Source organism: Rhodnius prolixus, unplaced genomic scaffold, assembly GCF_049639745.1.
Source record: "Rhodnius prolixus isolate KJV_2025 unplaced genomic scaffold, Rpr scaffold_10, whole genome shotgun sequence".
NCBI lineage: Eukaryota > Metazoa > Arthropoda > Insecta > Hemiptera > Reduviidae > Rhodnius > Rhodnius prolixus.
In genome coordinates this window covers 17,021,623-18,174,383 of record NW_027411615.1, presented here as the reverse complement: position 1 = coordinate 18,174,383, position 1,152,761 = coordinate 17,021,623, and the positions used below count along the sequence as shown (strand labels likewise).

The 1,152,761-nt window shown below is 34.7% G+C and overlaps 3 protein-coding genes, 1 long non-coding RNA gene and 1 pseudogene across 10 annotated transcripts; all 5 read left to right on the top strand.

Annotated features, from left to right (window-relative positions):
- The first annotated feature begins 131,799 nt into the window (after window positions 1-131,799).
- Window positions 131,800-135,450, top strand: LOC141457059 (uncharacterized). Of its 2 annotated transcripts, XR_012460192.1 has the most exons (3): window positions 131,800-131,951; window positions 132,457-133,842; window positions 134,866-135,450. XR_012460192.1 is itself a non-coding variant. In XM_074133572.1 (2 exons), exons 1-2 carry the CDS (start codon window positions 131,900-131,902, stop codon window positions 133,428-133,430), a joined length of 1,026 nt encoding a protein of 341 aa, XP_073989673.1. In that variant the 5' UTR covers window positions 131,800-131,899; the 3' UTR covers window positions 133,431-133,927. The 2 variants fall into 2 exon arrangements, 1 of the variants encoding a protein (XP_073989673.1); XM_074133572.1 differs by lacking the exon at window positions 134,866-135,450 and having other exon boundaries at window positions 132,457-133,927.
- A 266,345-nt stretch (window positions 135,451-401,795) lies between these two features.
- On the top strand, window positions 401,796-1,123,228 carry LOC141457322 (zwei Ig domain protein zig-8-like). 6 transcript variants are annotated; one of them, XM_074134153.1, is made up of 8 exons: window positions 401,796-402,623; window positions 402,772-402,922; window positions 443,863-443,999; window positions 969,351-969,562; window positions 1,087,548-1,087,758; window positions 1,102,778-1,102,831; window positions 1,108,465-1,108,839; window positions 1,114,806-1,123,228. In XM_074134153.1, the coding sequence occupies exons 3-8, from the start codon at window positions 443,885-443,887 to the stop codon at window positions 1,114,910-1,114,912; spliced, it is 1,074 nt and encodes a 357-aa protein (XP_073990254.1). In that variant the 5' UTR covers window positions 401,796-402,623; window positions 402,772-402,922; window positions 443,863-443,884; the 3' UTR covers window positions 1,114,913-1,123,228. The 6 variants fall into 6 exon arrangements, with proteins under 6 accessions (XP_073990254.1, XP_073990257.1, XP_073990251.1 ...); XM_074134156.1 differs by lacking the exon at window positions 1,102,778-1,102,831 and having other exon boundaries at window positions 401,855-402,922; window positions 1,108,540-1,108,839; XM_074134150.1 differs by lacking the exons at window positions 401,796-402,623; window positions 402,772-402,922; window positions 443,863-443,999; window positions 969,351-969,562 and adding an exon at window positions 1,023,657-1,025,352.
- Window positions 536,528-538,789, top strand: LOC141456758 (uncharacterized). The gene has a single exon (XM_074133018.1). It carries the CDS (start codon window positions 537,174-537,176, stop codon window positions 538,641-538,643), a length of 1,470 nt encoding a protein of 489 aa, XP_073989119.1. The 5' UTR covers window positions 536,528-537,173; the 3' UTR covers window positions 538,644-538,789.
- LOC141457380 (U4 spliceosomal RNA) lies at window positions 792,723-792,872 on the top strand (annotated as a pseudogene).
- Window positions 900,588-901,935, top strand: LOC141457035 (uncharacterized). The gene is made up of 2 exons (XR_012460173.1): window positions 900,588-901,154; window positions 901,254-901,935. It is a non-coding gene; the product is annotated as an uncharacterized lncRNA (long non-coding RNA).
- Window positions 1,123,229-1,152,761: the final 29,533 nt, after the last annotated feature.

Below are 1,152,761 nucleotides of genomic sequence, written 5' to 3'. Positions count from 1 at the left end.
ACAGAACGCCGCAAGCATTCCGTGAATGCGGTAAGATCTGAACTGTTGAAATCAATCAAGCAAACAGGTTGTTACATGTACAAAGCTTTAATCCTATCTGTGTTCTTGATGTATATAAACGGAAGTCCGGTTTATTTTTGACACCAGATTTGAATGAAATATCCTAAAGAATAGATTACTAGAATACTTAAAGTACCGCATTAAATAATGTTAACACAGCCGGATTGAAATCTAAAGCCTGTCACTTTCCTTCAATTGAAGTACAACATAACTTCAATCTAATTCTTCCATTTAGGAAACTTTTATCTAGAACAACATTATGCTCATATAATGGTTGTTGCCAAGATAGCCAATCGGTTAGAGGGCCGCGACTCGCAAAGCTAAGATTTCTTGTTGAACAGGGTTCGATGATTCCTTGTCTAGGCTTTGGATTTTATTTATTGTGTTTAAATAAGAGATTTAAGTGAAATAAGTTAAATATCCGCTTCTGTTACAAAACCCTGGATAGTTGGCTGCAAAGCCTGGTTAGATTTTAGGCTTAGCCTGTGAAACTAATCCCAAAACGATGGATAAATCGTTAAGAATACAGCTTTTTTTTAGGTAAAATACTTCTAGGCCTCTAGACTGGCGTAAATTTTCAAGAAAAATGGTTGCGTTAGACAAACGAAAGTCCATTGTGTTCCTTGTATGGTTCACTCCATAAAAAATACCGTAATGTTTTTTGGAGTAAATTTCTTCTTTTAATATTTTCACCTCAATACCTGCCAACCGCTATCAAATACTCTGTCCAAGTTTATTATTTTTAATTTTGAATTCTTAGTTTTTCGTATGGTATCCAAAAAAATAATAAAAATGAGGTAATTTCTTTCTGATTTTCTTCTACGAGAGATATCTTCTTTAAATATGTGGGCAATAGCAATCTAGCCAGCAGTGAAGAAGCAACATTGTCGCTTCAATTATAGTACCACCATTTCATCTTATTACTTGACATTATCTTTGTAATTGTATTGACCAAACTGATTCCACTGTAATTCTCACATTTTGTTTTTGCATTCAGGTTTGAAAGCTTGTTGCTCATATCTTGGCTGCTTCAACTCTATTTTGAAAACTGTGCTCTCCATTTTCGCTCTTCTTGACCATGCCTACCGATATTTTTTTTTTCCAAAATTATGTAGGGATTAGATAAGAATGGGTGAAGGAAGGACTAGAAGGGCTAAGATTCGCAAGTCCTTCTAGCAGCCGTTTGGTTTACTCTTTCTAGAGCTACCTCTGAAGTTCATTGTCGTTGCATTCAATTTACGCTGATTCTACATTTTCCTGCCTGGTTTAAGAAGGTTCAGGTTTTATGTTTATAAAGCGTATACTTCTCTTTTTGTCATATCCAGCTGGCTGTGTCTTCCCTTTTATTTTTTGTTTAATTATCTTTAATCTTTACCGAACTGAATTAACCTACTCAAAAAAAGGTGTTCGCTAATTGAGATAAGTCGTTTGAAGTTTTTATTCATTCTCTTTTTTAAGAACCAAGATTAAAGGATCTCCTTTATTTATTAAAGCTTATTAGCAGTTTATTATTGCTTTCAAAAAGTAAAAGAAAATTAAATTTTATTTACATCTGACGTGCAAAAGAAAGTAACGCACTTATAAGAAGAGCTTTAGTTTACTATTTCTTTGTAACGCAGCCACTTTCATTGTACTAAACTTTTATTTTCGATGCGGAGCTGGAAAACGGACCAACTCGATATGTGTTATGTGCCTTGAAAAAAAATCTAGATGAAAAGATGAAGTAATTCAAAATGCAGAATAGTAATTCCAAATTTCTTTAAAACAACTTTGTTCTAGTTAATAATTAAGCAACTCTTGGGTTTACTTTTTCTTACTTATCCTGAAAATGGAAGAATTTATAAGAGTCTCAAATTGTTGATTTCAGAAATTATGTTTCAGAGCTTCCAAGGGAAGAAGTGCATCATGGCAAAGAGAGACAGAGTGCCGTTACCAAAAAAAAAGTGTCAACATCCTACGGAAGTTCCTCTCATCAAAATTTACCATGGGGATCTTAGGATTTGTAAAGTATGGTAATCTTGGGTTACATGTGAACAAACGACTAACTGGGTTACAGTGGACAAACGACTAACTTGGAATAGTTAAATCGTGCTGAAAATAATGAAAATAACAGTCAATTTTGCGTGCTACCAACTTGATTGGACTAGTTTAGATCTTTTGATGAGTAGTCCTAATAGTATCAAGACTACACGACAATCGAGAATATCTTCGAGATTATTTATTAACGAACACATTTCAGGAATAAATAATGATTAATAAACTTACCCATTTCTTGCCCTCACAAAGGCAAATAATAATAATAATGATGGTGATGTAAAATATGCAATAATAATAATAATAATAATAACTGTTTTTGCCATATTAAATTTTCTTACACAATCGATGTTCAAGTTTAAATTAATCAAAATAAAATAATCGATCCTATTGTACTTCTTAAATCCCATTTATATTCCAAACAATATAAATTATAGAGACCTATATTTAGCCATATTGAAAATATAGCAAGAATCCGTTTGCTTGGAACGTCTATTGATTTCTTTACGTCCCAAAATAGCACGGCGTACTCTCTGCAAGCTGTGTGCCATGAATGATTACTGCCGGGTACATCTTCTTATTTGCAATTTGCTACTTTTATTTTAGAGTTTTTTAACAATTCTAATATTTAGATTTTAATAGACAATAACTTTTTTTTTGTTCCATAAAAAAAAACCATTAACGCTTTTTCATTTTTTTTTGTATTTTAGGACACTGCTACTATATTATGTATTTTGAATTTATGAAAATAATTTTGAAATAAAATTTTCTCATACATGTTTAGAGAACCTAGCTAAAAATAAAGAGATACCTAGCTAAAACTTAGGTATTCTTTTCCTTTTAATGAACGAAGTAATATATAAACCTCTTAGGGTTTTTTCCAAGCACTTGTTTGATATTCCAGATTTGCAATGTTTTCAATTAACGGGTGACCGGATCTGCCTTCTCGCATGTTAGTTCTGATCGGATTCAAATTTGACTGCTTTCTCAAAAAATGGAGCATCAATAAGTAGATAGAAAAGAGCTTATACTCTTTAAGATTCTGTATCAATTAATGAAACAGTATTTCATCAGAAACGTAAATACATCTCAAGTAAAGATGAATTATAAAAAAAGTCTCTAAAAACAAAAATAAATAAGGTGAATTATGATTTATAAAATATAATACATAAAAGGGATTTAATCTCAGATTTTGGATTCACAGCATACATATTTCTCACCGATAGGTAAGCCATTAAGCTGGGGTATTCAGTAAAATACTAAGTTTATTGGTTTCAAGATGTAAAGGGTTTTGTAATTTTGTAATACTTTTTTCACGGTAGGAATTATCTGTGTGATTAGGGTAATGGATTTCTTGGGTTCAATGGTAGCTTCTGGTCCTTTTCTTTGTAAGAGAAACCTCTTGTAGCTTACCGTTCGAGGAGGGATAGTCTAGTAAAGGGGTGAGCAACCTTTTTAATCAATGGGCCAATTTAAATTTTAATTTTTTTTGGCGGGCCGCACATAGATTAACTTTTATTAATAATTTACGAAACTTCGTACGAAACGCATGTTTCGTATTGCATGTTTGAACAAGTCACCGACAAGTGTGTATCTCGTCACAAAAAAATCGCGCAGACGCGGCGCGTTCGTATTTCATGTTTAAAAACGTCGTCGACAAGTAACTCGCCATAAAAAAATATTTCGGTTTAGTATGTACTACCATTTTATTATAATTAATTTTATAACAATATATTGATGGGAGTAAGTCGATAAAATAAATTCAATTTTAGAAATGCTTGGCGGGCCGCGTGTTGCTCATCCTTGGTCTAGTATGTAACCATATAACTCTGCCCTAGCAACAGCGGTAGATTTAAAAAAGTTCCAGAAGATAATGATGCGCTCAAATAAATAAATAAGTAAAAATATCTTCGCATAATTTAGGGGGCATGGTTTCTCAAAATTCTGAAGTAACATATCCTTAGGAAATGAGTCACAAGAAACTATAATCGAATCGGAAATAAATCTGGAGCGATTAAATAGTAACACTACTGAAATTGGAAATATAATTTACCTTGAAATAATCTGCAAGATCAAATTATGGAACAATATAAAAGAGGCCTTGTCACTTTTCTATCGCAAGGGCCTCGCAAATAAATATAAAAATTTCTGAAAACTAAAACACGCAGTTACTATAAATTTAAACAAACGTTCTATTTTTAAATTTGTTTGTTGTAATATTAAACGCATTCTTAAGCGAATTCAGGTTGCAAATATATTACAAGCGCATATCATTATATAACATTATCATATAACAATAATGGATTTAGATGAATGAATCTCAAATATTTCAAAGATAGATATTGTATGACAATAATAGAAGGATGATAATCTAAACTAAGTTTTCAAGTGTAAGAAATATTATCATTAAGTCTCAAGGTTTTGTTATGCTTTCGAAGGTTTTGGGGTTTATGAGCTTAAGCAGATATATTTTGCCTTCTCTTGATGAGGAGAATCTAAATGACTCTGTATTCCGCAATCTGAAAAGTTGATTTAATATCGCTGTAGGTTTTGATGTGGATGGATCAATAATAAATGAATAATTTTTGGCTAAAATTTATAATTCGAAAAAAAAATGAGAAATGAAATACGAGGGTCGTTTGAAAAGTCCGTGCAAAGTCAGAGAGATAGCACCACTGGCGCGTATCGAGGTTATGTTTAGTTAGTAGCATCTCTTGGAAGAACACACACAAAGTTTCAGCCAGATCGGTCTATTTCTTTGTGTTTGGCATTCGTTTGAATCGAGGAAGTCGAATGATTTTCAAAAAATGGACGAAAAAGAATTTCGTGTGTTGATTAAACACTACTTTATGAAAGGCAAAACGCCTCAGGAGACTAAAGAGAAGCTTGATAAACATTATGAAGGTGACTCTGCACCTTCGATTAGAACAGTTTAAAATTTTCGGAGTGGCCATATGGGCACAAGTGACGCTGAACGTTCTGGACGCCCTGTTGAGGTTACTACTCCAGAAATCATTGATAAAATCCATGATATGGTGATGGATGACAGAAGAGTGAAGGTGCGTGAGATTGCTAGTGCTGTGGGCATCTCGAATGAACGGGTACATAATATTTTGCATCAACATTTGGACATGACAAAGCTATCCGCAAGATGGGTGCCGCGATTGCTCACGCTTGACCAAAAACGAAATCGTGTGAAGTGTTGCAAGGACGGTTTGCAGCTGTTCCAGAAGAATCCACAGGACTTTAAGCGTCGTTTCGTCACTGTGGATGAAACATGGATACATCACTGCACTCCTGAGACCAAAGAACAATCTAAACAATGGGTTACCAAGGGGGAATCTGCGCCAAAAAAGGCGAAGACCGTTCCTTCGGCCGGAAAGATTATGGCGACTGTCTTTTGGGATTCGCAAGGAATAATCCTCATCGACTATCTGGAAAAGGGTAAAACTATTACAGGTGCATATTATTCATCGTTATTGGACCGTTTGAAAACCGAGCTGCAAGAAAAACGCCCACGATTGGCCCACAAAAAAGTCCTTTTCCATTACGACAACGCACCAGCTCACACCTCAGCAGTTGTGGTCGCAAAATTAATGGAAATAGGGTTCCAACTCGTTTCACATCCCCTCTATTCTCCAGACTTGGCTCCCTCGGACTACTATTTGTTGCCCAATATGAAGAAATGGCTGGCGGTAAAAAGATTTTATTCAAACGAGGAGGTGATTGCAGAAACGAATGGCTATTTTTCAGACTTGGACAAATCCTATTATTCGGAAGGGATCAACAAACTAGAGCAGCGTTGGACGAAGTGTATAAGCCTAAAAGGAGACTATATTGAAAAATAAAAAAGGTTTACCCCAAAAAATTAAGTAGTTTTTATTTTTGCACGGACTTTTCAAACGACCCTCGTAGTTTTTTTTTAGAAGAAAAATAAATAGAACATCGTTATAAAATGAAGACTCTTCCTTGGTTACTGATTATCAGCGCAGACGTTTTATTACCAAATAATATGGATTAATGGTTGAGCTTTGATTTTCCGTTAGAGATGATTTGGGCACTTCGAGAAGATGCCAGTTTTCAAGAACCCAAAATATAAAGAGTGGGAAAAAAAACTATTACTTTCTTGTGCAGTTTCGTGGTGAAATTATATCTATAACAGATCAAGTTAACTTCCTTATTGCTCTTATACTTTCTTAAGCTAACATTAACAGTTTGAAATGCCTGCGATTTGTGAAAATAGCTTCAAAAAGACTGAATGAAATTCTTTATGAAACACTCATTACCCAAAAATAGCAAGCCAGCTTTAATTTTTTTTTAAAAAAAAAGAGATAAGTGAAGTGAAAATCGATAAATTAACTGGCCGAATGTATAGAATTATCGCACAATTCACTGTTATAAAGTAAATAAAAACGAATAAATGTGACTCAAGGTTATACAAGAAGTTAAGATAAAATTTCAATTCAAATAGAAGTCTTTAAAATTTCGTTGTATTAAGAATTAAGCAGAGTTAGACAGACAACTTGGAAGGATGCATTAATGTATGTACTGTACAGGATGTATTTGAATTGCTGATGAAGCTGCTACAGTAATATATTCTACTTTGGATGTAGTGCCAGCTTTATCAGCTCTTCCGTCATATTTTATCATACCATAAACTTATTTTTAAAAATCTAAACTTAGTCAGTTTAAATGGTAGAAAGATATAAAAACGTATGATGTGTCAACAACAAAAATATTTTACTTATCTTAATAATTTGTACTAATTCATTAAAGAATATTACATTTTCATAATGCAGTATAGTTTATGGCGATTAAATGTATTTTGCATCAAGTATCTGGAAAGCAACATTGTCTCTGATCGAAATCTTCTGTAGGGGAGGTGTTAACCGCAGAAAAGGTTGTGCAAGCTAGACAAAATATAACGGAAAAGATTTTTAGACCGACAAGATAGGATTTGGATGGAAGACGTGGAATTTTTAACTGGGCCAGATATTTTAAACGTTACCAAATCAAGTAGATCTGATTAGATTCTACGACGGTAGGCCAAAAAGCCTAACGCCACAGAGACCCAGAGGGTTTATTATGGCTTCCTGTAGCAGGAGCACCTCTCCTAGCCCTGACTGCTTAACTAGACTTAATTGAAGGCTTAATTAAAAGCATGAGTTTTTCTTCTCTAACACAGCCTTTTGGAGAGATACGAGCCCTTTACATTGGCACAATATGTGTTGCTCCACATCCAGACGGAACCTTCACAGATATCCTCTGCCAAATCATGCAGAGCAAGTGCTTCTTTAAACTAAAATTGCTGTTAGAAGGCCTGCTATTCATCCGAATGACCACTAATTTATTTTTAGCTATAGAATGGCTGCGTAATAATTGATTTTTTTTAGGACAGCCACGTTGTTTGACGCAAGAGGACAATTCATTACGAAGTTAAAACTTGATAAGGAAACTTCAAAATAACTAATTTAATGACTAGAATAATTAAACATTTTTCAAAAATTACAGATACTTCGTAGTCAACAGTTAATTTTAGTCACTCTTTATCTTAGGACTGGCTTTGTTTTTACACAAATTTTTCAACATTGTGTTGTTGTGTGGTTCATTTCCTGGTGAAAAAGAAAACATTCAGGTTTTGGGTGTAAAATACCTCTTCGATCTCCATAAAACGTTCTCAACTCACCCAAAACTCCGTCCAACTTGAGTTTTATTATTTTGGAATTATTTATATTTTCGGATTCTCAGCTTATTTCCACGACCAAAGTATTTTTGTTTTATTTATAATATTTTCCTGAGATACTTTAAATTATCGTAAAAATAATTAACAAATTAAAAAAAATAAATAAAGGTAAAGTCGGTATATATCAAACAGTTTAAGAGAAAAATTATACATAACGTTTAAATGAATTTAAATGAAGTGCACGAGTAGTTGGAAATTTGTTAATTAAAATGAATCTACTTATAGTTTAAATATTGCTTTTAATGTATGCAAAAATGTACGATATATACATGCAGTCTCTTATGTGTAAATTATGAAGGCGCCAAATACTTGAAAAGTAAAAATGTCTTATTTATGGAAATGAATCATTTAGACGGTTTTTGTTAATAGTGTCAAGGAAACGTTATTTTTTTACTTTAACAAACTTATAAGCATCTAGTAGTAATTTGCAATAATAATGAGAATAACTTTAATGGTTGGACTTCGCAAACTGGGTTCTAACTTTGGTCTTGTAGTACAGCTTTTGGTTCAGCAGATGGTTCATATTGTCTTTGCTCAAAGTGCTTGGCTGTCCCCTATATCTTAAGTTCTCAAGTACCAGATTAGGCATTTTAGATCCATATTTTGTTATTTAGTGTTAGTTTTGAACGTCTGTAAAGTAGTCGTGCTAGAAAGTGTTTTTGTTTAGATTTTTCGTTTGAGCTTAGTGCTAAAATTCAATTGTAAAGTCCTTACAATCCGGCAATATGTGGCATGCAACGAAAAGTGCATTCTGATTTAAATAAACAGGATGACAAAGTTGTATGTCTGATAGTGTAAGTTATTTTTCAGCATTTATGAATATTTTCTAATTTATCAGAGAGTGGTAATAGAGGATCATGCTGGTTCAGAATGTGAAGAGAGATTCGCTGTACTGTCACTGCAGGTGAATGTTGTCGGTCTGAATATAGTGAAAGATCTGTTCCTTACAAAACGAAGAGAAAAGGTCCAAGAATTCTTAAAAGAAAATTAATAAAATAAAGTTTACTGGCTAGTATCTGAATTTTGATTGTTCGAAGGTTTGCTTTCTGATAATGAATCAAACCATTACTCTATTATTTGTTGATTTTTTGTAATTTTTATTTTAAAAAAATTAAACAATTTTTTCTTTAATGTTTTTCATTAAAATAGAACAATAAAGTGAGTTCAACAAACGAAATAGACTTTAGAAAATTAAATGCACTGTTTCCGTTGTATTGTTTCTATTTATATAACTCATCAACTTCATTTATCTTCGCCCCACACATTGGACATAAATACATGAAAGGTTAGTCATATGGCTATCGTTATTTATAATTCTGTAACCGCTTTTAATTGGTGAATCATGCGTATTTATTCATTCATAATAAATATGTTAATAATTTTATTTGGTTGCCATAGTAGCGCACTGTGACTTTTCTACATCTATTGTGTCCCCTTTACCCGGTATAGTGACAGACCCTGAGTCATAAGTCTTCCAATTTAAGGAGTGTTGGAAAGCTCTCGACCAACAGTCGGTAATTTCCTCCCAAAACATCTAAATCTTCCATGAATGAAGACCTCAATCCCCCAATAGAATCAGCATCACTTCCACCATCCAACATTCTCAATTTCCTCTATTATTATATTCATCGCTGAAAATTCTGCAACCGTGAAAAATGATTGCGACTTGGTAAATCCAGTAAGCAGAGCAATCGTAATTTATAAAGACAAGGCGTTGAAAAGACAAAAAAGAACTGCTCAGTGTAATCAAACGAAACAAAGAAGAACTATTAGAAGTTAAAGATTGATTTATTTGTTGAAGAATGTTAGAGATGGTCGAACTTAGAAGTAGATTTATTTGGTGCCTAAACTTTCTTATTTTTCCCCTCTGCACGTTCTGAAATCACCACAAGAAACTTGTGAACTAATTGGAAGATTTTTTGTACGTATCATAATGTAATCTAAAGGGTTTCCATTTATGTGCGCTAAATCTTGTATGCTAAAGTGTCCTCCACCTTAACTTTGAACATTGCTTGAGTATACGAGTTTGAAGGTTTCCGGAATGATAAGTTAACTGTGTTATACTGCAGTTTACAGATCACCTAAAAGTGCTTTTCATTCAGAACCTTATTATATTATCATTAATAATAATAATAATCAATGAAGGTTTCTTGTTTTTCTAAAAAAATAATATTTTTACATTGTTATGCTAAAGTTGGTGTGTCTTCTGTCCTGTCTTCTTATGAAAAACAAGACTGTAGACTACGAGGTGTGGCTATTAAATAACGAGACTATTGCTATAAAACATTTTATTTTAAATTTATACATTAGTTATTATCACCTTCAATATACACCCCTCCCCTATCCCTACAACGCTCCATGCGAATTTACCATTGTTCGAAACAGTGCTGGAAGTCTTTTTCTGTGAGCACCTGCATGACGCGTGCCGCTTTTTCTTTCACAGCTTCAATGAACGGAAATCGTGTTCCTTTTAATGCAGATTTGACTTTGGGGAACAGATAAAAGTCACATGGGGCCAGGTCAGGCGAATAAGGCGGATGGCCAAAAACTGGGATGTTGTACTTGGCTAGAAACGTCTTCACAGACAATGCAGCGTGAGCCGGCGCGTTGTCTTTGTAATGGTTGAGGAGAGAGTTGTTGGTTGTAGATGTTGATGGATAAATAACACTTTTAGTATCGGTATAAGATATTATATTTGTATGTGACTGACTGCCAAGGACTGTATACTTTACACTACAAGAACCGAATCTTCGAACTGAATCCTCGAACTGAATATCTCTGAATATGTAACTGAATATCTCACTGAATATATCAGAATTGAATATCCTCTTTGACTTTCCTCTTGTTCTTATATACCTTCGCCCTCACGGTAGTAATGTTGATTAATTATAATCGATATTTTCATACGTTTTGGATGTGGAAGGGCGACCCGGGCGGATGGTCGTCTCGGCCATCTTGGAAACGCTTGAACCACTCAAAAACTTGCGCACGTGATAAACATTCATCGCCATAAACTTCTTTTAATAAAAGGTAAGTTTCAGTAGCACTTTTACCCAGTTTCATGTGAAATTTCACGACAATTCGTTGCTCAACTACATGTGTAGTATCATGTTTTCGGCAAAACGAAACTAACACCTCTTACACAAACGACGGTTCCGGTCAGACAGATTTTTCTACAAGCACGTGAGACGCTGCAATCGAAAGAGAAGGCTTTACGCTGCACAGCTGTCGGTCGTTAGGATTTGGTGCATGCCTAGTTCTTCTGTAGCCGCATCAGTCTCATTATTTAATAGCCACACATATAAAGAGACTGCAGACCTCAGAAAGAAAACCTTGATTGTTTCAGCTACCTTTAAGATTATCTAAATATTTGCTGATGATCTTTAAATCTTCTTATCTTTTGCTCCCTATGATTTAGATCGTGTGCTTTAATTCTAACATAAAATCAAAGCATTTTGCGTTTAAATGCTAATAAGTACGAACTAATTTCACTTTCACTATCTTCATTTAGACTGATTAGACTTTTTCTTGGACTGATCATGTGCAAAATATTTAACGGAAATTCTTTCTGTTCACATGGGCAGTTAAAAGGAAGTTGAGATGCATTTTTCGGTTTCGGTCCGCCAGTCTTTAATTTCCTCTTTAATCAAGCTTGCTTTGATTACTGCCGTGCTGTACATATGGCCTCAACTAAAACTATACCGCGACATGAATACCTGCATCAGGTTTACGGTTAGATCGCCACATTACAATAGATTATCCTGATTAAAACCATCCTTCCGTAGACAATATCTCCAATTAATATTCACCTACAAAATCCTTTCTCTTAAGCAGGCTCACTTACCTTTATTCCTTAATTCCTTTACCACACAGTATATCCATCCGATTCCTTTAGTGTAAACTGATATTTCTTCCGCATCATATTTCTAAATTTCATAAATCCTAACTACCCCTTAAAGGGGATTCCTTTACAAAATAGTACCTCAATCCCCAAGGCCCAGCAAATTATCAAAATTATCCTTGAATTGGTAATTTCATTAAAAGTTCCTTGAATTGAAAAAAAAAACGTAAATCTTTTGGAGACACTGCTCTTTGTTTTCTTCTTTGTGACATCTGTCCTGTTGTTAATAAGCAGACAAAGACTGAAATTGACAATATTCTTTCTTCCTTCTCGCTCAATGAATCAGTCACGAAAAACAATGAACAATACTTGCAAGACAATGAAGAGACTGTAGACCACGGATAGTTGTAAATAGTTGAGCAAAGAGCTATGAAAAAAAAAGTTAATTTTTGATTTACGGTAAAACTATCTGATATGAGGAATGGATTGGAAAGTAAGAGATGAATTTGCGGATGATTGCCTTTATCAAGAACCGAACTACTAGAATTAGCGAAAACGAGAATGATGTAGATGATGATTAACATAATTGTAAAAGTTATTAATAACTGTTCTTATTAAAAGATGAAGACCTTTGCAAACTATTAGAATATTCATCCAGCATGCAGGCGCCTTCTGTGGTAGTCCGAATAACTAACCACCGATATTTGCATTAAATAATTAACATGTAATACTTTTTAATAACATTCACTTCTCTCCAATTATTAAAGAAAAGAAATCAAACATTAGACACATACAACCTTCACACTGAATCATTAACTTTAGTATTAATTTGGATCAGCTGTTGAACCATTGTGTAAACAACTTGCTAGAAATTTTTGTGTGTGTTTAAAGAACAATTTTATTAGTTTATAAAGACTTTTAATGACCAACTTTGTTATTAAATAATAATTTGAAAGTGGTTTTTTAATTATTAAATAAATTCACCCTTTCCTATCCCGATATAAAGTAAGAAGTTACAAAGCAAATTCCAACTGAAGTGAGGTAACCTAATTATTTACTTATTATTGCTAAGAACAAACAGAAAAGAAAAACTACAAATATTAACCTCCTCGGCGGCTTAGACATGGATCTAAGCGAGACCGACATCGGAGGATCCATCTCTGGTAGCGAATCTACTACTTCTTCTATTAACCGATCTAAACGAACTTCAAACAGTATTAACCTTTCTCCAGATAAAAAGAAAAAGAAAAAAAGAAATAAAATCTCTCAGTTCACTTCACCTCCTTTAACACGTCAATCTAACTCTGTACTTTCCAAGACTCCGCAACAAAACCAAACAGCTTTTATGCCTAACTTACCGGCAACAACTTCATCAGCACCTCCACAACAAGTACAGTTTGTGTCAGATTTTGAGACACCTAATAAATTTAATATTCTGCCAGAAGTCAATGACCAACCCGAGCACAAACCGCCTCCTATCTATTTGTACAAAATCTCCAACTATATAACGCTCAACAACGAACTCAGACAACTCCTTGGAGCAGAGAATTTCACATGTAAAGCACGCACTGACAATATTCTGGTTTCAACCAACACCATTGCAACATACAGGGCAACAATTCGGTACCTGCACGAAAAAAATATTGAATACCATACATACCAACTAAAGAAAGACAAAGCCTTTAGAGTCGTTCTGCGCCATTTACACCACTCCATACCGCCTGAAGAGATAAAAGCGGAAATACAATCTAAAGGGTTCAGAGTACGAAATGTTAGCAACGTCAGGCGCCCGATCGAGAAGACTCCTCTTCCTCTATTCTTCATAGATCTAGAACCAGACAGTAACAACAAAAATATTTTTAACCTCACCAAGATACTGAACACAATTGTCCGGGTGGAGGAGCCCTATAAAACAAAGGAAATTGCCCAGTGCAAGAGGTGCCAACAATACGGGCACACCCGCACATACTGTCATGTCTCTCCGAGATGCGTCAAATGCGCAGGGCCCCACTTCGGAGAAAACTGCAACAAAAACACAGAAACTTCGCCTACCTGTGCACTCTGCCACAAACAGCACTTTGCCAGCTACCGTGGATGCGAAGTTCACAAGGAATTGCAAAGGATCCGTCGAGAACGAATCCAACTTCGAGGCCAAGGAGCAGCTGTTAGGACGCAACCTCCTCAAGTCTCTTCCCGAAGCGACTTTCCAGTTTTTCCATCAACTCTGCAACAGCAACAACCTCCGCAGCAGCAACCACAACAACCTTATTACAATGGAACTTCCACTGCTAGGCTCTCTTATTCAGAAATCGCGAGGTCACATCCTTCATATCATTCTCATCAACCATCTGCACATCATTCTCCTCAATCATCTACACATCCTGCACATCATTCTCCTCAATCAACTGCACATCCTTCACATCATCCTCAATCACCTGCCCAACCGGATTTAACCTCAGTACTGAACTCCTTTTTCCAGAGATTTGAAACTCTCCTCACTCCTCTCATCAGCCTCTTAAACACTCTTATTACTCACCTCCTTCCAGGCATAAAACCATGATCTCTCCAACACAACATTCTTTAACCATCCTTCTCTGGAATGCGAATGGGTTGAACTCCCACAGAGACGAACTTAATACTTTGCTACATGACAAACGCATTGACGTGGCCCTACTGACGGAAACACACTTTACAAGTAGATCACACTTTTACATTTCAGACTATCAGACATACAGGACCGATCATCCTGATGATACTGCTCATGGTGGCGCGGCAATATTGGTCAGAAACTCCTTACTTCATAATGCTCTCCCTTCATCTGCTACAGACTACCTTCAATCCTCTGCAATCTCCTTGTTCACTCATCCGCATAAAATTAATCTTGCTGCAGTGTACTGTCCGCCGAATAAATCTATTTCTGAGCTACAATTTATCTCCTATTTTAATTCTCTCGGAACTAAATTTCTTGCAGGAGGAGACTATAACGCAAAAAACCAACAATGGGGGTGTCGCACGACTAACCCACGCGGGCGTACACTCATGAATGTCCTTTTTTCAAAAAACTACAACATTGTTTCACCTAACCAACCTACGTACTGGCCCACATCCTTATCCAAACTCCCTGACATTCTTGACTTCTTCATACTTTCTCAGGTAGCTCACTACTTTGAAGTTTCGACCTTGACAGAACTTTCTTCAGACCATAGCCCTGTTTTAATTACTCTCGACACTTGTCCCATCCACAGACCTTCCAAACCATCTCTCATCACAGGCCCCGTAGATTGGGAAAAATTTCAATTTGAAATAGAAAGTAACATAGACTTACGTATTCCTCTTAAATCAAAAGAAGACATTGACAATGCGGTAGAACAATTTACTGAAACCATACAAGAATCTATAAGACAATCAACTTTACACCACACTAAACAACAACGAACCCGCACATCCAATATCCCTTTGTTTATACGGACTCTTATTATGGATAAACGACGTGCAAGAGCTAAGTGGCAACGAACTCGCTATCCATCTGACAAACGACTCTACAATAGACTAACGCACCAACTTAAAACTGAACTTAAACAGTTGAAGGATGAACGTTTCCAACACTACACACTAACACTAACTACGGAAGACAACTCGCTTTGGACTGCTACTAAGAAAATCTTGTCTTACAAAACCACTCCAACACCTCTCCGTCGTGTTGACGGCTCTTGGGCTGCATCTGACGAAGACAAAGCTTCCTTGTTTGCCTCTCATTTTTCCTCAGTTTTTACCCCTCATCAAGATATGATCAATACTTCATTCCACGAATCCTTACGATCAGATCTTGACCTACCTCTTCCTCTCTCCTTACCACCGAAACATTTCACTCCTTCTGACATTCTATTTATCATTAAACATCTCTCTCTTAAGAAAGCCCCTGGCCCTGATCTCATAACTGCTAAAATTCTCCGACGTCTTCCCAAAAAAGCAATAGTCCTCTTAACTACTATCTACAATTCAGTACTAAGAACAACTTACTTCCCGATTCTATGGAAATCCTCCTTAATTTACCCTATTCCTAAACCTAACAAGCCACTTCATCTTTCTTCTTCTTACCGACCAATTAGTCTACTGCCAATTCTTGGCAAAATTCTTGAGAAACTTCTTTTAAAACAAATTCTTCCCATACTCGAATCCTCTAAAATTATTCCAGACCATCAATTTGGATTTAGGCGACAACACTCTACTGTACAACAGTGCCATCGAGTGGTAGACACGATTTCATCCTCCCTTGAGAAGAAAGAGTGTTGCTCTGGTGTCTTTCTCGATGTGAAGCAAGCCTTCGATCGGGTTTGGCACCCGGGCTTGCTCTGGAAACTCAAGGGCATTCTTCCGTTCACTCACTTCCTCATCTTGAAATCCTATTTGTCTGATCGTCATTTTCAAATTCAAATCGGGACATCGTATTCAGCTAAACATCGCATTGAAGCGGGTGTTCCTCAAGGAAGCATCTTAGGACCTATCATATATGTTATATACACAGCAGACATACCAATCCATCCTGAAACTGTCCTTCTAACTTATGCAGATGATACCGCTATACTTTCTCCTCACATTGATCCGGTAACTTCACATAGAAACCTTCAAACACATCTCTTTTCTCTTGAGGAATGGTTTAAAAAATGGAAAATCAAGTTAAATGAAACCAAATCTCAAAATATTACTTTTACTCTCCGCCGCATCACTCTTCCTCCGATCTTCTATGACTCAATTCCAATTCCTCCTGCCAATGTTGTCCGTTATCTTGGGCTTTATTTAGACAAAAGACTGACTTGGAACCCGCACACACGACTGAAACGAACTGAAGTTAACAGGCGTTATCGACTACTTAAAAGACTTCTAGACCAACGTTCAAAACTTTCACTTAATAACAAACGACTGATTTACAATTCCATACTAAAACCCGCCTGGACGTACGGTATTGAACTGTGGGGTTCAACGAAACGCTCCAATCTTCAACGAATTCAATCTCTTCAGTCTAAAATTCTCCGCACTATCGTTAACGCTCCATTTTATGTTTCTAATCTAACCATCCACACAGACCTGGAAATTCCGTTTGTTGGTCAGGTTGCACGAACTCGCTATAAAAGTTTTCATCAGAACATGCACTCTCATTCCAATCCTCTTATCCGCCACTTATCATCTCATCACCATCCAGATCTTCCTCCCAGACGATTAAAACGCCAGTGGCCTCGCGATTTTCTCTCTTCTGAGGAGAGTAGCTAATCCTAGAGATGACTTAGGGAGTGTTATCACTGGGTAACTTCTCCCCTCAATTAGTGGAGTTTGTAGTAGTATCAGTTATTGACATTGTTACTAATAGTGCATCTAGCGCTGGTGTAACTTAACAAATAAATTAAAAAAAAAAAAAAAAAAAAAAAAAAAGTATTAATTTGAATGTACTACGAGCAAACAAATTCTGAAGAATATTAATAAAGTACAATGCAATTCCATAAATGATATTATTATTACTATAAAATTAGAATAAAACACAAGCTTTAACGAATGTTTCAAATTGGCTGAAATCACGAGCTAGATTATAAATAAAATGTTGGGTAGATGCTGAGATGTGCACTTTTTGCGATTTAATCAAACCTCATACTAAACATTTTATACTGTAAGTTTTTGTTAAGGAGTTAAAAATACTGGCATCCTTTAACCGCATGGTAGGATGTAGATTCATCTGCACCGGGTGGAAGAATTTATCCCGAATCCTCTGTGCTGATCGAAGCCAGGAAGAAGAGGAAATAGCTTCTCTTATATTTGTTTGATTGCGTTTCATTCACGATCATAGGATCTGAGATAATTTAGCACAATTCATATCTCATTAACTATTTTCACTAAAACCTTGCCATTTATACCAGTTACAGAGCTAACTTTTCTCTACAATTCGGTAAAGAATTCACTAAAATCTGAACGATACGAAGAGAGATACAGAGGTTTGAAATTTGATAGACTTTAAAAACCACCAAAATTTAACCTTCTATATACTTTTCACTATTATCACTAAAACTTTGCCATTTATACCAGTTATAGAACTCCTCAATTCGGTAAAGAATTCACTAAAATCTGATCTATACGAAGAGAGATATAGAGATTTGAAATTTGATAGACTTTAAAAACCACCAAAATTTAACCTTCTATATCTCATTACCTACTACAACTAAAACATTGCCATTTATACCAATTATAGAGCTAACTTTTCTCCTCAATTCGGTAAAGAATTCACTAAAATCTGAACGATACGAAGAGAGATACAGAGGTTTGAAATTTGATAGACTTTAAAAACCACCAAAATTTAACCTTCTATATCTTTTTTACTATTATCACTAAAACATTGTCATTTATACCAGTTACAGAGCTAACTTTTCTCTACAATTCGGTAAAGAATTCACTAAAATCTGAACGATACGAAGAGAGATACAGAGGTTTGAAATTTGATAGACTTTAAAAACCACCAAAATTTAACCTTCTATATCTTTTTTACTATTATCACTAAAACATTGTCATTTATACCAGTTATAGAGCTAACTTTTCTCTACAATTCAGTAAGGAATTCACTAAAATCTGAACGATACGAAGAGAGATACAGAGGTTTGAAATTTGATAGACTTTAAAAACCACCAAAATTTAACCTTCTATATACTTTTCACTATTATCACTAAAACTTTGCCATTTATACCGGTTATAGAACTCCTCAATTCGGTAAAGAATTCACTAAAATCTGATCTATACGAAGAGAGATATAGAGATTTGAAATTTGATAGACTTTAAAAACCACCAAAATTTAACCTTCTATATCTCATTACCTACTACAACTAAAACATTGCCATTTATACCAATTATAGAGCTAACTTTTCTCCTCAATTCGGTAAAGAATTCACTAAAATCTGAACGATACGAAGAGAGATACAGAGGTTTGAAATTTGATAGACTTTAAAAACCACCAAAATTTAACCTTCTATATCTTTTTTACTATTATCACTAAAACATTGTCATTTATACCAGTTATAGAGCTAACTTTTCTCTACAATTTGGTAAAGAATTCATAGAATTTTAAACATTATGAAGGGAGATATGATGGTTTAGAATTTTTTGTTTAACCTTCAAATTTTAACATCCTATATTTCATAAACTATAAATTTTTCAAACATTTCAGTTTATACCAGTTATCTATCTCTGGTATAAATCAGAATCCTCTGTGTAGTTTGTAACCTGGTAGAAGAGGAAACAGCTTCTCTTTTCCTGTTTTATTAAAACATGAATAATAAAATTTATGACAGCAAATATAACTTCGTTTAAAGTATTAAAAAAACTATTTAAATGACTTTGTGGTTCTGGTTAAGAAATTTTCTTCAAATTTCCAGATTCTACGCTAAAATATTGTTTCTATTAAAATGTTTGGTGACTTTGGAAGGCGATGTGTGAATCCTGCTATACTCGTTTTATTTGAGATTATATCCAACATTGCTCAGTAATTGCCAAATAGTCATATTGCGTCTGAAAAAGTAATCCTTTATGTAGAAAAGATGTTTTTTCTTAAGACTTATTACCATTTTCATGGTTACTATAGCAAACTTAGTACCTTAGACGATATCCTCGTTCTGTGAATTACAGAACAGCTTTAAGTAAAATAAAAATAATGAACTCTAGCGAAAAAGAAAGCAGTATTTTGAATGCCTTAGTCCTTGCTAATGACCTGTCATCATGAGCAGAAGTATCAAATAAATTTTCAGGACAAACAGTTATCTTGATGCAGCCTCTTGATTATATTTAAAGATTTTTCAATTAAATATGGCGACGCTCCTTCTACGAGCTTAAATACTCTCTCTCTGTCTTTGACGTTCCATCTTCCTTCTTTTCCTTTAACAAGTTTACTAACTTGAATTATGAAGTAGTTTTACAATAAAGAATGGCGCAGTTTCAATATAATCTGATTAATACTTTCACGATTTGCTGCCATTCTCAATTTTGTAACTTACACATTTTTTTCTAACTCCGAAAATTTGAGTCATTTATAGTTATTACCAAAATTATACCATTTTTTAAACTAAACGTCACTGTTAGTGCGCAACACATGGGTTGCAATTTTAGAATAAGTATTGAACATATGGGTTTTATTTTAGAACAACTATCATATGATTGAAGTGTTAAGAACTTTATTAGTATTCAGTTTGTAGTTAAGTTGGTATTTGGTTTTGGGTTTTGGATCTGGAGAAGCAGACAAATGTGAAACTGAACTTGGATCCAGATCAAAACAGCAGAGTTTATTTGACCATACAACTCACAACTCGCAACTCGTAACTCGTTTCTATGAACAATAAATATTTTGTACTTATATGAATATAAGAGAATAGAACTTATGCTAACAAATTAACAATGAATATGGCATTACCACATTTGTCTCCTTCTCCGGATCCAAAACCCAAAACTAGATACAAAATATACAGCAAAACTGAATACTAATAATGTTCTTAACAAACTAATCATATGATAGTTATTCCAGTTCTCTAATTAGAAACATATGTTATTCTAAAATATAAACCCATATGTGGTGCACTAACAGTCACATTGTAATGTAATCTCATTAGATTTTTCAGAATACCTCCCAAAGAACAGCTCAAAAACAAATTTTATTGGAAAACTAATTAAAGTAAAAATAAAAAATCCATGTATATGAAATCATAATATTGAAACAGAAAATACCACAAACATAAAAAAAATTCAACTACCTAAATGTGATACATAATTTCATGTCTAAAATAAAATCACGTCATATTTAAAAACAATTACCTATTAAATATTAATTTAAAGTTTTAAACAGTTCCCTAACAAAAATGATTTTATTAATAATAGTTATTTATTTAACAAGTGTGGAAAGTAGTACTTTTCCTCACGCGAGCCAGGGTTTGCACGCACCAGCGAGCGAAACGAGGCGAGTGCAAGTGCAAATTGCCGAGTGTGAGGAAAATACTTTACACTAGAGTTAAATATTATATTTTTTCTGCAACCATTTATTAACTAATAAAATTAAAAATTTCATTTTTACAGTCTACAAAAAGTAATTTATTTATTATAAACATTTATTGTTATATTACAATTATTTACATTACTTACGTATTTATTACTTACTTTACTTACTTATTACATTTTCTGCTGTTTCTTTTATTCATGGAGGAGTGTTTTCTAAACAGGAATCACTAGAATCCATTTTAAATTTCTATAAGGTAACACTATAACCTTTTTAACTGTTATAATTAAAAATATCTAATTATTTATTAAAGTATTATTTTTATTTCTATATTCCTTTCAATTTTTATTTTATCGTTTAATATTCGTTTTTTAATTATTTAGTTACGTTAAATAAGCTTATTACAGTTTTACAGAAAATATTTATGTTAATAACAAAACTTCTTATATCAAGGAAGCACAATAAAGTTTTTCCACTCACTAGTGAGGAAAGTAACACTAATGGGAATTTCCCCCCACTAGTGTGGGAAGTTGGGCATTACACAGCTGATTTTAATTGAGTAATGAGAACTTCCCTACATGGTTGCAGAAAAATATATTTGAATTGAAGAAAAGCCGATTATCAAATTACTTTATGATTGAATAATACTAACGTATAACTTGAGTGAAATTCTGTATGTAATATAAATTTGTACATAAATATCAATAAATAACTTAAAATACATAAATAACTTAAAAAATATTTAGGAGAAGAAGAAAGAAAATGTGAAATACTGAAACATTGGTACAAAGTGATCTAGTCGGAAAATCTTAAAGGATCTATGGATCTACATGACTGTGTTTTGAGTGGTGACTAAACTGAATATGGACAATAAAATTTGAGGAAAATCTGATTTAATATTAATTTGTTAGTAATTAAAAGACACCCGACTGGGTCATAGTAAACATTAATAAAACAATTTTTAAATTAATTATGAATGATTAGCATAAAGCTTCCACAAACCAGTTAGTGAGCTCATAATTTAAACTTTCTTGGCCCAATTAGAGGAAAATAATTGGAATTTATATTAACAGCTATACACTTATTTGCATACTATTATTTTAAAGAGGCCAAAGAAACTGATATCTCTATTTTATGCGCCATTTTGCAAACATTGGCAATTTGGATTAACCTAATTAATAATTTGAATTAAACAAATCGTAGTAGGAACAACTATGTGGGGGGGGAGGGGAGGAATGGTGTTTTTTGGCAAAAACAAAAAGTTTGGTTTTTGGTTTAAGCACTTGTTTCTGTTAATTCAATTTCAAATTAAAATTTCCGCATTTTTTCCACAGGGAAATAAGTAAATAGAGAATAAATGGATAATAAATAAATAATAAAATGGACCAATCTCGTCTTCGAATCTCCTTTTGAATTAGAAGGAGGTCACCGTGACGAAGCCGTTAGAAGGTTTCTAAAGGGTTAGAAGGCTCAGATGGGCGGACTACTTGGTAAGGCTGTCGGATGAAGAAGTGACCAAAACTCTCAATAATCAAGGGAAGTTCGGGTTAGACAGACCCAAATTAAGATGAGCGGATGAAGTAAGTGAAGTTGCCAGAAAACTGTTCTTCGTAAGAAACTGGAAGATTACTGCAACAAATAGATTTGTTTGGCGGAAGCGAATTGAGGAGGTCAAAGCTTAGTAAGGGCTTTTAGTGTTTTTATTATTATTATTATTTATTTTATTTTTTTAATGATTTAAGGCGCGTCAGCATCTAAGGTTATTGGCGCCCGGAGCTTTTTCCAGTGCACTGCCGGCCTCCGGACAGTGTTCTCTCGTTACAGACAACACTGTCCATCACCGGACAATGAGTTATAAGAAGCTCCTAGGAAGAGAAAATCTAAAGGTCAGCAGCTAGATTCAAACCCGGGACCTCCGCGTGGGAGTCCAGTACGCTAACCGCATAGCTTATCCCTTCCCTTTTATTATTATTATAATCAATAATCAAGCGACAATTTCTATGAAACTTAACTCTTCATACTGACTTCACAAAAATTTATTTAAAACCGCCATAAAAAAAAGAAGTCTATAACTCCACTTCTAATCACCCAAAACCATTCATTCACAGACTCTCCTCACTCACTAATCCAAACAATCCTCTTAGGAGATTGAAACGCCGCTGGCCTTGCCTTCAATCTGCCTTAATAGGGCAGCTCCAACTAGTAATCTGAAGTTTTAATGGAGTGTCTAAACTGGGAGGCTTCACCTCCACGTTTTCAAGACATCTCACTATCTGCAAATTCACTTATAATACTTAAAGTTAGTAAAGTTATGATTGTCTAAACAAACATTTAGAAATATAGAATAAAAAAACAATAGTCATGATAAAATTGATTTTAGTTAGAACTAATAGGATCTCAATGAGATGTTTTATTATTATTATATTAGAGCCTATGAAAACGCCACAATTGTCTCTAAATATTTATTTATTTCAAAACATTAATTACTCCTAAGAACTTCTTCTAAAATATTTCTTATTAAGAAAGTAACTAGGAAGACACATCATGAGAGAATTAAGTGGGTTAAACAATTGTAATTATGAAAATATATTGTGAAAGTGAAGAAGCAGTCATCAGTCACAAAAACAAAGATAACAGTCCTTTAAACTTTCTATAGAGGTCGTTCGTTCACTGTTAACTGTGAAAAATAACGTAAGTAATGATTCTTGTCTTAGTTAAATTTATGAGGTACTAACGTTAGTTCCAGGTATTTTCCGCTACATCTTGTGTAGTCTCAAAGTACAAAAAATTGCATATCGTAAACTACCATTCGCAATGCAATCAAATCAGGGAGTAATTTCTTTCTTCTGTGCCTCTCTCTGATTGATTGAGACAGAGAAGAAATTGATTAAGACTCTGAGGAGATGTTTTCTAGATCTACCATGTTCTGAAGACCCAACAAAGGCACAGCCTGATCTGGATCCATGTTGAATTTTCCTTTCATAACGAAAGTTATTGGCCTACAGATACACATCATGCAATACTTCTATGCACAACCGTGTTGCTGGCTGAGTATATTCTTCATTTTGTGAGGCAACAATACATATGTTTTTTTATGTACCATCGCCCTCGTTTTTGTTATTAATAACTTATGTATGTTAACAGTATTTGTTTTATTTGTTATAAGTAGAAACATACTTTAGTACGTTTTATTTTAAAGTGAATTACTAAAATCAAACTTTATTTGTATAGAGATACTACAATGTATCTGTTACAAAGGAGTACCAAATTCATGTTCACTTTATAAACTTTGTAGACTATAAGATCTTAGTTTTAAAACTTTTTTTAAATAATTAAAAATTGCAAACATATTTTTCTCTTCAAGATTATTAATTAATTTCCAAAGTTATTCTTTATGATTGTTATATTTATTTATATGCAATGGGATTCTAAAGTTTCATAGACTGGGCAGCTGATAAACAGGTGAATTAATGTTTCCATCTCATTCTAATTACACATTAAACAATGATCTTTGGATTTGATTGTATAAATGATTGATGTTTTTGTAAGAAAAACTTCTTACAACTTGTAAAGAAATGAATTTATCTAAATATTGTTGACCAACATTTTGTAATAAATTTTGAGAGTTCCAAAATATATTAAACATAATTTGATTTACTTTATTTAAATCAGTTAAATGCAAATATTCTCTGTACTTTTCTAAAATTATAGAAATATTAGGTTTGTAATGCAAGCATTCTAATGAGCCCAAATCTTCTAAATGAATTTCTTTTAAGTATTCAACTACCTGTAAGAACCAATTAAATCTAATATTGCTTGAATAGAGCTTACTCAATACAATCAGTCTCTTTAAGCAGATTTTTACATAGTTATCATCATTCACACAAAGAATTTTATGCAACCATCTTAATGCGTACTTCATATTACAAATGAGGTTTCATTCCTTTACAGCAGCTCATCCTAATCCTTTAATTGAACACTCATCTTCTTCCACATTACCAGGTAATCCTCCAAGGAGATTGAAGAGAAGATGACCCCGAGATCTACTCTCCTCATAACAGTATACTCGTAGCGCACCTGTTCACGTTAATGGAGTGTCGCCACTGTCCGCCTTCTCCATTCAATCTTCATTCACGACATTACATAACATCACATTTGCTTGTTGCAACAACCGTTGCAGTCGCAAATTTTAATAAAAATTAAAAAAAAAGAAAGAGGTTGTTCTGTTTCAAGGCGTATTAAATGATTGGAAGTTCCTTTAGGTAAACCCAATAAACGTCTAATGAAGCCTACTTGAACTTTTTCTAATTGATCTAGATGCCTTAAACACCAAATAATCGAACAATAAAATAAACAATTCTTTACCAAGCTCCGAAAGTGAATTACTACTTCATTTAATACTAATAGATATACACGACAATATGTAAACAACGATGATTATGGTGAACATGGTCCAATGAAAATTACATCTGTCGTTTTTTTTAAAATCTCAAAAGATTGAAATTAATCGATTCATTAAAGTGGCAAGGGATTGTTTAAAAATAGTTAAATTTTTGCCAGTGTTAAATAAATTGGGGAAAAAATCCGTGATCAAATTGCTTTCTAGAGAGCATTATAAGGCAGTAAAACTAACCTGAATAAAGTAGAAATAAGAACAAGATCACTTTTAGGACACAATGTATTAATCATGGTGATTAGTGGGCCGTCATAACAGGTACGTAGGAAGATCTGTTATAAAAAGCAATACCTTAATGTATTGAGGCTACTATTACATGGCTCGTTATCTATCTTCTCTTCATTCTGTAAAAAATCTTTTATCATTAAATTAAGATACTTTAATAATAGTAACCATGGAGATAAAAATGATTTAATCGAATTATTTATTTTTTAAGCAGATTTTTTTGTGAATTAATAGTGTGATTTTTTGGGGGCAAAAATTGTAAAAGTGTTGAATTCTCTTTAAAATAATTTTATAAAGCAATGTAATGTTTAGAAGAGCTTTAAGCAATAATCTGAATTCAGCTCAAATTTTCAATGCATAATTAAGGCCATAATTTCATTATAGACACGTCATTTTACGCTAACGTTGACCAGACCCACTCTTAGCAGAGATTATGTTCTGTTAATTATGAAGTGTTCTCTTTTAAGCTGGTATTTAATTTAATTCTTTTGTACATCAGCACTTATTTCTGCAAAACTTTCTGATAGTTACTTCTGAGATTTTTGCATGAGCAGTCGTAGCATGTACAAACAATAATTGTTTTGAGAACTGGGCACCTGTAAAATGAGTAATGCGAAGGATAAGACCTACGAAATCCTAACCTGGCTTCGCAGTAATTATTTATACAATGCAAAAACTGAAGCACCAAACAGGATCGGATTAAAAAAAATACCTATTTCCAAAATTAATGCCCTTTCCAATTGTTAACTTTGAAAATATTGCTGAAAATTCAACAAGTACCCAATTATACGAAATATCAGGCACCTGGTATTTTTCTTTTATCAGTTAACAATGACGAAAATTCTTGTGAAATCCTCTAATTAACTGTTAAAAGGAAGGTATAATTATATAAAGATGATTTTGCTATTCACGCACAAATACCTTCCTATGTTATTCAAAACGCTTTTTCAAGAAAAGTTGTTACTGAGGATGGTTTGGGGGACCTTAACGATAATCATTCTTTAAAAAGATCTCTCTAGTGGTAGTTACGGTTCCGACTTACCATCTTATCAGGTTATAATGATAGAATTGCTTATTCCAAATTTAAAAAAATCTGTAAAGCAGATATGTAACTTTGTAAAATAGACAAAAAGGAAAATCTATCCAAAAGGTACAAAAATCTCTTTAACAAAAACTTACAGTTTAAAATGTTAAGTATAAGGGTTGATTAAACGCCAAAAGGTACACAAATCAGCAAGCACCCAAAATTTCATTAATTCTTCATTAATATTTAAGTAATTTTACTGCATTAATATTCATTAATATTTTTTAGAATTTATTAGATGTCACAGACCCTTATGCTGGCCACTTCATTTATAATATTTTTTTGTTATAATTATGATAAATCACACATATGTACATGCATGTTAAAGTAGAAAAAGACAAAGTTAGAGTAGGCTACTGTCTTGAATTCGTCTTACCGAAATATTCGAGAGCACAAATAACACACAGTTATAACAAGTAGATTATTCAACAACAATTATTGATTTCTCTATTTTAATTTAATTTTACTTATAGTAAAATACTGGAATAATTAGCTGTCCTAAAAATAACATATCTTATTTACTTTATTTTACATATTACATTTTTTTTTATAAAAAAAAGTTTTGAATTTTTTAGCCTCATAATTTTTTTTTATTTTTTATAACGTTTTTCTTTTTAACCTGTATTTAATAGTTTGATTATTATAAATAACTAGATATTACAGTCAATCTACAGTGCTACTTGAACAAATATTTTGTAAACGAAAATGGCCAGCATAAGGGTCTGTGACATCTAATAAATTCTAAAAAATATTAATGAATATTAATGCAGTAAAATTACTTAAATATTAATGAAGAATTAATGAAATTTTGGGTGCTTGCTGATTTGTGTACCTTTTGGCGTTTAATCAACCCTTATACTTAACATTTTAAACTGTAAGTTTTTGTTAAAGAGATATAAATAACCAATTATAAGTTCTCTTCTCTGACTTTGTATTTCTTAAAAATAAAGTTCAATCGGGTAAGAAAGTTGTTCCTCGATCTGTGGCTGAAATAAAGAAATAATGAAGGCAAAGACCACAAACTTGTGATAACTAATAAATAAATGCAAAGTAGGAAAAACTGGATAATAAAGCCTGCTTTACATAATCTTTTTTTTTTTTTTCTTCTGACGTCAATTCTGATTTATAAGTACACAAAGTTTGGGCCTTCCCTGCTACCATAAATATACATAAGTTAGTCCCTTCTGATGGAAAAGAAAAATGCTAATACAATCTGAAAATAAATCTACCATATTACTTCTTCTTTTTTTTAATTTTTAAGTTATAAGTTGGAACAACACAATTGTTTTTAAAAGAATTCATTTTTTGAACTCAGAAATTACACGACCAACTCTTAATTTAATCATTACCACTAGTAAAATGGCCGCAGATAATCTGTGAATGGAATGCTGAGTGAGTGGTAAATGCACTTGAATTCCATCGGAAGGGCCATCGATTTTGTAATTTATATAAAAAAAAAATATGGCGAGAGAAAATTATTCTGTGAGTTTATAATAAATTAATAGGAAAGAAAAATTCGGAGAAGATTATAAAACTATTACCTAATTTTCCCTAGATATCCCTAAAATAGTCAGGGAGCAAAATCTTGACCTGGAACATGCACAGCTCTTTTCCAGAAGCTAATTGCTTCCAGCCGATCCTTGACGATATCACCCTTATTAGTCGCATGTTAAAATAAACTTCTGTAACCTGGAACATAATCTCTCAACACTCGAGGTAATCGGATCAAGGTATCCAGCATCTATTTGGTTACGCGAGTACAAGAATGGCTCTGCAGATGATGCATTCAAGTGTGCAGGAGCAGCTGGTAAAGCATTCATTTTGATTAGAGTGCGGGAATTGGCAAATGTGCGACCAACTTCGACAGAGTATATAATTTCGAAAAGTGAACATTAGACGGTCATTATTGTTAATTTCCGGCCAGCTATTGCAACTCTTGGGAAATACATAAGCGGAACAGAACATAAATGCAACGAACCCTTATGTGACGTTAGACAATATGGTCATGGTAGGGAAAACTTGAAAAAATGCAACAAAAACTGCAAATCAGAGGGCAAAATCCAGCCAACGCGGCGCAGTATTCTTCTTTAGATTATCTACCAAATAATCCTCCTAAAAATAGGAGCAGATAGTTTACCGAAATGTTCACAGTGCCACCTGGGATATATGGACGCCTCACACCTCAGGGAATTTTGATTCTCCGCGTCGACATTAATTAATCGTTGACAGAATCACACAGAATAATTAATTTTTACTGGATAGGCTTAGGACAAATAGCTTCTATCCGTATGCTGAAAACAGCATTAAAAATAATTCATTAATCTTCTACTCACTCCTCAAACTCCTGATTTAAAACCGACTAAGCACTATTTTATCTCCCGATACAATGAATATACCTGCTGCAAATTCATTTAAACTGCAAATGAAACTAAATTTGCAGCAATGTCCTCTTGTTTCTTAAAAACATTTTTTCCTGCCAATGTATCTCGTATTTGACTGCTTGCTTGTCTATTACTTTCATAAGTAGTTCGCTTTAACAGCTCTAAAATTTCAGAGTTGTCCAATCAATGTTTGCTAAATTAAATATTTCGAGTTAGTAGCTAAAAATAATTGCATTACAAAATATAGAGTTTGTTATTTAATATGAATTACATTATTTTCTATCTTTCATTGTTTGTTTCATTGTTGGTTGCAGATTACCTATTTCTTATTAAAACTAAAATTATACTTTAACATCTTACCTTGCGCGTGAATTCTGTGGACATTGGTACTTAATTTTTTTAAAGTTTATCTCGCCAACAATATATATTCATTGATGTAGGAAAAATGAACAATTTTTCTTGGTAAATGTTGAGCTAACTATGTTAGAACATCTTGAGAAGCTGCTAGATTCATCTCTGCTTTTTAAGACGAGGCTGCACAAAATCATTGTATAAAAATAAAGCAACAATGGTAAGGCTATAAAAGTAAACCTAAAAATGATGAAAATGATTTAATAACAATTGAGGCTATAAAGATAAGCTTATTAAAATAAAGCTTTTTAATATTAGGCTAATCAAGCATGCTAACGCCAAGTAGTTATTAAAAATTAAGTTACTCTAATGAAGCTAGAATAAATTCCTTAATAAGAGCTTAAATCTGTTTTTAACAATTGTTTTTTCATTATATTAGTACTGAACTTCTACTTACTTCATCACAGCCTCCATATCCCTTAAAGCTCTTCCAACAAAGCTCTTCTTTCTTAAGTCTGAGGCCCTACAAAGAGTTAATATAATGAAATAATTAATAAGACCATTTTGCAGCTTGTTTTCATCATCGACAGTTCTATCAGTTTTAAAGATGGCAATATTGTGGAAACAGCCCGGTTCCACCTCTGGTTCGATGGTAATCTTGCCTTTCTAACCATTAGCAACTGCTTTAGAACGAAATTGAAACATTAAAAGAAAGTCAGCAGTTCACCCTTCTCACAATATATTTTACAAAGTACACTACAATGGAGAGTCAAGTCCGATTGCCACGGCAAAATTCCTACTAAGTTCAGTTCATTCTACTGTGGCTATATCATATAGGTCACCATTAAAATCCTCCTGTGAACAATGGATTTAATGTTACTTTGATGTGGACAAACATTATAACATCACAAAACAATAGCACCGTTGTCTTAATATTATTTACATTTTATTGAATATACTTGTTTATCACACGTTGGAAAGTAATTTGATCAGAATCAAATACTAAAGTGTAGTAATACACTACGTCTTTCAATTATATTTCACACAATTTAAAACATTTTTAATATGTTGAAAATATTCTTTATATTTTTGCCTTTTAGAAAAGCAATTGCTGTAGATAACACTAATTATACCTAAAAGTCCATTAATTTAAGAATATTATACAGAAGATAAAAATAAAATAAAAGATATCAATTATTGAGCTTTTATTTTTAAAAAGTCTCAATTCTTTTGCATAAACAATTTAAAAGGAAATAACATTATTATGTATCTAAGACAATATTTTATGCTCATGTATTTCAAACAGGCTTAGCATTTTAAGCCTGAGTAAACTCAAGTTTAAGCCTGGCTTTGTTCTATTAGTTCTGCTTCCAGAATCTTCTTAACATTAACATTGATATTAATCTTTACATCTTTGAAAAAATAAAATATTTCTCATTATTAACGCATCAGTATTTAGTTTTTTAAATTTTAATATACAGGGTGACCAAAGTTATATGCTCCACCCACTTTTTTTTTAACGGCGTGAAATTTCGAAAAAATAAAAAACACGTATTTAATCATTTTTAGTCTAGTTTATTTTCAGTGATTGACCCATTTTTTTAAACCCCTGTATCTCGAGATACAGCATCCAACTTTGTTTTTTCAAATGGAACGTTATATATTTTTTTAAAATATTTTTATAGTATTTGAGCTCCTTAAAAAAAACAAAAAAAATTGTTTTGAAATCGGTTAGGTTTTCCAAAAGTTATGGAAATTTAAAATATGAAAAACAAATTTCAGTTTATTGTCAAAATTGCGTTATTTTATTTAAAGAATCTGTTCAAACTGGGCAAGCCAAAACTCTGGACTCCCACGCTTTGCTTGTAGCAGCACTTATGGTGGCGAAGTCAAGATCTAGGCAGGCTAGAGTTATTCGACAAGGATCCACAAAAAATATATCCAGCGTCTACATCTTCTGCTGAAATTCTTTACAAGAGTCTACGTCTTCTAAGGCGGCATCGCCGCTTCAGGATGCCTTCAAAGGTAGTTTAGTCTTAGCGTTCGTTACATTTACTTTACATTCTGTACTTACACAGCTACTTATCCTTATTTGAAAATAATTTACCTATTTGGTTTTGAAGACCTGATATAGACTGATTCGAATCTAGTTCTGTGATTGTAATGTTCTTTTCTAGACTTGCAGAATATTAGGAAAAATTGGCAAAAAGCCTTTATATATCCTTTTATTGAAGCTGAAAATAACTCAGCCATAAGAGCAAGATGGAAGCTAAGAAAACTGGTGGAAATTCTCATCTTCTCTTATCAAAATATTTCTTATACTGAACGCTAACATCTGACAATGGGATATGCCAGACTTAGGATGGGAAGGTTGTGCAGACACAACCTAACCACCCATTGTGTGTGCTACATCTCACACCTTACACATCACTGGGGTGACATATTTTCTTTTCCCCAATAATATTGGTATATCCCATATATGTTTTATGCAGCGTAAATCTACATAAATAAAGATAGAGTGTCATATGGTCTGTTGGGTATTAAATTTTTGCCTCCTTGATTTTAATAATTTGCTAATTTTGATCAGTACTTTATTTCAATTCACTAATAGAAGGGTTTACCTTAGAAGTTAGTGCATTAGGCGCAGTGATCCTGGGTTCGAATCCTGCCTATGATATATTTTTATCTAGGAACCTCTTACATTACATTTTGCGGAGATAGATAGCGATGTCCTTTACGAGATTATTTCATTCCTCTGAAAGACATACCGTGGCCAAGGATAACAATTCGAATAGCACAAAGATAAATAAAATAGCATTTAATTTTTAATAGTTATCTGTCCATCCTCAAACATCCCCACTCAGCAAGGACGGAATGGCTTAACCCCTATCCTTTTTAGTAGTGCTTTCCATCATTTCACTTAATTGTAGGGCTACAAGATAATAGGTCAATTATTAATTATGGCCTTTACCGTCGCAGCTTTTAATTAATTTTAAAAACGACTGCTCATTTATCTTATTATTCAAGGTGGACGCTGAATGGCTTTTAATCCCACCAAAACCCATACTTTAACCTAAACCAAGTACCCACATTATCTCAAAACATCTTTCATACAAAGTAGTATAGAATGTGATGTATTTGGTTTGTACCAATCGTGGGGTAGTCACCTAAAGTAGTTTGTATCTGTTACTGTTTCTCATTTCCTACTTTGCTGACTTGCACCAATTGAACCCCATTTGAACAGGTTACCCCCACAAGTATGGAGTGATCAGTATCGACCCTACCACGTTCCTTAAATCAATTCTGCTCAAATTAATCAGCTCTAAAAGATTCTATGGTTTGATTTTATATGTATAAATCACTTAGATTAAGCACAAGACGTTCATCGTACATTTGCCTCATCCACTTTTCATTCCTTAATTTTGGTGTTCTAAAAATATTTTCTGAAATAGAAGATTCTGAGTCATTTTAAGGTTAGGATGAACCAACCTTTGTTTACTGGTTCAATGAAATGCTTTCATTTCTGGAGAATTGAAAGACAAAAGCTAATTTACCTTAATCCAGCTCATAATTTCTTTATTCCTGATCCAAACACTTTGTCCTATATTAATGCAAGTCCAGTAATCTCTTTCCACTACTTAGTATTCAATATTTTCATAGTGGGTTATGCACTGGACCACTACTAAATTCATTTCTTCCCCATACTAAATACACCTGCATTGTCAAGCAGGGACCCCAACTGTTTAAAAACTACAATCTTCCTGTGAATCTCAAGACCCATTTCCAAAAAAGCAGCGTTTTCGTATGATCATCAGTTATCATTAAGTTTCCAAAGAGGATATGCCTGTAAGTTTGCGTGGGTGTTATTAACATATTGCTTCGTCAAAATTACTAATGAAAAAAATTATTATTAGGTATTAATATTTTTTTAGTTTTCTTGATTCTAGTTATCGTTTTCGCGTTAAATCCAATATTGTTTAATTTAAAGAGAATATGATAAATAAATTTAAGATATTTTACCCCATTTCTTGTTTGAAATAAATGGATTCGTAGGAATGCTTTTGGCAAGTGAGAAGTTGTATATCTGTAGAGAATTCCCAGTGCCTTTGAAATATCTCAGCCGACCTAGTATGATAATGAGGTGAAGAAAAGCGAGATACCTTTAGGCTCAAAGCCAGCAGATACTCCACAGCAAGCAACCCCTATAACGATCTGAACTTATAGGTAGGTTTAATGGACTCTTCTAACCAGTATTGAAGTGAATCTATAATTTAATACCAAAACCCACTTTACGTACGCGCACACTACAAAAACACCTTACCAGTAGACACCATTCACTTCAGCTGCCTTTAATTTACAATAGTCTATCTCAAGATATTGTAGACATAAAGTGTTAAAATTTAATTATAACTCTTATGCCATTACTCTTTACTTAACTGCAAAACGTTCGCAAAAATGGTTTTTTTGAAATTACACTCGGTGCCTAGGCTATTTCTAATCATTCTAGCCTCGATGATTAATGGGTTTGTAGTAGCAATTAGTTAGCGGTAATTAGTTAAATTTCCTTCTAATCTTCTTCTTCTGAAGTTTACATTTAGTAAAGTAACGCCAGGGGCGGATCTCTGGCATTTCATAATGACTAAAAACTGAGGGCATTATTTCATGTAGAAGCTAATGTCAACCCTCTTTCCCTTAAATATAATTAATAAAATCTCTTAGTATACTACCTTGATTACTTGGTGTTCATAACGAAGAGCAATATAATCACAAAAAAATTAAAGTAGTGAGAATCTCACATCGTTTCGAAATGCAACCGCTTTGATACTGCTAAGAGGCGGTCCTTTGTAGGAGTGATGCAGTCTTTATGCAGTATATTTATAGGAAAGTGCCTCGACAAAATCAGAAAACAATCACCAAAATAAAGATGATTTCATCATCTCAAATCAAAATCATATTTCCTTGTGATTAAACCAATAATTTTTATGCATAAGGGGGAAAAACACCTTAATCTATCTATAATTGTAGGGAGTGTACGACAAATCCTCGAAAGCTACTCCAAGGAACAAACACAGAACAAAATCTTATATCCGATCTTTGCAAAATCTGGGTTGAGAAGACCCTGAAATTAGATTGGAACCAGATTAATCAGTTGACTGACCTTATTACAAGGTAGGTTTAGGAAATATCTTCACTGGACGAAGAACCAGCACCTATGTGGTATGAGATATGTGACTCTCTACGGCTAGAGGTCGTATTTCGCAATGAAGGTTAGTATGAAATTTCTTTGGTCTTTTAAAAAGAAAGGATTAACCAAGTAAACTATCCAGGGGATGGTACAGCCTTTTGTGGCGCGAAAAACAGGAACCATGAACTAATAATAGTAATAATAAATAAGTGTATTTTTTTTTAGCAATAGGGGTGGTGAGTTTGCAGTATAATGTTCTCAAATACTTGGGATTGCAGCTCGTTAAGAAAGGAGGATGTGATTGGTATAGCGAAAGAAGTATATGTGTCGAGATGCATAGCTGAAAATTCAAAATTGGAAAAACAATGCAAATCACGCATTAGCAACATCAAAGTAGTTAAAAGAAACTGGATCTGCTTTAGAAATAATAGCACGATTTCTTTCGTTGTATTAAGAGATGATTTGGATAGAGCAGGGAAAATATAAGCAGAAAAAAAGAAGACAAAGCCAGCACACCTAGAGGAGAATGTTAAAGAAGAAATGTCTGTATGAAACGGTAGGGGGTTTCTTCTGCAACTGAGTATGTTAGGATGGAGCAAAGTATCGGGAACGATAAAAGAAGAAAGGCTTCTGTAGAGAATAATCGAAGATGTTTTATGGAGGTAATCGTGTTTCACGAAAAGTCAGTCGCAGATCTTTGAGGACTTGTCCTGGAGTTGTATGGAGTTTTTAGAAATTATTAATTACAACAGGTCATGCTCCAGGCGGAGCAGGCTTGGAGTAACAATGGCGTATCTAAGTAAAGAAGAAGATTGTTTTTTTACCATTATCTTTTAGTCACTAAGACTAATGGGGAAAATGATGTTGTAGTCAGTTTACCGAGATTCACTTTGTCCTATGCCTGCGTAGAACGGGACAATTAGATTTTCCTGAGTTAAGACGAGGTACGTGTTGGGGGTTAGTCCAAGGTGTTGAAGTACTGTAGTTGAAGTATTGTTGATGGTGAGTATACATTAAGTAAAAAGTATGACTTTGGTTTTGTCGTACTTTATTCAACTATCCACTTGGTACAGTAGTTTGACTGATAGGTCTTCAGATAAAGTAAGTCTGTTGTAAACAGTGTCGACTCTCTTTGATGATGAAGGCTTCTGTAGAGAGTTATCGAAGATTTTTCATGGAGGTAATCGTGTTTCGCGAAAAGTCAGTCGCAGATTTTTGAGGACTTTGTCCTGGGTTGCACGGCGTTTTTAGAAATTATTATTTACAACTGGTCAGGCTCCAGGCGGAGCAGGCTTAAAGTAACAATGGCGGAAAGATTGACATGAGAAGGTTTAAGAAGAAGTTTAATGTATGTTATGAACAGGACGGGACTCAGGTGGAAAATGAGAAGTCGTTGAGAGAAGAATTAATATTCCCTGGGAGTTAGCCGGAGTGAGTTAGACAATGCAACCTACCACTGAAAAGGAAATCAAGAAGCCATCTTGTCTTTGGAAAGTGGAGTTGTCAGTGGAGGGTGTTTGGTGTGCAAGTAAAGTATCGAGAGAATTGACTCGATGGCTACTTTTGGGACCGGTAAATTTTGGTTAAGTAAGTGCTACTTAATTATCATAATAAAGTTCAACATTTGTTGTAGTCCAGGACTGCGTTATTTTATCGGCCTATATAACAAGAGAAAAAGTAAATAATAGAAGAGCCAGCAGAGAGAAGACCGTCCTAATAAATAAAAGTCAAGAGATGGACAATCGTTCAATTCGCCTTGTTTTTATCAATGTCACCTTCACTTTATATCTTCAAATATATTTTCCAGCACTTCTGTTCTATTTATCAACACATTTCATGGAAATAAAATTCTTTTCACTTCCATTACACTTAGAAAACCATCTCTTCAACTGACATTTGTAAAAAAGAATATTATCTAAGCTCCCTTTATCTCCGGCCTTTATCTGATTACCAAAAAAAATCTACTAAAAATAAAACACGAGTCTAGGTATTGGTTTGGAAATTGTTAATTGAATTCTGTCAATGGTGCCATAATCAATCTTTGGCAATTTCATAATTTATAGAAGTTCATTGTGATTAATATTTTGTTCGGTTATTTTGTAAATTTATCGACCTTGCTTTACTTTCTTACACTATATTAGTTTAGACGTCCCTTGAGTTCAAAAAATTATCTCCCAAAACTTCCAAACTTCCAATGGGTTGAAACAGGGTGATGCGTTAGCCTGCTCATTGTTTAACTTAGCTTTGGAATGGGTCATTTGAAAATCCGGAATACAAACCACCGGAACTATATTTCATAAGTCTGTAGAACTCCTCGCGTATGCCGACGATGTCGACATTATAGGAAGTTCTGCCGATGCTGTAAGAACTGCTTTTGTGGAGATAGAAAAGGCTGGCAGAAGTATGGGCCTTCGTGTAAACGAAAGTAAGACCAAATTTTTAACAAATGATCAAAGGTTTGAAGGTCCCCTTAGAGTTGGCGGCTACTCATTTGAGAAGCTTTGTGTACTTGGGATCTCTAGTAACTGCTAGTAGTGACATCTAGAGCGAGATCAGCAGGAGGATCATATCCGCGAATAAGTGCTACTTCGGCCTTTATAGGCACATGAGAAGAATTAAGTTGTTGTACAGGGCAACCAAGCTATGAATTTATAAAACTCTTATTCGCCCTGACCTGGTATATGCCTCCGAAACCTGGACAATCACGAAAGCTGATGAACAACGCCTTTTAATATTCGAAAGGAAAATACTGCGTAAGATCTTCGGCCCAATACGTGTGAACACGACTTGGCGTCGCAGAACAAACAGAGAGCTGTATGCTCTGATAAAAGAGCCCAATATTATTGCGTTAATTAAGCTAATCAGGCTTAGATGGGCTAGACATGTTTGCAAGAATTGCCCACGAAGAGAACCCGTACAAGCATCTACAGGAAGTCCCTGACCGCAAAAGGAGAGTGGAGATCAAAGCTAAGATGGTTCGACAGTGTGACGCAGGATGCCAGGCAGCTATTGCGAACTAGGAACTGGATGGCGGCTGCAACAGAGAGGGACGACTGGCGGATTAAAATCGAGGAGAGGCCAGGACCCAACTAATTGGGTTGTAGTGCCATTGTGAAGTGAAGAATTATATGCCAAAACCCAAGAAATTTTCCCTAACATAATCTCTATTTTTCCAAATTCCATTTGCAGATCTCTCCTCATCATTCCCATTTCCTCATCATGTGACAAACGTTTATTTGGTTGGCCTCTGGTTTTCCTCTCTTAAATCTTGATTGTAGAGAAAAATCCTTTTTAGATACCTGTCATCATCCATTCTCATTAGATTTGCGAACCACATCAATCTCTTCTGATCAATTATTTCCAGGATATTATGTTTCACACTAAACTCCTCCCCGATCACAGAGAGCATGGTCCTGTGGAGAAGGGCAAATCTAATCCTTTCTACTCTGACACCTATGAGGGTGGGATCCCTGCCGAATAGTGGCTTCTGCTCAGAGAACTTTTCTCAACTAAATAAATCCTCGCTACTTAAATATTTAGGATTTATATAAGAAAATATCACGATTATCTGCCAGTATATGACCAGCCGAAGTACACTGGGTGTTACCAAAATCAACATTGACCACGCAGTTCACCTATCGATTTAGGTGAACCATTCCAACCTGTAGCACTATAATATTCAGCACCCTTCCATGTGTCTAACCAAGTTAAACATAAGGACCTCAAGTTTCCATCTTCACCGAAGTGACCGAATCCTTCAATATTTTGAATAAGTAAATGTCTATTGACATTTACTGAATCTACACTGAACTTCTAGTGAAATCTCTGTTGGTATTATCAATAGAATGCCATCCATTTCTTTCTTTTTCTGGATAGTTTCTGTTGCTTGAATAGTCTACTAGAAAAAAGCGACACAACATTAGGCAGCAATCGTACCAAAGTACGCAATACAGTTCATGAACATTAAGGAAATCGATTATCAAAAGATCATCAAAGAGAAACAACTATCGTATTGCGACCTGGTAATGAAGGTAATGATATCACTACTCTTTTAAATGCTGGATTGCCTCTTAATTTGATAGCAATGCTAGTTTTGGATTAATTACCATGAAAAAGGAAATGAAGAAGTGCACTATCTAGTTTTTAAATGACATAACAGATCTGGAGGAAAACTGTAAATAACAGCGATATCAATAATTCAATTTACGGGAATATCTAGGATCTGCCCATTGAGAAACAACTAACATGGAAACTGCACAAAAGGCTCAAAAAACTTTGAATTAAAGAACCATTATCACTTACTAGAGTGACTACTTGACAGACTTGTAAAAAACTAACACTGGCCAATAAAATATGATTCAACAGCGCATTATAGATACCTATTTGGATTAATATTCGCATTAGGAAGTCAGACCTACCCTCCATTAACTATTAACAATACTGACCTACCAACTTCCACACAGGTTCGTTATTTAGGGCCGTCTAACCTGGAACCCTCATACAAGACTTAAAAGACAAGAACTGAACAGACGTTAGGGACTACTAAGGATACTCCATGAACGTACAAAAGCAAACTTACACTTTACAAAACACTATTACGACTAATATGGACATTTGGAGCAGAATTGTCAAACTTCGCCAAACCATTCAACATCCAACCTATCCAATCTTTCCAGCCTAAAGTCCTCCGCCGAATCGTTAACGCACCATTCTATGTCTCCAACCGCACCCTCCATCACGATCTCAATATTCCCTAAGTAAATGAGTTAATCCACACCCTATTCCTAAATTTCCACAGCAAACTCACCGATCACCCATATACCCTGGCTCAATCCACTATCCAACATCGTCCCATCCTGACAATCCTACACGTCGCTTAAAACGGCGTTGGCCACGTGACCTCATTTCTTCCTAAACCCCAATAAGCACCTAGAGAGTTCCAGCACTGGCTGGTTTCTCTCATCTCGTCATCCTGGTTGTGGCACTGAGCCAGCTCTGTGGCACAATCGAATGTTTCTTTGTATAACACTTTTGCTAAATGTATATTTTGTACAGTTGTAAATAAAAAACAATTTTTTGGATTAAAGATGTTGAAGTATGGGTCTTGTCCAAACATTTCAACTGGCTTGAATGATTGCAGTCTAAAATTCTTTGCCTAAAACTAATGCTCCATATTATGTTTGCTTTAGCCGAATCCATAATGATCATAACTTACCATTCAACAAGAACTTAATATCGTCTCTCAAATAGAAGATTCATTCTCACCTTTCTGATCATTTTGATCCACTAATCCATTAGTTTCCATCTTTTACTGTTCTTTTCAAGCCACGATTGAGGCGGCCGTGGGCACGCCATTTTCTCAGCGATGAATATAACTTCTGGCGAGTCGCTACTCTGCGGTAAGTTCTTTTATGCCTCCTTTATCAGACTTATACTTTTTATATATATATACTTATTGGGCAGTTGAATGTTTTAAATAAATAATACAAATTCAGTTTTGATGGCTAAGAACGAAAACTAAAAGAAAGATGAAGACGCTCGTTGGGAGCGCTAAGAGACAAGAAAACAAAAATACGAACAGTTTAAATGAAAGAAATATTTTCTTAATTAGTTAAATTAATTGCGGCTGTAGCTAAGGCCACTTTACACTAAAATTATTATCAAGATGAATAGAGTTAATAATTAGCAAACAAACTTATTAATTTCATTGTGAGTAATGATGTTTTAACTTAACCCACAGGGAGTAATATTGGTCTGCACATTACTGGTTTGGAATATAAACTGCTCTCCATTATATTGACGCCAATAATTAGAACGATACTCTTCTCTGGCATTTATTACCATCCATAACTTCTACTTACACGTTTACAGCACATTTACAACGCTATATATTATTTCATTAACTTAAGCTTGTAATTAATGTTAGGGGATAATCTCTTATTTTTTTTGGCATATTTTTAATTTTCATAACTTTGATTCTTTCTTCATCCAGATATCTGAGACCTTTGATCAATTCTTCAGTGATCAAGAAGGCAGCCTTGATGAGTACGCACGTCTTTCACTTTTTCCAATTCTCGAAGTTCTACCGTGGTCTTATCACTGACATCTTTCAGATGGTAAAACTGCTCTTTATACAGAAATAACACTGAGAAAATCTACTTTCGTCTACAGAATTTTCTTGGAATAATTATGATGATACAAAATTTAAATAAAAGCGTGGGAGACATTTTCGAAATAATCTCAGAATAATGGAGTAATCCAATCAATAAAGTGGCCCTTTTTGATTGTGGATTTTGACTGGGCAAGACGCCCTTTATGAATTCTTAACCCTTATACGTGATAGGCGACGGTTTTCTTCGAGAGGAACCGAAGTTAGTGGATGAGACTAGTAGAGGTTAGTTTTTTGGGCCTTCTTCCTAGTCTGAGACAGATATAGATCTTTCTGGATAATTAAAATGGCTACTTAGTTTCTCTAAGGCGAGCCTTGGACTGAGCAAAATTAAATTCCGTTAATTTATATGTTTCCTTTGAGAACTGCGTATTCTTCACTCAGAGAGAATCTGAGTCTAGAACGTGATTAGCTCTTGGAAATGCCAATACACCAAGAAGTGCTGGAGAAGGAATCTTCCCAGATTCTTGAATTGGAAAGAGTGCTAGCTGTTAGGATTCGCTTAGCTCCAGTAGCTGAGGCTCAATAGGACTTAATGCTCGCAAGGTATTGCCATAGCCCGCTGAAAAAGTTAAACAGAAATATGATAAATATTTGAATCTAAGAGTGCCAGTGGGCAATGAATACTGTATGTTTTTATAAATGCCTAATTGTACACTTCGTCTTGCTTAGAGATTGTCGAGAAAATATTATAATAAATTAAAGATGCTGCAATTAAAATGTATGACTACCTAAACCATTGCTTACATTTCTCTGAGTGGGAAGATTCACATGTTATATTTATGTAGCTGTTAAAAGAAAAGTCTTCTAGAAAGGAGAGTGATAAAGGAGAGAGAGATATCAGTTGGCGCGGTGCCAGGAAAATCTCCATGGAGTCCTGTCCATTAGATACGCTGGAATTTCTCTGCAGTTTTCTTATTGACTTTTCATGTTCTTCAATCTCCTGGTCTTCCTAAAAGTACAGACTAAACAATTTTTTGTTGTTCTGTAATCACGTTACTGTACATTTCATTAAACATTAAAAGTCACCCACAATTCTTTTCTGCAAGTATGCTGAAATTATTTGTTACAAAATGAGAGCTTAAATGTTTTATTAATTTATATAGACCGACTCACTAGGGAAGCCGTTTTTTGGGTAGAGTAAATAGTTTTCTTAATTTTGCCAGCAATGTCTCTCCTTCATGCATTTTTTTTCTCTTTTATTTCTCTTCTTTCACTGAACTCTTCAGTGTCTCTGGAGTCATTGCCTCCGTCCATTTTATTCTGGCTTTCCTGACCTGTCGAAACATGCTTATCTGCACCATGCATTCTCCTTTGAGGTTACCAAACCCTCTACGTATTCATTGCAAACCTTTCTGGAGCAAATGTCCCACCCGATATCCAGCAATGCCACAGAACAGGGGTGTCCAACTGGCGGCCTCCGAGGTAATTTTTTGTGTTTTGAAATAAAATTAAAATGCAAAAAAATTTGTTATGAAGAAAATAGCGCTTAGGGGAGTCGGAACGCTATCGTAACACACAATTCCCTTTCTCGTTAACCCTTTAGCTACTGAAGATGAGTATACACGTGGTCCAGGGCCTTACCTGACTCAGGGTATAAACACCTGACTCAGTTCCGGCGACGTTTGTACATATCGATGTCTACCTAGAGTGGCAGAGTTAGAGTAGTGGAATTCTAGAACGATCCCGTTTTAAAAGTCAAAAAGAGGTAGGAATTCCCAAAATATATACGTAAGTTCTCAGTCTTCTAATCTAGATATAGCAAAACTTGTACGAGGAAATCGCTGGCCAAGTTTAGGGTAAAAAAAGAATAATTTTCGTTTTATAAATACAATTATATAGTGTTTTAATTATCCTATCCCATATTCTTGAATCCTCACTTTAGAATATAAATTTAACAAGATTTGTAAATGTGATGTGGTCCGCGTGAATCTTGCCTGTAGCACCAATTGGCCCGTATTTAAATTGTGTTTGACACCCCTGCTATAGTACATTCTCTTAGACAAGCGCTTCTTTCTTAAGGGTGTCCTTTCTTGATAAAGGCCACGAGATATGGTTTCTGTTCAGCTCTGCGTTCGACTTCAATAATTTTTATCGATCTCTTTTCTTCCGCGGATTTTTGTCACCCAATACGTTCAGAGCACACATTCACTCTAGCCAACACAACATACGCGTCTTACTTGTATAATAATGGTCTAAAGATATTCTTGGTTCTTAGCAGTTTCGGACTTCTGGACTGTGTTCTGAAACGGAGCAACTTTTAAAGGCAAAAAAAGAATTCATCGTCTTCAGTGATTTTCGCCTAAATATTTGTTATAACATTTATTGATTTCTGTGATTGTTCCTAAATATTTAAATGATTTTTACTCCTGCAAATTGATGGTATATAAAATACTTTTGTACCTCTTGCGATTTTCTTTTAAACTGTTTTTGCATCATTAAATTCTAGTGTCTTTTATCTGCTTGCCGTAACTCCTGAAAAGACTCCAGCTAAGGCATTCATCGTGTCTGCCATTATCACCACAGCAAGTGCTAGAAAGAGAATTATAGGACTGCCATTTTGGTTTTTTGGGATCGTTCTTAATGATAATTCCAAGTGTCATGTTAAATAAATTGGTGAGAGAGGAACAATCTGTCTAAGGCCTGTGCTTACTTCGAACTGTTCTGAGAATGTTCCTTGGCAAAGAAGAAAACTCTATCTCTTTTCAAATAAAAGGTTTCTAGACCTACATATATGTAATTAGTACCTCAACTTTGAGGAAATTGTTGGAGCCTTTTATGAGATAATTTTAAAATCAGAAAAATCTATTCAGTGGTACTTTTGTTTGAATTTTGACCAAAACTTTATTGTGGTGTCCTCTGTTTTCATATAAGCGAAATATCAAACTGAAACTTCTGGCGTTTTTTTTGGTTTTTGAGTTGCGGTGGATACAGACCAATATTAGGGGCCTCAAAACTGATACTGCCGGTAACAAGTCAAAATCGAAAATCTGCACGATTACTGTACCTTCTCCACTAAGAGAGTAGGAGAAGGTTATAAAAAAAAATATGTATATATTTTGAAGAGATTCAATAAAACAGGTAAGACAAATCGACCTGAAGGTGATATTGGATCGCAGCAAGGCAGCAGAACAAATATATCAGCTTTGGGGGTATATCCACATACACACAGAGTGCTTTAAATAGAATGAAGAGCTTTCTACTTGGGCGAGAGACCGGTGGAAACAGATATTGCTTTAACCGCTCCTCGCCAGCCAGTGTCGTTGAAAGTCAAAACACCAGCATCCTGCAGTCTCCCAGAAGTAAACACTTTATCTGCTAGCACGTGAATCATTGGCAATTTCCCTGAAACTGAGATGGCACCTTTTTTTGTTGTTTTCGCTCACTCCAAAATAGGAGATTTTACTTACAGCATGGCATTTCATAAATATTTTAGAAATATATTAGTACCTCGTAGTTATACAACACTAAGGCAATTTTTTTCAAAATTTTTTTTTTATGTTTCTAATACAAAATTATTGTTTTTTATTACACAACCATCTGTTAAGGTGCATCTATGTTACTTATTATCAACGAAATATTTAAGCTAAATAACTCCCGTGGGCTTACAAGTAAGAAAAAACCTCGAAAAAATCTTTCATTTGCTCTCTTGTAAAAAATTAAAAATGTGACATAGTGTTGTGTACCTCCGAGGTACTGATATAGATGTTAGATAGTGTCTAGAAAATTGACGCAACCGTTTTCAAAAAAAAGCGCCAAGATCGATGCAGAAAGAGAAAGTGTGATCATCCTCATCATCCAATGGCACTACAACTCATTGCTGAGTCTTGGCCTCCTCAACCAGTTTCCGCCAGTCAGTCCTACTCTGTGCTGCCCGCTCTCCAGTTGGAGATATTCAACAACGACCTAGCATCACCTACAACACCGTCCGTCCAGCGCCGCTTCGGCCTCCCAACTCTCCTAACTCCTGAGGAGGTGCTCATCCGTCACCTTCTTTGGGATGTCCTCGTCCCTCATTCTAACCACATGCCCACAGCCCACTGAAGTCTAGCCAATTTCATGAATTTAACCACATCCATTTCTTTGAACATTACATACAGCTCCTGATTCGTCCGAGGCCTCCATTCCTGTCCAACGCGTACTGGGCTGAAAATTCGCCGCAGTATTTTCCTAAAGGAAGACTAGGAGGCCTCTTTCATCTATTTTAGATGTGGTCCAGGTTTCAGAGCTGTATGTCAAGACTGGGCGGATCAGGGTTTTGTACAATCGCAGCTTCGTCTGCCTCCTTGATATTAGGTGACTTCCCAGATGCTTCCGAAGCCCAAAGTAGCATCTGTTAGCCGCTACAATCCTTCGACTTATTTCGGCTGATACGTCATTATCTTCGTTCACCAGGGAGCCCAGGTAAACGAAATCGTTCACATTTTCGAATGTGTAGCATCCAATTGTCACCTGAATTGTGGTTGGTGTACTCCGACCTGTTACCATGTAGTTGGTAGGAGAAAGTGTGATACTGAACACAATTTTGGAAACTTGTAAGTTTAGCTTGAGGATTGTGAATAAAATTAAATAAAGTATCAATTTTATCTAAAAGAAAGCTTATTCAATTAAAACCTAAAATATTAGGAAACTTAGACCATTCTACATCTTATCTTAGAATGACGTCTATGCTGGGAAGCTTTCGTATCCTGTATTATACTTGTACCATTCACAATTTGCCTGGTGTATATGTATTTTTATAGAAAGGCGAAAGATTTATGCGTTTTGAAGAGAGACCTGAGTGAATAAAATAAATGAATTAATTAATTTTAAAAAAAAAAGAAAAAGATTTCCACTAGCTTAGCTAATAATTTTATTTAAATTTAAAATTTCCATTTCAATCCCGCTGTTTTACTTTTATAGCTTATTTTTAAGCAATTTTAAGGCGTGAGAGTAAAATCAATTATTTGTTAGGATTAACCAGCCATGACTTTAAAATTACCTTTACTGATAGATTGGATTTATTTTTAAATAAGCCTTTGATTTATTAGTGGGTCATAACCTCTACTAATATTAAAATGTATATGATTTAATTAAGCTAATTTTGCTAACTTAAACTTCTGTTATTCAATTGAACTAATTCAATTAATATATATTTGATTTTGATTGCAAAAATTAAAATAAAGTTTCAGCTTTTTAAGCAAAAAATTAATTTAAGTTAACGAGTTTAATTATTAAACGGCGTAATTACATAGCGGGGTAAATGTTAAGATTTCTGTAAGTGTAATGTTTACAGTTTTAATTGATGACTAAAACCTCCCCTTGCAAATTAACTAGATGGTAAATACATAAAAGTTAATTAAGTTCTTAGTCTAAAATCTGGGCTCATCTTCTTTAATTTACTTCTTAAAAAATGTTTATTGCATTTTAAAGTCGAGTTTTACATAAAATAGCACTTATTTTTTGTCGCATTTTTTCTTGAATATTTTGTTAATTTTAAAAGTTTATGTTCATTAAAATTTAGAAAAAGAAAGGGACAAAGCAGCGTGAAAAGTAAGTGGCGGCCATCTTTACATTGAAACAGTAGAAAAAGGGGCGAAATTTTCTTTAAACTCAGAAAAATTTAGCTAAATATTACTAATATTAATAAAGATAGTAAAACTGCACATTGCACTAAAATAGCACGTTTAACCTATTCCTAACCGACCTTAACACATAATTGCCAATACTCGAACTTAGTCAGTTATTGCCAATGTGGAGTCATATTGACTCCATAATTTATTTTTATCTTTTTTTTTTATATTAATTTCAATTTTAATAATAAAATTTGCATTAAAGGATGAGAAAGAATAGGAATTAAGGACGAAAAAACAAATTTTGTCCACAAATCGGCTTTAACATTTCACGCAGAAGGAATTGACTTCAACTTAGGATCGCAGTAATTTCAGTATTTTCTAGAACCCTGATTGGCTGCCTTCTGATCAGGGACTTTTTCCTTTTTTTTTAAATTACATTCACTATTTTTTCAATTACTGTGCGCTGTTGACACGGATCGGAAATTACCCAATTCGCTACAAGTTTTTGGTGCAATTCGGACAGAAAATCAATTCTAGAAAGAGGCTTCTTTTTTTGTGCCCTGATACTTTCTATGAAAATTATGTAAATTTATCAAATAAGCATTTGGGCAATATTCTGGAGCCAAGATAATAACAGAAAATCAACTTACCAAATGACGGAGTCGAAATGACTCCGATATATTTACGTGTAATTCCAATCTGGAGGCAAAATGACTCTTATGATTCAAGTAAACTAATATGCAAAAAGAAACTAAGAATTCCATGGTCTTCAGCTCGTGACTATCAAATGGTGAGAGAGTGGGGATAGCATATCTAAGAGCATTTCGGGATAGCTATGAGATGTGGAGAAACAGAGACCATTCCTATTTTTTTTTTTTTTAGAGTCAAATAGATTTCGGATTGGCAATGAAGTGTTAAGAATGTTTTAAAAGGAATTTTTTCTGGATAAATTACAGACCTAGGTAGTGAATATGGAGTTTCGGAGAAAATCGTAGGAGCCATTATCAAAATCGATATGGAAAAGCGGAAACTCTGTTCGATAAAATGGAACTTTCGGTAGAGGCATTTCCTGAGAACACCGAATTCAGCGACATTCACTGACCATTTTCTTAAAGCCGCTTTTCCTAACTTAGGAAATTCAAACAAAAATTCTCAGTGAAACCTCAAAACGGAAAATTGGACACAATCCGGATACATTTCTTACTTAATAATAATTATTATAATTCGTCATTAGGATGGAAAACTGAGCACCATCCAAAGCCTATTTGATCTTTACGTACTAGAAAAGCATTTTCAACTTCAATATTTGTGAAAATATTGCCCAATTTAGGACCAATAAACCTACAAAACTGTTTATAAAGAAATTAATTGTAATTTCAAAGCTAAGACGAAAAAAAATATTTTTTACAAAAAATAAGAATACAATAAAAAAAAAAAAAATTGAAAATAATAAATTTTGATATGGTGGGGATGAGGTTAGGAAGAAATGGGAGGTGAACCTGTTGCGAAGGGGCCAGGTCTCGCATATTGATCGCATCAGCTGGCTCTCCCACCACTCTTACAGCCTTGCATCACCGGTCCATAATTGTCCTATTCATCATGCTCCCTTAATAAATTGTTTTTTTTTATGTACAATTCATTATTTGAAAAAAAAATATACTTTGCTAATTTTTAAATCGACTAAAAAGAAAAATCTGAGTGAACACTTTCCTTTCCAACTGTTTTCAAGATTCTAACTCATAAATTTTTCTTTATACTTCAACGTTCTCTCTCTTTACTATCTCAATATCTAAATAATTCTTTAGGCGATTCATTAATTTTGAGTCAAGCTTCATTCTAACCAAACACTACACAGTTTGTAACTACACGTTATGGTGTAAAGCCCAGGATATGATAAAATACCTAACATTTTACTCAAAAACTTACCTCATAGGGCCATTGTCTTTGTTACTCTACTTTTTAAAAAAAATTATTATGTTTAGGAGTCCTCCCTCTAATTTTTTGTGACCTGTGTGCGCACTTTTTTAAGTGTGTGCAGTTTTTTCCAAAATAAACAAATTTTGTGCGGCAATTTAAAAAAGTGCATTACAAGAATAGTATTAATATTCGGCCAAATTTTGTACCTACTTAAACGCATTGACTCGATCTTACAGCATACGAGGTGTGTTCAAAAAGTAACGGGAATTTTTAAATTTCGCGGGTTTGGAGAGTCTGATTGTAAATTTTTTTTTTTTATTATGTTGGTACACATGCCCCTGAAGTACGATAAAATTTTCAGTAATATTCATTGTTTACTTCTTAAGTGGCAGCCGTTAAGGTTAGACGTGTTTTTCGAGCTTGGCGATTTTTGTTTGTTAAAAAAAATGGATCAAAGAATTTGTATTAAATTTTGCGTAAAAAATGAAATAAAGTGTGTGAAATGTTAACAAAGGCATATGGTGAGTCTGCTATGAGTAAAACAAGGATTTACGAGTGGTATAAGCGTTTCCAAGATGGCCGCGAAAACGTTGAAGATGACGAACGACCTGGACGTCCAAGCACATCAACAACCGATGAAAACGTGAAAAAAGTGAAAGAAATGGTAATGAACGATCGCCGAATCACAATCAGAGAAGTCGCTGATGATGTTGCCATATCAATTGGCTCATGCCATGAAATTTTTTCGGATGTTTTGGGTATGAAACGTGTGGCAGCAAAATTTGTTCCAAAATTGTTGAATTTCGAACAAAAACAGCGGAGAATGGAAGTTGCTCAAGAGTCACTCAATGAAGTCGACAACGATGCGGATCTACTGAAACGTGTTATAACAGGTGACGAAACATGGGTTTACGGATATGATGTCGAAACTAAGGCTCAATCGTCCCAGTGGAGGCATTCTGGATCGCCAAGACCGAAAAAGGCTCGACAAGTGCGGTCGAATGTGAAGGTTATGCTCACTGTGTTCTTCGATTTTAATGGCATAGTGCATCATGAATTCTTGCCACAAGGTCAAACAATCAATAAGGAGTAATACCTACAAGTTCAACGCCGTTTGCGTGAAGCAATCCGAAAAAAACGCCCGGATTTGTGGCAAAACAATTCATGGATTTTGCACCACGATAATGCACTTGCTCACACTTCATTGCTTGTTCGTGAATTTTTGGCCAAAAACAAAACTTTAACGATGCCCCAGCCTCCATATTCGCCAGACATGGCTCCATGTGACTTTTTTCTATTTCCAAACATAAAGAGAACATTAAAAGGCCGTCGTTTTACAAGCATAGATGACATTAAAAGCGAATCGCTGAAAGAGCTGAAAGCTATCACAAAGATCGAGTTTCAGAAGTGTTTCGAGGATTGGAAAAAGCGCTGGCACAAGTGTATTGTATGCGAAGGGGACTACTTTGAAGGCGACAATATTAATGTAGATGAATAAATAAATATTTTTTTCAAAAAACGAAAATTCCCGTTACTTTTTGAACACACCTCGTACACATTACAACGGAACACAGTGAAAAAACTACCCTAAAATCAAGTCAAATCATTAGTTCGTGAAGACAGAATTTAGCTGTGGCTACCTTTTTCCATTCAAATGAAAAATAAGAAAATTTAAATACTTAAAATGTAAAAACGTTGTCTGCTTCTAATTTTTTCAATTAAAACATTCGTCAAAACAAACATACAAGAACCACAATTCACAATTACTTATTATTGAACAATTTTAGAATTAAGGATTACATTTTTAATTAATGGCATTTATTTTATAACTTCTCTCTCCTGTCTTTTGGTTTTAACCATTCTGCATAAATTTACAAAAATTTTTGTGCGCGTGAATATTTTTCATGTGCGCTATGTTTAAAATTTATGTGCGCGTGTGCACAGCTTAGAGGGAACACTGTATTAGCACACTTTCCAGAGAGTTGGAAAATTTCTAAAGTTATAGTTATTTGAAAACCCGGTAAACCATTTAGTAACCCGCCAGTTATAGGCCGATAAGTCTACAGAGTTCGTTAAGACAAATTCTAGAAAAAGTAATACACATTCGGATCTATAACCACTACAGTAATATGCCATTTTTAAAAGAAGATTTAGGCCCTGTATGTCCACTATTACTCAGCTAACTCGTATAGTTATTTATTATTATTTATTTATTTATTGTTTTGTGGTCTTGTTTGCACATTAACCATTATTTGTTTAAGAGGGCTGGAAAAAACCAACATATTGGTATGCACAGTTACAGTTGGCTCCTAATGCCTCAATTTAACAATATATTGGTGGATAAAAACCAGCCCTATCTTTTCCCAATATACAATTTGAGGAATAGCGCAGCCTCTTTCCCTTCTTTCTTCATCATGTCAGCCATTCTTCTACTACATTCTGCTTCGTGGCTTCCATGAGATAAGGATAACTCGATCGCTGCGTACTGTCTTATTCCTTCCTGGAATAACACAATGGTATCTGAATGTGACTTCATTATTTGTTGTGTACTTAGAGTGGTGTATATGATATTGTAGTTATTGTAGTGTTTGTGTAAGTAAATAAGAACTAAAGTAGAAACTATGGAGTCACGCTGCATCACTCGTATAGTTGATGACATTACTTCTAATTTCAATATAAAAAAAGCATACTGGTCCGATACCGTCCGGCATGAGGGGCTACTCTACTGCCTTATTACCTACGATTTTCTCCCATATTTAAAAAAAAATAAGCCTCCTATCTGAGCAATAGACAATTATTTTTTGTAAATATCAATAAAAAAAAATTCTCCCCCAAAACAAGTTAGTGCCGGCGGTGTACCCCAGGGATCAATTTTTGGCCCCATTCTTTACATCATATTCTTAAATATGTTACCCAACCCTAAAGATGCAAAACTTGTTCTATATGCAGACGACATGGCTGTCTACACCTCCTCACGGAGGACAGATACCATTGCAGACAGGCTGTCAAGAGTAGGCCTTACAATACCAGGATCTCGGGATCCCGAATACCGGAATCCCGGACGATTTTTGTCCATAATTAAAAACCGGTATTTTTACATAATTTTTGTATTACATTGGTTGATAAAAATTGAATTTATACACAATTTATCATTTTTCAGATAAAGAATTTAATTTATTGTCTTCAATTATTGCTGCTCTTACTTCTGTAAAATTAACAGTAGATGCATTATGCCGAAAAGATGCAAATCTTTTGACGGCTGACGCTTCTTTGACATTTATGTTAAATACTCTTTCCCAGCAAAAATCTACAATTGCATTAGAATTATTGGAAGCATTAAAATCTCGTATTTTACTGCGACGAACTGAATTATCACAAATACTTCAGTATCTGCAAAAAGGCTCACAAGATGTTGTAGAAGTATTTAAACGCATATCCAAATTTACAATCATTAAAAAAATTGTAAGCTTAACAAAACGGCTCACACATGAAAATCTAGAAGATACAGAAGATATGGAAGTTGTGCAAGAAACATCCCTTCCAATATCTTTTCAAATTAGTAACGAAACAATATTAGAATCTGACAAGGTAAACGTAAACGCATTAAAGAGAAAACTACAGGCAGCAATAGACGAAACACTAAATACTTCACCCGTGCCTGCGTTTAAAAAAATTCCAGTCTGGAACAAAAAATAAAAGATGAAATTACTTTTTTTGAAAAAACAGGAACCAAAGGAACGTATTTACAAAATGTGTATGATTTCTTAATGACAATAGTGCCGACAAGTGTAGAATCAGAAAGAGCTTTTTCAGCTCTTTCCTTAACTCAGTTAAAATTAAAAATCTGTTAGTTCCCTGGAGAGCAGAAATAAAATATTTAGGTCTAATTATGGGTTAGATTCACAGCGCATGTTAACGTTCGTGTACGATAAACAAAGGTAAAGCGGCTATCAAGAAATTATTTCCTCTGTTATCAAGGGACTCAGATATTGATACCCCAAACAAGCTATTAATTTACCACGCAAATTGTAAGGCCAATGTTGCTGTATGCCTGCCCTGCATGGAACCTAACCTGTAATACCAACCTAAAAAAGCTTCAGATCATACATTACAAATTCTTAAGACTGGCCACCCGACTCACCCAGGTACACTTACATCGAGACGCTCAACCAAAATACCGACTCCACTTACATCAAAGACATAGTTAGTAATAGTACACTTAGGTTTTTCAACTAAACTGCAAAAGAGTGACATAACTCTTTACAGCCAAAAACTGCAGGCTCAGAAAACACATGCATCGCATGGGCCTGGCAAATGATAGCCTCTGTAGGTTCTGTCAGGAAGAGGAGGAAACGGCACTGCACGTGTTGTGTCAGTGTGAGGGACTCGTGTGGCTAAGGATGTTACTTCACGGGGAGGAAAAACCAAGGCCTGTGAGCTTTACCCAAGAGTCGCTCTCCAGAATTAAGAGCCTGAATAAAAGGACAGCTCTGGAGGGTGAGCTTTAAAGTGAGGGGAGCCACAATAAATCCAAAGGGGTCGCAGTGGCGTAGGCCTTGAGGCCGCCCTAGTCTAATCTAATCTATCTACAGCCAAAAAGGAACATATGACAACTTGGAACATAAACATAACAGAGTTAAGCATATTCTCAGTAAAAGTAAATTAAAGTAAAGTAATCGCCTATTTTATCAGGCGGGGCTTAACGTCCAACTACCAATTCTCAGTTTAAGGATTATATAGTGTAAAGTAACCTTACACGGCTGTTTCCCCATAACCGTTCCCCAAGAACCTCTCTAAAACAAATTTTATTTCCAGAAAATGATAATAAAGTTGTTAAATCTGTGCGTAAATTATAGCATCAGGAAGAACAGAAAAAATACCACAGAATTCACAAAAATGGAAAAAGGTGCAAGACTCGCGAAAAAAAAGAGACGTTAGCTCAGAATAACGACTAGAACATTAATAACAAAGACCAGCCTACAGCCATCTTTCTCTAAAGAGTTTTTCTGAAACTGATCAGCTGCCCAAACAAAAATATTGTAGTTCAACGATCCATCCTGAGCAATCTACCCTTATATTTACTATTTAGCTATCTCTTTCTCTTTATCTTAAATTATATCCTAGTTTCCTTGGGGTTATTGTAATTATCTCTCTTATTTATGTAAGTTTAATGCCACTAATTAAATTATAATTAATGAATCTATTGTTTATTGCTATTAGCCCTTTCTGGCAAGACAGTTCTTTGTGATTAACGCTCAGTTTTAAAAAGAATACTTGGTCCCATCGATCAAGGACAATAACTATCAAGCCTGCACAATTCCATCAAAATGTAATGTATATATAATTAAGGAAAGTCCGGGAAACATTTACCAGCAAGTTAACCATTCAACGAAGTATTTTCTTGAAACACTATTTCAGCATCACATTTATGCCCCTTTAACAGAACTTAAGACCTTGAGTGCGTTTTAGTGGGAAAGAGTATTCAAACCTGTTTCTAAAAATCGTCTGAATCGAAATTTTTTTGGGAAATATTTTTCATATTAAAGTTATAGGCGCCAGGGTAGCCGAGCGGTTAGAGGCGAGACCTGTAAAGCTAATATGTATTGTGTGGTACTGGGGTCGATTCCCGGTCTAGGCCTTGGATTTTATTTAATGGTTAATATAAGAAATTTACAGTAAAGTATGTTTGCTAGTCGCCTCCGTCCACGACACCTAATTGGTAGTTGGACGTTAAGCCCCGCCTGAAATAATAGGCAATTACTTTACTTTATTAAAGTTATAGATTTGCATAATTAGGACACTAAATTAAAGAAAATTTTATGAGTTATTTTCGAAAAAGTATCGAAGTATTGAAAAATTATTCTTTAAAGGGCATTATGGGACAGCGGAGGCATTGTAGGTCAGCGGATTTTCTTAAATATTGGAAAGCGTTTTCCAAAATTTGATTCTTCCATTTTGTACAAAGGTGCACGACAGTACAATATGTAAAAATGGAAGCCTAATTACCTCGGAAATCTGTTAATTGAATTCTGATAGAGAAATTTTTCAAGCAAAAGTTATATATAATAAAATTAGTATACCGCAAATCGTAGGAACCAATGCCAGAAAAAAAAATGAACTGAAAAACGAATCGGTAAAGTGGTCTTCCGAGAGAATCGATTTCGATCCAAACCTTAACGTTGCATTCTCTGTTAGCATCTAAGTGAATTATCAAATTCGAACTATTAATTACTCACAAACACAGACCAATATGGTAAAAAGCTCCTTTACACCCAAAAAAAACAGAAATTTCAAACAACGAAATCCCAAAAATCTGGGGCGATTACTACGACTTCTCTCTATATTCAAGTAAGAGAGTTTAAACCAGTGCTGCAATTTACTTAAAGCAATTGATTTAGAACAAAAATCTTTCAATATGAAACGGAGCTTATAAACTGCTAATCCCAGCAGTTCTTGTACGGTTTTAGACCAAGCAGCAATCTGAGAATTTCCTATTATGTAGCTAGGCTCTCAGATAATTTTATTTTGTCAACAAAAGTATTATTTTGCAAGATACACAATCTTACCTCTTCGCTTAGAGCTTGTTATCAACTGAAGGGCGATAGCAGGTTTTATCCGCAACCACTCGACCCAAATAATAGTGCCATTGTGATTTGAAGTAGCCCTTTTTTCCATTTATTTTATTTTATTTTTTGGGGCCTCTATTATTTTTTGTAAATGTACATAATTTTATAAGATAATTATTCCAGCAAGAGTATTGCCAGTGGGCCAGCTTCTCTCTTCCAGCAGTCATGAAGACTTCTTAAATTAGATTCCTTGATTACATTTTATTTCTGTAGACTCTGAATGGCAAATAAATAAAAGAATAAAGTAGAAATAAATTGTTTAGGAATTAATTCAATCGTTTTAAATGTGTTCGTGTCTATCTAATGTCAGATTTAGTAACTTGTTAAAAGTAAGGTACAGAATATTTAACAGTTAAACTAAACTTTAAAGCATTTTGTGTTTGTGACAGGTTTGACAAGTTTTTAAGTTGTACACAAACGTATAATAAAATTCAAACTTCTGTTTTATTTATAAGAATAGTATAAAACATGCTGAATAATTATTATATAATACAGTTTTCTTTACTTTTAAGTAGTATACTGTTTAATGTTTCATAAGTAGAATATTTAAATTTAGACTATTTTGTCTCCATACTTTAAATACAATTATTTATTTCATTCTATGCTACTAAAACCAAATATATAAAATGTTTTACAGCAATAGTCTCGTTATTTAATAGCTACACCTCGTATCTGGTTTAGAATTTTATTCTTTCTCCTATTTCTCTCGGTTCTTGTTTCTTTTATTAGCAACAAAATAGCCTGAAGGAAGAATTGGCCGTCAGAGTGAAAGATGAACACAATTGTTGGTTTTTCTTTGTTTAAAGGAAAAAAATAAAATAAGTAAGTGAAGAAAAAAGAGAATTGGATTTTGTTCTGGATTGTCGCGGAGCACTTAGGACCAACAAGAATATCACTTATTGCTATAGACATTGGTCCGCTAGAATGGTGCGGAATACAGACCTACGTTTTACAAGCCCTAAAAGGTAGGACAATAAAATGAGTGCGGACTTGGTCGGCCATGTTTTCTAGCTGTAACTGCCGAGTTCCTTTTGACGATAATGGCTGTTTCCTTAAATCACACAAATACACTCGCTTACAAAATCTCCTACATTTGGTTCTTTCTATTTTACAGCATTTTCTTTTTTGTAACATTTTGTTGTATTTGCTGTTTTATCCAATCTTCCAGTAGACCTTCAAATCAACCATATAATATTAATAATAAGATTTTTGCGTTTTTGGTTGTTTTATTTTAATTAGTATTAAAACAAATTGCCCCTTTTGATAATGTTTATGTTCAGGAACAGTTTGTAGCGAGCCTGAGGAAATCAAATAAAGATTTTTCATGTTACGAGTGTAGAAGAAGACTGCGGAACACTGTCTGAAACAATCGACCAACAAACCAGCCTCATGATGCACCCAAAAATCAATAAGATCGCCTTTGAAGAATCAATGCCTCCAGAAGAGTACAGTAGGTGCCATTCTTGCATTATAACTTCTTTTCTCTACGAAAAGTAAATCATAGTAGCAATAACCATTAAATATCTCCAAAGAAACGACTTGCACTTTCATAACTTAGTGAATTTATGGATTGCAGTCTTTTTTACTGTTATTCCAAAGATTTTTATTAATTCTTTTCTTATTATCGTTACATGTTACTCGAATCATTTCGAATCTATTTTTCTGGCTAACAAATTAGTTGATTCATAACCTGATTATGATCCTTTATTCTTTACGGTGTGTAATGATATTCTTCTGAAGAATAGATGAAGATTTTAACTAAATAAATCTAATCTATCTTTAAACATTGCTATAGATCACAGTGATAGCGATTTCAGTTTGGAAATAAATCGCTAATAGAAAATATATTATATAGAAGTAAAGTATTGCTGATTTTTTCAGGTGGGCTTTATGTTAAAATACAAATTAGGTGTCATGGACGGAGGTGATTAGCAAACGTTCTTTACTACAAAGTTCTCACATTAAACATTTAATAAAATCCAAGGCCTAGACCGGGAATCGAACCCAGTACCACAATACATATTAGCTTTGCAGGTCTCGCCTCTAACCGCTCGGCTACTGTGGCGCCCGCTATATATAAATATATATATATCTTTCAGCCTTATTTCGCCAAGTTCATACTTTTACTTTCTTTCTAACCATCTATAAAGTTTACGGAACAAAAGAAAAAACAAAATTTAGAACATTTTTAAAGGAATAAGATTTTTTACTTAATAAAAGAGAAACAACATTGAATTTCTCAGGACTAATCCTAAAACTCTTTACCACAATTACTTTAGAACGACCCCTTGTTAAGGTAGCCTTTTGTTCGCTCAGCATTATATCCAAAATATTGCGACTCCTTTGTAAACTTTGTTTTTATTACCAACTTCTATTATATTATGGATATTATTATCTTGTATTATATAAAATGCTTTCATGAATATTAATTCACAAGAATGGTCTAATTTAATCTCATTCATTGTTTTAAAAATTAAAATGTTTTAAATAATGCAAAGAAGGTAATAACTTTTTTAATGCCTTAAGAAAGGAACTTTTAATAACATTTAAATGTAGGAATTGTTAGTACTGACGAGATGAAGGTTACGAGCAATTTAATGGCTGTAAATATTCTAAAATAGATAAGTGAAATTTTAAAAATTACCTTCAATAAAGGTTACCCACATTTAGGCCGTATTTTATTTATTTTTATTAGATATTAAGTACGTTCAATTTCTGCAATTATATGGCAATTATTTTATCAAAAGTTGAAACTAAAGGTTTAAATTACTGTCATACCCAGCATACTCATACAACAAACAATAGCTGTCTATCTGCAGTAACAGATAATCTGTCTCCTTAGATTTAGTCTCCACATTCACTGGGAACATAAACGTACGTTTACAGTACGTTTTACAGGAGGTTTTCTTGTCATCACTTAAGACCAAATGTAAATAACAAGAGTCTTACAGTGACCCTTAGCGTATGCTTTTATGATGCTAAAATGAAGTTGGCCAAAATCATCCAAGCAGGAGTGCCATATTACTGAATAAATTTTCAGTTTTTTAAACAATTATTATTTCTTTATTATTTAAATGGTACCATTTTGTTTAAACTACCTATCCCACATTTACATAGGTCTGTAATTATTATCTGAATCATTTCTCCAATAGAATTCCTTTTAACTGGCTCTGAAACAAGTTTGTAATTCTAATTCCTGTGAGTTTGCTTTTACATTCCAACCTCCAATAACGATCAAAAGGTCAGTCTTAATAATAGTGTGGAATATTGTTCATCGGTGACGTCTTTTTTGATGACTTATTGATCAAAAAAACATTATTGCCAATTTCAGTGATGCGGTAGCTTGGTCTAAGAAATGTTTAAATTCAAATTAGTTACTGATTTTATTGGGTTGTCCGGAAAATAATGCAGGATTATGGTTTTAAAAACTAATGATTTATAACTGTTTTTAATCAATCAAAATAGTCTCCATTACTTTCTATACATTTCTGCCAACGTGTGGGTAACTTTTCCATACCCTCTGTATAGAATTTGGAATCGTAAGAATTTATAAATTCAGAAAACGTATTTTCTAATGTTCATTGGTCAGTAAATTTTTTATTTTGTTAATAGAGGTCCAGGTGTCTAAAAAATAAATGGTAATCAGTAGTCGAGTGGTGAGTAGGGCGGGTGTGGCAGAGTCTCATAGCCAAGCTCCAACAATTCACGGGAAGTTAAACGTGAGATATGTGGCCGAGCTTTGTCATGCAACAGAATGGGGGCCCCCCTTTTCGATTGACTAAAGATGGCTTCATTATTGCCAATTTCTGATGCATTACGTCAATTTGGTTACAATAAGATGCGGCATTGATGGTTTCGCCAGGATTCAAGATGCTGTAATGAATCAGACCAAATGAAGCCAACCAAACAGTAACCATCACCTTTTCCAACGAACATAAACAGTTTACTATTTGGAGGGGTATTTTAAAGAAAACATAAAATCCTGCATTATTTTCCGGATAACCCAATATATTGATGGTTTCGTATTGGTGTCAGGTATTGTATGAGGAATTTGGAGTGATTGAATGTGGGTGAACTGACACTGGTAACAATCTTTCTCCCTCATGGTAATTGTATAAGGTTAATGAAAGAATAGGTCTTTAATTGTGATAGATAAAGTACTTCGTTGGTTTTTAATGTTTTTGTTTTTTTAAGAAAAGATATAATCTAAGAATAAAAATATATGAAAGTGTAACAGCATCACATAAGGTTTTTTTTTTAAATAAGATTTATATATCCTGGACGACGCTATTAGCCAACTACTCCAAAGCTCTCGCTACAGCAGGAGCTTTCAGATCGATTCTAAATTACATAATAGTAATAACGAAGATGCATCTAGATTCAGTGCAGATTAAGGGGGTCCTCTTACAGCTCTTGCCGGATTGTAGGCTCCTGGTTAGCAGACTGGTCCAGATCTCCGCCCTCCAACAACTAGGCCGGCCCTCTATGGTCCTGGGGTCCCGCCCAGATATGTTCACCTCCCCCATTTTAAAGAGCTGCCTCTATGTCAGAACCCGCCTCCAATGTTTAAACCACCCTTCTTAGAAACTTTATGTATATATATATATATATATATATGTGTGTGTGTGTGTTTTTGTGTGTGGAATGGCTATTTATTCCTAGATGAGGGAGAGAGGTTTAAAACTACCACTTCTACGTCACCTAGTTTCTTCTACCTTAAAGTTTATCCAACTCCTAGAACCTTGGTTTAAACCAACGTTTAGTGCCCTGGAACAAATTCAAACTAAGCAATAACTTGTCAAATGTAGTGTAACCGCAGAAGTTTTTACTTCAAAAAAACCCAGCTCCATTTCACTTTGCCCCTTTAGATAGATATTTTTATCTAAAAGGGCTCTTAACTGGCTTTTAAAATTGTTAAGCATGAATGGAAATAGATATCCAAAAGCTTGCCTTGAGCAACTCAGGAACTACGCCTAAAGTTCATAATTTACCTAAATATAATTGGTTCTCTCATCTTTCTATTTTGTTGCAGAGTGTAGATCAAGCACATGCCTTGTCTCCAGAAGATCACGTTGTTTTTAAGAAAATAATCCCTATAGTACTACCCAAATATGAACTTTATTTAAAGAACATAGATATTGAATCTCACAATAACTCCAATTTTAGTCTCTACTATTATGGTCTGTATGACTACAGTTTGCAAACTTAAAAAAAATGGTAATCAGTAGGCGAGAGGTCTGGTGAGTAGGGCGGGTGTGGCAGAGTCTCATAGCCAAGCTCTAACAATTTTCGGAATGTCAAACGTGAGATATGTGGCCGAGCGTTGTCATGCAACAGAATAGGAATCCCCTTTCGATTGAAAGATGGCTTCATTATTGCCAATTTCTGATGCATTACATCAATTTGGTTACAATACGATGGTTTCGCCAGGATTCAAGAAGCTGTAATGAATCAGGCCAAATGAAGCCAAGCTGTAAGCCATACCCATCAGCACCATTCTATCATCGAATTTGACGAGACTGAAACCCGCACCATCACAAAAAAAAGAGGAATCGTTTTAAAAGATTTAAAGATTTAAATCAGTATAGAAATACTCAGATCTCAGAACTGTTAAATAATAATTTTGTTCAGAATAATGTTTGAAATAAATAGGTTTATGACAGAGAAGTTTAAAATAAACAACAGACTAAAGAGTTTTTTTAAGCATATGCTTATTTTTTTCGAAAAAAGAGTTTAAAAAAGCACTCACACAAAACAAATAGGGTGAAGGGACCGGCAATTTAGAGCTTAAGAAAAAATTCGAGTTTCGTTTCGAATATCTTCCGTTATTCTGGCTCCAGGTGTTGGTTGGTACAATTGTGACGCTCCTTTAGATTCTATTATGTATTCAGTAAATTCGATTTTTATGTCAACCAAAAATTATTACTTTTTTTAAAGTATTTCAATTGACATACCGAAATTTCGGTGTTACTAGTGTTTGACATGGGCTGGGGCCAGTGATTGACAACAAGTATATTATCAAGAAACTTCATTATACAAAACGTTCAAACAAGTATTGGTTACTTTGGCTCAAGAAACAGTTCGCTTATCCTTCATGCAATGATAGGATGACGGTTCCGGAATGCTTTCTACCAAGATTTACCTGGAAGGTTATTATTGTAAGGGTTCCCTACTAATACACAACATACGCCCAGCACACTAGACTTAATTTTGCTAAAAAATATATCAAACGTGTCAAAACCAAACAGTAAGTCAATATTACATTCTGATCACAACCCTGTCTTTTTTAAACTAATGGAGAAACCAGAACTAAACTCCCCAATTTACCGATACGATTTCAGTAAAGCTAACTGGCTGCTATACAGAGAATTAATAAACAAGAACTTGGAAAGTGCTAAACCTGTAATTAATGATCACAACGATATAGAAAATGCCGTAACCAAACTTACTAATACAGTGTGCAATGCAAGTAAACAAGCTATTCCTCTACTTACTAAAGAAAACGTATCCAATGTGCCTTTAAAAATAAAATTATTGATAAAATTTAAAAATTTTTTACGAAGGAGTTATCAAAAACATCGTATATCTTCACTGAAAACTGTTTTAAATAAATTTAATGAATGGTTAAAAACAGAATTAAACAAACATAGGAACAATAACTTTATTAAATATGTAGAAAAATTAGAGCCACACACTGGATCTTTATGGATGGCTACAAAGAGACTGAAAGGGCTAAACAATGTTGTAAACATACCCCCACTTTTAGTAAACCAGCAATATATTTATAATAATATTGATAAAGCTAATGCCCTGGCCTTACATTTTGGAAATGTAAGCAAACAAAATGAACATCTAGGGGTAAAGTACCACACAAATCGAGTAAATAATAAGGTGAAACAATATTTAGAACAAAAAAGTGCACAAACTTCATACCCAATTATCACCCCACGACACTTAAACAAAGTAATAAAATCTCTAAAAAACAAAAAATCTCCAGGTTCTGATAAAATAAATAATAAATTGCTTAAAAATCTTTCAAAAAAAGCGCTAGTCTATTTCACTTACATTACCAATAAAATTATATCATTTCAATACTTCCCTGTCCAATGGAAACATGCCAACATAATAGTCATACCTAAATCTGGAAAAGACCATTCAGCCGTGAACAACTACAGGCCAATTAGCCTTCTTAACGCCTTCAGTAAAATAGTCGAAAAAGTAATATTAAATATAATTTCTCATCATTTGCAGCAAAATAACATAATAATAAACGAACAGTTCGGTTTCAGAAGAAGTCATTCCACTACAGCCCAATTAGTCAGACTTGTTGATAACATCACAGGAAAGTTCAATGAAAAGAAGCATACGGGAATGGTAATACTTGACATCGAAAAAGCGTTCGATACTGTTTGGCATCAAGGTCTACTTTATAAAATGATTGTGTATAATTTTCCGACATATGTCATTAGAATGATACAATCTTATTTAAAACAGCGCACTTTTCAAGTTAGTATTGCCGACGTCAAGTCTGAAAAGAGGAAATTCGCGGCGGGCGTACCTCAGGGCTCGGTGCTCGGCCCGACACTTTTTATTGTATTTATTAACGATATCCCTCAGAAAGAAAATATTTCAATATCGCTATTCGCAGACGATACGGCATTATATGCCTCCTCGTGGAGAACCGACACCATTGTAAATAGACTCTCGGAATCTCTAAATAGAATATTGAAATATTTCAATCGCTGGAAAATAAAAGTTAATATGGCAAAAACTAAAAGTATTTTATTTACAAAAAGAAGGCCAGAAATAAAAAATAACATAAGCATTAATAATCAGCCAATAGAATGGACCCCGACAGTAACTTATCTAGGCGTTACTATGGACACCAAGCTTACATTCACTCCTCATATAAATACTGTTTGCCAAAAAAGTAAATCTCTAATAGTATCACTGTTTCCCTTGTTAAACAGAGAGTCTAAACTCAGCGTTAGCAATAAATTGCTCATTTACTTGATCATTGTTCGGCCAATGTTGCTCTATGCAGCTCCATCTTGGAGTTTTATTTGTAAAACAAACATACTAAAACTGCAGAGGGTGCAAAATAAATTTTTGAGGTTTGCCTTAAATGCGCCGAGGTATACGCCATTGAGAATATTACATGAGAGCACAGATCTAATGTATATTAGCGATGTGTTGCGCGGTCAAACTCAAAAATTTATTGATGAAGTTGAGGGGCATGAAAACCGCCTCATTAATACTATTGGTCAGTACGACACGCAGACTGTGTATAAACATAAAAGGATTAAAAACATTTTGCTGTAAACTGTATTCAAAAGTATTCTTTAATTTATTTATTAGACTATAATTATTTTTGGTTTTGAGTATTTTTGATTTTATATTATTTTGATTTTTTTGTATTGGGTTTTTTGTCCTTTTTCCCAAAATATAAAAAGAAAAATTTTTAAGTATGAAGAAGTTTAACTTATTTTTGTCAGAGGAAAAGAACTGGTTCTGGGTACTCCAATGTTTATATAAAGTAAAAACTATTGTATTATTTGGACAATAAAAACATTTTATTATTATTATTATTGTAAGGGTATGGTATATCTAGTTTTTTAATAAGTTGCCACACACTCATCAGTAAAAGGCTTTTAGTGATGGGAAACCCAGCTCTGGCAACGGTCGTAATCCACAAAAATTTAAAAAAATCCTCTTTCGCAGAGGAGAGTACTGTACATGGCTCCATTCGTCTGCTGACTGTAGATTTACCTTTCACTTTCTACAGTAGGGTAACTCGAGCGTCTGGGTGCTTTTTACCAGCTTCACTAATTGATGATCCTTGAACTAAAACTACCTTCCGCACTTAACAACACATTATTGGCATGAAATATTGTTCACGTATATACTACACTTTACTGAATTATAAGTTATATGCTATAGTTTTCATGAGTATAGATCCATTAGTTGAGAAGATATTGAGAGATGAAATTTATTTGGGTCATGGTTTTGCTGTGAAATAGGGCCCTTATAACTCACACAGCAAAACCATGACCCTAAAAAAATTAAACACTCAATATCTTCTCAACTAATGGATTTGTACTCAAGAAAACTATAGCATACTACACAGTAAAATAGAGTGTGCCAGAGCACAAAATTTCATACGGATAATCTGTGTTTACTGGGGAAATTATAAGGGCCCAATTTCTCAGCAAAACCATGACCCAAAAAAATTTCAACACTCAATATCTTCTCAACTAATGGATCTGTACGCAAGAAAACTATAGCATACTACTCAGTAAAACAGAGTGTCTAAGAGCACCAAAATTTCATACGAATAATCTGTTGTTTACTGTGGGAGTTATAAGGGCCCCATTTCACAGTAAAACCATGATCCAAAAAAATTTCAACTTTCAATATCTTCTCAACTAATGGATCTGTACTCAAGAAAACTATAGCATACTACTCAGTAAAACAGAGTGTCTAAGAGCACCAAAATTTCATACAAATAATCTGTTGTTTACTGTGGGAGTTATAAGGGCCCCATTTCACAGTAAAACCATGACCCAAAAAAATTTCAACTTTCAATATCTTCTCAACTAATGGATCTGTACTCAAGAAAACTATAGCATACTACTCAGTAAAAAAGAGTGTCTAAGAGCACCAAAATTTCATACGAATAATCTGTTGTTTACTGTGGGAGTTATAAGGGCCCCATTTCATAGTAAAACCATGACCCAAAAAAATTTCAACTTTCAATATCTTCTCAACTAATGGATCTGTACTCAAGAAAACTATAGCATACTACTCAGTAAAACAGAGTGTCTAAGAGCACCAAAATTTCATACGAATAATCTGTAGTTTACTGTGGGAGTTATAAGGGCCCCATTTCACAGTAAAACCATGACCCAAAAAAATTTCAACTTTCAATATCTTCTCAACTAATGGATCTGTACTCAAGAAAACTATAGCATACTACTCAGTAAAACAGAGTGTCTAAGAGCACCAAAATTTCATACGAATAATCTGTTGTTTACTGTGGGAGTTATAAGGGCCCCATTTCACAGTAAAACCATGACCCAAAAAAATTTCAACTTTCAATATCTTCTCAACTAATGGATCTGTACTCAAGAAAACTATAGCATACTACTCAGTAAAACAGAGTGTCTAAGAGCACCAAAATTTCATACGAATAATCTGTAGTTTACTGTGGGAGTTATAAGGGCCCCATTTCACAGTAAAACCATGACCCAAAAAAATTTCAACTTTCAATATCTTCTCAACTAATGGATCTGTACTCAAGAAAACTATAGCATACTACTCAGTAAAACAGAGTGTCTAAGAGCACCAAAATTTCATACGAATAATCTGTTGTTTACTGTGGGAGTTATAAGGGCCCCATTTCACAGTAAAACCATGACCCAAAAAAATTTCAACTTTCAATATCTTCTCAACTAATGGATCTGTACTCAAGAAAACTATAGCATACTACTCAGTAAAACAGAGTGTCTAAGAGCACCAAAATTTCATACGAATAATCTGTTGTTTACTGTGGGAGTTATAAGGGCCCCATTTCACAGTAAAACCATGACCCAAAAAAATTTCAACTTTCAATATCTTCTCAACTAATGGATCTGTACTCAAGAAAACTATAGCATACTACTCAGTAAAACAGAGTGTCTAAGAGCACCAAAATTTCATACGAATAATCTGTTGTTTACTGTGGGAGTTATAAGGGCCCCATTTCACAGTAAAACCATGACCCAAAAAAATTTCAACTTTCAATATCTTCTCAACTAATGGATCTGTACTCAAGAAAACTATAGCATACTACTCAGTAAAACAGAGTGTCTAAGAGCACCAAAATTTCATACGAATAATCTGTTGTTTACTGTGGGAGTTATAAGGGCCCCATTTCACAGTAAAACCATGACCCAAAAAAATTTCAACTTTCAATATCTTCTCAACTAATGGATCTGTACTCAAGAAAACTATAGCATACTACTCAGTAAAACAGAGTGTCTAAGAGCACCAAAATTTCATACGAATAATCTGTTGCTTACTGTGGGAGTTATAAGGGCCCCATTTCACAGTAAAACCATGACCCAAAAAAATTTCAACTTTCAATATCTTCTCAACTAATGGATCTGTACTCAAGAAAACTATAGCATACTACTCAGTAAAACAGAGTGTCTAAGAGCACCAAAATTTCATACGAATAATCTGTTGTTTACTGTGGGAGTTATAAGGGCCCCATTTCACAGTAAAACCATGACCCAAAAAAATTTCAACTTTCAATATCTTCTCAACTAATGGATCTGTACTCAAGAAAACTATAGCATACTACTCAGTAAAACAGAGTGTCTAAGAGCACCAAAATTTCATACGAATAATCTGTTGTTTACTGTGGGAGTTATAAGGGCCCCATTTCACAGTAAAACCATGACCCAAAAAAATTTCAACTTTCAATATCTTCTCAACTAATGGATCTGTACTCAAGAAAACTATAGCATACTACTCAGTAAAACAGAGTGTCTAAGAGCACCAAAATTTCATACGAATAATCTGTTGTTTACTGTGGGAGTTATAAGGGCCCCATTTCACAGTAAAACCATGACCCAAAAAAATTTCAACTTTCAATATCTTCTCAACTAATGGATCTGTACTCAAGAAAACTATAGCATACTACTCAGTAAAACAGAGTGTCTAAGAGCACCAAAATTTCATACGAATAATCTGTTGTTTACTGTGGGAGTTATAAGGGCCCCATTTCACAGTAAAACCATGACCCAAAAAAATTTCAACTTTCAATATCTTCTCAACTAATGGATCTGTACTCAAGAAAACTATAGCATACTACTCAGTAAAACAGAGTGTCTAAGAGCACCAAAATTTCATACGAATAATCTGTTGTTTACTGTGGGAGTTATAAGGGCCCCATTTCACAGTAAAACCATGACCCAAAAAAATTTCAACTTTCAATATCTTCTCAACTAATGGATCTGTACTCAAGAAAACTATAGCATACTACTCAGTAAAACAGAGTGTCTAAGAGCACCAAAATTTCATACGAATAATCTGTAGTTTACTGTGGGAGTTATAAGGGCCCCATTTCACAGTAAAACCATGACCCAAAAAAATTTCAACTTTCAATATCTTCTCAACTAATGGATCTGTACTCAAGAAAACTATAGCATACTACTCAGTAAAACAGAGTGTCTAAGAGCACCAAAATTTCATACGAATAATCTGTTGTTTACTGTGGGAGTTATAAGGGCCCCATTTCACAGTAAAACCATGACCCAAAAAAATTTCAACTTTCAATATCTTCTCAACTAATGGATCTGTACTCAAGAAAACTATAGCATACTACTCAGTAAAACAGAGTGTCTAAGAGCACCAAAATTTCATACGAATAATCTGTTGTTTACTGTGGGAGTTATAAGGGCCCCATTTCACAGTAAAACCATGACCCAAAAAAATTTCAACTTTCAATATCTTCTCAACTAATGGATCTGTACTCAAGAAAACTATAGCATACTACTCAGTAAAACAGAGTGTCTAAGAGCACCAAAATTTCATACGAATAATCTGTTGTTTACTGTGGGAGTTATAAGGGCCCCATTTCACAGTAAAACCATGACCCAAAAAAATTTCAACTTTCAATATCTTCTCAACTAATGGATCTGTACTCAAGAAAACTATAGCATACTACTCAGTAAAACAGAGTGTCTAAGAGCACCAAAATTTCATACGAATAATCTGTTGTTTACTGTGGGAGTTATAAGGGCCCCATTTCACAGTAAAACCATGACCCAAAAAAATTTCAACTTTCAATATCTTCTCAACTAATGGATCTGTACTCAAGAAAACTATAGCATACTACTCAGTAAAACAGAGTGTCTAAGAGCACCAAAATTTCATACGAATAATCTGTTGTTTACTGTGGGAGTTATAAGGGCCCCATTTCACAGTAAAACCATGACCCAAAAAAATTTCAACTTTCAATATCTTCTCAACTAATGGATCTGTACTCAAGAAAACTATAGCATACTACTCAGTAAAACAGAGTGTCTAAGAGCACCAAAATTTCATACGAATAATCTGTTGTTTACTGTGGGAGTTATAAGGGCCCCATTTCACAGTAAAACCATGACCCAAAAAAATTTCAACTTTCAATATCTTCTCAACTAATGGATCTGTACTCAAGAAAACTATAGCATACTACTCAGTAAAACAGAGTGTCTAAGAGCACCAAAATTTCATACGAATAATCTGTTGTTTACTGTGGGAGTTATAAGGGCCCCATTTCACAGTAAAACCATGACCCAAAAAAATTTCAACTTTCAATATCTTCTCAACTAATGGATCTGTACTCAAGAAAACTATAGCATACTACTCAGTAAAACAGAGTGTCTAAGAGCACCAAAATTTCATACGAATAATCTGTTGTTTACTGTGGGAGTTATAAGGGCCCCATTTCACAGTAAAACCATGACCCAAAAAAATTTCAACTTTCAATATCTTCTCAACTAATGGATCTGTACTCAAGAAAACTATAGCATACTACTCAGTAAAACAGAGTGTCTAAGAGCACCAAAATTTCATACGAATAATCTGTTGTTTACTGTGGGAGTTATAAGGGCCCCATTTCACAGTAAAACCATGACCCAAAAAAATTTCAACTTTCAATATCTTCTCAACTAATGGATCTGTACTCAAGAAAACTATAGCATACTACTCAGTAAAACAGAGTGTCTAAGAGCACCAAAATTTCATACGAATAATCTGTTGTTTACTGTGGGAGTTATAAGGGCCCCATTTCACAGTAAAACCATGACCCAAAAAAATTTCAACTTTCAATATCTTCTCAACTAATGGATCTGTACTCAAGAAAACTATAGCATACTACTCAGTAAAACAGAGTGTCTAAGAGCACCAAAATTTCATACGAATAATCTGTTGTTTACTGTGGGAGTTATAAGGGCCCCATTTCACAGTAAAACCATGACCCAAAAAAATTTCAACTTTCAATATCTTCTCAACTAATGGATCTGTACTCAAGAAAACTATAGCATACTACTCAGTAAAACAGAGTGTCTAAGAGCACCAAAATTTCATACGAATAATCTGTTGTTTACTGTGGGAGTTATAAGGGCCCCATTTCACAGTAAAACCATGACCCAAAAAAATTTCAACTTTCAATATCTTCTCAACTAATGGATCTGTACTCAAGAAAACTATAGCATACTACTCAGTAAAACAGAGTGTCTAAGAGCACCAAAATTTCATACGAATAATCTGTTGTTTACTGTGGGAGTTATAAGGGCCCCATTTCACAGTAAAACCATGACCCAAAAAAATTTCAACTTTCAATATCTTCTCAACTAATGGATCTGTACTCAAGAAAACTATAGCATACTACTCAGTAAAACAGAGTGTCTAAGAGCACCAAAATTTCATACGAATAATCTGTTGTTTACTGTGGGAGTTATAAGGGCCCCATTTCACAGTAAAACCATGACCCAAAAAAATTTCAACTTTCAATATCTTCTCAACTAATGGATCTGTACTCAAGAAAACTATAGCATACTACTCAGTAAAACAGAGTGTCTAAGAGCACCAAAATTTCATACGAATAATCTGTTGTTTACTGTGGGAGTTATAAGGGCCCCATTTCACAGTAAAACCATGACCCAAAAAAATTTCAACTTTCAATATCTTCTCAACTAATGGATCTGTACTCAAGAAAACTATAGCATACTACTCAGTAAAACAGAGTGTCTAAGAGCACCAAAATTTCATACGAATAATCTGTTGTTTACTGTGGGAGTTATAAGGGCCCCATTTCACAGTAAAACCATGACCCAAAAAAATTTCAACTTTCAATATCTTCTCAACTAATGGATCTGTACTCAAGAAAACTATAGCATACTACTCAGTAAAACAGAGTGTCTAAGAGCACCAAAATTTCATACGAATAATCTGTTGTTTACTGTGGGAGTTATAAGGGCCCCATTTCACAGTAAAACCATGACCCAAAAAAATTTCAACTTTCAATATCTTCTCAACTAATGGATCTGTACTCAAGAAAACTATAGCATACTACTCAGTAAAACAGAGTGTCTAAGAGCACCAAAATTTCATACGAATAATCTGTTGTTTACTGTGGGAGTTATAAGGGCCCCATTTCACAGTAAAACCATGACCCAAAAAAATTTCAACTTTCAATATCTTCTCAACTAATGGATCTGTACTCAAGAAAACTATAGCATACTACTCAGTAAAACAGAGTGTCTAAGAGCACCAAAATTTCATACGAATAATCTGTTGTTTACTGTGGGAGTTATAAGGGCCCCATTTCACAGTAAAACCATGACCCAAAAAAATTTCAACTTTCAATATCTTCTCAACTAATGGATCTGTACTCAAGAAAACTATAGCATACTACTCAGTAAAACAGAGTGTCTAAGAGCACCAAATTTCATACGAATAATCTGTAGTTTACTGTGGGAGTTATAAGGGCCCCATTTCACAGTAAAACCATGACCCAAAAAAATTTCAACTTTCAATATCTTCTCAACTAATGGATCTGTACTCAAGAAAACTATAGCATACTACTCAGTAAAACAGAGTGTCTAAGAGCACCAAAATTTCATACGAATAATCTGTTGTTTACTGTGGGAGTTATAAGGGCCCCATTTCACAGTAAAACCATGACCCAAAAAAATTTCAACTTTCAATATCTTCTCAACTAATGGATCTGTACTCAAGAAAAACTATAGCATACTACTCAGTAAAACAGAGTGTCTAAGAGCACCAAAATTTCATACGAATAATCTGTAGTTTACTGTTAGAGTTATAAGGGCCCCATTTCACAGTAAAACCATGACCCAAAAAAATTTCAACTTTCAATATCTTCTCAACTAATGGATCTGTACCCAAGAAAACTATAGCATACTACTCAGTAAAACAGAGTGTCTAAGAGCACCAAAATTTCATACGAATAATCTGTTGTTTACTGTGGGAGTTATAAGGGCCCCATTTCACAGTAAAACCATGACCCAAAAAAATTTCAACTTTCAATATCTTCTCAACTAATGGATCTGTACTCAAGAAAACTATAGCATACTACTCAGTAAAACAGAGTGTCTAAGAGCACCAAAATTTCATACGAATAATCTGTTGTTTACTGTGGGAGTTATAAGGGCCCCATTTCACAGTAAAACCATGACCCAAAAAAATTTCAACTTTCAATATCTTCTCAACTAATGGATCTGTACTCAAGAAAACTATAGCATACTACTCAGTAAAACAGAGTGTCTAAGAGCACCAAAATTTCATACGAATAATCTGTTGTTTACTGTGGGAGTTATAAGGGCCCCATTTCACAGTAAAACCATGACCCAAAAAAATTTCAACTTTCAATATCTTCTCAACTAATGGATCTGTACTCAAGAAAACTATAGCATACTACTCAGTAAAACAGAGTGTCTAAGAGCACCAAAATTTCATACGAATAATCTGTTGTTTACTGTGGGAGTTATAAGGGCCCCATTTCACAGTAAAACCATGACCCAAAAAAATTTCAACTTTCAATATCTTCTCAACTAATGGATCTGTACTCAAGAAAACTATAGCATACTACTCAGTAAAACAGAGTGTCTAAGAGCACCAAAATTTCATACGAATAATCTGTTGTTTACTGTGGGAGTTATAAGGGCCCCATTTCACAGTAAAACCATGACCCAAAAAAATTTCAACTTTCAATATCTTCTCAACTAATGGATCTGTACTCAAGAAAACTATAGCATACTACTCAGTAAAACAGAGTGTCTAAGAGCACCAAAATTTCATACGAATAATCTGTAGTTTACTGTGGGAGTTATAAGGGCCCCATTTCACAGTAAAACCATGACCCAAAAAAATTTCAACTTTCAATATCTTCTCAACTAATGGATCTGTACTCAAGAAAACTATAGCATACTACTCAGTAAAACAGAGTGTCTAAGAGCACCAAAATTTCATACGAATAATCTGTTGTTTACTGTGGGAGTTATAAGGGCCCCATTTCACAGTAAAACCATGACCCAAAAAAATTTCAACTTTCAATATCTTCTCAACTAATGGATCTGTACTCAAGAAAACTATAGCATACTACTCAGTAAAACAGAGTGTCTAAGAGCACCAAAATTTCATACGAATAATCTGTAGTTTACTGTGGGAGTTATAAGGGCCCCATTTCACAGTAAAACCATGACCCAAAAAAATTTCAACTTTCAATATCTTCTCAACTAATGGATCTGTACTCAAGAAAACTATAGCATACTACTCAGTAAAACAGAGTGTCTAAGAGCACCAAAATTTCATACGAATAATCTGTTGTTTACTGTGGGAGTTATAAGGGCCCCATTTCACAGTAAAACCATGACCCAAAAAAATTTCAACTTTCAATATCTTCTCAACTAATGGATCTGTACTCAAGAAAACTATAGCATACTACTCAGTAAAACAGAGTGTCTAAGAGCACCAAAATTTCATACGAATAATCTGTTGTTTACTGTGGGAGTTATAAGGGCCCCATTTCACAGTAAAACCATGACCCAAAAAAATTTCAACTTTCAATATCTTCTCAACTAATGGATCTGTACTCAAGAAAACTATAGCATACTACTCAGTAAAACAGAGTGTCTAAGAGCACCAAAATTTCATACGAATAATCTGTTGTTTACTGTGGGAGTTATAAGGGCCCCATTTCACAGTAAAACCATGACCCAAAAAAATTTCAACTTTCAATATCTTCTCAACTAATGGATCTGTACTCAAGAAAACTATAGCATACTACTCAGTAAAACAGAGTGTCTAAGAGCACCAAAATTTCATACGAATAATCTGTTGTTTACTGTGGGAGTTATAAGGGCCCCATTTCACAGTAAAACCATGACCCAAAAAAATTTCAACTTTCAATATCTTCTCAACTAATGGATCTGTACTCAAGAAAACTATAGCATACTACTCAGTAAAACAGAGTGTCTAAGAGCACCAAAATTTCATACGAATAATCTGTTGTTTACTGTGGGAGTTATAAGGGCCCCATTTCACAGTAAAACCATGACCCAAAAAAATTTCAACTTTCAATATCTTCTCAACTAATGGATCTGTACTCAAGAAAACTATAGCATACTACTCAGTAAAACAGAGTGTCTAAGAGCACCAAAATTTCATACGAATAATCTGTTGTTTACTGTGGGAGTTATAAGGGCCCCATTTCACAGTAAAACCATGACCCAAAAAAATTTCAACTTTCAATATCTTCTCAACTAATGGATCTGTACTCAAGAAAACTATAGCATACTACTCAGTAAAACAGAGTGTCTAAGAGCACCAAAATTTCATACGAATAATCTGTTGTTTACTGTGGGAGTTATAAGGGCCCCATTTCACAGTAAAACCATGACCCAAAAAAATTTCAACTTTCAATATCTTCTCAACTAATGGATCTGTACTCAAGAAAACTATAGCATACTACTCAGTAAAACAGAGTGTCTAAGAGCACCAAAATTTCATACGAATAATCTGTTGTTTACTGTGGGAGTTATAAGGGCCCCATTTCACAGTAAAACCATGACCCAAAAAAATTTCAACTTTCAATATCTTCTCAACTAATGGATCTGTACTCAAGAAAACTATAGCATACTACTCAGTAAAACAGAGTGTCTAAGAGCACCAAAATTTCATACGAATAATCTGTTGTTTACTGTGGGAGTTATAAGGGCCCCATTTCACAGTAAAACCATGACCCAAAAAAATTTCAACTTTCAATATCTTCTCAACTAATGGATCTGTACTCAAGAAAACTATAGCATACTACTCAGTAAAACAGAGTGTCTAAGAGCACCAAAATTTCATACGAATAATCTGTTGTTTACTGTGGGAGTTATAAGGGCCCCATTTCACAGTAAAACCATGACCCAAAAAAATTTCAACTTTCAATATCTTCTCAACTAATGGATCTGTACTCAAGAAAACTATAGCATACTACTCAGTAAAACAGAGTGTCTAAGAGCACCAAAATTTCATACGAATAATCTGTTGTTTACTGTGGGAGTTATAAGGGCCCCATTTCACAGTAAAACCATGACCCAAAAAAATTTCAACTTTCAATATCTTCTCAACTAATGGATCTGTACTCAAGAAAACTATAGCATACTACTCAGTAAAACAGAGTGTCTAAGAGCACCAAAATTTCATACGAATAATCTGTTGTTTACTGTGGGAGTTATAAGGGCCCCATTTCACAGTAAAACCATGACCCAAAAAAATTTCAACTTTCAATATCTTCTCAACTAATGGATCTGTACTCAAGAAAACTATAGCATACTACTCAGTAAAACAGAGTGTCTAAGAGCACCAAAATTTCATACGAATAATCTGTTGTTTACTGTGGGAGTTATAAGGGCCCCATTTCACAGTAAAACCATGACCCAAAAAAATTTCAACTTTCAATATCTTCTCAACTAATGGATCTGTACTCAAGAAAACTATAGCATACTACTCAGTAAAACAGAGTGTCTAAGAGCACCAAAATTTCATACGAATAATCTGTTGTTTACTGTGGGAGTTATAAGGGCCCCATTTCACAGTAAAACCATGACCCAAAAAAATTTCAACTTTCAATATCTTCTCAACTAATGGATCTGTACTCAAGAAAACTATAGCATACTACTCAGTAAAACAGAGTGTCTAAGAGCACCAAAATTTCATACGAATAATCTGTTGTTTACTGTGGGAGTTATAAGGGCCCCATTTCACAGTAAAACCATGACCCAAAAAAATTTCAACTTTCAATATCTTCTCAACTAATGGATCTGTACTCAAGAAAACTATAGCATACTACTCAGTAAAACAGAGTGTCTAAGAGCACCAAAATTTCATACGAATAATCTGTTGTTTACTGTGGGAGTTATAAGGGCCCCATTTCACAGTAAAACCATGACCCAAAAAAATTTCAACTTTCAATATCTTCTCAACTAATGGATCTGTACTCAAGAAAACTATAGCATACTACTCAGTAAAACAGAGTGTCTAAGAGCACCAAAATTTCATACGAATAATCTGTTGTTTACTGTGGGAGTTATAAGGGCCCCATTTCACAGTAAAACCATGACCCAAAAAAATTTCAACTTTCAATATCTTCTCAACTAATGGATCTGTACTCAAGAAAACTATAGCATACTACTCAGTAAAACAGAGTGTCTAAGAGCACCAAAATTTCATACGAATAATCTGTTGTTTACTGTGGGAGTTATAAGGGCCCCATTTCACAGTAAAACCATGACCCAAAAAAATTTCAACTTTCAATATCTTCTCAACTAATGGATCTGTACTCAAGAAAACTATAGCATACTACTCAGTAAAACAGAGTGTCTAAGAGCACCAAAATTTCATACGAATAATCTGTTGTTTACTGTGGGAGTTATAAGGGCCCCATTTCACAGTAAAACCATGACCCAAAAAAATTTCAACTTTCAATATCTTCTCAACTAATGGATCTGTACTCAAGAAAACTATAGCATACTACTCAGTAAAACAGAGTGTCTAAGAGCACCAAAATTTCATACGAATAATCTGTTGTTTACTGTGGGAGTTATAAGGGCCCCATTTCACAGTAAAACCATGACCCAAAAAAATTTCAACTTTCAATATCTTCTCAACTAATGGATCTGTACTCAAGAAAACTATAGCATACTACTCAGTAAAACAGAGTGTCTAAGAGCACCAAAATTTCATACGAATAATCTGTTGTTTACTGTGGGAGTTATAAGGGCCCCATTTCACAGTAAAACCATGACCCAAAAAAATTTCAACTTTCAATATCTTCTCAACTAATGGATCTGTACTCAAGAAAACTATAGCATACTACTCAGTAAAACAGAGTGTCTAAGAGCACCAAAATTTCATACGAATAATCTGTTGTTTACTGTGGGAGTTATAAGGGCCCCATTTCACAGTAAAACCATGACCCAAAAAAATTTCAACTTTCAATATCTTCTCAACTAATGGATCTGTACTCAAGAAAACTATAGCATACTACTCAGTAAAACAGAGTGTCTAAGAGCACCAAAATTTCATACGAATAATCTGTTGTTTACTGTGGGAGTTATAAGGGCCCCATTTCACAGTAAAACCATGACCCAAAAAAATTTCAACTTTCAATATCTTCTCAACTAATGGATCTGTACTCAAGAAAACTATAGCATACTACTCAGTAAAACAGAGTGTCTAAGAGCACCAAAATTTCATACGAATAATCTGTTGTTTACTGTGGGAGTTATAAGGGCCCCATTTCACAGTAAAACCATGACCCAAAAAAATTTCAACTTTCAATATCTTCTCAACTAATGGATCTGTACTCAAGAAAACTATAGCATACTACTCAGTAAAACAGAGTGTCTAAGAGCACCAAAATTTCATACGAATAATCTGTTGTTTACTGTGGGAGTTATAAGGGCCCCATTTCACAGTAAAACCATGACCCAAAAAAATTTCAACTTTCAATATCTTCTCAACTAATGGATCTGTACTCAAGAAAACTATAGCATACTACTCAGTAAAACAGAGTGTCTAAGAGCACCAAAATTTCATACGAATAATCTGTTGTTTACTGTGGGAGTTATAAGGGCCCCATTTCACAGTAAAACCATGACCCAAAAAAATTTCAACTTTCAATATCTTCTCAACTAATGGATCTGTACTCAAGAAAACTATAGCATACTACTCAGTAAAACAGAGTGTCTAAGAGCACCAAAATTTCATACGAATAATCTGTTGTTTACTGTGGGAGTTATAAGGGCCCCATTTCACAGTAAAACCATGACCCAAAAAAATTTCAACTTTCAATATCTTCTCAACTAATGGATCTGTACTCAAGAAAACTATAGCATACTACTCAGTAAAACAGAGTGTCTAAGAGCACCAAAATTTCATACGAATAATCTGTTGTTTACTGTGGGAGTTATAAGGGCCCCATTTCACAGTAAAACCATGACCCAAAAAAATTTCAACTTTCAATATCTTCTCAACTAATGGATCTGTACTCAAGAAAACTATAGCATACTACTCAGTAAAACAGAGTGTCTAAGAGCACCAAAATTTCATACGAATAATCTGTTGTTTACTGTGGGAGTTATAAGGGCCCCATTTCACAGTAAAACCATGACCCAAAAAAATTTCAACTTTCAATATCTTCTCAACTAATGGATCTGTACTCAAGAAAACTATAGCATACTACTCAGTAAAACAGAGTGTCTAAGAGCACCAAAATTTCATACGAATAATCTGTTGTTTACTGTGGGAGTTATAAGGGCCCCATTTCACAGTAAAACCATGACCCAAAAAAATTTCAACTTTCAATATCTTCTCAACTAATGGATCTGTACTCAAGAAAACTATAGCATACTACTCAGTAAAACAGAGTGTCTAAGAGCACCAAAATTTCATACGAATAATCTGTTGTTTACTGTGGGAGTTATAAGGGCCCCATTTCACAGTAAAACCATGACCCAAAAAAATTTCAACTTTCAATATCTTCTCAACTAATGGATCTGTACTCAAGAAAACTATAGCATACTACTCAGTAAAACAGAGTGTCTAAGAGCACCAAAATTTCATACGAATAATCTGTTGTTTACTGTGGGAGTTATAAGGGCCCCATTTCACAGTAAAACCATGACCCAAAAAAATTTCAACTTTCAATATCTTCTCAACTAATGGATCTGTACTCAAGAAAACTATAGCATACTACTCAGTAAAACAGAGTGTCTAAGAGCACCAAAATTTCATACGAATAATCTGTTGTTTACTGTGGGAGTTATAAGGGCCCCATTTCACAGTAAAACCATGACCCAAAAAAATTTCAACTTTCAATATCTTCTCAACTAATGGATCTGTACTCAAGAAAACTATAGCATACTACTCAGTAAAACAGAGTGTCTAAGAGCACCAAAATTTCATACGAATAATCTGTTGTTTACTGTGGGAGTTATAAGGGCCCCATTTCACAGTAAAACCATGACCCAAAAAAATTTCAACTTTCAATATCTTCTCAACTAATGGATCTGTACTCAAGAAAACTATAGCATACTACTCAGTAAAACAGAGTGTCTAAGAGCACCAAAATTTCATACGAATAATCTGTTGTTTACTGTGGGAGTTATAAGGGCCCCATTTCACAGTAAAACCATGACCCAAAAAAATTTCAACTTTCAATATCTTCTCAACTAATGGATCTGTACTCAAGAAAACTATAGCATACTACTCAGTAAAACAGAGTGTCTAAGAGCACCAAAATTTCATACGAATAATCTGTTGTTTACTGTGGGAGTTATAAGGGCCCCATTTCACAGTAAAACCATGACCCAAAAAAATTTCAACTTTCAATATCTTCTCAACTAATGGATCTGTACTCAAGAAAACTATAGCATACTACTCAGTAAAACAGAGTGTCTAAGAGCACCAAAATTTCATACGAATAATCTGTTGTTTACTGTGGGAGTTATAAGGGCCCCATTTCACAGTAAAACCATGACCCAAAAAAATTTCAACTTTCAATATCTTCTCAACTAATGGATCTGTACTCAAGAAAACTATAGCATACTACTCAGTAAAACAGAGTGTCTAAGAGCACCAAAATTTCATACGAATAATCTGTTGTTTACTGTGGGAGTTATAAGGGCCCCATTTCACAGTAAAACCATGACCCAAAAAAATTTCAACTTTCAATATCTTCTCAACTAATGGATCTGTACTCAAGAAAACTATAGCATACTACTCAGTAAAACAGAGTGTCTAACAGCACCAAAATTTCATACGAATAATCTGTTGTTTACTGTGGGAGTTATAAGGGCCCCATTTCACAGTAAAACCATGACCCAAAAAAATTTCAACTTTCAATATCTTCTCAACTAATGGATCTGTACTCAAGAAAACTATAGCATACTACTCAGTAAAACAGAGTGTCTAAGAGCACCAAAATTTCATACGAATAATCTGTTGTTTACTGTGGGAGTTATAAGGGCCCCATTTCACAGTAAAACCATGACCCAAAAAAATTTCAACTTTCAATATCTTCTCAACTAATGGATCTGTACTCAAGAAAACTATAGCATACTACTCAGTAAAACAGAGTGTCTAAGAGCACCAAAATTTCATACGAATAATCTGTTGTTTACTGTGGGAGTTATAAGGGCCCCATTTCACAGTAAAACCATGACCCAAAAAAATTTCAACTTTCAATATCTTCTCAACTAATGGATCTGTACTCAAGAAAACTATAGCATACTACTCAGTAAAACAGAGTGTCTAAGAGCACCAAAATTTCATACGAATAATCTGTTGTTTACTGTGGGAGTTATAAGGGCCCCATTTCACAGTAAAACCATGACCCAAAAAAATTTCAACTTTCAATATCTTCTCAACTAATGGATCTGTACTCAAGAAAACTATAGCATACTACTCAGTAAAACAGAGTGTCTAAGAGCACCAAAATTTCATACGAATAATCTGTAGTTTACTGTGGGAGTTATAAGGGCCCCATTTCACAGTAAAACCATGACCCAAAAAAATTTCAACTTTCAATATCTTCTCAACTAATGGATCTGTACTCAAGAAAACTATAGCATACTACTCAGTAAAACAGAGTGTCTAAGAGCACCAAAATTTCATACGAATAATCTGTTGTTTACTGTGGGAGTTATAAGGGCCCCATTTCACAGTAAAACCATGACCCAAAAAAATTTCAACTTTCAATATCTTCTCAACTAATGGATCTGTACTCAAGAAAACTATAGCATACTACTCAGTAAAACAGAGTGTCTAAGAGCACCAAAATTTCATACGAATAATCTGTAGTTTACTGTGGGAGTTATAAGGGCCCCATTTCACAGTAAAACCATGACCCAAAAAAATTTCAACTTTCAATATCTTCTCAACTAATGGATCTGTACTCAAGAAAACTATAGCATACTACTCAGTAAAACAGAGTGTCTAAGAGCACCAAAATTTCATACGAATAATCTGTAGTTTACTGTGGGAGTTATAAGGGCCCCATTTCACAGTAAAACCATGACCCAAAAAAATTTCAACTTTCAATATCTTCTCAACTAATGGATCTGTACTCAAGAAAACTATAGCATACTACTCAGTAAAACAGAGTGTCTAAGAGCACCAAAATTTCATACGAATAATCTGTTGTTTACTGTGGGAGTTATAAGGGCCCCATTTCACAGTAAAACCATGACCCAAAAAAATTTCAACTTTCAATATCTTCTCAACTAATGGATCTGTACTCAAGAAAACTATAGCATACTACTCAGTAAAACAGAGTGTCTAAGAGCACCAAAATTTCATACGAATAATCTGTTGTTTACTGTGGGAGTTATAAGGGCCCCATTTCACAGTAAAACCATGACCCAAAAAAATTTCAACTTTCAATATCTTCTCAACTAATGGATCTGTACTCAAGAAAACTATAGCATACTACTCAGTAAAACAGAGTGTCTAAGAGCACCAAAATTTCATACGAATAATCTGTTGTTTACTGTGGGAGTTATAAGGGCCCCATTTCACAGTAAAACCATGACCCAAAAAAATTTCAACTTTCAATATCTTCTCAACTAATGGATCTGTACTCAAGAAAATTATAGCATACTACTCAGTAAAACAGAGTGTCTAAGAGCACCAAAATTTCATACGAATAATCTGTTGTTTACTGTGGGAGTTATAAGGGCCCCATTTCACAGTAAAACCATGACCCAAAAAAATTTCAACTTTCAATATCTTCTCAACTAATGGATCTGTACTCAAGAAAACTATAGCATACTACTCAGTAAAACAGAGTGTCTAAGAGCACCAAAATTTCATACGAATAATCTGTTGTTTACTGTGGGAGTTATAAGGGCCCCATTTCACAGTAAAACCATGACCCAAAAAAATTTCAACTTTCAATATCTTCTCAACTAATGGATCTGTACTCAAGAAAACTATAGCATACTACTCAGTAAAACAGAGTGTCTAAGAGCACCAAAATTTCATACGAATAATCTGTTGTTTACTGTGGGAGTTATAAGGGCCCCATTTCACAGTAAAACCATGACCCAAAAAAATTTCAACTTTCAATATCTTCTCAACTAATGGATCTGTACTCAAGAAAACTATAGCATACTACTCAGTAAAACAGAGTGTCTAAGAGCACCAAAATTTCATACGAATAATCTGTTGTTTACTGTGGGAGTTATAAGGGCCCCATTTCACAGTAAAACCATGACCCAAAAAAATTTCAACTTTCAATATCTTCTCAACTAATGGATCTGTACTCAAGAAAACTATAGCATACTACTCAGTAAAACAGAGTGTCTAAGAGCACCAAAATTTCATACGAATAATCTGTTGTTTACTGTGGGAGTTATAAGGGCCCTATTTCACAGCAAAACCATGACCCAAAAAAATTTCAACTTTCAATATCTTCTCAACTAATGGATCTGTACTCATGAAAACTATACCATATAACTTATAACTCAGGAAAGTGTAGTATATTAGTGAACAATATTTCATGCCAATAATGTGTTGTTAAGTGCGGGAGGTAGTTGTAGTTCAAGGATCATCAATTAGTGAAGCTGGTAAAAAGCACCCAGACGCTCGAGTTACCCTACTGTAGAAAGTGAAAGGTAAATCTACATTCAGCAGACGAATGGAGCCATGTACAGTACTCTCCTCTGCGAAAGAGGATTTTTTTAAATTTTTGTGGATTACGACCGTTGCCAGAGCTGGGTTTCCCATCACTAAAAGCCTTTTACTGATGAGTGTGTGGCAACTTATTAAAAAACTAGATATACCAAACCCTTTCATAACCTACCAGGTAAATCTTGGTAGAAAGCATTCCGGAACGGTAATCCTATCATTGCAAGAAGGATAAGCGAACTGTTTCTTGAGCCAAAGTAACCAATATTTGTTTGAACGTTTTGTGTAATGAAGTTTCTCGATAATTGAATGATGCAGATGCCCTAGAAGGTTTGAACGAAATTAAAACTCTCCGGTAGGATAGTTGTATAAGGGTTGATCGTCAATAACTGCATGAAAAAGCGTAATGTTGAAAAATATTACATTATTTAGGCGGGCCAATTTAAAAACCGATTGTTATTAATTATGAATAAGACTGATTTTTTTTGTTAAAAATCTAAGTGGAACAGTGATTTAGGTATTTTGAATTTTTTAGGTCGTTTCAGGAATATACTTGTTGTCAATCACTGGTCCCAGCCCATGTCAAACACTGGTACCACCGAAAATTCGGTATGTCAATTACCGGGTCATTGAAATACTTTAAAAAAAGTAATAATTTTTGGTTGACCTGAAAATCGAATTTACTGAATACATAATACAATCTAAAGGAGCGGCACAATTGTACCAACCAACACCTGGAGCCAAAATAACGGAAGATATTATCTTAAGCTCTAAATTACTCTATTTGTTTTGTGTGAGTGCTTTTTTAAACTCTTTTTCGAAAAAAATAAGCATACGCTTAAAAAATCCTTTAGTCTGTTGTTTATTTTACACTTCTCTGTCATAAACCTATTTATTTCAAACATTTTTCTGAACAAAATTATTATTTAACAGTTCTGAGATCTGAGTATATCTATACCGATTTAAATCTTTAGATCTTTTAAAACGATTCCTCTTTTTTTTGTGATGGTGCGGGTTTCAGCCTCGTCAAATTCGATGATAGAATGGTGCTGATGGGTATGGCTTTATAGCTTCGTTGAACTCGATGATTACCCGGTCAGATTTGGAGGTGTTTGGTTGTGGCACAATTTAGGTGCGCCAGAACCGCCATTTTCCCTCTACTGTGATGCCCACCAATCAGTAACCTTCACCTTTTCCAACGAACATAAACAGTTTACTATTTGGTGGGGTATTTTAAAGAAAACATAAAATCCTGCATTATTTTCCGGACAACCCAATATATTGATGGTTCCTTCTACATAAAGTGACCGTTAGCAGTAACAAGAGTACAATTAAGAGCTTCAGGTCAATACAGTATTTCATTAAACATCAGTAACAATAAATATATAATCAATCCAAAAATTTTCTGTCAATTTTGTGATTTGAAAGTGTATGAAGATTTGCCATATAATATTGTTTATTTGTCCAGTGTATCACTCAATTAGACAGAAATATTTAGAAAGATGTTCTTTTTGTACTCTATGTTAGGTTCAAATGATAAATTTATTATGAAATATGTTTTTATTTATTTAAAAGAATGTCAGAGGAGAAGAGCCCAACTTTATTGATTTAAATTGTACGTAATTTGCCTATTTAATCTTAATTTTATGTTATCTAATAGTCTATTCAGTTTCATTTATATTTTTTATTACTATTTACTTAATGAAAGTTTCTTTCTTTATTATTATGTTTTTTTTTGGGAAGTATTAGTTTATTTTTGTATTGATGAGCTCAACTCTTTGTGGGTGATTGCGCAAAACAAATAAATAAATAAAATAGATATTTTTATCTAGCCTGAATAAATAAAAATGAGAATTAAAAGACTCTAATCAAAGCTACCTGGCTGTTTATAGCCTCCACTTAGTTCAGAATTTAATTTCTCAGTTTTCTGTAGTGTAAAGTCTGTTGCTGACTTGTCCTGTACCATCAACTCAACATAAATTATTTATTAATTTATTTATAAATAAATTGCTCAAGAATTCTGATATTATTCCTTCACTCAAGAAGTAAGGGGAGAAAGATAGAGTGTAAAAAATGTACATTTAAAAAAAGTAAACATTTAAAAAAGTATACACTTTCTTAAAATTTCTTTGCCATCGTTAAACGCCATTTTATTCATGTTCTGTAATTTATTAATCGTATTTGAACATCATTACAATTATTTTGTACTAAAGTGAAATAATGTTAAAGCAGTATTATTTCCTTCTAAGTAACTTAATAGTAAAATTTTAATATCCAGGATTTACGATAAGCTGCGCCAAGAGAATTAAGCAACACTTTCGTTTGGATCAAAAATGACACTTTATTCCTTTCAAAATAAGGTCATATCCGAAAAGCTGCCCAAATGAACAATAAATATTCCTAGATAAAATTTACGTACCTATATTTATTTGTTTTTTTTAAAGGTCAGTGGTTCATTTCCCAAAACAAGTTGTAAATTTTCTACAGCGATATTGCGTGGCAGTGGCGGCCTATCTGGATAGAGATAAAAAAATTTGTAACTTGTCCACAGAGAGTCGTATATGAATGATGTGTGTTCACTATGGCCTGGAAATATCGATAATATACGTGCACAATTCACTTTAATATTCCTCAAACTGGAGAACAATATTTAATTTGGTTTTTTATTGTCTCGTAGATAATAAATAATAACTGCTTAATGAAAGTGTCAGTTGATTTGCAATTATTGTATAATTATTTTAGTTTTATCTACGCTAGACGCGAATTTTGTAACGAAGAACACATATTTTTTCCATGCCCATTAAATAATTATAATTATCTCATATCAATTTTATCATTTTTGCGATATCTAATTGATAAATTGTAAGGGGGGAAAAATTAGAAAATTAGCAAGATTTTTATTTGATTATATGGATGGAAAAAGGAAAAACCTTTACTTATGGGTCAGAAAAGTAAGTCTGCCATGTTGCGTTAATTTAGGGAACTACCCCCTGTTTCAGGTATTTATGGTACTTGGATATTTGGCACTGCCTCCATATCGTATTCACATTAAACATTTCCTAAATTCTACCATTGTTTACAAATTAAAAAGATTCGCCAAATCAGAAAAATACTTAAGATTAAGAAAATGTGTGAACTAGATGGTAATTAAGGACAGCCTGTTTGGTAAAGAGGGTTGTTCGCCACAGTTAGCTATTCTATTGAATGCCAACAATACCCAAACATTAATTAAGTTGAGCAGATTTTACTGGCAAATTACACTTAATATGTTTGCACTACTAGGTATTACAAGAATGTTATTTTAGAATTTCCAGACTAATTTCTGAATAATAATATTTCCTCAAGTTCCATAATAATAATAATACCAAACTGTATATCAAGTTTTCTAATTAGTAACCTTTACTTAAACAGTTTAACAACACTAATTTTGTAAAATTTTCAAGTAAAATTGATATTAAGCTTAACTGAAGAACCCGATTCTGAATCTGAAGTTAACTATCTTCTTAGTATCTCTAATAACTATGGGAAGTCCTTAGTTCCAGCTTTTTGCTCATCCTTGATTGCGTTTCCGGAACTCACCTGAATGGGAGGTAAAAACGGAAATCAAACTACTACGCACTTTTGTTCTTTCATCTCCAGACTGATGCTAGAATGTTCTAGAAGGCTGCTAGAGAGAGACATCTTCTGCTAAAGATTATCTTATTGCCAACAAGCTAGGTCAAATCTGGATTTTCAGGATTGCGTCGCTTATTTGATGATAAAATCGGACTCCTTACTTTGTACTAAGCCTACCATTGGAATATCAATAACCCTTCCCCAAATCAATTCATCTTTGAACGTCGACCGACTGATTTGGTATTCCGACCTGCGCTGACAATTGAGTTGGATTTTACAGAGATCTCTCTCTTAGATCCCTGCTTGGATCCTGGATACTGTTGGTGAACGCATCTCTACCTGATGGAGTTCATGCTAGTGTCATTTTGAAGAGTTGGTAGACACAGAAACACCCAGCTTGTTTATTACTGATATAAGTTGTTAAGAAGTTTTATTTGAGAATCTTTGGTTGGCACATGTTGTCTTTGGAGAAACTTAGACTGTTTCCTCTCGGGTTTGTCTTTGGTTCGCCCAAAATGCTACGAGTCCTTAATTGAATTAAGTCTAAGTCAAAATGATTGAACATATTTTGTTATTATTTTAATACGGGTAGGTGTGCAACTCCGATAACTTCTTGGGCAAGGTAAAGTGTAGATGTTCAAGATCCTGTCAGAAATATTTAGCGTAGTGGAAGGACTCTCAGCAATTAGCTTAGAGAAAGTAATTATTATTACAGATGTAATACAAGTGAGAAGTTCTTCAAAAGAACGAGTCAGATGTCATATTCGTGCGGAGGACTTTTTAAAACTTTAGACGAGTGATATGAGCAGCTAGAGAAATCAGCAAACTCAGAAATTTAAACGATAAATGACAATAAAACAAAGTATATTTTAGCGTCAAGTCTGACAATTCAGTTTGACGTTTTAATTACATATGTTTAAAATGGAAGAATATTTGAAAACGTGAAATAGTTTAAATAGCCTGGGTATTTTGTTTAACAAACAAAGAGAGGGAAATGTGAGATTGGGTAGGTGGAGGTTCCAGATGTTCAATGAAGCGGGTTATTCACTCCAAGTCCATTTCCTGAAACCATAAACTCCGAATGACAGTGATTGACCCGGTAGTATTGTAACAGCAATGTACTCTCAAGTTTAGGAGAGAAAAATTATGAGAAGAATATTATAAGAAATTGTATGCATCATTCGAAAAAAAAAAAAGGCTTGAATATCTAGGATCACTGGATATGTATCTAGTGTAAGTAAAGTAATCAGATAAAAACCCGAAGGTAGACCGAAAGAAAACCTGAGAAGGAACAAGAGATGGAGATGGTGGTGCAAGCCTGTGGACAGTGGTGAATAGAAAACTGTTACTAAGGAAATCTCTCTTAGCAGATGAGGACGTTATTAATGACGGAGAAGGTATTGCGAGGACAGGGGTACTACTGAGATTGAACTGTGGCTTAAGAGCAATCAATCATCTTCAGCATGGAAGATAGATTAAAAAAAATTAAACCTTCAACTGGAATCTAAAGCCTTAAAAAGTGAAAAAGTTTCCTATCTACCAATTTTTCAAATGATTGAGTTTATTTAAAACAAGAACGAAAGAGCCTTCCAGCTAAAAGAAAACTAAAAAAATCTTTCATGAAAATCACACGGTTTGCTTTAGAAATTGTCCTCAGTTCTATCCAACCGTTCATCTGCAACCATAGGTAATTGTGTTGAATCTAATCTAGTCAAAGCAGTGGTTCTTAATAATTCTGTTGTGGACTTCCAGCAGTTTTCTGATCGTGTGCCCATAATTGTAACAATTAAATGACACCAGCAAGCCTCATGATATTTTATAGTTGATTCCAAAACTTAATTGAGAGGTTCAAAGTAGAGATAAGAAATATTTTTATATTTAAAAGGAAGAAATTTGAATAAAATGGTGAATTATTGTAGAGAGACTTGGTCGCATCGATATAGGATTTAGGAGGCAAGTATGTAACTATTTATTTTATTTTATTTATTTATTTTGTAATTTACAATCTGTATAAATATGTACAATAAGTAAATAGGAGGTGAATGAGATGAACTGGTGCGGGAAGAGCAGGAGGAGAGAAACTACCCAGCGGTAGCACTCTCTATAGGAGAGAGGAGAATGTGAGGAGGAGAATATGAGTAGGAGAGAGGAGAGATTAGTTCTTCAGACTGTAAGGAAGTCGCGGGGCCACTGGCGATTCAGTCGTCGAGGAGTATTGTTAGGGATGTCAGAGGAGGCGAGAGACTGTACAAGAGGATTTGAGCTAGTAGAGAGAGCAGTATGGAATTTTTGATATTTAGTCTTGGCGAGTTGGTCTATGAAGGGAATGTTGAGATCGGTGTGAAGGGTGAGGTTAGTCACCGTAGAAATGTTTGTACAGTCCGTATGTTTGTAGGTATGGCTGAACCCCACAGTTCTAGTCCGTAAGTCCACACAGGTTTGAGGATAGTACTGTATATTAAGCGTTTGAGTTCAATGGGTAATTTGGAGCATCGCCCAAGAAGTCTGTAAAGCAGTTTCACACGTTTTGTCATTGCTTGTCTTTTAAGTCTAGTGTGTGGGTTCCACGTGAGTCGCTTGTCTTTGTAGAGCCCTAGGTAGCGCACCAGATCTGTAAAAGGAAGAGGATTGCTGTTGAAGAGGACAGGTGGACAGGAGTGTAACTATTTTGTATGGGAAACGTGTGTAATGAATTTTACATTTTTAATTAATTTACTTATTTATTTTCAACTTGTCTAGTTTTATATTTTAATGTTGAATGTGGGCTTATTGTTTATGTGTTTTTAAAAATAATTATCTACAAAGATTTCCATCCAAAACACAGCAACTCTCCCTAGATGGCATTGGCTAGAGATTTTTTTTTTTTGTAAATTTTGTAAAAAAAGAAAAAATAAATAATAATAATTATTATCATTCGAAAATGTAAATTTGAAGAAAATAGGCTTTCTTTAATTTTAGAAAAAGATGGGTTAGGCAAAAAAATTATGGGAATCTCTAATTTAGAACATGAGAATAGGTAACTTATAAATGTTGTGCAATGCGAAAAATTAATACATCATTTATTCATTTTTTCTTACTTGTTGAACATCGTTGAACACTAAATTGGACAATCAGCTAAGAAGGGAAATGATATTAGCGCCAATTAAGGCCTCATTATGGTATCAATAGATGGGAGGAGAGCGCGCGCAAGTGCCCGCAGTATGCCGGTTTTTTACGAGAACTCCAGCCGGCGCAGGGAGCACCTCCTAGGGCACTGAACTCTCGCTCTTCATTGATTGTTAGACTATTCCCTCTCACTGGTCGCTAGGCGTGCTCCTCCTTCTCAGCATCATTCTGCTAACCGACCGTAGTCCTACTTTCCTGCCAACAGCTTCCTGAAACCCTACCTAGCCTAACTTACTATCTTTAACAATAAATTCATCGCTTGTAACCATATATCACTGTCAAATTTGGTTATACCATCACTTTAACAAATCATATATCTGATAGGGAAGAGGAGACAAATTATTTAAGAATCAATTTGCAAGTTTCATTAACCTATCACCATTTTTATATTGCTTAAATAAATTTATAAGATATCCACATTGCTAAATGACAGAAGCAATAAGGGCAACATTTATCTTAATCTCGACCTTATGATGAAGTAAATAGAGCCAAAACAATTAAGCGGTAATAAAGGCCGGCTCGTAAAACTAAAATGTATTGTCAAGTTTGGTTCTATTGCTGGACTTAGCCGTAATGTTTATTTGATGCGAACTTAAAGTTGATTATTATAAGGTTATCATAATTAAGGTTCTGCCAGCCAACTTGCTCTACTTTGCGGTCGATTCACAGCAGGATGGCCCAGATCTCACTGGTGCCGGTCTATAGATGAAAGGTAAAAGGATGTACAGGTCAGCCAACCGCTTAAAACAGAATTCACGGCGATCCTAGATCGCTTGAATTATTTGGATGATAACAGATTTGTGCGATAAGAATTTTCTCGGTAAGTTAGAACTTGAAGAGTTGCAAAATATAGATGGTTTTTAGGTTTCAGGGCTTCAAGAAATCCGGAGTAAAGAAAAAAAAAGCTGATGAGTGGGTTCTTCTCAATCCTTTGAAGGCCTAGAGCCTGTGTGGCAATCAAAGATTGGGAATTAAGAAATGGATATAACTCCAAATTATCTCTTGCGCCTAATCAAAAAGAATTAAACTGATGAAATCTAAGGTTCCTTGAGATTATCAAATAAAGGAGAAGATTCTAAAGAAGTTGGTGGCGCTGATTACCGTACAAGAACAAATGGCACGTCACTTGCTCAACATGAGGGTAATTCTGCAGAAACATTGTCTAAAAAGTGAAAAATTGAAAAGTGTACTAACTAACTTGAGGAATGCACGCGTTTTGTATGGTGTTTTTTTGAGGTATTTGGAGTAGAGGTACTTAGACGGATCTAAGAGTTATTGTAAAGAGATTGGGAGCTTTAAAGATAAAACAGTTTGCGAAATAAAAGTGAAGTTAGGGTTTTTCCATTGGGTGGTTTAGGAGCCGTGGTGTAGTCCTGTGTCTAACCGTCTCGAATAATAATAACATTTGATGTGCGTTAAGTTTTCACATTAAATATCCTTTTAAGGTCCTCTAAGTAAAAAAAAAAAAAATTGGTTGCACTTTTAATCAGAAGGGAGGGACATAGTTTTGGGATCCCCGATTTCAATCACTTTTATTTTATCCAGTATTAAGAAATATTAGATCCATGTCCCGATATTCAGATCAATTTCCCTGGACCTGGAAAAAATCACTTAATTGCACAATAAGATTGGCCATTTTCATTCATTTTCATCGTTCTTTTCACAATTATGAGAATGTGAAGCTATAATTTCATCATTCAATCATAATGAATAAAAAGGAAAACTTTCATCCTGATAAAAAAAATAATGATTACCCCTAAAACCTAATTAAAACATCAAGAATAGTTATTTATTTAACAAGTGTGGAAAGTAGTACTTTTCCTCACGCGAGGCAGGGTTTGCACGCTCGAGCGAGCGAAGCGATGCGAGTGCAAGTGCAAATTGCCGAGTGTGAGGAAAATACTTTACACTAGAGTTAAATATTATATTTTTTCTGCAACCATTTATTAACTAATAAAATTAAAAATTTCATTTTTACAGTCTACAAAAAGTAATTTATTTATTATAAACATTTATTGTTATATTACAATTATTTACATTACTTACGTATTTACATTACTTATTACATTTCCTGCTGTTTCTTTTATTGATGGAGGAGTGTTTTCTAAACAGGAATCACTAGAATCCATTTTAAATTTCTATATGGTAACACTATAACCTTTTTAACTGTTATAATTAAAAATATCTAATTATTTATCAAAGTATTATTTTTATTTCTATATTCCTTTCAATTTTTATTTTATTTTTTAATATTCGTTTTTTAATTATTTAAATAAAATAAATTTAAATAAGCTTATTAGAGTTTTACAGAAAATATTTATGTTAATAACAAAACTTCTTATATCAAGGAAGCACAATAAAGTTTTTCCACTCACTTGTGCGGAAAGTGACACTAATGGAAATTTCCCCCCACTAGTGTGGGAAGTTGGGCATTACACAGCTGATTTTAATTGAGTAATGAGAACTTCCCTACATGGTTGCAGAAAAAATATCATTTTTGGCACAATTTTTATAAAACTGTCCAAAAATACTTAATAAAAAATTGTAATTGAACTAATTTTGTAAATCTATACATTCATGTAACCAACAACGCTAAGCTACTGGTAGAAATTTAATATGTTTACTGGAATTCTGTACAAAGACCCTTGTACACAAAATATTATGTTGTACAGAACAACATGTTGGCTGTAGAGAAGATTGTAGTAAATATATATGAAGCGGAGACAGTAAAGTACCTTTGGGAAATCGACTTACTGTTACATTTTGTATTTGCTGTGGTCCAGACTTGTTTACATTTTTATGTAAAGCACGGCTTGTTTAAATTAATAAATATTCTACTGACCCTACCCAAACAAAGTTCAGAAATTTCCATTATTTAGCTAACAGTATTTTAAGAAGCATAATCTAAAATATTCTGTTTTAATTAAAAAAAAAAAAAATGAAATAATCATTCCGAGTAATTTAAAATATGGATAAAATATTATAATTACAGATTATATAGCAAGCTAATAATTGAGTGATGAACTATTCTATTTCTTCATCTTTTTTGGTGGCTGATTCATTAATCCAAAAGGAAGGAAGTTTAAAGCAGATTTAGTTAATAAATATTTAATTAAAATATTTTTTAGATGGTTTCATGTAAGGTTGGTAAGCCTTCTGTTCTTTCAGGTAATGTACTAAACAGGCAATATTCTTTCTTCCTTTTATAATTAACTATACACTTTAATAAATTTTTCAAAAAAAACTATACTTTTTCTGTTAAGAACTTTACTCTATGTTTTGTAAAGTTAAACTTGGAGAAGGTTTTTATAATGTATCATAAAGAATAGAGGGATCACGTAAGTACAGAAAGTTTAGAAACCAACGCCCTTAAAACCTTTTGTTACGAAAATATTTCAAACAAAAACTGTTTCGAAATCACGAAGAAAAAAAAAACGTTTTTCTGCAACCATGTAGGAATGTTCTCATTACTCAATTAAAATCAGCTGTGTAATGCCCAACTTCCCACACTGGTGGGGAAAAATTCTCATTAGTGTCACTTTCCTCACTAGTGAGTGGAAAAACTTTATTGTGCTTCCTTGATATAAGAAGTTTTGTTATTAACATAAATATTTTCTGTAAAACTTTAATAAGCTTATTTAACGTAACTAAATAATTAAAAAACGAATATTAAACAATAAAATAAAAATTGAAAGGAATATAGAAATAAAAATAATACTTTAATAAATAATTAGATATTTTTAATTATAACAGTTAAAAAGGTTATAGTGTTACCTTATAGAAATTTAAAATGGATTCTTGCGATTCCTGTTTAGAAAACACTCCTCCATCAATAAAAGAAACAGCAGAAAATGTAATAAGTAATTTGAATACGTAAGTAATGTAAATAACTGTAATATAACAATATATGTTTATAATAAATAAATTACTTTTTGTAGACTGTAAAAATGAAATTTTTAATTTTTTTAGTTAATAAATCTAATGGTTCCAGAAAAAAATATAATATTTAACTCGAGTGTAAAGTATTTTCCTCACACTCGGCAATTTGCACCTGCACTCGCCTCGCTTCGCTCGCTCGTGCGTGCAAACCCTGCCTCGCGTGAGGAAAAGTACTACTTTCCACACTTGTTAAATAAATAACTATTGACCCATTTGCGAGAGAGAAAGAGCTAGATTAAAATAGAAAGAGAGCAAAAACATTGAATTTAATAAAATAAAAATTAGCTTTTAACGTAATTTGGCCAAAACCTCATCTCGGGTGGACAGTTTTTCATGATAGCCCAATGAAAATGGTGGTTATATTTAACAGCCATGAGACTAAAGTACTCAAAACCACACCGATTACAGGCCCTTGGGAGATTTAGGCGAAGTGGTTAACTATGTTTCCTGCCACAGCTGCCACAACCTCTTTCACATTCTGTCTGTATAAATAGTAAAACATCAAAGCGCATACCAAGGCTGCTGGGCTTTAAACCAATGGGAGATGGTTTACTAAAACCACTAAACTACCTTACTACACTGAATTAGAAGCTTTTTAATGATCTCTTATAATCAGTGGCTACGCAAAAAGATGAGTTCTTGAATTATAAATAGATACTCATTCAATATTCTTATCAGACTTCTATTTTTTAAATGTAAGGCATGTGAGATCAATTCCATCCTAAGCTTTAAATCTTATCTTCCCGCATGTCCACCCAATCAATCTCAGGAGCAAAACCCCTCAGGAGAAGAGCATCTCTTTCTCAGCTAGTAAATACCATCGATTTTATACTGTTACCAAGATGCTCTTCAATCAGAGCATCCACACTAAACGCCTTAAGCAGCCCTGTGAATCCACCAAAACTTCTTGCTACCAATTTTAGGTAAGTGTTACATAGACATCAACCCCCAGCTACGAGAAACCATAAATTACTTTACCGTTGTAAATTTGCACCATCTCTGACTTTTTCAACAGCAAATGATGTGCATTAGGGGAAAACTGCATTGAATTTTGTACCATACTTCTCCGTCGAAGAGTACAAGTATACACATTTCCATTGACAGCGTATTTGACACGCAACTTTTCAGGTAAAACTTCGTCCTTAAAGAAGTACCTCCTTATTTCACAGCGTAGGATTCATTCTTAAGAGAATTGTGAATGGTTTAAGCAAGTGCCACTCACCGTATATAAAGAGATAATGTTCACTGAAGTGATATTTTATTGTTAAGAATAGCGTAGTGCATTCCCAAAACATGAATGAAAAGAATTCTCAATAATTGAGTGCAGATTCGTAAATAAGTCCAGACGAAATATCTGACGCTTCGTCCAACCTAAGGCTCCACAAAAAAGGGAGCTACCAGAGTTACCGAATTAGCACCAAATAACTTCCTTTTTTTTTGCTTTAAATGAAGATCCGCGTCAAATTAAACGTCGCAGTAATCGTAGTAATTCTACGTAGGTAATAAAAGTTTTATTGAACACCCACCTAAAGGTTGTCAACCATTTTTGAGAAAGTTGCATCAACTTTTAGGCATTCTGCCAATTCTTTTTTTCTCCGTTTTTATGAACTTATTTCCAATATCTGACACGATGTCAACTATTCCTTCTCCCAACTGTGACTAGAGAAAAAGTAAAACATAAAATGAATAAAAAATGGTGAATTTGAAAGTAACTCTTTCAAAACATAATTTTTTTTCTCTCTTTTTCACGTGCGTGATAAAGAATTGCATATTTTTCTTTTCGGGAAATTCTAAAAGCTCTGAACAAGCATCTCGGTCTGAATACTAAAAGAACCCAAACAGTGAACATTTCCTTCCTTCTTCACTGGATCCTTTATAAGTTTGGTGAAAGGATGTTTGGTTTGGTTACACCCTCAGAACTCCAATCGATGACATTTATAGCGACTTTCTCACGACAAGAGGGATGGGCCCTCATACGGGCGCCTTGAGTTCAAGGGTGCCCTCGAATAAAATATAAAGAATTAAAATGCAAAATAATTATTTAAAAAAAAAATCTATCGTTAATTCGGTTATGTAGAGGGAACCGATCGCTACTCTCAATAAGAGGTGGAAAGCTCTCGAAGTTAGAAAAATGGAAGCTTGAAGAGAAAAATATTGAAGTTGTTAGTTCCTATAAAATACTTAGGGGGTCCATTAAACTCCTTCACACTCCTTTGAACACCACTTAAGACAAAAATTGAGTGCTACCAAGTTTGCCTTAAATTGTAATTGGCACAGTTTATTGAACAACCCTAATATTTCCTTTGATGCAAAAAGTATTTTATGCCATCTTTCGCACCGTATAATGTGTTTTGCAGCGCAGGTCGTGGGGGTATAGAGGTTGTGATATAGTGGAAAAATTATTAAGATTTTTTTATAAAAAAGTTATTTAAACTGCCAATTAATACGTCAAATTACATTATAAATTTAGAATCTGGTTTACATAGTATGTTTACATATACCTTAAGATTACACATTAAATACATTTTGAAAGTTCTTAATCTCCCTGATCACAGACTGCCTAAAATGATAGCTTTTAGCTGCAGGTTTTTCCTCTCTTTTTTTCCCTGCATTCCAATCCTCCTCACCTAACTTTTCTCTTACTTCACTTAGTTAAGAAGGTTGAAATGTATTATACATTTATACTTCTATATTTATTTTATGTATACAGGGTGAACCAGTAAGTATTGTCCATAGGCCTACTGTGTGTAGTACATCTAAAGTGGAGTTCAATGATGTATTGACCAACTTCATATTTTCCACTGTTCTTGAGTGACGTCACTTTAATTTTTTTTTTCTAAAATCATTGTTAGAAAGACACATATTTTTACTAAAAATAGACACCATTTTGAAGCATAAATTATTCCCCAAACAGCCTCAATCTTCCTCCGAATTCTGGAATAATCAAAGTAATCAAAATTTTTAAGAAAACTCATAAGGCTCTTGTGATCATTATCAGACCTAGGTGCTGGCACTTTTTATAAAAGTTTCCTTATCTAATGGGCTTTCTAACGGTATATCATTTTCCAGGATTCCTTTTATCTTCGTACGAGAAATTACTTAAAAATTTCGATTACTTTTACTTTTCCAGCATTTGGAGGAAGATTAAGACTGTTTGGAGAATAACTTATGCTTCAAAATGGTATCAATTTTTAGAAAATTTATCTGTCTTTCTAACCGTAATCCGTACTAAAAAAAATAAAAGTGACGTCACTCAGGAACAGTGGAAAATATGAAGTTGGTCAATACGTCATTGAACTCCACTTTAGATGTACTACACACAGTAGGCCTATGGACAATACTTACTGGTTCACCCTGTATATTTATTATAATAAATATTTATTCTATTCTAAAATGATAGCTGAAAAAATTGTCAATAAGAAAGTTTTATGGTTTGAAGATTGGTCAAAATTATGTTCACAACTACAGTTGCCACAATATGAAGTAGATTACTTAGCGGGAAATGTAATTTAAATATTTTATTAGGGAATTGCAGCTAAGAGAAAGAGCACACTTAGAATCAAGTGCGAGGGAGGTGCAGTTCCATAGGATTTATCCCAGACTGAAATACAATGTAGATTATATTCATAATAGATCTTACTCTGATTCCAAACTAAGTATCCAGGCCAGATCAGAATCATTTTATCTAAATTATAAACCTCACACTCCAGACGCTTGTCAATTGTGTAACCTTTGCAATTTAAAAGAAACCGAAGATATTTTGCACTTTGTCGGAATATGCCCGATACTAGCCCCTAGATGAAATTTGCAAATATCTCGATGGCAAGGACTGGACTTCTCTGTAAATATCTAAAAGATGCCCTACATTATAGGAAATTGTTGCTGGAAGAATTCGTGTAATTAACTTCCGTGTTCACCTCTTAAAGGCATAAATTTGTTTTAATTCTATCTCTTTTTTCTTTGTAAATTTTTTTATTAATTATGAAAGTAAAAATTCGATAGTAATCATACATTAGCAACTCGGCAGACGGATTCTGTCCATGATGATAAGTGCTACTGATTTATGTTTATCTATTTTGTAAAATGTATTCTTTTTCTTAATAAATGCACTATTATTATTATTATTATTACTATTATTACTTCTCATCTCCTTGCCTGCGATGGAAGGAATAAAGAGTTGAGTACTTTATGGACGCTAATCGTTGAATTTTATGATTTTTGTATTTTTTTTTTGCTTGGACTATCGTTAATGGCGTTAAAAGCGTTCATTAATTAAATATTGAGTTGTCGAACTAAATTTGAAATTATCTGTGATAATTAAAAACTCATAAATATTATAATAGATGCTCTCGTGGCAGGTTTTAAAACCTAGTGAACTTGCCAAAATTTTCGAAATAAAATTGTGAATATTTGTCTAAAGGTTCTTAGACAAATAGGCTTTAGTTTAAGCTGCAGTAAAAAGTTAGTGTTGATAGGAGTTGATAAGGGCAACATAATGAGGGCGGGACATGAAGTCCCAAAAGTGCAATAAATTAAATTCCCATCAGCTGTATTTTTCTTTGTAAAGATCCTAATTTTGTAGAATTGTTTTAATGGTTTTTCGGTCAGTGCTAGTATCTACATATTTATTTGTAAAGATTACCGCACTCTGAACCTCAATTGGAAAACAGATAATTACGAACCTAGATTTTTTTCAATTGTTGTTTAAATTAACTCACGTTTAAATAACTTTGTTTTTAGAACTAAAATATTAACCGTGAGTGTTTAGTGGTAGTTGGGAGACCATAGCTTGGAGGCTGCCAGTCTAGACTGAAATTTAACTGCAGGGCACCAAGAACCCTACAGAATGAAAGCGGAGTGGGGATTTTGCTCCTATCTCCCACCCTAGTAACCATCAAATACAGAAGGGGGTTCCTAACGTTTTTGTTTTTTTTAGAAAACAAAACAATTGTTCATTTCAAATGAATCAATCATATGTGTTATCATTTTACTTATCAGTAAAACTGTTTGCGCAATATCCGGTTTTAATAGCTCGTTAAATAATTTTAGAATGATGTGAAAACACTTATTATGAGACCGTCTTCTAGCCTACTAACCGGGGGTGGGGACAACGCCGGCTCCAAGGTGGGGCAGTTTGGTGGGGGTGGTGCCTGTGTCCACCGCCGAAACGCTCCCTGTGTGTAACAGGAGGATGAATTTGTCTAGGAGCTGCAACCAAACACCACTAGGGTTCTATTCAAGTCAATGGATTTTTTTTGAAACACCCAACCTTGACCTTGAATGATAACAAGTTTATTTATATCAATTTAGAAATGAACTTTAAAATTAACACATTTCAATTAGTGTTATAATTTTAACTTGGTTTTTAAGTTAGAAAATGGTACTTTACCTTAAGTTCCCGGGTAGATAACATGATCCTTCAATGTGCAAGCTTTCATTTTGAAAGAAGCCATGAAACAAACCACGATTTCTTATATAACAATTACAATAATTTGACAAACAAAAACTTTTGCCCAACGATAACAGAATTAAATGTGTTTAACGCGATTAACTCCCCATAAACTGAACAGCGGACCAGCCATATTACAATTACAGGAAGAAATGGTGAGGTTTTAACTATACAGCGGAAATATGCTCTTAATTTTGAGTTTTCTTCCTCTACCGGAAAGCCCTATACAATCTTCAGTGATTTGCTCTCAGCTTAGGTCTAACGTCTAAGCAACTTAATGCGTAACACTTAGTAATTTATTGTAAAAGGTAAAATTCGGGTTAAAACTAGGACAGTTTCAATAATAAATATTTTGACTCCCACTACATTATTTACAGCTGAAATATATACAATTTTGGGGTTAAAAAAATGGTGCCGCCATAGTAACATTTTTTATTTAATTTATTTAGCAATATAAAATTGTATATAAATATTCTCAATAAGTAAATCTGATGAAGTTGTAACTGGTGCTTAAAGACGAGAAAAAACGAAACTATGCAGCATTCTCTACAGGATATCGATGTTGATGATGATCTTCAGACCTTGAGGCCACTGATCATTCAGTTAATTTAGACTAGAGCAATTAGAGGGACCAGTATGGAACTTGCGATATTTCATCTTGACGAGTAGTTGTACGAATTGGATGATGAGGTCGTAATGAAGAGTGAGGTTTTGTCACGTAGAAAGGAGCGTCAACTAGCTGTCAAAGTAGTTTTGATTGGAATGTCTGTACAGTCCGTATGTTTGTAGATTTGGCTGAACCCCACAGCTCTGTTTCTTAAGTCGACAGAAACTTGAGTATAGGATTGCATATTAATCGTTTCAGTTCTGCAGGAGATTTGGAGCATCGTCCAAGTAGTCTGTAAAGCAGTTTTTACACGTTTATTCGTCATTGCTTGTCTCTTAAGTCTAGTGTGTGGGTTCCACGTGAGTCGTTTGTCTATGTAGAGCCCAAGGTAGCGCACCAGATCAGTACAAGGAAGAGGATTGCTGTTGAATTGGACAGGTGGACAGGAGCCCCGCCGGAGAGTAAACGTAGCATGCTGGCATTTCTGTGGGTACATTTTAATCCGCCACTTCTTTGACCAGGATTCTATTTTATGTAAGTGTCTGTAACTTGAATGAGGGTATGTACTAAAAGATAATGTGGCTATGTTTTCTAAAGTTCGGGTGGAGCGCTGCAAAGGCATGTCTGATGAGTATACTATTGAAAAGACGAGGACAAGTATTTTCTCCTGCTGGTTTACCGTTTTAACTGTTGAGAAAGAAGAGATTTCTGAGCCAGGACTAACTTGAAATATTCTTTCAATTGCAGGATGAAAAATTATGATGAAGGAAGAGTCTCTCTTAATTTCAACAATAGTCCAGGAAGCCAAAAACAAGGCTTGGGTTACGCCTAAGAAGGCCTTTTGCCTCTCCAGTCTCCGATAGCATTGTTGAACATTGCTATGATGACTCCTGAAGTCAAAAACTACGCTAATATGGGGTTTAATACGCTTAAATAACTGATCATTTTAACATAGAAAAATAAACGCAAACCGTGATTCGCTTTGTTTTGTACTTAATCTAAGGTTCTACAGCCACCTGGAGAGTGGCGTAACTTTCAGGGCTGTGGAATCATTTTGAGATTTGGGAAGCCGTAAGCTCAATGAAGAGAGCCAATGAATTTCACAGGTAGGCCACTAAAATAATCTTCAATCATATAAGGGGGTCCTGTATAAGAAAAAATTAAGAACCAATTATTTAGATGAAACCGTGGACAAGGGTTCAATTTTGTTTTTGATGGAAACGGGTATTCAATGAATCTACAGACACCATAAGGCAAAATTCAGGGCCCTTTATACTTGTGTTTTCACGTAAAATTTGCAAGACATGCTGAGCGAATTAAAATCGCCATTGATGTCCTTTTTGTGGCATATATTAAAAAAATACTGTCTATTTTATTAATTGAACTTTTTCATGCAACAATTAAAAAATTAATGAATTGAAAATTACAAAATAATACTCAAGAATTTACTAACAAACAAAGGGATATAAAGTGTAAGTTAGTAAGAGAAATTAGGATAAATTCTTTGGCCGTAAACACCAAGACGAAAACTTGCACAGACAAAATTATGATGAAAGAACTCAGGTTAAATTTTACAAATCTCTCTTTTATTGAACTATCCAAACTCCAGTTTACAAGATAAGACTAGAAACAGGTACAATACGAGGGTCGTTTGAAAAGTCCGTGCAAAAATAAAAACTACTTAATTTTTTGGGGTAAACCTTTTTTATTTTTCAACATAGTCTCCTTTTAGGCTTATACACTTCGTCCAACGCTGCTCTAGTTTGTTGATCCCTTCCGAATAATAGGATTTGTCCAAGTCTGAAAAATAGCCATTCGTTCTGCAATCACCTCCTCGTTTGAATAAAATCTTTTTCCCGCCAGCCATTTCTTCATATTGGGAAACAAATAGTAGTCCGAGGGAGCCAAGTCTGGAGAATAGGGGGGATGTGAAACGAGTTGGAACCCTATTTCCATTAATTTTGCGACCACAACTGCTGAGGTGTGAGCAGGTGCGTTGTCGTGATGGAAAAGGACTTTTTTGTGGGCCAATCGTGGGCGTTTTTCTTGCAGCTCGGTTTTCAAACGGTCCAATAACGATGAATAATATGCACCTGTAATAGTTTTACCCTTTTCCAGATAGTCGATGAGGATTATTCCTTGCGAATCCCAAAAGACAGTCGCCATAATCTTTCCGGCCGAAGGAACGGTCTTCGCCTTTTTTGGCGCAGATTCCCCCTTGGTAACCCATTGTTTAGATTGTTCTTTGGTCTCAGGAGTGTAGTGATGTATCCATGTGTCATCCACAGTGACGAAACGACGCTTAAAGTCCTGCGGATTCTTCTGGAACAGCTGCAAACCGTCCTTGCAACACTTCACACGATTTCGTTTTTGGTCAAGCGTGAGCAATCGCGGCACCCATCTTGCGGATAGCTTTGTCATGTCCAAATGTTGACGCAAAATATTATGTATCCGTTCATTCGAGATGCCTACAGCACTAGCAATCTCACGCACCTTCACTCTTCTATCATCCATCACCATATCATGGATTTTATCAATGATTTCTGGAGTAGTAACCTCAACAGGGCGTCCAGAACGTTCAGCGTCACTTGTGCCCATATGGCCACTCCGATAATTTTGAAACCACTTATAAACTGTTCTAATCGATGGTGCAGAGTCACCATAATGTTTATCAAGCTTCTCTTTAGTTTCCTGAGGCGTTTTGCCTTTCATAAAGTAGTGTTTAACCAACACACGAAATTCTTTTTCGTCCATTTTTTGAAAATCACTCGACTTCCTCGATTCAAACGAATGCCAAACACAAAGAAATAGACCGATCTGGCTGAAACTTGGTGTGTGTTCTTCCAAGAGATGCTACTAAATAAACATAACCTCGATATGCGCCAGTGATGCTATCTATCTGACTTTGCACGGACTTTTCAAACGACCCTCGTAATGTTAAAATTGCAAATCTTGAAACTAACAATTGGTGGTTGAAAAGTTTACTACTGTGTAACAACAGATTGCCCAGAATTTGTTTTAATAAAATGTTATCCCTACAAGGGGTCTTCGAGTAATGTATTCAAGTATAACTGGGCAAGTCAATTAGAGAATTTAATTTCTAATTTCGGATATAGCTGGTTGTGGTCAGAACAAGATCCCCATTTGGTACTGAAACACAAAAAAATATTTATTAAGAAAATATAAAGACTTGTTATATGAGCAAGATGTAAGTAGAGCTCTTTGTTCACAATACATAAAAATTTATTTTGTAAAAATTCAGTTCAGCCTGATTTGACAGTAGATTTACCTTTAGATAGAATTAGATTAAATAAGCCAAATCAGAGTTTCTCCAAGTAAACAAATAATTTTTTACTTTCGTAAAGCCATATATAGAATTAATACTGTAGTCCATTGTCCTCTGTGTTTAAATGAAAAAAGAGAAGGAGGGGTTAAAAAAAAAGACAATAAAATAACGCTGTAAGCTCCATAGTCGGTCTGTATGTATGTTCATCTTCGTCCAAGCAGAAACTACCCTGATAACAAATGTAGTGTTTTCATCGATAAATGTAGAACTCAAAATGAAGAATGTACGTCTGTATGCGCCATTTTTATTGGAACACGATATTCACTGAAACAAGAATGTTAAGATGCGTTCTACTGGAAGACAATGTGATATATAGTGGCAAACATTGACCCGGAAATAGTGTTATAGAAAAGGAAATACTATCTTCATTTCCAAATATTTTTCTCCTCCTATCAGTATTTTTTATTTAAACTACCATGTCTTGTAGTTACTTGTGAGAAAAACAGTATTTCACTATTAGCAGAGCGTCCGGCGGAAGTATGAACAGAATTAAAACTTAAGTCTCTCTGATCTTTCCTGTGGCCGGATATAATTATTTTTTCTATCCTTGGCGTTTTATTATTTATACATTACTTCTGTTACGTAACATTCTATTGTTCTATACAATTAATTTTATTATAGCTAGAATTCCCAAATTACTTAAGGAAGGCGAATTAATTAATGAAATTTTATCCTTTATTTTCCATTCGGATTCAGATTTTTTATCCGTTATTAGAAGTTCATTCATCAGATTGATTATGCAGTTTGTGTCACACTTTTTAGCTGAGTTCTTTTTTTTTTTTTCCGGCGCATCGACTTCGCGGTCATTAGCGCCCACTATCATGGTTCTTCTTATTTCCTTATACTACACGAGCTGGGATGACACGTGCAGACCCATAGCTTCCAATCACTACACCTTGCTTAACAAGGTAGGGTGGAGCCCTGGGTCTGCAAGAATGTGTCCACACATCCCCTCTTATCGTTGTCGACGAGGGGGAATGTGGAATATGATTGTGTCATCCCGTAAATCAACTAACTTTTATAATAAATATCTATTATTTCTGAATTAATAATTTAAATTGTATGCTATTATTTACATTTTCGGCAAAACCAAAAGTATTACTGGGTTAATTTATTAACTTCTAAATTTACTGTTTGCTTGGCTTTATTTTATATTTAATCCGAGGAGGCTATTTACTCTGCTAGTAGTTGGATGTGCAGTACTTTGAACTAATGTTCCTGCACACCCCTAAAGTAAACTAGAACTAAATATAATTAACCTAATGGTTGAAATACTCGTATACAAATTCTTTCAACCCCAGGATAAAAAACCTAACCTAAACATACATACGACTTTCTCGCCAATAAATACGTTCACGCCAATAAATACATTCTTGCCAATAAATACATTCTCGCCAATAAATACATTCTTGCCAATAAATACATTCACGCCAATAAATACATTCACGCCAATAAATACATTCACGCCAATAAATACATTCTCACTTTAATACAATACACTCATCCTAAGCATTCATTCTATCCGCATGCGGCTCTTTTATCCAAATTGTGTGGCTCTTCAGCCTGCCCAAAATACATTGTATATGTTAATTTTATTGAAACGAATGAAAATTCCATTTATTAAAAATATTTTTTCAAAAATAATTTTAAATGTTATAAGTTCGAAATTGAATAGAATTACACAATATTAGGGAAGGGATTAGCTATGAGGTTAGCATACTGGACTCCCACGCGGAGGTCCCGGGTTCGAATCCAGCAGCTGACCCTTAGATTTTCTCTTCCTAGGAGCTTCTTACAGATCACTGTCCGGTGATGGACAGTGTTGTCTGTAACGAGAGAACACTGTCCGGAGGCTGGCAGTGCACTGGAAAAAGCTCCGGGTGCTAATGACCTCAGCTGTTGATGCGCCAAAAAAAAAAAAAAATTTAAAAAAAAAAAAAATTACACAATATTAAAATAAAGTACTTCATTTATATTGTAAGACTGCCGTCTTTTCAATCATTTAGTTATTATTTATTTGTTAATTTACTTTACAATATGTGAAAATAAATAGATAAAACATTTAAATATTATTGAATATCATAAAATAATAATTTGCGAATACAAATAATCTACAGAGTTTTGTACATTACCATCCTTGCGGCTCTTGGTAAGATTTATTAAAATTATTTAAGGAGAAATGGCTCTAGAAATTTTTCTCTAAATGGAGAAATAGGTTGCCGACCCCTGCTCTAGGGGAAAGTACTCGAAATTCCTTTCCCCTTTGCTGAAAGTTAATATTTCTGTCCCAGTCTCCAAAGGGTCTGGAACAGGGGAATACCTTGTGCAATTGGTTTTCTTTTACCTATAATTAAGCCATAAGGATTAAGCTTCATTACATATGATCAAAACTTAAAATGTACCAGATCATTGTGGACAGGTCATTGGCAACGATATGAGTGAGAGCGAATTGTCGACCACCTACTGTTATCCAGTACCATTGCTGGACGCGCAGATAGTGACCTTAAAGGAACCTGTTCCAGCAGTTGGATATTGACACAGTCACATTACATCGCGCTTGGTCCTCTAACCACGTAATTGAAAGTATATATTCCCTCTACTATAACTATTGCAAGTTTGTTCAGAGAAAAGAGACATTACTGGCATTCTTTTTTTGCTATAAAAAGCAGACGTAAAGCAAAGCAATGCATAGTAATAGTTATAAAAATAATTTTTCAACAGCTTAGTTATCATGGACGGAGGTAACAAGCAGACATACTTTACCATAAATCTCTTTAAACCATAAAATACAATCCAAAGCCTGGAGCTCATCATTTGTTTTGTTGTTGTTCTTATTGCATGTAGATTGGCATATAATAATAATAATAAGGTGTATATTTTTCATTTACAATAAACATACATGAAGAAAAATTACAATATAGAACACAAATGCATGGACTTGGTCCATCACAGAGTAGCTCCTGACTAAAACTTGCAACTTGATACAGAACAAAAACTAAAATAAAACTAAAATACATGAATTTTAAGAGAAGGAACTAATAATCAAATTCATCAACCATAAACTGCCAATATCTACCTGCGCATAAACCAAACATATTAAACTGAATCCAATCCCTTCAGATACTCAAAAAATTGGGGTTCACTTAACTGCTTCGCCTCAAAATATCTAATTCTAAACTCTCCTAAAACTGGACAGACGGCAATAAACAGTGATAAACTTGACCTAGATTGCACAAACTGCACAAATGCACTCGCTCATTTCTCCCAAACTGTAAAACTCAACCCTAAGAACTGTCCTCCTTTAAATGCATTTTTCATCAAAATAAAGTCATTATCTTCGGAAATATAAGGATCTTGTAAACTCAATGTCAAATCCTTTTATCTACATACCATGATAAACAGAACCATTTGCTTTGGACAGTAAACTACATTTAAATTCTTGTAGACTGGTATATTATTGTAGTTATCTTTAATAAGATAGTTCATTAAAATTTATTTAATCTAATGCATTTAAAGTGTATAAAACTACACTGTGCATAACTTGAGTAGAAGGGAAATACATTTTCCATCAGAAGAATGCATTAAAGGAAAACAAAAATAAGCACACTCTTATCTAAAAACCAAGTTTCGTAGTCAGATAATCTCTGAATTCTGTATTCACTGTAAGAAAGCAGCTTCTATACGCGATGGCAGTATCTCCACTTTACCATCTGTAAAGATTATTAAACACGATAATATTGTAAATTCATTTTTTTTTTAAAGATAAATTATAAATGAATTCAATAGATCATTCTTCAAAAAAGATGGAGGCTGCAGCATCTAGAACGCGACGAGAAATTCCAGGGATTCTTTCTCGAAATTTCTCATACATTTGGTTGTTGCATCTCTTATTAATTTTCATCAAAATCATTCTATCCCCAAACCTGTTTCCCCAATCTTAAGTCATACCTAAATGACCAGGTTTGCCAAGTCTCTCAAGATCTTTCACAAGAAAGTAAATGTCCCGCTGGGAGTATTTTGGATTCTATTTTAAACACAATTTTGCAAAGCAACTTATTACAATAACTCTCTTCCTATCCTAAACCTATCTTGTCTCTACACACCTTCAGGAACACCTGTCATTAACAACAGGACTGTGGAGTAAAATGGAAGGTAAACGTGAACGAACAAAATGTATCCAAACTACAATTTACACTCCGACATTTTAACTAACCTGGTGTTGAATTAAATATAATACAAGGTTTCCTGCTTCTGACTTTGGGTTACATATGGCCAAAAGACTAACTAGTAATCGTCACACAGATTGTAAGGATTGGAATCCATCTAAATCAGTGGTCGGCAACCTATGACCCGCGGGTCAATGGGTTAATTTTAGTGACCCAGCAAACAAATCTTAATTAGGATGATCTGTAGGTATTCTTACGACGAAATAAAGTGTGATTGTATTGAGATGTGCCGCAAAATGTGATGAAACTCCATTATTATGCAGCGAGTACACGTTTTAAACTTATACTTTTCTGCTAACATTTTATGAGATCTTTCAAGTTATAATTTAGGATTTGACGATAATAATTTTGTAATTATCTATTTAAGATACAAATATTGGATTACCCATCTGTAATTTTAACTTTTATTATCTGTACTCTGAGATAATATGTGAACTAAGATAGAAATGATGTGACCCACTAGCAAACATGTTCGCGAAAAAAAATTGAAAAACGACCCACTTGTAAGAAACGTTACTACCTTCTAAGACTATTCGATTAACTAGTTAAACTAATGCTACAAAACAAACTTAATTTTGTTCAAAACTTTGTTTAAAACGACCTACGGTACTAGAGATGTAGGGTTCCACTAAGCATTCCAATCTCAATTGAATTCAATCCTTACAATCCCGAAATCCTACAAAAACAAAACAAAAACTAAAATCACCAATGCTTATCATTATGTTTATTGGTCAAAACTCCACAGTATTGACCAATACAATTTGTTGGCATCGGAATGATAGTAAAGTTTCTACAACTGCTTATTCTATCATTAGTATAACCCTCTGGTCCAATTGCTTTCAAAGCCTAACCTTACCCAATACTCCATTCAGACAACTGTAGTGCCAGAGGCTTCATAATCATCTGCCCTTTGAAGTCATTTGATTGTGTTTTGTGAATATATGTGTTTGTAGGTCAATATTGGAATATAATCGAAGCTATCTGTCAAAAACCTCTCAACACCCATCTAGAATGGATTTTTTTGATTGTTTTTGTACATTGATGTGTTATTTTTCTTTAAAATTTATCCAAAAGTGTGAATTTAATTATTTTTCCCTAATTTTCTTTGTTCGAAAAGATCAAAGGTTTTTATTTGTAATACTTTCCATTGAAAGAAATTATAATAAGTAATTCGGTGTTCTGTTAAGGAGAGAGTACAATATCAGGTGTGTCGGTTTCTCGTTGAATTTTTTTCCTTTTAACTTTATTTTATTGGTTGTAGGGCTTAAAAAGTGAACTCCATCTTTGACCCTTGGAGCTTCTGGTCTAGATAGAGGAGTACTAGTCAAAGCAAACGGCATAACCTCCTTGGATACGCCACGGACTTCTTTTGACCATGCCAACAATCTGACCTTATGACTTTACTTCGGGTAATAAACTCCACAAAGCATTCTATGGAACTTTGATTCATAAAGGTTAGAAACAATCTCTTGTATTTGTCTAAATGAGTTACGATCGCTGTATGAGACCCCTGGCCATTTGGAGACAAGAGAAGATAATGCGACTAACGCCATGAAGCGATACCATTGGTTTTATCTTCTTCAAAATTCATTCTTCGCATTTTATTGTAGTTTACAAAATTTGTTTGTTATATATTTTGCAGTTGCAACTAACTAAAGGGAAGGGATTAGCTATGCCGTTAGCAAACTGGACTCCCACGCGGAGGTCCCGGGTTCGAATCCAGCTGCTGACCCTTAAGATTTTCTCTTCCTAGGAGCTTTTTACAGCTCACTGTCCGGTGATGTACAGTGTTGTGTCTGTAACGAGAGAACACTGTCCGCGGAGGCCGGCAGTGCACTGAAAAAAGCTCCGGGCGCCAATAACCTTAGATGTTGACGCGCCTTAAATCGTTAAAAAAAAAATAATAATAATAATAAAACTAAATGTAACTATTCAAAATGTAACTAAAAGCAAATAAACACTCTAGAAACAATAGACTGCGTCACATTTAGACCACTAAAAAACTTCTGGTATTAGAGAGAGTGCATTACGCTGGTATATTTATTGCACTTCTTAAAGGTCAGGGCTACCGCGGGTTAGTTGCGTCTAACTATAAACACTGTTCAGCTAACTCCTTTCCTTTTAAGCGCTGTTCTGCGGTTGTTGTTTTCTTTCTGAACACATTCTCACATTTTATATCGCCACTTCAATTTCTTTAATATGCTGTACTAAATAAAACCTTATTTGTTATTTATAGATTTTATTTAATCTGTGAGATGTCGCAGAATGACTTTCTCTTACTTCTAGCGAGGGAAGGACTGTGATAGTTGGAAGCTCCAACTTCTGACTTCCGTTGTGCCACTTAACTAAAGCGATCCTTCATTCTTAATTTGTTTACAAAAATGACTCCAAAAAGTTTCTTTGAATTGGCAATCGTTAATAATCGCCTAAGTAGATTATTGAATATTGAATAACATAAACAGGATGAACCAGTAAGTAATGTCCATGGGTCTACTGTGTGTAGTACATCTGAAGTGGAGTACAATGACGTATAGGCCAACTTCATATTTTCCACTGTTCTTGAGTGACGTCACTTAATTTTTTTTCCAAAAACATTACTTTTTTTTTTGCAATAAAAATGTTATTACTCAGAAAGTTTTAGTCCGAATTCGGATTCTGATGACACGGTTAGAAAGACAGATAAATTTTCTAAAAATTGATACTATTTCGAAGCATAAGTTATTCTCCAAACAGCCTCAATCTTCCTCCGGAAACTGGGAAAATAAAAGTAACCGAAATTTTTAAGAAAACTCATTAGGCCCTTACGTGATCATTATCAGACCTAGGTGCTGGCACTTTTTATAAAAGTTTCTTCGTTTAATGGGCTTTCAAGCGGTATATCATTTTCCAGGATTCCTTTTATCTTCGTATAAGAAATTACGTTTGTTTTACAAGAAAACGTGTTCACAAGCACACAATAGTGTTAGTTATCAAGTTGTTTAATTCATTGAAAACTCTTTTAGATGGACCAGTAGTCAATTTTAAAGTAGATTGTCTTAAAATAAGAAAGTCAAAAGTCACAAATTGCGCTTAAAAAAAAAAAAAAAAAAAAAATTACTTCTGATCTCTTTGAAATATTTGAGAAAATTTTATGAATTTTTTTTAAACACGCCTAATTTGGAGTAAATACAAACTATATTAATTTTTGTTTATAAAAATAGTACTTGTTTAAAATATTTCCTAACATTTTCTGAAATATTTCAGAAAGTTTAGAATTTTCTTTTATAAATTACGTTAAGAGAAATTAGATTTTTTAAAAGGAATTAAGTAGGTTTTTCTTAATTTTTGTTTTTTAAAATAATAATAATAATAATAATAATAATAAGCCTTTATTTATAAAAGAAAAAATACAATAATAATACATACAAAAAAAAATATAAACAACTGACAGACCATACTCTTGGTCATACGACCGTCAGAGGGGTTGTCTGAATAAAATAAAAACATTTTTGCCTTTTTTGAAAAAATAAGATAAAATAAAATAAAAATAAAAATATAACCAAAATAATTAATTAATAATTAAATTCGCTAATTAGCTCAAATCTATATTTCCAGGCTTCTTTAGCGAAATTCACAAGGCTATTCCAGCATTTACCATTTAAGTAGTCTATAAATTCATTTTTAACTAATTTAGCTTTATTAAAATACTTTAACCTAAATTCAGCTAGTATAGGGCATATTATAGTTACTTTCTTCTCTATCCTCTAAGTTACACATAGAACAAAGTTTACTTTCATTTCCATACCTGTATTTATTAAGATAAAGCAGTTCGCCCCTAAGTTTAATAATCCAGCCAACAAAATTCATCTTTAATTTATTATTACTTATAACATTAATTTATATAAAATATGAGTCTGACTATTCTGCGCTAACTCTTTGTACCTATTCATTAATACATTTCTAATTTTCCCCAAAATTACATTTGTTTCTATCTTACTGCTTATAAAATCCGAAAGAGAGATATCGAACGTATTACACATTTTTTCCCAATCTTTGTAAATAAACACTTTTTTTTCAATAACTTCTCTCAAAAATAGATTGGGCCATCTATTTTCCGGTAATGACAAACACCTCCGTAGGTATTTCATGTGCAGTTTCATGGTGTACAGAAATGTGGGCATCACTCTAGTCTCAAGATATAGAATATAGTCAGGTGTATTTACTGGCAAATTAAAAGTTCTTTTAATAAAAAAATTCAACAATATTTCCACCTCATTGTACCAAGCCGACCCCCACACCTGTGCCCCATAGCAAACTACAGCTCTACTCACCGAATTATAAATTTGCAACTTTGAGGAAAAAGGTACATCTTTATTAAATATTAAATTATTAAAAGAGTTAAGCGCATATTTGGCCTTCGGAATTCTGTCATTAAAATGCTTAACCAAAGATAACCTAGGAGTGAGCGTGATACCAGATACCTATAAGAATTCACAATTTCAATTTTTGTATTATTATAATGCCATATTTCATTCCCTGCTGGTCTACCCCCATTTCTAAATACCATTATTTTTGATTTGCCTAAGTTTACTTTCAGATTCCATTGCTGACAATATTTACTAAAAGAATCAATCATTTGCTGTAATGCAATTTTATCAGTAGCAAGTAAAACGAGGTCATCCGCGTAAGCCAACAACTTGACCACAGTATTCTTAACCTGCACGCCGCCTTCAATATAATTTTCCAAATCAGCTATAAAAAGAGAAAATAAAAGGGGACTAAGCAGGCAACCCTGCTTTACTCCCATATGAGTTTCAAAACATTCAGTTAGGCCATTTCGACACCATACTGCTGCTTTCGTATCTGTATACAAACTTCTTAACACCCGTATAACTTTACTAGACATACCCATTTCTAATAATTTATAGAATAATGCATGACGATCAATACTGTCAAAAGCTGCAGACAAGTCAATGAAAAACGCATAGACTTTTTTTCTTTTTATGTTTAACCTGATGCTGATTATGCTCATCAAATTCATGATATTATCTATGGTGGAATACGACCTACGGAAACCTGCCTGAAATTCCCCTATGACATTATTCACTTCCGCCCAAGCTGTTAATCTATTTAACAGAAGTCCTGTAAAAATTTTTCCGATCGTATTTGCGAAAGATATTCCCCGGTAATTACTAACCTTCTGCATGTTACCTTTTTTAAAAAGGGGAAAATAATAGAGCTTTTAAAACATTCAGGTACACTTCCCTTTTCAAAAATCTTATTAAAAACTGATAATACTTTTTTTAAATAAATCTCAGGGGTATTTTTAAAATATTCATATGGAATACGATCTAAACCGGGTGCCTTATTATTTTTAGAATTTTGAAGAACACATAACAATTCTGAGAAATCAAATTCTGCATCAAGAAAATCATTTATTATATATGGTTCGGCATAATTTATTCTGTCTGGGCTCAAGGGAGGATTTAATAGGTTTTTAAAATACTGAAACCATTCTGAAGGAAGAATATTTTTATCCAATTTAAAGCTATTGGTTCTAAATACGCGGGTCAGATTCCAAAATTCTTTTGAATCTCGAACACTTTTAAATTTATCAATTGTATTTTCAAGAAAATCCTTTCTTTTAGCTCTACATAATTTTTTATAATCCCTAGATACTTTTAAATACAAAATTTTAATGGTATTCGAATCAGTTTTACGAAAGATCTTTAATAAATTAAACATCCTAGAACGCATTACCGCACAAACCTTATCAAACCATTCCTGCTTTTTAACAAAATTTTCACCTGAGTAATTTAATAAATTGTATTTTTTCGCAAAATCTAACACTAAATCGGTTAGGTGACTCAAATTTTCATGAGGATCGTCAGAGACAAATGAAATGTCTGAAACTCGTTTTTCTATTTCATCACGAAAAATTTTACAATTCTGTGGTTTCCATTTTAATTTAGGAATTAACGGTATAACGTCCTCACAAGTTGTTTTAACACTAACACATTTAACAGCAACAGGCAAGTGGTCAGAAAAGGGTACAGGTACTACTTCAAAGTCTAACACATAGTCAAGTATATCTAACGATACCACACAATAATTTATTACAGAAGTACCTTGCGCCCCAACAAACGTGTACTCGCCTAAAACATCCCCTTTTGTCCGGCCATTCAGCATTATTAAATTAAAATATTCAAAAAGAGAAAGCAAATGATTACCATTTTTATTAGAAATAGAGTCTTTAGAGTTTCTACTACATTGAACATGATGCGAACCTGATAATAAGGAACTGGGTATCACTTGTGCTTCACTCACTCTACCATTATAATCGCCAATTAATATGAAATTAGAATTGGGCAAACTGTCAATTACCTGAAACAATTCCTCAAAATCATTGCTCCAATGATTACAATTTAAATATACAGGCACAATAAAATAGCTAATACTAGCATGGGTGACATTGATTATATTGTAATTAAGGATAGTTTTAAACTGAATAATATTTTTATTAATCAATATTTTTTTAACCCCAATAATATGGCCCTCACTAGCTCTTCCTCTTTTATTACTTTTCATTGCTGGAATCCACAAAATTTTATATTCATTAAACCGTTTTTTAAAAATCAAAATATAATTTTCTTCACTTATAAACGTTTCAAACAAAATAAAAATGTCATATTTACTTAAAAATGAAATGAAATCACTATTATACAATTTACTTTTTAAACCAGATATATTATAACCGACAACACTAAGAAAATCATTAATCTTGTTACCTGGAAAATTCTTCTCTACTTTTTTTGTGATTGAACTGAAGAGATAGATTCACTGCGCCTACGAACCATTTCCATGGAATCGCCATATTTCACTAATTTAGGAGAAGTTTTCTTCAGCCTTTTCCGCTTCTTTGGTGTTTTAACATCTAGCGATATTCCCTCTTCCTCGCCCTGATCCTCCTTATCATAGCCTTCCGTATCATCCTCTGATGTTCTTGTCAAACCAGCAGTTTTAATTAAATCGGAGACATGACAAAATTTACCGTCCAGTAATAATCCATTTCTTCTCATTTTACTATCGTGACCCTTTTCTTTAAAATGTGTTTTTTAAAATACTTGCACTATAAGTCATGCTGCAAGCTATTTTGCTCCCATAATTTTGTAAAAAAAAGTTTAATTATTATAATTTTGGTATTAATAAATAGGAAGAATCATTGTTTATAACGAAGTCATTCTCTAAAACAGAACCTCACTTTGCGCAAAGCTAGCCATGAAAAAAGTATTAAAAGCGTATAATAAATTTACAGTAGCATTTTTTAAACATTTAGAAGAAATCCGTACCATAGAAAAGAGGAGTATATATATTCTGAACTATATTATAAAGACATGACATTAATGCAAAAGAAAAACTGTACACGAAAAGTACATGTTTGTATTTGTAAGCAATGTAACAAGTAGAGATTAGAGATAGCGGCAGCATATATATTTAGAGGTAAGGGAAGTTCGCCAGGGTGGATACTAAATCATTGCGAATGTACACCGGATATACTCACTGGGGAGATATTTACCTCACATTCAACTTATTTAGTTGTGAACGCTGAGTGGAGGGGATGCAAGTTTACATGTTCTTTTAGATAAAGTTTCATTTTTATAAGTTTTTTTATATTGATTTATGTGGATTAAATGTTTGTCAAGTTTTGGACCACCTGTTAAACTTTTCTTTTTCTTTCTTTTCATCCTTTAAAGTAAATTCAACCCAGTTAATAATAATAAAACTCAATTCTAATTTTCTCTTTCAGTTGGGGGACACTCTTTCAGATGTACTTTTATTACAAAAATCTGACGCAACACACTCACTCGACTATTTTTAAAGTTCCAACTCATTAATTAATTTTCAAACACGAAATATTTGACCGCAATTAATTCTCACTAACATTATAGTTCGTAAAACCGTACAATTGCACTGAAATTGTAACTTTACAGAGAAGGCTACCCCAATACGAAGTTTACAGAATAGCCTAAGTCAGGGGTCGGTAACCTACTTTAAGTATAGAGCCATTTCTTCTTAAATAATTTTAATAAATCTTACCAAGAGCCGCAAGGATAATAGTGTAAAAAAACTTTGCAGAACATTTGTATTTATAAATTATTATATTATGATTTTCAAAAACATTTAAATGATTTATATAATTATTTTCACAAATTGCTAAGTAAATAAACAAATAAATAATAAACTAAACCTGAATTTGAATGAAAATGGCGGCAGTCTTATATATTACGTACTGTATTTTAATGTAATTCTATTCAATTTCTAACCTATCACATTTAAAATTCTTTTTGATAAAATATCTTTACTTTAATAAATGAAATTTTCATTTGTTTCAATAAAATTGAAATATACAATTTATTTTGGACAGGCTGAAGAGCCACACAATTTGGGATAAAAGAGCCGCGGGTTGCCGATCCCTGGTCTAGGTCATTATCGTTGTTTACAGAATTTTTTTTAAGAGTGGTTCTTATTGTAACAGTTGTTTTTCCTATTTTCAGAATGGCATCCTTGGCTAAAGATATGGAGAATTAAAATAAATAAAAACAAATGCAATCACATTGCATTCTTCCTAAGGTGAACTATCCTTCCACCCGTTTCCCTAAACCTCACTCCTCTTCCCACAACAGATTGTGGTAAGTACCTAGGACTCTCCACGGACAAACGCCTAACCTGGAATCTCTAACAGATTGTCGGCAAGATCAAAAGAAGTCTGTGGCGTATCACTGGAAGGTTGTGTCGTTTGACTTGACCAGTAGGGGGCTTGAAAGATCGACTTGTGCATCGTAAGTACTCACCTATTTAGACTAGAAGCTCCAAGGATCCAAGAAGATGGAGTTTACTTTTTAAGCCCTAAAACCAATAAAATAAATGATTTTGGGGAATCTTGAGGTGCGGTCAAACAATAAATTAGTGCTGCACGAGACCGAGACGAGGCGAGACTTTATGCAGTCTCGATCTCGGTCGCTCAAGTCTCGGTCTCGGTCTCGGTCTCGTCGAGATATCTCGGCCTCGGTCTCGGTTTTTTGAATTTTTGTTTAAGTATTAAAAGCGGTTTGCTATTAATAATCTTTTCAAAAAATGTTATTATTTTCTAATAATTATTTTAATTTATATATTGGTAATGAAAATGTGTGTAAAAGAAGACAACTACTTACACTTCAATGCATCATATATTACTATTACTGTTATATATCTTTATATAATTTCAAAAAGATGTTAAAAACGCGCCAAATGAAAGACCCAAATAACATATCTGCCTGCTATAACAAGTCGATTCGTGAAATAAAAAATACACCTCCCAACAAACTTCCCGCTCCATTAGTTATGGCTGTTGGTGAAGATAAAGAATCTGATGATTCACCTTTTGACGACGACAACGACTGCATCAATATTTTTGCACCATTTGCTCAAAAATCAGCAAATATCACCGAAGCATGGAAGACAGAAATAATTAATTACACCAAATTAGACCAAGCACCAGTAGACGTTGACATTTTAGAATGGTGGAAAACACTTGAGAATTCCTTCAAAAATTTGTCTAGAATGGCGAAAGATATTTTTAGTATCTGTGCAACTTCAGTGCAATCGGAAAGATTATATGACGATGATAATGACCAAAAGAAGATCTTCTCTAACTTCTGACTCAGTAAAAGCTCTTTCATGTATCAATGCTTGGGCAAAGTGTATCTTAAAAACGAAAATTTGTGGCAATATTTTTTAGGTGCATAGATAGTCTTTTTTTTCAAATTCACTAATTCCAAAATTCTAAAATATAATTCAAATAATAACAAAGTTCAAAGTATTAGATTATTAATAGCGAAATTTATGAAATTGAATGAATGAATGATATGAATAGTGAAATTTAGTGAATTTATGTAAAAATTATGTAATTCGAAGGGGGCCGCCACGGTAGCCGAGCGGTGCGAGACCTGCGAAGCTAATGTGTATTGTGGTACTGGATTCGATTCCCGGTCTTAGGCCTTGGATTTTATTTAATGGTTAATATGAGAAATTTACAGTAAAGTATGTTTGCTAGTCGCCTCCGTCCGCGACACCTAATTGGTAGTTGGACGTAAAGCCCCGCCTGAAAAAATAGGCGATTACTTTACTTTGCTTACTTTACTTATGTAATTCGAAGTCAAATAGATGTAGTAATATTGAACATATATAATAAAATCGTATCTTTTAATAATTAATTCAATACCCGTAATGATTATTTATTAACAAAGAACACAATTTTATAATTTTGTAGCTAAAAATTAATATTTGAAAAACCGAGACGAGACCGAGATTTCTCGACGAGATATATATCATGTCTCGTCTCGGTCTCGGTCTCGGTTGCTCAAGTCTCGTCTCGTTTCTCGTGCAGCACTACAATAAATTCAAACACAAATTTTGTTTCATCTCACCAACGTTTTGGTAAATCTATTACCTTCTTCAGGGTCTGTAAAAAGAAGTATTACACTAATATATATACAGGTTGGGTAACATAAAAATTGTTTACGATTTTTTGAAATTATCAAGAAATAAGTGAAAATAAAAATATTTGAAAAAACTTTTTTGTTTTTTTAAAAATCATTTATTTAGTTACAATCAACGCATTGCGTTATAAGCAACAAGGGTAACAATAAGCAACATCACACATATCGGAGTGGAGAAGTTACCCAGCGGTAACACTCCAATAACATTCTACATTCTACTGACTCTCTTCATCAGAGAGGAGATCGCGAGGCCCACTGTCTTTTAAGACGTCTAGAAGTGTTGTCTGGAAATGTTCTGGAAGATAGATGTTGTACCAGTGGATTGTGATGTGATTGAATGTTAAGATGGAATTGAAAAAACTTACAGAGTAAAATTTGTAGAGTTAAATGTTCAGCTACATCATCATAACTGTTGAGGATTCATGGAAAAGCGGGTTTATATAGAGGTAAGGGAGGGGTGAAAACAACAGGACTGGAAAAACCTAAGGAATGTGGTGAGTAATTGTTAAGTTACTGTTTGAAGAATGTTATTGTAGAAATTTGAAAGATAGAATTTTGAAATTGTAGAATTTGAGTTTGACAACACTTCCATACTTGCAACGAACACCAACAGAAACAAAAGCAACATATTAGAAATGATACACATTAAACAACAAAAAACATCCATTAACTTTAGGACAGACACGAACAACCTTTCAAATTTCTATAATTTTCACTTAACAACAAAAGACTTATCTACATAATGATACTGAAACCTGTCTGGACATACGGGAATGGAACTTTGGGGATCAGCCAATGATTCCAGAATCTACAAAATCCAATCCTTCCAATCAAAAACACTCCATTCGAATCACTAATGCTCCTTACTTTGTGTCAAACTCTATCTTGCAACAGAGATATCCTTATTCTCTATGTTTCAGAAGCTATAAGATCCTGTTATGTTAAATTCAACGCCTCAATTTCCTTACAACCAAATTCTCTAGAATCCTATCTTATTGCATTGCTTGGAAATTCTCCAATATGGTTTAAGTTGAAGTAAGTGCCTGTGCATAATATAGTGAACTGTTCTTCTTTGGGAGTTCCACCAATGGATGAATTCTTCCCTCATGCTACTCATGTATTTGTAGTATGTATCATGTTGTATCAGTCTCACTTACTACAGATATGTACTGCAGTTGTAAAAATAAATAAAGCAAACAAAAAAGCCTGTGTGAACAGTCTAATGAATGAACGGACTGCGATACTGTCATACAAAAGAATTCTCTTCTTAGATTCTGAGATTTTCTAGACATTGTAATTTGAATATTGCTCACCTTAGTAGCGGGCACAACTAAACTAATTGGTTGGAGTGAACTGTACTGTATCCCATTATTATAAAAATAAATATGTAGATTAAGTTTTAAAATATAAACAAATTTTAAATTCTGTGAGGTAAAATGCAATGTAAAGTGAAAATAAAGCAATTTATTAAGTTGCAGCAGTATAAAAACACATTACTATCAGCTATACTGAGTGCAATGCCCGTGGAATTATTTAAAGATAAGAAATTAACCTTAAAATACCATTATACGAATGAAAATGTCCTGCATTACACAATGCTTCCTTATAATTAAACGGTGTAAAAATAAATACGAGCTCTTAGAAGTACATTTGCTCCTAATATAAGAGGTCATTGTTTGAGTAAGTTGCGCATCCAATGTGAGACGCTAGTAGTGCACAAGCTTGCATGCGCACTCTCCTGGTATGGGGGCCCTCAAACCAGCCGTCTTGGTGGGAGACAGGATTTACAAAGTTCCAACTCTTACATAACCTAGTTGTGGAACAAGCTAGCAGCACAAAGCACATGCCATAACGATCCAACAAGGTGCACCTTTTTTTTTTGTATTGTAGATTTTACACATCCCTAAACATGGGAAATTGTTGACATGTTTTCAAAGTTGTGTGACTTGTTCATATTATGTAGTATAACGTTCATTTTTTTTTTATTTCGTTTTGTGGCAGCAAAATTCATAATATTGTGTATTCTGTAATGAAAATATTTTAGCCAATGGTTTCAAAAATACATATTTGTTATGTGTGGGTTTTTTTGGGGGTGTTTTGAGATTGGGAAATAAAGAAAGAATATTTATTAATATCCTGGAAATCGATTCTATGAGACAAAACTCACAATGTACAGAACAAAATGTCTGGTATGAACAACCATACACAACCCACTCTTACCGCAGTTCACGTAACTCAGTATTTTTTTTTTAAAGTTACATTTTGTACTCAAAATTAGTTGACCAAAAATTGTTATTATGTTAATTAAATTAATGTTTAAAGGTAACATATTCAATAAAAATCTCTTAAAAGTACAAAACTTTATTGAGTTCAACAGCATTTCCGTTATTCCAATTTTGGTTACACAATTCTTATTAATATTTAATATAGATAATGAGTCCATACATTACAATGAAACCTCAGTTTAGTGGAAACTGCAACTAACTTCAAGATTCCCTTAATTGATTTTTTTAAGGAATATTTTCGATAAAATCGAATAACTATTTGTGTATTATGAAGACAACAAGTTTACAGAATATCTTGGAGTAATTTTCGAGAAAAACTTAAATAAATAATTAATGAAGTGAAATTAAGTAATGAAACTTACAATTGGTTGATTTTAACGGAAACCTAATGGCGGTTTCTCAGGTTACAACCAAAGCTAATATTATACTATATTGAGTTATCTGCTGTTTCAAGATATGCTGATCTATACACATTGACTAATTTACTTATTGATAGTAGAAAATGAGGAAGTAAAAAATGGAAGGTATCACCACTAAGATGGTATCAAAATATTTTTTAGGTGCCTCAATAGGCCATAAAATAAGCAAGGAACTAGAGAGATGGGAAATTAGGTATGGGAGAGGGGGGCACAATTGAAGAGAATTTACATTTTCTGTTACAGAGTGCCCAGAATCGTATTATTATTTTGTTTTCTACAACTTTCAAGTCTTCTTAACAGATCTATATCAATAAACAGTTATTACTTTACATCTATATCTGTATTTTTTTAATCTAAAAATGTTGTGTTAAACGTTAATATCTGATCCATTGGTGGGGTAGCTTTGAACACAATCCTTAACAAAAACTTACAGTTTAAAAAGTTAAGTATAAGGGTTGATTAAACGCCAAAAGGTACACAAATCAGCAAGTACCCAACATTTCATTAATACTTCATTGATATTATTTAAGTAATTTTACCGCATTAATTTTCATTAATATTTTTTAAGAATTTATTAGATGTCACATACCCTTATGCTGGCCATTTTCATCTACAAAATATTTGTTCAAGTAGCACACCATTTAACTTAGATTGACTGTAATATCTATTTATCTATAATAATCAAACTATTAATCACTGGTGAAAAAGAAAACGTTATAAAAAATAAAAAAATATGAGGCTAAAAAATTCATAAGCGTTTTTTAAAAATTGCTTACACCAACATACATCAATGATTTTATTTATTTTTATTTTTAAATAAAAATCGTCGGTTTAAGTTCATTCTGCGATTAAAGTAATTGTTATTGTATGAAGTAGTCAAACGTTTATAATAATAGGTAATAATTATCTGGCTTTATCGCAAATAATGTAGTTTTCTTCAATTACATTCTCAATGTAGGTATTCATCCCACAATGTTGTATATATGTAATATAAAGTAAATAAGATATGCATATTTTTAGGACAGCTAATTATTCCAGTATTTTACTATAAGTAAAATTAGGGGGACTAAATTAAATTACAATTGAGAAATGAATAAATAATGTTGAATAATCTACTTGTTATTAACTGTGTGTTATTTGTCCTCACGAATATTTCGGTAAGACGAATTCAAGACTGAAATATTGCTTTAAATCCTCCGTGATTCAAATTTAAACAGTAGCCGACTCTAAATTTGTCTTTTTCTAATTTAACATGCATGTATATGTGACAACTTCAGAATCAGAAGAATAATTTGGAATAGAGTTAAAATAAAGTACCTATTTATACGAAGATATAATATACATTTTATCACAATTATAACTATTATGAATGAACTGGCCAGCATAAGGGTATGTGACATCTAATAAATTCTTAAAAAATATTAATGAAAATTAATGCGGTAAAATTACTTAAATAATATCAATGAAGTATTAATGAAATGTTGGGTACTTGCTGATTTGTGTACCTTTTGGCGTTTAATCAACCCTTATACTTAACTTTTTAAACTGTAAGTTTTTGTTAAGGAGATTTTTGTACCTTTTGGACAGATTTTCCTTTTTGTCTATTAGCAAAGTTACATATCTGCTTTACAGATTGGATTTTTTTAAAATTTGGAATAAGCTATTCTATCATTATAACCTGATAAGGTGTTAAATCGGAACCGTAACTACCACTGGAGAGATCTTTTTAAAGAATGGTTATAGTTGCGGTCCCCAAACCATCCTCAATAACAATTTTTTTGAGAAAGCCTTTTTATATAAAATAGGAAGGTATTTGTACGTAAATAGCAAAATTAAACTGCGATTTCAGTACTTCCTTTTAAGAGGAGCAAGAAAAATAAACTGCGATTACAGTACTTCTTTCTAAAAGGCAAAGATTTTGAATCGAACGACAATTCATTGATGTAAATCGGTTCACTCATTGATAATTTTAACGATTGCAGTACTTCCTCTTAGTAGGTGTAAGAGCATGATGGCACTTCACAGCCACGTAGAGGAGCTTTAATCACTTCTTCGTGCTAAATTTTATCAAAATCGGGTTAAGCTTTGTAGAAATATTGGTAATAATAGTTTTAGAAAGGGCCTTATTTGGGTGGGGCAAACTCCCCTCCTTATGAGGCATAGCGTCGAGACTTTTAAAGTACAAATCTGTACAAAATTTCGATTCGATTGACACTCCATTCATGAAAATCGGTTCACGTGTCGATAATTTGAAACGATTGCTATACTTCCCCTTAACAAGTGTAAGAGCAGATCGTCGCTTTATTGTTAGGTAGGGGAGCCCTAACCCTATCATCCTACCAAATTTTATCAAAATTGGGCCAAGATTTACAGAGTAATTAGTAATAATAATTTTGGAGGGGGCCTTACATAAAGGGGGCTAACTCCTCTCCCATTCGATGTACAGGGCCGAGACCCCCAAAAGGCACATCAAAGTTCCGAATCGAATGACACCTCATTCATGAAAATCGGTTCACGCGTTTAGGCGCTACGTTGTTTACAAAAAAGGTAACAACAAGAACAACAAGAAGAAGAAGAACAAGAACAAGAACATTTTTTGAAAAAGCCGTTTTTGCTCATTTTCGGCAACTTTTTTCTCGAAACCTATTAGATCTGGGTGGTTGCAAAAAAATTATAGTTATAAAGGAGAATTTGGAGTAAGATTTAAAGAAAATTTGGGAATTTTATCTTTTATAGAAAAATAGAAAAAAATTGTCAAAGTTGGGTGTTTTTCAACGTTACACTTTTTCGTGCAGTTTTTGATGGTCAACCCTTATACAACTGTCCTACCGGACAGTTTTAATACGGTGTGTCTCTGTGCTTTTTTAAACACTGGTATAATATTTATAATAAATAATAAAGATTTTTAAACAATGTTGTATGTTTACTTTTTAAATTTTAAACATTCTTTTGTGTTTAATTGTTCATTCTTGAAAATCAGATCACCCATCGATAATTTGAAACGATTTCAATACTTTCCCTTAGTGGAGTAAGATCAGGATGGCACTTCAATGTAATTTAACCCCTGTTCCCTCGCCAATTTTATCAAATTTGGGCTAAGATTTACAGACTTAATAATGATAATTTTAGAGTGGCTTAACTTAGGTGAGGCAAACTCCCCTCCCTGACTATCTCCATATCATTTTCCAAAATATTCCAAACCATTAAAAGTCTATTCTGTAAAGTTGCTATTCTGGTTTACAGGTTTTGTCAACATTTGGGATAGGCAATAGTTTTATACATTGTACTTTTAATACTTCATACCAAGTTAGTGGAAGGTAGATGTAGTATTATCAAATCAGTCAGTAGAAGATAAAGACCAGAGGAAAGTTAGGGGGGAATGTTCCCAAGTTGTTATGAAGAAAATGCAGACTGAGAAAAGTTTTGGGGGATTAGTGAACAACTAGTCGGAAGATGTAGAATGAAAATAAAAAAATGTTACAAGTTATGGGGGAATGGTAACAAATTGGTGGTAAGAAGATATATTGAGAGAAATGTTATGGGATGAAATGATGAATGAATTCACATCCCATGAAGAGGTACAATAGAAAAAAAATTGTGATTACATTAACTTCTAGCAAGAGCGGTGAGATAAATTGTGATTACATTGCTTCCTCTGAGGTTTTTAAGAGAAGTAGAGCTCTGATCGCAATAACTTCTTCCAAAGAGGGGAAAGAAAAGCTATCTACAATGAAAGTTCTCCACCCTAAAATTTAAACTGCAATTACGGCATGATTGCAATTCATTCCCTTAGTAGGTGTGAGAGCAGAAGGCACTTAAGTGTCACGCACTCTAAATTCTTCTTCTCGCCAAATTTAATCTAAATCGGGTGAAGATTCACAGTGTTATTTAAATTAATGATTAATAATATATTAGTTTAAGGCGGTATTATTTACGTGAGGCAAACATCTCTCCGAAAGTATATAATGCGTCGAGACCCTCAAAAGACATTTCTACATTAATTTTCGATAATAATGACACTCTATTCATGAAAATCGATTCACGCGTTGATGATTTGGAACGATTGCAAAACTTTCCCTTAGTAGGTGTAAGAGCAGATCGTCGCTTTAATATTATGTAGGTGAGCCCTAACCCTTTAATCCTGCCAAATTTGATTAAATTATTTTGTCTATTCTGCAAAGTTACATATCTGCTTTACAGATATTCTTAACATTTGGAATAAGCAATACTTCCGTTATAACCTGATACGGTGTTAAGTAACCACTAGAGAGATCTTTTAAAAGAATTAAGAATTATTTAAAAAGAATTTAATCTTAGAGTTGCGGTCCCCAAAGAAACAAGAAAAAAAAAATTGGGAAAACATTTGGAATAAAATATGAAGGTATTTGTACGTTAATAACAAAATTAAACTGCGATTACAGTACTTCCTTTTAAAAGGAGTAAGAAAAATTCAAAATTAAACTGCGATTACAGTACTTCCTTTTAAAAGGAGTAAGAAAAATTCAAAATTAAACTGCGATTACAGTACTTCCTTTTAAAAGGAGTAAGAAAAATTCAAAATTAAACTGCGATTACAGTACTTCCTTTTAAAAGGAGTAAGAAAAATTCAAAATTAAACTGCGATTACAGTACTTCCTTTTAAAAGGAGTAAGAAAAATTCACGGCGATTGCATTACTTCTCCCTAAAAAGAAAGAGAAATTATTCTTCTTATATTAAATACGCACAATTGCAATACTTCTCTTTAGTAGCTGTAAAAGTATTTTAATGTAATGCAGTAAAAGTTGAAAAATTCTTTCTGCCAAATTTAATCAAAATCGGGCGATGAATATTGATTAATTGATCAATATTGAATATTAAGATCCACAAAAGCTATATCCACATAAAATTCCCATTCGTAATGTCAATTAAATTCATTCATGTAAATTGATCAGTTCACTCGTCAATAATTTTAACGATTGCAGCACTTCCTCTTATTAGGTGTAAGAGCATGATGGCGCTTTAAAGTCACATTGAAAGCTTTAACCATTTCTTCGTGCTTAATTTTATCAAAATCGGACTAAGCGTTAAAGAAATATTAGTAAAAATAGTATTAAAGAAAGTCTAACCTCTCTACCCCTTCCTCCCATCCTGAAGTGGCACAACGTCGAGACTTCTAAAATGCAAATTAAAACTGTCCGGTAGGACAGTTGTATAAGGATTGATCTATACAAGATATAGATTCGAATGACGCTTTATTATTCATGAAAATTAGTTCATGCGTCGATCATTTGAAACGATTACCATACTTCCCCCTAATAAGAGTAAGAGCAGAACTTCGTTTAAATGTTACGTAGGAGTGCCCTAAACCTTTCATCCTGCCAAATTTTATCAAAATCGGGTCAACATTCACAGAGTTATTAGTAATGATAATTTTGAGAAGGGGCCTCACATATATGGGGCTAACTCCTCCCTCATTTGATGTACAGCGTCGAGACCCCCAAAAGGCACATCTACATAAAATTCCGAATCGTATGACTCCTCATTCTCAAAAATCGGTCGGCGCGTTTAGGCGCTACGTTGTTTACAAAAAAGGTAACAACAACAACAACAACAACAACAACAACAACAAGAACAAGAACAAGAACAAGAACATTTTCTGAAAATGCCGTTTTTGGTCATTTTCGGCAACTTTTTTCTCGAAATCTACTTAATCTGGGTTGTTGCAAAAAATTACAGTTATAAAGGAGGGTTTGCCCTTTATTTTAAAGAAAATTTGGGAATTTTATCTTTTATAGAAAAAGAGAAAAAAAATGTCAAAGTTGGGTGTTTTTGAACATTACGCTTTTTCGTGCACTTTTTGACGATCAACCCTTATACAACTGTCCTACCGGACAGTTTTAATATAGTTAATAGAAATGATATTACTTTACTCTGAATCTACCTTCTATCAGTTATTTCTCTCACTACTACATTACCACTGAAATCTAATTCAAAAATCAAGAATGACTCAGTTCGGGATGTTGTACCCGAAGTGATGGGTTTAGAAAGTTTGAACAAAATATTCGGTTTGTTGCGCTTCTTAATATAGGTTCGGACCACTTTCCCCTTCTCTGCGATTAAACAAAAAAGTCACAAACTTGCAGGTCGGTAGGGCACATTTTAACTGTGATGTTGCAATATGCCCCCTCTCCTTCCATAAAAGAAAATATAATATCCATCACTTTTTGCTAGCAAATAGACTTTTGTAAATACTAGATTTAAAAATACGAATTCCAAATGTTAATATGGACTAACAATACTTTACACCTTGTCCACTACAATTTTCACAATACACTTCCAAAGCTACAACTAAAATTTTGACTTACACCTTACAAAATATAAGTTGTGGCAAGAGCAGTTGTGGCACGACTACAACAGGGACAAGCGCCCATTTATCCCAGGCATACGGGGAAATATCAAGACCTATGGGAGGAGCTGGAGGCGGACCCGATTTTGGGCCTGCCTACGGACATAATGACTCCTAGGCATGACTTCCAAAAACCCTTCAAAGTCCTGATTTTAGACAGAGGGGCATGGAAGAATGGGCCGCCAATTACAGGCGAATCTATGTGGTACACGGACGGGTCTAAGATGGATGACGGAGTGGGAGCCGGCGTGTACGGGGCTCATCCGAGATGTAATATCTCGGTGAGCCTGGGAAGGCTAGCTACGGTCTTTCAGGCGGAGCTAGTCGCGATTATTATCTGCGCTACCGAAATAAGAAGGCGGGGAGTGTATAACTCCAGAGTTGTCATTTATTCGGACAGCCAGGCTGCTCTGCGGGCAATTGACTCGTGGGAGATCAGCTCAAGGCTGGTGTGGGACTGCCTAGGTGCACTGAAGGAAATCAGTAGCCATAATAAGGTCTTCCTGGTTTGGGTACCTGGGCACTCGGGTCACAGAGGCAATGAGGCGGCGGACCGCCTGGCCCGGGAGGGTTCAATGAGAGCGCTTATCGGGCCGGAGCCGTTCTGCGGTGTCTCAAGATGCCTCAGGAGCACATCCATTAAGCTATGGATGCAGGACCGATCAAGGGAATGGTGGGTCAAAACTCCAGGCCAGAGACAGGCGAAAAAGTTTATCCATAGCTACTCGCCCAAGCTAACTGCAGAACTACTCCAACTAGGCCGGGTGGCCATAAGGATAGCAGTTGGCATTCTCACTGGCCATTGTAGACTAAATAAGCACATGCATCGCATGGGCCTGGCAACGGATAGCCTGTGTAGGTTTTGTCAGGAAGAAGAGGAGACGGCACTGCATGTGGTATGTCAGTGCGAGGGGCTGGTCTGGCTAAGGTACCGCCTCTTTGGCAAAGAGAAGCTGGTGCCAACAAGCCTCAGCCAGGGCCCCCTCTCGGACCTATTAAGGCTTTTAAGGCAAGCAGAACTCGAGAGGGTGCTCTGATGGCAGGTGCTCTGATCGACCACCTGGGAGCCCCCCCCCCAATTCCATAGTTTGGTTAAGGACAGGATAGGGAGAGGGTCTTCAACTAGGGGGATGCCACAATAGATCCTTGGGGTGTCGCGGTGGCGTAGGCTGAATAGCCAATTCCCCCGATGGAATCTAATCTAATCTAATCTACAAAATATAACATTCTGGACAAACAATGAAAACGAAGAGAAACTCTGTCAATTATACAACAGGTCTACCACAAAATATGGAGAAAATTACCAATCGTAGATGTTTTAAATATTTGGCGAGAAATTAAAATTGTTCAAAGTTCTTACAGCTCACTGTCTGGTTGACAGTCACGAGAGAGCACTGTTTGGAGGCCAGCAGTACACTGTCAAAAGCTCTGGGTGCCAATATCCTCAGATGTTGTCCTGTCTTAAATTAAAAAAAGAAGAAAAAAAAATTGAATACTGAATACAATCTTTTGTAAAAGAAGTCCTAATGTTATCACGTGACCAAGCAACTCCAAGTCCTCTCTTACAAGTTTTGTCCTCTTTTTGGATCTGCCATCAGTTTGTTCGGTAACACGCAAGGGCAGCATCCATTCTGAATCACTTGAAATCAAATGAGGTTTGTTCTAATGAGATGGATAGAATTTTGAGTTTGTTGAAAGCTATCTCTAAAAGAGTAACTTGCAATTTCCGTTTCATGCTCGCAATGTTTTGTCAAGGTTTCTGTTTTTATACTTGTAATCTTTTGTCCTAAAAAGGCTTCTTCTTTAAATTTCTTCCTTAAGGATGAAGGAAGAATTTTTGAAGTAATTCAATTAAAGAGTTTCATCTATAGATGCTTCTTTCAACTAACGATCTTAAGATACAGGCAGAAATATTTTATGATAGGTTTATGCTTTTAGATAGGACAGATTATGTTTCCTTTCTTTTAAACATTTTACTAGAGGGCAACTTTTAATGTTGCTTTTTGCAGATAAACAGATTTACCACGCCATCCGACTAGTTTAGCACTTAACATTCGCTAAAGGTACGGGATGTACTACCCACTTACCACGCTAATGTTAGAACCTCTGCTTGATTGATGGAGCAATCAGCGACTACTCAGTACTGCCTGGGTGACGAAAGAAGCTCCACTTTGTTCTTCAGGAACAATAAATGATAAAATGATAATCCGCTTTTTCTCCTAAAGAGTGCCACTAGCAACAAATAGACCCACAGTTTGGAAAGTGTTGCTGCCAGATGTCAACAGCTGTCTAGATTCGAGTCAAAGTCGAGGAATCAATTAGTATATATAATATCTTATTATTTGCAATATTAACGAGATTAATTAGTATTAATAACAATAAAAACAAACAAAAATAAAGGAAAAATGATTTGAAATTTATTGAAATCAAGGCAATGAAGGAAAGTACACCACATTGTCTGCGTGCCAGATGGAGAATTTCCAAACAATATAATCCGCTGTTTTCATTATGTCATTAAAAAAAAAAAACTCTTTTCGCCGCAGTATAAAAAAATATTTATGTTAGTCTAATTTTCATTTTTAAATAGGATTTTTTTGTAAAGTTCTACTACAGAACTCAGTTGATTTACATCTCATTTAAAATTTATGTAAAAGCTAATTTACAATATTATTTGTAAAACCCTTGACCTACATTTGTCCAGTATATAAGAGATTAACTCCTACGGATTTAGCACTGCAACATTTTCACATTTAGATTTGTAGCTTTGGCAATGTATTAAAGTTGAGCTTTGGGATGTTCTTTGTATCTGACAGTTTCATTAACCCACCTAAAATGGTTACTCTTACAGTTGCTTGACAGTCACCTTCATTCTTCACTAAAAGGATCCCTTTGGACAACTAGGTATAAACTCCTTTTTATTAAGTATACACATTACGGTCAGTACTTTGAATAGAAACAAAGAGCACCAACAACTCGTTATATTTTGGTGCAATATTAATAATACTTGTCCGAACAGTTAACCAACTTGTCTACACTGACTTGGACTCAGTAGTTGGATTAGCATTGATTGACTGGTTGTCACTGGTAACTATTCTTCCTTGCATTGATTCTCGTATGTAACTATAAAGTGATGCTCCCTGAGCAACATTTACTTCTAGCGATACTTGTTCATAGAGCAAATTACATTGGTATATTTTAACAATGGAGACCAAGAGGCGTGGCTTAAGTGAATTGAAGTAATTATGTTCAGCTGTTACCATGCCAACCGCCACGTTTTTTTTTTTTATAACTATTATAACCTTTATTTGAATGAATACATTAATACAAAAGTGACAAGTGCTCAAGGTATACAGCACGGCCAATGCCGTCTGCTGGAGTAGCTGCTTATAGAAAATAAAGGAAAAATACATTCAGATAAATGAATTACAGAGATATTTATAAGGATGTTATTAATACACTAATGAGAACGAAAATTAAGGGGAAAAAAGAGATAATATACAATTATAAAATGAAAAATAAAAGATACTTTGAGAGTATATACTAAATAAAATTAATAATTGAGGTGCTTTAATCTACAGTACCAGGCTAGTTTAGCAAAGATAATGATGGACCTACAATCTGGAGAAGAAAGAAGATTAACTATGGGATAACCTGCAATATACTAGATTTTCCTAAACACTGAGATCGAAGCTCCGTTAATGTCGGGTCAATAAGTGAAAAACGTCTTTTTGGACACTTTGGGAGCAAAGAGGAGACAGCTTCTGAGGGTCCGCTTTTTTCAATCCAAGGGACACAACTCAAAGGGTAATAATTCCCCTCTGAGTTTAAAAAAGCCAACGCATATCACTCAATAGCAACTTACTTTTTTGCATTTTCACCAAAGAACAATCCAAATTGAGAACTTAAGTCCACCTAAACTTAGGTGTCCTGTACAAAAGAAAGCGTTCTGTACCTCTGACCCGCCTAAGAGACTTCTCTAATCTTTAATTTTTATAAGAATATCTGACTGATGTATTTGCCATTTTACTTAATGAGAAATCTACCTCGATCGAAAACTTGTGAGCCAGTGCTGTCCATTGTATAAAGAAACCCACATTTTTCCTGACAAGCTCCATAGCTACAATTCGTGGATGCCGAAACTCCGGAAGAGATAAAATTTTATTACAATAATTAAAATGTAGTCTCAAGGTGTACCGGAATGGAGGATCTATTGCAGTTTCTGTATGAAGCCACGTTTAATTATATAAATGTAAAACATTGCCACAGCTATTCAAGATCACTTCAATTGCTAGGCCTCACCATTTTTCTACCTAATTTACGAGGCTAGGGGTTAATAACCTATAGTTTATATTAAAAGCTAACTAACTTATGTTAGGATAATCAGTTTAGGTAAACATTTTTTTCGCGAAAACCTTTTTCTTTTATGTGAGTTTCTGGTTTGAGAGGAATGTTAAGGGCTCTCTTCCAACGTGCCGCTTGTAGGATATCTCCGGGTTAACTACCCAAGATAATGCTACAGTGAATTTAAAAATAGTTTAGTGAAAATTAGAACTAGAAAAAGTTAGTGTTTCTCACTAGAATCTTGTTCTATTATTAACAGTGACTGAGATTCACCCTACAGCCAAGAGTGGACAGAGTATTTCAGTTAAAGTTGTCTAGTATAGCTACTGTAATCTATTATTGATCCTAGGTTAGACAGTTTGTGGCAGGAGCATTGTGCTCACCCTTCTACTACCTACCGCGCCCTAAGCACTCTTTCCACAGCTATCCTGGACCATCCACTTTTATAAAACATATGAAGAGATTACTTCCAGGACTACATCATGTTAATTATTATTTCAAATTTAAAAACAAAACAAACAAGAAATAGCTCACGACATATAACCTCCACCTAAAGGTAAATTAATAATAATAACAATAATAGTGTTTTATTTATATCAATAATACAAAGATAAAATAAAAGTGAACAAAGAAAAAGAAAAAACACTTTTCAGCATGGATAAAAATCCGTCTGCCGAGTTGCTACATCAAAAACACAACAAAATAATACACCATGTTACAGCAAAATAATCACAAATAATTTAAAAAACTAACCTAAAAAATAAATTAACCATTCACTGAAATTCCTCCATAATCAGTCTTCTTTACAGTAGCGCTGCCTTTAAATATTTACTTAAGTTGTCCCAATTTTTCCCGTTAAGAAAAAGAACGACATCCTCCTATGCTAACTTTTTCCCTCCCAGATATTGCAATCTATAAGGAGCCAGGATTGGGCATATCCCAATAAAGTGGAAAACGTCTTCAATTTCAGATAGATTACACAGGGTACACTCTTGCCTAGACTCCGCACTAAAAGGCCTCTAGTTAAGGTACAGCGATTCAGATCTGGCCTGCATGATAAGTTGTGCCTCAGAAAATGTCCTGTTACAGAACCCAGTCTGTGATCCGGGAGTTTGAGAACATTCAAAATATATTTTAAATGTAATTTCAGCGTGAAAGTAAACATTGTATGTAATCCTGACATTAAGTTGATGATATAATTTGATACATTATCAGGTAGTCTGAATAACTTTTTTATAAAAAACCTCTGTAACTTCTCCAACGTGTCATATCGTTTATATCTCCAGGTCTGAGCACATTACTGTGCGCGCCGTCGCATAAAACAGTTTTAATTTTGGCTGGAAGGAGATTTTTGGGTTATTAAACAACTTATTCCAGTTGCAATTGATCGCAAATTTCGCCGTACTCAATTTTTCTTTTAAATGCAGATAAAACGCCAGGGATGATAAATTAATTATTGTCAGGTCAGTTCAATTTGCGTCGGATGATCGCGTTCAGCACCGAAGTTTTAACATTAATTTGTATAAGCCACAAATAATGGAAAATATACCAGTACCCATTGTTGAAATAAATTTTACGTTTGTCTTTCCATAGATTATATACAATACATGTAGCACTTGATGTTGCAAGCGTGTCTACATTTATCTATAGCTCTACGGAAAACTTGGTATCTTCCTGTACACATAGTCCCTACCTCATGTAAAGAGTATTGTTGACTATAATTTAAGTTCCCTTAATTATAAAAAATACAAGCACAAAATATCTTGCTTTAATTAACTCTGTGTAGTATGGATCTTTTTATGTTTTTTGCCTTAGTATGAAAGTTTGGACAGATTTACCAATGAAAATATTAAAGTAATGGAGTGTTATACAATAGGCACTGCAGCCTGAAATCTCTTTTACATAATTTGTATTACATTCTATTTTAAGCTGTAAATAAACTTTTTCAATTTCAATTTCGTTTGTCTTCCTCCTACAAACATTCAAGTCCAATTTTAGTCTAATTTGATCTAAATTTGGTCCTCATTCAGACGCCCTTCCTGTTTTATGTGCTCATTTTGAATTTTCTAACTACAATAATGCGCGCCACTTTTCAAATTTGGCTAAATAAAACCTTATTAATTTTGTAGCAACGATGCCGTTACCATGGATATTAATAAATTTTTTTTGTATTAAATAGGTAATGAATATAGTTATAATGGAACAATATATTCTTTAAGCTAAGAAAGTCAATGAGTTTGATATACTTGAAACTGGTACAAGTGTACGTTATTTCTTCATGCTGTAAGTATATGGATCTACTTTGCAAAATAATATTTCATATCTCGCATAACTTTAATTGCTGCCCTAATGCTAGAACGGTTCACGGCCTCTACTATCAAAATCCTCATATACGGAGATTGGTGCCTAAAAAAATAGGACACTATTTTTTATGTATTATGTTTCTAAATCGTAAGTTTTCTATAAACATAACTTATAAGTAAAAGATTCGTTGTTCGTTTTCAATGGAGCTAAGTGAACGACGTTGAATTCTCAAAAAGATATTGAATTGGCGAAATAGTAAATTTTGAAGTTCTTTTTTGTTCCGCTTTGATATCACACGCACGCACAGTTTTTGGATCGATAAATTGTCGGTTACGTAATTGCTTTTAATTAAAGTTGAAACTTGATCACCTAAGCAGCCCACCCAAACCTTCTAATCTAAGCCACTAATATCTAGGTATATGGTTAAAATTGATAGTTTGTATTTAATAACTCAATTTCTAAATAATCAAATTCTTGTCTAAAGGTATATTCTCATCAACTGTTATTGGTCAATCCATACACCATGCGGCGAATGATATGCAATTAGAAGAAGAGCTATATGGGCGATTTTCAAGAGAGGAAATTCGATCAAATATAGCATCGTTATATCGAGCAAAATTACGAGCTGAACGAGCATTTAAAGAAGACCCAATAGCCACATTAGCTGAAGAAATGTCCGAGGATATTGAAGATTATGCATGCCTACATAAGCCATTGATAATTCAAACCGACTTTATATATGATAATCGTACAGATTTTGCCAAAGAATTGAAATTCGCTCCAAATAATTATAATTGTGGTAGACAATTTGATATTGGAAAATTATTAAATCTTGTTAGAAAATATAGTAAATTAAAACCATACACAATTGGTAGCGATTCAAGGGATTTAGCAGAACAACTTAATCAAGCCACATTTAATGGAAAAGATACAAGTAATGATAAGAAACCTCAAAAAAATGATACTACGTCAGCTCTTAGTAAAGATACATCTGATAAATTAAACACATCCTCTACAGCAGCACCTCGTAGTAAAGGCGCCTGGTGGCTAGGGATAAATCAGTTCAACTTGCCTCAAGAGAATAAAGCCAAAAAAATACCACTAAAGAATGAAACGAACGCAAATCCGATTTCAACAAATCTAGATCTGCATAATGCGAATAAAAGTAAAAATACTCTTTCCACTAAAAGTTTTCTTAAACAAATAGTACCACTAGAGAAGAAAAAACCAGTAAATCAAGCACAATCACAAAAATTGTTCAAATCGATTACAATTAAACAGAACGGTAAAGAAAATAAAAAAGAATTACCTATTTTAACGCCATTAACTCTGCCTAAAGTAGCACAAATACCTAAAACGGATCACATGACAAAAGTGAACGATGCCTTATCTAATACAAAAAATCAGTTGAAAAATCAAAACAAAAATAGTATACAAAATAATCAACACGATTTGTAAATAAAGTACATATGGGTAAGAACAGTAAGTATACTTTAAGTATACTGAATGAAAGTAATGTAAACAATGAACAGAATTCAGCAAATGTTCCAACAATGCACAAAACAATAACATCGCCAGTATTAAAACTACCAATTCATCATTAAATTCTGTAGGGAGCTGAAAATTGATTTGCCTACACTACCAAGTAATAATAAGACTATAAATAGTCTAATATATTAAAAGAAGAAAACATATTTATCAGAACTTTGCTAAAATCGTTGAATAAAATGTTTGTTTAACAAAACAATATTTTAATTAAACTCGATGAGAATTACTTTTGTCTCCAGTTTCGAAGATTATTGACGGCGTAGGTGACTGTATTTTTCCTGAGATCAATTTCTTCAAGGAAAGTAATTTTTCAAATAAACCTGTATCCTTAATGTGTGCATACACAAATTACAATTGTTTTTTTCATTTACATATCAAGTATTAATAAATAACCTACTCTCTAAATAATTCAATTAGTAAAAGAAACGTAAATGCATTTATTTAAAAAACAAAGAAAAAAAAAGAAGTTTAATCGAGTGATATAAATAACCACAATTGAAGTGCACTCAGTATTCTTAAAACCGAAATTCCTTTTAATTAACATTTTTAAATGAAATCCATAAGACAATGCAACTATACATAATCATACTACATAATACATATACAAAATTTAGCAAATGTTCCAACTATGAACTAAACAATAACATTGCCAGTATTAAAACTACCAATTCGTCATTAAATTCTGTAGGGAGCTGAAAATTGATTTGTCACTACCAAGGAATCAGACTATAGTCTAATATATTAAAAGAAGAAAACATATAGTATATTTAATAATACACACCTGATTAGTATTTTAAGACAAAAAACGAAAATTTATTTTGCATTATTTTAAGTTTATGACCGGATTCTCTGTCTCATTTTAAGTGCTAAATAAACAAGTTTTTAGTCAAGTAGGAATTCATAATAAATAATTGTTACAAAACATTCGTGATAAGAAAGGTTTTTTTAAAAATATATTTTTATAACTTTTGACATTGACAACTTTCCTGAGCAGCTGATTTGCGAGTTGACCAAAAAACAAAATCCATTTGGACGCGAACTAACCGAATTTTAAGCCTATCAGTTAGGTTTGAAACATATTTCTTAGAGATACTAGGTGAACTCTGACATCACCTACCATTAGATCTAGAATTTTAAATCTGTTATGTTGCATGAGGGAATTTTAAAGAAAATGAATGGTGCCATTTTCAAAACTTCCAGAAAAGTGGAAATATTTGAGCCATTGTCCAGAAAATGGACTCAGGGGATCAAAAATAATAATAATAGTAATACATATAAATGTAATTTTTTGGCATTAATACCGAAATAAAAATTTTGACTTGATTCCTTACCAAGAAAAAAGTAGTAAAACAGTTTGCAAGACATCAAAATATACATCTATCATCCGGGAAGTTGCGAAAGAAAACAGAAATTTTAGAGAGGGAAAACAAGTTACAATCAACTAACAACAACCACAGAAAGGGAACAAGGGCGCAAGCTGTCACGCACAGCCTGTCTGTCAAACCAGATGACGAGTAAAGAGAGCGGCAAGGGAACAGGTACTTATAAACACCAAGGAGCTCTTTAGTTGCTGAGAAAATAATTCAAGAAGGGTGTACTAGTTCACTGGAACGCCACATGGAAGAGACACCTTACAGCTCGGTCTGCCATTATAAATCTATTCACATTTTAATAAAATAAATTTTTTATTAGTTACCATTATTTGCAGAGAAGTGAAGAAGGAATTAAAAAATAAATAAATAAACCAATGTAGGGTATTCAGTTAATAGTACTTGGTGACTGATTCATTAAACCAAAAAGAAAAGAGATTATTGTATAAACCTAGGGACTAGGTTGGAAGCGTGGCAAAAAATAAATAGACATTTTGTGACTGTAATTGGCAAATAATCTTTTTCCTTTTAAATCAGTACAATTAAAAAATTCAAATGTAGATATTTTTGTTTACTAAAATGTTAAAAACTATACCTCTTTTCCTTTCTGATAAGTTTTTATTTATTGCTCATTTCTGAGACTGAATTATTAATATTAGAAAAGCAGTAATACAAATAATATTATAAGAAGTCATTACAATATAAGAAGACAAAGTGAATGCTCAAAAATTAGAAGTAAAATGAAATACAAATTTAAGTAAAGAGAAATAATAAATTAATGATATAAAGATAAGAACATAGTATTAATGACAGTTCATTGAGAAAATCACTATAGTTTTGTAAAAAAGAAATATTGTAAAAAATAAAATGAATGAAACAAACAATCCTGAAAGATTTCAATTATTATAATAAATTATAAAATGTTAGTTTTGCCTAGCAGTCATAATTATTTTACAAGAAGGACCCAGCTACACAGTTCAAATTTTATGAGGTATTTGTCAGCACGAAGTAAACGTTCTGTGATAAGAATTATTATTAAATCTTTTGATGTAAATGATGTGCATCAAGTTGGAGCTCACAATACTTTTCTTTTTTTGAGATTTATTTTGCCACCGATCTGCAAAATTTCAGTGTTTGTAGTGCCAAATTGAGTATGTTATTAGGGAGAAAATAACAAAGTGGCCAACTCAACTTTTTTTGGAGGTACTTTAATTTGTATAAGCTCATCTAGGTTTTCTGCAAAAAGTGGAAAAGCTTGCTTTTTAATTGAAGCTAGTTACAAGCTAAAAATTCTTTTTTTGTATAAAAAATTATGCTAACTACAAACTGCGGACAAATTCTAAATGGTTCTAGAAATTTTGAATTTAGATAAAACTTAGTTACATTAAAATAAAATATAATTTCAAGCAAAACAGAAATTAAGTTTGGTTTTTATTTAAATATTATAAATAATATTAAATAGGATCAGTTTTCTTTCTGGCTTTCTGAAGAGTAGTTTTAATTCCTTGTCCAAAATGTTTAGTATTAATTAAGGAATGTATATATATTTTTTAAGTTCATTATTACCCCATTAATAGAAAGAAAATTCTTAAATGAAAATAATAAATCCTCGAAATGAGTAAATAATCTTTAGAATTCAGTATATAATTGACATTAAGGAATCAAGGTTATACTTATTTAATTTTATAAAATCAAAAAGAAGAGAAAATAAATAATTAGATTCGCTGGAAAATATTTATCTAGAAAAGTAGAAGCAAGATTCTGTAATTAACATCTTTAATACTAGATAGAGAAATATCTTAATGATTTAATTAAAGAGAAACCCGTTATCAACTGTCTGCCTGACTGGCAGTGTTTATTCCGAACATGCTGGGATGCCAGGCAGTTTTTCCTAAATAACTTCTCTAATTTTAGAGCACAATGCCTAAATTTCGCAATTTAGTGGCAACCAATTGGGTGCCAACATCCAATTTTTTTTTGTGCATAGTGCTAAATTTGTGCTGTAACTTTGATCTACAAAGTTTCACTCACGATTTGTGCTACAAAATTGACAAAATTATAAAATTTGCTGCAAAATCCTGTGAAATTTCATATTTATTGGTGCAAAATATGCTGTATTTTTTATAATGTTTAATACTAGTAAATATAAGAAAATCTTTTTAAACAAAAAGGCCAAAAATAGACACTTGTTCATATTAAACTGCTTGGACAAAAATATTTCACTAGGTACTATCTTATACTACAGCTTAAAAGCTGAAATTTAGTAGTCCAGAAGCACAAACGCGGCACTAACGATTGCTTCAAATCTCAAAATCTAAGATTTGATATTTAATTTCTTACATAGCAAGAGAATAAGTAATAAGTTTGCCGTACTAAAGCACATTAAATAATTTTTAAATGTACAATACAAAAGTATTTTTAAAAATCACATACCATTTTCTAATAATAATAAAAACTATTCTAAAATATATTTCTTTAAATTTCGTGTTATCACTGAATATGTGTTTTTCTTGAGTAAAAATTGTTAAATTAATTTAAGAGTTCTTTAAATGGGCTCCAAATTTAGAGGCTTTTATTATTATAAAAGCCCATCAATGTTTTCTTTAAAATATTTGCCACTAAATGTGGACGGACGTATCACTATTATTTCAAATATTTGAGCGGGAAAATTTATTTTAGAGGAATTCTAAGAATGACGTTCGTCATATTCTGCATATTTTACTGGTGACTAACTATATTTATACAGTATATCTAAAACGTGAAGGTGAAATCGCTAACCTCACTAGAGTTAATAAGGCGATAATAGTATTTATCCATTTCTATGAGGTGAGAGTTCAGGATTCATATCGTGACTATAGAAATTATTGATTCTTCACAAGAAACGTTCTTTAATCAAACAAGAGATTTGTGACTGACCCAGTGATTTTTAAAATGAGTATTCTAGTTAGAACTTCTAAAGTTTTCATAAAAATAGGATAAGTAAATATTAGGAGTACTACATCGTCAAGGAGCTTAAGCATTTAATATTCGGCGGCGCAACGAGAATGACCAACAAACACCAAAGAAACGGCAGGGAATCATGGGCATCTTCCAGGGGTCACACATGGTTGCAGAAACTCGGACAGCTGGACCAGGAGCGCAAGTACATTAAGGAGCAATACTTTCATTCTAGATTCTCTTCTCAAGTTCTCTTGATAGCCAACACCCTTCTTTACAATTCTACTCGCTAAATTTATTTTTATTATTAATATAATATATTTTAGAATTATTAACCTCACCTCTTCCTAAAAATAGGACATTACTGTAGTTTTCTCTTGTTCTTGGAAACGATTTTCCGAGGTTTTCTACAATTTTTTTAAATAACGTATTAGGAGAACATGATTGCTAAAGTGGTAAAGTTACTGGAATGCAAGATTTTCCTCCCAGGGTTTTTCTGATCGCTTTCATACTGGAAAATATTCTTATTATTGTCTATGCAGAAACTAAGTAAAGATTTCTATCATTTTTGTACGATAATTAACTCATACAATTAATAAATGATTAATCTTAGAATTAATAAGCAGATAATTATTAATTTTCTTTCTAATGGCTCTTTAATTAATTTTTTAATTTTTGTCAATAATAAAGATCGAGAAAAAATAAATAAATTCAGGTTTAATAAAAAATGATTCACTATTGACATTGTTATTTAAGTAAACAAGATAACACATTCAATATACTACGCATATTTTATACGCACAACAAGAGGGAATATAAAATAATTCGTTGAAAAATTTGAAGAACGTCACCAAAGAGGAATTTTAAAAATTTATTGCAAAAACACACATCTTTTACTACTAATCTCGAAGTTCTGAACGGAAACTCCGAACATTTGGGACATTTAATTCTTAATGACATAATTCAGTTTGTAAAATCGTAGATTGCACTGAAATGCAGCCTGATAACTACCCTAGAACTATTTTTTTGTAAACTTGTTAATTTTTTTTTTTAATTGGTAACTAAGAGATTTCTCTGTACATACCTACAAAATGGCACGTTAGAGAGAGTCTGCTCACCCCTCCTCCCTAAAGTAACCACTTACTAAATTTTTTTGTAACTAAATTTAGAAGTTTTATACGTTTGTAATAAGTATATTAAATTCAATTATAATCGTAAAAGTCGATTTTTGAGAAAAACCTCAGTACACTAATAAAAAGTGATCCAAATAGCCGATTTTATTGTAGAATGTTCACAGTTTTTGGTAACTGAATCATTGATCCAAAAAGAAGACAAATTATTACCAATTTCATTCATAATTTTTTTGCCAAGCTTTCGTTTCTTCTGTGCTCATGCAGTTGACAATTATAACATTTTTTGTACATTGTTATATCTAAGTTTGGTGTGTCTTCTGTCCTGACTGCTTAGTCAGTTTAGTACTTTATAGCGCTATAAATTATAACAGAACTGGCAATAATATTTCTTATGTAATTTACATAATATATATGTAAATTAAGTAATGGGCGCCGCGGTTAGTGGCGAAGCCCATAAAACTAATGTTTATTGTGCGGTACTGGCTTCGATTCCCGGTCTCTGGGCGTTGGATTTTATTTAATGGTTAATAAAAGAAATTTTTGTAGTAAAGTAAGTTCGCTTGACGCCTCCGTCCACGACACCTAATTGGCAGGGGTGTCCTTGACTCGATTTTATTTTTTTACCGGAACGCTTAGATATACTTTTTTTAAAATATTTTTTGCACCAAAAGGGAAAGAAAGCGAAAATCATTGCGAACCCCATTTTATGTATATAAACGTTTATTAAAATAATAAGAACATTTTATAAAAATAAGTAGTTAACAAAATTATAAAATACGAATAATACCCATAAACAATTTCCTAAATATTTATAATAATACATTAAAAATAATAATTTTTATAAAACTTTCCAAATAGAATTATGTTCAGGATCCTTTGGTTGAACTTTCTTTATTTTGTTGTCATCTGCTGAACGATGAGACCTCAACCAAATATTTACATAATCATCTGGATTAAATAATTGTTGCGGTGGACCATTCATTTTTATAAATAGGAGATTTGCTAGATTTTCAATTAATATTCTATTTCTTGGTTCATTTAAAATAATATTCATATTGCTAAATTCTCGCTCCACTTTGCCGAACTGCAAGGAATAGTATTTATATATCGAATTAAAATTTGTAAATCTTCAGGAATTTCTTTGCCTCCATTATCAACATAATCTCTAAACGCATTGATACATCGCGTCGTTGATGTTATTAAATTAAATCTGGTGCATAACGACTCGATTTCATTTTCTCCATAGTCAGTTTCAATATCCGTTGGATCTAATACTCGAAATTCATTTAATTAATTATTTTCTGTCATCATGCAATGCAATAATAACCACATACAAGACTTACATTTACATAAATTAGAGAATTCAGAACTGAATCAGACCTTCAAGCGACCAGATGTAGAAACTTGTATCCACGTAATTTTTTCAGTATAACAACCAATTTTTGTTAGAACAGAAATCATCTTTAGTTCCGGAACGCGTTCCTGTCCAAAAAGGAAGTACCGGAATGACGTTCCGGCTCGAAGACAACACTGCTAATTGGTAGATGGACGTAAAGCCCGCCTGAAAAAAAATATAGGCATTACTTTTATCTCTTTACTTAATTTTTAACAGATTTTAAACTACTCGTACTTATTGAGGCTTTCAGTTCAACTGAAGTTCTGTTCAGTATTTTAAGAAAGATATGTTTAAAGGTTAATCAAGTTCTAAGGCTTCCTATGCCCCCTTCCTAAAAACTATTTATCAGCAAGTGGTTGTGCATGCTGCTTTGCATGTTTCCATCAATGCTGACACATCGATTATTATACGAATTAGCATCAGATTTCCAACATTCTTATTTACTTACCATCTTTAAACAGCTGCCATTTAAAATAAAATTAAGTAGGCGTTCTTTGTTTCATTGCAGTCTTTAAAATATATTATGACTTACCTTTAAGGTTTCCCAAATGAATCTTGCTCGGGATTTATGCCTAACAATAGTTATAGGTCTACACGTTTACAATTAGTATACTCAGTTTTACATATTTAATTTTTACTAAGATAATACAATTAAATGAACATCAAGAAATATTTTAAGGAAAGAAAGGAAAATAAATATTATTATTTTATCATGTTTAAACCAAGTTATTCTGGATAAGAGGATTTAGAGAGGATCTATAAGAGGTGGTGGGTGACCTGGGCTATAAGGTGGGTGGTATAGTCCACGGCTAAAGGATTGCCGGCTTGGGATAAGCAAGAAACTGTACTACAAGGGAAACATGTGCTTACAAGAGCTCAACTATAGTCTCATACAATTTTTCATTTATATCTTTTGTTAAGTCTGAATGGGAATGTAAATAAATATTTGTATTCATTTATCCACAATTTTATTCCAAATAAAATTGGAAAAAAGCGCCTCTACTATATCCTTTCTCTTCCAGAATCCCTTGTTCATCCTCAAGTATCATCCTTAAAAAAATAATTAACAAGTCTAGACTGGATAGAAAAAAGTTTTCTTTTAGTGTAAACGGCATATTTGCAAGTACAGTGGAGTCTCCTCGGTTATCCGTCACCCTTATATCCGTCTATTCCAATTAACCGTCGCTGTCCTCAGTATTTAAAAATTAAAAAATAACCCCAAAAATTATTTTAAAAAGAAAACTTTCTTTGGAGATTTTTTCCTTTGTCTTTTAGGTACATACTCGTGTCCATCATTCGACAGTTTGTGGGTTTTTTCTTAAAGAGATCAACCACAATCAAAACCGCCCACAAAACCGATTAGATGTCGCAGACATTTTATTCATTAATTTTAATACACAATAGAATGAATTGAATAATGAAAGATACCTGACCTTTAAGGCTTAAGCGTATAAACGTATAAAATATGTATTACCAGTTAATACAAAGTTTTATACACGTTAGACAAAAGAAGCTGGAAATTTTCCTGTTTTTTTCCATTATCCGTCTAGTGTCCGGTCCCGGTCATGACGGATAACCGAGACTCCACTGTACTACTAAAGGAATATCGTTTGCATCAAACGAACACTGAATACTGATGTTGGCCTTGTTCTAGGCTCTAATTAGTTTGGTGTAAGGTAACTTAAGGAGGTTATCTTAAAACACATAATACACTCATTGAACACATGGACCGTTTATTTTGAAAGTGGTGTAAGTCCATTTTCGAAAAAAATGAGATATCACGTAATTCATGCTTAATTTTATGTTAATTTTTTATTTGTAACTAGTCCGTGTTTAATTTCTTAAAAAATTCCCATGTTTTGTAGAATTTAAAAATGGTCGGTAAATGAAATTGCATAATCATCGATTATGAAAGTGGTGTAAGTCCAATTGACAGAGGTAGGCGGCTTAGCAGATGGTTGCCGATCAGTAGCCTGGTATTTTACATTTGTTTTATATTAAACACTATCAATATCTTGTAATTTTAACAATGTAATTAGCGTCTAAAATTAAAAATATTACTTCTATTTTATGTCGTCTCATTATTATTTGTAAACAAAATTGGATTAATATGAAGTATATTATTATTTATTAACATGAAATATTATTAAATTATTATTATATATTAGTATATTATTATTTGAAAATGTATATTATTTAATTTTTCAAAATTGAAATTAAACGATTTTTACAATTGGCTAATTTTGAAAGTGGTGTAAGTCCATTTGCAGCCCGTAAGTATACATTAGTTTAGTAAAATACGCCTAAAACAAATTTATATAACCAAATTACATATTGATAAAACAGTAGAAACATTGCCAGACTTCATATAATTTGTCTAAATTTTATAATTAACAGATATGTTAACCTTTAATTTTCTCGAAATATTAGAAAATGGACTTACACCACTTTCAAAATAAACGGTCCACATGTAGAACTTTAACTTATTTGTAACATATTCCCAGTGCCAGTTCACTGAAAATCATGAGAGAGATATCACAGACTTTTTCTATAGCGTTTCCATTAAAGTGAATTTATAAAAATACAAAAGTCCATTGTTTTTTTATTCAACACAAGTTCTAGTTTTAAGTAAATTTAATTAAGTAAAAAGAGAAAGGAGATATAACTGTCCGTTCCCTTCATTTTTATTTTATTTGATTTCATTTCTTCACAATTTTTAATCACTTTCAACTTTAAATTGTGCTTCAACAGTTGAAGTTTATTAATTTGTTATTTTCTATGTAATGGAGTCAATGTTTCGACGCCGAATTCCCACCGGTAATACCTCTTTTAATTTAATTGCAAAAAATTATTAAGTTCATAAGTTACTGGTTTGAATTATTTGTTGTTAGAATTATTCGGAGCAGAATTCGTTCTGAAGCTTAAACCACATGGTGATCCTCTATATTTCAAACAGATAATTTAAAGAGATAATAGGACAAGGGCCAGATGTTTAATTCAAAACATTCAATAGCAGAAAAACGTTTCACATTGCTTCAAAAGTAGTTAAATTTTAAAGTGTAAACATTAAAGCTCTAAATTGTTTATTTTTCTGTGAAATTGAATTTCGGACAGTTAGCCTACCTGCAATATACTTTCTTTAATTAACAACCTTTCTAATTCTTTTAAGATTAGTTTTACTTCCTATGAAAACAAAGCGATAGTGAAGAAACAAAGTAATATATCAATAACAATAAATTAATATACATACGAGGGTCGTTTGAAAAGTCCGTGCAAAAATAAAAACTACTTAATTTTTTGGGGTAAACCTTTTTTATTTTTCAACATAGTCTCCTTTTAGGCTTATACACTTCGTCCAACGCTGCTCTAGTTTGTTGATCCCTTCCGAATAATAGGATTTGTCCAAGTCTGAAAAATAGCCATTCGTTTGGATAAACCTCCTCGTTTGAATAAAATCTTTTTCCCGCCAGCCATTTCTTCATATTGGGCAACAAATAGTAGTCCGAGGGAGCCAAGTCTGGAGAATAGGGGGGATGTGAAACGAGTTGGAACCCTATTTCCATTAATTTTGCGACCACAACTGCTGAGGTGTGAGCTGGTGCTTTGTCATGATGGAAAAGGACTCTTTTGTGGGCCAATCGTGGGCGTTTTTCTTGCAGCTCGGTTTTCAAACAGTCCAATAACGATGAATAATATGCACCTGTAATAGTTTTACCCTTTTCCAGATAGTCGATGAGGATTATTCCTAGCGAATCCCAAAAGACAGTCGCCATAATCTTTCCGGCCGAAGGTACGGTCTTCGCCTTTTTTGGCGCAGATTCCCCCTTGGTAACCCATTGTTTAGATTGTTCTTTGGTCTCAGGAGTGTAGTGATGTATCCATGTTTCATCTACAGTGACGAAACGACGCTTAAAGTCCTGCGGATTCTTCTGGAACAGCTGCAAACCGTCCTTGCAACACCTCACACGATTTCGTTTTTGGTCAAGCGTGAGCAATCGCGGCACCCATCTTGCGGATAGCTTTGTCATGTCCAAATGTTGATGCAAAATATTATGTACCCGTTCATTCGAGATGCCCACAGCACTAGCAATCTCACGCACCTTCACTCTTCTGTCATCCATCACCATATCATGGATTTTATCAATGATTTCTGGAGTAGTAACCTCAACAGGGCGTCCAGAACGTTCAGCGTCACTTGTGCCCATATGGCCACTCCGAAAATTTTGAAACCACTTATAAACTGTTCTAATCGAAGGTGCAGAGTCACCATAATGTTTATCAAGCTTCTCTTTAATCTCCTGAGGCGTTTTGCCTTTCATAAAGTAGTGTTTAATCAACACACGAAATTCTTTTTCGTCCATTTTTTGAAAATCACTCGACTTCCTCGATTCAAACGAATGCCAAACACAAAGAAATAGACCGATCTGGCTGAAACTTGGCGTGTGTTCTTCCAAGAGATGCTACTAACTAAACATAACCTCAATACGCGCCAGTAGTGCTATCTCTCTGACTTTGCACGGACTTTTCAAACGACCCTCGTACAACAACCACCATATCCGATTCTTAAGATTTTATTTATTAATCTGCAGTACGCTCATAAAGATAATTATCACTTCTATCGAATATGCTACTAGTAAAGCTTGATTTTTTGAAGTAAAAACCTTTAAAATTAACATATCAGGACAATATAAAATCATTTCAGATATTACAAAAAGATACATTGACAGAAAAACAATGAAGAATACACATTTCTTCAAAAAGACTGTTTATTTCAAATAATTGTGACGCACTGCGCGTACATATTACATACTACAAACGGGCCGGGCCGACTATACACTATTTTCTAACTACCAAGAATTCTGTTCGAATAGCTGTTCTCAGTTATAAATTAATTTGAAATTACAAGGAAAACACTTAGTGTTCTTCACAATCACAAACCAGTGCGAGTTTTATGTGGAAAAAAATATTTTTGTATAAAATCCGGGCTTGTAATGTAATTAACAAATACTAGGACGGAGATAAATAATGTACAATGTAAACTGTGGACATTGGACATTAATTTTAAGTGCAGCCTAATAAGATCCTGTTGAATTACAGAAAAATACTATCAGATGAATTTAATTATTGATGCTAGGTCTGCTTTCTCTTATTAAACTAGTGTGATTCATTTTTGTGATTACTGTTTATTAAAATGATAGGTATATTTCAGTTATTATGTAAACTGAGATTTATTAGTTTAGATTATTGCAATAGGTTTTAGTTCCAATTTAAAGAAGTATTTATATTGTTTTATTTTTGTAATTAAATATCAAAAATGTATAAATGTTCAATAAGAAGGGTATTCTTGTAATAAACGTATATTTGTAACATAAAATGGGGTTCGCAACGATTTTCGCTTCCTTTCATTTTTGGTACATAAAAAGTATTTAAAAAAAGTATATCTTAGGCTGGAAACACAGTGGAGCGGCGAGCAAAGCGGCGATGATAGCTGCTTCAGATCAAAGAGAGCGACGAGCAGCGAGCAAAGAGTCGCATGCACATAGTGACGAGTTTAGTCGCGTTCTCCTTTCGACGAAACAAGATGGAAGAACTATTTTTATATGAAAATTCTTCGTTGAAACTTTGGTATTTGCAGCAGCTTAGTAGTAGGAGCTGCAGTGTACATGACATAAATAGGTCTAGAAATGAACTTGGTGAATTTCATCACTTGTACCAACAACTTCGGGAGCATCCTGGCAAGTTTCATGCGTATTTTCGAATGTCTATATCAACATTTGATTACATACTAGCCCAGTGTAACCCCATTAATCAAAATCAAATTTTATTGTTTTTGAATAATACAACTCACAACAAAAGTTAGGCACAATATAGAAAAATTAACTAAATTATTAACTAAATACAAATCTGTGTAACCCCATTAATCCTAGCAGTTACTTTAAGGTTAGAAAAAAATAAATAAAAAAATAGAAATATATACAGATAAAAAGAAATTAGTCAATTAAAAAAACACAATAATTTTATTAAATCACTACACCATGATTTGTCGTAAATTAATGTTGTTCATCTGAAAAACTGGAGTAGTACGACGCTACAGAAGAAGGATTGGAGAATTCGTCCTGATCAGAAGTAGTAGGACGTGAAAATGTAATTTAATTTTGCCTAGTATTTAGATGAAAGTTAGCATTAAGGGATTGAGAACCAATTAAATGTAGCAAAAATTACCTGAATTCTCCATTAACTACTTGTTAATTAATTTTAACTATTAACTATTAATTATTAAAAACTATTGTAGCTTCGCAAATATTACGGCCCCACAGAGGTTTCTTTAAACAAACTAAACCAATAAATGTAACAATATCCATAACCTTTGAAAAATAACCTTTACAAATTGAGCGCGATAAGAGCGAAGAAATCAAACATGTCATAACGCTTTGCTCCACTCTCTATAGATAGCGTTGCTCTATCTTCGCTTTGCTCTCCACTATGCGCGGTCCCATATGTTAACTTGTGTTTGATTTCGCCGCTTTGCTCTTCGCTATCATCGCCGCTTTGCTCGCCGCTCCACTATGTTTCCAGCCTAAGCGTTCTGGTAAAAAAATAAAATCGAGTCGAGGACACCCCTGTCAATTAGATATCTTGGACGGAGACGACTAGCAAACATACTTTACTATTTCTCATTCAATCATTAAATAAAATCCAATGCCAAGACCGGGAATCGAACCCAGTACCACAATGAATATATTAGCTTTGCAGGCCTCGCCTCTTAACCGCTCGGCTACTGTGGCGCCTAAATGCTTTTATTTTTTATTTATTTATTTTTTTTTAATGTTTTAAGGCGCGTCAACATCTAAGGTTATTGGCGCCCGGAGCTATTTTCAGTGCACTGCCGGCCTTCGGACAGTGTTCTCTCGTTACAGACATTACTGTCCATCACCGGACAGTGAGCTGTAAGAAGCTCCTAGATAGAGAAAATCTAAGGGTCAGCAGCTGGATTCGAACTGCGTGGGAGTCCAGTACGCTAACCGCGTAGCAAATCTTTTATTATTATTGTTATTGTTACAATTAGTGAAAAAATACTTAAAATTAAGCTAAACCAAAAATATTAGTAGATAATCTATCCTACAATTTTTGAATCCATAAAATGATTCAGTTAAGGACTAAATACGTAACCGAAAATTCAAATAAGAATTCAAAAACTGGCTAATAAGAATAAAGTAATTGGCTAATAAATTGGTCATTTTCAACTTTATTGATTAGATTTGGGAGATTTTTTTTCGAAAATGTTATCACTAAATTGAACATTGAAGACAATCAACTTTTAGTTTGGAACAGAAGTTACAAAAATATTTAATTATGTAAAAGGGTTCACAATGATTTTTTTAAAAAATTTTATACGTGTATGTCCATGAACTCTAAATGTTTTTACTTTTAAAAATGCGCGGACTTTAATGGCGAGGTCAACAAATAACAAATCAATCTGCTTAAAAAATATCGTCAAATTTATATCAGTCAATTCTTGTGTTTTATTTTTAATTTATTATTATTACTATTATGATTTTATAGCAATAATCACAGACACTAAAAAATAAATACCTAGATATTAATAAATTAATGACAAAAATGCACGATCTTGGGCTTGATAGAGTGTTCTAAGCAAGGTTAAAAACTGTAAAAGAAAATTTCTAACGTTTCTAGGTCAACGTTCAAGCCAGAACGCCCGTTCTCAGGGCAAAAGTTACAGGAGGACATGCCCTTCTAGGGATACTAGGGTTAAACAATACGGTTAAAGTTATGGTTTCATTTATACTCCTGGAGCTCCTGTTCGCGTATGTGGATCTGATAAAACAGGCTCACACTAGGCGGTCCACTTGTCTCCGGGTGACCCGCCTTGCCACTCCCTCAAAGAACCCGCCCTCTTCCGATTTATGCAGTTGAGCGCATTCTCAGGGATTATACCCCGTTCCACACGTCATCATCCCCATTTGTTGACACGCAACGCTACTAATCCGATTATTGCTAGATCACTACATAGTTCCCAAGTGAAGTAAAATGGTGCTGTGTTTATAAAATTAAGTATTCCTACTTCGTCCAGCTTAGCAAGTTTGTTGTACTTTTGATATTTCCGCTGAGAGCCGGGCTTATGTGAAATGTGAAAGCGCATTCATACACCCGATAGTTTAACTCAAACACAAAAAATTACATTCCAATAATACTTTTTTTGCAGCCAAATGGTATAACGAAAAAACTTAGAATCTTGAAATAGTCTCGCATATTGTTGATGTTCAAGTACGATATTTGGACTTATTTACCGAGTCTCGGCCTTGGGTTTTGGTTTTATTTGTTCATATGAATAAGTCGTTGCAATGTTTTATGAACTTGTGAAGCATTCTGCTTTAAATTCTATACTTTGGTTTGAATAAACTGAAATTAACAGGCTATTCCCAACTTAAAAGACTTGTAGACAAACGATTTAATCTTTAACTAAATAACAAATGACTGATACACACTTCTACACTAAGACCCACCTGACTGTACGGTATTGATTGTGAGGTTCAACGAAACGCTTCAATCTTCGTAGAATTCAATCCCTTCAATTGAAAATACTCCGCACTATCGTTAACGCTCCATTTTATGTTTCAAATCAAATACACACAGGCTTAGAAATTCCAATTTTGTTAGTCCTGGTTGTTCAAATTCACTAAAAAAACATTTATCAGAACTTACAGTCCATTACAATCCTCTTGTCCGCCATTTATCATCTCATCACCTTCCAGATCATCCTCCCAGACGATTAAAACGCCAGTGGCCTCGCGATTTTCTCTCTTCTGAAGAGAGTAGCTGATCCTAGAGACGACTTATTATTGGGTAACTTCTCCCCTCAGTTAGTGAGTATGAAGTAGTGTCAATCACTAATAGTGCATCCTAGCTATGTGTTGTAACTTTCTAAATAAAAACAAATAAAGAAGTCTGTAATAAAACGGCTTATACATATCTTACAAAACGCTGCAATGTTTATTTTATTTCCTGGCATTGTCACAGGAGACACAAGTTAAATTTTCATTCCTAATTTATGTTTTATATTATTCGGATTGACTGTAATTTGTTATAAACATTTTTAAAAAAATATGTATATATTAACTAAAAATTACAATTAAAAAGAAAACGTAAAAGTCAATTCAAATTTAACAGGTTTGTAGAAAATGTCGACGATATGTACTATCTGATAAAAATTTAGTTTCTATTTTTAATGAGCTGTCAAATAAAGAGCCGTTCTAAATTTTCAAAAAACAATGAATTAAAATTGTTTTGAATTAATACATTTCAGTTTTCATAATATAATATTTTTTTTATGCTAAGTTTAAGATAAAGTGAATAAGAAACGAGGTTATATGGTATGATCAGAGTGGAAACAACGTTTTGTGGGGAATTTTATCAGCTTCATTCACTGATTAATCGTTATTTATTCTTTATTATAATAAACAATAGTCTGCAGAGGAATTTTGTACTAGAATATCGCAATAGATCATTCATTACTAAATTTATTAGCTATTCCATCTACTTGTTGATATTAATTAATCACTTCACCTGTAGTAATGATTTTTACTTGTAAAATTACATAATTATTCTGAATAGTTTACACAGTACTTCAGAAAATATTTTGTTCTAAGTTTTTAAAAAAATAATTACGAACTGAATTCATTTTAGCAATTAGCAGAAATCGATATTTTTGCCTACCTAAAGAGAGAACACTTAGATAGAGAGAGCAATTTTGCTGGAGGTTCAAGAATGCAAGTCAGCCTTTAGGCTAGATTGCAAGGCGCTTTATAGCAAGAGCTATGTTGGAAAGCATAAGAAGAATGCGACATTAAGACGATAATTGAGTCTAATGGAGAAAAGTAATTCAGTTGAATGACTATATGAGATCTCCACAACCGCATTCAGCCTCCGTGATATTTTTAAGCAGCCAGCGGTTAACTAAGAACCTATTAACTTCGAAGAGTATATCTGAGTAGTTTATTTAAATTAATTATTCTGTTCTTAAACCATAACTCCTTTATTAATACAAACAGCGGTGTAATTAAATTTTAACTTGGAACTGAGAAGAACTGTTATCTGTCACACCTTCAGAACCGTATTTGAAGCAAGACATTTCATATTGCAAGACAGCTTACGTGATTCCTTACAATAATCTCCGCTTCATTTGGTTGGTACCTTATTTTGTAGTATTAATAATCTATAATTCACTGAAAGTAATGGACAAAGAAATGATAGAATAATTACTTGAGAAACGAATAAGAATTTGCGTAATCTAAAGATTATGAAGTTTTATTTTTTTACCACACGTATATTATTAGCTTTTGTGTTCTTATTAAATTCATTACATTGTGGAGAATTCTTTGTATAGTAAGCAGTCCTGTATGCAGGCATTAGTTACAAATTATTGATTTTTTTTAAAAACTTTGGAAGAGCTAAATCTACGGTTGCAAACATTTTGTAAAGCAAAAGAATGCACGCATAGGATCAAAATTCAGGATAAGCCAATGAACATTCAATGGCATGTAGGTATAAAGAAAACAAAAAACTAAATTTTAGAGTTTGCAATGAGCATTACCATTTGTCAGAAATCTGAACTGTGACTAAATAATTAAAAGTGGCTTTGATGAGGACAAATCAATCCATACTTAGCATTCCGTAATATCTAATTTAGAATTAATAATAATTATTGATATTTAAAAGTAAAACGTAATAAAAACATCAGAGACCTGTTAATTGAAAATTTATTTACCTCTATAAATCTAAAATATTCAAGAAATTGAGGCCTGAATTTAAAAAATCTGCCGCTAGATGTCACGCAGTAAAGTTTATCTCAAGTGCAGTTTGAAAACTTGATACCAGATTATGTAGTGTCTAATTCACGTTCTATTGATTTAATAAATATATTGAAATAGAATTGAAAATAACTTTTGGACGGGATTATTATTATTATTATTATTTTAAGAATGCATTTTTGGGTGATATGTTGAATGGCTACCACACTAAAAAATTCAAAGTTGAATAAGAATAAATTGAGTTCAACGGTGAGTTTGTTTACTAGTTTAACAGTCGGACGATAGATAGAATTCAGTGTATTAATTTGTTATCTGGATATGTTGGAGTAAGCAGAATTATTTGTAGGAGAGAATTAAATTTTCTGCAATTTATCTAGATGACTTTCTGTCCTTTGAGGTCATGGAAGGATTGATATGATTTAGAAGAAATGTCTATATAGACATTAGAACGAATAACAAAAAATGAAAAACAGGCCTTCTGAATAAGAAATAGTGATTTGGAATTAGAGGATATGTCCCTGTTGTTGATTTAGACTAATGTGGCAGGTAGAAAGACTGGATTATGTACGAGTACTCCATTTCTTCCAAACAATACTTAGAACTTGTGTTTATTTATGAAATGAAATTCTAATTAATCGAGAACTCAATGAAACAATCATTATTTTATTTTTCATTTCTTTCGTAAGCCTAAGTATTACATTGGTGCAGATTTTCGATTTATCTTGTTTTATATCCTTTGATTATGAAAAAGTGGTATTATAAATTGCCGAAAAATAGAAATAATAGAGCCAATGTGCTGGGACCTATTCTCTAAACCAGTGGTTCCCAACCTTTTTATGACCAGGGACCATTTTAATATTTTTGTTGTTAGCAGGGACCACAGGTTCAAAATCACAGTAAACTACTTTTAGATTTTAAAAATAAACTTCAATAAACATTGTGATTTTATTTTAATTATATTAATATGTGCTTTTTGAGCTTGCATTTTCTTAACAAGATGGGTAATCCTGGGATTGATGAGATTGTTTAAAGCGACACGCACATCATCATTTGCTTTTAGTCGACTCCTGGACTTCTTTTTAAGCGCTCTACGCTCGCACGACGCCCCACTCACCGCGCCGTCGCCTTACACGCGGCCGCATGTCAAATACATATATTAATCTAATATACTAATATATATATGTAATTAAAGAATAAAAAACAACCTGGACGTTGATACATTTGGTGTTGTTTTTCGATAACCCAGTTTCCTACAAAACGGAAATAAGTGTTAAGTGTGGCATCTTCCCCCCACTTACCTTATTATTATTTTAAAAATGTTAAGTGTTTCGCAGACCCAGGTTGGGAACCACTGCTCTACACAGTGTACACTATTCCTATCTATCCTGACACTATCGCATTCACTTATGCTGATGACACTCTAATCCTTTCCTATCTCAAATATACCACATGAGCCTCAAGAAACCTACAAACCCATCTCTCCATCTTTCAAAACATGGTTCAAAAAATGGTTAATCAAGCTCAATGAACAGAACATTACTTTCAAACCAGAAAACAACCAATGTTTGGATATACTATGACAGCATTCCTCTTTTAAGTGTCAATGTTGTCTATTTATACTGTGGCAAACGTCTGCTGTAGATAGAAACAACAATAACTAAATAAGATTAGAATCTAGCTGCTTGGCCTCTTAGATTTTCTTTTCCTTACAGCTCTCTATCCGGTGATGGATAGCATTGTCTTTAACACTTTCCAGAGGCCGGCAGTGTACTGGAAAAAGCTCCTGGCGCTAATAACCTCAGATATTGTCGCGGCTTAAAATAAAAAAAACTAATTATCTGTTTTAGGCTGCCCAAAAGACTTCTTTTCAACATATCCAAACTGAAATTAATAAATAACTTATTAGTTTATAGTTGAGTTTTAAAACCAGTCTGAATCTACGGAATGAATCTTTGTTGTAGCGTTCCAACCAATCCAATTGCTTTAGACCAAAACTCTTCATAATATTTTTTACTCTCCATGATTTATCTGCACTATCAGCAGCTACCTTAAAAAAAAAACCTTTGCATTCAAGAAACCTCGTAAAACCTTGTCTACGAGGTGTGTTCAAAAAGTAACGGGAATTTTCGTTTTTTGAAAAAAATATTTATTTATTCATCTACATTAATATTGTCGCCTTCAAAGTAGTCCCCTTCGCATACAATACACTTGTGCCAGCGCTTTTTCCAATTCTCGAAACACTTCTGAAACTCGATCTTTGTGATAGCTTTCAGCTCTTTCAGCGATTCGCTTTTAATGTCATCTATGCTTGTAAAACGACGGCCTTTTAATGTTCTCTTTATGTTTGGAAATAGAAAAAAGTCACATGGAGCCATGTCTGGCGAATATGGAGGCTGGGGCATCGTTAAAGTTTTGTTTTTGGCCAAAAATTCACGAACAAGCAATGAAGTGTGAGCAGGTGCATTATCGTGGTGCAAAATCCATGAATTGTTTTGCCACAAATCCGGGCCGTTTTTTCGGATTGCTTCACGCAAACGGCGTTGAACTTGTAGGTAGTACTCCTTATTGATTGTTTGACCTTGTGGCAAGAATTCATGATGCACTATTGCCATTAAAATCGAAGAACACAGTGAGCATAACCTTCACATTCGACCGCACTTGTCGAGCCTTTTTCGGTCTTGGCGATCCAGAATGCCTCCACTGGGACGATTGAGCCTTAGTTTCGACATCATATCCGTAAACCCATGTTTCGTCACCTGTTATAACACGTTTCAGTAGATCCGCATCGTTGTCGACTTCATTGAGTGACTCTTGAGCAACTTCCATTCTCCGCTGTTTTTGTTCGAAATTCAACAATTTTGGAACAAATTTTGCTGCCACACGTTTCATACCCAAAACATCCGAAAAAATTTCATGGCATGAGCCAATTGATATGGCAACATCATCAGCGACTTCTCTGATTGTGATTCGGCGATCGTTCATAACCATTTCTTTCACTTTTTTCACGTTTTCATCGGTTGTTGATGTGCTTGGACGTCCAGGTCGTTCGTCATCTTCAACGTTTTCGCGGCCATCTTGGAAACGCTTATACCACTCGTAAATCCTTGTTTTACTCATAGCAGACTCACCATATGCCTTTATTAACATTTCACACACTTTATTTCATTTTTTACGCAAAATTTAATACAAATTCTTTGATCCATTTTTTTTAACAAACAAAAATCGCCAAGCTCGAAAAACACGTCTAACCTTAACGGCTGCCACTTAAGAAGTAAACAATGAATATTACTGAAAATTTTATCGTACTTCAGGGGCATGTGTACCAACATAATAAAAAAAAAAATTTTTCAATCAGACTCTCCAAACCCGCGAAATTAAAAATTCCCGTTACTTTTTGAACACACCTCGTACCTTTATAAAACTCTTAATCGGTAACTCTATTCCTCTCAGACGAATCATCTCACGACGTCGAACGTCAGTGGTAATATTCTTATTATTTCACTTAGATTTGGCTAAGCGGGAAATTTATATTGAGTGCATTAACGGAGGAAGACATTCACGTTAACAATCCCATAGTTCCGATCTACAAAATCGATTGTTCAGCGATTTTACCCCAAATCAATGTTATCTTTTTTTTGACTCTCTCTAAACTTCATAGCTCACTGAGGAATCAGTAAAAGTATTACTCCAAATACAAAAATAAATAAATAAATCTTACAAAAAAAGAAAACACCATTTCTGTTGAATAATACAAATAATAGGGGGAACCAATGGTCAGGAAGACACAAAGCTTTATTGTTTATCTATTTGGAAAGTTCGAATGGAGTGGCTCTCATCTGAGGAAGGAGAGATTAGTCACGTGATCAAATAAGCAAGTTTCTTTTTGTTGCTGACAGTTCTAACTTATCTCCCTTTACACAGTTCCTGTCCTCCTGTCCACTTTCATCTTCAGCTTCTCCAGCTGAATTGTCCCCTTCGATTTTATTTTATTTTTTTCCTTTAGTTTTCTAACAGCTTTCCCTTTATAATGTAAATAACAGATTTAAAGAGTACTTCATCTCTTGTTTGCTGTTTGTTCTAAATTATTCGCTTGTTTAGCAGCTGCATTAATCTGTTGCACCCTACTTATCTAGTTTTTTGATTATCTCCATTAATGTGAGCCTGCTTTCTTCTCACCTATCCATTTTCTCTTCACTTTTTTCATGTTTCTCTTCATGAAAATGGCAGAAACGTAAATTGAATAATAGAAAAACAAAAATTGATCATAACAGCACTCACTTCTTCTTCTTGTTCTTCTTGTTTTCCTCCTCCTTCTGCTTCTTCTCCTACCTCATCTCCTCCTTGTTTTCCTTCTTCTTCTCCTTATCTTTCAACTTCTTCTCTTCCATTTTTTTTTTTTTTTTGTAATTTTAACGTCCGCAAACATCTGAGGTTATTGGCGCTCAGAGCTTTTTTTTCAGTACACAGCAGGCCTCCGAACAGTGTTTTTTCGTTGCAGACAACACTGAGCATTACCGTACAGTGAACTGTAAGTAGATGCTAGGAAAAGAAAAGCCAAGGGCCAGCAACTGGATTCGAACCCGCAGATTTCCCCGATGGAATTCAGTATTCGCTAACCAATCAGCTAATCTCTTCGTTTTATAGTTTTTATTATTCTTGTTTTTCTTGTTCTTCTTCTTCTTATTGTTGCACTTCTTCTCTATACTGTTCTTTCTCTTATTGTTCTCCTTCTCAGCTTTCCCCATTCTTCGTATCTTTTCATCTTGTTCTAATTTTTTCAATGGCGTTACTTTCCTTCTGAACATCAACTCTTAAATTCTACTAAAGGAATTTATGTTGAATCCTGATCAGCAGGAAGACAGAAATAGTCCAGCAGCTCCGTATACTTGATAAGGTTCAGTCTTCGAGGAAGTTCTGGATTATTAATGCACTAATGATGTACTTTACAGTACGAGTCAGGTTTAGTAAAATCCTATGCTTGGGCTTACCAAATTTTATCTAAAGGTGACTACGTAAAGAAAAGTGACCACACCCTCCCTTACCAAACAGCTTCTAAAACGAAATGTCCTTAAAAGGATTTCCCTGGGAAAAAAGATTCAAGGAGCAAATTGAGGTTCCGAGTTCAATTCCAGATCTTGGCCATTATTTTATTTGAAGTTATTAAAGTTATTTGTTATTAAGGTTATTTTACAGTAAAGTATTCTTATTATGCGAATAGCGTAGAAAAGAAATGCCTTGTTTTCAATGATGTTTTCTAACTTTCCAAAACTTACAATAGATTTTAAAGAAAGTGTTTTAAAGAATTTTATTTTTATTTATGCATAAAATTTTAGTTTTTAATAAAAAAAAAATCAACTAAATATAGGGTGACCATGGTTACAGGCTCCACCCACTTTTTTTTTAAACGGCGGGAAATTTCGAAAAAATAAAAAACACGTATTTAATCATTTTTAGTCTAGTTTATTTTCAGTGATTGACCCATTTTTTTAAACCCCTGTATCTCGAGATACAGCATCCAACTTTGTTTTTTCAAATGGAACGTTATATTTTTTTTTTGCATATTTTTATAGTATTTGAGCTCTTAAAAAAAACAAAAAAAAATGTTTGAAATCGGTTAGGTTTTTCAAAAGTTAAGGTAATTTAAAATATGAAAAACAAATTTCAGTTTACTGTCAAAATTACGTTATTTTTTTTAAAGAATCTGTTCAAACTGGGCACAATCAACGGATAGGCAAGCCAAAACGCTGGACTCCCACGCTTTGCTTGTAGCAGCACTTATGTTGGCGAAGTCAAGATCTAGGCAGGCTAGAGTTATTCGACGTTCAGGTTGTTTTTTCTACAAACGTTTAGTGTGGAGTTTTAAGAAATCAACTAATCGACCCATACTTCTACAGAGAGAACTTAACTGGTGCAAAGTATCTAACTTTTTTTAAGATACATTTTGCCAGTTCTGCTTGAAGATGTTCCTCTACAACGTCGGCTAGATATGTATTTTCAACAAGATGGTAGCTCGGCACATAATGCGAGAGTGTTCGACGTTACCTGGACAGAAATTTCCGTGAAAAGAGCATAGGAACTCATTGTCCGATCCAATGGCCACCTTGATCCCCGGACTTGACCCCAATGGACTATTTTTTTGTGGGAATATCTAAAAAATAAAGTGTACAGTAACCTTAATCCCGTGGCTTCAGTCGATGATCTGAAACGTCGAATAACTCTAGCCTGCCTAGATCTTGACTTCGCCACCATACTCGTAAGTGCTGCTACAAGCAAATCGTGGGAGTCCAGCGTTTAGGCTTGCCTATCCGTTGATTGTGCCCAGTTTGAACAGATTCTTTAAAAAAAAATAACGTAATTTTGACAATAAACTGATTTTTTTTTTCATATTTTAAATTACCATAACTTTTGAAAAACCTAACCGATTTCAATTTTTTTTTGTGTTTTTTTTTAGGAGCTCAAATACTATAAAAATACGCAAAAAAATATATAACGTTCCATTTGAAAAAACAAAGTTGGATGCTGCATCTCGAGATACAGGGGTTCAAAAAAATGGGTCAATCGCTAAAAATAAACTAGACTAAAAATGATTAAATACGTGTTTTCTATTTTTTCGAAATTTCCCGCCGTTAAAAAAAAAAGTGGGTGGAGCATATACGATAACTCTGGTCACCCTGTAAAATTGAAATAATATTTTTTAAAAAAATTTAAAATTTAGAGAGTTTTAACAAATGGATCATTAAGTACCTTGATGATTCATGTTGGAATCATGGTTCTGACAATGAAGGTTTGTTTCCCAAAGGTAGAATTACTCTTTAATTTGAATTTACAACTACTAATTAAGTACACTAACAAATTACCAATTCCTTTTGCTCACTATTCCCCTTTGTTGTTACATTTGTCAGTTATTCTTGGTTATTTTCTAAAATTTAAGTTTATTGAATCCTTTAAACATTGTAATTGATTATATAAAGTACTATGAAATATAAATTGTTGATTTTAAATTGTATTCTCTTGCAAAACTCCTGAACAGATTCTGTTGTTTGACATGTACCAATGGAGCTCTGGTAAAGGAGAAAATGATTATTTTATTTTCATAAATACAATTCCACTTCATTAATTAGAATCACACGCTTTGATATGTTGGTTAGTGTGTTCACAGTAATGATATGCTGCATATTGACTGTGAATGTTATTGAAATTAATATGATGTTGACCTTTATTTGAAATTATATTGTATATCAAAAAAATGTTACTTCTTATCTACTATTTTTCTCATTTATTTAAATCATTTACTTAGAGTTAAATTAGGCATTAGATCGAGTTTGACTCTGCATTCAAGCTTAAGACATTCCTTCCTTCTATATTACCTGCTCCTCAAATCCTATTTTACCGAACAATTCTTTCATATCAGAAAAAAATTCTCCTCCTGGTTGCCGACTCCTTCAATTACATAGACAAGTACCTGGACGAAAGATTGGCACGGAAACTTTATACGTGACTGAAATGACAAGAGCAGAACTGACTGCTTCTTATACTGTTAGACAGATAGAGTTCCAAGCTCTCACTGACAAACTAATAATTTTAATGAAACAATTTTAAGACCAATTTGGACGTACGAAATTAAAATCTGGGGTTCAACCAAGCTTATCTAAGATCTAAATAATGCAGAAAATCTGTCCAGAAAAACTAACTTCTTGTCCCGCCAAAAAAAAAAAAAAAGATCAATTAAACTGAAAAATTATTTTTCGCACAGAGCGGTTGCAGAGATTTTTTTTCTGCATCTCCAAAGTGGATGCAGGGGCGTCAAATAAGAATTGTCCATCTAATACGCTGAATGTAAGGGACATTAGCAAGCAGAATACTGGAGGTACCAGTAATAGCAGACTTACAGAATACGAAATTCTAAAACGTATATTTACATGTATCACCCGATCCAAGTTAGAATATGGTGCACCAGTGTATAGCTCTGCGCGCAAATCTCGCCTTAAGATACTTGACAATGTACGAAGGTTGATTACTAGCGCCTTTCGTACCAGTCCTCTTTAGAGCCTCTACGTTGAATCAGGGATGTTACCACCTCAGCTAAGAAGAGAGCAGCTAGTACAGTGCTATGTCGCCAGAATTTGGGGGAAACCATCACACCCTTTGTTTCACTCCATATTCGAAAGCCAATCCGATGAAGAATTTCGACAACAAAGTACGCGGACAGATTCAAATTATTTTTCGCACAGAGCGGATGCAGAGATTTTTTTCAGTTCATCACTGAAGTATCGGTAAGGCTTCCTAATTTTCAAAAAAAATGGCAAGTGCTTCTTTGGCTTAAAGAGGTTGCACTGCCTTTTTATCTCATCTATTGTGTAACAGAATTAGTCAAATAACTGATTTATAGCAAAAATAGTAAGCAATCAAACGAAATAGAATACAAATAATTATCTACATCTCATTCAAATTTTTATAAATGCAATGTGTCTTCAAAAGATTGAAAATTTTGTATATCTAAAGTTTAAATATTGCAATGAGGAAGGTTAATTTATGTTACATGATTATTGTCTGTAACAAAATCGTATCTTAGGCTATTCGTTACAAATTTCTATAGCGCAAACCGTTCACAAGAATCGGAGATACCATCTTCTAATTTAGTGATCAGTCTACGTACTGCTCTGAAATTTTAAAGAACTAAAATCGCTGCAAAGGGAGTTCAAGATGAGTTCGAGCTATATTCTCACGAGAGAATTTTCAATTTTGTCAGTTAGTATTTCTTTCTTAACTTGTCTTCAGTTGTCTGAGTATTCATGGCTTGTGCCTCAGTTCATATTATTCTCCACACGTAACCAATGCGGCCGAAGACTGTTGCCCAGTTGTAAGGGGAGTATTACCTCAAAAAAGCTGAGTGCTTACAAAGACTGTCATTGCCCATTTATGAATGTGTGTGTGAAATGGTTTATTAGCATTATCCAAGAAATGTTTTACGCATTGATGTCCGCTTTGTTCAGAAGAGCGAAAGAATGACCATGAACCATCTCCGAACGTTTCTGTCGACGTTGTCACCAACTATACCAGGCAAACGCCATAAAATATTATGGCTCCCTCGTCTAACACTAGAAGTAGGTTTTTTATCCGACAATTTGGTTACTTTATCTGTACATACGCACTCAAAATGATCCGCATCTTCTAAAAATTAAAAAAAAAGAAGCTTGTTTAGTGTCCGAATCCCCTTCTCTTTCTTCTATTCAATATTATTCAACAAAAGACACTCGTTGCAAAAATAGTTAATAAGTAGAAAACTGTCTTTTAAATGATAATATGTACTTTGTAACAGTTTTTGATAAGAAAACTTGAAAAATTTCAATACCCAAAGAATAAGACCATCGGGCGCAACTAATCTGAGACAGATTATGCGGACGCTAAGTAACACCACATAACTCAGAGTAAAACACCGACAGGCCGTTCGGTTAGAAGAAGGTAAAAGAGGAAGCTACTGAGGGCCATGGCTCATTCTAAGAAATACCTGAATTGCTATCAATAAGGAAATGCCCCCTTCATCTCACAGATTAAATGCGCCCGATGGAGGGTTAATGGAATACATGCATTAATGACGCGTGCAAAACGTCATATCCAAATCAAATTCGTGCATTGTTAGCAATCATATGGACCGTCGGCTCTTCTTCATCTCCAACAGAGTTATGGGAGAAATATAAATCGCACGTGGCTGAAGATAGTTTCCCTCGAATATGAAAGAAAAAAATCAAACATGAACATGGACTTCACAGCAGAAATCTGCTTCGTAATAATTGATAATGATTGAAGATTTGTGCTTAGAAATCGCGAACAAAGTTCTCAATCAATTGGAGATGCCACGACCGAATCGATTTTTGCTGCTTTGTTGAATCGTAGTAACGCATGTCTGCTAGTTTTATATAAATAGTTATGATAGTTTTCATTTGTTTTTTTGCAAAGTATTTATGCACAAATACAGCTTAGTAACGATTCAATCCTTTAATGAAATACAGCTGTGACAGCTACTTAATGTCCATAACTTTAAGCCACGAATTAGTTAATATAGTTTGGTTTAGGTACCGATTCAGTTTTCACCACAACTAAAGGCAATTGGATGGTTGTGTTGAGAAGACGCAGGGTGAATATAGTCTCATTAGAGTCAAAACTTGAACTAAAGTTTGGCAGGGCGTTATTACCATAGAATGCATACCTCTCTGCCACTATTTCTGGCAGTTCACAACTAAACTACTCTTGCTTATATATATACATATATATACTCCACTACAAACCTTGTCAAAATCTACCAGTTTCACTTTGTGCACTTCTTGTTGAAAGCATTTACTAATCAGAACTTCTACAGTACTCACAGCCTGCTACACTTTAATTTCCTTAAATATTTCCTATTTCTGCAGCCGGGAGATTAATGATGAAATTCAAATTTCGATTAAATTTCTATTCAATCTGTAGTAATTAATTCTATACAATTTTAATTCGATTGTTTTATCATTTTTACATTAAACATACAAAAAATAATATCAATTTAATAAATAGATAAATTTCGTGTTACCAAAAACAGTTTTAAATAGCAAAGTGACATTGATTGATTGCTTGACAGACGGTTCCAATTAAGGAACACAGACAATAAAATTCTACCGATTGTTCCCCGTCCACCTTTCATCTCCAAAGTGGATGCAGGGGCGTCAAATAAGAATTATCCATCTAATACGCTGAATGTAAGAGGGACATTAGCAAGCAGAATACTGAAGGTACCAGTAATAGCAGACTTCCAATACTTTTTTGTGGATCTGGAGAGTAGGTTTGGCTTTTCTGACGTTAACATTTTTTGCAGATAGAGTCTCTCATCTTACCGAAAGTAAGTAATCTGGTTCTAGCATGAGTGCAACAAATCTATTCCACTAGGAGCGCATTTTCATAACACTTTTCACATCGCAATTAGATGACTGAGCAAGACCATAATTAAATAAATAGCCCTTTTAAATTAGTATTTTCTCTCAGAATCTAGACCAGCTGGATAAGATCTGCTAATCTTTCAGAGACCTGCTGGAAAGAAAGGTCGCCCTAGTCAGGCTAAAGAGCCTCTTTTGCATGATGACAGGCAGTAATGGGATCTCCAACATTGTCGTTCTTCTTTTAAAATATCCACAGCACCAACGCCGGCAGAATACTGTGACAACAAGTTTGGGTAGTAACCAAGAAAACTTCTTTCCGCGCTGCTTCATCAACATATTCATTCTCTAGAATCTCGGAATGCTCAGTGTGTCACCAAACAAAACCAATATTTACTGCTCCTAAAAAAATTTTGGGTAATCAAATTTCAACAATCCTTCCATTATAATCACACTCACCATAATTAAACCAAGTTCGTACAAATTCACCTCATCATCAACTTAAAAAAAGAAACAGACAGATCGCATTGACCTGCAATAACATAGATAGATAGATTATAATCTATAATAATAATAATAATAAATAATAATAATAATAAGAAATAATAATTATTATTATTTATATACAAAGTGACAAAATACAACAAAAATTTATATACACCTACGCACTACAGACCAGTGCTTTCCAACCTTTTTCTAGTCAAGGCACATTAGTAAACGGCACACTGGAACTGAAATGCACCCATTTGATTTTAAAATGACATATTATGCTCAACTAGTGCTGTAATAACAACACTATTACAATCCTACAAAAATACCAGTTTTCGTGGCAGGCTGTAACATTAATAACAAACCCAATCATTCACCCGTCTATACCGTTCTCCGTCAATACAATTAACTACATGTATACAGCAGCAATGAATCTTATGACAAAGAAATTCTTTATTTTAATGCCCCATTATTGAAAGTCAAGAAGTGCCTGTAATTCATGTAAAATTGTAAATCCGCACCTAAAAGAAAGTGATTAAAAGCACCTCTAAATGAGATTAAAGTTACAAAAACTAAACAGCCAATAAAGAAGAACGAAAGCTATGTCATATTTTACTAATTTAGTTAACAGTTACTAGTCAAGTGACCAACAGTGTGTTAATGCGACGGCTGGCTTTGCAAAGACCGTGAAAGTGTTTCAATTTGAGCGTTAACGTCAAGTTGACAAGCCCACTCTAAATCGTAACACCCTCTGTGTTTTGTTCTGATCAGTGTCATTGCTGAGAATGCCTTCTCACACAGGTAAAAAGTGCTGAAAGGAAGCAGTATTCCGACTGCCTTACTACATATCAATGGGTATACTTTTCAACCATAATCCAGAACTCTACTAAATTCATTTCCAGAAACTTCAATCGCAGCGTACTGTCAGCTGCAACGTCAATAAGCTGTTCCTTTTCCATTAATTGTAGGCTAGACATATCAACTTGGACATAAAATGGGTTTCTGATCCAATATTTTAACTTATAATTAATTTCAATGCAACACCATTATAATTTTGTATATTTTTTTATTTTTTGCCACGGCACACTTCTACCGTAGCCGTGGTAGTTGTGTGCCGCGGCGCATAGAGATTGGGAAGCTCCAAGTTAAACTTACTGAACAAAATGAAGATATTTACACCTAATTTTACTTTTTATTGATTAATTAAATAATAATTAAACTTTTTTTTACAACAAAGAAAATAGTAAAACAAAAATGACGTACTTAAGTAGTAAAATAATTGGTCATAAAATAATTAGTGTGAGATTTAAGATACAAACAGAATAAAATAAAAAAAAAATAAACAATTGAAGAATAAAATAAAATAATTCATTTTAGTGTGCGATCAAGAAAGCCCTGTAAATGGAAGCGGTCTGTTGTAAGAATATAACTGGTACCAATCGCCCTTTTTCGTTTAAAAAACTAATAACCTCGTCGCTGATCAATTCAGCCTTGTTAAGCCACCTTACCCTGTACTCCTTCTGGGTACAGGACACTCGGCAAGGAAGTGAAAAGCACATTCTTCAACACCCAAATTGTGTAATTTGTATAGTATTTGTATATTTGTAATTTGTATATTTTGTATTTGTAGTGTATTTGTATAAAATTGTGCACTATGTGTATACGAGGGTCGTTTGAAAAGTCCGTGCAAAAATAAAAACTACTTAATTTTTTGGGGTAAACCTTTTTTATTTTTCAACATAGTCTCCTTTTAGGCTTATACACTTCGTCCAACGCTGCTCTAGTCTGTTGATCCCTTCCGAATAATAGGATTTGTCCAAGTCTGAAAAATAGCCATTCGTTTCTGCAATCACCTCCTCGTTTGAATAAAATCTTTTTCCCGCCAGCCATTTCTTCATATTGGGGAACAAATAGTAGTCCGAGGGAGCCAAGTCTGGAGAATAGGGGGGATGTGAAACGAGTTGGAACCCTATTTCCATTAATTTTGCGACCACAACTGCTGAGGTGTGAGCTGGTGCGTAGTCGTGATGGAAAAGGACTTTTTTGTGGGCCAATCGTGGGCGTTTTTCTTGCAGCTCGGTTTTCAAACGGTCCAATAACGATGAATAATATGCACCAGTAATAGTTTTACCCTTTTCCAGATAGTCGATGAGGATTATTCCTTGCGTATCCCAAAAGACAGTCGCCATAATCTTTCCGGCCGAAGGAACGGTCTTCGCCTTTTTTGGCGCAGATTCCCCCTTGGTAACCCATTGTTTAGATTGTTCTTTGGTCTCAGGAGTGTAGTGATGTATCCATGTTTCATCCACAGTGACGAAACGACGCTTAAAGTCCTGCGGATTCTTCTGGAACAGCTGCAAACCGTCCTTGCAACACTTCACACGATTTCGTTTTTGGTCAAGCGTGAGCAATCGCGGCACCCATCTTGCGGATAGCTTTGACATGTCCAAATGTTGATGCAAAATATTATGTACCCGTTCATTGGAGATGCCCACAGCACTAGCAATCTCACGCACCTTCACTCTTCTGTCATCCATCACCATATCATGGATTTTTATCAATGATTTCTGGAGTAGTAACCTCAACAGGGCGTTCAGAACGTTCAGCGTCACTTGTGCCCATATGGCCACTCCGAAAATTTTGAAACCACTTATAAACTGTTCTAATCGAAGGTGCAGAGTCACCATAAAGTTTATCAAGCTTCTCTTTAGTCTCCTGAGGCGTTTTGCCTTTCATAAAGTAGTGTTTAATCAACACACGAAATTCTTTTTCGTCCATTTTTTGAAAATCACTCGACTTCCTCGATTCAAACGAATGCCAAACACAAAGAAATAGACCGATCTGGCTGAAACTTGGTGTGTGTTCTTCCAAGAGATGCTACTAACTAAACATAACCTCGATACGCGCCAGTGGTGCTATCTCTCTGACTTTGCACGGACTTTTCAAACGACCCTCGTAGTGCGGAGTTTAGATCCTGCATTAAAATTTTCTAAATTTCAAATAAAAATTTTTAGTTTTAATTTTACCCTTCTCCTTTTAAACATCTTCCAATTCTCCCCACCATTTCATTGTTTTTTTAAAATAATTAATCATCCATCTTTATGGATGGTATATCTTTCTAGTTTTGTGATTAATATATACTCAATTTTTCAACTCCTAAAGTTACCTAATCTTTTCTCAATTATTATTATTAATTTATTTTATTTTTTATGAATTCAATACACTTTTAATGTTTCATTTAAAGGCGCCACGGTAGCCGAGCGGGTTAGGGTACGTTCACAACGGAGCTGTGAGCATAGATGATAGCGGAGATGATAGCAGTGATGCATCAGCGCTTATAGAATAACCTAGTACAGGGGTCGGCAACGTGCGGCCCGCGGGCCGCTTGCGGCCCTTTTAACATTTTCCTGCGGCCCGCGGCACAAAACGGCAAATAATAAAAATTTAAATCATAAAATATTTCAAATTTTATGTTAATAAAGTTTGGTAATTTTCGCTAGTACAATTATTGTCTCAGCGTTCAAATCTTTAGATTAGTAATCCGCGCTCTTTCTTTGTCTGATCACTCGACTTTTAGTACGCCATTTTTACACCGACACAAAGCGTGTTGTCGCCGTCGAAGCTACGGATTTTCGCTTCTTCTCTAGTATTTATTTTATGGGGATATATGAATGTGAATGCAATCGCATTATTTTTATCTCGTCTGGCTTTTAATAGAAAAAATGATGAAAGAAGATATGAAGCAATTTCATAGAAGTCACTAATGCCACTTTTTTGTTGATTTGTTAATAAATTTCATTTTAATTAATAATCTGTATTTTAAATAGAAAAAAACAATTAATACATAAGAACCCGAAATAAATATAAAAAGAAATATATATGTATATACTGCGGCCCTCGGTAATAAACCAATAACCTTTTGCGGCTCTCGGTAAAAAACCAATACCCTTATGTGGCCCTTTACAGAAAAAGGTTGCCGACCCCTGACCTAGTACATTCTTATGTGAGCGTGCACAACGAAGCTTCGACTAGTGACTCATACTCGCTGCTATAAACGAGCATAGATGATAGAATTGAATTTTTCATTTTTCTGCTAGCTGAACTCCAGTATCGGAGCTTCAAAATGGACGTCGAAAAATTATTTAGTGCTGTCTTTACTCATTATTTTTGGTTATTATTTTATTATTTACTTTTAAACAATATTTTGTTTTTTAAATCGTGCTTACATTTATTTTCATGTGTATTTATTTGTTGTTTTTTTTCAATAAAACCATTACTTACCTAAGAGTAATCACTAGTTTTTCTTCTATGGTTATAGGATTTCCATGACAATCGATTTCCATGACAATTTTTCCAAAGTTTTCTTAATTTTGACCTTATTTTTTCTAAAATATAGTCGAATGTGGGTGGACCAATCCTCACATATTCAAAACAAACGATCCGGATAATTTCTAAGTTCCTTATATAAATAGTGAAATTCACCCAAAGTACTTCGTTTTTTATCTATGGGATGTACATGATATTTTCTAAAGCGTTTTTTCTTTAAAATATACCATTTCGTTACTGCTGAACATAAAAACTCTTCTTCACTACTCGGGCATGTTGCATGTATCACAGCTCCGTTGTGCACACTAATCAGCGATTATATTTTACTCTATCAGTTATCATCTCTGCTATCATCTATACTCACAGCTCCGTTGTAAACGTACCCTTAAGAGGCGAGACCTGCAAAGCTAATATGCATTGTGGTACTGGGTTCGATTCTTGGCCTTGGATTTTATTTAATGGTTAAATGAGAAATAGTAAAGTACGTTTGCTATTCGCCTCCGTCCACGACACCTAAATGGTAGTTGGACGTTAAGCCCCGCCTGAAAAAATAGGCGATTACTTTACTTTCTTTTTTAATGATTCATTTATTTTCCAATATACCTTTTATTTTTTAATTAGGTTATTCTCATTTTTCTTGGTCGTTCACTGTATCACGTATCTTTAAAATTTATAAATTGTGTTATTAATTTCCAGAAGCTTTGATGAAAAGCTCTTATGAAATCCGAAACGTACAGCACTATTAAATACATATGTTTTTTTTAATGAAATTTTTCTTCAGCCAGTGCTAAACATCCTCTTTCTCTTAAAAATAATTTAATATGGACTTCACTATCATACACAAACAAAGATGCATGTAGCTTAATTAATAAAGTTGATTTGTCCTATTTACTCCATTTTTGCAATATCTTGCACGTGCTCAAAGTAATGTAAGGTTTATCTCAGTTAAATTACAAGCCTAAAAAAATAAAACCAAAGGAAAAAAAAAAGGTAATAATGTTAAACTAGCAATTTTACACCTGAAAAAGCGCTTTCTTTTCCAACCTCCCACTATTAACCATTAAATCAGAGATTTACGGTGGAGCGATAACACGGCAGCTAATAGTGGAGTGACCAGCTTGGCGACAGCTGTTGAACGCCTTGAATTGACTATTGTTAGGAGTTGTACCATTGTTAAATGTGCTCTAAAACGCTAGCCTAGCATTTTTCAAAGGTTATTACAATAGAAAGGACCCACACTAAGGTTAATTGGTTGTAATAATTTATATGGGTTTCACTCGGATCTTTAAAAAGTTCAAATTAACAACTATTGTGTAAAAGAATTTTTTTTTTTTAATGGTTGAATAGTCTACTACTATGAAACTTCTTTTTTTTTATTCTTCTAGTAAAAAATAAAAATAAATAAATACAAAAAATAAAAAAGTATAAATGGAGGCAACTGCAGCTACAAGGCACAAGATTTTTGCTTTTTAATTGAAAATAAAATTAAACCAATACTTCTATAGAGTCTCCATCTTTCCACACTAATGGAAAACTAAAAACTAAAAGATACTACACCAGGTAATCTCTTTTTGAAAACGCTAGACGGGAAACATAAACGATATTTCCAAAAACAATTTCCCACGAATTTCCTTTTGGGAAAATTGTAAATTAGATTTGTTCACTAAATTAAACATTTACAGTGAGTACCATCATAGTGAGATATTATCAAACATATTTGTAAGCGCGCGAAGGCGCCTACACCCAGATGCGGAGAAGGGAAGATGACGAAAATGCAAATTCCCTTACGCGATATATGCCCGAGGGAGGCACCGCAATCGATTACAGTAAATGCTAAGAAAATATATATCGATAAAAACGGTCAAGAAAACACTTACCTATGAAGTACCAGAAGCGAGCGCACACAGCATCCGCCAGGCAGTGAAGGATCTCTAAATAAGCGGTAGAAAGGAATAGGAACTATTAAGGAGCTTAGGTATACAATTGTGTGGAGATGTGTGTCCGTGTAATGTGTAGTTGAACTCCTAGAAACATAGGAAATATAAGGGCTTAGGCCCAAAGAGGCGTATTAGAATTGGGTATCGGGCTAAGCGGATGAATAAAGGGTTCTAGTGCACTAAGTGCACTAGATACGGTCGAAGAAGGGGTAATAGTACAATTGATGCACTTGATGCGGATGAAGCGAAGTGCTAGATATCAGCGGAATCGTAGTAGGCTGAGATGCGGTAAGAAATACACCATCAGGCAGACTCAAGTGACGGAAGTAGACAACGATGAAGCGTTGTGGAAGTACAAGAAGCGGCGCTTGAAGCGTACAGCTCGCGAAGTGGTAGCTGCGTTTTGACTCTCAGATGCGTTATAGGCCAGGGTGCACAATAAGGTTTTCTTGGCAGAGCAAGAATTAGTCTGAAGTGATTAAGCGGTGCGCTATGATGCGGGGATGTAGCGTTCGCAAACTAGATACGAAGCTGAGCAGGGCCGGACGTCGACTAACTACGAGCAAACTACTCGTATGCTAACGGATATGACAACTCCGTCTAAAGAAGGATTTGATAGCGTGGGAACCTTAAAGAAATAAACAGAACTACAAAATGATATCTGAAAATTATATATTTAGCGGTCAAGAAAGGAAAGGATTAACGCGAGATAACGCGTAGTGCGAGAAAGGAAAAAATGAGAAAGAGATAGAAACAGAAAAAGGTGAGAGGGAAAGCTGTCAAACGGTACCGCCAAGCAAGGGCGGCACGCGCCTTAACAATATTATTTGTATATTCTATTCCAGCGTTTCCCAACGTACCAGTGGTACGCGAAAAATAATCAATAATGGCGGAAATAAAAAATTAAAACAAAAATTACATTAATTAAAAAAAATTATATAATTAATAAAAATATCATAGAAACGTTTTTTTCTATAATTCATAAAAATTATTTTAATTAATAATATTATACAGTAAATATGCACAATAATAAGGTTAGTCTGCCTCAAGATATATGAGAAAATATAAAGGTACATTTAACTGGATTAAAATTGTCTTTCACGGAGTATTTTCCAAAACCCGAAAGCACGAATGATATTTGGATTTCAAACCCCTTCTATCTCTTTTGGCGTACCACAGGTTGGGAAACGCTGTCCTAAGAAATGGTTTCTGGAGAAATCAGTGAGTTCCTGATGCAAGTACAGGCGAAGGAATTTATATCTTAGTCACCATTGTTTACATTGTATCTCTATTCAAATAAAGATAATAGTAGTAAAGAAAATTTAGGAAAAGCTACATCATTATCAATAAAAGATAAAGAAAATTTAATAGAATTATCACGCGACAGACTTAAATGATAACTATGTAAATATCTGCTTAAAGAGACTGATTGTAATGAGTAAGCTCTATCCAAGTAACGTTAAATTTTTATTGGTACTTACAGGTAGTTGAATGCTTAAAAGAAATTAATTTAGAAGATTTGGGCTCAAATATGATAATTCTAAAGAAGAACTTTGTAAATTAATTAATAATCTTGAAGAGAAAAATATGTACGCAATTTTTAATTATTTAAAAAAAGTTTTAAAACTAAGATCTTACACTTTACAAAGTTTATAAAGTGAACATGAACTTGAACTCCTTTATTAGATAAATTGTATTTCTATACAAAGAGAACATAAGAATAGTAAAATAACACACTCGGAATAACAAATTTCACGAAATACAATCAGTTTTACGAAGTGGTACAAATTAGCATGATGTACTACCAAGTGGTACGCGAGCCCAAAAAAGGTTGGGAAACGCTGATCTATTCTTTTGTACTTTGTACAGGTAAATTCAACATACGGAAGATATTTTTTAGAGGTTTTACAGATAGATTAACTTGAAATCACCTGGCCACAGCCTTTCCAAATAAAGTAAACTCGCTAATCTACTATACATATTGTAGATACAGATTTAAAAGCAGAAATCACAGGAATTCGCAAAAATATTAGACTTAACATATTTTTAAACACCCTCCATTATTGTAGCAAAAAATAAAGATGCTAAATCTAATGTGATTTTGCATCTAGAAATTTATTCTATTTAAATTTCGTTTTATCAATTTTGGTTGTTGGGTCAAACATTCGCATTTTACAATAATAATTATTAGTAGCAGCTCATCGAAAAGAATGATTATCGAATAATCTACAGATGCGATATCTATCAATAAAAGTCAGAAACTAATTTCAACACTTCAATTAAATAAAAATTCTATTTTGTATATTCTAGTTTTTAGATGCCACTATCATTGTATTGTAATCTATAATTCAACAAGAAAGATGAAGAACGATCGAAGAAAAAGACAATTACTTAAAAAGGCTGCCAGTTGTCTGAAATAAAAGCTAATTAGCGAGGCTATCAAGAAATACGTTCGTTAAATTGGTTTCATATTGATTTATGCTTATCTTTGTATCAGGCCAAGCACTTTCATTTTCTTATATTCATTTCAAAAAAATATTTCATTTAAATAAATTGTAAAGTGTTGTTCAGAATTGATTTTTTTTTTTTTTGGCGCATCGACTGCTGAGGTCATTAGCGCCCCTCATCATTTTAATCTTCTCTGTTCTTTTAGCCACTCGAGCTGGGTCGGCACGCGGTTCCTTCGGGCTTCCACATACGGCACCTTGCCCAGCAAGGTAGGGTGGAGCCCAGGTATGTTTGAGTATATATCCCACTCATCCCCTCTTATCTCATCGAACCAGTCGACGAGGGGGAATTCGGAATTGATCATCCTTATTTTAAAATGCTTTAACATTTAATTGAAATAGTAATAAAAAGTATTGAATTAAACAAAACGAAAAAAAAAAGTCATCCTTTAAATAGTCCTGAACCTGTGCAATGGACATTATGCATCAGCCAGAATAAAACCTTATACGAGGGTCGTTTGAAAAGTCGGTGCAAAAATAAAAACTACTTAATTTTTTGGGGTAAACCTTTTTTATTTTTCAACATAGTCTCCTTTTAGGCTTATAAACTTCGTCCAACGCTGCTCTAGTTTGTTGATCCCTTCCGAATAATAGGATTTGTCCAAGTCTGGAAAATAGCCATTCGTTTCTGCAATCTCCTCGTTTGAATAAAATCTTTTTCCCGCCAGCCATTTCTTCATATTCATTTTGCCTTTCATAAAGTAGTGTTTAATCAACACACGAAATTCTTTTTCGTCCATTTTTTGAAAATCACTCGACTCCTCGATTCAAACGAATGCCAAACACAAAGAAATAGACCGATCTGGCTGAAACTTGGTGTGTGTTCTTCCAAGAGATGCTACTAACTAAACATAACCTCGATACGCGCCAGTGGTGCTATCTCTCTGACTTTGCACGGACTTTTCAAACGACCCTCGTACTAAGCGAATTGGGAAACCTTAAGTATGCAGAGATTTTTGGCATTTTGGTTATAAATGTCCAATTCTAAAGGTTATAGAATGGATACAGTCTTTCGGAACGAAGACTGGCAAAGTGACTTGTGTGACTGGAATGCTGAATTGTAGCGCACTGTGGGTACTTATATACTTTTGCAGAGAGATAGCGCAACGGTGGTCTCTTAACTGTATTTGTTCTTAATCTACTACTACGTGACTTGTTCTTCCACCAATCGGGTCGTTTTTTCCTTACTCATTCACGGAGTTGAGCTAGCACCTCACGGTAGTAATGTTGATTAATTATAATCGATATTTTCATCCGTTTTGGACGTGGAAGGGCGACCCGGGCGGCCATCATCTCCGACGTCTTCTCGGCCATCTTGGAAACGCTTGAATCACTCAAAATCTTGCGCACGTGATACACATTCATCGCCATAAACTTCTTTTAATAAAAGATAAGTTTCAGTAGCGGTTTTACCCAGTTTCATTTCACGACAATTCGTTGCTCTACTACATGTGTAGTATCTTGTTTTCGGCAAAACGAAACTAACACCTCTAACACAAACGACGATTCCGGTCAGACAGATTTCTCTAAAACCACGTGAGCAATCGAAAGAGAAGGCTTTACGCTGCACAGCTGTCGGTCGTTAGGATTTGGCGCATGCATAGTTCTTCTCTAGTAGCATCAGTCTCGTTATTTAATAGCCACACCTCGTAGAGCATTTGCCTTTATACACGCCTTGCACGCGGTTTCTACATTTATAAATTCTGATTTTTTTATTTTTCTCCTAACAAATTTAATAAGAGAATTTAAGTTTTGTTTTATTATTATATTATAATGTTTTATTTTGTTGTAGGAATCTTGGTAGTCAGACGGTAATTACAATTGACAATATCGTTTTGTTTTGTAGACAATTTGTGTTCTTCATTTATTTATTGTTATTAATTTGTTATAAAAGAACCCCACTGCCAGAGCATAATGTGGCTGGTCCGTAAAAGAACCCATAAACACTGAGAAAGGTAGTCCAATATATCTTACAAATGCCCTGGATTTTTTCTGGATCCTATTCACATGAAGATCCCTAAACTTTAGTTTGTAATATTGGTACTTTTACTAGCAATCTAAATGTATACCACTTTTTTGCTGTACATTTACTTAATAATTTGATTATTTCAGGCATACCAGAAAAAGTAAATTTATAATTATCACAGCTGTGTGTACATAGAAATATTGAAAAAGAAAAATATGTATCAAAGATTGACTGCAAAAACTAAGGCAAAATTTTCTTGTACAAATTTTAAAGGTGGAACTAAAAGTAACTACTCCGGAAGATAATAAATATTTTCCCCTTTATTTAAAGAAGGAAAATCCTTTGATGAGGAATGCAATTTCGGTAGATGTACGCTTTTCATAACATTTTTGATTTCCAGCTGTACGTTAATCTTGCAACGGTTTGAATTTTTGACAAATTGCATTCTAAACAATTTAAGAAATTCTTGAATCAATAATTTATACTTAATTATTAATAAGAATTTTTAATAAACAGTAGGGATGTAGTTCTGCATAGTTCTTGTCAAAAACTTGTAGATGGATAAAAAGTTTTACAAAACTGCCTTACACAGTCAAACTTACACCAGCAAAAAAATTAATCCAGTTTGATTTTACATCCAAACCAAGTTGTACAAACTCCATGGTGCGAAGACTAGCTTATTCACAATACGACAGTGTCGGCAACTGAACCTAAATTCTAGAACTTATCTCAACATGTATAGCCCAATACCCCAACTGGGAACTATTTGGCTCGTTTAGTGATTTTATCTAATCTAGTTTGTAGGCTAGGATGGCACGTAGACGTGTTTCAGTGCAAGCAGCGAATTTATTTCAAATATACAGTTTTTTCGTAATTTATTCACAAAGCAATTGAGATAAATACTAAATTAAATCTTAGTAAAGCAGAATGTTTACATAAATAAGTGATTTTCTTATTAAACTCACGAAATAAATGTGTATCTGATTAACATGAGACTCGCCAGATTTTATTATGAAAAGCCGCCATTAGTTTTCATAATAATTGAAATAAAATTAAAATGAAAATAGCACTGGATGTGGATGGATTGCAACATCAAAATTGTTCAAGAAAAATGAAAAGAAAATGAAAATAATACAACTGTAGAAACAATGCATTAACACTGCATTGCCAATCTGAAGTCAATTTGACTCCAAAAAAATAGGAATGGTCTCTGTTTCCCCACATCTCATAGCCATCCCGAAATGCTCTTAGATATGCTATCCCCACTCTCTCGCCATTTGATAGTCACGAGCTGAAGACCGTGGGAATTCTTAGTTTCTTTTTGCAGATTAGTTTACTTGAATCATAGGAGTCATTTCGACTCCTGATTAGTAATTTAAGTAGATTTTCTGTTATTAACTTGACTCCAGATTATTGCCTAAATGCTTACTTGATAAATTTACATAATTTTCATAGAAAGTATCAAGGCACAAAAAAAAGCCTCTTTCTAGAATTGATTTTCTGTCCGAATTGCAGCAGAAACTTGTAGCGAATTGGGTAATTTCCGATCCTTGTCAACAGCGCACAGTAATTGAAAAAATAGTAGATGTAATTAAAAAAAAAAATGAAAAAGTCCCTGATCGGAAGGCAGTCAATCAGGATTCTAGAAAATACTGAAATCACTGCAAACCTAAGTTGAAGTCAATTCCTTCTGCGTGAAATGTTATAGTCGATTTGTGGACAAAATTTATTTTTTCGTTCTTAATTCCTATTCTTCCTCATCCTTTAATGCAAATTTTATTATTAAAATTGAAATCAATGTAAAAAAATATAATAATAAATTATGGAGTAAATATGACTCCATATTGGCAATAACTGACTAAGTTCGAGCTTTGGCAATGCAGTGTCGATTACGACAGCTATCACTGCAGAATAAAATGAAGAAATACATTTCAAAGCAAGAGCAAGAGAATTCGATCAGCTTAGCGTTTAGTTTGAAAGAAAATAACTAAATTGTACAACTGTTGGGAGAATGAAATACTCGTAATGTTGAATGGGATATTATAGGCCTAGCAATTAAGAGAAATGGCGAAGGATGGTTAAATTTTGGTTTTGACACAAAACAGATGTTTGTAGTGAATAGAATATTAACAAATTAATGGACTTACGCTTCTATATTAGATAATATTTGTGTTTTTTGTGACTAATAAGAATACTGGAATGTACTGTGGCAATCAAGGTTCGTAATAAGAAGAGATTTTATTACAGGTTAACCAATAGACCGTTTACTAAAGAGCGGGTAAGCCGAAGGCGGTTTAAGTTGGTGCAAAAGTGGTAGGATCAAATTGTGTTATGAAGGGGAAAATTGAGGTAGATGAGTAGGTTGGATGCTGGAATATTGGCTAGATGGTTTGGGAAAGATGTGGAGCGGCAACAGTAATTCCAACGATTTTAACATTGGACTGTCTAATGCCTTCCGATACTGATAGACAGTGCAGGCTCCATCCTGGAATACCCACACTCTTTACTTTCCACTCATTGGAATAATAATTCACAGTCTGCTTTCAACCCGTTCTTATTACGTACAAATTACTTATCCATTTTAGATTCAACTTTACACTTATGTTTTTCAGTGATTTAACGCTCTTAACGCTAATGCTTCAAATAATGTTACATATATACTCGTATTTATAAAACATTTTATTATTGCATCAAGAAATTGTTAGAAATAACAAAAAATTTTAATCCGAATTTCCACAATTACGTTTACAAAAACAGATATTATCTGAACATTGCCCAGAATAAGGCCTTGGGCACACAGAAAGCGGTCTGTCGCGGCGGACAATGATCTAGAGGTAGTCGCGGCGGTCTGCGATATGGGGACGTCACACAAGACGCGATATCTTTGTTTGAGCGGTCCAGTTTAGTAGCTTTCTTCTTGAAAGGTAGCAGTGCGTTTTTTGTTATTTGTTTTAATTTTTATATATTGAGTGTGAGCTCGGACGAAGAACAACTCCTTCTGCTACTAGCTTTGGCAAAGCAAAAAGAAGTTTGGTGCATGAAAGTAATAAGAAGAGAGAACAATTAGGGGAATACCACCGCTTATGTATCGAACTGGAGTCACATGAAGATAGGTTCTTCTAGTATTTTCGTATGTCGCGAGAATGAAATGAAAAATGAGTAATAAAGTTTCTTAACATTGGAATCTTTACTAGGTGGTCACGTTGAAATCTGTAATTTTGTACTACCAGATCGCTTGTCGTCGCGACAAAGACTAGCCCGCGGCGGTAGACTGCGTTCTGTTTGACAGAGATAATGCAACATTGTGTAATACAACTAGACCGCCTGACCGCCTCGGTCGGAGATCGTTGCCCGCCGCGACAGACCGCTTTCTATGTGCCCAAGGCCTAAAGGGCTGTTGTACCAAAATAATGAAAGAACATAAAGAAAATTATAAAACTTTAACTTACTTGGAGATTTAGAGTAGTCGCAGCTCTATTAACTAGATTAAATAAATATTAAAGACTAGTTACTTGAAGTTGATTACCTACATAAAAAACGAGATGATAATTACAATATTAAACCAGGGAACTGTTCCTATCAATATTCACCTCTCAAAAACATTCCAAAATTTCAAATTGAATTTGAAATCTGATTGGAAACAGTTGTACACGGCGAAATGACTGCAGCTGACGAAAATAGAGCCATCCAGACATTTGCAGAAATTATTGCACCAACTTTATTATCCTTCATACTTGATGTTATAAAAAAATGTAGTGAGGCTCCACTCGAGATTTGAACTCGGGCCTTTTAGAGCTGAAGACCATAGCACCATTACATCATGGGACCTGTCTTATGTAATGAGTAATAATAATTCTATTTGGTTCGTGCTTAATCTTATTTTAAGTTTGTAATTCTATTTTGATTTTATTAAACAATTTAGTTATTTCATGGTCAAAGGTTACATTTTAGTATAATTTGTAACAATATCTTTGAGGTTATTCCTCTTAAGTTTTAACTCATGATGTAAAATATTGTAAAGTTTTTCGTATCTTTTACTAAAAACTTCACAACTATAACTAATGCCTGCCACTAGTTATTAAATAATATGTGGGTTTGATAAATAATAAAACTCGCTAAAGTTGTAAGTAATAACCTGATTTATTCACACATTAACATTAACTAACATGAACATTTACTAGCAACTAACGTTATTCAGTCACAGTCACCATTTACAACAGTCACAACAGTTTACTGTTACTTACTCACTACGTAACGCCACAAAACTGTTCCACGACTGACCACTGGTCCGCACTGCACCGAATTGCACTAGTCTCAGCTGCACTAACACAGCTCTACTCATCAACTGACTAATTGCCCAACCACTGAAGCACTCCACAACACTGACTCTCTCTAACTATGTCTCAACACTGACTCTCCAAGACTAACTCCAAAACTCACTGACTGACTAGAAACTACAAGACTGTAAAACTCTTAGAACTCGATTAAAAACTGACTTTCTTTTTCTCCAGCTGTGTCTGCCTCCTTTTAACTGCGTGCCTCCCTCCAACTGGGACTGCCCTCCTCCAACTCTCTGAGCATAAGTTTCCACGCCCTCCTGACGTTCATTGGCTGGAGAAAACATACTGCCACCACCTCAGCTGGGACCGCCCTCCTCCTACTCTCTGTCTCGCTCCTACCTGTCAATCACTGGCTGGAAAAAAACCACATATGCCACCACCCCAACTGAGGCCCTTCTCTTAGTTGGCTTTTACACAGGTCACTAACTCCTTAGCCCTTTCCTTTCTAGTTCAGGTAGATACCGCCCTTTTGTTTATCCAGTGGCGGCCTGTTACTGATTTTGATCGCTCAACCCCTAGAACAATCTAGGCCTTTCTTCTATGCCCAGGTCAACTTCATTACAATATCTTCGCCTTCCTTTTTTGCTAATCTATATATATAGTTACATTGATATATTGGCAAGGATGAGGAAAGCGGAATACAGAGCCTACTGGAATAAGAAATGTGAACAGATAGAGAAATCAGGGAACTCTTATTCTTAAGAACTGCAGGTCACAGTCAAAGGACCAAAACTCGCCTACGGGAAGGCCTACATATTTTACAGCAGAATGGATCAATGAATAATGATTTATATCAGTGCAGTTTTATTTATTTATTTTTTAATTTTTGCTTATTTAAACTGAGCGACGGATATTTATTTGTGTGATTATTTCTCTGTAAAATATGTAAATAAAGGCTTATTATTATTATTATATACATTTACAATGACAGCGTTTTTTTTTTTTTTATCAAGAAGGCTGTAGCAGAAAAATGTTTAGGAATTTGTCCGATATGTGGTAAAATTCTAAACTATATCTTTGACACTTTTGGGAATAAGAAATTAAACTTTGAACTTAAGTGAAGGTAAAATGTTTATTGGTTACTGTATCTGCCATATCAGTTAACATGTTTACAACGGATAACTAACTTCTTGGTCGCTCTACATTTCATAAAAATAAGGGTGTAAGAAAAGCTAAATAAAAACCAGTTCCTATTGTTATGAACCCTTTGTGCATGGCATGAGATTTGGTTTACTCTTTCTATTAGGGCAGTAGGAAAGAACTAAGGCTATTCGGCCTTCATATGCTGTTCGTTTTCTTTGGTTTAGATTGGGTCTTGTAAGAAGAGGGAAGTTTGGTTAGCCCAAAACAACAAACACACATTCTATTTGAGCTTCTTGACTCCTTCCGCTGTTAGAACTACTTTCTCCATTCTTTGTCTGGATAAATTTAAAGAGGTTTTCCGGGGTGGTCGTCCAGCCAAAAGTACTCAATTTTTCTGTTCACAATTCGATGCAAACGTATTTGGTAGTTTCCTCAGTTTTCATTAATATTTATCTTTTCGAATTCCTGTTTAATCTTATCTTTTTAGCACCTAATTCGTTCTAGCAATATACTCAAATAAACAATAAATTATTAATGGTAATATCGAAGATTATATCCGTTATAACTTGCTTGTATTCTGAACTTCAGACCGGTTTCTCAGTTTTATTCATCTTTAGTGATTGCTTAATGCGTCATCTAAATTAATGACAAGAAATGATTCGCAACGGGGTGCTACGTATTCTGTATTTTTACTATTCAGAAAGTAAATATTCACTTCCAAGGTACGGAAATAATGGACTTTTGGATGACTTTGATACACTGTGTTGACTTCCTGATCGATTTTACAGTAGTTGGATGGAGGGATTGTAATTTCTCTAGAGGCATTTTGGTAAGAGGATAATTGGCAAATCAGGGATTGGTTAAGCCCAACTCTTTTCCGCTCTTTCTGGAGTCTACTTTGGGGGAAAAACAGCTTTGTAAGTAGCATTCTTTTTGTTTTTCCGAATACTTGGAAGAAAAGGCTTTGTGAGCACTGCGAATGGTTTTCCCAGACCATCGGCTTCCTTCTTTCAAGATATTCATGGTGATGATGGTTCTCTTCATCTGTTTTGAATTATTCTCAGGGCATCTGGGGCTCTGTGAAGAAGTAAATTAGCTATAAAAATTTTGGTAAAACCATGTACTGGATTCTTTATAGGGTTTTTTTGAAGTACGAGGTGTGGCTATTAAATAACGAGACTAATGCTGCTTCAGAAGAACTATGCATGCGCCTACATGCATTCATGAAAACATGATACTACACATGTAGTAGAGCAACGAATTTTCGTCAAATTTCACATCAGAACTTGATAAAACCGCTACTGAAACTTATCTTTTATTAAAAGAAGTTTATGGCAATGAATGTTAATCACGTGCACGAGTTTTTGAGTGGTTCAAGCGTTTCCAAGATGGCCGAGAAGATGTCGGAGATCATGGCCGCCCGGGTCGCCCTTCCACGTCCAAAACGGTTGAAAATATCGATTATAATTAATCAACATTACTCGTACTGCCGTGAGGTACTTGCTCAACTCCGTGAAAGAGTAAGAAAAAAACGACCGGATTTGTGTGAAGAACAAGTCATGGGTTCTCCATCAACGCGCCGGCTCACAGTGCATTGTCTGTTAAGACCTTTTCTAGCCAAGTACAACATCCCAGTTTTAGGCCATCCGCCTTATTCGCCTGACCTGGCCCCATGTGACTTTTCTCTGTTCCCCAAAGTCAAATCTGCATTAAAAAGGAACACGATTTCAGACCGTTGAAGCTGTGAAAGAAAAAGCGGCACGCGTTATGCAGGAGCTGACAGAAAAAGACTTCCAGCACTGTTTCGAACAATGGTAAATTCGCATGGAGCGTTGTAGTGATAGGGGAGGGGTGTATATTGAAGGTGATAATAACTAAATATGTATAAATTTAAAATAAAATGTTTTACAGCAATAGTCTCGTTATTTAATAGCCTCACCTTGTATCTGGTTGTTGGAAAAGAATATAAATCATATTCCTTATATTATATTCTTCCTTTCATTTAATTTGGATGATGGATGATTCCTGACCATCGGCTTCCACTGCATTTCCTAGAACTTTTCTAGAGATTGCGGGAGAATGGTTTCATCATCTGGAGCTGCTATAAAATGGGTGCACTCGTAGTTTAGGGCTCAACAGATCTATTTTGGTTGTAATATACAGTATTTCGCTAATAAATAGACAAAACAAAATAAATCGTTGATGGAGGGTATTTCGAAGCAAGAAAAATTTGCTTTAAAACATCTGCTTGTAAAACAGTAGTAAATCCTTCGCTGTTTTTCTCCTTAATCCTTCATTGCATAAAAGATAACCCAAAATTTTTATAACTACGTACTTAGGGAAACACTATTCAAGTATTATCAATTGGCGAACTCGGAACCTCAATTCGTGTCCTGCCATTTTGCTGCGCAGTCTCAGCATAATATTCATCCTATATAATTATAAATACATGAAGTTACTTACGCTCTGAGATTATGAAATGTAATTGTCATCCAAATGATTTGATTTTCATTTGTAGACTAGTAAGGGAAAGATGATGAACTCTGAATGATCTGTTGATTCTTGGCTCCATCTACTTACAAAGAGGAAGAAGACCAGTCTGACCAACTTACGTCAAATGTAAAGATTATAACAGTATTTATGTATTCGCTGCTATTCCAAGAAAAGTATGTTGATTATCGAATAAATATATTCGAAACCTAATTAATATTGATCCTAATAATATTAAAGCATTGTTCGTTGTATATTTGAATCTGAAAGTATAAGAGGATTTTATCTTTATGCTATTTGTTTTATTTCAAAGTTGTTGTGAAACATTTCTCCTTATGTTTGGAGCTAAGACACTTGTTAAGTTCTTTACAGCCTCATTATCTTGGCTCAACTTCAATTTGTCAGATCTTCTTCCTCTTCAGTGTCAGCCGCAATGTTATTCCTTTGTCTGTTTTCTATCTCACGTCTGTTTGCTATACATACAACTAAGGATTCCTTTTGTAGTCTATACAACATTTCAAAATGAGAAAATTACTTAATTTCAATGTTACATGGAAAGATTTAAATTAGATATCATTCTTAGCTTTTCAAACTTAGCTCAAATGGGATATATATCGTTTAAAGTATTTTAAATTTATTCTGTCAGCTTAAGTTTTTTAGATATCCTTTTTCTCCGTTAAAATTGATAAAAGGGAAGCTTTGCGAATGAGTTAAAGTTTTTGATATTACGTTTTTACTAGAATAAATTACTTTAACATTAGAAGCTCAAAACATTACAAAAGCATTACAAAAGAGCATCACAGCCTATCCTGAGTGTAACTTAGCGAGCAAATTCTAATGTGAGCAAAGTACGTATACGAGTTCTGTATACTGTAAATTACAAATTTTTAGATTTCCTTGTTTCTAAGAGTTAGCACAGAAATACTGAAATCTTGAATTTCACAGCTAGGATAAATCAACACCTATGGCCAAAGAAGATATATATCAGGTGACATGCACAGTCCATCATTTATCTTATATTTTCACAATCCAACGTCTTTTGCATCAACAGCAATATTTCTACTTAGTGATGGATAATATCGGTGACCCAACTATCAACGTCAGCTGCAGAAGCAATATGTTTGTCCACCCATGGGTATAGTAGTTATAGGTTATAGCTGATTATTGAATTAAATCTTCACCTGTATTTCTTTGTTTTGGTGGTTCTTGTTATTTACGGATTAACATAGAATCAGTATTATACACCTTTCTATCAGTTTTATTAGTTCAAAAGATAGTCTATTTAAGGTGTTTCCCTAAATTACTTTCCTATGACTTAATTGATGTTATTTTTTATTCAGTTACAAGCAAAACTTGATAATGTAGATGCAAAGTGGCACAATCCTTCTTGAGTTTGCCACAACAAACAGCAAATGAACATTTAATTGAAAACTTAGCTGATCAATGAAGCATAAACTAGAATAGACTAGCATTTATTTGTTTTTAGAACTACAATCTTTACAAATCGGTCTGGTTATAATTTTGCACACAAAACTGGAAAATAAAAGTAATTTTTTGCCATAATTATAAAAGAAAATTTACAAAACTGGAAAACTGAAAAAACAAGGAAAACAAGGAAAAAGAGAAAGAAATAAAAAATACAATAATATTAAAGAAAATAGTTGAAGAATTCAAAATGGGCGAGGAATCGGTCAAATAAAAACAACAACTCGTCTTTTTGTAGTATTCCTACATGTTAAACCTAACATGCCAATATAAGATATTCAATTGTACATTTTGTATAAGTTTGGGAGGTCAGAGTACGGAAATAATTATATTATAGAGAAAAGAATTATAATAATAATGAGAATGACAATAATACTAGAAACTTTCAAATTATCATATGTAACTTATTATGACAATATTAGTTGTCTAATTTTCACAGCTTCTAATGCAAAATAATAAATATCATTTATTATTTTCTTTTTATATATAATCGATACCTTCACCCGATTGGTTTCAAGTCTACACAGACGGTTCAGCCGTGGAAGCAAGACATAATACGGGTCCGGTGTGAACTCCGAAGCCTTTCAACTATCAGCACCTGTGGGGAAAATATCCACTAATTATGATGGCGAGCTTGATATCACTAGCTCTTGATAAAGTGAAGTGGGGTCCTTGGTGCCGTATTGTTCATCTCATCCTAAGATCTCACCGTGGGGATCGTTGGTGACTCTCGTGCGGCGATTCTAGCAATAGCTGGAGCGAGCTATGCAGAGTCAACAGTCATAGCGAAATGCAGAGCAGCGATTGAGGCTGCCAATGAAAGCAACAAGACTATAGCGCTCCAATGGATTCCAGGGCACTGTGGGCTGTTTGGCAACGAGAGGGCCGATGAATTAGCAAAGAGAGGTGCGCAAATAGATCATCCTGAGCAACCAATCTCTATGCATGCTTTTAAAAGGATAACTGCTGCCTGCCTTCGATCAGAAGTGAAGTGCAGACAAAAAGCAAAAGCGGATAGAAAACGGTGGCTAGTATTGGTTGACCCAGGTGGACGAGTTCTACCTAATCTGACAAGAAGGGACGGTGTGGCCTGCTTCAGACTGCTCACGGGTCATGATTATTTGCAGGCCCACCTATATCGCATTGGGTTGGCTGCACTTTGTGTGGAAGAGAGGACATGTCCTCCGAACACCTTGACGTGTGTCCTTCTATCGAAGACATTCTTATTCTTCTTATTCTAAGATTTCTTAATCTTATTCTATCGGACGATGTCTACAGAAAAATAAAAATAAAAGCATTTGTGTACTGGGAAGCCCGACGTCGAATGGCAGAACTGCCGTGACTTACGGGTGGCGTAGATAATAATAATAATAATAATAAACATTTTCTCTTTAGAATTAACTGTTAATATATTGTGCAAATTTGTAAGATTAGTGACATTTTTATCAATGTACTTATATAGATATCTGCTCCTTAGTTCGTTATACATAGCACATTCCATTAAAAAATGAAATAAATTCTCGGGACTACATGAATTACAAATCGGGCATATTTCGGAACTATTTAACTTAAAATATTCATTATTAACGTAAAAATAAGGATGAACATTGAATTGAAAACTTAGCTTTCAATGAAGGATAAACTAAAGCAAAAATAAACCCTGCAACCTTAGACGCGCCACTCATTCACCCATCTACACCCATGGAATTATAATAACCACATTTGTAAACCCAATTTCTAACACCCATTAAGAAAGGCTAAATTTGAAATCAACAGGTTCAAACCGCTTTCTTGAGTGTCGCTAAAAATTTACGTTTCAAATTTGAGGACCTACAAGCATTTTCCAACCACAATCACCGCATTTAATCTTTATATTTACAAATTCCCGATACAATAAATTCCTATTTTTCTAACCAAAACCTTTCTATTGGACCCCTAAAATCCCATGTAGGCATAATCTAATAACGACGCATTATAGAAAAATTCCACATCTCATGTCCAACCCATTTCCTTCTCATCCTAAGATCTCACCCAATCGCTATCCCAAACAACCCTTCTTGAAAACGCCGCTGGCGCCTTGGTCCTTCCTACACAAGCAATAACTTTCGAGGGAATACATCTGTAGATCGCATCTCTTGAAATCTTACTCTTATAACATTTACCATCATGTACCCTTATTTTCTATATAATCCTTGTAGTTGTATCAAAAAACATTTAAATAAATACAAAATATTTGTATTTCATTTTAAAATATTTTTTTTTTTTGTGGTCGCGCAATCCTCTATTATATTAAAGGCTTTCAAACTTTTTGGATTGCGTTAGTATTAATAGATGAGTGAAGTGTGGTTTACTTATTTGTATAAATAAATATAAATATATTAAAAATCTATTAGATACTCTTAGATAAAAGCAATTAAATAAATAATTTATACTCAAACCCAGAGGTCGCAAAGTAATCTATACAGGGTGAACCAGAAAGTATTGTCCATAGGCCCACTAGTGGAGTTCAATGACGTATTGGCCAACTTCATATTTTCCACTGTTCTTGAGTGATGTCACATTATATTTTTATTTGTAAAATCATTACTTTTTTCCAATAAAAATGTTATTACTCAGAAAGTTTTAGTCCGAATTCGATTCTGATGACACAGTTAGAAAGACAGATAAATTTTCTAAAAATTGACACCATTTTAAAGCATAAATTATTCTCCAAACAACTTCAATCTTCTTCCGGAAACTGGGAAAATAAAAGTAATGAAATTTTTAAGAAAACTCGTTAGGCCCTTATGTGAACATTATCAGACCTAGGTGCTGGCACTTTTTATAAGAGTTTCCTTGTTTAATGGGCTTTCAAACGGTATATCATTTTCCAGGATTCCTTTTTGTCTTCGTACGAGAAATTACGATTGTTATACAAGAAAACGTGTTCACGAGCACTCAACAGTGTTAGTTTGTTTAATTCATTGAAATCCCATTAAACTTAAATATAGGCCTCCAGGGGTCTATTTAACAAAAATAGAAATCTTTCTGAGCCAGGGAGTCGAAGGAAAAACAATTTCGAACCCAATATAGCGAACCTTGCAAAGAAATACCAGGCACACCCATCTCATTAATTAAGAAGCAATACTGTAGTTACTTCTTATTTATAATTACTTATTATTTAATAAATATTAAGGTATTTAAATTTCAACCTTAAGATATTTTTCATAAAACTATTGTTACACAATGTAAAATTACTTTAGTAAATGTTTAAAATCATAAAATAAATGTATAAACACAGTATCTAATAGATAGTTTTATTTTTAATTAACTGAAAATTACTTTTATGGGGGTCGATGGAGATTTCGAAAAATTATATAGGGGTCCATGATCAAAATAAGTTTGGCGACCCCAGCCCTAACCTAACGATTTTATTTAGTGTGAGAAAACAATTAAAAAAAATTTGTAAACTACAAAAAGAAGTATTGAATGTTTGGTTTTATGTTGCAAGATTAACATAATCACATAACAAAATTATAATTATTTAAAAAAAAGGTAGAAAATCTGGTATTACTGTACAAAATTTCAGTCACCTTAGCGTACAATAGAGCCTCTGTACGTATTTGGTTTTTGTAGCACAATACTGCGAATGTCCTGATTCGCAAGAAGGTAATATGTCGCAAATGGCAATAAATTTTTTAATTGCACGCTCAGAAACCGCAAAATACACTTCATCTAATTGGGCCCACTAATCTAAAAAATGTGTGTACAACTGGACTTTTTTAAAAATTTTTTGAGCGTTGAATCTGTGTAAATAGTTATTAATTGTGCATGTCCCTTAATTGGCGAATGATCTATTTGTAGCGTGTACCAGGAACGGATTTCTCAGCCAATTAAAATTTGCTATCTTTTTTTTTTTATGAAAGTACTCTTCAAATAATTATTTAAACGTTTTCAGATGTTCGATGTTTTATTTTAACTACATCAAATTTCTTTTAATTATTGCTAAGTTATAAATCTCTTCTAATTTGTTCGCCTGAATCCAAGCTGAAATTTCCAATTAATTTACTTTTTATTTTTATCTGCTGTAAAGTAAAGTAAAGTAAAGTAATCGCCTATTTTTTCAGGCGGGGCTTAACCAACTACCAATTAGGTGTCGTGGACGGAGGCGACTAGCAAACATACTTTACTGTAAATTTCTTTTATTGACCGGGAATCGAACCCAGTACCACAATACATATTAGCTTCGCAGGTCTTTTATCTGCTGTTGTAAGAATGGTAACCCTGCAATAATATGTTTATGCTTCTTCAACTTAGAAAGATAATCAGCAAGTTACAAAAATTGGTGTAACCATGATACATCTGAGACATATTCAGCTAATAGAGAATCATTTGTTAAACTGAAACTTCTCTCATTTGAAGTAATCTGAGCAGCTATTTACCTCGAAAAAGCCTCGATATGAGGTGGTAAGTTTTGAATCTTACTACCCATAACATAGTTTTTAATTCTGAACAGCCTAAACCTCCCTAGATGTCAGTATAATTGATGTCAGTATAAGTGATGATCTGTTGTTAGGCTTGAATTGTACCCACCGGTACATACTCGTACAGGCTTTGCAGAAGGACTAGCTCTCGTCCAGCAATGGGAAATGGTTTCGATTGTCTGTCTTGGCCTTGTAGTTTATTACGTGTGACCATCTGAGAAACGTATATTAAAATATATTAGCCTTACGATATATTTTTCGGTAGCTGGACGCAAAGATCTCCTGGAATTTACTTTATTTCGTGTTCTTAAAACATTCCAAGCTTCTTTTTTTGTAAGATTAATATTCCGATTAATTTAGCAAACATTGGGATCAATCCAAAAAGTTATGGTCCTAATTTTTGAATAATCCTTTTTAAGGTATCACGTTTAGTAGTTGATTGCAGAATTGTAGTATGCAGCAGAAATATTGAACCAAATGGTAGCTTATACTTTTTTTTCTGAGGCAAAACAAAGAAAGCAATACAAATATTTTGCATTCACCTTGTTTATTTCAAACTCCTGCTAAAGGTTCGCATTATTCTCAGTCTTTATTTGTTTTAAATTGTCCATTGAAATATTAAAATCAAAACACACATATCGCTGTACTTTCCACTGCTTCGCAGCATGCAGAGATTGCTTGTTGTTTATTTTAAATAAAAATTCGCGGATGAGAAGTTTTTTTTAAAAAAATAATCCATTTGAATAGTTCTTCCATTTTATATTTATGAGCGTTACGCTGAATAATGTACGCTTTTTAAATGGTTTTCTTTTTTTAAAGTAAAAACTTCTCTTTTTTTTCTCTCTGAAATAACAAGTTGGTTGTTCAAATAATTATGATAACCTTCACAAAAATAAGACAATAATATGAAACAATCTTTTTCAATTAAAGCTCAGTAATTTCTTTATTGAATTTATAAAGCTTACTTACTTTCAAATGCACATTGCACACTTTACAGAACTTTAAACAGTTAACTGTTTCGACCTAGTTGTTTCGTATGTTTGATATGAAATTGGGTTGCAAAGAAATGACTTTTATATTTTTTTTTCGATATTTATTTCATGTAAATTTATTCATTTATTTATATTAACCTATTTCTGCTGTTATATTTTATCTGCTGTAAAAGGAAAGTAAAGTAAAGTAAAGTAATCGCCTATTTTTTCAGGCGGGGCTTAACCAACTACCAATTAGGTGTCGTGGACGGAGGCGACTAGCAAACATACTTTATTGTAAATTTCTTTTATTGACCGGGAATCGCTTACTTTACTTTACTTTACTTTCCTTTACAGCAGATATAATAAAATATGTCAATGCTTGCAAGAAGAAAAATTTCAAAACCTAACTTGCGAAATGTTTCATAAGACTTTTTAAAATAAATCTGTTTTGAAAAATGTTTCATATCTTATTGTTAACAAATTGGACAATATTGACAAATTCCTTACAAATGGAGCACGAGTATCACAGTTATTGACAAAATTCCATCACTTAAATAGCAGAAGTAGGAAGAAAGGCAAAGCACTATAACTAAATTACTAAAATAGCAAAATTAACTGCCGATGGTCACTACTGACAACGCATGACGAATAGACTCGTCATAACACAAAATTTTACACTTTTTTCATGACGAATATCTTCGTCATAAACCGGTAACTGGTTAATGCTGAATAAAAAGATTATCTGTTCTAATAAAATATGTCAATGCTTGCAAGAAGAAAAATTTCAAAACCTAACTTGCGAAATGTTTCATAAGACTTTTTAAAATAAATCTGTTTTGAAAAATGTTTCATATCTTATTGTTAACAAATTGGACAATATTGACAAATTCCTTACAAATGGAGCACGAGTATCACAGTTATTGACAAAATTCCATCACTTAAATTGCTAAACTTGAATCAAGGTTCCTAAATTATAAATAGGAACCAAAACATCAAAAATAAATTTCGTTGCACTCGAATTGTTGTTGATCTGGTAACAGCTTGCTACTCACTGATTTACTTTCTTCGATCGGACAAAAATATTTTCTAAATTACCTTATTATCTCAAATACGCATTCAAATGATAAAGTGTTAAGAGGAAATCCGACAAATAATCACAAAACTTGGAAAAACCCGGTGCCACTAAACAGCTTACTCAATACTGTCCTTGCATAAATACCAAATTACAAAGAATGCACACTGCTGCAATTATCCCGAGTAGGTCACAGCATTACAGACTGGTATTTATGCAGACTGACCAGATGATAAAATGCAAACAATTATGTTAGGGAAATATCTTGGCAGGTTAGTAGCCCACGACGCAATTTGGATGATCGCTAAATCTTGATCCCCGCACATGAGCCAAAAGCTCCGCCTCTTGAATACAGGTAAATAGAGAACAAAAAGGATCCTCATCCCGTTTTTTTTTCTTACTAGGTGCGCCACTTACTGCATAGTCTAGCCCAGGGGTCACCAAACTATGGCCTGCGGGCCACATGCAGTCCCCTGAGGACATTTATCCGGCCCCCGCCGCACTTCCGGAAAAGGCATCTCTTTCATTGGTGGTCAGGTGAGAGGAGCACTATATGTGGCGGTGCCGCAAAGCGCTGCGTCGCTCATGTACAATACTACTTTCGGTGACGCGGGATGCACGCGTCACGGCTCCGAAAGCAGAGTAAAATAACAGCAGAAGTTGGAAGAAAGGCAAAGCACTATAACTAAACCGGACATTGACCATCTCATTAGCCAAAAGCAGGCCCATAGTTCCCACAGAAATACTGGGCAGTTTGTTGATTTAAATTTACTTGTTCTTTATTTGAAATATTCTATTTGTTCCCGTTTTGTTTTTTTTATTTTAAAATAATTTGTTTTTATAGTCCGGCCCTCCAACGATCTGAGGGACAGTGAACTGGCCCCCTGTGTAAAAAGTTTGGGGACTTCTGGATTAGCCTAACACAATATATGAATTCGTTATTGATTCAGCGATGACTAATAAAAGACAGGATACATTTACGAAGACTAATTCTTACTACATCTTCTATTAGTTCTTTTTATTCTGACATGGCCTCAAAATATTCCAAACTTCTTGCAGTTTAGGAATATATTTTAGTTTTTACTAAAATAGCAAAATTAACTGCCGATGGTCACTACTGACAACGCATGACGAATAGACTCGTCATAACACAAAATTTTACACTTTTTTCTTGACGAATATCTTCGTCATAAACCGGTAACTGGTTAATGCTGAATAAAAAGATTATCTGTTCTAATAAAATATGTCAATGCTTGCAAGAAGAAAAATTTCAAAACCTAACTTGCCAAATGTTTCATAAGACTTTTTAAAATAAATCTGTTTTGAAAAATGTTTCATATCTTATTGTTAACAAATTGGACAATATTGACAAATTCCTTACAAATGGAGCACGAGTATCACAGTTATTGACAAAATTCCATCACTTAAATTGCTAAACTTGAATCAAGGTTCCTAAATTGTACAATAGAAGGAAATCTTGATATTAAATTATATTTAGTGATAAATGCCATTTTAGTTTGAAGTAAATTATCTGTAGAAAAGTGGTAGTTTATAACAGAGAAATAGTTCAGAATTATTGGTAAAGAATTTCTTGTCGGATAATAAAGAAAAAAATGTTATAGGTAAGTGACGAGAAGTATCCAAGTTTCAGCCAAGTTCTTACAAACACAAAAAAATAACTTTCTTCCAAATAAAGAATAAAATTACGACCTAGAATAGTACCTACCTTACCTCATCTAGTTTAGATTATATACAAGCCACGGATTGTATATATACACTCGCATTCTACTCCCAAACATAGTACTAGTTGACATACGCAATTTCCTGGATAAATTGGAGCTGGAAACGATGCCTGTAACGTACGCACGCACACATGCTCATAAAACATAAATACAGACACACTTACGCACATATATATACATTACATACTAACACATATATGTATAAAGAAAAGGGGGCGCGGAAGAAAATGTAATTTTTCACCATGGCAAAGCCATTCTTACCACATGACTCCTAATCTAAAACCTTTGCTACACCCAACACCCTTTCTACTTTTGCTTTTTTTCCTCTTTTACCATTGATTTTTTTTACAATCGATTATGTCACTCTTTTACTGTCCTTATTGATTCGTTCAGTTTAATTTAATGATTAAAGGAGTCTATATAAAGAAAAGATCTGGTATAGTCTCTCATATGAGAGAATAAGGCTGGAAACATAGTGGGGCGGCGAGCAAAGCGGCGATGATAGTTGCTTCAAATCAAAGAGACCGACGAGCAGCGAGCAAAGAGTCGCATGCACGTATTGACGAGTTTAGTCGCGTTCTCGTCTTTCGACGAGACAAGATGGAGGGATTATTTCTATATGAAAATTCTTTCTAGAAAATTTGGTATTTACAGCAGCTTAGTAGCAGGAGCTGCAGTGTTCATGATATAAACAGGACTAAACATGAACTTGGTGAATTCCATCACTTGTACCAACAACTTCGGGAGCATCCTGGCAAGTTTCTTGCGTATTTTCGAATGTCTATTTCAATATTTGATTACATACTAACCAGAGTTGAAGGCATGTTAATCAAGGAAAGGACGAATTTCAACGTTAACCCCATTAATCCTGTCCCATTTCTTATCCAACACAAATCGGTTGTGATGGAGAGGATCCTTTTGGTCCCACAGAGGTTTCTTTAAAAAAAACTGCACCAATAAGTGCAGCAATATCCATATTAACCTAGAAAATTGAGCGCGATGAGAGAAATCAAACATGTCACATCATGTTGCTCTACTCTCTATAGATAGCGTTGCTCTATCTTCGCTTTGCTCCCCACTATGTGCGGTCCCATATGTTAACTTGTGTTTGTTTTCGCCGCTTTGCTCTTCGCTAACATCGCCGCTTTGCTCGCCGCTCCACTATTGTTCCAGCAATGCTCAAGCTTCTAGTTCAGAAATTTCCTTCAAATTGAATACTAGCCTTATTTAATTCTTACCAATGTAATCTGTAGAAGCATTAAAGCAGGGGTGTCAAACTCAATTTAAACACGGGCCTGTTGGTGCTAGTGGCTAGATTCACGCGGGTCATATCACATTTACAAATCTTGTTAAATTTATATTCTAAAGTGAGTATTCTAGAATATGGGATAGGATAATTAAAACACTATATTATTGTATTTTTAAAACTAAAATTGTTCTTTTTTACCCGAAACTTGCCAGCAACTTCCTCGTACAAGTTTTGCTATATCTGGATTCAAAGACTGAAAACGTGAGATTATATTTTGGGGAATCCTACTTCTTTTTGTCTCTTAAAACGGAATCATTCTGGAATTCCATTTAGAGTGGCAGACATATCGCTTCCCAAACGTCGCCGGAACTGAGTCAGCGAGTTTATACACTCCCGCAGGTCTTCAGATAAGACACTGAGTATTTACTCATCTTCAGTAGCTAAAGAGGTTAACGAGTGAGGGAATTGTGTGACCCCCGACTCCTCTAAGCGCTATTTTCTTCATAACAATTTTTTCTATTTTTATTTTTTTTAAAATATGGTCAAAGAAATGTCTGATAATTTCAGGTACCAAGTTAAAACCGCCTCAACCCTCTCCCGGCCATTCACCACATCAAAGGGACTAATCCAGGGATGCTGTATATCGCCCACCCTTTTTAAAATATACCTTGACGTTGCTCTCAGAGGATGGAATGAGAAGTGCAAGAGAATGGGAATGAGGATTACTGATAATCTATACATTTCTAATCTTCTGTTCGCAGACGACCAGGTGATTATTGCGGAAGATGAAGATGATGCGTGCTATATGCTGAGGAAGTTGATGGAGAGTTATGCTGAATGGGGACTGGGTGTAAATTTTGACAAGACAGAGCACCTATCCACTTCGAATGCAACTACCATAGAAATAGAAGGTAGATGCATTAAAAGAGTGGATCATTTTAAATACCTTGGGTCAATAGTAGAAAAGGATGGTTCCTCCCAGCAGGAAGTAGAGTGGAGAATCAGGGAGGGGAAAAAAGTAATAGGACTATTGAACCCAGTGCTCTGGAGCGGAAATTTGCTACCCGGAACCAAGAGGCTAATCTTTACATCGATTTTCCAAAGTATCCTATTGTATGCCACAGAAACATGGGTCTTGAACAGAAGACAGCGCGAGAGACTCCTAGCAGTGGAAATGGATTTTTGGAGGAGATCTGCAGGATGTTCGAGGCGCGCCAGAGTGAGGAATGTTGATATCAGGGAAAGGATGGGAGTGGAGAGAAACGTCCTGGAAATTAGAGAGGCTAAGGCACTCACTTGGTATGGACAAGTGAGAAGGATGGGTCCAGAGAGATTGCCTAAGGTGGTGATGGACAGCGAGGTGGATGGCCGGAGGAAGAGAGGAAGACCCAAAAGTGGGTGGAGGGTCCAGGAGAAGGAGATGATGGCAGGATATGGTCTGACGGATGAACAGGCAGAGGACCGTGTCACTTGGAAGAAAGCAGTTACTAGTGATGGCTGAAGGGAACCACGAGTTGTGGAGAACCCTAGAAAAAAAAAAAAAAAACAAAAAAAAATATTTTAGAACAAAAAATTACCTCGGTGGCCGTATTCGGCCTGCGGCCCGCCAGGGGTGTCAACTGTCTCAAAGCGAATCCAACTCTAATCGCTCCCTGAGAATTGCCCAGTAAGGAATCTTTCTGGAATAATTATTAATAAATTAAGAAATCAATAAGAAAAATGAACAATCCATAGGGTAAAGAAATACTTCTGGCCAAGAGCTAGGAAATTTAACGACATAATCTTTCTTAACAGTACGCAAGAAGTAGGTAAGAACACATCACAATGACAGCTCTTTAGAGGGAATATACTTAAATCCCTCTACCAAAAAAGATTTCTTTTATTATCTCTTAGGAATATATTTTGGTTTCGTGACCTTAAATTATTAAACTAAGGATTCAAGTTTGGAATCGGTCAAATAAAAACAACTACTCGTCTTTTTGCCAAAGTTTCGACAAATATATTGTCTTCTTCAGGGCCTGCATATTACAAATACACAAATACAAACAATTTAGAGAATAAATTTACTTCTGATCATTTGGTTCATATGTATTTAGCTCAAAAGGGGTTTTTCCTATGTTTGTCTTCAACTTTATTGTATTAAAAGAAATTTCCCAATATCTATTTTACTCTTTTGTCAAATTGAACCTTGTTATTAGTCTATTTGTCTGTTCCATCTCTTTAAAGTCATTACCAAAATTCCCGTGTAAGTCCCGTTAAATTTGTATATATGTACCTGTTCTCCAGTTCTGGCTCTTAGTTTCTGTAACTCAACCAACCGGCATAGCCACGTAAGTATCGATAATTATAAAAAAATTATTCTATTTTATTTATTTATTTTTATTTTTATATTACTGATTTTTTAAATTAATCTCTAAATTGTTCGTATTTTTTGGATTTGTAATATCCAGGCCCTGAAGAAGACAATATATTTGTCGAAACATTGGCAAAAAGACGAGTGGTTATTTTTATTTGGCCGATTCCTCGCCAATTTTGAATCCTTAATTTAAATTATCTCTTAGAATTTTTTAATTTCTGTTAATTTTTAATTTTAAAACCCAAAAAAGAGGATCTATCATTCCAATGTACTAGCTACGGCTCTTTTTAGGTCTAAATAAAGTTCGGGAAATTAAAGCAGGCTGTTTGCAATGGAGATGTACTTCTAGATTCGAAGCTGTAAGTCTAGGTTGCAGTGGGTTACTAATGTGAAAATTCATCGACGAGTTGGCCATGAAATCAATGGACTCCACGACATCGAAGTAAGAAGCCTTGAAATGGTTCTCGGCCATCTTATGAGAATGGAAACAAGTAGGTGGCCTAAACGAATAATAGAATACATCATGGCGAAAGATCGAAGAAGAAGTTGGCGTCCAAGAAAGGCATGGATAGAGGACAAACAGATAGAAATGGCCGCAAAAGTATTAGATTGAAACGATGGGAAAAGATGGATAGAGGCAATTTTGGAGAATTAAATAAATAAAAGTTCTGGCTAAAAGACTGTGGCCAGTTTCCTTTAGCTTACCGAGATATCATACTTCAGATAATACTTTGTTTCTTTAGTTAATTCTTCTCTTACCAAACCAAGTGGCTGATCTAAGATCAAGCAATCACAAAGCCACACTGCACAAGATTTATTAACCTTTCTTTATGGAGCGGGGGAAATTCCTGTTTCAAGAATTTTTCTTATTATTAATTACTTTTGCCAACGAAATAAAAGCACAGAAAAAAAACTTTAAGCGAAGAAAAAACAAAAAAATAATAAAAAAAGGGTGTGTTCTTTTTTTCCTCTAGAAAACAGAGTGGATTAACTTTGGATTTCTTGTAAGATAATTGCATGTTTTTCATTTTTTTTTTACTCCGCAAAGATTTAAGGTGGAATGTTTAATTAGAAACCGAGACGTGGTTAGACTAAAAGATTCAGAGTTTCTGTTATACTTCAGGCAATAAATGATGTTGAAATTGTTTCAGCGCTGGTCTCTTCTCTCTTACTCATTCACTCACCATAGTTCACGAACTGGAGGATTTTCTCATCCATTTAATTAAAGATTATTACCATAGTAAAGGCTGGGATTATTATCTCTCGTTACTACGAGCTTGAAAAGATTCAATTAAGCTTAAAATTTTATCTAGTTTTTCGTTTTCTAATAAATTTTTTTTTTTTCAGATTTAATTGAAATGAAATGACATTTTTATTACACGTATTTGAAAGAAATATTCTATAAAAAAGAATACTACGAATAAACAGGCAGCGGAGCACGGTAACCATAAACGTTCAAGTCACAGAATACGTCGACGTAAATAGACTTTATATCAAGATCAAACAATCATCCGTCCTTAACTCCCACTCTTCACCAACCCTTGTCACCTACCAACAAACATGGTAACGCTCTCTGGGGATCAATGCAAGTACCCCATATTTCTATTTTAAAGACATATTCAATGTCCAAATATCTGGCATGATATATACTCGTATTTACATCTCTTTCTGTTTTTTAATAATAATAATAATAATAATCACCTTAAAATGGATCCTTTGACCTTGTGTTTTCTTCAAATTAATGTAGCCAGTCTTCAGATTTCAAAATGGGTTTTGGTAGGCAAAGTTTAAACTAATACTAGAGTTCAGCAATCATCACAATAGTTGGGATTAGTATCATAGAATCATTCCGGTAAGGGCACCGGATGAATTTGTCTTAGATACCGAAAACATTTCCTGCTATCTTATCACCGTACTTCAATAATAAAATTTGCATTAAAGGATGAGAAAGAATAGGAATTAAGAACAAAAGAACAAATTTTGTCCACAAATCGGCTTTAACATTTCACGCAGAAGGAATTAACTTCAACTTAGGATCGCAGTAATTTCAGTATTTTCTAGAATCCTGATTGGCTGCCTTCTGATCAGGGACATTTTCATTTTTTTAATTACATTCACGTATTTTTTTCAATTACTGTGCGCTGTTGACACGGATCGGAAATTACCCAATTCGCTACAAGTTTTTGCTGCAATTCGGACAGAAAATCAATTCTAGAAAGAGGATTTTTCTTTGTGCCTTATACTTTCTATGAAAATTATGTAAATTTATCAAATAAGCATTTGGGTAATATTCTGGAGCCAAGTTAATAAAAGAAAATCTACTCATATTACCAATCAGGAGTCGAAATGACTCCGATATATTTACGTGTAATGCCAATCTGGAGTCAAAATGACTCTTATGATTCAAGTAAACTAATCTGCAAAAAGAAACTAATAATTCCATGGTCTTCAGCTCGTGTCTATCAAATGGTGAGAGAGTGGGGATAGCATATCTAAGTGTATTTTGGGATAGCTAAGAGATGTGGAGAAATAGAGCAATTCCTATTTTGTTTTTTGGAGTCAAATTGACTTCGGATTGGCAATGCTGTGTTAAACTTGTTCGAACAAAAAAAAACTATGCACGTAATTAGAACAAAAGCAGGATAAACGCATTGAAGACTAGTTCCGGATTAGGTTAAACAAAATCCAAAAACCAGTGCTTCTAAAGATGCATGTTTCTGATCGGTGTGATAAAGAATTGTTTAGTAACAAAGTGTTACATATGTTTTATAAAAAATGGGTAAAAATATTATTTGTCAATATTTTCTTGTATATTTTTGACTCTATTTAATCCACTTTAAGTAAGGTTAAGTGCCTCATCGTCAATAACCTATAAATTTATATAAAATACAATATATCGTGTTAGAATATCACAAGGCGTCTACTCCTATTTGAAGCAAGGGGAATTCCGATATCCTCGGATTATTTTATAACCGTGTAAGAGCTTTACCGTGTACACCGTAACAGTGTTCACTTATACTACTTCTTGCACACTTTACAACTTTGCCACAAGGTAAAAAGCAAGCACATTTAACCCAATAACTTCACCTACTTCTGATGCATTTTCTTTTTTCGGGCAGAATGTGTTGGACGGAAAGTTTATAGTTTAAAGATTTGTAGAGTTATTATTGTATGCACTTTAAAAATTGACTACTGATCCATCTAAAAGAGTTTTCAATGAATTAAACAACTTGATAAACTAACACTGTTGTGTGCTCATGAACCCGTTTTCTTGCAAAACAAAACGTAATTTCTCATACGAAGATAAAAGGAATCCTGGAAAATGATATACCGTTTGAAAGCCCATTAGACAAGGAAACTTTTATAAAAAGTGCCAACACCTAGATCTGATAATGATCACATAAGGGCCTAATGAGTTTTCTTAAAAATTTCGATTACTTTTATTTTTCCAGCATTCGGAGGAAGATTGAGGCTGTTTGGAGAATAATTTATGCTTCAAAATGGTGTCAATTTTTTAGAAAATTTATCTGTCTTTCTAACCTTATCATCAGAATCGAATTCGGACTAAAACTTTCTGAGTATGAGTTATGGCATTTAAATAAAGACAAATGTTTAGCTAGGAATGATTTACATACAATTCATAGTATGCAAATTATGTGTAACATATAAATGAAAGTAAAGGAGTCGAAATACATAAACTAATTGCTCATAAATTTATACATTAATCTCAACGGAGAATTTTACTGGACACCCAGAAGAATAATTGTGCTTACAAGCACAACTCAAGAGGCCATATCAACTGAACGACAAACTAAACTGGCCTTGTCTTTGCAACAAAAACTGAGCCTACAGAATTTCTTCAACTTCTTTTATAAGAACCCCTGACCAACTCAGCTTCTACCATCATACGAGGGGGTACCCAAAAATAACCGGAATTGCGTTGCCGCGCATGGAGCTTATGTAGTACGCATTTCTGCCGCTAGACGTGTATAGCGCAATTCCTTGCCAGTTCAGTCCTGCCTGTGTTGTCTGCCTGGCTTGTTCTGTTCATCTGCAGTGATTGTTTTTACCAGCGCTGTTTTGTTCTTTTTTCGTTTTTTATGATGGCAAGTTTAAGTGAACAACGTGCAGCTCTGAAATTTTGTTTTCTACTCGGCAAAAATGCTGCTGAAAGTGTTTTAATGTTGAAAACAGCTTACAAAGATGACGCTATGGGAAAAACTCAAGTATACGAGTGGTTTACTCGGTTTAAAAATGGCGACATGTCGATTGATGACAAACCTCGTTCTGGACGTCCATCAACTGCCCGAATCGACGAAAATGTTGAAAAAATTCGAGAGCTGGTGTTCACAGACCGTCGACAGACAATTGATCAACTGTCAGAGAGTAGTGGGTTATCTTGGAGCTCGGTTCAGCGAATTTTAACGGAAGATTTGGGGATGAAAAGGGTTGCTGCCAAGTTTGTTCCTCGAGTTCTGACTGACAATCAAAAAGAACATCGAGTTGAAACATGTCGTGCTTTGAAACAACAGCTTGAAACTGATCCAGACTTTCTGTCAAAGGTCATTATTACTGGTGATGAGTCATGGTGCTATGGTTATGACCCAGAAACAAAGCAACAGTCGAGCCAATGGAAGACGTCATCTTCACCCCGACCAAAAAAATGTCGTCAAGTCAAGTCAAACATCAAAACAATGCTGATTTGCTTTTTTGATGCCAAAGGCGTAGTCCATTCAGAGTTTGTCTCCCCAGGTCAGACCGTCAATCAAACCTTGTATTTGGAAGTTTTGAAAAGATTGCGCAATAGTGTTCGCCAAAAAAGACCCGATTTGTGGCAAACAGGAGACTGGTTCTACTACCACGACAATGCACCTGCACACACAGCCATCTCTGTTACACAGTTTTTGGCTAAAAATGGCATGGTTCCGCTGCCCCACGCACCTTACTCGCCTGACCTGGCTCCGTGCGACTTTTTCTTATTTCCACGCATGAAAGGTCACCGATTTGACAACATTGAAGAGGTCAAGAAAAAAAACGAAGAAGGAGCTGTCAGCCATTTCTAAAGATGACTACAAAAAATGTTTCGAACAGTGGAAGCACCGGTGGGACAAATGTATTAGTTGTAATGGAGAGTATTTTGAAGGGGATAAGGTTGTTCTGTAAAAAATTTGTAAATAAATAGCTTTTAAAAAATAATTCCGGTTTTTTTTGGGTACCCCCTCGTATATCCGTTTTTTTTAAAGACGATCTAGAAACTAGCGACAAAGTTATAGGACTTCTGTTCTATTCCTCTTTCAGATGACTTAAATTACGCTAGCATTGATTACAAGCGGTTTGTGTAATTAAATATTCAAGCATTTTATAGTAATATTGTTCCTTTAATTCTAAAAGTAATTTAATTTCAGAGAGTTTCTCAATTGAATGTACCAATTCTGTGAATGACAAGAAATATACTTGCCTACCAAATTCCGCTAAATGTAAAATAACATTATCATAAGCTCTATGCAACATTTACCAAAATTAATTTAATAATGTTGAGTTAATTTCCTCTATTTACCCCGTATTCCAATCTCTGTGCCACAGTGTTACCAACTTAAGATGACCTTACTATCACAGGTACATGCTAACTGTGTTTACCAGGAAATTTCCAGTATTACCACTTAGTGGAAGAGATGGGAGCCAACAAAGTTATCATCCTCAAGAGGTCTACCGCTAGTTCTGTTCATTTATTACAAGTTGTAATCTTCTATTAATACTAACTGATTCACAGAACAATATACAATAGATTTGAACATTATAAACCTATGTATGTATAACAACAGGCTTCTAATCTGATCATCATGTCACTTAAGTGAATAGAAGTCACAAAATAATTGTGAATAGTTGCATTTAACTACTTCTAATTAGAAAAAGCTCATTCCTCTATACATTTCTATTCATTAACTGTAAAGTTTGACTTCCACCAAATAAATACTGTAGCAGCAAAAATAAACATACAGTTGTACATCCCTAGCCAGTAAAAAAATATTAGTTTTGAAACCATGCACTTAAAAATGGAGTTATTCGAATTATAACACAGGTTAAGAAAATGAAATTCTTCTGGCCAGCGAATACTTTGCCCCTGCGGAAACTCAAGACAATGGCTACTCCACTCCATCGTGATAAAGGCCCTAGATAAGGCGTGGGTCTCCTTCTTGACCCAAAGTCAAAAGAGAAACAAATCTTATTAGTATTCTCAAGAAGTAAAGAATAAAAACAACTCGATGGTCAGTGTAAGAAGTATTTCCATCAGAGTTGTTGTCGTTGTGTTTTTAATGAAAATTTTAAAACTTTTTTTTTGAGGTTAAACACTACGAAACCTTTTAAGGATAGCGAATGTGTTGATGGTTCTCTACTATGCAGGTGTAAATAGAGAAATTTTGTTGCATTATAATGCCACATTTAAGACCACGCTACCGTGAATTCACAATATCATAATTCTCAAGAGATATTAAATAACTATTTCTGGGAAAAATTTTAAAAAATGAAATTGATAAGCATTCGTATGGGTGAACTGTTCAAAAATCGTACACTTAGGAATTGCTGAAATAGTTGATGATGTGCTCTGAAATTAGACCAACTTTAGTTCAGTCTAACTCACAGTCCATTTAGAATAATAAATTATACTTTTTCAGTATTATTAGTTCAAATTATATAAATAACTAGTTATTGAACACTAAATGAACGTTGCAGTAAACGATACAGCTCAATTCCAACGCATGAACATTTAATTTAATAATGCAATCGAAAACATTGAACCAGAATCTTGGCGATATCATTACCAAGGAAACATGGATATTGTAAATTATAAATTTTAAAATCGTAAATGGATCCGTAAATCGGAAACATTGAAATGGAATCGTAAAATATTTAGAGTTAGCGTGTGTTGCTTTTTACGTCCAAAAGATGGCACTGTTTTTCAAGAAAAGCATATTTTTATTTGTCTCAGGGGTGACATCTATAATAATAGGTCTGGAAAAAAACACGCTCGTATTCGAATGCAACTTGTGTCAAAATTTTCAAAGCTATCGGTGAAGATCTTTCAGAGATTAAACAAACGAATATTTTCATATTTATTTATTTAGAAATAATTGACTGATTGATAATAAACTTAAACAGCAAAGGTTTTTTCCCTGTCTATGATTTATGATAGGATCTATACATTAGGCCGTGGTAAATGCCTCTTATCGTCTTCACTCCTTCGTGCTGCTCTTTCTTTTCAAAGTAAATATCTGCTTCCCCAAATTCACAAATAAAGCATTCCCCAGAATATTTCGAATGTAAACGATTCAACAAAAACACAATCTAAAAAAAGTATTTTACTGCAAAGGCAAGCCATCTGCAAAAGATTGATATTTAATCGCTTTAAGTTATTGAATAATAGTTGAATATAATTGAAATAATAAAAGTATTATTGGATAGTAAAGATAGAAATGTTAAAATGAATAAATACATATACGAGGTCTGTAAATTAAGTAATGAGACTGATTTTTTTAAATTTGTTTATTCAAAAAGAATTACAATTCTATATTGTCACCTTCAAAATAACTTCCTTCTGAAGCCACACAGCGCTGGAGACGTTTCTTCCAATCCTCATAGCAGTGCTCGAACTCTGATACTGCAATAGCCTTCAGGTGGTCGGTTACAGCCGTTTGAATGTTTTCGACTGTCCCAAAATGAGTTCCCTTTCATTTTGATTTTCCTTTCTGAGGTGATTTTTCAACTTCGGGAAAAGAAAAAAGTCACAAGGACTCGTCAGGCGAATAAGGTGGCTGAGGAGCCACAGGAATGTTTTTACTAGCCAAAATTAAAATTGCTGTGTGATAAGGAGCATTATCGTAATGCAACACCCACTTGTTCTTGATGTTTGGTCTCACACGAAGATCAAATGCATGCTGATTTGTTTTTTCGATATACACGGAATCGTCCACAAAGAGTTTCTACCTCAAGAAATTCTAAAAGAGTTTCTACCTTTAAATTTGTTTATTCAAAAAGAATTACAATTCTATATTGTCACCTTCAAAATAACTTCCTTCTGAAGCCACACTGCGCTGGAGACGTTTCTACCTCAAGATCAACACTTTTACCGAGATGTTCTTGAAAAACCTCGAAAAAGGGTCATCCGTGTGAGACCAAATATCAAGAACAAGTGGGTGTTGCATCACGATAGTGCTCCTTGTCACACAGCAATTTCAATAAACGAGTTTTTGGCCAGTAAAAACATTCCTTTTTTTCTCTTCCCGAAGTTGAAAAATCACCTCAAGGGAACTCATTTTGGGACAGTCGAAAACATTCAAACGGTTGTAACCGAAGGCTATTCCAGTATCGCGAGTTCGAGCACTGCTATGAGGAGTGGAAGAAACGTCTCCAGCGCTGTTTGGCTTCAGAAGGAAGTTATTTTGAAGGTGACAATATAGAATTGTAATTCTATTTGAATAGAAAAATTTAAAAAAATCAGTCTCATTACTTAATTTACAGACCTCGTATAAAGTTTGTGCAATTAGTTGTTGGTTGGGTTCTAAACAAACTCTGCAATTGTATATAGGGGAATCTTTTTACAAGTGATTGATAGAAAACTTGGAGGCATATTAAAGGCTACATAAAATCATCAGTAACAATTATTACTGAATTCTTCAAACATAGTTCAAGGTAATTATAAGGAAATAAGCCTGTTATTTATCAAGAAAAATAATAATACGGGTGAAATATAATTAGTAATTAAGAGTAGAAATAAAAATTAGAAGATAATTGAAAGTGCGAATGGCCTTAGTTCCAATAATGACAATTTGAGCAACTAAACTGTGGAAAAGGGGGGGCGCCTTTATGAATTTGTGACTGAAATATAATACCATCATTAATCATGTTGGCCAGTCCAACAGACAGACATAGAAGGAAGATTGTTGGAAGCAGAACTAGGACCAAGAAGTGGAATAAAGGAGAGATGGCTGGTATGTAGTAGAACAGATGGTCCGAACATGCCCAGGATAAACCTCTTCTCTGAAATATTACCAAGGAGGTATTTCCAAGACGATTCCTCTTTGGCTTCTTCCTTCTCTCTCTGGTACCATTATCTTATTTCATTTTTGATCCAGGCTTAAATAACAACATGGGCACGACTAGTGCTCGCTCACACTGTTCAACGTAGCCCGAGTATACATATTTATATTAAATATAACGAGCTTCAAAACCTGAGGTCAGGGCGCTCGGAACTTTTTTTCAATGCACTGCCAGCCTTAAGACAGTGTTCTCTCTTTACAGGCCACAACGTTCATTATCGGACAGTCAGCTGTAAGAAATTTGCTGAAATAAAAAATGTAAGAGCCAGTAGCTGGATTCAAACCCGGGATCCTCGCGTTCGAATCCAGTATGCACTAAGTACAATATTTTGCTAACAGTTCAATATTACCATTTTTGGTTCCTCCAAATTGTTTTTTGGAATGGATTTCTAATCCTTTTTGATGTAACAAAGTCATAATTAATAAATCCAGAAATGTTATCAAGTGCATCACCGTAAACTTTACAAGAGTCAATCGAGTCAATTACTGCTTCCAAGTTGCAAAGTTGTATTACTTTCTATTAAGTGTAATGGCTGTAAAAATACAACCAGTATGTTGTTCGAATAATGGGATTTATTTAATAGAATACGAAATCCTTTGCATGAATTTTTGTATTTCTGGTGAACGTAGGACGTAAAGTGAATTTATTTTTTGTAAATCTTTAGTCGCCAAGGTCTGTCGTACACTAGCTGTTACTTAAATTTGACTAGGGTACGTCAGAATAGGTTTTAGTAGTGTCTTGTGCATTATTTTTAGTGTTTTTATGTTAATATGTGGCTGTAACTTTCTCAATTTGGTTATGTTTGTTGCAGTTTTGTGTTGATGGGTTGACGTCCAGTGTTACTTCGAGCTAACACACTTATTGATCTTTCTGTTTCTAAAAGATTTCTCGGTTGTTTATAGGGTCCTTAGATCTTCATTTCGTAACCTTCTTAGAGGGAAGATTTTTGCTTACGTTTTCGATAGGTCTAAATTCAATTGCCTTTTTTTTTACCGATTTGTTATAAGATTAGTTGTTCATGTCTGTAAGTCGGTAATGGTATTGTTTTGCACTTTTGAGGCCTAGTTTCTTGGAAAGGTTACTTATTTTGTATGTCTTGTTTTCGATTTAAGTGATAGTGGCGAATATGTTGGGTGGGTTATTGTTTTTGCCTCGGTTTGGGCAATGTTTTTGTATGTACTTAGTAATTTATTAATAATGGCTGGTGGTATAACTGTTATTTGGGTCTATTGTGCGAATGATGTTGAGTTCTCACTCATAGTTGGTCAGAATAAGAGGTATAGTTTTCAATCTGTCAGGTGTCTGAGAGCGATTAGTTTATGTTGAATAGGATGGTAGGAACTGTTGTGTATAATAGTGTCAGTGGACGTGGGCTTTCTGAATATTCCGAATTATAAGTTGTCTCTTATAGTAAGTGTGATATCCAGGAAGTTAAGAGTTTTGTCGTTGTCTATATTCATGTATGAAATGTTATGATATGTTAGGGCGATGTCTGTTTAGTCTAGTGACGTGGTAAAATCTGTCACTGAAATCTTGCTTCAATTGTGGAACTGACGTTTATGTTGCATAAATATTTCGGACAATATTGTCGATGGGGAGTGTCCCATTCCTAATTTGTCACTAGCAACGTAAAAGTTATTGTTAAACCTAAAGTAATTTTGTTTGTAGGTAGTTTCGGTTTCGGTTGGAGCTATTAGTTGTTCAATGTACCGTAGTGTGTTTTTGCCTTGTAGTTTCTATTTTATGATCTTTTAAGAGTCTCTGACAGGGTAGAAGTTTTATGGTTTGTAATGTTAAGGGATATGAGGCGCGATGAGAATATGTTGACGATGGAGAGTGTCCAACTCCTAATTTGTCTTTAGCAAAGTATTCTGTGTCATTCAATAAGTGGATAATGAGTATGAATTTGTTATATGTAAACCTTGGGAACTGTTCTTAGATTAGGTGCTGTGAGATTCATGTTTACGTATTTGAGTTCTCCATTTTTAGGTACGATCAAGGTGGCTGTTTTTATGGCTGTCTTGATTTGCTGTTGGTCTCATGTTGTCAGGTCGATTTTAAGTTCGGTTTGACCGTCTTTGTTTACGAAGACATTTTATTTAAGGTAACTAACTAGGCTTTAGATTGCATTGTTCTGCCCGTAATACATTCATCATCATCATCATAATCTATTCCCCTTCTACCGCGTCAGCAGTGTAGGGGCCTTGCATAGCTTCTTCCATTCGGCTCTATCTCTAGCTAGTTCCTTCCTTCTTTCCCAGTCAATTCCTCTAGATGTCAGACCGGCTCTCACTTCACTTCGCCGGTCTATTTCGTTCTTGTTTCTTGTAATAATAAAGATTAAGAGGAGCGGGTTATTGGCCCGAAACCTCCGATCCTGAAGATGGGGCTGCCACCTAAGGCATCAAGCTACCTTTTGTGTTTCTTCGAGCATAAAGGTGTTCTAATGCACTACTTCCTGAGACAGCACTCTACGTGCCCTCAGGTTGAAACACACTGTTGGTCGTTCGGTTCCAGCCTAAGCAGTATCCAGGGGCACCACGAGGAGGAAACCAACTCACCCCCCCCGTAATACCTTCAAAAAATATTAATTTCATTTTCAAACATTTGGATATTAAAATAAAATTCTGTAATTAAGTTTTTCTTAGAAAAGTTTAATTACTTTACAATAAAAAATGTGTTGAAGCAGAATTAAATCTTGAAGAATTCACTTACCAAATGTTTAGGAGTGCCTATAAATAATTAGAATTCCTTGTCTAACAACTTGAGAAAAATTAATAATAACGGGACTAAAATTATGAACGTTTCTTTACTCACCAAACTCAACATTCCCTTCTGCTGACTGCTTAAACTGCTACTTCACATCCCAAGAGATATTTCTCTAACGATTATTGTAAAAAAAAAATAATAAATTTAAATTATTAAAGGTAGCCAGTTAAATAGAGGGGGTAAACGCCCAAAAAATTCAAGTAAATTTAGCACAGTTTTAAGCTCATAGCAGCGTGGATCTTTTTTTGCCCGAATATTTATGATTTATTTATGTAATATTCAACGAGTTATATTTTCTCCATGGTGGATTTTATTATTCTTTATTACTATTTTAAATCATAAATCATGTAATTAAATTGTAAATACATGTTAAGAGTATCCAGAATCTTAAGTCAAACACGGGTTTCTCTTAATTGCAGAAAGTGGTATAATTTTCAATGGCTTACAGTTTATTTTTCACTAACCAAAAACTCCTCCTAAGCGTTCTTTTTCTTACAGATCAATTTGAAAATTATCGTCACTTCTCTGTAATTAATCTGCTTTCTAATTTGTGGTAAATCATAAACAATAAACAAACAAAAGAAAGGTTCCAGGTTACTTGACTTTATCCTCAGATACAGAGAGCAGTTGATAACCTCCTGGCTAACCTGGCTTGCGAGCCAGAGGAGGCACCTTTGAAGGCACAGTACATGCTTCACAAGTTGAGTAAAGTGCATTATTTGATAAATTAAGGAATAAGTTTGATCCTTTACATGAAAGATATTGATTACTTAAATATGTGGCAGAAGGTTTCCAATTTTTTTTGATAATTAAACGCAACTATCTCAAAATTACCGAATAATTATTAAACCTTGTTTGTTACAGATGTAAAATTAATTTTTAGCCATTTTATGTATGCTTGAGAACATTTAAAACTCTTACCATTTGATTTTTCTTAGAAAAATCACTCAGAAAACGACTTATTTCCCGATATTAAGAAAAATACTAGCTTTACTGCCTTGGCAATATTTTCAGTAGAAAGGGGATGAAAAAATACATAAACATGTCCTACCGAATGAACAACAAGAAGATAATATATTTTTTTAAGATTTTTTTTTGCTTCCTGTCGTTAATTTATTAAATATAACTGAAGCTATCATGCTACATCATGCATCCGCTGGTTTTATAGTTTAATTTAGATCAATAAAAAAAAAGAAAAAAAAAAAAAGGGAAGAGTTAAGACGTATGAAATTCTTGGTACAGAATTGTAGAAGGAACGTACATTTATTTTATATTTAACACTTTGTTTAAGACAAGTTAGTTGAACTTGCAGGAAGAGGACGTTAAAATTGTAAACTTCTCTAATTAATAAATTAAAGTAAAAAAAAAAAAAAATTACAGAATTAAAATATTATTAATTTTAATGTTTCTCTCAAGTTTATTTTTGTTATTCTTTCTCCAGAGCTCTACCATTTTATTAATTTATATCATTTTCGTTAATATTTTAATGTATTTTTTGCTAACACTGTTCGATGTAATTCAAAATACTGAGAGAGAGTGAGGCTCAACGTAATAAGGTGATATTAATTAAAATTTCCATTTTTTTTAATTATTTTTTTTTCTTATTTAAAATTTTAATTATAAGAAAACGTATTTTTTTTTAATTAATTTAAAAAGTAGGTAAATACCTTTAAAGACTTAAATGATTTAATATTTCACAAAAAAAAAATAAAAAAATGTTTTTAATTATGTAAACATTACTTGAATAATGAACTCGCGTTTATAGGGGAATTAGCCATGCGGTTAGCGTATTTGATTCACACGCGGAGATTCTGGGTTCGAATCCACCTCCTAGCCCTTTAGATTTTTTTTCTTCCTAGGAGCTTCTTACAGTTCACTAGATCTGGTGATGTACAGTGTTGTCTGTAAAGAGAGAACACTGTCCGGAGGTTGGCTGGGCATTAAAAAAAAAAAAAAAAAAGCTCTAGGTGCCAATAACCTCAGATTTTGACGCGCCTTGAATAAAAAGAATGCCAAAAACGAATTAAATTAAAGACTTACATTAAAATACTAAACCTACTTTAATAGAAATGGAAGATTAGAAAAGTTATCTGCTCCTTTTTACATTCTTAGAAATGTATTCTGTACTTACAGATATCGACGACATCTCTAAGGGACACTTTATAACCAAAGAAAAAGGGAGAAAACCTTTAAAACTATCTTGAGAATGGAGGTGAAGAAATGTAAAGGATTATCAATTGTATGGCGCAAAGCCAAAAGAAGAGTTAAGATCCATGAATTGGAACAAACTTGGTAACATTCTATTTCCTGCCACTACGTGTACCAAGTCCTACATTTTTTATTGTTATTATTATGATCGTCTTCATTTAATTACAAATTTAATTATAATTGTTTTTTGTGTAAGATTTAGAGAATCAATACTGTCCAAAGCTTTAGGGCAAGATAGTCAGCAAAACTGGTTATGGAAGCAATCAGTTTTAACCCAATTTATATTTTTTAATATTGTATTTTTATGGAAATAAATTGGGTAAAAAAATTGTTCAAAAGACAGAAATTATTATAATATAGAATTAACTTTTCGTCGAGCTCATGCAAGTAGGAAGTCTTTCTTATTGTCACATTGTCAGTACGCTACCTGGGTTTCTACTTGGACAGTAGACACACGTGGAATCCCCACACAAGACTTAAAGGACTACAACTAAAGATACGAAGAACTAAGACGTATGATCCGGCCCAAATCTAAACTAACCACAACTAACAAACTAAACCTCCACAAGACGTTACTTCAACCCATCTGGACTTATCAGAGCTGTGAGGCTCAACTAAACCCTCGAAATCTCCCGTATTATCCAATCCTTCCAATCAAAAGTCCTCTGCCCTCGATTATGTCACTAACCACATCCTTCACAAATACCTAAATATCCACTTTTGTCACGGATTTCTCAATTTCCACAGAAGCCTATTCCTTTCATTCCCAATGCAACAGCTCAAACTCTTTTCTCATCAAACCATACTGATAATCCTCTAAGGCGTCTAAAACGACGTTGGCCTCGTGATCTCCTAACCTAGACCTTTCCAGCTACTCAAATTCCCGAGTGTCTCAGCACTGGCTGATTTCTCTCTTGCTGTGTCCTTACGGTTGCGGTGCGCGACGGCTATGCCGGGGAGCTTTCGCATCCTGTATTGTATTCACACTTTGCCTGTTGTATATGTAATTTTATGCACGTAGCAAATTAAAAAAAAAAATTGTCGCATTAAAGCTCCCACAATTTTGAATTTTCCTCACGATTAATTTGATGAAATGGGAATATGTGGGTCCATGAGAATCATGAATAGTTTCTACATATTTTTTTGACCAGATTTCAAGGAAATCAAATGGAAACAAATCATGTTTATATCGTGTGTAAGCCTGTTTTTTGTCAATTCATTATAGTATGAAAAACAATTGATAGAATTGAGGAAACACGAACACAAAAGTTTTGTTTTAAAACTAAATTAATTATTAAACAAAAAAAACTTAACCAAAATATTCAGTTTTTTAATGAGATAACACTTCGAAAAGTAATTAGAAAATAGCTTTAAACATCAACTGCATCGTACAACATACGAGGGTCGTTTGAAAAGTCCGTGCAAAGTCAGAGAGATAGCACTACTGGCGCGTATCGAGGTTATGTTTAGTTAGTAGCATCTCTTGGAAGAACACACACCAAGTTTCAGCCAGATCGGTCTATTTCTTTGTGTTTGGCATTCGTTTGAATCGAGGAAGTCGAGTGATTTTCAAAAAATGGACAAAAAAGAATTTCCTGTGTTGATTAAACACTACTTTATGAAAGGCAAAACGCCTCAGGAGACTAAAGAGAAGCTTGATAAACATTATGGTGACTCTGCACCTTCGATTAGAACAGTTTATAAGTGGTTTCAAAATTTTCGGAGTGGCCATATGGGCACAAGTGACGCTGAACGTTCTGGACGCCCTGTTGAGGTTACTACACCAGAAATCATTGATAAAATCCATGATATGGTGATGGATGACAGAAGAGTGAAGGTGCGTGAGATTGCTAGTGCTGTGGGCATCTCGAATGAACGGGTACATAATATTTTGCATCAACATTTGGACATGACAAAGCTATCCGCAAGATGGGTGCCGCGATTGCTCACGCTTGACCAAAAACGAAATCGTGTGAAGTGTTGGCAAGGACGGTTTGCAGCTGTACCAGAAGAATCCGCAGGACTTTAAGCGTCGTTTCGTCACTGTGGATGAAACATGGATACATCACTACACTCCTGAGACCAAAGAACAATCTAAACAATGGGTTACCAAGGGGGAATCTGCGCCAAAAAAGGCGAAGACCGTTCCTTCGGCCGGAAAGATTATGGCGACTGTCTTTTGGGATTCGCAAGGAATAATCCTCATCGACTATCTGGAAAAAGGTAACACTATTACAGGTGCATATTATTCATCGTTATTGGACCGTTTGAAAACCGAGCAGCAAGAAAAACGCCTACGACTGGCCCACAAAAAAGTCCTTTTCCATCACGACAACGCACCAGCTCACACCTCAGCAGTTGTGGCCGCAAAATTAATGGAAATAGGGTTCCAACTCGTTTCACATCCCCCCCTACTCTCCAGACTTGGCTCCCTCGGACCACTATTTGTTCCCCAATATGAAGAAATGGCTGGCGGGAAAAAGATTTTATTCAAACGAGGAGATGATTGCAGAAACGAATGGCTATTTTTCAGACTTGGACAAATCCTATTATTCGGAAGGGATCCACAAACTAGAGCAGCGTTGGACGAAGTGTATAAGCCTAAAAGGAGACTATGTTGAAAAATAAAAAAGGTTTACCCCAAAAAATTAAGTAGTTTTTATTTTTGCACGGACTTTTCAAACGACCCTCGTACATTATCGACAACATGTTTTAAATTCAAAGTGGAAAACAAAAAATAATAATTAAAAAACAAAGAATGCTGATGACTCTCAGTAAACTAAATTATTAGACAAAACCATAAAACATTTTACTGCACACTGCAATAAGTTGGCTGCACCTATAAAAAGGATAAATTTTCAGCGCCCGAAACGTGGAAAATTAAGAATTTTGCCTTTTTAAAAACAATTATCGCTATTTTTCCATTTCTCAGTTTATATTTACTTATTTTATGACGTAAACTTATTTTTTTTATATAAATTAATTTGTGAAACAAAAATTTAGAATTTCATCAGCTTATTTGTAATTCTTCGCACTTATACTTACTTTACTCCAGTAAATAGCTCTACAGCTCTGATCGAGCCTCGGCCTCCCTGACAACTTCGAACCACCTCTCTCTGCGCTGGGCCTTCCTCCTCTAATCACTCACATCCAGCTTCCTCAAGTCAGCTTCCATATCCTGCATCCAACGCCTTCTTGGCCGCCCTCTACCTCTTGTACCCTCCATTTTGGAGAAAAGTCGTTTTTTTGGCATCCGATTGCCCGGCATTCGCACCACATGGCCTAACCATCCAATTCTTCTTGCCTTCATGAATTGTACTATGTCATTTTCTTGATACATCTCATAAAGCTGATTGTTCGTTCTTATTTTCCACTCTCCCATCACCAATGTGGTACCGTATATCTTTCTTAAAATCTTCCTTTCAAATATTCTTAACTGATTCACAGTTGCCACCCAAAGGGTCAAAGTTTCACACTTACTTTTTTTGGAGCATTCTAGACAAAGGAAAACAGTTTTTCTGTGACATTCAGATGAGTAAATAATTACATAATGATCCTGCATGAAAGAATAAAGTCAGCCTTATAGGCCTAGAAAATACTCTTGATGAAACCAAGTATCTTTGGGGTGACACACCTATCTGGCTGACCAAGATACTCTGAGCCCTTCTTTATTTAATAAAAAATTAGAATATGGATTTGAAATACACTCAAATTGCTCTTACTGCAATACACTAATTATTAAATTTTGACTTTGATTTCTCTTGAAAGCTTCTCAAAAGATCACAATCTTCGAAAAAAAGCTTTTTTTTTTTTAACAAAAAAAAAGGCACTCTAAACATGAATAGTTAATAGACAAAGAAAGTTTAAGCTACAGTCTAGCCAACTATCGATTTAGAGAAAATATGCAGGAAGTTGGCACTTTACATAGAGAAGGGAAGACTTTACTTCGCCATTAACTTCATTAAGATACCATATCTTTATTGCAACGGCCACAAACTAAAGCATGACTTTGTTTAATTTTAAGCTTACAAAATGATGCTCTCTCTATAATTATTCGCAAAATTACAACAATATTTGTAGGAAAATGTTATGCTCTTTTGTAAGATGTAATTAAATTTGTTTTAGCTCTTAAATCTAAGCAATTAAGGCCATTTTAATTAAAGAAAAAGTCAAGGAGATTGACAAAAATTATAAAGGGGCTACTTTAACGAAAAACGTAGACAATAGGACCAATTATGCATACTTTTTGTCTCAAATTTACCTAAGGCCACTTCATTGTTGAATATTATCTCTAATTTTACCTCACATTAGCAACGAATTTTTAAAATAAGGATTTTATTTTTAAAAATAGCCAGATGAAAGATAAGAAAATATCGTAAATTTGGATTTTTACAGCATTTTCCGGAACGATTGTTATTTAATTTATAAGATTTTGAAGTTTCTTAAAGATTTCCTAGAAAATCTGGTTAATGTTAGGTTGGGCCAGCTTTATAATACCATTCAATGGCCTAACGCTATTATATCTTAAGATCAGAGGTCGCCAAAGTGGTCTATATAGACCCCCAGTGGTCTATTTAACAAAAGTAGGGGTCGATCTGAGCCAGGGGTCAAAGGAAAAACAATTCTTAATATGCAAATAACTGCGTACGAGTAAAATGTAAGTACGTATGTAAAATTTGTGAATGTTTTCATCTTGGAAACGCTTGAACCACTCAAAAACTCGCGCACGTGATAAACATTCATCGCCATAAACTACTTTTAATAACAGATAAGTTTCAGTAGCGGTTTTACCAAGATTCATGTGAAATTTCGAGACAATTCCTTGCTCTACTACATGTGTAGTATCATGTTTTCGGTAACACGAAACTAACACCTCTTACACAAACGACGGTTTCGGTCAGTCTGATTTCTCTATAAACACGTGAGACGCTGCAATCGAAAGAGAAGGCTTTACGCTGCACAGCTATTGGTCGTTAAGATTTGGCGTATGCATAGCTCTTCTGTAGCAGCATCAGTCTCGTTATTTAATAGCCACACCTCGTAACCTGTTTTTAAATAGAGTGCACTATAGTTGAGCGAAAAAGGCACACGAGAAATGCGTTTTTAAGTCCAGCTAGTTCTTTCTCCCTAATACCCCTCCTCAGGCTTGCGAAATCTTGTTTTAATGGCGTCAATCATTCTGCTCCATTCACTTCACGTAGTGGACGCAAATTGCTGAAATGTCACTTTATTTAAAGCATATATATTTATAGAATAAAGGATGGGGTTGATTCTCCTAAAGTTTATTATTAAATGGCCAGCGAAAGAGAAATAAGGAAGGAATCGGCATATGACGAAAAGGGAATAAATAACATGCATTAGGTACAGGATACATTGTGTGTGTTTTAAAGCCTTTATGCAGCAGTAGTAGAATCGCCGGTTGTGTTAGTGTGCAGAGTATATAGTAAGGATAATCCGAAGTCCCCAAGGGAAATCATGAGACTGCCTTCTTAGAATCAGCCATAGTTCTATGCCCATGTCATCCACAGCCACATGGCAACACACGACTACCAACTGTTACTTCTTTCTTTTATTTCTAATCATACACAATCATTTCTATCTACTTATCTTTTGTTTATTTTTTATTTCTTTTCCTTCCTTACTGAAACTTCCCAGGTCGTGCAATTATTTACCTACTTTTTAATACCATTTATTTCCATCACTTTATATTCACTAAGTGTGTTCAATTTATTGTGCACAAAGTGGAGATTTAATAATATATACAGGGTGACCAGAGTTATCGTATATGCTCCACCCACTTTTTTTTTAAACCGCGGGAAATTTCGAAAAAATAAAAAACACGTATTTAATCACTTTTAGTCTAGTTTATTTTCAGTGATTGACCCATTTTTTTAAACCCCTGTATCTCGAGATATAGCAACTTTTTCTTTTTTTCAAATGGAACGTTATATTTTTATACGCAAACGTTATATGCAAAAGCATATTTGTATAGTACTTGAGCTCCTAAAAAAACAAATGATTTTTTTTTTTTTTTAAATCAGTTAGGTTTTTCAAAAGTTATGGTAATTTAAAATATGAAAAACAAATTTCAGTTAATTGTCAAAATTACCTTATTTTTTTAAAAGAATCTGTTCAAACTGGGCACCATCAACGGATTGGCAAGCCAAAACTCTGGACTCCCACGCTTTGCTTGTAGCAGCACTTATGGTGGCGAAGTCAAGATCTAGGCAGGCTAGAGTTATTCGACGTTTCAGATCATCGACTGAAGCCACGGGATTAAGGATACTTTACACTTTATTTTTTAGGTATCCCCACAAAAAATAGTCCTTTTGGGTTAAGTCCAGAGATCGAGGTGGCCACTAAATCGGACAATGAGTTCCTAAGCACTTTTCATCGAAATTTCTGTCCAGGTAACGTCGAACAACTCTCGCATTTTGTGCCGGGCAACCATCTTGTTGAAAATACATATCTAGCTGACGTTGTAGATGAACATCTTCAAGCAGAACTAGCAAAATGTCTCTTAAAAAAAGTTAGATACCTTGCATCAGTAAAGTTCTCTCTGTAGAAGTATGGGCCGATTAGTTGATTTCCTAAAACTCCATACCAAACGTTTGTAGAAAAAACAACCTGAACGTCGAATAACTCTAGCCTGCCTAGATCTTGACTTCGCCACCATAAGTGCTGCTACAAGCAAAGTGTGGGAGTCCAGAGTTTTGGCTTGCCTATCCGTGGCCATCCATTGCCCAGTTTGAACAGCTTCTTTAAAAAAAAAAAAAAATAACGTAATTTTGACAATAAACTGAAATTATAATTTTCATATTTTAAATTACCATAACTTTTGAAAAATCTAACCGATTTCAAAAAAATTGTTTTTAATTTTTTTTAGGAGCTCAAGTACTATAAAAATATGCAAAAAAAATATAACGTTCCATTTGAAAAAACAAAGTTGGATGCTGTATCTCGAGATATTAGGGTTTAAAAAATGGGTCAATCACTGAAAATAAACTAGACTAAAAATGATTAAATACGTGTTTTTTATTTTTTCGAAATTTCCCGCCGTTTTTTTTTAAAAAAAGTGAGTGGAGCATATAACTCTGGTCACCCTGTATTTATTATTTCCACATATTTACAAATCAAGAAATATAATTTCTCTGGGTATAAAAAAAAAATTAAGTTTTCTGGACTTCCTGCAATTTATTCGTCCACATTTGATGAGATCCACTTCTTCTTATTTACTGCGAGTTAACTTGGGCTGTCGCTAAACTTTGGTTCACAATCCTCACTTAGTGCGTGAAGAAAGACAACTCCTCTTCCTCTTAGTCTTCGATCTTCTCCTCCAGCTGATACTGATCGCTGAGTGATGAACAGTTCCTTATCTCTTCTAGTCTTTTATTCACTTGGTCGGCTTGATCACGCTCCGAATGGAGTCACTTTCTCCTATCGTGGATTTTCTTTACAAAACTGTTGGACCCAAAGAAACTTCTTTCTATCTTTTTTTTCTGTGTTATTTGCCGACACCTGCTCGCCCTGGCTTCTCCTGCTCTATACATCACTAGCAGTTTTTTCTAAATACTATTCAAAAATATCTATCCATTTTCTAAAAGTTTACTACAGTATAAATTATAAAACCTACTTTATATCTATCTATAGTTGGTACAAAACTTTTGACTCCTTTAAAATGAACATTGGATGCATCTGTTACCGCATTAGCCATTCTGTATTCATCCAAATTTCGCAACCCAATATAATTTTGGCAAACTCTAGAGAGCGTCGGTTTATCATTCTGCGAACTCCACTAGATTAGATTAGATTAAACTAGGGCGGTCCTTAAGGCCTACGCCCTACTGAGACCGCTTTGGATCTATTGTGGCTCCCCTCACTCTAAAGCTCACCTTCCAGACCCGTCTTTTTGATCAGACTCTTAATTCTAGAGAGCGACTTTTGTGTAAAGCTCATAGGCATTGGGTTTTTCCTCCACGAGAAGTAACATCCTTAGCCAGGAAAAGCCCCTCACACTGACACAATACGTGCAGTGCCGTATCCTCCTCTTTCAGACAGAACCTGCCCGGCGCATGTGATGCATGTGTTTCCTGAGCCTTCAGTGGTCAGTTAATAGTCCTATAATTATCCTTATAGCCCCACGGCCTTCAAGGATTAATTCAGCAGTCAGCCTCGGCGAATAGCGTCTATTGCGAACTCCACTAACGTTGTACCTTGATTTTTTTCCCTGGAACAAATAAAAGACAGCAACCAAAGCGAGAAAAGAAAATCCAATTTTAAATATAACTTGCTTTTTCTTATTTGATTTCAAAACTTAAAGAATTTATTAGGTATTGCAATTTTATAAGAATATAGTTAGACTTCAGTAAATATTCAGCTTATTTTATAGCTAATATTTCCCAACTAAAGCCTTTAATTTCTAAAATTAATGCTAGTTCAGAATTATGAGCAATAACAACTTTAGTGAAACCTATTACTACTATCGTAAAGGTACTCCTTAGTGAAATGTTAGTTCAGGAAGTATTTTCTGAGAAAAACTATTCCTACGGGCTTTAAGGTATTTCGATATTGGCACAGTGTAGAAGTAATTCTATGAATTTAAATTAGGATAGAAGATATTGCTTGACAATTTAAGTGCTCCTTGCTCTCATTACTGCTGGTCTTGGCTGAAGATATTAACGCTTCTCTCTGAGGCAACGCTTCTTGTTTAATTGAATTCATCTTCAACTTCAATGGTGATAAGTTTTATATCTCTGACTTTTCATTTCAGTATTTAATTTCTACTATAGTCCACATTATTATTATTTATTTTTATTCCTTCCATAGCAAAACTAATTTTATTATTTTTTTTAAAGAAAATTGTATCCTCAATGCCCAAAATCCAAGACCCTCTCTGCCTTGCCAAGCACTTTAGTTGAAGGCTTCTAGCAACCATTTCATTCGAATTGTCTTCCATCCAAGTTTATCTAGGCCTTCCTTGTCGTCATTCCTTCCCAAACTCTTTAGCCATCTTTCCCCAACCCACTCTAGTAAAATGACTACACAATTTCAATTTCCGTACTTCTTAGGCAGACAAATATTTCTAGGTATTCCAATAAGTCTGAATTATTTTGTATTAGGAATGTGGCATAATTTAGAGACAACTCAACAACCACACCAGAAGTCCATTTTCTTAGGCAAGACCCCAGCTGCCTGTTTACCATTTTCTTAGGCTCTATGTTTTCGGTAATGAGTTTCTATGAATAGTGAAAGAGCTTCTTAATATCTGAATAGATAGATTTATTCATCGTGCCTACCACTTACTATTTTCTTTAGAATATCCAATTCTGAAGTCCAAGATGATGAAATTTAGGTAACTAGGAAATTCATCTAGGTAAGCAAAACTCAATCGTCCGCAATCAAGATAGGAGACAACATTGTACGGAATTTTTGGATTTATTGCCATTTATTCAGTTATAGAGCTAACTTTTCTCTACAATTCGGTAAAGAGTTCACTAAAATCTGAACGATACGAAGAGAGATATAGAGGTTTGAAGTTTGATCAACTTTAAAAAGCACCAAAATTTAACCTTGTATATCTCATTTCCAATAACAACTAAAACATTGGCATTCATACCAGTGATAGAGCTAACTTTTCTCTACAATTCGGTAAAGAGATCACTAAAATCTGAACGATACGAAGAGAGATATAGAGGTTTGAAGTTTGATCGACTTTAAAAAGCACCAAAATTTAACCTTGTATATCTCATTTCCAATAACAACTAAAACATTGGCATTTATACCAGTTATAGAGCTAACTTTTTTCTACAATTCGGTAAAGAGTTCCCTAAAATCTGAACAATACGAAGAGAGATATAGAGGTTTGAAATTTGATCGACTTTAAAAACTACCAAAATTTAACCTTGTATATCTCATTACCTATAACAACTAAAAAATTGGCATTTATACCAGTTATAGAGCTAACTTTTTTCTACAATTCGGTAAAGAGTTCACTAAAATCTGAACGATACGAAGAGAGATATAGAGGTTTGAAATTTGATCGACTTTAAAAACCACCAAAATTTAACCTTGTATATCTCATTTCCAATAACAACTAAAACATTGGCATTTATACCAGTTATAGAGCTAACTTTTTTCTACAATTCGGTAAAGAGTTCACTAAAATCTGAACGATACGAAGAGAGATATAGAGGTTTGAAATTTGATCGACTTTAAAAAGCACCAAAATTTAACCTTGTATATCTCATTACCTATAACAACTAAAACATTGGCATTTATACCAGTTATAGAGCTAACTTTTTTCTACAATTCGGTAAAGAGTTCACTAAAATCTGAACGATACGAAGAGAGATATAGAGGTTTGAAATTTGATCGACTTTAAAAAGCACCAAAATTTAACCTTGTATATCTCATTTCCAATAACAACTAAAACATTGGCATTTATACCAGTTATAGAGCTAACTTTTTTCTACAATTCGGTAAAGAGTTCCCTAAAATCTGAACAATACGAAGAGAGATATAGAGGTTTGAAATTTGATCGACTTTAAAAACCACCAAAATTTAACCTTGTATATCTCATTACCTATAACAACTAAAAAATTGGCATTTATACCAGTTATAGAGCTAACTTTTTTCTACAATTCGGTAAAGAGTTCACTAAAATCTGAACGATACGAAGAGAGATATAGAGGTTTGAAATTTGATCGACTTTAAAAAGCACCAAAATTTAACCTTGTATATCTCATTTCCAATAACAACTAAAACATTGGCATTTATACCAGTTATAGAGCTAACTTTTTTCTACAATTCGGTAAAGAGTTCCCTAAAATCTGAACAATACGAAGAGAGATATAGAGGTTTGAAATTTGATCGACTTTAAAAACTACCAAAATTTAACCTTGTATATCTCATTACCTATAACAACTAAAAAATTGGCATTTATACCAGTTATAGAGCTAACTTTTTTCTACAATTCGGTAAAGAGTTCACTAAAATCTGAACGATACGAAGAGAGATATAGAGGTTTGAAATTTGATCGACTTTAAAAACCACCAAAATTTAACCTTGTATATCTCATTACCTATTACAACTAAAACGTTGGCATTTATACCAGTTATAGAGCTAACTTTTCTCTACAATTCGGTAAAGAATTATCTAAAATCTGAACGATACGAAGAGAGATATAGAAGTTTGAAATTTGATAGACTTTTAGTCTAAAAATGACAGTTAATGTGAAGTAATGTTAATTTTTTGATATGGGCTTTGTGACTATTTCCAAACATTATACATCTTCTAAGGAAATAGAAGGATTTTGTTGAAGGAAGCGTCACAGCTTATGTTACAAGTATCTCACTGAAATCTACATTCTCTGACAAAACTTTGCCATCAAAGAACAGGTAAGCTTAAAACATAATAAATCAAAGTTCAAAGGAAACCCTTTAAATAAATAAAGTTTGCTTGAACTACTTTAGCAAGCTAACTCGACACATTTTACAAATCTTTTAAACTCTTTTTAAAAAAATGTAAATTAAGAAAAGTAAAAAATAGGAAATTTGGGTTAGAAATAAGGAAACATTTGGTAGTCAAATAAAAGGTAAGTTGGCACAAAACTTAGTGTAAAAGGTGTTAGTTAAATCCGTGCTACGGGGTGTAGTCTGTTTGGCGACAAGAGAGCCCCTCTATACGAGATAACACACAGAATAGAGACTTCTACTTAGAATTTAACGTAGAATTAAATCGCGATTTACGGAAGTCCCTAATCTAATATCGTTTCCAGGCCAAGCGGAAATCCCCTACATAGAAAGCACTACTGTGTTACATCTTATTAGCTCTAATATGTGAATTCGTACTCACAGCTGGATTCCCTGTTAAACTATTACTACTAAGCTACTTATATATTGAACAAACTTCTACGAGAATTGTAGAAGCGGATTTAGGTTGGTTGAAACCTTGGTTGCAAAAAAAGAATTTTGCCTTTCTTGGTCTAAAAACAGTTCTTTAAAAAAGAAAAAGTCTAATGTAAAAACAAAGACACGATTTACTAAATTAACAAGATACTGACTTCAAGGTACTCAATACCTCAAAATAATTAAAACGAATGTTCGCCGAAAATGTGTTCCCTTATTATTTAAAAAATAAAATAATAGATTAAATATTGTAGTCAATTTCCAAATATGATTTTTTATCGATTTTTTCTTACTTGTAAGCCCACGGGAGTTATTTTGCTTAAATCTTTGGTGGATAATAAGTAACACAGATGCACCTTAAAAGATGGTTGTGTAATAAAAAACAATAATTTTGTACTAATAATAATAATGTTTTATTTATAAAAAAAAATAATAATAAGTAAATATTTATATTTTCATTCAAGAATAAAAAATATTCTAGAGCATGGAAATTTCGTCTGCCTGAGGGTTAACGTAGAATAAATAAAACAAAATAAACACTAAGGAACACACAGTACAAAAATTACAACATTAAAAAGAAAAATTAAGTAAAAAATTGATAGCTTGAAAAAATGAAAAAGAAATTGAAGCAAAATAATAGATACCTACCTGCTAATCTAAATAATGTCAAAGAAAATTATTAAATTCTCTGAAAAAAGCAAAGAAAAATACATAAATAAATAGAATAGAAAATAAGAAAACTGAAAAGTACCTTATTAGAAGGCAAAAAATGAAAAACTGAAGATGTAATATACCTAATTAATATATTTAAAAGAAATACACGCAAGCCTTGAAAGAAAGACTATGATGGTCAAATCGTATGTCCGCGATAGTGACAAGCATGTCGCGTAAAGTCGATTAACCGTTTACCATCTTTCTCAGAAGAAGCGTTTAAAAAAGGTATCAGTGCTGATGCAGGAAAAGGGCTAAAGCCAAGGTACCGCACCCGCAGTTCGCTAAGAGCAGTACACTCGCACAAAAAAATGATACAAATCTTAAGCCTCACAAAGGGATCACAAAGAGGGCAGTTAGCATCAGGACGGGACAAGCCATGGCATGAAATTTAAATGTAAGAGCTCACATCCTGAGCTTAAGGAGCAGTTTAAGAGCTAAATGGCACTCAGCCTCAAGACAAAAAAGTTTAACATTATAACTGAGTTTTTTTGTACAAGAGAAACCTGTCAGAATCTTGAGCAAGCCGTACACATTGTTCAGTATGCCGAACCTTAACAGTATCTAGCAAAGTCTTGAGCTGCCCTTGCCAGAGAGAAACCTGATCCAGAGAACTATCAAACCCACAGGAGTAGAAAATGATGTCCCTAAATTATTTAACCCTCAAACCACAAGATGAATTTTCGTGAAACGAACACTAAGGTAGGGTCGGATCCGACCCGATACTACGTATATTTTCTTATTTACAGTGAAAAACTCAAATATAACTCAGAATAACACATTTATTTCTATATAAAATGTATATTTTAATAAATTGTATAATTTTATGGCAAAATTAACTTAGAACAGACTAATACATGAAGAAATGAACTTGAAAAAGGAACCTTGTCTCAATAAAAAGTAAAACAGTTTACAAAAAGGTTGAATGAAAATTAAAGTAAAATAGTTGTGTGGTAACAAAATTATCGCATCGTTATGGAAAAAAAATCATTTGATTGTTCGCCATTATCAGTGGGAACAAGTAGGACATATTTTCCAATCGGAAGGAGTAATTCCATTGGAAAACGCTCGTTTTTCAGTCTTTTTCCTACAAGAGGATGCGTCAAGGAAAATGCAAGGTTCTTGAGAAACGTCGGACGTGCATCTCCAGAGTAACTTTCTTCATTTTTGTTCCACTTGTACAGGCCAAAACGTATAACGTTAATACCAAGGTCGGGTCGGATCCGACCTAGAATCTGACTTACTGAAACAAATTAAAACCTAGAGAGCGGAGAGACACTTACCGAATCGGCGGAAACAGTGTGGTCTCTTCCTAAGGACTCACAGAAAGGGTATACCGAGTTTAATCGCTAAGAGTTAATTGTGGAGGGAACAATGGAAATATGTTTTCGCCTCGGGTCGGATCCGACCCGCATCTTGTGGTTTGAGGGTTAAATTGCATGTTTAGTAATAAACTGAAAAGTATGGTATGCCAGATGAAATAAGAGCATGGAATTCTGTAAACAAAAAGTTGGTAGAACACTGCTCTGAAGATAGTTTTCGAAATATGAACTGAGAAACTTCGAACTGTGGAATACAGAGAATAAACAATTTTTTGTTGTTATGACTCAATATTTTTGCAAAGGCTTGATTGCCGCAAATATAACGATTCTTTAAGCCTTATAACAGTTAATTTTATTTTTATTAATTTTAATTTTCAGATTAAATTGCTGTAGCTTGAATTTCTGATTACTAGAATCACAGTCATTTCAGAGAGAGGTAAATCATCATATGGACAGTAAGTTTCTAATGTCAAACTCCAAAGTAAACGAGATAAATAGCTGAAGATATGTTTCTTCGGCAAGAAGGCTGATCTGCTCAGGGCGACGTCGCTTTGTACAAACATCTTTTCTTCTTAGTCTTTCATTCAATGCTAAATTGCTACTTCAACACAACTAAGGTACAAAATTTAATTATGGTTGTCTAAAATGACTGTAAAATGTTTAAATCTGCGATATCCAAATGCTGTCTTTGCTCATTTCCAAGTAACTTACAGTGCTCAAGAAGAATCAATTACAAATGAAAATTTAATGGTTAACTACAATGATATTTGTTTCAAAACATTAAATTTGTGTTTATAAATGTTATTTCTTGAGGAGTGCATCTTTCATAACAATATTTCCACAATAACCCAGCCATGATTGTCCAAATTATGATTGTTGACAAATTAAAATCAAGTAAATTGAGTAAATAACCTAGAAGGAAACCCAGGCAAGTGGAAAGAGTAATGCCCGTCTTACAATGGTGACTTAATAGTATTTCATTTCTACCCTCTACACACTCTACAGAGTTGTTTCACCCGATATTCTTGCCCAAAATAATCTGGTTTGCTTTCCTTTTCCTACGCAGGCTACAGCTACTTATTTCTGATATACTTACCAGTTATTTACACAAATACTTCCTTTTAACATTTATAGTAATTTTATTAAAGAAATATCAAAATAACTGAATTCCATGTCTTAATATGGAAATGCAGTGAGCGTTTCATTTCATGTCAATGAGTATGTTAATATAATTTTCAATATATCAGTTAGATTAAAGAGAAATTCTGTTAAAAAAATATTTTTTTGTTTCCATAAGATTCAGTAACGGTTTGCGTCCTTTTGAGCTTATTTAAGGACAAGAGTTTCGAAGCCAGCTAGAGTATAGACTTTCATCCGGATAGTCATTTGCTGGCAAGATGAATCATTTGCCTATCTCAACTTCCTCGAACTTGACAATCTCATTATGTCTGTCCAGCCGCTTTCTCCTTAACATGGGGACTCCAATGCCTCAGCCGTCCTTTACTATTTCGTTCTGCTGGTAATCAATTCTAATCCATTTACAACAAATTCTAGGGTAGGATTTCTTGTAGGGCGGAAAACAAATGATTTATTTATTTATTTTTGTTAATGCCAAACTGTAAACCACTGAGTAATTTTTCTTGAGCCTTTTTAGATATTTCAATTCGTCTCTGATGCTTCAAAACATAATTCATTCCTAAAATATTCTCAAAAATATTCGAAATATTTGAATTTTCCTACTATCTAGACTTATCCCTCTCCAAACTGCAAGTCCTCACATCTCATCTTTCAGAACCACTTAGTGAATTCATAGGATTTGAACAGTTTTACATATGTTACCACGATTCAGGGGATCAATTTTGGCATTCTCAATGTTAGAGCAATTCTCCAAAATTGATGGATTAGAGTCTGGTAAGTGGCAAATTAGGTAAAGTTGTAGGGCTTGAGTTTTTCTTCTCTAAAGCCGAGCTCTCGGCCATACTTTCTCTTCAAAAAGTCAAGAGCAGTAATTTTGTTATCTACAATGAATAGCGATAAATCCATTGACAACGGAACAGGGAACAAAAATAAACCAGAAATTATAACTTTTTACAATGCTACCAAAGGAGGGGTAGATACTCGTACTAATGAGAATGACCAACTTTGTGCAAATTATTCTGTAGGAAGAAAAACAAATAGATTGCTAAATCGATGTAAGATATACTCAGTAACTATTTGCACTAACTGTAGAAATAATTGTAATTAATTAACTGTTTTAATTTTAATTGTAAACTGTAAATATTTTCTCTGTTTTTCATTACATGCTAAGTAGCTCCTCATTTAGAAATTACATCTTTATGTTATTGATTTTTTTTTTTAATTTGTATTTCTGTTTTATTAAAGTATAAATAAAGGTTTTGTCTTCGATTTCTATTCCCTATAACATGATATTAGTTAGTTTTTCCTTTTTATTTAATAGTTTTTAATGCTGGGTCAATATGACCCGAGGAGACGGATTATAACACTTTACGAAAGGTGACGGCTCAAGGGTTAAAGTTGATCTCGTTAATAAAGTGATTTTGTTGTAAATGAAGGATTAATTTTATAATGGAAAAGTAATGCATATTTTTTAAACCAAACCTCGACTTCCTCCGGGCCAAATTCTAAAAGCGTATTGATATATTTGTTCTTACAAAATAATTCTTAGTAAAAAATGTTCCAATTAATTGCCACTTTAAAGGAAGATAATCATTTTATATTCAGAAAATAAAGAATTTGATATTAGACTGAAAAAAATACAAAAACATTTCTATGGAAGCCAACTTCTTAGCAGCTAGCTACTTTGCTTTTTATCCGTTTTACCTGGAAGCCTTGCTTTTTATTTATTCAGTAACCTGGAAAACATTATTCGAGAAATTTTGTAAGAAAAGGAGTAATACTATCTTCCTACAAAAACCTTATCTGCCATAACAAGAATTGCCATGAAGCTTATCGCGCATAATTCTTTACTTAATCTCATTTAATTTATTGTCTGGGGGCGTATAAATCTTCTGATTGATTTCAGATATTTGTCAACTAGTTGAAGCTAGAAGAGCAGAAGTTTGTAATTGAATAAATCTTTTCCGTTCTATTCAATGTGTTTATTCATATAAAAACAAAATAATCAAACTGAATAAAAAATCAAACGACAATGAGCCACCAAGCAAGTATTTGATTTCATCAGCAAAGGATCATACCTGCCATCTTTATATTAATAATGGGTTGGCAAATAAGTTCGTTCGGTTTTTGAGGGTGAAATAAATAGCAATTTTTTTGATACACAGAATAAATTTTAATCGATTATATATTGACCATTCTTATTGATAACTTCTTGCCATCTTTCTACCAACTTCATTATACCACGTTCATAGAACGTCTGTATCGCCGAAAAACCAATCAAAATGTTTTTTGGCAGTCTTCTCATTATCGAAAGTTTTTCCGTTCATGGAGTTCTGCAACTATCAGAATAAATGATAATCAGAAGGTGCCAGGTCTGGTGAATACGGAGGATGAGGCAAAACAACCCAGCAGTTTATTCCGAGTGGTCAATGACGTATGCGGTCTGGCCTTGTCGTGATGGGAGATGACACCTTTGCGATTTGCCGCATTCTGGACGTTTTGTGCGGATTGCATGGTCCAGTTTGGTTAACTGCAAGCAGTTTGCGGTTTGAATCAATTGTTTTGCCTGATGGTTACAGCAAGTATTGGATGATACCTTTATAATCCCACCATACGGAGAGCATAATCTTCTTCGAATGCAATTCCGCCTTCGAGCTTGTTTGCGGCAGTTCACTGCAGTGTTTCCATGATCTTTTATGCACTACATTATCGTAGACGATCCATTTTTTTTCATCTCCCGATACCATACGCTTTAGAAATGGGTCGTTTACTTGACGTTTCCGCAAATGGATATGCGAATGGCTAAGTTGGCCTCGGTTACTTCATGCGGTACCCAAACCTTGAGCCGAGAAACGTATCCCAGCCGATGCTAATGCTTTTCGGCGCTTGTATGGGATATATTAAGTGTACTTGCTACCTCTCTCACCGATTCGCATGGATCTTTATCGATTACGCCCTTCTCATCATCTGAATTAATCTCGGTCGGGCGACCGGAGCGGGGCGCATCATTGTCAAAATCTCCAGAACGGAATTTGGCACACGCGTTCTGTTAAGGCATCATCACCCTAAACACAACATATCTTTTTATGAGCCTCTCCAGCTCCTTTGCGTTATTTCAAATAATAGAGCAAAATATGTCGAAAATGCACTTTATTTTCTTCCATCTTTACAGCTACGCAGCAAGCGCAATAGTAATGTTTGTTAAACCGAAATTCATAGAAAGGTTAAGCTTAACATAATCTTTCAAATGAACAATCGAGTTATGCGCTTGCGCCGAGAATAAAAAAAGATTTTTTTTTTATTCTGTTTTTACCAAAAAGGTGTACAGAAGGAGTTGCTTACAAAAATCCTTTTATAAACAAATAATACGAGATAAAAATTAAACATAACTTAAAGAAAGAAAATAATAAATTACATAATGTAAAAATAATCATAACAAATGAAAATTAGCCTCTTTAAATTAAATTGTAACTTAAATATTTTAGCATTACATTATAACTTATTGTAAAGTTTTTCTAAAAAAAAAACTTTACTTACACAACTAGTGCCTGCCACTAGTTATTAAATATGTGGGTTTGATTAACTAATAAAACTCGCTAAAGTTGTAAGTAATAACCTGATTTATTCACACATTAACATTAACTAACATTAACATTTACTAGCAACTAACGCTATTCATTACAGTCACCATTTACAACAGTCACAACAGTTTACTGTTACTTATTCACTTCGTAACGCCACAAAACTGTTCCCCGACTGACCACTGGTCCGCACTGCACCGAATTGCACTAGTCTCAGCTACACTAACACAGCTCTACTCATCAACTGACTAATTGCCCAACTAGCTACCACTGAAGCACTCCGCAGCACTGACTCTCCAAGACTAACTCATAAACTTGACTAATAACTATAAACTCTAATAACTCCTTAAAACTTGCTTGAAACTCGATTAACACTATGATTGAAACTTAATTGAAAACTCGATTGAAACTGAAACTCCAGCTGTGTCGGCCTCCTTTTAACTGCGTGCCTCCCTCCAACTGGGACTGCCCTCCTCCAACTCTCTGAGCATAAGTTTCCACGCCCTCCTGACGTTCATTGGCTGGAGAAAACATACTGCCACCACCTCAGCTGTGAGACGCCTCCTCCCATTCTCCGTCTCTCTCCAACTCCGTCTGTCTCACTCTCACCTGTCAATCACTGGCTGGGAAACACATATGCCACCACCCCAACTGCGGCCTTTCTCTTAGCTGGCTTTTACACAGGTCACTAACTCCTTGAACAATCTAGCCCTTTTCTTTCTAGTTAAAGTAAAGACCGGACCTTTTGTCTACACAGTGGTGGCCTGTTACCGGCTTTAGTCGCTTAACCTCTAGAACAATCCAGGCCTTTCTTCTCCGCCCAGGTCAACTTCGTTACACTGCTCCCCTCTTAGAACTGTTCGTCCCGAACAGAAGTCTCCTTCGTGACGTTGGGCAGCAATCGGTCCAAGTGTACCACCTTCATCTTGGATCTGGGCGTGCGTTGAATCCGTTACACCAGGTCGTTGAGCCGACAGGCAATGGTGCAAGATCCTTCCCAGCAACTTAGGAGGTTTTCCCTTTTTGCGGACACGTTTATACGACCGAACTTTCTCACCTCTCTGGAACGTTCTTCTAATGCCCTGCCTGTCACACGATGTCTTCGTCCGGTCGCTGTCCAGTCTTTTCCTACCGCGTACCTTTCCACGTGCAGCTCTCCACTTCCGGCGAAGTTCCGCAACGTAGCCGCTCACGTCCGATTCGTCCGTCTCTGGGCTGCCAAATAAAACGTCACTGGGTAGTCGACGCTCCCTGCCAAACACAATGCTTGCAAGCATTCGCTCTGCGGTCTCTGGAACTGCTGGACGGTACGCCATCATTATAGGGGGTGTGTGTACGTCCCTATTCTCCTGTTGATCTTTCCCCAAAGTCCTCTGATGGCCTCCTAGAGTCTTGTTGAGTTGCTCCACCATGCCGTCAGAGTGAGGGTGTAGCGGCGTTGTCCTTTTCCTCCTGACGCCGAGGATCTGGTAGACCGCCGATGCCGGTGACGAGTCCTGACCTGCTAAGTCGTGGGCCTCTGCCCGCTTACTGAAGTGGTCCTTCACAACCGGAATGTTGCGTATCTCTCTTCTGGAATCAGGAGAAGGTCCTGCCATATCGAAGGCTATCCTCTTGAGCGGTAACCCAACCTTGTCCTGCCTCAGGGCGCCATTGGTTTTCCGGCTGGTTCCCTTTCTTGCTACCCACTCGGTGCACCGACTAGCCCAGTCTGCACCATCTTCCTGGTAGCCTACCCAAAAGAACCGCTGCTTCCGCTTGGCCCATGCCCTCTTCACTCCAAAGTGACTCCCGGCGATACCTCCGTGAATTTCCGCTGATAGCTCCTCTTCCTTTCTCGATGCTAGCAGGATTACCCGTTTCCCCTCTTCTTTGCTGTCCACCCTTTTCCGGGCTGGTTCTTCCTGACATTTGAGCACAGACACAATGTTCTCACCCTGGAGTTGTTCCTCCCTGGTCGCTTCAGTGCTACATTCCACTCCTGGTTTAACAATAGTTCCCTTACCTTGGTCTTGCTCTTCCTGTCCGTTGCAGTTTTCAATTCTTTCTTCTTCCCACGCAGCTTTCTGAACTTCTACATGGCTACGTCCTCGTTTAAACTGGTCACCTTCTAAGTCTGACCTGCTATCTGCATCATCCTTACTTCCTTCATGTTCCTCTTGTACGTTCTTTGCTTCTTGGCCCTTGTTTGGTCCGGCCTTTATTCCTTCAGGTATGTCGTTTACTTCTCTTTTTATTTCACCTTTTATTCCGTCATGGCCTGTTTTCATCTCGTTCCGCCAGTTTCTCATATCTTCTCTCATTTCGTCTTTCCACTTCCTATGATCTTCTTTTATCTCCTTCATCATTGCTATTAACTCTTCCATGCTGGGCTTCTTAGTACTCACGGGCATACAACACTCGTCGGTTTTCTAGAACTTCCAGCAATTTACCCGATCTAATAAAATCAACACTTACTCGTCTAGCAGTTTTACTATATCCCACTTCTGACACCAATGTAAAGTTTTTCTAAAAAAAAAACTTTACTTACACAACTAGTGCCTGCCACTAGTTATTAAATATGTGGGTTTGATTAACTAATAAAACTCGCTAAAGTTGTAAGTAATAACCTGATTTATTCACACATTAACATTAACTAACATTAACATTTACTAGCAACTAACGCTATTCATTACAGTCACCATTTACAACAGTCACAACAGTTTACTGTTACTTATTCACTTCGTAACGCCACAAAACTGTTCCCCGACTGACCACTGGTCCGCACTGCACCGAATTGCACTAGTCTCAGCTACACTAACACAGCTCTACTCATCAACTGACTAATTGCCCAACTAGCTACCACTGAAGCACTCCGCAGCACTGACTCTCCAAGACTAACTCATAAACTTGACTAATAACTATAAACTCTAATAACTCCTTAAAACTTGCTTGAAACTCGATTAACACTATGATTGAAACTTAATTGAAAACTCGATTGAAACTGAAACTCCAGCTGTGTCGGCCTCCTTTTAACTGCGTGCCTCCCTCCAACTGGGACTGCCCTCCTCCAACTCTCTGAGCATAAGTTTCCACGCCCTCCTGACGTTCATTGGCTGGAGAAAACATACTGCCACCACCTCAGCTGTGAGACGCCTCCTCCCATTCTCCGTCTCTCTCCAACTCCGTCTGTCTCACTCTCACCTGTCAATCACTGGCTGGGAAACACATATGCCACCACCCCAACTGCGGCCTTTCTCTTAGCTGGCTTTTACACAGGTCACTAACTCCTTGAACAATCTAGCCCTTTTCTTTCTAGTTAAAGTAAAGACCGGACCTTTTGTCTACACAGTGGTGGCCTGTTACCGGCTTTAGTCGCTTAACCTCTAGAACAATCCAGGCCTTTCTTCTCCGCCCAGGTCAACTTCGTTACATTATGTTAGTGATTAAGCATGGATAGGCGCAACATTAGTACATTTACGATATAATTGTAAATATTTAAACAGTCGGATTTCGATTGCAGTGACAGTAAATGAAATAGTTGTTCCTCTCTGCTAATAGAGCTTACAAATAGATAATTGGGATAGATATTTTAATCTAATACATTCATAAATCGGACAGGTAATAAATAAATGAAATAAATCTTCATTTTCATGGAGATTACAAAGAGTACAGAGCTGGTTAGGATTTATTATGTAGGCTATTGCTTTGTGGATGATTTTAATGGAGAAATTACTGCAAGTTCCTAAGTTGGAACAATATGCTAGTTATAGGAAATGGTAGAGAAAGTAGAAGATAATTTTGATCATCCGAGATATTTAAAGGAATATTTCTGAAATAAATACGGCAATTTGAGGAGTATAGTCTGGCTACGTCAGTATTGTGTAAATTGGCTTCATAGGTTGACAAAATTGCATTTAGATTTTCACGAATTACATAAGGATTGTGCATTTCCCAAAGATGGTTGTAACCAACATTTATAAAAAATTCCTTTATTTAGGTTACCCAGTTGAACTTAATATCATTGGACGGTAAAGAGTCGAGATGTAATAGTCTATCGTAGTAACAAATACGAGGTAATCTGGATCGATCCATTTCCAATATTTTGCAAAACCATTTCAACGCAAGATAAAAAAAGATAATCAGAATGAATCTGTACCAAAATAAAAACCAAACGAACTTATTTGCCAACCCATTGTAGATTGTATTAAAAGGGCGGTTCCACCAGGAAGGGGAAGGAACGCAATCCAAACTGCCCATTGTTCCCCGCCCGCCCCTCATCTCATAAGAGATACCAGGGTTTAAAAACAAATCCGGCTGAAAGTTGCCAGATGCTAAAATAATAAACTAATAAAGTAGTAACAGGACACTAGGGAGCATGACGACTTAATCGCCCAGTGCACTGAATAAACCTAGAAAGTTCTGGTTAAGATTACCAGATGCTACAATCTCCCGTAGACGAGAAATCTAGTTTTAGGAATAAACGGGGGACACACCTCTACAAAGTGCCGCACAGTCTCATTGGACTCACCACAGTCAGCGCAAATCGGCGACTGGTAAAGCCGCATCTGAAAAGATGGTACGCTAAATTCGCACGTCCACTCCACAGCTGAACCAGCTGGCGGATCCGGGACCTGCTAATAAAGCCAACTATAGCCGTTTTCGACAGGCCAAGAATTCCATTAGCCAGACTGCAGTCAGCTCGTGATCTCTTACCAACCCATTACGTGTCCTATTTATTTATATCAGAACTAATGATGAATGGTCTTAACCGAGTCGAAACTGTTGAGTAGAACGATTATTCAAAGACAAACCGAAATCCAAATAAAAATTATTAATTGGTAAGGTACTTGAAAATAAAATATATAAAATCGTTTGAAATTAATAATTAAAAAAGCAGAAGAAAAAACAAATAAATAAGTTTACTAATGAAGGGAGAATCATTTGTAAAGTGTTTTTGGTAAAGAAGGAGGACAAATGGTATTGTTAGCGATAGAGAGGCAGAAGTGGTAAGCAAAGTCGATTCCTTCATTACATTCAATCTAAGTAGTCAAAGAGGGGAGGTTTTTAGGATATGCTGGCGATAGAAGTCCCTAATGGGTCATAGTGATATATCGACGAAACATAATGGGCTTGAGACCAGTAATTGGAGACCTCTAGAACTGTTTATACTTCTTCGCCAACAGCTTTCTTACCTACCACTACTATTGCCACTTACACATTTCTACATTCACACAAACAGAGCTTCCCTCTCCCGCCATTTTACCCTCGTTTAACTTTATCATTTGGTAAATCCTGTTTTATTTTTATATCCTACATCCTTCTGAGAATTATTTAGAAATTCAATCCCTACAGATTTACTTAGAGCTTATTTCCATTCTTTATTTGTTTAAGTTATAGTTTTTACCATTTGTTAAAGCAGATTAGATCATTTACGAAAAATCGGTGCTTAAAATTTTTACTATTTTAACCAAAACAATTGATGCTTTTTTTAAAATCTACTATTAATCTACTCTACTTCTTAATATTTTTTAAATATAGTAGTGTAAATAGGTTCTCTATCAGTTAAGCTGAGCCTAATTCTCCGGGTGTCTTCTGTTCCTTCTCTCGTCTATTCCATTCTCTCTCTCTCATAGACAGGGTGAACCAGTAACTAATGTCCATAGGCCTACAGTGCGTAGTACAACTAAAGTGGAGTTCAATGACGTATTGGCCAACTTCATATTTTCCACTGTTCTTGAATGACGTCACTTTACTTTTTTTTTCTAAAAATCATTACTTTTTTCCAATAAAAATGTTTTACCCAGAAAGTTTTAGTCCGAATTCGATTCTGATGACACGGTTAGAAAGGCAGATACATTTTCTAAAAATTGATACCATTTAGAAGCATACATTTTTTTCTAAACAGCCTCAATCTTTCTCCGGAAACTGGGAAAATAAAAGTAATCGAAATTTTTAAGAAAACTCATTAGGCCCTTATGTATTCATTATCAGACCTAGGTGCTGGCACTTTTTATAAAAGTTTCCTTGTCTAAATGGGCTTTCAAACGGTATATCATTTTCCAGGATTCCTTTTATCTTCGTATGAGAAATTACGTTTGTTTTTGCAAGAAAACCTGTTCACGAGCACTCAACAGTGTTAGTTTATAAAGTTGTTTAATTCATTGAAAACTCTTTTAGATGGACCAATAAGTCAATTTTTAATTAGGCTTTCTTAAAATAAGGAAGTCAAAGGTTACAAATTGCACTTTAAACATTTATTTCTAATCTCTTTGAAATATTTGAGAAAATGTTAGGAAATATTTTAAACAAGTGCGATTTTTATAATCGAAGGTTAATTTGCTTAGTTTAAATAGGGTACAATATTTTTTTAATTATTTATTTATTACATTTACCTCTGTTAACATATAGTCAACAAGACATACAGAGGGGGTTGGCCAATGAAAAATAGCGTACAATAGAAAATTTTGAAAAGCAAGACTAACAAATCAGGGAAGTTTGTTGATTTTAGAAAAAAAAAAATTGAAGTGACGTCACTCATGAACAGAAGAAAATATGAAGTTGGCCAATACGTCATTGAACTCCACTTTAGATGTACTACACACAGTAGGCCTATGGACAATACTTACTGGTTCACCCTGGATACATAAAGGCAAGGGAGAAGGAAGGCTTCACCTCAGACAAACGCTTATACCTTTTTTTCCACAATGTCGAACTAAACTGTTGGGTTAGATATGTTTTTAATTAAGACATAAATGCGAAAGATATAAGCAGGACCAAAATCTGTTTAAAACAAAGCAATAAACTGATTTTAAAGTTCATTCTTTAGCAATTCTTTTCTTATATACGTGTAACTTATTAAAACTCTCTCGTTGGACAGTTACCAAACAGATCATCAAAAAGTGCACAAATAGCGTAACGTTGAAAAACACCCAACTTTGCCTATTGAATTCTCTTCTTCCATAAAAGATAAAATTCCCCAGTGTTCTTTGTAATATTGGGCATATCCTCCTTTATAATAGATATATATAAATAACCTTGTATATAAACCTATGTATATAAACGATCTCATTTATTTTATTATATTACCCAACCTTTCATGTGAAAAACGAAATTCATAAGAGAAACCTCATATTTTAAAGCAATTGAATCTAACACAGCCTTATGTGAAGAATAGTTTATAGATTAAGCACATTTTTGTGCTGTACAAAGAAGCTGGTTTGGTTGGACCGGCTCCAAACAGGCTGGCTTCTCTCATCCTTATTTACTCACAGTGTTACCAACCCCTTGCTAGCCTAAACCTCAACTCTTCTGTAAGGCTTTACAATATACTCTCTCGTACGCAAACCAATGTGTTGTATGAGCGAACGGCCGTCCATTCTGAGTAAGCCTGAGTATGTGCTCATTCTATCTTTGTCTTAGCAATACATACTTCTATTCTCATCTTTTTTTTAACTCGTTCAACAAGGATATGGAGTCTTTCAGGTCTTAGACACAATTTTTTATTGTTGTTAGAAAAATTGCACGTTCAAGAAATAAGCGTCCCATTCTTTTAAAGGCACTCTGCGGCTACCCATTCTTTATTGTCATAAAATCTTCCAGATATAGGATGAAATTCTTTTTATTTTGGTTCTTCATTTCTTCTAGACACAAATATATATTTATAAGTATATTTCTTAAAATGTTTCATATTTATTTGGTTGAGACATGTTCTCCTCTATTTTCCTGAATTTTTATTAGCTTTTCGAAATAACATATGTGCGGTTCTGATGGTACCTTAGAACCATGTTGCTCTGTCTACCGCATTCCATATTACCTCAGTACCATTTACTGATGACAGCTAAACATTGCTAAACAAAGGGTTTGAAGTCACACACGACTCTTTTTTTTTAACGACGTTTTCAAGGTTATTCTTTCAATTATAATTTTTTTTACTTTTTCGAACTTAAATTCCATCGATCCAGTGAACGCAATTCGATCCATCTAGTCTCATCTTCATATCCTCGAATCATGGTATCGCAAATGGAGAATAAAGGTCAACGAGTCTAAATCTCATTACATAACCTTTACCCTCAATCACAAGGTACTCCCGCCAATCTATCTGAACCATGTTCCTATTCCTCCGGCAGATAAGATGCGTTATCTTGGACTTTTACTCGACAAGCGCCTTACTTGGAACTTTACTTACGTTACCGAATGACCAAAATGACTCCTCGACAAACGCTCCAAATTGTCTTTTACCAACAAAAAGAAAATCTACACAGCTCTACTACCCCCAATCTGGACATACAGACTTGAACTGTACGGTACTGCAAAGCGTTCCAATCTCAACCGCATCCAATCCCTTCAATCGAAAATCCTACGCACAATCCTTAACGTCCCTTTCTACGTAAGCAATCTCATCATCCACACTGACCTAAAAATCCCTTTTGCCCTAGCCAAATCCCGTTACACCAAATTTCTGTCTTTCAAACTGGCTGCCATTGAAGTGGCAGAGCTACCACACTACATTCAGATTTTCCTGATATTTATGTATTCTTAACGTTTCTCACTTTAACCCTCCATCGGGCGCCTTTAATCTGTGAGATGAAGAGGGCATTTTCTTGTTGATAGAAACTCAGGTATTTCCTAGAATGAGCCATGGCCCTCAGTAGCTTCCTCTTTTACCTTCTTCTAACCGAACGGCCTGTCGGTGTTTTACTCTGAGTTATGTGGTGTTACTTAGCGACCGCGTAATCTGTCAGATTAGTTGCGCCCGATGGACTTATTCTTTGGGTATTGACATTTTTCTAGTTTTATCAAAAAACTGTTACAAAGTACAAATTATCATTTAAAAGACAGTTTTCTACTTATTGACTGTTTTTGCAACGAGTGTCTTTTGTTGAATAATGTTGAATAGAAGAAAGAGAAGGGGATTCGGACACTAAACAAGCTTTTTTTTTTAATTTTTAGAAGATCAAGATGCGGATGAATTTGAGTGCGTATGTTCAGATAAAGTAACCAAATTGTCGGATAAAAAACCTACTTCTAGTGATAGACGAGGGAGCCATAATATTTTATGGCGCTTGCCTGGTATAGTTGGTGACAACGTCGACAGAAACGTTCGGAGATGGTTCATAGTCATTCTTTTCTCAAAAACTTTCTTGGATAATGCTAATAAAGCATCTCACACATTCATTCATAAATGTGCACCTCCAAAATTAGAGGTGACTGATTTCTCTATTCACATTAATGTCCAGTTCCACTTCACGTGTTTCTTTTTTTTTTTTAAAGAAACACTTAAACTGAAATTTTCCATCCGTTTCCAAAACATTTTTGATGAAATTAACAGCTGTTGGGTCATTAATCTCACAGATTAGTTGCACCCGATGGAGGGTTTAATTAATTTGGAACATCTTCGTTGCTCTTGTAAGCATTATAGCTCCCAGTCTACTTACAGCCAAAGTGAGCCAATCATGTCTCTTAAAAGTATCCCAATGAATTCGCTCCTCTATATTTTTAGAAACAATTTGGGCTGAGAAAAATATTAAATTAATAAAATATTAATAAAAAAAATGGAGCGAGTGAAAGATGTGATTAAATTTTTAAGTCTCTTCAAGTATTTCAAGATATACTTGCTGCTATTTATAATGAAAATCCGACCGAGTAATTTTAATAGTAAAGATAAGTTCCAAAATAAGAGGGCAAATGGAAGAAAAAGCTGAGGGTAAAAAAAAGAGAGAGGAATACAGAAATGAACTTTATCAGAAGATGAATGTCAGAAGCGAATAAAATAAAAAAAAAAGCAAAAGGGCCAACAGACTATGTCCGCCTAAGCATGCCGCTTCAGAAGGAATGACAAATTTAATTATTTTGTTGTGGCATATCCGTAGGCGTTTCTCTGTATGCCTGAAATGATGTTGGGAGAAAGGAAGGGATACTTGCTTTTTAACAGTGTTACAGGGGGGTCTTTGTAATATTGCGGCTCTACATTCCAACGACTTAACACAGCTTTGCCTTAATGAAAATGCTACTACGTAGCTGGTTTCTTCTTTGGGCCCTGGGTATACATATACAGGGTGAACCAGTAAGTAATGTCCATAGCCCTACTATGGTGTAGTACATCTAAAGTGGAGTTCAATAAACAAAAATTCATTATTTTCATGTATTTACCCCAAAATACAATTTCACACACAACTACACTGTTCAAAAAGCATGAAAAAAGAAATTGTTTAAAATATTTCCCAACATTTTCTCAAATATTTCAGTGAAATCAGAAGTAAATGTTTATAGTGCAATTAGTAACCTTTCCTTATTTTAAGACAATCTACTTTAAAAATTGACTACTGGTCCTTCTAAAAGAGTTTTCAATGAATTAAACAACTTGATGAACTAACACTGTTGTGTGCTCATGAACACATTTTCTTGCAAAACAAACGTAATTTCTCATACGAAGATAAAAGGAATCCTGGAAAATGATATACCGTTTGAAAGCCCATTTAGACAAAGAAACTTTTATAAAAAGTGCCAGCACCTAGGTCGGATAATGATCATATAAGGGCCTAATGAGTTTTCTTAAAAATTTCGATTACTTTTATTTTCCCAGTTTCCGGAGAAAGATAGAGGCTGTTTGGAGAAAAACTTATGCTTCCAAATGGTATCAATTTTTAGAAAATTTATCTGTCTTTCTAACCGTGTCATCAGAATCGGATTCGGACTAAAACTTTCTGAGTAATAACATTTTTATTGGAAAAAAGTAATGATTTTTAGAAAAAAAATGTAGTCACTCAAGAACAGTGGAAAATATAAAGTTGGCCAATACGTCATTGAACTCCACTTTAGATGTACTACACATAGTAGACCTATGGACATTACTTATTGGTTTACCCTGTCCCAAAATGAGTTCCCTTGAGGTGATTTTTCAACTGCGGGAAGAGAAAAAAGTCACAAGGACTCAAGTGAGGCGAATAAGGAGGCTGTGAGGAGCCACAGGAATGTTTTTACTGGCCAAAAACACTCGTTTATTGAAATTGCTATGTGACAAGGAGCATTATCTTGATGCAACACCCACTTGTTCTTGATGTTTGATCTCACACGAATGACCCTTTTTCGAAGTTTTTCAAGAACCTCTCGGTAAAAGTGTTGATTGACCGTTTGACCTTGAGGTAGAAACTCTTTGTGGACGATTCCTTGGATATCGAAAAAACAAATCAGCATGCATTTGATCTTATATTAATCGTATATTGATCGTATATTAATACGGGAATATAAGAACAAGCCTCGTGACTCCCGAATTACTTCATTCCTTCAGCCGCAATCTATAATAATCTTTATGGTTACTAGTTTCTTGGACAGGAGGCCATTTCTTGGCAGTAGAAAACTAGATGATCACCAATCACCTCCGGGAGACGGGTATTATCAATACTAAATTTTACTTTATTTTTTTTCCCATTTCCAGTGCAGTTCCGGACAGAGTTCTGTCTGTGGAGACAGCATACCCCTAAACGGTTAGCGATATTTAAGAGGTTTGTAGGCAGTGAACCTATAGGCGTGCAGCTGTAACTAGGATCTCTTATCTGGAAACCAGTGCTTCAAAAACTCAGGTAATCCCTTTTCTTCTTCCTATTATTTGGTTATTAAGTCAAAAAAAAATAAAATAAAGTTAATTACAAAATAAAACCAGCAGCAAAAACAAGTGAATTCATCTAAAACAACTTGATAATTAATTTAAAGTCCTTTTAATAGTAATTTAAATGATTTTAAACTCGATTTAGCGAGATAAAGGAGATAGGATAACTCTAAACGTCTTCATGCATAAGTTGTAAGTAGATTGAAACCATAGGTTACTTGGGTTTCTCAATCTGTATCAGGTTACATGGTGTTTGCACAATCTGTACAATTCGGAAAATTGGGGCTAAAGCAATAGTACATGTTATATTACATTTAAATATCTTTTCTGATATTTATTACAACTCTTTTTTAATAGAATTTGTTTAAAACCATAATTATCTATAATTAATAATTAATAAAACAAATTTGGTAATTAAAAAGAAAAAGTTGATGCCTATTGGTCTCATATTCTGCGTTAAAATAATACGTTTTTAGATTGAAGAAAATGCGACAGTTCATAATAAGCTGTTTAGGCTTTACGTCAGGAGTGACATACTCCGAGATATTTTATTTGACTTTATTTTTAACAAATAAGATTTTGTGTTTTAAAGTACATCTCATGAGACAGTGTTGCTTATTGACCAATCTTTATTGATTTTGGCTCTTAATTATTGAACTTGATGAACTTCTAGATAAAATTTGATTAACGGCAATTCTGGGAGAGCGGGTGCTTAGTCTTAGTATGTCAAACTCTTTGTATGTAATTTTTAATTTTCTACTTTTCACAAACCCTGGGTCAAAGAGTTAATGAAGTCCTAAAACCGTAAGTGTTTTGTTACTAAATGGATTAATCATCTTTTTTATTTAAAATATCAGGAGGATTTTAGAAGCTTGAGATATAGCAGTGCTTCCCAACCGGTACTTAACTGTGCCACGGCTATAGTAGAAGTGTGCCGTGGCAAAAAATACAAAAATTATAATGGAGTTGCATTAAAATTAATAACAAGTTAAAATAGTATAACCTCATATTCCTATAATGAAATAAAACATAAAATGATGCGGAAGTACCATTGGTTTCTACACAAAACAAACCTCACTTCATCAGTTCTGCTTGGTGGTGGCGATCCATAACAATTTCAATAGTGATGGGCAGAACGAGTCCATCTTTGGAGTCGTTGGATTTGAATCAGTTCCAGGGTTGGAATCGATTCCAACAGCCGTTCACTGATTCCAGTCTCTGTACTTACCCAATGCATTAGTACAAATATCACGCAATTTATTAAAATATATCATTGAAAGTTAGCTTTCCCAGTTAATAACAAAGCTATATTTCAGTAACACACATTAAGTTACTATCCCTAATTTCCAATTGCTGTGATAAATATAAAATTAACAACGTAATACAAATATTAACACAAAAATAGGCTAGTCAAATATAAATTAAAGCAATGCAGTTTTGTCATTATCTAGCTTGACCACTAGAAGACTGGAGTTAACTTGCTTCAAGAGGATTCAGGATAGAGAATTAGTAAAATATGTCATAGCTTTCGTTCTTCTTTATTGACTGTTTAGTTTTTGTAACTTTAATCTCATTTAGAGGTGCTTTTAATCACTTTCTTTTAGTTACGGATTTACAGACACTTCTTGACATCAATAATGACATTAAAATAAAGAATTTCTTTGTCATAAGATTCATTGCTACTGTATACGTGCAGGTTAATTGTATTGATAGAGAACGGTATAGACGGGTGAATGATTGGGTTTGTTATTAATGTTACAGCCTGCCACGAAAACTTGTATTTTTGTAGGATTGTAATAGTGTTGTTATTACAGCACTAGTTGAGCTTATACGTCATTTTAAAATGAATTGGGAGCATTTCAGTTCCAGTGTGCCGTTTACTGTTTACTATCTGACTAATGCGCCATGATCAGAAAAAGGTTGGGAAGCACTGCTCTAAAGTATCAGATAATATACATAAATCTTACGTGTTATATAAATAAATGGGGTTAGGCCAGCAGATCGCGAAATTATTGTCGGTACAAAGCCGGAACTTGAGGTTAACAAGTTATATAAAATCTTTGGCGAGTTACATATTATTCTTCTGCTTTCCTGGCAGTACAGACCATGAAAGGCCCTAGTCTTTTCAATTACATTCCTCCACTTCTCCTCACAGTCTCCAACTTTTAACTCCTAACAACCCCAGGTTCTGTACCATTTCATCCAGCCATCGTTTCTGTGGTTTTACTCTACTTCTTCCTTCTTCCAAATGTCCTATAAACAACTTCCTCCGTATCATGTCCTGCTCCATTCTTTCCTGGTGACCCAACTACCTCAATCTCCATTCCTACCAGCCCCTATACTTTGTATAGTATTTTTAATTCCTGGTTTGATCTTTTTCTCTGTATTTCATCCTGTCTTACCGGGCCGAATATTTTCCTCTCCGAAACACTGAGAAGTCGCTCATCCTTCCTAGCGTCCAGGTACCCATAGATGACAGCCGTCCTTAGTATGATCTTTACTTGTCTTCCCTGGATAGCTGGTTGTAGCGCAAAGCTTTCTACTATGAATTATTTATTTCAGGCTGTAATTCTGGTTTTGACATGAACACGTCTTTAAATTTGCTGTCATATGGAGGCAATCCAAAAAACCTAATGATAACAAAATCGGGGGATACAGATTGGCATTATAGTTTCGAATCTATCGTTTACATCCAAAATTAAATTAGACCACTGGATAGCTAAAGGATCAAAGAATTCATTACGATAAGCGAGGACTGTGACGCATCGCGCGCGGTGAAGGGGTAAGCGCCGCCATTTTGAGATCATTTTGCTGCGTATCGAGATTTGCAATTAGTATAACTATTGACTCGGAGAATCTACGATGTTTGTTTAAGTTTTAATCGTCAGCTGTCGTCACAATCTATAGATTGTATATAAAACAGTGTAAAATAGTGACAGTAAATATAATAAGGTGTTAGAATAAAAAAAGATTACCAAAAATATATGTCGGCCTATACGCGTCGAAAAGCGAAAACCAAATACTGAGATCGTATACGGTTGGAAAGAGCTTCTCAAGAAAATCGAATGGTAATAATAAAACACCATGTGACCGAGTCAAGCTGTGCCAGGAACGTAAAAGAATGAATGCGGCCGAGCTGTTTCAACGACGGTGTCAGTACATCTGCAGCTGGGGCGGTTGAAATTAAGCAAGTGGATGATGAAATCGCTTCTACATCGACAACGGACTGTATAGGCATAGATTGTGTTCGATCGTCGATTTGTTTCCTTGATTTCATCCTAAATACATAAATAAAAATGTTTTATATAAAAAATATAACCCGTTACGTAAACGTATTCACGTACAACAGACAGCCGTGTCCATGACACAGTCACAGTTTTTTTTTAGTCTACGCTGACTTCATTCCTATTTGTGAAAACAGTCCCAAGGTACCTGAAGACTTCAAACCTATCGTATCCTAGACATATTTCTTCCTGATCGTTCCTTTTTGTAGTCTGCAAATACTTAGACTTCGTTTCACTGACAGCAAGTCCAAATTTACTGGTTTCTTTCATAAACTCCTCGAAAACTCCTAAGAGTGCCGAAATTAGAGTTCAAACAATAAAACACTCTCTGCTTAAGCCAGTTGCTGGCTCATCTTCTCCTTGGTTGGTACGGATTGCTATAATAGATGTTATATATTATTAACGAGGGTTTAATGTGTTGCTGAAATTAAGAAATAGATAATTTCAAAAAAATGTAAATACTATTTTACTGAGTATATTTTCTAAATTTCTGAATTTCTTTTTGGAAATGCCTTGTTCGATTTTCTCTCTCAAAAAAATAATAATACTAATAATAATGAAGTGTATAATTCATATTGAGAAGGCAGTTTAATGTACTGCATCCTCTGAGTATTAATCTTATTTAAGGGATAGAATTTCCTACCGGATGTCTTGGTGCGGAGATTTAATAATGAAATTTAGTAACCTTTGACCATCTTGTGTAAACAACCTTTACAGAAGAAAGCATTAAGTAAGGAATATCTGATTTTAGTCAAATAATTTGGTCAATGAGGTAAAAAAATGTTAGGTAATTAAATTTTTAACCGGTACAATCAAGTTGTGGGATCCTAGGGCTGTTTTGGTGACTTAAATTCGTTAAACTAATCGGTTATACAGTTTTTTCAAAAGAAACGCTGAATCTAGAAACATCAATTTTAGATTGAAGTCATAAAATAATTGAATAATTAGTTTGATAATCATTTAACGTTAGAACCACATGATGGTACTTACTACTTAGTTGTTTGTTGTTGGCCAAAGACTAGTCACGTTGACCTTGTAACTGCAATATAAAGTTTAAAGGACTATAAGTTATTACTACTTAGTTAATAACCACAATTAATTAGTAACTTCAAACTAATTTAAGCAATGTTCAATAAAACAGTTAATACATGGTTTTCAGAGCATCCTCAGTGTTTAATACCATACGCCATAATAATGAACACGTTTCCAGAAGATGTTCATGTCAGAACTTGCCTACTTATTTCTTAGTGTTGGAAACCTATTTTCTAAGTTTTAACTGACGCTTATCTATTATTATAAAGAGATGTTTATTCAGAGTACTGTTTCAAACACATGTGAACGTCGAAGAAACATATTTGCTCACAACATTGCTCAAGTTTTTGCCCATTGTAACTTCAGTTATGTACGAGTATATACAATCTGTACTGTTGATCTGCACAAACTGCACAAAATAGTGCAAAGTTGAAAAACTTCTTTGGTCCAATTTTGCCCTTTTTTTCCCCTATAAAAACCAAAATTGCCTCTTTAAAATAAAGGTCATATCCTCCATCTATGTATGACTTTAACTTTTTGTTTGTCTTATTCTGTTAGGATCTCAATTGACTTCGCGCTCTATGTTGACTATATCAACTTACTGGCTTGAATGAAGGCGACGGTGATCACCTTTAATTATAATTCAAAACACCTAATCAATTAAATTCTTTTTTGCCTACTTTATTGTTTGACCAGGTAGATTGCAAGGCGATCCTCCACTGCCGTCCAAGAGTCTTCGACGGGAAAGTTTGTATGAGACAAGTTGCAGATTAAGAAGAAGGGAACAAATATGAATATAGAGGTTTCGTGATCATAGATTATTAAACTAAGGATTCAAGATTGGCGAGGAATCGGTCAAATTAAAACAACTCGTCTTTTTGCCAACGTTTCGACAAATATATTGTCTTCTTCAGAGCCTGGATATTACAATTACAAAAATATAGACAATTTAGAGAATCAGTAACATATAGAAAATCAGTAAAAAAAAAATCAATAATAAAAGTGCAATAAAGTTTCTATAATTATTGAAAACTTAGTGGCTATGTGGGTTGAGTTACAGAAAACTAAAAGCCAGAACTGGAGAACAGGTATATAAGATGTAGAGGGACTTAAACGGGATAATTGTAATATCCAGACCCTGAAGAAGACAATATATTTGTCGAAACGTTGGCAAAAAGACGAGTTATTGTTTTTATTTGACCGATTCCTCGCCAATCTTGAATCCTTAGAAGTAGGGAACGTTTGTCAAAGTGGAAATGTGGAAGATCAAAATATTTGGATTCCGCAAGACATTGATTACTCATGTAAAAGATCTTAGTGATTGTTCAATAGATTGTGACTGTGACATTTCAAATTGCTTTGCTGTTCCGTGCAGCAGATGTTCGCAAGTTCACATTAATACTAATTTTGCTGAGTGTAATCTTTTATTTTGTATCGCTAGTTTATTAAGTAATCCCTTGAACAGAGAATTCCACTCATTAATTTAAGTTGCTTTGAGTCTTTTAGATTCTGCGTAAGTTGCTTGTAGAAGAGTAATATCAAACAGTATCAGTAATGAAGAATAAAAAATAGAATCGGCTACATTGGAGGGAATTAAATTAGTATTTCTTTTGATAGAATCGTATATCTCTTTGCCTATGCGCTTTAATAAACTCAAGATAGCACCGTTGAGACTCTCCAAAAATAATCTTTGACCCTAGTTTACATATAGATTGGTCTAGACAAGTGCAGTGCACTGCTCACTGAAGTTTCCTTACGAATGAATGAAAATATTCTTAAAAATAAAATGGCGGCGCTCTATTTTAGTTTTCTAACTGGTATTGGAGTTGCGATCAGCAGTCGAAGCAACTCTCTTATAAGCTCCCTCAGAAGTAGCTGATAAAGCACCTAATTATATGTTAATAAGGGTAGAATACTTAGTTATATTATTAATCTGTTAAGTCCTAAGTATTGAGTGTACGCAAAGGAGGAAAGTGGTGCAGAAGAGCTTGGACTAGGTGAGCTTAAAGGGCCTGCCTTAAAGGATAGGATTAACTCACAAGAAGAGCTTAATCTTCTAAGACCTGGATGCCACTGCTAATAATAGTCCATATTGTGGTATTCAACGAAATTGTAGCATAAAAACGCGTTATAACCGTACCAAAAAATAGTTTTTAGTTATGTTCTATAACTTACCATAAATTTTTTTTTTCTATATTAGGCTGCCATAAGAATACAGTTTTCTAAGTTCTAATCTGTCAACAAAACATAACTATTCGGCACACAGTGGAAGAATTATTAGAAGTTTTCTATTGCGAAGTATACAAACGTATCTATTATCTAGAGGCTTCTTATTGAGCAATTAGTCAGATATAAACCTGGTTAGGTTTAAAATAATAATTGTACCAAAAAAACCTAGAAACTGCTGAGAATGTCTTTGATCCAAATCTGAGTTATGTGATACTTGCTCATGGAATCTTGGTCTCGCCATGATAGGCTCTGCCTATGTTGGACCTCTTGCAGTTGCCTCTTGGTCATCGTAGTTGTTAGTGTTCTTACATAAAATCTTTCTTCTGAGGTTTGAAAAGGCACGTTCCATGGTTTTTCCACATGCTTGAAACAGTAATTGTAACCATTTAATTTTCTGGTCACTTTCTGTTGGACTGGGCCAGATCGGTTGGGAAGTTGTGATGGAACAGAACTATTCTGTAGGTCAGAGGGTTTTGCAGTGGCCACTCAGAGACAAGGTAATCGAAACAAGAGCGAACAGAAAGCATGAATATGAGCTAAGTATTCCCTTTGTGCGAAGGCTCTCAAAGCCGTATAGCTTTTTCTTTTTTTAAATAGATGTGAGGTTTGGCGTGCACAGAATACTTGTGTAGATACAGTGTTGTTGCTAAGGTATGTAATGTACAGTTTGCTTATGGTTACTTTTTGTCTGACCACTCTGAGCCACAATAGACCAGTAATTGACGAAGAAGCAAATAAAGGTGGCATTGCGATGCCTATTGATAAAAATATGGAATCCTCATGAGCAGTGAAAGAAAACACCTACTGAAAGAGGAACTGAAAGTTATTATAAATCCTCGAAGAGGTGAATGTAGACTATTATCTGCTCGAGTGTCGGGACTCCAAAACTACGGTGAAAGTGTTAGAAGAAAATTGGCTTCCGCTGCAAGAATTACAGATGCCCAGAAAGCTACTGATGCTGAAGACTGATAATACATTAGAATAATCACGAGAGTCCTTAAAATCTCAATTTATTCTATAATATAAACTGGTTGTTGGTCCTCTCCATGTAATTTTTTTTAAAAACATAAATGTAATAATAATAATAATAATATCAAATTTAAAGTGCTTCAATGCATTTTCAATTGAGTGTGTAAAGTGGAATATTTCCCCTTCTTTGAAATTCATTGGCCAAGCGTAGCGGTAAAATAACTCATGCTGTCACTTACTCTGGCTGACTTTAGTTCAGCCTCATTGAACATTTTTGTTATTTTCTTTATTTCTAACATTCTTTCTCCCTTCCTAAACTTACAGCGCTCCCAATTGTTTTTTAGGATTATTTAAATCAAGTTCATTCATTAAATCCCTTTAAGCAAGTTTGATAATTGGCTATAAAACAATTTAATGGGTTTTTTTAATAGCCCGTTCAAGAATAGAATTAAATTTAAGAGAGTGTGTTTAAGAGGAGTGGCTATTAAATAACGAGACTGATGCTACTACAGAAGAACTATGCATGCGCCAAATCCTAACGACCGACAGCTGTGCAGCGTAAGGCCTTCTCTTTCGATTGCAGCGTCTCACGTGTTTGTAGAGAAATCTGTCTGACGGTAACCGTCGTTTGGGTAAGAGGTGTTAGTTTCGTTTTGCCGAAAACATGATATTACACATGGAGCAACGAATTGTCGTTGAAATTTCACATGAAACTTGGTCAAACCGCTACTGAAACTTATCTTTTATCAAAAGAAGTTTATGGCGATGAACGTTTATCACGTGCGCAAGTTTTTGAGTGGTTCAAGCGTTTCCCAGATGGCCGAGAAGACGTTGGAGATGATGACAGCCTGGGTCGCCCTTCCACGTCCAAAACGAATGAAAATATCGATATCAATTAATCAACATTACTACCGTGAGGTGCTAGCTCAACTCCGTGAAAGAGTAAGGATAAAACGACCCGATTTGTAAAAGAAAAAGTTTCCATCAAGACAACGCGCCGTCTCACACTGTCAAGACGTTTCTAGCCAAGTACAACATCCCAGTTTTAGGCCATCCGCCTTATTCGCCTGACCTGGCCCAATGTGACTTTTATCTGTTCCCTTAAGTTAAATCTGCATTAAAAGGAACACGATTTCAGTACGTTGAAGCTGTGAAAGAAAAAGCGGCACGCGTCATGCAGGAGCTCACAGAAAAAGACTTCCAGCACTGTTTCGAACAATGGTAAATTCGCATGGAGCGTTGTAGGGATATGGGAGGGGTGTATATTGAAGGTGATAACTAAATATGTATAAATTTAAAATAAAATGTTTTATAGCAATAGTCTCGTTATTTAATAGCCACACCTCGTATTATGTTGGGCCTCCTTTGGTTTTCACTTCTTTTTCTCAAATAAATACAATATAGTAAACAATGGGAATAATAATAGAAATAAATTAGTATGAAAATTAATGCGACGTTGACCACCTTTAATTACAATTCAAAATACCGAATCAATTAAATTTTAAAGATGCCTTCTTTATTGTTTGATCAAGTAGTTCCCAAGGCGATCCGCTATGACGTCCTTAGAGTCTTCGAAGGAAAAGTGATATTAGACAAGTTTCGGATTAATGGATTAAGAAGTAGGGTACGTTTTACAGAGTGGAAATGTGCAAGATCAAAACTAATTGGATTCTCAAGACATTGTTGAAGGTATGATTTAGTCATAAAAAAAAGACCCTAGGTGATTGATCAATGGACTATGACTTTGAGATTTCAAATTGCTTTTTGCTGTTCAACCTGTCAAGGTTGTCTGGTGGGTGACCTTGGGGTAGAATTCTTTTTATCACATTTACTGCAACCTCTATGTTACTAGGAAGCCATTCCTTCGCATTCCATCCATCCGGACGTGTCTTTTGTTTGATTACAATCAGTGCTTCTTTTTATAGTTGTATGGGTAATAAAAGTTCCTTCTACCTTAGTAGTAATTGGAGGAAGAAATAAATATTTTGAAGAATATTGATCCTTTGCCATTAAATTAATTGGAGTAGCTGGAAACAGGATATTACGAGCATATTGCAGAACGATGGCAGCAAATGCCTATTTTTTCCCTCCAAGAAGTGAGTTATCCCCATAATATTTGGTCAGGGCGGCAATATTGGAACATAATACCCATTGAACTAAATAGAGGAAATCTCCATATTGGACCCTTTTTTGCCCTAGCATTTAGGTGATTTTTTTTCCGTTTTTTAAAATAAAGTTTTGTCCTTAGGTCTGTCAAGTTGTGATGTTATGATAGAGCTGTTGCCAGTAACTACATACGTAGCTAGCAGTTGTGTACATGTGGATCCCCAATTACTTGCTCTCTGTATATCGGCCGTTTTTAATCAATATCAATCATATCAAATGTCGCCATGTTTGTCCTGGGGCCAGCTTCATATCCATCTAAATAAACTTTTATTTAATAATTCAAAATTTTCTAATTTTACCGAATTATGACAAATTATTATTGTTGATCCAAATAATATTGATGATCCGCTCCTTTTTGCCACTATATTAATTTTGTAAGTTTCTTAAATAATTCAGGACAACTTACTTCCCGATTCTTTGGAAATCCTCCTTAATTTACCCTATTCCTAAACCAAACTAACCACTTCATCCTTCTTCTTCTTACCGACCAATTAGTCTACTGCCAATTCTTAGCAAAATTCTTGAGAAACTTCTTTTAAAACAAATTCTTCGCATACTCGAATCCTCTTAATATTATTCCAGACCATCAGTTTGGTTTTAGGCGACAACACTCTACTGTACAACAGTGCCATCGAGTGGTAGTCACGATTTCATCCTCCTTTGAGAAGAAAGAGTGTTGCTCCGGTGTCTTTCTCGATGTGAAGCAAGCCATCGATCGAATATGGCACCCGAGCTTGCTCTGGAAACTCAAGGGCACACTTCCGTTCACTTACTTCCTCATCTTGAAGTCCTATTTGTCAAATCGTTATTTTCAAATTCAAATCATATTCAGCTAAACATCGAATTGAAGCGGGTGTTCCTCAAGGAAGCATCTTAGGACCTATCCTTTATGTTATATACACAGCAGACATACCAATCCATCCTGAAACTGTCCTCCTAACTTATGCAGATGATACCGCTATACTTTCTCCTCACATTGATCCAGTAACTTCACACAGAAACCTTCAAACTCATCTCTTTTCTCTTGAGGAATGGTTTAAAAAATGGAAAATCAAGTTAAATGAAACAAAATCTCAAAATATTACTTTTACTCTCCGCCGCATCACTCTTCCTCCGATCTTCTATGACTCAATTCCAATTCCTCCTCCTGCCAATGTTGTCCGTTATCTTGGGCTTTATTTAGACAAAAGACTGACGTGGAACCCGAACTGAAGTTAACAGGCGTCATCGACTTCTTACAAGACTACTAGACCAACGTTCAACACTTTCACTTAATAACAAACGACTGATTTACAATTCTATACTAAAACCCACATGGACGTACGGTATTGAACTGTGGGGTTCAACGAAACGCTCCAATCTTCAACGAATTCAATCTGTTCAGTCTAAAATTCTCCGCACTATCGTTAACGGCTCCATTTTACGTTTCAAATCTAACCATCCACACAGACCTGGAAATTCCTGGTTTGTAGGTCCAGGTTGCACGAACTCACTATAAAAGTTTTCATCAGAACTTGCACTCTCATTCCAATCCTCTTGTCCCGCCAGTTATCATCTCATCACCTTCCAGATAATCCTCCCAGACGATTAAAACGCCAGTTGCCTCACGATTTTCTCTCTTCTGAAGAGAGTAGCTAATCCTGGAGACGACTTAGGGTGTGTTATCACTGGGTAACTTCTCCCCTCAATTAGTGAGTTTGTAGTGGAGAGTAGTTATTTTAATTGTTACTTATGGTGTATCTAGCGCTGGTGTAACTCAACAAATGAATAAATTTGAAAAAAAAATTGTTAATTTTAAAACAGAAATTATTACTATCGTAGCTGATTGTATCTATCGTAGTGAGCGTGTTTTTTTGGGTTCGGAATTCATCCCAGGAATTCAGAAAACATGCGTTCTACAACAGATAAACTCAGCGATATTCCTGCAAACCTAACCACTGTTATTATCGTGATTATTTTTTATTTTTAAATTCATTATTTACCGAAAATTCTTGCAATGCACTGCTCTAAAAGACGCTCCTTATTTAACATAGGCCTGCTTACTTACGATTACAGCTGTGTTAACACATTGTAATTAAATGCCACATCTGTAAGGCTAAGCATACACCCCCAAAAAAATCTTTTTCAAACTTATTTGCGCACCCTGTACTGTACGTTTTTTATAAAAAAAAAATTGAATTTTAAAAATAAACCTGCCATCTATATTTTACTTGAACGATCAGAAGCCGGCACACCCTAATAGAGAATCAATCAATATTAACTTTGAAGTGCCATCTTTGATTGAGATGATGCTTTGGACAGTTTTCCTTTATCAACTATCAATCAATTATAAAATTGATTTTATACATCATTTATCAAATGTGCACATTTATGTTCGTTAGAATGAAATTTATAGAATTACTGCGATCGTTTTGTCAAAATTGTATTTTACTTTCGGTCTAGCAGAGATATTCAACAAAATTAATTTTTCTGCAACCATGTAGGGAAGTTCTCATTACTCAATTAAAATCAGCTGTGTAATGCCCAACTTCCCACACTAGTGGGGGGAAATTCCCATTAGTGTCACTTTCCGCACAAGTGAGTGGAAAAACTTTATTGTGCTTCCTTGATATAAGAAGTTTTGTTATTAACATAAATATTTTCTGTAAAACTCTAATAAGCTTATTTAAATTTATTTTATTTAAATAATTAAAAAACGAATATTAAAAAATAAAATAAAAATTGAAAGGAATATAGAAATAAAAATAATACTTTAATAAATAATTAGATATTTTTAATTATAACAGTTAAAAAGGTTATAGTGTTACCTTATAGAAATTTAAAATGGATTCTTGTGATTCCTGTTTAGAAAACACTCCATCAATAAAAGAAACAGTAGAAAATGTAATAAGTAATGTAAATACGTAAGTAATGTAAATAATTGTAATACCTATAACAATAAATGTTTATAATAAATAAATTACTTTTTGTAGACTGTAAAAATGAAATTCTTAATTTTTTTAGTTAATAAATCTAATGGTTGCAGAAAAAATATAATATTTAACTCTAGTGTAAAGTATTTTCCTCACACTCGGCAATTTGCACTTGCGTGAGGAAAAGTACTACTTTCCACACTTGTTAAATAAATAACTATTTATGAAACACTTATTTTTGGTGGAAAACAAAACCCTCAAAAATATCTTTCGCTACTTAAAGTAATAATCTACACAAAATTAGGGTTACTTTGACTCACTTTCACAGGCTCGGCCAGTTAGAGAATTCGATACTGGGAAGAGTTTCAAGTTATTTTTACGAACATAGACACGTTCCTTAAGTGAGACGGGTATTCTTTAAGTTTTTGATAAGAATTTTTAAAACTGTTTTTTTTAAAATATTCAGTTACATAAATTTATATATACGACACATACTACTTAATTCTTTAGGTGTGGCTATTAAATAACGAGAATATTGCTATAAAACATTTAATTTTAAATTTAAACATATTTAGTTATTATCACCTTCAATATACACCCCTCCACTATCCCTACAACGCTCCATGCGAATTTACCATTGTTCGAAACAGTGCTGGAAGTCTTTTTCAGTGAGCTCCTGCATGACGCGTGCCGCTTTTTCTTTCGCAGCTTCAACGGACTGAAATCGTGTTCCTTTTAATGCAGATTTGACTTTGGGGAACAGATAAAAGTCATATGGGGGCCAGGTCAGGCGAATAAGGCGGATAGCCTAAAACTGGGAAGTTGTACTTGGCTAGAAACATCTTGACAGTGTGAGCCAGCGCGTTGTCTTGATGGAGACTTGTTCTTCCACAAATCGGGTCGTTTTTTCCTTACTCTTTCACGGAGTTGAGCAAGCACCTCACGGTAGTAATATTGATTAATTATTATCGATATTTTCATCCGTTTTCGACGTAGAAGGGCGACCCGGGCCGTCATCATCTCCTTCTTCTCGGCCATCTTGGAAACGCTTGAACCACTCAAAAACTTGCGCACGTGATACACATTCATCGCCATAAAATTCTTTTAATAACAGATAAGTTTCAGTAGCGGTTTTACCAAATTTCATGTGAAATTTCACAATTCGTTGCTCTACTACATGTGTAGTATCATGTTTTCGGCAAAACGAAATTAGCACCTCTTACACAAACGACGGTTCCAGTCAAACAGATTTCTGTACAAACACGTGAGACGCAGCAATCGAAAGAGAAGGCTTTACACTGCACAGCTGTCTGTCGTTAGGATTTGGCGCATGCATAGTTCTGTAGCAGCATCAGTCTCGTTATTTAATAGCCACACCTCGTATATCGCACCTATCGTTTAGTGAACTGCTGAACTCAAAATGTAAATTAAACGACGAGTTTAACGCAAAATTGGTGTATTTAAAAAAAATAAAGAGTTTTTTAATTATTCGTTGAGAATAAATGCTTTTCATGCTAATAATGTATAATATTTAGGCTAATTGAATAATAGATGCAGTAACTAGCAGAGTGATCGGCTACCTCTGACCCCTGGGTCACCTAATGACCAACTGGGAAAATTTTAGTGACCCAGTAAACAATTCTTAATTATGACGATCGGTAGGTACTCTTTTAGAAGATAACTTGAAACAACTGATGAAAATCACTTAAAACATGATTGCTACGTGTTGGGCAATCACTTCCTTCCAAGATTTCTCCGGTAAATAATATGTTGGTTTCGCTTTACGATCAGCTTTTCGGTCAAGTTACTCATGTATTTTCCCAAATTAATTTTCTCAGTTCATAGTGAAACAGGTTAACTAACAAAAATTCTGAAATATGTTTTCTTTTAAAAACAACCGTAACCTAAATATTTCAAAGATTACAGAGATAATGATGCAGCATTAACGAAGTCATTAAAATGATTAAATGTTCTTAATTAAATAGGGTTTCATTTTATTTACATGGTTTTTACTTTTCTGCTAACATTTTATGGTTTCTTTTCTGTTACTAATAAGGCGATCATGACCATAAACTAATAATAATAATCCTTTTAAGGTAAATTGGATTATCCCAACAATATAATCTTGTTACTTTCTGTAATCTGAGATATACGTACATATGTAAACTAAAATAGAAGTGATGGGACCCACCAGCAAACATTTTTTGAAAAAAAATGAAAAATGACCCAATTGTAATAAACGATTACTGAACTAGCATTTTAAGGTATTTGTTGAATTTTAAAAGTAACTGTAAATATATATTTAATAAAACTCAAGAAAAAGAACTCAATATTATAAAATATTCTCTAGAAATTGACACAGGCAATAAATACTCTAAAAAAATAAGTTAATTAAAATAAATAAGAATTTTCCAATCAATTAAATCATCTTACAAACATAATGAAACCGAGACACTCTAAATCAGGGAGTCCCCAAACTATGACGGCCCGCGGGCCCCATGCGTCTCCCTGAGCCCCCTCGCCGCACTTCCGGATGGGACATCTCTTTCATTGGTGGCCAGCGAGAGGAGCACTATATGTGGCGGTGCCGCAAAGCGCTGCGTCGCTCATGTACAGTACTACTTCCGATGACGCGGGATGCACACTCTGAAAACAGAGTAAAATAACAGCAGAAGTAGGAAGAAAGGCAAAGCACTATAACTAAACCGGACATTGACCATCTAATTAGACAAAAGCAGGTCCATACTGGGCAGCTTGTTGTTTTAAATTTGCTTGTTCTTTATTTTAAATATTATATTTGTTCCCGTTTTGTGTTTTTTACTTTAAATTAGTTTTTTTGCTATAGTCGGGCCCTCCAACGGTCTGAGGGACAGGGAACTGGCCCCCTGTGTAAAAAGTTTGGGGACCCCTGTGTCTAAATCATTAAGAAGACTTTTACTATATCAATACATAAAATATAAAAAGTGACTATTAATTGTAAATAAGATCTAATTTTGCAGTAAACTCAGCTATTGGTTCGAATACTTTAGACTCCTTTTATTGACAATCTAGTGTCGCAATTCTCCTAAAATTTTCACGATTACGATGGAACTACCCAATTTCTTTACTCTAAAGAAATTATTCGAAGACTGAACGAGAGGAAACAATACAATCCGAAAATAGAATTTCTAATTCTTTTTAGCCACAACTCTGGAGAATATCATATACTTAATTTACTACTTGAAGAATTACTTTCTGACGGGTTGAACAATAGTTATTTATTTAACAAGTGTGGAAAGTAGTACTTTTCCTCACGCGAGGCAGGGTTTGCACGCACGAGCGAGCGAAGCGATGCGAGTGCAAGTGCAAATTGCCGAGTGTGAGGAAAATACTTTACACTAGAGTTAAATATTATATTTTTTCTGCAACCATTTATTAACTAATAAAATTAAAAATTTCATTTTTACAGTCTACAAAGAGTAATTTATTTATTATAAACATTTATTGTTATATTACAATTATTTACATTACTTATTACATTTTCTGCTGTTTCTTTAATTGATGGAGGAGTGTTTTCTAAACAGGCATCACTAGAATCCATTTTAAATTTCTATAAGGTAACACTATAACCTTTTTAACTGTTATAATTAAAAATATCTAATTATTTATTAAAGTATTATTTTTATTTCTATATTCCTTTCAATTTTTATTTTATTTTTTAATATTCGTTTTTTAATTATTTAAATAAAATAAATTTAAATAAGCTTATTAGAGTTTTACAGAAAATATTTATGTTAATAACAAAACTTCTTATATCAAGGAAGCATAATAAAGTTTTTCCACTCACTTGTGCGGAAAGTGACACTAATGGGAATTTCCCCCCACTAGTGTGGGAAGTTGGGCATTACACAGCTGATTTTAATTGAGTAATGAGAACTTCCCTACATGGTTGCAGAAAAAGAGATTTTTTTTGTCCTAACTTGTCAGATTTACATTTTTAAAAAAAATTATGATTTATTAAAACTGTCAGTTGTACGAAGGGTTGATTAGTCAAAAAGTGCACGAAAAAGCGTAACGTTGAAAAACACCCAACTTTGACAATTTTTTTCTCTTTTTCTATAAAAGATAAAATTCCCAAATTTTCTTTAAAATATAGGGAAAATCCTCCTTTATAACTGTGATTTTTTTTGCAACAACATAGATCTGATAGATTTTGAGAAAAATAATATTTCTTTATTTAGTGACTAATTTCTTCATAATGGATACTTTCTTTATAGAATCCTTGAATACATTTATATAATTAAGTTATTTATTTTACAGTAAGCGTTAGCACTAATTACACTTCAGAAATTTGTATTTACAAGAAGAGTAAAGGGGTAAATTTTAGATTAAAATTTGCTTTTATTCATTTTCTTGATTGGGTTTGATATTAAAGTTGTGGGGAATGAGGAAATTAATTACAATTGCAAATTTATTGAATATTAGCTTTATAGGGAAAAGTTGGACAGCTTTTAAAATTATTAGCAACCTTTAATCAGTTGGCATTTTACATTGAAACTATTTGTTTGCTTGACAAATATTTGGTGAAGCGAAATTACGAAGAGACTTCTTAGTACCAAACAAATTTCATATTTAGGATAGGCGGGAATTGTGCATGTGTGTTTGTGTATATATACACATACACCCCCGGATAGCAGAGTGACTAGGGTGTTGGTATAGCGCTTGGGACAGTATACAGAATGTGCTGAAGAGACGGTCATCCTGTCCGATTAGGTTTTGGCCCCATATTGTATAAGAGCTGCAGCTGTGTGTGTATGTGTGTAAATATGTGTATGGCACCCGGGTAGCTTTTGCCTCAAAAGGACACCGGCAAATATCATCAACCTTTCCAACCCCTGTGTAGAGGCGTTGTTGATTAAACAAAATATAACATTTTACTCTGAAAACCTTTTATATCTATATATATCTGCGTATGGGCGTGGTGGTTCAAATCCATTCCTTTCCAAAACCAAACCAGCTGAAAGTCTGAAGTAATCAAAATTTATAGCTATAAGAGGATTCTTATATAATTCTATTGCCAGAATATTACATACTGGAATCCGTTATTCGATATAGGTGTTTCCACCTACATTTTTAGAATTTATGCATCAATTTGTAGGGAAATTTTTACTTATACTTGCTAGAAATATTGAAACAATGGTATTATTATTTGCGAAGAAAGTAATGCCTTCCAGAAGTCTAATAGTTATTTATTTGACAAGTGAGTTAAGTAGCGGTTTTTTTTCTTTTTTTTAAATATTCAAATGGTTTTCGATATTCAAATGCATCGAATAACTCTTTATTTGTTATTGGAATAATGTTAGTAAAAGAAACTTTTTATAATTTAATCATTAAATACCTTTTTTATATTTAAAACTGTTTCCAGTTTAATTTTAAATCTTTTATTGGGACTTACAACTGCAACGATTGTTGCAACCAGCAAATGTGGTACCTGATAAAAGAAAATACGTGAAAATCACGAGTGGGGAAGGCACCCAGTGGTGTCACTCCAATAACGTGCTTTGCTCTCACGATAAGAGTAGGTCACGAGGCCATCTTCTCTTCAATCTCCTTAGAGGATTACTTGGTAACGTGGAGGAAGAAAGAGGGTTAGGATGAGCTGCTGTAGAGGAATGAAATTTGAAGAAACGAGTGTTAGGAAGATTTGTAATGGAAGGGATTTTGAGGTCATTGTGGATAATGAGGTTAGATACATAGAACGGAGCGTTAAGAATTTTTCGAAGTATTTTTTGACTGTAATGTCTGGAGGCGTAGTGAGTTAGAACGCTTAGTCGATCCCCATACTTCGATTCCGTATGACCAAATAGGTCGCGGTAATAGTTGATATAAGAGTCTTTTGTTATGTAGCTTATGTTTCGAACGTTTTTCAAGTAGCCTGGCGAGAAGTTTGTAGCGTTGGTTAGTTTCTTGTCTTTTCAGTCTAGTATGGGGGATGCCATGTCAACCTTTTGTCTAGGTACAGTCCAAGGTAGCGTACTTTGTCCACAGTTGGTATAGGAATTTGGTTCATGAAGATGGGAGGTAGGATTTTTCGTCTAAGTGTAAATACTATAAATTTTGATTTCCTAACGTTAGTTTTGAATCGCCATTTGATAAGCAAGTCCTGTAAGTGGTTGATGTGTGTTTGTAGAGTTCGTGTAGCGATAAGAGGATTGGAATGAGGAGATAAGATTGCAGAATCGTCAGCGAAGGTGGAAAGAATGGTATTTTGGATGTTGAGGTATGTCTGCTGTGTATAAGGAGTAAAGAAGAGGACCTAGGACACTGCCCTCAGGAACACCAGCTCTGGCTAGACGGATATCAGAGTCTGCTGCTCCACAGTTGACTCTGAAATATCGATCTTTTAGGTAGGATTAGAGGATGAGGTAGTATGTATGAGGAAGAATCTCACTCAGCTTAAACAGTAGTCCCTCGTGTCACACCCTGTCGAACGCCTGAGTGACGTTTAATAAATTACGTTTAATAATCACATCTTAATAAACTCAAATTCACATAAATTCATCATACAAACAAAAAAATGGTTAATTACATAAATATCTTGTGTATATGCTTATTTATTTGCCAATTTATTTAAATAATAGTTCTTTTTTTTCTAAATATTAAGTCGGGATGCCCCAAGAAAGATTTTCGGTTTATCACATGAATGGTTGACATTCGTATGAAGGGCAACAATTCTCTTAGCCGGTCACATCTTGCGTCTTAACTAAGTATTAACCGCCTTTTTTTGAAGTTTTTATTTATTTTCTCTAATGATGGCTGACACTGCCGCTCGAATTCAATACAAATGGCTGTTCTTGCTAGCTGCCTTCTTTAGCCAACTTATAATTCTTTGTATTTTCGAATTTATACATACAATCAATTAATGTACAAAGTTTTTAAAAAAATCATTATGAAAGGCAAAACGCCTCAGGAGACTAAAGAGAAGCTTGATAAACATTATGGTGACTCTGCACCTTCGATTAGAACAGTTTATAAGTGGTTTCAAAATTTTCGGAGTGGCCATATGGGCACAAGTGACGCTGAACGTTCTGGACGCCCTGTTGAGGTTACTACTCCAGAAACCATTGATAAAATCCATGATATGGTGATGGATGACAGAAGAGTGAAAGTGCGTGAGATTGCTAGTGCTGTGGGCATCTCGAATGAACGGGTACATAATATTTTGCATCAACATTTGGACATGACAAAGCTATCCGCAAGATGGGTGCCGCGATTGCTCACGCTTGACCAAAAACGAAATCGTATGAAGTGTTGCAAGGACGGTTTGCAGCTGTTCCAGAAGAATCCGCAGGACTTTAAGCGTCGTTTCGTCACTGTGGATGAAACATGGATACATCACTACACTCCTGAGACCAAAGAACAATCTAAACAATGGGTTACCAAGGGGGAATCTGCGCCAAAAAAGGCGAAGATCGTTCCTTCGGCCGGAAAGATTATGGCGACTGTCTTTTGGGATTCGCAAGGAATAATCTACATCGACTATCTGGAAAAAAGTAAAACTATTACAGGTGCATATTATTCATCGTTAATGGACCGTTTGAAAACCGAGCTGCAAGAAAAACGCCCACGACTGGCCCACAAAAAAGTCCTTTTCCATCACGACAACGCACCAGCTAACACCTCAGCAGTTGTGGTCGCAAAATTAATGGAAATAGGGTTCCAACTCGTTTCACATCCCCCCTAATCTCCAGACTTGGCTCCCTCGGACTACTATTTGTTCCCCAATATGAAGAAATGATTGGCGGGAAAAAGATTGTATTCAAACGAGGAGGTGATTGCAGAAACGAATGGCTATTTTTCAGACTTGGACAAATCCTATTATTCGGAAGGGATCAACAAACTAGAGCAGCGTTGGACGAAGTGTATAAGCCTAAAAGGAGACTATGTTGAAAAATAAAAAAGGTTTACCCCAAAAAATTAAGTAGTTTTTATTTTTGCACGGGCTTTTCAAACGACCCTCGTAAATACACTTTAATAAAAAGAAAAGAAGCCAGACTAAAAATGCAACATTATATTCCGTAAAATTTTGTGAAATATGCATTACTAATTATTAAATGTTACTTTAAATTATATTTCATTTTAACTGGGTGATTGCTCGTATTGTAAATAAATAAATAACGTAGTAATGTGTTCAAAATTTTGTTCTCTGTCAATTTAATTTTTTAATAAATTACTAAGTTTAAAAATCTGTCCTCCCAAATCATTTATTAAATATAAACTCAAAGTAATTTATAGAAAGTAGACGGATAATATTTTTCAAAAACTTCCCGTGTACATATTTAATGTGCACAAGCGCATTATATATGTGAGTGGAAAATAGGGGAAAAAATGATAGCAACTCGGTTTATGTAATAAAGGGAAGTTGTTATGCATTTTAAGTTATGAGATTACATTGAATATTTTACTATGTTCAATATGAGATGTCGTTACGATATTTTTATATCATAAATCTTCTATGATTGCATAAATATAGAATAAGTTTGGTTTCTTTTGATTACTTTTTATATGGAGTAGAATTTTATCTTAACAAAATTTTAATTAAGATATTATTTATTTTTTTGGTCTTGATTAGGCAAAATGAATGCCTTTAATCTTTTATTAAAATTCGCAACTGCAACCACTGTTGCAACTAGCAAATGTGGTTCCTGATAAAAATTATGTGAAAATCACGAGTGGAGAAGGTATCCAGTGGTGTCACTCCAATAACGTGCTCTCACGTTACTGCTCTCACGATAAGAGCAGATCACGAGGCCATCTTTTCTTCAATCTCCTTAGAGGATTACCTGGTAATGAGGAGGAAGATAGGTGTTCTATGAGAGGATTAGGATGAGCTGCTGTAGAGGAATGAAATTTGAGAAAACGAGTTTTAGCAAGGTCTTTAACGAAAGGGATTTTGAGGTCATTGTGGATAGTGAAGTTAGATACATAGAACGGAGTGTTAAAGGGTTTTCGAAGTATTTTTGACTGTAATGTCTGGATTCTTAGAGAGTTGGAACGTTTAATCGAAACCAAATAGGTTAGCAAAAAAGACGAGTTGTTGTTTTTATTTGACAGATTCCTCGCCAATCTTGAATCCTTAGTTTAATAATTTACGGTCATGAAGCCTATAAATTCATATTTGTTGTTGAAAACCTTAATGACTCCTATCAAAAATCGCCGGCAATCAAGCTTTACCCTACATATCATGACTTCTTCGCAATGTTTAATTCCAGGGTTTCAATTTAGTGTATTTTACTATCGAAATATTGTGGTTTGCAGGTTTTATAAGAAGATCTGAAATACAAAGACTGAACGAAATGAACCACGAATAATGCTTCCCCATCTCTCACTAGGTTAAAAGTAGAGTTTTCTGCACCGTAAATTATGCTGAAGTAACGATATGGATTAAAAATATGTATGAGCAGCAAGACCGGATGCCAATTTTGATGGAATGTTTGCATACCAAGTATTTGGATATCTCCTGTGCGGAGATCCTTTTACATTTTCTCTTCCTAGATGCTTCGCACAGCTCACTGATCTATGAGGAAAACTGTTATTGGTGGACCGTGTATTGAACTAAAGCTCCGGGCACCATTGATCACAGATGTTGATGCTTCTTAAAGGAAAAAATAAAACTGAAAAAAAGCAGAATTACGTTATAGCTGTTAATAAGTTTTTCGAGAATTTATCCGATCAAAATAAGGAGGCTTAAAGAGCGATAAGAGGATTTAAGCTGGCGAAGTTGAGGTAAGATTTTTTTTTTTAATAGATAACTTAGTAGATAGTAGAACAATTTTTATTGGTTGATGTATGGAAGACTTCCTTTGGACAGATGTTTTACAAAAAGAGGAACTTTGGAAAGAGTTAATATTTAGGAGATTAAGAAACCTTAAGAAGAATAAAGAGGTCTTGTTAATGTGTGTTCTGAATAATCAGAGAGTGATGTCTGCCTGAGGTTTGAGAACTGAGATTGTGCAATCAGTAAAAATAAGTTATAACTTTCTTCGTCAGTCTTGTTAATGTGTGCTTTGAATAATCAAAGAGAATGATGTCTGCCTGAGGTTTGAGAACTGAGATTGTGCAATCAGTAAAAATAAGTTATAACTTTCTTCGTCAGTCTTATTAATGTGTGCTCTGAATAATCAAAGAGAGTGATGTCTGCCTGAGGTTTGAGAACTGAGATTGTGCAATCAGCAAAAATAAGTTATAACTTTCTTCGTCAGTCTTGTTAATGTGTGCTTTGAATAATCAAAGAGAATGATGACTGCCTGAGGTTTGAGAACTGAGATTGTGCAATCAGCAAAAATAAGTTATAACTTTCTTCGTCAGTCTTGTTGATTTGTGCTTTGATAATCAAAGAGAGTGTTGTCTGCCTGAAATCTGAGAATCAGCAGAAATAAGTTATTTTATTCATCGTCAGTCTTGGCCAATTATGTATTATCTAAACGCAAAATCTAAATTTTTATTACCAGATGTTTAGCTAAGAAGTAATAACCTAATCAGATGCATAATATTATCAATTAATATTATGCATTACTGTGCAAAGCATTAGTAATTATTATAATATAATTAATTTAGCACCTAGTAATAATGAACATTGTGCAATCAGAGAATTATAATCTAGTACATTCAATTAGTCTAAATGAAATGGCCACCCATCGGGTGTTCATTTTACAAAGGACTCTATTAAAGTGATCTAGCGAACCCCATTGGCAATGTTGCTTTTAATCCAATGTAACCGGTCTCTGGAATAGAAATTGATATATATTTCTGCGTAGAGTTTCCACTCTGATGTACAGAATTTAAGTAAATATTGAAACTGTGTTACACTCGAAGGACAGTTTAATAACTTAACCTAAAATATTTTCATGAACATATTCTGTTTCACTTAATTTAATTATGTAATTATTGAATTTAATTGTACAATTACAATTAATTTAATGAATTATTCAACCGCGTGTAAATTTTCTCTAAAACACCATAATTATCATTCCAGATTAGTAATTAGGAATGTCACTCAGAGAAAGCAAAATCAAAATTTGTGATATTCTACTAAACCTTGTGCATCCTACTCAAGCCTTTAACGAGCTACCCTAAAGTGTTACTGTGACTGTGAGAGCCCTTGTCAATCTGTGTAAGTACGCTTTTTTCCCGCCAAGAAAGCGGTGTTTGAGCCTAAAGAGGTATCAAAATCCCTAAATAATAAGGCATTATGATTACCAAAGTAAAAGTAAAGTAATCGCCTAATTTTAGCTTAACACCAACCTCTACTAATCAACCACCAATTAGGTGTCGGTGACTAAAACCGATTCTTTATTAATAATATTTTTTCTAATAAATGAAAAGTAGCTACATGAGGGATTTGAACAAGGGATCTCCCACTTACAAAGCCACGCTTCGTAACAACTACACCAATACCTGCGCCCCTCATTATGATTCCTATTTAAAAGGTTTTTAACATCGGGAGCCATTCTAGGCCAGCCTTCAACGAGCAAGTGTTCTCGTTAAAATTGACATGTATTGATTGAGATGGATAGAAATTCAATACGTAACAAACTATACTCAAATTCGGAAACATCCAAATTTGATTGAAACTAAAACAACAAATCAAACGGCAATCTATTCCCTACTCATTTAAAGAGGCATAATTTATTTATTTTTTAAAAATCTTTTATTGAATTTACAACTGCAACAAGATTGTTGCAACAAGTAAATGTGGTATATGATTAAAAAAATAACGATGAAAATATACGGTTGGAGAAGTCACCCAGCAGTGCAACTCCATTATATTGGACACATGCATGCACGTATGACAGTAGATCGCGAGGACATCTCTTCAATCTTCTTGGAAGATCGCCTGGCATTGCAGAAGAAGATAGTTTTTCGATTAGAGGGTTAGAATGAGCTGCTGTAGAGGAGTGAAATTTGAGAAAACAAGATTTAGCAAGGTCTCTAATGAAAGGGATTTTGAGGTCATTATGGATAGTGAGGTTACATACATAGAACGGAGCGTTAAGAAGTTTTCGAAGAATTTTTGACTGTATAGTCTGGATGCATAGAGAGTTGGAACGTTTAGTCGATCCCCATACTTCGATGCCGTATGACCAATTAGGTCGCTGTAACAGAAGATATGAGTCTTTTGTTATGTAGGTTAAGTAGTCTGGCGAGAAGTTTATAGCGTTGGTTAGTTTCTTGTCTTTTCAGTCTAGTATGGGGGATTCCATGTCAACCGTTTGCCTAGGTACAGTCCAAGGTAGCAGGCGCCACGGTAGCCGAGCGGTTAGAGGCGAGACCTGCGAGGCTAATGTGTATTGTGGTACTGGGTTCGATTCCCGGTCTCAGGCCTTGGATTTTATTTAATGGTTAATAAAAGAAATTTACAGTAAAGTATGTTTGCTAGTCGCCTCCGTCCACGACAACTAATCGGTAGTTGGACGTTAAGCCCCGCCTGAAAAAATAGGCGATTACTTTACTTACTTTAATTTTACAGTCCAAGGTAGCGTACTTTGTCCACAGGTGGTACAGAAGTTTGGTTCATGAAGAGTGGAGGTAGGATTTTTCGTCTAAGAGTAAATACTATATATTTTGATTTCGTAACGTTACTTTTGATTCGCCATTTGATAAGCCAGTCCTGTAAGTGGTTGTGTGTTTTTAAAGTTCGTGTAGCTATAAGAGAATCGGAGATATCGAAGATAAGAATGCAGTATGGTCAGCGAAGGTGGAAAGAATGGTATTTGGATGTTGAGGTATATCTGCTGTATATAAGGAGTAAAGAAGTTGACCTAGGACACTGTGCTGAGGAACACCAGCTCTGGTTAGATGGATATCAGAGCCTGCTGCTCCACAGTTGACTCTGAAATATCGATCTTGTAGGTAAGATTTGAAGATGAGGTAGTATGAGGATGAATCTCCTTCAGCTTAAACGGTAGTCTCTCGTGTCACACCCTGTCGAACGCCTGAGCGACGTCAAGGAAAACACTCGGGCAATACTGCTTTCGCTCGAATCGAATTTCATTACATAATTTTAGCTTGTAAAGTACTATTAATTTTTACAAAATCTAATATTTTTGGGGGGGAGAAAGGGCTTCATTGGCCTTTTTCTGGATCCGCACCTGCCAAAGAAGTTCCCGGAAATAAAAATTGATCTATCAATTCCTCCCTCAGATTATTTATGGAAGCATTTTTCCATTAAGTTATACTTTTGCTAGATGAATTTAATTTACAACTTATTTAAACCTAATTTTTAAAATATTTTTCTACTAATTTGGAACAAAAATAAAGGGTTAAAACCTTTGCTGTTATATTAAAACAAAAAATAAAAAAATCATACAGCAGCAAGTTAATCTTACCAAAGCAAATCCTCTTAAAAATAATTAGAGCAAAACGTGAATCTGCGCCTGCATACTTAATATCTAACTTGGGATTACATATTGTTATTTTATTTTTTCTGAAATTCTCATTATCCATTTCATTTTTATTCAGATAATGTAAAGAAAACGCAGATGGACTATTCTGTGTATTAATTTCAAAACTGCGCCTGGGATAAAACAAACAAAATACTCTTACGGTTTTTGGCATAAAATTCTCAAGACTTCAACTTCTGCAGATGTACAAATATTTAATTTATAGGATATTATTATCATTGAAAATGGCATGTTTTTTGTTTTTTTAAATAATTTAGCTGGTTTCAAATTACCTCGGATCGTCAAAGTTAGATTTATTTAGTTTCCGCAAAGTATTTGATATCCGCAGATGTTTCTGTAGACGTACAATTGGCAAAAAAAGTATTTGCACACCCTGCTATTTCAAGGTTTCATATAAAAAAAAAAAATCGCTTTTTTACCCAAATTACGTTTATTTAACTTCTTAAATCAAACACTATAAGATGATAAATATAAATATGCAAAAGAGTCAAATAAATTAAGTATAAAGAACATAATGTTATTTTATACTGCAAAAAAAGTATTTGCACAGCTGTAATTTGGGATCTCTTGACATGTAAATAAAACAAATGCCCTAACAAAAGAGGATTAACTGACGACCCTTTGGTACTGTCTATACTCACTTTACTAGATTCATTAGTTTTAATTGTGCTTTCAACTATTGCGTTTGAGACGGCTCCAAAATCTGGAGAAATTCCTGTGAGTGTGAGACAGGAAGTGCTTATATTACATCGTGCTGGAAACAGTAATAGAGAAATCGGAAATAAAGTAAATTTATCGTTTTTAACAGTGAGGTAAATCATTGAAAGAGGAACAACAGAAAATAAACAGCGAACAGGTCGACCAAGAGTCTTAAATGAACGGGAGAGGAGGAAGGTCGTCAAAGACGCGCTGAGGAAACCAACTCACAGCGCTCAAAAACTTGCGCATGACCTGGCGTGTTGTTCAGGAAAGACGGTTATACCTCAAACAATAAGAAACGTCCTTCACAATAAAGGCATACGAGGCAGGCAACCCTTAAAAAAGCAGTTTATTAGTGAGGTTAATAGGAAAAACGTCTTGAGTTCGCCAAAGAATTTGTTAAAAAACCTGTTGAATTTCGGGAAAAAAATATTTTTTTCTGATGGAAGCAAGATTGAGGTTTTTAAACTACAAAATATAATAACAATCTGGAGAAGAAATAAAACTGGTTTGAATACAAAAAATATATCTCTTTAACAAAAACTTACAGTTTAAAATGTTAAGTATAAGGGTTGATTAAACGCCAAAAGGTACACAAATCAGCTAGTACCCAACATTTCATTCATGCTTAGCTGATATAATTTAAGTAATTTTGCTGCATTAACTTTTTCTTCACATTTTTTTAGAAATTATTAGATGTCACAGACCCTTCTGCTGGCCATTTTCATCTACAAAATATTTGTTCAAGTAGCACTGTAGATTGACTATAATATCTATTTATCTATAATAATCAAACTATTAATTACAGGTTAAAAAGAAAACGTTATAAAAAATAAAAAAAAATTATGAGGCTAAAAAATTCAAAACCTTTTTTTAAAAAATGCTTATATCAACATACATCAATGATTTTATTTATTTTATTTATTTTTTTAAATCGTCGGTTTAAGTTCATTCTTCGATTAAAGTAATTGTTATTTTATGTAGTAGTCAAACGTTTATAATAATAGGTAATAATTATCTGGCTTTATCGCAAATAGTATAGTTTTCTTCAATTACACTCTCAATCTAGGTGTTCTTCCCACAATGTTGTATATATGTAATATAAAATAAATAAGATATGCATATTTTTAGGGCAGCTAATTATTCCAGTATTTTACTATAAGTAAAATTAGGGAGACTAAATTAAATTACAATTTATTGAGAAATGAATAATTGTTGAATAATCTACTTGTTATTAACTGTGAGTTATTTGTGCTCACGAATATTTCGGTAAGACGAATTCAAGACTGAAATATTCTGTTAAATCCGTGATTCAAATTTAAACAGTAGCTGACTCTAACTTTGTTTTTCTCTACTTTAACATGCATGTATATGTGACTACTAAGAATAAAGGGCATATTAAAGATAAATCCAAAGAATAATTTGAAATGGAGTTAAAATAAAGTACCTATTTAAAAACGAAGATATAATATACATTTTATCATAATTATAACAAAATAATATTATGAATGATCTGGCCAGCATAAAGGTCTGTGACATCTAATAATTTCTAAAAAAATGTGAAGAAAAAGTTAATGCAGCAAAATTACTTAAATTATATCAGCTAAGCATGAATGAAATGTTGGGTACTAGCTGATTTGTGTACCTTTTGGCGTTTAATCAACCCTTATACTTAACATTTTAAACTGTAAGTTTTTGTTAAAGAGATTTTTGTACCTTTTGGATAGATCTTCATTTTTGTCTATTTTACAAAGTTACTTATCTGCTTCACAGATTTTTTTAAAATTTAGAATAAGCAATTCTATCATTATAACCTGATAAGGTGTTAAGTCGGAACCATAACTACCATTGGAGAGATCTTTTTAAAGAATGATTATAGTTGCCATCCTCAATAACAATTTTTTTGAGAAAGCGTTTTGAATAAAATAGGAAGGTATTTGTACGTAAAAAGCAAAAATAAACTGCGATTGCAGTACTTCTAGGCAAAGAGGCAAAGATTTTTTAATCGAACGACAATTCATTGATTTAAATCGGTTCACTCATTGATAATTTAAACGATTGCAGTTTTGCCCTATATTATAAAGAAAATTTGGGAATTTTATCTTTTATAGAAAAAGAGAAAAAAATTGTCAAAGTTGGGTGTTTTTCAACATTACGCTTTTTCGTGCAGTTTTTGACGATCAACCCTTATACAACTGTCCTACCGGACAGTTTTAATTAAAAACTGTTAAGCATGGAGGAGGAAATATCTTGATTTGGGGCTGTATGGCTTATTCTGGGGTGGGTAATTTAGAAGTTATTGAGGGCATAATGACAACTCGGTCTTATGTGGTGTTGCGGGACAACTTGAATGCAAGTGCTGTAAAATTGGGTTTGGAGAACGATTTTCATTTCCACCAGGATAACCATCCAGAACATACGGCCAACATTACAAAAGAATGGCTTCTTTATAATGCCCCAAGAAGATTACTGACCCCACCTCAATCACCAGACCTCAACCCAATTGAAAATCTGTGCCATATCCTGGACAGGAAAGTCTGCCAGACATCTATTACAAGTAAGGAGCTCTTAAGACAAGTGTTAGTTAATTCCTGGAACAATTTATCAGATGAGGTGACAAGAAATTTAGTTGAATCAATGCGAAGGCGTTACAAGCCGTAATTGAAGCTAAAGGGATGCACACTAAATATTAAGGACAATGTTATGATTGGTTATGGGTCAACCAAATTATTTTTTGAAATGTTTAACTAGGTGTGCAAATACTTTTTTTGCAGTATAAAATAAAATTATGTTCTTTATACTTAATTTATTTGACTCTTTCGCATATTATAAAGTTTTTCTTGTCCTTTTACTAAGAAAGAACTTTACTTACACAACTAATGCCTGCCACTAGTTATTAAATAATATGTGGGTTTGATAAAATAATAAAACTCGCTAAATTTGTAAGTAATAACCTGATTTATTAACACATTACCTTTACTCACATTAGCATTTACTAGCAACTAACGCTATACATTACAGTCACCATTTACAACAGTCACAACAGTTTACTGTTACTTACTCACTACGTAACGCCACAAAACTGTTTCCCGACTGACCACTGGTCCGCACTGCACCGAATTGCTACACAAACAAAGCTCTACTCCCTAACTGACTAACCGCCTGACTAGCTATCTCTGAAGCACTCCACAACACTGACTCTCTCAAACTGTCACTTCCAAAGTGTCTCTCCAAACTAACGTCTCTCCAAGACTCACTCAAAACTAACTGATTAACAACTCTAATAACTCCTTAAAACTCTAAAAACTCGTTAAGAACTCCAAAAACTGCGTGCCTCCCTCCAACTGGCACTGCCCTCCTCCAACTCTCTGAGCATAAGTTTCCACGCCCTCCTGACGTTCATTGGCTGGAGAAAACATACTGCCACCACCTCAGCTGGGGCCGCCCTCCTCCTACTCTCTGTCTCGCTCCTACCTGTCAATCACTGGCTGGGAAAACACATATGCCACCACCCCAACTGGGGCCTTTCTCTTAGCTGGCTTTTACACAGGTCACTAACTCCTTGAACAATCTAGCCCTTTCCTTTCTAGTTCAGGTAGAGACCGGCCCTTTTGTCTACACAGTGGTGGCCTGATACCGACTTGGTCGCTTAACCCCTAGAACAATCTAGGCCTTTCTTCTCTGCCATAGGTAGATACCGCCCTTTTGTTTATGCAGTGGCGGCCTGTTACTGACTTTGATCGCTCAACCCCTAGAACAATCTAGGCCTTTCTTCTATGCCCAGGTCAACTTCGTTACAATATTTATATTTATCATCTTATAGTTAAATATACATAATTTGGGTAAAAAAGCGATTTTTTTTTTTTATATGAAACCTTAAAATATCAGGGTGTGCAAATACTTTTTTTGCCTATTGTAAGTTTGATTTACTTAATTTAAACAAAAGCTACTTAGTGTACATGTAAGCAAAAAAAACACACGAAGAAAATATCTTAAGATACATTTTCAAAATAAAAATCAGTTCATTAAAGAGATAAATCTCTAGTAAAGGGATTTTGTGCGCTATCTATGCGTAGAGTTGGGCATTATTGAAAATAAATTGATGGAAATATTATTTTTAAAAAACTTGTTTGAAATAAATTAATTCATTTTCATCTATTTGGAACAAATAGATGAAAAAAATGTGACTTCACCCACGAAAGCCAAGCGGTTAGAGGTGAGACCTGCAAAGCTAAAAATCTGTTCGATTCCCCGGCCTTAGGCATTGGAGTTTATTTAATGGTTAATAAAAAGAAATTTACAGTAAAGTATGTTTGCTAGTCGCCTCCGTCCACGACACCTAATCGGTAGTTGGACGTTAAGCTCCGCCTGGAAAAAATAGGCGATTACTTTACTTTACTTACTTAACTTATTTTAATGAATAATCAACCTGCAGCCTAAACAAAACATGTTTTCTATTTTAAAAGCTGGATTGATTGGGAATTGAAAAAAAAAAAGTCTGCTATATATTTTCAAAGAATGCATTTCTGTGCGGCAGAGTTGGTGAAATGGCGTGCATACCAACAATAATTTTGAGTAACTCTGACAATGAAGAGAATGCCGTAGACTGTACATTCACTAAAAAATAAAAATACCTATGTGGGCGACTATACTGGAGATATTTGATAATTTTCGGCACCCGCGATGAATTTTCATCTCTGTTTTTTAATCCAAGCTTTAGAAATTATAATTGCAGGTGCTGTAAATTTTGTCATATTATTGCTTTGGACTCAGCCAAACTTTGGGAGTCCCGAATTTGAGTGTAGCTTGTTACTCTTAGAATTTCTAAACATCTCAGTAATAATAATGTTTTTTTTTTTTTTAAATAAAAGTAAATACAATTTCATTCAAAATTTAAGAAAACATTCTTCGGCACGGAAATTCCGTCTGCCGGAGGATTAACGCAGAATAAATGAAACAAAATATCACTAAGTAACACCCGGTACAAAAATTACAAAATTAGAAAGAAAAATTAAATAAAAAATTGACAACTTAAAAAATGAAAAAGAAATAGAAATAGAATTTTTGATACTTGCTAATCGAAAGAACATAAAAGAAAATTATTACATGCACTGAAAATAGAAAAGAAAAATACATAAATAAATACAGAAAATAAGAAAACTGAATCTGAAGACTGAAAACAGTCTTATTAGGTGCCAAAAATGAATATTCCTAATAAATATATTTAATAGAAATACCCACAAGCCTTTAAAATACGAGGGTCGTTTGAAAAGTCCGTGCAAAAATAAAAACTACTTAATTTTTTGGGGTAAACCTTTTTTATTTTTCAACATAGTCTCCTTTTAGGCTTATACACTTCGTCCAACGCTGCTCTAGTTTGTTGATCCCTTCCGAATAATAGGATTTGTCCAAGTCTGAAAAATAGCCATTCGTTTCTGCAATCACCTCCTCGTTTGAATAAAATCTTTTTCCCGCCAGCCATTTCTTCATATTGGGGAACAAATAGTAGTCCGAGGGAGCCAAGTCTGGAGAATAGGGGGGATGTGAAACAAGTTGGAACCCTATTTCCATTAATTTTGCGACCACAACTGCTGAGGTGTGAGCTGGTGCGTTGTCGTGATGGAAAAGGACTTTTTTGTGGGCCAATCGTGGGCGTTTTTCTTGCAGCTCGGTTTTCAAACGGTCCAATAACGATGAATAATATGCACCTGTAATAGTTTTACCCTTTTCCAGATAGTCGATGAGGATTATTCCTTGCGAATCCCAAAAGACAGTCGCCATAATCTTTCCGGCCGAAGGAACGGTCTTCGCCTTTTTTGGCGCAGATTCCCCCTTGGTAACCCATTGTTTAGATTGTTCTTTGGTCTCAGGAGTGTAGCGATGTATCCATGTTTCATCCACAGTGACGAAACGACGCTTCAAGTCCTGCGGATTCTTCTGGAACAGCTGCAAACTGTCCTTGCAACACTTCACACGATTTCGTTTTTCGAAATCGCGGCACCCATCTTGCGGATAGCTTTGTCATGTACAAATGTTGATGCAAAATATTATGTACCCGTTCATTCGAGATACCCACAGCACTAGCAATCTCACGCACCTTCACTCTTCTGTCATCCATCACCATATCATGGATTTTATCAATGATTTCTGGAGTAGTAACCTCAACAGGGCGTCCAGAACGTTCAGCGTCACTTGTGCCCATATGGCCACTCCGAAAATTTTGAAACCACTTATAAACTGTTCTAATCGAAGGTGCAGAGTCACCATAATGTTTATCAAGCTTCTGTTTAGTCTCCTGAGGCGTTTTGCCTTTCATAAAGTAGTGTTTAATCAACACACGAAATTCTTTTTCGTCCATTTTTTGAAAATCACTCGACTTCCTCGATTCAAACGAATGCCAAACACAAAGAAATAGACCGATCTGACTTTGCACGGACTTTTCAAACGACCCTCGTAACAAGACTATGATAGTCAAATCGTGTGTCGGCGATAATGCCAAGCATGTCGCGCAAAGTTGATTAACCTTTTACAGTCTTTCTCAGAAGAAGCGTTAAGAATGGGGTATCAGTTGCCCGATTGTAGAAATTTGATGTTAATCAAAGACTGACTATTTTCATTGTGGAAAATACCACATAGATAATAATAAAATATGTATTTTCACAAAAGAAACTTTCAAAGTTCAATTACAATCATGCAATAGAAGGAAATTGCACTCTTGCACTGAACCCAGCGTGCTTCATTTCCGGATAAAATCGTTTCCTTTTTTTACGCTTGAAGCGTATTACCGGAAATAGAATGATATTCCCCGCCAAATGTTATCTTTCTTAAACTATAAACTATTTACAAAAATAGGGTGGATATTTTCTTTTTAGTTCATATCTGTAATTTGTAGTTTATATGTTAGACCATGTTCTGCTTGTTTTCAAGACCATATTACGATCGTGCTTGTTTTCGATTTTTGTGTTTAAAAGGAAATCGCAGAAAGTTATAATTATTATACTAAGAAATAAGGCCACCATTCGTGGTAATGAACAAAAACAACCGGCTGAATACGTTCCCCAGTTCTTCCCTCCAAAACACTATTAACAATTTTCTTTTAACTCTATACTCTCATCGCAGACATCTAGTTCTATAACTTCGAATAAGACGATATTACCAGAAAAAAAAGCTGCTAAAGATATTTCTGGGTTCCAGTGTGGTGGAACATTGTTAGAGGTGAACCAGATGGAGGTGTTTCTTGAAGAAAGATGATTGATGAAGAAGCGGCGTTGCATTCTTCTTAGAGGTTTGTTTCAGTGTTCGTAAGTGAGTGGGTAGGTATGGTTGAAAGTGGAGTCACGGATTATTTTTTTAGGCTTCTAATAAGCCTACAGTAACAAACCGTGAAATATTGAAAATTATAGAAACATCTTCAAGAAAATTGTAAATTAATTATTAAAACCTGACCCTGACGACAAACGTTCAAAACTGACCCTGACGAACAAACGAACACTATATACCGCTCTACTTGCCCCAATATGGACGTACGGAATACAGCTCTACGGAAACGCCAAAAAATCGAACATCAACAGACTTCAAACCTTACAATCAAAAATTCTAAGAACAATAGTTAACGCTCCCTTCTACGTCTCCAATTTTTAATTTTTCTACTATTTTCTCCATGAAATAGGGGGTTTGAAGAATCTTTTGGAATTTTATGAATCAAAAATGAAAATTCATGCAGCGCAGGTTCATGAAGTGATTTATCATAATTTTTTTTCTGAATTTACTGTAATCTGTATTCATTATTCTTTACTCTTCACTCTGATCTAAATATTCCTTTCGTCTCTGAAATAGCCCCAATCTCGCTACACAAAACTCCACTCAAATCTACACAGTCACTACAACCCTCTGATCCACAACATGTCTACCACAACACTTCCTTCAAATCCACAGCGCAGGCTAAAGCGGCGGTGGCCACGCGATCGTCTCAACATTTAACGCCGATCTCCTTGGATGGTTTCTGAGTAAGCCTGCAAATCTGGCGAACTAACGGCTTCCATCACTGGATGGTCGTCGTTCACTCCACCCACGCCCTTGGCACACGTGACCAAAGTTATATGCTCCACCCACTTTTTTTTTAACGGCGGGAAATTTTGAAAAAATAAAAAACACGTATTTAATCATTTTTAGTCTAGTTTATTTTCAGTGATTGACCCATTTTTTTAAACCCTTGTATCTCGAGATACAGCATCCAACTTTTGTTTTTCAAATGGAACGTTATATTTTTTGTTGCATATTTTTGTAGTATTTGAGCTCCTAAAAACAACAAAAAAAAAAAATCTTTTTGAATTCGGTTAGGTTTTTCAAAAGTTATGGGTATTTAAAATATGAAAAACAAATTTCAGTTTACTGTCAAAATTACGTTATTTTTTTTAAAGAATCTATTCAAACTGGGCACAACCAACGGATAGGCAAGCCAAAACTCTGGACTCCCACGCTTTCCTTGTAGCAGCACTTATGTTGGCGAAGTCAAGATCTAGGCAGGCTAGAGTAATTCGACGTTTCAGATCATCGACTATTCCATTAAAAGTGCTTAAGGACTCATTGTCCCATCCAATGGCCACCTCGATCTTCTGACTTAACCCAAATGGACTATATTTTGTGGGGATACCTAAAAAAATAAAGTGTAAAGTATCCTTAATCCCGTGGCTTCAGTCGATGATCTGAAACGTCGATAACTCTAGCCTGCCTAGATCTTGACTTCGCCACCATAAGTGCTGCTACAAGGAAAGCGTGGGAGTCCAGAGTTTTGGCTTGCCTATCCGTTGGTTGTGCCCAGTTTGAATAGATTCTTTAAAAAAAATAACGTAATTTTGACAGTAAACTGTTTGTTTTTCATATTTTAAATACCCATAACTTTTGAAAAACCTAACCGATTTCAAAAAATTTTTTGTGTTTTTTTTAGGAGCTCAAATACAATAAAAATATACAAAAAAAATATAACGTTCCATTTGAAAAACAAAAGTTGGATGCTGTATCTCGAGATACAAGGGTTTAAAAAAATGGGTCAATCACTGAAAATAAACTAGTCTAAAAATGATTAAATACGTGTTTTTTATTTTTTCGAAATTTCCCGCCGTTAAAAAAAAAAGTGGGTGGAGCATATAACTCTGGTCACCCTGTATATGCGTGCATGAGTATTTGCGCCATCCCTTATCTCTCATCACTTTTGCCTGTTGTACTAGATACAGTTGCGAAATAAATAAATTAAAAAAAAAAAAATTATTAAAACAAAAGTTTTCTATAATTTTTTTCTTTTTTACAATTGCTTTTTACAAAGTTATGTATCGGATATTGATAGGATAAATGGTAGTAAAAGAATGGAGAAGGTAAATAACAGATAGTAAGAGATCGGCGGTGTAGAGCGCTGTCGAGTGACGACCTTACACAAAGTAGTGGGAACTTGAAAGCAAGTCGGCACTTTGGCCACAACTTAAAAGCAGCTCGAGGGTTCCCTGGACTTTCTCCTGCTTACCCATATTTCCAACCCTAACTTTCTGCCCATCACAATATGCTATTTGCTTTCTGGGTCAACTTTTTGCTAATAAATTTTTTTTTCTAAATTAGACTGCATAATGTATCCATTCGGCTACCTTTTCTATTTCAATTTTTCTTTTAATACTGTATCCATTCGGTTACTTGAGGCATTTAGCCTTCAGAAGAGAAGTTTTTTGTTCATGTAGTTCAATGGTTTACCCACAGAATGCACTGGTAGAATGACAGTTGTGACCTTTCTAATAGGATCCACCCATTGGATTTTTCGCCGTCAACATGTTGCTTTAGAAAGGGGTCGGTGGAAATGAGATTTCATTTAAGAATTTTTATGAATTACTAGCGTAACTTTATACACTTACTTAAGTTTTTCAGATTTAATCTCTCTAATGCGGAGACCAAACATAAACCAACCACTTATCATTTGGCTGGCTCCCTCCACCCCCCCTCCGTATAAAATACTTAGCAGTTCTATTGGTAAGATAAAGGAAACATCCCACCAAATATATAATGTTCTTATTGTATTTTATTAAAATTTCGAGTTTTTATAGTTAATGGCAATTTTATATCTTTCACGAGTATACACGTCGAACGCACCGTAATAGAGATTTGGTTTGACATGTATACACGTCAAATACACTTAACAGGTTAAAAATGTTTTAAATAAAAGTAATAGGTACTATTGAAGGAATATAAGTTGTAAAATTTTATTATTTTTAACAATTTTACAATATTATTATCATTAATATATTATTTTCAACATTTTTATTAAAATTTTCTTGCTTGAAAAGAACTTTTAGACAGTTCTAATCGCAATTGACTTAAATTTTGTGAAAATTATTAGTTAATAGAACTATTTAGAAATTAGAACTACGATAAAAAAATCTTGTAAGCTAATAAAGGCTTTTCTATTTTTAAAAAAATACTGAAATATTATTTCGCACTTTGATGTCTGAAACTTACAAAGTATCTAAATTAGTTAATATATTGTCAAGACAAGGGAAAGCGTTAATGTTAAATTAGCTGGCGGTTAAATGAGTAAAGTTACTGAGGAAATGGAAACGGAATAGGATTGGATGGGCGGTATAAATGTAGCGGTTTTTGAGGTTAAGATGAAAGGGTTTGTGCTTAATGTTTATGTACTTCAAGAGATAAGAGGTAAATAAGGTGAGGTTTGTTTATGCTTTCTATGGCAGACCATAAAGCTTTTTAAAACCACTGAGCATTGGTAATATTCTGGTTGCTAAAACAATTAATTAATTGCATTTATATCTATAGAATTCAGCTCAGGAAAATCGTGGTTTAAAGTGAATGAGATCAGTTGAAGGTTTACGGAAATATTTATCAAAGGATCTTACTGAATAATGTATCAAGAGAAATGATATTATATTGTATAAATTGTATGACCTATCTCTGAGGATAAGAATTCTAATCATTTAAAGAGTCGTGCCCGAGCCAGATGACAGTACTAGGTGTGGCTATTAAATAACGAGACTGATGCTGCTACAGAAGAACTATGCATGCGCTAAATCCTAACGACCGACAGATGTGCAGCGTAAAGCCTTCTCTTTCGATTGCAGCGTCTCAAGTGTTTGTAGAGAAAACTGTCTGACCGGAACCGTCATTTGTGTAAGAGGTCTTAGTTTCGTTTTGCCGAAAATATGATACTACATATGTAGTAGAGCAACGAATTGTCGTGAAATTTCACACGAAACTTGGTGAAACCGCTACTGAAACTTATCTTTTATTAAAAGAAGTTTATGGAGATGAATGTTTATCACGTGCGCGAGTTTTTCAGACGTTCAGACGTCGGAAATGGTGACCGCCCGGGTCGCCCTTCCACGTCCAAAACGGATGAAAATATCGATTATACTTAATCAACATTACTACCGTGAGGTGCTAGCTCAACTCCGTGAAAGAGTAAGGATAAAACGACCCGATTTGTGGAAGAAAAAGTTTCCATCAAGACAACGCGCCGTCTCACACTGTCAAGACGTTTCTAGCCAAGTACAACATCCCAGTTTTAGACCATCCGCCTTATTCGCCTGACCTGGCCCAATGTGACTTTTATCTGTTCCCTTAAGTTAAATCTGCATTAAAAGGAACACGATTTCAGTACGTTGAAGCTGTGAAAGAAAAAGCGGCACGCGTCATGCAGGAGCTCACAGAAAAAGACTTCCAGCACTGTTTCGAACAATGGTAAATTCGCATGGAGCGCTGTTGGGATAGGGGAGGGGTGTATATTGAAGGTGATAATAACTAAATATGTTTAAATTTAAAATAAAATGTTTTATAGCAATAGTCTCCTTATTTAATAGCCATACTATTTAATAGTACTGGAATATGGGAAACGGATTCACTTAATAAGAACTGAACTTAAAAAACTCAACCAAGATCAATTCCATATTATAAGAGTACTAATTTGGTGCGGGTGGATGTCAAGTGGGACCTAGGAATTAACTAATCTTTGCGACTAAACTGATTTGATACACCAAAAGATACACCTTCAAGGACACATCTACAGTTAATCAATCTAATCAACCTTTAAGGTGATACATACACACTAATAAAATTCAATTCTTAGTCAGTGCTGAAATGTGATTAAAAATATGTCTACAACTGGCAATAAATCTTTCTACACTTTTGCTGAATCACTAACGACGGATGGGTAGCCACAAACAAAATTCTTTCTTTTAAAAGTGTATTCTTCATCTTTGGGTTCTGGTAAAGATACAAGTTAACCAATTACTGGCAACCTTCTTCACTCCTTATCATTGGCTGGAGATATTGAATTGTATCGAGCCAATCAGCAGTGTTTTCCAGATTTACTGTATCTTCGACCAATCTTATTGGTCTCGTCTGCCTACATTTTTTTTACCCCCTAACAGTTTAATTTTATAGATGCCATTATTTTTATGAATCATAAAACATGTTTTATAGTTTATCTCCTGAACAAAAACTTGACAGTTTAAAAAGTTGATTAAACGACAAAAGGTACACTAATCACCAAGTGCCCAACATTTCATTCTTACTTCATTGATATCATTTAAGTAATTTTACTGCTATTCTTAAGAAGCTCTTTTCTTTAACCTCTTGCACCCCTTCTAATATGCTTCACATAGAAACTGCAATAGATCCTCTATTCCTGTACACCTTGAGATTACATTTTAATTACTGTAATAAAATTTTATCTCTTCCGGAGTTTCATCTCCCACGTATTGTAGCTATGGAGCTTGTCAGGAAAAATGTGGGTTTCTTTATACAATGGACAGCACTGGCTCACAAGTTTTCGATCGTGGTACACTTCTCATTAAGTAAAATAGCAAAATCATTAGTCAGATATTCTTATAAAAATTAAAGATAGTTTTCGAGAGGAGTCTCTTAGGCGGGCCAGAGGTGCAGAACGCTTTCTTTTGAACAGGAAATTGGTGGACCTAAGTTCTCAATTTGGACTGTTCTTTGGTAAAAAAACAAAAAGTAAGTTGCTATTGAGTGATATGAGATGGCTTTTTAAACTCAGAGGGAAATTATAACCCTTTGAGTTGTGTCCCTTGGATTTAAAAAAGTGGACCCTCAGAAGCTGTGTCTTTTTTGCTCCTAGAGTGTCCAAGAAGGCCTTTATCACTTATCGATTGATTGTCCCGATATTAACGGAGCTTCGATCTCAGTGTTTAGGGAAATCTATGTGATACAGGTTATCACATAGTTAATCTTCTTTCTTCTCCAGATAGTAGATCCATCATTACCTTTGCTAAACTAGCCTGGAACTGCAGATTAAAGCACCTCAATTATTAATTTTATTTATTATATTACATAGTTTATTTTGTTTGTCGGAGAAAAAGTGAAAATCTTTTAGTATAACTTACTTTTTATTTATACTCTGTATCTTTTATTTTTCAGTTTATAATTGGATATTATCTCTTTTTTTTTGTTATTTTCGTGCTCATTAGTGTATTAATAACATCCTTATAAATATCACTGTAATACATTTATCTGAATGTATTTTTCTTTTACTTTCTATAGGCTGCTACTCCAGCAGACGGCATTGGCCATGATGTATACCTTGTGCACTTGTCACTTTTGAATAATTGCATTTATTTAAATAAAGGTTATAATAATAATAATAATAATACTGATTAAAGCTTTTTACTATTTCACTAACTTGTCATTAATATTTTTTAGAATTTGTTAGATGCCACAGACTGACTTTCATTCATAATGTCTTTTGCTACAATTATGATAAAATCTATATTAATATCTACAAAATCTATCTTCTTAAATTTTACAAACATCTCGTGAACACTCAGATGATTTTCCTACTGTAACTTCCAAAGTTCTAGCTGTACTTGTTCTTCATACTCAGATTTTGAAAACATTAATCTCGCAATTTATTTAGTTCGTGAATAAAGGTACATTACAATGGAGTACGGTGGGTGTAGACTAGAGGAATGTCTGCCGCCTTCACTGCCCCCAAATAGAGTTGTAATAAGTAATTCACTAGTATTTATAATTTAGTGGCATGCTTACATACCAGAGCTATGTCTCATAAATGTTGCACGCTCTAATGCAATATCTCATGTCTCCTATTCAAACGCATCCTACAGTTGCATACAACCAGACACTCTGTTACCTACTTCAAACTCTTCCATCTACTCCTTCCAAAGTTCAGTTTAGCGAAAATTATCTTAACTTGAAAAAAACGTTGCTGAATTTGTTCTTATAACTCCTACCTAACAAACATCCTACGACACAATGTATCCAATCCTAGGACCAAAAATCCTTAGAACCCTGTGACGCTCTTATAGTGAATCAATCCTAACATCCCACAAAGACTTCAACAATTCATTCCCTTAAAAGATATCATCAAGGTTCCCTGCAGAAAACTTCATACTCCTTTCGATTGTTGCCAATAATCTCGTTTATTTTATGATAATCTTCCGATAAAGAATAATTCTGATAATCTGTCTTCGATAGATGAAGCCAGCGATCTATAAAGATTAGTTTATTGATTTATTTTGTTGCATTTCCATTATTTTATGTTTTTCTTTACCCTTATCAAAATTTGTTTTTTCTACCAAATTGATCGTTAACAAAAAAAAAAAAAAAATCAGACTGAGCAGGAATTGTGTAGCGTTGTTTTTAAAGGGGAAAAAGGGAACTTTTATGTGCTGTTTTGAAGTTTGATTTAAAAATGTTAAGAAAAAAATGCGAACTCTTTGAGATATCAGATTGTTTACTTAGAAGTTAATTCACAAAAACAGTAACTTTTTAATCGTACCTTGCGGCATGGTGGAGTTGAATTTACACAAGCTTCCACAAGAGCGTGCAATTATTGATTTTATTGAGCTCGAATATTAAATGGAACGATAAGGTTGGTTGCGTTCACAGAATAAATAAAGGCTTGTCTTACATCTTTCCAGATTTACTAAAGATAGAATATCAGTATCACTGATCAGAAATCTCTGATTTTAATCTGCGATTTTAATCTTATTCAACTCTCTTAAAACTTTTCTTTTTTGTGATGAGTGATCTGGGCAACCGTGTGAACATTTAGCACGTGCAAGGATTACCAACTTCTGCAACTTAAGATTGAAAATTCCCATTCTTGAAAACAAAATAAATGATCAGTTAAGAGAAGCGAAAGAAGTGTTTTTTCTTAAGTTGAAATCATTTAGAAATTCTGGCTAAAAAGACAATCGCTCTCTTCACTTGAGAGGAGATCACGAGGCCACTGTCTCTTAAGGCGTCTTGTCGGGTTATCAGGGAGAGTTCTAGAAGAAAGAATTTTAGCTAGAGGATTTATATGAGATTGCAGGATGAAGTGGAGTTTTCTTGTATAGTGTTTTAGCGACTTGTGTGATAAGAGGCAAGTTAAGGTCAGTGTGAATAGTCAGGTTGGAGACATAAAACGTTTACAATAGTTGGAAGTATTTTAGATGGAAGAGATTGAATACTTTGGAGATTGGAGCGTTTGGTTGAGCCCCACAGCTCTATTCCATACGTCCAGATGAGTTTTAAAATAGAAGTATAAATTAGTCTTTTGTTGTCCAGAGTGAGTTTTAATCTGTCTTCTAAGAGTCTTTTAATTAGTGTCTGTTCTGTTCTGTTCTTTTAAGTCTAGTGTGGGAGATTCCAAGAAAGTCTTCGGTCTAAGTAAAGCCCAAGGTTGCGGACAACGTTCACTACTGATAGAGGTGTTAGGTTATAGAAGACTGGAGGAAGAGTAATGCGACGAAGAGTGAAGGTGATGTTTTGAGACTTGGTTTCATTAAGCTTAATAGCCCAATATCGTGAAACACTGCTCTAATGAGGAGAGTTGTGTCTGTGAGCAAGTACAGGATCGTGGTTGGTGGGCACAACCTCAAGATTCTAACTCACAAATATTCTTCAGACTAAGAATACGAGTCTGTAAATTAAGTAATGAGACTGATTTTTAAAAAAAATTGTATTCAAAAAGAATTACAATTCTATATTGTCACCTTCAAAATAACTTCCTTCTGAAGCCACACAGCGCTGGAGACGTTTCTTCCATTCCTCATAGCAGTGCTCGAACTCCGATACTGCAATAAGCTTTCAGGTGGTCGGTTACAGCCGTTTGAATGTTTTCGACTGTCCCAAAATCAGTTCCCTTGAGGTGATTTTTCAACTTTGGGAAGAGAAAAAAGTCACAAGGACTCCAGTCAGGCGAATAAGGTGGCTGAGGAGCCACAGGAAAGTTTTTACTGGCCAAAAAACTCGTTTATTGAAATTACTGTTGCATTATCGTGATGCAACACCCACTTGTTCTTGATATTTGGTCTCACACGAATGACCCTTTTTCGAAGTTTTTCAAGAACCTCTCGGTAAAAGTGTTGATTGACCGTTTGACCTTGAGGTAGAAACTCTTTGTGGACGATTCCGTGGATATCGGAAAAAACAAATCAGCATGAATTTGATCTTCGACTTCGCCATCCTTGCTTTTTTGGGCCTTGGAGAGGTTGAAGTGTGCCACAACATGCTCTGGCGCTTGGTTTCTGGGTCGTACTCAAACACCCAAGACTCGACACTAGTAATGACACTTTCCAGAAAATGGGGGAAAATCACCTCAAGAGAACTTATTTTTGGGGACAATCGAATGTTGTAGTGCTGTGTGGCTTCAGAAGGAAGTTATTTTGAAGGTGACAATATAGAATTGTAATTCTTTTTGAATAAAAAAAAATTAAAAAATCAGTCTCATTACTTAATTTACAGACCTCGTATTTCACTCGTATTATGAGAAATTAGTTAAGAACATATTGAGTAAAATGTTTTTCTATCGATAACCTTCAATAAACTAAAAATGTTGAAAGGAAATGTGAATTTTCTTGTAATACTGTAAAATAATTCAATCCTACTGCTTCAAAAATTCATGCGTATTTTTTGTTTTATGTGCAAATATAAAAAAGTGTGACAGCCGGTACTTCAAATAAATATGCTCTTTTCATACACATGCAGCTACATACATACATTTCATACACACGCGAAACTTATATATGTATAAAACAATGGCTAAAAAAAATGTATAAATACCGTAAAAGCCTCCTCAAAACATTTATTTAAAAGCAGCTAAACGGATAACTCTGGATATTGCAAAGCAAAGAGCCAAAACAATTAGATTACTGTTGGTATTTTATTTTTATTTTTTAGTAACTAAATTTCAGGCAACCAAGGTTTACATAGCCTAGACTATTTAAATGATTTCTATAGCTGTATTGTATCGAGCTATAACAAAATAATAGGTGAATTAAATTAAAAATTGCTCGAAACTTCGTATTTTTATTTTTTAAAAAAATATAGTTTTGACACCATTAAAAATAGCAAAAAAAGGAATACAAAGGAGCTATGGAGTGTACGCCATGATTGACAGTTTCGTTACCGAATAGATGTTCTAGCGAGAGATTTACTCATATTCAGGGCCGGATTTAGATGAAAAGAGGCCCTAGGCTATTCCACTTATGGAGGCCCTTTCACCTCCCATTTTTAAGTTTGTAAATTACATGAGAGATAATAAAATAAATCATTACTGTGATATATACAGGGTGTTCATTTTAAGACGGCTCTGGCACGCCAGACAGGTTAGCCAGGAAGTTATCAACTGCTCTCTGTGTCTGAGGAGAAGGCACAGTACATGCTGCACAAGTTGAGTAAAGTGCATTAATTTGATAAATTAAGGAATAAGTTTGATCCTTTACATGAAAGATATTGATCACTTAAATATGGGGCAGGAGGTTTCCAATTTCTTTAGTAAATAAACGCAACTCCCAAAATTATCAAATAATTATTAAACCTTCTTGTTTGTAACAGATGTAAAATTAATTTTTAGTCATTTTGTGTATGCTTGAGAACATCTAAAGCTTTTAACATTTGATTTTTCTAAGAAAAATCACTCGGAAAACGACTTATTTCCCGATATTAAGAAAAATACTTGCTTTACTGCCTTCGCAATATTTTTAGTAGAAAGGGGAAGAAAAAATACATAAAAATGATCTATCACGTGCTCTTCTTTCTCTTTGATAACAAGTTAAAAAATTGAAATATGATTAATAAATACCAGATTTTGAAATGGCCTTGCACCTTTAATTTTAAAGATATCAAATTGCGGTTTCCGGTTTCTTTCATAACTTTGGATACTTTAAAACGGTGTATATGAAAATGTGGTCAACTGCAAAACCTCACTTTTGGTCGCGCGTCAGCCGCGTATGCGGGCAGGAATCTAAAATCAAGTCACATATTCTGAAACTAGAGGTGACGGGCAACAAATTTTTTCTCTACCATTTTTTGCTCAGATTAACCGTTTAAGCATGAAATGCATTTGAGCCGTCTTAAAATGAACACCCTGTATATCAATATGTTAAATGAAACATGTTGTTTCAGTGCTTAGTAGCATAAGGCACGTCAATATTTGCCATAGCAATCAGAAAACGTATGAACTATACTTTGGTTCAATTTAGTACATATACAAACGAACAGACCCAATGAGCCGAACGCGTTGATCTTAACCAATATATTTTTATGTTTGTTTATTAGTCATATGCGTAGAATTTCACCTTATATTCAGTTCAGTGTTTTAGTGTTCACTGTTTTTAGAATAGTGTAATTTTAATTTTGCTAACAATTTGAATGTAGGCCACTCTTGATGTTGATGAGGCCCTAGGCCAGGGTTCGGCAACTCTCGGCTCGCGAGCCGCATGCGGCTCTTTTATCCAAATTTTGGGGCTCTTCAGCCTGTCCAAAATATATTGTATATTTTAATTTTATTGAAAGAAATGAAAATTTCATTTATTAAACTGAAGATATTTTTGCATAAAGAAAAGGTTAGAAATTAAATAGAATTATATTATAAATAAAGTAGGTAATTATACAGGGCGAACCAGTAAGTATTGTCCATAGGCCTACTGTCTGTAGTACAATGACGTATTGGCTAAATTCATATTTTCCACTGTTCTAGAATGACGTCACTTTAATTTTTTTTCCCCTAAAATCATTACTTTTATTTTTCCAGTTTCCAGGAGGAAGATTGAGGCTGTTTGAAGAATAACTTATGCTTCGAAATGGTATCAATTTTTAGAAAATTTATCTGTCTTTCGAACCGCGTCATCTGAATCGAACTCGGATTAAAACTTTCTGAGTAATAACATTTTTATTGGAAAAAAAGTAATGTTTTTAGAAAAAAATTTAAAGTGACGTCACGCAAGATCTGTGGAAAATATGAAGTTGTTCAATACGTCTTTGAATTCCACTTTAGATGTACTACAAACAGTAGGCCTATGGACATTGTTTACTGGTTCACCCTGTATATTGTAACACTGCCGCCTTTTCATTCGTTTAGTTATTATTTATTTGTTTATTTACTTTGTAATATGTGAAAACAAATATATAAAACATTTAAATGTTATTGAATATCATAAAATAATAATTTTTCAATACAAATGATCTACAAAGTTTTTTACACTATCATCCTTGCGGCTCTTGGTTAGATTTATTAAAATTATTTAAGGAGAAATGGCTCTCTATTTAAAGAAGGTTGCCGACACTGCCCTAGGCCAGGGGTCGGCAACCCGAGGCTCGCGAGCCGCATGCGGCTCTTTTATCCAAATTTTGTGGCTATTCAGCCTGTCCAAAATATATTGTATATTTTAATTTTATTGGAAAAAATGAAAAGTTCATTTGTTAAAGATATATTTTCAAAAAGAATTTTAAATTTGATAGGCTGAAATTGAATGGAATTAAATTAAAATAAAGTACGTAATTATATAATATTTTCATCCAAAAACAGGTTTAGTTATTATTTATTTGTTTATTTACTTTGTAATATGTAAAAAATAAATGTATAAAACATTTATAAGTTATTGAATATCATAAAGTAATAATTTGCGAATACAAATGATCTATAGAGTTGTTTACATTATCATCCTTGCGGCTCTTGGTAAGATTTATTAAAATTATTTAAGGAAAAATGGCTCTCTACTTAAAATAGGTTGCCGACCCCTGCCCTAGGCTGAAGCCTAGTTAGCCTGTAGGTAAATCCAGCCCTGCTCATATTATCACCATAAAATAGCGTATCTCTAATCTGAATTCCAAAATAATAACGAAACCAGGGGAGAGATTAGCTATGTGGTTATCGTACTCGATTCCCACGCGGAGGTCCCGGGTTCGAATCCAGCTGCTCTAACCCTTAGATTTTCTCTTCCTAGGAGCTTCTTACAGCTCACTGTCCGGTGATGGACAGTGTTGTCTGTAACGAGATAACACTGCCCGGAGGCCGGCAGTGCACTGAAAAAAGCTCCAAGCGCTAATAACTTCAGCTGTGGATGCGCTAAAATAATAATAATAATAACGAAGCCGCAATTAGTTTGAATGGAGTTAGAATAATTAATGTGCCCCTCTTAACGGGTGAAAATTTGTTTACCACTATTAAAATTATCGCTGATTTTATTGGCTATGAATTGAAGGAAGAAATTTTTCACCATAAAATGAATGTTTAATTGTTAAATAATCGGAACTTTATCATCTTGCGCAAAGTGACGCATGAGTAAAACATTGAAGAGGTTAGAGTGGAAGGAAGAAGGTAACAATCCAAGGAACAGTAGAACTGACTGTTGGAGCTGAAGTGAATAAGGCAAGGTAGTGTTAGCTTTGAGTTAGCGAGCCTTTTTCCCTTGTACTGCAAATACTACCCCTAGCCATGCTCTACTGTTTATTCTTTACTTCTTCTTTTACATCGAGGGAAAAGACTCGGTAATCTTTACTACAGTCTAAATCAATTCCTACGGTACTTTTCAAGGGAAAAAAAGAAAACCCAGATTAAATTTGGATTAAGAGAAACTCAAGTTGTTATTTTCAGAGACTTGCTTTTAGCGAGCTAATTTTTGTGTAATTTGTATTTGTTTGCATATTATTTATTCAAATAGAAGAAGATCTATAATATTATTTGAAAGATCATTTATTAAGGGAATTTCTTTAAGGGTAATGTAGAGATGGTAAGTAAGACCTCTGTAGATTAAATTACGATTCTTCAAGCCTACGTCACTGCAATCCAGACGGAATCTATCGTGGCACCCACTTGTAATAACATATTTTGCATTCGTATCTATTTAAATAATTTTTTTATTATTATTATTAATTTTGTAATTAAAAATCTGTATAAATATATATAATAAGTAAATAGGAACTGGTGCGGGAAGAGCAGGGATATTAATGTTTGAGTCTTCTGACTGCAGGGAAGTCGCTGGGCCACTGGCGATTCAGTCGGCGAGTAGAATATGAATATCTGGGTTTCGTGACAGTAAATTATTCAATTAAGAATTCAAGATTGGCGAGGAATCGGTCAAATAAAAACAACAACTCGTCTTTTTGCCAACGTTTCGACAAATATATAGTCCTCTTCAGGGCCTGGATATTACAAATACAAAAATACAAACAATTTAGAGAATCAGTAACATAGAAAATCAGAAAAAGAATCAGTAATATAAAAATAAAAATAAATAAAATATAATACAATAAATTTTTTATAATTATTGAATCTTACATGGCCTTGCGGGTTGGATGAGTTGCAGAAACTAAGAGCCAGAACTGGAGAACATGTACAGATATAACGGGGCTTACACGGGAATTTTGGTAATGACTTTAAAAAGTTGGGACAGATACAATAGACTAATTACAATGTTCAATTTTGACAAAAGAGTAAATACATTAGATTTCGGGAAATTTCTTTTAATACAAAAACAAACAGGAAAAACCAAAAACCCTTATGAACTACATATCAAATGAACCAAATGATTAGAAGCAATTTAAAAAAAAAAAAAAAAAAAACAGCATTAATTATGTACAGCAGTTGGATATCTTTTTATTATTAACGTTGGAAAAAAGACGAGTTGTTGTTTTTATTTGACCGATTCCTCGCCAATTTTGAATCCTTAATTATTAGGGATGTCAGAGGAGGCGAGAGGATTTGAGCAAGTATAGAAAGCAGTATGGAATTTTTGATATATTAATCTTGGCGAGTTGGTGTATGAAGGGAATGTTGAGGTCGGTGTGACAAGTGAGGTTAGTCACGTAGAAAGGAGCGTCAACTACCTGTCGGAGGAGTTTTTGACTGAAATGTTTGTAGTACGTTTGTAGGTTTGGCTGAACCCCACACCTCTAGTCCGTAAGTCCAGATAGGTTTGAGAATAGTGTTGTATAGTAATCGTTTGAGTTCTATGGACAATTTGGAGCGTCGTCCAAGTAGTCTGTAAAGCAGTTTCGCACGTTTCGTCATCGCTTGTCTTTTAAGTCTAGTATGTGGGTTCTACGTGAGTCTTTTGTCTATGTAGAGCCCCCAACGTAGCGCACCAGATCTGTATAAGGAAGAGGATTGCTGTTGAAAAAGACAGGTGTTTAAATAAATAGACCTAAGGGGAACTAGTAAGGGGCATCTATGCGTTTAATCTCTCTAAAGAGCCGAATCCTGCCATAACAGTCTGTTCATTTATTTATTTACGAAACAGCCAATCACACAAGTACAATTAAATATAATGCTATCGGCTACTACTTATATGATTCCTCATTGTCATTAGATAGTATTAGTTGGGTCTTTAAATGTAGAGGAGATTTATTGAATCTGAGTTATAAACATATTAAGACTGATGGTACTAACATGTAAGATGTGTGACTACATTGAAAACGAGGACTTATTTTACCTTTTTAGCTGTCTATCCAGCATTATGCGAAATAAGAAAGGACTGCTTTAATAAATATATTCTGGTAGCCATTGAGTTACTTGAGTAAATTAACGGAAAAGATTGGAGATGTTTGATAAAATATTGTAAGCATGCTTATAAACTTAAAACGTCCTTTAATTTAAAATAATGCTTATAGATTTGAGGTCCTTTTGTACAAAGAATTCTGTTATTTCTATTTTAAGTCGAAACTTGTTTTGTAATTAATTCGGTTTTTCTTTTGATCCTTAATAATTATATTCATTATAATATTTATTTATCGTAACAAGACTCCAATCTAACGGTCCTAGAGACCTAGAGTTATGTATTTAGTTAAAAAAAAAAAAAAAATCCATTCAAAGTATTTATTTTCTTTTGTAAGTAATTTTTTTTTAATTTGATGTTATTTATGAATATAAATGTAAATATTAATTAATGAAGACAATTAATATTAATGGTATCTGCTCTTTATTATCTCAAATCACTGGGTACTCTGACCAGACTGTCATACTTCGGCTTTTACTCGTTAGAAATCTCCCCTTTTAAGTACCAGTTCACTTAGTAATCTTTGGTCGTTTCCTATGACTTCGTATGTTTGCTATAATATTGAGTTATTTTGAGTTATTATTTGAGTTATAATTATAAATTTCTCAAAATTTCCTTTTATTTTACCAGATTTTCCAAAAACAAATTGATTGGTTTTCTTTAAAAGAAGCACAGAGGAAAACAAAAGTCTACGTTTTTCGTGATGAGTATAGAGATAAAGTTAGTTTATTCTTCTTGGAAATGTAGTTTAGTAAAATTCTTTTAGGTAATCCGAAGGCAAATAATTCAATACAACTCCACTATCTAGCTAAAACTTTTACTCCACAAAACAATGAGTAGGAAAGAAATCAATCTTGTGCATTGAACTTCCACGCTGGATAAAGTTCTGGCAGTTTTTTTCTTCATAGGCTGCTGGGCTCTTACCATCGTACTGTCTGTTGATGGTAAGACAGCTCATTAAATTTCGAGGCCAACTGTCACGAAGTGGTTTTTGTATAATTTTGTTTGTTTTGTTTTGTTTTACAAATGAGGGATACTTTTCGGCTAAGACAGCTTAGTTTCAGTTTGTACTGAACAAAGTACAGATGTGATTAGATTCCAACCTTGGCACAGACATTTTTAAAATCTGTTTTAACAATTAGCACATACAAAAAAAGGTGAGTTTTCTCACCCAGTTATGTTGGGCTAACCCTTCTTTAAAGTTCATTTCCTTTTTAATTAAAGGGGATTGTTTTATAATGGTGTTAAAAGATTGGTTAGTTCTAATGATGAATTAGAATTAATTAGTAATCTATGGAATTCACTATAAAATATTGTAAAGTACCTTAGCAAGTGTAGAAATGTGATGTGAAGTTCGATATATCGACCAATTTGGAAATCATTCGAATGTAGTTATAGTGAAGGCTCTTGCAAGTGGTTAGCTGGCGGGTCAGGAATATGATTGGATGAACGCACTGGGGCAAGGATGTTGCTGGCAATCTCATAGAAACCAGTCATCACAGCGTAGTGTACATATATATGTATATGTACATACAACCAGGCAATACAGATTTGTAGTAAGGGCAAAACCACATCAATATATAAGAATTATTTTTTTTTTTTGGAGGTTTGAGGAGGGGTCAATTTTTGCTTTTGTTTTTTCAACAATAATTATGGTGGTACAAAATTAAAAAGTCAGATCACTGAAGAAACCAATTTTACCTTGAAAGAAGGCTAAACATTTTACGAAGTGTAGGCTGGTTAGTTTTTGATTTTATCGCTCCTTAATATTTTTTTTTCCTTTATTCTTAAATTCGCAACTGCGTAACACATAAACGCGACAAGCAAATATGATAGCGTATAGTACATCAAAAATGTGAAATATAGAAAAAAAAAAAAATAATATATGAAGTAAAAACTAAGTAAAATAATAAATAAAGAAGTAAATAAAATAAAATCACTGGAAGGGCTTGAATGAGGGCCATCCAACGATGACCATCATAACTCGGTTAAAGTAAAATACCGAATGGATTGAATACGAAGGATGGCCATTTTATCGTTCGATCAGGTGATCGACGCCTCAGTCTGCGAGGATGATTTGACGGGAGGTTAGTGCAGGACAGGTTGCTGATTAAGGGATTATGATGTTGGTAAAATTTGGAGTGGAATTTGATGTAGCGGGACTAGGCAAGGTCAGAAACAATAGGATTCGCAGGTCGGTGTGGATGGAACGGTTGCTTACGTAGAAGGTTGCATCAGTTATGGTTCGAAGGATTTTTGACTGGAGTGTTTGGATTCTGTTTCGGTTCGAACGCTTAGCTATACCGTACAGTTCAAGTCTATTAAGTCCAGATAGGAGCGAGTAGGGCTGAGTATAGTCGTTTCTTGTTTATAAGAGTCAGTTTTGACCGTTTGTCAAGTAGTCTTTTGAGCATTCAATATCTCTGGTTTAGTTCAAGTCGTTTGAGTCTAGTGTATGTGGATTCCACGTGAGTCGCTTGTCATGGTATATATTCCCAGATAACGAACGGTATCCGCTACAGGAATCGGAATGTGATTCAGGTATACTGGAGGGAGTATTTTTCTGTTGAGAGTGAAGGATATGCAGCGGGATTTATTTCCATTTACCTTTTTTCTCCATTTATGGAACCAGGGTTCAAGGATGTTAAGATGGGCCTGGAGGGATCTGGTGGCTATAACCGGATCGGTGTTATGGGAAAGGATAGCAGTATCGTCTGTGAAGGTATAAATGCTCGTATTTGGATGAAGAGGAAAGTCAGCCGTGCAGACAGTGTATACCTAATATTTCAAAAAAATAATTCAACTAGTTATTGTGAATTCGATCACAGAACCATCAGACATCAGTGAAAAATAGTAACATTAAAATATAATACTATACTTGACTGGAAAATGGATATAAATAATTCTATAACATATTTCCTCACCTGGAGTTATGCCCTACATTTATGAAGACCAAGAGACAGCCTCTTTTTCACACCCACAGCATAGTTTTATACCATTTTTGGGGGGGCCATTGGTCTCGTTCAGCTCCAGCCCACTTCAGCTTCTTCTCATTTTGCTCATACAGCTGCACTCCTCACTCTTCAACATGCTTTCTCCTCTCTGTACACACGCGCACACAACCTTTGCTACTCGGATATTTGTGGTAGACTTTATGGTGTGGAACGTAAACAGGATTTATTGTAAGATCCTTTTTGGTTTCAGCGCACTCGTGAGTGGTGAGTCGCTAGTTCAAATAATAAATTATAATCTCTAATAATATATTCTTTAATTGAAACATATTGGTCAAATAAAAAGTTTTGCAAGCTTTTTTTGGCGTTATTAATTAAGCAATAATACAAAGTTTATTTAAATATTAAAACTTTCCTAATAATAGCACAAAAATTTAAAATCCACGAAGAAGTTTTTTATTTTCTTTAACTCCAGACAAAAATACAGCTATTCCTCTTTCAAATCTTTTTCACCACATTTAATATTATTTACGTACTACAAACTTATTAAATAAATAGTAAGAAAACAAATAAATTGTAAGTTGTTGTTTTGCGAGAGTATGAAAGAGATTGCTTGTTCTTAACTCAATAATTGCTTATTTTGTAGCTGAGTCTGGTGGTAGGAGTTTTGTATAATTTACAGTTCAACAACGTTCACAAAAAAATGCTTATAAAATTTCAACTTTTTCAATAAAACATTTGCCACAGTCAAGAATTAATGGCCGATCAAGAATTAAATGACAAAACGTGCGAAACTGCTTTACAGACTTCTTGGATGACGCTCCAAATTACCCATTGAACACAAACGCTTAATATACAACCCTATCCTCAAACCTATGTGCACTTAGGGACTAGAGCTGTGGGGTTCAGCCAAACCTACAAACATACGGACAGTACGAACATTTCAGTCAAAACTCCTCCGACAGATAGCTGACGCTCCTTTCTATGGTGACTAACCACACTCTTCACTAGGACCTCAACATTCCCTTTATAGACCAACTCGCCAAGACTAAATACCAAAAATTCCAGACTACTCTCTCGACTAGCTCTAATCCTCTTGTACTGCCTCTCGCTTCTGCTGTCATCCCTAATACTCCTCGCTGACTGTATCGCCAGTGGCCCCGCGACTTCTCTGTCGGCTGAAGACCTAAACATCATCCTGTTCCTATAGAGAGTGCTACCGCTGGGTAGTTTCTCTCCTCCTGCTCTCCTCCCGTACCAGTTCATCATATTCTTCATTTTTACTGATTGTACACAATGTATACAGATTGTAAATTACAAAATAAATTAAAAAAAAAAAAAATATTATTCTTAATTGAAGGCGCGCCAGCATCTGATGCCATTGGTGTTCGGTCTTTTTCAAAGAATTTCCTCCAGGGCACAATGGTATCTTGTTAAAAATAGTGAGCTGTAAGAAGCTAAATAAAAAAGGCTAAACTAGTATGTGGAAGAGACAATCTAAGGACCGTCAGCTGGATTCGAACCAAGGATCTGTCTCTAAGTGGGAATCAATGTACTAATCAGTGAGCTTATCTATTTCGTTAAATTATTATTTTTGTTAATGTTTCAAAACTTTCTAATGCTGAAATTTAATTAAGCTGAACGAAGTAAAAACACTAAATAATGTTACACTAAAATATAATATTTTAAAGTACTTAATCAGAACTTATTTATTGATTAATAAAATTAATTAACGTAAATGATAATAATGGTAGCAAGTAAATGTTTATTTTGTTTTTTAGTGCTGGAACTGACGGTTCGGCTCAGAAGAAAATTGATTCTTGATGAGATACAGAATCTAAGAAGTTGGACGCGATGATTTTTGAAGGTTTCATTTATGTTCTTCAACAATCCTTCATTCTTACTGCGATGGCGAAGAAAAGGCGTTGGGCCGGAAAGGGTTCCAGAACGAAGATGATGTATTTTCAGCTTTACCACAAAAACAGATTTCAGTTTTAGCTTTTCAGCTTTAGCTTTCTTACTGTCGTAAGTTTGTTAAATCAAGTAAAGGAAATATTAGTGTTCTTATTTTGAATTCATATAACTTTTAGTGTTCACGCCTTATCATTTGGATAAATTAAACTGAGCTAAGCAAAAGAAACTTAGATGCAATCAACTGGGACTGTTGGTACGATTAACAATAAAAACACAAATGACTCGTGAACTCACAACTTACCAAAGGGTAGTTGGCAACGTGCCAGTGAGGGTAAGTCAATTCCATGTAGTTAGGTCAGGGAGTAATCACACTCAGTAAGTGGGAATGGAAAAGCCTTAGGGAGTAGACGCATAGAAGGCTATCAAGTCCAAGATTTGCTGAAAGATCCATTAAAGAGGAGCCACTCTTTTGCGTTTTACCTTTTAAGGTATTAATTAATGTATCATGTATGAGATTGCAACTCTGACAATCTTAAGCATAAGGATGCTTATACGTTTGAAAGCAGGTTCCCCTTGCACGTTTGAAAGCAGGTTGCACTTAGGCGTTTCAAAGCAGGTTGCATACTTTAAAAAATTTCTGGCACCAACAGGTGGTAAAAATGTTTCCATGTTATCAAATAAGCTGTTTACAGCAGGATTGTATTTATATTTTCCTCAGAACTTACAATAATACAGAATTACATCCTTCACAACGTACACAAACTGTTACGTCCTGTAGAAAGCAATACATTTTCCAAAATGGCGAAAAATTCATATTTTCAATAAATTTAGGATCCCAAGAACGGATTAATATAAATTACCCACCGATTCTGGACGCACTTTCATTGGGGTTGGTACAAAAAGGCGTCGGACTGCCAGTTTGAGCTAGAACAGGATTTTTAAGAAATCAATGTGGTAATCAGTACTACTTAGAGTCAAGGAGTTCCATTAGTGCCGAGGTTACAGGGTTGTTTCTAGATGGAGCAAGGATTTGTCAGATCTAAGTTCTTGAATGCGCTGGTCTTTGCATCAAACCTGACTTCGATGCAACCATCCCAAGAGAATTTAGACATTTGGGAAACTGCCAGATGCAAAAGGAGGTTATAACCTTTCTGGGGCTCATAACTTTTTTTCCATCAGTAGCTCTTTGTTTCGAATTCTTTTTTTATACGCCTTCAATTATGAAACAAATGATGAGATACACCATGACTTTTCCTTTTCCGAGTTATTGAAATAATAACCTTCGTTTTGTTGTTAAATTTCAATAAAATATTCCCCAAAAATGAAATACATTCTTTATCTGACCCACTTTGCCAATTTAATCTGCTTTCTTTGCGTTCACATTCACCAGCCATCTGCTTTCCTCACCAATGTTTAATACCCTAACTTGGCATCATCTCCTCTACTTTAGAATATCTGTGTGGAATTTGGTGGCATCCTAATCTGACCAACCACTCCTGATCCTCTTCATTAGACTGATCAGCACAAGGGCGACTGAGGACTACATTATGGATAGTAATTATGTTGATTATTAATGTATAATTATTAACATAATTAGTGCACGAACAATTATCTTGTATTAACATCTCGATTTGTCACAGAATATTGTTTGAAAATAATAATTTACAATTAAATCTATAATCTCAAGCTGAAGAAAGTCTAATATCGATTGGAAACAGTTAACAAATTGATTTAATAATGTATCTAATAACATGCATTCAATAAAAGCTTACCAATACTGTTAACCTGGAAAAATGATCCAGAGAAATGGCAAAGTATAGACTATACTCGTATTTCAGTCTAGGAGAGTAGTACAAAGAAACTCTTTTGTGAAAATGGCAGACCCGAAAAAAATGAACATTCATTAGGATGCCGTGAACATCACTTCTAGAGTCGAGAGCAGCCTTAATTAGGTCAATGAGAATAATTGAGTAATTCTATTCCCTTTGAAAACTAATTACAAAGTTTTAATTTTCCTTTTAAGTTATGCTGGCCAAAGTTAGGATAGGTAACACAAAGCGTTATAAAGATACACTTAGTTTATTTATGTGCTTACAGTTTTTTTGTTTAACTTAATACCTGACCAAACATTGTAACTCACAAGAGGCGACATATTGTAGAAGTCAACCGTATTATTTTATTTCTTTTTTGCTGTTTGAATATTAAAATATTAAATCTGTATTTCGACGTGCCGCCATTGGGTTTTCTGCAACTGAAAGAATAAATAAATAAACAAATAATTAAAATAAGAAAAAAATAATAATAAAATAAATGAATTAATTGTTATTCATTCTTTTTGGTGACTGATTCATAGTTTCAATGGGATTGAAAAAATAACTCCCATTTCAGTCTAGTAAAATTTATTTTGCCGAGCTTTCGACCTAGGGACTAGGTCATCTTCAGGGCTAGTTTAGAAAGTTATACTATTACATTTCAGGGTTGGTGTGTCTTCTGTCTTGTCTGTTCATGGACTGATTCCATTAATATTGATTAGGTTTTTTCTCCGTACCATAATAAGAGACATCAACTTTATGGATGAACAAAAATTAGCTCCCAAAAAACCTACATAATACATCAAAAAATCTTGGTATAAACGGACACCATTTTTGAAATCTATGTAATTTATGTAATTTTTTTAAAATCTAAGAAAGGAATTGCGGGATCGAGGAATTATTACTGTGTAGTAAACCATTTTTATCGCATCGCATATTCCTCTATCTAGTTTGTAATTTAGTGTTTTGAACTAATAAAATTTTGTATTTACGAGGTGTGGCTATTAAATAACGAGACTATTGCTGTAAAACATTTTATTTTAAATTTACACATATTTAGTTATTATCACCTTCAATACACACCCCTTCCCTATCCCTACAAAGCTTCATGCGAATTTACCATTGTTCGAAACAGTGCTGGAAGTCTTTTTCTGTGAGCTCCTGCATGACGCGTGCTGCTTTTTCTTTCACAGTTTCAAAGGACTGAAATCGTGTGCCTTTTAATGCAGATTTGACTTTTGGGGATCAGATAAAAGTCATATGGGGCGAATAAGGCGGATGGCCAAAAACTAGGATGTTGTACTTGGCTAGAAACGTCTTGACAGACAATGCAGTGTGAGCCGGCGCGTTGTCTTGGTGGAGAACCCGTGACTTGTTCTTCTACAAATCGGGGCGTTTTTTTCCTTACTCTTTCACGGAGTTGAGCAAGCACCTCACGGTAGTAATGTTGATTAATTATAATCGATATTTTCATCCGTTTTGGACGTGGAAGGGCGACCTGGGCGGTCATCATCTCCGACGTCTTCTCGGCCATCTTGGAAACGCTTGAACCACTCAAAAACTCGCGCACGTGATAAACATTCATCGCCATAAACTTCTTTTAATAAAAGATAAGTTTCAGTAGTGGTTTCACCAAGTTTCATGTGAAATTTCACGACAATTCTTTGCTCTACTAAATGTGTAGTATCATGTTTTCGGCAAAACGAAACTAACACCTCTTACACAAACGACGTTTCCGGTCAAACAGATTTCTCTACAAACACGTGAGACGCTGCAATCGAAAGAGAAGGCTTTACGCTGCACAGCTGTCGGTCATTAGGATTTGGCGCATGCATAGTTCTTCTGTAGCAGCATCAGTCTCGTTATTTAATAGCCACACCTAGTATATTACTGAGACACTGAAAACTCAGAACAAGACTATAACAACTTCATTTTATCTACACAGGAAGGCTCTGGAGACTTCTTGGCGATGGTTACTTGATAATAATTGGTAAGATTTGTAAATCCTGATGTCTTAATGAAATATGATTATTATCTGGTGGACCGTTTCCTGCTCGAGACTTCTTAACTAAACCAGCTGCTACGACCTCTGGCGTGAGAATAGAGGATATTACTCTATCAGACCTCTAATAGTATTTTTCAGAATACGTTAAACCGGTGCACTGCCTTCCATTCAGCTAGCAACTTTTCCCTTTGAGCCAGCTAGACTTGAGCCGGACATCCCCAGCAATGTGCTGAGTTTTTTCCAAACTCTGTGTAGCATTGGTACGTACTACTAATTTGCAATCATTACAGAGATCTTCATGAGCTTGAGACTTCTTAGCATATATGTATTTACTTTTGCTGAAGCCCACTGAACAAAGAACTGCGTTCACCAAAAGTTCCTTACAAAACTTAATCATTAACTGTCGAATTTTGCACGTAGTGTTAGTGTAATTTGGGAAGTGAAAAAATAAAATGTAATTTTTAAGAACTTTTGATAAAATTAAAAAAAAAAAACAAATATCTGTCCTTAAACTCTTAGAATGTTTATTTTGCCAATTTGTGCCAGCTAAGCTATCCGACCTTTTATAATCCCTTCGTATTTCTCTATTTCCGGCTTAGAAAGGAATAATTGAAAATAATTAGACTTGACAGAACTATTCGCTTCTTTTAGTGAAAATTATTATTCTCGCATTTCACGTTCCAATATTGTTCCTGTTGTAAATGTGTAAATTCATTTACACTGTTGGTGCAATTTTAATTTCTATGTTAATTCCTCTTTAACAAAAGGAAAGTGTTAATTTATTTGACTAATCGAAGTTTGATTTTTAGCACAGAATTGTTTATAGTGACTGTATAATTCAAAAGTTATTTTTATTGTAACCAGTTCTTTAATAAATAAGATTTTAGGCTGCCTGTTTGTAAAATAAAGATTGCAGAATGTCTCTCTTAACTTCACTGAGAATTCTAAAGATTGATTTGGTAACAGATTATAAATATTAAGGCCTTCTTTCAACTTGTATACCAACACTTACCTTTCTTATCACAGTTAAACCGAACTCTTAGCTTCTCCATTGATTCCCACCAAATTCTTTACCAAGTAAGATGCTTCACACAAATCTATGGAGTCGTTTCTGTTTATTTTTCCTCTCAACTTTAAAAGAAATTATCATCAATCCGTAATATCTCCCAAATAATGCTACCAATGTTTTAAATAACCTTAGTGAGAAAGTTGGTGATAACGTATATTGTTCTGTGGGGAATACTAAAGGTTTCACTTTCGTGAAAACCTTCTAAAATAATTGTCCATGGAAACAATGTTAAATAATAAAATCTGAAGCTGAAAAACTGCTTTTCTAAAATCGCAATTCCCGTCAAAAGATTTTGGTCATAACCGTTGTGTCAGAAACGATAAATCGATAAAACGGAATACCGTACTTCTGAGACTATTTCTTGATGCATTCAGTTCACATAACACCCACAAAACATTCTTAAAAGTTTATTTGTTTTGAGCTCAAGATACATCAATTATTTTCACTGATAATTCCATTTTGAAAATCAACATTTTCTCTTAAAAGGATAAAGGGAAATTGAAAAAAGAACCAGACTATACAGTTTGTGAACATAGGTTTATTGATCTGGAATATTTCAAAAAATAATACCATTAAGTTGAAAACTTCTGTAAATAAACTGATTATAATAAATCTATTATAGCTCATAATTAATCTACAAAATATAAGCGTGATGTGCCAGAAAATAATAACAATAATAATTTAACAATTTAAAAGCAATAACTTGTGAACGTAAAATGAAATTAGCTTTGAAAACAACTACTTAAATAATTTTATTATAGTTTATTCTTGCAAAAGTTATGCGAAAGCTATATAAAAGAGGGTCGCAAAAGTTATAATAAAGGCTTCTATAATAAAGGTTTTGCATGTCAGTAAAGGAATGCGAACGAAGCATGGAACGAGTAATGTTAAGCAATGATAGAAATTGCAATTTACATAACATTTGCTTTGCTCGCTCAATATAAAGCCTAAAGCGGCTAAAGTGAATGGAAAATTGCAGCCTTTAAAGAAGATTTCGCATTATTTCATGTCCTACACAAATTTACATGATATGTGAGTAGATATATACGTATATTTCTAATTCCATTAATATTTATGCTGCAAAGTGTTAAATCTATTTATTTTTTAAAAAATTTCATTAATAATAATCCTTTTTCATTCATAAAATTGTTCAGAAATTGCAGAACACATGTCAATAACAAATTGTTAGTCTGAGTCTGATTTATTATTACATAGTACATAGCTACGAGGTGTGGCTATTAAATAACGAGACTGATGCTGCATACGCCAAATCCTAATGACCGACAGCTGTGCAGCGTAAAGCCTTCTCTTTCGATTGCAGCGTCTCACGTGTTTGTAGAGAAATATGTCTGTCCGGAACCGTCGTTTGTGTAAGAGGTTTTAGTTTCGTTTTGCCGAAAACATGATACTACACATGTAGTAGAGCGCAATGAATTGTCGTGAAATTTCACATGAAACTTGGTAAAAACGGCTACTGAAACTTATCTTTTATTAAAAGAGGTTTATGGCGATGAATGTTTATCACGTGCGCGAGTTTTTGAGTGGTTCAAGCGTTTCCAAGATGGCCGAGAAGACGTCGGAGATGACCGCCCGAGTCACCCTTCCACGTCCAAAACGGATGAAAATATCGATTATAATTAATGAACATTACTACCACTGAGGTGCTTGCTCAACTCCATGAAAGTGTAAAGAAAAAACGAACCCAAATTGTGGAACAACAAGTCATGGGTTCTCCACCAAGACAACGCGCCGGCTCACACTGCATTGTCTGTCAAGACGTTTCTAGCCAAGTACAACATCCTAGTTTTAGGCCATCCGCCTTATTCGCCTGACCTGGCCCCATATGACTTTTATCTGTTCCCCAAAAGTCAAATCTGCATTAAAAGGAACACAATTTCAGTCCGTTGAAGCTGTGAAAGAAAAAGCGGCACGCGTCATGCAGGCGCTCACAGAAAAAGACTTCCAGCACTGTTTCGAACAATGGTAAATTCGCATGGAGCGTTGTATGGATAGAGGAGGGGTGTACGATATATTGAAGGTGATAATAACTAAATATGTATAAATTTAAAATAAAATGTTTTATAGCAATAGTCTCGTTATTTAATAGCCACACCTCCTCGTATGTAATTTTTTGATATGCCAAACGTATTTGATGAGAGTCAGATAAGAGGCAGAAGATTTCTTGAAAACTTTCCAGTAAAAGTAATTCTATTTATGGCACTATCTTTTTGCGAGCAAATCTTATGTATTAATGATTATTGGAGGGCGATGACCGTAATTAGATAGCTGATTACATCATTGCAAAACAATAAGTTTTTATTAATTTTTTGGTTTTTGTAGAAGTATTGCGTTTCCGTGAACAAACTGAGTAACTATTAAACAAACTGTTTGGAGTCTTCCATTTCTGTTGTATTATCAAAAACACGGAACTTTTAAATTTTTAGATCATAAAGAGAAATTGCCAACAGATAAACCCTGTTAAGATGTATAAATATATTAGATGTATTAATAACTTGAATAATTAAAGCTTCTGGGCGAAAAATTAATCAAGTATATGATTATTATTACTTAACGTATAGAATACAGTTAACATCATTTTTGAGGATAATTTCAGGGCCCTCTATTTGCATGTTGAATAAAGTAGACAACTTTTATAAGCGACCCGCTTTATTCGACAAAACAAATTAATGGGTAATCGGTATAATTCTAAATTAGTTACGAGTCGCTATTTTGATCAATACCCATATCTGTTCCTATTGCTCGTAGTTTTCTATAGTATAATCATTGCCACTACTGTTTTGTAAACATAAAATAGCAATAACCGGGTCGTTCTATTGTTATTTATACGAGGGTCGTTTGAAAAGTCCGTGCAAAGTCAGAGAGATAGCACTACTGGCGCGTATCGAGGTTATGTTTAGTTAGTAGCATCTCTTGGAAGAACACACACCAAGTTTCAGCCAGATCGGTCTATTTCTTTGTGTTTGGCATTCGTTTGAATCGAGGAAGTCGAGTGATTTTCAAAAAATAGACGAAAAAGAATTTCGTGTGTTGATTAAACACTACTTTATGAAAGGCAAAACGCCTCAGGAGACTAAAGAGAAGCTTGATAAACATTATGGTGACTCTGCACCTTCGATTAGAACAGTTTATAAGTGGTTTCAAAATTTTCGGAGTGGCCGTATGGGCACAAGTGACGCTGAACGTTCTGGACGCCCTGTTGAGGTTACTACTCCAGAAATCATTGATAAAATCCATGATATGGTGATGGATGACAGAAGAGTGAAGGTGCGTGAGATTGCTAGTGCTGTGGGCATCTCGAATGAACAACGCCCACGATTGGCCCACAAAAAAGTCCTTTTCCATCACGACAACGCACCAGCTCACACCTCAGCAGTTGTGGTCGCAAGATTAATGGAAATAGGGTTCCAACTCGTTTCACATCCCCCCTATTCTCCAGACTTGGCTCCCTCGGACTACTATTTGTTCCCCAATATGAAGAAATGGCTGGCGGGAAAAAGATTTTATTCAAACGAGGAGGTGATTGCAGAAACGAATGGCTATTTTTCAGACTTGGACAAATCCTATTATTCGGAAGGGATCAACAAACTATAGCAGCGTTGGACGAAGTGTATAAGCCTAAAAGGAGACTATTGAAAAATAAAAAAGGTTTACCCCAAAAAATTAAGTAGTTTTTATTTTTGCACGGACTTTTCAAACGACCCTCGTATTAAATCGTTAAGCTCACATATCTAGCATACTCTCTAAAATAATTCATTCGTCATGATATGGTTTAAGTAAGTAATTTTGTATTTAAGTTGAATGGATGAATAGATGAGAGGAAAAACGCAGTAATAACGAACCACTACTAAAGATAGAAACCTTGTTAAGCACGGCTCATTTACTAAAATTTCACAAATGGGGCAGTTGTCACATTAAAAGAAATTACTTCACATTTACAAATACTAGGTAACCAAATTACACTGGTGAAATGAATTCTTGATGGGCTTATAAATTTCATCACTAATTTTTGCATTTATTGGATCAGCAATTGCGGCACTATTATTGCCATAACAATTCCAAGATCTTAGTTTTGCCTGCTTCTTTTTGTTTTATATTTATGTAGAAATCCATTAAAGCACCATCCCAAGTTATCTCTTAATTTATATAATGTACCTGAATTTATATTGGTTTAACACGAGTAATTTTTGTGTGTTTGATGTCTGAAGAAAGAAGTACTAAATGAATACTTGGATGCTGCAGCCTAATTATTATTTATTTAAATGGGAAAGCTGAAAAAAAGTCTTTTATGTTAAAAGATTTTAATTTTCATTCAACCTATTTTTTTTTTTACTGTTTTTAAAAGATTTTCTTTTGAAGATTTGTAAATTTTTACAGAATTGTTGAATATTCTTCTGGTTAATTTTAATTTTGTGTAATATATTAAACTTTAATGAATTCATCCTTAATAACAGCAAGGTATATTCTTAATTCTCAGTACATTTTTAATTGATCATACTTTTAGTTTCGCTCATTTAGGCAGAGAAATTATTGTAATTATTCGACTTGTCGTTATATTTTCATTTGAAGTCCATGATTTGAACATTATCGTGAACACTTATTGTTCTTAAAATAAATGAAGACCGTGAGGCCATCTTCTCTTCCAATCTTCTAGGAGTTATAGGTACCAGGTATTACCTGGTATTGAGGAAGAAGGTAGGTGATCTATTAGAGGGTTTTGTTGCTGTAGAGGATTTTGGGGAATCTGGTTATCGCAAGATCTTTGACGAAAGAGATTTTGAGATCATTATGGATGGTGAGGTTAAGATACATAAAAGTTAAGTACTTTTTCGTAATATTTTAGATCAGAGGTCGGCAACGCGGCGCCCGCGGGCGCCACTGCGCCCTTCAATAAATTTTAGTGCGCCCTTAAACTATTGTTAATTTAGACAAGAAATTCAAAACGTAAATTTTAAAATTCCTTGAATCTACTGTACGTCAACGGTGACGCGCTTACGCGTTGAACTGAAATGAACTGAGCTATCATGTCAGTAGTAGTCAGTACATAAGAGAGCATAGATCAAGAGAGTTTGTCACAGGTTTATGCCATCCCTATTATGGGCTCATCGAAAAGAAAACGTACTTATTATTTTAATGCCGAGTGAAAAAAAGAGTTCCCATATTGCTGATATGATTAGCGCAGTTAATTCTTTCAAATGTAAGTTGGAATTGTTAAAAGCGCATTTGTTGAAAAATTCCTTGTCTCACTTTCAAAATGTCAAACGAATAATTGAAAATTAATTTAAATTTGAGTGTTGATGAATTTGACACTACATCGTACATAAAAACCATTGATACATTAATAATCGAATTTTCGTCGAGATTTCAAGATTTTCTACCGTTAGAATCAGTAACTCCATTTTTCGTCAATCCATTTCCATAATTTCAAATTATTTCGATGTTACTAACATGCTAGACTTAGAAATGGAAATAATTAATTTGCAAAATGATATTGTTTTAAAATCACATTATGTTGATAAATCAATTTGGAAATTAGTTACTGAGGAAAGTTTTCCTATTTTGAGAAAATGCGCTCTAAAAATATTTTCATACTGTGGAACTACCTATAATTGTGAAGCCCTTATTTCAAATATGACATATTTAAAATCTAAATATCGATCACAGCTTACGGATGCACATTTAGATAACTGTTTAAGAGCGGGTAATTCGTCGTATATGATCGATTATGAAAAAATTGCAGATGATATGGCAACCCAAATATCCCATTAAAATAATTTTATATAAAAAATATGTCATTGCTCTTGCCACCATCTTTAATATACTTACAAACATTCTTCTGTATTTATTTAAGACTAATAATAACCTTGTCCTGTAATTAAATTTATAAATTATAAAATTAATAAATGAACATGTTTTATAAATATGAATATTATTTTAATATATTTGTTAGGTCAAAAAATAGTTGGCGCCCGCCATGAATTTTTAATTTAGAATTTCACTCTTTACATTAAAAACGTTGCCGACCTCTGTTTTAGATTCTATCATACTTCGATGCCGTATGACCAAATACGAAATTGCTGCAACAGTAGATATTGTCTTTTGTTACTTATGTTGAGTTTCGATGGTTTGTCAAGTAGTCTGGCGAGAAGTTTTGTAGCGTTGGTTAGTTTCTTATCTTTTCAGTCTATTATGGGGATTCCATGTCAACTGTTTGTCTAGGTACAGTTGTAGCGTATACTTTGCCCACTGTTGGTATAGGAGTTTGGTTCTTGGGGCCTGATGATCGTCATTGTCAGTAAAATTTATTGTTTTGTAAAGATCTAAATTATGCACATATGTAGAAATGAGTGGGTGTTGGTAAGCTAGAGTGTCAATGGGCCCGTCAAAACCGATCGATCTTACCAACTGATTTTATCGAAACAATTTAAATGCAGGACAAAATAAAGAATCCTTGAATAGTGGACCAGGTTCTTCGGATATTTTTTTAAAATGAAATTTCAATCTCAAGCTGTTACACAAACTTGCGTTAGGAAAAAGTTCTTCAAAGCATTCCTGAACACTGAACCCACTCTTCTACAAGAGAAAAGAATAAAAAACCGAGAGAACACTACCTGACGCATGGCAGGAATCATAGAACGCCTCTAGTAAACTTGGAATGGTAATTGACGAAATCAGCACATGCTTGGACATTGTTTTCCGGTAGTTTTCACGACTTCGAAGGTATAGAGCAATCGTGACAGATAGTTAAGAAACTGAGCAAGAGATTAAGGCGACAACAGCAGTTGGCAACAAATGCTTCTCTGCCTCTGGGAGGTAGGATTTTTCGTCTAAGAGTAAATACTATATATTATGATTTGTGTATAATAGCGTCGTTCAGTTACTGATATTATTTGCCATGTAATATAAAAAACGTATGTTAAGTTGAGTTGAATTACTAAATCGTATGAAAACCTATTAAAGAATATCTGGACAATTCTAGAGTTCTTTCCGTTGTATAGTAGAGTTATTACAATTTGGTAACGTTAGTTTTGATTTACTATTTGATAAGCCAGAATTGTAAGTGATAAATTATTTAAAGTAAGCTGCAGATATCAGTCCTATTCCTAAGTACTGCTTACTTAAATTACTTGTGGGGGATAAAAAAAAATTATTAATTTAAGCACAGATTTTTTCACTTATACCTTGCTGTTGGAAAATGAATAATATTTTCCTCCATAATCGAAAAATATAGGATTTATTTATTAATAGTAATAACGAAAAAAACGAGTTTTCTCCCATAATATTGGCCAATAACCTAGGGCAAATATAACTTACCAATATATTTTCAACCAATCTGCTTTCTTTCGATTACATTAAAAGCTCTATATAGCAAAAAATATTAAGTAAACACAATCAAAATGTAAATAAGGGAAAATAGAAGAGTTATGAAATAGGGCGGTAGTGAAGTAAAGGAGGGTTTGGATTGTAAAGATTGTGAGTAGGTATGAGATTTAAAAGGGGATTGTTAGTACATGATTGCCGGGGTGCTAAAGAGCGTTGGTTAGTTCGGTCTGGGAGGAGTATACACTGCATTATCTGCTCATCTTTCATTAGGTCGCCTGCCCTTATAAATAACCCTTTCAGGTTTTTACTAATACTGCTAGCAGCTCCTTTAAAGAGCATCCACTGTGGAGCTCTAATTAAAACCAACCATTGGACGAGCTATCTAGAGCAGTGCTGCCACCCTACTTATCAATTCTTGTATTTGCTTTTTCATCAACATCGTGTTCATTTCACACTATTTAATTCCACATTTTCCTGTATTAACTTCTTTTTTTTAATCTATTAGTTAACCATCTTTTTCTTTAAGGCCGGTTGATTCTTTTCATTAGGTCTGAGTCGCAAGGAATAAATTAATATTACGAGGTGTGGCTATTAAGTATCGAGACTGATGCTGCTACAGAAGAACTATGCATACGCCAAATCCTAACGACCGACACCCGTGCAGCGTAAAGCCTTCCCTTTCGATTGCAGCGTCTCACGTGTTTATAGAGAAATCAGTCTGACCGGAACCGTCATTTGTGTAAGAGGTGTTAGTTTCGTTTTGCCGAAAACATGATACTACACATGTAGTAGAGCAACGAATTGTCATGAAATTTCACCTGAAACTAGATAAAACCGCTACTGAAACTTATCTTTTATTAAAAGAAGTTTATGGCGATGAATGTTAATCAAGTGCGCGAGTTTTTGAGTGGTTCAAGCGTTTCCAAGATGGCCGAGAAGACGACGGAGATGATGACCACCCGGGTCGCCATTCCACGTCCAAAACGGATAAAAATATCGATTATAATTAATCAACATTACTACCGTGAGGTGCTTGCTCAACTCCGTGAAAGAGTAAGGAAAAACGACCCAATTTTTGGAAGAGCCAGTCATGGGTTCCTCCATCAAGGCAATGCGCCTGCTCACACTGCATTGTCTGTCAAGACGTTTCTAGCCATGTGCAACATCCCAGTTTTAGACCTCTACCAATGAGAGAGATCAGTTTAAATACTATGCATTTCGTTCTTTATTCCCTCTCTGAAAACGTTGACAATAGAAATTTACGTTTTGACAAAATTTGATGATTTCCGAGTCGGATCAAACCATAAGACTCAACTCTTGTTCACTTCTCAAAAATGGTCGCAGGCTTCACCAACAATTTTCTGTGCGACTCTTCTCTGTTCTATTCTAACTTCTTCGATTTTTTCAACCGTATTGGTCTTAGCTTCACACCTAAGTCTATTTCAAAGAAACTTCTTGAGAAGTCTCTCATCCTCTATTCTTTCTCGATGATCTAGCCACTGTAATCGCTCTTGCGCATTCCTGTGGCGCAATTCTTCATTTAACGTGTTTGTTACAAAAAATATTTCTTAATGTCTTCACAAAGTATCATTTCACCTTTAATTTGTTAGCATCAAAGTGCAATAAGCACAGAATTATTAGGTTTCATTTAAAACCATCTTGGCTTCCTGTGGCAACACATTAGAATGAAGAACTTTCGCTAAAGCAGAGAAGCATTTGTTGCCAACTGCTGTTGTCGCCTTAATCTCTTGCTCAGTTTCTTAACTATCTGTCACGATTGCTCTATACCTTCGAAGTCGTGAAAACTACCGGAAAACAATGTCCAAGCATGTGCTGATTTCGTCAATTACCATTCCAAGTTTACTAGAGGCGTTCTATGATTCCTGCCATGCGTCAGGTAGTGTTCACTCGGTTTTTTATTCTTTTCTCTTGTAGAAGAGTGGGTTCAGTGTTCAGGAATGCTTTGAAGAACTTTTTCCTAACGCAAGTTTGTGTAACAGCTTGAGATTGAAATTTCATTTTAAAAAAATATCCGAAGAACCTGGTCCACTATTCAAGGATTCTTTATTTTGTCCTGCATTTAAATTGTTTCGATAAAATCAGTTGGTAAGATCGATCGGTTTTGACGGGCCCATTGACACTCTAGCTTACCAACACCCACTCATTTCTTCATATGTGCATAATTTAGATCTTTACAAAACAATAAATTTTACTGACAATGACGATCATCAGGCCCAACAAAACTTCCAAGTAATACACATACTTTAGATCTCCTCTCTTACATTCAAATCAATCTCTGATCTATGAGTTTTTTAATCTGCTGCTAAAAAATGAGGTTTATTTTTATTTTTACTGCTAATAAAATATCTCGAACGTAATATTTCCTAAGACATTTTATGGGCAATCGATTAATTTTTAGTAAATAAATGGAAAGAGTTCTATTTATGATTAGTTTTACGAAGGTAGATGATTAGAACTCGAAGATAGATTATTAGAACTTGAAAGTAAATCGTTTGCAGATTTAATTTGAGTCGAGGTATCTCCCCAATTTCTTTACTTAGTCCAATCTTTGTGAGTCTGTCATGAAAACTAAGCAGTCGTACTTTTTAACACAAAATATTCAGTTGGTATTTGTGAATAAGGGTTTATATGGGTAAATCCAACTAAATGAGATTCAACAGATCTTTATACAGATAATCGTCTATCATTTCAATGATAACAGATTTCCTTTATGTTTTTTTTTTATACTTCATAGCTGAATAAATATGATTGTAAAGGATTTAATAACATAATTGTGGTGGAAAGATTCAGGATTTGATAAACATGGAAAAACAGTTAATTTAACTTCAGGTTTTCTGAGGGTTTTTTTTGCCCTAATCTTAGAATGTCCTTCCTTGATTTCGTAGATGCTAAGGTACACAAAGCTCTCGGCGGGCTATCCTTGACCCCGAAAACTGGAGATGCTTCTGCAAGTAGTTATGTTCAGTTAGTTGGAGAAGCAACTGCCTTATTTCTTGAAAGAGTAATGGTCAATGTAAAATCTCGCGTTTCTATCCAACAACAATCTTAGCATGATCAGGTCGCCACTGACTAATTACAACTTTTGGATTCCCATTTTCTCAATTTGGCAGTCCGGCTGAGGCATTTGACTTTTCTTTTTACTTGCAAGTCATTTTTCTCATTTCCGGCGATTAAAATTGAACCAGACATACTTCACCAGAATGGTCTCTGCAAGTCCGCTTATCAGTCTGTGCTCACCTGCAGACAGTAACCGCAGATGTTTTGTGGCTTGAGCAGGGCACTCACTGGTGTTTGCCTAGGGGGGATAATTTTTATGAGAAATATAAGACAATTTGAGTGTTAAATGACAAGCTCAGTAATCTAAAAAGAAAACACGAGATCATTTCTAGGATTGTAGACTCTAAGCCAGGGGTCACCAAACTTTATTTTTCGAAATCTCCATCGAACCCCATAAAAGTAATTTTCAGTTAATTAAAATAAAACTATCTATTATAATTAGGTACTGAGTTTGTACATTTATTTTATGGTTTTAAACATTTATTAAAGTAATTTAATAAAGTATTATAGATTAGACCACTTCCATAAAGAAATTTATTAAATAATAGGTAATTATAATTAAGTAAATTAACTACAATATTGCTTCTTAATTAATGAGATGGGTGTGACTGGTGTTTCTTTGGAAGGTTCACTATATTGGGTTCGAAATTGTTTTTCCTTAGACCCCCAATTGACCTTCCGGCTCAGATCGACCCCTACTTTTGTTAAATAGACCCCTGGGGGTCTATTTATACCACTTTGGCTACCTATGCTCTAAGCTGTGTCACAGACTCCGTAAAATATCAGCTGCTCTAAGAAATCCACCAGAAAGATTGAACGATATCTGTCTAAATTCATCAAAGAATAGAAGGATTATTATTATTCTAAGAAAAAGAAAGTCGGTTAAGGACTTAGTCTCTAACCAGGTGGAAGAGCTGTCTGGCTGGCTGAGATTGATGTAGTAGAAGAGAATCAGGCATAACAAAATTTGAAGGCAGGTATGCTTCTTGTATTAAAAGGAAAAATAAGATAAAGAAGATTAAAATTACTGAGAAAATTCAGAAATAGGCAAATGTAAAAGATGAACATTTCATATCTGTACATTTCTTTTAAGGAAGGATACGTTTGATCGGGATTTTAGAAAGAATGAGGTAAAAAATGCTTATCGTTAATGTTAGAATTAAATTTCGAAAGCAAATGGCTGCTTACCGATAAAAATCTGATTTATTTTTGGACTAGGAATTGAACAGTTACTCAATTATGTAACTTAATCTAGCAATTTTAAAAATAGGTGCACCATAAGAACTGGGTTGGTTAAGAAAGTGAAAACAGAAAAATCAGAGAAGATCTATTGTATAAAGTGGACCCCGCTAATGGAACGAACATAAGGTCCGAGAAAAAGAATTATATCAGAAAACACCCTGTAAATCAACTAAGAAATACCCAGTTCATTCTTCATTTTTGATAGTTCAAAATAGCCACGTAGGAAATTGTATTTTGTTTCCCCTTTTTGTGGCAGAAACACAAGGAATAAGTTTCTCTTTTTGCCAATTTTTGGAATTACTTTTTATCGCTACGTAATTTAAGATTTCCTGGCCACGAATCTTTTATTCTATAACGTTTATGTGTTTTATAAAATCAAAATTGCAGTAAAATGAAAAAAATGTCTTAACCACTGGGACTGAATTTAAATTCCTCATAGAAATTTTGGCTGGGACGTCTTCAGTACATCATATAACTAGAAATTCTTGTCCGGTCAATGGTAGCCAAGTGGCCAGCCAGAGTAGGAGCCCACGAAGCTAAGAATCCCGGCCTACTGAGTTAGATTCCCGGACTACTGGGTTAGATCCTGGCCTTCTGGTTTAGATTCCCGGCCTACTAGATTAGATTACTGGCCTTCTGAGTTAGATTCCCGGCTTACTGGGATAGATTCCCGGCCTACTGCGTTAGATTCCTGGCCTACTGGGTTAGATTACCGGCCTACTGGATTAGATTCCCGGCCTACTGGATTAGATTCCCGGCCTACTGGATTAGATTACCGGCCTACTGGATTAGATTCCCGGACTATTGGGTTAGATTCCCGGCCTACTGGATTAGATTACCGGACTATTGGGTTAGATTCCTGGCCTTCTGGGTTAGATTTCCGGCCTACTGGATTAGATTACCGGCCTTCAGAGTTAGATTCCCGGCTCAATGGGTTAGATTCTCGGCTTACTAGGTTAGATTCCCGGCCTACTGGGCTGGATTCTTGGCCTACTAGGTTAGATTCCCGGCCTACTGGGTTAGATTCCTGGCCTACTGGGTTAGATTCCCGGCCTACTGGGTTAGATTCCTGGCCTACTGGGTTAGATTCCCGTCCTACTGGGTTAGATTTCCGGCCTTCTGGGACGTAAAGACCTCTTGATAAATTAGGCATTCACTTTAATTAACCATACTTTTAAGAATAATATAGGTACATACTTTCATGAATTGTTTTATCCAAGTAATAATAAATCTAATTTTAGTAAAATTTGTTTGAACTATCCGACCCAATTCTAATGAATTATTACATAGTGGCCATGTTTCCTATTTTAATAAAGAAATAATAAACATTTTCCTCTTGTAATTTGCGTAAATCTTAAAACTTACTCTTCTGGCCAGCAATACAATTAAAGTGTTTGGCCAGACTTACTGCTGGGTTGTAGAGAAGGGTCTAACTGTTCTCTCTTAACATTGTTTGCTTTCTACAACCATGGCAGGAAAAAAAATAACAATCTGAAATTAAGGTAATCTTAATAATTAAGTAGCTCAAAACTCCAAGCACAGTAATAACTTTTTTATTTACTTTGAACAACAAGAAAAAATAATTATGTTACAATGATGGATTGATTGTTAATCACGGACCTTAATTAAAAGTAAAAATTTTTGTTTTATATTAATTACTGCTTTCCCTCAGATTCTTTCTCAATTTAATAACGAAGAAAGAACACTTGAATATTTAGTACGCTCGTGAATGACCTATCATTGTCATGCTTAGACATGCCTGAGGAGGGTTAGTTTCTTTTTAGGAGGCGAGTAAATGGCGAATATTTGACTATTTAAGCCTATAAGAGAAATCTTCCAGCTAGGGTTGCCAACTCTATACAGGGTGTTCAGCATAAGACTACCGTTACTTCGGGAAGCGATTCTGGACATCATTTGCAACAAAAAATTCTGTATAAACGCACGATTCGGCTCCATTTTATAGATATTTTTAATTTTGTTTTTTCAAAGTGTTACTACTTTTTAGCAAACATTTGTCTATATTTCTCAAACTATTAAAGCTACAGCAATTTCAATAATCTCATTAGAAAGAAGGTTAAATTTCCTTTTAAATAAGCTAATTTATATTTCAAAATAATGATATTAAGTATTTTACTTTGTGACCCAAATAAAAGAAATAGCAAGTTTCTAATTTTTTCCAAAAACTTTGACTTCATTTTTCTCAAAAATATTAAGTATATACGAGGGTCGTTTGAAAAGTCCGTGCAAAAATAAAAACTACTTAATTTTTTGGGGTAAACCTTTTTTATTTTTCAACATAGTCTCCTTTTAGGCTTATACACTTCGTCCAACGCTGCTCTAGTTTGTTGATCCCTTCCGAATAATAGGATTTGTCCAAGTCTGAAAAATAGCCATTCGTTTCTGCAATCACCTCCTCGTTTGAATAAAATCTTTTTCCTGCCAGCCATTTTTTCATATTGGGGAACAAATAGTAGTCCGAGGGAACCAAGTCTGGAGAATAGGGGGAATGTGAAACGAGTTGGAACCCTATTTCCATAAATTTTGCGACCACAACTGCTGAGGTGTGAGCTGGTGCGTTGTCGTGATGGAAAAGGACTTTTTTGTGGGCCAATCGTGGGCGTTTTTCTTGCAGCTCGGTTTTCAAACGGTCCAATAACGATGAATAATATGCACCTGTAATAGTTTTACCCTTTTCCAGATAGTCGATGAGGATTATTCCTTGCGAATCCCAAAAGACAGTCGCCATAATCTTTCCGGCCGAAGCAACGGTCTTCGCCTTTTTTGGCGCAGATTCCCCCTTGGTAACCCATTGTTTAGATTGTTCTTTGGTCTCAGGAGTGTAGTGATGTATCCATGTTTCATCTACAATGACGAAACGACGCTTAAAGTCATGCGGATTCTTCTGGAACAGCTGCAAACCGTCCTTGCAACACTTCACACGATTTCGTTTTTGGTCAAGCGTGAGCAATCGCGGCACCCATCTTGCGGATAGCTTTGTCATGTCCAAATGTTGATGCAAAATATTATGTACCCGTTCATTCGAGATGCCCACAGCACTAGCAATCTCACGCACCTTCACTCTTCTGTCATCCATCACCATATCATGGATTTTATCAATGATTTCTGGAGTAGTAACCTCAACAGGGTGTCCAGAACGTTCAGCGTCACTTGTGTCCATATGGCCATTCCGAAAATTTTGAAACCACTTATAATCTGTTCTAATCGAAGGTGCAGAGTCACCATAATGTTTATCATGCTTCTCTTTAGTCTCCTGAGGCGTTTTGCCTTTCATAAAGTAGTGTGTAATCAACACACGAAATTCTTTTTCGTCCATTTTTTGAAAATCACTCGACTTCCTCGATTCAAACGAGTGCCAAACACAAAGAAATAGACCGATCTGGCTGAAACTTGGTGTGTGTTCTTCCAAGAGATGCTACTAACTAAACATAACCTCGATACGCGCCAGTGGTGCTATCTCTCTGACTTTGCACGGACTTTTCAAACGACCCTCGTAAGTTAAAAAAGAGCACTACTCGTGAAAAACATCTACATACAATCACCTTTCGAAGGATATACCATAAATAGTGGTTATTTTAAAAAGTGATGCAGAAATCTCTGATTAATTGCAAAAAAGTAGGCCTCAAAACAGCGTCGGTATTGTGAGAGGAATTCAACTACCATAAGAATCTAATTAATCAGAATCATCAAATCCAGTACCTTTTTTTGCATTTTGTTCATCGTTACATTAATAACCTGTTGACCTAGTTATAGAACAGTCCACCAAATTAGGTGTCGTGGACGGAGGCGACTAGCAAACATACTTTATAGTAAATTTCTTTCATTAACTATTAAATTAAATCCAAGGCCTAAGACAGGGGAATCGAACCCAGTACCACAATACATATTAGCTTTACTGGTCTCGCCTCTAACCGCTCGGCTACCGTGACGCCTTGAATATGCATAATACTTATATTGAATTCAGATTTGGCCTTATCTCGTAGATAGTAAGTTGAGATTAAGTTCTATGCGTGCGTTGCCATAGCAACTTTTTACAACTTAATTATCCTTTCTGGTTTTTTTTTTTTTTTTTTTTTTTTTTAGAGCTATTTTATCTCGAATATACTCGTATATAATGATGTCATTGACGTCTGTAAACAGAGGCCTACTGCTAGCTCTACTCTTTTAATACTTCAATGTTTTAATAGCTCTTTTCTGCATTTTAAGATGGAAGTTATAAGATGTTGTTTGTACCTTTTCATCAATCAATACCATGGGCCACAAGGCGTCTATGATACATAGGAACACTCATACATAGGCTAATTATAGAACTGTTCATGGGACTCCTTCTTTTACTTCTTATACTCTTTCAAAGATGTAAACTGCAAGTATTTCACATCTAATTTCATAATTGCTCAATATGTTGATTCCAGAAAAGTCCACAAGTAGCACTAGTGAAGCCCAGAAATGGTAATAACTCTTTACATTCTTACTCAGACAAGTTTTTGAAGTTTCAGAATAGCAGAGCACAAGAGCACCATGTCGAAGTTCTGGCTTAGATCACAGATGATGAATGCTGCAGTTTCCTTGTTCACCAAGGCATCCATGATTACTTCTATGACTTTTTTTACAGCATCAGAAGTAGAATACTTCATACTCATTTGTAAATGTCTTAGTTGGAATCCCATAGTGCTAATCATAATTACATTTCAAATAATGAGGACTATTGTTTTTAGTCGATAGTTTTGTAGGACATTATTGTATCGTTCCTTAAATTTTCGTAAGATTAAACTTTCGTGGTTTTCAAATACGTTCAAATTTCAAACCATTATATCTCTTTTCGTCCTTTTGCGAATTAAATGAATTCTTTACCAAATTGTATAGAAATGTGAACTCTATAGCAGGTATAAATTACAATGTTTTAGCATAACTAGTTACTGAGATATGGAAGGTTAAATTTTTTGGGGTTTTCAAATACGTTTAAATTTCAAACCATTATATCTCTTTTCGTTCTTATGCGAATTCAATGAATTCTTTACCAAATTGTAGAGAAAAGCGAACTCTATAGCAGATATAAATTGCAATGTTTTATCATAACTAGTTACTGAGGTATGGAAGGTTAAATTTTCGTGGTTTTCAGATACGTTCAAATTTCAAACCATTATATCTCTTTTCGTCCTTTTGCGAATTAAATGAATTCTTTACCAAATTGTATAGAAATGTGAACTCTATAGCAGATATAAATTACAATGTTTTAGCATAACTAGTTACTGAGATATGGAAGGTTAAATTTTTTGGGGTTTTCAAATACGTTTAAATTTCAAACCATTATATCTCTTTTCGTTCTTATGCGAATTCAATGAATTCTTTACCAAATTGTAGAGAAAAGCGAACTCTATAGCAGATATAAATTGCAATGTTTTATCATAACTAGTTACTGAGGTATGGAAGGTTAAATTTTCGTGGTTTTCAGATACGTTCAAATTTCAAACCATTATATCTCTTTTCGTCCTTTTGCGAATTAAATGAATTCTTTACCAAATTGTATAGAAATGTGAACTCTATAGCAGATATAAATTACAATGTTTTAGCATAACTAGTTACTGAGATATGGAAGGTTAAATTTTCGTGGTTTTCAGATACGTTCAAATTTCAAACCATTATATCTCTTTTCGTCCTTTTGCGAATTCAATGAATTCTTTACCAAATTGTAGAGAAAAGTAAACTCTATAGCAGATGTAATTTGCAAGGGTTTAGCATAATTAGTTATTGAGATATGGAAGGTTAAATTTTCGTGGTTTTCAAATACGTTCAAATTTAAACAATTATATCTCATTTCGTTCTTATGCGAATTCAATGAATTCTATACCAAATTGTAGATAAAAGTGAACGCTATAGCAGATATGAATTGCAATGTTTTAGCGTAACTAGTTACAGAGATATGGAAGGTTAAATTTTCGTGGTTTTCAGATACGTTCAAATTTCAAACCATTATATCTCTTTTCGTCCTTTTGCGAATTCAATGAATTCTTTACCAAATTGTAGAGAAAAGTAAACTCTATAGCAGATGTAATTTGCAAGGGTTTAGCATAATTAGTTACAGAGATATGGAAGGTTAAATTTTCGTGGTTTTCAGATACGTTCAAATTTCAAACCATTATATCTCTTTTCGTCCTTTTGCGAATTCAATGAATTCTTTACCAAATTGTATAGAAATGTGAACTCTATAGCAGATATAAATTGCAATGTTTTAGCATAACTAGTTATTGAGATATGGAAGGTTAAATTTTTTTGGTTTTCAAATACGTTCAAATTTCAAAACTTTATATCTCATTTTGTTCTTACGCGAATTCAATGAATTCTATACCAAGTTGTAGAGAAAAGTGAACTCTATAGCAGATATAAATTGCAATGTTTTAACATAACTAGTTACTGAGATATGGAAGGTTAAATTTTTGTGGTTTTCAAATACGTTCAAATTTCAAACCATTATCTCTCTTTTCGTACTTGTGCGAAATTAATGAATTCTTTACCAAATTATAGAGAAATGTTAGCTCTATAGCAGATATGAATAGCAATGTTTTAGTATAATTAGTTATTGTGATATTGAATTGTTTAATTTTCGTGGTTTTCAAATAAGTTCAAATTTCCAACTTTGATATTTCTTTTCGTAATTGGGCGAAGTCAATGAATTCTTTACAAAATTGTAGAGAATATTGAACTCTATAGCCAGGTTTGGATTTAGATGAAAAGTCGCCCTAGGCTATTCCACTTATGAGGCCCTTTACCTCCTATCTTTAAGTTTGTAAATTACATGAGAGATATTAAAATACATCACTACATTGATACATCACTAAAACAGTGTTTTATTGTTCACTGTGTTTAGAATAGTGTAATTTTAATGATGCTAACAATTTGAATGTAGGCCCTGGGCTGAAGCCAAGTTAGCCTATAGGAAAATCCGGCCCTGTGAGCATATCTTCACCGTTTGCTTTACTATTTTTTAATTTTTCAAGTCCTATTGACTCACTAAACTCTTTAAAAAAAGTATGGTGAGCATGCATATCGTCTGTAAAAAATTAAGTAATTGAGTGTTAATTAATATTGTGTTAAATTTTGTTTTTCTCTTTACAATGGCGGAATTGGGATACTTGTCCAAAAAAAGATTATACTTCTCAGTTACTTTCAAATCAAGATAGAATTCACCACGTAAACAGTATTAAATATTCAATAAGAGTGGAATATTTTCTACTTGAAATGTTACAAAAATTTGGTTAGATTTGGTTTCAATGTAACCAGAACCATAGTTAATTCAGATTAGCCATATTACAAATTTAAATTATTAAGCAGCATTAATTTTACCATTTATAGTGTATACACATGCGACATTAGAAACACATCCACCTCATTCCACCGTTCCAAACTTATATTTACCAGAGTTTGATGTAGTGTTTGTATTTGATATATAGACACGTAGCGCTAACTTAGTTGTGGTAATTTCATAAATAATTTATTAGTTTGAATTATACGTTTGGAAACAAACAAAGCTAGCAAAACTGGGCATATTTATTATCAGGAGTTTCCATCGGTTTTTTGTTTTACTGATAAAACGTACTAATTTCCCAAAATGTATTTTAATTAGAAGGAAATCGCGCTTATGTATTAGTTTTTAATATTGTTACGGTGGCAATCTGTCAATCTTAGATTCATTCAACTGGGTTTGGCTATTATCTAGACTAGACCAGTGATTCTCAACAACTGTGCCACGGCACTTTTGCGTGCCGCGAAAGTTTTGAATTGTGCCGCCCAATTTTCGAAATGCATACAATGAAAATTATAATTAAATGTACACTGAGAGACAAAAAAAGCGGCCACCCTTCAGGATGTGTACTGATTTCCAATCAATTTCTTACTAACGTCTCCACATACTTTTAGAATAAATAACAGGGCACTTGTAACATACTTAGGAACATTAAAGGTAAATAATAACAAGTGTTTTTTTTTAAAAAAAAGAAAAATTATTAAGTAATTTGAAATTAACAAAATTTCATTTTCCAATTAATAGGGTGTGTTTCCGCCTCTTGCGTTTATTATGGCTTGCATTCGATGGGGCAATGACCTAATAGGATTTTGAATAATTTCCTGAGGGTATTTTCATATTCTATCGCTAGTGCAACCCTTAACTCCTAAAGCGAATCTGCTAATGTTGGACGTCTTTTAATTCATCTTGACAACTCATCCCATAAATTTTCAATAGGGTTTAAATCTGGACTACATGCTGGCCACTCTAAACATGAGATTGAAGCGTTTTCCAGGTAGCAGGAGACCATCTTTGCTGCATGGGGCCGTGCATAAACGAAAATTCCTCGCCAAAGTATCCGAGCTTCAAATTAATCCTGGTCCAAACTACATCACAGTGAATTTTAAGGGTTAGAGATCAAAGTTTACAAAAACAAACGGTGGACTAGTGATTTGCTTGTGTTATTTTTTTGTTTTTTCCATATTTCTTTATTTCCCTATTTTGAATTTCCTTATCATTTCTTTAAGCTACCACACGTTTATCAATAATGCATGCTAAAAATATTTTAGTTTTACAATAACGAATGGTTAAATACACTTTTTTAAAGGTGGCCACTTTTTTTGCCTCTCAGTGTAGAAGACGTTATGAGAGTAGTATTATCATTTATATTTACAAGACCAAATATAAACGAAATTATCAAAAAAACATCAAGCTCAAATTTCTCATTAAAAGAATTAAAAGTATTCTTATTATTAACTTGTAATTAATCCCTTAATAAACATTTACTGTTGTTTTTGTAGTACAGATTATTTTATTTTACATTGAAAATAAACATAAACTATTTTACGCAGTGTATTATGGATAAGTAAAATACTTTTAAACTTACCTTGTTGTTAGTGTACCGCCAAATTTTGAAATTGTTAAAAGTGTGCCGCGTCAGATAAAAAAAAGGTTGAGAAACACTGCTCTAGACGTTTAGAATCGTTTAATGTGCTAACATATGAAATTTACAGACATTGGTGTATCCAAACACCAGATTATCAGTTGAGGTAAACCTGGGAAACAGGCAAATTGACTTATGCAAGTAAACAGTTTAGGTTACTTTGTAAGGAAAACAAGTAAACGATTTGTTTTGGGTGACATCTTGGTAGAGTGATTAGAAAAGAACAAACCTCCAAATTTGGCAACTTTTGTTAAAGAAAGATTGTACGAAACAGTTTGAAGACAGAGTTTCATAACCACTTCTGTTGAAAGTTGAATGAACGAGGATAATCAATCTGCCTTTACATATGAATATGATGCAGCTGTAGACTTAACCTAGCGATAGCTTTTGTACTAGCCAATACGCATCGCTTTTGCACTGAACTGGACCGATTTTCTGCAATTTTGTACTCTCTTTATTTCTGTTGCTGCTACTGTTACACCTGAATAATAAACTTGCCTGAAGAATTCAAGAAAAACCAAAGATATTTGTAACTTAACTTTCTGTTAAGACCCATATGGACATACGGAGCTGAAGTGTGGGGCTCAACCAAACCTTCTAACTCCAAACGCCTGCAGACACTACAGTCAAAAATCCTACGGAAAATCCTTAATGCTCCATACTACATTTCTAACCTTACAATACACACCGACCTTCACATCCCTTTCGTCACTGACCTAATAAAGTCTCGCTACCGTAAATTTCACAGCCTCCTAGCTCTCCATCCTAATCCTCTTGTCCAACAACTCTCCTCTCTAAACCTTCCAGACAATCCTCCTCGTCGACTGAAGCGAAAATGGCCTAGAGATCTGTTGTGATTAAATCATTGTGAAGGAGTTTCGCCAGTGGGTGATTGCTCCAACCATGACTTTTCAAGAGAACTGAACCAATAAGATCAGATTTACTTGGTGCAACAATTGTTGCAGTTGTAAATATAAAAATAAAGTGATAAAAAAAAAAACTTTCTAAATTCTTTGTTTACCATAATAAAGATTTTGGTCTATCCTTACTTTACCTTCTTTGTGAAAAACGGCGACTTTGGTTATTATTAATAACTTGAAGATCATTTATATCAAAATTCAAATAATTAACACTGCATTGCCAATGCTCCAACTTAGGCAGTTACTGCCAATGTGGAAGTCATATTGACTCCTTAGTTTATTTTTATATTTTTTTACATTCATTTCAATTTTAATAATAAAATTTGCAATAAAGGGTGAGAAAGAATAGGAATTAAGAACGTAAAAACAAATATTTTCCACAAATCGGCTTTATCATTTCACGCAGAAGGAATCAACTTAAAGTTAGGATTGCAGTAATTTCAGTATTTTCAAGAATCCTGATTGGCTGCCTTCTGATCAGGGACTTTTTCATTTTTTTAATTACATTCAATATTTTTTTTCAAATTACAGAGCGATGTTAACACGGATCGGAAATTACCCAATTCGCTACAAGTTTTTACTGCAATTCGGACAGAAAATCAATTCTAGAAAGAGGCTTTTTTTTGTGCCTTGATACTTTCTATGAAAATTATGTAAATTTATCAAATTAGCATTTAGGCAATAATCTGGAGTCAAGATAATAACAGAAAATCTACTTATATTACCAATGAAGAGTCGAAATGACCTATAATATATTATACGAGGTGTGTTCAAAAAGTAACGGGAATTTTTAAATTTCGCGGGTTTGGAGAGTATGATTGTAAAAATTTTTTTTTTATTATGTTGGTACACATGCCCCTGAAGTACGATAAAATTTTCAGTAATATTCATTGTTTACTTCTTAAGTGGCAGCCGTTAAGGTTAGACGTGTTTTTCGAGCTTGGCGATTTTTGTTTGTTAAAAAAAATGGATCAAAGAATTTGTATTAAATTTTGCGTAAAAAATGAAATAAAGTGTGTGAAATGTTAATAAAGGCATATGGTGAGTCTGCTATGAGTAAAACAAGGATTTACGAGTGGTATAAGCGTTTCCAAGATGGCCGCGAAAACGTTGAAGATGACGAACGACCTGGACGTCCAAGCACATCAACAACCGATAAAAACGTGAAAAAAGTGAAAGAAATGGTTATGAACGATCGCCGAATCACAATCAGAGAAGTCGCTGATGATGTTGCCATATCAATTGGCTCATGCCATGAAATTTTTTCGGATGTTTTGGGTATGAAACGTGTGGCAGCAAAATCTGTTCCAAAATTGTTGAATTTCGAACAAAAACAGCGGAGAATGGAAGTTGCTCAAGAGTCACTCAATGAAGTCGACAACGATGCGGATCTACTGAAACGTGTTATAACAGGTGACGAAACATGGGTTTACGGATATGATGTCGAAACTAAGGCTCAATCGTCCCAGTGGAGGCATTCTGGATCGCCAAGACCGAAAAAGGCTCGACAAGTGCGGTCGAATGTGAAGGTAATGCTCACTGTGTTCTTCGATTTTAATGGCATAGTGCATCATGAATTCTTGCCACAAGGTCAAACAATCAATAAGGAGTACTACCTACAAGTTCAACGCCGTTTGCGTGAAGCAATCCGAAAAAAACGCCCGGATTTGTGGCAAAACAATTCATGGATTTTGCACCACGATAATGCACCTGCTCACACTTCATTGTTTGTTCGTGAATTTTTGGCCAAAAACAAAACTTTAACGATGCCCCAGCCTCCATATTCGCCAGACATGGCTCCATGTGACTTTTTTCTATTTCCAAACATAAAGAGAACATTAAAAGGCCGTCGTTTTTCAAGCATAGATGACATTAAAAGCGAATCGCTGAAAGAGCTGAAAGCTATCACAAAGATCGAGTTTCAGAAGTGTTTCGAGGATTGGAAAAAGCGCTGGCACAAGTGTATTGTATGCGAAGGGGACTACTTTGAAGGCGACAATATTAATGTAGATGAATAAATAAATATTTTTTTCAAAAAACGAAAATTCCCGTTACTTTTTGAACACACCTCGTATTTACGTGTAATGCCAATCTGGAGTCAAAATGACCCTTATGATTCAAGTAAAATAATCTGCATAAAAAAAGAATTCAGCTCGTGACTATCAAATGGTGAGAGAGTGGGGATAGCATATCTAAGAGCATTTCGGGATGGCTATGAGATGTGGGGAAACAGAGACCATTCCTATTTTTTTGGAGTCAAATTGACTCCGGATTGACAATGTATTGTTAATCTAACTGTCGGGCAATGTGACTTGGTCATTATTTATAGATTTATTAAAATTTGTATAAAATAGAAGTTTCAGTATTATACTATTAATTATCTATGAGGACAGTGACAAATTGGGAACAAATTTGTTTAAGAAAAACTTTTTTCAAAATAATCATTCACCAGCGGAAAGGATTTGCAGGTACATTCACAAAATTTGTACATGTAACGATGGCAAAAAAGAAAATTCAAATCATTTTATTTTATTATGGTTATTATTTTCTACTGATCCTCCTTTAATTGAACTCGATACCCTTTAAAATCAGATTTCTTTTAATCCACTGGTACGTATGACATAACTCAGAGGAATAGAGAACAAAATTTTAAAGCTCTACCTCCCTAATGTATTCATGTATTACATGGTAATAATTCTGAAATATAGTTCTCTTTGTTGTTAAAGGTCTTTTGAATGGTACTCAGTATCCATATTCTACAGAAAATGGGGTTGCGAATTCAGTTTCAACATTCATTTTACAAAAGAGATATTGTGAATTACAAAGGGTCGTCCCCTTCTCTGTCGGCCAAAATGGAGTGGCAGAAGCATACCGACTTCTATTGCAGAATCATCCTAACAAGCCAAATGCTAATATCAATTTCTAGTCTTTCATCTATATCGTCAAGTTATCCAGAATTCCAGTCTACATGAATATATACGTATATATGTCTGTGTACCTTTCAAAGATAGTCGCCTGGTTCATTTCGCAGTCACTAGATGGCCAACCATATACTACAAACAATGGTTACATAAATTATATTTAGTTAGCACACCAAGTTGGTGCCAATTTACTATGATTCCACTAATTTACATCTATTTCTTGTTGCAGATAAATAATTCCTAGGTAGATTGGCTACTAACTCCAGTAGTTTGCTGTTTGACTACAAAAGAAAAGTTTACAATGAAGAGGATAGAATAAACTCTACACATATGCGGGTCTTGATGTATCTCATACGAGCTATGTTAACTAATTTTACCACAATATAACTTCACTTATTATTTTCACCAACACGAACAATTCATAATATTATTTATTAATTAACTTTACAACTAACATGCTTATTTTAATGATTATTATTAATTTTAATTGCCAACTTTATCTCACCTAACACATTTTCAACCATATACCAACCACTTATCATTTGGCTGACTCCCTCCACTCCCCTCCGTATAAAATACTTGGCAGTTCTATTGGTAAGATAAAGGAAACATCCCACCAAATAATATTCTTATTGTATTCTATTAAAATTTCGAGTTTTTATAGTTAATGGCAATTTTATATTTTTCACAACGAGTATACACGTCGAACGCACCGTAATAGAGATTTAGTTTGACATGTATACACTGGTTAAAATCCAAGATCGAGCCCTAGAATCAAATTCCAAAACTGTCTGTTACTGTTCGGATATAGTAGCACCTAGTCAAATTCAATCCCAGTCATGCACTTTGTACTTACAGTGGATTTAACAGTTTTCTATAATTATCTTTTTTTATTTGTAGTATAGTGTTTTTTTTCGAAGTTCTTTTTGATTTTGAACGATTTATTAAGGTTTAGTAAGTCCTTTTGAAGTTCAATTACGAAATATCAACCCTCCGATAGATCTCTTGAGATTTTTGAGGGGTTAGAGGGAAGTGAATCATTTCTTAGTTAAATGGTAACATTTGACATTTTCATAGATATTACTATGAATTCTTTTAAACGTATTAGAAGCGAAGTAAGTATCTAGGGCCAACATTTGGTTCCAGAGGCAACATTCTGTTAGATATAAAAGAAATAATTTATTTTATAAGGCCCTAAAGTATATAGAAATAGAATGTGTGTGAGTGGCAGATGTACGGATGGATATGTGGTGGTTGATATGTTTAAGAGGCAGATGGGTTTATTTTTTACATTATCTTCTAGGGGTTGATGGTGTTAATGCCATCTGTTAAGTTCTGTTTGTCTATATCTGTTCAACCTCATCAATCCAACTGTAAGAATTAATACCGCATATCATGCTGTATGGTGGTAGTTTCCTACCACTTAGATATTATTTTATATGGAATTTCCATGTAGTCTTAATTGCATGTTAATGACTTAAATCATCTGACATGTTTCTGACATCGGTTAAAAAAAAGAAAAAAAAGTCCCTATTTAATGTGTTAATATAAAACGTTGGGACACATAATTGCACTATTACCAGTCTTTTGACCAAGTCTGGATAGCGTTGAGACACGAAATTGGTGGTGGGTACCCTTCTGCACCACCTAGAAAGCCGAAAATGGAGACCCGATTGATCAAAAATAGGACTACTCGAGGGTATTTTAGAATGTATACATATCAGCATCCTTTAAATTTGACAGATCTCGAGGACAATTTAAACTATACTATTAAACGCGTCCTGCCATGTTTGTCAATTTTTTTCAGCATGTATGACCTACATTGGTCGCTCCGTTATGATACGGAGGTTGCTGCATGAAAGGAGATGTACAGGTCGTATGGGAGTTATGGTCGTATGGGAGCCTGTATGATCGTATGATCGTATACTCTTTGCGGTTACAATCAGGTAACTACAATGGAGGCTTGTTGCCGCTGGCTTCTTAATTGAGTTTTGATTATGTGGTTATATATAGGTTTAAGATATTAATATCTGTTTTGTGTTTGGTTGAGATAGGTACTTGTGATGATGGAGTATGTTTGTAAATGCTTGGGTTGTTGGTCTTGAATATATTGTTGAAATTAAGGCTTGGTATATTTAGGCTGTTTATTGCCTGTCTGTTGTTTTTCCAGAGTTTCTATTGTTTTTTTTATTAGTATAAACTTAGTAATTAGTCTGTGGAGCTCAGAGTATTTAGCATATTATTGCAACATCGTACTCACCTAGCTTAGCAGCATCTCCTCCGTATCATGCAGCGTAATATCATTGTACTGTTTAAAACTTTAAATCTATTAAAGCCTGTATTCTAATCATTGTTAAGAGAATTATCGAACCAAGTAAATAATAATGGTTTTCTAAATGAAACTAAGTATTAAATGAAACTAAGTATTAAATGAAACTAAGTACTAAATGAAACTAAGTATTAAAGAAATTAATTCAATTTTGTGGAAGAACCACCAAAAATATTGATAAAATATTTTATTGGGAAAATTTTTGAATTTTCTTTTATGAGCAGTTTTGTCCAAAGGTTTCATTTGATTTTAATGTAACTTTATGATAGGTCTATCAGATTGGTTTCAACCAATAGAAAGAGTTTTAGGGAAGCTGTGATGTTTTGCTTTTTCAACATTACTATTTCGTCATAGTGATCTGTAAATATTGGTGGCAGCCATCTTTTTAATAAACAATTCCAATTTTCCAGAACTTTTAATTAATTGAATTGCGATATCTGAAAGTCATTCATATTTTCCGGCAGATTGTTCTTTAGTTCTTACAGATATTACAGATATAAGTTAACTGTGAATAATTAATTCTGTGCGGTGAGTGAATAATGAATAAAAGTGTGTTGCATTTCCTGATACTGCACTGTAGGCTACTTGCAGTGTTATGATGGTAAAAACGGTGTGTTAAATTCCAGTTTCTTAATTGTACTTAAAACTGAAAGGTTCTTTGTGTGGGTAAGGCACTGATCCTAGAAAATCTGCCTGGCGTTGAGCCACTTGGACAGAAAAAACAACAACCTTATAACCGCTATAAAATGCAGTGTTCTATTTTTCATTTATGCACTTCCAATATTAACTATTTCTGTTGGAATACAACTTTTTAAAAAAATGCAAAAAGCTTAGGTTGGCTATTTAGCTTACTTTTATTAAAGCCGGCATGTTGAAGTTGCAATACTTGATCATTTATAGACGAGATTATAAACCTGGAAATTAAAGAATAACGGGTCATACAATCCAACATCCTACCGATTCAGAGTAAGGATTGTAAATCCTTATCATTTTATTTAAATGAGAAGATAGACCACATAGGTGTGTAAACAAATCATTTGAAACAAAAAAAAAAAAACTGAGTTCTCAATAGTTAAGTAACCTAATTCGGAATTAAGTGGTGGACCAGCATCAGAAAAGACACTTAAAGAAAAATAGAGGATTTCAGGAATTGAAGGTGAGATCAAATTCGCAATCACCTCTAATTCACACCCAATATTTCAATTTGTGCAGCAGTACGATGCCTTGCATACAGAATTTCAAGTTAAGTATTCAAAATGTAAAAATTCCTTTGACTTTTTAAGTCTTTCAATTAAATCAGGATAAATTCTTTCCCCAGTTATTCTCTGATGAAAGAAAAACCCAATAACTTTTATTTCACAACCTAAGAATTGATTATTAAATATTAACCTAAAGTAGAATTTAAACTTTAAACTCTAATTTTATACGTCTATCTATTGGTTACGATATTGTAACAAATTCACAGTCAGTAAGCATGTATTCTACACCTAGCAACAGCTCCATTCCACACTGTTGCATTATGATTTATTACACACCAATAATCATTTATCAAGAGTACCGATTTTCATTGTGGTTTTCTGATTTGGAATTAATTGATCTCATTTATTTACAATTTTTATTGAAAAAAAAGCGTAAAAATATAGAATTAATTACAAAAAATCAAATATTTAAATGACATATTAATATTTATTTTAGATAAAAGTTTAATTAAAATAGCGGCTAACCTCTTCTGGATAAATTGATCCCTGATCCCTGAGGATAATTTTGGATTTATGTTAACCTCTGGTTTTATTGTATTTTATTTAAAATTGATATCCAGCATTCTATATCCTGAATCCATATGTTACTTGCTCCTCCCTTATTTAACAAATTTACGTTGAACAGATATTCTTGTTGCAATTATAAATATCTCAATAAATTAATTACAGAACTATTTATTAAAATTATTTGTTGTTGCAATTCAAAAATTATTGAAACAAAGGAAAACTCATCATTCTACATAATCTCATAAACTAAATTGTAATTTTTGGTATCAGCGAATAAAAAGGGGCCCCGAAAGATTCTAAGTTTTGAACAATTCCTATATCGTCTAGAGCAGGGATGGCCAACAAGTCGATCGCTAGGCCAGTTTTGGTCGTTCGCCATCGTATCACCAAATGTAGCAAGCGAATAAATCTATTCTTGTTTAGGTTCTACATAGCTATGCGAATCGGCATTTTCATAATTGAAGCTAACGAAGACTAAACAACGTTCTGTCCTGACTGATTCCCATACTGAAGACTCATTATTGTTATCTTTGTCAGGATATACACCTAATTATGATCCCTTGGTTAGAAACATGCAAACTCAGTCTTCCCATTAATTTTAAGGCAACAAAGTAAATTCTAAATCTGTCTTTATCTGTAGCTACTTTGAATTAATAAATATTGTTAATAATTATCCATGTTCTTTTAATTTCCCTGGATGTGAGTTTTTTGGCCCTTTAAATAATTATTGCTGTTCTTTACGTAGGTAGATAAGCCGTATATCTATATTTCAGTACGAGGTGTACTCAGCGAGCTATTGATAGATAGCAGAAGTAAATCATATTATTCTTTCATGATAAATTTTTCTGGCTCCCAAAAAAACGCGAAAGTGAAATATTGAAATCAAATTATCAGCCATACTGCGAGTTTTTATAACAACTTTTTCATATTTACGAACAAATAGTACAACTTATACATTGCAGTTGATAAAAAAATTTAATTGCATTTTAAGTTAGTAAAAATCTACCTTGAAAAAGTGTCGGAAAATAGAATATTTTAGGTACCGCATGTACGGAATGCTGCTATCAAAAGTTGGGTCGGGAAATTTATTTTCTTCATGAGCCTATATCTCGAAAACTTAATAACTGATTTAAAAAATAATATATTTTACTTATCTACCCATAGCTCGCTGGAATGCATCTTATACTGAAACACAGTGTATAAACATAGTATGCATTTCACACCTCTTCTTCACCTCTTAGACTACGCCAATGGCAGCAAGTCGATCACGACACACTTTTAAGATAAAAAGTAGATTTTAGAAAATTTGGCCACTCCTGGTCTAGAGTATATCGTTCCATAACATAACAGGCGATCAAACAATTCAAACGATCAAAGTGCAGTTGCTATTGGGCAGGCATTAATCTCCTCTATTCGATTTGATTAATCAGATTGCAACTAAATCTTCGTCCTACAATGTCTCATACTAGTTTTTCTCTTATCTGCGTATTGATATATAAATCTTATATTCTCAAATAAATTAATAAAACCAAACTATTCCCTTTTAGAAAACTAGAGAATGTAAAATACTGTTTTACTAAAACAATTTATTTATTACACACACACTAAATTTGTGCTTGAATTACTGATTACACCAATTAGGTGGTAAACTTTATATACTGTTCAGGAGATGTCGTGCTAATTGTAAGTCCAACATTTCCAACTGAACACGTGATTTGAATATAGAATTTCTACTTGATTTGATTCAGTAACCTCTTGCTCATTTCTAACCATTCTGTTGGTAAATCTCATTTTAGTTTACTACTTTAGGCTTACCATTTATTCACGTAAATAACAGTTTTTAAAAGTTATTGCTCTTTATTATTATTGTTTTATAATTTTAGTTTTATAATATACATGAACAATCAGAATTAATATTATTTAAAGCAAAATTTCACTAAATATTCTTGTTCCTTTGTTTTAAATACTACATAAACATGCATTAATATACTCGTACACTGCTCCACAAAAAAAGTGGCGCACTTTAAAAATGCGTTATTTTTTTTTCTCTGTAACTTTTTTGTTCTACATTTTATTTTAGTTAGCAAATATAAGAAGTATAAAGTTAGGGGAAGGCTAAAATAAAATAAAAAATGATCTAAAAGAAATGAAAACCTTTAATTTAACAAAAAAGTACTTCTCAGCAAAAAATGAGTTTGAAAAAAAAATGTATTTCTTCCGATTAAAAAAAGAGAAAAAGAATTTTAGTAACGTGTATTGCTCGCATTACTGCATCCGATCTCCTCGGCATACTCCTTATTAAATTTCTCACGAAATCTTGTGTTAATTCCTCCCATATCTCCACCAGAGCACCTCGCAACTCTTCTAAGCTCCTGGGAGGATTATTTCTCCATTTTAATCGCCTACCCAGCTCATCCCAAAGATGTTCAATTGGATTTAAATCCGGGCTGCGTGCTGGCCACCTCAAAACACGAATGCTAGTGTCCTGTAGATATTGAGCAACACAGGCGGCAGTGTGTGGTCGGGCATTATCTCGCATAAAAATAAAATTCTCCCCAATAAATGATGCATAGGGTATCACATATTGCTGCAAAATTTCCCTCACATACAAATCTGCATTCAAGATTGCCCTTTTGAACACGTGGAGCTCAGTCTTAGCCTCCATAGAAATCCCAGCCATCACCAGCACTGAACCACCTCCGAATGGTAGTCTACCAGAAATATTGCACGGAGCGTAGCGCTCCCCAGGCCTTCGGTAAACTGGGTAAACCCATCAGGTGCATAGAGAGCAAAACGGGACTCGTCTGAAGTGAGAACGTTTCTCCAATCGTTCTCAGACCTGTTGCGGTGTTCCCTAGCGAACTCTAGACGGGCTCTCCGATGGTCTACGGTGAGCAATGGTCCCGTGGCTTGCTTCCTAGAGCGTAAATTCATTTCAGCAAGCCTTCTTCATACGGTTTCGGCACTGAGTGAAACTCCACGAACAGTAAGCAGTGTTTGAGCTGTTTCAGAAGCAGTTGATGTACGATTTCTTAGAGTGTGAATTCTGATAAATCGGTCATCAAGTGCTTCTGTGGCTCTTGGTCGACCCGAACCTTGTCTGCGAGTGCAGAGGCCTGTCTCCTGGTAATAATGGATGGCTCTACGGACGGTGGTCTCAGGCAACCCTAACGTTCGAGCTGCGTACCGCTGACTCCGTCCATCCTCAACTAATGCAATAATACGGGCCACTTGCTCTGCTGTAATTCAGAGTTTGCAATGCTTTCAGCTTGAAAAAAGTCGAAACGCAACTGTAGAGGTCAATAAATTTATTTACTGTTGAGGTAAAGTTCACGTTGTTGTTTACACAAAAAGACCGAAGGGGATTAAACGAGGAATTGCTTCTCTATTTTCAAGAAACTTAGGGCCTTGATTCGATTAATTGTTCCCAGACAGTTTATGAAAATAATTAAAACTAATAATCTTTCCCCAAAATGTGATAAAACAAAAAATAAACGCTTTTTTCAAAGTGCGCCACTTTTTTTGTGGAGTAGTTTATAGGTATATACCTATATATTTTTGGTTATTCCAATTTAAACAGAGATTCAGTCAAACAATTTTAGATTTCTCTCAGCTATTTAGCGAATAGTATTTTTTTTTAATTTTGCTAAATGGTAGGCGTACACCTCTTAAAAATTCACTTGACGTCTGTTCAGTTTTCTTGAATTATATAACACAAACCGGGCATTAGCCAGAATATAGTAAGCAAGGCAGAGCTAGACTGCTAGATGAAAAAAGTCAGAGAAATCGTTCTTGATGACTTAATCTTTTGGAAATGTGATTGCAGTCTTAATTTGTTTACACAGCTTGCTAAATATTATATTTTTAGCTGTATGGCTTAACAAAAATCATCATTAAAGTTATAGAATGCTGTAGAATACAACAAAATTAAGAAAGAGTTTAAAATTTTGTAACAGTAATGTTTGTTTTAAACGTGCTCTTAGATAAAAGTAATATTTTGCTCGACTGGGGTAAGGGTGTGGTTATAAGCGATAGTTGAATAGAAAATATAACTACATGATGGAACAGTGTGTAGGGCCTGCCTGGTAAATAGAAAGTTGCTGGCGACAGTTTTCTATACAAAGTATGTTTTTGAGGGAGTCACATCTGATAGAGAAATAGTTCTCCGTTTTGGTACTACAGACAACAGATGTTTCAGGAAGTCACTTTTCGATCGCTCATTGTCTCTAATTATTACTGTAACTTTAGTTTCCTATAGTTCACTATATCTCCTTCTACTCACTACATACACTATTCGTTGAAAATGGTTATACATTTGAATCAACGAACTGATTCATTTAAACTTATGCAGATGAAAATTTATAAAATGAAATATTCATGTTTTTATGAAATGTTACAGTTTTACAAAATGTGGGCTAAGTAGAAGTATTTGTTTTGATAGTTGTTGCTTTTAGGGACTTCAAATGCTTAGTTTATTATTTATTGCTTAAAAATCATAAAAAATTATCTCCAAGTTTCTTTTCAGATTAAAAAAGCAAAACTGTTTCTTCAAATTTAAAAGCTCCAAACGTCTTAAAAAAACACTCCAATTCTAAAGTTAACTTTTTGTTTTTTGGCATTGGCTTTCGCCATACAGTCAGCATCGTCTAGATGCTTATCACTAGAATATCACTCACTCTCCATTCTTACTTATAAATACATTCGCTTCACACATTCATCCCTCTCTACTGTATACCGCTATTTACATAAACTACAGCTAATGGATGGAGCAGTACTCTGTGCTCCTGCCATCCTTATAGCTTAACCGAAATTAAAATCACGTAATCCTTCTGTAATCATTTTCTTGCATTCATTCTATAACTTTTAAAAACATTCATATTTCATTGCTAGCTCTGCTATAGACTTAAGCACGTATATGTTGGTGGAGAATATAATGTCTTCGTAGTGAAATGGTGCATCTAAATACCTGTATATGTCGTCAAACATTCGTTTCCTTTCTACCACATAACGTGGACATATCATTATTACATGTTTGAAATCCTCCTCATTGCAATCTACGCAAAGAGGAGAGGACCTTTTGTTGATCCGGTGAAGATATGATCCACACACCGCGTAGTTCGCTCCTCAGCCAGCTTATTGTCGTAACAACCCATTTATTAGTGACAGTTCCCTTAAACCATAGTTGTCTAGGTAACTGATCTGCCATAGTTTTATAGAATCTCCCTTTATTACCATTACTGTAATCTGTCTGCCATTTTTGTAATGCTGCTTTTGCAATTATACACTTGATATTGGTGTGTGGTAATTTCCCCACTATACTCTATTTATAGTTAACTTCCATTAATGAATTGTTGAAACTTTACTGCAGCGAGTTCTGCAGATAATACAATATACTCCAAAGAGAAGTTAAATTACCACTTAATTCTACCGGTTCGGAACTCGGACTATTTATGAAAGAGATCTGCTTCCTCCAAGAAAGATGTATTTGTAAAGGCAGTGGCTATTCTATATGGATCCATTATTATGAATTCAATAGATATTATTCTCCCCCAGATTTGTGGAGGTTGGACCTCTCACTTTGCGGTTATTAGCTGTACCGTTTAATTTTCTTAATGATATCTCATTTTTGTACAACTGTTTTTATAGCATATTTAATTTTAATTTTTGTTGTTATCATATATTTACATATTTTTATTATAGTATGTTTTGACGACTAATTTCTACTGTGAAATTGCTGATTCTTTTTTACTGTTGGCTTAGGTAAGTACGTTCGATTGTGTCTGAATAATACGCTACCTATGTAGCTCCTGATGTACGTGAACAGAACCTTCTTTATTGTGCGAAACGACAATAAAATGTTTCTTCTCAGAATGTCCCGCTGCTTTATTGAGTATCAAGTGGTTGCTTAAACAAATTCTTTCTCATCGGTGAGCCCGGAATTTTAGGAAATGAGGGTTGATCAAATTTTTTTTTGTAACTACTCGAAAATATAAAATATTTAATATATTAGAATTATTCCTACAAGGTCGGTGGTCAGTAGAGAGTATGGTTGTTTCCAACTGCCGATAACTTCCTAAGGATTTCATAGAGGGTTAGCGTATTTATCAGGTCTTCAATTTGAGGTAGTCTTCTTCAGAATCGCTTGGTGGGAATCCGAAGGAAACGTAGGTTTACACGTAGGTGGTTACCCCTTTGCCGCTGTGCCATGGCTACGGTAGAAGTGTAATGAAAATAAAACATAAAATGATGCGGAAATACGTACCATTAGTTTCTAAACAAAACAAACCTCACTTCGTCAGTTCTGCTTGTTGGAGTTAACTTGCCTCAAGAGGATTCAAGATGGAGAATTAGTAAAATATGTCATAGCTTTCGTTCTTCTTTATTGACTGTTTAGTTTTTGTAACTTTAATCACATTTAGAGGTGCTTTTAATCACTTTCTTTTAGTTACGGATTTACAGTTTTACATGAATTACAGGCACTTCTTGGCATCAATAATGGCATTAAAATAAAGAATTTCTTTGTCATAAGATTCATTGCTGCTGTATACATGTAATTAATTGTATTGACAGAGAACGGTATAGACGGGCGAATGATTGGGTTTGTTATTAATGTTACAGCCTGCCACGAAAACTTGTATTTTTGTAGGATTGTAATAGTGTTGTTATTACAGCACTAGTTGAGCTTAATACGTCATTTTAAAATGAAATGGGAGCATTTCAGTTCCAGTGTGCCGTTTACTGTTTGGTAGCTGACAAATAAGCCATGGACCAGAAAAAGGCTGGGAAGCACTGCTCTAGAGTATTTGCATGAGTGGTTTTATACTCAAGACTGTTAGAATATGAGAGATATCATGATTGTAGGACTCTTGAGAACCACTTTGGTCGTGATGCAGTTCACCTGTGAAAATAAATTACGTTTATTGAGGAAATGCCGAAGCACGGTGCAACACTACAACTTTCTGATTATTGCTTAAAAATATTCTCTAAATATTTGAAAATACGTATTCATAATTAAATAATAAACTGAAATTTGTTGTTTGCCAGCTGAAAGAAATATAGGATTTTGGTTTGTCGCGGATGGGAAAAGGGTTAGCATTCTGTTGGTCTATGTCAGGTGTCGGCATGCGGCTCTTTTATCCAAATTTTGTGGCTCTTCAGTCTGTCCAAAATAAATGTTATATTTCAATTTTATTGAAATAAATTAAAATTTCATTTATTAAAGTAAAGATATTTTTTAAAAAAGAATTTTACATGTGTTAGGTTTGAAATTGAATAGAATTATACTAAAATACAGTATGTAATACAGTCGAACCTCGCTTAACGAGCATAATTCGTTCCAGAACCTTACTCGTTACGCGAAATACTCGTTAAGCGAAACAATTTTTTTATATAAATTAAAATAAAAGGGGATAATTGCTAGATCAGCCACACTTACACCATTTTCTCGTTTCTCAATGATTTTACGTTTCAATTCTAACGTTATTTTAATTCTTTTCGAAGCCATTTTGTTAGAGGGATAACAAAATAAACACAATAATATTTAAACACAAATATCACTATATGGACTTCCCCTATACACCACTCATTCGGTGAAGTTCGGTTTCGACTGTATCAATGCATTAGATACGTGGAGAATATGAAACGCATATGCGTAAACAGGAATGACTAATCGAAGAATGCGCAGTTTTCGATGAGTCAGCGAAAACTGCGCAGTCAGCGAAATGTCATTAGAAAACTATCGTTATGCGAAACATCGCTCGCTATAAGAATCAATTTGTTTTACTCGTTATGCGAATTACTCGTTAAGAGAGGTGCTCGTTATGCGAGGTTCCACTGTATATAGGACTGCCGCCATTTTCACTCAAATACAGGTTTAGTTATTATCTATTTGTTTATTTACTTTGCAATATGTAAAAATAAATGTATAAAACATTTATTGAATTTCATAAAATCATAATTTGTGAATACAAATGATCTTCAGAATTGTTTACACAATCATCCTTGCGGCTCTTGGTAAGATTTATTAAAATTATTTAAGAAGAAATGGCTCTCTACTTGAAATAGGTTGCCGACCCCTGGTCTATGTGAATGGTTTGATTGGTGACGTAGAAAGGAGCATTGACTACAGAGCGAAGAATTTTAGACTGCAAGGATCCTTTGGAGGTTCTATATAAATTAAAATAATAATAATAATAATAATAATGAAATAAAATTATACAGAAAAACAAACAGAAAGAAATAATAAGACACTGTTTGAGACACGATACCTATTAAGAATGGGCACAGAAGTTATTTAGAATTAGAATGTTTGTGGAAGATCGTTGACTGTTATCGTACTCGATACGGTTTTTCTGACGAGTAAAAATATAATTTAAAGCAAATTGAACAGGGGAAAAAATAAACAAACTGTAGCGGGCAAAAAAAGGAGAGGACAAAATAAAAAGATAGAAAAGAAAAACAAGAGAAAAGAAACAGAAAAAAACAAGATTTAGAGAGAATATTCTGTCGGAAAGAAGATTTTTTCCCCTTGAGAAAGTGGAAAATGTTATTTTAGGACAAGGTGTAGAAGTCCATGTTCTTTTTGTATTCCTGAAGTTACAATTCAAGTGGATATAGATGGATTTAGATAGGAGGTAACTGTAGTGAACTGTGGTTGCTCTTAGCTATCCCCCTTTTGTTGAAGAAAGAAATCGGTTCACAAAAATGATGTGCTTCATTTGAAGCTAGGTTGATCGAAACAAGAAAAAAAAAAGTCTGTAAAAAGAGGATTTGAAGGTTCGGTGCGTGTAAAATCATCAAAAAAGCACTTTCGAAAGAAAACTGCAGAAGCACGCCTAAATGGGAGTGGAAACTGCACAAAGGAGGCCTCGCTAAGCTGGCAAGCAAAGCCCTGGAAGACGTGAGACAAACTCTGGCCCCTACTTATGGCGAGTGATAGGGCGAAGCGCCACCAAAAACGAAACTAAATCTGAAAGTGGCAATGGAAATCACCGCACTCTGCAAGCGAGGGGCTATAGACTATGGCGGGATGAGGAAAGAGAAGTGAAAGGAAGGCGACGAGGAAGACAGACTTCATCTAGCCAGAGCCATTCCTAACCGTCTAAGCACAAGACTTCCTGTTCACATTTCGTGAAAGTGGAGTCTACTTTTCGACTTTGGAATTGCCAAAAGCTTTGATCCAGTATCTCAGCGAACTTGTGGACCTACAGGTCGAAGTAAACATAACTTATTATTCCATGGTAATAAGAAAATGGAATAGAACTTAATATATTTCAATAATGCTCCTGAAAGTTATTTACCTAAAGTTGATTGTCAGTATTTAACAGTAAGGATAAGGTATGATTTTTAGGATAATGTATTCAGCGTTACACTTGGAGCGTCAGTGAATGAGTAGGATTTAAGTTAACAAGAGAAATGTTGTTGGATATAAGCGCTAAGCGTGGTTAGACATAGTTTACACTAACAGCTGAGTGAATGACAACACGTTGACAGAACTAACACTGCCGCCATCACTAGAATGATACCACTCAGTTACTGTTTCCCAACAGAAAGGACCTTGTTTACTAGTAACTACTGCGTTATGTTGCCCGCAATCAAACTCCACATCAACTTTACTCTCCTATAATATTCCTTTCTCATTCAAATTTCTATTTTTAATTTACTTTTTTTTTAAAAAAGTTACACTCTAACTTGTATTACTGGCATGAGTCATTTTATCCTCTACTAAATATGAGTTAGTAACAAGCTAAACTAGTGATTTTCAAACTTTATGTATTGTTGTTCGCCTAAATTTTGCTACGAATTGCTTGACAGATTCAATAGGCATTATTTCTTCTTTACATCGCTGCTTACTTGATTTGAAGTTCCTTTAATATTCATCTTACACTACTGATAGCAAATGCTCGTAAAATCCATATTACCATGTATTGCAGTTGTCTTTCAGTCGTCTTTCAACTTATAAATATTAAAAAGAACATTACAATTGTCCTTTGACTTCTCAGATTTTTGTCGAACTGACTCAGTGCATAAAAAGAAACATTTGATGGCTGTCCTGAATGCCACTTCTCAGCTTACCACTCATATCAAACTAAAAAATAAAAATCACACAAATCAGACACTTTAGAAGTAAGCTTACCGCCAATCAAACTTAAGTTTATAATAAATCTATATAATATTACAGCTGATTATAAAAATGTATGCCTTGGGCACACATAAAGCGGTCTGTCGCGGCAGGCAACGATTCAACGGTTGTCGCGGTGGTCTGCAGTTTGGGGACGTCACACAGGACGCGATATCTTTTGTTAGAACGGTCCAGTTTGGTCGCTTTCTTTTTGAGAAGTCGTAGTGCATTTTCTTGTTCTTGGTTTTAATTTTTATATATTGAGTATGAACTCGGACGAAGAGCAACTCCATCTGCTATTAGCTTTGCAAAGCAAAAAGAAGAAAAGACGAATTTGGGTGCATGAAATTCAATAAGAAGGTTAAAACAATGAGGGGAATATCTCCGCTTATGTATCGAACTGGAGTCACATGAAGATAGGTTCTTCTAGTGTTATCGTATGTCACGAGAATGAAACACAAAATAAGTAATAAAGTTTATTAACATTGGAATCTTTATTTCGTATTACTAGGTGACAAGGCGGTCACGTTGAAATCTGTAATTTTGTACTACCAGATCGCGACTATCCCGCGGCGGTAGACCGCGTTCTGTGTGCCCAAGGCCTTATTCTTACTGTACGTAGCCTATACATTTTGCACACTTAAATAGCCTAAATGAAAAGAATTCGCTCTAGTTTTGCTTATTTATTCAGTATAACGTTTCATAATTATGGGTTAAATTAAAAAAAAAAAAAAAAAGTATGAGAGGAATAATATTAAAAATATTTCAGTAAAAATTAAGATATTGTAACATAATGGTTGAAAATTATGTAATTATAATATACGTAATAGTGTGCTTTTTAAATGTGTTGTGTTACAATTTTCAAAAATTCTGTTACAAATAATTTCAATTATAATTTTTCGTATGTTACAAATTTTTGGAACGCATACTCTGCTGTAATTAAATAGCCCCTAATCCTTGGATGTGAAGCGAAATGGGAAATACGAACTTTGGTTTTGAGAACGTAGGTGGATCCTGTATTGATTATTTGAAGCTGAGAGAACATAGGTATTCTATTTTCATTAGTTAATGTACGTAATTTTTGGTCAAATCCTTTAGTAAGTAGATTACGCCATGTTCAACAGAATTTGGATTTAGTTAATTAATAGATTGTGTTCGTTCTACCACCACAAAAATCAAAATGATTCATCAATTGGTCTTCTGTTGGATTCTTTATTCAGCCATAGATCAGCTACATAATGAATTAACACAAATCTTACACAATTGAATTAACTAGAATGTATTGTTTCTAAACATTTGTTGAATTTTAGACTTAACATGAATTAGAAAGAGTCATTATAACCAACTTTTTCATCAGAACACACAAAAGAGAAAGAAAATACAAAAAAATTATAACTGTTCACTAAGTCACAAATAGGTTCTAATGAAACATACCACAGAGCAGTAGGTAATCTAGGACTTGCCGAAAGTGCAAGTTAGAACAAAGTTAAAGCCGGGTAAAAAAGTACCCATGTTATTTAATGAGTAATTCTGTTAATTATGCATTTTTTAATTGCGTAGAATTGATGAATTAAGTATTCATTTAAACTTATTCAGAAATATGATGAATTGAATGGGAGAAATTGCATCAAATATAAAAGTTCGTGTTAAAAGGGTCCAGGCTAAACGAGGTATGGTTATTAAATAATGAAGAACTATGCATGCGCCAAATCCTAACGACCCACAACTGTGCAGCGTAAAGCCTTCTCTTTCGATTGCAGCGTCTCGTGCAACGTGTTTGTAGAGAAATCTGTTTGACCGGAACTGTCGTTTGTGTAAGAGGTGTTAGTTTCGTTTTGCCGAAAACATTATACTACACATGTAGTGGAGCAACGAATTGTCGTGAAATTTCACATGAAACTTGGTAAAACCGCTACTGAAACTTATCTTTTATTAAAAGAAGTTTATGGCGAGGAATGTTTATCAGTTGCGCGTGTTTTTGAGTGGTTCAAGCGTTTCCAAGATGGCCGAGAAGACGTCGGAGATGATGACCACCCGGGTCGCCTTTCCACGTCCAAAACGGATGAAAATATCAATTATAATTAATCAACATTACTACCGTGAGGTGCTTGCTCATCTCCGTGAAAGAGTAAGGAAATAAACGACGACTCAATTTATGGGAGAACAAGTCATGGGTTCACCATCAAGACACCGCGCCGGCTCACACTGCATTGTCTGCCAAGACGTTTCTAGCCAAGTACAACATCCCAGTTTTAGGCCATCCTCCTTATTCGCCTGACCTGGCCACATGTGACTTTTATCTGTTCCCTAAAGTCAAAGACTTCCAGCACTGTTTCGAACAATGGTAAATTCGCATGGAGCGTTGTAAGGATAGGGGAGGGGTGTATATTGAAGGTGAAAATAACTAAATATGTATAAATTTAAGATAAAATGTTTTACAGCAATATTCTCGTTATTTAATAGCCACACCTCGTACATTACATGAGTTGGGACAATGGGAAACCATTTTTTTGAGATCATTTTTCCTCGTAATGCTAACAGTTAAACAACTTAAATGCATTTTTACTTGAGGTACTTAAGTTTAGCCTGATAAAGTCAAAAGTTTGAATTAAATATGATGTAGAAGGAGAGCACAGAAGAGATCAGTAAAAAAGTGTGCCCATTTTGTTTACATTTGCTGCCAAGACTTGGACCAAAAACGAAAAAAAAAATGATATTTTCGTTATCCTTACAAAACAGTTGTTTAGGGAGCAAATAATTTCTGGATAAATTCAAGGTAATTAATTGTTTAATTACTGGTAGATATGTCTGGAGAAACGGAAGGGATTCTCTTTGCTGTCCGATGTTAAGTCTAAGGGAAGCTATATAATGAATTCATTATCAGGCACGCCAAGGGGTTTCATTCAACCTCTTGCCACTGTAAACCTTGCTTCTAGGCCAAAGTCCCTTAGCGGATTAGCTTTTGCCACTACTAAATGTTCCAACCCGCACGAAATTTGCAAATCAAAACGTCGCCCTAGAATGAACCAGAGAGTCCCTCTCCACACTAACTGCGCACTCATATACTCCTGGCTTCATTTCTAGCTACTGGGTATATTATTAACAGTTTATAACTTTGACCGACCATATTCCAGAGCGTATGTACGCCACTTTAAGAGAAATGAGTGTATATATGAGTAGGTTTTGCTTTACTCTCTCCTTTATGCGTGCTGGGTTAATGCTTACATAACTTTTGTTTCATTAACTTGCAAATATGGCCGTCAAGGGCTTCTCATTCCAACTCACCGTCCACAAAACACACTATCTCATTCAGTGTATCTCAAAAATATACTGCTATCAAGTTTCCAGAGATACTATGCCAGGCGTTTGTGATTCACTGACCTTTGGCCACTATTATAGCTCTACAAACAAAAACACAGCCAGCTAACCGACTGGATCTCGTTATCTATATACAATACTAACCAACAACGTTTCTCATGTCACGCCGGAGGGCTAGTAGGCTACTAAATTTACTCAGTTTTCCTTTATGCATCTTATAGCTACAAAATTTACCTGTATTAATAATCCATATTTAAATGGTAGTGCCTTACATTATTCTGAAATGGTACTTTAGATCCTTGTCACTCATCTCAGAACTAGTTTTATAGAATTTACCAGAAAAATATTTTAAATATAAGTTTTAAAAATTAGGGTTTTGAGTCCAGCTACGAGTAGCAAGTGATACAAGTATAAAAATCTGGTTTAAAAGTGAAGGCTACCACTCTATTGATACGCAATCTGTCTGCACAATATGCAATTTAAATAAGTGCGAAACTTTTGAACACCAGTTAATAGAATGTCCCATTTATAAACCAATTAGATCCCACTATTTATCAGAGTTTGTGAGCGAAAATGCTCCTTATAAATCTCTATTTATTAAAAATAAGGACCACTTGAATAGAATATATTTTTTTACAATAGAAGCATTAAAAATAAGATCAGTTTGCCTTAATGAATAATTACTATTTTCTGTTATTAAATTTTAGTTTTTTATGTTTGCTCATCATTATACATATTGTAAATTTTTTTTGACCTTTTACTAAAAACTTTACTTACAACTAGTGACTGCCACTAGTTATTAATATGTGGGTTTGATAAATAATAAAACTCGCTAAACTTATAAGTAGTGATTTGATTTATTAACACATTAACATTTACTCGCAACTATTGCTATTCATTACAGTTACCATTTACAACAGTCACAACAGTTTACTGTTACTTACTCACTACGTAACACCACAAAACTGTTCCACGACTGACTACTGGTCCGCACTGCACTGAATTGCACTAGTCTCTTAGCTTTACTCACTAACTAATTGAGCTCAAATACTATAAAAATATGCAACAAAAAATATAACGTTCCATTTGAAAAAGAAAAGTTGGATGCTGTATCTCGAGATACAGGGGTTTAAAAAAATGGGTCAATCACTGAAAATAAACTAGACTAAAAATAATTAAATACGTGTTTTTTGTTTTTTCGAAATTTCCCGCCGTTAAAAAAAAAAGTGGGTGGAGCATATAACTCTGGTCACCCTGTTTATTTTATATCTATACAAAAAAAAAAAAAAAATAGTTTAATTAAGTCTACTTACGAGTGTATAAACTAGTTTGTATTAATTTTTATATCATTTTTTTAAAAATTGTGAAGCACAGAACCCCTGTGATGTGTATATTGACCACTAAATAAGTACATATATCTATTTATCTATCTATAAATAGATATCTAATGAACATGATAGCCGTGAATAGTGAATGCAAGAAGAAAATCGATGAGCCATTTAGAGAAAAAGTGAATCATTTCTTTGGTAAAGAGGTATTTACACCTGAAGGATATCATATCAAATTTGTATCTTTCCTCGATTTATTTTTGAATTGTAGAATTAATTTCTCTAGATAGATTCTCTTAAAACGTTCCCAAAATACAATTATTAATGCGGATGTCGGCGCCATTTTAAATTATATTTTTAAATGCGCCTTATCGGTTACGCAATTTAGAAAAGACTATCTTAATTTCAGATATCGTATTAACAAGCCTAAAGTTGTAGCTCAATTAAGGTTATTTAATAAAAAAATTCCTATCTATCTTCGTAAACCTCATAAAAGTACTTTTACCACTTTTGGCCCAATAATCATTACTCTTTACGTCTTGTAAAAATTATCTGACACTACACAGGGTGAACCAGTAAGTATTGTCCATAGGCCTACTGAATATAGTACATCTAAAGTGGAGTTCAATGACGTATTGGCCAACTTCATATTTTCTACTGTTCCTGAGTGATGTCACATTGATTTTATTTTCTAAAATCATTACTTTTTTCCAATAAAAAGGTTATTACGCATAAAGTTTTAGTCCGAATTCGATTCTGATGACACGATTAGAAAGACAGGTAAATTTTCTAAAAATTGATACCATTTTGAAGCATAAGCCATTCTCTAAACAGCCTCAATCTTCCTCCGAATGCTGGAAAAATAAAAGTAATCGAAATTTTTAAGAAAACTCATTAGGCCCTTATGTGATCATTATCAGACCTAGGTGCTGGCACTTTTTATAAACGTTTCCTTGCCTAATGGGCTTTCTAATGGTATATCATTTTCCAGGATTCCTTTTATCTTCATACGAGAAATTACGTTTGTTTTACAAAAGAAAACGTTCACGAGCACTCAAGAGTGTTAGTTTATCAAGTTGTTTAATTCATTGAAAACTCTTTTAGATGGACCAGTAGTCAATTTTAGAGTAGACTTTTTTTTAAAATAAGGAAGTCAAAGATTACACATTGCCTTTTAAACATTTACTTCTGATCTCACTGAAATATTTCAGAAAATGATAGGAAAAAAATGAAAGTGACGTCACTTGGCCAATACGTCATTGAACTCCACTTTAGATGAACTACACTTAGATGAACTTTAGATGGACATTACTTACTGGTTCACCCTGTATATGTAATTTGAACATTAGAATACATTGGCCCAACTGCCGATTCTCCAACTTGGTTACGAAGGGTTGTACCTCTAAGCTGCTCCTTATTGTTTCATTTCTAATTTTTTCTCGCTTAGTTTTCCCTTCGACCCGACGGAGAAATCTCACTTCGGCAGCTGTAACCCGGTTTGCATGCTTATCCATCATAGTCCACGATTCTGCCCCATACTGAAGAAGAGGTAAGTAGGATGGTCTTGAAGACGGTCATTTTCACTTTTTTTTTTTTTGCTGACCTCTCTTTTACCGACCACAGTATTCCTAATCAGACTGTAGGCTTTATTGGTTGGGTTGGTTTGGCCACGTCTGCAGGAGAAGCGGAGAGGAGAAGATTAGGTGCTTGATGGAGGCCAAATCAAAAGGCCGCAGACCAAGATTGGGCTATTTGGATTACACAGGGCGATTGGCACAAAAGCGAGGTCCAACTAGGTCTTCTATCCGAAAATTGGCAAATAGTAGAGAACTAGCCGATGGTTAAAGGCCTAAGTTATCTGAAGCTCGACGCTGAAAGGCATAAGAGCGATGACAAAGAAGAAGAAAAAGAAGAGAATATATCAGATTTTTATCTGTAAGAAAGGGTTCATTTAAATTGACAATTTTGTAAATGATCTGCTTTTAATCATTGTTCTTGTAGATGTAAGAGAGGAGCGCGGTCTGCATTCGATAACTTGGGCTCCACCCTCCAAGATGTGTGTGTAACAGCCCTATAGGTCATCATCCAAGCTCTAACGGCCCTTCTATGAGAAAAGCGAAAAGTGTGGTTGGCGCTAATGACCATAGACGTTGATGCGCCGAAAAAAAAAATTGTTATTTTTGATAAAGTATTATTTAAAAATGAGACAAAACGATAGAACGCTTCTGTATAGTTTAGAAATTAAAACAATAAATAAAAGATATTAATATAAAATTATTAATATAAAATGAATTTAAAATCTAAATTACAATTATTACTTTAAAATAACATGGGGGGAAATAATGTAAAACACATGGCTGTGTTCTTTACAACTTGGGAGGAGCAGAGGTCTTGGTGTTTATTGGATTAAATTATTTTCCAGAGTACAGTGTTAGGTCTCTTGTAATCTTAAATCTCCATCCCGATTTAATAAAGGGCCATAACACCAAACCCTTGAACACCCTTGTCTAGTCTAACTAAGCAAGGCCGGATATTAGGTTAATCTAATAAACAACCAATCAGATAATATGTATCTAAATGGTATGGGATTGTGTACAACAGTGTCACATAAATCCTAACACATTGTTACAAGTGGGTGGGTCCATTCTATATCGTTATTAATAAAATTTAATCATTGCCCAATTATTTTAAACAATTTCATTTTTTATATTGTATTGTGTCGTACTCTGAATGAGTGATCTACATTTCTTATTGGGAGTCGAATGGCCTGCAGTTTGCGCAAGTAAAATAAAAAAAAAAGTAATGGAATACGAGTAAAGAAACCCTGATAAGTGTTCCAACTAATTTGATGATCAGCATCAGATAAAAAGTATAATTTATAATTTTTATTATTAGGTATGTGTATTACTTTATTATCTTGATTGCTCGAACAGGGAAGGCATTAGTTCTTCATACATAACATACTTTACAGCATAAGTTGCCTGCTGATCTTTCATAACTAAATTCCGATTATCTGGCCAGCTCTTCGGATGATTGTCTGCATGAATACAGGGTAGCCTAGCTTGCTGCGTTTCTACTGTAAACTCGCTGGGATAAAGGGTCTGCATAGAACTGCACTGAGCTACTGAGTTACTAACCCTACCACGCACAGAACGATTTCTATAGCCATTTTATTGCTCCTTGAAGTGATTACCTCGGCAGCGCCAATTAGCCTGCCTCTCTGTCAGTGTTTTTGGAAAAAAAATTGTAGCATATGTGCAGAACAGTATCGATTGTATAATCGTGGTGCTGATTCTAATCGAACTGCAGTATATCAAGCCTTAGTGTTAATTACACTTTGGTTCGTGAGCACAATTCTTTCCCAGTTTATGTTGATCTTCCTGTACGGTTGCATCTAGTTCGCTCATGTAGTAGAGTATGTAAAAGGTTAAAGATTAAGGATTAAAATACCTGGGCTGGACCTATGCCCCACGGCAGCCACTAGAGGCTTATTGTGTCTTCCCTCTTTGGATCTAGTAAATGAAACCTCCCATACTAAGAGGTTTAGGATTTTCCCTACTAGTTCTTTTTGCGCTACTATCTCCTTTGGTCCCAAAGTTCCAAAGGTTTCATAGCGCAACCGCAAGTGAGAGGCCGTTTCCTCCTCTTCCTAACACAATCTGCACAACTAATAAGCCCCACTTTGAACAGATACTTCCTGAACCTACCATGCCCCTGTGAATAGGCCTGTAATCAGAGTAATCTGATTCCTACCCAAGCACAGAATCAAATTGGCTCTTTGTTTACCTGTGTAAACCTTGGCTATCCAAGGCATCATAGTCTTGCTGTGTTTGACCCCAGAACACTTTACCCAGTTCTTTTCATGTTCTCTCCATATCCAATCTCTGGGAGCCACATAAACTGCACCGTTGGTGATTTCCAGGCAGTAGTGGCACTCCTAAGAGCCCCTGTAATCAACAGACAGGCCAGTCTCTGCATCCGGGCAGAGTCTTGATGGCCACTGTCATTCAGTCTTCCAGTAGAGCATGTATATCTTTGGCCAACTCTAATCGTTTAGCAGTTTCACGATGAACTATATTTGAAGTGATGACGGAAATAGTCTCCAATTATTATTGTTTTTTTGCATTACTTTATTTACTTTAAGTGCAATATCAGAATAGTAAACAAACGAGAATTCAATGGGCGAATGGAACAATGAAAACATGAATTGAATACAGAATTAAGTTTCTAAGAATAGACTTGCCATTGAGAACAGGTTTTCTAAAGAACATCCATTTTGTGTCCAAGCTCGCCTTCAGTGTCCATAAAGAAAAAAAAGTAGTTTGCTTTAGTAAGTAGTATAGAAATAGAAAAGATGCTAGGGATATCTTTTTCTTAAAATCTATATATTCAAGCTTTCAAACATAATAGTACTTCCAGTTGGCAGATGTAAAGGAAAAGTAAGAAGGAAATGTAGACAAGAATATAGTCGAGGGAACCTTAAAAGGATAGTTGATGTATTAGGTATTACAAAATAAGAATATATGAAAATACATATATCACTTGCTTGCTAGATAATTAAGTATTACATTATTTAGTTGTTATATCAGAAAATTTGATGAAATTCGTCAGGAGGTTATTAGCGACTGGCGCTTTTTTTTTTTTTTAGTGCACTGCCGGCCTCCGGATAATGTTCTGTAGTACAGACAACACTGTCTATCACCGGACAGAAATCTGTGAGAAGCTCCTAGGTAGAGAAAATATAAGGGCCAGCAGCTGGATTCGAACCCGTGATCTCTGCGTTGGAATGCAGCATTCGCTAACCACTCGGCTACTACTCTCCCAAAAACTGTTAAATATTAATAAGAATTCAATAAATAAGTAAAAGTTCAATTTTTAATTTAATCATGAAGAAAATAATACTTTCTAGAAAATATTGCTTTACGTAATTTGAGGTCAGAGAAAAGTAGTTTCAGTTCGCGCCAGATTTTAATTTATTTTTAATGAAATATCTAACTATAATTTTATAGTACAATTAACGCCAATAGTTCTAATTAACTAAAACATTCCATTAATAACTACGAGTATATAGTAATTTGTACGAAATGACACCCAATATCTTTGTTTGTGGTAGTGCATAGGGTAAAGTGCCCAAATTTCGTCCCCCTTAAGTATATTTAATTTTATTGTATAATAAAAAATAATAATAACTTCGACTAAATTTCAGTTGATGATTTTTGCAATAATATTGTTAAAAAAATTCATACAAGAAACGCAAAAAAATAATTTAACAAAAGTACACTTTTAGTTGTTTAAAAAAAGTGAATAGCCGTACTTATTTTCAACCCGCTTTTTGATTTGTTGCAGAAAAAAGATGAGGCAAATTGTTGTTCTTAGCCAACTGAAATGCCATACGAGGCAAGTCTCCGACAGTTAACTCTATTATCAGGCAGTATTCTGCAAACATTTGCTCGATGACTTTGGGCAGAACTGTTGGTCGGCCAATATTTCTATTAACCATATCCTCTGGTTCTAATGAGGATTGGAAATAATCCTTCAGCGTTGCTCTTGGAATTTGGAATGTCTATGCTGCCGTTTTGTATCCCATTTCTTTTTTTCTCACCGCCTTCACTGCTTCTACCATTGCCTTAGCATTCCATTGCTTACGTTTGCCATATAAATCGAAAGCTGAAATATGAAATAAAAATAATGTTCTACATTTCGTCCCTGGGACTAAATTTAGACTACATAAGGGGACGGAATTAGGAACAATTTCATTTTTAAAGATGGCTACCACTATAGAAACAACACATGAATGAACTGGCGTTTCGTTGAAGAATTTCAAAGTAAAGACCATAAGACATGCCCTAAGCAACATCAATATTTTAACGAACCTTTAAAAGACTGGAATACGTTTTTAAACCCTACCAAATATAACCAATTTATTATGACTAAAATATAACACTTCAAAACTCGGCTGGACATGAACCCGTACCCCGAGTTGACGTTTCCAAACGATTACTGCTGCCTCAATGTAGCTTTCTTAAAATTGCCATTTGTGTGCAATACATGGCGATTGTTTTAAATAGGGGGACTAAATTAGGCGCAGGGACGAAATTTGGGCACTTTACCCTATTACTGATAGATTTTATGCGTTAAAAGATCTTGCTTTTTAATTTATTTACTCTCGGTAGATGTTAAATATTTTTCTTATTGTGAATATATTTTTACAATACTTCAAAACAATGTTTGGACTGGATGAATCTTTGCGCAAGTATATTGTTTAAATCATTGACTTACTCACTTCAGAACTGGTTTGTATCCAACTCATCTCTTCGGTTACTTACGTATTCTAATCTGCTCAACAAACTGAGGCTGGAAAGGGTTAATATTTGAAACGTTTTAAAGCATGGGTTCCAAATGTCTTTTGCAGACAGCCTAAACCCTTGAAGCTTCTTTCTGCAATCTGAAAATTCTCTGTACTCGTTCCATTCCATCTTATAGTAGAAAACTTATAATAGATGTGGTTTGAACATTACTAAAGTAAATATTTTTTTTTTATCTATCCAACAACTTCGTAAGTTTACTAAAGAAGAACTAAACATTACTAAAGAGTAATGAAAGTCATACTATAACACAACAGTTGTATTCCTGATTTATTGAAAAATTTTTACAAAACGCTCTGGAGCAAAGTATCATTAAATTGCTATGTACTATATTTGTGACCATGTTCGAAAATTAATTAAATTACTAATTTGTCTTATTTATAAATTAATTACAGTTAATACCACTATAAACATCAACATCAGAACAACGCTGCTGCCGTCTAATTAATATTGTGGCTAGAGTTGTCAACAAGAAGTTATTTTGTCACTGCTGACTGTTTCCGCCCATTGCTGCTTATACGTAATTGTCTATGAAACATCTGTTACCGAATTCTCTCACAACAGTAATACTTAACCGAATATGTTCTTGTGTTTTGTGATAATTTATTGGTACTCTAAATGCGATTACACAATTTCGGCTCTATTCATAACCTAACCTAACATATTCAGTTTCTTGTTACAATAAATTATTAATAGTTTGTAATGTAAAATCATGTTATCTACATATTATGTATAATTTAGTATACATACATATGTATGTACATAATATGTATACAGGGTATTTCAGTTTTATCTGGCTAAACTCTAGGAATCTATTGTACAGTTCAAATGCAACAAAAAAAAATGTATGTTTCTTTTTTCGGAAGATGTTTCCGATTTTAAGGGATCCGGAGTTGAATCAGAACATTTTGTGGACAGACATGTCCACAATGGATGTGGTATTTAACTACTATAATTCGCACACTTGGTTACTTCTTAATACTTCTTAACAGAAAAACTAACTATAATATCAGTTTAAAGTGAAAGTATGGTTTGTAATAATAATAGGTGATATCTGCTTCAGCTGGTTGAGATTCCGGAAAGGATTGATGCGAACGCATTTCTTTATTTTCTTTAACACGAACTACCTACTCCATTGCGAAATATTCCATTAGAGCTAAGGATGAGTTAATGGTTATAGATGAATGACAGCTTGGTATATAGTGGGTACAGCCTGGTATATAGTGGATACAGTCTGCTGTACAGTGGGTACAGCCTGGTGTACAGTGGGTACAGCCTGGTATACAGTGGGTGCAGCCTGGTATAGAGTAGGTACAGCTTGTATACAGTGGGTACAGCCTGGTATACAATGGGTACAGTCTGGTATACAGTAGGTTCAAACTGGTATACAATAGGTACAAACTGGTATACAGTGGATACAGTCTGGTATACAGTGGGTACAGTCTGGTATACGGTGGGTACAGTCTGGTGTACAGTGGGTACAGCCTGGTATACAGTGGGTGCAGCCTGGTATAGAGTAGGTACAGCTTGTATACAGTGGGTACAGCCTGGTATACAATGGGTACAGTCTGGTACACAGTAGGTTCAAACTGGTATACAATAGGTACAAACTGGTATACAGTGGGTACAGCCTGGTGTACAGTGGGTACAGCCTGGTATACAGTGGGTGCAGCCTGGTATAGAGTAGGTACAGCTTGTATACAGTGGGTACAGCCTGGTATACAATGGGTACAGTCTGGTATACAGTAGGTTCAAACTGGTATACAATAGGTACAAACTGGTATACAGTGGATACAGTCTGGTATACAGCGGATACAGTCTGGTATACGGTGGGTACAGTCTGGTATACAGTAGGTTCAAACTGGTATACAATAGGTACAAACTGGTATACAGTGGATACAGTCTGGTATACAGCGGATACAGTCTGGTATACAATGGGTACAGTCTGGTTCACAGTAGGTTCAAACTGGTATACAATAGGTACAAACTGGTATACAGTGGGTACAGCCTGGTGTACAGTGGGTACAGCCTGGTATACAGTGGGTGCAGCCTGGTATAGAGTAGGTACAGCTTGTATACAGTGGGTACAGCCTGGTATACAATGGGTACAGTCTGGTATACAGTAGGTTCAAACTGGTATACAATAGGTACAAACTGGTATACAGTGGGTACAGCCTGGTGTACAGTGGGTACAGCCTGGTATACAGTGGGTGCAGCCTGGTATAGAGTAGGTACAGCTTGTATACAGTGGGTACAGCCTGGTATACAATGGGTACAGTCTGGTATACAGTAGGTTCAAACTGGTATACAATAGGTACAAACTGGTGTACAGTGGATACAGTCTGGTATACAGCGGATACAGTCTGGTATACAATGGGTACAGTCTGGTACACAGTAGGTTCAAACTGGTATACAATAGGTACAAACTGGTATACAGTGGGTACAGCCTGGTGTACAGTGGGTACAGCCTGGTATACAGTGGGTGCAGCCTGGTATAGAGTAGGTACAGCTTGTATACAGTGGGTACAGCCTGGTATACAATGGGTACAGTCTGGTATACAGTAGGTTCAAACTGGTATACAATAGGTACAAACTGGTATACAGTGGGTACAGCCTGGTGTACAGTGGGTACAGCCTGGTATACAGTGGGTGCAGCCTGGTATAGAGTAGGTACAGCTTGTATACAGTGGGTACAGCCTGGTATACAATGGGTACAGTCTGGTATACAGTAGGTTCAAACTGGTATACAATAGGTACAAACTGGTGTACAGTGGATACAGTCTGGTATACAGCGGATACAGTCTGGTATACAATGGGTACAGTCTGGTACACAGTAGGTTCAAACTGGTATACAATAGGTACAAACTGGTATACAGTGGGTACAGCCTGGTGTACAGTGGGTACAGCCTGGTATACAGTGGTTGCAGCCTGGTATAGAGTAGGTACAGCTTGTATACAGTGGGTACAGCCTGGTATACAATGGGTACAGTCTGGTATACAGTAGGTTCAAACTGGTATACAATAGGTACAAACTGGTATACAGCGGATACAGTCTGGTATACAGCGGGTACAGTCTGGTATACAGTGGGTACAGCCTGGTATACAATGGGTACAGTCTGGTATACAGTAGGTTCAAACTGGTATACAATAGGTACAAACTGGTATACAGCGGATACAGTCTGGTATACGGTGGGTACAGTCTGGTATACGGTGGGTACAGTCTGGTATACAGTGGGTACAGCCTGGTGTACAGTGGGTACAGCCTGGTATACAGTGGGTGCAGCCTGGTATAGAGTAGGTACAGCTTGTATACAGTGGGTACAGCCTGGTATACAATGGGTACAGTCTGGTATACAGTAGGTTCAAACTGGTATACAATAGGTACAAACTGGTATACAGCGGATACAGTCTGGTATACAGCGGGTACAGTCTGGTATACAGTGGGTACAGCCTGGTATACAATGGGTACAGTCTGGTATACAGTAGGTTCAAACTGGTATACAATAGGTACAAACTGGTATACAGTGGGTACAGCCTGGTGTACAGTGGGTACAGCCTGGTATACAGTGGGTGCAGCCTGGTATAGAGTAGGTACAGCTTGTATACAGTGGGTACAGCCTGGTATACAATGGGTACAGTCTGGTATACAATGGGTACAGTCTGGTACACAGTAGGTTCAAACTGGTATACAATAGGTACAAACTGGTATACAGTGGGTACAGCCTGGTGTACAGTGGGTACAGCCTGGTATACAGTGGGTGCAGCCTGGTATAAAGTAGGTACAGCTTGTATACAGTGGGTACAGCCTGGTATACAATGGGTACAGTCTGGTATACAGTAGGTTCAAACTGGTATACAATAGGTACAAACTGGTATACAGCGGATACAGTCTGGTATACAGTGGGTACAGTCTGGTATACAGTGGGTACAGCCTGGTAAACAATGGGTACAGTCTGGTATACAGTAGGTTCAAACTGGTATACAATAGGTACAAACTGGTATACAACGGATACAGTCTGGTGTACAGTGGGTACAGCCTGGTATACAATGGGTACAGTCTGGTATACAGTAGGTTCAAACTGGTATACAATAGGTACAAACTGGTATACAGCGGATACAGTCTGGTGTACAGTGGATACAGTCTGGTATACAGCGGGTACAGTCTGGTATACAGTGGGTACAGCCTGGTATACAATGGGTACAGTCTGGTATACAGTAGGTTCAAACTGGTATACAATAGGTACAAACTGGTATACAGTGGGTACAGCCTGGTGTACAGTGGGTACAGCCTGGTATACAGTGGGTGCAGCCTGGTATAGAGTAGGTACAGCTTGTATACAGTGGGTACAGCCTGGTATACAATGGGTACAGCCTGGTATACAATGGGTACAGTCTGGTACACAGTAGGTTCAAACTGGTATACAATAGGTACAAACTGGTATACAGCGGATACAGTCTGGTATACAGCGGGTACAGTCTGGTATACAGTGGGTACAGCCTGGTATACAATGGGTACAGTCTGGTATACAGTAGGTTCAAACTGGTATACAATGGGTACAGTCTGGTATACAGTAGGTTCAAACTGGTATACAATAGGTACAAACTGGTATACAGCGGATACAGTCTGGTATACAGCGGGTACAGTCTGGTATACAGCGGATACAGCCTGGTATACAATGGGTACAGTCTGGTATACAGTAGGTTCAAACTGGTATACAATAGGTACAAACTGGTATACAGCGGATACAGTCTGGTTTACAGTGGGTACAGTCTGGTATACGGTGGGTACAGTCTGGTATACAGCGGATACAGTCTGGTATACAGCGGGTACAGTCTGGTATACAGCGGATACAGCCTGGTATACAATGGGTACAGTCTGGTATACAGTAGGTTCAAACTGGTATACAATAGGTACAAACTGGTATACAGCGGATACAGTCTGGTATACAGCGGGTACAGTCTGGTATACAGCGGATACAGCCTGGTATACAATGGGTACAGTCTGGTATACAGTAGGTTCAAACTGGTATACAATAGGTACAAACTGGTATACAGCGGATACAGTCTGGTGTACAGTGGGTACAGTCTGGTATACGGTGGGTACAGTCTGGTATACGGTGGGTACAGTCTGATATAAAGTGAGTAGCACCTTTCTGATTCGGTTTTTCGAGAAATAAAAAAAACTCTCACTTACGAATTTTGAACCATTACCTTCCTTCCATATTTTTTTTTAAGTTGAACAACTTTTCTAACATTCTCCATTCATTTAATGGAGCATAAGCCCATCTCAAATTATTTCCGAACGACGAATTTCCCCCCCCAAAAAAAAACATTTTTACTAGATGTGTATTTTTTTTTCATTCGAACCGTACAATATATTCACAGATTTAGCCATAATTAACTGAGGACTCCATGAATATAAGAGAGCATAAATGCGTACGCAAATTCTAATTTTCAAACTATAAAAGAAATTAATAAGAATTCAAATTGAAAAAAAAGTACAAGAAAACCTTGCAGGCTAACATTAATAGAAAAGGAATAACCTATGACCAAGTATAGTTTTGTTATCACAAAGAACTATGACAAAATCCAAAACAGAGACAAAACACATAAATGCAATGTCAGAAATAAATCTAATACGAGATATTGTTATTAAAATGTTGGTTAAATCTGACCACATTCATAAATGAGGATCTAACTTCTACTTATTAAATAAATTTTGTTATAATTTTCATAACAATAATTTGCAATTATTATTATTATTAATAACATCAATGTTATTAACACTCGGGAGTCTTTACAGAGCTCTGACGGCCTCAGTGCACAGAGTAAAGAGAAAATTATGGGATGAAATCTGATTCCTCTTTTACCGGATCCATTGCGCTGTCACTGAGCTAGTTTAATCCTTTCCTTTAATATTTTATAATTGTTCATACATTTTCCACTTTTACAGATACAATTATGATTGGACATTTTTCCTACATAAATTTATTTTTTTAAAAAAGTTATCTTCCTGTTACCTCCATATCAATGCTACGTTCTATTCACAGGAAAAACCTAGGGCATAGTGTTTCATCTGTGGCCTAATATTAAAAATAAACATTATAATCTTTGTTTTAATCTTTTAGTTGTATTTTGTAATAGTGTGCAGCATTATTTCTTTTGATGTCAATTGCATTTTACTTCGTACATATACTGAAGCTACTCTAGGGACAAATATAGTTATGTTTAACCATTAAAGTTGATTAAAGCTCTTTGTGAAAATTGTGAGAATATTTTCTATCGGACGTGGTGTTGCTGAAAATTTTAAAAAAGTACACAAATTTTAATTAAGAACGAATGAATGAATGCACTTATTTTTCTAGATTGCTCTACCTTTGTTAATATACGTAATTTTTGGTCAAATCCTTTAGTAAGTAGATTACGCCATGTTCAACAGAATTTGGATTTAGTAAATTAATAGATTGTGTTCGTTCTACCACCACAAAAATCAAAATGATTCATCAATTGATCTTCTGTAGGATTCTTTATTCAGCCATAGATCAGCTACATAATGAATTAACACAAATCATACACAACTGAATTAACTAGAATGCATTGTTTCTAAACATTTGTTGAATTTTAGACTTAACATGAATTAGAAAGAGTCATTATAACCAACTTTTTCATCAGAACACACAAAAGAGAAAGAAAATACAAAAAAATTATAAATAACTGTTCACTAAGTCACAAATAGGTTCTAATGAAACATACCACAGAGCAGTAGGTAATCTAGGACTTGCCGAAAGTGCAAGTTAGAACAAAGTTAAAGCCGGGTAAAAAAGTACCCATGTTATTTAATGAGTAATTCTGTTAATTATGCATTTTTTAATTGCGTAGAATTGATGAATTAAGTACGAGTATTCATTTAAATTTATTCAGAAATATGATGAATTGAATGGGAGAAATTGCATCAAATATAAAAGTTCGTGTTAAAAGGATCCAGGCTAAACGAGGTATGGTTATTAAATAATGAAGAACTATGCATGCGCCAAATCCTAACGACCGACAGCTGTGCAGCGTAAAGCCTCCTCTTTCGTTCGCAGCGTCTCACGTGTTTGTTGAGAAATCTGTCTGACTGGAACCGTCGTTTGGTGTAAGAGGTGTTAGTTTCGTTTTGCCGAAAACATGATACTACACATGTAGTAGAGCAACGAATTGTGAAATTTCACATGAAACTTGGTTAAACCGCTACTGAAACTTATTTTTTATTAAAAGAAGTTTATGGAGATGAATGTTAATTACGTGCGCGAGTTTTTGAGTGGTTCAAGCGTTTCCAAGATGGCCGAGAAGACGTCGGAGATGATGACCGCCCGGGTCGCCCTTTCACGTCCAAAACGGATGAAAGTATCGATTATAATTTTATCAACATTACTAACGTGAGATGATTGCTCAACTCCGTGAAAGAGTAAGAAAAAAACGACCCGATTTGTGGAAGAACAAGTCATGGGTTCTCCATCAATACCACGCGCCTGCTCACACTGCATTGTCTGTCAAGACTTTTCTAGCCAAGTATAACATCCCAGTTTTAGGTCATGCACCTTATTTGCATGAACTGGCCCTATGTGACTTTAATCTGTTCCCCAAAGTCAAATCTGCATTGAAAGGAACACGATTTCAGTCCGTTGAAGCTGTGAAAGGAAAAGCGGCACGCGTCATGCTGCAGGAGCTCACAGAAAAAGACTTCCAGCAATGTTTCGAACAATGGTAAATTCGCATGGAGCGTTTTAGGGATAGGGGAGGGGTGTATATTGAAGGTGATAATAACTAATTATGTATAAATTTAAAATAAAATGTTTTACAGCATCAGTCTCGTTATTTAATAGCCACACCTTTTTTTTATTTGCTCTTTAAATGTATTGATGGCTCAATGGCCAAACTATGATTCTCTAGAATAAGTTATCAAATCGTTAAAAAAAAGAAAAAGTACCAACCTATTGTAGGTTCAAAACCGGCACAATTTCTGGGTTGATTTCAAGTTTTTATTAAAAGACGTATATATATCTCATGAAAAAAAAAACAAACATTATTCAATAGAGGCACATGATCATTGAGTAACATCCTCTTATAGCTTTGCACAAAGTGCAACTTGCAGCTACATTTCCCCAACCCGCAATTATAAAAATATAAGAGTAAATCTTAGTTTAATCAAAAGATATTGCAGATTGTAGAACAGCAATCATGTCGAATTTCCAAAGTTAGAATTTCACTCAAAATTACATTTTTTGATGAGGTCCCTTGTAAAGGAGTAAAAATTCTGATGGCAAGGGGTTCTCTGTGAATTTGGATCAAATGATTTAAAACACAAAGTGTTTAAGGAAACTCAAAGTTGTTAATTCGTTGGGTACTTTTAGATGCAATTTTTATTAATTCTTCGTTTTAAACAGAACACATGAGCTTTTCTTTAAAGGTATTTATAAAATATTTAAGGGCATTAGAGGTAATTAAAGACAAACGGAAACTTCAAGCATCTGGAAAATAAGCATTATTATTATGTGGTTGGAAACTGGTTATAAACGCTTTTCTTTGTATTTTATTATTAACAGCATTCAAATAAATCAATAGATTTTTATTTCTTATATTTCTACAGAAATGTAATGTGGCTGTGAAAGTAAATAACTAAAAAAATTATCTGGATAAACTAATTTTTGTGTGTTCCAAAGTTTGAGATGTAGGATTTGATTGATAAGAACGGAGCGGGGTGAATAGAGAAGGCCGCAGAGCTCGCTACATGACAGATCATTAACAAATCTCAGACAGAAACTTCTAAGTACAATCCACCCCAAAACACTTTTATGGAAATTCATAAATTAGAATTACTGTAAGAATTGCAGTAAGAAAAGTTGTTTGAAAGTGCGAATATACGAGTAGAGTGAATGTTTCTTGCCAGATACTCAACTTGCAAGAGATTATATCTGCGTTTTACGAGGACTGACAATACCCATGTTATGTTATTATGTTAATGTGTATGCTTTGTAAGTGGGAGATACCCAGTATACACGAGTAGCTACTTTTTATTCGTTAGGAAAAATTGTTTACCGTAAAGTATGAGCTAGTGCCCCCGTCCACGTTACCTAATTGGTAGTTGGACGTTAAGCCCCAGCCTGAAAAAATAGGCGATTACTTTACTTATTAAATTAAAAATTTTTAATTCAAATCTTAGTATAGTTGCAGTTGCAGCAATTTTATTTTTTTTGCAACTTGTTCCCATTACACTAATTTTAAAAGTAATAGCTGATCAACAAAAGGTCCTCTCCTCTTTGCGTAGATTGCAATGAGGAGGAGGATTTCAGACATGTAATAATGATATGTCCACGTTATGTAGTAGAAAGGAAACGAATGTTTGACGATATATACAGGCATTTAGATGCACCATTTCGCTACGAAGACATTATATTCTCCACCAACATATACGTGCTTAAGTCTATAGCAGAGCTAGCAATGAAATATGAATGTATTTAAAAGTTGTAGAATGAATGCAAGAAAATGATTACAGAAGGATTATGTGATTTTAATTTCGGTTAAGCTATAAGGATGGCAGGTGCACAGAGTACTGCTCCATCCATTAGCAGTAGTTTATGTAAATAGCGGTATACAGTAGAGGGATGAATGTGTGAAGCGAATGTATTTGTAGGTAAGAATGGAGAGTGAGTGATATTCTAGTGATAAGAACCTAGACGATGCTGGCTGTATGGCGAAAGCCAATGCCAAAAAAAAAAAAGTAATAGCTGCAGTAGCACAAGGAGCGTAACAGCGGTTACAGTAGCAGCAGTAATTGTAGCAACAGGCGCAGTTTCAGTACCTGCAAATGCAATAGCTGTAACAGTACCCCCTCCGTAGGAGATGTTGCAGTACCTGTGGCAGTAGCAATAGCTGTACCTGTTGCAGCAGTTGCACTATCTTCAGCAACAATAGCAATAGCTGTAGCAGCGGTTTCAGCTGTGCGAATAGCAGTTATAGCAACAGTAGCAGCAGAAGTAGACGTAGCTGTAACAACAATTGCAGTAGCTGCAGAAGGAGTAGCATCAGTTACAGTAACAAGTTTTTTTTTTTTTTATCTTTAAATTATTCTAATTTTGAATACTGTAGTTGAAGTTGAAGAAAGAGAATAACAGCATCAGTTGCATCAGGAGTAGTAGCTATCCAAGATATCCGGATATCCAGATAACCAAGCATAACCTCACAAAACAATTCTAAACTATAACAGTATTTATTATTATTTATTTATTTGTTTATTCTCCGTCTATTATTCCAGAGACATCAGTGGCCTTACATGAGTCTTCTACTTCCTGAGGCGAACCCGTCTGCAGGCAGGTCCGGACTAATAACGTAAACATTCTTTCATCTGTTTCTATTATTGCTTATAATATTAATGGGCTTAAATCAAAAGTTTCTGATCCGTTATTTTTAAATTTCATTAAACAATATGATGTATTTATTTTGACAGAGACATTCATAACGAATGATAATTTTTGTTTGTACAACCATTAATTTCCTGAATATAAATTATGTTGGGTTTCAGCTAATAAAGTTTCCAAATTTGGGCAAGCGTCAGCTGGTAATCTATACGGTATTAAATCTAGTGTTTACAAGTTTTGTTATTTTTATAATTTAGGCAGAGTCGATTTAATTTCTATTAAAACATTAAAGGAAGTGCTATTTATATTACCTGTTTATTTAAATTCCAGTAGGTGGGATGATGATTTCTTTAAATTAAGTAATTTTTTGAAGGCTTTTGATGATTACAACATAGTAATAGTTGGTGATTGTAATGTAAGAGTGGGCTCTCTTCAAGTAATTCCAAAAGATTTGTTGGTTGATAATTATAAATGTAGATGGTTTAGACAATCTAATGATTTAGTTGTTAATGATTCAGGCAAATTGTTTCTTGAAATGTGCGATGAGCATGAGTTGATTATTTTAAATGGCAGATTTCCCTACTACGTTGGTAATTTCACGTTCATTGGAAGTATGGGATCATCGGTTAATGATCTTTGTTGTGTTCCACTGAGTTGTATGGCTGCTATTGATGACTTTGAGGTGCTCTCTGAACCTTTCTCGGACCATCTTCCTCTCTACTTCTCTATTTTTGTCGCAGGTACGCCGAAAGTCAGCGAACTGCCTCTTCTTCCTCAATTAGTTTGGTTGGGTACTAGCGCTAAGTCCTATGCAACAAATGTGGAACACTTACTTTATAACATAAAAGAAATTCCTTTAGAGCCTCAAAATTACGCGGATATGTTAGTAGGGATTGTTAAATGTGCAAGTCCTGTCTCTCAGACTAACCCTTCGTTCATCAGGAAAGAAAGAAAACAACCATGGTTTGATTACAAGTGTCTTCAAGCAAGAAATCGTTCTTTTAGTCTTTTAAATTTGTTCCGCCGAACTAAGTCCAGTTGTATTAAGTTATTGTACAAGAACTCCATTGTGGAGTATAAAAGGATCTGTGCGGAAAAAAAGAGTGAATTCCTTATTTCTGCAGCTGGTCAGTTTGAACGTGTTAAAGACTCGAAAACTTTCTGGAAGTTAGTCAATAATTTTAAAAGGAAAAACTTTGTTTGTGGAAATAGCATCACCATGGACTCTTGGGTCTCCCACTTCCATAATTTGCTGAACCCTCAGTGTAATAAAGTGGTCCATCTATATGCAGAACCGTGTAAGTATGATGAATATTTGGATGCACCCTTTACTTTTGAGGAGTTGGAAGTAGTCATTTCCAAGTTAAAAAACAATAAAGCGCCGGGTTATGATAGGGTTGGGTATGAATTTTATAAGTATGCACCCAAAGCTTTACATGAAGGCCTATTGCAATTTTTTAACTATATTTATGATTTAGGTGTTACCCCCGCTTCGTTTAGCCGTTCGATTATATTCCCTCTCTTCAAGAGCGGAGATATAAATGATGTAGTCAATTATAGAGGCATTTCGTGTATTGAAACTATCGCAAAAATTTTTTCTAGTCTTTTGTTAATACGTCTTGAAACCTACATATCTTCTTGCAATTTATTGTCCGAATTTCAAGCTGGCTTTAGGCGCTCCTACTCCACAGTCGATAATATCTTTACACTGATAAACATAATCAGACTCCGCTTTCTTCAAAGCAAGAAACTTTTTTGTTTTTTTGTTGACTTCCGGGCTGCCTTCGTTCGGGTTGATAGGGATGCTTTGATGCTTAAGCTTTTTAATCTTAATGCCAAAAAAAAAAAAAAAGTAATAGCTGCAGTAGCACAAGGAGCGTAACAGCGGTTACAGTAGCAGCAGTAATTGTAGCAACAGACGCAGTTTCAGTACCTGCAAATGCAATAGCTGTAACAGTACCCCCTCCGTTGGAGATGTTGCAGTACCTGTGGCAGTAGCAATAGCTGTACCTGTTGCAGCAGTGGCACTATCTTCAGCAACAATAGCAATAGCTGTAGCAGCGGTTTCAGCTGTGCGAGTAGCAGTTATAGCAACAGTAGCAGCAGAAGTAGACGTAGCTGTAACAACAATTGCAGTAGCTGCAGAAGGAGTAGCATCAGTTACAGTAACAAGATTTTTTTTTTTTTATCTTTAAATAATTCTAATTTTGAATACTGAGTTGAAGTTGAAGAAAGAGAATAACAGCAGAAGAAAAGAATCAGTTGCAGTTCAAGTAGTAGCTATCCAAGATATCCGGATATCCATATAACCAAGCATAACCTCACAAAACAATTCTAAACTATAACAGTATTTATTATTATTTATTTATTTGTTTGTTTGTATTAAACAGGAATAAACGTTACAATACAGAGTTGCATTCGTACAATAAGCGATAACTATTTCAAAAGCCAGACAAAGTAGAAGTAATAATTAACTTGAAAAAGTAATAATTAACAGGGGACCCCAAACGTTTTACAGAGGGGGCCAGTTCATTGTCCCTCAGGCCGTTGGAAGGCCGGAATATAAAAAAATTAACTATTTTAGTTTAAAAAAACAAACAAAACGGGAACAAATAGAATATTTCAAATAAAGAACAATTAAATTTAAATCAACAAACTGCCCAGTATTTCTGTGGGAACTATGGACCTGCTTTTGGCTAATGAGATGGTCAATGTCCGGTTTAGTTATAGTGCTTTGCCTTTCTTCCTACTTCTGCTGTTATTTTTCGGAGCCATGACGCGTCCACCCAGCGTCACCGGAAGTAGCACTGTACATGAGCGACGCAGCGCTTTGCGGCACCGCCACATATAGTGCTCCTCTCGCTGACCACCAATGAAAGAGCTGCCCCTTCCGGAAGTGCGGCGAGGGCCGGATAAATGTCCTCTGGGGGCCGCATGTGGCCCGCGGGCCGTAGTTTGGGGACCCCTGAATCAAATATAAATATATTGTAAAGTTTTTCTTGTCCTTTTGACGGCGAAAGAACTTTACTTACACAACTAATGCCTGCCACTAGTTATTAAATAATATGTGGGTTTGATAAAATAATAAAACTCGCTAAATTTGTAAGTAATAACCTGATTTATTAACACATTACCTTTACTCACATTAGCATTTACTAGCAACTAACGCTATTCATTACAGTCACCATTTACAACAGTCACAACAGTTTACTGTTACTTACTACGTAACGCCACAAAACTGTTCCCCGACTGACCACTGCCCCGCACTGCACCGAATTGCACTAGTCTCTGCTACACAAACAAAGCTCTACTCACTAACTGACTAACCGCCTGACTGGCTATCTCTGAAGCACTCCGCAACACTGACTCTCTCTCAAACTGTCACTTCCAAAGTGTCTCTCCAAACTAACGTCTCTCCAAGACTCACTCCAAACTAACTGATTAAAACTGATTAACAACTCTAATAACTCCTTAAAACTCCTTAATAACTCGTTAAGAACTGACTTCTCCAGCTGTGTCTGCCTCCTTTTAACTGCGTGCCTCCCTCCAACTTGGACTGCCCTCCTCCAACTCTCTGAGCATAAGTTTCCACGCCCTCCTGACGTTCATTGGCTGGAGAAAACATACTGCCACCACCTCAGCTGGGACCACCCTCCTCCAACTCTCTGCCTCGCTCCTACCTGTCAATCACTGGCTGGGAAAACACTATGCCACTACCCCAACTGAGGCCTTTCTCTTAGCTGGCTTTTACACAGGTCACTAACTCCTTGAACAATCTAGCCCTTTCCTTTCTAGTTCAGGTAGAGACCGGCCCTTTTGTCTACATAGTGGTGGCCTGATACCGACTTTGGTCGCTTAACCCCTAGAACAATCTAGGCCTTTCTTCTCTGCCACAGGTAGATACCGCCCTTTTGTTTATGCAGTGGCGGCCTGTTACTGACTTTGATCGCTCAACCCCTAGAACAATCTAGGCCTTTCTTCTATGCCCAGGTCAACTTCGTTACAATATTTTTTAAATTAATAATTAAATAAACTTTAAACTTTAAGAATAGAAAATAATGATAATTCAAATTGAAAAATATAGTAATACAATAAATTAAAAATGAAGTTCTGGGTGCGTCAACAATAGCAAAATTGAAAGAAAACTGAAATTAGAGATAAAATATTAATAAAACGGTGAAATACTTTAGAATTAAAATACTAAGGAACCCTGGAACGTAATACAAAATATTTCTAAACTTTAAAATTAAATTTAAGAACTTACATAGTTTATGCATTTTCACTAAATTACAGTTGGATATTACAAATTCATTTAAAATGAAATTACTGTCCAAAGAGTACAACAGTAACACAATAACTTTGGTATGCGCAGATTTTTGATGATTCTACATACTATCGCGCAAATGTTCCGACTACCAACCTTTACAAACTATAGCGTTTGTAAATCAATACGGTATTTTAAGCATTAATCAGACTATTAATGATTACCACAAATATTAATTTATTATTGACATTTATATCAATATAATATGGGTATAGGGTATAAAGTTACATACGTAGTTTTAGATTAGTTAACGGGTATCTTAAATGGTTAGCGGAAGCCATAACTGGCAGTAGCATCCTAAACACTAATTGAGTTGCTTCATCATATCAGAAATACTCATATATAGCGGACGTGAGAAATTCTTGTGGCAGCTCTAATTAATGATAAAGCTATAGTGGGGTTATATAAAGCTAGGGGTTTTGAACATTCCTATCACTCTCTTCATATACACGTACCCACCCTCACACACCGTATCTGTAAAGGAGGTTTGTATTAGTAAGCTTCACACCAAAACATACTTTAGGCCCTTGCAAAACCTTTTCTCTGAAAGTAAATTAATACCTTCATTAAATTCATATTTCTTTAAAACATATTTTAACGGTGTTATATTTTATCACATGCAATTAGTACGGCTCCTTTTTTTGCAAAAGAGTTTAAATTACAGTAAATAATATTATGAAATATTCGGCTCCGTTTTTAGATTTATGAACCGGATATAAGGTACAAAATGGAACATAATTTCTAAATTTAAAAACAGAAGATTAAAGAGCAGAATGTTTGTTCTTTTAATTTATTTTGTAATTTACAATCTGTATACATTGTATACAATCAGTAAATATGATGAGTATGATGAACTGGTGCGTGAGGAGAGCAGGAGGAGAGGAACTACCCAGCGGTAGCACTCTCTATAGGAGAGAGGAGAATGTGAGGAGGAAAGTGTGAGGAGGAGAGATAGGAGAATAATGGCGTTTAGGCCTTCAGACTACAAGGAAGTCGTGAGGCCACTGGTTATTCAGTCGGCGAGGAGTATTAAAGGATGTCAGAGCAAGCGAGAGACAGTACAAGAGGATTAGAGCTAGTCGAGAGAGTAGTATGGAATTTTTGGTATTTACTCTCGGCGAGTTGGTCTATAAAGGGAATGATGAGGTCGGTGTGAAGAGTGAGGTTAGTCACCATAGAAAGGAGCGTCAACTACGAGGGTCGTTTGAAAAGTCCGTGCAAAGTCAGAGAGATAGCACTACTGGCGCGTATCGAGGTTATGTTTAGTTAGTAGCATCTCTTGGAAGAACACACACCAAGTTTCAGCCAGATCGGTCTATTTCTTTGTGTTTGGCAATCGTTTGAATCGAGGAAGTCGAGTGATTTTCAAAAAATGGACGAAAAAGAATTTCGTGTGTTGATTAAACACTACTTTATGAAAGGCAAAACGCCTCAGGAGACTAAAGAGAAGCTTGATAAACATTATGGTGACTCTGCACCTTCGATTAGAACAGTTTATAAGTGGTTTCAAAATTTTCGGAGTGGCCATATGGGCACAAGTGACGCTGAACGTTCTGGACGCCCTGTTGAGGTTACTACTCCAGAAATCATTGATAAAATCCATGATATGGTGATGGATGACAGAAGAGTGAAGGTGCGTGAGATTGCTAGTGCTGTGGGCATCTCGAATGAACAACGCCCACGATTGGCCCACAAAAAAGTCCTTTTCCATCACGACAACGCACCAGCTCACACCTCAGCAGTTGTGGTCGCAAAATTAATGGAAATAGGGTTCCAACTCGTTTCACATCCCCCCTATTCTCCAGACGTGGCTCTCTCGGACTACTATTTGTTCCCCAATATGAAGAAATGGCTGGCGGGAAAAAGATTTTATTCAAACGAAGAGGTGATTGCAGAAACGAATGGCTATTTTTCAGACTTGGACAAATCCTATTATTCGGAAGGGATTAACAAACTAGAGCAGCGTTGGACGAAGTGTATAAGCCTAAAAGGAGATTATGTTGAAAAATAAAAAAGGTTTACCCCAAAAAATTAAGTAGTTTTTACTTTTGCACGGACTTTTCAAACGACCCTCGTATCTGTCGGAGGAGTTTTGATTGAAATGTCCTGTACTGTCCGTATGTTTGTAGGTTTGACTGAACCCCACAGCTCTAGTCCGTAAGTCCACTTAGGTTTGAGGATAGTATCGTATATTAAGCATTTGTGTTCAATGGGTAATTTGGAACGTCGTCCAAGAAGTCTGTAAAGCAGTTTCGCACGTTGCTTGTCTTTTAAGTCTAGTGTATGGGTTACACGTGAGTCGTTTGTCTATGTAGAGCCCAAGGAAGCGCACCAGATCTGTACAAGGAAGAGGATTGCTGTTGAAGAGGAGAGATGGACAGGAGCCCCGCCGGAGAGTAAACGTGGCGTGCTGGCATTTCTGTGGGTTCTATTTTAATCACACACTTCTTGGCCCAGGATTCTATTTTATGTAAGTGTGTCTGTAACTTGTATGAAGCTGATGAAGGATGTGTACTTGTGGCTAATATGGCTGTGTCGTCTGCATATGTACAGAGTAGTGTAGAGCAGAGGTCGGCAACGTTTTTAATGTAAAGAGTGAAATACTAAATTAAAAATTCATGGCGGGTGCCAACTATTTTTTGACCTAACAAATATATAAAAATAATATTCATATTTATAAAACATGTTCATTTATTAATTTTATAATTTATAAATTTAATGACAGAACAAGGTTATTATTAATCTTAAATAAATATAGAAGAATGTTTGTAAGTATATTAAAGATGGTGGCAAGAGCAATGACATAATTTTTATATAAAATTATTTTAATGGGATATTTGGGTTGCCATATCATCTGCAATTTTTTCATAATCGATCATATACGACGAATTACCCGCTCTTAAACAGTTATCTAAATGTGCATCCGTAAGCTGTGATCGATATTTAGATTTTAAATATGTCATATTTGAAATAAGGGCTTCACAATTATAGGTAGTTCCACAGTATGAAAATATTTTTAGAGCGCATTTTCTCAAAATAGGAAAACTTTCCTCAGTAACTAATTTCCAAATTGATTTATCAACATAATGTGATTTTAAAACAATATCATTTTGCAAATTAATTATTTCCATTTCTAAGTCTAGCATGTTAGTAACATCGAAATAATTTGAAATTTTGGAAATGGATTGACAAAAAATGGAATTACCGATTCTAACGGTAGAAAATCTTGAAATCTCGACGAAAATTCGATTATTAATGTATCAATGGTTTTTATGTACGATGTAGTGTCAAATTCATCAACACTCAAATTTAAATTAATTTTCAATTATTCGTTTGACATTTTGAAAGTGAGACAAGGAATTTTTCAACAAATGCGCTTTTAATAATTCCAACTTACATTTGAAAGAATTAACTGCGCTAATCATATCAGCAATATGGGAACTCTTTTTTTCACTCGGCATTGAAATAATAAGTACGTTTTCTTTTCGATGAGTCCATAATAGGGATGGCATAAACCTGTGACAAACTCTCTTGATCTATGCTCTCTTGTGTACTGACTACTACTGACATGATTGCTCAGTTCATTTCAGTTCAACGCGTAAGCGCGTCACCGTTGACGTACAGTAGATTCAAGGAATTTTAAAATTTACGTTTTGAATTTCTTGTCTAAATTAACAATAGTTTAAGGGCGCACTAAAATTTATTGAAGGGAGCAGTGGCGCCCGCGGGCGCCGCGTTGATGACCTCTGGTGTAGAGGGTTGTACAGGTATGTCTGATGTGTATACTGTGCAGAGAACGTGGCCAAGTATACTCCCCTGCGGCACTCCCGCCCCCACTGTGGAGAAAGAAGAGATTGCGGAGCCAGTACTAACTTGAAAGAATCTATCTGAAAGATAGGAGCACAGAATGAGGTAGTATGTTGAGGGAAGATGCTTTTTTTAGTTTGGACAGTAATCCAGGATGTCATACACGATCGGAGGCCTAGGTCATCAAGTTTTCAACCTCTGTTATGTTAAGATACATTAAAACAACCACACACGGAATACTCTGCTAATACTAAATGTCATCAACTATGAACGGAAAAATTATTTTCTATTTGTAAAAAACTGATTTCTTACAAAATGCCAACTTCTAAATTTCACTTCTTTAAAGAGTTATCCTCAGTGTGCCGTTTTAGACCCATTAATCGAAATGGTTTTAGAAAGAAGTCTATAATTCAATCAAAACATTTTTTATTTTTTTGAAATCTTTTATTGCAATTTACCACTGCAACAGTTGTTGCAACAAGCAAATATTGTAAAAGAAAAAAGAAATAGAAGAAAATCACGAGTGGAGAAGGCACCCAGTGGTGCCACTCCAGTAACCTGCTTTGCTCTCACGATAAGAGTAGATCACGAGGCCATCTTCTCTTCAATCTCCTTGGAGGATTATCTGGTAATGTGGAGGAAGATAGGTGTTCTATGAGAGGGTTTGGATGAGCTGCTGTAGAGGAATGAAATTTGAGAAAACGAGTGTTAGCAAGATATGTAATGAAAGGGATTTTGAGATCATTATGGATAGTGAGGTTAGATACATAGAACGGCGCGTTAAGAAGTTTTCGAAGTATTTTTTGACTGTTATGTCTGAGTTGGAACACATAGAAGATCCCCATATTTCAATGCCGTATGACCAAATAGGTCGCAGTAACAGTAGATATAAGAGTCTTTTGTTTTGTAGGTTGATTTTCGATCGTTTGTCAAGCAGTCTGGCGAGAAGTTTGTAGCGTTGGTTAGTTTCTTGTCTTTTCAGTCTAGTATGGGTTAACCGTTTGTCTAGGTGCAGTCCAAGGTAGCGTACTTTGTCCACTGTTGGTATAGGAGTTTGGTTCAAGATGATGGGAGGTAGGATTTTCCGTCTGAGAATAAATACTATAAACTTTGATTTCGTAACAATCAAAAAATAAAACGTTTTATTAAATATAATATTGATATTCAAATTATCAGAAAATAAATTATTCCAGAAAACACTAAGTTAACTTTCCAGTTGTAAGTACCAAATTATTCATATTTCACGATCTTCATGTACAAGACAGAAAAATTAAATAATCTAAAACAAATAATTATTATATTTAATAGACTTAAATTATGCTAGCGTTTATTTATTACTTTAATTTCTTATAATTTGTCCAGTCTGCAATGATAATCATTGATAAGTGCTGATAGTGTGGTTCTCGGACCATCAGGAGTTAGCTTTGTAAGAAGTTTGAATGAGGTTTGGCTTTATACAGTAGCTGTGGGTGCCAAACTAGACGATGTCGCTTGAGAGAGAGTTGTAGTCAATTGCTAATGGCCATCTAAAGTTAGACCCTTATGCCTCTTCTGGGATAGTAACAGTAACAGATACAACCGCCTCTTGGACATTATGTTAGACATTACCTCTTAACATTTCTAGTCAATAAACTTTGAACCTAACACATACAGTCATCTCCTTCAACTGGAACTATAAAAACAATGCAAACATAACAATAGTACAAGAGTTATTGAATGTTTAACTTTCTACAGCGTGATTTTTATTTTAAAGGGAAAAAATGGTTTTCATATTTATTTTTATTACCTGTTCAAAGAAAAATATTTTGGAAATATTATATACACATTTTTTGGGTAACTGCGATAAAATTTATTTAGCAATTTTTCTGAAATCTGCCTGGACTTCTGAATGGAACTTTGGGGCTCAGCCAAAGCTTTCAATATCTGTAAAATCCAATCCTTCCAGTCAAAAACTCTCCGTAGAATCGCTAATGCTCCTTACTTTGTTTCTAATCATACCTTGCACCGAGATTTCCTTTCAGAAGCTGTAAGATCTCGATATATTACATTCCACACATCAATCATCTCACATCCTAATCCACTAGTATCCCTACTTACTACTCTACCAGGAAATCCTCCCAGGCGCTGGGCTTCGCCATTAACTCGGCAGTTTAGCCCAATCATTGACTCCAGTTGGAAGATTATTCCTCTCATATCATTTGTCCAGTGATCTGCTTTACTTGTGGTATGGGTAATCTGTAGTTGTAAATTCCATTTTAAAAAAGTTTTTACGAGTATTTCAATATTTTATTAATTTCACGGAAGGTAATTTTTGATTCTGTATTTTGGGGCTTTTGATTGATAGTTTTGTAATTATTATTATTTATATTTTTATTATTATTAATAATAATTTGTATGCAGCCTTTAGATAGTTAGCGCCTCAGAACAGGTTGAGAATCACTGTTCTACATTGTTTTCTGTATTCTCTGATGAAATCATCGTTATGTGTACACTCACACTGGATCTTCATATACGTACATCTCAGACAAGATCATAATTTAATTTTGCAAAAAGGACCTCATCTCATTTCCCCTTTCACTTTGTCATATAATTAAATGATATTTGTATTCAGCTAAGTATTCTACATAGCATGTCTATATATCTATACGAGATTTAGCGAAAATTAAATTAACTGAATGAAGTTATAACTTGTGTTAGATATTTGAAATTTTAGATAACCAGATCAGCTTAATTAACTAGTTCTCTAAAGTGGTTTGAATCTCAGCCGACTGTAGCTGCCAAATAGTATTAGTTTATGACAATCAGAGAAATTATACTGGCAGATGTGTGTGGATTCCACAATTTGTGAAATTTTGCAATACTCCAGTAATTATTATTCATTTAATATTAAATTACAATTATAATTATTTACGCAATATAGTTTTATTTTATTTTTATTTTTTCATTTTATTTTCCATATTTACGACTACAACAAATGTTGCATCAAGTAAATTTGATGAAACTGGTTAAGTTCTCATGCAATGTAATGTAAGAGCAATCACCCATTGATGGAACTCTTTCTCAGTGGATATTACACTCACATTAGTAGGTCCCTAGGCCATTTCCGCTTCAGGCGACGAGGAGGATTGTCTGATAGGTGACGAAGGAAGAACTGTTGTGTAAGAGGATTAGGATGGAGAATTAGGAGGCTGTGAAAGTTGAGGTTTAATTTAAAAAAGTTAATCGTTTCGCATCGCTATTCCAATTGCGTTTCATTTGTATTATAATATTTTTTGGTGCATTATCGTATCTAATATTATAAATTCTAAATTGCCTAATGTCAAATACCGCCTTAATTTTTGAATATTTAATAGAAAATGATTTCAGCCTGTTTTCTAGCTACTTATTTTTTACTGAATAAAATTTGATGCATTTTATAAATGAACTAATTTATCTCAATATTAATAAATCAAGCTTATTTAAATTGATTTTAAGATAACAAGATTAACCAGGTACAGTTAAGGAGCATGCTTTAGGGATTCTCAACGCTCCTCTGTGCAGGCCTTGCCGGGAGTAGAAGGAGAAAATGGCTACGCATCTTGGTGTGTGCATTGCTGTCGTCTGGTTGCCATATATTTAGCGTTTAGCGGCCATTGAAGATAATTTCGTAACGGAAACTGGTTGTGAAGGTTCTTAATCTAGTGAGAAGGAGGATTTAACTAATCTTCCATCAAGTGCAGTCAGGGTTTTATGCCTTCTGCCCACTTTAGTACGTTTAGTTGTAGTAAAATTTCCTTAACGCTCAACGGTTTCACGTAAAATTAATTTATCACAAGTGCAAACTGTTCCGTGATTTTAGAATTGAAAGTATGAAGTGAAATTTATGTGTTCATTTAAAGTTAGCGTATGTTTTGAAATGGAAATTTAATTTGATGTTGCTTTACTGCATTCCCATTGGATTATACGCTTGATAATGCGGATGCTGATTAAATTGTAATAAAGGAAAATTTTATTGAAATCCTTCTTTAATTCATTAATAATGAGTTACTTGAGGCTGATACTAATAACCTGGGTCTACTCTGGTTCAATGTACGTAAAGAACAAACGAAGGCCTCTTTCAGAAATACGAAGACTTACAGAAATATTCAGACGATTTCTCTGTTTGAAGAATTGTGCGATTAACAACTCTAAAGTTCATTCCTACAAAATATGAGTGAGGTACGCAAATTTTTCAAGAAATTTAATACCATATTCCAAGTATTCACATAATATACCGGTTGAATTCAGAGAAAACCCCTAAGCGCCGCCATGAAAGATTCACAAATGACGTTTAAAGACTGCGTTGATTAGACCTCTGATCTAGAGGATGATAGAATAAGATGGCTGAAGTGCCGTGGCGAACCTCACCCATTCATTTGTGGACTAAGTGCATTTTCTTCTTTGGGAATGCACTCAGGGAATTTTAGGTATGACTTATTCTGAGATTACGGCAAGAGTTTTTGTTTTTGAATTAATTTGCTTACCTACTCACGTGCTCAGAGACCCCACTTCGTTCCGTCATATTGGTGTTGGAAGGTTTCTAACTTGTTTTTTGTGTTTTTATCCATCTATTATTAATTGCATTTGCTGAAGATAGTTATCAATATTTTTCTACTTTATCTATTTTTGATACAAATACAAGTACCGTTTGTGTTGGCATTGGTACCCAGAACTGATGGTATATACATTTAAACAATGCCGACTAGAGTGCAGAAGATACGAGTATAGCTCTGGTGAGACTACAATTAGACGTGCGAACTTACCATCTAAGTATTTCCAGTTGTTGGTTTCCTAATTGCTGACACTATCCATTTGACTAGGAAGCGTTTCTGGATCAAGGCCTTTTCAGACTACAAGAAGAGTCGGCAGTTATCTGGCGGAAGGAAACTTAGACCTAAGGGCTAAGGTATTTAGTCAAGGATATGAAGAATTTACAGTATGCCTTCTGCCCACTTTAGTACGTTTAGTTGTAGTAAAATTTCCTTAACGCTCAACGGTTTCGCGTAAAATTAATTTATCACAAGTGCAAACTGTTCCGTGATTTTAGAATTGAAAGTATGAAGTGAAATTTAGGTGTTCATTTAAAGTTAGCGTATGTTAGCCTCGCTTCGCTTGCTCGTGTGTGCAAACCCTGCCTCGTGTGAGGAAAAGTACTACTTTCCACACTTGTTAAATAAATAACTATTCTTTCTATTTTATATTGTGTTCAAAGCTACCCCACCAGTGGGGCAGATATTAATATTTGACACATTTTCAAATTAAAAAAATATAGGTACGTTTATAATGTACCAACTGTTCATTCATATAGATCTGTTCAGAAGACTTGAAAGTTGTAGAAAACAAAATAAAAAGGTTCAATAATACGATTCTGTGACCTCTGTAACAGAAAATGTAATTTCTCTTCAAATGTGCCCCCTCTCCCTTATCTCATAATTAATGAAAAGAATTTTTAAATCCTAGTGAACAGTTTCATTGCTCACAAACTTAAAAAAAAAAACGGAGCGTTTAAAATTTCTGTCAAGACCTTGAATGGGCGGCTGTGAAGCGGAGATAAGATGCTGGGATCCGCTTGGCAGAACCCCGTAAACTAATCTCTTCCCACTCCATTAGACTTTAGTATTGATTTGAATTGGCCGAAAAATGTATGATAAATTTCTAGACCAAATTATCATTGTGTCAATTAATTTGATATTATGCAACTAAATTAACAGAAAAGCGGGTGGCATATATTATAATGTTAAAGCTAAATATTACAAAATTTATCTTGCAAGTTGGTTCATTTAGTAATGCATCGTGAGTACAGATATTCCTTAATTGAGAGCGAAGAAATTAATTATAATGATGCCGAGGAATCCACATGTGGGCAAAATGATTGGCATTCTGAGGCCTAGAAATTCCTTCGCTAAAAGTCCTCTCTTACATAATATATTAACTACTATAGAATTGGTTCTTATATTTATATGTATTCAAACAATATATCAATATTATAAACATGTAGGCGCCACTGTAGCCGAGGGGTTAGAGACGAGACCTGTAAAACTAAGAGGTGTTCAAAAAGTAACGGGAATTTTTAAATTTCGCGGGTTTGGAGAGTCTGATTGTAAAATGTTTTTTTTTATTATGTTGGTACACATGCCCCTGAAGTACGATAAAATTTTCAGTAATATTCATTGTTTACTTCTTAAGTGGCAGCCGTTAAGGTTAGACGTGTTTTTCGAGCTTGGCGATTTTTGTTTGTTAAAAAAAATGGATCAAAGAATTTGTATTAAATTTTGCGTAAAAAATGAAATAAAGTGTAATAAAGTGTGTGAAATGTTAATAAAGGCATATGGTGAGTCTGCTATGAGTAAAACAAGGATTTACGAGTGGTATAAGCGTTTCCAAGATGGCCGCGAAAACGTTGAAGATGACGAACGACCTGGACGTCCAAGCACATCAACAACCGATGAAAACGTGAAAAAAGTGAAAGAAATGGTTATGAACGATCGCCGAATCACAATCAGAGAAGTCGCTGATGATGTTGCCATATCAATTGGCTCATGCCATGAAATTTTTTCTGATGTTTTGGGTATGAAACGTGTGGCAGCAAAATTTGTTCCAAAATTGTTGAATTTCGAACAAAAACAGCGGAGAATGGAAGTTGCTCAAGAGTCACTCAATGAAGTCGACAACGATGCGGATCTACTGAAACGTGTTATAACAGGTGACGAAACATGGGTTTACGGATATGATGTCGAAACTAAGGCTCAATCGTCCCAGTGGAGGCATTCTGGATCGCCAAGACCGAAAAAGGCTCGACAAGTGCGGTCGAATGTGAAGGTTATGCTCACTGTGTTCTTCGATTTTAATGGCATAGTGCATCATGAATTCTTGCCACAAGGTCAAACAATCAATAAGGAGTACTACCTACAAGTTCAACGCCGTTTGCGTGAAGCAATCCGAAAAAAACGCCCGGATTTGTGGCAAAACAATTCATGGATTTTGCACCACGATAATGCACCTGCTCACACTTCATTGCTTGTTCGTGAATTTTTGGCCAAAAACAAAACTTTAACGATGCCCCAGCCTCCATATTCGCCAGACATGGCTCCATGTGACTTTTTTCTATTTCCAAACATAAAGAGAACATTAAAAGGCCGTCGTTTTACAAGCATAGATGACATTAAAAGCGAATCGCTGAAAGAGCTGAAAGCTATCACAAAGATCGAGTTTCAGAAGTGTTTCGAGGATTGGAAAAAGCGCTGGCACAAGTGTATTGTATGCGAAGGGGACTACTTTGAAGGCGACAATATTAATGTAGATGAATAAATAAATATTTTTTTCAAAAAACGAAAATTCCCGTTACTTTTTGAACACACAACCAAAAGAAATTTACAGTAAAGTATGTTTGCTAGTCGCCTCCGTCCACGACACCTAATTGTTAGTTAGACGTAAAGTCCGCCTGAAAAAATAGGCAATTACTTTACGTTATAAATTATATGAAACGCGACCATGTACGAGAAGGCATGAATTAAGAATTAAACGATTTTCTTGAGATAAAATTCTAAATATATGAAATTTAATTAATTTTGTTTTTCTTATCATCAAGAAGAAAAGTTTATTACAGTCTAAAAGATGAAAACAACCACTTGTATCTTGTGAAAAAAGGTTATTGAAGGCCGGGAAGAAGATGGAACGGTAGGGACAGAAATAAGATTCGTTGATGAAGCTTTAGTTCTTTAGGATTATAACCTACTCCTAAAAATGTTGACATAAAACTTAATACATCTTTTAATTTACAGAATTATACTTCATTTTATTTTAATATCATAAATCATTTTACTGTTTTTTGATTCATTTATTAATTATTTTATAAAACATATCATGCTTAAAAATTCATATTTTGTTAACTATTTAATAATAAAATATCAACAGGTGTTTTGAATTCTTTTAAGTTACAATTTCTCTTACTATGTAATTCGTTTTATCTCACAATTCGATCTATATGGCTGTGTTCCATGATCTATCCCCTGTATCGTTAGATTCAGAACCTTTCCTACCAGTCTCCGTTGCGAAGTTATCTCCTATGGCCTTAAAATTTAAGGAAACATGTAGAAGCCTTTTTTAAGGAAATTTAAAAAATTTATTGATTAATTTAAATCAAAATCTTATCATGCCTTAAGTGGTGACTAAGCGATATATCAAATTTAACTGAATTGAATGCGTCTGCCACATTCGTCAAGGTTAGGCTCTCTCACCTTACCTTACATACCTGTAAAAGGTGGAGTCCCACGATGAAGCTATTTAGCTCCTTTTCTGTTGCTAGTATCCTTTACCAAAAGATTAGCTTCATCTTCATCTCGAAATACCATTGTTTAATATTCGCTGACGATACTGCTATTCACACATCCCGCACCGATCCTACTCAAGCTAGTCAAAATATTCAAATTCATTAAAAACATCCTCGAAACCAGGTTTTATTTTGGAAAATAAAAATAAATGAGCAAAAAATCAGTGCACATTACATTTACATTACTGATAAATCTGTGTAGGTACCAGTTTAATTGAACGGTGTAACTATTCCTCCAGGTGACGTACTACGATACTGAGGAATTTTTTTATTGATCAGCGGCTAAACTAGTACCCACATACTTGAGTGAAACGACAAGATGTGAACAGACGTTTTAAACTATGTTCTAGACTACTAGACGGCAGATAAAATCTTGACTTCACTCACAAAATATCCGTCTACAAGACATTGTACATATATGAAGCAGAAGTGATGTTTTATAATGTAGAAACATCTTGTAAAGTGTATGATGTTCAACTTTGAGTCTGGTTATGTGCAAGAAACGGAGTTTGTCTGTAGGTACGCTTGACCCAAATAGTTGCACACATTCAAGTTTATTTGTGAGCGTTTGATGGTTAGTGCAAGTGAAACAATTTTTGTCTTATAAGCCAGCACAACAGGAGCACTCAGTAGGAATTAAAAAGCTTAAAGTGAGAACTTAAAAAGTTATGTTTTTGTATTATTAAGAATAAAAAGCTACATGAAGATATCAAGAAATAAAAACCGAACACCGCACTAACCGATGTAGCTGATGGACAACTTTTTTTTGCTTCATGCCATGGCTTCAAGTACCACGGAGCAGTTGGAACAACCCAGAACTGAGATAAATGCTAGTGGGTGTTAATAGATGCCAGAGCGCTTTATAAAAAGAGTTTTCTTGATGTCAGGAAGAGGAGGAGACGGCCTCTCACCTGTTGTTCGATTGGGTTGCAATCGAGCGTTTGCGCTATGAAACCTTTGGAACTTTGAGACCAAAGGAGGTAGTAGCGCAAAAAGAACTAGTAGGGAAAGTCCTCAACCTCTTTAGGAGGAGAGGGTTCGTTTACTAGAACTAAGAAGGGGCTGGCACAATAAGTCTTTTGTGGCTGCGGTGCCGTGGAGAGTAGGTCCCGTCCCATCTACTATTCTAATTCTAATTCTAATCTGGTTTATAACTTTTTTGATATTTAGTATAGGCAAGAATTGTAGCGAGAAAACACTAATCGGAAGCTGGCAGTCTCTTTAAACAAAACAAATAATTTCTGATAACATTTTTAGATGGTGGTGATACTGTCGCCCATAAACTAAAATCAATGTAAATTCACATTAGCGCACAGAATGTTTGAAGGTTGCCAGTTAGAAAGCGGGCCACCAGCTACATTACAATATTGGTATCCGCCTATGGCTATCTGAATGGTAATCAGAAGTTTGGTATTCGAAATAATAAATGCTCGAATGAAGTGCGTAATGTACAACATAGCGCAAAGTATAGCGAAATGTTTGCTGTGGAAATGAATTCCCCCCCATGCCATCGTATATTAATTATCGGACTACCAAGGATACAGAGGAGGAGATTAGGCGAACTGGAGAGGTGTAACTTTTTGACAAGTAGGGCAGGACCGTTGTGGTAAATTTTTATTCATTAGCTTCTACTAGGGCAAAGGGCTCCTTACCATACCAAAAAGGGACCATACATATTGAAAATCCCTTTCATCTCATACACATTCTCTGCTCAGCCAGCCCTCTACTATCCCTTCGTTGCTTTCATCATCTCGCCAAGTATTAGCTTCTTGCTTCTAGATTACGTTTTACCTTGCACACATAATTCATATCTGTTTTATACAAAACTCTGAACCATAGCTCAACACTTTCATACAAAAATAGAGAAAAAAAATAATTTTTTTTTCTTAATTCTCTTCTCACTTCCGTGCGAAATTTTAAACTTTTTCCACTTCCGTAAAGGTTTACATAAACTCTTTATAACCCTTCATATTTATTCATCAACATTCTAGGACATACTTCTTATTATTCCATATAAAATTTTAAATATGCATCGCTTAATTATTTACTTACGAGTGGTCGTTATTCTTGTAGGGTCTAGGTACTCTCAAACCATCCTTTCATCGCCCTTAGACCTACACTAACTAGCACGAAGAAATGAATGACTTCTTCTTCTTTAGGGTTTTTGACGTGCATGCTAGCCTAACCTTAAACAAAATTTACATTTGCTAGCTTCCAACTCCATCCTAACGGGTACTGCAGAGTGAATTTGGTGATCTATTTTACTTAGAGATCTTCCTTCGAGAAAATGTACAATTTACAGGCGTCTGCATTTCATGAATAAGCGTTTTTAACCAAAGAAAACCGGAAATACATGATTTAAGATCCAGTGGGAACACTTTGCTAATGGCGGTCTGCCCGGTCTTCTTCCTTAACTAGGGTTCCACAGGTTCTATACGCTTAATACACATCAGATCTTCCATCTCATCCTAACACAATTAAGCAGCCGACATAGCGACCCTCTCACCTCATTCTGGCCAAGTACAATCCTCTTTTAAAGCTCCAAGCAACCATTCCATTTTTACTAACAGTGGTTTCAGATCACAGAAAATCAAATTGATTGCACTAGAATACAACTTACACTACAATTTTTTTTATTTATTTATCCTTTTAATGTATTTTACGCCTGTACCTACAGGGGACTACAGGGGACAATAAGTAAATGCGAAAAGTGTATATACATAAATAGCGTGGCAGACGTGAATGACGGTCATCCAGTGATGGCCGCCATTTGTCACCCAGTTGGTCACCGGGCCAACCGCGCCTCAGCCATCTTCAAGGATTGGAGGGTAGCGTAGTTGAAGACAAGTTTGCAGCTAAAGGGTTGGGATGAAGTGAGAGTTTTTGGTGAAAATTTTTATATCGAATTTTGGCAAGTTCGGAGATGAGTGGAATTTGGAGATCTGTGTGTATTGTGTGGTTGCTAACATAGAATGGAGCGTCTACTATGAGGCGGAGTATTTTGGATTGGAGTGTTTGCAGTCTATTGATGTTGGATTTTTTAGCTGTTCCGTAAAGTTCGAGTCCGTATGTCCATATTGGTGTGAGAAGAGTTGTATTAGAGTCGTCGTTTGTTCTGTAGTGAGAGTTTTGAGCGTTTTTTCGAGTAGTCTGGCTAGAAGTTTGTATCGTTTGTTTAGTTTGGTACGTTTAAGTCTTTTATGGGGGTTCCAGGTAAGTCTCTTGTCTAGGTACATTCAAAGGAACCGCACATGGTCGGCTGGTGGGATAGGTGTGTGATGTAAGAAGACAGGTGGTGGAGTTTGTCGTTTGAGTGTGAAGACTATGTATTTAGACTTAGTTGGGTTAATTTTTATACGCCAGTTTTCTAACCAAGGTTCTATTGAGTGAAGGTGGGACTGTAGTGAGCGTACTGCGAGGACACTACACTTTAAATGCTAATGTTTAAATTTGGTGCATTTTTATTCTGAAAACATTATACATTATTGTGAAGGACATTGTGGGTTAGCTCGGGCTAAATTATTCCCATTGTGATTGTGACAAGAGGAATCGTTTCAGTTACCATTTGGTGTGAAATTCAGTAAACTTATACTTAACATTAAGTTTACTCTCATAGCAAGTCCACTTTTAGAATACTCAGCCTGCCTAAATCTATTTATTAAGTTACAACTGTAATACTCTGCATGTATTTGCATGTACAGTATTAATGTAACTTCTTGCGATACAAAGTTGGAATATTTCAATGTCTATTACTGTCCTGCTAACTAACTATTGCTAATGGTCTTCCAACTATAGCACTTAAGCCTAACCTAACTGCTGAGTTTGGGCTATTCTGCCTAAACATGACAATATAAGCCCGTCAATTCGAATACTCTACCGAGCTAAATCTATTTACCGCAGAACAGGACCCTCAAACAGTTAGAACATCGCGCTCGGCCAAAGTATACTCCACTGACCCACTGTGGCTATGTCGATTCAGCAGTTTCCTACTGCATCCGCCTCATCGCTTTATCTTCAACATTATGTAGTTCAAGTTAGTGTTTTGTCATATAATTAAGTTAATATCCGTACATCAACATTAAACGTTTCATTCTCGTCCCACTAGCACTTCAAATTTCTGGTATCCTCACCGAGTTGGCCTAAAACTGATTTTGTATTCGTATTTTGGAAAATATAAGTATATAGATAGATGATAATATATTTTATTATACTAGAAAAATGTATTGTACTCAAAGGGGTAAGAATACAAAACATAAATAAGTCTCACAATAGAATTCTGAACTTAAAATAAATACTAAAATATGCTTTATACCTAAATCATAATAATAATTATATATACTTTATATACGAGGTGTGTTCAAGAAGTAACGGGAATTTTTAAATTTCGCGGGTTTGGAGAGTCTGATTGTAAAATTTTTTTTTTATTATGTTGGTACACATGCCCCTGAAGTACGATAAAATTTTCAGTAATATTCATTGTTTACTTCTTAAGTGGCAGCCGTTAAGGTTAGACGTGTTTTTCGAGCTTGGCGATTTTTGTTTGTTAAAAAAAATGGATCAAAGAATTTGTATTAAATTTTGCGTAAAAAATGAAATAAAGTGTAATAAAGTGTGTGAAATGTTAATAAAGGCATATGGTGAGTCTGCTATGAGTAAAACAAGGATTTACGAGTGGTATAAGCGTTTCCAAGATGGCCGCGAAAACGTTGAAGATGACGAACGACCTGGACGTCCAAGCACATCAACAACCGATGAAAACGTGAAAAAAGTGAAAGAAATGGTTATGAACGATCGCCGAATCACAATCAGAGAAGTCGCTGATGATGTTGCCATATCAATTGGCTCATGCCATGAAATTTTTTCTGATGTTTTGGGTATGAAACGTGTGGCAGCAAAATTTGTTCCAAAATTGTTGAATTTCGAACAAAAACAGCGGAGAATGGAAGTTACTCAAGAGTCACTCAATGAAGTCGACAACGATGCGGATCTACTGAAACGTGTTATAACAGGTAACGAAACATGGGTTTACGGATATGATGTCGAAACTAAGGCTCAATCGTCCCAGTGGAGGCATTCTGGATCGCCAAGACCGAAAAAGGCTCGGCAAGTGCGGTCGAATGTGAAGGTTATGCTCACTGTGTTCTTCGATTTTAATGGCATAGTGCATCATGAATTCTTGCCACAAGGTCAAACAATCAATAAGGAGTACTACCTACAAGTTCAACGCCGTTTGCGTGAAGCAATCCGAAAAAAACGCCCGGATTTGTGGCAAAACAATTCATGGATTTTGCACCACGATAATGCACCTGCTCACACTTCATTGCTTGTTCGTGAATTTTTGGCCAAAAACAAAACTTTAACGATGCCCCAGCCTCCATATTCGCCAGACATGGCTCCATGTGACTTTTTTCTATTTCCAAACATAAAGAGAACATTAAAAGGCCGTCGTTTTACAAGCATAGATGACATTAAAAGCGAATCGCTGAAAGAGCTGAAAGCTATCACAAAGATCGAGTTTCAGAAGTGTTTCGAGGATTGGAAAAAGCGCTGGCACAAGTGTATTGTATGCGAAGGGGACTACTTTGAAGGCGACAATATTAATGTAGATGAATAAATAAATATTTTTTTCAAAAAACGAAAATTCCCGTTACTTTTTGAACACACCTCGTATTTACTCGGTAATATAAACAGTAAACAATTACATACAAAACTCAGACTACAAATATTCAAATATTTGCAATTAATAATAATAATAATAATAATAATAATACTGTATTTATGCATATTACATATTACAGGGAGTCAGCTTCGTACATCATTACAAATAAATGAAATAAATTAAATAGAGAATAATTAGTTAAATAATAAACTCCTTTTGAAAACAAAATATTTAAAAATAAGAGAGTAAATAAATAAGTAGCTCCATAAAAATTAAACTAAACATTTTAAGGAAACATAAATAAAGTTAAACAAAATAACTTAAAATAAATTCAACGCAAAATCCCTTCTTTTAATAACAGCCAGCATAAAGAACGCTATAGATTTCAGTTTGTTCAAATCATTAATCATTAATAAATTTACTGAATTTTCTTCCTCGCTGATATTTTTATCAATGTATGTTTGTAGGAATTGGTCTCTAGATAATTTATAATACGGGCATCTAAAAAGTACATGTGAAAGGGACTCATATTCATTACAATTACACATTTCACATTTTTCCTCCGCATTAATTATGTGAGACGCCCCATCAATATACAATCTTACAAGGGTTTTATTTGACAATCTTAATTGGGCGACAATTCTAATATATTTGAGATTGCAATTGTATTTAAGGTATTGTTCGCCACCAATAAATGAAGCCATCAATCTGTAACTGTTATTATATCTCGAATTAAGGATCCTTTCTATGTCTTTACTTTGTAAGTGATTAGCCCATTTGCTTAGAATGTCATCACAGTTATCGGCAATAGATTTACAATCGTAAGTCGTATCTAAAATTGAGGGACATCCCACACGCGTTAAGATTTCATTTAAATACGACAACCAATTTTTTGTTTTACAATTAAACTGTGATTTTTTCAGATAATTAAACAAAGCGTCATAACATTGTCTGGGCAAATCGTCTGACGTCATGTTAAGGACTTTGGCCCACCATTTTAATACCCTTTCAAGCGCCACAATTCTGAGATGTTTGTAACCTATTTCAGATCTTATGAAGTGGTTAGGAGTATTCACAGGCAAGTGGTACAGTTGTTTGAAAAAATTAGTTTGTATTCTTTCAAGATCTTCGAGATGACCAAGGGCCCAGATTTCGGAGGAATACAGTACGGTTGAAACACCGATAGATTCAAATAATCTAATTTTGGTTTCCCAGGTGTTAGACCGCCCTCTAATTAAGATATCTTTAACCTTTCCTAACGCTTTTGAGCCTTTATTTGCCATTTGATCTGAGCATAGTCTGAAATTACCCGAAGAACTGAAAGGGATTCCAAGGTAGATATAATTAGACACGTATTGTATATCTCTTTCACCAAATTTCAATATGGGGAACTTTTTTAACTTTTTCGGGGGACGAAATACCACCACCTTGGTCTTCTCTGTATTAACTTGGAGAAAATTTGCTGAACAGTACTCAGACAGAATATTCAATTTTGACTGCGCATCCGTTCTGGAATCAGCGAAGATGACAATGTCATCGGCATAAAGTAAACATAAAATATCTTTATTATTACCTATATTGACTCCAAATGCTCCTTTACCTTTAAAAAAATAAATAAAGTCAAATAAGAAGAGTGAGAAGAGGAGGGGTGACAGAGATTCGCCTTGGAGAACACCTTTATTCACCTTAAAACTATTGGAGCTAATTATATTGTTCACTTTAATAGTACCACTTGCCTCTTCATACAGATTTTTAATGATCCTTATAATTTTGCCACTAACACCAATTAAATTTAACTTTTTCCATAAAATATTGTGGTCAATAGTGTCAAAAGCTTTGCTGAAATCTATGAAAATGGCATAAAGAGATTTTTTCTTAATATTGTGGATACTAATTAGGGTATATAATGTAAAGAGATTGTACGAGGTGGAACGACCCTTTCTGAAACCAGATTGTTCAATAGGTAAGATATTATTCATTTCGGTCCAAGTATTTAGTCTCTCTCTCAGAATAGAAGTGAAAATTTTTGTACACGTATTAAAGAGTGCAATACTTCTATAATTTTCGGGGTTATTTTTATCTCCTTTCTTAAAGAGAGGAGAAAATATGATGTGAGACCATTGTAGGGGAATTCTTTCGCTTGTAAAGATTACATTTAGAAGATTCAGCAGGTAATGTTCCCATTCAGGAGTAAAATTTTTGAACACCTCATATGGTATACCATCACTGCCTGGACTTTTTTTGTTCTTTAAGATTAATAAGGTCTGTTGGAGTTCCTCTAACGTAATGTCTGAATCGAGAATGAATTGTCCCACGTTAAAATATAATTCTAAGGAACCTGGTTGGGGAGGAAAAACTGAGTTATATTGAATATTTGCAATTATTTAATATGCATTTATTTGGTAATTATTTAATAAGATGAACTTAGCTACGAAAAAATACAACTTACTGTTTAAATAGATTTCTGCTTTACACAAATTATATCTCCAATTTATAATAAACTTGAAGGTACGGGGGTCGTTTGAAAAGTCCGTGCAAAGTCAGAGAGATAGCACTACTGGCGCGTATCGAGGTTATGTTTAGTTAGTAGCATCTCTTGGAAGAACACACACCAAGTTTCAGCCAGATCGGTCTATTTCTTTGTGTTTGGCATTCGTTTGAATCGAGGAAGTCGAGTGATTTTCAAAAAATGGACGAAAAAAATTTCGTGTGTTGATTAAACACTACTTTATGAAAGGCAAAACGCCTCAGGAGACTAAAGAGAAGCTTGATAAACATTATGGTGACTCTGCACCTTCGATTAGAATAGTTTATAAGTGGTTTCAAAATTTTCAGAGCGGCCATATGGGCACAAGTGACGCTGAACGTTCTGGACGCCCTGTTGAGGTTACTACTCCAGAAATCATTGATAAAATCCATGATATGGTGATGGGTGACAGAAGAGTGAAGGTGCGTGAGATTGCTAGTGCTGTGGGCATCTCGAATGAACGGGTACATGATATTTTGCATCAACATTTGGACATGATAAAGCTATCCGCAAGATGGGTGCCGCGATTGCTCACGCTTGACCAAAAACGAAATCGTGTGAAGTGTTGCAAGGACGGTTTGCAGCTGTTCCAGAAGAATCCGCATGACTTTAGGCGTCGTTTCGTCACTGTGGATGAAACATGGATACATCACTACACTCCTGAGACCAAAGAACAATCTAAACAATGGGTTACCAAGGGGGAATCTGCGCCAAAAAAGGCGAAGACCGTTCCTTCGGCCGGAAAGATTATGGCGACTGTCTTTTGGGATTCGCAAGGAATAATCCTCATCGACTATCTGGAAAAGGGTAAAACTATTACAGGTGCATATTATTCATCGTTATTGGACCGTTTGAAAACCGAGCTGCAAGAAAAACGCCCACGATTGGCCCACAAAAAAGTCCTTTTTCATCACGACAACGCACCAGCTCACACCTCAGCAGTTGTGGTCGCAAAATTAATGGAAATAGGGTTCCAACTCGTTTCACATCCCCCCCTATTCTCCAGACTTGGCTCCCTCGGACTACTATTTGTTCCCCAATATGAAGAAATGGCTGGCGGGAAAAAGATTTTATTCAAACGAGGAGGTGATTGCAGAAACGAATGGCTATTTTCCAGACTTGGACAAATCCTATTATTCGGAAGGGATCAACAAACTAGAGCAGCGTTGGACGAAGTGTATAAGCCTAAAAGGAGACTATGTTGAAAAATAAAAAAGGTTTACCCCCAAAAATTAAGTAGTTTTTATTTTTGCACGGACTTTTCAAACGACCCTCGTAATTTAAACAAAGCCCTGAATTTATTTTGATTAATGTTTTCGATTAATAATTAAAGTTATAACGTAAATGGTATTGTCGGGTCAAATTTGACCCAAAACCTATATTTATTATTTACTTGCACTGCTCAATAACGACTGATTTGTCTGGTCGATTGTTGGTGAGGATGTAAGAGGAGAATTCAGATAAGGGGAGATGTTTATAGTTAATTCCTACAAAATGCCACTCAAAAGAAAAACGCGTGGGTTAAATTTGACCCGACGGTACCAGTTGAGGGATAACTTTGTTTAATGAAAATTTCTTTACAAATTTACCTCAAATTTTTATTTTCGGCCTTAGCTATTAATTAATTCTCTAATTATATGAGCACTTAACTCATGCTTAAACTTTTAAAAATTTATTAAATTTATATGAAACAAAAGACAAGCAATGACAAAACGCGCGAAACTTCTTTACAGATTACTTGGTCGACGTTCCAAATTGCCCTTAGAATTCAAACGTATAACATACAACACTATCCTCAAACCTATGTGGGATCTACGGACTAGAGCTGTGGGGTTCAGCCAAACCTACAGAACATACGGACTGTACAGGACATTTCAGTCAAAACTCCTCCGACAGAGAAAGCTGATGCTCCTTTCTACGGTGACTAACCTCACTCTTCACAACGACCTCAACATTCCCTTCATAGACTAATTCGCTAAGACTAAATACCAACTCTCTCGACTAGCTCTAATCCTATTGTATTGTCTCTCACTTCTTCTGACATCCCTAACACTCCTAGACGACTGAATCGCCAGTGACCCCGCGACTTCCTTGTAGGCTGAAGACCTAAATTATTACTCTCCTCGTATCTCCTCCTCAAATTCTCCTCCCACATTCTCCTCTCTCCTATAGAGAGTGCTACCGCTGAGTAGTTTCTCTCCTCCCGCACCAGTTCATCGCCCTCTCCATATTTACTGATTGTATACTGTATACAGTTTGTAAATAACAAAATAAATTAAAAAAAAAATGAAACAAATACTAGCGCGTTAATTGGATAATTAAGAAATTAGCCGGTAAATTAACCAATAACTTGTATTATATAAGTCTTTGATTATTTTCACAAGATTTCCATATTTATTTTGACTATATTAAAAAGAGATGAGAGTTAAATTTTGTTGGCATCTCTTTTTATTGTATAAACTGTTGCTGAATTATAAGAAAAGAATAGAACGCCATTCAGAATGAAGTATGATGCGGAACGTTGTTCAGTTCAGATTATATTAGGTACTTCAGTGTACACTAGTCTGGTAAACATGTAAAAAGATTTGGCCAGTGGCGTACCCATATAGTGCAGACACCATCGGTATCGTTCTCACCACATCCATTCTCCCAAACCATGGTATGTTTACAGCTAGCTAGGAACTGCTGTAGTGTGAGAACCCAGACATAATATATTATTCAACAATTCCTTTAAACTCATATAACTATACATCCCACACTCAGGCTTATCTTATTTGTAGCGTTTCCTTAAGCTCATTTATTTAATAAAACTTATAATTTCTTCTTAATTACAAAAGCATGTTCAAATTTTAGTATTTATTTAAACGATCATTAATGAAGGTAATATTAAATTTGTAAAATTAAGTTGCTTATGTACTGAGGGAGATTTTTCCTCACACTTACTACCTCATCCTCAAATCCTACCTAAAAGATCGATATTTCAGATTCAACTGTGGAGCAGCAGACTCTGATATCCATCTAACCCGAGCTGGTGTTCCTCAGGGCATTGTCCTAGGTCCACTTCTTTACACCTTATATACAGCCGATATACCTCAACATCCAAATACCATTCTTTCCACCTTTGCTGACGATACTGCTATCTTATCTCCTAATTCCGATCCTCTTATCGCTACACGAGCTCTAAAAACACAATCAACCACTCACAGGACTGGCTATTCAAATGGAGAATCAAAACTAACGTTACGAAATCAAAATTTATAGTATTTACTCTCAGACGGAAAATCCTACCTCCTATCATCTTGAACGAAACTCCTATACCAACTGTGGACAAAGTACGCTACCTTGGACTGCACCTAGATAAACGGTTGACATGGAATCCCCATACTAGACTGAAAAGACAAGAAACTAACCAACGCTACACAATTTCTTGCCAGACTACTCGACAAACGTTCGACAAAAGACACTTATATCTACTGTTACTGCGACCTATTTGGTCATACGGCATCGAAGTATGGGGATCAACTAAGCGTTCCAACTTACTATGCCTCCAGACATTACTTATAGTCAAAAATACTTCAAAAACTACGCATCCTTTTTTGGTTCGGAAATTTGGGTTGTTGGGAAGAAAGACGTGCAAAGGCTGCAAGCTTTGGTTTAGAAGAAGTAGTCACTTTTCAAGGACTCAGCTTATGACTGGCCAAAAGAGAAATGTTAAGGTGGGTACAAAAAATAGTGCACACCATTGAGACCAAACAGCTGCGGTGGTATGGCCATTTCAGAAGAGAGATGACTGAAGAAGGTTTTAGATTATGTCCCGGAGGAAAGCCGCCAATGAGTGGAGGAGGCAATGGTAGTAAGAGACCTTGAACGTGATTGGGAATACTGGCTATCGAGTTTGTTGGGTTTCGGCATATGACCAAAGGTTGTTAAAAGTCGAAAAAATTCACAAATTAACATTTATGTAAAAACTTTTTGTTTTTTTTTTAAATCTTTTATTGTAATTTACCACTGCAACAGTTGTTGCAACAAGCAAATATGGTAAAAGAAAAAAGAAATAGAAGAAAATCATGAGTGGAGAAGGCACCCAGTGGTGTCACTCCAGTAACGTGCTTTGCTCTCACGATAAGAGAAGATCAAGAAGGCCATCTTCTCTTCAATCTCCTTACAGGATTACCTGGTAATGTGGAGGAAGATAGGTGTTCTATTAGAGAGTTAGGATGAGCTGCTGTAAGAGGGATGAAATTTGAGAAAAGAGGGTTAGCAAGATCTGTAATAAAAGGGATATAAAAACTAAAATTTATATTTTAATTATAATGTATGAAAAAGTTAAAGAAAACTCGTTAGCGCTTTCATTAGGAAACCTTCATGATAAAGAAATAAAAATTCCATTTCCGAGCTACGTTAATCCAGATTTGGGATTTGACTGCAATTAAATCCAAACTGTGTAAAAAATTTAATCCAGTTTAACATTATAGAAAAGCGTTAGGAATTGTTTTTTCTGAAACAATGTTGCAAATTAAAGATTTTTGATTAAATAATACACCAAGAAAAAAGAGAAAACCTTTGAAAATAGAAAAATAAACTAAAAAAAAGATTCAGTGAGGTGGTACTTTTAGTTGCTTGATTTTGACCAAAACTTATTTCGAGATCCTCTGAAAGCAAATTTGAACTCAAACTAGAAAGCCTGTCTGATTATAATGCCTGTCCTTATTAATAGAATAATACAAAATAACAATTCTGTAATAAATATAGAAAACATCTCCATGGAATTACATTACTGATCCTCCTTGATTTAGTAATGATTTTAAAAAAATAGGTTACTCAAGAGATAAATAATTAAAACCTCAACTTTTGTTTAATAAAATTTTAATTTCAATTATCTTTTAACTTGATTTTATAGTGTTCTATTTAAATGTGGAATGTACAAATTTAAATTTAGATAGAATGTAAAATGTTGGTTGAATGCTAAATATAAAGGTCGGACATTGGGAATGAAACAAGAGAAAAACGGTGGTGACAGAGGAGAGATGCGGCTATTTCAATGATGGAAACACTTGATTGATGTTTTGTTTTAGTTAATTCATTGGCAACTTGTGCGGGCGGCAGCCTGCTTCCAGAGGGCCCCAATGTATTTGCTTATTGCCGGCCGGCAACTAAAATTTATTCCAGTTCCTGTGTAGTTGTGAGGTCAGTAGTGAAGTTGGGACAATATGAGAATGATAGGGTTGGGGTATACTCGTAGTATCGTGGACATGAGCAACCCCTAAGGGTTACGCCTCTTCTAGTGATTTGTGCATTGCGATAATACTTGTACTCTGCTTTTATAAATTTTACTCATTCTTTTTTCTTTTTCGGTTGGCATACTTGAAAGATATGCCCGTAATTGCATTAATTGATTTCTCTGGATTACAGGATCTTAGCTAGATTATGTGGCGTTGCTAGAAACGTGCGTTTGATTCCGTTTGTCACAATAAATTGTGGGATAAGCTTTCTTCTTTAGGTATTAGTGTAAAAATTATAAACATTTTACAATCATTGTATAATAATGCCAGTTTTGTTATAAATTTTAATAATGCTTACTCACGTGAGATTGAGATCACGGAAGGAGTTTTACAAGGAGAATCTATGTCACCACTTCTGTTCAGTTTGTTTATTTCGGATATTGTTACGTTTTTCCGGCAATCAGGAGTGGAAGGTCTCCCTATATGTAGGACCTGCGACCTCCTAATGTTAATGTTCGCCGATGACGTAGTGATATTGGCGGAATCTTGGTTGGATGCCCAACGTAAACTGAGAATTCTCAATTCTTATTGTGAATCTATTGGTCTTGCTGTTAATGCAGAAAAGACAAAAGTTGTTATTTTTCATGGGAAAGGCAGAATCCCAAAACAGCGTCAGTTGTTTTATGGAAATATGTCAATAGAGATAACAAACAATTACATTTACTTGGGCGTCAAATTTAGTTCATCAGGGAAGTTTTTGCTTGCATTATCCCATTTTGAAAGAAAAGCAAGCATTGCAACTAACAGGGTCCGTACTATTTTGTTGCGATCTCGTGCAGATAGTTGGGACACCATGATGACTATGTACAGAGCAATTGTAAGAGCAACATTCCTGTACAGTGCCGAGCTTTGGGGTTGCCTTTATGGTGAACGGGTTGAAGCATGTCAAACGCGTTTCTTGAAGAACATGTTGTCTTTGCCTGCTAACACGCCTCATTATTTGGTTCGATTGGAAACTGGATGCGAATGGTTGAGAGTGATGCTGTTTTGGGCAATGCTTAAGTGGTGGGTAAAGTTAATCAATATGCCTGATTCTAGATTGCCTAGGATTTGTTTTTTGAATGAGGTTAGAACGGAAGGGGGATCAAAGGGTTACAATTGGGCCTCACAATTGAGATCACTGTTAATAATGGTTGGTGCTGATAACTTATGGTTGCAGCAAGATTTGTGCACCGTTCAGCTTAATCTTTCTGACTTGGTGCTGAGAATGAGAAATCATTGTATCTCATTGGATATTAATCGTGCCCTTAATTCTCCGTATAATATAATGTACAGGACTGTGAGTTTGCTTGGCGAGCCGGAGAGTTATCTCCGACTTAAATCTAATTTTAAAAAAATTAAATTTATTTGCCAAATTCGCTTGTCTTCGGATAACTTATTAAGGTTCTCTATCGCAGGTAGGTACTATTCGATTATGGCCAGTGATATATGTATTTTATGTAGCAGAGCGCCAGAATCGTTGTACCATATTTTATTTACTTGTCCAGCCTTAAACCATTTAAGATCTATATATTTAAGCGACTATGAATGCTCCCTCAGCTCACTATTTAGCGATCTCCATCTCATTCATAAAATTAATAATATATATAAATATTTTCTGCACGCCATGTCCCTAAGGAATCTTATAAACTAATTAATATATTTTCCGTGATCTGTTTCATTAGATTCATTCTATGTATTCCTTTTTGTTTATTTCATAATTTCTTTTTATTACCTAGGATTATCTGATTTATTTGTTTTTGTTTCCAAGATAATGTTTTTTTTTGTTTTTGTTCTTAAAATTATGTAATTAAAGTCTGATTTTGTTTTTATTTGTAATCAAAGTTGATTTTTATCTTACTTTCTTATTTTGTCTCTATGTATTATCAGTTTGTATAATATAGTCTGTACTGATCTTACTCTATTTGTAAAAACTTATGTTTACACAAATAAATTATTATTATTATTATTATTATTATGTGGCGTTGCTCAATAAAACACACCTACTCCGTTTCTCACCACCATCTAACCAAAACGCCTGCCAGTTTCTTTCTATTTGCTCTCATGTCTGTACTATTTAGAAATACATTTTTTTCAGCAAACATTCAACAATAATACAAGATAAAGTTCTCACTCTTAAAAAAGTAGAAATTAAAGTGTGGTTGAAATGTTAGAATTAATAGAGTTGTTGATTACTTCGAGCAGCTGTAATGTCAACAGTGCATTAGATAAATAATTTTACAGTTAAATGAATTCTTAACTAAAAAACTAATGGCATTAAACTCAAAAAATTGTTGTTGTTCAACTAGTAACTCATTCAAGAACAATTTGTTATAACTAAATGACAGTTATTATTATTTTATTTGATGATGGTATTGGTTTTCTTCGACCGTTGTTGATGGATGATTTTTGGTGAATATCGAGGTGCGGTCATCAATAAAAACAACTTTTTAGCTTTATACCAACATTTCGGTAATTTTTACTAGCTATATCATCATAACTGTTGATGATATGGTTCAACAGTTATGATGATATAGCTAGTAAAAATTACCGAAATGTTGGTATAAAGCAAAAAAGTTGTTTTTATTGATGACCGCACCTCGATATTCACCAAAAATCATTTTATTCGATAATTTTAAATAACCCTGAGGAATAAAGTATTTTTTGAAGTTATTAGGAATGAAATAATTATCTTGATAATTTATTTTAATGATGGTTAATTCAAATTTCAGCAACTGGTAATTAAAAGTAAATTGTTTAAAAATATGTCTCCTGAGATTTGATTTGAACTTAGTAATACAATTATTTATAACATTAATTTCTAACCTTTATTTTATTATAATTTTTTGTTATGATTTAAAGCGCGTCAAGATCTGAGATTATTGGCACCCGGAGCTTTTTTCAGTTCACTGCCGGCCTCCAGATAGTGTACTCTCGTTACAGACGACACTGACCATCACAGGACAGTGAGCTGTAAGAAGCTCCTAGAAAAAGAAAATATAAGGGCCAACTGCCGGATTCGAACCCGGGACCTCCACGCATAACCTTTATTTTTCAGTTTTATTTAAAAATAATTAAATGCCCTTTTTGGTATATCGACGCTGAAGTTCCGCTAGGTAGCATTCTGGGTCCTATTCTCTATTCGATTTACACTTCAGGCATCCCAACTGATCCTAACACTATACTTCCCACCATATGACACCGACTTGCTGTCCACTAATGATGATCCTGAAATAGCTCAGAGAAATCTGCAATCACACATCTCCTCTTTAGAACAGTGGTTCAAGAGATGGGCTATAAAGCTTAATGAAACCAAGTCTCAAAACATCACCTTCACTCTTCGTCGCATTATTCTTTCTCCGTATTCTATAACCTAACACCTCTTCCACTAGTACAGTTCTTGGGCTTTGTTTAGTCCGAAGACTAACTTGGAATTCTCACACAGATCTAAAAAAAAAAACGTTTTTGATAACTTAAAAGTATCTTAGACGATAGATCTAAATTATTTCTTGACAACAAAAAAATAATTTATACTACTATTTTAAAACCCATCTGGGCATATAGAATAGAACTATGGGGTTCAACCAAACGCACCAATCTCAAAAGAATTCAATCTCTACAATCTAAAATACTTCAATCCATAGTAAATACTCCCTTTTACGAGTATGTCCCTAACAGGACTATAAATCCTTGATCTTAACATTCTTTTTATCACCCAAGTCTCCAAAATAAGATACAGTAAACTCCACTTCAACCTGCAATTGCACGCAAATCTTCTAGCTTATTTTATTTTTTCTAGAGCTCTTCCTTACAACCCAACCAGACGTCTTAAAAGACAGTGGCGTCATGATCGCCTCTTGTGAAGAGAGAGTGACTAATAGTTCAGTATTTTGGAGTGTTATCACTGGGTAACTTCTCCACTCGTGTGCTTCTACTGTTTAGTATTATCATGGTTACTTATATCGCCAAGCGATGGTTGTAGCACAGATAAACGTTTAAAAAAAAAAAAAAAAAGTTCTAGAGGAATTCTCTAGAAGCGACAAGGCAGACTTCAAGATAAGGTGTTATGTAAGGTTGGGAACTGAATATTGTTTATAAGAATAATTTTAGGAAAAAAGAATATTTGTGAGTTAAAAAGTTGAGTTTGGGTAAGTTGTGTGAGTGGTCTCATCAGATATTTTGTTTTTCAAGAATAATTATAGTTAGGTTAGGCTTAACGGTTTAAAAACAGCTAATTGTTTTATACCATTTAATTGAAAAACAGTTATCTAAGGACTAATGTTGTTTTATATAAATGAAAAATGCTCCAATCCAAATTGAACAAATATTTTTGGTTAATTTTCTGAGTTTAATTGAAATTTTCGTATATTCTGTTATCTAAATATTTAATATTAATTATTATTGGTTTTCAAAGCCTTACAGCCACGCTCACATCGTTCCTTCTCCAAACTGTTTATTTACGTAGATAGAATACGGATGTTTCACTTTTATGATATAATGGTGACCCGCAAAGGAATATATTGTTGCCCGAGATAAGAGCTAATTTATTATTGCAAATCTAATTCTTGGTTATAAATTCTATTCATTTTGTAAGGTTAGAAAATTGAGTAACTAGGATATATTTGAAATATTCGGATGACTCTACCCTCTGCCTTCTACAAAGCACACAGTTTTATTTCACACAATTGCTTAAAAGGTAACGGTCGTTTCTTAAATTAAACATTATTATTATAAAATGACATTAAATAACATTATTATTATTATATTATAACACAATTATTTACATTTTTTGATTTCATGTTCTTCGACGTATCACTCTTCTTGTATTTTACAATTTAATTCCTTTACATGAAGTCAACGTAGTCCGCTACCTTGGGCTCTATCTTGGCAGAAGACTTACATGGAACCCACATACACGACTTAAGGAGAACCGAACTCAACAGACGCTTCCGACAACTGAAAAGACTATTAGACAACAGATCAAGACTGACTCAGGACTAAAAAAGACATTTATGTGAGTATATTAAAGCCAGCCTGGGCTTATGGTATCAAACTGTGGAATTCAACCAAACGCTCAAAACTTCAAAGGATCCAGTCCTTGCAGTCTAAAATTCTTCGCTCTATAGTAAACGCTCTTTTCCACGTCACCAATCAAACCATTCACATAGACTTCGTCACAGAAGTTGCTAAAATACGACACAGAAAATTCCATCTTAACACTCAATCACATCACAATCCACTTGTACAACATCTATCTTCTAGAACATTTCCAGACAACACTTCTAGACGTCTTAAAAGACAGTGGCCTCGCGATCTCCTCTCTGATGAAGAGAGTCAATAGATAGTGAAATGTTATTGGAGTATAACCACTGGGTAACTTCTCTACTCTGAGAGTTATATGTTGTTTATTTTTGTAACGCAATAAAATGCGTTGATTGTAACTAAATAAACGATAAAAAAAAAGATTTCATGTCACTAGAAATACGATATCTGCTTCACTGCACGCGTGTGTTTAAACAAAATATCTGAAATACGTAAAACAAATATGAGGAAGCTGTAACTTTATATTTCTAATTAATCTCACCAGAGGACTCTACTGTTTTGCCAGATATGTCCAGTTGACGAGATTGCGATGGGCATACCACGTTATAAGCACGGAAGAAATCGCCATTCCCAAAACAGTGCTGTTCAGTGAATCAGAAGGGAAAATAATGATTGTTTTGGCCGAAAATGAGATGGCTGAATTGTGTCTCTAATGATATCAGGCTGCTAAATGTTCGAGAATTGAAGGATGGCTAAGAATTCTTTAGCAGGCCAGGATCCACCAGTAAGTTGTAGCGCCGAGTAGTTGGGAAAGTCGGACTGTTATTAAACTTTTCTAAATTTCTAACTACGATTACCTTGTCGTTTCATCGCCTCAAGGAGGGGCGATATCTTCCAGTTGGAGAACCAATGACCTACACTTCCTCCTTTGAGCGCAGAGATCTGTGTCTCTGAGCTAGTCAGCTAAACTAGACATAGGGTTAACGTCATTATTTTTATCTTATCTTTAAGCAAATGAAAAGAGATAAAATGTGGTTTCACAAACATTACTCGTTCCAACATGCACATATTTAGGATTTAAGATCCATTTCTTGTCCAAAAAAAACATTATTGTATTACCAACAAATTAAGGAATTACCATCAAAAACTGTAGAAGCGTGATATTCACAATATTGAAGAAAAAATGAATTTATATCCTTACCATGGTGAAGATGATCCTCTGGATTAGAGAGTTTAAATTTGTTTGAGTTACGTGTTTAGTTGCTCTTCAAGTGCTAAGTCCATACCGGTACAAATACAGAAGACACAACGTCTATTTCTATGGTGTTAATCCAGAAGGACTGTCAAGTTCTCTCAAGTAGTTTATATAATTTGTTTACTAAAGTTGTCTTATTTGAACGTCTAGAAACGTCAAATTTACGGAGTTTAACAATTTTATAACTTTATGGTTAGAAAGAAAGACAAGACAATTAAATATTATGTCCTTAAATAAATATTTAAATATTCGATTTATTTTTCTAGCAAGTACATATTTATTCCATTCTGTACTTTTCTGTTGGAGGAAGACTAGATAAAATAATAGAAAAAAGCGTCAAATAATTGGCGACGCAATCATTAGTTTAACATTAGGCTGAAAAAATTGAAGATGGGAGACATTGAAGCAAGACAAAATGAAAACAATGCTTGCGTGAACGATAAAGGACGGTGTTCTATGAAGGGATTGAATGCTAAGTGGTGGTTAATGTTATTTACTAAAAGGAAAACACATAATTGGAAAGCTTTGGGTTAAGACGAATTTCATAATTGAAGAGCTTGGTGCAAAAAGGAGTTATCTACATTTTTTTCAGAAAATGTGTTTAGTGGCGCCCCCTTAATGTATGTTCAATTCTACATATTTTGGTGCATAAACTAGTCTTTATGCAGACTCGTTTATTATAACTTATTCTCTAACCTAGCTTAGATTTGGAGCTAAAATGAGTTTTCTACTGCAGATAACTATCTTTTGCTCCAAACAGAAAAGATGACGCAATCAATCAAACAAAAAATTTATTTATTAGGTTTATTTAATGTTTATATTAGGTAGATATTATTTTTCTTTTTGACAGGCATAATAATATATCTAACATTCGCTTCGACAAGACACAAAATGCTCAAAAACAAGAAATCTGTTGACTAAAGTACTTAATATGTACCTCAAGTTTTACTGAAAATTATGATTTTGGTGCAAAAAAGAGTTAGCTGCAAAATAACTTTTGCTTATAGCAAGCTTAAAAAATGCTCTAGAAAGTCCAAATTGAGCCCCAAATGACCCCATCACAATATATTAACTAATCCTTACAACATAAGGAATACATCTTAAAGCATATTTAGTTTTTTGTCCCTAATAAAAATTTTAAAAAACTGTAGATAACTCCTTTTTGCACCAAACTCTTCAATTACTTGTAAAATTATTTTCCACATGTTCAATGTTGGGTACGATATCTTTGGAATGTCGAGACCAGACGAGATCATGTCGCAAAAAGAACTAGAGGATAAATTCCTTTGCCCCATTAAGGGGTGGCTACTATATTTATAAGCCATCCTTGGCCATGGTACAGTAAGTCTGTTTGATTGCCGTATCTTAGTGGATAAGACTCGCCTCTTAATCCAAAAATTGGCCTTGAAATGAATAAAGGAATTGTTGGTTCTTACTTTTTGATTTTTATTAAGATGTGTCAACGAACATGTCCACCGATCTCGAGATTCTTCTTGCATTTTCCCATTACACCAGACCAAACAATGAATAATTGAGATACCATACATTGTGAGTTCCTTTATTAGAGTTACCTGATCAATTAGAATTAAATTCTAACCGCTATAATATAAATTATACAATATAGCTAAGTAAGAAATCGAAAAATTCACCACAGAACAGAGCAGTATAATTAAGGTTAACCCTAAATTAGATGGACCCTCTTTAATAAACCCTAAACCACTTATTAACACTGTGAACTCTAACTTCGAACATTAACTTAATTATTAGCATACGCGGGTTATGACAATGAAAGCAGTTGTGCTAAATTTCACGATTTCCCTTACCCTTTAGCAAGTTCACCCAAAGTAGTAGAGAACTTAGATGAAATTTACTATAGTAATTATAATTGCATTAAAAAAACTAAATAGAAAAACTTCTAAAACTCTTTTTTTTCCCTATACAGTTTGTTGTGCCGATTCTTAACTTGATACCGCTATAAGTTCAACGAATTATGCATAGGTTTTTTACTAAACTCACAGATATTTTGTTATCATGATCTTTTAGAGACCATAATATTTTTATTATTTTTTGCAGTTTTCTATTAGATAAAAAAGAATTCATTATAGAACTTACAAGTTGTGCTTTTGACCTTAGCTTTTAGAAAACTGTGGTTTTTACCTTAGCTTTTAGTCAACTGTGGTTATTATTGTTAATACGAAAAGCCTCCGCTCTTGAAATAATATAATCCTAAGAGTAACGTTAAAACTAGCTAAGGTTTTTTCAGGCTAAGCTAGCTGCAATTAGGTTCTGCGCTACAGAGATTAATGGGCGAGTAATTATTAATTCTAAGGTCGTGATTTTCTCGGATAGTCAGGCTATTAGTTCCTACCAGGACAACTCAAGGCTGGTTTGAGACTGTCTCGGTGCCCTGAAGGAAATTAGTGACCATAATAAGGTCTTTCTGGTTTGGGTATCTGCTCATTCAGGATATAAGGGAAACGTAGCGGCAGATTTATTGGCCCGGGAACGCTCTGCGGGACACTTCGTTGGCCCGGAGTCCTGTTTTGGGGTTCCGAAGTGTGTTAAGGCTGCGACCATTAACTTATGGATGCAGAATAGGTCTCAGGAATGGTGGCTTGCCACCACTGGGCAGAGACAGGAGAAGGAGTTTATTAAAGGCTATTCGCCAAGGCTGACTACAGAATTAATCCGTCAAGGACTATAATGATGATTGTAGGCTTATTAACTGGCCACTGCTGGCTCAGGAAACACATGCATCACATGGGCCTGGCAGATGATAGCCTCTGTAAGTTCTGTCAGGAAGAGGAGGAAACGGCACTGCACGTGTTGTGACAGTGCGAGGGGCTTGTCCGGCTAAGGATGTTACTTCTCGGGGAGGAAAAACCAAGGCCTGTGAGCTTTACCCAGGAGTCACTCTCCAGAATTAAGAGTCTGATTAAACGGACGGGTCTGGAGCGAGCTCTAAAGTCGGGGAGCCACAATAGATCCAAAGGGGTCGCAGTGTCGTAGGCCTTGAGACCGCCCTGATTTAATTTATTCCATTCTAAGAGTAACGTTCTCTTCTGACACTCGTCTGCTAGATTCAGTTACTTTTAAGCTGTTATTCATTAACGCTAACAAATAAATATACACAATTATTAAGACAAGTCAACATCTGAGGATATTAGCACCCTTGAGTTTTATTCAGTTCCCTGCCGGCCTCCGACAGTGATCTCTCGTTACAAAAAGCATATTCTGTAGTCATATCTGGGAAAGTCTAACATTATATTTTTTGGGGAATAAAAGTAACCGCAATTTTATAATTGTCAAAAGTGGATGATCGAATTGTAAGTTTATATTCGTTTTATGAGTAGTTCTCTGAGATATAAAATTTATATTGACCCAGCTCATACTTTCAAGTCTTTTATTTTAATATCTATAAGGGCTGGGCTCGCGAAATTTTATTTATCTCTTTGTGACGTATTTTGATTGAGATGGCATAGGATATTTTCCCGCTGCCTGCTGTATGGGCGCGAACCAGCCATTTTGACCCGAGGTGACGGTGTGTGCCGTTCATTTCTTAGTGTTCATTTCTTAGTCTTAGTTCGTTTCTTAACCCTTGTTGGGACTCTTAGGAAAAATAAGCCAGAAATCCCCTCTGCATTTCTGCCGCACAAGTCAATGGAAGCGAACAGCTACCTTTTTGGGTTCACAGAGGAAATTTCTATGGTGTCTTATGTACCCAAAAAATCAGGAGCAGTAATTTTGTTATCTACAATGCATAACGATAAATCCATTGACAGCGAAACAGGGAACAAAAATAAACCCGAAATTATAACTTTTTACAATGCTACTAAAGGAGGGGTAGACAATAATGACCAACTTTATGCAAATTATTCTGTAGGAAGAAAAATAAATAGATGGCCCATGGCCATTTTTTACCACTTACTTAATGTGCCAGGCATTAATGCGTATATCACATATAAGAACTCCTTAACAAAAACTTACAGTTTTAAAAGTTAAGTATAAGGGTTGATTAAACGCCAAAAGGTACACAAATCAGCAGTTCCCAACATTTCATTAATACTTCATTGATATAATTTAAGTAATTTTACTGCATTAACTTTTCCTTCACATTTTTTAGAATTTATTAGATGTCACAGACCCTTATGCTGGCCATTTTCGTCTACAAAATATTTACTCAAGTAGCACACCATTTAACTTAGATTGACTGTAATATCTATTTATCTATAATAATCAAACTATTAATCACAGGTGAAAAAGAAAACGTTATAAAAAATATAAAAAAAATAAGAGGCTAAAAAATTCATAAACTTTTTTTACATCAATGATTTTATGCATTTATTTTTATTTTTAAATAAAAATCATTGGTTTAAGTTCATTCTTCGATTAAAGTAATTGTTATTTTATGTTGTAGTCAAACGTTTGTAATAATAAGTAATAAATAATCTGGCTTTATCGCAAATAATATAGTTTTCTTCAATTACATTCTCAATCTAGGTGTTCTTCCCACAATGTTATATATATGTAATATAAAATAAAGAAAATAAAGATATGCATATTTTTAGGACAGCTAATTATTCCAGTATTTTACCATAAGTAAAATTAGGGGGACTAAATTAAATTACAATTGAGAAATGAGTAAATATTGTTGAATAATCTACTTGTTATTAAATGTATGTTATTTGTGCTCACGAATATTTCGGTAAGACGAATTTAAGACTGAAATATTGTTTTGAATCCTCCATGATTGAAATTTAAAAAGTGGCCGACTCTAACTTTGTTTTTTTCTACTTTAACATGCATGTATATGTGACTACTCAGAATAATTCATCACTCATTTTATCATAATTATAATAAAAAAATATTATGAATGAACTGGCCAGCATAAGGGTCTGTGACATCTAATAAATTCTAAAAAATGTGAAGGAAAAGTTAATGCAGTAAAATTACTTAAATTATATCAATGAAGTATTAATGAAATGTTGGGAACTGCTGATTTGTGAACCTTTTGGCGTTTAATCAACCCTTACACTTAACTTTTAAAACTGTAAGTTTTTGTTAAGGAGATTTTTGTACCTTTTGGATAGATTTTCCTTTTTGTCTATTTGCAAAGTTACGTCTGCTTTACAGATTTTTTAAAATTTGGAATAAGCTATTCTATCATTATAACCTGATAAGGTGTTAAATCGGAACCGTAACTACCACTGGAGAGATCTTTTTAAAGAATGATTATAGTTACGGTCCCCAAACCATCCTCAATAACCATTTTTTTGAGAAAGCGTTTTGAATAAAATAGGAAGGTATTTGTACGTAAATAGCAAAATTAAACTGCGATTTCAGTACTTCCTTTTAAGAGGAGCAAGAAAAATAAACTGCGATTACAGTACTTCTCCCTAAAAGGCAAAGATTTTGAATCGAACGACAATTCATTGATGTAAATCGGTTCACTCATTGATAATTTTAACGATTGCAGTACTTCCTCTTAGTAGGTGTAAGAGCATGATGGCACTTCACAGCCACATAGAGGAGCTTTAATCACTTCTTCGTGCTAAATTTTATCAAAATCGGACTAAGCTTTGTAGAAATATTGGTAATAATAGTTTTAGAAAGGGCCTTATTTGGGTGGGGCGAACTCCCCTCCTTATGAGGCATAGCGTCGAGACTTTTAAAGTACAAATCTGTACAAAATTTCGATTCGAATGACACTTCATTCATGAAAATCGGTTCACGTGTCGATAATTTGAAACGATTGCTATACTTCCCCTTAACAAGTGTAAGAGCAGATCGTCGCTTTATTGTTAGGTAGGGGAGCCCTAACCCTATCATCCTACCAAATTTTATCAAAATCGGGCCAAGATTTACAGAGTAATTAGTAATAATAATTTTGGAGGGGGCCTTACATAAAGGGGGCTAACTCCTCTCCCATTCAATGTACAGGGCCGAGACCCCTAAAAGGCACATCTACATAAAATTCCGAATCGAATGACACCTCATTCATGAAAATCGGTTCACGCGTTTAGGCGCTACGTTGTTTACAAAAAAGGTAACAACAAGAACAAGAAGAAGAAGAAGAACAAGAACAAGAACATTTTTTGAAAAAGCCGTTTTTGCTCATTTTCGGCAACTTTTTTCTCGAAACCTATTAGATCTAGGTGGTTGCAAAAAAATTACAGTTATAAAGGAGGATTTGTCCTATATTATAAAGAAAATTTGGGAATTTTATCTTTTATAGAAAAATAGAAAAAAATTGTCAAAGTTGGGTGTTTTTCAACGTTACACTTTTTCGTGCAGTTTTTGATGGTCAACCCTTATACAACTGTCCTACCAGACAGTTTTAATAATGCTCAACGTAAAAATATAAATTTCAAAATCGACCGACGCACCTTCCTCAAATGTTTGGGGCATCAATTATTGCGAAACGTCATTATCAGAAGGTCGCTGAGCACCGTGATCTCACGGAATTTGAAGGTGAGGATCAATATTTATCTGCAAGAAGAAGGCGCAACAATTCTTGCGATTGTAACAAATGAAGAAGACATTCCTAACCCTAAAAAACGAAGAAGATGCCACATATGCCCTAGTACAAGAGACAATAAATATCCTACTTTTTGCAGTAACTGTAAAAATTACATATGTAAGGGACACTCAGTCACTATTAATAATTGTAATTAATTAACTATTTTAATTTTAATTGTAAACTGTAAATATTTTCTCTGTTTTTCATTACATGCTAAGTAGCACCTCATTTAGAAATTACATCTTTATGTTACTGATTTTTTTAAATTTGTATTTCTGTTTTATTAAAGTATGAATAAATGTTTTGTCTTCGATTTCTATTCCCTGTAACATGATATTAGTTAGTTTTTCCTTTTTATTTAATAGTTTTTAATGCTGGGTCAATATGACCCGAGGTGACGGATTATAGCACTTCACATAAGGTGACGGCTCAAGGGTTAATAAATTAGTAAAAACGTGGTTTGCATGTCCCTACGGTAGACGATAACCTCTTCGTTATAGCTTCGATCTTCTTCCAGTTCACATTTTGGGATGCCATTCGATCAAAATGGAAAAAAACCGTTGTAGTTTTTCTTCTATTCTTCTTCAAGAGTGAATTCAATTCACTTAAAAGATTTGCTTCTATAAGAGAGAGAATAAAAACAAATTAGAATATCAACAACCGTGTTTTAATTGTCCACTCTGAATTTTTAAAATAGCGGAAGGTACTATTTGTGGAGGTTCTATCGTATTGTGCTTCATACATAAATAGTCACAGGTGTTAGTGGCCTGTTTCTGCATATGCACAGGGTTGTTAAATTAAATAGTTAGAGGGAGGTTTTAGTTTAAAATTGAACTGTATGTCCTCTATTTATGGTGGTTAAGCGAGAGCCTAGGTTGGTGAGGATTGACCTGGAGGACGGTGGGATCAGTTGGAATTAAGTGTGTGCAGAGATACGAGGTACATACACACCCCCAGTTGGGGTGCACCCTATCCAAGTGGGGACAGTTCTAGATTGTAGGCTGTGTGATATTTCTAGTAGTAAGGTACCCGGAGGTTTGTAGTAAATATAGGTAAGGGCTTACGACAGCTTGGTACCAGAGCGTACACCTTCTCCCCTTTATAACCGATGTGGGATATTAAGTTAACAAATGCTAAGGTTTCTTGGGGGCGGACGACTGTAGGCGGCTCAAGGGTGCAGGTGGCCGAAATATGCCGAACATTGACGATATATGCCGAATACCCGCCTCTGCCGGCCCGGCCTAGCATTGCCCCCCCAGTTCCGTGCAAAAGTCCGCGCGAGGTGTTTCCGCCCTAACTCTCCAACACTTTTTACATCTTTACTGTGCTTTTAATTTTTTCCAATTTGTATTTTATTTAACTTATTGTTATTAATATTAATAAAAAAAAATTAACATTGTTCGAGTAATTTTTTGCTTACAATTCACAAATAGAAATCTTTCATAAAAGTTCTTTTTTGTTCTTTTGTTTACATTAATTATGCAATAATCAAAATAATAGCTATAACAGTTAATTATTAAAATTTATTATTAAATGAAGTTCAACTTCGGAGAAGTGAAGAAAACGCCCCGTTGACTCCACCCCGAACTGGATTTGTTTTGCAACATTGAAGGAAGAAGCAATGTTATAAAGTGATATATATATTTATTTTTTAATTAAATTTTTTAGTGCTTGTTTTTTATCCCAGAGAAGAGAATTAATGTGTCAATTTGATAATGTCGATTTTTACATTTGTTTATTTAAATAATAAGTGAGTTTTTTTTCTTTTCTTGTGACCAGTGACAATAACATTCTCTTTGATTGCCGGCGAGATTATCATTTGGGATACCGGGTTAGTGATTAACAGCAGCAGGAGCAAATAAAAACAAAGGAGCAGAAATATCCTTGTTTAACAACAACGGAATAAAGGCCACGCTAATAAGATAATAAGGTAAATTGTTATTTAATTAAATTTTTCTTCTTTATCAAAAATTTTCTCTAAAGTGAAATTATACAAAAAAATGCGAAAATGAGTTAGGATAAAGTTAGTTAGAATCTCAAAAGAAGATGATTATTATACCTGTTTTTGAGACGCACTCTTACTTCAGTTTAGTCCACAAGTGGTGTACAATTTGATTTTTCTCTAATAATTATTACAAAATGTCTATTATTATTATTAATTTTTTTTTAGCTAAATTAAATTCCTTACATTTTAACCAAGAAATTGAATTTTTAAAAAAACTTTTGAACAATGCATATCTTCTTATACAGCAATATAATTTAAACAATATATCAAAACGTATTTTTTAAAATAAACTTATTCTTAAAAAAATTTAGTCTATACCGCCGCAGCAACAGTGTCCTTAGAATTCTGTACTTTATCACTATACCGTGAATTTTACGTATAATAATTTTTTTATTTTTATTTTTTGGCTTGGAAATAGGCACAGTTGAATGGGCAAATTTAGATAATTTGTTAAATTTTATTATATGTTTGCCTATAACAAGATACAATAAACAAAAGTCATATTTTTATCCCGTAATTTTATAAAAAACTCTTTTAAACCCTGGCTCTATAAAGTTAACTAAAATTTAAAGCTAGATTTCTAGAAAATTTGCTTATTTCTAGCTTTGAAAAATACTACTTATTACCTCTACTTTTTACCTGTTTTAATAAAATCACGGTGAAAAATGTTCCGAAATCAGTTCTAATACAGCCTAATTAAAAAGTAAAAACTTTGAAACGAAAAGCACATCAATAAAACACAATGAATGCACATTGCAGTAATTGGGCCTCTGAAATTCGCTATATACAAAATTTTAGATGATTTTAATTTAAAAAAAAAATATAGCGTATCAAATATTTGTATTCTATTATTATCCATTTATTTTATTATTATTGTTAATTTTTTTTTATTATTTAAGGCGCGTTAAAATCTGAGGTTATTGGCGCCCGCAGTTTTTTTTTTTTTCTGTGCACTGCCGGCCTCCGCACAGTGTTCTCTCGTTACAGACAAGAATGTCCGACAGTGGACAGTGAGCTAGGAAGAGAAAAATCTACCCAGTATGCTAACTGTTGGTCTAATCCCTGTAATTAAGCACCTATTATATAAGTATTACCTACTAAACATAATGTGTTTACTAAATTTGGAAACAATAGTATTCTTACAAAAAAAAAAGTGTTAGATTTCCACTAAAATTCGTTTATGGCGAAGCGTTTAGAAATAATGTAAGTCCTAAATTCTGGTATATAGAAAGCTTCTATACAGAATCTAGAATATACTTTCTAGTAGTGATGGGCTATTAGAGCGGACTCGTTCCACTGGAACGAGTCCGATGGTGGAACGAGTTGATTCAAATCCCTATTTTAAAAAAAAGTGATTCCGCCCCGCCCCAAAAAATTGAGGCAAATTAAAATGAAAATAATTAATACTGTAGTCGTTTACACTAAAATAAAACTCACTTAAGGCTACTATGTAGAAGTTCACTGACACATTCCAACTTGTAAGAGGAATCCACACCAAAATACAAAATCTGGCGAGCTTAAATACTGATGCTTGAAGAATAAAATAAGTTCCAAGGTTTTTTTAGAATATCGATTCTAAAATAATATTCATTTTATTATTTTGTTAATTTCTAAACAAAAGTAGGGGTCGATCTAAGACAGGGAGTCGAAGGAAAAATAATTTCGTACCCAATATAGCGAACCTTGCAAAGAAACACCAGGCACACCCATCTCGTTAATTAAAAAGCAATGCTGTAGTTACTTTACTTATTATTTAATATTTTATTTTACATATAGAAAATGCTGTGTGCTTAATCTTTAACTTAGCGGCTGGACGCTCTTTCTCTTATCTTCATTGGCGAAAGTTAAATCGTGTACATGTTATTACGACGATCAAAGTAATACTGAGCTAAAAAATAGTATTACCTAACTGGTTTACTTACTGCTGTATCCCTCCCACTCTATCACCTACTTCACAAACATTCGTCGATTGGAAATGGGTTGTAGTTTAATATTCGTTTCATTTGAAAACAAAAAACATTATAACGCTTTCTCAAGATGTTTTTAATTTTTAAAAATTTGTTTTTGTCCATTACTCTTATAATATACGAAGAATTTCGAATAAAATATAATATACAAACACAGAATGATCTAGAGTGCAGGTGGAGTCAGTCGGCGTTGTCATGGTGATGGAACCGTTTAACGACTCCGGCCCAACACCAGCAATTTCATTGGTTAAATCCACTGGAATTGGTGGAGTCAAATCCGGAGTGATTTAAATCCTTTTGAAACCGGACTCGTTCCATTTTTTCGTTCACTGAATCTAGCCAATAGAAAATGCTGGAGCTGGAACCGGAGTCGTTAAACGGTTCCATCACCATGACAACGCCGACTGACTCCACCTGCATTCTAGATCATTTGTGTTTGTATATTATATTTTATTTAAAATTCTTCGTATTTTACAAGAGTAATGGACAAAAACAAATTTTTAAAACTTAAAAACATCTTGAGAAAGCGTTATAATGTTTTTTGTTTTCAAATGAAACAAATATTTAACTAAAACCTACTTCCAATCGACGAATGTTTGTGAAATAGGTGATAGAGTGGGAGGGATACAGCAGTAAGTAAAGCAGTTAGGTAATACTATTTTTTAGCTCAGTATTACTTTGATCGTCGTCATGACATGTACACGATTTAACTTTCGCCAATGAAGATAAGAGAAAGAGCGTCCAGCCGCTAAGTTAAAGATTTGGCACACAGCTTTTTCTTTTTGTAAAATAATAAGATATTTTAAAAGCTTGATATTAATTCATAGTAAATAAATATTTCTTTCTTTATGAGTAATTATCATTTTGTTTGAAGGGTTATAATTTTTTTTTATGGGAATAATTTCCTACCCATTTGCGTTTTTCTTCTTGAATCAAGTTAACTCCGGTGGTCAAGCTAGATAACGACAAAACTGCAGTTGCTTTAATTTTTATATTTGACTAGCCTATTTTTGTTAATATTTGGTTACGTTGTTAATTTTATATTTATCAGATCAATTGGGAATTAGGGAACTACTTAATGTGTGTTAAAGAAATATAGTTTTGTTATTAACTGGAAAAGCTAACTTTTAATTATTTATTTAATTACAATGCGTGACATTTGTACAAATGCATAGGGTAAGTACAGACTGGAATCAGTGAACGAGTTGTTGGAATCGATTCCAACCCTGGAACTGATTCAAATCCAACGACTCCAAACGCGGACTCGTTCTGCCCATCACTACTTTCTAGTACGGTGATTTCATCTGAGATTACGCAAGTTTTACTCGCCAGATTGTGTTATCATTCTCCGCCCAGTCCAATCTAACACAGTATCCTCAAATTTCAATCCAAACCAACCCTCAGAATGACGCATTTATCATCCAAAAAAAGGAGATAATCCATTTTCTGAGATCACAGAAGCAGTGATCCTTGAAGAACATTAATTATTAAGAAGTTCCCTAACTTGATTTTTTACTACGCAACTGCAAAATGGCGCGGATCACTGTAATTATAAAAACTGTTAACAAAATATACATAGCGCTTTTGATTTGATTTGATTTTTTTTTTTTGCAATCACAAATAATATTTGTTGAGTAGTTTAAAGTATGTTACAACAAAGAGTTTAATTCGTAACTCTAGATACCGTGTGCTTTTTATTTCATATAAAATGTTATTTATTTATTTATTATCTTGGGTCGAAGCCTTTTTCGATGCTTTGCGACCACCATTATTCTGTCGTTATTTTTTACAAATTGTCTATTACCGGGAATTTGAAGAGAAAATCTAATGGCAGGCAGCTAGTCACGAACCAGTACACTATCCACTTGGCATTTCCATGACTATTTTTATTTATATTCTATATACTTTAAAAATTGATAGCTAGGTTTTGAGTACAGACATTTTGGGTATATGGCCGATATTACTTATAACAGACGAACCTCTCAATAACGGTCACTGGCGGGGGATATCAAAGTGGCCGCTATTTGGAGGTGGTCATTAGAAGGAGTGTAGGCAAGTTTCATAATGAAAAAATATGGGTTTTTTTTTTTCCAAGCATCTATTTAAAAATTGTTAATTATTAATAGATTTAAAAACGTGCATAATTGCATAATTATTTAGCTACTCGTATATGATATGCAGCAAATTTTTCTTAATTTTCCAAAGAATTTCTTAAAAAACTACATATTATTGACTTAATTAATAATTTTTATAATAATCATCACATTTATTTTTAACAATAATAATTTATGGTAAAATTATCATCATACTATCATCTATTATTAGAAAAATAGAACAAACCTTTCGGCAAGTTGACGATAGCTCGATTTGTTTTTTTCAAAATCTTCCAACATATTTATTTTCTCTTCTAGAGTTAACCACTTTCGTTTGAGGGACATATCGGGAAAAAATAATGTTGCTCGTCCAAAGTTATATTGAAAAATGATTAAAATGGTACAAGATGTATGAACTTACTAAACTTTAGGAAAAACCAGAAAAAAAGAAAAACTTGAGAGGGGATAATTACTTTTGATCACCGCGTCAAACGAACTTTAACAATAAGGTGGTCGTTAGTGGGAGGTGAATCATATAATTCGTTCCCCAAAATCAATGTCCGCGGTCGCTAAGTAGAGTGTCCGTTAGATGGAGGTTCTTTTATATAGAAAGTGTACAGGGGTAAAACGGGGAAATCCAAAAAACTGTCCGTAAATGGAGGTGGTCGCTAGTGAGAGTGTCCTTTATGGGAGGTTCGACGTAGTTAGTGCCAATAACTTGTTTCATTTGAATTGGGCTTAATTAATAGAACACCTGATGTCTGAAAATGCATTTAAAGATGATGTTTTTTTTTTCTCGGGAGAACAAACTTTATTGGATAAAGCAGATAAAAAATTAATAATTTTTAACCTGATGAATAAGTTGCAGGTTTGATCTTTGTTAAAATAAAAACTTCTAAGAATTTTCCGAAAAGACAGACATTTAAGAAATTGTTTTTATTTTTTGACTCCAGACATGTGCTGAAGTCTGAAGTTTGTATTATTAACCAATTGTAGTTAGTGCTTTATGTGTTTGATTATTAATTATTCTGTGAAGGAGGATTGTGGGTAATTTTTTTCTCGTTATTTGTAAAAGGCGTCCTTGTAATGGCTCTAGTACTTCACGAGCTATTCTGGATGTTAACTTAACGACGTTGGTTGAGATAATTGCATCGTCCACGTAGAAGCGAAGGGTTGTCGGGTGAATTAGAATGTCCAAAGTGCTCACTTAACTGGCTGGCATGATTATAACCTTAAGCTCTAGCTTGCAACTTCGCCTCTCCAGTGTCTTATCTGTGAGTACTACGGACAAATGGATGTTCCCTATTAGCCTCTGAAAATATCTGAGCAAGTTAGAAGTTCCAAAGCCATCCTGGAATACCCGGACAACCCGGACAGGTTCATTCCATTCCAGGGTTGCATTTCTTCTTTTTCAAGAGAGGTGGCAACCTCAAACTTGCATTTAATTCTTTCAACTATAGTGTAGATCAAGCCTTCTTTAATTATGAAATTTAAAAACCAAAATGTTTCTCTTCCACTCAGAACTAAGGTACACCAACCATTAATGTCGGTAAAATGTTAACATACAATAAATAATAGGATTTTTTGAAACATATTCTTAATAAATAATATTAAGAAATTGATTAAAATTTACAAATGGACGAATTTTGATATAAAAATTCTTTAATATCCCAAATATATTAAATAAATTGAAGCGCAGAGAGATTTTTGTTTAAATAAAAGAATTTAGTATTATTAATATACATAATTCTTTGTCATAAAAGGCAGCTACATATAATATAAACAAGGAAAAGCCATGTTGCTTCAATATTGGATATTTGACGCTAAGGTAAAAATGTATAAGATGTAAGGAGCTCATAAATAGTACAATATTTCCTGCAGAACGTTGGAGTTGGCTATTTTAACTAATGCGTAGTTCATTTAATCCTATAAATTGCCTAAAGTGCTAGTTACCAGATTGTTATTTGGCTAAAATTAAATTTAACATAAGTGGGCTATTATTTAGGCTATGTAAGTTACAACTTAGGTGTCTCATAAAACAATAGGAAGAGATTAAGTTATTTTGTGAAACATTTTGGCATGAAGCGTTTGAATTTACTTATTTCCTCCCAAAATGAAAAAGTTAAGAGGAGTTAAATAAATTCAAGAACGTACAATTAATTGTTACATATAAAATGAGGACTTGCTTTAAGTATTAAATACTCAGTAAAGAGTTAAGTAGTCTACTTTACTTTTATTCAAATTTTTTTTAACTTTTCTTGATTCTCTTTTGACATTGTAATTAATATTGCAATTTAAAAAAGTAAAATGGTTAATATTAAACCAAGCACCATCTAATTCTTATAATTTTTTTTTTCATTACATATTTGATATACCAATTACTAACCAAGTACGATATCTCGGACTTCATCTTGACAAACGACTAACATGGAACCCACACACGAGACTCAAACGAATTGACCTCAATCTGAGGTATAAAATGTTGAAAAGACTACTCGACAAACGATCACTATATACCGCTCTACTTGCCCCAATATGGACGTACGGAATACAACTCTACGGAAGTGCCAAAAAAATCGAACATCAACCGACTTCAAATCTTACAGTCTGAAATTTTAAGAACTATAGTTAACGCTCCTGTAAACCCAGCGAGTCGCTGCTTCTGCTGTCTCTCGTTCGCAGCGCGGCTGCACTCCTTGAGATGCTCTCGATCACACCTACACACGCACACGCTCACACGCTCTTGTCAACTCACTCTCTACACATACACACTCACGCACACTAGGGAAGGGATGGATAAATAATAGCCAGGAACAGTTAATTGGTAAACAGAACAAAACTTTATTAAATAAATAAAAAGGCAAACTTAAACCATAAAACATAAAAGACTTTCTCTTTAAACTATACGAATGAATATCTGCTATGTACCATGTTCTTAATATCTAATGTTAAATAGTCTCTACAGTTACTATACACCAGGCCGTGTGAGTAAGGGACTAACACACCGACATACAAGCTCACCTATCTTTGAGTTTGATTCTCGGCTTGTGTCTGTCTGTCTGTCTGCACTAGGCTGTGGCTGCCCACTCTCTGCCTAGTCCCTCACTCACCGGCCTTTCCCCCACTGCCGCTCTTATCGCGGAACCTCTGTTTATTCTCTGTTTCACCTTTAAACCTCACAATACTTCGCCTTTTGTTATTTACCACTTTACACTCCCTTCTACGTCTCCAATCATACTATACACTCTGATCTAAATATTCCTCTCGTCTCTGAAATAGCCCCAATCTCGGTACACAAAACTGCACTCAAATCTACACATTCATTACAACCCTCTGATCCACAAAATGTCTACTACAACACTTCCTTCAAATCCACAGCGCAGACTAAAGCGGCGGTGGCAACGCGATTATCTCAACGTATAACGCCGACCTCCTAGGGCGGTTGCTGCGTAAGCTTGCCAATCTTGCGAACTAACGGCTTCCATCACTGGATGGTCGTCGTTCACTCCACTCACGCCCTTGGTGCACATGCATTTGCGCGTGTATGTATGTACACTCATATAGATGCGTGCACGTGTATTTGCAGCATCCCTTATCTCTCATCACTTTTGCCTATTGTACTAGATACAGTTGCAAAATAAATAAAGAAAAAGAAAAAATATTTGATAAAAAGGTCAGGTTATTTTTGTGATATCTACATCGTATAAGCAACCTAAATCAAAAATACGTTTAAAAAGTAACTAGGTATTAGTAAATGACCAATATTTCATACTCTTGTGGTAACGTATAGTGTATAGTAAATAAATAATTTTAAAAATACTGAAGTGAATGTGCGAAATTTACAACAATTACTTAAAAATAAAATCTATGTTATCTTTGTCAAGCTGAAGTTTGATCTTAGATGGTCGATATTTTTTTATTGAAAAAATAAAAGAAGCTGAAAGAAGGCATTACTACTGAGCAGATGCAGAACATCTGCATCTTCGTCACAGATGACGAAGGAAACAAAAAATTTGGTTTAATAAATTATTCACTTTTCAATTTATTTATTTGGTTAAAGGGCTCGGAGACGTCTTGAAGTGCTAAATTTCATTTCAAAAACAAAATCTCGTCTCTCTTCCATTCGCATTCCATATCTCGTTCAAGTTCGCGATTGTCATAATAAGATCTTAACAAAAGCAAGTTTCCTCTACTTTCCCATCAGAGTGAACCCATCACGAAGAATATAAATATCTCCAATTTAACCATATCTTTCAAAAAACTCATCTCAAATTATTTGTCATTGTGCGATAAGTTGAGTAACGTTTCCTCCGACTTCTTAGCCCTTGTAGTATAATTAGTGCAGCACTAAGCAAGGTTCGGACTTGAACCCTCCATCGGGCGTATTTAATCTGTGAGATGAAGAGGGCATTTTCTTATTGATAGCTACTCAGGTATTTCTTAGAATGGGCCATGGTCCTCAGTAGCTTCCTCTTTTACCTTCTTCTAACCGAACGGCCTGTCGGTGTTCTACTCTGAGTTATGTGGTGTTACTTAGCGTCCGCGTAATCTGTCTCAGATTAGTTGCGCCCGATGGTCTTATTCTTTGGGTATTGAAATTTTTCAAGTTTTCTTATCAAAAACTGTTACAAAGTACATATTATCATTTAAAAGACAGTTTTCTACTTATAACTATTTTTGCAACGAGTGTCTTTTGTTGAATAATATTGAATAGAAGAAAGAGAAGGGGATTCGGACACTAAACAAACTTTTTTTTTTTTTAATTTTTAGAAGATCATGATGCGGAAGATTCTGAGTGCGTATGTACAGATAAAGTAACCAAATTGTCGGATAAAAAACCTACTTCTAGTGTTAGACGAGGGAGCCATAATATTTTATGGCGCTTGCCTGGTAAAATATAGTTGGTGACAACGTCGACAGAAACGTTCGGAGATGGTTCATGGTCATTCTTTCGCTCTTCTGAACATAGGCGGGCATCAATGCGTAAAACATTTCTTGGATAATGCTAAGAAATCATCTCACACATTCATTTGACTGTGGGATGACTGATTTCTCTATTCACATTAATGTTCTGTTCCACTTTACGAGTTTTTTTTTTTTTTTTTTTTTAAAAGAAAATCTTAAACTGAAATTTTTCTAAGGTGTTACGAACATATTGCGACCGATGGAAGCTATTCGTTTGTTTCTTTTAATAATTTTTTTCCTGATTTTCTTGCTAATCCATAAGCAAATAATGTTTGTGTGGAAATAATGAACTACAAAAATTAATCCATTTTGTCACTACATACATGTAACTATACTCGTATTTATCCTAAGGGGATCTGGTCCAGGCTATGATTATAATAAATTAAAGCACGATTATAGATAGTATGTTTATTGGCAGGTTTTGAGTTTCTCGTTTAAGTGCAGTTAAATTAGTTACTATAGTACACAATTAGTACTATTTCAAGTTATTCATTCCTCCTATCTTTGGATGTTGAAGCTGAACTCTCTAAATTAAAGCACGATTATAGATAGTATGTTTATTGGCAGGTTTTGTGTTTCTCGTTTAAGTGCAGTTAAATTAGTTACTATAGTACACAATTAGTACTATTTCAAGTTATTCATTCCTCCTATCTTTGGATGTTGAAGCTGAACTCTCTAAATTAAAGCACGATTATAGATAGTATGTTTATTGGCAGGTTTTGTGTTTCTCGTTTAAGTGCAGTTAAATTAGTTACTATAGTACACAATTAGTACTATTTCAAGTTATTCATTCCTCCTATCTTTGGATGTTGAAGCTGAACTCTCTAAATTAAAGCACGATTATAGATAGTATGTTTATTGGCAGGTTTTGTGTTTCTCGTTTAAGTGCAGTTAAATTAGTTACTATAGTACACAATTAGTACTATTTCAAGTTATTCATTCCTCCTATCTTTGGATGTTGAAGCTGAACTCTCTAAATTAAAGCACGATTATAGATAGTATGTTTATTGGCAGGTTTTGTGTTTCTCGTTTAAGTGCAGTTAAATTAGTTACTATAGTACACAATTAGTACTATTTCAAGTTATTCATTCCTCCTATCTTTGGATGTTGAAGCTGAACTCTCTAAATTAAAGCACGATTATAGATAGTATGTTTATTGGCAGGTTTTGTGTTTCTCGTTTAAGTGCAGTTAAATTAGTTACTATAGTACACAATTAGTACTATTTCAAGTTATTCATTCCTCCTATCTTTGGATGTTGAAGCTGAACTCTCTAAATTAAAGCACGATTATAGATAGTATGTTTATTGGCAGGTTTTGTGTTTCTCGTTTAAGTGCAGTTAAATTAGTTACTATAGTACACAATTAGTACTATTTCAAGTTATTCATTCCTCCTATCTTTGGATGTTGAAGCTGAACTCTCTAAATTAAAGCACGATTATAGATAGTATGTTTATTGGCAGGTTTTGTGTTTCTCGTTTAAGTGCAGTTAAATTAGTTACTATAGTACACAATTAGTACTATTTCAAGTTATTCATTCCTCCTATCTTTGGATGTTGAAGCTGAACTCTCTAAATTAAAGCACGATTATAGATAGTATGTTTATTGGCAGGTTTTGTGTTTCTCGTTTAAGTGCAGTTAAATTAGTTACTATAGTACACAATTAGTACTATTTCAAGTTATTCATTCCTCCTATCTTTGGATGTTGAAGCTGAACTCTCTAAATTAAAGCACGATTATAGATAGTATGTTTATTGGCAGGTTTTGTGTTTCTCGTTTAAGTGCAGTTAAATTAGTTACTATAGTACACAATTAGTACTATTTCAAGTTATTCATTCCTCCTATCTTTGGATGTTGAAGCTGAACTCTCTAAATTAAAGCACGATTATAGATAGTATGTTTATTGGCAGGTTTTGTGTTTCTCGTTTAAGTGCAGTTAAATTAGTTACTATAGTACACAATTAGTACTATTTCAAGTTATTCATTCCTCCTATCTTTGGATGTTGAAGCTGAACTCTCTAAATTAAAGCACGATTATAGATAGTATGTTTATTGGCAGGTTTTGTGTTTCTCGTTTAAGTGCAGTTAAATTAGTTACTATAGTACACAATTAGTACTATTTCAAGTTATTCATTCCTCCTATCTTTGGATGTTGAAGCTGAACTCTCTAGCACTGTTTGAAGGGTGTGTAAAACAGAAAGTTCTAACCTTGAAGGACTATTTACTTTAACTTTTGCACGGATTACTTTACATTGTAGACTCTTGAAATTTGGTTAATTCGTTCTTGGTGTTCATTTCATTTTCATAATTTTTTCTTTTCTATTTTTTTAGGTTTTCACACTACTTAGCAATGATTAGGGAGAAGTACGATAAATACGTGATGTAGAAAGTATAATTTAGGCACTTCATAACTTTTCAACGTTTCTTTTTGTTGAGGCTAGCAGCGCTAAAAGTATGTTTCTTAAATCATACGAACAAAATTGTCCAGTATTATTTTTTTCAAAAATACGGATTTTTTTTTTGTTTTTCCTCCAAGAATACAAAATTACATTTCAAAAGTTATTAATCTCCTTTGGAAATATAATCATTAAAAATATTATATTTATAATAAAGATAAGAATTTAAGTGCCAAGACAAAAATAAATAAATAAATAAATAAATGAATTGAATTAATAAAATTAATTAACTGTAATAAAATACAATTGTGTAATATGAATAATGCATATTATATAATCAACAAAATTGACGCTACAATAAACAATAAAATATTAAGACACACTGTATACAGTGACTCCCATTAATATTGGGACAGTACATACAGAAGTTAAAAATTGACGAAAATTAAAAGTGGCACCCATTTATTCAAATTTTTATAAATTCATTTCATTTTATAATTACTATTAATTAAATAAAAACTATTTAAATAAGTACATAAAAATGTTTTGGTAGATTAAAAAAAAATATATATAATAATAAAGAGCAAATTCTACCTCTCATAAATATTGGGACACTATTATAATTTATAGTTTGTCCAAGGTTTTGCCCAAATATTTATACAATTTGTAAATATATACCTTAAGCATACGTATATTCAATATGAAATTAATAATTAAATTAGTTTATATAAATCAAGCCAGGTGTAACATGTCGCGCAAAAATACAAATACAACGATTGAACAAAGAAAAATTGTAATTTCTTTGCACAAAGACAATAAAAAGTGTTAGAGAGACGGAAAAACTGATCGGACCTAAAACATCTACTGTGTGGAACATCATTCAGCGTTACCAAAAAGAAAAAGAATTGTTTCAATCCCACAAAAAGGCCGTCCTCGACTGCTCTCTGAGAGAGAGCAGCAGAGAGCAGCGTTATATATTAAAAGAATTAGAAAAGATCACCGACTTAGTGCTCCAAAACTTCTATGTGAAATTTTTGACATGTTCAGAGAGCAAAAATGGAGCAGAAACTGTTCGGAGAGTGCTAAGAAAACTCGACTATCATGGTAGAGTAGCCTGGAAGAATCCTTTTGTCAGTAAGATAAATCGTGTTAAGAGAGTGAAATTTGCCGAAAAATATTTTAATGAAAATAGTGAATTTTGGAATGATATACTCTAGCGATGAATCAAAATTTAATATTTTTTAGCCAGATGGAAGGGATATGGTCTGGAGGAAAGCGGATGCTGAACTCGAAAAGAAGAATTTACAGCCAACTTTAAAGGGTTTTAAAGCTGCACCACCGGGTGGAGGTGGGTCAGTTATGGTTTGGGGCTAGATGTCCGCATCAGGATTTGGAAAATTAATGTTTGTTGATGGAGTGATGGACAAAATGGTTTATAGTAATATATTAAAAAATAATTTGAAAAAAAATGCCAAAAAATTGGGTATTTTAGGGTCTTTTAAATTCTACCAAGAGAACGACCCCAAACCTACGGCTTGGGTGATACGCCAGTGACTGTTATATAATTGTCCAAAAGTATTCCAAACCTCTCCGCAGTCACCAGATCCTAATCCCATTGAACAATTATGGCAATATTTAGCTAGTGCTTTAAGGAAAACGAGTAATATCTAACAAAAATGAATTAAAACGATGTTTCCTGGAAGAATGGGAAAAAAACACCACCTGAATTAACCAAAAACTTGTTTCACCTATGCCTGATCGTTTGAGGGCTATTGTAAGTCAAAAAGCAATTATTAAATTATTACCAACCAAATATTAAATAGTAGGAGATTTTAAATATTGAACATTTAAACTCTAGCACTTCTGGTGTCCCAATATTTTTGAGGGCCTTATTTTACACTTTTTCAAAAAGTGCTACCTAACAGTTTGGAATTTCATCGATTTATACTTATATATAATTTCCACAGATGTTGCTAATGTTACTTAAAAAAAAAAAAAAATTCCAAATTTTGTATGTTGTTTTCATTTTCCTTTTAAATCATTTTGTAATAGGTGTCCCAATATTAATGGGAGTCACTGTACATTGTATTGTATACAATATTATGTACAATGTAAAAGGTTGTATGTTCCAAACACTCGTTTATTAAACGCTATACATTGTTGTGGGTGTATACATATATGTATAACAAATCTGTATAAATACTGCAACCAAATTTTTTGAAATACCATTTTTTTTTTATGAAAACCATGAATTCCTTTCAAAGGGGGAGAGGGGGGCACAATTGAAGAGAATTTACATTTTCTGTTCACAGAGTGCATAGAATCGTATTATTGAACCTTTTTATTTTGTTTTCTACAACTTTCAAGTCTTCTCAACAGATCTATATCAATAAACAGTTGGTACTTTACATACATATCTATATTTTTATAATTTAAAAATGTTGTGTCCAATGCTAATATCTGCCTCGCTGGTGAGGTAGCTTTGAACACATACTCGTATATACTCGTAAAATAGAAAGAAATGATATTACTTTACTCTGAATCTACCTTCTATCAGTTATTTCTCTCACTACTACATTACTTTCTCTTTTAAACCACTGAAATCTAGTTCAAAAATCAAGAATGACTCAGTTCGGGATGTTCTACCCCAAGTGATTGCTGGGTTTAGGAAGTTTGAACAAAATACTCGTTTTGTTGAGCTTCTTAATGTAGGTTCGGGGACCACTTTCCCCTTCTCTGCGATTAAACCCCCCAAAAAAAGTCACAAACTTGCAGGTCAGTAGGGCACATTTTTACGGTGATGTTGAAATGTGCCTCCTCTCCTTCTATAAAAGAAAATATAATATCCAACACTTTTTTGCAAGCAAATAGACTTTTGTAAATACTAGGTTTAAAAATACGAATTCCAAATGTTAATATGGACTAACAATACTTTCACCTTATCCACTACAATCTTCACAATACGCTTCCAAACCTGCACCAAAAATTTTACTTCCACCTTACAAAACCAAACATTCCTCAATTCTGACTTTACAAGCAATGAAAACGAAGGGAAACTCTGTCAATTATACAACAGGTCTACCACAAAATATGGAGAAAATTACCAATCAAAAATGTTTTAAATATTTGGCGAGAAATTAAAACTGCTCAAATGTGCCCCCTGTTCAGTACAACCTGATGAGCTGACGCCCTTCAGTTCACGAAACTTAGCTAATGAACCTGGCTCTGTGATTTTTGAGGATTATGGGCAGTCACTCGTATATTAAATGGTTAAATGGTGGTTAAATTGATAAAGTTACATCTGAAATAGACATGCGCAATGTATCTTTAATTGAATTTATTTATTTTTGAGAAATTTCGCCACTTTATTACCCATTCTTCGAGACTTCTTTTCTTTAGTTACCCCTTTTAACATTGCTTCGCTAAACAATCTACTTTTTCGTTCACATAAAGTCCAACATTAGATTTTATGCATTCAATCCGTCCTATTTACCTTCCTTTGCTTCGAGATCGTCTAATGACTTGCGAATGTTTACAGTAAATCGGGGCACGTATTTTATTATTTCCTAAACTCTCTATTGCAAGGTGGCTGTTCAAAAGTCTTAACTTCCATAGCGCGGCCAAAAATACTGAAATTCTGACTGAATTCCTGCGTGGAGATCTCGAGGTTGAATACAGCTGCCAGTTCCTAGACTTTCCCTTCCTAGGAGCTTCTTTACAGATCATAGTCTGGCAGTAAAGTGTATTGTCCGAGAGTGCCCTTTCCGAGTACCAATGACCTTTTTTTTGGTCATTTATTTCTGCTACAATCAGCGCGTTGGCGCTATAAGTAACAATGATACAATAGAATAATAAATGATAAGGTAAGTGGAGAAGTTACCCAGTGGTAACACTCCAAAACATTAAACTGTTAGTCACTCTCTTCACTTGAGAGGAGATCACGAGGCCACTGTCTCTTAAGGCGTCTTGTCAGGTTATCAGGAAGATTTCTAGAAGAAAGATTTTGAGCTAGAGGATTTGCATGAAATTGCAGGCTGAAGTTTTCTGTATCGTATTTTAGCCACTTGTTTGATAAAAGGAATTGTAAAGGTCAGCGTGTATAGTCAGGTTGGAGACATAAAATGGAGCGTTTACAATAGTTCGAAGTATTTTAGATTGTAGCGATTGAATCCTTTGGAGATTGGAGCGTTTGGTTGAACCCCACAGCTCTATTCCATACGCCCAAATGGGTTTCAAAATAGAAGTATAAATCAGTCTTTTTGTTGTCCAGAGAGAGTTTTGATCTATCGTCTTTTAAGTAGTCGATAACGTCTGTTTAGTTCCGTTCTTTTACCAGTAACCTCAAATTTCAGACATTTTGTTTGAGAAAAGAAACACTCCTAATTTCTCAAAAATAATTTTAAATTATTGTGAATTAAAACAAAATACTGGCGCCACGGTAGCCGAGCGTTCAGAGGCGAGACCTGCAAAGGTAATATGCATTGTGGTACTGGGTTCGATTCCCGGTCATGGCCTTGGATTTTATTTAATGGTTAAATGAGAAATAGTAAGGTACGTTTGCTAGTCGCCTCCGTCCACGACACCTAGTAAATGGTAGTTGGACTTTTAAGCCCCGCCTGAAAAAAATAGGCGATTACTTTACCTTACAGATTTTAAAAAAAAGTTTTCCAGAATGTATAGATGAGCAATCCAATCCAACGATACCGGATATACGAGTATCTGATGAGAATTTCAATAAAAAGAAAAAGCTACAAACTACTGAAGTAATACATTCAGAAAAACTAGCTTGATCCACGAATCAATTGATTCATTGATTTTTATGCGATTATTATTCTTTTTTATTTTAATTATTATTTTGTCTCTACATAAAACACTCGTGGATCGAGCGTTTCTCTACACAGTAGTTGTTATGTGAACCAGCGTTGCTTTTTTAATTGTAAGTTTGAGTTAAAGAGCGTCTCAATTTTGTAAATTTTCTCCTTTTTTTTTAAGGAATTTACTATGTGATGAAAAATACATCACATAATAATACATAACACATAACATACATAACATTACACATAATACGAGTATTACATAACATCACATAATTGTGATTTTACTTAGATTCCAGTTCTTTAGTATGGATTTTTGCTCTTTTTTATTTATTTATTTTTATTTTAGAAGAACTATAATAATGCTTTAGATATTACAAATTTAAATAGTGTTTCGTCATATTGGAAACATCATGAGTAAATTCACAAAAGACTAATGTCACTAGATTTTGGCCCTAAAAGCTCGTATGCATTATTAACTGTCCGGGGGCCCTTTGCCTAATTCTCAGACCACTGGTCTCCCTTCGCCAAACCCATACGCCCCCTTATCTCTCACTTTAGTACAGCTCTACTGTATTCATAGCTCAACCATTTCCGCCTTCTCGCTAATCTTATATTATTCAACGACATTCATGCGCAAAATAATTGATGACATTGCTAAAGCTTTTGCCTCAAAATAAATGTTGCCTCAAATTTTTTACTATTTTTTATATAATGGGTTTTACACGGATTAATAAATATACTGATTGTAAGCTTAATTATAAACTTATTTAAATTTGTAAATAATTTATTACTTCTATTCCTGATATAGGTGATGCTCTGATTATTGTTTTCCTTTTAAAAATGGTGTGGTTGGAGTTGACGGAACCAACTTATTCTTAACTAACTGAAATATCAAGAGGTGGTAACATTATATTTCAACCTCTTTATTACTGAGCCTGTTTAATTCACATTTAGACCAAGTTCAATAATGTACAATTACAGGTGGTTTTGTAAGTTTTTAAACATTTCGATAGAAAGTAGAAAGTTTATGGTTTAAATTCTGTATGTGCCTTATTTAAAAAGTATTTAAAACGCTTATGGGCGTAATATTAATTAAGGAAATAAGGGTAGGATTTAATTTTGAATTTAATCCCTATCTCCCACATTTATGCAAGATTCATACTTGAAGTATAATTAATGTAAATGTTATGCTTATTAATTACATTAAATATGCACAACATTGTAGAAAAACCAGATATTTTACTTGAAGAGATGAATACTTGATTTTATTTAGGTGATAAAACCGTACATTATACTGAAGAGCTCTCTGCAGGAAAGCTTAACAATATCATTCATACACAGTACTCTCAAAAAAATAAAATATTTCTCTTTTACGAGTTTATCATTGTAGGTTTAATGGAGCCAATAAAGTTCGCACTAGGGCGTACTCTCCGCCTTCAAAGACGTAGGTGGTGGATTCCGACGCGGAAATTCCAGAATCGAATCTTATATTTTCTCTTGCTAGGAGCCTCTTACAATTAGCACACTATCCGGTGATGGATAGTAGGACAGTAAGCTGTAGAAGCTGTTTGGAAGTGAAAATCAAAAGAGACAGTTAACTGGATTTGAGCTCCCTTGGTCAAATGCTTGGCTAAACAAGATATAAAGCTATAATTGAAGTAAGTAATGATCTTTCTTCCCTCTCTATATATCTTACTGTATTATCATTACAATGTCTTGAGAAGTAAGAGGATCGCGGTGATGAACTCAGAATGATCTAGCAAGTGGCCGCCTGGAGACGCGTCTGGGTGGCAATAGCAAATTAGCTTACCCATTTACTGGATTTGAAAATTAACTTTTCAAACTCTGATTCTCTGCAATGTTGCAGACTGAAGTGCAACCATCAGGGGAAAGACTAACTAAATCTTAAATTAGTCTTTATAGTAATGGCTGTACTAACAGAAAGCGCTGTGTGCTTTTTTAGCCACTACCTACATTCATGTGTCCCACTAAACATGAATCCTTTGCATCTTTTAAATCCTTACTAAAGCACAAGAAATGACAACAATTCAGTCGATTATGAATATTTGCATATTTTCTACTGTATTTGTTTTATTTTGTTATTTTTTAAGGCACGAAACAAAAGATACGGACAACTAAGAAGCATGATCGGACCCAAATCTAAACTAATCACATCTAACAAACTAATCCTCTACAAGACGTTACTTCAACCCATCTGGACTTACGGATAAAGCTATGCGGCTCAACTAAATCCTCGAATAATCTCCCGTATTATCCAATCCTTTCAATCAAAAGTCCTCTACCCCACAGATTATGTCACTAACCTCATCTTTCACAAAGACCTAAATATCCCTTTTGTCACTGAAACGATCCATTCAAGGATTCCTCAATTTCCACAGAAGCCTATCCTGTCATCCCCAATTCAACAGCTCTAACTCTTTCCTTATCAACCCATCCTGATAATCCCCCACGTGATCATCTAAAACATCGTTGGCCTCGTGATCTTCTATCTTAGTCCTTTCCACAACTAGAATTCCCGAGAGTCTCAGCACTGGCTGATTTCTCTCTTCCTATGTCCGTACGGTTGCGGTGAGCGTCGGCTATGCCAGGCAGCTTTCGCATCCTGTATTGTACTTATTGCATTCACTCTTTGTCTGATGTATATGTATTTTTATACAGGTAGCAAATAAACTAATATATATATTTAAGGCCTGTCACCAGCTTAGGTTATTGGCGCTCGGAGCTTTTTTTCAGTGCACTGTCGGCCTCCGGACAGTGTTCTCATGTTATAAAAACACCATGAGCAATACAGTGAGCTGTAAAAAGCTTCTAGAAAGAGAAAACTTAAGGGCTCAACAACTAGGCCCTTAATTATTAATTTAATTATTGTAATCTATAATATTCTATAAAAATATTCAACATCTATTTCTGATGTACAACCACACTTGGAATAGTTCAATAATAGTAAAATTCTGGGACAATTTTAACCGCATAATGAATTCTAGAATTAAAATAGTTTTCAAGATTCGGCTGTTAACCTTCTCTACAGTTAACATTAGATTATTGGCCATCCAGTTTCACTAATAGCGATTGCAGTGAGTTCCAGAAATAAACTTTACTGTCCAAGATTGTAGGTGGTGCACTTGGACAGGAGGTAAACTAATCAGTTAATGTGTCTAATTCAGAAAAAATAAAGTTAGCCATTACAGTGTGGCAAACGAATATAGTTGACTATATTAACTAACTGTAGTGAAATTCGTTAGCGTTCGATAACTACAAGGCTAGTTACTAATTACTATTGAGTAACTTCATGGGCTATAGCCTAGGAGCAATTGATAAAATAAACAGTTCTGGCCGTTCGATGGAATACAAACTAAAATATCGGCCATGAAGTCAGTACCTTGTATTACAATACCCACAGATGTATTATCAAAATAGGCAACTTAATTGCTATAGCTAATCACTTCAGATAAGTCCCTCAAGTTTTTCAATGTACCACTGTTGACTGGAACAGATTTCTTTTGGCCTTGCCTTAAGGGCAAAGAAAGATTTTACTGAAACGTCCTTTACAACAGTTTTAATAGGTGTATTCTTGGTGCTACTACCACCAAGATCTGCACCAGCGACGGCTCCTTCTGCGCACATCGCAGCGGCCCTCTTATGTCATCAAGACATATTGATGATTATATAAATAAACTATGTAATTAACAACACTGCAGTCTCGGCTACAACATTAATTAACTCACAGCTTATTAATCACCTTTGTGATTGACGGCAGAGTACAGGCAAGACTCTACAGCGCCGTCCATTTTCAGGGCTAGTTCCTAGAATAATATAAAGTAAAGTAATGCCTATTTTTGTCAGGTAGGCGTTATTCGTATAACTACAAAATTAGGTGTCGTGAACGGGAGGCGACTAGCAAACATACTTTGATATTAAATTCTCTTGTTGACCATTAAACAAATTTTAAGTCTTAGAGGTGGAATTTGAACCCAGCAAGCACAACAAATATTGGCTTTGCGGTCTTCGCCTCCAAACGCTCGGATAAGTGACGCTTGTTTGTACAACAATCGATTGAAATCCAGGAAAAGTGAATTGTAACCTTTCTAAGTTGTATAAAATTAAATACTGTTAACATACAGAATAATCGAACCTTGCGGTATCCCATAATGCACTGGCTGCTTTGGACAAGACATGACCAAGATAGTTGAATGGTGTAACTAGATGGTACCAGCAAACTCAAAGGCAATCTTAGATTACAAAGCGATTGCACTGCTGCCTAGCAGAGATACAAGAGCTCTTACTGACTAGCTATTAGCTTGACTAGTTCATTCTAGTCTAGCTTACCACTGCATTCTTTCACTTAGGCAAGAAACAATAATTACAAAGTTACGAGTTAACTTTTTGGTTTCCAGCTTCGTTTTATTAAATTGCACGTAATCACTTGAAATTGAACTTTGTTGGAGGAACTGTAATTTAACTAAATTTGAATGGTCAATTGCACAAGGCCTTTTAGTGAATTTCTTCTAGATTATTTAATTTTATAAAAAGGGGTTTTGGGATTTAATTTATTTGTAATTTCTTTAGCTCATTTAGTCGAGAATAGAAAGTTAGAACATGCTTAAATATTACTTTTAATTTATTTTCTTTACGAATTAAATGTCCAACCTCTGGATATCAATTAAACCTTGTCTGGATATGAATTAAATCTTGTCAAATTATATCAATCAAATAACAGAATCTCAAATTTTGCAATGCAGTTTTATTTTATTTTTAAATACAAAACGGATCAATAATCCAATTTACAGAAACAACAATAATAATAACATAAATAATACAAATAGTTTTCAGTCTATAATTTAGGTTTATAATTAGGCTTTTTTTAAAAAAAATCTTTTATTGGAATTTACCACTATAGTAAAAAAATAAAAATGAAAGAAAATCATGAGTGGAGAAGGCACCCAGTGGTGTCACTCCAGTAACGTGCTTTGCTTTCACGATAAGAGTAGATCACGAGGCCATCTTCTCTTCAATCTCCTTAGAGGATTACCTTGGTAATGTGGAGGAAGATAGGTGTTCTATGAGGGGGTTAGGATGAGCTGCTGTAGAGTGGAATGAAATTTGAGAAAACGAGTGTAGCAAGATCTGTAATGAAAGGGATTTGGAGGTCATTATGGATAGTGAGGTTAGATACATGGAACGGAGCGTTAAGAAGTTTTCGAAGTACGTATTTTTGACTGTAATGTCTGGATGCATAGTGAGTTGGAACGCTTAGTTGATCCCCATATTTCGATGCCGTATGAACAAATAGGTCGCAGTAACAGTAGATATGAGTCTTTTGTTAAGTTTCGAACGTTTGTCAAGTAGTCCGGCGAGACGTTTGTAGCGTTTGTTAGTTTCTTGTCTTTTCAGTTTAGTATGGGGGATGCCATGTCAACTGTTTGTCTGGGTACAGTCCAAGGTAGCGTACTTTGTCCACAGTTGGTATAGGAGTTTGGTTCAAGATGATGGGAGGTAGGATTTTCCGTCTGAGAGTAAATACTAAATATTACTGAGAGTAAATTTTTTTCGTAACGTTAGTTTTGATTCTCCGTTTGAAAAGCCAGTCCTGTGAGTGGTTGATGTGTATTTGTAGATAATTAGGTTTTAGCATTTTATTTTACCTTTTAGAGGTTATTATACAGATTTATACAATACAAACAGTTCAAAGAAATAGTTGACATCTGGCTTTATTTAAAAAATATTGTATATTAGTGCCAAAAAAATCTAAGTTAAAATGATTGGCCGTCCGCATCATACGAAAGATAGGAGAGTAAAAAACGTAATTATGTTTGCAGTACGGTACATTGAACGGAGAAGAATGTCGTGTAGTATGGGGATGAGATATTAAAAGAAATTAGAGAAAGAAGGTAAAGACAGTCTAATATTTGAGAATGGAGAAGTTTGCAGAGGAAAGAGAGGTCATAATAAATTCTTCTGGTGGTGGTAAGTGGAGGAATATTGAGAGTAAGAGTTTTAGTCCATCTTCTTATGAAAGAGTAGGACCAGCCTCTTCTTTAAGCAACGTCACGGATATCCCAGAATGATTACTTAATCATTGAATTCATTGATTTTTGATCAGTGAATGGGAAATGCGCTTCCCATTTATATTGCATTTCATGTTCAAATTTGTGCAGTTTTAATTTACAAATTATAAATTAACAAAAACATTAATCTGAGAAAAAATCTTAACATATTGTTTTATTTTAATTTTTTGAAAATTTCACTAAATCCATAACGTAAAACACTATCTGGTAAACTCAGTAAGATGGCCGTATTTTGAAATGAATACAATATCAACAGTCAGAAACCTTAAGTCATGAAATAAGACATCCAATACTGTCTCCACATGTCAAAGTCATAGAAAGAGAATTAAGAGACACTGCTTATTTCCAGACTTCTTTTTGCGGCAAAAACTTATGAATGATGTTAAGCAGGTTAACACCACTGCATTGCCAATGCGGAGTCATATTGACTCCATAATTTAATAAAATTTGCATTAAAGGATGAGAAAGAATAGGAATTAAGAACGAAAAAACAAATTTTGTCCACAAATCGGCTATTAACATTTCACGCAGAAGGAATTAACTTCAACTTAGGATCGCAGTAATTTCGGTATTTTCTTGTACCCTGATTGACTGCCTTCTGATCAGGAACTTTTTCATTTTTTTAATTACATTCACTATTTTCTCAATTACTGTGCGCTGTTGACACGGATCGGAAATTACCCAATTCGCTACAAGTTTTTGCTGCAATTCGGACAGAAAATCAATTCTAGATAGAGGCTTTTTTTTGTGTGTGTCTTGATACTTTCTATGAAAATTATGTAAATTTAGCAAATAAGCATTTAGGCAATAATCTGGAGTCAAGTTAATAACCGAAAATCTACCTATATTACCAATCAGGGTCGAAATGACTCCTGAACTGGGTTCGATTCTCGGTCTTGGCCTTGGATTTTATTTCATGGTTAAATGAGAAATAGTAAAGTACGTTTGCTATTCGCCTCCGTCCGCGACACCTAGTAAATGGTAGTTGGACGTTAAGCCCCGCCTTTACTTTTATTTACGTTTAATGCCAATCTGGAGTCAAAATGGCTCTTATGATTCAAGTAAACTAATCTGCAAAAAGAAACTAAGAATTCCACGGTCTTCAGCTTGTGACTATCGAATGGTGAGAGAGTGGGGATAGCATATCTAAGAGCATTTTGGGATAGCTATGATGTGGGGAAACAGAGCCTTTTTTTTTTTTAGTCAAATTGACTTCGGATTGACTTGGCAATGCAGTGTTAAGGAATCACAGAAGTTTCTACCAAATTAAGCGGCTAGCCGCTAGATGCCACCATCGACTTGACAAGTTGCTGAATTATTCAAACTCAACAAGTCGAGGGATTCATTTAAAATTGAACCGTTCCATCTCTCTTTTATCATTAATTTCTGATTAAGTTAGTAAGTAAGTAAAGTAATCGCCTATTTTTTCAGGCGGGGCTTAACGTCCAACTACCAATTAGGTGTCGTGGGCGGAGGCGAATAGGAAACATACTTAACTGTAAATTTCTTTTATTAACCATTAAATAAAATCCAAGGTCTAGAGACCGGGAATCAAACCCAGTACAACAATACCTATTAGCTTCGCAGGTCTCGCCTCTAACCGCTCGGCTACCATGGCGCCTTAAATATGCATAATACTTGTATTGAATTCAAATTTGGCCTTATCTCTTAGATGGTAAGTTGAGATTATGTTTAAATGCAGCCAAAACTACCAAAAATTGAAAGAAATACATTATCGAAATAAAGGAACCATAAATATGAAAAATAGAAGAAAGTAACAAAAAGTATTATTAACTAGATTTATACATTTATTTGTGTGAGCAAAATGTAACTACATAAAACATTATATTGATATGTAATTTAGGAAGTGAGAATAAGTAACAGTTGGAAAGGTTAAAAACAAATAAAATTTATGAACAGTGAAGAGGAAGTTTTTGAATTAAAGTTGAGAGTATGTAAGCTTTTTATAGTCAGAGAATGCGAAGGCTGTGAACTGGCGTGACTACATAACTGTATATCAACGCGCTAATACAAGGGGAGAAGATGCCCTTTTTTCTCCTCCTCAGTTTTTTTGAAATAGTTTCTATGATTGAGAGAGTGTGGTGCAGAAGTGGCTCTCATGAGAATTTATTAGAATTACACTTTACCACTTTCTGTATAAATTTTAATGTGAATAATTACATTATCCGCCTTATACGGGCGAAAATTATAACAATTTGTTTTTTATTATTTAAATGGAGTTATGAACTTTCTTTTTTCAAATTTACGGTTTTGGGTAATAAAAGCCCCACTTCTCTCGGCCTCTCTTCATTTCCTCATCAGCTAGTTAATTTTGTACTAAAATGTATTATGATCCTTAGACCTGGCGGCGGACTATTGATTATTTTTTAATTATTTATTTTATATTAATTTTGTTTAAGGCGCGTCAACGTCGTTGGTGCCAGAAGCTTTGTTACTGAAAATAGTGGAGAGGGGGGGCACCTTTGAACACTTTTAATTTGTCGCCAATTATTTAAAACATTTATGATTGGTAAATTGTTGTGGTAGACCTGTTGTATAATTGACAGAGTTTCCCTTCGTTTTCATTGTTTGTAAAGTCCAGAATTGAGGAATGTTATATTTTGTAAGGTGGAAGTAAAATTTTTGTTGAAGCTTTGGAAGTGTATTGTGAAGATTGTAGTGTGCAAGGTGTAAGTATTGTTAGTCCATATTAACATTTGGAATTCGTATTTTTAAACCTAGTTTTTACAAAAATCTATTTGCTTGCAAAAAGTGATGGATATTATATTTTCTCTTATGGAAGGAGAGGGGGCACATTTCAACATCACAGTTAAAATGTGCCCTACCGACCTGCAAGTTTGTGACTTTTTTTTTGTTTAATCGTAGAGAAGGGGAAAGTGGTCCAAACCTACATTAAGAAGCGCAACAAACCAGATATTTTGTTCAAACTTCCTAAACCCATCACACTTCGGGTACAACATCTCGAACTGATTCTTGATTTTTGATATATTTCAGTGGTTTAAAAGAGAAAGTAATGTAGTAGTGAGAGAAATAACTGATAGAAGGTAGATTCAGAGTAAAGTAATATCATTTCTTTCTATTTTATATTGTGTTCAAAGCTACCCCACCAGTGGGGCAGATATTAACATTGGACACAACATTTTTAAATTAAAAAAAATATAGATATGTATGTAAAGTTCTAACTTAAGTCTGTTAAGAAGACTTGAAAGTTGTAGTAAACAAAATAAAAAGGTCCAATAATACGATTCTGTGCACTCTGTAACAGAAAATGTAAATTCTGTTCAAATGTGCCCCCCTCTCCACTATTGAAAGGAAATATTAACATAATCAAACACGACAGGTTCGTCTAACTAAGTGGAATACCGAGACTTTGCAAAATACATGATCGATAATAATTTTATGACAAATATCTGGTCCAACAGATGCTGGGATAATTTAGTAATTATCTGTAAAACAAACATGTGCTTAAAAGGGGTCCATACCAATATCGTTATTCTAAGTTGATTACATTTGTAGTCTGAAGGACTACATTGATGTCATTGCATTGCAATAGTCTAATTTTATTGCGGTAAAAAAAAGGTATAAAGAATTTACATGTTGGATGAGTAAATATCAGTATTTCAGAAAATAGGGATAAATCAATGGAATAAAACCCAGTATTCTGATGAGTGTATAACCATCAGGTCTTGGTCCGCTCATGTGGTGTCCCCAACATGCTGGGGATCCTCCTCTACCGCTAGTAGCCCAAACTCACATATACCTCCAACACAACTACCACACAGATTGACTTAACTCCAGCTATGGAATTGAGAACAGGGTCACCATCATTCATTTATACTCGGGGTCCCATGACTACCATTCGAATCACATGGTGTGTGGTCCGCCGTATTCAATTGAATTTCATTCCCACTCTTTGTCCTGTCTACGGGTCACATTATCCTGGTCTTTCCAAAGCAACACTCGATTGAGTTTTGTGTGTGTTAGAGACAGTGTATGAATATTAGAGATGCCAACATCCGAGTGTTGAGAGCCCGTTAGATGTTATGTTTACGGTCAGTTCGCCTTAATTGCATTTTCACCTTTCATTAATATTACATATGTATAGTTACTCAACATGATATTGTTTTCAGAAACGAATTAAGTTTAGTACTTAATACATACACTTTGTAGATGAGATGACTTCTTTTAACCAGTTAAGCGTGGAATTCAGTTTAAAGAAAAAACCCACAGTGTGCGGAATTATAATCAGACAATGACGTGGTATACACGTCAAACGCAGGGCAAAACAACCAAAAGTTAACAACGTCGTAATAATCACTGCAAGCACTTTTTCTGCAATCTCTGGAGTTTGAGATTACAGAGCAATCTATGCATTTCAAAATCTTGCACCGCTTCACGTATGCATTGCTCTAGTTAACTAGGGACGCTTTTACAAGGAAGAAAAGAGCTTGGAATTCTGTGCAAAATGAAATCATGCTCGTTCTGAGGTCTGAACCTCTATCTAAGGTACAAAAAATGGCATTGCACAAGGGTTGAGAGCTTCTATTTGTGTGCGTAATTCCCAATCTCTAATGTGGAGACAATACATGTACCAACCACTTATCATTTGGCTGACTTCCACCAACCCCCTCCGTATAAGATACTAAGCAGTTCTATTGGTAAGATAAAGGAAACATCCCACCAAATAATATTATTATTATTTTTTTTTTATGATTTAAGGCGCGTCAACATCTAAGGTTATTGGCGCCCGGAGCTTTTTTCAGTGCACTGCCGGCCTCCGGAAAGTGTTCTCTCGTTACAGACAACACTGTCCATCACCGGACAGTGAGCTGTAAGAAGCTCCTGAGAAGAGAAAATCTAAGGGTCCAGCAGCTGGATTCAAACCCGGGACTTCCGCGTGGGAGTCCAGTATGCTAACCTCATAGCTAATCCCTTCCCTACCAAATAATATTCTTATTGTATTTTATTAAAAATTTAGAGTTTTTATAGTTAATGGCAATTTTGTATTTTTCACAACGAGTATAAACGTCAAACGCGCTTAACTGGTTTTAAAACGCTAAATTACCAATTAAAGTTGGCAAAATGAGTGTGGATATACATGTTTCGGCAATTAATACAAACAAAACTCGGTGGGGAAACGATGCTGTCTACTATTACAATTCCGGAATTGCCAATGAATAATTTTTCTTTTTTCTGACATCTCGAAATTGTAGAATCATATTAATTCCCGCTAACGAATGTGATCTAATTACAGCAGCAAAAGACGAAAACTTGAAAATTATTTTAAAATATAAAGTATAACGGAGTGATTGTTGTCAAAAGACAGAAGATATTTACCAAGAAACTTAGGGTTTTTCGCTTGATGAATAATTAACATAAAAAACGAAATTAACCATCTTGTAAAGTAAAAGTAATTGCCTATTTTTTAAGGCGGACTTTATGTCGCAACTACCAATTAGGTGTCGGTGGACGGAGGCGATTGTTTTTAAAATATAATCTTCTGAATAGTTTTCAAACCCAAAAGATTGTAACAAGTTGATGGTTTGGTTGAAAGCAAGTGAGGGGGTTATTGGAGTTCTATTCAGTGCACTGTCGGTCGGTCCTTGGACAGTGTTCTGTGAGAAGCCTATCAGGAAAAGAAAAACTAAGCTGGCAACTGGTTTAGAACCCAGATCTCCGCTAGGGAATCCAGTGTATTTACGATTGAGCTAATCTCGTCCCCCATTTCTTGCCAAAATTACAATTCTATTTAATAGACTTGAGTTTTAAGAAACAGTTAGTTAGCTTGTTGAGTATAAAGGGATAACCTGCTAGAGTTTAAAGAAGTATTAAATATTAGCTACCGAAATATAGTTACTACCCCGGCAAATTTTTTAGAACAATTGGGCGAGAATTAGTCAGCCAATACAGTCGAATTTTCTTGATTGAAATGTGATTTTCTGCTTTATCAATTATTGATGAAAAAAAATAGACTTTTAATTTTGATCTAAATTAATGGTTTTTTCCTTTATTTGTTGCACCGAATATGCCAATACATTGCCATACTTTACTAGAATTTAATATTCACTTATAAAATATGATTTAGTTACCTCAATGTAAAATTACAAGTATATTCAATCCAATAACTAACAAAGCATCACGTAACACATTGTCACTTTGTTGATAAATCCATTGAATGTTTGCAAATTGAATGATGCTTTCCATTACGGTGAATTCTCTCTCACCAAGCTTCGTATAACATTGTTTACAATTCACTTATCAATTTGAAATTACTATTATTGAAGTAGCTGTGTTTGTATTCGTGAATTTAGTGAACATGTGTTTATCAGCATATTATGCCTGGAGTAATTCGCTATTGGCATTAACAAATTCATTTATAATATCCATATTATTATTAAGGGCATAGTCAACAATCAGATTCACAGATTAATTGCGGTTATGAAAGCTCCTTATTCAAATAAAAAACAAAAAATCTTAAACTTCTTCATTCAATTCCATTCCTTGAAGCATCAAAAATCCTACGGGAATTACATTTTGGAATCAATCAAATGCACTCCACGGTTCAACATCTTCATTTCGCTGTATAGTTCTCGAATCTCCTTCTGCGAAGAATCTGTACTGTACGGTGATCTTCCTCATTGTCTCTCAATTGACAAGGTGTGGCATTCCAGGTTACATTCAAAGCTCTAAGAAATCCTACCTCATATCCTACGTGATTGACAGATTTGGCCATATCTCTTAAGGTACATTCTTTACATTCTCTTTGTTGTGAAAGCAGGATGTTCCTCAGAAAATGATCTCCCTTTTCATCCTACGGTAACTTCAGTCTTTGCCAACGATATTGCAATTCTTTCTTCTCATCCTAAACCTTTTATTTAGTTTCATTCTTCTTCAAGAACATCCAACTTAATAGAAAGGTGTTACCTAAAAAATGGAAGATGAAAGTGAACGAACAGAAATTATTTAAACCACTTTTACACTCTGATGCGGCTCTTGTCCTGGTATTAAAAATAGTAACACTTTGTTTTCTACCTTAGACTCTGACCTTAGATTACATATGGACAAACAACTCTTGGAACCTTCACATCAGACTGAGAAGGATAGATACCAACAGACGATTTCTCATGCTATCAAGACATAAGAAATTTTACTGAAATCTGTCTTGGACCTAAGGGACTATAAGTACGATAAATTTATGGGATTCTACTTGACATTTCAAATTTTATCTGCAATCTAAAATCCTGCAAAAAATAAATCAAGGTTACCAAATTTTTTGAGATCAGTTCAATGTTAAATACCAATTGGAGATATGCAGATTTCTGTTTAACGCCAACAAAATTTTTGTTTGAGCATTTCTGTGGACTGGATGAGGAAACACTTTCTCTTTGCAGCCATTTCAGTGTAATGTACGGTTTCACATACTGTGTAATATAAGTAATAAAATGTAAATTAAACGCCAATTTTTTCAGGCGGGGTTTATTAACGTCCAACTACCAATTAGGTGTCGTGGACGTCGGCGAAAGCTCATACTTTACTATAAACAATTTTTTTCTGACAAATAAAAAGTAGTGGGTGGGGACCACCCACTCACAATGCCACGCCCTTGACCACTAGACAAACGCCCGCCCCCTATAAGAAATAAATAAATTTGATTCGTAAATGCGAAGTTTAAAGAAAATTTGAGTTAGAACCTTAAGCGTTTCAATAAAAGAAACGCCACACCAGATTTTTCATTTTACAAAATTAAATGAAACCTTTATTTCAATTTTTTTTTGTTACGAATTTAAAATGTAGGCGTATTGCTGGGGCAGTGTTACACATTTAAGGCACGTTTTAAATAAAACAATTCAATCCATTTAGTAGCAGCTGAGACTACAGAATTGCCACGTGAAGAACATATGATTGCATCGTTTGGCAGCTGTGGGCATTGTAATAGCTTCGTTACCTGAGTTATGGTTGTATAGGTAGCGTAATGCCTATTTTTTTTCAGGCAGGTTTTACGTCAATAGGGGTTCTATAATTTTGGTTGTACAAATGATAATTGATTTATATTATAATTTTAATTAATTAATGGTGATTATATAAATGAATATATTTTTTAAATATCCTGCTTTTTCTTGCTGGCAAGTAAGTCGAAAAGAATAATTTTTGGATTTTAACATCCAAACGTTTCAAAGCGTTTTTCTCAGAGAAATGTTTACTGAATTATTTCGCAATAGTACCACGGTTTCATCATTAATTACAAATAAAATCTGTTACCCTCTGACAACTCTCTATCATTCATGATTCTGACAATATTATTTGATTAATTGAATTTTACTTCTTATTCAACTAAAAGTGGTATGGATCTAATACTATACATTAGATTCTTTTTGCTATTATGCCGCTTCAGATACGTACTCTAGAAGTGGCTAGTTACCTTGTCTACCACAAGGTAGTGATCAGAGGAATGTGATTTTGGACAAGATAGCTTGTGGCCACTTAGGGAAAAATAAGAAATGTTAGCAGAGGTTTAAGGCGTTTTATCCTGGTAGCTCCCAATTTACATTCTCTCATTCTGTTAATCAGGGAGAATCGTGCTGTTTTCAGTTTTTGAAATTTTTTACCGGTTAGAAGTGCCTTTTATTTTGTAGATTCGCTTAACGAATTCCCTGTATGCTTATAGTTCAGTATAATGTACGGTTTTAAATAGCCATAGTAGAGGCGAGGCCCACAAATCTAAGATGTATTGTAGTACTGGATTCAGTTACCGCTCTAGGCCTTGGATTTTATTCACCAATATGAGAATTTAATAGTAAACTATGTTTGCTAGTCAGCTCCATCCACTTCTCTTAATTTGATAGTGGGACGTAAAGCCCGCCATATTTATAGATTTACTGCTTGGTTCGATTCCCGCTCTAGGACTTGGTTTTTATTTAATGGTTAATATGAGAAATTTGTAGTAAATTACATTTTGTTAGTTTCCTTCGTCCAAAACATGTAATTTGGTAGTTGGACATAATGCCTTCCTAAAAAAGTAGGGCATTACTTTACTTCTGTTTTTGTTCTTATAGTAATCACAATCAGTGCAGTACAGTATTTAGTGCTCTGGATTCCCAGATTTGAAGGTAAGGCTGCTTGATCTTAGACTTGTCTCTTCTTAGGGGCTTTTTTAGAGCTCACTGTTTGTGGTTGACCATAGCGGTCAGGCCGGAAGTTCATTAAAAAAATACTCGGTTACCTACCAATGAACTCAGATATTGACGTGCCTTCACTTATTAAATAAATTAATTAATAAATAGCTTCGAAATATAAGTAAATGAAAAAAAAATATTATGGATGAGTCAGTTTGTACATCTGTCGGCCAAGTCACGCACCATCCAATTATTCTTGATTGCAGTTAAAGTATTAATCAATCATAACTTTACCCTTACTCATCTCATCAGTTAAAGAACTTGGATTCATCATAGTTTACTACTTGGTAGTTGTAAACAATTGTTGTTCTTTTTGTAATATTTGTTTTACAAAGAGTACTGTGTGTTGAATGAAGTTTTGAAAAAGTGGGTTGTACTTTTTGAAAAATAGAATGTGAGGTTCTCACTCATATTATAACTTCTTAGTTGTGGCTTCCCTAATCCTGTAGCAGTATGGACACAGTTAGTAGCTGTTTCTTCAATCATTTTCAAATTGTTTAGTCCAGTGATAGCGGCGAAACCTGTGACCCGCGAGTCAGACACTGACCCGCGCAAGCTTTCTCTTTCACCGACCCACAATTGCTAGGCAACCATTTGTTTTTTTCTTTACGCGGGTTGATTTAGATTTTCTAATTGTGTGGATAATTTATATTCTATCTGTATTTTTTTTCAATCACGCATTGACACAAAAGCAATTTAAATGCTATCTATAAACCTTTAGTTTGATCATTACAGTTCTAAAACGCAAATGACGACATATGCTTTTGTAGTATTTGAAATAAAGCAAAAGTGTTTACAAAATATCAAATAAAATGTATAATTTTACTCATATTTTGTTTGTTAAAAAAAAATCGACAACCCAAAGCAAATAACCATATTTAGATTTTTCTTCAGATAAAACACACTTTTGTAAAGTTTTGTTCAGTTATGTTTGTAAAAAGAGACTTCCATAGCATTTGTTTCCGTCCCGTTTTACCTGTTAAGCCAACTGAATTTTAAAGATGTTTAGTTTTGAAAATATTCAGTTTAAAATTTTTAAACTTAACTCTTGTGCAAATGGGCATTAGTGACCCAAGAGCTAGTACTTATAAAAATAAAAAAAATGAACAAAATTTGACCCACGTCTCAAAGAGGTTCGCCATCCCTGGTTTTTAGGATAAGAAAAAAGGCTAGCTGAATAAGCTGATACTTTAATGTAAACAGACTGGTTGTATGTTTACACAAGAACTGATTGTTGATAAACATAAAAACCTTTTTTGCTTCCACTCTCAGCGATTCGCTGGCAGCCAGTTCTAATTAAGAATTTGATAAGGCTTAAAAATAACATAATTGCGTGCTCAATGAAAGTTTCAACTTAATTCAGCTTTTATAAAAAAAGGATGTGAAAATAAATTTGAACTGCACTGACACATGTCGCCCAGTTAGTCGCGTGAGTGCCGTTAGCTCCCTAAATGTTATTCCAATTAGATTTTTATCGTATCACGTGATTATTTCTATAAATATATTACCTCCTGTAAAATATAGTAATAAAAAATACAAATGTTATTCTTTTACCCATTCTAAAGGCTACTTATTCACACTATTCCTTGGGGAAAGCTACGCTTCAATGTGCAATAAGACATCAGTGGTCAACAGTGTGGGACAAAATTATTTGAGTGCTGTTTCTCGTTTTGATTTTTTGGTTTTCTTTGTTTTTACCAAAATATGGAGATTGGCATCACAAAAAAGATCCTTGCATGAAGAGTACTATTTTGGTTTACTGCTCGAGGCTATAGAGGGGAAGGTGGTAATTTGGGACGGGGTTGGAATTTGGGACACCCCTGTTTTTGTGAAACCCCTGTAGTGCTATCTGTTAGTTTTTGGTGCCTTACTACTCCTTTTGGGTAGACTTTGTCTGCTGCAGAAGGCAGCGCGTCCAATCGAGTGACAGCTTTGTCCAAGAGAGGACCGTGTTGATTTTGTTAATGATAAAAAGTTTTCTTAAGGTTGATTTTTCTCTGCTTTTGGTTAATACCGAGGAAAGTTAGAATAATTTCTCTTAGACATTAAAAATGTAGTAAGTACAGAGTGTTCATTGCCAGTATTATGGATTTCAAACATGAATGTATATTGGAAAAAAAATGAGGTTATACGAGGTTATATCGTATTGTACGCGGTGTATGGTGGTATTATGGGACAGCGTTGTCCCATATAACAACCTCGTTAATCGTCTGCCGAACAAGTGTGAAAAGTGGCACTGATGCCTAGAACAAAATTAGGACCATCGCCGAAAGGCAAACGGAAAAATTGGACGAAAAGGACATGGTTGATGCTATTAAAACCGGTAAGGGAGAAAAAACTTGATATTCGAGAAGCTGCACTTCACTTCAGGGTCCCAAAGTCAAAATTGCGTCGCCTATTATCAAAACAAACAGATTCTGAAGACGATTCTGATGTTTCAGTTTCATCAGGTGAATCGGATTTGTCCACTCCACCCCCAAAATTCTACACCAGATAATGAAGATGCGGATTGCATTTTTTTGCGGAGAAAAGTTCAAGAACTCAAAGCCTGGAGAAAAGTGAATTGAGTGCATTGTTTGTTGTCGTTAGGCTCATATGGAATGCACTGCGTGTGAAAAGGAGTCATTTGTTTGTGATTTTTGTGTCCAGTCACACCTATCATGTCTTGACATTTCTCTAAGAAAACTGATTACACCCTAATTTTTATCCTTAATGTACGATAATTGTGTAAAATATATAGTTTTATGGCATATTTAAGGCTTATTTTTACAATTCATGGAGAAACGAGAACATTAACTATAACTATTACGTGTGTCCCATATTACGACCTCACTTTCTGAAAACCCAATATGGCACCACGACAGACTTTTTCAGTGTAACTCCAGACTCCTTGCTGTGATCCACTCAGGAATCCAAATTTACAAAGAGAAATAATGTATGTCTATGATTTTACTTCAGAGTAGATTTTAAATTAGTAGTGTTCAAAATATGCAAGGTTAAAAAAGACTGTCCTATATTACCACCTATACGGCATAACAATTGGTGTTCTGAAATAAGGTACCGTAGGATCAGATCATTCTGACTTTACCCAATGTTATATTTACGATTGTTCTTGTATTTATTTACTTAGTAAAAAGTTTATAGTCTGTCCAATTTTCTTAATATAAAATTACAACGAAATAAAATAAATATGTATTTATTTTAAAACTAAATTTTAAAAATTCAATAAAAGTATTAATATTTTCTTTCAAAGAGGGTTTAAAAGTGTTTTTAGAGTGCATAAAAACTACTCTGTTTCTCGAAAATTTCTTAAATGTTTTGCGCGTATTTCCTATCTATCAGCCACCTGTATTCTGTGATTAAACCATGCACTTAAAATAATGAGAAAATTTCGATAACTACGTACATGGAAGAAGAAACGTTGAAAGTTTTCAGAGAACTAAAAGAGATGAAGTTGTGGTAGAGTCCCCAGGAACAACAGATAACGCACGCCACAAGTTACATATCAGCTGGCAAACTCCAATTGTTTGTACAAGACAAAAAGACATCGTCACAAGATATGACACTGATTATCAGCTGTCAGCTCTCTTCAACTATTATAAAGTTGAATCTAACTTGAGAGCTGGGGTTTGAGCTGTAAATGCGTTAATGCATTCATTTTACAAAAATATTCCTTCAACTCACGCTTTTTAATAATGAGTTTTTTTTGTTTTGTTTTCCTAAGAATATGTTAATAAAATAAATTAGACTTGATGTCTATAATACAGCTTATCAAAAGGCAGAATATACGAGGGTCGTTTGAAAAGTACGTGCAAAAATAAAAACTACTTAATTTTTTGGGGTAAACCTTTTTTATTTTTCAACATAGTCTTCTTTTAGGCTTATACACTTCGTCCAACGCTGCTCTAGTTTGTTGATCCCTTCCGAATAATAGGATTTGTCCAAGTCTGAAAAATAGCCATTCGTTTCTGCAATCACCTCCTCGATTGAATAAAATCTTTTTCCCGCCAGCAATTTCTTCATATTGGGGAACAAATAGTAGTCCGAGGGAGCCAAGTCTGGAGAATAGGGGGGATGTGAAACGAGTTGGAACCCTATTTCCATTAATTTTGCAACCACAACTGCTGAGGTGTGAGCTGGTGCGTTGTCGTGATGGAAAAGGACTTTTTTGTGGACCAATCGTGGGCGTTTTTCTTCCAGCTCGGTTTTCAAACGGTCCAATAACGATGAATAATATGCACCTGTAATAGTTTTACCCTTTTCCAGATAGTCGATGAGGATATTCCTTGCGAATCCCAAAAGACAGTCGCCATAATCTTTCCGGCCGAAGGAACGGTCTTCGCCTTTTTTGGCGCAGATTACCCCTTGGTAACCCATTGTTTAGATTGTTCTTTGGTCTCAGGAGTGTAGTGATGTATCCATGTTTCATCCACAGTGACGAAACGACGCTTAAAGTCCTGCGGATTCTTCTGGAACAGCTGCAAACCGTCCTTGCAACACTTCACACGATTTCGTTTTTGGTCAAGCGTGAGCAATCGCGGCACCCATCTTGCGGATAGCTTTGTCATGTCCAAATGTTGATGCAAAATATCATGTACCCGTTCATTCGAGATGCCCACAGCACTAGCAATCTCACGCACCTTCACTCTTCTGTCATCCATCACCGTATCATGGATTTTATCAATGATTTCTGGAGTAGTAACCTCAACAGGGCGTCCAGAACGTTCAGCGTCACATGTGCCCATATGGCCACTCCGAAAATTTTGAAACTACGTATAAACTGTTCTAATCGAAGGTGCAGAGTCACCATAATGTTTATCAAGCTTCTCTTTAGTCTCCTGAGGCGTTTTGCCTTTCATAAAGTAGTGTTTAATCAACACACGAAATTCTTTTTCGTCCATTTTTTGAAAGTCACTCGACTTCCTCGATTCAAACGAATGCCAAACACAAAGAAATAGACCGATCTGGCTGAAACTTGGTGTGTGTTCTTCCAAGAGATGCTACTAACTAAACATAACCTCGATACGCGCCAGTAGTGCTATCTCTCTGACTTTGCACGTACTTTTCAAACGACCCTCGTATAAAGCTCTGATGTGGATAAACTACGAAACCGGTCGAAAATAACGAAGTCATGCGAGCAAAGCGCTGCGGTAGCCTAGCGGATAGAGATGAGGTCTGTAAACCTAAAATGTATTGCGGTTAGTGGGTTTGACTTCCAGTCAAAGCCTTATATTCTATTTATTGGTTAATATGAGAATTCATTTATTTTTTTATATTCAGTAAAAAAAAATGGCTAGTTTGTTCCGTCCACTTCGCTTAATTTAGTAGTGCATTTATTTTATATTACTTTTCACATGCGTGCTAATACGGATAAAATCAAAGTAACTCAGCTTTACATCAGTAATCAAAAATACTTTTATTTCAATACATTTCCATGTACGGATTAATATCGCACTGTTCATATGGCTTCACTACACAGTAAGCCTCACAGAACATTGCAATCTTCTTCCAAATTAATTCCTATATCTAGAGAGTGGTTTCAAGTAATTAATGGTGAGACTAGATTTCATTGTGCATACCAAGAATACGGCTCTAATAATGACAATTGCGCTTCTTGCATGAGTATGTTCGCAAATAAGGGAATGCATAGTATGTAGACAGTCTTAAGTTGCATGTGAATTGTAAAGTAAAGACGTGAGAAGAATTTGGAGATAGTAAATAATATTAGGTACGCAGGTTTGTTCGCCAGATTCTTTAAAATTCATTTATATTTAAATTTGGAAAATACCTTCAATTTATGCATTTCAATTAATTATTTTAAAATCTTGTAATTTATTGAAAGATTTAATTTTGTTTTCAATTTTTTAATATTCATATTTTTAATTGGTTTAATTTCTTTAAAAAAAAAGATTAATTGCGGAAAATCAATATATTTTTATTCATTTAGTTCAAAGCGCATCGATATTTTATGACCAGAACTTGTTGGACTGTTTGGAAGTTCTTTTCATCCTTTCCAATCCTTAGAGTTTACAAAGGAGCGGTCCCTTCCAACCTTATCATTCTCTACAACTGAGGATAGGAACAGTCTAAAGGAGTAAGCCAGTCTAAAAGGGATGCTTTATCAATTAGCTAGATTAGCTCTTCCAAGTCTATTTTTTATTTATTTATTTTTTAACCTTGTATCAGGTAGAGCCAATACAATGAACCAGAACTTACTTAATCAATCAAGATCAATTTTAATAAATCAATAATTTTGATCATTAAAAATCAATAACTTTCTTAATCAATTCCTTAAGAACATCCTACTTAATCAGTTAAGCGTGGAATTTAGTTTTAAAAACCCCCCACATTGTGCGGAATTAAAATCAGACAGTGACTTCTATATACGACGAACGCAGGGCAACACAACCTATTTCCATAGATTATGAAAATCGAAAGCAAGATTCGTTCATGTTTATTCTTTTTTGAGACAAATTTTACAGCGGTATCGTACAAAGGGAAGCTCAATAAACTGGGTTGCTACACTCGTCTACACTCACATTGCCTAAATGCTTATTTAATAAATTTACATAATTTTCATAGAAAGTATCAAGGCACATAAAAAAAAAAGCCTCTTTCTAGAATAGATTTTCTGTCCGAATTGCAGCAAAAACTTGTAGCGAGTTGGGTAATTTCCGATCCGTGTCAACCGCGCACAGTAATTGAAAAAATAGTGAATGTAATTCAAAAAATGAAAAAGTCCCTGATCAGAAGGTAGACAATCAGGATTCTAGAAAATACTGAAATTACTGCGAACCTAAGTTGAAGTTAATTCCTTCTGCGTGAAATGTTTAAGCCGATTTGTGAACAAAATTTGTTTTTTCGTTCTTAATTCCTATTCTTTCTCATCCTTTAATGCAAATTTTATTAAATTATGGAGTCAATATGTCTCTACATTGGCAATAACTGACTAAGTTCGAGCATTGGCAATGCAGTGTTAAATTTATGTCATATTGTCCTAGTATCACATTTGTTTGTAAATTGTTCAGTTTCAATTGAATAGATATTAAAAAAATTAGCTTAAAATTGATTTTGAGACATCGTTTTTTATCCTACTCAAATTTTTGGATCACATTATTTCAACGCGCAGACCTTGCTCTAAAATTATTTGCTGTGAAAACGAGTCTAGAAATTTTAAGCAATATTGTCTCTCACGAATAATAAGGAACAAGTAAAAATCTGAATACGTACATAGCTGATTTCTCAATTTTTTGTTTTCACTTTTAAAACAACTGTACAAGCATCTACAACCATGTTTATTTTCTAATACACCATAACCCTAATATTGATTATTTAGTTGTTTTAGATAGCAATTAGTTTAACCTTAGATAATTGTTATTTATAATTGTAAATTTGGCCGGATGGCAGCCGGTCTAAATGGAACTAATTGTCAGTTAGAGCTTTGCCCCAAACAGTTATTACAATTTCATCCCATTCCGTTGTAACATCTGGTATTAACTGCTATATGTTGTTAGTGCCTTTCGTAGTATCCCATTTTGAATTATATTATATTGTAATTATTGTATATTTATTTATTAGTCATGCTCATTGCCCAATACAAACCATTTACAGTTACGCTTAGTTACGTCGTATAGATTTGTAACCCCTAATATTATATTGTAACAATCAGACAAATATTATTATATTGAGTACTTTATCAAGACATAATGAAATATAATGTTAGCAAACGTTTGGTCAGAAAAAAGTAAAGATAAGGAAAGATAAACAAACTAAACTTTAATGACATAAAACATAAAATTCTGTAATAAGGCTCGTAGCCAGAGAAAAAGCAGTAAACAGTGTATCGCTAAAAGAGATGTAAATTCGTTTAAAAGCAATGAAATTTTTTTAACGTTTATTATTGGATAATAATTTTTTATGAAACGGCAAATTATTCATTGTTTTACTTTCGGCGCTAACTACAACATGGACACCAAACTTTGTTTTCCCAAATTGGGACAATTTCAAAAGTTTTTCGAAACTCATAGGAATATTTCTACTTTCCTGCAATTGAAAATGCCAAAAAGAATCTTTTTTTTATATTTACTTTTGAAGACGTTGCATTACCGACGGATATCTCTGGAACCTCATCGCTCTAGACTTGAATAAAATGAAAAAGTATGAATGAGTGCCAGTAAGAATGCGTCGAATAAACTGCAAGTTTTTCAAAATAATATGCTCCGTATCTATCGCCTTGTAGGAACACCGTGTTTCATACTGAATAATCAATAATTCACAGAGAGCTGGAAGTATCCATAAATATTTGACTTCTAGGGGCAGCAATACACTCATATTTCTTGAGAACTTACTTAATACAGAGGCTGGACAATGCCATCGTCTCGGAAGTAAAACACACAGACGACTACTTCTAAACATTACAACTGTAGGCGCGCGATGGTGCCCACACCCAGAAGCGGAAAACGCGAGAGTTTTAGAGAGAGTTAGTCTCTAGTGCCCCACCACCTCGACAAGGTTGGACACCAAGTGGGGTCAAGGCCGGGAAGGGCCAGGGCCATAAAGAGGGCAAACTAAAGACACTGGAGACAACCCTACAAAGGAAGATGGAGAAAAACTGATGCTGAAGACAAGGGTAATGTAAAAGGATACAGGAAGGCGGTTGTTTCACCTTTTTCTTGCCGATGAACGAAGTGCACTGTAGCCTGGAAAGAACAGAAATGGAAACACAGCGAATGTTATAGAATAGGGGGGCTACAGAAGTTTGGCGGGAACCAGAAGCGCGGGGAAAAGCATGGCGGGAAAGTTAAAACGGCCGCCAAGAAAAGCTGAATACGACTGTACAAAAACAGTGAACACTTGTTTGCATTTAATTTCATTTTTAAGGATAGAAACTGTCTGTAACATTAAATATATTTTTCTTCTTAAAAAAAAGTTATTCTTAACTAGACATTGACATGTTATTTAAAAGTTGTTTAGGTTTAATACCAGCTTGACTTTTTTTTTGAATCTCCATTCTTTATTGCGTCAATATTCTTAAGCAAACGCTCCATTCTTGCTGAAGAAGGTGCTATTCGTAGGTGCCACATATCATCCTAGTTCAACCAGTAATGGAATTAAAAATTAAACAAGATTAGGGATGATAAGACCTCAACATTCAATAAGCCAAAAAAATCAGGCGCTTTGGCTTCGCGACAGATGTTGATCATTTTTTCTATACACGAATCTCACGTCATTGACATTCACTTTGCATATTTATTTTCTGACAATTTTTGCTTAGTTATAATAGTTACTTAAAGAAAAAAGTCCAAAATGTTCTCATACAATTTAATAATATAACTGTTTTGCCCAAAAGGTACCATGGGGTTGGTGAGAAGATGAATTTTACGATGACTCATCCAATCTCCATGGGTCTAAGTACTGCTCTGTTGGCCACACTTCTCTCCGCATTGACGCTCTTCTGTCAGGCGTCTTCTGCTCCTCCGCCTACAGGTAAGGCTTGCCAATAATTATATTTTAATTTTCTTTTTTTCAAAGAAAATATAGTAAAACTTAAAAGCATTACTAATTCTTCGATTTTTTAATATGATCTTATTTCGGGCAGCTCAGCTCACTTTACTGTGTTCAACAAAATCTTCGTCTTTTAGATCTTTTCGAACAATGAAGCTTTTGTGTTTCTATGTAGTGGGGTGGCCCTGGTCTTGAATTTGACTACCAGTTACTGGTTCAGTTATTTTGTCCCAACCTTCAGAACTACGTTTTTATTTACTAACTTATACAATACAGTGGAACCTCGGTTTTCGTACGACTTGACTTTCGAACAAATCGGTATTCGACCAAGAAATTCGAGAAAATATTGTCCTGAAATCCGAACAAACATTTGGAACTCGAACACCCGAGATGAGCCGAGTTGTTTTTATATTTACACTTTTAGATCTTATTTCTTGTTTAGATATATGTTTTTACATAAAATATATAAATTAGGCCAGTAAAACGGCGTATTTCTGGGGCTTAGAGACGAAATAAACTACATAGTTTACATTTTTTCTTATGGGATAAATTCGTTCCGGAAGTGTGGTCGAGAACCGAGATACCACTGTATTTAAAAAGCAATTCTTACAAAATTAACATGTTATAATTTATAAAACGAAAATATTAATTTAGATAAGTTCAGTAAGAAAAAGAAATTATGTTCAAATAGTCTACGCCAGGGGATCTTTAACCTGGATTCCGCGGAACCAATGGTTCCCTGGAACGTTCACAGGGGTTCCGCAATTGATTTGCTCATCCACAACGCAAGTAAAATGAAAATCATCTCTTTATTTTTATCTTTTTTAAAGACGTTCGTATTAATTATTAAATAAAAGACACAAGAATAATTTAGCCAATTTGAATAGAAAAAAAGCTTTAATAAACTATTTTATCTGCTGCTGAAACATGAGGTTCCTTCAAGTAAACCATGAGCTCGAAGGGTTCCTAAAAGTGTAAAATATTGAAGACCCTTTGGTCTACGAGATACACGTAACATTATATCTAAATAATTTGATATTTTGTTTTCACGTCGACCTCCAGCAGACGTGAATACAAAGGACTTGTTCCCTGCTGTTCATTACTTTTCTTTGATATACTTTTTCTGTTTATTAAATAAAGTATTATTATTATTATTATTATTATCATCTTAATAATTGTTTAATGCAAACTGAAATCAAATTCTTCAATGTTAAAAGCACTTTGCTCTGTAAGTTTGTTTTTAGGACTTTTTTTCTCAATTAAAAGGCGGTACTCACTTTGAAGTTTAATATAATTATTTATTCTTTGTGTTAAAATGGAAAACAAAATTGACCTCAATCTTTTTTAGTGCACAAAACTGTTGCTTTTTTACTTACCAGCTTGGAAAATGCTTTTTTAAGAGGGAAACTCTTAACAAGTAAATAAAAAATTCTTATACGTTCATTTTAGTTTTAATTTAATTATTTGTGAAAAAGTATATACATCTATAAGAAATATGTAGTCAGAAAAAAGAATGAGCTGAGAGAAAAATTAATTTTTATGCGACGTGGCATTTCCATTTTTATAATTTTACCTTACTTCAATTTTTTGCTTTTAAAATTACTCTTATATTCGTTTCATTTTTAATTGCCAAGCAAATGGATAATGTAGGTAGTTGAAGATCAAAGAGGATGACTTTTTCTTTTTGACTTAATAATTGAAGATCGAATTTTATGTTTTTAACTCACTGATAATATTCTCTTTTTCTTCATTTTTTTTTTTTTCTGTGCAAAAATAACGAGCACCTTGTGATGTGATTATTAATATTTTGAACAAAAAAATTGCTTTTTAAATTCAACGGAGTCCATTGGAAAAACACTTTTTTTTTTTTAAATAATATCAACTGTAAGTTTTTTAGTCAGATATCTTTCAAATATGGAGGCGAAGCTTTAGCTTATTTAAGTGATATTGGCTTCTTCACAGCGTATATCTCTACTTTAAATGGTTGTTTTTAACTCTGAAACCTTTATCCTTAGACGCTTCTATTAGCTATTCAACTTAGATGGAAAGGGCTTTGATGAAAGGACCTTTGTTAGTTCTTAAAACGAACCCAGGGGATTGTACATGTTCTAGATAAAATAATGTTGCGCTTGAAATAAGCTATATAGTCTTGGAGATATCTGGATCAATGAGATTTGATTATTTCTGAAAATAATTACTAAAAGTGGTTTTTCACATTTTTTTTACGTAAATAACTCAAGTAAAGTTGGGGTTATTTATTTTTTTATTATTTTCAGCGAATCGAAAACTTAGCCAGGTTGTTTCTTGAGTAGAACTGGATGGTGCTTTCTTTTCTTCCGACGATATCCATTACGTCTTCCATCAGGAAGTAAGAAGTTGCAAAGGATACTGGCGCAAACCTAGCACCTTCTTTCTTACCTACAGTTTTCGAATCTCATCGTCTTCAGAAATAGATCTGATAGTGACGTGGTGGTAATAATATCCTTTTGTTTCTCCTCTGCTTTGTGTGTTCTCCCAGGAAATATCGTCAATTGACTTGGATCTATTCCCCTCATCAGAGTCTTCCAAGTCAGTATTTAGAGCACTGCGTGAACTTAATCTATTTAATGTACCAGAAGTACTTTGGCAAATGATTCCTTGCACCTCCTGATAAAATCAGCTCTGAGTGGGGTGCATACAGGGTGACCAGAGTTATATGCTCCACCCACTTTTTTTTTTTAAATGGCGGGAAATTTCGGAAAAATAGAAAACACGTATTTAATCTCTTTTAGTCGTAGTTTATTTTCAGTGATTGACCCATTTTTTTTAAACCCGAATTTCCCGAGATACAGCGTCCAACTTTTTTTTCAAATGGAACGTTGGATTTTTCCATATTTTTATAGCAATTGAGCTCCTAAAAAAAAATAAAAAAAAAATTTAAATCGGTTTGGTTTTTCAAAAGTTATGGTAATTTAAAATATGGAGAACAAATTTCAGTTTAATGTCAAAATTACCTTATTATTTTTTTAAAGAAGCTGTTCATATACTGGGCACCATCAACGGCTAGGCAAGCCAAAACTCTGGACTCCCACGCTCTGTTTGTAGCAGCACTTATGGTGGCAAAGTCAAGATTTAGGCAGGCTAGAGTTAAGGCTTCAATTTCTCCAAATGTTTTAGTTCAGAACTTTGAAAATTGTATTTACAGAAATTTGTTTGAGTGATTTCACGGGATGTTCTGTAGTATTATAAACTCGGGCTTCAGTTTAGCACCAATTCCGTTGATAGAAAATGCCTTTTTATTTCTTAATAAATTTTTTAAAAAAAAAGCCATAACTTTGTCTCGAATATCGTCTATTTGAAAAAGTTCAGCTGTGAATCCAGAATTCTTTTATTACACAAATTATCTGTGACTGCTTTTTAAAGAAGCTTGCATTAAAGATGTTAAAAATGGTCAACAGTTGGGTGAAATAAATGTATGGTCATTACAGAAATTGCAGTTACTGCAGTAGAAACTGCGACAGTACCACAAATAGGGCAACAACTATCAAATATAAATACACTAAAAAGGCATTAGTATGTGTAGGAACAACTTTAGGCTGGGGTTCTATTTAAATCGTGTTCTAACTGCGCTTTAATAAACTGCCATTGAACATTGGATTAATAGTGCAAGATAAGCAGGGGATTATTATATTAAAACCGATTGGTTGATTATTCTCATGTTGTTCGAGTAGTTCGGGATATTTACCCACCATCAGTTAAGCAGAGTTGTTATATAATGCAGAAAACAATTCTTTAAATTTTGCTTCGGCTGATGCGGCATAAATAATTAGTACAACAAATTTTATAACTCGAAGTACAATAATCTAATAAATGTAATTTATTTTAACAAATGATATTTTGATGCAAATTAGTATCTTATATCCTTGACAAACCAGAACCTAGAATTCTTGGGACAGGAATGTCACATAAAAAGAAGAAAACAAATTAAACAAAACAGAAAATTTAGAGCTAAACCAAAGTAAGTACAAAAATCCATTTCTTCCGATCAAAAACACTTCGCCGACGAAGCACTGTTGCTTCTTACTTCGATGTACTGCTTCTTTGGACAGAAATCTTCTTCTTCCCTTTGCATGGCCTTCATGTGGCCACGTAGTTTTCATAATGAAGTAAGTGCGAGTGCACAGTGTATGCAGTAAAGTGCACTTTGTTAGGAATTCCATTATTGGGCGTACTCTTCCCTCACACAACTTTTAGTGTATGAATTTGCTTCATGTATCGCTTCACTCATTGTAGAAATATTAGCAGGTGTAAAAACAAAGAAATATAAAACTAGAAAATTAATAAAGAAGGTACAATAGATGTTTAAGGAACAATAGATCTATCGGTGAAGATCGTAACATGAAAATATTATTGTTTCTTTTGTTACACAGTAGCTCTAACCTGTTACAGAAAATTCCATCTAAACTTACATTCTCAACCAATCATCTACTTGTACAATACTTAACCGATATCCAATTTTTTTTTTTTTTTCTCGGCTGTGCCATGAGGTCTGAAACCAATTTAAGACCAATTTGTGATCGATAAGAGCAGTTGAAGAATGAGTCCATGTATTAACAGTCCGGAACATGCGCAGTAAGCCACTTTATTCGCTTTTTTAAAAAGGGTGAATTTCATTGGAAGCAAGTGGAAAGTAATTTAAAGTGTTCCATCAGAACACAAATTCAGATCGAATAATCAATCCACAATACATGCCAAATTATCTGATCTAAAAACTTATTAATTGTAACGAAATCCATTTAACATTTAAGTCAGTACACATTTTGAATATTACTTACCTAGAAGTATTTAAATAATATATTTCACATAACCAAAGATAAATTGTGCGAAGGTTGATCGAAATGTTTTATTTAAATATTTAAGAAGGACGAAGATTGATGGTGACGTGACCGTCACTAATGGCACTGGGATATCTGGGATAACTGCTTTTTTTGGGTCAACTACTCCCAACCATACACTTTTCAACTGATGTTTTAAGTTTTTTATTTCATTAAGTTTGTTTTATTAAATTATAAGATATGTATTTTAGCATGTTTAGTTTTAAAATACTCGTACATGATTAAAATTACGTACATAATATAAAGGACGAGCACCAATGCCTTTTATCACTTTTTCCTATCTTTGCTTTATTTCTTATTTTTAATATTATTTTGTTAATTTGAGTTCTTGTACATTAAAAAGATTGCCTAATTGATTCAGTATTCAAGATATCCTAATATTTGTTTATCACTAGATACGAGTTGTGACCATTGCTGTAAAACATTTTATTTTGAATTTATACATATTTAGTTATTATCACCTTCAATACACACCCCTCCCCTATCCCTACAACGCTCCATGCGAATTTACAATTGTTCGAAACAGTGCTGGAAGTCTTTTTCTGTGAGCTCCTGCATGACGCGTGCCGCTTTTTCTTTCACAGCTTCAACGGACTGAAATCGTGTTCCTTTTTATGACTTTTGGGGAACAGATAAAAGTCACATGGGGCCAGGTCAGGCGAATAAAGGCGGATGGCCTAAAACTGGAATGTTGTACTTGGCCAGAAACGTCTTGACAGACAATGTAGTGTGAGCTGGCGCGCTGCCTTGATGGAGAAACCATGACTTGTTCTTCCACCAATCGGGTCGTTTTTTCCTTACTCTTTCACGGAGTTGAGCAAGTACCTCACGGTAGTAATGTTGATTAATTATAATCGATATTTTCATCCGTTTCGGACGTGGAAGGGCGATCTGGGCGGTCATCATCTCCAACGTCTTCTCGGTCATCTTGGAAACGTTTGAACCACTCAAAAACTTACGCATGTGATAAACATTCAACTCCATAAACTTCTTTTAATAAAAGATAAGTTTCAGTAACGGTTTTACCCAGGTTCATGTGAAATTTCACGACAATTCGTTGCTCTACTACATGTGTAGTATCATGTTTTCGGCAAAACGAAACTAACACCTCTTTCCCAAACGACGGTTCCGGTCAGACAGATTTCTCTACAAACACGTGAGACGCTACAATCGAAAGAGAAGGCTTTACGCTGCACAGCTGTCGGTAGTTAGGATTTGGCGCATGCATAGTTCTTCTGTAGCAGCATCAGTCTCGTTATTTAATAGCCACACCTCGTATATTTAAAGTTGTTCAAATCATGGGTCAAAAAGAAAAATTTATCTAAAAGGTACAAAAATTTCATCAACAAAAAACTTTCAGTTAAATAAGTTGAGAGTTGGGGTTGATTAAACTACAAAAGGTACACAAATCAGCCAAAGTACCCAGTTAATTTTCATTAATATGCTGGCCATTTTCAAAGACGAAATATTTGTACAGTAAAGTGTGCCACCTATTTAACGTAGATTGTTTGTATGCAATAGTAGGTGTAAATCTATTAATCACTAAATCTTAAAAAATCCTCCTAATAAATTAATATTCAATAAGGCATCTAATAAATTATATAAACAATACTAATGAAAATTTAATGCAGTAAAATTACTTAACTGATACTATAGTTTTAAAATTTGAGTAAAACTAGATTCGAGCGAAAAGAAATGGTTGCATTTTGTAGTAAACAGTTTTTAACCCCATCTTTAAAGAGGACGGCTTGCTACATCCAACCAACCCTAAATCTCAATAACCCTAAACTTAACCTACTCAATGATCTTCCTCGACTGTGTATTTGGTAAGTTTCAGTTTCATTTACTACTCGGCTGAACTGTAATTAATCCTTTTTAGGTAATGAGCCTTTCGTACCATTAGTAATACTAGTGAGCAAATCCATTTATTTTCCTTATGGCTATATACATTGTGCAAGCGTAGCTCACTTTTACTTCTGTACACAGTTCATAGATTTCCAATTGGTTTTTAGTTAAGACCCTACCCTAATTGCTAACCACCCTTCTCACTTAGATGTTTATTTCTGACTTTTCTAGAAATAGGATTTAATATATCGTTGCAAAAGTTTGTATATTTGAATAAGCGTAGAACTGTTTATTTCAATTAATGGTAACCTTTCTTTGAAGGTGGCCATATTGATTATTGTTTTCACTAATAAACCAGTGGAGAACTATTCATAAGCTTTAGATTAGATTTAGATTTTGAAAGGGCGGGACGGGCCCCATGCCCCACGGCACCGCAGCCACTAGAGGCTTTAAGTCTAGTAGATGAAACTTCCCCTTCTAAAAAACTTTCCCTACCAGTTCCTTCTGCGCTACAATCTCCTTTGGCCTCAAAGTTCCAAAGATATCGTAGCGCAGTCTCTCGATTGCAACGCAATCGAATAGCAGGTGAGAGGCCGTTTCCTCCACTTCCTGGCACAGTCTGCACAACGGTTCCGAGCTAATAAGGCCTTATCTTGTGCAGGTGCTTCCTGAACCTGCCATGCCCTGTGTATAGGCCTGTAACCAGGGTAATCTGATTCCTGCTCAAGCCCAGAGTCTCTTTGGTTCTTTGTTTACACAGCAAGGGCACATGACACTCTTGCCGTGTTTGATCCCAGGAAGTATCACCCAGTTCTTTTCATGCACTCTCCAGAACCAGCCTTTGAGAGCCTCACGAACTGCACCCTTGGTGTTCCCCAGGTCTGGTTCCGGGCCAATGAAAGGAGTACTAGCTCCATTCCAGTATTCTATTCATAGGTTCATAGGCTTTAGTAATAGTCTTAAATTCCGAATCGATGGAGGAGTGACAATTAGATAAAATCCAAGGCTACAGGACTGGGAATCGAACGCACTTTCAGAATACATTTCAGCTTTGTGGTTCTCTCCTTTAACCGGTTGACGATCGAGGTACCTAGTTTGTTGTATAATAAAAGAGTTTTTCTTCTTAAAAGAGAGAAATTAAATATAATTGAACAATTACGAATTGTTTACAGAACTTTAATAAGCCGAACGATGTTTTATTAAAAACTTCTAACAGTTGAAAAAAAAAATTAATTAATTTTGTTTAATTCACTTTCCTGAGTATTCGTAATAACAATTTTAACTAGTGGTCCAAATAAAGAGATCAGAACTCCAGATTCTAATTGATGTGGTACAACGAGTTGTCCAAATTCTAGAATGTGCGAAGTGGTAGAGATACCACTTATCCGCCGTCCGCTACCTTTAAGGTTTGAAAGGCACGGTAAGCAGAACAGAGAGACCCTTACGATTAGACGACTTCAGTAAGCGTTTACCATACAAACACATTGCGAATAACCACCCACTAGACTCCACACTGCTATTTCCTTATCCATTATTCATATTTAACTTATCTTTGTTATCAGTTGTAATTTAGTTATCTCGGTTTGTGTAATTGTACATTAGAATACAGTCTAGCCTCGATACCTTTATAATTTTGTTAGTCCTTTCCATATTTATCAGCTAATCTCCTTTAATCCATTCATTACACAATCTCCAATCATCAATTGTCGGAATTAGTCCCCCTCTTAGTGACCAATAACTCCCTTACGTCTTGGATGGCAAAAGCTTTCTTATGTCCACTTTTTTTCTGATTTTCTCGAATGAATTACAATACAATCATAAAATTCATAAGAAATCGACGAATACAGTTTATTTCTAACCTTGAATGGTAGGAATAGGCGGTTTGTCTCAGAATTCCTTAAGGAAATCCCGGATCCATTTTTTTTGGATTACCATCTTCAGAAGTAATTCTTGGATGTAAAATAAACCTTCATCCAGGATTTTTGGTACCATTCGATCCATCTTTGGTTACTCCTTAATCCTCTAAAATCATTGTAATACGTACTGTATTCTCCTGCAGAAATAAAGTTTACTGTATTCTATTACAGAAACTCCTGTTGAAAAGCGCCATATTGTATTTAATCCAGCTTAATGTTTTTCATATTTTCTCTCTCTTGGGGTAGTTCTTGTTCTAGTTAGTTTATTTGTAAGGGTAGTTGAAAATCCGAAACCGATCAGGGACGGTGGATAAAATCGAAAGATATTATCTAATTAGTGCTGCACGAGACCGAGACGAGGCGAGACTTTATGCAGTCTCGATCTCGGTCTCGGTCTCGGTCGCTCAAGTCTCGGTCTCGGTCTCGGTCTCGTCGAGTTATCTCGGTCTCGGTTTTTTGAATTTTTGTTTAAGTATTAAAAGCGGTTTGCTATTAATAATCTTTTCAAAAAATGTAATTATTTTCTAATAATTATTTTAATTTATATATTGGTAATGAAAATGTGTGTAAAAGAAGACAACTACTTACACTTTAATGCATCATATATTATTATTAATGTTATATATCTTTATATAATTTCAAAAAGATGTTAAAAACGCGCCAAATGAAAGACCCAAATAACATATCTGCCTGCCATAACAAGTCGATTCGTGAAATAAAAAATACACCTCCCAAGAAACTTCCCGCTCCATTAGTTATGGCTGTTGGAGAAGATAAAGAATCTGATGAGTCACCTTTTGACGATGACGACGACAGCATCAATATTTTTGCACCATTTGCTCAAAAATCAGCAAATATCACCGAAGCATGGAAGACAGAAATAATTAATTACACCAAATTAGACCAAGCACCAGTAGACGTTGACATTTTAGAATGGTGGAAAACACTTGAGAATTCCTTCAAAAATTTGTCTAGAATGGCGAAAGATATTTTTAGTATCTGTGCAACTTCAGTGCCATCTGAAAGATTATTTTCGCAAGCTGCGATGATAATGACCAATAGAAGATCTTCTCTAACTTCTGACTCAGTAAAAGCTCTTTTATGTATCAATGCTTGGGCAATACTTTGCTTACTTTACTTATGTAATTCGAAGTCAAATAGATGTAGTAATATTGAACATATATAATAAAATCGTATCTTTTAATAATTAATTCAATACCCGTAATGATTATTTATTAATAAAGAACACAATTTTATATTTTTGTAGCTAAAAATTAATATTTGAAAAACCGAGACGAGACCGAGATTTCTCGACGAGATATATATCATGTCTCGATCTCGGTCTCGGTCTCGGTACCGAGATTTGTCTCGTTTCTCGTGCAGCACTATATCTAATACTGTGGACCTTACATCTCAAAGATCATTGGCTGACTTGAGTGCCATTTCTGATGAAAAGATTTCAGTTTTTTTTTAGTGATTTCTCTTTCGGAAAATAGTACCTCTAAAATGTATATTTATAATATTGATTAGCACTTATTATTAGTACTAATTGTAAGTTCAAGAGAACTTAAGTTCGTAAAGTGCGATACGAAATAGTCATATGAGTGTTCCCACGATTTTGGTTAGTTGTTATTGTCTTCCAGCTGTTGTGGTCGTACTGATGGCGTTCTGAACGTCACCAATATAACTACGTCACTAAACATTTATTTTATGTGCCAGTTTTTGCTTATTATTTTAATTATTTTTTTTTATTGTGACCTGATACACTATCTTAAGTCCAAAGCTGAATTTTTTGTAAATATCTGAATGAATTTTTTTAATTTGTTTTTAATCTTTAAAATTTCTAAACAGGTTACTTTCTTACAACTTGAACTTTTTAAACTAAACTACTGCCATTTCTCGTTAAAATAATATTTCACTAAAGATCTCTGGAATTTATTGATCCCCTTACATTTTACACATTCCCCGTACTGCACACCATTTCATTTGCTGGTTGTTGTTCTACAATCCTGTACTAGACCCTGTCTGGTAACTATAAATCTGCCTTTAACAATAATGTCATCTACAGGTACTCCTAGGGTAAGAGAATATTGAACGTGAATTTGAAGGTCAGACTGTACTTATTCCGCCAGTAATTAATAATAATAATAAAAAAAATAAATCAATCGGAACACCCAGAAGTCTTTATATTTTTGTAACAATAACTGAGGTGAGAACTTATACTTTTTTTTCGAAACGCTGACTTTAGTAATTACTAATATTTTCTTGAAAAATTTTGCTGAAGGGCATGAGTACGTAAGAATCGCTAGCTGATTTAAGTTTTAGATTTGTGATTTGCATACAATGATATTTGAATTATATTCACAGGTTTTAGGAATAACTTGGCAAAGCTCCTTATTTAAAGCAATTAACTAGGTATCCTAGCACAGAAATCCTTCCCTACACAATAAGCATTTTGTGTTTTATCAAGAATTTGGTTAGCATAGGCTATTGAAGTTACAATTTGGTACATGTTTGTTAAGTCCAAGAGAATAGAGAAGACCTTTTCATAGAAGCATATTGTACAGGTACTGTTTAATGTGGTACATTGGTGTACAGCCCATTATGCGTATGGTTACTTCTTTGTTCTTTGTTCAGCTACCGTTGTTCTCCTCTTGCACAGCCTTAGGCTTTTGTGACATTTAGAACAGCTTCGTCATACGTCAGAATAGATAGACAAATTGCAAATAAACTATCACAAATTTTACAACTTGCGTGAGTAATTGATAATAATTTATGACATATGTATATTATATTTTAATTACAAAGAAAATTTAAAGTAAGTAATTTAAAGGTCCTTAAACATTTATGAAAATCTCCAGTGTTATTTATTACTGCTGATCATGGAGAATATTCTTCGTTTAGGCGGCTCCACTTAGGCCTCATCTTCATATTCCAACCGCCGCCTCACTTTCAGGTAAGCGTTCTTGTTATTAATTTACAGTTATATGTTGAATTGCTGCTGGTCCATGAATCTTCCTGGATTGCGCCAAGCGTTTTTCCGGCCGGAATTACCCCTTATTCTTGTAATGGTTTTCAACTAGTGCAACAAAACTTATTTTGAAATTTATTCGCAAAACTAATGTATCTATGTATATTATTTGTGCTAAAATCAGCGCTTTGGCGCTATAAGTAACAGTGGTAGAAGTGAATGTGTAGGTAACAAATGTTACAAACGAGTTACCGAGTGGTAACAATTCAAAACATTAAACTGTTAGTCACTCTCTTGAGAGGAGATCACGAGGCCACTGTCTTTTAAGACCTCTTGTCGGGTTATCACGAAGAGTTCTTTCAGAAAGATTTAGAGCTAGAGGATTTGCATGTGATTGCAGGCTAAAGTGGAGTTTTCTGTATCTTGTTTTAGCAACTTGTGTGACAAAAGGAATGTTAAGGTCAGTGTGTATAGTCCGGGTTGGAGATATAAAATGGAGCGTGGTACAATAGTTCGAAGTATTTTAGATTGAATCCTTTGGAGATTTCTGTGCGTTTGGTTGAATCCCACAGCTTTGTTCCATACGCCCAGAAGGGTTTTAAAATAGTAATATAAATCAGTCTTCTGCTGTCTAGTTTTGATCTGTCGTCTAAGAGTCTTTTAAGTAATCGACAGCATCTGTTTAGTTCTGTTCTTTTAAGTCTAGTGTTTGGGGGTTCCAAAAAAGTCATCAGTCTAATTAAAGCCCAAGGTAGCGGGCAACGTTCACCTACTGCTAGAGGTATTAGTTATAATACATTAAATATAAAAAAAATTAGAATCTTCTTCCTTTCGGATTGCCAACTTCACTCGTAATTCTTAAGGGATGTAAACCTTCATCAAGGATTTTGTGACATGTTTGATCCATTTTTGGTATACACTAAAGTCATTTAATACTTCACATTTTCATGAACTCCTGTTTAAAAGCACCACATTGTACCCTAAACGTAGAGAAATATAGAATTCTGTGGCCATTGCCGTTAAAAAATATAGATTCATTATTTTGTGTAATATTTATATTTTTGTCCCAACAGTTACTTAAAGCTGTAAGGGATTCTGCAGTCATTACAAGTTCCATGTAGTTAAGAAAAGAAAAATAATGTTAATAATAGAAAAAGACCATTTGTTAAAGTAGTTTTTCCCCTTATCCTATTTGCAAAATACAAAAAATTAAAGCAATAATTTTGTAAATGAATGATAACATTTATTTTTCTTTAAAACAAAAAACAAATCTTTGAATAAAGCGTCATTGACTCCCGCTAAAACTTAGATACGTGTGCTTATTTATTCTTATAAAACATAATATACAGGATCTATACAGGGCATATTATGTATATTTGCTTGGAAGAATGTATGAATAAATTTTATGCAAATATAGAACAGAATTATGTTATATATGCTAATATATTCATGTTTACTTTTGTGCATAATATACATTACATATGTATAAAATACATTCGCTCAAAATAGTATAAACAAAAAGATATAATGTGGACTTATGATATATTTGGTAGTACTAGCCACCTGCGTGACTGGAATCGCAACGAAATATCAACTTGTGTAACAAAAAGATCCGCTGTGAACCACTTACTTCTACAGCAGTTTAACGAATAATAAATTTTCTTGAGATACAGTACTTAAAAGTATTGTATTTCAATAATATAAATTTCGCTTTAAATGTAACTTTTTATTAACAGACGCTAAAAAATACTGAAAATTTTGTGTAGGGGAGATGAGGGCACATTTGAAGAGAATTTCCATTTTCTGTTACAGAGTGCACTGAATCGTATTATTGAACCTTTTTATTTTGTTTTCTACAACTTTCAAGTCTTCTTAACAGATTTGTATTACTTTACATACATATCTATATTTTTTAATCCAAACATTTTGTGTCAAGTGTTAATATCTGCCCCACTGGTGAGGTAGCTTTGAACACAATATAAAATAGAAAGAAATGATATTACTTTACTCTGAATCTACCTTCTATCAGTTATTTCTCTCACTACTACATTACTTTCTCTTTTAAACCACTGAAATCTAGTTCAAAAATAAAGAATGACTCAGTTCAAGATGTTTGTACCCGAAGTGATGGGTTTAGGAAGTTTGAACAAAATATTCGGTTTGTTGCGCTTCTTAATGTAGGTTCGGACCACTTTCCCCTTCTCTGCGATTAAACAAAAAAAAAAAGTCACAAACTTGCAGGTCGGTAGGGCACATTTTAACTGTGATGTTGACATGTGCTCCCTCTCCTTCCATAAGAGAAAATATAATATCCAACACTTTTTGCAAGCAAATATACTTTTGTAAATACTAGGTTAAAATTCCAAATGTTAACAATACTTACACCTTGTCCACTACAATCTTCACAATACACTTCCAAAGCTGCAACAAAAATTTTACTTCCACCTTACAAAATATAACATTCCTCAATTCTGACTTTACAAACAATGAAAACGAAGGGAAACTCTGTCAATTATTCAACAGGTCTACCACAAAATATGGAGAAAATTGCTAATCATAAATGTTTTAAATATTTGGCGAGAAATTAAAACTGTTCAAAGGTGCCCCCTCTCCATTACTTATTTAAATTTTTTTTATTTCTTTACGTTAAAGCTCAGGGTTACCAAACTTGCGACCCGCATGCGGCCCCCGAGATGATTTCTTGTGGCCCACGATGTACTGAAGTAAAATGAAAATAATGAAGAACGTTTTTATGAATGAAATAGCGCCTACGGGAGATCGAGGCAATATCGTACACACAATTCCAAGTTTTCGTTAACTTCTGAAGACGAGTATACACGTGGGCCAGGGGTCCTTTCCTGGGGTGCCAATGGGCATGTATAAAAAAAGCGCCGACTACTTCCTACAACGTTTGGAAGCCATATGTCTGCCATTAACAGTGGAGATCTAGAATGATCTGGTTTTAAAAAGACGAAGTAGGAATTCCCAAAATATATTTTTATTTAGGTTGACAAAAATCCAAAAATGTTTGCTGTAAAAATTTTGTATTATTTTTTGTAGTACTTTTTTGTGTGAGCAACTATTTCCATGCATGAAATTAAATAAAATGGCATACAGCTCAAGATTGACTGATAAACATCTATCTACCTTTATGCAGATTGTCTGTTCTCAGTCTCTGAATCCCAGATATTGGAAAACTAGGGAAAATTTTTGTAAATATGTTGTGGCCCGCGTGAATCTTGCCTGTTGCATCAAGTGGCCCGTGCTTTAATTGAGTTTGACACCCCTGCTCTAAGTATATCTGAAATCATTCAGAGCCAATTCTGAGCTTTAGTAATCTGATTAAATTCAGTGACTTGATGGAATATCGTTCTCGATATTCTAAGCCTCGCAGGAAGCCAAGAAACCTCGTTAGTAAGCGATAAAATAACAGATCTATTAAGTTTGCAGGATTAACAATTAAGAAACCAACTGGTATCTCTCCTGAGAAACCACAGGGCCAAATAATTGAACCCATAACTAAACTTGTTTTTGTACTAAGTACTTAGTTGATGGCATTCTTATTTGCGGTATAAACCATCTTTAATAGAAACCATTGCGGTAAACAACATAAAATCTGTTAACTTTGAGCAAATATCAAAAACTATGTAATTCAATCAGGTTGATTTCATTCTTAATTAATAACTAAAAGTTTAATTTAATAAAACGGTTTTCCTGGTTGTAGCCGCTTCCAACTATATGAACAAATTGGTGATTATACAATTCAAATGTGAAGCCAAAGCATTAACATGACCACAAAAAGTTGGATTATCTGCTACTTACGTCACCAGACTCATCAACCATTTCTACATTTCAATTTATCCTTAGTTTCACATATTTTCCTCAACTGCTGTCACTTTCCTCATGGAAAATTCTGTATTTTTTGCAATAAATGCAGAGTGTATAAATCTCTACGATCCCTTTTTGTCATAAATTTCTAATTTTAGCATATTCACATCACTTTTTTTTATACATTATAATTTATTCTGAGGTTGTTATTTTCTTTGTTTACTGCTAGGTATACAGATATGGCAGCTTTTATGTTTATTTTATAGTTTAATTTTACAATTGAACATTTTCTTTAATCAATTTCTAATTATGGCTACTCTTCGAAAAAAATAGACCTCTCTATTGTAAAGAAATTGCTCTGTATGTACGAGGGTCGTTTGAAAAGTCCGTGCAAAAATAAAAACTACTTAATTTTTTGGGGTAAACCTTTTTTATTTTTCAACATAGTCTCCTTTTAGGCTTATACACTTCGTCCAACGCTGCTCTAGTTTGTTGATCCCTTCCGAATAATAGGATTTGTCCAAATCTGAAAAATAGCCATTCGTTTCTGCAATCACCTCCTCGTTTGAATAAAATCTTTTTCCCGCCAGCCATTTCTTCATATTGGGGAACAAATAGTAGTCCGAGGGAGCCAAGTCTGGAGGATAGGGGGGGATGTGAAACGAGTTGGAACCCTATTTCCATTAATTTTGCGACCACAACTGCTGAGGTATAAGCTGTCGTGATGGAAAAGGACTTCTTTGTGGGCCAATCGTGGGCGTTTTTCCTGAAGCTCGGTTTTCAAACGGTCCAATAACGATGAATAATATGCACCTGTAATAGTTTTACCCTTTTCCAGATAGTCGATGAGGATTATTCCTTGCGAATCCCAAAAGACAGTCGCCATAATCTTTCCGGCCGAAGGAACGGTCTTCGCCTTTTTTGGCGCAGATTCCCCCTTGGTAACCCATTGTTTAGATTGTTCTTTGGTCTCAGGAGTGTAGTGATGTATCCATGTTTCATCCACAGTGACGAATCGACGCTTAAAGTCCTGCGGATTCTTCTGGAACAGCTGCAAACCGTCCTTGCAACACTTCACACGATTTCGTTTTTGGTCAAGCGTGAGCAATCGCGGCACCCATCTTGCGGATAGCTTTGTCATGTCCAAATGTTGATGCAAAATATTATGTACCCGTTCATTCGAGATGCCCACAGCACTAGCAATCTCACGCACCTTCACTCTTCTGTCATCCATCACCATATCATGGATTTTATCAATGATTTCTGGAGTAGTAACCTCAACAGGGCGTCCAGAACGTTCAGCGTCACTTGTGCCCATATGGCCACTCCAAAAATTTTGAAACCACTTATAAACTGTTCTAATCGAAGGTACAGAGTCACCATAAAGTTTATCAAGCTTCTCTTTAGTTTCCTGAGGCGTTTTGCCTTTCATAAAGTAGTGTTTAATCAACACACGAAATTCTTTTTCGTCCATTTTTTGAAAATCACTCGACTTCCTCGATTCAAACGAATGCCAAACACAAAGAAATAGACCGATCTGGCTGAAACTTGGTGTGTGTTCTTCCAAGAGATGCTACTAACTAAACATAACCTCGATACGCGCCAGTAGTGCTATCTCTCTGACTTTGCACGAACTTTTCAAACGACCCTCGTATATAGATTTCACCCAATATCCTCTCGATCTAAAACCAGTATCGATACCGCTCCAGCGTCATCATTACCTAATGCTGTAACCATAGTTACCATCAACGTGCTTCGTTTTCATCATCCGCTTGAACTATCGCACATTGCGCTTTACAATTATTAATCATTCTATAACCTAATACAAAGGTATTATTTAGAAGGGTAAAGACCAGTGGTGAACGTTGCCCGATACCTTGGGCTTTACTTAGACCGAAGACTTTCTGTCTTCTCTTCTACGACACCTGATTACCTAAGCTTGAAGCCAGCGTTCATGCTTATATATGAATTTCCACGTCACATGGCTAAAAGAGAGAATAGCTTTGTGTTTCTATTTCTTCCGCTGTATTGAGATTATTCATTAGGTTGCAATAACTGTATATAGACAATTTTCTTTGCCAGTGTTTCATTGCATTGAACGATTCGATTTGTTCAACCCCAACTAATCTCTCATTAATCTCATAACTAATTTCCACATACTCGTGTATATTTAATCTCTCCTCCACCAGTAATTTTTACTTTTCTTTCACCAAAACCGAATGGTTCTGTTATGTCGGCTGTGTTATAAAATGTAAGACAGCGTTAAGAATTGGCGCATGGAAAGGCATCAGCACAGTGGTTTCAGCACTACTTTTCCACGCGAAGATCTCGGGTTCAAACCCAGCGGCCATTAGATTTTTGTGTAGGAGCTCCTTATTGCTACCGTTCTGGTGTTGGACAGTATCGTCAGCAAAGAGAGAACATTGACTGGTGGTCGTGCATTATGCTGATGACCTATGCACGACTCATGTTTGGGCGCCTTATATTAAGATATAAATGGATTACCCCTATTTTTTATGTACAGGGTGTGGCAAAAGGTATGAACCGGTTTTAAAAGGATGTAAAACAAAAACAATTCAACTTACAGAAATTATGTTTATATTGTTTAATTCAGTACAGAATCTAGTTTTTTACATTAAGTTTGAAAGATGATATCACGTAGGTGGCGGCCGTCAGCCGCGATGCTCTCTTGAAGGCGAATTCTGAAGTTTTCAACCGCTCTTCTGCACATTTCGATGGGTATTGCCGTAACTTCCTCTCTGATTCTGTCCTTAAGTTCTTCCTGGGTATGTGGACGATGTTTAAAAACTTTTTCCTTTATGTACCCCCAAAGAAAAAAAAATCACAAAATGCTCAAATCTGGTGAGCGCGCAGGCCACTCAAAGAGACGAGGCGCTGGGGAAACACTTGCCCCAATCTCGCCATTGAAATCCTAGCAGTGTGGGATGTAGCTCCGTCCTGTTGGAACCAGATGGCTCCCAGATTAGTTGCTTCACTCAATTCTTCCAGCTCAGGTTCAAAAAACTCTTCCAACATTGTCACATAGCGCTCAGCGGTGACAGTGACGGTTCGCCCATTATCCTTGAAAAAGTAAGGACCAATAATCCCAAATTGGGATACTGCACACCATACAGTCACTTTAGGGGAGTGAAGTGGCCTCAGGTGAATTTCCCTTGGGTTTTCATTAGCCCATCGAAATGTGCAGAAGAGCGGTTGAAAACTTCAGAATTCGCCTTCAAGAGTGCATCGCGGCTGACGGCCGCCACCTACGTGATATCATCCTTCAAACTTAATGTAAAAAACTAGATTCTGTACTGAATTAAACAATATAAACATAATTTCTGTAAGTTGAATTGTTTTTGTTTTACATCCCTTTAAAACCGGTTCATACCTTTTGCCACACCCTGTATTTTGAGTTGAATAAAAAAAAAAAAAAATGCAAGTATTTAAAAAAAAAAATTGTGGACTCCTAAAAAGGAGATAGAAAACGTAATTTGGTTTCTTTCTTTTTTTAAATGTACGCAATTGAAAGAAAAAGCAGAATTGTGGACTCCTAAAAAGGAGATAGAAAACGTAATTTGGTTTCTTTCTTTTTTTAAATGTACGCAATTGAAAGAAAAAGCAAAATTGTGGACTCCTAAAAAGGAGATAGAAAACGTAATTTGGTTTCTTTCTTTTTTTAAATGTACGCAATTGAAAGAAAAAGCAGAATTGTGGACTCCTAAAAAGGAGATAGAAAACGTAATTTGGTTTCTTTCTTTTTTTAAATGTACGCAATTGAAAGAAAAAGCAAAATTGTGGACTCCTAAAAAGGAGATAGAAAACGTAATTTGGTTTCTTTCTTTTTTTAAATGTACGCAATTGAAAGAAAAAGCAAAATTGTGGATTCCTAAAAAGGAGATAGAAAACGTAATTTGGTTTCTTTCTTTTTTTAAATGTACGCAATTGAAAGAAAAAGCAAAATTGTGGACTCCTAAAAAGGAGATAGAAAACGTAATTTGGTTTCTTTCTTTTTTTAAATGTACGCAATTGAAAGAAAAAGCAAAATTGTTGACTCCTAAAAAGGAGATAGAAAACGTAATTTGGTTTCTTTCTTTTTTTAAATGTACGCAATTGAAAGAAAAAGCAGAATTGTGGACTCCTAAAAAGGAGATAGAAAACGTAATTTGGTTTCTTTCTTTTTTTAAATGTACGCAATTGAAAGAAAAAGCAAAATTGTGGACTCCTAAAAAGGAGATAGAAAACGTAATTTGGTTTCTTTCTTTTTTTAAATGTACGCAATTGAAAGAAAAAGCAGAATTGTGGATTCCTAAAAAGGAGATAGAAAACGTAATTTGGTTTCTTTCTTTTTTTAAATGTACGCAATTGAAAGAAAAAGCAGAATTGTGGACTCCTAAAAAGGAGATAGAAAACGTAATTTGGTTTCTTTCTTTTTTTAAATGTACGCAATTGAAAGAAAAAGCAAAATTGTGAACTCCTAAAAAGGAGATAGAAAACGTAATTTGGTTTCTTTCTTTTTTTAAATGTACGCAATTGAAAGAAAAAGCAAAATTGTGGACTCCTAAAAAGGAGATAGAAAACGTAATTTGGTTTCTTTCTTTTTTTAAATGTACGCAATTGAAAGAAAAAGCAAAATTGTGGACTCCTAAAAAGGAGATAGAAAACGTAATTTGGTTTCTTTCTTTTTTTAAATGTACGCAATTGAAAGAAAAAGCAAAATTGTGGACTCCTAAAAAGGAGATAGAAAACGTAATTTGGTTTCTTTCTTTTTTTAAATGTACGCAATTGAAAGAAAAAGCAAAATTGTGAAAATAATTTATTTTTTATGAAGTTTGAACAATTAAATTTTGATAGCCTGCATCATAAGCTTCAAAGGATTATTTAATACTTAATAATTAAATCACAATTTAAATTTGAAACTTCGGTTCACGTTTTGTAAGTTATCATTCGAGTAGAATAAAAAAACAGGGAATTAAGCCTTTATATGAAACAATTTTTTTACTCACAAAGAAAACTATGAAAAAGTCAGGAATAAAAAAAAAAAGTTCATATTTTAGGGAATATAGGTTTGTAAAATGGAATATTGTATTGGGTACAATGGTAAAAAAAAAAAAATTCTGTTAACAGTCAATTGAATATTAACTCCCTTTCATTCATTCTTTTAAAGATTCATTCTTTACAAGAAAAACGGTATTGTAAAATGGTCGGCTATAGGCTTTTTTATTTCTTTTTTTTAAAAAAAGAATCTTCCTTTTTTTGGAATGGCCACAATCGCAGATAATGGTCACTAACAACCATGGGTATTATTTTTGTATTCCAATTGCTTTGTATTTCTATTTCTTCTCCTGTATTGAGATTATTCATCAGGTTGCAATAATTGATTCATCTTTTAAAAAATATTACATCTATATGTTCTGTTTCAAAATAATAATAAATCGACATTCAGATTCACTGTTTTTCCCTTTTTCAATGATTGATTGAAAGTTAACGACAGCAGGGCCGAACAGAAAACTATGTCTTGCAAATGCGATTGGGCAAGAAATCCATTGCTTTGTGCACTTTGAACGATGAAAGTTGTCGAATGGTAGCCAAGGTTTGCTATAAAATATCCAGTTAATCCAGTTCTTGTTCTGCGAAGCAGGAAACTGATGTTATTGTTCATATAATATTGAATTTAGTTATTTTGTAGGAGTTATCTTATACTTTTGTACGACAAATGAGTTAATTCTACAATATATAATGTTTAATAAGTGTGTTCCATTTTTCTAGCAAAATACGAGTAGTTGATGTGATCAATTTTGGTTCATTGCGCCCGACCATGCAAAAAAAGACTCACCGCGCCCCCTAGTAAAGGTTACGGAAGTTGTAGAGCAAGGGACCCTAAACTTTTTAAACAGGGGGCCAGTTCACTGTCCCTCAGACCGTTGGAGGGCCAGAATATAAAACAAACTATTTTAGTGTAAAAAACAAAAAACAAAATGGGAACAAATAGAATATTTAAAATAAAGAACAAGTAAATTTAAATCAACAAACTGCCCAGTATTTCTGTGGGAACTATGGGCCTGCTTTTGGGCTAATGAGATGGTCAATGTCCGGTTTAGTTATAGTGCTTTACCTTTCTTCCTACTTCTGCTGTTATTTTTCGGAACCGTGACGCGTGCGTCCCGCGTCATCGGAAGTAGTAATATACATGAGCGACGCAGCGCTTTGCGTCACCGCCACATACAGTGGCTCCTCTCACTGACCACCAATGAAAGAGATGCCCCTTTCGGAAGTGCGGCGAGGGTCGGATAAATGTCCTCAGGAGACCGCATGTGGCCCGCGGGCCGTAGTTTGGGGCCCCCTGGTATGAATGCTCTATCATTTGCTATTACTTCGATTAAAGCAAACGTTTATTTTGGGATGGGGAATCTTTAAACGTTGAGACGTTGTACCATTGGTTGATGATGTTTCTTTCTATTCAAGAAATGGTTAATGTGGAGGAACTTAGATTCTCTTTCTGTCTATTAAACAGCAACTTAAGATTGATGTTAATAAATGAAAAGATTAACTTTGATGGTAAAGTATTATACTCAAGACGGCCAATCCAGATGAAGATAAAACTTCATTTTAATGTTTTAAGAAGTCTCAAGCAAAAAAGAAGAATAAATCCAAAAGACTTAAAATCCAAAGGACTTTAGGTAAGCTCTTTCTTAATGTATTCAAGACTGTGGTACAATTAAATTGAAAATGGTTTAACCTAATACTTAATGACAGTGTTGACGTAGTGGAATTGAGGAACAGCTGGGATTAGATAATCTTGGAATGTAATTTTGCACGAAGATGGCGCAGTTAAATGACGAAAGGTAGGAGGTCATTTAGATTTGATTAATGTTCATGGCCATTGTTGCTGGAAAATCAGTCTGTTTAGAACGTTTCTAGGGTATTTGCTGATGTGTCGACTCCCTGGAGTGTAATGTAAATAGCTAGCCGTGTCAGGTAGGCGGAGTGATTCTACTAGATCGAAGTAATTTATTATCTAAAAGTGGAGAGGTTATTTTAGTGGAATTAAGCATCGATTCATGGTTTTTAGCTTAGTTTTATCGATGATACTCCACCTAGAGACAATCAAGTGTAAGTCGATAGTAGGGGCGGGTGAATTATTGGTTTTCAGATTGTAATTTTTTTTTTTTTTTTTTTTAAATATACAAAAAAGTGGCGTATTAAAGTGAACTCACAGAAATGCCAGCATGCCACGTTTACTCTCCGGCAGGGCTCCTGTCCACCTGTCCTCTTTAACAGCAATCCTCTTCCTTGTGCGCTACCTTGGGGCTCTGCATAGAGAAAAGACTTACGTGGAACCCACATACTAGACTTATAAGACAAGCAATGGCGAAACTGCTTTACAGACTACTTGGACGACGCTCCAAAAATTACCCATTGAACTCGAAACGCTTAATACACAGTACTATCCTCAAACCTATGTGGACCTACGGACTAGAGCTGTGAGGTACAGCCAAACCTACAAACATAAGGACTTTACAGACATTTCAATCAAAACTCTTCCGACAGATAGCTGACGCTCCTTTCTATGGTGACTAACCACACTCTTCACTAAGATCTCAACATTCCCTTCATAGACCAACTCGCCAAGACTAAATATCAAAAATTCCATACTACTCTCTCCATTTGCTCCAATCCTCTAGTACAGTCTCTGGCTTTCTCTGACATTCCTAACAATACGCGCCGACTGAATCGCCAGTGGCCCCGCGACTTCCTCGCAGTTTGAAGGCCTAAAAACCATCATATTCTGTAGAGTGCTACCGCTGGGCAGTTTCTTTGCTCCTGCCTTTCACGCCTCTACACTTCATTCTCCCTATGTATATTATACAGATTGTAAACAACGAAATAAATTAAATATATATAGCTATAAACAAAAAATCAGATGTCTTGTGGGAAACAATGGCATGTCTATTTTTTACCGTAATATTACAAATTTGGAACTTTTCTTATGAATGTAATTCTTATTTTTTATACAATACAAAATATTGTTTCCTTTAAAAAATAAATTAAAATAAATAGAAAAAATAATTGGAAACTAAATTCAAAGTGTAACATTTACTCATTAAAGTGATCTATTATCTAATATTATTTCAGAAAGGTATACAAATTAAAAAAACAAAAAACACTTTTATGTCCAACAAAAATATTCGGTTCAATTCCTCATTATAATTGGCTAAAGATTGTTACGTCAGGTGTCTTGTGTTTGTTGCAACAAATCAAGGCAATGTTCATTAAACTTTATTTCTTCAGTCTAACCTCTTTTTTTTTGTCAGAGATGCACGATCCCTGAAGAATATTGATGTTAAGAAATTACAAGGCTAACGAGGTATATCGATTTTTTTGTTATTAATTTTAATTTTTGATTTAAAAAGCTTTAATTTCGTGAGTGGCTTGGCGCAAAGAGCCCTTTTTCAGAGTGTTTTGCAACATTCTGACAGTGTTCTTTCGTTTTACATGGGATACCTGGTTAGTGTTCTTTTTTTGAAATTGAAGTTTATCCACTTCAAATTGTTACGTTCCAAATATATGAATTACAAATAGCGCAGAATTTGGTATTATGTTAAAGCTATTAAGGGAATATATGTTTAAGGGTTTAGTCAAATTACGCCCTTAAATGAACTAATTTATACCTGAATACTCCAGAAATTATTGATATTAAGAGAGCTCGAATATCTTGCTTCAGTTTAAGGTTTATTATAGAGCCTCTATTGAACAAAAGCTAAAAAAGAATTAGTTGAAAATAATTCGGAATCATTTAATTTTACATTGTATCGTAAGATGTATCGTGAGCATTTCTAAATTGCAAATATATTGTAAAGTTTTTCTTGTCCTTTTACTAAAAAAAGAACTTTACTTACACAACTAGTGCCTGCCACTAGTTACTTTAAATATGTGTGTTTGATTAAATAATAAAACTCGCTAAAGTTGTAAGTAATAACCTGATTTATTAGCACATTAACATTAACTAACATTAACATTTACTAGCAACTAACGCTATTCATTACAGTCACCATTTACAACAGTCACAACAGTTTACTGTTACTTACTCACTACGTAACGCCACAAAACTGTTCCACGACTGACCCCTGGTCCGCACTGCACCGAATTGCACTAGTCTCAGCTGCACTAACACAGCTCTACTCATCAACTGACTAATTGCCCAACTAGCTACCACTGAAGCACTCCGCAACACTGACTCTCTCTAACTATGTCTCAACACTGACTCTCCAAGACTAACTCCAAAACTCACTGACTGACTAGAAACTACAAGACTGTAAAACTCTTAGAACTCGATTAAAAACTCGTTAAGAACTCCTTAAAACTCATTAAGAACTCCTTAAGAACTGACTTCTCCAGCTGTGTCTGCCTCCTTTTAACTGCGTGCCTCCCTCCAACTGGGACTGCCCTCCTCCAACTCTCTGAGCATAAGTTTCCACGCCCTCCTGACTTTCATTGGCTGGAGAAAACATACTGCCACCGCCTCAGCTGGGGCCGCCCTCCTCCTACTCTCTGTCTCGCTCCTACCTGTCAATCACTGGCTGGGAAAACACATATGCCACCACCCCAACTGAGGCCTTTCTCTTAGCTGGCTTTTACACAGGTCACTAACTCCTTGAACAATCTAGCCCTTTCCTTTCTAGTTCAGGTAGAGACCGGCCCTTTTGTCTACACAGTGGTGGCCTGATACCGACTTTGGTCGCTTAACCCCTAGAACAATCTAGGCCTTTCTTCTCTGCCCAGGTCAACTTCGTTACAATATCATCGAAACCCTTGTTCGTGTTTACACACAGTCTAGTTATTTACTTACAGTTTTATATTTATTTAAATCACAAGAAATAACAGACACCATCCCAAATAGTGCATAATTACCCATCCAATGTAATTATAAAGATAACTTATCACCTAAAAGGACCAAAGAATCGAAATTTTGACAAAGACTAAAACGGTGACCAAAACAGAATAAATAAATTTTCCCTTTTTTTGACCTAAATGGGATTACCAATTTCTTTTTGTTTAACCAAATTCCTGGCCATGCACTTCTTCAAAATAAGTTTATGATTTATCTCACAAAAAGATCAAAGATTTCTCTTAGAATTTTTCTCTTATTCCCCCAGGCAAGTCATCACGGTCCAAATCAGATTCCTGCCGTACTAGATTGTGCTACAAGTTATTTCAAACTACCTCGCTTTCTTATTGATATTTTCTGTTCTTTGATTCACTCTTTACAACTATTTTTTTCTTATATGTTAGATATTGAATTGGTCAGTTCACCTAAAAATTAGGGCGTTTACTGGATTAGGTTAGATATATGAAAGATATTTGACTCATTTGGATCTTCTCTTTTTCTCATGCTGTACTACGTAAGACAGAGGTCGCCAAAGTGGTCTACATAGACCCACAGGGATCTATTTAACAAAAGTAGGGGTCGATCTGAGCCAGGGGGTCGATCGAAAAACAATTTCGAACCCAATGTAGCGAACCTTGCAAAGAAACACCGGGCACACCCATCTCATTAATTAAGAAGCATTACTGCAGTTACTTTACTTATTATTTAATAAAATTAAATAATATTTAAATGTATACCTAATATAATAAGGTATTTAAATTTCAACATTAAGATATTTTTCATTAAAAACTATTACACAATGTAAAATTACTTTAATAAATGTTTAAAATCGTAAAATAAATGTACAAACGCAGTGCCTAATAGATTGTTTCATTTTAATTAACTGAAAATTACTTTTATGGGGGTCGATGGAGATTTCGACAAATTATATAGGGGTCCATGATCAAAAAAATTTGGCGACCCTTGACGTAAGAGTAAGTATTGTGTTCGAGTCAAATTATTAAGTTTTCACCGAAATAAGCGTTTTGAGTTTTCTCGAATTTTTAAAAAATTGCTTTCATCAGATTGGTCTACATGTCTGTTTACCAATAAAGTTTTTGTGGTAAGCATAAGTCTTACCTAAAAAAATCGCTGGGCATTTTAAACGTGATGTCTGGTTTACGTGGCAATAATGGACCAGATTAAAAGTATTATGGATAAAGATCAGATAATCGGAAGTGCTTCATTACTAAATCGATCTTTCAGTTTCTGGTGTGTTTCTCAAAAACACCCCTGGCGATTTCATTTAAATTTTGCACCGAATTCCTGCATTTTTTTTTTTTTTAACATTTTCCCGGGGACATTGGATTAAGGGAAGTTTTGAACGAAATGGGTTCACATCCACATTTTTACCATTCCTTTAAAGTTTTATGTCTGTGTAATGTATGGAATTTCACTTCATCAATTAAGTACTCGTATTATTAGAGAAGCGATTTTTCTAAAAAGCGTACTTTAAATTGAACATCATTTTGAATTCAACTACTTTTCACAACAAATTTTAAGTTTCAAGTAAATTGAATTACGTAAACTGGGATGGTAGGAGGTCATATGAACTTTGACAGCAGAATTTTTATTTAATTTCTTGGCTCGTTCTCACTTTAAACGGAAGTTTTAGTCATTAAATTAGTTTGAAAGTGTTATTAAATTGTTTCCCAAGTCTTTAGTTCATAATTCGATTTTAAATTTAAATGATCCGCTCGTACCTATTCTACCTGACTAAGCTAAAATACATAATGTAGACCCAGTCGCACTAAATTGTCTTAGTGTAATCGATGCTTCATTTCTTTCAATATTGTAATCATCGAGACTTAAATAAATCTTGTACAAGAACATATTATCTCAAAAATAACAGGTTAATCTCATTATTAATTGTTAAAAATCGAGCTCCTGTTTCCTTCTGTTAGGGTTATGGCTTCCTTCAACAAGTTTTTTAGATTGAGAGTGACTTTAATTATTTAGGAATATTATTTTTTCTTTCCTCTCCCTGGGCACATCGACTTTTGTTTTTTTTGCGCCATCCAAAACATTTTCTTTCACACTTTGAGCTGAATCAAACTGAGTTGGCAGCTGTGATGTGCGTGGCGTCCATACCAATACCTTGTCTTGCAAGGCAGGAGTTGTTATTATTCAATTTTTGGTGCATTCGCTCCGTGACGGGATGTAAGGCATTATTATTATTTTTTGAAATTTATTGTTTTAAATTTTGATAAACATTGGGGATAATAAAGTTAATCGCATCATGCCTCAATACGAGATTAGATAGATGTGTTAATATCATAATTATCTGTGCGCTACCTTGGGCTCTACATAGACAAACGACTCACGTGGAACCCACACACTAGACTTAAAAGACAAGCAATGACAAAACGTGCGAAACTGCTTTATAGACTTCTTGGACGACGCTCCAAATTACCCATTGAACTCAAACGTTTAATATACAGTACTATGCTCAAACCTATATGGACTTACGGACTAGAGCTGTGGGGTTCAGCCAAACCTACAAACATACGGACTGTACAAACATTTCAGTCAAAACTCCTCCGACAGATAGCTGACGCTCCTTTCTACGGTGGCTAACCTCACTCTTCACACCGACCTCATCATTCCCTTCATAGACCAACTCGCCAAGACTAAATACCAAAAATTCCATACTACTCTCTCGACTAGCTCTAATCCTCTTGTACTGTCTCTCGCTTCCTCTGATATCCCTAATACTCCTCGCCGACTGAATCGCCAGTGGCCCCGCGACTTCCTTGTAGTCTGAAGCCCTAAATCATTACTCTCCTCTCACCTCCTCGTATCTCCTCCTCACATTCTCCTCTCTCCTGTAGAGAGTGCTACCGCTGGGTAGTTTCTCTCCTCCTGCTCTCCTCCCGCACCAGTTCATCACTCTCTCCATATTTACTGATTGCATACGATGTATACAGATTGTAATTTAAAAAAAAGAAATCATATAATTATCTAAATATCATCGCCATAATCAGGTTTTGTATCTCGTAACAAGAACCTGCCATTGAAGAGAACCGTTTAGTCAGAAAGATCTATTACGGCGCTCATCTTGGTAACCTTCGAACGTGCTGTGAGAAAACATTGTTTTGCCAAGTTCTTGTAAGTTCAGGAAAAAGAAAATAAGGTTCAACATGATGCTTAAATGCTAATAAAACTGTGATTGGTTCGAGTATGGTTGTGTAAAAGGCATTTTTTCGATCCACATTAATGCGAATCATGTGAACCATAAACTGAAGAAACCTGCATTAGTACAAAATAAAGTTTGTAGACCGTCCTATGTGTGATTTCGGTAGCGGAGAGGATGAATAAAATAATCAGCTTCTCTTTAAATGCTGCAGAAATATTAGAAATTAAGATAGATAAGTTTCTTCAAAAATCGTCAGAACTTGTACGAATTCCTTGTAGCGCTAAAATGAATCCAGAAGCGTTTCTCTAAACATTTGTAAATTCATTAATATGGAATTAAATGAAAATATTAGGATTTACTAAGCATGGAAAGGGAGGGAATTATTATACAAGAATTATTCACAAGTTCGCACTGTAAATTATCATCAATGCATATATAAGCTCAAGTCACATTCACTGTCTTGGAAGAACTTAATCTAGATACTTTTATCTCTTACAATTCATGTAGGAGACAAAAGAACGAGTTTTTTTTAAAAATCTATACAGGGTGAACCAGTAAGCATTGTCCATAGGCCTACTGTATGTAGTACATCTAAAGTGGAGTTCAATCACGTATTGGCCAATTTCATATTTTTCTCTGTTCTTGAGTGACGTCACTTTAAAGTTTTTTTAAAAAATCATTACTTTTTTCCAATAAAAATGTTATTACTCAGAAAGTTTTAGTTCGAATTCGATTCTGATGACACGGTTAGAAAGACTGATAAATTTTCTAATAATTGATACCATTTCGAAGCATAAGTTATTCTCCAAACAGCCTCAATCTTTCTCCGGATGCTGGAAAAATAATAGAAATCGAAATTTTTAAGAAAACTCATTAGGCCCTTATGTGATCATTATCAGACCTAGGTGCTGGCACTTTTTGTAAAAGTTTCCTTGTTTAATGGGCTTTCAAACGGTATATCATTTTTCCAGGATTCCTTTTATCTTCGTATGAGAAATTACATTTGTTTTACAAGATGTTCAGGAGCACTCAATAGTGTTAGTTATCAAGTTGTTTAATTCATTGAAAACTCTTTTAGATAGACCAGTAGTCAATTTTTAAAGTAGATTGCCTTAAAATAAGGAAGTCAAAGGTTATGATTTTAGAAAAAAAAATTAAAGTGACGTCTCTCAAGAACAGTGGAAAATATGAAGTTGGCCAACACGTCCACTCCACTTGAACTCCACTTTAGATGTACTGCACACAGTAGGCCTGTGGACAATACTTACTCGTTCATCCTGTATATTGGCCATAGGACGAGTTAGAAACCATTAGTAACTAAAATAGTCGTATGTTTTCAACCCTCAATAGCAATAAATGGGTTATTTTGCAAATAAGGCCGAAACAATAATTATTAAAAACTTTGTAGCTGACTTTTTGGGACTTTACAAACATTATTTTTGCCATAATAAATCCAATGTTAAAAAAATAATCCAGCATTTTTGCATATTTATTAAAGGTATTAAAACAAAAAAATGAGAAAAAAAAAAGGCAAAAGAAATATTGTTTTAATATACTAAACAAAAAAGTGTTAATTTCTCGTGAGGTAGCTTGTAATGTTCAGGGTAATAAATATGGCTTGTCTACCCATTCTAAATATTTGTAGTTTTTTCTTTCACCAGCTTGCTGTATGACCAGCACACGACCTGCATTATGTTAGTATATAAATAACAAATGTCACAGTTTTTAAAAATATTTTTAATTTATTATAAGCTTTTGAATCTTTTACTCTGTTTTCTTTGTTAATAGAAGAAATATAATGTAACAAATGTATTACTTAACGCTGTGGCTTCTTTGAAATTTATTGTCCAAGTGGTTATTTTTAAAAAGTGGTTTGGAAAATTTGAAATATGGTTCTTTTCTTCCCCATTTGATTCTTCAATTCAGTGAAGCTGCTTCAGCCAACTTATTACCGGATTCATCAACTGCTGTGGTTATTACCTCCCTACAGTTGTTTATCTTTCTAATTCTGAAGCCACTCAATCTTGAATGGCTCATGTTAAACCTCTTCTACTCACAGTGCTATACTCGGCAACGCAGAGTGAAGCTCTAGATCAGCGGTTCCCAACCTGGGGTACGCGAAAGATTGTTTAGGAGTACGCAAAAAAAGTTATTATGGCGGAAGATATAAAAATTATACAGATATATTATTAATGAGAAAAAAATTATATAATAAATGATTCCTACAACTTAATTACAAAATTATTATAATAAAACTGATTAACATATAAATTGACAAGAATTAAGTACTCATTCGATACTGCAGTATTTTTTTTAAAAGTAAATATACGAGGGCCGTTTGAAAAGTCCGTGCAAAGTCAGAGAGATAGCACTACTGGCGCGTATCGAGGTTATGTTTAGTAAGTAGCATCTCTTGGAAGAACACACACCAAGTTTCAGCCAGATCGGTCTATTTCTTTGTGTTTGGCATTCGTTTGAATCGAGGAAGTCGAGTGATTTTCAAAAAATGGACGAAAAAGAATTTCGTGTGTTGATTAAACACTACTTTATGAAAGGCAAAACGCCTCAGGAGACTAAAGCGAAGCTTGATAAACATTATGGTGACTCTGCACCTTCGATTAGAACAGTTTATAAGTGGTTTCAAATTTTCGGAGTGGCCATATGGCCACAAGTGACGCTGAACGTTTTGGACGCCCTGTTGAGGTTACTACTGCAGAAATCATTGATAAAATCCATGATATGGTGATAGATGACAGAAGAGTGAAGGTGCGTGAGATTGCTAGTGCTGTGGGCATCACGAATGAACGGGTACATAATATTTTCCATCAACATTTGGACATGACAAAGCTATCCGCAAGATGGGTGCCGCGATTGCTCACGCTTGATCAAAAACGAAATCGTGTGAAGTGTTGCAAGGACGGTTTGCAGCTGTTCCAGAAGAATCCGCAGGACTTTAAGCGTCGTTTCGTCACTGTGGATGAAACATGGATACATCACTACACTCCTGAGACCAAAGAACAATCTAAACAATGGGTTACCAAGGGGGAATCTGCGCCAAAAAAGGCGAAGACCGTTCCTTCGGCCGGAATGATTATGGCGACTGTCTTTTGGGATTCGCCAGGAATAATCCTCATCGACTATCTGGAAAAGGGTAAAACTATTACAGGTGCATATTATTCATCGTTATTGGACCGTTTGAAAACCGAGCTGCAAGAAAAACGCCCACGATTGGCCCACAAAAAAGACCTTTTCCATCACGACAACGCACCAGCTCACACCTCAGCAGTTGTGGTCGCAAAATTAATGGAAATAGGGTTCCAACTCGTTTCACATCCCCCCTATTCTCCAGACTTGGCTCCCTCGGACTACTATTTCTTCCCCAATATGAAGAATGGCTGGCGGGAAAAAGATTTTATTCAAACGAGGAGGTGATTGCAGAAACGAATGGCTATTTTTCAGACTTGGACAAATCCTATTATTCGGAAGGGATCAACAAACTAGAGCAGCGTTGAACGAAGTGTATAAGCCTAAAAGGAGACTATGTCGAAAAAGAAAAAAGGTTTACCCCAAAAAATTAAGTAGTTTTTATTTTTGCACGGACTTTTCAAACGACCCTCGTATGTTAGGGGTACACAATAAGGAAACAATCAGGTAAAGGGGTACACTAATGAAAAAAGGTTGGGAACCGCTGATCTAGGTTATAGATATTTCTTTCGCGATTGGGAGTATGGATGGTATATTACGGATGACTCCAATTACTTTAGAATATTCTGTTTTTTTAACAATTTAACAAAAGTATATTAAATTCAGCAAATAAAAGTAAACTAAATATTTATAGTGTTTTACTCGTATATTAAATACATAATTACATTTATAGATATGATAACTACTCTAGGAAGGCTATTTATTATGTGGATTAATTGCTTAAGGATTACAAAAAGATATTTACAATACGACAGAATGGTAGAGATTTGTGTTTGCTATCTCTTGGATCATCTTTCCATTTTTGTTTTCTGACTTACTCTGTTTGACGTTCTTACTTAAGCGAAGAAACAATAAGTATTCTCAATGTTATTAAATCCACCTAAACCTTTTCTTTTGTTCAGTCTCGTTCGATGTCCTAAATTGGACTTGAAGAAATGTGAAGTAAAAAATAAAATGTCATCTTCTTCTGGTTAGTTCTTTTTTGATACATCAAATTTAGTGCCCAGGTGCGCGGCAATGTGTTCTATCACTCTCTTTGATTGACGCCATTTTTCTTTCGAAAACAATCTTTCAAACAAGATTTCTGCTATTCTTTGAAATTACTTTCTTTCTTTTTGTTCTTTTTTTTTTTTGTAAGTTCTTTCATTTTCAGAAAATTCCCTAGTAGTTGTAAAAATTTTCATTACATTTTATTTAGATTGATTTTGGACTATCTTTTATTTTAGGTAAGAGCGATAATCGCGATCTGGTCCAATTTATGGAAAGTTTGAAATTTTCATTGAAGTGTTGAAGTTGTTTTATAGAAAATTGTTCGGATGTGTTTGCATTTAAGATGAAAACTTAACCACAATATTTAAAAAAGCCAGGAAATAGAATCCTACTTTTTGTGCACTTACGTCCTTGAGTACTCATTGATCGAAAAGGATAAAATTACTCAAAATGGATAGCACCACTGTACTAATTTTTAATAGAGTCTAAAACCATTGGTGAGAAACCCTGGATTTTTTAAATAGGCAAGACTAATTGGTAGGCTTTTCTGCAAGCCTCTTTTTTTCAAATGGAAAGGTTGATTTAACTGAAGCCCATATAAAGACGGTGTCAGCAAGAGTTGGAAATAGCCTCCTTGTCGGCTAGTGTTGCTAGACAGTGCACTGAGATCTCTGGTATGCTGAGACCACGGAAGATAATGTCGCAAAAACGATTAATGGGGTAAAACCCTTGATCCCGTAAAGGTGGGGAACATGGTTGATCAGCTAGAACAGGGGTCGGCAAGCCGCGGCTCGCGAGCCGCATGCGGCTCTTTTATCCAAATTGTAAGTCTCTTCAGCGTGCCCAAAATATATCGTATATTTTAATTTTATTGGAACAAATGAAAATTTCATCTATTAAAGTAAAGATATTTTTTCAAAAATGATTTTAAATGTGATAGGTTTGAAATAGAATAGAATTATATTAAAATACAGTACGTAATTATATAAGATAGCCGCCTTTTCATTCTAACACAGGTTTAGTTATTATTTATTTGTTTATTTACTTTGCAATATGTGAAAATAAATATATAAAACATTTAAATGTTATTGAATACCATAAAATAATAATTAGTGTATGCAAATGACCTACAGAGCTTGTTCACACTATCATCCTTGCGGCTCTTGGTAAGATTTATTAAAATTATTTAAGGAAAAATGGCTCTCTACATGAAATAGGTTGCCGACCACTGAGCTAGAACATTCAAGGGGATGGTAATATAAACATCTTTGGACATATCATCCTTGGAGATACAGGGCCCGCTTCGTGCCCTAATAGATAAATAGTAATTTCACTGAAATGCGTGGGTCTTAAAATGGGAAACTGATTAAATGTAAAAGAAATGTAGTCGTACATTTTGGTATAACTTGAAGCTTTTGTAGAAAACCCCACCCAAATGTCTTTGTTCCTACGCATTTTTAATTTTTAAAGTCGAAGAATCACAATGATATAGATAATTCAGAACTACTAAAATCACTCTATGGAAAAATTTAGAACGCTTTTATCGGAAAAACTGAAAAAATATCTTCAGTAAAGTAGCAGTTTGAGTTGACGTATTTCTCCTGTTCTTACTTTATCTATAAATATGGGTAAAAATTGGGATTTCAAATAGTTCGGTGTGTTGTTGCTCATCTTAATTAAGAAACAAAGATCGCTCAAGTTTAAATTGGATATTTGGGGTTTTTTATTTCATCCAAGAACTAGAGTAAAGGTGCCAGTAAATTGTTTTTAAATACCCATCTATCGAAGGGTCATTTTAATTTTCTAAATTTTTAAGGAATTTTACCGATATCAGCTACTTAGGATGTTATTTACAGTTTTTTACAAATTAAATTTTATTAAATATTATTTTAAAAATAATATTATAGTATTGTGAAGGGTTCAGGTAGTGTTTGCTGTTGAGGTGTTGGTTTCAAGTTCTCTTTTATTATGCCGAATCAATAGTTTACTTTTGAAGACAAACAACATTTAGTATGAAACAAAAGTTATTTTGCTACTTAATTATCACATTCAGAAAACCTAGTGGATGTGAAAACTCATCTCGCTTTTGATGTTATTGACGCATTGATTCACTGAAATAGCGAATAGAGAAGGTAGAATATCGAACTAGGACACTAGTATAATCTCGTCGAGACGTAGGTGTTATCTTATAAGATAAATAGAAGTGAAATAGAATTGTCAAACAAGTTTAAACATGTGTCAATAGATAATGCCTTGTTTGCACTGACATCAGTTTCCATCTCTCCTGTCTCTTGTGGTATACTTTTTTAGTTTCCTGTTTTTCTGTATATTAAATAGAAACTATCGGATCCTTCCGATAGCCATTACATATGTGTTAACTCCTGTTTTATCAACTCATGGGAATGTCTTTGCAAACTAATTTGGCTAAGGAGAGATAATACAGTTATCCTATTTTTGCTCAGGATAAGTTTGCGCGAAAGGTAATGAGCAGAACGATACCATGGTCCATGGCAAGGTGCTACATCCTCTTTGACCATTTCTTCGGGGTAGGATAGGTTTCTCCTAGTAAGCTCTAGAGATACGCTCTAGGACCCAGGATCTCTGGTTTAAGACGATTGAAAATCTGACTGTAAATTACAGGATTTGAGACGTGCTTTCGCCTGAGTAAAAGAAATGCCGCAAGCTGTATTGCTCACGAGGCTTTGTCTCCTTACTCGGCACTCGAAAACAGATTTGTTTAAAAATGAAGGCATGGGATGTGTAGGAAAGTCTAGATTAAATTTTTTGACCGACAGTAATACCAATTGTCCAAAGAAGATTTAGAAAGTCGCCATTGCTGGAGGAGAATTATACCCTTTCTAGAACCCTCTGGATCCTTCTATTTCTTGGATATCTTTGGTTGGAGAGGGTAGCTCTAGGGTCTCCCAAAAATTTAAACCGAATACCATGTCGAGATGAAGGAGATTTCAGCCCTAATTTTTAGATAAAGCAAGTCATGGGATAGTCGGCTCTGGTGTTCTTGAATGATTCAGGGCTGAACTACGGGAGCACAGTGGTCTTAATGTACTACATCTAATGATTACGTTCCTACATTAGATCATAATGCAATTATTCCAATTATTATTAATACTTTTGTAAATAAAGCCAAACGAAATAAATAAACTTATATTCAAAACTCGAATGTTGTTAAAATAAGCATGCTAGTGAATTATTAGGTCGCCTGTCAGTGCGTAGCTCTAGATGTGATTTATTCTCTATCTTGTTGAAGTATATTTTAATACAAAATTTATCTCCTATTGACAGATATCTAACAATAGGACGCAATAAATACAAAAGAAATCTTTAATGATCTACAATCGTGTCAATCAAATTTATAATGAAATATAATATTTTCTTATGGATTTTTCTTCAATAATTCGGTAAATAATACTGGCAATATTCAATTGAATATTTTTTTCATAGGCTCCCGATTGTCAGGCCCAGGAAGTGCTTGTATTTCTCACTCTGCCATGTCTTGTATACAATGCTAGGGTCTACGATCTACCCGAATAGTCCTAACCATCGCTTTGGATTAACAAGTAATTGAGCACGATTAACTGTTGAAAGCTTGCCACCACTGGGCTGAGACAGGCGAAGGAGTTCATCAGAGGCTATTCGCCGAGGCTGACCGCAGAATTAATCCTTCAAGGCCGTGGGGCTATAAGGATAATTGTAGGCCTATTAACGGGTCACTGCAGGCTCAGAAAACACATGCATCGCATGGGTCTGGCAGAAGATTGCCTTTGTAGGTTCTGTCAGGAAGAGGAGGAAACGGCACTGCACGTGTTGTGTCAGTGTGAGGGGCTCGTATGGCTAAGGATGTTACTTCTCGGGGAGGAAAAACCAAGGTCCTGAGAGCTTTACCCCGGTGCCACTCTCCAGAATTAAGAGTGTGATTAAAAGGACGGGTCTGGAGGGTGAGCTCTAAAGCCGGGGAGCCACAATAGATCCATAGGGGTCGCGGTGGCGCAGGCCTAGAGGCCACCCTAATTTAATCTAATCTAAATAAATTAATTATTAAATTACACGTTTGCAAAAAATCGTACTGGATTTGATGATTCTGATCAGTTATATTCTTATGGTAGGTGAATTCCTTTTATAATGCCGACGCTGTTTTGAGGCATACTTTTTTGCAATTAATCAAAGATTTCTGCATCAATTTTTAAAATAACCCCTATGCATTGTATACCTTTCGAAAGGTGATTGTAAGTAGATGTTTTTCATGAGGAGTGTACGTTTTAAACTTATATAATTTTTTGAGAAAAACGTAGTTGAAAGTTTTTGGAAAAATATTAGAAACTTGCTATTTCTTATGTTTGGGCCACAAAGTAAAACACTTAATATTATTATTTTGAAATATAAATTAGCTTATTTAAAAGGAAATTTAACCTTCTTTCTAATGAGCTTATTGAAATTGCTATAGCTTTAATAGTTTGAGAAATATAGACAAATGTTTGCTAAAAAGTAGTAACACCTTGAAAAAACACAAAATTAAAAATATCCATAAACGGAGCCGAATCGAGCCATAGTTTATATGGAAGTTTTTGTTGCAAATGATGCCCAGAATCGTCTCCCGAAGTTACGGTAGTCTTATGCTGAACACCTTGTATACAGATATTAAGCACTTGCATAAAAGCTTGAAACTATAAAAACAAAACAAAAAATATATACAAGTAATGGATGCATTAAATCAGAGGAAATTTACATAAGTTTCAGTCAGTAAACTACTAAGCTTGGAATGGCAGATATAGATGGCCGAGTTCTCTACAGTTTAATAAAGTCAGCCAAGTTACAGAGTATTACTGTAAACAAGAAACGACCCTCTCTCGCTGCAGACAAAAGTAATTAAAACGAAGGCCAATGGAATCCTTGTTTAGACATTACTTTTATTAAAATGTTGAAGTAATTTCTTTTTCTTGAATCTTACAACGCAAAGATTAGGTATTTTGTAAGGGGTTTTTTTTTTCAATATTTTCTTGACTTAACTATTTTATGTTCCGCAATAAGATTTTTTTTTTTGCATTTATTGTGCTACAATCAACGCGTTAGCGCTATAAGTAACAATGATACAATAGAGTAATAAGTGATAAGGTAACGAGTGGAGAAGTTACCCATTGGTAACACTCCAAAATATAATATAGTTAGTCACTTCTCTTCACTTAAGAAGAGATCACGAGGCCATTGTCTCTTAAGACGTCTTGTCCGGGTTGTCAGGAAGAGTTCTTGAAGAAAGATTTTGAGCTAGAGAATTGATATGAGATTAAAGGCTGAAGTGGAGTTTTTTGTATCGTGTTTTAGCAACTTCGGTGACAAAAGGAATGTTAAGATCAGTGTGTATAGTCAGGTTGGAGACATAAAATGGAGCGTCCACGATAGTTCGAAATATTTTAAATTGTACTGATTGAATCGTTTGGAGATTGGAGCGTTTGGTTGAACCCCAGCTCTATTCCATACTCCCAGATGGGTTTCAAAATAGAAGTATAAATCAGTCTTTTTTTGTCCAGAGAGAGTTTTTATCTGTCGTCTAAGAGTCTTTTAAGTAGTCGATAGCGTCCGTTTAGTTCTGCTCTTTTAAGTCTAGTGTGGGGGTTCCAAGAAAGTCTTCGGTCTAAGTAAAGCCCAAGGTAGCGGGCAACGTTCACTACTGGTAGAGGTGTTAGGTTATAGATGACTGGAGGAAGAGTAATGCGACGAAGTCCGCAATAAGAAAACAGCGAATTTAAAAAAAAAAAAAAAAAAAAAAAAAAATGAGTTGGGTGTGAATTTTCCTTAAAAATGCGAAGTTTCAGATTTGAGATAATGAATTAGAATAAAAGTCACATATTTAGAGGTTTGAAACGGTAGTTTTAGAAGTTTAAATTGAAATAGTGATATTACCTCTCTTTGTTGGTTAAAACCAATATTGATTTCAATGAGCAACTTTGCTTTTATAAATTCAACATAGGAATAAAGGAAAAATGTAGAGGAGAAATTTTAACCCAAATTGGCCCTACAGAACACCAGTAAAATGTCAATAAATGTACAAGTAGATATTCATTCAGAAATGCCCTGCTAAGTATTGGAACAATTATTGGTCCATTTTCTTGGTAAATGTCTCCTACTCATTCATGGCCAATATTTCGTGAAATTTGTTCACTTCTTCGAAACTTTTAAAATTTAATCCACTTTATATCGGAAAATTCATCAAACCAACAATGAAACTGTAGTAAAATTAACTGTTACCTAGACGAGCAGCTAACTCAAGATACTTAGCGGCTGGTATTATCCAAAATAGATACTCGTAAAAGACTTTTAAGATACAGGGCAAAACAAACATTCAGGAACTACGTTAGCAAGTAACCTATTGCAGAAAATGTTATCTCACATTAAGTAAAGCGAACGAAGGCAATGGACTAAGGTAAAGACTATGTTAGCATGAGGCCTAGACTCGAATCAACGATAAAAGCGGTCACTCAGAACTTGGGCAAGACTCAATAATGTGATACCAACAGCAAATCTAGACAGTCATAAAAACAACTACTTTCATCATACTTAAAAATGAAGAAAATTCATTCAGCGCCCTACATTCTCTTAGGCATATATACGCCAAACATCCAATCATCCTGGACTAATGTTGTATACTATGGAAAGAGTAGAAGCAACAAGAAACAACAAAGAGTTACATTTGTCTGGGTACCCGGTCACTCGGGAATTCTCGGTATACGCAGATGCTGACCTAGCAGCCAGAGAGGCCGCTCATATGGGGGTAACCATTGAAAGGACCTTGCCAACAGACCTGGCGAAGCGAATTAGAAGAATCCTAGCAGAATGAGTGGTCCTTGGTGACGAACAATAAGCTTAGAAATATTACAACAGTCATCAAAGCTTGGGACTCTTCATCGCGGGATAACCGCAAGTAATAGTTACTCGCCTAAAGATCGGCCATACCCGATTGTGTCAGGAGAGCCCTCCCACATGCAGTTCATGTAATGAACCCTTGACAGTACAGTACTTGTGGAGTGTTCAGAATATGAACAATATAGACAGCGTAACAGTATTCCGAATACACTAGAAGAGGCCTTGGCAAATGACCCAAATAGAATAGATAATATAATAAAGTTTTTAAAAGAAATTAAATTATTTAATAATACGAGGTGTGGCTATTAAATAACGAGACTATTGCTATATAGTTATTTATTTAACAAGTGTGGAAAGTAGTACTTTTCCTCACGCGAGGCAGGGTTTGCACACACGAGCGAGCGAAGCGAGGCGAGTGCAAGTGCAAATTGCCGAAGTGTGAGGAAAATACTTAACACTCGAGTTAAATATTATATTTTTTCTGCAACCATTAGATTTATTAACTAAAAAAATTAAAAATTTCATTTTTACAGTCTACAAAAAGTAATTTATTTATTATAAACATTTATTGTTATATTACAATTATTTACATTACTTACGTATTTACATTACTTATTACATTTTCTGCTGTTTCTTTTATTGATGGAGGAGTGTTTTCTAAACAGGAATCACTAGAATCCATTTTAAATTTCTATAAGGTAACACCTTATAACCTTTTTAACTGTTATAATTAAAAATATCTAATTATTAATTAAAGTATTATTTTTATTTCTATATTCCTTTCAATTTTTAATATTCGTTTTTTAATTATTTAGTTACGTTAAATAAGCTTATTAAAGTTTTACAGAAAATATTTATGTTAATAACAAAACTTCTTATATCAAGGAAGCACAATAAAGTTTTTCCACTCACTAGTGAGGAAAGTGACACTAATGGGAATTTTTCCCCACTAGTGAGGTAAAGTTGGGCATTACACAGCTGATTTTAATTGAGTAAAGAGAACTTCAGTTGCAGGAAAAAACATTTTATTTGAAATTTATGCATATTTAGTTATTATCACCTTCAATATACACCCCTCCCCTATCCCTACAACGCTCCATGCGGATTTACCATTGTTCGAAACAGTGCTGGACGTCTTTTTCTGTGAGCTCCTGCTTGACGCGTGCCGCTTTTTCTTTCACAGCTTCAACGGACTGAAATCGTGTTCCTTTTAATGCAGATTTGACTTTGGGGAACAGATTAAAGTCGCATGAGGCCAGATCAGGCGAATAAGGCGGATGTCCTGGGATGTTTTACTCAAATATATCGAAAATATAATCGATATTTTCATCCGTTTTGGACGCGGAAGGTCGACCTGGGCGGTCATCATCTCCGACGTCTTCTCGGCCATCTTGGAAACGCTTGAACCACTCAAAAACTCGCGCAAGTGATTAACATTCATCACCATAAAAGATAAGTTTCAGTAGCGGTTTCACCAAGTTTCATGTGAAATATCACGACACTACTACATGTGCAGTATCATATTTTCGGCAAAACACGTGAGACGCTGCAATGACAGAGAAGGCTTTACGCTGCACAGCTTTCGGTCGTTAGAATTGGGCGCATGCATAGTTCTTCTGTAGCAGCGTCAGTCTCTTTATTTAATAGCCACACCTCGTATGTAGGCAAAGAAATTAATATACAGAAAATATGTAAATAAAAAGTTTTAAAATGTATATATAACTGTATGTATGTATGGATGTAATTTATAGTGTGTATGAATCTTAACTAAGTGTATAGCTTTAAGAATGGGGTTCCATAAATGTGATTGTATTTATCAAAAGGTTTTGTATGAAGCACCAAAATACTAATCCAGATGCCCTACAGCACATAGCCTGAGGTCACTTTTCAAAGTTCTCAATCCCCAAGACTCAATACGTCCAGGGTCATTAACTGCACTAAAGCACCTGCATGAAGTGCAGAAGTGAGAAACTTTTTTTTCTGCAATAACCAGAACAAGTGTGTTTTTTTTTTTTTTATTTTTTTTTCTATTGTTTCTTTACTTTTATTGATACATCTGATTAGGACTAAAATCGCTTCCTAAAAGGGCAAATAAGAGATTGAATCCCTGCGGGTATCCCAGTCTAACAACACTTCAACACTCACACTAACACCCCAAACACTCACACACTACACCTAGGACCTGCAGAGGTAGTTGATGTGTGCAGCTACTTGGGTTTAGCAAACCCACAGGCAAACTCGAGCTCCCCACCACACATCTCACTCACACCTTCACACTCACACTATACAGACGATCACACACACTGCACGAACAAGGACACGCACTCGTCGAGAGTCAGAGTATAAATATCTCTCCCTCGCGTGCCGTGGCGAGGCTTTGGGGCTAGGGTGGAAAAGAGGATCCTGGGCATTGAGGGAGACGTTGACCTGCGGGCTTCTTATCCCAACACATGTCTTTGGCCTCGGCTTCACCCGAGAGCTCCACCTGGAGGATACCCCTACTTCAGGAAATCGGCTAGGGAACACTGTCTCAGACAGGTTCCTAGGGGTAGGAAGGGGGTCACGGGGGCACGGGTCGGTACCTGGTACCGGAACGTTGTCTTCCGTGGCACCTGACTATATCAAGGTTTGATGGTCCACCCGGACAGTAACCGGGTCCATTTGAGCGTCCGTGGAGGCGGGCCCACGAACCTTGATGAATCCCTTTTGATTACTATGGCTAATCAAATCAACCCCCTAGGGCTCAGCCCACCTATTTTCCCTATCCAAACCTCCAATCCCACTCCCTCCCCAAATAACCCTCTCCCTTTACCTCTCCTATTCCCGAACCAGCAACCTTCTAATAATACTTTCCCCACTTCCCATCCTTCTCAATCCCAACCAACAACAGTCAAAACAAGGCAACGACAAGGCGAGGACATGGACATTTCTACTGGAATTACGGAATCTGGTTTGCAGTTCACCCTGCAACCATTTGGCCCCTCTTCCCCGCCAAGGAAGAAAGCCAAGGGCGGCAACAAGCAGGTAAGCAAGAGTCAGGTAGGTTATAAATTCATAGATCTCGAAGAGGACAACTGGGGAAGATTCTTTGTAGTTAAAAAGAAGGAGGGTACTTTTTCAAACGAGTGTTCGTTTAAGCTAAATAAATTTATAAAGAGTATTGTGGGCAAGACCAAAAGTGTAAAAAAACTCGGTGATGGTTCTATCTGTATAGAAGCTGAGAACCGTATACAAGCAGCAGCAATCTTAACATTGCAAAAATATATGGATGCTGAACTTGAGGCTGGTCCTCACAAACGGTTAAATAGTTCACAGGGAGTAATTACATGCAGGGATTTTTTAAATAGCACAATAGAAGATATAAAAGAGGGTTTGGCAGATGAAGGAGTAGTAGAGGTGAGGAGGATCAAGAGAAGGCAAGATGGGTCCTTAGTGGACACCGCTTCTCTTGTCCTCACCTTCGATCGACCTAAACCGCCACAATCAATAAATGCAGCATTTTATAAACTGAAGGTGCGCCCGTACATACCATCTCCAATGAGATGTTATAAGTGTCAAAAATTCGGGCACACCTCAACGCGTTGCAAGGCTCCAGAAGCGGTGTGCACATGTGGAAAGCCCATGCATGATGGTGAGTGCACACCCCCAATAACCTGCATAAACTGTGGCGGGGAACACTCTGCCAGATCCTCTGGGTGTCCTACATTAGTAAAAGAAAAGGAAATCCAAAAAGTTAAGACATTGCAGCAGTTGCCCTACCATGAGGCTAGGGCAATAGTAGAAAGTAACGCTTATGCTTCGAGTGCAATAACTTTTGCGGAAAAATTGAGGACACCCATACCAGTGGCACACTCTAAAAACTCCGCCCAAATTCAAGGGCACTTAATAAAAGGCCCCTCCCCTGCCTTAAAGGGGACAATTGTAAAAGTGGGAGAAATCCCACCATTACCCACCTCCCCTGCTTTAAGGGGAGTAGTCCCAAAGGTGGGTTCGACCCCACCATCAAAACTAAGCTCCCCTCAGGGGGAGACAGTAGCTTCAGGGCTACTTCCAACTGCTCCCACTACTAGTGGGGGCGCCATAAAGGTGGGGTTAACCCCACCTCAAAATGTAACCGCCTCCAAAGGGGAGTGGAAAGTGGTCAGTCCACCTAAACGCTCCCTGAGGCGGAAAGTAAAGACGATTCTGTCACCCCCCTACCCTACTAGGACTAGGGGGAAAAAATCATTAATGGAAGGACAAACGTCCTCCAAATCCAATGTTCGCTCCCCCAGGAAGCAGTGGCTTCTTATGGGGACGGACATTGAAGCATCAGAATCGGAGGGGGGAAATGCCTCTGACAATCCTCCCAGACGAAGAAAAAAGGGTTGGCCTAAAGGCAAACCCAAGGATAAGTGTGCCACTGAGTAAATGTATTGTAGAGTTAAACCAAATCACAGCATCCATGTATTTTAGCAGCTATTTCCATACACTGAGTTTATTTTATACCATAATGAATTGTAGGTTACCTTTACTTAATATTTTAAATGTATTAGATATTAAAAAGATCCTGCCAGGTTTAATATTGGGAAAAAATCATAATGTTTGAGTCAATTATACAATGGAATCTGCGGGGCTATACTAGTAATAAAGAAGGACTACGCCGAATGGTGGCGGAATATCGTCCTTTTGGGTTGTGCCTCCAGGAAACGAAGCTCCGCCCTGGTCATATCATTCACATACCTGGGTACAAAATATACAGTCATGAGGTACAACCTGCCCCAGGTGGGAGGGCGCACGGTGGTGTAGTCGTCTGTGTACGGGATAATATCCCTAGCAGGCGGCTCAACCTACAAACTAATATACAAGCTGTTGCCGTGCGTCTAGCTACACCACTACAGATCACGTTAGTTAGCATATATCTGCCAGACATCTATTGGCGTAGAAGTGATCTGGAGAACCTGCTCTCGCAGCTCCCTGCGCCGGTGTTGTTGATGGGGGATTTCAACTGTCACAACACCTGGTGGGGGTCAGCCAGGACTGATGCTCGAGGCAGAGCTCTTGAGGAGATCATAGATAATAGCAACTTGATGCTCCTCAATAGTGGTGAAGCAACACACTTCAATGCACACTCGGGAGGCTTTAGTGCGATTGACCTGAGTGTTGCAACTCCCACCATAGCAGTACGTCTAGAATGGACCACACTAGACCATTTATATAATAGCGACCATTTCCCAATCTTAGTGTCGAGCTCCATCTCCAGATCCGACTTTGTAATTCCACGGAGATACGACATCAACAAGGCAAATTGGCCTGCTTATTCCGCCAGAGTGGTTATACCACCCCCTACAGGAAATACCACTCTGGATAGCGAGCTGTTTATCAAGGCCCTGGAAGAGGCATCTGGTGGTTCCATTCCGAGAGCTGGCGGGAGAGTCCCACGAACCCCCGTCCCATGGTGGACCCCAGAATGTAAAAGCGCCATAGCAGCTACAAAGCAGGCCTTAAATAGATTCAAGAGGTATCCGACGGATGAAAATCTAATAAATTTTAAAAGACTGAGAGCCAGAGAGAGACGTATAATCAATGAATCAAAAAGGGCAAGTCTCACCTCCTACGTGTCGAAGATTTCCACGTCAACGAGTTTGAAGGAGGTGTGGAGCAAAATAAAGACTCTCTCTGGCGGACGCAAAACCCCGTCGATACCAATATTAAAAGTCAATGATGTCGTCGTTACCGAGCCGCGAGAGGTAGCTGAGTCCTTAGCTGGTTACTTTGCTCAAGTTTCCAGCTCACAAAATTACTCGGCAGAATTCCTCCGGCGAAAAGGTAACGTGGAGCAACAGCCACTCGAATTTGAAACCGCTATCAGTGAAACTTATAATGAACCGCTGACCATTCATGAATTAGAAAATACTTTAAAGAAATGTAGAGATTCCGCTCCAGGTGTGGACGGAATCCCATATGCTATGATTCAAAATTTGAATGGAACTGAGAAAGAAGGCCTTCTCCGGTTATATAATACCATATGGGAGACCGGCCAATATCCTGATGGTTGGCGGGAAGCAATTGTCATACCGATCCCTAAAGAAGGAAAAGACCCCAGCGATCCCTCCAGTTACAGACCCATTTCGTTGACCACATGCTTGAGTAAGGTCCTCGAATCTATAATCAATTATAGATTAGTCTACGTATTAGAAACTAGAGGACTTTACAGCCAGCATCAAGCGGGATTTCGCAGACATCGTTCCACGTTGGATCAAGTGAGCCACCTGGAGGTATATGTGCAAAATGCATTTATGCGTAGAGAGCACGTGCTGGCCGTGTTTTTTGACCTCGAGAAGGCTTATGATACAACGTGGAGGCATGCGATTCTGCGGAAGTGTCACGAATGGGGTTTGAGAGGGAAATTACCAAAATTCCTTCATGGTTTTTTGGAGTCACGAAGGTTTCGAGTTCGTCTGGGGTCAGTGCTCTCAGACCAGTATCATCTGGAAAATGGAATACCACAGGGCTCGGTACTAAGTGTCACACTCTTCACGATAGCGGTCAACTGCTTAGCCGAAGTAGTAGGAGATCCCCTAAAGATATCACTGTATGTTGATGACCTCGCCATTTATTTAGCTGGCAGGGACTTACACGAGGTCAATGTACTCCTACAGCAGGCGATAGATAGAGTGGCTGATGAGGCCAATAGGAACGGGTTTAAGTTCTCTAGAACTAAAACGGTGTGCCTACACTTTTGTCGATTAAGACATGAGCATAATGCTCCAACGCTATACTTGGAAGGCACACCCATTCAGTACAAACCCAACGTTCGTTTCCTGGGCCTCATTTTCGATACTAAGTTATCCTGGCAGGATCACATAGACTACACTAGCAAAAAATCAAGGAGAACCCTCGACATAATAAAATTTTTAGGAAGCTATAAGTGGGGGATGGAAAGGGAAATTTTAAAACGTATTTTCACTACGCTCACCCGTCCAAAATTAGAATATGGAGCCCCGGTTTATAGCTCTGCGCGCAAGTCTCGCCTGAAATTACTAGATAGAATTTATAATGAAGGAATTAGATTATTTACAGGCGCCTTCCGAACCAGTCCGTTACAAAGCCTCTACGTAGAGTCAGGGATGTTGCCACCCCAGCTCAGGAGAGAACAACTCACCCTGGCCTACGCAGCTGGAATATGGGGGAAACGGTCTCATACCTTGTACCCCGCCATATTCGAGAGCCCACATGATATGGAATTTCGACACCAACGCACGCGGACGAGGCCCCTCGGGGTCCGGGCAAAGGAAATTTTAGCAGCGGAGGGCATCGAGTTAGGGGAGGTTATGAATTGGGGTTTTGCTCCTGACCCTCCCTGGCTATTGCCCTCTGCACATGTCCGCATGGACTTGGCAATCCACAAAAAAGAAGAAACTCCCCCCGTTGTCTATAGACAAAAGTTATTAGAAATGATGAATTTTTACTATGATTCCCGACCTGTCTTTACGGACGGGTCGAAGATGGGCAACGGTGTGGGTAGCGCTGTGTACACAGAGGGAGTTACCCTTAATTGGACACTCCCTCATTATGCATCGGTGTACACGGCCGAGTTATATGCTATATGCCAGGCCCTAAAGCTAATAATTGACAAAAATTACAATAAAGCGTTGGTGTTAACTGACTCACTAAGTGCAGTCATGGCTCTCCGGGATAAGTTCTCGACGGACCCATTGGTCTTCAAAATTCTCCATTGTTTATCTGAGTTGCGTTCACGTGGTCAAAGGGTGACGTTCGCTTGGGTCCCGGGCCACATTGGTGTGTCCGGTAATGAACGAGCGGACGAGGCGGCCAAACGCGCCGCCTCTACAACTACTGATGTAGTCATCCCTGTGCGTCCCACTGACCTAAAATTATATATAAAACTTATAATGAGAAGTAAATGGCAAGGGCAGTGGGACCGCACAAACGAAAAATTAAAAGAAATAAAACCACGTGTTCTGAATGCTACAGTCGAGAACTACCCGCGGCACGAATCTGTGATTTTGACCAGGCTAAGGATTGGACATACACGTCTGACACATGGGTACCTCCTCATTGCCGAAAGAAGGCCGAGGTGCCCGCGATGCCGAGAAAGGTTGTCAGTGTCGCACGTGTTGGAAGGGTGTCAGGCACTGCGTAGCCAAAGAGAAAGAGCAGGCCTGCCACATGACAAGCGCGCTATTCTTGAAGAGGGTTCTCCTTACATAAGGAGGCTATTTACATATTTAAAGGATATTCATTTATATAGCAAAATCTAGGTTAAGAATTAGGTTAGTTTATAGTTTAGTTCTTTTAAAGGGGAAAGGAATATCGAGTACTTTCCCCTTGTGGTGCGATTGTATTTATTAGCGTGAATGTATTTATTAGCGTGAATGTATTTATTAGCTTGAATGTATTTATTAGCGTGAATGTATTTATTAGCGTGAATGTATTTATCGGCGAGAATGTATTTATTGGCGTGAATGTATTTATTAGTGTGAATGTATTTATTGGCATGAATGTATTTATTGGCATGAATGTATTTATTGACATGAATGTTTAGGATAGATCACAGTACGGGGTTGAAAGAAATTTTATAAAAGTATTTCAACCCCTCTAGGTTAATTTTTAGACTAAGTTTATTTTAGAATGTGCAGGAAAATTTGTTAAAAGTACTGCACATTATCATAGTTCTAAGGAAATAGCCTCCTTATGGTAGACTAGGTTTAGTAATTAGTTACATGTGTTAATAGAACACTTTTGGTCTTGCTTTAATATCTTTAGTTTGTGTAGATAAGGGAAGGCACGAATATATCCCACTCTCCCCCTCGTCGACTGGATCGATGGTCAAGAGGGGATGGGTGGGATATATACTCCAACATACCTGGGCTCCACCCTACCTTGCTCTGCAAGGTGCAGTATGTGGAAGCCCGAAGGTGACGCGTGCCGACCCAGCTCGAGTGGATAAAAGAAAAGAGGAAAAAAACGATTAGGGGCGCTAATGACCTCAGCAGTCGATGCGCCAAAAAAAAAAAAAAAAAAAAAAAAAAAAAAAAAAAAAAAAAAAAGAGATTGAAATGGCAGTGCTTGATAGTACCATTGGTTTTATCCGTCTTAGAACTCACGTTTTTTTATGTTTTTTTGTTTTCCTTTTACACTTTATTCACTTAATTTTAAAAAATAACCTTGTTCACTGATCAAATCTAAGACAATAAACAATTCCATTCGTTCCAATCCCCAGTATTTAAATTTTAAAATCTTTAAATAACTAGTTCTTATCTTTTACAAGCTTTTACTTGATGAATGTATCTCTTTAACAGTGCAGTAAACTTTCGGCTAAAACAGCAGCAAACCCACGACCTTCGCTATACATGTTAGCTAATGATTCCAGGCTGTAACTGTGCTGTTGACTACTTAAGAGTTTAAGTAACTACTTAGAGCGCCTGTTGCCGAGGCGTAAGTTACTACTTAGCGCTAATGTCGCTGTTGACACCAAGAGAGAACTTTTATCGCATGTCAACTTCACTTGACTTACTTCTCTAATTACACACATATAAACGCACTGTACATCAAAATAGTCGAAAGATGTCTTGGCGCATACATCGTAAATGTTGACAGTCATAATTTTGATATGAGAGTTCTCCCTGCATAGTTACTCGTATAGTAATTCTGGAAGCTGGGTGCATATTCCAGATGGTAGCGGGACATCGTACTGTTTTGCAACTCGACAGCTGTCAAGTGCATCCTCGTGCATAAATGTATGTTTTTGGCAGGTCGGCAGTAGTTTGCACCTTGGTATTTGTTGAACTCTGAAACAAATTTGTTATTCGTTTAATCGTTCGACCATATTTAGTATGAACTATTACTACTGCGGAGTATCTTAAGTGCGTAAGCCATTTTTATAATATCAAAATTAAACTAATGCGATATATGAAGTTGCGAGTGTTTTGATAATAGTTCGTCATAATTGGACGCAGTTATTCTTAAGAGTTAGGCGCCACGGTAGCCGAGCGGTTAAGAAGCGAGACCTGTAAAGCTAATATGTATTGTGGTACTGGGTTCGATTCCCGGTCTTAGGCCTTGGATTTTATTTAAAGGTTAATAAAAGAAATTTACAGTAAAGTATGTTTACTAGTCGCCTCCGTCCATGACGCTTGGTAGTTGGACGTTAAGCCCCGCCTGAAAAAATAGGCAATTACTTACTACTTACTTCTTAAGAGTGAACTGAGATGGTTCATTCGTCAATCTATTTCTGACACAGCTTTTTCTAAGTTTCATTATTGGAAAAAGCTGCTCACAATTATCTGAAGATGCAAACATTGCACAAATTCTCTAGGCACGAGATACTAAATTTGAAAAACTGGATGTCGACAAGCTCTTTTAAGACTCTAATTTTGGAATATTTAGAAATAATTGTCTGAGATGATAATTAGATTGGAGTTTAATTGATTCTAGCTGCAGTTTTCACTACTTCACAGTCTAAATTCGCAATATTACCCAAATTTTTAAACTCGTATTAAAAACTTAAATGTTTACATTGTTAGTGTAATTGTTATTTTTAATTATTATTATAAAATATGTGACGGGCCGGATTGAACCTTTCACTGGGCCGGAGTTGCCCATCATCACTGGCTTAAAAGATCTTATAAAATAAAATGAAAAATAATTTATAAAAAAAAAAATTAATTTAAAAGCGAATGAAATATTACTGTAATTTAAAGTTTTGAGAGCAATTGTAGTTCCCACAAAATTAAAAATAATAATAATAATTTTCCATCATTAATTATTTGCAATTCTGCAAATTTCTCTGAAAAGGTTCTGTCTGGTCTGCATTATACTTCATTGGAGAGAGGAGAAATGATTTAAAGTGCATATTTAATAATAAATGAGCATATAATTAAAAATTATAATTAACTACCATTTTTCGGCCCAACTTTCTGAAATTCCAATCTGTAACCATAATTTATTAAATAAGTATTAAGTACATATTTACCCATTACATATTTTCCTGTAATGAAAAACGATAGAACTTTATTGTTTCTATGTTGCTTAATGTTGACCCAGCTTCATTTTTAATTAAGAGCAGCATTTATTGTTGCATATTTATAATTTAAAAGTTAATACATAAATAGTATAAAATAAAAAGTAATTTATAAAGAAATATCTAATATTTTATAGTCATGAAAGCGGCACCTTGGTAGATGTTATCATTTAATCTTAATTTTCTTTTCCTTCCGATGACCACCTGATTTTCTTTATGGGGACACTTTTCTTTGTAAAAGTGTCTCTTGGCAGGTGACCAGGGCAACGAGATCAGCAAGTGTTTTCTCATGATATATATATATATTTTTTTATTACGATGTTCATGAAAAATATTGAATGTTTCACTTTCGCATAGTAATTTCAAAGTACTTATACAAATAGTGACATACTGTAGGAGCCTGTACCTGTGAAATTCTTTTTTTGATTTGTTTTTCGATAAAAAGAAAACCTGTATATCCTCCATTTTGTTTTCAATATAAAGTAATTTTCTTCTCAAAAATAGAAAATGTAAAACATTTACTCATTCTCAAGAACTATTTAATTCTAATTTAATCCTAATTCTTATCTATTTATTAATTTCAGTATTCATTAGTTGTCATTAACAGTATTAATATTACTACTTATAATTCATATTTATTTTTATTTATTCAATTTCAAAATAATAATTCTGAGGAATATTCAATAAATATGTCCTTAAAAAAAGAATAGTTAAGGAGCAGTAAAATTAATATTGTCAAATTTGTTTAGAACCACCATTTCGTTCGTCTCTGTATGGACAGTGTTCCAAAAAACTCTGGCATGCCTGAATGTGGACCACTTCATGGAGGAAACATCGATACCCTGTGTTACTTACCGGGATCCAAGGCAATATGTCCCAATTTTAGTTAACCGTACAGAGTATTATTACCCCATAACCTTAATTTTAAAACCAGATTTCTTATAAAGTGCATTTGCCATTTCTTAAGGTTATGTATCTCCCACAGACTACCTTATCGATCTCTTCTTGCATCTTGCAGTTCACTCTAAATCTTTGAACCCAACTTTTTTTTTCTACGTTTTATATAGTTTGCACAATCACTTCCACTTTAATCTGTGAGCTTCTAATTCCTTCTCAAACTGTAATAAGAAGTAGCAAATAAGAATGAATGACGATGAAGAATCTTTCATGTTCAAGAAGGTGGATACTATCTTCCTTCACCATGGCAGGGGAAGCTACACACTGCAGCAGTTTTTTTTTTTTTACTAGAGGATAATAAAGATCACTTCTGGATTCCATAATTTTGAATTAATTCCATGATCCGTATTGAATGCAAAAAATGATTGCTGACTTACGGATTTTCCACTTATGGCTTTATATGTTCATTTTTAAAGCTACAGAATTAATTTAAAAGTTTTATTTATAGTAGACTATATCAAATAATAACTTATTTCATTTCATTCTTCTTCCGGACTTTGGGAATCGCTTTTTCAGCGTTTTACTTTCTACATACTTTCCACCGTTTTGTTTGCCGATATTCTGTGCCGGTTTGAGAGATAGTTGGTGAAGGTTACGTATAGATTGCTTATTTTTCTTTTCAGCACTTTAGAAAGATTCTTTTTAAGTAAATATAATCTGATTTGAAACAAATATAAATAATCCCATTTATTTCATAAGTTGAATGAACACACAGCTTCGAAAACTTTTCATCACAAAAAGTAAAGCAACTGAAGGTATACCCCAAATGTTTTAGCATCTTTTATCTTTTATAAAAAAAAAAAGTAATAAGGGTAAAAAAGATAATTGGTATGGAAATGAGGGATTAAAGGAAATTAATTCAATTTAGAAGAAAAATTATGGCCAGCCTCCGGGAAAGAACGTAATAATAGGGTTGTTTCTATGCATACAGCGAAGCATTTCCACTTGGGTGCAGTAATGAAAGAATAATTGAAAGTCATCATGAATATATTAAAACAAACCACCATGAATGCAACCAAGTGTTAATGAAAGCAAAGTGACGGGTAAATTATTACTAATAATAATTACTGAGGGAGAAAAAGAAAATGGTGGACAAGTAATTACTACTTAGTAAATCCCCCCTCTTGTTTGTTAAAAAAGGCAATAATTGCTCATGGTAAACTTTCGGAAGTAAGCTATTAATAGAAGTTGTTTTGGGAGGTACTCTGTGTAGTTTGATGAGATACTGCTTCTTGTGGAGTTCCCGTTGACTTTGCATTTTACTGGACGCTCTTTGTCCTTAACTAAGTAATGTTGTGTGAAGATGAGTGGAATATACAGGGTGTCCATTTTAAGACGGCTCAAATACATTCCCTGCTTGAAACGGTTGATCTGAGCAAAAAATGGTAGAGGAAAACATTTGTTGGTCCTCAGATACAGAGAGCAGTTGATAACCTCCAGGCTAACCTGGCTTGCGAGCCAGAGGAGGCACTTTTGAAGCCACAGTACATGTTTCACAAGTTGAGTAAAGTGCATTTTTTTTGATAAATTAAGGAATAAGTTTGATCCTTTATATGAAAGATATTGATCACTTAAATATGTGGCAGGAGGTTTCCAATTTTGTTGGTAATTAAACGTAACTCTCCCAAAATTACCAAATAATTATTAAACCTTCTTGTTTGTAACAGATGTAAAATTAATTTTTAGCCATTTTGTGTATGCTTGAGAACATCTAAAGCTCTTAACATTTGATTTTTCTTAGAAAAATCACTCGGAAAACTACTTATTTCCCGATATTAAGAAAAATACTAGCTTTACTGCCTTGGCAATATTTTTAGTAGAAAAGGGATGAAAAAATACATAAAAATGACCTATCGCATGCTCTTCTTTCTCTTTGATAAGTCAAAAATTGAAATATGATTAATAAATACCAGATTTTGAAATGGCCTAGCACCTTTAATTTTAAAGATATCGAATTGCGGTTTCCGGTTTCTTTCATAACTTTTTATACTCGAACTGTGTATATGAAAGTGGGGGTCAACTGCAAACCCTCACATTTGGTCGCGCGTCAGACGCGTATGCAGGCAGGAATCTAAAATCAAGTCATATATTCTGAAACTAGAGGTGACGGGCAACAAATTTTTCCTCTACCAGTTTTTTGCTAGGACTAACCGTTTAAGCATGAAGTGCATTTGAGCCGTCTTAAAATGAACACCCTGTACATATTTTTATATTTTATTTTATTTATTTATTGCTTATATAGAACAATGTCCCTTTAACCCTTCAAAGTCGGAGTATTTTTTTTTTTTAATTTTCCAAAACTTTTTTATTTTTTCTATCAAATAGGTTGCTAATAATGTAGAAAACATAAATTAATTAAGATATTATTAGCCAATCTCTGGTAATGGCCTGTGACCATATGGTCACATCAGGTCCATAGGGTACTAGTATACAACGCCATCTTTTTTCAACAAAAACGCCTTATTTACTTGATTATAAATACGGAAAAAACTTTCCTTATTTTAAAAAATGTTTACACATAAAAATTGCACCTATTTGTTCGAACGGTGTGTTTCAAAACAAGGTATTCACAAGCCTACTTCGTTTTTTCTACATTGTGCCCACAGATGAACATCCTTCATTTATACATCTTCTTTTATCATTTGGCACCAGAATCACAAAGTGTCCCAGATCATCAGATCATATCTCAGATCTTCATCTAATGTGTATATTGAAGGAAGTCCTGTTTTTTTGAAGCCGTTTTATAATTTGTTAGGTAACTCATCACAATCGTCCTCGGAATTCTATTGGTACATTACATGAAGTGATTTTTATAAAGCACCCAAGCATTGTGAAGCACTGCACCCACTCACCACGTGAATATGGGCCACCACCATTTCTTACCACGTATATTTATTCAGTAAGCCATTATATCTTCATCCATCAGTTCCGCCCATGTTACTGTTACATTCGGGCGAGAAATGCATATATTTTTGTTTCACATGGCAATACCTATTGACTGTTCCAAGTGGAAATATCCTTGCTAAAGTAATTGCGGAATGGTCATTCCAACGGACTACCTCAATTCCGCGTTTCCAATCTAACATGCTTCCCCCCACCCATTTCGTGTCATCACTGTAATTACAGCCGCTTCAGGTGGAACAATAAAAAATTCCGGCTCACCAACAAATTCATCATCGGATTCGTTGTTATTGTAGTAAGTCTAAGGCCTCCTCGAATATCAGCCCATCTTTGACTTTGAAATGTGCATTATTGGAAAAAAAAAAAAAAAATGAAATAGTAGTCCAAAGACCTGATGTGACCAAATGGTAACACAGCTTTTGTAAGTGATTTTATAAGTATAAATTTAAGCCTTGAACTTTGTTATTGATACATAATTTATAACAACTATTGGTTATTGTGTTTCATATAAAAAACAAAAATTATGACATAGTTAATAAACTAAAAAATTGCTAACAATAAACTAGTGTCCAAGCTGATTGGAACAGGTTTTTTCAAAAAAGCGTAACTAACTGAAAACACTAGTTATTATGATTTTCCGTCCCTTATTACGAATAACATACACTAACGTACATAATAGTAAAGAGAAAATCTAAATTGATTGTCTAGAATGAACAGAATTCTATTAAATGTGGCAAAATTCAACTGTGACCATATGGTCACTTTAGGCTTTGATGGGTTAAAAAACCAATTACAGAAAATATAATAGCTTGGCTCTTTAAAAAATGTAGAAGAAATAATAAAGACTGAGTTTTTACTTTATTGAGGTTTAATTGGCCACCTAGTTGTGAAGACGAAAAATAAAATTATGATCTGCATAGTAGTGAATAAATTCAATAATGCTAGCAACTGTGAGATTACACAAAACTTAGATTTAATTATTTTAATGGCATGCCATACATTATAGTTGAAGAAATTTGGAATTCTAAAATGGGAATTTATTTATTACATGTACATATAACTGCATTCAGACCAGAATTCATTCTACTCACGAATAGTTAGCGGTTGAACTGAAATGTATGGTTAAATCATAATATTAACGATGGTCAAGTCAGAATGAAGTTTATTAAAAAACGTCCAGTTGAGATGTAAACGTTATATAATTTGATTTGCTGCTTTGATTTGGGACCTAGTAATATGTTCGACCACTGCTCTCCCATATTGAGAACTCTAAAATGTTGTCTAACTGACTGATAGAAGGGACATTCGACTAGAATGTGGTCGATGTCTTCTAATACATTTAACCCTCAAACCACAAGATGAATTTTCCCGACACGAACACCAAGGTAGGGTCGGATCCGACCCAATACTATATTTTCTTGCTTACAGTGAAAAACTCAAAATAACACATTTATTTCTATATAAAATGTATAAATTTTTTAATAAATTGTATAATTTTATGGCATTAGTCTATTTAGAATAGACTAATAAGTGAAGAAATGAACTTGAAAAAGGAACTTTGTTTCAATAAAAACAAAACAGTTTACAAAAAGCTTGAGTGAAAATTAAAGTAAAATAGTTGTGTGGTAACAAAATTATCACATTGTTAAGGAAAAAAATCATTTGATTGTTCGCCATTATCAGTGGGAACAAGTAGGACATATTTTCCAATCGGAAGGAGTAATTCCTTTGGAAAACGCTCGTTTTTCAGTCTTTTTTCTTCTAGAGGAAGCGTCAAGGCAAACGCAAGATTCTTGAGAAACGTCGAACGTGCATCTCCAGAGTAACTTTCTTCATTTTTGTTCCACTTGTGCAGGACAAAACGTATAACGTTAATACCAAGGTCGGGTCGGATCCGACCCAGAATCTGACTTACTGAAAGAAATACAAACCTAGAGAGCGGAGAGACCCTTACCGAATCGGCGGAAACATTGTGGCCTCTTCCTAAGGACTCACAGAAAGGGTATACCGAGTCTAGTCGCTAAGAGTTAATTGTGGGGGGAACAATGGAAATTTGTTTTCGCCTCGGGTCGGATCCGACCCGCATCTTGTGGTTTGAGGGTTAACGAACTGAGTTTACAATCCCAATTGTGGGTTAATTTTCTGTGTCATGGATCTGGTGGAAATTTTTATGACGTCTTTACCGGAGGTCCTGATTTGAGCAAACAATCTGGTGAATTGAAAAGGTATGTCACAATTATAGATAGAACGGCACAGTAACAGAAGAATTAAGGTTTTTTGTAAGAATGGCTATTGAAGTTGAGAGTTGAATAAGCGTTCACAGTCCAAGGCCTTAAGTATTCGCCTTAAGTTTGTAGAATTTTAGGGATTTTCTTTTTTAGGCTGTAACCATCATTTACGTAGCCAATTTCTGATTGACCTATTCTGTCTAAAATGGCTTTTAGTTGTGAGACCCAATTGTTTTTAGTGTCAGAATCACTAATCTCGCTTTGGCGATACATATGCTAAAATTGGAACGAAATATATAATATACGTGTAATTTTAGATGCGTGGCCATGAGAATATCTATCCAATCAATACCTAAACCTTCCCACTTAAATAGATTTTAATAAATAATGCGCTCAACCCGTCTTTACAGTTTTTCATTATTTCTGTTGTGATAATCGGCGAAATTAGGAACAGCTAAAATTTATTAAACAGTCATTTCACTGATCTATATGATATAGTAATAACGTAAGTCAGGAGGCGAACTGAAGTTGGGCCGTCCAGGTGTGAAATATAAGAGGAGTAAATGGTGTTGGTATGTCATTCCATTTCATTTAATTCCTGCATAGTTGGCGCTCTCTAACGATCTGACATTAGACTATTTGAATCTACGTTCCACAGGTGAATGTCATACCGAAGTGAAAGGCACTTCCAGCCATTATGAGCTGGGCTCTGTGTAAAATAGTGAAGAAATAACGGAATGAAAAATCAAAATGGCTTTTTTTCTCTCTCTTTTAAATTGGTCTCTTTAAAGAAAACGATACGTGATCAGCTCCCTTTGCATTGATTAAGGAACCTACTTCCCTGTCTTGTGTACTCCATAATCCGTCCTATCCTAAAACCCAAAAAAAACCTCATCAACATCCTCCGTCTTATCGTCCAATTAGTTTATTACCACTACTAGGAAAATTTTTCGAAAAACTTCTTCTTAAACAAATCCTTCCTATCCTCGAAAACTCTAAAGTGATCCCAGATCATCAATTTGGATTTAGACGTAACCACTCCACTATTCAGCAATGTCATCGAGTATAATTGCAAACTCACTTGTGAAGAAGGAATGTTATTCGGGGGCTGTCCTTGATGTACAGCAGGCCTTCGATAGCTGGTGGAAGATTAAAAATATTCCACCAGCCACGTTTTATTTAATCATAAAATCTTACTTGTCCGACAGATACTTCCGAGTGTAAATAGGATCTTCTTTCACCCCAATTAAACATATCGACGCTGGAGTTCCACAGGGCAGCATTCTGGGTCCTATTCTTTACTCCATTTACACTTCAGACATACCAAGTGATCCTAACACAAAACTTCTCACATACGCAAATGACACAGCCTGTCCTGTGTCTACCAACCATGATCCTGTACTTGCTCACAGAAATCTGCAGTTACATCTCTCCTCTTTAGAGCAGTGGTTCAAGAGATGGGCTTGAACTTAGTGAAACCAAGTCTCAAAACATCACCTTCACTCTTCGTCGCATTCCTCTTCCCCTAGTCTTCTATAACCTAACACCTCTACCAGTAGTGAATGTTGCCCGCCCGCTACCTTGGGCTTTACTTAGACCGAAGACTTTCTTGGAACCCCCACACTAGACTAAAAATAACAGAACTAAACAGACGCTATCGACTACTTAAAAGACTTAAAGACGAGAGATCAAAACTCTCTCTGGACAACAAAAGACTGATTTATACTACTATTTTAAAATCCACCCTGGCGTATGGAATAGAGCTGTGGGGTTCAACCAAACGCTCCAATCTCCAAAGGATTCAGTCCCTTCAATATAAAATACTTCCAACTATTGTAAACGCTCCATTTTATGTCTCCAACCTGAACTATACACATTGATCTTAACATTCCTTTTTGTCACACAAGTTGCTAAAACACGATACAGAAAACTCCACTTCAACCTGCAAGCTCATATCAATCCTCTAGCTCAGGGGTCGGCAACCCGCGGCTCGCGAGCCGCATGCGGCTCTTTTATCCAAATTTTGTGGCTCTTCAGCCTGTCCAAAATATATCGTATATTTCAATTTTATTGAAAAAAAATGAAAATTTCATTTATTAAAGTAAAGATATTTTTTCAAAAATAATTTGAAATGAGATTTGGTTTGAAATTGAATAGAATTATATTAAAATACAGTACGTAATATATCTGACTGCCGCCATTTTCATTCAAACACAGGTTTAGTTATTATCTATTTGTTTATTTACTTTGCAATATGTGAAAATAAATGTAATAAACATTTAGGTAAATGTTATTGCATATTATAAAATCATAATTTGTGAATACAAATGATCTACAGAGTTTGTTTGCACTATCATCCTTGCGGCTCTTGGTAAGATTTATTAAAATTATTTAAGGAGTAATGGCTCTCGACTTGAAATAGGTTGCCGACCCCTGCTCTAGCTCAAAATCTGTCTTCAAGAACTCTTCCTGATAATCCCGACAAGACGCCTTAAAAGACAGTGGCCTCGTGATCTCCTCTAAGGTGAAGAGAGTAATTAACAGCCTAATGTTTTGGAGTGTTACCACTGGGTAACTTCTCCACTCGTTTGCTTCATTTTTACTCTGTTATCATTGTTACTTATAGCACCAACGCGCTGATTGTAGCACAAATATTGATTAAGGAAGTATTATTCGAAGAGGGTATTGAAATTATTTGGTCAAATGAAAGTTCAGGTAAAAATCTTGTCCTTGGATTTTTTATTTTAATTTTTTGAAGAACCAGGGATACTAGTGAGAAAACGTAAATAGCACAGCTAGCAAGTGTTTGAGGTTGCCATCCGTTTTTATATATGCATGTACGAGTATACTCACGGGCTATGCATATACCATGCTATGTGTTAGTTTGTAGTTTGATGTAACATGTAATATAGTGTGAGTTGCTCTTTCATGGGGATGCTTTTGCCTGTCTGCATCTTAGCCTATCAAAAATTCATGGAAGGTGAATAAGTGAATATATATACCATCTTCTTTTTTCGGCTTTTCGCATGCCCGCTTCTTTCATTCTGACCAACGTAATGTTTCTGTCTTGATTTATGTATATTTTCCTCTGGGTAGATTCAAATATTACCTCTCTACTAGCATTCTATTCAGACGAGAATATTTTTCTCCTCATAAACTCTACAGCCAGTATCAATTTTTATGGATTTTTGTTATTATCTAATGATTTTTTTTTTTTCTGCCAGAAAGAATTAAAGAGTAGATAGTTTAGTTTGTTCTTAATCCAGACTCTAGATAAAGTGCGGAGTTAGATTTGGATAGATTTAAAGATTTTAATTTTATTTTTCTTTTAATCAGAAATAAGGTTTTTGATGTCTCTCCAGATTATGAAAAATATGGTGTGAACAATCTTGCAATTTTATTTTACTTTTTTCCTTTAAATCCAAACGATTAAGTTATATTTTATAATTACTGTTCATTATTTTTAGTGACTGAATCATAGTTCAATAGGATGAAAAATTATTGCCAGTTTCAGTCATTATAAAGTTCATTATGCCGAGCTTTCGATCTAGGGACTAGGTCATCTTCAGCGCTGTGGAACATATTTACTGTGTGTTAACAATTAATTATATTACAATGAATATGTATAATGTAACGAAAAATTTACACAAATATTTACCTAATTTACAATATACTGTTTTACATCATTAGAGGGTTGGGGTGTCTTCTGTCTTGTCTGTTCATGGACTGAATGTGATCGGTCTGTGTGTGATATGTGTTTAGTTGTGATGAAGTCAGTGTTGCCAACTGTCAAGTAATTTGTAGTAAATTGGCGTATATTTTGTTTAAATTGTTGGTGTCAGTTTTGAAATTTAGACTGCTTTCTGTCTTTGATATGTAAATCATTTCTAAATTAGGTAACATTTAACAGTGTAAATTAGGTAAATATTTTTGTAAATTTTTCGTTACATTATACATATTCATTGTAATGTAATTAATTGTTAATATAATTGTTAACACACTGTAAATATGTTCCACAGCCCTGAAGATGAGACCTAGTCCCTAGGTCGATAGCTCGGCATAATAAACTTTATAACGACTGAAACTGGTAATAATTTTTCATCCTATTTATATTTTATACTTTTCTTTTTATTAGAAATCAAGCACCCGTTTTTTAATAACCTAAATCGAATTCCGATTGAATAATTTGAAACAAAATGTAATTGTTACATCCTGTGCCAGTGCCTTAGCAAAATTATATTATATATTATATAGGTTTAATTTGGAAAATATTCCCCGCTTCCAAAATAATGTAAAGACACTATTTTTTTTTGGAAATATTTGAGGTAGACTAACTTCTAAAGTGTGAATTCAGTGTAAAAAAAATGCCCTCATAATAATAGAAATTGAATTTGTGATTAAAATACAAAATTTTAAGGTAATGGATCTACTGGGAGAGTTAATTTAAATGAGGAGGTTTCCCAATTTGTCTTTTTTCAAAAATGGTTCTAATGATTTACTTAATTTTAAGGATTTTTAGAGTTTGATGAAGTTAAGAATTCCTCCTGCAGTTATTAGCACGGTTCTAAGTCTTGTCTAATGCTAAGATTTACAGAGTTATTACTTATTACTATTAGTAATAATAAATTTTAGAGGGGGCCCCATTTACATGGGGCTAACTCTTCTCCCATTTCTATGTACAGAGTCGAGACACTCAAAAGGCACATCTACATAAAATTCTGAATCGAATGACACCTCATTCATGGAAATCGGTCCGTGTGCTTAGGCACTACGTTGTTTACAAAAAAGGTAACAAGAACATTTTCTGAAAATGCCGTTTTTGCCCATTTTCAGACACTTATTTCTCCAAATCTATTTAATCTATGTTGTTGCAAAAAAAATTACAGTTATAAAAAGAAGGATTTGCCCAATATTTTAAAGAAAATTTGGGAATTTTATCTTTAATAGAAAAAGAGAATAAAATTGTCAAAGTTGGGTGTTTATCAACGTTACGCTTTTTCGTGCAGTTTTTGACGATCAACCCTTATGCAACTGTCCTGCCGGACAGTTTTAATGTCATATCTAACCCACTTATTTCTTCATAGACTTATTGTTGGCTAAAATGTTTTATTATTATTACTTTTTTATTGCCCGTTTTCAAATATATATATTTTTTAAATTGAATCCTGATGTGATAATTTCAGCTCTCCCAATATTTGATTTAATTTGATTTTGTAATTCTTTAAATGTTGTTATTCTTGTTAAAAGGTTGCAATTTATAGTCCAGCTCACATGTGTTCCAATTTAACAACATTCTGTTTGTTCCCAGGCGTTCATTTAAACCCGTAAGCTCCCCAACTCCTCTCTGTGTTTGTTATTTGTTGCATAGTATCTGTTTTCAAAATAGAACCAAGTACAATAAATTATTGGTGTTTTAGAAATTTATCTTTTCGCTATTTTTATTTCATCGAAGTGAAGTTTTTTTTGGTTATTGAATTATATAAATAAAAATAAAGTAACAACAAAGAAATCATTTTGCTCGCTTCTATAAGTCCTCCAATTCTGATTTCTAAGCAACGTTCCCTACTTTTTAACTACAAATAATGGTACCAGTCACCTGTAAAAGGAGAGTTGAGTGAATTGTGAAACAAAAATAATAAAAACACGTAGAAATTCTTTAAAGGGATAAAAAGCCAGTTTATTTTTAATATCCGCCGGATTACAGAATGGGACAGCAATAAAATAAACGCTCGCTGTGGGATAGGGACGAAAGTTTAAGAGGAATTGTTTTGTATACTGTGGTGTAGCCGGGACACGATCCCTTGGATTAGATTGGAATAGCTTTAAAGCTTGATATCAGCGGTATGATTGATTAGTGTTGATGAACTGAATATTTGTGGAAATGGTAATAGAATGTAAACGTTTCAGATAAAAAAAATACCAATAGATATATTTGTGCCTGACTTTTCTATTTCTCGTTGGTAAATTAAAAGTTTTATTTTGATTTAATAAAATATATCCTGGTTCAATTTTAATAAAGTGGTTTTACTTTAAAGAGACACTGTAAATTTTATCATCTGCTGGCTGAATGCTTTTTTTAATTTTATTTTCATATTTTATTAGTTATAGGTGAAGAAATAACTGATATTTATTGAATTTTTTCTGTTTTATTTATATTTGTATTTTAAAAAATCTCCATAAAGTAGAACCGTTCTTTCAAAATTTGCTACTTTTAGGGGACGAGGTTATGGAAGCCATGAATTCTTGAAACAACAGATAAATTGCTTAATTATTGTTAAATCACTCATTGTAAGGCTCAGATCAGGATTATTCCCAGGTTGAGATTATAGTTTAATTTATGTCGACCTCCACACTAGACTTAAAAGTACAGAACTAAACTGACGCTATCGACTACTTAAAAGACTCTTAGACGATAGATCAAAACTCTCTCAGGACAACAAAAGACTGATTTATACTTCTATTTTGAATCCCAACTGGGCGTATGGAATAGAGCTGTGGGGTTCAACCAAACGTACAAAACTCAAAAGGATTCAGTCCCTTTAATCTAAAATACTTCGATCTATTGTATACGCTCCTCTTTTTTTTCTCCAACCTGGACTATACACACTGACCATAACATTCCTTTTATCGAACATGTCGGTAAAACACGATACAGGAAACTCCACTTCAACCTGCAATCTCATATAAATCCTCTAGCTCAAAATCTTTCTTCTAGAACTTTTCCTGATAACCCGGACAAGACGCCTTAAGTGACAGTGGCCTCGTGATCTCCTCTCAAGTGAAGTGAGTAATTAACAGCCTAATGTTTTGGAGTGTTACCACTGGGTAACTTCTCCACTCGTTTGCTTCATTTGTTACTCTGTTATCATTGTTACTTATAGCGCCAACGCGCTAACTGTAGCACAACTAAACGTCAAAAAAGAAAATAAGTTATGTCAAATTCTAGGATTTTCCGCATGGACAAATTTAATGCCTTAGGGTGCCTGATTATCTCCTAAATGTGTCCTGTCACTGATGCAGAGTAATGTTCAGCCAAAGCTGTCCACACTTGAGGTGTGATTCATTTGTATGCTGGCTAGGATGAATTCATGATGGATACATAGTTTAAAAAAAATTATTAATTCGTTTAAAACAGTCCATGAGCAGACAAGACAGAGGACACACCAACCCTTTAATGATGTGCTTAGTATTGACATTGTCAATTAGCCCTGAAGATGACCTAGTCTTCAGGTCATCACGGAACAATACAAAAATACAAAATATGATTAACTGGTAAGGTTTTCTAACGAGTTGTGATGATGTATTAATGTTTATTTTCACTGATTCCCATCATTTTGGTCAGTAACCTTAATTTAGGTCTACATTGATTTAATGTTGTGGTGTAAATAAAATTTAAGTATATTACTATCAGCAGTTCCCTTTAAAAAGAACTTCCTTCAATTGATGTCTGCACTGTCTGCATTGACCACGGAAAATAACAAGCGTTTTAATTTGCTCTATTTATCAAACCGAGTGTCCATGCCTGGTAACGTGTAAAGTGACTAGGGAGCCTGTGGCTTCATTGTTTTACTGTACCGGCGTGTCGATCGTCCTACAGCAGAACCATAAAACGTTCATTCCACCGCTAAACAGTATATGACTTGATATTGCATCCTTTTGTGATGATTGCAATGCTAATTACAGAACCAATAATGTGCAGAGCGCTTTCATTGACTCCAAAAATGAGCAATGAACATTTGAAAACAATTGCATTTATAGCATTCGTTTTTTATTGCTAAATCTCCGTTGTGGATTCTTTTCAATCACTTTGGGATTGGGAATTGAATTGATGTGCTTAGTATTGATGATTGATTGCATCCCATTGAATCTTTTTTCTCGTATTCATTCTAAATTCTCATCATCAAAGAGTATTTAGTGTGTTTTATTAACTTTATTAGAACCATCAACATATCTATTAGACTCCCATTAGACTATTCACTCCGCAGCATCCCAATTGATGAAATCAACTCACCCAGATTCTCTCGGGAAGTTTATGAAGAGCAGTTAGAACCGGCAGTTAGGGATCTCTACCAGGTATCTCTCTATTCCCTACCCGTGACATTCTGAAGAAGTCTTCCCCAAATTGAAAGAAACAAGAATGCTTGATCAAGTATATTATACCCCTCAAACATCTGGAAAGTGTCCAGGTTTTTCAAGACCCAGTTTTTCACTTTAAACATATAATATTTTCAATAGTTTCAATTTATTCGCACACTTTTCCATTTTCGCCTTGAAGAAGATATAAAGTATTCATCAAAGTATTTTATTCATTGCTGAACCTTTTCAAATATTTTTAAAGTCATTATTATGACGCCTGGCCGTACTTTCGCATTTTCAATTAAGTACTTTGCAACTTATTTAGTGTACTAATTTGTTGAAAGAAGTGTGTTCATGGTACAATTTTAAACTTTATAATGAGTTATTTAGTTCACAATGTTCTAAGAGGTTTTACAGTCAAGAGTGTAAAGTTAATCCAACTCTCTTTAAAATTACAGAACTATTACTTGTGTAACAATTTTACTTGAAACAGTTACTTTGTATATTGTATACATTTTTCCCATGGGCAATTACTATAAACAATTAGTTTCTTATAACTTCCTGTAATAAAGTTACTATCTAATTTTCTCTGCAATTCTCTTGTACTATAACTTTTGAGGAAGTTGGAGAAGTTGTAGTTAGGTTAGTCTTTTAGTCAGTTGTTTCAGCAGATGGTTACTTTTACGAATGTATCGCGAAAAACTACTCTATCGACTATCAAAGCAATCTAATCGTTCTTAACTCTCAACTGGTATCGTCGGGTCAAATTTGACCAGCACGTTTTTTTCTTTTGTGTGGCATTTTGAAGGAATTAACTATAAACATCTCCCATTTCTCTGAATTCTCCTCTTTCATCCTCACCAACAATCGACCATACAAATCAGTCGTTCGTGAGCAGTGCAAGTAAATAAAATACAGGTTTTGGGTCAAATTTGACCCAACAATACCATTTACGTTATAACTTTTTTTCTTAATATGTTTTATTTTTTATGTTTTGGAGTTTGTTTTCTGTTCTATTTTTTTAATATTATTCTATAATATTAAATATTATATAGTAAATATTACCTATTATTTAATATTATTGCTGATAACTGGTTCTGTTCAGTTAAGCTGGTCCATGAACTAGGAAAGCTAAATTTGTCTTACTCGGGGACATTACGAAAAAAATAAAAAAGAAAACCCCTCTTATATAATTCCAAATAAAAAAACTACCGTCGAAACTTCATTGTTTGTCTTTACTGGCAACAAAACGGTGGTTTTTTGGACCAAAACCAAACAAGTATTTGCACTAGTAGAATTATGGAAAAACAAAATTATTTTTTCTTTAGGACTTTTCTTTTTTTGAAATGAACACCTAACTTTAAGAAAATAACGTTTTTCACTAAATATTATTTTTTGGTTTTTCTATTTTTGTAACTGTATAAAAGTAATGAAAAAAAAAGAGCAACTTTTGTAATTTTTAACCTTTTTTTGTTTTTCTTAATCTTATGAAACAAATTTAACAAAATATTCATCATTTTCGTTTGCTAAATAAATTTTCTAACAAAAACTAAATCGACTTTAATTATATCGATGACCTTTTAAAAGTAATGTGCATTTAAAGTTTCGGGTCAAAGTTGACCCGACGATACCAGTTGAAGTTGAGATTTTGAGGATACCAGTTAAGGGTTAACCTTTTTTTTCCCCTTTTTGCATGATGATTTTGATGGCTTCATTCGGACTGTTAACTTTATTTTCTGCTCAATTTATTCTTAATGTCAATTATTTTATCCTAAAAACATTGCTTTTAAAAAAACGAACTAAAATTTAATTTAATTTACACAGCTAACCTCATAATCCTTCATTTTATAAAATTAAATTAATTGAAAAGCTCTTTCTATGATTCCATATGCATAAATTGCTTATTTAACGAGGAGAGGCCGGTTATAACCGTTAAGTAGCTACAGGAAGTAGGAGAGCACTCTATTCCGGAACATACACAAGCGAAACGATGAAAGGATGGGATACCCAGCAACCAAATGAAAGGTGTACTCTTTGACGTTGCAATTGCAAAGTGAACACAAAGTACGCACTTGGGATTGTATGGTTTGTTGTTAAGGTACTGTTGTTCTCCTTTAATCTTCAGCAACCACCACATATTCTTTGCTCAAATCAGTAGACGGTGATGTGGTTACAAATAAATATTTATATAATAAATTTTGTATAAAAAAGTAAAACTAATTATTAAAAATCACAAATTAAAGTAATAAAGGTAACTAGGTAAACCTTGTGAACCTCCTTCATTGAGCTTATTGCCTTCTACTCTCAAAATTATTCTTTAGCACTTCCCTAGGGAGCCTTAGAATCCTAGATTAGGAACAACTGGACTAAACAAACGACTAAAAAGATTAAATTGCTTTCCCACATCAGACATAACCGTTTGCTCCATCTCTCGCCAACTAAATTCAAAAATTTAGAAGTTTGGCTGATTAATAGTTAGTTTTATTGGCTAGAAAAAATACGCAAGCAATGCTGAAGTGTAATGGATGGTTGCGAAGAGTAATTATGCTAGCTTGGTTTTGATGGTTGAGAATGGTGTGCAAGACAAATTTCGGATTAAAAAAAATAAAAAAGTAAAGTAATCGCCAATTTTTTCAGGCGGAGCTTAACGTCCAACTACCAATTAGGTGTCGTTGACGGAGGCGACTAGCAAACATACTTTACTGTAAATTTCTTTTATTAGCCATTAAATAAAATCCTAGGCCTAAGACCGGGAATCGAACCCAGTACCACAATACATATTAGCTTCGCAGGTCTCGCCTCTAACCGCTCGGCTACCGTGGCGCCCAAATTTCGGATTAATGTGGCCTATATACAGGGTGAACCAGTAAGTATTGTCCAAAGGCCTACTGTGTGTAGTACATCTACAGTGGAGTTCTATGACGTTTTGGCCAACTTCATATTTTCCACTGTTCTTGAGTGACGTCACTTTAAATTGTTTTTCTTAAATCATTACTTTTTTTCCAATAAAAATGTTATTACTCAGAAAGTTTTAGTCCGAATTCGATTCTGATGACACGGTTAGAAAGACAGATAAATTTTCTAAAAATTGATACCATTTCGAAGCTCTACTACATGTGCAGTATCATGTTTTCGGCAAAACGAAACTATCACCTCTTACACAAACGACGGTTCCAGTCAACAGATTTCTCTACAAACACGTGAGACGCTGCAATCGAAAGAGAAGGCTTTACGCTGCACAGCTGTCGGTGGTCGTTAGGATTTGGCGCATGCATAGTTCTTCTGTAGCAGCATCAATCTCGTTATTTAATAGCCACACTTACTCTGCTGAAATGAGTCTAGTAACGAACAGTGTCCACGTGAGACTGAAAGAAGAAACTAAAAATGATAACTTATAGTTATGAAAAATCCGTAAGGTGATGGTTACAAAATATTATTATTGCCAGTATACAGCATCCCAATTAAAATGTGATAATTTATTGTATGTTGTCTTGTTAAAAATTGGAGATCGCGAATGGTGAGCCAAATTACAATTTATATCACTGGACCTGTACCAGAGAACTCGCCATTGGGTAGTTAGGAAGAACCATAACCGGGAAGAAGATAACACTCGTTCTTATACCTCCCCAACTTGTGGTGGAAGCCATCAAGTAAGTAAGTATTTAAAGAAGGAAGCCATCCTCAGAATCTTTAGAGAGGACAGTCTGGGTCCCAATGGTTCAATTGGTGGGTTGTTGCTGATTAACGACTCCATCTCTCCTGGAACATCGCTATAAAGAGAGAGAATCGCTATAAAGACTGGGTTCTAGGACAGAATGGAGGAGTTGTCCTCCTGGTATTAAAGGACCCGCCACGCTATGTTTCAAGGATGGGTCGAGTACCATCGAAGGGAGAGGCGCTGGGTTCTTTGATTCATAGATCAGCCACTACAAATCCGGCCCTTAACAGCCGAAAATTTAAGGAATAGGACGAAGTATCCAGTTTAACTTCGACAAGAAACCTCGCAACCAGGAGATAATAGTTACCCTTTCTGATAGCCAGGTTACCATTAAAACCAGCAGAGCTCATGTTTTACCAGTTCGCAAATGTTTTGGAAATCCTTTAGAAATCTCATTAACCTGTGGAAAAAATAAAGTTACCCTACTTTAGACGCCAGACATATGTCGGTAAAAAATGGAAAATAAAGAATCTTGGCTAGAAATGGTGCTTTATTCTCCATTATGGGGCTCAAACCCTTCAGTGGTATCATCAACAAGATCTTTAAGGTGAAGCTAAAGATCGAGTAAATAGCCAGAACTTTACAGAGCCAAAACTCTGGAGAGATCTTCCAGGGCTGAGATAAGCGAAGATCTGTTATAACCAGAAGTTGCTTTTGGATAATGATCTTAGAGATCTCTGTGGACCCAAAAGAAACTAAACATGGAACACAATAGAAAACTGAACATTCTTTGGAGATTTAGAGGAGACACTTCATGGAGTTCGAAGCAGTAGTTCAAAGAAGATTTAGATTTTCTTTGTAGGTACCAGGTGTTCAATAGGAAAAGTATGCAAATTAGAAGATCTAGAATTATAGTAAGGAAAAGTCAGCTGTGAATTCACACCAAAGTTTTTAATATATATATTCTCACTGTTTGATATCTACATAGCGATAATAAATGCAGATTTAATTTATATCCAATGAATTTAGCCACACATATAAAACCAATTGAATGAAAGTTATTTAAACAGCGATGAATAGAACTGTAGGGAAATGTTGCGAGCCAAAATATACCGTTTAAAAATAACACTGCTATTAAAGCAAAATAAATAATTCAATTAGGGGAAAAATTACAATGCAATACAGTTTTATCTGTCCATCAATAAAGCTTACTGTATCAATGGCTAGATTAGTATCTGATATACTTCAAACTAAAACACATTTTATTTATTTATTTATTTTTTTAAACTAAAGAAATCAAATTCTGCAACAGAACAGCTATGGCCTGTTTCCGATATTAGGATGAAATCGCATTACTGATGGACGATAGACAAATTGACGATGCCATAATAACAGAAACTCACCTAAATGATCGGACCCATTTTTATGTTAATGTTTACATCATTTACCGCTCTGAACATTCTAAAGAAATCGGATTTTAATATACAAGGTGAACCAGTAAGTATTGTCCATAGGCCTACTGTGTATAGTAAGTACATCATAGTACATCTAAAGTGGAGGTCAATGACTTATTTGTTAACTTCATATGTATTTTCCACTGTTCTTGAGTGACGTCACTTTAAATTGTTTTTCTTAAATCATTACTTTTTTCCAATAAAAATGTTATTACTCAGAAAGTTTTAGTCCGAATTCGATTCTGATGACAAGGTTAGAAAGACAGATAAATTTTCTAAAAATTGATACCATTTCGAAGCAAAAGTTATTCTCCAAACAGTCTAAATTTTTTACGTACATCAGTTCAAAATTACTAGTTTTTAATTATATATTTATATTTATATAAAACATTGGGTGTCACCATCTTCACCTAGTCCTCCGGTATTCGTTATTATCAAATTCCCTAACAGACCATCAGTTATCTACATATTTCATTACATCATATCAGAATATTTCGTCAAGCAAGCCAAATTTTTAATTAACTACTATTACAGAATTATAAATCAAACTTTGATGAATCATGAATCAAAAACCTTACTAAGTTTTAATAAATTCATCACTCTCATTTGTTAAATGTTCTCCTTTAACTGATAACTCATTCAAATTACTCATAACTAATGCTCTACCAGAGGGAAATCAGAATGCTACGTAGCAAGAACCTCTTTATGCATAACTCATTTGTAAAAGCAGTGTACGAATATAAGTTACAACGGTTCCACGTTGTAAGCTAGGTAAATAGAGCAAAAATAAAAAATATATGACCAGTAATGGTTACACCAGATGGTGCTACAACGTTAATAAAATACATGGGATTCTTTGCTAAGAGGTAAAAATAAAAGATAAAACACTCTTGGAAACAAAATAACCTAAGATTTTTCCATTCTTCTCTGTTCTCCATTATGAGTTCCAGAAATTCTCTTCTATGCTGGCTAGAAATATTTAATGTATTCTTATTTACTTTAGAGATTTTTTTTATCTTTTATTTGCGGTTAATGCTATTTCAAAAATTATATTCTAAAGAAGCATAAATAAAGGTTTAGGTTTAGTTCTTTCACTCAAAAAAATAAAAATAATCTTGATTGTAATTATTTTTTTGTAGAAATTAGTATTAAATTTTTGCCAATAACTGTAGGCGCGCGAGAGTTTTAGAGAGAGTTAGTCTCTAGTGCCCATAGTGCGTAAGCCCCACCACCTCGACAAGGTTGGACACCAAGTGAGGTCAAGGCCTGAAGGGCCAGGGCCATAAAGAGGGCAAACAAAAGACACCGAGATAACTCTGCAGTTGAAGATGTAGAAAAATTAATGCTGGAGAGAAGTGTAATGTAAAGGATACAGGAAGGCGATTGTTGTTGCCTTCTTCTTGCCGATGAACGAGTTGCACTGTAGCCTGAAACACAATAAAGGTTACATAATGCGAGGCTACAGAAGTTTGGCGGGAACCAAAAACGCGGGAAAAACATGGCGCAAAAATTTAAAATGATGGGGCGCCGCGAAAAAGATGAGTTCGACTGAACAAAAACAATATTTAGATTCTGGTTTTTTTGGAACAAATTAAATGTATTTCTATAGAAAGAGACTTTAGAGTTTAAACGAATTAACTTTAGAGTGTGGAAAAGTTCGATAGTTTTTAAGAAACATTAATCAAATCTGAGAAATTGCTCTGCAAAAACCATGGTGAATTTCAATTACAAGTTCCTCACTTGTTCGACGCTAGATGCTACTGCTGTAACTTAAAACAGGTGGAAGGAATCAAGTCTGCTGAAAGCCTTGCTCACTTAATTTTAGGGATGTCTGAAATGTTCTGAAAGAGAAAACTACCCTATTTATACGGTGACCATATTTCTTTGGGGGGAAAATAAAGGACTTATCGAAAAAAATACCTTATTAAATTCGTAAGCCCGTAGCATTGGTTACGAAAATAGTGCAATGCAACAATGCATACATTAAAATTTTATACAATCTTAATTATTAACCATACTTGCACATTGCAGAAAATTTAAATAACATTAATTTTGATACTTTTCAGTGGAATTCATTTCTTTTAATGGCACAGGTTCATGCTTTAAAACACAATAAAATTCCATACATCTCAATTGTAAGATGTACGAGGTGTGACTATTAAATAACGAGACTATTGCTGTAAAACATTTTATTTTAAATTTATACATATTTAGTTATTATCACCTTCAATGTACACCCCTCTCCTATCCCTACAACGCTCCATGCGAATTTACCATTGTTCGAAACAGAGTTGGAAGTCTTTTCTACGAGCTCCTGCTTGACGCGTGCCGCTTTTTCTTTCACAGCTTCAACGGACTGAAATCGTGTTCCTTTTAATGCAGATTTGACTTTGGGAAACAGATAACAGGCCTAAAACTGGGATGTTGTACTTGGCTAGAAACGTCTTGACAGACAATGCAGTGTGAGCCGGCGTGTTGTCTTGATCGTGACCTGTTCTTCCACAAATCGGATCGTTTTTTCCTTACTCTTTCTGCACGGAGATGAGCAAGCACCTCACGGTAGTAATGTTGATTAATTATATTCGACATTTTCATCCGTTTTGGACGAGGAAGGGCGACCCGGGCGGTCATCATCTCTGACGTGATTAACATTCATCACCATAAACTTCTTTTAATAAAAGATAAGTTTCAGTAGCGGTTTTATCAAAATTTTATGTGAAATTTCACGACAATTAGTTGCTCTACTACATGTGCAGTATCATGTTTTCGGCAAAACTAAACTAACACCTCTTACACAAACGACGGTTCCGGTCAGACAGATTTCTCTACAAACACGTGAGACGCTGCAATCGAAAGAGAAAGCTTTACGCTGCACAGCTGTCGGTCTTTAAGATTTGGCGCATACATAGTTTTTCTGTAGCAGCATCAGTCTAGTTATTTAATAGCCACACCTCGTATTTGACGGAAATATATGATTCTAATGTGCTTACTTTCTGACTGAGTGTTTTTTTATTCGTCCACATATTACCGATGAAAATATGCGAGTTTTTGTAAAATTTGCGTCGACTTTACAAAAGGCAAATGGAGTAGAATTTACAAAGGGTCTATTTTAGAAAATAAATAAAGTTAGACGGCAGAGCATTGAAATAAAGGACTTATAGTCACCGTACATACGAGGGTCGTTTGAAAAGTTCGTGCAAAGTCAGAGAGATAGCACACTGGCGCGTATCGAGGTTATGTTTAGTTAGTAGCATCTCTTGGAAGAACACACACCAAGTTTCAGCCAGATAGGTCTATTTCTTTGTGTTTGGCATTCGTTTGAATCGAGGAAGTCGAGTGATTTTCAAAAAATGGACGAAAAAGAATTTCGTGTGTTGATTAAACACTACTTTATGAAAGGCAAAACGCCTCAGGAGACTAAAGAGAAGCTTGATAAACATTATGGTGACTCTGCACCTTCGATTAGAACAGTTTATAAGTGGTTTCAAAATTTTCGGAGTGGCCATATGGGCACAAGTGACGCTGAACGTTCTGGACGCCCTGTTGAGGTTACTACACCAGAAAGCATTGATAAAATCCATGATATGGTGATGGATGACAAAAGAGTGAAGGTGCGTGAGATTTTTAGAGCTAGGGGCATCTCGAATGAACGGGTACATAATATTTTCCATCAACATTTGGACATGACAAAGCTATCCGCAAGATGGGTGCCGCGATTGCTCACGCTTGACCAAAAACGAAATCGTGTGAAGTGTTGCAAGGACGGTTTGCAGCTGTTCCAGAAGAATCCGCAGGACTTTAAGCGTCGTTTCGTCACTGTGGATGAAACATGGATACATCACTACACTCCTGAGACCAGAGAACAATCTAAACAGGGGGGTACCAAGGGGGAATCTGCGCCAAAAAAGGCGAAGACCGTTCCTTCGGCCGGAAAGATTATGGCGACTGTCTTTTGGGATTCGCAAGGAATAATCCTCATCGACTATCTGGAAAAGGGTAAAACTATTACAGGTGCATATTATTCATCGTTATTGGACCGTTTGAAAACCGAGCTGCAAGAAAAACGCCCACGATTGGCCCACAAAAAAGTCCTTTTCCATCACGACAACGCACCAGCCCCCACCTCAGCAGTTGTGGTCGCAAAATTAATGGAAATAGGGTTCCACCTCGTTTCACATCCCCCCCTATTCTCCAGACTTGGCTCCCTCGGACTACTATTTGTTCCCCAATATGATGAAATGGCTGGCGGGAAAAAGATTTTATTCAAACGAGGAGGTGATTGCAGAAACGAATGGCTATTTTTGAGACTTGGACAAATCCTATTATTCGGAAGGGATCAACAAACTAGAGCAGCGTTGGACGAAGTGTATAAGCCTAAAAGGAGACTATGTTGAAAAATAAAAAAGGTTTACCCCAAAAAATTAAGTAGTTTTTATTTTTGCACGGACTTTTCAAGCGACCCTCGTATATATTACCTACCTTAAATTTCAGGTGTTTTTTTGCTGATGATTTTAATTTTAAATAAAAAAGAAACAATAATAATAATAAAATGTTTGTACCTTTTTCGTATTTACTATTACTTGGGAAAGTGTTTACGAACTAGGCAGACGGATTATTCTAACCCAGAAGTTATTTTTGTTTTTTAAATATATGTACACAATTTTGCTTGTGAAATTAACTCCTTTTATCTGCATATCTAGTCCATTTTCCTAAATACAAAACACTTTTACATTAACACAGAGTTGATATGAATGAAAAAACTTTGAATTTAAACTTTAATGATTATGATTACAAAAAAATAAAATAAAAAGTTGATTTTAAGAGAGAGTTTAATTAATAAAAAAGAAGTTTAGTGAAAGAATGTTGGTAAAACTCCGTTTTTTCTGTTTGTTTGTGTTTTTTAATCTTGCCACAGGAGTTTATTTGTATATTTAATGAAGGGACGGTTATTAGGAATGGCTGTTTGCGGGGGATAGAATGAAGAAATATTTTAAACTGAAAAATATGATGCTAAAGTTGAAAAGACTTCTCAAACTTCAAAATCATAACTTTATTAATTCCCATAAAATTACAGTTATTACTTTCATTAAAACTTAGAAACTTGCTGATATTTTGAATAAAATTGAATTTGGCATTAATGCCAATCTTTATTTTTATTTTTAGTTACGGTGAATGTAAATTTTATTTTAACCAAAGAAGTTGAGGAGGTCGCATTTTAAGTAATTGATATCAAAGTATTGAAACATCAAATCACTTGTAAATATTTCTTTATGATTACATTTCTGAAGGTTTCTTTTTGATGAAATCTATTTATTTAACAAGCTTCTTTGTCATTTTTCTAGATCTTATACTTTCAATGCGCTTTTGTGAACTTATTATTCTCTGTAATTTTTCTCGCCAATTGTCTGAGTGATTCATTTGAAAATGCTATCAATATGTACGAATGCGTTGAGCCTGCCAGTTTGGTTTTGGGAAAAACAAAATAATTACATTTATTAATGTGAGGTTACCTGGTAGCTATGAAATCATCGTTCTTTGAACATTAATGTTTGATTAAAGTGTTAAGAAATATTTCTAATATTTCATTCAATTATCTTTTTCGAACAAATTCTAAATTTCAAAGAAATTTTTTACCGCAAAGTGTGGTAAGATAAAGTCTGGAATATTCGCATCTGATTTTACATGTTTGTAAAATTCAATGCTTCTGACTAAATAAATGAATGTTTATTGAAATCATTCCGAAGATTCAAATGAATCTAATTTATTGATTGGTTTCCTAGTTTTTGCTATTTCGTTTTTATTTCGTAGGTATTTTATTTATATCTGCGGCAAGTAAAAGCTGTTCCTCCAAAAATACCTCATTGTTTATTCATAGCGTGCAGGTTGCAATTGCCCATAAGTTAATTAAATCTATTTCCTTTATTCTAACATTCGAAAACCAATTTCAATTCCATTTGAATTAGTTGTCTATATTTTAGGTTCTTTGTTTCTCATTTAACATTAACTCTAATATTATAAACTTGTCATTAATGCTTTCATTACAAATTTTATTCATAACATATTTTTAGAAATTATCTGGACAACAATTTAATAACTAAAAGTTCTGGTACCTTTAATTAAATGAAATTGTAAAACAATAAGACCACCTATAGTGCAATACAGGACGGCCATAATGTACGAGGGTCGTTTGAAAAGTCCGTGCAAAGTCAGAGAGATGGCACCACTGGCGCGTATCGAGGTTATGTTTAGTTAGTAGCATCTCTTGGAAGAACACACACCAAGTTTCAGCCAGATCGGTCTATTTCTTTGTGTTTGGCATTCGTTTGAATCGAGGAAGTCGAGTGATTTTCAAAAAATGGATGAAAAAGAATTTCGTGTGTTGATTAAACACTACTTTATGAAAGGCAAAACGCCTCAGGAGACTAAAGAGAAGCTTGATAAACATTATGGTGACTCTGCACCTTCGATTAGAACAGTTTATAAGTGGTTTCAAAATTTTCGGAGTGGCCATATCGGCACAAGTGACGCTGAACGTTCTGGACGCCCTGTTGCTACTCCAGGAATCATTGATAAAATCCATGATATGGGGATGGATGACAAAAGAGTGAAGGTGCGTGAGATTGCTAGTGCTGTGGGCATCTCGAATGAACGGGTACATAATATTTTGCATCAACATTTGGACATGACAAAGCTATCCGCAAGATGGGTGCCGCGATTGCTCACGCTTGACCAAAAACGAAATCGTGTGAAGTGTTGCAAGGACGGTTTGCAGCTGTTCCAGAAGAATCCGCAGGACTTTAAGCGTCGTTTCGTCACTGTGGATGAAACATGGATACATCACTACACTCCTGAGACCAAAGAACAATCTAAACAATGGTTTACCAAGGGGGAATCTGCGCCAAAAAAAGCGAAGACCGTTCCTTCGGCCGGAAAGATTATGGCGACGGTCTTTTGGGATTCGCAAGGAATAATCCTCATCGACTACCTTGGAAAGGGTAAAACTATAACAGGTGCATATTATTCATCGTTATTGGACCGTTTGAAAACCGAGCTGCAAGAAAAACGCCCACGATTGGCCCACAAAAAAGTCCTTTTCCATCACGACAACGCACCAGCTCACACCTCAGCAGTTGTGGTCGCAAAATTAATTGAAATAGGGTTCCAACTCGTTTCACATCCCCCCTATTTTCCAGACTTGGCTCCCCAATACTACTATTTGTTCCCCAATATGAAGAAATGGCTGGTGGGAAAAAGATTTTATTCAAACGAGGAGGTGATTGCAGAAACGAATGGCTATTTTTCAGACTTTGACAAATCCTATTATTCGGAAGGGATCAACAAACTAGAGCAGCGTTGGACGAAGTGAATAAGCCTAAAAGGAGACTATGTTGAAAAATAAAAAGTTTTACCCCAAAAAATTAAGTAGTTTTTATTTTTGCACGGACTTTTCAAACGACCCTCGTAAACGAAAAAACTGGTTGCAGGGAAATTATAGCCACAGACTGTACGTATAACTCCTGTAGAGTAATTTAATGGGACAATTCTTTCTTTTAATCAAATACACAGCAGAACGCTTATTTTATTTATTTATTTATTTTTTCTGCGCTTGAACAATAGAATTGAGACGTTAAATAGTTATTTATTTAACAAGTGTGGAAAGTAGTACTTTTCCTCACGCGAGGCAGGGTTTGCACGCACGAGCGAGCGAAGCGATGCGAGTGCAAGCGCAAATTGCCGAGTGTGAGTAAAATACTTTACACTAGAGTTAAATATTATATTTTTTCTGCAACCATTTATTAACTAATAAAATTAAAAATTTCATTTTTACAGTCTACAAAAAGTAATTTATTTATTATAAACATTTATTGTTATATTACAATTATTTACATTACTTACGTATTTACATTACTTATTACATTTTCTGTTGTTTCTTTTATTGATGGTGGAGTGTTTTCTAAACAGGCATCACTAGAATCCATTTTAAATTTCTATAAGGTAACACTATAACCTTTTTAACTGTTATAATTAAAAATATCTAATTATTTATTAAAGTATTATTTTATTTCTATATTCCTTTCAATTTTTATTTTATTTTTTAATATTCGTTTTTTAATTATTTAGTTACGTTAAATAAGCTTATTAAAGTTTTACAGAAAATATTTATGTTAAAACAAAACTTCTTATATCAAGGAAGCACAATAAAGTTTTTCCACACACTAGTGCGGAAAGTGACACTAATGGGAATTTCCCCCCACTAGTGTGGGAAGTTGGGCATTACACAGCTGATTTTTTTTTTTTTGCGCATCAACAGCTGAGGTCATTAGCGCCCGGAGCTTTTTCCAGTGCACTGCCGGCCTCCGGACAGTGTTCTCTCGTTACAGACAACACTGTCCATCACCGGTTTTAATTGAGTAATGAGAACTTCCCTACATGGTTGCAGAAAAAATATATAATTTATTTCGAAGCCAATTCAAACAAAAATCCTCTGGATTTATTCTCATAGCTTTGAAGGCAATGCCATTATTATGTTGGTTTACATGATTTTAGGACGCTTCAACATCTAAACTCAAATACCCCTCGGGTCATTTTTCAGCACACTGGTATCTCCGGACCGAGTTTTCTTGTTTTCAGAGAAACTGTAGGAAGAGAAAATCTGAGCGAAATGCAGCTAGATTTGAACCCAGAATCTCGGAGTGGCAATCTAGTCACTGCCACTGAGTTAATCCCGACTCCCACTGACGTAAATATTTTTTTTTTTTTGCGATATATTCACGCAGAAAATCATGTTATATTTAATTTATAGTTAAGGAAGGTAATATTGTAGAATAATAATAATAATATAGGGAAAGAATTAGCTGAATGGTTAGCGAATACTGCATTCCAACGCGTAGATCGTAGGTTCGAATCCAGATGTTGGCCTTTAGATTTTCTCTTCCTAGTGCTTCTTACAGCTCAATGTCCGGTGATGGGCAGTGTTGCCTGTGACGGAGGACTGTCCGGAGACTACCATGCACTGAAAATAACTCCGAACGCCAATAACTTCAGATGTTGACTAGCCTAAGAAAAAGTAGAATTGTATTGAACGCAAGATATAAAAATTAAAAATAAAAATAAAAACAGTATCTGATACAAAGTAAAATAAATCTAGTACTTCCAAATTGCTATCATAATGTCGGAAACCTTAAGTCTGAAACTGTTACCTTAAGACAGAAACTAAAAAGTACCTGTACTTCTACGCATGAGTACAGTAATACATTAACATTAGGTCAATCCAATAATTTGTATTTTTGCTCATTTTCAACAACTTTTTTCTCGAAATCTATTAGATCTAGGTTGTTGCAAAAAAATTACTTTTTTAAATGAGGATTTCCTCTATATTTTAAAGAAAATTTGGGAATTTTATCTTTTATAGAAAAAGAAAAAAAAAAAATTGTAAAAGTTGGGTGTTTTTCAACGTTACGCTTTTTCGTGCAGTTTTTGACGATCAACCCTTATACAACTGTCCTACCGGACAGTTTTAATTCAGATATAAAATAAATTAGGTAAGGTTCAATGTTTTATTTAAATATTATAATCGAAATTTTGATAAAAATATGGTAAAATATTATTTGTTAAGCATATACCTATATAAGGACATGTAGGCAGAATGAATCCCGAAGAAATACCATATAAGATAATTAAAGAAAATATATATGGTATGCGACGAGTTGGCAGACCGAGGTCGCGATGGAGTGATAGTGTTTCGAAGGATGCAAGAACTCTCCTCGGTGTCCGAAACTGGATGGTGGCAGCATTGGACCGGGACAACTGGCGAACTTTGATAGAGGAGGCCAAGCTTCGCGCAAGCGAGTTGTAGCGCCATTTATGAGGATATACCTACGTAGTATTGTACAGTATACAGGGTGATCCATTTAAAACGCACCAATCGCTAATAACTTTTTAGGAAAGCGGAATTCCAGAAAAACCCATGAAATAAACTATAAATAATAATTGAGGTTTTAAAACATGTAGTGAAATGTAAAGGTTGGGGGTGAATTTGTTTTATCATCAAATAAGAGCAAGCATCACATCATTTTAATGCACGCCGTATGCAAGACTTCTTAACATATGATTACGGTAAGAATATCTTGTCAGGGAGAGGTGGATGTTGGTCTAGTGGTCAAGAGCGTGGCTTTGTAAGTGGGAGATCCCCAGTTCGAATCCCGCTTATGCAGTCATTCTTATTACTTAAAAAATCATAATACTTTTTTTAATAAAGTGTAGTCATACGTGGGTTAATGGTTAATAAAAGAAATTTTACAATAAAGTAAAATTGTGCTAGTCACCTTCATCCACTACACCTAATTGGTAGTTGGACGTAAAGCCCCGCCTGAAAAAAAATAGGCGATTACTTAACTTATTTTGTAAAGTTCATAGTGATTTCCATGTGGTCATTATTTTTCCTTTTTTATGATTTCCACGCGCTCCCCTTGAATCGTAAAATTCACGTTTTTTAAAATTTCACTCAGTCACCATATTATTTTCACTGTTCAGCGAGGAAAAAGATGCAGGAAAATAGGATGCCATAAATTTCCACCACAACGCACACTGTTTGCCATTCCCCATTTTATTAATAGTCTCTAGTCAGTGTAAAACAATAAAAATAATGTTTGAGAATAATTAGGTGCGAAACTTTTAAATTTCAGTTATAATTTTGTATAGAAGAGTTTTGTTCGCATAAATTTTTGTGAATTATATTCAGTGTGAAATAATTTTTTTTACGTGTTGTTCTTTGTTGTTTTGCAACAATAGAGTTGATAGCATTCTTTTTATTTTATTTTTAGCCTTGTTTTTTGTTCAATTTTGTTTTCAACTAAAATTAATTTTTGGGCTGTTAAAAACATTTTCAAATAGGGCCCTTTTTTGCTAAGAACTAATAGGAGGCCATAATTTTTCCTTCTCAAGTTGAATACAATGCAAATCTTTTCTTTCTTGCTTTATTATATTAATTAGTAAAACATCTTCCCTGAAACTGTGTAGAAAGGTGGTTTAGTGAAAATTATTTTAGGTTACCAAGTCATAATGACAATTTATGTTTAATAGGTGTCACTATTTGCAATTACGTTGAATGGAAACTAGGAAGGAAATTTCACTATCTTCACTTGCAATTTAACGACAACAAAAGGACGTCTTATTAAGTAGGACACAAGGAAAGAAGAATTACGTTCTTTTATTTGGGGTTGAGGGAAGAACAGAGTAGAAGAAGGAGATCAGCGAAAAATGGTGGATTTTAGTCCTGAGGGTCATCTTTTCTATTTTATAGCCATATCCTCACACCAATAACTGTGGGTATTCCCCTACATTGTGCTCCAAACCCTCTCTTTTGTTATCTTACTTCCACCTAGTTAGACAGGTTGAAACTTTTTTCAGCCGCTCAGTGCATAGTCAAAGTGTAAAGATAAGTAAGTTTATTGTGTAAAAGCTGTGGGAGTAAACGGGCGGGTGGAATTCTTTTAGTACTTTTAACCGGGTAGTCCCAGCATTATAAGAGGCTTGTGGGCGCTTCATAGTAGTCAGCGTAGAGGATGGACCACTAAAGGGTCCTGGGTAATTAATCTCTTCTTTAAAGAAGATGGGAGGCACAGAAGAGGAGGCGGGACTCAGTTGGTGCGCCTGTTAAGAGGAAAGAAAGGGCTCCTGGAAAAGAGGAAGAAGGGATGGAAAAAAAGGCAAAAAAGAGGTCCTCATATTGTGCAGAGGAAAGGGTTCTATGTCGCCTCCTAACAGCCACCCAGTCTTCAGAGCAATGTTCGCCTGCGCCATTCCAAGCTTTCCCATGATTTATACCCTGTCTCGGACAACACAAATTACAGCGAGTAGAGTAGCTCTGCCCGCATTCCCTTAAACATCTAGCCTTCTTCTCCCATCTACTCGCTCTCCATCGTTTGCGCCTAACAGAGCTAAAGAAGATCCAAAGACCCAACAACAATAACCCTTCTTGCTGTGTACCTAATTGGTGGAAGGGTAATGTGGCTATGCGATACGCTTCGCCACTCGCCCAACGCGCCACCGATGTAATCATCAACTCACCTCAGTACGCACACCTCATCATCACGATTACAACTGTGCAACTCTACTCCACTTATTCATTAACGTATACCTTCATCATTTTTCAGCTGTGTATCAACGCTCAATGCTCTCTTAACAATGAGTAAAAGAATGATGGTGAAGTAATTCGGTGTTAAAAATTGTTAGCAAAAAATATTCAGTCGTAAAACCAAATCTTGACGTGTCAACACAAGTAATTAAGAAAAATATTTCTCATCATGGCTTTGTTTAATGACATTAATTACTACTTCTAGAATAAATGATTTATGGTTTATCTGTCTAACTCTCTCTTAAGAAAACAAAATAAAATAAAAAATAATAGCAATATAAGTTTACAAGGAAGGAATTAGATGATTGGTTTGCGAATGCTGGATTCCTACGCGGAGATCCCGAGTTCAAATCCAGAAAAGCGATTTTCTTAATTATTTCACCTCTCTCCAATAAAATGTAACCTCAGACCTCAAGAAGACCTCTTTGAAGAAGATTTAGGTAATGCAAATAATTAATGATAGGAAATTACTCTTAATATTAATATATATTGGTTTAGTGACCGGATAAAAAACAACAACTCGTCTTTTTTGCCAACGTTTCGAATAATATATTGCCTTCTTCAGGACATGGCTATGCGTGTTGATTGAGTTACAGTAAACAAGTTAAAAAGGCAATATATTTGTGGAAACGTTGGCAAAAAAGACGAGTTGTTGTTTTTTATTTGGACCGATTCCTCGCCAATTTTGAATCCTTAACCTTAACTCCAACAACAACAACCCTACATCTAAAATGGTGCATTGCAAAATGTACTGTACATATTGATTTAAAAAAAAGAGTTAATTATTAAATTGCTTAAATAAACTATTACTTAAACTACTCTGAGAGGCAAAAAAAGTGGCCACCTTTAAAAAAAGTGTATTTAACCATTCGTTATTGCAAAAATAAAATATTTCTAGCATGCATTATGGGTAAACGCGTGGTAGCTTAAAGAAATGATAAGGAAATTCAAAATAGGGAAACAAAGAAATATGGAAAAAAATAACACAAATCACTAGTCCACCGTTTGTTTTTGTAAACTTTGATCTCTAACCCTTAAAATTCACTGTGATGTGGTTTGGACCAGGATTAATTTGAAGCTCGGACTGAATTAATTTTTATAGAAGGTTCTCTAACAGCTAGCTGCTGGCTACACAGACGACATTCTTTCAGAGGCCGTTGTCTTATTCGTACCAAACTTTGGCGATGAATTTTCGTTTATGCACGACAATGCACGGCCTCATACAGCAAAGATTGTTTCCCGCTACCTGGAAAACGCTTCTTTCTATCCGATGTTTAGAGTGGCCAGCATGTAGTCCAGATCTAAACTCTATTGAAAATCTTGATTGAATGAGTTGTTAAGACGAATTAAGAGACGTCCAACATTAACAGATTCGCTTCAGGAGTTAAAGATTGCCACTAGCGGTAGAATATGAAAATATCCCTCAGGAAATTATTAAAAATTATATTAGGTCAATGCCCTGTCGAATGCAAGCCCTAATAAACGCAAGAGGCGGAAACAACCTATTAATTGGAAAATTAACATTTCTTACTTAATAATTTTTCTTTTTTTAAAAAAAAACACTTGTTATTATTTACCTTTAATGTTCCTAAGTATGTTACAAGTGGCCTGTTATTTATTCTAAAAGTATGTGGAGACGTTAGTAAGAAATTGATTGGAAATCAGTACACATCCTGAAGGATGGCCCTCAGTGTATTAAATTTAAGGGAATCAGAAAGCGGTGAATCAGATTGATCAAAATAAACATGCTAAAAATAATTCATATTAAATGGAAACTATTGTTATTTGGAGGTGGCTAGGTTTTGTTCTTATCTAACGCGCCCCAGGGAGGAATCAATGAAGAACTATGAAGATATTCTGTAGAGAATGTGTTATCCAAATACGATAAGGAGAAGAAGTAAAATTTGGAAAATAAAAAGTAAGTGAAACAAACATAGATTTTTATCTTTTACAGAAAAACCATTTCCTATTTAAGTGTGTGATCACAAAGCAAGGTAAATGGCGACAAAGTATATATAGGTGCGGAAACGTGCTGCTGGTAGTTACCAACCAACACCAGTTTCTATCTGTACACGCTTCCTGGCCTTATCTCCGCCAGATAAATCAAAAAGCACGTCGTCCACCAAAAAATCTACGCTCTGCTAAATTTTAATTACTCTGTAAATCAATTATATAGTGGGAAAAAAGGGATGGCGGGTGAAGGAGGGGGGGGTAACCGTGTTGTTGTGTTTGAATGTGCGTGTGTGAGGTGTAGAGCCCCGACTTTGGGGAAAGCTTGCTAGATTTTGAATCATTGCCAGACGGTAATTTTTTTTTATTTTTCTCCATCCCTGTAAAGAGAAGGCTGCAGAGAAAGGCCATAGCACGGGTAAGGATGAATGGGTTGATTTACAATGAACGCGATAGCATGATGTATTAGCTCGCCCATTGCTGATGAGAATAAATTTAAGCAAACTTTCACGCTTTTGTTTTTTGGCGCTCGCAAAAAATTTTTTTTTGCTTCTTCATTTTCTTCTTCTAATTTATCTAATTACAACAAACTGAACCAGATTTCACTTTCAGTAATTTTGTAAATAACTAGTTGAAGTCCTCAGCAGACTTGCTGGGCTTGGTTAATTGAATTAATCTATTATAACATTTACAAGGTCTGTAAATTAAGTAATGAGACTGATTTATTTAATCAGTTGCATCACGATAATGCTCATTGTCACACAGCAATTTCAATAAACGAGTTATTGGTCAGTAAAAACATTCCTGTGGCTCCTCAGCCTAACTTATTCGCCTGACTTGAGTCCTTGTGATTTTTTTCTCTTCCCAAAGTTGAAAAATCACCTCAAGGGAACTCATTTTGGGACAGTCGAAAACATTCAAACGGCTTTAACCGACCAGCTGAAGGCTATTCCAGTATCGGAGTTCGCACTGCTATGAGGAGTGGAAGAAACGTCTCCAGCGCTGTGTGGCTTCAGAAGGAAGTTATTTTGAAGGTGACAATATAGAATTGTAATTCTTTTTGAATAAAAAATTTTTAAAAAAGCAGTCTCATTACTTAATTTACAGACCTCGTATAGTTTAAATAATGGGCCAGCTTGGTTTAATGAATTACTCTATTATAAGGCCTTGGGCACACAGAAAGCGGTCTGTCGCGGCGGACAGCAATCCAGAGGTAGTCGCGGCGGTCTTCGATATGGGGACGTCACACAAGACGCGATTCTTTTGTTAGAGCGGTCCAGTTTGGTAGCTTTCTTCTTGAGAAGTAGTAGTGCGTTTTTTTTATTATTTGTTTTAATTTTTATACATTGAGTATAAGCTCGGACGAAGAACAACTCCTTCTGCTATTAGTTTTGCAAAGCAAAAAGAAGAAAAGACGAAGTTGAGTGCACAAGAAAGAGTACAATTAGGGGAATATCACCGCTTATGTATCGGACTGGAGTCAGGTTCTTCTAGTATTTTCGTATGTCGCGAAAATGGAATAAAAAATGAGTAATAACGTTTCTTAACATTGGAATCTTCATTTCATATTCCTAGGTGGCAAGGAGGTCACGTTGAAATCTGTAATTTTGTACTACCAGATCGCTTGTCGTCGCGATAAAGACTAGCCCGCCACGGTAGACCGCTTTCTGTTTGACAGAGTTAATGCAAAATTGTGTAATACAACTAGACCGCCTGACCGCCTCGGTCGGGAGATCGTTGCTCGCCTCGACAGACCGCTTTCTGTGTGCCCAAGGCCTAACATTTATAATTTAGTACCTTGGAGGTACACAACACTATGTACAATTTTAATTTTTTACAAGAGAGCAAATGAAAGGTTTTTTATTCTTACTTATAAGGCCATGGAAGTTATTTTGGTTAAATCTTTGGTGGCTAATAAGTAACGTACGAGTAGATGCACTTTAACAGATGGTTGCGTGATAAAAAAAAAACAATAATTTTGTATTAGAAAGATTAAAAAAATAAATTTTGAAAAAATGGACTTAGTGTTGTATACCTCCGCGGTACTGAATTTAAATATGGGCCAGCTTGGTTTAATGAATTAATCTATTATAACATTCATAATTTAAATAAGGGCCAGCTCACTAAAAGTTTTATATATCGTGATAAATTGATCTTCTATATTTTTGAAACGATTTGAGGCAAAATTTGAACGATTGGTTTATGTTCACGTTGTGTCCATAGATTTGGTCTTTTATCATCATTTCATAAAATATCAGGGAGTATAGAATCTAGTATTCTTAATTTACTAGATATGAATGTTCAGAGAATGAAAAATATACAGTACGTTTTTTTTGCTTCCATCTAGAGAAAATAACTAGGCGAGTTGACGGCCAGAAAAATATCCTTTTTTTTTATAAAATATTTCTTTATGTTTCAAACTCCTCGGCCTACATAACCTGACTCTTAGTTCCTACCTAATCGATCGGTATTCCAGTATATAGGTTAGGCAGGCTGTGGCACATTCTCCCATGTTTTTCTATTTTCATCAGGATGAAGTAGGGCGGAATTCTTGGTGCACTACTCTCAGTCATATACATAGCTAGTATGCCTCAAAATACCAACACTCGTAATTTTTCATATTGTAGACGATACAGTTATCCATTCCTCAAGCCTAAACCTAATAACGGTCACCTGTCACATACGATAGAATTTTACTGAATTGTAGCTGTGGATGAGAACGGGTAAATAACAGTTAACAAAAAAAAAAAGTAAGTGTAATTTTACCTTACGTCGGTCATGTCCCCTCCATTGTCCTTTAACAATGACCTTATTCCAATAAAAATGTTATTACTCAGAAAGTTTTAGTCCGAATTCGATTCTGATGACACGGTTAGAAAGACAGATAAATTTTCTAAAAATTGACACCATTTTGAAGCATAAATTATTCTCAAAACATCCTCAATCTTCCTCCGGAAACTTGGAAAATAAAAGAATCGAAATTTTTAAGAAAACTCATTAGGCCCTTATGTGATCATTATCAGACCTAGGTGCTGGCACTTTTTATAAAAAGTTTCCTTGTTTAATGGGATTTCAGATGGTACAACATTTTCCAGGATTCCTTTTAACTTCGTACGAGAAATTACGTTTGATTTGCAATAAAACGTGTTCACGAGCACTCAACAGTGTTAGCTTATCAAGTTGTTTAATTCATTGTAAACTCTTTTAGATGGACCAGTAGTCAATTTTTAAAGCAGTCTTTCTTAAAATAAGCAAGTCAAAGGTTAAGGAAATATTTTAAACAAGTACTATTTTTATAAACAAAAATTCATATGTACATACTTACTCCAAATTACAATTTCACACGTAACTACACTCAAGCCTATTAAACAAGGAAACTTTTATAAAAAGTGCCAGCACCTAGGTCTGATAATGATCACGTAAGGGCCTAATGAGTTTTCTTAACAATTTGGATTACTTTTATTTTTCCAGCATTCAGAGGAAGATTGAGGCTGTTTGGAGAATAACTTATGCTTTGAAATGATATCAATTTTTAGAAAATTTATCTGTCTTTCTAACCGTGTCATCAGAATCGAATTCAGACTAAAACTTTCTGAGTAATAACATTTTTATTGGAAAAAAGTAATGATTTAAACAAAAAAAATTGAAGTGACGTCACTCAAGCACAGAGGAAAATATGAAGTTGGCCAATACGTCATTGAACTCCACTGTAGATGTACTGCACACAGTAGGCCTATGGATAATACTTACTCGTTCACCCTGTATAGAGGGAGGCTGGCACGGGTCCAGAGAGTTGGCGCGCTACGGATTACCTCTGCTTACTGAACAGTCTCTGAACCAGCTTTTTGGTGATCGCGGGAGTTGTCCCCGTTGCGCTGCTAGCTAGTGAAAGGAAGCGGCTCTTCGAAAGAAGATTGGAAGCTGATAGGGCAGCAGCCGCCCGAGAACGAACTTTGGCTGCGTGGACGGAGGAAACTCGTGGCAGATGGACGGCAGCCCTGCCGGCAGTCGGTAGGGGTTTTGGTGAGGTAGATTACTAACTTACACAGCTCCTCAGCGGGCACGGTTACTTCCGGGAATTTCTCCGCAAGATGGGGAAGCGGTCAAAGGGAAATAGTCCCCACTGCTCAGGAATGAGAGGCGACGCCCATCACACATTCTTTGTGTGCGAAAGATGGGGTCGTACCAGAAGAGATTTGGAAGAAAGAGTGGGCCATTGGGTTCCCGAGCGCTTTCAAAAGCATAATGCTCTCTGGCAGGACGCAGTGGAATGCTGTGGCGAATTTTACAAGGGAAGTTCTAACCCTCAAAAGGAGAGCTTTTGGTGGAGAGGAGGATAACCCCCTATTGGGTGAGGAACAGGAGTCTAGCCTGATGTAATGTTGTACAAGCGAATCCTGGCTTGACTCGGCGGAGAAGGAGTGGGTGTTTTAGGCCCCTTAAGTGGGAGCCCGGAACTCAGTGCGTAACGGACATTTCACCCCTTAAAAAAATAGAAAAATATTATTATTATGTATTACTTTTATTATTATTATTACTATTCTTATTTTAGAAGGTGAAATCTTAGAGATTTGCTCACTTAATAGTCTTACAAATTTTAAATGATCAGATTACTATCCAAATGAATTAACCCAGAGAACTCGATTAATTTACTAGACAGTTCATTCATACAGCAGTAAACTATATAATCGATTCGTACTTCTATTTGTCCCTTTGACAAATTTATGTAAATCATTATTTTCAGTAATTGGCCTTTCAAAGTAAAATAGAAGGGTTAAAATCGTAAAAGTTGCCATGGTTGTCAACTACAAAAAAAAAAAAAAAAGTAAAAGAAGAATATGTGTGTGATACACTTGGAATGTTCAACCGATTGGGTTTATATTGCTGCATAGCGTGATTTATTTGTTGGAACAAAACAATGCTAGAGAGATCGAAATATATATATATATATATAAAGGGAACAAAAAACAAAGAGTGAAGTTATAGTGAAGCGGAACAAAGGGTGAGGGGTGAACGGTGTTTGTCACAGGGCTGTTATAGAGTCAAAAAGAAGACCACTGTGAACGTATTGCTGCTGCTGTTATAGTTTGGTAGGCGAGCTGTCTATAACAGTGGGAGAAAGTGAGCTTTTATAAACCCTATGGAATTGTGCAGGATGTGCACACACAATTCCCTACTTGTTCTTTGTAAGTGTATTATTATCTAGGTGTGTGAGTGTAAAGGAAAAGCAGTTTCAGGAGGGCGATGGTAGTTAACGGACATTACTAACTCAAATCCCATTATTACTCCGAAGGGAGGTTAAAGCACATTGAGCTCTGTACTGGGGTAGAAGCCCGGACCTCCAGTAAATGGGGGGCACTGTGTCAGCTTGACAAAAGGGGTCGCCAGGGTTTTTTTCTCTTTTTTTTGCAAACCCACCTCTTTGTCAGCTCCAAAACCTCATCCCTATCACGTTTTCAACAATCAGATCACTAACCAGTTGCAGGAAGGTGATTTTTTTGGGGGGCGGCTGGAGGTGGTTGAGGTTCTTCCCTTTGCCCTTATCAGTAGGTAATTGCTGGCCCTCTCTCGTTACTTTCAAACATAAGACCCCCCTCTCTCTCTCTCTGCACAGTTAACCTGTGCTAACTTGCTGGCGCACACTCATTCTGCGTTAACCGCCCCTACGTCAGCCCATTTACTTCACTAGCCTAGCACCTTACTGCTGGCCCTTAGCTTTCTTTATGTACCATCCCACTAATACCATCCACTACATCTGCACTCACAATTAACTTCATTTTCGAAAAGGTTAACTTCATTTAACAAAATCAAGTAGCAGAAGTTAGAAGTATTAACATCTGGAATCGAAAATTTTTGAATCTTAGAATTACGAAATCAAATAATAGTAATATTGATAATTTTGTATACATAAAATAATTACAAACAATATAGGCATGGACATCAGTACGTCTGCCGAGATGCTGCTAATACTAAAACAAAAGTCTCCCTGAATATAAAAAATTAAAATTAATAGTAAAGTAATAAAAGTTCTTCTGAACCAAAGCTTATTTCAATAATTGAACTCCAAAACCAATTCCCTCCTGTACTTTAGTGCTAATATTGTGTAATTGTACAATGCCTGCCAGTGGTTACCGTTGAGACACAATAGAAACTGAGCCCTGTCTATCGCATCCATCCCAAAGCATTTCCGCCGAAAACCACTCAGAACTGGACTAACGGCAATAAAATGATACGTATCCTCTATAGCCGACATTTTTACACAGCGAACACTTATGCCGATCAGCTGTCCGGGGTCACAGAGTAATTTAATGGTAACACCTCCCCTCTAATCTTCATTATAAGCGACATGAACCTTAGCTTATTCTAATCACAGACATATATTTTACTTCCTTCTTGTAAACTTAGATCTTTGTAAATTTTATAAAATTTTGATTACATAATAATCCATTTTGAAAATCTATTTTCATTAAATCTAACATAGAGTCACAACCTTGGTATATGTTATTGGCGTTTCAATTATACTTATTGACATTACTGCAATTTTAATTCTTTAGTTGTTAATATTGCCAAAACTAATATCGTCCCGTTCAGGAGAGGCGGTAGACAGAGGACCAATAGAGCATTCTATTTTAATAATTCTAAAATCAGTACTGTAAAAAGCGTGAATTACTTAGGCGTCAGGTTCTCATCTTCAGGTGTATTCTCCTTGGCCGCTGAGGAATTTGTAAGGAAAGCAAAACTAGCCTCGTTTAAAGTTAAAGAAATTCTTGTATCCTCTAAATCTGACGCTTGGGAGACTAAATGTGAGCTTTACAGAGCGATGGCCAGTTCAGTCTTATTATATTCTTCAGAGATATGGGCCCCTTTATATACCGATAAAATAGAATCCGTTCCGTTGTAATATTTTAAATCAATTTTCAATTGGCCTCTTCATACTCCTAACTATATTGTGCGCCTGGAAACAGGATGTTTTCATGTCGAGGTGGAGGTTCTTAGAAGAATGATTAGCTGGTGGGCGAAGATTTTAAATATGAGTAATGAGCGACTCCCTAGAATATGTTTGGAAAAGTTAAAGTACTTGGATAATCTCTGCAACAATGACATAAGATTCAACTGGTTTTCGCAATTAAAAAATAAACTATTTACAATGGGTGCTAACTATGTTCTTAATATTTCAGACCCTAATTTAGTCCATCGCGAAATTTCAAACATAGTTGAAAAAATTAGAAACCACAAGGTATCCATAGATATAAATTCTGTTATGAATTCAAATTTCAGTCCATCCTACAGAAAAATAAGCAATTAAGGATTTGGAGAGCCTTATCTAAAATTTAGAACTAATATTTCAAAACAAAAAGTAATTAGCCAGATAAGAGTCGCCAAATTTAATTTCTGCAGACAGCTCTGTAAAGGAAAGCTCTATATATTTGATGGTGAACAACGTTGCAATCTTTGTGACGAACGCTCGCCGGATGATATTCGTCATTTCTTGCTCTCTTGTGCCCCACTCGCCATTATTAGAAATAGATTCCTCACTAGCTACATAGATAGTAATGTAAGTTTGGATGAAAATGTTTCTAATTTACTGTTTATTGATAATGCGGACAAAATGGATAATGTTTATTTTTTTGTAATGTCAGGCCTATCTATTAAATTCTAAATTTTTTAATCCAAAAATTTTTTGTATTATCATTTTTTATTTTTACATAAGCAGAATGTCGATTGAATTTTATTATTTTAATTGAAATTTGAAAAAGATAAATTTATTACTATTATTATTTTATTTTGTTTTAAAGAGCATATAATATATTTTATTATATATATTATAAATTTATATATATATTTTTTATTTTTATTTTGTATTTATTTTTCAAGAAATGTATTCTGTTTTGTCACTCAACTCCATTTGTATGAGGAATTCCTCAAAACAAAATAAATAAATTATTATTATATTATTATTATTATTATACTTATTGACGAAATCAAAATATATAGTATTTACTTTAAGACGAAAAATCCTACCTCCCATCATCTTGAACCAAACTCCTATACCAACTGTGGACAAAGTAAGCTACCTTGGACTGCACCTAGACAAACGGTTGACATGGAATCCCCCATACTAGACTGAAAAGACAAGAAACTAACCAACGCTATAAACTTCTCGCCAGACTACTTGACAAACGATTTAAACTCAACCTACAAAACAAAAGACTCTTATATCTACTGTTACTGCGATCTATTTGGTCATACGGCCCATTGAAGTATGGAGATCGACTAAACGTTCCAATTCTCTACGCATCCAGACTTTAAAGTCAAAAATACTACGAAAACTACTTAACGCTCCATTCTATATTTCCTAACCTCACCATCCATAATGATTTCAGAATCCCTTTCATTAAAGATCTTTCTAAAACTCGCTTCTTAAAATTTCATTCCTCTATCGCAGCTTATTCTAACCCTCTTATAGAACACCTACCTTCTTCCACATTACCAGGTAATTCTCTAAGGAGATTGAAGAGAAGATGGCCGTTCGTGAGAACGGTTTAGTACTATATTCACGATAATGGAGTGACACCACTGGATGCCTTCTCCGATCATATTCACGATATTTTTATCTTATATCGCATTTGTTTGGGCAACAGTTGTTGCAGTTGCGAATTTCAGCATACTTAAGAGGGTTTCAAGAAAGCCACCGTAAATGCCCGTAGATTGATTCATCTACTTTGGCGAGAAGAATTTGATTTCAACTATGTTTCTATCCCTAGCTAACACTCGCTGACTCTGTCCGAAACCGGTAAGGAATACAAAGAAACGTTCGTGTTACGTCGGAAAATTAGCGTCATTCACATTTATGTGACAAAATAAATATTTTCACGTTTAAGTTATTTTTATCAGCTGGTTCGCTATTGTTCGCGTCAGTGTGTTTAATTTTTGCTCTTTAAACTATTAATTATTTTGAAGTGTTTTAAGTGACTAATTAATGTTAAATTGTTTTTGTTTTATTTACTGTTATTGGATCTTTTGTTTGACATTGAAGTGAGATGAAAATTTGACAATTTTGTAAATAGTTTAGCTTTAATTAATTTACTTTTTTCTTAGGTTAGGTAAGTTATTTTGAATTTAAAAAAAAAAAATTTTTTTTTTTGTTAAACACCTACTCTTGCAGAAGAGGGAAAGAAAGGATTACAGTAGAGCTTAGACTATGGGTCTAAGTGATACTGATATGACAGGGTTTTCTACCTCAGGAGACGAATCCACCGCTTCCTCTCTTAATAAAACTAAAAGATCGTCACAAATGGCGAATTTATCTCCTGGGAAAGGTAAATCAAAAAAGCAGGGTAAGAAGAGCTCTCTAGTAGCTTCAACAGCTCAAACTCGTCTGCGAAGCTCACACCCCTCTCAGGCTTCAACTTCGCAGCAACAATTAGTACCACCACAACAAGAACAACATCTTCAGTTACAGCATCAGCACCAACAGGTTCAGCAACAACAAAGCCCCCTACAACATCAACAAAAAGGCCAGCCCCAACCACAGGAAGTAGAATTTGTCTCCGATTTCGCTACCCATAATAAGTTCAGTGTTTTGCCTGAGGTTGGTGACTCATCTATGAGTGACCACAAGCCACCGCCCTTATATATCTATAAAATCAATAATTATATTGGTCTGAACAACGACCTCAGAAACCTAATAGGTTCTGACAATTACTCTTGCAAATCGAGGCTTGAAAACATTTTGGTATCGACAAATACATCTGAAGCCTACAGGGCAGTTGTTCACTATCTGAACCAAAATAACATAGAATATCACACCTACCAATTAAAGAAAGACAAAGCATTCAGAGTAGTCCTGCGACATATTCACCATTCTGTTCCCCCACAGGAAATTCAACAAGAACTACAATACATAGGATTTAAGGTTAGGAACATCACCAACGTTCGTCACCCCTTAAATAAAAATCCATTACCTTTATTCTTTGTTGACTTGGAGCCAGACTCCAACAACAAAAATATATTTAATGTCACCAGGCTGCTCAACACCGTGGTTAAAGTAGAAGAACCGCACAAAACGAAGGAGATAGTACAATGCAAAAGGTGCCAGCAGTACGGGCACACGCGGGCTTACTGCCATGTGGCGCCCAGATGCGTTAAGTGTGCAGGACCTCACCTCTGGGATCAATGCAACAAGCCACCAGATACTGCTCCAACATGCGCTCTCTGCTTTGGGCCGCACTCCGCTAGCTTTCGTGGTTGTGAGGTACACAGAGAACTCCAACGAATCCAGCGAGAAAGGCAGATTGCTCGTGGCCAAAGGACTCCCTCAAGGGCACCTGCTCCGATCTCGAAAATACCAACACAAAGGGATTTTCCTTCACTCCAGCAGACTACAGTGCAAGGGCCACCCCTACAACAACAGCTACCTCAGCAGCGCCGTTCTTACCAACCTACTACTCGAGGACTACCCTACTCGGAGGTCGTGAGGTCACATCCTTCACATCAACATTCACTTCATACTCATCAAAATTCACTTCCTTCTCAACTTCCAAACTCACAGCCTGACAACATAACAACAGTGCTAAACTCATTTTTCCAAAGATTTGAATCACTTCTTACTCCTCTAGTTAGCTTACTAAACACTCTTATAACTCAACTTCTACCATGCCTCAAACCTTAAATATCCTTTCTCAACATTCATTAACTATTCTTCTCTGGAACGCCAATGGCTTGAACTCCCACAGAGACGAACTAGACACTCTACTACACGACAAACGTATTGACATAGCTTTACTCACAGAAACTCACTTCACTAGTAGATCTCACTTTTACATCACTGACTACAAAACGTACAGGACTGACCATCCGGACGACACAGCCCACGGAGGTGCGGCGATCCTAATTCGCAACAGCCTTTTACACTATAGCCTTCCTTCAACAGCAACTGACTACCTCCAGTCCTCTGTAATTTCCTTAACTGCTCTTCCATACAAGTTCAGTATTGCAGCTGTATACTGCCCACCAAACAAATCAATATCCCGAGAGCAATTTGCTTCCTATTTTGGCACCATCGGTCCAAGGTTCCTCTCCGGGGGAGATTACAATGCAAAGCACCAGCAGTGGGGATGTCGCACTACGAATCCAAGAGGTCAAGTACTTCTTAATGTCCTATTATCCAAAAACTACAGCAGCATCTCACCTAATCAACCTACATATTGGCCGACATCTTTATCTAAACTTCCTGATATTCTCGATTTCTTCGTAATTTCTCACATATCTCATCACTTTGACATCTCTACACTTACTGAACTCTCCTCAGACCACAGTCCTGTTCTTCTTACACTTGACATAAGGCCATTTCCTACCATACCTAAACCTTCTCTTATATGTGGACAAGTAAATTGGGAGCAATTCCAATCAAAACTGGAAGACAAGTTGAACTTACGGATTTCTCTTAAAACGGCTGAAGAGTTGGACAATGCAGTAGAACATTTAACCACTTCTATACAGACTTCTGTCTGGGAATCCTCGACTCATTCTGTAGCACAACGAACTCACATGACTAACATACCATTATACATTCGGACACTCATCACGGATAAAAGGCGTGCGAGAGCGAAATGGCAACGCACCCGCTATCCATCTGACAAACGAGAATTCAACAGACTGACTCACCTACTTAGAAACCAACTTAGACAACTAAAAGAAGAACGCTTTGAAGAATACACTTCATCTCTATCGACTGAAGACAAGTCTCTATGGACAGCCACAAAAAGGATCCTTTCATACAAGTCAGTAGCATCTCCACTTCGTCGTGATGACGGCTCGTGGGCCTCCTCTGACGAAGATAAAGCTTCCCTATTTGCATCTTATCTAACTTCTGTCTTTACTCCTCACTCTGAATTAGTCAATCCTCAGTTCCAAGAATCGCTCTTAAAAGATCTTGATACTCCTCTTCCTCTCTCGCTTCCTCCAAAGCCATTCACCCCTTCAGAGGTTAAACATATTATTAGATACCTTCCTTTAAAAAAAGCACCCGGTTTTGATCTCGTTACTCCAACCATCCTTCGAAAACTTCCTAAAAAAGCTCTAGTTTTACTCACCTCAATCTACAACGCCACTCTCCGCACCACCTACTTTCCGCTACTATGGAAATTTTCCATTATACTTCCGATACCTAAGCCAAATAAACCTTCACAACTCCCGACGTCACATCGTCCCATTAGCTTACTGTCAGGGCTAGGAAAAATTCTTGAAAAACTCCTGCTAAAACGTATTCTTCCAATAATTGAATCTAATGACATTCTCCCGGATCACCAATTTGGATTCAGGCGACAGCACTCCACCATACAGCAGTGCCATCGAGTTGTAGATGTAATCTCCACCTCCCTTGAGAAGAAGGAGTGTTGTTCTGGGGTGTTCCTTGATGTGAAGCAGGCTTTCGATCGGGTGTGGCACACTGGACTTCTCTGGAAGCTCAAGACCATCCTTCCAGCCACCTATTTCCTCATTTTGAAATCTTACTTGACTGACAGACATTTTAGAGTGAAGGTAGGAACTATTCTTTCTCCATTCAGCCATGCTGACGCTGGAGTTCCGCAAGGCAGCATACTAGGCCCCATTCTGTACACAATCTACTCCTCAGACATACCTACTCATCCTCAAACTACTCTTCTCACCTATGCTGACGATACTGCCATCTTATCTACTGACAAAGACCCAATAATAGCTCATAGAAACCTTCAGACTCACCTCACCTCCTTAGAAAATTGGTTCAAAAAATGGGCTGTCAAACTGAACGAAACTAAATCTCAAAATATCACCTTCACTCTTCGACGCATCACTCTTCCTCCTGTCTTTTACAATCTTATTCCTTTACCTGCTGTCAACGTAGTCCGCTACCTTGGGCTTTACCTTGACAGAAGACTCACATGGAACCCTCATACTCGACTTAAGAGAACAGAACTTAACAGACGCTTCCGACAACTGAAAAGACTACTCGACAACAGATCAAAACTCACTCTGGACAACAAAAGACTAATATATGTAAGTATACTAAAGCCAGTCTGGGCTTACGGCATCGAACTGTGGGGTTCAACCAAACGCTCAAATCTGCAAAGGATCCAGTCCTTGCAATCTAAAATTCTTCGCTCTATAGTAAACGCTCCTTTCTACGTCACCAATCAAACCATTCACACAGACTTGAACATTCCTTTCGTCACACAAGTTGCAAAAACACGATACAGAAAATTCCATCTTAACATTCAAACACATCACAATCCACTGGTACAACATCTATCTTCAAGAACATTTCCAGACAACACTTCCAGACGTCTTAAAAGACAGTGGCCTCGCGATCTCCTCTCTGATGAAGAGAGTCAGTAGAAAGTAAATTGTTTTTTGGAGTGTTACCGCTGGGTAACTTCTCCACTCTTTTATTCTGTTATTTATAGTTATCATTGTTGCTTATAACGCAAAATGCGTTGATTGTAACTAAATAAATGATTTAAAAAAAAAAAAAAAAAAAAAGTTATTTTTTTCTCAACACTAATCCTATATTTTCTTTGTTTCAGGTAATAAAAATATTAAGAAGAATGAACAGTAATTGGAAGGTAACCTTTTCTTCCTAAATATATATTTAATCCGAAAAAGAATTTTTTAGTTTGTGTTCTTCGAAAAAATAACTTTTTTAAGACCTTGTGCACATCTTTTAAAGATTAAATTAGGCACTACAATTTGCTTCAAAACCATTCTTATCCTAATAACCCTAGAGCTTAGATTCCTTTACACTTTTGAAACATTAGTTGGGATTATAGTTGTTCTTTGATGATATCGTTGATGTAATTATCTCTTTTACTTTAGTTTTTGTTAATTTTCACGGTTCTGGATTTTTCAATAATCATTAGATTTAGAATTCATCAGTTTCTTTGTAGAATTGAGATTACTGTGTTGAGTATATAAAGTTTATTTTTTCCAAGGTTTGCAAAGTCGAGCCACGAATTGTAAATTTTATCTCTTATGGAAAAGGAGAGAATAACCATTCCTTCACTCTCTTAGCCGCCTATACTTGGTACTGGCTGTGGTTACATTTGTCTCGAAGGGCGACCTACTATTTACCCTTGGCTTTTAATTAATTATTAAGGTACACGGTCATGTAACTTATTTCAGGCAATATCTAAAATTAATAAATACCCTATTCTTATAAATAAATAAAACATAGAAGTTTTTTTTTTTTTGCGTTGATCGTTTGCTATAATCAACGCGTTAGCGCTATAAGTAACAATGATACAATAGAGTAGTAAATGATAAGGTAACGAGTGGAGAAGTTACCCAGTGGTAACACTCCAAAAACATTATATGGTTAGTCACTCTCTTCACTTGAGAGGAGATCACGAGGCCACTGTCTTTTAAGACGTCTTGTCGGGTTGTTAGGAAGAGTTCTTGAAGAAAGATTTTGACCTAGAGGATTTGCATGAAATTGCAGGCTGAAGTGGAGTTTTCTGTATTGAGTTTTAGCAACTTGGGTGATAAAAGGAATGTTAAGGTCAGTGTGTATAGTCAGGTTGGAGACATAAAATGGAGCGTTTATAATAGTTCGAAGTATTTTTGATTGAAGAGATTGAATCGTTTGGCGATTAATGCGTTTGGTAGAACCCCACAGCTCTATTCCATACGCCCAGATGGGTTTTAAAAAATTAGTATAAATCAGTCTTTTGTTGTTTTGATCTCTCGTCTTTAAGTCTTTTAAGTAGTCGATAGCGTCTATTTAGTTCTGTTCTTTCAAGACTAGTGTGGGTACATAGAAGTAAATTAAAATTTTTCACAATTTGTCGATTTTAATTTTAAAATAATAAAACAATTCACCGGAGATTGATAAATAGATAAACTGTTGTATATCCTTAATAAATATCTAAAACTCAACTTCTAATAAATAACTGAAATAAATACCTTAATAATATTAAGAGAAACTCGCCAGGAGCTGTTAAGTGATATTTATTCAAGTTTAGAAAAGCCTGCTCAATATCCCACAAGGGAATAGCGAAAATAACTAAGAGAAAAAGCAGAAGCCTTGCTAAGAGCCTTAATAGAAGTATTAAGTTAGAAAAGAAAAAAAAGACTGAAAAAATGCAATGCAAATGATTCCGCAATTTCATGATATCTGAAGGTTGGGATCGACCAATGTAAAAATATCTAATTAATCAAGAATAGTTGGTTTATTTAGTTCCAAAATAGTTTTTGATTTCTTATTATAATACGTTCCTTATTTATTGCTGCTTATAAGATCGGTATATTGATGGTAGAATGGAATTTCTGTAATAATCCTTTATTGAACATTGATTTTCTAAAAGTAACTAGCCCAATAAAGTTACTGCATTATTAATAATCTTTTCACTTGATTATAAAATAATAGCCGAGGAAAGTTATCGTGATCATATCAAATTTTCATTTTAGTTTCCATCGGAGATTTCGTTATAACATTCTCCCTCTGGGAAAAGCGGTCTAGCTGAAAGTGGAAATGATGTATGATAACTGAGTGGGTATGTTTGAACGAATTAGTATATGTCCATCAAAAATCTCTACCTTAAGTATCACAATATTATTGAGAACTTGGAGAATTGTAGGAAAATTTCGTATGAGAGTTTACATTTTAATGTCTCGATTAGTACAATAATTTTTTGTTTTTTAGTATGACTATTTAATTGTCGAGTTGATAGGTTTTATGGTTTGTACAGTTTCAACGAAGTTGGGCATGTTAATGAAGTTTGTATTCAAGAGTACTACATTCTACGATTTTGAGATACTAGGTGTAGAAAAACTTATTACCTCTCAGTTTTGAAGTAAAGAAAGAAATAGTTTTGATTTTGTACTTATTATGCATATTAGTAAGTCCCAATTCAAATATAACAACAATTTACATTGGAGGTAGCTGATATTTCTACAATGATTGCATGAGATTAGATAATCGAAAAGAAGTGCGGTCTAAAATTAATTATTTAAAGGTGCCTTCATCTCACGGCCTTTCAGCTATTAGCCGGCTCGGTATTTCCGTTCAGAATCCTTTTAATTTAACAAAACTTCCGCTCCCAACTTGAGGAGATTCGCATCCATTTCTACAGTCTGGACAGTGTAAGAAACAAAAAAAAATTGGTGATACTGTATAGTACCTTCAAAACTGTTCATCAAATTAAATCAAAATGAATAAGGTATTGGAAAAATACAAAACGCTACTGTCTTGAAGCAATTATTATAACAAATGTATTTAAGAAATATAAAATAAAATTTTATTGTAATTTTGATTTTTAACTAATTGTTAGAATTAATGCTTTAAAGTTGGATAATTTTAATTTATATGTATAAATTAAAATATTGATATAAATTATTGATAATAATTGATATATATATATATAAATTATATTATATATGATATATTATATAAATTGATATATAAATATTGTTAAAAGAATAAAAAGATACTAAGTGGAAAAAGCGCAAACGCTTTATAATGCAGTCAAATTACTTATTATATTGAACAAGCAAAATTATCGCTGCCAATCAGATCCCCGTTCGCGTTATGGCTATCGAGATTACAAAATTTTGATTTTCTTTTGTAAGTTTGAACTTGAGAATAGGGGTTTCAAAAACACTATTTTCATTGTTGAAATCAAGTTATGAAAATTTAGATTTTTTTTTTTCTTTAAAAGGCGTCGCGATTGTAAGATAAAGTGAGTGATCTTGCAAATGCATTTAATCCGACTTAGTAACCAGCTCCGTGCATTTTATGAACGTGTTCTTGCCCAAGAAGGGAAAATGTATACTTCTTCGTACAGATTCGCACGTCTAATTTAAAGCAAGCAGTATTTTTATTAAGACGACTGTCGCCTCTTAACGTTGTTAAATGCCATTACAAATTCAAGCAATATATGTTGAAGTGCCCATAACATCCAAACAATGTTTGAAAGCTTTAGTTGTCTTTTCAATCGTTGACAACATTTATCCAAGCATCCAAAAAACTTAAAAAGATGTCGGTAAACCAGTCATAATGCAAACATTATTTTATTTTTTAAATTTATTGGCAATAACTAAACTTCTTTACAAGTTTTGGAGGACTTTGATGAACTTAAGTTTTTTTTTTTCAGCAATAACTTTGCTCGCGATTTACCTAATTTCATTCTAACTCAATATTTACTTCGTTATAAAAAAAAAGTTAAAAATTAATTATTTCTTTTATTTCTCACAAAAGTTTGTTCTTGTTGAAAGAAAAAGTGAAATTTGTGTAGAATGAAGAAAATAACATTTAGTAATTTCATTTTAATAATTGCCAAGGAAAACGTCAAGAACAAGAACTTGTTTAAAAGAAGAGAAGTTTGGTAATTTTATTACCTCAATGCCTCTTCGTTAATAACTAAAATACTTGTGAACAATATTTTACACAATTTTTTATTAATTCAAGGTTGGTACATTGGCATAAGAATTGTCTTTTTAAAACTCTATTTATTGTATTTTTGTTCTCGTTTGCACAATAACCGAGTATTGTTTTCGAGGGACGGAAAAAACTAACTTGTGTTCACATCTACTGTTGTCTTTTAATGCCTCAATGTACCAATATATTGGTCAGAAATCTAATTCATACATTTATGGTACATAAAGTGCCTGCTCATGATATACAGGGTGATCCATTTAAAACGCACCAATCGCTAATAACCTTTTTAGGAAAGCGGAATTCCTTAAAAACCCATGAAGTTAACTATACGTTTTGTTTGGTCTAGTTTTCAAATTTTTCATCCCTGAAGCTGTATCTATATTTTTGCCAGAGTTAAGGGCAAAAACCTGATTAGAGTTTCATAAGGACCACTGGTTTGATTATGAAAACTACATAAAAAGCTTTGAAAAATGACGTTGACCCCATTTTGATATTTTCTAATAGTCGAGATATTTAAAATCAAAGTTACAATTTTATCTATTCGTGATTGGTTTTCAATATTTATTTTTCACCAGAAATACACGTATTGGGGAGGTTCTCTAACTGCAAAAAATGTTATTTTTGACGCAAAGAACAAAAATAATAATTGAGGTTTTAAAACATGTAGTGAAATGTAATGGTTGTGGGTGAATCAGGATAATTTGTTTTATCATCAAATAAGAGCAAGCATCACATCATTTTAATGCACCCAGTATGCAAGACTTCTTAACATATGATTACGGTAAGAATATCTTGCCAGGGAGAGGTGGATGTTGGTCTAGTGGTCAAGAGCGTGGCTTTGTAAGTGGGAGATCCCCAGTTCGAATCCCGCGTATGCAGTCATTCATAATACTTTTTTAAAATAAAATATCATAAGCTTATTTAATGGGTTTTTTTCCGGATTTCTACTTTCCTAAGAAGTTATTAGCGATTGGTGCATTTTAAATGGATCACCCTGTATAATATAGAAGGAGATTTTTTTCATTAATCAGGTTTTATTTTCAATATAAACAATTATAGAAGGAGTAAAGTATGTTTGCTGGTCGCCTCCGTCTACGACACCTAATTGGTATTTTCATTGTCATTTTCCGCAACTTTTTCTATTAGATCTGGGTTGTTGAAAAAAAAAAAAACTTTTTTAAAGGAGGATTTTCTCTATATTTTAAAGAAAATTTGGGAATTTTATCTTTTATAGAAAAAGAGAAAAAAAAATTGTCAAAGTTGGGTGTTTTTCAACGTTACGCTTTTTCGTGCAGTTTTTGACGATCAACCCTCAAATAACTGTCCTAACGGACAGTTTTAATACAGATATAAAATAAATTAGGTAAGGTTCAATGTTTTATTTATTTAAATATTATAATCGAAATTTTGATAAAAATATGGTAAAATATTATTTGTTAAGCATATACGAGGTGTGTTCAAAAAGTAACGGGAATTTTTAAATTTCGCGGGTTTGGAGAGTCTGATTGTAAAATTTTTTTTTTTATTATGTTGGTACACATGCCCCTGAAGTATGATAAAATTTTCAGTAATATTCATTGTTTACTTCTTAAGTGGCAGCCGTTAAGGTTAGACGTGTTTTTCGAGCTTGGCGATTTTTGTTTGTTAAAAAAAATGGATCAAAGAATTTGTATTAATTTTGCGTAAAAAATGAAATAAAGTGTAATAAAGTGTGTGAAATGTTAATAAAGGCATATGGTGAGTCTGCTATGAGTAAAACAAGGATTTACGAGTGGTATAAGCGTTTCCAAGATGGCCGCGAAAACGTTGAAGATGACGAACGACCTGGACGTCCAAGCACATCAACAACCGATGAAAACGTGAAAATAGTGAAAGAAATGGTTATGAACGATCGCCGAATCACAATCAGAGAAGTCGCTGATGATGTTGCCATATCAATTGGCTCATGCCATGAAATTTTTTCGGATGTTTTGGGTATGAAACGTGTGGCAGCAAAATTTGTTCCAAAATTGTTGAATTTCGAACAAAAACGGCGGAGAATGGAAGTTGCTCAAGAGTCACTCAATGAAGTCGACAACGATGCGGATCTACTGAAACGAGTTATAACAGGTGACGAAACATGGGTTTACGGATATGATGTCGAAACTAAGGCTCAATCGTCCCAGTGGAGGCATTCTGGATCGCCAAGACCGAAAAAGGCTCGACAAGTGCGGTCGAATGTGAAGGTTATGCTCACTGTGTTCTTCGATTTTAATGGCATAGTGCATCATGAATTCTTGCCACAAGGTCAAACAATCAATAAGGAGTACTACCTACAAGTTCAACGCCGTTTGCGTGAAGCAATCCGAAAAAAACGCCCGGATTTGTGGCAAAACAATTCATGGATTTTGCACCACGATAATGCACCTGCTCACACTTCATTGCTTGTTCGTGAATTTTTGGCCAAAAACAAAACTTTAACGATGCCCTAGCCTCCATATTCGCCAGACATGGCTCCATGTGACTTTTTTCTATTTCCAAACATAAAGAGAACATTAAAAGGCCGTCGTTTTACAAGCATAGATGACATTAAAAGCGAATCGCTGAAAGAGCTGAAAGCTATCACAAAGATGGAGTTTCAGAAGTGTTTCGAGGATTGGAAAAAGCGCTGGCACAAGTGTATTGTATGCGAAGGGGACTACTTTGAAGGCGACAATATTAATGTAGATGAATAAATAAATATTTTTTTCAAAAAACGAAAATTCCCGTTACTTTTTGAACACACCTCGTACCTATATAAAGACATGTAGGCAGAATGAATCCCGAAGAAATACCATATAAGATAATTAAAGAAAATATATATGGCACGCGACGAGTGGGCAGACCGAGGTCGCGATGGAGTGATAGTGTTTCAAAGGATGCAAGAACTCTCCTTGGTATCCGAAACCGGATGGTGGCAGCATTGGACCGAGACAACCGGCAAACTTTGATAGAGGAGGCCAAGATTCGCGCAAGTTAGGAGGATATACCTATATTTTGTAAGGTAGACCTGTTAAGCTAATATGTATTGTGGTACTGGGTTCGATTCCCGGTCTTAGGCTTTGGATTTTATTTAATGGTTAATAAAAGAAATTTTACAATAAAGTATGTTTGTTAGTCGCCTCCGTCCACGACACCTAATTGGTAGTTGGACGTTAAGCCCCGCCTGAAAAAATAGGCGATTACTTTACTTTTACTTTACAATTATAGAAGGAATGTAAGCTCATTGATTTGTTAGCTGGCGCAGTCATTTTAATGTGATTTTAGTTCAGACTATGATTTTGCTATTGTTAAGTGTAGATGACTGGTATAAAACAATTTTATTAGAAATTTTTTATTACTAGCAAGTCATTAAAGAAATAGAAAGGATTAGGTATGAAAGGAGGGAAGGCAAAAAAGAGCTCCTTAAGAGAGTTAAGAGGGAAGACAATGAAAAACACTTAAACTGGAAAGGACAGAAGTACCGGTGAGAGGACAATTTATTATTAAAGAAGAACAGTACAGCGAGGTCTGGAGTGGGCCAGCTGTAAGATTAAGTGGGTCTGTTGTCACTAACGGTCCGCCTAGATTGACTTACATTAAACTGTTGGCAAATATTTCTCTGCAGTTTTAGAAGAGAATGACTCAGGTAACAACATCTCTACACTTCTCTTCTAACCTTTTGTTCAAGAGAAACAGGAACCTACCGGGGGGAGTTATAAACTAGGCCTAGAGATGCGCTAGCTTTCCCCAACAGGCCTCGGGATTCTTGTAAATGTGACCCGAAGGTACAATCGAATTAAGACTTGTAATATTGGGTTATCGTCGACATGAGACTAGCTTCTTGTGACAGCGGAGGTATGTTCTTCGCCTTTAATCCATCATTAAATTAGTGTCCACTCTTGAAACATTTTTGACATCCAGAAATTAATGAAATTTAGTGTAACTGAACTGTGAAATGTTATTAACATTTTATTAATAGCTAAAATATTTATTTTATAATAATATACTAGGTGTGGCTATTAAATAACGAGACTGATACAGCTACAGAACAACTGTGCATGCGCCAAATCCTAACGACCGACAGCTGTGCAGCGTAAAGCCTTCTCTTTCGATTGCAGCGTCTCACGTGTTTGTTAGAGAAATCTGTCTGACCGGAACCGTCGTTTGTGTACTAGAGGTGTAAGTTTCGTTTTGCCGAAAACATGATTACTACACATGTAGTAGAGCAACGAATTATCGTGAAATTTCACATGAAACTGGGTAAAACCGCTACTGAAACTTATCTTTAATTAAAATAAGTTTATAGCGATGAATGTCTATCCCGTGCGCAAGTTTTTGAGTGGTTCAAGTGTTTCCAAGATGGTCGAGAAAACGTCGGATGACCGCCTGGGTCTCCACGTCCAAAACGGATGAAAATATCGATTATTAAAACTGTCCGGTAGGACAGTTGTATAAGAGTTGACCATCAAAAACTGCACGAAAAAGCGTAACGTTGAAAAACACCCAACTTTGACAATTTTTTTCTCTTTTTCTATAAAAGATAAAATTCCCAAATTTTCTTTAAATTATAGGGCAAACCCTCCTTTATGACTATAATTTTTTTGCAACAACCCAGATCTAATAGGTTTCGAGAAAAAAGTTGCCAAAAATGAGCAAAAACGGCTTTTTCAAAAAATGTTCTTGTTCTTGTTGTTGTTGTTGTTGTTCTTGTTGTTACCTTTTTTGTAAACAACGTAGCGCCTAAACGCGTGAACCGATTTTCATGAATGAGATGTCATACGATTCAATATTTTATGTAGATGTGCCTTTTGGGGGTCTCGACGCTGTACATCGAATGGGAGAGGAGTTAGCCCCCTTTATGTAAGGCCCCCTCCAAAATTATTATATTACTAATTACTCTGTAAATCTTGGCCCGATTTTGATAAAATTTGGTAGGATGATAGGGTTAGGGCTCCGCTACGTAACATTAAAGCGGCGATCAGCTCTTACACTTGTTAAGGGGAAGTATAGCAATCGTTTCAAATTATCGACACGTGAACCGATTTTTATGAATGAAGTGTCATTCGAATCGAAATTTTATACAGATTTGCACTTCAAAAGTCTCGGCACCGTGCCTCATAAGGAGGGGAGTTTGCCCCACCCAAATAAGGCCCTTTCTAAAACTATAATTACCAATATTTCTAAAACGCTTAGTCCGATTTTGATAAAATTCAGCTCGAATAAGTGGTTGAAGCTCCTCTACGTTGCTGATTCTCTTGCTCCTACTAAGAGGAAGTACTGCAATCGTTTAAATTATCAATGAGTGAACCGATTTAAATCAATGAATTGTTCGATTAAAAAATCTTTGCCTCTTTGCCTTATAGGGAGAAGTACTGCAATCCTAGTTTATTTTTCTTACTCCTCTTAAAAGGAAGTACTGAAATCGCAGTTTAATTTATCTATTTACGTACAAATACCTTCCTATGTTATTCAAAACGCTTTCTCAAAAAAATTGTTATTGAGGATGGTTTGGGAGCCGCAACTACAATCATTTTTTAAAAAGATCTCTCCAGTGGTAGTTAACACCTAATCAGGTTATAATGATAGAATTGCTTATTACAAATTTTAAAAAAATCTGTAAAGCAGATATGTAACTTTGTAAAATAGACAAAAAGGAAAATCTATCCAAAAGGTACAAAAATCTCCTTAACAAAAACTTACAGTTTAAAATGTTAAGTATAAGGGTTGATTAAACGCCAAAAGGTACACAAATCAGCGAGTACCCAACATTTCATTAATACTTCATGAATACCTAGATTGAGAATGTAATTGAAGAAAACTATATTATTTGCGATAAAGCCAGATAATTATTATCTATTATTATAAACGTTTGACTACTACATAAAATAACAATTACTTTAATCAAAGAATGAACTTAAACCAACGATTTTTATTTAAAAATAAAAATAAATAAATAAAATAAACAAAATCATTGGTGTAAGTTTTTTATAAAAAAAAGTTTTGAATTTTTTAGCCTCATATATTTTTTTTTGTAACGTTTTTCTTTTTAACCTGTAATTAATAGTTTCATTATTATAGATAACTAGATATTACAGTCAATCTACAGTGCTACTTGAACATATATTTTGTAGACGAAAATGGCCAGCATAATGACATCTAATAAATTCTAAAAAATAACTTATTAATGAAAATTAATGCAGTAGAATTACTTAACTATTAATGAAGTATTAATGAAATGTTGGGTACTCGCTGATTTGTGTACCTTTTGGCGTTTAATCAACCCTTATACTTAACATTTTAAACTGTAAGTTTTTGTTATTAACACAAATAATTGATGGGTTTTGTAGGTTTTAGAAATGAATAAAGTTTAATATCACACGACATGGTTCTTCAATAATTTTGTATACGTTTATGATACGATAAATCGATTGATTGAACGTAAACATTATTAAATAAATACAAACGAAGTTCGCTAATTAAACGAAGTAATAAAGGCTGGAATCATTTCTATTTAAGTAATTGAAAGTTCCTATTACTGACTAAGGACATCTCAAAACAGATATTACTTACGAAGATTCGGTTACGAAAATTTGACTCAATCGATTGCAAAACGTATTCTTACTAATTTTTGATTAAATTCCATATGATTGACTAAAAATCCAATACAACCAGGAGCGTCTTTCGTAGCGTTCCTCCAGTTATAGGGCCTCTTCCCATCCTGGCTGTTTAATTACTAGTCTTGAGAGAGGATCCAGGATAAAGTATGAAGGTATGGACTTTTCTTCTACCAGAACCGAACTCAGAGCTATGCCAGCCGCTCCCAATAGTACAGAGTATGTGCAGCGACGTTTCCTTTTTCTTCCTGACAGAACTTTCATAAGTCATCCAATTGCCTATGTGATTCTTGAGTTTCTTTAATCTGCAATGGTGCTTGAGGAGATCTAAGATCGTCTGACCATTCAGTCTGACCGGGCCATCCCGGTCTCTATGTAGTAATGCAGCTTTTATTGTGGAATTCAAATTATCTACACAAGTAATTGTTGATGAGCGTTTGCGCCTTTTTCTGTCTGTGGTTACCTTGTCCTGATGAGCGATTGTTCTCTTGCGACTTGTTGTGCTTCCATCTTTTGACAGCTGCACTGAACGAGGCATGCCATGTCACATGCAGAATGACCGAGCTTCTGGTTTTATAGGTAGGTTTACAGCCTTGCATAAAATTGTATTGCGTCTAGCTTTACCTGCAAGACTGCGTCCAGCTCATCTAAGCCGATGGTCCTTCCTGGTCCCCACTCTTTTCTCTATCCATGTACTGCTCGTTAGGTGGTGTCATAAAAATGTTTTTATCCTGAACAAATTGAATTTGACGATTTCTTACGCGTTTTATTTACCAAACTTATATAAGATAGTCAGGAAATATCTGAGTGGAGAGTTAATTATGATCAACGACAAGTATTCAGTTGTTGGGTGAGTTTCTCTAGCAAGTACAAAGAATGGACAAATTGCTTTAGGAGTTTTTATTTTTATACAAAGTTTTCGGATAAGGATGAATTACTCTACTACATCTTTGCCATAAAAATGGAAAAAGGCGGATCTTTTTGGCGCAGTTGGATCACGGATATAAACTCTTTCATATCATCTTTCTTGGAGCAGAAAATGAAGATGGTGTAAATGAGAAGTGAGCTAGTGTGCTCCGAAGAAACAAAGGTCAGCATCGTCGGGAATCCAGCGAAGCTCTAGACAACTAAATGGGAAAAAGATGGCGCTGCAACCATCTCTACATTTCTTCTTTTTTTACAAAAACCAACCCCTGTCCTGGGCGTTGCCCTTTTAAATAAATTATGACCTTTTGTAAAAAAAGAAAAGGGCCATACGCGGCAGCTCAAGCTTCAATAGTAGCTCCCTAAATGTACTACTCTAACCAGAGAACAATGAAAATAAAAACCTGCTATGAATTATTGTATTTTGACGTGTGTTTAATTAAAAAAAATATATATATTTCTCTTTAGCATTGGGTGCGTTTCATGATTCTGGCAATATTAACAGCCATGGCCAGTATACCTGTATATAATTCTTTGCGCTCTTGCACCTCGCTGTTTCCGGTTATATATTATTTGTATAAAACACGAACAGCGGGGTTTCACTTACTGGGCAATAATGTTGAAAAAAGAGGGTATGATTCCGTTCTTCTACCATATCGCTAAGATAAATGTTCATTTCTGTATTTAAGTTTGTAGACTTAACATTATTAAATTTACATCAATTAACCTGGAAATATTAAAAATAAAAATTCTGAATGATTTATAAAATGTGTGGTCCATATTAAGGGTAGTAATTTTATTAAAAGAATTTTTTTGATCATAAATCCTGTTTCATCTAAAAAACTGATCAAAATTACAGAAAATATTTGACAAACCCAAAGTCTATAAAGTCTATGCCACTCCAATAGAAAGGGACTATTGTGGCAGAGCCCCCCATTAGAGCTACTCGCCCAGCAATGTTATTAACATTTTATAAATAGCTAAAATATTTATTTTATAATAATATACTAGGTGTGGCTATTAAATAACGAGACTGATGGAGCTACAGAACAACTGTGCATGCGCCAAATCCTAACGACCGACAGTTGTGCAGCGTAAAGCCTTCTCTTTCGATTGCAGCGTCTCACGTGTTTGTAGAGAAATCTGTCCGACCGGAACCGTCGTTAGTTTCATTTTGCCGAAAACATGATACTACACTTGTAGTAGAGCAACGTATTGTCGTGAAATTTCACATGAAACTGGGTAAAACCGTTACTGAAACTTGTCTTTTATTAAAAGAAGTATATGGCGATAACTGTTAATCACGTGCGCGAGTTTTTTGAGTGGTTCAAGTGTTTCCAAGATGGCCGAGAAGACGTCGGAGATGATGACCGCCAGGGTCGCCCTTCCACGTCCAAAACGGTTAAAAATATCTGTTTTTTATATAAATAAAAAAAAGAGTAAAGAAAAAATGACCCGATTTGTGGAAGAACAAGTCATGGGTTCTCTATCAAGAAAACGCGCCGGCTCACACTGCATTGTTTGTCAAGTCAAGTACAACATCCCAGTTTTAGGCCATCCGCCTTATTCGCCTGACCTGGTCCCATGTGACTTTTATCTGTTCCCCAAAGTCAAATCTGCATTAAAAGGAACATGATTTCAGTCCGTTGAAGCTGTGGAAGAAAAAGTGGTACGCGTCATGCAGGAGCTGACAGAAAAATACTTCCAACACTGTTTGGAACAATGGTGATAATAACTAAATGTATATTAATTTAAAATAAAATGTTTTACAGCAATGGTCTCGTTATTCAATAGCCACACCTCGTAACATTATAAAGGCTAACTGTAGCCAGCTTACATCATTGTGATGCATGTACTTCATTTTCTAAGTCTTCAGTGTCCTGTTAGAATCATGTGAATGGCCATTCAGCTTTAATTGGAATAGTACTGTCAGGGCAGAACTTTGTCTGTTTTGTTCTGCCGTTTCAGTTCATAACTGTAAAAAAACCGCAGACAAAGCTTTGGGTATTTAAAACATTAGCTTCAGACGCGAGTATTTTAGATGATTTTACGTTCACTTACCAGTTGATCTTGGAGTTCTAGATTGGGTAACTAAATTATTATTTAGGGGCAGGAATAGGACCTAGGTAGATCACAAGTTGGTCCCTAATCTATGCCCTTAGAAAACGCAAACTCTCGTTCCACAGTGACATTCAAAGTTCACATTGGTTGCCTTTAAACCTACCAATAACAGAACCTTTAAATATCTATCACAATTTATGCCGTCATCCTACCCGAATCACATCCACTCTAAAGATTCTCAGTTTGCATCGTACATGGCGCGGACATTCCTCAAGGTAATGTACTGTTAAATAAGTGGCGAGCTTCTAGTTCATCTAGTACCTTGATTAGCGTCATAATATTCTTTAAATCTTTCCTGTACCATTTGATAATCTGATGAGAATCTTTAGGCACAACCTTCTGTCTAAGTCTCTATCTGGGGGTGCAAAACTTAGGATTATGTCAGTCAACTCGTGCAAAATTTTGTGTAGATTTCAATCTTTGATTACCTTTGATTTTACCGAGGGTTGAGACCCTTCGCCAATTAAACACATTTTTCATGAATCCAGAAAGGTCCTTCATTTTGTCATTCTCTACTGGTAAAAGTTACCAATTTCTGCCCATCTAATTATAATTCTTTTCTAATAATTTTAGTAACACTACGTTTTTTATTTCAAAAAACTATTTTATAATTTTCTGTTATTTTGATTGTCGTTTACAGAAAATAAAATTGAATAATTAACATTAAATTTAATTTTATTAAGTTAAAACAAAATATAATAATTAAAAATGTGCAAAAAAAGTGACTCCTTGTCACAACTGAGGTTATTATTGTAGGGAAAGGGCGAATGGCAAACGTGTCCCAAATGCACAACATCGCTTTAAGTCGACAGACAGAATTTACATGCTGAACGACATCAACTATTACCCCTCATAACTGCCAGAATAATATATTCAAGACCTTAATGGCCCAGCGTACAACCTTCGTTCGACCAACTCAATCCTAGATCTCCTCCCATTCTGCGATAACTCAATGCTCTCTACTATATTGCCTCCCTTATAATATAAATATACACATCTGTATATATGTATATATATATATATATATATTCGCGGAGCAATATAACCGGATATACATACATGTAAAATTAGTACTTTACAAGGTCAAATTCTCCTCACGTATTGAATAAATAGACGGAAGAAAAATAATTTCAATATGGTTGAAACTTTTCGTTACAAATCTCTTAGGAAATAAAAATAATTACAAAAATATACATTTATTTTAGGTTTACCAAAGCTTATAAAGTATTAGCTAAAATTTATGGCAATCGAATTTAGTTCATGCAATAAATTGTACTCGGAATGTCCTTTTAAGAATGTATAACTTCTTCTAATGATTTTAAGAGCGCAATTTAAGAATTAGTTATTAGTTATCAAAGCCCATTTTTTATGTTTGATGCACACTTGAGACGTATAAATAGTACATTTAGGATTTTTTGGTTTACAAATCAATGATCAGTATTGGCAGATGCTTTATTGTAACAAAGAAACAGAATTCAATTGCAAACGTAAAAGTGCCTTAAAATAATAATAATAATGGGAGGGAAGGGATTAGCTATGCGGTTAGCATACTGGACTCCCACGCGGAGGTCCCGGGTTCGAATCCAGCAGCTGACCCTTAGATTTTCTCTTCCTAGGAGCTTCTTACAGCTCACTGTCCGGTGATGGACAGTGTTGTCTGTAACGAGAGAACACTGTCCGGAGGCCGGCAGTGCACTGGAAAAAGCTCCGGGCGCTAATAACCTCAGCTGTTAATGCGCAAAAAAAAAAAATAATAATAATGGAATTTTGATCTAAAAACTTTCAAAAAGAAATATTTATAAATAAAGTAGTAATTGGCATGAAAATAGTCCTTATTTTCAGCAACGAGAGGTCGATCTGCCCTTGTGTGCTGAGTGGTTTGAAATATTAGAAAATATGGGTCACTCCAACTCGAGTAGCTATGGAAGTGGACAAAAAATGTTTAAGAACGCTAATATAATATTGAGAAATGGTGAATCAAAAATTAGTAATAATTAAAAGGAAATATTGATCGATTTCTGCATAACAATCCTCTGTTCTTGCAGCTTACTTTTATCATAGCCAAAACAAATGTACGGATGTCACGCAAGTATCATTAGACAAATAACGGACTGGTTTTTCAAATGGAAACTGGGCATCAATGTTCAGAAAATGCTGGCTGGAATTTTCTCCTATGGAAACTTAAATAACTGTTAATTACAATAAAATAGGATAAGCGAAACCACAAAGCCTGGATATAGGGACTTGATTTGCACCACGCATTCTACTGAAATCAAGGCTAAATTATCATTGTCTTGAGACGACCCTGTAACCTATTTGAATCACTCTCAATAACTACAATGTTATTGCACACATTTTATGCATTTACTACTCTTTTTCTGGCTTCCGCTTCCTTTTTATGGTGGAAGGAAGTAAGATTGCATCAATAAGCGCAATTATTTCAAAATAAAGGGCTGCACATATCGCCTTAAGGGCACCGTGGTTCTTACTGCATGATCAAATATAAAAAGAGCTGGAAACTGGTCTACAATAAAAGTTTGTGAACAGAAAACATACTTTTTTATAGAATACTTTGTGCTACGTAATGTGGACAACACCGACTCGAAAGGGAAATAGACAGACGATACTAATGCTGAACTACTTCTAAACTTAACCGACTGTTAGTGATATTTTAAATAATGAACACGTTGTCTACTCTGAATTACTATGTTTATATTTTACAATTTTAGAAGCCGACACAAACTGCTTACTGTAAAAGAAATGAAAGTAAGGTAACGCCTATTTATTCAGACGATCTATCTATCTTTAATTAGGAGTCGTGGATGGAGGTGACTAGTAAACGTATTTCTCACGTTAACCGCTAAATTAAAATGCAAAGCCTAGAACGGCAATCGAACCTTACCGCAATACATCTTAGCTTTGCAGGCCTCGTCTCTACCCGCTCGGCTATCATGACGCCAAAAACTGCTGACTGTAAATTTTTCATCTTGAATTGTTGGAAGATTTAGTTATGGAATAAGCCTATAAATACAAATTCACGCAGCTCCCATTCTTCTTCGATTCTCTAACTTTGTTATTATTTTTCCTCTCCAAGTGATAATCTTTAACCTCTGAAGTAACTCCAGAAAAGAGTTAAACCCTAGCGAATTCGTCCGTTCTGGATGTTCTTCTTCTTCTTAAATGGCGCTACAACTCATGAAGAGTCTTGGCCTCCTCAATACGTGCCCGCCAGGCGTCTCTGTCCTGCGCAGCCACCCTCCAGTTTCGGAATCCAAGCAATGCCAAAGCATCTCTTGCCACACAGTCCTGCCATCGCGTTCTTGGTCTGCTTACCCTCCTGGGACCTTGTACGCTACCATCCATAATTTTTTTGGGTATTTCTTCATCCCCATCCTTGCCACGTGCCCTGCCCATCGCAGTCTTCCGAGTTTTACAATTTTGACGATATCCGGCTCCTCGAACAAAGCATATACCTCCCGGTTTTTCCTGATCCTCCAGTTCTGTCCATCACGTACAGGGCCATAAATTCTACGGAGAACCTTCCGCTCGAATACCGCCAAGGACTTCTCATCTACTTTTGACATGGTCCATGCTTCGGAGCCGTACATAAGCACTGGCCATGCTTATACATTTGTATGGCTTATACACTCAACGTCTTATACATTTGAATTTTCGTACTGCGGAAGATAAGCTTGCTTTTAATGTACTTTACTAGGCCAAAATAGCACCTATTTGTGGCCATAATTCTTCTTTTAACTTCCAGGCTCTCTTGATTTTCACTACTAACTAGGGACCCTAGATAGCCAAACTCATTAACCGTCTCGAATTTGTAATGCGCAATCGTCAGCTGCTGTTCCTGGTTGGTAGAGCTATATCCTGGGCGCATATATTTGGTCTTTCCTTCATTAACTACCAAGCCTAAACTTCTGGCTGCCATTTCTAGCGCCAGGAAAGCTTCTTCGATTCCCTAACTTTGTTATTATTTTTCCTCTCCAAGTGATAATCTTTAACCTCTGAAGTAACTCCAGAAAATAGTTAAACCCTAGCGAATTCGTCCGTTCTGGATGTTCGGCTAGTGAAAAGAATTTCACTTTTCTTTTACAAGTTTTTTCTAAACAAGTTCTTTAGCTCCTGCGCATTATTCCAAGTGTTGAGAGCTATCCTGAATATTCTAAAACAACCTTCTTTCGTTTTTCATCTCCCTACCCTTTTAAACTCTACTTTGTATTATCCAGTAGTGTTCCTTCAAAGTTCCTCTAGAGTTTACAGAACCTATTAATCGCCTACCATTTCTAGACATTCTTAGAAACCTCTTCAAACTTCTCTTTTCTTAATCAATTTTTTTTTTTAATTTACTCTTTAATGATTTGTATAATTCCTAGATCTCATCAGTTTATCCTCATTTCAAGCTTTCAACATCCCCCAATACCAACTCAAAACAAATAAAAATTATAAACTGAAAAATTAGTTTCTCCAATAAAACTTCAATCAACACAAAAAATTATTATGATTTTTTAATAAATAGTCATTAATAGGAAAATGTTGATTTATATTTCTAGCAATTGTATGGCGTGCATTTTAGAAAAACACTCAATATAAGCATGCAGACTTAAGTGCACTTCTTGTGATTAAATTTAGGTAGCTGGAGGTTTCCAATTATTTTGGTAATTAAACGCAACTCTCCCAAAATTACCAAATAATTATTAAACCTCCTTGTTTGTAACAGATGTAAAATTAATAACATATTTAGTCATTTCGTGCATGCTTGAGAACATCTAAAGCTCTTAACATTTGATTTTTCTTAGAAAAATCACTCGGAAAACTACTTATTTCCCGATATTAAGAAAAATACTAGCTTTACTGCCTTGGCAATATTTTCAGTAGAAAGGGGATGAAAAAATACATAAAAATGACCTATCGCGTGCTCTTCTTTCTCTTTGATAAGTCAAAAATTGAAATATGATTAATAAATACCAGATTTTGAAATGGCCTAGCACCTTTAATTTTAAAGATATCGAATTGCGGTTTCCGGTTTCTTTCACAACTTTTTATACTCGAACTGTGTATATGAAAGTGGGGGTCAACTGCAAACCCTCACATTTGGTCGCGCGTCAGACGCGTATGCAGGCAGGAATCTAAAATCAAGTCATATATTCTGAAACTAGAGGTGACGGGCAACAAATTTTTCCTCTACCAGTTTTTTGCTCAGATTAACCGTTTAAGCATGAAATGCATTTGAGCCGTCTTAGAACGAACATGAATGTGGAAAAAGTGAAAAACAAGAAAATTTTTCTTTTAATTTTCCCAATGAAAAACGAAAATTCTATTATTTAAAGAAAATCCTGTCCGACTGACGATTAAAAGATTTACTAAGATATCTAAAAGTTCAGGCAATCGTGCTTTTAGATGAGTATGTAGGAAATGAGAGGCATACACCGCATCCTTACGTCCTGTGTGTTAAAGGAAAGGACTAAAAGGAAAGAAAGAGGATTCTAGAGAGTTACTTGGAGTGAATAGCAGAGAGAAGCGTTAAAGCGAGAAGTAGGGAGGAGATATTCAAGGGGAGCCAGAAAGTGAAACCGGTTCCAGTCAATTGTCTATTTCCTGCTGTCTACCATCTCTTTACAGCTTCTTGAGCGGCCCTGGAATGAGTGGCAACACCCTTGAATACCCACTTGGGAACGCAGGTTATATTGGATTGGCTAGATTAGCTGGCTCGGACTCGCATTTCACAGCTTGATTTATTTTCTTTTCTTACTTATCGCGCTTACAAATCGCCCCAAAAATCTGATTGTTGTGATTACACACAAAGATTTTAATTATTTTGTGCAAAATCACTAATTTGCATTCGTCTGAATATTAAATTTGTAATTTTTCAATTTTATATATTCCTGTAAAACCAAGAAACTAACTAACGATATAAGCTTTTAGAGCAACTACTGGGCGGTCGCTTAATACTCGAACATGAAGAACAAAAGTATTTTTCTGTGAACGATAAATAATTGATCCATTATTATTTTTAATATTATTATAATATTATTATTTTTTATCATTTAAGGCGCGTCGACATCTGAGGTTATTGGCGCCCGGAGCTTTTTTCAGTGCACTGCCGGCCTCCGGACAGTGTTCTCTCGTTACAGACAACGCTGTCCATCACCGGACAGAGTTGTCTGTAAGAAGCTTCTAGGAAGAGAAAATCTAAGGGTCAGCTGCTGGATTCGAACCTGGGACCTCCGCGTGGGAGTCCAGTACGCTAACCTCATAGCTAATCCCTTCCCTTATTATTATTATTATTATTTAAGACGCGTCAAAGTCTGAGGTCATTGGCGCCCGATGCTTTTTTTCAGCACCTAAACGCGTGAACCGATTATCAAGAATTAGGTGACATTCGATTCGGAATTTTATGAAGTGTGCGGTTTGGAGATCATGACGCTTTACATCGGATAGAAGAGAAGTTAAACCCCGTGTACTTAAGGCCCTTCCAAAAAACTATTATTGCTAATAACTCGGCAAATCTTAGCCCAATATTGATAAAATCTGGTAGAATGAAAAGAGTAAGAATACCCCTACGCAACATTAAGGCAACTATCTGTTCATACTCCCATTAACGGGACCTTTTGCAATAGTTTATTGCCCCTTGACCCAATTTTCATGAATGAAGTACCATTCGGTTCGAAATTTTGTTATAGATTCGCATTTTAGAAGTCTCGAAGTTAAGCCTCTTTTTTGTTTTTCTTTTTTTTTTTTTGAGGTTTTGCAAGTGGCTCAAATTTTAAACCTCTATATCTCTCTTCGTATTGTTCAGATTTTAATGAATTCTTTACCGAATTATAGAGAAAAGTTAGCTCTATAATGGTATAAATGGCAACGTTTTAGTTGTAATAGGTAATGAGTTATAGAAGGTTATATTTTAGTGGTTTTTAAAGTCTATCAAATTTCAAACCTCTATATATCTCTTCGTATTGTTCAGATTTTAATGAATTCTTTACCGAATTGTAGAGAAAAGTTAGGAATGAAATTGAGAAAATGAGATCGCCAGATCATTCACGAAATGGTTATGATGTTTAGGGAGATTAGATTCAAAAATTAATAATTTTTCCAACTCTAAGTTTATGTCCATTCTGTATTACCGTATGACTGAATATAGGCTTAGATTAGATTAATTTTGACTCTCCAAATCCAGGTTTTACCTGCGTATATGAGCGTAGAGGCTCATGGGGTTACTAGACGAGAGACTGAACATAATTCTGTCAAATGCTTTTCAACAAGAAGTAAGAAGTCTAAACAACCATGCTGCCGAAGAAAGAAAAAGTATGACAACAGAATAGCTGGATTAAGCAAGTAACAGACGTTATGACAGGACTAGGGCTAGGAGAGAATTTCGCCTTTTTTATAGACTCGATGATTCAGATGCCTGAAAGTTGAATTACATATTGAAATCATATTATTACGATTTCAATGAACTGAAATGACAATAGTACTCCAAAAATTGTGATTAGATTTAATTGCTTTCTTTTTTAAAAAAAACGCCAATTTGTTGCTCTGTTCAACTCTTAATTTAATTCCATATAATACTCACTGTAATCGGATGAAGTAACTAAAGGGGGCATCAATATGAATGGGAGGCAGTCCAAAAAGTGACGCCTGGAAGAACACACAATGAGCTACCCACACATGCTCTTCAAAACCCAATTTTTTTTTTTTTTTGCCAACTCTTTTAGTTATATACTTATTCAGCCATCTCTTCTTCATGCTTATAGTGCCTCCGGGCAACATGATTTCACTAGAGCTAGGTTACGATTGTGAAGGTTTAGAAGTTTTAAGTTCGTAAGGTTTTATAGAGTGAATAGCAATATATATATATATATATATAGAGAGAGAGAGAGAGCACTGTATCCTGATGGTGGAAAATGGTGTCTGCTATTTCTTTGATAGGACAAGAATACAAAGGCTTTTGCACTTGCACTGGCTGGTGTAGTGTGTACTTTACTTGGTGCACAAGTAAGCACCAAAAGAACAGTTCTTTAGGCTATACTTTAGGCTATATAGCAAAAACCTTTCCCTATATACCCCTACAGTTCTCTATACCCTTTTCAAAGTGGGGGAGCCCTGGAGAGCTCTTGTATTCTCGGTTTCTTTCGCACTCACACTCACAAAGAATGAATCAGATAGGCACAAATTTAAAAGTATATGTGTAATGCTAGAAGCTTGAGATAAATCGATCTTTAACGTTCGATAAGTATTAATTACCAGATTGATTAGCCTTTATTAAAAATATTGAAAAAGTTAAACTGTATTTTTCCGTATTCGTTCTTTTGTTATAAAATTCTTTTTAATCCAGTTCTTTAGTTGAAGTACTGAGTAATTATTCGATTGATTTGTTGGGATTTAGGACCAATTAGTTTAATCAATTCTTACTGATTCGAGGTTTCCTTACTTTTATTTACTTTTTAAACTTATTCTTGCTAGCATGCTTTGCTAAGCGTTCATTATACAGCCTTCTAATAATAATAATAATAATAAGGTGTATATTTTCAATTTACAATAAACATACATGAAGAAAAATTACAATATAGAACACAAATGCATGGACTTGGTCCATCAGCAGAGTAGCACCTGACTAAAAATTCCAACTTGATACAGAACAAAGAATAAAACAGAACAAAAATACATGAATTTTAAGAGAAGAAACTAATAACTAAATTGTTCTATCATAAACTTCCGATAACTACCTGCTCATATACAATACATATTAAGCTGTGCCCAGTCCTTGCCATTCAGATACTCAAGAAATTGAGGGTTCACTTAACTGTTTTAACTTAACTGTTTTGTCCCGAAACATCTTAATTTTGAACTCGCCTAGAACAGGACAATAGGCAATGTAGTGGTAGACATCCTCCACTTGACCCAGATTGCACAAACTGCATAAATGCTCTTGCTCACTTATCCTAATTCTAAAATTCAGCCCTAAGAGCTGTCCTCTCTTACCTTAAATACATTTTTCATTAAAAAAAAAATTGTTATCATCTGCTATATAAGGATTTTGTAAAAATACAGCCTTCTATTTAGAATCATTTTTTTTTTTATTTATTTATGATTTAAGGCGCGTCAACATCTAAGGTTATTGGCGCCCGGAGCTTTTTTCAGAGCACTGCCGGCCTCCGTACAGTGTTCTCTCGTTACAGCTGTAAGAAGCTCCTAGGAAGAGAAAATCTAAGGGTCAGCAGCTGGATTCGAATCCGGGACCTCCGCGTGCGATTCCAGTACGCTAACCGCATAGCTAATCCCTTCCCTAAACTCATTTTTATTGATTTTTTTTTTATAAAATATTTGCATACATTCAATGCGGATATTATTTGCAAAAATTCTTTTAAAAATTTTCGTTATTTTTCCAAAAACACTGATTAGTACGAATTTCCGTTTTAAGAGTGAAATTTCTTGTTCCTTCAATATTTTATTTTTATCTTTTTTGTTAGACGTATATTCAAGTGGCCGCCAGTATTTTGACGTATCGTCCGAGTAGAAAAAGACCGGCATCATAACATCAAATTCATGATGACAAACTTTATCATCGCAAGCGAGCATCTCTGTGTTATTTTATTTATTTATTTTTTTAATTTTTTAGTAATCGTCAATCAGTTTTTACAAAGAAGTATTCTTGTATCACCCATCTAAATCCATTACAGCAACAAATAAATCTATGGTATTTAACAAAATGCGGAAATTAATAGTATTCTCAAGAACTGTTTATCCAAAGACATCAGTGAGGTTATCAATTCTTCATTTAATACCAATTATACGAGGGTCGTTTGAAAAGTCTGTGCAAAAATAAAAACTACTTAATTTTTTGGGGTAAACCTTTTTTATTTTTCAACATAGTCACCTATTAGGCTTATACACTTCGTCCAACGCTGCTCTAGTTTGTTGATCCCTTCCGAATAATAGGATTTGTCCAAGTCTGAAAAATAGCCATTCGTTTCTGCAATCACCTCCTCGTTTGAATAAAATCTTTTTCCCGCCAGCCATTTCTTCATATTGGGGAACAAATAGTAGTCCGAGGGAGCCAAGTCTGGAGAATAGGGGGGATGTGAAACGAGTTGGAACCCTATTTCCATTAATTTTGCGACCACAACTGCTGAGGTGTGAGCTGGTGCGTTGTCGTGATGTCTGTACCCTTTTCCAGATAGTCGATGAGGATTATTCCTTGCGAATCCCAAAAGACAGTCGCCATAATCTTTCCGGCCGAAGGAACGGTCTTCGCCTTTTTTGGCGCAGATTCCCCCTTGGTAACCCATTGTTTAGATTGTTCTTTGGTCTCAGGAGTGTAGTGATGTATCCATGTTTCATCCACAGTGACGAAACGACGCTTAAAGTCCTGCGGATTCTTCTGGAACAGCTGCAAACCGTCCTTGCAACACTTCACACGATTTCGTTTTTGGTCAAGCGTGAGCAATCGCGGCACCCATCTTGCGGATAGCTTTGTCATGTCCAAATGTTGATGCAAAATATTATGTACCCGTTCATTCGAGATGCCCACAGCACTAGCAATCTCACGCACCTTCACTCTTCTGTCATCCATCACCATATCATGGATTTTATCAATGATTTCTGGAGTAGTAACCTCAACAGGGCGTCCAAAACGTTCAGCGTCACTTGTGCCCATATGGCCACTCCGAAAATTTTGAAACCACTTATAAACGGTTCTAATCGAAGGTGCAGAGTCACCATAATGTTTATCAAGCTTCTTTTTAGTCTCCTGAGGCGTTTTGCCTTTCAAAAAGTAGTGTTTAATCAACACACGAAATTCTTTTTCGTCCATTTTTTGAAAATCACTCGACTTCCTCGATTCAAACGAATGCCAAACACAAAGTAATAGACCGATCTGGCTGAAACTTGGTGTGTATTCTTCCAAGAGATGCTACTAACTAAACATAACCTCGATACGCGCCAGTGGTGCTATCTCTCTGACTTTGCACGGACTTTTCAAACGACCCTCGTAGATTGATATGTCCTATGGCCAATGGCAAGTCATATGTTAATCTCAAGTGTAATATTTCAAAAATCAGGCTGATAGCTCAGATTAGGGTAGCCAGTACTAGGTATAACCTAGGATTTTTCATAAAAGAATAAACCATGTATTTGACTATGAAAAGGGTTTGTTTTACTTGTGCTAAAAGAAAAAAGAGACAATATCAATCACTTGATGCTGGAAGGTTCTTTCTATAATACGTTAAGAATGGAGATTGTTAAATAGGTACATAAGCTCCAATAATACTGAGGTTTACACTAATTTACTTGATATTGACAGCAAAGATAAATTAAACAGTTTGTTCTATTTCATTTCTGGCGCTCTAGATGAGAGGTGTAGATTTGTAAGAATTATATCTAACAGCTATAAAGAAATTCCGCCGCCGAATAATAATTAAACTCCTATCATTATTAAATTTATTTTTTTGTAAATATATCAGTTTTCATTATTTTTCTTTGTTATTAAGAAATAATTGTACGAGGGGTGATTTTGTATAACTTTCATTTTATTTAGTATTTATCTTTCCCAAGTGGAAGTAATGGGTAGTGGCTATTTCTTTATATACTTGTTATCACTAGCAGAGGCCAAACTCTTGCTATAGAAATGTATCATTTCTTATAAGCAATAAAACAAAATAAATAAATAGGATTCTCAATTAGATAATTGTATGCATTAAATTCTGAAATGAATATTAAATCTAACTTTAATTACTTTTAAAATACAGCTCAGGATTTGAAATACAGTATTTTTTTGTTTCTTGATGATTATACAGGAAAGAGCCCCAGTGCTTTAAATACAATATTGTCCTGTATAATACAATAGGAATGCTCACGGTATCAAATCGTGCAAAACATGTGGAACAGAAGTTTATTTTCAACACTAATCCCTAATGCTTCAACTGGGCATCCAGCCTTATTTAATTCCCATCAGTGTAAAGCCTTCTTTGCCATAAACCCTATTGTTAGGTTTGTTAGTACCCAAACCTTTTTTTTTTGTATTTTTTTTTTTCTGCCTGAAGCAATCTTGTATAAATGAATTCAGTCAAAAAAAAATATCACAAAGTCGTATAAAGAAGAATTGGCGCCCGGGGCTAACCAATAATTTGGTCCAGTCCGACTGGGTTCTTTCAATTTTATTTCAAAAAATTATTTTTCTTCAAGTAATCACATCGTAACTCATTTTAACCAGTTAAGCATGGAATTTAGTTTTTGAAAAACCTCCGCAGTGTGCGGAATTAAAATCATACCAATGACGTGTATACAAGTCGAACGCAGGGCAAAACAACGTTGTAATAGTCACTGCAAGCATTTTTTCGGCAATTTCTGGGGCTTAAAATTACAGAGCAAATTCAAAATCTTGCACCGCTTCACTTATTCATTGCTTTAGTTAACTAGGGGACGCAAGAGCTTTTACAAGTTAGAAAAGAGAGCTTTGAATTCTATGCAAAATGAAATCATGCTCGTACTGAGGTCTGAACCTCTATCTAAGGTAAAAAAACGGCATTGCACAAGGGTTGAGAGCTTCTATTTGTGTGCATAATTCCCAATCTTTAATGCGGAGACCAAGCAGTTTCAACCACTTATCATTTGGCTGACTCCCACCGCAGATCTATTGCTAAGATAAAGGAAACATCCCATCAAATAATATTCTTATTGTATTTTATTAAAATTTCGAGTTTTTATCGTTAATGGCAATTGTATATTTTTCACAACGAGTATACACGTCGAACGCATCGTAATAGAGATTGGTTTGACGTGTATACACTTGCTTAACTAGTCAATACCGTTGCAGAATTGATTAATTCTTCAGCTCATTCCTAGTCAACATTCATACTGAAAAGTTGCAAATCAGAAAAGGATGATTTTCTTGAAAGCTTTTTAAGTTCTTACAGCAATTAAATAATAATTTCTTAATTTAAATATATCCATGCTGGTAGATAAAAGAATTCCAATCTGTCTAAAGGGGAGATTTACAATGTGGAGAACGTAAACAATGTGTGCTCCTCTCCTGATCCTAAACACTTTAAATAGAATTCTATTTCTGCATCCGGATTACAAGCATACTTAATGCTCCCTGTATGGGGCTAATCCTTTTAGAATGGGACCTGCTAACTTTAATGATTTCCTGCGCTAAGCACTTCAGTTATTATTTCTTTTAGAATATAATATCTTAACGTGGTTTATTTTTAATTTTTAATTTAAGTTGACCATTTTGGACTATTAATTAGTAAACAAATTTTTAATTTTGTTTAAAAACCTTTAGCGAATTTTTGAAACTTTGATCTATTATCAGAATTACGAGGTTTTTTAAGAAAATTAAACATATCCTTGAGAATAAATATCTCGCCAACTATATCTCCGAACAACTGAATTAAGAAGTTCAACGATGTGTCTTAACTCCGTTTGGCAATATTTCATTTTAAACAAAGGTTTTTGGAGTAAATTAATTTTATATAACAAGTGTGGAAAGTAGTAAGTACCTTTCCTCACACGAGGCAGGGTTTGCACGCACGAGCGAGCGAAGCGAGGCGAGTGCAAGTGCAAATTGCCGAGTGTGAGGAAAATACTTTACACTCGAGTTAAATATTATATTTTTTCTGCAACCATTAGGGTTATTAACTAAAAAAAAAAAAAACTAAACAGGAATCACTAGAATCCATTTTAAATTTCTATAAGGTAACACTATAACCTTTTTAACTGTTATAATTGAAAATATCTAATTATTTATTAAAATATAATTTTTATTTCTGTATTCCTTTCAATTTTTATTTTATTTTTTTAATATTCGTTTTTTAATTATTTAGTTACGTTAAATAAGCTTATTAAAGTTTTACAGAAAATATTTAATAACAAAACTTCTTATATCAAGGAAGCACAATAACGTTATTTCACTCAATAGTGAGGAAAGTGACACTAATGGGAATTTTCTCCACTAGTGAGGTAAAGTTGGGCATTATACAGCTGATTTTAATTGAGTAATGAGAACATTCCTACATGGTTGCAGAAAAATATTATTTTTGCAACTTATCGCCATAAATGTAGTAATTATTTCTAAGTTGTGTAACTGGAGGGATGGCTAAATTAAATATCACAAAAGGAAGGTACTAAAAGTTTCATCAGTCGCGGCTATAAAAAGAAATAAGTACTTTTAATAATTTGTAGCCGACAGATAGTTTCATCATAATGTTGCATGTGAATCAGATTTCTTCCTCTTCACAATGTTAGCATGTTTCAACATGCAGAAAAGATTTCAGTAAACTATTAGGTTAAGGTAAACACGCGAAAGAAATATATATATTTATAACGTTAGTATTAATCTATTGTTCGTGCACCTAACAGCCAGTGTTAAAACCTTTCTCCATGTAGTAGTTTAAGAGAATTCTGGCTAGACAAAGTTGAGCTAAATGTAGTTGATACGGGGGGGCCCTTTGATACTACTAGTTCATTATAAATACTGGGTTCTACACAGAGAAACCCTATAATTGCTAGCGGCCATTTATTTGACCATTTGGACAAACGCTAACATAATAATTCAGTAAACATTCATTTGTCTTAATGGATCTGCATCGTGCATCAGCAATAGGTCAACTAAATGAAATCGTTAGTTAAATAATCAAGTAAAAGATCAGCGAGTGGCATGATTCTAACTATTTATTAATATGCAAAAGTATGAATAATGTTTACTATCTTTGTAGGAAATTAAAATAATCATAGCGTTGAGTTTTTATGACTGTAAGAGACTCCTGTAATCAAGCGAAAATGATTGCGAAATTTATACCTTCTGTCACTATTATGTGGTAGTAATGATTTCATCTTAAATTTTGAATCGTGAGTAAATTAGTGTTAGTATATCGGTCGGATCATGTTGAGACTATTATGAATCTCAATGAATGGATTCAGTGCAAAATCTCTTTAGAATGGAAGAAAATTGGGTTAGGTCCGCTGCTAGATAATAGAAGTGTAACCGCTGTCCTTTCTTTGCAATACAACCAAATTCCGCTTGCAACTTCCTGCGTAACTCACCAACTTGGACTTGTTAAAAGACTTTCAAGAAGACCGTATGTATATACAAGTTAAAAAACATGACTGAACGCGCGCTGCTGGATTCTAAAAAAAGATTATAGAAGATCAAAAATATCTCTTAAATAATAAGCATTGTATTCACAAAACATTTTATAAAACCAATTGGGCTGAGGTCTTCCTTGAAATGTAAAGGTTATCCCAAGAGTTCCAATCTCCGTTGATTCCAAACATTATTACCCAGTATCATACGAGGTGTGGCTATTAAATAACGAGACTGATGCTGCTTCAGAAGAACTATGCATGCGCCAAATCCTAACGACCGACAGCTGTGCAGCATAAAACCTCTGTCATTGCAGCGTCTCACGTGTTTGTAGAGAAATCTGTCTGACCGGAACCGTCGTTTGTGTAAGAGGTGTTAGTTTCGTTTTGCCGAAAATATGATACTGCACATATAGTAGTGACGTGAAATTTCACATGAAACTTGGTGAAACCGCTACTGAAACTTATCTTATATGGCGATGAATGTTAATCACTTGCGCGAGTTTTTGAGTAGTTCAAGCGTTTCCAAGATGGCCGAGAAGACGTCGGAAATGATGACTGGCCGAATCGCCCTTCCACGTCTAAAACGGATGAAAATATCGATTACAATTAATGAACATTACTACCGTGAGGTGTTTGCTCAACTCCGTGAAAGAGTAAGGAAAAAACAACCCGATTTGTGAAAGAACAAGTCATGGGTTCTCCATCAAGACAACGCGGCGGCTCACACTGCATTGTCTTGCAAGATGTTTTTAATCTAGTACAACATCCCAGTTTTAGGTTATCCGCATTATTCGCCTGACCTGACCCCTGAAGCTGTGAAAGAAAAAGCGGCACGCGTCATGCAGGAGTTCACAGAAAAAAGACTTCCAGCACTGTTTCGAACAATGGTAAATTCGCATGGAGCGTTGTAGGGATAGGGGAGGGGTGTATATTGAAGGTGATAATAACTAAATATGTTTAAATTTAAAATAAAATGTTTTATAGCAATAGTCTCGTTATTTAATAGCCACACCTCGTTCATTCACCATGTTCTGAAAATCCCTCCCCTCATTACCAGAATGTCCATAATGGGTTCTCCTAAAACCCAAATTTTCTTGTCATTCACTTTTATTTTTGTTCCTGTTTCTAAAGATGAATGCCCAAAGTTTCTTTCAAATTTTACATTCAATTTCTAATCTGTTGTTGTGGGTGAAGGTGGATAACTAACATACTTAGCAGTGTAGTACATTATCACATCAATAGCCCAGACTAAAAGGAGTTTGTGGGGAGTATCTGTCGATTTTGCGATACATCTTACACAGCGGCTCGAACCGCTTGGCCAACATGGCGTCTTTTTATATTTTATTACTATAGTGATTATTACTAGCGCAGTATATACATTAAGGCACAGTTCTGCCTGTATAAATCCTAATTAAAAAACAATAACACACTATCTAGTTTATAAATTAAATATTAATTCCCAATTAACTTTTGGCTATTAGATTTTTATATATGTACACTCGTATAAGACAGTTTTTATTTTCCTAAAGTTCTAGAGATGTTTGGAGATAAAACTTTCAGTACTCCCTTTGGTTTTCTTTTAGAAGTCCAGCAGGGTGGAAAAAAGGAAGAGAATTAAAGATTCACTATGTGCCAGAACTTTAGGTTAAGTTTGTTGGCCTGGGTACGAAATAGGTAAACTTTGAGAGCGTTGTTTAACATGTAATTGGTTGAAATATGTTTGGTAACCAGGCAAAGTGGGACCAATATCATGGTAACCAAAGGGAAAACTTGTATCCATAAAAACGTTACTCTAGAAATTAAGTAATGTATCATCTTTGTTGGGTAAAAAGGTAATATATCTCTTGTGGAACTCTTACAAAATATTTTCTTTTAACTGCATTTTAAATTTACAAATTTATGAAACTGAAGCCAGTTTTATCTTACTATTATGGATTTCAAAATTCAGTTGGAATCTAATTCAAGGAGTCAATCACGGTTGTACATTTTTTAGATTATAAAAATATTTCCTACAAAGTAGGCAGATTTAAAGAGAATTACAGGGGTCGTTAAAACGATTTGAGAAGGGGAACGCTGGAGGAATGTACAATTTTAGAAAGAAGGGATACCACTGTCACTTTTAACATAAAAGCCCCCCTTTCTTCTTCGCCTAAACTAATGTCTGTCTAATCAAAAGTAAAAATAATTTAAATAAAATATGGCAGATATTTATTTATTGACTGTTTCATAGATAGATTTACATATATACGAGCAGGAGAGTGAGATCTGCAATGTGCAGGCTAATTACAATATTATAATTACACAAAAGAAAAACACAACTAAAATAAATACCGTTGTTCATTATTTTTGGTGACTGATTCCATAGTTTCAATAGGATGAAAAAATAATTGCCATTTCAGTCGTGATACATTTATTCTGCTGAGCTTTCGACCTAGGGACTAGGTCATCTTCAGGGCTAGTTTACAAAGTAATATTTTTACATTAAAGGGTTGGTGTGTCTTCAATCTTGTCTGTTCATAGACTGAGTGTGATCGGTCTGTGTGTGATATGTGTTTGTGTGGATGTCAGTGTTGCCAATTCTCAAGTATTTTTTAGTAAGTTTGCGTATACGTTGTTTAAATTGTATTATCTTATTTTTTCATCCTATTAAAATAAATACTATTCAATGAAAGTAACCAGAAACATAGTATTTAAATACTACTGAAAAAGAACAAGTAAGGAATAAACTTAAAATTAATTTAGACAAATTCTTAATTAAACTGATAAACGAAAAAACTATTAGAATAAACTAAAACACACATGCTAAGTACCTTAAAGTTATAATTGCAGCACATGACTACAGCAATCTTATGGAAATAGCACCCTAAATTTAAGTAGAAAAGTGCTAAAATAGTAAATATTCCTAAACTGTTTTTTATTAAAATCATTCAAAAATAAGTTTAAATCATTATAACACTCAATCATTAATGTAGGGGTGAGGGAGGCACATTTGAAGAGAATTTACATTTTCTGTTACAGAGTGCCCAGATTCGTATTATTGAACCTTTTTATTTTGTTTTCTACAACTTTCAAGTCTTCTTAACAGACCTATATCAATAAACAGTGGGTACTTTACATACATATCTATATTTTTTTAATTTAAAAATGTGTCAAATATTAACTGCCCCACTGGTGAGGTAGCTTTGAACACAATATAAAATAGAAAGAAATGATATTACTTTACTCTGAATCTACCTTCTATCAGTTATTTCTCTCACTACTACATTACTTTCTCTTTTAAACCACTGAAATCTAGTTCAAAAATCAAGAATGACTCAGTTCGGGATCTTGTACCCGAAGTGAGATGGGTTTAGGAAGTTTGAACAAAATATTTGGTTTGTTGCGCTTCTTAATGTAGGCTTGGACCACTTTCCCCTTCTCTGCGATTAAACAAAAAAAAAGTCACAAACTTGCAGGTCGGTAGGGCACATTTTAACTGTGATGTTGAAATGTGCCCCCTCTCCTTCCATAAGAGAAAATTTAATATCCAACACTTTTTGCAAGCAAATAGTCTTTTGTAAACACTAGGTTTAAAAATACGAATTCCAAATGTTAATATGTGCGAACAATACTTACACCTTGTCCACTACAAATTTTCACAATACACTTCCAAAGCTGCAACAAAAATTTTTACTCCCACCTTACAAAATATAACATTCCTCAATTCTGGACTTTACAAACAATGAAAACGAAGGGAAACTCTGACAATTATACAACAGGTCTACCACAACATTTGGAGGAAATTACCAATCATAAATGTTTTAAATATTTGGCGAGAAATTGAAACTGTTGAAAGGTGCCCCCCTGTTCAAATGTGCCCTCCCCCAGCCCTTACTCAAAAACAAATTGTAAGCTGGACAAATAAAAAATATGTGAGCTAGCGATTCAATTACTGAAATTGTACATTTTTGAATTTTTCCAAATTACAAAAATCTAAAGTTAATACGATATTAAACCATGAATTCTGGTTCTTCAAAAATATTTCGTTGTTTAGATTTTATTAGCCTATTCAAACCGTCCTTAAATCATTCTTGCAGAGTGAATTATAGGAACCATTAATCTTGGTACCGCTGCTGATCTTTCCCTCAGTTTCAAGTATGTCGGAAGATGATACAGCTCCCAAGTGAGTTGGGACGATGTCGTCTTGAAGTTTACCATTTTTTAGTTCTAATATAATAAAATTATTTTCTTTTTCTTATAAAAATACTTGTACAGAGGTCAACAAGTAGAAATGAAAGAGCTGATACAAAGTCGTGCCTCGCATATTTTGTAACGACATCTTCTTTTTCTTACACGGCTTTAAACCATATCTTATGAGCAACTGTTCGTTAAACTTATCATGACTTTTAAGAGTTTATTTTTAGGTAATTGGCCAAAGACCATGGGGGGGGGGAATACCCATTTTGGGGTCTCCTATTTCAGAAAAACTGTTTTTATAAAATGAGCTGTTGTAAATATCTCGTAAACGAAAAATCTCTTAAAGCTAAAAACTTAATTTCGATTAAAATTTGGTGCATCAAAAAATAGTAACTTAGCGAGCTAAATCCTTGAACGAGAAGTGCTACTTTTTTTTGTTTACTTTTTTTTGGCATTGGCTTTCGCCATACAGCCAGCATCGTCTAGGTGCTTATCACTAGAATATCACTCACTCTCCATTCTTACTTATAAATACATTCGCTTCACACATTCATCCCTCTACTATATACAACTACTTACATACAAACTTACAACTAATGGATGGATCAGTACTCTGTGGTCCTGCCATCCTTATAGCTTAACCGAAATTAAAATCATGTAATCCTTCTCTAATCATTTTCTTCCATTCATTCTATAACTTTTAAATACATTCATATTTCATTGCTAGCTCTGCTATAGATTTAAGCACATAGATGTTGGTGGAGAATATTATGTCTTCGTAGCGAAATGGTGCATCTAAATACCTGTATATGTCGTCAAACATTCGTTTCCTTTCCACCACATAACGTGGACATATCATTATTATATGTTTGAAATCCTCCTCCTCATTGCAATCTACGCAAAGAGGAGAGGACCTTTTGTTGATCCTGTGTACATACGATCCGCACACCGCGTAGTTCGCTCTCAGCCAGCTTATTGTCGTAACAACCCATTTATTAGTGACAGTTCCCTTAAACCATGGTTGTCTAGGTAACTGATCTGAGTTTTATAGAATCTTCCTTTATTACCATTATTGTAATCTGTCTGCCATTTTTGTAGTGCTGCTTTTGCAATTGTACACTTGATATCGGTGTATGGTAATTTATAGTTAGCCATTTCCCCCACTATTGGTGGCTTCCTTTGCAAGTTTATCCATAATTTCATTTTCTTTTATACCACAATGACCCCTTACCCACAAAAAAATTAATGCAGACCCCCTTCTCTTTAAAAATGGCAATAATTAAGTGCCACTTAATTTTTGTATTTTATTTCACTTTTTAGAGATTTTTTAGGTATACGATATTTTTTTAGAAAATAGCTGCATAGATTTATTTTTTACTGAAGTATACTTTTTGCATTTTTCATTTTTCTAGAATGCGCATCAGTGTCTGTATTTTTAGGAAGTGAGCTTATAGAGATGATGCTAAGAAGTAAAATCTCGAGAGTATCTCTGCCAACTTCACTGCTATCCATTTAATGATGGTAATAACGATCATTATTACTTTTAATTAGGGCTGAGGGAGTGATTAGCGTTCCATAGCCTTCTGGGAGCTCTGTCGGCCTAAGATAATACTCTCTTCTTATTATAAATAAACCAGTTCACACTCTACTGGAACTGTAAAGATTTCTAACAAGAAGAAATGTTAGAGCAGCAATCTTTGTCTAGAATCCCTCGGGATTATTTGTGTGTCACTGTTGTCATGCGGTTACCATTGAACCTGATCCCTTCTGTGCTTATCGCTTAATGATGTATTTTAAAAACAAAAAACAAAAAAAAAAAACTATGGTCTCTGGCAGGAATTTTGTAACATTTGGTAACCACAAAAACGGGACTGTTTTTGATAAATGTGAAAATACAATTTGTGTAGATGTGTGTAAAGGAATAAGCTTCTACGGGGTGATTTCCCCAGAGTAGATGAACATGAGAACCGGGATGTGGCACATTTTAATCTAGAGGTTTCTAACAGTATTTAGTTTGGGGCTTTAGCATTAGAGTAGTTAGTTCTATATTGGGGAAGGAGTTGTGTATCACTCACACACGCACACTCCAATCTGTTAATGTATATTTTGTAAGCTTGGTGGTGTTAGTAGTTGCTGGAGGAAAATCTAACTCAGAGAAAATTTCCATGGCCAATCGTGCGTAAGCGGGATCGTGCAAATTTCATCTCACCTATGCAGAGTTTAAAGACCGAGTTAAAGCCAATATACTAGTTGGGATAAGCAAGAAATATTCTTATAAAATAGTTGAGAAAATTATAGCGCAGCTAGTCGGGATAGAAGCTGAGGACATCTTTTCCCAGAGAAGGAGTTGTGAAGAGCAAGTATATAGGAACAGAAGAGGGGATAAACTTGCTGTTCACTCTGGTTCACTTCGCCAGCTAATCCAGCCCCAGTGATGGTAGCCTACCCGAATGTAAGACGTAGAATACACCTTGCCACCTTGCGTCGTATTTCGTTCACGGGGGTTGATTATCACATCTTGATTATGTTCGTTCTCTGTTATTGGCAGATACGTGCTTCATCTTCTACCGCAACCTTCATTTCACTATCCTCCTTCTATCCACTATCCAGTCTTCTTTAACTTCGGCTTAATTTCCTGCAACGTTCGTAGCTATCTTACATAGGGATGTAACTCCTTTGCACTGTATAATAAAACTTTCTATTGTATTTACATCATCATCATCATTATTATTATACTATATTATATTATTTAAATATAATATTTAATTTAAGTGCCACACACTTTCAGCTATCTTGGAATTATTCAGTGGGACTTAATGATCACAAAATCCCTGACAAACCTACCTGGCCGTACGGCACTTTTAGGTTATTCCCCTTGAAGTCATTGTGGAGTATCTCCCAAGTTCTAGGTTCCTTCCTTCTTACAGCTTCTTTGGAGAAGAAGCTGCATTCAGGGATATTTAGGGAGAGTCTTCTTTACAATATTTTGGAAGTCATTGGTGGGAAAGTATTCGACAGGCACATTTTGAATGGTGATCCTTTACCTACCGTTTCTCTTCTTCAAAAGCGTCCCAGTGGAGACTTCTGTACATCCATCCTCAGAAAATCTGATGGCGTTGTGGGTTGTGGATATGTTGTTTGCCACAGGTATGGTTTTCCCCAACTAACGACTTCATAGGATGTTCCCCTCGTGGGTACCAGGAGTTAGTAGGGTATATACAGGGTGAATCAGTAAGCAATGTCCATAGGCCTACTGTGTGTAGTACATCTAAAATGGAGTTCAATGACGTATTGGCCAACTTCATATTTTCCACTGTTCTTGAGTGACGTCACTTTATTTTTATTTTTTAAATCATTACTATTTTCCAATAAAAATATTATTACTCAGAAAGTTTTAGTCCGAATTCGATTCTGATGACACGGTTAGAAAGACAGATACATTTTCTAAAAATTAATACCATTTTGAAGCATAAGTTATTTTCCAAACAGCCTCAATCTTCCTCCGGATACTGGGAAAATAAAAGTAGTCGAAATTTTTAAGAAAACTCATTAGGCCCTTACGTGATCATTATCAGACCTAGGTGCTGGCACTTTTTATAAAAGTTTTCTGGCCTAATGGGCTTTCTGATGGTATATCATTTTCCAGGATTCCTTTTATCTTCGTATGAGAAATTACAATTGTTTTGCAAGGAAACGTGTTCACGAGCACTCAACAGTGTTAGTTTATCAAGTTGTTTAATTCATTGAAAACTCTTTTACATGGACCAGTAGTCAATTTTAAAGTAGAGGTTCTTAAAATAAGGTAGTTAATGGTTGCCAATTGCACTTCAAAAAATAAAATCTGAACTCTGAAATATTTGAGAAAATGTTAGGAAATATTTTAAACAAGTACTATTTTTATAAAAAAAAATTCATATAGTTTGTATTTACTCCAAACTACAATTTCACTCACAACTACATCGTTGAAAAATAAAAAAATGTAAATTTTTTAACCTATGGACAATACTTACTGGTTCACCCTGTATAATATACCCTCGGAGGTACACAACACAATGTCACATTTTAAATTTTTTACAAGAGAACAAATGAAAGAGTTTTTTCGCGGTTTTTTCTTACTTATAAGCCCACGGGAGTTATTTTGCTTAAATCTTTAGTCGATAATAAGTAACATAGATGTACCATGAGTGATGATTGGGTAATAAAAAATAATAATTTTGTATTAGAAACATAAAAATAATAAATTTTTAAAAAAGGACAGTGTTACGTAACTCCGGGGTACTAATATATTATCTAGTACTCTACTACTTTTCGTATAATGTGGGTCATCCTTTATCAGAATATCTTGGAAGACATTGAAGGGGCAAGTATGTTGGTTAGAATGTCCCTAGAGATCCTTAGTGGGTAGTTTCATCACCTGGAGGCGCTTAACAGATCTGTTTCAATCTTAATGCATTAAATCTATTGTTAGAAGATGTTATGATGCTCTGGTACAACATCCCCGTCTAAAACAGAATAGTATCCTAGAACAGCGAAAATTAACTTGCCTAAATAAGTAAAAATATGTTCCTAAATTTTTTTAAATACAGGTTCTGTAATCGTCGAATACTTTTCAGAGTGCCAAACAGAATGAAAATTAGAATTTTCTGAGCCACAAGTAAAGAGAAAAGCTAGCGGTATTAAATAAGCTTACTGCTGAGCTTAGAAAAAATATTGTTAAATAAGTACCAAACCATCAATTTGGTTAACACAATAAGCACAGCACTTGGCAACACTGTCACTGTGTGCTTATTGTGTTATCTTCAGCATTAAAGGAAAAGCTGTATTACTCTAAAAAATTCAAGCTTTTTTGATTTTACTTGAGCTTTTCATTGTGTTTGGCTTCCTGTAATGTTTTATAAATTAAAAAACGTGAGCCTTTAATTTCCCTACTTACTTCTCATATCTTTCAGGAAGGTTCTTTCAGGTTTGCATTAGTACGGCAATTTCTTTGTTCTCGTTAGTAAGGGTGGCACTGCTGCAGAGAAATATACTTTTATTTATAACAATATAGACAATGAAATACCTACATTACCAGTCTACATTACTCAGTACAAATTCAGGACGTTACATCCATTCTAACTGCTAATATAGATCCACCTACACAAGTTGTAGTACACTTAAACATTATATTGTATAGAAAGATGGGTAACAATGAGGAGCAGAATGAATTCACAAATGTTTCAACATGCCACGTTTTATCCAGCCAGGCTGCTGTCCTCCGATCTACTTCAACAGCAATCCTCTTCCTTGCACAGACCTAGTGCGCTACCTTGAGCTCTTCATAGATAGGGGGAAAAAAAAGAGATGGAACCCATACACAAGAGTTAAAAGACAAGCAATGAACAATAGTTCCAAACTTCTTTGCGAAACATGTGTACGACTATTACCTACAGAAATTAAAAGAAAAATATTTATCAGCTGCTACCAGTGACCATCGATGTTGACTCCCCTTAATTGAAAAATAAATAAAAATTAGTTCGCCTGTTTTCTGCCGCCATTATTCGGTTTCCACGCCCGTAATCTAAGGACTTCCGACCAGTTTGACCATAAATTCTCAAGTGTTTTCCACTTCGTCGAATCGTTATTAGATATATTCTTTTTTTATTTATTTCAGGAAGCCAATAAATATCCAAAGGGATTGATTTTTTTAAAAAAAAAAAAAATGTGTTTATAGCTGTTTGCTCTAAGGCTATAAATATCCCCCATCAATACGCAGTTTATTTCAGTGTTCACTTCAGGTTATATCACATTGCAGGTGTTCCGATAAGTCTACTACTTTTTTATCATACTATCGGATTTCTTGCTCGAATGGGTACTTAGATTAAAAATTCTATTCTGTGTCACTTACATGTATTTCAATTGTTTCGATTCAAATGAATCCTAAAATTTCCACTTCACTTTCAACGTTTTGATTAAACCACTCTTTTATTACAAACATTGTTAAATTTCTTGCACTTGTAAAGGTAATGGAACTCGTTCCGAATCCACATCCTTTATAATCTTTCTAAGTGGAGGAAAATATGAGATATTAGTAGTTTTGTTATGCGTAAAATATTAACTATTTTATTTTTATAGTATCTCTAAAAATAATTAAAATGGCCAAATATAGTGGGTTGATGAGGATACTCCAAATAGTGGAAGGAGATACCAAAACAGCTTAGTGGTAGAAGCTTAAAACGAGGTGTGGCTATTAAATAACGAGACTATTGCTGTAAAACATTTTATTTTAAATTTATACATATTTAGTTATTATCACCTTCAATATACACCCCTCCCCTATCCCTACAACGCTCCATGCGAATTTACCGTGCCGCTTTTTCTTTCATAGCTTCAACGGACTGAAATCGTGTTCCTTTTAATGCAGATTTGACTTTGGGGAACAGATAAAAGTCACATGAGGCCAGGTTAGGCGAATAAGGCGGTTGGCCTAAAACTGGGATGTTGTAATTGGCTATAAACATCTTGACAGACAATGCAGTGTGAGCCGGCGCGTTGCCTTGATGGAGAACCCATGACTTGTTCTTCCACAAATCGGGTCGTTTTTTTTCCTTACTCTTTCACGGAGTTGAGCAAGCACCTCACGGTAGTAATGTTGATTAATTATTATAATTGATATTTTCATGCGTTTTGGACGTGGAAGGGCGACCCGGGTGGTCATCATCTCCGACGGCTTCTCGGCCATCTTAGAAACGCTTGAACCACTCAAAAACTCGCGCACATGATTAACATTCATCACCATAAAGTTCTTTTAAATGAAAGATAAGTTTCAGTAGCGGTTTTATCAAGTATCATGTGAAATTTCACGACAATTCATTGCTCTACTACATGTATAGTATCATGTTTTCGGCAAAACGAAACTAACACTTCTTACACAAACGGCGGTTCCGGTCAGACAGATTTCTCTACAAACACGTGAGACGCTGCAATCGAAGGCACAGCTGTTGGTCTTTAGGATTTGGCGCATGCACAGTTTTTCTGTAGCAGCATCAGTCTCGTTATTTAATAGCCACACCTCGTAAAGAAACAGAATCTCATTCCTAATTGACAATAAATTGTATCTTTGTAATAAGAATTAGGTTTACTTATTTTTTTTTTTAAAAAAAAAACCTTCTATATCGTATTTTCTATGTTGTCCACAAAAATACTGCGTGCCGTGCGATGAAAATTCAAATCATCGTAATATCATCAGGTAATCATCGAAAATGCAAGCGTTAATTGTAGCCACGTATACACCTTATTCAGCTAGAATAACAGAGGTAGATGGTAATACATCTAAATAAACATCATTATTACAGGGCTCTGTGGTAATTATTTAGCTAAACTCCTTGATTAAAGGCACCGTTACCTGAGAACAGAATTTGAGAATCCCAGCCGTGTTGAACTTTTGCTTCTAAGTTTGGCAAAAAATAATTATTAAAAACGTATTTTTCAGGCAGAACGTAATGTCTAAATTTCAAATAACGAATATTAAAAAAAGAATTGATTTCAAAAGATTTAGTGACCAGTATCCAAAAATAACTTTGCCCTAAATGAGGAGTTGGAGTAATAAAAGATTTGCTACAGATTGATTAACTGTAGGAGGTAACTTCAGTTAGATCTCAGCAAATAGTCTAGAGCCAGACGTGTCAATTAGGAATGTGCATAACCTGGAATGCATTTCCGGCTCTTTGTGATGAGTGGATTCACAATGAATAGATGGAAAGAGTTGGATCTACCCAATACAAACGCCATTTGGGATAGGTTCTAGCTTTATAGGTTCAGCAGGAATTCTTAACTTACGCAAGAAGAATATGAAAAATTTGAATTAATTTCATTTTTCACCTGACACTAACAATGTGAAAATCAGAAGCAAGGAATTTATTTGGAATTGACGAATTAATTTTTTGAATGGACGCTAGAAAGAATAAGGGAATTTAAATTTAATTTTAAAGAGAACAGGGTGTTTAAAGTGCACCTCATCTCTAGGATAGCTTTTGGAGTTAGCCGAAAGCTTGCCTTCTGAATATCCATATTATCAAATTGTAATCACAACTGTGGTGAACAACTGCGCAAGTGCAGAAGGCTGTAAAAAGCGACAGCCTTTGGCATAATTCTTGAACGTAAACCTTAGTTTATTCGTCGAGAATTCAAAATTATTTTCTCCGTTGAATTCTAAAAAATTGTTTCCGAACTATATGCTAGATGGCATAGTCTGTACTAGTTGGCCAAATTGTATTAAAATTTTCATCTCAGAAGAGTCTCTAAACTGACAGTTGGACTGCAAAACTCCATGAAGTGTTTACCGTCAATAATAAAATATTCGTATACTGACTGCTCTGCCTAACCGTACAGCTGAACACCGTTACCTTTATATTTCCTACCGCCCTTGTCAAATTCTAAATTCACTTAACATCCCCTTTCTTTGCATACATTTTTCGTGCGGGTTTAATCATTATTTTGAATGAATATAGATTTCATTTAATTCTAAGTTGCAACCAACATTTTTTATTTAAGGTTCATTTCAATCTTCTACATCCTATGTTTTTTATTTCATTTTTATTTCCCTTAAGGGGTTATAGGCAGTCAGAGGCGCAAAAAAGTCATTTTTTCAATTTTTTTTGGGGGAAAAACGTGTTTACTTTTTTATTCGGGAACTTTTGCGTCATATCAGTCCATGTTTAAAGAACTTATTGTAATTTTTTCGTTACAAATTAATAATAATTGTACTAATGGCGAATATTTTAATGCAACACGTCAAAAAAATGCAACCCTCTCGTGGACACGATATCTTGAGACTGGATCATCTGAAATCAAAATTTCGCAAAGATTTCGTTAGTAGATGACTTTATCTCGGTACTTGACCGAACGATTTAGAAAAAAATTGAATTTTTAATTTTTGGGACAACTTTAAAGTTTGATTCACGATTTACACTAAAAAAAAATTGACCACTTTATGTTTGTAAAACAAGTTCTATTCATTGAAAAAAAAAAATCCTTCGTCCAAGTACGATTTTAATATGTGTAAAAGAAATACGTAAAATTTCAAAAAGATCGGTGCAGTAGATTTTGAGATATCGTGTCCACCGACTTTGAAAACGTAGTTTTGAGAAAAACGCGTTTAAAGTTTTCAGCGGTTAAAGGTTTGCGAATAAAACCTGGATAATCTTTTTTTCAACTTACACAGTGTCATCGATTCCAGGCCCATAAAATAAGTCCTCCATGTCTTCCAAAATGTCCAAGTTTTCCGATTTCTGCTGTCTGCGTAGGATTCTTGCCTCCAGCGTAGCAAGTTGAGCTCTGTGCTCAGCGATGGTAATTCGAACGGTCGGGGCTTGTAAACACTTTCACTCTTACAATTTTGCTCGGATCGACTTGAAATTTTAGGACAACATTCCTGAGATACTATACTTTATTATAAAATTTTTTTAAAAAAATCGATTTTTTTCAAATTTCTGACTGCCTATAACCCCTTAAGTAAAAGTTTTTTTTCCATTTCATTTTAATTTAAGAGAAAAGAATGAAAAAGTGATATTTTAGCTTCCTTTCGCCTGAGTTTTCAGTTACAGGTACGGTGACAACGGTTGATCAAATCAAATGAATGTATTAATAATTATTTTTAACATTTAACTTCTTCCCAATAAGTCTGGAAAATAGGTCGACTGTAAATAAGTGGTTAATTTACGCCAAAACAGATGTGTTTAATTAGAATGAAAGAGACTGAGGAGAATTATAATTCTGTTAAAAATATATTAACGTTTAGTACAAAATATTTGCTGTTGAATTTAATGTTCTATGTAATTAAACTGCTACATTTACCATTTTATATTAATTATTTTAATTAGTATCTGTAACAAACGGTAATGATAACCGGGTATAAAGTAGCTGTTAACTAAATTTGTTGACGTCATTGTTTTATGAAACTCGTCAATAAATATAACTATTTACTGTCCAATTTGTTTCCTATATCCTGCCAGGATATTGTGGGCAGTTGTTTAAATTTACAGATAGAAATTGGTGTGACAACTCACACGCCATTTTTTTGCTATTTAAGCTCAAAATTCTCTCATGAGAACCATCACGATATTGGGGCCTAATGAAAGGTTGTGCCTCTGCATCTGGGAGCTTCTCAAGAGTGGTAGCTGGCTTGGACAGAGACAGGCGAAGGTGTTCATTAGAGGCTATTCGCCGAGGCTGACTGCAGAATTAATCCGTCAAGGCCGTGGGACTAAAGGTCTATTAACTGGCCACTGAAGGCTCAGAAAACACATGCATCGCACGGGCCTGGCAGATGATAAGCCTTTGTAGGTTCTGTCAGGAAAGAGAAGGAAACGGCACTGCCGTGTCAGTGCGAGGGTCTTGTATGGCTAAGGATGTTACTTCTCGGGGAGGAAAAACCAAGGCCTGGTGAGCTATACCCAAGAGTCGCTCTCCAGAATTAAGAGTCTGATTAAAAGGACAGGTCTGGAGGGCGAGCTTTAGAGTGAGGGGTAGCCACAATAGATCCAAAGGGGTCGCCTTAGCTGAATCTAACTGTCTATCTGGGGGCGTGACTAGTGAGATAGCAGCTACCAACATCTCTCAGCACACTTCTGACTTGCTTCGCTGTACCTGGAGCCAAACAGAATTGAATTTTAACTTTAACAACATTTTCTTGATCCTGTCTAAACAGAATTTAAGAATTAGAGCAAACAATAAAATCCCAAAGAATACAGTGTGTGGAGGAGTTTTCTCAAGACTGTCACTGCAGACGAGACAGTTCCGCTTTTGAGGTCGAATATCTCTGAATAGTAAACAGTGTTTGGATTTGGTTGCACAAAATTACAAAGAATTAGCACACAAGGCCATATTGAATGCTCCAAAACAAATTGCATCAGTTCAAAGATCTAATCCATTAAATTGGCGATTTTATGATTAGAATAGATTGTTTTTTGTTTTATTAGAACATAGCTGCAATAGTGTTGTACACTTTCATGTGCCATGAGCTATCAGAATTATATATCTGCTCGTAATAAGGACCGCCTGAGGCGAAATTCGTCCCTTTACTTTTGACTTTGAAGTTTATTGCGTTCCCTATTTGAGCCCTTAGGGTCTAATTACTTTAATGTATGATTATAACAGATATAATTTATTCAACTCCAGCACAATGCAAAAAGGTATTCATTTTGACTAATTTAAACAAGAATTAATTTCATTGCAAGTTGTGTTTGAAGTACGAGCTAGACGTTGTACTGTAAACAATGTTTTCTTGTTCAGTTTGCCAATAACAAACAGCTGATATAGGATTTTATTTTATTTCTTTATTGCTTTTGAAACGGGTATTATTTAATTTCGGAGTATGCCATACGATCTGGGATGAGATGGCCTCTGTAACCGTTCAGAACGTCTTCCACAAATAAAAGTCTGATCTATATCCTACTTTACTTATTTCTTTTTTATCCTTATTACTATTATTGGGGTGTCTGAACGCCATTCGATCTGAGCCAAGTGTGGATCTTATTCCTTTCCCAAACCCTTCCAAAAAATCCTGAGGTCTTCACCAATAAGCAGCCTTTTGATCCGCCAACTACTTTTAAAGATAAAAAAAAAAAAATCATTCAAGCAATTTATTAAAAGGATTTCTGTTTAATAGTTTTATCGTTTCCCTAATCCCTTCAACGCAATACTAACTACTCACAATGACCAAGGGGTGGGTGTTGGTCTTGTAGTTATGAATAGATTAAATTAGGGCTGCCTCAAGGCCTACGCCACTGCGACCTCTTTGGATCTATTGTGGCTCCCCAGCTTTAGAGTTAGCCCTCCAGACCTGTCAGTTTAATCAGACTCTTAATTCTGGAGAGCGACTCTTGGGTAAAGCTCACAGGCCTTGGTTTTTTCATCCCCGAGAAGTAAAGAAGTAATCATCCTTAGCCAGGACAAGCCCCTCACACTGACACAACACGTGCAGTGCCGTTTCCTCTTCTTCCTGACAGAACCTACAAAGCTTATCATCTGCCAGGACCATTTGTGGTTATGAAGCGTGAATTTGTATCTGGGTGATTCCCAATTTGAATCTCGCGTCTAGCTGCTTTTTATTTGTTATTAAAAATGTTAATCGTAAAAAATGGGTTTCAACTTCTCTCCACGACACCTAATTGGCATTTGGACGTTAAGCCCCGCCTGAAAAAATAGGCATTACTTTACTTGGCTTTTACACTTAGAAAGGTCGCCTTATCGCCATATATATGTAGATGATTGGTTAAACAAGCTTGTCCAGAAAGCCGATCTACCGAAACTCTTCATTCTATCCTATTCTTGGAAGAATTTTAGCGTTTTCCTGCTTAATCTCTTTTATTAGCCTTGTTTTTTTCTTTTCTTTCTAGATAACAAAACTATAGCGTTTTTATTGAATTTCTAGATTTAGTTTTCACTGGGTTTCAGGGACCGGTAAAGTTCTTAGTATTTAGTCTCGGTGCGCGAGAGAGATCGTGCCAGAATGAGTGACAGAGTACATGGAAGAAATCCTCTTCTTTTTGTACACAGGCAAACTCCAAATTGATGTGTTCGGTGAATATTCCTTTGATAAATAACTTAAATGTTATTTTGCGAGAGGAAAAGTTGTGAGATAGTTTCCAAACGAAATGTTACGAGCACAATGTTTATCAGTGAATCTGTGCAAGCAGGAGAAGTTATTACAGTAGTTGAAGTTAGTATAACCAAGGTTTTAGTATGAAAGGCTGGGAAATAGGGGGTAGAAATCTTGCTGGATCTTGTTTAAATTTAGAGGAGAGACGTTGAGAAGGAGAAAATGAGATGGAGTGTTTACTATGATAAAGGATGTGCTGGTGTACGGAGGATTGGTGAATGCGGCTGCTACAGCATAACTGTTACGTTCCACGAAGTAGTGAGAGAGTGCTCTGGTCTATAAACTGTGATCTTCCGACTTCACTTTGGATAATTATGAACAATGATATTTAGATATGATTTATAATAGTGTGGTAAATATGTGTGGTTCAAAGTCCCATTGGAGGTGAAGGTCTTTCAAACTTAACGATAGGATATTACTGGTGATTCTCTTATCATAAATACTAATATAAATATAAATAATACATTCTAATATAAATTAATGAGTAAAGTTAATTAAGTGATCAGCATCAACCCTGAAGATGACATATTCCTTGGTTAGGGTTGTGCGGGAGTCAGCCAAAAGACCTACAACTTTAGAGCACCCGCTAATTAGAGCGCTCCTTCCAGTTCTGTCAGGTAGACTAGACTTAGAAGTATGGTGAACGGCTCATAGGCAAAGAATGAAGGCGGTGATTTTCCTTCTCAGAACAAACGAATCCTGATTCAAACTAGGCTTAGACTTTCGCATTGATAAAATACGAGCAGAAATGTTCAACCTTTTTAATTTCGCAGTAAGTTCAGGCTAAGAAATCTGGCCTGTGGTTCCTCTCCGCCTCCTGGGGCTTTCAGCTAACCTATTCTCTTATATCCAAGATGAAAAGCCATTTTAGTGCCGCCGCAAAAGGGTTCAGTTGCTGCGTTAACTGCACAGTACGCTACCTGGGCCAAACAATCCGCTCATCGTTCCTGAAACCCAAATGCCCGGCCATACAGACGAGAAAAACCTTATTTTAGCTGCCAGTTTTCCGCAAGATTTTCTAAGCAATCCCTTAAATAGATCTCATAAGGCTTTAATGGCTTTGAAGGCCACTTGGCTGACTGAGAAAATGGTGACCCTGTCATCTTAGCTAGCCTACTATTGCTATCATTGTTTTCGGCTTTATTACAAACCTCAGTTCTGGCCTTCACATGCCATTTCCCTCTACTCTGTCTTGTAACCCATTTCTAAGCCTCCCAGTTCAAAATAAGAATATTAATGCGCTTGCCGAAGCTGTCCCTAGAAACTAGCCCGTCATTTAGAAAGAAGTCCCAAAATTGGAGACTTCCCCTAAGTCGAAAGCTCGATATTTTGATATCGAAGTGGAAATCAATATTTAGCATTTTTTGATGCTTCTCATGAAAAGTTAGTCAATAGGCTAAAAGGTATAAATTAAAAGATAAAGTATACTACATTCTTTTAATTAAAAAAAATGCCTAAAAAGTGAAATCGTTGGTTAAATTTATTAAAGAATAAATAATTTCTTTCTGCTAAATGCTACCTAAGATCTTAAAAATATCAAGAATTTTATTTAGGTTTATAATGATCAAGTCACCAGGGAAAAGGAGTACCATTAACTTTGCCGCTTTCCAAGTTTTCTGACATAACATAAACCTTGTTTATTGGCGCAGCTAATGAGCCATGATTGGACAAAAGTAGCTGTAACGAATGGAAGAAATATTTGAGTGAAAAACAAGAAGATAAGAAAGGGAAACCGCCCTACCTTGTCCCGTCCAGACCCTTTGTACACTAATGTTCTAGACGGGAAACTCAGTCCTTCTAATTGTGTACAATGGTATAATAGCTGAGTATACGCCTTTTCATCACCATTTACAGCGCAAGTGCAGAGTTCATAGTTTAATTTTGCTCTCCCAGTCTAGGCTGTGAACAAAAAAATGTGCCTTTACTGCTTGGCGTTACCATTTTTATTATGCTTTCAAAAAATAAGAGGAAAATTATACTAATTAAACAACACCTTGTTTTTTATATTTCCCTTCTTTATTTTTTTATGTTTTGAAATTTTCTGTTTTCTTTTTCATTTTACTTAAAAAAAACAACCAACACCCATATGTAATATCAGTTAAATTCAATATCCTGCGACCATGATGTTTAAGTACCTAAAAAGCAATAGTTTTCATGATTACCCCATCAATGCAGTTCTAATAACCTCGCTTTTTGCTGTCCTTCAGTAGTTTCCTCGTAATGCATTTTCCTAAAGCAAAGATAAAAAAAATAGGACCCTCTTCTTTTAAATACGACTGTATTTAAATAAAATAAAATTTAAAGAATAAATCTTGTAGGATACAGTATGTAGAACAGTAAGAAAGATTCTTAATTTACTAATAATTACTAGAGCATAGATTACTTTTAATAGAAGTTTTGGATCTGATCGAGGAGACACCAGGTTACTGGTACTCAAAACTTGCGAAGTCTAAAGTACAGCGGGAGTTGATTTTTTGTTGCTTGTTAACACGGTTGAAGATGATGTTCTTTTTATAGCCATATAGATATTTTTTTTTTTTAATCCAAATTCACGTGTGAAGCCTGAGCTAGTTGTATCATGTAATATGAATCGTATTTGATCGCCTTTTTTTTTTTTTTTATTTTTTTTTTTTTTGTAACTTTTCGGATTTAAATTTCAAAGGGTTCTGAACACTATCTACTCCTCAGACATATCTACTCATCCTGACACTACTTTTCTCACCTATGCTGTCGATACTGCCATCTTATCTACTAACAAAGATCCATTAATAGCTCATAGGAACCTTCAGTCTCATCTCACCTCCTTAGAAAAATGGTTCAAAAAATGGGCTATCAAACTGAACGAAACAAAATCTCAAAACACTACTTTCACTCTTCGACGCATCACACTTCCCTCCTGTCTTTTACAATCTAATTCCTTTACCAGTAGTCAACGTAGTCCGCCACCTTAGGCTTTATCTTGACAGAAGACTTATATAGGATCCTCATACACGACTTAAGGAAAACTGAACTGAACAGACGCTTCCGACAACTGAAAAGACTATTAGACAACAGATCAAAACTCGCTCTGGACAGCAGAAGACTTATTTATGTAAGTATATTAAAGCCAGTCTGGGCTTATGGCCTCGAACTGTGGGAGGTTCAACCAAACGCTCAAATCTGCAAAAGGATCCAGTCCATGCAGTCTAAAATTCTTTGCTCTATAGACAACGCTATTTTCTACGTCACCAATTAAACCATTCACACAGACTTGAACATTCCTTTCGTCACAGAAGTTGCTGAAACACGATACAGAAAATTCCATCTCAACATTCAATCTCATCACAGTCCATCTGTCTTCTAGAACATTTCCAGACAACACTTTTAGACGTCTTAAAAGACAGTGGCCTCGCGATCTCCTCTCTGATGAAGAGAGTCAGTAGAATATAGAATGTTATTTGAGTGTTACCGCTGGGTAACTTCTCCACTCTGAGTGTTATAAGTTGTTATTTTTTATTATTGTTGCTTATAACGCAATAAAATGCGTTAATTGTAACTAAATAAACGATAAAAAAAAAAAATGAATTGCAAAGGAACAGTCTCCTTACTTCAGAACGTGAACGTTTGAAAAATGGCTGTTCCATTCCAGCTGTGACTTTTTCTTTTTAATTTGTTTCTTTTATTAATTATTACTGTTACTTTCTAATTTGGATTCCTCTTTCTCTCATTTCCTTTCGTTCTATTTTGATTTTCTTTTACTTCCAGTTAATTCCAGGGTTTTGCCGTACACCCCATACAGAAATAAAAGACGTGCCTCTCAATTTTTCAGTTAAATTTACTTCTCGTTCTTTAATCCATTCCTCTTTAGAGTAAAAAAATGTTATATAGCTTATCAGGTTGATAATTAACAAAGAATGTACCCTGATTATTAAGAAAACTTGGAATTTTTGTTTTTGTTCAATTTTCTAGAGCTTTTCACAGAAATTAATCACATTTAAGCCAAATTCTAATTTTTCTGCATAACATCCATGGTTTATGTACTTTAACTGGCATTACTGTAGGCTGATTAGATTAAAATATCAATTGAAAGATGAATTTGTCACTCAGTATCCAAACTAAATGATTTCTAAATGCTCTAAAATGGCATGATTAGAAAATATTCAAAGAAATATTAATTTGCAGCCTATAAATCATTTTTTTTGTTTTTTGTTTTGTTTTGAAAGGTGCCCAACATCGGAAGGTCCTTTGCACCTGAACTATACAGGAAAATAGACACTTTACTATAGTACTTGATTTACTTTAACATCTAATCTTGACGAAACTAACCTATTGGTTGCTCTAACTCTTTCCTTTTAATCTAACTAACTAATGTTAGGGTGGAGTACTCGATATTCCTCGCACCCCGTAGAGATCTAGCCTAAATTTTAAAATCACCTATTTACATAAAATTTATACACGCACTCATACACTCATCCTAATAAGTACATTCACCCAAATAATTACATTCATCCTAATAAATACATTCATCCTAACAAATATATATACATTGTTATATTGAATTAAAAACCTTAATATCTTTAAGGAATTGCAGCGTGTTTTGTACGCTGTTTTCGTTGTCGTTCAATACTTCCAGTTGTGAGGGAATGTCTTAAATATTTACTTCGGTTAGTAAAGTATTTAATAAGGGCAATTGCTATTGTTTTATATAAAATGGAGCATTTGATTCTACAGATCAAAATTACGTATTCTACTTATTTCTACAAATTCTCCTCCTTAGCTTGCAAATTAGCTGCAAACCATCATCCAAATATTTTTCACAATTATCACTTCGGCAGGACAAGTGAATATCATTAATTAAGGGCAATAACCTTTATTTACTTGAAGTTATTACTTTCAAGAAATCCTGACATGCCTGTCAGAGGCCGAAGACCCTTGCAAAGGAAACAAGACTGTGGTAAAAAAAAACAGTTTTAATAGGTGAATTTTCTTATCTTGCTTCGTCCTTTGGGAATCTTTTGACGTATCTTTCTATCTGTGGCATCGAACTTAATTAGGTAGCTGTAAGAAATCATAGGACTGGCTGAGAAGTCAAACATTTAATTGCCAATTAAAATCAAATGTGTGATTCTTGCGCTAAAATGTTCTGATAATTAAGGTAAATGAACTTTTTTAGTGATTTGATTTTATCTTCATTGTTAAAGACTAGTCTAGCTTTGATATATTTTGTTTAAATTAACTTTTATTTATTACTAATAATTTATTTGATAAAAGTTTTGTAAAATAAGGCAACGGTTTCACTCTCTGCCATTTACTGATCGTTTTCAAACCCATAGTTAAATCCCTTATCTTCCAGCTCTGTTCCTTGACTTCCACTCAATTCAGTATTTGAGTTCCGCCTATATTCTTGGAGTAAGGATCAGTAGCTTTCCTCAAATACCCAAAGGGTCCTATCCTAGAATCATAAATCAGCTCCATCACCTTCAGCCCCAAAATGCCCAACAACTGTTCTCTAATTTTTCCTTAATTTTGATTAAGGATGCCTGGATTAGGGGTTCTCAAACTCTTCACTAAAGCGTTTGATAAACTCTTAAACACCTTTTATCTTCGGGTTCCTTACGGGCGCCCACATAACCCAATCACTCGTATCATTAAAGCTGGCTGGCTCTTCCCTGCATTCAGCTGCCAATTACTTCATTGAAGCCTTCCAATTCTTAATCCAAAAGACCCTTCCTGTATCCTTCGATTTTTTTCTCATTTAAATCTGATGTCTGTAAGGTCAACCAATCAGTCCGGAGGCCAGCAGTGCACTTTAAAAAAGCTCCGGGCGCCAATAACCATCAGATGTTATTGCGCCTTAAATCATTAAAAAAAGTTCGGCAAACACTGGATTATTGCATTTATCTAAATGCTATTACATCTATTACTTCATAGTACAAAGGTAAATTTAGTTCATGATTAATAAAATGATAAAAACATTAGTCTGCCTGTATTATACATCAAATTAAACTTTTATAAATAAACTGTAATAACTTTATTGTACGACACAATGAAGGGAGGTAACTTACAGGCGTCCATTTTCAAACTTCATTTTCATTGAAAACTTTTCTATGTAAAATTCTAAACTTTCGCTTTGAATTTCCCTTTTAATTATTACATGCTGAATTTCTTGTTTATTGGAATTAATTTTATAAACCCTTTACATTATCTGTTTGAATTCAACTCAGTTTCTAGTTTATTTTAATTCAGAGTTAATGCTTGTCTATCCCTAGACATTGATAATTACGAGCTTGCCTTTCATCTTGTGTGGAATCACCAGTTTTTTGCTTTATCGTTTGTTTCATGAGTAAAATAATTCCTAACTCATTTGAGATTTATATTTACTACCTTTTTTGATACAATTAGAGGTTTTAAAGGGACAATTAGCCTTTCTCTTCTTTGAGCTCCAAAGCTGCTTCTTTCAAATTTATTTTTCGAATAGAGAAAATATAGCTTTAAGCAGTAATTTATTAAAACTGTCCGGTAGGACATTCAAAAGTGTAACGTTGAAAAACATCCAACTTTGTCAATTTTTGTCTCTTTTTCTATAAAAGATGAAATTCCCTTTATAACTGTATATATAATTTTTTTGCAACAACATAGATTAAATAGATTTCGAGAAATACGTTGCTGAAAATGAGCAAAAACGGCATTTTCAGAAATTGTTGTTCTTGTTGTTGTTGTTCTTGTTACCTTTTTTGTAAACTACGTAGCGCCTAAACGCGTGAACTGATTTTCATGAATGAGGTGTCATTCGATTCGAAATTTTATATAGATGTGCCTTGTGGAGGTCACGACGCTGTACATCAAATGGGAGAGGAGTTAGCCCCATGTATGTGAGGAGGCCCCCTCTAAAATTATTATAACTAATAACTCTGTAAATCTTAGTCCGATTTTAATAAAATTTGGCAGAGTGAAAGGGTTAGGGCTCCGCTTACATTCTAATACATTCTAAAAAATTTGATACTAGAAGTGTGAATGAAATGTTGGGTACTAGCTTATTTGTGTACCTTTTGGCGTTTAATCAACCCTTACTCTTAACTTTTAAAGTTTGTAAGTTTTTGTTAAGAAGATACCTATTTATATTTAAACATATAAATCCAGCCTTGTTTAAAAAATAATATTATTCAGAACGTTCAAGAAATTTACCGAAATCCGTCGCTTTTCGCAGCCTTCTATGTTTGTTCGGTTGTTCTCTCTGATAACCACTTCAAAAATGATATTTAATTAGAAAATATATTTTTTGAAGAATTATATTTAATATGTTATTTTGAGAAATTATAATGACTGATGCCTCCTGAAGAAATTGGAATAATTTTTGTAAATACCCAATTCTAAATGAATACTAATATATAAGTTAAGACAATTTAACTAGACTAGAAATTTGATATTGTTGCTTTATTGATGTTGTAATATGAACCGTTTAATACATTTTGAGGTTTCAACTTTTTTGTTTTAACAATGCTAGATAAAGAAATCCGTGCCGTAAGTTTTGAAAATATTCCTGAAATAATAAATTCCCAGTGAAGGGATTAGCTGAGTGGTTAGCGTATTCTGCAGTCCAACGCAGAGATCCCGGGATCGAATCTAGCTGCTGGGCCCTTAAATTTTCTCTTAGTAGGAGGTTTTTTATTTTTACGAAATCTGCTCTAGAATTAAATTTTTCCGAAAATAACTTCCGTCAATTGTAGCTGTGATTTATGGTTAGAAGTGATTAAAAAATAATTCCAAACTTTAAACGAATTCGTCAAATTTAAACGAATATTTCATTAGGCCTACTAACTGAATATTAATAAAAAAAATTCTGTGTTGTTCATCTTTAATGAAACGGGGTTACATTTGTCCATTCGACTGGTGAGGTACGTCCGGATATTGCGAGGAAATTAAATAGTCCACACGACGAAGGAATTTCGAATGACCAGCATGTGAGCAATCTAACAGCAGTGTTAAAACGTTTCTAATGGTGATGTCCTGACTCAAGTATCTTTGATTTGAAATTATGAACACCAAAAGTATGAATTAATAATCAAAAATTCAAATGAAAATACCATTTTTTAATTAGTATGTCAAATTTTAAGCAAATCCCAGTTAAGGCAAAATTTTAATATTGTATAACAGGTCTTCTGATACATTATTATTTAATTTATTAAAACAACCTCTGAGATTCTTTTATTTATTACAGCTGCATTATCGTAGTTATTATTTATTATGCAATTATTATTTCTTAGGTAAATTTGAAATATATGCGTTTAATTTACATAAAACTTGTGGATAAAAAGAGCAAAGCGAGTATAATCTCTTCGAAATCTGTTATCAAGGCTCCTAAGACTCAATTTGTTAGTAAATAATTGAAAACCAACAAGGCCTAGCTACATTTTTAGGGCAAAGTTTTTTAAAACAACGCCCTAAGTAACATGGATACAAATGCAAAATAAGAATAAACTGTAAGCGATCCCTTATTAACTGCACCTTTCAGGTTCGAGACTCCATTTCAGGTATGTATAAAACCTAGGACTGAATGGAGGGCGAACTGGATGGACCAGTACCGGAAGGGAGGCATTTGGTTTACCGATGGCTCCAAGATGGACTGTGGGACTGGGTCTGGAGTGTATGGGGTTAAACCCAAGGTATTCATTGAGAGATCTCTTGGGAGATACGCCACAGTCTTCCAGGCCGAGGTATTTGCTATTAAAATATGTGCTGAGGAAAACCTGCGGATGGAACCTAGGAATAGGGAGATTCGCATCTTTTCGGACAGCCAGGCTGCACTGAAGGCTCTTGTATCCTTCAGAATGACCTCTTCCCTGGTTTGGGAATGCAGGAAGGCCCTAGAACTACTGGCGCGGCACAACAAAGTTCGGTTGGAATGGGTGCCGGGTCATGTGGATATTGTAGGGAATGAAAAAGCTGATCATCTGACCAGGAATGGATCTAACACTCCTTTTATCGGTCCGGAGCCTGCCCTGGGGATCACCAGGGGTTCGATTCGAGCGGCCCTCAGAGACTGGATCTGGAGGGAGCACGAAAAGAACTGGGTGATGTGTCCAGGGGTTAAACACAGCAAGACCATGATGCCTTGGCTGTGTAAGCAAAGAACCAAAGAGACCTTGTGTTTGGGTAGAAATCAGATTACTCTGATTACAGGCCTATTCACGGGGCACGGTAGGTTCAGGAAGCATCTACGCAAGGTGGGGCTTATTAGCTCGGAACCATTATGCAGATTATGTCAGGAAGAGGAGGAAACGGCCTCTCACCTGCTGTTCGATTGCGTTGCAATCGAGCGTTTGCGCTATGAAACCTTTTGAACGCTGAGGCCGAAGGAGATAGTAGCGCAAAAAGAACTAGTAGGGAAGGTCCTCAACCTCTTTAGGAGGGGAGGGTTCGCTTACAAGAACTAAGAAGGGGCTGGCACAATAAGTCTTCTGTGGCTGCGGTGCCGTGGGGCGTAAGGTCCCGTCCCATCTATTATCTTATCTTATCTTAACTGCACCTTTGAACTTACCCATGACTTAAAATTTTGCTAATTGTTTCAGCAATAAAAGAAACTAAACGAAACATTTCCCTATCACGTCTTATACTGTATAAAAAAAATATATCCAAACATCATTTAGTACCGAACGGGTTCAAAAAAAAACTTCGTACTCTAATATAATTTTGTTTACAGTACACAAAACTGCTTACAACTTGTATAACAATAATTTGGGAATTCAAAATCCCTTTAAATTAATTGAACACTGCTGTTCATTATTTTTAGTGACTGATTCATAGTTTCAATAGGATGAAAAAATAATTGCCATTTCAGTCGTGATACAATTATTATGCCGAGCTTTCGAGCTAGGGACTAGGTCATCTTCAGGGCTGTGGAACATATTTACAGATTGTTAACAATAATTTTATTAAAATGAATATGTATAATGTAACAAAATTTACAAAAAGTATTTACGTATAAGATTGACAAGACAGAAGACAACCAATCCTGTAATGTAAAATATTACTTTGTAAACTAGGTAAATACTTTTTGTAAATTTCGTTATAGGTAAATACTTTTTGTAAATTTCGTTATAGGTAAATACTTTTTGTAAATTTCGTTATAGGTAAATACTTTTTGTAAATTTCGTTATAGGTAAATACTTTTTGTAAATTTCGTTATAGGTAAATACTTTTTGTAAATTTCGTTATAGGTAAATACTTTTTGTAAATTTCGTTATAGGTAAATACTTTTTGTAAATTTCGTTATAGGTAAATACTTTTTGTAAATTTTGTTATAGGTAAATACTTTTTGTAAATTTCGTTATAGGTAAATACTTTTTGTAAATTTCGTTATAGGTAAATACTTTTTGTAAATTTCGTTATAGGTAAATACTTTTTGTAAATTTCGTTATAGGTAAATACTGTTTGTAAATTTCGTTATAGGTAAATACTTTTTGTAAATTTCGTTATAGGTAAATACTTTTTGTAAATTTCGTTATAGGTAAATACTTTTTGTAAATTTCGTTATAGGTAAATACTTTTTGTAAATTTCGTTATAGGTAAATACTTTTTGTAAATTTCGTTATAGGTAAATACTTTTTGTAAATTTCGTTATAGGTAAATACTTTTTGTAAATTTCGTTATAGGTAAATACTTTTTGTAAATTTCGTTATAGGTAAATACTTTTTGTAAATTTTGTTACATTATACATATTCATTTTAATAAAATTATTGTTAACAATCTGTAAATATGTTCCACAGCCCTGAAGATGACCTAGTCCCTTGGTCGAAAGCTCGGCAGAATAAATGTATCACGACTGAAATGGCAATTATTTTTTTATCCTATTAATTGAACACAACATCTAAAAATGCTCCAATCAACATAATTATATGCAACTCTATATAATCTGCTCGAATTCATTTTTAAATGTATATATTTCTTATATTTTGTTTGTATAAAGATGATTTTACTTGTTTGATTTTTCTTTTTTGCTCGATTTTTTCAATCATTTTATCAATTTGAGTATAAAGTACATACATAAGGTGCGTTTCATAACTATAAAACCAATTTTTTTTTTTCAATTTTTCGCTTAAAATTTTCTATAGTTTCCAAAGTGTACCTACAACCTGTACACAGAACGTTTCAACAGGTATTTGAAAAGAAAAAGTAATTGTGTCATTAACATATTACAGTTTATTATTTTTACAGTTGTTTTTTAAATAAAATGTAAAAAAAATAAAAAATTCACATGTTCCATGACTATAGAACCAAAATAAAAATAAAAAATTGCATTATCAAAAAACTACTGGTTGTAACATCTGTACATTTTTAATAGTCAGTGGTTCCTCCCCTCTTCTCAGCAACCTGGAAAAGCCTTCTTCCCATACTTGAAATTAAATTTTTTCTGACTTGGTCGGATATTTCGTTCCATGATTTGATTATGGCATTTTTTAAATCTTCCACATTCCCGTATTGGTGGTTTTCGGCGTAAACCTTTCTTACAATGATACCCCATACATTTTCAATGGGATTAAGATCAGGAGAACAAGCAGGCCATTGAAGGAGAGGGATGTTATGAGATGTGAGCCATGTTTTGGTAGCTCGGCTAGTGTGAATAGCAGCGTTGTCTTGCTGGAATGTCCATTGCACGTGATTATTTTGGTGAAGGAAAGGCAACAAGTGGTTTTCAAGAACAGTGGTGTATTCTGCACTGTTCATTTTGGTGGAGAGAAATGCTAACTTTAGCATTTTCGTTGAACAAAAAGCTCCCCACACCATTACACTCCCTGCGCCAAAATTTCGCTTAGAAAATTTAACAGGGTTTTCTCTAAGATCTCTCCAATAATGCCTGTTGCCATCTGGACCATCTAAATTAATTTTTTTTTTCATCTGAAAAAATCACGGAATGCCAATCAGTGGAAATGTTGTGTCGCCCGAATTCCAATCTTGCTGCAATATGGCGAGGTTGAAGTTTTGGCGCTTTTCGCATTTTTTGACATTTAATAAATTTACTTCGTTTAAGAACACGGTACACGGTAGAGCGCGAAACGTTCAGATTAAGGTCAGAAATCATTTTGCTAATGCTTTTGACTGAATTGCTTGAATAATTAATAATTCTTCGTTCACAACGAAGTGAAAGTTTTTTTTTTGGGCCCACCTTTTTTATTTTTTCCATAATTCTGTTGGTTTGCCAAAAAGTTTCGCACCACATTACACACCTTTGCAGTCTCCTGGCGATTTCCCGAAGACATAATTTTTCTTCGGCAAAAGCCAAAATTTTACCTTTTTCTTCGTCTGTGAGTAGTTTACCTCGCGGCATCTTGCATGGAAAACAAAGAGACTAATGTTCAATGTCTTAATGTTCAATATCATTGCATGGAAAACAAAAAGAGACTAAAGTTCAGTGTCTATTTATCGCAATAAGAGGATTAGAGTTTGTTTTTAAATGACAAGATTCCAAGCAGATATTGTTCACTCAATTGGTTTTATAGTTATGACACACTCACAAAATCAAGTTTATTAATGAAAAACATTTTAAAAAGCAAAAGTTCAATTAGAATGGATATTTTTTCTTTATTTTACCTTTTTTTTTAAATTGCTTTGCGTGCAATTAATTCTACAATTCAAGGAACTCTTTTAAATTAAAAATTTCGAGTGGTTTTATAGTTATGAAACGCACTTTATATCGCAATGTTGCCATTTTTACGTATTATTCAGACAAACCTAACAAATTATTTTAAACTAATCATTATTGATGCCTGATATATGTATGTACATTTCAACAACGTATCAGTTCATTGAAATTCAGGAGCTAGCTGATTTAAATACACTTTATTTAAGTGAATAAAAAAAAAAACTAACAACTGTAACAGTGACTGTACATAACCATTACTAATATTGCTTAGTTACCCTAAACCGAAGAGTTGTGTTTTTGTGGTAACCATGGCAGTATATCAACTAGGACAATGCATTACACATACCGCCACAATTTACTCTTCTTGCTTTTTAAATCCTTAACCATTCTTCACCAGAAACTAGAAGAATGTTGGAGAGAGAGAGTGGAAAATAAAACCTGAAAGAAACTGAACAAGTTATGGAAAAGAGGAGAGAATGAGCTCTCTTTTGAGGAAAAAAACCAACTACAGCTCCCCTGCATCTTTACAAATCATATATCTTATTTGTCTACCCGAATTATAAAGTCAAAACATTCCTTCTTTTTCTTGGTAATTCCACAGTACACCAATCCTTGGTATCTTTTTAATATTTGGTCTTTTCCTTTATTATCTGTTTTGTATTTATTCTTTTTTACTAACCACCCTTTTAGAAAAGTCATCGTGAAAATGATTAAATTTTCGTATGAATTTTGCTTACACAAGCTACATGAAGAATGTTTTTCTTTTCTTTCTTTTCCCAAATGAGAAGTCCTTTGAAGGAGTCCTTCTGACGTCATTTTCCTTACATCTCGTTTGGCGCTACGAAGAACTGGAGGGATGGGTGGCCCCTAAAAGTAATGAAGGCCAATCATTTTCAGCTCATCATCGACTTTCAACTATTGTATAACATTTCTTTATCAATCTGGCTCGTGAAATCCTGTTTTCTAGCTCAGCTTGAATGACATCGAAAGAGTCTTCTTCCTACAATGTTTTCTTTTTTTTTTGCACATGGGACGAGTTAAGACATTTTCGCTCTTAAAGTAGGATTTCTTTGACATTAGTTCCTTGTTTTACTTCTTACGCAAACACTGCTGACATTAATTATTCATTTTATAACGTCTTAAAGTGTGTTAAAATGCTCCTAAGTATGGGATTTTGTAAAATAATTAGCATATCAATCAAATAACCAATACAAAATTACTAGCCTATTATTACACTGTTTCAGTTCTGGTTAAAACCATTGAAATTGATGTATTAATTTTGATTCCTCCATTGTCATTCATTATGCAAAAAATTGAGTAAATTTCTAACTTTTCCTTTGATTTTGTTTGAATCAACTGCGTTGTAACTCCAAACAGCGTACTGTATAACCCAAGTTTGGCCACTACAATATTCCAAAACTAAAAACAACTGCAGAAAACAATTAATGAATCAATTTCTTGATTGTAACTTCTCATTTTGAAAAGAAGGAACATCCTTCATGAAGCTGTGTAAGCAAAATTCTTCAATTCGTCGTCTAATTCGGCTACAGATAGTACTATCCGTCCACTGTATTCCAACCAAACATTACCTTCTTTATGGTTACAATTTATTTCTCTACGTACTTTTTTTCTTTAAACTGAAGAAAGAAATGTCCCCTTTGAATTATAATCTGTAGACTTTACTGTTTATCTTAACGACCTACAGAAATTTCTTATTCAAGTAGATGATCAAATAGTTAAAAGATTTACTAAGGGAAGAAGCGGACTGATGGACTCAGAATTCTTGTTCTATTAGAATGCTGAAAGAAGTTTAGTAAATATTTGTGAATCATTCTTAACTCCACGCGGCTTTACAAGTTGAGTTATAAAGCTTTTCAATAACTTATTCCTTTCTAAAGTTTATTCAGAAAAATAAAACATTGCGTTTAGTAGTTTTTATAACTGTCTACAAATGTAACTTTAATAAAAGACGGAGAGGGATAAAAAGGAATTGAATTAAGACCTTGAGAACTAAAATACGAATGAAGTATTAAATCTTACTTTAAGGAGTTCAATGGAAAGATCACGCCATTTACAAAAACTATTTTGCTGTAAACTTATGCCAAAAAAATTGAAAAATGTAATTTAGATTTCTCTACTAAATTAAAATTAAATTAAAAGCAACTCAGGTAATTCTTAGAATGAGCCATGGCCCTCAGTAGCTTCCTCTTTTACCTTCTTCTAACCGAACGGCCTGTCGGTGGTTTACTCTGAGTTATGTGGTGTTACTTAGCGTCCGCTTAATCTGTCAGATTAGTTGCGCCCGATGGTCTTATTCTTTGGGTATTGAAATTTTTCAAGTTTTCTTATCAAAAACTGTTACAAAGTAGATATTATCATTTAAAAGACAGTTTTCTACTTATTGACTGTTTTTGCAACGAGTGTCTTTTGTTGAATAATATTGAATAGAAGAAAGAGAAGGGGATTCGGACACTAAACAAACTTTTTTTTTTTAAATTTTTAGAAGATCATGATGGGGATGATTTTGAGTGCGTATGTACAGATAAAGTAACCAAATTGTCGGATAAAAAAACCTACTTCTAGTGTTAGACGATGGAGCCATATTTTATGGCGTTTCCCTGGTATAGTTGGTGACAACGTCGACGGAAATGGTTCGGAGATGGTTCATGGTCATTCTTTCGCTCTTCTGAACACAGGCGGGCATCAATGCGTAAAACATTTCTTGGATAAAGCTAATAAACCATCTCACACATTCATTCATAAATGTGCACCTCCAAAATTAGGAATGACTGATTTTTCTATTCACATTAATGTTCTGTTCCACTTTACGAGTTTTTTTTTTTAAAAGAAAAACTTAAACTGAAATTTTCCATCCGTTTCCAAAACATTTTTGATGAAATTAACAGCTATTGGGTCATTAATCTCACAGATTAGTTGCGCCCTATGGTGTTACAAACATATGAAGGGTTAAGTCACATTTTCTCAATAACCTGTACTTATTTTGGCCTATCGCAGATCTCTTGAGTACGAAGATTCGCCCAGCTCACGCTACACTATTGGCTGTAATGCAATATACCCGTCAATAAAAATCTATATTAGCAAGGTCATCTATAAATAAGAAATTTATCTATTTATCTATTTAAAGTTATGGTATCTGTTTGTTACGTTACAGCACGAGCCCAGTAGCTTTACTGTATTCAGGGTCTCAATCAATATGTTCACCTCAAACTGGCAAGCGTACATTTCCTGATGAAGGTAAATATGTAGTACGGGCTACCTCTGGCAATATTCCAATTTCACAACTGTTAATCTGACCTTTATGTCCTTGTTAGAAATAATTGGACGTTTATATTGACTCCGGCCAGATGTAGTCCAATATGATTCACCATTCCCTCTCCTCCTAAGTGCTCCAAACTATTATGGAGCTAAAGGGTAAAAAAAAAAAATTCTGTAGGGGATAAAAAGTGGACCTAAATTTATTTAAAATGTACATTTGATTGCAAAAGAAGAGTAAAACTTTTATGTGAATTATTTTTATCAAAATATTTCAATAAATTTTGAAAAGTAAAATGTCACAGTTACAAAAATAAATATCTGAAGCTTACCTTAAAAAGAGAACCCTTTACTGTTAACAAAAAACATTGAAACTACTTTGCTAGGTTCATTTGATATCTTTCACAGCTCCAGAAAGTCAAACCGTTTGTAGACCAGAATTTGAAACACAAAATCTCGAAATTTAAAGTGTACTTAAAATTGCAGTACTTTTCCGAATAATTTTATGTTTTTATTGAGAGCTATTCAAAGTTCAAAACTATACTTACTTGGGTGTCCCCCTTTCTACGTCTGGTAGGTTTTTAATAGCTGCCAATCACTTCAAAAATAAGGGCTTAATGGCTTTCAGTAAGATTAAGGGAATACTTAGAAAGGGCAGAGTGGAATCCAATGAGGGTCGCTTAAAACTGTTCTCAGCAATAGCCGAAGCTACCTTATTATATTTATCGGAGGTTTGGGCTCTCAGATATTTTGATGTGGTTGAGCAATGTCAATCCAAATTTTTGAAATCCATCTTTCTACTCCCTCGAAATACCCCAAATTATCTACTCCGAATTGAGTTGAGTATAAGAGAGTTAAAAATTAAAATATTTTCCAGAATAATTAATTGGTTAGACTAGATACAGAAAATGTCACCAGATCGTCTTCCCAAAATTTGCTTTGAAAAATTGCTGGAATTAGATTGTTCTCCTCATAATTCCGTAGAACTTAATTGGGCCTCTCAGGTAAAACAGCTTTTTATAGTGATAGGGGAACAGAATATATGGGAAAACCAAAATAACTATGAATTCAAGAAACTGAAAACGGATTTGGTTTCTAAGTTAACCAACCACTCTTTCTCACAGGATGTTGTCCGGATATTGAATTCCAACTATAACCCTTTTTACAGGAAAATATCTTCTCTGGACTTTGTTGAGCCCTATAGCAACTTTAAATGCTCTATCATCAAAACAACAATTATATGTCAGTTGCGAATTTCCTGTATTAAATTAATAAGATTATTTCACAAAGGGATTAGTTATGTGCTGGATAGCAAAAAGTTGCCCGATATGTAATTCAGGTGAAAGTGATGACTTAAATCACTTCTTTATAGGTTGTCCCTTGTTGGCAAACCTGAGAGAAAGATTTCTGCGAGATTATATTCAAAATTGTAGCGAACCCCTTGTGGATTTGCTACAAGTATCGAGTTTAAAGCAATTAAACGATATTTATTATTTCGTGGATGGGGCATTTAAAGTGAGAAATTTAGTTTTAGATTAACAAGGAGCACATCTGTTAATATTCACACACATTTATTAATATATATATATAAAAGAAAAATAATAATTTTTGTTTAGTTATATTTAGAACCTAGAATATATTATATTTCCGTTAAGAATCTTTTTCCAGTTCAAATTACTAGGCTCATTATAATTTCTTTCTTAATTATTTGCTATTAAGTGCTTTATTTATTTTGTACTTCTTTTTATGTGTGTTGTTTTTTATTTGTCTCTCTGTCTGATTTAAGTATTTAATAATAATAATGTACAAACCTCTTTGTATAGACCACGGTCTCAAGCAAATAAATAATAATAATAAATAATAATTGAGAGCTATTCAAAGATAAACACAAAGATTCACTGTTCATTATTTTTAGTGACTGATTCATAGTTTCAATAGGATGAAAAAATAATTGCCATTTCAGTCGTGATACATTTATTCGGCCGAGCTTTCGACCTAGGGACTAGGTCATCTTCAGGGCTAGTGTACTAGTCCATGAACAGACAAGACAGAAGACACATCAACCCTGTAATGTAAAATATTACTTTGTAAAATACTATTTGCAGTTATCCCAGGTAATAACCAATTTGAGATTGAACTTTTTCTTCCCAGAAGAATTCTGCGTAATTTATTGTGGGACAAGATAAAATTATGTATAAAAAAAAAAATGATGGGTAATGTTCATTATTCATTTAATAGAAAGTCGAGAACCCCATAATAAATGTTACGACGTTTACACAGGGCTAGGATGATGACATTATGAAACGATTACAGGCATCGTTAACTGAACATTACGTCAATTAATTAAACAGGGCGTTAAATCGCTGGGCCGATGGTAGTTTGCAAATTACATTCTACTCAATTGCTATTAGATTGTAAACGTTTAGTAAATAAATAATTGTTTTATTATCATATTTACAAAATTTATTGGATTTGTAACCATTTTGATTCCAGTATCTCGTTAAGTATTGGAACATCGGAATAGATTCTGAGATAACGATATGTTAAAGTGTTAAAAAAATATATATATTATTGTTGTAGCATGAGATTGTTACTTACAGCGCAGGTAGCGCTAGTCCAACTTCGAAAATAAGTTGAAATAATGTAATACAATCGATCGATTTTCATTTAACTTATGTCCTGGTAGAATCTTTGTTAGAATGACTTTCATTCGATTTTTTTTTGGTCCAGCTAAATTCGATTCAGAGCATTTTTTTTTTTTTTAAGTAGGAGGTAGTGGTAAGAGGCATTGCTCTAACGTGCCAGTAATGTTTATTTTACTTTCTTTTTTACCATCTTCTTCTTTATTTAACATTACAGCCCTGTAAAAAGGGCCTTAACCTTCACAATTTTTCCAATTGAGGTTTTTAGACGGATTAAGGTTTTGTAGGCGCTACGTCCAACCCCCCATAAAACATTGGAGGACCTTGGATTTAAAGGGTTCCACTCTCTTTGCGGAAGCTATCTCCAAGTGTATGTAGACCTATATATGCCTTGCCGTACTTGTCTACGTGAATGTAGCGCAATGTGCATTTAGTCCCTATTGTATAGTGAAACTGCATCTACGAGGGTCGTTTGAAAAGTCCGTGCAAAAATAAAAACTACTTAATTTTTTGGGGTAAACCTTTTTTATTTTTCAACATAGTCTCCTTTTAGGCTTATACACTTCGCCCAACGCTGCTCTAATTTGTTGATCCCTTCCGAATAATAGGATTTGTCCAAGTCTGAAAAACAGCCATTCGTTTCTGCAATCACCTCCTCGTTTGAATAAAATCTTTTTCCCGCCAGCCATTTCTTCATATTGGGGAACAAATAGTAGTCCGAGGGAGCCAACTCTGGAGAATAGGGGGGATGTGAAACGAGTTGGAACCCTATTTCCATTAATTTTGCGACCACAACTGCTGAGATGTGAGCTGGTGCGTTGTCGTGATGGAAAAGGACTTTTTTGTGGGCCAATCGTGGGCGTTTTTCTTGCAGCTCGGTTTTCAAACGGTCCAATAACGATGAATACTATGCACCTGTAATAGTTTTACCCTTTTCCAGATAGTCGATGAGGATTATTCCTTGCGAATCCCAAAAGACAGTCGCCATAATCTTTCCGGCCGAAGGAACGGTCTTCGCCTTTTTTGGCGCAGATTCCCTCTTGGTAACCCATTGTTTAGATTGTTCTTTGGTCTCAGGAGTGTAGTGATGTATCCATGTTTCATCCACAGTGACGAAACGACGCTTAAAGTCCTGCGGATTCTTCTGGAACAGCTGCAAACCGTCCTTGCAACACTTCACACGATTTCGTTTTTGGTCAAGCGTGAGCAATCGCGGCACCCATCTTGCGGATAGCTTTGTCATGTCCAAATGTTGATGCAAAATATTATGTACCCGTTCATTCGAGATGCCCACAGCACTAGCAATCTTACGCACCTTCACTCTTCTGTCATCCATCACCATATCATGGATTTTATCAATGATTTCTGGAGTAGTAACCTCAACAGGGCGTCCAGAACGTTCAGCGTCACTTGTGCCCATATGGCCACTTCGAAAATTTTGAAACCACTTATAAACTGTTCTAATCGAAGGTGCAGAGTCACCATAATGTTTATCAAGCTTTTCTTTAGTCTCCTGAGGCGTTTTGCCTTTCATAAAGTAGTGTTTAATCAACACACGAAATTCTTTTTCGTCCATTTTTTGAAAATCACTCGACTTCCTCGATTCAAACGAATGCCAAACACAAAGAAATAGACCGATCTGGCTGAAACTTGGTGTGTGTTCTTCCAAGAGATGCTACTATCTAAACATAACCTCGATACGCGCCAGTAATGCTATCTTTCTGACTTTGCACGGACTTTTCAAACGACCCTCGTATAAATCTATTTGATTAGCATTTTTCTGAGAGATTGGATGGGTAGATTTCGTTTTGCCCAATGAATCGCCCCACTTATTTCAGATTGTCTTCGTAGTTTCTTTTAGAATTTTTCGTAAACTCAGTATTCACATTAAATATGCTTAGACATATTTTCATTTCTCGTTTTAGGGCTGTACTCAGTTAGGAGTTGTGTAAGGTTACATTTCAATGTAATGTACGTCTTTACTAAATGTACAATGATGGTAAAAATTAAATATGACTCAAACGTTTGGAATTCGAAGGAAATTTGTGAGTAATAACCTTGAGAAAAGCAGTTAGAGAAATCCATTGAGAGACTTCTGCAGATTTATTCTGTATTGATTAACCGTCGCTAGCGGTTTGTTGCAGCTTAGGACTGGACCAATTCAGATGAGAGTTAGCGGATTAATTTACTTCGATTTTCACAGCTTCCGTTAGAATGTTAGTAACTACTACCCAAGATGTAACTTAACCTTGATACTTTAGACAACTGACTGTCTCCTATACTTAGGCTACTTGTATTCAATGATTCACTTAGATTTTGACCCTATGTGAAGCTCAAGAGAAGTGATTAGTCGAATTGATCTGAGATCCATCTGAATTGGCATACATCCATAACACAGCGATTGTATTACAGATGTTTTTAAATTGGGTTTTCCAAGTTAGCTTTTTATTGGGAATTCCTAGGGCATTTTTTTAAGTCAAAACTTTTCTCAATTAACATTAATGTTTTTAATTTAATCAAAACTTCTAAGCCAGACAGACATTCATAAAAAAAAAAGAGAGAAAAAGTTCAATTATTTATAAAAATTCACATCACCAAAACATAATTTCTAAATTAAATTCACTAAACAGCGGTCCTGTAATTTTGTAACTTTATAAAGCTTCTTTTTGACTTACTTTTCCATAAAAAATGTTTGCAAGCCCTCGGGAGTCAAAAAGCTTCAGCAAAATTTAATTACGCCTACAAAGAAAAATTAATTTTCCAATATCTTTACTTAGAATGGGGACACAAAAAAATCTTATTTGTTTTCACATATTACTTGAATTAATATGGACCAAACTTGCATTATAATTGACTCTAATTAACCAATGGATACCTCTGAAACCTAAGTGTTATTGGTTTTCTTGTAACACAGCAACTCCGTGTTTTTTCCTACGTTTCGACAAATTTATTGTCTTCATCAGTGCCTGGATATGACAGATAAACAACTCAGCAATTAGACTATTGAACCAAAACCAAAGTTATACGGATACATCTCATCAAAAAACTATAAGAAATGGTTAGCATTTTTCTGAGAGATTGGATGGGTAGATTTCGTTTTGCTCAATTTTCTCTAATATTAAAATATTAGAACTTAAGTGGCTATGCGAGTTGTAGTTACAGAAAAACTAACAGATATATTAATCCAAATAGAGATAGATAGATTATTGTAAAGTTTTTTGTCCTTTACTGCAACTAGTTAGTGCCACTAGTTATCTAGTTATTAAATAATAAGTGTGGGTTCGATAAATAATAATACTCGCTAAACTTATAAGTAGTCTGATTTATTAACACATTAACATTACTCACATTAACATTTAGTAGCAACTACCGCTATTCGTTACAGCTACCATTTACAACAGTCACAACAGTTTACTGTTACTTACTCACTACGTAACACCACAAAAACTGTTCCACGACTGACTACTGGTCCGCACTGCACTGAATTGCACTAGTCTCAGTTGCACTAACAAAGCTCTACTCACTAACTGACTAACTTCCCAACTGGCTAACTCTGAAGCACTTCGCAACACTTACTCTTTTGAACTGTCACTTCCAAACTGTCTGACTACAAAAACTGACTGACTACAACTGTGTCTGCCTCACTCCAACTTCTTCTGTCTCACTCCCCTCTGCGACTGTATGAACAACATAATAATACTAATCATACTGATGTAAATTAAACTTTTTCGCAATAATTAAATCTATTTCTTTATTCATTTCTTACAAATGTTCTTAGTTTTAAAGATTCTATAACATAATAGTAGATCTTATTTAGGCGATCGATGTGTTTATTTTTAGAATATTTATTAATTGGGACTCTTTTTGAAGAAACTATCCCAGGTAGTGTCTTCTCAGCGACTTTAGTGCAGCGGACATATAAAGAGAAAGTGCTCCAGTTTCATTTCTATTTAAATTGCACATTGTGCATATTGAGTTGGTGTCTACGTGGTAATAACCATTTCTAGACCTGATTCTCATTGTCTTGCAACTCGATACTCGAATCTGGCTGACCACCCTGAGTTTGTCTAAAGCGCAAGTATAATAAATATAATCCTCATTAAGACCCTCCAATAAACTGATACCTCTATACAAGCGACTATAGCCAGAATGAACAGCCCTATCGAAATCGAGCGAAAGGACATGATTAGTCTATTTTTCATTCAAATCTGGTACCCTTTGGTTTATGCACTTCTCATTATCGCAATGAACGAAGTCAGATTCGCCAGTAGCAGCAAACCATTGCTGCTATTGGGAGAACCAATTCCACTCAACTATGTTATCCGCTTGTTGACTCAAACCCCTCATTCTACAAAACGCAAGTTTAGGCAATCGGTTGACCACTCATGTTCATGATGCGCAACCAGTAACCCAGGATCCTCTTAAACACCTGAACACTTGATGCCAATCTGTCAGATTCAAGTCTCACCATCCCAGTCTGGAGTGTTTTCTTTGGCCAACATATCAGCTTTTTCATAAACTTGAGCTACACCCTTTCAACAACCTACAAATATCTCTTTGCCCAATCCAAATATAACTGTAATTTGTCGAAACATGGGCGAAAAGACGGAATTCTTTTTAAATTTATTATTGACCGATTCCTCGCTATTTGAATCCTAAAAATGTCTTGATTTTTGTTCACTAGTCCTTTACATAAGTATGAAGCAAAACTGTGAAAAATAAGCTGAATGTTTTCCAAAACTAGTTACTGTATATCGCCTTGGTTGGAATATTGAGGTTCACAAGTAAAAAACATTCAAAAATGGGCTGGAATTACACAAACATTATCAACATCAAAAATATTTATGGACAAAACAACGCCCACACTTCTAGATTACCAACGTACTACTAAAGCTAGACAGCACCACCGACTAGAATAGATAACAGACTGATGACGGAAAATGAATGGAACTACCATAGGATAATTCCAGTCTTAACTAACATCCAGGGAATAATCTTAAATCTACATTTAGAGCTTCAGAATTTTTTGTTTTTGTTTATTAGCATTATATTCTTCTTTGTAAGGCGGAATAAGGCTGCCTTGTTAAACAAAGCATATTTGTCTTTTCTTAAATCAAAAGTAATAAATAATAATATATCTTTTTTAAAAATGTATTGTTATTTACTGTGTATGCATAATACAATAAGTAGATGTGAGTAGTGAAGTTAAATGAATGTGGAGGTACGCTATCCAGCGGAAATACTCTCTACAAGAAATCGATGATGATGACATCAAGGAAGTCCCAGGCAATTGTCAGGTGGCAATAGAGCTGTATTGTCAGGAATGACAGTAGAGGCGAGAGGCTGTGCTAATTGATTAGTGCAATTAGAGAGAGTAGAATGGAACTGGGGATATTTCGTCTTGGTGAGTTGTTGTACGAATGGCAGGTTATGATAGTTTGTGATGTGTGATGTTTAGTGACGTAGAAAGGAGCGTCAACTATCTGTCGGAGTAGTTTTGATTGGAATACAAAAAAAATAAATAAAGTGAAAATAAAAAATCCATAATGTTTGTGAGAATCATTGAAGAACTTAAAATTAAATAAATATTATAATTGAAGATATATCAAAAAAAGTTAAAGTAATACCCAAATAGATAATATCTATCTAATGTCTGATGACACCCTGGCGTGTAAAGTTACCTTGCTTTCAATACTAGGCCAGTAAGTCCTACCAGAATAATTTTAAAGTAAGACGAAGACGGCATAAATCTTGCTTAAACTAACTGTGCAGCTTCACCGTCTGAAAAAAATGGCCACCTATTATCCTAATTATCACATACCTAATTACGTTAACGACCAAAATTTTCTCTTGGCTTTAGGCTTCAGCAAAATAAATTGCTAGTTCAACTACCTCTGCCTAAAGAATTTAGCTTACTTAACTAGGCTTACAAAAAGTATTAAACTGGGTTAAGTCTGGGATATTCGGACTTTTCTGTTGATAATCTTCTTCCACATAAATTTTTCTTGCTATAATCTTCCGATATGAGAAGGTAGATAGATTTTAAGCAATTCAGAAGATACGAGTTTGCACCAAAAATGCAACAGGTTATTTATCTCTTAGTTTTATGGCTTTACCATCTTAATCAACATGAAATTGGATCCATTTTGTTTAAATTTTTGAATTGAATTTCTATTGTAGCATGTTATTGATATTCTGCTGCGACCCCTACTTAGAAACGTTAATATATAGAGTCTAAACGTTTTGAAGTACCATCTTACTTTTAAAGTAATTAAAGAACCTTCTTGTGATAAGGTTTCAGCTCTGAATACATCTAACCAGGGTGATACTAAACGAACTTAGTGACCCTCAGGATATTGTGTAACTCAGGAGAGAAAAATATCTTCCTTATATGATCCGATTGTGTTAAATTGAGTTTACAAAATGGGGTCTTCTGTACGTTGAAGACAAGGAATATGATATCGCCAAAACAACTACAGTTGAGCCTCCCATAAAGGACACTCTCACTAGCGACCACCTCCATTTATGGACATTTTTTGGATTTCCCCGTTTTACCCCTATACACTGTCTATATAAAAGAACTTCCTTCTAACGGACATTCTACATAAAGACCGCGGACATTGATTTTGGGAAACGGATTATATGTTTCACCTCCCACCAACGACCACCTTATTATTAAAAGTTCGTTTGACGCGGCGATAAAAATAATTATCCCCTCACAAGTTTTTCCTAAAGTTTCCTCTATAAGCTCCATACATCTTGTACCACTTTAATCATTTTTCTGTATTACTTTGGACGAATAATATTATTTTTTCCGATATGTCTCTTAAACGAAAGTGGTTAACTCTAGAAGAGAAAATAAATGTGTTGGAAGATTTAGCAAAAAACTAAATCGAGCCCAACGTCAACTTGCCGAAAGGTTTGTTCTATTTTTCTAATAATAGATGATAGTATGATGATAATTTTACCATAAATTATTATTGTTATGAATAAATGTGATGATTATTATAAAAATTATTAATTAAGTCAATAATATGTAGTTTTTGATAATTTTTTTGGATAATTAAGAAAAACTTGATGCATATCATATAGCTGCAATAATTATGCAATTATGTACGTTTCTAAATCTATTAATAAAAAACAATTTTTAAATAGATTTTTGGAAAATAAAACCATATTTTTTCATTATGAAATTTGCCTACCTCCTTCTAACGGCCACCTCCAAATAGCGGCCACTTTGCTTTCCCTCGCCAGTGACCGTTATTGAGAGGTTCGACTGTAATAGGCTTTCCACGCTTAGTCCTGCATTAAGGGGTGCTGCGTATGACTCTTTTAGCTGCATTTTCTAGGAAACAGAAACCACCTAATGTCCGAATCTAATCTAATCTTTTCAGGCAATGATTCCATACCTCTTCTCCTAATCTGAATAAATGAATTTAAATTAATAGCTGGTGCCTAAGTTAATCTCAAACCCAGATTAAGATATGCTGGATAACCAGCTACATCTAGTTTCACTGAAAATGGAAATGAATTTAATTTATGGTAATTTCAATTTTTAAGTCAAAAAGGGGTAGTGCTGGTTAATTGAATAGTAAAGATCCAGTATACATTTTAAACGAATTAAAACAAAGTAAAAAGAATACCCATTACTTCGCTCATCTAAGCGGTAAATTCCAATAATAAAGTTAGCGTTTGCTAGGCCGCAATTAGTGTTAACCCCAAATAATTTAAAGGCCAACACACCCCTATTCACAAGCCCTGTTCCTTTTGCATACTAGAGGAATCTTTGGAATTATTGCTTTGAAAACCCTAACAATCTAGTGAGCTTTCCTTTTTGAGGGTGTCCAACCCCAAATAGATTTACATAGTTGATTGTTAGCAATTGCAGATGGGTACCCCTTTTTTTCTGAGTTGAAAGGGACTCATGTGTTAGTTAGTGTAGTGAATTAAAGCGTTTAATGACAGACAGATGGGTTAAGCGTGTTTAACAATGTGCGTAATAGATTTACAATGACAGTTACTACCGTATTATACTATTTACTGCAACTATAATGTAATGAATATTAAATCATTTTGACTTCATATTATAAAAACTGTTATGACAGCTGCAATGAATTTTATTTATAGTCTTGGATATCAAAGTCAAAAATCTACTTTTATAGTTTCGTTTCTCTTTTATTACAAAGTAATTTTTTTTTGGGGGGGGGGGATTTGGTTGTGTCCGAATTTTGTATCAACATTATTAAAATGAGTAACTGCAGGTAGCTGCTATTGCTCCTATTTCTTTCAACCTTTAACGCCAAGTAAATTCCGCGTCGTCTCAGTCAACGGTTGGGGTTTTTTTTTCTGGGTAAGTTTCAAAGATGAAAGCTGGTCAATGTGAGGATTGGCACGGGCGGAAAGATGAGAGTGAAACTTCTTGAATAGCGCGGTGATTGAAGTCTTGAATTAAAGATAGTTTTAGAATGCAGTGCTTGTTCTATTAGAGACGTAGTGTGGAGTTAGTTATGCGGCGCAAAATTTTCTAATTCAGTGTCTGGAATCGGTAGGTGTTGGTATGCTTGGCTTAAGCTCACAATTCGAGTCTGTAAGTCCAAATCGGATTCAGTAACGCGTTGTATATTAGTACTTAGTTATTTAGCATCCACAGGAGGAGCTTCGTTTCTTCTTTAAGTCCAGCATTATTTGTCAAACATGTTAAATGCTAAAAATGTGAATATTGAAGCTTTGTGTTAAGGCGCGTGCCGCCCTTGCTTGGCGGTACCGTTTGACAGGTTTCCCTCTCACCTTTTACTGTTTCTATCTCTTTCTCATTTTTTCCTTTCTCGCACTACGCGTTATCTCGCGTTAATCCTTTCCTTTCTTGTCGCCGCTAAATATATAATTTGTCTACTACCCTTTTGTAGTTCTGTTTATTTCCTTAGGAATCCTAGGCTATCAAATCCTTCTCCTCCTCTACTCTCTCTAGAAGGAGTTGTCATATTCGTTAGAATAGTTAGTTGACGTCCGGCCCTGCTCTGCTTCATATTTAATACGTGTCCGCTGGTCCACCGCTTCAAGTACATCTTTTCATACTTCCGCAACGCTTCATCGTCGGCTGCTTCCGGCACTACGTCACTCTAGTCTGCCCGTTGGTGCACCCTTATTACCGCATCACAGCCTACTACGAGTCACTTCCGCTGATAGCTAGCACTTCGCTTCATCCGCATCTAGTGCATTGATTGTACTATTACCCCTCCCTCATCCCCATCTATTGCACTTGATGCACTATTACCCTTCATTCTTCCACTTACCTCTCTTCCAATTCTGAAACGCCTCTTTGGGCCTAAACACAAATATTTCCTACCTTTTTAATTCTTGAAATTCTTCTTTATAAAATATGAAACAATCTTAAATTGAAGGCAGACTCGAACCTTCTTGAGAAGAGGATTTAAAGATCGTAATGCCTACTTTTAAACCATATTATAGGGGTCGCCAAGCTCCTTGATAGTCCAAGCCATTTTTCAAAATTTCAAATTTTTCGCGAGCCGCAATTAAATACGTATTTAAAAGGTATGCAAAATAGGTATTAAAATAATTTTTGGCAAATGTAAAAAATAGTTACCCTGAGGTGTGGCCTGTTTATTTTTAGTGCATGCGCAGTACAGTATAGTTACTGTTCCCTTTTTAAACTACTTCCCGCCAATGTTCAATATACTTATAAAAAAATAAAAGTACAAAAATTCCATATTACAAATTATATCCGTGGCAAGAGTGATACAAATTGTTTCTTCCAGAGCACAATGTCAACTGTCCGTTGCAATGATAGTTAACAAATTCAAAATCGGTCTGGAGTCGGTCGATTACGCCACTGTTTATTTTCGTTCGCGCAGTTTTCGATGAGCTATATCGTTCCTTAACTCGGACAGAAATGAAATTTGTTACAACGTTGCACTTAGTCTTTCATATTTGTTGTCACTAATTTAAAAGACATTTTGAAACACATACGGAACGATAATAATTTTTTAAAATATAATAGCACAAAAATGAAAAGGGAACTCGGGTACATTTATCGAGAGCCACAAATAATCCTTCAAAGAGCCGCATGTGGCTCGCGAGCCGCAGGATGGCCCCCCCTGCCATATTATCTGATCAATATTTGTTAAATTTATATGTCTTATATTATTTATATTTGTTCCAGGTATGTGGATCAAAATTGTTAGCAAGGAGCCCTGAAGGTAATTATCTAGTTATCAATTGACGGAATTATTCAGGTAATTATGTGTTATTCAGGATTAATTTAAATGACACTTAAAATAGACTGGTCTTCTTTGTGCTCATTTCTAAAGCAATCCATTATTAAATATTACATCACCCACTCATGCCGAATCTATTTTTCTTTTTTTACTTTTCTGGAAATGTCTTCGGATATAATAAAAGTGAGGTACGATCATAAGTTCTCCTATCGATTATCATCATTCCTTATTTAAATGTAAAAAAAATTAATTATTTTTACGTCAATAGTACAACTTTTAAAAATTATACTCAGGTATAAAACTTTTATTAGTCCATTACATCTACTTATTAAGAAATGTTTGGATCAATACTAGTTTTAACCCATTTAATAGCGGCATAAAAATTACACACTAATGCGGTCTTCAAAAATTGAATTATACATTTATTCTAAACGTTAAATTACATAAGAAATTATTAATAAATAATAAAATTAATTGTAATTAACTCTGCGTTGCCAATCTGGAGTCAATTTGACTCCAAAAAAAAATAGTTATGGCTCTGTTTCCCCACATCTCATAGCTATCCCAAAATGCTCTTAGATATGCTAGCCCCACTCTCTCACCATTCCATAGTCACAAGCTGAAGACCGTGGAATTCTTAGTTTCTTTTTGCAGATTGGTTTACTTGAATCATAAGAGTCATTTTGACTCCAGATTGGCATTACACGTAAATATATCGGAGTTATTTCGACTCCTGATTGGTAAAATAAGAGGTTTTCTGTTATTAATTTAACTACAGATGATTACCTAAATTGATAAATTTACATAATTTTCATAGAAAGTATCAAGGCACAAAAAAGCCTCTTTCTAGAATTGATTTTCTGTCCGAATTGCAGCGAAAACTTGTAGCGAATTGGGTAATTTCCGATCCGTGTCAACAGCGCACAGTAATTAAAAAAATAGTGAATGTAATTAAAAAAAATGAAGAAGTCCCTGATCAGAGGGCAGCCCAATCAGGGTTCTAGAGAATACTGAAATTACTGCGATCCTAAGTTGAAGTTAATTCCTTCTGCGTGAAATGTTAAAGCCGATTTGTAGACAAAATTTATTTTTTCGTTCTTAATTCCTATTCTTTCTCATCCTTTAATGCAAATTTTATTATTAAAATTGAAATCAATGTTAAAAAATATAAAAAATAAATTATGGAGTCAATATGACTCCACATTGGCAATAACTGACTAAGTTCGAACATTTGCAATGCGGTGTTAAATTAGAGAAGGGATTAGCTGAGAGGTTAGGGAATACTGGATTCTAATGCGGAGGTCTCGGGTTCGAATCCAGCTGTTAGCTAGCCGGATCCTTGCCAAAACCCCAAAACCCACAATGTATTCTAAACTTTGAAATGTGAAGGAGACTTTTTTTTAATAAAAATAAAATCTCCGAAAATTCATTTCAAAGTTTAGAGTAAAGTGGTACTTACGATTGATAAATTATGATCATTACGTTAGAATCGGGTCCTCTGGTGGGAGCCTATCTAAATCTATAGTTTCAGCTTTCAGTTTTTTAGTTATAGTTTTAGAGATATTTCGCTCATACTGACTCACAAAACTATAAGAGAGATCATGGCATAAAAACCAGTTTTTATTTATTTTATTCTTGAGACCTCAATTTGGATATTTTCATTGATAAACCCCGAAATTGAAAATCGGACAAGATTGCAATATTTTCCTTATCTAAGAGAAAGTGAATGTATCAAAAGTAGGGGGAAAACAGCTTCCTTTCTTATCCTTTTTTAATAAATGGAAGGAACAAGAGAAAGCAAAGGATCTCTACTGATGTTAGCTTTTCCCAAAAGTTGTCAACTATTTGTTCATATGTTTATGCTGTGTACATAATCATGAAATAGGGAAAAAGGTTACAAAGTTTCCTTTAGCAAATTCACTTTCCCTAAACTTCATGTTTGTGGGTTCCGCACATTGTTTGTGCAGTTTATGTCTCTACCATTTTACTCTTCATCCATTTTATAACATTTTTAAATTAAAGATTTTATTAGTAACATATTTCTACTTTTTTTGGTATGGACGGGTCGAATTAGCAATAGATAGTAAGGTATATATTTTATGAAATGAATAACTTCTTGAATCAATTAGTAATGCCAGCATGCCACTCTCCGACGGGGTTCCTGTCTACCTGTCCTCTATAGCAGCAAACCTCTCCCTTGTAAAGATCTGGTGCGCTATCTTAAGCTCTTCATAGACAAACGACATCTCATGGAACCGTTCAAGCTGGACTTAAAAGACAAGCAATGACAAAACATGCGAATCTGCTTTACAGACTACTTGGTCGACGGTCCAAATTATTCATAGAACTCAAACGACTGATACACAATTCTATCCTCAAACCTATGTGGACATAGGGACTAGAACTGTGGGGTTCAGCCAAGCCTACAAAACATACGGACAGTACAAACATTTCAGCCAAAACTACTCCAACAGATAGTTGACGCTCCTTTCTACGGTGACTAACCTCACTCTTCACTACGACCTCAACATTCCATTCGTACAAGAACTTGCCAAAAATTGCATACTGCTCTCTCTAATTGCTCTCATCCATTTGTACTGTCTCTCGCCTCCTCTGATATCCCTAAAAATCCTCCTCGGCGACTGAATCGCCAATGGCCCTGCGACTTTCTACGTATCTCACTCTTCAGACCTCAGTATCCCATTCGTACAACAACTCGCCAAAAGTTCTTTCATGCTCTCTCTAATTGCTCTAATCCATTTGTACTGTCTTTCACTCTTTCGCCTCCTCTGACATCCTTATCAATCCTCCTTGGTGACTGAATCGCCAATGGCCCCGCGATTTTCTACGTATCTCAAAGCTATTGTTATTGGCTCCAACCCACTCCTTAAATCATTGGCTCCTCTTCCTAGTCTTTTCCTTTACAATATCCCAATAAAATATTGTTCTTCTGTGAAAAACCTTGGTATCACTTTTGATCAAAATCTATCTTGGAAAAACCATGTTTCCCAAATCTCTCGTCGTTCCATCCATATCCTTAAGCAGTTTAATAGTTCCCGTCACCTTTTTCCAATTAAGACCCGGCAACTCCTAGTTTCCTCTCTTATATTCCCCCATTTCGACTATGGTTGTTTAGTGTATGGCGGTCTTTCTGGTGATATTGAAGCTAAGCTCAAGCGCCTAATGAACTGCTTCATAAGATTTATTTTCAGCATTTCCAGAGACTCTCGCATTTCGCACTGCTACGATGGGTTGAAGTGGCTTTTTCTTGTCTATCGCCGCCAATATTTTTTGGCTTCTTTCCTTTTTCAAGTCATCCAGTCTCAAAGGCCTTCCTATATTTTTCAACTCCTTAAGTTTAAATCCTCGATACATTCCCGTAACACTAGATCTCGCTCATCCGATCTCTATATTCCCTCTCACCGTACCTCATCCTTTAACAAATCCTTCCTAATACGTGCTACCTCTCTTACCATCATCTGTCCGCCATGCTCCTACCCTTTCTATCTTTAAATCCCTTCTATTCAGTTATCTTCTTTCTATTCAGCTTCCTCCAAAATTCTAATTGTTTTAATTTATTTCCTTAATTTCTGCTGTTAATTTTATTTTCACTTTTTGTAAATACTTATTTATTTATTTTCTTTTAAACACAGGCTAAACTATTGAGGCCTCTAGTTGTACCTGTATTTATTCTTAGGGGACAATTGTCCCAGAATAATAAATTTCTTTTCTAATCTATTCTACCTCACTCTTCACAAAGACCTCAGTATCCCATTCGTACAAACAACTCGCCAAAAGTTCCATACTGCTCTCTCTAATTGTTCTTACAATTAGTCTCTCGCCTTCTCTCTCGTGCAATCCATCTCGCCTACTGGATCGTCAGTGGCCCAGAGGCTTCCTTGAGTTCACAAGGTAATGATTATCGTCATCAACATCCATATCCTATAGAGAATACCGCTGGGCAGTTTCTCTCCTCCATTCTCTTCACCCACCATTTATATCTTCACTCAAATTTAAAAAATATTCCATTAATATCGAAATAACTCCCACTTAACATAAAGTTGAGCTTTGACTTGAAATAATGCCGTGTGGGTATTCACTCCAATTTTTCTTTCTTGAAAAACTGACATTGTTACTATTTAGTAATCAGTCCAGACAACTGGATGGATTATTTCTTGGGTTGGAGGGCTGCAAGCGGTTATTCGGAATGTTTATGAGTTCTGGGTTAGAGAGTTTTCTGTTCCCTCCGAAAATAGAAACGACATGTGAAGATAAATAAATCTTCATTTGTTTAGGAAGAACAAGATACGCAGTTAAGTTGTAGAAAGTTTAAATACTTATAAATTAAAACTGTAAAAAGTTGCATTCTAGAATTTTATTTTGTTGGGAAAAACGGTAGTTAATTAAATATTATTCTAGTTAAAAAAACGATAAGCTAACAGTGTTTCTCTGTTACATTTTTTTTTTATATTTTATTTTGTTTATGTATTTCTTTAAAGCAATCTGTTCTTAGTTACCCCGTCCAGTCTAGCAAGGAAACAGTGTATCCTTCAGATTTCTCCAGCTTCTTTGCCTCTCATTCCATTATTTCCTTTACGAAAGCTGGTTTATTTAATTTTCATTCAGCACTCTCTTAGTCTCCCGACAGAATAAAATGAATTCTAACCGCTCCATCTTCCCTACCCTCAGCCATTTTCTTTATTTCAACTTATAAACCGTTTAGAACTGAACTCAACGTTCGTTTCCCTTTTAGTTTTACTTCGAGACACCAAACTTCACCCCTTCTAGCATAAAATCCTCGTCTTATTCCTTCAAAAAAAGAAGTCCACAAAACTCTCTTGCAGTTTCTACTTTCTTACAGCCAACATTATACCCAGTTTATTAAAACGCCATATTGACACAATGACGTTATACTCTAACTAAGATTAAGAAGGGGGAAAAGGAATTAAAATTTTAACTTTTTCCATTAGGTAAAGTCGTCTTTGGTTCTAGAAACGTGGCAATCTTTATCCAGATGTACTCACAGCTCTAGTCTCGCATGAAATATACTTCAGTTTCTTTTCAATTTTTTTACTTAAATGGTAATAATGCTTTCAGAAACATTAAAGCATTTGCATTATCCAATACCTTTATTTTCGTATGCATATAAACTCTTTCAACTAAAATAACTTTATTTTATTCTAATTTAAAAACTTAGGAAGTCTTTCTGTCATAAGAATTCCTTTCTTACTGCGTTCTTTGAAGCGCTAAACGGAGCCTTGAAACTAAGCTTAAGATTAATTGAGGTTTAATTTATGGCTGTTTATTAAGCGATCATAGCGCATGCGACGTAACTGCTCAGAGATTGTTGGTAATTTGATAATCCATATTATCCATTTTGAGTTATTGCTGGAAACAAGGTATTTTTAATAATTGCTCTCTCTTTGTACATGGTTTGCACCATCATTGAAAATTTTAGAAATTTCAAATCAATGCCATCATTTTATAAGGAAATATAAGGCTCACCACAGGAAATAGTTTCTTTTAAACCAAAAGGCGCAGTTATTTACAACCTGTAGCACATTACCGCATTGCTGTTGGCTTTGAAACGACTATGAATAAGTCCAATTTTGGGGTTGATATCTTTGATCGATAGCCTGCAGGTTTTTTTTCCCCAAAGGAAGATCACCATGTCAACAGGTTGGATCAGATTCAGTTTGATTTCTGCCAGATTTTAGCATCTGTTATCTATGTAAGTTGTGGATAAGGTTGCTTCTAGACGAAAACCATCAACCCGTGTTCTGAAATTATTTCCTCTATCTTCGACTCCGCTGAGTCTAGTTGAATCTTCAGTTCGTGCACAGATGTTTCCATGTTTTATATTCAAACAGCCTAAATATTCTTCTGAATAGAACAACAGGGTCTCTATTCAATTTCAAAGATAAGAATCAATCTAAAGGTTTTTCTTTAAGACTTCTAATGAACTTGAGACTTCGTTTTTATAGTTTCTTCAACACATTCACGGTTTAAACGACATTTCTATGTATGTTTTTTAAGGTTTGGGTGGGTTTATAATAATGGTTTACATTTCTTTTGGATACAATGAATACAATGAGTTACTACAACATATTTATGCCAATAACCATTGGCAATCAAAAATACTTTATTTTCAGTTGACTCTAGTCGTATTGAGGAAGACCAATTGTTATAAAAATAACAAATACAATCTCTACTATATTTCGAAAATGTATTTGTTGACTTATTTTTAATCCTCAATTTAAATCGTAATCTATTATCGAACATTAAGCCTGAACGTTATTCTCTAAATTATTTAAAGGTTATTCGAATGTTCGCTTTAAAATATATATTATATATGGGATATTATTATACATTTCTAAGAGCTTATTTCTAGGTTTATATAGCCAAAAGCTTCTCCTACCCTATCATATTATTTGATTTGGATTAATTTGCATAACGTGCCTTTGGTTTGCTGATTAATACTAACCAAAATGGAGTTTGTTTATTTACAACATTATGTACATAGCAATCTCATATACACGCTTCATGTACACTCTGTTCAGATGATGGAATTTAATTTATACACATAAATATTTAGTGAAGTTATATTATTTAATAATCCTTTTATACACATCCTTATCTTCGTTCAAGAGTGTTGTGTATCTTGTCAGACTTTAGCTGACAAATTTCTCTCTCTCTACTTTATTTTTTATTTAATTTTATGTGTGCAACTATAGTTATTTATTTAACAAGTGTGGAAAGTAGTACTTTTCCTCACGCGAGGCAGGGTTTGCACGCACGAGCGAGCGAAGCGATGCGAGTGCAAGTGCAAATTGCCGAGTGTGAGGAAAATACTTTTACATTCGAGTTAAATATTATATTTTTTCAGCAACCATTAGGGTTATTAACTAAAAAAATTAAAAATTTCATTTTTACAGTCTACAAAAAGTAATTTGTTTATTATAAACATTTATTGTTATATTACAATTATTTACATTACTTACGTATTTACATTACTTATTACATTTTCTGCTGTTTCTTTTATTGATGGAGGAGTGTTTTCTAAACAGGAATCACAAGAATCCATTTTAAATTTCTATAAGGTAACACTATAACCTTTTTAACTGTTATAATTAAAAATATCTAATTATTTATTAAAGTATTATTTTTATTTCTATATTCCTTTCAATTTTTATTTTATTTTTTAATATTCGTTTTTTAATTATTTAAATAAAATAAATTTAAATAAGCTTATTAAAGTTTTACAGAAAATATTTATGTTAATAACAAAACTTCTTATATCAAGGAAGCACAATAAAGTTTTTCCACTCACTTGTGCGGAAAGTGACACTAATGGGAATTTCCCCCCACTAGTGTGGGAAGTTGGGCATTACACAGCTGATTTTAATTGAGTAATGAGAACTTCCCTACATGGTTGCAAAAAAAAGAAAAAAAAAAAAGAAGTATTGTGATTGGGTTAAATTTACAAAACTGACTTTTTGCCGGTTATACTAAGCCTGAATGTTTTTTAACTCCTGTGTTACCAGTTCGAGAAGGATTTGGTAATGCCTTGTCAATCTCAACGACCAGGGCAAAAATAATTTTGGGTGTCTGGACATGTTGACGCTTTGACAAGGCTCTTTTTTTCTTGAAAACCCCGCCTAATTTAAAAAAAAGTGAGTTTTTTACTTGTAACTTTTTTTGCCAATCAAGACCCAACTTACTGTTACTTTGATTAATAAAACTTACAGAAAGAGATTATCCTTCCCAACTCACTTGTTATCAATGTAACTGCAATTTATTATTTTATTTAAAAAAAAAACACAATTATTTCTTGCGATCTTTATTCAGCCAGATGTAGTTCTGTTTTCAAGACTGGTAATGTTCTTCAAATCTAATAGTCTAGAACAGCGTTTTCCAACCTGTGGTACGCGAGTTGCTGGTTGGTGGACATAAAAAAATTTAAAGCATAAAAATATCATAGAAACGTTTTTTCCTATAATACCTACATAAATAGTTATTTTAATTAATAAATTAATTTACAGTAAAGTTGTTAATATGTACCGTAATAAGGTTAGTCTGTATCAAGAAATACGAGAAAATCGAGAAAATATAAAGCACATTTAACAGGATTAAAATTGTCTTTTATGGAGTATTTTCCAAAACCCGAAAACAGAAATGATAATTGGATTTCAAATCTCTTTTATAAAGAAAATTCAGGAAAAGCTACATCATTATCGATAAAAGATAAAGAAAATTTAATAGAATTATCATGTGACAGAACTTAAATTATAAGTATGAAGAAATCTGCTTAAAGAGACTGATTGTAATGAGTAAGCTCTATCCAAGTAACATTAAATTTAATTGGTTCTTACAGGTAGTTGAATGCTTAAAAGAAATTAATTTAGAAGATTTGGGCAAAAATGTAATAATCCTAAAGAAGAACTTTGTAAATTAATTAATACTTTTGAACAGAAAAATATGTACGCAATTTTTAATTATTTAAAAAAGTTTTAAAACTAAGATCTTACACTTAACAAAGTGAACTTGAACTCCTTTGTAACAGATACATTGCATCTCTATACAATTAAAGACAATAATAATAAAATAACACATTCAGAATAACAAATATCATGAAATACAAACATTTTTACGAAGTGGTAAAATTTATCATGATGTACTACCAAGTGGAACGCGAGCCAAAAAAGGTTGGGAAACGCTGGTCTAGAATGACAATTGTATATGAGTAGATTATGAATGAATTAGTGCAGCACGCATTCCTATAGTATCAATGCGGTAGAAATAAATTGGCATTCAACTTTTAATATTAAGGATGGCATTTTAAGAAAAGGGCTTCTGTTATTATTGCAGTAAATTGGGACCCCTTCATAAAGGTTATGCTTTACAAATAATTTAGTTCACAAACTCTGATTCTTTGTAATAATATTGCATTAACACTGCGTTGCCAATCCGGAGTCAATTTGACTCCAAAAAAAATAGGAATGGTCTCTGTTTCCCCACATCTCATAGCTATCCCGAAATGCTCTTAGATATGCTATCACCACTCTCTCACCATTTGATAGTCACCAGCTGAAGACCGTGGAATTCTTAGTTTCTTTTTGCAGATTAGTTGAATCATAAGAGTCATTTTGAATCCAGATTGGCATTACACGTATGTATATCGGGGTCATTTTGACTCCTGATTGGTAATATAAGTAGATTTTCTGTTATTAATTTAACTTCAGATGATTACCTAAATTGATAAATTTACATAATTTTCATAGAAAGTATCAAGGCACGAAAAAAAAACCTCTTTCTAGAATTGATTTTCTGTCCGAATTGCAGCTAAAACTTGCAGCGAATTGGGTAATTTCTGATCCTTGTCAACAGCGCAAAGTAATTGAGAAAATAGTGAATGTAAAAGTCCCTGATCAGAAGGCAGCCAATCCGGATTCTAGAAAATACTGAAATTACTGCGATCCTAAGTTGAAGTTAATTCCTTCTTTGTGAAATGTTAAAGCCGATTTATGGACAAAATTTTTTTTTTTTTTTTTTTTTTTTTTTTTTTTTGGCGCATCAACAGCTGAGGTCATTAGCGCCCGGAGCTTTTCCTACTTAAGATAGCCTACTTAATAACAAAGCCAATTCAAAATTTGTTTTTTCGTTCTTAATTCCTATTCTTTCTCATCCTTTAATGCAAATTTTATTATTAAAATTGAAATCAATATAATAAAAATGAGATAAAAATAAATTATGGACACGACTGCAGTACAGTAAAAGCTCTAATATCCGGCACCCTCGGGGTCGACATGTTGCCGGATATCGAAAATCTCCGGTTAATAGAACGCTAATTTCGGCGCACGTAAATTAGATGTAAAATATGATTCTTTAACATTTCTCAGTGAAGTACAGAACTTACATGGGTTTTATGTTCTAATAAAGTGGGCCCTACCATATTGTTAGATACAGTACTACATTAAAATTGAGTGTACAAGAAATTATAATAAATTAATTAAATATAACAGTACATTAAGAGTTATGTTTTAATGATTTTTAAAATAATCGCGGTTATCTGACTGTTTGATACGCGATGATCGTTTTTCAACAAATTTTGAATGAAGCATATGTAGTTGCAAAACTTCCTGAGCTGAGTAACATTTCTCACCTTCAACAAACGTTAGCAGCGTTGTAAAAGCATCTGCAGCACTACTCCATGAAACGTTTAATTTTTCTTGAACTATTTCTTCATCTGATGATTCACTGTCAGCTGTTTTTTCTTCTGTGATTGCCCTTATTAAATCTTCATCAGTTACATTGTGTGATACGTCTGTGTTTTCACACGCATGTACCCACTCTTCAATATCGTTTTGAGAAACATCCCTTAAATGATTTGAAGTTGTAAGATTTTTAATGCAGCTAACCATCTCTTCTATTGGATTTATTTCACTTGTGTCTACTTCTTCTACGTGCCGGGTGATGTAAACAAACAAATATTAGATAGCCTACTTAATAACAAAGCCAATTCAGAAACAATCACTAAAATAGTCTACATTTCTGTATTTCCAAACAATCAAATCGTGTAATAACAATTACTGTATAACGAAAGCCATTTCAACACATTTTTTTTACGAGTACGTAGCTAGTTGAAAATTTGCCGGTTAATAGAACGTTCCGGATGTTGGAATGCCGGATAAAAGAGCTTTTACTGTATTAGCTTTTTTCTGAATAAATAAGAGGAAATATAAAGATGAAAACTCACGGAGGTTTTTCAACTTTACTAATATACTACAGAAACATTACCATAATTTTTAATGATTTTCATTTGGGATAAACCTGACAATTGATGATATACGTTAACAAAATAATTCTCTCGTAAATTATTACGCATTCAAACGAGCCGAAATAACATGAGAATAATCAGATTATTTCAAATTGGTAATACCAGTGTAACGATTTTGTGAAACGAGTGCTTTAATACAGATTACAATTTATAAGTGGTAAATTTCTAAAAGCAACGAAGCCTGTCATATCCATAATTGACAAAGTATAATTAGTAATAAATTGAATTGGGAATATTGTTTTATTGTTTTGCAAAAATTGAAAAAGTTGGAACGTTGAAAAGGTTTTAATTCATTAGTGATTAAGGATCAAGTAATATTTTTTATTTTGCGTATTGTTTATATTCAATTTTATATTAAAAAAAAATAGATTTTGTCTGTTTGGAAATACATGACTTACTCTTACAGGGCGTTTCGCTGTAAAATTTTTCCTTAAAACTGCTTTGCACGAACGAATAATTAAAAACAAATTAAATTCATTGTTCTTTTGCTCAACCGATTGTCTTAAAATTTAAGATTAATGTTTATGTATTTAGTCTCTGTTAATATTAGGCAGTAAATGCCTTATACCGAGGTAGAACATGAGAGAAAATCTTAATCCACCTTAACAAACCCTGGGAGCAAGTTTGAAATGAAAAAGTTATTTGTACATTTTCGCAATTTACGCACGATGTTTTTATATTTAAAAAAATTGATGGAGCCGTTTCTGAATAAATATAAAAAAAATAATTAATAATCGATTCAGCAAAGAAGTTAAAGTTAACTGATTTTGCCCAAAAGTTTATTATCTGGTCGCTTGGTGAACGAAATCGAAAGATCTAATTTGAACTTACTGGTATTTTTTTTTTTTTAATTTTGAATTATGTAGCTCACAAAGAGCTCACTTCGTGAAAACTATTATTTCAAGAAATCGGGGAGCCTCAAAACGACTCTTTTTTTCGATGAAAAATTCGAACCAAAAGAAAAATCTTCCGAATGCAAAGCTTCTTACAGCTCACTCTCCGGTGATGGACAGTTTTGTCTGTAACGATTAAATTTTAATTTTCATCTTTCAAGGCTGTAGTCTGATGTTTGTAAGTTTAATACATGTTAAGTTTAATGTGTAATGGCTGTAGAAGAAAGAGGAATACGTATTTGGGCTGTCTAAAATTACAAAATCTTGCCGACATTACGATAACAAAATTATAATCGATTCAATGGAGAGCTACTTATTTTTAAGATCTAATAAATTTTAATTGACAGGTGACAAACAAGTAAAATCTGGCTGACAGTTTTTCAAAATTAAGTGGAACAGAATTGATATTGAAAGCTGATGCTCATTTTGGTTATATATCGACAGTAATATCGAGAGAATTATAAAACTGCTTATTTGCGTTTTGATATTTTTTAACTTTCTTTCAATGAACTGATTTCAAAATGGAATGGTTCGTTAATTTTATGTCTGTACAAAGTAATTGTGACAAATACGTATTATTACATCACTCAATAAGTCTCCGGTCTGACATATATAGATGGCAACACTGTTGACAGATCGTTATGATTTCTCGATAGTAGCATCTTTCAAACGATACATGTCAAAATTTCATTACATTCTGATAATTAGTTTACAAGTTAGAGTGGTTTTAGTAGCCTCAGTTTTTTAATTTTTAAAAAATGGAAAAAAAAGAATTTCCTGTATTGATTAAACATTGCTTTTTGGTGGGGAAAAATACTGTTGAAGCCAAAGAGTGGCTTTGATAAGCGTTATGGAGACTCTGCGCCAAGGAAATGGACTATTATTGACTGGTATGCTGAATTGAAACGCGGTTGTACAAATACCGAAGATGCTCTGGTCCCCCAAAATAGGCAGTTGTTTCAGAAAATATAAAAAAAAGTCCACAAAATAATTTTGAATGACCGTAAAGTGAAGTTGCGTGAGATTGCTGACACCTTAAAGATATCAGAAGGTAGTGTGTCTACAATTTTATACGAAAATTTGAGCATGCGTAAGTTGCTTTCGAAGTGGGTGCCACGTTTACTCACACTGGACCAAAAACAACAACGCTTCGACGATTCAGAGCGCTGTTTGGAGCTGTTTAAGCGAAATAAAAAGGATTATTTGCGTCAGTATTGATAATGGAGGATACGTGGATCCACTACTACACACCTGAATCTTGAAGATCATCAGTAGAATGGACAGCAGCCGGTGAAAGTCGTCCAAACTGACCGAAAACTCAAAAGTCAGCTGGCAAGGTTATGGCATCCGTATTTTGGGACGCGCATGGTGTTTTGTTTATTGACTACCTTTAGAAAGGCGAAGCGAATATTACATTGTATTGTTGGATCGATTAAATGCAGAAATCAAGAAAAAAATATCGTCACATGCAAAAGAAAAAAAAAAGTGCTGTTTCACCCTAATGCCCCGTGTCATAAGTCGATGAAAACGGTGGTTAAATCGAATGAATTACATTTCGAATTGCATACCAAGATCAGTATCTCCAGATCTGGCTCTCAGCGACTACTGGCTTTTTGCAGACATCAAAAAGATGCTCCCAGGAAGAGAAATTTTGCTCAAATGAAGAAGTGATTGCCGAAACTGAGGCTTATTTGGGAAGAGTAAAGAAAAATCGTTCTATACGAAAGGTATCGAAAAGTTAGAGGAGCGTTGGAATGCATGTATCACTCTTGAAGAAGAGTAAAAAAAGTAAAGTAATTGCCTATTTTTTCAGGCGGACTTTACGTCCAACTACCAAATTAGGTGTCGTGGACGGAGGCGACTAGCAAGCATACTGTAAAGTTTTTCAAAAAACTTTACTTACACAACTAGTCCTGCCACTACTTATTTTATATAATAATATGTGGGTTTGATAAATAATAAAACTCGCTAAATTTGTAAGTAATAACCTGATTTATTCACACATTAACTTTAACTAACATGAACATTTACTAGCACTAACGCTATTCATTACAGTCACCAGTCACAACAGTTTACTGTTACTTACTCACTACGTAACGCCACAAAACTGTTCCCCGACTGACCCCTGGTCCGCACTGCACCGAATTGCACTAGGCTCAGCTGCACTAACACAGTTCTACTCATCAACTGACTAATTGACCAACTAGCTACCACTGAAGCACTCCGCAACACTGACTCTCTCAAACTATGTCTCAACACTGACTCTCCAAGACTAACTGAACACTAAACTCTCTAAACTCAATAACTTGATTAAAAAACTCTAATAACTCCTTAAAAACTCGTTAAGAACTCCTTAAAAACTGACTTCTCCAGCTGTGTCTGCCTCCTTTTAACTGCGTGCCTCCCTCCAACTGGGACTGCCCTCCTCCAACTCTCTGAGCATAAGTTTCCACGCCCTCCTGACGTTCATTGGCTGGAGAAAACATACTGCCACCACCTCAGCTGGGGCCGCCCTCCTCCTACTCTCTGTCTCGCTCCTACCTGTCAATCACTGGCTGGGAAAACACATATGCCACCACCCCAACTGAGGCCTTTCTCTTAGCTGGCTTTTACACAGGTCACTAACTCCTTGAACAATCTAGCCCTTTCATTTCTAGTTCAGGTAAAGACCGGCCCTTTTGTCTACACAGTGGTGGCCTGATACCGACTTTGGTCGCTTAATCCCTAGAACAATCTAGGCCTTTCTTCTCTGCCACAGGTAGATACCGCCCTTTTGTTTATGCAGTGGCGGCCTGTTACTGACTTTGATCGCTCAACCCCTAGAACAATCTAGGCCTTTCTTCTATGCCCAGGTCAACTTCGTTACAATACTTTACTGTAAATCTCTTTTATTAACCATTAAATAAAATCCAAGGCCTAAGACCGGGAATCGAACCCAGTACCACAATACATATTAGCTTCGCAGGTCTCGCCTCTAACCGCTCGGCTACTGTGGCGCCTATGTTATCAAGGAGAGTATGTTGATGAATAAAGTCGAATTTCTTAAAAAAAAAAATGTTTTTCTTAGCTAGACCAGAAACTTATTGTGTGATGTTAAGTGGAAACACAATTATTTAATAGAAAAAGCTTTTGATTTCTGTTGTATTAATAAAACCAGATTTAAAAAGTTTTGAATTACAAAATGGTTTCTTAAATTTAGTCAATTGTAATGGTATTTATTGGAAACCAATGCATCATAAATATTAAGGTGATGTGCAGCATTGCACAGTTTCCATTTCTTACCGAGCTTCATCAACTTCCACTTCATCAATGCAGTTGTCTTCCTTCCATGCTATTGATACCTGGGTACTGCTACCTCAATGTCTACCCTCGTTTCCTCCCAATAAATCCTTAAAATATTCCTACCACCTTTCCAATATCAAATCCGACCTTCACAAAATCTTATTACCTTCTCTAATGAGACAACATCTCGCTCTAAAAACAGAAATCACGCTTGCATTGCTCTCCAGAACACGCTCCTTGAAACCTTGTAAGAGACATTTTCAAACTTAAATAGCGTTAAAAGTAGAAATGAAATATTATATTAGGTTAGAATATTCTCAAGAAACTGTCTTAAATCAGCTCTTAACTGGTACGTTTATTATTTTTTTATACAGGGCATTTCTTTGTGTTCTTAAAAATAATAATGCCTGATGAGAAGGCTTAGTTAATTATTATTGCAGCTCGCTGAGAGCAAAGAAAATATGAGAAAGCATAAAGCGAAGGGGTTTTTTCCCCTCGAAGAGCTGTATTTTATGCTTAGATCTATTAGTAGCTTCGTATTACTTTTATTTTCATCATTTTCTTTGTTTTGTTTCTTTTCTTTGACTCTTTTTTTTCAAAGAAAAGAAGATGAATTCTTCTTTGCAAAGGTCTTCATAGAATGAAAGGTCACTTTTGTTTGTTTGCCTCCCTCTTATTTAAATTTCAATTTTTAATTCAACTGTTTAAATAATTTAGAACAGGTATATTCTTAAGAAAATTTTCAAACTTTTAAAAGAATTTTTGTTTTCCCTCCAAAAAAGTGTCCTTTCAAACAAAAGGACAAATTTGCTTGGTTGTAATTTACTCACAACTAAATAAATATTATTGGAACCTCACGTAATTAATGTTCAAGTTTTATGCCAGGTTTTATAAGATAGTAAGTTATGAAGGTATACGGGGTGTGGCTATGAAATAACAAGACTGATGCTGCTACAGAAGAACTATGCATGCACCAAATCCTAACGACCGACAGCTGTGCAGCGTAAAGCCTTCTCTTTCGATTGCAGCGTCTCATGTTTTGTAGAGAAATATGTCTGACCGGAACCGTCGTTTGTGTAGGAGGTGTTAGTTTTGTTTTGCCGAAAACATGATACAACACATGTACGAGGTGTGTTCAAAAAGTAACGGGAATTTTCGTTTTTTGAAAAAAATATTTATTTATTCATCTACATTAATATTGTCGCCTTCAAAGTAGTCCCCTTGGCATACAATACACTTGTGCCAGCGCTTTTTCCAATCCACGAAACACTTCTGAAACTCGATCTTTGTGATAGCTTTCAGCTCTTTCAGCGATTCGCTTTTAATGTCATCTATGCTTGTAAAACGACGGCCTTTTAATGTTCTCTTTATGTTTGGAAATAGAAAAAAGTCACATGGAGCCATGTCTGGCGAATATGGAGGCTGGGGCATCGTTAAAGTTTTGTTTTTGGCCAAAAATTCACGAACAAGCAATGAAGTGTGAGCAGGTGCATTATCGTGGTGCAAAATCCATGAATTGTTTTGCCACAAATCCGGGCGTTTTTTTCGGATTGCTTAACGCAAACAGCGTTGAACTTGTAGGTAGTACTCCTTATTGATTGTTTGACCTTGTGGCAAGAATTCATGATGCACTATGCCATTAAAATCGAAGAACACAGTGAGCATAACCTTCACATTCGACCGCACTTGTCGAGCCTTTTTCGGTCTTGGCGATCCAGAATGCCTCCACTGGGACGATTGAGCCTTAGTTTCAACATCATATCCGTAAACCCATGTTTCGTCACCTGTTATAACACGTTTCAGTAGATCCGCATCGTTGTCGACTTCATTGAGTGACTCTTGAGCAACTTCCATTCTCCGCTGTTTTTGTTCGAAATTCAACAATTTTGGAACAAATTTTGCTGCCACACGTTTCATACCCAAAACATCCGAAAAAATTTCATGGCATGAGCCAATTGATATAGCAACATCATCAGCGACTTCTCTGATTGTGATTCGGCGATCGTTCATAACCATTTCTTTCACTTTTTTCACGTTTTCATCGGTTGTTGATGTGCTTGGACGTCCAGGTCGTTCGTCATCTTCAACGTTTTCGCGGCCATCTTGGAAACGCTTATACCACTCGTAAATCCTTGTTTTACTCATAGCAGACTCACCATATGCCTTTATTAACATTTCACACACTTTATTACACTTTATTTCATTTTTTACGCAAAATTTAATACAAATTCTTTGATCCATTTTTTTTAACAAACAAAAATCGCCAAGCTCGAAAAACACGTCTAACCTTAACGGCTGCCACTTAAGAAGTAAACAATGAATATTACTGAAAATTTTATCGTACTTCAGGGGCATGTGTACCAACATAATAAAAAAAAAAATTCACAATCAGACTCTCCAAACCCGCGAAATTTAAAAATTCCCGTTACTTTTTGAACACACCTCGTATTAGAGCAACGAATTGTCGTGAAATTTCACATGAAACTTGATAAAACCGCTACTAAAACTTATCTTTTGTTAAAAGAAGTTTATGGTTATGAATGCTAATCACGTGCGCGAGTTTTTGAGTGTTTCAAGCGTTTCTAAGATGGCCGAGAAGACGTCGGAGATGATGACCGCCCGGGTCGCCCTTCCACGTCCAAAACGCATGAAAATATCGATTATAATTAATCAACATTACCACCTTGAGGTGCTTGCTCAACTCCGTGAAAGAGTAAGGAAAAAACCAACCCGATTTGTGGAAGAACAAGTCATGGGTTCCTTATCAAGACAACGCGCCCATGTAATTTTTATCTGTTCCCCAAAGCCAAATCTGCATTAAAAGAAAACACGATTTCAGTCCGTTGAAGCTGTGAAAGAAAAAGCGGCATGCGTCATGCAGGAGCTAAGAGAAAAAGACTTCCAGCACTGTTTCGAACAATTGTAAAATCCGCATGGAGCGTTGTAGCGATAGGGGAGGGGTGTATATTGAAGGTGATAATAACTAAATATGTATAAATTTAAAATAAAATGTTTTACAGCAATAGTCTCGTTATTTAATAGCCTCACCTCGTATTATGACTTACAGTATACGTACATACTAGTGTACCAAACCTGACGTTAAGTTTACCGTTAAACTTCTAAAGTCAAAGCAAGTTAAGGTTTATTATTTGCTTTTAATTGTTTTTATTTTATATTGAATTACAAAAATTCCTTTAGTTTTGTTGTTATTATAATCCGCCTTCTGTGCAGTAAGGTTTCGTATTTCTTCGCTACGCTTTGCTTTTTTTATTTAATTATTTGTTTTTTTCTAAGTGAAGGCTAATTTAGAGTTCACTGACATGTAGAAGAAGAAGCAGTAAGCATGAGTCTTGAGGCTATCTGAAGAGATTTCCAAATTTTTTTAGAATAAAGTATAATTTTGTAAATAACTGCGTTCCTTCAAATTTAAAGTGCCGCGGTTCTAATCTACCTTGTATAAAATCCAAAGTATCTAACTTAAGAAAAGTGAAAGTCAAAACAAAAACAAAAAAAGACGGAGAAAAGATAGAATAAAACTGACTGGAACATCTGTAATGTATGGACCCCCTAAACAAACTGCACAAAATCAACGTCAATATGGTTGAATGAAAAGTGGGGATGGCCCAGTTAAGAGGAGGGATAGATAGGAGTAACCGGAACAAGCTGTTGAGATTCGCAAATGGACTGCCATTGATCAAGTAAAAACCAACATTGGTGGTGAGGTGGTTGAAATGGTTTGGATGGTGGATCGATGATTGAATTTATACAATTAGATAATTTATGCTTGTATTTGCAGGTAGACTTTACTGATCAGGATTCCCGGAAGCGGATAGCTTCAATCAATTCAAGAAAATCAATTTTCTCATAATCTTATCAAATTAATTAAAATCTAAGATCAAAACCGGAAGTGGAACCCAGTGCTCTGTAATGGAACATCTTTAGCTTTGCGTGTTGCGCTTCTAACCGCTCTGCTGCCAAGATGCCTATTTACTCGAACTACTTATGAGCACTTCTTTGTTAAAAACTACTATTTTGTAAAACTAACTACGAACTTTAAATTTTCTAACCCCACACTAAACTTAAAAGAACAGAACTACGCAGACGCTGTCGACATCTTAAGAGACTCTTAGACGTAAGATCAAAACTCTCTCTGGACAACAAAAGACTGATTTATACTTTTTTTTTTTTTATTTATTTATTTATTTACAGAATATGTACAAAATATTTACAGGAGTACCAATGATGAGTATTCTAACTCCTGCACAGTTATCTCATATATGCACAAGATAGTAATAGAGTAAAAATTTTATTAGAGGGAAAATAAATAAAAACCTCCAAAAGGGAAAAATAAAATGTTGAAGTCTAATTATGGTATTGATTTATACTTCAATTTTGGAACCCATCTGGGCTTATGGAATAGTGCTGTGGGGTTCAACCAAACGCACAAACCTCCAAAGGATCCAATCTCTTCAATCTAAAATACTTCGAACTATTGTAAACGCTCCAATTTATGTCTCCAACCTGGACTATACACACTGACCTTAACATTCCTTTTATCGCACAAGTGCAGAAAATAACATCAGATCCTGTTTGATGGCATTGCAAACGCTGAGTTATGAGAGTATAAGATCTATGGCATGCTTAGGTCATATCGCTAAAATGTTTAATGTGTAAAAAAAAAAACAAAAAAAAACACTGGATCTCGTAAAGCTTCAGAAGAGCTATCATGAGGTCTGTAAATTAAGTAAGTACCTCTCGGTGAAAGTGTTGATTGACCATTTAACCTTGAGGAAGAAACTCTTTGTGGTTCGTGAAAAACTTCGAAAAAGGGGTCATTCGTGTGAGACCAAACATCAAGAACAAGTGGTTGTTACATCACGATAATGCTCCTTGTCACACAGCAATTTCAATAAACGAGTTTTTTGGCCAGTAAAAACATTCCTGTGGCTCCTCAGCCTCTTTATTCGCCTGACTTGAGTCTTTGTGACTTTTTTCTCTTCCCGAAGTTGAAAAATCACCTCAAGGGAACTCATTTTGGGACAGTCGAAAACATTCAAACGGTTGTAACCGAAGGCTATTCCAGTATCGCGAGTTCGAGCTCTGCTATGAGGAGTGGAAGAAACGTCTCCAGCGCTGTGTGGTTTCAGAAGGAAGTTATTTTGAAGGTGACAATATAGAATTGTAATTCTTTTTGAATACAAAAAATTTAAAAAAAATCAGTCTCATTACTTAATTTACAGACCTCGTAAGTCTTTTTAATGGCTATGTCCTGCATGGAAACAACAGTGTTGTGATGAAATCTAATCTAAGACTGCATTGCATGCCGTTCATCAAGGAAACGAGCAAAGAATATACAGCATTTTTAATTATTCTCTAAACATAGAAAAGATCGAATTAAAAAAGAGTAATTAGCTCGACTGTCACCAGGAGACCCTGGATCGATATATTATCGTTCTATGAGCTTCTCCACCCTAGATCTAATACTGAAATAGGTAACCATAGGCTGAGTAGGAAAGACATAACCTTACAGACTGCAGAGAAGGTTCCAACCACTAGCCCACATCGGCTGACGTGCCTTAATTAAAAAAAAAAGTTCGCGTTGTAAATATTTTTTGTAAAAGGAAACTAATTAATCACAGTCTCGTGTTTTATGTAAATAATCCTAATTAAAAATCTTAAACTTCTCTTTTTTTGATTTAATCAGGCAATACATCTGACGGGGGGGGCCACAACAGTGTAGTGAATCTATGTCATAGTGGAGAATTTATATTGCATTAGGTGCAATTAGCCGTATCTGTCTGTTGCAGACATTCTAAGAGTGATTATCTTCAGTCATGCACATATCTCTCAGCATAAAATACCTTAGTTGATAGAAATACATCTGTAATGTTGCTACAAATAATACGCTACACTTTCTACCTTCTGCAGTGCTTGATAGCATCCATTATAGTGCGCATGCTTTTTATATTTCTTTCTGGATTTTGCTTTTTCGTCAGATTTTGATTCAATAGTTTGCTGCATAGAATTTGACTTCCATTTTGTTTCTCAGCTATTGCTTTATACGAAATAAACAGTAGGATAGATTCTTTGCAACAACCGCTGATGACGTATAAAAATATCGCAAATATGGCGTTCTACTTCAGGCAAAAACATCAGTATCTTTTAATTTTAATAATACTAAATTCAAATGAGTTCTTTTATTTGCAATAATTGGCATAATTTTTTCTGTAAACAAGGAAAAAAAGAAATTTATTTTTTTTATAAAATCGCTGCCTGATATTTTACGGTTTTTATAATTTTTAATGCTATTGATTTTGTATTTTCTACAGGAAAAATAAGTGCATTTAATACATTAAAATATATATAATTTAGAAATCTGACTGTTTTTTATCCTTTACTTGGCTATTTCATAAACTTTTATTCAAAAAAATAAACTGCTCCACAAAAAAAGTGGCGCACTTTGAAAAAAGCGTTTATTTTTTGTTTTATCACATTTTGGGGAAAGATTATTAGTTTTAATTATTTTCATAAACTGTCAGTGAACAATTAATCGAATCAAGGCCCAAAGTTTCTTGTAAATAGAGAAGCAATTCCTCGTTTAATCCCCTTCGGACTTTTTGTGTAAACAACAACGTGAACTTTACCTCAACAGTAAATAAATTTATTGACCTCTACAGTTGCGTTTCGACTTTTTTCAAGCTGAAAGCATTGCAAATTCTCAGAAAATGGTGATTACTGCAGAGCAAGTGGCCCGTCTTATTGCATTAGTTGAGGATGGACGGAGTCAGCGGTACGCAGCACGAACGTTAGGGTTGCCTGAGACCACCGTCCGTAGAGCCATCCATCGTTACCGGGAGACAGGCTTCTGCACTCGCAGACGAGGTTCGGTTTGACCAAGAGCCACAGAAGCACTTGATGACCGATTTATTAGAATTCACACTCTGAGAAATCGTACATCAACTCTTTCTGAAACTGCTCAGACACTGCTTACTGTTCGTGGAGTTTCATTCAGTGCCGAAACCGTACGAAGAAGGCTCGCTGAAATGAATTTACGCCCTAGGAAGCAAGCCACAGGACCATTGCTCACCGTAGACCATCGGAGAGCCCGTCTAGAGTTCGCTAGGGAACACCGCAACTGGTCTGAGAACGATTGGAGAAACGTTCTCTTTTCAGACGAGTCCCGTTTTGCTCTCTACGCACCTGATGGGAGGCGACGAGTTTACCGAAGGCCTGGGGAGCGCTACGCTCCGTGCAATATTTCTGGTAGACTACCATTCGGAGGTGGTTCAGTGATGGTGTGGGCTGGGATTTCTTTGGGGGCTTAGACTGAGCTCCACGTGCTCAACAGGGCAATTTTGAATGCAGATTTGTATGTGAGGGAAATTTTGCAGCAATATGTGATACCCTATGCACCATTTATTGGGGAAAATTTTATTTTTATGCAAGATAATGCCCGACCACACACTGCCGCCTGTGTTGTTCAATATCTACAGGATACTAGCATTCGTGTTTTGAGGTGGCCAGCACGCAGCCCGGATTTAAATCCAATTGAACATCTTTGGGATGAGCTGGGTAGGCGATTAAGATGGAGAAATAATCCTCCCAGGAGCTTAGAAGAGTTGCGAGGTGCTCTGGTGGAGATATGGAAGGAATTAACACAAGATTTCGTGAGAAATTTAATAAGGAGTATGCCGAGGAGATCGGATGCAATAATGCGAGCAATACACGTTACTAAAATTCTTTTTCTCTTTTTTTAATCGTAAGAAATACTTTTTTTTTTCAAATTCATTTTTTGCCGAGAAGTACTTTTTTGTTAAATTAAAGGTTTTTATTTCTTTTAGATCATTTTTTATTTTATTTTAGCCCTCCCGTAACTTTATACTTCTTATATTTGCTAACTAAAATAAAATGTAGAACAAAAAAGTTAAAGAGAAAAAAAAATAACGCATTTTTAAAGTGCGCCACTTTTTTTGTGGAGCAGTGTATTTTACGTCTGGTCGATAAGACAAAAACTCTTGTCATAGCTGACCAAGTTAATTTTTGGTCCTTAGTTTTAGGTAATCAGTCATAGATCATTAGTCTTATACGAGGTGTGGCTATTAAATGGCTGTAAAACATTTTATTTTAAATTTAATTATTTATTATTTAAATAATTATTATTTATTTATTAAATTTATTTAGTTATTATCACCTTCAATATACACCCCTCCCCTATCCCTACAACGCTGCATGCGAATTTACCATTGTTCGAAACATTGCTGGAAGTCTTTTTCTGTGAGCTCCTGCAGCATGACGCGTGCCGCTTTTCCTTTCACAGCTTCAACGGACTGAAATCGTGTTCCTTTTATTGCAGATTTGACTTTGGGGAACAGATAAAAGTCTGAAGGGGCTAGGTCAGGCGAATAAGACGGACGGCCTAAAACTGGGATGTTGTACTTGGCTAGAAACGTCTTGACAGACAATGCAGTGTGAGCTGGCGCGTTGTCTTGATGGGGAACTCGTGACTTGTTCTTCCACAAATCGGGTCGTTTTTTCCTTACTCTTTCACGGAGTTGAGCAAGCACCTCACGGTAGTAATGTTGATTAATTATAATCGATATTTTCATCCGTTTTGGACGTGGAAGGGCAACCTGGGCGGCCATCATCTCCGACGTCTTCTCGGCCATCTCGGAAACGCTTGAACCACTCAAAAACTTCCACGTGATAAACATTCATCGCCATAAACTTCTTTTAATAAAACATAAGTTTCAGTAGCGGTTTCACCAAGTTTCATGTGAACTTTCACGACAATTCGTTGCTCTACTACACGTGTAGTATCATGTTTTCGGCAAAACGAAACTAACACCTCTTACACAAAAGACGGTTCCGGTCAGACAGATTTCCCTGCAAACACGTGAGACGCTGCAATCGAAAGAGAAGGCTTTACGCTGCACAGCTGTCGGTCGTTAGGATTTAGTGCATGCATAGTTCTTCTGTAGCAGCATCAGTCTCGTTATTTAATAGCCACACCTCGTAGAGACCCGTCGCATTGTTTTGCCCTGACATCATTGATTTTTCTACGGATTTTGAATTTAATAATACAGTTTTACACTCAGCCAAAATTGAGGGACTAAATAGAATAATTACAGCCATTTTCTTTTATTATTTAGCCAACTTGGTACGTCATTATAAGTATTTAGGAGTTCTTTTCTTAAACTTAGGACCTCATAATGAGTAATATGATCATATTATAATATTAATCACACATAAAACTGTTCTTAAATGAATTGATACCATATTAGGTGTAATTTTGAAGTATTTATTATTAATGAGCAATTTAGGAGAAATCTCTTTTGCACTTAAAGCTGTTAAAGCATACCATTACAGAACTTTGTACCGATATTTCCTATAATTGACTTACTTGTTTAATATGTTGAGCTATTTACTTTAAATGAGTATTTAGTTAGTTAAATTTAAAAGAACCATGGCCAGAATGGGTTATGTATTAGTAACATGGCTTTGCAAACTCGATTATGTGATCTAGAGTTGGATATGTATGAGAAATTTGGTTCTTATCACTCAAAATGGTACCAAAATTGTTTAAAGTAATAGAAATGTGGTCCTATTCACCTTATTAAGAAACTGTAGAGGCCCCGCCCTTCAAGAGTGGAATTAAAACTGTCCGGTAGGACAGTTGTATAAGGGTTGATCGTCAAAAACTGTACGAAAAAGCGTAACGTTGAAAAACACCCAACTTTGTCAATTTTTTTCTCTTTTTCTATAAAAGATAAAATTCCCAAATTTTCTTTAAAATAAAGGGCAAACCCTCCTTTATAACTGCAATTTTTTTGCACCAACCTAGATCTGATAGATTTTGAGAAAAAAGATGCTGAAAATGATCAAAAACGGCTTTTTCAAAAAATGTTCTTGTTCTTGTTCTTGTTGTTCTTGTTACCTTTTTTGTAAACAACGTAGCGCCTAAACGCGCGAACCGATTTTCATAAATGAGGTGTCATTCGATTCGGAATTTTATGTAGATGTGCCTTTTGGGGGTCTCGACGCTGTACATCGAATGGGAGAGGAGTTAGCCCCCTTTATGTAAGGCCCCCTCCAAAATTATTATTACTAATTACTCTGTAAATCTTGGCCCGATTTTGTTAAAATTTGGTAGGATGATAGGGTTAGGGCTCCCCTACGTAACATTAAAGCGGCGATCAGCTCTTACACTTGTTAAGGGGAAGTATAGCAATCGTTGCAAATTATCGACACGTGAACCGATTTTCATGAATGAAGTGTCATTCGAATCGAAATATTGTACAGATTTGCACTTTAAAAGTCTCGACGCCGTGCCTCATAAGGAGGGGAGTTCGCCCCACCCAAATAAGGCCCTTTCTAAAACTATTATTACCAATATTTCTATAACGCTTAGTCCGATTTTGATAAAATTCAGCTCGAATAAATGGTTAAAGCTCGTCTACGTTGCTATGCTCTTGCACCTACTAAGAGGAAGTACTGCAATCGTTTAAATTATCAATGAGTGAACCGATTGAAATCAATGAATTGTCGTTAGATTAAAAAATCTTTGCCTCTTTGCCTAGAAGTACTGCAATCGCAGTTTATTTTTCTTACTCCTCTTAAAAGGAAGTACTGAAATCGCAGTTTAATTTTGCTATTTACGTACAAATACCTATGTTATTCAAAACGCTTTTTTAAAAAAAGTTGTTATTGAGAATGGTTTGGGGGACCGCAACTATAATCATTCTTTAAAAAGATCTCTCCAGTGGTAGTTACGGTTCCGACTTACCACCTTATCAGGTTATAATGATAGAATTGCTTATTCCAAATTTAAAAAAATCTGTAAAGCAGATATGTAACTTTGTAAAATAGACAAAATGGAAAATCTATCCAAAAGGTACAAAAATCTCTTTAACAAAAACTTACAGTTTAAAATGTTAAGTATAAGGGTTGATTAAACGCCAAAAGGTACACAAATTAGCAAGCACCCAACATTCCATTAATTCTTCATTAATATTTAAGTAATTTTACTGCATTATTTTTCATTAATATTTTTTAGAATTTATTAGATGTCACAGACCCTTATGCTGGCCACTTCATTTATAATATTTTTTTGTTATAATTATGATAAATCACACATACGTACATGCATGTTAAAGTAGAAAAAGACAAAGTTAGAGTAGGCTACTGTCTTGAATTCGTCTTACCGAAATATTCGTGAGCACAAATAACACACAGTTAATAACAAGCAGATTATTCAACAACAATTATTCATTTCTCAATCGTAATTTAATTTAGTCCCCCTAATTTTACCTACAGTAAAATCCTGGAATAATTAGCTGTCCTAAAAATATGCATATCTTATTTATTTTATATTACATAGTATTACATTTTTTTTTATAAAAAAAAGTTTTGAATTTTTTAGCCTCATAATTTTTTTTTTTATAACGTTTTTCTTTTTAACCTGTAATTAACAGTTTGATTATTATAAATAACTAGATATTGCAGTCAATCTACAGTGCTACTTGAACATATATTTTGTAGACGAAAATGGCCAGCATAAGGGTCTGTGACATCTAATAAATTCTAAAAAATATTAATGAAAAATAATGCAGTAAAATTACTTAAATATTAATGAAGAATTAATGAAATGTTGGGTGCTTGCTGATTTGTGTACCTTTTGGCGTTTAATCAACCCTTATACTTAACATTTTAAACTGTAAGTTTTTGTTAAAGAGTAAATAAGTAAATAATCAAATGAATATAATAAATAATAATAATAATGCATTTAAATCTGGTTATATAAGAAGATTGTTTAAACATTTTTATTGCACAGAATCTTTCCAGTATTAAGTTGGTAACTACAATGGATAGATTCAAAAAGAATAAAGACAAAGTGATGAGACTTAGAGAGACGACCACGTGTATTAACTAAGTGTTATTTCTTTTATTAAAACCAAAAAACCAAAACTCTTCTCTACTAGAACCGAGGTGATTAATGTAAAGGAAAACTGATTAAAAAGGTTTTGGTTACTTGGTATTGGACCATTTGGTTGTTTTTATCCACCGTGTCACGTTTGTTCGCTCTAATTCCGGACCGTTTTCGATTTCACATTCAATAGTTTGATGTTCCACGTGTTAATTCCCTTAAAAAGTTGTTGTCAGATATAAATATGTAAACTCAACAAGTATATCATGAAGTAGAAACTGTTCATTGTTACGTTCCAGTAATGGTTCTAATCAGAGGTCTCCAAGAAAGGAAATAACATCGCAGAGGTAGTTTAACAGTTTAGTGTAGAGATTTCAACTTTACTTATGTTACCGCCAAGCGATTATGGTTCACGATTTCGGCACACCTTAAGAATCGAAAAATAAGCCTTCAAGGCCTCTAATTAGCTGGTCTTCTCTTGACCCCTAAGCCTTAAGAGGGTTCCACGATAGATCCCCTGTGGGAAATAGGCTGCAGACTGACCAATCCCCACATTATCTATCCATCTATTTTAGAGACCATTTTTCAGGGAATTATGCGTATAGAAGAAAAAACCAGATGGATTCGAGTTTTTATTCAGACCCTAGGTTTAAGCCTTAATCTTGACTTAGAGCTGAAATTTCCTAATGTCCGATGTCTAGGTTTCAGTTTTTAGTGGATTACTGGATAACTGGTTTTGTTAATTGAAAAAATTTCAAATAGAAACCGAAATTTCAGTTTCATAATTTTATGAAACGGTGGATAGCTTAATTTAAATCAGCATACAAATAATTCTCTTAAACATATATCTTGTAACAAAAAATATATACATATATTTTTAAATTTATTTTGTAATTTACAATCTGTACAGATGTGTACAAGTAAATAAAATGAGTATGATAAATGGCGCGGAAGGAGAGCCATTGGCGATTCAGTCGGCGAGGAGTGTTAGGGATGTCAGAGGAAGCGAGAGACATTACAAGAGGATTAGAGCTAGTCGAGAGAGTAGTATGGAACTTTTAGGTATTTAGTCTTGGCGAGTTGATGTACGAAGGGAATGTTGAGGTCGTAGTGAAGAGTGAGGTTAGCCACCGTAGAAAGGAGCGTCAGCTATCTGTCGGAGAAGTTTTGACTGAATTGTTTGTACAGTCCCCTTATGTTTGTAGGTTTGGCTGAATCCCACAGCTCTAGTCCGTAGGTCCACATACTCGTAGGTTTGAGAATAGTGTTATATTTTAAGCGTTTGAGTTCAATGGGCAATTTAGAGCGTCGTGCGAGTAGTCTGTAAAGCAGTTTCGCACGTTTCGTCATTTCTTGTCTTTTAAGTCTAGTATGTGGGTTCCACGTGAGTAGTTTGTCTATAAAGAGCCCAAGGTAGCGCATCAAATCTGTACAAGGAAGAGGATTGCTGCTGAAGAGGACAGGTGGACAGGAGTCCCGCCGGAGTAACAAAAAAATAAATAAATAAAATAATAATAATATACATTTTATTAATGTCAAGTAAAAATAGTTCACATAATTATTGTACATTCAACAAAATAACGAATATTCTGCGTTAAAATTAGTGGAAATTTCAGTATTTTAGAAACATAAAATTTATTTCAAAGTAATGATTTTCACATTTTATCAAGTAAGTTTAATTAAGGGCCAGCGAAAGAAGTTACTTTATGAATACTGTAGGAGTTTGTTCTAGAAGTAGAGGGTATACTGGTCACGCGTCCCTATGTGTAATGAATAAAATTCTGTTATTAGTTTAGCTTTTGCTTCTCATTGAAATTCTAATTAAAAAAAACAAACAGAAATTATAATATTTGATTCATTAATTTAGGTTTTTCTTTTTTGTTGAATTTCATTTGCTTTTTCGGGATGGAGAGGGGGGGGGGTTTATACAAACTGCATAATTGTAAAGGCAAGGAAAATTAGTTATAAAATAGATTTCCTTGTTTCCTACCTCTGTCAGTTCAAGTTCCTTTGAGGATATTGTGGCTTTCTATCAAAGTTAGACAGGTTTCCCTTGACAAACTTAACTAAACTTGCTATTGAAGCCCCGTCGAACTTTCACTTCAGTTTTCGTATTAAACAAAAATTCTTAAATTTTCATTTATTTCTTGTTAAAAAAAAAAGAATTATTGCAATTTCGTTTAGAAAATGAAAATTTTAACCGCTAATACGTGATTTTTGGTCTCAGGAACTACACCCCCAAATTAAAGGTTTTTTATTGCAAATTAACCGAGTGTAATCTAAATAAATAACAATAGAAATTAACAGAGAGCTTTTAACTTATTCAAACGAGTTTCTGGACCGTGTCTTCAATTTCTAATATTTCGGTAGAAAATGTCTTAAATGCCTAAGGCCAGGGTAATGCCGAGGGTGATGACAAAGTTCAGATGTCCACAAAAATCAGCTCTGTTTTGTTTTTTGAAGAAAATTTAATTCTATTTTATGTTATATTACAGCGGTACTCTTACCACAATTAGTTAAATGAACTTTTACGATTTTTTTGTGAAAAAAATTGCTTTAAAAAAAACCTCTTTCAGAAACCCAAAATTAATCCGAACAAAGCTATTAACAGAACCGATAAGTAGTACAGAAGGTCCTCTCCTCTTTGCGTAGATTGCAATGAGGAGGAGGATTTCAAACATGTAATAATGATATGTCCACGTTATGTGGTAGAAAGGAAACGAATGTTTGACGACATATACAGGTATTTGGAAGCACCATTTCGCTGCGAAAACATAATTTTCTCCACCAACATTTATGTGCTTAAGTCTTTAACAGAGCTAGCAAAGAAATATGAATCTATTTAAAAGTTATAGCCGATTAGAATGAATGCAAGAAAATGATTAGAGAAGGATTACGTGATTTTAATTTCGGTTAAGCAATAAGGATGGCAGGAAGTAGAGTACTGATTCATCCATTAGTTGTAAGTTTGTATGTAAATAGTTGTATATTGTAGAGGGATGAATGTGTGAAGCGAATGTATAAGTAAGAATGGAGAGTGAGTGATATTCTAGTGATAAGCACCTAGCCTAGACGATGCTGGCTGTATGGCGAAAGCCAATGCTAAAAAAAGCTAAAAAAAAATAGTACAGAAAAATGCTCGATTGGTTTTGAGGAAATCGCATTCCTGGTCACCCCATTTTTCTTAATCATGGAATTTTTAGCTACTCACATATGTAATATGGAGCTGTTTTCAAAAGGCTAGAGATATAACCGGCTGATAGATTTTTCTACGCCTATTTTAGTGTCATGTTCCCATGAGGTTTGCTAACTAAATTTTAAGTTTTAACTAAATGAGATTTCTCGTCTTTGTGCTACAAATTTTCACCAGCTTACACATTCGACCAATTCTGTAACTTCATTTTTTTTTATAAATAATACGTGTTGTTTAATGATGTAGTGATTATTTTAAGTTAAAGTATTTAAAGAAGAAACCTAGGATGGATGCTAAATTAAGGATTTACCCTGGGCGCCATGTTTACTTTGCTAAGCACTGACGAAGGGCATAACCTTTTTAGCTGTTTACACACCAAAAGATTGATTGATTCACTTGTAGAGTCATTGCTTTATACTCTCGAGATATGGGAGCCTAGCCCATGCTGATTGATTAGAAAAATGTCAATTATCTGATTTTCATGCTTCATTTACCAAATAACAAACCAAATTGCTGCGTTAGAACAGAAACTGGACTATCTTCATATGTCTGGATTAGTCAGAACCATGAAGCAGGAGGTTCTCTGAACTATAAGAGACTGTTCGAGTCCTTTAAAAATTTGTGAATCTCCCCAAAGATGTGGAACGAAGATGTCAACTCTTCATTTAATAATTATTATAGAAATATTAGCGCTCTGAGCTTTTCTTGAGCCACATTTTGCGTTTCCTTCTCAAATACAGAAGTTAGGACTAATAAAAGCGAATTCGCTTAGCAAGTAAACAAAAACTCCTCGCCTATTTCTAATAGGAATTTTAAGGACTTCAATCTTGTAAACTCTGTAAATCTGGCAAAGTTGATAATTTACAGCTCATCCTGATTACTTTGCCCTGTTTTTGTGCACTTGTTTTTTGTTTAGACTGACCAAGTTTAATAAGCTTTAAATATAATTACAATTACTGAAAATGGTTCTTCGAAACTAGAAGAAAAACAGGCTTTATACTTTCCTCGACTTTAACACCGAAGAATATAAACTTAACAAAAAATAATAGCCAAAAATCTGGCATACAGCTTTCAGCTATTTTATGAGTTTGTAAAAGTGAGAACTATAATGGAATGAAGGCGCCTCGGTAGCTGAGCGGGTTAAGTGGCGAGACCTGTAAAGCTAATATGCATTGTGGTACTGGGTTCGATTCTCGGTCTTGGCCTTGGATTTTATTTAATGGTTAAATGAGAAATAGTAAAGTACGTTTCTATTCGCCTCCGTCCACGACACCTAGTAAATGGTAGTCGGACGTTAAGCCCAGCCTGGAAAAATAGGCGATTACTTTACTTTAATGGAATGAATTCTGAGGTGAGAATATAGAGTAAATTTTAACTGCATATTTTTTTTTCTCCTTAACATATACAGCTTGAAATGTTTGCATTCAATTTTCATTGTTTAAATAAAAAGGGGTAGCGGAATAAGAGGGGTCTGGCGGCCCCCACCGGTTTTGATACAATCGACCCAAAAACCTTGGAGGAGACCGAAAAAAAAATTTTTGAAATTTTTTCCGACCCTCTCCAACCCCATGAAAACCCGTAAACGAGAAAAATGTGTTTTTTTTATATTTTAATTTTTTTCGAGCGTTCTAATCATTTTAAAGCGGTTCCAACGCAACTAAAAATTTATTTTGGATGTGTAGATGTTCCCTGAATTTTTTCGGTTTTTACTGTACAGTTAAATGAAGTGAAACATAGCTTTGAATCCAAAAAAATCGTTAAAAATCGGGATTTTTTAAAAACAAGTCTTCGGCATTTTGGGCTGACTCGATGGAAAATGACGGCCTAACTATGGTTGAAAGATACACTCTTACTCTACAAAATGGCGCAATTGAAACTCAATTTGGTTGCTTGTTGTCTGCGATAACTCAATTTGAGTAAAACGCGAATTTAAAAGGTATGCGATTTTGGCCTATAAAATAAGTCACAATTCAATTAAACAAAAAAAGCACCAAAAGTAATGTTCGTATAAAGGTATTCTAAATCGCTGATCAAGAATTTGATGTCAAAACCACGTTTTGACAATTGACAGCTGTTAAAAATGCTGTCAACAAAAAACGAAGAATTCATTTTTTTTTAAATGCACGGATAATTGTTTTTATTTTCAATTCATTGAGGTACATAATTATAATCTTGAATTTGATGATAAAAGTATATGTTGATAAAACGTCATATCACATTTTTTTAGTTTGATTTTCTCGAAGATGTTAATTTTTTGAAATTTTTTTTAGCTAAAACAGAGATGCCACCAAAAAAACGAAAACTTCCAAATGATGAACCTGTAAAAACAATCTTCAAATCTTTTTCTGTCATTTCGGGAAAGTCTGATACATCGTCTGATGTCAATGGTTTGAAGATCCTGATGCTGACAAGTTTGAGAGTACTGATAATTGTCGTTCCACACGATCACGATCTTGCGGAAAAGTTTCGTGATGACTGTGGCTTGTTGATGGTAGATTCGGATCCGCACTGACTAGACGAGTTGAACGACGACTTTTCCGCACAGAACGTTTCCTACATCCACTTCTTTGTCCAGTTCAACCGAAAACAAGTTGACTTCTTCTTCTGAAGTAATGACTTTTTTTTGCCCGGTGCCGTATCGCAACAGTAGGTCGCATTTTATGCACCTTTCATCATTTGGAAGTTTTCAAATCCAATTCCTCGGATCCGAATCTACCATCACGAGCCTGACACCTCGAGCTGACTCCGCAGAATCACATTAATATAGTATACACTTATTTTTCCCACATTACTCTCTTATGCTCTTACGCTCTTATGCCGCTTATGCTCATGTTCTGATGTACTCTTAATCATTTTACACGCTCTCCTGCGAATCTACCATCAACAAGCCACAAGTAGATTTAACAACAATTATTGATTTCTCAATTGTAATTTAATTTAGTCCCCCTAATTTTACTTATAGTAAAATACTGGAATAATTAGCTGTCCTAAAAATATGCATATCTTATTTACTTTATATTACATATATACAACATTGTGGGAAGAACACCTAGATTGAGAATGTAATTGAAGAAAACTATATGATTTGCGATAAAGCCAGATAATTATTACCTTATTATAAACGTTTGACTACTTCATAAAATAACAATTGCTTTAATCGAAGAAAGAACTTAAACCGACGATTTTTATTTAAAAATAAAAATAAATAAATAAAATCATTGATGAATGTTGGTGTAAGCATTTTTTTTTTTAATGTTTTGAATTTTTTAGCCTCATAATTTTTTTTTATAACGTTTTTCTTTTTCACCTGTAATTAATAGTTTGATTATTATAGATAAATAGATATTACAGTCAATCTACAGTGCTACTTGAACATATATTTTGTAGACGAAAATGGCCAGCATAAGGGTCTGTAGTTATGATATTTGAAAGAGAGAAGAGATTTTTAAAAAATTTTATTTAACAGCAAAATTAGATGTTAACAGCTCGGAGGGTTTGACATGAATACAATCGCAGGAGAGCGTGTAAAATGATTAAGAGTACATCAGAACATGAGCATAAGCGGCATAAGAGCGTAAGAGCATAAGAGAGTAATGTGGGAAAAATAAGTGTATACTATATTAATGTGATTCTGCGGAGTCAGCTCGAGGTGTCAGGCTCGTGATGGTAGATTCGGATCCGAGGAATTGGATTTGAAAACTTCCAAATGATGAAAGGTGCATAAAATGCGACCTACTGTTGCGATACGGCACCGGGCAAAAAAAAGTCATTACTTCAGAAGAAGAAGTCAACTTGTTTTCGGTTGAACTGGACAAAGAAGTGGATGTAGGAAACGTTCTGTGCGGAAAATGTCGTCGTTCAACTCGTCTAGTCAGTGCGGATCCGAATCTACCATCAACAAGCCACAGTCATCACGAAACTTTTCCGCAAGATCGTGATCGTGTGGAACGACAATTATCAGTACTCTCAAACTTGTCAGCATCAGGATCTTCAAACCATTGACATCAGACGATGTATCAGACTTTCCCGAAATGACAGAAAAAGATTTGAAGATTGTTTTTACAGGTTCATCATTTGGAAGTTTTCGTTTTTTTGGTGGCATCTCTGTTTTAGCTAAAAAAAATTTCAAAAAATTAACATCTTCGAGAAAATCAAACTAAAAAAATGTGATATGACGTTTTATCAACATATACTTTTATCATCAAATTCAAGATTATAATTATGTACCTCAATGAATTGAAAATAAAAACAATTATCCGTGCATTTAAAAAAAAATGAATTCTTCGTTTTTTGTTGACAGCATTTTTAACAGCTGTCAATTGTCAAAACGTGGTTTTGACATCAAATTCTTGATCAGCGATTTAGAATACCTTTATACGAACATTACTTTTGGTGCTTTTTTTGTTTAATTGAATTGTGACTTATTTTATAGGCCAAAATCGCATACCTTTTAAATTCGCGTTTTACTCAAATTGAGTTATCGCAGACAACAAGCAACCAAATTGAGTTTCAATTGCGCCATTTTGTAGAGTAAGAGTGTATCTTTCAACCATAGTTAGGCCGTCATTTTCCATCGAGTCAGCCCAAAATGCCGAAGACTTGTTTTTAAAAAATCCCGATTTTTAACGATTTTTTTGGATTCAAAGCTATGTTTCACTTCATTTAACTGTACAGTAAAAACCGAAAAAATTCAGGGAACATCTACACATCCAAAATAAATTTTTAGTTGCGTTGGAACCGCTTTAAAATGATTAGAACGCTCGAAAAAAATTAAAATATAAAAAAAACACATTTTTCTCGTTTACGGGTTTTCATGGGGTTGGAGAGGGTCGGAAAAAATTTCAAAAATTTTTTTTTCGGTCTCCTCCAAGGTTTTTGGGTCGATTGTATCAAAACCGGTGGGGGCCGCCAGACCCCTCTTATTCCGCTACCCCCTTTCTAGAAAAACGAGACTAGAATCGAGTATTAGAGTATTTATTCTTTTCTGTTATTCCCTCCGGGGATTTCTTGTCGAGTATTTCTTTTATATTTCCACGTAGATTTTCTTTTAGAACGTGCCCGTGATTTTTCTACTGTTTATTTTTGTACCGAATAAAAACAATATTAATTTTTATTAACATTACTCCAATTTAATTATAATTGTATTTATTGTCAGTTTGGAAAACATGAAATGTTTTGAGCATTACAAAATACTTCACAATGGTGGTTTTCACCTTCCCACTGGAATATACGAGGCTATCCAGTAAGGCCGAAAAGCTTCAACTCTCTAGAAGTTTTTGATAAGGAAAATTGGAGGAATTATAAATTTGTATAAGTATGTAGGGGATTTCAAAACTTATAAATGGAGTTAGCAGTGGCTCCTGAAAAAGTTTTTTTTTACGCTTAAAAAGAATATGAGAAGGGGCAGAATATGTGCTCTACGTATTGCTTGTTAAATTCCAAAAAAAGTTGACTCTTTACTTGTAAGTATACCTTGACGCGTTCCAGTTATATTATTATCAAAACTTCTACTTTTAATAATTTGTTTTATTTTTTCAATTTATCAACCCGAGTAATAATAAAAATTAAAGAAGGCGTAAAATAATGAAAATCAGATTAAAACAAACACATTAAATGATGATCTTGACTCTTTAATAATATTCTCCGATTATTATTATTATTGCGTTTATTTATGCTACAATCAGCGCGTTAACAGTTATAACCGAGTAACAAATGATAAGTAATGAGTGGAGAAGTTACGCAGTGGTAACACTCCCAAATAAAAGATGGTTAGTCACTCTCTTCACTGGAGAGGAGATCACGAGGCCACTGTCTCTTAAGGCGTCTTGTCGGGTTGTCAGGAAGAGTTCTAGAAGAAAGATTTTTAGCTAGAGGATTTATATGAGATTGCAGGTTGAAGTGGAGTTTTCTGTATCTTGTTTTAGCAACTTGTGTAATAAAAGGAATGTTAAGGTCAGTGTGTATAGTCCAGGTTGGAGACATAAAAAGGAGCGTGTACAATAGTTCGAAGTATTTTAGATTGAAGAGATTGAATCCTTTGGAGATTGGAGCGTTTGGTTGATCCCCACAGCTCTATTCCATACGCCCAGATGGGTTTCAAAATAGAAGTATAAATTAGTCTTTTGTTGTCCAGAGAGAGTTTTGATCAGTCGTCTAAGAGTCTTTTAAGTAGTCGATAGCGTCTGTTCAGTTCTGTTCTTTTAAGTCTAGTGTGGGGGTTCCAAGAAAGCTCCGATTATTAGAGCTCCCAATGAAAATTTGGACAAAAAACTCTTTGATGGACTGCGGGGCCTCAAAACGGCTATTTCTGTACAAAATTGGGGGTTCGAAAATTTGAGTTATCGTAATACTTGCCTAAGCTAGTGAGAGAATGAAAAAAATAAGGCCTAATAAAGATTTGTATGTCTAAAAAAATCCAAATAAACAACTTTGTTTTGTACTCAATGAATCTCGTAAACTGTAATCGTAGTGAAAACTCAGTAACGGAAATTCGACTCAATCCCTTGAGTAGGAGAAGTGGACAAAATGTGTTGAAGACAAGATTGAATTTAAAATAAATTTGGAAGTAGAATGGGTAGATGGAAAATGGCGACTTAGAGGGAGAGAGAGAGAAAAAAAAAGGGAATGACTTCCAAGAAAATCCCGAAGCTGGTTCTTCCTTGACCAGCAGTCTTCCGCTTGCAGATAATAACCACAGAATCTCGTGAAGTTCCGTTATTATTATTAAACAGTCAGTTACCCAAGGCTTCACTATCTTCTGGCCAAATATTTACAATAGAAAAGGCATTCTATAATAATTGTTAGAGGGTTACTAATGAGGGTCTAACAAATGAAAGGGTGGTTGGTTGGCATGGACGAGTTTTTAAGCCAAGGGAGTTTATATACCGCTTGGGGAAAATGAAATCAACAGGGCGTCCATTAATACTGGTTGGACAGAAGGCGGGCTTTGTATAAACAGGGCCTTGCTCTGGTTAAAAAAACGGTTAAAACAGGAACCTCTTACTCCACATTTACCCTTCAGTGTTATTTAAAAATTTTAAAAAATAAATTGAATAAGAGAATTCCTCTTTTTTCAACTATCTCTTGTTTAGGAACCAGTAAAACTTTCTAGTTTGGGTTTTCCGCTTTGAGGTCCCCTTAGTCCGGAAAAGTGCTTTTCTTTTTATAATATGTTATTTTATCAGTTATTGAATTGGCTTTCATCCATTTTCAAAAACAAGAGCAGTTAAATTTCAAATAATTAAATATATGAGTGCTTCATTTGCCAAATTGATTATCTACATAAAACAAGAAAGTTGAGAAAAATGAGAAACTAGTATACATTGTTTTTAAAAATTCCTGTTAAACAATAGATTCGAATAAACGATGTAGACTGTATTGCTGCAGATGTATCTTTTATCTAACGACATATTAATGGTATAAGATGCAATATATCGTTATTATGCTTCTGTGGGAATTAGAATGCAACTGATTAACCCTGCATTGCCAATGCTCGAACTTAGTCAGTTATTGCCAATGTGGAGTCATATTGACTCCATTATTTACTTTTATCTTCTTTTTACACTGATTTCAATTTTAAGAACAAAATTTGATTAAAGGATGAGAAAGAATAGGAATTAAGAACGAAAAAACAAAATTGGTCCTTCACGCAGAAGGAATTAACTTCAAATTAGGATTGCAGTAATTTCAGTATTTTCTAGAACCCTGATTGACTGCCTTCTGATCAGGGACTTTTTCATTTTTTTTAATTACTATTTTTTCAATTACTGTGCGCTGTTGACACGGATCGGAAATTACCCAATTCGCTACAAGTTTTTGCTACAATTCGGACAGAAAATCAATTCTAGAAAGAGGCTTTTTTTTTGTGCCTTGATACTTTCTATGAAAATTTATCAAATAAGCATTTAGGCAATAATCTGGAGTCAAGATAATAACAGAAAATCTACGTACATTACCAATCTGGAGTCGAAATGACTCCGATATATTTACGTGCATTGCCAATCTGAAGTCAAAATGACTCTTCGGTCTTCAGCTCGCGACTATCGAATGGTGAGAGAGTGGGAATAGCATATCTAAGAGTATCTCGGAATAGCTATGAAATATGGGAAACAAAAAAATTATTAAAAATTACAAAAATCTCAAAAAAGAAAATCATTCTGTGGTCTCGAGATTAAGAATTTCCGCCCTAGAAGATCTAACATAGGGCATTACCAAAACCTTCTTTCTCCTTTACATTCATGATTGTTATGGAGAGATAAATGAGAACTTAATTCATAAGAAAGCACTTGTTTCAGTGAATGTAAGCTTCATTGTTGAAATAAGAATTTTGGTCAGATTAAGAGAGATATAAAGAAGCCGATTGGTTTAAGCTTTGATTGGAAAGCGTTTAAGAGGCACTAAAACTATTACTAGTATTGATATATCGAAAGGTAATCACATCGATTTTAACAATCTATTTATAGTGTACACTTGCACATATTCACTGCACTGTGCAATCTGAATCAAATAGAGCTGAAATAATACTTGTCCATTCCGTTTTATAATCTCAATAATAACAATCTACCGTTCCAGCCATTTGGAAAATCGGTTTACTATTTCCGTTCTTTTTTGTTTTTGTTTTTTTGTTTATTCACAATGCATCAACACCATATCATCGGTGCATTCTATTTTATAATTCGATTACCATCTTTATGCATTCTTTTTTTCATGAAAAAAACCGCTTGCATTTTGCAAACATTATCATGTTTATCCATTTGGAAGTTATTTCTCTGATGCACTAGGAGGCATGGTTGCAATTTTCTCTGTGAAATTCATTTATCGATATAGTAACTTAGTGCAAAATAGCTTGTAATCATGGTAATCATGTATTTCATGGTTTATTCCTCTGTGGTTTACGTTTTTTGTGTGAGAGAGGGTATATAAATGCTTTATGTGGGTTTTCGAGCTAGAGTTAGCCTTTAAAGCTATGCTAAAACCAAACAGTTGCTCTTCCGGCGCTACAGTGCTGAAATGTCTGCTAATTTAAGTTTGAATTAAAACGTCAGTGGTTTTGTTAAACGTCCGGTCTTAACAAAAGCAGCAGTTTCTCTTAGTTATAACCACTTATTTGGCAGGTTTTCTTACGTAACTTTTAAGTAACATGGGCTTCAAATTTAGAATTTAGTTTTACTCTTAAAATTGGTATTTTTATTTATTTATTTATTTTGTAATTTACAATCTGTATAAATATTTACAATAAGTTAATAGGAGGTGACTGAGATGAACTGGTGCGGGAAGAGCAGGAGGAGAGAAGCTACCCAGCGGTAGCACTCTCTATGGGAGAGAGGAGAATGTGAGGAGGAGAATATGAGTAGGAGAGAGTAGAGATTTAGTTCTTCAGACTGTAAGGAAGTCGCGGGGCCACTGGCGATACAGTCGACGAGGAGTATTGTTAGGGATGTCAGAGGAGGCGAGAGACTGTACAAAAGGATTAGAGCTAGTCGAGAGAGTAGTATGGAATTTTTGATATTTAGTCTTGGCGTGTTGCTCTATGAAGGGAATGTTGAGGTCGGTGTGAAGAGTGAGGTTAGTCACCGTAGAAAGGAGCGTCAGCTATCTGTCGGAAGAGTTTTGACTGAAATGTCTGTACTGTCCGTATGTTTGTAGGTTTGGCTGAATCCCACAGCTCTAGTCCGTAAGTCAACATAGGTTTGAGAATAGTACTGTATATTAATCGTTTGAGTTCAATGGGTAATTTGGAGCGTCGCCCAAGAAATTGGTATAATAATAATAATATTTATAATATCAAGTTTGAAGGGGAAGGTCTTAGCTTATTGGTTAGCATATACTGGATTGAAACGCGGAGATCCCGGGTTCGAATCCAGCTGCTGGCCGTTAGATTTTCTCTTCCTAGGAGCTTCTTAAAACTCATTGTCCGGTGATGAACTGTACTGTCAGTAATGAGAGAACATTGTTTGCCGGCAGTGCATTGAGAAGGAAGCTATGGGTGCCCCAGATGTTGAAAATAATAAACTACATCAAGTTTAAAGAAAATGGAGCCGATTTTGAGAAAATTTCAAAATATTGAAAAAACTATTTCATAAAGCAGTGCCTTCTAATTTAGTCTAAAAAGCTTGTTGTTAGGCACGATGCTGGAATCTAAACCTTAAATCAAATTGAAAAAATCTCTTTGGTTTTATTCAATTGTTGAGTTATGATGTGCACAATTTATGAAAACCACTATTTTGGTCTCAGGGGGGGACTTCAAAGCGGATGTTTACTTTAAAAGTTCTATACCGGAAAATGGACACGATTGCAATACTCTTATTTCACATAGCACATGAGATAGTTGGTAACACTGCTTGAAAGGAAGTACAAGGAAGGAAACTGATTTTGCAATGTGTTGTTTGCTGTTGGCGCGGATGGTGAAACGCAGGATATCAATGGCGGCCCAAACAAGGCCTTCAATATGGAGTTTACAAAGCAAGTCTGCGTTTGCAAAGAAGACAACCTTTTTGTCCTAGATTTGTTTGCCTCCAACCTAGTCTTATATCACAGGATATCCAATCTTACAGTCAGTGCTAAACAAAAAAGAAGAAAAAGACTACTATAGAAGGATAAAAAGGACTAAAGATGGCTGCCTGCCCAATTAAAGGAGGACTTGCTGTGTATCTTATGAAAATGGTGGGTGGCTATATAATAAGCTTACTACAAGACCACTGCCTAAAGCCCTTGTACTCTGAGTAGCCTAAAGTAACGCTATTTCCTATTCTACATCGAAGTACTTGGAGTAAAGTCGCAACAAGCCAGCCCCTTCCACTCTGTCTCGGTCCTTCAGTGCCTCTCAGTAATTAAAACACTATATTAAAGAGAGCTCGTTTGTGTAAACTTTCTCTGCCAAAACGCTGGCCACGTTCATTGTATAGCTCTAGGAATTCTTCCGTTCTACTCACACCTTAAGTTGAGATAAATAGAAGCTTATACAACTTTGCTCATATACTAGCAGAGGATACCTACACTTTCTTTGCTATTATTTAATCCTATCCCAGATACTCTAATAACCAACACTTTTAATTCCTGAGTATTTTTTTTTGTTAATTGTACGAGTACAATCTACCCAAAAAAACAAGTTCCGCTACAATCTGGGCCCTGAGGCGATCAACTACTGGGGCGTATGCTCTACTCTAAACTAAGCTTAGAGAGCGCGAAAAACAAACTCTGCAATGATCACTCACACGACTTTTTTAAAAAGAAATTAATTCCATTCTTCATTATTTGCAAATAGGATAATGTACTGTACAAGGTGTGGCTATTAAATAACAAGACTGATGCTGCTACAGAAGAACTATGCAAGCACCAAATCCTAACGACCGACAGCTGTGCAGCGTAAAGCCTTCTCTTTCGATTGCTGCGCCTCACGTATTTGTAGAGAAATCTGTCTGACCGGAACCGTTGTTTGTGTAAAAGATGTTAGTTTCGTTTGTAGTAGAGCAACGAATTGTCGTGAAACTTCGCATGAATCTGGGTAAAACCGCTACTGAAACTTGTCTTTTATTAAAAGAAGTTTATGGCGATGAATTTTTACCAGGTGCGCAAGTTTTTGAGTGGTTCAAGCGTTTCCAAGAATGACCGAGAAGACGTCGGAGATGATGACCGCCCGGGTCGCCCTTCCACGTCCAAAACGGATGAAAATATCGATTATAATTAATCAACATTACAACCGTGAGGTGCTTGCTCAACTCCGTGAAAGAGTAAGGAAAAAAAACGACCCGATCTGTGAAAGAAAAAGCGGCACGCGTCTTGCAGGAGATGACAGAAAATGACTTTCAGCACTGTTTCGAACAATGGTAAATATTGCAATAGTCTCGTTACTTAATAGCCACACCTCGTATTTTTCATTTTAAGAAAGTCAATTTTAGTATTTATTTCCTGTACAAATAATTATATTGTTTATTTGACGTTTACAGACTTTATTTCCTGTAGATATATCTTCTTTATTAAGTCTGCACTGTTTTTAGAGTATTAATATTCACAGTACTTATTTTACATTTTTGTTATTTATTTGCAACTGTGCAGAACATGTACACTTAGTAAATGTATATTTACTGATAAATATTTGATTGTGTGAAAGAGCTAGGGCTACAACCGGGGTGGAGGTTAGGAGGTTAGGAAGAAGTGAGGTCATGTGGCCAGCGCCGTTTTAAGCGACGTGGAGGGTTGGTGAGGATGGGACGATGTGGATAGTAGATTGATCCAGGGGATTTGGGGGTGATCGGTGAATTTGCTGTGGAAATTTAGGAATCGGGTGTGGATCAACTTATTTACATAGGGGAATCGCGATGGAGGGTGCGGTTGGAGATATGGAATGGCGCGTTAACGATTCGGAGGAGGACTTTGGACTAAAAAGATTGGATAAGTTGGATGTTGGATAGTTTGGTGGAGACCCACAATTCTGCTTCAAATGTCCATATTGGTCGTATTATTGTTTCATAAGGGGTAAGTTTTTTTGTACGTTCATGGAGGATTTCGGTCCAAGGAGTCTCCTTAGTAGTCCCTAACGTCTTTTCAGTTCTTGTCTTTTAAGTCTGGTGTGAGCGTTCGAGGTTAGACGGCTGTCTAGGTAGAGCCCTAGATAAACAATACTAATTACAGGATCAGCAAGATCCAACATAATTTGTAATGTAGTTATGTCCGTCAAGAGTCTATCTGCTAAAAGTTATTTCAGTAATTTGATGAACGTAATTTCAAAATGTTGGCGATCGTTAAAGGAAGAAATAATCAGTTTAAGAGAGTAAAGCAGGGATTGCTCAGTAAGTTTCCCAACTTTAATGACTTTAATGACTCCTTTCAAATATTAAAGAAACAGACTTAATTATTCCAAATTGCAAGTTGCTGAATGGCTTAAACGGTAGTGGTTATATTCACTTCAGCTGAACGAAAGCTTGTTAGAATCTTGTTAGAATAGCTGTTTGCAAGTGGGTTAGTATGTACCTTTATTCATGGGAATTATTTTCGAGAATGATATTATATCCAGGGAAATCCGAAACCTCTTTCAGGTTGTAGATTTCGGGAGAATAACAAACTCATGAGACCGTTTCTTGCTGATCCTGCCATCTAAATTTGAAGTCCCATCTATTTCACAATCGTGTTTGATGATTTAAAAAGGCTAACTATCAGGTCATTAGGCAGATGTTGCTCTGCGCTTCCTCCGCCTGGAGCCTGGACTTGTAGTAGCAACATCAAGAAACTCCAGGATAAAGCAAAACAAATTTCTGAGACTCACAACAGACTTTCATCGACGCATTAGAATTGACTCACTCCACGAGACTGCATCCATTATCCCCCGTAAACTCCTATATCCAAAAAGGTCTGCTAGAACTCCTTTCCATCCTCGACTGCCATCCCAATCCACTCTGCCGCGACATAGCCTCCTACGATCCTTCTACAACATACAGATACAGAAGAATAAAACAGATACTCCTCTAAGTCTCTACACTAGCTGCAGGTTTTTCCTCTCCTTTTTTTCCCTGCATTCCTATCCTACTCATTTAACATTTCTCGTTCCTACTTTTTATGAAGGTTAAAATGTATTGAACATTATACTTCATTATTAATTATATTATATATATTTATTTAATAAATCTTTATTCATTCATTCATACAATGATCTTTGGGTTTGATTGTACAAAATTACATTATTGATTTTAAATTTAAATAACTATCAGGCTTTGAATAATTCACTTAATAATTTGTAAAATTTAAGTAAAAAATCTCTAGCTCTTCGCCGCTACCCACGACATCTGATCGGTTTAGTTGGATTTAAAAACTCCCTGGAAAAAAAAAAATAGGCAAGATTCTGACAACTCAACGTATAGGTTCGTTGAAAATCATTTGAAAAGCGAAACAGTCGCTGGTTTATTGTGGTTGTTTTACGCACCAATCTGGGACGGACATGTTAATTTAGATCTGATTAACTAAAGCAAAGGTACCCTGAGGTGTTGTTTTATTCATTGCCGGCAAGCTACTTGGTAACCAGTGTTGTGGTAAAATGGCTTCTCCCAGGTGCATGCTTGTATTGTTAGATACGAACTACTATATTTAGTACAGTGGTTTAATTATGACGTCATTTCAGTTTAGCGAAGCGTAAGTTTCATATATTTGATGTTAGATGCCGTTCTACTCACTGGCTTTGTCTATTGCAATTTTTTTTATTTATAAATCTCTTGTTATATTTAGAAAAGATGCGAAAATGCTATAATATCTAATTATCTTTCAAGATATTCTTATCATCTATCCTAATTTAATCATTATTTGCTAGTCGCGTAAAACTGTGGTATTAACATCCCTTAAACAGTAATGCTGACAATGGAGTCACACATTTTGTAGACTTCTTTTGCTTCGTTATCACTGTAATTTCAACTCCATTCGCATGATTTTTCATTCTGTTCTGTTGGCACAGCCCTTTAAAAAAGAACATTTTACAGTGAAGTCTCAAATGAAATATTTCTTACAGTTGACCAAATTCCGAACCAAACCTATTTTTTTGCAGCATTCCCTGATTACACACTTAACGCAAAAGTTTTAACTTGAATTTAGTGTGAATCTAGTTCGAGTTAGATGGTTGTTCGGCAATTTTCGAACCAAAAGTAAAAAAAATAATTTTTTAACAGACTTTTGGTGAATTCTGTTTGACTATCTTATCGTGTAATAAGTGGCTATTAAATAACGAGAATGATGCTGCTAAAGAAGAACTATGCATGCGCCAAATCCTAACGACCGACAGCTGTGCAGCGTTTGTAGAGAAATCTGTCTGACCGGAACCGTCGTTTGTGTAAGAGGTGTTAGTTTCGTTTTGCCGAAAACATGATACTACACATGTATTAGAGCAACGAATTATCGTGAAATTTCACATCAAAACTTGATAAAACCGCTACTGAAACTTATCTTTTATTAAAAGAACTTTGTGGTGATGAATGTTAATCAAGTGCGCAAGTTTTTGAGTGGTTCAAGCGTTTCCAAAATGGTTGAGAAGACGTCGGAGATGATGACCGCCCGGGTCGCCCTTTCACGTCCAAAACGCATGAAAATATCGATTATAATTAATCAACATTACTACCGTGAGCTGCTTGCTCAACTCCGTGAAAGAGTAAGGAAAAAACCAACCCGATTTGTGGAAGAACAAGTCACGGGGTTCTCCAACAAGACAACGCGCCGGCTCACACTGCATTGTATGTTTCAAGACGTTTCTAGCCAAGTACAACCTCCCAGTTTTAGGCCATCCGCCTTATTCGCCTGTCCTGGCCCCATGTGACTTTTATCTGTTCCCCAAAGTCAAATCTGCATTAAAAGGAATATGATTTCAGCCCGTTGAAGCTGTAAAAGAAAAAGCGACATGCGTCATGCAGGAGCTCACAGAAAAAGACATCCAGCACTGTTTAGAACAATGGTAAATTCGCATGGAGCGTTGTAGGGATAGGGGTGAGGTGTGTATTGAAGGTGATAATAACTAAATATGTACGAGACCCCCAAAAGGCACAACTACATAAAATTCCGAATCTAATGACACCTCATTCATGAAAATCGGTTCACGTGTTTAGGCGCTACGTTGTTTACAAAAAAGGTAACAACAACAAGAAGAAGAAGAAGAAGAAGAACAACAACAATTTTTGAAAATGTTGTTTTTGCGCATTTTTCGCATCGCTTTTCTCGAAAACTAATAAATCTATGTTATTACGAAAAAATTACAGTTATTATAAAGGAGGGTTTGCCCTACATTTTAAAGAAAATTTGGGAATTTTATCTTTTATAGAAAAAGAGAAAAAAATTGTCAAAGTTGGGTGTTTTTCAACGTTACGCTTTTTCGTGCAGTTTTTGACGATCAACCCTTATACAACTGTCCTACCGGACAGTTTTAATAAAATAGGAAGGTATTTGTAAGTAAAAAGCAAATTTAAACTGCGATTTCAGACCTTCCTTTTAAGAGGAGTAAGAAAAATAAACGGGCGATTACAGTACTTCTCCCTAAAAGGCAAAGAGGCAAAGATTTTGAATCGAACGACAATTCAATTATGTAAATAGGTTCACCCATTGATAATTTTAACGATTGCAGTACTTCCTCTTAGTAGGTGTAAGAGCATGATGGCACTTAACAGCCATGTAGAGGAGCTTTAATCACTTCTTCGTGCTAAATTTTATCAAAATCGGACTAAGCGTTATAGAAATATTGGTAATAATAGTTGTAGAAACGGCGTTACTTGGGTGGGGCAAACTCCCCTCCATATGAGGCATAGCGACGAGACTTTTAATGTGCAATTCTGTACAAAATTTCGATTCGAATGACACTTCATTCATGAAAATCAGTTCACGTGTCGATAATTTGAAACGATTGCTATCCTTCCTCTTAACAAGTGTAAGAGCAGATCGTCGCTTTATTGTTAGGTAGGGGAACCCTAACCCTATCATCCTACCAAATTTTATCAAAATCGGGCCAAGATTTACAGAGTAATTAGTAATAATAATTTTGGAGGGGGCCTTAAATAAAGGGGGCTAACTCCTCTCCCATTCGATGTACAGGGCCGAGTCCCCCAAAAGGCACATCTACATAAAATTCCGAATCGAATGACACCTCATTTATGAAAATCGGTTCACGCGTTTAGGCGCTACGTTGTTTACAAATAAGGTAACAACAACAACAACAACAACAACAACAACAACAACAAGAACAAGAACAAGAACATTTTTTGAAAAAGCCGTTTTTGCTCATTTTCGGCAACTTTTTTCTCGAAACCTATTAGATCTGGGTGGTTGCAAAAAAATTACAGTTATTAAAACTGTCCGGTAGGACAGTTGTATAAGGGTTGACCATCAAAAACTGCACGAAAAAGCGTAACGTTGAAAAACACCCAACTTTGACAATTTTTTTCTCTTTTTCTATAAAAGATAAAATTCCCAAATTTTCTTTAAATTAAAGGGCAAATCCTCCTTTATGACTGTAATTTTTTTGCATCAACTCATATATAATAGATTTTGAGAAATACGTTGCTGAAAATGAGCAAAAACGGCATTTTCAGAAAATGTTCTTGTTCTTGTTCTTCTTGTTGTTCTTGTTGTTCTTGTTGTTACCTTTTTTGTAAACAACGTAGCGCCTAAACGCGCGAACCGATTTTCATGAATGAGGTGTCATTCGATTTAGAATTTTATGTAGATGTGCCTTTTGGGGGTCTCGACGCTGTACATCGAATGGGAGAGGAGTTAGCCCCATGTATGTGAGACCCCCTCCAAAATTATTATTACTAATAACTCTGTAAATCTTAGCCCGATTTTGATAAAATTTGGTAGCATGATAGGGTGAGGGCTTCCCTACGTAACATTAAAGCGACGATCTGCTCTTACCCTTGTAAGGGGAAGTACAGCAATCGTTTCAAATTATCCACACGTGAACCGATTTTCATGAATGATGTGTCATTCGAATCGAAATTTTGTACAGATTTGCACTTTAAAAGCCTGGACGCTGTGCCTCATAAGGAGGGGAGTTCGCCCCACCCAAATAAGGCCCTTTCTAAAACTATTATTACCAATATTTCTATAACGCTTAGTCCGATTTTGATAAAATTCAGCTCGAATAAGTGGTTAAAGCTCCTCTGCGTGGCTGTGAAGTGCTATCATGCTCTTGCACCTACTAAGAGGAAGTACTGCAATCGTTTAAATTATCAATGAGTGAACCGATTTAAATCAATGAATTGTCGTTCGATTAAAAAATCTTTGTCTCTTTGCCTAGAAGTACTGCAATCGCAGTTTATTTTTCTTACTCCTCTTAAAGGGAAGTACTGAAATCGCAGTTTAATTTTGTTATTTACGTACAAATATCTTCCTATGTTATTCAAAACGCTTTTTTAAAAAAAAAATTGTTATAGAGGATGGCAACTATAATCATTCTTTAAAAAGATCTCTCCAGTGGTAGTTACGGTTCCGACTTAACACCTTATCAGGTTATAATGATAGAAATGCTTATTCCAAATTAAAAAAAAAATCTGTAAAGCAGATATGTAACTTTGCAAAATAGACAAAAAGGAAAATCCATCCAAAAGGTACAAAAATCTCTTTAACAAAAACTTACAGTTTAAAATGTTAAGTATAAGGGTTGATTAAACGCCAAAAGGTACACAAATCAGCAAGCACCCAACATTTCATTAATTCTTCATTAATATTTAAGTAATTTTACTGCATTAATATTCATTAATATTTTTTAGAATTTATTAGATGTCACAGACCCTTATGCTGGCCACTTCATTTATAATATTTTTTTGTTATAATTATGATCAATCACATATACGTACATGCATGTTAAAGTAGAAAAAGACAAAGTTAGAGTCGGCTACTGTCTTGAATTCATCTTACCGAAATATTCGTGAGCACAAATAATACACAGATAATAACAAGTAGATTATTCAACAATTATTGATTTCTCAATTGTAATTTAATTTAGTCCCCCTAATTTTACTTATAGTAAAATACTGGTATAATTAGCTGCCCTAAAAATATGCATATCTTATTCATTTTATATTACATATATACAACATTGTGGGATGAATACCTAGATTGAGAATGTAATTGAAGAAAACTATATTATTTGCGATAAAGCCAGATAATTATTACCTATTATTATAAACGTTTGACTACAACATAAAATAACAATTACTTTAATCGAAGAATGAACTTAAACCAACAATTTTTATTTAAAAATAAAAATAAATAAAATAAACAAAATCATTGATGTATGTTGGTGTAAGCATTTTTTAAAAAAGGTTTTGAATTCTTTAGCCTCATAATTTTTTTTATTTTTTATAAAGTTTTTCTTTCTAACCTGTAATCAACAGTTTGATTATTATAAATAACTAGATATTACGTCAATCTACAGTTCTACTTGAACATATATTTTGTAGACGAAAATGGCCAGCATAAGGGTCTGTGACATCTAATAAATTCTAAAAAATATTAATGAATATTAATGCAGTAAAATTACTTAAATATTAATGAAGAATTAATGAAATGTTGGGTGCTTGCTGATTTGTGTACCTTTTGGCGTTTAATCAACCCTTATACTTAACATTTTAAACTGTAAGTTTTTGTTAAAGTAAAGGAGGGTTTGCCCTACATTTTAAAGAAAATTTGGGAATTTTATCTTTTATAGAAAAATAGAAAAAAATTGTCAAAGTTGGGTGTTTTTCAACATTACGCTTTTTCGTGCAGTTTTTGATGGTCAACCCTTATACAACTGTCCTACCGGACAGTTTTAATAAATTTAAAATAAAATGTACAGCAATAGTGTCGTTATTTAATAGCCACACCTCGTACTTCCCTAGATACCACAGCTCCTTCACCATTTCTCATTCACTTCACAAGCAAAAGTTCTTTCTCGAATTTTACGGTACACTAAAATAGTATTATATCTAATAGAATAAATAATTTTTTGCCTTCCCTTTTCTACTCTAGGTGTTTAGTTATTTTATTTCACACAATAGAAAAGACCAGTCTTTGGAGACAATTTCTTTTTGATAACATCTTTTTTTTGGAAAAAAATTCTAGTTTTAACGTCATTTAATTACGGTAATTTTACTGAGAGAATGTGGGTGTTTACCCACAATTGGTATTTGTTCTTTTCTTTCTTTGAACTTCATGACCGTACGAAGCTGAACAAAGGCATTTTGTGGTTCTAGTATTAAAAAAGAAAAATAATAACACATTTTTAAAATATAATTCTAATTTTCATTTGTTAGGCGGCCTTTTCGCTCGAAGAATTGTATGAATTCCTTTGAGGATAATGGCATTGTTTGTGTACAAAGTGTGTTTTGTGTTTTGAAATAAAACTATATAAAGCCTGTAGAAGATAGCTAGGCAAAAGGACTTGCAGGCTTACATAAACTGACACGCAGGCATTATACATGTATATGCAGGTCTATAGGAACACAAAGACTCCGGAGTAGCATCACATAGTCTAGTCTGCGACTCCTCCCCTCTACTAACTGGACTTGCCGCTTGGAATCTCCTTTGATGGCACGTCTCACTATAGTCACGTGCCTTCCTCGTACTTTGTACAAATCCTGGTAGGTTCTGAGCTGTTGTATGTGAAGCTAGAATGTAGTATCATTATTCTACATATATCGTATAAGCACAGTGAATGTATATTTCGTGTGTTTTATTATGAACAACTCATACCCCATTTTCAAAGTATTCTTTGCTTTCCAGATAAAGGAACTAATTTTGAAAACATCACACCATGTTTGCACTACATTTAGACGATCAGTTGATGATGCAAAGCCCATCCATGACCACCTTCAAAGCGCTTTCATTGGCCGTTCCATTCAGGCAATTCCAAACCCAATGAGAGTTGGCCACAATGACCGTTATTAGCTTCTGATCATAAACTCACCTCATTCCAGTCACTTCAGAATCTTCAAATCAATACCCAACTGGTTCATCATTCTCTGACCATACTCATTTCCTGTAGCAGTACTAATTATTCTACACCAAATCACAACTGAACAGGACATTTCACGATTATTGCAGTATTGTGTTCATTGTAGAGAATATTAAGTTTTTATTAAAAATTTTATTTAGATAATTTGTTGAAAAAACTACTCGACAAACGTTCAAAACTGACTCTGACGAACAAAAGAAAACTATATACCGCCATACTTGCCGCCAATATAAAACAAAGGGCCAAAAAATCGAACATCAACCGATTTCAAACCTTACAGTCTAAAATTCTAAAAGCAATAGTTAACGCTCCCTTCTACGTCTCCAATCACACAATACACTCTGATCTAAATTTTCTTCTCGTCTCTGAAATAGCCCCAATCTCGTTACACAAAACTCCCCTCAAATCTACCCAGCCATTACAACCCTCTGATCCACAACATGACTTCCTTCAAATCCACAGCAGAAATAGCAGCGGTGGCCAAGCGACCATCTCAACGTATAACACCGGATCTCCTAGGATAGTTGCTGCGTAAGATTGCCAATCTGGCAAACTAACGGCTTCCAACACTGGATGGTCGTCGTTCGCTCCACTCACGCCTCTTGGCGCGTGTATGTATGTATGTGCATACGAGGTCTGTAAATTAAGTAATGAGACAGATTTTTTTTATTAAAAAAGAATTACAATTCTATATTGTCACCTTCAAAATAACTTCCTTCTGAAGCCACACAGGGCTGGAGACGTTTCTTCCAATCCTCATAGCAGTGCTCGAACTCTGATACTGCAATAACCTTCAGGTGGTCGGTTACAGCCGTTTGATTGTTTTCGACTGTCCTAAAATGAGTACCCTTGAGGTGATTTTTCAACTTCGGGAAGAGAAAAAAGTCACAAAGGCTCAAGTAAGGCGAATAAGGAGGCTGAGGAGCCACAGGAATGTTTTTACTGGCCAAAAACTCGTTTATTGAAACATCAAGAACAAGTGGTTGTTGCATCACGATAATGCTCCTTGTCACACAGCAATTTCAATACTCATACTGACGTATCGGTAAAAACCATATTTTTGTAATCATTTATAAATTTATAAATCATGAGATTTATTTTTGAAAACGGATAGGTATTAATTACAATTACAATATGTTAAGTAACGTGGATATAAATAAAAAAGGAAGATAAAAATTTCTGTAATATTTATAAGTTGGAACATAAAAGAAACCGAAAAATGACGCAAGAATTTCAACTGTAATGGTATATGGAAAAAATAAAATCAGAAATGAACACCCAAGAATAAGATGGAAAGCCCGAGATCTTATATAGAATGGAATTATGTTGAAGAAAGATGCTGTAAAGGGTATAATCTGTAATAGTGTCAAGCATTGTGTATCCAGCTTCCTATTCAACAGTTGCAAATAAGACTGAATTCATGACCTGAAAAAGAAAAAGATTAGACTACTACAGAGTTAAAGAAGAAGAATGTTGAAAAGGGCAAACATTTCAAAGGACTGTAAGACCTCGCTAATGTAAGATAAGTAGATGGATGGAAACGTAGAGGGCTTGGCAATTCCACTGCGAACTATTAGCAGTGGCTCCCTTCAGTAATAACGTGCATAAGAATGTCTGATTTCCGAAATGTGTTTGGGTGATGTTGAACTATAGTTTGCTTGGTACATAAATGGAAATATTTTGCTGCATATTTCAATTTGGTCACCGCCGACAAAGAATCTTTTATAAATAAAAATATAGAAGAGCCAAAAAAATTTAAATCAAAAATTGTGGCGGAAAACAAATATTTTTTCACATTATTTCTCATTGTGATAATTTTTTTTTTTTTTTTAAAAAAATTGGGTAATATGCAACCATTTACACTCCTGTAAAGTATTGATTTAATTGGTTACAGCTCCACTTTCTCTTCTGTAATTCGTTAGAGATATTGCCTCAAGGCTAAACGTTACTAGTGAGTAAACGTCTTCAATATCTCTTCAAAGTAACTGATTATTTGGAAAAAAGAACTCGTTCTTCCGACCAATAAAAGAAGTCCCCCTTATAGCTTTTGGAAGAAGAAGGAAAGGGAGCATATGACGATTGGGAGCGAGATAGCCCAGATCTCTTCCCAAAACATTCCTATCTCAGCACGAGGATGGAAGAAGATGGCACCGGTTTATGGTGACTGTAAGCGGAGCCTTTTAAGTAATGGATACCACCCTCAAGGAGTAAGTTGTCTTTCTCAGTTAACGCAGATAACAGAATTTACGAAGTGTAAATTTCGAGTGGTAGAGGAGAATACTCTCAGCTCCATCATTGAGGGCAGGAAGATTCTTTTTTTGGGGGGATGGGCACCAAAGTATGCCCATACTTAGAAATCGGGGAATGTCTGGTGTCAGAAATTGGTTATCACAAATCTGCCGGCGCTCTGAATTCTGGAATTTTGGTTGCTTTTTTTTTGAGAGCCTGTATAGTTAGCAGGTGTTATGGGCTCAATTTAGTGCTCTCTTGAAGGATCTTGCTTCTGGAAATTTAGGGCACACACGGAGGAGTTGAGTCGTCTTCAGATAGTACAACTCTTGCTGTCAGCTCCAACTTCTTCTGCTAGTAGTTTCCCTAGATAGCGTGGTTGTTTCGTCATCGGAGGATTCACTTTGAATAAATAGCAAATCTTTATTAAAGGACACAGTGCTTAAGACTCCGGAAATACAAATTTAATGCTAGATTAGCTCGTTTGAAGTACGGCGGACCTGCAAGCCAAACAAGGCCCCAGCTTCAAGCCAAGATTTACTGTCCTTAGTTTTTTTTTTCTTCGTGGAGCCTCTGCAGTCCCTATCCAGAGACAGAAAGTGCACTGAAAATGAAACAAATATTAGTTTACAATTTATTACCTTATTTAATGTAAAATATAAGTGTTTTTGAGTGAAACAAAACAATCCTTTAGAATATGTACGAAACTTTCTTCAATTGAACGGAGATATAATTTACGATGGTTTGAAAACGGATTTTGAATGGTTTAAAATCTGTGAGTGCGAGTTGCTTTTGGTTAATTCTCTTCAGGGATCTATAAGTTAGTTATGAAGGAAGAAGAGAGGTTACATCTAATGTTACAACTCCATCTGGCTGGAGTATAACTGAAGCGTTGGAGAGAGTTGGGGTTACCTGCCGGTTTCCCAATTGTAACTTAGTTCCCCATTGTACAATTTAAGCGTTACCGCGTAGTTACTAATCTATATTGTAATTTCAATGTTGCTTTCTATCTCTTTATCTTCTCTCAACTCCTTATATGTTTCACCTTTTATTTACTTTCTGATACTAACGTACCTTCTTCTACAATAATGTTCATTACTTTTTGTTTTAATGAAAGATTAAATTAAATTATGTCACAATTTTCTGAAGAGGTTTTTGAAGATGAATTTCCAAAAAGTAGGACTTGAAAATTTCGTTCACATCGTACAGAGATTATCAACATCACTTTGTTTAACATTACCTTGCTCAGTCATTTTGAATGTTCGTGAAACTATCCATTTGTACTTCAATTTGTCTTCAGTGATTTCGAGTTCTCTTGCCGTGTCTCCGTTTGACTTAATTGCACTTGTGCACTTATGCTGGAAACTAGGCAGTTGTTTAATCTACTCAAAATTAGCGCGCCACTCGAATTATGATCACTGTTGTTGCATTACCGTTGAAAAATATTGAGAAGAGTACAACAGCCGACCATTTTGGAATAATTCTTGTTTTTTTTTCCCAAAATTGATTTTATCTGATCTTAAATTTTGTATGGTTTGGCCTTGTAGATGTGCCGCTGTTTGTGCCAGACTCGATATATTTAGAGGAGTGTCTCGCTCAGATCTCTTCACGTACGCTTAACAAGTGGGCGGACATTAGTATGCCGAACCAGTAGAGGAAGTCCAAAGAACTTTTATAAGATAAAGTTTCTTTTTTTGGAAATACCCAAATTCACAGTGAAGTATCTTATGCCACCGCCATGCTTTTTTGGCTCGAAAGATATACTTTTTGGGAATAAGTGTTTTCTTACTCGTGCGGTTACGACATTCACCTTCATTTAGTGTCGCCAATACTTCACACTCAAGAGAAAAGAGGCCATTATGGTATTTACAAACAGATTCAAAGTTCATTCAGATATAAACAAATATGGACACAAATACAGATCCGCACCACCACCAAAGGCCCGTTCAGTAATCTTGGCCTTTAACCCAAAATACAAGAACTAAATTATAAATTGACTTTTTAGGCCAAGAAAATTAATGTTTAGTCGTAAATGTCACAATAAAAGGAGCTTTTATGATTTAAGGAATGACAGCATCAGTAATGATTGACAAATTATAGGAAGTTATTTCTCGTTTTTGTCTGTCATGGCCAGTTTGATGAAGTCAAACCTTTTATTGAAAATAAGTTTTCCGAATGCATTGATAAACCAGCATTCAATTTATTGGTAAAAGCAATATTTCATTCCGCAATGTAATGGCAGCGATGAATCTGTTGTAAAGTTAATAAAAACGTGTTAACTAAAAATATTAACGGTACCATAATCATTGAACCTATTAAGAAATATAATTGAATATTTGCTTCCTAATAGGAATACTGAATATAAAACGAAAAGTAAAATTTATTGATTAAAAGAAAACCACTAACGATCTTTGACCTACTGTTGCCATTATTGGTAGTATATGTCCATAATAAGCAATAAAAAAGTAATGAAATGGATCAGCGTACTGTATAGCAGGGGTGGCCAACTTTTCTGTAGGATATAAGATCTACTTTTTATCTTAAAAGTGTGTCGCGATCGACTTGTTGTCATAGGGAAGTCTAAGGGGGAAGAAGGGGTGTGAAATGCATACTATGTTCATACACTGTGTTTCAGTATAAGGTGCATTCCAGCGAGGTATGGGTAGGTAAGTAAAATATATTATTTTTTAAATCAGTTATTAAGTTTTCGAGATATAGGCTCATGAAGATAATAAATTTCCAGACCCAACTTTTGATAGCAGCATTCCGCAGCATGCGGTACCTAAAAAATTCTATTTTCCGACCCTTTTTCAAGATAGATTTTTACTAACTTAAAATGCAATTTAATTTTTTTTTATCAACTGCAATGTATAAGTTGTACTATTTGTTCGTAAATATGAAAAAGTTGTTATAAAAATGCGCAGTATGGCAGATAATTTGATTTCAATATTTCACTTTTTGGGGCCAGGAAAATTTATCATGAAAGAATAATTTGACTTACTTTTTGCTAATCTATCAATAGCTCGCTGAGTGCACCTCGTACTGAAATATAGATATACGGCTTATCTACCTACGTAGAAAACCACAACAATAATTATTTAAAGGGCCAAAAAACTCACATCCAGAGAAATTAAAAGAACATGGATAATTATTAACAATATTTATTAATTCAAAGTAGCTACAGATAAAGACTGATTTAGAATTTACTTTGTTGCCTTAACATTAATGGGAAGACTGAGTTTGCATGTCTCTAACCAAGGAATCATAATTAGTTGTATATCCTGACAGAGATAATAATAATGAGTCTTCAGTATGGGAATCAGTCAGGACAGAACGTTGTTTAGTCTTCGTTAGCTTCAATTATGAAAATGCCGATTCGCATAGGTATGTAGATTCGAAACAAGAATAGATATATTCGCTACTTGGCGAATTCCCAGAATGCATTAAACTATTGCTAGAAAGTTTTGTCTTCTACAATCGCTTCAAAGTCCATGGTACACGGAATTCCACCTCAGACATTGCGAGCGATCGACCATCGACTTGTTGGCCACCCCAGCTGTATAGCCTTTGAGATTGAAGATAAAGTTTGGGCGTAAGAATACCGTTCTTGGTAAAGAGAAATGGTTAAAAAGGTTTTATACGAAGCGAGTTAGGGTTTCGAACATATCTCTTTAAATTCGCTGAAAAAACAGATCTAGAAAAGACGTACCAACTACACGTGGAGAAGTTTGTCAGTAGAACCAGCAGAGTCTATGCTGAGAAGTCTCGCTACCTCAAGGCGAAAGACCTTTACACCAAAGGATTCTATAACACCTGATGTCTCCACCATAGTTAATTTGCAATTGAGTGTGCAAGATACGATATATGTGACTCCAGAGAAATGTCAAAGACTCTCCGACTGTAAGAAACTCCTGGTCCAGAGGATTCCCAGTCAGCAGAATTGCCTCTGATTCTGTTCTATGTTGTATATTATTAGGTTTTCATGCTGATTGTGGACCGGTAACAAGATCTCTATTTTTATTTTCATTTTTTTTTTTTAAATCGACGCTGAAAATTTTTTAGTGCTCTGTCAGTCTCCAGACAGTGTTTCTTGTCACATTCAACGCTTAGAAGTTCTTAAAAAGAGGAAAATCTAAGAAACAGCAGCTGGATTTGAATCTAGGACCCCCCATGGGAATCCAGTATGCTCAGTGTATAGCGTACTAAATAGGTAATGAAAACCATTGTTCTTCATTAACACTAGCTACCACAGGCTCCATATTTAAATACTTTTGTAAACAAAAGCTTTAGTCAGTTGTTGGCATAACTTCTTAAACATCACACTTCTCGTTTCATACCCAGAGCAAACCATGGAAATATACTCTCAGGTTCCTGACGCCAGACATTGTGGACAATGCTGACTGTTTTCTAGGTTAATTAAATTTAAATTTTCTATTCTCAATCAGTGAATGATACATTCTTTGTTTTTACAAAATTAGTCTATCCGTACCAAATTTAATCTTGATATTACGGAGAATGGCTTCAAATAAACTGATCTTTACTTTCAAAAGTAGCATTTATTTTGGCCGCTCTCTCGCTATACAAGGTGACGAGTTATATGCTCCACCCACTTTTTTTTTTTTTAAACGGCGAGAAATTTCGAAAAAATAAAAAACATGTATTTAATCATTTTTAGTCTAGTTTATTTTCAGTGATTGACCCATTTTTTTTAAAACCCCTGTATTTCGAGATACAGCATCCAACTTTGTTTTTCAAATGGAACGTTATATTTTTTTTTGCATATTTTTATAGTATTTGAGCTCCTAAAAAAACAAAAAAATTTTTTTTTGAAATCGGTTAGGTGTTTCAAAAGTTATGGTAATTTAAAATATGAAAAACAAATTTCTGTTTTTTGTCAAAGTAACGTTATTTTTTTTAAAGAAGCTGTTCAAACTGAGCACAATCAACGGATAGGCAAGCCAGAACTCTGGACTCCCACGCTCTGCTTGTAGCAGCACTTATGGTGGCAAAGGCAGGCTAGAGTTATTCGACGTTCTGGTGTTTTTTTTCTACAAACGTTTGGTGTGGAGTTTTAGGAAATCAACTAATCGGCCCATACTTCTACAGAGAGAACCTAACTTGGTGCAAGGTATCTAACTTTTTTTAAGAGACATTTTAAGAGAATAAGCCACGGCTTAACAAATAGATCAAAATAAAAAAGTTATTTTACATTATGAGCACATATGCACACAAAAAAGACTTATCAAGCTGGAGCAAAGCAATTGTGAGATCGTGCGGCGCATACGTCAACAAAACAGTTGCTCGGTCTGACCAGACGGGAGGTTAATTTTAATAAAAATCTTCAGAGCTGAAAAGCATCAGCGAAAGTGTAGGCAACATAATGAAAAACAAAATAAAGAGATCTAAATTGAGTGGAACGTTGAAGAAATTAAAAAAAGTAAAAAATTATTAAATCTCGTGCGGATTAATTTTCCTAAATTAAATGAAAGGACCCACAAAAATACGGTGTATATGATGACAGAGGTAAGTAAAAAAAAATGTATATTACAGGAAGGGTTGATGTAGGATGTAAAGAAGAAGGATGAGGAAAGGGCGTGTTCAGGAATTTCTAAAATTTTATATTTTAATATTACGGCCCTGTGTCAGTGGACGGACTTCACTTTTTTTGCATAAAAGAGAAGGACATTGTTCGCTTCTATAAAACAGTTATAATCCACTCAGCGTGTTTTTAAATAAAAGCTTTTATGAAAACGTCATTTACATGACATCATAAAGATTCTTGGATAAATTTCAGAATAGACGGATTTATAGGGAACATGGGGCCCGTCCAGCGGTTTTGTCTGTGTTCGAAAGATGTACGCCACATCATAAATATAATACGGTCTGATTTTATTTTAATTTAAATTTGTATACGTACTATAATTAAAGACATTTCTTCTATTTTCATTTATTGCTAAACTTGAATTATCTTAATATATACAAACTATTATTATTATTAATTGACTCAAAAAGCGAGGCGCCTGAGCATCAAAGTCTCCGAACCATTCTTTAAAGACGAAGAGAAAGATCACCTCTAAGTTCTTTGAATAGTCTCGCATTCTCAATACAATATCGTATTTAAAAAACATCTTTGACGTAGATGCTCCCAATTATCTGGTTCCAGTAAAGTCAGAAAAAGACTACATTGTCCGAAATAATGGTTCATAATCTCTGTGACAACCCATCCTCCTTCATCACAGATGGCATTAGTCTTCCGATAGTATTCCGGTGGCTAGCCATAGAATCATATCCAGGTAGTATCCAGGTTAATTCCTGCTGTACAACTTTTACTTTGTTGACAACCTATAATGTACGTCCAAAGCCTCTAAAATTTCCTCAGCCTCACCTTTTTGATTATTCTATAGCTCTTGGGAATTGCTAAGGCTAGTACATTTCCATAAAATGGTTGACTAGATCCTTTACTTTGCTGGTTTATCACCTTTTTGTTTATCCTTAACTAACTCCCCGAGTGTTCTGGGATCTAGAATTGTTTCTTGCCTTGTGCAAGAGTAATCTGGTATCAAAATACTTTCTGCATTAACCCTGTATGCTTAAAGTCGGCTTGTCTGTAAGTGGAGATCTATATCTTCATTCTAGGTTCTCAAACCTCTACAGTACCTCATACAGCAGTCTGTTACTCCACATAACTAGAAAAGACTAGAAAATCTCACCGATGCAGCACTTGCTACGTTTTAAGCTTATGTTATTTTTATACTGTAATTTGAAAAAAAAAATCTACGAGTTCAATTTATTTATTGAAACCCGTGCTAAACTTTAACCTCCTTGGAACTAAACCTTACCTTTCGAGTGAATATTTAGTTTGGGAATTCCAATATTTCTCTTATAAGATATGTTGTCCGTGAAAAACACTTTTTTGAATTCAAAATTATGCAAATATACAATTAAAAGTATTTCTAGAAAACAATAAATTGGAACTTAAATAAATTGAAATTAAATTGTAATTGGGCAGGCTGTGTGTTCCACTACCAAATTAGGTGTCGCAGGCGGAGGCAGATAACAAACTTAATTAACTATTAAATAAAATCCAAAAACCTCGAACCCAGTACATATTAGCTTTGCGGGCCCAGTCTATCGTCGACCCTAGAAGACAGAATATTATTCCTGATATAAAATGGTATTATTTAGACTAAAAACAGAGATTGAATGAGATTTGAAGATGCCAGCGAGCCAACTAGGTCAACAATGGCTGGCTAAATATCCAAAAATTTCTCTTGAATTCTATGTATCTGTTGTCACGAAAATGATAATATGACACCCGCATTGTTTCTTTTTGTTCTTGGATAAAATACTAGAATTTTTCCAACGAACCTGCTGTATAAACACTTTTGTTCTTATATTCTTTGTCTACAAAGGAATCTAGATTTATTCTATTTAGTTGTTTTGATAAAAATATTATATTTTGATAAAAATACAGGCTTGGAGATAACAGTTAAAACCATTTTGATGAGAGCACAATCCCTGGTGGGCATCGGCTGTAAACACAGATGAAACTGATACTTGTTATTGTGAGTCCCAAATCTGAATTGTGAAACAATGCTAAAAGTAATGCCTATTTTTGTAATGCCGGCTTTACGTTCAACTACCATTTAGGGTGGACGTGGACGAAAGCGGTTAGCAAACACATTTTACTATAAATTTCTCACATAATTAAAATTAAATAAAATCTTTAGAGACCTATAAAATTGTACCCAGTGCCACACTATATCTTATCTTTGCGGGTCTCGTCTCTAATCGCTAGGCTAGAAATAATTGGGTTAGATATTGTAAGTGTCTAATTGGTTTTAATTTTGTAGTTAAGCCACCACCTTGTCAAATGTTTGTTGGAAATGCAAGAAGTCTGTATAAGTGTTAGATCTTTTATAAATCCATTTATTCTTATTGGTTGATGAATGGTAGAACGCTTGGGTATGAATCCAAACTGAACCTCAGTAATAGTTTTGTTGTTTCACAGGTGTTTTGATAATCCGAATTTCAGTACCTTCTCAAATAATGGGTAAGAAGCTTTTAAGTAAAGTAATCGCCTATTTTTTCAGGCGGAGCTTAACGTCCAGCTACCAATTAGGTGTCGTGGACGAAGGCGACTAGCAAACATACTTTACTGTAAATTTCTCATATTAACCATTAAAGGTATAGACTGGGAATATAGCCTAGTACCGCAATACATCTTAGCTTTGCAGGTCTCGCCTCTAACCGCTCGGCTACTGTGGCGCCTAAGAAGCTTTTACCAGCTTGCAGCTTGAAGTAACCTGATATCCGTTGGTCCCCGGGTCGTGTATACTTATGTTTTACGTTCTTCCTACTTCTAACCTGTGACAGCTATTGAATATTGACACTATAGCTATTACTGCTATTCTATAGGAGGATAACTACTGGCAAAATTTGATTTGGTAGGGACTTTCTTTTTAATTTTAACTTATGTATTCATTTTGACATTTCTGAAAGGGTTCTATTTTTTTATGAGTTACAATTAAAAATATCTGATGAAAAAGAATTTTTGGAGAATTAAAGCTTTTACGAGTATTTGGCAGAACAGTAAAAAAATAAACTCTGCTGTGACCAATCTCAGGAATATGTATTAACTTAGAATTTGACTGCAAATATAGTCAGCTTTGATTACATTGACTTTGACTATGGTTTTAAGTAGGGAACGGATTCATATGTATTTACATATTTTTATCTAGGCAATTTACAGACGTTTTTCAACTAGAAGTATTCATACTGACACTTTTTAAGCCGTTTGAGTCTACTTTTATTTCACATATTTCCGCATATTTGGATGTTATCGCATATTTATACATATTTGATTAAAATAAATAAATATTTCTACATTTTTCATTTTGGGCATATTTTCATAATTGGGAGGTGGTTGACAGGAACTGTGAACCACAGACTGTAGGGCTGTGAATCACAGTGGGTACAATGGTTATTGTAATTTACACAGATTGCTGCTAAACAGTGACGGGCACTTGTTAGTTCTTTGAAGTTGTCTGTTCTTTCAGCTCGTTCGTTGAAGTGTCCAATTCATTTCGTTCGGTCACTTAGTGTATTCTTTTTTGGGTGAAATGCCACGAACATCGGCCTCAAACAAACAACTGGTTGCTCAGCATTACAGTATTAACAGTAAACAGCTCAGTATTACTATGAAAACTACAATAAAATCAAGAATGTCCTTTCACATCTCGAAGACGAAGCAGTAGCGATAAATACAGCCAAGTCTTTATTCGAGAAACCTAATTTAAGGAACGACCTTGCATTCATTTCTGACAATTGAGTATTTCTTGCACAAGCCATTGCCCAACTTGAGTCCCAAAATGTTCGACTGACAGAAAACGTGTCCAACGTTAAAAAAGTCATCGAAAAGGTGGAAGGAATACCTGGGAGTAAGGGAGATCTGATCAGATCAAAACTGGTAGAAGTACTGAGCAAGAACAAAGGGTGGGAGACCATCTGCCAGATTTCTGATATTATCAGTGGAACAGAAGTCACCTCAGAACATCGTGTACCCTTTACAACCAACGAGATAACTTCTTTCAGCAAGGCACCTATAACATCTGAAGATGTTGAACGATCTTTTAGTCGTTACAAGTCCATCTTACGCCCAGATCGTCGTCACTTTACGTTCCAACATTTGAAATTTCATGTGGTTGCAAACAATTTCGAAGAGTGAAGTTTTCAAAATTGAAAATTTAACACATCTTTTTATAAATTGTAAAAATGTTCTTTTCTTGTATAAATAATTATAACTTGCCCCCCCCCAAAAAAAAATTCCATTTTCATAAAAGAAAATGTCCATTTTACTTAAATATTCCAGAAAATATTTTAAGAAAATCACATATTTTCCACATAATTGACGAAAATAAATGCATATTTTAATTAAATATTTGGCATTTTTAAATACATAAAAATCCGTTCCTTAGTTATAAGATTAAGATTCTGCTAAAGGATATTTCCCAATCCCAACTGAAACCCTTTGGTGACCTAATTTCTGTAGTGCACTTTACTTCTGTTCTATTCAAAACATTCTTCCAATTCGTAATTTTGCGCACCCACTTGAGTCGCTTAAATATTGAAACAAACGATAGAACAGTGCGCTACAAACTATAAATTTACATTAAGAGAAATCTCTTCTATGAGAATTCCATTTTAATAAAGTTTTTTGAAAAATATTTTTATAAAAATTGACAGATGCAGTTATATAGAGTGACAGGACATGAATGTGTATTGCACAAACGAAATATTGGAATCATTTTCAAAATATTGCAAAAAAAAAGAAGAAATGAAAACAATTTATTCGTCGAATTACCAGATCACATGTTGATAGTTGTACGCATTGTATATTACAAAGTTTAACACTAAACCTACCGACATTTAAGCCTAACTATTCCTACCGTGATCGGTCAAATGACCGCACTTTAAAATTACTTAAATTTCTTATTTTAGAATGAAGATAATAATTATTTAACAATGAAAAAGCTTAGTTTCTTTTGTTTAAAAATAAATCTCGTAGATTTTACTCTTTTTTGCATAATTTTTTATAATTATAGGCTTCTCAAATGCAAATTTCCCGCATACTTAGGTTTTACGTTTTAGACAGCATTTTTTAGTCTTATTGCCTTTGCAGTATCTTATTTGGCTATTTTCCGACCATTTGGTTCGTGTACTAATATTTGTCATGTTTTTGCAATGCTAACACAAATTTTGCCTTGAAATTTCTCTTCCAATAGTTTTTCATACAAAATCCACGCATTTATCCCGGGGCTAAGTCTAGGATATTGAAAACTATTTGTTGAGGCCATCTCCGAGATTTTCCACGGTTGTATTTCTTCCACGAGCTGTATACATTTCTGCTAATTTCAGAGCGACCAACTCCCCTAGCGGAACTATAGGTTCTCTGGTTTCACGTTTTCCCAAAAATGGAAAGCCTTTTATTGCATCGAACGCTAGTCAAGATTTGATACAAAATTTGTCCGCTTTATTTGGCATGTACTGAGTAAATCTGCATCTTGACTTTGTTGGGAACAAATGTCCTTGGAAGAGATATATGCTCTTGGTTAGAACAGTTTTGACTGTTCTCTACTAATTTGTTCCAAAATTTAAAAATCAAAGCAAATTTATCGGTTTGTAAACGATTATTTCTTTGATCCACTCGAATAAACCTCATAATTTCCGTCTATACATTTCTGCTCAGTGTTTGAGAAGAATGCTCGTCCCTATTTTAGTTCCAGTGAAAAGGGCAATATCGTACATTTTGCGCCTCATATGCACCACATGCAAACAATAATCCGATAAATGCATTATCAAATTGAGTTTTTGAGAGAATTCTGTTACAAAAATAAATAAATAAAATAAAATATTAAATCATAAGTAAATAAAATGAAAATATTCAGCCGGTCAAATGACCGGTCGCGGTAGTTAAGAGGGACTACAAATTTTTCTCAAAAATCAAATATTAGGAAAAGAAGTGAATATTAAAAATACAATTGAATACATATTTTAGGAAAAGTCGTGAAGTTTAATGGCGGTATGATGACGCTGTAATTAGAAAATTTAAATAAAATTTAAAAAAACGTCAATTGTCCGGTCGTGGTAGGTTTAGTGTTAAACAATATTTTGAAATCATCACAAAATATAAATAAATAAATTTGTAGATTTACTCTGAAAAATAGTTCTTACAGTAAGCGTTTCTGTCACTACTTGGAACACTTTCTGCGGCAATTAAGAACAGGGTTCTTAATATTTTAATAGTTTAAATAAAAGTAAACAGTTCTCCTTGACTTAAACTGTATTATTAAGGAATCAATTAACAAGGAATCGGTCTAGAACTAAAAAAAACAACAACTTTTTGCCAACATTTCGACAAATTTATTGCCTTCTTCAGGACTTAGCTATGTGAGTTGGCTCAGTTACCGAAAACTTGTCGAAATGTTGGCAAAAAGACGTAGTTCTTGGTTTTTTTTTTGACCTGGACCGATTCCTCGCTAATTGAATCCTTAATATAAATACGATCACTAAAAGTTAATAAAAAATTAACTTTAGTTTATTATACGTCTATTTCAGGTACATTCATGTGGTCCGAGCATATACACCGCACTGCTATAATAATACTTTTTTTTATATATATATTTTAAATTATTAAATAAAACATGGCTTCAAAGTTCCGAAATTGGCAGAATAATTTGGAAGAGATATTTTGGGTCGTGCCACAAAAAAAGATTGAGATACGCTGGTCTGAATTTAGGACGTCCTTCGTCATTTTGAAGCCCACTGAAGGTAACAATAAGAATTAAACTAAATTAAATTAAATAAGAATTAGGCGCCACGGTAGCCGAGCGGTTATAGGCGAGACCTGTAAAGCTACGAGTAATATGTATTGTGGTACTGGGTTCGATTCCCGGTCCTTAGGCCTTGGATTTTATTTAATGGTTAATAAAAGAAATTTACAGTAAAGTATGTTTGCTATTCGCCTCCGTCCACGACACCTAATTGGTAGTTTGACGTTAAGCCCCGCCTGAAAAAATAGGCGATTACTTTACTTTACTTTTTACTTAGGATGGAAGATTTGCGAGGAATCGGTCAAATAAAACAACTCGTCTTTTTGCCAACGTTTCGACAAATATATTGTCCTCTTCAGGGCGTGGCTATGCGGGTCAGGAAACTGACCAGTTTCTGTAACTCAACCAACCCGCATAGCCACGCCCTGAAGAGGACAATATATTTGTCGAAACGTTGGCAAAAAGACAAGTTGTTTTATTTGACCGATTCCTCGCAAATCTTCCATCCTAAGTTTAACAATTTGCGGTCACGAAAACTATATATTCATTTACTTTTTACTTAAATAATAAGAATTGTTTATAAAGTAGCAATCCTATAAAATGAGAGTGTATGGCGCGGAAAAAGAAATCATGTCACACATTACCCAAATTAATAGTTAAAAACGTAAAAGGATGTAGACATTTTATTCTGTATCTAAATTGGGGAAAATACATGACTTGTGAGTATGTGGGCTGGTTTTAAATGTGTGAAACATAAAGTTAATTAGAAAGGTGTACCCAGCGGTTAGTTTAACAAGTATTATTGTGTTTAGTGAGTGACATGGGTCCTGGGCTAGCCGGCGGAATCATTAAAATGATTGCAATTAGGGTGTGTATTCCGCTGGTTGAATTGTGTAAGTGCGTTGATGGACTGTGAAGTCGAGGGTTTGTAAGCTGGGTCAATCTCGCTACACCCTTCCAAACCGCCCAACAACGCATTCTACCTACCCACTTCTGCAGAAAGTAATGGAGCAATTGGGTTTACAAGCTGGCTAAGTGACAAGGGTATACTTGTCCCACGACCTGCTGAGTATTCATTCAGCTTATTCTAAAACCCACTTCTTCATTTCACACTTATTGTGTCATTGCACCATCCTTATCTACCTGAATATTATTATTAACCAAGTACCAGCGCTTTTCTCTTTGGCTTTTTATTTTTAATTTTATTATTTTTATTATTTTGGAGGGCTTTAGAAAACTAATAACAATAAAAGTCTTCATTAAATTATTTTTTTTTTACATATTTACATTCGTTTAAAATAATTTTAATAAAATACATGACAGCAAAAGTTTTTTAAAATAAATATAAACAGGAGCTTAAGACAATCATCTTGGTCATAGATCATCAGATGATAGACAACTAAAAAATCTGCTCTTAAATCGATTCACAATATATATTTTCATCTCTTCTGAGCAAAAAGACTCAATGTGCACATATTTAGCATGCATTTCCAGTTCTATGTTAGAAGTGCAGTGGAGTTGGAAAGACAGAGAAGTGTTAAATTATAGGAGAATAAGTAAATTTGAGATGCATAAATTGAAGGTTACCAATTAAAATTAAATTGCCTTTGCCAGGAAGCCGCAGGATCATGAGAAGCTCAATACTCCTCAATCCTCCGTCATCAACGTTATAAAGCCGGTAGTAACTTGAAATGGGATAAGGCGTGAAAAGTCACGCCGATGACCGCTCTTTTTTCCATTGTTCCCTCAAGATTTGATAGAGCAAGTTTTGCCAAAGAATGACATGTTAACAGTTTAGAATTAGAATAAGAAACGGGACGGGATCTACGCCCCAACGGCACCGCAGCCACAAGAGGCTTATTGTGCCAGTCCTCTTTTTTGGATCTAGTAGACCCTCCCCTATTAAAGAGATTGAGGACTGTCCCTACTTTTTTGCGCTACTATCTCCTTTATTCTCAAAGGGCCAAAGATTTTATAGCGCAACCGCTCGTTTGTGACACAATCAAACAACAGGTGAGAGGCAGTTTTCTCCTCTTCCTGACACCTTGAACAGATGCTTCCTGAATCTACCGTGCCCCGTGAATATGCCTGTAATCAGAGTAATCTGATTTCAACCCAAACACTGGGTCCATTTGGCTCTTTGCTCACACAGCCAAGGCATAATATCTTGCTGTGTTTAACCCCAGATCACATCATCCAGTTCTTTTCAAGCTCTTTCCAGATCCAATCTCTGAGAACGAACTGCACCCTTGGTGATTCCTAGGACAGGCTCCGCGCCCATGACAGGAGTGTTAGCTCCTAGTGAACAGTTTAATTATTATTCAGGTGTTATGAAAGTAGTCAAAGTGATGGTAACAGGAGTGATACTGCCCAATACCAAGTTCATGTTCTGCTACGAGCACTATGCGGCCCGAAATGAGATCAAATTTAAGAATTGAGTACTGGTAAAGCTTCTAAGAGAGATAAATTTGGTATTGTTGAAGGTTACTCTAGAGGCTGACCAATGTTCAGCTTTGTAATTATTAAAGTGTTTTATATGAAATGAAGTCCTTTTGTAATAATAAAATTATTAATTGGTAAAAATGATTGTATTTTGTATTATTAATTATTATTTGAAACTATAATATATTGTATTTTAAATATACTTTTTTAATTACTTCACCTTACTCCAATAAATTTTAACACAGAATTCACGTGACCCCTTTGGAAAATTAATGAATGGGAATTAATAACTTTTAACATTTTGTAAGGCACTAATGCCCAAAATATTACATTACACGAGACTACCTCAATTAATTGGAAAGTTCTTCTTGAATCTGTTTTTTGAAAGGAAATATAACCTAGATTTAGGTTACTGTTTTGTGGGATAGATTGCCTGTAGGCAGTACCTTCACTGCATTGCCAATGCTCGAACTTAGGTTATTGCCATTGTGGAGTCACATTGACTCCATAATTTATTTTTATCTTTTTCTTATATTGATTTCAATTATAATAATAAAATTTGCATTAAAGGATGAGAAAGAATAGGAATTAAGAACGAAAAAACAAATTTTGTTCACAAATCGGCTTTAACATTTCACGCAGAAGGAATTACTTCAACTTAGGATCGCAGTAATTTCAGTATTTTCTAGAACCCTGATTGGCTGCCTTCTGATCTGGGGCCTTTTTCATTTTTTTAAAATTACATTCACTATTTTTTTTCAATTACTGAGCGCTGTTGACACGGATCGGAAATTACCCAATTCGCTACAAGTTTTTGCAGCAATTCGGACAGAAAATCAATTCTAGAAAGAGGCTTTTTTTGTGCCTTGATACTTTCTTTGAAAATTATGTAAATTTATCAAATTAACATTTAGGAAATAATCTGGAGTCAAGATAATAACAGAAAATCTACTTATATTACCAATCAGGGTCGAAATGACTTCGATATATTTACGTGTAATGGCCAATCAGGAGTCGAAATGACTCTTATGATTCAAGTAAACTAATTTGCAAAAAGAAACGTAAGAATTCCACGGTCTTCAGCTCGTGACTACCGAATGGTGAGAGAGTGGGGATAGCATATCTAACAGCATTTCGGGATAGCTATGAGATGTGGGGAAACAGAGCCATTCCTATTTTTTTTTTTTGGAGTCAAATTGACTTCGGATTGGCAATGCAGTGTTAACAACTTGATTAGGTTCCAAAAAAAGATTATATTTTCTGAATGACTTACTCTGGTTTGTTTGCTTGAGTGATTACAATAACAAAGTATTTCAATTGGAATACTACCAATATTCATAGATATACAGCTAAATTAACTTGTTAATTATTGTTTAATTATATAATTAATTGAACATTACATATACGTATAACTAATTAACTGGTTTGTTCTTTATTTGGCTTTTAATAATGTGCTAAGAAATAATTAAGCAAATGTGGATTCTCATAAATGGGTTTCAGTTGGCTATTGGAAGCACTGATGGAACTTCCATGGGCAAATTATTTTAAATTTAACCCTCAAACATTACGCTGCAAAAATATCCCTTCAATTTAACTTCACTTTTAGACAATTTATGCTTCACATTCTGACAAAGAAAAGACAATTAATTTATTCCCTCACACTAAAAGTTTCTGTAATCATTAGTTGATCAAAATTCACTGGTATACCATCATTTCCAATAGATATGGCTGCAACATCCCAGCACTATGATGATTTAACAGAGAAATAGAGCTGCATTTTGATGGTAAGGTATTTTACTTTCTAGGATTACAAAATTCTTTAGCCACATCCTAACTTCTTGATCTTCCAGAGAGAAGAAACCAAAAAAAGAACCTCTTCTTTGTTACACCTCCGCTCGACTTCTTTGTTTTCGTTAATCCAACTTTATACACATCTCCATACTTCAGTTCATTTTAAAGTTCAACTTTTCTCATTTCTTTTTACAACTTCCTTTTTCGTAAATCCTAAAGCTTCTTTCAAAATATTTAAGACTAAATTTATACTTGTCTCTCTTTTTTATTTTTTAAATAATTCTCTGTCAAGCCAAACACTCCCAAGTGAACTATAAGCTAAGATTACTTAGCTTGATTTTGTTCCTTGTTAAATTTAAATAACCCTAATTTTTTAAAGCAGGCCTGTTCCTTTAATTAAATTTTATTTAATTACCTTTAATAGCTATTCATTTTCAACTTTCTCGGTTGGCGCATTAATCTTCAAAGAGAACATTTTGGAATACCGAGAGAAGCGTAGAACGAAATTAGTTACAAAATTTATCCTTAAATTAGTGACTTATTTACTTTTTATTAATCTAAAACTTTTCAAATATTAATAACACAAATCAGTTCAAACACTCATTTTCTTGTATTCCAATTATCAAGGTTTTAACTTAACGCGACATCTTCATTAATTTTAAAATTAACACAGCTAACAATAAATTGTTATTTTACTATTTTGTCTTGTATTTAAGTGGTAGGAACAGTCTTTGAACCCCAAAAACCACTTAACCAGTTAAGCGTGGAATTTAGTTTTTTTAAAAAAACCCACAGTGTGCAGAATTAAAATCAGACAATGACGTGTATACACATCGAACGCAGAACAAAACAACCAAAAGTTTACAAAGTCGTAATAGTCACTGCAAGCGACTTTTTCTGCAATCTCTGGGTCTTGAGATTACCAGAGCATTCTGTGCTCATTCAAAATCTTGCACCGCTTCACGTATGCATTGCTCTAGTTAACTATAGACGCAAGAGCTTTTACAAGGAAGAACAGAGCTTTTGAATTCTGTGCAAAATGAAATCATGCTCGTACTGAGGTCTGAACCTCTATCTAAGGTAAAAAAACGGCATTGCACAAGGGTTGAGAGCTTCTATTTGTGTGCGTAATTCCCCAATCTCTGATGCGGAGACCAAACATGAACCAACCACTTATCATTTGGCTGGCTCCCACCGCAGTTCTATTGGTAAGATAAAGGAAACATCCCACCAAATAATATTCTTATTGTATTTTATTAAAATTTCGAGTTTTTATAGTTAATGGCTATTTTATATTTTTCACAACGAGTATACACGTCGAACGCACCGTAACAGAGATTTGGTTTGACGTGTATACACGTCAAACGCGCTTAACTGGTTGAAAGCATTCACATACAATCTTCAAAAACATGCGGACTCCCCTGGTGCTTTGAGAATGTTTCAAACTAGAATTGCAGATTTTAATTAATATTATTTTAATTACTTCTTAGTAATTTATATTATTTAATTATGTGGTGTGGCTATTAAATAACGAGAATATTGCTGTAAAACATTTTATTTTAAATTTAAACTTATTTAATTATTATCACCTTCAATTTACACCCCTCCCCTATCCCTACAACGCTCCATGCAAATTTACCATTGTTCGAAACAGTGCTGGAAGTCTTTTTCTGTGAGCTCCTGCATGACGCGTGCCGCTTTTTCTTTCACAGCTTCACAGGACTGAAATCGTGTTCCTTTTACTGCAGATTTGACTTTGGGGAACAGATAAAAGTCACATGGGGCCAGGTCAGGTGAATAAGGGCGGATGGCCTAAAACTGGGATGTTGTACTTGGCTAGAAACGTCTTGACAGACAATGCAGTGTGAGCCGGCGCGTTGTCTTGATGGAGAACACATGACTTGTTCTCCCATAAATCGGGTCGTTTTTTCCTTACTCTTTCACGAAGTTAAGCAAGCACCTCACGGTAGTAATGTTGATTAATTATAATCGATATTTTCATCCGTTTTGCGCCGCAATGCTGAGTTTAACGGAGTCCTCAAAGTGTTATACAATGTAAACAGTTATGCGTTTCATAAAAAAAGTTTTATAAAAAAAATTATTGATTTTTCAACTTTAACTTCTTCTTTTTTGAAGTGCAGTACAAACTTAGCTAAAAGATAGGGGTGAAACAACCAGACGAAGAATTCAATTGTATAGAAAGATTTATTTACGTTTTTGGAAAGGGCAAAAGGTAATAAATTATTTGTAGCCATACCTCCTCACGATAACAGGGAGTTCTTTTTTTTCCCCGCCCGTAGAGTCGGTGGAAAACTATAGGAAGATATAGGTGCTTGTTGTAAACAAAAGACTTAAGGCAACCTGGTCCAAATAGGCTTGCTTTGAGGAAAACAAAGGTTTTTCAGTAAAGTTAGGTATTGGTAAAAGCAATAATTGATGTGGTACACTGTTCTAAAAATGGGCGGTATGAGTGGCTAAAAGAAGGTGTTTGGGAGAAACCTATTTTTGGTAGAATGCGCTACTGGTGGCTGGTGTTTGTACTAAATCACAGTTCTCTGGTCCCTGGCTATAACACCTTCTCTACTGATGTATTCCCTTTCACAGAATTCTGCTTTACATGCCCATAAATCTAAAGATAGTTTTCACTTTTATTTTTAACTTTTCAAGGTATGAACTCCATTTTCAAATTAAAAAGTAGAAAAAAATTGAAGGCGCTCCAATCTCAACCGTATCCTAATCCCTCAATCGAAAATCTTACGCACCATCGTGAACCCACCAGGCAAACACAACTTATCTCAAACTACTCATCCTTCGAATCCTTCCAGAAGACTGAATCGTCGATGGCCTCGCGATCGCCTTCAAAAGGGTATCCTTCGAATTCACATCAACGATATCCTGTATTAGCCGACTCATGATAGTCATCGTTGGATGATGACCCTCATCAGTTTCTTCAATCAATTGATTTTGTTCATATATTATGCGCAATCAATTTACTTCTCGCCAATAGGCTGTTGTAAATTAAATAAAGAGAGTGGAAAAATAAATAAAAATAATTTCCTAGGGCAGTAGGTGTTTGATCCGCATTATTAGAAATATCATAGACTCACAATAAGCTTTTTGCTGTCTTCCATCTGTTCCCTAATCTGATCCCATTTCTTGATAATCAGAATAAGCAAATGATTAAGTTAGTCTTATTCTATTTAGAATGTATAGTTTACAAAAACAAAGCATTCCTAAATGTTGTCTAAATAATGAGAAGAAAACATCCTTCAAAATCTACATCTAATTTTCATTCAATTTGATTAATACATTAATTGTAATATAACATCCAAAACTTCTGTTAGAATGAGAACATATTCTATATTTTTTTCTTTCGACCGAGTATATACAGGGTGAACCAGTAACTAATGTCCATAGGCCTACAGTGTGTAGTACAACTAAAGTGGAGTTCAATGACCAACTTCATATTTTCCACTGTTCTTGAGTAACGTCACTTTAATTTTTTTTTTTCTAAAATCATTACTTTTTTTGCAATAAAAATGCTATTACTCAGACAGTTTTAGTCCGAATTCAATTCTGATGACACGGTTAGAAAGACAGATAAATTTTCTAAAAATTGATACCATTTTGAAGCATAAGTTATTCTCCAAACAGCCTCAATCTTCCCCCGAAAACTGGAAAAATAAAAATAATCGAAATTTTTAAGAAAACTCATTAGGCCCTTACGTGATCATTATCAGACCTAGGTGCTGGCACTTTTTATAAAAGTTTCCTTGTTTAATGGGCTTTCAAACGGTATATCATTTTCCAGGATTCCTTTTATCTTCGTATGAGAAATCACGTTTGTTTCGCAAGAAAACGTGTTCACGAGCACTCAACAGTGTTAGTTATCAAGTTGTTTAATTCATGGAAAACTCTTTTAGATGGACCAAAAGTCAATTTTTAAAGTAGATTGTCTTAAAATAAGGGAGTCCAAAGGTTACAAATTGCCTTTTAAACATTTACTTCTGATCACACTGAAATATTTGAGAAAAAGTTCGGAAATATTTTAAACAAGTATATTAGCGTTTTGAAATTTTGAAAAACCAAGTATAACATATCAGGGAAGTTTATTTATAAGATACCTAGTTGCATTGGTTAATTCCAGATTCCGATATAAGGATTATCTGTTAGTGGGTTCAAAGGGTTGTTAAGACTTATTCACATTCTTATACTTTTCAACAGTGCAGTTATGTGTGAAATTGTAATTTGGAGTAAATACAAACTATATGAATTTTTGTTTAAGAACTTGTTTAAAATATTTCCTAACATTTTCTCAAATATTTCAGTGTGATCAGAAGTAAATGTTTAAAAGGCAATTTGTAACCTTTGACTTCCTTATTTTAAGGCAGCCTACTTTAAAAATTTACTACTGGTCCATCTAAAAGAGTTTTCAATGACTTAAACAACTTGATAAACTAACACTGTTGAGTACTCGTGAACACGTTTTCTTGCAAAACAAACGTGATTTCTCATACGAAGATAAAAGGAATCCTGGAAAATGGTATACCGTTTGAAAGCCCATTAATAAACAAGCAATCTTTTATAAAAAGTGCCAGCACCTAGGTCTAATAATGATCACATAAGGGCCTAATGAGTTTTCTTAAATATTTCGATTACTTTTATTTTTCCAGCATTCAGAGGAAGATTGAGGCTGTTTGGAGAATAACTTATGCTTCGAAATGATATCAATTTTTAGAAAATTTATCTGTCTTTCTAATCGTGTCATCAGAATCGAATTCGGACTAAAACTTTCTGAGTAATAACATTTTTATTGGAGAAAAGTAATGATTTTAGAAAAAAAAAATTAAGTGACGTTACTCAAGAACAGTGGAAAATATGAAGTTGGTCAATACGTCTTCAGATGTACTACACACGGTAGGCTTATGGACATATGTTACTGTTTCAACCTGTATATTATACTTAATATTTCGTGCAAAAAAATAAATAAAACAAACTTCAAAATATCAATCAGGCTTTTATTTTTATTATTATTAGAGTAAAAGAAAGCAATTAACGTAACTCCCGAAAAGGAATAACGGAGAAAAATTTATTTAAAAGAAAAGTAAAGAAAATCATTCTCACTACCTTGGAAAAAGTAATCAAAGATTTCAATCAGCTAAAATATACAAAAACAGCCGTATAATTAAACAAAGAATTCAGCGATTCATTAATTAGATGGTAATTAAGGTTTTATAATTAGCTGGTTGTGAAACTACAGAAAAGCAAAATTTATACAACCTTTATAAAAAGTAAGATTAAAAAATGTTTGTTATTCCATTATTTAGTTTGTAGAACACTGTTTTTTTAAGTAATAAATTAATAAAATCAAATATTTTAAATTAATTGTTTTTTTAAGTTTTAATGAAGTATTTTTTAATAATTAAATTTTTAGAATTATTTATTTTTATTAAATATTTTTTCATTATTTCACCCCACTTTCTCGTAAGTAAATGCAGACCCTTCAGACGTGTTCAGAAAGGATATTTCATATTTTATGATTGGGGCCCAAGACAATTATTAAATTTTCATGCTTTAATATAGCTCTAGATTTATTTATTTTTTTAGATTTTGAAAGGCGGGACGGGACCCATACCCCACGGCACCGCAGCCACAAGAGGCTTATTGTGTCTTACCCTTTAAGACTAGTAGATGAAACCTCCCCTTCTAAAAAGGTTGAGGACCTTCCCTACCAGTTCCTTCTGCTCTACAATCTCCTTTGAGCTCAAAGTTCCAAAGATATCGTAGCGCAGTCTTTCCATTGCTACACAATCTAACAACAGGTGAGAGGCCGTCTCCTGCTCTTTCTGAAACAGTCTGCACAACGGTTCCGAGCTAATAAGCCACACCTTTTGCAGGTGCTTCCTGAAGCTGCCAAGCCCTGTGAATAGGCCTGTAATCAGAGTAATCTGATTTTTGCCCAAGCCCAGAGCCTCTTTGGTTCTTTGTTTACACAGCAAGGGCATGGACATCCTTGCCCAGTTTGACCCCAGGAAGCATCATCCAGTTCTTTTCATGTTCTCTCCAGATCCAATCTCTGAAAGCCGCACGAACTGCACACTTGGTGATTCCCAGGACTGGTTCCGGGCCAATGAAAGGAGTCCTAGCTCTATTCCTGGCCAGTTGATCTGCTAATTCATTCCCCTTAATCCCCACATGGCCCGGCACCCATTCCAGTAGGACTTTATTGTGCCGGGCCAGTTGTTCTATAGCCTTTTTACATTCCCAAACCAGGGAAGAGGTGTTTCTGAAGGAAGTAAGGGCCTTCAGTGCAGCTTGACTGTCCGAAAATATGCAAATCTCCCTATTTCTAAGATCCATTCGCAGTTTTCTCAGTGCAAGTTTTAATGGCAAAGACCTTGGCTTGAAAGACGGTGGCATATCTCCCAAGAGCTCTCTCAATAAGTATCTCAGGTTTAACCCCATACACTCCAGCTCCGGTCCCGCAGGCCATCTTGGAGCCATCCGTAAACCACATGACTCCCTTCCGGCACTGTTCTGTCCAGTTTACCCACCATTCAGTCCTCGATCAGAGGATCACCTGAAATGGAGCCTCTAGGACAGATACTGTCCCCAACCAAGCTCATAACTGGCAATATTCATGTGTCCACTAGAGGAACTAATGCGCCTCCAAAGACCATTTCTCGCTAGTCTATACGCGTCAGCCCTTGCCTCCGCCTAATATAGCTTTAAATATTAACATAATCTCTCTCATGACATTGCAACATTCCAGATGGTGGATTTTTATGTCGCAGAAATTTGTGAAAAAATCCTCTTCATTTATTAACGAATAGTTCATTTTTAAGTAAGATTTAAAGATTGCCTACTTGAATTAGGTAGTCCAATACACCATCTTAATCTAGATCGCAAGGACTATAAATGCCTTCACTATCATTCTAAGACCTCAAAATTCTTTCAAAGTTTAACACTGCATTGCCAATCCGAAGTCAATTTGACTCCACAAAAACAAGAATGGTCTCTGTTTCCCCACATCTCATAGCTACCCCAAAATGCTCTTAGATATGCTATCCCCACTCTCTCACCATTCGATAGTCACGAGCTGTGAAGACCGTGGAATTCTTAGTTTTTTTTTTGCAGATTAGTTTACTTGAATCATAAGAGCCATTTTGATTCCAGATTGGCATTACACGTAAATATATCGGAGTCATTTCGACCCTGATTGGTAATATAAGTAGATTTTCTGTTATTATCTTGACTCCAGATTATTGCCTAAATGCTTAATTGCTAAATTTACATAATTTTCATAGAAAGTATCAAGGCACAAAAAAAAAGCCTCTTTCTAGAATTGATTTTCTGTCCGAATTGCAGCAAAAACTTGCAGCGAATTCGGTAATTTCTGATCCTTGCCAACAGCGCACAGTAATTGAAAAAATAATGAATGTAATTTTTAAAAAAATGAAAAAGTCCCTGATCAGAAGGCAGCCAATCAGGGTTCTAGTAAATACTGAAATTACTGCGATCCTAAGTTGAAGTTAATTCCTTCTGCGTGAAATGTTATAGTCGATTTGTGGACAAAATTTGTTTTTTCGTTCTTAATTCCTATTCTTTCTCATCCTTTAATGCAAATTTTATTATTAAAATTGAAATCAATATAAAAAAAGATAAAAATAAATTATTGAGTCAATATGACTCCACATTGGCAATAACTACTAAGTTCGAGCATTGGCAATACAGTGTTAAATAGATGGACGATTTTGGTTTGGTCCTACATTTTCAGCAACTACATCTAGGCTAAAATATAAAGTAAATATGCCTTGTAAATAGTGTTTTTAAAACTTAACTTAACGGACATGTTTTTCACTGGCATACCTGCGTAGATATTTTTTTGATTCTGATTAACAGATTTGATTGAAATAGTTAACCAGAGCGTCCCTCTTCTACCCCAAGATTAGTAATTGAAAAAGTGAATCCCTTCTGGAAAGGAGAAATTAACTTCTTGTTTAAAATCAATAAATAAAAAACAGAAACAATAATCTTGATCGATTGATTCGACTCTTGACGTAAACACGTTTCTTTTTCTTGATGCAATAAATAAAAGTTGGGTCACGCATATTGCTGATTAGAGAGCGCGCAAGGTTTTCTCTCTTTTTGAGAATGACGTGTTTGCAAACTGTTCAAGTATCCATTGGCACCTGTCAGGTCATCCAACAAAAACTCATCTAAGCTTTCCATTCCTCTTATCCCTTGCCCTTTTGCCTTAACGTTTTAGATAATTATTGTTTTAGGTTAAAGGTTTTATTCCACGCAATCGTTCATTTTTAGTAAGTGGTAACTATTCTCCTAACACCAGATAAAATAATAAATATTAGCCTCACAACACAAGGAGTTCATTAAGGTTTAGAAACACAGTTTTTTGAGCTACCTTGTTTATTCGAATAATGGCGAATAATTAACTTATATTGAAACACAAATCTGGTGTTTCAAACAATAGTTCAAGGTATAATCGTCATGAAACTCACAGTTTTAGATACTATAAATTAGTTGAAGTCATTTTTATACTTTTTTTAATTTAATGGAACAATTTAAAAAATTAAAATAAAAAATAGGCTCTTTGAAGTGAAAATTACGGTCAGCCGAGTTCCTTTATTTTAACCCTTAACTGGTATTCTCAAAATCTCAACTACATCTGGTGTCGTCGGGTCAACTTTGACTCTAAACTTTAAATGCACATTACTTTAAAAAGGTCACAGATATAATTAAAGTTGATTTAGTTTTTCTTAGAAAATTTATTTAGCAAACGAAAATGATGAATATTTTGTTAAATTTGTTTCATAAAATTAAGAAAAACAAAAAAAAAGTTGAAAAATGCAAAAGTTGCTCTTTTTTTCCATTACTTTTATACAGTTACAAAAACAGAAAAACCAAAAAATAATATTTAGTGAAAAACGTTATTTTCTTAAAGTTAGTTATGTGTCTTCTGTCTTGTCTGTTCATGGACTGAATGCGATCGGTCTGTGTGTGATATTGTGTGTAAGGACAATTGGCTACACTGACTTCCTTACAACCAAACACATATCACACACAGACCGATCACACTCAGTCCATGAACAGACAATACAGAAGACACACCAATCCTCTAATGATGTAAAACAGTATATTGTAAATTAGGTATATATTTTTGTAAATTTTCGTTACATTTTACATATTCATTGTAATATAATTATTGTTAACACACTGTATATATGTTCCACAGCGCTGAAGATGACCTAGTCCCTAGGTCGAAAGCTCGGCTTAATAAAAATATATAATGACTGAAACTGGCAGTTATTTCTTCATCCTATTATTATTATTAATATATTGGTTTTGTGACCGTAAATTGTTAAACTTAGGATGGATGATTTGCGAGGAATCGGTCAAATAAAACAACTCGTCTCTTTGCCAGTAATACAAATTTTTACTGTTTTTTCTATGTTACTGACTCTGTAAATTGTTTTTGTATTTGTAATATCCAGGCCCTGAAGAGGACAATATATGCGTCGAAACGATGGCAAAGAGACGAGTTGTTTTATTTGACCGATTCATCGCAAATCATCCATCCTAAATTATTATTATTATTACAATATTATTATTTTTTATCATTTAAGGCGCGTCAACATCTAAGGTTATTGGCGCCCGGAGCTTTTTTCAGTGCACTGCCGGCCTCCGGACAGTGTTCTCTCGTTACAGACAACACTGTCCATCACCGGACAGTGAGCTGTAAGAAGCTCCTAGGAAGAGAAAATCTAAGAGGTCAGCAGCTGGATTCGAACGCGGGACCTCCAGCGTGGGAGTCCAGTTCGCTAACCGCACAGCTAATCCCTTCCCTTATTATTGTTATTATTATTAAAAAAGGAGAGATAATAAGGCTGAATAGAAACTTTGTGCATGATATTAATACAACGGTTTTTTTAATTATGATTTTCTGTTGACAATATTCGTATTTTGTTTTTGTCCTTTTTTCTCACTCATTAAAAGCTGAAAGCAATTTTTCTTTTGCTTTCCTATTCACTGAGACCGCATTTCTTCCTGATGTCTCATCGTCGTTGAATGCTCATCACTGTTTGCAAAAAATATTTGAATACAGATTTTTGGAGCGTAAAGACCCGCCTAACCATTTCTTTTATGATTCTTACATTGTTTCCTTCTAGTCTTCTATTACAAGTATCTTTTCCCAAGTTAGAGATCAGTGTAAGAGACAAGCAATGTCTAGGAGGGTGAACTAACAACTACATGGATGGTAGCTGTTTGGACTTTTGTTTATTTGCAACAACCGATTTTTGTGTGTGTGTGTGTGTGCTTTGTATAGAGATTGGGAGAAATTACAGTGTTGTATTGGGAAAGTCTTATGGCTAGGACATTCACTGAAGTATACACAACATTGTAGAAAAAAAAAAAATCGATTTTTCGATGTGAAAAGCTATAGCAATTGCAGTAATTCCTCAAGGCCTGTTGAATTTAGAATCTTTTCCTACTTGTAGTCGTACCATTGCGATTCAGTATGTGCACTTGGACGACTGTGTTAAAGAATTCCAATTTAATCAGTTTTGCTCCATCTGTAGGGCATTATCGTTTTTTGTTTGTTTGTTTTTCTATCGTACACATTCTCGATTCAATTCATCGCTTGAATATCGATGGCTCTAAACTACTAAAATCGAAACATAGGCCGCATTTGAAGAATTTAATTCTTACTTTTTAAGTTTTTTTTCTGCAATAGGCAGAATTTTTTTAATAATAAATATTTATTTGCTTTAAAAATAGAACCCAGGTTTTTACAGAACAATAGGCCCTAATTCTATCCGACAGCAAACTCAAATTCTCTTCTGACCCTCATATTCAATTTTCACACTGGTTACCTTAAATTTTCCAGTTAAACCTGTTAGTTACCTTTTTAGATCCGTTAGAGAAAACATTATCTTCACTTGATAGATTATCAGTCTAATCTTTAACACACTTGTCCAAGTACACATTCTGAATCGCAATGGTACGACTACGTTTCCAGTATATGGCGACCCAATAATTATGCCTGGTAACTAAGCTTATCATCCTTTCGCCTTAATATCCTTCATGAATCTAAATCTCTCAGTCTGGTCGCATGAATTAAGTTCCATTCCTTTCACTTAATAATGTTGACAGAACTTTTTTATCCAACTATAATCGTCAGGAGAGCTGGGCGCCACGCTAGCCGAGCGGTTAGAGGCGAGATCTGCGAAGCAAAGTGGCCGCAGTTTGGAGGTGGCCGTTAGAAGGAGTGTAGGCAAGTTTCATAATGAAAAAATATGGGTTTTTTTTTTCCAAACATCAATTAAAAAATTGTTTATTATTAATAGATTTTAAAAACGTACATAATTGCATAATTTAGGCGCCACGGTAGCCGAGCGGGTTAAGAGGCGAGACCTGCAAAGCTAATATGCATTGTGGTACTGGGTTCGATTCCCGGTCTTAGGCCTTGGATTTTATTTAATGGTTAATAAAAGAAATTTACAGTAAAGTATGTTTGCTAGTCGCCTCCGTCCACGACCCCTAGTAAATGGTAGTTGGACGTTAAGCCCCGCCTGAAAAAATAGGCGATTACTTTACTTTGCTTTACTTACTTTAATTGCATAATTATTGCAGCTATATGATATGCATCAAGTTTTTCTTAATTATCCAAAAAATGTATGAAAAAACTGCATATTATTGACTTAATTAATAATTTTTATAATAATCATCACATTTATTCATAACAATAATAATTTATGGTAAAATTATCATCATACTATCATCTATTATTAGAAAAATAGAACAAACCTTTCGGCAAGTTAACGATGGCTCTATTTGGTTTTTGCAAAATCTTTCAACACATTTATTTTCTCTTCTAGAGTTAACCACTTTCGTTTGAGAGATATATCGGAAAAAATTATATTGTTCGTCCAAAGTAATATTGAAAAATGATTAAATTGGTATATGATGTATGAGCACATAGAGGAAACTTTAGGAAAAACCTGAAAAAAAGAAAAACTTGAGAGGGGATAATTATTTTTATCACCGCGTCAAATGAACTTTTAATAAAAAGGTTGTCGTTGGTGGGAGGTGAAACATATAATCCGTTCCCCAAAATCAATGTCCGCGGTCGCTATGTAGAGTGACCGTTAGGCGGAGGTTCTTTTATATAGAAAGTGTATAGGGGTAAAACAGGGAAATCCAAAAACTGTCCGTAAATGGAGGTGGTCGCTAGTGAGAGTGTCCTTTATGGGAGGCTCGACTGTATGTATTTTGGTACTGGGTTCGATTCCCGGTCTTAGGCCTTGGATTTTATTTAATGGTTAATAAAAGAAATTTACAGTAAAGTATGTTTGCTAGTTGCCTCTGTCCAAGACACCTAATTGGTAGTTGGACGTTAAGCTCCGCCTGAAAAAATAGGCGATTACTTTTTTTTTTTACTTTACTCGTCAGGGGAGCCTTCGAATGTTAGAAAAAGAACCTTCTTTGTCATCTAATCAGCTTTTTCATCCCATAGGACTGCTCTTTTTTGGCCTATTTCATTTGGATTCTTCCACATTCTTTAAATTTACACCTGATAAACCATTTGGTATAATTATTTAAGCAAAATATTGTTATAGTAAAAAAATAAATTATAAAACCTTAAAAAAGAAAGCATCTTCCAATGGTGCAAAGTTTATTCCCCGATTAGCGCTACAAAATTATAAATTTAAACCTTTTATGTTATTATGAATTTATTAATTATTATTATATAAAATAACTCTTTAAATGATTAGCGCCTGAGTGAACATTTTATATACAAATTTTATTGAGTTGGAAATTTGAGAGATGGAATTGAAAAGGTTCAATAAATACTCGTATAACTACATTTTATTAGTAAATATTGTGCGTAAAATAACTGTATTTAGGTAAAAATCTATATTCGAGATAAGCAAAACCACGCAAGTAGGTGGTAAGAGGAATGGGTGGTAACCTGTATGTTATTAAATAAAACACTAGCCGTTGGTTTCTACCATACAATGTTAACTGGTAACTGTTACTAAAATATTGTGCACACTACCTTTATATATTTACCACAATGGAAACCCTAACCTGATACAAGCGGTTCCAAACGCCACTTTGTTCGGATTATATCTGTTTCTTCATGTAGTTAGTTATTTGTGTGTTTGGAAGTAAGTTAACTTTACAGTAAAACATGGGTGAAATATGTACATAATATATAAGGAAAGGGGATTGCTTAAAAGGGTGGAACTTATCTTTCATTATTTTGAACTACATAATGATAATACAGAAAACAGTGTGTAGAGGACAAGATGTGGGTTCAAGGAGGAATGTTTGGTGGGTTTTATGTTGCCTGCCTACCATTTTATGTTTATTATAATATAGGGGCTGGCTTTTCGTCAGGACAATTACCTTCAGGATCTGTGGGGAGACGTATGGCCGTTATTACAGTACCATCCCCCACTTGACGCTAGAAAGTTTTCAAACTACCAACCAGCACCCATGGGGTTCACTTCTATATAAACCCCAACAAACAGTACTACCATAATTTGTGTTATGTCAGGAAAGATTTAAATCCTAGATAGTATTGAAATATCGTCCTTTATTCGCCCATCCTTTACATTATACCCGCGCACTTTGCTCCTATCAACTCTTTTTAGTACCAACGTCTCCCAACCTTCCCGTCAAATTTTACTTCTATAAAACAAACCAGACCATTTCTTTACCCGGCCCAGCATCTTTGCTTAGTTTCTTCCGCTCACAAAAACCATTCTGTTCATCTGTTAAGTAAGGAGTCATCTAAACTCTTTCAATTCTGATAACTTTCCCATTATTATAGTCACCCCATTTGCCTTTTATTATCCTCAAGAAAAGAAAAGTAATTTTGAATTTTAACTTGAATATTTTAAAAGAATGGAAAAGAAAATCAATTTAAATAATAATGAGGCTTCCTCTAAATTTACATATATATTTTTCCCTTTTTTTTAATGCCCTTTATATTAGCTTATTTGCCTTCTTATTCCCAGTCTCATTCATAAATGTGACTTCTGGTTTAACTTTAGTGGAATAAAAAATTATTTTACGTTTTTCTTATTTTGTCATTGAATCATAGCTTTGCAAAGAATCAAAGAACTTTTTTCTAAACAGAATCCTGCTATAAATATGTAAATTAGAGTGTATAGTTTTTTAAAGAGATCATCCTGTCACGCAGACTGGATATTCCATTATTAATTTAATTTTCTTCCATTCTAACTTATCATTTACTTTATTTAGTATTACTAAGATTTTTTGTTCACACTTAAGTGATGCATTTTTTAAATAAAAATTTTACTGATTCAGAAGTTATCAAAACGGACATTTCTTTGAGTTAAACTCTAAAATTTGGATTCATCGCCGTTGGTTTCCTCTTTCATACATTCGACATACAGATTTCAGCGGGTTCGAATCCAGCTGCTGACCCTTCGATTTTCTTTTCCTAGGAGCTTCTTACAGCTCACTGTCTGGTGATGATCAGTGTTGTCTGTAACGAGAGAACACTGTCCGGAGGCCAGCAGTGCACTGAATAAAGCTACGGGCGCCAATAACCTTAGATGTTGACACGCCTTAAATCATTAAAAAAAAAAAAAATTATGTACTACAAAAACAACAGTAGCTATATACTCGTATTTATTTTTAATTTATTTATAAGTTAATTATAAGATTACTTTTAATGAGAAATTGGAGCTTGATGTTTTTTGATAATTTCGTTTATTTTTGGTCGTATAAATGATAATGCTATTCTCATCTTTAACAGTCTCGATCTTTTTTTCGTTTTTATGTAGGTTAATACTGAAAGTCCGAATTTTGCACAAATAAGATGTAGAAAATTTTATGCATTATAATTTTTATTGTAGGGTAAAGTAGGGTGAGATGGCCACCATTTTATTTGGAGGGTGCCTGCAAATTTTTGGTAAGGGCTAGGCTAACTTTATTATTATTTTTGGAAATCTCATACGCTCACAAACATAAGATAAGGAAAAAATTTCAGAAAAAATGCTGAGGGAAACATTTTTTTGTTCTTACAAAAAAAAAAAAAAAGTAGCAATTGGCCATCTATCCCCACTGGGTTGGGTGAGTTGGCCAATGTAACTTAGGAGAGATGGCCACATATTGTAAATGAAATTGCAATAGTAAAACGTAAAAATAACAGAAAAAAATGAATGGTTACTTAATATTTACTTATTATTCTTCTTTTTAGATGCGCTTTTACTGCAATTTTGGCAAGTGTATGCAAAAGAAGAGCAATATTCGTGGAACCACTTCCGGCATATTATGCATTCCAACCAATCTTTTTTTCTGGTCTTGTTGTAGCTTTCCCCATATCCTGTACATTCAGTTTCGTCGATTTCTAAAATGGCATCACTTTCCTCTTCAAATTCGATTCCTGTTTTGTCCTCTTCATCGGAACTTGGGCAAGGTGAGCGTTTTCTTTTTCGGACAATCCTTTCTTTCAGAATTCTCTCTTTGGGGATGGTATTCCTTGTTGGTTTGGATTTCTTTGCAACTCTGTTTTTTACAACAGCAATGTGCTCGGGTGAAGGTAATAAAGTGAAAACAGACGGCTCGTTTTCTTGCAGAGACGACAGTTTTGGTGTGGGGTTGTTAATACGATCTCAAATTTTCTTCAGTATAATTTCCGCGGTTAGTGCACTGTCTTTTACGCTGAGTTGGCATTTTTCTGCAGTGAATTGGAAACTGAGCCAAACTATAACAGAAAAAAAGTAAAAATAATTGGCCATCTATCCCTACTGTTGGTATGGCCATCTGTCCCGAATGCTAGAGAGAGATGGCCAACATGATAAACATAACTCAACGCGTACTTTTTGACAGTTTTAGAAGTTAGGATTCATTAATGTATACTGTACTTACCTGATTTGTAAAAAACAACACTAAAATTTCGACACATACATTCGCTGCAGCTCGCAATATGCAACTATCATAAAAATTTTTGTTGAGACGATAACGTTTTTATTCTCTGAGTTAATTAATAACGCTTTGACGCAGACCAAAATGAACTCACTGTAGTCAGACATGAAGGTTCATCACTGGAGAGGTCACGCAGCGCCGTCGGACGACATTTCGGTTAAATTTCGGCTGTTGGCCATCTCTCCCGATTGGCCATCTCTTCCGACTTTACCCTATGCATTTCTAAAATTTGGCGGCACACTTCAAAACTTTTACGGCGCGCTACACAGTTGGTTGAGAATCACTGACTTAGACAATGCGCTAAAAGGTTCTTATGAATACAAAATTTCTAAAATTTTGACACGATTAAACGCAAAAAGTGTTTCTCAAAGGAGTGAAGTAATGAAAGAAAATATGGATTTCAAAGTTACAAAAATATGAAGAATTCTTCATGTAACCAGAAAAATGAATGTCAGTATCTATTTTTGTGTTACATTTTAACACTTCTTTGAAATCAACACAGTTGTTTTTCAACTTAGGGCCTTTTAAAAGACTCAGAAAAGGGTTTTCTAGAATAACTTTTCCCCGTCTACTCCGACACCCTGCTAAAAACTAAGAAGCGTAAATGTGTGTATCCAGTATCCTAGAATAACGTTGGAAGCCAACGTTAGGACATCCGTCTTGCCACTTCAACGCTACTCTTTCTCCTTTACAGCGATCCTTCTGTTCCTTTCACTTTGTCACTCCTCGGCGTTCATGTTGTGGTAGAGTTGGCCTCTATTGGTCCATAACTCACACATTATCTCCTACGACCTACATACTAATAGCTAAAAGTCTTGATATCTCTTCCCCAACCTAGATAATCCAAACTATCCGACCGTATAAGTTGGTCACATACCATTACTTCCATTATTTATCATATTCTAACCTTTTATTTTGTTTTCTTTAATTCTCTAAGACGTTCATACATTCGTGATAGAAAGTAAACATTTATTTCTAAAAAATGTTTAATTTTTTACCATTTCATTTAGTTTTAAAGAATTTGGGATTGATATTAAAATATACATTATCAATTATTATATTTTCAAACTATTAATTACAAGTTTGAGTATGAGATGTTACCCGCAAGGGGTCCCATGCAGGTACGAGGGTCGTTTGAAAAGTCCGTGCAAAGTCAGAGAGGTAGCACCACTGGCGCGTATCGAGGTTATGTTTAGTTAGTAGCATCTCTTGGAAGAACACACACCAAGTTTCAGCCAGATCGGTCTATTTCTTTGTGTTTCGCACTCGTTTGAATCGAGGAAGTCGAGTGATTTTCAAAAAATGGATGAAAAAGAATTTCGTGTGTTGATTAAACATTACTTTATGAAAGGCAAAACGCCTCAGGAGACTAAAGAGAAGCTTCATAAAAATTATGGTGACTCTGCACCTTCGATTAGAACAGTTTATAAGTGGTTTCAAAATTTTCGGAGTGGCCATATGGGCACAAGTGACGCTGAACGTTCTGGACGCCCTGTTGAGGTTACTACTCCAGAAATCATTGATAAAATCCATGATATGGTGATGGATGACAGAAGAGTGAAGGTGCGTGAGATTGCTAGTGCTGTGGGCATCTCGAATGAACGGGTACATAATATTTTGCATCAACATTTGGACATGACAAAGCTATCCGCAAGATGGGTGCCGCGATTGCTCACGCTTGACCAAAAACGAAATCGTTTGAAGTGTTGCAAGGACGGTTTGCAGCTGTTCCAGAAGAATCCGCAGGACTTTAAGCGTCGTTTCGTCACTGTGGATGAAACATGGATACATCACTACACTTCTGAGACCAAAGAACAATCTAAACAATGGGTTACCAAGGGGGAATCTGCGCCAAAAAAGGCGAAGACCGTTCCTTCGGCCGGAAAGATTATGACGACTGTCTTTTGGGATTCGCAAGGAATAATCCTCATCGACTATCTGGAAAGGGGTAAAACTATTACAGGTGCATATTATTCATCGTTATTGGACCGTTTGAAAACCGAGCTGCAAGAAAAACGCCCACGATTGGCCCACAAAAAAGTCTTTTTCCATCACGACAACGCACCAGCTCACACCTCAGCAGTTGTGGTCGCAAAATTAATGGAAATAGGGTTCCAACTCGTTTCACATCAACCCTATTCTCCAGACTTGGCTCCCTCGGACTACTATTTGTTCCCCAATATGAAGAAATGGCTGGCGGGAAAAAGATTTTATTCAAACGAGGAGGTGATTGCAGAAACGAATGGCTATTTTTCAGACTTGGACAAATCCTATTATTCGGAAGGGATCAACAAACTAGAGCAGCGTTGGACGAAGTGTATAAGCCTAAAAGGAGACTATGTTGAAAAATAAAAAAGGTTTACCCCAAAAAATTAAGTAGTTTTTATTTTTGCACGGACTTTTCAAACGACCCTCGTACATGGGTGTAGCGACTCCTCGGGTTACAACAGTCGTTCAGTACACCTTGTACTTTTATTTAATTATGGTGTACCATATGAGATGTCTCTTTTAAGCTAAGAGCGTCACCACAGCACTGAACCCACGTTCGCAAAAAATAAGACGAAAGGAATGCTATCAAAAATCGTTGAACAATCGACCACTATCCGGGCTACAATTGCGGGATTGGCTTTTATAGTCAAAATTAACGATACAACGACTTTAACATCCCCATTTTTCTCTGGGCTCTTTACCGTCCCCTCTAGGCCTCCAGCGCCCACTAGAGGCTGTTTGTTATCGCCCACTTTGAGAAAGTCTGTTTTAAGTAATGAAGAAGTTTGGTAGTCGTAAGTAAAATAAAATAAAGTTGTTATTGCTTGAAATAATATTTAAATTGGAATTAAAAATACTATTACGTATAATCGCAAATTAGGCACACCACGGTAACCGAGCAATTAATTTTCTAGTTGTGGTCCGCAAAGCTAATAGGTATTGCGGTACTGGTCCGATTCCCGGTCTTTGCCTTTGATTTTATTTGATGGTTAATAAAAAGGGATTTATAGTAATGTATGTTTGCTATCAGTCTCCACCTTTGATACCTGATCGATAGCTGGACGAAAAGCCAACCAGAAATATATTTTTTTTTGGAACTATGTCGTTTTCTCGAACTGGAGTTGGTACCTGTCTACTCTTCATGAATGAATGAAAGATTTTTATTTATTACATGGAAGTATATACATATGTACAATGGAGTGCCAGTACCAATACTATAACCTATAGTAATTTTTATACAAAAATTGTATAAAATATAAAACTTAAAATTGAATAATGAGGCAAAAACTAGAAAAAACCCGGAAAACTTCGGCGGCTCAAGGTACTAAGATGTTAATCTTACCTGACTTTTCCAGTTCACAAAAAAATAATAAATTTTTCTCCTCGGCCAGACCAGGTGAGGAAGAGAGGGATCCGTATGTACCAAAAATCACACTAATTTTCCCATAAGATACATACATGTATTGAAGGTAATGGATATATAGTACAATATGTACACTAATTTGTCACAAGCTAGGAGATACATAAGATACATACACCGGGAGCACTGGTAGCGGAGTGCTTCACCTCGCTCTCCGCGAGTAGCGTTATTTTGATGAACTTTACCCTGTCGGGTTAATCTACCTATCTACCCGATGACAATGCTACATTTTATATATGTACCTATATTTAAGCTACCCTGGTTAAAGCTGGTAGGAAAGTTCTATCTCAGGGAGTCCTTAACTCTCCTGTGCCTGTGCACCTTGTCCAAACTATTTGCCTGCATAGGTGGTTGTGACTTGATTTACACTTACTGAAGAAACCAGTAGCGAGGTACTTGATGTAATGTTCTGAATAGACCATGTTGGTATTAGAGTGTAAGTCTATAATACGGGTGTAGCGGGGGGAAGTTGTCACAAGTCTGAGGAATTTATTTTGTATGATCTGCAGTGAGGCGATGTTGGATCGACATGCCAGACTCTAAGAGGGACAAGCATAAAGTAACATGGGCCTAAGCACTACCTTGTACAGGAGAAGTTTATTTTCTGGAGACAGTTTGGAGTCCATGCAGATCAGAGGGAATAGTACTAGAATGGCTGCCTTTCCTTTATTTACTCTGCCCTTTTTGTGGGGGTAAAGGTCAGCCCACGATCCAGTAATACTCCAAGATACTTGATAGTGGCAGCCCAATCCGTCCCCCGAAGGGGACATGTTGATACAAGATCGGCCTGTGATTAGTGAAAAGGATAGCCTCTGTTTTTAAAGGGTTAATTTTTATTTTCCACTTGGTGAAAAATCTGTCCATACATGACATGACCTTAGTAAGCCTGTTAACTATCGGGTCCAATCTCCAGGTCGAAGCATAGACAGCGACCTCATCAGCATACAAAGCCAGTCGAACATCCTTTGGTCGAGGAATTGGGTTGAAGTAAATAAGAAACAAGCCCGGTCCTATTATTGAGCCCTGAGGCACTCCAGCGGTTGCTTCATGAGGAAGAGATAAGGATGAATTTAATGATACGCAAAACTTTCTGTTATTTTAGTATGAGTGAATAGTTTTAGTTATGTAAGGAGGGAAATTATATTCAATCAATCTGTCCATTATTCAACGTGCCAGACAGTGTCAAACGCCTTGTGGATGTCCATCAGAATCATGCCAGTGTGCTCTACTCTTCATGATGAGCGTCCAAACAATATCTTAACCAGTAAAGCATGGTGAAGCCCCAGGGCTCCATGCCTCCCTTCAACCAGAAATAGTGTGCATTACTTGAATTATTTAATTAAAATAGAATAATAATAATTCGTTAATCTTAAGAATGAAGGAACTTGTCCGTAGCTACTAACATAAAAATAACCTTATAGCGCGTAAAGCTTCGCAGATGGCCCAATAATGTTTTATTACTATATTTATTGCAATTCATTAATTAATATAGTATGATGGAAGTATATTAATGGAAATATAATACATATATTGCGTGGAAGCCGGAAGGTTTCATATTTAATGGGTCCATACTTACATATAATAGAGGCTGTGGAGAGATGGCTGGCTGGATGAATTACCTCCGGTTTCCACTTATCATTCTCACTTCGAGGGTGGCGCCCTCTTCTCACTTACACAAACACAGACATACACACTACCACACGCATACTTGAACATAACAAAATGTATTAAAACTAACACATACACGGTACCATCTCCGCTCCTTATTACAGCAAACTTGCCTCGAATGCAATACCTTCTCGTATTGCACATTTCCCCACACTAGACACGCTGCTTGACTCCCTACACTGATTATATCTTCTGCACTGAACGTATCTCCACCCTTATTTGATTATTAATAGCCCATCCTTCTCCAATAGTAAAACGTAAAAGCTATTGTTTTTAGCATGGCTTGCGCTTTATATATTTATCTTCTATACATACACAAACACTTTTATACAACATATATAAAGAGTTATTTAACTTCATCGTTCACTCGACATACTAAAATCGCAATCTCTATTGTCATAAAATTTAGTATTCTTTCAAGTCTGTGTGCTAGCTCCGTCGCCATTAAATCATACATATACATACACACCATATGAAGCTTACATTTTATATAATCTCAGATAAAATACCATCAGTAGATATAAACATTCAGCGAGAACGTTTTTGTATAAGTGTAATCATTGTTTATTGGCCATCAAAACAAATTATTATTTATCTCTCCAAACAAAGTGAAGCATGTCCATTACAAATTTTCTACATTATAAAGTTCCGGCCAATAATAATATATGTGTATTTTAATTATTACTTATCTTATCCTGGTAAAAGGAAGTATGGCAATCGTTTCGAAATTTTCTAATGAATTATTTAACGGAATTAAACATCCATCTTTTAAGATCCCCAAGGTGTATAAAGAGATGTTTTATTTTGCGAATTCGTGTACATCATATATCCTACCTTAAGCGGCTCCTAACTTCCTGATTGGGAGCCAATTTAGGTTAGCGTGGGTTAACCAGGAAGGTTAACCCCCTCACTTTCTATAACTTTCTACAGAAAATTCGGTTCTCCCTAGATCTAGGGAAACCACATTAAAAAGAACCTATAAAGGATGTGGCCTGGACGGAGATCTTCTACGTTTTCTGTAATGCCTCGGTGATTAGCACGTATTTATTTAGTAGATAATGGGTCCCTTCACGAGGTGTTGTGCTGGCTTAGTAGAGGGGCAACCTGAAGAAGATGCGTCTAGAATTTAAAGGCACTTGCAGATTCTTTGGAGAGTTGTAGGAAACTATAATAGAACTTAGCTGATATTATCTAGTAAAGATTTAGATACCATTGGAAGCTAAGAGGTGCTGATGGAAGATATTACTTCCTTAAAACCCTCTACCCGGAAAGGGAGCTGTTAGAAGCTCATTGGGAAAGAAAATTATTCGGCCTAGAAATCTAAATCGAAAAAACTATCCTACGTAATTCTTTCAAAGGTCGTGTCTTAAAATCGAGCTGGTAGAAAATTCCACAATCGAAACTACCATCGAAATAATTGTTGTTTCATTTTTTTTTTGTATTTTTCAAAAGTAGTTGTATTTAATACCTAATAGAAGATGATAATAATTTGACTGATTTTTTAAGGGTAGAGCTACTAAGTCAACCTAAAGACAATGGGAAATTCATCTGCGATGACTAGATTTTGAGGGGGCCCCACAATTCTAAATATATTCCTTGTTTTCGTCATTTAATGCCAACGAAATAGCACTCCTAATTACATAACCTGCAAATCTAATAAAATTAGACAATGAAGACTAATTGATAGTCCTGTGAGTGAGTGAATTTGGGGATGATAATAGTGGTAAACTTGAAAGATTCGATAGGTTGTTTTGTTTTGAATTACAGATCATTCATCAAACATTGTTTGTTGATTTTTTCATCAAAGAAACCAGACAACTCCATTATGAACAACCCTGTTGCGTTAATAGCAACAGCACTTTTAACTCTTGGCTTTCTGGGTTACGTGGGTTACACACACACACACCAGTGTGTAGCCTAGAGGAAATAAAACCTACCAGAGCAAGAATCAATTCTGATTCAACACTGACTGTCGCTAAAGCAACGTCCACACTGTGTACTGTCACATCTAACAAAAAAATATAATCTAAATATTACTTATTATATTTTTAACTCTCTCCTGTGGGCGAAAAATTATAGTTCAACCTTTGTGTAACTGGTACTCAGGAAAATATCCTTAATGCATCCTTTATCCTCAATCCTAAGTTCAACTTTATCACCAAATCTTTTTGCATTTCTAATAGGTTTCGCCTTCATCTTCTTCATCTTCCTAATCCTCTTTTTCATCTTCAGTATCATTCTCCTTCTTCTTTAGACTCTTCATTTCATCCTTTCATCCAATTCTTCAATTTCAGTACCTTTCTTTGCATCTTTTTGACATAGTTTTTCTTCTTTTTCACTGTTTCTACAATCTTCTTCAAAGTCTTCTTTCTGTAACTTTTTTATCTGTATTAGATTTCGCTTTATTTTTTTCTTGATCTTTATTCTCATCGCTACCGTTTAGCGTTTGCTTCGAATTTACTTTTTAGCTTCTATCCTACTACTGTGAACACTTTTTCTTCATACTTAAAAGTCCCCTCTTATTATTATTAATTTGTTTTTTATAATAGTGTCACTTAATGTATGCAGAGTCCTTCTTTTAGGGAATGTAACTTAGTAGTATATCCTGCACCGGTTCGAGGCCTAGCCCAAGGTATCTCAGCTGTCGGATGTATTGTTTTCTGTAATAACACTTTACTCACTTCTTTCTTTAACTTCGTTAACAGTCCCAGGTGAGGAATTGAAGAGCTTGGTGCAAAAAGGAGTTATCCACAGTTTTTTAAAATTTTTAGTAGGGACAAAAAACTAAATGTGCTAATAATAATAATAATAATAATAATAAGACACTTTATTGAAAATAATTACAAACTTTAGAATTGAAAACAAAACAAAAGCGTATACGGCTTGGTAATCCGTCAGCCGGAAGTTAGGTGCTTTTTATAATATAATATAATTAAGCAAAAATAAAACAAGAAGTGACTTAATGAAATGATAATTGTATAAAACAAAACCTATTATTAATAAAGAACAAGAAAATACATAATATTACAGATAAGATAAAGAAAAAAGAAAAAACTCGCCTCCATAAAGTACATTCATTGAAAAAGTAAATAGAAAAATTAAAAATTAAAATTAAAACAAAAATAAAATTAATAAACATGAACATCTTCATAAACTAATAATTAAACTCTTGAATTAATTGGTATCTGTACAACCAGGCAGAGCGAGCGTAATTAATAAGATTGAGACAGTTAGTAGAGTTTAAAAGCTCTCTTAGATTGGGCAAAGTTAGAGAACGAACACCAAGGTGTCGCACTCTAAATTCTGCCAAGATAGGACAAATAGCCAAAAAATGGACTATGTCCTCTCTAGCCTTTAAATTGCATAGTGAGCACAACTCTACCTCCCTGTCAACCCAAGGGGTAAAATTCAAATAGAGCAGTTCGCATCTCATCTTAAACAGCCAACGTAATTCCTTTAAATTTAATTCTGTAGTCTGAGATGAAAAAGAAAATAGACCAGCATTAACATTAAGCTCTCTATAAAAAAGGTATCTATTAGAATCTTTGGCGCTTGCAACACACACTTCCCGATGAACTATCTTTATTTTATTTGACAGAATAGCAAACTGATTCTTCCACAATGAAACATTATTATAGGAGAAACAGAAATTAAGATTGTACTTTTCAGCCAGTTTTATCCAGCTGCCAAACCAAAAGGTTTTGTGTTTAACGATTTCTAGTGCAACTACTCTAGGGAGTCTATATGCCGGCAATTCAAGGATTTTCAAAATGTATCTGAAATGGAGCCCTAAAGTAAACGTAAATAACAAATCAACACCAGTTTCAAGATACAGCATGAAGTTTGGAGTAATTGAAGGCAGGGAATATAATTTCTTAATAAAAAAACGCAATAATTTCTCCAATACCTCATACTGCTCATACCCCCAAACCTGAGCAGCATAACAAGCGATAGATCTGAAGACAGTATTAAACAGTTGGAACTTATGGGACAAGGGAACCATGCACTGAGCAACAAGGACTGACCAGACTGTATTAAGGGCCATTTTAGCCATAAAGACTCTCTCCTTAATGTACGTTTGGAAGGAAAGGCGAGGTGTCAAAGTAACCCCCAAATATTTATATGAATTGACCACATCTATCAGCATATCCCCATATCTCCAACTTTCCCTTGACGAAAGCCTACCTCCTCTTCTAAAAACAACAATCTTGGACTTCGCCAGATTTACCTCCAAACCCCACTGTTCACAGTATTTTTTAAGGATATTAATATTGTTCTGAAGTTGGAGTGGATTCTCGCTCAGGAGCACAATATCGTCAGCGTACATAAGTACTTTGACAGTAGTATTAGAAATTCGTATTCCACCTTCCAAACAACCAGGCAAGTCGTCAAGGAAAAGAGAAAACAATAAGGGGCTCAACAGGCAACCCTGCCTGACACCACTAGATACCCGAAAAAACTCAGAGACCCCATTATTCCCCCTAACAGCAGACACCGTTACAGCGTACAAGGATTTCAGAATAGTAAGCATTCTTGAGGACACGCCTAAATTATACAACTTCAAAAATAATGCCCTACGATTAACACGGTCAAAAGCAGCTGAAAAATCAACAAAAAAGCAATACACCTTTTGACCTCGTTTTAAAAATTTTAATTTAACAATACTAGTAAGAACAAGCAAATTGTCAAGAGTGGAGTAACCTCGCCGAAAACCCGACTGATATTCACTCAAAAGATCATTTTCGACAATAAAACTATCAAGGCGCCTTAAAAGTAAACCAGTAAAAATTTTAGCAACCACATCTATACAGGAAATGCCTCTATAATTAGACACCTCATTAATTTCACCGCGTTTAAATAAAGGAAACACAATAGATCTGCTAAATGAAGACGGGGTTATACCAGTTTCATAAATATAATTAAAAAAAGACAATAGTCTCTCAAAAAATACATCAGGGGCATTTTTATAGAATTCCGAGGCGATTCGATCAAAACCAGGAGCTTTTCTGTTTCTTAAATTCGCTACCACTGTCTTTAATTCGCCCAGTGTAAAAGGAGAATCAATAAAAGAATTAGTGATAAAAGGCTCAGCATAATGAACTAGTACATCTGAAACAGGATTAAGAAGATTATCAAAGTGAGAGACCCAGTCGCACATTAAAATTTTATTACCACATACAAATTGTTTTTTTTTAAATTGGTTAAAAATTTGCCACAGTTCCTTAGAATCCCGCACTGATCTACAAGAATCTACAAGGGAATCGTAATACACTTTCCTTTTGTTCAAGCAAACTGATTTAAACTCCATATTACTCTCCAGATAAGCACTCTTAACATATGACGAACCAGTAGCACGAAAGAGTCTCAGCAAATTAAAAGACCTATTTCTAGCCCGAAGGCAGGCCCCATCAAACCAAGGTTTCTTTTTGATTATTCTAACGAAATTGGAAGTTATAGAAGTGGGACAAGAACTTTTAATTGCATTCGTAAGAGTGTCTAGCCAATCTTGAACCCCAGAAGGAAAAGTACAAACACTACTTAGAAGAGAATCCAAATTTGATTTATATTTATCCACCATATCCTCAGACCAAAATAACTGAGGCATTAAAGGCAAAACTAACACTTCTGAGGAGGGTGCAAACTTTAATGTAATACTGAGAGGCAGGTGATCAGAATAATTAACAGGTAAAACACAGAAATCATCTATAACAGACAAACAGTCTAAAGAAATAGAGCAGATGTCATTAACAGAGCAGCCATTATTGCTTAGATAAGTAAATTCGCCCATACTATCCCCCGGAAATCTACCATTTAAAATAATTAAATTATAGTTTTCACAAAGCTCAAGAAAATCAGTACCTCTTTTATCTAGAACCCCATCCTTAGAATTCCTAGAGAGTTTACACTTACAGTTATCAATAAACACATCCTCGGGAAGAGACTGCATACATGCAATCCTAACATTACAATCACCCACCAACATATAATCACAAGAATTATGCTCACCTAAAAACTGAACCACTTTAGAAAAACAATCATTCCAAGAGTTACAGTTAATATAAAGTGGATAAATAAAAAATGCATTATTAGAAATATTCACAGAAATTAAATCAGTCCCATCAATTCTTACAAAATTAAATAAATTTTTTGGGAGAGATGACCTAATCCCATAAAGCTCACCTCCACTGGCTCTACCATAAATAGAAGATCTCTTTGCTGGCACAAAGTGTAAATAATAATCACCAAAATAATCACTACAACCAGCATCATCAATCAAAAAGGTTTCAAACAGAAGGAAAATTTCAAACTCATGTACAAAATTTAAAAAAAAAGGATCTCTAAATTTAGCTTTTAAACCCGCTACATTATATGAAAGAACACGTAAATTATTCTCATTAAATTCACTACACTTATTTATCTTACTGATGTGATTCCGACTGACGACAAAATCTCATGAAGCTGCAGGCAGTGAAGATGAGCCAGAACGAACAACAGCCTGACGTTCACTAGACGAATCCATCCGATCTGCACTTACATTCGCCATCTCCTTCACCTTATTATCCAGTTCGCACCAAATGTATTTCTTCCCTTCAACATAAAGAATGTCCCTTCTCAGGACGATTCTCTTGGTTTTATCTTTTTGTAATAACTCCTTTCTGAATTGAAGGAGATGTTTCCTTCTTGCTCTAACGGCAAAAGAATAATCACGGTCAATAAAAAAACCAGATCCTTTTAACTTTTTAGTGTTCTTCAACACTTCCCGGACAGTATTAGCTCTAGTGAAAGTAACTTTAAGCAAATGTTTCCCCGAATTACCAATATTTATTTTGTAAACATTTGCAATATCATGAAGCGAGACCGGAACCTTTAAAACATCTTTGCAAAACGTAGATATAAATTCTGAATCTTCCACATCCCTATTATTCAAACCTTTAAAAAGAAGATTGTTTTTTCTACCTTCGTTCTCCATCACCTCCAATCTGTATTCCAAAGTATCGTTTCTCTTTTGTAAATTCTCAACAGATGCTCTTAAGAACCTATTTTCATCCTGTAAGGCAGAAAACTGAATTTTCAGCTCATCCAAATCCTCCTTACGAGCAAGTCCCTTAGCATCTATCATGGCGCTAAATTCAGCCAATAATTTACTCAAGGAGATTTTACCAACATCCAGTTCACTTTCCATGTTAAAAGGTATTTTACAAACAGAACTTTTTCTTATTTTAACCCTATCTTGACCAAATTCAGGAGAAGATCGCGATCTTTTAATTTGTTCTCTCTTATTCTGATCCGGAGACTCCTTTAATAAATAGTCTTTTAACGACCTTGACATTTAAAGTATAACCAGATATGGATATGATGTAAGACAAAGACCCTACGAGCGCACCGCTCTATTTATCTATCCGGTCACAAAAACAAAGTCTATTCTTTATAAAAGTTAATAAATAAATAAAACCCCACCACTAGGGTTCTATGCACTGCCCCACCACACAAAATTACTGTTCCAAACTTCTTAACTTATTAAAATAGTACTATTTAAATTATTGATAAAAAGAAAAGTACTCGATAGATTTTTTTGAAATTTAAACACAATAATGATTACGATTAAATGCACAATCACACCAAAAATCAAACTGAAATACCACGTATAAACTAAGGAAAAAACTCAAATAACGCAGAGCGATACGACACTCACAGTGGCTAGCACCAAACTCAACAAAAAACTAAATGTGCTTTAAGATGTATTTCTTATGTTGTGTCTGCTGTAAGGATTAGTTAATATATTGTGATGGGGGTCATTTAGGGCTCAATTTGAACTTTCTAGGGCATTCTTTAAGCTTGCTATAAGTTATTTTGCAGCTAACTCTTTTTTGCACCAAAATCATAATTTTCAGTAAAACTTGAGGTGCATATTAAGTACTTTAGTCAACAGATTTCTTGTTTTTGAGCTTTTAAGTGACATTTTGTGTCTTGTCGAAGCGAATGTTAGATATATTATTATGCCTGTCAAAAAGAAAATAATAATATCTACCTAATATAAACATTAAATAAACCTAATATAAAAATTTTTGTTTGATTGATTGCGCCATCTTTTCTGTTTGGAGCAAAATATAGTTATCTGCAGTAGAAAACTCATTTTTGCTCCAAATCTAACCTAGGAGTCTGGATAAAGACTCGTTTATGCACCAAAAGACGTAGAATTGAACGTACAATAGGGGGCGTCACTAAACACATTTTCTGAAAAAAATGTAGATAACTCCTTTTTGCACCAAGCTCTTCAATTGCAAAATTAAAATTCAATTCTGGATTTAGTTGTCATATTTTAAAAATATGCATTCTTTTGTTAATAGAATTTTATTGATCGTTAAAACAGTTTAAAAATGGCCATAAAAAACTATAAATAAGGGAACCTCAGCCGTTATTATTATATTTTTAACTAATTTATGCAAATACAAACTGCTTTGCTAAATGTTGCGTTGTGTTTAGTTTTTACACCATTTCTTCATCCTATTTAGCATTGTAACAGTAATGGTTTAATCAAAACAGCTTTCCGTCAGCAAAAAGTTTAACTCCTAAATATTATGCGTTACAATTATTAGTGCTAAGCAGTTATGATGTGAAAATCGATTTAGGAAAGACCAGCTAACATTTCAATCTATATGGCTACACAGACAAAATGTCATCTATCAATATTTTTTAAGATATTTTATTTTTTAGTATACATATTATTAGATAGAAATTTCCTATAATGTTAAACTGTTCCATATAATAATTTGGTTAAAAGGTAAAATGCTTTTATGCACTTTACAAAGTCGTGGTGACAGGTGCAAATGGTAACAGTTTGCATTAATGGACATCCCATCAACTACTTTCACCTTTATAAACTAAACTATGTTGAGGCTTTAAATTAGTTTTATTAGTAGCGCTAAAAATTGTACGTGCCTATGTTTGTTCAAATATCGAAAATCTAAAATTTTAATTTCTGTTTTATAAGTTGTGAAAAGACGGAGACCATAAGCACATCGAGATGCAAAACAATGTTTTAATCAATATTCTGGTAAAAACGAATCAACTTCTAAGCTGAAGATTAAGAAATCACGAAACCTGTAAGCGGAAATCGCAACAAAGGAAGTAAAATTTAATGTTTTGTTCGCCATTAGATCCCATCGTTCTTCTTGGTAACTAAAGTGCACAACAATTATTTATTCAGGTAGTTACGTATTCTGTCTTTTCCAATATCTGGTGAAATCTTCTTTCTCTCCTATGTTTCAAGCTATTTTTGTCTGAATAACTGCTTAGTAGATAGTTCTTGAGGTTACTAGTTCTCAGTTATCTATCCGCAAACACTTCTGTAGTGTTTTGTGTTTTATTAGCGGGTTATTGTTAATAGAAAATCTGGAAACAGTGCTGGAAGTATCGAATCTAACGTTTCTAATATCATTTAATTGTAAAGTGCAACTTACTTGAGATATTAAAATAGAAGGATTCCAAATTGTTTGGTAAGTCCTACTGAGATTGTGCATACATTATTGCCTACCGGTGGCTACGTGATTTTAATGAAGTGATAGTGCTTTCTAGCATCTTCTTAGGGAATTTCTATTTGAATGGTAAATTCTCCCCTTCACTTGATGCAGAAATGTACTGCAGTTTTGAAAATAAACACTAAACAACCAAAGTTTCTTGAAATTTTATTTATTTTTTTCAAGAAAAATTGCACAAAACCTGTTCAAATAATGACAATAAACCTTTCTCATGCCTGACAACAATTTTTTTTTCTGCCTTTTACATTCATAGATTGTTTATATAGCTCTTCAGTTTTAATTTTCCAATGAATACGATTGACAAGTAACACAATACAAACATTTATCTTGTATTTTCGAGTTATTCTCTATGTTTTTTTAAAAAATTTTTCCTTTGCGATTGTATGCTTTAACCTGGCAGGAAGCCATTGATTTTTTACAAATGAAATAACTCTTCGATTGTCAGTCGTTCAATTGATAAAAATGGTTTTTCAATGTTCAGAGATAATTAAAAACAGCTTTCATAGGTTCCGTTCTAGGTTTGTATAAAACCAAAAGCAAAAAAATAGAGTGAAATTTCAGTTCTCAGTTTTTAATTTCCGATATTTGTTTATTTGAACTTTACAGTGGATTATTCTATTAGTTACTTTAAAGTTTACTTTCCATCTAAAATTTAATTTTAGATGGACTTATTTTATTCCTCGTCTAATAACGAAACCCTTCTTATTTTTCGTTGCGCATCATCAGAATTTAAGATCTCCCGGATGTAAAAACCCCTCTAGCCTTTCTATTGTGAATAATACTTCCACTTTGCGACATAAATTTGTTCATGGTTTTGTAGATTCTTAGAATTCTCAAATACCCTAACGCAATCACAACCTACAGCATCTCCTTGAAATCTACCCCTCTCCAAGATAATTAAGTCATCTCAACCACCTCGGTTTAGATAATGCACAACATCGCCTTGGGAAAGAATACGAGGTGTGGCTATTAAATAACGAGACTGATGCTGTAAAACATTTTATTTTAAATTTATACATATTTAGTTATTATCACCTTCAATATAAACCCCTCCCCTATCCCTACAACGCTCCATGCGAATTTACCATTGTTCGAAATAGTGCTGGAAGTCTTTTTCTGTGAGCTCCTGCCTAACGCGTGCCGCTTTTACTTTCACAGTTTCAGGGGTCAGGTCAGGCGAATAAGGCGGTTGGCCTAAAACTGGGATGTTGTACTTGACTAGAAACGTCTTGATAGACGCAGTGTGAGCCGGCACGTTGTCTTGATGGAGAGAGAACCCATGACTTGTTCTTCCACAAATCGGGTCGTTTTTTCCTTACTCTTTCACGGAGTTGAGTAAGCACCTCTCGGTAGTAATGTTGATTAATTATAATCGATATTTTCATCCGTTTTGGACGTGGAAGGGCGACCTGGGCGGTCATCATCTCCAACGTCTTCTCGATCAATTTGGAAACGCTTGAACCACTCAAAAACTCGCGCACGTAATTAACGTTCATCACCATAAACCTCTTTTAATAAAAGATAAGTTTCAGTAGCGTTTTACCCAGTTTCTTATGAAATTTCACAACAATTCTTTGCTCTGCTACATGTGTAGTATCATGTTTTCGGCAAAACGAAACTAACACCTCTTACACAAATGATGGTTCCGGTCAGACAGATTTCTCTACAAACACGTAAGACGCTGCAATCGAAAGAGAAGGCTTTACGCTGCACAACTGTCAGTCGTTAAGATTTGGCGCATGCATAGTTCTTCTGTAGCAACATCAGTCTCGTTATTTAATAGCCACACCTCGTAATTTATACCTAAGTAGGTCACCTCCAATTTTGAATTCCTTTAAATGTACTATAATTATTTCCAAAAATTTATTACACTGATCCTGGATCTATAGTGATTTGAAACATCTTAAATGCAAATATGTTTTGTAAGATTTGTTTTGCGTGGCTGTTTTCAAAAAGGAACTTGAATACCTAGTGTTTTGTTTGTTACAGAGCCTCAAGTATAGGTCTAACACATTTTCATTTGTGGGTCTTTTTTAAAAAATATTTTATTTTTTAAAGTCAGGAAAAATATAAGGAAACGAGAAAAATGTCTAGTTTCTAGTGAATTTCTAGCAATTCACTGAATATTATGACTGGTTCCATTAAGATTTTTTACATTTTTATTTTTTACCTAATGTTGTAGTTCTAAAATATTGGGAAAGGTTTTTATTTTCTCTCAACTGCACCCATCATTCTTTCTTTTAATAAAGCTCCTCATGATGAAGGGTTATTGAAGTGTTGAAAGAAAGGTGAATTGCTGCTGCAGTGATAATGGGACGGGTGGAGATCTACTGCTCTATTAGATTGAGTGGAAGTACTAAGGGAACTGAAATGCTCCTCGGGCGATGTGAAGAAGAAGAAGAAGAAGGTGCCTTCGTCCTGCAAACCACCCGTCCGTCCACCTGCTGCCCTTCTGCAGATACCACCACTTTCATAGTCAATTTCTTACTCTAATTTTAGGTTAAAATTTAGTTAATTGCTGGCACTGAGATTGGGTTTTGCCATCTTCCACTGGTGCGCGTTAATTGCTCTGGAAATGGCTTCCATTTTTTTAACATATTGGAAACGATTAATCGATTTTATTTCATTGCTCTTTTTCTTTTGTAGAATAAGTGTACTTAAAAGAATAATTGATTTTGTTTAATTACTTCAAATTCAACAAAAAGCTCGCGACAGAGTGCGAAGTTTTATAAATTAAAATAAGAGATATAGAAACAAATTCTATACGCAAAAATGCCTGCAGTTAACTTTTACTCTGCGTCGTTATTCTTGTTCTTCTGTAATTCTGGACTCAGTTCTTCTTCCTTCCGCTAACTTAGTTCGCCATCTTGGGATGTACATCGTAAACGGCTAACTTGGAACCCTCACACTAGACTAATAAGACTTGAACTCAACCGACGAAACAAATTACTGTCACGACTAATTGGCAGACAATCAAAGCTACCACTGGAACATAAACGACTAATATTACAACAGCGTTCTCAGACGGATTTTTCTCATGTCCGGAGATACACCCTATAATGCTCTATGTCCGGAGGTAAACCCTATTATTCTCTATAAAATTTTCTCTTAATCATTGTAATTACACTACACTAACGGTAAACTGAATGTAAGGTCCTCTCCTCTTTGCATAGATTGCAATGAGGAGGAGGATTTCAAACATATAATAATGGTATGTCCTCGTTATGCAGTAGAAAGGAGAAACGAATGTTTGACGACATATACAGGTATTTACGAGTAGATGCACCATATCGCTACGAAGACATAATATTCTCCACCAACTGTGCTGAAATCTATAGCAGAGCTAGCAATGAAATATGAATGTATTTAAAAGTTATAGCCGATTAGAATGAATGGAAGAAAATCATTTAGAGAATGATTACGTGATTTTAATTTCGGTTAAGCTATAAGGATGGCAGGAATATAGTGTACTGATCCATCCATTAGTTGTAAGGTTTATGTAAATGGTTGTATTTAGTAGAGGAATGAATGTGTGAAGCGAATGTATTTATAAGTAAGAATGGAGAGTGAGTGATATTCTAGTGATAAGCACCTAGACGATGTTGGCTGTATGGCGAAAGCCAATGCAAAAAAAAAAAACATTATTATTCCATATTATTTATTTACATCTAAAGTTATTAGCGTCCAGAGCTTCTTTAGTGCACTGTCGGTCTCTGAACAATGTTCTCTCGTTACAGACAACTAAGCTGAAAGGGGCTCCTAGTCAGAGAAAATCTAATGGCCAGCAGATCATCGCCTTGGAATCAGTATACGCTAACTACTCAACTATCCCTTTCCTGAATATTCCCAGGTTACAGATTAGAGTAATCTGTAACTCTGAAGAATCTTACCTGAACATGGAGGACTTCTATAATTTGTCGTGAATAATATCTACATTTTTATTTGAAGGCAAATAAAATGTTAATTTCTATTTTAAAGTAACAATAAATGAAGTAATTTATATCATTGTCAAAGATATTAAATGCTTAACTTTAAACAACTTGCTTTGTTAATTGTAGCTATAGTTTAACAATTTAACTCTAACTTCCCCATAAATACTTCAGCAATAACTTTAATATAGAATAAGGTCAAATGCTGGTTATAAAATAAAGAGCGAACGTTATAAAGAAAGAAAATGGAGGAGAAGGGTTAAGGTGAAAGAGTATGAGGGTGAGTTGTAAGTAAGGAACAAGAATAAGCAGGAGGCGATAGATTGTCTCAAGTTGTCGAAGGCACCAAACCAGCCAAAACGGGCCAGAAAAAGGCTGGTGGACAAGAGGAAGAAATGGAATCCACTATGTCTTATAGGGGATTTATAACTGCACTAGGAAAAGAGTAAGTAAGAATACTTCTAAAGAGAGTGAGAGAGTGGAAACTATAGGAAAAGCTGGGCAGAGGAATGTAGCAAGCCCGGCGAGGAATGGGTGGTGGAAAATAGGGTGCCGGAAAAGCTTGCCGCGCTAATCGCATCGAGAACGCCCACACAACTGTAAATTTCAAGAACAGTTTGGTGATCTGCCACGCCGCCGTCTCTATATCCTGGTTACAGCTCCTTTCTTCCTTCACCCTTCTAGATCTAGTGATTCACTACTCTCTTTCTTTCTTTACCTCCACAATTACCACCCCAACTTATATTAAAATTTTGTTTCAACAAAGACTTTTTAAATCAAGACAACAGTTTATCTCACTTTTTTGGCCTAATAAATTATACGAGGTCTGTTCAAAAAGTATCGCGAATTTTGTGTTTATTCAAAAATTATTTATTTATTCATGAATATCTATTTTGTCCCCTTCAAAGTAATCCCCATCACAGATATTATACACTTGTGCCAACGTTTTCTTCCAATCCTTGAAGCACTTCAAAAAATCATTTTTTGTGATCTTGTTTAGCTCCTCCTTCGATGCCGTCTTTATCTTCTCAATCGTAGCGTAGCGTCGTCCTTTCATGGGCCTCTTCAGTTTCGGGAACAAGAAAAAGTCACAAGGAGCCAGTTCTGGGAAATACGGTGGCTGCGGCATCATTAGTGTGTTGTTTTTGGCCAAAAAATTGAGCAATTTTGGTACGAATTTCGCGGCGACCCGTCTCATGCCCAAATCATTGGTAAAAATCGAATGGCACGAGCCAATCGATATGTTTAGGTCTTCAGCAACTTCTTTAACGATGATTCGACGAATGGCCAATACTATTTTCTTCACTTCTTCAATGTTTTCGCCTGTTGTTGACATGTTCGAGCGTCTGGCACGCTCTTCGTCGTTCACATCTTCTCGGCCCTCTGAGAACACTTTGTACCACCGATAAACGTTGCTTCGGTCCAAGGTAGCTTCACCATGTCACAGTCAACATTCGGAATGCGCCCGCGCACTTAATTTTGTTATTCACACAAAAGATTCTTAGATCCATTTTTTGGAATAGGCGAGCCAAAACACGCGCAAGCAAAGCAGCTGTCAAAAATTAACTGAACACTCAAAATGGCCGAACTCGTCGGCATAATTGAGAGACATGAGTACCAACTTAACGCCACAAAAAAAAAATCGAAAATCGAATATACGTAATCCGCGGAAATTCGAAATTCGCGATACTTTTTGAACAGACCTCGTATTTCTTTAATTAGGTTATACGTACTATTAGATCAAAAGAGGGGAGACACTACTAACATTTGAATTGTGTCAACTTTTGTGCTCGAAGACTGATACAACAGATTTAAACAGTGTTTTTACCAGACTTAGTTTCTAAAGTGGTAGCTTACTTGCAAAGTACAAACAAATTTAAGTAAATGTCTAGGAATTTATTGAGCAACTATTTGCAATTTTGTTTTCTATTTGGAAAATTCGACAATGATATTTTCTACTGGTTTTTATGATCATATTCTTTGATTTTCAAATCACATTATTGAAGTCAGTTCAAACATCAACCGACTTCAATTCTTACAATCTAAAATTCTAAGAACAATAGTTAACGCTCCCTTCTACGTCTCCAATCACACAATACACTCTGATCTAAATGTTCCTCTCGTCTCTGGAAATAGCCCAATCTCGATACACAAAACTCCACTCAAATCTACACAGTCATTACAACCCTCTGATCTACAGTCATGTATACTACAACACTTCATTCAAATCCACAGCGCAGACTGAAGCGGCGTTGGCCACGCGATCATCTCAAACATACGAGGGTCGTTTGAAAAGTCCGTGCAAAGTCAGAGAGATAGCACCACTGGCGCGTATCGAGGTTATGTTTAGTTAGTAGCATCTCTTGGAAGAACACACACCAAGTTTCAGCCAGATCGGTCTATTTCTTTGTGTTTGGCATTCGTTTGAATCGAGGAAGTCGAGTGATTTTCAAAAAATGGACGAAAAAGAATTTAGTGTGTTGATTAAACACTACTTTATGAAAGGCAAAACGCCTGAGGAGACTAAAGAGAAGCTTGATAAACATTATGGTGACTCTGCACCTTCGATTAGAACAGTTTATAAGTGGTTTCAAAATTTTCGGAGTGGCCATATGGGCACAAGTGACGCTGAACGTTCTGGACGCCCTGTTGAGGTTACTACTCCAGAAATCATTGATAAAATCCATGATATGGTGATGGATGACAGAAGAGTGAAGGTGCGTGAGATTGCTAGTGCTGTGGGCATCTCGAATGAACGGGTACATAATATTTTGCATCAACATTTGGACATGACAAAGCTATCCGCAAGATGGGTGCCGCGATTGCTCACGCTTGACCAAAAACGAAATCGTGTGAAGTGTTGCAAGGACGGTTTGCAGCTGTTCCAGAAGAACCCGCAGGACTTTAAGCGACGTTTCGTCACTGTGGATGAAACATGGATACATCACTACACTCCTGAGACCAAAGAACAATCTAAACAATGGGTTTCCAAGGGGGAATCTGCGCCAAAAAAAGCGAAGACCGTTCCTTCGACTGGAAAGATTATGGCGACTGTCTTTTGGGATTCGTTGTGAGTCGATGAATCCTCATCGACTATCTGGAAAAGGGTAAAACTATTACAGGTGCATATTATTCATCGTTATTGGACCGTTTGAAAACCGAGCTGCAAGAAAAACGCCCACGATTGGCCCACAAAAAAGTCCTTTTCCATCACGACAACGCACCAGCTCACAGCTCAGCAGTTGTGGTCGCAAAATTAATGGAAATAGGGTTCCAACTCGTTTCACATCCCCCCATTCTCCAGACTTGGCTCCCTCGGACTACTTTTTGTTCCCCAATATGAAGAAATGGCTGGCGGGAAAAAGATTTTATTCAAACGAGTAGGTGATTGCAGAAACGAATGGCTATTTTTCAGACTTGGACAAATCCTATTATTCGGAAGGGATCAACAAACTAGAGCAGCGTTGGACGAAGTGTATAAGCCTAAAAGGAGACTATGTTGAAAAATAAAAAAGGTTTACCCCAAAAAATTAAGTAGTTTTTATTTTTGCACGGACTTTTCAAACGACCCTCGTATAACGCTGATCTTCTAGAATGGTTGCTGAGTACGCTTGCCAATCTGGCAAACTAACGGCTACCATCACTGAATGGTCGCCGTTCACTCCACTCACGCCCTTGGCGCAAATGCATGTGAATTTGCGCTATCCTTACCTCTCATCACTTTTGCCTAATGTACTGGATACAGTTGTAAAAGAAACAAATTAAAAAAAAAAATAATAATAATAAAATAATCACATTATTTTTATTTTCTCTTGAAACTGGTAAGAGGAAGTGATGTAATCGTGTTGAATAGTTGAAATTGAGTTTACTTATATTGATTCAAATATTTAATTTCGTCATCTCAGGGAGCCTTCTCTTTGCGTCACAACCACGGACCTTAATGCAAATATTTAAAATAAAAAAAAAATCAATCAAAAACTGTATAAATGGAGTTGTTGGTGTAAATCCATCCAAAAAAAAAAGAGAGAGGAAATTTAGAAGTTGTGAGACGATGATAGAGAATTTGAGAGTCGATGGATTTTGGTGAAATTTTGCTGGCCGAAAGTATGAGGAACCATTGTGTTTTTGTTCCTGCGTACGGATCAGTAATTCCGTCTGTCTCACCGCAAAGTTTTCAGTTAATTTGAGAACATTTTACTTTTTTTTTAAAAAAAAATCATTTTTTACATATTACTTTATTATTATATTTCATTGTCGTGGAATTCTATTATTTTTTCATATATATTTATTATATATTAAAGCAGAGTTAATTCAAGCAGCCATAATACAGAGTTACCTCCATTCATGGTTTTTTTTTTTGTTTTATTATTTTGTAGAAGAGTAGTAATGCTCTGCGACCAAAATATTGAACTCTACACTTATTTGACCATCCTATAAAACGATCCTGGTGCTATAACCTCTCAGGTAAAGTTCTAAGAAAAGAGAGGAAGCTGTCCAGCTAGGAACGTACCACTCACTACACCAATGTACCCTTCTTCTACAAGATATTCTCATCAAAGTACCTCCCAAAATAAAAGAAACTGGTTTATAATGCTAATACAAACCCAGTATTCCCTTCAAGAAGTTGGGAAATCGGCTGGTGGAGAGATAGTAACTCCCTGATGGCAACACACTTCCTCCCGCAATGTTTGGTATATCTTCTTCCACCAACTGGAATACCTTGACGATCAGATGGTCATCCCGAAAAGAGACATAGAATGAAATAAACTGAAAATGTAATAAGTACATAAAGATTCAATAGTTCATAGTTTAAGGTTAGTACTTTCAGAATTACAGTAAGAGAATGTTTACATTTTTTGTCTTTATTCGGGAAAAAGTTTTGGATATTTATGTGTCTTTTCTATTTTGGAGTCTATAATTTATTTTATTTTTTGAAGCTTGAAGGGAAGTCAATTGCTGTTAGTCCATAACAATGAATGCGTTAAGCAGAATTTAATGAAGTTTGTAGACAAGGAATATGATAAGTTTTAAACCACTGTAAAAAAGGCGTTACTTATATTTAACCCACTTAGGTCATTTAATCCTAATTCATCTAGTATACACACAATGGTTTACACAATCTGATAAATGCTGATGTCCTGTGGCTAAACGAAGCATTATTTAGCGTAGTCATTTAACAAAATGTCTACGGAATTTCTTAATAGATGGTATTTTTAAAACTGGTCTTCACTGCTTTCTTTAGAAAAGTAAAAAATCAACTCTGATTTTTTTCCCCCTTTTAACTGAACATTTTGAAGGAAATTTTGAAATATCAGACTTTACAAACCATTACAGGTAAATAAAGGCTTTACTACCACTGAGAGTGGTAGATAAACGTTTTTACATGTATATACTTAATTTTTTCCACCGCATTTGCTCTTTTTTCTGTACTGAATAAAAGGGAAATTGAAAATATAAAACGGAGGTTACTTTAAAGAACAGTTTGTAAAGCTATTGTATTCTAGGCTATTTATACAAGTTTTGTATTCAAACGTATTCGTTGATAGATTCATTTTTTGTATAAAAATACAATAAGCTGTTTTACCAAACCATACACATAAATTAATTTTTCAGTAATAAATAATTCACAAGAATTGTTTGACGCGTTTGAAATTTCTCAAATGGCTGCATTCAGTGATTTTCGATAATTGTTTCACTCGAAGACAACAGCCTCTTTTAACCATCTAAAATTTTGTAAAATAACTAAGGAAAATTTATCGAACTTTCCTGATGTTTGTGCCTAATACTTCTCTTTATTTTTTTTACAATTAGCAATAGTTATTTATTTAACAAGTGTGGAAAGTAGTACTTTTCCTCACGCGAGGCAGGGTTTGCACGCACGAGCGAGCGAAGTGAGGCGAGTGCAAGTGCAAATTGCCGAGTGTAAGGAAAATACTTTACACTCGAGTTAAATATTATATTTTTTCTGCAACCATTAGATTTATTAACTAAAAAAATTAAAAATTTCATTTTTACAGTCTACAAAAAGTAATTTATTTATTATAAACATTTATTGTTATATTACAATTATTTACATTACTTACGTATTTACATTACTTATTACATTTTCTGCTGTTTCTTTTATTGATGGAGGAGTGTTTTCTAAACAGGAATCACTAGAATCCATTTTAAATTTCTATAAGGTAACACTATAAACTTTTTTAACTGTTATAATTAAAAATATCTAATTATTTATTAAAGTATTATTTTTATTTCTATATTCCTTTCAATTTTTATTTTATCGTTTAATATTCGTTTTTTAATTATTTAGTTACGTTAAATAAGCTTATTAAAGTTTTACAGAAAATATTTATGTTAATAACAAAACTTCTTATATCAAGGAAGCACAATAAAGTTTTTCCACTCACTAGTGCGGAAAGTGACACTAATGGGAATTTTTCCCCACTAGTATGGGAAGTTGGGCATTACACAGCTGATTTTAATTTAGTAATGACAACTTCCCTACATGGTTGCAGAAAAACATATTTTTTCCCTCTGTATAAATTGATAAGCGATTATCGTCTATTTTGTTGTTTCATTTGCATTTTCACTAAATATTTTAATCGATTTTTGAAATATTTTGCTTAATTAACGTTAAAATTTGTGTATTTTTAAACAATATTACTAAATTATCATAGAACAATTATTAAGGTGCGGTCAATAATTATTGAAACCAATTTCTTTTTTTCACACCGACGTTTCGGTAAATATATTACCATCTTCAGGGTATTATAAAATTTGTGAAGTTTAATGTTGAGCTATATCATCATAACTGTAAATTTATCGAAACGTCGGTGTAGATAAAGAAATTTTATAATATTCATTGACCGGCACCTCATGAATGAATATTACTAAGTATTTAAAATTATCGCAACTTTGTTTCATGTGGCTTGTAAATAACTGGCATTTTTTATCCTACTTTCGGCTGTCCTCTTGGTTTAATTTACATGCCACTGTGATCTTGCAGGGTGGCCGTTCGGGGAAGTGTACGAGGTAATTATCTGCAGCAGAAGTTGAGTTGTTCTGCTGCTGGCGTTTCTGTACAGTTCTGAAAAACCTGCTACGGTGCAGAGTAAATATTATGTAACCCACGTTGGACACTGATGACAGTAATGACTTAGACTAGAACTTCTTTTGCAAACATTACAGCAATCCTTTAACTAAGCTACATAATTATATTTATCATCACCTACGACATCCAAATCTCTGGGCTTTTATAGCTTCCACAAAGAAAGTCGACAATAGCAATAGTCTGAGTCTAGAATGAAAATCCAATCCGTCTAAGATAAACAACGGTCCCAATGAATTGAGCAACAGCGGAATTACCTACACTCCACAACCTGCAACCTTCATCTTGAAGGAAACGAAGCTTCTTCACAGTCTAGACAATCCTCCATGAGATGGATGGGAGTTGCCTGCACCGTTACACAAATCCTACAGAAAGAACCGTGCATGAGCTCTATAAGATGTCTCTTTAAACCACAATGCCCTTATGAAGGGTGAACCAACCAGCCAACCAGGTGCCTGAGACAAGTCCGCCTGAGAGATCCGCAGCAACTCACTACTGAATGTTAATTGGCCCTGATTCAACACTTTGGGCTCTCGTCTGCTCTACAGAGCATTTGCTTAAGAATGAATGCTGCGAAGTTGTCCACGCCTTATGGACCTGTTACGTGTATCAAACGGCTCGTTAAAGAGTGAGGAAGGCTGTTGATTTGACTCTCGAGCCCAAATCGCCATAGGACTCGCCATCCAAACCAAAATAACATCTTTAGTAGATGTAACGCAGAAAATAATAGTTAGGAAAATGTGTTTCAATCTCAAAATTCAAAATAATCCTCAGTGACAATCAAGGTAGCCGTTCCAGACCTTCCTTCTTACTGGAATCTTCCGTTCCTTTTAACAGCTAAAGTAATTTCTGGTAACCCTCAAGGCGGACCTAGCATTTAACAGCTATCAGAATGAAGACTAGCATCAGAACGAGGCTGAAAACATGCCTATCTAATGGTAAAGCTGATCACCTGATTTAGAGACCGAAGTCCCATCAAAGTTATTTGCGGAGTGCACCGCTGCTAATAATTCTGTCCCTTGTCTTTCCTGGGTAATCACCAGCCCAAAAGAACTGCATTTCCGCATTTCTATTCTCTCTTTTTTTCACCGGATGTTTTGAGGTGTGCTAAATTAGAAAAACAGTTTAAAGGATTTGTAGCCTGCAATGCGTGTATACTTCTGCATTCTGTCTAGGATATTCCTTTCTTACCAATGCCGTTGGTTAAGGTGCTTTTCTTATTTCTATTACCTCTTGCAGTTTGTTTCTCTAACCGTTCCCTGTTGGTTTTCGTACCTGATCTTCTTCCTTAGCAATTATACAAATGTTTTACCTTTTCTAAAGGCTAAAGCCTAGTTTCTTGGAATGGGTATTCCTTATTCATATAGTTTACAAATCCATTGTCTTGTACTCCAAATTTATTTGATTGTAAGTGAGAGCAATTTCGTAAATTGTATTTACAAAACTTTCTTCTCTCTTATTCATTTCCCAAAGGAAATCAACTGCGCCCTTGTTAAAGATTTTTTAATGTCACCCTTTATTTTTTAAAAAAGCTTTTTTTTTTTTTTTTTTGTTAATTTTTGATTTCTTTTAAGGTTTCTTTTAAACTGTCTTATTTTCAACATAAAAATAATTGTAGAATACGAGGGTCGTTTGAAAAGTCCGTGCAAAGTCAGAGAGATAGCACTACTGGCGCGTATCGAGGTTATGTTTAGTTAGTAGCATCTCTTGGAAGAACACACACCAAGTTTCAGCCAGATCGGTCTATTTCTTTGTGTTTGGCATTCGTTTGAATCGAGGAAGTCGAGTGATTTTCAAAAAATGGACGAAAAAGAATTTAGTGTGTTGATTAAACACTACTTTATGAAAGGCAAAACGCCTCAGGAGACTAAAGAGAAGCTTGATAAACATTATGGTGACTCTGCACCTTCGATTAGAACAGTTTATAAGTGGTTTCAAAATTTTCGAAGTGGCCATATGGGCACAAGTGACGCTGAACGTTCTGGACGCCCTGTTGAGGTTACTACTCCAGAAATCATTGATAAAATCCATGATATGGTGATGGATGACAGAAGAGTGAAGGTGCGTGAGATTGCTAGTGCTGTGGGCATCTCGAATGAACGGGTACATAATATTTTGCATCAACATTTGGACATGACAAAGCTATCCGCAAGATGGGTGCCGCGATTGCTCACGCTTGACTAAAAACGAAATCGTGTGAAGTGTTGCAAGGACGGTTTGCAGCTGTTCCAGAAGAATCCGCAGGACTTTAAGCGAGCTGCAAGAAAAACGCCCACAATTGGCCCACAAAAAAGTCCTTTTCCATCACGACAACACACCAGCTCACACCTCAGCAGTTGTGGTCGCAAAATTAATGGAAATAGGGTTCCAACTCGTTTCACATCCCCCCTATTCTCCAGACTTGGCTCCCTCGGACTACTATTTGTTCCCCAATATGAAGAAATGGCTGGCGGGAAAAAGATTTTATTCAAACGAGGAGGTTTATCCAAACGAATGGCTATTTTTCGGACTTGGACAAATCCTATTATTCGGAAGGGATCAACAAACTAGAGCAGCGTTGGACGAAGTGTATAAGCCTAAAAGGAGACTATGTTGAAAAATAAAAAAGGTTTGATTATTACCAATTTAAGTCCTTGACATTAAAGTAATACTTTACTGAATTATAAATTGTTATTTTGTAAGAAATTTTCTTACAATTGTTCTTTATACTAATGTTCTTAACATTTATACTAATTTTTTCCAATTCGCCAACTTGATTTTCTCAGTGTCCTTTATGGTCAATTTGGCGCCTAGGCTGCAAAACTTTGATAGAAACTTGTGTCAGCATTAATGTAAGTTTAAATGAAGGCTTAAACAAGAATATGATGCAAAGGACTTAATTGTTGCACTTAAAAAAAATTATTAATAAAACGAAATCATATTCAACTACCTAGTTTAACCTTCGATCAAAGTTTAATTTACAAAAAAAGTCTAAAACTTCATTTCTGACGAGTTTCAATCTGGATTACTTTCATGAAGATTGTGTAATCTACTTTAATCTACAATTCTAATTCTTGAACATTGTAATAATTTTGTTAAATGAATTGAAATTCGCGTATGTGAAGATACAATTGAAATATGAAAGTGCAACTTGAATTGAAATTTTTGATGAAATAGAATATGAATATTTTCATTTAAGAGGCGATCAGAAATTAAGAAAGTTCGTTCACAAGTAAAGAATAAAGATCTTAAATAAAAGAATAGAAAGACTAGAGCTTCTTGATATTTCATTTATAAGTTCTTTTTTTATTTTAGACTTATGTACTACTTGATAGTTGGTGTACAGCCTTTATTTTGAAAAATCATTCTCCATGTCCTTTTTTTTAAGGCAAGAAACATGGTGAAGACGAGTTAAAAAAGATATCTTTATCTACAACAGATAAAACTGTAAATGAACGAAGGGTAAATGTAAAAAATACCGCTCACAATAAAACATTAATTAAGCATATGAATTTTTTAGTTTAATTAATGCATTAAACAAACAAAAACAACGAATCAAAAAATTTGTTAATTAAAGTTTAAACAATAATATATCTTATTACGTACATACCTGCAGGCTGCAGATAACCTCATTTTTTCTTTTAATTAAATAATAATACCAAAAAAGAATTATTATTTAATCTTTTTACATTAAATTATTTTTCCCCCACACTAGAATAAAAAGAACAGTACTAAACAGACGCTATCGACTATTTAAAAGACTCTTAGACGATAGATCTGAACCGTCTTCAGACAACTGAAAGACTGATTTACACTACTATTTTAAAACCTATCTGGGAGTATGGAATAGAGCTGTGGAGTTCAACCAAACGCTCCAATCTCCAAAGGATTCAATCTCTTCAATCTAAAGTACTTCGAACTATTGTACACGCTCCATTTTATGTCTCCAACCTGACTATACACACTGACCTTACCATTCCTTTTATCACCCAAGTCGCTAAAACACGATTCAGAAAACTCCACTTCAACCTGCAATCTCATGTAAATCCTCTAGCTCAAATTCTTATTTCAAGAACCCTTCCTGATAACCCCGACAAGACGTCTTAAGAGACAGTGGCCTTGTGATCTCCTCTCTATAGAAGAAAGTGACTTAATACTTCAGTGCTTTGAAGTGTTACTACTGGGTAACTTCTCCACTCGTTTGCTTCATTTGTTACTCTGTTATCATTGTTACTTAGAGCGACAACGCGCTGATTGTAGCATAAATAAACGCCAAAAATATATATATATTTTCTTGTAAAAGAGGTTAATAAAATAATTTACCAGTAAAATATATTAAAAATTCAACCATATTATTGTGTACCTTTTAGTAAAATAAAATAAAATATGAAATGGATATTTTCAAACATAGTTGCAACTGATGGGAGCCCCTGAAGGTATGAGGTGAAAGCAGCGGTCAAGTAATGAACATAGAGCCCGTATATTTTACTGCAGAATTCTGGATTGTTATATCTAGGATATTTCCATTAGAAAGGCAGTTATATATACAATGAGCAGTGAAACGTTGTATAAACATTCCCCGGTATTTTGTGTGGGCTGGAACCATACTCTGGATTGGACGTGTATATCGCAAAATAAATATTGCTAGTTATTTATTTTAAGGAAGACAATTATCATTGCTGTATATATATCTTTGATAATTTAAGGTAAATAAATTAGGTTTTAATTTAAAAAAAAAATTAAAAAACAATAAATTTCTTATTTTGTAAAATCAATTTTTTAATTAACACTTTTATTCTTTTATTTAAGGCGCCACGGTAGCCTAACGGTTAGAGGCGAGAACTTTAAAGCTATTATGTATTGTGGTAATGGGTTCGATTCCCGGTCTCTGGGCGTTGGATTTTATTTAATGTTTAATATGAAAACTTTGTAGTAAAGTATGTTCGCTAGTCGCCTCCATCCATGGACACATAATTTGGTAGTTGGGCGTAAAGCCCGCATGAAAAATAGGCAATTACTCTAGTCTCACTAACTATCTCTCACCTCCCTCTCATTTATATTATTCTTTTAATCATTAATGCTCAAAATATTGCCTATTCTAAAAATACGAGGTGTGGCTACTAAATAACGAGACTATTGCTGTAAAACATTTTATTTTAAATTTATACGTATTTAGTTATTATACACCTTCAATATACACCCCTCCCCTATCCCTACAACGCTCCATGCGAATTTACCATTGTTCGAAACAGTGCTGGAAGTCTTTTTCTGTGAGCTCCTGCATGACGCGTGCCACTTTTTCTTTCACAGATTCAACGGACTGAAATCGTGTTCCTTTTAATACAGATTTGACTTTGGGGAACAGATAAAAGTCACATGGTGCCAGATCCTGGCGAATAAGGCGGTTGGCCTAAAACTGGGATGTTGTACTTGGCTAGAATCTTCTTGACAGGCAATGCTGTGTGAGCCAGCGCGTTGTCTTGATGGAGAACCCGTGACTTGTTCTTCCACAAATCGGGTCGTTTTTTCCTTACTCTTTCACGGAGTTGGGCAAGCACCTCACGGTAGTAATGTTGATTTTATAATAGATATTTTCATCAGTTTTGGACGTGGAAGGGCGACCTGGGCGGTCATCATCTTCTCGGCCATCTTGGAAACGCTTGAACCACTCAAAAACTCGCGCACGTAATTAACATTCATCGCCATAAACTTCTTTTAATAAAAGATAAGCTTCAGTAGCGGTTTTACCCAGATTCATGTGAAATTTCACGACAATTCGTTGCTCTACTACATGTGTAGTATCATGTTTTCGGCAAAACGAAACTAACACCTCTTACACAAACGACGGTTCCGGTCAGACAGATTTCTATTCAAACACGTGAGACGCTGCAATCGAAAGAGAAGGCTTTAGGTTATTTAATAGCCTCACCTCGTATCTATTGTAAATAGTGGCGGAGGCATAGCAAAATTATATACAAGTATTATATACATAAGAATAAAAGAAAAAGGGAAAAATGAACTAAATATATCTTTATATAATGTGGATATAAAGAAAACGCTGGTTCAGCTATTTTATCTAGGCAATATTGTATTTACCCAGGAAGTACGTATTATTGGCCGAATTGTTCCTGAAATTCCTTCTAGAGGAAGAAAGTGGAAAAATGTATAAAGGAGGGGAAGGACTTTTTAGGATATGTATGCAATTTATGCCAGACTCTGTACGGAGATAAAACCGTTTGGTAGCTGCTATCTGGGACGCTGTAGTGTTTGTGATGATGTTGGCCGGAGTAACAAAGCAGAGGCAGTAGTAGGAGGACTATCATTGCTCCGCTATTTATTGCGCATGTGCTGAAAGTTTATTTATGAATTTAGATATATAAAACTTCCTTTTATATACTTTATATATAATTCTTTTTCAGTGAGACAAAAGATTTCAATTTAATTTGGGATTAATACTGTCGCTAGCAAATGGTTATTGTAAGAGAGTAGCTTTTGTCTAGGACTAATTTTAGTCGTAATTTAATTACTTTGAAGTTGGTGTCATATAATTTTGATTGGCTAATATTATCTATCCAAAACATTGAAGAGTAAAAGGCGACCTGCGAGCTGGTTAGCAATAATTCGGTCCTCCACATTAACTGGAACATTTAAATATGTAGTTTCAAGGCTAAAAAAATCTATTCGAAAATATATTCTCAGCAGCGTTGCTGAGGAGAGAAATGTAAATATAGTGCACTTCAGTGAATCTGGACATTCAGAGAAAAGGGACAAACTGGCAAAGGTGGAGGCTTGCAGTCCAGAAACAACATTACTGCAAGTGAGCGAGAGATAAAAAGTTAGGAGATGCATTAGATGAATGCATTTGAGCTGTAACGCCTGATTAGGAAATAATTAAAAGTTCTAGAAGTAAGTTGTACCTGACTACTAGAGTGATAGTAATCTTTATAGAATAAGCAGAGCAATTAGTACTGATTGCACGTATTATAATGATAAGGTGACCAATTTTTTTTTTTAAATGAAAAGGAGGACAAAAAAATTTAAGAAAAAAGTACAACGTAAATAAGTGAAACATTTTATTAATTCAATAATTTACAAATTATGCTTACTATAATTATTTAATTAAACGAGTATTTTTCCATTGAATGGGTATTTTGTTGTCAATATATCATTTTTTAACAGTATATTGGAAATTTCGGAGCAAGAAATATCCTTCATATTGAACTTTATAGTAAGTGCTGCAGCTAGAGTATCAACATTCAATCTTGATTTCTCACTTAGCCAAAAATTATTACCCATTGAAAAAACTCTTTCAACTGCTGCATTTGTTCCAGGGCAGAGCACTACGTAAATTCAACAGGAATTACTAAATTTTCACAGGGAATGTTTTCATTTTTGAAATGGTTAAATATTTACACCCATCTTTTATCAATTTCAACATGTTTATTTTCCTAATGTTCTAATTTATCAGAATTTAAATATATATTCAGTCTTCTAATTTTTTTCAAACAGACAATTGTCATCGATTTTAATATCAGGCATTTCTTTCGATTAAAACTCAACACAATTTCTGAATACAGAGATTAACATATCGAAAAGGAGGACAGGTAGGAGGACATTTTTCGAGGGAGGACTGAACCTACAAAAGGAGGACGATTGGTCACCTTAATAATGAGAGATTTGGGTAGTGTTGATTATTTCCCAATATAAGACCTATCCTTATTCGGGTGAGATATGAATTTGGATGATTTTTGAGCTCTGAGATCCTCCTGTAATGTTGCTTCCTGGCGGGAGTTGCCGCAGTTATTTTAGGCGAGTATGGATGTTCCGAATTAGGCTCGTATCCCACTTTGTTCGGCTTCCATCGTTGTAAAAATGCAAAATTTAGACTAGCAGCTTTACTTTTTTTTTCATTACAGAGATTAGGAATGATGCTTATTTCATCTTCACTTTAAATTTTTAGCATCACATTGGAAATATTCTCACTTAAACAATTATTCCTAAATTTCTGCTCCAGGCCTTCACTTTAGGATTTTAGTCCGTTCAGGATCTCTCATAACAAAATCCTAAGCGAACCAATCGATACCTAAATTGCTTTTAGCTGGATGATCCAATTGTAATTGATGTTATTAAATGGAGAGAATCCAACATACTCGTAAAGGGCATCAAAGCATATCCGAGGCAATCGCGATGTAGGCATCTCCCTTTATGAATATGCTTTTAAGTATTTTAACAATTAAAGGAGAGAGGGATCGCATAATCCAGGCGTAAATTAACTAATATTATAAAGTTATTTGACAAATTTCATTTGTATTTTTTATTTTTTTGAATAATTAAACGCTTACATTTTTTCAATGTAATGTCTAATTAATTAGGTTAGTGCAGTAATTAGAATATTGTATTCACAGCTTCTATAAAATTAACTGTTATGTTACGTTTAGCGCAGAAATATTAACGTTCTGGAAAAAATTTTTGAGCTAAATGGCGTTCGAATGTAATTGAACGAATCCACTATCTCTAATGGTAACCTAGTAATACTTAATGTTCTCCGAAATTTCTTTGGCCGTGTAAACTCTTGCAAAAATAGACCATTTTCGTTTTTTTGTGGCAATTAACTTAAAGCAAATTTTCATTACAAACTTTTTCCAGAATATATTGTGATATTAACTATCGTCTGTCTATCACAGAATAGACCAGGGGAGGCCAACAAGTCGATCGCGAGGTCAGTTTTGGTCGATCGTTGAACTCTCGCAATATCTGAGGTGGAATTCCGTGTGCCGTGGTCTTTGAAGCGATTGTAGAAGACAAAACTTTCTAGCAATAGTTTAATGTATTCTGGGAATTCGCCTAGGGAATTCCAAATAGTACAACAACTTATACATTGCAGTTGATAAAAAAAATTGAATTGCATTTAAGTTAGTAAAAATCTATCTTGAAAAAGTGTCGGAAAATAGAATTTTTTAGGTACCGCATGTACGGAATGCTGTAATCAAAAGTTGGATCTGAAAATTTATTTTCTTCATGAGCCTATATCTCGAAAACTTAATAAGTGATTTAAAAAATAATATATTTTACTTATCTACCCATACCTCGCTGGAATGCACCTTATACTGAAACACAGTGTATAAACATAGAATGCCCCTTAGACTACGCCTATGACAACAAGTCGATTGCGACACACTTTTAAGATAAAAAGTAGATCTTATAAACAGAAAAATTTGTCACCCCTGGAGTTGACGATAGTTAATGATGAGGCACCATGCAGTTCAAAATACTGAATTATGGTGACTTAAGTTTGAAGGTCTCCAGAGACTACATAAAAAACCTGCTGAGCGAGAACTTTTCCAGGAGTTGTAGAAACACATAATTTAGAAACAAAAACAAAAAATCATTCTCGAATGAGACTTAGCCTAGCAGCTTACTTAGCCTTTTTTATCTATTTGCCTAACTGTGGCGAGAAGTGTGGTGAGATTATGTTCACGTTCAGATCCTTCGTCTAGCCATTTCATTTTCTACCAAATTGTTAAAAATATGTATTATTCTGTACAATCTAACTGAGAGAATGTGAGGTTTCTTTGCTCTCACATTTATTTATTTGTTTGTATTAAACAGGAATAAACGTTACAATGCAGAGTTGCATTCGTGCAATAAGCGATTAAATTAATTAAAAAACTAGACAAAGAAGTAGTAATAATTAACTTTCAAAAAGTCATTAAATGTAATTCTTTTGAATTTACTTAACAAAAACTTACAGTTTTAAAAGTTAAGTATAAGGGTTGATTAAACGCCAAAAGGTACACAAATCAGCTAGTACCCAACATTTCATTAATACTTCATTGATATAATTTAAGTAATTTTACTGCATTAACTTTTCCTTCAAATTGTCAAAGTTGGGTGTTTTTCAACGTTACGCTTTTTCGTGCAGTTTTTGATGGTCAACCCTTATACAACTGTCCTACCGGACAGTTTTAATAAGTAAATAAACTTTAAACTTTAAGAACAGAAATCAATGATAATTCAAACTGAAAAAGATTCAAACTGAATAGTGTCCAAGATATTTGCATTTTTAACTTTTCCGTCGATATTCACGTTTTCACCATAAAAACGGCCGTAACTTTTCTATCCTTTATCCTACAACAAATCAGCTTATTCCAAATCCTCACCTGGTGTTCATTAATTTGCTTAATAATAAATCTGTTTACCTCTAACACGTTTATCGTATTGTTTCAGGTAAATCTAATTGAAGATTGATATTTACTTTCAAGCGTAAGACTTGAAGGGGCTTAACATTGAGGAAAACACCAATTTTTGGAAAAGGTGGAACCCACCGTCTGCTTCCAATTTTAGAGGTAATCTTCTTTCATGATGTTAAAGGTAATAAAGTAATTTCTTACGATAATAAATTGCACTCCTTCCAAATTGATCTAATGAAATTCTTTCCTACCACTCCTGCCGCCATCTTTACTCACATTTCTCTAACTGTTTTTGTTCACTTCTTAAATGAAATCAAATTGAAAATGAAGGTTCTTTCTTTCTCGATTTTTAAAGTTCACCAGCTATTGATTTGATTGAAATTGTTAGTATTTCACTTGTTTGCCACTAAATATTTACATGTAGCTTATACATTTTTTATGATATTAATATTTTATAAGTTCATCTGCTGTTTGTTTACCATGTTAGAATTCAGGGAAAATGGGCTGTAATGTGGAGAATTCTGAATATTTAATAAATGTAACTTTGGCACAGACATAAATTGGCTTGCAAAATAAAATAATGGTTTATTGTTGGTTTAAAATATCATTGGTACATAAATAAATTTATCATCTTAATGATACAATAATACAGAGTACGAGTTTAAATTCATTTAGGATTAGGTCACTTTTAGAGTGTGCAGGAACATTTGTTAAAAGTACTGCACACTTGAGTTAGATTCTACGAAATAGCCTCCTTAAGATAGACTATATACATAATCTAGATTAAGCGTTATTACATGTCATATATAATGTATTTATATATATGTATTATTATATAAATCGTTACATACATGTTTATTAATAGTTGAAGCAGGCATAATGACCGTAGAAGTTAAGCTTATGAAAATAAGGGATGGTACCATCGGCGAAACCGCATTCCCCCTCGTCGGCTGGACCGATGATGTAAGAGGGGAGCGCGGTCTGCTTCCGATAGCCTAGGCTCCACCCTGCCTTGCTGAGCAAGATATGTGGCAGCACGATAGGCCAATAGGTACCATCCCAGCTCTAGTGGCCTTTGTATGAGAAAAGAAACTGTGTGTAGGCGCTAATGGCCACAGACGTCGATGCGCCGGGAAAAAAAAATACAGAGTACGAGTTAGCGAACAAGAGGTGATGATTTTTTGTCTTCTAGAGTAAGTATAACAGAATAACCTAGCAAAGCTGTAAGTAGTGGATTTTAAATATTTACTTAGTTATTGACATTTGCTGCAGAATTAATGCTACATTTACCGAGTTCAAGATGCAAATTTAAACATAACTTGAAATTGATAATGTTTGTTTAAAATTAACTAATGAAATTCCATTTACAAAATTTGTTTATATTGGGATATTTGTCCGCCAAATTATTATTAAATTGTTTTCATAGGAATATTTTGATAAAACTGAAAGAGATAAAAAAAAAACAAATCATTCTATATTGTTCTCATAACTGCTGGACTTGTCATAAATATATTTGGGAGATTGTAGCAAGCAGCCAGCTGCGTTGGTTTAGCCATACCATGAGAATGGAGCAAGGAAGTCTAGCGGAGAAGATGAAACCAGAGTGTGACAAGTTCCAGGAAGAGAGGAAGACTAAGGAGAATTTGGGAACAGGATGTTCAACAGGATGTTTCCAGGAAAGAGGTTTGAGAGAAGAAGGAAAGAGATGTCACGGGATTGGGACGGTTGGAGAAAGCTTTGCAGGTCCTCGACACTCGCTCTAGAGGAGTAAAAGAGGAGTAAAGACTAAGATAAGGAAGATATTTGGGAGATGATTTTGAATATGGAATTCCATCTAAAATTTTGAAATCCTTCACTATTAATGAATTTTATTCACTCCTTACTATCTTCGCTAATTATTTGTATTTTACATCGTATATAGGAGTGTCGTGGCGATATTCCATATCGGAAGCGAAAGGTTCTAGTATCGGAGTAGATCGCTCTTATCCGATTTATAAATTTGGAATAATTAGTAGCTGAAGAAATGGGTTCCAGTTAGTTAACACTGCCTTGCCAATGCTCGAACTTAGTCAGTTATTGCCAAAGTGGAGTCATATTGACTCCATAATTTTTTTTTTTTTTTTTTTTTAACATTGATTTCAATTTTAATAATAAAATTTGCAATAATGGACAAGAAAGAATAGGAATTAAGAACGAAAACACAAATTTTGTCCACAAATCGGCTTTAACATTTCACGCAGAAGGAATTAACTTCAACTTATGATCACAGTAATTTCAGTATTTTCTAGAATCCTGATTGGCTGCCTCCTGATCAGGGACTTTTTCATTTTTTTAATTACATCTACTATTTTTTCAATTACTGTGCGCTGTTGTCACGGATCGGAAATTACCCAATTCGCTACAAGTTTTTGCTGCAATTCGGACAGAAAATCAATTCTAGAAAGAGGCTTTTTTGGGCCTTGATACTTTCTATGAAAATTACGTAAATTTAATAAATAAGCATTTAGGCAATAATCTGAAGTCAAATTAATGACAGAAAATCTACTTATATTACTAATCAGTAGTCGAAATGATTCCGATATATTTACGTGTAATGCCAATCTGGAGTCAAAATGACTCTTATGATTCAAGCAAAACTAACCTGCAAAAAGAAACTAAGAATTCCACGGTCTTCAGCTCGTGACTATCGAATGGTGAGAGAGTGGGGATAGCATATCTAAGAGCATTTCGGGATAGCTATGAGCTGTGGGGAAACAGAGACAATTCCTATTTTTTTGGAGTCAAATTGACTCCGGATTGGCAATGCAGTGTTAAAAGCTCATATGCTTATTCTCGCGTAAAATTGCAACATAGATTCTTAGCCTACGTAATCGTATGAAATGACAAATGTTTTATATTTTTATAAATTTTGTAGAAACATATCATTTTTAATAACTTCATTTTAATATTTTACTGGGTAAGAAAATTACTGCGGTCGTATAAAAGTTTGGATTTTGGGCTTCAACTGCAATTATCAGTTTCTGGATAAACTTTACCCAACATTTCTGTGAAACGATAGTACATTTTAAAAATTTGGAATGTGGAGGTTACCGCATCTGGCGGATGTGAGTAATTTGGTTCTTCATCTTAATATTGATATTTTAATTTGTAATATTTCGTATTATAACCAAAAGTAAGAAGAAAATTGAACATAAAATTAAAAATTGGTAAATATTGCTTGGTGTAAGGATACCCAAAATAGTAAAAGAAATAAACATCAATAATGGCTAAATAAAATAGCTTTTTTCAATATAAAAGAAATAAGGAGATTAATTTAATAAAAATGTTATTAATATATAGTGCGAAACAATATCTGGCTTTGGAAAACTTAACATTTAATCAAAATAGATTAGATGGTCAATATATTCTCTTGTTACCCCTTTATCTGACAGGAAAGCAAAAGGATGGCCTGAAGATATTGGATTTAGCTTTAAGTACAAGGATTAAGTAGTTATAAATCTTTTATGTAAATTCTACTTATAGATAGAGCTTTTTCACTTCGGGAAAAAAGGCTTTCATTTATAATAATATTACCGACAAAATTATCTGTATCAACCTTTTTTATTGAAAAGTTAAATATTCATTTAAACAATTGCCTTGAAAACACGAAAATTTATTAATTTTTGAATTCAAGAAATTGATAGATAGGACCATTAACTTGCTATTAGCAATGATTAGATGAGGTTATATACAATGTAAAACAATATACGATGAAAGATTTGAATAACGGTGAACATCGATGAACAATGGTATCAAACAATGAACATTATGATTCGGCTAACACTGAAATTGAAGAATGCTCTCTCTCTTATATCAGGAAATTGCAAAGCTAACGGTACTTCGGAACTTCGGGAACGATTCGATAGGAAGGTAGTTTATAGAACATATTGCGTTCGAGCGGGTTGGTTTGGAATTGAATTTAGTGTAACCAGGATTATTCTAGGATAAGAACGGATTAGATTTTTGGGTGGATAGTGTGTTAACGTGTGAAATTTTGGTAAAAAAGGATTTTCGATTACGGATAAGATTTGAGCGCTTAACTGATCAGTACTGTATAAATACGTACATCCATTTTGAGGTACTAGGGCGTTGTCGATCTTCTTGTTGTTTATTACAATCAATTTGGATCATCTGTCAAGTAGTCTTTTGATCGGTGATATGAGTCGAAGTTCCTATGAGTTTGAGAGTCCGGTGAGTTGTCGAGAACCGAGATATTATCGCACACTATCAGCCAATGGGTGAGATATGTGATTCACATAGTTTGGAGGTAGGGCTTTACATTGAGATTAATGGTTCTGTAGTGTGATTTGATCTCGTTAACGTTTTTTATCCTAATGACAAAAACAAAAAATATTTGGTTAAAAGATTTGAGTGCCTCTGTTATTTGTATGTAGATTATTTTATTACTTTTGATTAAAATTGAATTTTGATTGACATATTATCATGTCACCTGTAACGTTCTTTTCACAAATAATGTTGTAGTTATATTTTAAAATGTAAAAATGGAAATTATATAGAAAATAATAATTTTATTGATCCCCCAGAGCTGGTTAAAATCATTATTTTATTCATTGTAGCATTTATATAGTTTCCGTTTCTCAATGTTATTCGATTTACATCCGTCATAAAGCTTTATTGGCAGGGAATTTAATTTTTAACAAAGTTTATGGAAATTGTTGGCAAGTAAATCCAAAGAGACGAAACTTCTGTCTGGATTATTTTACTGGGTTTTTTGCTGTAATATTATTTTTAGTTTAACCAGTATAATGCTATAATTATATTGAAAATCCCAAGTTAATAATTATTAATTTTAACAATTATTGTGTTGTCTCTAAGTACAAATGAAATAGGAAATTCAGTTCTTTTGCTAGTACAAATCCGCACATTCCCTCAAATCAAGTGCATCTCCACTTTTATGGTTTCAAAATATTACCTATTCACAAAACACAATCTTGAAGCGGGAGTGTACGGGGTGAAACCGAAATGTAGCTTTTCTGTTAGCCTAGGAAAACTAGCTACAGTTTTTCAGGCTGAGCTAGCTGCAATTAGGTTCTGTGCTGCCGAGGAATAATTAATTCTAAGGTCGTAATCTTCTCGGACAGTCAGGCTGCTCTACGAGCTATTAGTTCCTACCAGATCAATTCAAGGCTGGTTTTGGACTGTCTGGGTGCCCTGAAGGAAAATAGTTCAGGACATAAGGGAAACGAAGTGGCAGATTTATTGGCCCGGGAAGGCTCTGCGGGACACTTAGTTGGCCTGCCACTATTGGGCAGAGATAGGCGAAGGAGTTCATTAGAGGCTATTCGCCAAGGCTGACTGCAGAATTAATCCGTCAAGGCCGTGGGGCTGTAAGAGGATTATTGTAGGCCTATTAACCAGCCACTGCAGGCTCAGAAAACACATACATCGCATGGGCCTGACAGATGATAGCCTCTGTAGGTTCTGTCAGGAAGAAGAGGAAACGGCACTGTGTTGTGTCAGTGTGAGGGGCTTGTGCTGGCTAAGGATGTTACTTCTCAGGGGAGGAAAAACCAAGGCCTGTGAGCTTTACCCAGGAGTCGCTCTCCAGAATTAAGAGTCTGATTAAAAGGACAGGTCTGGAGGGCGAGCTTTAGAGTGAGGGAAGCCACCATAGATCCAAAGGGGTCGTAGTGGCTTAGGCCTTGAGGCCTCCCTAGTTGAATCTAATCTAAACACAATCTTAAAATGCATACTAGTTTTCATTGCCTTTATTTTACTATTTTTACGAAAATGCTTTACTGTATATTAACATTCTAAGTATAAAATATACCCACCATTTAGCTTCCTTTACTCTGAGTGCAACTGAATGTAAAATTATATACATCTATCTGATGAGTCATACATTGGTGATGAAAGGAATCATATAGGAACATAAGGAATTATGATTATAATTTGTCTTTGCCTGAATCGAATTAAAAGAAACTATAGCTCAGCCTTAAAACAAATTTAAATTGGTTCAGATTAGCAAGGAAAGTATGACAAGCTAAATTGTTACTTAACTGTAACTACGGTTTTCGATAGAATTTTTGCATAGCTGTATATCTCAGCTTTAAGAAACCTCGATTGCCTTTCGGTAATTCGGTTGTGCATCATCAAGAACCAAGAAAACAAAATATGCAATGTTTTCAGCGTTATATTAAGCTGCGAATTGAACAAAATACTCGTAGAACAGAGGGGTTTTGTTTTTTATAAGAGTTTAAAATTGCTGTTGCAAAGAATAGTGAATGTGGAATAGAATGTGAATTGCACTAGCAAGGTTTAGGGTTGAAGAGCTCTGGTACATTATGGTCGTTGTGAACCTCCTGAACTTATTGTTTTCTAGACACTGAACGAGCTGCCTTTGTTTTCTGTTAACAATGTCACTATTTACTCGCGCCCATGTTAATTTTTATTGTATTTTGTCTCCATAACGCTACACACCAACCATGTTTTCCTAACTTCCAACATTAACGCTTTACGCTCTTGAATTTTTTTTGTTTTTAACATGAAGCCTGGTGGTACTCCATTTGGGATTGAAAGCTAGGAAGGAGGAGAAGAGGTAGAATACTGATTGCTTCCCTTTAGTTATATTGAAGGATACAGTTCTGTTTTTGCTTTACCCGCAGCTATTTCTGTTTCACCCACAGTTAAACGTATTGAAAATGCATCACATGATTCATTTATACCAAAAGAATGGTTTTAACCACCAGATTATAACCTGTTCACTTTCATAACCATTTTCAATGAATCTTTTATAGTCACGAAATCTACACTTCTTATAATCAGTAAATCAGTTTTTAGATCAGTTATCGATAAATAAGTAAATTTTTTTTTTTTTAATCTTTTATTGTAATTTACCACTGCAACGGTTGTTGCAACAAGCAAATATGGTGAAAGAGAAAAAGAAATACAAGAAAATCAAGAGTGGAGAAGGCACCCAGTGATGTCACTCCAGTAACGTGCTTTGCTCTCACGATAAGAGAAGATCACGAGGCCATCTTCTCTTCAATCTTAGAGGATTACTCTGGTAAAGTGGAGGAAGATAGGTGTTCTATGAGAGGGTTAGGATGAGCTGCTGTAGAGGAATGAAATTTGAGAAAACGGCAGTGTTAGCAAGTTCTGCGATGAAAGGGATTTTGAGGTTATTATGGATAGTGAGGTTAGATACATAGAACGGAGCGTTAAGAAGTTTTCGAAGTATTTTTGACTGTAATGCCTGGAGGCGTAGAGAGTTGGAATGCTTAGTCGATCCCCATACTTCGATGCCGTATGACCAAATAGGTCGCAGTAACAGTAGATATAAGGGTCGTTTGTTATGTAGGTTAAGTTTCGAACGTTTGTCAAGTAGTCTGGCGAGAAGTTTTGTAGCTCTGGTTAGTTTCTTGTCTTTTCAGTCTTGTATGGGGATTCCAAGTCAACCGTTTGACCTAGGTACAGTCCAAGGTAGCGTACTTTGTCCACTGTTGGTACAGGAGTTTGGTTCAAGATGATGGGAGGTAGGATTTTCCGTCTGAGAGTAAATACTATAAACTTTGACTTCGTAACATTGGTTTTGATTCTCCATTTGAAAAGCCAGTCCTGTAATTGGTTGATGTGTGTTTGTAGAGTAAATAATATAAAAAATAAATATAAATTTTAATCTTTAAAACCATTTCAACTACTTGGGTTGTGGAAAATCTTTTTTATTTGAAGCTAGGGCGTTTAAACATTGTCGCAGGAATTATTTCCTAGGGTTTTTCTGGGATATCCCAGAAATGTAGCTTACATCTACAGATATTAATAAAAACAAATTACTATTTCACTTCCTGCAATCAAATAATATTCAGCATTACTCGAATTCCACTATGATCTGGTAGTCCTTAATGACTAAGAATAAAATTGTAAGTTCGATAAATTAAAACTGTCCGGTAGGACAGTTGTATAAGGGTTGACCATCAAAAACTGCACGAAAAAGCGTAACGTTGAAAAACACCCAACTTCGACAATTTTTTTCTCTTTTTCTATAAAAGATAAAATTCCCAAATTTTCTTTAAATCTTACTCCAAACCTTCCTTTATAACTGTAATTTTTTTGCAACCACCCAGATCCAATAGGTTTCGAGAAAAAAGTTGCCGAAAATGAGCAAAAACGGCTTTTTCAAAAAATGTTCTTGTTCTTCTTGTTCTTGTTCTTCTTGTTCTTGTTCTTCTTGTTCTTGTTCTTCTTGTTACCTTTTTTGTAAACAACGTAGCGCCTAAACGCGTGAACCGATTTTCATGAATGAGGTGTCATTCGATTCAATATTTTATGTAGATGTGCCTTTTTGGGGTCCCCCACCCAAATAAGGCCCTTTCTAAAACTATTATTACCAATATTTCTATAACGCTTAGTCCGATTTTGATAAAATTTAGCAGGAAGAAGTGATTAAAGCTCCTCTACGTGGCAGTGAAGTGCCATCATGCTCTTACACCTACTAAGAGGAAGTACTGCAATCGTTAAAATTATCAATGAGTGAACCGATTTACATCAATGAATTGCCGTTCGATTCAAAATCTTTGCCTTTTAGGGAGAATTACTGTAATCGCAGTTTATTTTTCTTGCTCCTCTTAAAAGGAAGTACTGAAATCGCAGTTTAATTTTGCTATTTACATACAAATACCTTCCTATTTTATTCAAAACGCTTTCTAAAAAAAATTTGTTATTGAGGATGGTTTGGGGACCGCAACTATAATCATTCTTTAAAAAGATCTCTCCAGTGGTAGTTTCGGTTCCGACTTAACACCTTATCAGGTTATAATAATAGAATTTCTTATTCTAAATTTTAAAAAAATCTGTAAAGCAGATATGTAACTTTGTAAAATAGACAAAAAGGAAAATCTATCCAAAAGGTACAAAAATCTCCTTAACAAAAACTTACAGTTTAAAATGTTAAGTATAAGGGTTGATTAAACGCCAAAAGGTACACAAATCAGCAGTACCCAACATTTCATGAATACTTCATTGATATTATTTAAGTACCCAACATTTCATGAATACTTCATTGATATTATTTAAGTAATTTTACTGCATTAATTTTCATTAATATTTCTTAGAATTTATTAGATGTCACAGACCCTTATGCTGGCCAGTTCATTCATAATATTTTTTTGTTATAATTATGATTAAATGTATATTATATCTTCGTTATTTAATAGGTACTTTATTTTAACTCTATTCCAAATTATTCTTCTGATTTATCTTTAATATGCCCTTTTTTCTGAGTAGTCATATATGCATGCATGTTAAAGTGGAAATAGACAAAGTTAGAGTCGACTATTGTTTAAATTTGAATCACGGAGGATATAAAACAATGTTTCAGTCTTGAATTCGTCTTACCAAAATATTCGTGAGCACAAATAACACACAGTTAATAACAAGTAGAGTATTCAACAATAATTATTCATTTCTCAATAATTTAATTTAGTTCCCCTAATTTTACTTATAGTAAAATACTGGAATAATTAGCTGTCCTAAAAAATATGTATATTTTATTTATTTTATATTACATATATACAACATTGTGGGAAGAACACCTAGATTGAGAATGTAATTGAAGAAAACTATATTATTTGCGATAAAGCCAGATTATTTATTACTTATTTTTACAAACGTTTGACTACTACATAAAGTAACAATTACTTTAATCGAAGAATGAACTTAAACCGACGATTTTTATTTAAAAATAAATAAATAAAATAAAATCATTGATGAATGTTGGTTTAAGCATTTTTTAAAAAAGTTTTTGAATTTTTTAGCCTCATAATTTTTTTAATTTTTTTTATAACGTTTTTCTTTTTAACCTTTAATTAATACTTTGATTATTATAGATAAATAGATATTATAGTCAATCTACAGTGCTACTTGAACAAATATTTGTAGATGAAAGTGGCCAGCATAAGGGTCTGTGACATCTAATAAATTCTAAGAAATATTAATGAAAATTAATGCAGTAAAATTACTTAAATAATATCAATGAAGTATTCATGAAATGTTGGGTACTTAAATAATATCAATGAAGTATTCATGAAATGTTGGGTACTGCTGATTTGTGTACCTTTTGGCGTTTAATCAACCCTTATACTTAACTTTTTAAACTGTAAGTTTTTGTTAAGGAGTATGTTAGGTAAGTTATGTTTTTTTTTTGCCTTTTTTCCTACCTTGTACTTTTGGCCCTAAAACGAATCCCCAAAGAGGGCAGATGGCCCACAGTTGACGGGATAACCACACTCTGATGCCGAAACATCATATCTCCCACACGCTTAGAGAATATATACTCCTTCATCAGTAAAAAGGTACCAAGTTAGCGTCTATAAAAAGTGAGAACGTGTCAAGTTCTGTGATTACCAACTTTGAATTTAAAAATATTTTTATTTTATTTTTAATGTTATTTCAAAAAATTCCACACACCTTTTATCTATCAAGAAGTTGTCGACAAACCATAGAGCCTTACCACACGCTGTTTGTAGAACTCAGATGAAGGAACCAACACTTCGGAACACTAATAAAAAGCCAAAATAATATAACCCCCGAATTTGATGATCTTCTATAATTTTAACCAAGGAACGTTTGGATTATACATAAACAGCATTTCTGTTTATTTGAGACGTCTTTATGATTTTGTATTCGATTACAATCTACTGTAAAGATCTACTTTTACATTTATGCTATTGGATGTTTATGTTTAGGTGAATAAAAAGTTTACTCGAAAAAACCAATCCAGAACAAACATCTCAAGTGGGGAAATTGGCAATGATTCTGACGGATATATTCTGGGGCTGTAAAGGAAATTTTTGGGATAAATAAAAATTGAAAAAGTGCCGTTGCATGATCTTACAACAGAAATAAAAATAAAATCAAAGTAGGTATGTTTATGATTGGCACCTGATGTGTCAATTTCAGCAGTTCCTCTTAACCTGAACATTGATCTCATCTTTCCGGTCTTTCTCGTTTCCTTTTTAGCGGTCCAAACCGTTGCCGTAATTATCTCGCAAGTATTTATCGTCTTTCATCTGTACTATGGTCTTTTTCAGTTTGTTGTTCACTGATCCATCTCTTAAGCGATGTGTCTGTCCTTAACAGATCCTAACTCTAAAACGAAGCGAACATAAACGTTCTTTAATCAGCAATGAAAAACTTTTATTGTGTGATGAACCCAACTTTCAAGCTTTTTCACCTTCCCAATCGCCTTGAGATGGTCATCGACGGTTGATTTGCTGACTTCGAGTTTTCCTGTCAGTTCTTGAACAGTTATTCAGGGATTCACTTCCACCAAAGCTCGGAGAACATCGTCATCAAGGGCAGAACTTCTTCCACGGCCTTCTTTGTCTTCAAGGCTCAAGTCCCCCCCTCTCGAAAACTCTGGAACCACCGTTGAACAGTGCACTCACTTATACTACCTTCGCCCCCAGACATCGTTGATATTTCTGGCAGTTTGGGCCCCCGTTCCGGCCGAGTTTGAACTCGTAAAACAAAATTATGCGAAAATCACGCTGACATCTTAGTAATTGGACTGAATTATTTCCAAGTAGCAACATTTACAGAGGTAAACAAACGTATTTGTTTGAAACATGATTAATAAGTGTTTACTTTTATAAAAGTCAGAAGTCCAACAAACATAAACAGTTTACTATTTGGAGGGTTTTTTTTAAAGAAAACATAAAATCCTGAATTACTTTCCGGAAATAAGGTCGCATACATATACAATTACCTAATTGTATACTAATTAAATTTAAGGAAAAAAAAATAAAAATCTTCCTTAATGACTCTTGTTACTGCATTTATTTTAGCAGAAAATAGTTAAAGCAACGAACAAATCTGGTTTAGAATAGTCTAGTAATATGCGTCCGACAAATGACATCTGCTGCAATTAAACTTAACTGTGCTGTCATTTTATATTCTGCTTAGAATGTTTCTCATTTCTTTCCTCAACCTTGTGCATGAGAAGTATAATGTGACGCTTTTGTAGAATTAAGTTAAATTAATTATTTTCAGGAATTATTTACATATAATTTTCATCTTGTAACTAATTTCTTTTATATATATGTATATTTCTTTACTCCTTATTTATTCTTATTGTGAAACAGATTATTTATATAATAAATCTTTCAACTGTTAAAGAAAATAAGCGCGGCTGAAGTAAATTATGCGGGTGTTTGAAATTGAAGGAGATTGGTGCAGTGGTATCCAGGTCAATCGAGACTAACCTAAATATTGACAACTAGAACAGTCAGAAAATTGGGCAAACCGTTTTGTGAAAGGGAGTACATATAAATAATTTGTAAAATATTACAGCGTTATGCAAAAGAATGAGATTAAATCAATTTTTAATCGTAAAAATAAGGCTTTATAGTATGATATGGAGTCATAATAGGTTAGTATTGAAATTGAGATATTCAATATTTGATGCTTTCAAGTGAGTTAATAAAAGGGTACCCTGTATCATTCTAATCACAATGGAAGAATAAAAGCCATTTATGACCATAGCGCGAGAATAGTGCTTGTCTCGCCAGGAATCAATGCTTGGAATAAAAAAATAATTAATTTCTAGAGGACTGATAAGTTTTGGGAATAAAACCTATTTACATGAAAGGTGACAACAGAGAGTTCTATTACCATCCGGAACCCAGTAAAGTGTACTACATGATTTTGGAACGTTGGTCGGGCATTGGACGAGGAACATTGCGGCTGCAGGTCCCAAAAGAGTACTTAAAACCTCATAATTACATTGATGCAGTTAATGGAAAAAATTATGTTTAGTTTACATTGCAAAGGCTTTCGACATAGTCAGGAAATGAGACATTTTAAAATGCACTGAAATGAGAAGAGTCTTAGTTCTGTTTGCAATGGGCATAATGGCTAGCTTCTTCAGTTTAATTCATTTCTTTTGCAGAAGTAGATAAAGATGGTGAATATGAACCAGTAAAAGGGTAAAGCAAGAAAATTGAATGCCAGCGGAACAAGTGATACATTTTAAATATCTCGGAGCTCACCTTTGTTGATAGATTGTGAGTAAGATGTGATGCTGACGGATGTTTCTTCAACGCAATTAAAGGAAGTTGTCTTAACTGTTAGAGATGTGAAAGGGTACAGAAAAATCTGTCAAGAATTCCTCTCAATCTTAATGAACTTAACGGAGTTTTGGAAATTACCTAAAAGACATTTTGATCGAATCCAGGAAACTAAGATGCAGTATTTGAAGAAGGTTTTGATAAAAAAGAATTTCAACTTCAAAACTGCTTAGATAAATATTGAAGAGAAGAGGCTAAGGTAATATTAAAGTAATTTCGGTCAATTCTTGCCATGATGCTCTCAATTTGTTAGGAGCTTTGAATACTGTTTCGGTTGCTTAGTCCCCCTGGTCACTTCCGGGATTCCGTGTAACGAACTTGCTGATGAAACGGCAAAGGAAGGAGCTGCGTTGATAACAATCGACTCCTCAGCCCATTATCCCTGTATCCTATCGACGTTGTAGAACAGAGGTGGAGCAGTGGATTTTGAAGGAACATCGGAAACGGTAGAGATCCCGAGCTGACTGCCGTCAGGCTAAGGAAATTCTTGGCCTGTCTAAAACGGATATGGTTGGTTTTAGCAGGCCCTGATCCGCCTGTTGGTTCTGGTGTTGAGTGGACAAGCGAATTTAGCGTATCATCTTTTCAAATGCGGCCCTTATCAAGTCGCCAATCTGTGCTGGCTGTGGTGAGTCCGATGAGACTGTACGTCACTTTGTAGAGGTGTGTCCCGTTTATTCTAAAACTGGATTCCTCGTCTTCGGGAGGTTAAATGTTTCCCTACCGGAGATTGTGATATCTGGTAATCTTAACGAACTTTCTAGGTTTATTCACTGCACTGGGCGATTGAGTCGCCATGCTCCCTAGTGTCCTGTTACTACTTTATTAGTTTATTATATTAGCATCTGGCAACTTTTAGCCGGATTTGTTTTTAAACCTCGGTATCTCTTATGAGATGATGGGTGGGCGGGGAACAATGGACATTTTGGATTGCCTGCGTTCCTTCCGCATTTTTGTAGGACCGCCCTTCTAATACAATCTACAAGGTGATTTGTCCATTCTGTGCCTGCACGGCACACATGGAAGAGTGGAATAATAGAAGCTATCGATAAAGATACGTAGAATGAAAGTGGTTTCGGTCAGGGGTAATGAGTCATACAGAAAGAAACATTACAATTATGTTTAGGAGGAAAGAGCCTGATAAGAGTGAAGAAGAAGCAGATAAAAGGCTAAAGTGAGGTTCTAAGTTTTGTAACAGACTTGAAAGATGCCACAAAAGAAAACCGCTAGTTCAGTAATTTGCATAGAATAGTGGAGGATGAACCCAGAAAAGTTTTTTTAAAAAAAGGAGAGAAAACCAAAAGAACGAACTAGTTCCGGTATTTGGCAATTGAGAAACTGCTGATGGTGACCAAGACCGACTAGAGCCACAAGAAGATATAGAAGAAGAATCCCTCCTTCTTTGTATATATTTCCTACCATACTCTGCTAGAAAGAACAGGAACCATGGCGATTGTGCAGTTGTTCAATTTTGTGTCTTCACCGAATATATGCGTGTTGCGGACCGCTGAAGACGAAAAAGGTTAGTTTGTGTATGCCAGAATGTACTATATATTAGCCGCAGAATTCGACAACAGAATATCGTAAAAGTATTCAAATTGTGGCACCGTAGGGCCCGATTATTAGTTCTTTTGGTTTTTGTTTTGTAAAGGAGGGGTAGATTAAGTTTCTATCAAAAGTGTCCTTTAAAATATAATGAGCAGCCTCATTAAAAGGAATATTTATAGAAATTAAATATATTAGTAAAAAAAGAGAATATCGATTGATGAAAATACGATTTTAAGTGAATAAATGTTGCGGTTTTTATTGATTTTTGTTACGTAGATTGCGGTAAATGGAACTCCGTAAACTGTTTTGCCCCTAGAGACATTCGTTTTATCACCAAATAATGCAGTCATGCTGTGCATATTATGTACTTAAAAATCATCATACTGTTTTTAATAAAGTGCAGTCACACGCGGGATTCGAACTGGGGATCTCCCACTTACAAAACCACGCTCTTGATCACTAGACCAACACCCGCCCTTTCCTGGCAAGATATTCTTACCTCAATCATAGATCAAGAAGTCTTGCTTACTGGGTACAATAAAATGAAGTGATGATTACTTTTATTTGATAAAACAAATTTATCCTGATTCACCCACAACCATTACATTACACTACATGTTTTAAAATCTTCAATTATTATTATTTTTGTTCTTTGCGTCACAAATAACATTTTTTGCAGCCAGAGGACCACCCAAAACGTGTATTTATGGTGGAAAATTAATATTGAAAACCGTCCACGAATCAGATAAAATTGTAACTTTGATCTTAAATATCTCGACTAATAATTAGGGATATCGGAACGGGATTAACGTCATTTTTCACAGTTTTTTATGTAGTTTTCACAATCTTTGTCAAAATCAGTGGTCCTTATGAAACCCCGATCAGGTTTTTGCCCATAACTCCGCCAAAAATGAAGATACAGCATCGGGGGTGAAAAATTTGAAAACTAGACTAAAAAAACATATAGTTAACTTCATGGGTTTTTTCGAAATTCCGCTTTCCTAAAAAGTAATTAGCGATTGGTGCGTTTTAAATGGTTCACCCTGTACTGTACTTTTAAATCACAAATGATTTTTTTTTAAAGTACTTTTTTTTTACCAAGTTAAAGAACAGTAAGTAAATTTACTTCTGATAGTAAAACTTGCACTAATAAATATGCAAGTGTTTATTACAAAGCAGCGAGGGGCTTACTAGCTGATAAGGGAGGTTTGCTATGCTTGACTGCGAACCTGAGCTACAATATAAAGGTTTTTGTGTTAGTGATGTTTGGGTTGTCTCACGGCAAAGAGATAACCTATTCCCCTTTTTAAATCACGACTGTAGCAAAGCATGGGAGGTTGATAAATATACATATATATATTTTTTTTTGTTATGAATATATATAAACTTCTACTTTTTTTCTTTTTTTGAAGAAAAAAAAAAGCCAAAACCAACCATTGAAATGCTTTATATACACATATCCACCATTTTGAAGTAGATAGTAATATAGTGGTTTTAAGCCAAGAGTAAAACGAACAAAACAAAAGGATATTGAATGAAGTTAGTTGGTATTTTGGTGTCTTTAAAGTCCAAGAGAAAGTAGAAAGTATGTGCTGGAATTAGAGAGAAAGAGAGACTAGAAAGTAAGCTAGAAAGAAAAGTAAGACCATGGGGTTCGTTCTGTCTTGTCTTAATTTTATCGGGCAACGGAACAGTTTTCATACGCCCCGAAGGCTTTCTACGTAGTAGTAGGTATTCCTATAGTTACTTCTTTACTGGGTTTTGTATTTCTCGCTTCGTTTTTGGTACCCCCACTTCTTCGCAGACTAATTAGTATTTCACCAGCTACAACTTCTTCCTCATCAGCCCTTTCCACCCCGACCATGGAGGCTTGATTCAATTTCATTGTTAACAGAATGTACAATCAAATGTTTTCCTTCATTCTCTTTAAAACAAAACCATTTCTTACTTTTCTTTTTTTTATTATTATTATCAAAGTTAAGTTTCTAAATAAAACTGGATGTTATTCTTGTTAATATAAACTTTTTTAATTTCTATTTTTTAATAATTTAATTCATTTTTCAAAGTTCTTATATTTATTTCTACGTTTAACAACACGTAAAGGGAAGGGATTAGCAATGCGGTTTAGTAAATACTGGATTCCAACGCGGAGATCACGGTTTCGAATACAGCTCCTGGCCTTTAGATTTTCTCTTTCTAGGAGCCTCGTACAGCTCACGCACGATCCGGTGATGAACAGTGTTGCCTGTAACGAGAGAACCCTGTCCAGAAACTGACTGTTCATTATAAAAGTGAAATACGAGGTCTGTAAATTAAATAATGAGACTGATTTTTTAAAATTTTTTTATTCAAAAAGAATTACAATTCTATATTGTCACCTTCAAAATAACTTCCTTCTGAAGCCACACAGCGCTGGAGACGTTTCTTCCACTCCTCATAGCAGTGCTCAAACTCCGATACAGGAATAGCCTTTAGCTGGTCGGTTACAACCATTTTTGGATTTTTTGGATTCAATTGAAAATGACTCCCATTTTCTGGAACATGTCATTACTGGTGACGAGTCTTGGGTGTTTGAGTACGACTCAGAAACCAAGCGCCAGAGCATGTAGTGGCACACTTCAACCTCTCGAAGGCCCAAAAAAGCAAGGATGGCGAAGTCGAAGATCAAATGCATGCTGATTTGTTTTTACGATATCCACAGAATCTTCCACAAAGAGTTTCTACCTCAAGGTCAAACGGTCAATCAACACTTTTACCGAGATGTTCTTGAAAAACTTCGAAAAAGGGTCATTCGTGTATGACCAAACATCAAAAACAAGTGGGTGTTACATCTTGTGTTACGATAATGCTCCTTGTCACACAGCAATTTCAATAAACGAGTTTTTGGCCAGTAAAAACATTCCTGTGGCTCTTCAGCCTCCTTATTCACCTGATTTGAGTCCTTGTGACTTTTTTTCTCTTCCTGAAGTTGAAAAATCACCTCAAGGGAACTCATTTTGGGACAGTCGAAAACAAACCGACCAGCTGAAGGCTATTCCAGTAACGAAGTTCGAGCACTGCTATGAGGAGTGGAAGAAACGTCTCCAGCGCTGTGTGGCTTCAGAAGGAAGTAATTTCGAAGGTGACAATATAGAATTGTAATTCTTTTTGAATAAAAAAATTTAAAAAAGTCAGTCTCATTACTTAATTTACAGACCTCGCATAATTAATCATAATAACTTTAATAATTTGAAGTAAACTATTAAATATTGTCAAATATTTCACGAGCGACAGAACAATTTCTTGTCCTGTTATGACAATTTATTACCACAAAGGACAAGAACTAATCGGGACTTTTCACTCTTTAATGGGTATTTAAAAAACCTGACCAGCTACCATGAAAATCTGAGGGTCCAGTAGCTGGATTCGAACCTGTTATCTCCGCGTTGGAATCCAGTATTCGCTAATCTCTCAGCTAATTTCTTTGCATTTGATTATTATTGATTTAATTATTTATTTTAGTTTTATATATAAAGTTTTTTCAGCTTATCTTTTAGATTTCCTTGAAAAGAATACTTCGTAAGTCACGCATCATGTTTACGGAAGCTGGTTAAGTATTTATCTCTTTTACCATTAAACAATTTCTCAGGTGGCAAAAATGACTAGGAATATTTGTAATTAATTTACATATTGCATTAAATAAACCGTTTTTTTTAAATTATATAATATTTTTATTGAAGCGAGAGAACCAGTTCAAGGAAGATCTTCCCTCAGTTAGTTGGAACTCCATTCATCTCTCTGACAGTTTTAGAGATTTCCTTATTTTTATTATTTTTTACAAAGGAGCACTAGCTTATAAAGTTGGATCCAATATATCCAGTAGAGTTCTCGCAAGGAGAGTATATTAGACCATCAAAGCTTCTCTCAACGCCTCTCTGAAAGCAAGTTATGTCCTCCTGCTACTGGAGAAATGAAAGAAGCAACTTTCCCTCTATTGTAGATTTCTTTACTAAATTTGTAACGAATAAGTTCTAGTATATTTTGAAAATATTATTTTATTGAAAAGTTTTATTTTGAAATTCAGTTAATTTTTTTTACCTTTTCTTTCTTTATAACAGTGAGTGAAGGTTCCTTAATCGAATGGTTTTCGATTTTTTAGTTTTCGTCTTAATTTTTCCTGAGTTCGAAAAAAATAGTTTTACAAATAGAATAGTGTGTGTATATCAAAGAAATTGTGCAAAACATTTAACATTTTAATAAAATGCCAACAGAGCGTGCCACAATAAAGTTTAGTTCAAAATTGGTCTACCAGGTGTATCACTTCACGAAACTGATGTTCCGGTTATTTAAGATTACCGCAAAAATTACTTCTACAATTTTCTGTTAATTTTAGTGTCGTTTTTTGTTCATTGGGAAAACTGAGAATTTTAATTAAATTTTATTAAGGAGAGGGTTCTGGGTTACGTTTTTTCCATAGGTGTGCCATTTTTATGTATTTTACTATTTTTGTCCACTACTAGTGGAACCTTCACTTGATAACTTATACATATAAATGGTTGTCATAATTTTATTATTTCTTTAAAAAATAATACATAAAAAGGCTAAAGCTTAGGCAGTTGAAGGACAAGAACAACTAGAGCCTTATTCTCCTTATTATCTTAAATAATCTCTGAGTATTTAAGAAATTGACCAGCTTCCAAGAGAATAATTTCATTGTTTGTCAATTCAGTCTGCGCACTCTACCCGTTAATAACCATTTTTAGCCACATTCTTTGTATCATAAACTGTACTTTAGTTCCCTAAGATACTTATATGAGTATCTCTTGTATTTAAGTTAGTCATTAAATCATTTATTATTTAGATTGGATTAAAAAATGCGGGACGGGACCTGTGACCGACGGCACCGCAGTCAAAAGAGGTTTATTTTGTCTTCTCCCTTTGGATCTAGTAGACGAAACCTCCCTCTACTAAGGAGGTTGAGGACTTTCCTTCTTGCCTTTTTTGATGCAAGAAACTATGTCGGGTTCTCCGTATAGTTTCATGAGTACTTCGTTCTTTCGGAGCCTCCATTCACCGTCAATGTACACCAGGCCGTAGATCTTTTTTCGCTCCCAAATCCTCAGCATATTCTCAAATTCTTGTGTCATTGCCCAAGTCTCGCTACCGTACATCACTACCGGTCTTATTATTGTTTTATAAATAATAATTTTCGCCGGACGTGACAAATTCTTAAACCGCAAAACCTTTTGTAATGCATACAAACACCTGTTTCCTGCAGTTACTCTTCCTTTTATTTCAGCGGTTATGGCACAATTTGCTGTCAGTACGGAGCCAAGGTATTTGAATTTGTCGCATGTGGAGAAGGTATAATTGAGAATTTGAACTTGCTCTTCTCGTTGACTTGAGGTGCGCGTAAGCTTTGTCTTCTCTTGGTTTATCTCCAAGCCTCGTTTTTTTGCCGCTTGTTCAAACTCTTCAAATGCTCCTCCTAATGCTGCCCTTGACCTAGCAATAATTAACACGACATCCTCATATGCTAAGTGTTGGCCATTTCCAGGCATATGTTGAATATTAAGGGAGAAAGCGGGTCGCCTTATGAGGACTTTCCTTACTAGTTCTTTTTTTGCGCTGCTATCTCCTGTGCTATGGTCTCGAATAGGCAAAGGTTCATAGTGCAACCACTGATTCCAACTTAATAGAGAAAATCTTTTCTGGAAGACCCTAGCAAAAGCCTCCATTTCTGGGGGGGGGGGGAAGGAGGATCAGCGTTTCCACTCCTACCAGGAACGGCTCTCCTGTGGTCTCACCGCATCCATCCTAAGGTCTGGCATAATTCCACCCTTAAGTTCAGAACCAGCCGGCGTATCTTCCTCAGGAAACCCTGAGGAATACCACTAGCTGGTGATTTTGAATTTCTGGTTGGCCCCCACATTACCACAGGAAGGCTACATTACAATGGGGTTTCACCCGGTGCCCCAAGATTTATTATTTAATCAATTCGTTATTTCTGCTAATAATTCAATGTTCGTTTATGTTCATACAAGTGTCGTTCTTCGGTTGTAACCATCAAGTCAACAAAACCATCCGGTGTGATAGGTAGTAAAAAAAAAAAAAAAATGGCAACCTGCATTTAAAAATATTTAAAATAGCATTGACAGAGTTAGATTTGCTGCCAGAAGGAAAAGTAGTTTGCTCAGCAGGAAAAAATAAACATTTGATCAAGTGCCAGAGACTGAATAGGGGTTGTAAGTTGTGTTGCAGGTTGTGCGCGGCTCCCATATAGGTGGTATAGCCTTGGCTTCTAGTGGCCGATTTACTTTCTACTCATGCGAAGTGAAACATAAAAACTGTTAGAGTGTGTGTGTCCTGTATGTCTGGAAGTGAAAGGAAATAGGAGAAAGTAATAGGAAATGACACAATTGAAATAAGACAGAGTCAGGATCGGAGGATCCAGCGCAGCAATTTTTCCCTTGTGTAGAATGCAAATGAAGGGTCGTTGAAGTGAGTTTAGGTCTGTTTATAAGGTATTTCCATCGGATGGAAGCAGCAGAAAGTATAAAAGCTCCAGGACTATAATGTAACTGAAGTGGTTGTTCTCCATCTTTCTTTTTTTTTTCTTTATTTTATGTTCAAGTGAGGTTTGTATTCCTTCCCAAACTAGAAACTTTACTTTTCCATTCTTTCACTCTGATAGACTCAACTTTTATGCTCTTCCCTCTGCTCAACCATCCTATCCAGTCCTTCTTAGCCTTAACAGTCATTTAATATTTAATGTTAGCGATAAAAGTCTTGACTTGTACAACACCCGGCAAAAGCACCTGTTGGCGGCCTTCAATATAGTTTCTCCACTCCATTTAAAGTCTTCTACTTAGGGTTATAGCCAGTGCTCACTGTTCTCTAACCTTTAAACTCTAATATGTTCCCGATTTTAAAATTATATTTATTTTCCTATCACAAACTAAGTTGGAGATCCCTCCAACGAATAGAATGTTTTTGGCCTTCAGTGTTTTGTATGTTTTGCAAAAAGAATTTTTATTGACAACAAAAATGTGAACCCGCACTCAACCTTCTCTTACAGAGGCAATCATTAGAAAAAGTAGAAAAAAGAAAAAAAGATAGAATAAGAAGCAGTAACATAAATAATGGTGACTATGGTAGTTTTGGGCGCCACGGTAGCCAAGCGGTTACAGGCGAGGCCTGCGAAGCTAATATGTATTATGGTACAGGGTTCGATTCCCGGTCTTAGGCCTTGGATTTTATTTAATAGTTAATAAAAGAAATTTACAGTAAAGTATTGTAAAGTTTTTCTTGTCCTTTTATTAAGAAAGAACTTTACTTACATAACTAATGCCTGCCACTAGTTATTGAATATGTGGGTTTGATAAATAATAAAACTCGCTAAAGTTGTAAGTAATAACCTGATTTGGCGAGACCTGCGAAGCTAATACGTATTGTGGTACTGGGTTCGATTCCCGGTCTTTAGGCCTTGGATTTTATTTAATGGTTAATTAAGAGAAATTTACAGTAAAGTATGTTTGCTAGTCGCCTCCGTCCACGACACCTAATTGGTAGTTGGACGTTAAGCCCCACCTGAAAAAATAGGTGATTACTTTACTTTTACTTACTTTACTTTTAATAACCTGATTTATTAACACATTACCTTTACTCACATTAGCATTTACTAGCAACTAACGCTATTCATTACAGTCACCATTTACAACAGTCACAACAGTTTTCTGTTACTTACTTACTTACGTAACACCACAAAACTGTTCCCCGACTGACCACTGGTCCGCACTGCACCGAATTGCACTAGTCTCTGCTACACAAACAAAGCTCTACTCACTAACTGACTAACCGCCTGACTAGCTACCACTGAAGCACTCCGCAACACTGACTCTCTCAAACTGTCACTTCCAAAGTGTCTCTCCAAACTAACGTCTCTCCAAGACTCACTCAAAACTAACTGATTAAAACTGATTAACAACTCATTAAGAACTCCTTAAAAACTGACTTCTCCAGCTGTGTCTGCCTCCTTTTAATTGCGTGCCTCCCTCCAACTGGGACTGCCCTCCTCCAACTCTCTGAGCATAAGTTTCCACGCCCTCCTGACGTTCATTGGCTGGAGAAAACATACTGCCACCACCTCAGCTGTGAGCCGCCTCCTCCCATTCTCTGTCTCTCTCCAACTCCGTCTGTCTCACTCTCACCTATCACTGGCTGGGAAACATATATGCCACCAACCCAACTGAGGCCTTTCTCTTGGCTGGCTTTTACACAGGTCACTAACTCCTTGAACAATCTAATCTCTTTCCTTTCTAGTTCAGGTAGAGACCGGCCCTTTTGTCTACACAGTGGTGGCCTGTTACCGGCTTTGGTCGCTTAACCCCTAGAACAATCTAGGCCTTTCTTTTCTCCTCAGGTAGAGACCGCCCTTTTGTTCACACAGTGGTGGCCTGTTACCGACTTTGGTCGCTCAACCCCTAGAACAATCTAGGCCTTTATCTCTGCCCAGGTCAACTTCGTTACAGTATGTTTGCTAGTCGCCTCCGTCCACGACACCTAATTGGTAGTTGGACATTAAGCTCCGCCTGAAAAATTAGGCGATTACTTTACTTTACTTTTTACTAGTGAAGGGAAAAAATTCAGAAGACAAAGCCAAATAGAAAACATAAAGCCAATCAATATACAGTAAAAGTGTTCGATCCTGAGTCTTGGAATACATTCATAAAAATTTGGAAAAGGTGGAGCTCACAGGACAAGAAACTTAGCTATAAAACGTAAGCGAATATTATAGCTCACTTTGGGTAGACGTATGTCTGGGGAAACCACAGTGTACCACTTAGACCGTTGAAGCAAAACTCGAAGACACATGTAGAAACTGTTGGAAAAGTTGGGAACTGCTGAAATCATGACCCAAAATAGAATAGAATGAGAATTTATTATAACACTTAGTCTAAGAACTTTAACTGTTAAGGAAGAATTGCTTAATCATATGGTCAAGTAACAAAAGGTTAACGTCTGAAGAAAGCAAAGTAAAGTAAAAGTAATCGCCTATATTTTCAAGCGGGGCTTTACGTCCAACTACCAATTAGGTGTCGTGGACGGAGGCGCCTAGCAAACATACTTTACTGTAAATTTCTTTTATTAACCATTAAATAAAATCCAATGCCTAAGATCGGGAATCGAACCCAGTACCACAATACATATTAGCTTCGCAGGTCTCGCCTCTAACCGCTCGGCTAATAACGTCAGAAGAACGACTGCGTCAACAGTTCATATCAGAGTTGCTCAAAATAGCCGATTACAAACAGTGAGAGAAATGATTTCTATGGGTGCGTACAATTAGCCGCTTTTATGGTAAGAGTCAAAGTAGAGGCTGAATAAGCATACCTAACAAGTGGATTCATGAAACTTTAACATAACGGAAGGATGAAGATTGAGATTGATATCATTGTCATAGGAAAGCTCTTGAGGTAGATCAATTTCCCTTTTAGGAATTCTTCTCTAGTCTATGCAAGCGAAAAGATCACCTGGAAGTAGTTGTAGAAAAAAGGAACAGCAGTCAAGACAACTTCCACGATATGAAATAGCAGGGAGAGAATGCTTTTTGTTGTCATTGAACTCAATGCAACAAGAGGTATCAAAGAAAAAAACAGGTGAGGTTTTGAGTCACTTGCTGTTATCAAAGAAGAGGAAGTCCAGTTTAAATGGGACCATGTCAAATAGAAAAATCAGAAATGAGTGCGCTATTTACCCACCACGTCAAACACGAAATTCCAAGAAATATGTATACTTGAGTTCACCATCAACTCCATCTAGTTTCTTTTAATTTGGAGAAGTTTTCTTCATAGAATTTCAAGAATAGGGTTGTGAATGTCCAGCATCTACCGATTTTCTTTAACATTCCGCTTTCGTCTGGGAATGTCATAAGATGAATGCACCCATAGCGCCCAATAGAGCTACTTGTGTAAAGTAAAGTAAAGTAATTGCCTATTTTTTCAGGCGAGCTGCACGTCCAACTACCAATTAGGTGTCGTGGACGGAGGCGACTAGCAAACATACTTTACTGTAAATTCCTTTTATTAACCATTAAATAAAATCCAATACCTAAGACCTGGGAATCGAACCCAGTACCACAATACATATTAGCTTTGCTGGTCTCGCCTCTAACCGCTCGGCTACCGTGGCGGTTACCAAGAGTATCGACGTTAATAAAAAAGCTGTTGGTGGAATACCGAAGCGCGGATGTCGGCTCTACTTTGTTAAAGTATTATAAAAAAAAAACAGGAATTTCGATAAAATATCTCCTTAAATTTAATAAAAATGGATGTTGTATAAAAATCTGATAACATTGTGATTTGCACTTTTGGAATGAAATATAGATTTTTAATAATAGAATTTAATAGCGTTGGAACAAGGTTCTTGCACTCTTCGCCACCGTGAACACTGATCCTGCAACATCTTCAACATTGCCACCTGCTTTTTTTTTAGGATTTATTGAAATTGGTATTACATTGCTTGACTATGTGAACATTTCTAGCTGCCTTAGTTGGCTTTAAATGTGTATTAACAGTTAGTAGTAGAATTATTTCCAAAATAAGGTTCGAACTTTAAAACTCTTATCAGCAAAAATTAATTTATTTGATCTCGTTCTAAGATGATTGGACAAAAACCTAGAATAAAATTCAAATTGAAATACTCTAAAATTTCCATAATTAATACAAATATTTTAAAAACAATCTAATAAAACACAAATTTTTAATTTATTAAAATAGATTAAAGGTTTTATTCATAATATGGATTGGCTAGAAGTATGCCAAGCTGGGAGGGGGTGAGTTCGTGAGAGGAGGAGGAAAAGAAGGCTTGTGGTTGGTTATTACATTTTCCGGTTATAAAGAAATATGAAAATGAACTAAGCGGAAATAAAAATAATAAAAAAAAAAGTTCCAGAGCTAATATTCGTCTTTTTAAGAATTCACACTGTACTCTGTTTATTAAGTCACTTCTTTCTTTTTATTTATTTATTTATTCTTAAATAAAGAAAATTATATTCAATTTAATACTTTCCATTCAAAAAGTAGTTATTTATTGCTGATAGTAAGATATTAAGACATTTAATAAATTTAAAAGCTCTTTTCTTAAATTATTTAATATACATATTGTTGCATTTTTAATACAGCATTTAATACAATTAATATCTCTGGTTTATCGCGTGCTGAATTTCAGATAATAAAGTTCACAGTTCTTTAATAAGAAAACATTAGTTGAGTTTAGTTAGTGGTTATGAATAGGAGTTAGTAAATAAGTTTTTAAATTCGGAATTTTTTTTAAAAAAAACTATGATTTGGACACTCACACAACTTTTTCTAACTTCTATTCTCTAGGTTCATTAATGTTCTTCAAATTCCGAACTCAAGAATCATATTAAATTATTACCGAAATTACATATTTTGTAAAAACCGTACATTACTCTGAGATATAAAATTAGAAAGGGAAGCCTACTCGAGCCTTTCCTGCTCTAAAAAAGAAGAAAAATATAAATCTACGCACATTTACGAAGTTTACAGACAATAGGAATAAAAAGAAAAATCTATCCAAAAGTACAAAAACCACAAAATGTACACAAATCAGTAATAACCCAACACTTTCATTAGTCGAAAATAATAGAAAGAAAGAAAAGTAAATATCCTCCATCTTATTACGGTCCAAGGAGGGCGTGGTTTAACATACATGGGAGAAGGCGTGGTTTAATCAACAGTTCTCGCTTCTGATTGGCTTTTCAACCAACCTACTTTTCATACTTCCACATTTTTACTGTGATTGGACAATACTTTATCGTCAATTATTTCTACGAAAAATTAAAGTATAATTTTTTTTACTAATTTTCCCTCCGTAGGTATTTAATGAAGTATCAAATTTTACAATAAAAACTTTTATCAATAAAAACACGAAAAATAAAATATTTTTCTTAGTAAATATCTTGTTTTCTATACTAATAATGTAAGGGTAAACAGAAAATTGGGAATAATGGTTATTTTCTTGTGTAACTAGGTAAAAGAAAATTGTGGGTCATGTTTCACCAATTGTCCCCTGCCATTTTGTATGTTTATTTTCATTGTACTGTTATTTAACTATTTATACAGATTAATAAAACACATAAGCTATGTCAAACGTTTCTAAATGGCTGAAATTACGAACTGAAGTATAAATGGAATGTTGGGTAATTGCTGAGTTGTGAATCTTTTGTCGCTTAATAAACTTAACTTTTTTAAACTGTTAAGTTTCATACATTGTGAATAATCTGCCTTAATTGTTTAAAAAAAAAAATGTATAAAAAACAAATTTAGAACGCTCCAGTATTGATAAGTTTGAAAAGAAAACATATTTGTTCGTGGTAAGATGTACTTTAAACGCTAACAATAGATAAACACGTAAGAAAACTATATCTGAACTGCAGTGTTGGGTGAGGAGAGTCAGGTAAATATGATATCCAGTGTTATCAGCAACTAAGGAAGCGGAAGGAAGCCTCACGCTATAGTAGAATTTAGGAATTCTCGTTTCTCTTATCTACAATACGGTCTCACAGACTGCGGTATACCTTATCCTAAACATTTTCAATGTTTCAATGACTAATAAAAGTATAAATAATTATGAATTAAGGCAGAAACAATTATTATGAGAGCAATGTGTCCTACATTATTCAAGTCAATTTTTCCCAAATAGTTTTTTTTTTTTTTATCTACGCCACCCGTAAGTCACGGCAGTTCTGCCATCCGACGTCAGGTTTCCCAGTACACAAATGCTTTTCTTTTGTAGATATCGTCCGATAAAATAGGATTATGTCTTCTTATGTCCTCGATAGAAGGACACACGTCCAGGTGTTCGGAGGACATGTCCTCCCTTCCACACAGAGTGCAGGTCGGGTCCGCCGCCAACCCAATGCGAAATAGATGGGCCTGCAAATAATCATGGCCCGTGAGCAGTCTTTTCCCTTTCTTTTCAGATTAGGTGGAACTCGTCCACCTGGTTCAACCAATACTTGCCACCGTTTTCCATTCGCTTTTGCTTTTTGTCTGCACTTCACTTCTGATCGAAGACAGGCAGCAGTTATCCTTTTAAAAGCGTGCATAGAAATTGGTTGCTCAGGTTGATCCATTTGCGCACCTCTTTTTGCCAATTCATCCGCACCTCTCGTTTCCAAGCAGCCCACAGTGCCCCGGAATCCATTGGAGCACTATAGTCTTATTGCTTTCATTGGCAGCCTCAATCGCTGCTCTGCATTTCGCTAAGACTGCCGACTCTGCATAGCTTACTCCAGCTATAGCTAGAATCGCCGCACGCGAGTCAACAATACGGCACCAAGGACCCCGCTTCACTTTGTCAAGAGCTAATAATATTGCGGCAAGCTCGCCATCATAATTAGTAGATATTTTCCCCACAGGTGCTGATAGTTGAAAGGCTTCAGAGTACACACCGGCTCCCGCATTGAGCTGAACCGTCAGTGTTGACATGAAACCAATCGGGTGAAGGATATCGATTAATAATGGTTTCTAGAGCTATTGCCTTTAGCTCCCATTCAGGCGATATTTCTTTTTTAACAGCTCTAGTTAACTGAAGGTTACATTGTACCTGCGCTAATCTTAGGGGGCTTTTTGGGTATATAAATGCCTCTCGGTTTGTGCAGTGTAGCTGCAGGCGCTCCAAAATAGTCGAATGGCATAATGTTTTATCGAGCAATCTGGTTTTACTATTTCTAATGGTACTTGCATTACTGAAGTTTAACGCAAAGATCCTCTTGGGGAAGCAATGTTAGTGGACTAGTTGGGATACTTCTCTTTTTCTGTGATCCACATCTGTGATTTTATTTATTCATTTTTGTTTTAAATACTTAAAAGTCTAATACATTCTGAAAAAACTTACATTTATTTTCCTAATCCATTTAATATTTACAAATCTGAATATCAGAACACTATCAGTGAATATGCAAAGTGTAGGGTTGATGTGAATGAGTTGAGAAGAGAAACTGGTTTTCGGATAACACTTCCAGAATCGTTCACAGTATTAGTCTCGAAGGAGCTACACAGAGGCCAGCAACTTTAGGCTCAGCTGATGTAGCCAGTTGTCTGGATTGTAGATTCATTACATAGGAAATGTTGTGGTCTTTGTGGTAAGCAAACTCTTTGTACAAATAGCAGGCAACATCTGTTATCTGACGGAGAGAATTTTCAATTGAAACACTTAAATCTTCTGTTAAATTTAAACGTTTGTTTGTAACCTACAGTACAAAGACTGTAAAACTCAAATTGGTTTGCTGTATGCAGCTGTAAATCAGTAAAACTACTATCCAAACGGGTTCGATTGGTAGTGAAGATGGTGTACGCCTATTAGTTGCTGTAGCAGTTTGTTCCGTTTATTTAATTACTGTCTTTTAATTCAGTGGTTCCGTATTAGTCACTTACACATCGTATTAAGACACCGTATTAAGTACAAATTAAAAATGTAATTTCAATAAACTGGCTGTTTACACTCATACCGCAGTTGATGAAATAAAATTTTCTTACCAGTTACAATTTGATATACAATTTAATTTCAATATTATAATTGTTAAGTTTAGAATTGACATTGTTATTTAATAAACCATTTTTTTGGTCTCTTTTTCCTACATTTATTTCAGGAAGTCTTAGCCTTTTCACAGCTATCCTCAGCACTTATAAGTTTAAATGTTCGTCAGAGATGGCACCGTTCTGCTTTAAGAGAATTCAGGGTCCAGATCTCTAGTATAGATAATAGAGATAATTCGCTGCGTTAAGTAGTTCTAAGATTGGACAAATTATAGGCTACAAAAAAAGCGAATTTACCATTGTTCGAAACAGTGCTGGAAGTCTTTTTCTGTGAGCTCCTGCATGACGAGTGCCGCTTTTTCTTTCACAGTTTCAACGGACTGAAATCGTGTTCCTTTTAATGCAGATTTGACTTTGGGGAACAGATAAAAGTCACATGGGGCCAGGTCAGGCGAATAAGGGCGGATGGCTTAAAACTGGGATGTTATACTTGGCTAGAAACATCTTGATAGACAATGCAGTGTGAGCTGGTGCGTTGTCTTTTTGGAGAACCCATGACTTGTTCTTCCACAAATCGGGTCGTTTTTTCCTAACTCTTTCATGGAGTTGAGCAAGCACCTCACGGTAGTAATGTTGATTAATTGTAATCGATATTTTCATCCGTTTTGGAAGTGGAAGGGCGACCCAGGCGGTCATCATCTACGACGTCTTCTCGGCCATCTTGAAAACGCTTGAACCACTCAAAAACTCGCGCACGTGATAAACATTCATCGCCATAAACTTCTTTTAATAAAAAATAAGTTTTATTAGCGGTTTTATCAAGTTTTGATGTGAAATTTCGCGACAATTCGTGGCTCTACTACATGTGTAGTATCATGTTTTCGGCAAAACGAAACTAACACGTCTTACACAAACGACGGTTCCGGTCAAACAGATTTCTCTACAAACACGTGAGACGCTGCAATCGAAAGAGAAGGCTTTACGCTGCACAGCTGTCGGTCGTTAGGATTTGGCGCATGCGTAGTTCTTCTGTAGCAGCATCAGCCTCGTTATTTAATAGCCACACCTCGTATTCAGTAACTTTATCTTTAAAGTCATCATTTAACAGTTATTAAGTTTTTGCTTTTGCTTCTCCCAATGATTTCCATCTCTCATTATTAATATTAAAGTATTACTTAAAATATGTCACCTATTGTCTAGGTTCACGTATTCCATTAAAAACGCTACGAATTTATATAAAAAAAAAGTCTTCTCTGTCTATTTAATACTTTAATATTATTTAATTTAATACTAATTGTGTTTGCACCTTGTATTAAGTTTAAACAAAAAAAAAATAAATAAATAAAATATAATTACTGAAAAATTAGGTATTAGGATTTTTTCTTTTAAATAGAAATACAATTCTGGCGTTTGGCAAAGAAGCCTTTAAATCTTTGGGCAGCATCTGGACGAACGGCTACATGGTAAGAGAGAGGTTTTTTGTCATAATAACTAGCTGTAGCCTAGAATGGGCTCTAAAGAGAAAGAGCGGTTGAAAAGGGCCAGAGAAATGGAATGATGATCTTTTTCTCTTGTTCATTCTCTGGTTGGCTTTCCAGCGAACTAAATACGTCCCTCTACGACTTGATATATCTCCAGCCAATAATGAGTTTTCTCTCTAACAGTGTAACAAAAACATGTCTTATATTTCTCATCAGTATTTTCTAGGTCAACTTTATTCTTCTGGCCAACAATATAACTAATATCTCACTTATTATCTCTTTACTCTAATATCTAGCTGAATTTACTAAATATTTCAATTATAAGATGTGTCTTATTCTTTTTAAAAAAAGATGTGATAAAATGAACTAAATACAAGTGAAATTTTGTATTTTATAATGATTCACCTTTACATTAGTGACACTATTAGAAGGAAATAGAATATTTGTTTATGATACGAGGGTCGTTTGAAAAGTCCGTGCAAAAATAAAAACTACTTAATTTTTTGGGGTAAACCTTTTTTATTTTTCAACATAGTCTCCTTTTAGGCTTATACACTTCGTCCAACGCTGCTGTTGATCCCTTCCGAATAATAGGATTTGTCCAAGTCTGAAAAATAGCCATTCGTTTCTGCAATCACCTCCTCGTTTGAATAAAATCTTTTTCTCGCCAGCCATTTCTTCATATTGGGGAACAAATAGTAGTCCGAGGGAGCCAAGTCTGGAGAATAGGGGGGATGTGAAACGAGTTGGAACCCTATTTCCATTAATTTTGCGACCACAACTGCTGAGGTGTGAGCTGGTGCGTTGTCGTGATGGAAAAGGACTTTTTTGTGGGCCAATCGTGGGCGTTTTTCTTGCAGCTCGGTTTTCAAACGGTCCAATAACGATGAATAATATGCACCTGTAATAGTTTTACCCTTTTCCAGATAGTCGATGAGGATTATTCCTTGCGAATCCCAAAAGACAGTCGCCATAATCATTCCGGCCGAAGGAACGGTCTTCGCCTTTTTTGGCGCAGATTCCCCCTTGGTAACCCATTGTTTAGATTGTTCTTTGGTCTCAGGAGTGTAGTGATGTATCCATGTTTCATGCACAGTGACGAAACGACGCTTAAAGTTCTGCGGATTCTTCTGGAACAGCTGCAAACCGTCCTTGCAACACTTCACACGATTTCGTTTTTGGTCAAGCGTGAACAATCGCGGCACCCATCTTGCGGATAGCTTTGTCATGTCCAAATGTTGATGCAAAATATTATGTACCCGTTCATTCGAGATGCCCACAGCACTAGCAATCTCACGCACCTTCACTCTTCTGTCATCCATCACCATATCATGGATTTTATCAATCATTTCTGGAGTAGTAACCTCAACAGGGCGTCCAGAACGTTCAGCGTCACTTGTGCCCATATGGCCACTCCGAAACTTTTGAAACCACTTATAAACTGTTCTAATCGAAGGTGCAGAGTCACCATAATGTTTATCAAGCTGCTCTTTATTCTCCTGAGGCGTTTTGACTTTCATAAAGTAGTGTTTAATCAACACACGAAATTCTTTTTCGTCCATTTTTTGAAAATCACTCGACTTCCTCGATTCAAACGAATGCCAAACACAAAGAAATAGACCGATCTGGCTGCAACTTGGTGTGTGTTCTTCCAAGAGTTGCTACTAACTAAACATAACTTCGATACGCGCCAGTAGTGCTATCTCTCTGACTTTGCACGGACTTTTCAAACGACCCTCGTATTTAATTATTTTTTTATTTCTCGTCTTCGTACGATATAAAACATAAACTAAAATCATGTTTTCTTAAAAATTACCAAAAACTAGTAGACATAACTGCTTGTACAGGCGTCGCAGGGATGAGGATTCTGCCACTTAAATATAATTATAAATTAAATTTAAATTTCAAGTGTATTAATTAACCCTCAACTGATATCGTCGGGTCAAACTTTGTTTTTTCTTTTGTATGGCATTTTGTAGGAATTAACTATAAACATCTCCCCTTCACTGAATTCTCCTCTTTCATCCTCACCAACAATCGAACCAACAGTCGTTCTTGAGCAGTGCAAGTAAATAAAATACAGGTTTTGGGTCAAATTTGACCCGACAATACCATTTACGTTATAACTTTTTTTTCTTAATTTTTTTTTTATTTTTATGTTTTGGAGTTTGTTTTCTGTTCTATTCTAATATTATTCTATAATATTAAATGTTATTCAGTAAATATTACATAATATTTAATATTATTGCTGATAACTGGTCCTCTTCAGTTAAGCTGGTTTATGAACTAGGAAAGCTAAATTTGTGTTACTCGGGGACATTACGAAAAAAATAAAAAAGAAAACCCCTCTTATATAATTCCAAATAAAAAAAACTGCCGTCAGAACTTCATTGAAATTTCGTTGAGATTTTGAGGATCCCAGTTAAGGGTAAATGTACGGGTACTTTAAACAAACGAGCGTATGCGTAAAATAGTAATAATGGTAAAAACAAAATGATAATACTAATAATACAAATGTCCTGGAGGTTATCTTAATAATTGCATAAAATAATATTATAACATAAATAACGTATTCAACAACATTACGCTACTGTATTTTACTAAATCAATGGGCCATCATTCTTATACTTATGGATACTTATTCTTATGCACATTAAATGCCAATAAAGACAACAGTCCAATTGATTGCTATTGGTCATTGTTCTTAAATTGGGCCAGATTTATTTCTTTTAGTAATTTTGTCTTCCTTGCTTTTCTACGTTGCCACTTAACAGTGATAGTGGAGAATCAGAAAGAAATCGCTTTTTTGCCGCATTTAATTAACCCAAAGTTTCACGACTGGAATAAAAATCTCTAATTCTCAATTTATCATGTCTTAAATATTACATACTTGCCTTGTTTTCGAGCTTCCATTGTAGAGATCGTAGATTGTATCAAAAGGGCAGTTCCACCCAAAAAGGGGAAGGAACGCAGGCAATCCAAAATGCCCATAGTTCCCCGCCCACCCATCATGAGAGATACCGGGGCTTCGATACCAATAAATCCGTCTTAAGAGTTTCCGGACTGCAGAACAATAAACTAATAAAGCAGTGACAGGACACTAGGGAGCATGGCGACTCAATCGCCCAAAGCACTGAATAAACCTAGAGAGTTCTGGTTAAGATTACCAGATGCCACAATCTCCAGGAAGGGAAACATTTACCCTACCGAAGACGAGGAATCTAGTTTTAAAATAAACTGGACACACCTCTACAAAGTGACGCACAGTCTCATCGGACTCACCACAGCCAGCACAGATTGGCGAGACTGGGTAAGGCCAAATTTGAAAAGATGTTCGAGCGTCCATTAACTGGGGTTATATTAATTTTAGCCTCTCCCTTTTTTCTTTTATATAATCTTCACTTATGAAAATATTACACCCTTTCAACGTAAAGGAGTTTTTCACTATCATTAACTAAGTTCGAAAAGTAATCAACTTCAGCAGAAGTGGGTGCGAATTTCTTCCTTCCACGTTCCTCCCTAATCTTCTTAGGTAATCAAAGTCGGATACAGAAAGGTTCACTTCCAGTTTATTATTAATGAACTTAATGGCATGATTATCCAAATCCCAATAAGAACTAAATTCATCCACAAATAAAATGAAATAAGATGTATTTATTGATTTTAGAAATTGATTCGTAGGTTTTGTTAAGGTCAATGAAATCGATGTAAATCTATTTGCCAGCCTTACATTTTTGTAGTATCTTCCTTAAATTAAAGAAAGAAGAATTGCTTTAATTCTTTATTAAAAATATTTGTTTACAATGCTATAAAAACAAAAAAACAATCCTTTACAACTGATCTTACAAGCGATTTAATGAACCTGTGAAAAGGTTTTTAAGTTTACCCCCTATTTTTTTTATGCATACCAGCCATATTTAGTAGATAGAATGTAGACGGCCATTTTATCTCGCTGATTCACTATCTTACTTCTCTATAGCATAGCCAACTCTTGTGTAATTAATGGGCTGAAACTTTGCCCTAAGTTCTGGTTGAGAATCTGTGTAGACTAGGACAGACAAGGGCCCCTGTTCACTAGGCTATCCACTGCAGTGCCCTACATTGCCCACCAATCTTCAGGTCCAGGGTGTGTGAACTTGGGTAGTTTGGGTGCTGGGCTTCTTCCTCTTGTACAAACTGGCCAAACTCTCCTCCTGGGTTGCAGCTCACCCTCCTCCAAACCTCACTCTTTCCTACCTCTCCTTAACACAACGACCAATTTCATTACTCAAGTAAACTTGGTGCCGAGCCGAGTTTAACTTAACTTACAATATAAATATACCAAAAGCAAACTGCATTTAGAAAGTAAGTAAGCTTTAATCTAATGCTATTCTGCTGCCATATTGTCATTTAATCAGATCTCTTTTAATAACTTAATAATTCCACTCTTACTCTAGGGCAGGGGTCGGCAACCTATTTTAAGTAGAGTGCCATTTTTCCTTAAATAATTTTAATAAATCTTACCAAGAGCCGCAAGGATGATACTGTTAAAACCTCTGTAGTTCATTTGTACACACAAATTATTATTTTATGATATTCAATAACATTTAAATGTTTTATATATTTATTTTCACCTAGACTGAAAAGACAAGAAACTGACCAACGCTACAAACTTCTCGCCAGACTACTTGACAAACGTTCGAAACTCAACCTACATTACAAACGACTCTTACGAGGGTCGTTTGAAAAGTCCGTGCAAAGTCAGAGAGATAGCACCACTGGCGCGTATCGAGGTTATGTTTAGTTAGTAGTATCTCTTGGAAGAACACACACCAAGTTTCAGCCAGATGAGTCCATTTCTTTGTGTTTGGCATTCGTTTGAATCGAGGAAGTCGAGTGATTTTCAAAAAATGGACGAAAAAGAATTTCGTGTGTTGATTAAACACTACTTTATGAAAGGCAAAACGCCTCAGGAGACTAAAGAGAAGCTTGATAAACATTATGGTGACTCTGCACCTTCGATTAGAACAGTTTATAAGTGGTTTCAAAATTTTCGGAGTGGCCATATGGGCACAAGTGACGCTGAACGTTCTGGACGCCCTGTTAAAATCCATGATATGGTGATGGATGACAGAAGAGTGAAGGTGCGTGAGATTGCTAGTGCTGTGGGCATCTCGAATGAACGGGTACATAATATTTTGCATCAACATTTGGACATGACAAAGCTATCCGCAAGATGGGTGCCGCGATAGCTCACGCTTGACCAAAAACGAAATCGTGTGAAATATTGCAAGGACGGTTTGCAGCTGTTCCAGAAGAATCCGCAGGACTTTAAGCGTCGTTTCGTCACTGTGCATGAAACATGGATACATCACTACACTCCTGAGACCAAAGAACAATCTAAACAATGGGTTACCAAGGGGGAATCTGCGCCAAAAAAGGCGAAGACCGTTCCTTCGGCCGGAAAGATTATGGCGACTGTCTTTTGGGATTCGCAAGGAATAATCCTCATCGACTATCTGGAAAAGGGTAAAACTATTACAGGTGCATATTATTCATTGTTATTGGACCGTTTGAAAACCGAGCTGCAAGAAAAACGCCCACGATTGGCCCACAAAAAAGTCCTTTTCCATCACGACAACGCACCAGCTCACACCTCAGCAGTTGTGGCCGCAAAATTAATGGAAATAGGGTTCCAACTCGTTTCACATCCCCCCCCCTATTCTCCAGACTTGGCTCCCTCGGACTATTATTTGTTCCCCAATATGAAGAAAGAGATAAGACTAATGTGGCACACTATAATCAAATGAAAGTAATGATTGCATTAGTGAGGGTACATGGTGTACTGAGCGACTGTTGTAACCCGTGAGATCGCTGCTTCTCCATGTAACTATGCATGGAACAGGCACCCCTTGCGGGTAACATCTCATATTCATACTTGTAATTATTAATTTGAAAATATATTAATTGATTATATATATATATTAATATCAATCCCAAATTTTTTAAAATTAAATGAAATGGTAAAAATTAAATATTTTCTATAAATAAATGTTTACTTTCTATCACAAATGAATGAACATCATAGAGAATTATAGAAAACAAAATAAAAGGTTAGAATATGATAAATAATGGAAGTAATGGTATGTGACCAACTTATACGGTCGGATAGTTTGGATTATCTAGGTTGGGGAAGAGATATCAAGACTTTTAGCTATTAGTATGTAGGTCGTAGGAGATAATGTGTGAGTTATGGACCAATAGAGGCCAACTCTACCACAACATGAACGCCGAGGAGTGACAAAGTGAAAGGAACAGAAGGATCGCTGTAAAGGAGAAAGAGTAGCGTTGAAGTGGCAAGACGGATGTCCTAACGTTGGCTTCCAACGTTATTCTAGGATACTGGATACACACATTTACGCTTCTTAGTTTTTAGAAGGGTGTCGGAGTAGACGGGGAAAAGTTATTCTAGAAAACCCTTTTCTGAGTCTTTTAAAAGGCCCTAAGTTGAAAAACAACTGTGTTGATTTCAAAGAAGCGTTAAAATGTAACACAAAAATAGATACTGACATTCATTTTTCTGGTTACATGAAGAATTCTTCATATTTGTGTAACTTTGAAATACATATTTTCTTTCATTACTTCACTCCTTTGAGAAACACTTTTTGCGTTTAATCGTGTCAAAATTTTGTATTCATAAGAACCTCTTAGCGCATGGGGTCTAAGTCAGTGATTCTCAACCAACTGTGTCACGGCACTTTTGCGTGCCGTAAAAGTTTTGAAGTGTGCCGCCAAATTTTAGAAATGCATACAATAAAAATTATAATGCTTACAATTTTCTACATCATGTAAATGTAGAAGTCGATATGAGAGTAGTAGGTATTATCATTTATACGACCAAATATCGACGAAATTATCAAAAAACATAAAGCTCAAATTTCTCATTAAAAGTATTCTTATTATTTACTTGTAATTAATCCCTTAATAAACATATACTGTTGTTTTTTGTGGTACATATTATTTTATTTTACATTGAAAATGCTCCGTTCTATGTATCTAACCTCACTATCCATAATGACCTCAAAATCCCTTTCATTACAGATCTTGCTAACACTCGTTTTCTCCAATTTCATACTTCTACAGCAGCTCATCCTAACCCTCTCATAGAACACCTATCTTCCTCCACATTACCAGGTAATCCTCTAAGGAGATTGAAGAGAAGATGGCCTCGTGATCTACTCTTATCGTGAGAGTAAAGCACGTTACTGGAGTGACACCACTGGGTGCCTTCTCCACTCATGATTTTCTTTTATTTCTTTTTTCTTTTACCATATTTGCTTGTTGCAACAACTGTTGCAGTGGTAAATTGCAATAAAAGATTTAAAAAAAAAAATATTTTCACATATTGCAAAGTAAGTAAACAAATAAATAATAACTTAACGAATGAAAAGGCGGCAGTCTTACAATATAAATCAAGTACTTTATTTTGATATTGTGTAATTCCATTCAATTTCGAACTTATAACATTTAAAATTATTTTTGAAAAAATATCTTTAATAAATGGAATTTTCATTCGTTTCAATAAAATTAAAATACCTTTACAATATATTAGTATTTTGGGCAGGCTGAAGAGCCAAACAATTGGGATAAAAGAGCCGCCTGCGGCTCGCGAGCCGCAGATTGCCGACCCCTGCCTCTAGTGCATTTCCAAATAATATTAATGAACATCTGATTTGTTCACTCACACTACTTTTTGCCCTACAGTTCATGTAAAAATGTTCTAAATTCTTAATGGCGCTCTAGAAAAAAATAAAGTTAGAAAAATGAACGTAAAAGTAATAATTATCTCACTTGTTAAATCTAAAAGAATAAAAAAATAAAGAAGAATAATGGTGTATATATGTATCCATTTAATGTGAGTTTGGAGCTTTCTGCAGACGTTTCTGTGGCCATTATGTTCACAGTCATAGTCCATTCATCATAGTCACCAGCTTTGTCTCCTTCTATTTCTCCAAGTTCGGCAAATAAAAAAAACTAACTCAGTCAAAAGTGTTATTTTAGGTCGAATAAACATCAACGAGATAGTTGATTTCAGTATTTCCTACTTCAAGGATTGAATGAGAACGTAATATCCTAAGCTACAATTTCATCTTGGATTGTCTTATTTAAATAACCAAATATTCTTCATAAAGTAGTGAAGACCACTAATTTTGAAATTTTTGAAAATATGCTAAAATAGCGTCAGATAATTAACAATACTTTTTGGTAGCACATTATTAACGACTGTTAAGCATAAAGCAACGTGAGTCCAACAATAAAAAGAAGTAAAATAACACAAAAGTGAAATATAAAAAAAATAAATAAAATAAAAAAGTTTATACGATTCTTTTATGACATTTCTGAATTGAGATTTTAAAGTTAAAATTAACTTTTTTTGTTTGAGTTATTAAAAAAAAATGGAAGGACCATGTTTACGAAACAAAATTGAAACTGCCACAAGTTTTATTTATATCCGAAGTACTTTCTCTGGTAAATACATTTCTTTAGCCGTGCCCTACAAACGTTAAATATGATCTACGACTGAACTGAGGTAGATATTAGGAAACCCCAAAGCCTTCTAGCCTACATTAAGGATAAAAACCTTACTTTACTATAACAGTCGAAGGATTTTACTGCTTTTTAAACACGTTTATGTTTTCTGGGTAGGTTTAGTTTTAATTAATCCAACTTTCTGGTAAAAAAAAACAAAAAAAAAAAAAAACAGAAATAAAAAGTCAGATCTGTGGGAAGTGGGTTCTTTATGGGAAAATGGCTGAGAAATTAGTTCAGGTCAGAGTTCCAAAAATCTTTCTACTTTATCGCGTTTCAAAGAAGTCAAAAACGAAAAGTAACTCCATTTTTGGATAGCAGGGTTGTAATTTTTGTGATAACATCCTTTGTAACACGTACTTTGGTTCAACATTTTGGGACCATGTTTCCTGAACGTCTTGGAGATGGTGCAGACTAAGATTTTTACGAGAATACCTCTACGTTTGAGGTCTCGAACGGGTGTACCACACTTTAGCACCACTTAGTCAGGTTCGAGTCTCTTATATCTAATCAAATGCATCATCCAAATGCATGGTCGCATGCTTGTCATGTCCCAGATATAATATAAATGGAATTCCCATTGTTATTCGATTTGTTTTTTCGCGATGCAAGGTGCATAAAAGGCCGCCAAAGACCCCAAAATCTTGCCACAAATTGGCAGACTTTTGCTGTTTTCGCTTAAACCAGGGGTCCCCAAACTTTTTACACAGGGGGCCAGTTCACCTTCCCTCAGACCGTTGGAGGGCCGGACTATAAAACAAAAAACTATTTTAAAGTAAAAAGAACAAAACGGGACCAAATAGAATATTTCAAAAATAAAGAACAAGTAAATTTAAATCAACAAACTGCCCAGTAACTATATCTGTGGAAATTATGGACTTGCTTTTGGCTAATGAGATGGTCAATGTCCGGTTTAGTTACAGTGCTTTGCCTTTTTTCGTACTTCTGCTGTTATTTACACTGCTTTCGAAGCCGTGCCGCACCCGTCCCGCGTCAACGGAAGTATTACTGTACATGAGCGACGCAGCGCTTTGCGGCACCGCCACATATGGTGCTCCTCTCACTGACCACCAATGAAAGAGATGCCCCTTCCGGAAGTGCGGCGGGGGCCGGATAAATGTCCTCAGGGGCCCCTGGCTTTTACACGCTAAAAACTACTCACTGTTCATGCATTGCTCTACATCACAGCCCTTGGATATTTCTTCGAAGGCAGTGGGGAGGCGACAAGCCAAAGAGGATGAATCCGTTCGTCAAGGGGGCCTCAGAAACACCTTGACGCTATTAAAGCTCACAAATCGATCATCTCCGCTGTCAAGACCCTGGAACTTGCATCTCTTCTCTGCCGTGGTAAAGACAAAGTTACAGTCTAAAAGTACAGGAACCATCCTCCAGGCTATTTTTATAATATTCTTGGTTATTCTATTATTCTAGTAGGATTTAGCAAATTTTAAACTTGGAAATGTGTCCTTGTGTATGCGGTCTTGGAATCTTCCCTAAATTTTCGAACTTGCTGTTCTAATCTGTGCCTTGGTAGTTTTAAGGTTGAGCACAGTAAAAGAAATGCAGTGAATCAATCTTAGAAGTGCTCATTCAATCAATCATAATATTGCTTATTTAAAGAGAAAACATGGATCATTTAAAGCCATAGAAAGAAATCAAAGTTTTAAAGTTAATTTCTTGAGAGTTAGAAGAAGAAGAAGTACATTCAACCTGAAAATATTGGAAAAAGATATATTGAGACGTCAACCCGGCCCTAAGTTAGATGTCGGTCAATATTTTGAGTGGTGAAGTGAATGAAGTGTCATTGGAAATTGAATCCAAGGTAGAGGTTGAAGTGGAAGAAGTTTAGTTGGTTTAAAGAAAAGACGGGAATGAGAAAGGACCTCTTTGCCTCCCGTTCTACAGTATGGTTAGGAGTTGTTGATAGGGACGACCGGGTAAGTCGGCGAATGTTGGTGATTGCCATTGGAATGCTAATGGGTTATATTGGAGCCAAGGGGTGGCTGGACTCCTCCTTTAACAGCATCTCTCCGCTGGGTACTCTCCCTGTAACTCTGATTGGCTTTTAGTCACCTGAATCCTCTCTCTATCTCTTGCCTTTATCCCCAGGACCTTCCTTCCAATGTTCCCAGCTTTATCCTGTTCATTTCCACTAGAGCACTGGTCGTCCTGCTATAAGTTCAGGGATACGTTTTTGTGCCATCTAACTGTAGCCCTAGCTTCTCTCGCCCTTCTCTCCTGTTAAAAACCTATTCACTAACTCCCCTCACTAACCTTCATCGTGTGCAAATAGTGTGTGCTCACCCTGCCTTCGGCCATCTGAATGTGCGAGACGATAAAAAGCTTTTTATACTATTTCCATTAAAGGTGCCGATCTGATAAACAGAAGGAAAATGAAAACAGCTAAATCTACATAAGCCCAGTTTCACACTAATGTCTCCATCGCTGATATAGTTATTTCCTCTTAAACGTTTCTATTATTTTATTGAATTCTATTCATTACTTCCAATATCGCTTTTCTTCATTACTTTTTCCGTAACAATAGAAAACTTCTAAAACAAACAAAAGGGTGTTCATAACTAATCCAATAGCCAATAAGAATTTATTAAAGTTTAACCTGTCGTTAGATAAGTGCTGCACTCTATCGATGGCTTTATCGATTGAAGAACGCCTGCTATTTTAATCTGTTTTTGACCAATTTCAAATTTTTTATCGATTTACAACCAGAAGTTGATTCATAACTTAAATGAAAAGAAGTATTGTGGAAAAGAAGTATACCAATTTCTAATCAAGTACGATATCTCGGACTACATCGTGTCAAACGACTAACTTGGAACCCCCACTCGAGACTCAAACGAATTGACCTCAATCTGAGGTATAAAATGTTGAAAAGACTACTCGACAAACGATCAAAACTGACACTGACGAACAAACGAACACTATAGACCGCTCTAATTGCCCCAATATGGACGTACGGAATACAACTCTACGGAAGCGCCAAAAAATCGAACATCAAACCTTACAGTCTAAAATCCTGAGAACAATAGTTAACGCTCCCTTCTACGTCTCCAATCATACTATACACTCTGATCTAAATATGTATTCCTCTCGTCTCTGAAATAGCCCAATCTCGTTACACAAAACTCCACTCAAATCTACGCAGTCACTACAACCCTCTGATCCACAATATGTCTACCACAACACTTCCTTCAAATCCTTTTCGCAGACTAAAGCGGCGGTGGCCACGCGATCATCTCAACATGTAACGCTGCGTATGCTTGCCAATCTGGCGAACTAACGGCTTCAATCACTGGATGGTCGTCGTTCACTCCAATCACGCCCTTAGCGCACATGCATGTGCGCGTATATGTATGGATATATATATATATATGCGTGCATGTGTATTTGTGTTATCCTTATCATTCATCTTATTTGCTTATTGTAGCATACAGTTGCAAAATAAATAAACAAAAAAAAAAAAATGAAAAGATTTCGACTTCCAAGATGTTTCTGTAAAATACTTTCTGCAAGATTCTATTCCTTCAATACAATGCCTCTGATAATGGATAAAGAACTGAAACCGGTCAGAAACAGCAACAGTATGCATGCTCAACGGCTAAAATAAACCACTCATAGTGTTTGTTTTTTTTTACGATTTTTTTTTTTAATTTACAGTCTGTATATATTGTGTACAATAAGTAAATATGGAGAGAGTGATGAACTGGTGCGGGAGGAGAGCAGGAGGAGAGAAACTACCTAGCGGTAGCACTCTCTATAGGAGAGAGGAGAGATAGGAGAATAATGGCGTTTAGGTCTTCAGCCTACAAGGAAGTCGCGGGGCCACTGGCGATTCAGTCGGCGAGGAGTATTAGGAATGTCAGAGGAGGTGAGAGACTGTACAAGAAGATTAGAGCTAGTCGAGAGAGTAGTATGGAACTTTTGGTTTTTCGTCTTGGCGAGTTGGTCTATGAAGGGAATGTTGAGGTCGTAGTGAAGAGTGAGGTTAGTCACCCTAGAAAGGAGCGTCAGCTATCTGTCGGAGTAGTTTTGGTTGAAATGTCTGTACAGTCCCGTATGTTTGTAAGTTTGGCTGAACCCCACAGCTCTAGTCCGTAAGTCCACATAGGTTTGAGAATAAGTTTGTATATTAACTTCTTTGCCAAGGATTCTGTTTTATATAAGGTGTGTCTGTAACTTGTATAAAGCTGATGAAGGATGTGTACTTGTAGCTAGTATAGCTGTGTCATCTGCATGTGTACAGAGTAGTGCAGAGGGTTGTATAGGTATGTCTGATGTTTTACGAATTTTTAAAAATATTTACATTCGGATTCCATTTTTATGTAGAATTTAAATTCTCCTGAGACCAACTAGATGATTCAATTCCTATTGATGAGCGAAAACTCAAAACTGTTCATTAAAAGCAGAAAAACTAAGAAAAAAATAAACTTTAATAAAATAGAATTTTAAAGAAGTTATTAGGTTTATAAAGATTGCCTGTTACAAAGATCTTAGTTTTCCTATTCAGGTTAAAAACTTGAAACTCAATGTTGTGTTGAACTATTGCGTTCGATAGTCAATCGTAAGTTTTGATAATGACTACAATCAATACTAGAGCATCATACCCAACCATCAGATTGGAACCGTCCATCAAACAAGATTGTCAACAGAAACAATCGCAACCTCGTTCAGCTCAAACATTACCGCCTAGAAGTCTTCGTAAACCTTCGATTCGAGTTTGACATGAAGGTTTACTTTCAAAGGAATCATATTTACTTTATACTGAAATCTTATCTCACTGATAAATTTCTCTAATTACCAAAGGTACGACAGTCTACTCAATCCATCCAATTTTGGCAAGCCCTGAGGCAGTATTCTAGTATTAAATCCTCAATTTAGAACTAGTTACTTGACTTAATGAATCACCTTGACAACTCTGTGCGCTCCTTTGCCGATGATGCGACTATCTCGTCACCATAATTGGAACCAACGTGTCCGTTTTCTTAAAATCTCTTAAAAGTAACATTTCAGTTAAACTATAAAACCCTCCGTATTTATCAAAACGGAATATCCATCCAAACTGCCAATTAAGAACGCTATCTTGGGCGACATATACACTATAGTCTCACTTGGGATCCCCAAGCATGACTCAAACGTTCCCAACTCAAAAACATTTTTTTAAAATTGTGACTCTTTAATAAAAAAAAAATAGGCCACAGTGAACATTCGGGCTAGAACCATTTCATCCATCCATCCTTACATTAAGCCCTGACCTTAACAGTTTCTTCATCATCCTTCTCAACAAATTTCACTCCAGTCTTCAAGCTCACTGTAACTTCTTAGCGTTGTCATTCTCTTCTTAGACTCTCCCAGGAAATCCATTATGACAGATGGCCTCCAAGACCTTATATCTTTCTAATGGTATTCATCAAAGGATGACTTCATATCTTGACACCAGTGGATTACCATTCCAGGCAATTGAGCGAAATTAATCAAGTAAAATATTATATTAAGATTTAGTTGATCATAATATTTATGAAATAAAACCACAGTTCCCGTGATCCAAATAAGCTTCGGTTATCAAGTAATGCTTTTAATGTTTTTAGTTGGACGTTTATGTTGGTTCAATTGTTGTGTTATTGCGACAGTTTCTAATTTATGGCGATAGCTGAGCTTAGTGAACAGCCCTAGCGAGGTTTTACATTTTTTTAAACTGATCAACAATTTACTTTTAAGGATAAACAAAAAATAAAACTATTTCATCTCATTTACAAAGCTCGTTGTTGAACCTCTTAATCTAACATCAAGTAAATACTTTTAACCAAAAGTAACGTTATTAATGTTCTTCCAAAAGATTTAACTACATTAGCAATAAGATTATCATTTAGTAAATGAACAGAGCAAAACAAAACCCTAGTGAATGGTTATGCTGTTGTTAATGCTAAGTCGAATAGCTATGTTTTATACCAATGATAAGAAGAGATAGCAAACGCTAACCCTACTTACTCCAAGACATAACCCTCTTGTTCTTCTTCTTCTTGTACGCACAGTAGGTGGTAATTGTGTACATCATTAGCAGTCCTGCATCTTATAAACCTAACCCAGGAATTGGTCTGATAGTTGGATCTGCAAACACACTTTATCGCCACTTCTTAGGTAATTAAACTGAACTTTCGCAAATTATATTAAGACCCGCAGGTATTTACTAGTAAAACAATAGGATAGTTAAGATTAAACAATGTTAAGTTTAAAGGGGCTTTAGTTATAAAACAAAAAATAATATGTTTTAAAATTATGAAAATTTAAACTGGGAGAGTTTAAAATTTTTGGTAAATTTGTTACGACGTAAATGATGTTTTATTAACATCCTATTTAATAAGATTACATAACAAAGGCAGATCGAAATTTTAGCTACTAAATAAATATATATTTACATCTATTTATCAACAACAAACAAATCAAAATACATATATATAAACTGAATAGCGGAAATCTTAGTGACTTTTATTTAGTTGAATCTTTACGTGCCGTTGAATTGTTTTTTGTGTCCTAATGCTGATTACTTGTTTTTGCCTCTTCAGTAACTAACAGTGTTTAGTCGTGTTTTAATCATTTAAGCTGATTTAAAATTTTTATTTTATTTTTAATTAGGGCATTATTGAAAGATTATTTATAACGTTGAGTAAATTAACATCAATAATAATAATAAAAAGCTTTATTTACACCCTTTACAGAAAAAAAGTATCTTCTTTTGGAGGTTACTGAGTTCGAATTGTTCATTACATTCATCAACTTTATCTCCTAATTTTTCAGACAGAGCTTAACGTCCAACTACCAAATTAAGGCATCACGGACGAGAACAGAAGCAAGTCTTTATCGTGAAAAGTTTTCTAACAAATAAAGAGGAGCTACTCGCTGGATTTGAACTAGCGAGTTCTCGTCTATCTAAACCACTATACCAACATCCGGCTCTTGAAACTTTATTTTAAATATAGGTTTTGCAGCATTATTTTCTATAGATCGAGTGGTTTTTTTTTTAATTGAGAGTGGCAATTCTGTGTTAATTCGTGCTGCACGGTATTAGTTTAAAAAACTTAGTGGCAGGAGATAGGAATGTTCAAATGTCTTAAGACAAGGTTTAAGTTCCGTTGACCTAACTGTTTTAAAGGAAGCTATAGAAGCTGTTACCTAAAACTAGAAAACTTGCAGGCAGGTTAGGAATGTCTGACTCTTATAAGTAGTTGTACTTGCATGACCTAATTTTAAACTAACAAGCAAAGTACTTTTCCCTAATAGTAACTACTTTTGTTTAAGAATCAAAATAGCTCTTTGTAAGAAATAATTTTGATATTAATATGGAGAGCATCTGCGGATTAATCTCCTCTTTCTAAAACCTGGTATTCTTGTTTATTCTAATTCATTCCTCAGTCTGTATGATAATCTTTGAATTTCCACATCGTAAGCTGGATATCCTCTGTATATTCTAAGCGATTAAGACTTGAAGAAAATTGGGATGTGTCTTCTTCCTATAAAGGGTTAAACAACCATTTCTCCATATTGCTTTAAACATCCATTCATCACTCTTTCTAAATACGTCTTTAAACGCCAGTCACCACCTTTTGGATAACTCAAAGGTTTCTGATAAACCGTTGTTATGTTTTACCTGATGTCGTTTTTTCCCTGCTCGAATCAGGTTATTTTGTTTGTTTACTTTAATAATATTTCTTGCTTAAATAAAAGTTTCTTTTTCATTTTCTTCGTTATCTTCATCCTCAATACGACACGTGGGTCTAAGAGATCAATATGTTCAAAGTTTTTTTGGCCAGATCATGAGCAATTTAATTGGAGTTACGCCCCATTTCAGTTACTAAACTAAACAATTTGTACCTTCTTCACAGGACATACAGTTATACTTAGCACGTGCTTGGCTTTTCATTACAATTTATGTTCCCTTGCTATTACAACTATGATTGATACCTTGACACAACAGACATAGACATCGCGACATTAACGGCCATTAAATAATTATATTACAGTCTTTAAGGAGACACATGACAGGGGGACCAACACCGGTGTAGCTGGACGACATCTTGACATGGCTGGACTTGGCGGCAAAGCCTTCATACACAAAATGACACTGACGGCAGTTCCTTTGAGTAGCCCAAAGAGCGACTTTCCCCATGAGAAGCCCCCAGGCGATTCGCTCAAGGTCCTAGCACAAGCTGGAGCCCCCTCTCCTTTTTCTTCTCCAGTTCTGCCAACTGTAGACGGGCGGCGCGACCAGAGCCACCCGTCAAATTATAAGCGAGGGGCCGCGCATCTTTTCGAGGATCGAACAGTTACCTTTAAGCAACTTTAGTTAGATTCACTCGCTTATTGTACTATATTATTATTATTTATTTGTCTAAAGTAAATACATACTTATGACAAGTAATCAATCTCGAGCAGAAATTGCATGCAAAATACTAAAAGAACTTACATAATTAAAACTAATATGGCTACTAAAAGAAATTGATTACAAAAATTGAAATTAAATATCTCTATTGTGTAGTGCGCGTACTCATATTATTAATACTAAACTAAAAACGCTTCAAGTAAAACTAAAAATTGCAAATGTCCAGAGAGATTAAAGAGAAAATAAAAATTATAATAAATACCATAAATAGTAATGCGAAAAAGTGCTCGTTCATTACAAATAACAATTCTAAGTATTATTTATACAATCGGCTGTTGGTTGAAATGATTATTTCTCAGTTTTAAACATTCCTTTGTATAAATAAATCAATCAATAATTTTTTGGAAAGAGTCAACCAACAATAGCTTTTCCTATTTCACTTCAGATAGGAGTTACAACTGGTCTCCAATATGCTTGTTAATATATTTAGATCTTAAATAATTATAATATCTACAACATAAATAAAAACGTATTAAATTTTCTATATCTTTTGTATACAATGTGCAAATATTTGGAGGGTTAAATGCATACTTTTTATCTTTGATGTAAAATCTGATATTTTTCACTCCCACCTATCTTAACTGAATAATAAACTTTAGAAATGTAAGATTACATTTTTATTGTACTATAAGATCAGATGATCAAAATGATTGTGAGTAAATAAGAAATTGTGATGAGTTAATGAATAGGAAAGGAATTATTCTTACTCGTTATATAGACTGTATTATACAAATTCAAGGAAAAATAATTTAATACTACCTATTAATGAAAGTAATATTAATAATGGATTAAACGATGGATGTGCGGAGTCGAGTGGATTATTACTTGTGAAATATTGGTTGATGGTCGTGCTGAACTCGAAATTCTCATAAATATTCTCTTCGTATGTTCTGTGCTAGGCTAAGTGGTAACGCTTACCACTTAGCCTAGGTTATAGGCAGCGTTTTGTAGCACTGATATGAATTTACATTATGATCGTTTGGGAGTTGTTAAGTGCAGTGCGGCCAATAAATCAGCTCGAAAATTCAGTTCTAACTCGAGAGAGACTCAGGGTCGTTCTGTGGGATTATGTACTTATGAGGGATGAGCGGTACTTATAGGTTGTCATGTTTGAAATGTTTGTCACGAAGAAAAAATCGAATCGAAAGAATAATTACTTTCGTAAGTAAATAATGTAATAACACCCTTGTTAGTTCTAAGTACAAAATCCTCCTTCAACTAACTTTTGATATAGATCATCATACTGTTCATTAGTTCCGATTTCAGACTTCAGGTCATTAAAAATATGTACTCGTACATACGCAAAGGCGAACGTGGCTAAGCTGTGGATGTGGATGATGGCGCTGAGGTTGGAGAATGTGCTCATCATCATTCCTACCTGCCACTCATCAACAGGTTGTTCGACTGGAGTGTTCCCATTGTCTCTCACTTGAGTAGCACTTATTTAAAGCTGTCGATATGTTTTAATACGACCATCATCTGCTAGCGGGTGCATATTAATTAATCATCCATATTACAATCACATCATTTCTATCATCAAGTAAGTTACTCGTTTTGGTTAGAAATTATTAATGCCACTTAATACTGACTTTGTAAAGTAATATTTATCAAATATTACCACCACTTGATCAGTGATGGCTTTTGTTATTTAAATTCTGGAATATGTAGCCTAATATACGAATTAAGATGGACAAAAATGCTGTTTCTTATTAATTTTTTTAATTAATTAATTATTTCTTATCAATATTTTGAGGTAAAATTATTAAAATGAATTTTAAAAGCTATCCCAATTTTCTTTGGTACAGCTCCATTAAAATAGAACATTCATTTGTATTTTTTGTTTTGTTTTCCTCTTTTGTGAAATATTAAAACAGCTTATTAGTAACTATGCTTTGTATTATTATAATACATATTATAATATTTATTATTATAATTTTAATTAATTTGGTTTTTGTTTAAAAATTTTTCATAAAAAGCATTAAGACAATGGATTATCATATCGTTCTCGAAATATCACATTCTTTATTTAACTCAATTCACACAATATTCTGGTATTGTTAAACTTAATAAAATTGATCCAATGATTTTGTTTGTTGTTCATTACAGTCGAAATGCACAACCAGCAGATTTCAGTATTTCTTTATAATTATGTTAGGTAAAAGAGTGTTGGCAAGACAACCATCAATTAATAAAATACTAGAGTACTTTTTAAGAAAAAAAGTAATAAAATTTGCTATTTATTTCATATGATACCCATAATGCAACAGTTTGCTGGTCATTCGAATTATTGTTTCCTTATTTTTCGTTCCTTTTTGCGGAATATTGCTCTAATTATGGTGACAATACTTGTGTATTCTAGCAGTGTTTTTAGATATCGGAAGTCAGAGCTAAAATACCCTAACTTGCTGTTCATTCGAGTTATTTCCTTATTTTGTAGTTCTTTTCCTGAAGTAAGGATACCCAATGAATATGATCTTACTTTCCTAAATACACCGTTTGTGAGAGCTAAATTACACTAAGTAAAGTAAAGTAATCGCCTACTTTTTGAGGCGGGGCTTAACATCCAACTACCAATTAGAAATTTAGAGAACTCTAATAAAAGATTTATAAGCAGTATGTGCCGGTTGCGTTCGAACCACGCTATTTGCGGTGAGTATTTATATAGAATCGGGAAGGTGAATAATGACTTATGCGAGAGAAGCCATGAGGTGGACAGTGCTGAGCACATCATTATGGAGTGTGCGAAGCACGAGATACAAAGAAAAGAGCTTTTCAACCGCCTTTATAAGGAACTAACTTCCCCTTATAATTATATCTGCATGTTGAGCAGTAGAAATGTAAAGGTGTACGAAATATTATATGGTTTTATGGTAGAGGCAGGCATTAAAGTTTAACAGATTTTAGGCACTAATGGGTAGTTTGTAGAAGCATAAAGGTTTAAATCTTTGTAATTATGTACAAATAAATGATATGCTGGCTGTATGGGTGCTACCAGTGCCAAGGGGGGGGGAACCTACCAATTAGGTGTCGTGGACGGAGGCGACTAGCAAAGATACTTTACTGTAAATTTCTTTGATAAACCATTAAATAAAATCCAAGGCCTGAGACCGGGAATCGAACCCAGTACCAGAATACATATTATGTTAGCTTTACTGGTCTCGCCTCTAACCGCTCGGCTACCGTGGCGCCTAGATAAATTACAATAATTTGTTGGTCATTTTACCTAATATTTCCTAATTTTTCTGCGTTTCGAAAATTCTTTTCTAAATTTTGGTGATACCATATTTAAATATTGCTATATAGCTATCGGTGGTGAGAGGTAAAATTATTATTTTTCAACCCAATTTTTCAATTCAATGCTAGATTGATAATGTATATTTTAAAAGTTTTAATGATTTTTAAAGAAATAAGTTTTGCGCTCCAAAAGTTGAAATTTATTATTAATAAAGTATATATGATATGACCTGCGCCATTTTTGTGCACTGATTCTTAACGCTGCAGCCTGCAATAAGCCGCAAGATAGACATGGTACTCATAAAATAGAAATAATGCACTTTTCTTCAAGATTTTAATAAAACTAATCGATATAGTTTACAAAATTACGTATTAAAACACTAAATGACAAGTTCTTTTTTATTCAACTCTAGTTTTATCACTTTTTGTAAAAACTAGAATAATCTTCTACAAACTTTGTACATCTCCACATATGGTGGTAGTTTTTTTATTTTATTTTGTTCCCAGAAAATTGATTTTAGTGAGATTCTGTTGAGTTGTCAACTTCAGCTACTTGCTAAAGTACCATTTCAAGTGGAAAGTACCCACTTCGTTCCTAAAGTACGGTTTTATTTCCCTTGTAATGTAAACGACAAGCTGAATGTGTTGCAGTTAGTTCTGAAAGACGAGCAGTTAGAGGAAATAAGAAAGTTTTTGGCTTTCCCAGTAAGAAAATGACTTTCGATTTTTGTCTCTAGTAAGAATAAAAACTTATAAAACAATTTTGAATAGTTTGAACTATTCCGTAGCTTTTCAACTATTATAAACTGTTAAAAAAAAAAAATTTATTCAGGCCTTTTCTCGTCATTCAAGTACTTAATACTCTTACATCAATTTTTCTAACAAATAAAAACTAGCTACGCGCGAGATTCGAACTGGGGATCTCCCATTTACAAATAGCCGATTCATAACAACCGCCCTGTGAAAGTCATCCCATAATTCCTTAAAAGTCTTCAAAATTAAAATCATTTCGTTAAATATTTTTATAAAACTATGTTAAATTTGATTTAATTTCATCTTTAATTTTGAGTTCGTTTTCTTCCATTTCATCTTTTAACTTAAGAATTTAATGCCATCAAGTGATGAAGATTAAATCGTCTGTTTAGAAGTTGTTGAGCCCTTAGTTTTAAAGTTATTGAAGAGCTTAATTATGTTCAAGAGAGAAAAGGGTTCTTACAAAGTTTTAATTAAACATTTTGTTCGTCTTAATTGGTATTGTACAAAACTTTAAGGCTAATACAAATATTTTCCCCCAACCATTATTTTGTATTTTATGTATTATATTATATATTTAAAATACCTTGATTTCTTTGTTTAAATTCTTAAGTTAGTAATAAGCACCAAACCTATTCGGATTTAGATCGAATCTCTCGCCAGTATATCAACTTCGACTTACTGAACTCTTGTTTTCACAACTTTGAGGACAGAGAGTGCAAGGCAAGTCACATTTCTTAATGTAGCTTCTGCTTTCGACATTGTTTGGCACTATGAACTACTTTACAAAGAAATAATAACTCACAAAACTATAATAATAATATCTTTATTAGGCCAATTTAGGAAAATAAAAAAAACATGTACATTATTTGTAAGTGGGAGATCTCCAAATCGAATCTCGCGTAAGACTACTTTTTATTTGTTATAAAAAATTGTTAATAGTAAAGTATGAGCTTCCGCCCTCATCCACGACACCTGATTGGTAGTTGGACGTTAAGCCCCGCCTGAAAAAATAGGCGATTACATTAATTTACTTTTTATACGTTTTAATATTAAACAAACAAATATTAAAAATAAATGTCTCATTTACAAACCAAACTAATGAATTACCAAATTCGAATTTACGTGAATACCCAGTAGTAATTTTATTTTTACTAATAAAAGGGCACATACAAGGGTTTACTATATTAAAAATTAAATTCTTGGACTAGGAAATACCTGCACTGTCAGGCCCTTTTACAGTAATAATTAATCAAAGCTTTAAAATCGGCACCATTTAAAGCAGGGGTCCCCAAACTTTTTACACAGGGGGCCAGTTCACTGTCCCTCAGACCGTTGGAGGGCCGGACTATAAAAAAAAAAACTATGAACTAATCTCTATGCACTCTGCACATATCTCATTTTTAAGTAAATTAACAAAATGGGAACAAATAAAGTATTTAAAATAAAGAACAAGTTCATTTTTTTTTTTTATTTAGCCTTTTAATGTAATTTACACCTGTACCTACAGGGTACAATAAGTAAATGAGATGAATGTGTATAAATAGCGTGGCAGACGTGAATGACGGTCATCCAGTGATGGCCACCATTAGTCACCCAGTTGGTCACGGGGCCTACGGCGCCTCAGCCGTCTTCGAGGATTGGAGGGTAGCGTAGTTGAAGACAAGTTTGCAGCTAAAGGGTTGGGAGATGAGTGGAATTTGGAGATCTGTATGTATTGTGTGGTTGCTTAACATAGAATGGAGCGTCTACTATGCGGCGGAGTATTTTAGATTGTAGAGTTTGCAGTCTGTTGATGTTTGATTTTTTAGCTGTTCCGTAAAGTTCGAGTCCGTAAGTCCATATTGATGTGAGAAGAGCTGTATAGAGTCGTTGTTTGTTCTGTAGTGAGAGTTTTGAGCGTTTGTCGAGTAGTCTGGCTAGAAGTTTGTATCGTTTGTTTAGTTCGGTACGTTTAAGTCTCGCATGGGGGTTCCACGTAAGTCTCTTGTCTAGGTACATTCCAAGGTACCGCAAATGGTCGGCTGGTGGGATAGATGTGTGATGTAAGATGACAGGTGGTGGAGTTTGGCGTTTGAGTGTGAAGACTATGTATTTAGACTTAGTTGGGTTAATTTTTATACGCCAAGTTAATTTAAATCACCAAATTGCTCAGTATTTCTGTGGGAACTATGGGCCTGCTTTTGGCTAATGAGATGGTCAATTTCCGGTTTAGTTATAGAGCTTTGACTTTCTTCCTATTTCTGCTATTATTTCACACTGCTGCCGGAGCCGTGACGCTTGCGTACCGTTTCACCGGAAGTAGTACTGTACATGAGCCACCAATGAAAGAGGTACCCTTCCGAAAGTGTAGCGGGGGCCGGATAAGTAGCCTCAAGGGGCCGCATGTGGCCCGCGGGCCGAACTTTGGGGACCCCTGTTTTAAAGAGTTAATTAATTCTTCTCTTATAAGAACAGCTTGGAATTCATTTAAATCCTAAAGGTAATATATTCTTCTTAGTCAATTGTCTCATCTACTCAATGTAACAGAAGCTTTTCGAAAGGACTGCCAGAAGTCTCTGTTCTTGGTCATGATTCTGGCTTCCTCCATAAGATCCTTTTTTTTCTTCTTCTTCTTCTTCTGGGACGCTTCACTTTCGTTTCGAAAGCCTTTCGTCCATCCTGCAGACATTGTCTGAAGACATGTCCGAAGCATCCCTGCTGTTCTTTTTTTCCAACCTGGTCTATTAGTGATTCAATTTTCAACGAAGTCCTGATAATTGTGTTTTGAATGTAGGGTCTCAGCTGGTTTTTCGTACTACTTTTCTTAGCTACCGCATTACACAGGCTTGTTGTAATTTGCTTTTGTCCTACTCGTTTCAAAAAATCAATTCGCAACCATTTAGGATATATTTATATCCTAAATAAAATTATATTTAAATTGGTTAAAAATACTTGCGATGATCAGAAATTTTTCATTATTTTGTGAAATTTTGCAGGTATTGCTAGTAGATATCCGACTATATCTCTAGGGTTGGTATTATCGAAATCCTACGCAAATTTTTGGTACTTCTAACTTTTTTGTATACATATAATTTATTATTGTGAACTTTACGGTCTTTGGAAAAAAGCTACTGGACAATCATAAAATAAATTTTGACAAAAACAAAGTATAAATGGCTTGGGAGCGAAACCTGGAGTATGAATGAATGAATGAATATAGATGTTTATTGATTTTACTTATTCAAGTACATACAGAAATATACAAAAAACATTACTAGAAAAATTATCTTTCGACCGTCTGTCAAGCTGTTATCAAACTAGAAATTATACAAAATAATAACAAATTATAAGAAACAAGTACTATAAAGAAAAAGACATACTCGAGACACTAATAATAATATTCCCTTCTAACTAAAAATTAAATTCTTTAATTAAAAAATTTCTGTAGGAGGACGCCGCTGCAACAAACTTAACCAAACCCATCCAGTCTCCGCCATTGAGATAGAACACACATTCCTCATTATCCTATTGGTTCCTTTTAAAGCAGGTTAATCTAAATTCTTTTAAAATTGTGGCACACTGCTAGAAAATGAAACGAGTCTTCAACAGCATTTAGATTGCACAAGGAACAAACAAAATTTCTGTCTTTTAACCAGGGCTTATAATTTAATGGTAATGACTCTGTTCTGATTTTAATGCAAAATTTGATATGTTCAAAATTATTTAACTTTAAATAACTATTGTTTAAATTATAAGTGAGTTGGGAGTACAATGTATGGTAGATAGCGGATTGAGCTTTAATTAAAAATTGCTGTTTAAATTCATGTTCAATTTGATTAAGGATAAAATTTAAATTTTCCCGGACATTTCTGCTTGTTAAAAACTTCTAAATTGGTCGACCAGTTGTATTTATTTGATATATGTATCCATTCTTTAAACCAATAAATTTTTCTGCTAAGTATTTCTTTTTTGCCATCATCAATGGTAGTCTGTCAGGTGGTTGTTCGAGTACTCTAATGATATAATTAATGTGCAGCTTCAATGTGAACGAATACAATGGGGATAATCCCGTCTCTAAATACAAGGCATAATTCGGCACATTCCTTGGGAGTCCAAACAATCTTTTTAGAAAATACCTTGAGCAGTGGGAATATCGTAACCAATGAAGGTCTCCTGAGGAGCGATTATTGCTAGTTGAAACCTGGAGTATTGAGTTCAGTTTTTTAATGTTCTTTTTTTGAGTAGAAATGTGCACATAAACGCAAAATTATTCTTTTTGAAGAGAATATATACCCAAGAAATTTAGAGGTAGCTATATATTTCTTGAAAAAACATTTGCCTAATGTATTTGGTTGGTTATCTCTGGCACGATTTCATAAAGGGTAATAACTTATTATAACATTCGTACAGGCTAGCGTAGAGGGATATCGTACCACATAGCAGAACTCTACTACTGTTTGTTTGCATGTGTTGGTATGTGAATCTTGTTTTAAGAGGCTAGGTATAAAAGCAATAAAATTGTATCAGTATGGCGCTAGTACGTGTTGGTAGTAGGTTTGTTTGAATGTCTCCCGGGAGGCCAGTTAGAGCGTTAATATGATCTTTGTGCAACCTTCCTCCTGTCACGGGGAATGGTCTCTGGATCCAACTCAGCTGTTGGCTGCACTGCTACTACCGCTTCAAAATACAAACACTCTGTATTCCACAACCAAATAACCTGTCGTAAAAATTGATAACATTAACGTTACCTGCTTATAGTAAATCAAAATTTACCTTTATTCTTTGTAGCTAGAATCTTTACTTTTACATCTTTACAGATATTACGGATTATTTAAATATTTCATCACTACAGCAATCTTACCAGTTTGCTTTATCTCCCTAAAGTCATTGTACCTCATTCATTACCTGTAAAGAGAGCCCAGTAAACCTCTAACATTACTCCTAGCATCTCTGAATTACTGTTGGTCGTTGAAGTAGGGTTTTAACCCTCTTAACAATCTTGACTGGTCCTAAATAGAAGGGACATGATTTATATTAAATCTCATTAGGGCAAAACTGATGGGCCGTTTTTCCCTTGTGAATAGACTGTGGTCATATATCTCTCATTTATCATACAGTTACAAGAGAGATGTAAGCTACATTATGTATTATTTATTATTAATAAACATTTTTATTTTATTCAAACATAAATATACCATTTCTCTAAAAATTCATGCTCCATTAAAAACAAAGATTTGCTTTTTACTTATTAACTAAAATTATATCATTTCTCTTTTTTAGTTCTTTTTTTATCTTTTTCTTTTTGGCCTATTGTTCCTTGCAAATTAGCCAATTGTTTTTTTGCTCAATGTAAACTACTCAATAGTGGGGAAATGGCTAATTATAAATTACCACACACCGATATCAAGGGTATAATTGCAAAAGCAGCACTACAAAAATGGCAGACAGATTACAATAATGGTGTTAAAGGTAGATTCTATAAAACTATGGCAGATCAGTTATCTAGACAACCATGGTTTAAGAGAACTGTCACTAATAAATGGGTTGTTACGACAATAAGCAGGCTCAGAGCGAACCCCGCGGTGTGCGGATCGTATCTACACAGGATCAACAAAAGGTCCTCTCCTCTTTGCGTAGATTGCAATGAGGAGGAGGATTTCAAACATATAATAATTGATATGTCCACGTTATGTGGTAGAAAGGAAACGAATGTTTGACGACATACGAGTATACAGAGTATTTAGATGCACCATTTTGCTACGAAGACATATTATTCTCCACTAACATCTGTGTGCTTAAGTCTATAGCAGAGCTAGCAATGAAATATGAATGTATTTAAAAGCTATAGCCGAATTAGAATGAATGGAAGAAAATGCTTAGAGAAGGATTACGTGATTTTAATTTTGGTTAAGCTATAAGGATGGCAGGAGCACAGATTGCTGCTCCATCCATTAGCAGTAGTTTATGTAAATAGCGGTATATAGTAGAATGATGAATGTGTGAAGCGAATGTATTTGTAGGTAAGAATGGAGAGTGAGTGATATTCTAGTGATAAGCACCTAGACGATGCTGGCTGTATGGCGGAAGCCAATGCCAAAAAGAAAAAGAAAAAAAAGAAAAACTACTCAAAAGTTGCTAAGGAATTGCAAAAAAAAGATCAAAAAAAGACAGAAAGAGGTCTATTTTCTTTTAAATAAAAGTTGCTTCATTTGTCTTTTAATATCACATTATCTTTAACAAATAAAATTTTTAAAAACAAAGATAAAACAGGATTTAACAAAAGCCGTGAGTGTCGCCTAACAAATTGTGGAAAACATCTCCACTGGTTTTTCCACAATTTTTATTTTGTTAATCCAATTAATAGTTTTTCAGTACCTGGTGTAGCCTCCTCTTACTCTCTGAACAGCTGAACAACGGTTTGCCATACTCAAAATAACGGCAGCTATTTCTTCTTGCGGAATTTCTTCCCATAGTAACGTTAAAACGTTAGCAAGCTCTCCGGTGTTCCTGGGTGGGGGTTGATGGTTATTTAGTCGTCTCTGTAAATTGTCCCAAATGTGCTCTATTGGGTTTAGGTCTGGTGATAGTGCTGGCAGTTGTAAGTGGGTAATGCCGAGACGACGAATTTCTTCAAGAACACATCTGGCGCGGTGAGGGCGGGCATTGTCGTCGAGAAAAACAAATTGTGGCCCAATATTGTCTCGGAAGTCTGAGACAAACCCTCGAAAAATGTCATCTCTGTATCTGATCCCATTTAAAGTGCCCTGAATGATGTGTAGTTCAGTACGATTGTTGAGAGTAATTCCACCCCACACCATGACACCGCCACCGCGGTGTGCTGTTATCGGTTGGATGAATTGTGGCTCAAAACGAGTGTTTGGCCTTCTCCACACTCGCAAACGTCTGCTATCACTCGATAAACAGAATCTTGACTCGTCACTAAACAATACAAATTCCCAGTTTTGGTTCTCCCTCAACCTAGAGTTTACCCATTCCAATCTTGCTCTTTTGTGCCGAGTATCCAAAGAGGGCCTTCTAACTGGGCAATACGAACGCAAGCCAACCTCTCTCAATCAGATACTTGAGTCCCAGAGGATTTAAAAAGACGATTTTGTAACTGTCGGGCGGTCAAAAAAGGGTTTCTGCGGCATTCATCCTCACTAGGCGGTCTTCTCTTTCAGAACAACACTTGGCGCAATGTTCAAAGCATTACCAATTTCAAGCTGAGAAAGGCCCTGTAAATGAAACTGGACAATTAAATCTGCCCTTTCATCACTTAGAGGTCTTCTTTCCATGATGAAAAATTAGAATTGAGAAGAAAAAAAAGTTAATTCACTTTCAAATGCATTAGAATACTGAATCATTTTAAAGGACGAAATTAGCAATGTTTGTTTTTGCGGTTTATCAAAATGAATTAACCTTTGTACGACTAACAAGTGCATTAATTCCTTAATATAAACAAATATTGAATGCCAAAATAACGAGATAAACATCAAAACATTGTGCAAGTTAATTATATTTGATGTTATTTATAAATTCCTTAGCAACTTTTGAGTAGTTTAGATGGGTAAAAGTTCATTATACGAGGTCTGTAAATTAAGTAATGAGACTGATTTTTTAAAAAAAAATTATTCAAAAAGAATTAAATTCTATATTGTCACCTTCAGAATAACTTCCTTCTGAAGCCACACAGCGCTGGAGACGTTTCTTCCACTCCTCATAGCAGTGCTCGAACTCTGATACTGGAGTAGCCTTCAGCTGGTCGGTTACAGCCGTTTGAATGTTTTCGACTGTCCCAAAATGAGTTCCCTTGAGGTTTCCCTTGAGATTTGATCCCAGGTGATGAGTCTTGGTCGTTTGAATACGACCCAGAAACTAAGCGCCAGTGCATGGAGTGGCACACTTCAACCTCTCCAAGGCCCAAAAAAGCAAGGATGGCGAAGTCGAAGATCAAATGCATGCTGATTTGTTTTTTCGATATCCACGGAATCGTCCACAAAGAGTTTATACCTCAAGGTCAAACGGTCAGTCAACACTTTTACCGAGAGGTTCTTGAAAAACTTCGAAAAAAGGGTCATTCGTGTGAGACTAAACATCAAGAACAAGTGGGTGTTTACATCACGGGTAATGCTCCTTGTCACACAGCAGTTTCAATAAACAGAGTTTTTAGCCAGTAAAAACATTCCTGTGGCTCCTCAGCCTCCTTATTCGCCTGAATTGAGTCTTTGTGACTTTTTTCTCTTCCCAAAGTTGAAAAATCACCTCAAGGGAACTCATTTTGGGACATTCAAACGGCTGTAACCGACCAGCTGAAGGCTATTCCAGTATCGGAGTTCGAGCACTGCTATGAGGAGTGGAAGAAACGTCTCCAGCGCTGTGTGGCTTCAGAAGGAAGTTATTTTGAAGGTGACAATATAGAATTGTAATTCTTTTTGAATAAAAAAATGTTAAAAAATCAGTCTCATTACTTAATTTACAGACCTCGTATTTTAATTTTATCAGTCTGGGTAAAAGCTTGGGTAAGTCAGTTTAGTGTGTAAGATCGTCTTTAATATTGGCTCATATTGCAAACATTGTTCATACTAACCATTAAATAAAATCCAAGGCTTAGACCGAGAATCGAACCCAGCACCAACGACACATCTAAGTTTTGCAGGCCACGCCTCTAATCTCTCGGCTATCGTGGCGCCCGGAAGCTATGATGATACACTAGCATTAAAAAGTTGCTACTGTTTGTATTATTCGCTGCAAAGTGCATATCCTTACGATAAATAAGGTCTGAAGCTGTTTAGCTATGCTGAGAAAATATAGATTTAAGTGATAACATCTTTTGGACATCTGAGAAGGTTGCTGTGATCTTAACTCGCCATTTTTTTTTTTGTGGCTATCACCCTATAGAAGTCATGATAAGAATAATGCCAAAAAAAGAAGATAAATTTGGATGAAGAATTTTCAACTTAGCTGTTTAAATAAGGAAAAATTGTTTTTATTACGTGTAAAGAAATATATTTTCGTGTAGGAAAAATCTTGTTTATATTAATTTCTATTTATTGTTATGCCTTACACACCCGTCTGTACGTAACTTTGTATGAAACATTACAAGAACGTAGTATGAAAGTATGAGAGAAATTAAGTTATCTTTATGGTGACGTGTCACGCGAACTAAAGGTGTCACGTTCGCTGGCTGTTAGCTTCCATAGTTAACAACGTGTTATTTTTTCATATAACTTACATATATATATTTTTTTAATCCTCTCAGTACGTAGTATTGTTTTTTTTATGAATCATAATATTTATTGCAATTAATATTCTGTCAACTAAATATAAAAATAAACTATCTACTATTCTACCAAATTATTATGAGACTCGACTTATCAATTTTTATTTATAAGTGTAAATTATACAGAAATGGCAGTTTCTTTGAAAGTTTCTTTTAATTTGGTATTTTCTTCAGACTATCTTTGAGAGGAGCGTTTTTTGACAAAGCGTGTTGTGACAAGGACATCCAGGATTCTTCTTAGGGTACGTTCACAACGGAGCTGTGAGCATAGATGATAGCGGAGATGATAGCAGTGATGCATCAGCGCTTATAGAATAACCTAGTACATTCTTATGTGAGCGTGCACAACGAAGCTTCGACTAGTGACTCATACTCGCTGGTATAAACGAGCATAGATGATAGAATTGAATTTTTCATTTTTCTGCTAGCTGAACTCCAGTATCAGAGCTTTAAAATGGACGTCGAAAAATTATTTAGTGCTGTCTTTACTCATTATTTTTGGTTATTATTTTATTATTTACTTTTAAACAATATTTTGTTTTTTAAATCGTGCTTACATTTATTTTCATGTGTATTTATTTGTTGTTTTTTTTCAATAAAATCATTACTTACCTAAGAGTAATCACTAGTTTTTCTTCTATGGTTATAGGATTTCCATGACAATTTTTCCGTTTTCTTAATTTTGACCTTATTTTTTCTAAAATATAGTCGAATGTGGGTGGACCCATCCTCACATATTCAAAAAAATGATCCGGATAATTTCTAAGTTCCTTATATAAATAGTGAAATTCACCCAAAGTACTTCGTTTTTTATCTATGGGATGTACATGATATTTTCTAAAGCGTTTTTTCTTTAAAATATACCTTTTTGTAGCTGCTGAACATAAAAACTCTTCTTCACTACTCGGACATGTTGCATGTATCACAGCTCTGTTGTGCACACTAATCAGCGATTATATTTTACTCTATCAGTTATCATCTCTGCTATCATCTATACTCACAGCTCCGTTGTAAACGTACCCTTAGAAGTACTAGGAGGTTTTAGAGAATTAGGTTACCATATGTACCATCGTTTTGGTAACTTTTAATTTGGGCTAGCGTTTTCCAGAGTAATTTGGAAGGGATGGGTATGTTTTTGCCCAGAGAGTGGTTTGGTTATTCGTCACTTTTCGACTCCCACTGCTTTAGATTTCTTTCAATACCTGGGAAAAAGGTTTCAATACCTAGAAAAGGGATCAAAGAAGAGCACAATAGATCCATTTTAGTTTTATTGCAGTACACATGGTAACATACTAAAACACAACAGCTAACTGTTGATGAAAGTGTTCAGCAAAGCCAAGGGTTCTAAAACCTTTGCTTTAGTGTAAATATAAAGTAGAAGTTATAACTGAAAAAAAGTAAAGCTCGTCTAAAAAAAGTAGTATTATGAATGAACAGAACTGAACAGACGCTTTGGACAACTTGAAAGACTTTTGACAATACATTTGTTTCTAGACAACAAAATACTAATTTGTACCACTATTTTTAAACACATCTTGGCGTATGGAATAGAGCTGTTGGGTTCAACCAAACGAACAAATCATCAAAGAATTCAATCTCTACTATTTAAAATACTTCGAACCATAGTAAACGCTCTTTTTTAAGTCTCTAACAGGATGTACGTGATCTTAACATTCCTTTTATCACCCAAATCGTCTAAACGTGATACAGAAAATTCTATTTCAACAATCAAATCCTCTAGCTCAAAATCTTTCTTCTAGAATTCTTTCTGACGTTTTAAAAGACAGTAGCCTTGTGATCTCCTCTCTAGTGAAGAGAGAGACTAATAGTTCCTGTGTTCTGGAGTATAACCACTAGGTAACTTCTCCACGCGTTTACTTCTACTGTTACTTATAGCACCAAATATGCTGATTGTAGCTCAAATACGAGGGTCGTTTGAAAAGTACGTGCGAAAATAAAAACTACTTAATTTTTTGGGGTAAACCTTTTTTATTTTTCAACATAGTCTCCTTTTAGGCTTATACACTTCGTCCAACGCTGCTCTAGTTTGTTGATCCCTTCCGAATAATAGGATTAGTCCAAGTCTGAAAAATAGCCATTCGTTTCTGCAATCACCTACTCGTTTGAATAAAATCTTTTTCCCGCCAGCCATTTCTTCATATTGGGGAACAAATAGTAGTCCGAGGGAGCCAAGTCTGGAGAATAGGGGAGATGTGAAATGAGTTGGAACCCTATTTCCATTAATTTTGCGGCCACAACTGCTGAGGTGTGAGCTGGTGCGTTGTCGTGATGGAAAAGGACTTTTTTGTGGGCCAATCGTGGGCGTTTTTCTTGCAGCTCGGTTTTCAAACGGTCCAATAACGATGAATAATATGCACCTGTAATAGTTTTACCCTTTTCCAGATAGTCAATGAGGATTATTCCTTGCGAATCCCAAAAGACAGTCGCCATAATCTTTCCGGCCGAAGGAACGGTTTTCGCCTTTTTTGGCGCAGATTCCCCCTTGGTAACCCATTGTTTAAATTGTTTTTTGGTCTCAGGAGTGTAGTGATGTATCCATGTTTCATCCACAGTGACGAAACGACGCTTAAAGTCCTGCGGATTCTTCTGGAACAGCTGTAAACCGTCCTTGCAACACTTCACACGATTTCGTTTTTGGTCAAGCGTGAGCAATCGCGGCACCCATCTTGCGGATAGCTTTGTCATGTCCAAATGTTGATGCAAAATATTATGTACCCGTTCATTTGAGATGCCCACAGCACTAGCAATCTCACGCACCTTCACTCTTCTGTCATCCATCACCATATCATGGATTTTATCAATGATTTCTGGAGAAGTAACCTCAACAGGGCGTCCAGAACGTTCAGCGTCACTTGTGCCCATAAGGCCACTCCGAAAATTTTGAAACCACTTATAAACTGTTCTAATCGAAGGTGCAGAGTCACCATAATATTTATCAAGCTTCTCTTTAGTCTCCTGAGGCGTTTTGCCTTTCGTAAAGTAGGGTTTAATCAACACACGAAATTCTTTTTCGTCCATTTTTTGAAAATCACTCGACTTCCTCGATTCAAACGAATGCCAAACACAAAGAAATAGACCGATCTGGCTGAAACTTGGTGTGTGTTCTTCCAAGAGATGCTACTAACTAAACATAACCTCGATACGCGCCAGTGGTGCTATCTCTCTGACTTTGCACGGACTTTTCAAACGACCCTCGTAGTAAGTAAAGTAAGTAATCGCCTATTTTTTCAGGCGGGGCTTAACCTCCAAACTACCAATTAGGTGTCGTGGACTGAGGCGACTAGCAAACATACTTTACTGTAAATTCCTTTTATTAACCATTAACTAAAATCCAAAGCCTAAGACCGAGAATCGAACATGGTACCTCAATACCACGAGTACCATGAGCTCACAGGTCTCGCCTCTAACCGCTCGGCTACCATGGCGCCTTGTAGCTCAAATAAACGAGAGAGAAAAAAAAGTTTTGTAAAAATATGCGCCTAAATCTTTGAAAACATATCTTTCAGTCGAAAAGTTTATTTAGCCTCATGAAACATACATTCTGAATCTATACATCGAGAGTATTGTACATATTTTGCCATAATTTAAACAAATGCCAGATAGAAGCACTGATTGAATGCGATTGAAATAAACAATAAATGAAGTAAAATAAAAGAAAGATTGGTTGGCACAGAATCATAAAATGTAACAGAAAAACTTCTAGCGAGTAAAAGTTAGAAGTTTTGTTGAATAGAGTCAGAATAGTAGAAATGGTTGTCGCGTCTCGAGCAATAAAATGGAATCCAATGCATACTTGTTCCACTCCATTCAACAATTGATTTACTTCTATGATTTAATAAGGGAAGCGTCGGTGTTCAAGTTAGTGCGAGTATATTCTTACCACTTCTTTCATGATTGTTGGTGGTTTTTTTAAATATTTAAAGCGTACTTAAAATCAACCACAAACAAGAATGATAATCACTGCTTATAATAGCTTTTTTTTCTCTTTAACAATTTAGTTTAAAATGATGTTTTGTTACATTATTATCCTGAATTTTGAACCAGTCATTATACTTTCAAAAAATTTTACTAAAAAACATAAGTTATAGCACTCTTTGTGGACTTCCACCAGCGAACAAGGAAGCAGTTAAACAGTATGTGGCCAATGAAAACCCGGATACAATCAACCAAAGACTAAATAGTCTGGAGATAAGGCGAGAATAGTTTTAGGGGCTCAACTTAAGCTTTGTTTTTTATTTTAGATAATTCTGTTATTAGTTGCCTATAAGTGTACAGTTTTTTTTAGCGCGCACAGTGATTTGTGATTGTATTTTCATTATATTTGAATTTGGTTCTGTTAAAAACGCTTTATTTTGTGCTTAATTGAAACAAATTTTAAAGAAATATTTTGGAATACTCCTATAGAGCATATAGCGAGCCTATGCGCATGTCCCCAGGACTGTTAGTACATGTTCTGGTTTTTTATGATTGCTCTGATCAATCACAAATCAGTTTTAAAGTTGTTTTAGGTTTTGTTATAATGAGCCAACTAAAATTTGAAAATAAGTTTGAATACTTTTGAAATACCAAACTCTGCGCATGCTGCGTTGTAATAACAAATAATAATAATAATAATAATAATAATAATAATAATAATAATAATAATAATAATAATAATAATAATAATAATAATAATAATAATAAGGGAAGGGATTAGCTATGAGGTTAGCATACTGGACTCCCACGCGGAGGTCCCGGGTTCGAATCCAGCAGCTGACCCTTAGATTTTCTCTTCCTAGGAGCTTCTTACAGCTCACTGTCCGGTGATGGACAGTGTTGTCTGTAACGAGAGAACACTGTCCGGAGGCCGGCAGTGCACTGGAAAAAGCTCCGGGCGCTAATGACCTCAGCTGTTGATGCGCCAAAAAAAAAAAAAAAAAAAAAAAAAAAAAAAAAAAAAAAAATAATAAGGGGAGGGATTAGCTATGTGGTTAGCGTACTCGATTCCCACGCGGAGGTCCCGGGTTCGAATCCAGCTGCTAACCCTTAGATTTTCTCTTCCTAGGAGCTTCTTACTACTCACTGTCCGGTGATGGACAGTGTTCTCTCGTTACAGACAACACTGTCCGGAGGCCGGCAGTGCACTGAAAAAAGCTCCGGGCGCCAATAACCTAAGATGTTGACGCGCCTTAAATCATAAAAAAAGAAATAATAATATATTTATTGCTTATATAAGGTTACATGACCCTTTAGTAAGAAGTTTGCGTTTGAAAATCTTTTATAATCAGAAATAGTTGTAAATTAAAGTTCAACTTTACAGTAAAAGGAACAAATAAACAGAAATAACTACCAGTATCATTTAAAAATTAGAAAATAAAAAGCCAAACTACCAAATATGGATACCAAATATAGTAATTAATTGAAATGAACTTATAAATATAACTGAAATATAGACTTTATCAAATATTAAATAACTGAAGAAATGCTGGCCAAAAGAGCTAAGATATTGCTGTATTACAAATCAAATTCAGCACATTTATATATTAAATACAGTTAAAAGCATCTGTTCATTAAGTAATAATATGAGCTATTCATTTTTTACAAATGAACGGAACTTAAAAGCACCAATAGTATAATAACAATATCAAATCAGAAGGTTATGATGCAGCAAACTGTAAGGCCCAAACTGTGCTGTTATAACCGTTCAACAAGATCTGAATGTTACAAATCTTTGGATCTTTGATGAGATATAAACGAGCTGAAAAATGATTTAATGCGAACTATTTTGAATTAATGTGATATTATGGACTATTGATATTTGCCGGATGAAAGCAAAGAATAATCATTTTTGTATTGAATCCTTGCTAGATGAAGCCTTGCTACTTTAACCATTTTTAGGACTTCCTTGTCCAATAAAAGCGAGCGTATCTGTTTGGCCACCATTCTAAACCTATGACTAGTTTTCTTAAAAACCCACAAGAAATTATGTCTGTCACCGTGTTAACTGTACTTATAGTTTTCATAGTTTTTTCTGATACAAATGACTATTTTGAAACCAAGTAACGCAGGATTATCTAAACAGTTTGAAAAACCTTATTGTATCATTTATTATTATTATTTTTTTGTTGCGAGAATATTTTTATTATGAATAAAATAACTTTGAATAATAATAACTGATGAATAAATGATTACCATTCGATCGATAAAATGGAAAGTTATTTTTAGAGCGCAGGTATATCCAACAAAAACTTCACCAAATATTATTTTGTTTATATAAATAAACAAACATGTATATGTTTTATAATACATAAAAAAAAGTGAGTTAAAAGCACCACATATACCGGATAGTAGCAGAATATTTTGGTTGAATGATATTTGCATGATTACAACAGTACAGAAAGGCAGCATAAATTCTGTTCCGAGTTATGAGAGAGAGAATGAATGCACTTCATCAAATGATGTTGCTTAGATAGATGGAAATATAGTTCGAAATCTCATGTATAATTCATAATTTTGAATTGTATAACCTTCATTATATGCAACTACTCAAATTTTAGCTAAACGACTTCGAGTATATAACGTGGGCTTTTATTTGATTCCATGCGGTAGTCTGTTTTATTGTTTAACAGCTCTATTTCTTGAATTAGTGAAGTGGCCACTTGTATTCTATTCAGCTAGTATTTTCAGCTAGAGAAGTTTGTACCGAACTAATCGAGGATTGAAGTAAACATTACTGGCAAACAATTCTCAGCATGCTGTTGTAAAAGATTAACTAGTAGTACCGACCAATTGTGTAGATCGATTATTTTGTACTTCTTTTTCTTTTATCGGAAATACCCTTTTGTCTCTAAGTCCTAAAATGTGTTATTTTTAAGGCACGTCAACATCTGAGGTTATTGGCGCCTGGAGCTCTTTTTTCACTTCTCTCGTTACAGCACTGTCCATCACCGGACAGTGAGCTGTAAGAAGCTCCTAGGAAGAGAAAATCTATGGGTCGGCAACTGGACTCGAAGCCGGGACCTCCGCGAGGGAATCCAATGCGCTAACCGCATATCTAATCTCTTCTCTAACCTGATATAATTATTTTTAGTTAGCTCATATTACAAAAAAGTGAAATTTCGTTTTAATTAAAATTGGTTTTTGTATGATCACTTTACCATAAAAGATGAAAAATCCTGAAATTTCAATTTTAATAATTCGTTTTTGGTGCCACCTCATCTGATCAGGTTTTTAGTAAAAATCATCCTCTCGAGCTTTTTTGAATCGTGTTTTCGAAAAATGGTTGCGACGATCTTCTTTAACGTTCAACAGCCAGGAGCGGTTTTCTTTGTGGGCAACACGAAGAGATAGAAATAGTTTTCTATCCTCAAACCAAGATCTATATTAATGGGAATTTATATATATATTATGTACACCTCCAAATATTTTCATATAATGCAATAAATCTTCCTTTTCTGTTTGGTACATCTATGTGGAAGTAAACAACCGAAATAAAAATAAAAGAAGTTACAACTATAAAACATTGTCCATATCAGTTTCAAGCACGTACTTGGGGCCAAATGGGCAGATGAGGGGATTATCTTCGTGGGGGGGAGATATCTTGCGGTGGACCTCCTCTCCGTCTAACTAGCCTTCCCTGGACAGTACGGTCTGCTCTTCCTAACCCGCATCTTCGTTCAGCTAGCTATGGCAGATTTTATGTCAATATTATTGCTAACATTGCACTATCTCAGATATAGTGTTTTGTTCCAAAATGTTCATAATAATACTAATTTATGTTTTACAGCTCATATGAAATAAAAATGGTTTGTAAATTCTTAAAATCCTCTAAAACTTAGATGTTCAATTTCTATCAAAAATGTTTCCGTAGAAACCAACACGTTAACTTCTATGTAACCGGCCTAGCTAGCGGTTACGGAGCCAAGGGCTTTCTACAAAACAGTTCTTTTTTAACAGTTAGTTTATTTACAATATTTACAAATAATTCCTTATCTTACAAGTTAACAGTAATCAGAAACAAACACACCGCCCTAACCGACAAACCGACAAACAGACTCACACTCATCCACACTACGGCCCTAACTAACCTACGTACTTTTTACTTAACTAATAAATACTAACTAATAGATGTACTAATTATTACAGCTAATATATTTAATTACATAACATATATACTTAATGTTAACCGAAAAACAATCTCTTTAATAAATAATATTACAATAATTAATAACTAAAATAACGAATATTACTGCTGCACAGAAACACACGAAACGACCAAGTCTCTCTCGCCAATCCTCCACCACATAGAACTCACCCACCGCCGATAATACCTCCTCAAGCCGGAAACCAGTGCGGGACTTCCTCTTAATTTCTCTCTCAACCCTTTTCTATTTTTGTTAGGTTCTAGGGACACATAGACTAGTGCACGTCTCTCTGGCCTAGGCCTTTCTGACCAGCACCTCGCTGTCCCCACTCTCTCGCCATATGCATGTGCCCCCACTACTCCTCTATTCGCTACATCTAACCATTACATCACTCCTCCCTTACAGAGAAGTGGAACAATTAGGTTCCACTTAGCAAATTTTCCTCCGCTGAACAGAATGTCACCATTTTGCGGGCGTTTTTGGCATGGTCTTCTTGGGTATTCCGTGTCATTCCGCCGTCCAACTTCCTGTATGGTCGTGTTGAGGTTCCCTGACCCCTGTGGGCCTACGTTAGGTTACCCGCTGCGCTGTTATTAGTATCGATAAGCATCTATGCTTTCTTCCATTCCAATTCCTCCGGACACAGCTGTGGTGTAGGATTGGGTCGTACGAATTCAGCATTTTTCAGAAAACTTCGACAATTTCCTCACTGTAATGATTTTCTCAAATTAAGATAATAAAAAAATAATGGATTCTCCTTTATAAAACTTACATAAATTTATTCTTGTTTTACTTATTAAGAAATTGCCTATTTAAATATTTAGCATAGAACTTATTACTATAATTATAAAAGGAACATAACAGTACTTGTTTTATTTTAGATAAAACTAAAAAACGAAACTGATTTATTTTTCCCAAATCAACAGTAGAGTTGCTTAAGCTATGTTGTCGGTTAAGGTAGCGTTAAAATTAGAGGGTGGCGCTCCCTGGGTGTCAGATTTTATCTACGACGGCGAGGCCGCGTGTTGACCCCCGAATTCGACGTAGCCTCTCGCGGGTATTCTCCTGTACCCCGAAGTTCATACGGTGACCGAGACCTTGGCGAACAGGCGGTGGTCTCCCCAGGATCAGGCCTCCAAGTGCTATCCCTACAACCCTCCTCCTCCGAGGAGGAGTCCTGCAGTTCTTCGACCCCCCGTGGCTCGTCGCCAGTTGCCTGAGGAGCTTCAGCGTATGTTTGGGACTGGCTTCTGAATCTTATTTGTTCTGCGGTCGGCCCGTCATTCCCGTCTTCTTCGCTACTCGTCACCGAATGGTCCGCACCATTCGTAAATGGCTCCCATACTTTAGCGCTTTCTGCAGAAGAGTCTTCGTCTCCTTCCCTATCAAAGGCTTCTTTGAGCCGATTGGCATGAACCACCGCAAATCCCCCTTTGCTTAGGGATAGTTGATAATTCCACGGAGAAGTTCGGGCTACCACTGTATGCGGACCGGCCCAGGGTCTTCGAAATTTCCGGGCGTGCCCGGGTGGAACCGTTCACTCGCGCATGTACACGCGTTGGCCCACCGCAAATTCTCGCTCTTTCTTCCCTCGGTTGTAAGAAGCTGTCCATTTCCCACGTGCCTTTATAGCTGCCTCCCGCGCCCCCTGATGCGCTTCCGTTAATTTCAGCTGTAATGCCTGGACATATTCCTCCACGCCGGAAGGCCCGCTAGCTAGCGAGAGCGAGCAACTTAATGGAAGTTGCCATTCCTTACCATACAAAAGGAAATGAGGACTGTAACCCGTGGACGCATGTGTAGTCGATCGGTAGGCCATTAGAGCAAAAGGGATCCATGCGTCCCAATCCCGACCATCTCTACGCACAAAAAATGATATGTGATCCACCACTGTCCTGTGGAACCGTTCGATCATCCCATTGCACTGAGGATGGTAGGCTGTAGTCTGAATCTTGTCAATGCAGAGGAGTTTGCACGTGGCTTTGAATAACTCTGAGGTAAAATTTGCTCCTCGATCGGTGAGCAGCCGCTTCGGAGCGCCATGCCTAAGCACTATCTCCCTCACAAATGCCTGTGCCGTTTCCTCGGCCGTCAGCGTCCTCATAGGCACGGCCTCGGCATATCTCGTAAAATTGTCGATGAAAGTCAGGAGATACTTGCAGCCATTTCTACTGGTTGGGAATGGCCCTACGACATCTAGGGACACTTGTTCGAATGCCTCCACAGCTTCATACGACTGTCCTAGTGGTATTTCCAACCCATTTGGGGTCTTTCGTTCATTGCAGAGCACCAGTTGTAAAATTTTATGAGAGGAACACTGTTAACACCAAATATATAATCAGTATTTATATTAATATATTGAGCTCATTTTATTTTTTGAAACACTTAAATATTTACTTAAGTATTTCATTAATTAATAATTCCTTCCATAATGGCAACATACACATCTTGTGCCATTTTTGTCATTGTAAATAGCAACTATAAAAATGTTCTGGCCGTCGTAAATTTTTGTTTTGTTGTTTAGTAACAATTATTTACATTTGTTTCATAAAAACTTTCCATACAAAATACTTCAAATATTTATTAAATAACTTATTTTTGTTAATAATTTATTTTGTTTCTTTGTCAGCTGGTTTTTCCAGTAATAAATTGGAAGAGGGCAAAATTCCATTTCGAACCTGCCGCAAGCATTAAAATATAAACAATAGCTGCATGCATGCACTTTAGAATCTTCTTACAACAAAAGAAAAAATAAATGTGTTACCTATATATTCTGCACTACATACAGAAATTAGGCCACTTTGCTTTCTAAGTAGTGAGTGCATATTCATTAATTTTTATCCTCCCTCTCTCTTGGTGTCTCCCTCTGGAATGACCAAAAAATGAGAGAGGATCTTATCTTTATGTTATTTTACTGAATCTATTTTTCATTCTAATCTAATTATTTTAATTAGTTTTTATTTAAACTTTGAACATAAAAGAAAGAAGTCAATAACACCATAAAAATAAAAGATAGTACAACAAATAAAGATGTTAATATAGAAATGAAGAAATGAAAAGCCAGGTTTATTTATACATTGCATGTTGTATAAAAGTATCCAACGTTAAGTGTAATGTTCTATTTAATCACTTATAAACCATGAGAGTTCTTGAAGGCAGTGTTATAGAAGATATGAAGAAAGCTTTTGGTAATAACTAATGGTACAAGAAACTTAATTATGTACACATTTACATGTACATATTTTAAACTAATAATCATCATTAAACATTAAATTTGTTCTTTTTTAAAATACCTATTCAATTTCAACAATTAAAAAAAATGTATTGTTTACTCCAATTCTATAAATAAGAAAAAAAAAATATTTTGATTTCTAACATATTTATGGTTTAAAAAAAGTGTTGAATTAAAGAAAAAATAAAAGTAATAAAGCTGTCTAAAGTGAACAATATTTTCCAAAAACTATATAATATTAATCAATACTTTTCTTGGTTTAAAGTTGAATTCAGTCTGTGTTCTTTCTTGGTGCTGGTCTAGTATTATTTTTGTGATTATCTTCTGTTTAACTCAGTCTTAAGAGCTTCGATGATGTCCGTTTTCATCTTGTTAATCTCTCTCCTCAATTCCCTGAGAATATCCTGTTTCACCTGCTCTAAATCTGCAGATAAAACTGTTTCACCATTCACCTTTGGTAATGATTCCTCGCTAGATGCTAATTGTCGTCTAGACGGTTTTGGCGAGGCTTCACAACCATTACTTGCTAGTTTGTTAGCCGCATTTCCACTTCCACTGCTACCGAATCCTTTTCTTTCAGCTGTACTGTAGTCAGGTTCCTGGGAAACAGCTGGATCAGTTTCCTTTCTCTCAGCCGCCGCACGCCTTCTAGCTAAAGTCTTGGCCATCTCATCCATCATACTCGCCATGCCAGAGCCTCCACGACCAAGTGTGCCATAATTACTACCACTACTGCTGGTACTGGAGCCGCTATTTTCTGCAGACTGCTTGTTTGATCTGCGCAAGCGAGCGCTTTGCAGTTGGGCAGCTAAAGAAGTGCTATCTTGTCCATCGTTGCTAGAAGACCTAGACATGTTTGGCTGAGGAGGTGGCGGAGGAGGCGGTGGAGCATCACCACCTGCACATGTTGGAAGTGCTGGAGGTGTTGGAGCTACACCCCACACCTGACACCAGTTGTAACCGGCCTAGCTAGCGGTTACGGAGCCAAGGGCTTTCTACAAAACAGTTCTTTTTTAACAGTTAGTTTATTTACAATATTTACAAATAATTCCTTATCTTACAAGTTAACAGTAATCAGAAACAAACACACCGCCCTAACCGACAAACCGACAAACAGACTCACACTCATCCACACTACGGCCCTAACTAACCTACGTACTTTTTACTTAACTAATAAATACTAACTAATAGATGTACTAATTATTACAGCTAATATATTTAATTACATAACATATATACTTAATGTTAACCGAAAAACAATCTCTTTAATAAATAATATTACAATAATTAATAACTAAAATAACGAATATTACTGCTGCACAGAAACACACGAAACGACCAAGTCTCTCTCGCCAATCCTCCACCACATAGAACTCACCCACCGCCGATAATACCTCCTCAAGCCGGAAACCAGTGCGGGACTTCCTCTTAATTTCTCTCTCAACCCTTTTCTATTTTTGTTAGGTTCTAGGGACACATAGACTAGTGCACGTCTCTCTGGCCTAGGCCTTTCTGACCAGCACCTCGCTGTCCCCACTCTCTCGCCATATGCATGTGCCCCCACTACTCCTCTATTCGCTACATCTAACCATTACATTCTAATTACTAATCGAAGTCCTTTTTCACCTCACAGTGTAGGGGATCTGCAGAAGAGATGCCACTTTTCTCTGTTTGCTGTCATTGCCTTAGCTATAGCCATTGGCAGGTTATATCAATCAGGTTATTGAGAGGTTATCTGTCCATCACTCGCATCTTCTTCCTCAAGGTCTTTTTCCTAAGTTTTCATCAAATGCTCTTTTTGGGTGTCTTTCTCTGTTCATTCTAGACAGGTGATATAAGCGGCTTTCATTCCAAATTACTCCTGAGTATTAATGTCTAAAACTGCTCCTACTTCCTGAGACTATGAATGTTCACTCCTAGATACAAGAGACCAACTAACTGTATCCCACTATTCACTAAAATCCGTACGAAATATATTAACATTTAGATCGATCAAAGAGTGTGCTATTATGGTGTTGGAGTCAACGAGCGGAGTAAGCGGTTTATCTCTCCTAAACTCATATAAACTCCTATTAAAATCGTGTAAGGTTTGATAGCGAATCACTTTCTAGTCTTCGAAGTACCATAGTTTAGAGTTATTGCTACTAGCATCCTTGTAAGAGTAAAGCTCTTAGAGTAACTTTGTCACTACTACAAGGACAATGGAAGTCCTTGTAGCTTTCCCAGCCTAACAACCGGGAATAACTCACAACTGACACAGCTAATCCACAAATAATTCACTGAGAGTCTGCAGAGATAGTTGATTTGGGCAACTATTTGGTTATTAACGGACCAATGGGTGAACTCTAGCTCGCTCAACGTTCTACTCACTCACTAAAACATATTCCTTTCTGTTGACATTATTCTATTATATTTACATTCACTGATTCACTTAAGGGAATAGATCTAAATCGCAGTGATTTTGCACGTTAATTAAAACATAAAAAGAAGTGCAATCTACCACTACTGCAATCTATTTTGCAGGTAACTGCAATAAGAAAATTGAAGGCTTTTCTTCTTGAAGTGACTTTTTTATCAATGTTCCATTTGGAAAAACTACCTCTTGAAATATAATTTTAAACTACATCAGTTGTCTTTTACTTGAACTTTTCTAAAACATTTTTCGCTACAAAACAGCTTTCATAATAGATCTGTTTCTGGGATTGCTTTCTAATTTAGTGATTGTTCTGCAACGGCGTCGAGATTCTTCGCTATTTTTGCTTCAAGCAGCTACTACGTACGATTGTCAGGGCGATTTTTTTAAGGGATTCCGCTAACCATTCCAATCTTTTTCTGTCCAAAATCCTTTAAAAATCATATGCACCTCTATTCGTGTCCGATCTGATAACTCCCATCTATCATCACAGTCCTCTTAAACAGCAGCTTTCAAGCTTAACCTTACCCAATACTCTCTTTTGATGACAGAAGCACCAGTAGCTTCGTGATCACTAATTCACAAATTAAAATGATATCGCCAGGTCTTCAAATAATTTTCAAATGTCATTTTATATTCTACGTTCACATCTGCTAGTTGTAAATTTTACAGATGTTTTAATTAAATGAATGGCCTTTTTATTGCTCTTAATACTTAAGATGTAATAAAGTGAGCTCTGACTGACGACGTAATTATAACTTTATAAAGGATATCCAAAGTATAAACGTAGTTTTTACTGATAGATTTAATTTTTAAAACGATGAATTGTTCTTACTATTATTGGTAAAATTAATCGTTAAAATAATTAATATATTTAGATATAAGCAGTAAATTCAGCAGAGTATTGGAAGCCTAATTAAAGCGTGATAACTGACTGCAATGGCGTTCCACGTTTGCTGCATAGTTGCTAGAGCTTGCCGTTACCTAGATTGCGGCTAAATTGGTTACCCCTTGGTGCCCCATTTTGTGGCTTACTTTATATGTATGCAAATTATAAGGTGCCATTAAAATTCTGCTTGGCAATTTTCTTTTTTTATCCTTTATAATTTAAATAAATAATTTTTTCATTATTTAATTATGATAAAATTAAATTATTATTTGATTTGAATTCAGAAGTTAAGAAGGTTAAAAATAAAAATAAACGAACAGTCACATGAATTTTTCTAATTACAGTACTCGAAGTTCTAACTGTTGGAACCAAATCGAAGCATTACGATTAATTGAACACATCGCCAGCTATTGGAAGGGAAGATAGAGGAGGAAAGCTTATGAGTTTTGTGGGAAATCGTATAAGATTAAGTAATATCTTGAAAGATTTAAGAATTCGAAAGAATTAATCAAATTGGAAAGTTAATAGCAAAAGGAAAGGCCAGTGTGCGCCCCAGGCGAATGGAGTTGAAGCTCCTGAAGGACTGTCAGCTGAAACAAGTCTACAATATCGATCGTACAAATATGATTGCATGTGAGACAGGTGTAAGCAATGTAGGGTGGCTAGAACATGGAGAAATTACGAAGGAAGCGTTTAAAAAAGAGAGGAATTACTTTCAGGAAAAGGAAGACAATAGTAACGGATAAGGAAGGAAAGGAAAAGATGAAAGGGGTAGGAAGACTCCTACTGCCAAGTGGAGGACCAGTCCAATGATTGGTATAATGGTGGATGGCTGAGAAATATTTCTCTATATTACAGAAATGAAACAGAACAAATTAAAAGGGTGATGACACGACTCGGGGTGTAAGAGTGGATGTGAAATTAGCTAATGGAAATGCTACTTGTTCGAAGGAATTGTTATAAGTTATAGCTGTTAGATGTTATAGCTGAATCAAGAAAAGAATAAGAACAGGATATTTATCTTGCACTAGAATGTAGAATGATTTACAAAGCTTACCAGCTGTGGAAGTTGAGACAAGAAGTTGTTGTACCGGAAGGAATAAGTCCTTTTCGAATTATTTCAAACTAGAATGTTTAATACAACTTAAAACTACACTGTGTTTCACCTGATACCTCAATTATTTTTAAATTCAAGAAAAGAGCTGCGAGAATAATGTTTAAAACATAGTTCACCAAAGTGGTTAATATTGTCCCACTGGGAGCGATTAAACAACTCAGTGGGCGTTGATAGGCTTACGTATAATCTGAGGATATTCTATAATTTAAGGGTCAGTAAAAACATGGAAAAGCTTTTAAAAAAATAAAAACCTTCAAACAAAGTCAAAAGCATTTTTTCATTGAATGAAATATATTTTGTTGCTTCTGATTGGCGTCCATTTTAGTTCTACCCAACTTATTTAGTGGAGGCGGATTTAGTGCAGTCACAAATCAATTAGCCCAAAAGAGAAGCAGATTGCGAGTAGTTGGAACACGGTATAAGATTACAGTTGACCAAAATAGAACCGGACATTTCCTGAATAATATCACAGTGCAAGTTCATGTTCCACAAATCCTTTCGGCTCAAATTGATCCACACTAAACTACTTGGTAATGTTTTGTGAAATGAAAATCCTATTTTATTATATTTTTTTAATTCTGGATTGATATATTAATATTATTTCATGTGGCCAGGTGTCTTGTTTGTCACAAAAACTATCATGTTATAACTAGTACGGTGACCAAATTTTTTTGGAGGGGAAACAAAGGACACATCAAAGAAAATAAAATTAAACTTATAAAATTCATAAGTTTATTTCATTTATTACAAAAATAGTGCGGTTACGACTTACAGTTACTTACTTACACTTACTTACTACTTACTATCCAGTTACAACTGGTACAGTTGCCATCTGTATTACCATATAAACTGACTTCCCGACCGTACCTGGTCGAGGGTCGCTCATGTTTCTCTCCGCATGGGGGTGAATCAGGTACCCTGCAAAGGCTACAGCTGGTGTTTGAGGTGAACGTCTGCTGCGGGTTTCAAAATCCAACACGCCTCTTTGCTGTGGCCTCTGACCCGGGTGGACCGAGTTTTGGGGAGCAGCACACCTCAGACTAGAGGAAAACACCTTGGATTAGCTCTGCTAAACCAGGAGAATGTGCAGATCTTTTGAAGACTCTTCGTATGTCTTGTTTCACATAAAAGAAACATTCGCAGGAAGCAGAGGATAATTTTTATTTAAAAAAAAAAAGGGCGGTAGGCAAAAATAGTTTGGAAATCTGCGGTCTAAAAGTGCTCGATACTTTGATGATTTTAACATCATTATTTGTTTATCAGTAGCTCTGTAACAAAATAAGAGAACCGCAGGTAGCAGACATTCTACAAACTTAACGAAATTGATATAAACTTAGCCAAAAAAAAAAGAAGTCTGACAAAATCTGTATTAATTGCTAGCATTATGACTTCGAAGATAATTAAATTCCTAATGAAATAAGGCTGATGGATACCTACCATTAAAATATATATATCTACAACTTCTTAATGAAGAAATGTTCTTGTAACTTAAGGAAGTTTATTGGACTGAACTGTACACTTTAAGGCAAACTAAATTACATGCTTAGTAATTTTTTTTTTGAAATTGGTTTATGTTGTGCTTTTACTTTTAGCCTAAAGTTCATTTTAATGATCATAGCCGAACTTGTATTGTGATTCAAATTTGTTTTACTCTCGTGTAGTAGGAGAAGGAATTGTAGTCGTGTAGTTTTTCAATTTTGAGTTCTAAAGGGAAACATCCGTTTTGGGAATTCCTGGATTTGAATAAAAGAGGTTTTTACAGGTTTTTACCTGTACAAATTAGTCTGTGTGTGACCAAAGGAAAACAAAGAAAAAACGTTTAAATTTTACATTTCGTTCAATTATCATCAGGAGGAAGCCACAATAACGTTTTATTACAATATACGTAAACTGTATATGCTATTATGAGCTATTACGCCCATAGTTTCAGTTTCCGTCCGTTAGGACATTAATATAAAGGTGTACGTGAACATATTGGACCCTCTATATGCTATTACATATATTGAATCGTCTTTTCCAGGCTTTAACATTTTCTAAATATACTATTTGAGCACTCAAAAAATAGAATTAATAGGTCATCCGCCGTTCAGTCCTGATTTGGCACCAAATGATTTCTTTTTGTTTCCGAACGTCAAGAATAAATTACGCGGACAACGATTTTCGTCGGCAGAAGAAGCCATTGATGCATTCAAAAACCATGTTTTGGAGGTGTCTCAAGCGGAATGGAAAAAATGCTTTGACAAGTGGTTCGAACGCATGCAGAAGTGTATAGATCATAAAGAAGAATATTTTGAAAAACAACAATGTCATTTTCAATGGCACATTACTGTTTTTTTATTATTAGGCTCAAAATATAAATAGTGCCCCTCGTATAATATATTTACAAATCAATTATGGACCAGCTCAGTAAAAAGAGCTTTACAAATATTTGAAATGAATTACATTATAAAATTTGTGGAGTTTAATGTTAAGTTGCTTCCATTCGCGACAACGTTTGATTTCCAATCAAGAACGTCCAGCTCTTTTTTAAATTTTCTCTTATAATGTAACAACACAAAATTAGTTTACAGATTTAGCTAAATTCGTATGTTAGTTTAAACTTAATGACTGATCAATTTATATCAAGTGTATTTTAGAGTGTCACAAGAATTTACAGGAAATAATTACAAAAGCTATGTAATAAAGACAAGGGTCTAAAACCACTTTTGTCACTGACTACTAGGCAGGTACTTCACTGTGTTAAATCACTGGTCACACCTCGATATCTAGACAGGAGGAGCGGCTGAGATGTCGAAGATAACTGTGATGCCTGCAGTTGACAGTTAGTTAACGTTACAATGGATCTGCCATTGTAGATCTAGATGAAGGAGTCTGCGAGTCTGTATATTGTATTGAATGCACAAATAGATTGATCGATATCCCAACCAGTTGCAGCGTTTTATCAGAATTAATACATTCACCCCAAATAAATATTATATTTTTATTTTCGAGTATTAGTGCAACAAAAATAAATAAGTCAGAATTATTTTATTTTTTCATGAATAACTACATTTTTAAAACAAAATTTAAACCCCAATCAAGAATTGTAATATTTTAATTAAAGATGTTACTATTTTCCAAGATAAGCGCCTTGCAGTGCAGAACCTCTGCCCAAAATCATCCAAACGTTCACCTTAACCAGAAATCACCACCAAGATCTGCACCAGTTATGAGCTCCAGATGGACCATTCTCTTCTGTGTGTGTCTCTTTCTAAGTACCTTTACAATGAACAGGTAACCTGCAATTGTGGCGTGACCAGTAAACAGTCCAAGTTTGTTCCTCAAATTCTTGGATGTTTACCTCCAAGCTCTCCTCATTGACTCAAAACTAGCATTCTTCTTAACGTAACCTTCCCAAGTGAATTAGGACTAATCCCTCTTTACCAGTCTCTCTGCAGTAATCTGTAGAGAATACCTTACACCCTAAGTAGTGCGCCATGGTTTCTGTTAGTTAATCGATACCACATTGTCCAACTGACCAACTGCACTGGTCCAAGTACCACAAAGTTGAACATATGACCCGCAACTGTGGCCATGACCAGCCCAATCATAATCATGTTGCACAAATCCTTTCGGCACAAATTGATCCACACTAAAGAAACCCCTTTTACTGTAGAGTATTGATCATTGTTTTTGGATGACTCGATTCATTAATCCAAAGAGAAGTAAGAATATTGCCAATTTCAGTCATTTATTATTAGTTTTTATTTTTTAAATAATGTCTGAAATTAGCAAAATTCTTTCTTCTATTTGAAACCTCATTCATCAGCTATTGATGAATCCTCCGCACCCAGTAAGTTTTTTCAGAGCAGTCTGATTGTCAGAGAAGATTCTAATCTCCTTTATCGGAGACTCCAAAGAATCCCTAACACGTTTAGACTCAAGAATCCCCTTCGACTTCTGCTTAAAACATAGCTGTGCAACCCAGAAATAGGGCCACTTAAATATCACCTCCAATCAAAATTCAAAACACCTGCACTTGTAAGTGCAAATCATTAAATCAAGATTCGTATTGCTGCAAAAACGAATCGCTTGAGAATGACATAAATTAAGTCATTCATTCAAATTAAATTTGAGATATGAGAATATAACCCAAGTATCGATCCAATTGTTTTCTTGATAATTTGGGTAACAGCTCGTAATCCATTTCGATAATTAATGTTATACAATATACGAATAAGGGTCATTCTTGTGAGAACCAAACATCAAGAACAAGTGGGTGTTGCATCACGATAATGCTCCTTGTCACCCAGCAATTTCAATAAACGAGTTTTTTGGCCAGTAAAAACATTCCTGTGGCTCCTCAGCCTCCTTATTCGCCTGACTTGAGTCCTTGTGACTTTTTTCTCTTCCCCAAGTTGAAAAATCACCTCAAGTGTACTCATTTTGGGACATTCGAAAATATTCAAACGGCTGCAACCGCGACCAGCTGAAGGCTATTCCAGTATCGGAGTTCGAGCACTGCTATGAGGAGTGGAAGAAACGTCTCCAGCGCTGTGGGGCATCAGAAGGAAGTTATTTTGAAGGTGACAATATAGAATTGTAATTCTTTTTGAATAAAAAAAAATTAAAAAAATCAGTCTCATTACTTAATTTACAGACCTCGTATTAACTATGTATTATATAAATATAATTCGAGTGTATACATATTTTTTTTATTGTAAAAAGTGATGAAGTATAATTTTCCGTACTGTCTTAAATGTATTTTCTAATTATATATTACAATATTATATTTATTGTATTGTGCATCTAGGGCTGTTATGAAAATGCTCTTAAAGTTCTGAGGTTGCAGCAATTCTAATGCCTGCCTGATGTTGCTTTACAACTTGGCCAAAAACCAACGAAAGAATTAATTCGTGGAACTTCACGAAAACAAGCCCCTTATGAGGCTACTTGTTTATGTTTGAATTTAAATTTTATTATTTTTTTCTTATTTTTATTAATTATGTATAACTATTATTTATGTATTTTTTGAGGTCTATCTCCAACTGTATACCCTATATGGGTTAAGCCAGTTGTAAAATTTAAATAAATAAAATAAATATTATATTTATATATTAAAGTGTATGCAATTAGTGTATTCAAAATTTACCGGAAATCGTGAGAGCCTTTTTTGAGAAAAACTCAAAAAAGCCTTATAATGCTGTGTTTCCTTCAAAAGTGATTTTCAAAAGAGGTTCCGGGAAGATAATCTGGAGCTGCTGTAATATTAAAAGTTAAAAATATGAAACAAATTTCCTAAAACGACCAAAAACTGAAGCCAGAGAATGTCGTGTCACCAGATTTATTTTGTTAGGATCTGGGCGAGTTGAATACTATATTCTTCTTGTAAAATATTTGCGGTGTAATATGTATGAACATGAACATCCTGGTTTTGTGCCTGCACGCACTGCTTGCCTGGATACTCTTGATTATAATTACCTCAGCGTATCCTACAGGTGATTTATTGCAGTTTTGCTGCTGAGAGAGCTTTACACTCAACTACAGTCCTTACTTTATACACTCCAAGATTAGTTGGTTATCCAGTCGTTTAATGTTTTAATCAGAGGAATTCAGTTAAGTACTCCCTAATATTCAAATAACCACGATCTTACTCAAAATTCTTCGACATATCCCTCGACAAGAACAAAATAACAAAAAAGTCAATATCTGTAGAGTAGATGAGGAATTGTTTCTCATCTATTTTCAAGCAAACGTTGCAATGACCACCAACGATATGCTGCTACGTGTATCTTTTTAGCCAATCAACAAAACCATTAAACAGGCTTCCTACAAATTTTTGTGAATTTCCTCGAATGAATTTTTTCGCTGGTTTTTGGCCAAGTTGTAAAGCAACATCAGGCAGGCATTAGAATTGCTGCAACCTCAGAACTTTAAGAGCATTTTCATAACAGCCCTAGATGCACAAATGGCGCTGGCTCTCTTGAAAACTAAAACGGACCATCTTCGCCAGATGATCAAAATAAATGATAATCCTCTTCTTCTCTTAAAGATTTTGCTTTAATGTCTTCTTGGATTATTGCACTGGCTAGCCCAATAAATACGATTTATCCTTCAAAACCACATTATACAAAACCACTCGTATTATCCCAAAATATAACAATAATATCTACATTCCAATAAGTAAATAAACGACTTCTAATACTTATGTTAAAGATAAATTAAATATTATAGGCAGAAATATTTTTATTTAATATTTTTCATGTAAAACTCTATATTTATAAATAAAATTTAAACCCCAATCAAGAATTGTAATATTTTAATTGAAGATTGCAGGACCTCAGCCAAAAATTACCCAAACGTTCACCTTAATCAGGAATCACCAGCTATGAGCTCCAGATGGACCCATTCTCTTCTGTGTGTCTCTCTCTAAGTATCTCTACGATGAACAGGTGACCCGGAACTGTGGCGTGACCATTTAACACCCCAAGTATGTTCCTCAAATTCTTGAATGTTTACCTCCAAGCTCTCCTCATTGACTGGAAATCAGCATTCTTCTTAACGTAACCTTCTCAAATCAATTTTTATGAAATTTCATGGTACATGCATGGTTTGTTTACTAGCTTTTGCTTTTAGCGCAATATTTAAGATCATTGATGCCAATTAAGGCTTAAAAGCATCAGGATAAAGGTAGTAAACTTCTGTAAAGTGGATCTGGTAAAGAAGGCAAAAGATCTATCCGGCGGAAATTACGTTTTGAACGAAATACAATTTACAGAGAATTACAGATGTAATATGGCAAAACCAGCGAAATCAAGTATGTCTACAGCCATAATCAGTTTAGAGCTGGTATCTTTAATATTAACATAGCTAAATTGTGGAAGTAATGTGGATTCAAAAAGTTTAGGGTAGATTCGAGACCAGTTTTGGAGAGGGAAGGCTTTGTTAAAAGTGAACATTGTTTGAAAACTAGCAGTTCTGCTGATAGACCTTGAATCCGCCTATTACTTACGCCATAAATAATAATAATAATAATAAATTATAATAATAATAATAATAAATAAATGTTTGCAAATTATTGGCATGATTAATGTCTCATGTGGAGGAGACAAATATTATTCTTCAAAAAACCTCTTCTGTAAAGTTAGAGGTCTTTATCGTAGGATTTGACTTCTCTTTTATTTAGAATTCTCTCAAGAAATTTTTTTTATATAAAAAAATTTAAAAAATAAATAAATAACCATTCAAATCTAGAAAGCGTCATAGGTATATAGGTATATTTATATAGGTATGTTTTAGGTATGTCAGGCAAATAAAAGTGACACAAATACCACTATAGTGCAGGTACTGTCCGGTATATGGAGGTGACATGATGGCTTCCGTTGACTATAGCCAACCAACTCTTATACCGTGATACCCCCTGACAAACTGTTGGATTTGACTCGGCCCTACGTGAGTGTATTGCCAAGATGAGTGACTTACACAAACACCAAAATCCACTCATTTCCACATATTTACTGTACTGGTGGTACAGCTTTAAAATTCACTGGACGTACGTATCCTTCTTTCCATATCTGCGGCCTCAGTTCTGGTTTCATCCTCCCTTCTTCGTACTCGTGACGCTTTATCTTCTACATCCTCTTTCCATCCTCGACCAACTCACTCAACATAGTTTGCTCCAGTAATATTTCTCTTCTAACAAATCTACATATATGTGTAGTCTAATTTATCATACATTATATTTCCATCATTTGGAATTATCAGATAATATTATTTTATTTAACATATAAATTATAAGATAAAAATTTTGTTAAGAAAAGCCTCATTTTTTCCCAATACATTCTTTTAGTTATATTTTGTATTTTTTTATATATTTATCCTTTTATTGAGATTTACACCTGTACCTACAGGGTACAATAAGTAAATGTGATGAATGTGTATAAATATCGTGGCAGACGTGAATGACGGTCATCCAGTGATGGCCGCCATTAGTCACCCAGTTGGTCACGGGGCCAGCGGCGCCTCAGCCGTCTTCGAGGATTGGAGGGTAGCGTAGTTGAAGACAAGTTTGCAGCTAAAGGGTTTGGGATGAAATGAGAGTTTTTGATGAAAATTTTTATATCGGATTTTGGCAAGTTCGGAGATGAGTGGAATTTGGAGATCTGTATGGATTGTGTGGTTGCTAACGTAGAATGGAGCGTCTGCTATGCGGCGGAGTATTTTGGATTGGAGTGTTTGCAGTCTATTGATGGATTTTTTAGCTGTTCCATAAAGTTCGAGTCCGTAAGTGAGAAGAGCTGTATAGAGTCGTCGTTTGTTCTGTAGTGAGAGTTTTGAGCGTTTGTCAAATAGTCTGGCTAGAAGTTTGTATCGTTTGTTTAGTTCGGTACGTTTAAGTCTCGTATGGGGGTTCCAGATAAGTCTCTTGTCTTGGAACATTCCAAGTTTTATGTAAGGCAACTTCTGTGCTTCCTGACCAAGAGTGTGTCTTTCAGAATAGTAAACAGCAAAATTTGTGGGTGTGATAAAACCTATCGTTTAAATGATAACCGCCAGGTACACGATTTTTGAGGACATTCTCAAATTACTTCGATCGGCCATGTCGCCGTGATTGTGCATGAATGATGCCTTCCCTCGAGATATTCAGACACTTGAGGCCTCAATTTATTTTTAAATTTTAATTTCATTATCCTATACTATACATGCATTATTAATAATTAAGTTTTTTGTTGATGAAATTCATTATGAAATATAAGTTCAGTTAGAGAGACACTAGTTTGAGATATTTATGTTGACAATTACTTCGCCATAAAATGTATACATGTATAAGTTATAATATATACCTGACTGGTAATAAATTTAGTACAAGTGTGCATGGAGTAGTTGGGCCCTTTGAGTTGGTGCAGCTCTTCTAGCTATATAATACAGACTATGCAAATATAGCTGCTCTATACTACTCTAACTGCTCTAATATTGTGTATACGTTGCCTTCAGATACCTAAAATTTATTGTGCTTTCTGTATATACCTATATTTTAATTTATTAAAAGCTTTTAACGTTACTTATCTGAAATAATATTATTTAATAAGAGAAAAAATGTTCACTAAAGACCACAGATTTAGCTGTGCCTAAGTTAAAAATTTGTAAACGAAATGGATACCAAAAATATGTTAAATGAACTAAAATGACATAATTGTGTTAAATAAATTTGGGAGTATTACTTAAAAGCTAGAAGCAAACTGTTTGTTGATTTACATTTTGTTGATATGTTTTATGTACTCTTTTTTCGATTTAATATTAATTAATATAACTTATTTTGCTTGCATAACTGGGTAATTATTTTCTCATATTTGTTCATTCGAAATAGTTAAATGGATAAAAAGTATTATATTCTGCAGTTTTATAGCAAAAGGCAAGATTAAATGTACTATTGAAGCAATTGCATAAATCAGCGCGGCTATAATTCTGCATACATTTTCTAGATTTAATTCAAACAAATATCGATACTATTTCTGTTTTATGATCCCACAGAAATGCCAGCATGCCAAGTTTTACTCTCTGGCGGGGCTCCTGTCCACCTGTCCTCTTCAACAGCAATCCTCTACCTTGTACAGATCTGGTGCGCTACCTAGGGGTACTTCATAGACAAACGACTCACGTGGAACCCACACACCAGACTTAAAAGACAAGCCATGACAAAACGCGCAAAACTGCTTTACAGACTACTTGGACGACGCTCCCAATCGCCTGCAGAACTCAAACGTTTAATATACAATACTATCCTCAAACCTATGTGGACTTACGGGTCTAGAGCTGTTGGGTGTTCAGCCAAACCTACAAAACATACGGACACTACAAACATTTCAGTCAAAACTACTCCGACAGATAGTTGACGCTCCTTTCTACGGTGACTAACCTCACTCTTCACAACGGCCTCAACATTCCCTTTATAGACCAACTCGCCAAGACTAAATACCAAAAGTTCCACACTACTCTCTCGACTAGCTCTAATCCTCTTGTACTGTCTCTCGCCTCCTCTGACATTCCTAACATCCTTCTCACCGACTGAATCGCCAATGGCCCCGCGACTTTCTCGCAGTCTAAAGACCTATTTTATTTTTCAACATAGTCTCCTTTTAGGTTTATACACTTCGTCCAACGCTGCTCTAGTTGGTTGATCCCTTCCGAATAATAGGATTTGTCCAAGTCTGAAAAATAGCCATTCGTTTCTGCAATCACCTCCTCGTTTGAATAAAATCTTTTTCCCGCCAGCCATTTCTTCCTATTGGGGAACAAATAGTAGTCCGAGGGAGCCAAGTCTGGAGAATAGGGGGGATGTGAAACGAGTTGGAACCCTATTTCCATTAATTTTGCGACCACAACTACTGAGGTGTGAGCTGGTGCGTTGTCGTGATGGAAAAAGACTTTTTTGTGGGCCAATCGTGGGCGTTTTTCTTGCAGCTCGGTTTTCAAACGGTCCAATAACGATGAATAATATGCACCTGTAATAGTTTTACCCTTTTCCAGATAGTCGATGAGGATTATTCCTTGCGAATCCCAAAAGACAGTCGCCATAATCTTTCCGGCCGAAGGAACGGTCTTCGCCTTTTTTGGCGCAGATTCCCCCCTGGTAACTCATTGTTTAGATTGTTCTTTGGTCTCAGAAGTGTAGTGATGTATCCATGTTTCATCCACAGTGACGAAACGACGCTTAAAGTCCTGCGGATTCTTCTGGAACGGCTGCAAACCGTCCTTGCAACACTTCACACGATTTCGTTTTTGGTCAAGCGTGAGCAATCGCGGCACCTATCTTGCGGATAGCTTTGTCATGTCCAAATGTTGATGCAAAATATTATGTACCCGTTCATTCGAGATGCCCACAGCACTAGCAATCTCACGCACCTTCACTCTTTTGTCATCCATCACCATATCATGGATTTTATCAATGATTTCTGAAGTAGTGACCTCAACAGGGCGTCCAGAACGTTCAGCGTCACTTGTGCCCATATGGCCACTCCGAAAATTTTGAAACCACTTATAAACTGTTCTAATCGAAGGTGCAGAGTCACCATAATGTTTATCAAGCTTCTCTTTAGTCTCCTGAGGCGTTTTGCCTTTCATAAAGTAGTGTTTAATCAACACACGAAATTCTTTTTCGTCCATTTTTTGAAAATCACTCGACTTCCTCGATTCAAACGAATGCCAAACACAAAGAAATAGACCGATCTGGCTGAAACTTTGTGTGTGTTCTTCCAAGAGATGCTACTAACTAAACATAACCTCGATACCAGTAGTGCTATCTCTCTGACTTTGCACGGACTTTTCAAACGACCCTCTAAACGTCATTCTTCTCCTGTAGAGAGTGCTACCGCTGGGAAGTTTCTCTCCTCCTGCTCTTCACCACCAAATATATCTCATCAACCTTCTAATTTGCTTGTTTTATTGTATATTTATACAGATTGTAAATTACCAAATAAATTTTTTAAAAAATCTTGTTTTATGCAGATGTGTTCAATAGCATTTTTAATATTTTTTGATTGTGCTAAAAAAACTACAGAATCTATTAGGTTTTCCCTATTCAACTTTGCCGAATAAACCAGTATTTCTGATTAGTGAAAATACTGGTAAATGCTGCTGCATTAACTCATCAGATTGTTTTGAATAATTGAATTTGTATAAATTCAATATTGCGGTTGAATTTGTGAGCAGAATTTTGAAATAAACCTTTGCTCAGCTATCTAATACTTATATTAAGCGGATATTCAGTATAAAGCTGTAAGGTTAGAGCTGTCTCCAGGTCTTCTAAAAACTGTATTTGTCTTGCTTCATTTTGATGATTTTTTATCCGTCCCATGTCAGAAAACATTGGCGCAGTTTTTAATGGTGTACTTAAATATTTCTTGATGAAGCTTCTCCAACAAATTACCTACAATTACCTCATTTTTGTAGGCTGACAATATTTTTTTTTTCTTCTTCTTTAAAGAGGTTCTTTTAGAGAAAGTAATTTATTATTCTAATTAATTATTACGTCCATTTTTTAAATATTTTTTCCTCCCTTTCTTATAATTCTTATAAGAGAAAATTTAGACTTCATGTTTATGCAGAAGAACTAAAGCTCTAACAATAGAGTCAACATTTTCCTCCTTGAAGACGCCACAATGTTATTTTTTTTTTGGGCCGAGGTCGAGCAAAACACAACGGCAAGTTTTGTACTGTCTAATGAAAATTTATTATTTCTTCTTGTATAATTAAATATCTCTTCCTCATTCTCTTAAGATTTTTTTCCCCCGCTAAAACATCGTCTTAATTTTAGACAATGGCCAATTCTGCTTCTTTATTTTCTCTCCTACCCTCGTTTCTTTTTTTATTATTATTATGCTCTTCTAGTTGTAATGACTATTTTGTATTTAGTTGAACTCTGAGAAAACATTCTCTCAGATTTATAAATATTTTGGGTGGAAAAGAATATTGTCTGGGTTACTTTGATGTGTTAGTAATGAGGTTTAGAGTTTACTATCGTATGTTCAATGTTTTCCAAATACTGTGAAAATGGAAAAGATTATTTCAGCATCATCCAGTTGTTTTAAAAGTGGAAGACACATTTGAAAACCGAAGATGTTTTGGGAGTTAGATTGTAGATTGTATTAGAAGGGCGGCTCCACCAAAAAAGGGGAATGAACGCAGGCAATCCAAAATGTTCCCTGTCCACCCCTCATGAGAGATACCGGGACTTCAAGACCAATAAATCCGTCTTAGAGTTTCTGGACAGCAGTACAATAAACTAATAAAGTAGCAACAGGACACTAGGGAGCATGGCGACTCAATCGCCCAGTGCACTGAAGAAACCTAGAAAGTTTGACAAGATTACCAGATACCACAATCTCCGGTAGGGGAAACTTTTAACCTCCCGAAGGCGAGGAATCTGGTTTTAGAATAAACTGGACACTCCTCTACAAAGTGCCGCATAGTCTCATTGGACTCACCACAACCAGCGCAAATTGGCGACTGGGTGAGGCTTCATTTGAAAAGATGGTACCCTAAATTCGCATGTCCACTCATCACCTGAACCAACTGGCGGATCCGGTACCTGCTAAAACCAACCATAGTTGTTTTAGACAGGTCGAAAATTTCCATAGCTAGGGATCTCCACCGTTTCTGATGTTCCTTCAAAATCCACTGCTCCATCTCGGTTCTACAACGTCGATAGGCCTATATCCTAAAGACAATGGGCTGAGGAGTCACAGTTATCAACGCAGCTCCTTTCTTTGCTGCTGTTTTATCAGTTAGAGAGAAGTATATTGGGCCAGGACGCTGGTATTCCACGTTGCTGTTCGCTTCTCTTCACAACATTTCTCTACACTAAAGCGCCTTGTGTAACCTGTGCAAAAGGATAGATAGCACAAGGATGGCTATGTTTAAAATGGTATCTTCAATGTATCGGCCTCTTGCTCGGAGTATCTAGCATTTCCTCGTTAATGTTGGCTGAAATGGACAACGTTTTGTGGGAGATTACAATCTCTTTTAGGGGAAGAAGTGTAAAAGGTTTTTCTACGAAGTGATCATCCCAAACTGCCAGCTTGCCTCTCCTTCTAGGAATCCCCCAAAAGATGTTCACTAGGATATGTCTTTCCTGGAAGATTTATTCGATAAATATCGAATCGAAATGTCGTACCATCAAATAATCAAAGTATCATATAATATAAAAATTCCAGTAATGCCCCATTGAGGATTTTCCTTCTCCCGTTTGCTCCCCTATTTGAAGACTCTTCAGGTGAAGAACAATTTGGAGGTCTAAGGTCTTAGTTAACAACTGAAACTTTTCAGCACTTTATCAAAACTATTTTTAGCGTTCATTCTTAATAATAATTCGCTTTTTTTACTATTATTATTATTATTATTATTCTCTAAAAAGATAACTATCATTTTAATTCTTTCAGAGAAGTTTTTTATTATTAAATACTAATAAATAGTTTAAAACTTTATTCAAGAAAAGTACACTAACAGTTTCGTTAATTAAAGCGAGTATATGGTGGGTTTATGACTGGAGAAGGATTTTAAGTTACGATGAACCTTGGGATAGGCAAGTGGTTGTTCCTCCTTATTAGTAGTCAGGTAGCTGAGCGAATAGATATGCTGGGTGTGTACGGTGGGTTCAAACTGGGTGAGAACTGGATTATGTACCTTAGTTAGATTGCTATCTAAATGTAGGGGACGCCTTTACAACATATCACCACGTTATGTTAGTTTTGGGAACGCTATAGTGTGTCCTACATTGGTGTAAATGTAGTTGAAATTTACCGTTTACACTAGGGAGAGTGTGTTAAGTGGTGATATTGTAGACACTTTTTTTAACTAGCTCTTATAACATTAGTAATTTAAAAAACAAAATTGCTAATATTTTTTATAAGTAAAAGTTTTTATCCTATTTATTTATTTTTATTAAAGGCGCATCAACATCTGAAAATCCCAGAGCTTTAACCCTCAACTCGTATCGTCGGGCCAAATTTGATCCGCGCGTTTTTCTTTTGTGTGGCATTTTGTAGGAATTAACTATAAACATCTCCCCTTCTCCGAATTCTCCTCTTTCATCCTCACCAACAATCGACCATACAAATCAGTCGTTCTTGAGCAGTGCAAGTAAATAAAATACAGGTTTTGGGTCAAATTTGACCCGACAATACCATTTACGTTATAACTTTTTTTCTTAATATTTATGTTTTGGAGTTTGTTTTCTGTTCTATTTTTTAATATTATTCTATAATATTAAATGTTATATAGTAAATATTACATAATATTTAATATTATTGCTGATAATTAGTTCTGTTCAGTTAAGCTGGTCCATGAACTAGGAAAGCTAAATTTGTCTTACTCGGGGACATTACGAAAAAAATAAAAAAGAAAACCCCTCTTATATAATTCCAAATAAAGAAAAACTACCGTCGGAACTTCATTGTTTGTTTTTATTGGCAACAAAACGCTGGTTTTTTGTACCAAAACAAAACAAGTATGTTATACTCGCATCATGATAATTCGGTACTTGCGATATTATGGAAAAACAATATTTTTTATGGACAAAAAAACAACTTTTGCATTTTTTAACTTTTTTTTTTGTTTTTCTTAATCTTATGAAACAAATTTAACAAATATTCATCATTTTCCTTTGCTGAATAAATTTTCTATGAAAAACTAAATCGACTTTAATTATATCAATGATCTTTTAAAAGTAATGTGCATTTAAAGTTTCGGGTCAAAGCTGACCCGACGATACCAGTTGATGTTGAGATTTTGAGGATACCAGTTAAGGGTTTTAATAACGAATGTCTTTTTTTTTGCCCAGTTTAATTACAATAAGAGAAGAGGTTGTAAGGTAGGTTTAGCTGGTAAGAGCGAAGCGAAGATCTATGGGTAGTTTTCGACACTCAAGCGGGGAACCAGGCTGAAGATAAATTTAAATTCTTTTCAATTTAAAATTTAATATTGAGAAAAAAATAAATAAGCCAGGCCATATATCGTTAAAATACTGTTAAAGAGAAAAGGTTAGACTGGGTTTGAAGGTTTGGTTTAGGTTATAATGAAAAATAAAATAAAGAAACGTGGCCCTGTTTTCAGCAAACAGTTGTTTTTAGAAATAATATATATTTTAAGGTAAAGGAGGGGACTTTAATTATATCACTGACCTTTTAAAAGTAATGAGCATTTAAAGTTTCTGGTCAAAGCTGACCCGACGACACCAGTTGAAGTTGAGATTCTGAGGATACCAGTTAAGGGTTAATCAGTTCAGTGTCGGCTTCCGAATAGTGTTCTCTCATTAGGACAATATTTGCTGTTTCTTATAATTATCATTGCTGCACTTTATTTTAACCAAAAATATGTGCATTGATTGGTATGCACAAACTAGATATTTTGCAATGCTAAATATCTTCTCATTAATTCGCGCTTGCATTAATAGCGGTAGGATTTGGGCCCATGCCTCCAATTGGTGCTTCATTATTTTGGCCTGCTATTTGTTCATTGTCCCAAATTAAAAAAACCAAAACATCAGGCAAGGTGTTTCTACATTTGTTTTCTATACCAGATCTTTTACAGGTCGAACTTAATTAATATCTTTGCGCAATCTTCATCAATAAGGGACAAAAATTTAGCAGCTTAGTTGGATTTTCTATGGTCTCTCGCATAAATCTGATGCTATCCAAAATTGAGAAAAGTAGAGTCCATTAATTTTTTTTTTTTAATAAAATCTAGGGACTACATAAGGTTTAAAGAGAATCATTTAGCCCATTTTCGAATTAATACCAAGCACTGTAAATTTCATTCAGTAAAGTTACGACATTCGACGGAAACTTCTTGTCTACGAAGATCTTAAGCCTCAGCCTCCATAGCTCTTCATCTATTTCCTGTCTCTCGCCAATATTCTAGCTGTCGGCCTGTTCTACTAATAACTTTCAGGGTACCCAATAATGTTTGGATTTTTTTGCTCTAAATATTATCATTAACCGTGTTTATTATGTGCTGTAATGCAGGAATAAGTGTAGATGTTTTAAAGGAGGTATTGTCGACAAGTGTTTGTAATACAAGACCTTGTATATAATAATGACCAGTGAGCGTGTGAAGGTAGTAAGTAACAAATTTGGCCTTCGAGAGAGTACCTTTGATAATATTCTGCCGGATATTTCGGTCTGTGCTTCCCCTTTGCTTCCCCAAGACTTTTCTCTTGTAATGGCCTTGTAGGACTGACTGAGATGCCTTCTTTCTGATGAGGGGTTCCTCATCCTTCTTCCTGCTCTTGCTAGCCAGTCAGCCCTCTCATTACCCAGCACGCCACCATATCCCGGAATCCGTAGGAGAACCAAGTCTGTCATGTGGCCAAATAAACTTCAGCGATCCCATTCTCTCGCTTCAGATCTTCGTTCGGAATGCCCACTCAGTGCTTACTTCTAGCCTCGTGTCTTCTCTAATCTGTATTAATCTCATGTAAGGTTCCATAATTAAATTTTAAATAAGTTATAAATAAACAACTTTTGAGTTAACAACTATGTTTTCAGCTTTACATCTTTCACATCACGTACCATGGAATAAACATAGAATAAAATGCATGGATCATTTCAAAATCAACACCCGAATAAATCATACACTTCCACAGCAGTTGAGATGGCAAAAATAACACATTATTCAAATTTATACAACGTTTTAGAAATATCCAAAAATAATGTGCGATGGTTACAATGGAAATATTTAAACGGAAATGCATTTCTGGCCATAATTTTTTGCGAGCGAATAAGTTCAGCGCTAAGTATATTATTAATTAATAACTATTATTAAAACACGAGAGACTTTGTTGTAGAATTAATTTACACAGGAATTGCTTCATTAATATGCGGAACTTTATTGTTACTCTTATATTATCAATAAGAAAAATGTCAATGAAAAAATTATTTACTCTTATTTAAGAAATCGCATTTCAAGAGAAAACGCGAGTTCAATTTTTATTTTTTCTAAAAACTATATAGTTTAATTTTATCTAAATAAGCTTTAAAATCTTTGTAACAAATAATCCAAAGTTAAATTTTGTACCGAACAATGCCAACCAAGATTAATTTAAGTTGTACTGCCTTTGTTCATCTTATCCGTACTTATCGCTAATAGTTACTTCGACGCTGTTTCCTTGAGGTATTCACTAATAGAATTCCTTTCGAGCAATTCAACCTTAACGTTCAAAATAATGGCGGCGACATGTTTTACTATGTATTTTAACTACCTTGTTCATTTGGAAATTGAATCAAGTTTATTAATTGAAATTTTGCAGTTAATAAGATCGACCTTTCTTTAGAAATTATCTTTTACAAAAATGTATTATTGATTTACTGTCTGTAGCATTCATTGCTCTTATTCGTTGTATTGAAACTGTCCGATAAGACAGTTGTATAAGAGTTGATCGTCAAAAAGTGCACGAAAAAGCGTAACGTTTAAAAACACCCAACTTTGACAACTTATTTCTCTTTTTCTATAAAAGATAAAATTACCAAATTTTCTTTATAATGTAGAGCAAATCCTACTTTATAACTGTAATTTTTTCACAACAACCCAGATCTAATAGATTTTGGGGGAAAAAAAAGTTGCTGAAAATGAGCAAAAACGGCACTTTCAAAAATTGTTCTTGTTGTTACCTTTTTTGTAAACAACGTAGCGCTTAAACGCGCGCACTGATTTTCATGAATGAGGTGTCATTCGATTCAGAATTTTATGTAGTTATACGAGTAGATCTTATACATTGTGAACAGTATTCTAAATAAATACTCTTCTTTAGGAAAAGAGTTAATAAGTTAAAACTATTGTAGTTTAGAAAGTAGGAACGGAGAAAAATTACTCTGTTACAGAAAATATAACTTTGGTTAAATAATACAGATCCTCTTATTGCCAAATACTTCTTATTGTTGCTACAACTCGTAAAGAGTCTTGGCCTCCTCAAGACGTTTCTTTCCTGCTAAGTCGCACACCAGTTGCGGAATCTAAACATTGCCAGTGCATCTTCCACTACAAAATTCTTCCATTCAACGCTTGGGAATCTTGTTCAATGACTTCCTTAACTTTCCTTGGGATTTCTTCATTACACATCCTCTCGCTATATACCCATCTCCATCGCAATCTTCAAAGTTTTATTATTTTTAAGATTTCCAACTCCTTGAACAGAGCGTAAACTTCAAAATTATGCCTAATTTTCCAATTCTGCCTATCTCATTTAGGTTTGTAGATCCTACGAAGCACCTTCCAGTTTTACGAAGGCAGGTTTTCGTCATAGTCCAAGCTTCGGAGCTGTACCACCTATCCTTTAGTCTGCGGTTCGTTGCCTTGAACGCTCATTTAATCTCTTAATAAATTTGTGTTTTATTTTTTTTATTTTTTCAGCAAATTTCATCTTTTTCGGTATACTAACACGTGGAATACTCTAATTCCTCGCTTCTTTCTCAACCCTCTTGGTCCAACAGCCATTTTTTTCCCCTTTATTTAATTTCTAATTTACTTTCTATAGTCAGGCCAGTCGTCATGTTACAGTTACTGTTTTACTTTTCCAAAATGAAATATCACGTTTAAAAGTACAGAAGGAAAAGCTAGACAAGCAAGCACAACTTTCCAAACTTTTGGTAATGACACAACTATACAATTGTAGAGTGAAGTGATGTGGGCTAAGAATTGGAAGTATCAACTATAAGAAGTTGATGGCGAGAAATATAGTGGTTTTACAAAATGGCCGTTTACAAGGTGTAAAGGTTACTCCTCGCTTACAATTGTGGTGCACACTTATCCCGACACTATTGTCCGGCAGCTTACTGTACACTTAACAAAGACTGTCACCAACAGATCTAGCCTCTTTGTCATGCAACTCTTAACTTTTTGCTAATCTTGTTAATAATAAATTTAACTGCATAAAATAAACTAAAACAAATACACATTACAGTTTTACTTACACTTTAGAATCTTCTCTGTTGGTAACAATGATTTAATATTAATATTTTATTGAATGGATTAGTTCAGTGTCCGTCCATGCGGGGGGAACCCTTGCACGAAATCAGGTTTTATAGGATTCACTTACAACTTCACAGCCTTATGATCGGGACTGAAACCTATGTCCGACCAAATCCATGGGTTCAGGAAACATGAAAATGCGTCTAAACTTATGTTCGGAGCAACCGATTTACTATGCATAGCACGAAAACATTGGTTATCTGGAAACCGACATCTCTCTAGAACCTAACTCTACTTGATTGATTGATTGATTCCACAATTAATTTTTGATAGAAGTACCATTGTTAAAGTTACAAACATTTTGGCATGGCTCATTGCGTCCGTCAATGTTGCAATTGCCGTTGTTAATTTTCTATCATGATATATCAACTACTTGAATAATTTAACAATAATCAGCACGTTTTATACTTTATGTGATAAGTAGTCTGTCTGTGTTTTTGCAATTATTTACTAGCAAATTGATGTAAAATGAATAACTATTATATTCCTTAGTCTAAAAAAGGTAAAGTATTGCCTATTTTTTCAGGCGGGGCTTTACGTCCAACTACCAATTGGGTGTCGTGGAAGGAGGCGACTAGCAAACATACTTTACTGTAAATTTCTTTTCATTAACCATTAAATAAAATCCAAGGCCTAGACCGGGAATCGAACCCAGTACCACAATACTTATTAGCCTTGCAGGTCTCGCCTCTTAATCGCTCAGCTACTGTGGCGCCTTAGTCTATATTTTTATGTAGACTTTTCATCACTATGGCTACTGAAATAAAAATTATGATCTTCGTCGGCCAGATTATCGTCCTGAGGTTCATAAAATCACGCTAATGATTTAGATTTTTATTTAACGCACGAAAAAGATTGTGATTCTGAATGCAATATCCCCAGGTATGTTCCATATCTTGAAAATGGGACAAATTTGTTGAAAGTGTTTTAAGAATTAAGTACCGTTGAGAAGAAGTCAATAACATGTTTTTGGAAGGGGTGAAGCGAAATGATTTTGAGTTGCTGTTTTAAGAAATTGATGGAAATGTTTGATATTTTATTCTAGTCTTTTAGAATCTGATTTCTAAAATCACTTTATACACTTGCCTCGTGGTTTTTAATGTAGAAACACTCATCATAAAATGTACAACTTGTAAAATACAAACAAATACCATATTTTCGAACTTAGGAAATAAAAGAATACCAGAAATGTGACTCGATTTAATAAAATACGTAAAAGAAAGCCTGTTCTCCTAAATTTACGTTCTAGATTTAAATTGTTAATATTTCAAGTAATTGATAAACATTTTTTTTTCTCTTTTTAAAGACTTACGCACAAAATTCTCAATAAAAATACAATAAAAGAAAGGAAAAGATAAATAAATAAACGTTCACAGAGGAATAAAAATGAAGGAGAATATATTTTAATACCAACGCTAAAGAAAGCGGTTACTGTTTTTTCACAGTTGAATTGAATCGCATAAAATGTTAATGAATGTTTGTATTTAGCGATTCAATCCAGCCGTTCAACGTATTGTCAAACCTGGACACGTTTACTCGTACTTTTAACTGTGGAATTGGTTTTATATCTGCTGCTACGCAGTTGTGGGGGATAGTATTTCTTCTTTTCCCAACAGGTTTCAAGTTCTCTCCGTTACAATTATGCCTTTTTTAAAATTAAATCCAACTATATATACCATGAATCAGATATTATCGGCTAACATGGCTGTGTTATACCAGAAAAAAGGATCCTTCTTTGTATTTCTATTTATGCTTCAGATTAATGAAATACCAATACCATCTTTTTCGATACCTTTCAATTAATATACATTTTTCCTTTTTAAGGTTAAAAAAGTATTTTCAAATTAGTACTAATCTTTTTTCGTTTTCTGCTTGAAAGAATGTTAACAATTTAATCAAATTTTCAGAAACAGGGTGATAAATAACAATTTTACTTTTTTGTAACCTTTTTATGAGAACGACTCGATCGTTACTGTCATCCCCAGCTGGGCAAAATCATACTACTGAGATTAGATTTTTTTCACTTCTTTTTAGATGTTCTAGTAAGTGCTACTGATTTTGAGACTTTGTATCCTGGTTGTCCTAAACTTCTATTAGAAATCTTTTCCTTATACGATATTATTCTTCACCAGAGAGTGTTTTCTGTAAGAAGCTCCTAGGATGAGCAAATCTAAGACTGGTAGCGCAGTAATTGAAGAGCTTGGTGCAAAAAGGAGTTGATCTAAATTTTTTTCAGATAAGTGTTTAGAGGCGCCCTCTATTGTTTGTTCAATTCTAAATCTTTTGGTGCATAAACGAGTCTTTATGCAGATTCGTTTATTATTACTTATTCTCTAACCTAGGCTAGATTTGGAGCAAAAATGAGTTTTCTACTGCAGATAACTTTCTTTTGCTCCAAACAGAAAAGATGACGCAATCAATCAAACACGATTTAACTCAGTTGTGAGGTGTGCGCTGCAGGCAACAGAAGCTGCATGTACTTAGTCTGTGTGTGTTCTTTTCCCCCTAATGTAAGTTATTTTGACTCCTTATTAAGTATAATACTAATAGTTTTTTGTGTTTAAAAAGTAGGTAGTAACCCAAGTAGCAAGGAAATAATACAAAATTATTTTAAAACTAGTTTAAAACTAGTTTATCGATAAAATAATTTTTAAAGGCCTTTTCAATTAGTTAAAATTAGGTATTTTAAAATAAGCTGCAAAACACAAAATGCCACCTAAATGCTCAAAAACAAGAAATCTGTTGACTAAAGTACTTAATATGTACTCAATTTTTACTGAAAATTATGATTTTGGTACAAAAAAAAAAGAGTTAGCTGCAAAATAACTTTTGCTTATAGCAAGCTTAAAAAATGCCCAAGAAAGTTCAAATTGAGCCCCAAATGACCCCATCACAATATATTAACTAATCCTTACAGCATAAGGAATACATCTTAAAGCATATTTAGTTTTTTGTCCCTACTAAAAATTTCTAAAAAAACTGTAGATAACTCCTTTTTGCACCAAGCTCTTCAATTCGAAATTTGGTACGAACTTTCCTTTATTTGAGTGGTTTTTAATAGTTTTACGTACGTTGCTCCAAATTGTTTACAAATTCTCCTCATATAAAAAAAAAGTAAAAGTAAAGTAAAGTAATCGCCTATTTTTTCAGGCGGGGCTTAAAGTCCAACTACCATTTACTAGGTGTCGTGGACGGAGGCGAATAGCAAACGTGCTTTACTATTTTTCATTTAACCATTAAATAATATCCAAGGCCTAAAGGCCGGGAATCGATCCCAGTACCACAATGCATATTAGCTTTGCAGGTCTCGCCTCTTAACCCGCTCGGCTACCGTGGCGCCTCATTCTCCTCATATAATTGGGAATAATTTTCAAGTAGGTAAATAAATAAATATTTTAAATTTCAATTAATCGTGCCGAGTCTGGCACGAAGGTCTACTGTGGAAACTCAAACGCATCCTTCCTAGCACTTATTACCTCATACTCAGCTCTTACCTCTCTGACAGATTCTTTCAAGTTCTTCAAGGCACTACTCACGCTTCCATCTATCCTGTCCTTGCTGCTGTGCCACAGGGAAGTGTCTTAACTCCTCTTCTTTACACAATCTACACTGCCGACTTACCTTCTAACCTTAATACCTCTATTTACACCTTCGCTGACGACACTGCCATTCTCTCTACACACTCTGACCCTATCCTTGCACAGTACGCTCACTACAGTCCCACCTTCACTCAATAGAACCTTGGTTAGAAAACTGGTGTATAAAAATTAACCCAACTAAGTCTAAATACATAGTCTTCACACTCAAACGTCAAACTCCACCACCTGTCTTCTTACATCACACATCTATCCCACCAGCCGACCATGTGCGGTACCTTGGAATTTATCTAGACAAGAGACACCTGGAACCCCCATACGAGACTTAAACGTACCGAACTAAAACAAACGATACAAACTGCTAGCCAGACTACTCGACAAACGCTCAAAACTCTCACTACAGAACAAACGACGACTCTATACAGCTCTTCTCACACCAATATGGACTTACGGACTCGAACTTTATGGAACTGCTAAAAAAATCCAACATCAATAGACTGCCAATCCTACAATCCAAAATTCTCCGCCGCATAGTAGACGCTCCATTCTAAGTTAGCAACCACACAATACACACAGATCTCCGAATTCCACTCATCTCCGAACTTGCCCAAATTCGATATAAAAATTTTCACCAAAAACTCTCATTTCATCCCAAACCTTTAGCTGTATACCTATCTTCAACTACGCTACCCTCCAATCCTCGAAGACGGCTGAGGCGCAGTTGGCCCCGTGACCAACTGGGTGACTAATGGCGGCCATCACTGGATGACCGTCATTCACGTCTGCCACGCTATTTATTTATACACTTATCCCATTTACCTATTGTACCCTGCAGCTACAGCTGTAAATTAAAGGATAAATAAAAAAAAATTTTCAATCAATACGAAAATAGTAAAAATCAGTTGTTTTTTAAAAATATTTTTTTGATAGGATGGCTGTGCACAAAAATAAACCTTGTTGTATGACAATAAAGATTCTTGTTGACAAGTAAATAGTGAAAATGACAGAGGAAGAATGTAAATATGGATGCAGAGTATATATATATACATGGTGTAGGAGTACCTTGTCACCCCATTGTTCTACAATTCAGTGAAGGGTAAAGAAGGTAACCAGTGTAAGAAGGTAAAAGGTGGTCCCTTTGTGTTAGTAAGAAGAGACAGAGAGAGACAGAGAACAAGAGGGAAAAAAACGAATGGGGAGGTATTATGGAAGATAATATGAGGCTATTCGGATGCTGACTGGCCTTTTGGGTCTTCCGATCTTGGAAATATGACACTGCCCTGCTTCTGAGAACTAGGGGTAAATTTTAATTCTATTGGCTCCCTGCTACTCTATATATATATATATATCTGTAAACGTGGCAGCTTTCTCATCTCCTCAATACTAACTATCCAGGAATTCACTTCTCAACAGTCTGTCTGTCCTCTTCTATTTTCACTTACCTCTTGGATTACCGTATTCACCTCACATCCACAGATTTCTCTCTTCTTTTTTTGGACATTCACCTCTTTCTTTACCCAACCTACATTTTACTCTTCACAAATCAATTTCCGAATTAAAAGTACTTTATACTCTTCTTTAATTTAATTTACCGGCGCTTCTACATCTATGGTCATAGGCGCTATAATAAATAATATTATTCCAAACTTGTAAAATAAAATGTTACAATCGTGCAAAGTTTTTGGAAATAAAATTCTCACTGACAATAGAAGTAGGGTTTCTGAATTCGAAGAAATAAAGTTTTAAAGCCCATGTTGTATTTGGGTGTAATTAGATTTAGTGGTTGAAAAGGACTTCGCAAGGATCTGTTTTGTATCACCGAGTATGAAGATAGCAAAGAAATACCGAGACGAAAATAAAAACGTGTTTTTAGAATTAATATCAACACAAAATGAGTAGTACAGAGAATATTTCTGTAAAAATAGATGGGAATCGATGTAGCCTTCATATTTATTCAATGATGGTGAAGGTGTTTGTACATAGATTTTTGTTAGTGGGAGATCTTTAGTTCGAATCCCGTGTGTAAATACTTTTTGACATAAAAAATGATATCAGCGAAAATGTTGTGTGGCCCTACTTCCATGAACCCTCCTCTCAAACCAAAAACTAATTATTAATGAGTATTTTATTTATTCTAATCAGTAGTAGAGGGAAAATGGCGGTTCTAGCGCACCTAAATTGTGCCAGATCCAAACACCTCCAAAACTGACCGGGTAATCATCGAGTTCAACGAAGTTGTAAGCATAACCATCAGCACCCTTCTACCCCCACTTATCATCGAACTTGAGGCTGAAATCCGCACAATCACAAAATAAAAAAAGAGGGATCGTTTTAAAAGACCTAAAGATTTGAAAGATATAAATCGGTATAGATATACTCAGATCTCAGAACTGTTAAATAATAATTTTGTTCAGAATAATGTTTGAAAGAAATAGGTTTATGACAGAGATGTTTGAAATAAACAACAGACTAAACAGTTTTTTTAAGCGTATGCTTTCTTTTTCCGAAAAATGAGTTTAAAAAAGCACTCACACAAAACAAATAGGGTGAAGGGACCGGTAATTTAGAGCTTAAGAAAAATATCGAGTTTCATTTCGAATATCTTCCGTTATTTTGCCTCCAGGTGTTGGTTGGTACGATTGTGCCGCTCCATTAGATTGTATTATGTATTATTAATATTTAAAAAGCAGTAAATTCGAGTTTTATGTCAACCAAAAATTATTACTTATTTTAAAGTATTTAAGTATATTCCTGAAACGACCTAAAAAATTCAAAATACCTAAATCACGGTTCCACTTAGTTTTTTAACAAAAAAAAATCAGTCTTATTCATAATTAATAACAATTGGTTTTTAAATTGGCATACCTAAATAATGTAATATTTTTCAACATTACTCTTTTTCATGCAGTTATTGACGATCAACCCTTATACTCGTACAACCATCCTACCGGAAAGTTTTAATTTCGTTCAAACCTTCTAGGGCATCTGCGTCATTCAATTATCGAGAAACTACATTATACAAAACGATCAAACTAGTATTGGTTACATTGGCTCAAGAAACAGTTCGCTTAACCTTCTTGCAATGATAGGATGACGGTTCCGGAATGCTTTCTACCAAGATTTACCAGGTAGGTTATTATTGAAAGAGTTAAGTATATCTAGTTTTTTAATAAGTTGCCACACACTCATCAGTAGATGGCTTTTATTGATGGAAAACCCAGCTCTACCAAGTGGGTGTTATAAGGGCCCCATTTCACAGCAAAACCATGACCCAAAAAACATTCACCTCTCAATATCTTCTCAACTAATGGATCTGTATTCAAGAAAACTATAGTATGCTACTCAGTAAAACAGAGTGTGTAAGAGCACAAAGTTTCATACGAATAATCTGTTGTTTACAGTGGGAGTTACAGGGCCTCATTTCACAGCAAAACCATGACCCAAAAAAATTGCAACTCTTTATATCTTCTCAAATAATGGATCTGTATTCAAGAAAACTATAGCATAATACTCAGTAAAACAGAGTGTGTAAGAGCACAAAGTTTCATACGAATAATCTGTTGTTTACTGTGAGAGTTATAAGGGCCCCTTTTCACAGCAAAACCATGACCCAAAAAAAATTTCAACTCTCAATATCTTCACAAATAATGGATCAGTATTCAAGAAAACTATAGCATACTACTCAGTAAAACACAGTGTGTATGATCAAAAAATTTCATCCGAATAATCTGTTGTTTACAGTGGGAGTTACAAGGGCCCCATTTCACAGCAAAACCGTGACCCAAAAAAATTTCAACTCTCAATATCTTCTCAACTAATGGATCTGTATTCAAGAAAACTATAGCATAATACTCAGTAAAACAGAGTGTGTAAGAGCACAAAGTTTCATACGAATAATCTGTTGTTTACTGTGAGAGTTATAAGGGCCCCTTTTCACAGCAAAACCATGACCCAAAAAAATTTCAACTCTCAATATCTTCACAAATAATGGATCAGTATTCAAGAAAACTATAGCATACTACTCAGTAAAACACAGTGTGTATGATCAAAAAATTTCATCCGAATAATCTGTTGTTTACAGTGGGAGTTACAAGGGCCCCATTTCACAGCAAAACCGTGACCAGAAAAAATTCAACTCTCAATATCTTCTCAACTAATGGATCTGTATTCTAGAAAACTATAGGATACTACTCAGTAAAACAGAGTGTGTATGATCAAAAAATTTCATCCGAATAATCTGTTGTTTACAGTGGGAGTTACAAGGGCCCCATTTCACAGCAAAACCGTGACCCAAAAAAATTTCATCTCTCAATATCTTCACAAATAATGGATCAGTATTCAAGAAAAGTATAGCATACTACACAGAAAAACAGAGTGTGTAATAGCACAAAATTTCATCCGAATAATCTGTTGCTTACAGTGGGGAATATAAGGGCCCAATTTCACAGCAAAACGATGACCCAAAAAAATTTCAACTCTCAATATCTTCTCAACTAATGGATCTGTATTCAAGAAAACTATAGCATGCTACTCAGTAAAACAGAGTGTGTAAGAGCACAAAGTTTCATACGATTAATCTGTTGTTTACAGTGGGAGTTACAAGGGCCCCATTTCACAGCAAAACCGTGACCCAAAAAATTTCAACTCTCAATATCTTCTCAACTAATGGATCTGTATTCAAGAAAACTATAGCATACTACTCAGTAAAACAGAGTGTGTATGATCAAAAAATTTCATCCGAATAATCTGTTGTTTACAGTGGGAGTTACAAGGGCCCCATTTCACAGCAAAACCGTGACCCAAAAAAATTTCAACTCTCAATATCTTCTCAACTAATGGATCTGTATTCAAGAAAACTATAGGATACTACTCAGTAAAACACAGTGTGTAAGATCACAAAATTTCATTTGAATAATCTGTTGTTTACAGTGGGAATTGTAAGGGCCCCATTTTAAAGCAAAACCATGACCCAAAAAAATTTCAACTCTCTATATCTTCTCAACTAATGGATCTGTATTCAAGAAAACTATAGCATACTACTCAGTAAAACAGAGTGTATGATCACAAAATTTCATCTGAATAATCTGTTGTTTACAGTGGGAATTGTAAGGGCCCAATTTCACAGCAAAACCGTGACCCAAAAAAATTTCAACTCTCAATATCTTCACAAATAATGGATCAGTATTCAAGAAAACTATAGAATACTACACAGAAAAACAGAGAGTGTAATAGCACAAAATTTCATCCGAATAATCTGTTCTTTACAGTGGGAGATAAAAGGCCTTATTTCACATCAAAACCATGACCCACAAAAATTTCAACTCTCAATAACTTCTCAACTAATGGATCTGTATTCAAGAAAACTATAGCATACTACTCAGTAAAACAGAGTGTGTATGATCAAAAAATTTCATCCGAATAATCTGTTGTTTACAGTGGGAGTTACAAGGGCCCCATTTCACAGCAAAACCGTGACCCAAAAAAATTTCAACTCTCAATATCTTCTCAACTAATGGATCTGTATTCAAGAAAACTATAGGATACTACTCAGTAAAACACAGTGTGTAAGATCACAAAATTTCATCTGAATAATCTGTTGTTTACAGTGGGAATTGTAAGGGACCCATTTCAAAGCAAAACCATGACCCAAAAAAATTTCAACTCTCTATATCTTCTCAACTAATGGATCTGTATTCAAGAAAACTATAGCATACTACTCAGTAAAACAGAGTGTGTAAGATAACAAAATTTCATCTGAATAATCTATTGTTTACAGTGGGAATTGTAAGGGCCCAAATTCGCATCAAAACCATGACCCAAAAAAATTTCATCTCTCAATATCTTCTCCTATAATGGATCTGTATTCAAGAAAACTATAGTATGCTACTCAGTAAAACAGAGTGTGTAAAAGCACAAAGTTTCATACGAATAATCTGTTTTTTACAGTGCGAGTTACAGGGCCTCATTTCACAGCAAAACCATGACCCAAAAAAATTGCAACTCACTATATCTTCTCAACTAATGGATCTGTATTCAAGAAAACTATAGCATACTACTCAGCAAAACAGAGTGTGTAAGAGTACAAAGTTTCATACGAATAATCTGTTGTTTACTGTGGGAGTTATAAGGGCCCAATTTCACAGCAAAACCATCACCTAAAAAAATTTCAACTCTCAATATCTTCTCAACTAATGGATCTGTATTCAAGAAAACTATAGGATACTACTCAGTAAAACACAGTGTGTAAGATCACAAAATTTCATCTGAATAATCTGTTGTTTACAGTGGGAATTGTAAGGGCCCAATTTCACAGCAAAACCATGACCCAAAAAAATTTCAACTCTCAATATCTTCTCAACTAATGGATCTGTATTCAAGAAAACTATATCATACTACACAGTAAAACAGATAGTGTAAGATCACAAAATTTCATCTGAATAATCTGTTGTTTACTGTGGGAGTTGTAAGGGCCCCATTTCAAAGCAAAACCGTGACCCAAACAAATTTCAACTCTCAATATCTTCTCAACTAATGGATCTGTATTCAAGAAAACTATAGCATACTACTCAGTAAAACAGAGTGTGTAAGATCACAAAATTTCATCTGAATAATCTGTTGTTTACAGTCGGGAATTGTAAGGGCCCAATTTCGCAGCAAAACCATGACCCAAAAAAGTTTCAACTCTCAATATCTTCTCAACTAATGGATCTGTATTCAAGAAAACTATATCATACTACACAGTAAAACAGAGTGTGTAAGAGCACAAAGTTTCATACGAATAATCTGTTGTTTACAGTGGGAGTTACAGGGCCTCATTTTACAGCAAAACCATGACCCAAAAAAATTTCAACTCTCTATATCTTCTCAACTAATGGATCTGTACTCAAGAAAACTATAGCATACTACTCAGTAAAACAGATTGTGTAAGAGCACAAAGGTTCATAGGAATAATCTGTTGTTTACCGTGGGAGTTGTAAGGGCCTCATTTCACAGCAAAATCATGACCCAAAAAAATTTCAACTCTATATCTTCTGAACTAATGGATCTGTATTCAAGAAAACTATAGCATACTACTCAGTAAAACAGAGTGTGTAAGATCACAAAATTTCATCTGAATAATCTGTTGTTTACAGTGGGAATTGTAAGGGCCCAATTTCGCAGCAAAACCATGACCCAAAAAAGTTTCAACTCTCTATATCTTCTCAACTAATGGATCTGTATTCAAGAAAACTATAGCATACTACTCAGTAAAACAGAGTGTGTGTGATCAAAAAATTTCATCCGAATAATCTGTTGTTTACAGTGGGAGTTACAAGGGCCCCATTTCACAGCAAAACCGTGACCCAAAAAAATTTCAACTCTCAATATCTTCTCAACTAATGGATCTGTATTCAAGAAAACTATAGGATACTACTCAGTAAAACACAGTGTGTAAGATCACAAAATTTCATTTGAATAATCTGTTGTTTACAGTGGGAATTGTAAGGGCCCCATTTTAAAGCAAAACCATGACCCAAAAAAATTTCAACTCTCTATATCTTCTCAACTAATGGATCTGTATTCAAGAAAACTATAGCATACTACTCAGTAAAACAGAGTGTATGATCACAAAATTTCATCTGAATAATCTGTTGTTTACAGTGGGAATTGTAAGGGCCCAATTTCACAGCAAAACCGTGACCCAAAAAAATTTCAACTCTCAATATCTTCACAAATAATGGATCAGTATTCAAGAAAACTATAGAATACTACACAGAAAAACAGAGAGTGTAATAGCACAAAATTTCATCCGAATAATCTGTTCTTTACAGTGGGAGATAAAAGGCCTTATTTCACATCAAAACCATGACCCACAAAAATTTCAACTCTCAATAACTTCTCAACTAATGGATCTGTATTCAAGAAAACTATAGCATACTACTCAGTAAAACAGAGTGTGTATGATCAAAAAATTTCATCCGAATAATCTGTTGTTTACAGTGGGAGTTACAAGGGCCCCATTTCACAGCAAAACCGTGACCCAAAAAAATTTCAACTCTCAATATCTTCTCAACTAATGGATCTGTATTCAAGAAAACTATAGGATACTACTCAGTAAAACACAGTGTGTAAGATCACAAAATTTCATCTGAATAATCTGTTGTTTACAGTGGGAATTGTAAGGGCCCCATTTCAAAGCAAAACCATGACCCAAAAAAATTTCAACTCTCTATATCTTCTCAACTAATGGATCTGTATTCAAGAAAACTATAGCATACTACTCAGTAAAACAGAGTGTGTAAGATCACAAAATTTCATCTGAATAATCTATTGTTTACAGTGGGAATTGTAAGGGCCCAATTTCGCAGCAAAACCATGACCCAAAAAAATTTCAACTCTCAATATCTTCTCAACTAATGGATCTGTATTCAAGAAAACTATAGCATGCTATTCAGTAAAACAGAGTGTGTATGAGCACAAAGTTTCATACGATTAATCTGTTCTTTACAGTGGGAGATAAAAGGCCTTATTTCACATCAAAACCATGACCCACAAAAATTTCAACTCTCAATAACTTCTCAACTAATGGATCTGTATTCAAGAAAACTATAGCATACTACTCAGTAAAACAGAGTGTGTATGATCAAAAAATTTCATCCGAATAATCTGTTGTTTACAGTGGGAGTTACAAGGGCCCCATTTCACAGCAAAACCGTGACCCAAAAAAATTTCAACTCTCAATATCTTCTCAACTAATGGATCTGTATTCAAGAAAACTATAGGATACTACTCAGTAAAACACAGTGTGTAAGATCACAAAATTTCATCTGAATAATCTGTTGTTTACAGTGGGAATTGTAAGGGACCCATTTCAAAGCAAAACCATGACCCAAAAAAATTTCAACTATCTATATCTTCTCAACTAATGGATCTGTATTCAAGAAAACTATAGCATACTACTCAGTAAAACAGAGTGTGTAAGATAACAATATTTCATCTGAATAATCTATTGTTTACAGTGGGAATTGTAAGGGCCCAAATTCGCATCAAAACCATGACCCAAAAAAATTTCAACTCTCAATATCTTCTCAACTAATGGATCTGTATTCAAGAAAACTATAGTATGCTACTCAGTAAAACAGAGTGTGTAAGAGCACAAAGGTTCATAGGAATAATCTGTTGTTTACCGTGGGAGTTGTAAGGGCCTCATTTCACAGCAAAATCATGACCCAAAAAAATTTCAACTCTATATCTTCTGAACTAATGGATCTGTATTCAAGAAAACTATAGCATACTACTCAGTAAAACAGAGTGTGTAAGATCACAAAATTTCATCTGAATAATCTGTTGTTTACAGTGGGAATTGTAAGGGCCCAATTTCGCAGCAAAACAATGACCCAAAAAAGTTTCAACTCTCTATATCTTCTCAACTAATGGATCTGTATTCAAGAAAACTATAGCATACTACTCAGTAAAACAGAGTGTGTATGATCAAAAAATTTCATTAGAATAATCTGTTGTTTACAGTGGGAGTTACAAGGGCCCCATTTCACAGCAAAACCGTGACCCAAAAAAATTTCAACTCTCAATATCTTCTCAACTAATGGATCTGTATTCAAGAAAACTATAGGATACTACTCAGTAAAACACAGTGTGTAAGATCACAAAATTTCATTTGAATAATCTGTTGTTTACAGTGGGAATTGTAAGGGCCCCATTTTAAAGCAAAACCATGACCCAAAAAAATTTCAACTCTCTATATCTTCTCAACTAATGGATCTGTATTCAAGAAAACTATAGGATACTACTCAGTAAAACACAGTGTGTAAGATCACAAAATTTCATCTGAATAATCTGTTGTTTACAGTGGGAATTGTAAGGGCCCCATTTCAAAGCAAAACCATGACCCAAAAAAATTTCAACTCTCTATATCTTCTCAACTAATGGATCTGTATTCAAGAAAACTATAGCATACTACTCAGTAAAACAGAGTGTGTAAGATCACAAAATTTCATCTGAATAATCTATTGTTTACAGTGGGAATTGTAAGGGCCCAATTTCGCAGCAAAACCATGACCCAAAAAAATTTCAACTCTCAATATCTTCTCAACTAATGGATCTGTATTCAAGAAAACTATAGCATGCTACTCAGTAAAACAGAGTGTGTATGAGCACAAAGTTTCATACGATTAATCTGTTCTTTACAGTGGGAGATAAAAGGCCTTATTTCACATCAAAACCATGACCCACAAAAATTTCAACTCTCAATAACTTCTCAACTAATGGATCTGTATTCAAGAAAACTATAGCATACTACTCAGTAAAACAGAGTGTGTATGATCAAAAAATTTCATCCGAATAATCTGTTGTTTACAGTGGGAGTTAAAAGGGCCCCATTTCACAGCAAAACCGTGACCCAAAAAAATTTCAACTCTCAATATCTTCTCAACTAATGGATCTGTATTCAAGAAAACTATAGGATACTACTCAGTAAAACACAGTGTGTAAGATCACAAAATTTCATCTGAATAATCTGTTGTTTACAGTGGGAATTGTAAGGGACCCATTTCAAAGCAAAACCATGACCCAAAAAAATTTCAACTATCTATATCTTCTCAACTAATGGATCTGTATTCAAGAAAACTATAGCATACTACTCAGTAAAACAGAGTGTGTAAGATAACAATATTTCATCTGAATAATCTATTGTTTACAGTGGGAATTGTAAGGGCCCAAATTCGCATCAAAACCATGACCCAAAAAAATTTCAACTCTCAATATCTTCTCAACTAATGGATCTGTATTCAAGAAAACTATAGTATGCTACTCAGTAAAACAGAGTGTGTAAAAGCACAAAGTTTCATACGAATAATCTGTTGTTTACAGTGGGAGTTACAGGGCCTCATTTCACAGCAAAACCATGACCCAAAAAAATTGCAACTCACTATATCTTCTGAACTAATGGATCTGTATTCAAGAAAACTATAGCATACTACTCAGTAAAACAGAGTGTGTAAGAGCACAAAGTTTCATACGAATAATCTGTTGTTTACTGTGGGAGTTATAAGGGCCCAATTTCACAGCAAAACCATCACCCAAAAAAATTTCAACTCTCAATATCTTCTCAACTAATGGATCTGTATTCAAGAAAACTATAGGATACTACTCAGTAAAACACAGTGTGTAAGATCACAAAATTTCATCTGAATAATCTGTTGTTTACAGTGGGAATTGTAAGGGCCCAATTTCACAGCAAAACCATGACCCTAAAAAATTTCAACTCTCAATATCTTCTCAACTAATGGATCTGTACTCAAGAAAACTATAGCATACTACTCAGTAAAACAGATTGTGTAAGAGCACAAAGGTTCATAGGAATAATCTGTTGTTTACCGTGGGAGTTGTAAGGGCCTCATTTCATAGCAAAATCATGACCCAAAAAAATTTCAACTCTATATCTTCTGAACTAATGGATCTGTATTCAAGAAAACTATAGCATACTACTCAGTAAAACAGAGTGTGTAAGATCACAAAATTTCATCTGAATAATCTGTTGTTTACAGTGGGAATTGTAAGGGCCCAATTTCGCAGCAAAACCATGACCCAAAAAAGTTTCAACTCTCTATATCTTCTCAACTAATGGATCTGTATTCAAGAAAACTATATCATACTACACAGTAAAACAGAGTGTGTAAGAGCACAATGTTTCATACGAATAATCTGTTGTTTACAGTGGGAGTTACAGGGCCTCATTTCACAGCAAAACCATGACCCAAAAAAATTTCAACTCTCTATATCTTCTCAACTAATGGATCTGTACTCATGAAAACTATAGCATACTACTCAGTAAAACAGAGTGTGTAAGAGCACAAAGGTTCATAGGAATAATCTGTTGTTTACTGTGGGAGTTGTAAGGGCCCCATTTCAAAGCATAACCATGACCCAAAAAAATTTCAACTCTCTATATCTTCTCAACTAATGGTTCTGTACTCAAGAAAACTATAGCATACTACTCAGTAAAACACAGTGTGTAAGATCACAAAATTTCATCTGAATAATCTGTTGTTTACAGTGGGAATTGTAAGGGCCCCATTTCAAAGCAAAACCATGACCCAAAAAAATTTCAACTCTCAATATCTTCTCAACTAATGGATCTGTATTCAAGAAAACTATAGCATGCTACTCAGTAAAACAGAGTGTGTATGAGCACAATGTTTCATACGATTAATCTGTTCTTTACAGTGGGAGATAAAAGGCCTTATTTCACATCAAAACCATGACCCACAAAAATTTCAACTCTCAATAACTTCTCAACTAATGGATCTGTATTCAAGAAAACTATAGCATACTACTCAGTAAAACAGAGTGTGTATGATCAAAAAATTTCATCCGAATAATCTGTTGTTTACAGTGGGAGTTACAAGGGCCCCATTTCACAGCAAAACCGTGACCCAAAAAAATTTCAACTCTCAATATCTTCTCAACTAATGGATCTGTATTCAAGAAAACTATAGGATACTACTCAGTAAAACACAGTGTGTAAGATCACAAAATTTCATCTGAATAATCTGTTGTTTACAGTGGGAATTGTAAGGGCCCAATTTCACAGCAAAACCATGACCCAAAAAAATTTCAACTCTCAATATCTTCTCAACTAATGGATCTGTATTCAAGAAAACTATATCATACTACACAGTAAAACAGATAGTGTAAGATCACAAAATTTCATCTGAATAATCTGTTGTTTACTGTGGGAGTTGTAAGGGCCCTATTTCAAAGCAAAACCGTGACCCAAACAAATTTCAACTCTCAATATCTTCTCAACTAATGGATCTGTATTCAAGAAAACTATAGCATACTACTCAGTAAAACAGAGTGTGTAAGATCACAAAATTTCATCTGAATTATCTGTTGTTTACAGTGGGTATTGTAAGGGCCCAATTTCGCAGCAAAACCATGACCCAAAAAAGTTTCAACTCTCAATATCTTCTCAACTAATGGATCTGTATTCAAGAAAACTATATCATACTACACAGTAAAACAGAGTGTGTAAGAGCACAAAGTTTCATACGAATAATCTGTTGTTTACAGTGGGAGTTACAGGGCCTCATTTTACAGCAAAACCATGACCCAAAAAAATTTCAACTCTCTATATCTTCTCAACTAATGGATCTGTACTCAAGAAAACTATAGCATACTACTCAGTAAAACAGATTGTGTAAGAGCACAAAGGTTCATAGGAATAATCTGTTGTTTACAGTGGGAATTGTAAGTGCCCAATTTCGCAGCAAAACCATGACCCAAAAAAATTTCAACTCTCAATATCTTCTCAACTAATGGATCTGTATTCAAGAAAACTATAGCATGCTACTCAGTAAAACAGAGTGTGTATGAGCACAATGTTTCATACGATTAATCTGTTCTTTACAGTGGGAGATAAAAGGCCTTATTTCACATCAAAACCATGACCCACAAAAATTTCAACTCTCAATAACTTCTCAACTAATGGATCTGTATTCAAGAAAACTATAGCATACTACTCAGTAAAACAGAGTGTGTATGATCAAAAAATTTCATCCGAATAATCTGTTGTTTACAGTGGGAGTTACAAGGGCCCCATTTCACAGCAAAACCGTGACCCAAAAAAATTTCAACTCTCAATATCTTCTCAACTAATGGATCTGTATTCAAGAAAACTATAGGATACTACTCAGTAAAACACAGTGTGTAAGATCACAAAATTTCATCTGAATAATCTGTTGTTTACAGTGGGAATTGTAAGGGCCCAATTTCACAGCAAAACCATGACCCAAAAAAATTTCAACTCTCAATATCTTCTCAACTAATGGATCTGTATTCAAGAAAACTATATCATACTACACAGTAAAACAGATAGTGTAAGATCACAAAATTTCATCTGAATAATCTGTTGTTTACTGTGGGAGTTGTAAGGGCCCTATTTCAAAGCAAAACCGTGACCCAAACAAATTTCAACTCTCAATATCTTCTCAACTAATGGATCTGTATTCAAGAAAACTATAGCATACTACTCAGTAAAACAGAGTGTGTAAGATCACAAAATTTCATCTGAATTATCTGTTGTTTACAGTGGGTATTGTAAGGGCCCAATTTCGCAGCAAAACCATGACCCAAAAAAGTTTCAACTCTCAATATCTTCTCAACTAATGGATCTGTATTCAAGAAAACTATATCATACTACACAGTAAAACAGAGTGTGTAAGAGCACAAAGTTTCATACGAATAATCTGTTGTTTACCGTGGGAGTTGTAAGGGCCTCATTTCACAGCAAAATCATGACCCAAAAAAATTTCTACTCTATATCTTCTGAACTAATGGATCTGTATTCAAGAAAACTATAGCATACTACTCAGTAAAACAGAGTGTGTAAGATCACAAAATTTCATCTGAATAATCTGTTGTTTACAGTGGGAATTGTAAGGGCCCAATTTCGCAGCAAAACCATGACCCAAAAAAGTTTCAACTCTCTATATCTTCTCAACTAATGGATCTGTATTCAAGAAAACTATATCATACTACACAGTAAAACAGAGTGTGTAAGAGCACAATGTTTCATACGAATAATCTGTTGTTTACAGTGGGAGTTACAGGGCCTCATTTCACAGCAAAACCATGACCCAAAAAAATTTCAACTCTCTATATCTTCTCAACTAATGGATCTGTACTCATGAAAACTATAGCATACTACTCAGTAAAACAGAGTGTGTAAGAGCACAAAGGTTCATAGGAATAATCTGTTGTTTACTGTGGGAGTTGTAAGGGCCCCATTTCAAAGCATAACCATGACCCAAAAAAATTTCAACTCTCTATATCTTCTCAACTAATGGATCTGTACTCAAGAAAACTATAGCATACTACTCAGTAAAACAGAGTGTGTAAGAGCACAAAGGTTCATAGGAATAATCTTTTGTTTACTGTGGGAGTTGTAAGGACCCCATTTCAAAGCAAAACCATGACCCAAAAAAATTTCAACTCTCTATATCTTCTCAACTAATGGATCTGTATTCAAGAAAACTATATCATACTACACAGTAAAACAGAGTGTGTAAGAGCACAAAGTTTGATACGAATAATCTGTTGTTTACAGTGGGAGTTACAGGGCCTCATTTTACAGCAAAACCATGACCCAAAAAAATTTCAACTCTCTATATCTTCTCAACTAATGGATCTGTACTCAAGAAAACTATAGCATACTACTCAGTAAAACAGATTGTGTAAGAGCACAAAGGTTCATAGGAATAATCTGTTGTTTACCGTGGGAGTTGTAAGGGCCTCATTTCACAGCAAAATCATGACCCAAAAAAATTTCAACTCTATATCTTCTGAACTAATGGATCTGTATTCAAGAAAACTATAGCATACTACTCAGTAAAACAGAGTGTGTAAGATCACAAAATTTCATCTGAATAATCTGTTGTTTACAGTGGGAATTGTAAGGGTCCAATTTCGCAGCAAAACCATGACCCAAAAAAGTTTCAACTCTCTATATCTTCTCAACTAATGGATCTGTATTCAAGAAAACTATATCATACTACACAGTATAACAGAGTGTGTAAGAGCACAATGTTTCATACGAATAATCTGTTGTTTACAGTGGGAGTTACAGGGCCTCATTTCACAGCAAAACCATGACCCAAAAAAATTTCAACTCTCTATATCTTCTCAACTAATGGATCTGTACTCATGAAAACTATAGCATACTACTCAGTAAAACAGAGTGTGTAAGAGCACAAAGGTTCATAGGAATAATCTGTTGTTTACTGTGGGAGTTGTAAGGGCCCCATTTCAAAGCATAACCATGACCCAAAAAAATTTCAACTCTCTATATCTTCTCAACTAATGGATCTGTACTCAAGAAAACTATAGCATACTACTCAGTAAAACAGAGTGTGTAAGAGCACAAAGGTTCATAGGAATAATCTTTTGTTTACTGTGGGAGTTGTAAGGACCCCATTTCAAAGCAAAACCATGACCCAAAAAAATTTCAACTCTCTATATCTTCTCAACTAATGGATCTGTACTCAAGAAAACTATAGCATACTACTCAGTAAAACAGATTGTGTAAGAACACAAAGGTTCATAGGAATAATCTGTTGTTTACTGTGGGAGTTGTAAGGGCCCCATTTCAAAGCAAAACCATGACCCAAAAAAATTTCAACTCTCTATATCTTCTCAGCTAATGGTTCTGTACTCAAGAAAACTATAGCATACTACTCAGTAAAACAGAGTGTGTAAGAGCACAAAGGTTCAAGTTCGATGATAAGTGGGGGTAGAAGGGTGCTGATGGTTATGCTTACAACTTCGTTGAACTCGATGATTACCCGGTCAGATTTGGTGGTGTTTGGATCTGGCACAATTTAGGTGCACCAGAACCGTTATTTTCCCTCTACTCACATCTTTAGAACTTTCAATTTACGAACAATCAAAAGTTTTATCTATTTTGGAATTAATTTGAAGTAACAATCTGATTGGGTTCTAACTTTTGGGTTTAAAGTCAATGGTACTATCACTAATAGAAAACCTAGTAAGAAGTTTTTGGTGTTAAAAGAAGTTCAGTGCTACCATGATCAAAACCTTTGAAATGGATTTTAAGCCCGGATCCATTATCCTTTTAAATTAAAGTTTTCCACCATCTTTCTTTTTTCTATTTTATCATTTAATTCCATAAAGCAATAAATAAAATAATACTATGTGAACAACGCACAACTTTCTTGTACTACGATCTTTAGATGAATTTTTTGATCAATTTGATTATTATCAACATATTTAGCTTATAACGATTTACCTTACCTCCAAATGACTTGTTAGGCCAATCGCTCCCATATCTTTCCTCAGAACGCCCTAAAAACGAATATTGATAGCAAATTTATTCCAATACGGTTATTGATCTAAACAGACTTATATAATATTTATACGAAGATAAAGTAGTAAGTATCTTCGAAAAAATTAAGGAAAAATGAGAAAACCAATCAGAAAGCGGTACTTTCAGTTTTAAATTTTCTTTAAGTTCTGAAATTTAGCCACACATTTATCCTTTTCCTTTATAGTAATTTATAAGACATAGAGTAGTAAATAGTATTGAAATTGTACTCTAAAAGAATGCCTTCCAACAACAATATTAAGAAGTGCGTCCTTAATCGATTCGTTCTGAAACATAAGTTTCAAATAAGAATTTTGGATTAACATGAAAACTTTTGAAACCATTTTCGAGAAAATCATCACAAATTGTATGAAAAATTTACTCATTAAAGTAATAATTTAATGAACTTTGTCCAGTCCCTCAAGTCCCTGTATATCCAGTGATCCATAAAAGTCTTAACTATCTGCTTCCTTGGACAAAATGATCCAGTCTTCTTAGTGTAGCATCTGTGTATAATAAACTAATGCTTTCAACAATTTATTATATTCACTTTAACTCCTGTAGTCATTGGCGCCCAGAGTTTTTTTTTAAGAAGGTTACAGCCTCCGGAAAGTGTCTTCTCAATGCGGAAATCATAGCGGATACGATTTATTTGAAGCATCAAAGATCAGAAAGAATTAAATTGTAGCACGCGTGTTCAAATTTGGGCCTTCGGCTAAAGAATTCACCGCAATGTCACTAAGTTTCCACTCGTTATTCAATATTCCAAATTTGAATTCTGATCATATCTAATATAAACAGATATGGTAATCACTTCTATTAGTTTTAATAGAACCAATATTCTAATTGCGGTGGTATTAAGTAATGTAATTTAACTGCAATATTCGGAGTCCATTAAACCAAATAATTGGAAATAACAATAACGTAATTAGTGAAAATGTTTTCTCTTGTGAAATACAGGAATAGTAAATAATGAAAAACTAAAATAAATTTTAAATATAAAAAGAACAGTCTTCCAAGTAATCCTTTATAATTAAATATATTTAAATCCTTGATAATCCTTTTATTCAGGTTGCTTACTCCTTTATTTTGTAAAATGACCCTGCAGGCGAATCAATACTGACCCACTCTGAAAGTAGCAAGCGATTAGAATATTCTAACAAATTAGTTTCTCAAATAATGACTAGGTAAAGCTCTATTATTTATTCGTTAATTTTTTAGAGACCATTTCTAATCGATTTTTTTTCCCCCCAATAACTCTACATTATATCATCATTGCTTTTGCAATAAATCGAATTCAAGAATAATGATAATAAAAATTAATATATTTTCAATTTTTCACTCAGTAGTTATTGCAAAATTTTATTAAAATTTTTTTTATTGTAAATAAAATTACTAAGCAAACTTTATCGTTTATTTAATTTTGGGGATTAAAATAATAATAATAATGTTTTTTATTTGCTCAGGATGGCAGCCTGTGACTGTACAGCTTCATTCTATCCTCTCTAGTAGAGCAAAAAAATATTACAACTCTCCAAACTATATTCGTTGCCCTTTTAAATTACGAGGGTCGTTTGAAAAGTCCGTGCAAAAATAAAAACTGCCTAATTTTTTGGGGTAAACCTTTTTTATTTTTCAACATAGTCTCCTTTTAGGCTTATGCACATCGTCCAACGCTGCTCTAGTTTGTTGATCCCTTCCGAATAGTGGGGAATCTTTTTCCCGCCAGCCATTTCTTCATATTGGGGAACAAATAGTAGTCCGAGGGAGCCAAGTCTGGAGAATAGGGGGGATGTGAAACGAGTTGGAACCCTATTTCCATTAATTTTGCGACCACAACTGCTGAGATGTGAGCTGGTGCGTTGTCGTGATGGAAAAGGACTTTTTTGTGGGCCAATCGTGGGCGTTTGTCTTGCAGCTCGGTTTTCAAACGGTCCAATAACGATGAATAATATGCACCTGTAATAGTTTTACCCTTTTCCAGATAGTCGATGAGGATTATTCGCCTTTTTTGGCGCAGATTCCCCCTTGGTAACCCATTGTTTAGATTGTTCTTTGGTCTCAGGAGGGTAGTGATGTATCCATGTTTCATCCACAGTGACGAAACGACGCTTAAAGTCCTTCGGATTCTTCTGGAACAGCTGCAAACCGTCCTTGCAACACTTCACACGATTTCGTTTTTGGCCAAGCGTGAGCAATGTCGGCACCCATCTTGCGGATAGCTTTGTCATGTCCAAATGTTGATGCAAAATATTATGTACCCGTTCATTCGAGATGCCCACAGCACTAGCAATCTCACGCACCTTCACTCTTCTGTCATTCATCACCATATCATGGATTTTATCAATGATTTCTGGAGTAGTAACCTCAACAGGGCGTCCAGAACGTTCAGCGTCACTTATGCCCATAGGGCCACTCCGAAAATTTTGAAACCACTTATAAACTGTTCTAATCGAAGGTGCAGAGTCACCATAATGTTTATCAAGCTTCTCTTTAGTCTCCTGAGGCGTTTTGCCTTTCATAAATTAGTGTTTAATCAACACACGAAATTCTTTTTCGTCTATTTTTTGAAAATCACTCGACTTCCTCGATTCAAACGAATGCCAAACACAAAGAAATAGACCGATCTGGCTGAAACTTGGTGTGTGTTCTTCCAAGAGATGCTACTAACTAAACATAACCTCGATACGCGCCAGTGGTGCTATCTCTCTGACTTTGCACGGACTTTTCAAACGACCCTCGTAAAAACGTGCATGATTTATTCCTATTTTATTTTATTTTTTATTTTTTTACTTTCAAAATTAAAAAGAAATACCACCATGATAATGTACAAGGGAAACCTCAAAAATATGAAAAGTAAATTAATTTGTTGTGAATAAAATTGAACACATAATTCTTTTTGTAATCTATTAATTGGAATAAGTTTGCTGACCAACGGGGACTTTTTTGACTGACAGAAAGCAATAGTGAAATAGTTTTTTTAGAAAACACGCTTTGAATAGCGTGGAACTCTAATAATGTGTTCTGTTATTCATAAATTTTACCCAACTACAAACTATTATTACAAAGTTTTCATAGAATCAGATTTTGTTGCTAACTAAACCACTTAATAACAAATCGTATTTTGTGCTTAGACTTTTTTTTTTAAAGTGAACTTAGATGTTTTTGTTAAGTTCCCAAGGCTTTTTTTTGCCTTTCTTTACTCTGACTTGCTTTCCAATTCTTTTGGTTGTTTTCACTTAGAGTTGACTAAAAATAAACTTTGTTTTCTATCTCTCTTCTATCATTGTCTCTCCGCCTATCTGCCTGTGTTTCTACTGCCTTCGGTACCTCACTTCTTTCGGTTGTGAGCGGTAGAGAATCTCCTTAATCCGAAGGATTTGTTTGTTTTTCTTTTCGTCCTTTCCTAAAAGGTTCAATGTAGGGTTTAGAACCTTAAACTTTAGCACTTTTTTTTTTAAGTTTTATAAAATAAATAAATAAGATTTCCTTACCTATGAGAGGATGCATTGCCGTATTGTAATAATAATACTCGCTTACAGAAAAACCTCATCGCTACCTCCTTCGCAAGCTCCTAAGAAAGTCCTGGTCCAAAATTAGTGTGAATAATTAGTTTTTGTTCTGAAATACAGACTATCCTCCAAGTCACTTGCAAATTCTTTGGTTAAAAGCATTTTCACTCTTTTTCTTCAAAACAACCTATTTTGAAAACGATCCTAAGTGATTTAACTTATTAACTGGCGAGACCAGTAAAGCTAATATGCATTGTGGTACTGAGTTCGATTCCCGGTCTTAGGCCTTGGATTTTATTGAATGGTTAAATGAGAAATAGTAAAGTATGTTTGCTAATCGCCTCCGTCCACGACACCTAATTTGGTAGTTGGACGTAAAGCCCGCCTGAAAATATAGGCAATTTCTTTACTTTACTTACTTACATTTTACTTACATGTTTATAAAAGAAAAAATACGAATTTTCTGTGAGACAAATCTGTAATAAAAAATTGCAATAAGAAACTAAACAAAAACAAACTATCTTTAAGTTATTGTGTGACACAATCCAACCGCTAATATTGGTTCAGTTGATAATTCATTGACTGGCTTTGTAAGCAGTTTATGTTAATAATTAGCAAACTAATCAAGCCCATTAACTATATTAACAAAACGTTATTTCCTACAAAATAAAAGAAAATTTTCTTTAAAAGAAATCATTTTGTTGTAAAGTGTTTCAAATTTCAATAGAGGCTTTCAAGCATATTGAAAATTTTATTTAAAAAAAATAACTACTTTAGCTAAAAGAATTGGTAATGTTTGTTAAAATTTTATTAAGCAGCTAAGATTTAATTTTATATTACCTACCTTCTTTATTGTTTGATTTTAAAATATCATTTTTTAGATCAACTAAATTATCACAACGAACCTTCGTTACAAATCAATTAATGAACCTAAAAAAATGTACATTAATTAAACGTTTGGGCAGTGAATTGAGACATAATAATTAGTAAATCAAATGAATTGACAACATTATTTTATATTAGAAATAACAATAGAATTGGAAATTGTTTTGATTGTGTAAGCCAAAATTTAAACTGATTCCCCTAAGTTTGAAAAGACTGGGAAGTGAGTGCGCAACAGATGGATCTCTTGGGACAAAAAAGGATTGATTTTTTTTTAAGTTTTATAAAATAAATAAATAAGATTTCCTTACCTATGAGAAGATGCATTGCCGTATAGTAATAATAAAACAATGATAAGCTTAATTGCAGGACCCAGGTGAGATCTAAGATCTAGTTATGAGGTAGTAAGAGCCTCTGATGCGATGGTGAGTGATCAGCAGCTCGGTGTAGGGTTGGAGCATGCAATAGGGGATACTTTAGGAAGCAAAAAACTAACTTGAAGATCAATCTGATTGGGGTACGAGCGGATGTTGGTTTAGTGGTCAAGAGCATGGCTTTGTAAGTGGGAGATTGCACTTATTTGTGGCTCGTAGTTTATTTTCCTTTACAAGTGGGAACAGGGTGAGCTAGGAGGTCGCATATACGAGGGTCGTTTGAAAAGTCCGTGCAAAGACAGAGAGATAGCACCACTGGCGCGTATCGAGGTTATGTTTAGTTAGTAGCATCTCTTGGAAGAACACACACCAAGTTTCAGCCAAATCGGTCTATTTCTTTGTGTTTGAATCGAGGAAGTCGAGTGATTTTCAAAAAATGGACGAAAAAGAATTTCGTGTGTTGATTAAACACTACTTTATGAAAGGCAAAACGCCTCAGTAGACTAAAGAGAAGCTTGATAAACATTATGGTGACTCTGCACCTTCGATTAGAACAGTTTATAAGTGGTTTCAAAATTTTCGGCGTGGCCATATGGGCACAAGTGACGCTGAACGTTCTGGACGCCCTGTTGAGGTTACTACTCCAGAAATCATTGATAAAATCCATGATATGGTGATGAATGACAGAAGAGTGAAGGTGCGTGAGATTGCTAGTGCTGTGGGCATCTCGAATGAACGGGTACATAATATTTTGCATCAACATTTGGACATGACAAAGCTATCCGCAAGATGGGTGCCGCCATTGCTCACGCTTGGCCAAAAACGAAATCGTGTGAAGTGTTGCAAGGACGGTTTGCAGCTGTTCCAGAAGAATCCGCAGGACTTTAAGCGTCGTTTCGTCACTGTGGATGAAACATGGATACATCACTACACTCCTGAGACCAAAGAACAATCTAAACAATGGGTTACCAAGGGGGAATCTGCGCCAAAAAAGGCGAAGACCGTTCCTTCGGCCGGAAAGATTATGGCGACTCTCTTTTGGGATTCGCAAGGAATAATCCTCATCGACTATCTGGAAAAGGGTAAAACTATTACAGGTGCATACTATTCATCGTTATTTGACCGTTTGAAAACCGAGCTACAAGAAAAACGACCACGATTGGCCCACAAAAAAGTCCTTTTCCATCACGACAACGCACCAGCACACACCTCAGCAGTTGTGGTCGCAAAATTAATGGAAATAGGGTTCCAACTCGTTTCACATCCCCCCTATTCTCCAGACTTGGCTCCCTCGGACTACTATTTGTTCCCCGATATGAAGAATTGGCTGGCGGGAAAAAGATTTTTTTCAAACGAGGAGGTGATTGCAGAAACGAATGGCTATTTTTCAGACTTGTACAAATCCTATTATTCGGAAGGGATCAACAAACTAGAGCAGCGTTGGACGAAGTGTATAAGCCTAAAAGGAGACTATGTTGAAAAATAAAAAAGGTTTACCCCAAAAAATTAAGTAGTTTTTATTTTTGCACGGACTTTCAAACGACCCTCGTTTGAACAAATAACAGAAGAATACGAGTGGAGAAGTTACCCAGTGGTAACACTCCAAAACAGGCTATTAGTCGCTCTCTTCACTTGAGAGGAGATCACGAGGCCACTGTCTCTTAAGGCGTCTTGTCGGGTTGTCAGGAAGAGTTCTAGAAGAAAGATTTTTAGCTAGAGGATTTATATGAGATTGCAGGTTGAAGTGGAGTTTTCGGTATCTTGTTTTAGCAACTTGTGTGACAAAAGGAATGTTAAGGTCAGTGTGTATAGTCAAGTTGGAGACATAAAAAGGAGCGTTTACAATAGTTCGAAGAATTTTAGATTGTAGAGATTGAATCCTTTGAAGATTGGAGCGTTTGGTTGAACCCCACAGCTCTATTCCATACGCCCAGATGGGTTTTAAAATAGCTGTATAAATTAGTCTTTTGTTGTCCACAGAGAGTTTTGAACTGTTGTCTAAGAGTCTTTTAAGTAGTCGATAGCGTCTGTTCAGTTCTGTTCTTTTAAGTCTAGTGTGGGGGTTCCAAGAAAGTCTTCGGTCTAAGTATAGCCCAAGGTAGCGGGCAACGTTCACTACTGGTAGAGGTGTTAGGTTATAGATGACTGGCGGAAGAGTAATGCGACGAAGAGTAAAGGTGATATTTTGAGACTTGGTTTCATTAAGTTTAATAGCCCATCTCTTGAACCACTGTTCTAAGGAGGAGAGATGTGACTGCAGATTTCTGTGAGCAAGTACAGGATCATGATTAGTGGACAGTAAGGCGGTGTCATCTGCGTATGTGAGAAGAGTAGTGTTAGTATCTGTTGGTATGTCTGAAGTGTAAATGAAGTAGAGAGTAGGACCCAGAATGCTGCCCTGTGGAGAAAGATAATTAAATAAAGATTTAAACATTGCTTAATATTATAATGTATAAATAATAGAGCAATTGAATAAAATGTGTAAATTAAAATTTAACAACTTTAACTTTTTCAAGTTTTTGGAAGTGTGGCATGACAATGCTGTCACGACTTGTTTGGACTTTTACGGAGTAATACTTCTCTATATAATTTTGACATCTATCAATTTGACGTAAGTAAAGGACGAATCACAAAAAACAAAAAAAAAAAATAACTAGCGAACTTATAATAATGGATCAACTCCATTGGCTGGGTAATTTGGAAATGAAAGAAGAAGAAGGGCTGCCTATAAAAAATGGTTATATGGTGGGACAAAGTGTTGCGGGTTGCTAGACTGGGAGGCTACGCTTGAGTCAGCTGATCTCTTGGAAAAGAACTTGAAGAAAAAATTGATCGAATAAGCATGTACCGGCGAAGGCACAATGACTTGTACAATGTAGAAATGACTCTTCTAGAACAAAAACATATAATTGTACCACTCTTTCAAATCTATGCTGGTCTCTAACAAAACTAAAGCTACCTTTGAAGGATGCCGTTGCTCATATTTTGCAGGAAAGATAAAAGAAGGACGAAGTGGAGTTTGTGTTGGTTAAGAAAGGAGAAAGCTATTTACTGAAAACGTCGAAAAGGAGATTCTTTGAACGAGGTTTGCTTTATCTTACGGGTATGCAGCTGTTTGCATTAGGTCCTCTTTATACATAGGCTTCTCGTTCGACCTTTCTCTTCTACATCTTTATGGCAAGCACCCACTTACAGCTCACATCTGGGCCACCCTACTCATGTCTGTCTGGTTTGAAATAATCAAGAAATACGAATGTGCGCAGCAGTCGCTTTTATTAAATATAATTCGTCCTTGCGTTAGGAACTACCCGTATTCATGTCGCTTCTACCTCTGCCAAAATGTATGGATTTGTTTTGCTGTGTTCAAAGGTAGAAAACACACTCACATGAACACTCAAACCCTTATAGAAACTGCGGTAACTGTTCCAGCGAAACTCAGTAAGGAAGAGTAGTTGAAAGAATCTAAAAAGCCCCGTTAAAATAAGATATCTGACGCACGAACAGAGTAATGCGTACCTTTCCTCAATTAAAGTGAGCTTCAGATTTAACTTGAGCAAATATTTGACTAGCCACAAACTGTTATTTGACTACAGCTAAGTAGATATTCAGAATAATGTCAGAATAATATAATATTTCATAAACGCTCATGTATGTGTTAAGAAAAACAAATTAAATTAAATCTCACTCGGGCTTCGGACAAAGTTAAAAACTGTCTTCCATTCACCTACTATCTGATCTTAGAATCTTACTTAACTGATCGGTACTGCCGCGTTCGTCAAGGGCAGGCCCTCTCGTCCTTTATACCCATAAAAGCTGGAGTCCCTCAAGGAAGCATTCTAGGCCCTTTCCTTTTTCTAATATACACTGCTGACTTACCTCTTTCCCAAATTACAATAGTTTCAACATTCGCCGACGATACTGCTATACTTTCATCCCACTCCGATCCGGTCCGAGCCAGTTCTGACATTCAAATCAATTTAAATCTTCTCGAAACCTGGTTCCGAAAATGGAAAATAAAAATTAATGAACAAAAATCAGTGTACATTACTTTTACATTACGAAAATCTGCGAGTCCACCAGTTCAACTGAACGGTGTAACGATTCCTCCAGCTGACGTAGTACGATACTTAGGACTGTACATTTACAAGAGACTCACGAGGAACCCCACATACACGACTGAAACGACAAGATGTGAACAGACGCTACAAGCTACTTACTAGACTACTTGACCGCAGATCCAAACTCGACTTGAATCACAAACTGATTATTTACAAGACACTGTTAAGACCTAATATGGACATACAGAGCAGAAGTGTGGGGCTCAACCAAACCCTCTAACTCCAAACGCCTGCAGACACTACAATCTAAAATCTTAAGAAAAATCCTGAATGCTCCATACTACATTTCTAACCTTACCATACACATTGACCTTCACATCCCTTTTATCTCTGATCTAATAAAGTATCGCTACCGCAAATTGCACACCCTCCTAGCTCTCCATCCTAATCCTCTTGTACAACAACTCTCCTCAGCACACCTTCCAGACAATCCTCCACGTCGCTTGAAGCGGTGGTGGCCTAGGGACCTACTGTTGTGAGTGCAATATCCACCGAGAAAGAGTTCCATCAATGGGTGATTACTCTTATCACGACTTTCATGCAAACTTAACCTGTGCGATCTAATTTACTTGATACAACATTTGTTGTAGTTGTAAATATGGCTAATAAAGTGAAAAAAAAATGAAATCTTCTTTTTCAAAACGGTGACAATTTCTGCGTAACATATGGACTCTTTCTAAAAAAAAAAGGGTAATGTAAATCTTCGCAAAATTTATTATTCGCATATATTTTAGAGGACCTGTACCTGGTGATTTAATGAAGTGTAGCTAATTAAATGCTTCACAAGCACCGTGTATAGTGTATTCCCCTCTTAGTACCTTTAGCAGTACCATTCATTCTGCTACCTATATATGCAAATCTCTTTACGTGAATTGGAACTGAACAAAGGATTTGAATAGCAGGGGAAAGAATTCTCATTGTTTACAATGCGCTCGATGATTTATTATCGTTACACTCAGAATTTAACTATGACGTATTTCGATAATTTAATGGTAATCACAATCCAACCAAGCGTAAAAATTAAAATAGCCAAGCATTCATTTTAATTATATTTTTCAATTCAATTAATTTATTGCTTGCAGGGCCTACCCAGGCCTAACTGTATCCGGTAAAATAAGCAAACGAGATGAGAGATAAGGATAGCGCAAATACACTTGCACGTGTATGTCCATACATACACGCACACATGCATGTTGGCCAAGAGACGTGAGTGGAGTGATCGATTGGATTCCAGTGATGGAAGCCGTTAGTTCGCCAGATTGACAAGCTTACACAGCAACCATCCTAGGAGGTCGGCGTTATATGTTGAGATGATCGCGTGGCCACCGCCGCTTTAGTCTGCGCTATGGATTTGAAGGAAGTGTTGTAGTAGACATGTTGTGGATCAGAGGGTTGTAACGACTGTGTAGATTTGAGTGGAGTTTTGTGTAACGAGATTGGGGCTATTTCAGAGATGAGAGGAATATTTAGATCAGAGTGTATAGTACGATTGAAGACGTAGAAGGGAGCATTAACTATTGTTCTTAGAATTTTAGTCTGTAAGGTCTGATGTTCGAATTTTTGGCGCTTCCGTAGAGCTGTATTCCGTTCGTCCATATTGGGGCAAGTAGAGCGGTATATAGTGTTAGTTTGTTCGTCAGGGTCAGTTTTGAACGTTTGTCGAGTAGCCGTTTCAACATTTTATACCTCAGATTGAGGTCAGTTCGTTTGAGTCTCGTGTGGGGGTTCCAAGTTAGTTGTTTGTCTAGATGTAGTCCGAGATATCGTACTTGGTTAGTAATTGGTAAAGAAGTATTGTGGAATACTATGTATTTAGATTTTAATTCATTCACTTTGATTCTCCACTTTTAATTTAAATAGATAAAATCTATTAAGATTAAATAAAATAATCTTTAGAACGCGCGTCAACACATCAGATTTTTAAAGTAATGCTGAAAATCAATTGTATATGACGGGAATATACAAAAGTACCATCATTCGAACGTATTATAAATAACAAAAGATGGAAAAGAGAAACAAAATTATTTTAAAGAAAAATAAAGTTTAAAATTTTATTAATTTTCTCTTTTAGGTATTTAATCTATTTATATGGAATCATATTATAGTTGGATCTTACTCAATGGTATGATCTTTCTTATTCAATCGTACATTAAAATTAGGTAGATTTTTAAGATTTTAAGGGAAAAGAAATTTAAAGTTGCTATTCAATGGAGAATCTTTTTTTCAAAAATAGTTATTCTTCGGCTTTCTTTTTGACCAAATTCTCAAAACCATATCCGAGCAGCGTCTTGAGGAGAATTACATTCGAATTTCATTTTATGTTACCGATCACCTCAAAAAAAAAACTTCTATTTATTGCCCTTCTTTCTTCTTGTTCTCTGCAAAGACAACATAATCTCTCGTAACGATGATATCCAATTAGGAAAGGTAAAGTTCATCCTATTGGTCTGAACAGTCTCTGAAGGTTACTGTGTTTTCCATTTGTTTGAAGAACATGCTACATAAATGTCAGCTTGTGGATGCAGTGTCTGTTCGTTAGATGCTATCTTTACGAATCACAAATCCGGGTTGGTGTTCCTGGATCGATGCAGAGATTTCCGTGCACACATATCTTATTTATTACTTAAAGCCACCTGAGAGGTTATGAGTTACAATAAACAAGGGCCGTTAAACTGATTTTAAAACTTGCCTAGGTAAATTTCGAGATTCTTAAAAATTACCTACGTAATTTCCAAATTTAAAAATAATTTCTCCCTACAATTCGTTCCTTCCTTATTATTTACAACCAAATTTCTGTAAGTCCTCTAAGCTCCATCTTCAAAATGAATATTTAGGAGATGCTTATCTCAGCAACAGATGAAATACAATCTTAAAATCACTTCCAATAATTTGGTACGGGCATTGGTATCTTTTATTGCTGACAAGGTCAGGGATTAAATTATAATCCAGATTTATTAAGGATTCAGTGTTGGCATCAAACAACAGCCGCCACATTTAATAAATTAATTCAAATCAAGATTTGTTTAGGATAACTGTTCAGCTTAAATTTAAAATCTAGACAAAAGACTAATAATTTTTAATAGGATTCAAGCCATATCAAATACGTGAAAACTTCACTTAAAGAAGTATTGCAAGACAGTTAAAAAACACTGGGTATGACTGTTAAGTTAATTCAAATCTTTTTCTATAAATTTCCAACTAGAATTGCGAACGAAATGAAAATTTATATATAGTATATACTTGTATATGTGTAAATAAAGAAACACAAACTATGAAAGGCATGTGTTAAGATTTAGATATCATCTGAGCAAGTGTAGAACTCTCTCCAATTTATAGTCCATAAAGTTTATGTTCAACCATTCAGTATTACGGTATGGCAATCTTTGATTTCATGATGGTTCTACAGCCAACTGCTTTATACAGTCATGGTGCTTAATACCTGCATGTAGTTTTTAAAAATATCATTTTCCAATATTATTAAAAGCTACTTCTCGAATGATCTAATGAAGAAAATTATAGACTTGGCCATGTTTAACAAAGTAACCTTATTTATAACGTCAAAATTTTCTTGATAGAAGTTTATGTATTTTGGTTCAACTAGGATTTCATTATTATTATTATTATTATTATTATTATTATTATTTTAATGTTTTAGCCGCGTCAACATCTAAGGTTATTGGCGCCCGGAGCTTTTTTCAGTGTTCTCTCGTTACAGACAACACTGTCTATTACCGGACAGTGAGCTGTAAGAAGCTCCTAGGAAGAGAAAATCTAAGGGTCAGCAGCTGGATTCGAACCCGGGACCTCCGCGTGGGAGTCCAGTACGCTAACCGCATAACTAATAGGGAAGGGATTTCATTATTATTATTATTAGGAATGAATCATATTATCGCAGAGATTGTAGAAATTATAGCCATTTTTAAAGAGAAGAGGGTCTGCATTAATTTTTCGTGGGTAAGGGGTCATTGTGGAAATTGTTGATAAACTTGCAAAGGGAGTCACCAATAGTGAGGAAATGGCTAATTATAAATTATCACACACCGATATCAAGGGTACATTTGCAAAAGCAGCACTACTAAAATGGCAGACAGATTACAGTAATGGTAATAAAAGGAGATTCTATAAAACTATGGCAGATCAGTTACCTAGACAACCATGGTTTAAGGGAACTGTCACTAATAAATGGGTTGTTACGACAATAAGCAGGCTGAGAGCGAACCACGCGGTGTGAGGATCGTATTTTCACAGGATCAACAAAAGGTCTTCTCCCTCTTTGCGTAGATTGCGATGAGGAGGATTTCAAACTTATAATATTGATATGTCCACGTTATGTAGTAGAAAGGAGAAACGAATGTTTGACGACTTGTACAGGTATTTAGATGCACCATTTCGCTACGAAGACACAATATTCTCCACCAACATTAATGTGCTTAAATCTGTAGCAGAAGCAGAGAAATATGAATGTATATAAAAATTATAGCCGATTAGAATGAATGGAAGAAAATGATTAGAGAAGGATTACGTGATTTTAATTTCAGTTAAGCTATAAGGATGGCAGGAATATAGAGTACTGATCCATCCATTAGTTGTAAGGTTTATGTAAATAGTTGTATATAGTAGAGGGATGAATGTGTGAACCGAATGTATTTATAAGTAAGAATGGAGAGTGAGTGATATTCCAGTGATAAGCACCTAGACGATGCTGGCTGTATGGCGAAAGCCAATGCCAAATAACTGATTGTGGGGTGTGCAGTACTTTCATCGTAACTAATAAATACCTAAAATAGTTCCTCCAATGAGGTTGTCTGTAAACAAGGATTGCTTCGTAACACTAGTTTCTGCAAACCAACCATTATCGTTAAGTCAGTCCCTTGAAACAAAAGTTCATACCGTCATTGGTACATCATTAAACAGTAACAAATATACTGCGACCCAGAGGTTATTCTGGAACCAATTATTTAGAATACCGCTTCCAGTTCTGTCTATTCAATTAGAGGGGAATTGCTGAATTATTGTCTTTTTCTATATGCGCTTGCCTTTCCTGTGGGTTTGCGTAGGTTATTGGGCTTCCCCAAAAGTTAACGGTAGCCGGTGGAAATGACTGGAGGGTTGTGTGTTAAGATGTTGCTTTCATGTGTAGGCTGAATCACAAAAATGATATGTTAACTTTCCGTGCTCCAATTGCTGTAACTATTTTTTATGCAGCATAAAACAAGCTTCACCTTATTTCATAATTCCATGATTAATGGTGTGGGAGTTATTGATAGAATTTAGATTAGAAAATGGTATATAATTACACAATAGACAGGTGAATGCCCAAAATGGGTGGCAAATAATTGGAAGATTTAATTTACTAAAATTGAAACAAAAGGAAAGGTACTCTTTTAGGCAAAATGGTAGTAACCGTGAGGTGAAGTAACCAAGTAATTGGTGGAACAGTTCCTCCAACCAGATAAGAGTTTTTCCCTCTCATCCCAAGAAACTAGAGCTTCTTTTCTTACCTATTGATTATACCCAATTGTAAAACTTTATCTCTGAACCTTTCTTCTACTAACCACTGCTAGTACAATAACTAGTTTCTTTGTCCTAGATACTATAAGATATCTCTTTGTTGCACTGCTATCTTGCAAATTACCCTCTACTATTACTTGAATTCAATCCTTTCGATCCTTCCTTTATTCACAGTATCATTCTATTTGTAATATCAGATATTTGTTGCATTAAAAACAAAACACAAAAAACAAATGCGAGTTAGATAAATAATAAAATTTTAAGTGGATTTCCAAAACATTCCAGTTTTTTCGAAAACGGATCCTAGGAATTTTTAATAAACTTGGTTTATATTTTTTGATTACGGATCAGAAAAAGTGCAATAATTTTTTTTTTTTTAATAATTAAATTTATTGCAAATTAGGGATAAATTGGTAGAAACTTTATTTGAGGAGTGCCAGATGTTTACAAGTAGTAAATACAGAAGATATTTTCCTTCACCGCTAGAAAAGTTATAATGAAAGAAGAAAAATTAGTATAAGTATAAGTAAAAAGTATAAGTATAATTTTTATTTGTTCTCAGGGTACTACCCTATACAAATAGAGTATTGGTACAAAATTATTACATAATAATTAATAACTGAAAACTAAAAATGAAATTATTTCTTACATAAAAGATAAAAAACTAAAGACAAAATAAAAGACAACTAGAAGAACTAAAATTTATAAAGAAAAATAACAAAATGCTCTTTAATTTTCACTAGTGCTGCACGAGAAACGAGACAAATCTCGGTCTCGGTCTCGGTACCGAGACCGAGACCGAGACCGAGACGAGACTTGAGCAACCGAGACCGAGACCGAGATCGAGACATGATATATATCTCGTCGAGAAATCTCGGTCTCGCCTCGGTTTTACAAATATTAATTTTTAGCTACAAAATTATAAAATTGTGTTCTTTATTAATAAATAATCATTACGGGTATTGAATAATTTTTTAAAAGATACGATTTTATTATATATGTTCAATATTACTACATCTATTTGACTAAGAATTACATAAGTAAAGTAAGCAAAGTAAAGTAATCGCCTATTTTTTCAGGCGGGGCTTTACGTCCAACTACCAATTAGGTGTCGTGGACGGAGGCGACTAGCAAACATACTTTACTATAAATTTCTGTTATTAACCATTAAATAAAATCCAAGGCCTAAGACCGGGAATCGAACCCAGTACCACAATACATATTAGCTATGCAGGTCTCGCACCGCTCGGCTACCTTCGAATTACCTAATTTTTACATAAATTCACTAAATTTACTATTCATATCATTCATTCATTCAATTTCATAAATTTCACTATTAATAATCTAATACTTTGAAATTAGATATTATTTGAATTATATTTTAGAATTTTGGAATTAGTGAATTTGAAAAAAAAGACTATCGATGCACCTAAAAAATATTGCCACAAATTTTCGTTTTTAAGATACTTTTTGCCCAAGCATTGATACATAAAAGAGCTTTTACTGAGTCAGAAGTTAGAGAAGATCTTCTATTGGTCATTATCAACGCAGCTTGCGAAAATAATCTTTCAGATGGCACTGAAGTTGCACAGATACTAAAAATATCTTTCGCCATTCTAGACAAATTTTTGAAGGAATTCTCAAGTGTTTTCCACCATTCTAAAATCTCAACGTCTACTGATGCTTGGTCTAATTTTGAGCAAATGGTGCAAAAATATTGATGCAGTCGTCGTCGTCGTCAAAAGGTGAATCATCAGATTCTTTATCTTCACCAACAGACATAACTAAGGGAGCGGGAAGTTTGTTGGGAGGTGTATTTTTTATTTCACGAATCGACTTGTTATAGCAGGCAGATATGTTATTTGGGTCTTTTATTTGGCGCGTTTTTAACATCTTTTTGAAATTATATAAAGCTATATAACAGTAATAGTAAAATATGATGCATTGAAGTGTAAGTAGTTGTCTTCTTTTACACACATTTTCATTACCAATATATAAATTAAAATAAATATTAGAAAAAAAAATATTTTTTGAAAGGATTATTAATAGCAAACCACTTTTAATACTTAAACAAAAATTCAAAAAAAACAAGACCGAGACCGAGATATCTCGACGAGACCGAGATCGAGACTACATAAAGTCTCGCCTCGTCTCGGTCTCGTGCAGCACTAATTTTCACTATTTGTAATAAATTTTCTAATTTTTAATGCAGAGACCACAAAGTAATACAATTTGTTAAGTATGGTAAGACTGTCAATAATTAATAAATTAAGTAAATTTTCCTCGTTATCATTCTCAACTTTAATTTTGATAATATTTACTTTTAAAATTGCAAAGCGTATTATGAAATGGGCCGATGACGAATGGCGAAGAAGAAAAATTAAAAGTTATTATAAAATTTGAGAAGAATCTAGTTAGAGAAGCAAAGAGCGAAGTATCAACATATTCACAAGAAGAAATTGAAAAATGTAATGAATGTAAATATTAGGGATGTACGTATTTATTGGGGTGAATGAACTTATTAGGATGAGTGTATGAGTGTGTATATAAATTTTGTGTAAATAGGTTATTTTAAAATTTAGTTTAGATCTCTATGGGGTGCGAGGAATATCGAGTACTCCACCCCAACATTAGTTAGTTAGGCTAGAAGGAAATTCGAGTTAGGCCAACCGCTAGGTTAGTTTCGATTAGATTGACTAGGTGTAGATTAGACTGTGTAGTAAAGTGCCTATTCTCCAGTATAGTCTAGGTGCAAAGGACCCTTGATGTTGCGCACCTTACAAAACCAAACAAAAAAAAAAATTGAAAAATTCTCGAATTTAAAAGAGAAATTTAGAGGATAAAAATAAAGAGATCAAAGAAATAATTTGAGAAAGAAGAAATTGAAGGAGAAGGTTACAAAAATATTGTTTCAAAGAAGCTGAACATGAAATTAGGGATAAAAATTAAGAAATAGACGAAATAGATAATAAAGAAGAGTGGAACGATAAAAATTGAGAAGTATTTCATCAACTTGATTTCAAAAATGTCAAGAGCTTAAAAAACTAAAGAGGTAAATCTAGAATTACAAATCAAATTAGAGAAATGACGCAAAAAGGTGATTCTATTGCTGTAAAGAGGAAGAAGTTGTTGAAGACTACAAAAATGATGGAAAAAAAGGTGTTGGACAAATTGAAATATCTACGAGATGCTGTAAACATGATGTCCGAGGACTTAAGCATACTTAGAGATGGCCGAACGTAGAAGTGCAGAGTGCTCCAAAGTTAAGATTAAAAATTGTATGTTTTGAGTTGTGGGTTGTATAATGTTGCGTTTATTTTTTTTTTTAAAAAAAAGATGAATTATTGCTATGAAATAGATCCTAAAACTATTATCAGAAAACAACGAGGTAGTGAAATAGAAATTATTCTTTGAGATAGAAGTGACATTTTTGGCAGTTAAAGAATTAGTTATCTTAATATTTTATAAAATCTAAAAGAAAAAGAAAAAAATTAAAAGGGTGGTATTATTTAACCCGGAGCCTTCGTGTAGACTATCTGGAAGATGAGGAAATGACTTCTCACATCTTATTTGACTGTTCGGCTGTCGTGAGGTCGCGATACAAGAAATTTAGCCATTTACAGCTAGACAATATCATATTCTGATCTTGGAGGTTCTGGATCAAGCAAGAAGGAGAGAAACTGCCTACTAGATTATCTACATGATGTACAATAAGAGTCTTAGCTGTGGTACGTCGGGAAACAGGAGCTCGTCTCGATAATGCTATTGTAAGAAAAGGAAAAGAAAAAGGTGAATAAGAAACGAAATATTAGAATATTGATAAAGCAGAGGACAACAACCTGGAACTTGAACTTGTACATTCAAGGCCAGTCCTATCCAGATAAAGATTTGTGAATCAGGTTTTGAATTTAGAATTGTAGCTTATCAACTTAACACTTCAAGAGATAAGAAGAAATACCCAGAATTAGGAAGCCGCTTACAAATATATATATTTAAGAGAGGAACAAGCTAACTGAAGACTGGATTTCATTAAATAAGAAATCCTCTTTAAATTGCCAGTTCTGCAAGAGAGGCAGGTGAGGAAAAGACCGGGGACTTAAGCATACTTAGAGATGGCCGAATGTAGAAGTGTAGATTGCTCTAAAGTTTAATATAAGAATAAAAATTGTATGTTTTGAGTTGTGAGTTGTATAATGTTGCGTTTATTCTATTAAAAAAAAAAAAGATACTCAGAAGTGTTGCGTATTAACTGATATCTTTTAGTTGATTCTATCAATTAATTTAATAAAAGTGTGGATTAAATAATTTGTAAAAATCCTAGGCTAATCTATAGAATAGCGCCCCGGAGGCTTGGCCTGTTTATTTTTAGGGAGTGGGAAGTACAGCGCACCTACCGGTGAAAATTTAAACTACTTCCCGCCAATGAACTGTTTCGGATTGTGCGAATTTCGTAACGCTTATGTTTCGCGCGCATGCGCAGTACACTTACTGCCTAGCAACTGCTTCCTGTTTAATGTATTAATTGTTCCCGCGAGTGCTCTGTATGTGACCTGAGGTGCCGTTTTTTTGTAACTTTATGAGTATGAGCGTTTTAAATTTGCATTTTTTTTTTAAATTAAAGCATGAGTGTAGTGTGAGTGAGGTTGGAGTAATGAATGTTATAAAATTTTGTATGGATGTTGGTTTTGTATGGTTGTATGGAGAGATTATCTGGAGGGAGTTCGACAGGTATACCCTCCTCAGGAAAAGGACTCCACAGAATAAGGTAAGTTTCTTTTGTGTTGTTCTGTGTAATTATTGTAATGAATCTTGTGACTCAAATTAAAAATTTGAGGGTGATTAGGTAGGTTAGGAGGGGGGTGTGGGGGGCGAAGCCCCCCATTAAGAAATAAATAAATAATTCGAAGTGATTCTGATTCGCTGTTACCATATAACCCGCTAGATTTAAGTGTAAATATAAAATAAAGAAATAGTTTTATATTTATATTTGAATATGGCGGGTTCTATAGTAACAGCGAATCAGAATCACTTCGAATTAGGCCACGCCTCCGGGGAGCTATTCTAAAGATTTACCAAATCCTATAATGATAGAATGTTCATTAAATATAATTAAAATGTAAGTAATTAAACAAATTATAAAACTCTTAGACAATAACAAAGTTCTGTCTGTCGGATCGCAATTTATAAAAAAACAAGATTCAACGTTTTTAAATTCATTTTAAACAACTCAAAAACATTTTGACTAACTAGAAAAAAGACAATCAATAATATAGAACTCAAAAGGCAATGATTTTTCTTAAAGAAAAAAATAATTGAAATACATTTATTTCAAATTTACTGACTGCAACAATAATTAAAACTCCTGTATGGCTATTTTCTTATACTAAAGTGCATTCATTGCACAATTATATAATCATAACTCTACAGTGTTAATATTTTATATGAAAATCAGTGTTAAAACTGTTTATATACTGATTTCATTTGACAGAAACGTATTCGGAATTGGTAACTATATAAAAGAACTTTAAGCCCGACATGTTGAGTAGCTTTCGGATGTTGGCTACTCCATAGGGATGAGATTAGTGGAAAATGGATTTACTCTTCTCTTCCCAAATCCTCTCTGTAGGACGACACTTCCTTTATAGATAGAAATAGAAGGAATAATGGATAAGGATAAGTCTGTAGCCTCTAGCTGTAAAGAAAACTGACCGTGAACATTTCCAGTAATGGAAAGAGCATTGGAAATAGCAATTGATTTCAACCTCCTTTTTGGCCTGAAAATTATTTGGTGTTAAATTATTTATATTCCCTTATTTCATTTTTAGTTAGTTCTTTTTTAAAGCTACGTCAGAAATCATATTTCATTTTCTTAATCGTTTCACTTCCTCCCTCGCGGAGTGGAGTTTCCTTTCTATTTACAATCCTCTCTTGCCTCCGTAAATATCTTACGACGATACCAGTCTATTCTCTAGGGCTCTAGGACAATCTAGTATCTGCTCCCAAGTAGACCTTTGCCTTTTTCATTCAGCGTGCCTTCGTACTTTGGAGACAGAATACAGTCCTCGTGGTCTACATTTTCATCAAATTTTCTCTGTAGATTTCACGGCAAGATTTCGCCTAATGTTCGTAACCTGAATCATGTCTCTTTTTTTTAATCGATTCTGTTTTCACAGACTCCCTGAGCGAGATTTAGAGCTGGTTTTCAGAAATTCAGTGCATACAATTCGTTTAGCAATTGATAACAACAGCTGTCAACGAGAGGATCTCCATTTCTTCTAGCACTGAATGAAAAAAACCTGCTAGTTGTCTTCTTGTGACTTTATGGTAATTTCATTTACGACATCACTTTTCCAGCTGCAAGGCGTCTCTTTCATAGATTTAGAAAGTCGAATTCATTCGTGTGGAATATTTTGCTGTAGAAAAAAGAATTATTAAATGAAAAATTCATTGTATTAATTCAATACCAAATAATCTCTATACAGGGTGTACAGGAGGTGATTCAGCAGCTCAAATGCAACAAAAAAAAAATATTCTATTCACTTTCGCCCGATTCTCAATAGTGTCCAAGCATTTTTAACTTTTCTGACGATATTCGTGTTTTCCATCATAAAAACAGTCGTAACTTTTTAATCCTTTATTCTACAACAAATCTGCTTATTCCAAACGAAAGAGCATTAAATTTCCTATAAATCTGCAGAACCCAATGCCTCAAAACGTTTCTTATAAACAATGAGATTTTTACTTTAATATCTAAAAGATTCGTTCTCGATGATTTTTGTTAAAATTTTCAACTGCAATTTTTCAATGATTAATGAATCAAGAAGTCAAATAATTTCAGAAAAATTTGTGCATTTATTGAGCTTCAAGACCATATGGATGTTTATCTTTTTAATAAAACCTTACTCCGAATGATTTTTTTAATCAATAATGTAAAACTTTCATTGTTATAAGTAACGTTTTGAGGCTCTGGGTTAAGGGGATTTATAGGAAATTTAATGCTCTTTCGTTTGGAATAAGTAGATTTGTTGTAGGATAAAGGATAGAAAAGTTACTGCCCTTTTTTTGGTGAAAAACGCGAGTACGGTCGGAAAACTTAAAAATGAAAATATCTTGGACACTATTGAGAATCGGGCCAAAGTGAAGAGAATATTTTCTGTTGCATTTCAGCTGCTGAATCATCTCCCGAAGTTTCGACCACTTCTCCGTAAACACACCCTGTATAATATCATAGAGACATGGATGTACATATTTCTATAAAACTGATTGTCTTTCACTAAACTGAGTAATTTTTGTAGTAAATTCGTTTTATTCATTAAATAGCCGAATTTAAATTTTGTGATTAATCAAAAACAGTTCTTGTTGGCTTTTATTTTTATTTTACTTACTTTGTAAGAAATTGATGAAAACTAGTTAAACATACTTCTTTAAAGAGCCCAATAAATAAGAAGGAAACCTAGTAATACTCGAAGTTCCTTATGACCGGATATAAATTTCGTTCTAGTGGGAGGCTAACTAGGTTGGGTATTTATATAGAACCAGATGTTGTTGTATAATATAGTTGGCATTCTGTTATGGCAAGTTGAAGAGGGAATTAGTATTGCTAGAGTCATTTAGCTGCTTACAGGGAGAACTTTCAGGACCTTATTATAACTCGATTGTCAAGGACTTAACCCCTCTCTATCGAACAAAACTCTTACCTTTAGTAAGATTGATGGTTCCAGTGGTGCCAACCCCCTCTTGTAAGCGTAGAATTATAGTTTATATAGACTTGCCAATGCCAGTTTAAACGCCACAATCGATTTAGCCAATCGGTATATTATTATCATTCAATTTCACAACAATTGATAAAACTTGTGACTTATGTTTACTTTTATTACAATTTATGTAATCTTCCAGTAACTGGGTTTTGTATCGTAAAATAAATAATTACACATTACCCTTATAAATACAGTCTAGTCTACTCAAATATTTTTGATAATACTAATCATTTATCTAACAAAATAACTTATATCACAATAGATTTATCAAAGTGCTCCAGCGCCTCTAGTCCCCTTTTCTTAATGATTCTCCTTTATCATACAGAGTGAAGTTGTGGTTTCTCTTAGGCCAGTGATCTTCATACATCCATATTCGGATTAGTAAAGATTGTCTTGTGCAACCTATCCGTTTCCTATTTTTAGAATTATGGATTCGTTGACCCCTCCCCCCTAGATTCCATTTTAAATATCCATTTCTAAGGGAAGCAAGTTCAAGATTAAATAATCACATAATAGAAGAAAGAAGTACGATATTTAATGTAAAATATTTATGTACTTAAGTATCTAAGTAATGAAGTATAACTGCGCGATACTTTTAGCCCTGAAGAAGTCGAGAGATATGAGCCTCCAGATATGAGCTCATTTTTGTTTTATTATTTTCTAACTAACCAACGCTATAAACTTCTCGCCAGACTACTTGAAAAACGTTCGAAACTCAGCCTACATAACAAACGACTCTTATATCTACCGTTACTGCGACCTATTTGATCATAAGGCATCGAAGTATGGGGATCGACTAAACGTTCCAACTCACTACGCCTCCAGACATTACAGTCAAAAATACTTCGAAAACTTCTTAACACTCCGTTCTATGTATCTAACCTCACTATACATAATGACCTCAAAATCCCTTTCATTGCAGATCTTGGTAACACTCGTTTTCCCAAATTTCATTCCTCTACAGCAGCTCATTCTAACTCTCTCATAGAACACCTATCTTCCTCCACATTACCAGGTAATCCTCTAAAGAGATTGAAGAGTAGATCGCCTCGTGATCTTCTCTTATCGTGAGAGCAAAGCACGTTTCTGGAGTGGCACCACTGGGTGCCTTCTCCACTCATGATTTCCTTTTATTTCTTTTCTCTTTTACCATATTTGCTTGTTGCAACAACTGTTGCAGTGGTAAATTACAATAAAAGATTAAAAAAAAAAAAATGTTGATATTTACCTATTTAAGGTTTAAATTACTTTTATAATTATCAATATTTTTCTAAATATATAATCCTAAAATTAATATACGATTTTTTATTTTTACAAACTTCAATATTTTCCTGTTTAAAAAAAAAATTAATCTTTCGAACTTGTGCGCAGTAAATTATTGTGAACTCTTCCCCAAAAATATAAAATTCTACTTCTTTTATATATTTTATAAATAAGTTTATGATTTGTGCAAACTATAATAAAATATTTTACTCTTATAAAATTTATTAAAGTAGCACCTTGCGTTGTTAGTATTTAGTAGATCAACAAATTTAGTGAACACCTACAACTATTGCTGATACCCTTATGCTCCAGTTAACTTAGAGCTCAACATCTAAAAGTTTATATGTCATTTACAAAAGTTTCATTTAATTAACCCTTGACTCTAAAACATTGCCTCAGATTTTAGTTAGTTTAGTTATGATTAAATGTGTTCCAAAGTTTTGTCGACCTAACTTAGCGCTGACAAAAATATACTGGCAACCCTTCCTACTTCATGGTATCCAACTAGCCGGCTTCACTCGTAACATATTCATAAATTTTGTGGAATCGCTCCTACAACATCATTTAAGATAATATTAATGGAAAAAGAATTTGTCGAAATGGATTTGCTTGAAAATGGCTTCAGACTTTGTATATTAAGCTGATTTTTAAAAATAGAACATTGATGAATATTGTGAAATGAAATGATTAACTTTAAAGAAATAAAGTTGAGGCCTAACTTTAGCAGTACAGTCCATTGAAAGAGGCTGAAGATTTTAAAAGAAAGTGCAAAATAGACTTGTCTATATCTCAGGAGATCGAAACGAGCATTTAAAGAATGACAAACAGACAAATATTACAGAAAACAAACTTAACATTTATTTGTATCGAGAAGTGGGGAGAGAATGATTTAATTTGAATATTATATTGACAATAAGCCCTGAAGATGACTAGTCCATAGTTTGAAAGCTCGGCAAAATAAAAAAATCATGTCTGAAACTGGCATTATTCTTTTCTTACTACTAAATTAGGGACTTTTTCCTCAATTATTAAAAATATAATGAAACAGAACATAAATATGCGGATATAAACGTATAAAAACGTGTTACTCGTTCAAACATACAACATTCATTGCTTCTGAAACATAATTATAGACAAACATTTGTAATAAGGATGTAATTAAAAATAGAATTTGGCATAAGTTTGAATAAGGTGATAAGGCATTGTACTTCTACATTCTATAGATTTGTCACAAAATGCTAAAGTAAATCATTAAAAATGGGACATTGAAGTAAAAAACTGATTAAGGAATTTGAAACAAAATTACAGCAGAGACTGCAAATATTGTTGCCTTATAAATCTCTTACCATTACAAATATAAGGTGACAATTGTAAGATTGATTAACGAAACTGCGTTATTATTCTTATCAATTAATAGAGCATTTCGAATAGAAATATTCCTCAGACAAGCCTAAGAAGTTTAAATTCCTGTAATGTATATTCTGTCCACAAATTTTAATCAATTAATGTGCCTCGCTTAAAATAATAAACCAGATACTTCTTTGATAAACCATTACTCGCCAAACGATCCATGAAAAACAAACTTCATCTTTGCTAATTGAAGTTGTAATTAGATCAGCATGGACATACAAACTCTGTCAGTCTGCAAAATCCACTTATACTCGTATATAGGTATAAGTCACTCAGGACTACTTTTTATTCATCATCTCGCAATGTCTCTATTCATAATTACAAATTATACGAGGTGCGGCTATTAAATAACGAGACTATTGCTGTAAAACATTTTATTTTAAATTTCTACATATTTAGTTATTATTACCTTCAATATATACCCCTCCCCTATCCCTACAACGCTCCATGCGAATTTATCATTGTTCGAAACAGTGCTGGAAGTCATTTTCTATCAGCTCCTGCATGACGCGTGCCGCTTTTTCTTTCACAGTTTCAAAGGACTGAAATCGTGTTTCTTTAAATGCAGATTTGACTTTGGGGAATAGATAAAAGTCACATGGAGCCAGGTCAGGCGAATAAGGCGGATGGCCTAAAACTGGGATGTTTGTACTTGGCTAGAAACGTCTTGACAGAAAATGCAGTGTGAGCCGGCGCGTTGTTTTGATGGAGAACCCAGTTGTTCTTCCACAAATCCGGTCGTTTTTTCCTTACTCTTACACGGAGTTGAGCAAGCACCTCAAGGTAGTAATGTTGATTAATTATAATCGATATTTTCATGCGTTTTGGACGTGGAAGGGCGACCCGGGCGGTTATCATCTCCGACATCTTCTCGGCCATCTTGGAAACGCTTGAACCACTCAAAAATTCGCGCATGTGATTAACATTCATCGCCAGAAACTTCTTTTAATAAAAGATAAGTTTCAGTAGCGGTTTTTACCCAGTTTCATGTGAAATTTCACGACGATTCATTGCTCTACTACATGTGTAGTATGATGTTTTCGGCAAAACGAAACTAACACCTCTTACACAAACAACGGTTCCGGTCCGACAGATTTCTCTACAAACACGTGAGACGCTGCCATCGAAAGAGAAGGCTTTACGCTGCCCAGCTGTCGGTCGTTAGGATTTAGCGCTTGCATAGTTCTTCTGTAGCAGCATCAGTCCTTGTTATTTAATAGCCACACCTCGTAACCTTCACTCGGAGATCTTACTACTAGCTCTTGTGATTACGTTGGTGTAGAGAAGTCCTAGTACAATACATATTCAATCTTTAGCCCAGGAACCTAAATACAAGACTGAAACAAAACGAAATGAAAAACCTAATCAAGCGTCTACCGGAAAACTGCTCGAAACTAACCCTAAAACAACTTAAAAACTTTCTATTGTTCAAACCAATTAGGACCCAACAGACTGTGAGTTATGAGGGGTTCAAAGAGGGTCCAGCTTTTATCATCTCTAATCCCTTCAATCAAAAATATTCCATTGAATAATTATGATCCTTTTATGTATCCAACATGGCAGTCCATTCTGATTCCTTGATCCTATACATCAGTGACCTAATCCCAGTGGGTTATCGCCAATTCCATTTCTTTCTTGCTCAAAACGGTCATCCCTTAATCCATCAATTTTCCTCAGCATCCCTTCCAGAAAATTCTCTTAGAAAACTGAGTAGACAGTTGCCAAATGGCCTCTTATAAAATGTATAGCGAAATAGTATTATATTTGGATAGTGTTTGTTTACTGAAATTATTTGAAGTTTCGCCACTGGATGACTTCTCATTCACCGCCATTATGGTAAATACATTAATCTATTCGTTCATTGCATGTTCTACTAATGGGAGGAAATTTTTTCAAATAAATTCTTAATAAAATTAATGAGTCCAAAGTGTTTTAGAAATTTTAGAAGCAGTTCTTAGAAGATTTAAAAATTGTCTTTGCCAATGCTACAATTTTTGGGGATGATGCCCTCATTCGTAACATTTATTGACAATATTCTAGAACTGTCTCTATTGGAACTCTAAAATAAGAGATTTAATAAGTACCTTGTGTCCAAAAGAAAATGGAGAACCCAGTGTTTTAGTGGCGCATTAGAAGTTGCAAGTTCCGCCGACGGGCTTAACACAAAAACCAAGTTTTACTTAAGTTTATTTTAAGTAAACTTGTGGAAAGAAGTTTTGAGATAAAGAAGTTTTCACATCCTCCAGGCTTTAGTACGTTGTTGGTTGGTTACCAGAGTATACGATGAATAAATCTCCTAGAGGGTCAGTTCTAGATTATAATGAACGTTTCAGTTGGTTGTTTAATGTTTATAAATGAAGTGGTTTTTTTTGCGAATTATAATTGTTTTTTAATAAATGAACTACACTCATGATTTTTAATAATCGTTTAAATCTTAATACAGCACAATAAAAAAGGTGTAGCTCTCACTTAAAAAGGCACCTTAGAAGCATATATGCCTCCACATTTCCCCCAAAATTGCGCTTAAATTAATGTTTCTGAAGACTTGTTTTGAAAAAAATTTATAGAATCTACCTACCAAGTAGAAATTTCGAAAACAATTGCCACCAGTAACTGCAAAATTTCGGTAAATTGACAATTTCGGTTGGCAGTGGAACCAAAACTAATTATAAAAATTTTGAGGTGTCTACAATTTTTTTTGTTTTTGAGTTAAACTGATCTTACATCCACTGACAGTCAGTTAGGCAATAAAACACACAGTCGAATTAGTAAAAATAACTTCTTTTGGCGTGAATACGGCAATCCAAATCTATCATATGGAGGCAATCCAAAAAACCTAATGATAACAAAATCGGGGGATACAGTTTGGCATTATAGTTTCGAATCTATCGTCTACATCCAAAATTAAATTAGATCACTGAATAGCTAAAGGATCAAAGAATTCATTACGATAAGAGAGGACTGTGACGCATCGCGCGCGGTGGAGGGGGAAGCGCCGCCATTTTAAGATCAATTTGCTGCGTATCGAGATTTGCAATTAGTTATAAGTTATAACTATTGACTCCGAGGAGGTATGATGTTCGTTTAAGTTTTAATCGTCAGCTGTCGTCATAATCTATCGATTGTATATAAAACATTAGTGTAAAATAGTGATAGTGAATATAATAAGGTGTTAGAATAAAAAAATATTATCAAAAATATATAATGTCGGCTTATAAACGTCGAAAAGCCAAAACCAAATACAGAGATCGTACACGGTTGGAAAGGGCTTCTCAAGAACAATCGAATGGTAATAATAAAACACCATATGACCGAGTCAAGCTGTGCCGGAGGAATGTAAAAGAATGAATGCGGCGGCCGAGCGGATCAACGACGGTGTCAGTACATCTGCAGCTGGGGCGGTTAAAATTATGCAAGTGGATGATGAAATCGCTTTTACATCGACAACGGACTGTATAGGCATAGATTGTGTTCGATCGTCGATTTGTTTCCTTGATTTCATCCTAAATACATGAATAAAAATATTTTATATAAAAAATATAACCCGTTACGTAAACGTATTCACGTACAACACACGGCCATGTCCATGACACTGACACAGTTTTTTTTTTTTTTTTTTTTTACTCCGGGAGCCACAAAACGAATATTTCTCGGGAAGAACTTAATTTAGAATATATCTCAAAACTTTCTAAGAGGAGAGAGAAAACAATAAATGACACAAATGTCTTTCCGCAAAGCCACTTCCAAAATTAATTTAGTAGAGCACACACAGAACTTAAATATTCGGTCAAATAAAAACAACAACTCGTCTTTTTGCCAACGTTTCGACAAATATACTTCTCTTCTTTAGGGCGTGGCTATGCGGGTTGGTTGATTTACAGAAACTGTAGCCGCGTCTTGAAGAAGACAAGTATATTTGTCGAAATGTTGGCAAAAAGACGAGTTGTTGTTTTTATTTGACCGATTCCTCGCCAATTTTGAATCCTTAATTAGAACGGTTTTTGTAAGAACCAGTTTCAATATGTCCTCCACAAGTTTTGAAATGAAATATGGTCTTCAAATGGCAATTTGTCTTGTTGATTGAATTTTATAATTTTAAGGACATCTTGAAAATTTAAGTTGAAACCAGGCAGAACGTATAGTTTTTATTTATTACATTTGACATTAAACGAAGTAGATATGGAACAAGTTAGGAAATAATATTTTGTGAAGGTACCCAAAATAAATAAATAATTCAAAGTTCTGAGCTAAATTTTATGCAAGTAACTTTTTCCCTTTTGGTGAAAAACAACGATAAAAAATATTCTACACTCTGATCATATTTTCATGAGAGGCAAAACAGGTCAACTTGGAACACTAGCGAGAATATTCAAAATTACATTCTAATTCCTGTGTTTACGGAATATCTAGAGCATGCCAAAGTTGTCTAGAGGCAGGGATTACGTACAGTTCTTTCTTAGTCGGTAATGTGGAGGATGTCCTATCTGTACTGTCATTCCCTCTGTGTCCAAGTCTTCGCATAGTGTTCCTGTCCACCCAGTCTCTCTCTCTCTCTGTCTCTGGGCACCGTCACTAAGTAACTCTTGGTTTCCTTTACAGTAGTAACCCTTTCTGAATACCAATTACTTTGGGAAACCTTGTCATCAACTCCTTCCCCAACTTGAGACATTAGAAAACTTGTACTACCTCATTCCTTTCACCAAAAATTCTCCCCTTTTCTAGTTTCTCGGTGCAGTGTTTTTTTTTTTAAAGCTTTTGCTGTAAGTTTTCTTCTTTAAAAAAAAAAAAAATACAACTTCTCTAATTTCATGAACAGAATACTTAAAAATATTTTCTTACTTCTTTACAAAGGTAAATTTTCTTTCTTTTAAAGCCTTTAAGCCTTCAGGTATAAAAGTGCCTTGTCCTGAATCAGAAGTTTTAAAAAAAGCAATTCATAGCAATCAAGCGCACATACTAGGCATGCACCAAATGAGTGGAAAATGAAACGTTTTACCCTGAGTACAGTACAACCTCGATAAACCGGGATTCGGATTAACCGGGATCATGTTGAGTCATCATAAGTATACCTGGATCGGCGCCGAAACAAAAGTAAATTTTCGTTGGCGACAGGAAAATTTTTTGTCTTCCGATGTAACATAATTGTAGGCGTGGCAGCAACTCTTTTATACCTGATTTTCTTGAAGGGTCGTTATTTAACATATGTATGTATGTAAAAACCCAAAATATGGTGCAATTAGTACTGAATTTCTTGGGATTTACGTACCACGGTCTTACAAAAGACCATGGGATTTACGTGGCGTAAATGGTTGATTTTCAACTTCACGGTTATATGTAATATTTTTATGAAAAATTACCGGCATTATTTTAATCTTCCCAGAGATCAGCTTAATCTCAAGCTAGTCTTCAGTGTTAATCAGTTCGTCCTACAGAAAACATCTTTCCGTTTGCCCTTTCGGTCGAATTTTTATTTCACGAACGGCTTTTTAATTTACATATTTTCACATAGGCATCTTACTGATACGTCTACCTATGCACCCGTATGATACGATACAGTAGAGTTCTCGGTTATCCGTCATGACCGGGACCGGACACGTGACGGATAGTCGAATAGACGGATAATGAAAAAAAACAGGAAAATTTCCAGATTCTTCTGTTTAACGTGTATAAAACTTTGTATTAACTGGTATGCATATTTTATACGTTTATACGCTTAAGCTTTAAAGGTCATCTTTCATTATTCAATTCATTCTATTGTAAATTAAAATTAATGAATACAATGTCTGCAACATCTAATCGGTTTTGTGGGCGGTTTTGTTAGTGGTTGATCTTTTTAGGAAAAAACCCACAAACTGTCGAATGATGGACACGAGTATGTACCTAAAAGACAAAGGGAAAAATCTCTAAAGAAAATATTCACACTCTGCGTTGAACGGTTTTCTTTTTAAAATAATTTTTTGGGTTATTTTTTAATTTATAAATACTGAGGACAGTGATGGTTAATTGGAATAGACGGATATAAGGGTGACGGATAACCGAGGAGACTCCACTGTACTTGTACAACATATACATATCTCCTTAACAAAAACTTACAGTTTAAAATGTTAAGTATAAGGGTTGATTAAACGCCAAAAGGTACACAAATCAGCAAGTACCTATCATTTCATTTATACTTCATTGATATGATTTAAGTAATTTTACTGCATTAACTTTTCCTTCACATTTTTAGAATTTATTAGATGTCACAGACCCTTAAGCTGGCCATTTTCATCTACAAAATATTTGTTCTAGACTGTAGATTGTAATATCTATTTATCTATAATAATCAAACTATTAATTACAGGTTAAAAAGAAAAAAAAAAATAGGCTAAAGATTTCAAAAACTTTTTTTAAAAAAAGTTTACACCAACATACATTAATGATTTCATTTTATTTATTTTTATTTTTAAATAAAAATCGTCGGTTTAAGTTCATTCTTCGATTAAAGTAATTGTTATTTTATGAAGTAGTGAAACGTTTATAATAATAGGTAATAATTATCTGGCTTTATCGCAAATAATATAGTTTTCTTCAATTACATTCTCAATCTAGATGTTCTTCCCACAATGTTGTATGTATGTAATATAAAATAAATAAAATATGCATATTTTTAGGACAGCTAATTATTCCAGTATTTTACTATAAGTAAAATTAGGGGGACTAAATTAAATTACAATTGAGAAATGAATAATTATTGTTGAATAATCTACTTGTTATTAACTGTGTGTTATTTGTGCTCACGAATATTTCGGTAAGACGAATTCAAGACTGAAATATTGTTTTAAATCCTTTGTGATTCAAATTTAAACAGTGGCTGACTCTGACTTTGTCTTTTTCTACTTTAACATGCATGTATATGTGACTACTCAGAATAATTCAGAACTCATTTTATCATAATTATAACAAAAAAATATTATGAATGAACTGGCCAGCATAAGGGTCTGTGACATCTAATAAATTCTAAAAATGTGAAGGAAAAGTTAATGCAGTAAAATTACTTAAATCATATCAATGAAGTATAAATGAAATGATAGGTACTTGCTGATTTGTGTACCTTTTGGCGTTTAATCAACCCTTATACTTAACATTTTAAACTGTAAGTTTTTGTTAAGGAGATTTTTGTACCTTTTGGATAGATTTTCCTTTTTGTCTATTTTACAAAGTTACATATCTGCTTTACAGATTTTTTAAAAATTTAGAATAAGAAATTCTATTATTATAACCTGATAAGGCGTTAAGTCGGAACCGTAACTACTGTAGAGATCTTTTTAAAGAACGATTATAATTGCGGTCCCCAAACCATCCTCAATAACAATTTTTTTGAGAAAGCGTTTTGAATAAAATAGGAAGGTATTTGTACGTAAATAGCAAAATTAAACTGCGATTTCAGTACTTCCTTTTAAGAGGAGCAAGAAAAATAAACTGCGATTACTGTACTTCTCCCTAAAAGGCAAAGATTTTGAATCGAACGACAATTCATTGATGTAAATCGGTTCACTCATTGATAATTTTAACGATTGCAGTACTTCCTGTTGGTAGGCGTAAGAGCATGATGGCACTTCACAGCCACGTAGAGGAGCTTTAATCACTTCTTCGTGCTAAATTTTATCAAAATCGGACTAAGCTTTATAGAAATATTGGTAATAATAGTTTTAGAAAGGGCCTTATTTGGGTAGGGCAAACTCCCCTCCTTATGAGGCATGGCGTCGAGACTTTTAAAGTACAAATCTGTACAAAATTTTGATTCGAATGACACTTTATTCAAGAAAATCGGTTCACGTCTCGATAATTTGAAAGATTGCTATACTTCCCCTTAACAAGTGTAAGAGCTGATCGCCGCTTTAATGTTACGTAGGGGAGCCCTAACCCTATCATCCTACCAAATTTTATCAAAATCGGGCCAAGATTTACAGAGAAATTAGAAATAATAATTTTGGAGGGGGCCTTACATAAAGGGGGCTAACTCCTCTCCCATTCGATGTACAGCGTCGAGACCCCCAAAAGGCACATCTAAAAAAAATTCCGAATCGAATGACACCTCATTCATGAAAATCGGTTCACGCGTTTAGGCGGTACGCGGTTTACAAAAAAGGTAACAACAACAACAACAACAACAACAACAACAACAACAACAACAACAACAACAAGAACAACAACAATTTTTGAAAAAGCCGTTTTTGCTCATTTTCGGCAACTTTTTTCTCGAAATCTATTAGATCTATGTTGTTGCAAAAAAATTTCAGTTATAAAGGAGGGTTTGTCCTATAATTTAAAGAAAATTTGGGAATTTTATCTTTTATAGAAAAAGAGAAAAAAATTGTCAAAGTTGGGTGTTTTTCAACGTTACACTTTTTCGTGCAGTTTTTGACGATCAACCCTTATACAACTGTCCTACCGGACAGTTTTAATGTACATTCATAGGTACAAATGTACTATGTAATACTGTGTATTCGGTTTAACCGGGATTTCAGTTTTCCGGGGTGGGTATAGCCGGTGGTCAGCCCGGTTAATCGAGGTTGTACTGTAGTTTAGTTTTATATTTAAAACATAGGGTTGAATTTCTGTGTTCTGCTTCCTTGGAGTTGCTTCGAACGCTGATATCCATTCATTTAAACGAGAGGCACTAAGTAAGGGTGACCAAGAGTAAACCCCTAACTCAACTTTTTGGATAGAACAACAATTGTTGTGGTTAATAGCGCCCCCTCAGTGCATTCTTTAAAAAACTAATATCTTGTAAATTCTCATAAAAGCGCTCGTAGAAGATTTAACAGTTCGATTAGCCAGGAATGAAGACGTCAAACTAAATCAACTGGCTCCTTGGACAGAAAAGTATATCACTTAAAAAAGTGTAGAGGAACAAGAACAAGAACATTTTTTGAAAATGCCATTTTTTCCCATTTTCAGCAACGTATTTCTTAAAATCTATTAGATCTGGGTTATTGCAAAAAAATTACAGTTATAAAGAAGGATTTGCCCAATATTTTAAAGAAAATTTGGGAATTTTATCTTTTATAAAAAAAGAGAAAAAAAAATTGTCAAAGTTGGATGTTTTTCAAAGTTACACTTTTTCAGTGCAGTTTTTGACGATCAACCCTTATACAACTGCCCTAACGGGCAGTTTTAATATACCAGGATCCGGCCAGTTCATGTATATCCTTGTTTCCGCTCTGATTTATTCAACATTTTAAAATTGTTCAACCCTCTTCAGTGTTCTTAACTCCATGAAGACCTTGCTTTCATTATTTATTTGCTTATTTTTTTTTTTTTTTTTTTTTTTTTTGTGCAAGCAGAGAGAATTGATCCTCTTACACAACATAAATTAAGTCGCAACAATTTACAACCCAGGGTAGAAACCCAGCTTTTAATTAATTTTACTAGGGGACAATTCTATCTTTTTTCTTCGCTATTATTGTCATCCAGAATGGTTTTTTTTTTTTAACCCCCTCTCGAGTTCCTTTTTTTCCTACGTCACACATTTTACTAGTTGGTGCAAGTTTACCAATTCAAAAATGGTAGAAAGCGGGTTGGTTTTAGAATGCAAAATTAAAAGAGAAAAAAAGAAAAAAGAAAAAGTATAGTGGAGTTAGTGGTCGATATACTGGGTGAAGTGGACGAGGGTTACGTTCTACTTTTAAGTCTAGAATGGAGGCACAAACACGCCAAGTGGCCAATTTGTTTAAGTGCCGCATACAAAATGTGAATTTAATCGAGTTGGTTAATTTGACGTGAAATTGCTTCACATAGAACTTTGAAACTCATGGCCAAAGGCTTTCCTTCCCAATACATTATCAACTTTTAGTTATATTTTAAATCTTAGCCGCTTTACGCATACAAATAAAGTTGCAAAAAAAAATAAATAAATAAGGAAATCAACTTTATTTATTCAGGGCCGCCAACTAAATATAGTTCAGTTAACTTTTTATATTTATAAAGAAGCAAATATTACCAAACTACAGTTACTGATAAAAGCGTTCTTTACCACTGGGTTTTTTAGGATATGAAAATATAATTCTTAAGGACATATATGTATAGTCCGCGTCGTTTCTCTTTTGTAGGGCTCATCAGGAATAATTATGAGCCCTTGCACAAGCTGACAATAAATAATTAAAGTTATGATCGTCATATTGCAATTAAGATTAAGATTAGAAAACGGGACAGGACCTACTCCCCACTAGAGAGCCTTATATTGCAATACAAAATCAAATTAAATCAAACTATATTTGTATAAAGATACAATGTATCTGTTACAAAGGAGTTCCATGTTCATGTTTACTTTATGAACTTTGTAGAGTATAAGCACTTAAATTTAAAACTTTTTTTAAATAATTAAAAATTGCGTACATATTTTTATCTTCAAAATTATTAATTAATTTACAAAATTCTTCTTTATGATTGTTATATTTATTTATATGCAGTGGGATTCTGAAACTTTCATAGACTGGGCAGCTGATAAACAGGTGAATTATTGTTTCCGGTCCATTCTGATTTCACATTAAACAATGATCTTGATAGTATAAATGACATAATTGATTTTAAATTTAGTAACATAAGGGCCACCCAATCTTATTTCAGAAAAAAATTCTTACAACTTGAAAAGAAATGAATTTAGCTAAATATTGTTGATCAAGATTTAGTAATAAATTTTGAGAGTTCCAAAATAAATTAAACATACTTTGATTTACTTTATTTAAATCAGCCAAATGCAAATATTCCCTGTACTTTTCTAAAATTTTAGATATGTTAGGTTTGTAATGGAAGCATTCTAAAGAGCCTAAAGAGTCTAAAGAGCCTAAATTATATTGCAATAAAATAAAACAACAAAATTCCTAGTTGATAAAAACCCATTCAATTTTTAATATACCACCAATATCTGATTTATTTACTTTCTCTTTCTCTATTTGTAAGGGAAAAGTATTTTATTTTAGCTGATTTTCGAAATCAGATTTGACTTTTGTTGCAGAGGAGTGGGTTGAAAGAAGCCAGGCCAGAAAGATACAATCGACTAAAAATGTGTCAGTTTATTGACTTTTTGTTGCTCAAAATTTGGGGTTTATGAAGAGAAAACGTTTTTATATTTATACGATTAGTAATTTCCGAGTCGCCACGGTAGCCGAGCGGTTAAGAGGCGAGACCTGTAAAGCTAGCATGCATTGTGGTAGTGGGTTCGATTCCCGGTCTTAGGCCTTGGATTTTATTTAAAGGTTAATAAAAGAAATTTACAGTAAAGTATGTTTGCTATTCGCCTCCGTCCACGACACCTAATTGGTATTTGGACGTTAAGCCCCGCCTGAAAAAATAGGCAATTACTTTACTTTACTTACTTTTTAGTAATTTCTGATCAATTACAATCAATTTTTATGCGGTGGTTACTTTGCTCCGGAGCTGCAAATACCGTGCTGATTAAAAATTGTTCTACTATTGAAATATTGAACTATCAATTAGACGGGAGCCAAACTTATTTGATCGCGAAGCTAACAATATAACTTAAGTTTTCGGGAAGAATTGAAGGAGAGGATATTTTGGTGCGATAACGATGGTGCGTAGGATTTTCGATTGGGGAGATTGGATGCGGTTTGCTCTACCATTAAGTTCAAGTCCATATGTTCAGATTTGTGGGTAGTAGAGCTATGTGTTTAACAACAGCCTCTTTAATATAATTTTAGTATCGTAAAGGTTTCCTAGTGAATTTAAATCTGTACAGAATATTCGATAGGCACAAATGTATTGCATCGAAATAGCGAAAGATTGTGCTTCAGTATCTTTTAAAGAGAAACCACTTAAGATCAAACATTAATAAAGTGAAAGAGATAAGGGGATGTCTAACAACCTACCTTCACCCTAAATAAGAAGATTGAAGATAGCGCATATTATATTTAGCTGTTGTTTCCTAACTTATCCGACTAGTTTCGAAGGCTAAGTTTGGAGAGCAACTGTAGTTTGTAACGACCACGAACTCCCCTTAACATTTTAGATAAATTGTAAAAGGATGTTGCTAGAATTAGGCGTCATCTTAGTTGAAGAATAATTAATCGCTATACAGTGCAAATGGCATAGAAGTTGATGCACTAAGACAGGGGTCGGCAACTTATTTCAAGTAGAGAGCCATTTTTCCTTAAATAATTTTAATAAATCTTACCAAGAGCCGCAAGGATGATAGAGTAAAAAACTCTGTAGATCATTTGTATTCGCAAATTATTATTTTATGATATTCAATAACATTTAAATGTTTTATATATTTATTTTCACATATTGCAAAGTAAGTAAACAAATAAATAATAACCAAACCTGTGTTTGAATGAAAATGGCGGCAGTCCTATATATTACGTTCTGTATTTTAATATAATTCTATTCAATTTCAAACCTATCATATTTAAAATTCTTTTTGAAAAAATATCTTTATTCAATAAATGAATTTTTCACACGTTCCAATAAAATTGAAGTATAAAATATATTTTGGACTGGATGAAGAGCCACACAATTTGTGTAAAAGAGCCGCATGCGGCTCGCGAGCCGCGGGTTGCCGACACCTGCACTAAGAAAATCAAATGAAATAAAATAATAATTCTGAACATTAAAATTCTTCACACGCACTTACCAGTGGACTTTTGTTTTCGAACGGTTTAAAATGTAATGTTCCTGCTATCCAGAATCCTCCTTAATTTCAATTTTATTGAGAAGTATTACACAAAACGGGAATAATTCTCTCAACATTGTAAGACAATGGAAAAGAGTATTGAATGGAAACAATCGTTTCTCAATTTTTTAAAAAATCTAATATTAATAATACACGAAGTGCGATAATAGATAACACGAACTTCTACGGCACCTGCGGTTGATGAATATCTCTTCTTAATGTCGGCCTATGCATGGATCAATTATTGTTTAGCCAGAAGATTGGATTACAGATGAAGCTAAATAGTTGAGGAGTAGATAATAAGAATGGCAATGTTAGAGATATAAATCGTGGGTTTTACACAGTTATTCACATCGGTTTCGAATTTTGAATCCAACTTCAGCAATTGATTCATCAAGTTCATAGAAAACTTTAAATTCATAAAGGTTACATCATAGACTATATCTATTACTAGAAAAGTACCTGAACAGAGAAGACAGTTTAATGCAGGGTAAAGTTCACGATTAGTGAAAAATTTTAATGTTAAAGGCGTAATAAAACAATCAAAGTTATATCGGATTAATTAGGAGTAGAGTAGATAATGTCTGTTTTGCAGATGAAGTAAAGAATGTTTTTTCCTGCCTCCAGTACAAGGTCTGAGTACTAAGTACTACCTTGTGTAAGTAGAAGTAGGATTGCTAGAATTTAAGATTTCATTAAGTAACATAAAGATAATGTTTAAATATATATATATTTCTTTTTCTTTAAAATCCATGAAGTATTTATTTTACGATTCTTGAAAAGAACTTTAATAATTAAGAGAAAAGTGTGATAACAATTAACTTTTAGTTGGAGTTCTCTAGAAGGTGGATAGAATTACATCCAATCAACGTTTATGTACAATGGCTGTGAAAATCGCAATGCGGTTTATTCTGCTGTTTAACCAACTTGAAGAGTTGGTTGTGTGAGTTAGTCTTTTGTACTATCAGTGAACTGGTAAAGACTTTTCCTTATTGTTAACAGTTGCTATTTCTTTTAATTTTTATAACAGATAATTAGATCTGTTAATTAATTTTATAAAGTAACGGAAATGTGACCTTTTTTATTGTAGTAATTATTAATTTAAACGGCAATAAGTAATTATGTTTGAACAAAGTAACGGTTGACTATTGGTAAAAGGCGTTTCCATATTTTAGACAGTAATGTACAATGTTACAAAGAATAAACACCTATACGTTTTCAATTTTGTTTTACAAAGTTTATTTTATCAAGAAACAATCCGTATTTTACCTTAACCGAGCTCAGTTTTCCTTGCCAAACTTTTTACTGCCCCAGCTCCCTTCTCTGTAATTTACAGGCCATTACTTCTTTTAATTTACAATTTAACAATGCAAATTATACAAGTTAGCTAGCTCTACAGAAGAGAATACATTGAATCCAGAACAATATGAAGACAGATATAGAGATTTGAAATTTGAAGGAGTTCACATACTTCACACCATCTAAATTTAAATTATTCTAAATTTAATCATCTAAATTAAATCTAAATTTAACCATCTATATCTCGTTAACTGTTATCACTAAAACAATGCAATTTATACAAATTATAGAGCTAACTTTTCTCTACAATTTGGTGAAGAATTCAATGAAATCTGAACTACACGAAGAGAGTTATAAAGGTTTAAAATTTGAAGGAGTTGACAAACCACCAAAATTTAACCCTATATATATCTCATTACCTATTATCACTAAAACATTGCTATTTATATCAATTATAGAGCAAACTTTTCTCTACAATTTGGTAAAGAATACATTAAAAATCGGAACAATATGAAGAGAGATATAGAAGTGTGAAATTCGAAAGAGTTTACAAACCACAAAAATTTAACGTTCTATATCTATTTATCTAATATAATTAGAAATTGTAATTTACTCCAGTTACAGAGCTAACTTTTCTCTGCAATGGGGTAAGGAATTCATTAATGTCTGAACAATACGAAGAGAGTTGTAGGGGATTTTAAGTTGAACGACTTTTATAACCACCAATATTTAACCATTTATATCTATTAACTATTATCACTAAAACATTGCAACTTAAAGCAGTTATAGAGTTCAATTTTCTCCACAATTCGGTAAAGAATTCATTGTATTCAGAAGAATATAATGGTGTAAATTTGTGCACCATTTGTAAAACCTCCAAAATTTAACCTTCTATATCTCATTAACTATTGTCACGAAAACATTGCAATCTAACCAGTTATTGAGCTATCTTTTCTCTTCAATTTGGTAAATAATTTATTGAATTCTTAACAATAAGAAGTGTGATACAACGGTTTAAAATTTGAAGGAGATTAAAAAATTTAACCTTCTATGGGTGCGTTCCACTAAGCGACCACAACGATCAAAACATACCTTCAGGCGTTCCACTTGGCGACCGCGGTCGTTGTGGTCGTGGCGAAAACGTCACTAATGACGTCACTATTTTCGTTCACGCGAAGCCCACAACCCCCCACCTTAAGGGTCGAAGTGGGCGTTCAGAAATATGGCGCAATTTTTAAAACAAAATATAGCGACCGAAAAAATTATCTCATGTAAATGAAAGTACTATTTCATGTAAATAATAGAATGTGTTTCTCGAAAGTCTACAAAAAATAAATAAATAAATAATTACTTATCCCTTTACATACTAAATCACTGAATAACACAAAATCATTTACCTGAGATAACTTTTAAATCCTTCATCTGAATAAAGATCAATTACACTGATAGCTAATAATACGTGGCCTAAGTTTTCGCTTTTTATCATTGCGATTTTGTAAAATTGCATTCCACTCTTCGTCGGAACTAGATAAAGAACTTTCTAAAGCATTATTAATAAATATCCAACTGTTGCCACAAAAGACATTTTAATTTTATTTAAACGTAAATTTTATAAATACTCCACTAAAATGTAATATAAAAAATTGAATTACATATATTCTTTTAATATAAGTCAACTTTACCAATAACTAATAAAGTTTATTATAACTGCTTATAAACGGGGTTAAAATTAAAAAAAAAAAACCTCTTCAAGCTTCTAACTTATTTTCGAGGCCGTCATATGTAATGTTTACATGAACGGTTAAAACGCCCACAGTCCATTCCACTTGGGTTTTCGATCGCAACGCTCGCAAGCAAGTGGAACGGGCAAAATCGCGGTCGTGAGCGTGGTAGTTGTGGTCGCTTAGTGGAACGCAACCTATATCTCGTATCAGGGTGATGTCAAAATTGCAGCTTACGTAGAGCATAATCATGCAATATAAGCAGACACAAATGGGCTATCGATGTGGTAAGAAGGCTTAATGATATAATGAATAAGGATTCTTAGTTAATCAACTTTTTGGAATTGATAATTGTTTTATGTAGAAGTGTCTTGTAGTTAAAATTGACTCTTAATCGTTCGAGGAAGCCGCAGGACAATCGGGTTCTTTTTAAGGCTCAGACCTTACAGTTTATATTCTCGCATACTGAAGTGCTTCTTAAACAATGTTGCGTACTGTTAGATCAACTATCCATGTCTCCGAATCCACTGCTTAGATATCGGAAATGTGCCCTTTTGCAAAATACTTTCCTCTTCATCTGATAAGAAAGTTGGGAATAAAAAGGTACCTCCAATTTAAAGGCCATGTTTCATTCTAATGGACGATTGTTGTTAAGGACAAAAGAAAATTCAGTTCTATCCAGTTCAGTGAATGTTCAGCTCATCAAGTTTGTTACAGTCCAGCGATTATCGATAGCATTAGATTGTTGATTCATACCAATGAAAACATTTTTTTTTTTACTTAATAAAACATCTACGAGGGTCGTTTGAAAAGTCCGTGCAAAGTCAGAGAGATAGCACCACTGGCGCGTATCGAGGTTATGTTTAGTTAGTAGCATCTCTTGGAAGAACACACACCAAGTTTCAGCCAGATCGGTCTATTTCTTTGTGTTTGGCATTCGTTTGAATCGAGAAAGTCGAGTGATTTTCAAAAAATGGACGAAAAAGAATTTCGTGTGTTGATTAAACACTACTTTATGAAAGGCAAAACGCCTCAGGAGACTAAAGAGAAGCTTTATTGTGACTCTGCACCTTCGATTAGAACAGTTTATAAGTGGTTTCAAAATTTTCGGAGTGGCCATATGGGCACAAGTGACGCTGAACGTTCTGGACGCCCTGTTGAGGTTACCACTCCAGAAATCATTGATAAAATCCATGATATGGTGATGGATTACAGAAGAGTGAAGGTGCGTGAGATTGCTAGTGCTGTGGGCATCTCGAATGAACGGGTACATAATATTTTGCATCAACATTTGGACATGACAAAGCTATCCGCAAGATGGATGCCGCGATTGCTCACGCTTGACCAAAAGCGAAATCGTGTGAAGTGTTGCAAGGACGGTTTGCAGCTGTTCCAGAAGAATCCGCAGGACTTTAAGCGTCGTTTCGTCACTGTGGATGAAACATGGATACATCACTACACTCCTGAGACCAAAGAACAATCTAAACAATGGATTACCAAGGTGGAATCTGAGCCAAAAAAGGCGAAGACCGTTCCTTCGGCCGGAAAGATTATGGCGACTGTCTTTTGGGATTCGCAAGGAATAATCCTCATCGACTATCTGGAAAAGAGTAAAGCTATTACAGGTGCATATTATTCATCGTTATTGGACCGTTTGAATACCGAGCTGCAAGAAAAACGCCCACGATTGGCCCACAAAAAAGTCCTTTTCCATCACGACAACGCACCAGCTCACACCTCAGCAGTTGTGGTCGCAAAATTAATGAAAATAGGGTTCCAATTCGTTTCACATCCCCCCCTATTCTCCAGACTTGGCTCCCGCGGACTACTATTTGTTCCCCAATATGAAGAAATGGCTGGCGGGAAAAAGATTTTATTCAAACGAGGAGGTGATTGCAGAAACGAATGGCTATTTTTCAGACTTGGACAAATCCTATTATTCGGAAGGGATCAACAAACTAGAGCAGCGTTGGACCAAGTGTATAAGCCTAAAAGGAGACTATGTTGAAAAATAAAAAAGGTTTACCCCAAAAAATTAAGTAGTTTTTATTTTTGCACGGACTTTTCAAACGACCCTCGTATTATCTTTAAATTAACCTTAAATCCAAAACATTTTGTTTAGGAAATTTTTATTTCGTCAAAAGTTTATGGTTTTTATTTTATTTATTTTTTATTTATTTCATACTGCTTTTGGGGCTTATCCCCTTAGCATGGTGTTTGACATTGATACATAAATACAATAAATTGATACAATGATACATAAATGGTAGATATAAATACGCAAAAAAATAAATTTAAATTCGTAAAAACAAAATTATATGAACATCCTAAGAGCTTTTCTTTTTCTTTCTGTCTTAAATCAGACCTTAACTTTCAATAGCTTTCTTAGCTTTTTAAGAAGTTACCACTCATTAAGTAAAAAGCTTCTTATTTGTAAAGATAATTTAACGTAATCACATATAGCATTGATTTGATTTACAGAGTTAATGGAAAATAGGTTTACATAGTTTTCTGGTTCAGGTAAAGCTGTTGCAATATAGTTATTTAATTTATGTGTTCGGAAAGACTGAAAGACCTGGCAGGAGAAAAGGAAGTGGAGCAAGGTGTCTGAAACGTTATTTTTACATAGAGTACATATATTGGAGCTATCATAGACATAAGTACAAGAGTTGAAATAGATTTTTGTTTTATTGAGGTTAGCTAATCTAAGCTGGGATAATAAGCGAATTTTTTTGATGGAAATAAGCCAAGATAGATGCAGTTCATTGCTGCCCAGACTACTTATGTGACGGTACAAAATATTATACTTACACCGGTCAATTACATAGGCGATATCTCTACTTAAACAGTCATTCCAAAGTTGTTTTTCTAAATTTTTAATTTGAGATTTAAGAATAACGAGATCTCCCTGCATGAAATCTAAGGCCCCTATGGAACTTAAAATTGATTTAAACGGGGTCACCCAGTTGTATTGAATTTTATTAAACGGAAGAGTTTCCCTAGTGAGAAGAGCGTCAAAGCAGATACGAGGCAATCGTGTTGGGGGCATCCCAAGTATATTTACTGCAAGGGTAACCATACTTTTAAATATTCTAACTTTTAAAGGGACAAGTCCATATTCCAGACGCACAATACTATTTGGCGTTTTACTGACATTATAAATTTGTTTAATAAACTTCAGCTGTACTTTCTCAATTTCATCAAAGTAGTTAAATGCCCATAATTCTCCGGCATATAACAAAATAGACCTAATTAAAGCGTGCAATAATTTATCTCTAACTTTTGTGTCTGGGGTACGGGATTTTATCAAAAGTTTGTGTACACGGGTTACCTTTTGCGGTGAAATACTTACAAGCTTGAAAAAACTTACCCGTTGCACTTAATGGCAATCCCAAGTAATTCACTGAATTTACTATCTCTATCGGTTCACCAGCGAGAAACACTCCCCGAAACTTCTTCGGTCGGGTACTTTTAGAGAAATAGACAATTTTAGTTTTAGAAGAATTAACATAAAGGGAATTTTCATTACAATATTTTTCTAGAATTGAGAATTGAGAGAGAGAGAATTGAGAGAAGACAGAAGGAGCAAGCGATTATTTTTATTAATTGGGAAAAAAGAGGCATCATGAGATTCAAAAAACTGAACAAAATCACGAATGAATAAATTGAATAATAACGGTGATAGTGGTTCTCCCTGAAGGACACCAGAAGTTACATCAAAATCAGCCGTACTTCCAAGATTGGTGGCTACGCAAAGTTTACCATTATCGTATAAACTCTTAATAATTTTAGTTGTATTTGAACCAATTCCCAATTTTATTAATTTAAGCCATAAGGTTTTATGAGATATTAAGTCAAAAGCCTTCCAGAAATCTACAAATATTGCAAAAAACGGTTTATTATTTATTAGTCTGAGAACAAACAAATTGTCGATGCAACCTCTTTTTGGTCGGAAACCATTCTGTTCCTCGCCTAATATTGAATTGTATTCAATCCAGGTATTCAATCTGTTTTGCAAAATTGAGGTAAACAACTTTGGAAGACTGTTCAATAATGCTATCCCCCTATAATTGCGAGGATCAGAGGCGTCGCCCTTCTTGTACAACATTTTCAAATCAATTTGAGCCCAACTCTCTGGTATTTTCTGAGTTCTTATTATCAAATTGAACATATTTAGAACATAATGTTGCCAAGCAGGAGGGAGATTGCTATAAAATTTGTAAGGAATCAAGTCCCTGCCTCCCGGCTTTGTTAGCCTTACAGCGGGACAGAACCCGTTGAAGTTCACCCAAAGTTATTTCCTGCTCTAGTTCACTGTTACTGCAACATAACTCTAAGTTCCCCGTGATTTCTCTTGGCCGATAAAAATCAGAATAAAATTCATGCCATTTTTCAAGTTGTAGGACCGGAGTTGGTGCTAAACATTTAATAATTGACCAAAACTCTTTTGAGTTTCGCGCTGCCGTCAGACTACCTATATATGACTTCTTGAACTGCCTTTTCTTATTTTTAATTAAATTTCTGTACACATTTCTTTGGACAAGGAATAACTCTAGAGCACTCCTGTTAGTTTTATTTTTGCGCCATGCCCTATAATAATAATTGAAAGCGCGTTTAGCTTCATAGCATTCACCGTCAAACCATTTATTTTCTTTATAATTAACATTTATAGTTTTATTAGTTTTTTGAAATCTAATCATTTTTAAAGACAAGACAGTTTCCACAATAGCAGAGTTCAGGTACTGATATAGTTCTTCACAGTTATTACTATTAAAATACAAATGAGTGGAGCTTACAATTGTATTAGTGAATTCCTCTTTTAAATTGTCATTCCAAATGAATTTTGTTTGATACACCAATGGTGTACATCTTGTTTGAGGACTTAGTTTGTGAAGTACATTTAATTTCAGTGAACATGCGAAATGATCGCTTAAAAGGTTTAAATTTTTTACTTCAAAGCTTGAGATAATATTAACTAAATTAAGATTGCACCATATCAAGTCGATGATACTTGAACCCTGTTTAGAGAGGAATGTGAATTGTGCAGGAAAATCTGTCGGCAGACGCCCATTCAGGACAAACATTCCATTTTCCTCCATTAACTCCACCAACAATTTTCCTCGATTATTCACAGTTGAGTCCAAGGAATCACGGGTTGGCAACAGAGGTACGTTTTGAAAAATATCAGCATCTAGGTTATTTAATGTCCCAATTCTGGAGTTGTAATCACCCCCCAATATAATTGGCAGTTCAGAAAATCTGACTATTAAGTCTTCAATAATTTCCGACAGAGTAGAGTGATAACAGTCAAACTGATTAGAAGGCCTCCAATAAATCAACCCTAATATAATGCTACAATCTGGAGTTTTAATACTAAGAACAATAATAGTGTTATCTTTATATATTAGGCTCGTAACATAACTGCAATGTTTATTAATCAGAATCATTAGTCCGCCACTAGGGGCGCCCTAATGCCTTTTCTTTCACTGCCTCTGAGAGATAGCATTCAAAATTTTCCAGAAAACTGGGTAATTTGAATTTACTAGATATGAGCCAAGTTTCAGTTAAACAGAGGATATCTATTTGAGAAATACAAGCTTGTGAATTTTTATCTAAATCAAATAATGAAGAAAAACCGCGAACATTCTGAAAAACGGCATTTAATTTTTTATAATTGGAGCCAATATCTAAATTGTGGACACTATTGTTAGTATTAATTTCACAATAAGAAAGATTTTGATTAAGTATAGAGCTACTTCTCTGCTATTTTGTGGGGGCGAAAAAATTCGCCAATTTTTGAAGTTCTTGGAATCTTCTGAGTCCTCTTCCTCTTACTTTGTGTACTGCTTTCGGAGATTCATCTAACTCTGCTTCATCCCCTAATAATCCTCGTACGTCTGTTTTAGGCTTGGTAATATTACTTAAATCCTCTTTACTTGTTATCAGCAATGGGCGAGATGATTCAGATATTTTAACAAATATTTTGCCATTCCTTACCCAAACAAATTTTAGCAGCTTGCTCTTCTTCATGTTTCGAACCTCTCTGAAAATAGCTGCCATTTCCGGTATTAAATATTCCGATATGTAGATTTGTGTGTTCGGTAAAGTTTCTTCAATCATTTGAGAAGTTAACCTTACTTTATTCTCTCTTAGAATCTTTAGAAAAGACATTTTATCTTTATTTCTAAGGAATTTCACTATAATTAAAGGGGTGTACACACTATTCTTAGAACTCAGTCTGTAACAATCTTTTATGAACACTACATTTACGCTAAACTTAATATATTTACAAACTTTCTCAAAAATAGTACAGTAAAAAGATCTTCATTTTCACTAACAGGAAAATTTGAAATTTTTATTAAATTTTGTTTGGTTGCCTGCTTTAGGGCCAAAATTTCATTTTTATCATTAATCATTTCTTGCCTCAAATTAAATATTTCATTTTTTAGTTCTCTACAATTTTTCTTAAAGTACTTTTCCTGAGACGAAATAGAAAGAGAAATACGTTTGTTATCTTCTCTTAGTGCTTCCAAATCTTTTCTCATTGTTTTAATTTCAGCAGTAATATTTTGCATCGTATCAAACATGCTAGTTAGAAGATTATCATTGTAATCCCCACTACTTATTTTAGGCACACTGGAGCTACTCCCACCTGACTCTATGTTTTCGTTTGTATTCGGCATCTTGATAAATATACAAACAGACAAAAGTTCAACAATCTGATTAATTTGAAATAAAGCACTCTTTCTCTATATTCTAAGTTATTTTACACTAAAATAATTAGAAAATTACTCGGTAAATTGTTCTGAAAATTCACAAAACTATTACCCACACAATAATCTCAATTTCTGCTAATTTTCACAAATGTCACTCACCATAAACCATAGAAAATACAAGAAAATTACAGAGACGAAGTGTACACCTGCACAGTCACTGACAAACTCAAAACTGTTTATGTTATGTACGTAAAAGTATCATGGAATTTCTGTCTCTTAGTAAGTTTATTGATTTGATGGAAATTTGTAACTACACAGAGTAGAAACGCTAGTATAGAATACTAATTAAATTTAATTGGTTTATATTGTTTGTTAAAGGTTATTGGCATGTCAAGAATTTATCAATCCAATGGAGGCCCAGCTATTTACCAAGAATTTGATAATAGCAGCTGCAGATTTAAACCGGCTAAAGAGTGAAGTTTACTGAATTTACACAAAAATTTATTGAAGTTAATACCTTTGACAGTATATTCAGTCAATAGAAGGTTACAAGTTATGCTTTTGTCGTTTTTTTTTCTTTATTTTCATTTTGTTATTTCATTTTTTGGTCTGTCACTTGAGCTGTAAAAGGAGATCCACGAATTACGCTCATTTCCATAAAAACTTTCAAATGTTTTCAAATTTTAATGCGATATTTTTCTTAAATTATTATTTAGTGTATGTAATTATTGAAAGTTTTATAAATTTTGTTCACCGTTAAAAAAATCGTATAGCCACTGCAAGTGTTCATTGATGAAATTTATCTTTGATAAAGTTAGATAAATGCTAGCAATCTGTGATATCGTCATGTTTTCCTACCATTAATTTAGAAACTGACTGGATTCTCTTCGATATAACTTTGCTTTTTTTAAAATGAAGAAGTTTTGTCGAAAAACCAGAAATAACACTTATTTTTTATTTTTTTTTTTTTTAATTCAGTTTAACACTTGATGCTGTACATCAATTTCATTGAATTTGTTAAGAAGGTCTATTAAATATATTAAATCTTTTTTTGGAGTTACTCATATTGTCATAATGCTAATTTTTCTGTTGTTAGCCCGAATTTTTGAATTCCAATTTTTGTGATAGCTCTTTATTTTAGAATATTATTCAGTTCACAGTAACAGAATGTTAGAGAATTAAGAACACGGGAATGGAACTGTAGAGGTATGCCTAAACACTACCACAACTCGAACTTTCCCAGAAATCAGTTTTCACAAAAAAAGTTTCAAGCAAAAGCTGATTATGAAGTTTAAAAAGAAAAAGCTGATAAGAAAATTGCGGGAAAATTAGAAAAACGCCTTTAATAAATTGACTAAAAATAGCCAACTTGGAACAAAAATTGCCGTTATATTGTATGAATATTACCACCAAAACACTCAATTCAGCGAATTTGGTTAGTTGACGACTCCACTATCTTACCTGATAACACCGTGATCCTTCCATTAAATTCAGTTAATTAATATAATATATCTCAAAGTAATGTGTCATTTAGAATATCTGTTTGTCCATTCATGTTTAATGTTAGGCAATTAATTTTCATTTATCCTAAAGAAGATTTATGACCCTGATTTCACTGAATTGATTTGAAGTTAAGTTTGGTTAAATTTGCTGACATTTTACGGAAAATTATTTAATGGTTATTTAGCTGCAGTATAATCGCTGTCAGCTGTCTGTAAAATCAGTAAAAAACGTCTGATTTGAGTCCCACATTTGTTGAAAATTACAACATTCTAATCGATAATTCTGAATGATAGTTGTTTTTAACTGAGTTTGGTGATAACTGAATGTTCGGTGACTGTTAACTTGCAAAGAAAGCAAAGAAATATCTCCTTCTGCTACCAGATTGTGGACTGTGTTCTCTCGTTACTGACCAGACTGTCCATCGTCGGATAGTTAGCTGTAGTAAGCACCTAGGAAGAGAAAATCTAAGTGCCAGCAGCTGATTCGAACCTAAGATCATAGCGCAAGAATCTAATACAATAATCACCTAACTAATATCTTCTGTGAAGAACAAAATTTAGATCTAATTTTACCAATTATTTTTATTTAAATGGCTTTCAAATTCATCTTTATCTACTCAGAAAGTTGTTGAAAATAAATAGAAAAGTTAGATTGAAATAACTGTTCATTATTTTTGGTGACTGATTGATATAAAAATTATATAAGGTAAGTGGGGGGAAGATGCCACACTTAATACTTATTTCCGTTCTGAGGAAACTGGGTTATCGAAAAACAACACCAAATGTATCAACGTCCGGGTTGTTTTTTATTTTTTAATTACATATACGAGGGTCGTTTGAAAAGTCCGTGCAAAAATAAAAACTACTTAATTTTTTGGGGTAAACCTTTTTATTTTTCAACATAGTCTCCTTTTAGGCTTATACACTTCGTCCAACGCTGCTCTAGTTTGTTGATCCCTTCCGAATAATAGGATTTGTCCAAGTCTGAAAAATAGCCATTCGTTTCTGCAATCACCTCCTCGTTTTAATAAAATCTTTTTCCCGCCAGCCATTTCTTCATATTGGGGAACAAATAGTAGTCCGAGGGAGCCAAGTCTGGAGAATAGAGGGGATGTGAAACAAGTTGGAACCCTATTTCCATTAATTTTGCGACCACAACTGCTAAGGTATGAGCTGGTGCGTTGTCGTGATGGAAAAAGACTTTTTTGTGGGCCAATCGTGGGCGTTTTTCTTGCAGCTCGGTTTTCAAACGGTCCAATAACGATTAATAATATGCACCAGTAATAGTTTTACCCTTTTCCAGATAGTCGATGAGGATCATTCCTTGCGAATCCCAAAAGACAGTCGCCATAATCTTTCCGGCCGAAGGAACGGTCTTCGCCTTTTTTGGCGCAGATTCCCCCTTGGTAACCCATTGTTCTTTAGATTGTTCTTTGGTCTCAAGAGTGTAGTGATGTATCCATGTTTCATCCACAGTGACGAAACGACGCTTAAAGTCCTGCGGATTTTTTTGGAACAGCTGCAAACCGTCCTTGCAACACTTCACACGATTTCGTTTTTGGTCAAGCGTGAGCAATCGCGGCACCCATCTTGCAGATAGCTTTGTCTTGTCTAAATGTTGATGCAAAATATTATGTACCCGTTCATTCGAGATGCCCACAGCACTAGCAATCTCACGCACCTTCACTCTTCTGTCATCCATCACCATATCATGGATTTTATCAATGATTTCTGGAGTAGTGACCTCAACAGGGCGTCCAGAATGTTCAGCGTCACTTGTGCCCATATGGCCACTCCGAAAATTTTGAAACCACTTATAAACTGTTCTAATCGAAGGTGCAGAGTCACCATAATGTTTATCAAGCTTCTCTTTAGTCTCCTGAGGCGTTTTGCCTTTCATAAAGTAGTGTTTAATCAACACACGAAATTCTTTTTCGTCCATTTTTTGAAAATCACTCGACTTCCTCGATTCAAACGAATGCCAAACACAAAGAAATAGACCGATCTGGCTGAAACTTGGTGTGTGTTTTTCCAAGAGATGCTACTAACTAAACATAACCTCGATACGCGCCAGTAGTGCTATCTCTCTGACTTTGCACGGACTTTTCAAACGACCCTCGTATATATTAGTATATTTAATTAAATGCAAAACCGATAAAAATGCATTTGAATGAAATTTGGCAAAACTGGCATCTTCCCACATCATGTGGGTAAGATGCCAGTTCATGCGGGGGAAGATGCAACAATATCTTAAGATATAAATTGGGAAAGAAAAAATTACAAATTTAATATTAGGTAAACTGCAAAATATTCATATTAAACTCTGAGGGGAAGAAACACCGAACAAAAGACATTTTTTGTTTCATTTTTTTGCAATGCAAATTGCCATCATGTAGCCATTTCTTGCAAGTTATGCATTGAAGCCAATCGCATTTTGGGCTCTTCCTATCATAAAAATATCCTTTATACTCAATACAAAAATCATCGTCCCCCTCTTCAATGTCACTCTCACCACTGGTCATTACCAAATTATCGGGAGCGGAGGATGCTGAAGATGAACTTTCCTTCCTTTTCTTTTTCTGCTGTACTTTTCCCCTTTTTTTTTTGTCGGCAGAGTAGCCTTTTTTCTCAATGCCTCCCGTTTCTCCACCGTCGTAAGGACTTCAGCAGTTTGTTTCTTTCTTCGAGTTTGCTTGGGTTTCTGAAATCTGGGGGTAGGACTAATTTCTTCAAAAGAAGTGTTGGCACCGCTGCTGCTTGTTGAAGCAATTGCCATGATGGCACCGCTGCTGCTTCTTGAAGCAATTGCCAGAGGTGCGTTGACTTCTTGGTTATCATTCAAATTCTCAAAATGTAATAATGAATGAGAATAAATATGAAATTGAAACAGTTCAATAGATGGCATCTTACCCCAAGCACTAGCGGAAGACGCCACATAGATTTATTTTTGTACTACGGCTTCAGCCATGTTGTTGCAAGCTAAAACGTACTCACCAAGCTGCACACGACACAAATATCACGGAATTATTACGTTTAATCTAGTCAATCCATCACCAAACCTTAAGTATCGACAACGAAATATTATAACATGGGTACTCACCAAGTTCAAAGAGTTGAATTTTCAGTTTAACGACGATTAAACTAGATATAAATAGAAATATTCACAAGCACGGTATTCACAGTTGATGCTACAAGCTGTAACGTAGGAATTGCTGTCATCCAGTTGTAGATATGCAAAATCTGAAGGTACTTGCGTCTTCCCCCCTACTTACCTTACATATCTAAGACAGAAAACCGTCTAAATTTCAAAAGTGACACCAACAATTTAAACAACATATACGTTAACTTACTACAAAACACTTGACAATTGGCACACTGACTTCCTCACAACGAAACACATATCTCACACAGACCGATCTCACTAAGTCCATGAACAGACAAGACTGAAGACACATCAACTCTCTAATGATGTAAAATATTACTTTGTAAATTAGGTAAATAATTTTGTAAATTACATTACATTATACATATTAATTTCAATATAATTATTGTTAACACGCTGTAAAATATGTTCCACAACCCTGAAGATGACCTAGTGCCTAGATCGAAAGCTCGGCATAATAAAAATATATCATGACTGAAACTGGCAGTTATTTTTTCATCCAAATTGAAATATTTAATTTACAAAAAAAGAAAAAAGAAATCGCAGGAATTCAAATAGACAAAAATTTGTTATACCTTCATAAGGTAGGCGTGGCATGATAATATATATGGCGAAAATTGTATTTATAGGTATTAGGTGTGAGGAATATCAGCCATTGTTCGGCACAATCCTAACGATGTAGGAACGAAGTGATAGGTAGGAAAGGGTAGCTTCGGAACAAATTGTTCGTTCATACAATTTACCTCTAGATAGGAAATACAATTCGATTCAATTTATTTATCGATCTAAGGTATACATAAAATATAGTTTAAAATAAGAGTGTTAGTCTGCTAAAAAGCAGAAAATTGTTTTAAATTTTTTTGTTTTCTTTTTTGTCTTGTTAAAAAAAAAACTTTATAATACTAACATTCTGCCTAAGGCCTTGTTGAACGCTTCGCTGAACTCCTTAAGATGGAACCAGGAACAGAACTCAATTTGTTTGGAGCGTAGAAACTGAAAAAAAGGATGTTACACCATTGTAACTCCTCACTGCTTGTACAAGGGTCGTTTGAAAAGTCCGTGCAAAGTCAGAGAGATAGAACTACTGGCGCGTATCGAGGTTATCTTTAGTTAGTAGCATCTCTTGGAAGAACACACACCAAGTTTCAGCCAGATCGGTCTATTTCTTTGTATTTGGCATTCGTTTGAATCGAGGAAGTCGAGTGATTTTCAAAAAATGGACGAAAAAGAATTTCGTGTGTTGATTAAACACTACTTTATGAAAGGCAAAACGCCTCAGGAGACTAAAGAGAAGCTTGATAAACATTATGGTGACTCTGCACCTTCGATTAGAACAGTTTATAAGTGGTTTCAAAATTTTCGGAGTGGCCATATGGGCACAAGTGACGCTGAACAATCTGGACGCCCTGTTGAGGTCACTACTCCAGAAATCATTGATAAAATCCATGATATGGTGATGGATGACAGAAGAGTGAAGGTGCGTGAGATTGCTAGTGCTGTGGGCATCTCGAATGAACGGGTACATAATATTTTGCATCAACATTTGGACATGACAAAGCTATCCTCAAGATGGGTGCCGCGATTGCTCACGCTTGACCAAAAACGAAATCGTGTGAAGTGTTGCAAGGACGGTTTGCAGCTGTTCCAAAAAAATCCGCAGGACTTTAAGCGTCGTTTCGTCACTGTGGATGAAACATGGATACATCACTACACTCTTGAGACCAAAGAACAATCTAAAGAACAATGGGTTACCAAGGGGGAATCTGCGCCAAAAAAGGCGAAGACCGTTCCTTCGGCCGGAAAGATTATGGCGACTGTCTTTTGGGATTCGCAAGGAATGATCCTCATCGACTATCTGGAAAAGGGTAAAACTATTACAGGTGCATATTATTCATCGTTATTGGACCGTTTGAAAATCGAGCTGCAAGAAAAACGCCCACGATTGGCCCACAAAAAAGTCTTTTTCCATCACGACAACGCACCAGCTCATACCTCAGCAGTTGTGGTCGCAAAATTAATGGAAATAGGGTTCCAACTCGTTTCACATCCCCCCTATTCTCCAGACTTGGCTCCCTCGGACTACTATTTGTTCCCCAATATGAAGAAATGGCTGGCGAGAAAAAGATTTTATTCAAACGAGGAGGTGATTGCAGAAACGAATGGCTATTTTTCAGACTTGGACAAATCCTATTATTCGGAAGGGATCAACAAACTAGAGCAGCGTTGGACGAAGTGTATAAGCCTAAAAGGAGACTATGTTGAAAAATAAAAAAGGTTTACCCCAAAAAATTAAGTAGTTTTTATTTTTGCACGGACTTTTCAAACGACCCTCGTAGGTTGGCTCAGCCTTGAAAGAATGCTGAATGTTGAAGGGTCGTTGAGGGCTGGTTTGGTGTAGTGGGTAAGAGTTAGAACTAGAAAGTAGAAGATTCTCAGTTCGAATCCCGTGTCTAGCTACTTTTTATTTGTTAGAAAAATATTATTATTAAACATCTGCCCTCCAGTACACGCCATCTAATTCGTTTGTTTGAACTTTATGTCCCTTCTAAAAAAAATTGGCGAGTACTTTACTTTGAAAGGTCATTTAATTCTTTTAAAAGTTTATATACGGCATTGAAGTATGGGGATCGACTAAACGTTCCAATTCTTTACGCATCCAGACTTTACAATCATAAATACAACGATAACTACTTAACGCTCCATTCTATATTTCTAACCTCACCATTCATACTGACTTCAAAATCCCTTTCATTATCGACCTTACAAAAACTCGATTCTTAAAATTTCATTCCTTTACAGCAGCTCATCCGAATCCTATAATTGAACACTTATCTTCTTCCACATTACCAGGTAATCCTCCAAAGAAGATTGAAGAGAAGATGGCCCCGCGACCTACTCTCCTCATAACAGTATAGTGCATCTGTTCACGTTAATGGAGTGTCGCCACTGGGTGCCTTCTCCTATCTTCATTCAAGACATTATATTACATCACACTTCCTTGTTGCAACAATCGTTGCAGTTGCATATTTCAATAAAAAGATTTTTAAAAAAAGTTTACAAGAAAGTATGCCGAAGTGATGTAAATTGATAATTTTCTGAGCAATTAATAGCTCTTTGCTATGTTTCTCTGGTTTTTCCATTGTTTTTTGAGGGGTTTTCTTAACTGGTTTCTGGTTTAACTGGTTTATCCTTATGAAGAGTACTGTAAGAAGCTCCAAAACCTCTACAAAAAGCATTTCATCAAAACTTGGTGAATCCCGACTTTCCAGGTTGATGATTTGGAAAAATGGTACAAATATAAGTGATTAACAAGTAGTACGTTATAAAACATAATCCATGAAGTAAAATGAGTGAAAAAAACGATAAATAGTTAAGGAAACAAATGAAGTAAAGTTTTTAAAAGATTTTAAAGGCTGAGGTTGAAGAAAGTAAATGTATGGTGGAGAATGAGCGAGCTATTAAAGGAAAGAATTTTACTAAAGCTAAACTGCTTTAGAGAGAGCAAGCTCAGAGAAATGCAAAAAGCAAAGAAACGAGAAGTACTAAAGTGGAAGTTAAATAATTGATGAAACGAGAAAACAGAAATACCAGAATTCTTGTCAGTGATGTACAAGATACACCTTGGCATTCACTGACTACTTAAATTAAAAGAATGGTGAGTACTAAGATCGACTGAGTATTTCTTTACAATTCTCATTATGGAGGACCATTAGTGAATGTCAGGCAACCAATTTGAACGAAATCTTGACACAGCCTTTATTGACTAAAAATAGCCATGTGACTAAGAGAAGACGGAATCGAATGATTATCTATACAGATTCTTTAAAAACCTAAACTGAGTGATGAAACTGAATTCGAGATTTCAGATAAAGATTTGCAATATTTCTTTTACGTTAAAAAAGGTTTTAGAAGCAAATTTACTGCACCAGTCTTCTGTGCTGCGAAGATCTTTGACTATATTCGAATTTTAGGAAGTTTTTGAGCTAAAAGTAAGCAACAAAGTAAGTGGTAAAGCTAGCGAATTTCTTTGATCCCTCATCAGATGTAGAGATTTTGACATCACTTATACGAGGGTCGTTTGAAAAGTCCGTGCAAAAATAAAAACTACTTAATTTTTTGGGGTAAACCTTTTTTATTTTTCAACATAGTCTCCTTTTAGGCTTATACACTTCGTCCAACGCTGCTCTAGTTTGTTGATCCCTTCCGAATAATAGGATTTGTCCAAGTCTGAAAAATAGCCATTCGTTTCTGCAATCACCTCCTCGTTTGAATAAAATCTTTTTCCCGCCAGCCATTTCTTCATATTGGGGAACAAATAGTAGTCCGAGGGAGCCAAGTCTGGAGAATAGGGGGGATGTGAAACGAGTTGGAACCCTATTTCCATTAATTTTGCGACCACAACTGCTGAGGTGTGAGCTGGTGCTTTGTCGTGATGGAAAAGGACTTTTTTGTGGGCCAATCGTGGGCGTTTTTCTTGCAGCTCGGTTTTCAAACGGTCCAATAACGATGAATAATATGCACCTGTAATAGTTTTACCCTTTTCCAGATAGTCGATGAGGATTATTCCTTGCGAATCCCAAAAGACAGTCGCCATAATCTTTCCGGCCGAAGGAACGGTCTTCGCCCATATGGCCACTCCGAAAATTTTGAAACCACTTATAAACTGTTCTAATCGAAGGTGCAGAGTCACCATAATGTTTAACAAGCTTCTCTTTAGTCTCCTGAGGCGTTTTGCTTTTCATAAAGTAGTGTTTAATCAACACACGAAATTTTTTTTCGTCCATTTTTTGAAAATCACTCGACTTCCTCGATTCAAACGAATGCCAAACACAAAGAAATAGACCGATCTGGCTGAAACTTGGTGTGTGTTCTTCCAAGAGATGCTACTAACTAAACATAACCTCGATACGCGCCAGTAGTGCTATCTCTCTGACTTTGCACGGATTTTTCAAACGACCCTCGTATTACCGTCTCGCGCTGCACTTGCTGTCCGCTCTATCCACTTATAAACCCGGACGCCGCTGAAACCACAATGTTTCACACTTCTCCACATTTCTTCGCTCACGACTTTTCTGATTTACACTTATATGGGAACTAATAAAACCACAATAAGAACAAGATATGATAATCAAAGTACTGCCTAGGACGCACTATGATTCATAAGATCAAATACATAAAGAACTTGAAAAATCAACTCTCAAAGAATTCGTTGAAAAGTCAGCCAATAGATAGCCTAAGAACCAAGGAAACTGAATAGTAAAACTAGCGAGGACAGCAAACATTTTTCCTAGAGCATTCGGTTAGGACTAGTCTTCCTAGAGCATTCCGTAAGGACTAGTTTTCCTAGAGCACTCAGTAAGGTCCAGTTTCCTAGAGCATTCCGTAACGTCTATTTTTCCTAGAGGATTGCGTAAGATCTAGTTTCCTAGAGCATTCAGTAACGTCTGTTTTTTCTAGAGCATTGTGTAAGATCTAGTTTCTTAGAGCATTCTGTAAGGACTAGTTTTCCTAGAGCATTCCGTAAGGACTAGTTTCCTAGAGCATTCAGTAACGTCTGTTTTTTCTAGAGCATTGTGTAAGATCTAGTTTCTTAGAGCATTCTGTAAGGTCCAGTTTTCCTAGAGCATTGCGTAAGGTCCAGTTTTCCTAGAGCATTCCGTAAGGACTAGTTTTCTTAGAGCATTGCGTAAGGACTAGTTTCCTAGAGCATTCCGAAAGGACCAGTTTTCTTAGAGCATTCTGTAAGGTCCAGTTTTCCTAGAGCATTGCGTAAGGTCCAGTTTTCATAGAGTATTCCGTAAGGACTAGTTTTCTTAGAGCATTGCGTAAGGTCCAGTTTTCCTAGAGCATTCCGAAAGGTCCAGTTTTCTTAGAGCATTCCGTAACGTCTATTTTTTCTAGAGCATTCTATAAGGTCCAGTTTTCCTAGAGCATTGCGTAAGGTCCAGTTTTCCTAGAGGATTCCCTAGAGCATTGCGAAAGGACTAGTTTTCCTAGAGCATCTAACATGTTATTTTTACCCTCAAAAAAAAATTCTCAATACAGACTTAACTTTCCACTCCTACTTCTAAACAAAACGGAAACAGTATGTGATTTATTCCGTTTATTTCCAACCACTTCCATGTGCTTCAAACAGATTTACATAAATTGCTTCCTAACCGGTAGGTGTCAAAAAGTTTTAAATAAAACACTTCTCGTAAGAAAGTATAAAAAATAAATAAAAAATAGCGTAAATAGCAGAAGTAAAACTTTACCAATTCCCGCAGCTGCCATCATAACTGTCTTGACTGCAAGATATGGTTCCCTGGGGATGGTTTCATGTTTTTTTAGTTTCTTGTTACTTTTTTCATATTATTTAATTAGCCTTTTTATTCGATTTTTTTAATGATCATTTGCTAATTCACTTGTTGTTTTGTACAAACTGGAAGACAGCAAGAAGTAATATGTGGCAGCCATTATATTGAATAAGTAAATATTATTTCTTTAACTAGAATCTATTCCTAATTTCCTGATATATCTATTATGTGGTCCTTTTGTATGTAATTGATTATGTGAAACGAATGGTACAGATTACTCGTAAAATTAATCGTAGACTTTGAACTCAATTTAGTGCATCCTACATCTACAAACTATTTCGCTAAGACACAGTTCTGTGCTACTCTTAATGTAAAGTGGGCTGCCTACAGAAAACTTTTTGTGTTAACATCACCTAAAAGGATGCCTCTAATCATATAATATATTATCTGTTTAAACGTTCCAACCTAATAAGATTTCTTTTTGTCGCATCGACAACTGTGGTCGATTCTATTCCACGAACAGAATCAGAGAATGACTCTATGATCAATTTGGAAATTTGTGATGATTATTTATTGTATTTGCATTTGTTTGTTGCATATAGGAGGAATAAACTTTTGTTTTAAAAAATAGTATGGTTCATATTGCAGACAAAATGCATTAAAATGAAGCTTTTAATTACCTTTTAAAATAGATCATTCATAAATTAGAACAACAAAATTGAATACATTTTTATCTCCGGCGGGGCTCCTGTCCACCTGTCCTCTTCAACAGCAATCCACTTTCTTGTACAGATCTGGTGCGCTACCTTGGGCTCTTTTTAGACAAACGACTCACGTGGAACCCACACACTAGACTTCAAAGACAAGCAATGACAAAAAACGTTCGAAACTGCTTTACAGACTACTTGGACGACGCTCCAAATTGCCCATAGAACTCAAACGCTTAATATACAGTACTATTCTCAAACCTATGTGGACTTACGGACTAGAGCTGTGGGGTTCAGCCAAACCTACAAACATACGGACTGTACAGGTATATCAATTAAAACTACTTCGACAGATAGCTGACGCTCCCTTCTACGTGACTAACCTCACTCTTCACAACGACCTCAACATTCCCTTCGTACACTAACTCGCCAAGACTAAATACCAAAAATTCCACTTGCTCCAAATCCTCTAGTACAGTCTCTCGCCTCCTCTGACATTCCAGTGAATCGCCAGTGGCCCCGCGACTTCCTCGCAGTCTGAAGGCCTAAAAATCATCATATTCTGTGGAGAGTGCTACCGCTGGGCAGTTTCTTTCCTCCTGCCTTTCACGCATTCATTTATCCTTCATTCTCCCTATTTACTTATTGCATATTACATTATACCAACTTTTTTATGGCCCATTCTACATCTATCAACCTACATCCCAGATATCTTAATTATCGACCTTTTGCAACTGCTGATACAAAATAATAACTTGACCGTGGATCACTGTCATAAAACTCTACGATTCTATAAACAAATCTCCTATCATGAGCCAAGCCTAGCGTTCGGCGCGTTTTTGTCCAATTTAGTTCATGTGGGTGCTAGACGTAACATGTTTTTCCAGACCAGATCTTGTATCTTAGCAAATATTTCTCAGTCTCCCAGCTCGAATGCACTTGAAATTCTAAGGTGTGTGCCTCATATATGCTTTTGAGCAACAATTTCGCGGATATTATTATTTTTGCCGAGATAGCAATTCATATTATCATTATTAACTTCTAAAAGAAGCACCTGAGGAGTTTGGCATCAATAAATCTATAATGCAATTCACGTGATGCGTGATTGCACTATGGTAGTTTTTATTGTACGTATATTACAATTGCAATTGTCTGTTTATTGTAAGTTTGCTTTACTTTGTTTTTGACTTTTTTTACTTTACTTTGTTGTGTATACTATCGAGTGACAATAATGGCGGAAAATGCTTTTGTCTTCTAGATTGATTTTTTTTTTTTCTGAATGTGTCTCTAGCAATCTCTAATTATAAATTAGAAAATTAAGACTTTTAAGTATCCAAATACTCGGGATACCCTTATGTACGAGTATATGCTATTATCAATATCGTATATTGTATACGCTATTATCAATTACAAGGCGCCACGATGGCCGACCGGTTAGAGGCGATGCTTGCAAAGCTAATATGCTTTGTGGTACTAGGTTCGATTCCCGGTCTTGGCCTTAGATTTTATTTAATGTTTAGTATGAGAACTTTATAGCTAGTCGCTAGTCGCCTCCGTCCACGACACCAGATAAGGTAGTTAGACGTAAAGCCCTCCTGAAAAAATAGGCGATTACTTTACTAATCAATTACAAATCTGGAGTATTCAAATTAACGTAACAAATGTTTTCTCTTTTATTTAATAACAAGTTGATTCTATTGCTTTAGTTCCAACATCTCTTTCATAAGCAATTCTTCCTGCACTTCAATATTGCTTAAACAATACAAAAAAGATAGAAATTATTTAAATAATATTTTCAAAGTAGACAAAAAAAGAAATTTAAATATAAACATAGTTGTGCATGCTCCATTTCTCTGTGAGTAAGGTAGAGTAATTAACTAAAACTTTAATTTCTTTGTTATGTAAAGAAGTGAGAGAAAAGATACTTGCTTTGTTTTATATGCAAATCCTGCTTTCCACAACCAAGCTTAAACTTTAAATTTCTCTTAAAAGTTATTCTAAACTCTTGCAGCTTAAAAATTACTGTAAAAGAATTAAACAAAAACAAAAAAATGCTACAAAAGAAATTATTTTAAAGTGAAATAGAAAAATGAAATTATATCTCTTTGTTGTATTTATAAAATGAAGACCCTGTTCTCCATCAATGAAGACTTGATCTAAATATAAGTAATTTAATTAAAGAATCCTTCATTCTCTTTCTTTATTAAACCTCCAGTGGCCTTACATTACAAACGGTTTCTTGCTCTTGCTTTTACAGTTTCAATCACTTCCACTTTGGCCATTTATTTGACTGCGGCTTCTATCCCCAAATTTCCGTCTATAAAAGTCATTCTCCAAGTACGAATGAGGATACTCTACTCCTTCTGAGAGTCACTTCTGATCATCATTAAGATGCATGTAATTTAACTCCTCCCAGTCGCAGTTTTTTGCTAACTTTTCAGCGGACACATTGGTAAATTTTCTTCATGATCCCTTCAATTCATTGTTTTTTTTCTTGACGGAACATTGCTTTCCCAGTTATTGTTAGTATTTCCTCACTCTGAACAATTGAATTTTACGTTTCGAGCTGCTATATTGTGAAGGTTTCTGAATAAGTTCACCACTGATTCCAGTTTTGTAAGTTTTCTGTATTTCTCTCGCTATAAAAATTGCGTTCTTCTATATCACGGTTCGCCTAGAACGATTTTAATTGAAAAGTTCTCCAACATGAAAAAATTTTCTTTCTCCTTATTATTTGGGTCAAAACTAACCAAAATCCACTGAAAACCAAATCGGTTTACGTAGCGGATTTTTTTTTTTAATTTTTCAGGTCAAAAAACGGGAAAAACTGCTTTTTTTTGCATTGTTAAGCCTAATAAATGGAAAAATAATACAGTTTTTTTGCAAAACCAATGCATGCATTTTGAAGCTGAGGGAATTTCCGACAGATTGATGTATTTTATAAGAGATAAAAATGAAATTTCGACATTCAAAATCAATAAAAAAGACATTTTTGAGCAAAATAAGGCAAAAACAAGGGGTTTCTCGTATTTCAAAGCTTAATTAACAAATAAATCATCGGTTTTTTTTTGCAGGGAATGGGACTTTTCAAAAAAGAGAAAAATTCCTGCAAAATACAATATTTAGACACCGGAAAAAGTGAAATTTTCCAATTCAAATTCATTTAATGAAACTTTTTGGATTAAAAGAGCCTAAATGATTTTTCTGTCGGAAATTCTCTCAGCTTCAAAATGCATGCATTGGTTTTGCAAAAAAACTGTATTATTTTTCCATTTATTAGGCTTAACAATGCAAAAAAAGCAGTTTTTCCCGTTTTTTGACCTGAAAAATTAAAAAAAAAAAATCCGCTACGTAAACCGATTTGGTTTTCAGTGGATTTTGGTTAGTTTTGACCCAAATAATAAGGAGAAAGAAAAATTTTTCATGTTGGTGAACTTTTCAATTAAAATAGTTCTAGGCGAACCGTGATATATTAGCAGAAACCCAGTTAGTTCGTTATAATAAATTTTAAACAAGTTTTGCATGCGATTTTAAAGTTCTACGCATTCGTGAATGAAAAATATTTTAATAGAACTGTATGTTAACACTTTTTTTAATGCAAATTTTGAACTGTGATTCGAATTTGGGCTCAAATTTTGCCGGTAAAGAGGAGTTTGCTCCTCAGATCAAGATAGCTATTCGAAAATGGAAAGGGTTTCTGATAGTTTTTTCAAGATGGAAGTCAGAGATTTATAATCCTTTACCCAGTTATAGAAGTTCGGCCAAAAAAGTTTGTTTTTTTGCGTTTATTTTTGCTACAATCAGCGCGTTAGCGCTATAAGTAACAGTGATAACAGTAACAACAGATAACAGAAGAATACGAGTGGAGAAGTTACCCAGTGGTAACACTCCAAAATAGGCTATTAGTCGCTCTCTTCACTTGAGAGAAGATCACGAGGCCACTGTCTCTTAAGGCGTCTTGTCGGGTTGACAGGAAGAGTTCTACAAGAAAGATTTTTAGCTAGAGGATTTATATAAGATTGCAGGTTGAAGTGGAGTTTTCTGTATCTTGTTTTAGCTACTTGTGTGACAAAAGGAATGTTAAGTTCAGTGTGTATAGTCAAGTTGGAGACATAAAAAGGAGCGTGTACAATAGTTCGAAGAATTTTAGATTGTAGAGATTGAATCCTTTGAAGATTGGAGCGTTTGGTTGAACCCCACAGCTCTATTCCATATGCCCAGATGGGTTTTAAAATAGCTGTATAAATTAGTCTTTTGTTGTCCAGAGAGAGTTTTGATCTGTCGTCTAAGGGTACGTTTACAACGGAGCTGTGAGCATAGATGATAGCGGAGATGATAGGAGTGATGCATCAGCGCTTATAGAATAACCTAGTACATTCTTATGTGAGCGTGCACAACGAAACTGCGACTAGTGACTCATACTCCTTGGTATAAACGAGCATAGATGATAGAATTGAATTTTTCATTTTTCTGTTAGCTGAACTCCAGTATCGGAGCTTCAAAATGGACGTAGAAAAATTATTTAGTGCTGTCTTTACTCATTATTTTTGGTTATTATTTTATTATTTACTTTTAAACAATATTTTGTTTTTAAAATCGTGCTTACATTTATTTTCAAGTGTATTTATTTGTTTTTTCTCAATAAAACCATTACTAACCTAAGAGTAATCACTAGTTTTTCTTCTATGGTTGTAGGATTTCCATGACAATTTTTCCAAAGTTTTCTTAATTTTGACCTTATTTTTTCCAAAATATAGTCGAATGTGGGTGGACCAATCCTCACATATTCAAAAAAACGATCCGGATAATTTCTAAGTTCCTTATATAAATGATGAAATTCACCCAAAGTACTTCGTTTTTTATTTATGGTATGTACATGATATTTTCTAAAGCGTTTTTTCTTTAAAATATACCATTTGGTTGCTGGTGAACATAAAAACTCTTCTTCACTACTCGGACATGTTGCATGTATCACAGCTCCGTTGTGCACACTAATCAGCGATTATATTTTACTCTATCAGCTATCATCTATACTCACAGCTCCGTTGTTAACGTACCCTAAGAGTCGATAGCGTCTGTTCAGTTCTGTTCTTTTAAGTCTACCAAAAAAGGTAAAAGAATTTTTGTTAAGTACCATTTTAATTGCCGATAAGAAAACTCGAGTGTTGTTTTCTAGCTTCTTATAACTACTAATTCTAACTAAAATGGCTCAGTTTTTATATATTTATTTTATCGTTAAAATGCAACCAAAAATAAATAAAACATAAAGTAAAAACTAGCTTTAAAAAGTTTAAAATATTCTCATTATGTTTGACAAAGCAAGAGGCTAAAGCTTTGTGAAGGATAGTTACGCGGTATTCAGCCAGAATGTGTAGGGCCGAACATAGCCTTTCCCTTTTGGAATAACTACACTGTTTTTTCTTTTTTTTCATCCCTTGAGGGCTACATGTAAATTCGTATACGCTTTTCTACTTAATAAATAAATCCTATGGGGTAAACATGTTGTGGATTTGTTAGATATTTACTTTCGCAAAAATATCAATAATAACTAAATGTTCCAAGGGAATTGAACAAATATGCCGCGATACACTTTTTTTTATGTAATTTTTTGATTAATATAAGTTTCCTTTTTTGAACAAACCATCATCAGGTAAATATAAGCTATTATGTTGGAATTGATGGAACTTTAATGATTAAAATATATCTAAGGCTTAATCAGTTCTAAAATGAACAAAATGTTACGAGCTACGTTCAATAGCATTCTGTATTATGTTAATCCTGCATTTTTATTTTTTTAATATGAACAAGTTTTACAGGTATCAGGATATTGTCTCGTCAAATCATTTGTTACTTTACTTGGATAATTAAAATTTTGTCCACATTATTCATCAAATCTCTACGGCGAATAGGAACTAAAATAAGACGCTTGGGCATCACCAAAATATGTGAGGCGTGGATAAGTTTAGGGTTATCAATTAATTCTGTCTTATCAATTAAAGTTTGTAAAGATAATTAAGTAAAAATAAAAGTAATAGTCTAAAAAAAAACCAAAAAAACTATATCCTTCTTGGCAAAATAACGTAGTCCACCACAATGAATAAGAAACGTCACGTTTCCATAGCCAGGAAAACAACAACTCTTGATGAAATTTATTGTTAAGAGGTTTTTGATGAAGTGATATTATACTTTTTGTCCATAGCAAGTTATTCTGAGATGATTAATCTGATAAAAGAAACTGGCCCAACTGTTATAGAAGAGTGTGCTAGCTAACAGAAGGACAATGCCATAGCTAGAAGTAACGCTAAAGACTTGGTTACAATAAGTATACACTGTGGACGAAAAAATTTTTAGTGGTGTACGTTGGGGTTATTAGACTGTCTTGTTTGATTGATAGTCTTCTCGGCCAGTAGTGTCCTCGACCTGCTAAACATACATTTATACAGCTCTTATCCTGCTAAATATAAATTTATAACCTTTTCTTATATTCTCTTACTATCAACAGTAAGTATTGCATAAAATGGAAAATGCATTCCTATATTTGGTCCATTGAGGATTAATGTGTGTTGCCACAATTAAAAATTAAATACAAAATTTGGTAATATTTCAACAAAAGATTATTCGAAACATTGAATACAATTATATTTTAAGGTATTTTGATCATTTTGGAAACCTAATAAATTAAAAATGCAGGAAAAATCTGAATTTTTAATTAAGTAACGCGTCAACAGTAGCGCTGCTAATTTACATGTTATGCGTAATGAAGCAACACGAATTACTTTCTTTCTGTGATTAAAAGGGATTCAAGTTCAATCTGCTTGGATTGATTAATTGATTAGTAAAGCCTATTGCATCAGGCTTTGTTAGGCCAAAGATTGAAAAAAAAGCAAACTATAAAGTTGAAAAAACATCCGGTATGGAATCAAAAGATATCTGTAAACAAAATACTGTTAATCGATTATATCAAATTAAAGTTAAATGAATATTTCTGTTGGTTAATTGAATTTAGAGCATTGAGATAATGGACCATTCACGTCATCAACATATAAACCAGTATTTAAAATTCTACTAGTAGCTTTCAAAATTTTAAGCGCTACGTAATTGAATTTCTAAGTATGAAAGGCTAACTTCCGTTAGGACATTAACGAGAAAGATCAGCAACTGGATTTGAAACTATTAAAACATTCTGTGTCCGTAACTGGGTATTAGCTTAACTTACTTCAGTTCAATTTAGCCGCGGCTAATTGGGAATCATACATCGACTAAAGTTGTTAATTTAAAAAAAAAATTATAAAAATGAATCTAAATATGAGCTGTTATTTTTGAAAGTGGTATAAGTCCATTTTTCCATGTATCGAGATATTTAAGGTTTTGCATTTGAATTAATTTAAAAATATTCGTAAATCTTAATCTATTCGAGGGATGTTATTAACACTATACACCTTTTAAATTTTATTATGGAATAATAATTATTAAAATTCTTAAAAAAATAAACGATTTTTTTTAGCTCCAATTGGACTTATTCCACTTTCAAAAATAACATATTACAAGAAATAAAAACAGGAGTAAATTTAAGTCCATATTTTTATAGACATTATAGCTTTACTGAAATGGGCTTTTATGTAAAAAGTAATAATTAAAATGAAGACATTTAAATACACGAATAACCAAATTTATTTTTTTTTAAATTTCAGTTATATTAAAATTATAAAAATGAAAATTACTTCGTTAAGATCCTTAAAGCAAAAAATAGTTATTTATTTAACAAGTGTGGAAAGTAGTACTTTTCCTCACGCGAGGCAGGGTTTGCACGCACGAGCGAGCGAAGCGATGCGAGTGCAAGTGCAAATTGCCGAGTGTGAGGAAAATACTTTACACTAGAGTTAAATATTATATTTTTTCTGCAACCATTTATTAACTAATAAAATTAAAAATTTCATTTTTACAGTCTACAAAAAGTAATTTATTTATTATAAACATTTATTGTTATATTACAATTACTTACATTACTTACGTATTTACATTACTTATTACATTTTCTGCTGTTTCTTTTATTGATGGAGGAGTGTTTTCTAAACAGGCATCACTAGAATCCATTTTAAATTTCTATAAGGTAACGCTATAACCTTTTTAACTGTTATAATTAAAAATATCTAATTGTTTATTAAAGTATTATTTTTATTTCTATATTCCTTTCAATTTTTATTTTATTTTTTAATATTCGTTTTTAATTATTTAAATAAAATAAATTTAAATAAGCTTATTAGAGTTTTACAGAAAATATTTATGTTAATAACAAAACTTCTTATATCAAGGAAGCACAATAAAGTTTTTCCACACACATGTGCGGAAAGTGACACTAATGGGAATTTCCCCCCACTAGTGTGGGAAGTTGGGCATTACACAGCTGATTTTAATTGAGTAATGAGAACTTCCTTACATGGTTGCAGAAAAAAGATATTTTAAACTTATTTTTCTTTTACAGTTAGCATAATATCTGCTAACGAGCAGCGTACACTGAAGTAGCAATAATAAAAAATAATTGCAATTAGAAAGTGGTTTTAATTATAATTATTAGAAATGGACTCATTCCACTTCAAAAAAAAAATTTTTGTGATAACATTTTATAGTCAAAATTCTTTTGTTGACTTTATAAAAAAAATCGTACTCCATTGAATATATGATTATAAATATGGAAAGAATGTGTCTATATCTTACTGAAATTACCATTATCTCATTTTTTTAAAAATTGGACTTATACCACTTTCAAAAATAACAGCTCATATGAATCTCTTAGACGTAAATAAAAACTTCAATATCTTTTAATTGCATACGTCTGTAGAATGAAACAATTGAAACTAAAAAATTAACCAAGAGGGAAACCAAAAGAAAAGAAACTTTCAAATATATAAAGTAGAAAATTTGTTGATTTATTATTTATGAATAATTAATTGTAAATAAGCCAACAATTACAGCAGAGCTTGTATTCATAAACTAATAAAAAGAACATCTAAAATGTCAGAACTAAATTATATGTCAGAATCTTCTTACAAAACTGGACAAAAGACAAATGAAACAAAATAAATAATGCAATTAAAGTAAATGCACAGAACTAATCATCTCAACTTAAAATTAACTTTCCCAGTCTTAGTGCTTAAAACGCAAATTAAAATTTGTATTTTTGTCGTCGATACTTTATTCGGCCACAACTTCGGCAATGAACATTTTTATACTAGGAATTGTTATTTTAAATGTTTGGAGAATATTTATTGTTTTAATTACCATGTTATTATAGGTCAATAGGTACTATCCCAACTATAGTGGCCTTTGTAGGCGCTAATGACTATAGACGTGAAGCGCCAAAAATAAAAATAAAATTACTATGTTGCCTATTAAATGTGGCGGACGAAGCTATAATAAGGATTGATCCATAAATAATTACCGGGCCCAAAAATTAAGTAATCAATACTTCCTTCTGTTAACAGGAGACTAAATTTAAGATATAAAATCATATATCTTCCTAGGACTTGCATTATACGAGGTGTGGCTATTAAATAACGAGACTATTGCTGTAAAACATTTTATTTTAAATTTATACATATTTAGTTATTATCACCTTCAATATACACCCCTCCCCTATCCCTACAACGCTCCATGCGAATTTACCATTGTTCGAAACAGTGCTGGAAGTATTTTTCTGTGAGCTCCTGCATGACGCATGCCGCTTTTTCTTTCACATCTTCAATGGACTGAAATCGTGTTCCTTTTAATGCAGATTTGATTTTGGGGAACAGATAAAAGTCACATGGGGCCAGGTCCCAGGCGAATAAGGCGGATGGCCTAAAACTGGGATGTTGTATTTGGCTAGCTTGAGCCGGCGCGTTGTCTTGATGGAGAACCCGTGACTTGTTCTTCCACAAATCGGATCGTTTTTTTTCTTACTCTTTCACGGAGTTGAGCAAGCACCTCACGATAGTAATGTTGATTAATTATAATCGATATTTTCATCCGTTTTAGACGTAGAAGGGTGACCCAGGCGGTCATCATCTCCGTCGTCTTTTTGGCCATCTTGGAAACGCTTGAACCACTCAAAAACTTGCGCACGTGATAAACATTCATCGCCATAAACTTCTTTTAATAAAATCGTATTACTACGTCTAACGGAGACACCTACAATAACGATCTTCATAATGAGGAAGTGAACTGAATTTTATCGGGTGTATTATAGCAATTAAGAATGAAGAGTAACTTACAGATTAAAGTCAAAGAGTAAATAAATTTTTTTCTGAAGAGAAGAATAATTGATCTTAAATAACTGCTTTAGATTTATGGTGGTTATTTGCAGGATTTTATTTCAGTTTTGTGAATATATTTAATCAGGTAAATCTAAAGTACAAAAATATGTTGACTGTAATTCTATTTCTGATATTTTCTCTGCTGATCGGAAGGTTTATTGGGCTGGTTAGAAAGTCCAGTTACGAGCTGCCATTATTTCTTGAATTGACTAAACCGATAAAAGCCCTCTCTTTCAGTGAAATTGGTTTAATTTCCACTAGTATTTCTATAGCGGAAAATTCTCTTCATCTTGAAAGCTAGCGAATGAACCGTTCTATTCAGAAGAAAAGTAGTTTAGAAGCAATGTTGGCTTTTTATGCTGAAATCAGAAGTTAATTTTAACCCCCTTTCGATTTATCTTTAATACTAAAAATTACCGTTTCCTATTTGAATGGGTTTCTTATAGAATTTAGTTGGTACACATAAATAATCAAAAACACATTCGTTACATAAAGGGTTATAACTGTGATTTAGTGGACGTGTATTTAGATTAAGGTAGCTGTGGGAAATGTTGGGATGGGTGGAACGTTTCTAAAAGTAATATAAGTTGAAGGTTATAATACTGTTTCCTTCCCGCAAGGAAGTGTATATACCTTTCTCCCTCAATTTGTCCGCTATATATACTCCAAGACTCTGTGCCTAATTATTCCTTCAACTCTTCCACCCCCCCCCCCATTATAGTTTGAAGATGGTGGTTCTTGGAAGCTGGTAGGCGAATATATGAGAATTAGAGACTAAAGGCGGTATGCCTGTCAACTATAATATACAAGACCCATGCTAGTGGTTTCACCTCATTCTCCAAGTAGATGAAGAGCTTAGCGAAGGGCTGCTTAAAGCAAAGAGAAGTCTAGTTAATAATGTTAGGCAAGTAGACGATGAAGACACTCACTGCAGTGCTGTTTCATGTTCGGCTACTAGCTAGATGTAGGCAGTGAGGTAGGATGTAGAAACCGTGAAAATACAAGATAAAGTAATGAGGGTGAAGTACTAGAACTGCGCGATCTGGGAGTTAGGAATGGAGGGTAACATTAACCATGATATGAAGATTCCAACATATTACCTGTCCTCTCATCTTACAGTCACTGATCTACGCCAACATCAATTCAACTAGGAGTCATGCTCACTGATTCTTCAAACGTGAATGTGTAAAATCAAATACTTTCTCGTTTTATTACTGCAGAACTTTGATCACGAGTAAAAACTCTTCCACAAACTTCCCGCAGCGAAGAAGTCCTATCGGTTGGTACACGCCGAAGAGTCAGAAAGTGCCACAATCTGAATGATCTCTTTGCAAAAAAAAGTGTTTAATAGAAAATTTGGAGATCATTAGTGACTTCAAGTTTTGTGTAAACGCCAGATATCCTTACAACAAATAAAGTTCCAATTTTTACCCTACTGTTGCCTAACTGTTATTCTGAGTTCCAGTCCAGGTAAAACCATAATAATCAAGCATGATGCAAGTACTTACTACAAAGTAGAGGAAACGAACATCGCCTTCTAATAGATTTCCAGCTCGTGTGGCTTCTTGGAACCGTAGTTGTTGATCGTCTGGCAAAAGAAAGTACAGTCGAGCCTCCCATAAAGGACACTCTCACTAGCGACCACCTCCATTTACGGACAGTTTTTGGATTTCCCCGTTTTACCCCTATACACTTTCTATATAAGTAACCTCCGTCTAACGGACACTCTACATAGAGACCACAGACACTTATTTTGGGGAACGGATTAAATGTTTCACCTCCCACCGACGACCACCTTATTATTAAAAGTTCGTTTGACGCGGTGATAAAAAGAATTATCCCCTCTCAAGTTTTTTCAAAAGTTTCCTATATAAGTTCATAAATCTTGTACTATTTTAATCATTTTTCAATATTACTTTGGACGAACAATATTATTTTTTACGATATGTCTCTCAAACGAAAGTGGTTAACTCTAGAAGAGAAAATAAATGTGTTGGAAGATTTTGCAAAAACCAAATCGAGCCATCGTCGACTTGCCGAAAGGTTTGTTCTATTTTTCTAATAGTAGATGGTTGTATGATGATAATTTTACCATAAATTATTATTGTCATGAATAATTGTGATGATTATTACAAAAATTATTAATTAATAATATTTAGTTTTTGATAAATTTTTTGGATAATTAAGGAAAATTTGATGCACATCATATAGCTAAATAATTATGCAATTATGTACGTTTTTAAATCTATTAATAATAAACAATTTTTAAATAGATGTTTGGAAAAAGAACCCATATTTTTTCATTATGAAACTTGCCTACCTCCCTCTAACGACCACCTCCAAACAGCGGCCACTTTGCTTTCCCCCGCCAGTGTCCGTTCGACTGTATATAAAAGAGGATTAGCTTCGAAACTATTTTTCGAACCTAAATTTCCGAATCCAGCACCTAAAGGCGGGCGTCTAATAAAACTACGTGCACCTTTCTAGAGTATTGTTGCGCTAATGATGGAACTAGATACTTTTAATAGGAGTGAGGCCAAAGTTTTCTCTTCTGAACTTCTCGGACTTGTAAATTAAGTGAATTCATTATTTCACTCATTGGAAGCTGTTAAATACCGAATCTTCTCAAGTGACAATCAGGTAGAGTGTACAGTTGCTCGAATGACATACAAATATTTAGGATTCTAACTTTAGCAATAGACAAGTCAATGACTGCATAGCAGAGTCTTTTTTTCAGCAACCAGACTAGCAACTGCTAGCTCGATGATTTAGGCAACTGCCCATGTGAAAGACTTCTGTATTATGATTAGTATTTCGACACAAATATCTTTACAACAGGACAGTTTATGTACGGAAGCAAGTATCCTGCCTCATTTAAAAATATATAAAAAATAGTTCATTAGTTCTGATAAAGGCAGCGTGCATTATTTAATAATTTAACCTAAAAAAAAAAAAATGTACCTTGATAGCCCACTTTGTAAATTTATTAGAATCGCCAAAACAGAGAGCGTCTATTTTCTTGAGAGGTACGACTGTAATTGCAAAGCCTCAACCATACAATGCAACACCTATGAACACTGTTAGCCGTCTAATTTGCGTTGGAGTAAAAGGGAAATAGAAGGCAATCATTGTATTGGCCAAAACATAAAGACCGATTCACCAGGAGACGGAGTGGCCGGCTTTAATCTTCTTATTGGCCACAATTATTATCTCCAGCCTACCAGTATCGTCTTACGATTAGCTGCAAGTCCGCTGTGCTGAATTTAGGGGGCAGAATTTACAGGAAATAGCGTGAGATGCTGAGCTACTGTTATGTCAGTGCTGGATTACAGGTCAGATTTTCATGGCTTCCTGAGCTTCATTCCAAATGATGTTGTCAGAGACTGGTGGATCGCCTTTATCATATCTTCGGAAAATGCCTCCAAAGAGTTATAAAATATGAAGCTTCAAAACAAGTTCATAAATTAAGAGTATTAAATATTTAAGTACTAGCAACTAAGTACTGCCAAAATAAGAAACTTTCTCAATAAAACATTAACTTTCACTTGATTACGCTTTTATACTTTACCCCCATTTTCTATAAACTATAATATTTTAAATCCGAAAAGGAAAATTCAATTTTTTGTTTTTAGCGAACTAAATACTCTGGAATGGAAGATATCTTCAAAAAGGAAGTTTAGAATACACTTCATTATAGATGGACTTACTAGTATTTAAATTGCTAGTACCACTTTGAGTTGAGGTGGAATATTCAGGATGAAATGAAAAGAAACATGGGAGTCAGCCATGTTTTTATGGAGGAGTTTAAAAAAGGAAAACTCACAGCAGCTTGTTCGTCGAGAAGATCATGTGGAAAAATAGACGGAATGTCTCAATTCCTCAGCATTGAGATTATTATAAAACTATACTAAATTTTAATACGAATTTTTGAGGAACTTATTTTAGGTTTGATCACGTGCTGAACACTACTTCTGACTAAATGGCAATTCTATGCAGTAACGGTAATTAATATTGTAACGAAGTTGACCTGGGCATAGAAGAAAGGCCTAGATTGTTCTAGGGGTTGAGCGATCAAAGTCAGTAACAGGCCGCCACTGCATTAACAAAAGGGCGGTATCTACCTGTGGCAGAGAAGAAAGGCCTAGATTGTACTAGGGGTTAAGCGACCAAAGTCGGTAACAGGCCACCACAGTGTAGACAAAAGGGCCGTCTCTACCTGAACTAGAAAGGAAAGGGCTAGATTGTTCAAGTTTAGTGACCGTAGCCGTAGCGGTCAACCGCTGTGTAAAAGCCAGCTAAGAGAAAGGCCTCAGTTGGGGTGATGGCATATGTGTTTTCCCAGCCGGTGATTGACAGGTAGGAGCGAGACAGAGAGTAGGAGGAGGGCGGCCCCAGCTGAGGTGGTGGCAGTATGTTTTCTCCAGCCAATGAACGTCAGGAGGGCGTGGAAACTTATGCTCAGAGAGGTGGAGGAGGGCAGTCCCAGTTGGAGGGAGGCACGCAGTTAAAAGGAGGCAGACACAGCTGGAGAAGTCAGTTTTAATCGAGTTTTTAAGCAAGTTTTAAGGAGTTATTAGAGTTTATAGTTATTAGTCAAGTTTATGAGTTAGTCTTGGAGAGACGTTAGTTTGGAGAGACACTTTGGAAGTGGTAGTCTTGGAGAGTCAGTGTTGCGGAGTGCTTCAGTGGTAGCTAGTTGGGCAATTAGTTGATGAGTAGAGCTGTGTTAGTGTAGCTGAGACTAGTGCAATTCGGTGCAGTGCGGGGCAGTGGTCAGTCGGGGAACAGTTTTGTGGCGTTACGTAGTGAGTAAGTAACAGTAAACTGTTGTGACTGTTGTAAATGGTGACTGTAATGAATAGCGTTAGTTGCTTGTAAATGTTAATGTGAGTAATGTTAACGTGTTAATAAATCCGGTTATTACTTACAACTTTAGCGAGTTTTATTAGTTAATCAAACCCACATATTTAATAACTAGTGGCAGGCATTAGTTGTGTAAGTAAAGTTTTTTTGAAAAACTTTACAATATTATCAATAATTTTTAGTTAATAAATGTTAATTACGAAATTATTCATTTGTTTAACAACTAATAGGGGCAGTATTAGTTATCGTTATATTTTATTCAATTAATACAGAAATTTATAACATTATTAATAATTATTCTAGTTATTAATTAGAGTTATTTAGCAAGCTCGCGAAGTATGTTTGCACTGCAAGTATACATAGATAAGAGGGCTTGAGTAAATAACATGTATACTTTACTATCTTCTAACGTTTGCATTCTCTAGGTTATATTAAAGCAATGTAGGTAGGTAGGTAAGGTAGTGTATCCGTACAGGTTAGTTACCAAACGGTAGAGTACCAGGTGGTAACCAAATGTGGTCTGCCTAGGAGCATTCGTCTAAATGGGATACCATCATCCTTCTGCTTCTACTAATTATTATACAATGCTTTACTCGGCTGTATGTCGGCGTAGGGCCGAAGCAGTGGAAATGCTCTTTAATGCTCTTTTCGTTCATGTACTTACAAGGAAATGGTGGAAATTACTACATTCCCTTAGGGCTAGAGGTGTTACCTTTGCACTTACATTATACTATTCCATAATGAATGGGTAAACTGGTTTCAACCATTTCGTTTTCTTACATATTACTTATCATTCAGTGCTTTCTGGTTTTCCCCTGTATAAGCATCCTTAAAAATTTAATGTCTTCAACGTTAACTGAATTATAGACAGCATGTTATGGTTATGGAGATAAATTTGATTCTTCTTAGCCTTGAGACTACATTGATGGTTAGCGTCAGGAACTGCAGCTGACCTATTCAAATGACATGAGATCATCTTCAAGCAAAGAGTCTTAAACTTTACGATATATACAGTCGAGCCTCCCATAAAGGACACACACACTAGCGATCACCTCCATTTACGGACAGTTTTAGGATTTCCCCGTTTTACCCCTATACACTTTCTATATAAGTAACCTCCGTCTAACGGACACTCTACATAGAGACCACAGACACTTATTTTGGGGAACGGATTAAATGTTTCACCTCCCACCAACGACCACCTTATTATTAAAAGTTCGTTTGACACGGTGATAAAAAGAATTATCCCCTCTCAAGTTTTTCCTCAAGTTTTCTATATAAGCTCCATACATCTTGAACCATTATAATCATTTTTCTATATTACTTTGGACGAACAATATTATTTTTACAGATATGTCTCTCAATCGAAAATGGTTAACTCTAGAAGAGTAAATTTATATTGCAATTTGCTTTTTATGATTTTGATGATAATTATCAGAGAAATGTTTAAATAAAATATTATTATTTAGTACGGTGATAATTTTGTCATAAATTATTATTGTTATGAATAAATGTGAAGATTATTATAAAAATTATTAAATAAGTCAATAATATGTAGTTTTTTGATAAATGTTTTGGATAATTAAGAAAAATTTGATGCATATCATAAAGCTAAATAATTGTGCAATTATGTACGTTTTTAAATCTATTAATAATAAACAATTTTTAAATAGATGTTTGGAAAAAAAAACCCATATATTTTCATTATGAAACGTGCCTACCTCCTTCTAACGGCCACCTCCAAACAGCGGCCACTTTGCTTTCCTCCGCCAGTGCCCGTTATTGAGAGGTTCGACTGTGTATAAAAGAGTATTAGCTTCGAAACTATTGATTTTCGATCTTAAATTTCCGAATCCAGCACCTAAAGGCGAGCGTCTAATAAAACTACGTGCACCTTTCTAGAGTATTGTTGTGCTAATGATGGAACTAGATACTTTTAAGGGAGATTGAGGCCAAAGTTTTCTCTTCTGAACTTCTCGGACTAGTAAATTAAGTGAATTCATTATTTCACTCACTGGAAGCTGTTAAACTCCGAATCTCGCCAAGTGACAATCAGGTAGAGTGTACAGTTTGCTCGAATGGCATACAAATATTTAGGATTCTAATTTTAGCAATGGACAAGTCAGAGACTGCATAGCAAAGTCATTTTTTTCAGCAACCAGACTAGCAACTGCTAGCTCAATGATTTAGGCAACTACCCAAGTGAAAGACTTCTGTATTATGATTAGTACTTCGACACAAATATCTTTACAACAGGATAGGTTATGTATGGAAGCAAGTATCCTGCTTCATTTAAAAATATATAAAAAATAGTTCATTAGTTCTGATGAAGACAGCGTGTACCTCTTATTTAATAATTTAACCACAAAAAAATGTACCTTGATAGCCCACTTTGTAAATTTATTAGAATTGCCAAAACAGAGAGCGTCTATTTTCTTGAAAACTTCTGCATAGAATAGGGTTATTTTGTGGCAATAAATGACACAAACATGAAGCTTGAGAAACGTTATTTGCAAAGTTTTTCTACCCCAACAACAATCTAAAGTTACATTTAACAAATTGTTTATGACAATAGAAATTATGATGGCTCCACTAAAACGCAGAAAACAATTCGTGAAAATAATTATTTTTTAAATGTAAAATTGTATGAATGTTAGCATTCAAATATTTTTAGTTGTTGTTGAAAATGGTAAATTAACCTCTGATGATGAATAAAAGTTCGAAACCGACGGATAAAATTAGCGGTATATATATTTTTTTTGGTTTTGCAGTCTCTCATCAAACAATGATAGTACTGTATGAGTTACCGTGAGCGAAAAAAGTAACCTTTTTTTAAGATCCAACTACGAGGGTCGTTTGAAAAGTCCGTGCAAAAATAAAAACTACTTAATTTTTTGGGGTAAACCTTTTTTATTTTTCAACATAGTCTCCTTTTAGGCTTATACACTTCGTCCAACGCTGCTCTAGTTTGTTGATCCCTTCCGAATAATAGAATTTGCCAAGTCTGAAAAATAGCCATTCGTTTATGCAATCACCTCCTCGTTTGAATAAAATCTTTTTCCCGCCAGCCATTTCTTCATATTGGGGAACAAATAGTAGTCCGAGGGAGCCAAGTCAAAAGGGAATGTGAAACGAGTTGGAACCCTATTTCCATTAATTTTGCGACCACAACTGCTGAGGTGTGAGCTGGTGCGTTGTCGTGATGGAAAAGGACTTTTTTGTGGGCCAATCATGGGCGTTTTTCTTGCAGCTCGGTTTTCAAACGGTCCAATAACGATGAATAATATGCACCTGTAATAGTTTTACCCTTTTCCAGATAGTAGATGAGGATTATTCCTTGCGAATCCCAAAAGACAGTCGCCATAATCTTTCCGGCCGAAGGAACGGTCTTCGCCTTTTTTGGCGCAGATTCCCCCTTGGTAACCCATTGTTTAGATTGTTCTTTGGTCTCAGGAGTGTAGTGATGTATCCATGTTTCATCCACAGTGACGAAACGACGCTTAAAGTCCTGCGGATTCTTCTGGAACAGCTGCAAACCGTCCTTGCAACACTTTCGTTTTTGGTCAAGCGTGAGCAATCGCGGCACCCATCTTGCGGATAGCTTTGTCATGTCCAAATGTTGATGCAAAATATTATGTACCCGTTCATTCGAGATGCCCACAGCACTAGCAATCTCACGCACCTTCACTCTTCTGTCATCCATCACCATATCATGGATTTTATCAATGATTTCTGGAGTAGTAACCTCAACAGGGCGTCCAGAACGTTCAGCGTCACTTGTGCCCATATGGCCACTCCGAAAATTTTGAAACCATTTATAAACTGTTCTAATCGAAGGTGCAGAGTCACCATAATGTTTATCAAGCTTCTCTTTAGTCTCCTGAGGCGTTTTGCCTTTCATAAAGTAGTGTTTAATCAACACACGAAATTCTTTTTCGTTCATTTTTTGAAAATCACTCGACTTCCTCTATTCAAACGAATGCCAAACACAAAGAAATAGACCGATCTGGCTGAAACTTGGTGTGTGTTCTTCCAAGAGATGCTACTAACTAAACATAACCTCGATACGCGCCAGTGGTGCTATCTCTCTGACTTTGCACGGACTTTTCAAACGACCCTCGAATGTCCAATTTGAATGTTATTGAATAGTTGCATTTATTTGGTTTCCATAAGTAGACAAATAAAAAGAGCTTCCTAAAAGAAACCTGCTTCGAACTTATAAATAAACCTAAATATAAAATAAAACCTTCACAGTTCCTCAAAAAATAACAGCAGAGCAATACGAGAAAATTCCTAAAAATATAAATTAATCCCAAAATATTTTTTAATTATTACGATGATTATTATTCATTATAGTGAAAAGAAATATTTAATTATTATAATCAAACTTAACAAATATCAAAGTGTAAACTTTAATTGCAATTTGATTATTGATGATCTACATTATTTATTCAAAATGTCTTACTGTGTACAATAAATCATTGGAAAACTAATGATTGCTGGTGTATCCCTGATAATAATTAATTTAATAGCTCCCAAAGGGCTAGCCCTGTATTCACATATTACCTGCATGCAAATTGATAACAGTGTATATGTTCACGGTGCCAGGCTTACTGTGTCTGCCAAAATCGACGTCGCTTATGTTCCTATACTATATTAGTAATTGATTTCATTCCACCATTGTGCACATTAACCTAATGGATTTAGGTTGCTTTTTTCAGAAATAACTGTCCAAAATTTGTTTTATTATTTTCGTTTGTATTGTCATGACAAGATTAAGATTCAAATAGCAGGGCGGGACCTATGCCCCACGGCACCGCAGCCCAAAGAGGCTTATTGTGCCTTCCCCTTTTTTGGATTTTAGTAGACGAAACCTCCGCTACTAAAGAGGTTGAGGACTTTCCCTACTAGTTCTTTTTGCGCTAATATTTCCTCTGGGCTCAAAGAGCCAAAAGGTTTCATAGCGCAACCGCTCGATTGCAAGCCAATCGAACAACAGGTGAGAGGCCATTTCCTTCTCTTCCTCACACAATCTGCACAACGGTTCCAAGCTAATAAGCCCCGCATTGAGCAGATGCTTCCTAAACCTACCATGCCCCGTGAATAGGCCTGCAATCAGAGTAATCTGATTCCTACCCAAGCAAAGAGTCTCTTTAGCTCTTTGTTTCTATAGCCAAGGCATCATAATCCTGCTATGTTCTATTCATGCTCTCTCCAGATCCAGTCTCTGAGAGCCACACGAACTGCATCCTTGGTGATTCCCGACCAGAGAATCGGCTGTTTTATTTCACTTTGATTCCCACACGACCTGACATGATTCTGGAGTCGTAATGAAGGCAATTCTTTTTGACAGATGTTTTAGCTTTATAACTTCAAAATTATGGATTTAATGAATAAAATTAAGCTTCTTTGGGAATAAACTCGGTATATTCACTTTTAAATTTGATATTAAGTTTCATTCTTATTAAAGTGTACATTTCGTAACCTTAAAGTTTATAACTCCTCCATTAGTGCAAAATTACTATAATTTTGTTTATTCCTTTATAATATTGATTAATAACTTACTGTAGAAAATCATTTTTATTGAATCAAATCATAATTTAATGAAGTAGAGAGATAAAGTTCGTGAGTACCATAACCATTTTTCGTTTTCTGCTGTAAATGCTTTTTAAGGCATCTCTAGTCCGGCTTCTTCTGTAAAAGGTAATTCTAGGATCAGACTGGACACGTCCCTTGCAACACACATCCTGCATCGTCATTTTAAAGAAGCTTATCAGTTAAAAGTCGATTCTTGTTTCCTCCATTGCATCGTAGAACTTAAGATGAGTTTAATGTGTATTAAAATTTGGTTCTATTGATCTCCTTAGCTTCTCTTAATTGATTTATTAATTAAGAAATATTATACACTTAAGTTTAAAACAAAAAAATTAAAAGACATTAGAAGAGAGGGAACACATTTGTTAGTAGGGCACCAAGCATTGGGAGGGAATCTTGTCCTGTAAATATTATTATAAAGCAACGGTGTCCGAGTGAGGGGGTGGAACATTAATGTTTTACGACAAATACTGGCGACATTCAACTTGCAGCAATAGCAGGAGCTGAATGGAATGAGCCAGCTATAAAAAATGTAGCTGAAGATTTCATTATGTCCTGTTACAATTTTATAACCACTTTATTTCTCACATTTTCCAACTGTTTCCACTTTTCTGCATCCCCTCCTTTACCTTAAAATATATATTATTTCTAAAAACAACTGTTTGCTGAAAACAGGGCCACGTTTCTTTATTTTATTTTTCATTATAACCTAAACCAAGCCTTCAAACCCAGTCTAACCTTTTCTCTTTAACAGTATTTTAACGATATATGGCCTGGCTTATTTATTTTTCTCTCAATATTAAATTTTAAATTGAAAAGAATTTAAATTTATCTTCAGCCTGGTTCCCCGCTTGAGTGTCGAAAACTACCCATAGATCTTCGCTTCGCTCTTACCAGCTAAACCTACCTTACAACCTCTTCTCTTATTGTAATTAAACTGGGCAAAAAAAAAGACATTCGTTATTAAAACCCTTAACTGGTACCCTCAAAATCTCAACATCAACTGGTATCGTCGGGTCAGCTTTGACCCGAAACTTTGAATGCACATTACTTTTAAAAGGTCATTGATATAATTAAAGTCGATTTAGTTTTTCATAGAAAATTTATTTAGCAAACGAAATTGATGAATATTTTGTTAAATTTGTTTCATAAGATTAAGAAAAACAAAAAAAAAGTTGAAAAATGCAAAAGTTGTTTTTTTTTTGTCCATAAAAAATATTGTTTTTCCATAATATCGCAAGTACTGAATCATCATGATGCGAGTATAACATACTGGTTTTGTTTTGGTACAAAAAACCACCGTTTTGTTGCCAGTAAAAACAAACAATGAAGTTCCGACGGTAGTTTTTTTTATTTGGAATTATATAAGAGGGGTTTTCTTTTTTATTTTTTTGTAATGTCTCCGAGTAAGACAAATTTAGCTTTCCTAGTTCATGGACCAGCTTAACTGAACAGAACCAGTTATCAGCAATAATATTAAATATTATGTAATATTTACTATATAACATTTAATATTATGGAATAATATTAAAAAATAGAACAGAAAACAAACTCCAAAACATAAATATAAAATAATATAAATTGGGATAATATAAAACATCTAATTTCAACTGTTCCGGTAATATCCATATGGTGACGGGACGACCACCATGTGGTTAGGTTGGTTGGCAAATAAATTAAACGCGAATTTTAAATTCACAAACAATTTATTGAACGTCCATCGATGATTAACATTATTAAAATTATTATTGGGATGGATGGGCGAAGATGTTCACTAGATAACTTCTCAAATCTCGGAATAAAATTGCCGAATTGTTGAATTGAACATTTCGCGGCGCCCTTATGACGGCACCGCGGCGATCCGGGGAGCCGCGGCGCACACTTTGGGAATCACTGTTCTAAAACATAAAAATAAAAAATATTAAGAAAAAAAGTTATAACGTAAATGGTATTGTCGGGTCAAATTTGACCCAAAACCTATATTTTATTTACTTGCACTGCTCAAGAACGACTGATTTGTATGGTCGTTTGTTGGTGAGGATGAAAAAGGAGAATTCAGAGAAATGGGAGATGTTTATAGTTAATTCCTACAAAATGCCACACAAAAGAAAGACGCGCGGGTCAAATTTGACCCGACGATACCAGTTGAGGGTTAAATTATATACAGTGGCGTATCATGATTAGTCGTCCTGAACGCTGGCGTCCTTAACTTTTAAAATGAAAAAAAAAAAAAATCTGAATTTGAAATTTTTCGCTTTATTTCAAAGAAAATTGAGGTTTGAGAGATAGTAGAAATGAATACTCTACTGAGTAGTCAATAAGTTTGCCAGATATACCTGGTTTTAACCCAGTTTACCAGGCTTCAAATATTTGAATAGATCACACAATTTAGAGCTGCGCCCTACAATAAATTTACCATATGATGAATGAATTCACATTTAAACTTGTAAAGAAGCCAGTCCTTAATTGGATTTTAACTTTAAAGCCAATCAGCAATCATTATGCATTGTTAATTCAGCTCGATATTGTTTCAAGGTTCTATTGCTTATATTAATAATTATTACTGTGATAACTTTATGTGTAATTAATATTTTATTTTTATACTTAAATATATTAAGTAATAAAAAATTATTACTTTTTTTTAGATTTTTTAGATAACTGTTGCATTATATTTTATTTTACGATTTAAACGAACATTCTCTGTATAATATATTGCCTCATGTACAGTTGTTTTTACTTTGTTAGTTCATATTTGTATAACAGACTGTATATATGTAAATTTGTAGGTGGTTAAAGGGGGTTATGAATAAATTAATCGATAGATATTACGCTCTAAATGACTCTAACGAACAAAAGAAAAATAAATCTTAGTGGTTCCTTTATCGATATACGGCTCGAATAGTACGGGACTAACTAACCTTAACCTTATTAATGGTTTTAATGTGTAAAACAATCACATCCCGAATCCTAAAAATCAAAGTAATCGCCTCATTTTATATTTCCAATGCTTGCCTTCAACACGGAACTAAATTAATCCATCTGTTGCAGTTTTATCACAATCATGCTACCTGAAATTCCACAGCCAAATTAGGTTTCCATTACTCCTCTTTTCATCCAAGAACACTAACCCTCCACGCAGAATCAGGTGTCGATGGCTTCGTGATCTTATAACTACCTAACTAAGATCGTCTTGTCTGTAGTAACAACTGCCAACAATAGCTAGAATATCATGCTAATGCGTGCATATTGCATAATATATAAGTTATTACGATTGCTAAGCAATAAATAGCCGACTATTTACTTTGAAGGTAAGAATTATAGATTTCATATGGACACCATTTGCTGTACCTATGATTTGTCCGAATCACCTTCTAGCATTCTCTTCTAGATCTGCACTTTTAACCACTGCATTGCAAATCCGGAGTCAACTTGACTCCAAAAAAATAGGAATGGTCTCTGTTTCCCCACATGTCATGGCTATTCCAAAATGCTCTTAGATATGCTATCCCCACTCCCTCACCATTCGGTAGTCACGAGCTGAAGACCGTGGAATTGTTAGTTTCTTTTTACAGTTTAGTTTACTTGAATCATAAGAGTCATTTTGACTCCAGATTGGCATTACACGTAAATATATCGGAGTCATTTCGACTACTGATTGGTAATATAGGCAGATTTTCGGTTATTATCTTGACTCCAGATTATTGCCTAAATGCTTATTTGATAAATTTACATAATTTTCATAGAAAGTATCAAGGCACAAAAAAAAGCCTCTTTCTAGAATTGATTTTCTGTCCGAATTGCAGCAAAAACTTGTAGCGGATTGGGTAATTTCCGATCCGTGTCAACATAGTAATTGAAAAAATAGTGAATGTAATTTAAAAAACATGAAAATGTCCCTGATCAGAAGGCAGTCAATCAGGATTCTTGAAAATACTGAAATTACTGCGATCCTAAGTTGAAGTTAATTCCTTCTGCGTGCAATGTTAAAGCCGATTTGTGGACAAAATTTGTTTTTTCGTTCTTAATTCCTATTCTTTCTCATCCTTTGATGCAAATTTTATTATTTAAATTGAAATCAATGTAAAAAAAAAGATAAAAATAAATTATGGAATCAATATGACTCCACATTGGCAATAACTGACTAAGTTCGAGTATTGGCAATGCAGTGTTTATTGAGATTTGCCCCTGTTGCAGAATGTTTTAATGGAAACTGTTCTGTCCGTAGATATGGCGGAACAGATCAACAGTATATACTTTATTGTTGAAAAGTGTTAAAGCAAGAGGCATGATAGTCAAAATAGTCTTAATATATAAATTGTTTTATCATTTCAGCCATTTTTATGAATTCAATGCATTTTAAACTTGTTTTAAGAATTAATATTTTTTTATTTTTGTTAACTTTTATAATTAGGAGTTTTTATAGAATTTTAAAATGTTTGACCGCAAAAAGCCAACAGTATTTGTAGCAAGTCATCCATTTCTATGCGGTATATAAATATTATTATTAGGGAACGGATTCGTATGTATTTACATATTTTTTTCTAGGCAATTTACAGACGTTTTTCAACTAGAAGTATTCATACTGACACTCTTTAAGCCGTTTGAGCCTACTTTTATTTCACATATTTCCACATATTTGGATGTTATCGCATATTTATACATATTTGATTAAAATAAATAAATATTTCTACATATTTAATCAAAATATGTACATATTTTTCATTTTGGGCATATTTTCATAATTGGGAGGTGGTTGACAGGAACTGTGAACCACAGACTGTAGGGCTGTGAATCACAGTGGTTAAAAAAGTGTTCTTAAAAGCACCAAGTCGCATTAAAATGCTAAAAGATCTCTATCCAGACTTGTGCCTTCCACCAGAACCAATATTGACAAGATGGGGTACTTGGCTGGAAGCAGCTCACTATTACTATGAAAACTACAATAAAATCAAGAATGTCCTTTCACATCTCGAAGACGAAGTAGTAGCGATAAATACAGCCAAGTCTTTATTCGAGAAACCTAATTTAAGGAACGACCTTGCATTCATTTCTGACAATTGCGTATTTCTTGTACAAGCCATTACCCAACTTGAGTCCCAAAATGTTCGACTGACAGAAAACGTGTCCAACGTTAAAAAAAGTCATCGAAAAGATGGAAGGAATACCTGGGAGTAAGGGAGATCTGATCAGATCAAAACTGGTAGAAGTACTGAGCAAGAACAAAGGGTGGGAGACCATCTGCCAGATTTCTGATATTATCAGTGGAACAGAAGTCACCTCAGAACATCGTGTACCCTTTACAACCAACGAGATAACTTCTTTCAGCAAGGCACCTATAACATCTGTAGATGTTGAACGATCTTTTAGTCGTTACAAGTCCATCTTACGCCCAGATCGTCGTCACTTTACGTTCTAACATTTGAAATTTCATGTGGTTGCAAACAATTTCGAAGAGTGAAGTTTTCAAAATTGAAAATTTAACACATCTTTTTATAAATAGTAAACATGTTCTTTGTTGTATAAATCATAAATTGTAAAAATGTTCTTTTCTAGTATAAATAATTATAACTTGCCCCCCCCCAAAAAAAAATTCCATTTTAATAAAAAAAAATGTCCATTTTACTTAAATATTCCAGAAAATATTTTAAGAAAATCACATATTTTCCACATAATTGACGAAAATAAATGCATATTTTAGTTAAATATTTGGCATTTTTAAATACATAAAAATCCGTTCCTTAATTATTATCAACAGTTTGTTGCATCATTGTATGCAGTTGCGAAATTCGTAAATAAATTAAAAAAAAAAAAAAATAGTTATTGCATTTTATTTATAATTGATTTGAAACTTTTATCTGAGAGATTTTGAAGACAACATTTGCTTTAGGGCACTTATGGATTGGTTGCTTCTTCTAAAATTTCTGTTGAAGGAATTTAATCGATGGAAATTCAATTTTCCGTGCTTTTCTGGAAAACCAGTCGAATTGAGTTCTTTAAGTTTTGCACAACTCATGTGAATATTTTTGCCAATATGCAATATATTTATGTGCACATTATAAAGCACACTGCGCAAATGGTTTCTCTTTTGATATAAAAGCATTTTATGTATTAAATCTTACCAACCCCCCCTCGTTATATGTACATAAATTACATATAATTTTATTTCATTATATTTTATACATTCAGATAGAATGTCCTAAGAATAGCATTTTACTTAATATGAATTAAACATTAAAGTGCGAAGAGAGGTGTGAATTATATTTTCTAATTGTCTCAAAGGGAAGTTATAAATTTTCCTCATCCTTCTCAGTTAACTGGACCCTGTTGGACAGTATAATGTAATGGGCAAAAGGATGACCTTAATCCCTTTCTTATGGGCTGCCGCTAAATCCTCTAGGGTAACAATAATAATGGGCGTTTTAATCTAGCTTCTACTCGTTTATGTATTTTTGGTTTATCTTATTTCTTTTATCTTTTAAACATTTTTCACAATTCTTATCATTTACTGCAATATTATCTTTTATAACTTTTACTTTTATAGCAATGATGTTAATAAATTTTAATTTAAATGTTTACCACAAATTCTTCCCGAATATTTTTTTAAGGATGCTTCTATAGTCTTCTTGCTTATCGTTAGCTGATCGTTTTAAACTCTGTTATTATAAGAGAGACTCTAGCCGCCTAGGAATTGCTCTAGGGCATACTCCTTTACGAATCACCTATTTAAGAATAGCTTGAGCTATGCTCTATTACAAAGCGATGTGGACCCGCTCCATTATTTCAAGTTAGGAAGGCAAACTCTAAAATGCTCAGAAATAAATAATTAACAATTTGGACTACAGTGTAACTCGTGTAACCCATCAACTGTACTGCTGCTGTGTATTTGCAAAGTCTTTTACAAAGTGTCTTCTCCATGAAAATCGCACTATTGCAACGGTATGTCTTGACATTTTTGTCACCTTTTCCTTCCACCATATTTTGATGCATTGATTTATTTTTCGATAAAAGATATATATCTAGGGGCGCTAATTTGTATCAAATGCCTTTTTTGACTTAATCCCAGACTTTAAACTAAATTTGCTGTTTTTCTATTATTCTAAGAACGTTCTGGAAACTGTTCTGTCGACTTATACGAAACTTAACTATTTAGAATACAAAAATTAAGTTAAATAATATTAATAATAATTTGTAGATTTGTATCTTGATAACCAGAAAATATTTGTCTATGCTTATGCGATTTCTTTGGCTCCTTAGCTACTCTATAATTGTTTGTTTGATGGCACATTTCTGGTAGGCACCTACGGATAATTTATATAAACAAAGAGAATTAGGTATTAAGGACCTGGGATTTTTTTAAAAATCATTTATTTAGCTACAATCAACGCATTGCGTTATATGTAACAAGGGTAACAATAAGCAACATTCACACATATCAGAGTGGAGAAGTTACCCAGCGGTAACACTCCAATAGCATTCTACATTCTACTGACTCTCTTCATCAGAGAGGAGATCGCGAGGCCACTGTCTTTTAAGACGTCTGGAAGTGTTGTCTGGAAATGTTATAGAAGATAGATGTTGTACAAGTGGATTGTGATGAGATTGAATGTTAAGATAGAGTTTTCTGTATCGTGTTTCAGCCACTTGTGTTGCACGAAAGTAATGTTCAAGTCTGCGTGAATGGTTTGATTTTGAGCGTTTACTATAGAGCGAAGAATTTTAGACTGTAAGAACTGGATCCTTTGCAGATTTGAGCGTTTGGTTGAACCCCACCAGTTCGATGCCATAAGCCCAGACTGGCTTTAATATACTTACATATATAAGTCTTTTGTTGTACTAGAGAATTTAGATATAAAATTTAGAGCTAAATGTTGGCAGTTATAAGCAGCTGAACAACTTGGCAAAGGTACAGCATGGTTAACGGTTAAATATGTAGACTTTTTGGCTGGTATTTATCTAAGTCGGTTTGCATTGTCTTCTTTGTGGTTTAAACCTCTGAAATAACCAAAAAACTTCAGGTTGTTCACTAAAAACCTTCTTTTTTTTCTTTTTTTTCATTCCAACAACTAACTGCACCAAAATCTACTGAACATTAGTTTTTATATTTTTAATGTGTGAATTCCTGATGCAAATTCTCAACTTTTCGTCTGAAATAGCCGACATTTACAAAGCGATATTAATTCTGAAAACAAAACTATCATCTTTTGACTAAAAGTAACCAAATGTGTGAAAAAAAGCTAAAATTATGGAATATTGTAGATTATAAATTATATGATGTATATGATTTGGATTTTGATCAAATTATAGTTACGATGTAAAGGTTTAAGAAAAAATCAGCATTTTTTTAAAAAAACTTTAAACATTAATTGTAAAAACGCTTTTTTACTCGAGTTTTCAAAACAAAAAGCAGGGAAATGTAAAGAACTCAGAGATAATTTTAGTTGTAATTAATTCAATTATTTGATCAATAGAATGTTAAATACTTGAAGCAAGTGTAATGAAGTGCGTTTACCAATAATGGAGATGATCATGTAGGCAACTAGTTCACTTCGTTTAATACTTTCACAAAGAGTTTGGTGTTAAAAGAGAAGCGGACCAAGTACCCTTTTCACCTCCAACTTAATTCCTTCTCGAATTCACTGGACTAGATAACCCAATTACTTCGCATTACACTCCCAACTAGCCCGGCATCTTATCATTCTTCTCAGTTACTGCTGTTGCTATTGGCTAAACATAGTACACCAAATTTACTTCTGCAAACTTTTTTATCTAATTTTTGCGACTTTGATAGCTAAAAGGTATTTTTTCGCCTTATTGAACTTTCTATTTAATTAGTAACTTTTACTTGTTTTGACTTAATGAACTGGAAAATTCAAATTAATGGCCATAGAGAACAATATTAAAGTAATTCTTTTATTTTGTGTAAGGTGCTTCAACATTTGTAGTTTGGAGCTTTTTTTTTTAATACGAGGTGTGGCTATTAAATAACAAGACTGATGCTGCTACAGAAGAACTATGCATGCGCCAAATCTTAACGACCGACAGCTGTGCAGCGTAAAGCCTTCTCTTTCGATTGTAGCGTCTCACGTGTTTGTAGAGAAATCTGTCTGACCGGAACCGTCGTTTGTGTAAGAGGTGTTAGTTTCGTTTTGCCGAAAACATGATACTACACATGTAGTAGAGCAACGAATTGTCGTGAAATTAAATTTCACATCAAAACTTGATAAAACCGCTACTAAAACTTATCTTTTATTAAAAAAAGTTTATGGTGACGAATGTTAATCAAATGCGCGAGTTTTTGAGTGGTTCAAGCGTTTCCAAGATGGACAAGATGACGTCGGAGATGATGACCGCCTGGGTCGCTCTTCCACAATCCAAAACGGATGAAAATATCGATTATAATTAATTAACATTACTACCGTGAGGTACTTGCTCAACTCCGATAAAGAGTAAGAAAAAAACGAACCGCTTTGTGAAAGAACAAGTCATGGGTTCTCTATCAACTCACACTGCATTGTCTGTCAAGACGTTTCTAGTCAAGTACAACATCCCAGTTTTAGGCCACACGCCTAATTCGCCTGACCTGGCCCCATGTGACTTTTATCTGTTCCCCAAAATGAAATCTGCATTAAAAGGAACACGATTTCAGTCCTTTGAAGCTGTGAAAGAAAAAGCGGCACACGTCATGCAGGAGCTGACAGAAAAAGACTTCCAGCACTGTTTCGAACAATGGTAAATTCGCATGGAGCGTTTTAGGGATAGGGGAGGGATGTATATTGAAGGTGATAATAACTAAATATGTATAAATTTAAAATCAAACGTTTTACAGCAATAGTCTCGTTATTTAATAGCCACATCTCGTACTCTGCTGTTTTTTTGGTGTGTTCTCTCGTAACAGACCTTCACCTGTTCCTCAACGAAATCGTATTTCGAAATTATGGGTTCTAATCGAATGCTCCGGATCGATTGCGTTTGACCCCTGATGAGTAGCTACTTCATTATTTGAACTTAGTAATTTTTGGTTTGTTTTGTTTTGTCAACACCAACTATACACTCATAACTTCTTTCACTTTCTAACAATTTTTTGTTAGAACTACAGTTATAAAAAGTTTGGTGAGTTAAGGTTAGATAGTTTCTTTCCGATAATACCTTAACGCACTTTATATATCAACCATTTTCCGCGATAATATATATCAAAGTTGATAAAAAAAAACTTCTACAGTTTATTAGAGCTTTCTTGTAGATAGACAGACGTGAGCTAATGTACGAGTCTCGTAGTATTTGTCTCTCTGTCTCTCTCTGATATGTTTTGAAAAGCCAAGTATAGAGTTACGTTGCTTGGTTGACACGTAACTCTGGGCTTGGGCCAGTCACGTGAGAGTGTAAACTTTATCCGTCCTACTTACTTGTACCGTAAGGGACATCTGTCACACAACAAAACTGCTTACTCTTTCTTCGACTTATTCCTTTTATCATTTAGAAGCAATCAAATTTCTGCTTGAACGCACTTTCAGTATTATTTCTTTTTTTTTAAATTAACTTTAATTTGACTGTACCTGTTTAAGTTGGGTGAGAGGCGTAACGGTGGTGGGGTTAATGAAGAGAGAATCCCCTCGTAACGCATTTTAACCAGTCTTGACAGGTTAGACATAACTCCTAGGTCAGTCGCTACTCAGGCTTTTCTTGCACAATTTGCCACATCTTTCTGCACTATCCTTTAGTTTTATTGTTGATGCTGAAAGCGTATTTATTATTATTTATTTATACGGTTATTTGTTTTGGTGGATCTACTAGAATGGTCAGCTCATCTATATTTGCCGTCTATTTCAACCAATGGAATGGCAGGTTTTAACCTGCATGACTTTCAAACACGCCTCCTTTTTGTCGGTTACTTTTATTGGTAGGTTTATTTTTTATTTATTTAATTTTGATTTTTTCCGTAGGCCTACTATAAATTAGGCAAACTATTGTAGATGAGTTCCTTCTCTTTTTCATTGGCTATTTCAGTCTATATTTGCCGTCTTTCTCAACCAATGGAATGGCAGGTTTTAACCTGCGTGACTTTCAAACACGCCTCCTTTTTGTCGGTTACTTTTATTGGTAGGTTTATTTTTTATTTAGTTTATTTATTTAATTTTAAGTTTTTTCCGTAGGCCTACTATAAACTAGGCAAACTATTGTAGATGAGTTCATTCTCTTTTTCATTGTCTATTAGAGTTTATAGATTTCTAAATTAGGTCGCAACTTTCACATAGTGGAGCCTAAAGCTAAGATTAAGTATTTTGTAATTTATTCGACGCAGTACCTTTTTTTTTTTCTTCTACTTCGGAAAGATTTAGATTTTCATCAATTATTAGAGATTGGACCATCAGTTTGCACTCTACATTTCTATCTGCGTGTTGAACTTGACAGAATCATAATAAAAGACAAATTCTGTACACCAATCTAATGATCCAAAACTATTTGGAAGTAAACAGACAAAAGTTAACCGTAACATTTATAACTGCGAACCCATGATTTATTTTAGTTCATTCTTTCTTCACGAACACCGCCTAACTTGGAAAACTTTAATGCGATTGGCTCAGAATTAATTGTAAACGGCTTTGGCCAAGGCTTCGTCCGCTTGTCCGCCCCGGCAAGGCCCATTGTCCACGTAATCTGGATTTTCAACTGCAGACATAGTGAAAAGAGTTCTAGTTTGATATCAAAAATGCTTAAAAAGGGCGACACAGCTTTGGTACCATGTTCAGTAAGTATAAATATTCTTTTGGTCAACAATACTTCAGTAATCTGCCTGTATCATTTTTGGAATTCACTGCGCGATCTTTTTGACAGCTGCTTTGACCGTCACAAGGTCTTATAAAAGCTAAAAAAAATGTCACAATTAGCCTCCAAATTTCAATTTTAGGTGAGTAAAAATACAGTTTCTTAGTCTGATTTTTAGATAAGTTTTAATTAATTATGGTTGGAGTAAAAATTCTTTTTTGTCTGGTCTTAATTTCATAAAGAAATTATATTTCATTAATGAATAGAGCAACGTTTCAGTTATACTTGCCATGTTCAATCTAGGAAAAGTATCTAGTTTAGATAAAAATTTTGAATTGTTTTTCAAGCTGGAATATGGCCTCCTCGGGCGAAACGTCGCTATGAAATACAATTTTAGCATTAAGTTAGACCAGGAAAATTAAACGGTTTTTGTTTCAACCTGTAGTAAAGTAAAGCATATTTTTTCAGACAGACTTCACGTCCTGCTAACGATCAGGTATCCAGAGTGGTTCTAACATACTTTACTATAAATTACTCATATTAACCCATTTAACTCACTAAACGTTTTGAACCGTAAGGCTCCAAGGGTCATCTCCAATCCATCCCTTCCGTCGTTTCATGTCCCTTACCATTCTTCTCGTTCCTGTAAGGGATTCCTCTCTTGCCACTGTAATTCTTGTTCAAGATATGAGATATTCTTCCCTCTCGCTTTTTGGGCCTTACGTCCGTTTTCCATTCTCATAATGTGACCGTACAGCTACCCGGGTCTCCAAAATTTACACCACAAGTACATCTTAACTTTGCCGGCCTCGTCTCTAACCGCCCTAACCATTGTGTCTTAGATTTGTGTATTTTTATATTGTCTACGAATATATAAGTTATTTTTTTACTTATTATTTTATGATTAAATTACGGAAGAATGTTAGAAGTCTTATCAAAGTTTTTTAATGTAATAAATACAATAAAACTGATATAATGATAAAATTTTTGGAATAATTTGGAAGTTTGTTTCTAGACATTGGTGGAGCTTAGCTGCCGAGTGAGACAATGCCCTGTTTGTATCATTAATTCATGACAAACTCTGCCAGAGCACTTTGACTGTTGTTGTCATTTCCTTTTGTCATTTCAACACACTATGACAGTTTGCTCCCTTTTCCTTAACATTCCCTTCCAACTGTTATCATCTTCTTATTCATCAAAATACACACACTTGGACAAACAATTTCCTTTATAATATAAACACTAACAATTTCATCGTTTCAACGTTTAATTGAAATTTATTACAAATTAAATAAATATGCTACAAATTTAACATTTTTCTTATCCAGTAAACATTTATTTATAAAGATTCTGGGAGGAGTTGACTCTTACAAGTCATGGTTGTGAATAAAAGCTGGAGTTGGAGATATACATTGGGACGAAATCAAATTTAATTGCAATTTAATATTTACAAAACAAGTTGTTGATTCACCTCCTTCAACAAATCTAATTTTTGAAACAAACATTTTATAGTGTGCGAAACAAAAGGTTCGGAGCAGGCACGGTATTCTCAACTTCTCATGTAACGAAATACAACTGAAACTTTTCCTTTTCTTGCAGGCTTTTAGACCTTTCTTTGTCCAAAGCATTAGCCCTAAAACGGGTAAATTTTTGTAAGAGGTCTATTGTCGGGAGTTACTGCTACTTTTTATGTCATGTGTAAGTTCATTTTCTTTTTCGCTGGTTGCACGTAAAGCTTGCTGGAAAAATGGTCATTGGAATTTGTTTTTTAATATTTAATTTCCTTACTTTTTTCAATCCTTTCTTGAGAAATGGAAAACTCTCAGGATATAACCGCAATCAGTTGATGGTAAATCAAAACTTAGTTGGTCGTGATAATAGTGAATTCATTGGCCTTCAAAAGTCACTATATCTAAAGTAAACCCAAGTGCTATTAGTTTTACAAACTGCAGGCGATCTGCTTGTTTTTCATAATTTTAATTTTAGGCTCGTCAATATCTCAAGCGTATGTGTCTTCGCGAAGTGTTTACTAATTATCGGACTTCCACTAACCATCACCAGACAGTGGGCAGTATTAGTGGCAAAGATTTTGTCTCGCGTGTAATCCAAGCACGGTAATAGACGCAATATGCCTAATTACGGTAATAGAGCGCAAAAACCCGAAAAAAAGTCGGAATCAAACCCACTTGCCAGGGTTTTTCTAAAAGGATGTTAAGTATTACTGGTGATGTCACAGCTTCCCCCACACTTCTTGGAGAAAAAAAAAATGTTCAGTGGAAATGTTCTCAAAACCTGGCGAAACCATCAATGCCAAATCGTATTGTAACCAAATTGACTTAATGCATCAGAAATTGGCAATAATGAAGCCATCTTTAGTCAATCGAAAGGGGATTCCCATTCTGTGGCATGACAACGCTCGGCCACATATCTCACGTTTCACTTCCCGAAAATTGTTGGAGCTTGACTATGAGACTCTGCCACACCCGCCCTACTTACCAGACCTCTCGCCTACTGATTACCATTTTTTTTAGACACCTGGACCGCTATTTACCAAATAAAAAAATTTATTGACCAAAGAACATTAGAAAATGCGTTTTCTGAATTTATAAATTCTAAGGATTCCCAATTCTATACAGAGGGTATGGAAAAGTTACCCACACGTTGGAAGTAATGTATAGAAAGTAATGGAGACTATTTTGATTAATAAAAACATTTATAAATCATTAATTTTTAATTTTTTGCTTGTAAAACCATAATCCTGCATTATTTTCCGTAGTGCTGTACGAGAAACGAGACCGAGACGAGACTTGAGCAACCGAGACCGAGACCGAGATCGAGACATGATATATATCTCGTCGAGAAATCTCGGTCTCGTCTCGGTTTTTCAAATATTAATTTTTAGCTACAAACTTATAAAATTGTGTTCTTTATTAATAAATAATCATTACGGGTATTGAATTAATTATTAAAAGATACGATTTTATTATATATGTTCAATATTACTACATCTATTTGACTTCGAATTGCATAAGTAAAGTAAGCAAAGTAAAGTAATCGCCTATTTTTTCAGGCGGAGCTTTACGTCCAACTACCAATTAGGTGTCGCGGACGGAGGCGACTAGCAAACATACTTTACTGTAAATTTCTCATATTAACCATTAAATAAAATCCAAGGCCTAAGACCGGGAATCGAACCCAGTACCACAATACACATTAGCTTCGCAGGTCTCGCACCGCTCGGCTACCGTGGCGGCCCCCTTCGAATTACCTAATTTTTACATAAATTCACTAAATTTCACTATTCATATCATTCATTTATTCAATTTCATAAATTTCACTATTAATAATCTAATACTTTGATATTATTTGAATTATATTTTAAAATTAGTGAATTAATGAATTTGAAAAAAAACTATCTATGCACCTAAAAAATATTGCCAAAAATTTTCGTTTTTAAGATATACTTTGCCCAAGCATTGATACATAAAAGAGCTTTTACTGAGTCAGAAGTTAGAGAAGATCTTCTATTGGTCATTATCATCGCAGCTTGCGAAAATAATCTTTCCGATGGCACTGAAGTTACTAAAAATATCTTTCGCCATTCTAGACAAATTTTTGAAGGAATTCTCAAGTGTTTTCCACCATTCTAAAATGTCAACGTCTACTGGTGCTTGGTCTAATTTGGTGTAATTAATTATTTCTGTCTTCCATGCTTCGGTGATATTTGCTGATTTTTGAGCAAATGGTGCAAAAATATTGATGCAGTCGTCGTCAAAAGGTGAATCATCAGATTCTTTATCTTCACCAACAGCCGTAACTAACGGAGCGGGAAGTTTGTTGGGAGGTGTATTTTTTATTTCACGAATCGACTTGTTATAGGAGGCAGATATGTTATTTGGGTCTTTCATTTGGCGCGTTTTTAACATCTTTTTGAAATTATATAAAGATATGTAACAGTAATAGTAATATATGATGCATTGAAGTGTAAGTAGTTGTCTTCTTTTACGCACATTTTCATTACCAATATATAAATTAAAATAATTATTAGAAAATAATAACATTTTTTGAAAAGATTATTAATAGCAAACCGCTTTTATTACTTAAACAAAAATTCAAAAAAACCGAGACCGAGATATCTCGACGAGACCGAGACCGAGACTTGAGCGACCGAGATCGAGACTGCATAAAGTCTCGCCTCGTCTCGGTCTCGTGCAGCACTAATTTTCCGGAAAACCCAACAATATGTTTCAAATTTTTCTGATTTATGATAAATTTAAATTATTTTTTAACGTATTTTCTATTTAATAAACATTAAATTAACTTTATAACCCACGTCTGGAAATCAACTGTCGTAATTGAGCATTATTATGGTCCACAATAATTAAAAATTGTTGATTCTACTTAAGGTATATTTGGAAAGTTAGTATTTATAATGATGAAGAAACCAAAGTGTTTGAACAAGTAAGAGAGGAAAGTTTTAATTCTTTTTCAAAACTTTTGTCAGGTTTATTAACTTTAAAAGTAAAACAAAAGAAATAATTGGAAATAAAAACAAAAGAAGTGAGTAAAAGAATTGCAGTTACTATTTGGAACGAGACGTGACAAAGATGAACTTTTAGAAATAGCCGTTAAAATAATAAAATTGAATATCGCAGTTATTTATTCTTATATATTTTTTCTTTTATACTTACTAAGTAAGGAGAGTATCGTAATCGATTAGATTTTCAATTTTGATTTCTCACCTGAAATATCCACTCTTAGGACTTCTGAAAACAAAAAGTGTTTGTTTTTACAAAATAGAGTATTGTGTGTTTCTTTCCGCCACAAATCGATAACGTAAATCGTAAAAAAGGTTCAAATTTGATAATTCCTTCAGCAGCCAACAGAGCTCATTCAAGCGCAACTTTACTTAACACTGCATTGCCAATCTGGACTTAAATTGACTCCAACAAAATAGGAATGGTCTCTGTATCCCACATCTCATAGCTATCCCAAAATGCTCTTAGATATGATATCCCCACTCTCTCACCATTCGATAGTCACGAGCTGAAGACCGTGGAATTCATAGTTCCTTTTTGCAGATTAGTTTACTTGAATCATAAGAGACATTTTGACTCCAGTTTTGGTGTTACACGTAAATATATAGGAGTCATTTCGACTCCCAATTGGTAATATAAGTAGATTTTCTGTTATTATCTTGACTCCAAATTATTGCCTAAATGCTTATTTGATAAATTTTCATAGAAAGTATCAAGACACACACAAAAAAAAGCCTCTATCTAGAATTGATTTTCTGTCCGAATTGTCCAAGCAAAAACTTGCAGCGAATTGGGTAATTTCCGATCCGTGTCAACAGCGCACAGTAATTGAAAAAATAGTGAATGTAATTAAAAAAATGAAAAAGTCCCTGATCAGGAGGCAGACAATCAGGGTTCTAGAAAATACTGAAATTACTGCGATCCTAAGTTGAAGTTAATTCCTTCTGCGTGAAATGTTAAAGCCAATTTGTGGACAAAATTTGTTTTTTCGTTCTTAATTCCTATTCTTTCTCATCCTTTAATGCAAATTTTATTATCAAAATTGAAATCAATGTAAAAAAAAAAGATAAAAATAAATTATGGAGTCAATATGACACCACATTGGCAATACGAGTAAGTTCGAGCACTGGCAATGCAGTGTTAATTGTGATTTTCAGTTTTGTTCTTTTTTAGATTTTCATGTAAACAGCTCGATCCATCTTTAAGCTTGGTGTGCTAATTGTTTGGGATGTAGAGATCTTTGGAAGTTATTTATTTGAACCATTTGGCCAAGATTAAAGGTACTTCTTAGAGTGAAGTTAGTTAAGTATCCTCCTAAAGGGCTCTTTTTTGAAAATCTATTTGACGTCTTCAAGACGAGTTTGAAAACAATTTATAGATAGAAGTACCTTTTTTCACAATGGATTGTTCGTTCATGGCTTCCATACTTTTCTTTAAACTTCTAAATTAAATTACTTCTAAAATATTTCTGAATTACTTCTAAAATAAATAATAAATTATACAGGGTGAACCAGTAAGTATTGTCCATAGGCCTACTGAGTGTAGTAATGGGCTTTCAAACGGTATATCATTTTCCAGTATTTTTTTTTTTTTTCGGCGCATCGACGACTGTGGTCATTAGCGCCCATTTTCCAGTATTCCTTTTATCTTCGTATGAGAAATTACGTTTGTTTTGCAATAAAACGTGTTCACGAGCACTCAACAGTGTTAGTTCATCAAGTTGTTTAATTTGTTGAAAACTCATTTAGATGGACCAGTAGTCAATTTTTAAAGTAGATTGTCTTAAAATAAGGAAGTCAAAGGTTACAAATTGCACTTTAAAAAATAAATAAATAAATAATTAAAAAAAAAAAAAAGTTTAAGGTTAATTCACATTCTTTTCTTTTTCAACAGGTAGTTGTGTGTGAAATTGTACTTTGGAGTAAGTACATATGAATTTTCGTTTATAAAAATAGTACTTGTTTAAAATATTTCCTAAAATTTTCTCAAATACACTCAACAGCAAAAAAAAACCGGACACTCAGATTTGGTCTCATAATTTTGTTAAATACGTTAATCTTTTTAATTTATGGTAAGAATTGGTTTATTTATAAGTTATTTACACAAAATCTGCCACAGATGACTAATTTTTATTAATTATTAACACAAAATTATAAAATAAAGAAAAAATAAGAAATTAACACATATTTTTTTAAACTTTATTCTTCATTTTTATCAGGTTTTCTGACAAGGGATGTTCTTCTAATAGCGGGTATTCTCTCTCCTCTATGGCGAAGGGCCCTAATCCTGTCAGGCAGAGAAGAAATTAAATTTTGGACGTACTCCACCGGCAGAGCATCCCATTCTTCACGAAGAGCAATTTGGAGCTGATTTAAGTCACTAGGAGGAGGATGACGATGTCTAACATGCCTTCCTAAATTATCCCATAAATGGTCTATGGGATTCATATCGGGAGTTCGTGTAAGCCAGTCCAGAAGTGTGATTCCCACTTGCTCCAAGTATTCGGTAACAATTCTGGCGGTATGTGGGCGAGCATTATCCTGCATCAAAATGAATTGGTCACCAATAAATGGAGCCAACGGGATCACAGCCTGTAGGAGCACTTCCTCAATGTACCTCTGAGCAGTCAGAGCCCCCATTATCAATGAAAATCAGTTCAGTACGGGCGTGGAAATTGATTTCACCCTAAACCATAACTGATCTCCTTTCGAAAGCTCGTGACTCGCGAAGAGTACATTGAACAAATCGCTCCCATGATCGTCTCCACACTCTGTCTCGATCGTCTGAGTGGTATAGACCAAAGCGAGACTCATCTGTGAATAAAACTGTTCCCCCATTGCACTACAGTCCAATGAAAATGCTGGTTGGCAAATAATCGCCTTTCTCTACAATGCCTTTCCAGGAGTTGGAGCCCTGTCGCGGAGCGCCTTGTTTCAAGTCCACGCTCCCTCAGTCTCCGCCATACTGTGTCCGAGCAAACACGCGTATTTCGCGCCACTTGAAGCCTGTCCCGAACCTCAGGAGCAGTTAAATGGCAGTCTCTCAATACTGAGAGCGTGATAAATCGATCGTCAACTTCAATTGTGGCCCTTGGTTGCCACTGCCAGCCCTCCGTTCATAACTGCCAGTCTCCCGGAAACGCCGAATGCATCATTAATGGCGGACTTCGCTACTCCAAGTGTTTCTGCGATAGATCGGACGCTCCGGTCTTCTCTTGCCAAGGCATCAGCTCAGGCTACGTCTACATTCGAAAGAACCATTATTCTGGACCAAAATAAAAAAAAATCACGTCTATTAATGACAGAAAGGCGCGGTTAATAAATTAAAGATCTTTAAAGGTGCGAAAACCTGCTTACAGTTTAGAAGAGTTCCGTCAGGTAAAGCAGCCTCAAGACAAATAAGCCACATCTGAGTCTTATCTCATGCCCTACTGATCCTGAAGGGATTAGTCCAATGGGCTTAGACCCTTCCTTCTCTGTAATAACCAGATTACCCACAAAAACAAACACATTACTGATAATCAGCTTTTAATATAAAAAATATTAAGTGTCCGGTTTTTTTTGCTGTTGAGTGTATTTCAGAGAGATCAGATTTTTTTTTATTTTATTTTTTTTTTTAAGTGCAATTTGTAACCTTTGACTTCCTTATTTTAAGACAATCTACTTTAAAAATTGACTACTGGTCCATCTAAAAGAGTTTTCAACGAATTAAACAACTTGATAAACTAACACTGTTGAGTGCTCGTGATCATTTTTTCTTGCAAAAACAAACGTAATTTCTCATACGAAGATAAAAGGAATCCTGGAAAATGATATTACCGTTTGAAAGCCCATTTAGACAAGGCAACTTTTGTAAAAAGTGCCAGCACCTAGGTCTGATAATGATCACGTAAGGGCCTAATGAGTTTTCTTAAAAATTTCGATTACTTTTATTTTTCCAGCATTCGGAGAAAAATTGAGGCTGTTTGGAGAATAACTTATGCTTCGAAATGGTATCAATTTTTAGAAAATTTAACTGTCTTTCTAACCGTTTCATCAGAAATCGAATTCGGACTAAAACTTTCTGAGTAATAACATTTTTATTGGAAAAAAGTAATGATTTTATATAAAAAAATTTAAAGTGACGTCACTCAAGAACAGCGGAAAATATGAAGTTGGCCAATACGTCATTGAACTTCACTTTAGATGTACTACACACAGTAGGCCTATGGACATTACTTACTGGTTCACCCTGTATAGTGTCAGATTTGGTTAGTTGGTAAAGATTAAAGCGCAATTTTAATTTTAATTAACATGGAATAATTTTCATACTATCTTATTGTTTATAGTTTACTTCAATTCGATATTTAATTTATGTTTTTACTTCTCGGGACAAGCCAAAATATTTATTTGTAAAAAGAGATCATTGCTTTTATTAGTCTGTTAAAATTACTTCAAATAAAACAAAGTAGAAAACATGAATAAATGAAGTCTGAACCAATTATTGACATATATGGGAGTTTATCATTTATTTCATACATTGCTCAGTGCTCCAGTATTGCTGGTTATTATTGACGGTTCGTGGTTAGTCTTTTGGTTAATCTTCAAACTTTCACCAGAGGAATGAGGCACGTTTTAATCTCACTTCCATTTTTTAATTAAAAAAAATTCTATTAAATTTAAATGCTGTTACTATCCAGTCAAATTATTTCTTCAATTCCGTGCAAAAGTGTCACGGTTTTTCTTGCTTTATATGTAATATTTTCGGGTTCTGTCATGCGGAATTTAACAATTCTTAAAGAATTAAGTGTACGAGTATACGACAAGAGATCTTGGCTTTTAAAAACGAGAATCTAACGGTTAATTAGAATTTTATTTACCTGCATTCACTAAAATTATTGTAACTAAAATACGAGGTGTGGCTATTAAATAACGAGACTATTGCTGTAAAACATTTTATTTTAAATTTATACATATTTAGTTATTATCACCTTCAATATACACCACTCCCCTATCCCTACAACGCTCCATGCGAATTTACCATTGTTCGAAACAGTGCTGGAAGTCTTTTTCTGTGAGCTCCTGCATGACGCGTGCCGCTTTTGCTTTCACAGCTTCAACGGACTGAAATCGTGTTCCTTTTACTGCAGATTTGACTTTGGGGAACAGATAAAAGTCACTTGGGGCCAGGTCACAGGCAAATAAGGGGGTTGGCCTAAAACTGGGATGTTGTACTTGGCTAGAAATGTCTTGAAAGACAATGCAGTGTGAGCCGGCGCGTTGTCTTGATAGAGAACACATAACTTGTTCTGTCACATATCGGGTCGTTTTTTCCTTACTCTTTCACGGAGTTGAGCAAACACCTCATGGTAGTTATGTTGATTAATTATAATCGTTATTTTTATCCGTTTTGGATTGTGGAAGGGTGACCCGGGCGGTCATCATCTCCGACGTCTTCTCGGCAATCTTAGATTAGATTAGATTAGACTAGGGCGGCCTCAGGGCCTACGCCACTGCGACCCCTTTGGGTCTGTTGTGGCTCCCCTAACTTTAAAGCTCACCCTCCAGACCTGTCCTTTTAATTAGACTCTTAATGCTGGAGAGTGACTTTTGGGTAAAACTCACAGGCCTTGGTTTTTCCTCCCCGAGAAGTAACATCCTTAGCCACACGAGCCCCTCACACTGACACAACACTTGTAGTGCCGTTTCCTCCTCTTCCTGACAGAACCTACAAAGGCTATCATCTGCCAGGCCCATGCGATGCATGTGTTTTCTGAGTCTGCAGTGGCCAGTTAATAGGCCTACAATCATCCTGATAGCCCCACGGCCTTGACGGATTAATTCTGCAGTCAGCCTCGGCGAATAGCCTTTAACTCGGCCATCTTGGAAACGTTTGAATCACTCAAAAACTCGCGCACGTGATTAACATTCATCACCAAAAACTTCTTTTAATAAAAGATAAGTTTCAGTAGCGGTTTTATCAAGTTTTGATGTGAAATTTCACGACAATTCGTTGCTCTACTACATGGGTAGTATCATGTTTTCGGCAAAACGAAACTAACACCTCTTACACAAACGACGGTTCCGGTCAGACAGATTTCTCTACAAACATGTGAGACGCTGCTATCGAAAGAGAAGGCTTTACGTCGGTCGTTTGGATTTGGCGCATGCATATTTCTTCTGTAGCAGCATCAGTCTCGTTATTTAATAGCCACACCTCGTATCACCCGTAATCTTTTTTTTTTAAGAATATTTATGGAAATTTAAAGTTTTGAATGTTTAATTAATTTCTTTCAAGAAATCTAAAAAAGTTATTCAGATTTATCTGCCAAAACAAAAATTTTAAGGCAGCTTCTCTGTAGTAAGATATCTCTCAACGTGTTCTTTTAGTTGGGACTGCATTGTGAAGATACAGTCCAGTCTGATGCTTTGGAGGTTTCTTCAGAAGAAGTTTTACTGGTTTGTAGTTGAAGAGATTTGTTCCCAGTTACAGTTTACCCAGATAAGATAACCAAATTACCTTTTTGGAAATTGAGTTTTTTTAATCAAATAAATTTTGTCGTAATCTTGCTTGTTGTTTTTTTAGTAAGTTTTTTTTAGATTCGAGTTGGATTCTGTTCTTTTTAGACGAATGATCATTTTACGAGTAACAAACTGTACCTGAAGATTGTTTCTGCCAACACATGTGAAATGTCCATTTTTCAAGTCTGTTACTATTTCTTAAGGTCGACTTGTCAATTTATCAGCAAGAATAGAACGTTACAATTCGTGGCACAAAACCAATCTCTTTTTAACACTTATTCCATTTCTAGTCTTCAGACTAACACCATTCCCATATCTCACGTCTAATTCAGCCAAGTGTGTACCTCTGACCAATCATTCGCTGCTTTCTTCTTGTGCTCTTTAGTTTGTCTATTATTAACTTTGTTTCCACTTTTTAGAAAAAAAATAAGAATTTTCATTATTTTATTTTCAGTTATATACCATATATATTTTTTTTATCATGAATGGGACTAGATTATTTTAAAATATTTGTAGATCATGTGCGATCCGCTTCAATGGATTGCTTAACATTAGAATATTTCATTTCTGTTTTGGATAAATACTGGTATTATAACAGATCCTATAGAAACATTGATGAACCTATGACCACAAGGTAAATCATCGTTCACTTATTTACAAGGTGTGGTCGGATCCGACCCTGTACATTTTTTTTATTTCGCCTGCTTCTCATTTTGCTTTTTTAAAGTAAATATTAACTAATAATGTTTGTGTATAGAGTTTATGGTTCCTGTATACCACTGTTTAATTTTCTCACATCTCATTTATAGAAATAGTTCTTTATTTGTACAACTAACTAAGGTGTCAATCATTTCGTCTGTTATGAACAACGAGAATAATTTCTCTCCTTCAAAAAGCTCTCTTGGCTTCACTCTTTGGCCCTGGGAGATGTGTAACAATATTTCTTTTAGGAGTTTTGGTGATTTAAGAGGTTTGTCAGACCATAGAGTTTCCAAATTCTTTCCTAAAATAGAATTTCTTTCCTCTCTACCTTTGTTGTCACAACAATAACTTACTTCATCACCTTCTGCGACGAAAACATCGCCCTGTTCATCATTATTTGATAAAGGTCCATCCTCTTCCTCAGAACATATTTATTATACAGATTTGCTGTCAGATTCAGTCTTATGTCTTAAAAACTCTGCCCTTATTTCATCCCACGTGATAAAAATATTTTTTTTACTCATTTTGATTGACTAAATAAAATTTAGTTGTCTTGGAAAACTTGTATTTAAAAAAACCTTCGCTCTTTATAAACAAGGTGGGTCTTATTCGACCCCAGGAGACAAACTTTTGTAAAAATGATAGAACTCAGTTAAAAGAATACTAAAATCATAACCTACCTACTGAACATGTTTGTCAATATTGGGAGATAGGATACCTGAGTACATTTTGGCGCCAAGACGGTATCACGTGCATATTTCACAGAAATGTAATAGCTGGGTCGTATCCGACCCCACCCTTGTGGGCAAAGAGCTAGGTTTACACCTAGCCCCTTGCCGCTAATAGTATTTTGCTATAAAGAATTACCTTAATAAGTGAATATATAAACTGTTCCACAAAAAAAGTGGCTCACTTTGAAAAAAACGTTTATTTTTTGTTTTATCACATTTTGGGGAAAGATTATTAGTTTTAAGTATTTTCATACAGTCCCAACTAAAAGAACACGTTGAGAGATATCTTACTACAGAGAAGCTGCCTTAAAATTTTTGTTTTGGCAGATAAATCTGAGTAACTTTTTTAGATTTCTTGAAAGAAATTAATTAAACATTCAAAACTGTCAGGGAACAATTAATCGAATCAAGGCCCAAAGTTTCTTGAAAATAGTGAAGCAATTCCTCGTTTAATCCCCTTCGGTCTTTTTGTGTAAACAACAACGTGAACTTTACCTCAACAGTAAATAAATTTATTGACCTCTACAGTTGCGTTTCGACTTTTTTCAAGCTGAAAGCATTGCAAACTCTCAATTACAGCAGAGCAAGTGGCCCGAATTATTGCATTAGTTGAGGATGGACGGAGTCAGCGGTAAGCAGCACGAACGTTAGGGTTGCCTGAGACCACCGTCCATAGAGCCATCCATCGTTACCGGGAGACAGGCCTCTGCACTCGCAGACAAGGTTCGGGTCGACCAAGAGCCTTAGAAGCACTTGATGACCGATTTATTAGAATTCACACTCTGAGAAATCGTACATCAACTGCTTCTGAAACAGCTCAAACACTGCTTACTGTTCGTGGAGTTTCAGTCAGTGCCGAAACTGTACGAAGATGGTTCGCTGAAATGAATTTACGCCCTAGGAAGCAAGCCATAGGACCATTGCTCACCGTAGATCATCGGAGAGCCCGTCTAGAGTTCGCTAGGGAACACCGCTACTGGTCTGAGAACGATTGGAGAAACGTTCTCTTCAGACAAGTCCCGTTTTGCTCTCTATGCACCTGATGGGAGGCGACGAGTTTACCGAAGGCCTGGGAAGCGCTACGCTCCGTGCAATATTTCTGGTAGATTACCATTCGGAGGTGGTTCAGTGATGGTGTGAGCTGGGATTTCTATGGAGGCTAAGACTGAGCCCCACGTGTTCAACAGGGCAATCTTGAATGCAGATTTGTATGTGAGGGAAATTTCGCAGCAATATGTGATACCCTATGCACCATTTATTGGGGAGAATTTTATTTTTATGCAAGATAATGCCCGACCACACACTGCCGCCTGTGTTGTTCAATATCTACAGGATACTAGCATTCGTATTTTGAGGTGGCCAGCACGCAGCCCGGATTTAAATCCAATTGAACATCTTTGGGATGAGCTGGGTAGGCGATTAAGATGGAGAAATAATCCTCCCAGGAGCTTAGAAGAGTTGCGAGGTGCTCTGGTGGAGATATGGGAGGAATTAACCCAAGATTTCGTGAGAAATTTAGTAAGAAGTATGCCGAGGAGATTGGATGCAGTAAGCCGAGCAATACACGTTACTAAAATTCTTTTTCTCTTTTTTAATCGGAAGAAATACTTTTTTTTCAAATTCATTTTTTGCTGAGAAGTACTTTTTTGTTAAATTAAAGGTTTTCATTTCTTTTAGATCATTTCTTATTTTTTTTTAGCCCTCCCGTAACTTTATACTTCTTATATTTGCTAACTAAAATAAAATGTAGAATAAAAATGTTACAGAGAAAAAAAAATAACGCATTTTTAAAGTGCGCCACTTTTTTGTGGAGCAGTGTATTTTCATTTAATTTCTAGATCGCTAGATCAATAATCTGATATTTGAAATTCCTTGATTTTCCTTTTCTGACTCTAAATTACTTACAAAACTCATTCATTTCTTCAAATAAATTATTTCTCTGATAATAAATGATGGAATACCTCATGTAAATTTTATGAAATAATTGATGAAATCTCTCGTGGCAAAGAAAGAAAGAAAAAAGTCAATTCCAGATTGTTTCCAACAGTAACATCTAAGAGTGAATCTAAAAACGTTATTCCATGAGAATAATTATTATACTCCCATTTAATTATTACCATTGATTAAATTACCAAAGGTAGACACATAGATCACAAATAGGCGAGCGGGTTGTTAGCAGTCAATGATCTAATTGCTGGTAACTTGGGCACATACATCTGGTGCCAATTACTAGCAAATTGGCTTGATCTGTGCTAGACAATTAGGACAATATTTGGTATAATTTGCGAGTATTACTAATGTATCAAATCTTAATGATTTGCTAGGATGATGTATACTTATTAAAACTGCCCGGTAGGACAGTTGTATAATGGGGTTGATCGTCGAAAACTGCGTAACGTTAAAAAACACCCAACTTAGGCAATTTCTTTCTTTTTCTACAAAAGATATAAAATTCCCAAATTTTCTTTATAATATAGAGAAAATCTTCTACTGGTTGCCGTAACTGTCATCTCTCTAAAAAGCTTGAGTCTGCGAGACTCCCTGCCTCAGACCATGGACAGCCATTTTTTGCATCTGCCAGCTTCTCGGCCGACTAATCTCTTCTTCTATTCAATGGCTAATCGTTCCTCTTCCTTAAACTGACCAAATAAAGGAGTGTTTCCTCCTAACATGTCCATACTATTTCACTTATGATGATTTCTTTTATCTCGTACAAAGTGCTTTGAAAATGAGAAATATTGTTTTGTGTTTATAAAAGATTACTGAATATCATTATTTATACTAAACGCCTTTTTAGCTAAAGAAAAAAAATTAAAATTAAAAATAAATAAATTAATAATTAAAATAAACCCAGTCTATGTCGACTGTATGTTTGGGTCGGCGCTAGAATTTAGAGAACTCGTTGTAAATATGCTTTGATAAGTTTTGAGAAGTGTGCTATTTTTGTTTTTATTTCTAAATTTTGGTTCTTTTAGTTGTTTTTTATTCGATTAGATCAGTTACTTTATTATTGAATTTATATTTTTAGTTTTCAATTTAAGTTTTCATTTATAATGTTGATTTTACATTATTTAACCAATACTCCATTTGTATAGGGTAATACCGTGAAAACGAATAAAAATTATTCTATTCTGTCCCACACCATTCCACATTCCTCTTTCTTCATCCTTTCTGTTGATTCCATTTCCTGCGAGAAGCAAACAAAAGCACAATTATTCATGTAGCCAGCAATAAGCATACATAAATTATTATTATTGTATACAGCTAGATATAATTAATTTATTTATGTTTACAATTCCCTTAGACCTCGATAAATTTTGAACATTGCATACGCTAATTGCTTTATGTAGATCGTTGTCTTTTTTAAAACATTTTCTCAGTTAAATTCTCCATTAGGCAGATCTGAGGACTCCCTGTTATCAGCGCACCTTCTGATAATACCTCGATGAAACTAACTTCTTCGCAAACTTCTTTTTGTTCTGGAAGTCAAATTATCGTTAAAGTCGCTATTTTTTTTTCTTTTTATTACTTCATTAAATTTTGTTGAAATTTTATATATTTTTTTTGTTATAACATCCTTAATTTCTGTTACAAACTAGAACCTTGCAAAAATAAATGATTATGTTTATTAATGATGTTCATATATTATAAATTAAACGTAACAATGTTAACAGTGAACTGAATTTTAAATAACAGTAAGTATAAACAAATTCAAAAAGAAGAAGTCAATTAAAAAATTAACACTATTAGTAAAATAATAACCAAATTAGGTTTATACAATCAGACTGAGTAATTCAAATTAATTATATTAACGCTTGTCTGTAAATAATTGCATTTTCCGGATACTAGAAAAAACTCTTTAATTTTCCCATCAACAGTTTTATACAATGTTCGTTATTTTACTTCGTTGAACCCAAGAATCTGGATCTAATTCCTTCCAGAAGAGGGCATCTCCCAGGAGTATGTAAAACATCTTCGTATTACTAATCGCTCGAACATAAATATAATTCTATCTCCATATTTGCAAGTTTATTCTTTTCAAAATGCGCATCATTATCGCCCTTTACTGCAGAAGTAATAAATGAGTACCTTTTCGTAAAGGAAAAATATTTACGATAGAAATAACATTTTATGTGAGCATTACTTGTCTCCTATTCCAATACTAAACTTTTAGAATTCAAATTTGCTAGAAAAATCTGGGCCACAGTCTACTGAGTCATGAATCATCTCCATCTTTTGATCCTCAGCTCGTTCTCCACAGTAAAAATGGTGCAAGTAGTTTGTTTATTGCTCAGCCCAATTACTGCTAAGTAAATATTAAACTAAAATAACATTACATGAAACGTTGGAGAAGAAATGGTTATCTGAGGACACGCTGTAGCTTAGTAATACTTTAACAAGCACTCGTATAACTTGATGTTGGTACACGAATGACTGGTATAACCAATTAGAGACTCCAATATCCAAGAAGTTATAGTACGAGGGTCGTTTGAAAAGTCCGTGCAAAAATAAAAACTACTTAATTTTTTGGGGTAAACCTTTTTTATTTTTCAACATAGTCTCCTTTTAGGCTTACACACTTCGTCCAACGCTGCTCTAGTTTGTTGATCCCTTCCGAATAATAGGATTTGTCCAAGTCTGAAAAATAGCCATTCGTTTCTGCAATCACCTCCTCGTTTGAATAAAATCTTTTTCCCGCCAGCCATTTCTTCATATTGGGGAACAAATAGTAGTCCGAGGGAGCCAAGTCTGGAGAATAGGGGGGGATGTGAAACGAGTTGGAACCCTATTTCCATTAATTTTGCGACCACAACTGCTGAGGTGTGAGCTGGTGCGTTGTCGTGATGGAAAAGGACTTTTTTGTGGGCCAGTCGTGGGCGTTTTTCTTGCAGCTCGGTTTTCAAACGGTCCAATAACGATGAATAATATGCACCTGTAATAGTTTTACCCTTTTTCAGATAGTCGATGAGGATTATTCCTTGCGAATCCCAAAACAGTCGCCATAATCTTTCCGGCCGAAGGAACGGTCTTCGCCTTTTTTGGCGCAGACTCCCCCTTGGTAACCCATTGTTTAGATTGTTCTTTGGTCTCAGGAGTGTAGTGATGTATCCATGTTTCATCCACAGTGACGAAACGACGCTTAAAGTCCTGCGGATTCTTCTGGAGCAGCTGCAAACCGTCCTTGCAACACTTCACACGATTTCGTTTTTGGTCAAGCGTGAGCAATCGCGGCACCCATCTTGCGGATAGCTTTGTCATGTCCAAATGTTGATGCAAAATATTATGTACCCGTTCATTCGAGATGCCCACAGCACTAGCAATCTCACGCACCTTCACTCTTCTGTCATCCATCACCATATCATGGATTTTATCAGTGATTTCTGGAGTAGTAACCTCAACAGGGCGTCCAGAACGTTCAGCGTCACTTGTGCCCATATGGCCACTCCGAAAATTTGGAAACCACTTATAAACTGTTCTAATCGATGGTGCAGAGTCACCATAATGTTTATCAAGCTTCTCTTTAGTCTCCTGAGGCGTTTTGCCTTTCATAAAGTAGTGTTTAATCAGCACACGAAATTCTTTTTCGTCCATTTTTTGAAAATCACTCGACTTCCTCGATTCAAACGAATGCCAAACACAAAGAAATAGACCGATCTGGCTGAAACTTGGTGTGTGTTCTTCCAAGAGATGCTACTAACTAAACATAACCTCGATACGCGCCAGTAGTGCTATCTCTCTGACTTTGCACGGACTTTTCAAACGGCCCTCGTATATACCTCTGCTAGGTTATAATATTGCAAGTATGTCGCTACACTTCATAGAAAAAGTTTGTATTTACTGACTACTCAAAGAGGTTGCAACTAATGTTAGGTTATGTAGAAAGTATACCTTGATATACTTGAGACTTAGTTGAACCAAGGTAGGGATCTTCTGGCATTATTTATGTACTTTTAAGGGTCGCTTAACTTAATAAATCATTCACAAAAGAATCGCCCAACTTTTAATTTATGCACAAAGTTTTTTCATAAAATAAATTTGAAACTAACAAAAAATCGTAATCAAGTTACATGAAAAAGTTTCTAGACCAGTTTATATTAGATTTAAAATACAATATATATTTTTTCTATTCCAGAAAAACTTTATTTTCTCGACTAAAGAATCATATTTTCTCATTTATAGCAGTTCTTTAATAATTCAATCCTCCAATTAAAACTTTCTGCTTTTAAATATAAGTAGAAAGCAAAATATCCTGATTTGTAATGTTCCAATTATTTGATTAGGTAACCTAATCTGAAATACTGTTACAATATATAAAGCAAGAGACATGCTGTATACTTGCCAGAGGGTCCAATGAGCACAAAGGACTCTTGATTGAGTCCTGTGTCTTGATGCCAATAAATGAAAGCCTATTCTAGTACCATACCAAGCTATAGGCTATTGCTATTGATGGGTTAAACTTAATTACACATTTCTTTGAGTTGGGGAGAAATTTGCCTTTTTTGTTTCCATTATTAACTTCTATTCACCGACTACAACGCTCTCTATATGCCAGAATAAAAATTGTTAAATTTTCAAATACAGACTCTGTTGGAGATATTCGATTCCTTTAGAATTACTTTTTTCCTTTAAAATTCGTTTTAAAATCTTTGGTTTGAATTCTTAGTGGGATCCATTTTATTACTGTTTTTAAATTTCTTATCGTTTGCCGCTTGAAAATTTAAAAAATATTTAATATATTTCAATCGAACTCCTTATAATTGTTTAGAAAATGTGCTTGAAGTCTATTTCAACTAAATTTCATTCCCATTACGTATATTAATTTCATTAAAGTTTTCGGATAAAACAAAATAATCAGCTACAGAAAAAAGAATTATTATACTATATCCATATAAAAATTGCTTCAATATTATTTTAAAACATTAAATAAACTTACTAATATTTACTTGAAGATGATATTCAAATTAAGCTATTGCAGCAGATCATATTGTACTTACGTACAGTACTAGCTGCTTTTAGTTGATATAACGAGGATTGTACATACAGCAGCATGTTTTGTAAATAAATGCCAAGAATAAACACCATTATGGTAATAATTGAATGAAGCGATATTGAATTGTTATTACGTTTACGATATATACATGAACGACAGAGAGGACCTCGGTTTGTACCGCTTTGATTAATCTGAAATCAAGTGGCAGATCATTGGCTAGCTTATCTAGGCTTTAATTGTATTTCTTATTTATTAAATGTATACGAACTCAGTCAATCGAAGAATAATAATTATTATTATAATTAAGTATATAATTTAATGTCGTCATCTCTGTTTCCAATATTTATAATGGTTTGTATTTCATGCTTCTTTTTTTTAATTGACGCTACAATTTTAGATTTCTACTAATTTGTTTGTTCACCAGCTAAATAATACCACAGCAGAGTTTCCTGATTATAATTGGAACGTCAAATATACTCAGTAAATGTTAGGTTTCCTTAGTTAATGATAAATCGTGTTTTCATTTTCTATAATATTTGATATTCCAAATAAATACAGTCGAACCTCTCAATAAGGGCACTGGCGGGGGAAAGCAATGTGGCCGCTGTTTGGAGGCGGTCGTCAGAAGGAGGTAGGCAAGTTTCATAATGAAAAAATATGGGGTTTTTTCCAAGCATCTATTTAAAAATTGTTTATTATTAATAGATTTAAAAACGTACATAATTACATAATTATTTACTTTTACATAGTTGCAAAATCTTCCAACACATTTATTTTCTCTTCTAGAGTTAACCACTTTCGTTTAAGAGACATATCGGAAAAAATAATATTATTCATCCAAAGTAATACAGAAAAATGATTAAAATGGTACAAGATGTATGGAGCTTATATAGAAAACTTGAGGAAAAACTTGAGAGGAGATAATTATTTTTATCACCGCGTCAAACGAACTTTTAATAATAAGGTTGTCGTTGGTGGGAGGTGAAACATATAATCCGTTCCCCAAAATCAATGCCCGCGGTCGCTATGTAGAGTGTCCGTTAGGCTGAGGTTCTTTTATATAGAAAGTGTACGAGGTGTGTTCAAAAAGTAACGGGAATTTTCGTTTTTTGAAAAAAATATTTATTTATTCATCTACATTAATATTGTCGCCTTCAAAGTAGTCCCCTTCGCATACAATACACTTGTGCCAGCGCTTTTTCCAATCCTCGAAACACTTCTGAAACTCGATCTTTGTGATAGCTTTCAGCTCTTTCAGCGATTCGCTTTTAATGTCATCTATGCTTGTAAAACGACGGCCTTTTAATGTTCTCTTTATGTTTGGAAATAGAAAAAAGTCACATGGAGCCATGTCTGGCGAATATGGAGGCTGGGGCATCGTTAAAGTTTTGTTTTTGGCCAAAAATTCACGAACAAGCAATGATGTGTGAGCAGGTGCATTATCGTGGTGCAAAATCCATGAATTGTTTTGCCACAAATCCGGGCGTTTTTTTCGGATTGCTTCACGCAAACGGCGTTGAACTTGTAGGTAGTACTCCTTATTGATTGTTTGACCTTGTGGCAAGAATTCATGATGCACTATGCCATTAAAATCGAAGAACACCTTCACATTCGACCGCACTTGTCGAGCCTTTTTCGGTCTTGGCGATCCAGAATGCCTCCACTGGGACGATTGAGCCTTAGTTTCGACATAATATCCGTAAACCCATGTTTCGTCACCTGTTATAACACGTTTCAGTAGATCCGCATCGTTGTCGACTTCATTGAGTGACTCTTGAGCAACTTCCATTCTCCGCTGTTTTTGTTCGAAATTCAACAATTTTGGAACAAATTTTGCTGCCACACGTTTCATACCCAAAACATCCGAAAAAATTTCATGGCATGAGCCAATTGATATGGCAACATCATCAGCGACTTCTCTGATTGTGATTCGGCGATCGTTCATAACCATTTCTTTCACTTTTTTCACGTTTTCATCGGTTGTTGATGTGCTTGGACGTCCAGGTCGTTCGTCATCTTCAACGTTTTCGCGGCCATCTTGGAAACCACTCGTAAATCCTTGTTTTACTCATAGCAGACTCACCATATGCCTTTATTAACATTTCACACACTTTATTTCATTTTTTACGCAAAATTTAATACAAATTCTTTGATCCATTTTTTTTAACAAACAAAAATCGCCAAGCTCGAAAAACACGTCTAACCTTAACGGCTGCCACTTAAGAAGTAAACAATGAATATTACTGAAAATTTTATCGTACTTCAGGGGCATGTGTACCAACATAATAAAAAAAAAAAATTTACAATCAGACTCTCCAAACCCGCGAAATTTAAAAATTCCCGTTACTTTTTGAACACACCTCGTATAGGGGTAAAACGGGGAAATCCAAAAACTGTCCGTAAATGGAGGTGGCCGCTAGTGAGAGTGTTCTTTATGGGAGGCTCGGCTGTAAATAGTGCCTTGTTCTTGTCAGGTATTTCTACGACCATTTTTTTTTTTAACTTGTAACTCGACCAAGTTCAGAAAAGGGTTCGAGATTAAAGCTCTTAACTTGTAAAAGTAAGAAGTTTAAGCGCAAAGTAATGATTTTGCAAAAAGAATGATAGATACTGATTGGAGTTGATTTTAAAAACTCAGTCGATTCGTGAATCACACGATGAATGACTATCAAGTGAGCATTGTATAACATACATATTATGTATCATATCTTTAGAATTCCAACTTTCTTAGGGGATACTCCAATCTAAAATACTAACCGACCATCCAATTTACTTCTTGGAATAAGCTTATTATTTCGGTGCAAATTTATATTCGAATCAATCGTGGAAAGTTAAAACGTTTTAGATAGTGAAGTTACCACAAATAATACAAACGGATAAGTTGATGGTTTGCTTGGAAACATCTAAAATTATAACCCTATCAAAGGGCACTTTTCCCCTTTGAGTCAAACAGAAAATTTAGCTTTCTCTTTACCAGAATTATAGGAAAGAAGTCAATTGAGAACACATCTTAAAGTAAGTGAGAATGGAATCTCAGTTTTCTAGAATACATGGTGTGTATACGTATTAAATAAAGATTATATTATTTAATTAACTAATATTTTGACTTGAACTCAACCGACGAAACAAATTATTGTTACGACTAATTGGCAGACAATTAAAGCTACCACTGAATCATATACGACTAATCTACAACAGCGTACTCAAATCGATCTGGACTTACGGACTTGTACTGTGAGGTTCAGCCAAACTTTCTAATTAACAAAAAATACAGTCCTTCCAATCAAAAATTCTCCGTCAGATTACGAATTCTCCATTTTATGTCTCTAACTCCACCCTCCATAACGACCTCAAGATCTCATACGTAACCGACGAATCTAAATCTAAATACGGAAAATTCTTTGACTCTCTTCCATTCTGTACAAATCCTCTTATTCAAAATCTTGCCTCCACAACGATTCCAGATCGTCCTCCACGACGATTGAAACGCTCGCTGTTAGCCTCGTGACCAGCTTCAATAGTGTAAGAAACTCCAGCGAGAGTGTTGCGGGTGGGCGGCTTCTCTCCTCAAGCTGATCCTGTCATGAAGTCTTCTTTTATCATATTCACTAATTACATTTTACTATTTTTGTAGATTGTGAATAGCAAATACATTTTTAAAAAAACTATTATTTTTTGAGCGTTTACCGAATTCAAAAAATAGTTAGCAAAAAGAAAATTTCTTATTATAAAAACAAAAATGAAAATGAAATTACTTAAAGGTTATTATCAGTCTTAAGTATAACTCTCTATTTTTCCCTTCTACTAAAAACAGATTTTAATGCTCATTGATCAAACACTTTTTACAAAAAGTAAATGAAACAATTATGAAGGTCCTGATTATTCTTGAATATTTACGAAGGGATAGAAATACGACTCTTTATTTCAATGTCGTCTAAAGGGTAATTAAATTATTATATTTTCCGTTTCAAAATTCCTGAAAAGAATTGTCTTTTACTAGTTATCCACTTATGTAAAGGGAGAACAGTAAAGGCCAAATAACTTTTTTACTTTTCATTCTTGTAGAATTTTCTCCTTTTGACTGAAAGCAGTTAAGTGGAGGCCTGACAATAATCTTGAAAACGTTAGGTAAATACTAAGAAGGTCTTTAGAAGAATAAAGTTGGTTGGCTATTTTCAGATTCTCTTGGTTCTGAAGGTAGGACAATCCGATGGCTGGCGTATCATCCAGAAGAAACACACTCATCCACTATCTAAACAAGCACACATCCAAAATTCTCTCACTTGCTCTAGTCCTACACACTTTGTTTCATTTTCTCGATTTTATTTAGAGCCATCTGTAAACAACTTTTCTCCGGGCAGAAAACAAGAGTTCTGACAATAAACTGTGGTACAAATCTCAATGATCTCATTTCATCTTTTTATCCCAAATAGTGTTTTCCTTGACATTCTGCAAAAACGAGTTGGCTTTTAGGTTTGTAGAGTGGCTTATTTTTGGCCACTTCAGGTTGCTCATTACTTTGTTCTACGGTATCCTCTTCTTCCACAAGCTTATGGTAAAACGAACATGTTTTGGTGCTGAATATTGAATCACCCCCCCAACGAAGTATTCAAAACATTTAATTATTTAATTGGTAATCGATTTCTTCGATATCGATGTAAATTTAGTTGTATTTAAATTCTGGAAAGAAGGTTGCTGTTAACATAGATGTTGAAAATCTCAAGTCCTGATTTCTTGCAGTGTTAAATTATACCTCATAGTCTATAGAATATTTGTTCTCTACCTCTACAAAGCAACCAAATTCTAACTGAGTCTTACTTTTTCTTTTTTAGGAGAGACAGACGTGGTGGAAGGAGCAAGTGATTTAGTCAGAAGAAGTGGAGGTACAGGTGGACCAAGAGCAACAGGGTTTAGAGATGGTCCAGTCAAATCTTCACCAGTACATAGGCCATATTTTGATGATATTTCACCAAGAAACGTGACAGCTGTAGTTGGCCAATCAGCCATACTACATTGCAGAGTAAAACACGTTGGCGATAGAACTGTAAGTATAATACTAATAATTCAATAATACTTATAGTGAGGCACAGTAAATATAGCTACAATTTAATATCCATCTTGGGTAGGTTTTCAATGTGCCATTTGATTACAAATATGTGGAAATTATTACTAGGAGAGCTTTTAAAGATTTACAGATATAAAAAGTCTACAGAAATTATCTTCATTTTAAAAAAGTCGTTGCTTTTATCGATAGCTTTTGGCTGATCATTCTTGCGATATGTTTTTGCCAGCTCCTCTTCGTAAAGAAAGTGAAAATATGTTACGTTTTGTTCAATATTGTTATTACATTTTGTTGTTAGAGAATTTTTTTTTCTCAACCCATTGCTAATTACTGGTAATTATTTGGTCAATTATTATTACTCGCCAATGGGCGAGTTTGATATACAGGTGTTCATTTTAAGACGGCTCAAATGCATTTCATACTTAAACGGTTAATCTGAGCAAAAAATGGTAGAGGAAAAATTTGTTGCCCGTCACCTCTAGTTTCAGAATATGTGACTTGATTTTGGATTCCTGCCCGCATACGCGGCTGACGCGCGACCAAAAGTGAGGGTTTGCAGTTGACCCCCATTTTCATATACACAGTTTTAAAGAGTATAAAAAGTTATGAAAGCAACCGGAAACCGCAATTCGATATCTTCAAAATTAAAGGTGCTAGGCCATTTCAAAATCTGGTATTTATTAATCATATTTTAATTTTTTAACTTGTTATCAAACAGAAAGAATAGCACGCGATAGGTCATTTTTATGTATTTTTTCATCCCCTTTCTAATAAAAATATTGCCAAGGCAGTTCTTAATATCGGGAAATAAGTCGTTTTCCGAGTGATTTTTCTAGGAAAAATCAAATGTTAAGAGCTTTAGATATTCTCAAGCAAACCCAAAATGGCTGAAAATGAATTTTACATCTGTTATAAACAAGAAGGCTTAATAATTATTTGGTAATTTTGTGAGAGTTACGTTTAATTACCAAAAACATTGGAAACCTCCTGCCTCATATTTAAGTGATCAATATCTTTCATGTAAAGGATCAAACTTATTCCTTAATTTAACAAATAATGCACTTTATGCAGCTTGTGCAGCATGTACTGCCCCTTCAAAGGTGCCTCCTCAGATAAAAAGAGCAGTTGATAACCTCCTGGATAACCTGGCTTGCGAGACGAAGAGGCACCTTTGAACTCTCACATTTGGTCGCGCGTCAGCCGCGTATGCGGGCAGAAATCTAAAATCAAGTCACTTATTCTGAAACTAGAGGTGACGGGCAACAAATTTTAACTCTACCATTTTTTGCTCAGATTAACCGTTTAAGCATGAAATGCATTTGAGCGGTCTTAAAATGAACACCCTGTATAGATACCATAAATACATGCTAATTCTTCGGTTACTTCATCAGGGAATCACAAGAACAGGACATCGTTTCATTCGTCTGATTACTGGTATTAAGCTGGCGAACTGTTAGGTAAGAATAATCGCCGTTTCTTTTGCAACTTTCTGTACTTACGAGGGTCGTTTGAAAAGTCCGTGCAAAGTCAGAGAGATAGCACCACTGGTGCTTATCGAGGTTATGTTTAGTTAGTAGCATCTCTTGGAAGAACACACACCAAGTTTCAGCCAGATCGGTCTATTTCTTTGTGTTTGGCATTCGTTTGAATCGAGGAAGTCGAGTGATATTCAAAAAATGGACGAAAAAGAATTTCGTGTGTTGATTAAACACTAATTTATGAAAGGCAAAACGCCTCAGGAGACTAAAGAGAAGCTTGATAAACATTATGGTGACTCTGCACCTTCGATTAGAACAGTTTATAAGTGGTTTCAAAATTTTCGGAGTGGCCATATGGGCACAAGTGACGCTGAACGTTCTGGACGCCCTGTTGAGGTTACTACTCCAGAAATCATTGATAAAATCCATGATATGGTGATGAATGACAGAAGAGTGAAGGTGCGTGAGATTGCTAGTGCTGTGGGCATCTCGAATGAACGGGTACATAATATTTTGCATCAACATTTGGACATGACAAAGCTATCCGCAAGATGGGTGCCGCGATTGCTCACGCTTGACCAAAAACGAAATCGTGTGAAGTGTTGCAAGGACTGTTTGCAGCTGTTCCAGAAGAATCCGCAGGACTTTAAGCGTCGTTTCGTCACTGTGGATGAAACATGGATACATCACTACACTTCTGAGACCAAAGAACAATCTAAACAATGGGTTACCAAGGGGGAATCTGCGCCAAAAAAGGCGAAGACAGTTCCTTCGGCCGGAATGATTATGGCGACTGCCTTGGGATTCGCAAGGAATAATCCTCATCGACTATCTGGAAAAGAGTAAAACTATTACAGGTGCATATTATTCATCGTTATTGGACCGTTTGAAAACCGAGCTGCAAGAAAAACGCCCACGATTGGCCCACAAAAAAGTCCTTTTCCATCACGACAACGCACCAGCTCACACCTCAGCAGTTGTGGTCGCAAAATTAATGGAAATAGGGTTCCAACTCGTTTCACATCCCCCCTATTCTCCAGACTTGGCTCCCTCGGACTACTATTTGTTCCCCAATATGAAGAAATGGCTGGCGGGAAAAAGATTTTATTCAAACGAGGAGGTGATTGCAGAAACGAATGGCTATTTTTCAGACTTGGACAAGTCCTATTATTCGGAAGGGATCAACAAACTAGAGCAGCGTTGGACGAAGTGTATAAGCCTAAAAGGAGACTATGTTAAAAAATAAAAAAGGTTTACCCCAAAAAATTAAGTAGTTTTTATTTTTGCACGGACTTTTCAAACGACCTTCGTAGTTCTGAAAGGAATATTGAGGTCTTGGGTGCAGTGTTAGGTTTCATGTTTTGGAAGGAGCAATAAAAATTGTTCTTGATTGAGAGACTTTTTTATTATTATTGAAAAACTGTTTTTAATGTAAAAGAAACTGGAATTAGAAGGCTTTGTTGAGCCCAAAGTTACATGACGTACCGTAATGATTATCCAGGCGTTCACTAATAGATTTTTGTCTACAAAAAGTTTAAATTTTGTTTAATGCTGCACGAAACAAGACTTTATGCAAGTTTTGCCTCGGTCTCATATGACAATTGTCTCGTCTCGGTGTTATCAGATGTCTCGATCTCGGTCTCGGTCCCTCAAATCTCGTTTCGAGACCAAGATTTGTCTCGATTCTCGTGCAGAATTAATTTTGTTATTTACACCTTTTTTTTTCTGACCCTTAATTTTGCAAAACTTACCCAAATTGAACTTAGACCAGGGGTCGGTGGAGAGCCATTTTTCCTTAAATAATTTTAATAAATCTTACCAAGAGCCGCAAGGATGATACTGTTTTTTAACAGAGGTCTTCCTCTGTAGATCATTTGTATTCACAATTTATTATTTTATGATATTCGATAACATTTAAATGTTTTATATATGTATTTTTTTCATATATTGCAAAAGTAAGTAAACAAATAAATAATAACTTAACGAATGAAGCAGAAGGCGGCAGAAATCAAGTACTTTATTTTGATATCGTATAATTCTATTCTATTCAATTTCGAACCTATCACATTTAAAATTATTTTTGAAAATATACCTTTGAGATATGGTATTTTTTATTCGTTACAATAAATTTAAAATATACAATATATTTTGGGCGGGCTGAAGAGCCACACAATTTGGGTAAAAGAGCCGCGGGTTGCCGACACCTGACCTAGACTACCTCCGCTTCTCTGAATCGTTCCATTGATCTCTTTAATTATTTTAAAACTTAAACTGCAGTTAGTGAGTTAAACTATTTCAAATAGATTAAAAGAGATCCATCAACATTACTGGAGTCACCAAAGATAATCCATTCAGATGACAATTGCTTAAACTGATGTCAATCTCTGGTTACAGCTGTGAACCTAAAATGATAATAGTGCTTATTTGCCTAATTTAGTAAGAAAAAATATCAAATAAGTTAGGGAGTGTTCCATGAAACTTTAAGAAGACTTTAAGAATCATTCATTTGACCAATTATTCTGTATTTCGCTTACATTATCTTTAGTCATCAGATAGTCCTTTAATTTGTTATCGTTGTTAACAAAAGGATGAAACTGAGAACAAGTTAGGATTATTTATATAAAGAACGGAGAATATATATATATAGAAGGAAGATAGAAAAGGAGAGTATATAATGCAGGTTGAGAAGTTGCGAGGTCGGTAGGTTACGAAAGAGAGTTGCTGCATTAAGAGCAAGGTAATAGCGTGTGGTAACCGAACACTAACTTACCAGTCCCCAGTATTATTCTGACTTTTTCTCGCCGTACCACACCTCTAAGGTCCTCTTTTAGAGAGAAAAAAAAAGGGTACTAATTTAAAGGAAGGGCTCCACCTAACTTTTTAATTCTATACTTTAATAGAACATTCTTTCTCTAAAACTGGAAGGTAACTTTGCTGTAGAGGAGTGGTAGTAGACCAACTTCCGTTAATGGAAGATTCAAGAAACCAACAGAATCCCCTCTTACCACTGCTTCGTCTGAAGAATAACCAATTTACTCTTTAACATATAAAACTTTTGCCTAAATTTTTAAAACACTGGCAACTTATGAGCCAGTGGAGACAATTTTTTTTTTTAAGTATCAAATTCTTTTATCACTTCTTTATTTTTTAAGCTATGAAAAAATTTGCAACTGTTTCCATCGTGATTTCTTTTTTCATAGTTTCTTCATTACACCAATTAACTCTGTTCGGTTTATTATTTTGGAAGCGCCTAAGGTCTAATTTTTTTAAAAAAAAAAAAAATAATGTTCTTGGTAATTATATGAACATACTTATTAGATTTTTGCCGGCTCCGCGATTATTAACCTCTTGTGCTCAGCAAAACTGTGTGCCCATCCCATGGAATGCTTTCAATATAAGCAATGACTACTTGTAACGATGTAACATTTTGTCCCATAACTTCAAGCGTTGATTTCTCTATACGGAAATTCTCGAGAAATGCCATACTTTATTATTATTTGGTTCATTTTTCCACCCCCAAACAGTTCCATCTTCTTCGTCTGAAATTCTAGATTTTTTTTTCTGAAATGAACAAACAATATCGCTAGATTCTCTACCAGTCTCCTCATCATCGCTTTATTTATGAGAGTGGTCGAATATCACTACCTTCACTATTATTATCCATTTTAGGGATCTGAATAAGAATCATTTTTTTTTTTATCTTTTATTGGAATTTACCACTGCAGTAGTTGTTGGAACAAGCAAATATGGTAAAAGAAAAAAAAGAAATAAAAGAAAATCATGAGTGCAGAAGGCACCCAGTGGTGCCACTCCAGTAACGTGCTTTGCTCTCACGATAAGAGTAGATCACGAAGCCATCTTCTCTTCAATCTCCTTAGAAGGTTACCTGGTAATGTGGAGGAAGATAGGTGTTCTATGAGAGTGTTAGGATGAGCTGTTGTAGAGGAATGAAATTTGAAGAAACGAGTGTTAGGAAGATCTGTAATGAAAGGGATTTTGAGGTCATTATGGATAGTGAGGTTAGATACATAGAACGAAGCGTTAAAAAGTTTTCCAAGTATTTTTGACTGTAATGCCTGAAGGCGTAGTGAGTTGGAACGCTTAGTCGATCCCCATACTTCGATGCCGTATGACCAAATAGGTCACAGTAACAGTAGATATAAGAGTCTGTTGTTATGTAGGTTAAGTTTCGAACGTTTGTCAAGTAGTCTGGCGAGAAGTTTATAGCGTTGGTTAGTTTCTTGTCTTTTCAGTCTAGTATGGAGATTCCATGTCAACCGTTTGTCTAGGTGCAGTCCAAGGTAGCGTACTTTGTCCACAGTTGGTACAGGAGTTGGGTTCAAGATGATGGGAGGTATGATTTTTTATCTTAGAGTAAATACTATATATTTTGGTTTCGTAACGTTAGCTTTGATTCGCCATTTGATAAGCCAGTCCTGTAAGAGGTTTATGTGTGTTTGTAGAGTTCGTGTAGCGATAAGAGGATCGGAATGAGGAGATAATACTTACTAAAAATTACAATGAAATTATTATTATACTGACCAGATTTTAATTGATTATACCGTTATAAATCTAATATGTACTACTAAATAAAAAAGGCAGTTCTGTGTAATTGCACTAATTTCACATTCGAATAACGGTATTTAGTTAAGAGTTAAGTATAGTATTACCAACACGAAAAATAATCTAAAATGTAGCGAGTAGTACAGTATCTTAGAAAATTTAGTAGACGTGCGATGACCGTTATTTTCAGTATGTATAGGAGAAAATTATCAAAGACGTACATTGCACGCCAAAATAGCGCAAGAGGTTAATAAGCTAATTTTAATAATAGCCCACTAAGGTAGCACAGTTTTTGATTTATTAAGTACAAAAGAAATAATTTCCTTTGCCTTCATTCAACTCGATTGTGAAGTTTTTAATTCATCCCATTTCTACGGCGCTATTGAAACTTGCCTGCGTCAAGATTTCTGAACCAGCAGGTGATTTATTACCGTCATTGCAAAGCCGGCAAGCTGGCAATACTCGTAATTCCGATACGATACAGCTGACATTGAAGATACGCTTGGCTAGTTGCCTACCGAAAGTAGGCCACAAACTCTCATTCTGCGATAAATCAGTCATTGGGTTGCCCAACTCTTCTTACTAGTTGCCTTCGTGGCTTCTTTTCCGATACCGCATTTGCAATTTTTCTCCTCCGCAGATTGGGAATGGTTACTGGTTGAGTTAAATTTCTATCCTCCTTCACCAAAGTTTGATGAACTAAACAACTCATTCTCTCATTGATTTCGAATCTACTGCAAGAAGATCTTCCAGATCATCCTAAATATATAATTGATGGCACTGCTAATATTTGCAGGGACAGATTTGCCAGTTATTTCAACGATTAATGCAAGATTGACATCTTTGTGTTCAAATAGAACCATTATTTTGTACACTGATCATTGTTGGCCAGACTGTGAAGAGTTTGTTATATTTATTAAGTTTTTGTAAGATTTAGAGCTAGAGGATTTATATGAGATTGCAGGTTAAAATGAAGTTTATTGTATCTTGTTTTAGCGACTTGAATGACAAAAGGAATGTTAAGGTCAGTGTGTATAGTCAGGTTGGAGACATAAAATGGAGCGTTTACAATAGTTCGAAGTATTTTAGATTGAAGAGATTGAATCCTTTGGAGATTTGAGCGTTTGGTTGAACCCGACAGCTCTATTCCAAACGCCAAGATGGGTTTTAAAATAATAGTATAAATTAGTCTTTTGTTGCCAAGAGAGAGTTTTGATCTATCGTCTAAGTCTTTTAAGTAGTCGACAGCATCTGTTTAGTTCTGTTCTTTTAAGACTAGTGTGGGGGTTCCAACAAAGTCTTCGGTTTAAGTAAAGCCCTAAATATTGTTAAAGTTGAAAAACAAATTTTGATTTATGAAATAATAATGATTCTGGGAGTCAAAAAATGGAAACAGCCTTTTAAGTCTAAAATTGCTTTATAAACTAACGTATACCATTTCTGTTATTATTGTCCCATATTCCTCATTTTTGCTTTTATACTTCATTCTCCATCAATGTGGGCCCAGTTTATGTCCTCATATCCATTTCTTTTTTTTTCTCTTAAAAACAAAAAAAAACCTGGGAACATCGCAAGTAATCATAAAATTTAAGTAAATGTGTGGCGCAACTTTAAAGTGCAATTTCATTTCCATTTTACTGAATATATGAGATGCATACTCAAGTTTTTGCAAGCGAAACGTCTTTTTTTATTATTATTATCATTACTTAAGTTGAACTTAAGATTGTAAAATCTGCTTGAAATTATTATAAATGTATAAGGAGTCTTTTTATCAGCTACAGTTTATGTCAGCTTTTATCATTAACTTTTAGAAATAGAAAAAGCTTTTTTATAAAAAAAAGGAGAAGTATTTTAGAATTAATTAAAAAAGATTATTAAAATGAAAACATTTTATAGTTCACTTATTTTTTGAGGCTATTTCTTATTCACACTAATGTTATAGAGGTTATGGAGGTTGTTAAATTTCCATTATATTTCGAGTATCTTCATTTATTTTCCTAAAAAACATGAAATAATGTCATTTAAGCTGGTCGCGGTCGGTAACATTATTATTAGTATTAGGTATTGCTTTTTTTTTTAGTTTTTAAGCATTTTTAAGTTTTGTATATTGCAATAAATTATTTTTGCTGGTCATTTGTTAGTTTTCTCTCTTCTACATCAGAGTTGCAGAACTTTAAATGTTTGAAGGGCAGTGTTTTTTTATTAGCTTTAAGGAAAACATAACCCTGTGCTCTAACTGCACCTCCTAAACTAGATTTTAATATGCATTTATTGTAGTTTTCTTTATATTTTTTTTTTCTCTGTCCGCTTTAATAAGAACGCGGCAATTGGCTACCCAACTTCGACACCGAACTAGCCACAACTATGCCTTCTATGATAACGATTCTAACCTGAAGTGAAGTGTAGGCAATCCATTTCGATCTGGAGGCAGCGGTTTTAACTTTTGGAAATTTAAATGACCGGGTTCGGTCATAAAATGATACTTAAGTGCTTGTAACTGTCATAGAAGTTGTTGCACTACTGGAATAAACGGTGAAGCTTCAATTAATACGTAGCAGTTGCGTTATTCATGGCAATTAGAAAGGCAACAGAGATTCTAGTAAATGACTAAGCACAATCTTTCTTACGTAAAAGGATTTCTCGGGTAGTATGTGGCGAAACTATGTAAGTTGAAGTCAGCCTACAACAATCCAATGCTCCAAGTAATGGAGGCATTAAGAATGAATTTCAATTATACAATAAGAATATTTAACCAGTTAAGTGCGGAATTTAGTTTAAAAAACCCCCCACAATGTGTGGAATTAAAATCAGACAATGACGTGTATTTACGTCGAACGCAGGGCAAAACAACCAAAAGTTTACAATAGTCGTAATAGTCACTGCAAGCGACTTTTTCTGCAATTTCTGTGGCTTGAGATTACAGAGTATTCTGTGCTCATTCAGAAATCTTGCACCGCTTCACTTGAACAATGCCTAGTCAACTAGGGACGCAAGAGCTTTTACAAGGAAGAAAAGAGCTTTGAGTTCAGTGCAAAATGAAATCATGCTCGTACTGAAGTCTGAACCTCTATCTAAGGTAAAAACGGCATTGCACAAGGGTTGAGAGCTTTTATTTGTGTGAAGTAATTCCCAATCTCTAATGTGGGGACCAAACATGTACCAACCACTTATCATTTGGCTGACTCCCACCGCAGTTCTATTGGTAAGATAAGGGATACATCCCACCTAATAGTATAGTTTTTATAGTTGATGGCAATTTTATATTTTTCACAACGAGTACACACGTCGAACACGCTTAACTGGTTAAATGAGATAACACACCCAGTCTAAGTTCCTACCTCCAAATAATTTAAAAGAATCAAATACCCCAAAAATCGTAACATATCCCCATGATAAAGAAGGCAGCAGATGTCGTTGCAGTCATCTGATTTAATAAATCACTACATTGTATAACCTACACAAATAATATACTCCTCTCACGTAGCACTCACTTCCGCAGTATGACAGATTCACTGATGAGGGCACAAATTCACGCCTTAACATTTGACAAATTGAGAGGTAGGCGAGCTTTCAAGATCTACATACAAGAACTCGCTATTGCAAATAAATAAATCAAATCAAAAGAAGTTTCACGGATAGAGGTGTGGCCCAACTAAGCTAAGATGTATTGTGGTACTAGGATCGATTCTTGGTTCTAAGCCTTGGATTTTAATGATTAATATGAGAAATTTATAGTAAAATACGTTCGCTAGTCGCTTCCACCCACGATACCTAATTTGGTAGTTGGTCGTAAAACCCGCCTAAAAAAAATAGGCATTACTTTAAAGTGAAAAAAAAAAAAAAATGCGGTTTACATTTGAGCCAATGCAGTATTTACTTAACACTTAAGTTACCAGCAGAGTTGAAAGAGTTCAAAATAACACTGTTGGCAAAATACTTAAATTTTTATTTGTATCGATAACATGACTGCAAAGTTTTACCGATTAATTGGAAATCGATTAAACGGAATAATTTCCCTTTTTATTTATTTACTAGGTGACGTATATTGTTTTGAATGGAACTGAATAGTCACTCATTATTTAAATGAGTTTCTATTTTTTGTCAAAAAAAATGATTTTCTTGACACACAAATTTAAAACACATTCAAACATTATATTATTTTTGGTCAACAGGCTATATGTTGAAATTGTTTGGTAATAATGAACTTTGACTGTGGATGTTTGGACCAAAACAGATAATGAACATCATCAATTCTGGCCAGTCTATAGCACTTGTTACTTTTAATGGGCCGTGTTCAATTTTGTGATCCATGTTCGGGGTGAGAAATGGCCGCCCTTTGCTTCCTAATTTTGTTATTCCAGTCTATTTAGTTATTATTTTCAAATCGTAAATGTATTTTATTTCTTCTACTATTTACATTGCTGCAAACATTGTTTCCTGGCTGAAGATTAATAACAACGACAACAAAACAAGGTTACATCTACAATTGTTAGCTAACAATACCTACATTTTAGTTATGAAACACGTTTATTTCTGAATTAAGAACAATGACTAGGTTAGTTCTGCTGACATTGTGCTCAACATGAAGTGTTGATAAAAGACAGAAATTTATCCACTTCGTCAATGAATTTGACAAAGACCTGATTCTTAAAAGAAGAAGCGTTCAGTATTAGAAAAACTTAATGAAGTCGTAAGATTTAACATTTCTGGAAATTAGTCTGTTTCCTTTATAGTAATAACTTTTATAATTTCAAATTACTACTTCTCGATGGCTTATCAAGCAAATTTAAGCCGTACAATAGAGTATACGCTTATTTTTTCAGGCACGGCTTAACGTCCAATTAGGTGTCGTGAATGAGGGGCAGAAGCTCATACTTTAAACAATTTTTTTCTGCCAAATAAAAAGTAGTCATACGCGGGATTCGAACTGGGGATCTCCCGATTACAAAGCCACTCTCTTGACCACTAGACCAACAACACCACGCCCCAGCCATAACAATAGATATTCATACATATACAATCAAATTGATTAATTACTGTTAATTATTTTTGGTGACTGATTCATAGTTTCAATAGGATGAAAAAAATAATTGCCAGTTTCTGTCATGATACATTTTTTATTATGCCGAGCTTTTGACCAAGGGACTAGGCAACCCGCGGCTCGCGGGCTCGTCAGTCTGTCCAAAATATACGTATCGTATAGTCCAATTTTATTGAAACAAATGAAAATTTCATTTATTAAAGTAAGGATATTTTTTCAAAAAGAATTTTAAATGAGATTTGGTTTGAAATTGAATAAAATTATTTTAAAATACAGTACGTAATTATAAAAGACTGCCGCCATTTTCATTCAAACACAGGTTTAGTTATTATTTATTTGTTAATTTACTTTGTAATATGTGAAAATAAATATATAAAACATTTAAATGTTACTGAATATCATGAAATAATAATTTGTGAATACAAATTATCTATTACAGCTTTTTACACTATCACCCTTGCGGCTCTTGGTAAGATTTATTAAAATTATTTAAGAAGAAATGGCTCTGTACTTGAAATAGGTTGCCGACCCTTGGACTAGGTCATATTCAGGGCTAATTTACAATGTAATATTTTACATCATTAAAGGGTTGGTGTGTCTTTTGTCTTGTCGGTTCATGGACTGAGTGTATCACTCTCTGAATAGATCAACAGGTAAGATAGAATGGCCAGCCCTCTAATGATGTAAAATATTACATTGTAAATTAGCCCTGAAGATGACTTAGTCCCTAGGTCGAAAGCTCGGCATAATAAAAATATATCATGACTGAAACTGGCAGTTAGTTTTCATCATATCAAATTGATTAAATTTCTCAGCGATGGGAGATATATTTAAATAAAAATATCTCCGCGTTTTGCTGATGAAAGAGAAACAAATTTAATGAAATTTTGCCATTATTTTGATTCTCAAAAAAGAGGAGATAAGCGAAAATTATGTTCATTGACTTTGTATTGACTGGAGTAGATTGGAATGGATAATCTGATTTCAGTCTTCATTTCATTTATTTTCAACCACATTTTATAGGAAATGTTCTAAAATAATGATTAACAATGAAAACGTGAGGTTGAAGTTTATTATTTTAAGAGAAATATTTTTAGGTCTCTTTTTTAATGCTTTTTCATTCTTCCAAGTTTTTTTTTAATTTTCGAGAAAATATCGGTAGAATAGAAAGGGGTGACACACGTCTTAAAGCAACAAGATACTGGATTATCCTTTATTTTAATATCTGCAACGTGATCTGAAAAAAATCTATGAAATTTAATTACAAAATTTTTCTTCCGATTTTTCTTTCTCACAAATACATCTCTCTCTTTTCAGGTTCGTATTTATTAAATTTATTAAATAATGAATTGTCCTCTTGAAGCCTGTCTGGCTTCTCTCCACTCGGAAGGTTATAAAAATCTTTGAGATTAATTTTTATTAGGGTACTGTAATTCGCTAGGCCTTTTTATTGGATTTTATTCGTTTGGCCTAAACCCATCCTTGCTTTCTAAAAGACCTGTTGCAGACTTCCTTCCTCTCTCTCTCTCGAGTTCTTTTATCCTTCTTCTTTTCATATTTCCCATTTCTGAAATATATTTGATCTCACTTTCTTCTAACATTCATATAGTCTTTTTGAGTTTACTTTCCCGTTTCTAATATTCTCTTTGACGGATTAATTCTCTCTAAAATGACTGAAAGCATTTTCTAATGGCTGATGTAAATCCAACGCCTAAACCTAAAAGCACCTTCTTCATAAAAAAACAAAATAACGGAAGTAACCGCTATTATCCTGACTTACAGAAGCATTTCACATTCCACAGCTTAAGTTTTGTATTTCCTCTGTCTTATTGCGTGCACTTTTGCTGTTTATTTACTGACCACATCATTCTGCTACACTCTACTGAGAACAATTGTAAATTTGATTTTATGGAGCACATGAATAGGATCAGAAGCAAATCTTTACAAATGCATGGTTTTGTATTTAGGAACACTACGTGAAAGATGTCGAAAATTTATTAATCTATTGAAAATATTAGCAGGCACTAAATGGGGTGCCGACAGGCAGGTAATGCTCAAGGTTTATCGCGCAATAGTCAGGACAAGATAGTAAAGTAATTAAAGTAAAGTAATCGCCTATTTTTTCAGGCGGGGCTTAACGTCAAACTAACAATTAGGTGTCGTAGACGGAGGCGACTAGCAAACATACTTTACTATAAATTTCTTTTATTAACCATTAAATAAAATCCAAGGCCTAAAGACCGGGAATGGAACCCAGTACCACAATACATATTAGCTTCGCAGGTCTCGCCTCTAACCGCTCGGCTACCATGGCGCCTAGGTCCAAGATAGATTACGGCTGTTTTATATACGCCTCTTAGAGCACACTAAAACAATTAGATGTTCTACACAATCAGGGCATCAGGATATCATTGGAAGCTGCATTCAAAAGCAGCCCTGCACTAAGTTTATGTGTAGATTCAGGTGAATCCCCCGCTTTCGTACTGACGCCGTTATTTGGCGACAACATTTTATGGGAAAACATTAAACCCAAGCTCCAGAACAGTCAAGCATATACCCCACGAACAGAAATATAACAGAGCTGTACGGGCAACTAAACCGTTCGGGCTAAGGTGCAAAAATCTATTGTCTGAAAATGGATTTGTGATTCCACAGTTATTCAAGTACCAGTTACTAGAGATCGCCTCCTGGTTAACTCCGCCTATATCAGTAGACCTGACCTTATTAAAATATTCTAAAAATTTAATTCCGGAAACTGCGTTAAGGCAACACTTCTTAGAAATAATTACTCGGTTAAACCCCGTAAAAATACTGTAGGGTAAAGTAGGGTGAGATGGCCACCATTTTATTTGGAGGGTGCCTACAAATTTTTGGTAAGGGCTAGGCTTACTTTATTATTACTTTTGGAAACCTCATACGCTCAAAAAAATAAGATAAGGGAAAAATTCCGGAAAAAATGCTAAGGGAAACCTTTTTGTTTTTTCTTACAAACAAAAAATAGCAATTGGCCATCTATCCCCACTGGGTTGGGTGAGTTGGCCAATGTAACTTGGGAGAGGTGGCCACATATTGTAAATGAAATTGCACTAGTAAAACGTAAAAATAACAGAAAAAAATGAATGGTTACTTAATATTTACTTATTATTCTTCTTTAGATGCGCTTTTACTACAATTTTGGCAAGCGTATGCAAAAGACGAGCAATTTTCGTGGAACCACTTCCGGCATATTATGCATTCCAACCGATCTTTTTTTTTCTGGTCTTGTTGTAGCTTTCCCCAAATCCTGTACATTCAGTTTCGTCGATTTCTAAAATGGCATCACTTTCCTCTTCAAATTCGATTCCTGTTTCGTCCTCTTCATCGGAACTTGGGCAAGGGGAGCGTTTTCTTTTTCGAACAATCCTTTCTTTCAGAATTATCTCTATGGGGATGCTATTTCTTTGCAACTCTGTTTTTCACAACAGCACTGTGCTCGGGTGAAGGTAATAAAGTGAAAACAGACTTGGCTCGTTTTTTTGCAGAGACGACAGTTTGGGTGTGGGGTTAATACGATCTCAAATTTTCTTCAGTATAATTTCTGCGGTTAGTGTTCTGTCTTTTATGCTGAGTTGGCATTTTTCTGCAGTGAATTGGAAACTGAGCCAAACTATAACAGAAAAAAAGTAAAAATAATTGGCCATCTATCCCTACTGTTTGATGGCCATCTGTCCCGAATGCTAGAGAGAGATGGCCAACATGATAAACATAACTCAACGCGTACTTTTTGACAGTTTTAGATGTTAGGATTCATTAATGTATACTGTATTTACCTGATTTGTAAAAAGCAACACTAAAATTTCGACACATACATTCGCTGCAGCACGCAATATGCAACTATCATAAAATTTTTTGTTGAGACGATAATGTTTTTATTCTCTGAGTTAATTAATAACGCTTTGACGCAGACCAAAATGAACTCACTGTAGTTAGACATGAACGTACATACATCACTTGAGAGGTCACGCAGCGCCGTCGGACGACATTTCGGTTAAATTTCGGCTGTTGGCCATCCCTCCCGATTGGCCATCTCACCCGACTTTACCCTATACAGATGGATCAATACCAACAGGGATGTGGTGCCGCAGTAATCATTGAAAATAGGAAATATAAGTTTGGTTTACCTGCTTGTAGTAGTATATATGTTGCGGAGCTCTATGCAATTTACGTGGCCCTAAGTGCAGTAGAGGGGACTACTCAGGGTAGAGTTATATGCTCCGATTCAATCAGCGCCCTAAAATCTCTTAGGCATATACGCAAAACATCCGATCATCCAAGACATCCATACATTGTTGTATAGTATGGAAAGAGTAGGAGCAACTGTTAACATTTGTCTGGGTACCCGGTCACTCGGGAATCCCCGATAACACAGATGGCTCACATGGCGGTAACCATGGGAAGTAACTTGCCAACCACAAGTTCATTCGGTGGTTAGCTTGCCGTTTGAAAATCCCTAAAGACACCCTTATCTATTCCGATCTACAGCTCACTCTCAATATTCCTCCAATTGCCACCAGAAGAATTTATTATGACCTCTCTTTCCTCTGCAAACTTTTCCATTCTCAAATAGACTGTCCTTACCTTCTTTCTCTAATTTCTTTTAATATCTCATCTCATACTACACGACATCCTTCTCCATTCAATGTACCGCACTGCAAACATAATTACGTTTTTTTACTCCCCTATCTTTCGTATGATGCGGACAGCCAATCATTTTAACTTAGATTTCTTTGGCACAGATATTCAAAATTTTCTAAATAAAGCCAGATGTCAACTATTTCTTTGAACTATTTGTATTGTTTATGTTATTATAATTGTTGTTTCTGTAAATTGGATTATTGATCCGTTTTGTATTTAAAAATAAAATAAAACAACACTCAGTTGACACTTTATTGAGATCAGAAATTCTGGCCTTATATTTTAATTACCTCGTAGGTAACATCGGAAACCTTTTATTTATAATGAACCGCATAATACTTGTACAATACTGAATACGTTTTAAATCTTCATTTACCTACTTAAAAAAAAAAGAAAATGTTTTACACGATCAGTTCCCTTAGTAATGCATTACGAGGTAATTAGATTTAAAGAGTTTTGTCATGTTTTCATCATTTTCACTTGCGGCATTTAAATTGAAGGAGGAATTTTTCGTTGCTATCTAATTTTAGAATGATGTAACTTAGTAGTGTTTTTCAAACAAATCAATGCTTTATAAACCTCATGTTGAGGTTTATTGCTATATTATTTAGATCAGAAGAGACTGTAAATTTGAAAGGATCCAGATTGGTCTTGTGGGCAGTGTTTTCACATTTCCGGCTCCTTCACAGACGTGAAATAATCGGTCTTTATAGGACTTAACTCGATTTTTTTCAATCAAATCCATGAATCTTGCAATTTGAAGGATGAGATGAGAAAAGAATTCAAAGATTAGTTAATTGGAAGGATGTGTACGACAAACCTTCATGTGATATCCAATCAAAGGCTTGTTCAATAACTAAGTAGATTTTGGGCAGTAAAAAACTAAAAACTAGTAATTCAAATTATTTTTAGTAAAATTGAAATTTTATCAAATTCTTCTGTTTCTTTTTTAAAAAGTTAATGTAAAAATGTTATTGCAACTAAGATTGAAATTTTATTGAGTACCATACAAAACAATAACAAACAATATCTTGAATATAAACTGGATAGAATGTATTCAAGGAACGTAAATCCAATATACAATCTGTCACAACTGCCAGCTTTTGAATACAAAGTAACATTACATTTTGCTGAGCCCTTTAATCAAGAAAATAGAGAAAATGATTACCATTCTATTTGTGATTCACAATTTTACATCTTTTTACGGAGATTTATGAAGTGAATCAAAATAATCTTTATTAGATAAACAAAAAAAGAAAAGAAAAAACAAAATTATTATAATGTTATAATGATCTAAGAATAATATTAGTACGTAAAGGTTAATAAATAAATTTAAATCTAAAAAATTAAGCTTTTTCAAAATTTTATTGATTCGATAGTATGACGTCAAAAAAGAATTTTAAGAAGAAGATTTTCGTTTTGTCAAAACGTGCTACACTGAACATAAATGTACTATTTGCAACCTACTAAAAATAATAAAATAAAAAGTTTAAACGTTTAGAAAGGCGAGTATTTAATGGTCACAAAAAACCAGTTTTTACAATAAGTGGAGCTAGCGAATCTCACTGAGTTACTGCTTCAAAAATTAGCATTATTTGTGAAACTTATGGCTATACCTTTCATTGAAAATGGACATAACTCAAAATTGATTGCCCCCTAGAAAGCCTACCCAACGAATCTTATGTCAGGCCAATCGATTGCCTAAATTGATTTTGGCGTATCAAATGGTGGGATGAAAGTGTTTTAAAAGTGGCGGAAGAGTGATAAGAAGTTTGAAATTCATATTCAAAATGGATTTTCGCCGTTTACATTGCTGCGTGTAAATGAAATTCTAAAATAAGAATTCCATATAAAAATTCCTAATTAGGAGTAAAGTTTGTCGCATAGATTAAAGAACTTCTTTTACATTCATAATGAAGTAAGAAACAGTACGAGCGTGACATGGTTACTCTAAAAAGAAAAACTCTAGTTAATATTAGCAATACACGAATACAGCTGTAAAGGTGAAGGTCCAGTACCTTAAAAGGGCCACACAAGAACAATGTGTGACCCCCAATACCTTTATATTAATAATAGAAATGAAATATTTTAATCAAACACTAAATATGAAGGAAGCAGAGCACATTCTGTTTTGTGGTTATTGTCAAAAATCTCATTGCGGAAATTGGGGTAAGAATAGTCGCTTAGCTAGGCGCCACGGTAGCTGAGCGGTTAGAGGCGAGACCTGCGAAGCTAATATGTATTGTGGTACTGGGTTCCATTCCCGGTCTTTAGGCCTTGGATTTTATTTAATGGTTAATAAAAGAAATTTATAGTAAAGTATGTTTGCTAGTCGCCTCCGTCCACGACACCTAATTGGTAGTTGGACGTTAAGCCCCGCCTGAAAAAATAGGCGATTACTTTTTTTTTAGTCGCTTAGCTTTTCGTATTTGCCTTTATTTCATGTCCCATGTATTGCCTCATTCTTTGTTTGCCTAAATTGTGATTATTCTTTTATTTCTGGTAAAAATACTATCTGACCAAAGATTAAATTAGATTATTTAGAAATAAGGAGATTTTTCACCTTATCAGACAGCCAAGCTGCACTGATGGCCCTTACTTTCTTCAGAACCACCTCTTCCTTCGTTTTGGGAATGTAAAAAGATCTTGGAACAACTGGCTCGGCACAATAAAGTTCGACTGGAATGGGTGCCGGGTCATGTGGGGATTATGGGGAATGAAATAGCCGACCAACTGGCCCAGGAATGGAGCTAACACTCCATTTATTGGCCCGGAACCTGTCCTGGGTATCACTAAGGGGCCAGTTAGTGTAGCTCTCAGAGACCGGATCTGGAGAGAGCATGAAAAGAACTGGGTGACTGGGTTTCCTGGAGACCAAACACGGCAAGAATACAATGATGCTTTGGCTGTGTAAACGAAGAACCAAAGAGACTCTGTGCTTGGGCAGAAATCAGATTACTCTGATCACAGGCCTATTCACGGGTCATGGTAGGTTTAGGAAACATCTGTACAATGATTGTGTCAGGAATAGGAGGAAATGGCCTCTCACCTGTTGTTCGATAGCGTTGCAATCAAGTGGTAGCGCTGTGAAACCTTTTGGCTCTTTGAGACCAAAGGAGATAGTAGCGCAAACAGAACTAGTAGGGAAAGTCCTCAACCTTCTTAGTAGGGAAGGTTTCGTCTACTAGATCCAAAGGGGACGGCACAATAATCCTCTTTTGGCTGCAACGCCGTGGAGCGTAGGTCTCGTTCCACTTTCTAATCTAATCTAATCTGACGAAAACTATACTATACTACTCGTATAATTCAGAAACAAACTCAAAGCATTCTACAAAATGCAAATCAATACAATCTACAATTTTATATTATTAATGTAATTATTAAATTCAAATTGTTGCTACCGCACATGGAATATACCTAGACAAGAGACTTACCTGGAACCCCCATACGAGACTTAAACGTACCGAACTAAACAAACGATACAAACTTCTAAGCCAGACTACTCGACAAACGCTCAAAACTCTCACTACAGAACAAACGACGACTCTATACAGCTCTTCTCACACCAATATGGACTTACGGACTCGCAACTTTACGGAACAGCTAAAAAATCAAATATCAATAGACTGCAAACATTCCAATCCAAAATACTCCGCCGCATAGTAGACGCTCCATTCTATGTTAGCAACCACACAATACATACAGATCTCCAAATTCCACTCATCTCCGAACTTGCCAAAATTCGATATAAAAATTTTCATCAAAAACTCTCACTTCCTCTCAACTCTTTAGCTGCAAACTTGTCTTCAACTACGCTACCCTCCAATCCTCGAAGACGGCTGAGGCGCCGTTGACCCCGTGACCAACTGGGTGACTAATGGCGGCCATCACTGGATGACCGTCACATCACCGTCTGACACGTTATTTATACACTTATCGCATTTACTTATTGTACCCTGTAGGTACAGGTGTAAATTTCAATAAAAAAAATTGTTGCTAGACTAACTTTTAATTGGCCAGAGAACTGATCTGTATGTGCACCTTGCCTGTTCTAATATAAAATCATATTCATAAATAAGATTTTAAGATATTATTTTCAGTTTAATCAAAAATCGTAATTGTTTAATGATACTAGTCATTTACCTTCTTTTGCACCTCGGCCATCCGACTATGCGTTCGTCTCGAAGCGCACTTATCTCTTGACTTCCATTTCTTGCGAGTAGATTTCAATTGCCGATGTTGTTCCACATTTCATCTCTCGCCAGCTTGACTGTTCAATGTGACGTTGTTTTGTTCATTTTCTCATCTCTTTTACTCTCTCACAGCATTGCCTTCATATCTTCCTTTTTTTCCCTTAGATTCTTTAAAATTCCATCTCTTTTTTCTTGTTCTCTTGCAGCACCTTATTCGTCTTCAGTATTTTAAAATAACTAAAATTCTGTTTTTCATGATTAATTTCATTATTTTATTCAAGTTTTAACTCTTAATACACAATCAGTTTGACTTTTTCATTAATTTAGTTTTGCATCAGCGTTGTATAATCTTGACACGTAAACTTGAGCATTCCGTTCCATCCTTAATAACTTCTCTTTTAGTTGATGTTTCTTTGAATACATTATTTTACTTTGTAAGCACTTCTTCATTTTCTTAAACTAAATTCTTAGTTGCGTCTGTCATTTTTTTTTTCTTTTTTTAGCTATTTCTTTGATTTCTTTCAACGTCTATTTCAGCTAATACAATCATAGAATATAATTTTTTCTTTTCAATTTCTTACTTTTCTTATTTACTTTTTCAACAGACACGTTTATAAAATCCATTATTTTTTCGTCTTCTCAACTGATCTGTGATTTCTAGATTCTCCATTTTTGCAATTTCTTCATATGAACTTTTTTTTCAACTTGAATCACACCCAAACACATTTATATAATATATTCATTATTATTATTATTATTATATTATATGTATATAATATATTCAAATAATTATATTATAATTATTATCACCTTATTCGTACAGTTATTTAGAAAATATTTTCATTTCGTTGGATTTCTATTTATTCAGGTTCTTCAATTTTGCGAGTCTATTACTGCATAAAAATAACAAGGGAACATCTTCAAGGGGAAAAGCAAATAGAATGGCGGAACGCCTGGAGTGTGTATAGAACAAATTGCATGAAATGCGTTTCATATATCACCAAGAGCCTTCACTAACACCATCAAAAATACTTCCAAGTGGTAGATACATGGAAACAAACTTCTGTTTCACTTCATAGTCATGCTTGTAGTATGCACTTGAGTGTCCAAAAACGTTGCCCTAACTGGCGCACCTTAAATTATACTAATTCGCTAGTAAATTCTGTTACAGCTGATGGGAATTCCTTGATTCTTTTATTACATTTATTTAATTATTATTACCGCTTGAGTTAGTGTGGGCGCAAAAACGTTATTTTGGTATGACGCACTTAAAACTATGATTGCCTCAAAATAAAATCGTCAAAATGTTGAGTCTCGAAATGGTCCTATTAAGCTCTTACTAATTGAGGTCATTATCAATAAATTTAAAGATGTATTCCTTTTCTACTAAAAATATTGCCAAGGCAGTAAAGATAGTATTTTTCTTAATATCGGGAAATAAGTAGTTTTTCGAGTAATTTTTCTAAGAAAAATCAAATGTACTTTACTCAACTTGTGCAGCATGTACTGTGCCTTCAAAGGCGCCTTCTCTGGCTCGCATGTCTAACTGTATATCTTAAAAATACCAGATTTTGAAATGGCCTAGCAAACTTTAATTTTGAAGATATCGGATTGAAGTATCTGAGGAGGCACCTTTGAAGGCACAGTACATGCTGCACAAGTTGAGTAAAGTGCATTATTTGATAAATTAAGGAATAAGTTTGATCCTTTACATAAAGGATATTGATCACTTAAATATATGACAGGAGGTTTCCAATCTTTTTGGTAATTAAACGTAACTCTCCCAAAATTACCAAATAATTATTAAACCTTCTTGTTTGTAACAGATGTAAAATTCATTTTTAGCCATTTTGTGAATGCTTGAGAACTTCTAAAGCTCTTAACATTTGATTTTTCTTAGAAAAATTACTCTGAAAACTACTTATTTCCTGATATTAAGAAAAATACTAGCGAAATCGAGGAAATCTATTGGTTAGAACCTTGAGAATAGTTTTAAGTAAAAGTCCAGGATTTTGTTAGATTTTATTTGATTTTATTATATACCAGCCAATGATAATCTGCCCAAATATACTACACAAATGTCAGATTTAGAATTATAGTTTGGGTAAATAAAAAACTATATCTTACATTCTCTTTATTCCCTGTGAGCTGCAAAGTAGTTCTGGCTTTGCGGTATGTATATACGAGTATATTTGCATATTAAATAAAACCAACGAAGTTATTTCTTATTTTATGTCTCTTTATTATGCAATAAAAATACTAGAATAAAATAGAAATTGAATTTCCTTCTAGTCCCGAAAACAGACTTTGTTTAGTAGTCTTGTTGGTATATTTGTGTTTGGTATATTGCGTAAGGTTATAGGATATTGGTAAGGCAGAGAAAGGATGTCAGCTGACAGAATAGTATTGTTTTCTTTGCATACCAATCGGCCAGATCGATTGATCCTTTTTGTATATAAGGTAACCATCTACTTTTTTTTTATGCTTCTTCACTATGCACGTCAGTATGTGCTGTTTAGTTCCACTTCGAACTATTGTTAGTATAGACACAATTTAGATTTTATTCAAATTTAATGTAATTCCGAACGAGTATTTTCTAGAATCAAAGCGTACACGTTTGAATACCAATTATATCCATCTCACTTCTAACCTTCGCTCCATTTATTTTAGGGTAGATTTTTAGAGCTTGTTAATGCTCGGTATTATTTATAGATTAAGGCGCGACGTTAGCCGAGCGGTTAGAGGCGAGACCTGCGAAGCTAATATGTATTGTGGTACTAGGTCCCCGATCTTAGGCCTTGGATTTTATTTAATGGTTAATGAAAGGAACTTACAGTAAAGTATGTTTGCTAGTCGCCTCCGTCCACATCAACCTAATTGGTTGGACGTTAAGCCCCGCCTGAAAAAATAGGCGATTACTTTACTTTACTTTTATTTATAGATTATCACGTACGTTAATTGTACTTTAAATTTGGGGCACTATTTGAGGTTCTTCTCAGTTGAAGGGAGACAACTTGAAGGATCATTACTTACCCTAGTGGTTTCCGAACTCTCTGTATCGTCGCCAGCCTACTTGCTCAAAATAAATTTTCTTATACCCTGCAATTTTTACAGAATAGCAGTATTAGCTGACTCAGCATTGCTTAGACAATCGTGGAGTTGTCAGAAGCTAACCGATATCGCTAAAGCAAGAAACCTTATGAAATTGCTAGGCGTTCTGTTTCTTTCTGGTGTGCAAGAAAGTCAACTTTGTAGACTCCTAGAAGTTGCCCAAATCGGCTATATCACTAGCCAGCGTTGAAAGGATTATCACTAACATTAGCAAGGAAAGTAAATGAGAAGACACGGCGTTGAGCATTGGGATAACCTTGTCCTACTAAAGAAAATGACTCTGCCAAAAGTCATAGCAATACCATATTTTAGACTCATCATTGGCCATGAATTTAATTTCTTCAGCATCATTTCCATGGAACCGGTGTAGCTCTTTTATTCAAAATTTTGATCGGCTCTATGGATGTCCTTTTGAAAATAAATTCATCCTAAATAATGAATATTATTCGATTGCACCAAGAAATGCCTTTCTTCCATTGCAGGGGACAAAAAGCAATGAATTTAATGGATCAGAAAAGCATAGTTTTTATTCATTACAGAGTTATAGTTGATTCAAAATTTATCAGAATACACCCATTATTTCCTATCTCCCTTAACTTCTATTGCTTATTTTGTAGCCTAACGATATTTAGAATTATGTCGCTCCTTTAGCGCGCGCACTACGTTTGGATAACAGTGACATACCCTATCCTATAGAAATGTGCCTGAATAATCGTGGCCAGTGGATTGCCTGTAGAAGGCAGTGAATACTTATTGGAGAAGAGTAATTGGGTCTCATCCACTTAGCAGTGAGATCCACTTCTTCCCGTTTGCTTTTTCAATGAAATATTTTTTTCTATGGCCTCCTATATTTCCCAATTATTTGTGCCACTGCTATCTTCAAGAGTGATAGATTCCTCCACCAGTGGTGACAGCTCGATCTTCTCTTTTTCTATCGTGTCAGCCTTTTCATTCCGCTTAATTCTGTAGTAGTTGGGTACCCACTTACATGCTATCATCTTCTGCATTCTCTTCGATGCAAACTTTCGGTCCAGTCAAGCTTTCTAAGCAGTCTGACTATCGGTGAAGATTGTTTGCTTCTTTAACCATTCTAGAGCCTAGCTATCCCTAGCAACATTCAAGAATCACCATGACTTCTGCTGAAACAGTAGCCATGCGACATGAGGTAGACTACTTCAATAACCTCAGCTTGAAAAGTTTTAAATTGATGCATAAATAAAGGCTACTAATGAACAAATCATGACTGAAGGCACTCAAATCGGATATTTCATCAACTTTTCTTAAAGAATAAATAAGTTTAATGGAGTATCAAAGAGAAAAGATTATTAGATTAGAAGTGATCAATACTGTAAAATAAAACACCAACGCAATCAAGCAACTTGAACGCATTTATTTTAGAGATAATGTATTCAAAATCTAGTTCGCAACGAAAATTGTTTTCCTCTTTGTAAAATAAAATGAGAAATGAGCTACAAAATCATTCTGTTTAGTTAGCACGCATATTAACTGATCTCGAAGTAGAAGCCTGTATGGTGCTACCATCTTGAAAACAGTTGTTGCCGTTCTTGTAAACATGGTAAAGAATGCGGTGTTGAAATTGCATGCCTTTAACCAATTTTTGCCCAAATGTCGTTTATTCTATAGAGCCTGGACCCAGTCGACGACACGCAACTCTAGAGAATGTAGTGGTGTTAAACATTGGCTTTTTTTTTGTGATGAACTTTGACCTCTAGTTAAATTAGAATTCTAATCGAAAAATATAGAGAGTACTTTAAAAGTATGAAATTAATTCTCTCAGTGAATACTTACTAATTCGTTATTTCGTCCAAAATTGTATCAAATATAAAAATAAGTCATGCCTTCCTGTAGCCTGCCTGAATTTAGAATAATTCCAATTCTTCATAATCTTGAAGTTTGAAAGCCATCAAATCTTCTTCTACAATGTTTAAAAACACCTAATCAAAACAATATGTGCCCAAATTAGGATAGTGTTTCGTTCCAAAAAATAATATAGAAAATAAAGATAAACAGAGGCGAGGAAGTAAATAAATTTGAATGCGAAAGTTCTTGTGTTTCAAGTGTCAAAGGATCTTCAGGTCAAGATTTACGTCAATACGTCATAAGTGTCCTCGTCTTCCATCCGTATTGTTGGGATAAGGACAGATTTAGTCGGGCTTTTCGTGCACAGCAATATATCGAGATCTCTTATTTACACAGATTTCCAATATTATTATTTAATTCAATATTTGGTAGTTTTTCATACTTCTTTATTTAGTATTAAATTATTGTTTTTAATTCTTCCTTAGTTAACTGTAAAAATTTTACACATTATCCTTTTTGTGTACTCTCCTTCAATTGTTCAATTTTATCCTTTAAGACTTTTTGTCTCCAGTCTTCTCCGAGTGTGCAGACAAGTTGAATCCTTTTAACAATAACTGGGATCCTCTTGAAAAATCCTGTGAGCTGTAATAATAGATATTCTTTAATCTCCTATTATCTTCGGAACCTAAAAAACTAAAAAGTGTGTCCTTACAATTACAAAAAGAAGACTCGTTACGAGTATATAGTTGTAAAAGATCAATAAAAGCAATATTGTCTTTAGGTAGGCTTATCTTGTTGTCAAAAATGGAAGTTACGCCATTAGAAGATTTGTACGTAATTTGATCTCTTGATGGTAACAACCTGAATACTAAGTCTTACAGTTTTGACTTGGAATGACAACGCATTCGCGATGGAGTCGCTCCACCTTTCATACTTTTCTCAGGACAAAATGATCTTCAATGTAGTCGTCCTGTCAGTGGAGGATAACAGTTCAAAAGCTCTGAAAATAGAAACTGAACTTCACATTGTGGCTACCATCTTATCTATGGCAATCTCATTTTTTAAAGTCTACTTTGCACTGATTATGATAAAACTTTAATCCTAACAAACAAGATGTCTGATTTTATTTCAGATTTATGGCTATTTAAATTAAATAACATGTATTTAAGTTAGTTATTAAAGTACATACTTCAAAATAGAAGTCCATCAGAATCAAAAGAATGACATCTTAATAAAAAAAAAAAATTATTTGTATTTACAAGTGAAAATATTTTTTTTTCCGTCTATTTATTTTGCGACTGCAATCAATTACAATAAGCAAAAGAGATGGGAGACAAGTAAATAGATACACGAGCAGATGCGTGTGTACCCAGAGACATGAGTAGAGACATGAGTGATGGAAGCCGGTAGTTCGCCACGTTGGCAAGCTACGCAGTAACCATTCTAGCAGATCGGCTTTGAGTTCAGATGACCGCATGGACACCGCCGCTAGAGAAAATATTTATGATTATAATTTGCATTTTAATGTTTTAATGGTATTTAATTATAGTTTCTCTAGTAAATAAATTAAGAAATTATATTCTTCAATGATAAAAAAGAGAAAGTTTACCTGTTCTTTATAGACTTTGAAGCGGCGTTTGATCGGATAGATCGGAATAGTTTATTCTTTAAACTGCATAACTGTGGCATTTCTAATAAATTCTTGGACGTCGTTAAAACTCTATATGACGGTACGAGCACGACGGTGTGGACAAGGAACGGACTATCCCCCTTTTTTGAAAGTAGTATGGGAGTGAAGCAAGGATGCTTGCTAAGTCCCATATTATTCACACTGTTTATAAACGACCTAGAGGATTTTATTGACGGTGGTCTGGTCATAGGCGGAAGAAGAATTAAACTGTTAAAATACGCTGACGATATTGTTTTAATCACTAGTAATGCAACAACACTTCAGTGCATGATTAAGAATTTAGAAAAATATTGTGAACAGTGGAATTTAAAAATTAATTTAAAAAAGTCCCAGATTATGGTATGTAGAAAAGGTTGTGGCAGATATAAGAAAAATGAAAATTGGTTTTATAAGAATCAGCGGATTGAGGTTGTGCGAAAATATAAATACTTGGGAATGACCTTAACCCCGACCTTGTCATTATCACCACACTTTAAAGAAAGATTATCAGCCGCCAAGTTTGGACTGAATAGTGTTTGGCATCATGTAATAAGCAATAATGCGGTAGCTCTCAGCAGCAAGATGCAATTATTCAAGTCTACCTCAAAGATGGTGATGTGCTACGGAGCTCAAGTGTGGGGTGGTGAGGAGCATGACGAGGTGGAGAAACTACAGAGATATTTCTTGAAGAAATTGTACAAACTGCCCAACAACACGCCTAACTACATGTTGTTTCTAGAAACCTCTAGTCAGCCACTCTACAATTATACACTCAGGCTACATGTTAATTATTTAAACAAAGTACTGAACCAAAGCCCTGATCGTTTAACAAATTTTCTGGCCAAAATTATCATAGAAAACAAGTTGTCCTGGTACAAAGCTTTATTGGTACAAGCAGGGAAATATAATTTGGAAATATCTGTTTCACTTCTAATGGACCGGCATTTGAGATGGTTGAAAGACTTTATTGGCAAATTATGTGAACAACAGGCAACAATACTACAGGAGAAAGTTATAAACAGCGAATTCCACAAACAATATAAATGTTTAGATTTGGCGGGTGGTAGCAGGTATATTAACGACAGTAGTAACTTCCATCTGATACAGACTATTTTCCGTGTCAGAGGGGAGTTATTAGAATTAAATTACCAACCATGGAAAAGAGACAGAATCTTCATGTGCTCCCTCTGTAACATGAATGTGATCGAGGACACCTACCATTTTGTATCAGTATGCCCTGTACTTAAGGAGTTCCGGTTACGGTTTTTTGGGAAAAAGAGATTGGAGTGGCAGGAATATATTGATATATTAAATGGAAATAATGATGTCAATAGCTTAAATAATTTATATAAATATGTCCGCGATGCATATAGTTACAGAAAAATGTTATGCTCTGAATTTAATTATAATAACTAATATATAAATAAAAATAAAAATAAATTAATACTAGGCAATTATAACACAATTATTACATTTTTTAGCCCCTCATCGCTTGTGTGCACATTATTGTTCTTTTAGATTACATTTATCATTCATTATCAAACTTATATTGTATTTTTAAAATTAAATGGAACTACTCGACAGACGGCCTACAAGCCATTGTCTATGATGTGAAATTTTATTTTATGTGAATTGTTTATAATTTAATTTATTTGTAGTTATCATTTTGTAATAAGTATATACTTTTCTGTTTATGTATTTTCATATATTTTGTAAATATACATCATTCATTCATTCATTCATTCATTCTTCAATGAAGGAAGGATATTTTCTTTTATTTAATTTCTTATTATTATTTTATCATTTAGTATCCCAAGCAAATAATTTTAAATTCCATTTTTCCTCTGAAGAAGAAGACTTTTTATATTACATTTGTATTTTTCTTATTTATAGCAAACCTTTCTGAAGCAAATAGAATACTTCTTGTAGAAGGGTAATTGGGTCTCATCCACTTAGCAGTGGGATCCACTTCTTCCCGTTTGCTTTATCAAAGAAATATTTTTTTCCAAGGTCTCTTATATTTTCCCAATTATCTGTGCCTTTGCTTCTTCATAAGTGATAGATTTCTCCACCAGCTCAATCTCCTCCTTTTTCTGCCGGTCAGCTTTTTCATTCTGTAGTAGTTGGGCACCCACTGATACAACACACTACCCATCAGCAGTTGATTAGATGGCTAACTGCGCGTTTGACTTTGTTCTCCTGGATTTTGGAGCTTAGTTTTTAGAAAGACCAATGCCAGGATAGCACCTTGGGAATCGATGAGGAAGCCAACAATTTTTTTTTGTCTTTGCCACTGAAAAAAGAAGTGTTAATAATGATTGTGTCCTTCTCTCTCGAATTATAGTCTTCATTATTGCCAAATATTAAATTACACCATTACTTTTGCTTCTTAAGACAAAATATATGGTGACAACTAGGAGAGCAAGAAGATTTGGCACGCTACAAGTTGCTCAGCACGTTTTTAATGGCGTAAATAACTTTATAATAATTTTTTTTTGTCTTTGCCACTGAAAAAAGAAGTGTTAATAATGATAGTGTCCTTCTCTCTCGAGATATTTGTATTTGGGTGCCACCCTTATTTCAAAAAACGAGGTAAAGGAGGACATAACCAGTCGGATTGCAGCTGCAAATAGGTGCCTATGGACATTAAGCCCGATCTTCCGAAAAAGGGACATCTCGAGAAATGCCAAACTCACCATTTACAAGACCCTTATCAAACCAGTCCTATTATATAGCTCAGAAACATGGACGCTAACCTCAGTGGATGAAAGTACGCTGAACTGCTGGGAGAGAAAGGTATTGAGAAGGATTTATTGCCCGGTGGTGGAGAATGGTACTTATAGGTGTAGGAAAAATGCTGAGCTGAGGGAGCTTTTTAAGGAGGCGAACATTGTAAAGAGCATTAAGATGGGAAGACTACACTGGTTGGGGTACTTCCACAGAATGGACCAAGGTAGAGCACCTTGCATCGCCTATGAAGGGCATCCCGGAGGCAGAAGGCCTAGAGGGAGGCCAAGACTGAGATGGTTGAACAAGGTGGAGGAGGACCTCTGCAAGTTAAATGCGGGAGGATGGAGAAGGAAAGCGAGTGATAGAACGGCTTGGAGTGAATTGTTGAAGGAGGCCAAGGCCCTACAAGGGCTGTAGAGCCATGGAGTAAGTAAGTAATTACTTTTGCTTCATCTAAGAGGAAGAGTCTTCTTACCAGTTTAACATAACTAAACAGTGCTATAGAAACGAAATTAAAATATGTCTGAAAACAGAGAAGGTTAATTTTTATGAGAATTAAATCTCTGATGTTTTTATAACTTCCACATCTATTTTACGGACAGTTTAGTCCATAAAAACAAATATTTGGGGTACAAATTTGCAAATTTATGGAATTACCACTAATCAATCTAAAAATGAGAAGAAACGCATGCATTATGCAAGAAGGAACAGAAGAACGAGGAAGTATTTATACTATCTAGAAGTATAAAAAGTTTGTGAGGAGACATTTGGGTTGGTCACAAGACAACTAAATCAAGCCTTCAAGATCTCCCAAATTTCGGTCTACCATCTTCCAGATTCTTTTTTAGTTCTATACACTTTCCTTTTTCTATCAGTTCTGCTCGTAACATTTCCAACCAACCGTCATATTTCTCGCTAACTTTGACCACCCATGGGCAACATGTACTAGATAAAGGAAATCTTCTTTATGGCGCTATGAAACCTCCCAAACCTAAAACTTCTCTAGGAACCTTTATTTTATTTTATTTTTCACGTTGCCCAAGTACCTCTGGAGATCTAACACGTACAACTGGGCCCTGTTACTGCTATAAGCATTCACAGTAGCAGCTTTATTCTTTCTAATGCTGGAAAAAAAAAGGCGAGTTGCTTGCAAACATACGCATCTTTCTGAAAAAAACAGAAAGTCCCCTTTTACATACAAAGTTGGGAAGGGAGACATTTGTGAATATTTTTCTTTTATATTATTTCTAGAATAGATGCTACCACTCACACACACACACACACACACACACACACACACAACATATAATTCTCCAGTTGTCTAGTGTATATGTATAACATATATGGGTATGTATATGTATAACATATAACCTTCTCTCACTTGTAACCTAACCTAAAGTACACTAATATAACTATCTTTTCCCCAACGAACGCAATGTTTATTCTTTATCTTCTCTTTATTCATGTTAAAACATGCTCAGGGATTTACATTTTCTGCATCCAGTTCATTTCTATTCTTTATATGTATTCTTCTATTTTAATATTATGTTGTTTTATTATTGATGGTTACATTAATTATTTTATTTCCAATGTATCTTCGTTATTCTTCGTCTTTATTTTTTGCATTGTTCATCACCATTAATCTACCAAATTAGGTGTTGGGGAGTGTTGATTTGCGATAATACTTTAGTATAGATTTCTCATATTATAGGGGGTTATTACAACCTTTAGCTCATATCCCCGATACCCAAAAGCCATGATTTCCAGGCCATCCAATCTTCATCTCGTAAGTCCTCTTAGCAGCCAAGCTTGACCCTTTATCCTGTATTCAGCGTTCTCTAGGCATGTCTCGTTTGCATCTTTCTTTTGGGAGATAGTTGTAAACTCTTTTTTGGCCAGCGATTTCCGTTCATTGTCAATTAGATGGCCATACCATCTTCAGGAGTTTATACTATTTATAGTATACACTATAGTTCTTTTGATACCTAATTTATCTCCAATCACAGAGTTAGGGATACGATGCCTTATAGATGAATCACAACTCCTCCAGAAATCCATCTCGAGGGCTAGTAATCTAAACTTTTGGTCATTGTCCAGGCGGATGTTCCTGCATTTTCTGTAGTGGCGTAGTTTGTCTTCTTCATTATGGACTTTTTTTCTTACTGCAGAGAGTAGAAGTCAAGGTATTAATAATATTTTCCCATTCGTAACTGTACTCGTATTCAAGATATCTCATGTTATGCCCTAAATAAAATAGCCTCTCACCGCTCGGCTATCGTAGCGCCTAATCACTGAAGTATCTGTGTTTATATTAGAAATGCTGTGAACAACTACTGAATTATCCAAAAGGTAGAAAGAATATTGCCAGTTTCAATCAATATATCTGAAATTGCCAAAATTCTTTCTACATTTTGTATGAATGAATCAGTCACCGAAAACCATGAACAATAATGCAATGAATTATATTAAATTGTTCACTAAAATGTTTTTAAACAGTTTTAATGTATAAAATTCCAATTTTCCAACCTTACAGAGCGCTTAACACGAAACAATTTGAACGACTAACGATATATATATCTCAAGTAAAAAGTGATCAATACAAATAATATAAATTTATAATTAATGAATATATTTATAGAAGCATAATTTATCAGTTAACATGTTAGATGAAGCATTAAAACTTTGTAAACACTAAGCTTGCACATTGAACTAAACTTGAACAAAGCTGTATGGATGGGTTAACTTTAATAAACTCCAGTTAGGTATTTGATAAAATTATTGGGGAGTAAATTAAATAAAGTAATTATCTTCGTCGTAAACAACTTTATGGTGGTTCTGTTACGGAGCATAATATCTTGATGAGTTATTTTTTTGAATACTTGAATTGCTTTCAAAAAAAAGTAATAATTAAGAAAAACATTTTTTTAGCGCATTTATTGCCTTTTTGAGGGAACGTATAAAGAAATAAATACAAATGTAATACCTTTATTTGAAAGATCTGGGTTGTTGCAAAAAAATTAAAGTTTTAATAGAGGATTTGACCTATATTTTAACCAGTTAAGCGTGTTTTTAACGTGTATACATGTCAAACCAAATTTCTATTACGGTGCGTTCGACATGTATGCTCGTTGTAAAAAATATAAAATTGTCATTAACCATAAAAACTTGGAATTTTAATAAAATACCATAAGAATATTATGTGGTGGGATGTTTCCTTTATCTTACCAATAGAATTGCCAAGTATTTTATGCGGAGGGAGGTGGAGGGAGTCAGCCAAATGATAAGTGGTTGGTACATGTATGGTCTCCGCATTAGAGATTGGAAATTACGCACACAAATAGAAGCTCTTAACCCTTGTGCAATGCCGTTTTTACCTTAGATAGAGATTCAGACCTCAGTACGAGCATGATTTCATTTTGCACAGAATTCAAAGCTCTTTTCTACCTTGTAAAAGCTCTTGCGTCCCTAGTTAACTAGAGCAATGCATACATGAAGCGGTGCAAGGTTTTGAATGAGCACAGAATGCTCTGATAATCTTAAGGCCCAGAAATTGCAGAAAAAGTCGCTTGCAGTGACTATTACGACTATAGTAAACTTTTGATTGTTTTGCCCTGCGTTCGACGTGTATACCACGTCATTGTCTGATTTTAATTCCGCACACTGTGGGGGTGTTTTTTAAACTAAATTTCCGCGCTTAACTGGTTAAATGTTTTTTATATCGATTTGTTTACTTTTGTATACAGTGGTTACATTATTCTGAATATCTACTTAGCTCGTCAAACATTTGCCTAAGTAAAATCTGAAGCTTACTTTAATTGAGGAAAGGTACGCATTACTCTGTTCGTGCGTTAGATGTCTTATTTTAACGGGGCTTTTTAGATTCTTTCAACTACTCTTCCTTACTGAGTTTCGCTGGAACAGTTACCGCAGTTTCTATAAGTGTTAGAGTGTTCATGTGAGTGTGTTTTCCACCTTTGAAAGCAGCAAGACAAATCCATACATTTTGGCAGAGGTAGAAGCGACATGAATACGGGTAGTTCCTAACGCAAGGACGAATTATATTTAACAAAAGCGACTGCTGCGTACATTCGTATTTCTTGATTATTTCAAACCAGACAGACATGAGTAGGGTGGCCCAGATGTGAGCTGTAAGTGGGTGCTTGCCATAAAGATGTAGAAGAGAAAGGTCGAACGAGAAGCCTATGTATAAAGAGGACCTAATGTAAACAGCTGCGTACCCGTAAGGTAAAGCAAACCTCGCTCAAAGAATCTCCTTTTTGACGTTTTCAGTAAATAGCTTTCTCCTTTCTTAACCAACACAAACTCCACTTCGTCCTTCTTTTATCTTTCCTGGAAAATATGAGCAACGGCATCCTTCAAAGGTAGCTTTAGTTTAGTTAGAGACCAGCATAGATCTGAAAGAGTGGTACAATTATATGTATTTGATTTAGAAGAGTCATTTCTACATTGTACAAGTCATTGTGCCTTCGCCGGTGCATTCTTATTCTTCGATGTATTTTTCCGTCTCCACTTTTTTTTTTTCAAGTTCTTTTCCAAGAGATCAGCTGACTCAAGCGTAGCCTCCCAGTCTAGCAACCCGCAACACTGTCCACCAAATGCACAGAATGCTCTGGTAACCTCATGCTCCAGTGATAGCAGAAAAAGGGCTTGCAGTGACTATTATGCGTAAACTTTTGGTTGTTTTGCCCTGCGTTCGACGTGCATTGTCTGATTTTAATTCCGCACATGTGGGGTGTTTTTTAAACTAAATTCCACGCTTAACTGGTTAAAGAAAATTTGATAATTTTATCTTTTGTGGAAAAAGGGAAAAAAGTTGACTGTTTTTTTTTTATTTAACGTTCTTTTAAGAAGTGCTCATAAAAATGTAAGGGTAAATAATCAGGTATTTTAAATTTCACGTACAATAAGCTAAAATCTTACCTATATGAGTCTAAGCCAATAGCCAGTGCTTTATCTTATTTCTCACATTTTGGAAACCAATAGAACGGTTTTTTTTTAAAACCTTGCAAACTAAAAAAAAAATGACCTTGTTGTCGATCGTTTCCACCTTTTTCCCGGTGGTTATAACTAGGAAAAGGATTTCGATCACAGATACAGTTTAGTTTATACCAGCGGTGTGCTAGGGGCAATTACGAATGTCTCCCGTTGGTCCGGGCACTAAATCAGTATAAAGCTCCATAACTCATTGGTTCGCTTTAGATAATAATTGGAATTCTACGATAAAACATGTGTGTTCAGCGGTTGCCATAGGCATTTCACTCCCTGTACATACCACAACAACCTTTCATTTATATGTATACACTCCGTACGACTATGTATGTTTATGCAAACATTTGTATACCACTCCAAAGCTCAATATCCTCTATCCATGTATTCCATACATAATATTAAACAATCGATAGATGTATATCTCTAAATATATTTCGCTTTAAAACAAGTGATACACTTTTATTTTTAATTAATTTTTTTTTTCTTTTTAAATTTTATGAAGCTTTTGAAAAGGTGATTAATGTAACAATCAGATTGGATATCACATTACATTTGTCTTCGAGGTCATTAATTTCCGTCTGACATAATGCTCTCCTAGATAATCATCATGTGATGTCACAAATCACACATATGTACCTCTAGTAGCTTCTGACATGATGAAATGACAGCTAGCTAATTGGCACACAGTATTACTACGTAAGCACCTTGCTTTTTGGTAGCTCATCAAAGTGGAGTAAATCAAGCTTTTTGTTTCTCTCTATTGTTGATTTCCGGTTTGCTATACATTTTGTTACAAAAAAAAAAAAAACTTGCGATAATAGTTCTTTTTTATAGTTACACTTTTTTAACAAAATAATGGATAAATAATTCAATGAAGATTTTTTGTGAGTTAGGTTACTAAATAACTGGGAGCGATATTGCCAGCGAATTATTATTGCTATCTTATATATTTTGATTTTGTAAACCCAAAGGAGGAAGAAGAAATACACTTAAACCTATAATTATTTTATTTTTTTGCTTTGTCAATATTGCTAGCTTTTCAATAAGCAAATTTTCATTATCTCTTGAATCTTCTATCTCTCACTTTTTTTATTTAAATCCGATATTAAAACTGTCCGGTAGGACAGTTGTATAAGGGTTGACCATCAAAAACTGCACGAAAAAGCGTAACGTTGAAAAACACCCAACTTTGACAATTTTTTTCTCTTTTTCTATAAAAGATAAAATTCCCAAATTTTCTTTAAATCTTACTCCAAACCCTCCTTCATAACTGTAATTTTTTTGCAACCTCCCAGATCTAATAGGTTTCGAGAAAAAAGTTGCCGAAAATGAGCAAAAACCGCTTTTTCAAAAAATGTTCTTGTTCTTCTTCTTCTTCTTCTTGTTCTTGTTCTTGTTGTTACCTTTTTTGTAAACAACGTAGCGCCTAAACGCGTGAACCGATTTTCATGAATGAGGTGTCATTCGATTCGGAATTTTATGTAGATGTGCCTTTTGGGGGTCTCGACCCTGTACATCGTATGGGAGAGGAGTTAGCCCCCTTTATGTAAGGCCCCCTCCAAAATTATTATTACTAATTACTCTGTAAATCTTGGCCCGATTTTGATAAAATTTGGTAGGATGATAGGGTTAGGGCTCCCCTACGTAACATTAAAGCGGCGATCAGCTCTTACACTTGTTAAGGGGAAGTATAGGAATCGTTTCAAATTATCGACACGTGAACCGATTTTCATGAATGAAATGTCATTCGAATCGAAATTTTGTACAGATTTGCACTTTAAAAGTCTCGACGCCGTGCCTCATAAGGAGGGGAGTTTGCCCCACCCAAATAAGGCCCTTTCTAAAACTATTATTACCAATATTTCTATAACGCTTAGTCCGATTTTGATAAAATTCAGCTCGAATAAGTGGTTAAAGCTCCTCTACATTGCTGATGCTCTTGCACCTACTAAGAGGAAGTACTGCAATCGTTTAAATTATCAATGAGTGAACCGATTTAAATCAATGAATTGTCGTTCGATTAAAAAATCTTTGCCTCTTTGCCTAGAAGTTCTGCAATCGCAGTTTATTTTTCTTACTCCTCTTAAAAGGAAGTAATGAAATCGCAGTTTAATTTTGCTATTCACGCACAAATACCTTCCTATGTTATTCAAAACGCTTTTTCAAGAAAAGTTGTTACTGAGGATGGTTTGGGGGACCTTAACGATAATCATTCTTTAAAAAGATCTCTCTAGTGGTAGTTACGGTTCCGACTTACAATCTTATCAGGTTATAATGATAGAATTGCTTATTCCAAATTTAAAAAAATCTGTAAAGCAGATATGTAACTTTGTAAAATAGACAAAAAGGAAAATCTATCCAAAAGGTACAAAAATCTCTTTAACAAAAACTTACAGTTTAAAATGTTAAGTATAAGGGTTGATTAAACGCCAAAAGGTACACAAATCAGCAAGCACCCAAAATTTCATTAATTCTTCATTAATATTTAAGTAATTTTACTGCATTAATATTCATTAATATTTTTTAGAATTTATTAGATGTCACAGACCCTTATGCTGGCCACTTCATTTATAATATTTTTTTGTTATAATTATGATAAATCACACATATGTACATGCATGTTAAAGTAGAAAAAGACAAAGTTAGAGTAGGCTACTGTCTTGAATTCGTCTTACCGAAATATTCGAGAGCACAAATAACACACAGTTATAACAAGTAGATTATTCAACAACAATTATTGATTTCTCTATTGTAATTTAATTTTACTTATAGTAAAATACTGGAATAATTAGCTGTCCTAAAAATATACATATCTTATTTACTTTATTTTACATATTACATTTTTTTTTATAAAAAAAAGTTTTGAATTTTTTAGCCTCATAATTTTTTTTTATTTTTTATAACGTTTTTCTTTTTAACCTGTATTTAATAGTTTGATTATTATAAATAACTAGATATTACAGTCAATCTACAGTGCTACTTGAACAAATATTTTGTAGACGAAAATGGCCAGCATAAGGGTCTGTGACATCTAATAAATTCTAAAAAATATTAATGAATATTAATGCAGTAAAATTACTTAAATATTAATGAAGAATTAATGAAATTTTGGGTGCTTGCTGATTTGTGTACCTTTTGGCGTTTAATCAACCCTTATACTTAACATTTTAAACTGTAAGTTTTTGTTAAAGATTCCAAATTTCAATTGTCTCACATGCTGCGTAACTTAGAACAGAAATTTTCTAAAATAAGATGATGAAATTTTTCAAACAACTGAACATTTTAAAAATAGCAGACACTATTGTTTATTAGAAACAAAAAAAGTGTAGTATTTATTAATCGAGAAGTTAACTACCTGCTGTAGTATAAAATTCTTTACGGTTTACCACTTATGCTTCCAAAAAAACATGTTTGTATTAAGTATTTTGTAGTAGGTAGTAGTAGTAAAGTAATCGCCCATTTTTTCAATGGCTTAAAGTCCATCTACCAATTAGGTGTCGTGGACGGAGACGACTAGCGAACATACTTTACTGCAAATTTCTTTTATTCACCATTAAATAAAATCCAAGGTCTAAGACCGGGAATCGAACCCAGTACCACAATACATATTAGCTTTGCAGGTCTCGCCTCTAACCGCTCGGCTACCGTGGCGACCTAAATATTTTCTATTTAATTCTGAATCCCAGTTTATCTGGGACTCTTCCTCTGTTCACAGCTTTTTCCCTAATCTCTGAAACGTTTGTTGACTGAATAGAACCCAGCCCGCTCGATTGACTTGTCAACGAAAGGTTGTCCGTTCATGATTAACACCAAAAGTCACTGTCCGGAGGTGGGAAGTGCACTGTGAAAAAAAAACCTTTAGAGGCCAACGAAAGATGTTAGACAACACAAGTTTTAGTCTCATTTATTCGTGGGTTACCGAAGAATAATCTGATCTTTGGATCAAAAGCATCTAAGAAGGATTGTGAATAAAATAAAGGACAGGAAGAGACACTTTGATTTGGAAAAATGGCACTGAGGAACCAACAAACATTTATAAGATGACGTGGATACGAGCCTGCTTATTCGCCAGACTTGAGTCCTTGTGACTTTTTTCTCTTCCCGAAGTTGAAAAATCACCTCTAGAGAACTCATTTTGGGACAGTCGAAAACATTCAAACGGCTGTAACCCGACCAGCTGAAGGCTATTCCAGTATCGGAGTTCGAGCAATGCTATGAGGAGTGGAAGAAACGTCTCCAGCGCTGTGTGGCTTCAGAAGGAAGTTATTTTGAAGGTGACAATATAGAATTGTAATTCTTTTTGAATACAAAAATTTAAAAAAATCAGTCTCATTACTTAATTTACAGATCTCGTATACTAGTAGACATTTAGTATGAAATTGTTGGAGCAGGTAACATCAAATAGTGCTCCAAGCATATTGTTGGAATAAAACTTGAAAATTACTATCGATATGTGCTATCATAGATTGTTCGTTTCAAAATAAATTAAAGACTCTAATCCTGGGAACCAGTTTAATGAATCAAACATGGTAGAAGCATTATACCCGAATCTGATAAAGTCAGAGCTGACGAGACCCTGAAGTTAGATAGAAACCAGATTAATATGGAGGCTGGCTTCCTTACAGGACTTGGTAACTTTCAGAAAACCCCTCCAAAGGATCGAATCTGGAACCTCCGCAGTAGAAGGAGAAAAACAGCTTCTCATATCCTGTTTGATTGTTTGGCCATCACAAGCTTGAATTCATTTCATCCTTCTGCGATCTGAGATCATTTTGCACAATATTTTGAAGTCAGCTGTTTAGAAAATGAATAGTTTTATTCATTTATTATTTTTTTTAACTATATTATCGTTCCTTTCCCGTCTTTTTTATGGCTACAAATTGAAATAGATTAAAACTAAAATAAAGAAAATGGGTTTAAAAAGAAGAAAAGCCATTAAATGGGAAATGGATGATGGTATTGAATGATGGACGAGGCTTTTCTCTAACGTTCCAATAAATACAACTAACACTAGCACAAATTTGACTGGAATAAAACCAGCACAACAGTTGATTTTTTTTACTTTTTATTCATTTATAACTGCAATTTTAATTAAACGTTCCAATTTTAATTTTGAATTATAATCTATTTTAGTAAATGTTTGCTTCTATCTACTTTGTGTTTTCAGAGTGGTTACAGTTTAATGAATTGCAGTCTATTTCTTTTCAAATTTCTGAGTGATTAATTAGTTGGACCATTCATTTTTTGATTAATTGAAGTTTAGTACGTGCTATCTTATGGGGGGTGAGTACCTGGTCATTCAGGACACAAGGGGAACGAAGTGGCAGATTAATTGGACCGGGAAGGCTCTGCGGGACACTTCGTTGGCCCGGAGCCCTGCTTTGGGGTTTCGAAATGTGTTAAGTCTGCGGCCATCAATGTATGGGTGCAGAGTAGGGCTCATGAGTGGTGGCTTGCCACCACTGGGCTGAGACAGGCGAAGGAGTACATCAGAGGCTATTCGCCGAGGCTGACCGCAGAATTAATCCGTCAAGGCCGTGGGGCTATAAGGATAATTGTAGGCCTATTAACGGGCCACTGCAGGCTCAGAAAACACATGCATCGCATGGGCCTGGCAGAAGATAGCCTTTGTAGGTCCTGTCAGAAAGAGGAGGAAACGGCACTGCACGTGTTGTGTCAGTGTGAGGGGCTCGTATGGCTGAGGATGTTACTTCTCGGGGAGGAAAAACCAAGGCCTGAGAGCTTTACCCAGGAGCCACTCTCCAGAATTAAGGGTCTGATTAAACGGACGGGTCTGGAGGGTGAGCTCTAAAGCCGGGGAGCCACAATAGATCCATAGGGGTCGCGGTGGCGCAGGCCTTGAGGCCACCCTAATTTAATCTAATCTTATGGGGGGTGGGGAAATGCTGTCTGAGATGTTTTGTAAGACTCATGTCTAATCGAATTAGAATAGATTCTTTTTGTCGCCCACGAATTGAGTTTGAGGATAAATCTTAGAAAGTGGGTTAAAACCGAGCTACGAGGGTCGTTTGAAAAGTCCGTGCAAAAATAAAAACTACTTAATTTTTGGGGTAAACCTTTTTTATTTTTCAACATAGTCTCCTATTAGGCTTATACACTTCGTCCAACGCTGCTCTAGTTTGTTGATCCCTTCCGAATAATAGGATTTGTCCAAGTCTGAAAAATAGCCATTCGTTTCTGCAATCACCACATCGTTTGAATAAAATCTTTTTCCCGCCAGCCATTTCTTCATATTGGAAAACAAATAGTAGTCCGAGGGAGCCAAGTCTGGAGAATAGGGGGGATATGAAACGAGTTGGAACCCTATTTCCATTAATTTTGCGACCACAACTGCTGAGATGTGAGCTGGTGCGTTGTCGTGATGGAAAAGGACTTTTTTGTGGGCCAATCGTGGGCGTTTTTCTTGCAGCTCGGTTTTCAAACGGTCCAATAACGATGAATAATATGCACCTGTAATAGTTTTACCCTTTTCCAGATAGTCGATGAGGATTATTCCTTGCGAATCCCAAAAGACAGTCGCCATAATCTTTCCGGCCGAAGGAACGGTCTTCGCCTTTTTTGGCGCAGATTCCCCCTTGGTAACCCATTGTTTAGATTGTTCTTTGGTCTCAGGAGTGTAGTGATGTATCCATGTTTCATCCACAGTGACGAAACGACGCTTAAAGTCCTGCGGATTCTTCTGGAACAGCTGCAAACCGTCCTTGCAACACTTCACACGATTTCGTTTTTGGTCAAGCGTGAGCAATCGCGGCACCCATCTTGCGGATAGCTTTGTCATGTCCAAATGTTGATGCAAAATTTTATGTACCCGTTCATTCGAGATGCCCACAGCACTAGCAATCTCACGCACCTACACTCTTCTGTCATCCATCACCATATCATGGATTTTATCAATCATTTCTGGAGTAGTAACCTCAACAGGGCGTCCAGAACGTTCAGCGTCACTTGTGCCCATATGGCCACTCCGAAAATTTTGAAACCACTTATAAACTGTTCTAATCGAAGGTGCAGAGTCACCATAAAGCTTCTCTTTAGTCTCCTGAGGCGTTTTGCCTTTCATAAAGTAGTGTTTAATCAACACACGAAATTCTTTTTCGTCCATTTTTTGAAAATCACTCGACTTCCTCGATTCAAACGAATGCCAAACACAAAGAAATAGACCGATCTGGCTGAAACTTGGTGTGTGTTCTTCCAAGAGATGCTACTAACTAAACATAACCTCGATACGCGCCAGTGGTGCTATCTCTCTGACTTTGCACGGACTTTTCAAACGACCCTCGTATCTCAGATTTGCTGTGGTTTACTTTTAATCCAATCTAACGTCGTAGCTTCATTCGTGGACATGTCTGAAAGTATTTCATATAGTTTAGAAGTTATAAAATTGGATGTAAATGGTTTTAAAAGATTGTTTCGGTTATGATTTTGCACTATTCTTTTCATAATTGGGGCTATCTTCTTTCTGTTTTCATATTAAACGTCTATATGAGCGTTTTTATACGGTGCTAAATGGATTGTAACATTTTCAAAGTTGTTCTTGGTCAGCTTCAACCTGCAAAAGAGAAATAAATCGTATTTTAAAACATCTATCTTCTCTGGAAGCTCAAGAGCATCCTTCCAGCCACCTATTTCCTCATTTTGAAATTATACTTGACTGACGGACATTTTAGAATGAAGGTAGGAACTATTCTTTCTCCATTCAGCCATGCTGACGCTGGAGTTCCGCAAGGCAGCAAACTAGTCCCCATTCTGTACTCTATCTACTCCTCAGACATTCGAACTCATCCTCAAACCACTCTTATCACCTATGCTGACGGTACTGCCATCTTATCTAATGACAAAGACCCAATAATAGCTCATAGAAACCTTCAGTCTCACCTCAGCTCTTTAGAAAAATGGTTCAAAAAATGGGGCTATCAAACTGAACGAAATAAAATCTCAAAACATTACTTTCACTCTTCGACGCATCACTCATCCTCCTGTCTTTTACAATTTAATTTCTTTACCAGTAGTCAACGTGGTCCGCTACCTTGCTTGGGCTATACCTTGATAGAAGACTTATATGGAACCCTCATACACGACTTAAGGAGAACAGAACTCAACAGACGCTTCCGACAACTGAAAAGACTACTCGACAACAGATCAAAACTCACTTTGGACAACAAAAGACTTATACATGTAAGTATATTAAAGCCAGTCTGGGCTTATGGCATCGAACTGTGGGGTTCAACCAAACGCTCAAACCTTCAAAGGATCCAGTCCTTGCAGTCTAAAATTCTTCGCTCTATAGTAAACGCTCCTTTCTACGTCACCAATCAAAATATTCACACAGCCTTAAATTTTCCTTTCGTCACACAAGTTGCTAAAACACGTTACAGAAAATTCCATTTTAACAATCAAGCACTGTCGATCCCATTCGTCTTTACAAAGAAATTGAATCTGTCAATGAAAAAATTAATTCTACGTGTATTTCCAAAATTATGTATTATAAGATTGTATCAAAAGTAGAGCTAATGTGCTGGAGTTTTCTAAATAGTTTTGCTGTCCAGACTTACAAATGTGTTTATGAAAAGCCTTTTCCAAAGATGGGGTGCGCCCTTTGTGGGACTGACTATTTCCCATGGCGACGCAGTTTTTTATCAGAAATATTATTATTGAGTTCCAAAAAGTCATTAGAACATCAAAAAGAGAGAAAGGAGATGAGGGAAATAGTACGGTAGGTATGAATTGGGAAATTCGCTAAATTCGCTGGGTCTGAATTACTACATTTAATAAATACTATAAGTTAAAAATATTAAAACTTTCAAACTATTACTTCACTAAGTCTAGAACATTTTTTTTTTGGGGATCCATTGATTGAACTGTTTTTTGTTTTGTTTTTTCTTACGCCTCTGGAGGCATTATGGCCATCAAAGTGCATATACCAATTAATGATAGTTCTAGGGCTGTCATCAGGTTGAATATATCGTAACGTGGAACTTCTATAGATATATTTTCTACATAGCACAACGAGAGAATCAGCTACGATAATTCTATGGTGAAAATGTAAAAAAGTCCAAGGAAACTTTGGTTGTAGTGACGCTGACATTCCATTTATCGCAGGTAAGAAATTCGAGCTTGCATTGGACAGCTTCATTTGGTGCCTCCAAGCCCCCTGATTGGTTCGTACATCCCACAGTGAGACTAATCTATTACTATAAAGCCACACAACTATGGTTATGAATGCTAGGTATTTTCAATTCGGAGATCCAGGGTTCGAATCTAGGCTGCTGCAGGTAATGGACATCGTTGTTTGTAACGAGATAACACTATCCGGAGACCGGCAGTGCACTGAAAAAATCTCCAGGCGACAATGACCTAAGATGTTGATTAAAAAAGAAAAGTATATTTATCTTAAGTTCTTATAGTTCATGATTTGTGTTAGCTTCATTACTATGGAGTAATTCTTAACGACAAAGCAGCTGAAAGAGATTTATAAATTAATTTATTCCTCAGCTAAAATGCTTCTTTATGATCTCTGACGCTTAATTACAATTTACAGCTAACAGAGCCTTGTACTTAAATTAATTTAGTATTCGCTTCCCAAATTTACTTGTCTAATTTTATGTAGATTAATGGTTTGACAGTGATGTTAATGGAAGAGCTTGTTCTTTAATAATTTATAAAATCTGCTATAGTTTAAAATTCTTAAATATTCTTCCTCTTTGATTTAATGGAAGATGCTAGTAAGAAATTTTAATAATAACTTCGTTCTATTGAAGAATTACAAATATCCGAAATTCGAAATCAACCTCTGTTGATTGATCGAATAGCATAATCATTCCTCGGATAATCATTTCCGATTAGGCAGAGGAAGTTGGCAACGTAGACTTTAAATTGGAAGGTTTGGAAGTTTTCCGCTGTTCAAACTCTTAGCCACCAAATTATTTTTCTTTTCTTTTTGGGCATAACCATAGTCAAAATTGACTGGTAAGCAAGTAGATGTTTTCAGAATTCAGCTGTTTAATTGATGTTGCGATTATATTAGGAATTCATTCGTGAATTATATCAGAGCAAATTGTAGAAGTCGCTAATGGAGGCCTTCTCTATTTAGTCATTATTGAGTCATGCACGAATCGCTGTTAGGTACACTATTCTTACGCTCTTTTTCATCTTCCATCACAGTTTAGCCCCAGCATCTTGTAAATAAGATACAGTAAATTCCAATGGCTCTAGGAATCCAAGTAAATACCTTTCCTTTTAGAGTCTGCGGAATCGTCCGCCTTTATCTGACTATCAAGTGCATGTACTTACAGAATTAAATAGAACATTTTATTGTCATACGCCAAGGAAAGTTAACTTTGTGGTTTAAAATCTCTCCTATCCGATTCCTGAAAAAGGGTAACAATAATAGTTGGAAACAACTAACTTTTCTCGAAAGAAAATTGCGTTTTTGGCCTCAGCCAACTATTACAACAATTTATTAGTGGTATTTTATAAATTCCATACGGAAGCAGTTTTCCCAAAACCTGCATTTGTTCACTGCTTTTCTTTAATAATTAACCCCTTAAAATATAGCGGTTTTTTTCAAAAATACTGTGCATTAAGAGGTTAAAGTCCCGAATTCTTACTCTTTCATTTTCATTTTGGCGAACTCGCGTTGTTCAGGAGGTCAGAAGTAAAGCAAGCCAACTTTCATTATGATTTTCTTCATTTGAAATCTCGTGAGTTGAGAATGAATATCATAAAGGGTTTTTACGAGCTATTTTCTCTTAAGGTAGTTGTTTTTATTTCTGTGCACAAAGTATCGGTATGCGTTACTTTGCATTATGCATAAGTATGTATGTATAATTAAACTAAATCGTATTCAATTTGTAATTCTTACAAATTTAAATTATTTTAAACTCTCTGGCACGGGCTGGTGTACCTCAAGGTAGTATTCTCCGGACCACATCTGTACACATCTGACCTACATACCAACTGACTCAAACACACTGCTCTGCACTTACGCTGACGATACTGCTAATCTCTCTTCTGACTCAGACGCCACTACAGCTACCTCTCATCTACACAAACTAGAACCCTGGGCCAAGAAGTGGAGAGTCAAATTCAATACTCGAAAAGTGCGAACACATAACTTTTACTCTGCGTCGTAATTCTTGTCCCTCTATAAGTTTTAACTCAATTCTCCTTCCTTCTGCTGATTTAGTTCGCTACCTTGGGATGTACATCGACAAAAGATTAACGTGGAATCCGCACACTAAACTGAAAAGACTTGAACTCAACCGACGAAACAAATTACTGTTACGACTAATTGGCAGACAATCAAAGCTACCACTGGATCATAAACGACTAAATATTACAACAGCGTACTTAAACCGATCCGGACTTGAACTGTGGGGTTCAGCCAAACTTTCTAATTAACAAAAAATACAGTCCTTCCAATCCAAAATACTCCGTCAGATTACGAATTCTCCATTTTTAACGACCACAAAATCTCATACGTAACTGACGAATCTAAATCTAAATATAGAAAATTCTTTGACTCTCTTCCATTCTGTACAAATCCTCTTGTTCAAAATCTCGCCTCCAAAACGATTCCAGATCGTCCTCCACGACGATTGAAACGCTGTTGGCTTCGAGACCAGCTTCAGTAGTGTAAGAAACTTCAGCGAGAGTGTTGCCGGTGGGCAGCTTCTCTCCTCTAGCTGCTCCAGTCATGGTCTTCTTTTTTATCATATTCACTAATTACATTTTATTCTTTGTAGATTGTGAATAGTAAATAAATTAATTATTTTAAAATATAAATATTATGCTTTTTAAACTTAATCAAGGACATATAATTTGGAATTAATTAAAAATTATTGAATAAATCTTTTGAAGTTATAAAAGTCGTACGGCCAGACTATTTTAATAGTTATTTATTTAACAAGTGTGGAAAATACTTTACACTAGAGTTAAATATTATATTTTTTCTGTAACCATTTATTAACTAATAAAATTAAAAATTTCATTTTTACAGTCTACAAAAAGTAATTTATTTATTATAAACATTTATTGTTATATTACAATTATTTACATTACTTACGTATTTACATTACTTATTACACTTTCTGCTGTTTCTTTTATTGATGGAGGAGTGTTTTCTAAACAGGCATCACTAGAATCCATTTTAAATTTCTATAAGGTAACACTATAACCTTTTTAACTGTTATAATTAAAAATATCTAATTATTTATTAAAGTATTATTTTTATTTCTATATTCCTTTCAATTTTTATTTTATTTTTTAATATTCGTTTTTTAATTATTTAAATAAAATAAATTTAAATAAGCTTATTAGAGTTTTACAGAAAATATTTATGTTAATAACAAAACTTCTTATATCAAGGAAGCACAATAAAGTTTTTCCACTCACTTGTGCGGAAAGTGACACTAATGGGAATTTCCCCCCCACTAGTGTGGGAAGTTGGGCATTACACAGCTGATTTTAATTGAGTAATGAGAACTTCCCTACATGGTTGCAGAAAAATAATATTTACTTCACAGTTCCTGACAACCCTTCATTTACATAATTAATCAATACGTGAATAAAACATGGATAGCTAAAAAAATAGGAATCTATAATCAAGTCACATATTCTAAAACTAGAGGTGACGGGCAACAAATTTTTCCTCTACCATTTTTTGCTCAGATTAACCGTTTAAACATGAAATGCATTTGAGCCGTCTTAAAATGAACACCCTGTATAATAAAAAGGCTTACAGTATACCCAAAAATTAGTAAGCAACAAAATTAGAGAAATTCTTAGGGCCTACAGTTGGATACGAACCCCGTATTTTCGTGTGAGAAACCAGTACGATAACCACTAGGCTAATCCCCTACCTTTATTATTATTACTGGAATAGATTTAACGTTTTCGGAATATATAAAACAAAATTACACAAATATAATGTATAATTTAATTAGTTTCCATTCAATTTAGAGCCTATGCACTTCTCGTTTCAAGCCTAGTCACGGAGAAATGTCAAATACGAGGGGAAATAGAAGCGAATAACTCAATTGAATTTAGTATTCAAAAGGATAAAAAAGGAAGTTAAATGCACATGTGTAGTAATAACATGGATTTGTGCCCGAGATGTAATCATGGTTCTATTCAAAATGTCTCCCACATCTTTTGAGAATTTTTTATTACATTTTTTTATTTTATTTGCGCTGAGTTCGTGGAGAAAGTGAATTAAGTTTGAATAGTGGCCTTAAAGAAAAGAAAGAATTGCGTCAGCTCTTTTTGGAGACCCGTATAAAAAGGGGAGCGATGATGATAAATTGTAAAAAATAAGAAAGAGAAGGCATACATGTGAGTGAAAATAATAATAAAAAGATGGAAATAAAAGAATAGAAAAGGAAGCTAAGAAGGGTTAGAGAAATTCAAGAAGTTAATATAAGAAATGATTGTCTAGGGCATGCTGTCTGGCATGTGAGGTACATAGTTTCCAAAAACAGTTCTTGCTATTCCTCTTCTTCGGCCAACATTTCATTTTCTTCCACATCTTGCACCGTCTTAAAGTCTTAGTACCACCTACATACCTTATCCATCTCTATTGATTTCTCGAAACTCTGTTCTAAATATTTATCAAATTTTGTTTTCTCTAACTAACAAACTTTGCATATTGCGAACAAAAGCAATAATATGGATAAAGAAGTGATACTTAGGTTTAAATATTAATGTGATCCAATTGCTGTCTTTAAATGTTATATACTCGTACATTATTACTTTTATTTAATATACAGGGTGTATGCGGAGGAGTGGTCGAAACTTCGGGAGGTGATTCAGCAGCTCAAATGCAACAAAAAATATTCTCTTCACTTTGGCCCGATTCTCAATAGTGTCCAAGATATTTGCATTTTTAACTTTTCCGTCGATATTCACGTTTTCCACCATAAAAACGGCCATAACTTTTCTATCCTTTATCCTACAACAAATCTGCTTATTCCAAACGAAAGAGCATTAAATTTCCTATAAATTTGCTCAATACCGAGCCTCAAAACGTTTCTTATAACAATCAAAAATTTTACTTTAATGTCTAAAAAATTCGTTCTCGATGATTTTTGTTAAAATTTTCAACTGTATTTTTTCAATGATTAATGAATCAAGGAGTCAAATAATTTCAGAAAAATTTGCGCATTTATTGAGCTTCAAGATCATATGGATTTTTTTTGGTTTTTAAATAAAACCCTACCCCGAACAGAGGGGTGCAAATGTTAGTGCGCAACACATGAGTTGCTATTTTAGAATAAGTATCATGTGATTGGTGTGTTACGAAGATTTATTAGTATCCAGTTTTGTAGTTAATTTGACATTTGGTTTTGGGTTTTGGGTCCGGAGAAGCAGACAAATGTGGTAAATGCCCTATTTATTGTTAATTTGTTAGCATATATTATTCATATAAGTACAAAAATATTTATTGTTTATAGAAACGAGTTGCGAGTTCTGAGTTGTGATTTGTTTGGTTGAATAAACTCCGTTGCACAGAATCCTGTTGTTTTGATCTAGATCCAAATACAGCAAATGCAGAAAACTGGGATTTTGCGTAACCGACTTTTCACTACTAATTTACTCAAATGTCAATTTTTGGAGAAGGAACAAAAAGAAAAGTAACCATTTTAGTTTTTAACAATTATTATTTAATAAAACGGAAGTAAAAAAAATAACCTGTTACTTAACTCTTGCGTCCAGAAGGTTTAGATTTTGATTACCGGACATGCACTTTGGCTCAACAAGTGGTTGAAGAAAACCAGTGGTTTTGAACTCACTCCCCAGCAACTTGGTCTGGAAACAAGACTTCATAAAGATTTCTTAAAAATAAAATACTAGTAATGTTTATTCCAAAAACTGGAGATGACTGGATCAAAGAAAGAAAGAACTAGCTTCAAACACATTTACGTGACTTTAAAAAGAAATATAAGCATAGATTTTCGTTTTTATTTGTAATTTAACTATTGAGAGTGACATCAATTCTCCACTTATATTTAAATTGCCATAATAAACACCAATCGAAAAGCAAGATTAATGTTTCTACTTCACGTTAAATCCTTATTGTGGGTAAAGAATTTAATTAGTGCATTAAGTGCATTTTTTTTTTAAACAGCAGTTGGTAGGACTGCAATTTTCATTGCCTCCTTCTCTTATCAGATTTAGTTGCCCATCGTCCAATAAATAACGCTATTCTATTCGCCACATTTAGCAATTATTGCTAATAATGGTAGCTACAGTTTATGGAGCAAGTTATTATAGACACGGAACTGCTTGGGTCATAAAGTTAACCAACGATTACTTCATAAAGAACAATGTCCAGCGCAATCTCACGTTCATCACATCCATAAGCTCAATGTCTCATGTTACATTAAGATAAACGATGCGATGTAACAATATCGCAGAGTGCTAATTGCGTTCTAACAAACTTCCCATTATATGGTAATGATTAGTTAATAAAGGCTAATAAGTTTGCAGATCAGTTTTAGCAATAATTAGTACATTTTTTTTTTTTTTTTTTTTTTTTTTTTTTTATACGTTTATTTATTCATCAAAAAGCATACATAATCCAATTACAATGCCGCAACAAACCCATGGTCATAAGACCGTCAGGCGAGTTCCATACACCCTGAAATAACCCTTTAATACAACTAAGCATTTTAGTAGACAGACCCAAATTAGGAGTTCCATACACCCTGAAATAACCCTTTAATACAACTAAGCATTTTAGTAGACAGACCCAAATTAGATAACTTGTAAAAAACAAAAAATAATCAAATAATTATCACAGATAGTTTAAATATTGATTTATACATTTTCATTATTTATGCCATTTTCTCATATTTTGCATTCATTACTTATTTATTTATTTTATTTATTTATTTATTCCATTTTATTTAATTTATTTATTTATTTCTTTAAACTATACTTTCTCAACTCAGCTTTTTAAATTACAAATCGTGACAGGAAGAAACACTGCAACACTTCAGGACTTCATAGACACCATCTATTAAATATATTTTAAGTACATTTTGTTTTTCTAAATTCACATGCCCTCTTTACATAGCAGGCAAGAGGACCCCAACCGCAGACACCATTGACCACATTCAGCCCCTCCTCAGCAGCCAATACTGCTTTACCCAAATACCGCTCTCTCAGCAGACATAGACCAGGACATTCGAGCAGAAAATGGTAAAGGTCCTCCCTCAAGTTCATACCACACACCGGGCAGAAGGGTGACTTAACAGGTTTATAGGGGGTGCAAGTCAAATTTAACATCTCCGATCTTACGCCAATGATCAATTTTGTAAACAGAAAATTGTCCAAATTTAAATATTGGTTGCTCAAGCCAAATTTCAAATGCGGATACAATAAATGATTTGAACTATTTTGAACTCTGGATATTAACTCACTATATTCTTTATTCATTATACTTGTAAGTAAATCATCAGACAAATCAACCCATTGTTGCACATCAGTATTAGCAGTGTCAATTAAATTAAATTCAATTAACCGACTCGACCATTCTTTGGCCCAACAAATCTTCTTACTTATTACTGACATTGCTAATATTTTTAGTAATCGACTGTTATCCATTTTGTTAAGCCGCGTACCATCCTTTCTCGGCGGTACCCTTTGACAGTTCTCCATCTCGCCTTTTTCTATTGCTCTCTCTCTCTCCTTATTCCAATTCTCGTCGTACGCGTTATTTTTCGTTAATCTTTCCTTTGTTGTCGCCGCCAAATCTTATTTTTCTGCTATTTTGTGGTTTTGTTTATTTCTCACTTCCCATGGTTTCAACCTTCCCCTTCTCTATTCTCTCTTAACCGTGGGGTTTTTCCGTCTGCTGTAGTTCAGTACTAGTGATGGGCAGAACGAGTCCGTCTTTGGACTCGTTGGATTTGAATCAGTTCCAGGGTTGGAATCGATTCCAACAACTCGTTCACCGATTCCGGTCTCTGTACTTACCCTATGCATTAGTAAAAATGTCACGCAATTTATTAAAAAATATCATTAAATGTTAGCTTTCCCAGTTAATAACAAAACTATATTTCTTTAACACACATTGAGTACTATCCCTAATTTCCAATTGCACTGATAAATATAAAATTAACAACGTAACACAAAAATTAACATAAAAATAGACTAGTCAATTATAAAAATTAAAGCAATGCTGTTTAGTCATTATCTAGCTTGACCACTGGAAGACTGGAGTTAACGTGCTTCAAGAGGATCCAAGGTAGAGAAACGGAAATGGGTAGGAAATTATTCCCATAAAAAAAATTCTAACCCTTCAAGCAAAATGATAATTACTCATAAATAAAGAAATATTTATTTACTAGGACTTGTATATCAAGCTTTAAAAATATTATCTTATTATCTTACGAAAAGAAAAAGCTGTGTGCTTAATCTTTAACATAGCGCTGGACACTCTTATTCTTATCTTCATTGGGTAAGTTTAACCGTGTACATGACCGTGAGACAGTCAAAGTAACACTGAGCCAAAATTTAGTATTACCTAATTGGTTTACTTAGTGTAGTATCCCTCCCACTCTATCACCAATTTCACAAACATTCATCGATTGGAAATAATTTTTAGTTAAATATTCGTTTTATTTGAATACAAAAAACATTATAACGCTTTCTTAAGATGATTTTAATTTTTAAAATTTGTTTTTGTCCATTACTCTTATATAATACGAAGAATTTCAAATAAAATATAATATACAAACACAATGATCTAGTATGCAGGTGGAGTCAGTCCTCGTTACCATAGCAATGGAACCGTTAAACAACTCCGGTTCCAGCTCCAGCAATTTCTATTGGCTAGATTCAGTGAACGAAAAAATGGAACGAGTCCGGTTTCAAAAGGATTTAAATCACTCCGGATTCGACTCCACCAACTCCAGTGGATTTAACCAATGAAAATGCTAGAGCTGGGCCGGAGTCGTTTAACGGTTCCGTTGTCATGGTAACTACGACTGACTCCACCTGCACACTAGATCATTCTGTGTTTGTATATTATATTTTATTTGAAATTCTTCGTATTTTATAAGAGTAATGGACAAAAACAAATTTTAAAAATTCAAATCATCTTAAGAAAGCGTTATAATGTTTTTTGTATTCCAATGAAACGAATATTTAACTAAAAAATATTTTCAATCGATGAATGTTTGTGAAATAGGTGATAGAGTGGGAGGGATACTACACTAAGTAAACCAGTTAGGTAATACTAAATTTTGGCCCAGTTTTACTTTGACCGTCTAGCTGACATGTACACGTTCAAGCTTACGCCAATGAAGATGAGAGTAAGAGTGTCCAGCGCTAAGTTTAAGATTAAGCACACAGCTTTTTCTTTTTGTAAAACAATAAGATAATATTTTAAAAGCTTGATATTCAATTCTTAGTTAATAAATATTATGAGTAATTATAATTTTGAAGGGTTAGAATTTTTATGGAATAATTTCCTACCCATTTCCGTTTCTCTACCTTGAATACTCTTGAAGTAAGTTAACTCCAGTCTTCTAGTGGTCAAGCTAGATAATGACAAAACTGCATTGCTTTAATTTATATTTGACTAGCCTATTTTTGTGTTAATATTTGTATTACGTTGTTAATTTTATATTTATCAGAGCAATTGGAAATTAGGGATAGTACTCAATGTGTGTTAAAGAAATATAGTTTTGTTATTAACTGGGAAAGCTAACATTTAATGATATAATAATATAATAAATTGCGTGACATTTGTTCTTATGTTTAATCGTTCCAAACCTTCTGCTGCCTCATTTTCATTTTTATTTGCCTAAATTTTTTGGGGCGGGGCGGAATCACTTTTTTTAAAAATAGGGATTTGAATCAACTCGTTCCACCATCGGACTCGTTCCAATGGAACGAGTCCGCTCAAATAGCCCATCACTATTCAGTACTAGTGATGGGCAGAACGAGTCCGTCTTTGGACTCGTTGGATTTGAATCAGTTCCAGGGTTGGAATCGATTCCAACAACTCGTTCACCGATTCCGGTCTCTGTACTTACCCTATGCATTAGTAAAAATGTCACGCAATTTATTAAAAAATATCATTAAATGTTAGCTTTCCCAGTTAATAACAAAACTATATTTCTTTAACACACATTGAGTACTATCCCTAATTTCCAATTGCACTGATAAATATAAAATTAACAACGTAACACAAAAATTAACATAAAAATAGACTAGTCAATTATAAAAATTAAAGCAATGCTGTTTAGTCATTATCTAGCTTGACCACTGGAAGACTGGAGTTAACGTGCTTCAAGAGGATCCAAGGTAGAGAAACGGAAATGGGTAGGAAATTATTCCCATAAAAAAAATTCTAACCCTTCAAGCAAAATGATAATTACTCATAAATAAAGAAATATTTATTTACTAGGACTTGTATATCAAGCTTTAAAAATATTATCTTATTATCTTACGAAAAGAAAAAGCTGTGTGCTTAATCTTTAACATAGCGCTGGACACTCTTATTCTTATCTTCATTGGGTAAGTTTAACCGTGTACATGACCGTGAGACAGTCAAAGTAACACTGAGCCAAAATTTAGTATTACCTAATTGGTTTACTTACTGCAGTATCCCTCCCACTCTATCACCAATTTCACAAACATTCATCGATTGGAAATAATTTTTAGTTAAATATTCCTTTTATTTGAATACAAAAAACATTATAACGCTTTCTTAAGATGATTTTAATTTTTAAAATTTGTTTTTGTCCATTACTCTTATATAATACGAAGAATTTCAAATAAAATATAATATACAAACACAATGATCTAGTATGCAGGTGGAGTCAGTCCTCGTTACCATAGCAATGGAACCGTTAAACAACTCCGGTTCCAGCTCCAGCAATTTCTATTGGCTAGATTCAGTGAACGAAAAAATGGAACGAGTCCGGTTTCAAAAGGATTTAAATCACTCCGGATTCGACTCCACCAACTCCAGTGGATTTAACCAATGAAAATGCTAGAGCTGGGCCGGAGTCGTTTAACGGTTCCGTTGTCATGGTAACTACGACTGACTCCACCTGAACACTAGATCATTCTGTGTTTGTATATTATATTTTATTTGAAATTCTTCGTATTTTATAAGAGTAATGGACAAAAACAAATTTTAAAAATTCAAATCATCTTAAGAAAGCGTTATAATGTTTTTTGTATTCCAATGAAACGAATATTTAACTAAAAAATATTTTCAATCGATGAATGTTTGTGAAATAGGTGATAGAGTGGGAGGGATACTACACTAAGTAAACCAGTTAGGTAATACTAAATTTTGGCCCAGTTTTACTTTGACCGTCTAGCTGACATGTACACGTTCAAGCTTACGCCAATGAAGATGAGAGTAAGAGTGTCCAGCGCTAAGTTTAAGATTAAGCACACAGCTTTTTCTTTTTGTAAAACAATAAGATAATATTTTAAAAGCTTGATATTCAATTCTTAGTTAATAAATATTATGAGTAATTATAATTTTGAAGGGTTAGAATTTTTATGGAATAATTTCCTACCCATTTCCGTTTCTCTACCTTGAATACTCTTGAAGTAAGTTAACTCCAGTCTTCTAGTGGTCAAGCTAGATAATGACAAAACTGCATTGCTTTAATTTATATTTGACTAGCCTATTTTTGTGTTAATATTTGTATTACGTTGTTAATTTTATATTTATCAGAGCAATTGGAAATTAGGGATAGTACTCAATGTGTGTTAAAGAAATATAGTTTTGTTATTAACTGGGAAAGCTAACATTAAATGATATAATAATATAATAAATTGCGTGACATTTGTTCTTATGTTTAATCGTTCCAAACCTTCTGCTGCCTCATTTTCATTTTTATTTGCCTAAATTTTTTGGGGCGGGGCGGAATCACTTTTTTTAAAAATAGGGATTTGAATCAACTCGTTCCACCATCGGACTCGTTCCAATGGAACGAGTCCGCTCAAATAGCCCATCACTATTCAGTACGCCTTTGACACGGATAGAGTAAGTTTGTATGTGCCTCTCTACCTGCTTTACAACGCCTCTAGTCGCTTCCGCCGTTCTGGATATTGCCCCGCACAACAGCACTGTTCTGCCTGCAAGCTCCAGCCGTTCGCTTCAAGTACTTTTACCACACTTCCGCTTCAACACATCATCACCGGCCGCTGGTCACACTTCTGGGCTCTATACCTGCTTCGCCTTCCCTTGTACCGCTAGTCATCTTCGCTTCCTAGAAACCTTCTACGGATTACTTCTGGTCTGTTTCCGCCTAGTTGACCCTTACTTCCCCCGACGCATCTCTGTGCTGAAAACACACGCACACACACTCCATACATTTCAAACAAGCACACCCCTTTCCTCCGTTCTCTTCCTTTGCCATCCCCTCAACAGCATCATCTTCATCATCAAGTTGAGACTGAGTACCTTCATCTACACTACCTCAAAGGTAAGTGCATTCTTACCCTTCTCTTTTCTATATTTCTTTTAAGTATTTCATCTATCTTATTTGCGTTACTTTGTCGCGGTGTCAACCTCGGGCACTTATCGATTCTTAAACTGCGTTTACGCTCGCTTTCCTCTCTGCATCTGGGTGTAAGCCTCACGCGCTTACACATTTCATTCACAATTTTTTTAATGTATTTCATGTGAAGTCGAAAGGTGTACACAAACATACTATTTACATTGGTTTCAAGCAATAAGAAATAATTTGGAGTGTTTAACGGAAGACAAAAAATTCTCTTTAAAAACAGTCTGTGACACTTTTCCAGTAATTCATATTGTCTCCACCCCCAAACTTGAGCGCCATATGTCATGATTACACGCGATGTCGCGTAAAATAATTTCATTTTTGAATCATAATTACACTTATTTGAGAAGAGAATATTATTGAAATTATTTAGCGCAATTTTAGCCTTACTTATTTTTTCTCTTATGCTATTGGTAAAATTTAAATTTGATGTGAATTTGATTCCTAAATATTCATACTCCTTTACTATTTCAATTAAATTATTCTGATAAAACCATTTTTCATTTCTTGTTATTTTCCCAGGATACGGTTTAAAAATTACTATTTTGGATTTGTCAAGGTTCACTAGTAAGTTCCACCTTTCACAATAACTTTCCAAGTTCTTTATCATGCACCTCATGGTAACTATATGGTCCGCGAGAATAACGACATCATCTGCATATGCGAGCAATTTAATTTTCATTCCAGCTACATTAATCCCGCCATCTAATTCATCATAAAGATCATTAATGAACAAACTAAATAACAGCGGGCTAATTAAGCATCCCTGTTTTACTCCCATTGTTGTGTCAAATTCCTCGGTTAGACCATTTTGTGTCAATATCGACGCTGTTGTACCCTGAAATAACCCTTTAATACAACTAAGCATTTTAGTAGACAGACCCAAATTAGATAACTTGTAAAAAAGCGACCTTCTATCCACATGGTCAAATGCTGCCCTAAAGTCTACAAAAAATGCGTACACCTTCCTATTAGCACTGGTCGTCTGCGCCCACTTTAAATGAATAATATTGTATAAGGAGAAAATGTGGTCAATGGTGGAATAACCGCGCGGAAGCCCGCCTGGGACTCATGCAGTATCCTCTCTGTGTCAACCCACTTAACTAATCTGTTTTGAACTATACCCGTGAACAATTTTGAAATCGTGTCGAGAAAGGACAGTCCCCTATAATTTTGAACCAAACCGGGGTCTCCTTTTTTATAAAGCGGATATATTATGGCCTTAACAAAGCTAGATGGTATTTTGCATTTGTCATATATATTGTTAAATACTGTTACTAATTTTTCCAAAAAGTCATTAGTGGACGGACTCCTTGAAAAACTCATATGGCACCCTGTCCCTGCCTGGAGCTTTGTTCAATTTAGCTTTTGACAGTACTAAATATATTTAATTCATCTATTTCGATAGTTTTATCTAATTCATAGTTAACTATAAATGGCTCAGCAAAAGTCAGCGATAAGTTTTTCAAAGAGGGATTCAATAGATCTTTAAAATATTCTTTTAATTCAACAGAGTCACAAATTGGAAATACAAATTTTGTATTTTTCTTCTTCAAATGATCGACCGCAGTCCAAAAATCCTTACTATTATTTATTTGTTTTAAGTTGGAAATAATGTTTTCATAGTAATTCTTTCGTTTGCTCTCACATGTTTTTTTATAAAGTTTGTTTGCCTCTAAATAAAGTTTCTTAACAAAGTCTGAATTTGACCTTCAGTTTCAACAATCTAAATGACATCTTTCTCTGTTTCAGCAAAACAAAATCAAACCAAACATTTTTAAAACACGCCAACTTTTTATTATTTTTAATTATTTTCTCTCCTAGATCAGCTGATTTTTTAATACAGTTTATCAAAGTATTTACAGCAACCTGCGTATCTTCGGCAGTAACATCGATCTTATTACATTCCTTTTTTAACCTACCATTATAATGTTTTTTATCGTTGCTTGTAAATTTCAATTTTGGTAATAAAGTTACAATATTATTTTCTACATTTGTAAGATTTCCATCAATGTTTAAAACCAGTTCTATTGGCATACGATCGGAATAAGTTTTCGATAACACTGTAAAGCAATTAGCATAATCAATATAATCATATGGCACACAACAGAAATCTATCACAGAACTACCTCTCGAACTGACAAACGCATATTCCCCTTCACTATCAGAGCGAGTCCTACCATTCATCACACATAGATTGTTATCATCACAAAACTGTAAAAAAAGCTGACCTTCATTATTAAATGTTTTATCTTTAGACTTTCTTATTTTTTCAACATTATTAACATGAATTTCATCTGGTATAACTTGACAGTTTCCTATTCGAGCATTACAATCCCCAATTACAACACAATTCCGAATATTTCCTTCTACAAAGAAATTACATAAATCATTATATTCACTGAACCATGCAGTACAATTTATATAAACTGGTAATATCCTAATCATCTGATTACCTCTTTGAATTCTAATTACAGTTACTTTATCGAAATTCTCAAACATTGCATAGTCTGCTAAACCAACTTTATAGCCAATCAATAGACCACCTTTAGCACGGCCTGTTTTTCCTGGATTTTCTTTAATTGCAAATACCCAATGTAATTTATAACCAGTAAATAAATTAGCAAATCGACCCATTTCGCGTTCAGTTATGAAAGTTTCACTTAAACAGAATATATCGTAATTGCTAATGAAGTCCAAGAAATGAGTATCATGTTTTTTATTCATTAAGCCCTTAACATTATAATATAAAACAGTAATGGAAACTTTATTTCTTACTGTTGCAATGTTTCTTCCTGAAGTCAAATCAGATGTTCTACGCCGAGTTGTCTCCTTCAAATTGGGGACCTCACCTGAAGGGTGTCCTCATGAGGATGTCTGCATCTTTTGTGCCGATGTTTCTATGGCTGATAACTTTTGTGTAGAAATTTCCATAGCTGGAACATGGATATTGTTGCTTTCCTTGCTATATAAATATGAGAAATCGCATCCAGTCGCCTCTTTCAAAGCTGGAAAACCATCTACACCTCCAGTTGTCACTAGACCCACCTCATCATTCCATTTTAACTTAATAGTTACACCCTGAGCATTTCTTACCAACAAGGTGTCTGTATGCAGCCTAATCCACAGTTCGGGTAGCCTCCTTCTTATCTCTCTTCTCAACAATAACAATTTACCCCGTTTTACTCTTGTTGCAATTGAAAAGTCTTGATGAATTTGTATGCCAGTGTTCTGAGTTTTTCTTAAATTGGAATTTATCATTAAAACATCTTTATACGAGGCAAACTCAGCCAGAACTACATTACCTCTGTATGAAAATTTTTTAGCTATCGGAAAAGCCTGGATAATATCAACTTCATTCTGCAAACCCAAAATATCTCTACATACTTCTTTAATTACACTTTCATAATGACTGCTCTCAGGAATTCCCCTGAATATTAAATTATTCCTTTTACTTTTATTTTCTAAATCAATGATTTTTTTCTTTTAACTGTTTATTTTCTTCTTTAATAGCTGCAATTTCTATCTTCATATTACTATGCTCAACCATAATCTTATCCATTTTAACATTCAATATATTTATATCATCTTTTTTTGCTACGCTAATCATTTGCTCATTAATATTTGCTATCATTACCTTAATTTCTTGTATCCATGACGATTGAACATTACTAGAAACCGCTTCTGGCTTCATATCTTCCAAACAGGAAAATTTATTACTGATTGACTCAGGCGAGCCTACACTACGTTTTCTTTTATTTTCTTTTAAAGGCGTATTAGCGAGCAAGTCTGCACTACTTTTACTCATCAATATACACAGCTTCTTAGAGACACAAAATATCATATAAAAGCGTTTAACTTATTAATAATAATAGAAAAAAAAGCTAATTGAAAGAGTACTAGGCACTAAGTAATGCGACAATCTCGAACTTGCATTAATACACTCTTACCCCTCGCCAACAGTTCACTGCTTGGATTGTTTCTTTTTATTTTTTCTCGTATTACGCTAAACCGAATTTCACAAACGTTTCACAAAACATTAAAAACCATATTACAAATGTATCTATACAAAAGATTTTATTTAAAACCCAGTTGAACCAAGTAAAAAATTCAAAAAACTTAACTGGCTTGTTAAACACGTCTGCACTGTTCACTGGCATGTACGGAACTCAATTAGTACATTATTAGTTTCTGTAATTAATTTACTCTTAATAATTACGTTTTAATTAATAAATTAAAAATTCCATTAACATATAGATTATTTTTATTTTATTTTTTAATCTTTTATTTTAAAATCTACAAATGCCACAAATATTGTAACAAGTGATATAAGATGAAACAATATCAAGAATATAAAATTTAAATTGTAAATTTTTAATTTTTTAGCTAACGTTATAAATGAAATCAATAAAAATGTGGTATAATAATTCGTAAGCAAGCGTTATAATAAATGTTTGTAATAATAAAGCGTTGTGATGATTTATTTATTCTCTAGTTTATTTTCAAAACTTTTAAGTTTTAATCATTGTTTTTGTATCGATTAGATCTGAGAAATTTAGAATAGTACATTATGGAGCTTATAGTAGATTCTGTGAGTTCACAGTTAGTATAGTTATGCACTGTTCACGCTGGACTAAATTGTCCCCTCACGCTATAAATTTATGTAATACCAGTCATACTGAAGAAAAAAGTGCAAATTGAAATTTAGTAATCTTTCACATTGCCGAAACTTTGAATCGTAATATCTCCATTTCTATTGTACGGAATTCTATGTATTTTGGTTCAAATGTAGACTACAACTATCTCTACAATTGAGAGAAATTAGAACATTCCAGCTAGAATACTGAAGAAAATATTGGATGTTGAAATTTAGCAATCTTTCGCATTACTTAAACTTTGACTCGTTATATCTTGATTTCTATTGTACGGAATTCTATGTATTTTGGTTCAAATGTAGAATACAACTATCTCTACAATTGAGAGAAATTAGAACATTCCAGCTAGAATACTGAAGAAAATATTGGATGTTGAAATTTAGCAATCTTTCGCATTACTTAAACTTTGACTCGTTATATCTTGATTTCTATTGTACGGAATTCTATGTATTTTGGTTCAAATGTAGAATACAACTATCTCTACAATTGAGAGAAATTAGAACATTCCAGCTAGAATACTGAAGAAAATATTGGATGTTGAAATTTAGCAATCTTTCGCATTACTTAAACTTTGACTCGTTATATCTTGATTTCTATTGTACGGAATTCTATGTATTTTGGTTCAAATGTAGAATACAACTATCTCTACAATTGAGAGAAATTAGAACATTCCAGCTAGAATACTGAAGAAAATATTGGATGTTGAAATTTAGCAATCTTTCACATTACTTAAACTTTGACTCGTTATATCTCGATTTCTATTGTACGGAATTCTATGTATTTTGGTTCAAATGTAGACTACAACTATCTCTACAATTGAGAGAAATTAGAACATTCCAGCTAGAATACTGAAGAAAATATTGGATGTTGAAATTTAGCAATCTTTCGCATTACTTAAACTTTGACTCGTTATATCTCGATTTCTATTGTACGGAATTCTATGTATTTTGGTTCAAATGTAGACTACAACTATCTCTACAATTGAGAGAAATTAGAACATTCCAGCTAGAATACTGAAGAAAATATTGGATGTTGAAATTTAGCAATCTTTCGCATTACTTAAACTTTGACTCGTTATATCTCGATTTCTATTGTACGGAATTCTATGTATTTTGGTTCAAATGTAGACTACAACTATCTCTACAATTGAGAGAAATTAGAACATTCCAGCTAGAATACTGAAGAAAATATTGGATGTTGAAATTTAGCAATCTTTCGCATTACTTAAACTTTGACTCGTTATATCTCGATTTCTATTGTACGGAATTCTATGTATTTTGGTTCAAATGTAGACTACAACTATCTCTACAATTGAGAGAAATTAGAACATTCCAGCTAGAATACTGAAGAAAATATTGGATGTTGAAATTTAGCAATCTTTCGCATTACTTAAACTTTGACTCGTTATATCTCGATTTCTATTGTACGGAATTCTATGTACTTTGGTTCAAATGTAGACGGCAATTATTACAATTGTTGCAAAAAAAAAAAAAAATTAGTATGCAGTTGTGAAAATAAAATATTTTTTTATAAAATCTGCCTTAATAGTTCATTTTCATGATTTTCTCTCGGAAAACAAATTCGAAAATAGCTTTGTTAATCCATCTGTTGTCTCATTTCACTGATGGACGCTGACCACTGCTGGTAAATACAACCACTTAACCAAATTATATTCCAATTTCCAGGTACTAACTTTTTTTTATTTTTAATTTGCTAAATGAAAAAAACGTATGACATAAAAGGCAGCTGTGGAGTTCAGAGTGTTGTTCATTTGCGTCCCTCATATTTTTGTTATTTATCCCATATTTACTTAAATTAGAAATTCTGCGAAATATTGTGGACCGCTCTTTCCGGGTTTTACCACGCAAAACGAAACTCCTGACGATCAACCAAGAACTTATCGCCAGTGGCGTTCCTAAGTGGCAGTCCTTGGGGGATGAAAGTTCATCAACATCTCGACATCTTGTCGCTTTAGTAGTTTCTCTGTTCCTGTTCAACGTACAGCATTTACATCTTCTCCTATATTTACTTATTGTATATACACACTTTTATGCAGATTCTAATTTACGAAATAAATTATAATTTATTCTTCTGAGGAATTATTAGAAAACTGCGATGAAAATGGTTTTTTTATACATGCTTGTGCATGTCTTAAATGCTGCAATGAGTGACCTACCTTTCTGAGAATACTGAGTGTCAAAACTCTTCTCAGTTAGATTGTACAAAGTGACCAATTCGAACTGCGGCCCAAGAAGATAAAAAGAAAGTATAAATTCACCTAATTTTGAGGTTGGTTGGTCGTTCTCCTACATCAGAGGTCGCTAAAGTGGTCTATGTAGACCTCCAGGGGTCGATCTGAGCCAGGGGGTCGATTGGGGTCAAAGGAAAAACAATTTCGAATCCAATATAGTGAACCTTGTAAAGAAACACCAGGCACCACCATCTCATTAATTAAGAAGCAATACTGTAGTTACTTTACTCATTATTTTTACTTATTTATAATTACTTATTATTTAATAAATATTAAGGTGTTTAAATTTCAACATTAAGATATTTTTCATAAAACTATTGTTACACAATGTAAAATTATTTTAATAAATGTTTAAAATCATAAAATAAATGTACAAACACAGTAAGTACCAAACAGATAGTTTTATTTTAATTATCTGAAAATTACTTTTATGGGGGTCGATGGAGATTTCGAAAAATTATATCAGGGTCCATGATCAAAAAAGTTTGGCATCCCCTGTCCTACATATTTCTCCAAGCACTAACCTCCATATTTCTTTCACAAAGTATACAAGGACCGTAGATTAAAAAAAAAGTTACAAATGTTTCATGTTAATGGAATCGTAAAACATATTTCCATTTTAGAAGTTCATTTCACTGAATTCTTTCTTAAATAGTACATTTTTTTTAAAAGGTAAACCTAATGAGAATGAAACTATAACCTACTCATTTGAAGAATTAACACCGATACATCTCATATCATGGAATTAGGGAAATAATTATTCTCTGTTGACCTTTTATTAAATAATTATATTTCTTTAAATAATTATCTTCTCGTGATTCTAGTCACTGGCTTTTCTGTAATAGATCAAGCATCACACAAATTAATAGTTTATTAAGTATGTGATTTTGTAAATTGCGTTCCACATTGTTTTGTAATCAAATGTTTTATAATTAGAATCTATGTAAGTATAGAATTTGCTTGAACAAATCTTGGATATATTGATTGTAAAATAGGGATTAAACTAATTAGGCCACAGGCAATCAATGTTATCCTTTCATTATTACTGGCATTATTACACTGTCAGGTATATTCCCACCAGTTCCCTAATGTATATTATTCGGGTGATGTAGCTGCTGCTTTAATAAAATATTTCAAAAGCTAATCAGTGGCGGTGAAATAGAATAGAATAATAAAATGCGAACACCCGTTTGCGTAAGGCTTACTAAAAGTCAACTAATACGAGGTATGGCTGATGATGCATACAGAACAACTATGCATGCGCCAAATCCTAAAGACCGACCGCTGTACAGCGTAAAGCCTTCTCTTTCGATTGAAGCACCTCACATGTTTGTAGAGAAATCTCTCTGACCGGAACCGTCGTTTGTGTAAGAGGTTTTAGTATCGTTTTGCCGAAAACATGATATTACACATGTAGTAGATCAACGAATTGTCGTGAAATTTCACATCAAAACTTGATAAAACCGCTACTTCTTAAAAGAAGTTTATGGTGATGAATGTTAATCACGTGCACAAGTTTTTGAGTGGTTCAAGGGTTTCCAAGATGGCCGTGAAGACGTCGGAGATGATGACCTCTCAGGTCGCCCTTCCACGTCCAAAACGGATGAAAATATCGATTATAATTAATCAACATTACTACCGTGAGGTGCTTGCTCAACTCCGTGAAAGAGTAAGGAAAAAAACGACCCGATTTGTGGAAGAACAAGTCACGGGTTCTCCATCAAGACAACGCGCCGGCTCAAGCTAGCCAAATACAACATCCCAGTTTTGTGGTACTGGGTTCGATTCCCGGTCTTGGCCTTGGATTTTATTTAATGGTTAAATGAGAAATAGTAAAGTACGATTGCTAGTCGCCTCCGTCCACGACACCTAGTAAATGGTAGTTGGACGTTAAGCCCCGCCTGAAAAAATAGGCGATTACTTTACTTTACTTTTTACTTTACATCCCAGTTTTAGGCCATCCGCCTTATTCTCCTGGGACCTGGCCCCATGTGACTTTTATCTGTTCCCCAAAGTCAAATCTGCATTGAAAGGAACAACGATTTCTGTCCGTTGAAGCTGTGAAAGAATAAGCGGTACGCATCATGCAGGATCTAAGAGAAAAAGACTTCCAGCACTGTTTCGAACAATGGTAAATTCGCATGGAGCGTTGTAGGGATAGGGGAGGGGTGTATATTGAAGGTGATAATAACTAAATATGTATAAATTTAAAATAAAATGTTTTACAGCAATAGTCTCCTTATTTAATAGCCACAGCTCGTATCTCTAGTAAACCTTGCAAGTTCATTTCTCACAAATAATTTTCTGTTTAGTAAGAAAGATAATTAAAAACAAACTTAAATACAACGGCTAAAACTGGTTTATAATAATTTTTTAAATGTTTAATCCTGTACCATTTACATAATTAGTTCAGTGTAAGTAAATGTTTTTTAAACCCTTTAAGAGGGGACTGTTAATAAAATTTAGGCCAGATTTTAATGAAATGCTAGATACACTCCACATTGTTAGTGTTTGCAAAGGGATTGTGCCTTAGTTAAATACAGATTATAATTCAAATTGTTTAATTCCACCTTTTCTTATATTATTAATCAGCTTTTATTGTCAAAGAGGGCCAATTATTTATGTAGACTAGTTTAATTGTTTAGAAATAGAGTTGAACTCTTGAAATTTTGATTAAACGCTATTGTCAGATTTATAAAACAATATGGGCTTTTAGATTATACATAAAATTAAACCGAAGTTCATGAGAATGATTTTTATTTTATTTTTACATAGAACTTAATTAAACAATAACAAATGGAACAATTAATTAAATATCTCCATTATTTTTTTTGCATTCAATTGAAACTTTCACTGTCAAATTAAACACTTTTCTACCAATTTATTACCTTACTGAAAATGTGTACCTTGTTGAACCAATTACCCATTTTGAACAATTTAAAAGTAATTCTTAGAATTTAAACTAATCTGAGCTTTTAAATTCTCACTTTACACAATGTGCACTAAATCGCAGGAAAATAAATTAATTAATTGTATTTACTCGTATAACTTAATTGTTATATTAAATGTTTTTTTTCACATATCGCATTCTATATTGATTTTGGTTTTATATATTGTTTAATATATAATTATATTCAATCCACATATAATTCCGAGTAACAATGTATGGATACTTACACCTATTCCAGTAAATGGAACTTTAGTACCACCAAACGTACCTCTTCCCTCATGGAAATTGAGCTAAAGAATTTTTAAGGAAAAGAGCAAGAGAGAACTTACCTAAATTTATGTTCTTGAAGTACTTGTTTAGTATAATTACAATCGATTAAAGAGCTGAACTCGATTTAGCAAACTGCATTTTCTTTAAATTGGGATTTTAACAATCCTTCAATAAGAATATCGCGATATCTGAGCTGTTAGAGGTGAGCTCTTTATTGCTAAAAAAGTATTGTTGGTACTGGTTTCGAGTCCCGGTCTTCTAGGCCTTGGATTTTATTTAACGTTTAACATGAGTACTTTATAAGTATGTTTGCTAATCGCTTCCATCCATGGTAACTAATTTAGTAATGCCTGCCTGAAAAATAGTAGGCATTACGAGGTGTGGCTATTATATAACGAGACTGATGCTGCTACAGAAAAACTATGCATGGGCCAAATCCAATGACCGACGGCTGTGCAGCGTAAAGCCTTCTCTTTCGATTGCAGCGTCTCACGTGTTAGTTTCGTTTTGCCGAAAACATGATACTACACATGTAGTAGAACAACGAATTGTCGTGAAATTTCACATGAAACTTGGTGAAACCGCTACTGAAACTTATCTTTTATTAAAAGAAGTTTATGGGCAATGAATGTTTATCAGGTGCACGAGTTTTTGAGTTTTTTAAGCGTATCCAAGATGGCCGAGAAGACGTCGGAGATGATGACCGCCTGGGTCGCCCTTCCACATCCAAAACGGAAGAAAATATCGATTATAATTAATCAACATTACTACCGTGAGGTGCTTGCTCAACTCTGTGAAAGAGTTAGGAAAAAACGACCCGATTTGTGGAAGAACAAGTCATGGGTTCTCCATCAAGAAAACGCGCTAGCTCACACTGCATTGTCTGTCAAGACATGTCTAGCAAAGCACAACATCCCAGTTTTAAGTCATCCGCCTTATTCGCCTGTGACCTGGCCCCATGTGACTTTTATCTGTTCCCCCAAAGTCAAATCTGCATTAAAAGGAACACGGATTTCAGTCCGTTGAAGCTGTGAAAGAAAAAGCGGCACGCTTCATGCAGGAGCTCACAGAAAAAGACTTCCAGCACTGTTTCGAACTATGGTAAATTCGCATGGAGCGTTGTAGGGATAGGAGAGGGGTGTATATTGAAGGTGATAATAACTAAATATGTATAAATTTAAAATAAAATGTTTTATAGCAATAGTCTCGTTATTTAATAGCCACACCTCGTAGAATCAGATGCCTCACCTATATATGGTTTTAATTAATTATTTATTTTAAATTGATCTACTTAAATTATTTTCAAATATTAAAACAAAAAATTATCCAATTTATATATTGTTATACTGTAGAGACAAATATTTATGTAATTTCTTAAATCTTGTTTTAAAAGCAACCTATATACATATAACGGAGTATGTTTGTCGGCCTTCTTCATCAATCCATCTACGTCACTTAATGGATGGCAGGAAAAAAATTGGCAGTACTCTGCATTAATTTATTCCCATCAAAGAAGAATTTATAACGGACCAAACTACAACAAAACTGCGAAAGAAAAATCATCCATCAATGACAATCTGCTTTAGCCGTTATGTATAAATTCAAAATATTGAGTTTATTGATCCGTTAAGATGTACGTACCATGCTCGGAGAGAAATGTGGATTCAGCGATGAAGAAGGGTGGAAGATTCCAGGCTGAGAAGTGCTAGTTGAAATGTTAAGATTGTGATGAAGATGCAAGTTTGTCAGGAGATTATAGTTAAGCCGTAGCGACTAAGACTCGATGATAGGCAACTACTCTGATTACTAATACTCTGCTCGAGGATTTAATGCTGATTAGATTTAGAGAAGCATCCATCATGCTATCGTTGTTCTACATAATCTTATCGTACAGTAACTATAAATTCTACAAGCAACTTATCTAATGGTATATTATTCACTTAAATTATTCGTTAACCCAGTTTTATTGTAGACGATAATATGTTTGTTCCAATTTGGTGTAAATACATCGAGTTTTATAATTACAAAACTTCATTAGTAATACAAGCCTTTAGTTTGTTGACTTCGTGTGAAAGTTTTCAGGTCTCAAAATTAAAGATTTAACATTTATGACCTCACTATAGCTGTACAGGAAGAAAAACAATGTCTGTAAAAGCAATTTTTCTCATTTTGGCAATGTTTTTCTTGAATCTATTTTATTTGCATTGAACAAAAAGAAACCGCTTGTAAACGAGGACATTCTCTTTCTTTTAAAAAAAATTTAGGAATTGTATCTTTACGCAAAAAGACGAAAAAGTGGTTAAGTTGGGTGTTTTTCGACTTTACGCTTTTTCATGCAGTTTTTAGACGTTCAACCCTTATACAACTGTCCTACCCGGTCAGTTTATATACTAGTATATATAAAATAAATATTAAAATCTCGATTTAGTTGAAGATCAACAGAATATTGTTGTAGACGAAAATTACCGTACATGCCGAGATTGTATCTCACTAGATATTTTACTGTTACATATACGTAACGCATTAAATTTTTAAAAGGCGAGTGCATATTTTATGACCTTAGTAGTTGCACTCGGAGGTTACTATTTTAGGGGGATGAATACCTCCCTGAATGTATTTGTTACCCTAAAAGCTTTCCCAGTAATATTTTATATTCGTGAAATTTTATTTTTTTAATGAAATTACAATTTTTTTTTTTAAATTTATCCTTTTATTGAAATTTACACCTGAACCTACAGGGTACAATAAGTAAAAGCGTTAAGTGTATGAATAAATAGCGTGGCAGATGTGAATGACGGTCATCCAGTGATGGCCGCCATTAGTCACCCAGTTGGTCACGGGGCCAACGGCGCCTCAGCCGTCTTCGAGGATTGGAGGGCAGCGTAGTTGAAGACAAGTTTGCAGCTAAAGGGTTGGGATGAAGTGAGAGTTTTTGATGAAAATTTTTATATCGGATTTTGGCAAGTTCGGAGATGAGTGGAATTTGGAGATCTGTATGGATTGTGTGGTTGCTAACATAGAATGGAGCGTCTACTATGCGGCGGAGTATTTTTGATTGGAGTGTTTGCAGTCTGTTTGATTTTTTAGCTGTTCCGTAAAGTTCGAGTTCGTAAGTCCCATACTGGTGTGAGAAGAGCTGTATAGAGTCGTCGTTTGTTCTGTAGTGAGAGTTTTGAGCGTTTGTCGAGTAGTCTGGCTAGAAGTTTGTATCGTTTGTTTAGTTCGGTACGTTTAAGTCTTGTATGGGGGTTCCAGGTAAGTCTCTTGTCTAGGTACATTCTAAGGTACCGCACATGGTCGGCTGGTGGGATAGGTGTAAGAAGACAGGTGGTGGAGTTTGACGTTTGAGTGTGAAGACTATGTATTTAGACTTAGTTGGGTTAATTTTTATACGCCAGTTTTCTAACCAAGGTTCTATTGAGTGAAGGTGTACTGCGAGGATAGGGTCAGAGTGTGTGGAGAGAATGGCAGTGTCGTCAGCAAAGGTGTAAATAGAAGTATTAAGGTTAGAAGGAAAGTCGGCAGTGTAGATTGTGTAAAGAAGAAGAGCTAAGACACTTCCCTGTGGCACACCAGCAAGGACAGGGTAGATGGAAGAGTGAGTAGTGCCTTGAAGAACTTGAAAGAATCTGTCAGAGAGATAAGAACTGAGTATGAGGTAATAAGTGCTAGGAAGGATGCGTTTGAGTTTCCAGAGTAGACCTTCGTGCCAGACTCGGTCAAAGGCTTACGTTACATCGAGGAATACTCCAGCGCAGTATTTCAAATTTCAAATTTAAGTCAAAATAAATGGGTTGATTCTCTTACATCTGTACAGAAACTTGAATCCATCGAAGTTTAGATTAGAATAGATTCCATGAAGATTAGTCAGTCAGTAGGCATCAAGGTGCATCGTTATGTCATTCTCTATTGGGAGCAACCAGTTTGATTCGACTCAGAACCTCAGCAGTGCACTAAAAAGGTACCGGGTGCCAGTGAGCTCCCGATATCGAGGCGCTATACTTAATTCAACATTCATTCATTCATTCAATTATTTCAACTAGTTGAATATAACAACTTCATGTGTCACAAACATGGTGATTCAAAACGTCAAAATGTTGATTTTAAAAAAAAATCTATTTCTGAACTTCTCTCTTCAGTTTGCAGTACAGTTACGGTAAAGTCAGGAATCAATTATAATTGCCCCAATTTGTCATAATAATTAGCATGCTATTCTTCTTAAAGAAACAGTTTCAACTTGAGTAACTTCGCTTCTTTAATATCTCAAATTTACTTCAAACTAAAATTCAAATGGGATACAGATTCATGGGATGGTTCAAAGTAGCAAGTTTTAGCGAGTGTCGATGGTAAGAATATTTTGAACTAAACATTGGCATTCTTGAGTGGTTAAAATGTCTTTGAAATACAGCCTAACTCGTAAAACTTCCAACTTGTTTGCTGCAGGCAGGCTATAATTTCTAGTTCTAGTTGAACAGTGGGTTTGTAACCAATTGTGGTGAAGAGTTGCCAGAGATGCTTACTTTGTGAAGTGATATTCTTTCAAAAAATATTATTATTATTATAGTTACTATGAATATATTTACTAGCTTTGTTCTACTTATTTTCATTTTCAAAAACAACCGGTTCATTGTTAAATACTAATTGATTGATTCGCATTTATCAACAGTAGAGTAACAAATTATAGGAAACAAATAGAAGCAAAGTAATCCCGATCTGTTCATCCAAATCTGGACTCAAATCCAGAATCACTCTTCAGACTTCCAATAAACCGAATAACTTGTACACTATTTTTTCAAATTTATTTATTTTATTTATTTATTTATTTATTTACAAGACGGGCAATCACCCAGTTACAAAGAAATATAATTTAAAATAACATTTAATAATAACTCAATATATAATAATTATAGAATATACATATATCATACATTTATACATATATATATCGTAGAATAGAAATAAAGATAAAATAGAAATAATATACACACATAATTTACTTAATAGATAAACAAAATACTTCAAAATATGTACTATAAAATATACTTTAAAAATAGAAACTTTACTCAATTAATAAATCTTTATATCACAAATAACCGGTAAGTTTTCCCTAGTACCAATCACCGCAAAATCAGCCATTTTGATTAAAATCAGAATGGAAGCCATGCTGTTCACTGAGGATGAGGTTGTCGAGTAAAGGCCGAAGAATGTCAATTACAGACTTTTCAAAAATTTTCGCAATTGCTGATTGAATGCAAATTGGTCTATAATTTGTAACATCCCTCTTATCTCCAGATTTGTAAATCGGAACTACAAAACTTGTTTTTAGCATGTCCGGATAAATCCCATGTTTTATGGATTTGGTAAATAATGAGGCCAGAATCGGAGCCAGAGCAAGTTGACAATTTTTTAATACTGCAGATGGTATTCCATCAGGTCCTGTACCTTTCCTGATGTTGACATTAGACAGTTGTCTTAGTACATCTTCGGTGCTGAATTCTATCATTGAGATGTTCACTGAATTCAAAGATATCACATCTTTATTGGTTGCGGTATCTAGAACAGACTTATTATATACACTTGAGAAATACTCAGCAAACAGGTTTACCGTATCTTGGTTACTCGAAGAATAAGTGTTATTGAAGTGGGCAGCACCTGGAATGGCATTATTGTTTTTTTGCCTGTTGATATAGTTCCAGAAATCCTTTATATCACAACTTTCATTTATTGCTGATTCTACAACATGTATATAGAATGCATAATCCCGTTTAGTTAATTTTTTACATTGCGCACGTACCTTAGAGAAGTGCTCATAGTCCTTACGAAGTAGAGAGATTCTATATTGTTGATGTGCTGCTTTCTTTTTCTTAGTTGACGTTATTAACTCCTTTGAAAACCAATTCGGGTAGTCTGACTCGAAAATTTTCTTGCGCGGAGTAAATTCAGAGATTAATTCCGTCAGATGTATCAGATCAAATATATCAGATGAGAAAATAATCTCTTAAGAAAGCACCTAGTTTAATGGCAACCTTCCTATTAGAGTAAAAATTAGATCAAATTCAATCTACAATAATATTTAAGAAATCAATTGCTGATTAAATAATTATTTAACAGGTTTAAATATTTGATTAGATAGAACTCAACATTCTGTAACAAAATTTGTTCTTTTAAGCAGAAGACTGAGCTTCAATAAATGCAGCAATCCTGTGATAGAACAGAACAAAATTTATTTTCAGTTCAGTGGTTGAATAATCTTAAATAAATACAGGACTCAATGTTCACTCTAGAAGGACCAACTTCTGTTCCGACTGATTAATTCTATTGCTAGTTTGAAATTATAAAATTTTGAGAATAAATTTCGGTTCACATCTATGAGTTTTTAACGTTTTTATTGTTTGGTATTTTGTAGAAAAGAAAAAGTTCCAGTAATAAAAGATTTAAAAACATTCTTCAGTTATTCGTTTAGAGCTACTTGGTTTGGAAGGATATGCGACAAGGGGAACTACCAGATCCTCTTTTATGGAGCCTTAGACCTTTTTGTGGGGTGCTGAGTCTTCTTCAGGAGGAGCTTAGAAAGGAGGAAAAGTTCTCCAGAGCCACTCTTCGGTCTGTCTCTCAGAGATCTAGAGCTGGCAAAGATTTGCCGTCTGGGCAATTATAACTGGAATGGAGGTGACGTATGTTTTAAACTAAGCGGAACTTAGCATGATTCCTCATTTGGCTTTGTCGACTTAGAAGGCACCTAAATCTGGAATATTGGACCTTCATTTTCTGTTGGAAGATAGACGTATCTCCAAATACACTGTCTTACTGTTTACGTTGCTATCATTTAGGAAGGATTTACGAGATTCTAAAATTTCTAGTATAATTTGACTTGTAGGGATGCTGTAGGGACCTGTCACCAGTAAATAGCATAATAGTTCTTGGAGATTGCAGTACATCTTAAGGTGATACTGATTAATATTGTTTAGGTAATAATTAATGTCAAGTAATAGTGCATTTGCAATACGTATGTTACTTAATCAAACGTAATAACAACTCTTTTAGGATGATTTTGTAAAATTTTCTCCTTAGACGAGAAATAAGTTACCCCACAGTCTTCAGCATCGAACAAAAACTAATCGCTCAATAAAACATCGATTAACGTCTGACTTGAAGAAATGACAGCATAACAGGCATATTTACCGTACAGCAAGTATGATTGCCAATGGGTGTATTGATGAAGAGATGATCTTGTGATTGTACTGACCCATGGCTAACTTGAGGGCAACTTAAACTGTTCGCTGCGAGAATTTTTTGTTTTGTTTCTACAAAATTCTGTTCAACTTTTCTTATTAATTTATTTTGTTGTTTTAGTAATAATACGAGGGGGTACCCAAAAAAAACCGGAATTATTTTTTAAAAGCTATTTATTTACAAATTTTTTACAGAACAACCTTATCCCCTTCAAAATACTCTCCATTACAACTAATACATTTGTCCCACCGGTGCTTCCACTGTTCGAAACATTTTTTGTAGTCATCTTTAGAAATGGCTGACAGCTCCTTCTTCGTTTTTTTCTTGACCTCTTCAATGTTGTCAAATCGGTGACCTTTCATGCGTGGAAATAAGAAAAAGTCGCACGGAGCCAGGTCAGGCGAGTAAGGTGCGTGGGGCAGCGGAACCATGCCATTTTTAGCCAAAAACTGTGTAACAGAGATGGCTGTGTGTGCAGGTGCATTGTCGTGGTGGAAGAACCAGTCTCCTGTTTGCCACAAATCGGGTCTTTTTTGGCGAACACTATTGCGCAATCTTTTCAAAACTTCCAAATACAAGGTTTGATTGACGGTCTGACCTGGGGGGACAAACTCTGAATGCACTACACCTTTGGCATCAAAAAAGCAAATCAGCATTGTTTTGATGTTTGACTTGACTTGACGACATTTTTTTGGTCGGGGTGAAGATGACGTCTTCCATTGGCTCGACTGTTGCTTTGTTTCTGGGTCATAACCATAGCACCATGACTCATCACCAGTAATGACCTTTGACAGAAAGTCTGGATCAGTTTCAAGCTGTTGTTTCAAAGCACGACATGTTTCAACTCGATGTTCTTTTTGATTGTCAGTCAGAACTCGAGGAACAAACTTGGCAGCAACCCTTTTCATCCCCAAATCTTCCGTTAAAATTCGCTGAACCGAGCTCCAAGATAACCCACTACTCTCTGACAGTTGATCAATTGTCTGTCGACGGTCTGTGAACACCAGCTCTCGAATTTTTTCAACATTTTCGTCGATTCGGGCAGTTGATGGACGTCCAGAACGAGGTTTGTCATCAATCGACATGTCGCCATTTTTAAACCGAAACTTGAGTTTTTCCCATAGCGTCATCTTTGTAAGCTGTTTTCAACATTAAAACACTTTCTAGCAGCATTTTTGCCGAGTAGAAAACAAAATTTCAGAGCTGCACGTTGTTCACTTAAACTTGCCATCATAAAAAACGAAAAAAGAACAAAACAGCGCTGGTAAAAACAATCACTGCAGATGAACAGAACAAGCGTAACTTTACTAAAGATGGATGTACTTTAAAGGCACTTTATAAAAAATATGTATTGTATACATTGTTGCGACTTCAAATTTTAAACTTTAATCATTTTTATGATGGATATAAAACTGAATGAAAAGATAAGGATAAAAAATAAATAAAGTAAAGAAAGAAAAGAGTCTAATCGATAAAAATGGAGTTTATGAAGTAAATGAAACTTGGACAAGTCTAAATTTTGACTAGGCAACTTCACAACCATGGTTTTCTCGTATTCTTTTAACCAGTTCAATTTATGTGACTGTGTTTCTCCACGTAAAAACTTTTCTAATAATGGCTCGGAAACAGTCTTGTACCATGGAGCGAAGGGGGAAGGTTGATATCTCGCCTGGTCGCCGAGTTGCCTTTTTCCTCAACTAAATAAATATATAGATATATATATAACGTCTTCTCCTCTCTTTTCCCCTCATGTATGGGCTATTTATGTTCCGCTTCCTTCCTGAGCGCGGGAGGCTGAGTCTTTGCGATAAATAATAAACTTTTAGAAGTATTAAATGAAGTTCGGGTACGAAATGTTTTTACCGTTATTAGGGCAATTTGTTCTTTTGTTCTGGACTTTTTCGGAGACATTTAAATTTCCGTTATTAACTTTTCTTAAGAATTACAATGCTTCGTTATTCATAATAGTTTACTTCCGATGGTTAAACGTACAAAGTGAATTGAACCATCAAACTGTTTGTGGTGTTTTTGGGGGGGTTTTAAGTAGTGCTGAGAATATCAGATTTATTTTATTCTATTATTTCTAGTTTAATTTTACGATCGCCGATGCTGTGGTAGACAATCGCTTATCTTCAGAATATCATGATTTAAATAAAACCCTGATAAGCAGTAAAAGAGACTAGTTCCAATGTAAAACGCTCGTATTTTTTTAACTTGACACTCGTTCTCGTAGTCAAGTTTGTCATAATACGAGGTGTGGCTATTAAATAACAAGACTGATGCTGCTACAGAAGAACTATCCTTGCGCCAAATCCTAACGACTGACAGCTGTGCAGCGTAAAGCCCTCTCTTTCGATTGCAGCGTTTCACGTGTTTGTTGAGAAATCAGTCTGACCAGAACCGTCGTTTGGATAAAAGGTGTTAGTTTCGTTTTGCCGAAAACATACTACAAATGTAGTAGAACAACGAATTGTCGTGAAATTTCACATGAAACTTGGTAAAACCGCTACTGAAACTTATCTTTTATTAAAAGAAGTTTATGTCGATGAATGCTAATTACGTGAGTGAGTTTTTGAGTGGTTTAAGCGTTTCCAAGATGGCCGAGAAGACGTCGGAGATGATGACCGCCCGGGTCGCCCTTCCACGTCCAAACCGGATGAAAATATCGATTATATAATTATTCAACATTACAACCGTAAGGTGCTTGCTCAACTCCGTGAACGAGTAAGGAAAAAACGACCCGATTTGTGAAAGAACAAGTCACGGGTTCTCCAAGACGTTTCTAGCCAAGTACAACATCCCAGTTTTAGGCCATCCGCCCTTATTCGCCTGACCTGGCTCCATATGGCTTTTATCGGTTCCCCAAAGTCAAATCTGCAATAAAAGGAACACGATTTCTGTCCGTTGAAGCTGTGAAAAAAAAAGTGGTACGCATCATGCAGGAGCTCACAGAAAAAGACTTCCAGCACTGTTTCGAACAATGGTAAATTGGCATGGAGCGTTGTAGGGTTAGTGGAGGGGTGTATATTGAAGGTGATAATAACTAAATATGTATAAATTTAAATTAAAATATTTTACAGCAATAGTCTTGTTATTTAATAGCCACACCTCGTATTATTAGAATGGTAGACTATCTGATAGCGCCTCACAGAAATTCCTGTTCAAAAATCTAAAATCTGAATTTCTTGAATATTCCTGTGATTTTTACAAAGCCCCCATTACTTGACTTTTAATGAGCTGAGCTATAAAGTACATCTACACGATGTTCCGAATCGAATGACACCTCATTCATGAAAATCGGTTCACGCGTTTAGGCGCTACGTTGTTTACAAGGAAGATAACAAGAAGAACAACAACAACAAGAACACTTTCTGAAAATGCCGTTTTTTCTCATTTTTACCAACTTTTTTCTCGAAATCTATTAGATTTGGGTTGTAGGCAAAAAAAAAATACAGTTATAGAGGAGTATTTACCTTATATTATAATGAAAATTTAGGAATTTTATATAAAAATAGAAAAAAAATTGTCAAAGTTTAGTGTTTTTCAACAATACGCTTTTTCGTGCAGTTTTTGACGATCAACCCTTATACAAATGTCCTACCGAGCGGTTTTAATAACTTCTTTAAAGGACATGATTTTCAGTATAATTTTGTATGAAAGAGAAGCTTACTTTTTTTTCCAAATTTGACATATTTTGTACCGCAAATTTTCAAATCAATCTTTGACAATCTTAAACTGATTAAATAATGCTGTTGATGATTGGCAGACGCTTCAGTCAGTCAAATAACCTAATGTAATAATGCCAATCATGTCAATCAACTATAATGTACCATTTTTAAACTGGCGAAGGATGAGCTACAATTGTCCCATCTTCTGTGACGAGTAAGGCCTTCTATAGTGAAAGTGTATTTTGGCTTTATCGTTGATTAAAAATTAGAAAGTACGTGGTGATGTATAAGAGTTGGCCCATGGGTACACTAAACCCATTCAATTGACTACCTCAGCCATACCCAAAGTTTAGGTTTTGTATGTGGTACTGGCCATTTCGGTGTAAATGTGATGTTAGCCTCAGATTACCGCAGTGAGACCAAATATCTCTGAAGTACCTAAAACCAATTCGTTAACTATCCTACCATCTGCTGGCTGTAAATTGCATTTACAAAGAAGATATCTAAATGAAATTTAGGATAGTTCTGTAGACTGATGGTCTACATTTTCGGCCGACACATTTAGTGATAATGCGAGAACGAAGCTACCCGTTTTACTCAACTAGTTTAAATAAATAGCTATAACCGAAACATTGGAATTGTATTTAACTCCGTAGAATAGTAACTAATGCACCCAGTTACTAAATGCATAACAAATAAACATAATATAATTGAAGGTCTGATTTATTAAAAAATTCAAATATTTATCTTCTTTTTTTTTTAGCTGAAATTCGGGATTTTACATCATTTCGCTGAGTACCACATCAAAGACTTAATTCAGTTCACTCGGATTCATTCACCGCTACTCTCGTTATTTCACAGGGAGAGCTAAATTCTTCCATTTTGACCTCCATTTGGGCTGCATAGCTCCTCCTACATTAGCTAACTATGACTGCTTCTTGCTGTAATGGGTAGCCTTTATATATCGTCGGAATAGTGGTACTTTTGTTTCTACATAAAGGAGACCAGGGAATTTCAACCATCGCCTAACTAATTATGTCTAAACATCCAGAAATTCTGTTTATTTTGCTAGTATAGATTTAAGTAAATTTTCAGGGAAAAGAGTTACATGTTACTCTATTTCTCGAGTACAAATTTCGAGTTAAAGAAATTTGTGTGAATGATCTCATTAGATTTTGATAATTGTGGGAGTTTATGGTAAACGTGAAAAAATTTATATCCTCCCAAATCTCATTTGGGAAAACTACCAGGTATCTTAATAGTAAAATATTTAAGGACAACTTTTTCTTCCATTTGCTGTGGTTACTAAGTTTAAATAAATAGCGAGCTGACTCCTCCCGAAGTTTAGTACATGTCCAACTTATAGAATGAGTTTTTATTACAAAACCTTTTCGACTGGATTGAGTTGACCAACTCAATTAGAGCACACTCTCATCAGTTGAGAGGCCTAAAAGTCTAAAAACTACGCTCTCCAGACTCTGTCGGTTTACTAATCCTGTAAAATAACTTCTCCAAGTCCCTCATCAAGAACAGGAGACCTCATAGACTCTCTGATTTATTATTATTATTATTGCTCGAAAAAGCATAAATTCGAATACAATGCTACTTTATGAAATAATTACCAGACCGTTATTACGAGGTCTGTAAATTAAGTAATGAGACTGATTTTTTTACATTTTTTTTATTCAAAAAGAATTTCAATTCTATATTGTCACCTTCAAAATAACTTCCTTCTGAAACCACACAGCGCTGGAGACGTTTCTTCCACTCCTCATAGCAGTGCTCGAACTCCGATACTGGAATAGCCTTCGGCTGGTCGGTTACAGCCGTTTGAATGTTTTCGACTGTCCCAAAATGAGTTCCCTTGAGGTGATTTTTCAACTTCGGGAAGAGAAAAAAGTCACAAAGATTCAAGTGAGGCGAATAAGGAGACTGAGGAGCCACAGGAATGAGCATGGAGTGGCACACTTCAACCTCTCCAAAGCCCAAAAAAAGCGAGGATGGCGAAGTCGAAGATCAAATGCATGCTGATTTGTTTTTTCCGATATCCACGGAATCGTCCACAAAGAGTTTCTACCTTAAGGTCAAACGGTCAATCAACACTTTTACCGAGAGGTTCTTGAAAAACTTCGAAAAAGGGACAATCGTGTGAGACCAAACATCAAGAACAAGTGGGTGTTGCATCACGATAATGCTCCTTGTCTCACAGCAATTTCAATAAACTAGTTTTTGGCCAGTAAAAACATTCCTGTGGCTCCTCTTTTGTATCATCGATTGTAACGTACCGGGCTTTTTTACCAGGCAAACTATGGACTTCTAACTGTCGTTATGTTTCATAACGATGAAGGAAGGAACAATATTTTTATTAAAATGAATTTTTCACTTTTTAATATTAATTAAGACTTTAATTATCTCTTATATCATGTTGGTCAGACCTAATTTTTTTGTATTTAATGATTTGCCTGTGAAATATATCAAACAGTAATTCTGGGTTGTTATAAATGTAGTCTAGATATGAAGTAAACAGAATTAGTAAATAGTAATTGACTGATTTAAATTTATATTTTACCCCTTCTCAAAACTAAATATAAGCTAGAATATCTCCAATTTAATATTACAAGAACATTTTCGAGTGAGCTAAATATATATGCATATATATATTTTATCATCTTTACACTCAATATAATTTTAGAATGTAAATAAATTGAGTTTATAAAATTCAAACCAACATTTACCAACTTAATACAAATTTAAATATATTAAATTCCTTTATATTACCATTCATGTAATTGCAAATATTAGACTTCAAAAGTAATTTTATACTGGTTGCAAACTATCAGGATGTTATGGCATATTTTATCAAATTATACCTTTGAACTTTTTAGATTTATAAAATGCACAATTTTTCCCTGTATCCGATTGCCATTCGGCAATGTTTTAAGTGTTTGATAACACCTTTGCGCGACTGTTCTAATTCACCAAAATTTTCACTTCTTATTTAAAACAAAACTGTATGGACTAGCCTAAGGACTGCCTTTACTCTTCTTGTCCTAAAGCTAAGATTGCTGACGAACTAGAGAGTATGTTCTGTGTTCTGTGCACATTTAAAAAGAACTTTTTTTTAATCATCCTATTCACAACCCATCAGGATAACCTTCATAAAGCCCAAAATTAAAAATATTTAAAAATAAGCTACAGATTTACGTATAAATGTATTTTATCAAGGAATAATCTGCTATTATAGGACACTTTGAGGGGCGCACCCAATCTTTTCTGGGGGCAAGGTTTGGTTTCTGAAGTAAATCGATTCTTTTCCATTTTAAAACAATTTCATTTTTAATGCAGCAATTGAGATTTTTTTTTCTGAGATTATGTTTACAAAATAATTTAGGCAATACAAACTCTTTCAATAAAAATTACTTTAAACTTTGCGCGGTTCCTAGGAAGGCACCTGGACACAAGAAGGAAACACCGGCGTGTATAGCACACTAATCTAAGAAGTGATATCTTGTAAAGCCTAGGAAAACTGGTTTTTACAAAACAAAGCTGTTTGCAGCAGATTTATGCTGTTGAGATTTTAAGAGATGATAAACAGTTTCTAAGGTAGTAATTTTCTCCTAGATATCCATGCGGCTCAACTGGTTATATCATGCCTTATGTAGTTAATTCCAGTAGTGTCAGATTGTTTACATTCAGGATAACAGTGTAATGAGACCGGCAGTCTTTGCCAGGCCAGGAAATACTCCGTAAAGAAACTCGAGTGATTTATGGTGATGGAAAATGCCGGACTTTAAGACAAATAGAGTTAGCAATTGGTAGATGTAAAAGCCTCAGGGCCAAAAGCAATGAAACAGTTCATTGTTACCTCAAACTTAATTGGTAGCATCTAAACGAAATATTATATTTTGGACATACTAGGATTTTCCGTTTTATAATTCTGGTGTCACATGAATGCAGACATAGACCATTTTCTAAAAACCACTTCTATCGGATACAGGAAAACTCAAAATGGATTTTTCTGCTGAAAATTCTATGTAATTCTATTTTGTGCAGCATTTTCCTTAATTGCAGTAAAAGAAAGTAAAGATGACTAGTTCATAAAAATAAAATACAAGTTAATTAGTTTAATCAAGAAAATGTACATTTTAAACTTAATTAAATTTTTTAAAAAAGCAGGAAAACAAGATAAAATAAAATGGAAAAACAGTTGTTGCGTAAATACCCTGAAAATTGAATTCCAAACTAGCTAGATTGATCTTGCAATCTCTAATGAAACGAAGGAAGCATTCGACTCGTGTTTATTGTTAAAATTAAGTTTTCATCTGAAAATTCTTGTGTCTGAAAAAGTTTTTTAACAAACATTTTCTCAAAACCACAATTCATCAACCGCTACCACAGCACATACTTTTTTTTATCGTTTATCGTAGTTACAATCAACGCATTTTATTGCTTTATAAGCAACAATTTGTAACTATAAACAACATATAACACTAAGAGTGGAGAAGTTACCAAATGGTAACAGTCCAATAAGTAAAATAAAGCAAAGCCTATTTTTTCAGGCGGGCTTTACGTCCAACTACCAATTAGGTGTCGCGGACGGAGGCGACTAGCAAACATACTTTACTGTAAATTTCTTTTATTAACCATTAAATAAAATCCAAGGCCTAAGACCGGGAATCGAACCCAGTACCACAGTACATATTAGCTTTACAGGCCTCGCCTCTAACTGCTCGGCTACCGTAGCGCCTAACGCTCCAATAACATTTTACTTTCTTCTGGACTCTCGTCATCAGAGAGGAGATCGCGAGGCCACTGTCTTTTAAGACATCCAAAAGTGTTGTCCGAAAATGTTCTAGAAGATAGATGTTGAATGGGTGGATTGTGATGAGATTGAATGTTAAGATGGTATCGTATTTTAGCATCTTTTGCAGCAAAAGGAATGTTCAAGTCTGTGTGAATGGTTTGATTGGTGACGTAGAAAGGAGCGTCCAACTATAGAGCGAAGAATTTTTGACTGCAAGGCCTGGATTCTTTGGAGGTTTGAGCGTTAGGTTGAACAAGTTCGATGCTATAAGCCCAGACTGGCTTTAATATACTTACATATATAAGTCTTTTGTTGTTTAGAGTAAGTTTTGATCTGTTGTCGAGTAGTCTTTTCAGTTGTCGGAAGCGTCTGTTGAGTTCTGTTCTCCTTAAGTCGTGTATGAGGGTTCCATGTAAGTCTTCTGCCAAAGTAAAGCCCAAGGCAGCGGACTACGTTGATTGCTGGTAAAGGAATTAAATTGTAAAAGACAGGAGGAAGAGTGATGCGTCGAAGAGTGAAAGTAATGTTTTGAGATTTTTTTCATTCAGTTTGATAGCCCATTTTTTGAACCATTTTTGTAAGGAGGTGAGGTGGGACTGAAGGTTTCTGTGCAGTACACCCTTAGAAACAAAAAAAGCGCATCTTGTGTAAACCTTAAACGTTTCGAAAATTAAAATTAACAATTGAAACTCATAAAAGTTAAGAAATTCAATTTTGATTTAATAAGAATTAGTTTATAACTTTAGATTAAAATCCAGAGTATAGAGCCGTTTAAGATATTAATAATAAGTTATGTTTGTGGGTGTACTTGTGGGTAAATATGGAAGGTGCGATTTGGCGAATGGGTGGGGTACGCCCGAGAGAATGGTAAGAAAGTGAGGGTGTTCGTTAATGCGTATTAACTGTAGTCATTAGTAGAAGGGAGTGTGACCATTTGCGAAGCTGCCTCAAACCGCTTTAGGCTACAATTTGACTAGGAGTTAGGCTGGAAATGGTAGCCTAATCGGTCTCGGCCAACGTTAAATCTGGTTTTAGCTAACCCAACTAAAACGCTCACTTACTCCGCTTATTCCTGAACTCCTAACCGTACCTTTATGATATCGCTTTAGGCCAGACGTTTAAATCAATTAGTGACAAGATATTTTACTCGTAGCCGATGTGATCGTTATTTTAGGCGTATGAAAGATATAACTCAGATGTGGTTTAGTTCTACAGCTTGTTTTATTAAATTTTAAATCAAGCAATAACTGTATTTAAAATATTTAGCTTCAAATTAATCGTGTGTTCTTAAATGAATGCTTCATTTGCTAAATCGATTAACTCCATAAAACAAAAAGTTGAGAAACAAGTATATACTGTTTTTTAAAATTCCTGTTAAACAATAGATTTAAATAAACGATGTAGACTGTATTGCTGCAGATGTATCTTTTATCTAACGACATATTAAAAGTATAAGATGGAATATATCATTATTATTAAGACAATTTTTACGTGATTAAGGAAGTTAATCGATTTGGCAAGTAAAAGAAAATGAATAATTCAAATTCAGTCTTAAATTTATATTTCTATTACAGGAAAACTTCATTATATAGAATTTTTATTAAAGACTTTAGCAAAAATTAGTAATAACTGTTCTGTTACAAATACTACTAGTATTATATTACTTAGTTTAAATTGATTCTTCAGCAATATAAATGAAGTCTTCTTCGTTAGGTGTATTTGAGCTCCTGTCATGTCGATTTGTCCTTAAATTTTTAAGGACAAATAATAATAATAATCTTGTTTATTAGATGTTTAAGAAGATGTCAATTGCGTTGATTGGCTTCTGAAATCAATTATTCATCATTCAATGGCAAAAACTTTTTGTCATTTAGTAGTGTTAATACTTATTATCAGCGAAATTTGTTTTGACTGTTATACAGTTAGGAGTCAATAAAGGGTTCAGAGATTAAAATTTAATAAAATTCAGAAAGTGGACTTAATCGATTTGACAAGTGAAACATTCAAATATAGTTTTTGCTTATTTTTTCCCCTATTTAATTCGAATTTCACCATCTTTTCCAGTGTAGGACAAAATTTTGAGAGTCTAATTGGGGCCAGGATTTCTGGGAGTTTTCGTCAAAACATCAAAACCATTCATGATCATTAGTTCCGCTTTTGGGGTTCCTACTGGGCCCATCGCATTGTGCACCCATTGAACTCAAGCTATCGTGCGTCGGTTTATTTTTGGACATCTCTCTGTTCTTCGACTGATTATGGAAGCTAACCAACGCTTACTGCCTGATTCTGAAATGTACTTTACTGAAAGACTAATTTTCAAATCATCCAAGGCAATTCCCTAATCTTCTATCTAATCTATAAATGTGTTCTAGTTCCGCTTCACTACTTATAAATAGCAGATTCACTCACCTTCAGACCCTCATCATTCCACTTTTACCTTCGCTGACGGCCATACTATTATTCCCTACTGACCTTTTACTCGCTGTCCACTTTCTTGAGTCAACAAAACATTTGTTTTAAAATTAGAAATGTACTTATCACAGTAATTTACTCCTCATTACAATTTAAAGGTTTTCTTTATAAAAAAGTAAAGTAATCGCCTATTTTTTCAGGCGGGGCTTAACATCCAACTACCAAATTAGGTGTCGTGGACGGAGGCGACTAGCAAACATACTTTACTGTAAATTTCTTTTATTAACCTTTAAATAGAATCCAAGGCCTAAGACCGGGAATCGAACCCAGTACCACAATACATATTAGCTTCGCAGGTCTAAAGATTTTCTTTATTAAATTTGGGAATTGATTTCTTAGTTGTACAATTTGATAGCTGATTATGGCTAAGGAGTTGATAATGATCTTCTCCGGTACTTTTATTGGCATTATAGCAGGGGAGTCTAACTCAATTAAACCACGGACCACTTGGTGCAACAGGCAAGATTTACGTGGGCCACAACATATTTACAAAGGTTTCCTAGTTTTCTAATATCTGGGTTCAGAGACTGAGAACAGACAATCTTCATTAAGGTGGATAGATGTTAATCAGTCAGTCTTGATCTGTACGCTGTATTATTTAGTTTCATAGACGGAAATAATTCCTTGCACAAGGACGTACTCCTAAAATAACATAAAATTTGTACAGCAAACATTTTTGAATACTTCTCACCTAAATAAGAATATATTTTGGGAATTCCTACTTCGTATATTAAAACCGAATCATTCTGGAATTCCACTGAGAGTGACAGACATATGACTTTCAAACGACTCGTTTGTATAAAAAGCACGTTTATACATGCCCACCAGCCCCCTGGAAAGGCCCTGGACCAAGTGTATACTCGTCTTCGGTAGCTGAAGGGTTTACAAGGAATTGGTCTATACGGTATTGTCTCAATCTCCCATAAGCGCTATTATCTTCATAACAATTTTTTATATTTTCATTTTATTTCAGTACATCGTGAGCTACAAGAAATTACCTCCCGCCAGTTTGACACTCTTGCGTTATACGGACTATAAGGATCTCGTCGAAAAATAATAAGGATCGTTTCACGAGCCTCAAACCACAGGTCACGCACTTCAAATTAGTGTTCGCCATCCTTTCCTCTTTACGAATAGACAGTTAATAATTCATTCATCAAGAACGCTCTACTTTTCTCCATTACTTCTTCTTTCCTTGAGTCCTTCGTATATTTTCTTATTTTATATTTTAAGGTACATCAACATTTGAGGGTTCTTGGCGCGCAGAGCTTTTTCAATGCATTGACGGCCTCCGGACAGCGTTCTCTCCGTTCACCATCACCGGACAGTAAGCTGTAAGAAGCTCCTAGAAAATCTTAAGTGCCAGCAGCTGGATTTGAACCCGGGGAATCCAATTCTCTAGCCACATAGCTAATCCCTTCTCTTTGTTGGTAATCTTTTCGATATCCAGTAGTCTTGGTCTGTCTTTTTTTTTTACCCACAAGTGATTATGTGTTCAAAAAAAACTTCGCCAAAACACAGTAGTTTTGATTAAACAAAAACAAATTCTATAAATCCATATTTTCCTCTATTTGTTTAAGAATAAAATGAAAGATAAAATAATGCACAGAAATTCTACAAAAGGTCTATCTGTTGTTGGTCCATATTGTGAAGAAAGCATAAAGTTATTTTGTTGGCGCTAGGCAACAGTTGGCCAGCTTGGGGCTTTGCTCAAGCAACTAAGCATTGCGTTGTTTGGTAGAGTTGGCTTGAGAGTTAAGGCCAGGTTAGGAAAGCATTCCCCTCTTTACTTTACCTACATACATACATTCACACTGTCTCTCTCTCAAACACACATTATATTACCAATACATGCACACCATTTCAACATAGTTACAAGCCTTGTTTTCTGGTCGTCCAAGTTGAATATTCTCCAACAGTGGGCCACAAGTCTAGGGGAGGTGAGAGAAAGGCACAGCCGGCAATTTGTTGGCCAGCCACTGGACATCCTGTTTAAATCTACAGCCCATGAAACTTCAGATTTGCACACCTACATAACTTCAACTTATTTGCAGCTCACATCCCGTATAACCTGTACCTGTATAAACCTCCTACAAACACAAAGATACAACTACAACTTACCAACTTAATTTGCCTACAGTTCCAGTTACTTATATCTTGTAGCAAGCATATAACCACCACCATACAACCATTCCTTACAATACTAAACAAGTCCCAACACATACTTATTCTACAATATTTACTTCCACATATCTAACTTCATTATCACTTTAGCATTAATTACATTCGCAAACCAACTTTCAAGTTTCTGTTACTAAATAACTTTGCTAATAATTAGCGTTGTTTGAATTGAAATTCAATGACCAACAATACAATCAATCATTCTATGGAATAACATTTAAACAAAAGCTACATTTGTTATAAGGAGAGCCATAGCAGTGTTTGCTCTCCAGCTGCATAACTCCGTATTATCTTCTCACGTTATAGACACCCTGTCAATTTCTGGAAGACGAGTTGAACAGGTTCCAAGGTAGTAAACATCGAAGGTTAGCACTGATTTGTAGAGTTATTCTTATATTATTAGAGTTAATGCCTGAATCCAAGACATTCCTGTCATAATCCAGGGTACTACCTTACTACAAATCTCTCCTATTTGAGCTGGCAGCTACATCTGTACAGAATGACTGCTGCCACGTACAAGTAGAGGCACAAGAGGTTAATTATAATTAATTAAATATTAAGAAAGGGCTTAATGAATAATATAATATAGAAGCGCTATAAAGCAGTTTATTGAGCAAGTAGGGTAAGGTTACTCAACTCGTACACCTTAAAAAAAACGGTCTTAGAAAACAGGGAATATATTGGTAAATACTTATTGGTATCATTGGAAACCTCAGTAAACTTTGCATACTTCTAGTGTAATGCAGAATCAAAAAAGTTAACGAAATATTTTCCTGAAGTAAAAGAAAGTAAAATCTAGATCATTGAATGAAAGTGAAAGGGCACCATTTTATGTACTGGATAACTGTGCTTTTATTGGTGAGGAGTGGCTTACGGTGTCACTACGTCATCAGCTACAGTCCACCTACTTCACAAATCTTGTTCGCCAATGAGATTAGCCAATCGCTTTTGGTAATTATTACTAGGAAAAATACTTTTTAATTTTTTTTACTAATTTTTCCCCCATAGGTATTTGATAAATTGTCGAATAATCTAATAAAAATTGATGTAAAAATGTCCAAAATAAACATGTTTTAAACATTATATTTCCGGTTTCATACTTCTAATATAATGCAGAATTAAAAAAGTTAACGAAATATTTCCTTGAAGTAAAAGAAAGTAAAATTTAGTTTGTTGAATGAAAGTGAAAGGGCACCATTTTATGTACTGCATAACTGTGCTTTTATTGGTGAGGAGTGGCTTAAGGTGTCACTACGTCATCAGCTATAGTCCGCCTACTTCACAAATCTTGTTCGCCAATGAGATTAGCCAATCGCTTTTGGTAATTATTACTAGGAAAAATACTGTTTAATTTTTTTTACTAATTTTTCCCCCATAGGTATTTGATAAATTGTCGAATAATCTAATAAAAATTGATGTAAAAATGTCCAAAATAAACATGTTTTAAACATTATATTTCCGGTTTCATACTTCTAATATAATGCAGAATTAAAAAAGTTAACGAAATATTTCCTTGAAGTAAAAGAAAGTAAAATCTAGTTTGTTGAATGAAAGTGAAAGGGCACCATTTTATGTACTGCATAACTGTGCTTTTATTGGTGAGGGAGTGGCTTAAGGTGTCACTACGTCATCAGCTATAGTCCGCCTACTTCACAAATCTTGTTCGCCAATGAGATTAGCCAATCGCTTTTGGTAATTATTACTAGGAAAAATACTTTTTAATTTATTTTTACTAATTTTTCCCCCATAGGAATTTGATAAATTGTCGAATAATCTAATAAAAATTGATGTAAAAATGTCCAAAATAAACATGTTTTGAACATTATATTTCCGGTTTTATACTTCTAATGTAATGCAGAATTAAAAAAGTTAACGAAATATTTCCCTGAAGTAAAAGAGAGTAAAATCTAGTTTGTTGAATGAAAGTGAAAGGGCACCATTTTATGTACTGCATAACTGTGCTTTTATTGGTGAGGGAGTGGCTTAAGGTGTCACTACGTCATCAGCTATAGTCCGCCTACTTCACAAATCTTGTTCGCCAATGAGATTAGCCAATCGCTTTTGGTAATTATTTCTAGGAAAAATACTATTTACATTTTATTTTACTAACTTCTCCCCCATTGGCAGGAAAGAGCATGTCTATGCATCTCTAATGGTGGAGAACATTTCGAGCATGATCTGTAATATTAATGAGGAGTAAAATTTATAATAAAATAGTACTTTTCTTCTTATTCAATCAAAAAACCGTTATAATATCATTTTGAAATTTCTTATAAGAATCGTTTTTTTCATTCATAACTTCTAAAATATCGCTCACAGAAAAAAACCGTTTAGTAAATTTTTCTTTACAAAAATAGAGAAATCTATTTCTGAAATAAAAACCATTCCTCCTCATTTGAAAAAAATGAAGTAGGTGCCTGTACCTCGCTTCTGGAAGGGCCGAAAAAAAATTACAAATTAAATTTGGATTTCTAACAAAAAAACTAAGGGAACACGTATTTTTTTTAGTTTTTTTCTAACTATCTTAGTTTCCGAGAAAAAGTCGTTATCCATATATAGCTTGGGAAACCCTGTATATTATATGATTTTCCATGTTAAGTGTCAATGAAATATGTAAAACAAGTCTCTAAATGTAAATCAGTGGTTTCATAATTTTGGTTTTTGTATTTTAAATGGCATTATATTTAAATTATTAACTTAAAAAAATTATAAATATTTCTATTTTTTTTTTTTTAGTCTTTACTTTTGTGATGTGTGACAGGCCACGAAAATTATGTTTCAATTTTTCAAAATTTAGACACAGAGAGCTCAAAAGGTTCGCCATCACTGCCTTAGGAGCTTCCATACACCAGATGAAAATTACACTCTAATGACTATAAATGAATTTGTTTACCTAAACAGTTCTAAATTCATTAAAATGCAGATACCACTGCCTACTATAGTAGGTATAATATATACTGTTGCCATCTGTATGGCGAGAAAAGTTCTTATGAAATCCCTGAGGTGCGATTTAAGCACCGGTACGACTTAGGCGACTCTACTTGTGTTTGTATCTACTTTGAATCTCAGTCTAAAGAAACCTGGTCGGTCACTAACCACTGAACTGGTGAAAGTTGTTTAGAAGATTTTTGTAAAGATTGTAATGGAAAAATTACTGCTCAAATTATTCTCCTTAAGTGATTAATCCAAGAAATCATAGCCTAATGAGGTGAAATATATATATAAAAAAAAATTGTTACCAGAAGTGAATGCTGTCTAGATTCAATCTGCATCATTTTTACGACTGTTTCTTTTTGTGTACACGATGTACTCCATTACAGATGCAATAAAAAGGGTTTAAAGGTCTTATGACCTTCGCAAGTCTAAACAGTTGTAAACAGGGAAGCAGTTTTTGTACTAAATTTTTTACAACTCTTATCGCAGTAAAACTTAAATGTCTTATTTTTCTCGCTATTTTAGCTACTTGCCTCAACCTTTTTCTTTTTTTTAGTGAAATACGATATTTATTAGGAAGTGCATTGTTTTATTTTGCAACCAAAAGCTTTATTAACAGAAATGACACTTCTACAGAACTCTATGCACTCAGCTATAAAGATAAAACGAAATTTCGCTTAGCGCCAATTCGCCCTTTCTGTAATTTTAATATTTCCTCTTCTACGGATTAAGTTAAAATTTAAGGAGTCGTTAATTCTCTGTTTGTTTGCATTGCATAGAAAACTTGAAGACTCAGAAACACCCCAGCTGGCCACTCTTTACCCTCTGGCAGGATTATTATCCTTTCTCACTTCGTCTACAACAATCCATCTTTCTTCTAAAAATAAAAACCTGGTGCGCTACCTGGTTTCTTTATTAATTAATACTTTACTTTAGAATTTACATACAATTTTAAAATTTAGGCATGTTGTTTTAGAGGTTACAAGCGCTGACTAGTATGTAGGAGATCCTGCGTACATGCCCTGCTCGTAGCTACTTTTTATTCATGTAAACTTAATTTAGTAGTTTGATGTCAACTACTGCAAGAAATAGGCGATTATTTTACTTTCATTTACAAGTCATAGAAGACAAGTAATGTGACTAAACGAGTCTTTTTTTAAATACTTCTTGGAAAACCCTCTAAATTGCTCATAGAACCCAAGAAATACCCTAATATACGTGAAGTTCCCATCTTGTTTATAACCTTACTCACAATTACCTCTCTAAATTCCTTACGTGCAACTCAAATTGCATAAGACATCTCAAATTTCATACTGTTCATTCTGCTTATTCTATTCACTTTTACTGACATTTCTGATGATCTACCACGCTGACTGAATCGCTGGTTACGCTAGAAGAAAAATATGGACAATTGTTGTGCTCGTTTACCACTACAATTGAAGAGCTTGGTGCAAAAAGGAGTTATCTACATTTTTTTTTTCAGAAAATGTGTTTTGTGGCGTCCCCTATTGTATGTTCATTTCTACATCTTTTGGTGCATAAACGAGTCTGCATAAAGACTCGTTTATTATTACTTATTCTCTAACCTAGGTTAGATTTGGAGCAAAAATGAGTTTTCTACTGCAGATAACTTTCTTTTGCTCCAAACAGAAAAGATGACGCAATCAATCAAACAAAAATTTTTATATTAGGTTTATTTAATGTTTATATTAGGTAGATATTTTTTTTTTTTTTTTTTTTGGCGCATCAACGGCTGAGGTCATTAGCGCCCGGAGCTTTTTCCAGTGCACTGCCGGCCTCCGGACAGTGTTCTCTCGTTACAGACAACACTGTCCATCACCGGACAGTGAGCTGTAAGAAGCTCCTAGGAAGAGAAAATCTAAGGGTCAGCTGCTGGATTCGAACCCGGGACCTCCGCGTGGGAGTCCAGTATGCTAACCTCATAGCTAATCCCTTCCCTGGTAGATATTATTTTTCTTTTTGACAGGCATAATAATATATCTAACATTCGCTTCGACAAGACACAAAATGCCACTTAAAAGCTCAAAAACAAGAAATCTGTTGACTAAAGTACTTAATATGTACTTAAGTTTTACTGAAAATTATGATTTTGGTGCAATAAAAAAAAGTTAGCTGCAAAATAACTTTTGCTTATAGCAAGCTTAAAAAATGCCCTAGAAAGTTCAAATTGAGCCCCAAATGATGCCATCACAATATATTAACTAATCCTTACAGCAGACACAACATAAGGAATACATCTTAAAGCATATTTAGTTTTTTGTCCCTACTAAAAATTTTAAAAAAACTGTAGATAACTCCTTTTTGCACCAAGCTCTTCAATTGTGCATAATTCCAGAGCTTTCTAGCTGTGTTTATGAAGGAAATGTAAGGCAATAAAGTTTGGGAACATAACATTTCATTCATATTTCAAATCGCTGTATCTCCTGCCCTATTAGTGAAATTGTTTCAAAAATATGTACAATCATAGCTTCTCAGACCTTTTTAGGAAGTGAACCCTGATATACGTTTTGGTCAGAGATTGTCTCTGCTACTGCTCATCATTTTCCATTCTTTCCCTACCAACATTGACATGTGTATGTTCTTATATATTTATTTTAAACTACTTTATAAATTAAAATAATGTATTATTACCGTCTAATTTTCTCCCATATTCATCTCGTGAAACATCAAGATGAATTTATTAAGTTATCTTTTCCGGTAATCATGATCTTGTACTTGCTCACAGAAATCTGCAGTCACATCTCTCCTCATTAGAACAGTGGATCAAGAGATGGGCTATAAAGTTTAATGAAACCAAGTCGCAAAACATCACCTTCACTCTTCGTCGCATTACTCTTCCTCCAGTCTTCTATAACCTAACACCTCTACTAGTAGTGAACGTTGCCCGCTACCTTGGGCTTTACTTAGACCGAAGACTTTCTTGGAACCCCCCCACACTAGACTTAAAAGAACAGAACTGAACAGACGCTATCGACTACTTAAAAGACGATAGATCAAAACTCTCTCTGGACAACAAAAGACTGATTTATACTTCTATTTTAAAACCCATCTGTGCGTATGGAATAGAGCTGTGGGGTTCAACCAAACGCTCCAATCTCCAAAGGATTCAAACTCTACAATCTATTTCGAACTATTTTACACGCTCCTTTTTATGTCTCCAACATGGACTGTACACACTGACCTTAACATTCCTTTTATCACACAAGTTTGCTAAAACAAGATACAGAAAACTACACTTCAACCTGCAATCTCATATAAATCCTCTAGCTAAAAATCTTTCTTCTAGAACTCTTCCTGACAACCCGACAAGACGCCTAAAGAGACATTGTGTCCACGTGATCTCCTCTCAAGTGAAGAGAGCGACTAATAGCCTTATTTTGGAGTGTTACCGCTGGGTAACTTCTCCACTCGTATTCTTCTGTTATTTGTTGTTACTGTTATCACTGTTACTTATAGCGCCAACGCGCTGATTGTAGCAAAAATAAACGCCCCAAAAAAATATCTTTTCCAGTTTGAATAAATTTATTTATTTCGTGCTGTCCAATATATTTAGGTTAGATATTTTGGCTACACCAGTCTTTTATTCCGAATCAACAGGCGCCTCGTGAAAGTGACTGATACTGCTTCGTATAAGCGTTGTTAACGATGGAATGTACACTGTTCTGTTTTCGGTATTGTTTTGCAAGATAGTTTGCATTGTTTTCGTACTTTGGCTTGTCTTAGTTTTGAGCCTCAATACCAAATAGTTGAAAGGAATCTACAGATGAGGACCCTGACGGTAGAAAATCTGGATAATTTAGTTAAGAAAGAGTTTTGTTTAATATAAAAAAGAAAAAAGAACCAATTCTAGGGTTATCTAAAAAGTAACCTTATTGAATATCAGTTTTTATTAAGGGCAGAAAAGAAATACTGGCGTTTAAGTTATCTTGTTATCCTAGTTATTAAAAAAGACAAGTTTAATGTCGGGAATGTTCTAGATGTGATCCTGCAGTATGAAGGCCAGAGTGGGAAAAAAAATAATTATCGATTACTTCAGCAAGCTTGTGGGGGGAATAGATAGGAGTGTGGACAACACATTGGACCAGGCACAAGAATGTGGGTTTGCTGATGGTGGAGAAAGTACTGAAGGGAAGAAGCTTTTTGTCAGCATCCAGCCACAATAGATATGTAAGCGTGAGGTCAGAGTTAATGTGTGTAGGTGGAAAGGAACGAAGAAGGAGGGGCGAGTGTGTGTGGAAGGGAGGGAGGATGTAAGTGAGCACGAATGAAATTGTAAAGAGTTGAGCAGGCTTTTTCCTGTTCTACGTACACTCCAGACTATATTCCATTCTTAAAAAGACGCAACAACTGTTGCACTTAACTATCAGAATGCCATTACATTTATTACAATGTATTGTTGCGGTAAAATAGAAATCTTTCTGGTACATAACAAATATGGCCCAGTCTTGTTGAGCCCTTATGTGAAAACCATTGGACTGCCCTTATTTGTAACTTATTTGCTGTTCTATTCCCTAATATTTGACTCTCTATCATTATTACACTGTTTCAAGTGGAGGAATATGAACCTGCCAGTTTTGGTGACATGTTATTATTATGTCTTTTGAGGTCCTACGAAAATCTAAATAAGAACAATATAATTTCACTCTCAAACACATCCACCAATCAAATTCAATGATTCCATCCAATCAGGTTTTGTATTTACAGAAACAATCCAATTAAAATTTCATTCGTTCAATAAATATTTCTTCGGAAAATTGTGAGTAGATTATTGATTAGTGCAGTGTTCTGTCATTACTAATACTGTCTATCACTGGACAGTAAGCTAGGAAGAGAAAATCTAAGGGCCAACAGCTGGATTCGAACCCGTGATCTCCGCATTGGAATACAGTATTCGCTAAGCACTTAGCTCTAATCCGTTCCCTCATAAATTGTTATTACAAGTTTAATTCGTACGATTAGGATTACAAAAGCGGGACGGGGCCTATACTCCACGGCACCGCAGCCAAAAGAGGCTTATTGTGTCCTCCCCTTTTGGGATCTAGTAGACGAAACCTCCTCCTGCTAAAGAGGTTGAGGACTTTCCCTACTAGTTCTTTTTGTGCTACTATTTTCTTTGGTCTCAAAGAGCCAACCATTCGATTGCAACGCAATCAATCAACAAGTGAGAGGCAGTTTCCTCCTCTTCTTGGAACAATCTGCACATTGCACAACGGTTCCGAGCTAATAAACCCGACCTTGTACAGATGCTGGCAGAACCTACCATGCTCAGTGAATAGGCCTGTGATCAGAATAAGATCCTGCCGAAGTATAGAGTCTCTTAGGCTCTTTGTTTACACAGGCAAAGCATCATAGTGTTACTGTGTTTGACCCTTCAGGACACATCACCCAGATCTTTTCATGCTATCTCTCCAGATCCAATCTTTGAGAGCCACTCGAACTACACCCTTGGTGATCCACAGGACAGGTTCCGGGCCAATGAAAGGAGTGTTTCGCTCCGTTCCTGACCAATGATCGGCTGTTTCATTCCCCTTAATTTTTAATTTGCAAATCACTTTGTTTCTGCTTTACTAAATATAATGCAAATACCAAGTATATATTTAAAATTATCAAAGTCTTTTTGTAAAGTTTGAAAATAATTCTTGTGGTAGTTTAGGTTTTTAGCCGTCGTCGGTCTTTTTTCCCTCTCTCCTCTGAGTTAGTGATGTTCCAGCCTGTGTAGAACTGAGGTTTCTAGAAATGTGCTGTGTGTGTGTTATCCTGTCCATAAGGTCTTTTATTGTGGTGGGTTCTTCTAACTCCCTGTGGATTTGTTTATTCCGTGTGAACCACTGTATTCCCAAGGCGATACAGCACTCTATTTGGAAAAAAAACAAGTAGCTTATTTGTTGCAGTCTTACCACACCCATGAATACGAGGGCTAAGTGTAAATAAGTTAGTAAAGGTCTTATTATTAAAGATGCATACAAGAGTCCTAAGGGCTTTAAGGTGTAAGGGTGTCAGTCAGTTAATAATTAGTACAGTGTGCTTCCAGAGATTTTGTTAATTCCTCTTACAGTAAAGTAATCGCCAATTTTTTCAGGCGGGGCTCAACGTCCAAATACCAATTAGGTGTCTTGGACGGGAGCGGAAGCTCATACTTTACTATAAATAATTTTTTGCTAACTAATAAAAAATAGCCATACGCGGGATTCGAACTGGGAATCTCCCACTCACAAAGCCACACTCTTGACCACTAGACCAACACTTGCCCCTTAATTTCATTGTTTAAATCTGCTTATCAATAATAATAATAAAAAAAAGAAATAGAATCATTAAAATTGGTGTGAACATGACTTTCTTGGAGCTCAAATTTTCTTGAATCTTACAATTTGTGCTAAAAAAGAACATTATAATTCGCATTTCAACATTATACATGTTCATTTAAATGCACTTTTTTTAAAAAATACAAAATGGACTCAATGAAATTGCACTTCTTTAAAAACACTTATTTTTTTGAACTCAGTTGAGCTCAAAACGATTCGAAATCCAGAATCTGACACGATCTCAATACAAATTCTTACCTAGTACAACAGTAAAAATAAATTAATAAGTTACATTTAAATTTGTATAAGTAGAGGTTATATCATTTGAGTGGGAATTCTAAGAGTTAAGAGAGTTTTGAGATAATATAGGTATAGGGTATTAAGGTAATAGCTGTGTTCGTCTGTTCTTCATCTTAGGGCTAAGTATATTAAAGGGTTTTCTTCTGGTAAGAAGAAGTTGGAAGGAGTAGGCAAATGGGCCAAAGAGGCGGCACACCCAAACTGGGACAGTTAGTTGCTCTTCTCTCCTATCTTGTGAATTCTTCTTACAGCCAGATTAAGGTAATGGCTTGCAAGAGTTCACGGCTGGTAGGGAGAACGTTAGTGCTCGGCGAAGAAGGTAGAGAGGCTATTAATGTGTCTTAGAACTGGCTTCGCAATTCCAACTCTTTCTCTGTTCGTTTTTAGAGATCTCTCTTTAATCTGGAGAAGGATTTACTTATATATATAAAGTTGCCATTAAAGTATTACTGCGTTTGAAACGTAGCTTTGGTTTCAACAGATTAATATTTATCTGGTTAGCGAATGGTCAGGCCTTAATTGTGATGAAGAGGGTTTATAAGTTTATATGCAATTGTTACAAAAAGTCTTTTATCGAGGCCAATTTCTTTATTTTATTTAAAGAAGCTCATGTTGAAGGTCACCAGTAGTATCCGAAATTTTAGAGCATTTTTAATGGAACTACTTTTTACTTTTATACTTTATGCCTACTTGTTCTAAGTAATATTTATTGTAAATAATTGGTATAAAAAGTAATTTATTTAAAGATTGGAATTTCAGGAAGTTGGTCAGAATAATGGAACCGTCAGGTGTTGCTCTAGTTATTTACATCTCGTTAGATAGGGTTCTATTTTGCTGGAAAATATATTTAAAAAAACTGTGGCTGTGTCATGGACACGGCCGTGTGTTGTACGTGAATACGTTTACATAACAGGTTATATTTTTTTAAATAAAATATTTTTATATATGTATTATTATTATTATTTATTATTATTTTTATTTGTTAAAGAATATTCTTATACAAATTTTGAGTCTGGCTCAGTTAATATACAATACAACAAAATAAAGTAGAAATAAATAGTAATAATGCTTACGATTCGAAAAAACCATTAACTACAAGATTAAATAATTCAAAAACTATTGTAAAAAGGGACGATAAACATAGTCCTTTAAAGAAAATAGATAAACAAATTAAACATTATATAACTTTCCATACAAATAAAATTAAATAAGCAACCCCTAAGTAAATATAAAATCAAACAAAATCGTTCCTTCTTAACATCTCCACTAAATAACAATAAACATCATTTAATTTTGTTAGATTGTTATAATCCAGGATACTCTCCACATTTTGTAAATTATCATCATGAACTATATATCTTTGTATGTAACGCTGGCGGTAGTCACAACAACAGAACAGATTAGAATAAGATGCTCCAAAACATTGCCTATAACCTTATTACACAATTTACAAATTTCTACTGCTTTGAAAATATACATTTTCCCTTTTATATAAAACCTTAGAAAGTCATCATTTGCAACCCTCAATTGGCTGACTATCCTTATTTTTCAAAACTTGTACAAAATTTTATATAATCCTCAGGCTCAAAACATTTAAAATTAAAAACTCTACGATAAAAAGGCAGATAATTTGAGTTAATAATTCTATTTAAATCAACCGATAACAAGTTATTATTAAACTTCTCCAACAAGTTCTTCCTATTCTCTATTAGATAACTTATATCCGACGTAGTAAAAAATTTTGGATCTCCTCCATTTTCTGCAAGACATTTAACTTGGCTCACCCAGTTATAATTGACATCAGCACAGACGGAATCAAGCTTGCAAAGTGCTCTAAAGCAGTGTTTCAACAGATTATTTTCCGGTAATTTCCTCAACTTTATCCAATAATTCACCACCCCATTGAACACCTTTGCAGCAACCTGACTTCGTCCCAATTCCAATCGAACCACATAGTTAGGAGTACATTTGGGCCAGTAAAAAAGGGACTTAAGGAACTTACATTGAACGGTTTCCAAGGCGTCAAGATAACGTAGGCTCCAAATTTCGGACACATACAATAAAGTAGATGCCACCATCGCATCAAATAAGGTCATTTTTGTTCCCCAAGTATCCGATCTACCCTTAACCAAAATCTTCCTTACTTTTGCACCGGCCACCGCTGATCTCTGTATAAAATGATCTGAGGCTTGTTTAAATTTACCCGAAGATGAAAATGATACCCCAAGATAAGTATAGTTTCGCGTATAATCAAGCTCCAAATCATGCCAAAAAAGAGGTTTTAGTTTTTTCATTCATCCGGATTTATGAAATACCAACACTTTAGATTTATTTGGGTTTAGTGTTAATGAATTATTACCACAGTGTACTTTTAACAAATTCAATTTCTTCTGCGTTTCCGACCAAGAGTTACTTAGCAAGACAAGATCATCTGCAAATAGAAGCATGATCACCTCAAGAGAACTGTCAAAATTTATGTATTTAGGATGAAACAATGTGTCTTCATAATCGACGATCGAACACAATCTATGCCTATAAAGTTCGTTGTCGATGTAGAAGCGATTTCATCATCCACTTGCGTAATTTCAACCGCCCCAGTTGCAGATGTACTGACACCGTCGTTGATCCGTTCGGCCGCATACATTCTTTTACGTTCCCGGCACAGCTTGACTCGGTCATATGGTGTTTTATTATTACCATTCGATTGTTCTTGAGAAGCCCTTTCCAACCGTATACGATCTCTGTATTTGGTTTTAGCTTTTCGACGCGTATAGGACGACATTATATATTTTTGATATTTTTTTTATTCTAACACCTTATAATATTCACTGTCACTATTTTACACTAATGTTTTATATACAATCGATAGATTGTGACCACAGCTGACGATTAAAACTTAAACGTTCATCGTAGCTTCTCCGAGTCAAAAGTTATACTAATTGCAAATCTCGATACGCAGCAAAATGATCTCAAAATGGCGGCGCTTCCCCCTCCACCGCGCGCGATGCGTCACAGTCCTCGCTAATCGTAAGGAATTCTTTGATCCTTTAGCTATCCAGTGGTCTAATTTAATTTTGGATGTAGACGATAGATTCGAAACTATAATGCCAATCTGTATCCCCAGATTTTGTTATTATTAGGTTTTTTGCATTGCCTCTATGTGATAGCAAATTTTAAGAGGTATTCACGTCAAAAGGGTAAGACTTTCTTGAGAGATCAGAAGTTTAAAATGTTGGAAGAGAAATGTTATAGTGCCGAAGGTTAGTCAATGTTAATTACCATAATGGGATCTGAGATGACCGAAATGAAATCATATTTTAGTACTGTGAAATAGTAATCACTTCTTAGCGAGTTTTAGTGTAATGAAAACCAACAAATATTTCACTGACTGAAATTTGTACCTTCAGATACAAAATTTTTACATAAACTCATACAAAAATTGATAAAAATAATTTGTAATAATTATTATTTTAAATTATTTACTTACATATATAATAACTTTAATATTTAAAACTGTTTTACTTGATACACAAGCTGTTTTAATCATTTTACCTCTTTTCAGTGAAGTGTAACACAATCCTCTTTGGAGAAATAATGAGATTAATTCTGTAATGACAATAATTAATGATATTAATCACTTTAATATTGTAAAGAACTGCTACATCTCTGAAGTATTACAATACAACAGTACTACATACGACACACTACAAATTCCTTACACAATTCCAGAAATGCAAACAAATGTAATTCAGTGATTTTGTCGAAGCTTTGAAGAGGAAATCAATTCCTATTCTATCTCTAGATTGACCAAGTTGTTTGATGTCAACATTATCAACATTTTAGTGGGATTAGAAAATGAAAAACTGCAATTTATTGCTTAAAAAAAGAAAAAAAAAAGATGAAGTTCAGAAAAGATGAAAAACAAAGAATTCTAAATTCCAAAATATATTTGGATTTCACCATTATTTTTCTTAATTGTGTGATCATTTTTTTTTTTAAAAAAAAGCAACTTTTTAAAGTTGAAGCGATTGTTCAGACTGTATTGCAAATAATCTTCATGTTTAAACTTTAAAACTCTAAAGTATCCCTTTTCTATTCTATAAAATTATTTTTTAATGATTTATCCAGAAATATAAAACCAGGTATTTGGTTGTTAAGGGACGAATCGCTTATACGGTTTCGGAGCGCTTACAGAGAGCGCTTAATATTGTGGATAGATGGAGTAGAGCGGAGGGTCTCTCCATCAATCCGCAAAAGACTAGGGTTGTTCCTTTCACAAGAAAGACCCATGGTGTCACATGGGGCGGTGGCTTGGTGGGCAAAAACCTTGCAGGTGGGTGGAGTCCGGGCGCTCAGTGGTATTCAAAGGCTAGCGTGCCTGAGTGTCACCGGTGCCATGAGGACCTCCCCTACTGCGGCCTTGGAGGTTTTGTTAAATCTGCCCCCACTGCACATATACATTCAAGGCGTTGTAAGGGCCGTTGTCGTTAGGCTTATGGAAGGACAAGCTCCTATTACCGTCAGGCATGGAGGAGCATATCAAGAGTTATATGAGGAGCTGGAGGCCGATTCTATTTTGGGCCTGCCTTCGGATTCTATGACTCCCAAATATAACTTCGACAAGCCGTTCAAAGTCTGTATTGGAGACCGGGAGGCTTGGAGACGTGGACCTCCAGTGGTGGGAGATTCAATGTGGTACACTGATGGCTCCAAGATGGAGGAGGGAGTGGGAGCGGGAGTGTACGGGGTGAAGCCGAAATGTAGCTTTTCGGTTAGCCTAGGGAAGCTAGCTACAGTTTTTCAGGCTGAGCTGGCTGCAATTAGGTTCTGTGCTACCGAGATTGAAGGGCGAGGAATTATTAATTCTAAAGTCGTAATTTTCTCGGATAGTCAGGCTGCTCTACGGGCAATTAGTTCCTATCAGGTTAACTCAAAACTGGTTTGGGACTGTCTGGGTGCCCTGAAGGAAATTAGTGACCAAAATAAGGTCTTTCTGGTCTGGGTACCTGGTCATTCAGGACATAAGGGTAACGAAGCGGCAGATTTATTGGCCCGGGAAGGCTCTGCGAGATACTTCGTTGGCCCGGAGCCCTGTTTTGGGGTTCCGAAGTGTATTAAGACTGCGACCATTAACTTATGGGTGCAGAGTAGGTCTCAGGAGTGGTGGTCTGCCACCACTGGACAGAGACAGGCGAAGGAGTTTATTAAAGGCTATTCGCCGAGGCTGACTGCAGAATTAATCCGCCAAGGCCGTGGGGCTATCAGGATGATTGTAGGTCTATTAACTGGCCACTGCAGACTCAGAAAACACATGCATCGCATGGGCCTGGCAGATGATAGCCTTTGTAGGTTCTGTCAGCACTGCACGTGTTGTGCCAGTGTGAGGGGCTTGTTTGGCTAAGGATGGTACTTCTCGGGGAGGAAAAACCAAGGCCTGTGAGCTTTACCCAAGAGTCGCTCTCCAGCATTAAGAGTCTAATTAAAAGGACAGGTCTGGAGGGTGAGCTTTAAAGTTAGGGGAGCCACAATAGACCCAAAGGGGTCGCAGTGGCGTAGGCCCTGAGGCCACCCAAAATTTAATCTAATCTAATCTAAGTATTTGGAGAAATAATTATTTAATAAAGAAATTATATATTTAAAATCATATTAAAATAGGATAGTTTGGCGGAAAAATAAATTATGTTTCTTAGCAGCCGTTAAATACGAGGGTCGTTTGCAAAGTCCGTGCAAAGTCAGAGAGATAGCACCACTGGCCCGTATCGAGGTTATGTTTAGTTAGTAGCATCTCTTGGAAGATCACACACCAAGTTTCAGCCAGATCGGTCTATTTCTTTGTGTTTGGCATTCGTTTGAATCGAGGAAGTCGAGTGATTTTCAAAAAATGGACGAAAAAGAATTTCGTGTGTTGATTAAACACTACATTATGAAAGGCAAAACGCCTCAGGAGACTAAAGAGAAGCTTGATAAACATTATGGTGACTCTGCACCTTCGATTAGAACAGTTTATAAGTGGTTTCAAAATTTTCGGAGTGGCCATATGGGCACAAGTGACGCTGAACGTTCTGGACGCCCTGTAGAGGTTACTACTCCAGAAATCATTGATAAAATCCATGATATGGTGATGGATGACAGAAGAGTGAAGGTGCGTAAGATTGCTAGTGCTGTGGGCATCTCGAATGAACGGGTACATAATATTTTGCATCAACATTTGGACATGACAAAGCTATCCGCAAGATGGGTGCCGCGATTGCTCACGCTTGACCAAAAACGAAATCGTGTGAAGTGTTGCAAGGACTTTAGCATCGTTTCGTCACTGTGGATGAAACATGGATACATCGCTACACTCCTGAGACCAAAGAACAATCTAAACAATGGGTTACCAAGGGGGAATCTGCGCCAAAAAAGGCGAAGACCGTTCCTTCGGCCCGGAAAGATTATGGCGACTGTCTTTTGGGATTCGCAAGGAATAATCCTCATCGACTATCTGGAAAAGGGTAAAACTATTACAGGTGCATATTATTCATCGTTATTGGACCGTTTGAAAACCGAGCTGCAAGAAAAACGCCCACGATTGGCCCACAAAAAAGTCCTTTTCCATTACGACAACGCACCAGCTCACGCCTCAGCAGTTGTGGTCGCAAAATTAATGGAAATAGGGTTCCAACTCGTTTCACATCCCCCCTATTCTTTAGACTTGGCTCCCTCGGACTACTATTTGTTCCTCAATATGAAGAAATGGCTGGCGGGAAAAAGATTTTATTCAAACGAGGAGATGATTGCAGAAACGAATGGCTATTTTTCAGACTTGGACAAATCCTATTATTCGGAAGGGATCAACAAACTAGAGCAGCGTTGGACGAAGTGTATAAGTCTAAAAGGAGACTATGTTAAAAAATAAAAAAGGTTTACTCCCAAAAATTAAGTAGTTTTTATTTTTGCACGCACTTTTCAAACGACCCTCGTATTGTGACCAATATTAAAATAATAAATTAAATAATTCAATTCTGTATCAGTTTTCAAATTCTGATATTTTATCCAAGTACACCAAAATATTGATTTTTTTTGTTTTGTTTTTAAATATCAGCTTTTCCAAAATTAGGGTCTTTTTTAACAATTTATTATTGTGAGCTTTTTCTTTTATGAATTTAAATCTAAAAATAAAAAAAAATTAAATATAATAAAAATACAAATTGAGAGTCTTTTTGACGTGCAAAATTGAAAGGCAAAATATTTTAAAAATTGGCGGTATTTTAGTTAAATATTTGGATTGTATATGACAGGCCTTTGAACTAGTGGAATTGTTTATGGAATCATTCGCTTAGATGGTACATTTATGGATGATTGGCCGTTAGCTGGATGTCTAGTGGAAGATGTTTTTGAACGTTAGAGGTCTCTATCAGTGAAACCATACGAGGACAAACAATGGAAGATATACCAGGAGTGTGTAGAGCTAGAGTTGGGAAATAGTGGTGCTCCCTAGATGTGTGTGTTGAAGGGAGCTTTGTGAATGAGTGATGTAGTGGTTTGACATGGCCACGTCACATCGGCGCTCCTGTGCACTTACCTTTCAAACTGCGCCGACTAGTGCCCGGACAATGCCCACTTGAAGGCACAGTTAGGATAGTTGTGATCCAATCCGTAGGATCTTGAGCAGAAAAATTTTTGCTTTGCCAACTTATGTGCTAAATTTTTCACATTCAGATTTTTTTTTTTTTGTTTTATTTCAAAAATGTATTTCCATTTTTTTTTTTTTTAAGATCTCAACACTGAAACATGCAAAAGTTCTGAACACAAACCTGTTCATCGGCCATTATTTAAGTGGAGTTGGCGGGAAGAAACTGCCCTCTCTACTTGCCCAAGTTTCTACCTTCAGTAAGGTGACTTTGATGGCATTACGAAAAGCTAGCAGGGACCAGTACTTACAGGAGACAGTTGTTTAGTAAGGAATTGTTAAGTTTGGACCGATGTGGGAGGTCACTAAGGAAGTCTTCAGAAATCCTGTTTTAGGCGTGAAAGTAGATCAATCCACTTTACCTTGGGTCTGTCTTCCTTCGGCTACCCAGTCTAGGATTTCCTTGGCCATTCTTCCATCTGCTCGTTCTTTTTATACGGCCGTACCACCTGTTCCTTTACCTCCACCGTCTGTAGCACATATTTTGAATCGTTAATCCTCTTTCTTACTCCTTCACGCCTTGATATTCGTGCTGCCCTTCAGCAATCCATCTCAGTGGCTAGAAGCATTTACTTTAAAGCCTTTAGTGGAAAAAAAAAATCATTGAAATAAAAATCACAGTAACTGAAGTTGGGTTAATAGGTAAAAAATGTTCGAGAATTATGCTTCATGCAACAGCACTAATTCTTCACTGAAGATTGCTGTAAGGTGTATTCTTAAATTGCAAAGATGATATATTTCATTTAAGTTTCGATTGCACAAGTTTCCGTTTTTTTTTCTTTTTTCTTTTTTGGCATTGGCTTTCGCCATACAGCCAGCATCGTCTAGGTGCTTATCACTAGAATATCACTCACTCTCCATTCTTACTTATAAATACATTCGCTTCACACATTCATCCTTCTACTATATACAACTATTCACATACAAACTTACAACTAATGGATGGATCAGTACTCTATATTCCTGCCATCCTTATAGCTTAACCGAAATTAAAATCACGTAATCCTTCTCTAATCATTTTCTTCTATTCATTCTATACCTTTTAAATACATTCATATTTCATTGCTAGCTCTGCTATAGATTTAAGCACATGGATGTGGGTGGAGAATATTATGTCTTCATAGCGAAATGGTGCATCTAAATACCTGTATATGTCGTCAAACATTCGTTTCCTTTCTACTACATAACGTGGACATATCATTATTATATGTTTGAAATTTTCCTCCTCATTGCAATCAACGCAAAGAGGGGAGGACCTTTTGTTGATCCTGTGTAGATATGATCCGCACACCGCGTGGTTCGCTTTCAGCCTGCTTATTGTCGTAACAACCCATTTATTAGTGACAGTTCCCATAAACCATGCTTGTCTAGGTAACTGATCTGCAATAGTTTTATAGAATCTCCCTTTATTACCATTACTGTAATCTGTCTGCCATTTTTGTAGTTCTGCTTTTGCAATTATACACTTGATATCGGTGTGTGGTAATTTATAGTTAGCCATTTCCCCCACTATTGGTGGCTTCCTTTACAAGTTTATCCACAATTTCATTTTCTTTCATACCACAATGACCCCTTACCCACAAAAAATTAATGCAGACCCCCCCTAAGTTTCCGATCTTACAAAGAAAGATACTTTTATAATATATTTAAAAATAAAGTGGAAAGTATGAGAAGTGGCTTGTTATTACTATTATCTCAATATTGTACCTATAATAGAAAAAAAGTAAAGTGACTAATTGATATTGTAGACGGATATTAAACAATATATGTTCTTATGTTGTAAACCGTTTACAGAAAATAAAAGAATATTGGTTAACCCTTACTTATCGCAAAACATTTGTTAAATAATTTATATATCTTTTAAATTCTGAACTCGTGTGTTCGTGTACAAATAATTTTCCAATTGAAGGAGAAATACCAGTGCTATAATTAATCATTGTAAAAAATTTCATACTTTTAAACTTTACCTCTTGCCATAAATATTGTATTTATTGCTCTTGTTTACGAGAAAGTAATAACAATGAGCTTTTGGAATAACAGACCATGTTTTTAGAGAAAATGGAGGATTGATGCAAATCTTGTTTACTTCATGTTAATATTCTACGTTAAAAATTTCTGGTTAATCACTTTCCTACTAAAGAAATATGTACATAAATAAGCAAGGAAATAAACTAACTTAACATTTCCTAATCAGCCTAGAAGTAAATTACTAATAAGACCAAGGAGTTCTGTAAGTTTGTTTACAATTTCGGCGTGATAATCCCACTCTTACATTTAATGACTTCTTCAACACAAGTACCTCATTATTCACATTAATTGAAATGTACGGATTTCAGAAGGTTAAATTTCTGTAAATGGTAATTAGACTTTCTATTTGTACAGTGGTTTTTTTTTAGGTTATGTAATATATTCATCTAAAATTCCTATTGAATTCTATCTAAGTTTTGGATTGTAAACTAAATATTTTGCCTTTAAAATTGATTTGTTTTGTCTCACAATAAATCATTGTCTTACGTAACAATGAGCTCTGGTTTCTCTATAAACTTTATAGCTGGTGAGTAGTTACGTTAGGTTATAAAAGTTTAAAGCTCTAGTCTCTGCTGGTCAAAGGAAATGGCACATCTCCAAGCTGCTCCGCAATTAACTGGTTGTGGATCTTGTTTAGAGTAGGCCTATAGTAGTGTCTACACCGATCTTATCCATCCTTAGTGCCTTATTACTGAGAACGATAGGTCACTCTATGGATATACAGTTCTTTTGTGGAGACCAAAATTGGTGGAGAGGAAACATCTCTTAAAACCTGTCTGGTTACAATCCTGGAATGCTTTAACCCTTAACTGGTATCCTCAAAATCTCAACTTCAACTGGTATCGTCGGGTCAGCTTTGACCCGTAACTTTAAATGCACATTACTTTTAAAAGGTGATTGATATAATTAAAATCGATTTAGTTTTTGTTAGAAAATTTATTTAGCAAAAGAAAATGATGAATATTTGCGATCACTAGGTTCCGATAGGTGAAATTTCTAGAATATTGAGTCTATAAGATCATGTCGCGAAAGCAACTATTGGGTAATAACCACCCTGGAGCTAGTAAAGAAGGAAGATTTGATCTATTAGAACTTTCAAAGAGATGGTAAATAAAATTGTGTGGTTTACGTGGCTTTAGATACAGGACCACCACCTGGTGTTCCAACATTTTTTTGTTGGATCAGCGCGTTAGCGCTATAAGTAACAGTGATAACCGAGTAACAAATGATAAGTAACGAGTGGAGAAGTTACCCAGTGGTAACACTCTCAAATATTAGGCTATTAGTCGCTCTCTTCACTTGAGAGGAGATCACGAGGCCACTGTTTCTTAAGGCGTCTTGTGGGGTTGTCAGAAAGAGGTCTAGAAGAAAGATTTTTAGCTAGAGGATTTATATGAGATTGCAGGTTGAAGTGGAGTTTTCTGTATCTTGTTTTAGCAACTTGTGTGACAAAAGGAATGTTAAGGTCAGTGTGTATAGTCAGGTTGGAGACATAAAAAGGAGCGTGTACAATAGTTCGAAGTATTTTTGATTTTAGAGATTGAATCCTTTGGCGATTGGAGCGTTTGGTTGAACCCCACAGCTCTATTCCATATGCCCAGATGGGTTTTAAAATAGAAGTATAAATCAGTCTTTTGTTGTCCAGAGAGAGTTTTGATCTGTCGTCTAAGAGTCTTTTAAGTAGTCGATAGCGTCTGTTTAGTTCTGTTCTTTTAAGTCTAGTGTGGGGGTTCCAAGAAAGTCTTCGGTCTAAGTAAAGCCCAAGGTAGCGGGCAACGTTCACTACTGGTAGAGGTGTTAGGTTATGGAGGAAGAGTAATGTGTCGAAGAGTGAAGGTGATGTTTTGCGACTTAGTTTCACTAAGCTTTATAGCCCATCTCTTGAACCACTTTTCTAATGAGGAGAGATGTGATTGCAGATTTCTGTGAGCTATTACAGGATCATGATTACTGGACAGTAAGGTGGTGTCGTCTGCGTATGTGAGAAGTATAGTGTTAGGATCTGTTGGTATGTCTGAAGTGTAAATGGAATAGAGAATTAGACCCAGAATGCTGCCCTGTGTTCCAACATTTATGACTTATTCATATACACCCAAAAAGATGGGTGACATAATCAATTGGATCATCCTTGAATAAAATGCTAATGCTGAGAAACTATAAGTTCAGAAATGAATAAAATATACTATAAAAATGCGAAAAGCTATTTCAAGCTCAAAAAAAAAGTTGAATCACTATTCGTCCTATTTTCAAAACAGATCTGTCTCCACAGGATGTAAAGCCTTCCCTGGACACCAAGCGCCAGAAAACTTAATGCAAACTAGCGATTTCATGATGATAAAAGTATAACAAGATAAAATGGATAAGAGACTGCAAACCAACCGGCATCGTACCTTAAATATCAGCAAAAGTAGCTACAAATAAAGAACCGAAATAATATAAATGGTGCGAAGAAAAATAAGAAAACATGATACCTGATGTTGGAACAATATACTGTTATTTCCATACTGCATTGTGACAAAGATTAACTTTTATAACAATAGCATTAACATGAAAATTCTTACGAGATTTAGTATTACAATCAGAAGCGTTGTTTTGAGTTAGTATATTGCGTACCAGGATAACCCAGCAAAGAGGCTTGTTCTAGTATATGTGTTTTAGCATTCGAGTATAGGTATATATATAATGTGAAACCTTCCCTTTTGTCAGCGCTGCAAGGTTAAAACCAGAGGCCTCCATTGTTTTACCTGTGATGTCATTAATTAGAGAAAGTAAAAGAGGGGACCCAAGTCCGGAATCTTTTATCTTTATCTTTCTCTCAAACACGCTCTGTATTTCAAGCTTACACTACTTTAGTGCAAATGTGTGCACTAGCCGAAACTACTGCGTCTCCTTTCCCTTGTGTCGACATTTCATTGCCTTCCTCGCAGAGCTAGCGCACCTCTTGTCTCTTCTCTCTTCCTAATTTCTCTCACTCGCCAAGAGTTCCCAGCATCCCTATCTCAATGTGGAGGCTGCCTCACCTCTACTAGTGCAAAGCGCATACACCAATGCACGCACACATACACCTCTCCTTGTGTATTTCATTTATACAGTACCCACTTTCTGTGTCACCCTTCTGTTCATTTGAGTGAAGTATACGGAGATTATACCAGCACCAGCAGCACTTGTGTCCCTACATTACCTTGCCATTTCAGAACTCTTAATCTCTTTCGTAACTCCCACTTCTGTCTACACCACAAATGTCAGTTCTTTGCTTTCCTTTGTAAATAATATTGCACCAAATTTTACTTAAAATATATGTGAATATTTTAGCGAGATATTAAAACAGTAAAAGATTTTTCAAAATAATATTCCCATGATTTTTCAAAATAACTTACCCATCACATCTTTACAACTAATCTGATTACCACTTACCCATCACATCTTTACAACTAATCTGATTACCACTTACCCATCACATCTTTACAACTAATCTGATTACCACTTTACCCATCACATCTTTACAACTAATCTGATTACCACTTACCCATCACATCTTTACAACTAATCTGATTACCACTTACCCATCACATCTTTACAACTAATCTGATTACCACTTACCCATCACATCTTTACAACTAATCTGATTACCACTTACCCATCACATCTTTACAACTAATCTGATTACCACTTACCCATCACATCTTTACAACTAATCTGATTACCACTTACCCATCACATCTTTACAACTAATCTGATTACCACTTACCCATCACATCTCTACAACTAATCTGATTACCACTTACCCATCACATCTTTACAACTAATCTGATTACCACTTTACCCATCACATCTTTACAACTAATCTGATTACCACTTTACCCATCACATCTTTACAACTAATCTGATTACCACTTACCCATCACATCTTTACAACTAATCTGATTACCACTTACCCATCACATCTTTACAACTAATCTGATTACCACTTACCCATCACATCTTTACAACTAATCTGATTACCACTTACCCATCACATCTTTACAACTAATCTGATTACCACTTACCCATCACATCTTTACAACTAATCTGATTACCACTTACCCATCACATCTTTACAACTAATCTGATTACCACTTTACCCATCACATCTTTACAACTATGCATAAAAAATGAAATCATTGACGCCCGAAGCCAATTATTATTTTTTTAATAAAAACATAATTCTTTTATTTTTAATATATTAAATGAAGTTGTCAGCAAAATGGCTTGTTTTCCCCTTTTTTCCTCTTGATATATTTAGTATTTTGAAAGGTGAATCAGGACTCCGTCCGTCACTACGCTTAAGTGGATAAAACACCAACTAATTGTAAGGTTGCAACCAAATATCATAATTACTTTCAAGACGACTTGATTCGCGGCCAAATGAAATCAGTCTGAAAGAACAGACTTATATTCCCTAAAGTTATAATATAAGTGTTTGAATAGTGAATGTACGATTCTTTTTACAAATCAATTACGGCTAAATGTACCCATGAAACTAAAATAAATGATGGCTAATAACAGAAAGCTTAAAATTTATAGCGCTGATGCAAACATAAAATGAATTACTCTGCAATATTTATGCAGGAAAGGAGAATAAGAGTAAATAAGAAGAAGCTATAAAGAAGTTGTGAATGTTAACGTCAGAAAAAAGAAACTCTTAAAAAGGAATGAAAGATATCTTCAGTAATAGAGTTCGCTATATGCATCCATCAAGATTTGCCCTGTGTTTATAAAATTAATTGTATTTATGGAATTTAGGTATGAAAGTTTAGGAAATTCGTGTGAAATGAGAAGGAAGATAGAAGTTTAGACGAAAAAGAAGATCGGGACGGCCATTTTCGTTATGAAGAAGGAAAAAGAAATATTTTATTCTAGGAATAAAATTTCCCACAAGAAAATAATAATAAATTAAAAAACAAAACACAGTTTCAGCTCAAATGAAGTTAAAACACAGCAGCTTATTCACGTTGAGAAAACATGTGGGTAATTGGAATGTCTAAATCCTTCGGCACTGAGATTATTACAAGACGGTCCATAGTTTTTTATTTAAAATTCTTGAGGAACTTATTCTTGGTAAGACAGCAAAATGAACTAACTTCTCACTAGAATATGTAGAAAATTAGAAGACATTTAATATTGTAGAAAATTCCTAGTGTTTAAAATGAAAAGAAACAAAATGCGGTTCATGTTAACAGGCTTCTGTCGTACTACCAAATCAGTGTGATAATGTTGACTGAGTAATTACACAATTGAAGTAACTGCAGCTTCAATTCAACAATTGCCGTGGGTGTCCTGTAAATTATTTTTTTACCGGAACGCTTAGGTATACTTTTTAAAAATATTTTTAATGCACCAAAATTGAAAGGAAGCAAAAAACGTTGCGAACCCCATTTTATGTATATACCTTTATACAATAAGAATATTTTATAAAAATAGTTAACAAAATTATAAACTCCTTAACAAAAACTTACAGTTTAAAAAGTTAAGTATAAGGGTTGATTAAACGCCAAAAGGTACACAAATCAGCTAGTACCCAACATTTCATTAATACTTCATTGATATTATTTAAGTAATTTTACCGCATTAATTTTCATTAATATTTTTTAAGAATTTATTAGATGTCACATACCCTTATGCTGGCAATTTTCATCTACAAAATATTTGTTCAAGTAGCACACCATTTAACTTAGTTTGACTGTAATATCTATTTATCTATAATAATCAAACTATTGATTACAGGTGAAAAAGAAAACGTTATAAAAAATAAAAAAATATGAGGCTAAAAAATTCATAAATTTTTTTAAAAATTGCTTACACCAACATACATAAATGATTTTATTTATTTATTTTTATTTTTAAATAAAAATCGTCGGTTTAAGTTCATTCTTCGATTAAAGTAATTGTTATTTTATGAAGTAGTCAAACGTTTATAATAATAGGTAATAATTATCTGGCTTTATCGCAAATAATATAGTTTTCTTCAATTACATTCTCAATCTAGGTGTTCTTCCCACAATGTTGTGTATATGTAATATAAAATAAATAAGATATGCATATTTTTAGGACAGCTAATTATTCCAGTATTTTACTATAAGTAAAATTAGGGGAACTAAATTAAATTACAATTGAGAAATGAATAAATAATGTTGAATAATCTACTTGTTATTAACTGTGTGTTATTTGTCCTCACGAATGTTTCGGTAAGACGAATTCAAGACTGAAATATTGTTTAAATCCTCTGTGATTCAAATTTAAACAGTAGCCGACTCTAAATTTGTCTTTTTCTAATTTAACATGCATGTATATGTGACAACTTCAGAATAAGGGGCACATTAAAGAGAAATCAGAAGAATAATTTGGAATAGAGTTAAAATAAAGTACCTATTTATACGAAGATATAATGTACATTTTATCACAATTATAACTATTATGAATGAACTGGCCAGCATAAGGGTATGTGACATCTAATAAATTCTTAAAAAATATTAATGAAAATTAATGCGGTAAAATTACTTAAATAATATCAATGAAGTATTAATGAAATGTTGGGTACTAGCTGATTTGTGTACCTTTTGGCGTTTAATCAACCCTTATACTTAACTTTTTAAACTGTAAGTTTTTGTTAAGGAGATTTTTGTACCTTTTGGATAGATTTTCCTTTTTGTCTATTAGCAAAGTTACGTCTGCTTTACAGATTTTTTTAAAATTTGGAATAAGCTATTCTATCATTATAACCTGGTAAGGTGTTAAATCGGAACCGTAACTACCACTGGAGAGATCTTTTTAAAGAATGGTTATAGTTGCGGTCCCCAAACCATCCTCAATAACCATTTTTTTGAGAAAGCGTTTTGAATAAAATAGGAAGGTATTTGTACGTAAATAGCAAAATTAAACTGCGATTTCAGTACTTCCTTTTAAAAGGAGCAAGAAAAATAAACTGCGATTACAGTACTTCTCCCTAAAAGGCAAAGATTTTGAATCGAACGACAATTCATTGATGTAAATCGGTTCACTCATTGATAATTTTAACGATTGCAGTACTTCCTCTTAGTAGGTGTAAGAGCATGTTGGCACTTCACAGCCACGTAGAGGAGCTTTAATCACTTCTTCGTGCTAAATTTTATCAAAATCGGAATAAGCTTTGTAGAAATATTGGTAATAATAGTTTTAGAAAGGGCCTTATTTGGGTGGGGCGAACTCCCCTCCATATGAGGCATAGCGTCGAGACTTTTAAAGTACAAATCTGTACAAAATTTCGATTCGAATGACACTTCATTCATGAAAATCGGTTCACGTGTCGATAATTTGAAACGATTGCTATACTTCCCCTTAACAAGTGTAAGAGCAGATCGTCGCTTTATTGTTAGGTATGGGAGCCCTAACCCTATCATCCTACCAAATTTTATCAAAATCGGGCCAAGATTAAAACTGTCCGGTAGGACAGTTGTATAAGGGTTGATCATCAAAAACTGCACGAAAAAGCGTAACGTTGAAAAACACCCAACTTTGACAAATTTTTTCTCTTTTTCTATAAAAGATAAAATTCCCAAATTTTCTTTAAATTATAGGGCAAACCCTCCTTTATAACTGTAATTTTTTTGCAACCACCCAGATCTAATAGGTTTCGAGAAAAAAGTTGCCAAAAATGAGCAAAAACGGCTTTTTCAAAAAATGTTCTTGTTCTTGTTGTTCTTCTTCTTCTTCTTCTTCTTCTTCTTCTTGTTACCTTTTTTGTAAACAACGTAGCGCCTAAACGCGTGAACCGATTTTCATGAATGAGGTGTCATTCGATTCGGAATTTTATGTAGATGTGCCTTTTGGGGGTCTCGATCCTGTACATTGAATGGGAGAGGAGTTAGCCCCCTTTATGTAAGGCCCCCTCCAAAATTATTATTACTAATTACTCTGTAAATCTTGGCCCGATTTTGATAAAATTTGGTAGGATGATAGGGTTAGGGCTCCCCTACGTAACATTAAAGCGACGATCTGCTCTTACACTTGTTAAGGGGAAGTATAGCAATCGTTGCAAATTATCGACACGTGAACCGATTTGCATGAATGAAGGGTCATTCGAATCGAAATTTTGTACAGATTTGCACTTTATAAGTCTCGACGCCGTGCCTCATAAGGAGGGGAGTTTGCCCCACCCAAATAAGGCCCTTTCTAAAACTATTATTACCAATATTTCTATAACGCTTAGTCCGATTTTGATAAAATTCAGCTCGAATAAGTGGTTAAAGCTCCTCTACGTTGCTGATGCTCTTGCACCTACTAAGAGGAAGTACTGCAATCGTTAAAATTATCAATGAGTGAACCGATTTAAATCATTAAATTGTTGTTCGATTAAAACATCTTTGCCTCTTTGCCTAGAAGTACTGCAATCGCAGTTTATTTTTCTTACTCCTCTTAAAAGGAAGTACTGAAATCGCAGTTTAATTTTGCTATTTACGTACAAATACCTTCCTATGTTATTCAAAACGCTTTTACAAAAAAATTGTTATTGAGGATGGTTTGGGGGAACGCAACTATAATCATTCTTTAAAAAGATCTCTCCATTGGTAGTTACGGTTCCGACTTAACACCTTATTAGATTATAATGATAGAATTGTTTATTCCAAATTTTAAATAAATCTGTAAAGAAGATATGTAACTTTGTAAAATAAACAAAAAGGAAAATCTATCCAAAAGGTACAAAAATCTCCTTAACAAAAACTTACAGTTTAAAATGTTAAGTATAAGGGTTGATTAAACGCCAAAAGGTACACAAATCAGCGAGTACCCAACATTTCATTAATACTTCATTAATAGTTAAGTAATTCTACTGCATTAATTTTCATTAATAAGTTATTTTTTAGAATTTATTAGATGTCACAGACCCTTATGCTGGCCACTTCATTTATAATATTTTTTTGTTATAATTATGATAAATCACATAAATATGTACATGCATGTTAAAGTAGAAAAAGACAAAGTTAGAGTAGGCTACTGTCTAGAATTCGTCTTACCGAAATATTCGTGAGCACAAATAACACACAGTTAATAACAAGTAGATTATTCAACAACAATTATTCATTTCTCAATTGTAATTTAATTTAGTCCCCCTAATTTTACTTATAGGAAAATACTGGAATAATTAGCTGCCCTAAAAATATGCATATCTTATTTACTTTATATTACATATATACAACATTGTGAGAAGAACAGCTACATTGAGAGTGTACTTGAAGAAAACTATATTACTATTTGCGATAAAGCCAGATAATTATTATGTATTATTATAAACGTTTGACTACTTCATAAAATAACAATTGCTTTAATCGAAGAATGAACTTAAACCGACGATTTTTATTTAAAAATACAAATAAATAAATAAAATAAACAAAATCATTGATGTATGTTGGTGTAAGCATTTTTTAAAAAAGTTTTTGAATTTTTTAGCCTCATACTTTTTTTTATTTTTTGTAACGTTTTTCTTTTTTAACCTGTAATTAGTAGTTTCATTATTATAAATAACTAGATATTACAGTCAATCTACAGTGCTACTTGAACATATATTTTGTAGACGAAAATGGCCAGCATAAGGGTCTGTGACATCTAATAAATTCTAAAAAATAACTTATTAATGAAAATTAATGCAGTAGAATTACTTAACTATTAATGAAGTATTAATGAAATGTTGGGTACTCGCTGATTTGTGTACCTTTTGGCGTTTAATCAACCCTTATACTTAACATTTTAAACTGTAAGTTTTTGTTAAGGAGATTTACAGAGTAATTAGTAATAATAATTTTGGAGGGGGCCTTACATAAAGGGGGCTAACTCCTCTCCCATTCGATGTACAGGGCCGAGACCCCCAAAAGGCACATCTACATATAATTCCGAATCGAATGACACCTCATTCATGAAAATCGGTTCACGCGTTTAGGCGCTACGTTGTTTACAAAAAAGGTAACAAGAACAAGAACAACAACAACAACAAGAACAAGAACAAGAACAAGAACATTTTTTGAAAAAGCCGTTTTTGCTCATTTTCGGCAACTTTTTTCTCGAAACCTATTAGATCTGGGTGGTTGCAAAAAAAATACAGTTATAAAGGATGGTTTGGAGTAAGATTTAAAGAAAATTTGGGAATTTTATCTTTTATAGAAAAAGAGAAAAAAATTGTCAAAGTTGGGTGTTTTTCAACGTTACACTTTTTCGTGCAGTTTTTGATGGTCAACCCTTATACAACTGTCCTACCGGACAGTTTTAATACGTACGAGGGTCGTTAAATAAAAATAAAAACTACTTAATTTTTTGGGGTAAACCTTTTTTATTTTTCAACATAGTCTCCTTTTAGGCTTATACACTTCGTCCAACGCTGCTCTAGTTTGTTGATCCCTTCCGAATAATAGGATTTGTCCAAGTCTGAAAAATAGCCATTCGTTTCTGCAATCACCTCCTCGTTTGAATAAAATCTTTTTCCCGCCAGCCATTTCTTCATATTGGGGAAGAAATAGTAGTCCGAGGGAGCCAAGTCTGGAGAATAGGGGGTATGTGAAACGAGTTGGAACCCTATTTCCATTAATTTTGCGACCACAACTGCTGAGGTGTGAGCTGGTGCGTTGTCGTGATGGAAAAGGACTTTTTTTTTGTGGGCCAATCGTGGGCGTTTTTCTTGCAGCTCGGTTTTCAAACGGTCCAATAACGATGAATAATATGCACCTGTAATAGTTTTACCCTTTTCCAGATAGTTGAAGAGGATTATTCCTTGCGAATCCCAAAAGACAGTCGCCATAATCTTTCCGGCCGAAGGAACGGTCTTCGCCTTTTTTGGCGCAGATTCCCCCTTGGTAACCCATTGTTTACTCGTAGATTGTTCTTTAGTCTCAGGAGTGTAGTGATGTATCCATGTTTCATCCACAGTGACGAAACGACGCTTAAAGTCCTGCAGATTCTTTTGGACCAGCTGCAAACCGTCCTTGCAACACTTCACACGATTTCGTTTTTGGCCAAGCGTGAGCAATCGCGGCACCCATCTTGCGGATAGCTTTGTCATGTCCAAATGTTGATGCAAAATATTATGTACCCGTTCATTCGAGATGCCCACAGCACTAGCAATCTCACGCACCTTCACTCTTCTGTCATCCATCACCATATCATGGATTTTATCAATGATTTCTGAAGTAGTAACCTCAACAGGGCGTCCAGAACGTTCAGCGTCACTTGTGCCCATATGGCCACTCCGAAAATTTTGAAACCACTTATAAACTGTTCTAATCGAAGGTGCAGAGTCACCATAATGTTTATCAAGCTTCTCTTTAGTCTCCTGAGGCGTTTTGCCTTTCATAAAGTAGTGTTTAATCAACACACGAAATTCTTTTTCGTCCATTTTTTGAAAACACTCGACTTTCTCGATTCAAACGAATGCCAAACACAAAGAAATAGGCCGATCTGGCTGAAACTTGGTGTGTGTTCTTCCAAGAGATGCTACTAACTAAACATAACCTCGATACGCGCCAGGAGTGCTATCTCTCTGACTTTGCACGGACTTTTCAAACGACCCTCGTATTTATAAAAATATATTAAAAACAATAATTTCAAATTGGATTATATTTAGGATCTTTTGGTTGAATTTTCTTTATTTTGTTGTCATCTGCTGAACGATGAGACCTCAACCGAATATTTACATAATCATCTGGATTAAATAATTGTTGCGGTGGACCATTCATTTTTATAAATAGGAGATTTGCTAGATTTCCAATTAATATTCTATTTCTTGGTTCATTTAAAATAATATTCATATTGCTAAATCCTCGCTCGCACTCCGCCGAACTGCAAGGAATAGTATTTATATATCGAATTAAAATTTGTAAATCTTCAGGAATTTCTGTGCCTCCATTATCAATATAATCTCTAAACGCATTGATACATCGCGTCGTTGATGTTATTAAATTAAATCTGGTGCATAACGACTCGATTTCATTTTCTCCATAGTCAGTTTCAATATCCGTTGGCCATTCCGTTAAATCTAATACTCAAAATTCATTTATTAAATTACTTTACGGTCATCATGCAATGTAATAATAACCACATACAAGACTGACATTTACATTAATTAGAGAATTCAGAACTGAATCAGACCTCCAAGCGACCAGATGTAGAAACTTGTATCCACGTAATTTTTTCAGTATAACAACCAATTTTTGTTAGAACAGAAATAATCTTTAGTTCCGGAACGCGTTCCTGTCCAAAAAGGAAGTACCGGAGCATTCCGGCTCGAAGACACCACTGACTATTGCCAAGTCTCTAGTCAACTTTAAAACAAATACACGTCTTTCTAATTCATCAAATATTTTATTTGTTTCAGGTATCGTGGATGCGTAAACGTGATCTTCATATATTAACGTCAAACATATTCACATACACTGGTGACGCACGATTTAGCGTCGTCCATCCAGATCCAAGTGATGATTGGAATCTACGAATAGAATACGTCCAGAAAAGAGATTCTGGCATCTATGAATGCCAAGTGAATACGGAGCCAAAAATAAATATGGCCATCCAACTAAATGTTGATGGTAAGTCAATTAAAAAAATATTATGAATCATATTTTAGTTGCAAATTAATATAAAGTTTTTACGTACACATTAATTATCATGAATAATATACTTGGAATTATTTTTCAAAAGACTCTGTTTTTTTCTTTTCATATTATTGTATTGTTAAATTCACATTAATTTGTCATCACGATCGTGGAAAGTTAACCTTAAGCAAGTATAACCCTGTCTACTTTGTGCAAACTAAGTTAGGTGACAGTTTTGTCATCTAATTTATATTAATTATCTCTTACCTCATGTAGATGATTAGTAAGAATTAGTTATTTACCTTTCCACTGCTCACTTATTTAGAACACAACCAAAATCTGTCATCTTTTCTTTACTGGTTCTACTCTTCCTGTGCCGTAGTGATCATTAACATAATTTTCTTCTTTTTTTTTAGTTTTTCCTAATTTTGGTTTTTAATGACCTCATAGCCTCTATACCTTATTTTGCAATGGAATTACGGTAACGCTTGAGAAAGCATTTAGCAGTAATGTATGCCTTGACCATTTGATTATGTACATACTAAAGAAGCATTTATTCTAAATTATTTATGGACTTACGTTCTCCTTTTTCCTTTCTTTACTCAATTTCATTTCGTTTTATTCATTTATTATTAATAATTAAAAAAATTAATAATATTTTTTTAACAATTTACAATTTAACAAAATTATTAATATTAATCTTAAATTATTTTATACTTTTATTTATTTGTTATCTGTAATAAATAATTAATTTATTAGGTTGTAAATATTAAATGAATAAAATTATTTAGTTTTTTATTAGTTTTCATTTATAACTGGTAAAATTCATTATTCATAAAATGAAATTTAATTTTTAAATTTTAAGAATAATGCCATGAAAGATGCTGAGTTTATTTCCTCGCTCAAATATAATAATTGCATTCTTTAGCAGTCCTTCAAAACCCTTAAATGATATCCTCAAAATCTCAACTTTATCTGATATCGTCGGGTCAGCTTTGACCCGAAACTTTAAATGCACAATTACATTTAAAAGGTCATTGATATAATTAAAGTCGAATTAGTTTTTGTTAGAAAATTTCTTTAGCAAACGAAAATGATGAATATTTTGTTAACTTAGTTTCATAAGATTAAGGAAAACAAAAAAAAAAAAAAAGTTAAAACATGCATTTTTTTATCATAATTCTGCAAGTACTGAATCATCATGTGCGAGTATAACATACTTGTTTTGTTTTGGTTCAAAAAGCCACCGTTTTGTTGCCAGTAAAAACAAACAATGAAGTTCCGGCGGTAGTTTTTTTTATTTGGAATTATATAAGAGGGGTTTTCTTTTTTATTTTTTTCGTAATGTCCCCGAGTAAGACAAATTTAGCTTTCCTAGTTCATGGTCCAGCTTAAATGAACAGAACCAGTTATCAGCAATAATATTAAGTATTATATATTACTATTTACTATGTAATACTTAATATTATAGAATAATATTAAAAAAATAGAACAGAAAACAAACTCCAAAACATAAAAATAAATAATATTAAGAAAAAAGTTATAACGTAAATGGTACTAGATTAAATAATCCAGACAATCTAGTTTTTGCTTCTATAGATAGTTCTTCTTTCCAGCTATAGTTAACCTGTTAAGTGTGTTTGACGTGTATACGAGGTGTGTTCAAAAAGTAACAGGAATTTTTAAATTTCGCGGGTTTGGAGAGTCTGATTGTAAAATATTTTTTTTATTATGTTGGTACACATGCCCCTGAAGTACGATAAAATTTTCAGTAATATTCATTGTTTACTTCTTAAGTGGCAGCCGTTAAGGTTAGACGTGTTTTTCGAGCTTGGCGATTTTTGTTTGTTAAAAAAAATGGATCAAAGAATTTGTATTAAATTTTGCGTAAAAAATGAAATAAAGTGTGTGAAATGTTAATAAAGGCATATGGTGAGTCTGCTATGAGTAAAACAAGGATTTACGAGTGGTATAAGCGTTTCCAAGATGGCCGCGAAAACGTTGAAGATGACGAACGACCTGGACGTCCAAGCACATCAACAACCGATGAAAACGTGAAAAAAGTGAAAGAAATGGTTATGAACGATCGACGAATCACAATCAGAGAAGTCGCTGATGATGTTGCCATATCAATTGGCTCATGCCATGAAATTTTTTCGGATGTTTTGGGTATGAAACGTGTGGCAGCAAAATTTGTTCCAAAATTGTTGAATTTCGAACAAAAACAGCGGAGAATGGAAGTTGCTCAAGAGTCACTCAATGAAGTCGACAACGATGCGGATCTACTGAAACGTGTTATAACAGGTGACGAAACATGGGTTTACGGATATTATGTCGAAACTAAGGCTCAATCGTCCCAGTGGAGGCATTCTGGATCGCCAAGACCGAAAAAGGCTCGACAAGTGCGGTCGAATGTGAAGGTGTTCTTCGATTTTAATGGCATAGTGCATCATGAATTCTTGCCACAAGGTCAAACAATCAATAAGGAGTACTACCTACAAGTTCAACGCCGTTTGCGTGAAGCAATCCGAAAAAAACGCCCGGATTTGTGGCAAAACAATTCATGGATTTTGCACCACGATAATGCACCTGCTCACACTTCATTGCTTGTTCGTGAATTTTTGGCCAAAAACAAAACTTTAACGATGCCCCAGCCTCCATATTCGCCAGACATGGCTCCATGTGACTTTTTTCTATTTCCAAACATAAAGAGAACATTAAAAGGCCGTCGTTTTACAAGCATAGATGACATTAAAAGCGAATCGCTGAAAGAGCTGAAAGCTATCACAAAGATCGAGTTTCAGAAGTGTTTCGAGGATTGGAAAAAGCGCTGGCACAAGTGTATTGTATGCGAAGGGGACTACTTTGAAGGCGACAATATTAATGTAGATGAATAAATAAATATTTTTTTCAAAAAACGAAAATTCCCGTTACTTTTTGAACACACCTCGTACACTTCAAACCAAATCTCTATTACGTGCGTTAGACGTGTATACTCGTTGTGAAAAATATACAATTGCCATTAACAATAAAAACTCGAAATTTTATTAAAATACAATAAGAATATTATTTGGTGGGATGTTTCCTTTATCTTATCAATAGAACTGCGGTGAAAGTCAGCCAAATGATAAGTGGTTTGGTCTCCGCATTAGAGATTAGGAATCACGCACACAAATAGAAGCTTTCAACCCTTGTGCAATGCCGTTTTTACCTTAAACAGAGATTCAGATCTCAGCACGAGCATGATTTCATTTTGCACAGAATTCAAAGCTCTTTTTCTTCCTTGTAAAAGCTCTTTTACGTCCCCTAGTTAACTAGAGCAATGCATACGTGAAGCGATGCAAGATTTTGAATGTAATTCCGCACACTGTGGGGTGTTTTTTTTTAACGAAATTCCACGCTTAACTGGTTAATACGTAAGTGATTCTAAATAATTCCAAAATTAGGCATTAATCTTCGGAAGTTAAGCAAAGTACAATGCATCAAAATCCCCCATCAATCTAAAAACCTCTTCTCAAGAACATTTTTATCTAATCTTAGTGACAGTAAGTGATTGATTTAGGACTGCAACCTTGTGATCTCCTCATATAATTTAATGATACTTCAGAATAACCACATATTTACTGTAGGCTGCCAAAGGGCTCTTACGATAATAGAATGTTTTGACTTAATCAAACTTAAATTAGTTTAATCTAAATCTTTGTTAGGTGATGGGTAAATTGGTAATTTCTCGCCTGTATTGTTCATTTATTACGCACAATTAGTTCTGTACATTTAATTAAAATCTAAATCATTTCTGGGCGCGGAAATATTTTTTTTTTTTTTTTTTTTTTGGCATTAGCTTACACACTATATAGCCATTTACGTTAGTAAGATTTATGCGGAAATATTCAACTTCAAAAAGTTCGATTAAGTAAAAAAGTGATACTTTATTCAATATAATTTTTTGTTTCTGGGTGAATTGACTTCTTCCTTCGCCATTAGAGCCTCCATAACCTTTTCTATCACAATCCGAGACCCTGAAATGGCATTTGTAATTCTGTGTAGCGACCATAAGCAATACCTTGTATTTCTAGTTAGGAGGAGCCCTAGGTTATAACAGTTAGTACGACACTTCAGTCTGTGTGAGGCAATTTCCGATATTTTAGCTATTCATTCTAAAATGGTTCCGTTAAACTAAACATGTGCATAATATTGAGGAATTGTTTTTAAAATTAGAGATTGTAAAGATCAAGAAAATTTAATTAGTAAACGGAAGTCTTGAGAGTGTTTAGTCAGATCTTTTTTCAAGTTCACTTCCACCTTTTCAAAAATAAAATAATTAATCTCAGTTCACTAGTTTATTCCATTTCTGTAAACCTAACTCATCCAAACTCAAGTTAAATTTTACTGTAAATTGCTCTAAGAAATGTAACCGTACGTGCGAAACGTAGGTGCCAGATTGAAGAAAGATTCTTTTTGTATGGTAAACAAGCATTTAGGGCTTTGAAAAAGGATATAATGTGTTAAAAACATTTATCCTTTGTGTGAAGAGTTATACATATACAGTTTTCTTTGATAGCCCATTTTGTCTTATTATTGAAGTGAGACAAAATTCATTTTAACTCACTTAAAATCTTTAGTAAATAAGGTTCCTTGAAGATAACTAGATAACCATTGAGACAGTTTAAATAGAACATCCTTGATTAAACATTGCTGTCAGTACTTTACGGCAGGATTAAATAGATTTTGCTATTAACTCCTTGAAGTACACAGGAATGTTTACGACTCTTTTACCTTCTTTACAGCCTGCAATTTCTCCTCCATTTAACTGCATGATGTGCTTACATGTATAAAGGATTCCAAAAAGTAAAATAAAAAACAATCTAATTAGGAAACTTGCACCAATTTCTTTTGCCACAATTTGGGTAATTTAAAAAAATTATAGTGACTTTGCAGCTCCCACAGAACCCCACTGTATTCTCTGAGAAAAAGGTTTATCAAGCCTCAGGAATCGATAGACCTAACGCAGATTTGCCTACAATCGAAAAAACCTTTTTTTTTAAAAAAAATCCCGCTTCAGTTTATTGATTTTCTTTCTACTCTAAATTTAAATTAACTTCATAATCAAATATTACACACAAGTGTTAAGCACCAAAATATTTAAAATGGCACATTAAATGGCGTTACACCCCTCTGTAACAACAACAGCCTCTATAAAATTAACTTATCACAACAAATGTTTAAAATAATAATGCGAATAATATAGTTTGTGGCTTTAGAAAATATATTCTGTAGCAACAGTTGGTTTCAAAGATACAAAGCCTAATAATAATATAATTACGAGGGTAATTTGAAAAGTCCGTGCAAAGTCAGAGAGATAGCACCACTGGCGCGTATCGAGGTTATGTTTAGTTAGTAGCATCTCTTGGAAGAACACACACCAAGTTTCAGCCAGATCGGTCTATTTCGTTGTGTTTGGCATTCGTTTGAATCGAGGAAGACGAGTGATTTTCAAAAAATGGACGAAAAAGAATTTCGTGTGTTGATTAAACACTACTTTATGAAAGGCAAAACGCCTCAGGAGACTAAAGAGAAAATCCATGATATGGTGATGGATGACAAAAGAGTGAAGGTGCGTGAGATTGCTAGTGCTGTGGGTACATAATATTTTGCATCAACATTTGGACATGACAAAGCTATCCGCAAGATGGGTGCCGCGATTGCTCACGCTTGACCAAAAACGAAATCGTGTGAAGTGTTGCAAGGACGGTTTGCAGCTGTTCCAGAAAAATCCGCAGGACTTTAAGCGTCGTTTCGTCACTGTGGATGAAACATGGATACATCACTACACTCCTGAGACCAAAGAACAATCTAAACAATGGGTTACCAAAGGGGAATCTGCGCCAAAAAAGGCGAAGACCGTTCCTTTGGCCGGAAAGATTATGGCGACTGTCTTTTGGGATTCGCAAGGAATAATCCTCATCGACTATCTGGAAAAGGGTAAAACTATTACAGGTGCATATTATTCATCGTTATTGGACTGTTTGAAAACCGAGCTGCAAGAAAAACGCCCACGATTGACCCACAAAAAAGTTCTTTTCCATCACGACAACGCACCAGCTCACACCTCAGCAGTTGTGGTCGCAAAATTAATGGAAATAGGGTTCCAACTCGTTTCACATCCCCCCTATTCTCCAGACTTGGCTCCCTCGGACTACTATTTGTTCCTCAATATGAAGAAATGGCTGGCGGTGATTCAAACGAGGAGGTGATTGCAGAAACGAATGGCTATTTTTCAGACTTGGACAAATCCTATTATTCAGAAGGGATCAACAAACTAGAGCAGCGTTGGACGAAGTGTATAAGCCTAAAAGGAGACTATGTTGAAAAATAAAAAAGGTTTACCCCCAAAAATTAAGTAGTTTTTATTTTTGTACGGACTTTTCAAACGACCCTCGTAGAATGTTATTCTTCTGAGTCAAACAAATTTCTGCCCAATTTTACACTTGCTGTTAGATAACAAAATATATACCATTAATTCGTTCATAATAATAAACATGCCAATAAGTCTTCACTTGTTTGTAGATAAGCATTAGATAAATATTTACTTAAGTATTTAGTTCTTAAATGATCCAAAACTTTGCATTCATATAGAATGTTTATGACAGAGGAAATTCCCCAATTAATAACGTTCATTTTAATGTGCCTTTTTTATATATTTAATTGGGAAATGGTTCAAATAAATGTTTTAAAACTACTGATATGCAACTAAGTAATGCTTATACCAAGTGTCAAGAACTGTTTATTGAGAATAAATGAAAAATAGATTCAGTAATTTGGTATTTAGTTTCAACTAATTTTGCCTAGAAGCTTTTTGTACGGTCTGATTGTGAACATTAAACTAATTTTTTTTTTTTTAGTTTTACAGACCAGATTTTAGAACCATTTTTTTCAGATTGATGATGGCATTTCTTGTAAATACTATTATCAAAAATTTGGCAAGATCATTTTACTTCCTTTCTCCTAAAATATTGTAATGTTTTTGTCCTTTTACTAAAAACTTTAACTACAACTAGTGACTGCCACTAGTTATTAATATGTGGGTTTGATAAATAATAAAACTCGCTAAACTTATAAGTAGTAATTTGATTTATTAACACATTAACATTTACTCGCAACTAACGCTATTCATTACAGTTACCATTTACAACAGTCACAACAGTTTACTGTTACTTACTCACTACGTAACTCCACAAAACTGTTCCACGACTGACTACTGGTCCGCACTGCACTGAATTGCACTAGTCTCAGCTGCACTAACAAAGCTCTACCTAACTGACTAACTGCCCAACTGGTTAACTCTGAAGCACTCAGCAACACTGACTCTCTCAAACTATCACTAACTAACCGGCTAACAGCCCAACTGGCTAACTCTGCAGAACTCCGACTCAACTCTGACACTCTCAAACCGAGACTGACCCCAACTGGTGACTCACTGCAACTCACTAGCTGCCACCCCAACTGCAACTGCCCCACTCCCCACTGCGACAGTCTCACCCCCCCCCCCACCAGCGACTCACTGACTGGGAAAACACACACTGCCCCCTTTCTTGGCTTTTACACAGTGGTGGACCATTATAGGCTTCGGTCACTAAACTCCCAGAATAGTCTAGCCCTTTCTTCTCCGGCTCAGGTAAAGTCTGGCCTCTTGTTTACACAGTAGTGAACCGTTATAAACTTTGGTTACTACACTCCCAGAACAATCTAGGCCTTTCTTCTCTGGCTCAGGTCAACTTCGTTACAATATTAAGAAAGAATAAAATGTAACGAAGATTGTGGCAGTGAAATTCCATGAATTCTATTCACACAAAATAAACTTATAAATTAATAATTATACTAGAATAATCCATTATTATAGTTTTCCCTAGAATTAACTCTGAAACCGCCGAAATGTTGGTATTAATTTCTGAGATTGTTTTCTTTCTGCTTAGAAATGATTTATTAAGTTTTTTTCAGTTATTTTGAACTGGAACGTTAAGTAATTAAATAAGTTTTGTAAACAAATATCTTCTATCCTGCTCATAACTCGTGTATTATGTCTGTAACCAAGACTGGCTAGAACGTCTTATATCCAGCCAGCTTAGGTCTTTATTTTCTTGCCCCTTTGTCCTCGTGTCATGTCCTTCACTGTTTCATTACAGACTCCTGCCATTGCTGCAAGCTTTCTAACTCACTCTATCATCTTCTTTGCTCTTTCAACTATAAATCTTCTAGGTTTTCCTTTTCTTCCATCGGCCTCAGCTACTAATAGCTAAACCGACTTCCTCTAGTTACTCAATTTTTCTTTATTACAGACATTCTTTTCTATTTATTTAATTTCAACGAAATACTTTGATACGCTATTTTTATTGTAACAAAAAAAAGAAGAAAAGTTTATTTCTTTATATACTTCATCACTCACTAATATTCAATTAAATACGCCTTATTTTACTTTGGATAATTTGTGTAGTTCGTTAATATAGTGTTGAAGTAGTAAATTTTAAATGCAATATTTGTCTTTTTGAACAAATTAAATTAGGTACATTAAAAAAAAATCAATATTAGAAATAAACAAGTATAAAAATGTACTGAAGGTTATTCAGTTTTTTATTTATTTATTTATTTTTGACGTGAATACGTCTTTAAATTTGAATCATATGGTGGCAATCCAAAAAATCTAATGATAACAAAATCGGGGGATACAGTTTGGCAATCCAAAATTAAATTAGACCTCTGGATAGCTAAAGGATCAAAGAATTCATTACACAATAAGCGAGGACTGTGACACATCGCGCGCGGTGGAGGGGGAAGCGCCGCCATTTTGAGATAATTTTGCTGCGTATCGAGATTTGCAATTAGTATAACTTTTGACTCGGAGAAGCTAAGATGTTCGTTTAAGTTTTAATCGTCAGCTGTCGTCACAATCTATCGATTGTATATAAAGCATTAATGTAAAATAGTGACAGTGAATAAAATAAAGGTGTTAGAATAAAAAAATATTATTAAAAATATATAATGTCGGCCTTTACGCGTCGAAAAGCCAAAACCAAATACAGAGATCGTATACGATTGGAAAGGGCTTCTCAAGAACAATCGAATGGTAAAAGTCTCAAAGCCGGTGGAGTCGCCATATATCGCAACATCAATAGCTTCACTGATTGTAATAGAGTTAACATTGACATTTAGGAAATTTATTTGGAAATAATAGACGCAAAAGCTGGTGATGTCTGTTTAGTAAACGAAAAAGGCCAATGGCATCTTCAAATTCGTATTCGGGTGTGTGTATATCCACCCGGGCACAGCTTTAGCAGAAATTAAACTCTTTATGTTAAGATCGTTGTTAAAATATTCCAAAATCATCTCTAAAATTATACCCGATTACGATCCTGATCTTACTACACCAATTATGATAGTTGGAGACTTAAATGTTGATGTCTCACAAAACCGCTCATTGCCCGACTTCATGCTCAGCGAGTTCAATTTGTCTAATATTGAAACTTCTCCAACAACGTTAGGTAATACCTATATTGATTTAACGTTTACCAGAAAACTCGATGTATCTTGTATGCCATTTGTGTCGTACTTTTCGTATCACAGACCTATAGTTAATAAAGTTATATTGTAATACAGTAATTATTTGTTTCCTTGATTTCATCCTAAATACATAAATAAAAATATTTTATATAAAAAAAATAACCCGTAACGTAAACGTATTCACGTACAACACACGGCCGTGTCCATGACACAGCCACCGTATTATTTTTTTTTTTAACTTTAGGTCTGTCGAAAGTAACAATGCAGACTGGAATTTTTGTAATTATTTCCTTACCCCCATTTAGAGTTTTGCGAGTAAGGCGTCTAATATTGATGGGTTTAACCGGTGCTACTAATTCCGATAATATTTCTTCTTCTTCTAAGTCTATATCGACATTTCTAATAACCCCTGTACTGTAAATTCTAAAGTTAGGAATATAACATAAGCTGCAATTTCCCTTTATTTAAGGATATCCAAGTTAAGTAATTCGTTGGCTGCTTGGGCACTATTAGTTACTATTTTCATACGGTTTTTACCAGTAACTTCTATGTTCAATATATCATCCTTACATGTCATAGATGTCTTTAATAGCCACTTTCCTAATGCCATAAGATGGACCTTGCCCAGGTTACCCTTACTACCCTCTAAATTCACAATATAAGGACCTTTATCGCCTACTTTCAGGGCCGGATTCTCCTATAAGCTAACAAGGCTTCAGCCTAGGGCCTCAAGATCAAGAGGAGCCTACATTCAAATTGTTAGCAAAATTAAAATTACACTATATGTACTAAAAACATAACATATAGTAAATATTATATTAACATATTATAATATTGTAAAGTTTTTCCCAAAAAACTTTACTTTCACAACTAATGCCTGCCACTAGTTATTAAATATGTGGGTTTGATTAACTAATAAAACTCGCTAAAGTTGTAAGTAATAACCTGATTTATTAACACGTTAACATTACTCACATTAACATTTACAAGCAACTAACGCTATTCATTACAGTCACCATTTACAACAGTCACAACAGTTTACTGTTACTTACTCACTTCGTAACGCCACAAAACTGTTCCCCGACTGACCACTGGTCCGCACTGCACCGAATTGCACTAGTCTCAGCTGCACTAACACAGCTCTACTCATCAACTGACTAATTGCCCAACTAGCTACCACTGAAGCACTCCGCAACACTGACTCTCCAAGACTAACTCATAAACTTGACTAATAACTATAAACTCTAATAACTCCTTAAAACTTGCTTGAAACTCGATTAACACTATGATTGAAACTCAATTGAAACACTCGATTAAAAACTTGACTTCTCCAGCTGTGTCGGCCTCCTTTTAACTGCGTGCCTCCCTCCAACTGGGACTGCCCTCCTCCAACTCTCTGAGCATAAGTTTCCACGCCCTCCTGACGTTCATTGGTTGGAAAACACACCGCCACCACCTCAGCTGTGAGCCGCCTCCTCCCATTCTCTGTCTCTCTCCAACTCCGTCTGTCTCACTCTCACCTGTCAATCACTGGCTGGGAAACACATATGCCACCACCCCCAACTGAGGCCTTTCTCTTAGCTGGCTTTTACACAGGTCACTAACTCCTTGAACAATCTAGCCCTTTCCTTTCTAGTTCAAGTAAAAACCGGCCCTTTTGTCTACACAGTGGTGGCCTGTTACCGGCTTTAGTCGCTTAACCCCTAGAACAATCTAGGCCTTTCTTTTCTGCCACAAGTAGATACCGCCCCTTTTGTTTCTGCAGTGGCGGCCTGTTACTGACTTTGGTCGTTCAACCTCTAGAACAATCTAGGCCTTTCTTCTCCGCCCAGGTCAACTTCGTTACAATATAATAATATATTGATATAGAGGGTGAACCAGTATACCTTCGATTATAAAAATAGTACTTGTTTAAAATATTTCGTAACATTTTCTCAAATATTTCAGAGAGTTTAGAAGTAATTTTTTTTTTTTTAAAGTGCAATTGTAACCTTTGACTTCCTTATTTTAAGACAATCTACTTGAAAAATTGACTACTGGTCCATCTAAAAGAGTTTTCAATGAATTAAACAAGATAAACTAACACTGTTGTGTGCTCGTGAATTCGTTTTCTTGTAAAAACAAACGTAATTTCTCATACGAAGATAAAAGGAATCCTGGAAAATGAAGTACCGTTTGAAAGCCCATTAGACAAGGAAACTTTTTATAAAAAGTACCAGCACCTAGGTCTGATAATGATCACGTAAGGGCCTAATGAGTTTTCTTAAAATTTCGATTACTTTTATTTTTCCAGGATTCGGAGGAAGATTGAGGCTGTTTGGAGAATAACTTATACTTCAAAATGGTGTCAGTTTTTAGAAAATTTATCTGTCTTTCTAACCGTGTCATCAGAATCGAATTCGGACTAAAACTTTCTGAGTAATAACATTTTTATTGGAAAAAAAAGTAATGTTTTTAGAAGAAAAATGTAAAGTGACGTCACTCAAGAACAGAGGAAAATATGAAGTTGGCCAATACGTCATTGAACTCCACTTCAGATGTACTACACACAGTAGGTCTATGGACAATACTTACTGGTTCACTCTGTATATCACAGAAGTGATGTATTTTATTATCTCTCATGTAATTTAAAAACTTAAAAATGGGAAATGAAAGGGCCTCATAAGTGGAATAGCCTAGGGACTCTTTTCATCTAAATCCGGCCCTGCCTACTTTAAATCTATTTTTTAGTGCCTTTTTTATGTATTCAGTTTTATATTTTAAGCTACCTGAGTTAGCCGGTTGTACATGAACTTTAGACTTGCTATAAGCAATATTTTCCTCATTAGAGCGTTTATTTGCCTTTAGAATACTTTTGTTTGTATTATTATCATTATCAGTATTAGTTCTTACCACTTCCATCAAGTTAGCAAGTAAATTAGTATTATTATAATTGGTTGATTGATTGGTAACATTCGGGTTAATGGTAGTATTATTTAAAGATGACTTATCTGACTTTAAAATGGTATTATCCGGGGGCTGTCTGCCGACATTTCACTTCTTAAGATTTGTGGGGGAGAATTCGAAAGCAATGTAACACCCTCGGAAAATAACTGTATACAAACATAAATAAAACCACAGCGCACTGACAATATCACTCACAACCGAGTTTCAACTTTGGTCCGCCCACACTCAATCTCAGATATATACAGTCTCAGAAATATAGATAATAAAATGTTTTAAACTCAAAATTAGCACAAAAGCGATTAAAACTGACTGAAATTAAGTATTGAACACTGAGAAAAAAATTTTCTGTGTAGTATTCACTATTATAGCAAACCATAGAAACTCCACTTTAGGTCTTTAAAAAAATATTAAAATATAAATACAATCTATACAATTACTGGGGTAGTTTTACTTTGTCTCATATAGAAATAGTAGTGCTTTCGAAAGCAGGATTATTCTAAAACCTTTTGAATCTTTGAAAACGTAGCAATTTCCTTTCTTTTCAATTTCCATAAGTCCATTTCTTTGGACAGCATAGTCATAACTTTAAAAAAAAATTAATTGTATTATAAGAACCTCCAGAGAATTATTTAGATCATATTAGAAATTAAAGTAATTAGTTTCTATTTAAACAAATTTTCGCTCATTTTGTTTATGATACATAAACCATCTCAGCATCTCTCATGGCATAGAAAATAAAAATGCTCTCCGAGTTCAATATTAGCAAAATTTATTAGCGTTTATTTTCTATTTTTATTTTTATTTTCTATTAAAAATCAAATATTTTTTTTTAAGAAGCAAATTAGATTTATGTAACTTAAAATTTTGTACATAACATAATTCATAATATGTACAGATACATGTCAGCTGTAGCTCTAAACCCTTCTAAACATTGGAGTAATATGTCCACACTCTGATTCAGTTTATGCAGTATAATAATAAATTATTGATTCGTTCAAAATTTTATCGCATTAAGTTTAGTAAGTTCGCAGGATAATATTCAAAGCATTTTTTAATTTTTTTTACTATTTTGTTAATTTCATTGATATTGTGGTAAAAGTGCTGAAATTGCAGTTAAGTTCGGACTATTAATTCAACTCTTTACTCCTTGTGTATAAATTTCTAAAGTTTTATTTTTGAAAAGTATTGAATAACATTATCTTAAATGCCAATTTCTAAAATTGAAGGTTAAGAAGTATTGTGTGCCTCTTTCTATCGGAATTGTTCCATTAAACTTAAAAGAATATCTATGTTATGTATGTGTCAAGTGTGCCTAGTCTACCGACTCATTCTAATATTCTAGTGGAAATTTCATCAATTGAGTATTGCTACTCTATAAAGAAATAATCGTCTGCAAATGTTGTCTTTATTTATTAGGTTATAGAGGGTGAATATTGTTTTCTCAAAGTAATTGTACTCAAACACACTTATCCAGGTAAGATGTACCTGGTTATGAGGTCCAAAACAAACAGTTTTGACTTCAATTTTGAGAAATAAGCAATTTGAACTAAACTCTTCGTTTAAAAACGTACAAAGTAACCTCAAAATTTTCATTAAATTAGTTTCATAGGTCGTAGCCCAGAGAAAATTTTGAAGGGTATTAAAAGGTTTAAGGGGGGGGCGCGATAGCTTGTTTTTTTCTAAAAAAATTTAAACAAAAATCAAAAATCTGCTTACTCTACACTACATCGATTATTTCGTTAATTTTAGCAACAAAAAACCTATCCCACAATTGTACCTTGGATTGTGGTCGATTTGTTCAACGGATTTTTTGATAGTATTCCCATAGTTGTATTTGTGTGAACATGGATTTAGTGCTGTGGCAACACTGCTAACTAGAAAGAGAAATCGTTTTGCATGTTATCGAACGCGATGACTTTCGGCTGTTTTTTGTGTCAATTCGAGCCTGTTATTAACTAACTTAGTAAACATCATCAGATTCACCCTTCACATTAGATTAGTTTTAAAATTTAAATTGAAATGTTTGTTTTAATTTGTATAAAAGTTTTTCTAAATATTATTTAAAAAGTTGCATTTTATTGCAGTCATTAGAACAGCATCGTTTAAAATGTAAGTTTGAACTCAGATTCAGGATCTCATATGGCACGCTATAATTATATTAATGTAATGATTGCGATTGTGATTTTTATTATGTAAAGTTAAAAATTGTTGAGGGTTTTAGAAAATAATTGATTCTCAAAATGGGCGGTAGACGAAATAAGTTTGAGAACCTCCGGTTTTCTATAATATAATATTAAAGACAACAATTTATTTTTTTAAGGCGATCAAACTTTTTACTTCATAAAATAGAAAATGAAATTTACTTTTTTTTTTGTATATTTATTGTTATTTTGTTTTAAGAGATATAGGAATAAAGTGAGATAGTTTAGGCTGAAGAGTGTGGACATAGCCCTCCAAGTTGCATTTGAGTTGATTGAATGTTTGACTGTGTATTTTGCTCCTTTCTTCTCAGAAACCAACCCGGTTCCAATTGGCACGACAGCTCTCACCGGCCCGGCTCCACAAGGTTATTTCACTCTTTCTAACAACACTAACCTTGTCACTCTATAAATATATATTTATTATTTGTATCTTCTTTTTTTTTTCTACATTACATTCATAGCATACAAAAAGTGCACTCACATATGCAGCACACTAGCACAAATAAATACAACACTCTAATAGACAACAATATATAAAACAAACAACAATTGTCCCACTAAAAACTATATTTTTTCTTTCGAGCACACATTTTTCATCCACATGTTCAGAATGCTGCTAAGAAAACTTACTTTCCGCATCTGACGTCATTGGCTGGCCACTTTTCTTTTATTTTAAATAAAAGTTGTTCAACCGGAATGAAAACAACGAACATCGTTCATTACAAATTGGACATTTCTTAGTGTTTAGTGTTAAGAAAGATTAATAGTTGTGCCTTGTTTTAGTAACAAATATAGATTGTAAGTTCTGAGCAGCGGTGCTACGGTAATTGTGACTTTTTAAAAATGTATTTCAAATTTTGCCCACGATTATCTTTTATTGGGATTTGCACATTGTATTGGGCATAGTTTACTAAGGGTCTAAAAATTGTTTTTTTTAAAAAAAAAACTTCATAATTCTGCAGGGAAGGTATTGGATTTGAATTCCAACTGTGGAGATCACAGTAACGAATCCAGATGCTGCAGATTTTCTCCTAGGAACTTCTTACAGCTCGCTATCCAGTTTGACAGTAACGAGAAGACAGTATTCGGAAGTTAGCAATGCACTTAAGACCTTCTTAAACTTCTGGATTATTTGGAAGGAGCTAGTCCTATACTATCGCTAGTTGATCAAGAGATAACCTAGAACGATGTCTATAATACGAGGGTCGTTTGAAAAGTCCGTGCAAAAATAAAAACTACTTAATTTTTTGGGGTAAACCTTTTTTATTTTTCAACATAGACTCCTTTTAGGCCTATACACTTCGTCCAACGCTGCTCTAGTTTGTTGATCCCTTCCGAATAATAGGGTTTGTCCAAGTCTGAAAAATAGCCATTCGTTTTTGCAATCACCTCCTCGTTTGAATAAAATCTTTTTCCCGCCAGCTATTTCTTCATATTGGGGAACAAATAGTAGTCCGAGGGAGCCAAGTCTGGAGAATAGGGGGGATGTGAAACGAGTTGGAACCCTATTTCTATTAATTTTGCGACCACAACTGCTGAGGTGTGAGCTGGTGCGTTGTCGTGATGGAAAAGGACTTTTTTGTGGGCCAATCGTGGGCGTTTTTCTTGCAGCTCGGTTTTCAAACGGTCCAATAACGATGAACAATATGCACCCGTAATAGTTTTACCCTTTTCCAGATAGTCGATGAGGATTATTCCTTGCGAATCCCAAAAGACAGTCGCCATAATCTTTCCGGCTGAAGGAACGGAGTGTAGTGATGTATCCATGTTTCATCCACAGTGACGAAACGACGCTTAAAGTCCTGTGGATTCTTCTGGAACAGCTGCAAACCGTCCTTGCAACACTTCACACGATTTCGTTTTTGGTCAAGCGTAAGCAATCGCGGCACCCATCTTGTGGATAGCTTTGTCATGTCCAAATGTTGATGCAAAATATTATGTACCCGTTCATTCGAGATGCCCACAGCACTAGCAATCTCACGCACCTTCACTCTTCTGTCATCCATCACCATATCATGGATTTTATCAATGATTTCTGGAGTAGTAACCTCAACAGGGCGTCCAGAACGTTCAGCGTCACTTGTGTCCATATGGCCACTCCGAAAATTTTGAAACCACTTATAAACTGTTCTAATCGAAGGTGCAGAGTCACCATAATGTTTATCAAGCTTCTGTTTAGTCTCCTGAGGCGTTTTGCTTTTCATAAAGTAGTGTTTAATCAACACACGAAATTCTTTTTCGTCCATTTTTTGAAAATCACTCGACTTCCTCGATTCAAACGAATGCCAAACACAAAGAAATAGACCGATCTGGCTGAAACTTGGTGTGTGTTCTTCCAAGAGATGCTACTAACTAAACATAACCTCGATACTTTGCACGGACTATTCAAACGACCCTCGTATGTCCTATTCCGGCGCTAAGGACAGTTTCAACTGTTGTACAACTACTTGAGATTAATAACCTGATTTTCTTTAGTATAAACATTAATATTAGTCGTGGTTAATGTTATTTATGGGTCTGCTAGCAGTACAAACTTTAATCCAAGCTTAAATGGTATTGTTATTGTAAGTGTAGATTAGACGTGAATTAAACTTTCTATCATGCGATAAATTTAAATATCTCTGTTCTGAACTAGCTGTTGATAGTCACATCATTGTTTTACTGTAGAGAATTAATACTGAATTATAGGGAATGAAATTTTTGTTAACCCATTGCAAAAAGCTGTGTTTTAAAATTTGTTTCACAGTCGATTCGTATTATTTTGTACGAAAATAATTACTCCAGGAGAGAAATATGTATATAAGGAAGCGTAACTTGGAGATGAATGCGTAAAACTGTTAATAGTCTTGGCGAGAAAGTACATTAGGAAATCTGTGGCCCGATGTTGTACTAATGGTGGAGATCGTGACTTAGTCTCATAGATTGAGAAAGGTAGACCCGTGTTGAACTGATGTCCCATTTCTATTTCAAGGAAGGTTTTGTTTGGTAAATTGAGGGCAAGGTTATGTGTAGAGATTAACATAGAAGTTGGTTAGAAGATGAGGAACCTGATCTCAAATAGGTGATAGAAAAAGATGCCAAAAATCAAAAAGTAGGGTTAAATTTGATTCAGGGGATTGTCCTAATACAGAACTGTAGGCGCCATTTATTTGTAATGATTACAATCTTGAAAAACATTAAAAAACCTGGATTATTTATTCCAAATAGAAACACTACTTTAAGCTCTAAAAAAAGGTCAGCAAAATTTTTGGAGGAATGATAATCCCCTTTGAAATCTTCAAAAATATTTTGACAAACGCGAAATCGGAAAGCAAAGTGCACTAGATTGTGCTAAAGCTAAAGCAGAAGATGTGGGCTACTTCGCCGTTCTAAATCGCTTTTTTAACCTCAGATGATGACGAGCCTTAAATACAAAAAATAAATAAATAAAAATTAGAATTAATTAACTTTACTATTGCTCAGTTTCGATAATGCTAGAAGGTGATATAAAAAAACAAACGAATATTTTAAATTTCAAACTAATTATTAATGGCCTGGAATGTGTATAAATATGGAAAATCAGTGCACCGACTGTATCTGGAATTTCGCTGACATAAATGAAGTTTATGTACTTAAATATACCTGTAAAATTTAGAACTTTGGTTTATCTGTAACATTTATTTCAAAACATAAGTCACAATTACCCAGTCACAGTTAAATACGTTTTATTTTAAAGGCCGTGAAAATTCCAATGACCATTAAATATTTTGTTAACATATCTATTTCGTCAGATGTGGTAGTAAATCAAAACTACAGGAGCTGTACCGTGCCAGTTGTTTAAGAACAATATGTTTATATTGAAAATAGAGTTATGATATTTAATTAGTATACTAAATCATTTTCAAATTATAGAATAATTGATTGGCAAAATAGTACGTTTCTGTAGTTTTAATTAAAATCAGGTTACTTAAAATAAAAATAACTTAGCCTGCACTTAGTTGCATGCTAATAATAATAATAAAACTGAATTCCTGCTTTTTTTTTTGTTTATGCAATAATGTGTGATTTTTAAAAATTTATTTGTGTTGTATGTTTTTTATGTGTTCGTTTTTTTTTCCTTTTTTAATTGTACCACTTATAAGAATGCTCAAGTTTTCTTTTGCTTTTAAACATTTATTTTTCTTTCATATAACCTACACTTTGAATTCTTGCATAATAAAATAATTACTAAGTGTTTAAGAAAAATTATATTGTGCAAAAGCTTACTATTTGCTTATTGTGCTGTAAGTAAGTTTATCATGTTTTTGTTTTTTTTTAAATTTATTTATATAACATTTAAATTCCTTGTAGAGAATTTATTGATCTCCATCATTAATCATTTTATTAATAATATAGACCCAGCAGTAGAAAGATTAGAAGATTAAGCTGTTCAGAAGATTAGTGCCACATTTATTCAATAGAATGGGTTAGGGTAGCCGTGAAATGGTAGTGCCTAGAATTGGTGGAATGTTGCTTATGGCAAAGCTAAAATAATATTGATTGCATTTTGTTATAATAATAATAATAATTTTTATTATTGATTAAAATAAATATGATAATAAATACAAGGGCCGGTTACATACAGTGATGATAACAAATTCTACTGCATTTATTAAAAAAAAAAAAAAATTAAATTAAAAAACTAAATCACAACTTTGCTAAACCAAGAAAAAAAAAGTTTTCTTTCTGCAATTTTTGTTTTAATTTATGTATTTAATTTTTTAATACATAATAGTTTATTCATCTGGCAGCTTTTTTGCATTTTAATTTATTAATATTTTTTAATTTTTTCCTGACTTAAAATATTTATAAATCTTAGAACTCACCTCATTTTTTCATTTTTAATTTGTGTCTTTTGTGTTTTTATATCGATTTTGGTCCCAATAATTGGTTTATTTATTTATATTTAATTTTTTTTTTCTTTTATATTCATATTACTTTTTCATATTATTTTATCAGTTTAATGCAAGTTCATATGTATTGGTAATATCATAATATATACATACATATAAAAGAAAATTTGAAATGTGCTAAATTAGGTATCTGTGGATGTAAATTTTTTTGCTTTATTTGATTTGTTTTTTGGAATTGTTGTAAAAACAGATAACTGTAGTTTACAACTTGGTTCAATTTTATTTTTTTGTTATTTTTTTCAATGTAGGTATTTACAGTTGGCTTAATTTGTTGAATTTTGCTAGATCAGTTGAAAAATTTTCAACACTTTTATTGATACCGATTTTGAAACTTGTTCATTTAATCTTTTGTATACCCTTCCAATTTAATATTGATATCTTAGATTGGTAAGTTTTGGAAAGTTCTTATAACAAATTAATTTAGCTTTAATTCTGTTAGAAACTTTATTCTTATTCCACTTTTTAAAAGAAATCTTCCCTGGAATAATAAATCTTACATCTTCATAGTGATAACACTCACAATTGAAAGTAGTATTGAAAGCAGACTGAATAAGCGTTTAGGTAAGAATAATTTTGCAATTTTCTCGACAAAAGTTTGCTACTAACTGCTTCATAATCTCCCAATTAGTTTCATTTGCTTTTGCTTACATCATTCTCTTTCTGACTCTGCAGTTACTCTAAATGACCTCATTGTCCTAGATAATTCAAGATGGCCAGTCTTTTGAACTTGCTAGCTCAGATAAGTTTCTGATAGGGAAAAATTCACTCTTCGAATACAATCTTAGACTGACCTGAAGTCCACGTACAAAGGTTAGCCATGAGGTTATATTATCTCATAATTCTTCAGTCAATTCCAATTTTATTTCAAATATTTAGTCTTTTATGATTTAATCTTTTTTTATTTATTTTATTTTTTCAAATTTTGTTAAAAAAAAATGAGGTATCAATAAAAGCTGTAGATAGATAGTGTTGATCGTAAATTGCTTGCTACGACTTAAATAGTTAGGCTTAGGGCAAAATGCATTGCAGTATAATGCAAAAGAACCATCCGCCAATGCCTATTTTAGCCGTATGCCGAGAGATAGAATGCGGTGGTGAGATGTCTGCGGTGACTGACCAAACGGGTACGGGTGGGTTCACAGCTGCCCAGGCGAGCATCTGGGGACCAGAGGATGTCTATGTGAAGAAAGGCAGTACAATCAGTTTAACCTGCTCGGTGAATGTGCACTCCAGTCCGCCAGGCTCGGTGCTATGGTACCATGGTGCTAGTGTGGTGGATTTTGATTCGCCAAGAGGTGGCATCAGTTTAGAAACAGAGAAGACAGCTTCTGGTACAACATCCAAGCTACTGGTCACTAAGGCCTCACTATCTGATTCAGGCAACTACACATGCGTACCGTCCAACGCAAATCCGGCCAGCGTTTATGTTCACGTGCTCAACGGTGAGTAAAAATATAAAGAAAAAAGTGTTCGAAACAAAATCAAACTTTTGGAACCCAATCCTTCTGCAACTTATTATTTAAACACACTTTGTTTCACTCAACTTTTTATTAAATTCAAGTTTTTTAAAAGCACTTTTCTACTCAATGTTTTTCTTTTTTAATAAAGAAAAAAAGGAGATTTGGTTTCTAAAATTTAATTGTGTATCTACTTAGCAATATTGAAACTAGCACGACTTAATTTTAATGTATAATTATTGCAAACATATTTACATTTGGTTTTTTTGTCTTTTGTCCTATTAAAATGTAAATATTTCCAAAGAACTACCTGCTTTTAACGTCGCCCTCTTTCATATAAGAGACAGAACAGTATAAATTGTTTTTGATGGAGCACTTTAGAATAAAACATGGCAGCGTTCAACAAGCCCCAAAAATAGATTTTTAAGAATAGGTTAAGGAAAATAATCGAAGTCATTCTAGTGATAATCGAAGTCATTCTAGTGATAATCGTAGTCATAAAGTTTCTCATACAGTTGTCATATGTAAAAAATAATAAAGTAAATATTATTTAATATTTATTATCGATTGCTTTTAGTTTTAGCACAAATTCTTGTTTAGAAAAAGAACGTCTTTCCTCCTTTAACTTCTATTCTTTAGAATTCTAAGATCTGAATGAAATATTTCTGCTAGAGCCTTTATATAATTAATAATTAATTAAACAAAAAGAAAAATGTTTACATTCGCTTATGTTTGAAGCATACAGGTCGTTATGGTTTCAATAACTTTACTGTTACAAATAAATACACTTTAAAATAGTTAATTAATTTGAAACAATTAGCTCACAGGTCTGGCGTACAGAGGAGCTCTTTACTTAATATTTGTATAAAAAATGTGTGAAAATAAAAACATTTTATTATTTTAATATTTATTTTTTATTTCTTTGCTTTACTTTATAATATTTCAAAAATTTAAAGACGCATATTTTTTTTTCTCTAATTTTATTTATTTAAATTAAAATTGCTTTAGTTATTTATCATTGTTTTAAAAATTGTAAACCTGTATATTTCCGACCCTTGTGTCTTTGGATAAAGGTGTTGTGCAAATGTGTTGGGTATTTAGGCAAAATTTTATTTGAAAATTATTAATATTAAATTAAATTAAATAAACTGCTCCACAAAAAAAGTGGCGCACTTTGAAAAAAGCGTTTATTTTTTGTTTTATCACATTTTGGGGAAAGATTATTAGTTTTAATTATTTTCATAAACTGTCAGGGAACAATTAATCGAATCAAGGCCCAAAGTTTCTTGTAAATAGAGAAGCAATTCCTCGTTTAATCCCCTTCGGTCTTTTTGTGTAAACAACAACGTGAACTTTACCACAACAGTAAATAAATTTATTGACCTCTACAGTTGCGTTTCGACTTTTTTCAAGCTAAAAGCATTGCAAACTCTCAAGTGGCCCGTATTATTGCATTAGTTGAGGATGGACGGAGTCTGCGGTACGCAGCACGAACGATAGGGTTGCCTGAGACCACCGTCCGTAGAGCCATCCATCGTTACCGGGAGACAGGCCTCTGCACTCGCAGACAAGGTTCGGGTCGACCAAGAGCCACAGAAGCACTTATGACCGATTTATTAGAATTAACACTCTGAGAAATCGTACATCAACTGCTTCTGAAACAGCTCAAACACTGCTTACTGTTCGTGGAGTTTCAGTCAGTGCCGAAACTGTACGAAGAAGGTTCGCTGAAATGAATTTACGCTCCAGGAAGCAAGCCATAGGACCATTGCTCACCGTAGATAATCGGAGAGCCCGTCTAGAGTTCGCTAGGGAAACCGCAACTGGTCTGAGAACGATTGGAGAAACGTTCTCTCTTCAGACGAGTCCCGTTTTGCTCTCTATGCACCTGATGGAAGGCGACGAGTTTACCGAAGGCCTGGGAAGCGCTACGCTCCGTGCAATATTTCTGGTAGATTACCATTCGGAGGTGGTTCAGTGATGGTGTGGGCTGGGATTTCTATGGAGGCTAAGACTGAGCCCCACGTGTTCAACAAGGCAATCTTGAACGCAGATTTGTATGTGAGGGAAATTTTGCAGCAATATGTGATACCCTATGCACCATTTATTTGGGAGAATTTTATTTTTATGCAAGATAATGCCCGACCACACACTGCCGCCTGTGTTGTTCAATATCTCCACGATACTGGCATTCGTGTTTTGAGGTGGCCAGCACGCAGCCCGGATTTAAATCCAATTGAACATCTTTGGGATGAGCTGGGTAGGCGATTAAGATGGAGAAATAATCCTCCCAGGAGCTTAGAAGAGTTGCGAGGTGCTCTGGTGGAGATATGGGGGGAATAAACACAAGATTTCGTGAGAAATTTAATAAGGAGTATCCCGAGGAGATTGGATGCAGTAATGCGAGCAATACACGTTACTATAATTCTTTTTCTCTTTTTTAATCGGAAGAAATACATTTTTTTTTCAAACTCATTTTTTGCCGAGAAGTACTTTTTTGTTAAATTAAAGGTTTTCATTTCTTTTAGATCATTTCTTATTTTATTTTAGCCTTCCCGTAACTTTATACTTCTTATATTTGCTAACTAAAATAAAATGTAGAATAAAAAAGTTACAGAGAAAAAAAAATAACGCATTTTTAAAGTGCGCCACTTTTTTTGTGGAGCAGTATAGTAGATGAGCTGGTCTGTGGCCCGAACCTGTGATGTGTGTTGCATTCGCTTTGTTTTTATTTTTATATTTTTAATTAATTTATTAATTTATAGACATGATTATGGCGTTATATTTTATTTTATTCCTAAGCGGTTGAAATTAAATATTTTTATTTTTAGTTTAATTATGATTTTAGGTATGTTGTAAAAGCTTTATTATTTTGAATATTAAAATGCATGCAGTTTGTATCTTTTGACGTTAATAAATGATTAAGGCGATTGTTATAAGAGCGTTTTTGGTTTTTGAGTTTGTGAAGAACATTGGAACCAACAGATTGCTGGCATGGATGGCGACAAAAGTAGAAGGGTCGATTGTCAACTGGTGAAATTCAGGTGTATGTATCTTAGTTGAAATAAATCAGGGCTTTGAAAGCCTGAAGATTCTTTATTTATTACAAATAATTATAATGTTTTCCATTTTTAGTCGAATAATAATACCATTTATTGTACAGATAAAAATAATTCGTCCATTTGTTAATCTAATTTTTAAATTAGTATCCAGTGGAAGCGTGCTTGTTTCCTCTTTTGAAATCATGCTATTGATTTAATAACTAGCAATGAACTAAAAATAAAGGTGGCTTTTTTGCTTTTTTGGAGGGATTAAAGTGAAAAGCAAGATATTGCTGGGTGAAACAATGTTTTGTTATTAAAAATATCTGAATATAATAATTTAGAAATACCACTGACGTCAACTTACAAGTTTTCTAATAAACTATCAATGAGTTCTAAATAGACGAATTCTCTAAATTAGTTTTTACTTAAAAAAGAATTTACATAAAATAGACAATTTTTAGGTGATCCAGTTTTTAGGTACAAATAGTTTTTTTAAAATGTAAATTCACTGGTTTTTGGTTCCAATAATTTTTTATTCTCACTTATAAATATTATTAAAGGCGCCACGGTAGCCGAGCGGTTAGAGGCGAGGTCTATAAAGCTAATATGTATTGTGGTACTGGGTTCGATTCCCGGTCTTAGGCCTTGGATTTTATTTAATGTTTAATATGAGATCTTAATAGTAAAGTATGTTTGCTAGTCGTCTCCGTCCACGACACCTAATTGGTAGTTGAAATTAAGCCCCGCCTGAAAAATAGGCGATTTACTTACTTTTTTTATAAACATAATTAATATTTTACAATAATTATTTCTGAAAATTGGTCAGAAATTGGTCCACTCCTTGAGAATGGATGCGATTGTTGTTTTGCTGGTTGAGCACCGCACTGGTCTAAGTCTACAATAGTTAGGCAGGACGATAAGATCTGAGTGCCGGAATTATGAAAAGGTAGTAAATGAATCCACAAATAAGAACGAGATGCAGCAAACAAAGGCTTCGGGACATTTCTTCCTTTAATCTGATTCACGGGATCCCCTCGATTAAAAAAAAAAAATGGCTACTACTACTACTACTCCGTGGTCATCAAAGCCCATGAAGGGCCTGGACCTCAGCCACAACAGCTTTCCACCGTTCAAGGTCCCTCGCAGCCGTTTTCCAACCGTGCAGTCCGACCGCCTCAATATCATCCTCCACGTCCCTCAGCCATTTCAGCCTTGGTCTGCCTCGGGGCCTTCTCCCGCCAGGATGCCCACATAATGCTCTCTTTGGAGCCCTTATATCCTCCCTTAGGTGTATGTGTCCCAACCACCGCAGACTTCCTGCTTTTATGCAAGACACAATATCAGGCTCACCTGCAACAGTTCGGCCACTTCTTGGTTCGTCCTGATTCTGAAGCCTACCTCTGTTCTCGTTGGTCCAAATATTCTCCTTAATATTTTCCTTTCCCACCTGCAAACCCATTGCTCATCTGCTCGGGCCAAAAAAGTTTCTGAGCCATAGGTGACAATCGGCCTCAGCACTGTCTTAAGAAGCCTTACTTTTGCTGCTCTTGGCACATTTTTACTTCTAAACACCGTTTGAAGAGCCCATAAGCAACTATTTCCAGCAGCCATTCGTCCAGCAATATCTTCTATTTTTTTTTTTTTTTTTTTTTTTTTTTTTTTTTTTTTTTTTTTTTTTTTTTTTTTTTTTTTTGGCGCATCGACTGCCTTGGCCATTAGCGCCAATATCTTCTATTACATCGTTTTTAGAGGTTAACACTGAACCCAAATATTTGAAATTCCTTACTCCTTCAAAGGTACCCGTAGGTTCCGAAATATCCTTCTCTTTCTTGTCACAACCAAATATTTGGTTTTCTGGCAGTTAACCTCCAATCCAAACTCTTTGGTCGCAGCCTCCATTTCCAAGAATATCGCCTTTAGCTCTGTTAGAGATCTTGCCAATAAAACCACGTCATCAGCATAGGCTAACACCTGCATCATCCTAGTGTACAAATTCCCGCCTAGATTGACTGATAGCCTTCATATAATCGCCTCTAAGACCATATTAAATAAGGTTGGTGACATCAGGTCCCCTTGCCTTGAGGCCCGTGTTGATCTCAAATTCCCTAGAAGTTTTTTTGCCTTGATCCATGGCTTTTCCGCCAATTTCCTCTCAAGCACATAGCCACCAGTCTAATTAGTTTCTCCGGAAAACCAAGTTCTCTCATACATTTAAATAGACCCTTACGATTCTCTCGGTCATAAGCCATTTTAAAATCAATGAAGAGATTATGCACCTCCACATTCTGCTCATAAAATTTCTCAAAAATTGAAGAAAAAAAAATGGCGGTAAATTTTGTTGTAACCTTTTAATGCAGTAGTCTGTAAACTTGATGATGCATAAGTGCATGTGTGCAGGTGATTGAGCAATTGATATGCCTGAGTTGGCGATAAATCCAAGTATTTGCATTATCAACAACTACTGCATGGAAGTCTTTGTTTAAGAATGCCTAAAGAATCTTATGTTGGAATGTGCTTGAAGAATAGCAATAGCACGAAACGACCTGAAAAATAGTTTTGAGGTAAAATGACGGCTGATGTTAACTGATTTCGGACCCTTCTTGAAGTTGGCTGAACAAAATAATTATTCAGGGTTGGTTTTTTTGGGACACTAGAAGTGTAGTATTGTATTTGATTCTCCATCTTTAAAGTGAAGAGAATATCTTTTTTCTCAAAATGTCACTTCCTCTGCCATTACAATCTTGTACATATAAAACATTCTTTAGTAGTCAATCAGATGCATCATTGGAATTTAACGAGAATATAGAAAAACGCTCTTATAACGGTAGCCTAATCAACTAATTCCATACTTTTTTTGTTTTGTTTTGATTTTGTTTTGTTTTGTTTTAACGCAATGCCATGTTACAGCTGGTGAGTATCCTGCAGCTATGCAACATGGTGAACACGGAGCTTGCCCTACGATTACTCCAACCTTACTTTTAATAGTACTCTCTGCATTAGCATTAGCAAGGTGATTCCGGACCATTTAACCGAATTAAAGAAGATACTACAAAGAAGAGAAGGAATAATAAAATCTAAATTTTCTTTTTAAGATTATTAAAGAAAAAAAAAAAAATGAAGGAATATTTTCCTATTTCCTCACACTTACCAAAAATTAACTAAACACTCTAATGTAAGAATAAAATTGAGTGTTTTTTTTTAAATATTGTATTTGTTGCGAATAAAAGAAGAAATTTTAATACGAAAAAAAAGACTTTGAAATTTGAAAGAACATTTCACAGAAAAAAACAAAGAATTACTTCAACTTTGCTTAAAAATAAATAAATAACATTGTTTTTAAATTTAAATGAAAACAAATTTGTCGCAAAAACTCAGCTCATTTATAGTTCATAAATAGTTACATAAAAAAAAATGGAAATAATTAAAATAAATTTAAATGTAATATAAAAAATAATTTCACTATGGATGTTTTTAGTGTATAATAACAATAAAGTATAATAGAAAACAAAGTATAATAACAATAGGTACATAAATTTATTTACATTTCTTATTTATTTTCTTATTTTAAATCACCATTTAATATATTGATTTGGAACTATTCATCTGGTTATTAGTAATAACAAACCCTAATTTGTGGTTCCTTATTTGATATCGAAATTCTAAATTTTCAGTTCACATTCTTATTGTTTCTGGCACACCCATTCTTATCGTTTCCATATGCATAATATCAGGCATAGAATCACCAAGTATTGTTCAGAATACACTTCAATGAACAGTTAAAATGTTACCTGAAATGACAACAATTTATATTCTAAATAATTTTCGAGTATATTTCTCACATTTTCCTAATCAGCCAATTTGGTGTAGAGAAGATAGTGAAAATAGTTGACATCAGTTGTAAGTACAATCGACTCTCGATAATTCGAATTTTTCGATAATTCGAACTCTACAGCTGCTAACTTCGGTAAATCGAAAAAATTCAGTGTATTTATATACGCTCGATAATTCGAAATCCTTTTCTTAACAACAGGGGGAGAGAAGGCTCTATAATTCGAAGGAGGCCGCTTCCCCTCTTTATAATTCGAATTTTCCCTAGTAATGTTTACTTCTCATTTTCCGCTTATTGTTCATTTCCTGCGTAATGTTTCCCTCCTTCCAGCCCAGTTTAACTTTACAATTCTCTTTCTTAGTTTGTCACGATAGGAAGTACGTCTCCCTTACTGTGTCCCACAAAGAAAACAGTATAGTGGCCGTGAAAAGTGGTTCGAAAAAAAGAAGATATCGCCAAAACTTTCAATATTCCACCATCAACGCTTTCTTTCTACAATTCTAAGTCACTGACTAAGTCAAGCCACATTGTAACAAAAAACTGTTCTTCATTTTTTAAATTAGGTACATATGTATATTATTATTTATTGAAATGTTAATACATATGTAATTTTTTTGTCGTTTTCATTATTTTTACTTGAGGCTATATATGTCTAAAACTTAGGTAAGCTCATACGTATTTTCAATATACGTATGTACATACATATATACATAATAATAACTCTTAATAATTCGAATTTTTTTCCCCCTTCTTGATAATTCGAACTCTCGATAATTCGAATTTTTCTTGTAGTCCCTTGGATTTCGATTTATCGAGAGTCGACTGTATAAACTTTGCAACAAATGCTAACGCACTTTGGAGGTTCATTTGTAGCATTTGATATAAATTAATTCTAACTTATGTTAAAACTTATTCTAACAGCATTTGCTGTCACATTAAAAATCATTTGTACTCTTCTTTTTATATATATATTTTTTTGTGATTTATTTAAAATCAATGCGTGAGCAAATTGTATAAACACACTAAATACAGAAATTATCAATTTAAATTTTAATAAAAGCGCTATAATAGTGCCCTGCATCAAATTCAAAATTCATCAGACAACTAAAGTCAGTCGAAAAGGTAGCGTTAAAAATGGCTTATTATGGGATTATACTTGTTTGATGAACATGATGGTTACAAGAGTTCACATCTTAAGTTTAAACAGCCACCTCAATTCTCTCACATCAAGATTCAATTCAGGTCTTTCACTAATCTAAACTACAAAAAGCCTAACGTTATGATTCGAGTTATCTTTGCCAGAAGAAACCACTTTGTAACCTACTACATCACAAAAAACCCTTTACAACCAAATCTTATTTTATTTAAACGGGTCGTCAACTGTTCTTGACAGATAGAATACTTATCTAAAATAAACTCTAATCTAAGAAAAAATTCCTCAAAGTTAAATCACACCATTTTTAAACCTTTCTTAATTAACTCCATTATTGGCAATTTCAGTCCTATTTATTATTATTACTATTTACGAGGTGTGGCTATTAAATAACGAGACTATTGCTGTAAAACATTTTATTTTAAATTTATACATATTTAGTTATTATCACCTTCAATATACACCTGTCCCTACAACGCTCCATGCGAATTTACCATTGTTCGAAACAGTGCTGGAAGTCTTTTTCTGTGAGCTCCTGCATGACGCGTGCCGCTTTTTCTTTCACAGCTTCAACAGACTGAAATCGTGTTCCTTTTAATGCAGATTTGACTTTTAGGGAATAGATAAAAGTCACATGGGGATAAGGCAGATGGCCTAAAACTGGGTTGTTAAGATGACTTTGCTAGAAACGTCTTGACAGACAATGCAGTGTGAGCTGGCGCGTTGTCTTGATGGAGAACCCGTTGACTTGTTCTTCCACAAATCGGGTCGTTTTCTCTTTACTCTTTCACAGAATTGAGCAAGCACCTCACGGTAGTAATGTGGATTAATTATAATCGATATTTTCATCCGTTTTGGACGTGGAAGGGCGACCCGAGCGGTCCATCATCTCCGACGTCTTCTAGGCCATCTCGGAAACGCTTGAACCTCTCAAACACTTGCGCACGTGATAAACATTCATCGCCATAATGTTCTTTTAATAAAAGATAAGTTTCTGTAGCGGTTTTACCAAGTATCATGTGAAATTTCACGACAATTCGTTGCTCTACTATATGTGTAGTTACCATGTTTTCGGTAAAACGAAACTAACACCTCTTACACAAACGACGATTCCGGTCAGACAGATTTCTTTTCAAATACGTGAGACGCTGCAATCGAAAGAGAAGGCTTTACGCTGCACAGCTGTCGGTCGTTAGGATTTGGCGCATGCATAGTCTTTCTGTAGCATCATCAGTCTCGTTCTTTAATAGCCACACCTCGTATCTTTTGCCGAACTTTTGTCTATCTTCAGGGATTATAATGATTAATAAACAATAAATAATGTGTGTTAATCTCAATAAGATTAACTGTTGATATTTCTTTTGTTAAAACTGTTTGATACTTAACTTACCTTTAAAAAAAAACTAGTAATAGTTAATTAATCAGAGTAAACCCAGAAGTTGAGCTAGTCCTTTGGTCGAACACTCACCAAAAGTAAATTAGAAATAGGACTGAAATTGACAATCATTTCTCTCCTCTTTTTTGAATAATATAAAATTTTTAGGATTTGAAATACCGAGATAAATAGTTCCATCTTTTATTGTTTTTCAAGTACACAAAAAAAATTAATAAATAAAAGACAGTAGCCTAAATTAATTTTTGCAGTTCTTTATAAATTACCTTTAAAAAAAGTATTAAAAATTATTTAAAGAAAGCAAAAAAGTTGGCGTTACTAGCTGCAGCATTGTGTAGGCAGCCAAAGAGACTCGAGGAATGTACAAGAGAACGATTACGACTTATAATAAAAAAAATAATAATTTAAAAAAAAAATGTTGATAAATGTACAGACATTTCATCCCTTTTAGAATTAATAAGTAAGTATATCCAAATATTAAAGGATAGGGTTAAATAATTTATTTTCCATTCTAAAATATTATCTTTGTAAATATTTATATTTAATATATTTCTTCTTTTTTATTTATTTATTTAATTTTATTATTATATGTAAGTCTATTGGAATGATGTGCAAGGTTGTGAGCGAGTACTTATAATAGAATTAGTCAGTGGTACGCATTTCTTCTATTCTATTTTTAGCCAATATTTCATGGACTCTGTTGAGGGCTTTGAAAATTACAAAGAATTAATATCAAAGTGATATTTTGCTAATTTAAGGGATTGAATTTAATTAAAACAAGAACATCAAATGTAAATTTCACAATATCTTGACAAAGTAAAACGCAGAATTTCACAGTCTTCATTGTGGAACCATGCATTCTTTATAGGTTATTAAAAAAAATATATATACAGGGTGTCCCAAGCTATATGGATAACGACTTTTTCTCGGAAACTAAGATAGCTAGAAAAAAACTAAAAAATACGTGTTCCCTTAGTTTTTTTGATTAGAAATCCAAATTTACTTTATATTTTTTTTTCCGGTGCTTCCAGAAGCGAGGTACAGGCACCAACTTCATTTTTTCAAATGGGAAGGTGCGGTTTTTATTTCAGAAATAGATTCCACTATTTTTTTGAAGAAAAATTTACTTGAACGGTTTTTTTCTGTGAGCGATATTTTAGAAGTTAGGAATGAAAACATGATTCTTATAAGAAATGTCAAAATGATAATATTATAACGGTTTTTTGATTGAATAAGAAGAAAACTACTATTTTATTATAAATTTTACTCCTCATTAATATTACAGATCATGCTCGAAATGTCCTCCACCATTAGAGATGCATAGACATGCTCTTTCCTGCCAATTGTCCCTTACTGCCAAAGAAATAGATTCGAATTTAACCGAGTTACAGGCATCTATTATTCTTTGCTTTAGTTCATCTACAGATGCAATCCTGACTTGATTCTGATACACCTAAATTTAGAAATGCTTTTAGGTAAGCAGAAATAAGGAAAGAAAGAAAAAAGTTATGAATAATCACCTTGTTTTTCAGGTATCCCCAAAGGAAATAGTCCATAGGTGTCAAGCCCGGTGAGACAGGTGGCTACTGAATCGCCATATAACACGCCCATCAAATTGCCTATCGAGATATCGCTTTACATGCCTGATGGTGTTATATTGACACGGAGGGCGATTCATTGGCCACCTCTCTCACCGGATTTGACACCTATGGACTATTTCCTTTGGGGATATCTGAAAAACAAGGTGATTATTCATAACTTTTTTCTTTCTTTCCTTATTTCTGCTTACCTAAAAGCATTTCTAAATCTAGGTGTATCAGAATCAAGCCGGGATGGCATCTGTAGATGAACTAATGCAGAGAATAATAGATACGTGTAAGTCGGTTAAAGCCGAATCTATTTCTGTGGCAGTAAGGGACTATTGGCAGAAAAGAGCATGTCTATGCATCTCTAATGGTGGAGGCCAGTTCCAGCATGATCTGTAATATTAATGAGGAGTAAAATTTATAATAAAATAGTACTTTTCTTCTTATTCAATCAAAAAACCGTTATAATATTATCATTTTGACATTTCTTATAAGAATCATGTTTTCATTCATAACTTGTAAAATATCGCTCACAGAAAAAAACCGTCCAAGTAAATTTTTCTTTAAAAAAAATAGAGGAATCTATTGCTGAAATAAAAACCGCACCTTCCCGTTTGAAAAAATGAAGTTGGTGCCTGTATCTCGCTTCTGGAAGCACCGAAAAAAAAATACAAAGTAAATTTGGATTCCTAACAAAAAACTAAGGGAACACGTATTTTTTAGTTTTTTTCTAGCTATCTTAGTTTCCGAGAAAAAGTCGTTATCCATATAGCTTGGGACACCCTGTATATGTAGGTATATACATATATTACATTGTAGTTTGAAATTTGAAAAAGAAAAGATTCATTTTAATTTGACTGCAATTCCATTATTTGATTAGGTGGCAAATAAAAATTATTAAATATTTTAGTAGATGGATTTTAATACCATTTTGAAAAGGGCAGAAATCAATTTAGATAAAATATCTAAAGAGCGGACTAGAATAACAATTGAAACTGCCATTTCTAAAGGCTTGAATGATACTTCTAAATACTTGAATTTTATCTTTTGGTATGAATTTTTAGTTAACCTTAAAGTTGAACCTTAAAACATACTATTGTAAAAGTAAATTATTGTTTCACTTTTTACCATGCCAGTTGATTCTTTAAATCATTTACATTCTGAAATTCCTTTAGGACTACTACAGCAGATCAAATTGAAATAATATACTGTTAATTCATTTAATTAATTGGAAGAGGATGTTTTATCAAAAGAAGCAAATTTATAGTTGTTCAATTCATCATTTTTACTAGCAGAAAAGCGTAATAATTGTTTCTAACATCTTAAAAGTTTAACAAAAATTAATGATGCTATAAGAAAATTTCTTTAAAAGGAAAATCTGGCAAAATATATTTCAATAAATGTTATTGAACCTTTATTCTGTGTGATTTAATAATCAACAGCAAAGATAAAATAAATATTCTTATTGGTAAGGTAGGATTTAGCCAAGAGGTTAGCGTATTATATGTATTTCCCGGGTTTGAATCCAGCTGAAACTCCGTAATTTTGTCTTTAGCTTAGAAGCCCCTTAACGGTGCTGTCTGCAACGAAAGAACACTTTCCGGAGGCCACCAAGGAATTAAAGATACGGGCGCTAATAGCGTTGCCAAATGCCATTTTTTTTTTTTTTTTTAGAAAGGACAGACCTTTTTTAACATCTGGTTGTCCTTGTTCTTTCTTAAATTAGGAAAGGACGCCTTTTGTCCTTTTTTCAGATATTGTTCACACAAATCTAATTTATTTTATTGTATTTTTGATTTAAGTTCTGACTTTCGAGACTTCTTCATTTGACGTGTTGTTTTACTGTTCTAACTGAACTGAATAGGTCAACAGGTTATTGATGTAACGATGAACTTTTCATGTCTAAGTATGTAAGATATAAATGTACCCAGGCCAGATTACAGACGTGGGAGAAGGGACTTTTGCTCGGGGCCCGAAGCCGGAGTCTCTGCATGTAACATACGCCTAAAATAAAAGGAAAACGAATGATACTATATATTCCCGGGTCCCAAAATCCAGTCGACGGCCCTGAATGAATCTAATTTTTTTAGGGTGTCCTTTTTTGGAACTTTATAGAGTTGGCAACCCTAGGCGCTAATGACCTAACATGTTGTTGCGCTTTAAATAAATAAAATACCTACTTATAGTTAATTACATTGATTATTCATCGTATCACAAACATTTATTGTTTACCTTTTGTAAAAAATTGATGCATGGATTTCATAATTAAATTTTACTTGAAATATTGGCTAAAGAGAACTTGGGAATTATGTACCTGATTTTGACTAAAATTCCCTTGTTTGTATAAATAAATATAAATATTAAATTTAGGAATTGTAAAATTAAAAAATTAAATGGTATAAAAATTCGGGAAATACAAAAAGAAAGAGATTTATTTGAGTGAATCAAATCTTTGTTGACTATTATAGATATTTATAGTTTTCTTTATTATTTTGTATAGAAATTAAAGGAATTATACTAAACTTAAATCCCCCATAAAACTCTGTATGTTAAATGGATATACACATATACTCTTGTGTATAATCTTTCTCTGTGAATGTAATTGATCTTCACCTAAATTTTTTTGGGCCTTTAAAATATATAAATATATATTTTTATTTTTATTTCAGATATGTGTACTTTTAATAAAACAAACTTTTCAATATTCATGGACACAAAGTTTGTTCATATGTATGAATATTATTGTAAAATTCTTTTTGAAGTAATAATAGTTTAAAAAAAAAAAAGATATGAATGCACGCCTCGTGTAAAAAGTGTCACAAGAGAAATATTTGAATAGCTTAAAAATAAATTTTAATGAAAAATAAAATGAAGGAAGCAACAGGTTTTAAATGCAGTTTCTCTATTTATTAAAAGAAAATAATAATAATTTTTGAATATTAAACCAAAACATTCCATGATAAAGATCACCACAATTCAGTATTATGTTGGTTATATTATAAAAGTAAAGTTCCAATTTATAAAAAAAATTGAGTGACTTATTTCCTTTTTTTTTACTAAATACATACATATAAATATTTATTGAATAAAAGAAAACATAAAAACAAAATAATGGTGTACCATATAATTTAGACTTCCTTATAGTTTATAAAGATTCTTAGAAAGTTTGCAATGGTTTTCTTTTAAGAAAACCCATTTGAAGAAAAAAACAAACTAATATAAAAATGAAAATATAAAGTTTTGTGTAAATACGACCATGTTATGTGTATCACAATCAGTAGGTGTATATTATAAATGACAAATTAATGTGGTATCTTTATATACCCGTGTAATATTATTATTTGAAAATAAATTATAAATTACAATTAATTTTGTGCTTTATTTTTATTACTTTTTAAAATTCTTTAGTTTATTTTATCTTCAATTCTGTAGATTTCTTATCGTTTATCAGTTCTTTGGTCTTTAATCAAATGCAAATTAATTATTTCAAACTCTTAAACGATTGTTTATTATAAGAAGACTGAGATCAATTTCTCGATGCTACTCGAAGCAAGCAACAATCTATTTTGCTAGAAAAATCAAATGAAAATTAGATAGTTTATTTTTGGTTTGAAAACCATTTTGGTTTAATAATACGCGACGAATGCTAAATTATTCTCAGCAAAGTAAACATGTAAATAAAATAATAACCTTAAAACCTTAAAATTAGCCTAACTAACCTTAAAACTAACTAAACTTACTAAAAACTAACTAATCTAAAAACTAAACTAACTTAAAACTAACTAAACCTTCCCTTAGTTAAGTGTACGAGCGGAATTTATTGGGCGAAAACTTATAGTACCTTATGGCCTTAAAAATAAAGTCTTTAGGAAGGCTTTGAAGTAAATAATTTGATGACTAATAATAACAAGACGAGCGACTGAGAAATATAAAATATAGATCTAGATAGAAATTATAAATGGTTAAAGGAACTGGCAGCAAAACAGCACGGTTAATGGTTGAATTCAAGCTATAGATTAGTTTCTTTTTTCTTTTCTATTTTTCTAAATAAATGTTGCTTCTATTGTGCTGTTTTATGGTTTTACTTTTAAAATCAATTATCTAACCTCACTAAAAAACTTCTAACCTAATTTTTTATCATTTTTAAATAATTTTCTATTTTTGGATTCTAATCTGAAAAAGCTAGACTGCACTATTACAGTGAGAAGCAATTCACGAAATGAAATAAACAACTTCAGATGTCATCAGGTTAATCACGATCACTTGAAGGAGGAATACGCCGATGATTTCAAGGCTACTAATTAGACTGTTGAATGATATGAATATTTGGACAGGTACGAGGTGTGTTCAAAAAGTAACGGGAATTTTCGTTTTTTGAAAAAAATATTTATTTATTCATCTACATTAATATTGTCGCCTTCAAAGTAGTCCCCTTCGCATACAATACACTTGTGCCAGCGCTTTTTCCAATCCTCGAAACACTTCTGAAACTCCATCTTTGTGATAGCTTTCAGCGATTCGCTTTTAATGTCATCTATGCTTGTAAAACGACGGCCTTTTAATGTTCTCTTTATGTTTGGAAATAGAAAAAAGTCACATGGAGCCATGTCTGGCGAATATGGAGGCTGGGGCATCGTTAAAGTTTTGTTTTTGGCCAAAAATTCACGAACAAGCAATGAAGTGTGAGCAGGTGCATTATCGTGGTGCAAAATCCATGAATTGTTTTGCCACAAATCCGGGCGTTTTTTTCGGATTGCTTCACGCAAACGGCGTTGAACTTGTAGGTAGTACTCCTTATTGATTGTTTGACCTTGTGGCAAGAATTCATGATGCACTATGCCATTAAAATCGAAGAACACAGTGAGCATAACCTTCACATTCGACCGCACTTGTCGAGCCTTTTTCGGTCTTGGCGATCCAGAATGCCTCCACTGGGACGATTGAGCCTTAGTTTCGACATAATATCCGTAAACCCATGTTTCGTCACCTGTTATAACACGTTTCAGTAGATCCGCATCGTTGTCGACTTCATTGAGTGACTCTTGAGCAACTTCCATTCTCCGCTGTTTTTGTTCGAAATTCAACAATTTTGGAACAAATTTTGCTGCCACACGTTTCATACCCAAAACATCCGAAAAAATTTCATGGCATGAGCCAATTGATATGGCAACATCATCAGCGACTTCTCTGATTGTGATTCGTCGATCGTTCATAACCATTTCTTTCACTTTTTTCACGTTTTCATCGGTTGTTGATGTGCTTGGACGTCCAGGTCGTTCGTCATCTTCAACGTTTTCGCGGCCATCTTGGAAACGCTTATACCACTCGTAAATCCTTGTTTTACTCATAGCAGACTCACCATATGCCTTTATTAACATTTCACACACTTTATTACACTTTATTTCATTTTTTACGCAAAATTTAATACAAATTCTTTGATCCATTTTTTTTAACAAACAAAAATCGCCAAGCTCGAAAAACACGTCTAACCTTAACGGCTGCCACTTAAGAAGTAAACAATGAATATTACTGAAAATTTTATCGTACTTCAGGGGCAGTGTACCAACATAATAAAAAAAAAAAATTTACAATCAGACTCTCCAAACCCGCGAAATTTAAAAATTCCCGTTACTTTTCGAACACACCTCGTATATTTGGGTGAAGGAAGTTACAGGAGTCTGATTTAATTATGATTTCTTTTTTGTTTTTTCTTCATCAAAAAATTTCAGAAAATTCTTCGTAGAATGGAATATTTTATAAATCTGTAAAATGAGGAAATATTGCTCGAATTGTGAAAAAAAAAATAACTGGGTTATCAATAATATCTACTCCAAGATAATGTTTCGAGATTACAGAGCTAGATAAAATGTGAAAAATTCTGTTATCTGTTTTGAAAGAGAATAATTGGTGGGAAAAAACTGGCAAGTCTCTCAGATCTGTTCGAACCCATGTGAGCAGTTTTGTCATGCATATATTTAAGCATGAATATGTTATTTTGCCAGCATAATATCTATACTAATTACAAGGTTGCTGCCAAAATACTCGAATTCTGAAAGCTATAACCTCTCTGATAAATAGTTAATCAATTTTGTTGAAGTACTTTTGTTTTAGAGCTTTGGCGGAGGCGAACTTCGATGTTAGATCGATAAGAGAAGCAATGCTACCTTCTAATTTCTAGGAGAGACAAAATAGAACTGCTGGTGAGGAATTGTGAAGGCATGAGAAGTGAGGTGACTTACTGGAATACAGTGCACCCACCCGTAGGCGTTGCAGTTGCTGCAGTAAGTATACATAAATTTATTTTGAAAAAAGTTTATTTTATTTTTAATTTCAGGTCAACATCTGAGGTTGTTGGTGCCTGGAGCTTTCTCAAACTTCACGGCCGACCTCCGCACAGCTTTTTTTTTGGGGGGGGGGATAAAATGTCGTACTTTTGCAGATCGCTCAGTCTTGACTGCTTTCAGTCTGCGCAGACTATATATAGGCTAAGCGCAACTCTGCAGGCTGACTACCTCATTAGAGTCAAAGATTTGCAATGATTTACATGCTTGTGGGTAGATCTATTCCAGGCTAGTTAGTTCAGAATTATGATTCAACAGCTGTTAGAGTCATTTTCAGGAACCGTAAAGATCATATTTGTTGGCTTTTCTGCCGGTAAATTTTGATTAAAGCGGAGTTGCCTAAATTATTTTTGCAGTTAATTGTCTCAGGCATTTGATGTGGAATTGTTTTGCGGAAATAGGGAGGAAAGAACATCATCCCTCATGACGAGGAACACTCACTTGATCGTACACGAACACGCGAAGAGCAAAGTTCGAGCGGTCGGGGCGCCACGGTAGCTAATAAGTACTGTGATACTGGGTTCGATTCCCGGTCTAGGCCTTGGATTTTATTTAATGGTTAATAAAAGAAATTTACAGTAAAGTATGTTTGCTAGTCGCCTCCGTCCACGACACCTAATTGGTAGTTGGAAGTTAAGCCTGAAAAAATAAGCGATTACTTTACTATACTTTACTTTACTTAAGTTCGAGCGGTCTTATGATTATGTTGATATTCATCTTCCTCTGCTTTTGGATTTTCAGCATGTGTTTCTACTGAGTGGAAGTACTACAAAACCAGCGCCTACATTTGTATTGTAGATGCAGTTATACTTATTTGATTTTTCTGTTAATTAATTTTATTACTTATCCAATTTTTGTAATTATTAGCTAATTTTATTTTTGCGCTTGCATTCCTCTTTTTATAAAATTATATTTGACAATAATTTTTTTAAAAGTTTATTGTATCTTTTTTCTGTTTTATTAGCGATGCAGAATATTTCTAAATTCTTATTCTAAAAGTGTACCAACCCAAACTTATTAAATATGTATGGGACAAGGTTTATGAAAGCTAAAGCTTTAAAGCGCCATCCTTCTCAAGGTGTTTAAAGGTTATGTGCAAGAATATTGACCATAAACTAAGCTGAGGATATAGTGAATGTGGCTTGGTTGTAGGTTACAGTAATGGTGTAAGTATGATATAAACATTTTAGTTACTACATTACGCAATAGAGAGGGTTTATGAATGTAGTTGCCATAGTTTTTATAAAATATGGCACTTATATATTACAGCCATTGTTAGGGCAAAGAAATTTGCTGATTATAATAGCTTACTTCAAGCAAGACTGCTGCATTTTTTAATTTGAGATAAATAGGCCTATTCATTAAATCTTTTTATTTAATTCAAGCACCCAATTTGTATTTTTATCATAATTTATTTTTATCTTTTTTAAGATATATTTCAATTTTTATTATAAAATTTACATTAAAGGATGAGAAAGAATAGGGGTTAAGAACGAAAAAACAAATTTTGTCCACAAATCGGCTTTAACATTTCTCGCAGAAGGAATTAACTTTAACTTAGGATCGCAGTAATTTCAGTATTTACTAGAACCCTGATTGTCTGCCTTCTGATCAGGGACTTTTTCATTTTTTTAATTATATTCACTATTTTCTCAATTAGTGTGCGCTGTTGACACGGATCGGAAATTACCCAATTCGCTACAAGTTTTTGCTGCAATTCGGACAGAAAATCTATTCTAGAAAGAGGCTTTTTTTTAGTGCCTTGATACTTTCTATGAAAATTATGTAAATTTATCAAATAACCATTTAGGCAACATTCTGGAGTTAATAACAGAAAATCTACTTATATTGCCAATCTGGAGTCGAAATGACTCCGACATATTTACGTGTAATGCCAATCTGTAGTCAAACTGACTCTTATGATTCAAGTAAACTAATCTGCAAAAAGAAACTAAGAATTCCACGGTCTTCAGCTCGTGAATATCAAATATCTAAGAGCATTTCGGAATTGCTATGTGATGTGGGGAAACAGAGACCATTCCTATCGATTCAAATGACACTTCATTCATGAAAATCGGTTCACATGTCGATAATTTAAAACGATTGCTATACTTCCCCTTAACAAGTGTAAGAGCAGATCGCCGCTCTGATGTTACGTAGGGGAGACCTAACCCTATCATCCTACCAAATTTTATCAAAATCGGGCCAAGATTTACAGAGTAATTAGTAATAATAATTTTGGAGGGGGGGCTTACATAAAGGGGGCTAACTCCTCTCCCATTCGATGTACAGGGTCGAGACCCCCAAAATGCACATCTACATAAAATTCCGAATCGAATGACACCTCATTCATGAAAATCGGTTCTCGCGTTTAGGCGCTACGTTGTTTACAAAAAAGGTAACAACAAGAAGAAGAACAACAATTTTTGAAAATGCCGTTTTTCTCATTTTCAGCAACTTTTTTATCAAAATCTATTATACCTGTGTTGTTGCAAAAAAAATTACAGTCATAAAGGAGGATTAGCTCTACATTATAAAGAAAATTTGGGAATTTTATCTTTTATAGAAAAAGATAAAAAAATTGTCAAAGTTGGGTGTTTTTCAACGTTACGCTTTTTCGTGCAGTTTTTAACGATCAACCCTTATACAACTGTCCTACCGGACAGTTTTAATATGTAGATGCAAATTAGTAAACAAGTGATAGATATTCCATTAATTTAGACAAATAAAGTAAATTTATACAATAATGTGTTGTATTTGTACTAACTACCAGTTGAATAAAGTAGTTATACCTGTAGTTTTTTATGACAGTAAAGTTGGTTTGTTGTAATTAAAGTAATGGTTAACGAAGTGGCAGGAATAGTACTGAGCAGGAGTGGCAGAGGGAGAATGTTTAGATGTGTTTTCAGCTTGGACGATGGGAATTGTGTTTCTTACAAGGGCGAGTTAATTCGACGGACGACCATGAAAAATAATAATCCCTCGGGGAATCTATATTTCCGCTTGCTCTTTTTTTTTCACTGCTTACTATTGTCTAGACCTGGCTACCCTTGCCCAGTGCTGGACAACACCAACTCCACGTCAGATCGACCTACGCAAAAATAAAAAATCAAAAAAATCTACCCTTATCAACTGCATATATTCATACTTGCTTTCATCATACATTCTTAGTTTTAGTAAATGTGGATTGTGTTAGTTATATTTACTCATTTGATGCAACTATCTAGAAAACGTTTTACTAATTAATTTCGGTACGTACTTTTTACTTTCTTTATTTATGGAATTCAAATAACGTTTTATATCCTATAAAGGAATAGTCATTTATACTTCCATGTTTGTAGAGTTTGGTTCTGTGCCTTGACTGAGCAACAATTTTTCTTCCTGCCACATATTTAAGTGATCGATATCTTACATTTAAAGGTTTAAAATTATTCCTTAATTTACCAAATAATGCACTTTACGCAGCTTGTGCAGCATGTACTGTGCCTTCAAAGGTGCCTTCTCTGTCTCGCAAGCCAGGTTAGCCAGGAGGTTATCAACTGCTCTCTGTATCTGAATATCTTATAAAATACCAGATTTTGAAATGGCCTAGCAAACTTTAATTTTGAAGATATCGAATTGCGGTTTCCGGTTTCTTTCATAACTTTTTATACTTTTTAAAATTGTGTATATGAAAATGGGGGTGAACTATGAACCCTCACTTTTGGTCGCGCGTCAGCCGCGTATGCGGGCAGGAATCTAAAATCAAGTCACATATTCTGAAACTAGAGGTGACGGGCAACAAATTTCACCTCTACCATTTTTTGCTCAGATTAACCGTTTAAACATGAAATGCATTTGAGCCGTCTTAAAATGAACACCCTGTATAATCGCGGCCTTTCTCTCTAGAAGTGGCGTAGAGATTGCGAATCTCCTTTTGGCACAGTCTTAGAGACTGAACGGCTAAAATAGAATGGATCGGTGTTCGCTAGCCCCAGAGAATCACTTATCCGACCAGAAAGGAGGGAAAGAAACAGATCAAGGTAGCGCTGGATGCGAAATAGTTGTGGGATGAGTGAGGCCATGGAACTGGGGGTGATAGAGAGCTGTGGCTGCTGGATATTAGGGATATCTGAAGGGCGGATGGCTTTTCAGGTTGTGAAATCTATTCTCCAATGGAAAAGAAGTAAAAAATCGATTTTATAAATACGGTAGATCAATCGATATTGTGGAAAACGAGTTTTTCTTTAACTTTTTTCACTGATTAGCGAAGCTGGCGTTTACCATGTAATTCAGGTAGAAGTTAGCTGTAATCATATAAATCTCTAGATCGTCGCTATCTGAGAACCTCTTACACATTAAACTACCTTCCTAGCTGCTTTTTCCTTCAACTTCACAGTATCGAGAGGATAATTGAATTTAATTATTCATGGCTCAACGGAGGGCACGTAGTTTTATAAGGGTCGTTGCGCCTTCGTTAAATCTGAAAGTACTTCGATTAAGCCGACTATCTGATGAAATTAACTGAGGAACTTAGTTGGGAAGGTGAATGAGGGAGGTATACCTGTAAGGGGGTATTTCCTTCCATCTCAATCTCATTTAAGGAGGCTGTGGGAATAAGAATTCCTCTCGTTCCTTTATCGAGAACTGTTTTCTAATCGGGCAACTATAACAGAAAGAGGTAAGAAGAAATGTTAGATAGGGTTTATAAGAAGAACTGGGGATGCGTGGGTGGTTGCGTCAGTAAGTTAGAGTAGATTGTGCGTGTGTGCAAGTTCCAAAGGTCCAATCCACTAAAGTAGGTAGTGGGGGAAAAAGGGGTAATAGTATTGCTGGAGCTGCTAGGATAGCTACTTGGGGTAGTCAACCCTGGCGAATCTTTACTAATGGCTTCCTCAGCCTTTAGGACCCACTTGTACAATACATCATCCTAACTGCACTTGACTTATATGGGGTGTTCTTGAACAATAGGATTGTCGTGCAAAATGTTGGTCTTAAACATGAAGTTGTTTTGTTTTAGTTTTTACTTTTTTTATTAAGTAAGATGAGTAAGATAAGTGAGCAACTGAGCAATCACCGGATATATCCGGTAAGTTGCCATTATCCATTATCCATTATCACTAAATCCATTAATCAACTTCGATCATTTATTTTATTTTTCAATAAAAGGAATTTTAAAAAATTACCCGAAGTATAACGCATTATGTTTACTCATTAATGTAAAATTTTCAATTTTGTTCAATATTGTAAGCATAATTTTGTATATACGATATAATATACCTATTGGCAAATCACATCTGTTCACTGCACAATTCGATCAACTCCATAAAACAAAGAGTGAAGAATTGCGATAAATAATGTTCATTGTTATTTTTTTCTTCTTTTATTTAATGATTCAAGGCGCGTCAACAGCTGAGGTTATTAGCGCTCGTAGCATTTTTTTCAGTGCACTGCTGGGCCTCCGGACTGTGTCCATCTCCGTGAGCAGTGAGCTGTAAGAAGCTCCTAGAAAGAGAAAATCTAAGGGCCATCAGCTGGATTCGAAACCCGGGACTTTCGCGTAGGAATTGAATACGCTAACCATTCGGCTAGTACCTCCCTATTACGTGTTTTTTTTTTAAATTCCGTTAATTATATAAATTCAAATAAATTTACCGTTATTATTATTCATTCCTGCATTATTGCAACTATTTATATTAGAGCTCGGAGTTAATCAAAATGGCTTCTGAAATGAATTATTTATTATTCAATGGCCACAAAAAAATGTTTGTCGTTTAATGGTGTCAATCTTTATTATTTGGGAAATTTATTATAAATATAAAAAGCTAAGACTGAACCAAAAGCTTTGACACTTAAATTTAAGATATTTCAAAAAGTGGAGTTAATCGATTTGTGAAGTGAACGGCTCATACTATAATTCTGTATGTATATATTCTCTTAAATGTGCAATATGTGTAAAAATGTAATTTATATATAATATATAAAATGCCTTAAGTCTATTATCTATATTATACAATAAGTTGTTGAACATTTGGTTGTCTTGAATGAATTATTTTAACCAAAAATCATTACTAGCCAAATTTACAAAAATATCGATCATCTATTAAGATAAATTTGTGTTAAAAATTTGTTCATGGATTTAATTATTTAATTGTCTTTATTATTATTATTAATTATGAAACAAACTCATGAACATTGCACTTACGAGGGTCATTTGAAAAGTCCGTGCAAAGTCAGAGAGATAGCACTACTGGCGCGTATCGAGGTTATGTTTAGTTAGTAGCACCTCTTGGAAGAACACACACCAAGTTTCAGCCAGATCGGTCTATTTCTTTGTGTTTGGCATTCGTTTGAATCGAGGAAGGCGAGTGATTTTCAAAAAATGGACGAAAAAGAATTTCGTGTGTTGATTAAACACTACTTTATGAATGGCAAAACGCCTCAGGAGACTAAAGAGAAGCTTGATAAACATTATGGTGACTCTGCACCTTCGATTAGAACAGTTTATAAGTGGTTTCAAAATTTTCGGAGTGGCCATATGGGCACAAGTGACGCTGAACGTTCTGGACGCCCTGTTAAGGTTACTACTCCAGAAATCATTGATAAAATCCATGATATGGTGATGGATGACAGAAGAGTGAAGGTGCTGTGGGCTAGTGCTGTGGGCATCTTGAATAAACGGGTACATAATATTTTGCATCAACATTTGGACATGACAAAGCTATCCGCAAGATGGGTGCCGCGATTGCTCACGCTTGACCAAAAACGAAATCGTGTGAAGTGTTGCAAGGACGGTTTGCAGTTGTTTCAGAAGAATCCGCATGACTTTAAGCGTCGTTTCGTCACTGTGAATGAAACATGGATACATCACTACACTCCTGAGACCAAAGAACAATCTAAACAATGGATTACCAAGGGGGAATCTGCGCCAAAAAAGGCGAAGACCGTTCCTTCGGCCGGAAAGATTATGGCGACTGTCTTTTGGGATTCGCAAGGAATAATCCTCATCGACTATCTGGAAAAGGGTAAAACTATTACAGGTGCATATTATTCATCGTTATTGGACCGTTTGAAAACCGAGCTGCAAGAAAAACGCCCACGATTGGCCCCACAAAAAAGTACTTTTCCATCACGACAACGCACCAGCTCACACCTCAGCAGTTGTGGTCGCAAAATTAATGGAAATAGGGTTCCAACTCGTTTCACATCCCCCCTATTCTCCAGACTTGGCTCCCTCGGACTACTATTTGTTCCCCAATATGAAGAAATTGCTGGCGGGAAAAAGATTTTATTCAAACGAGGAGGTGATTGCAGAAACGAATGGCTATTTTTCAGACTTGGACAAATCCTATTAATCGGAAGGGATCAACAAACTAGTGCAGCGTTGGACGAAGTGTATAAGCCTAAAAGGAGACTATGTTGAAAAATAAAAAAGGTTTACCCCAAAAAATTAAGTAGTTTTTATTTTTGCACGGACTTTTCAAACGACCCTCGTATAGGTTTGTATATTTGTGTAAGACTGTAAATATTTAGAATTAATTCCATATATGCATTTTATATGGTAACGAATTACAGATATTCTTAATTTTGCAACTTGATTACGTGTTATTTTGCAATGAATAAGTAAAGTTGCATTCCCTTTGATAAACTTCTGCAAAACATCCAAGTTTTTGCTTCAATTATTCTATCGTCTAAAATATAATATATTTTAGGAATATAATTCTGGTGAAAATTTCAAAAATTTGATCATAATATACTTATTACGCCGACTAAGAATTAGAAGAAGTAAAAAGTTATTAATTAAAAAGCTCTTAAAGGTTTCTAAAAAACAAAAGTAATCGAATAAGTGGTAAAAAGTTTTTTTTCTTTTTTCAACTTCATCTCACACTTATAATTTAAACTTTTTCTCTCTCTCCATTATTTCAACTTTATATTTCCCATGTATATAAAGTTTGCCAGCATCCAACTTTCGATTTATATCATATTGACGTATTAGGAAATGGTCTTTTTTTAGTGAGATAAGAAAAGTTATTGAAGTAGATTGGTAGACAACAGAAGAGATTGGTCGATGCCATTTCCAAATCTGTACTATCTGCTAGGACAGAGATTGATTTCTAAGTGTGAATAAGTTTATTCAAACTTATATGGTTGAATGCCTAATTAATAAACAATTCGTGCAATTATAATTATCAATAATCCATGCACACAGCCGTTTAGCAGAACGTTCTCAAATTAGTTGATAATAATTGTTCTGTTCGTTCAATTAATTTTATGAATTCAAAAACAATAAAATTATTTATCTCATTATTAACAAATTCAGCTGTGAAGATCATTTCGATAGCATGAACAGTCTGTAGGCGGAGTCTCCTCATTAATTGTAGATCTAATCGAATTGATTCGTTACCTTAATGAGGACTGAGATAATTTCTCTTGAGGATTTAACCAATTATCTACATTCTATCAGTTAGAATATAATGAACATATTCATATTATTTATTTAAATAAAACAATAAGAGCTATTAAAGAGCTCAATGTAGAATTTTAGTGCTTTATTTATTGTAAAAATAATTTAGTGTTAATAATGTAATGAAGTATTCCGCCATCTTTACCCTACTTCTATATTTGATTCATTTAGGCCCATCAAACATTTTTCAATTTATTACGGCACATGCTTAAAAAAACAATTGGATACTTATTTTTACACACTGATGAAGTTATTACTCTCTGTCGTAAAATCTATTCAGTTTTAAAACAGGGGTCTTGTAGAACCCTTGCAATGGAAGGAACCACTAATCTATCGGTTTTTACGTATTTTGGTACAGATTCATTCCGATTTTCTTTTTTGTATTCTCGGCGCAAGCGCAGAACTCGATTGTTCATTTGAAAGATTATGTTAAGCTTAACCTTTCTATGAATTTCGGATTAACAACATTACTATTGTGCTTGCTGCGTAGCTGTAAAGATGGAAGAAAAAAAGTGCATTTTCGTCATATTTTGCTCTATTGTTTAAAAAAGGGCAAACGAGCTGCAGAGGCTCATAAAAAGATATGTTGTGTTTATGGTGATGATGCCTTAACAGAACGCGTGTGCCAAAAGTGGTTTGCCAAATTCCGTTCTGGAGATTTTGACATTAATGATGCGCTCCGCTCCGGTCGCCCGACCGAGATTAATTCAAATGATGACAAGGGCGTAATCGATAAAGATCCCTGCCAATCAATGAGAGAGATAGCAAGTGCACTTAATATATCCTATACGAGTTCCAAAAATCATTTGCGCCGGCTGGAATACGTTTCTCGGCTAAATGTTTGGTACTGCATGAATTAACCGAGGCCAACCTAGGCACTCGCACATCCATTTGCGATTCGCTGCGGAAACGTCAAGAAAACGACCAATTTTTAAAGCGGATGGTAACGAGAGATGAAAAATGGATCGTCTACGATAGTGTAGTGCGTGAAAGATCATGGAAGCACTGCAGTGAGCCGCCGCAAACAAGCTCGAAGGCGGAATTGCATCCGAAGAAGATTATGCTCTCTGTATGGTGGGATTATAAAGGTATCATCTATTATGAGCTGTTACCGTCAGGCAAAACAATTGATTCAACCGCTTATTGCTTGCAGTTAACCAAATGGGACCATGCAATCCGCGCAAAACGTCTAGAATTGGCAAATCGCAAAGGTGTCGACTCCCACCAAGACAAGGCCAGACCGCATACGTCATTGACCACTCGGGATAAACTGCGGGGACGTTTTCCCTCATCCTCCGTGAACTCCATGAACGGAAAAACTTTCGAGAATGAGAAGACTATCAACAAACATTTTGATTGGTTTTTCGACGATCAGCCACAGACGTTCTACGAACGTGGTATAATGAAGTTGGTGGAAAGATGGCAAGAAGTTATCAATAAGAATGATCAATATATAATTGATTAAAATTTATTCTGTGTATCAAAAAAAAACTGCTATTTATTCCACTCTCAAAAACCGAACGAACTTATTTGCCAACCCATTAATTTCTCCAACAGGTTATAGAAAGAGCGGCGGAAACCAGCAATAAGGGATGAACTAACAAAGCAGTCAGGGATTATGTTATGCTAACTAACCCTTCCTCTCCATTGCCATCCAAGTAATTTTGAAGAAGACGCCGTCAAATTGCAAGAAATTAGATAGATCTAATTCAAATCCCAGTTTCCTCGCCAAGCAAGTTCCAGAAAAAGGCGGGGGAAGCCGAAAATGCGAAAAACCACACCACAACGCTGCAAAGAGCCTTTTGCCATAATATACCAGGCAGACGATAATACCCGTCCGTCAAAGGCTATAAAGTTGGGTCGTTAACTCGAAAAGAGATAAAGAGTGTTAGTCCGGAAAAGTAGAAGTCGAAGTCTCCTATTTCCATACCTTAGACATGAAAATATTTTTTCTATGAATTAAATTAAAATTAAATTCCTGGATTATGAAATATCTGTACTGCCAAGATGTTGTACAATAATTAAAAGCTTTAAAATCTGTACCATTTAAAGAGTTAATTAATTCTAATCTTGTAAGAATATGTTACTTTTTTAAACCATTTTAGGCGGAAAGGTTTCAGGGTTGGACAGACTGCGATAAAGTATGGGTAACCTCCTATTTTGAAAGGTTGCAAAGCGAGCAAAGGAATGAATTTGGATACTGTTTATAAAATTTAAATTAGCTCTTCTCTCGCTTTTATGATCCAGCTTAGATGTTTTTTTTATATACAGTGTGTTCATTTTAGGACGGCCTAAACGGTTGATCTGAGCAAAAAATAGTAGAGGAAAACTTTGTCGCCCGTCACCTCTAGTTTCAGAATATGTGACTTGATTTTAGATTCCTGCCCGTGGACACGGCAGACGCGTGCCCAAAAGTAAGGGTTCGCAGAAGACTCCCACTTTTTATATACACAGTTTTAAAGAGCATAAACCGTTATGAAAGAAACTGGAAACCGCAATTCGATATCTTTAAAATTAAAGGTGCTAGGCCATTTCAAAATCTGGTATTTATTAATCACATTTCAATTTTTTAACTTGTCATCAAAGAGAAAGAAGAGCACGAGATAGGTCATTTTTATGTATTTTTTCATCCCCTTTCTACTGAAAATATTGCCAAGGCAGTAAAGCTAGTATTTTTCTTAATACCGGGAAATAAGTAGTTTTCCGAGTGATTTTCTAAGCAATAATCAATTGTTAAGAGCTTTTGATGTTCACAAGCATAGACAAAAGGGCTAAAAAATAATTTTACTTTTGTTATAAACAAGGTTTAATAATTTTTTGGTAATTTTAGGATTGTTGCGTGTAATTACCAAAAAAAAATTGGAAACCTCCTGTCACATATTTAACTGTTCAATATCTTACATTTAAAGGTTTAAAATTATTCCTTAATTTACCAAATAATGCATCATAACGCAGCTTGTGCAGCGTATACTGTGTCTTCAAAGGAGCCTCTTCCGGCTCTTTTCCTATACCATTTTTTTGCTTTGTTCAACCGTTTAAACTGCCTTAAAATGAACATCCTGTATACGAGAATATACAGGGTACAGGCCGTCTGTGATTAAAATGAGTGAAATACTGATTTTTTTTTTTTTTTTTTTTATGATTTAAGGTGCGTTAACATCCAAGGTTATTGGCGCCCGGAGCTTTTTTCAGTGCATTGCCGGCCTCCAGACAGTGTTCTCTCGTTAAAGACAACACTGTCCATCACCGGACAGTGAGCTGTAAGAAGTTCCTAGGAAGAGAAAATCTAAGGGTCAGCAGCTGGATTCGAACCCGGGACCTCCGCGTGGGAGTCCAGTATGCTAACCTCATAGCTAATCCCTTCCCTACTGAATATTATTATTTTTAAATATAAATTAGCTCATTTAAAAGGAAATTTAACCTTCTTTCTAATGAGCTTATTGAAATTGCTGTACCTTTAGTAGTTTGAGAAATATAGACAACTGTTTGCTAAAAAGTTGTAATACCTTAAAAAAACATAAAATTAAAAATATCTATAAAACGGAGCCGAATCGAGCCATAGTTTATATAGAATTTTTTGTTGCAAATGATGCCCAGAATCGTCTCCCGAAGTAACGGTAGTCTTATGCTGAACACCCTGTATTTTTAATCGTTGGAGATTTTCATCGAAGTTGATTTATCAATTTGGTCAAAATAATTTGACATCAAATATGTTTCTGTCTTGCTATGAAGGATACAGTCAGCGATAACGGATAGTAACCAGCAATCGCTACTATTTATTGAGTATTTTTCTTTAAAGTTTGAATTTAAACATTATTTTTTTAGAAGCTTGCGCGATATAGAAATAGATTGAGTTGTTTGTAGGCTGAGTTGATTGATGCAAATTTAACTGAATCTATTCTATTTTATCAGAAGTTCCCAATAATACTTTTCTCTAGAAGGAAAGAAAACAGAAATAGACTTTGCAAAAAACTTTAGTGCGCTATTTATGTCAGCGAAAGTTACGAATATCAGGTACAAAATATTTCGCTTTACTTGGAAATGTATTAGCGTGAATAGGTTGCTTGTTTTAGCCATCTAAAAAAAAGAAAATGTTTTTAAAAAAAAGAAGAAAAAAGTAAAGATAGAATTTATATTCTAGTACTGTAAGATAAGGACAGCCCATAGTTCCTTAATTCCTAGCGCGGCCTTAGAAATCACGTATTCAGCGGGTCTTCTCTCAGAATTACATTAAACGACACTCACTAACACACTCACACACACCCACCACAAGGGACTCAAGAAGAGAAAAAATAATATTTAAGGAAGATTTTTTTTTTTTGGTGGAGCAGAATACGGGTGGAGGCGGGTGAAGGTTCCTCCAGTGATACTAGAGGGGAGCCCTTTTGTCAGAAAAAGAGGTTCGAGCATTAGGAAAAGGGCAAGTATATATTCTTTGTCTCTGTTACATTTTCATTCTTTCTCAGTCGCTTCCTTTTGCCACAGTGACTTTTACTAGGGAAAATCTAATTTCCACACAGACAATAAGTGGAAAATGGAAGGATGGATGGTGAGGGTAAGGCAGAAAGTGTGGCCAAAGTTTCACCGGCATGAACTTTAGAGCCGAAGTCTCCACTGTAGTTCTTGCGCGTTAACCTTTTTTCACCCTTGAGAGGAGAAAGAGAAATCCCAAAACATTAACCTTGCTTACTCAATGCATTAATTTATAATTTACGAACTTATTAATGATGGTAGTTTTTGCCCTCTACCCCCTCCCAAAATCTGCTAGCAACACTACCTCGACTATCTCTAATTGGTATTCCCAAAGTCCTAACATACATCTTCAATCTCGAACGTATATTTAACTTATATTCGCATAATTCTTATAAACTAAAATACACAGGGTGTTCATTTTAAGACGGCTCAAATGCATTTCATGCTTAAACGGTTGATCTGAGCAAAAAAATGCTAGAGGAAAAATTTGAAGCCCGTCACCTCTAGTTTCAGAATATGTGACTTGATTTTAGATTCCTGCCCGCACATGCGGCTGACGCGCGACCAAAAGTGAGTGTTCGCAGTTGACCTCCATTTTCATATACACAGTTTTAAAGAGTATAAACCGTTATGAAAGAAACCGGAAACCGCAATTCGATATCTTTAAAATTAAAGGTGCTAGGCCATTTCAAAATCTGGTATTTATTAATCATATTTCAATTTTTTAACTTGTTATCAACGAGAAAGAAGAGCATACGACAGGTCATTTTTTCATCCCCTTTCTACTAAAAATATTGCCAAGGCAGTAAAGCTAGTATTTTTCTTAATATCGGGAAATAAGTAGTTTTCCGAGTGATTTTTCTAAGAAAAATCAAATGTTAAGAGCTTTAGATGTTCTCAAGCATACACAAAATGGCTAAAAAATAATTTTACATCTGTTACAAACAAGAAGATTCAATAATTACTTGGTAATTTGGTAATGTGGCCAATATCGTTTCAATGTCGACGTAAAGGATTGCTAAGATTGAAAGAGTCGTATTGTATCGCTAACAATCTCAGTTCGTCTCCATTTATCCAGATACTTCTTAATATGAAGCCCTATTTTGGGATTTTCAAGTGCCTTAAGAGTGCGGCCATAAAATTATGGGTGCAGTGGAAGTCTCAGAGTGATTGCAGAATGAATTCGACAAGGCCTTGGGACTATAAGGATGATTGTAGGCCTATAAACCTGCCACTGCAGGCTCAGAAAACACATGCATCGCATGGGCCAGGCAGATGATAGCCTTTGTAGGTTCTGGCAGGAGGAGGAGGAGGAAACGGCACTGCCAGTGTGAGGGGCTCGTGTAGCTAAGGATGTTACTTCTCGGGGAGGAAAAACCAAGGCCTGTGAGCTTTACCCAGGAGTCGCTCTCCAGAATTAAGAGTCTGATTAAACGGACAGGTCTGGGGGTGATCTTTAGAGCGGAGGAGCCACAACAGATCCAAAGGGGTCGCAGTGGCGTAGGCCTATGGCTGCCCTATTAGAAACTTTTCTTACTTCTTATTAGTGTTTTGTAAAGAGTTGACTTGTTTTGGTAAGTTCAAGGTTAATCAATAATCAATCACTAACCCAACAATCGTCGTAATCTATAAAATATATTTCATTCTGGTCTTTTCAGTCTCATATGCAGATTCCATATGAGTTGGCTGTCTTAATTCATTCCGAAATAGCTTATTCTTCAGTTAAGGTCGGTATTTCTCTTTCAGATTTACTCGGATCGAGCAAGTTTTTAAAGTGAAAATAACCTGTAAGCATTTGTTTTCATTCAGTCTTATTCACCATGAGGTGATGAGCTCAAAATATTCTTGGTTAGATGAGGAAGCTTGGGTAGGATTGATATTTACAGATAACAATTGCAGTATCATTTGCACAGATTGTGATCAAGATTTCTGGTAATGACTGGTAACATTAAAGGCGTATTCTGTTGACTAAATAGGGCAAAGTTTGCGGGATGCTGACGTAAAAGAGTTTTTATTTCGAAAAACTAATCACCCACCTCACTCGGAGTAGCAATCCGTTGGTAGAACAGAAGGATTTGGTAACATTTGCAGGGAAGGTTTTGCTGTGGTTTATAAAAAAAAAAAAAAAAAAAATGGACGCGACTCTCTAAATACAATCTTAGGTTATAACTCGAAAAGAGAACTGTGGAAGAATCTGATTGTTTACTTTTAAATTTCCCCAAAAGAAATACAAAATTATACAAAAGAAGCACTTAATTGATGAACTTATTCCATTTCCCTGCTCTAGGCAAAAAAAAAAAAAAAAAAATTAAATAAAATAGAAGGAAAACATATGATAGAAGAAGAGATAAATATACTACGTGGTCTCACAACAAAAGTAGAAGATGTAGGAAGTGACGTCTTAATTCAGCTTGATTGCATTGTGATCTCTAATTTACCACACGAAGACCTTGAATACTTCAAAGGTCAGAGGAGATAAAATTACAAAAACTGTTGGTGAGAGTCTTTCACTTTGCGGCTTGCGTATAAAGGGTTTTTCTACAACAACAAAAATAGTGTAAAAAAGGGAGTGGTTTGCCCTTAAACTATACTACAAGCGGGCAGCTCGATAACTTTCCAGTAGTCTCAGGGAATAAGTTTTATCCTAGTCTAATCTCACTAAATCTAGTCCATTTGCACAACCTGTTTGTGCCGGATCTAGATTTAGTTCCTTTTTGCCAAGAAAAAAAGAAGAAGTATATTTGCAATGAACACTCACCCTAAAGTTTTTAGGATTCATTTTTGGTTAACGGCTCCGATTATTCTATAAAACCAGATAAACTCGTACTTCAGATTTTGTGGAACCAATAAATACAACTTTATATTTGAGATAAGATTTAAAATTGGCCAAAGAACAAAGTATCGTAAATTCATTTCTTTACAAAGAATTATGGATCAATATAATAAACTACAACTTCGGCCAGTGAGAAAAAATAGGATAGTTAGAATGGTTTTATTCAGATGGTTTTAAAACATGTAAGTCGTACAGTCTCAAAGCTTAATTTCGAATTAAGTTATGATTTCCCCTTACGGCAGGATACTTAGATTTTTATAAATTTATTTTATAATTTACCATCTGTGTACATGTATACAATAAGTAAATATGAAGGCTATGATGAACTGATGCGGGAAGAGAGAAACTACCCAACGGTAGCACTCTCTATAGGAGAGAGGAAAATGTGAGGAGGAGAGTGCAAGGAGGAGAGAGGAGAGATAGGAGAGTAATGATTTAGGTCCCCAGCCTACAAGGAAGTCGCGGGACCACTGGCGATTCAGTCGGCGAGGAGTATTAGGGATGTCAGAGGAAGCGAGAGACAGTTCAAGAGGATTAGAGCTAGTCGAGAGAGTAGTGTGGAATTTTTGGTATTTAGTCTTGGCAAGTTGGTGTACGAAGGGAATGTTGAGGTCGCAGTGAAGAGTGAGGTTAGTCACGTAGAAAGGAGTGTCAACTATCTGTCGGTGGAGTTTTGACTGAAATGTTTGTACCGTCCGTATGTTTGTAGGTTTGGCTGAACCCCACAGCTCTAGTCCGTAAGTCCACTTAGGTTTGAGAATAGTGTTGTATATTAAGCGTTTGAGTTCTATGGACTATTTGGAGCGTCGTCCAAGAAGTCTGTAAAGCAGTTTCGCACGTTTTGTCATTGCTTGTCTTTTAAGTCTAGTGTGTGGGTTCCATGTGAGTCGTTTGTCTATGTAGAGCCCAAGGTAGCGCACCAGATATATACAAGGAAGAGGATTGCTATTGAAGAGGACAGGTGGACAGGAGCCCCGTGTATACTTAGATTAGATTAGAAAAAGGGCGGGACCTATGTCCCACGGCACCGCAGCCAAAAGAGGCTTATTGTGCTCTCCCCTTTTGGATCTAGTAGGAGTAACCTCCCCTAATAAGAAGGTTGAGGACTTTCTCTACTAGTTCTTTTTGCGCAACTATCTCTTTTGGTCTCAAAGATCCAAAGGATTCATAGCGGAACCACTCGACTGCAACCCCAGGAAGGCTACATTACCAATGGGATTTTGCTCGGTGCCGTAAGGTGGATCGTTACCTGATCGCACATATATTTTACTACCCTACGCATTCAGCCTCGACACGAGTCTCCATCTCAGCTTAGGTAGGAATCCTGTGGATCAGGATAAGGACAGACAGGATCAAAGGAGGGATAGAAACAAGGATTAACAGTGGGGGTATACCATCACTATGCCCCTTGTGTGCTGTGTAAATGTAATGAGATATTACAGTGTATGTAGCTCATGTTCACGTTGTTAGGCTGGGGTACCCGCAGGGACGCCAAGTACCCTGAAGAAGTGGCTAATCCACTTCCCCTTATGGGTCGGCCGTATGCTTAGTAATAAAACAAATAAATTCCAATGCTAGCAATGCTAGTTGCATAACATTTTATGATTGTAAATCATAGTATTATCCTAAGAGTACAATTTCATGCGTCTAGATATCTAGAGATACGTAACATTACAAGGTAATCCTTAGTATATGTATTCCCAGATATACCCAGTACCAGGAGATGGTGCAGTACCTTTAGACCGGTGGTAGTTTGCTTAGTGGTTATATACACACACATATAACCTGCGCTATTATCACCTTTAGCGGTATTACCAGTAGTGGGTGAAACTCACTCGTTCTGGGAGCATGTTTCCAGATCGATTATTCTGATAGTAGAGTACGAGACCTTAACCCATACCCATGAGTACATATCTTAGCAAATTCACACTGCTTATCTACATAAATGAGAGTTAACCGACCCTTTTAATCTAACACCTACCCTCGTATCAAGAAAGAATGTAAACTAACCAAAAGTTAATGCTATTCATAGGATTGCCTCCTCATCCCTTAAATAATTTAAAATTCTTTCTTACTCCAAAAAATTATGTTAAAAATGTTAATAATCTCAATTGATTTTAGAATAACTGATTAAAATAAATATTAATTATTACTTCTTCTTTTTTACCTAATTTATTTTCACAACTGCAATACATTTCTGCAACAACAGAATCTGATTACACCATGATATATATAAATTCATTTGTAGCATGAAGGGAGAATTCAGCCATTGGTGAAACTCCCAAAGAACAGTATTATTACACTATTACACACTAGCAAAGTCCTCTCCTCTAGATTCAATGAGGAGGAGGATTTCAAACATATAATAATGATATGTCCACGTTATGTAGTAGAAAGGAAACGAATGTTTGACGATATATACAGGTATTTAGATGCACCATTTCGCTACAAAGACATAATATTCTCCACCAACATATATGTGCTTGTCTATAGCAGAGCTAGCAATGAAGTATGAATGTATTTAAAAGTTATAGAATGAATGCAAGAAAATGATTAGAGAAGGATTACGTGATTTTTATTTTGGGTAAGATATAAGGATGACAGGAGCACAGAGCACTGATCCATCCATTAGAAGGAAGTATATTATGTAAATAGTTGGATATAGTAGAGGGATGAATGTGTGAAGCGAATGTATTTATAAGTAAGAATGGAGAGTGAGTGATAATCTAGTGATACGCACCTAGACGATGCTGGCTGTATGGCGAAAGCCAATGCCAAAAAAAAACAAAAAAAACACACTAGCACTTATTGCATTAAGAAGATCACGTGGCCACCAACGTATTATACGTATCGAAGGATTTCCTGGCCTTGTAGTAAGTTGGGAATCAGGAGGATTTGCATTTAAGGAAGCAGAAGCGTGGTATTTAATGTATCGGAATCTTGCAGCTTCAGAAAACTTAGAGAAAGGAGATCTCAGTGCAAGGTATAGTTAGAAGCAAAGTAAGGAGCATTAGCGATTTGACAGTGTAATCTTGACTGGAAGGATTGGATTTTGTAGATTTTGGAAGCTTTGGATGAGCTCAGACAGGTTTGAGTATCATTATGTAGATGAGTTGTTTGTTGTTAAATGAAACTTTAGATCGTTTGTCGAGAAGTCTAGAGAGAATTTTTTGATCATCTGTTATCTATTATGTGGATTCCAGGTTAGGCGTTTGTCCATGAAGAGTTCTAGGTACTTTTTCTTATCTAGAAATTATAAGATATAATTCGCTCATAGCAACTTTATAAGATCAGTAAGGACTTGCTAGCTCTTAGTTTTGTTTTTCTTCGTAGAAGTTCACTAGTGATGGACAGAGTTGTCTGTAACGGGGGCCGACAGTGCATTGAAAAAAGTTCTAATGACCTCAAATTGCACCTTTAAAAAAATAATAAAAATAACAGCATCTCTTTCCTTGCTAATTAATTATTATTAAATAAATTAATTAATAAGATTAATTTTAATTATTATAATAAAGATTTAAATAATAACATACCCATTTTCGTTTGGTTAATACAACATAAATTTTTAGAAAAGATAGAAACTATTTTTAATAATAACTTTTCCTGTGTGTGAGTAAAACTGGAAACGAGCCGCACTGTTCACTCATCGCTTCAACACATCCTTGAGTGGTTTAAATGGTTTAGAGAATGGAGTTGTGAAGATAACTAGTGATGTCGCTTAGTAAATAGGATGGAGAGAAATAAAGGAGATCGGGGGTGGCTAGGGAGTTGTGAAGGTGAAAGGCAAGGTAGCATGAAGGAGATGTACAAGTTGGAGGCGGCTACAGCAAACGCTAACTGATTTATGGAAGGCAAACTCTTAGTTTGCCATTCACAGTCACTACCACTAACACGGCTGCTGTTAAAGGATGGTGAGACAGTTCCTGGATTATCACCTGAGAATGCCTCTCTTCTCAGACTGGTAGTAGATACGAGGAGGCAGAAGTGTACAAACGACTCACAGCCTCCTCCATTTTCACTGTATGCGAGGGCTAAGAATGGCCCGGAATAGAAGTGGAATCGCGAGGGCTACGGTAAGACGTTAACAACTCCCTTAGAGCAGTGTATACTTCTACAATTGTAACGCCATGCTTATATTCCTCTGCCTGCTCTTCACTTACAACCTGTCCCCATACATCACTTACACAACTAACTATTTGTTGGAAACAAAAGGAGAACTTTATTAATGCAGTATAATGCAAATTGCAAATTAAAATAATCACAGTGTAAAAAATTGTGAAAACATGAATTAAAATAAAATTTATTTTACGTCAAATTTACATATGTAAATATATACCTGCAAGTTGGATGCAAGAGTACCAGTAAACTTACAATACTATTATAACACTTATGTTAAGAACAATAGAAATTCAGTTTATAAGTATTGACATCTACTGCAAGATCTCTGAGAATAAAAGAGAACTTCAACATCAATACATGACTTAAAAAATTCTGAAGTTAGTGGAATTCAAAACGAGCTTAGAATTATAGAAAAGAAGCACAATCTTACGACGAGAAAATGAACTACATTATTCAGAAATGATTTTTGGTGAATATCGAGGTGCGGTCTTCAATAAAAACAACTTTTTTGCTTTATACCAACGTTTCGGTAATTTTTACTACCTTCTTCAGGGTATTATAAAAAAGTTTGTGAAGTTTAATGTAGAGCTATATCATCATAACTGTTGGCTATAGAGATATCATCAACAGCTATGATGATTTAGCTCTTCATTAAACTTCAAAAAAATTGTTCAAAAACTGAACCATACCAACCTTACAGTCAACAAAATTATGAGGGTAAAAATAGGGAAGATTGGACCATGTACCACTTATCTTTGATCCTTATCTTACAAAGTGCATTGTAATAATATCTTTGGTAGTGAATTGTAATTACAGGTTTCAGATATCTATCATTATATATTTTCTAAAAACCTCTGACAGTCTTTCAGTTTACATTGGAAGACTAAATTAGCTGAAACAAAATTTGATTAAATTGTAAAAGGGGGAAAATAATTTATTTTACAAAAATAAATGCATTCATAAATATGGAAATTAAACGATAGAAAGGTAATAAGTCACCAGTTGATTTGATTGCTAATTTAGGTGTTTGAATAAATATATTTTATGAAAGGGGGATATAAGCTGATTAAAAAAGCAGAGCAGGAGGCCTAAAAGTTGTTTTCCTTTAAAGATGTGAGGTTGTGCACGAGAGAAACAGCGAAAATGAGGAGGTTTAAGTAAGAAATAAAGTAGGAAATATTATTGGGAATTTGGTAGCAGCGCTTGCATCAATTTCTTATCACAGATTTTTGCTTCTTGAACAGGGAAATAAGAAGACTATGGCAGAATCTGAAATGAAAAGAAATTATTTTGCTCAGTTAAAGTCGTACCAGTCTTCTTCCTTAGTAACCCCTGCCACAGCCTTTTAGGAATTGTCTGAAAATGTATTATTATTTTTGCTGTTGTTTTTTTCTTTTAAATTTTTCAATTGTTTCCATCTTTCTTTTTTCTTTTATTTTCTGTACCATTTATTTATTTTTTTCACGCTCAAAGTTTTCTCTTTTGTTTAATAAAGAAAAAGTTGTTATTTATTATCAATGACAGCTGAATCCTTCTTTGTGCCGTAAAGAAGGCTTTTTGGGGTCATCAATTTTCTCCCAACCTATCCAATAATCATTCTTTGGAACTTATAGAAGAGAGCATTTTAACTTTTAAGCAGTTAGCAAGAGATTTAAGCTAACAATTATTTTCATGTTTTATAACCAACATAAGATTAGGAAATAATGTTTACTTTAAAGTTTACTTTTCATTTTACTCCACTTACAAGTTACAAGATTCTATTGTGATCATAACAAATTTCGTTTCAGAGTTTTTACTAGAAATAACTCCGTTTTGGAGGACCTTGAAGCTTTTTTAGAATATGGTGTGTATGATTAAACAATACAGAAAATGAAAAAAAAACTTGAAACTTAATATTTCGATTTGGTCAATCAAAAATAATTTTCACTTTTTTTTGAAATTTTCTTAAAAATTGCTACAACGATATTCTGTAAATTTTGTGTACTCATTGTTCTCATTGAGGACTAAACTATTAAAAACTGTTTTTTTCAGGAAAATTCGATTAAGAGCTCACCTTGTAAAAAGGAAATCCCGGTATGATTTTTCTTTAAAGGGTACCTTTGTGTCTTATGTATTTAAAAGAGAAATAAATGCGTAGTAGCTCCACTTTAGTACCATTAAGTTTTTCTGAATGGATTTTTAACCTTTTTTCGAGATTTTTTTTAGAAACTGGCTTTTTGAATGTTCGTTTTCAGATTACCTACACATAATTATATAAATTTTATAATGTTAGTAAAAAGCAAATAAGTTTACTTAGTTAAAAAAAAAATGTTCAATTAAAAATGAATACAGTAACAGACAATTAATGAAATCTCCCATTACAAGATCAGGTTGTACACCAATTGATAAAACCCTATTTGCTCCTCCATCTACAGCAATAATAGGTATATCCCGTTTAAAAAACGATGAATCAGGTATTTCTCCATTGAACACCACAATAGAACGATATTGCTTCTGTGTACTGACTTGGCAATCATAATTGTTGTTTAAATATTTTTTTTTATATTAATTTACAAACTGCAAACTAAATGCAAAAGTAAATTTTCTGAGGAGTTCAAGTAGTCTCAATATGACTTGGGAGTGTCACCTTCCTGGACAGATTATTCTTCTTCTTCTGAAAATTCACTTGACCAATGGCGATTCAAACGACTGGAAGGATTCCCGTAATGGTCAGGAATGGTCAGTTGGTGATATGTGTGCTTTTATGGATTTTATTTTTGTAAAATATTGCATTAGTTCTCTCTCTTAATAATGGAAAATATTGACAGCGTTTAAAGTCACGTGGTAGCGGCATTGAAGGTAACGACCAATTGTAGACGTCGAAGGATATTATCAATAATGTGGTCTCTATAATGAGGTAGATCGCAGAATTAAAAGAAAAAGCTTTATATTATGCTGCAAAATCTTCTTTGAACTAAGATATTATGAAGTTTTTAAACGCAATTAAAGATTAATAATTTTTAAAAACAGTACGTTTTGATATTGATATTGACTATATCAACAACTATTTAATATAAAAAATGTGTAATAATTAATTATATCTTAACATATTAAGACCACATTTTCAACGTGTTTTCTTTTAGTGAACTGCACTATAGTCTATAGTGTAGTAATTAGGTGTATTATTGCTGCTCGTTTAAACTAAATCTGCAGTATAAAAAAAATAAAAAAGTAAAGATATCTCTTACTTGATTTGCTGCTAGTACAATCCGAAAACGGAGTACCCTGGTAAACGGGTATAAAGGTAAAGAGTTTATCCGTTAAATCAATAATTGTTCAGTTTTTAATTGTAGGAAATATCTTAGAAATCATTAACGAACTTTTTGGCTTCTAAAGTTGATTGCAGTTGGAAGTGAAAAAAATAATGTCAAAAACTCTCATTTACTAACCCTTTGAATATTTTGTTGGCGTTAGAACTCTTACTCCATACATAATATTTAAATTGAAGATGGTTATCACCTGTTGTAGATATAGGACACCCAGAGTTGCGCACATTGTGTACTGCAGGTGAAGAGTTTTTGGTGCAAAGTTCCAGGATGGGTTAGGGGGTAAAAGTGTGATGATAATACAACTACCTAGAGAAAGGCTTTGGCTACCGATATCCTTCTTCTATCTGGTGAAGAATGGAGGTTGGATAGCACGCAGTGTCGATGGTGTAGTGGAAGTTACAGGAACGGCCGGGTATACCTCACTATATCATTCCTAGTGCCAGGCTTATTGTGTGTCTCGCCCATCCGTGAACCTAAAAGAGATTTATGTAGCCACCGAACAATACACACAGATACATGCACACAATGGTTATCTTTAGATGCGTTCATCCAGGGCTTACAACCTCCCTTCACTTAAATACCACAAATTATCGTCCCATTTAATTGACAAGGCGCAGTTTTCAGCATTATAGCATTGATTTATGCACAAATTAGGAGCTACAATTTTTTTTATTGAAATCGACACAGATCGCTAATCCTTCTTGCAGCTATCGCTTACAGTTATCCCTAACCTTTAAATTGTAACGTGGATGTCCTCTGGAATCCTTTTGCAGTAGTTTCTGTGGATTTTTATTTTCAAATTAGATTTTATTTTTAAAATAATTTAGGACAAATTAACTTTTTTAATAAACTTTTTTTAAAATAATCATTCACTAGGTGTTTTATTATTCACTAGTGTATTTATGCACTACCTTTATTTATGAATTACCTTTTTCCTGTTTACACTTCATTATTCCACATTATTTTATGTAATTATTGGTCCATCATAATGTTGTTATTCATTTTATTTTACTCGCATATTCTGTTCCAAATAAAAACATTAACGTGTTTTCTGTAAATACTTTTATTAACTTCAGTTTGTTATTACACAAACAGCATCAACAAATCTCATACTCACTTCCCAATGATTGCTTCATTGCAGTGGTTAATTTGTCATTTTAGTAATTACCTTCTTACCCTCAATTTAGATATTTCTCCCTCAGATTTCTTTTGGCTTTCAAGACTGACTACCCTAACAACCTCTGTCGTTATTTATTACTTAATTTGAGTTTTCAAGTTAGGAGGTGTGGCTATTAAATAGCGAGACTGATGCTGTTACAGAAGAACTATGCATGCACCAAATCCTACAGCTGTGCAGCGTAAAGCCTTCTCTTTCGATTGCAGCGTCTCACGTATTTGAAAAGAAATCTGTCTGACCGGAATCGTCGTTTGTGTAAGAGGTTTTAGTTTCGTTTTACCGAAAACATGATACTACACTTGGTAGAGCAACGAATTATCGTGAAATTTCACATTAAACTGGGTAAAACCGCTACTGAAACTTATCTTTTATTAAAAGAAGTTGAATGTTTATCACGTGCGCAAGTTTTTGAGAGGTTCAAGCGTTTCCAAGATGGCCGAGAAGACTTCCAGGAGTTGATGACCGCCCTTCCACGTCCAAAACGGATGAAAATATCGATTATAATTAATCAACATTACTACCGTGAGGTGCTTGCTCAACTCCGTGAAAGAGTAAGGAAAAAAACGACCCGATATGTGGAAGAACAAGTCATGGGTTCTCCATCAAGACAGCGCGCCGGCTCACACTGTATTGTCTGTCAAGACGTTTCTAGCCAAGTACAACATCCCAGACATCCGCCTGACCCCATATGACTTTTGTCTGCTCCCTAAAGTCAAATCTGCAATTAAAAGGAACACGATTTCAGTCCGTTGAAGCTGTGAAAGCAAAAGCGGCACGCGTCGTGCAGGAGCTCACAGAAAAAGACTTCCAGCACTGTTTCGAACTATGGTAAATTTGCATGGAGGGTTTTAAGGATAGGGGAAGGGTGTATATTGAAGGTGATAATAACTAAATATGTATAAATTTAAACTAAAATGTTTTATAGCCTCGTTATTTAGTAGCAACACCTCGTATTTTCGAGTGTAGTTTTTCGTTTGGCCACCAGAGTCTCAGAAAAGTTGTGTTAACAACTATGATTATTTTATTTTAAAATGCATAAAAGTTTTCATACTCTTTTTTGCAATAATGATTAGTTTTTTTCTTATCAATATAAATGTTTCTTTTTTATATATTCTATCTGCATTGTACTCTTTATGCTCTTTAAAAAATGTTAGCTGCCCTCTAGCCAGCTTCCCGGCTAGGAAATAGTACATAAAATTATAATGTATGATTAGATTTATTCGCATTATTGGAAAGAATGGGTAAGAAAAGTAGGGACTGAGTGAATCTGAAAACAAATACATAAATTTGATCGATGTCCTCATCCTTCAGGATTAATGTATTTGAATAGTGTATTACCGTATGCACTACACTTTATTTTAGTTTTACTTACTTTTGGTGAACTTTTTAGTTCACTTTTCTTTAGTTTTAATAATGATCAAGTTGTTTGGCTGATCAATTGTTAGGTCATTTTTTCCAAAGTCATGTGAGTTTTTTAAAGTTTCATGTTGATTTGTTTTGTGTGATCATTTATGGAGATCAGAATTTTATTTTATTTTTAAATAAGAACAAATTATATCTAAAGTTATTTGCTTCAACAACATTTATAAAAGAAATACAGTGATATTACAGCTTACTATATAGACTATTTAATATTCATGGAATATTAACTGCGTACAGTTGCCAAGTTAGATTAACATAACCCGCCGCAAAACCTACCGCATAGGGCCTAAACAAACTTGTAATGGACAAAGAAAACAACAGATTTAGAAAAAAGCAAAAAAACAAAATTGAATTAAGAGTAGGGAATTCCATCTGAATATTTTATTTTTATTTTTTTAATTTTTACCTCTTCTTTTTTTCTTTTTCTTTTTTTGGAAGAAGTAAAGCTGTACAAAAATCAATTAACCAAGTTATTATTTGTTTCTATTCAGGAATGATTCGTTTTGTACCATACAGCGAGAGTTCATCTCTATATTTTGACCATATTTTTTATTTCCTTGCTTCTGAAAAAAATAGTGTTAGTGTTGCCTCATATCAAATTCCTAAGTGGATATTACGAGAAAAAAAAAACACATTTGCAACTTCTCTTTCTCAGTTTAGTCGAATTTAAAAGGAATGGAGTCCGAGCTTCTACATATTAGGTTCTAATAATTTTAAAGAAGCTTTCGACTCTTCGAAAGGTAGGAGATATTGTCGTTCCAATTATTTACAATTCGTTATCATTAT

Bases quoted from the DNA above. Each gene is read 5' to 3' on its own strand.
- LOC141457059 (XM_074133572.1), top strand. From the start codon at position 131,900: ATGAGTTTGATATACTTGAAACTGGTACAAGTGTACGTTATTTCTTCA. The intron at 131,952-132,456 runs GTAAGTATATGG...TCTTGTCTAAAG, and splicing joins GTACGTTATTTCTTCATGCT to GTATATTCTCATCAACTGTT.
- LOC141457322 (XM_074134150.1), top strand. From the start codon at position 1,024,921: ATGTGCCTCTCTACCTGCTTTACAACGCCTCTAGTCGCTTCCGCCGTT. The intron at 1,102,832-1,108,464 runs GTTATTTCACTC...TGCCTATTTTAG, and splicing joins CACCGGCCCGGCTCCACAAG to CCGTATGCCGAGAGATAGAA. The intron at 1,108,840-1,114,805 runs GTGAGTAAAAAT...GCCATGTTACAG, and splicing joins TTATGTTCACGTGCTCAACG to CTGGTGAGTATCCTGCAGCT.
- LOC141456758 (XM_074133018.1), top strand. From the start codon at position 537,174: ATGGGTCTAAGTGATACTGATATGACAGGGTTTTCTACCTCAGGAGAC.